Source organism: Prionailurus bengalensis, chromosome B1 (assembly GCF_016509475.1).
Source record: "Prionailurus bengalensis isolate Pbe53 chromosome B1, Fcat_Pben_1.1_paternal_pri, whole genome shotgun sequence".
Lineage (NCBI taxonomy): Eukaryota > Metazoa > Chordata > Mammalia > Carnivora > Felidae > Prionailurus > Prionailurus bengalensis.
Genome location: NC_057344.1, coordinates 60,914,677 through 62,068,109, shown reverse-complemented (window position 1 = coordinate 62,068,109; position 1,153,433 = coordinate 60,914,677). Strand labels below are relative to the sequence as shown.

At 35.4% G+C, this 1,153,433-nt stretch overlaps 2 protein-coding genes, 2 non-coding genes and 1 pseudogene across 6 annotated transcripts; 2 read left to right on the top strand and 3 right to left on the bottom strand.

Annotated features, from left to right (window-relative positions):
* Positions 1 to 247,398: 247,398 nt before the first annotated feature.
* SPOCK3 (SPARC (osteonectin), cwcv and kazal like domains proteoglycan 3) lies at positions 247,399 to 742,604 on the bottom strand. 3 transcript variants are annotated; one of them, XM_043565988.1, is made up of 12 exons: positions 742,479 to 742,604; positions 741,737 to 741,925; positions 576,656 to 576,664; positions 576,519 to 576,564; positions 517,587 to 517,701; positions 420,087 to 420,210; positions 399,417 to 399,531; positions 295,033 to 295,152; positions 261,046 to 261,267; positions 255,869 to 255,931; positions 252,555 to 252,692; positions 247,399 to 249,104 (listed from the first exon to the last, which is right to left on the bottom strand). In XM_043565988.1, exons 2-12 carry the CDS (start codon positions 741,923 to 741,925, stop codon positions 248,935 to 248,937), a joined length of 1,311 nt encoding a protein of 436 aa, XP_043421923.1. In that variant the 5' UTR covers positions 742,479 to 742,604; the 3' UTR covers positions 247,399 to 248,934. The 3 variants fall into 3 exon arrangements, with proteins under 3 accessions (XP_043421923.1, XP_043421914.1, XP_043421931.1); XM_043565979.1 differs by lacking the exon at positions 742,479 to 742,604 and adding an exon at positions 742,206 to 742,340; XM_043565996.1 differs by lacking the exons at positions 576,656 to 576,664; positions 742,479 to 742,604 and adding an exon at positions 742,206 to 742,340.
* A 135,618-nt stretch (positions 742,605 to 878,222) lies between these two features.
* On the bottom strand, positions 878,223 to 878,295 carry TRNAV-UAC. Its single transcript has one exon. It is a non-coding gene; the product is annotated as a tRNA-Val (tRNA).
* An 89,878-nt stretch (positions 878,296 to 968,173) lies between these two features.
* On the top strand, positions 968,174 to 974,834 carry LOC122468806. Its single transcript, XM_043555704.1, is given in 4 exon segments — positions 968,174 to 968,489; positions 968,572 to 968,903; positions 968,906 to 973,349; positions 973,396 to 974,834. Coding segments are annotated over 4 exon segments (6,531 nt in total).
* Positions 974,835 to 1,092,659: 117,825 nt separating this feature from the next.
* Positions 1,092,660 to 1,092,766, top strand: LOC122479194. Its single transcript, XR_006296262.1, has one exon. It is a non-coding gene; the product is annotated as a U6 spliceosomal RNA (small nuclear RNA).
* Positions 1,092,765 to 1,093,545, bottom strand: LOC122468799 (annotated as a pseudogene).
* Positions 1,093,546 to 1,153,433: the final 59,888 nt, after the last annotated feature.

Here is a 1,153,433-nt window from a genome sequence, read left to right as displayed (position 1 = left end):
AGGAGCGGTATCATTGTGTCAAAAGACCTTTTAAAAACACTATGTAGAGGAATGGGTGATTATTAGTGTTATATGATGAGTTACTGAATATGGCCACATAAGAGGCACAATAATCTTCATATTGTGAAGAATAATCTTCTTGATGGATAAAGACGTATATAGAAAATATCGGGCAAGATGGATTTTATTGGAAACTACCTGTAGAGAGAACTGTACTCAAATTTAGGTCTAAGTACTAACAAATTTGCTTTGGATACTCTAAAGTCTCTACAAGACTGTGATGTTCAACATTCAGGATTGACTTGTAGACTTAGGAATTGTTCATATTTTTGATACATTAACATATTCAGATAAAGTAGTAGATACCCTATTCATATATTTGGAAATATATGTAGTTCATTGATCCTAGTATACCAGAACTCAGTATTTGTCAGGGAAAATAATCTAGCTACTAGCGGTATCTGGCAGACCTAATTAGAAATGATTCCTACCACGGTATTGAATGGCAGATCTCACAAGACTTTAGTCAAAGAAAGCAGAGTATGAGATTATATCTAACAGCAGTTGTCTTGCTGGGGACAGAGTAATAATCTAAAGTAGTGAATCTGTATCAGAATTAATTGTAAGCTTTTAAAATTCCAGATTTCCAGCCCAAATTCAGAGATTCTGATCTTCTCAGATCAGGATGAGCCTAAATATTAAAAATAAGTAAAAAAACCAAAACAAAACAAAACAAAACAAAAACCTCTTCATGTGATTTTTGATGTAACTAGGTTTGGGAACTACCTATCTGGAATAATAGTAATTTCCAAAGGGTACAAGGACTGGAGAATAGAGTGGCTTAATAAGGGGCATACAGACATTATTTGGGAGGTGTTTAAATTTTATCTAATACCTTACCTACACCTAGTAAGTTTTAGGTGTAGTGATGACATTTCAGATGTGGGAAGTTTTAAAAATTTTATTACGCTTACTTATTTTTGATAGACAGAGAGAGACACAGCACAAGTGGGGAAGGGGCAGAGAGAGAAGGAGACACAGAATCAGAATCAGGCTCCAGGCTCCCAGTTATCAGCACAGAGCCCAATGTAGGGCTTGAACCCACAAGCCACAAGATCATGACCTGAGCTGAAGTCAGATGCTTAACCGACTGAGCCACCCAGGCACCCTATGATGTGGGAAGTTTTTAAAGATTCTTATAATTAAATAAAGATCCCCAGGTGAGTTTTACTGTCCCTTCTCATTTTTATAACTATTGAACTAAAGATTTCATAGATATGAAGAGAGAACGACTCAAAAAATTAAATGTATATAAGGTTAAAGAAAAAAAAATCACTACACTTAAAGCAAAATCAAAACCAAAACCAAAACAAACAAAACAAAACAAACAAACAAAAAGGCAACCAACCAAACAAACAAGCAAAAACAAGTGGGGCTATCCCAAACTAAAAAATCTTCTGCATGGAGAAAGAAATGATCAACAAATTGAAAAGGAAACTTACTGAATTGAAAAAAAAATGATTTAAAATCATATATCTGATAAGGGATTAATATCCAAAATATATAGGGAACTCATACAACTCAATAGTAAAAAAATAAATAATCTGGTTAAAATGGGTAAGTAATCTAAATAGATACTTTTCCAAAGAAGATTTTAAATGGCCAACAGGTACATGAAAAATGTTCAGTATCACTAATCATCAGGAAAATGCAAATCAAAACCACAATGAGATATCAACTCACTCTTAGAATAGCTTTCACTAAAAAAGAAAAAGAAGACAGCAAGTTTTGACAAGAATGTGTAGAAAAGGGAAACTTTGTGCATTGTTGGTGGGGATGTAAATTGGTTCAGCCACTATGAAAACAGTATGAAGTTCCTCAAAAAATTAAAAATATAACTATTATAAAATCCAGCAATTCTGAGTATGTATTCAAAGAAAATGAAATCACTAACTTGAAGAGATGTCTTGCAGAATTATTTATAACAGCCAAAACACAGGAACATTTTGTGTCCAGTAATGAATGAATGATCAAAGAAAATGTAGCATATATGCATGAAATGAAATATTATTTAGTCACAAAGAAAAAAATTCTGCCATCTGAGATAACTTGGATGTTCAAGGTCATTATGCTCAGTGAAATAGGTCAGATAGAGAAAAACAAAATATTGTTATTATCTCACTCATATATTGAAATCTAATGCACCAAACTCACAGAAACGGAGAACAGACTGGTGGTTGCAGGGCAGGGGGAGGATGAGTGAAACCAGTCAAAGGGTACAAACTTCTAGTTATGATATAAATCAAGTCCTGGGAACATAATGTGCAGCATGGTCAGCATCGTTAAAATACTGTATTGTCTACCTGAAAGGAGCAAAACAGTAAATCATTTTGTAATACACACATATATGAAATCATCATGTTGTACCTCACACAATTCTGTATGCCAATTATATCCCAATAAATGGAAGAAAGGAGAAGTAAATTGAAAGGAAATTTAAAAAGAAAATCAAATAAAAATGTTCACCCTGAAAAAGAAAATTACTCACTAGGAATCAGCCAAAGGAAAATGTGAAGCACATGGGGACATTGGGGACTTTTGAGAACGGGTGACGTAAAGGAATATGGAGGGGTCTAGCCCAGTGTATACTTTCATATTTATTTCTGATAAGTGTTTTGAGGTGTTTTAGCAAGACTTCGTGACCCCTTTTGAAATCTAGCAAGGTCTACAATACCTTCCCTACCTCCAACCGCACTAAAGTCACCAAAGGCTAGGTTAATACTGGGAGTGGTGGCCAATGGAAGACCAATCCTAGGTTTTTATAAGAGAAAGTAGTTGAGGAGTGCCGACATCAGAGTAATTCTTTTAAGGCTTGTCTCAGCGAAAGATCAGCAGTGCATTTAAGTCTATTTCATGCATTAGTCTTCCTGTTGTAAAAGGGATTATGGTAACTTAAGTAAAGATCTTATATCATATCTCATTCAGAGATGCTTTAGAGAGAAAATCAAGGTTATCTGATTTGTTAATAAAATTTTACTTGAGCTGGGATTGTATTGTAAAGCCCTTTATGGGAATAACTTCTTATCTACTTAAAAAGATACTGTAAGCTGTCACTGTTATTTCTAATTCTCAGTTATTTAACAAGGAGAAAGGTGTAGTTCAAAACATGAGGAACCACACTGCAAGACGTGCTACAAACCAATTTTGGAAAGATTATTTTTCTCCCAGCAGGAAATTTTAACCCTAATCTTATTGTCAGGCTGTCGTTCTTCCCCAGGATAGTTTGCTAGGTCACAATGACCATCTGGCATGGTCGGGACTATTTCAAGTGCCCTCATATAGTGCAAAGGCTATGCTCAAATCCTTCCTCAGACTTTTGCCTTTGACAGCAGGAGAGGAATCTACATACATGTGTGTTATTTTCTATATTATATACATTTCTCTGTATATATTTTGTCTATAATTACATGCATAGTTATCCTGAACAAGTGCTTAAAAAGAAGTCTGGTAAGAAATTTGTTTTAGCCCTGGAGATTAGGTATAATGTGATAAAATATAACAACAGCAAAAGCTTTTGCAACAACAAAAGCTTGGTTTTTGCTCGTAACACAGTCCACAGTGGCTAGCTGTGGTCCTACTCCATGTCTTCTTCTCTTAGGGACCGATGCTTTTTCAGCAGCCTCTTTCTGGACTAATACCAGTCACCATGCGCTTGCGGCCCAGGGCAAGAATGAGAAAATAGATATCTTTACATACATACACATGAACAGACACAGAAGCATACATATTTACATACTCATACAAACATACACACATGCATTATACACATAGAGTGTATAATAAAGCATCATTGTAAAAATCTAACAAGACAATACTTTCGGCGTCTATAAAGAAGCAAAGAGAAACCAAATGTGGCTTTAATCAGCAATATGCTGGAGCTGGCTTGCAATGGCTGCTATGAGCCAATGTTTCACATCTTTTTCCATCTCCGTGTTCTTTCAGTGACTTCACATCAGTCCCTCGAAATCAGCCATTGTGGGAGCATATACAACACAGAAATCAGCCAACACTATAAATCAGGACTCCTCGAGACCTCCACCCTCCTCCCCAACACTCCACAACTTAAACTGTAGCAAAATTACAACTAAAGGTGCTCCTCAAACGAGACTACAAAGGTGACAACTTGTCTTAGGGCCCTGAGAGAGAAAGCATGTGAAGATCCTCGCGAGGGATCCCCAAGCAGGAAGCGTGAGGCTGTCATCTCACTTCCCATGTCACTTAGGAGGTAGGTGCAAAACCCAGTCTTTCAGGGCCGAAGGTCTAGATGCACCACTCGGCTTGGTGCACACTCAAAGTAAATAAGTGTGTTTACTTTTCTAGCTCCTTGGTCGCAATGTTTACATGAGAACCCTCAATGGACCCATATATTTCAGAATGTTTATCCTTGATGCATACCACCTGCTTAAAAATTTGCAAAGAAGTTAATGATCCTTTTAAATCCAGGGTAGAGCAGAGACCTGATGTAAACTTTTTCATGGTACAATTGCTTTTGTAATGTGTTACTTAAAAAAAAAATGCCACACTAGCTGCCTCAGAATATATTTCTTAGGTGAAACTTATTCACAAACTGCATCAGTATGGAATAGTAAATATTTTTAATAACTGCTTTGGAATTCATTCTGAGCACATTTATATTTATACCTGTATATAGGGATAAGATTTAGGTTCTGTCTCCATATATGGCATCAGCAGCAGCAGAGAGAAAATTTATTAAAAAGCTACATTTAAGTTATTACATTTTTATATAATTTTAATTACAAAACTGCTCTGAATATTTCCACACTGAAACTCTTCCTGAGACATAATCACATTAAATGTAATATCTTGGATATTAACATAAATGTATTTACATGAACAAAAACACATATGTTTTTTGGAAATGCATATTTTCTCACCTGTTTGAAAATGAACAATATTGCATACATTTTCTGAATACATAACTAATATTTTATTTTATACATATATGTTAATTTATTATTAATGACCATTTAATATTTGTTTATTAGGCAGTTTGAAAATTTCAGTATCTTAAACAAAGCTGCAGAGAAATCCTTTATAAATATAAATATAAATATAAATATAAATATACTTTTGCATGCTTGTGCCATTGTACCTATAGGAAAAATTACTGAAAATCAAGTTAATGGAAAATGTAAATACATCCAGACTGAATTAATTTATGTCGCTAGTTAGCTGTGTTCTACATATCGTCTTTTGCACACATTAAAAAGGCTTCATGGGAAAAGGTTTTGCAAGTCCAAATTTACCATTTATTTAGCATCTACTTCTCACGTATCAAAGGCATAAGTATCATAAACTAAAGAATATTACTTGGTAAAATAGTCACAAAAGTATATGATGAAAATTATATATAATTTTAAGGATAAGAGAAAACTACTATTTTATCCCCTGATAAAGCGTATGTAGAAAATATAGGTTCATTTCTGTGTTACCATTTGGCAAATGCCGTACCTAAGGTTCTAAATGTTTATAAATTTTAGTTAGGGAATATCTGGCCCTGAATTGGAACAGGAAGAAAATATCCAATTCCAAAGCACTGCATTTAGTCCTTTTTGGATATTTTTTAGAAATATGAAGTGATGCAGTCTAGGTTGGCTGTCCCACATCGAATATAACCAGAATCATGATGATTGAGGGCTGCTTCAACTTAAACGTTTGTGTATGAAGCAGAAGGGTGGCTAAGATCATCTTACATAAATTGGTAACGTGTAGAGATTTCTTATTTATATGATCAATTAAAAACCATTTCAGGAAATAGGTTCATGCGTTCAATTTGATTGATTGGCAAAATAACTTGACATTATAACTTGTTTTCTCAAGTTATATCATGTTAAGTCTAAATACAAATATTCTCTCTTTCTTGCTACCCTGTGATAGTCTTAGACTTCCATGTAAGTCTTAACGATCAATTAAATGGCATACTTTAAATAATGATATTTTAAAATAACATAATAACACCAAGGCATTCAAATAGGAAAGAAAGAAGTAAAATGATCTCTTTTCAAAGATGACAAAATCTTTTATGTGAACTCTAAAAAAAATTAGCAAAAGAACTGATCGAATTGATAAATGAATTCTCCGAAGTCAAAGGTACAAATTCAACACACAAAAAAATCAGTTGCCCTTTCTCACTGGAAAACTTATAATAAAGATATTGTTCTTCTGAATGCGAATGTTATTTAAAAAACAAGATGAAGATATTGGATTTAAATTAAAATATTTATGGTTATTACATTAAAAATAGAAGGCCGGGTTTCAAAGTGACTTAATATTATACCCTTTGTTTTTACTAACATCGACAACAATATTTGTGAGAATAATTCTTTAATGTTATATGTAAATGATCATTCTTATTTTGAAATCTGCATGTGTGTGTGTGTGTGTGTGTGTGTGTGTGTAGTACATGCCAAAGAAAAGTTGGGATGTCCTGCTCTTAATGGACATAAGATTACAGTACAGAATGAACTTAAGTTCAGATTTTAAAAGGAAATAAATGCATATTTATGAATTACAATCAGTTATATTTAGGTGTAAACATTTGGAATCAACAAAATATGTATTTTTGTTAAAGCTCAAATTTTCCAGTCCCTTTTTGTTATTATTATCTTTGGAGTACAATGTGCTTATATTTTTAACCATATCTGTATTCTCGAGCTTTAAAAGCCCAAACAGGATTCCATTCTCAATCTCTTTATATATCAGTGATATCAGTATTTACTGAGTACTTACTTAGTTTAAAAATGATCATCTTGGGGCGCCTGGGTGGCTCAGTCGGTGGAGCATCCGACTTTGGCTCAGGTCATGATCTCACGGTCCATTAGTTTGAGCCCCGCGTCGGGCTCTGTGCTGACAGCTCAGAGCCTGGAGCCTGCTTCGGATTCTGTGTCTCCCTCTCTCTGCCCCTTCCCTGCTCATGCTCTGTCTCCCTCTGTCTCAAAAATAAAAAAAAAAACATTAAAAAAAATGATCATCTTTCTCAACTGAAATGCCCATTCAATTTTCTTATCAATTTGTAATATAAGAACTTTAACCCATATGTCATAGCATTATAGCAGGAAATTCCTGGTGTCACAGACTACCTATGATGAATAAAACTGGATCTTGTGAATTTACGGGTCAAGGTTGGCAGGAGAAAGAAGAACAGTGAATCAAGTTGTCTACTTGATGGTGTATAAATTAGAGGTACTCCATAACAAAAGTGGCTCTCTTTGTGAAATGTTCCACATGCATAAATCATATGAAACCACTACATATCCTATTGTGGGGAAAAAAGGGACATTAGTGGGGCAGTATTAGTTTCTCCAAGAAAATGATGTTTAAATCGTGGCTTGTGATTCCCTGCATCTTTTGAATCATTAGAACAATCTGGTTGTGGACAAACCTATTATTTGTGTGAGTATAATTTGTCAATTCAACCTTTGACCTCGCACAGGATGGAATCTCAATAAAAGACACGATAGAATTCAAGCTAAAAAGAGTTCCAGTGATACAAAGAAGATCATTATATAATGCTAAAGCCAAAGGATTACAGTAAAGCTGCAAGAGTTTATATCTATCCACAAAGTAACACAGAAACTTTCTTATGTAAAGCAGGAATGATGAGAAATTGGGGATAAATAAGTAGAAACAAAAATTATACCAATTCTAGATTAATTTAAAACACGATTATCAGTCCACGACAAGTCAAATGGACCTAATTTTTTTTATTATTTTTTAAAATTATTTTTAACATTTATTCATTTTTGAGAGAGAGAGAGAGAGAGCAGGGGAGGGGCAGAGAGAGAAGGAGACATAGAATCTGAGGCCGCCTCCAGGATGTGAGCTGTCAGCACAGAGTCTGACATGGGGCTTGAACCCATGAGCTGTGACTAAATTTAAAGAAAGCAGAGAGAAAGGAATAGAAAAAAATTACAGTAAGTGGGAGACCCGGAGGGCCATGTCTAGGAATAGACATGCTCTAGGAATAGAGACATAGACTAAGTCTTACACAACCGCGATCCATGTTAGCTTAATCTCTGATCCACCCTGATCTGTGTCAAGCCTGCTGATCATTCCACATGGCTTGCAGAAGAAAGAGGGAACCATCTCTGGTAGAAAAAAAACATCATTGAGGGTTTCTAAACTCTGTGTGTGTGTGTGTGTGTGTGTGTGTGTGTGTATATTTATACATAAAAATCTGACATTTAATAAAAAATTCTAGACATGTGAAGCACCAAGATAGTGATTATTACAATATTGGTCTTGGAATATAAGAACTGTAAAATATTAGTTGTTGACACTTTTAAGATAGATGTACAAAATGAAAAAAAAATGGAATCTGTTAAGTAATTTTAAGAGTCATTCAAAATTAAAATCTACAATATGTGAATTCAAAAACTCAATGGCTAGCTATAATGGCATACTGGACAGGGCAGAAGATGGGATCAGTGAACTAAAATTCTAAACAGGTCAATAGAAAAGATGTAAACCAAAGTACAGCAGTTACGACATTCTCTGTTTTGTGAAAGGACTCACAAAAACCTCCATATAGCTTATTCATATAAAGATAAAGCTGCTAGTGCAGCAGGAGAAAGAAATGGCAAGTAACATTTGATGGTTACAACAACTTCCAGGTCAAGCCTTTCAAAGGTCCTTTCCAAATTGTACAGGATGCACTTCACTGAATTAAGAACCATCTATATATATGCACACTATCATAGTCACAGTGAAATCTGAACACAAGATTACTGGAGTGTCTTCATTGCTCTACTATTCCTGTTTGGCTAAAACCAGGCTATGTAATTGTTTATACCACTTGCAAACCAACAACCCATTTCTCCCTGTACAATGTACACAAGCTAGTATAAAATGTTTGCATGGAAGTTTTCAACTTTAAAGCACATTATAAATTACTAGCTAGTATATTTCACTCATCCTTATCTTGACCACAGGACTGTCACCAGCCTTTCAGTTTTCCCCAGAGAGAATGATAAGAGCTTTCCCATTTTACCTGTGAAGTTAACTCTATGCTTATAAAGATATTTTAAAGCAACAAGAAAAATGTAGGGTATGAAAATCATGTAAGCCTTGATATCTATCTATCTATCTATCTATCTATCTATCTATCTATCAATCATCTACATACCTCTCTATCAACCATCTACTTATCTATCATCTATCTATTGCCAGGATGAGAGAAGAGAAAAATGGAGCAGAAGTACTAACAAAGATATTGGCCAAATTTTCCCAGGAATAGTGAAAAGCATCACACTAAAGTTCTACAGGTTCAAGAAACTTATTAAACTTCAATAGAACAAATACACACATACATATATAAATAAACAATAAAAAGTGACTATAACAAAAAAATTAAAAGCACACTATAAAATATTATAGTGAAACTGTGGAAAATGAGAAACTTCAAAGAAGTGCCTTCTAGAGTACACAGAATGAAACATTGTAAGTACACACACACACACAAAAAGATATCTACTAGCCAAGTAAAAATATTATTCAAAAATGAAGGTGGAAACAAAAGTTTTCATGCAAGCAAACACTGCCCATTTATTTTTAGCAGATCTACTCTAAAAGAAATACTAAATGGTGTAACTTGGGAAAAAGAAAAGTAAGACCGAAGGAAATATGTAAATGTCACTAGAAAAGGTAAAGGTAAAATGATAAAAATGTAACAGAAAAGGTAAAAAGTGTAAATATTTAGAAACAATTGTTGACTGACAATGTAACGATAGTAATGCTTTGTGGAGTTAAAAAATAGAGTTACAATTCACGACAACAGGAATGCAAAAATGGAATGGAATAAGTGGAATTAAAGATTTTAATAGCAAGCAATGTCTGGAAATTAGCAGAAGCAATTGTTTTCATTAGATTCAAATAAGGTAAGGAAACATGTTTAATCCCAAAGGTAATCAGCAAAAGAATGCATGAAATGACAGAATAAAAAGTAAATGAATTTTAAAAAGTATTTGTTCATTCCAAAACAAGTAAAAAATGAGGGGAGAAAAAAGGGAAAACATTCGGTAAAATGAAAGGTGTTTGTCCAATATAACATAATTATTTTAAAGGTATAAGTGCTAAATTAACCACATTGAATCAAAACGAAACAAAACAGAAAGAAAAATAAAATACTTCTATGCTGTTTACAAGAGACCAAATGCTTCCAATAAACAGCAATATTCTCTCCACTCTTTTTATGAGGCTTGAATATAACTTGATATCAGAATCTGAAAAGGAAATTTTTAAGTGTTCTCATAATGTAGACAAAAATAATTAAATATTAGTGCATTGGATTGGAAGGTAATCATAAGTGGAGTTTATTCCAGGAAAGTCAAAATATATTACCATTGGAAAAGATTAAGTGGGGTTTGTGCCACAAAGGCAGGAGTGGTTTATTACTAAGAATGAATAAACCAATAGCAGTTTAATATAATTTTTATCATATTAAAAATATATAGGACAAAACTAGAACAAATAATTGCAAAATTTATATGGAACCGTAACGACCCTAAATAGCCAAAGCAATTTTGAAAAAGAAAAACAAAGCTGGATGCAACATAATTCCCAACTTCAAATTATATAACAAAGCTGTAGTGATCAACAGTATGATCACTACTTTGTAGTTATCAACAAAAATACACACATAGATTAATAGAATACAATAAACTACTCAGAAATAAACTCACAATAATATGGTCAATTGATATTTGATAAAGAAGAAAAAAATATCCAGTGGCAAAAAGACAGTCTCTTCAATAAATGGTGTTGGGAAAACAGGTCAGCTACATGCAAAAGAATGAAACTGGATTACTTTCTTACACAATACACAAAAATAAACTCAAAATGGATTAAACATCTAAATGTGAGACCTGAAACCATAAAAATCCTAGAAGAGAACACAGGCAGTGTCTTGGACATTAGCCATAGCACCATGTTTCTAGATATGTCTCCTGAGGCAAGGGGAATAAAAGCAAAAATAAATTATAGGGGCTATAATAAAAAGCTTATATAAAAAGCTTCTGTACAGGGAAGTAATCAATTAACAAGACTAAAAGGCAACCTACAGAATGGGAGAAGACATTTGCAAATCATGCATTGGATACAGGGTTAATATCCAAAATCTATAAAGAATTTATCAGTCTTGACACCCAAACAAACAATCCAGTTAAGAAATGGACAGAACACATGAATAGACACTCTTCTAAAGAAGATATCCAGATGGCTAACAGACACAGGAAAAGATGTTCAATGTCACTCTTCATCAGGGAAATACAAGTCAAAACTACAATGAGATATCACCTCATATGTGTCAGAATGGCTAAAATAAACAATACAGGAAACAACAGGCAGTGATGAGAATGCAAATAAAGGGGAATACTTTTACCCTGTTGGTGGGAATGCCGACTGGTGATGCTACTCTGGAAAACCATTCCTCCAAAAGTTAAAAATAGAACTACCATAAGATCCAGCAACTACACTACTTGGTATTTACCCAAAGGATAAAAAAAAATCTTGATTCAAAAGGACACACGCCAAATTATGGAAGAACTCAAATGTCCATTGATTGATGAATGGATAAAGAAGTGGTAATGTTATATATATAATGGAATATTACTCAGCCATCAAAAATAATGAAATCTTGCTATTTGGAAGGACATGAATGGAGCTAGAATCTATAATGCTAAGTGAAATAAGTCAGTAAGAACAAGACAAATGCCATATGATTTCACTCATATTTGGAATTTAAGAAATGAGGCAGATGAACATGGGGGGGGGGGGACAGAGAAGCAAACCATAAAAGAGATGCTCAACGACAGAGAACAAACTGAGGGTTGCTGGAGGGTAGGTAGGTGAGGGGATGGGTTAAATGGGTGATGGGCATTAAGGGGGGCACTTTTGATGAGCACCAGGTGTTGTATGTAAGTGATGAATCACTAAATTCTATACCTGAAATTAATGTTACACTGTATGTTATGTAACTGGAATGTAAATAAAAATTTGGGAAAAATACAATAAATGAAAATAAAAAATTCAGTTTGTGAATATATCAGTTTCCCCAAACTAATATATAGATTTAGTATAATCTTGATCAAAATCCCAGTAGAAATTGTGTAAATTATCAGACTCACTCTAAAATCATATGATAATTCAAAGAGCTTAGCATATCCAAGGTAATCTTGAGCAAGAAGAACATTTTGGAGGACTTACATTATCATACATTAAGACTCATTATAAAATAAATAGCATGGTGGCAAAATTGATACAAGTGTAGAAAAATCAACTAAGGGAGCAGAAGGGAGAATTTACAAAGAAACACACACAAAGGGTTCAGTGCATTGGAAAAAGTGACTTTTCAAAAGTGGTTCCGGGTTAACTGGATCAGTACATGGAAAAACTATGTTTTGAAACCTAACAAACAATTAATGCCCAATATATTCCAGATGTCCAAGTGAAAGGTAAAATTATGCAATTACCAAAGAGTATTAAATATGCCAAATACATTGCTGTACCTGTTCCTTCTCACTTCAGGGCCTGCACCAATTTTTGTAAATAACATGTACTTAATAAATATTTGTTTCATGAATGAATATAATAATTTAACTCAGAATATAAATTATCACATTCTGTCTTTGTAGAAAATATCTGTCTCTAACTATAACATTAGTACTTTTTTTTCCATAGATATCTCAACTCTGTATTATTTGATGAGATAAACCATCCATTTTAGCTATTTCATTAATGATATAATGAATACAAAAGATAGCAGTTTTCTTTTAAATTATATACTAATTGCATTACAATGGCTTAGTAGAAAAATATTAATGTTGTTGCAAATGCTGCCATTTTTACTTATTGCTATTCATCTAAGAGGCATTCAGGAAAGTTGTATTTTCCTGATCTAGAAAATTCTTCATTTTCCTTTCCATCTTCACCATCCAAAGAACTCTATCATAATTATCCTTTCTTGAATAACATCCAAGGATATGATTTTTGCTTCCTTCCCTTAACTCATTTGTTTTCTATACTTGCTGGTCACTTATCAAACACTGCTTTCTACTGTCAATTGCAGTATTAATATGTGTGATTCCAAACACATTTTAAACCTCTTTGGTGGAAATAGAAATCATTCCTACCTCCACCAAATAATCCAGCATTATATTTTGAACATAGCAAATGTTCAATTAAAATAATTTGATTGATTGGTTACAAAGATGGATCAGTTTCTCTAGAAACTAATATATGAAAAAATTCTTAAAATATTAAGAATAATATCTCTTAAAGGTAGAGTATAAAGTTATACTGAACTTCCAAATAATGGGAGTAAAAAAAAAATTGGGTTTCAAGAACAAAAATAAAATCTATTGGAAAATAAAACTACTTACTAATCCTTCAGAGACTGTGAAATGCTAAAATATTTTGAAAAATCTAATCTACTTCGTCTAGTTTCTGACAATTTCTGAAGAGACAGAGACATCAGATCTGATAGGTCTCATCAACCACCTAGTTGCTAAGCAACTAATCACTAAGTTGGAAGTAAAGTGCCTTGTTCATAGGTGCTATAGAATATGACTTCCCTTGAATTATTCCAGTAATACAATTATACAGAAATCAAAATAAAGAAAGATAAAATACAGATAATCCTCTAATGCTAAACTCAAATTACTGACCTTTGAAAAGCTCATTTCTTCAGCACAGACACAAGTACCTAACTACTTTACCCATTTCATAGGAGACATTTTTCACTTCAGAAGTACTTCACAAGTAATAAGAGCAGTAAGAAAATAATATGAGTGATAAATTGTTTAAAAGAAAATAGAAAATCTTCCCTCTTTCTCCATCTCTGTACTTTCATTTTATGTACTGAAATAGTATGGTTAATATTAAGAGTTTTCAAACTATTATCACTGTCATTTCCAATTTAAGTGACTTAAAATTTCATTTATGATAAAACAAGTTCCTCAAAGTAGTGAGAACTAAAAAGTATATGAGTCATATCAAATAGTTTGTTAAAACCCACTGGGTACCTCTTACTGACTAGTTGCAATTAAATTTTTCTTATAAGCATACAGTCTTATGGAGAAATACGAGAACATTCATACTAAAGAGAATAATAAAATAACAGAAAGGTAAGATAATTTCTACATTGTCGAATAGAGACTATATGTCAAAACAGATTCTGTACTATAAGAGATCTACATTGGTTTTTAGTAGTAATTGACAGGCAAGTAGGGAAAAATCACAAGCATACAGTCTCTGGGTTTGGGGCACCTGGGTGGCTCAGTAAGTTCGTGATTATGGCTCAGGTCATGATCTCACAGTCAAGAAATCTATCCTATGTCAGGCTGGCGCTGGGTATGAAGACTGCTTAAGATTCTCTCTCTCCTGCTCCCTCTGGCCCTCCCCTGCAAAACACACACACACACACACGCATACACACACACACACACACACACACACACACGAGTTTCTGGGTTTAGGGCAAAAGACAGATGATTTAAACCTATGTAAAGACGTACACTTTAAAAAAAAATTAACATTTATTTATTTTTTTAGTAATCTCTGTACCCAAGTGGAGGCTTGAATGCATGACCTTGAGATCAAGAGTCACTTGCTCGTCCAACTGAACCAGCCAGGCAATCTGAGAAGTAAACTCTTGAAGTCTTGAGATATATTCTTTCTCTACTGTTATAAATTTTAAGGAGACACAGATGGTGACTCTCTACAAATTTACGACAGCCTGAAATAATCTAGCCAAGTGTTAGTAAATGGTTATAAATGTCATGATTTGTTTCTGCTTTCAGATTTTCCCCAGAGCATTCTACATACATATGTTTGATATATGACACTTAGCAAACTTCCATGGAAAATGAATATGAATTGTATCCTTCCATTTTGAGTGTGATTTATAATGTTTATTTTCATTACAATTTACTCATGGCTTTAAAAGTAAGTTAGATTATTTTACTACTGATAGAGTCACCGACAGCTACACAGAACAGAAAGGTGAGAATAAGTAAAAGTATAATATCTTTCATATCAAATATCAATTATTGTTCAAGGAAAGTTTTATAGAGGTTAAATTTTTAATTTAATTTATAAAGTTGTTTTTTTTTAATTTAACAAAAAAGCTAAATTACATGTGACATTTCTTTTATAAACTTACCATTTGGACATTTCAATATCTAAAAATTACGAATTAGTGTCCCACTGTGGGGATTTAATTCACATATTCACTATCATATCAACACTTTAAAGTGCCTCTGAGCATATTTTTAATGCTTCATATGTTTTTTTGAACGTGTTTCCCCTAGAAAAAATTCCATTCATATTTCCCTGTAGATCCCATGCACACAATCTTAGGTCATTTCTCTAACATTACATTTATTATTTCTTATAAATATGATGTATGATGTATGTCACTGTATGGTGATGTCATTAAATTTTTTTTATTCATTGATATTTTCTTAATATTTGGAATTCATTCAAACATTTCTACCTTTCTTTGCCTATGATTTGGTTTTCACTTTGTATTTTGTATAAATATTTTATTTTATTTTATTTTTAATTTTAATTTTTAGAAAGAAAGGGCATGATAAGGAGAAGGGCGGAGAGAGAGAGAGAGAGAGAGAGAGAGAATGAGAATCTTAAGCAGGTTCCACACTCAGTGCAGAGCCCAACACAGGGCTCAGTCCCAGGATCCTGGGATCATGACCTGAGCCAAAATCAAGAGTCAGATGCTCAACAGACTGAGCCACCCAGGTGCCCCTACATAAATATTTTAAACATTTTTTAAAAAGTTTTTAACATGCATTTATTTTTGAAAGAGAGAGACAGAGCGTTAGTGGGGGAGGAGCAGATAGAGAGGGAGACACAGAATGTGAAACAAGCTATAGTCTCTGAGCTGTCTACACAGAGCCTGACACGGGGCCCAAACCCACAAGCTGAGAGATCATGACCTGAGCCAAATTCAGACGCTTAACCAACTGAGCCACCAAGGCACCCCTAAATATTTTAATTCATTTCTAAGTTGGCAAGTGAAAATCAGTCAAAATAATTAATAGGCTAGTAAACTAGGAATGATTTCCATTTTTACTCAGAATACATTTTTTCTTTTATCGCTAAAATTAGAGTACCAATGTGAGGCATTTTTGCAATTACCCAAGTTTGAATTTCTCTTTTTATTCACAAATCTAAGAATAAACCTTTAGCAGACATATTTATCCATTAGGTAAAGCATATTTCACCTGCTCAACAGGATTACCTTCAACTATATAAATTCTAGGTTTGGATTCAGATACCTTTGATTACATTTTAACAAAACTACATCTTAGTTCACAGAGTGAAGATTTTACAAAAGGAAGGAAAAGCATGTCATTATTAGTTTCTTATTATATCCGGGGGAAAATGTATGTTTTAAGGAGTGAGAAGTTAGCACATTAAATAGAAGACTTCATTTGTGGTTTTGAAGAAATTCTCATATTTGAAAAATATCTAATGAGTCATTTCCTCTATTGCCATTGAAAATTTAAATTTAGAATTTTAGGTCCTTTTTGTTCTCTTACCTAAAGGAAGACAATATTATTCAAGAGAGATAGTATTCCCGAAATTAAAAAAAAGAAATTGACAAGCTAAAGCCAAAGAGAATGAACACTCTAAAACCTGAATTGTGGCAGACAGATTGGGATCTATATATTATTTATTTTGATTGAAATAAAATGAACAGCACCAGCTGTTTGTGAAGGGGTGCATATTATAGCTCACAATACCCTTAGGTATTGTTTATCTGGCTTTATTTGTATCACCCTGAAGTAAATATTCTCATTCCCATTTTCTAGGTGATAATATGTCCTTTTTTAAATTTTTTTAAATTTTTATTCAAAAAAATTTTTTAACGTTTATTCATTTTTGAGAGGCAGAGAGAGAGTGTGAATGGGGGAGGGCAGAGAGAGGGAGACACAGAATCCGAAGCAGGCTCCAGGCTCTGAGCTGTCAGCACAGAAGCCAATGCAAGGCTCGAAATCACAGACCGTGAGATCAGACGCGACCCGATGTCAGACGCTTTAACCGGCTGAGCCCCCCGGGCGCCCCTAGGTGGTGATATGTGTTGAGTCAAATCATTTGTACAAGATTCCTCAGAAAGTCTTGGAATTGACAACTATTTTTTGGCCAAAGTGTTATTTATCCAGCTGAAGATCTTTGAGATCCTACATGAAGCCAAATGCAGTTGTGATTTGAGAAGTTTAAAAACTGTTTTCATCCCCTCAATGGCATAGAATTTTATTTTCCGGTGACCAAGGAGAACACTTGAAAGTTATTTGTCTTCATATGTAGTTATTCTACTGGTAAACAGTTTTATCCCCCTAAAAAATGCTCACAGTTCTGAAACTTCCACAGATAAATCTAATTTCATTTGTCGTTCACAATTTCTGAACATATTTCATGACACAGTATTTGCATTATTTTACAAAGACATAAGACTCTTAACCTAAAGAATGAAAGAATCTTACATTTTATTCCAGAAATATGGTAGAGTATTATCTTTGACCTTTGGTTTATAAGAGCTTGGAATGCATTAAGTGTAATTTTGGGGGTAATAAGATGTTTTAGGGAATAAATTCTTCAAGACATTTCTTCCAGTAGGTAATTTAATATTACACCAAGGAAGTGGCTTAGTGTTTTATAGTTGGATATCTGCTTTCATCTTACACCTCAGGCAACACATCCTTAGTTATGAATATTTCAGATGCCCTTTCTATTTCTATAAACTCATCAAAACTTTGACCCTTGACACAAAAGCATCTGTCAAAGAGGTCAAATAGCAAATCCTCAATGAGGATTATAGCAAAAGAACAAAAGAAACTCCTTTAGCAAGCAGAGCAATTGACTCCAATTTTGCAGAACAAATTGAACGAAACAAGAATTCATATGGGACTATTTTTTTAAGTTTATTTATTTTGAGAGAGAGAGAGAGAGAGAGTACAAGCAGGGAAAGGGCAGAGAGAGGGAAGAAGACAGAGAGAATCCCAAACAAGCTCCACGCTGAGAGTGCCCCAATGTGGGGCTAGAACCAATGAACCATGAGATCATGACCTGAGCCAAAATCAAGAGTTAAATGGTCAAGTCTGAGCCATCAGGTGCCCCTCATATGGGACTACTATAGAATAAATGTCTGTATTCTTTCAAAATTCCGACATTGAAGCCTTCATTTGGAAATGGGGCCTCTCAGGAAATAATGAAGGTTAAATGAGGTCATGAGGGTAGGTCAATTATTCAACAAATGTAGTGTCCTCATAAGGAGAGACACCAGAGTACTCATTCTCTTTCTTGCACTGAGGAAAGGCCATGGTGAGGACACAGAAGAAAAAGGTAGCCACTTATATACAAACTAGGAAGAGAGTTTTCACCAGACATTGAATTAGCCAGAACCTTGATCTTGGATTTACAGTTTCCAGAACTGTGAGAAAATGAATTTTTGTTGTTTAAGTCACCCAGGCTATGATATTTTGCTATGACAGCTTAAAGGACTAATATAGGGACTGTATTAATAAAAGATATGGTAAGTAAAGACAACTTTGAATGAGTACATAATGCAAAATCTTTAAATTCTGCTATTAATGTTAAGGTCATACGATTAAGAAAAAGGTGTATTAATAGGATCAAATATATTCTGGCACACACCAAAAAGCTTGTAAGTTAGATACATTTAGAGGAAATGTTCTTATTAACACAAGTTAAGTATTATCCCTAATTCTTAAGGAAGAAGTATCACACCATTAAATGAATACTGATCTGGTACCAAAATGTCATTATAGTCATTCTTATCTAAATTTTTTTTCATTAAACACCTAATTAATAAATTAAATTATCCATAATGAATTCTTACATAAAGGGAACTGAACTAGATGGAAATCAACTAAATGTTGCAATCAAAATTCTGCAGTTCAAAGTTGACAAAATCATGTGCATAGCTCCCTTTTGTATGCACATGTGCGTACCCACACCCCCCACACACACACTTACAAAATCAATCCAAATTATGCTTATTTTAACTTTGGATTCTAAAAATTTCACTGGTGTGACTAAATCAATATCACATGAATATTTGTCTGCTCTGTGAACCCATGAAGCTAAAAGAGAAAATTCTTGCCAAAATGGTTAGTCAGTAACTAACTATAGGAAACAAAACAGTTGGTCAGACGTTTTTTTAAACATGACTTTAATGAGTCATTTTATCCGACCTTGTCTGACAGCTGTCAACTGTTAATGGCACATATGGAATTAAATAAAATTACAGACTATAAATTGCTTAAAGAAATGAAAAGGCATTCCTCTGTAAAAAGCTATTAGTGGTACAGTCCTGGTACTTCTTACAAGTTTGCATTACTTTCAAGATAAAGTTTGGGTTCATATAATGAAAATACTATAAAGGAAAAATTGTCAATAATGTCATACTAATCATGGGTGCATTAGTCAGGTATGGGTGCACTAGTAGCAATTAAACTTAATCAATTCTTAATTTTATTCTTGTCTGAAGATTAACAGATAAAGTAACATCAAGGAAAAATAAAGAGGCTGCCTTCAAGAGAGATTTTTTTTAATGTTTTATTTAAATTTGAGAGAGAGTGCAAGCAGGGGAGGAACACAGGGAGACAGAAGATCTGAAGCAAGCTTTGTGATGTCAGCACAGAGCTGGATGTGGGACTTGAACTCATGAACCCTGAGACGATGACGTGAGCTGAAGTCAGGCACTTAACGGACTGAATCACCCAGGCACCCTCAATAGCGATCTTTTATAATCTGAATTCAACTTGGTGTAAAGGCTACACCTTGAGACTTTTCTGTAAAGGGATGAGAGTAAATAGGTTAGGTGTTTTGCATCATATAGTCTCTATTTCGACTACTCAACTGTATCTTGGTAAAAGAGGACATAGATAATGTGTAAAGAAATGGATATTGTCATATGCCAATGATACTATTTACAAAACATGTAGAAATATAGTTTTGGACCATGCCTTAGTTTATACCTTCCCTCCTGAAGGAACAGAGGATCAAATTTAGCAAGATCTACTTACTTCAGTGACAAGGGGCTGGAGAATTGGGATGATACAAATTTAGTAAAAGATAATTGGTCATTATTGAAGAGGAAGAGTAAAGTTTAGTCCAGTATGATATCAGTCATTCGAAAGGATCCAAAGACAAGAGAAAAAAGCTGTGGAATCTTCGCCTCCCTTCTATCAACGTCTTGAAAAACTTGCAAGTATGGAATTCCTAAGAGACTCCATATTCAATGCAAAACTCTAGGTACAGGAGACATTTATAAGTGAAACAAGAAACATTGGGAGCACTCATCAAAGCTACCATTTCAGACCTCTTCCTTGGCTTTGTTTCTTTTGGACTCTGGCCTTCCATTGTCTACCAGGCTCTCATTTGCTCCTTTCATAGCTTTGTTCTTTCGTTCATAGGCTTGATGCTATTCTGTATACATATTCACTAAATGGATTTAGCTTTTCAAAAACCCATCCTCTTCAGCTCCTAAAACCTGAGGTTATAATTTATACCTATAGAAAGAAGTGGTCATCCCCAAACAGACCCCACAGAACCAGAAAATGAAAAAGCAAAAGAATACAGAAGTGTCCTTTAAAAAAAATTAAATATTTATATTGACAGAGAGAGAGAGAGAGACCATAAGCAGGGGAGGGGCAGACAGAGAGGGAGACACAGAATCTGAAGCAGGCTCCAGGCTCTGAGCTGTCAGCACAGATCCCGACACCACGAGGCTCTAATTCACAAACCGTGAAAGGTGACCTGAGCCGAAGTTGGACGTTTAACCGACTGAGCCATCCAGGCACCCCGAGAACACAGACGTTTCTTACAAGTACTGTACCAATTCATTCACTGAAAGGAAATACTCAAGAGAAGCTGAGAAATAATGTCAGAGTCTCTATATGTCTGTAGATTATTCTTTAAAAGCAAATATATGATCTGTGTCCATTTAATATTGCAAGTTAAATCATTGTCAATAAATGTTTTAGTTACATTTATAAGATATCAAAAAGAAAAGTGCTGAGCAGAGGTGACTTGATGGCTCATTTGGTTAAGTGATCTCAGTTCATGAGATCGAGCCCCTCGTCTGGGTCTCTGATGACAGAGGGGAGCCTGCCTGAGATTCTCTCTCTCTCTCTCTCTCTCTCTCTCTGCCTCCTTCCCACTCATACACTCTCTCTCTCTCAAAAATAAATAAATAAATGTTAAAAAAAAGTGCTGTGTAAAAAAATTAAAATCCTGAAACCAATAAGATCCCATTAAAAAAAACTAGCTGTTTTATCTTTCCAGAACAAATAGTGCCTTTTTCTAAATTCTTCCTTAGCCAGAAATATTGTCTTCTGAGTCTACACCCTACAAATGCTTACATGGCAAACAAACCATAAAGACTATAAAAAGGGGTGCCTGGGAGGCTCAGTCGGTTAAGCGGCCGACTTCGGCTCCGGTCATGATCTCGCGGTCCATGAGTTCGAGCCCCACGTCAGGCTCTGTGCTGACAGCTCAGAGCCTGGAGCCTGTTTCAGATTCTGTGTCTCCCTCTCTCTGACCCTCCCCCGTTCATGCTCTGTCTCTCTCTGTCTCAAAAATAAATAAACATTAAAAAAATTTTTAAAAAGACTACAAAAAGGACATAGCTTCCCAGCAATAGTTATTCATTTGTTCCTTGACGTATACATTCACTAACTGTTGGAGAGGATAATAAGCTTCAATCACATGCTTAGTTCTGGGCATATCACATATTATGGGGTAAGGAAGACAATTAAATAAGCTAGTGTATCTAGTAAGGATGGCATGAGTTTTAGCAATCCAGATAATTCAATTATTCCATCTCTCAAATGATTACAAATCATTATAAATTCCCTCAAGTGAATATTACTTCAATGGGTATTGATTCCTGTGATACTAGGCAGAGTGCTTGATGTTGAGTATCTAGCAGTAACCTTGACTTTATAGTTTGGTGGAAGAAAGCTATAGACAAAGAAACAGGAAAGTATAAGCAAGTATGATAATTACAGGGTGCTGTGGGAACATACGTTAGGCATGTAACCCAATTTCAGAGTCCCGGGAAAACTACAAGAGAAACTACAAGAGAAAGAAGAAATATCTAAGCTGAGATTTGAAGCACAAGTATATTTGTCCAGGTGAGCAGGGAGAAGGTGGGGTGCGAAAGAAGCATGTACTAATCAAGGAACTGAATAAACTTTAATATGTATTCTAATAAGAAGAAAAGTAGGTCTATTCTCCCTGGGTCCTAACTAATTCTCTGCTAATGTGCTTAAGGAGCCAATATGAAGTTATCAGGTCTCGGGGCTGCAATACTTAGAACAGATTGGATTGGATTTCTTAGGGCCTGAGAGTTACTTAGTTCATTGAAGGTCTATTGTTACTTGATTCTCTTCTAAGACAGATAAAGCAAACCTTGCAAGAGCCCTCTTATGGACAGTGGGTAGGCTTTGGTAAGAATAATCTTAAGTGAAATAAATTAATTCACTTGTTAGAGAGGTGTTCATAATTACATTGCACCTTTTTATGGTCTAGATGAAACAGAAGACAAAGCATGGTTCTATACTCTGCATTAAGTTCCCACACCAAGGGGAAGCATCAAGAAAAATAATAGCCTTTAACATTAAAATCTCTGTGCATACATGAGTTTCTTTAAGGTAAAGTTGTCAATAGAATATTTTCTTTACAGTTTACGCTGAGACATTTTTGGGCATTTACAAATTGGTACTGTTTCAGATAACTGCGCAAAGAACCATTCCCATGACAGATTCTAAAACTTTCTCGAGTTCATACGCTGCAAATAACTTCATGGAAATCAACACTCACAGTGGTCCAAAAATCTTTCCAGAGTATATTGAACATTATCTAAACTGAACTTTCTTTTTACTCTAAATTTTGTTATTCATTATTATTTAACAGTGAATAATTAATACATGTTTATTCTCAAATCACAAAGTGTTCCTGAAAATTTTCCTTGTAAGGGAGTTTGCCTCTTAAAGGGTTTGAATCAAAATACTTTGTCCTTGGGTGCCTGGGTGGCTCAGTTGGTTGAGGGTCGGACTTTAGCTCAGGTCATGATCTCACAGCTCGTGAGTTTGAGCCCCGCGTCGGACTCTGTGCTGACAGCTGGGAGCATGGAGCCTGCTTTGGATTCTGTGTGTGTCTCTCTCTCTGCCCCTAACCCACTTGTATTCTGTCTCTGTCTCTCTCAAAAATAAATAAACATTAAAAAAAGTCCTTCCAAAATACTTTGTCCTTTATACTTATTCAGAAATATCTTTCTGGTTTGAATTATGGTATTATTGTTAACTGATCTCAACTCTTTATGTAAGTATTTGTAAGTAAACACTGCTATAATTTAAATAGAAAACTTGTGTTCTTAATTTTTTTTTTCTGTAGGGTCACTGGATATGTATTGGGATAGAAAAGCTATAAACTGATTTATGTATTGCAAATAGGAAATCAAATATATCAGTTATTGCTTTAAACAATTGATTTGTTACGTGAGACAAATCCACTGACATTTTAACAGTTTAATATCTAATGCTAGTTTCTTATATCTTAGACATTTGGAGAATTAATAGAAATTTTATAATCTACTTTGGGGCACTGGGGTGGCTCAGTAGGTTAAGCATCTGACTTCAGCTCAGGTCACGTTCTCACTGTTCTTGAATTCGAGCTCTGCATGGAGCTCTGTGCTGACAGCTCAGAGCCTGGAGGCTGCTTCAGATTCTGTCTCCCTCTCTCTCTGTCCCTCCCACACTCACGCTCTGTATCTCTTTCCTTGAAAAATAAATATTAAAAAAAATTTTTTAAAAAGAAATTTTATAATCTACTTGAAAGTTATCTCTTGAGTAGTCATATACTATGTAATATTAATTTTTAAGGTGCGACCTGAAATTCATTCAGAAGAAAAAAATGAATTTATGTATGATATATGACTTCTTTAAAACCGATTTAGGGACTAATTTTTCAATATAAGTTTTGTTGTTGATTTTAGACATATATATTAAATATATATGAATTCATATAAAATATGACTTGTGGAAATAGTGTACCTAAAGATAAGCCCCATGCAAAAACAGATATAATGAACTAATTTAATAATTAGGAGTAGCAAGAGAGTCTGTAAATTAATAATTATCATCATTTAGCCTGAAGAAACCTATTTTTAAGAACACTTTGAGAATTGCATGTCTCCTTATATGAGAATTAAATTCTTATTTTAAGAGAAGGCAATAATTTTCTTGAATTGTCTATTTCTTAACAAATCTAAAGAACCATTTTTGTTATATGGGCTCTACATTTCATGCTTAAACTGGTATGTTTAACTAATTTGTTGCATTTCAATCTAGCTTTTCCAATAAAACTTCAATTTTCTTTAAAATAATCTACAACCATTAAGTTACCTTATAAGAAAAGAATTTAAGGAAGGCCACGTTAAGGTGTAACTCAATCAAATAAACTCACTTTTTTCTTTTCTTTCTCTAAACACAGCAGCAGTACAATGGGGTGCTTTAATCTGAAGCACCCTTTACTTTACATAATTTACATAAACTTCTGTGGACAACCCCTGATTTGACCTGTGCTAGCCCTAAGGCAGGATTTGGCTCTAAATTTATTCTTCTCACCAGAAGCAAGTCTATCCCAAAAGAGAATCAAAGAAAAAGGTGCTGAAGTTTCTCTAGGATTGAGGGGAGAATGATTTATGTGCAAAATATACTAAATTTAAAATTTTAAATATGCATCCGTAGACTTCTCTTTTCAAGGCTCTCTCAACTGGAAGATTTGCTTTGCTTTTCTATTCAAACTTACCCCTCAGAAGACATTTCCTCTAAAAAATCTCTCCAAGCCTTGTGTCAGGCTCTGTGCTGACAGCATGGAGTCTGGGATTTTCTCTCTCCCTCTCTGTCTGCCCCTCTGCTTGTTCTCTCTCTCTCTCTCTCTCTCTGTCTCAAAATAAATAACCAAACTTTAAAAAAATAATCAGCATTTAAAAGTAAAAGATCTCTTTGTGGTTCAGACTGATTCATTTCTCTCTGCACAAGTACACCCAGTTAACAGACCAAAAGCCATGAGTTTTACTGCCATTGTTTGTCTGTTTGTTTATTTAATTTTTTAATTTATTTTTGAGACGGAGAGAGACAGAGCATGAGCAGGGGAGAGGCAGAGAGAGAAGGAGACACAGAATCTGAAGCAGGCTCCAGGCTCTGAGCTATCAGCACAGAGCCCGAAGCGGGGGCTCAAACTGAGCTGAAGACGGACGCTTGATAGACTGAGCCACCCAGGCGCCCCCGGCATTGTTTGTCTTAAAGTAGTTTAGGAATGAGGCGCCTGAGTGGCTCAGTCGGTCCGACTTCAGCTCAGGTCATGATCTCACCGTCTGTGAGTTCGAGCCTCGCATCAGGCTCTGGGCTGATGGCTCAGAGCCTGGAGCCTGCTTCTGGTTCTGTGTCTCCCTCTCTCTCTGCCCCTCCCCAGTTCATGCTCAGTCTCTCTCTGTCCCAAAAATAAAATAAAAAATGTTAAAGTAGTTTAGGAATTATGTACTTTTACTTGAAAGCATATCTCTTAGGGAATCTTCCCTTTGTGAAAATTTTCAAAATATTTGCCCCCAAAATGGAGAAAATGTTTGTTGTATTATTATTTATTATTATTATCATAAATGGAGGGGGGGAGAAATTTGTTATAATTGATAATTTCCCTATATTTAAAAAGATATTTATATATTCTTCTTTATGCATTCTGTTTGTGAATTACCATTGTAAGTAGTGACATTTCTTTCAGTATCTGTAGGAGATTTGATTTATTGTGGCTACTTGATTCTTCCATTAGACTATAAGCAAAGAATTTACTCTTCCGTTCTATTCCCAGATCATTATTAGAACAGTGTTGAAAGAATGAAAACATTTAATTAATCAAAGATCTAATATTGTGGAGGATCTGGTAGGCTGCACTGCTGAAAATGATAATTAGAAAATAATCTGACTATTTGGTTCGTTATGTCTTCCTTGTCAAGTATTCCAGATGACAGGGTAGAGACCACAACTGAAGAGGGAGGCAGAGTTATGTTATGCTAACAAAGCAAACAACAACAGCAACAAAAACCTGTTGACCTCCTAGATATTTTCTGCTGCAATTTATGCATTTTTTCAAAATACAGCTTTTTTGCTGCTACTTTCCTTAAGCATTCTAAGACTTAGTTAAATCCCACCACTCACAAGCAAAATTTCCAGTGAGATCTAAGGTAATTTTCCCTTATCTATGCCATAGACTTATTCTATCTCCTTTCTATCATTAAACAGTTATGATAATATCAAATTTATTTCTTGTTCATGCAATTTATCAACCTCAGGTATGAACCTCTTGCTGGCTGGGGCCATATTTTTATGTCTGATTATTCCAACCATAGTTCACTGTCCAAGTGTATGGAGTATGAATTGACAAAATCATTTCAAAAATAAACAACTCCCCCCAAAAAATAAAAATATGAAAAAAGTAAATAACTCCCACTATAACTTAGTATCACCTGATAATTTTTGATTAAGATAGAAAGTTACTGTCAACAACAACAGCAAAATGTAAGCCCTTTTCTCAATCTGCTATTCAGAACATAGAATATTTCACCTCTGTCTTACACAGAAAGCAGAGTTAGAGTTATTTCTATAAACTCAGACTAAAAGATATACAGTGCCCAAGGCAATATGATAGAACTGTCCCAGTTCACACATTACGGGATTCTCACATCCCAGTGGAATTATGGGCACCATGAATGTTACCACACGGTTGAATTATAGTGACAAGGCTTTAAAGAGAAAGAAAGAAGATTACAAGAAAAGATGGCAAGAGAATCTATCCCTATCAATTGAAGCAGGAACACTGCTATTTTATATGGTATTTATTTTATACCTGTAGTAACTTATCTTTGTAACTACATCTAACATATAGTTTTTACGATCATAAAAGTGTTAAAGAAGTAAAATGGTTCTCCACTAAATCGTACACAGATACATTGAGACAGATTCTCACAGTGCATAAATGATTGCCTCTGAAATATTTTAGTGCATCCTTCATTACTCTGAGGAACTGCTCAAATTGCCAAATAATTTTAGAAGGAGCAAAACAGAGGGGCATCTGGGTGGCTCAGTCAGTTGAGCATCCGACTTTAGCTCAGGTCATGGTCTCACAATTTGTAGGTTCAAGCCCCGTGTGGGGCGCTGTGCTGACAGCTCAGAGCCTGGAGCCTGCTTTGGATTCTGTGTCTCCCTCTCTCTCTCTGCCCCTTCCCCACTCACACTCTGTAGCTCTCTGTCTCTCAAAAATAAATGTTAAAAAAAAACATTAAAAAAAGAGCAAAACATAAACGTTAACAAATGTACAAATGAACAGGAAATTTTATATAAGTAGTGGACATTTGCAGAATTATAGAACATCTTGTACAGGTACTTTCCAGTTTTTAAGGTAGGCAACTACTTTTCTGGGATTCAAAAGGGGTAAGAGGTAGTGTATGGCTGTATCATCTTGTTCAAGGCCAGGCAGTTGGTCTCAAGACCCCAGCTTTGTCATTGCTATCTGAAAATCCTTAGAAATGTTTGCAAAAGGTGGGTAATAATTATAGCTGTCTCATTAGATTTTGTGAAAATTAAATTTTACAAGGTACATAAGGCTCTTTGCACAGAGCTAAATCCTCAGCAAATGTTAATTAATATGAGGTATGGTGGCATGGCGCAGAAGGCCTTCATCTCCTACTTTATATCTAATGTGGTCTCCTTAACAATTTGTCCTCTTGTGAATTTTGTAAGTCTATTCTTTTAGGTGTGTTTACTGTAGACTATATATGTGTATATATATATATATATAATATAAATAATAAATAATATAAATAAATAAACTCGTTATATGTATATTTTATATACCTTTATATATATGTGTGTATATACATATATACACACATATATACATATACATATATATATGTATATATATATACACATATATATAAATACTTGCTATCCTATCCACATGATCAGGTCAATAATACCATGAGCAGGTAAGTTAAGCAATATGATAGAAAGTTGATTAAAATTTGAACTCTTCAACCACTTCAAGTCCTAAGTTCCATAATTACTAAATGTACACTTTTCCTCTTTTTACTATAAGCTTTCCGTCCTTTCTATCTTAATGCTATTAAAGAGAACAAAACTAATGACTTATTTTTACAAGCTTAGGCACAAATCTAATCCATCACTTGGAAAGCAAACAGGATTGCTCAGGTGAACACAATAAAACACGCCACAAATAAAAAGTTAGACTACATGTATAGCTTTACAAAGTAATTGGTTTATGTAGATGCCTGAGAGCTTGTATTGCTTTTTACATTTATAAACGGCAAAAAACCTCTAGAGAATTTTCTATCATACTTTTATCAATACTCAGGACTGTAAATGGATAGGTCCAATATATTCCTGTATCAATTAATTGAGGCAATATAATTTGTTTAGATAAAATGACACACAGAGCACAGAATTGAAAAGTGCTTCGTAAATCCCATAGAAAAATGATAATTACAATAGTTTGCAACTCACCTGGTCCTCAAACTGTTCAAGATTCTCTATTAAAATTATTATCTCTCTTAATCCTTATATAAATTCTATAATGGGGTTGCTATTATGGTATTATGAAGCGATTGAGACTCTTAAGAGTTAAAAAGTTTTCCAAAACCATACAGCAAGTGAAAGGCAACATTTATAGTTATTGATTGATTGATTGATTGATTATTTTTTAATAACTTTTAAAAAAGTTTTTATTGACTTTTATTTTTGGTAGAGAGAACATGAGCAGGGGAAGCGCAGAGAGAGAGGGGGACAGACGATTTGAAACTTGTGTTGCATGGACAGCAGAGAGCTGGATGCCAGGCTTGAATTCATGAACGGTGAGATCATGACCTGAGCTGAAAGGAGACGCTTAACAGACTGAGCCACCCAGGCGCCCCACAACATTTATATTTAAATACATGTTTGCATAATTCCTAATTCCATGTTTCTTTTACTGTGTAGGAAATTACTCACTCTGTTTCAAAAGAAAGATGGAAAGTTTTGCTTTTTCCTTGATGATTTATAGAAGATAAAGTTCCATAATTTATCCTTAATAGTATTAAGTTCCATAATTGCTAAATGTACATGTTTCTTTTTTCTGCTGTAAACTTCCCCTCAGTGCTATAGGATCAGCATTATAGATAAGAATGTGAATATTACTGATTAGTATATCATTAATTAAAATGGATCTTTGATTATCAGGATTCATCAGATCTCTTCCAACATAGTATGAGAGCCTTAGTGGTGAGTGAATTACAGGGGCTCCACCTCACCAAAGAGACAAGAATCCTTCTGCTGAAAAGCAGAAATTACATAGGGAAGGAGAATTTAAAGAAATTAACATGTGATGGGTATCAAAGAACAGGAGAAATCAGGAATTCTTGAGGCAAAATACAGATACCAGTCATGTTTTGTCTTGTTTAATACACTTTTCATAAAGGTTGTATTTAAAATTTTTTAATGTTTATTTAGAGAGAGAGAGAGAGAGAGAGAGAGAGAGAGAGTGCCAGTGGAGAATGGGCGGACAGAGGGAGACACAGAACCTGAAGCAGGCTCCAGGTTCCCAGCTGTCAGCACAGAACCCAAAGCGGGGCTTGAACCCACGAACCTGTGAGATCATTACCTATGCTGAAGTCGGTCACTTAGCCTACTGAGCCACCCAGGTGCCCCCATGAAGGTTGTATTTAGATGGCCAAAACAAAAGGGACATAAACTCTAGATCGGCAAAATTCCCAGGAACCTGCACTTCCCGCCCCAAAGCCAGAGTCACTTCCAGGCAAAATCCTAGGCTCAGCCATCTCCTTTGCAGATAATAAGAGGACAGTGACTCTACTCCACCACTTTGCGGCCTTAACTCGAGGACCTTTCTCTCTCCAGTATCACGGACTATAGACTAAAGTTATCTGGATTTTGTTGTCTATTTTTTTTTATTACTTCCTGTTACTGCATATGCCTTCACTTCCACTTATTACTTCTGGCAATGTTGCTAAAACTGATGGGGGAAATGGTATCATAAAAAGTGAAGAATTCGACATTGAAAGTGCGGACACCATAAACTAATGGTTTTCCCTTACTCATATTTTAATGTATTCTTTATTTTAATTTTTTATTTAAGTATAACTGAAATAAAATATTCTCTTAGTTTCATGTGTACAACACAGTAGTTTGACACTTGTATACATTGCAATTATGATCGCCAACAGTCTAGTGACCACCTAGACTTAACAGTTAAAACAATGTACTTTTTAATTTTTATTCCAATTTTATGTATAAAAATAAAATTAATCTTCATGTGATGACCTTTTATCCTATAACCCTGATAAACTCATTTACTAGTTGTAGGAGAGATGTATGTGTGTGTGTGTATATGTGTGTATGTGCGTGTGTGTGTGTGCGTGTATGTGTTTTGTTTATTTGTAAATTTCTTGGGCTTTCTACATGGACAATTATGTTGTCTGTGGTTATCTTTCTCATGTCCAAAAGGTCTGAAGTGATATTGTCTTTATTAAGAATATTGGTAATTTGTGTCTTCTCTTTTTATCTTTCTAACTCTTGCTTGAGGTTTAACTATTTTATTGTTCTTTTTAAAGAACTTGCTACTGGTTTCTTTGATTTTCTCTATTGTTTCCCAGTTCTGAATTTCATCAATTTCCACATTTATTTTAGTATTTCCTCTCTTCTCCTTGCTTTGAATTTATCTGGCACTTTCTAGTTTACTAAGGTGGAAATTTGTATTATTGATTGTAGACTTTTAACTTTTCTAATACAAGCATTTAATGATAAAAGCTTTCTTCCAATCACCACTTTCACTGCATCCCACAAACTTGGATGTGCTGCGTTGTAATTTTTGTTCAATTTATAATATTTATTAATTTCCTTTCAGACTATTTTGACAATGGATCATTTAAAGCTGTTGTTTAATTTCTTTATTTTTGAGGGGTGCCTGTGTGGTTTTTCTGGTTGAGCACTGGGCTCTTCATTTTGGCTCAGGTCATGATCCCAGGATCATGGGATCGAATCCTTGTAGGGCTCTGCACTGAGTATGGAGCCTAAGATTCTCTGTCTCTCTCTCCCTCTGCCCCTCTCTCCCACTTATGCTCTCTCTCTAAAATAGATAGATAGATAGATAGACAGATGATAATAGACAGATAAAATTTCCTTATTTTTGAGATTTTCATATTATCTTTGTATTATAGGTTTCTAGTTTAATTTCATTATTGTGAGAGAATACACTCTTTATGATTTAATTATGTTATGTGTGTTGGAATTTGGTTTATGAATAAGGGAATAATCCATCATGGGGAGTGTTTTATGTTTACTTGAAAGAATATATATTATTCGGTTGTTAGATGGTGTGCCTTATAAATGTCTGTTAATAATGTCATTTGGATCCAGTTGATAGTATTATTCAGTTCTATATTTTTGCTGATTTTTCTCTATGCTAATTCTATCCATTTCTGAGGGGAGGTGTTAAGGTTTCCATCTCTAATTGTGGATTCATCTAGTTTCTTCTTTCATTTTTGTCAGTCTTTGGTTCATGTATTTGAACCATCATTGTTAGTTGTATGTATGTTTAAGATTGGTATGTCTTCTCAAATATTTCACTTTTTATCATTTTGTAATGCAATGTTCCTCTTTATTCCTAGTGATTTCCCTTGCTCTGAAATCTGTTTTGTATGACATTATTATAACACTCCGGTTTACATTTCATTAGAATTTGCATCGTGTGATAGTTAATTTTATTTATCGGCTTCATTAGGCCAAGATATCTGGGCCCAGATATTTGGTTAAATAATATTCTCGCTGTGTCTGTGAGGGTGTTTTGGGATGAAATTAACCTCTGAATTAGTAGACAGTAAAACATTGCCATCCCTAATGTGATGGGTCTCATCCAATCTTGAAAATCTAATTAGAAAAATGTCTGAGTTAGGAAGAATTCTCTCTCACACTTTATTTTGATCTGGAACATGGGCCTTCTCCTATATTCAGACTGTGGCTTGGATGGGAAGGTATACATACGAGTTGGCTTTCCTGGTTCTCAGGCCTTTGAATTCAGATGGGAACTATACCATAGGCTCTCTCCTAGGTCTCCAGCTTGCTAACTGGAGATTGTGGGTCTTCTCAGCCTTCATAATTGCATGAACCAATTCCTTATAATATGTATCTATTTACTGATCAATCAGCTGATCGAACAATAGATATAATCAATCTCTCTCTCTCTCTCTCTCTCTCTCTCTCTCTCTCTCTCTCCAGATATATCTGTATCTGATATCTATCATCTACCTATCTATCATCTATCTATCATCTATCTATCTATCTATCTATGGAGAAAGGGAGATTTTCTGTTGGTTCTGTATCTATATCACTAGAAAGCCAAGACTGGGGCGCCTGGGAGGCTCAGTCAGTTAATTGTCTGCCTTCAACTCAGGTCATGATCTCGTGGTTCATGAGTTTGAGCCCTGCATCGGGCTCTGAGCTGACAGCTCAGAGCCTGGAGCCTGCTCAGATTCTGTGTCTCCATCTCTCTCTAACTCTCCCCCACTCACTCGTGTGCTCTCTCTCTCTCTCTTTCTCAATCTCTCTCAAAAATAAATAAACATTAAAAAATTTTTAGAAAGCCAAGACTAATTCACATGGTATATCTTTTTTCCATCCTTTAACTTTATTATATTACCATTGAATTTCTTGTCAACAAAATAGAATTGGTCCATATTTTAAATCCTTTATAACAATCTCTTTCTTTAAACTGGTGTACTTGAGCCAGTTACATTTTATGGAGTTACTGATACGTTTGGATTTAGGGCTAGCATTTTATTGCTGTTTTCTCTTTGTTTCTTTTGCTTTTTGACCAAAACTTTTCACTTTCCTGTCTTATTTTGAGTCATTTGAATGGTTTCTGGTAATCCATGTTAATGTATCTATTGTATTTTTTACCTCACCATTTTCCATAGTGACTTTTTGTCTCTGTTGGTTGTTGCTGCAACTTTTGTTACACAGTAGCTACAATATTGATTCTAGGAACTACAATACAGGTACATAATTTCACCATCTACTTAGAAGGAACATTGTACCACTTTAAATAGGATGTAGGAAACTTTCCACCCTAGAAATTCCTTTACTTTATCCCTTTCTGTTTCAGTTGTCAACTGAATATTATATACCCACACTCTTATATTAAAAATGCCTTCAGACATTGTTATCTATCTATCTATCTATCTATCTATCTATCTATCATAGATTTAAAATTCACAAGGAGAGGAAAAATCTATTATAAATACATTCCTTCTCACTTTTGAAGTGAACGAAAAGATAGAAAGTCTCAGCAAAGAAACAGGAGAAATAAAGACAAAAGCAAATAAATGTTAAGCAGAATATCTGCATGGTAAAAAAAAAAATCAGTGGATTTGTTTACATTGAATTTATTTACTTTAGACATACTAAAAGGGTAAGATTTACAGAAAAGTAGCCAGCTGAATGTGCTGTTTTAGGAACAAGAACTCAATGGTTAACTAAGGGTATCTCAGGGAATTGGGACGATGGGGTACATAAGAAGCAAGAGTTTATTTTGGGTAAGGAGACTGAATGCTCTTTAGATGTTGAGTTTGATCTATTTTGAGGAAATGACAACTTAAATATACAGAAGATATATGATTCTCAAGGGGTCTTCTCCAAGATGTGGTGTTTACTTTATACATTGAATTCCACCAAGTACTTTCCATCTTGCTTTTAAATATTTTAGGTACCAAACAGAGGTATACAATGACTTAATCCATATACATAGCCTTCTTGATGTGAAAATTATTTGTAGGGGTGCCTCAGTGGCTCAGCCGGTTAAGTGACCAACTCTTGATTTCAGCTCAGGTCATGATCTTACAGTAGTGAGATTGAGTGCCATGCCGGGCTCCTAGTGTGGAACCTGCTTGAGACTCTCTCTCCCTCTGCCCCTCCCCACTGTGTGTGCTTTCTCTAAAGTGAAATAAAATAAAATAAAATAAAAATTATTTCTAAAAAAATAAGCAACTCTACTACAGTTTTGATGTCTATCTTAAGCAGTTTAATGCCTATGTTAGCCATTTTTTAAAAATTTTTTTGTCATAACTATTCAATACATTCAATTTTAACAATGGAATCATTGTTTTTGTGATTTGTGAGACAGGAAATCTGTGTATATTTTTGACCCTGGGAGAGCCTCACACTCACGTCTCTATAATGAAAAGCCTTATATGGATTCGTGGGCAGTGCTTCTATATGCAATACCTCTGCTTATGAGTTCTGAACGTGTGAGGAACATGTCTTCTCTGGAAAAATGATGGGTGACTTCTCCAAAGAAGAAATATTGGCTAAATTTCACCATGGTATATCAGTTCATTAAATTGTGTACATGGAGAGAAAGACAGTTTTCAGTTCAGTCAGGCATCCGGATAACTTAAGGTAATTGGTAAATAAGAGATATCCAGAAGCTATTCAGGCACTTAAAGAAATCCTGTATTAAATTCTCAGTCTTGGAATGTCACCATTGTTTATTCATCTGAGGACAATTGCTTTGGTGGGTGTTTGTGGATTGGTGGAAAAACAATTTAATAATCAAGCAGAGTGATAATGATGTGTTTTTAGTGCATTTTAACCAAAGGAAGAAAAATGTAATATTGATGAAATGAGGGGGAGAGATGACCAGATAAGTGCAAAAAGAGAAACTGACAAAGAATAAAAGAAACCGGTTATGCTGCAAGGCTTCTTTTTCGCTGAAATGTAAAGCAGAGAGTAGATAACCATTTCTTACTCACCTATCCCTATAGTCACTCCTTGCTGTGGTTCAGATCTCTTTTCATGAGCTTGTAATTTCCCATCTGGTCTTTTCCAGGCACATCTCACATGTTCCAAGCCTACTCTATCAGCAGAATCTCAGTTTGCCTGTCCTTCATTTTAGGACTTGATATGTCACTTTACACTAAGACTGATCATTTGATGTACATTCCCTCTTAGGACTACTTACATTTCAAATGAGAATAAAATTATGCACAAATTTTCATCTATAGGATCTACAAAGTTAGGGGCGCCTGGGAGGCTCAGTCGGTTAATGTCCAACTCTTGATTTCCGCTCAGGTCATATTCTCACCATTCCTGAGATCTAACCCCAAGTCAGGCTCTGCACTGACAGCATGGAGCTTGCTTGAGATTCTCTCTCTCCTTCTCTCTCTGCCCTCCCCCGTGCTCTCTCTAAATAAATAAACATTTTTGTTTAAAAAATCTACAAAGTTAAATAACTAAGAATAATTATAACTGCCCTTACACAATGAAACTGGAATTCTTATACTTATGAAGGATCTTACACAAACATGTTACTTTGATGGCTCCTCTCAATACTACTGTTCATCATTGGCTCAAATAAACCTTCCTTAGAGAGTTTTATGTCCCCTTTCCTTCTTTTTAAATTGTTTTTAATGCTTATTCATTTTCGAGAGACAGCATGAGCAGGGGAGGGGGAGAGAGGGAGACAAAGAATCCAAAGCAGTCTCCAAGCTCTGAGCTGTCACAGAGAGCCCAACACGGGGCTCAAACTCACGAGCTGTGAGATCATGACCTGAGCCGAAGTCAGACGCTCAGCCAACTGAGCCACCCAGGCACTCCTGTCCCCATTTCCTAAAGAGGCTCCCAGTCTCTGTCATAGTATCTTTGTGCACTGTTTTCACGGCAGTTTTGGTTGTCTGAAAATATTTTGTTAATCTACTCTCTAATTATTAGTTTTACCCTACTAGAATAGAAATTCTTAACACCAGAGAACATTCATTTGTTTGTGTGCATGTGTGTGTGCGTGTGTGTGTGTGTGTGTGTGTGTGTGTACTTGACCACATGGTCAACTAGGAAAGTGACTGGCACATGGTGTAGTCTACCATAAATATTTTTGAATAAATAAACATTTCAACAGCTAAGTAATTTGGCAAAGAGCTTTGAACATATTAATATTTGTCTCGGTAACCTCATTTCTATTTGTCTTACGTGAATAACCTAAAATTCAGAAAAAAAACACTTTGTATATACATATCCATTTTAATGATGTTTATGACATTGAAAATATGAAACATAAAAGGTTCAAAATAGGAAAAAGGTAAAAATCATGATGCTTCTATTAAATGAAATATTATACAGCTATAAACTACTTTATTAACATAGAAAAAAGGGAAATATACAGGATATGTTTATTTTTTTATTACACTTAGTTTTACTTTAGTCAATGTTTTTTGTTTTCCTTTTCTACCAAAAGATTTGTTTTCATAAAGTCCTAAAGTTCTTTGTCATATATTAATCAAACATATAATTTACCTCAGATGAATTTAAGGAAACATCTTACGGCCTTTACCGTGCGTGCACTGGTCATGATTAACTTGGTTGTATTTGACATGTAATCTGCTACAAAATCTTCATGAAAAAGGACCTAACACTGATAGTGCATACCAGAAAATTCAAAGGAAATTCATGAGGCAAATATAAAGGCAACACAGCTTGTGCAATATGCTTTGAGATAGTGTTAATCACCAAAGAATTGACTTTATGACTCTTGGGTTGGTAGAGTCACATGGACATTTCTGGCCAAAGAGTTGTAAATTGATAACATGTGGATATGAGTGGGGCGTTCACTTATTAGTGTAAGACTCTCCAGAAGTCTCTTATTTCTGAAAAGGCAACAGTCAATATCCAATATTCAATATCCAAAGTGGCTATTACACTAACCCAGGACTTCAAGTTACCATGATGTCAATGACAGTTGAGCAATTTGCACTGAACCAGTGTGGAAAAAAAGAAAAGAAAAGAAACAAAGAATACCTTCCATTAGAAGGCACTGAGATTTAGGGATTGCTTGTTACCACAGCATAACCTGGTTTGTCCTGGTGAATACATTCACATTTTCTTCTCTCTCTGCCTCAAGACCTTGTAGCGTTCCTTCTATAGTTCTGGAATGGCAACACAGTTTTAAAATGTATGGTTTTGTTTTGTTTTGTTTACCGAAGCTTCCAAGAAACCTGGATTAACACAGTGTGGTTATCACAATTGCTGCACACCATTGTATGGCTTTGCCTATCACACGTGACCCGTATGACCCATGTGATCCATGCTTTGTATCTATTTAATGCATCTGCAGACTCAAGCTATAAATTCTTTGACTTCCTGTAGCATCTTCCTCTTGAGAAAAATCAAAGAGCTTAGAATGATTAGGTAATTAATATGTATAGTGTGCTAGAAGCCATCAAAGCCTCTAAAAAATCATTAGTAACTATTTATAACTGTGTTTTAGTGAAATACAAAATTAGCTCATCCATCAGGAGAACCTTTACTTCCACTGCTATTCTGACCTAAAAATATATAGGGCAGATCCTTTGAAACCTTTGAAAGTGACGCAGTTCTAAATGGGGACTTTAAAAATAGGTCAACATGTAATTTAATTAATGTTCTCTGTTATGTCAACTTCACATTTGGGAGAGTTGCATGTGTTTTAACCAGTTACAGTCTCTAACATGTTGTTTGACCTAATAAGAATGGATTAAGGTGGTGATAGCTAAAGCATAGAGGTAGAACACTTATTATAAATCTACTGCGTAGGCAATGCTCTGTATTGTAAACACAGATGGCAACCATTTTGTCAGGATAATACCTCAAGAGCCAAAATTCATCTTTCATCTTTCCCCATGATGCAGAAATAAAAGTAAATGGAAAGGTATATCATGGTTGAGTAGGAATTGTTAAATTTACCTTTACATGTTATAAGCGACATTCATCTAAAAGGAAGCATGCCTACGGTTCCCAGTGCATGAATTTCCTGCCTAAATTTCCAGTTAAAAAGTATTCTAAGTTGAATTTATCTTATAAATAAGTGTGATAGAGAAAACTAAATTTAAAGGGACTAGAAAAGGAGAGAAGATCTCATAAACTAACTCAAGGGAAAATACAGTGCAAAAAACCTCGGTCATATCAAAATAATTTTTAAAAATGAAGGAAACAGGGGCGCCTGGGTGGCGCAGTCGGTTGAGCGTCCGACTTCAGCCAGGTCACGATCTCGCGGTCCGGGAGTTCGAGCCCCGCGTCAGGCTCTGGGCTGATGGCTTGGAGCCTGGAGCCTGTTTCCGATTCTGTGTCTCCCTCTCTCTCTGCCCCTCCCCCGTTCATGCTCTGTCTCTCTCTGTCCCAAAAATAAATAAAAAACGTTGAAAAAAAAAAATTTTAAAAATGAAGGAAACAATGTAAGTTGCAAAGCGTAAAAATAAAATATACCTGCCATATATTAAATGTGAATAAACTAGAAATTCCCATTACAAGACAGATTCTGATAAAGTTGCTAAACAACAAAAATTCTTTTTTTTTAAAGTTTATGTATTTATTTTGAGAGACAGAGCAAGAGAGCAGGCATGAGTTGGGGAGAGGTAGAGAGAGAAGGAGAAAGAGAAGCTCAAGAAGGCACAGTCTGGTCAGCATGGAGCCCAACCTGGGGTTCCAACTCATGAACTGTGAGATCATGACCTGAGCCAAAACCAAAAGTCAGCCCTCGACCCACTGGGTGAACCAGGAGTTGCAAACAAAAAATCTTTTTTTTTAAGAGAGACTCTTAAGCAAGCTCCACACTCAGCATGAACCCCAACATGGGATTTGATCACACAACCCTGGGGTCATGCCCTGAGCTAAAATCAAAAGTCAGACACTCAACCAACTGAGCCACTCAGGAACCTCAAAAAAAAATTTTAAATGAAAAAGGAAAGTAGAAAATAAAGAATTTAGCATAGCTATTATAGATACATGTAAACTAAAGTCAATAAACAGAATACAAGTAAACATTAACAAAATGTAAATTAAAAGCAAAAACCATTACAAATTATATATATGAAACATAGTAGCCAAAAGCATAAAACAAAAACTATTAGATTGCAAGAATAACTTTATTTTTATTTTTTTTATTTTTATTTTTTTTTTATTTTTAAAAAATTTTTTTTTTCAACATTTATTTATTTTTGGGACAGAGAGAGACAGAGCATGAACGGGGGAGGGCCAGAGAGAGAGGGAGACACAGAATCGGAAACTGGCTCCAGGCTCCAAGCCATCAGCCCAGAGCCTGACGTGGGGCTCGAACTCCCGGACCGCGAGATCGTGACCTGGCTGAAGTCGGACGCTCAACCGACTGCGCCACCCAGGCGCCCCAAGAATAACTTTATTAAAAATATCATATACAGTGGAAGACTTCAAAATATCTCTTTAGAATTAGACAAAACACAATGAAGACAGAAGAGTTAAATGCTATATTTAATCAACCTAAATTATTATATATTTATAGAACGAGTCTCACATATCTAAGTAGAACCTATACATTTTCATATGTACATAGATCATTAACTAACTAAATAGTTTTAATTAGTCAAAAAGTTTTAATTAGTTCAAAAGTAGACTATTAGCTGTGTGCTAAGCTAATATACTCTGTATATTTTTTTCATATTTATCAATATATATTTTATCATAACCTTTAAATAACATATTACAAGGATATAAATTTTTGGAATAATCTTTTTCTCTCAATATTTGTTTTGTTTGTTTGTTTGTTTGTTTGTTTCTAGTTTTCACTGGTCCAGAACCACTGCCAATCTGACTTAAAGAACAACTTGTTTTTTTCTGTTTAGAAGCTTATGATGATTTCTTTTTACCCTTGGAGTTTAAAAATCTTACCTGTAGATGTATTAAGATGTATGTCTTTCTGGGGCGCCTGGGTGGCGCAGTCAGTTAAGCGTCCGACTTCAGCCAGGTCGCGATCTCGAGGTCCGTGAGTTCGAGCCCCGCGTCGGGCTCTGGGCTGATGGCTCGGAGCCTGGAGCCTGTTTCCGATTCTGTGTCTCCCTCTCTCTCTGCCCCTCCCCCGTTCATGCTCTGTCTCTCTCTGTCCCAAAAATAAATAAACGTTGAAAAAAAAATTAAAAAAAAATAAAAAAATAAAAAAAAAGATGTATGTCTTTCTTATCAGTCCAGTGTGTGATTTGTTGGATTTTATTATTTATAGGATCATTATTTGATTTTTAACTGTGGCAGTTCCTTTACTTCATTTGAATCTCTTAATATTCATGTGTTAGGTATTCTGAATTTCATAACAGAATCTCTTCATAGGCTTAAAATGTCCACCTCTGCATATTTTTATTCTGATACTTAAAATAATTCTATTATTTTATCTTCTGAAACTAATCTTTGGCTCACCATTTAATGAATACATTTACTGAAATTACTAATGTGTAAACCTTATTTTAGCATTTATATGATTTTCTAGAATGTCCTAACTGCCCGTGTTATCTTTTTCTAAGTTCTTCAGCTATGTACATCTGATTCTGCCCTTTCTGAGAAGTTTCTATCAGTTTAATCCTCCTGCTGAAGACCAGCATAAAAATTGGACAAAGCACAGCAATCATTTGAAGGCATTGGAAAGTAATGCCCGAGAAGTGAAAGCGCTCCAAAAGAACTCCACATTCATGCCAGCATTTTCCTGTAGGGGATTTGCAACCCACGCGTCGAATAGATTGAGAGCAGAAAGCTCAAGTGTCACTGGGCTGAGGACACGTGTTGAATTTCATAACAGTCAGAGCAGTTAAGACTTGAGAGAAGAAAAATACTACAGTATGTGAGGTAAAAAATTCACTAGATGGGACTAAACACAAGTTAGATATTAGAAAAAAAACTTCAGTGAACTTGAAGATGCAGCATTAGACACTAACCAAAATAAAACACAGAGATTAAAAAACACTGGGGGAAAAAAAAGACAAAACAGGCCAGGAGTGAGACCCGGAACAACTTCACTTGGCCTTACACACAAATAAAGGGAGCCTTCAAAGAGGGGGAGAGGCAGATACATTTTTGAAAAATTATGTCTTATGAAAATTATAAACCCACAAATTCAAGACACTCAGTAACTACAACCACAAGAAACATGAAGAAAACTACACACAAAAAAGATAATAAAATTGCTTATAATCAATAAAAGCAGTCAAAGAAAAAAGACAGGGCACGCAGAGCAACAGAGAAACGCATGACAACAGACTTGTCAGAATCAAGGCAAGCTCTTTATAGAGTACTAAAAGAAAAATAAAACATCCAACACAGTTCCTTATCTAGAGAAAGTGCCTTTCAAAGCAAATTAAATACAGACTCTTTAACATTTACAAAGGCTTCATTACCAGAAGACCTGCATCTACCAGTGGAAGTGAAGAGTACTGAAATAACAAATACAGGAATACACATAAAGAAATCTTATTTCCGGGGCGCCTGGGTGGCGCAGTCGGTTAAGCATCCGACTTCAGCCAGGTCACGATCTCGCGGTCCGTGAGTTCGAGCCCCGCGTCAGGCTCTGGGCTGATGGCTCAGAGCCTGGAGCCTGCTTCCGATTCTGTGTCTCCCTCTGTGTCTCCCTCTCTCTCTGCCCCTCCCCCGTTCATGCTCTGTCTCTCTCTGTCCCAAAAATAAATAAAAACGTTGAAAAAAAAATTTAAAAAAGAAATCTTATTTCCTTCACAGTTAAACCTCTTAAGTGGCTCAGGCGGCTGAGCTTCCGACTTCGGCTCAGGTCATGATCTCAGGGTCTGTGGGTTCGAGCTCCGCGCGGGGAGCCTGGAGCTGAGAGCCTGGAGCCTGCTTCTCACTCTGCCTCCCTCCCTCTCTGCACCCCCTGTCCCCCGTTCTGTCTCAAAAATAAATAAACATTAACAAAAATTTAAAAACCTCTTAAAAAGGTAGTGAAGAGGGACTTGGGTGGTTCAATCAGTTGAAATCAGAGTCGACTTCAGCTCAGGTCATGGTAAGTAGGATCAAGGCACTATTTTATATATATATATTTAATTATATTTGTATTTTAATATATACAGATTATATATTAAATAAAACATATATTAATATAAATCATACTAAATATATAAACATATAGGATATATATTTATATACTATATAAATATATTAAAATATAATAAAAATATAAATATAAAATATATTATAAATGTATATTAATAGGCATTAATATACACTTAATATATTAATATATAACTATATAACTATTGTATTAATATACATTTATATTTTATAATATATTTTATATTTATATGAATATAATCAATATATATTAATATATACTAATATACATTTACATTTTATATATATCACTATTCTAAATAAACCATATATTAAAAGTTAAATCAAAAGAACATTAACCTTTATTTTGAATGGAATGAAAATAAAAACCCAACATAGCAAAACTGGGGGGGGGGCGCTGTCAATAAAGCAGTATTTAAAGGCAATTCATTGCACTAAATGCCTATATTAGAAAAGAAGAAGGATATTAAATAAATGACCTAGGCTTTTCTGCTCTGAACTTAAAACAAGAGGAAATAGCCCCAAAGTAAGCATAAAAAAAATGATAGTGATTGCATGGGAAATCAATGATATCAGCAGAAAGAACTTAGTTTACAAGTTATATCCTTTACTGACAAGACTTTCTCCTCCTTCGTATCAAAAAGTACTTTTTTTTTTTCAGCATTATAGGCTTGAGAATCACAAGTTTGGGTTGAGCAAATTAATGTGATCATGTTAGTTTTCATTTATATTTATATTTTGCATATTATCATTTCCAAGCTGCTAAATTTTTCAAGAAAAGAATGGAAGAGACCCTAGGGGTATAATAATAGATTGCCTCCAAAGGTGTCCATCAAAAATATTTTCCAATTTGAGGGGAAAATAAAGGAGAAGAAGAAAACTGATGTTGGAGTTTTAGACTCCAGGGGAACCATGATTCCATGTATCGATATTTAATGTATTTGGCTTTTTTTCTTTAAATTTTTAATATTATTTACTTATTTTGAGAGAGAGACTGCGAGGGTGGAAGGGACAGAGAGAGAGAGAGGGAAAGAGAGAATCCCAAGCAGGCTCCACACTGTCCGTGCAGAGCCCCACATGGGGCTGGATCTCATGAACTGTGAGATCAAGACCTGAGCCAAGATCAAGAGCTGGATGCCTAACTGACTGAGCCAACCAGACACCCATGTATTTGCCTTTTCAAGTGTACATCTATCTAAGAAAGGCTTAGATGTCAGTATTCTTGAAGAGAAGAAAAATGTCAGTGGCTGAGGAAAGATCTTGATACAAAATCTTCATAACTCAATTAGGACTGATGTTCACAACACGCTCTCAGAAAGGACGCTGCTGTACCTTCAATGTAATCTGGCGTCTACAAGGAACTTGGACACATGTGCTGCAAACCTGCTTCTTGGATCAAATCAGCGTCCCAGGGGCTTTGAGACACAGGGTGACCCAAGCTGACAGGCTTGGTCAAAGCCACTGGGACCTCCTCAGTGCACATGAGGCCATCACCTGAGACAAGGAACCGCACTGGAATTTGATGCTATCTATGTAAGCATGCTGGAATTTACAACAACTCTATGTAACTTTTCTCAGAATACTGTGAAGCATTGCTTGATTTTCTATCTGTGTCTATAACTGTTGAATACTTTCAGTGTGCAAGAATTACTGTTTAGAGATCAAGAAATAATTTCACATTGAGGAAAACAATGTTTTCCAGTCTTATTTAATTTTTTTTTTAACATTTATTTATTTTTGAGACAGAGAGAGACAGAGCATGAACAGGGGAGGGGCAGAGAGAGAGGGAGACACAGAATCTGAAACAGGCTCCAGGCTCTGAGCTGTCAGCACAGAGCCCAACGCGGGGCTCGAACTCATGGACCCTGAGATCATGACCTGAGCTGAAGTTGGACGCTTAACCGACCAAGCCACCCAGGCGCCCCTCCAGTCTTATTTGTACAAGATACTTCTCTTATAAAGAGATAGGGACTATTTTCCCATCTCTTAAGTCTGGGCTGGCTTAGTTACTTGTTTGACCCATAAAATGTGAAAGAACTGATGCTACGCCAGTTCCAGACTAAGCTTTCAGAAGTTGCTCATACTTTGGGAACCCTGAGCTAACATATTTGAAGTCCGAGCTAAACCCATGAAGACACTCTCTGTGGAAGAGAATCAAGGAAATTGTGTCAACAACTCCAGTACAAACACCAGCTGAGTACAGAGGCCAGGGGGCCCCAGTGAGACCAGCTGAAGTGTCCATCAGCCCACAGGATAATGAGAAATAATAAATTATTATTGTTTTAAGCCTTTAACTTTTGCGGTGTTTTGATACATAGCAAGAGTAAATGACACAAGCAATATTGTTTATTACTATTCAGAGAAACAAAGTAACTCACAAAATATATTATTGAGTGAGGAAGTGTTTTACAATTATCATATGAGATTTCAACGTTTATTTATTTTTGGGACAGAGAGAGACAAAGCATGAATGGGGGAGGGGCAGAGAGAGAGGGAGACACAGAATCGGAAACAGGCTCCAGGCTCTGAGCCATCAGCCCAGAGCCTGATGCGGGGCTCGAACTCACGGACTGCGAGATCCTGACCTGGCTGAAGTCGGACGCTTAGCCGACTGCGCCACCCAGGCGCCCCAATCATATGAGATTTCAAAGTGAAATTCTCGGGGCGCCTGGGTGGCTCAGTCGGTTGAGCGTCCGACTTCGGCTCAGGTCATGATCTCACAGTTTGTGAGTTTGAGCCCCCGTGGCGAGCTCTGTGTTGACAGCTCGGAGCCTGGAGCCTGTTTCAGATTCTGTGTCTCCCTCTCCCTCTGTCCCATCCCCACTCACGCTCTGTCTCTCTCTGTCTTAAAAATAAATAAAATATTTTAAAAAATTCAAAACGAAATTCTTGTCTCTAAATATATGCTTAAAACATACATTCTTATATACATACATTGTATTATAATACTTCTGTTTTATTATTCTAGTTAAACCATTTGCCTGTAAAACTGAAAACTCCATTGTTTCCATAATGTTATATTTGATAAAGCTTATGTCTTTAGAAAACCTACAAAATCTTGCTTGCTTTGTTCCATTTCCCATAAGAAAAGATAATTTAAGAAACTTATTTGCCTATGGAATTTGTGTGGTCCGTCAACCAAGAATTAACATAAACCATCTTAAGAAACATGGACACCTAGGAGTTAAATGCTGTTGGACAAATAAGATATACAAACACAGTGAATCATAATCTGACTCCTGCATACTTTTCATGCTCATGCTGACTCATTCCCCATTCCCTTCCTCAAATTCATACACAAAGAGAAATTATTGCAAATTTTCAACGAATCCATGCTGTTACACACTTACCCTGCTGCTTGTCCTTATAAGGACTGCTCACTCTTACAGACCTAACTCAGATTATCTTCTAACTCAAAGGCCCTTCTCACAAACAGAATCGGTAATTTTTCCCTATATTTCCATAACTATAAGGCTCACGTTTTTAAATCCCTTCATGCATTCTATGAAAAGGTTTTACGGTACTGAATGTGTTATGAGACTCATATAATCTAATAAAATATAATAAAGCATATAATGAAATGCTTATCTGTGCCTAGTACTGGGGTTAGTGTATATCGAGTAACCAGTAGAAATATTATGAATGGATAAAATGATAGCAGAAAACCCATGCAGCTAAATAATTAACTACTAAAATAGAACACATTTAAGTCATGCGTATAACTTTAATAGGATATGAGGAAAGTTATTCAAATGTGGTCCCTTGGTTTTCATCAAATTAATTTTGCAAAACAAGGGAATGGGTTTCCAATACAGTATGTGGGAAGTATTAATGTGTAGACAGAATCAGATGGCCCACAAAGGCTGCTTTTTAGCATACATGTCTAAAACAAACAATGGAATGAGCTACTAGCAAAACAAAACAGGTGCAGTTTGGGACACCCGAAGGTGATACAGGGAAGCTTTCTTTACGTATGCTGTGTAAATACAAAAATCCATCACATATGAGAATGTTTATTTATTTTTTTATTGAAGCCTTTGAAAATGATAAAATAACCCCCAGATGGTTCTGACTGTTACGACACGTTGAGCAAACTTTCTCAAACCTGAAACAGTAAGAAGAAAACCTCTGAAAAACATCTTTTTCGTATCACGTGCAACTTATACATTTAAACTTGATTTCCATCCTGTGAATGAACAGAGAAATACCCTTTTCCTAAAATCAATGTGAATTAGAAGTTGCCTTTGTGGCGCTTTAAAAAAAAAATCAGTTGAGATGAAAATAAACCCTCTGGGAATCTCTGTAATGAAAAATAACCTAAGTGAAAGCAGAGTGCAAACAAAAGACGAATCCAGGCAGCCATTCATTATATTCACACGTGTGGCACAGGCTTGAAGTAGAAAGACTTCTTTTCCCTAAATAATGCATTAATCCTCTCCTCTTTGTGGTTTCCATTGAACATCCTTGATTGATTTTGTTGCTTGCTGAAATAAAACTTATCAGACAATCATTTCAGCACCCGATTTCCCTGCTGTACTTAGGAAGGAAAGGGCATTTAGGGGCAACCCTCTACTTACATCAAAACTGCAGAAGAATTAGATTACATAACAGAAAGTCTCCCAATAATAAATATTCTGACCTGCAAAATTTGACCTCAAGGTCAAAGTGACCATTACTATCAGCTTTATAACATTTCTCTCACAACTAAAGCTGCGTTAACTCACATAATTCACCCTCTTTGTAGCCTTTAGATACAGGATGCAAGAAGTAAATGACCAAATCTTCAGTTTTGGATAATTGACTATCAAAATGGATGTGCAGGAAAAGATGCTCAATATGTAACAACAGTCAGACTTGCCATGTTTTCATGCCATGAACCAGGGTTAGCAAAAAAATTTTTTATTCCAACTACATTTGTAGACCTTTCCCATTACTAAAGTTCTGCTGCATTTAACTTATAGGAGGCCCTGATTCTTGGGTATTTAAAGAAGCCCTTATAAGTATCATAAACTAAGATTTCACATGTAATGAGTGAAATATGTATTAGAATTACACCTGAACTTACAGATGCAAAAATAACATGATTTATAACTTATGCTGGCTACTGTTAATGTCACCATTTTAAAGACATTGAATAAATGCAAATGTAGATCACATCCATACTAACATGTTTGCATTCCAGAATGTCAAAAGCTGAATCCTTAAGAAATAAATGTTGAATGTGAGCTTTGGTGCTTATGAAAAGATGCAAGCAAGAAATTATATTAATGCTTCTTATTTGTGATTAATCTATCTTTCCATCTCATTAGATACAACTTAGTCTCTCATTATGTCCAGTGGTTGGATGTACATAAGTTTTTCTCACCCCTAAAGTTTAATGTACTTCCAAAGGGGCTTCAGTTTATGCTGATTTAATTAAAGTATGTTGGAATTAGTATGTCAGAATTCAGAGGCCATAATCAGAATTGTCAAAAATAAATCTCCCATCATTTTTGTACTGGCCAACTCTGCCTTTGAGAAACCAATATATTTGGGACTTAATCAAAACTCTGTGGGCGTGTTATTTTTCTCTCCTTTGCTCAACCTGTTTTTCAAACTTACCTGTTTTTATTTTTATTTTTTTTTATTTTTAGAGAGAGAGTATGTGCAAGTCAGGGAGATGGGTAAAGGGAGAGAAAGAGAGAGAGAGAGAGAGAGGGAGAGAATCTCAAGCAGGTTCCACACTCAGCATGGAGCTCAGTGCAGGGCTCAGTCCCACAACCCTGGGATCATGACCTGAGCAGATATCAAGAGTAGGACACTCAACCACCATCCAGCTGCTCCAAACTCACCTTTTTTTGATCAATATTTGCTCCAACATCATAGTTTTGGTCACAGCTTTAAGATGAAGAGGGAAGCTTATTCTGTAACTGACTCCCATTCTGAGACAGATATTTTAAAAATAAAATAGGTGACAAAATGCTTAAATGTGCTCTCTCCATCTCTGTATTTGCTTTAGTTCCCCCCCCCCCCTCAGGATATGAAATTTGTAGTGAAAAGCAAACAAAATGAAACTGTCAGGTTCATTCCATGTAATGTTGAGGTTAGCAAAGACAACTCTGGGATAATTGTGATGGAACAATATTTTGGGAAATATAAACTGAGTTTTATCCTTCCCACTTTTTTTTAAATTTTTTTTTTCCAACGTTTATTTATTTTGGGACAGAGAGAGACAGAACATGAACGGGGGAGGGGCAGAGAGAGAGGGAGACACAGAATCGGAAACAGGCTCCAGGCTCCGAGCCATCAGCCCAGAGCCTGACGCGGGGCTCGAACTCACGGACCGCGAGATCGTGACCTGGCTGAAGTTGGACGCTTAACCGACTGCGCCACCCAGGCGCCCCTATCCTTCCCACTTTTTAAAATCAGTTTTTTTAGATAATGATGAACAAATAAAATGTTAATATATTTAAAATGTGCAAAATTATGATTTGATTTACATATACCTTGTAAAAGGATTCTCAACTTTGAGTTAATTCACACAATCATCACCTCACCTTCAGTTCCTTATATATTTTGTGTATTAATCCCTTATTTGATATGTAGGCTGTAAAAATTTTCTCCTATTCTATAAATGGCCTTTTCATTTTGATGATGGATTCCTTGGCTGTGAGGAAGATTTTAGACTAACATAGTCCCACTTGTTTATTTTTGCTTTTGTTGCCTTAGCTTTTGGTATCAAACCAAAACATTCATTCTAAAGATCAATGTGAAGGAGATTATCATCCATCATAATTTAAGTCTTATGTTAAAGAATTTAATCCATTTTGATTTTATTTTTGCGAATGGTGTAAGTAAGGTCCAGTTTCATTTTTTTGCATGTGGATGTTCAGTTTTCCCAATACCATTTATCGAAGAGATTATCCTCTCTCCATTGTGTATTCCTGGCTGCTTTATCACAATTTAAATGACCATACATGTATGGATTTATTACTGGGATGCCTATTTTGTTCTATTGATCCATGTATTTGTTTTTATGCTAACCCATACTGTTTTGATTACTATCACTTTGCAGTAGAGCTTGAGAGCAAAAACTGTGATACCTCCGGATTTTTTTTCTTTTTCTTTTTCGGGATTGCTGTGGCTAGTCAAAGTCTTTTGTGGTTCCACACAAATTTTAGGATTGTATTGTCTATTCTTGTGAAAAATACCATTGGAATTTTGATAGAGATTGCATTGAATGTGTAGATTACTTTCAGTAGTATCAACTTAAAAATTTTTAATGTTTTTTTTTGAGAGAGAGAGAGAGAGAGAACAAGTGGGGGAAGGACAGAGACAGAGGAGGACATTGAATCTGAAGCAGACTCCAGGATCCTAGCTGTCAGCACAGAGCCCGACGCGCAGCTCCAACTCCCCAACCTTGAGATCATGACCTGAGCTGAAGTCAGATGCTCAACCAACTGGGCCACCCAGACGCCCCTAAACTTTTTAACAATAATAATTCGTCCTATCCATCATCACAGGTTATCTTTTCGTTAGTGTCTTCAACATCTTCCCTCAATGTTTTCTAGTTTTCAGTGTGCACATTTTTCACATTTTTGGATAATTTATTGCTAGAGATTTTACTCTTTTGATGATATTTTTTTTCATCTTTTAAAACAATTTTTGAAATTTTATTTATTTATTTTGAGAGAGACAGAGACAGTGCAAGTGGAGGAGGGGCAGAGATAGAGGGAGGCAGTGAATACCAAGCAGGCTCCACATGATCAGCACAGAGCCTGACATGGGGCTCGAACTCAGGAAACTGTGATGTCATGATCTGAGCCGAAACCCAGAGTCTGACATTTAACTGTCTGAGCCACTCAGGCGCCCCTTTTTTGATGACATTTTAAATGGTATCGTTTTCCTAATTTCTCTGATACAATTTGTTCTTAGCATATAGAAATACTAGTGATTTTTTTTAAATTGAAGTATAATTAACATATGATATTTTATTAGTTTCAGGTGTATACCATAGTGATTTGATATTTGTATACATTGAGAAATGGTCACCACAATGAGTCTAATTATCATCTGTCATCTTAAAGTCAATGCATTCTTTTTGACTGCATTCCCGGCTCTACACTGCATGCCCATGACATATTTATTTTACAGCTGGAAGTTTGTACTTCTTAATCCCCTCCACCCATTTCCCCCCATCCCCAATGTCTTTCCCTTCTGGCAACCACCAATCTGTTCTCTGTATCTTTGAGTTTGGATTTGATATTTGTATATTGATTTTGTATGCTGCAAGTTGACTGAACTTATGTATTAGTGTTAACAGATTTTTGGTGGCATCTTTAGGTATTTCTATATATCATATCATGTCACCTGCAAATAGAAATAATTGTATTTCTTTCTGATATAGATGTCTCATTTATTTATTTATCTTTTATTTATTTATTTATTTATTTATTTATTATCAAATACTCTGACTAGAATTTCCAGCACTATACTGAACAAAAGTGGTGAGAGCTAGCATCCTTGTTTTTTTCTTGATCTAGAGGAAACTCTTTCAGTTTTTCACTAAGTGTGATGTTAGCTACAAGCTTGTCGTATATGGCCTTTGTTATACCGAGGTTCTTTCCTTTTATACCCAATTTGTTAGGATTTTTTATCCTAAAAGATATTGTTTTATCACTTTTTTTTTTCTGCATGTCTGCGATGATTGTATAGGTTTTTATCCTTCATTTTATTTATGTGGTATATCATGTTTATTGATTGCATATGTGGATTATCCTTGCATCCCAAGAATAAATCTCACTTGATCATGGTGCTTGATTCTTTTTTATGTGTTGTTGAATTTGATTTGCTAATATTTTTTTTTTTTTGAGGATTTTGCGTCTAGGTTTATCAGGGATATTGGCTTGTAATTTTCTTTCTTGTAGTGTCCTTGTCTAGCTTTTTTATCAGGGGAATGCTGGCTTCATAAAATAAAATGGGTAAGTGTTCCCTTCCCTTCAGTTCTTTGAAGAAGTTTATGAAGAATTGGTGTTATTTGTTTTTTAAATGGTTGATAGAATTCACCAGTTAAACCATCTGGTCCTAGACTTTTCTCTGTTGGGAGGTTTTTGATTACTGATTTAATCCCTTTACTCATTATTTGTCTGTTCATATTTTCTATTTCTTCATGATTTAGTCTCCGTAGGTTTTAAGTTGCTAGGCAGTTATCTATTTCTGCCAGATTACCTAATTTATTGCCATTTAATGGTTCATAGTAGTTTTTTGTGATCCTTAATATTTCTGTTTTATCAGTTATAATGTCTCCTCTTTCATTTTTGATTTTATTTTTGAGACTTCTCTCTTTTTTTCTCAGTTTAGCTAAAACTTTGTCAGTTTTGTTTGTCTTTTCAGGGTGCCTGGGTGGCTCAGTCAGTTAAGCTTCTGACTTAACTCAGGTCATGATTTCACAATCTGTGAGTCTGAGTCCCGCATAAGGCTCTGTGCTGACAGCTCAGAGCCTAGAGCCTGCTTTGGATTCTGTTTCCCTCTCTCTCTGCACCTCCCCTGCTTGCATATTCTCTCTCCCAAAAATAAACATTAAAAAGATTTAAATTTTTTTTAGCTTTTCAAAAAGCTAATTCTTAGTTTTAATGATCTTTTCTGTAATCTTTCCAGTTTCTATTTTATTTATTTCCATTATGATCTTTGTTTCCTTTCTCTAGCTAGCTTTGAGTTTAGTTTGTCCTACTTTTTCAATTTTTTTTTCAAAATATACAGTTAAGTGTTGATTTGACATCTTTTTTTAAAAAACATAATCATCTGTTGCCATAAACATCCCCCTGAGAATTGATTTGCTGCATCTCACAAGTTTTGGTATGTTGTGTTTCCATTTTTACTTATTTCAAGATTTTTTTTATTTCTCCTTTGATTTCTTTTTTGCCCTATTGGTCGTTCAGGAGCTGGTACGTATTTTGTACATATTTGTGAGTTTCCCAGTTTTCCTCTTATAATTGGTTTCTAGTTGTATACCATTGTGATCAGAAAGGTTACTTGATAGAATATCAATCTTCTTAAATTTGAGACATGTTTGGTGGCCTAACATATGGTTTGTCCTAGAGAATGTTTCATGTATGCTTGAGAAGAATGAGCATTCTGTTGCTCTGGGTGGATCCTCTGTATATGTCTCTTACATTACTCTTGTCTAGTATGTAGCTTTAAGTGCAGTATTTCCTCACTGATTTTATGTCTCGATGTTCTATCCACCATTGAAAGTGAGATATCAAAATCTCCTATTATTATAATGTCCATTTCTCTCTTCAGATACATTTGTATTTGCTTTATGTATTTTCACGCACCATTATAATTTTTGTCTTACTTTCCATTTTGTCTAATATACGTATAGCTATCCCTGATCTTGCTTGGTTTTCACTTACATGAAATATCTTTTTCTATCCCTTGACTTTCAGCTTATGCGTGTCCTTAAAGCCAAGCAAATCTCCTATAGGCAACATATTTTAGTTCGTCTGTGTCTTGTGTGTGTTTTAATTCATTCAGTCACTCTATGTGTTTTGTTTGGAGAATCTGGTCCACTTACGTTAAAGAAATAAATGATAGGTATGGACTTACTATTGCCATTTTGTTAATTGTTTTATGGCTGTTTTGTAAACCTCTTGTTCCTTTTTTTCCTTTATGCCTCTCTTCCTTTGTGATTTAATTATTTTTGTAATCGTACGCTTTGATTCTTTTTTCTTTCTCTTTTGTGTATCTACTACAGGTTTTGCTTTGCGGCTACCATGAAGCTTACATAAAATATCTTATAGTTTAACAATCTATTTTCAGTTAATAACAGTTAAGTTCAAATGCATGCTGATGCACTACATTTCTACACTTCCCTCTCCCATATTTTATGTTCCTTATGTCACTATTTACAACTTTTCATATTGCATACCTATTAACAAATTATTATTACTGTAGTTACTTTTAATCATTTTGTCTTTTCACCGTCATACTAGAGTTATAAGTTGTTTACTCATTATTTTTGTTTAAAGTTTATTTATTTATTTTAAGAGAGAGAAAGAGAGGGAAAGCGTGCATGAAAGAAGAGGAGGGTTAGAAAAGCAGAGAGAGAATCCCAAGCAGGTTTCACATGCCAGCGTAGAGCCCCATGTGGGGCTCGAACTTATGAACCATGAGATTATGACCTGAGCTGAAACCGAGAGTGGGGCCCTTAACTGAGCCACCTGGTGCCCCTAATTACCCATCATTATTACAACACTAGACTACATAGAATTTGACAATATATTTATCTGTACCAGAGAGATTCATACATTCATGTATTTTTTAATGTTTATTTATTTTTGAGAGAGATAGAGGCAGAGAGAGACAGAGAGAGAGAGAGAGAGAATCAGAAGCAGTCTCCATACTCTGAGCTGTCAGCACAGAGTTGGATGTGGGGCTCGAACTCACAAACTGTGAGATCATGACCTGAGCCAAAGTCAGATGCTTAACTGACTAAGCCACCCATATGCCCCAACATTCATGTATTTTCATTGTACTAACCAGTGTCTTTTAATTTCAGCTTAAAGAAGTCCCTTTAACATTTTTGTAAGGCTGGTCTAGTGGTGATGAACTCTTTAGATTTTGTTTGTTGGGGAAACTCTCTAATTCTCCTTTAATTTTGAAGGACAACTTTGTTAATAGGTTGTTGTTGGTTAGCAGGGTTTTTGTTTGTTTCTTTTTCTTTGTTTGTTTTTAGCACTTTGAATGTATCACTCCGCTCCTTTCTTTTTTTAAGTTTATTTATTTATTTTGAGAGATAGAGATAGAGGAGAGATAAATAGATAGATAGAGATAGAGATAACATGAGCAGGGGAGGGAGAGAAGAGAGAGGGATAGAGAATTCCAAGCAGGCTCCATATTGCTCCCACAGAGCCTGATGCCACATTCGATTTCTGTCAGATCATGACCCGAGCCAAAATCAAGAGTTGAATGCTTAACCGGCTGAGCCACCCAGGCACCCCTCCATCCTTTCTGATCTGCAAGATTTCTGCTGAAAATTCCAGTGATAGTCTTGTGGGGTTTTCTTGTTCATAACAAGTTTCTTTTCTCCTGCTGCTTTTAATCTTCTTTGCCTTTAATTTTTGACAATGTAATTATACTGTGGCTTATTGTGGGTCTCTTGTTTCACTTTTTTGGGGCATTTTTTGGCTTCCTGGTTCTGAATGTGTTTCTTTCCCCAAGTTGGGAAAATTTTTAGCAGTTATTACTTTGAATAAAATTGTTCTCTACCCCTCTTCTCTTTCTGGGACCTCTATAATGTGTATATTGATCTGTTTGATAGTGTTGTATAAGTCCTTTAAATTATCTTGACTCTTTTTTATCTTTTTTCTTTTTGCTCCTATGATTGGATGAATTTCACTGCCCTGTCTTTGAGTTCATTAATCCTTTCTCCCTTTTGATCTAGTCTATTATTGAAATCCTCTATTGAATTATTTTCAGTATAAATATTGTATTCTTCAGCATTATGATTCCTGATTGGTACTTGCTTATATTTTCTCCTTATTTATATATTTTTATTTTTTGTATTTTCTTTTTTCTATTTCTTTTTGTTCTAAGAATTTTTGAAGTTCTTACTTCATCATGTGTTGCTTTCCTGACCTTGTTGAGAGAAACATGACCATCATTTTGAACTCTCTATCAGGTGAATCACTTATCTCCATTTCATTAAGATCCATTTCTGAGGGCTTATCTTGTTCTTCTATTTGGAACATATTTCCCTGTTTCTTCATTTTTTCTTTCTTCCTAGTGTTGGTTTCTGTGCATTAGATAAAACAGTCATGCTCCCACTCTTGACTTGTTGGTAGCATGTAGGTAATGCAACTTGTTAATTAGCCCAATCTAAACTCATAGTTGTCTCTGAAACCTTTGTGAATGCCCAAGCCACCTTCTTTTTCTTAGTGGCTCCCACTAGTTGATGGTGTCCCAAGACCCATCAGTGTCCTAAAGGGAGGGACACAATTATTGCTTAGATGCAGGGATGATTAGAATCCAGGGCTAATTAGAACTCAGGAAACAGTTGGAAAAGTATGCATTCAAGCCGTTTCCAGGGAGAAAAACAGGAGTAGGAATTTTTGTCTCCTCCTTTTATGCCGATATTGGTTTTATAGCTATAAACAGTGACCCTGCATTTTTTAAAAAAATTGCTTCTTACCTTATGGCACTTGTGACTGCAAGCATTATTGGTTATCAGAGAGCAAGGTAATTTGGAGGCTGTTCCCTCAGATGGCAGCCCCAAAGATCAAGACACTAGATGTATTATCCAAATCCTTTGCTCTTCAGGGAGAAGCTGAGAATTGGGGTTTTCCTCTTGATTGTATGGCACTCTACTGGGAGTGAAGTTTATCATTAGAGTATGTTTCAGCCTCTCCTATCCATTTTGATATAGTCGTTTTCACCTGAAGTGTAGGAGTCACTTACCTAGTTTCTGGATTTCTTTCAGATGGAATTGCTCTGTGCAAAGGTATATATCAAGGTGCCCGTAGGAAGAGGGAAATCAGAAGCCTCCTGTGCCATCGTCTTGGTCCCCAAACACTCTCTCAGTTTTTTATTTGTTTGTTGTATTAATTTCTGATCATTCCCTTCCCTACCTTTCTCAAATCAGATGATGTCCATTACTTCTGTGAAACAGACAAAAGGTTTTGAAATTTGGAAGGCTAAACCCTCAGTGAAATCAAGGGCATGGAAAAGCTTGATGAGTCAGAGTAAAGTTTTTCCTAGCCATGACTAGGTTGATAGGACTGGAGGTATGATAAGGGAGGCATTACAGAGGTTTGGGTTAGATGGTTGAATTTTGCAGAATGAAGCGGAGTAGAGTAGAAGCCACCCATTCCCCACTAGATGGAACACTCACTCCCAGGACCTACTCCAGAACCCTGTCAGTGCCTAACCTCTTTAGCCTCCTTCCTATTATACATCCCTTAAATATAAAAGCCATGCTAGCTGCCCTTGGTACAATTAGATGACATTCTCCTTTCTAAAATAGTCAGCACATTGCTTATTAATTATCCAACAGAAATGGCACTCATCTAAGTTCTAAGAATTTGCTTGTTTTCAAAGTGTTTTATATTGCATGAATACCATGATTTTAAAAATCCCAGGACACTTCAAAATCTCAGAGACAGTCATAGGCCTTAGTAATATGGAAGTGCTGTGGAAGAGACAGGACTGTTGTGTCAAAGTGTATTTGCTTAGGTCAGATCAGCATCAGCTCAGCATCTACCCCAAATCAGGACTGTCAAAACACAGCCCTATAATTTATTTCATTTTATTTATTTATGTTTTTAATCTCCAGTTTAAAATCGGATACCATTAATACTGCATCACTGTACATTATATTCCTCTACATGGCAGGGTAATGAAGAAAGAAATCAGGAAAAAAATTACTCTAAAGTAGTTTATTATCCTCCCTGAGTTATATGTATCAGAGTCATATTTACATAATGATCTGTATTTTAAAGGCATATTCTGCCTTTGTCAATAGTTAGCCATCTTTCAAGACAGAGCTTAAATATCAACTTCTTCTGAAAGTTTCCTCTATACTCAGAAATCTGCTCTCTCCTTCCTTTTCTGAAATTCCATATTACTTGTGTACCCTCAAGAGCACATAGTACCTCTTCATTTAAATTAATATTAGATATATACATATTTGTCTCTTTGAATCCACCCTAAGCTCTTAATGGTGAGTACATATTTACTCATTCATCTTTATGTTCCCTACAGCACCTAAAATGAAATCTTGAATTAAATAAAGGAGTCAATGAAAGACAGTAGTAGTGGACAGGTGATTTTGACCAATCCAAACAATGTATTATATCATTCAACTCACTTTCAAATTGAAAGCAGTTTAATGCTTTACATAATATCGGCATTTTTCCTAACTATAGTTTATCTTTTTGAAGGTACTGAGTCCTAAGAAAAATATGCATACAACTATGAGTTAGGTCTTTCATATGGCACCTGTCTGAGGCTGGAATTTTTAGTAGACATTTCCTATTCAATGCTATTAAAAACAAAACAAAAATCCCAAAAACCTTATTTGGTATTCCAAATGTGTAATTGCCAGGACCTGAAGCCATAAAATCCATAATCTGAATAATTCTTCAATGTGAGTAAAAACAAAGGCATTTAGATTATAACTCAAACGCTCACTGTGGTGATCTATTTAAATCTAACAACTTCACAAAAGAGTAGAAATCCAGCTCAGAGCTTAGACATACATACACGTATATTTAAACACTCCAGGGAATTCTGATATAGTCTCATATCTTTTTCTCCTTTCTTCACATTCAAACTCCATGGCTGCACCATTCAATGTGAATGGAAGTACAGAACTTTTCATTCCTGGTAAGTGCAATCAAAATGGGCAGTGAGTCTGGATCATTTAGACTAAAATACAGGTTGTTTTTGTTTCTTTTGACATCAAAATATCCTGTTTTTCTTCCTCAACTTTCCATTTAATAATAATAGCATATTTCCATGGTGTTTTAGGCTTTTTAAAAGCAAATATAAGTGGTGGTTACAGCAATTGGTATGAAGTCTATTCAACAGAAGTTGAAGAATAAAGAATCTCTAGTGATTTCCCAAGAACATAGACAGTAGATAGACAGTGACTACAGGGAAGACATCTGACTTCTAGTTCATTGCTTTTTCTTTTCTCCAAACATCATGGGTCTCACATGATGGTAAATAAAGAAAGAGTAGTAACAGTTATGGTGTATGTCTACAAAGGATTATGTCCTAGCTAGGAGATTATTTTAAACCCTTCAAATAACCCATATGAAGTATATATCATCATGGTTTTAGAGGAAACACTTAATGTTGAGGGGTTAGAATGAACTGTCTGCCATCAAGTTACTTGTATGAATGACGATTCAGACATCCACCATACACACTTGCTTCCTTTCATGGAGAATTGTTAACAACTTTATTGTCCTCTGTTTTTTTAAGTAATAGGTTTCTAAAATTATATTTGGTAGTTGATCCTCAACTAGCTTATGTCATTAAAGTTACAAACTATTTCTTCAATTTCTTCTGCGCTGCGTAAGATTCTGAATACCACATTTTTCACATATTATGCATGCTTACTTGACTCTTAAAATTTCTGACTCTAAGACTATTTCTCAATAAACACAATTATCTATCATTTTCATTTTTATTTTTGCACTTGAATTAAATCACAATACAGGCTGTAGCCTTAACCATAAAATCGATTCAACTCTCAATTCCTTGTTAGCAAAGAAACTGATTGATTAATCCCAATGTTCTGCATATGATTTATTGCTTTGGGGAATCATTTCTAGCAATACAATTTTATCACTTTGCTTTATATGAGAATAGACTTGAAGGCCTTAACTACAATAATTTGGTGTTCAATGAAACCTATACAGTCTTATTCAACCTCATTGATTTCAGCATTTTAATACAGGATAATTAAAGTTAAATACCACTGGCTTCCTTCTCAACTTTGAAAAGTATCAAAAGGGCCACCTGACAGCTCAGGAGAAGAGGAGAAACCTTACCTATTTAGGTTTTTTGTTGAAAAGAATACAGATAAATAATTATTTGTTTACCTGGTTATTGTTTCTAGCAGAAGCCTGAAGCATGTACGTCTTCCTAAATTACTTCTAGAAGAGGTAACCCCCAGTGCACACAAACCCCAGTAAAATCTTTTATTTCTGTCACCTAAAGAATGACCTCAGATCATGTGTCTCATATTGAAACAAATGGTACAAGAACTGTGTGAAAGCTGCCTTAAGCTTTTTGTTTTTCTAACCACAAAGGGAGATTCTATAATAGACCCAAGACAAGGCTAAGATATTTGCTTGTTCAGCTATCTAATTTTTTTGCCAGTTTTTCAATTTACTGTAATTTCAGAAATTTAGCATCCTCTTCTTGAATCAGACTCATCTAATTATTAAAATGCAAATACTCTTCAAAGGAGGGAATGAATGCCTTATTTATTAAAAGAACAAACAAAAATCTCCTCCTTTTTTATTATACCCTCTATTTCAAGATCCTCTATTCCAATTCGTTATAAAATTCACTATTCATCAGAATCACTTGGGCAAGCTTTTTTTTTTTTTTTAATTTTTTTTTTCAACGTTTATTTATTTTTGGGACAGAGAGAGACAGAGCATGAATGGGGGAGGGGCAGAGAGAGAGGGAGACACAGAATCGGAAACAGGCTCCAGGCTCCGAGTCATCAGCCCAGAGCCCGACGCGGGGCTCGAACTCCCGGACCGCGAGATCGTGACCTGGCTGAAGTCGGACGCTTAACCGACTGCGCCACCCAGGCGCCCCTTGGGCAAGCTTTTAAAGATACAAACTGGCTCAGGGCACCTGGGTGGCGCAGTCGGTTAAGCGTCCGACTTCAGCCAGGTCACGATCTCGCGGTCCGGGAGTTCGAGCCCCCCGTCGGGCTCTGGGCTGATGACTCGGAGCCTGGAGCCTGTTTCCGATTCTGTGTCTCCCTCTCTCTCTGCCCCTCCCCCATTCATGCTCTGTCTCTCTCTGTCCCAAAAATAAATTAAAAAGGTTGAAAAAAAATTTTAAAGATACAAACTGGCAGAACCTATTGTAGACCTACTAAGTTAGACCATCTGGTCTTAGTAGCCCAAAATCTATATACTTTAGATGTCTCCAAATTGTTTCTGTTGTAGGTAATCCATGTATCTACATTTGGGAGACACTTTAATTTCATGTAAAACAATTTATAATATTTGGGCTGTAAACTGGTGGAAAAAATTAACTGGCAAGACATCTTAAATAAATGGTAATATGAAACACATAGCAAGCCCCTTTATTTGTTTGAAAAAGATATTCTTTCATCTCCCACAGACAATGAATAAAATGTGCCCTGCATCAAGATGCAAGCAGTGGGCTCAATGAATCAGAACATTCTAAGTTTCAGGTTTAGAATTGCTTGTGGAATAAAAGGCAAGTCCTTTTCTTATGGCTGCTTACCTATTTTTCCATTGGATGAACCTCCATACACAATCTCCACAGCACGGTGTGCTGGAAAAATCGTAGGTCTTAGAGCCAGACAGTTGCAAAGTCAAACATGTTATTAAACTTCAGTGTGCTCTAGCTGTAAAATCTGTATTATAAATACTTGCTCCACAGATTTGCTCTGAGGTTTAAATTATATGTTGTTGTTAGGACTAGAGCAGATAATGCTTTTATAACAGATTGTTTTAGGGAAATATTTTTTTTTCAGGATTCCCAGATAGGTAGTTGAGAGTTTCATGCACGTGCATATTAACCCTTTCATAACGACTGCTATTTGCAAAGTATGATATTCCAAAATGAGAACCATAGCTTTGCGGTCATAAAATTTAGTAATATAAAAAGACCTTTAAATTCATTGACTCAGATTTCCATTAGTGATTGTTGAGAAGTCTGCTACACAGGTCTCCAACCCTGTTAGGAGAAAACAGCTATAAAACTTGGACATGATATAAAGGCAGCTATAGGAAAAGCAGTGAAATGTGAATATAAGAAGGTAGATTTGATGGGTCGTGGAAGTATGAAAACAGGGATGCTTGGAAGGAATGGAGAGCATAGGAATTATAAATATCTGGGTAAAGACAAAATAATTCTTTTATTATTTTGCTCATTTTTATATAATTTATGAATTTGTTTAAAGCTAACTGTATAGAATCATTTTATATGGGGGCGCCTGGGTGGCTCAGTCGGTTAAGGGTCCGACTTCAGCTCAGGTCACGATCTCGCGGTCTGTGATGAGTTCGAGCCCCGCGTCGGGCTCTGGGCTGATGGCTCAGAGCCTGGAGCCTGCTTCCGATTCTGTGTCTCCCTCTCTCTCTGCCCCTCCCCCGTTCATGCTCTGTCTCTCTCTGTCTCAAAAATAAATAAACGTTAAAAAAATTTTTTTTTTAAATAAATAAAAAATAAAAAAAGAATCATTTTATATGGTTACAGTGTATGTAAATGTGATACCTGTGAACATTATTTTTGTAAGTTAATTTTGAGAGAGAGGGAGAGACAGCTCACATAAATGGGCGAGGGGAAGAGAGAGAGAGAGCTAGAGAGAGAGAGAATCTCAAGCAGGCTCTGCGCTGTCAGTACAGACCTGAGCTGAAATCAAGAATAAGATGCTTAACTGACCGAGCCACCCAGGTGTCCTATTTCTAAATACTCTTGTATGAAAGACAGAAAAGCAATGCGAGACTTGTGGCTGCAAGACTTCCATATTTTATATGTAGTTGTACAACATTACCAGTAACCTAACCGAACAGGTAAGGATTTCTATTGAAATTTCCTAGACAACCAAAAAAAGAGGAATAGTAAAATTAAAGTAGGGTTCTAAATATAGTCAAATGATCTAAAAAAAATAAAGTGAAGAGAAACAACAAGTCAAATAGAAAGCAAATAAAATAATAAATTCAAGCCCCATTGTATTAATAATTTAGTAAATATTCAATTCACAGAAAGAGTTTTTCAGAATGGATAAGGTGAAAATCAAGACCTAATTATGTGCTGTCTAGAAGATATGCATTTTGAAGATGAAAAAAAATATTGAAATAACATTGATGGAAGAAGACATATTATGTAAGTAGTAAGCAGAAGGATAGAAGGATTAGTTCAATATCAGATTAAATACATTTTTTAAAATTTATTTTTCAACGTTTTTATTTATTTTTGGGACAGAGAGAGACAGAGCATGAACGGGGGAGGGGCAGAGAGAGAGGGAGACACAGAATCAGAAACAGGCTCCAGGCTCTGAGCCGTCAGCCCAGAGCCCAACGCGGGGCTCGAACTCACGGACCATGAGATCGTGACCTGGCTGAAGTCGGAGGCTTAACCGACTCCGCCACCCAGGCGCCCCCTTTTTTTTTATTTTTTTATTTTTTTTCTTTCAGATTAAATACATTTTTAGAAAAAGATTGTATCATTAAAATAAAGGAAATTGTTTAATAATGATAAAAGGTTCCATTAATCAGAAAGGCAATGTAATCATAAAAGCATTGTTGCCTAATAACTGAATTTCACAATACATTAAACAAAAATTGGTAGAATTAAAAAAAAATTAAAGAGAAAATTTGAATAGACCAATAACAAACAGTGTGAATAAGTTTGTAATTTAAAGACTTTCAAAAGAGGGGACATCTTGGAGCCTCAGTCAGTTAAGAGACCAACTCTTGATTTTGGCTCAGGTCATGATCTCATGGTCTGTGGGTTCAAGTTCCACCCACATCAAGCTCTGTGCTAACAGTGAGGAGCCTGCTTGAGATTCTCCCTCCCTCCCTCCCTCCCTCTCTCTCTCTCTCTCTGCCTCCCCTGTTGATGCACTCTCTCTTTCCAAATAAATAAATAAATAAATAAATATTTTTTAAAAAAATTTCCAAAAAGGAAATTTCTCAGATTACTTTGTGGGTGAATTCTACCAAGTGTTTAATTAAAAATCAACACTATGGGGCACCTGGGTGGTTCAGTTGGTTGAGCATCAGACTTCCGCTCAGGTCATGATTTCATGGTTCATGAGTTCCAGCCCCATATTAGGCTCTGTGCTGACAGGTCAGAGCCTGGAGTCTGCTTCATATTCTGTGTCTCCCTCTCTCTGTGCCCTTCTCCCACTTGTTCTCTTTCTCAAAAATAAATTAACAAAAAATTTTAAAAAACGAATCAATACTAATCCTCCAAAAACTTTCACTCAGTATAGGAGAATAACACTTCCCAACTATTCTACGATGCCAGTATAAACATAGGTGTGAAAACTTTCTGCAAAATATAAGCAAACAAAACCTAGCAATACAAAGAGGGGTATTCACCATGACTGAGTGAGATACATCCCAGGAATGTAAACTTGGTTTAACAAAATCTGCAAAATTCAATCCGTGTAATATAGCATATTAATAGGATAAAGATCAGAAACTGCCTAATCTTCTCAAACAGATGCCGAAAAATCATTTGACAAAATCCAACATGCTTTCATGATAAAAACACTTACCAATGTAGCAAGAGAATTTTATCATCCTCAATATGGTAAAGGTCATGTGTGAAAAACCTGTTGATAAAATATAGAATGCTTTTCCCCAAAGATCAGGAATAAGAATATTGTTGTCATCTTTCTCTTCTGCATTGTCTTGGAGGTTATAGTCAGTTCAACTAGGCAAGAAAGAAGAAATAAAAAGCCTCAAGAATTAAAACTATCTCTATTTGCAAAAGACACGGAGTTGTATATGGAATATTCTAAGGAATTCACTGAACACGTGTTAGAACTAACAAACAAGTTCAGCAAGTTTGTAGGATACAAGCCTAATATTCAAAATCAATTGTATGATATGAATATAAAAGTATATTTTTCTTTTGGATAAGATTTCTGAATATTATCTCGATTTCAATTCTCCAGCAATCTATAAATTTAGTGTAACCCAAATAAAAACAACAGTAAGGTTTGTTTATTTCCGGAAGTAGACATGTGAAAGAGAGACAGAACACAAGTCAGGGAGAGGCAGAGAGAGAGAGGAAGACACTCCAAAGCAGGCTCCAGGCTCCCAGCACAGAGCCTGATCTGGGGCTCGAACTCATAAACACCAAGATATGTATGACCTGAGACGAAGTCGGATACCTAAGGGACTGAGCCACCCAGGCGCCCCTCCCTTTCTCTATTTCTGAGGCATAATTATACAAATATCTATATTTAATGTATAAAACATTTAAATTTTAAATATGCTTCTAGATTAATTTTTAATAACATCATTCCACTCCTGAGAAATTTGAAACTCAAATCAAAGACACTTGAACAAGCCAATCTTGTCATAAATAATATAGTATTCAAAGTTCAAATTTTTACAAATACAGACTTTGCAAAATATTACATTAACATTAAATATCTTAAAATAGAAAAGTAGCTAAATTGATCATTATTTCACTGGTATTGCAGAGTTTTACACATAATTTGATGTGGATTGATTTGTTTTCATCTCTCATAAGCAAATCATTAAAAAGGATCTGTGTTTCTAGGATTTCATCTCTACTCCTATTTTCATAAACTTTAATTCACAAATAGCCGAACTGAAATTGGTTAATGGTAGTGCCACGTAATCATTCATGTTTTATAAGAATCTCTAGACATAGTGAAATCACTAGCAGGTTCCACAAAAATCATATATAAATATAAGTGTGAAGTGTCATATGGATCAATTTGGGGTCACTTCAAGATAGTAGACATATTCTTCAACCTTATTAAAAAATAATATGTAATAATATAATATAACATAAGGTATATAATATAAAATGTAAAAACAATGTAAACATTTGATGTATTTTTATCCTTATGTGAATAAAATATTTAAAATTCTGAAACTGTTGAATTCATGTAATTTAATATATTTTGATAGAATAAGTTTTACTGTTATATGTTAACGTTTTCTCATTAAAATGAACATATCCTCCTTTTTTTATGCTATCACTGTTTTATTTCTATAATTTTAAAATGAATCTGTGACCACAGTTCCTTGGTCAGTACATGCCATATTTTTTCTGTCTTCCCAGCTTTCTACCAGCTTTTTTGAGATACAGTGTAATTGTTATATAACATTGTGTAAGTGTATGCTGTGCTGATGATTTGATGAACATATGTATTTCAAAATGATTCCCACCGTAAGGTTAGTTAATGCCATCATCATCTCATATAATGCTGTTTTATTTTTTTCTTATTTGTGTTGAGAATGATCTACCCTCTTAGTAAGTTGCAAGTATTAAGTACCATTAACTGTAGTCACCCTGCTGCACATTGTGTCATCAGGACTTATTTAGTTGTAGCTGGAAATTTGTACCCTTTAACCAACATCTCCCCATCCTCTACTCTTGAGCCCTAGCAACCGCTATTCTATGAGTTCGATTTTTATAGATCCACATATAAGTGAGATCATACTGTATTTGCCTTTCTCTGGCTTATTTCATAATGTGTAATATCTTATAGTTTAATCTATGCTGTAAATGGCAAGATTTACTTTGTACTTATACATATGGCTGAATGATATTCCTCCAAATGATAGACCACATTTCCACATCCATATTCATCAATGGGCACTTAGGTTTTTTCCATGTCTTAGTTATCATGAATAATGCTACAATGAAAATGAGGGTGCAGATACTGCTTCAAGATAATAATTTCATTTCCTTTAAGTATGTACCCAGATATGGGTTTGCAGGACCATATGGCAGTTTTATTTTTAATTTCTTGAGAAACCTCTATACTGTTTTCCATAGTGACTGTGCTAATAATTTACATTCCCACCAACAGTGCCTATGAGTTCCCTTTTCTCCATATCCTCACCAACACTTGTTATCTCATTTTGTTTTGTTTTGTTTTTGGTAACAGTCTTCTTAACAAATACAAAGTGATATCCCATGGTGGTTTTGATTGGCATTTCCCTGATGATTAGTGTTGTTGATTATCTTTTGCCGTACCTGTTGGCCTTTTGAATATCTTCTTTGCAAAAAGGCTATTCATGACCATTGCCATTTTTTAACCAGGTTATTGGGGTTTTGCTATCACGTTTAATGAGTTTCTTATATAGTTTGGATATTATTCCCTTATCAGATATATGGTTTGCAAATATTTTCTTCTATTCAGTAGTCTTTTCATTTTGTTGATTGTTCTTTTTGCTATACAGATGGTTTTTAGTATGATATACTCCCAACTTTTGAAAAACTCATTTCTTTTACTTACATGAATACTTTATTTGGCGAGAAACAAACTGTTCTCAAACATGGAGACTTCAAGCCTGAAAGCGGTAAGAAACTCAGGGGCGTGTTATTACAAGATGGCTTGTAAATTGAGAATGGTTAGTAATTACAGTAAAGGCTTGCAGATGGCAGGGAAGTAGTTAAACATGATTATCTTATACAATTTTGGGAAGGCAACTTAGGTTTTGCTTATGATTTTCAGAGGCATAGTAAATAACTTAAGTTTTGCTGACATTCATGAGTTAAGCTAGAGAAAGTTTTGCTCATTTGGCTTAATTGGCTTCTCTTCAGATTGTATAAATCTCTTGCCTTTTGTTCCTACGTACTTAATTTTTACATTTGCTACTTGTACTTCGGTATCATAGAAAAAAAAAACCCTTTTGGGGCTCCTGGGTGGCGCAGTCGGTTAAGCGTCCGACTTCAGCCAGGTCACGATCTCGCGGTCCGGGAGTTCGAGCCCCGTGTCAGGCTCTGGGCTGATGACTCAGAGCCTGGAGCCTGTTTCCGATTCTATGTCTCCCTCTCTCTCTGCCCCTCCCCCGTTCATGCTCTGTCTCTCTCTGTCCCAAAAATAAATAAACATGAAAAAAAAATTTTTAATAATAAAAAAAAAAACCCTTTTGTGTTAAGCCATTCAATTTTGGGCTTTTTTTTTAATTAAGCAATAGATTAATAAAAGAGTATTTTTTTCAGTAAAATGGTCTGCTTTATGAATTTTTTGTTAGTTTTAAATTTATTGCATTGGGGTGCCTGGGTGGCTTGGTCGGTTAAGCGTCCGACTTCGGCTCAGGTCATGATCTCATGGCCCGTGAGTTTGAGCCCCACATTGGGCTCTGTGCTGACCGCTCAGAGCCTGCAGCCTGTTTCAGATTCTGTGTCTCCCTCTCTCTGCCCCTCCCCTGTTCATGCTCTGTCTCTCTCTGTCTCAAAAATAAGTAAATGTTGAAAAAAAATTAAAAAATAAATAAAAATAAATAAATAAATAAATAAATTTATTGCATTAAAATCAGAGATTAGAATCTTTGGAAATGTTTTAACTTCATGGAACTCATTTGATGCTTTTTATTGGAATCTCAATAATTCTGACACTAACTTATTTATTTTCTTTGAAAGAGACTTGAAGATCTTAGTGATTTTTATTGTCTTAATGTGTAAGGAAGTTTTTGTTTTGTTTTGTTTTTTTGTTTTTATTTTCCTAACTGGGAATTCTGGTGAGTCTCAAGTTAGAGAGAATATTTCCATGTGCATGATTGGTCCTTTTGGGTTTTTTTAATCTAGTGACTCCAAATATACATATATTGAATATATTTTATATGATTTCTCTAATTATTTTTTCTTTATTACATTTTATTCTCCATTCAGGCTTTTATTCTACATCTCTCAGAGAGTATAATCACATCTATTACCTCTTGACTCCTGCTTGTACTTCCTCAGATTTAAAACCATCTGTTTCTCTTCTGTATTTGGTTAAGTCTCATCGCATATTTTCCTATTTTGTTTCTCTTTTCCTACTGTGAGAAGCCACACTAATAATATAATCACAAGACTTTAACTTCTTTTTTAATACTTAAAAATTCTTACTTCTTGTAATTTTTTTCTGCCTCATGTTTGTGTTTTGGAAGAATGTTCATCAGCCGTTTCCTTCATATATTTGCTGTGTCTGAATATAGAATATCTGTGTCCATATTATGGCTTCTCAATGGTTGTATGGTTGTGTGAAGATGAGAGTTAGGATTTAGGGTAGCTTATAAAATTCCCAATTCAAGAGTGTTGTTTACTTACGTCTGTATAGGAAAGCATTACATTTTCGAATAGAATTGTTTTCAGGGTTTTGGGGAGTCTTAGTGTATCTTTTTATTTAGTTAGTTTTTTGTTTTGTTTTGTTTTGCTTTTTATGGACCTTTCATTTCTCCTTTTACTTTTTTATTTCCCTTTACCACTCTTATGGTTATTTTTACGTGTTAGCTGGTTAGGCTCCAGTACCCCGTTATTCAAGCAAGCAATAATATAGGGGTTGCTGTGAAATCATTTTGTAGGTGTGGTTAATATGCATAATCAGCTTTCTTTAGGTAAAGGGGATTATCTTGGTAAGGTGAGTTGGCCTCATCCAACCAATTGTAAGGCCTTAAGAGCAAAATTATAGTTTTCTTGAGGAAGAAGAAACTCTGCATTAAGATTGCAACATCAGCTCCAGCCCAAGTTTTCAATCTGCTGGCCCACCTCACAGATTCCAGATTTGTAGCCTCCATAATCACACAACCCAATTTCTTGAAGCAGATTTCTTCAACTACCAAATCTCATACACTTCTTTCCTTCCTAGTTAAGACATTTTCTGTTAGAAACAACACCTTCCCAAGACTAAGTCTTAGGTCTGTCAAAGTATAATTTGCAAAATATTAAAACCATAATTATAATATTAATACACAGTGATTCCTATGTCAATGTTTATTTTCCTACATTAACAGTGAAACTAGTAGAGTAACAGGATAACACTAACATAATGACCTTTCAAATAGCATATGAGAAACTAAAATGCATATATTTTATATGTAATTATATATTATATAAGAAGCAAACAAACAAAATCTGGAGTAAGTTGAATAGGTTGGTACAAAAGTGCCAATTAAATATCCTACAGGACAATACTCCATAATCTTTATTCTGTAAGAGACAGAAATTATTTGCATATCCATCGAATGGATTGATTTACATCCTAAAATTGTTCTGCAAATTAACATCTAACCCCACAATTATCAATATCTATATTCTAATTAATAGTGAAGAGTAAAAAAAAAAGTTATATTTCCTTAGTCAAACGACCCATCACTAGCTTATTAGTAGTAATAGTTATGATATCAAAATCTATCTTTTCGCCTTATTCACAATTTTTGAGAAATTTCTTAATGCATCCCATACACTCATAATTCCCTTTCTTGTAATAGTGCTTTGATCTATCAGGTCTCAGGATGTTGTTGACATCTTGTACTCGGTGTAGGACTTTTACTGGTGTTGATTTTTTCTGTGCTCTAGAGGTGTTAAGCTCTCCTTTCCCCTCCATGAACATGAAGGAGATGGGAGCTTGGTGTTTAGTTCTCTATTTATGAGAAACTTAGAGTACATGTTATTCTGTTTCCTGATTATGCTGAAGATACAGTTTGTGTTTTGGGCTTTTTAAAATTTATTTTCCTTGTTGATCTATATGTTTTTGTTGTTGTTATTTTGAAGATATGGGAAATGATTCTGATTTCTGTAGCTGCCATTATTCTAGGCAACCCAGGAAACCTGTGTTATAGACCTTTCTAAATGTATTTACCAATGTTAAATAAATGTGATTGATGTAAGATACTTGCATTTTTGTCTTCACTACTCTGAGATTTATTTTCCCATCTCTTACCTGAATTTCACTTATATTATCTTAAATTCTCTCTCTCTCTCTCTCTCTCTCTCTCTCTCTCTCTCTCCCCCCCCCTTTTCTCTACTGCAAAGAATCAGTCAGTTTTCAAGAAAGATGTAAGGTACTTAAGAGTGTTCACCATCAATGTGCTTTTCCCTTCTATGGCTAGGCCATTATCTTCTAATTTTTTACATTTTGATTATAGAAGTAAAGCCAATGACCTGTGTTAAAATAATTTCATGGGTCAGCAAGTAAATGTAGAATGTATAATTTGAGGCATGTGAAGTTTCCAGAATCATAATAAGTAACAACCTACTCATAAGCTTGAACTAGAAGGTAAGATTGAAACAATCCATTTAGGATGTCTAAAAGAGAAGATTATGGTTTCTCTCTCTCTCTCTCTCTCTCTCTCTCTCTCTCTCTCTCCTCCCCACAACCTTCTTCTCCCTCAAAAAATTCATTCATCTGGGGTTATAAAATTACTTGTGACCAATTTGCCTGTGCTAAGACTCCTGGAGCCTTTCTCAAGATTGTCTTGGGATGGAGGAGAAAATTTCCAGATACAAAAGAATCATGGAATCTATCAGAAACAGATTTAGTAGCTTTCCCTGTTTACCTGTTTTTAATTCTTTCTCTCATGTCTCTCTGAGGTTTGGTGTCCACCTATATGCTTCAAGTGCATATCTCTAACCTTTCTCCATGAGATCAGCTTAAGTCTATCAAATAATTATGTTCGTGTTTTCACTGTCATCTATGGTCAGTAAGGAACAATGAATGAAGATCCTGAACAAAAAATACCTCTTCCTTCAGTTCTGTGCAAATTTATGAGCCAGCATCTCCACTACCTCATGCTTTGAAGCATTCACAACCCCTGAGATGGATCACCCATGTGGGTAGTGGTTCAAGGTGTGTGGATGGGCAAGAGGGGTAGCACATGTTGAACAGAAAATTCACACAAAAAGTATGAGAAAAGATAAAGGAGGAATGCACTAGATGCCTAGGAATTTTGGCTGCTGGGAATCCATTTGTGTAAGAACAAGATTTCTGGTGTTTTTTAACTGCACAAATAATAATTTCCAAAATAAAAAAACTACTGCATGATTCCTCTTTTTGAGGTATCTAAAATAGTCAAACCCATAGAAACAGAGAGTTGAATAGTGATCGCCAGGGGTTAGGGGAAGTGGGGAGTAGGTATAAAGAGATATAAAATTCCAGCTAAACAAGATTAATAAGTTCTAGAGATCTGCTGTCTAACTCTGTTCCTGTAGTTGACAAAACTATACTATACACAAATATGTTTTAAGAGATTAGTTCTCATATTGTGTTCTTACCACACACACATACACCAAACTACTGAAAACATGCCATTTATAGATGGAAAAATAAATCAGGAAGAATAAAAAATAAACATTTATTTAAATTAAACATTAAACATATAATTATAATAATTATGTCCATATATGTGAAGTCAACATTTAAGAAAATTTGTTCTCTGCCTAATTAACATTCTACGCAATAATCATTACGAGCCTTGGACCCATATATCAGCTTGGCTCTTTTGTAAATTTTGCTTAATTACAGTAATAGACATAATTGCTATATGCTTAACCTTTGCAATTTATAGCTTTTATTTTACTCCTACTTAAGAAATAAACTAATTATGCTACATTTTACATGCTTTTACAATGCCTCTAGTGATAAATATTTCAAACATCTATAATCACGGCATCACTACTTAATTTGTTGAGACACAAAACTACTTTTGTTTTCTTACTTAGAAGTTTAGAAAATATATGGTAAGAGGAGTATTGAGATTGTGTCTTACACCAAACGAACACCAGTTTTTTGAAAAATTTTTTTAATGTTTGTTTATTTTTGAGAGCGAGAGAGACAGAGCATGAGCAGGAGAGGGGCAGAGAGAGAGGGAGACACAGACTCTGAAGCAGGCTCCAGGCTCTGAGCTGTCAGCACGCAGCCCGATGTGGGGCTCAAACTCACAGTTCATGAGATTATGACCTGAGCTGAAGTCGGATGCTTCACAGACAGAGCCACCCAGGCACCCTGAACAAACACCATTATGAAGGAAGTCATTATTTACTCAATTACTTTCAAATGACTATCTCCTTTTATTTTCCTCTTATTATTTTCTTTTTGGTTATTTTTGTGGCTTTTTTTTTTCTTTAAGGGAAAGGACTTTGTTTTATATACACCTGGAAACCTGTTGATTACAAAGAGGACACCACAGCTTATTATTATGGTTGTATAGGACAAATCAAAACTGTCATTTAAAACTACAATTTTCCTAAAATGACTGATCACGAACAGGTCAAATGACCATAAGATTTCCTGGAGACCCCTTTAAGGAGTGCGCGATGATCAAGTTATTTTCCTAATAATACAAAGATGATATATGTCTTTTCCAAGTGTGTACAGTAGGGTTTTCCAGAAACTATATGAAAGGTAATACCATAGATTCAATCCAATAGATTGAATGTAGAGGCAGATATGAGAATGTAGATCTCTTCCATTAAGTTAGACAGTACAGAGATTTGATGAAGGAAACACAAGGCTGATTTTATCACGTTTTGGCAAAATATAATCACATTAATAAAAATGTGCTATTTTTATTATGCTAAATGGATTTATTTTTATTATGAAATACATTAATACATACATGTTTTAATCATGTCTTAATTTTAATTTCTAATGCAATTAATAGTCCACCTACACATAAACAAAAGTCCATTCAGTCCCTCAAAAATTTTAACAGCTCAACTATGTCCTGAGACCAAACATTTTGAAAACTGTTATACTGATCTACACTACCATTTATCCCTCAAGGTTATCTTGAAACATATAATAGAATCATATCCTCTGTAAGAATTTTAAGAATATTAATACCAACAATTAGGGGCGCCTGGGTGGCGCAGTCGGTTAAGCGTCTGACTTCAGCCAGGTCACGATCTCGCACTCCCTGAGTTCGAGCCCCGCGTCGGGCTCTGGGCTGATGGCTCAGAGCCTGGAGCCTGTTTCCAATTCTGTGTCTCCCTCTCTCTCTGCCCCTCCCCCATTCATGCTCTGTCTCTCTCTGTCCCAAAAATAAATAAACGTTGAAAAAAAAATTAAAAAAATACTAACAATTATCATTTTATTAATTTCAATTTATTATATTTTATTTTTAAAGATTCTCCCCTCCACTTCTACATGTGGTCATCGTGACCTGTGAGTGTTCAGTGTTTTGTTTTGTTTTGTAGTAAAGTTGCAGGATTCATGGTAAAACCAGTTGTCACCCTAAATGTGTTTTCTTTGCCCCGATCTCATCTAATTGCTCATGTTAAGTAACATTGGCACTTAATATTCTAGATTTGCTCCACAATTTATGAGCGTTACTGTCTGAAGGTATAGTAGAGGACACGTCCATCAAATGGATGGGGCATGAACTCAATAGAGAAGTGAATTCTTGGTAACTGTAGGAAAAAGGAAATAAAATAAAGATTCAGTTATCCTTTTCAACTTGGCACTCCTTCCCCTTAACATACTCCTAATTAATGATCTCTGTTATAAGAGAACAAGGTCAAGTGGAAAACAGTGCAAAATGTGAGCCAGAAATTTTTAGGTTGGTCTATGAGGAGACTATAAAACCAAAAAGAGAGAAAGATGAGACAGGATAAAACTTTTGAAGATTATTTGTATAAAGTCAGGGTAGATCCTTTGGAAAATCCATCAGATCAAGTTCACTGACCATATAAGAGACTATAATGGTTATCACTTAAACTGATTTAAGTCATGCCAGATGACAGTTCAATCTAGAAGTGAAGGATTTATGAAGTTCATTTGTGAGTAAGAATAAATGTCAATGTTTTTCTCAAAGGAGAATTTCAAAGTGTTAAACTGATTCTCTATAGAATTGATAAGAGAGATCTACTTACATTTGACCTCAGCTGGATATCACCATATGTTTACTGAAGCTATTAATGAGGAAAAGATTAAACATTGAGCACAGCGTTAGGTGACTACATAGCAGACTCAGCACTGACATTGGTAAAACTCATTTTCTTGTTTTAAGAAGATTACAAAAAGATGCAAACACTAAACTATTCTTCACTAAGACAGATAACAGTTCAGTGAGCTGCAATGGTTTATAATAAAGATAAGAGGAAAATAAGCTTATTTTTCCATCATTTCATGGTGATAAACTATATCTAAAATAACTAATACTGATTAACAGCAGGAACAGTGCATTATGTTCTGTACTGGAGTGGTAGAAAGAAACCTTATACAAAAATAGGCACTACCTACATGCAAGATCTTTTTTTATGAGAAGTGGGTTTTTGCAACCTCATTTTAGTGGTTTACTGAAGAAAAAGAAGACAGAGAGTGTAATTAATGCTTCACATTTTTCATTTATTCCCTTTGAACTTGAATTTCATTTGAATTTTACATACAGAAAAAATAAATTCTATGGACAAAAATGCCGATCTGTTGTTGAAGGCATAAGTGATAAGACCACTTCAATGCAATGAGTGATGAAGTATTGGCAACTCTCATCACATCCAAGGTAGTTATCCTTAGTGAACTAGCCTGTCTTTAGAGTTCCTTCCCTCCTTTCTCTTCCGTTCTTCCTTCCATCCCTCCTTCCTTCCCTCCTCCCTTCCTTCTTTCCTTCCTTCTTTTTTTTATCTCCTTTTTTAAGGTTTTTAAATTTATTTTTATTTATTTATTTATTTATTTATTTTACCAAATTCACTGCCTAAAGCATGTTGGAGTCAGATTCTCAGGAACAATGTTAACGATAAAGATGGAAAATATGTGTAATGTGAATTATAATATGTTCATATTTTGTCTTCTTTCAGAAATAATTAGTAGCACCTAAAAATGAATTAAGATGAATCCTTGAATATAATTAACATTCTTCTTAATTCATAGATGACAATACAGAAGTGTATATGATTAGCTAGACACTATAGAAGATAGAAAACTACCAAAGTCAATATAACATGGGAGAGGAATAAAGAATGTGTCTTTGCATATTATTCTTATAGGTAGTACAATGTATGTTATTTCATACACTGATCAACATCTTTCCTTATACATCTACATGGCTGGCTTACATGTAGGGATGAGAAGGCAGCTACAAAAAGGAGTTGCCTGAGGAAGAGCTAAGTTGCAGTCCACTTTTGGAGTTAACACCCTTGATTCAGTGATTCCGGATGTAGAACAATGCCTGAGATATCCTGCAATAAAACTTTCTCTTAAGAAAACAATCAAGGACTGCTATTTTCAATCTGCTGTCCAGTTTAAAATCTGAAAGAGAACCTAAAACCCTAGAATTAATCTGACAAGTTTGAATTGCAGAGATAAGTTTGTTGGAAACATGCTTGAAAAAACAGTTTCCTACAAAACAACAAAAGTCATGCTTTATGCAGAAACAGTAAGTACTAAAAATGCAGAGCAATGGCAGAGGGCTTTAGCAAATATGCTGGGACTCAAAAATAATATACTCTGTTATATTGTATTTTAGTTCCTAAAACAGAAGGACATGCTTTGGTATATGAAAACTCAAACAGTGTGCCACCTCACTGCTTTTCCTAAAACTGAATACATACACATTCACACACACACACACACACACACACACACACACACACACACACATTTATACACACATATAAATGGAATTCAGGAAATAGAATTTGAGTGAGAAATCAAATAGCTCAGTATTAGGTAATTTTCCCATAAAAGTAGTAACCATGAACATTGAGCCTGGATAACCAAAACTTTGCTTTTAAATAAATGTTATGAATATCAATATAAAAGTGTTTGAATATATAATGGAGTCCCTGGGGGGCTCAATCGGTTAAACATCTGACTCTTGATCTCTGCTCAGATCATGATCTCACAGTTCATGAGATCAAGCCCCACATCTGCCTCTGCATTGACAGTACAGAGCCTGCTTGGGATTCGCTCTTTCCCTCTCTGCCCCCTCCACCCCTTAACAAAGCTGCATGCCCACTCTTTTTATCTCTCTCTGTCTCTCAGAATAAACAAGCAGGGGCGCCTGGGTGGCTCAGTCGGTTAAGCGTCCTACTTCGGCTCAGGTCATGATATCATGGTCCGTGAGTTCGAGCCCCGCATCGGGCTCTGTATTGACAGCTCAGAGCCTGGAGCCTGCTTCGGATTCTGTGTCTCCCTCTCTATCTGACCCTCCCCCATTCATGCTCTGTCTCTCTCTGTCTCAAAAATAAATAAAACATTAAAAAAAATTAAAAAAACAAAAACAAAATAAACAAGCAAAAAAGACTTTAAAAAATGATTGAGGGGCGCCTGGGTGGCGCAGTCGGTTAAGCGTCCGACTTCAGCCAGGTCACGATCTCGCGGTCCGTGAGTTCGAGCCCCGCGTCAGGCTCTGGGCTGATGGCTCAGAGCCTGGAGCCTGTTTCCGATTCTGTGTCTCCCTCTCTCTCTGCCCCTCCCCCGTTCATGCTCTGTCTCTCTCTGTCCCAAAAATCAATAAAAAACATTGAAAAAAAAATGATTGAAAATATAAAATACAAATACTTGTCAGGATATGTAAAATGGGTTTCATTATTCTCTGAGATACTGAAAATTGTCATCACTAAGTATGCTGTCCTACATGGGTTAATATTTCCCTCCACAAGCACTTATTTTTTATGTTCACAAGCACTACCTACTCTAGGACACTCACTTTAAAATAAACATCTATCGGGGTACCTGGGTGACTCAGTCAGTTAAGTGTCCGACTGTAGCTCAGGTCATGATCTCATGGTTTGTGGGTTTGAGCCCCGCATCTGGCTCTGTGCTGACAGCTCGGAGCCTGGAGCCTGCTTCAGATTCTGTGTTTCCCTCTTCCTTTGCCCCTTCCCTGCTCACTCTCTTTCTCTCTCTCTCTCTCTCAAAAATAAATAAATATTAAAACAAAAATTTAAAAAATAAATTAAAATAAACACGTATCTACTTGGAGTTTGGAGGGCCACTCAGTAGGTCCCAAATTTATATGAGGCTGAAATTTACGCAAAACTTTTATCAATTCTTAGGTGAGATTTAATATTTCCTGTCACTCAATGCTGAGCTGGTCCTCCTGCCAAGTTTTTAAGGTGGGATCTCAAGCAAACACTGGGCTTTTTTCCATCCCCATACACTTTACAGACTTTAAAACAGAAGTTTAGAGTCAGTAAAGAGTGCAAAGAGTCCTCAGACAGCCAGAGTTCACTTACCTCTATGGATTGCTGCTTTCATTCAGTTTTGGACATATAATGATTTTCTTTGCTTTCTTCTTAGCTAAGAGATACATTTAAAAATAGATTTTTTTTAATGTTTATTTTTGAGAAAGAGAGAAACAGAGTGCAAGTGGGGGAGGGGCAGAGAGCAAGGAAGACACAGAATCTGAAGCAGGCTCCAGGCTCTGAGCTGTCAGCACAGAGCTGGATGCGGGGCTTGAACCCACTAACCATGAGATCACGGCCTGAGCTGAGGTCAGACACTTAACTGACAGCTACCCAGGCGCCCCAAAAGTAGATTTTTATTTTCATGTACAGAATTAAAATTGCTTTATACTATTCCTTTTGGGAAGTTAGAATTGGTGTATTTATCAATCTCCATCTTGCATTATCTTCTTGTTTGTATAGTATGATTCATCTATAAACAATGATAATTGTTATGCTGATGGCACCTGCACACTAAAGGAAATCCAGAAACCTCTGGGTTTGTGGAGAGAGGATCATCCAAAATTATTCTCCCCCTGGCAACTTAAAAAATAAAAATAAAAAACAACAACAACCGAAAAAATTAGGCAATAATTGTTAGACGCTCCAGTTAAAAGATCATGACTACTGTCTGGACTGGAGAGACTGCCTTGGGAGAATAAACTAAAAAAGAACAGGCAATGAAGCTAATTGGTAGCAAGAAAAATTAGGTATACGAGGTATAACTGAGAGTCAGCATTCACCACATTTTGAGTTGGCCAGATTTGTGCTACATATGCAGCCGCCTTCTGAACTCAACTCAATAAACAGCACTAGGCTGTTAAAATCAACAACTAATAAAAGTGAATCCTGGGCCAGGTAATATTCTAAGTGGTTCACAAGGATGAACTCATTTTATCTTCTCCGAAACCTTGAGAGATTGGTGCTACAATTATCCCCATCTAAATGTGGGAAAACCAAGATGCAGAAAGGTTAAATCAAGTTCCTCGAGGCCATGCAGTTAACAAATGGTGCCACCATGAATCCAATCCGCGCAGTCTTTTTGGAAAATCTACACTCTTAACCACTGCTGTATTGACATCTGTATTACCATTCCTGTTTTTGCCTTTCAGAGATTCCCTTATGATTTCTTGTGTGGCTTTACAGTAAACACTCCTTTCCTTGTGCTAGTTTAAGTGTGCTTTTTCTCACAAACAAGTCTGCCTCAAAACATTTTTACGTGTTTCCATAACAACCGAGCTTTCTCCCAGCAAAGTGTATACTCTATGGCATTACACTGCTATTCTGCTTCTCGGCAGCCACCAGAAATCCCTGGGGCACCAAGGTCACGTTTAGGCCAGGGCTTACATCATATCTAAGTACCCAGCAAAATGTTTAGCACATAGTATGCCTTTTTAAAACGGTTGAACCGGGAACCTGGGTAGTCTAGCCAGTTGAGCATCCGACTTCGGCTCATGTCATGATCTCACAGCTCGTGAGTTCAAGGCCTGCGTGGGGCTCTGTGCTGACAGCTTGGAACCTGGAGCCTGCTTCCGATTCTGTGTCCCCCTCTCTCTATGCCCCTCCCCCACTCGCGCTCAGTCTCTTTGTCTCTCAGATATAAATAAGACATCAAAAAAATAAAAATAAGTCAATAAATAGAACAGTTGAACAAAATCAAATGAACAAATGTTATTGACATGTTACTGACACATAGAAGAGGAAGAGGAGGAAACACATATTCCTGCTTACTAAATATAGGCCCGGCTATATCCTATATATTTCACTAACAATTTGATTCAACAATTGTTTACTGAGCACCTATCATGAACCAGTCATGACATTTACTGCAGAATAAATAACACTGAGCAAGACTGAGGCCTTTCCTACCTCCACTGAACTCTGATTCTAACAATGGAGAGACAGATAATGAAACCATCACAATAGATGACACCAAGGATCTGATAAGCAAACCCTAAGGTCCTGAAGGCATAGAAAGTAATCATGATAGCCAAGGACAAAATTACCAAAGAGAACATGCAGCCTAAAACACAAGTAGGTTTTATCTGTAGAAGAAGTGGGGAGAAAACCGCTCAAGGTACAAAAGAAAAAGTGCAAAAGCTTCAAGACTGGCATGTTCATGGAACCAAATAAGAATTTAATCAATATGCCTGTTTTATGGATAATCGGGGTCTTTGCAGGGTCTGGCACACTACCTGCTGATCCACTTCTCAGCCCTTGCTCTGTGCTCTGGCCTCTAGAGTTGCAGAACCTAATAGAAAGCAGAATCCTAGAATTGGTCTCATAGTGTTCTCCACACCACACCGTGGTATTTAGCAATGCCCCAGAACAAATCCCACTCATAGGAATACTTTCACAAAGATTCTGTGAGCATTATAATTACATTCCAAAAGGATCTCTTTCTCCATCCCTCTTTATCAGTTATTGCAGTCACATTTGACATAGAAGAGGACTGAATGATCACTATTAAGAAGGCTGACAACCTTCATTTTTTTTTGTCCTTATATGATCTCCAATTCCCTCTTTTGAGAAAGAAAAAAATGCATCCCTGACAGCTTTCATTTGGGAGTTGGTCTGATACCAAGAGCTAGGCCATGACATTCTTTGTTTAGACACAATTTTACAGACCACATTATCAGAGGAGGCAACTCCGTGACCAAGAAGCAGGAAGACCCCTCTATAACTTTCATGGAGCACTGATCAAAACAAGAAACTGTGCAAACCGTAAAAACAACTAACCACCCATCTCCCCTTGCACCTTAGTGAATGCTGTTTCTCCACTAGTCATGGCTTTCCATTTCTGCCATCACTCCCCTCTCTCAGTTAAAAAAAAATTAAGATACCCAATTATAGAATTACTCCTACTTTCTGTGAGCAATCAGTTCAGAGGAAACCTTTGCTTCTTTCAACCCTTGAAAAAAACAAAACACTAAAAAAATTTAACAAATCCCACCTCCCACTTTGTTACAGAGAAATATTTGTTGTTGTACTATAGATAAGTTCCTGGTGGTATCTAGCTAAATATTTTATTTGTTTACTCTGCATTTTATGAACTTCAGGATTCACTAGTAAACATGGAAAAATGTGACCTTTATGTGGCAGGTGGGCGCTCAAGCCAAATATAAAAAATCCTGAGTTTGGGAAATACAAATCAAAACCACACTGAGATATCACCTTATGCCAGTCAGAGTGGCCAAAATGAACAAATCAGGAGACTATAGATGCTGGAGAGGATGTGGAGAAACGGGAACCCTCTTGCACTGTTGGTGGGAATGAACTGGTGCAGGCACTCTGGAAAACAGTGTGGAGGCTCCTCAAAAAATTAAAAACAGATCTACCCTGTGACCCAGAAATAGTACTGCTAGGAATTTACCCAAGGGATACAGGAGTACTGATGCATAGGGGCCCTTGTACCCCAAAGTTTATAGCAGCACTCTCAACAATAGCCAAAATATGGAAAGAGCCCAAATGTCCATCAACTGATGAATGGATAAAGAAATTGTGGTTTATATACACAATGGAGTACTACGTGGCAATGAGAAAGAATGAAATATGGCCCTTTGTAGCGACGTGGATGGAACTGGAGAGTGTTATGCTAAGTGAAATAAGTCATACAGAGAAAGACAGATACTATATGTTTTCACTCTTACGTGGATCCTGAGAAACTTAACAGAAGACCATGGGGAAGGGGAAGGAGAAAAAAAAAGGTTAGAGAGGGAGGGAATCAAAACATAAGAGACTCTTAAAAACTGAGAACAAACTGAGGGCTGATGGTGGGTGGGAGGGAGGGGAGGGTGAGTGATGGGTATTGAGGAGGGCACTGGGATGAGCACTGGGTGTTGTATGGAAACCAATTTGACAATAAATTTCATATATTGGAAAAAAAATAATAAAATAAATAAATAAATAAATAAATAAATAAATAAATATAAAAAACTAACTAAATAAAATAATGCTGTAACAGAGAAAATAAAATAAAATAAAAAATAAAAAATCTGAAATTAAAAAAATCCTGAGTTTAATTTTTTCCCTATAACCTCATTTGTAAAACCTTATAAATGAATCTGCAGACATGTTTCCTTAAAGGAGTTTCATTTTTTACTCAGTTATCGAAGAAGGAATAACCCTAACTGTAGGCAAAAGACAAAGGGAAAAACTTTGCTTCAGATATTAGACAGCTTTGTAATGGATAATGTAATTAAACAGGTTGGAATGTAGTAGATGTGTGGAAGCAGTTCTTGGAGTTAAGCCTGAAGAAGTAAGCAGAAATAACCTCATTAGAAACCTTGTAAACTACATTATGGTGCTTACACATTATTCTATAGACAATGCAAAACAACTGAGCGATATTAAGCTGGGGAAAGACGTGATGAGGTTTGCATTTTTGAAGCGTCTCTTTGGGGCTAGTATCCATAATGGAATATTGGAGAGATGAAGGTAATTAAGAGGCAGCTGAGGTAATATAGCTGAGAAATGCTCATACTTACGCAGAGACGGCGGGGATGCAAGGGAGAAGATTGATGGATGTTGAGATGAAGGAACGCTAGGACTGGATAAGTGTTGGCTGGGGGAGGGTGGAAGAATAAAGGATCATGTTCAAAGTCATATATTAAAGAATAAGAAAGATAATGCTAAAATGTATTCTGAGGAGAATGGAGAGAAGCAGATTTGGAGATAAAGACTTCAGTTTTAGACATAGTAGGTGAAGTATCCAAGGCACTGTGAGAAGGATGTATCTAAGAGTAAGTTGAGTATATGTGTCAAGAGCTCAGCAGAGAAGTGTGGCATGAGAGTAAAGATTTGGGAACTAGCAGCACAAAGCAGCCCAAGGAGAGAATTTAGACACTTACCATGAGCTCTAATGCCAAAGGACATAATAAAGAAATATGTATACATAGGGGTGCTTGGGTGGCTCAGTTGGTTGAGCATCCAGCTCTTGATTTTGGCTCAGGTCATGATCCCAGGGTTGTGGGAGCACTGCACGTGGAGCCTGCTTAAGATTCTTTCCCTCTCTTTCACTCTCTCTCCCTCTGCCCCTCTCTCCCGTTTGTTCTATCTCTCTCTCTAAAAAATAAAACCAAAATAGAAAAATTAAAAAATATATGTATGCATAAACTCGGTCCCCATATACATAGGAAGTGGAAAAAACAAAAGGGCAGGCTCTGCCAAGAGACTGTAAAAAAAATGTATAAATTGCACGCAACCTCGGAGAAGCCAAAAAGAATCAAAGGGAAGGATAGGATAGATTTTAGGGTACAGCTCTTTGGAGAATGTTCACATTTTCACAACATGTTGAGAAAAAGACAATGGGACTTGGGGTAGCATCATGAGCATGTGATGTCACAGAAAACAGTGGAGGATAATATTTCAAAGAAGAAATATCAGTAGTGTATAATGGTGGAATCCTGCTAAATAAGTTATGGTTTTAAAAGGTTAAACTGACATTGGTAAGAACAATGTGGTTTGAGCTGACCCTGAGAAGGATTTCTGAGAAGTGGTATGGTTAGAATCTGGTATTCAATGGATTGAGGGGTGGGGAAAAAAAGTAAAATTCTGCAAACCACTCAATGTTTTTGTTTTGTTTTATTTTGTTTTGTTTTTTTGGAGAGAGAGAGAGTGTGAGTTGGGGAGTGGGGCAAGGAAGAGAGAGAGAAACTTAACCAGGCTCCACACTCAGGACAGAGCCCCATTGAGGGGCTCAGTCCCACAATCCTGGGATCATGACCTGAGCTGAAATCAAGAATCCAATGCTCAACCGACTGAGCCACCCAGGCACCTCTCTTGATGTCATTTTGAATGATAGTATATAGTATATAATAATATATAGAGATCGTGAATAATAATGTTTGTGATATATATTTGAATGATAATAGTATATGCAGATATAGCATATATATATATATATACACACACACACATAATATACACTATATATGTGGATGATAGATAATAGTTCTTTCTCCACTTTTGGAACGTATTCTATTTTCTTCTGACATATGCTTATTGTTAAGAAGTCTTCTGTCAGACAGCCAATTTCCATTCATTTTTTAAGAACTTTCACTTATTTCTGAATTACTTGCAGATATTTGATAGCAATGCATTTTTATAGTTTTACAATGTACCTGGGGATGGAAATAGCTTAAAAACTCTCTACTCATGCTACATATTGTGAATATCGTATCTTTCATCAGGTTTTAAGAAAAAGTTCACTCATTACTTCTTTGAAAGTTACCTACATCCCTTTTGTTTTTGTTCTTTCTACAAATTCTATCAGACATACATTGATTTTCTTATTCTCTACTGCCTGTCTCTTAAGCTCTTTTCCGTATACTCCAACGCTATTACACAGTATTGCATTTTAAGCTAATAATTGTCAGCTACACTAATTCTCGTAGTCATATCTGATCTGTTGTTTAAACCATTCACTGATATTATTGCTTCAATTACTATTTTTAATGTCAAGAAATATTAATTTCCTTTTCAAGTTGATCTTTTAAAAATACTGTCTTGTTTTCTTCTTAGGTCTCCATTTTTACTATTTTGTCTTTAGCATTTTAAATGTATTTATTTTATAGTGTTCATTTAATTATTCTGTTATCTGAAATCCATATTGGTTCATTATATGTGATGTCTATTGCTCATGGGAGATTATTTTTGGTTATTTTCTGATTCTACATCATCTTTTTGAATCTTATGTAAACTGGATTGAGGGTGTGTCTGGCCAAATCAATTTTGCATTTGCTTTTTCCAAGTGTCAAAGACTCTTTCTGCCTTAGGACTACCTTATGTGTTATTTATTCAATGCAGAGTTTCCTGAGCAAGTCAGTAATATACATTCACATCACAGATTGAGGCCATAACTGTGATTGTGAAATTTCAAGCAGCTCAAGTTAAGAAAGACATGTTCTCATTACATCTGACTCTTCCAGGGTTCTGATTTTTTTTTTGTCTAGACTACCTTTTATGGAGAATAAATTTAGCTTTATATAAAGAACTCAGTTACAATTCCCCATCAGCATCACTTTGGTTGGTTGAGATTTATCTTATTTTCTTCTGCATTTATAGATGTAATAGCTCATCCAATATATTTTTTAAATTGTTATTTATTTGGGGGAGCGCAGGGAGAGAGAGAGGGAGGGAGAGATTCCCAAGCAGGCTCCACGTTCAGCATGAAACTCAATGTGGGGCTCAGTCCCATGAGTGCAAGATCATGACCTGAGCCAAAATGAAAAGTCAGGTGCTTAACTGACTGAGCCACCCAGGTGCCCTTCATCCAATATATTTAAGCTATTTTTTTTTTGTTTTTTTAACTTGTTTATTTATTTATTTTTTTAAATTTACATCCAAATTAGTTAGCATATAGTGCAACAATTATTTCAGGAGTAGATTCCTTAGTGCCCCTTACCTATTTAGCCCATTCCCTTTCCCACAACCCCTCAGTTTTTCCTCCATATTTATGAGTCTCTTCGGTTTTGTCCCCTCCCTGTTTGTATATTATTTTTGTTTCCTTTCCCTTATGTTCATTTGTTTTGTCTCTTAAAGTCCTCATATGAGTGAAGTCATATGATTTTTGTCTTTCTCTGACTGACTAATTTCACTTAACATAATACCATCCAGTTCCATCCACATAAGCTATTTTTGACAAGACCATTGTGGGTTGTGTTGTTCACCAAAAAAAAAAAAAAAATGGAAGTCTAGTGATTTAATTGTTAAACTTGACTTTTCTCATCCAACACTTGTAATTTATAGCAACTATGTGAGAAAATCAGTGTAGTGTCTACCCTTGCTTATAGAGCCTTCAATGAAATTAGTTTCTTTACCCATTCATGGTTTTGTGTTCCCCTTGAAACTCTACAGGTTAAGCCCTAAGGTCCTTTGGAATGGAGGCAGACAAAAAGAGGTGGAAGGCACAACATTTTCTGATTTGAGGCCTGCCATGAAATGGTTGACAACCATGATGCTGAACAATAGACAGAATTTCTGTCCTTGGCACTTACTGTGTTCGTACAAGTTCTTTCTCCTCTCCAGGTACTGAAGCAAACTCAGTCCACCACTGGAGTTTTCCTCCAGGCCTACAAAGGTCAGTAAGATTGGGCCAACCAGCTAGAACCACAAGCAGAATTAGAAACAATGCGGTTTTTCTCAAGATGATTCATAAACTGAATTATGGAATTTATTTTTAGGGAGAAACTATGAAACAGAGAAATTCATCCGCTATTTCTACAAAAGCGAAACATTTTAATAAAAAAATAATATGCTCATTTGATATTTTGCCTTTAGTGTACAGAGGCCACCAGAGTCAATGCCCACTACTGAAGAAAGTGCTATCCTCAAATGGAAATGAGAAAACGGTAAACTTAGACAGACATTAAAAATACATGTAAAAGTGACTATATATTACTGTGTTAGTTATACTGGAAATGAGAATAGAGGACGAGTTAAATATTATTGCAAGAAACAGAATCCCAGTGGCATGATGCCATACTATTTTGTACTACAGGAATGCTAGAGCCAAGAACTCAAAAATATTGTCCAAGAACAAGTCGGTGGAGAAATATTTTGTAGAAATGCTCCAGAATTCTCTTTCAAGCCAAGGTTGCTTGCCAGTTCTCTCCTTATTATACAGAAAGTGAGATGACAACGAAAGCAGGCTTACTGTCAGTTTTGCAGCATCCATAAACCATGTGGTACAGTTTAATTGTTCCTGTCCCCATCTTAGTCACTCAATACTGTCCATCTTTTGCCCAGCTGCTTTTCCACTGAATGCATTGAACAGGCCATTTGAGTATATTCTGTTTGGATTAAACACAGGGAGCACTGTATACTATCACTAAAATAGAAATCTAATTGTTTGAATGTTAACAAATATAAATAAAATTAAGATAAAAAGACCAACTGATAAACAGACCAACACTCTTTTGAAGTTACTAAGGGTTTTCATTGATCTCTATTAATGAACAACCAGTCTCTCTCCCTTTCTACTCCATTTAATCAGTTAGAAAATGCAGGTCTGCTTATTTTCAAAATCCTCATTTCCCAACAGTAAATTGAAAGCCCAGAAAACAATTATGGGAGAAATGGCAAAGCAAAATGCAATAGTCACTCACGCTATTTAAAGTTTTCCTGAACGTCCATTTTCAATTGCTTCTTTCTCATTTAAATGCTTTATACATGTGCACTCAAGATTCAAGCATCTAGAAGTTGAAAATTTGTTTTTAGCAATATAGAAATATCTCCTTAAAATACCATAACTAAATATCAGAGTTCTAGAGAGTACATAAATGTATTTTTTTTTTCTTTTTTAGCCTTCTAACTTTATAATCTAATGTTTGGATCAAAAATAATGATAACATATGGTTTTGAATTGTAAGAACAGTAAATCAATTTTAGTCGGTAGTTGTTTTGTGTATCTAAAGAAAATTTTCAGCGACTGGTTCACCAATAGGGTGACTGAGTAGAATTTTGTAATGGAAGTATTTGAAAAAAATTAAACCATCCCTATTTAAGCATATTGCAGCTTTATTTTGTGAAAGATTTGTTTTGATTGTTTTAAATCGGGACACAGTTGAGAAAGACCATAATAATGCCTTTCAGATAAGTGACGATGCATTCTCGTCTTACCATTTCTGTTTTAGTATCAGTGAAGATACAGGCTCAGCAGCAGAAAAGCAATTGTCTCTTTAAGAGCTAAATCTTGTTTGTGCACAGCATTAGCAATAGCCCCAAGGCAACAATGAAGATGTTTTCGAAGTATTGCTTGGGAATTTGTCAGTGATTATCATTGACATTAATGGGAGTTCTATAGGCAGTTTTACTGCCATCACTTTGAAATGTGTAAGTGAGGGTTTCAGCAAGAGTGCTTTTTGCAAAGCTTTCTTCTACAGATTCATGAAGACATACTTTATACTGTGTATGTGTCTAAAGATGTTGAAACAATTGTGTGATTTGATGAATACAGTCAATCATAAATTTAAGTAACCACATTAATCAAACTAGTTATTTCAGTTTTTAAGAGTAGGTATTTTATGCTCCTTCATTTTCAGCTATTTTGAAGAATAGTACATTTGAAGTCCATACGAACAAATATATTTCTGAAGGAACTGATTACTTGCACCATATAACTGGACTAAACACACCAAAATGCAATATCAAAATGTCTGTTGTCTATTTATAGTACTGAGTCTTGATATTCGTCATCCATTGACTTATTTATAGTGTCCAGCACGAGAGTAGACCCTCAGAATATAATGGTTGGCACAAAGTCATGGAATTTACTATTACGTGTGGGAAATCAAAGAGCTCTATCCGGGGTTAGGAGGTTATAGAGAAGGTGCTGCAAAGCAGAACACCGCTTTCTGGCCTTGCCGAAAACAGTGGGCCGTGCTTTGCTTCTCTAGTTAATGTATATCTAGGGGTTAGGTCCACTTATGCTCATAAAGTCCTTAGACCTTAAGGACTACCTTAACTTTTTTTTATCCTACCTTAACTTGTTTTCCTGCACGTTTTCAATGCATTCTTACTGGCATGCAACCCACTGACCTAATGCACATTGTTTCGCTGCATGTGTGCTCAGTATGTATGGGAGCTTGAGAGCAGTTAAGGGAGACTTCTTTAGCCTCCCTCTCACCTCTCTTGACTTGCATGGAGTCTTGAGTAATCCTTTCTGCTGTCCTTGGCTTTGCTGGACAAAGCCAAAAGCCGAACCCACTATTACTGTTAGTTATAGCAATCAAATACGACACAAACACTGATAAAATCATAATATGAAAAACACTATAAAGGCATGCAGGTACAGTAAAAGGAGTAATAGAAACATCCAAGAAAGCTCTGGAAAAAACGGTGTTTGAGCTTGATTTTAAAAGATGAGTCGGTGTTCCTATGGTAATAATGAGATAAGAAAAACATTTTAAAAGAGGGAATACAATGTGGGGGGGGGGATGGCTCGTGATAGTAGGAGTTACAGAAAATACTTGGGATTAAAGGAAAGTCATTGTGGCTGGAGTGTGCAGAGGTGGGTAGCAAAGCACACAGAGAGGCTGCAAAGGTAACAGAGACCAGGCTGCAGAGATTTTAAGTTAATGCTAAAAAGTTTAATTATTATTGCTGTAATCGCTATCATGTGCTTCATAACAAAACTCAGCGGCTTAAGAAAGAGACTCTGTTAATGAGGCATTTGGGAGCCTCTGGGTCAGGGTCTCTTCTATAGTTGCAGACAGGATGTCATCAAGGGCTGTGGTCAGAGAAAGGTTTCTTGAGGACTGGAGGAGCTCCTGTCGATGTGATCTGCTATTGGCAGGAGATCTTACTTCCTTGCCATGTGAACTTTCCCAGAAGCTGCTTGTGTATCCTCATGATATGGCAGCTCACTTACCCCAAGCAAGTGATCCAAGAAAGACTAACTGGGAAGCAGCAGTGACTCTTGTGATCTAGTCTTCAAATTTTCACATTATCATTTGCATTTTATTTTATTCTTAGAAGTGATTCACTAAGATTAGCCCCCATTTATGAGAAGAAGAACTAGGCTCTACCCCTTGACAAGGAAGCATAGCAGACAGATTGTGGGCACGTTTTAAAACACCACCACACATATATCAACCTGTTTAAGAAGAAGAATGGTATGCTCAGGTTTGCATTTATAAAGGGTTAATCTTGCAGTTCTATGGACAACACATTTGAGTCAGAGACGATGACGTATAACAAAAAGTAAACTGTTGCAATAGCCCAAGTTCATTGAAAATAGTTTGGATTAAAGTGGAATTAGAGAATATGAAGATAATATTTTGGAGATGAATTGATAAGATATTATATTGGAATGTTTATGTGGGAAGACAAAAGGAGTTGTCATGAATGACTCCAAGGTTTATAGACTGTTTAAGTTCATAGTTGGTGATGCTGTTACCTGTAATGGAAAGCCCCAGAAAATAACCAGCTTAAGGTCTACATAGAGGAAATTATAGGGTGGGAAGATCAAGAACTCAGATGCCTGTGATGTGTTTGAGATGCAACCAAAAATTAATTGTATGAGTCAGAACTCAAAGACCATATCGGCAATATACAAATATTTAAAAGTTTAGAAATAGAAACCTGTGAGTCTGTACAGGTGACAAAGCTACAATTTGCACGAAGTCAATGAAGTAAGACAGAGAGATTTAAAAGGAAAGTGACTAGAACTGAGCATAAACAGTATGCGGATTAATTTTGAAAAGCCATACCAAGACTCAGAGATTATCCACTAATTTACTCCTTTCTTTATTAAACGAATACTGAGCAATTACTATATGCTAAGCACTATACCAGAGCAATGGTCAATGTCAATGTTTGCCAGCAAAGAACAATGTAGAGATGTCTTGTCCCTCATCTTCATACCTCTTAATTCAATGGAACATATGTAGATAACAAAACTCACAAATACATAGGTAATGTAAAAAGTTTTAAAACTGAGGTTAGAAGAGGTTGTCATCAGAGAAATAGATGAGATCATTAATTTCTTTTTTCTTTTTTAAAAAAATGTTTATTTTTGAGAGAGAGACAGAGAGAGCATGAGTGGGGGAGGGGCAGAGAGAGGAAGACAGAGGATCCAAAGTGGTCTCTGCGCTGACAGCAAAGAGCCCCATGAGGGGCTCCGACTCAAGAACCATGAGATCACGACCTGAGCCGAAGTCAGATGCTTAACCAACTGAGCCACTCAGGTGCCCCAAGATGAGATACTTAATTTTACCTTTGGTGTCAGGAAAAAAATTCTAGAGGATGCAAAGAGAAATTGGAGTGAGCATCAGAGATTGAAGTGCTGAGACAGAAATCATGTTAGGTATTGCAGTGGGGATCTGTTATTTCCTACAAGCAGCTCTCTTTATTCTTCTGGAAATCAGTAAATGATCCTTCCTGTTAGGGTTCTAACGAAGGTTGACAGTCATTGTTTTCTGCCTGTGTAAATCACAAGAACAGGCATCTGAGCTGAGGCTATCATATTAGAATAGTTTCCCAGTGTGTTCACTCTAGAACTAAGACTGGAAAGGAAGGGTCTTGCTGGTGGTATAGCAAGGGAACAATTGGAGCCCATCTCTCTTGTTGTGTGAGAAAATAAAATCTTTATATAAAGGGGGAAAAAAGACATCACAAGAAGAAGGGATGGCGAGGAAGTACCTGGGTGAGAAAGGAGGGGTGGGGATGAATGCAAGTTTATCAACCACATCATTTAGAGATTGAGGAATTACTGCAGTTTTGATGAGGGATTACTAGTACTAAAGAAAGAGAGGCTTGACATTATTGACTATTATGAATGCTAATTACTTTTCAAGTAATAAAAAGATTGAAATTATGTACATATAATCTGTATCTATACATCTGTATATATGTAACTACGTAGATATATATGTATATTAGCAAAGAGATATTAGCAATGACATAGGAAAGTACGTGTACAGTGAGTGTATGTACAGAGAGCACCTTCAATAATCGGCTGCAAATTCAAGGGGAGAAGCAAGCCAGGAGTTGGAGGGACCAAAAAGCCCAGGGTGGGTGTTGTTTGATTCAGAAGAAAGTTGGGTATGTGTAAGCACCGATTATTTTAACTCTGTACATGAAGCAGATTGATGAGATTTCAGGGATAAAAGGTGAGGGAAGTATGTGTGTTTAAAGGAAGGGAAACTGACTTCCACTGCTGTTAATTACAAAGAAGAATAAATCTTTGAGCAAGGGGAAAGCATTGCCAAAGGAAAGTTTGCAATACACATACGAAATCCGCAAACTGTATCCGGCATCTTCTTTGCGTAAAACATATCTTTAATGGCAGCTTGTGTACGATGAGATGTTACTGCCCGGTGTTTTGCCTCTGATTTCTGTCTGATCTCCTTTCATGCTTTCCTTATTAGCTGTCTCTGTCTTCTACTAATGCTACGATATGAAACTTTGAAATTCCAACTTCATATACAGATGTGTCTTTAACATTAGCTTGTTCTTTGTGCTGTTTATCTTCCTGTAGAAGATACAGTTATCATTTTGTACCATCTGGCCAGAGACACTCTTTGTGAGAACTTTTATGGATATATAATATTCATACACATACATACACACATATAATTTTACATTTGTGAAATATAACTACAAATTTCTTACTTAAAAATAAAAAAAAATCTAGCTGCTCACTTACATAAGTGAAATGTTTCACTTTTCACACCCTCTTAGAAGTGGCACCTTTTTTCATATAATTTCTTGAAATGGGAAAATTTGGGTTGCATTCTGTTTTCCTTGCTGTAAGTTAATAACATTTGATAAGTGCTTCAGATAAATTTGTCTATGAAATTTTGTTTTTAGCCAATTTCATGATTGAAAAGTCAGAGAGATGCTATCTGACATTATCTATGAAGCGAGGGCGGGAGGTCATTTACTGTGGAGTAAAGAGTTGGTGACTTTTAAAAGTGACAGATATTTGAAAAAAAAAACCCTGGAAAAGCGAATTGACCAGGGAAGTTGAGAGAGATGGCAGTGTAGAATAGAGCTCTACCTGATACTAAAGGTCATAAATGTATTGGAGTAATATTCTTGTGCTTTTCTGCTACCCAAGGTCTTTAGACGCTGCAATTCTGCAAGTCTTACTCTATGGGAAGCTTTAAAAGTCCATAGACATGGTGAGCTGTTCTTATGTCTAACTAAAATGGCCCTACTGGGATAGTACCGCATTTTCATTTGTTCTTTCTTGGATAGAGGATAATATAAGTCCACTTGCCTCTCCATGATAGATTTAAAAAAATTGTTTTTTAATTTTTTTTTAATTTACTTGAGAGAGAGCAAGCCCGAGTTGGGGTGGGGGGGCAGAGAGAAAGTGGGGCAGAGGATCTGATGTGGGCTCTGCACTGACAGCAGAGGACCCGACACAGAACTCGAATCCACGAACCGTGAGCTTATGACCTCAGCTGAAGTCAGACACTTAACCGACTGAGCCACCAGGCACCTTCTCAACGATGGATTTTTACTCTTACCTAAAGAATAGAGTTGTTAGACTCAGATTTTTCTCCTGTAGATAAAATGGTTTGATTTTTAACTCTTTTTTTTTCTTTGCACTTGCCTTTAATCTCAGTCTCAAAGTATTGCTAGGTAACTTTAAAGGCAAAACTAAATTAACTGGTTTTCCATAAACAGCGGCTGCTACTGCTGCTGCTTCTTCTTCTTCTTCTTCATAACTGTGTCATTTTCTTTTCCATTCTACTGTTTACAAATGTAAGTTTTGCAAGCTTTCACGTAAACAGACCAGAGAAACAGTGTCAAACCATATCAGAATGAATTTTTTGAAGATATGACAGACCTATTAGGGAATACTATAAAATAATTAAAATATTTCAAGATGGAGAAAACTTTAAGAAGAGGATATGTGTGAATTATGAGGAGAAACAAATTTTAAAGTAGAATTTTTTTTCTGAACTCAGCTTATATATGCATATATACATATATATGCATACATATACATACATATACACACACACATATCAGACAACATCAACAGCAAAGACATGGACTAATATACGACTCTATTTTCATCTTATTAAGCGTAAATATTACAACCACTCTTACTATCATTAGCTTCTTGATGTGGAAACTGAAGTTCACCACGTGAGTCTCCCAATGCGAGACCACCACGAAGAACCAAACAGACTTGTTTACAGGCCATGGGAGTCCCCCACTTACCAAATCTGTGACTTCTAGGAGCTGCTCCATTTTCCTCGCCCTCAGTATCTTCACCTACAAATGAGAGTAATTTGTTCAATGCATAAATTTGCATCGTTTTAATCCACCAAACTTTTGACAACTTGTCAGGAAAGCATTAGCAAATTAGCACACCTGTCCCTAGTTGTCTGGCAAGTAGAACTACAGATTTCTCATCTAACTTGAGTCCTTGTTGAGATGTCCAGGGTCAACCCCACACTAACATACTGCTCTCTTCTTTCAAGAGTCAGTCTTTACAGGTTCAGTCTTTCTTTGTTCAGTCTACTTCTGTTCGCTCTTCAGTGCCTTCAGCTAATTGATTTTACATTTCATCTAGAATTTACTGTTGTCTGTCAGAAGGTGGATCAAGTAGAAGCTCTTAGCCATTTCAGTAGAAAAACCATCCATGCCTTTAAATTTAAAATGTGCTTATTTATGTTGAGTCCAAATCCTCATAATAATCAAGCATTGGTCTTAATTTTGTTCTTTGATACTTTTCACACTGTAGCTGTTATTTTTAACATGGAAGGCTTAAAATCTGAATGAAACCATGATTTCCTCACTCAGGTTCTTTTTCAAGCTGAATTGTAGATTTCCCCACACATTGTTGTTCTATGGTGCGATTTTCAGATTTTCTGACACTTGGAAAACTTCCTTTTAAACACTTAAGTGGAAGAACATTCATTAAAAAATGTTTGAAAATGTCATACCCAGAACATCATATATTTCACACGAGATCAGATCACTTCAGAGCACAGTGTGGGTTAGCTAACCCTATGGCTTTGTCACACTAAAAACTGCTATACCTGATTAGACCTCAATCTAGATCTTCTGAAGTGTACTTGTTATTTAAACTAAGTCCAATGCTCTATCATTATGTTAATCCATCATTTCAGAAGGCTGAAGTCTTGTTCCAAAATTTTGCTTCCGTTTTTTTTCAGGGTCTCTTTATGTCACTTTCAGAGTTAGTACTTACACCCTGTGTGACTTAATTGAGCTGTCGATTACGAACACAAAGTGATCTAAAGCTGACGATAGAAGAATCTGCAGTCTGCTTCTGGAAACCTCTGCCAAATTTGACTGTAAACGTTATTTAATTTCCTTGGAGAGAGTTGCTCGATAAGCTACAGATCCCTTATAGGAATTTTTTCCCTGTATTTTGCGATAAGAAAAGATACAGTTAAATTTTATCAAAAGCATTGCTGGAATCAGAATGTGTGTAGGCATGAAAACCTGGCCAGCTCTCATGATTGGAGATTACATCTCCTGTTTCATTTACACTAAGTAACAATCAAAGCAAAGGATACGTGGAAGACCATAGGTAGAGATAAAACAAGTGGTTGAGTCTCCCAGGTACTTTCCTGGTAAAGAACAGTCTAAACTTTGATGGTCTCATCCAGTTCCAGATACGCAACGTTTTTGCTGCATGAATGTTTCATAATAACTTTACTTCCTTGGTTTTTGTACTGCTGGGTTAATAGCACTCATGTGAGATCTCAGTGCCAGGGCCTACCATATCCTGAGCTATGCTCTTCAAGACTGTTAATAACCAAAGCTGGAACAGAGTCATAAAATCGCACTACTCTGCCTTAGTTATCTTTGTATCTTCTTCCTAAATCCCAGTGCCTGCTACAATCACTAAGTAAACCTTTGCTATGTGAGTGAATAAATTAGTAAATTAATGGACATTCAGATGGATGTTCGGTTCAGACTTTTTTTTTTTTTTACTTAATCCATCATGGAAAAGCTTTTTCTTTATATTTGTTCACAAGTTTAACTATAATGATTTATTTTAGAAATTTATCAGAGAAAAATATAATTCTCTGATTCAGCTTTCTCCTATATTAAAATTAAAAATTTCCTCCTATTATATCAGATTTGATCGTATTGTTCTCAAAACTGGGACAGCAGGACCCCTCTTACCTGTTAAATTCTTCTAGTTCTATATCTAGAGCAATACCAATCAGATATTACTAATTAACTCTAGAAATACTGATTCATTCTACCTTTGCTGACTGAATCATGTTATTTAGATGTAAATCTTTATGAAAACAGCTTACATATGCACGTTCATTTTCTATTGCTTATAATTGACATTAACATATTAGTTTCACTGTGCATTTATTTTGCATGGATGATATTTACAAATTTATTTACACTTTAATAAATTTATAACGTCTTGTGATAGGAATAATAATAAAATCATAACAAAAATTGTTACTCTAAATTGAGGATCCATAGTGTTCCAGAACCTGAGTAAGATCACATTCACACATTATTTTGCTTGCTTTGTACAATTCTGTAAAATGTGTGGCATTATTCCTATTTTTAAACTTATGTTGCCTAGTTTTTCAGTAAAAATCTATAAAGACATATAAAATAAAAGTGAATGAATGCCAAATCAAATTTTATTTCAATCAAAGTTGAATCTACTTTTCTGGTAGAAATAAATTAATCACAGCAATGAAAAACATTTCTAAAACTGAAAATTTGCTGTCGCAATGATTTCACTCAACTCTATGGATCAAATTCTGCAAGTTCTTAAAAATACCATACCCCAAAATGCATTTATTTTATCTATCTATCTATTTATTTATTATTTTAGTAATTGCCATTTGACTGTATTTTTCTAAAAGCCAAGTATTTATGTGAGTTTTCTTTGTGGGTCCTGTGCATCCGTGCTCTAACAAAGAGAAACCCAGGTGTCACAGGCTTTCTCTTTATTGCTTCTCAGAATTTGATCATCCTCCGTCCAACATAAGAAGATCAGGGTCTTGAATAGACCATCTCACTCGGGATAAGGCATCAAAGAGAGTGGGGAAAAAAACCTATTTGCTTTTTTAAGAAAAACTGTTATCTAAGTCCTAATCTGGTTCTTACTGAAGCTGAAAGAAGGAGTTTCAAGCAGCAGCCTGGCAGGTATTTGATAGACTCTCTATTATCGGACTGACAATTTTTTTCCTCTGTCACACCCGTATTTGTAAACCCTACTGCACGGTGACTAATGATGCCAAAGATGAACAATGAGCAGAGAATAGAAAAAAAAGATGAAAAGACGCTGTGTTGGAAAAGGAAAGAGAACAGCCCTTCATCATTCTATCAGAGCTTCCGCTTTGTGCTCTGTAGGTCACTGTCAATCAACACAGAAGTAGGGCAAGGGGGACAAAAAAAATTCATTAAAATAAAGTGTTCAGAATGTTACAGGGATTCATAATCATCAGGAGGCGAAGAGTTTTCCTGTCAGAGCTACTAAACTACTTATCTTTCTGGATGATAGAAGATTATGCTAGATAATATGTATGTATACCAATAAACTCATTTGTGCTTATAAGGTGTATTAATATTCTAGCAGTAATAAACAAATAAATTTGCTTCTGATGAAACAACTCATTTGGCAGCTTATCTCAAGAAAACTAAGGTTTTATACTTTAATTCCCTTTTATCATATTTCCTGAACCTAGTGAATGGAAACTCTCTGTGGTTTAGTTTCTTGGAGAATAATTTAAAAAAAGAAAAGAAAGGAAAAAAAAGACTTCAAAATTTTCTGTTATATTAACATAGAAATGCAAGATTGACGTGCATAGAAGTGCAAGTTTGGGTTATGTCAAAATGGTTCTCAAAAAGAAAGACTCAACTAATCCCAAATAATTTAGGGAAATATATTTAAAATTAAAAAGTTTTAATTTATTGTGATATTATTTTTATTCTGAGAACACAGATGAATCATCCTGAAGTTCAGAATGATCATATAGGTAGTAATGGTGAAAAGTTGAATTATAGGTTGCTTTTAAATGATCTGACATCTGCTTTCTGCTCTACAAGTTTCTGCAAACATTATTCCACACAGCAACAGCCACAAAAGGGTTTGGGGCTGGTGTGGGTCTTAAAGTTAGAACACGTGGACAAAACTGAGAGAGAGCTCACGCACATGCACAGGTGAGAGGCAGAGAGGGGGCAAGAGAATCCCAAGCAGGCTCTGTGCTGCCAACACAGAGACTGACCTGGGGCTCAGTCCCACAAGCCATAAGACCATGACCTGAACCAAAATCAAGAGTCAGATGCTTAACTGCCTGAGCCACCCAGGTGCCCCAAAAGTTATCAACCTTTTAATGAAAACACTGACCAATCTTGAAGCTATATTACTAAATAATAGATTAAGAATTCCCACTGGATCCTCAGTTCCACGAAGGCATGCACTGTTTTCACATTGTTTATTCCAATTTTGGTATGCTAAATGTGAGAAAAGAAAAAGGGCTGATCCCTCAGATAATTCACTCAATGCTGAGCAAAAATTAATCATATCTCCATTAATAATGGATAAAATTGTCAATTCAGCTACAAAGATTCTAGCACATCATAAGTGTTCAATAAATGTGGACACCTCTCTATTCTTTCTTCCTACTTTGAACTGTGAATATTATAAGAGCTCAATCTCATATGATTGCTGACATCTGCTAATTGATATATTTCTCGTGATTGGTTAGATCTTCTTCCTACAATGAGAAATAATATCTTTGACTTTCTTCAGTGATGTTTTTCATGGTGTGGGGGGGATATGTAAGATATATTTTTACTGTGAAAATATATTTCAATAGGTGTTTTAATGAAAAAAAATATGTCTTCCATTCATAGATGTCCCAGCAAAGCTCATTTAAATGTTAAATAATGTTTTTAGTTAAAACCTTTTTTTTCCTGTTTGCTATTTTTTATAATATATGAAGAAGACACGTGACTTGCCATGCCTAGCTCCAACTGTCCCGGAAATATCAGCATTCCCCTCAATTTCACAGAACGTTAAAACAATATAATCATAGTCTAAACTCTTCTGTGTCTCTGTGTTATTTTGTAAGGACTGTCCATTGTGAGCAGGGAGAACATGGAAAAAAAGATAAACTGGGTTTCTGAGAAGTCTCTAAAGACCAAACTCACTTAATCCTGTTGGAAATGCCCTCCAGCTTGTTTCCCATGGCTCCTGTTCTCACACATGCTCCTCCTAAAGCCAAAACTAACACATAATGTATACTCTTCTAACTAATTGAGGGTTATTGGTTAAATCTAAAAGAGTGTTTAGTTGTTGTTTTTCCCTTCAGGAAATAAGCCACAGTCATATTATAAATGCTAAAACATGACGATAAATTTCATGGTGTATCTTGGTCAGGTATAGGAAGACTGTGATTGCGTTAACAAGACATCTCTGGAATATTTTATTTCTGAGTTAGACTTCAGTTTAACTACATAGCTTTTGATTGAGAACAAAGAATAGAAATAATGTTAGTTTCAATAGTGGAATGCAAGTAAAATGTAAATACTCTAGGGTATATCTAGATACCTATCATTCTTTCTACAAAAACATTCATCTCTGACAAAGAACTCTGTGGAAGCTCACTTTGTTAAAGGTTAGCTCTGGGGGGAAATGGAGATTCAAAAGAAATGCAGGAAAAACGTGGGAGGGGAAAGATCACATTTATATCATTCTCTTGGATATCAGACAAAGAAGGAAGGAAAAGAAGTCTAACTTTAGTGTAGCTAGGTTACAGGAATGATGAAAATTAAATCTAATAATTACAGAAATGTCATCTTTATTTTTTTTAACATTTATTTATTTTTTTTCAACGTTTTTTATTTATTTTTGGGACAGAGAGAGACAGAGCATGAACGGGGGAGGGGCAGAGAGAGAGGGAGACACAGAATCGGAAACAGGCTCCAGGCTCCGAGCCGTCAGCCCAGAGCCTGACGCGGGGCTCGAACTCCAAGACCGCGAGATCGTGACCTGGCTGAAGCCGGACGCTTAACCGACTGCGCCACCCAGGCGCCCCAACATTTATTTATTTTTGAGACAGAGAGAGACAGAGCATGAACGGGGGAGGGTCAGATAGAGGGAGACACAGAATCTGAAACAGGCTCCAGGCTCTGAGCTGTCAGCAGAGAGCCCGATGCAGGGCTCGAACTCACGGACCGCGAGATCATGACCTGAGCCGAAGTCGGCCGCTTAACGGACTGAGCCACCCAGGCGCCCCACGAAATGTCATCTTTAAATCATAGAACATTTATGATCATAATGCTATTTACAAAAGGGACACACAGTAAATAGTAGGAACTAATATTTAGTGAGCACTTACTATGTGGAGAGCCCTCTGCTAAGCAATTTGGCTCTTGCTAGGGCTTGAGAAAAATAGCACTTCTGCTCTTTTTATCCTCAGGTCTCCAGGCGCCCATGATTCATCATTGCCATTAGTTCATTGAAAAGCCAATATTTCCCCCCCATTTTCTGTAGTGCTGCTTCCTCACCGTATAGAACAGTGTGTCTGGCTCAGAGTAGGTGCTTAACAAATACTGGAAATACCAGATAAACTAGTATGATGCTCTTAAAGAAAGAAATTCCAGAAGGACAAAGATATAAATGTAATTCTGAGAATTATATGTCTTATAATAACATCTCTACTTTGCAGCTAATAACGGGTACCATTGTATAAAACACTTACTATAACTAGGACATGAACATTATGAAACCAATCTTTTCATCTTTACTTCTTATTTCACAAACTAATCTTAGAAGGCTCGTGTTGCTCAAGATCACACAAATAATAATTCTTATAATAAAAAATTTGAACCAAGAAAATTTGGTTTTCAAAAGCCACCTAAGCCATAGTGAATTATGAAACCATACTGCTTTCCACACTACATTGATCGTGAGGTTAAGAACTAAAAGTAAATAAGCGGATTTATAAACGTTTTATTGTAAATTAGTTTTGAAGATTTTCATTTTGTGAGATATCCTTCTAAAATCACCTTGGTCATAATTATTTGATGCTTAAGCAAGGACTTGGGAAATCACATAGATAAAAAGTATCTAAAACAACAAGGTATTTTACAATTTTCCAAAGGCATTACATTTTAACAACACTTTGGATGAAGAGTTTTTAATTTTTATAAAGCTATTTCAAACTCAAACTTCTGTGCATAAGACAATGTCACCAAATCAAATTAAAATATGAAAGAAAAATCTATACTTACTGGTTATACAAAAATTTTTATCTATATAGTTCATCATTTCTCAAACTGGATATCAGTACCTATGAACAATGACAGTGGCAGAGACCTGGGATATACACTTGACACTAGACCAACACAAGAGTTAGTGAGGCTGAGCCCTGTGCACTCAAAAATCAGCATGTAACTTTGGACTCTCTGGAATCTTAAGGACTAATAGCCTACTGTTGACTGGAGACTTACCCTAATATAAATTTTCAATGAACACGTATTTTGTTTGTTACATGTATTATATGCTGTATTCTTATAATAAGGTAAGCTAGAGGAAAGAAAATGGTGTTAAGAAATTCATAAGAGGGGAGCCTGGGCGGCTCAGTGGGTTGACCATGTGACTCTTGATTTCAGCTCAGGTCATGTTCACACAGTCATGCGATCAAGCCCCGCATTGTGCTCTGTGCTCAACGAGGAGCCTGTTTAAGATTTTCTCTCTCCTTGTCTCTCTGCTCCTCCCTTGCTGTCTCTCTCTCTCTCAAGTCAAAAATAAGGCATAAGAGAGAGAAAATACATTTGAGGTACTTTACTGTAAAAAATCTGTGTATACGTTGACCAGCATAGTTCCAGACCGTGTGGTTCAAGGGTCACCTGTGTAAGAATGAAGTATGTCAAGTTCATCTACTTTTTATGTTCTACTACCAAGCTATTCTCCTTGTAATAATATTTAGAGCGAAGAAACTTAAGTGAACATAGTAAAATACAATTAATTTGGAGGGAGAGGGCTGCTATCAATATTTACAGATTCAACAGTTACTCCTATTAATGCATAACAATGTAAATCAGTTCATAACTTTGTCCTTATTCATATAAAAATTGTCAAAAATACTGACTTCAAAGCTTCTTGGTAGGAGGTTTCAACAACCTGACGGCAGGTAACTCTGGCCTGGTTCAAGATAAAATTCAATGTTTGACAAAGGAGGTTGAAGTTGGAGCCAGAGGCCAATATTAAAAGACTTCATAGAAACAATAACTCAGGTAATACAAAGTAGATCTCCAGATGGAGGTTTCTCTGAGGTTTTAATTATTTTGTTTTGTTTCAAATAAGTGCAATTAGCCAGGCCTATTAGGTAATAATATTTCTATTTATAAATACCTTCTGTTTAAATAGTAAAAATTATAATCTTTTGAAAACAATTTTTTTAAAAGTTTGAAAGTACTGCATACATAGTTTGTCTACCTGTGTTATTGATAGACTGCAATGCAAAAGAAAATTTGAAAATAAGAACAATAAAACAACAGCGGTTCATTTGCATAGAATCTCTGAATTGCTCAAGTCGATTTTATTTTGCCTTATGGCAAATGTTTTTCATCAGTCTCAGATGTAGAATGCATTTCTATTGGCTACAATAGCTCTCTAACAGCTGAAGATACAGCATGAGTCCAAAGACTAATAGCAACCTTAAAATAAATCATTTTTATTCTACGCAGTAAGGCAAAGCCATTTCACTAATGGATCACAAAGAGGATAAGAACATGACACAAATGTTAGTCTAAATTGAATATAGTGAACACCATTAGTTCTTTAGACTTCACTGCTAATATGTGTATAAACTGTTCAACAGATTGGGGTATCAGATCTTTTTTTATGTTAAAAATGGAGGTTTTTAAGTGGCTTAATTCAACTTGTGGAACACATAATATTTGTGTCCAAAAAGCCATCATTCATTTTAAAAATCTCCTTGTTTTTAGTACTTTCATTGTCTTCTCCACTTTCTAAGTCTATTTATGAATAGATTATTTTATTTAGAAGTCATTATTGATTACAAAGTAAAAGCCTGGAAGATAACACACATATACCCAAAAACCAATTCCAGAAGCCCAGACAATGCCTTGAGTAGAATTGACATTTCTTGAAATTGCTTATGTATGCAGACATAAAAGTTCACTAAGTAGATGTAATTACAGCTTTTACACCAGTCTAATTAAACGGCACATCCATCATATATATTGTCTACTTTGCTGAGAATTATATAAATCAATTTGAAACAGAGCAGGCCGTGAGTTGCTCCTGTGTCCTCACCTGCTGATAACTGTAAACAAGCAATAGCCAAGAAGAGAAAAGTCTTTCATATCAGAAAGTGATAAATTATACGATTTCCTATTCTCAGTACTTCTTGGGTCAGACCAAAAAGTCTATTTTGTGCATTGTAATTATCGTACATTATTTATTTGGAACTGAAATTTATCATGTGTTGTGAATCAACAGCATTATTTTACTATTAAGTCAAAGGGGGAAGATTATTTTCTTTATGATGATAAAGCAGTAAGTATGTTCAATGGATGTGCAGGACTCATTCAAATTATAACTTCCGTTGAATGCATTGTGGGTCAATTTTCCTACGTTTAAATAAAAGGAAGGGAAAAAGTTTATAATTACATTTTAATCAATATGTTCTCTGCTTTTTGGTTTACTTAAACTGGCAATTTGAAAAGAAATGTTTCCTCTCATTATGAGGAAATAGTATAGTAAGTGATTTCAGGTGATTATTCAACAGACTATAAATTACCATAGGACCTCACCATGTACTTGAAGCACACAGGTCCAAGGTGTTTAGTTGTCTAGAATCTAAGAAGAGAAAGTTAAGGGTTAATTTTAAAGGTTAAGAGTAAAGGAGGAGAGGAATTTTAATCTCCAATACCATCTTAGGGAGGTATTAAAAATATGGAGAGATCAAACTTTTCTCACTTGGGGAAACTGAAACCCAATTCATTCTTTCTTTCCTTATGAACAAAACCAATGAACCAGCAAAAAAAGCAAAGTCAGTTTTCAAATCAGTCATCAATACAGTGAGACGCATGAATGGGGAATGCAAACATTGGAAGTCCATTTCTTACACCATAGAAAACCATTTTTTTTAATTTTTTTTTTTTTAATTTTGAGAGAGAGAGAGAGAGAGAGATGGAGTGAGAATACCAAGCAGGCTCCCCACTGTCAGTGCAGAGTCAACGCAGGGCTCAAACTCACAAACTGTGAGACCATGAACTGAGCCAAAATCAAGAGTCAATCACTCAACCGACTGAGCCACCCAGGTGCCCCCATAGAAAACCATTTCTTGGCAACCTCAGAGGGAGGGAAAGTATGCTTTCCTGCCCACTGATTTTTCACTGAATTTATCCACTGCATTAAAGTTCCAGAAATATTACTCTGCAAATATGCCTTTACAAATTACTTAAGATGACCAGAAAAGACAAATCGGCTCAGGTGCAAAAGAGGCAATGCCAGTTGTGACAACTGAGATCATCAAAATTGATAAATTTTTAGGTACCCTGACTAAAAAAATAATAAATAACAAATAATAAATAACAAATAATAAATAATAAATTATAATTGTAAGAAAACAATTACAGAAATCAAGAATGAAGAATGAAAGAGGACATTACAGGAACTGCATACATTTTGAAAAGTCATAAGCAAATATTGTTTTTTAAATGTTGCTAAGAATTGACAAAATTAGGTGAAATGGAAAAATTCCTAGAAACAAATGAAAACTAAAGTTGTTGAACATGGAAACTAAAAATCTGAATAGACCTATACCTGGTAAATAAATGTAATTGAACTGCAACTCCCAAACATTTCTGGTGAAAATTCAAACAGTATGGCCACTTTGCAGAACAGCTTAGCAGTTTCTTAAAATCTAACCGTATCATTCTTGTATGATGCTGCAATTCTACCTCTAAATACTTATATCAAGAGGAATGAACATATGTCCACACAAAGACTTGTATGGTAATATCCACAGAGGCAGTATTTATAATATTTCCAAACTGGAAACAATCTAGTTGGGAGATAACTTATAGCTCTGGTACTAAGTTTTTTCCTAGGGTGTTACATGATCTAAGCTATCTTATTATAGATCATGAGTATTCTGATCCCTTGATTCTGCTACCAGTCTAGATTCTCCCTGTATAATCAGATAATTTACTCTGATTCCCGTTAATATTTGTATAATACATTTACTTAGGGATGCTGAACTTTCTCAGAACTTTAATAGGTAATTAGATTAGAGGAGGAGAGACGTTACTTACTCAGGAGAGTGTAGGAAACTGCAAGAGTTTCAGTTAGGCATTGAGACCCTCTTCACTTACGCTCCCTCTTTTGATCTTAGTACGTGAATACGTTCTGTTCCTGATCTCAAAACCTCTTTTTGGTTCCTTTATAAGCCTTTAATATTTCCTTTCTTTTGGAATTATTCATTACCGTCTGCATGACCTTTTCCTTCTTCATGAGTTTTTAACCGTTTATATTTCAATAATAATATTTTTTAATTGCTGTGACAAAATATTTTTATTTCTCATTTGACATCGTAACCTATAAAAACATCAAAAAAACCCAACAGAACAACTTTTTGTGCAATTAATATTCATACCACCAATATTCTTTCTCTTATAATCCTCACAGTAAAGGATTTTATTTTTTAATTTTTGTTAACGTTTTAATTTATTTTTGAGAGAGAGTGACAGAGACAGAGTACTAGTGGGGGAGGGGCAGAGAGAGAGAGAGAGACACAGAATCCAAAGCAGGCTCCAGGCTCTGTCAGCACACAGCCTGAGGTGGGGCTCCATCCCAAGAGCCATGAGATTATCATCTGAGATGAAGTCAGATGCTTAACAAACTGAGACACCCATGTGCCCCTTAATCCTCACAGAAACTTTATAAAGTAAATACTATCATTCTTCCTTTTTTATGTATTAGAAAAACAGAGTGTTAGAGCTAATGTTTTTTTGACACCAAGATTTTAACAATGCTGGGTCTGCCTCCAAGATTTGTTTTATTCTTTTTTAATGTTTTTAATGTTTATGTTATTTTTGGGAGAAAAAGAGAGAGCACAAATGGGGGAGGGGGAGAGAGGGAAACACAGAAATCTGAAACAGGCTCCAGGCTCTGAGCTGTCAACACAGAGCTTGATGTGGGGCTCAAACTCATGAGCCATGAGATCATGACCTGAGTTGAAGTCAGATGCTTACCAACTGAGCCACCCAGGTGCCCCACGATTTGCTTTCTTAACATTATATTGTGATTTTGTTTTAAATAGAATGTAAAACAACAAAAATCCAAATAACATAGTTATGTTTGAGGTTGAAGTTACCATATACAATGTCAGAAGATGGAATGCTCTTCAATCTTTCTGTAATAGAACTGCCCATAAGCCTTAGCCCAAAGGGATAATATCTTTGATACAGGGGAGAAAATTTCATACACAGACTAAGTTAAGAGAGCATATTAAGTAATGATAATAAGGAAAAACCAAAAGGTGAAAACAAAAGCGCCACATGAAATTAAAAATCAGTTTTCAAGTATTTTAGTGACAAGTACTTAGACAATAAGTTCATCAGCATTCTAATTTATTTCAGCCATTAGTATGACCATATAATTTTTAAAATCACCTTGAATAACTCTGATCACTTTTTACAGATTTATCTCTATTTATAATCCAAGGTAATTTTATTAATACATTTACTTAAGATATACTAAGCAATAATATTTCAATATTACATTATTATTAGACAATTATATTATTCTGAGTGTTAGGGACAGAACAGTGAACAAAAAGGACAAAAATTTCAGTTCTCATCAAACCTACAAACAAGAAAAATATTTGAAACAATCTTTCCATCTATGTATCTATTTATCTAATATAGTAAATTACAAAGTCATAAATGGCATGAGAATAAATAAAGCAGAAAAGAGAGATCTACAGGCTTAAATGATGAATGCAATGTACTTTCAGATAAAGTGGGCAAAGAATCTCACTGAGACAAGAACATTTAAGCAAAGACTGGAAAACAATGAGCATGTGATTCATGATCATAGTATGGGAAAATTGTCTTCAGCAGGAGAAACATCAAGCTGGAATTGTTATTGTTGATTTATGGAAGAGGAAAGAAGTACATTGGAGATGGAGTACAGCTAGGAAAAATGAAAGTAAGAGCAGGTGAGGTTGAAGAATTGTGGGAGGGGATTGATGGAGAGCCTTGTAAACTAGTGGAAGGTTTTAAGGCGATCAGTGACACAATCTGACTTAGATTTTCACAGAATGGATACTGAATTTTTTGTTGAATAGGTTGAAGACTTATACCCAGAAGGGGGTTGAGCCACCAGCAAGTAAATTGAGAGATCATCTACAGGGTTATTGCAAGTGAGAGAATGATGGTGGCTTGAATCAGGGTGGTAGGTTGGAAGTGATGAGAAGTCACAAGATTCTAGAGGATAATTTTATGATAGAAACAATAGGATTGGTTGATGGATTGAATGTGGAGTGTGAGAGAAAAAGAGCAGTCAAAAAAGGCACTAAGCGTTTTGGCCTGAGGAATTAGTACAATGGAGTTGCCACAATCATTAGATGAGCAAAACTCATGGAAAATCAGACTAGGTGAGAAAATGGGAGTATGGTATCAGTCGTGTGAAACTTGGATGCCTATTAGATATCTAAGTGGAAATAAGTAGACATTTGTTATATGAATCTAGAAAGATCTAGAAAGTTCTTCTAAGAAGAGAGAGAGAGAGAGAGATACAGAGAGAGAGTGAGAGAGAGGAAGACAAAGACAAAGAGACAAAGAAAGTTACCAGCATGTTGATGTATTGATGGTATTTCACATTTAAGGGCATTTGAGATTATAAAGACACTGATAGAGAAGACTACCCATCAAAAAAGAGAAATAAGGAATAATCAACAAAAGAGACTAAGAAGTAATGAACACAGAGTTTTAAGGAAAACCAAGATAAGGTGTTCTGAAAGACAAGTGTATTAAATATATATTGTTGTATGGCCAACATGTCTAATAACTTATTGGCTTCAAAATATATATTTATTTATTCATGATTCAGTGGGCTGACAAGATGGGCTAGTCTCTGGAGGGATGGTCTGTTTTTGCTCTTCTTAAAATTACCCGGTTTCACTGACATGTCTGGACCTTCAGCTGGGAAGCATGGGGTGACTGAGTCCTCCATTCGCAAGGTCTTCTGTCCTTTGGGAAGCCAGCTTGAGCTTGTCCCCATGGTAAAACTTTCCATTATAGAAACTCTGCAAAGTTTCTTGAGACATAGGCTCAGGATTCATGCTATGGGTCAACAGCAGATTAAGAAATCTGAAAATTGAAACTCATTCTTTTATAGAGACCTGCAAATCATTTGTGACAATTCTTTGCAATCTGTCCCATCAGGTAAAGAAAATGCTTCATCAGGAGAAAATGAGAACAGTGCAATGTTATGTCACATAAGATAAAGGCCTAAACTGGAACTTGCATTAATAGAATTAAACCAAATTCTCTATGATAAGCATTGGATTTTCACATTAGAATGTGAAAAAAAAAGACCATGTTTAATTATTTATTGTGTGGTAGCTATGCATATCACATGAGAATTCTCATGGTTTGAAGAAATTCTATCCATTACCATGGTCCTTCAATGATATTTCAAAAAACAGCAGTGAATTTATTCATTTTTTTATAATACCTTAGTTTTCAGCTCTCACAGCTTCCTTTGCTAATTCAGCCAGGTAGCAGCTTGCTATGTTTTAAAGTAAAAGAACACTATTGAGAACTATATTTTTAAACAAGTGCAGCACCATGACAACTAATGTCTTAGTCTCTAAAACAGAAAGCTTAATGGTAGTTTTTAAAAAAAAAACAAGTGCTTGCTATACTACATATGTATTAAAAAGGAGGACCTAAAATTTTAAAATCGAGAAAAATGTAAAAGATTTGAAAATATAAAATTGCACTGTATTTTTCTATTTAAAAACATAATTGTATGTGACCTGAATAGTAGCAAGAAGTTCACTTAAAAGAACACTAAGTAATTCTTTTTTTTTCCATTAAGCAAAAGAGGGAAAACTTACTTTAGCAATATTTTTCAATTGAATGCAATTTAATGTATGATAATCAGGGAATCATAGATGGTAGTTGCTACAAGAAAGAAGAAAAAAGTCTTACTTTTGGAAAACCATATCCTTACTTACATTTGGGGTAACTAGAGGCAAATAATATCATGAAACAAAATTAAGTGCCAAAAGAAAGCTATGTGTATAAATTATGAAAAACAACCACTGTTAAAACATCCTCTTGTTGTAGATTACATATTTAATAATTTTAGTTACATAAGAAACATTGATTAAAGTCAAAAACATAAACAATGCACTTAATAACTTTAATAAAAACTTAAAAATTCCAGAAACACCAGATTATAATAGGTAACAGTTTAAATAAATCACTTGAATTATGTTCCCATTCAAATATAAAGTGTATGTTTTGAATATTTTATCATTATATTATTAGAATATATTCTCCAAAATTGCCATACACTAAATTATTTGAAAATATGTTATTGTTGAGCAAGATGGCAGAATAGAACTTTCCAGTGTCCATCCTCTCAAAGAAATGTCAATTTGAATAATTATCCACACTTCAAATACCTTAGAGAGAGTTAAGAAATCCTAGTGAGGGATTATAGCACCTGGGCAGAGCACAGAAATAAGAAAAGGCACACTGAAGAGGTTAGGAAGGATGGTTTCACATTATCTGTGTCACCATGCAATGCAGTACAGAAAAAGATATCCTCTGCTTGGGAGAACAAGACTGAATACCTGAATTTGCTATGGACCCCAGAATGAGGCCACCACCACAGTCAACTCCAAAGACAAATTGTTTCCCATGACCTTAGGCCTCAGACTGGCTTCCCAAACCCAGGTTCTAGCTCACCCCCCATATGGAGTGGTCTCCTGCAGCTCTAAGCCCCAGTGTTGCCATAGCACCAGACAGCGTTGGTAGTACCAGGCACCAGGCCCACCCTGTGGCTGGCCCCAGGCTAGCACCTGTAAACCCAGACTCCAGGATGACTCCTGGGGAACTAGACTCCAGACTCCACCAAGCACCAGACTGACCCACACAGCTCCAGGATCTGGCCTACCCCAGAGTCAAAGGGGACCCCACTATTGGGAACTCAGCCTGTTCATGTGGATCCAGGACACATACCCATTCCCTCAGTCTCATGCTCCAAGTTTTCTCCTGCTGATTCAGCACTAGCCCAGCTCTCATGACCCTAAGCACCAACCTGCCATCATCACCATCATGATCTGCAGCACCAAGCCCAAGCCAGGGTACTATGACACCAGACTAGCCCCTGCAGATCCAGGCTCCAGATCCTTCCCTGTGGACCCAGGGTCCAGGTTTGCCCCTGCAGACACAGGCAACAGCCTACTCCAACAGTATTAGTCATTGGCTCATCCCAGTGGACCCCAGTGCTGGGCTAGTCCCATAAACTCAGGACCAAGCTAGTTCTGTGACCATAGTTGCCAGACCTGCCCTAGGGCCAGGCTGGGCCCCAGTGACTCCTCTCAAGGCCCATCACATTACCAAACAGACCCTCCATGGACCCAAGCATCAGGAAGAGCTCTATAGATCCAGACTTTAGGTCTGTCCTGGCAGATGCAGTCACTGGTCTCAACCCATAGTGTACCACAGTGCCAGACCAGCCCTCACAAACCAGGATAAAACACTGTACTTACAAGCCCAGGGACTAGGCCCATGCCTGTGGATCCAAGCTCTAAGACCGCCCCAGTGGACTTAGAGTTCATGTCAGGACACCTGAAGAGGTCAACAGCAAGCCTGCCCAATGGCCCCACCAGCTTGTCCACGCAAAATTTTAGATGGCTTGACTGGTGGAGAGCTTTTCCTGCCAAATCCAGACTGCAAAGACTGGAAAAATTGTCCACATGTCTAATGTGTGGACATCAGTGTAAGCCACAGGGATCACAACTAATCAGGGAAATATGATACCACCAAAGGAACAAAGTGAAGCACTATGAAGCACTAGTAACTGACCCTAAAGAAATGGAGTTCCACAAATTGCCTGACAAAGAATTCAAAATAAGTATCTAAAAGAAGCTCAGTGAACTATAAGAGAACATAAATAGATACATAAAAAAAATCAGGAATATAATATATGAACAAAAAAGAAGCTTAAAAAGAGATAGAAAAGAAACAAACAAATCAAAAAGAAATTCTGGAGCTAAAGAACATAACAACTGAACTGAAAATTCAGTAGAGAGTTTCAGTAGCAAAAATACAATTAAAGGGAATAATCAACCTGAACACACATCATTTGAATTTTAACAGTCAGATTAACAACAAAAAAATGATCAAAAGAATTAAGAAAACTTGTAGGGCCTATGAGACATTGTTTAATGAATCAGTATGCACATTATGGGATTCCTAGAAGAAGCAGAGAGAAAATGGCAGAAAACTTGTTAAAAGAAATAATGAGAGAAAACTCCCCAAATTTGGGGACAAAAATAAACATTCTGATCCATGAATCTCAAAGAACACAAAATAAATTAAACATAAAGAGATATCAAAACACATTATAACCATCTTCTTAAAAGGGAAGAGAAACAGACATTTGAAAGCATCAATAAAAAAAAGTAACTTACCACACATAGGGGAACCCCCATAAGACCATAAGAAGATTTCTCAGCAGAAATCTTGCAGGCCATGAGACAGTAGGGTGATATATTTAATAAGCTGAAAGAAAAGTAACTACCAACCAAGGATATTATAACTAGAAAAACTGCCCTTCAGAAATGGACAGAAAAAGATTTTCCTAGATAAACAATGCTAATGGAGTTCATCACCACTTGAACTGCCCTTATAAGAAATGCTAAAGGGAATTTTTAAAGTTGAAAATTTTCAGGTTGAAAGAACATAACTAACAACAGGAAAACCAACATAAGAAGTATTAAAACTCACTCTAATGGTAAGCATATGGTCAACTTCAGAACACTGTAATAATAGAATGGTGGTAGTAAATCATTTTTAACTCTAGAATAAAAGTTATAGCATAAAAATACTAAACATAACTATAGGTATATTAATTTGTGAGCAGATACATAGAAAATAATGAAATTATAACATCAATAACATAAAATGGGAAAAGAAAAGTTAAAATGTAGTGTTTTTGTATGGGGTCAGCTAAGTTCCTATAAGCATAAAACTGATGGATACAACTATAAGATGTTTTATTTAAGCCCCATGACACCACAAAGAAAAAACTTGTAGTAGGTACAAAATAAAAAAGAGAAAGAGACAGGAATTAAAAGTTGTTACCATAAAAATCATCAAATCACAAAGGAAGACAGTACAAGTTGAAGAAAGGAAGAAAAGAACTATAAAACAGCCAGGAAACAGTTAACAAGATGACAATAGTAAGTCCTTAGGTAACCTGTTCATACACTGAATTGTCCAATCAAAAGATATAGAGTGATGAATTGATTAAAAAAAATGAAAGACCCAAATATATGTTGTCTCCATGAGAATCACTTCACTCTTTTATTATTTATTTTTATACTATATGTATTTATTTTGAGAGAGAGCTCTATAGAGAGTTGGGGAAAGGCAGGGAGAGAGGGAGAGAGAGAATCCCAAGGAGACTCTGAGCTAACAGGGGCCTTGATCCCATGAACCATGAGATAATGACCTGAGAGGAAATCAAGAGTTGGACACTTAGCGGATTCATCTTCCCAGGTGCGCCTCTACATGAGACTCACTTTAGATTTAAGGACTCACATAGGACAAAAGTGAATGAATAGAAAAAGATATTCCACACAAACAAACCAACAGAGAGCAGCAGTATTTATACTTATGTCAGATAAAACATCTGATTGGACTAAAGATACCATTTAAATGGCATAAGGTGGTGATCCATGTAGGTTGATAATTTTTTTATCTTATTTTAAAGTCTAAATGTATACTTAAAACTGATATAATAAAAGAAGTTCTTTTGTCCTCTCCTTTTTTTTTTTTTAGTGTATGTATGAGAAACAAAAACGCATGGGTTTCAGACTTAGAAACACTAAGATAAAATGAGAAATTTTACTTGTTTTTTTAGTATTTTATTTTTATAAAATATTAATATTTAAATAAATAAATAAATAGTATTTATTTAATAAATAATAAAGAGAGTGAGAGAGAATACCAAGCAGGCTCTGTGCTATCAACACAGAGCCCCACCCGGGGCTCAATCTCAGGAACCATGAGATAATGGACCTGAGTTGAAATCAAGAGTCTGACACTTAACTGACTGAGCCACCCAGGCACCCTCAGAAATTTTAGTTGTAATGTGATCTTGGATACATTACAAAATTTTTCTGTACCTACTATCTTTTGAAAAAGGGGAAAATAGACTATAATTCTCAAGATTGTTGTAAGATTAAATGAGATAATATATAAAAAGCAAGTAAGACAGATAAAAACAACAAAAATGATGCAGCCTATAAACACAGTTGTCATTTACTTTTCCTTACAATTAGCATCATAGACTCTGTTGAAGAATATAGAATAGAATAATAAATTATTGCTGTGAAAATAAAAATCAAATTATATATGCATCTGTAATATACGTACATATTAAAATATGAGCACCTGGCTCAACTCTTCTTGATATATTTTAATTCCCTGGTGGTGAAAAGCAGGTGATCCTGGATCTGGTCCTGACCTTTGGTTTCAACCTCTATCCAGTTTCTTGTTATTCTGCCTAGACATGATTTACCAAGCATATTATGTTACGTAATACTCAAATACCAAATGAGTGACTCTGAGAAAATAACAAATTCCGAAATACTCAGGAATACTCACATTCAACACAATTACTTCCATTTCAGACATTTTGCTTTTGACAAGACTTTTATTTGAAGGCACAGGACTGAAAATGTTTAAGTCATTCTTGGATGGAAGAAGCATATTCACAATATTTAGTTGTGTTGGATACTCTTTTTTTTTCTCCCTCTCCTCCTCCTTCTACTCATTTCTGTAGTGCCCTTTCCCAGTGGAAGCCAATCCCTGAGTAGCATGTTACCCAGACTCCCTTGCTTCTTGGCTTCCAGTTAAGTTTAGCATATCAGAGGCTATAAGGTGAGAGACACCAGGATATGTAGTCTTCCACCTACCTGGGTACAGTTGTGGTGAGGGCTGCCTTACTCTCCCTAGACCACAACTGCTGCAAGCAGGCCTTCTTCCACAGCCAAAGCCTTGGGAACACAGAACTCTCCACTCTTTCCTTAAACCCTACCACATCTTGGTAAATGGCCTTTTTATTAAACTCTGTTGACCCTTTGAGGATGCATTCTGTTAATTGGGGAGGGGGGAATCAGACTGCTTCTAAGTAAAACCTTGGTTTGAGAGCATAATTAATTCCAGAAGCATACTTGTAATCCAAAGCACTTGTATATCAAAGCGAATTTCAAGAACCATTGGCTCAGTTGTGATTCAGTGACGTTCAGCGAGACGTACTACTCATCTTGCACGACATCGCTCTTTTATCAAGTTAAAATTTATTAGAAACGTTTGCTCATCTTGCAAAACACTCTTAGCACAAGTTACTCGCAGTCCAAGGTTTTGACCTGTATTTCTTTTAAGTGCCATTGCTACTGGGGTATAATTGTAGAGATAAATTTGTAGCTACCTATGGGAGAAAATGCTGTGGGGGAGAAAACATGGCATGAGGTGGTTTTATTGTTTGTTTGTTTGTTTGTTTGTTTAATTTACTCGTTCATGGTTGCCTATTAGTGGGTGTTATGGGAATGCAGTGGGGACTGAGGACTAATTATATATCAATGCTAATATATTCATTTTTGCTCTTCAATAATCTCTGTTTTTGAACTCACATCTTCGAATCTGAACCAGTAACAGCACTGGCACTTGAAAGTATCCATGCTCATCCTGTAAGACTATTTTGTGGAAGGCCATACAATTTTCTCCTACGATCTCCTGCACTCCATTTTTTTTTTTTGTATGTTCCCAACACTGAAACTTGATAGCAGAAACTTGTTAGTAAAATTCAATGACCCAACTCTGGTGACACAGTAATGACACTGAAGTAGAAGTTGGCATGTCGGTGACAAAGCTGAAACTATTTAAAAGGCTGAATGTAAGAACCAGAGCAGATACTGAAACAACACGCTATTTAAACAAAGATCTGGATACTTCTAGTCTTCTCTCCAACAGTGTGTTTTTGTAGTTTCTTTCTTTTCTTTCTTTTAATATTTATTTCCTTTATTTTTTAATTTTAATGCTGGAAAATGGACATGAAACCATTTACTTGGAGGGTTGTTTTGTTTTTCACATAGCTTTATGAGGCAATTTAATACTTATTCATGCAAAAAAGTGTCGTATTCAGTGACAACAGTTTATTTTACTTTATTTTATTTTTAACTTTCATTTATTCTTGAGACAGAGAGAAAGAGACAGAGAGACAAAGACAGAGCCTGAGCAGGGGAGGTACAGAGAGAGAGAGGGAGACACAGAATCTGAAACAGGCTCCAGGCTCTGAGCTGTCAGCACAGAGCCCAACATGGAGCTTGAGCTCACAAACAGTGAGATCATTACCTGATACGAAGTTGGACCCTTAACTGACTGAGCTACCCAAGTACCCCCAGTGTCAACAATTTTAAATAGCCCGCATTTGCCAATTGATACATCAGATTTTTCTTTTTGCCCTTGAATATTTCCTTGGGTGAAATTCAGTTTTAGTTCTGGATTTCCAGTGAACTTTTTTATTTAAATGTAGGCAACATAAAAACAAAGAATTTTTCAGACTATGGATATCCCATCATTTTAGTGCACTTATAATTTTTGAATATCTTTCACTTGTATTTAACATCAAGATGTTTGTCTAAATAAAAATAGCATCTTTAAACAAACTATTCTATATTTCACACTGAAATAATTTGAGACGCACATTTAAATTATCTACATTTTTTTATGTTTGTTTATTAATTTTGAGAGGGACTAGGGGAAGAGAGAGAGAGAGAGAGAGAGGGAGAGAGAAAATCCCAAGCAGGCACTGCACTGTCAGCAGGAGCCCAGTGCGGGGGCTCGATCTCACCAACCCTGAGATCATGACCTGAGCGGAAATCAAGAGTTCAGCGCTTAACCAACTGAGCCACCCAGGTGTCCCTGAATTATCTACAACTTGATTGTTTGATTTCCTGTGCTAAAAAAGTTTCTTTTAATTTTACTGCTAGATCCTTCTGTGACCCTCAGCTTTATTTTTATTATAGTCCAAATTTTGGTTCTAAAGCTTGTTTCTTTCTTTGTGGAGCAACACAGTTCAGGTATTATAGTTTCAATTTGTTCTGCGTGGTTTATGTTCTTTTGCTCACACAAGGCCAAACATTTCTGAAAGATTTCAAAGGAGAGAATGGATTTTATTTAAAAGCAGTATTTTCCGTGGTAAAAACTCAGCACACATTAAAGGTGTGAAGAAAAAGTCAAGAACTCAAGATGTGGAAAATAAACTCAAGATGTGGAAAATATCAGAAATCACTGCCAATTCACAAGCATAGGGCATAGAAGACAATGCAGTGACTTATTGGCTTGACTCTTCTCTTTAAGCTTTTCTTGTCTCAGAAAACCTCAGAAACGTGTGCGGATTTCAAAGATGGATGACAATGAGGTGAAAGGATGGAAAGGTTTTGTGTTGATCTAATGAAAAGAAGTCGAAGATGGTTAAAATGAGCGTCTTAGAAAGAATTCATTTTCTGTGATTTTCCGAGTGGATAGTGATGCATCATAATGATAATCACTGAGTAATGGTTCTGAGATATAGGTAAAGTCATGAATTTTTAAAAAGCATTTCAACTTTGTAAAGGGCAAATAATACTGAGAAACACTGTTATTACTTCTTGTCTCTTCCTCAACGGTGTTGGGCAATTTCTTTGCAGTTGTCATACAGCTTTAATCAATGTCTAATTACTAATGCAGTTACTTCTTATGTTATAAATTAATTTAATGAGCTATTTCTTCTCTGATATAGAGTTTTAAAGATGACTTTCTTCGTATCCCATTATTTGAGCAATTGTTTCATTAATAGAGAAATACTGAAATTTGATTACGGACATCACAATTATTGCTGGAGAAGGAAATGTGTCCTGCTGAGTCTCCTTCACCTCTTCCATCCCCCGACACTACAAACTCTGCCTCCTGTATCTTTCCCCTGGCTGATCCTGATGCACACCCTCTTGTTATCACGAACAATAGCCGTAAGGTGTTTGTGTTTTTTAAGTACACAATTGTATTCTCAACCTGTGATATCTTTGTTCAGCTGAAATGGTAAGCACAATAATCATAGCAATTTAATATTGAAAACTTAAAAAAAATCTCCTTTAGAGCAAGAGTTAATGTATCCACTGGTCTTGAGTCTAAATATTTCAATGCAAATTTGAACGTTTTTTTTTTTTAATTTTTTTTAACGTTTATTTATTTTTGAGACAGAGAGAGAGAGAGCATGAACAGGGGAGGGGCAGAGAGAGAGGGAGACACAGAATCTGAAACAGGCTCCAGGCTCTGAGCTGTCAGCACAGAGCCCGACGCTGGGCTCGAACTCACTGACCATGAGATTGTGACCTGAGCCGAAGTCGGACACCCAACCGACCGAGCCACCCAGGTGCCCCTGAACGTTTTAATGAATACACGAACACACGCACATATTCATTCTCTTACCTTTCTGAATTTTGATTTACTCATTAAAAATATCCAGGCTCTATGTAGGTTAGCAAAAAGAGCATCTTGGGTCGTTTAAAAAAGATCTATAACTGAAAGAAAAGTGAAAAATTCACGGAATGATTTAGCTCTTGGCTCTGCATAATCTAATAAATATTTGGAAATGATCTGTAATATTCTCATACTTGTCAAATATTTGTTTTTCTCTAATAGATTTTGTTTTAGTTTAAGAGATTCTTACCCCAACCCCTGGGAACAGAAAGGATTCAAACATAAGCCAGGAAGGTAAAGCATAATTTATGACATTTTTAATATATTGCTGGTGTGTGGCCTCTAATGTTGCTTCCCCTACATTGTAGGTTGGAGATTCTTTTTGTGTCCAACTAAACATTCTGACTTGTGAAGTTATCACAGGCCATGCCTGGCACTCTCTAAGCTGAAGAATATGAGATTAGAGTCACAAATCACTGCTTCCAGAAGGGCAGCACGAGGCGTCTTTTAGCAGGAAACTTTGCAGCACAAGATACAGCCCTCCAGGAGCTATTTTCTCCCCTGATGACAGCCCAGATTCCGAGTTCACAATGTCTCAGAAGCCCCATCTCACACAGGGCCAATTATGTCTTGTAATAGTCCACAGGCTTACCTTCAGTGTTCCACAATGACAAGCCAATCCAACAGTTACTGTCTTGGGAGAAACCCAAGCCATGACTTCCAATCAAGTATTTGCAATTCATTGATCATTCCTCCTCATACAGATGCAATATACCAATCAGGGGTTAGTTGTTTCATAATCAGTGTCTTTAGAAGAAGTTGGTTCGTACTAGATTTCCGGAAGAGAACTAGAGAGATTGACTGGCAGATATTCATGCTACAAGGAAAAGGGTTTATTTACCCTTTAAACAAATATATACAAATGTCTATGTAAAATTGGCTCTGATGGATGCTTTTGGTTGTTGTTACTGCTAAAGGGAACAAGGATAACATTTCCTTGAAGTTCTTAGAATACATTTTATATATCGTCATTTAACCCTTTCCTTATTTAAAAATAATGGAATGTGACGGGGCGCCTGGGTGGCGCAGTCGGTTAAGCGTCCGACTTCAGCCAGGTCACGATCTCGTGCCGTCTGTGAGTTCGAGCCCCGCGTGGGGCTCTGGGCTGATGGCTCAGAGCCTGGAGCCTGTTTCCGATTCTGTGTCTCCCTCTCTCTCTGCCCCTCCCCCGTTCATGTTCTGTCTCTCTCTCTGTCCCAAAAATGAATAAACTTTGAAAAAAAAAATTAAAAAAAAAAAACAAAAAATAAAAATAATGGAATGTGTTTTAAATGTAAAACTAGGGGAAATGATTTTTAACAATCCCAGTTTATTAATTTGTAAGATAAGATCACAGATACCCCAAAAATGAGAAAGTGAAAATCAGGAGGATAAAACTTTGCATAAAGCAAATAAAATATGATTACAAAATACAATATATTTATGCCAAAGTATCATCAGTTATTTAAGCGGCAATTATTAGAATTCACAAATGAAGTGTTGATATCATGGAATGTAGCTATATAGAAATGGAATAATATCAGTAAAAAACAAAAAATCAACTTGCAAAACATTAAAATATTAAATTTGGATTGTAAAAGACCACACTGGGGAAAAACCTCTTCAATTAATTATAACTTGGTTTAAAGTGTCCTTTGAACATCTTCTGTAATAGGATCTAGCCAAAAAAAGCTTGACTCATAGAAACAGAGTAGAACGGTGGCTACCAGGGGTAGGAGGTTGGGAGAAGGGGAGATATTGATCAAGGGTACAAACTTCCCATTACAAGATGAATAAACGCTGAGAATCTCATGTACAGCGTGGTGATTATAGGCAACAGTACTGTATCATATATATCTGAAAGTTGCTAAGAGAGTAGATCTGAAATGTTGTCCCCACAAAAAAAGATTGGTAATTATGTGAAGTAATGGAGGTGTTAGCTAACCTACTGTGGTAATCCTTTCACAATCTATAAGTGTATCAAATCATCCCATTGTGCACCTCAAACTTACATAATGCTACATGTCGATTTTAATTCTCAATTAAGCTGAAAAAACAAGACCCTTATTTTCATCAACCCCATCTATAGCATCACCCACACCCACAGATAGTAATTTCTCTGACTCAGTCCTGATGAGGTCTTTGATTGATAGATCCTCCTATTAATAGTGGTTATGCTGGTAGGTTTTTTTTTTTAATAGTGCAGAATGTAGTTTATGAATTGTTCTAAATTTGCTGTACGTGACATTAAAATAAATGAAAGTGTCATATAAAAGTGAAAAAGAGATCTGCATTTTCCTGTGTTGGTAAAAACATTAATTCCGTAAGTTTTTATTGATGTTCTTTTATGTGACATATACTACATTAACTCCTAGGAACAAGAGATTTGTAAGTTAGAATTCAGGAGGTCTTGATAGAATTCAAGAATCTAGGCATCCTGCTAGGTCAAGGAATTATATAATTTTAAAGTGACCTCTTGTTTGCTAAGCTATAAACTCGGATCAGAACATGTCCTACAAGCCTGATTTTGATGAGAGCAAGATAATAATGGAAGATAAATTTTGAAATAAGTAAAAACATTTCTATGATGAGTTTCATTTGGAGGAAATGTTGTGAAAATCAATTTATCCAAGACAGATTTCATTTTAAAGCATTGGGCCAGCCTTGTCAATGGAATGACTTCTTGGCAACTGCTAAACAGTAAACATAATCTGATTCAGTACCTTAGCAGTGTCTTAAATAATCAGCGTTGTTACTTTCTAACATGTTTTCCTGTCAAATGTCATTCTGATCAGACTTGATACATACTTTCAAGGATTTATTAAACCGTCTAATAGTAAGCCTATCTTAAAAGATGTATAATTAACAAAGTGATTTTTCTTCAAAATGCATATATTCAAATTTATACTTATGTTTTCAAAAACATTACTTTAAATATTTCTGTTAGACACATACTGGGACACTCATCCTTATTCCCACGTTAGCACGGTCACGTAAAAAAAGATTAGTTTGGACCACCTGATGGCTAGGTCGGTTAAGCGTCTGACTTTGGCTCAGGTCATGATCTCACGGTTCGCGAGTTCGAAACCGGCATCGGGCTCTGTGCTGATAGCTCAGAGCCTGGAGCTTGCTTCGGATTCTGTGTCTCCCTCTCTCTCTCTGCCCCTTCCCCACTCACACTCTGTATCTCTCTCTCTCAAAAATAAACAAACATTAAAAAAAAAAGAAAATATTACTTTGGTGTGAGAGATACCTGCACAGATTTTCATGCACAGGGATGCTTGTCCGGGGTTGATTTTAGATGAATTGTGAATTTGGTCCAATATCATAGTATCAGAATGTGCCCACTGGATAATGTACTTTTGCACCAAATGCACAATTATTACCCATTTTCCTGAATTAGGTGGTACAATAACTTCATTCTTCCATTCTCCATAGCTCTAGCAATTTACATGAAAATGGAAAATTAAACATTAATATCCAACTTTTTTGTTACAATTATACACACAAAAAATGGATAATGCATTTAAACTTTATGCTGATGCCTGGCACACGTCAAGCACTCAACACGTACAAGCTATTATTTTTAGGTAAATGAATCCAAATAAGATTACTGTTTTTATCCATGAGGTTCATTTATTAAGAGACTAAATCTAATGACCCATAATGTGATTTCTACACTTAAATGTATTTGGTTCTGTCTAATCACAACATGGTGTAATGGAAGCAAATGATAATTGTCTAGTTTACTGGAAATTGTTGACTTAGCACCGTGTGTGTTGAAAACCTCTATATACTAAAATCTGTTCGTAAGGCCTTGCCCCTATGCTTCAGAAGATCAACACTTACACATTTTCAACATGTCTGATTCTTCTGATTCAGGTAAATAAAACAGACCCAACCACTGTCTCTAGGAAAAATATGTAAAGGGAAAGTCTCCCAATCAAAATAGTGACAGAAATATTGCTACATGCCATTTAGTCAATTACGGTCTGTTTTGAAATTCAAATTCCCTTCAGTCTCTCCAAAAATAAGTCTGAATTTCTTCAGGTCCAGAATTTGTATTGCATTTTACTTTACCTAGTACAAAATAACACTCTGGGCCTAACAAGTGAATTATATACATGAAAATTTAATTTTTACTTTTAGAATATAAAATATCCTTATTTTAAAGTATTGCATAGTGTGAACATCTAGTTTCCTAATATTCTCATATTTTTCATCAGTTTATAGTGAGGACCTTTAAGTTTGTATTTTGTAAATGCCATGAAATTTTTATAACTGTGTAATATAAACCTCCACAGAATCTTTGAATACATTATTTTAAGAGATTTACATGCATCATTGAAATGTGAATAATTAAACCACAAAACATCTTTAAAAAGATTTGTTGAATGGTTTGGTTTACAATTTCAATTCTTAAACATGTAACATTATCACAGATTCCAAGACTCCAACACATAATAATGGGTATACATTAACAACTCTGATAAACCAAAAAGCATAAGACTAAACTTTCTGTTTCTTTCGTATTGTGAAATATTGTTGTGATTCCTAGAGCACACAAGTTAAGAGCAGTGTATCTAAAAAAAAGAATGTATGGGTCTTCCTGTTCCCCCATTTAGATTTGTGATCTTGAGAAACTGCATAATCTCTCTGAGTCTCAGTTTTCTTGTCTGTAAAATGAAGTGACAATCATATTAATTTTTACACAGTTATTCTTAAGATGACAAAAATAAATATATGTACAATGCCTAAGAGTATCCGCCCCGTAATGGGCTTTTAGTGAATATTACTTTTGTGATCACGTCTTAAAACAGAAGTAAACTTACAATAAAATTAAAATAATTTTTATATTTACAATTTCATGTTTAAAAAATGAGACAGGAGAAAAGTCATGTTCCAGAGTGCTTAAGAAATAAGCATCACAAGGGACCTGAGTGGCTCAGTTGGTCAAGTGTCTGACTACAACTCAGGTCATGATCTCACAGTTCATGGGTTTGAACCCCGGGCTGGGATCTGTGCTGACAGCTCAGAGCCTGGAGCTTGCTTTGGATGCTGTGTCTCCCTCTCTCTCTGCCCCTTCCCCACTCATTCTCTGTCTCTCTCTCTCAAAAATAAATAAGCATTAAAAAAATTGTTTTAAATAAAGAAAGAAGCATCATAGCTAGCCAGGCCTGCTTTTGAATTCAAGTTCACCACTTATGGGCTGTGTGACTTTGGTTTTAGTTATGCCTCTGAACTTAACATTAAAATGGATGCAAATTGGCCTCTAAAACACCTGAATAGACATTTTCTCAAAGAAGATACATAAATGGTCAATAGGTACATGAAAATTTGCTCAACATCACTAGTCATCAGGGAAATACAAATCAAAATCACAATGAAATATTACCTCACATCATTTACAATGGTTATCATCAAACCAACAAGGGTAACAAAGGTTGGTGAGGATTGGGAGAAAAGGAAACTCTTGTGCACTGTTGATGGGAATGTAAATTGGTACAGCCATCATGGAAAACAGTATGAAGCTTCCTCAAAAACCTAAAAATAGAACTGCCATAACTAGCAATTCTGCTTCTGGGTATATAGCCAAAGGAAGTAAAAATCAGTATCTCAAAGAGATATCTGTATTCCCACCCACGTTCATTGTAACATTTTTCACAAGTCAAGACACAGAAACAACCTAAGTTTCCATCATTGGATGAGTGGCTAAAGACAATGTGAAACACACGTATGCTCACCCTCTCTCTGCCTCTGTCCTGCCCCCAAAATATTATTCTGCCATAATAAAGAAAAAAAAAAAGAAAAAAAAAGAGGAAATCCAGCTATTTGTAACAACATTGACTGATCTTGAGGACATCATGCTAACAAGTTAGGCAGAGAAGTATAAATACTGTATGTATGCATCTAAGAAAAAAAAGGGGGGAGGGAACTCATATAATGGGGTGTAGAAAGGTATTTGCCAGAGCTTGGGGCTTGGGGGAAATGAAGAGATGTCAGTCAAAGGCTACAAACTTCCAGTTATAAGACGAATAGGTTCTGAGTATCTAAACAAAGCATGGGGGACTATTGTTAACAACAATATGTTGTATAATTAAAATTTGCTAAGAAGGTAAATCTTAAGCATTCTCACACACACAAAAGGTAATTATGTGAGGTGATACATATGTTAATTAATTTGATTATGGTAATTATTTCACAACATATATGTATACCAAATCATGTTATTCAGTTTAAATATATACAATTTTGCCAATTATACCTCAATAAAAAAACTTTAAACAATCGATAAGAACCTTGCCTCCTAAAACCATGGACCTAACTTAGGTAATCACCTAGCACATAGGAAAATATTAATGATGTCGTGTCATTGTTATGCAAGAATAAAAATAAATAGTAAGAAACAAATTATAAATCTTTGTTCATAAAGCATTTACTTCTTAACTTTTTTTATATTAGTCAAGTCACATATAACATTTTAGCATAGACTTTTTGTTTCCTTGTTTTTAATTTTTACAGAAAATTACAAATGTTTTTTATGAGCACTATTAATGACGTGTAAGATAGATTAACAACTTAAGGAGGTGCCTGGATGGCTCAGTCAGTTAAGTGTACTAGTCTTATTTATTTATTTATTTATTTATTTATTTATTTAAAAATTTTCTGAACATTTATTTACTTTTGAGAGACAGAGACAGAGCATGAGTGGGATGGGAGCAGAGAGGGAGACACAGAATCTGAAGCAAGCTCCAGGCTCTGAGCTATCTGCACAGAGCCTTATGCGGGGTTGGAGCCCATGAACCGTGAGATCATGACCTGAGCCGAAGTTGGATGCTTAACCCACTGAGCCACCCAGATACCCCTGAGTATCCTAGTCTTGATACAGCGTAGGTAGTGATCTCATGGTGGAGGGATCGAGCCCCGCATTGGCTCCACGCTGAGTGTGGAGCCTGCTTGGGATTCTTTCTCTCCAACTCTCTCTCTGCCTCTCCCTCTGCCCCCTTTCCCCACTTGAGCTCATTCTCTCTCTCAGTCTCTCTCTGAAAATAAAAAGGTAAACATTTTTTAAGTATTTATTTATTTATTTTTGAGAGAAACAGAGTGACCACAAGTGGGGGAAGGGGGCAGACAGAGATAATCCTATGCAGGCTCTGCACGATTAACGCAGAGCCCTGCATGGGGTTTAAACTCACAAACTGTGAGATCGTGTCAGATGTTTAACCGACTGAGTCACCCAGGCACCCCCAAAAAGAGGTAAACATATTTTTAAAAGACTGGCAACTTAAGATCTTCAGAGCATAAGCAACTTTTTGCCAGTAACCACCCCTTTATTTTTGTACACTGTTAAGTTCCTAGGATATTGTCAATAATTATTTAGTGACAAAAAAGTATAAAAGACAGTGACAGACAGTAAATAACTTGCAGAGAATTAATCTTATAGTCTTAGTCTTATTTGTAACAGATGACAAGGGAATGATGAAACATTTATTTAGGAATGACTATCCATGTCTATGTGTGGCTTAAAAAAAAATCAGATATTTTGTATTCACTTTCTCCAACTTCAGCCAATCATTAAACTATCAGAATTGATCAGTGAGAAGCTTAATTTTTGCTCAAAAACTTTATAAAATTGGATAAACAAGTAAGATAGATTATGGGTTAAAATTCTTTGAGGTCTAGAACATAATATCGATATCATAAAAATAGAAGAGGGTTCTCACGACCATAATAGAGGGTGGGGGACAGGGGAAGAAGCCTAGACCCAGGTTGAGATCTTAAGGCAAGATGAAAGGATAGAATTCTAAGACTTAGCTGCCACCTAGTTTAACAATACATTTTAGGGAAAACTACAGAATCTGTAAAGTTCAGTGTTTTAAATACTTCCTCTGATGTGGGCAATATTTTGAGATTTGTCCTCACTCCTACAGGTCATAATGACAGCAGTCAGGTATTTAAGTCCATGGGAGATCTTTAATTCTGTTAACATTTTTTTTCAAAGGTATTGTGTTTAGCTTTTAGATCGAATGAAAAGGGTAGAATTGAAAACTCGTTGCTTTCATGAAACCACTTTTGAACTTTGTGGCAACATGAAAAATTTCTGCTTTGCTATTAGGCTATAGTATTTTGGGAAAAAATCCACAGGCTCTAGCATAGAGAATTTAATAGTACCTTACACTTGAGTACTGTATGTTCCTTCAATCATGGAGAAAAATTTAATATCCACTAACCTAATCTCAGCAGGATTTGCAGAATCTAAAAAGAACCATTAAAGTAGAAGTTTATAAAGAGAAAGTAACAGTGTTAAATTAATGCAGTGAGTATTTTTACATATAAATTGGTAGACTTAGTCATTATCAGGAAAAAATATCACTTTAAACAAAATGGAAAATTTTAATCTCTATTTCAATAATACTATGGTCTTTGTATTCCGTACTCTAAGAAATCTTTCCCCCAATGGTTCCAAAAGGGAAACGGTAGTCAGAACGACATGTAAGAAACAAAAGACTGAAGCTATGTGATTGTTTGGTTTCTATGCTAAAGAAAAAGGTTGACATCATTAAATTTTGATAGTATTTTGCCATAATACCTTTGGCACCTGACTAAATTTTTGTGGCTATTTTTTTTTAATTTCTCTTTGGAATAATTTTAGAAGAGTTGCAAAGATCCTATCAAGTTCTTCTATATCCTTTATCTAGCTTTCTCTAATATTAGTATGTATATATTCTTCTCACTTGTTTTACATGGCATATTGGTCACAGCTTAGAAATTAACCTAGACATGATACTATTAACGGAACTATTGCCTTTATGTGGATTTCATCAGTTTTCCCATTAATATCCTTTTTTTCAATCCAGGATTCATTCCAGTATCCATGCAATTTAGGATCATCTTTTTATTCATCTCCGATTCTGTAACACTTTCTCAGTGTTTCTGTGTTTTTTAGAATCTTCACAGTTTAAGAGTGCTGGTTAGACATTTTGTAGACAGTCCCTCAATTTGGGGCTTGTCTGATGTTTTCGCATGAGATGGCACTATGGGGTTTGGACTATAGTAACATGCACGTTAGATGCCCTTCTCATCTTATCATAAGGAAGGTATATGATAATGTTATATGTTACTGTTGGTTTTAGCACCCTCTTATGAAGATTATTGCGATTCCACTTAGGACAAATCCAAAGGATTGTGATTCCACCTAGGAAGTAATCCAAAATAATCTCCCCACCCAAGACTCTTAACTTAATCACATTTGCAAATTCCCTTTTGCCACGTGAAGTAACATTCACAGAGATTAGGACAGGGACATCTTGGGAGTAGGAGAAAAGAGCATTATTCAGTCTATCAAATACAATTCAATTCTATAATTAAATATCCAGGAATATTTCTATTCATGAGAATATGTGAGTAAGCATCTAAATGAAGAATTTTTTGTTAGTGAATAATTGAAAACAGCTGAAAATTTGAAATTTGAAATTAGCCAAATATCAATTTATTGACGACTAAATGTATCATTGCACAAGTTTGGGAGTTTTGTTAAAGGAAAAGTGATATTTATATGAATATTTGAAAGCAGTGATAGGGTGCCTGGGTGGCTCAGTCAGTTGAATGTCTGACCTCAGCTCAGGTCATGTTCTCATGGTTCCTGAGTTTGAGCCCTGCATCGGGCTCTGTGCTGACAGCTTGGAGCCTGGAGCCTGCTTCTGATTCTGTGTCCCCCTCTCTCTCTGCCCATTCCCCACTCATTCTCTGTCTCTGTCCCTCTCTCAAAAATAAATAGACATCTAAAAATATTTTCTTTTTAAAAAATATCTCATTTCTAGTCCTAACCCACTGAGGGAAAATTAAAAACTTTCCTCTTTAAACTTAAAGGTTTGCAATTAATTTGAAGGTATAACTATGAATTTGAATATGTATCATGTAATTTTAATCACTTTTTAATCACACAGAGGCAAATTAGCTTCCTTACAGTAGTCTATTGGCGCACCTGGGGTGGCTCAGTCGGTTAAGCGTCCAACTTCAGCTCTCAGGTCATGATCTCACAGTCTGTGGGTTTGAGCCCCAGGGTCGGGCTCTGTGCTGACAGCTCAGAGCCTGGAGCCTGCTTCGGATTCTGGGTCTCCCTGTCTCTCTGCCCCTCCCCTGCACCCACTCTGTCTGTCTGTCTGTCTCTCTCTCAAAACTAAATAAACATTAAAAGTTTTTTGAAAGCAGTGATTTTGCTAAAATGAAGGTAAGAAAAGGTTATAAGGTATGCTTTCCAGAAATGTTCCATTTAACCACCCCTTTGCTTCCAATAGAACATTTAAGCTTGTCCAATAATAATTAAATTTCATCAAAATTACCTATTAAAATTAAAACACAGATTATAAAGAAAAATATTTAAAAATTAAATCAGAATTACTTAAAGTAAGCTGGACTTCAATGTTTTTGAAAACGTAATTAAATATTATTAGTTATTTTTATAAGAATCAAACAAATGCAAATCTATATTGAATTTCCTTTTAGTTGTCAAAATAAAATACCTATGTAACACTTCACTCATATTTCATCTAAAGCTAGGGGCGCCTGGGTGGCGCAGTCGGTTAAGCGTCCGACTTCAGCCAGGTCACGGTCTCGCGGTCCGGGAGTTCGAGCCCCGCGTCAGGCTCTGGGCTGATGGCTCGGAGCCTGGAGCCTGTTTCCGATTCTGTCTCCCTCTCTCTCTGCCCCTCCCCCGTTCATGCTCTGTCTCTCTCTGTCCCAAAAATAAATAAATGTTTAAAAAAAAAATAAAGTTATACACTTACGAATTATTTTAGTTACTTAATATTGGAAAATGTTCTTCAGTCACCATTTATAATCAGTATGAATGCAGCGCTAATTCATAAGAAACCCAGAAGCACATTTTGGAATGTGAAACACACACACACACACACAAGAAAATAGACTGTCAGCACTACTGAGGAAGAATAATTCTTTATGTAAGAATCTATTACATTCTTGCTATCTGAGAGGAAGAGTTTGACAAGTTAATAAATTTGTCTTTTCACTCACCTAAGAGCCCCCACCAATCAAATCTTGACTGCACTACAAACTTACATCTGTCCCTGATATTGGCAGCAAAAAAATTCTGCAAACCTTCACAGTATTCAGACAAAGTCATCTACTTCAAGCACATAGTGAACGAAACGTGAAGTTTCCCTGACATGATCCAGGTGGGTCATGAGGATGAGTAGCTGGGGTCATGGGTTGCCACAGGTCAGTACAAATCTCTGTATCTGAGTGACAGAGGTGCCCCTGTATTCTTATTAAATTTATTTATTTGCATTTGTCATATGCGGAGAGGCTGTTTCTCAATACCAAGGATCACAATGTCTTTATGTGTTTCCCTCTTCCCCTTCCCAGGAAACAGTCTGCCTCCTAAATGCCTACAGGTCGTTCAGAGCTCATTCACATATTAATTTCCCAGGAAGCCTTCCTCAAGCCTCTACACTACGTCAGTCTCTTCAGTGTACCAACTAGCATATTGTAAGCTGCCCACTGCAACAGCAAAACCCCAAAGTCTCAGTGGCCTTACACAAAGAGAGCTTATTTCCCAGACACCCAAGTTCTAATGCAAGATAGACATCCCTCCTCTTGAATCATCATCACGTGGAAGCCATAGCTTCACGGTCACTGCAGAAGAAAAAGAGTGATGGAGGGGTCATGCTGATTCGTATTTTCTAGAACCCAGAAGTAACTCAGATTACTTCCACTTTCAATCCATTGATCCAAACTAGCCTCATTCCTAACTCAAAAAAGTGTGCTGCAATATGCAAAATTACTCATAGATAATCACTGAGAATTAATTCAGGCAATCTGTCTCACTGGTCACCAAATATTCCTTTGTTCTTTTCTTCCCATTCCAACAATGCCCCTTCCTTTTCTGGGAGAAACCACTCAAAGTCTCTTCTTATCAATGCATTTATCTGAACGTAGAGGATCTCTAAATAGCACACAGTAGCCTCTTCCTCCCCACTATAATTTTCTTCTTTCAGTCAAAAAAAAAAGGTATGAAAAAGCACATTATTTTCCCTTCTCCACAAGATATGCTCAAAATCAAATGATGAAACGTGAACTGGAAAATAGCAATAATCACTTTATTTGGGAAAAGAAAAAGGTATAAGGCACAGAAATCACTGGTTCTTGGCAATTCTAAAATCTCCTTGGGCATGTATTAGCAAAGCTTGCTACCCTTGAAGTGTAGGAGATGTGTTTGATTAGAATCTGAACCTGTTCTCTAGAATAATCCCTTTGTCCTTCCTTTGCTATTTCTTCTGTGTTTGTATGTGAAGTGGGTTTGGGGGAATACACCTCCTTGAGTGCTACTCAGCTTTCACAGCCCAGTCCTACTGAAAAGTATAAATGCTTAAATAATGTTTTAAGGATAGTAAAGTCAAAGTTTTTTTCTTTTTTCTTTTTTTTTTAATCCATGTTTGTGATTTCTCTGGCACTATGGTTCACTCAAGAATTTTTCTGTGGCTTCCAGTCACTCCTATATGCCATTAACTGCATTCAAGTCTTGTTTTGTTTTGTTTTTGTTTTTGTTTTTTACTGAGAAAAAGTCTTAATGTAACAGCATTCCGGCAGGTCGTAAGGGTTAACTTGCTTCAAGTTAACACGCTCCTTGCTTGCTGAGCTAAGGTCCTTGATCTGTAACAAAACTAGTTTGCTTTCTGAGATTTGCAGACCACTGGTCTTGGGGACTGAACAACCAGAACTTTCTCAGTCTACAGATGCCGGAAAGTCTGTTTGAAGTCAACTTGGCTTTCTGATTAGCTCAGCAATATTTTAGTAAATGGTTTTTCTTTTTAAGGTCACACAAATTACTTCACTGACCTCTCTTTGCACATCTGTAGAACTTGCCCTCATTTGCAGAAATAACAGAGTACTCTCGTGCAACCTCCATGTACCAAGGAACCAGACCTTCTTGCACAACACCACCTGCGCACCAAAGAACTAGAATTTCTTGCTCAACCTCCAGGCACCACGACAACTCTGTATATGACATAATCAAGTCTGCAAGTAATCAAGAAATGTCACAGACTGCTGCACTCCCTTAACTGATTAAACCCCTTAAAAAATCTCTGGGCCAAGCAGAAACGTCAGAGTTGGCTTTTGGACAAGAGTCTGCCTTCTCCCCAGATGGCCAGCCTCCTGAATAAAGCTCATATCCCTTTCCAATAAAAATTCTTATTGTCTCTCACTTATTGCCCCTAAGAATCTCTTTTTGTTTTTCTGAAGAAGCACCCCGATTCAAGATAGCAACTTCTAGAGCCCATGGATGGTTCATTCAGTTGACCATTGGACTTGTGGTTTCAACTAGGGTCATGATTCCAGTGTCATGGGATCAAGCACCACATAGGGCTCTGCACCAAGTATCAAGTCTGCTTGAGATACTCTCTCTCTCTCTGGGGGCCTGGGTGGCTCAGTTGATTAAGGGTCTGACTTTGGTTCAGGTCATGATCTCTCGGTTCACAAGTTCCAGCCCCAGGTCATGCTCTGTGCTGTCAGCTCAGAGCATGGAGCCTGCTTTGGATTTTGTGTCTCCTTCTCTCTCTTCCTCCCCTCCACCCCCCCCCCCCCCCCCGCTTGTGTTCTTTCTCTCTCTCTCTCTCTAAAAAATATATATACATATATGTATATATATTTTCTCCCTTCCTCCCTCTGCCCCTCTTGTTCCTGTATGCACTCTCATGCTCTCTTTCTTTCAAAATAAGTAAATAAACATTTAAAAAAAAGATAGTAACTTGTATCTTAGTCATGCTAGATCTAGTCAAATTTGCATGCCTTGGTTTGCATGGTCACCCTCTATCCTGTATTTGTTTCGTCTGGAACAAATGCACGGCCTCCAAGTTTACTACGTAGAGAAAAATGAAGCAGGCATGTCATTTCAACCCCAAAGAGACATATTACATCTGCACAGTTTTCACTGGCTAGATTCCTTGCTTGGTCCCAAAATAATTGCAAGGGATGCTGGGAAACGTAAAGGAGCTTGTTGTATACCAGTGCACATGCACAACTATCGATAATACTATCTACATTACTATTCTATATCGCAGTATTCTATTGGCAAAGTTTGTTTTCCTTCTAATATATGCTGGACCAAGCTCACTTTCAACATCCTCACCCTGCTGCACCAAGCTTTTAACAAATAATGTCCAGAAGCCAGATGCCAATTCCAAGCTCCATCCCTCAAAATTCCCTGGGCAAAAAAGTGAGAATTTTTTTTTCTGAAGAATACATGTATAGTTGCAAATAAAAAATCTTTGTCTTGGGATATTTAAGATCTACTAGTAAAATCCTCATTGAATAATACTCAAATCAAGCTCATGAAACCAAAGAGCAAGCCGATGTATACAGAGAAAGTTCTCAAATAGTCTTCTTGACGTGTGAGTTTGGGGGTGGGATGGGTATAGAGATGGTTTTAAAATGTTTGCTTTTTAAATATGTTTTTTCTCAGTTTGGGAAAGATTTCAATTTCTTTGCATAAATACTGAACACCTACACATATATAAGTATACGTAAACAGATATATTTTAAACTTTGTGCTCTTTTAAAATATCTTTCTTCCCTTTCCTCTTTATTCTTTACCTCCACACACAACACCTTCCCTTAATATCCCTAAACCCCTATAAAAACCCAACATAAATTTTCTCCTTTTATTCCTTAACTTTACACAAACATACTTGTGCATATGTAATATATATATATAAAATAATTTTTTTTTGGTTATTGAATGACAGGATTGTATGACATCTACCTATCTATCATCTATCTATCTATCTATCTATCTATATTATATGTATTCAATAGGGTTTCATGGAACAAGTTTCCTTGTTCTAGCATATTCTTTGCAATGGCGTTCTTTTCAATGGTATTCTTGATTAGATGTGACTTCATTTATCTAAGCATTTCTTATCGCATATTACTGAGGTTTTCTAGGTTTTGCTACTATGAAAATCCCTGAAATAAGTATGTTCTTATAACCATAATGCTTTTATTTCTGTGAGAAAGATTCCCAGCAGAATTGCTGAGCTAGAGAGTATATGCATTTTTAATTTTAATAGATATTTACCAAATTGCTTTCCAAACGGGAGATTATAACAATTTACATATTGGTTTTCAAATGGTATATTGTAACAATATACATATCCACCAGTAATTTGTGAGATTACTCTTTTTCCCATATCCAGCACTATAGATCTGGATTTAATTACAGTGCTTTTGTAGTATGCTAATATCTAGTAGGAAAAATGTAGCTCACAGTTTTTCTTTTTTTTTTTATATTTTTCATACTAACTTCCAGCAAGAATTTTAAAAAGAAACTATTATGGTTCTTTAAGATCATATAACTTTCGTGACAGTTTGGGAGAAATTGGTATTTTTTTATTTATTATGTTTTTATTTTATTTTATTCTTAAGATTTAACTTAATTTTCTTAGTTTCTATTTAAATTCCACTTAGTTCACATAAAATGTTATGTTAGTTTCAGGTGTACAAAACATAGTGATTCAGCACGTCCACAGGTCATCACCTGCTGCTCATCACAATGACTGCACTCCTTAGTCCCATCAGACATTTCACCCGTTCCTCCCCTCCACCTCCCTTCTGGTACTTGTTCTCTACAGTTAAAAGTCTGTTTCTTGGTTTCTCTCTCTTTTTCCCTTTGTTCATTTGTTTTGTTTCTTAAATTGCATTTAGGCATGAAATCGTGTGGTATTTTTTTTCTAGTTTATCCCACTTAGCGTCATACTCTTTAGCTCCATCCATGTCATTGCAAATGGCAAGATTTTATTCTTTTTTGTGGATGAATAATATTCTGTTGTATGTATATTCCACATCTTCTTTATCGATGGACACATCTTTATCGATCCACATCTTCTTCATCTATCGATGGACACTTGCACTACTCATCTCGTTTGACTATTGTAAATAATGCTGTTATAAACATAAAGGTGCATGTACCCCCTTCAATTAGTGCTTTTGAATTTTGGGGGTAAATAGTGCAGTTACTGAATCATAGGGTAGTTCTATCTTTAACTTCTTGAGGAACCTCCATACTGTTTTCCACAGTGGCTGCCCCAGTATGCATTACCACCAACAGTGCAAGAAATTGACAGTTTTATTCTGTTGAATCTTCCCATTCAAATGTGTGGTGCACTTTTTCATTCTGTTTCCATTTTCTATTATGTCTTTCAATATGGTTTGTTTTATTTCTATAGGTCCTGTGCCTTTGCGGTGGGCATGGTTTCCAAGCATTTTATTGTTATTGTATCTATTGTGGAAGTAATTGTTTCTTTCTATTTCTAGGCATGTTTTAATATCCACAGGTAAACTATTGATTTGTGTGTTTATAGCTTTTGTCAACTTTCAGCTTAGTGGAACACCATCAAGAAAACCTGTTGAGCGAGCAAAGCCTACTTTGTTGGATTCATTGAAATAAGAAGAGAAACACCTTGGCAGAAATTAAACAGCACCTCCAAAAGGGAGAGTAAAGAATGATGGGTTTTTTAGGATTTGGCTGGATGATGGATTTTCATACAAGTTTTGCAAGGCTGGGAACTGCTTGGCACTGTGTAAAACATAACAGTTTGAGACTAAAGGTCATAGTGAGACAAAAGCTTAAACCAAGTTTTGATCAACCGGCTGTTATGTTTGTCTTGATAATTCAGGGGTGTTAATTGATTTACACTTTATCTTCTGGACATAAGAATTTCATAGAGAAGATTCTAAGATATTTTTCATTTTTTTTCAGTCTTAACACAGTAATAGGAAAATATCCTACAGCTGTATGTTTCATCGAGGAGGAAAATTACATTGGTTTAAACTTTCAGGCCCTCTTTGCTTTAGTCACTTGACAACATCATTGTCTGTGAATATAATCAATTTAAAATTTCATTACTTTTTGCTGTGTTGTGGACATATAAAAAGGCTCTGCTGGTAGTTTTTCCAACATCTATTAGTTTCAGATTTTTTATTCATTTTGTCTGAAGTTCATTTGTTGGATCACTTGAAGCAACAATGTCCACGCAGCAATTAATCACCCTTTGAAGATGCACATTTGAGCATGGAAACATAGAATACTAAGAAAATGATATGGTTTGGGATTTGTAGTCATATTTTAAGGAGGAACTAAGAGTGTTCAAGGACTATTTCTGTGAAAGTTTGACTACAAAAACAATTCTTAGGAAAATTGCCAGGTTTTATTATTGTTAAAACAGATACCATCACATCTAAAGTCAGCGGGGGTTTTATTTTTCTGGCCATCTGACTCATTGTTTAATTTGTCACCTGAAACACACTTAGTGCTTGATGCAAAGTGCACAAAAAAATCATCATTCTTACTGAAACACACTAGTCCCCAGAGCAAGCTGGTTGTCAGCCAAAGGAATGTAAGCATAAACAATAATTACATTGGATATATATTTTGATCAAAAACACATACAAAGTAGAATTAAGGATAGGAACCTTATAGACATCATAGATAAGAGGTTTGAATTCTGTTAATAATCTAAATCCTTACATAAGTGAAGATGAAAGAAAATAATAATGAAAGAAAAGAACAAATGTAAGCAGATTAAAACATGACAATCAATGACTCTAACCAGTTGAAGCTTGTTTTCTGAATTTTATAGAGAAACTGTCTCCTCTATACTGTCATCATCTTCATCAATATTTTGGGATAAGGGTTATGTCCCCTCAAAAACTGACTGGAAACTTCTTAAGAGCCCTGGCCTGCGGTCTCTAAGATAATGTTTGCCAAAAGAGACAAATATTAACAAAGTTTTAATAGCTAAAAAAGGAAGTGGTTGTAGAAACTACTTTGAAAACACACAACAACAACAAAAAAGAAAACACACAACAAAAATTAACCATGAATATTAGGAAATTAATTCTTTTTTCAATAATAAGAAAAATTTATCAAAATTGCAATAAATATTTCAGAGAATTAAGTACATATTTTGGTTACACAAAGAAGTTACTTATCTGAACATGGACTAATTTGATTATTTTACAGAAAGAAAACACTAGTTCTGCTTTTTATATATCCTCCATGTAGCAATATTGGGTAAACCATTCATAAATATGCTCCTCCATAAATAACTCCATTAACATTAATTCTACTTTATAAAACTTCAACACGATTTATTTTTTCCTTTATATTCACAATCCATAAGGATAACAAGCCAGGGAGTCCAAGTGCAGCGTCCTCATATCCGTGACATTTTTAGTGTGATCTCAAATTTGCCTTCTATTATCTTTTTAAAATTTTAATAAATATTTTAAATTAATACGTATGCAACATGCAAATCAATAATAAAATTAAAGCAAGCTTTCCATTTTGGAATTAAATTATAATTAATTTTATCATCGTATAAAATTGTATGCATGTACAAAATCTATTAAGAGGAGCACCTGGGGGGCTCAGCTGGTTAAGCAACCAACTCTTGATTTCGGTTCAGGTCATGACCTTAGGGTCATGAGATAGAGCCCCACGTGGGGCTGTGCTTTGACAGCAAGGAGCCTGCTTTGGATTCTCTCTCTCTCTCTCTCTCTCTCTCTCTCTCTCTCCCCCTTTCTCTCTGCCCCTCCCAGGCACTCACTCTGTCTCTTTCTCCAAATAAATAGGCTTAAAATACATTTTTAAAATACTCTTAAGGAAAAAAATAGCAAACTGTACTTTATGTAGTTGGTTACATGTTTCTTCTTTCCAAGAATCGTTTAAAACACTTACTTGATGGAAGCTGTTTAACTTTTGTTTGCGCACAAGATAAAACTGAAGGAAGAAATAAATATCTAGCTATTTTTATTTTTTCTCCATAGAACGTATTTAATAACAGTTTAACAAATTTTGGATGATTATATGGGTGTGTGTGTGTGCATGCATTCTTTTAATTTATAGTTATTTTTCTATAAAATAGGAAAAATGATCATTTAACCTATGGTTAGTTAACAATACAATGTCTTTGTCTAACTTAGATTGTAAATGTACCCAAGGAACATTTATTTATTAATTTATAAGTTCAACATTAATCTAAGTTCTTAAAGTTGATCAAACCTGGAAGTTATAATTTAAGCCAGGACATCAATATCTTGTGATTTCTAGCATTATCAGATATCATAAGAAAAATCTTTTAAGCCATTTAAAATATATCCAATATTAAACTTTAATCTAATTAAACATAATTTTATATTTCATAATTTAAACAATACATAAAAACAGTGATAAATTACCTTAGAGCTATTGGGTCATAAAAGTACTGTTGGTAATTAAAAGATTTTGAAATATGAGAAATTAAATGCATATCTTGTGCAAACTAAAATCTAATCAACCACTATTTTCCCATTGTGATAAAATCAGGCAGAAGACATAGACTTAATTTTAATCCAAAACAAATAACTTATCCAAAAAAACTTCCATTTCTTAGAAATATTATAGGAACTCTTTCATACAGATAAATCGCTTTGTGAACATATAAAAATAATACTTCTTCAAAGCTCTAATTGTACAGCCTTTCTAATTATTAAGAAAGTTAGTTTTACCCAAACCCACAGTTCCAACTACACAAGGTAGTGAAAATAGTTTAGTTTAGACATCGTATGTCATCAGGGAAATGCAAATTAAAACAATGAGATAGCACTGGAAAAATATCAGGACGATCAAAATCCAGAACACTGACAATGCCAAATGCTTGTGAGGATGTGAAGCAATGGGAATTCTCATTCATTGTTGGTGGGATGCAAAATGGTATAGCTATGTTAGAAAATAAGTTGACAGCTTCTCATAAAAACTAAACATATCCTTATCATATGATCCAGAAATCATCCTCCTTTTTACTTATCAAAAGAAATTGAAATTTTATGTCCACACAAAAACCATAGATAGGTATAGCAGCTTTATTCATGATTGTCAAAACTTGGAAGCAGCCAAGATATCTTTCACTGGGTAAATGGATAAACTGTGATATATCCAGGCAATGGAAGATTATTTGGTGTTAAAAAGAAATGAGCTATCAAGTCATGAAAAGGTGTGGAAGAACTTTAAATTCATATTACTAAGTGAAAGAAGCTAATCTGAAAAGTCAACCTACTGTATGATTCCAAGTATATGACATTCTGGAAAAGGCAAAACTATAGAGATAGTAAAAAATCATTGGTTGCGAGGTGTAGGGTTGAGAGATGAATAAATGGACCGTAGAGGATTTTAGGGGAGTGAAAGTACTCTGTATGATACTATAATGGTGAATTTATGCCATTATATATGTACCCAAATCCATAAGAATGTACAACCCAAAGAATGAACTCTAATATAAATTATGGAACCTGGATGATAAGGATGTGTCAATGTAAGTCCATCAATTGTAACAAATGTATCACTATGGGAGGGGAGGGTATTGATAATGGGAGAAGCTACCCATGTTCAGGAGAAGAAATTATCCAGGAAATCTCTGTACCTTCGCTCAATTTGCTGTGAACCTAAAACTGCTATAAAGAAAAAAGTCATAGAAAGAAACAAACCAAGAAAGAAGGAAAGAAAGAAAGAAAGAAAGAAAGAAAGAAAGAAAGAAAGAAACCAAATTAGATTAAAATTAAATTATTTAACTTATCAATTAAATTTAATCAAGACGATTTGAGTTCTAGGGAGGACCCTATGATACTTGAAGAACATTGTGGGCCATGTCCTAAACCCTGGAATCTGTGACTGTGTTGCCTACCATGGCAAAAGGGGATTTATAGGTCAAGGTTAAAGACCTTTAGATTTGAAAATTATCCTGGATTATCCAGGAGGGTTTAATGTAATCACACGGTTCTTGCAAAGTAAAGAACTTTTCCTGTCTTGAGTCAGTTAGAGATGTGACTATGGAAAGATGCAACATCGCAGACTTTGAAGATGGGTAAAAGGATAAGGAGCAAGGAATGTGAACGTTCTTTAAAGGGTGGAAAAGGCAAGAAAACATATTTCCTAGAGCATCCAGAAAGGAACACAGTTCTGCTGACATATTGATTTTAGCTCAGCATGAACCATGTTGGATTCTAATCTGTCGAAGGTAACATAATAGATGTGTATTGTTTAAGACACTAAATTTGTTGTAATTGACATAATTTGTTATGTCAGTAATAGTAAACTAACACAAGCATGAAGTGATAGTTAATCTACCAACCATCTTCCATTTGTAGATTTTTTTCAAGCAAATTTTAGAACTCTGGAACAGAAGCACAGAAAATGAGCTTTGTTTTGTTTTTTCTTAAACATGAAGATTTACAAACCAATTGCAGGAGAAGAAAAAGGCTGACACTTCATGTGACCATGGAAACTGCACATGTTATCTCTCTGTTACCTCCAGACTTCCATGAAAGTTGTTAAAGTGCTGTGGATACCTATATTTGGACCACACTTAGGGTAAATTATTAAACAGAAAAAATTTAGAACAATGGATGATTTACCTTTATTTTTTATTATAATTTATAATTGTAGCCTTGTTTCTTTTTCATATAACATGTTAGAGTTAGTTCAAAATTAGTCTTAATTTCCTGTCTTGAGCAGGATGTTCCATTTGAATATAAGCTTCAGATTTGTAGACATTTTTGACTATCTTATGCTCTATTTTATGACCAGTGCCTAAGACATAAGAGGCACCCAGTAAAGTTTTGTTGAATGAGTGAATAGATTATTCTAATTTTGATAAAGATAATATTTTAGATCATCTTGCTTAGGTTTTTGTATGTCCTTTGATTGCCCACCTAATGGATTGCTCAGACTATGTATGGAAATCCATCACATTACTTTTGGTCCTTCATTCGGTTTGAAAGTGGAAGATTTGAAAGGTTTGAGATCCACGGCACTGATCTGGTAAGGCTCTCTATGATCTGATGACCAGGGCAGTTGAGTTCTGCAGGACGTTTCAGAGAGTCCCATGCTGCCAACGGAAAAGGAAGTCCTGGTCACTATCGGTCGGTGTATGAAATATAAAACATGCATACATAAATAACATAAATTGTGTTTTTGTAGTTCAGATAATTTTCACAAAGTAAAAGTACCTGTGTGATGTGCACACAAACACAATATAGCCAAAATCCCAGAAATATTTGTGTAGTCCTTTTCAGTAAGCTACTGACCCCTTCCCACTGCTCTCAAGGAAGAGACACCATATTCTAACACCATTGAACAGTTTTGTATGCTTTTGAACTTTATGTAAATAGAATCATACTGAAGTACTCTTAATAACCTAGTCTGTGTCAGTTTTAAATATGCATGTATATAAGTGTAAATACATATATACTTAAAATTATTAAATATAATTTGTTTTATTATTAAAGATAACTTTTTATAATTTGTATATTTATATAATTAATATATTTGAAATACACATTACATATATACATATGCATGCACTTCTACATAGGTACATATATATGTACATATAAATATATAAATATTTTAAATTATTTAAATATATAAACAATTAGGCCAATTATAGGCAGTTTTTGAAAGTTTACGTATTTATTTTGAGAAAGACAGAGAGAGAGACAGAGAGAGAGAGAGAGAGAGAGAGAGAGAACACAAGCAAAGGAGAGGCAGAGAGAGAGAATCCCAAGCAGGTTCTGTGCTGACAACAAGAGGTTCGACTGGGGACTTGATCTCACAACCTGAGAGATCATGACTTGATCTGAAACCGAGTCCCACGCTAAACTGAGTGAACCACCCAGGCACCACTGTTTACAGGCTATCTTTTTTTTAATGCTTACTTTGAGAGAGAGAGAGACAGAGCATGAGCCAGGGAGGCGCAGAGAGACAGGAAGACACAGAATCTGAAGCAGGCTCCAGGCTCTGAGACATTATGGGCTCAAACCCAGGAACTGTGAGATCACGACCTGAATCGAAGTTGGACGCTTAACCAACTGAGCCACCCAGGTGTCCCTATAGAGTATTTTAAGAAAATTTATTTGCCTCTGTGTATTTTTTTAAAAGAGATTAAAGTTTATGTGATATATATTTAAATTCATATTTATATCTTCAAATTAATTTCAATTTTTTAAGTCTTAAGAGGAAAGTTTTTAATTTCCCCTCAGTGGGTTAGGACTAGAAATGAGATACCTTTGGAAAGCTAAATGAATGGTTTGCTAATGCTAAATAATGATACAAAAAATGTTAGATTTTTCTAGAGTGTCTTTTCATTATTATTCTCTTTTCCTAGAAATTTAAAATAGTTATTTTTCTAGCTAACTTTTGGAGGATCAGAGCCATATTTAATAATAATATAACATCATCTTGGAATATCTAAGTAAAATCTTTTCAACTATTTTTTTGGAATGTTAACAATTTCTAAAGACTATTACTTTAAATCATCAGAGATAATTCCAGATCTATTTTTACAACCTGCACAACAAAAATGAATTAAACTGATTGCCGTCTTCAAATAAAGGAAAATAGTCTTAGTATAATTAAAATATTGTTAATTTGAAAATCTTCTTACAAGTAGGGTGAATGTTTCTTGTACAAATTACATATTAATAATTCAAAATTTCCTAGTATGTAAATTAATTGGCTTACTACATACTACGTAAAATGTTTACAAAACCTAACATCCACTAATAATTTCAGATTTTGAAAGAACTTTTCAATGAGTTTGGACTCTTACCATATAGTTGACTGTTTTTCCTAGAATACTAATGAGAATTTGTTGACAAATGGAAAAAATTTGCTGAGATTCAGAGTAGCTAATTTTCTATTATTATTAATTACCTAATTATTATTATTTTCTTTTTTCTTATTCTGGTTCTGTATTAAAGGAGAACACCTTGAGTAGTTTTGTAATATGATTCATTTTCAGACCAAGGGGGTCTTAGAAAGTTAGGAGAAAATGGTGGACTCTTTGATGGGCAGTCATGTGCTGGCTTTATCTTCAGGGCTGAATACTCACACAACCACCGCCACCATATACCAACCCCCCATCTACCTTGGCCCAGTGGGGATCCCAGGATCCTGCTCTAGGTTTATTGCCACCATATGCTTTCATTTGTTGGTGTCCATACCCTATAGGTGGTTAGATATTTTAATATAAATCTTGGAAAAAATACGTTTTCTATAGTACCCTGATATAATGTTAGAATGCTTGCTTTTTAAAAATACATTTGATGGAACCTATCTCATTTACTTTTTTTTTCTATGAATGTTAACATGAAGTGTTTTTTTTTTGAAATTCCACTTATATGCAACATGGATAATGTCAAATTCAATTGAAATCTGGTCAACAACAAAAGGTTCCCCTGCAAGATTTGCCATGAACTGTTTGTTTCTTTCTCTTTTCCTTTATTTGAGATTAAGAGAGAGAGAGAGAGAGAGAGAGAGAGAGAGAGAGAGAGAGAGAATGCATGTGCACACACAAGCACAGGAGAAGCAGAGAGGGAGAGAGAGAAAGAGAGAGAGAGAATGTTAAGCAGGTTCCATGCCCAGTGCGGAGCCCTACTTGGGACTACTATGTCTCATGACTAGGAAATCATGACTTGAGCCAAAATCAACAGTCCAATGCTTAACTGACTGAGCCACTCAGGTTCCCCTGTTTATTTCACTTTTATTCATTAATTAACACATTCATTAATTTAATTTGTTATTTGCAGAATGAACATTTTCCAGTTGTATTAAGATCAGACTATTACAATGACAAGGACATGGCCAGAGAGTTCTGTGTTAAATTTACATTCACCATTTATTAAAACATTATATTTTCTTACTTATAGATAATTATAATTCATGGAGTTTTTCGAGGAATAGAGTATGCTAAGGTATATAACTAAGTCACAAATAGCTACTCTGTAACTTTTATTGTTGAAACATTATACCTGATGTCAAGAAACTGTTTCGTGTTCCAAAACAGGAAGCACCTAACACCTAATCCTCATTTTGTGATAAAATTCCTCATAAATTTTAGTATAAATGTTTGCAATTTTTAGATATCAACCAAGTCATATGTTCATAATATTTTCACTTCTTTTCTTTGATCTTTAACTGAATTTTTTGTTTTTATTCTGTATCTGAGTGCACTGGTCAGAAATGTATAAACAATAACAGATAATGGTGACAGCAGAATCTTTTTGCTAGTGATTTTAATGAGAACATTACAGTTACTTTTCTTAAAAATATTTTTAATTTGACATATGTTCATATGTTGTAAAACATGTTTACCTCTATTATTTTAACTCCAGTAGTAAAGAGTACTGAGTTTTATCGAATGTTTTAGTAGCTCATTTAATCTATTAAAGAGTCTATATTTTAAAATGTATCATTCAATAATGCCATGTAGTATGTTTTTGTGTGTTAATGCATTTTATAAATTTATATTTCAATTCAATTTAGGGTGCCTTGTGCTATCTTTTTAAATTTGGGGATTTCCCATTGTTAGCACAAGTAGATTGACTTTAATTAATTTTCTGCTTTACCACCAAAAGTATACACATCTTCACTATGAATCTCTCATTATCCAAAAGCTTTAAAGTAACTTGAAATTTTAATAAAAATTGGAGAATATTTAAACAGTGGTAATATTCAAATGCTACAGTTTTTACTATCATGAACATTGTGCCAAAAGACCAGATTTGTAGAGATCACATAGCAAGCTTTTTAATTTTTTTAATGTGCACATAGAGAGATGAGCTGATAAATGTTCTCTCAGTAGCTATGAAGGCAAAGGAATATTGGACCATTTTGTTGTCATTAACATTTCTGAACATGCTGATTTTATGTTAGACAACTGGCTAACAGATGGATAGCACAAAGACAATTTTTTAAGATTATACATAAATATTGTTGTGAAATAGAATGGGAGAGAATAAAATAGCAGAGTGGAGTAATGAATATAGACACAAAGGATAAATCAATTTAGGTACTCTATAAAATTCTTATATTTGCTTACTTTTTGTTTCCAGGAAAAATCCTCTTCATTTGTTATTTCTGTGCCAAAAGTCAATTAATTTTAAATAATACAATAGTATCACTCATCTTACCATAACATAGAAAGTATGTTATAGTATAATCACAGAGAAATGGCCTCACAGTTAAAGTTCTGTGATTAAGTATCAAACAAGATTCTCCATAACTCTTTCACATCGAAAAAACACCTTTTTTATTTATTTGTCATTTTTCTAGACTGTGAATATATATATATACATATATATATGTATATATATGTATATACGTATATACATATATATGTATATATATATACGTATATACGTGTATATATATACTATGTCACATGCATTCCCCTTAATTCCCCTTAACAGAAAGAAGTGAAATTTCAGATTCTTAATGTAGGTCAGTTTCTTGTTTTCCTTTTATGCTATCTCTGAATTTGATGAGTATCAAGTGGTCCACGGGATCACTGAAATCATTTTTAAATTCAACTTTATTGGAAGCATCAATATGTAAGAATTTTGCTTAAGTAGCGTCCGTTCTGACTGACATTAAAATACTGTATAGAAAGCTATTTAAGTAGTTAAGTTTATAGTACACCAACCGAATGGATAAAAATCGACATCATTTATAAATACATACAATTTGCCTATTTATAATGAGAAAAGACTATAAATCCATTTTACTATACATGTAACTTTTAAATGGAAAATAATTTTTTTCAAAGAAAAGATTAAGGAAGAAAGCAATATAAAGGTCTTTATAATTTCCTTAACTAACCAATTTGAAATGAAGAACTTGAAATAATGGTACAGAATACTGTGGTTAAGAGTTTGTATGTTTAGGGGAATAGAGATGGGAGAGGGTGTGTGTGTGTGTGTGTGTGTGTGTGTGTGTGTGTCTGTCTGTCTGTCTGTTTATGGGAGGTTGGGGGGGGGGGTGGTCCTCTGGAGCCAGAATGCCTGGGCTGGAATCTTGGTTTACCTATTTTCCAACTGTGTGACTCCAAGTCAGATTCCCAAATGAAAAGTGGCAATAATATAATTGTTCTGAGAATTGTTAAACACCGTAATCAGAAGAAATTAAAGATTTCCCTTTATTATTGCCACGAAGCAAGGAGAAAAACCTTGAAGAAATTGCATCCAAACAATAAACAGGGATGGGATTTTATGGGATTTGTTGGAGAATTAGGGGACGTATGGAAACTTTTTGAGAAGAGCAGAAGTTCTGAGGATGGAGACCCAAGTACAATTTCAATAAATTCCATCAAATCAGTCTATTAATTTATGAGATCAAGGAAAAAATACCTAGATTTGTTTGCTTGAGAAAAGTTATGTATGTATAGTTATTTATTGATAATAGCCTTATCCTGGGGTCAAGTTGAATTCTCTTGCTGGGATAAATAAGGCCTAGAAAAAACATTATGATACTAGGAAAATATAGGACAGTTCAAGAAAATACAGTTTGAGGGTATAAAATAAGTTAATAAACGTAAGGATCTTGAGAGAATGTCTGCTACACAGCAGTTGCTAAACAAATACTATTAGTAATAGTTTTATAAATCTGTGCTATGATTAATCTTTAAATAATTTTCCAACAGAGCTTATGCATTTTTTTTTCATTTGACCACACTTCAGTAACAAGGAATAATTGTTCCAATTTTAGTATGTGTGCTGCTGAATTGAGCTGTGAGTAATAAGAAATACATTTTACATATTCAAAGGATACATGATGGCATAACGAAGAATAGGTATCAGGGGGTTTTGTTTGTTTGTTTGTTTGTTTGTTTTTTAATGGATCATTGCAATACATATTGAGAGAGACCTAAATTTACTGAGAGAAATCCTGCCTTCTTCAGACTGCAATGTTGAGTATTCTGGGAGGTAGTGTATGTTGAGCTTTGTCAGGTAACGTAAAATGAACTTTGCCTTTGCAAGTTACATTCTCTCTAGTGGGAAGTTTCTTTCCTATATCTGGAATCAGCTGGTTAACTAGTGTTTGACAAGAGAAGTTAGGACTCCTTGGTTATTTGCAGTTGTATAACACTATTACCTGAGTATGTTATTGGCTGAGGGAAGAAAAATTCTAAAAAGATTCTGGTCTCAGTGCACCATTTAAATCTTACAATAAAAATATCAACCTTTTTGAGAAGAATAAGTGAGGGGAAAATAGATGTGTTCTTCAATCTTCTAACATATTTTAAGTGTCTTATAAAGTCACCTAACATTTCTCAATTTCCATGTTAAACAAGAGTAACTTGAAAATTTCCAAGTGGTTCAATATCTTCACTAATAATAGGTTACATAAACAAAAATTCAAAGAAAGAAGAACTCAGTATAGTACTTAGCAATAGAGTGTTTACAGGTTGTGTCATTTTACAATAGTGTTGTTTGTAAGGCCTTGCTAACTAAGTGGTCTGAATTGTCTTCCTATGTGGCCCTGAACATCTCATCTCCAAGACAACCAGTTTTTAACATACCCTTGTCTACCATGGAGTTCATAACATCCAGCCTATGTAGTTATGTTTTCAAGGTTTCTTGCATTATTTGCACATGTTTCTACTCAGCTTTTACTTACTATGTACAGCTCCTGGACATAAAGAGGATGAAGGGTGAACTAACTCTAACAAAACTGCATTTGTAAAGCTTTAAAAATTATATTTATAAAATTGTCATTGAAAAAATCATATCAACTTGTAACACCTTGGCCTATTACACTAGTATATAATAAGCAACAATAATCAATAACTCAAGTCAAAATCTAATGTACTATATTTAGCACCAAGAAATTTATCCATACATAAGCTTCTCATTCACTGCCTTAAGTGATTGAGATTTTCATATTTGAATATCATTATTTTGCAGTGCTACTATCACGCTCCAATATGATCTAAAAAGCTAAATTTATTGGTACAACTATCTACTCTTTTGAAAAGCGGGATAATTTTCTGGAAATAAGCATTGGTAAAAAATATGTTGAGAGTAGGATACTACCTGATTATATTAAAAATTGGGGATGTAAGAATATTTTTTGCATAAAACCATCCAAGAAACTGCTCTTTAAAAATTCCTCAGGGCACCTGGGTGGCTCAGTTAGTTACGTGTCCAATTTCGCTCAGGTCATTATCTCACAGTGCATGGGTTCGAGCTCTACATTGGGGTTTCTGCTGTCAGTGCAGAGCCTGCTTCAGATCCTCTGTCTCCCTATCTCTCTGCCCCTTTCCTGCTCATGCTCATTCTCCCTCTCTCTCTCTCAAGTAAATAAACATTAAAAAATTCCTTGAGAGAAAGTCATTTAAGCACAATGATCAATTTATAGAAATTCGATTAACAACTTTTGTCTTACAATCATCAGAACTCTGGAAATTAAAAACTACATGAAAACCAAGAAAAGCAAATTTAACCACTTAGAAGACTCTAGTCATCTACTAAGAGCTTAATGACATGTTAAGAATATCTTCACCTGTAAGAAAGGTTGTATCATTACAGTCAGAGTAAAGGAAGTAAAATTGATAGTCACCAGGAGAACACAAGTTTAGCATGGAAATCCCTCAGGTCTGGCTCCCAAATGGGAGTAGATATTGGATTAGGTTTTAATTATCACCACAGGATAAGGGTCACATCAAAGTTTTGTTGAGGTTTCTTAACTTAAAGACAAGACTAACCCAAGTCCCAGGAAGGTTAAAGTAAAGCTTTGAGAAGAAGCCCTGAGCCTCTTTGGGTACAATATTCCTTTAATTCTTTCACAGGGAAAATGGCTGCCCTCCACCCCAAATTGGAAAGAGAGACAGGCAGATATAAAGAATTACAACTTACCTGAGCAGAAAACCACAAGTTGAAGCTTCTAGAAGAAGCAGTACCCACTAGGAAAACCAAAGCTGTTAATGGTGAATTGCTGGATGATCACAGTGTAGACAAGTTTAAGAGTTTAAAACCTCAGGGGTCCCAATCTTAGGGAATGACACCCACCTTTTTGACTGTTACCTCTAGAGGCCCTACTAACTTCTCACAGTGAGACTGGAGAAGATCCTCTCATACTTCCATCAGAATGGGGGCAGGGGGACTTTCATTTTGAAATATGATAGAGCACTTTGTTCTTCTTAACAAGACTTGCCCTCAAGAGAAACTGTTTTAGCAGAGACTAAGCTATTGGGATTTTACCAGTGTTTAACTGACCTGGGCGAAGGAAAATACATAGCTCCATTCCACTCTGTCATTCCACATAGGAGAAGGAAAATATCTGGGCAGAGACTCATAAGTGGAAACCACAAGAATCAATGCCAGGGAAGGAAAATCTGAACCATAATTTATTGATTGCTGGAGGCTCAGTGTAATCAAGTCTAAGAGTTAAAAACTTATCAAAAAATTCAACTGATAAATAAGCGTATGAAAAGATGGTCAACATTGTATGTCATCAGGGAATTTCAAATTAAAAAAATTAGAATTGTAAAATCCAAAACATTTACAACACCAATTGCTGGGGAGGATGTGAAGCAACAGAAACTCCTATTCACTGTCGGTGGGAATGCAAAATGTACAGCCACTTTGGAAGACAGTTTAGCTGTTTCTCACAAGGCTAAAAATAGTCTAACCAAACACCCTAGCGAGTGCACTCCTTAGTATTTATCCAAATGAATTACAAATATATGTCCACAAAACATGCACACAACTATTTATAGTAGCTTTAGTCATAATTTCCAAAACTTAGAAGCAACCAAGATGCCCTTCAGTAGGTGAATGCATGAATAAAAGAGGATATAGCCATTCATTGAAATATTATTCATTGAAATAAAGATGTGAACAATTAAACCATGAAGATACTTGAAAGGACTTTGAATGCATATTACCAAGTGAAAGAAGCCAATCTAAAAAGGCTACATACTCTGTGATTACAAGTAAACGACATTTTGAAAAAGGTAAAGGTATGGATTAGTAAAGTCAATGATTTCCAGGAGTTTGGACAGAGAAAAGGAGGAAGGTAGAGCGCAGGAAAATTTCAGGCCAGTGAAACTACTCTGTATGATGATCTATATGATAATAGTAGATACAGGTTATTATACATTTATGAAAATTCACAAAGCACTCAACAGAAAGGGTGAGCATGAATGTAAACTGTGGACTTTAGTTAATAATCATGTGTCAATATTTGGTTCATAGATTGCAGCAAATGTACCACACAGGTGGAAGCTGTTTATGATGGGAGAGGTTAAGGGAGAAGTCTATGGAAACTCTCTGTATTTTCCCCTCAATTTTTCTATAAACATGAAAATACTCTAAAAATAAAGTGTATTAATTAAAAAATAATAATAATCCTGGTTGACCACATGTCTTGCTTTTAGATTCATCCTATTAAATAGAAATAAAAAGAACAATAACTAAAAAGTATGGCCCAATGATTTTCACATTCCCCCGTACTATGTTTGTGTCCTCCCAAAATTCATGTTGAAAATCTGGGTATTAGGAGGTGGGTCCTTTAGAAGGTGCTTAAGTCATGAGACTGGAGCCCTTATGAATGGGATTAGTGTCTTAAAAGAGCACTTAAAAGAGACCCCAGAGCTCCCTAGCCCCCCTGCCACATAGAGGATATATAGCTGTGCAACTGATCATGTTGGGCCCTCACCCAACCATGCTGGTGCTTTAGTCTTGGATATCCAGCCTTCAGAACTCTAAGAAATATATACCTGTTGTTTATAAAGTATTAGTCTGTGCTTTATTGGCACAGCAGCCCAGAACGGACTAATATGCCTCCCCTCATATGTACGCCCATGAAAAACTTTTTTGTGGTTAATTTTGTGTGTGTGTGTGTGTGTGTGTGTGTGTGTGTGTTTTAATGCAAAATCAACATCACTGACTCTTTCACATTTTATAGGCATGGGACTTAGCAGATGAGCAGACAAACATTTTTTTCTCTTCTCTGGCTCTCTGCTATAGACTTGGACTTGTCTTTCATTGTCAGGAGTGTGGTATTCACTTATCCATTCAACAATATTAACTGAGCATTTGCTATTTGCTGGGAACCTTGGTTGGCACTAAAGATCAATACTTTTCATTAGGTGGCCAGTGTGTAGGGACAAAATTGGCATTGGGACCTGCAGTGGTCCTGGGCTCTAGGTAACATCTGGCTTAGTGTTTTCCTTGTTGCCAAATCCACATGGCCAGAAGACCACTTTGAAGTATTTGGTAACACAGTTTGCCTTTGCTCTCTCTAGGAAATCTTGGACAGAGCGTACAGGTGTCCTGAATTTGCTATGTGAATAGAATCACAGACACTCATCCCCAGCAACTTCCACATAAAAACTGATCTGATCAATCCATAGGCCAAGAATAACTTAACATCCACTTTGCTTTGTTAGCTTTTTGTTTTGTCTGTAATGATGTCAATAACAGAAGAGTGCCCTGGATCCTTCTCAGACACTGTTCAAATAATTAGTTGTCTTTAATAGACAAACATATTAATTCTGAAATAGTGTTTGCAAGCCAGTGCTAAAAATAAAACTAACTAGCAGAAATTGACAGTTATAGCCCAGAAGAGTTAGAGGGTTTCTGTGGTTTCACCCTTCTTTGTTAAATATTTAAAATGCTGTTTTGATAATAAATTCTTCAAATCAAAGCAAGCAGTGAGTTCCCAGCTTCTGTTTTATTTTGGGTCTTGCATTATTAAAATGTATATAGTCGATGAGGAGCTAGTAAGGCTGAAATATAAAGAACTTTGCTAAAGTTTTGTGATACGATCATTTTCACAAACTGAATATCCTGTTCCAGCTTTGGAGACCTCAATATGTGCAGCAGCTTTTATAATCTATATAAAACTTCATTTAAAAAATAAATAGAATAATTGTGAAATGAATACCTGTATATAAATACATGAGAAAGAAAGGAAACTGCAATTAGCTGTGGTCACACAGTCCAGAAAAGCACATTTCTCTGTCAATTATTGTTACCTAGAGTTCCATCATAGCAAAGAAAATGGATTCCTTTGCTAGTTAAGATTTCTCCTAATTCAACTGGGTTATTTGACATTTTATTAGGGATTGGATAAGAGCAATGGTTTGAAACAACTAAAAGTTTCATTACCAAGAAGAGATACAATGTGGTTTATTAAATAGACAAGAGCTTGTGATTATGGAGGGAGTTTTTTGTTTCCTACATAAAACTCCAGGGGCATTTATTACAGTTTTCTAGATGGGATGTTTAATTTTTTTTTCTTTTAATATTTATTCATTTTCGAGAGAGTGCAAGTGGGGGATGGGCAGGAAGAGAGGGGGAAGAGGATCCAAAGTAGGCTTCCTGATGCCAGGCTCAAACCCATGAACCATGAGACCATGACCTGAGCCAAAGTCGGTCAACCAACTGAGCCAACAAGGCTCTCCTCTGGATGGAATATTTTTAACTTGGCTCCTGGATGTTATTCCTACTACTTATTCACAGACATGAAACTTATAGCAAAGGAGGAGAGTTAAACTTGGTTTACAGGCAATTGTAAAGTTCCATATGAACAAAAGAACAGAATTGCATGATAGTACTTGTTTTTCTGAGGATAAGGTGTGGCCTAGTTGTGGAATATCTGACCATCCTCTTTATGTAATTAAAAAATAGGAAACATCGAAATATCTGCTTCTTCTCTCTTGTATCCTCAATTTATTTAAATTGTCTGATATAGAAAAGCAAAAATTTAAAATATTAGCACACCAAGGTCTAGTCAGCAATTTTCCAATTAAAAGTCCAGTGACGGGACACCTGGGTGACTCAGTCAGTTAAGCATGTGACTCCAGCTCAGGTCATGATCCTATGGTTCAGATGGTGAGTTTGAGTCCCACATCAGGCTCTCTGCTGTCAACACAGGGCCCACTTGGGATCCTCGTTCTCCCTCTCTCTCTGCCCCTCTCCTAATCGTTCTCTCTCTCTCTCTCTCTCTCTCTCTCTCTCTCTCTCAAAAATAAATACACATTAAAAAAAAAAAAAAACAGTGGGAACCAGTTAGCCAGAGTCTTCAATTGGCTGTATAAAGTGTTTTAATCTATTGTTCTGGGTCTTGTCATATACTTACAGTAACATATAATTGTCAAACCAAAGCAAATATTAGTTAATATCTATATGTGTGTCTAATATCTCTATCTATGTAAATCCCACCCACATGACATTTTAAAAATACATTAAGTATTCTCTGGAGGCATTAATCCTGCTGGAACAATTTCATTCTAAGCTTATCCTCATTTTAATGCCATTAAACATTTAGTACTCTCTCACTGAGATTGACAAAATAATTCAACAATTTTTCCATCAGACTTTCTACTGTTCCTTTTTTAAAAATAATTTCACTTTTAGTACCAAAATTATTTTTGATATTATATGTAAAATGAATACTTTGCATAGAAATTCTCATTTGGTAAGAATTAAGAACCTTCCAAAACATCTTGCTAAAATGAATACTTCACATAGAAATTCTCATTTGGCGAGAATTAAGAACCTTCCAAAACATCTTGCTATATTCTGCTCCCTATTAATTTTTGTGAAAGATACCAATCGGCAGAAAAACAAGACATCTGATTTGTGTCCTACCTATAGAGGAGAGGAGAGGAGAGGAGAGGAGAGGAGAGGAGAGGAGAGGAGAGGAGAGGAAAGGAAAGGAAAGGAAAGGAAAGGAAAGGAAAGGAAAGGAAAGGAAAGGAAAGGAGGAATAAACTTTACTTGATTTAACTAATATGTGAATTATTAACTCCCTGCCAAAATTCAAGCATTAATGCTTACATCAGTTCAAAGAAATCTGGAGTTAAAAAAGAAGATTTGTTTAAGTCTGCTTAAAATCTTTTATACACCCTGAAGGCTTATTTCATATTTTTTGAGATGATTCTTAATGTTATTTTATAAAGCAGGATTAATAGGTCTTCATGATGTTAATCTAAGAAGTATTCATGAATTTTAAATGATTGTGACAATTCAATTTTTTTCTCTTTACTAAGTCCTTAAAACCACTAAAATGCAAAGGCTCTAGGGAGGATTTAGAAAATAATAATATATGGTTATTGCCCTTGAAAATATTATAATAAAGCTAACAGATAATGTGCTCTCAAAAACAGATAGATGGATGGATGTGTGAATAGATAGATAGATAGATAGATAGATAGATTAATAGACACAGATAAATAGGGTGATATGGAAATTATTCCATGATAACATCCAGGCAGTTGCATTATAATGTCATAAAATCACATAAGTGATCAAAAAAGGTGGAAAAAGCAGATATAGAATTTATTTATTTATTTATATTTTTATTTTGACAGACAGTGTGAGAGGGGTTGAGGGGCAGAGGGAGACAATGATAGAGAGAGAGAGAGAGAGAGAGAGAGAGAGAGAGAGAGAATCTTAAGCAGGCTCCATGCTCAACACCAAGCCCTATACACAGGCTTGATCCCAGGACGCTTCGATCATGGCCTGAGCCAAGATCAAGAGTTAGATGTTCACCTGAGTGAGTCACCAGGCACCCCCAGAAATAGAATTTACATGAGAATTCTTTAGACTTACTCTCAATTCCCTGAGTGCTGAACTGATAGAAATTATTTTAAACAATATGAGAGAAGCTACCAATTCTAACAAAATTTAAAGTAGATTGAAGAAAATACCACTATAGGCAAAGTCTATTAAACTATATTTTAATGATACGAATTGTGACTTAAAGGTACTAATGCCTTTTGACTTTTAGTTTCTGATACGTTGTGACAAGAATTGCCAAATGTGGACCTGAGAAACTCACATGGCAATATGTGAAGTCCAGTTGAAATTAGTGCAATAATAGAGAGTTCACAAAATTTGAAGGTATAAAGTCAGATTGAAAAGTGGTTTAACTTCATGTTCAGTCAAGTTTGATATGGCCTTGTTGCTCCTATATATAAAGATGGAGGGAAATCATGTAAAGGAAAACAAAATAGATAGAATGAGTCAAGGATACAGAGTGAGGTTTTGAAACTATGTGCTATTTGTGCTTATCCATAGACTCCAGTTCAGGTAAACCAAGTGCTAGAGTTTTCTTTTACACTCTTTTGTTTTAATATGAAATTTATTGTCAAATTGGTTTCCATACAACACCCATTGTTCATCCCAAAAGGTGCCCTCCTCAATACCCATCACCCACCCACCCTCCCTCCCACCCCCCATCAACCCTCAGTTTGTTCTCAGTTTTTAAGAGTCTCTTATGTTTTGATTGCCTCCCTCTCTAACCTTTTTTTTTTTCCTTCCCTTTCCCCATGGTCTTCTGTTAAGTTTCTCAGGATCCACGTAAGAGTGAAAATATATAGTATCTGTCTTTCTCTGTAGGATTTATTTCACTTAGCATAACACTGTCCAGTTCCATCCATGTTGCTACAAAGGGCCATATTTCATTCTTTCTCATTGCCACATAGTATTCCATTGTGTATATAAACCACAATTTCTTTATCCATTCATCAGTGGATGGACATTTAGGCTCTTTCCCTAATTTGGCTATTGTTGAGAGTGCTGCTATAAACATTGGGGTACAAGTGCCCCTATGCATCAGCACTCCTGTATCCCTTGGGTCAATTCCTAGCAGTGCTATGCTGGGTTATAGGGTAGGTCTATTTTTAATTTTTTGAGGAACCTCCACACTGTTTTCCAAAGCAGCTGCACCAGTTTGCATTCCCACCAATAGCATAAGAAGGTTCCCGTTTCTCCACATCCTCTCCAGCGTCTATAATCTCCTGATTTGTTCATTTTAGCCGCTCTGACCAGCGTGAGGTGGTATCTGAGTGTGGTTTTGATTTGTATTTCCCTGATAAGGAGAGACGTTGAGCATCTTTTCATGTGTCTATTGGCCATCTGGATGTCTTCTTTAGAGAAGTGTCTATTCATGTTTTCTGCCCATTTCTTCACTGGATTATTTGTTTTTAGGGTGTGGAGTTTGGTGAGCTCTTTATAGATTTTGGATACCAGCCCTTTGTCTGATATGTCATTTGCAAATATCTTTTCCCATTCCGTTGGTTGCCTTTTAGTTTTGTTGATTGTTTCCTTTGCATTGCAGAAGCTTTTTATCTTCATGAAGTCCCAATAGTTCATTTTTGCTTTTAATTCCCTTGGCTTTGGAGATGTGTCAAGTAAGAAATTGCTGCAGCTGGGGTCAGAAAGGACATAAACCAATAGAATAGAATAGAAACCCCAGAATTAGACCCACAAAAGTATGGGCAACTAATCTTTGACAAAGCAGGAAAGAATATCCAATGGAAAAAAGACGGTCTCTTTAACAAATGATGCTGGGAGAACTGGACAGCAACATGCAGAAGAATGAAACTAGACCACTTTCTTACACCATTGACAAAAATAAACTCAAAATGGATAAAGGACCTGAATGTGAGTCAGGAAAAAAACTTTCTTTTACACTTTTTTTAAAAAACACATTAGTAATGCCTCTTTTTATTCCTAAAAGTAGGCTGGTTTGGTAGATACAGTATGTGGCTACTCTGGGAAACTGGAAAAATAGTGTTGAATTCAGGTGCTGTAAAGCAGAGAGAATGCTCCATGAGAAACAGGAAAGTGAAATTATATTCAGTACTTAAATTTAGACACTGTCAGACCTCAATTGAGAAAGGAAGCCCAGGTGAGAAGATGCAGATAGAGTTTACAGACCAGAAACAAAACAATGTACCAAATGAGGTCAGTGCACAGCACTGAACTATCCCTGACTGTTTCTTGTTGGAATGTAGTAATAAAAGCCCAGGTAGCCAACTACAAAGTCACACAATTGCCAAAATGAACATAAATCCCCTCTGATAAAATAAGCCTGTAAATAAAAATTGTGTAAGAACTAAAATTATATAATATTAAGAAACAAAATATGGGACCATGACAAAACAGAATTCATCACAAAACACGTGATTAGGAGTAAATCATACCTTCTGTGAGCTAAAAAATGCTGTTGGTTCTATATGATCTTCCCAGAGATTCATCAGTAACATTAAGCAGAAAAATCCATGGCGGAGTGGATCTGGAAAATTATACGAACCAAATCGAACACATCATCCTTTTACTTTCAACTGGAATACATATGTTAGTCAAATATTGCCTGTAATGAATCCCCCCCCAATTTTTCATTTTAAAAAAATTATTATTTTTAAAGGGTTAGAATTCCAGGCATAGCATAGTAGACGCTTCATGCAACTACAGTCTGGCTGTTGGCTGGGGCTATGGTTTTATCAGGAAGATTTACTGGTGGGAGGATTCATGTCCAAACTCAGCCATGTGTTTCTTGGCAGGACTCAGCTCACCAAGTATGGGCAATTTTCAAATATTATTGTTTCATTTTTTTTTTCTGTTGGTTTTCTTCTCTTTCTGGCATTCCAATACCATTTAATGTTGTCCTATAGCCGCTGAACTTGACTGTGTCCAATTTTAAAACTTTTCTTTTCTTCCTGTTTTCCCAACTGGATAATTTCTACTTACTTATCAATTTTACTGTTTCTTCTATCATCTCTAAATTGCTCTTAACTCCATCTGATACTATTTCTATTTCTGATACAGCACTCTTTATGTCTTACCTTATACTTCTGCCTGGATCTTTCTGGAGTTTCTATTTTTTTTTTTCTTTTGCCAATATTTTCTTTAAAAAACATGTTACAAGTACATTACCCTATGCCTCTTTGAGCACAGTTATTACAGATGCTTTATATTCATTATCACTGTCCTTCAGTTTCCATTTCTATTGACTGGCTTTTCTTTTATGTATGATTTATATTTTCCTGTTAATTTTGATGGCTAGTAATTTTGCAGCCTATTCTGGACATTGATACATGATATGTTGTTGTGGAGGCACTGGAGTGTGAAATGTTTATCTGAAGGATCTTTTATTGTTGTTGTTGTTTCCTTTATACTGATATTAATTTTGTTTTGTTTTGCTTTTTTGCTTTAGCAAGCAGTTAAATTGGCTTATCTCAAATTCTTTTTTCCCTAATGTGAATGGCAGAAGAGGACCCCACTGAATTTCATTGGCCTTGTTTGGTGGGCTTGGTCAAACCCCAATGCTTTCAGAAAGTTAATTTTTCATAATTTTTTCACTAGTCATAGATGTTTTCTATAGGATGACTGGTCCAATAGGAACAAAATACTCATTACAGGAAGGAAAAATCCACTCACTGTAAATTTTAAATTTGACATTTGATGAATTTTAGTTTCAAATCAGTTTGCAAATGTAAGTATAGAAAAGCGAAAGTTATAGTTGAATGTTTCCTTGACATATCATTGTTAATATTGTATAAATCTTTAATATTAACCATTAATCAGAATACAAACACAATGCATGGTGATTTTTTTACCACTTAGAATGCAAAATAAGTATTTTTTGAATGACTGAATTACCCATATTTGTTTGTAGTAAATTATTTATCTATAATCCACAAAGCATTAAAAATGTAAGTTTATCTTTGTCTAATAAATATCAATTTCAACATTTGGGGCCTTTTGTTAGAAATATAAATATGATAGTGCCAGTCATAGAAAATAATTTGTAATACTTAGATTTTACCCAATATTTGTTATATGAGTTTAAAAGTTTATTTTTAATAATAATATTCCTATTCTACTCTTTCCCTTCACATTAAGAATTATAATTTTTCATTTCTAAAGTATATAGTAGTGGGTATCAATGTCACCTTTGAGCTATTAAATGGCTGAAGGGATGTGTGGAAAAGTTACCACGGCAACACAACTGATTTGTCTCTGCATATTGGAAAAAGATTAAAAATGCCAAAACACTGTAAATTTGGGGGGCATCCACTTTTCTCTCATATCGCAGAGCAAGGTCCTTAGAGATTTGACATTTCATTAATGCACAACTGCACATCTTACACAACTTCCACAAGACAAACTACTAGCAACAATAAACCTCAAACACAGTTGTAGAAAATAATTTATGAAGAAAGATACTTTTTAAATGGCCATGTCAAAATCAAAGTGTATAATTATGTTATTATAAATGGAGGATAAGAACCAATATGTACATGTTTCTTATCTGTATGGCATGATAATGTAACAGGAATAATCAGTTGCCCTTAGCTTAAAAATCTACATCTTAGTAAGAAAATGTTTCCTAAATAAATATTTTGTATTGCTGGGATTTGAACCCCATCCCCAATCTCCTATACAGTGCTCTTTTTTTTTCTACAATTCACTGAAACTGTTTAAAAAAACATTTTTCTTAAAAATTTTTAATGTTTATTTATTCTTGAGAGAGACAGAGTGTGAGTGGAGGAGAGAGAAGGAGACAGAATCTGAAGCAGCTCCAGGCTCTGAACTGTCAGCACAGAGCCTGATGTGGGGCTCAAACTCACGGACCGTGAGATCATGACCTGAGCTGAAGTCAGACACTTAACTGACTGAGCCACCCAGGCTCCCCTAAAAAACATTTTTAATGTTTATTTATTTTTGAGAGACAGAGTGTGGGGGGATGGGTGCAGAAAGAGAGGGAGACACAGAATCCGAAGCAGGCTCCAGGCTCTGAGAGATCATGACCTGAGCCAAAGTCAGAAGCTTCACTGGCTGAGCCACACAAGCACCCTTGAAACTGTTTAGAAAAGGAGAAAATTGGCAATCCAAGGATCACAGTGTTCTCCAAGATAATGTCATCTCAGATAAAGGAGCAAAAAATTTAAAATATTAAAACAACTAATGAAAACAGTTGTTTTTTTAATGGAATAACTCGGAGCAGCCTTAGAAACATTAAAGTAGCCCTTCATATGGTTGTTCTTACGGCAGGTTCCTTTTATTGTTCCTAAATAATTAAAATGTATATATGTGGTAGGCAGAATAATGGCTTTTCAATGATATCCACAACCTAATCCCTGGAACCTGTGAACATTTTAACTTCCATGTAAAGGGGAATTGCAGATAGAATTAAGATGACTGTACTAGTGAAGTTTTGCTAAGGTGATTATCTTGAATTATGAAGGTGTATCCAATATTATCAACAAGAATCCATAAAAGAGGAAGAGGGAGGACAGATGTGATGTGAGAAGGACTTCCCATCAATTCATCATTGCTAGCTTTGAAGATGGAGGGAAGGGGCCAAGAGACATTGTATGTGATTGGCCTCAAAAAACAGGGAAAAGCAAAGGAACAGATTCTCCGTAGAGCCTCCAGAAAGGATTGCAGCATTGGCAACGCTTGGATTTTAGCCTAGTGGGACGGAATCAGATTTCTGACCTACACAATTGTAAGATAATAAATTTGCATAGGTTAAGACACCTACCTTGTGGCAATGCATCACAACAGCAATAATAAACTAATACAACGATGTCATAAAAAGGCCAAGAATAAAATACTGTTTTCAGAAATCAGATAGCCCTCAAGAAAAAGGCCAATTTTTCTGAAGTCATCAGAAACTCACCCAGTATTTTGCTATATTGTTTTTTTTTTTAATCGCTTTTGATTCCACATGTATAAAGAAAACAGTAAGAGTATTGGACTTCTGGTTTCAGTTCGACACGTGAAGAGTTTCGAGGTTGACATTCCTATTGTTAGAACAAGAAAAAGCTGCCTAAACTGAAAATCAATGTTTTTTCTTAGACTGAACAGTAAAATGAGTTGCCAGAGCAGTGTGCCACCCTGAAATCCAGAGACGGGCTCATTCAAAGAGATACAACTGAGGTCTGCTCACCTGGAGCGCGAGCTACTGGAGCTTGAACTTGGAGAAACACTTACATGGTCATTTTGCCAAGTGTCTGGAGCCTGAGTGTGGAATAGCTTGAGAGAAGAGGTCCCTCACACTTTAGTGAGTTTGAACTCCAGGAACCCTACTAGAAAGTCAGGATAAAAAGCTGAAAATGATTCTATTATTATGTCTCTGGCAAGAGAAGAGAAAAAGTAGCCACTGTGAAATAAACTCAGAACATTTCCGTACATTTTCAGGGATGGGGGACAATTTTTCAGAGCCATCTTTCACTTCTTGGATTCTGTGGATGTTTTGTCTTATTGGTTTGTTTGTTATTCATTATATATTTTTTTCTCATTGCTTTTAGTTTGGGGAATTTCTGTTGATTTACTTGCACGATCTCTGATTCTTTTCTTAGCTATATCAAGTCTACCAATAAGCACCTTGAAGGCAGTTTTCACTCCTATTACAGTGTTTGCGATTTCTAGAATTTTGTTGTTGTGCTTTCTTAGAGTTTCCACCTCTCATGATTGCTTCAAATTTCTCTGTGAACCTTAAAGCAGCATCGCAATCCAAGAGTGAGGATGATGGAAGAGATCCTATAAGTTTGAGAAGACAGCAAAATTATCATCCTGAGAGTATGAAAAAAAATTGACTGGGGGAGGTATAGTATGATTGCAAGACAGCATTAGGGCCACTTGAGGTCCATGGACAAAAATTTAAAGTGAGAATAGTCACCAATTTCCCAATAAATAGGTTTATTTGGGAATAGGAATACAAAATAAAGAGTACTGTGTGGTATGATCTTATCACATGATAGTTAACACTGAAGGGTTTTTTTTTTAATTTTTTTTAACGTTTATTTATTTTTGAGACACAGAGAGACAGAGCATGAACGGGGGAAGGGCAGAGAGAGAGGGAGACACAGAATCAGAAGCAGGCTCCAGGCTCTGAGCCATCAGCCCAGAGCCTGACGCGGGGCTCGAACTCACGGGCTGTGAGATCGTGACCTGAGCCGAAGTCGGACGCTTAGCCAACTGAGCCACCCAGGCGCCCCAACACTGAAGGTTTTTAGCAAGGGGAGAATGATGTATAGAGATGACATTCACCCTCTGTCTAGGAGAAATAGTTTCCTTATACAAAGACTATAAGAGAAGCGGTGTGCTTTGTGAGAAATGAGATTTTGTCCATTGGAGCATGAGGTTGGAAAATTCAGAAACGCGTTTCAAGACACAGGGACTTTTGCTGATGATAGACTATGACTTTCAGAAGGAACATGAGAAAAGTTCTAGGAATTGGGAGTAGGTAGAAACTAGCAACAGAAGAGTGATAAACAGAATCTGATGAGAGTAACAAGGTCATAGTTGGATGGTGACTTCAACTCTAGTGTTTCTTGAGTCAACTGACATAAACTGGCAATGAGTCCTAGAGGAATCAAAAGGCAGTCTATTAATGATTTCCATGATGTTGTTCAACATTCAGATGGTTTCTTTTTTTCTTTAATCAAGGATGATTTGGTCAAATTATAAAATAATTGTCTATCTTTGATAAAGGTTTTCCTTTATTTCATAATTTTTCTGCCTTTTAATCTCTTCACCTTAAGTATTCACAGCTCTCTTATTTTTCTTTATTCTTTCTTTATTTCTTTTTTTTTTTTGCATCCACCAAAATCTGTTCTCCTAAAAATGATCTGGTATTTGATATTATTTTGATATTTTTTTTTCAGAATAGTAGAAATATCTATATGTTATGTAATATATGGATAGTTAGAAAAAGAGCCTTATCTTTGAAAATCACCACTGAATAAAAAGTGTCTATCATAGTGAAAATCAAATTTCACATTTTAGACCAGTGAGGGAGCATTTATGGAGCAATGCGTGCTTTCCTTGGGCCCTCTGAAGAAAATTACCATTTTTTCTTTAAATTTTGTTATTATTATTCTACTTATTGTCATCCATTTCAGTTCTCTAAAACCACAAAGCGTTAATACTAACTTGCTGACTTTAACTGAAGTGATTCAGATCTCAAACTACAATCTAAGAAAAGATCATTTTGATTTAAGGAATAACTAAATGTATAACCAGATCTTGATTTCCTTATCAATAAAGTTACCGATGAGCTCTTTGCTCTTCAAAATATGTTGCTAAATATTACAATATTTTCATCCTTGAAGGGTACTACTTTATACACCTCTTTCCAGGCTAACTCACATGAATTTACATCAGGTGAAATCTGTTTATCATTAACCTTTACATTAAAATAATTTAAAAGTAGCATATTCTATCTTATCTTTATTTACCATTTAAAAATTAGAAAAATGTTCTCACCAAACTGTTATCCCAGTGGGAAAATACTTTCAAGAAACTAGTTGTCACTAAACAAATTATACATTTAAAAATATTCTTAAAGGCAAAAACCTTTTAAAAATTCTTGTAGAATGCATTAATGAAGATGTTACTTGACTGTTTTCTGAAAATATTTTATCTCTAAAATGTTTCCAGCAATTCTATTTCTAAGAATTCATTTTGAAGGTATTTACATGCATGTGGATGAAATGGATACTTTTATTTATTGTAGCATTGTTTGTAATAGGGAGAAATCAAAAACAACATTTACATCCATTAATATATATTTAAAAATTTATTTGTCATATGTTTCCCCTTTATAGAAACTCTGTGAAGGCAGAGGCAGAGATTATTCTGTCTTGTTTACCAGCTCCACAGTCAGTGCTAAGCATAAAGTAGTATACAAATATTGAATAAATTAATAAAACAACCAAAAAGGAATATATAAATCACCATGTAAAATACACAGCCATTTAGGGGCGCCTGGGTGGCACAGTCGGTTAAGCGTCCGACTTCAGCCAGGTCACGATCTCGCGGTCTGTGGGTTCGAGCCCCGCGTCGGGCTCTGGGCTGATGGCTCAGAGCCTGGAGCCTGTTTCCGATTCTGTGTCTCCCTCTCTCTCTGCCCCTCCCCCGTTCATGCTCTGTCTCTCTCTGTCCCAAAAATAGATAAACGTTGAAAAAAAATTTTTTTTAATAAATAAAATACACAGCCATTTAAAAGAACATGGATATGAGCTCACCATATAATATGAAATGAAAATTTTGAGTTGAAGAAGAAAATTATATATCCCATTCTAAGTCAGAAAATACATTGACAAACATAGGCACACAGGTATGTATTACAAAATATTATATGCTGATACAGACCAAATTTTTAATAGTAAATTACCATAAAAATGACTGAGGGGGCATCATGAGTTTTCCTTTTTAACATAAACTTTTGTATAGTTTGAAGATTTTTTATTGAATATTATTAAATTGCAGTAATGAATCTCTAAGTAGAACCTGAGCTAAATTCCTCCTGCTACACCCATTACTCTATTTAGACAAATTGCAAGTGAATTTAGCTCACCAACATAGACACAGTGCCCTTGGTCACATTCAGAGTCTCTCTCAACTTTCCCTCTTTTCTAGACTAATTAGATCCCATTTTTAAAAGAGCCAATTACCTCAGCCAGGATGTTTTCAAAATAGAGTTTCATCATCCTTTAGGAGAAGTAGTTTCAGAATAAAAATATCCATGAATTTTGCATGAAATCCATGTCTCTACCATTAATTCGTAATAAGCTAAACACAAATTAAATAGAATCACTTCAAATTTGGGGCAATATCTTCATAGGCTAAATAAATTGGTTAGTTCCACATAAAAACATCAGATAAGTTCTTTCAAACTTCCAAAGCCAGAGCTCCAAAATACATCTTTAAGTATCTCGGACTGTGGACATACCAAGAACACAATTGAACACACTGAGATTAAATACACAATTGCTGTCTTTTAAAGCAATAATAGCTGCACCAAAATCAGCAGGACATTATATCACACAGTACCAAGTAGAGAACAAACCCAGCCGGGTATCAAGTACAATAAAAAGGAAAGGGTTTGTTGCCACAGCAAGGTCTGATTCCCGACAGTCATGACTCGCCAACTGAGTTGCAAATAGTGTCTCCTCCACATTTTTTTTCCTTTTGTGTGTGTGTGTGGCGGGCGGATGAGAATATAAGTCCATAGGGTGAGCATGTCCCTCTTGACAACAACAAAAAACAACAAAAAAGATAACAGAAATTTTTTTTAGAAAGAAAGTATGACTTAAAAAAAAAAAGACTACCTTTAAAATTCATGAACATAAAGCAAAGAGTGATTAAGAAAATCACTAGAAAAATTCTCATGGCCTTTATCTTCACACTTTCTCATTAATATAAAGTAAAAACGTGTCATCAGTGCATAAAGAACTTTGTTTTTTCTTTAGTTTGTCTCTGAAGCTATTTTATCCCAGTAAGTTCTAATGTAACAAAATAGCAATAATGCACGTGGTGAACATTTGAAAATTGGGCAGCACAATGCCTGTCGGGCTCAACAAATACTTGTGGAATGGACAACAATATTATGTAAGTATTAAATTTTCTTTTTCATGTGGAATACAAGTTGAAGGTCCTTTTTTTTTTTTTTTAATTCCAAAGCACTTCCTAAAATAAAGAAAACATATTACAGCGGGGACTATGGTGTGCCTGTCCAATAGACTAAAATGCCTACAGCCCAGCGAGAAATGCTGTTAGCCACCCCCTCCCTGCTTAAAAATGCCAGTGATTAGAAGACGCTACTTCGCCCCAAATTAGACAGCTTCTCAGAGTCTATCTGTGTCCGATACTTGTCATTGTGGATGTTCAAAAACACAACCTCATTTCTTTATTCTGTGACTATGAAGAGGTATCCCAGCACCACAGGCTTCAGTTTGTTTGTTTTTATTTTTGGGACAGAGAGAGAGCATGAACGGGCAAGGGGCAGAGAGAGAGGGAGACACAGAATGGGAAACAGGCTCCAGGCTCTGAGCCATCAGCCCAGAGCCTGACACGGGGCTCGAACTCACGGACCGCGAGATTGTGACCCGGCTGAAGTCGGACGCTTAACCGACTGCGCCACCCAGGCGCCCCCAGTGTGTTTGTTTTTAATTGATGTTATTTAGATCAGTTTCAGGTACCCAGGAGATTGAGTGGAAAGTACAGAGTTCCCAAAGTTCTTCTGCTCCACCCCTGCGTATCCTTCATCATCAACATCCCATCCCACCCCCAAAGAATGGCACCCTTGTTACAACTGATGAAACTACTTTGGCACATCAAAATTACCCAAAGTCCATAGTTTACATTAGGGTTCACTCTTGGTGGTATACATTCAATGGGTTTGGACAAATATGGAATGGCATGTATCCACTATTATAATATTAGAATTTTTCATTGCCTTAAAAATCCTCTGTGCTCTGTCTCTTTATACACCACCTCCCATCCTGGCAGCCCATTAATCTTTTACAGTCTCCATAGTTTTCCTTTCCTAGAATGTCTTATAGCTAGAATCATAGAATCATATGTAGCCTTTTTAGATTGGCATCTTTCACTTAATCAAATGCACTGGTATTTCTAATATATGTTTTCATAGCTTAAGAGCTCATTTCTTTTTTTTTAATATATGAAATTTATTGTCAAATTTGTTTCCATACAACACCCAGTGCTCATCCCAAAAGATCCCCTCTTCAATACCCATCACCTACCCTCCCCTCCCTCCCACCCCCCATCGACCCTCACTTTGTTCTCAGTTTTTAAGAGTCTCTTATGCTTTGGCTCTCTCCCACTCTAACCTCTTTTTTTTTCCTTCCCCTCCCCCATGGGTTTCAGTTAAGTATCTCAGGATCCACATAAGAGTGAAAACATATGGTATCTGTCTTTCTCAGAGGGCTTCTTTCACTTAGCATCACACTCTCCAGTTCCTCATTTCTTTTTAACCTTGAATACTCTTCCATTGTTTGGATGTACCACAGTTTATTCATTCACTACAAAAGGGCATCTTGGTTGCTTCCAAATTTTAGCACTTATGAATAAAACTGCTATCAATACACATTGGCATTTTTTTGTGTGGAAATGTTCTTTAAGGTGAATACCAAGGAGCCCATTGTTGGATCATATGGTAAGAATATGTTTAGTTTTTAATAAATCACTGAATTGTCTTCTAGAGTGGCTGGATCAAATTGCATTCCTACCAGTAATGAATGAGCATTCTTGTTGCTATGAATCCTCTCCATTTGGTGTTGTCAAATTTTGGCCATTCAAAAAGATATTTTGAGCCCTCCCAATGAGTCGCTCCCAAAGACTAGCCTCCCCAATTTTAACTATCCAGGTCACTAAGCATCTAGCAATTCATCAATTATAGTTTAAGTGTTCCTTCTAGCGCTGTCTCCAGTATCAGTCTTCTGCTCCTGGGCTTCTGTTCCAAACAAACTGTGATTCTCTCTATACACCTGTCTCTCCAATTTTTGTGGCAGCAGTTTTTCCTGTGACATCAATTTTCTGAAAGATCTAAGATGAATTGTGGATTTTCCATTTGTTCAGCTTTTTCCTGTGGCGGGGTAAGAATGATGGCTTCCAATCGCTCTACATGTCAGACTAGAAACCAAAGTCCTCCAGAATTATTCTTTCTATTTGTTTTATAAAGTTTACTCATTTATTGAGAAAGAGAGAGAGAGACAGAGAGAGAGAGAGAGAGAGAGAGAGAGAGAGAGAGAGAGAGAGATAAGGGCATGAAGGGGCAGAAAGAGAGGGAGAGAGAGAATCCCAAGCAGGTTCCATATTGACAGCACAGAGCCCAACATGAGGCTTGAACTCACAAACCTTGAAATCATGACCTGAGCTGAAATCAGGAATCAGATGTTCAGCTGAGCCACCAGGCACCCCCAAATTTGTTCTTTCTTTAAAACTATTCAAAATGAATTAAAAATTTCCTAGGTACTCTTTTCTGACCCTGCCCCATCTGTCTTTGGCCTTGGGTGTCTATCATATGCCTGAGTAATTTTATACATTCACCATATATGTATATACACATGTAAAACATATATAGTAATTTTTGCCTACTTTAAAACTTTATATAAACAATTATATTGCATATTAAGTGCTTATTTCCCTCTACAATATCTTTTATAATTTGTTCTTAATATCTGTGGCTTTAATTTTTATTTTTTTTCTGTATATGTCAAGATTTATGAGGCATTTGAGAGTTTACACTATTTGCAAGCTTACAAGTCAACCTGCAAAAGTTTCATAAGTGCTGTAGACACGAGACTCTTGGATCAGAGACAAAGGATGTTATTAATCTCAGCAGTTGTAGAGGCCAGAATAACTATCACATCCTCTTGTGCCTGTTTTCTAAGCTCATCATTCACAAGACAATTTGAAGAGATCCAGGTGACTCCTGCACCTCTAGTGGGTAGAGAGAAACACTGAAATTAGAAACCTTACTGCTTTCTAATAAACAGAAAGCTTCTGGAGAGAGATACCATTTCTAACTTATAAGGCAGTTCACTACACTAAAATACCTGAAAAAACACTTGATCATGATGAATGATTCTTTTAATGTACTATTGGATTGGATTTGCTAGTGTCTTGTTGAGAATTTTTGCATCCATGTTCAACATGGACCCTTGGCCTATAATTCTCTTTTTTAGTATAGTCTTTGTCTGGTTTTGGAATCAAGGTAATTCTGACCTCATAAAATGAGTTGGAAGTTTTCCTTCCATTTCTATTTTTTGGAATAGTTTGAGAAAAATAAGTATTATGTTTTAAAATAATTGGTAGAATTCCCGTTAAGCAATCTGGTTCTAGACTAGTTTGTTGGGAGATCTTTGCTTACTGATTCAATTTCTTTGTTGGTTACTGATCTGTTCAAGTTTTGTATTCCTTTCTGTTACACTTTTGGTAGTTTGTATGTTTCTAAGAATTCATCCATCTTTTCCAGGTTGTGCAATTTGTTGGCATATAGTTTTTCATAATATTCTCATAATTGTTTGTATTTCTGTGGTGTTGGTTGTTATTTTGTGATTTCATTTATTTGAGTCCTTTCTCTTTTCTTTTTGATAAGTCTGGTTAGGGATTTATCATTTTATTAATTTTAGTAAAAAACTAGCCCCTGGTTTCATTGATCTCTTTAATGGTTTTTTGTTTGTTTGTTTCTATATCATTTATTTCTGTTCTAATCTTTATCATTTCCCTTTTACTGGCCTTAGCCTTAATTTGTTGTTTTTTTTCCCTTTTAGGTATCAGATTAGTTTGCTTATTTGAGATTTTTCTTGGTTCTTGAGGTAGACCTGAATTGCTATATACTTCTCTCTTATGACCACTTTTGCTGCATCAAAAAGGTTTTGGACCATTATATTTTCATTTATATTCATTTATATTTTCATTTTCATATCCATGTATATTTTTATTTCTTCTTTGATTTCTTGGTTGACCCATTCATTCTTTAGTAGCATGTTCTTTAACATCTATGTACTTTTGGTCTTTCCAGATTTTTTCTTGTGGTTGACTTCAAGTTTTATAGCATTGTGATCAGTAAATATGCATTGTATGATCTCAGTCTTTTTGTACTAGTTGATGCCTGATTTGTGACCTATTATGTGTTCTATTCTGGAGAATGTCCCATGTATACTTGAAAAGAATGTGTATTCTGCTGCTTAGGATGAATTGTTCTGAATATATCTGTTGAGTCCATCTGGTCCAGTATGTCCTTCAAAGCCACTGTTCCCTTGTTGATTTTCTGCTTTGATAATCTGTCCATTTATGTGTGTGGGGTTTTAAAATTCCCTACTATTATTGTATCATTATTAACTAGTTACTTTATGTTTATTGTTACTTGTTTTAGATATTTGGGTGCTTTCAAATTGAGGGAATAATTATATACAATTGTTAGATATTCTTGTTAGATATTCCCCTTTATTATGATATAGTGCTCCTCTTCATCTCTTTTTACAGTCTTTGTTTTAAAGCCTAGTTTATCTAATATAAGTATTGTGACTCTGACTTTCTTTAGACATCACTTTGTGTGATAAGTGTTTCTCCGCCCCCTCACTTTCAATCTGCAGGTGTCTTTAGGTCTAAAATAAGTTTCTTATAGGCAGCATATAGATAGGTCTTGTTTTTTTAATCCATTCTGACACCTTATGTCTTTTAATTGGAATATTTAGTCCATTTACATTTAGATTATTAGTATATATATATATATATATATATAGCCATTCTGTTACTTTTTTGTTGTTGTTTCTGGGGATTTTCTCTGATCCTTTCTTATCTTTGTCAATTCTGGTCTCTCCTTTGCATTCAGAGTCCCCTTTAATATTTCTTGCAGGGATGGTTTATTGGTCATGAACTCCTTTAGTTTTTGTTTGTCTGGGAAACTCTTTATCTCTCCTTCTATTTTGAATGATAGCCTTGCTGGATAGAGTATTCTTGGCTGCAGCTTTTTTTCCCCATTCATCATGTTGAATATATCATGTTATTCCCTTCTGGCTTCCCAAGTTTCTGTTGAAAGATGTGCATGTAGCCTATGGGTCTTTCTTTGTAAGTTAGGGACTTCTTTTATCTTGCTGCCCTTAGGATTTTTCCTTTATTGTTATATTTTGCAAAATTAATTACAGTATGTCCTGGAATTGGCCCACTTTTGTTGATTTTGGAGGAATTTATCTGTGCCTCTTATATTTGGATGCCTGTTTCCTTCCCCAGATTAGAGAAGTTTTCAGCGATTATTTTCTCAAATAAATTTTCTACCCCTTTTTCTCTTTCTTCTTCTGGGACTCCTATAACACAAATGTTATTAGATTTGATGGAATCACTAAATTCACTAAGTCTATTCTTGTGTTCCATAATTCTTTCTCTCTTTTGTTCAGCTTCATTACTTTCCATTATTTTATTTCCTATTTCACTTATTTGTTTTCTGCTTTTTCCATCCTTGTGTTCATTGCATCCAGTCTGCTTCAAATTTCAGTTATTGTATATCTCATTTCTGACTGATTGTTTTTTAACTCTTTTAGCTCTGCAGTTAGGGCCTCCATGAAGTCTTCGATTCTTTTCTCAAGTCCAGTGAGTATCCTTTTGATTGTTGCTTTAAATTCTCCATCAGTCATATTATTTATATCTCTTTCAGTTAGATCTATGGCCATGACCTTATTTTGCTATTTCATTTGGGATGAATTCTTCCATCTTGGCATGTTGTCTAAATCTCTGTCTTCCCTGTGTTAGCAAAGCCTGTTATGTTTCCTGCTCCTGAGAGGAACGACTTTATGAAGAATAGGTCACATAAGGTCCCTGGCCTGGTGCTTCAGGGAGTTGTCTGGTGGGTGCTGCATGCCCTCTGCTGCTGTGTTTTGGCTGCTCTATCCTTCAAGGCAGTCATCTGCAGGATGACAGGATCTGCAGATCCTCTCCTTGCCAGCAGTGGGCAGTGTTTGGACCTTGGCCAGAGTATGAGTTTTAACTAGATATGCTCTGGCCGGCTTATTAAATGAGACCTAATGCTACTTCTACTAGAACTAAAGCTTTGCAGAACTCTCTAGTAGAAAGACATCATCTGTGTAGGGGTTTGTGCCGGGCTTCTGGGGGAGGGGCCCACTGTGCTAGTTGTGAGGCATAGTTGCTGGAGAAAAGCAGAGTGTAAGGGTGCAGGACTTGGTGTAAGCAGGTTAGGCAACCAGTGTTGGCGCTGTGCTGTTTACTGAAGGCAATCCTGCTGAACTGCCAGAGAGGGAAATAGACCCAGAGTCCTCCTTTGTTCCCAGAGAGGGGTGTCTGTGCTGGCTGCTCTCAGGGAAGCACTTCCAGAAATGCAAATAATCTCCCTTCTCTGCATCCCAGGCATTTTTCAGATCACCATTTTCATGCTGTCTGCCTCTGGGTTGTGTGCCCGTCTTCTCTCCAGGAGCAGCATGGTGTCTATCCCAGGCTCTATCCCAACGAAGCCTGCTGACCTTTAAAACTCCAGGCTTTAAAAATGTTGTGGTGTGCACCAGGGCCTGTTCTGGTCTTCTGGGGGAGGTTCTCATACAGGTTTGACCAATAAGGCAGCTGTGCCAGAGCACAGGGTTGTGTGCCCGACTGGGAGCAAGCAGGCTAGGCAGCCAGTGTCAGGCTGATCTGCCATTGGCATCCGGCTCTGCATCTATGCTGACGGGCTGAGAGGGAAATGATGCCCACCAGCTCTTTTGTCCGCTGAGAGGTGACTTTGCAAATGCCACCTCTCACAGATGTTCTCCAGGAAGAGCGAAATCTCTCCCCAGTGCACCTTAGGCAATCCTCAGATTGCACCATCTACCCCGGGGTTGTTTGCCTGCTTTCTCTCCAGGAGTAGGGTAGTGCCCTCAAGTCTCTGTCTCAGCCAAGCCTACCCAGCTTTAAAACTCCAGTGTTCAAGACCCACCAGTTGCAAAAATTCATGAAAATCAACACCTCTCATTTTCCCCATCAGTGGATGTGGGGGAAGTGTTCTCCTTGTGTATATCCCTATGTGCTCCACTCTCTCTTGCCTCTTTCTGTGACCAAGCTCCTCCCCTCTGCCCCCCAGAGCACCTGTAATCTGTTTCTCCCCAAACCACATCTCCACATTTCCTGCCTTCCTCAATGTGGCCTCCTCTTTGCATCTAGTTGAGAAGTTTGCTCTGTCAGTCCTCAGGTTGGTGTCTTGGGTGTTCAAAATGATGTGATAGTTATCTAGTTATGCTTGAGGGAGGAGATACACCTAGGGTCTTCCTACTACACCACCATCTTAGCTCCCTAAAAAAAGCACTATTGCTAATTTTTATTAGCAGTTTATTATTTATTTTATTACTTAGGATGCTGCAACTAATAATCCTATACAAATCCTAAGGTTTCCTAAATACATGTTACTAAATGATCTATCACAGTTGCTAACTCAGGAAAAAAAATGGGTAAGCCTTGGCACACCGCTACAGCCAGCTGTTCCAAGCCAGGGGATCCCAAGGGGACTGGACAAATCTGAAGCAGGGCTCCGGGGAGGGGGTGGGGTTGGCCAACAATCTTGCTGAAGAAACTTGGATAAACTAAACTCATAGCAAGATAAGTCAATACGTCAAGATACAAGGGTTTGATAAAAAGAAAGGGGAAAATTTATTTTGGGTGCTGGAAGCCAGGGGAGGTGGCAGATCCAAGCCTCAACAACTGACCTCTCCACCTGCAAGATGAACTTCCAGAGTGTGTAGGGAGAGATTCAGAGCATACATGCAAGACAGCAGGCAGAGAGCATGCGATCAAAGGTGGGGGTCAGTATGTGTTCAGTCCACTCCACAATCATGGGGAGGGAAGGGGACATGTGAGGTATAGTCTTCTAGGAATTCTGTTGCTATCAGGTTTCAGTCATGGTAACTGTTGGAGCCTATAGTTGAGCAAGAGGGCTCACTGACACGTCTCCTTTTCTACACAGGTCTACAATTTCAACATGGTCTTGGCTGTCTTGTTAGTTTTTTTGTTGTTGATATATAAGAATGCTATTGTATTGTTTTATTCTGGTTTTCTCTATATATATTGAACTTATATCCATCATCTTGTTGATCTCTTATATCTATTATTGTGTCTGTGGAATTTTTCAGCTACCATTTTTCTGTATAATTTTTAAAGTACATATTTTGGGAAATGGTGTATCAAATAATTTCATGTTGAGAAGCCCATCTTGAAGCAGGATGTGTGTGTGTGTGTGTGTGTGTGTGTGTGTGATATCTATCCCTATCCCTATATCTGTATCTATCTATATCTGTACCTATATCATCTATACCTATATCTATACATTTATTTATCTACAGATATTCCTTGACCTATGATAGGGTTACATTTCAATAAACATAAGGTGAAAATGTATCTAATACACACAACCTACAGAATATCATAGTTTAGCCTAGCCGATCTTAAATGGTCTCAGAACAGTTACATTAGCCTAGAGTAGGGTAAAGTCATTTACCACAAAGCTTATTCTATAATAAAATGTTGAATATCTCATGCAATTTATTGAATACTATACTGAAAGTGAAAAACAGAATGACTGTATGGGTACAGAATGTTGGTAAATGTGTCGATTGTTCACCCTCACGATTGCATGGCTGACTTGGACCTGCAGCTCTCAGCCATTGCCCAGCATCATGAGAGACATCACATCGCACAGCACTCCACCTAGAGAAGATCAAAATTCAAAATCTGAAATACATTTGCTACTGAATTCATATCACTTTTATACCACGTAAAGTTGAAAAATTGTAATCTAAACAATTGTAAGTCAGGGACTATCTGTATGAATGTTGGTGTTAACATCATCCATAGAAAGGTTGCACGGTTAAGAGCTCTTATTTGAAGATCAGTAGAAAAGTAGCCACTTAAGAACTAAGTAGCCACTTAGTTTCGGGGCACCTGGGTGGCTTAGTCGGATAAGCATCTGACATTGGCTCAGGTCATGATCTAGCGGTTCATGAGTTCGAGTTTCGTTTTGGGCTCTGTGCTGACAGCTCAGAGCCTGGAGCCTGCTTGGGATTCTGTGTCTCCCTCTCTGCCCCTCTCCAACTCATGCTCTGTCTCTCAAAAGATGAATAAATGTTAAAAAAAATTGGGGGCGCCTGGGTGGCTTGGTCGGTTGAGTGTCTGACTTCGGCTCAGGTCATGATCTCACAGTCCGTGAGTTCGAGCCCCGCGTCGGGCTCTGTGCTGACAGCTCAGAGCCTGGAGCCTCTTTCAGATTCTGTGTCTCCCTCTCTCTGCCCCTCCCCTGTTCATGCTCTGTCTCTCTCTGTCTCAAAAATAAATAAACGTTAAAAAAAATTTAAAAAAAGAACTTTCATTTTAATCAAGGAGAAAAGAAAGAAATAAACCAAAGCACTACAACAACAGAGTCATCACTTCCTTTATCTCAGATTCCCATACATATCAGCAAAAATGAAAACAACTTTCCTGCTGGTACTATTATCTGTGATAGCAGATCCTTTTCTCCTCACAATGAGGGTCTAAGAAGGACAAGCTGTCTCACAGGTGGCAGAGGCAATAAAAATGGGGAAGGTGAAGAATTTCAGCATAAGAACAAGAAAAAATATAGATGGGCTAGACAATTACAGTCAACAAAGGGACTAAAGGAATGAATTTTGTTTGTTTTTGTTCCAACTTTGCCCATTCTTTCTCTATTTTCTTGGAGTTCCCATAGAGATGAGACTTTCACACAAAATGATCCTCTTCTAAGCCACGCAGAAACAAAACAGATATTTAAAAAAAGAGAGAAACAAAAGAGAGAAATAATTTAATTTAAAGCTGTGATGATGGGAAACCAAAGAAAATCCCTTTTCTTTGGGTTGTGTGCTTATTTGGAATGGCAGTAATTTTGCTAAACATACTTTTCTTCTGATAGCTCTTAGGAAATGGCCTTGTACTTAATGTTCTATTCCAAGCTTTGAATAATGAAAGTTTGTAGAATAAAAAAAGAATTCTGGAGAGAGCCATCTAAGTACTTTTTTTACAGTGAAACATTGATTTTTTTTTCTGAGTAGTTTCTCTTTTAATTATAAAAGTTATACATATAAAAAGAAAATTCATACCTTACTGCAAGGCACACAGAAATTTTCAACATCTCCTGTGATTCCACCACCAGGAAAAAGAGCCACTATTATTATCTCTGATCATTGTGCGTGCGTGTGTGTATATGTGTGTGTGTGTGTGTGTGTGTGTGTGTAGATATATACATAGACATTTTTTTCTGTAGTACTCTATATCAAATACTTACTTGTAGGCATTTATATTCCTATAATTCTAAAAAACATTTCAAATTATTATGCAAGCGTAACTTTAAATATAAATCTGAAATTATGTATTCAATTTTCTCTGAATAATGCTAGCAATTGGAATTGTTTGGATGTATAGATATAAAGAAGTTTATGCCTTTTGAAGGACATAACTTTCCAATCTATTTCACACTGTAGTGAAGAAAATAGTAAGTTGTATTATAAATCATAATCGTTATGGACATCTTGGATATTGCACGATTGTCAAAAACTAAATCATTTTAATCTTTTTACATACTCCTATTTATGTATTATGAGTTAAAAATATTTTAAAATATGTGCTCTCACTTGAGGTTCTAACATAATCTTTGTAAGCATTAAAAAAGAGGAAACAAAAACATGTTAGACTAAGATATCCTTCTTTTTATTCCTACTTAACATAAAAAGAGGGAAAACATGCATCCTCATAAAGCTTTAGACTATGTAAACACCTAAATTGAAGGCCTAATCTGAACATCAAAATAGACTTAGAATTACCTAGAATAGTCACATAGTTAATATAATTGATCTCCTTTATCTTTTTCAAAGACAGCTATTGCTTTAAATACTTTCTTATGGTTTCACAATAATTTGAATTCTACATGTGAAGCTTTAAAACTCAACCTTTTGGAGACATGTGGGTGGGTCATTTGGTTAAGCATCCAACTTTGGCTCAGTTCATGACCTCTCAGTTTGTAAGTTCGAGCCCCAGGCGGGGTTCTGTGACCAATGCTCAAAGCCTGGAGCCTGCTTCAGATTCTTTCTCTCTCTCTCTCTCTCTGCTCCCTCCCCTGCTCACTCTCTCTCAAAAATAAACATTAACAAAATAAATAAATCAAAATCAACCTTTTGACCACTCCTAATGGCTTCTTCCAACTGTACCCTAAGTGGACACATGCTTGCAGTTATCTGACTGCATATATGCAGTTAACAATACACACTATCTCCAAGTATGCCTTCCAAAGCCTAAATCCTAGGAAAAACAGGGGATTAATCACGGACAAAAAGGAACAATAAGACCCATAGCAGTATCTCTGTCGCCAATTTACTGTCATAGCTTATAAACCGCAGTAGACAATGCCCATCATTTTATCAGAAAGGCATGGGCCTCTTCATTTTGTAATCTTGACCTACTAATTATCACCAGTGAATTTCACATGTTAAGAGATTAAGATAATTTGCTTCCCATGTATATGACATGTGCTTAACGCAGAAGTCATTGCTCATAGAACAGATTTTCCGCAAAAACCCTCTTGTGTATAAATTACTTCATTTGATTTCTTTTTTAAAAAGTTTTCTTATTTTGAAGGAGAGAGAGAGAGAGAGAAAGAACAAACAGGGGAGGGGCAGAGGGAGGAGAGAGAGAAAGGATCCCAAGCAAGCTCCGTGCTGCCAGTGTGGAGCTTGATGCTGTGCTCAAATTCCCAAACTGTGAGATCATGACCTGAGCCTAAATCAAGAGTCAGATGCTTAACAGACCTAGTCAACCAGGCAACTCCTTATCTGATTTTTAATTTTTTTTTAACACTTATTCATTTTTGAGAGAGAGACAGAGAGACAGAGCATGAGCGGGGGAGCAGCAGAGAGAGAGGGAGACACAGGATCAGAAGCAGGCTCCAGGCTCTGAGCTGTCAGCCCAGAGCCCGACACGGGGCTTGAACTCAGGGACTGTGAGATCATGACCGGAGCCGAAGTCGGACGCCCAACCGACTGAGCTACCCAGGCGACCCATCCTTACCTGATTCTTAAAACAGCCTTGTGCGATAGGTAGGCCTACTCTTACTGTAATGAAAACCGTACTGTACAGATGAGTAAATTGAGGCTCAGAAGTGAAATGACTTACCTGAGGGACCAAAGCTGTTGGACAAATAGCCATACTGGAAATCTAGCTGTAAAATCTCCGGATCTGTATGATTTCCACTGTAGCATAGCATGCAATTTTACATAGCATGGTAAAATATAACTTTAGAAAGCATAATTAATTTTTTGCATTTGTAATAAATTAATGACTATTATGCCAAATTATTACTTTAAAAACATGCTGATAATGAAGTTTCCCCATCATGAATCACAGATCCTCTCGTGCCAGGCTGCAGGCTTGGAGCATGGAGAGGTTCTTGGAACAGTGGTTCTTATAAAAACCACCATGCAGAACCATTTTAAATTATTACATTTTTTCCTTTCCTGCTGTCCCATTTTCCAATTAGTTTCACTGGATACGTGCTCCTTTCCACTCTAGACCAATCTATCTCTGGCCGTTGGGCGAGGAATAGATAGCCCGAGAAGCTAATTCTATTTTAGCTAACAAATCCTTATTTCCAAGTCCTTACTGTCAATTAGTTTCGAGTTTGTGAGATTGGGTAAATAGAAGCCTAACAAATGTTCGTGTATAACAATAAATCAGTGTTGCATTTTACCAGTGATAAATCTAATTTTTTAAATGGCCAGATGGTTAAAGAGAAACACAAGGTTAGCCAAGCAAGTTCAGTTGGCATGAGACATTGATAATGTGCTCAATACAAGCAAACAAGGTCATGTTATTAAAAGTCTAATGCTTTTAATTTTTTTCGCCATGTTGAGGATAAGGTAAAAAGTTCAGAGACATTGAGGATTATGTATAAAGGCACTCACTCAACTGAGAGATTATCAAGTCAAGAGATGTCTGTTCAAAAGTAGATGTTTACTAAAACAGTGCCTGAGTTTATCATTGTAGAAGATACCAAAATGGTGATCTTTTAAAGGTCAAATATTTTCAGAAGGCATTTTTCATTATTATTGCAGAGGAATTAGGCTTAACCTTGTGGAAAAACAGTGAGTGTGGGTCAGAAGTGTCTCCAGTTTTGTCCTTGATTATGAGCCAGCTGCACAGACATCTCGTCTAAAAGTTCTGTGCCCAGTTTTGTCATTTAAAAATAGAAATTATACATACCCCCTCACACATACACAATTATTTATGAGCTTTGGACCCAACTGGTATTTATAAATCATTGATGCTAATGTATTTTCACTGTTCCCTCATAGTCTCACTCTCCTACATAAACAATTAAATTCCGAAAGTCCTCTCATATGCCCTGGAAGCTATTTTGCTTTAGGTTCTCTGTCTCTGTCTCATGCCAGCCAAAACTGTGCTTAAAATGCATTCTTCTCCCAGCCCACGCCTACACCTATGCAGGCAAATGTAATTGGAGAAAAATATACAAACATGCTCTCTTTAAATGCAGGACCTCTAACCTTGAATCAACCATTATTACTGTCCAATAATTTCACTGCAAGCTACGAGGCCACTCACATTTCCCCTAATCTGGATGATGATTTCATATGTTTCTCTTCTCAAATCTTTAGCACCCCCAAACCCATCCTCACCCTCAGGGACTTGGCATTCAGTTCACTGAGAAGATACAAACAATCAGAGATTCCCACAGTCTTCTTCCACCATATGTACACAACCTATCAGCCCCTGTATCCCGAGACCTGTCTCCTATTTCATGACTATTAAAACCCACATTCCTGTCCCTTTTCCCTTCCTTCCCTAAAGAGTTATCATTTTTCACTGTCTTCAACTACTTTCTTTCCTATTTACTTTTCTTTTTTTTTAAATTTGTTTAAATGTTTATTTATTATTTTTGAGAGAGACAGAACTCAAGCGAGGGAGGGGCAGAGAGAGAGGAGACGCAGAATCTGAAACAGGCTCCAGGCTCTGAGCTGTCAACCCAGAGCCCAATGCAGGGCTTGAACCCAGGAACAGAGAGATCATGACCTGAGCCGAATTCAGACTCTTTAACTCACTGAGCCACCCAGGCTCCCCCTTTTACTCTTGAACCTACTCCAGTTAGATCTTGCCACTGAACTGACCCTTGCAAAATCACCAATGATCTCCACATTGATAAATGACCCATCTAACCTACTTGAATCTTCATTTACATTCATGTTTGACCTTTTCCTCCTTGAAATATTTTTCCACTTTGATTCCAGAAAATCTGCTCTTCTGATTGTTCCTATTACAAGATCCTTCTTTCTCTTGTTCTCTTACTTATTCTTTCTTACTTGCCGCCACCCCCTGCCAATCTGCTAAACACTGAAGTGCCCCAAAGCTCAGTTCTCAGATCTCTATCCTTTTCTATTTTCTGTCATCATCCTTCCCCAAAGCTTTAAATGCCATTTATATGCTAATGAATTGCCAAACTAAATTTCCAGTCTGCTCATCTCCACAAAATTCCAGGCAAACATATCTACTTTTTCTCAAAGTATCCACTTACATGTTTGCTATCTCAGTTGAACACATTCAAAAATAAATTTCTTATCTCTCCCCAAAATACGTAGTTCCTGCAGATTTCCTTTTCTTAGTTCTTGGCCAAATTTAATCTTCCAGTTACTGTGGTCAAAGTTGAGAGTCATTTTTGATTAATCTCTTTCAATCACACCCCATCCGATCCAGGAGACAATCATATTATTTGTTTGTTTGTTTGTTTCCAAAAAAATATCACTATGTCCTCTGACACCACCTGTATCCAAGCCATTATCCTTTTTCCTTTACATTATTACATAAACATTTAACTCCTCTTTAGACTCACCTATAGTTTAAATCAGACCTTGACAGTTAACTGCTCCAACGCTCCCCTGGTTTCCTGTATTACACAGAATCTTTACCTGACACCATATTTATAATTGCAACCATCCCCATATTCTTTTCTCCCTTCCTTGCCTTATTTTTTCCATTATACTTGTCAGTATATGATATAAAATGTATTTTCTTATTATATTACTTATTGTCAGTGTACCTCATTAAAATGTAAGTAGATGTCGCACAAGTACACAACTATTTTTCTGTTTGGTTCATTAAACATAATGAATCACATAACCATGCTCAAAACAATTATTAAAATAATGATAATAATGATAATATTAAAATAATGTGAAATCACTTTGAAAATTATAAAGTTCTTTAAAAATTTTGGTAGTATTATAATGTCAGTTAATTTAGCCAGACATTCTTCCTTTGGAATATAACATCAAATCATAAATATCCAGGAACACCAGGTGGCTGTGCTTACAGCTCAGAGCCTGGAGCTTGCTTCAGATTCTGTGTCTCCCTCTCTCTCTGCCCCTCCCCCCTCAAGTGCTCTCTCTCTCTCTCTTTCTCTCTCTCTCTCTCAAAAATAAACATTTAAGGGGCACCTGGGTGGCGCAGACGGTTAAGTGTCCGACTTCAGCCAGGTCACGATCTCACTGTCCGTGAGTTCGAGCCCCGCGTCGGGCTCTGGGCTGATGGCTCAGAGCCTGGAGCCTGTTTCTGATTCTGTGTCTCCCTCTCTCTCTGCCCCTCCCCCGTTCATGCTCTGTCTCTCTCTGTCCCAAAAATAAATAAACGTTGAAAAAAAAATTTAAAAAATAATAAATAAATAAAAAAATAAACATTTAAAAATTTTGTAATCATAAATATCTATCTTTACTAATAATTGTATTTCCTGTGTTTCAGGAACTAAGCTAAATATGACTCTATAACTCTAATACAGGTGAAAGCGAGAAAGGATTAAATGGTCAAAACCATGTGAAGAAATATAATGCTACAGTTTATTTAGTTCAGAAAAAGCATTTTTAAAATAATAAAGCTATACCTCTGGAAGTTAAATAAATGCATGGATTTTAGCAAATGTGACTGACTAGACCAATTCTTGTGATTTCCTTGCAGAGAATATTTTAGTCTTTTGACTTAGAGCGTGCATATAGAGATTTTTAATACTTACATATGATAACAGAGAGCTTCCTTTTATGTGGTCAATAGCATAATAAACAAAATCGTTGATGGCTAATATTCCAATATTAGCACAATCTCAACGTAAGTCCGTATTTAATTATAAAAAATTCTAACTACAACCATATAATTTAATTTATAATATAATCGTATGTAACTAATCAACAATTTTTTTCCTTCAGTTTGTAGGGAACTGTTAGTGAATTTCTTTTGAGAACAAGCTAATCTACAAATCCCATGCATTTTGAATGTAAACATAATGACGTAACAGCTCTAGAAATATTGTGTAAGCTTGAAAAGTTTATTACAGTTTAAGGTATTACTTTACAGAAATTCTTGTAACTTTGGGAAAAAGTGTAAATTTTATGTTTTATTTCAAATAAAGTAATACAGAAATAGAATTCATTTTTTAACTACTTTATTTTTATGGAATTCATATACCATAACATTTAAAGTGTACTATTCTATAGTTTTTGGTATATTCACGGAATTTTGCATCCACCTCCACTAACAATTTTAGAACATTTTCATTATCCTTAAAAGAAATTCTGATCCATTGGCCATCATCCTTGTCCCCTTAGCCTCTGACAACCATGTGTATACTTTCTTTCTTTGTAGATTTGCCTTCTCTGGACATTTCATGTGAATGAAATCATACAATATGTGGTCCTTTGTGACTGATTTATTTTTTATTTTTTTCTTAACCACTTCATTCAGGTACAATTCACTTATGAAAATCTCTATATATTTAATGTTTATAACTCAATGAGTTTGAGAAGTGTATATATCTATGAAACCACCAACAATATCAAGGTCATAAACATATCCATTATTTCCCAAAGTTTCATTCCACCATCTATATTATGATTATGATTATTATGATGATTATAGAGTGTTATAAGAATACTCCACCCTGTAGCAAATTTTAAATATATGATACATTATTATTAGATAGGCACTATAAACAAACTCCAGAACTTATTTATTTTTGACAGAGAGAGAAAGAGACAGAGCATGAGCAGGGGAGGGGCAGAGAGAGAGGGAGACACAGAATCCGACGCAAGCTCTCGGCTCCAGGCTCTGAGCTGTCAGCACAGAGCCTCATGCGGGACTTGAACTCACAGACGGCGAGATCATGACCTGAGCCGAAGTCGGAGGCTCAACCGACTGAGCCACCCAGGAGCCCCAAGATTTGTACACTTCTGTTGTCACCTTTCCATTTCTCCCTGCCCACAGCCTCTGGATATCACCATTCTACTCTTTGTTTCTAGGAGTCTATTTTAAACTCGACATACAAGCGAGATCACACAGACTTTTTGTGTCTGGCTTATTTCATTAGCACAGTGCCCTCCAGGTCCATCCATGTTGTCACAAATGGCAGAATTTCCTTCTTTTCTAAGGCTGGATAATATTCCATTGTGTATACATTTCTTTATTCATCTGTTGATGGACACTAGGTTGTTTCCACATCTTGGCTTGTGAATAATGCTGCCATGAACATGGGAGTGCAGGTATTCCTTCAGTCCCTCTAGACGTATACCAAGAAATGGAATTGCTGGATCATATGGTAGTTCTATTTTTTTTTATGTGAAATTTGTTGTCACCATAGTTTCCATACAACACCCAGAGCTCATCTCAACAGGTGCCCTCCTCAATGCCCATCACCCACTTTCCCTTCCCTCCTACCCCCCATTTACCCTCAGTTTATTCTCAGTTTGTAAGAGTCTTTCATGGTTTGATTGCCTCCCTCTCTCACTTTTTTTTCCCCCTTCCCCTCCCCCATGGTGTTCTGTAAAGTTTCTCAGAATCCACATAGAGTGAAAACGTATGATATCTGTCTTTCTCTGTAGGACTTATTTCACTTAGCATCACACTCTCCAGTTCCATTTTTATTTTTTTGAGGAAACTTCATACTTTTTTCCATAATGGCTGTACCACATCCACATGAACAGTGTACTAAGGTTCCCTTTTCTCTACACTTTCACCAACATCTGGTATCTAATTTTTTTTTAATAATAGCCATCATAACAGATGTAACATGATATCTCATTGTGGTCTTGTGTTGCATTTCTCTGATGATCAGTAATGTAGAGTATCTTTTCATATGATGGCTACTTATATCTTTCCTTTGGAGAAAATCTATTCAAGTCTTTTGCCCATTTTTAAATGAGTTTTTGCTTTTTGCTATTGAGTTACATGAGTTGCTTATATATTTTAGATATTAACCACTTATGAGATACATAGGTTAAAAATATTTTCTCCAATGTCACAGGTAGCTTTTTTCATTTTGTTGATTGTTTTCTTTTCTGGGCAGAAGCCTTTTAGTTTGATGTAGTCCCACTTGTTTATTTTTGCTTTTGCTGTCTGTACTTGTATCATCTCCAAAAATCATCACCAAGAGCAATGCCAAGAAGCTTTTTTCATTCTATTCCTCTGTTCCTTTCTCTGATCTTTTAAATGATACCCTTTCTTTAGAGTTTGCACAGGAAAATAACAGTCACGTTTTTTAAAATTCTAGGCCAGAAAGCAGACCTACAGAATTTGAATAAGTCTGGGTCTAGAGCCAAAGTATCTCTATTGTTGAGGATTTTCCTAAAACCTCAGAGTTACAGGTAAAAATTTGCTGCACAATTCACAATTCTGTTAGATATTTGTCCTAGTCCATAGTTCTTTACCAATTTGTTCCATTTGTTCCAATTTGTTTCTCCTCATATGGCAAACATTCTTAGAAGACATAAGTGTAAAGAATATTTAAATAATACATCTGTATTAAATTTAAAAAATAATTGATTTGAGAGAATAATAAAAATAAAACATCCTACATAAGGTAACTTCAGAAATTTCTGAGATTAAATAAAAATTCAAAGTTGTAACTAAAAATAAATAAATAATACTCACCAAAAATTTTCAAACACTAAAATTTTCAGTATTCTGGGCAGACCCAACAGCTGAAGTAAAGATGCTATATCTTTTCTCTTTGTAAATCTGAATTTGCATTCTTAGTAAAAGAATAAAGTAAGATAAATTTAAATCACATTCAGTGTGTGTGTATGAACACTTTCAGAAAGATTTAGGAAATAAGCAAACTCATAATTTATAGAACTTGTGGCTCTCTAGACAAAATAACCTCTCTATTGGTTAAAAAAAAAAGAACAAAAGATTCTCTGTGCTTTAAGAATTGGGAGTCTACAGTCAAGGACATCTGTAAATATTTTGAACAGAAAGGCCATTAAAGGAACCAATGTCCCATGATGGCTGAGAAACAAAGATAACTTCTAAACTGTGTTCAATAAGGTTGCTTAAAGGGAAACATTGCATCTTGAAATTCTCTTCTGTCTCATCTAAATTCTCAAGAGGAATTGTCTATGATTATATATGGACAAGGAAGCTTTCTTGTTGCTATGAATATCACTATATCGACCACTAATCCCAGCACTACAGAATATCAAATCTCTCAGAGTAAAGTATAAATTTTTCTGAAAAGCAAGATAGAGGGCAAATCAACTCATAGTAAGAGAAAGTTTATTTTTGATTAAATTAAAACAATTGTATAAGATTATGAAGGAAGATAAAGAAAGACAGGGTAGTAGTCTAGGAAATTGTAGGTGGTGGACAGGAAATTAACTTTATTTACTTTGGTTTACTGGAGCAACTCAGTTATTGAGAATTTCTCATCTACCCTATGTCCTTTACAAAGCGATATCTTGGTTTCATTATAAGAATTTCTTTAGTTTCAGGGTGCCCGAGTGGCTCGTTCAGTTGGGCATCTGACTTTGGCTCAGATCATGATCTCACAGTTAGTGGGTTTGAACCCTGAGTAGGGGTCTGCGCTGACAGCTCAGAGCCTGGAACATGCTTCAGATTCTGTGTCTCCTCCCTCTCTCTGCCCCTCTCCTCCTTGTTTTCTCTCTCTCTCTCTCTTCTTCAAGAACAAATAAGAATTTAAAAAAAGAATACTTCTTTATTTTCAGCGACACATTACTACAAATATAAAAGAAAGATCTACTTTTATAGAAAGTATACTATGCAACCCCTAGGCATGATTCTATCATTGTGAATTTCTAGATATCAGTGTGAAAAAAACAAATTCTGTATCCCAAGTAAACAAAGCATAAAAATGAATTTATGGCAAACGTTTTGACCTAATGCTAATGCTCTTCTTTATCTGGGTCAAGGTAGCTGGGTCAGGTGGAAAAGGAGGTCCAGAGGTGGTATGAATAAACTTGGTGTTTGGGATTGGCTAGCATCATTTCTGAGGAAAGCTGTAATTTCCTACAACTTATATTAGGTAAGGTGAAGTTTCATTTTCTTTCATGTGCCTGCTTTGGTCAACTCCACTTTGTCCCTGATTTAAGGGACTCCATTTTAATTTGCTTTTATACAATATACCTATATCATGCATAACTTGATTAATTAGCAAAAAAAAATTGGCTATTGTCTCAGAATCTTATGGTCAAAAGACTACAGATATAAGCAGATTAACTGAAATAGTGCACAAAAGAGTTCAGATTTTCAAAAAATATTTTGTGCGAACATGAAGAGATTAGGACATGTACTGGGAATGTTCTCTCAGCAAATTGTTACACATCTAATGAGCCTATTTTTGATTCATTAGCTAAAATTTAAACTTCTTCTTTCCAAAAAGTTCAAGTTTCATTTAAATTAGTCAAAATATCTTGAGGTTTTGTACTAACATCATCTTTAAATCTGATGTCACTACAGGGGCGCCTGGGTGGCGCAGTCGGCTAAGCGTCCGACTTCAGCCAGGTCACGATCTCGTGGTCTGTGAGTTCGAGCCCCGCATCGGGCTCTGGGCTGATGGCTCAGAGCCTGGAGCCTGTTTCCGATTCTGTGTCTCCCTCTCTCTCTGCCCCTCCCCTGTTCATGCTCTGTCTCTCTCTGTCCCAAAAATAAATAAATGTTGAAAAAAAAAATAAGAGTGTCTTAAAAAAAAAAATCTGATGTCACTACATATAGTGGAATTTCATATTCCTAAAAGAAACCACCCAATATTTTTCTACTAATTAACAAATTATTAATCATTTATTATTGATTTACTAATATTACTATTTATTACTTTTATTACTATTTATTAATATTACTATCTTCTGGTGCCACTCTTTTTTTTTTTAATTTTTTTTCAACGTTTATTTATTTTTGGGACAGAGAGAGACAGAGCATGAACGGGGGAGGGGCAGAGAGAGAGGGAGACACAGAATCAGAAACAGGCTCCAGGCTCTGAGCCATCAGCCCAGAGCCTGACGCAGGGCTCGAACTCACGGACCACGAGATCGTGACCTGGCTGAAGTCGGACGCTTAACCGACTGCGCCACCCAGGCGGCCCTGGTGCCACTCTTAATCCAGTAAACCTTTACCATTCCTGAAGGTAAATTACATGTATATATCTATAATTAAAGAATTGTTCATAGACAGAACAGAAATTCTGGACACTCGAAAACCAAAATCTGACTTAATAAGATTGGTTTAGAGGCTTTTATATTAAACTTATAAAGGCAAAATATCAGAGTTCACCAAATAGTCTAATCTCTACTGTAGAATCTACTTCCTTACAAAAGGCTAAATTGAGCCAAACTATGACACTTTTTAGGGCATGTCAAACTACCAGAAATTAAATAGTAAATATATACACCCACAACAGTTTTGATTTTAGAATAACTTACTTCTTCAAAATAATATAGAAACCAAGAAGTGTCTCAAACTTATCAGGTACCATTTACAAATGAGCAACTACATTAATTACTTGATTTCTTGATGGCTTCTAAGATAATTGCTGTCAAAAAGGTAGAGTTTACAATAAATAAGATAGTAAGAACTCATTTCATATACTATAAACAGTATAGATCTACTTTAGAAATATCATATAAATATATAGAAATACTTTAGAAAGTACTTTAACATATTTTCATCTGAAACAGGTGGCTCCAACTAAAGTGTATAAAAAAGGTCTTCTTACCAGTCAAAACAAAAAAAAAAGGTGAAAATCTATGGAGAATTACAGATACACAAAGTCTAGACCACCAAATTCAGAGACAATGCCCAGAGAATGATTGGATTTTGAGAATCATAAGCATAAGATCTGCTAAATCCAGAATGGCCATTTTGTAGTATCAAATAATACCTTAAACTGTCGCAGTACAAAATTTGTCTGCAAAACAATCCTTTACTTTAGGGACAAATTAGTGTGGAAATCATCCCAATAGAGTAGCGCTTCAGGTGGTCCACATGGCCCATTCACTTTGAGAGTGAGAGAAATTACCTGAGGTTGGTATGTGGAGAAAGAGTAGCTGATAGTTTAGATGATTGTTCTGGGATGTATAGAGTGAGATTTTAAGATTAGTTGAAACCTGGAAGTCTGGGAGAGAGGTGTCAGAATAGGATGGGTATAAAGCTTGGGTACAAAATGGAATGACTTTTACATGAGGAGATTTTTTTATTTTTTAATTTTTTTAAATTTTCATCCAAGTTAATTAGCATATAGTGCCACAATGATTTCAGGAGTAGATTCCTTAAAGCCCCTTACCCATTTAGCCCATCTCCCCTACGACAAGCTCTCCAGTAACCCTGTTTGTTCTCCATATTTAAGAGTCTCTTATGTTTTGCCCCCCTCCCTGTTTTTATATTATTTTTGCTTCCCTTCCCTTGTGTTCATCTGTTGTGTGTCTTAAAGTCCTCATATGAGTAAAGTCATATGGTATTTGTCTTTCTCTGACTGATTTTGCTTAGCATAATAACCTGTAGTTCCATCCATGTAGTTGCAAATGGCAATATCTCATTCTTTTTGATTGCCAAGTAATATTCCATTGTATATATATACCACCTGTTCGTTATCCACTCATCCATCTATGGACATTTGGGCTCTTTCCATACTTTGGCTATTGTTGATAGTGCTGCTATAGACATTGGGGTGCATGTGTCCCTTCGAAACAGCTACCTGTATCCTTTGGATAAATACCTAGTAGTGCAATTGCTGGGTCGGAGGGTAGTTCTATTTTTAATTTTGGGGGGAACTTCCATACTGTTTTCCAGAGTGGCTGCACCATTTTGCATTCCCAACAGCAGTGCAAAAGAAAGCCTCTTTCTCCACATCCTCGCAAACATCTATTGCTGCCTGAGTTGTTCATGTTAGCCATTCTTCCCACTTGAGATCATTCATTCTATAACACTAAACATCCATGTGGATAGGATGACGCAGCCAGTAAACATCAGCCAGTTTCTATCCTCAGCCTCCATCGCAATTATAGGGTAGGCTCATGAATGGAATAGCCATGTGCTCTGTCATTAGATATTAGATATTCATGGGCCAAACACCACAGATTTCTCTCACAAATTCTGATCTACTCACTGCCTTTGCTAAAACTTGTCACCAAAAGATACTGAGGAAAATCCCATATATAGTACTCTGTATCAAAGAGACAAAAATCCCTCTGATGGTAAGTTAATTACAGAGAATCCATCCCATTCAAAAAATGCCAATGATACATCCTGACCAGAATTGGTATCTACCCTTAGTGTGTACATGCATAGCTTACCTGTGGTACCTCAGCAAACATCACTTTTCAAAGGCTTACAGAGTATCTTTGCTACAACTTTGGAACCCACATAATAAAATAACAATAATTTGGTGGTGACCTTTTAACTATGTTGTCCTATTACAACTAGAATGTACCTATTATAAAATGCACACCCAGAAATGATTGGCTTAATAAAATGGTGAAAAGGACTGTTGACACAGCCAAATAACCAACTTGGAAATGATACCTTGGAGAATGGGGTATGTTTCAGGATATGGAATATAGTGTAGGCCAATGACCATCATATCATTATTTGTTCCCTATTAGAAGAATTCATGAATCTGGCAACCATTGGCTAGAGGTGGAAGTAATTCTAACATCTAACTCTTGTGGGAACTTATACTTCTCATTCCACAGCTTTATTTTTTTTAACTTTTAATGTTTATTTACTTATTTTGAGAGATAGCAAGAGAGCGAGGGAGGGGGAGAGGGGGAGGGAGGGAGAGAATCCCAGATTCTAGGCTAACAACACACAGCTCCACGTGGGGCTCCATCTCACAAACCATGAGAGAATGACCTGAGCCAAAATCAAAGGTCAGATGCTTAACCAACTGAGCTATCCATGTTCCCTCATTCCACCAAACTAGAGAGCCTGGTTTCCAGAAGAGGGGAAATTCCATCAAGAAATATGACAAGTCTCAATAATTTTATTCAGTTTATTATTTTTTAATGTTTACTTTTGAGAGACAGAGGCGGGGAGGAGCAGCAAGAGGGAGACACAGAATCTGAAGCAGGTTCCAAACTCTGAGCTGTCAGCTCAGAGCCCCAAGTGGGGCTTGAACCCACAAACTGAGAGATCATGACCTAAACTGAAGTCAGATGCTTAACTGACTGAGGCACTCAGGTGCCCTGACAAGTCTCATGAAATTAAAGCAACAGCCAATGACTAGGTAATTTAGGTTTTTATGTCAGTAGCCCAGAAAGCCCAAAAAGGAGTTACATCATTTGCAGGGGTAATGCAAGCTGACTATCATAAGGAGGTAGGAATACTGGTACTCCATAATGGGGTCAGGGAAGAATGTTTGACATTCATATGATCCACTGAGCATCTCTTGGTATTCCTACATCCATTGTTAAATGTAAATTTGCAAGTACAGTGACCAAGCCAGACAAATGCAGCGAAACCAGGGGCACAGACCTCTCAAGGAGGTGGGTTTAGGTCACACTACCAAGGTAGGCACAATTACCATAGAAGTGCTAGCCAAGGGTGAGGGAAATCAAATGAGTAGTAGAGGAGATGATAAATATAAACTATAGTCCTAGGAATAACCTTAGCATTTATGCTATAGCTTATTCCACTAAGTCCAATAGTCCCAAAAAATAAATTTTGAACATCTAGAATCCTGGCTAGATGGTGCCCAGATGTAGGGACTTTAACACAAGTACAAGAAAAGGGCTACTTGTAGATGCTGTTGATGACCTTTCCAGTTCCCATTTTCCAGTTGGTACACCCATTCCTCAGTGGCTACCAGTGCAATGGCTAATGGTTTCTCTCTGTGACTTCTTGGAAACACTTGCCTTGGCAGAAGGGGACCAACGGCACCAGAGACCACCCCGGGGGGGGTTACAACTTTTAACTGCAGAGCAGCTCTTGTCTGACTGATAAACGGGCATAGACTCAAACCCCTTGACTAAATGTAGGACAAGTGAGCCTTAGAAACCCATCCCTATTCCAATGGGTCAGTCTGATGCCAGAATAGAGGCTACAATCTTATTCAGCATGTTCACTTTCTCTATCTTGCTTTACTCACTCCCTTAACAGGTTCTTAATTTCTTTCATTTTTTTTCTTCTTTCCTTGGTGAAATCATGAAAACTTAACCTCTCCAATAAATCATGTGCCTTTGAATTTCTGTCTCAGGCTGTGCTTATAGAGCACCAATGATAAGACAGTGATAATATGGATACAAATACTTACATGTTACTTCTATCTCACTATGGAGCTGAGTAAAAAAAAAAAAAAGATACCAAAGGAAACTGCCTTAGCTGAATTAAATTATTTCAGGACCAAGGGCTAATTCACAGGGGTGATTATGAAATGAACACTTTCAATTCTGCCCAAAGACAGTCAATGCTAGTCAATAGTAATTAATGTTTAGAAGTCAGGTTTGAGTGATGTTAGTTTATAATATTGCTGAGAAAAATAGAATATTTAGACCAAGAAGCAATGAGGTCAGATAAATAGGTAGTATGAGTTCTGGATAATTTTCCTTTAAGCTAAAACTATGGATTAATATGCATCTTTTTCTAGTTTAATGGAAATAAATGGTTGTCTCTCTTTTAACTGTTCTTTTTAAGCTGTCAGGTAGCCAATCTTCTTGACCTGAAATAATACAAGGCAGAAATAATTTATTTTGAGGCCCTGTCTCAAAGATTTAAATGACAAAATTAAACCTTGCTGGTATTGAAATTTTAATTATCACTTTTCCCCAAGTTCTTTCTCAGAAAAGAATAATCTAATTTTTTTGTTAAAACCATTTAACAAAAGCAGCCTCAAGTTGAGTCATGTGAAATTCCAACAGTGGGCCTCCATGATAGGGATTTTAGTTAGCTATGCTGTCCTGCTGTTTTCAAGGCAATTGGAGTGGTTCCAGGTGTGACGGACTTTGGCCTTCTGCTCCACATGTTTATCTTAAGCTGTATTTGGTGTGTGTCGTAACCTATACTTGAGGCAAATCCATTTTTTTCTAAGTAACAATTTTAGTTATGAATTTCCCATTCTTTAAAGCACGTTTCCAGTGATGTGGTTCTTTGGTGCTCATGGAAATACTGGATTATGTTTTTGAAATTTTGAGAACAGCACAGGCAAATAGATTCAAATATCAACTCAACAGATTGGCAATTGAATATCAGAAGCTCACTTTAGGTGATGTTAGGTTTGGGAAGTATTAGATTTAGACAATTCATTGGAAGATACCAAGTAGATAGTTGATGTACGGATCTGGTGTTCAGGGCAGAAAAGGCATAAATTTGGGAGTCTAGCCCATAGCTAATATTTAATATTTTGAGGTTGGATGAAATCACTAAGAGAGAAAGAAATGAGGTCTAAAAACAGAAACCTGGAGAATTCCAATATGTAGGAAATATAATAAGAAATCTAGCAAGTAAGATTAATAAGGCAACTACAGAAGTAAAAACTGAACCAAACAAAAAACCTAGGTAAGAGTGTTGTCCCAGACACAAAATGAAGAAAGTGTTTGGAAGAGGAAATAAATAGCCACTGTCTGTCGTAAGCTCCTTCATTATAAATAGAAACAGATATCCTCTGAATACCAAAATTTGATACTGAATTTTAATTATTCTATTCTGTTCTAAGTACTTACTAAATCTCTTATTTTTTTCTTTGAATAATGAATTACGTAGAATATGTTTGCAAGTTTCCAAATATACAAGAGTTTCTTCATTACTATCAATGTAATAACCTAATAATCAAAGAACATAGTTCTATTAGGATTGACATTTAGTCAGTACCACATGACCGTCTGCACTTATTACTACTAGTCAAGCTTTAAATCTGACTGGTCAAGCATCTTTTTAAATTGATCAGCCAAATGTTGTTAAACATTTTGAAAATTACCACCATCTGTATGAAAACTGTTCTTTGTTTTCTCAACTTTGTTGAGATTTTCTTAGCGATTTATGGTATTATTATTTTTTATAGATGTTCCAAACATTCTCAAAAACATGTACTCTCTAATTATTCATATTAATGCTTTTTATACGTTCATGAGATTAAGCTTGTGAATTTTCAAATATTCTATAACTAGTGATTGTTTTTGTCTCTTGACCTATCAATAATGAAAAGAGTTTTGGTAAAATATCCTACTGTAAAAGTATATTTGTCAATTTATCTTACCAGTTCAATACTTTTTATTCCATATGCTATTAGGAATATGCATGTCTTAAATTGCTAAATCTTCTTGTTCACCTGATGCTCTTTTAAAATTTTGTTTTATTTTATTTTTTTAGAGAGAGAGAGAGAAGGTGCTAACAGGGGAGATGGGCAGAGGGAGAGGACCCTGACACAGGGCTTGATTCTATTACCCTGGGATCATGACCTGAGCCAAAATCAAGAGTCAGACACTCAACCCACTGAGCCACTCAGGCACCCCTCAACAGACGCTTTTAAAATTAGTTAGAAATCTTCTCTATCCCTAATAACAATTCATTTTTCTTATAGTCTGGTGTTTGTCTTACACTTAAATATTTACACTAAATTTCTTTTTGTATGTACATGTGCATATGTGAATGAATGTACGTATATCTATGTGTGTATCGTGTATATACAACTTTCCATGTCATTAAAACTTTAGTGTATTACTTGCAAAAAACATGCAATTTAGTTTTTTTTAAAGAATACTTGAATCATTTGTTGCATGTAATTAATTTATTTCTTTATAGATATATTTGGACTTGTTTTTATAATTCTTATAACTTTCCCACATTTTCTTTGTTCTCTTATGTAATTGCCTTTTTAATGTTAAGATAATTTTTTGTTTTTCTTATTCTGCCTTTTTAATCTCCATTTTAAAATGCTTATTCCTAAAACATATTTAATTTAATAAAAACTTAAAGTTGAGATATGTCTTGATATTCCTTCTGAAAAGCAAAAGGACTTTAAATATTTAGCTCTAGTTTTCCAACTTTTAACTTTTATAATAATCTGGTCCAGTATGTCATTCAAAATGCTCTTATCAAATTCAAGACCAATTCTCTGTTGCTGAATCTCATGGATACTTACCATCCTTTATTTCATTTGGTCTTTTAGCATATTCTAACCCCAACCTTTGCATGTATATCAACCTTTTAGGCCTGACTGAAAGTCAGGGCAGAAAATGCTTGGTTAACGAGAGAATTAAGCGCAGTATTTGGGCCATTTTTGGCTTGAATGACAAAACAGAAAACAAAGTTTTGAGCAATTCCTTGGTAAATCTGGCAGGACTATTGTAAGAGAGTTCAATGAAATCCATGGCCCATTCTGAGCAGCAGTCCTGATAAACTCCTTTGTGCTTTGAATCACACCCTTGAATAATTGAATCACCAGAGCAAATATAAAGCAAATAAATCATCATCAGCAGCAGCAGCAGCAGCATCCTATACATATATTGTATATAAGGTTTATTTTTTTCTGTTGGAAAGTAGGTTGAGACTATACCTGATTACTTGTATCAGTATATATCAATTAGAAAATTTAGAATCATGTAAAAATCCTCTAGGGAAAAAGAAAATATTAATCCTCTCAAATTATTTGGGCACAGGCAATGTTAACTAGGGATAAGAGAAAATAGAGACGAAATAAATAAGAACTAACAGAAAAAGAAAGACAGGGAAAAATAGCCAAAAAGACTCTTGATATTAAATTTTAGTAGACAGACTATAAGTAACTATACTTATGATGTTCAGGCAACTAAGTTAAAACTGGAGAATTTTGATTGAAAACTAGAAATTATAAGAAGTAAAATGACAGATTTTTTGAAAGAACCAAATTGAAATTCTGGATTAAAAAAAAGAAAAGTAACCAAATTTAAGAACTCAGTGGATGGGTGTTATGGATTGAATTGTGTCCTCCAAAATAGATATGGTGAAGTCCTAATCAACAGTACTCAGGGTGTGAGTTGTTTGGAAACAGATCTTTCCAAAGGAAACAGATCTAATCAAGTTAAAATATAGTCATTCAAGTGGGTCCTGATTCGATATGACTAATGTTCTTAAAATGGAAAAAAATAGACATAGGGAGGAAAATTATACAGAGGAATACAATGTAAGAGATACAGGGAGAAGAGAACCACCTATTGACTAAGAAATGCCACAGGCTATCAGAAGTTAACAAAAAAGCTTAAAACTGATCTTTACCTAGCACCTTCAGAAGGAGCACAACCCAGCCAAGACCTTGCTCTTAGAGTTCCGATGTCCAGAACTGTGAGATAATAAATACGTTTTCCCAAGCTATATAGTTGTATTATGACTGTGCCTGAAAACTCACACAATTATTAAACTCTGAACTAGATAAAGCTGAGAAGCGAACTAAATACATGAAGGATAAATCCGAAGAGTCCAAGAGGGAGCTTCAAGTGATTGAAACTAATAAATAAGCGAAAAGATAGAGAAAATAAAGTCAGAAATACTAAAACTGTTAGTTGCAGTTCCACTAGGATAAAATATGGGGAATAGACAGAAGTAATATTTGAAGAAATAATGCCTCAGGGTTTCAAAAAATGGCAAGAGGCAATAATCCAAAGAGTAAAGATGTCTAACAAAATTCACACGGCATGAATGAAAGAAATTCATGCATAAAAAAAAATCAGAAAATAGGAAAAAAAGACACAAACAAAAAACTCTTTATGCAACAAAAAAAGAATAAGATAAAAATCTTTAAAGAATTATTCTCGGTATCTACGGTGAGAAGTAAAAGAAATTAAAGCAAGCAATATTTTTAATGTACTGCCTGAATGTAACTTCTGTCTCTAAAATCTATAGTTCCCACCAAAGTCTTTCAAAAATTATAGTAAAAAATATTATTTTCAGAAAAAGAACAATAGAAAGGAAATTCTAAAGATATCTTTAGGTAGAGGGTTGATGATCCTATATGTAAAATTGGAAATGCATGAAAGAATAAAACTGTTTAAGAATGTTGATAAAATCAATGTACAGAAGTCTGTTGTGTCCTATACACTAATAATGAAGCAACAGAAAGTTAAATTAAGAAAACAATCTCCTTTACTATTGCACTATAAAAAAAGAAATATCTAGGAATAATGATAAGAAAACTCAACCAAAGAAGTGAAAGAACTGTACTCTGAAAATTATAAAATATTGATAAAATAAATTCAAGATGGCACATAAAAATGGAAAGCCATTCCATGATCATGGGTTAGATGAACACATATCATTGAAATGTCTATATTACCCAAAGCAAGCTACACATTTAATGAAATCCCTATCAAAATATTACTAGCATTTTTCACAGAACTAGAACAAACAATCCTAAAATTTGTATGTAGCCCTAAAGGACCTCAAATAGCTGAGGGAATATTGAAAAAGAAAAACAAAACTGGAGGTATCACAATTCCAGGCTTCATGTTATATTACAAAGTGACACTAATTAAAAGAGTATGGTACTGGCATAAAAATAGAAACATAGATCAACGGAATAGAATAGAAAACCCAGAAATCAACTCACAATTATATGGTCAATTAATCTTTGACAAGGGAGAAATAAATACCCAATGGGGAAAAGACAGTCTCTTCAACAAATGGTGTTGGGAAAACTGGACAATATGTGAACCAATTAAACTGGAGTACTTTCTTTCACCATACACAGAAATAAACTCAAAATGGATTAAAGCCCTAAGTGTGAGACCTGAAAGAGTATAGGCAGTAATCTCTCTGAAACGACCATAACATTTTTCTAGATGTATCTCCTGAGGCAAAGGAAATAAAAGCAAATATAAACTATTGGAACTACATCAAAATAAAAAGTTCTGCACAGCAAAGGAAACAATAAACAAAACTAAAAGGCAGATACTGGAAAAGATATTCGCAAATGACATATCTGATAAAGGGTTGGTATCCAAAATATATAAAGAACTGATACAATTCAATACCAAAAACCCCACAAATAATCCAATTATAAAATGGGCAGAAGACACGAGCAGACATTTTTCCAAAGAAGACATCCAGATGGCCAACAGACATATTAAAATATGCACAACATCACTCATCATCCAGAAATGCAAATACATTGAGATATTACCTCACACGTGACAGAATATTTAAAACCAAAAACACAAGAAACAACAACTGTTGCCAAGGATGTGGAGAAAAAAGGAACCCTTTTGCACTATCAGTGGAAATGCAAAGTGGTGCAGCCGTTGTGGAAAACAGTACGGAGTTTCCTCAAAAAGTTCAAAATAGAACTACCCTACGATTCAGTAATCACACTACTGGGTATTTACCAAAACAAAAACAAAAACAAAAACACTAATTTGAAGGGACACATGCACCCGTATGTTTATTGCAGCATTATTTACAATAGCCAAACTATGTAAACAGCCCAAGTGTCCATTGATAGACGAATGAAAAAAGATGTTTTTTATATATATGTTTGTATATATCTATATCTATATCTATAAAACACACAATGGAATATTATTCAGCCATAAAAAAGATGAACTCTAGGGGCTTCTGGGTGGCTCAGTCAGTTGAGCAACATGCTCTTGATTTCAGCACAGGTCGTGATCTCATGGCTTGTAACATTGAGCCTCAAGTAGGGCTCTGCACTGACAAAGGGGAGACTGCTTTGGATTCTCTCTCCTTCTCTCTCTGCTCCTTTCCTGCTCGTTCTCTCTCTCTCTGTCTCTCTCTCTCTTGTTCAATAAATAAATAAGCTTAAAAAAAAGAATGAAATTTTGCCATCTTCGACGACATCAATGGAGGTACTGAGTATAATGCTAAGTGAAATAGAGAAAGACTTATGGTCTCACTCATATGTGGAATTTAAGAAACAAAACAAGTGAGCAAAGGGAAAAAAAATCTCTCTCCCTCTGGTCGTCTCTAGATGGTGACTTTGGAGTCTTGAGTCACATGTTGGAAGTAGGGCTTTCCAGAAGCTGCCTACCTGGAAACATCACAGAAGGAAGTTGCAGAGAGTGTAAAAGACTGGCTGAGAAGACCCCTTCTCTTTGAGGTTTCCCACATATGCCAGATATGTGTATGAGCTGTTAAATGGTATTAGTACTAATCACAATCTGAATGCCACCATATGAGATTCTGAGTGAGAAATGCCTAATTGAATCCAGTCTATCTCCAGAATGATGAGAAATAATAAACTAGTAGTTGCTATTGTAAGTCGTTGTGTTTTGAGTTGATTTGTTACATAGCAGCAAGTAGAGAATAGATTTTAGATTGTTTCAAAGATTTTATTTTTAAAAATAATGCATGTGTATTTGATGGTATCATCTAATTATGTATTTTTTTAAATATGAAATTTATTGTCGTATTGGTTTCCATACAACACCCAGTGCTCATCCCAACAGGTGCCCTCCTCAATGCCCATCACCCATTTTCCCCTCCCTCCCATCCTCCATCAACCCTCAGTTTATTCTCAGTCTTTAAGAGTCTCTTATGTTTTGCCTCCCTCCCTCTCTAACTTTTTCCCCTCCCCCTTCCCCTCCCCCATGGTGTTCTGTCAAGTTTCTCAAGATCCACATAAGAGTGAAAACATATGGTATCTGTCTTTCTCTGTATGGCTTATTTCACTTAGCATAACACTCTCCAGTTCCATCCACGTTGCTACAAAAGGCCAGATTTCATTCTTTCTCATTGCCATGTAGTATTCCATTGTGTATATAAAACACAATTTCTTTACCCACTCATCAGTGGATGGACATTTAGGCTCTTTCCATAATTTGGTTATTGTTGACAGTGCTGCTATAAACATTGGGGTACAAGTGCCCCTAGGCATCAGCACTCCTGTATCCCTTGGGTCAATTCCTAGCAGAGCTATTCCTGGGTCATAGGGTAGATCTATTTTTAATTTTTTGAGGAACCCCCACACTGTTTTCCAGAGTGGCTGCACCAGTTTTCATTCCCACCAACAGTGCAAGAGGGTTTCCATTTCTCCACATCCTCGCCAGCGTCTATAGTCTCCTGATTTGTTCATATTAGCCGCTCTCACTGGTGTGAGGTGGTATCTCATTGTGGTTTCCATTCGTATTTCCCTGATGAGGAACGACGTTGAGCATCTTTTCATGTGCCTGTTGGCCATCTGGATGTCTTCTTTAGAGAAGTGTCTATTCATGTTTTCTGCCCATTTCTTCACTGGATTATTTGTTTTTTGGGTGTGGAGTTTGGTGAGCTCTTTATAGATTTTGGATACCAGCCCTTTGTTTGATATGTCATTTGCAAATATCTTTTCCCATTCCGTTGGTTGCCTTTTAGTTTTGTTGGTTGTTTCCTTTGCAGTGCAGAAGCTTTTTATCTTCATGAGGTCCCAATAGTTCATTTTTGCTTTTAATTCCCTTGCCTTTGGAGATGTGTCAAGTAAGAAATTGCTGTGGCTGAGGTCTTTAGGATAAATTCTCAGAGGTGAAATTGTTCTGATAAAAGAGCATGCATATATTAATATTTTAAAATTGTTCTCTGATATTATAATGATTTACATTCCCAATGCTTAAGAATGTTTATTCCTTACCATCATTGACAACTGTGCATTTTATCATTCATTTTGTCAATCTTCTAAATTAAAGTAATTTTTCATTGTTCTAATTTGAATTTATTTGCTTATCACTGAGATGTAACTTTTCTCATATTGTTATTGTATCAATAACATGCATATACACTTATACACTTTATGTAATTGAAATAATTCACAAGAAATCCAATCAATAAATTATTGAAAATGGTAGTGACAACATATGCTTCTCTTCCCATTATCCTTATGGAAGGGAAAATGAAAAATGAACACTGGAAAAATAGGCAATAATATAGTAGTGAAGACTGGGGAGGAGTTAAGATTGAGTTCAGATTAAGACTAAATTGTTTTCAAATGTATTAACTACAAAATTCTCAATCTCATGTGATTTGAGCAAAGAAGATTATATCTTTAAAATAGTCTGTCTAAAATGCCCTGGAACAGAACTGTCTTTCCCATCAGTATATTTTCTCTCTTTAAAATGACGATTTTTACAACTGATTAATGGATAAAGAAATTGTGGTTTATATACACAATGGAGAACTATGCAATGAGAAAGAATGAAATATGGCCCTTTGTAGCATTGTGGATGGAACTGGAGAGTGTTATGCTAAGTGAAATAAGCCATACAGAGAAAGACAGATACCATATGTTTTCACTCGTATGTGGATCCTAAGAAACTTAACAGAAACCCATGGGGGAGGGGAAGGAAAAACAAAAGAGGTTAGAGTGGGAGAGAGCCAAAGCATAAGAGACTCTTAAAAACTGAGAACAAACTGAAGGTTGATGGGGGGTGGGAGGGAGGGGAGAGTAGGTGATGGGTATTGAAGAGGGCATCTTTAGGATGAGCACTGGGTGTTGTATGGAAACCAATTTGACAACAAATTTCATATATAAAAAAAAAACTTTCAAACAGTTAAAAAAATAAAAAATAAAATAAAATAAAATGACGATTTTTACAAAAGCTTTCATTCCTACAAAGCAATCATCTTTGCTTCCACACTTTTTCCCTATCAAAGGTTGATTGTTATTGCAGGAACATCCACTTCCATCCACAGTCATAATCGAAGTCTGAAGGGGAAAGTGCTATTCTGGTTTACTAGGAACATAAAGAAAATCAGTTTTACTGTTATAGATTGTGGAAGAGACATGAATGAACTGCTAAGACTTTCACCCAACCTAACCAGGAGGAGGAGGACTTCCTAAGGAAGACCAGAAAGTCAGAAATCACAAAGAACTACAATAAAGGGAAGAACAAACATCATGAAAGTTCAATTTAAATCTGTAAAAATAATATATAACATTTTCAAGGTAAAAATGAAAAATGGAAAAATATATTTACAACATGAAAAATTAACCAATAGCTAATGGTCCTAATATACAAATAGCTCCTACAAAATAATAGTAAAAAAAGATATATAATATAATAACATATAACTCATATAATGTTATATGTCAATTACTTATACCACTCTAATAAAAAAGCAAAAAAAGATGGGCAACCCAATTAATAAATGCATAGGGTTAATGTAAGGTTATTATTTTCTAGATTTGTCAGGGAAATGAAAAAACACCAAAAGAGTTTTACAAGATTAAGATGTTGAATGATGTCAAAATATGCACTATTGGTAAAATTTAACTTGTTACGATCATTTTCAAGGGCAATTTGAAAATAGTTATTAAAGTTTAAATTGTACAAATGTATAAAGATATACATGCAAGCATGTTCAATGAGACGTTATTTAGAAGAGCAAAATATTGGAAAACAATATATCAAAATTACTAAAAGACAAGCATCTGATAATCATGTACAGCATCAGTTTATCTAAAAGAAAAGAGGGGGAAAGGGGCATTGTAATTAGCATTTTACATGTTTCTCTAATTGCATCCTCAATTAAAACCCATAAGTTGGTGCATGTATTACCCAACAAGAAGCGAAATTTTAAAGACATAGGGTAATTTCACCAGTTATTAGATGATCCGTACACAAGTATTATTGGGGGAAAATTATAGGGAAAAAATTGCCAAATTGAGTGATAGGGAAGAATGTCTTTGGATATTTGGCTAGGTAACCTGTGCTAGAGATAGTGGAAAGTTTGTATCTTTTTAGGATAGACACAAAGATACATAGACAGACACATAGAAATACATAAGGAATGAGATAAATGGTGAAATCATGAGGACATGTTAACTTAATAATATCTTTAGTATTAGAACAACAAAAGTTAATAAAAAATTCTTTTGTCACTTGTTTTTAGAATCATTATGTCTGCTAAGAGCTCTTCTTGGGCTAGTTGATCTAGAAGGAGTAGCACACTTCTGGTCTGAAAATATATTTAATATTTGCTTAGCTGTGGAAACATGAAACAGATATTTTCTGTGATTATTTTCATATTTCTAAAATTTTACTTGAAAATTCTTTGAATTAGTCTTTTTCTATTAATATAATTCTCAGTACATTTTTTCTTGTGGCTGTAAGTGAAAACATTTTTGGGGGGTATTGAGATCTATGATATTGACCAAAAATATGTACATACAACATCAGTTGTTCATTAGTCGCTACTATTTAAATTCTACCTAGTATTTAGCTTTGTGTAAGCAAATATGCATATCATGGTTTTTATTCCACTTATTCCCTTTTTTTAATACTGAGTTAAATACTTCTCTATATTTGTAATATCTATATTCACAGATGCAGGTGATTTGAAACTTGTACTTTCTTTACTAAACATTAAAAGTAATTTAACATTACACAGAAGTTAACCTGCCTCGATTACAAAATGTTCCCTTGTACAAGATTTGAATTCTCCAAACACAGAAAAAGTTGAGACATGTTGACATAAACCTAGGAATCAGAGAATTATACATGTTTTAGAAAACAATAACAAAAATTATAAAAGGTCTGGAATATAGATCTTAATATAAAAACTTCAAGAACATTAAGTCTGGTAAAAAGAAAAGAAACAACTTATAACTTAAATAAATACAATTATTTTTTTAACGTATAAACATTTGAAGAAAAATGTGTACTCTGAGCTGGAAAAATAAGAATAGGGTAAGAAAGCATTTGTCTGAGATGGTTTAAAAGTAACCAGGACTATGTCAACTGTCATAAAGTCCTTGCATGGTTCAAGGGAAGGAAACAAAGCTCATCAAATATATTTTACCTACATTACAAATGAAGGTATCTTAAGTTAGGTCAAGTGATTTTCAATGATCATATGTTACAGTGCAGAACCAAAAGTAGAATTTAGAGTTCTTGGATTATAGTTTGTGTTTTATTCATTATGCTGTACTGTTTCCCCATATTTTTAATGATAAATGCCATTTTTGCTAAAATCAATGAGAAGTTACCAACATTCAGTTCAGGGTTATTCCAGAAATAACAACAAAAACAAACAAACAAACAAACAAACAAAAACAAGAGCTAAGACTGATAGTAAAGGTGCACAGTGATGTTATGTTATCAGATTCTAAAGGTATTCAGGATCTGGCATTAGGCTTTTAGCAAGTTAAATATACTTTAGCTGTATCTTTGTGAAGAAGAAAAAAGATGAATTGAAACAGATAATATGCCTCTCCCATTATCTATAAGGGTATAAAAGATGAGTGAGAAGATTTATTTTATTCTACTATAAAAATTGTTGGCTTTGGTCACGATAATAGAAGATAAATGACACTAGTGTCTTAATGCTAAATGGAAAGAACTTCCTTGTTATTTTAATTTTGTAATAATGAACTCTAAAGAATGTCTTCTTCCTGTAGTATACAGACGGTAGATTGTATCTCAAAAGGTTTTTCTATCTAAATATCCAAAATAAATACTAAATAATGTTATTATCATTATGCAAAATCAGAATAATGTGAAGATTCAGCCACGGCAACATAGTACTTACAGAAGCTTTTGCTAATCCAACTTTCATCCCTACAACATGAAGACAAAATCAATTCTGCTTAAGATAACATAAGCGATGCTGTAATTGAGGCAATCTTTACAATACAGCCTGTGCAGTGACAGGAGGAAATGCAAGCCATTTCTATTTTGCTAGAAAATGGCTCAAAGGCAAAGAGATTCTAGCCCTTGGAGACACGCAATAACATATGATGAGGGCAACAGCCATCATACAAGAAATATAACAGATGGCACCATGGCTGTCACACTCAGACACAAGTTACAAACAGATGACTATAAGATTTTAATATTTAGAATATGTGGAGGACGTGGCCCTTAGACCAGGAGGTAAAACTACAAGTAATACAGCACTGAGAAAATCCCAAAACTCTCATTAATATTTCCCATCAATAGATATTACTGTACCTGGAATTAGAGCTTGTGGCAATATGGTTCAAGATCGTCCCTAAGGTTTAAAGTCTTTAGCGACAAGGAATATATTTTGTGATTGCTATAAAAATGACAGCTGTATAGTAAGTATTCAAACATACACATTTATTATTTGAATCTAATTAGAATACATTAGAAAATATCAGCATGGGTTGATTAATAGAAATCACTTTTCCATTGTGTCAAACTGCAAAAAGGCTTGAAGAGGTTTCTATTTATAACTCACCAGGAAGTATAAAAATTGGATGAAATATAAAAACAGCTTTTTGTTATACTGCAGGGCAACTGAGATAGCTAAGATTTGGCATGAATACAGAAAAGGGTTTGATAGAAAATGTAAACTCATGTATATGAAGTTTTTTTTCTGTCTGGTGCATTTGCCATTATTTGTCTCGGTCCCTAGTTCCTTAACTGAAACTGACACTGAGTTCGTAGCAACTCTGCTAGGGGAGAGGCAAAAAAGGAAATTTAGGATCACCAAGAAAGCAGACTTGGGACAAAACTGTAGACAAGACAGGTCTTTGGAGAAGTGAACTGGATATTTTGATCAGGTTTGTCCTTAAGGCATTTAGTGAATCTCAGATTGCTCTGTTCAAGAGAAGAAGAAACACGGTAGAAACATCCCACGAAGAGATTAAACAAGATGCCTGAGCTTTTGTCCATCTCACTGACTCAAGAACACACACACACACAAATAGAGTTTAGGACGTTTCAGAAAAGAGGGTGTACTTGGCAAGGTCTACCAGAGAAACAGAGCCAATAGGAGTTATATATACATATAGAAAGCTTTATTCGAAGATATGAAGTTATGGAGCCTGAGAAGTCCTATAATCTGTTGTCTGCAAGCTGAAGTTCCAAGAAGCCTGGTGCCATAGTTTGAAGGCCTCAGACTCAGAGAACCAATGGTGTAGATTCCAGTCTGGGTCTAAAGGTCTCAGAACCAGAAGCACTGAAGGCAGGAGAAGACTGATGTCCTACCTTAATCAGATGGAAAATCAGTTGAACCTTCCTCTACTATTTTTTTCTCTTAAGACCCTTAGATTACTTGTAAATAAGAATAGATTAAATTGAAATTCAGCCTTAAATTATTTTTATCTTTTGATTAAGTAGAATTTTGTCTTTCAGAAAAATTAAATTTTCTCTGGACGAATAAAACATGATCTTAAGATCCTGAATGGTTTCATAAACAATGCCTAACATTCAACCAGAAAACTATCAGAAATGTAATTAGAATTGTTTGGTTATCAATTATTACTTAAGAGATTATCTCAAATTGGTGGCTTAAAACAACCACAGGCATTTTATTATCTACAATAGTTCTGTGGGTTAGCAGGTAATGTAAGGATTTATAACATTAAGGCATTTTACACAATTGCAGTTTAACTATTGATGGAGCTACAAAGTGTGGGCTAAAGCAATTAGGGGCTGGCTGTGTATTTCTCTCTCTTCAAATAGACTCAGAGTAAGACTGGACGCAGAGAGAGGTGCTTAGCATACAAAATTTAAAGAGGAACTTAGTCCCAGGATGATGTAAGTACAGGTTTGACACTTCCAAGATCCTGAGAGTGTTTCCTCAGGTGTAAGACATCTAGAACAGAAAATTTAAATAGGTACTTTTTGTAAGACCTAACTTCCACTTGCAGGACCCTAAGAGTGAATGCTTTTGTAACTTATTTAGTTAAACATCTCTCTTGTCTCTTGTCCCTGTCTCAGCCCTGATTCAGAGTTCACAATGTAGTCTTCATGTGGCCTATTTTGTGTTTTCTTAGTGCATGACTGTCTTGGGGTGTTTGACATACTTACATGGTGACTGAAAGTTTGAAGATAAGTTATTATTCTGAGGAAACCAGATAGAAATTTTATCACCATTTCTAACCAAGCCTCAAGTTCTACACAGTGTCATTTTCACTGTATTTTATTGAATATAAGTGAGTCACTAAATTCTATTCAGATTCAATTAGGGGTACAGAAATATCCTCTTTAGGAGAAGAGTATCAAAGAATTTGTAGACTATTTCTTAAAATTCTGATTCGAATTGGGGCACCTGGGTGGCTCAGTCGGTTAAACGTCCCACTTTGATTCAGCTCATGATCTCGCAGTTTGTGAGTGTGAGCCCCACATCAGGCTCTGTGCTGACAGCTCAGAGCCTGGAGCCTGCTTTGGATTCTGTGTCTCCCTCTCTCTGCCCTCCCTTACTCACGCTCTGTCTCTCTCTCTCTCAAAAATGAATAAAAACTTAAAAAAAGAAAAGATCTTACATCCAGGTAATTAGAATAACAGGAGTAAAGCAAGAGAAAATGGGGCAAAGCAGCACTGGAAGGGCTAATGATGGAAGACTTTCAAAACTGATGAAAGAGAACAAACAAGAGATCTAAAATTATCGCTGACATACTTACAAACACTATGTTAAAACTTCTAAAAATGAGAGACAAAAAGTCTTTAAAGCAGTAGAAAGAAAATGTCAAATTGCCATCAGTGTATCAGTAAGACTAACAACTGACTTCCCATACAAAATTATGGAAGTCCAAAGACAATGGACTGATGTCAATGGCATGATGTCAATGACAATGGCATGATGTCATCAAATTACTAGTGAATATAAAATTCTATATTCAGACAAATTAACCTTCAGAAATGGGAGCAAAATAATATTTTTCAGAGTGTTAAAAACTCACAGATTTTTGTGGCAAGCAAAAAAGATCCAAAATATATTTTAAGGAGTTTTTCAGGCACATTGAAAATGTTCTCAGATAGAAGCATGTTATTACAAAATATGAAGAGTTGTGGAAACTGTAAATATGAGAGAAAATACAAAATAACATTGCTTGCAAAAACAACAATAATGTATGTGGAGTTGTACATTTACATGAAATAAAATAAGAGGGCACCTGGGTGGCTCAGTCAGTTAAGCGTCCAACTTGAACTTAGGTCATGATTTCACAATTCATGGGTTTCAGCCCCGCCTTGGGCTCGTACTGATAGCTCAGGACCTGGAGCCTGCTTTAGATTGTGCATCTCCCTCTCTCTCGCTCTCTGCCCTTCCCTCACTTGTGCTCTCTCTCTCTCTCTCTCTCTCTCAAAAATAAATAAATAAACATTAAAAAAACACAAGAAACATGACTATAAATTGTATAGGCATTTAAAAGATAGCAATACATGCTGTGAATACTTTTGTTAATAATTTTAATAAGCATATGCAATAACTACATTAGTTTTGTACAAGATCATTTGACCAAATAAACACAGGGAGCTTTATAAATACTGAAAACAATTCCACCAAGAAAACTCCATGCTCAGATAAATTATTATATATGCTGAATTGTATGAAAGATTTATTTAAATTTTTTTTTTTTCAACGTTTATTTATTTTTGGGACAGAGAGAGACAGAGCATGAACGGGGGAGGGGCAGAGAGAGAGGGAGACACAGAATCAGAAACAGGCTCCAGGCTCTGAGCCATCAGTCCAGAGCCTGACGCGGGGCTCGAACTCCCAGACCACGAGATCGTGACCTGGCTGAAGTCGGACGCTTAACCGACTGCGCCACCCAGGCGCCCCTGAAAGATTTATTTAAAAATAACATTAAATTTAAAGAATCTCCTTCTATAAAATGTTAAAATGGGTAAAATGTTAAATTGCGATGTTACTGTTAGTTTTATGTCAAAACCTCACAAGCACATTTTAAGGAAAGAAAAGTATGGGTCAAACTTACAGAACCAAACACAAAAATCTGAGTGCAAATAATAATAAAATTCAATAATATAAGACAATTAATATATAGAATAAGTTGGGTTTATTCCAGGAAGATTTGGTTGGTTGAACATTGAGAAATCAATTAATATAATTCACATAATTAACATAATAAAGAACTAACAACAAATAGTGTTAACTGTTGTTATATATATAGTATTTCATATTATAATTATTATAATTAATATTACATTATTAATTATAATTAATTACTATATATTAATATATAGTAATTAATATATTAATTTATAATATATTGCTATATAATATATAGTGTGATTAATATTAACTATATAATTAATATTATAGTATTAATATAATTATTATATATTGAAACTATATATTAAAACATATATATATGTATATATATATATATATATATATATATATATATAAAACATTTAAAATAACACCTCTTGGGGAACCTGGGTGGCTCATTTGGCTAAGCAACCAACTACTGCTCAGGTCATGATCTCATGGCCTGGACTGTAAATTTGAGCCCTGCATCAGGCTCTGTGCTGACAACTCAGAGCCTAGAGCCTGTTTTGGATTCTGTGTCTCCCTCTTTCTGCCCCTACCCTGCTTGCATTCTGTCTCTCTCTCAAAATAATAAACATTAAAAAAATTTAGGGGCATCTGGGTGGTTCAGTTCACTAAGCATCCAACTTCAGCTCAGGTTGATTCCACTGCTCATGGGTTTGAGCTCCCCATAGGGTTCTGTGCTGGCAGCTTGAAACCTGGAGCGTGCTTCAGATTCTGTCTCTGTCTCTCTGCCCCTATCCCACCAAAGCTCTGTCACTCTCTCTCTCTCTGTCTCCCTCTCAAATATAAATTAAAACATTGAAAGTTTTTAGTAAATAAATAAAGAAAATAAGAAAAGTAAAGAAAATAAGAAAGTAGAAATTGAAAATTCCTTAACATGGCATAAAGTGTCTAGAAAAATGTGCAGTTAGTCTAATGATTAATGGTGAAATATTGAAAGTCCTTATCCTAATTTGGAAAAGAAGCCAGGTTATCTACTTCTTCTATTTTTATTTAACATTGTACTAAGTCACCTAGCAAGTACACTAAACTGTGTGTGTGTGTGTGTGTGTGTGTAAATATATATATATATATATATACACACATGTATATGTAATTTATGTTCATGTGTGTGTGTGTGTCTATAACAGAACAAAATACAATTTAAAAATGGTTTCATTGTTTACATAGAAATTAAATAATTTACAAATTAAATAAATTTACCAAGACTACTGAATTCAATGTTAACATAAAAAATGAAATGTATAGTAGTAATAAAAAGTTAGCAAATAAAATATTCAACAGGGCAATTGTTTATGATTCAATTTATGAAAAACTTCAGTAAGAACTTTGCTCAGAAAAGGTCAAAACTATAAAATAGAATAAAGTTAACCTAAATAATTGGAAGACTAGGTTATTCATGATTGTTGGGCTCAATATTTTAAAAGTTCAAATGATCCCCAGTTCCTATCATTTCAATGAAATTTCAGTAAAAATTGTATACATTTTTGGTGATTATTCACAAGTTTATATTAAATTTAAATGGAAGTGCAAAGTGCTCAGAAGAGCCAAAGCAATCTTAAAGAAGTGAGACACCTTGCAAGGCTTACTGCTTCAGATATCATGGCTTCTTAGAACGCTATAGTAATTTAAATGGTATAGTACTATTTTAAGGATAGGCAAATAGATAAACGAAAGCTACTTGAGAGCCTCAAAACATATATTTATATATCTTTTACCTGCTTTACAACAAAGGGGTACTGCAGCAAGAATCATGATGGTATCATCTAATCAATAAATGGTGCTGGATCAATTGATGTCCACATGTAAATAATAAACTTGCCTTTATCTTATATCATGCATAATGCCAATTTCAAATATATTTGAAATGTAAATGTTAAAGCACTAAAGTTTCTCGAATATCACAGTGAAGAATATCTTCATGATCTTGGCATTGGTACATATTTTCTAAATTAGATTCAAAAAGTGCTAGCTGTGAAATATTCATAAATTATATTTCATTAAGATTATGAACTTCTTGAGGCACCTGAGTGGCTCCGTAGGTTGAGCAGCCAAATGTTGATTTTGGCTCAGGTCGTGATCTCATGGTTCCTAGGACTGAGCTTTGTACTGTCAGCGTGGAGCCTGCTTGGGATTCTCTTTCCTCTCCTTCCTTGCCCCTCTCCTCCACTCAAAAAAAAAAAAAAAACTTTAAAAAAGATTGTGAGGGGGTGCCTGGGTGGCTCAGCCAGTGAAGCGTCTGACTTCAGCTCAGGTAATGATCTCACCGTCCATGAGTTCGAGCTCCACATCAGGCTCTGTCCTGAGAGCTCAGAGCCTGGAGTCTGCTTCTGTGTCTCCCTCTCTCTCTGCCCCTCCCCTGCTCATGCTCTCTCTCTCTTTCTCAAAAATAAATAAAACATTAAAAACATTTTAAAATTAAAAAAAAAGATTGTGAGCTTTTCTTGATCAAAATAAACCTTCAAGAGAGTTTAAATAGAAGACAAATAAAAGAACTTTTCCAAAACATTTAGTCAATAAAGAACTGTATCTGTAATGTGGAGAGAAACTCTGAAATACCAGTAAGAAAAATATAGAAAAGTTAATAAATTAATGGGAAAATTACTTGAGCAGTATCTCCACAAATAAGATATATAATAATGATTTAAAAAGCAAAAATATAATAACAATTAGGTAACATTAATTCCTATAGATCAGGATATCAAAATTATAAAAAAGAAAATTGATAACATCAAATGCTGGCAAACATATACAGTATGTTAATTTTCACAGGCTACTATTGGTTTTGTAAATTGGTACAATATTTTTGACAAATCACTGGTATCTACTAAAACTGGATAATGTTCTTCCTAAAATTCAATATTCTGCTGCTAGTTGTATACCCATTAAAATACAGTAAAACCTTGGATTGTGAGTAACTTGTTCTGTGAGTGTTCTACAAGACAAACATTTCTAATAAATTTTAACTTGGTAAACAAGTGATGTCTTGCAATATGAGTAGTGGTACATGACACCAAATGTCACATGATCACAGCTGAGCCAGTGGTTCTTGAAATTTGCTTTGAGGGGTGCCTGGGTGACTCAGTACAGCATCTGACTTTTGATCTAGGTTCAGGTCATAATCTCACCGTTTGTGGGTCTGAGCCCCATCTAGGGCTCTGCACTGACTGTGCGGAGCCTGCTTGGGATTCTTTCTCTCCCTCTTTCTCTGACCCTGCCCCACTTGTGCACTCTCTCTCTCAAAATAAATAAACAAAAATTAAAAAAAAAAGAAATTTGCTTTGATATACAAGTGTTTTGGATTACAAGCATGTTTCCAGAACAAATTATGCTTGTAAACCAAGGTTTTATTGTAATTTAAAAATGCACATATGTGTACCAAAAGACATGTTCAAGGTGACTAGGGTGACTATAATAGCATTATTTGTAATAGTCACAAATTGGAAAAAAGAAAACAAAGCACAACATCTCTATCAATAGTAGAATAAAAAACAAAACTATATAATGTTTACATGACGGAATATTACACAGCACTGAAAAAATAAACCACTGAAGTATGCAACACGTACATGTGAATCTCAAAAGCACAGTATTGAAAAAAATAAGACAGATATGAAAATATATTCAGTGTGTGATTCTATGTATGTATACTTCAAATTGGACAAAACTATTCTAAAGCAGTCCAAACCAGAATAATGATTGCCATTGCATTGTCATGACCAGAAGAAGGGCTGAGAAAGACTTCTAAAGAGCTATAGGGTTATGATTTGTACACTCTTTTATGATATATTTAAATATAAATATTCATTTTAAAACAGGGCTTAAAACTGGGACTCTCTTCTATTGCTGGTGTGATACAAAATGGCATGATCATTTTAGAAACAGTTTGGCAGTTTCTTATAAAGTTAAACATATACTTTACATAGCACTCCCATTCCTAGATATTTACTCAAGAAAAATGTCAATGTATTTATTCACAAGAGTTTATAGCAGCTTTTTAACATAGTAGGTAAACACTGGAAACAACCCCAATGTCCTTTAAATGAGATGTGGGGCATAGTTATTTTGGAATACTACTCACCAGTAAAAAAAATTAACTACTAATCAAGTAGCAACATGGATGAATCTCAAAACCATTAAGCTGAGAGACAGATGTCAGACACAAAGAATATACACATTCAACATGAAACTACTGAAAAGACAAAGTAATCTTTAGTGAAAGAAAGCAGACCAGTCGTTATCTGAGGGTAGATGTGTGTATACGTGACTGGGAAGGACCATGCAGGAAAGTTGATTTTTCTTGTGGCTACGGAGGTGTATACATTTTTCCAATCTCATTCAAATGTACAGTTAAACATGGTTCATTTTGTTAAATGTAAATTATACCTCAGTAAAGTTGATTTTTAGGTATGTATCAATATATGTGTATGTAAATTATACATGTGTTTAAATATATGACTAATTACCATGAATTGAACTAATTTAAAAGATAAGGCTTATAGAGTAATAGAAAACAAAAAAATAAAGCTTCAAATTCAGCTTACTTAAAATCCCTCTGCTTTGCTAGAAGGGCAATCTACTTAATACCCTGTTAGTTTATATCTTTTTAATCCCCAGTTGTTCTGCATGCAAAGAAAAGGAGCACTGCTAAGATTTCTATCAGCTTAAGCCAATAATGGCAAAATATCAACTGACAGAAAACATGTAGTTGTAATAAATATTACTGCAGATAATAACCTGAAGGGAAGGAAAGATGTGTAGTTCAGATAGCGGCCATCTGGGTTGTGTGTTTTTCGAGCCTTTTAACCACAAAGAAATGTTCATTTCCCAAGGAGATTCCCAAACAAATCAAGATGGATTGACAGCTTTCTTTTTTCAAGTGGCAAATGTTCAAAGGTGCCCCCGTGAGGGCACAGTAAACATGCAACATCATCAGACAATGATTCCCTGCTAGGCAGAAGACAGGGAGCAAAACATACAACATTCCAACCTGCTCTCCCAAGGCTCTTGTAATGGAATTTCCCCTCCTACCAAACAATTTGAATTCACCCAAGGATATCTGCCTAATGTCAATCAACATAAGAACATTTAATAAAATGATGTTCTGAAGGGCGTCAAATCCCTACCCCAAATAACATTTAAGGCCAAATATTTTCTTTTTCTTTCAAATCTTTCAGGTTAAAGTAAATCCTTGTCTCCATCTTACAGTGAGAGACACAACCTTCTTTCTGTAAACAAAGTTTAACTGATAAAATAGATGGGACTTTCACCCAATATATGGTAAAATGCCTCCTTGAATTGTGTAGTGTGTGTATCCAATGAGTATGAAAATCTCAGGGGAAGGAAAAAGAATTCTAGGTAGGTAAAACAATGCGGATAATCATAATTTAAAACAATAGCAGGTATGTAAACAGAAGTGTAGTTGGGGAGATTTTCTTGTTTTTTTTTTAAATAAGTTTTTTAATTTTTATTTATTTTTGACAGAGAGAGGGAGAGAGAGAAACAGAGCAGGAGTGGGGGAGGGGAAGAGAGAGAGAGAGGGAGACACAGATTCCAAGGCAGGCTCCAGGTTCCAGCACAGAGCCTGACACAGGGCTCGAACCCACGGGCCGCAAGATCATGACCTGAGCCGAAGTCGGACACTCAACTGACTGAGCCACCCAGGTGCCCCAAGAGATTTTCTTCTACAAAGAAGAGAGTCTTATTTCTTTTTACCAGACCTTTGCTTGAAATGATTAGATCTGGCTCCAAACCTTGTGGTTGCAGCTACATTGCACTGCAAGCTACTGTCAGGATTTGCCACATCAGCCTTCATGGTTGGAAAAGGACAAACCCCTCCACTAGCATGATCAGTGGGTGAATTGAAAGCTTTATGTTTGGTTGCTATTAAATGCTTTAAGCACTCCACCATAGCTGGTTTATGGGAGTGTTATAGCAGATGAACTTCTTTTCTGGAAGACCAATCTGCAAGGGATCAATCTTGGACATATGACCCCTACCATACAGTCTCACAGCTAGTATGGCAATATCACTTATTCCTTTTCAATGGATTTTTAATGTCATATGTTTTACATTTTTTTAATGTTTATTCATTTCTGAGAGAGAGAGCGTGAGCAGGGGAGGGGCACAGAGAGGGGGGTACAGAGGATCCTAAGTGGACCCCTGCGATGCGGGGCTCAAACTCACAAACCATGAAATTGTAACCTGGGCCGAAGTCAGACACTCAACTGACTGAGCCACCCAGACGCTCCTGTTTAATTTTTTTTTAAGATCATGTGTTAATAACATAGTACAATGATGATTTTAAACTAATGTGTAACATATTATCATATATAAATATAAAATAAAGTTGAATTAATTTCGTATAGTCAATCTACTTATTCATATTTGATTGATATTAACTTTAAAAGCTGAAAGTCTCATATACATAATATATTTAGCAGCAGGTTACTTTTTTTTCTCCCATTCAAGCAAGCAGAAAACCACTGGGAGATGGGTGTTGCCCAAGTCTGGGCTTTCAGGATCTGAGGCTAGGTGGGAGATCTGGAATCTAAGTTCCAAACAAGGGAGTTGAGGAAATTATAAGAAATCAGAAATTTGAAGGTTATGGGCACACAGAAAGAAAAAATCCTAGGGTTTTGTAACAGGCAATACCAATAGGCCAAAGTATAAAAGGGAGTTTGTCAAAGTAAGTCTAAAATGAACAATGGAGGCTACATAATACAAGGTGTGCCAGTCTTTTATGAGATGTTTTTGGAAGAATCTATAGACTGAGATAGAAGCATAAAGAATTATTCATAGATTTGAACTGCATCATCTAACGCAGTAGGTTTAATATCTTGCATTCACAGACTTCATTCAACAATGCAAAGAAAGCTATGGGCCATTGCCCACCTGCTCCACCTTCAAAATGCACATGGAATTATAACAGTTTGAGTTATTGCAAATTAATTACTATCTTGCCTTTTCACTTCACTCCATTTACCAGAGAAGAAGCAGTATAAATTAAATTGTAAGTTTTTTTCTTTCAGTTCAGGAATCTTTTGGTTTTCAGGGTTTGGGGCCTCTAATAGTTTCAGTCTCCAAAAGAGGATTAAGTTAAATTGTCTCAGAGTGGGAGGGAAAGTAAGCTTTTATGTTTTGAATTAAAACTTTGATAAAAACTCATGGAGGGGTATCTGGGTGGCTCAGTCAGTTGAGCGCAGAATCTTGATTTCCGCTGTGATCATGATCTCACTGTCTTGGGATCGAGCCTCTTGTGGGGCTACACCTTGAGCATGGAGACTGCTTGGGATTCTTTCTCTCTCTCTCTCTCTCTCTCTCTCTCTCTCTCTCTCTCCCCCTTCCCTGTGCATGCTCCCCTTGTCTCTAAAAAGAAAGTAAAAACAAAAACAAAGCCAAACCTCACGGAAAGAGTTAGGATCCCAGAGACTTAGAAGACAGTTGAGTAGTTTCCAAGTACCAGTGAGTAAATCCTGAAATGGCAGGACTATGGATGAGGGCAATTGCACATATACCAGGGACCTGAAATTAAAGCCCATTTGGGTAAATGATTCTTTAAAACTTGGCATAATAGTGCTGTCCACACAGGCTTCAAAATGAATATTTCATCAGGGACTATACAAAATTGATCAGAGGTCTTTGACAATTTTTTTTATGTTTTTGATCATCTGCCAGATTCTTCAACAATAAGAAAGGAAAGGAGAATATGATGGATAGTGTGGTTTGAAATTCAGCATATATACCAGTCTTCTCTGAGTATGCCTTCTAGTACGGAACACTGGGAAGGCTAATCATTCCACAGGGAGCTCAGAATGAGGTTCCTATTCTCAGCCAATCAGATGCAGTCATACTCCTGGAGGAGCATAGAACTATGCTCCTTCTCGTAGAAACTTCTGCTACTCATCCATGCAAGCCCAGCTTTATCTACAGGCTTTAATTGTTTTACTGCACTATTGACACAGGCCTATTGCGGGCAGTCATTTTTCTGATGTGCAAGATAATGGTTTTGGAGCACGAGGCACTGGTAGAAACTTCCTGAATGTGGAGAATTCCTGAGAGGCAACATGGTGTATGGTTCTAAAAGTATAACTATGTAGTTCTAACACTATGCTAAACCTAACTGGAGTGACAGTTTCCCAATTCAGAGGCTCCTTTGGTGGCCCACCCAGGGAACCAAATTGGAAACTCACACTGGAGTTTGTCTCCATTGCCCTCTCAAGCATTCTATAAGATGTTAATATCCTGAAATAAATCCCTTTCTAAGGATTGTCTTGTTGGCAAATATCTTGTATATGTGGAGAGGGACCACTAAATATAGGAAATTAGATATTCCATCAATCAGGCAGTTAGGACCAAATTCATATTTAATTGGATTTACAAAAATATAGGTGTGCCATTATTTGAAACCAAGTGTAGTGAACTAATTAATATCCATTGCATAAATACCAAATAAAATTTCACGTACTACATCAATGAATTTACAGATCCCCTTCAAGTTTGTTTAAGGACTGTAGGGTAGGAATTACAGATTAAAAGAAGGAATTTGGTGTACAAGGGATAAAGACATCAAAATTAAAAGTTTCATGCTAGATGCTTTCTTTGGACAGCCAGCATTGGAAAAAGAGTTCATACATAGCCACATGATAAAGGGAGCAAAGCATAACCAAAGTGCCATTTGCAACAACAGGCATGGAGCTAGAGAGGATAATGCTAAGCTAAACAAGCCAATCAGAGAAAGACAAATACCATATGATTTCACACATATGTGGAATTTAAGAAACAAAAGGACAGACTCTTAACTATAGAGAACAAACAGATGGTTATCAGAGGGGAGGGAATGGGTAAGGGGATTGGTGAAATAGGTGATGGGGATTAAGATTACAGTTATCCTGATGAGCACTGAGTAATATACAGACTTGGTGAATCACTATATTGTATATATGAAACTAATATCACACTGTATGTTAACTCTAGTAAAATTAAAAGTCTTTAAATAATAAAAAAACCCCAACATAACAAAACTGAAAACAATTTTTTTTTTCTCAATCCACAGTCTCAGAGCTAAAAGAACAAAAAAGAAGAAAAAAAAACCTATTAGGGTGTAATGGGGGATATGTGTCTAGAAATTTGAGTTGGAAATTTCAAAATAAATAAACCATTTCCACTGAACAGTTAAGTTTTCTGATTACATGAGGAAGAAGTTTGCCTCTCCCCAATTTAAGACTGAATATTCATTTTTGAGAGCACCCCCATGCCTCCAGATTCAACAAGTGCAATCCAGCAAGGTGAACTAGTTATCACAGATCTTGGTTCAGAATATCTCTGAGGGGCGCCTGGGTGGCTCAGTCAGTTAAGGGTCCGACTTCAGATCAGGTTGTGATCGAGTTCCATGAGTTCAAGCCCCGCGTCGGTCTCTGTCCTGACAGCTCAGAGCCTGGAGCCTGCTTTGGATTCTGTGTCTCCCTCTCTCTCTGCCCCTACCTCACTTCTACTCTCTCTCTCTCTCTCTCTCTCTCTCTCTCTCAAAAATAAATAAACATTAAAAATTGAATAAAATAATAAAAAAATAATATCGCTGAGATTTGTACACAAATGTAGTGGGAAAGTAATGGAGTGACTCAAAATCATATTTCTCTGATTCCTTATGTCTTGGATGTGCAGTTGCCTGTAATTTCTCAAGCTACTTCCTTGAATCTTAAGAAAAGAAAAAAAAAGGAACAAAGGAAAAGAAAACCAACCAACAACCCCCAACACCTAAAACCATCAAGGGAAAAGTCGAGCCTAGAAAGAAAAGAGGATGGAGAATAGCCATGTAATAGGATGGTTTCTTCAGTGTGGAGTATCTTAAACTTTCACAGAATATGGTTAAAGATTTACAGTTCTTGGGTCATCTGGGTGGCTAAGTCAGTTGGGCATCCATCTTCAGCTCGGGTCATGATCTCATGGCTTGTGGGTTCGAGCCCCGCATCAGGCTCTGTGCTGGCAGCTCAGAGCCTGGAGCCTGCTTCAGATTCTGTGTCTCCCTCTCTCTCTTTACCCCTCCCCCACTCAAGTTCTGTCTCTGTCTCAAAAATAAATAAACATTAAAAAGAAAAAAAAAAGATTTATTATTCTTACTCATTGTTGATGTGAAACAAAAGTATGTTCTTATCCACAATCTCATCCTCTCCTATTTTGGGAGGAAACAAATTAAACTCCCTCACTTGTCTGGGGCTCTTCCTAGAGATCCCCTGCACCTTCCTATACCCTCCTACCTCTTCCCAGTGACCTGTCCATTTGCGGCACCACTTTTTCTGGACTCAGCTGCAAAAACAGATCTGTAACCCTGACCTCAATCCTACCTCTGACTCTCCCGTCTTTTCAGACTTTCGGTGTTGCAACTGTTTCAACCTGGGGTTGTTCTTCCAGATTGTGCTGTCCGACTCCTAAGTGCTTTTTAAAATGATTCGTAGGCATAAAAATCTCCTTGGTTCTTCCATTCCAGAAGACTTTGCAAAAGTGTTAAACAGAATAGTTATGCCATTTATGGACATAGTCTTCAAGCAACTCAATGTGTTTCTTATATTCTTCAGGGGCATGTTAGTTTGGAAAGCATGGGTCACTGATGGATTAGTATGCTTCTTCATTTTTTACAAAACATACTAGCAACTTCCAGGGCCAATTTTCCTCACATCTTTTTGAATTCATGACAAACTCAGCCATCTTTGGTAGCAAGAATTTAAGCACACAAACAAAATGGAAGGTCAATAAGCAGCAAAGGACTTGAAAGAAGGATCATTCACAGTGCTTATAAAATAATGTCAATAAGAAATATAGCACCATTATTTTAAATTAAATTTGTAATATTCTTCAAAGTTATTGCCCTCAAGGCTGTAGTCTTGTTTGCTTTTTATTACCCTAGGCTGAATGATTACATTCTTGTACGGATGATAGAAATACACTTTAAAATATTAAATGCACTTAAATGTTTTCACATTTATAAAAGAAACAAGTATTTCAACATTTTAGTTCTGCTCGGTAAAAAGAAGAAATTGTTAGAACCCTAAATTTAAAGTCATCTTGGGTTGTTACCTCTCTTTGGGATTCTGGAAAAGTATATTCTTTTTCAGAATAAAAACACATCCTTAAATTTTGCAAAGCAGATTAGTTATTATTTGCAAACCTAAAATATTCTTAAAAGCTAAGCACCACAATCTTTACACTTATCATTGATTCCATTTCTGTTCTGATTTTCTTTTAGAAACAAGCTGCCATGTCAAATTAGTTTCTCTTAATTGTGTTAAATTCATTATCTTATGGATGAAAAGCCACATTTGAAAAAACAAAAAAGAAAATTCTTAGAAATAATTACTGACCCCAATAGCCTACGAACTGCCTATACTTTTTTCTTATGACACAGTTGTATTTTTTTTCCCCTGAAGAAATTTGAAAAAAATAAACACACTGATTTTTTATTTTTTGCTTTTCTGTTCAGACTGATCCAAAATGAAATTTATATTATTATCAACAAACAAGTTTTTGGATTTTGAGGTATCATTCCAAGATAATATAACATAACTTACCTCAAACCCTTGAAACTAGCAATAGCATATAGTATAAATATACTGGGTATGAAATTAAGGAGACAGGCGAACGTGGATTTAAATCCTACCTCACTATTCATTCCATAGTCCAGAAAGACACTCTTTGAGCCTCAGTTTCCTCATAAATGTGTAAAATGTGTAATCAATCATAGGCTTGTGATGAGGTCAAAGAAGACCTCCTATGTGGAAGTAACAATTCCCACAATAATAAAGGTGCAATAATTGGGGATTTGTATTCTTCTCCCTGATAGGGTTTCACAGTGCGTAGGGGCTCCTGGGTGGCTCAGTCAGTTAACCTTCGGCTTTGGCTCAGGTCAGGATCTCACGATTTATGAATCAGAACCCTGCTTGGGGTTCTCGGCTATCATTTGGATCCTCTTTCCCCCTCTTTCTCTGACTTTCCCTAGGAGATTCTCTCTCTCTCTTTCTCTCTGTCTCTCAAAATAAATAAATAAACTTTGGAAAAAAAAATGTTCACAGTAAATATATTTTTATTCTCTCCATATCAGTGTTTACTATCCTAATCTCTTTCTTCTGTCCTCACTCTTAAAAACATGCATATGTATATATACATACACACACATGCACACATGCACACATACATACACACACATGTATATATACATACACACACATGTTTAAAAACACAGGTTTTTAAAGAGCCTGGAGCCTTGAGAAACAATATATGTAAATCTAAAGTTAACAAAAAAATGAATCAAATGGCTGGTGATAAAAATCTGCTGCCAATTACACGCCTCATACACCTGAAGAAAGAGCACATGTCTTATGTATAAACAGCAAATGCTTGGAAATGCAGGCAGTTGATTCAGCAAGTGATAGTTCATTTTAATAAGAATGTTATCTTCCCTGGGGGTTTGTGTAAGACTGAGAAGGTCGCAGTCATGGCGGATATGGTATAAAGTATGTGAAATTGGGTAAGGGCCATAACAAAGAAAGGACTGCAGTCTCAAGTGCTTAAAAAAGAAAAAAAAAAGATCCAAGTAGTACCAATCTTACAGTGGAAGTATTGATCCTTTCCATAACATAATCCTTTTGGTATCATGTTTATGAGGAGTGGGGTAATGTGGTGAGGAATAATTTCGGGCTATAAAACTCCCGAGTAATCTCTCCCTTTAACTAGCTGTATCACTTAGTAGTCAGCACACTTCCTGCTTACATATGTATATGTAAGTGCTAACACCCGTATATGGCATTCGAATTTTAGGTCAACTATTTAAATCATTAAGAAGGGCAGAGTACTGTTAGGCAAAATAATTCCCTGGTTGAAGCACCAGATGAAGACTGAAGTAAGTCCCTAGTAAGAATGATTTGCAGTATTAAGTGACAGCCACTTAGTCTAATAAGGGACCAAGAGTACAGAAGTGGGAAAGATACACCCACAGACAGTAATACTGTCAAACCCTGGACTCTAACTTTAGAGGAGGTTCTGATACCTACCATATATTTCTGGTGGTCAAAGCTTCTGTGTCAGGAGTAAATCCTCTTAAGTGCATTAAAAGGTAATTTTAATGAAGCTCTGTAGGTCATCTTGGCCTCTGAATTCGAAGAGAATTATTCTTGCGGCATCCTCAGGTGTCCATGAACGAATTGCTGCTGGGGCTATTACTGTTTCTTTGTTAGTCCATGACAAAAAGGCAAAGTGCCAAACAACAGGTCTCACACTCCTGTTTCCCTCTTTCTTTTTATTTTTCCTGTGTGAGGTAAGGGGGAAAAGGCCCCAATTCTACCTTTGTTCTAGTTCTTTCAGAGCCATGCTTGTGATAATCCCATCTGATACATAAAAAAAAAAAAAAAAAAATGTATGGAATTTTGATTGGCGCACTACAATTCTATGCCTAAGAGGAGATCTTGAGCCTATCTTAACAAAATTGGGGTCCATCTTGCATTGTTGAGATTAAGGCAGAGGCTATCAACTTACGAATCAAAGCATTTCTTCCTCTAACAAGAAATAAGCGGTGATTTGCTTGACCATCAAAGTTACATTACCGATTATACTGTATAAAACACATCTATATAGGAGCTCAAATAAGTCCTAAATACATCTTTATTATATTCTTTCTAGATTGAATTTTTACCTCAATATAATAGACAAAACATATAATTTCTACCAGATAAAAATCAAATATCGTTATTTCATAAATAATAAAGAGGAATCTATTTTTGCCATCAATGTTTGCCAACCTCTTCTCCACAACATTTCTATTTCTTTTTTTTTCCAACGTTTTTATTTATTTTTGGGACAGACAGAGACAGAGCATGAACAGGGGAGGGGCAGAGAGAGAGGAAGACACAGAATCAGAAACAGGCTCCAGGCTCTGAGCCATCAGCCCAGAGCCTGACGCGGGGCTCGAACTCACAGACCGCGAGATCGGGACCTGGCTGAAGTCGGAAGCTTAACCGACTGCGCCACCCAGGCGCCCCGAAAATCTTTCACATCTTAAATGGCATAAGAATAACCTGGGCTCGGAGTGCCGGGGTGGCTCAGTTGGTTAAATGTCCGACTCTTGATTTCGGCTCAGGTCATGATCTTGTGGCTCCTGGGATCACGCTCCACGTTAGGCTCTGATCATTGACTAAAAGAGATCGTGACCTGGCTGAAGTCGGACGCTTAACCGACTGCGCCACCCAGGCGCCCCTCTATTTCTTTTTTTAAAGAATGGAATACTTTCCTTTTTCCTGCAACTTCTAGGGATCCTAATTCTAAGTCATGTAATATAATTATCTTGCCTTACGTTTTAATTAGATCTTTCTATAGGGAAAAAATGAAATATTACTATCAATAAATTATCACTTGGTATCTTCTTAGCTCTCATTCCCTATATGTATTTCGTATTTAAAATTTTTTTTAATGTTTATTTATTTTTGAGAGAGAGAGAGAGCATGAGTGAGGGTGTGGCAGAGAGAGCAGGAGATGCAGAATCCAAATCTGAAGCAGGCTCCAGGCTCTGAGCCATCACCACAGAGCCTGACGTGGGACTTGAACTCATGAGCTATGAGATCATGACCTGAGCCAAAGTCAGAGGCTCAAGCTACTGACCCTCCAGTCACCCCCCATGTGTATTTCTTATTGATTATATTTCCTGAATCCAATATGGCAGTTTATTTCCATCTTTACCATTGCCATACTAATCCAAGCTGCTGTCATTTCTCCTCTAAGTGATTATAAATAGTTCCTTTTTGGTTGTCACACATGTACTCAATCTTTCTCCAAACCACCGTGACTGGTCTTTTTAAAAAAGTAAATTTTTCTTGTTGAAGTCTCCTCATCTTAAGTCTTTAATTTCTTCCCATTGCTAGTAAGTTAATTATGAATGTCTTCAGTGTAGTCTGCAATATACATTTATATTCCATAAAACCACATACATCTCTAACACAGTGTATGACCAATGGAAATGAGTACTTCCTTTTCCAGTCTTAACTTACACCAATGTCTCCTTCATTCTCTGAAGCCAGTCTCAGCTACAGTTTTCTCATGTACTGGTACACATCATGCTTTCTTGCACTTCATGGTCTGCACATTCTGAGGCAGTACCAAGAAGTTTTCTTTCCCCTCTTCTTTACTTAATTAGATCTTATTTATCTTTTTAATCTCAGATCAAATGACTATGAGGGAAGACATATGAGGGAATCTCTGGAGCGAAATAGTTTTCTCAGAGTTACATGATATTATATTTTTACAATATCTGTATCTCTCTTTTTTAATACCTATTTCATTTTTGTAATTACAGTAGTGCCCCACCTTTAACCACAGGGGATACATCTGAAGACCCATTGGATGACTGAAACTATGGATAATACCAAGCCCTATGAACAAAGTTTTTCCTACGAATGCGTACTTCCAATAATGTTCAATTTATAAAGTAGGCACAGTAAGAGAGTAACAATAGCTGATTGTCAAATAGAACAATTATAACAATATGTGGCAATAATTGTGCGAATGTGGTCCCCTTCTCTCTCTCTCAAAATATCTTATTGTGCTGTACTTACGCTTCTTGTGATGATGATGTTAGATTACAAAATGCCTGTGTGGTGAGATGAAGTGAATGTCATAGGCAGTGCAACACAGCTTTAGGCTACTATTGGCCTGACAATAGGTCAGAAGGAGGATCATCTTCTGCGGACTGCAGTTGACCATGGAGTAACTGAAACCATGGAAAGCGAAACCATGGATAAGGAGGAAATGCTGTGTGCTTATTTGAGGAATCATCTGCTTAACGTCTGTTTGAGTCACAAGACTCAAGTGTTGTGAAAAGACTCCAAGTGTTGTGAAAGCAGGAATAAAACTGATTTGATTACCTGTATATTCCCAGTACATAATGAAAGACTTGGTTCATAATAGGTACTCAACAAATATTTTTGAAACAAAGGCAAAGAAAGAGGGGAGAAAGAAGGAAACACATTTAAAGACGTTGAATTGAGCACATGAGGAAGAGGGTGTGGACAGAGCGTGTCCAGGTCCTTTGGTTGGATGATTGCATGGGCCTGAACATCAGTTGGCAGTGCAAGTGGAACTGTCAGAACACTTCGATTTCAAATTGCATCCCAAATTTGGAAATCACTGTGGACCTTGCAGTTTTCAGAAAAGCAGACAAATTGTGGTGAATCTTTGATTAAATTTTGGGCCTCTTGATTATTATTCTAGTACTATATGCAACATTCTGTTCTAAACAACCTTCCTGTCTTTTATATCACACACACACACACACACACACACACGCACACACATGCACACACGCGCGCGTGCGCACACACACACATGCACACACACACACACACACACACTGCCTTCCCCAAGGGCAACTTTCTTAGGGCAATAAAATCTGCTGCTTGTGGGCAGCAGTTCTTCTTTCCATATCTGTGTAGTTTGGGAATTATCTTTACATCTACATCCAGGTAACACAAAGACATTAACTTTCCTTGTGTATGGAGTGCTCAGTAGAAATATCTGATAAGAAGACCTTCATTAATTTGTCATTTTGCACTGCAAAGGAGGTGAAGAGCCCTAGCAACTGGCAGGATCTTTGTTTATAAGTCATTAAATAATTAAGAAATGATTTCTCCTATGGGTGTAATAAATACTCACTTATCCTATGAAAGAGAATAATCACACTTAAAAATGCATCAATATGAAGGGACAGAGCTGATCACAAAAACCTAAAACCCTCCTCACCGAGACAAGGATATATTTAGCCTGATGAAATATGCCTTTAATGGACTGATTCTCATTATTTTATATTTCATACAATTAATTCTGAAATGACTAATCTTGCATGTTACTGATCATACTATAAATTACTATTGATTTAATGTTTATATCTTTGTCAGAAAAATAAGTTATGCCAATTTTATAATTGACTGGATGTTTTTAGATCTCATATGAAGGTATTTAGGAATATATTGTCCTCAAAAGGAAAAAGATCAATCTTAAATTCTGTACCAAATTGCCAGCTAATGAGCTGAATATGTCACTTTTGGCATTCCAACATTTACATGGATGAAAACTGACTAAAATAATCCCACTGAGATTACTTCCAGTGATAACTGGGGAATAGAGGCAGTCAATGTAATTTAAAGAGAGCCTGAAGTTATTATGAAGAAGGGCTTGTTTAAACAAACTGTCCAAACCCAGAGCTTTACTAAGCAGCTTAATACTTCAACAAGCATTTATTAGTGCTCAACTTAGTGCCGCACAATATACTAGTCCATGGGAATACGAACCTGAAAATGACACATTTTGGCTGTCCAGGTTCATGCTGTGCTGTGGGGACAGTAGAAAAATAAACATCTTTCTGAACAGTGTGGTAAATGCCATGGTAGAGGTAAGCTTGGGGTAGCACGGAAGCCAAGAGAGTCTTCAATTCAATCTGGACTCTTGAGCTGAATCAAGAAGCATGAAGAGCTAGGAATTAACTGGCAATCAGAAGGGAGATGAGCATTTCAGTTGTGGAAATGAGCATCTGCATGAAGATACAAAATGGATGTGCTGGAAATGTCCAAATGCTCCTGTTGATAGAGAATAGCATTTGTGTGTCAGTACCTCTTAAAAGATACATGAAGATTGTTTCAATCCTTTGATTTCCATGCACCACTCTAAAGAATAGACACGAGACTAGTAGTCAGCCTTTCATTAGTCTTTGCATATAAGCATGTTATTCTTAAAGCACAAAAGCCCACTGAGCCTGTTTAATTTTCAAGATGGAGGTTAATAGTCATGCTTAGAGTGTTGCAAAGAATACTACTCTGGAAAAGTTGATATCTTCATTGGGCTGTGCTGTAAGTAATTTACAACAAGATATCAGTGAAGAAAATTTAAAAAAGCTTGATTTATAGTTTCTGCCATTAACGTGACATGAATACTCCAATTATGACAAACTTCAAACTTCCAGCATGATGTCACTATATTTGGAGTGGGAGGAGATTTGGAGAATAAATATAAAAATGGATTTATAATGGGCACCTGGGTGGCTCAGTCAGCTTGGGTCATGATCTCAGAGTGCATGGGTTTGAGCCCCGCGTAGGGCTCTGGGCTAACAGCTCAGATCCTGGAGCCTGCTTTGGATTCTGTGTCTCCCTCTCTGCACCTCCCCTGCTCGTGCTTTGTTTCTCTCTCTTAAAAATAAACATTAAAGAATTTTTTAAAAAATGGAATTACAAATAATTTTGAATTAATGAATGAATCCACAGACTCATCAGGGAAAATATACAAATTAAACAACAAAAAAAATTAATTTGATTGTTCTTTTGCTAAAATTCCAAATTTCACATTAACTAAAGGGTTAGAAGGCAAGTTTCATTTTGAAATGGAAAATGTGAATCCTAGCAGACACGCATAATGGATGTTCTGTGACATTGCAGGTAAAGCTATCAACATGCTTCTGAATTTCCTCCCGATGGCTATCAGAACCTTGATTCACTTACTATATTTATACCTTACTTTATCAATATAAAATTAGAAAATATTGCATGACACTCACATAATCTGGGCCATTCAGGAATCTTAAAAAGAACTGTATTTGAGGCCACCTTTCAGTGAATAAAAATGTTAAACTTTGGCATGTTTGCTCTAATTTATCGGCTGCCCAAAACATAGAACTTAACTTCCACATACTTTATTATATGTAATATTTGTAGTTTTATTAATGTTCTAATCCATTTCATATCATAGAAACATTTTATTCCTATAATACACAATTATTATAAACAATTTAGATTTTTCAAGTAAAATAATTACATTTTTTGAGGAAACTTTATACTATTTTCCACAGTAGCTGCACCAATTTATGTTCTCACTAACAGTGCACAAAGGTTCTTTTTTCTCCATGTCCATGCTAACATTGGTTATTCCTTGTCTTTTTAATTTTAACCATTCTGATTGGAGTAAGCTCATCTCTCATTGTGGATTTGATTTGCAACTCCCTGAAGATAAGTGAGGTTGAACATCTTCTCATGGGTCTGCTAGCCATCTGTATTTCTTCTTTGAAAATATGTATATTCAAGTCCTCTGCCCATTTTTTAATCAGACTGTTTTTGTTGGTGGTAGTGGTGGGTTTTTTGTTTGTTTGTTTGTGTTTTTTTTTGAGTTGTATAAGTCCTTCATATATTTTGGATATCTATTCTTTAGCAGATATATCGTTTGCATATATCTTCTTCCATTCAGTAGGTTGCCTTTTGCTTTGTTGGTGGTTTCTATCATTATGCGAAGCTTTTTATTTTGGTGTATTATACACCAAAATAAAAATAGTTTATTTTTGCTTTGGTTTCCCTTACCTTAGAAGACATATCTGCTATGGCCAATGTCAGAGAAATTACTGCCTATGTTCTCTTCTACGATTTTTATGGTTTCAGGTTCACCTTTAAGCTTTTAGTTCATTTTGAGGGTATTTCATGCATGGTGTTAGAAAGCGGTCCAGTTTCATTCTTTTGCATATAGTTGTCCAGTTTTCCCAGAACAACTTTTTGAAGAGACTGCCTTTCCACATTTCCTACTCTTGTCTCTTCCGTCATTGATTAAGCGACCACATAAACATGGGTTTATTTCTGGCTCTCTATTCTGTTCTATTGAGCTATGAGTCTATTTTTATGCAGACACCATAGTGTTTTGATTACTACCGTTTTGTAGTAAATCTTGAAATCTGGAATTGTGATAGATTCACTTTGGTTTTCTTTCTAAGATTGCTTTGGTAATACAGGGTATTTTGTGGTTCCATACAAATTTTAGTATTATTGTTCTAATTCTGTGAAAAATGTTGTTGGTATTTTGATAAGGATTGCACTAAAACTGTAGATTGCTTTGAAATACCATATCACCCAATAACTCCTCTACTGGATATTTACCCAAAGAAAATGAAAACACTAATTTGAAAAGATACATGCACCCTCTGCTTATTGCAGCATTATTTATAATAGCCAAGATAGAGAAGCCACCTAAGTGTTCATCAAGAGACAAATGGATAAGGAAGATGTGGTACACATTTACAATGGAATACCACACAGCCATAAAAATGAGATAAGCCATTTGCAACAACAGGGGTGAACTTAGAGGGTGTTATGCTAAGTGAAGTAAGTCAGACAGAGAAAGACAAATGTCATATGATTTCACTTATACATGGAACTTAAAAAAACAAAATTAATGAATAAACAATCAAACAGAAAGCAGAATCAGACTTATAAATACAGACAACATGCTAATGGTGGCCAGAGGGGAGGGACAGAGGTGGAAAAAAAATGGGTAAAGGCTTGTTGGAAATACAAGTTTTTGGAAGGAATAAGTCATATGAATGAAGAACACGGCAGTGGGAATATAGTCAATGATATTGTACTAGCGTTGTATGGTGACAGGTGGTAACTACACTTAGAGTGAGCACAGCATAACATATGGAGAAGATGAATCACTACATCGGATACCTGAAACCAATGTAATACTATTTTTCAACTATATTCAAAACACTTTTTTAATCAAATCAAATCAAATAGTTGCAAAACAAACTAAAATGTTTTGTTTAGCCTTACAGGATATATTGAAAGCTAACCTATGGCATATTTTAAATTTTAGGAGAAACTTAAGACACAAGAGCAGCAAAAACATTTGATCTATAAAATTTTTGAACATCTAGATCAATGTTGTCCACATATGTAATGAACTTTTTTTAAATTTTTTTTTTAACGTTTATTTTATTTTTGAGACAGAGAGAGACAGAGCATGAACGGGGGAGGGTCAGAGAGAGAGGGAGACACAGAATCTGAAGCAGGCTCCAGGCTCTGAGCTGTCAGCACAGAGCCCGACGCGGGGCTCGAACCCACGGATCGGAGGTCATGACCTGAGCCGAAGTCAGCCGCTCAACCGACTGAGCCACCCAGGCGCCCCTGTAATGAACTTTTTAGTACCGACTTTTTAAAAAATGTAAACTAGAAAACAAATGCAACTAATTTAACTGATATGGTATATAACTCAGTATATCCAAAATAATGTTATTTTAATATGTAATCAATGTAAAAAGTCATCAATGAATATTTAACATTTTTTGAACTCAGACTTCAAAATCTGATGTATATTTTATACTTATATCCATTTATGCTATTTTTTTCAGAAATGCTTTGTTTATGTTGAGTTGCTGAAATTTACAGTTGAAACATTAGACTCACATGTTGATTCTGTTCCAAACATACTTAAAAGCTCTCCCTTAGCATTTGTATACACAATGAAAAAACTGATTCATCTTTTTGAGAACTGATTTGACTTTGAAGTTGTCTTTTATTTTGAATTCTAATAACCCTGAATTTTTGATCTAACATAGCTAGAATACCATCACTGTGATAGAAAACTTTTTTTTTTCATTTGTAGCTGAAATTATTCTTTAATGTATGTAATGTATTAAAAGTATCTCTTCCTTAAACTTAATTATTTAGTCTGAAAAATTACATTTCTTTGTAAATTTGGAAGCCCTTTGAGGCAAACAGACCAATACATCAATTAGGCAATGCCTCTTGTATGATTCACCTAAAGTAAAAGAATAGTATTTTTTAATGTTTATTTATTTATTATTTAAAAAAAATTTTTTTTCAACGTTTATTTATTTTTGGGACAGAGAGAGACAGAGCATGAATGGGGGAGGGGCAGAGAGAGAGGGAGACACAGAATCGGAAACAGGCTCCAGGCTCTGAGCCATCAGCCCAGAGCCCGATGCGGGGCTCGAACTCCCGGACCGCGAGATCGTGACCTGGCTGAAGTCGGACGCTTAACCGACTGCGCCACCCAGGCGTCCCATAATGTTTATTTATTTTTGAGAGAGAGAGAGAGCTTGACCAGGGGAGGGGCAGAGAGATACAGAATCCAAAGTAGGCTCCAGGCTCTGAGCAGTCAGCACAAAGCCCAACACGGGGCTTAAACTCACAAACCATGAGATCATGACCTGAGCCAAAGTCGGATGTTTAACTGACTGAGCCACCCCGGTGCCCAAAGAATAGTATTTTCAAATATTGAATCAATTAACCTTTGACATTTCTAGAAAGATTTCATATTCTGTAAAAAATTATTTGGGGGGCTAAGTTGAAGCTCATTGGGTCTTGTAAAATATTTTTTCAGTTTTTATCAAAATTTTCATAGCTAAAATAAAAGTTGTCTTTTACTCTACTAAATAGTTTCTGTGAGTGTGTGTGTGTGTGTGTGTGTGTGCGTGCGTACGTGTGTATGCATGCAAGAGTGCCAACCATATTTAGCAGTCTAAATTTACAGGCTGATAGCCTATTTAAAAAGTCTTTAAATTCTTTTGTTGTTAAAATTAATTTTGATTCTAGACACTAGTCTTGTTGACAGTTTTTCAGTGTTGAGAGGAAAAATCCTTGTCTAATCCATTATCTATTTTCTAAAAATATCTCTTAATAGTGTCTCTTTTGTCAGCCTTAACATATTTGTTTTACATACCACACAACTTTTCTATTCTGTTCTCTCCACCAGATTATAACTGTCTTTAATCATTAAATGTACAAAGCATATTTTCTATCTCTCCACTTTTCTTATAACAATATTAGTTTCTGTATCTCCAATTGATTTTTGAATTAGTATTATTTCTTTGTTTAAAATTTATGTCATTTCCTCTACGTAATCATGCAAGCTGGAAATGGCATATTGTCCCAAATAATCACCACAATGCAACATATCTTGCATAATAAATGTTTAAAGTGAGATGTACCCCGTGAGAACACTAAAGTTGTGTTTAGCCCAAAAATGTTTCACACTACTTCAGTTTTAAAATTTAAATTATTCAAAACAAAAAAGTCAGTAATTCAGTTGTTTCTTGGATGCATTAACCTCTTTTCAAGTGCTCAAAAATCACATTGGTTAGTTACGAATCTTGCCATTTGCAATGACATTGATGGGGCTAGAGAATATTATGCTAAACAAAATAGGTCAGAGAAAGACAAATACCATATGATTTCACTCATATGTGGAATTTAAGAAACCAAACAAATGAGCAAAGGAAAGAGAGAGAGAGAGAGAGAGAGAGAGAGAGAGAGAGGCAAACCAAGAAACAGACCCCAAACTATAGAGAACAAATGGATAGTTACCACAGGAGAAGTGGTGGGGGGGAATGGGTGCAATAGGTGATGGGGATTAAGGGAGGCACTTTTGATGAGCACCTGGTGTTGTATGGAAGTGTTGAATTGTACAACTGAAACTAATATTACACTGTGCACTAACTAGAATTAAAATAACAAATTCAAAAAAATGGACAACATAGTTTCTAGAATTAACCATCATATTAGACAGCACAGATTTGATAACAAACCATAAAACAGACTTGGCATTTTAATTTTATGGCAAGTTTGGATAATTCTTCTTCCTGGTTGTTTGAATGCTATTCCACTTGAGGCAGAGAAAAGCAACAGAACTTGAGGTATCCGTTTCACAGTTTGGGAGAAAGACATTGTACGATCTCCATGGATATACAGAGGATGCTCACAATCCTTTTGTCCATTGTAATTCCTAGTAATCCACATAGTCAAAGTTAGAGTGTCTCTCCAAACTTGGAGAGAAAGTTAAAATTTTAAAAATAATAAAATTGAAAATAAATTGATTAAAACAGTAAATACACATATCTGAAAAGACTGACTAGCTCCCAGAAAGATCAGTAAGATTTGTAAACATATTGTTCTATAGAGTATTTCAGTCAAATGAAGGCCAGCAAGTCAAATATTGGCAGCACCCATTCCAAATACTCTTCAGGACAGTTCTAACTTGGGCCCACAAATATTTTCCAGAATTTACCAGTTTGCTACTGGAATTTCACTATTCTCTGCATCAAATTATAGTTAAATGATCCATTAAAATCGATAAATACCAATTAAAATATCCTATTTTTTCATTTTATGATTATCTAATATATATGATAATAAATTAATATGTAATTATACATTACTATATAGTATATTATATACATATATATGGCATATAATTTATATTTATATAATATATATTTATATAATTTATATTAATATATTGTCTAAATTAGCAAATATTGTATAGATTATTATATGTATTATATGTATATATGTATGTATATACATATATATTATATGTATATACGTATATATGTATGTATAAGCCTCTTAAGAACATCTGAATAATCAATATTCGCTATACAGTTTCAGTGTTTATATTTGTTGTGTGTTTAGAATAGTGCTGTTTAGAAGTGTGTTTAGAAATGTGTGACAAGTGATTCCTTAAAGTAGTAGCCAGTAACTTGAAATTTATATCTCATAATCTAGGTCTGGCACATCCTGTCAAATATACTTGAAGAGATGGTAACCTCTTATTTCAGAGCTTTGCTTTGTTATTACAATACTCTCTCAGTTAACAACTCTTAAGAAATATCTCTATTTGCTTCAGTCATAATCATAGTAATTCCTGACATATGAGAGCAAGGCTATGGTTTTATATAAAAAAAAATGGAGAAACTAAAGATCAATGATGAGATTCCTGTAGCCAAGTGTGTAAACAGATGTTCTGATTTCTAGTCTAGTGCTTAACCTTTGGTCTACATTGTCCTCTGGGAGTAACAACCACTGTGACTGCCCACAGTCTGACCTAGATCATAAGGCTTTGCAGAAAAGATCCCCTCCTTTTACCCTTCATGCCTTCATCAAATTCTTCATTCCCTGTTATCATAGTAAATAGAAAAAAAAAGTACTTCTTTAAAAAAAAATTAATGTTTATTTTTGAGACAGAGACAGAGACAGAGTGTGAGAGGGGAGGGGCGGCGAGAGAGGGAGACACAGAATCTGAAACAGGCTCCAGGCTCTGAGCTGTCAGCACAGAGCCCCATGCGAGACTTGATCTCACAAACTGCTAGATCATGACCTGAGCCGAAGTCAGACGCTTACCCAACTGAGCCACCCAGGAGCCCGGAAAAAATAGTATTTCTAATGTGTCACTGACTGGCAACTACACTTCCCAGGCAATCTGAGGCTATTCTGCTGATGTAGTTCATTGTGCCAGGAATTGGATCATCACAAGTTTACTGACAGCAGATCCCAGTGGGACCAAAACCTGCAAGAAGATTGTCAAATATTTCAATTTGTCATCTGTCACCCAAGATCCCTTTTCCCCCTGGCCCAAAATAATTGTGTGCAGTGGGATCTCAAATAAGAGAAAATGTTCAACAGGAATCTGGATACACATCAAAACACTTTGCAACATGTAACAAAATGTTATTGCCCTGAAGCTGGTAAACTTATTAAAAGAGAAATATATAATACCAAGGAGTGAAAAATAGCCTTTTACGGTAAGATAGCATCTTTCATCTGGAAATACCCCAAGGTGATTTTTGCAAGCTGTGCAATTTGAATTACTTTCCTATACTGAAATACAGAGACATATTGATTAATTTCCCAATAGCTGAAGTATATATTTGTTTCAGAACAGGTAACATTAAAACAAATTGCCTGTTCCTTTAGGTCATTTCACCCTCCCTGGCAAGCTATATATCCCATAGGCCATTCCTTCTGCTGTATGATTGCTTGCATGAAGTTCATGGGAGCTATTGTTGATAACATATGGCTATCAATCTACTACCTGTTAAGATCCTCTATATATAAAGCAGAAACTCTTAAGTCCAAAAATGGGTGGATAATTTTAAGGACACATGGGGAGCAGTATAGGAGATGGACATGTTGTCTGAAGCCAAACAGAGAACCTATGGTAGAGGCAGAGCTCATGGGAGCCAAAGCTGGAGCTAAGGCCGATTTAGACACCTAAGACCCAGGTTTGTGTATTTCCACTCTAACGCTCCATTGTTGACATGAATCATTCATTGTCCGTTTCTCCTCACTCCAGCAGATGTCTATTTATCTCTAATCTTCACTAAGTCTGTCTGCTCATGAGTTTGGTTGCCATCACCACCTTTCCTCATTAATAGCTTGCAGTTACTGGTAAATTCTTTTAATTTCTTAAATTCCTGAGAATGAAGATATGCTTGCCCCAGCTCATCGTTTTGACACAAGACCACCATTTAAAAAACTTTGGCCATGTCTTTAGTTTCAACACCCTCGCCACCGCCATCTATTCTCCACATACTTGTAGACTGCAACTTTAAAAAAAAAATACGTTTTATTTAGTTTTGAGAGAGACAGACAGACCGAGCAGGAGCCGGGGAGGGGCAGAGAGAGAAGGAGACACAGAATCTGAAGCAGGCTCCAGCCTCTCAGTTGTCAGCCCAGAGCCCTACATGGGGCTTGAACTCACAAACTGTGAGATAATGACCTGAGCTGATGTCGGATGCTTAACTGACTGAGCCACCCAGGTGCCTCTAGACTGCAACTTCTGTATCACTAATTTGCTCTTGTCATTTCTTTAATAAAAGTTTTTAAACGCACTCCCCACAGGTTTTGTGATAAAGTCTAGCCTCCCTATTGTAGCATGACAGTGCCTCATGATCGGCCTAAATACTGTTTCAGTCCTGTTCTTTCCACTCATTGCCTGACATTCTACTCATCAACTATAATGTTCTACCTCATTCTCACTGCTTTCTTTTGATTCTAGATTCTGCATTTATACCGCCTCCTTCCTCTACCTAACATGCCTGCCCTGCTCTTTGTAATTAAATCTTAGCTATTCTTGAGTGTTTTGTTTATATGCTGCCATATTTCAAGTGTCTCTAGAATCCTCCCCTCCTTGAGGACAGGATTGTTCCTCGGTACTGAAATGCCCAGCACGTACCACGCACCTGCTAGGCACACAAGTCATTGTTGAAAAAAAAAATGGAGCAAATATGTGTGCTTATATGTGTCTATTTAGTCTCTGTCTAATCGAAATGAACTAGTTACAAAGTATCAAAATGTTGATTTATTGCTTAAGTGTATAATTGTTTATGCCTTTATCTGAATCCTTGAGCTAGTATGGGGTGGTCGACTTCTATTTTTACAACAAATCGTCATTCTCATTTCTTTTATCAACAAACAATTATTTCCTTCCTTTTATGGACAATGTCTTTTATTATTTGCTAAAGGGAACAGAAGTTGAAAATCGCAATGCCTTTCTTTGAAGACGTCAAAGGCTAGTGAGAGAAACATAATCCAAAAGAAAAACAAAACTAGCAATTACAATGTAGAAACAGACAATGCATCTGTCGTGATAGGTTACTTTATGCTATGATAACAAAGGACTATAAAATCTTAGTAACATCAGCACTACCTGTCCGTCACAGGCGAGTCACAGATCTGTTCTACATCACCTTCACTCAGGTATACAAGCTGATAGAGCAACCTTTATCTGGATTGTTCTTGGGTTCATGGTACGGAAAAAAGAAAATGAGGTGCACATGCTCTTAAGCTTCATGTCACTTCTGCATACATCACATTCGGCTAAACAAGTAACAAAGTTTCATTTGAGTTAAGCAGGCTGGGCATTTGTAATCCTCCCATGGGAACAGTGTCTTCAAGGAGGGACGTTGTATACTGGTAGACGAAATTCAACCTTGACTTGTATGGAGACTAACAGGATGAGTTGGAATTACATAGATGGGGAAGGAATAAAACTTTCAGATATTACACAAAGACACAGAGGCAAATGAGATCATAGTCATTTATTCTGGCTGAATTGGAACATGGAGTGTGTGGATAGATTTATGGCTGGGTAGATGGCTGGGTAGTTTGAAGGGGCCATCCCAAGGGGTTTGGAAGTGATGGGAAATCATTAAATCATTCCAAACTGAAAGGACAATATTGTAAGAGGATGCCACAGGTGTTCAAAGAAGCTCTTGGTAGAAGATGAGCCCTGGGGGTTCTGGAAGAACAGTGGTCTGCTAAGAGACATTTACAACAATCTTGGTAAAAGGTTTTAAGGGATAGAGCCATGGAAGACATTGTGTGAACAGAGGAGAGGAGGGCCACAAGAAAGATCTGGTTTTCTTATGCTGTTTCAGTTTTTACTGACTGCCTTATGAGCAGTTCCAGGTAATTTACCTTTAATACAATTTCAAGTTTCCCACCTCAGGATGTAGAGAAAATGATTCAGCTGAGGTAAATTAAGTCTTTGGAAAAAGGTCATTGTGACTTTTGTTTGCACAGCAAATTACTATCATTGCCATTTCTGTGACATATTATCATTATTAATTGCCCTGTACAATCATTGTATCATTTTAATCTGTGATGAAAAATGAGAGACTATGATCTTGAAAAATAACAAGGGGAGAGGTTGCCAAAGGAATCTTAATTCCCACCCCTCTCCGCCCCGGATCTTGGAAAGTAAGGTTAGAGGAGTGTCATCCCTATTCATATGTTTAAGAGTATTTTTTACAAAATAAAAGAGTTGTGACTCCAGGACACTCTAACAAAATTTTAGGTAGCATCTGATCACAGAGAATTTGTAAATTAAAAAAAAAAAACAATAACAACAACAACAAAAACAACAACAAAACCCAGAGGCTGCCATATTGTCTTCTTTCAACTTTCTAGATCTCAGACCTTCAGCATATCTGCGTGCTTTGGTTTTTCAAAGGAAATAAATAATGGGAATTGACATTAACATCATCCAATCTTGTGGGGAAAAGGCAGTTTTAAGTTTGTAAATGGGTACACTAATGGCTACATTTTAATCTAGAGATTGAGGAAAACTGGAATGTGGCCCTTGTGTTAGAAGTCTTTGTAAATTTGTGATAAAATCAATAATAAGTATCCAAAAATGTTCTTTCCAGTTTTATATACTACAAAACTCCTTTGTAAAATCTATTTTAAGAGCATATTTGTATTCTCATATGTATCAATGTGCTTTATAAAAATCTGGTGAAATCAACATGGGAGGCCAAAGTTATAAAATAAACAGTATCGGAAGTCATAGGAATCATCATCTATTCAACAACATATGATATTTTAACAAATTTAAAGATCTTTTGATAAATATTTTTTAAAGTTCATTTATTTACTTTTGAGAGAGAGAGAGAGAGAGGGAGAGAGAGAATGGGGCAGGGAGAGAGGGAGAGAGAGAATCCTAAGCAGGCTATGTGCTGTCAGCATGGAGCTCACTACATATTTTTATAGCATAATTGATTCAACCAATTTAAAATAGAGAAGTAAAATATTTTTATTATTTTGTTAGTTCTTAAAGGGGGGTGTTCAAAATATATTTTCAATATTGTAAGTGGTCTGGTTAGACTGTCCGTGGCAAAAAATAGAGCGTTTCACCAAAATGGAAAGAGAGAGTAGTAGGAAAGGAATAAACAAAACTCAAAACTAAAGGAAGCAGAAAGCTAAATCATATGCCCAAATGGTATGAACCGTGAAAATGTCAAAATGGTAGTCTGAAGTATGGGATTAGAACCATATACATCAGCACGTTGAGAAATCAAGAGCCAGGGTCCTCCACCATAAGGAATTACAAAGGAAAACGGATTTTCCATGTCACTGGCTGTCTTTTACGTGTGAGTGAAAACCTGCTACATTAAAATGTTCAAAAGGAACTATGGGGAAAAAAAAAAGTTATGTGCTCTTCTTCAACAGACACAATCAAGAATAAATGGTTCCACTGACACAACAACTACAGAAAGAATCAAGGAACTGCAGTAAAGAAGTAAGTCTAGGGGCGCCTGAGTGGCTCAGTCGGTTAAGTATCCGACTTCAGCTCAGGTCATGATCTCACAGTCCGTGGGTTCGAGCCCTGCGTCAGGCTCTGTGCTGACAGCTTGGAGACTGGAGCCTGCTTCAGATTCTGTGTCTCCCTCTCTCTGCCCCTCCCCTGTTCATGCTCTGTCTCTCTCTGTCTCAAAAATAAATAAAAACATTAAACAATTAAAAAAAAAGAAGTAAGTCTATAGCTTTTGATACCCAGTAATAAATCTGAAATTAATAAACACAAGTTTGTAGTAAGTTCAGAGAAATATATTAAGTGGTACAGAATAATGGAAAATGGAAAAGAAAAATCATTTCAAATTTCACCACTGTAAGCATACATATAACTGTTCTAAATAGTAAGTGAAAATAAATTGTGCTGTCTATAGATATTTACAGATGCAAATATGTATATCTATGTATGTGCATATGCATATTTCATTTTTATAGAATACTATTTTTTATGATGTATACTCTTATACATATATTTGTATACATATACCTCTATATGTATATACATATATTTATGTATTATAATCTTATAGGTGTGTTATATATATTTATTTATATATGAAAATTATTTATATATTCAACATATTGAAAAGCCATATATTCTAAATATGTATATATAGAAAATGTGCATTTATTCTAATGTATACATAAAATCATTCTATATATAATATAGAAAAATATTACTCCTTATATATATATGTATTTATTTCATTTATGGACAATTATACATGCCCTCAGGTATTTTTCTAAAGCTCCCATTTATATTGGTTACATGATACTCCTTTTTCATCTGTTCCTGTGGCAACAGAACTGATTTAACATTTTCTCTGTATTAGGATTGTTTTTGATTGTCTACGTTACAAATAGGTGGAAGTTGCCAAATTGTCCTTAATTCTTTTTTATCTTACCTTTACAGTAGAGGACCATCACCTTACTGGAATTTTATTGTTATTATAGGGGTCTGTGTGTATGTGTGTGTTTTACTTTAAAAATAGACTCATTGAGGAGCACCTGGGTGTCTCAGTCCATTAAGCTCCTGACTCTTGGTTTCCATTCATGTCATGATCTCACAGTTTCAGTAGTTCGAGCCTGTGTGGGGCTTGTGCTGCTCATGTGGAGCCTACTTGGGACTCTCTCTCTCTCTCTGTCTCTCTCACAAAATAAATAAATAAACTTAAAAATAGAATTTTTGAAACATGTCTATTATTTATATAATCAAAGGATATTTATTTAATTAGGGTTTTAGCCCTATGTGGATTTTGTTACTGCAAATATTTGCTGAAATTTGTTGATTGAGTTTAAAATAGGTAAACAGTGTTTAGTTTGTAAAATAGGTAAACAGTTATTAGTTCGCAAAAACTAAAAATAGTTATAATATTTTAATATAATGATGTATCTACCAATATTTTCTTTTGAGATTCAGATTTTGGAAATATCAAGACTTTGGAAGGTCTTCCTCTGTGCAAAGATCATATAAATAAGCGTAAATTTTTCTTCTAGAACTTTTGTGATTTCCTTTTTTAAATGTTTGACATATATTAACTTATCTAAACATATGTTTTAGTTAAGATACGGATCCTACATTTTCTCCTAGAAGGCTTATTAATTACTTGATTTATGGATTCTTGCCCTACTAATTTTGTACGTCTTTTTAACATATTTCATTCTTATATCTTTTTGGATCTATTTCTTTTTTCTAGCCAATTTTCTTTATACTTGCAATGATCACATTATTTTCCTAAGAGTAGTTTTATGGGAACACTTAACATATGATAGAACATGTCCAGACATTTATTAGTTTCCAAAAATAACATTGGGTGTTCTCATCATCTTACCCATTATGATGATGTTCTCATCATCATGTTACTTGCAAGTGCCAGAAACTTATCTCTCAACACCTTATATTAAAGAAACTGATTTTTCAGATACTATAAGGAAGTACTGAATAATCACACTCTTGGTACTCACAGTTTGTAAATGGTGGAGTGAGATCTTGAAATCAGGTGTCATGACTTATTGTATAAAATGATTTTTTTGGTATAATACCATGTTTTATCATTAACATTTTGAAATATTTGCATACAATTACAAATGAACATAACCTCTGACAAAATCCTTCTTAGAGTAGGTAGGGAGCTGGGAGTTGGACCAGACATCTTTGTGTTACAGGTTGCATCCTGTCTTCTGTTCACTGCACCAATCTCCTATCACATGGAAAAAAGCATATTGTTTTCCTAATTCCCAGCAGTGTACTTCAGAATGTAAACTTATTTGAAACTGGATTGTTACAGTTGCCTTTAGTTAACATAAGGTGAACTTGAAGTAGGGTGGGGCACTAAACCAGTACAACTGATAGTCTTTAAAAAAAAAAAAACGACATATGGACACAGGCATGCACACAAGAACACTACATGAATATTGGAGTTATGTTGTCACAAAGAAACTACCAGAAGCTGGGAGACAGGCCTCAGAAGGAACCAACCCTACACAAACCTTGATCTCTACCTTCTAGCCTCCAGAATTGAGGGACAATAACTTTCTGTTGTGTAAGCCACTAGGTTGGTGATAATTTATCATGGCATCCATAGAAAACTAACACACCTCATCTGGGTTGTTTGAAGTGAGTCAACGGCTCTGAAAGATGATCAACTCTTATATACAAATTCTGTAGATTTTTTTTTACTCTTTTTAACTTTTTACTTTGAAATTATTTTAAACTTACATAAAAGTTACAGAAGAGTATAGTGAGCTCCCTTATGCCCTTCCTTCAGCTTGTCAATTTACTTAACCATAGTAAAATGACCCGAGCCCCAAAATTAACATCAATGTGATACCACTACCTTGCTTGTAACTGTTCAAATTTTGCAATGTTTCCTACTACGAAACTTTTTCGGATCCAGAATATAATTCACATCTCTTACTGAATTTAGTTGTCATGTTTGTTAGTTTTCTTCAATCTGTTACAGCTTCATATCTTTCTTTGTCTTCCATGACTTTGAGGATCTTGAAGAGTCCAGGCCAATTATTTTATAGGATACCTCTCATTCAAATTGTTTAATGTTTCCTTGTGATTAAATTGTTGTTATTATAATTTTTGCAAAAAAAATCACAGAAGCGGCATGCTGGCCTTCTCTGTGGTGTATATCAAGGTATATATAATATCATATTACTGAGAATATGTCTTCTTAGCTAAGATGGTGTCTTCCATACTTACCCACTATAAAGTTACTACTCTTTTATCTGTGGAATTAAAATAAGTAACTGCATGAGGTACTGATACTCCTTTGCTTTTTTTTTTTCATTTAAAAATATATCCTGGAAGTCATTTCACATAACTTCAAAGAGATCACCCCCATTCATTTCTTTTAAACCTGAAAATATTCCACTGTGCAGACATACCTTAGTGTATTCACCCATTCTCCTATATATGAACATTTAGATTGCTTCCAGTGTTTTTCAGTTATAGAGAATCTTGTACATATGTATTTTTGGATTTTTTGAAGTTGTCTTCAGGGCAGATTCTTAGATGTGGGATTGCTGGTTAGACAGTAAATGGCATGTGTTTTGTTAGGTAATGCAAAATTCCTACCAGAAAGATTGTACCAGTTTGCATTCTCACCAGTGACGTATCAAGTGCCTGTTTCCTCATAGCCTCGTAATTAGAATGTGTTGCATTTAATAGAATTTTGCATTATGGTAGAAAAGCTGACATCTTATTAAGGAGTCCATAAGGGCAAGAGTTGGGAGGAGGATTCAAGAGTTCAGGACCCAGGAATATAGTGTTCTGTGTGGAGGTGTGTACAGAAAGGCAAGAACACAAGACTAATAGGCATTGACTATAATAATGTCTTATACATTTCCTTTGTACTCTACAGTTTCATGGAAAAAGACAGCACAAAATTTTGTTTATGTATCTTACCTCTAATTTTAATATCTGCAATGTCCCCATTCCCCAGGCAAGCAAAATTTTCTTTATTACAGAGCCATGTTATTTTCCATCCATGTAGATAGGTTGACCACACTCTCTGGTGTCACAGTTCGACACATAACTGAGGTGGAATCAAAGAGAATGCCACATTGCCCAGGTCTAAGTTATGGTTTCAAAAACCGCATAGTACCCAACCAAGGCCAACCAGGGTTAATTCTTGTCTGTTTTTTTTTTCTTTAGAAACTTATTGTGGAAAGGCTCTCTCTTACTGCTTGGTTATTAAGCTAACCACATACTGTTAGCTAAAACTGTTGATGACATATTTGCAGCAACACAAGGCAACCTCACTTTACCACCAGGCAAATAGAAAGAAAAGCAGAATAATTGAAAGAGAGAGAAACAGTGCCTTAATGGGTGGGTAAAAGCTTAGATTAAGCTGTGCCTGTTGACTGGCACAGCATGAATTTCTCATGAGAAGATGCAACACTTCTCATTTTGTTCATAGTAGTTTGAGTTTGGTTGCTTTCACTTTCAGTATAATCAAATTAATACAATATTCTTTCAGAAGTTATCATGACCTTAGGATGACTCTTTAGTAATGTGAAAATAATATAGGCACAATCATAATATTTCCTTCATTTAAATGGTTTGTTTTAGTTCAGTTCCTTCTCCTTAGGTTTCAAAGGATAAAGGAATGGTCCTGAAGCCAATGATCAGATTTTTATCCCTGAGACCTGTAATGAATAAAAAGTATCATAGCTGTCAACAGATGCAGGAGTATCCACGTGGGAGTGACAATTGATTCTTCCAGTGAATTAGCATTAAGACATATTTAGGTTTATCGAAATATTTTGGAGGAAACCTGTTTAGGGTTTGGTGTGTTCCACAGAGCATATAATTACATTCATGTTTGCCAAAACTCTATTTATGGAATGGCCGTTAACACTCCTTATTTTTCAAAGCACGCTTGCATTTTAGCAAATTCTGTTTCTCTTTAAAATTTTTCTAACTCGCAAAACTTGGACCATCTTTACAGCAGCTCTCTGCAAAAGTACTTCCAAAGCCCAGCAACGATCAGACTTGCCTTTCTATAATTGGTTCAATTTCCAGCCTCCTCCGCCCAACCCACGCTCTAGCTCCATCCCACCTTATCGTCTCTCTTCTGTTATCCCTTCTGCAGTCTGAGCTCTTTGCTTTCTGCCTACCAATCTTTTCCCTAAAAAGTTTTAAGCATCAACTATAGTTGTGTTTATTGCTGGGATCTAAAAAAGAGCAAGCTACTAAAATATCTTACAGGGTTTGAGAGATCGATATGCCAATAATAGTTACATTCCAATATAGTAAGTTTTGTGAGAGAGGGATGTTATAACTCACCATGGAAATATAGCTAAAGAGCAGATTAACTCAGTCTAAAGGAGGTGGCAACTCTTGAGATAGACATCATAGCTAAGATGCTATTTGGGCTGAGATTTTATTTATTTTATTTGCTTAAAATCTTTCTTTTTTCATGCCTTCCCCAAGGCTTCTACCTTCCCTAAGAAAATGATTAAACATTATTTTTCATAAATTTGCCAAATGCTCTTCTCCATGAAAATAGACTTCAAGTTCTCTATGGCTTTATGTTAAGTACACTAAGAGTTTCAGTGAAACACTTGTCCTTATAATGTGAGTTATTGTAGAAGGCAAACAATTCGCATTATTATTCCAGAACAACTGTTACATAGGTTTAGTAGATAATTTACCAATAGTTTTACTTCATAGGCACTAATGTAGGAATATAAAATAATCACTCAGTATTTTACTTTAATACCCAATCACTTACCTACTCATTAATTTTATAAAGGAGTTAACTTAGAACCCAATTATATCACATCATATGCTTTTATGATGAAGCAGGTGGTAATGCTTGGACTGCAAACTCAGTTCTGTCAAAAAAGAAACTTCCTCCTACATTAGAAATTAATGTGCTTGCAAGGCAGCAGCAATTTGTTTATGGTCTGTTCATGCAAGGAAGACATCATTAAAAGCTCCATCAATACCAGCACAACTGTGATAGAACCTATAGCATAATTAGTTTTTAGCATGTTAAAGCCGGTAAACATCTTTCCAAGTGTAATTATATTCCTATGTGTTTCACATTATGCATGCTGTGGAAGAAGAAATGAGAACTCAAAAATGTTTTAATGTAAGTTCTCTGATTAAAAAAATTAATGTGTATCTTCTTTCTCTTTAGTTTGTGTGAGTGTGAGAAAAGGTGTGTGTGTTTGTGTGTGTATGTGTGTATGTATGTATATGCATATGTGTATGCACATACTTTGGATATTGACTCATATTTTCTTTTTAAAATTTGATTTATTTTTTTTTATTAAAGAGCGAGCAAGCACGCACATGTGAATGTGTGAACACTCACATGAATGTGGGGGAGGAGCAGAGAGAGAGGGAAAGAGGGAGAATCTTAAGCAGGTTTCACACTCAGCGTGGAGCCCAACATGGGACTTGATCTCATGACCCTGAGATCATGACCTGAACGGAAATCAACTTAACCGACTGAGCCACCCTGGCGCCCCCCAACTCATGTATTCTAACACTTTGTTCGAGAGAGAGAAATAGAAAAGAGACAATAAAGGTAAATGAGAGGGAAGTATGTCTACCTTCAGCCATTCGTGAGGCAGCTGGAAAAGAATGAACCAGCGCGTTTGGCAGATATATGAGGGAGGATGAAGCTGAGCAATCAATTCTCTTGCTGCCAGCTGTAAATATCCATGTGGAGGGCTTCTGCATGGACACTACCATGAAACAGGATAATCTCTAGCCATTTTGCCTCTCTGCTGGTGAAAAGAAAAGTTAAGGAATTATTATTGCTGCTGAAGCTTCTAAAATCAAGGCTTCACAGTAACCACACCTGCACCAGCCACCATGTTGCCCTGTGGTATTGGCGAGAAATGGGTGGTGATCAATTAAAGAACAAGTGGTCACAATTTTATTTACCTTGAATTGTGTCTAGTGTCACAGAATAACTATATGGCTAGAGATGTATGATTGATGTGAAACACGCTGGGAAAAAGTGAGATTTTTGGTGGCTGGGGCCATATTTTGGCTAAAGTTGAAAAAAGAAGAAAAAAGGCTAACATGTTGTATTAATCACATGACTTTGATTTTATTTATTTTGATAACTGTTGAGAACTTCCGTTTGTTGCTCATCTCTGGCCCCAGGGGCTCAGCTACTTTCTCTTTCTTTTAAAGAGATGTCAGTGGTCACCAAACCCCTTCACACGAAGACTTGCTGTTTAATGGCATGTGTCCTACACATAGAGTTCCATTTATAATCATCATTTGTTTGAAGATATATGCTATTGGGGCACAGAGATTATTAGAAGCATGACAATCCAATATAATAATTACCCCAGATTAAATGTATCAATTAATATTGACCTCTTCTTGTTTGGGCACTGACTGTTGTAAGACGAACTAACTTGTGTTTTTCTTTCTTAATGTATCATTTTCATTCCCAGAAGTCAGAAACAGGAGTCAAAGGAATGAGAGTCAAAAAGAATTGCATTATTATTATTATATAATTATAATATCCATAATAACCCATGCCTAAATAGTGCCTTAGGAATGCCCTTTGAAAGTGATTAGTAGAGATGCTACATTTTTAACTGAGTACCACTGCAATAGAATACAGCAGCTATTATAAAAGTTTAATTTTCATTTTAGACTTAATTATTTGTCTTTTTTTTCAGTAGGAAGAATTAAAATAGAGACTGTGATATTTATAAACATTGAGAGCATTCCCTTACAGTATATCCTGGACCATGGTTTAAACAAACAGCTCTTTGAGAGGAACTTCATCAAAGTCCAGAGCTAAAATTAGCCTGCCTGAGGCACTACATGGACATAGTGAGGTGGTTTTTGCTGATAAGGTATGACAACGTCTTTCTTGGCATTAAAGAGGCTCGGGTTGAAGCCACCGGTGGAAGAATATAACTGAATTGCCGTATCAATTGTTTTCCTTCTGCAAGATTCTAGACCAGATGCTGGCACAACTGTTCCATAATCAAACTAGAGAATAAGTTATAATATAGTCAACACCAGTCGTGAAGTCACTTCTTATCCGGGATGATTATAAACACATCTAGCAACTATTGGCAGGTGGTTGGTACCCACTCACCCCTCTTCAGGGATATTTGCCAAAGATTCCTTGACACTCTACGGTTTGAAATTTTTTCCATAAAATGGGATCGAAACTAAATGAGAATTTCTCAGAAAAGAAGAGGTAGCTCTTGTAAAACTATTTGGTCATTGGATGCTGGGTGAATGACAGATCAAGAGCTATGTATCTCACGTGCCTGGGAGCGTGAGGAATCAAGTTAAAAATGCCTGCATGGTCATGGAATGCTTCAAATGTTGAATGCTAAATCCATAAATTACAAGCGTATATAATAATTAATGTAGGAAATGCTTAACCTTATCAAATCTCTTCTGTTCCTCCTCACTTTAAGAGGCTAGGATGGTTTTATTTTAAATAGTGGTCCTTCCAGAAAGCCCCAATTAAAAACAATTAGACCAGAGACACACATACAGTGACATGAAAATAAACATTTATTCAAATGATCACAAACTTTAGAAACTAAAACCTGAGATTGATGTAGACACTCACTGCTCCTATAATTATGCAGCTGATATGAATATACATCTTAATTTATAAATCGGTGCTCTCAATAGTCCACAATTCACATGACTAACTGGACCAACCCTGAGATAAAATTATGTGTTATTTTGGCAAGATATAACATATGTACCACTTATTTTGCTGTCTTTTTATTTTATAAGAATGTGAGGCCCAGATTTGAATCTTATTTTTGCTAATGTCCCCACACAGTAAAGTGCACTTTCTCCTCATTTTGATCTGTCTTTTTCCAAATGGTCAAATTAGTTCAGAAAAGTATCTGTTGTTTGCAGTGAAATGATGAGCACCTAGAACACATTATCCTAAGAGAAAAAATGTTTTAAGTTTTATCTGTCATATCAGGAAAAGCTATCCGGTTAAAATAAACTAAGAAATAGTTTACCAACAATGCCTATTTTCATGCTGATATCTATGTACATGAAAAATGAGAGTTTGCCAATATGGGGCGAATGTAAATGATTCATGTCTCAGGTTCATACTCTTTCTGAAGCCATGTCAAATTGCCCCATTCATGTTTCTCATGGTTCCATCTCTACTTTTTCCTCCCCAAACACTAAAGTTTTTAAATGTATACACAATGCTGTTCACAGATTTTGGCTTTTACGTCTAATAAATTCAAAATGGCACTTTGCTGCAACTGCTGTTAAACCCTACAACAGATTTATAGCATCTAATTACTGCTTCTCTTTCAACTCTGGAGCTTCTAAATATTACCCCAGAGGGACTTAAAAAACATGAAATTTGGCAATATTTAATATCTCAATTAAAAAGATTAAAAATTAAGGGAAAACTATATTGACATGGTTCTGTAAATAACCACTCTTTTGGATAGGACATCTAAAACTCTGGATAATGAATGTTTTGAAAAGTTTAGTCCTTAAATAGAAAGTACATTTTAAGAATGAGCATGATGAGATTACAAAAGAAGTTACTATTGGGCTGCGCTAAACTGATACCCAAATTCATGATTTAGTTTCCATATTGATGTCCTGGGTCATGTTCAGAGGTCACCTAATTTTTCTGGACTAGACGCTTCCTAAAAGAAAACACAAAAACAATTATGTCTGTATTTCCATCTTGAAACAAACATGTGATGGATCAAAAAAATAGAAACTAGTATATTGATTTTACTTTTCTTCCTTCTCCTCTTCTTAAGAGTGACTATTATTTAGTGCTAAGTGCCAAATACTGTTCTAAATGCTTTAAAAATGTTAAAGCACGTAACCCTCCTTCGAAACCCTTTGAAGTGAGAATTAATATCATACCTATTTCACTGATGAGAAAACTGAGCCACAGATGTTAAATAACTTGCCTAACATCACCCAGCCAGTGAGCAGTGGAACCAGGATTCAAGACCTATCAGTTAGGCTATAGGATACATGCTTTTTACCATTCTGCATAGTCTTCTTTTATTTATAGTAGTTAATTTTTGGAGATTGATATTTTACTAGGATTCTCACTGAAGTTCCATCATAGCTTTAGCAAGTAAATTCCAACGTTATTTTTATTATTTCACAGGAGAAGAAACCGAGTTACAGCAAAGTTAACAGCTTGCCCAACGTCACTAAGTACTACCAGAAAGAGCTCAGGAATCCTGACTCTATAGAAGCTGCATTTCCTGTACCACCATATACTGTACGAATACATGTCATTAATCAACTGAATTAGTTCATCAATGCTCTGCTTTACTTTAGAGGGATTTGAGATATTTTTAAAATATGTTATATTTTGCATAATATTATGGCATTAGTTTGGATAATTGTTGCAGATTGAAATGTGGAATGACGTGGAGAAATGGCCAGTGAAAATGGGAAACGTAGGCGGAAGTTATAGCTCCATCACTGTGTCATCTCAACTGCCTGTAAAATAGATGACACCTGTCCTGTTAAGCATCACACGTTACTGTGGGTCACTGTCAGTTGGCCGGAACTGGTCACATGGTTCCAACTTGACTGCAAAGAAAAAGAAAAGGGAAGACGCCTCATGTACACAGGGTATGGTGAGTACTAGTGATTTCTATGATATCTTTCTTCACCTCTAACATAAAAATATAGTGCCCTTCTCCTAGCTTACTGTATGGATTTAATGCATTTGGCGTTTAATATATGGTACATGCAGTACCTGTACACATATACTAGGCAATATTACTCTTAAAAATACCTACTTGAAAATGAAGAAATATTTAGGAAAGCCAACTAGCTCAGATATTTGGGCTTGGAATTTTTTTTTTTTAATTTTTAGTGTGTTTTTGCTCTGCCATGCCCCTATAGTAATAATAATAATTGCAATTATTTGGTGTTTACTGTGCCCCAGGTATACATGCATGAATTGATCTTAATGCTTACAACGACCTTATGATGTAAGCACTATTTATACCTGTATTTAGTAATATGAAAATATTATAAACTGGATCATTTGTTTAAATGGATGTGGAAAAAGCTTTAAAAAGATAAGCTAATTCTGTCAATGTATTTTGAAAACTTCAGTAGGTCTAGTGCTCTCCCAGTTTAAAACTTGACAGAAAAATATTAACTTTGAATGGGCACTTACTATACGACAGACATGATGCTCCTGCTTTAAATGAATTTTTCATATGACGTTCATGCCATTTTTCTTGCATCAACAACACTAAACCACATTTGACCGACAAGAAATGTGAGACATAGATTTCAAACCCAGGTTTGTGTATGTGTGTATTTATGTGTTTAAAGATTTAGAGGGTGATTCATCATTTAAAAATATATTAAAATAAATTTCTCAAGGATGTCTGAAGAGTTGAATATGGGTATGATGAGATATACAGGTTGATGAAATTTTTATGTTTGTCACCTACAGTTTTTCTTTTTGTCATTTTAAATTATGTTTCATGATGTATTGATTTATATTCTTTACTTGTTAGCTTTTTACTGAGGCATGAGGCAAATAGGGAAAACAGGCCTTAGGTAACACAAAGATGCAGAAATTCATATACATTTGAGGAGAGAAAATAGGGATTATTCAAAAAGACTATTCCAAATTGCCTTGCCCCAGGAGAGATGACATATTGTTTACAATATTGTTTACAGCTAACACTAATATTTTCTTTTTGGAAGTGTTTTTTGATTTAATCATTGATAAAAGTTTGATAAATTCAAGTAATAATTTATGAAATATTTTAAAACAGAAGTAAAAAGTTGATATTATTTCATATCAAAATGCATACCAGTATGAATGAAAATGTTTTTTCCATTATATTAACCTCAATATCAGCTATAACGTTAAATAAAATAAACTGCAGGACGCTCATATTATTATTTATTTATATATTTGTACCATGGTAGGTTATAGATTTTAGTGTTTTCTTATTTCATCTGAGAAATATAATATGCTGCAGTATATTTCCTTCATCATGAACAAGCAAGAAGAGAAATAAATGTGAATTGACCTAGCTACTGCTAGGTCTTTTTAAATCAAAGACAAAAATGTTGTTAATTGTGCGTGTGTATGCGTGTGCATGCAGGTACTTCTGTGTATCAGACAAAACAAATGCATTAATGATGATGATTCTGTTTGTTTGTTTTCTTTCTCCACTTCTTCCCCACGTATTTATTAGGGGTCTCACAAATGGCTTAAGCATGGGGCCCTGAATTACCCACTGCATACAGCCACAGTTATCATTCATGGTATACAAAACAGGTCATCAAAATATTTATTTCAAAACAAATGCTTTTTATAAAATTTCTAAGTCCGGGGCGCCTGGGTGGCGCAGTCGGTTAAGCGTCCGACTTCAGCCAGGTCACGATCTCGCGGTCCGTGAGTTCGAGCCCCGAGTCAGGCTCTGGGCTGATGGCTCAGAGCCTGGAGCCTGTTTCCGATTCTGTGTCTCCCTCTCTCTGCCCCTCCCCGTTCATGCTCTGTCTCTCTCTGTCCCAAAAAAAAAAAAAAAAAAAAAAAAAAAAAAAAAAAAATTTCTAAGTCCACTCTAAATAAACTATGAACAGGCTATACGAATCAATGTTTATATTGAGTTACTTTTCATATTCTTTTGAGCTTCAGATAAAATGAAAATATGTAAATATTTATACAGAAAACAAATAACTCACTATCTATTTCACCAATTAATCAGAAAATTCTAATGCTTTTGATATTTGGGCCTGGTTGATTTTATTTTATTAAAAGATTAGCAGAAGCACAAGGTTTGTTTTACATGTTCTTTTGATTAATATTAAAATGTTTTCTATTGTTTTTAATTTGGCTTGTTTCCCTGATAGTGTTAGATAACATATCCAAATTTCCATTGTAGATATGCACAGCAAAATGTATTTATGAATTTCCACATTAGGTTTTTGACAAGACAGAATTTTTGATATGTTATTTGTATGTTTCTACTCTTTTCTTCTAGTAACTTTAAATATTAGTTTGTCATGATTCTGACTCTCTTGTAATTTTTAACTTGCACATGTGCTGCCTATAATATACAAAACCACAAAATGTTAAGGTAATTTGATTCTCTTTAACAAAAAATGCTTCCTTAAAATTTTGATTTTGTATCAAAGACTCTTCTTAAGTTTTTAAAATACATCATTTTTAATCCAAATGAAGTCTAGGAAATAGCTTGTTTGATTTTTTTCTAATTCTCAATGCAATTACATTATCTTATAGGCTAGGAATAAATTTATTGCCTATTTTCCACAGTAGAATATTAATTTCATGATTATTTTGTTCACCAGTGAATTTATAGTGCCTAAAATTGTGCCTGGATTAGAGTAAGTGCTGAATGTTGGTATTTTGGGGGTAAATAAATAAGTATAGTTGTATTGAGTTAAAAGATACGAGATGAATTAAGTGATGATCAAGAGATCTAATATACACCACAAATAGAATATTTATACACAGATATACAAATAGATATTGTATACAAACATATACATTACATAAGTTTAATAATGTAAATATTTTCAATTTTATATTTGCTATTGAATTGGTTGCTTTGTTACTTTAAGTCCATTTATTAAACCTCTACTTAGAATTTGTGGGATCTTTTTTGTCTTCTTATAACTATCCATAACTTATATTTTATAATTCCTATACATGTATCAAATAGATAAAATTAATCTATCCCTCTTCAAAATTGCTGTTGCTATAGAAATTTAGCTCAGTATTTTAAATACGCTATCACAAAAATGGGTTTAAAAATAACACCATCAACAAAAAAAATGATCTACTTTGGAATTCTCTGACAAATGAAATAAACAAAACAAATCAACAAATAAAAATAATTGTTAATGTATGCAGGAAAAGAATATCCAAGATGCCAAGGATTCTGATTTTGAAATTCAAAATTTTCAAAAAACTTTCCTAGCTAGTTTGCGATGTGTTCATTTTTAAAAAAATCAATGAAAATATTAAGAATCCATCGTGCTATCTATAACCCAGAAAATCATTCAGAAACGGTTTAATTTGGTTACAAGATTCTTTATTTTGCAAACTATACATAAACAGTAAAAAAGAAAATGCATTGTACTTTAAATATTACATAAAATCAACATTAAAGTTTCTTTTTTAGTGTGTATAAATCAAATGGAAATAATTCACCAATTTTACCTTCGATGAATTGTGTATTGGGAGAAAAGTTGACCCACTGCTTAAATTATGATACCAATGCATAAAATTCAATAGGTTTTTCCATTTGTATTATGGGCACAAAACCATAGGTCTGATATACTTAAAAGTGATGGTTTGCCAAAATGTCTACACAATTAATTAACATGCTAACTTAAATACAGCAATTAAAGTAATTTTTGTTACAGTTAAATCTTAAATGCTACTCTACACAATAATCATAAACAAGTCCACATGGCAATTATGTAACAATAGAAAAAAAGAAAGAAACATTTTCCATTTTCTTCATTCCAGCAGCAGTACCTTTACTGGTATTAATTTGTTAATTAGGTGTGCTTATATATTGCCTAATATCCTATATTGGTATGCATGCTAAAACCTTTCTATTTCTATTTTGCAAGGCACCATACAATACGGTCTCTAAGTTGCGACACTAGTAATAAAAATGGCATAATTCTAGGATTAAATGCAAAATTTTATCTGAATAAGAAATAAAATAAGAATTAAGACTTTCAAATTTGACATTGAGGCAAATGACAAACCTTTTGTGCAAATGTAGTTTAAATTAATCTTTCCTTTTGTCTTCCTACTTTAAATTCTGCACCCTAAATCGCTGGTCAGAAAGATAAAGAAATCGAGAAAGGTAAAGAAATCATGCTGTTTTAGAATATAAAAAAATTCTACATGAGAATGCTATCCAACTTAAAATAAAAATTAGAAAGGACAACGAAGTTTTTAACTTTCAGAATCCATGGTTTTCCGTACTTGCCATTTTGTAAAATATCCTAGCATATCCAGAATAATTTCATCATTGAAAACATCACTATTAATGAAAACACAATGGAGGACTCTACACTTGTTACCATTTTTCTTACCTGTCGGTATCCCCTCACTCACTGTAAATCTAGGAAGATGCTACCTTGGAATAGCAATTAAGGTCATGCTTAGTTTTATAAAATACTTGGGACCCAGGCCACTAATAAGTTATTGTAAATTTAACTTAGAATATATCTCAGAAAAATAACGTATACAACCTCAAGTCCCGATTGTTGTTTTGCTTGTGGGAGATTGACATAGTTGGTTCTTATGAAAATTTGTTTATATCAGTAGCTCTTCCTAATGTTTTTTCCCCCTCTGGCTAGACTCCATATGCATTTTCTTTTTCTCTAAGGCATATAAAAACTCAAGATAAATGATTCTTATTTAAACATAAGGTCCTATGACATTAGCTGCAATATTTGAAATAATTATACAAAATATATGTGAGTTTTAGAATTCTTTTGTTTTAGGGCAAGAAGATAATTCTCAATAGGTTATCACTTTGTAAATAATAGAAATGTAGAATTTATAGGTCTCAGCTCTCGTTAATCAGATGTACCCATCATGGTCATCACCATCATCATCGTCATCCCCTTCGTCTTCATCATCATCTTCAATTTCATCTTCATCATTCATAATATCGTCTTCATCATCTTCATCGTCAGTCCATTCATGGAAATCTCCACTTGCAAAATCTCCAGATATCTCAAAATCAATAGCTTAGGGAAAAAAGTAAACATTATTATTAATGTCATTTGATTGAGTAATGGGATAATTTCCTGAGATACATAAAGTTCTGATGAAAATTAAGCAAATTAGTACAATTTTACTTTGGCCTTTAACTTATTTAACAAAGGTAAGGAAAAATCCACGCTCTATCATTTGTTGAAATTTGTGTCCTAAAAAGCTGAATCAGTAAGGAGATCTGATATGCAAGGTTTCCAGTTCAGTAATATTGATCTCAGCCCAGTTTTTATAGAGGCTCATGTCAAACTTTGACTTTTACAAAGAATTTTAAATTTCTCCAATTAGTGTGGTAGGCAAAATAATTGCTCCTTTAAGGCCTTCGCCTCCTAATCGCTAAAACCTGTGAATGTGACTTTAAATGGTAAAAAAAAAAAAAAAAGCGACTTTGCAGATCTGATTAAGTTAAGGACCTGGAGATGAGGAGATTATCCTGCATTATTCAGAGGCTCAGATGATCGCCCGCATCCTTAAAATCAAAGAACCTTTCCATATTGAGTCGGAGGGAGTTGTGACTAGGGAGAACAGTAAGAGAGATGCAACGTTGCTAGCTTTGAACTCGGAGGAAAGGGTCCATGAGCTAAAAAATATGAGCAGACTACAGAAGGTGAAAAAGGCAAGGAAACAGATTGTCCCCTAGATCCTCTAGAAGGTATGCAGCACTGATGACCCTCAGATGTTTAGTTCAAGAAGGCCCATGTTGGACTTTGGACACACAAAACTGTTAAGATAATACATTTGTGTAATTTAAGCCACTAAATTTATGGAAATGTGTTGGGGCACCTGGGTGGCTCAGTTGGTTAAGCGTACTACTTCAGCTTAGGTCATGAGCTCATGGTCATGGGTGTGAGCTCTACATCGGGCTCCATGCTGACAGCTTGGATCCTGGAGCCTGCATCAGATTCTGTGTCTTCCTCTGTCTCTGACCCTCCCCCGCTCATGCTCTGTCTCTCTTTGTCTCTCAAAATAAATAAATGTTAAAAAATAAATTAATTAATGGAAATTTGTTACAATGGCAACAGAAAACTAACATAAGTAGTCAGTACTTTAAAAAATATTTGGATTTATTCATTACTATTTATAGAGGCCAAATTGTACATGTATCTCATAATGTTTATTTTTCAACCCTATGTTAGTGTGCATTTATTTTCTACCTTTTTAAATATTTTAGTCTTAAAATTTTGAGGTAGCTAATTAAAACAAATCTTATTAATGTAATCCATTGTTTATAAATTGATTTTATAATACAACACATTAAAATTCATATCTTATGTGAAGATAATGTTATTTCTATCCTCCTACACAATGTCTCTTGTTAATAATTTCAAGATGCTAAGAAAACTCAGAAGTCATGTTCTCAAAACAGTTTCTTTGTTCACTCATTGAATTCATCCCCACATAATTTTTATTTTCATCACTGATAATTGGCATCACTGATAATTGGTGTAATTAATAATGCAGCCATTTTATTTTTTTTCAACGTTTATTTATTTTTGGGACAGAGAGAGACAGAGCATGAACGGGGGAGGGGCAGAGAGAGAGGGAGACACAGAGTCGGAAACAGGCTCCAGGCTCTGAGCCATCAGCCCAGAGCCCGACGCGGGGCTCGAACTCACAGACCGCGAGATCGCGACCTGGCTGAAGTCGGACGCCCAACCGACTGCGCCACCCAGGCGCCACTAATGCAGCCATTTTAAACTACATATTACAAAGATATGCTGTTTACATGTTAAAGGTATGTTAGGCATCTACTTAATACTACTTTATCTCACTTAATTCTAATAATGTTGGCTAGAAAACTAAAACCAAGCTATTAAAAATATTATGGGATAAATACATGCAGAAGAGGCACTTAAGCACTAGATGTCATTACCTTTATATAGTTTACCATTTATATTTTTTAAATGATCACGGTCTATCAGTTTAAAAATTGCATAAAGTAGCAGCATTCTCAACAATAGCCAAGTTATGGGAAGAGCTCAAATGTCCACTGACTGACGAATGGATAAAGAAGTGGCATATATATGTATATGTATATGTATGTGCATATATATGTATGTGTATGTACATACAATGGAATATTACTCAGCTACCAAAAAGAATGAAATCTTGCCATTTGCAGTGTCGTGGATGGAACCAGAATGTATTATGCAAAGCAAAATAAACCCGTCAGAGAAGGACAAGTACCATATGATTTCACTCATATATGACATTTAAGAATCAAAACAGAGGAACATAGGGGAAAGGAAAGAAAGATAAAATAAGATAAAAACAGAGAGGGAGGCAATCCATAAGAAACTCTTAGCTAGAGAGAACAAACAGGGTTGTTGGAGGGGAGGTGGATGAGAGAGATGGGCTAAATGGGTGATGGGCATTAGGGAGTGCAGTTGTTGGGAAGAATGTTATATGTAAGTGATGAATCACTAAATTCTACTCCTGAAACTAAAGTAATTTGAATTTAAATAAATCTGGAAAGAAAATAAATAAATACCACTTAAAAGAGACAACTAGACATTATCTAAAATACAAGATTGACCAAGTACTTTATTTTCATTTTTGGCCATGCATATTGAGACACAATTCATTAATTCCTAGTATATATGTGTGCATGAACATAGGAGTGTGGATGTTGTGTTTGTGTGTGTGTGTGTGTGTGTGTGTGTGTAGCTAAATGAGTTTTGTAATGAAAACTCATCATACAAACAAAAATACTCATTTGAAACTTGCATTCAAAAAAAATTTATGAAGCAAAAAGATACCACATTTAAAAATTTAAAATACATGTGCATGATGTGCAACTTAACTCTAATATTATTTTTAGATTTACACATAAAAAAGTCACCTCCATGAAAAGTATTAGAATATTAATTATATATACAATTATATATATTAATTATAATTACCTTTCAAACATTTAAACTGTATTTTTCCGACCCAAATATAAGGATATATGTTCATATAGCTGCAATTTGTGGACCTTTCCTTCAAAAACGTTAGCTTTTCTTTTGTGAATGAGCCCATATACTCCCTAGGTCAATTTCTCCAAAGGTATGCAGACAAAAGGGTTCCATATGGGGACAAGGCACACACTGGAGTTAGCCAACTTGGAATAGAGTGGATGACAAGAATATGCTGTACTTGAGAGGAAAACAGGAGGTATTTAACATTTCTGTATATGAAGTAGTAAAAGGAACTCACCTTTTAATTCTTCTCCCTTCAAATACTTAAGTAATGCATTCTATTTATTATTTACACAAGGTTTTCATATGCTAGGAGTGACCCTTTTTGTCACCCCTCCCTCCCCAATATATTCTACATTTTTTGCATAGAGTATGTCCTCCTTAAATGCTTGGGCAAATTAATGAGATTCTTAAGAACTCATCTTGTGCTTGAGAAATTATTAAATAAGTAATCCTTATTCTTACCACAATCTGCAACACCATTTGTTCTGGATCCCATTACTTCATTTCCATATCTGTCAACACACCAGCACTGTCCAACACTGCCATGGCACTGTGCTGGCTTGTAGTAACCATCTTCATCACAGAGGGGGATGTACTGTCCTGTGAAACACACACACACACACACACACACACACACAATTATAAATAAGTTGTGTTTCTATTTGATGGTCAGCACCTATGCATTAATTCACTCAAGATATACACACATGGAGTTCCCCCTCCAGGCTGTGAACTAGTGATATGTATAGAACAAAACAGGTAAGGTTACTGCTGTCATGGGGCAGGATATTTACATAATGAACTACTTTATGTTTCTTTTGTTAAGCAAATTTATTATTACTCCTTCTCATTCTGCAAAGGGTACTCTGTTCTCACAGGTATAATACAGAATTAGAACCTGGGTAATGCCGTGTGTATTACATCATCCAGACCACTTAGAATGGCACACCAGACCCCCTACCATCATCACTGCCTACTTTCTATTTTCTTTTCCCCAAATTTTCCTTCATATATTCCAAGCTTTTTCCACATCAAACTGTTTTGCCCAAATTCACTACTGCTTCATCTCTGTATTTATCTGTTTCTCATCTGGAATCCCTCCCTCCTTCCTTCCTTCCCTCTTACATTTTAATACTTGACTTAAATGTGACCCCTAATATGCACCCCTCTGTTAAACTGGAAGATTTCTCATATGCTTCTTATAACGTGGTGTGTGTGTGTATGTGTGTGTGTAGTTTATTATTACATGCTTTCACCACTATAATGTGATATCCTCTCTATTGGGAATTTTGCATTCTCTTTGTTTTGAGTATTATATTAACAACTCTTAATCAAGTGGGAAAGACAGACATTTATTTTCACATCTATAATATCTAACATAGTACCTGGCACACGGCTAATGATAAATGTTTAATTGATAACTTAGAAGTGAATTCACTTTCTTAAATGTTTATGCCAACACAACAAAGTAAGGCTTAGGAAATTAGAAAATTTTCTTGTCTTCCCTGACTATTCTATTCTCTCAGTGACCAGACACACTCTAGTTATCTAGTGAGAGAGAGAGAGAGAGAAAAAAAAGCAACTGCTGAATAAATCAATAGAACATGAAATTCTTTCAATTTACTTAGTCTTGTAACCATATGGGATCATAATATTACCTCTTTAAATAAAGTTTCAAAATTCTGATCAATGAATAGTTTAATTTTAAAATTGTAATTCATTTGAAAGATTTGGAGTATGAGACTATCAGTGAAGTAGACAGATTATTACCAATATAGAAAACTTGAAAACGCCGTCTGTAGATTTAAGACCAGCAAAAATTAGAACACTTTTTTCACATTCTTATCTCCATCTTTTTTTTAATCGTATTTTTTTTAATGTTTATTTATTTTTGAGACAGAGCATGAACGGGGGAGGGGCAGAGAGAGAGGGAGACATAGAATCGGAAGCAGGCTCCAGGCTCAGAGCCATCAGCCGAGTCGTGACCTGAGTGGAAGTCGGACGCTTAACGACTGAGCCACCCAGGCGCCCCTATTATCTCCATCTTTTAAAAAGCTATCATATCTTGACATCTTTGACACAAAAGTGTTATGATGTACAGTTAGTGTAACCATTAATTTATCTTTAATGTCAGTATGGCACACTATCTCTATATAACAACTGATAACGTTTCAGGTAAGTATCGTTATACTTCCAAAAAAAGAACTATTTAGGGCATTCATTCTCTAATAATGATTTCCATTTTTATTATGTAAAAAGAATAAAAGTTACTCCTTCCAAAGGCACTAAATATGTTTTCATTTTTTTTAAACTGCAAATAATTCTGAATTTTGGTACGTCTAAAATATTTTTCAATTGAATTTCAATGGCTTTTCCCATTGTACATGGATAAACTTTGTTTTGTGGAAACAGAAACCTATGTATGACTGTATTATTTCATTTTTGAGCTGTGGTGTAGTATGCATTTTTTTACCAGAGTTAAAAGAAACATAACACATTGTAGTTTTATCATTAGTAATTCTTTATATCTAAAAGTGCCTTATTACAAAAAAAATAGCCTTTTCATCTTGAAGTATGGATTTTCAAGTAATTTATAAAAACTCATTTAAACATGCAATACTATAATTACGAAGATAGCGTGACATAATAAATCAATGAGATTCAAAAATATTAAAAATTGTGTTCTGTTAAATACTCAGGAGCATTAATATACATGGAAAAGACAAAACAAAAAACATTGCATATGTGGTATTCTGCATTGGATCCTAAAACAGAAACAGGACATCAGTGGAAAAACTGGTAAAATCCAAATAAAGTCTAAGTTTTAACTAATAGAATTATAGCAATGTTAATTTCTTAGAATTGACAAACAGACAATGGTTATTTGGTACATAATAAGATGGTAACTCTGGGGGAGGTCGAGTAAAGGCCATATGTAAACTATGTACTAATCTTTGTAAAATTTCTTTAAAATTATTCAAAAGAGTTTATTTTAAAATTTTATGTCTAGAAGTATAAACAAAATAATCACACATAATAGTTTAGTAATTTCTTGATAGTCAAGCACTCTAATGTTTCAAGACTTTCGGTGAATTTTGTTATCTATCTATCATCTAATACATATATTTACTTGCTAAAAGTAAGTTAGTAAAAAGTGATGAAAAATACTAGAAAGTTTATTCAAGTTTCTTTGAGGTACTACGGCATGCTTTCACCCATCTCTCTCTCATATTACTTTATACATGTTAGATTATTATAGATACTATTACATATATATTATATATTACATATTACATATTATATATCATATATTAGATATTAGGTTATTGTAGGCATATTAGATTATATATTAGAATATATAGATCATATAAATATTATACATTATTATAGATATATTAGAATATATAAATATATTAGATTATTTTATATGTATTAGATTATTATATGCATGTGTGCACCATTATTCTTGAATTGTTAGCCCCAGAATTAGAATGAAAGTTTCTGCTGATCCTTTAACTTTAGCATTGTTTAAATCTCTTTTTTCACTTAATAACTTTCAAAATGAACATTATATTAGGGTAATAAAACAGACATAATATCTTTCAATAGGTAAGATAATAAAAGTAAGTTTAATGGCTTTCAAAAACTTCATAAATTTTGTTACTGAAATTTAGTGTCGTCTATCTTTGTTGGATTAATATTGATTTTATGTTGCTGTTTCCCTGGGGTTATTTATGTAAGCAATAAAGGCTTCAGAAGAATGATCTATTACTCACCTAGGAGCTTCTTTACCCCTTGCCGCTTCTGAATATTGCTGAGCTCCGTCTGGCAAGGTGGGTCTGCAATGACATTAAAAGTGTTACTTCAAGGATTATAGTTAAATAAAAAAAAGAATAATTTCTATGATATCAAACCTCATCTGCTCTTTACACGGCTTTAAAAGACACATATGATGTATTATTTCTTTTTTATGGAGTACGTACCTATAAGATAAATGTATGTGTATCTATATGCATACTTGCAGGGAGAAACAGAGGCAGGGGGGAAGAGACAGAGAAAGAAAGGCTTTCCTAATTATTGGTATTAGATTATCTTGATTTTTCGCAGACAGACCAAATTGTATAGAAAAATGCAGAGAATGATATGAAATACTTATATGATGGAAAATGGTTCTTATCGTTTACTTTTAAACGGTCAATCAACTCAGCAATATAAATCCGCCTGAGGGACTGGTGTCAAAACAATTAACTGATTATGTTTTCCCTTTATTTAAAACAGGCTATAAGATATAGAGAAATAGCTTTGCATTAAAAAAGTAATCTCTAAAAAAAGTCAATGCTCTTTCAGCTTATATCAGACACACTATTATAAGTCTTGATACTGAATAATGCTGACAGGCTTTGGTCTTTTTAGTTCTATCCAGATACTTCAAGTATATATGCAGTGTGGAAACAGGACATATTACAAAATAATTTCTGATAAGCCATCTTTTAAAAATTAAGCAAATTTAGAAATAAAGAATTGCCTTTCTTTTCGAACTCAACCACTTAAAGGAGAACATTTTCAGATAAATATAAAATTCTAAATGGACACAATATAGTTTGGCTTATATTATTATTATATATTATGACATATTTTATATAATAAATATATTTTCTAATTTATAATATTCAAATAGTTCAATGTATTTTATGCTCATATTCTAAAAACCTTCTATATAAAAAGGCATCTTAAATTATTGAAGCAAAAAACCAATAGGAACTAGTACCTACTTTCCCATACTACAACATTTTAGGGAAAAGGCAGGGTATAATTAATTCAAATAATTTAAAAATATTATATGAATTTGACAATATTCAGTTATTAAATTTTCATGTAAGTAACAAAGTGTAGTGAGGAAATGAGACAAGGTGATTAATATATATATTTAATTTTTTTTTTTAATTTTTTTTTTTTTTCAACGTTTATTTTATTTTTGGGACAGAGAGAGACAGAGCATGAACGGGGGAGGGGCAGAGAGAGAGGGAGACACAGAATCAGAAACAGGCTCTAGGCTCCGAGCCATCAGCCCAGAGCCTGACGCGGGGCTCGAACTCACAGACCGCGAGATCGTGACCTGGCTGAAGTCGGACGCTTAACCGACTGCGCCACCCAGGCGCCCCGATTAATATATATATTTAATTTTTTAATGTTTATTTATTATTTTTGAGAGAGAGAGAGCACAAGTGAGAGCAGGGGAGGGGCAGAGAGAGAGGGAGACACAGAATCCTAAGCAGGCTGCAGGCTCTGAGCTGTCAGCACAGAACTGTGAGATCATGACCTGAGCCAAAGTCAGACGCTTAATTGAATGAGCCACCAGGCACCCCAATATACATTTTATAGTTTAATATATATAAGCCAAACAAGTATTTTTCCTTGGGAAATCTAATGTGAAGAAAAAGTAATTTTTTTCAAAGAGAGAGAGAGAGACTATACAAGAAACAGACTCTTAACTATAGACAACAAACTGATGGTTACCAGAGGGTAGGAGCATGCTGGGGGAGGGAGGCGTGATGAGAAAAATAGGTGAAGGGGATTAAGAGTACACTTATGATGAGCACTGAGTAATGTATCAAGTTATGCAACATAGGCTTATAGAATGGACATTTAAAATTTTACTCCTTCCAAATATAATAGAAGCCAGAGGAAATTTTTGAGCTGAAGTTTCAATATCATATTGAAGGCATTTTTTTCTAATTACTATGGACTAGTTATTGCAAAGTAAAAATAATATTTGTATATGTTTGCTATGACATTGCCTGAAAATCCATGTACATTTGACTCTCGATTAGTGACCTCACTGAATAAACATGAGTACCAGTCCCACAAACTTTGTATAAGGGAGCAATTTAAGATTTCACGAGTACACTGTACAAGATTCAGCTGTTCATCTACACATATTTAATTCTGAAGTATTTCTCCTATTATTTGTAAGGCGATTCTGCTGTCTGGTCTTTAACATGCGTATACTATATATATATATATATATATATATATATATATATATATATAACTCTTATTTATATATTATATATTTTATATATTACTCTAATATATAGCCAAATATAGTACATATTACTTTAATTACAGTAAATAATAATTTGTTGTTTTATTGAATAGTGAGGAAAATACATTCTTTTATAAGGTGAAACATTTGAAAGCATGCTTTTAAATAAATGGTTATTCTTTTTTTTTTAATTTTTTTTCAACGTTTATTTATTTTTGGGACAGAGAGAGACAGAGCATGAACGGGGGAGGGGCAGAGAGAGAGGGAGACACAATCGGAAACAGGCTCCAGGTTCCGAGCCATCAGCCCAGAGCCTGACGCGGGGCTCGAACTCACGGACCGCAAGATCGTGACCTGGCTGAAGTCGGACGCTTAACCGACTGCGCCACCCAGGCGCCCCAATAAATGGTTATTCTTTTTCATTAGATTACTTAATAAACTAATTCTTATTGTTTTTCTCAGTGTCTGATAGAGCTTTTTCTAACATTTTCTAGCATATTAAGGTAATAAAAATAATTAGCCAACTCTCCTTAGCTTTGGGGAAGGTGTATAAATCCTTTCACCCACTCAGGTACCATTTATTAAATTATATCTACCATGTATTAAATAACCTCAGAGAAAATCTTCATGTGACTATAAAGATTTTAACACTTTGGCTGAATACTGCTTAATAGATGAAAAGTATTTAAAGCAAAATTTTTCTTTGGGAACCTTTCAGTTCTACAAATATTACTGCAAAATCCACAAATGTTTTAATATGAAACTATTTCTATAGAAGAAACACTGAGTTTTCCATAATTTTTTTCGCAAACATGCTATCATAACAATAAAAAATTTAACTAAAATAAGATCATAGAAAAGATCAGATATCTTTTTATGGTGGATTACCAGCATTGATTTTTCTATTCTTTAAACGCTTTAAATGTATACTAGTCATTAAAACTATCATGTAGCTTTTTAGAAGTGTGCAATTACCTAGAAAGCAGAAATACAGTAATAAAATCAACAGAGTACATGTGTGTGGGTGTAAGGTTTAGAATATTCTAATAAAGAAAATCTGTTTTGTTTAAAGTGATTTATAAATAGTTAAACTACTCTAAAATTCCTGCTGTTGACTCACTACTAATCAATTTGTGGGTAATCATTTCATCCCTAATTACTACACTATTACTAATACATTAAAAAGTATTTGAGGTAGTAGAAGTCCCTACATAAGGTATTAGTGTTTCATATGAAAAGCGGAGTAAAATTAATACACCTTTAAGTAGATTGTACATTCTCTTAGCTGTCAAGAATGAAAATAAGGTGACAATAGCAGGTGTATCACATTAGACTAATTCCTTGTTTGTTTTTTAAAATTAGGATCAACCAGTCAGAATGCCTAAAATTCACAACTCAGGAAACCAAAGATGTTGGCGACGATGTGGAGAGAACACTTTTGCACTGTCAGTGGGAATGCAAACTGGTGCAGCCACTCTGGAAAACAGAATGGAGGTTCCTCAAAAAAATAAAAATGGAGCTATCCCATGTTCCAGTAATTACACTACTAGGTATTTATCCAAAGGATACAAAAATGCTGATCCAAAGGGGCATGTGCACCCCAATGTTTATAGTAGCACTATCAACAATAGCCAAAATATGGAAAGAGCCCAAATGTCCATCAACTGATGAATGGAAAAAGATGATGTGGTAAATGTATACAATGGAATATTACTCAGGTATCAAAAAGAATAAAATCTTGACATCTGAAACGTGGATGGATCTAGAATGTATTACGCTAAGTGAAATAAATCAGTTAGAGAAGGACAAGTATCAAATGATTTCACTCATATGTGGAATTTAAAAAACAAAACAAATGAACATAGGAGAAAGGATGGAAAAATAAGAAAAAAACAGAGAGGGAGGCAAACCGTAAGAGACTCTTAAATACAGAGAACAAATTGAGGGTTGCTGGAGGGGTGTTGAGTGGGGGGGATGATTTAAATGGATGATGGGTACTAAGGAGGGCACTTGTTGAGATGAACACTGGGTGTTCTAGGTAAGTGGTGAATCACTAAATTCTACTCCTGAATTACTCCATTATTACACTATATATAAACTAACTTGGATTTAAATAAAATAAAATAATAAAAATAAAATTAGCGTCAAAATTACGCACACCACTGTTTCCTTAGTTTCTCCATACTTTATCATAAAGTGAGGTTTTGGATCTTTTTTTCTTACCTACTTAATTTCAATTGCCATTAGATTGATTATCTAAGTATGGTTTCACTGTTACATTGCATTTCCCAGTAAAGAAGGATGCCTAAGGAACTAGCATCATACCAGCTCTCCCAGGTAACTCGCCTCTTCCAGAGAATCAAGAGACACTTTCTTTGCTAGTGAGTTTGTACGAAGCTAAGTTAGTTTTAAAAGTTTGAAAGGCCAAGACATTTTAAAATCAAACGAGTAAAAAATAACTTTATGGTGAATGCAGTGGTTCATTCGGCACATTTAATAAGATCACAAAATAGAACATTAAAACTCCACACTATAGTGATAAAAAACCCATTTATTTTACACCGTGGGCAAAGCAGATAGCAAATTAATTTTAATGATTGCTTTTAATATCTATGTTCCCCTATCTCTCTGTGCTTCTTGGTGGTTCATAATGGAAACTATAATGAAGTGCATTAATATAAAATACTAATTACTATTTTTCATCTTGTTTAGCATGTTTTGTATCCCTAGCCGAGTTATATTGTTTAACATGCTGCTTATTTGCTCTTTTATTAAGCACTCTAATGAGAAAAATATCTACTAAAATGAATGGGATAAGATGTACTTTTTTTTTTTTAATCATGAAGAAATAGATAAAATTTGACATGCAGGTCAACTATCTGCATCAGTATGTGTCTCATATTTTACCTTGCTGTCTCTGGAAGCAGTAGCACCATTCATTGTTCGATATCAAACTGTCCTTGTATGTGTCACAAGAATTGAAGAACGCCTTGGTACACTGTTCATTCTTATCAAGGTAAATGCTTCCGAGCTCTGACTGATCCAGTAGCAGGTCATAGTTTGTATCAAGTCTATTAAACATCCAGCCAAGCGAATCCTTGCAGATCGGCAAAATACTGGTATCAAATCCTAAAGGCAAAGGCAGAAAATGATTAGCGAAATGTGAAAGTCACCATCAGCAGCAAGCAAAATAAAGGAAGATAATAGTTGGTTCCTGTTAGAGCACCCACTCAACAGTCAGACGTTAAGGCTTTAAATTCATCTTGGGTAATTAATTTCAACATAAAATGGGAATGGTAATACCTACCTTCAGGACAGTTGTGAGAAGCATCTAGCACGATTAGGCATTATTCAATGGCACTTATTTTTGTAATTATGTTAGATATATTTACCATTCTTCAAACTGTTTCTTAATAAATAGGTTGTCATTATGAATGTATTATTGAATAATAATGTCCTATTAATAAAGAAATAAAATTCATTCCCATTCAAAGAAATTTTACAAAAAGTAAAATTTTAACAAAAGTAACATTTAACACATAATAAGGAAGAATTTCATTAATGCTCCGTATCTTTGTGGAACCATGGCGATTTTATAAGTAATACATGTCCAGAGAAAGAACAACCAGCATGTGATTTATACAGGTACTCTGTCTTTTGGTTCTCTTAAGGCAATTTTTACAATTGCAAATATGCTGAAATGGGAGATGGTGGGGGGCGCTGGATGGACACAGGTATAGAGAAATAATGGAAATGGGTTTGCATCCAAGGTACAATCTATCAAAATTTGGGTTTCTCTGGATAAACTTCAGACCCTGCTAACACTCCATGTCCTAAATAGCATCAGATACAATGTCAGTGTTTTGAAGCATAATTTAAAAATTTACTTTTAATTATTCTTTGTCAGGCTTAAATGATCTTTAACAGATATTTTGGTAATGCAGTTTCTTTTTTATTTGCTCTTTTCCACTCATTATAAGTGAAAGTAAAATAATAACTCAGTTAACTGGCATGAAAAAGAGGATGCACTTGGACTTGTGGAGACTTTCAGAAAGCTGAATATCCAAAGGGTTTAACCTCAATAGCAGGGGTTGAAGAGTAGTTTAACCATTTATGAATGAAATTCTCTCTCTGCTGCAGTTAATTTTATGTTCTAGTTGTACATAATCTATTTTAATATGTACCTTTTATTTAATTTTTATACTTCAGGGTGTACAGGTAATTGAAAATAAAGACATACACATTTAGGATTTAGTTTTTAAATCCTATTTAGCATTTTTAGGATAAATAGTATTACATTAAATAAGTCCTGATTGGGAGATTTGGGACTTAAGAAATTCTCATTTTAAACACCTTTTTGGAATTTATTCTATTCACGTATCAGAACATATTGTGCTTTCTGTCCATGAATCATCATGCTTTCTATCCATGGGACTCTTTCATAAAAGCATAGAGAAAAAAATCCAGTAATTTTTTTATTATTTGTATTTTCCTTTGTAAAATTGTTTGTAGAATAAAAACAGAATTCTCCCACTCAAACTAACAAACTACAAGCACTCATGAGTTTCTCATTTCCTATTTACTTTTCGGGTCTTAACCTTGGTTCTGCAAATACAGGGTTGAAAATATAGATAAGGCCATTATTCTCTTGGAGCTTATTTTTAAAACAGTATGGCTTAAGATATTGGTTGGAACTGTTCCTTACTGCCAGAAATTGTCAAATGCTCAGTGATCACATGAAGAAAGGAACCCACAGCATAATATACTAACCACTGCAAAAGTATTCAAAGGAATGAAGTTCTTGGTGTGAGATTTCTGGTATGCCTTTGAGCCACACCCTCTCTCTCATCTCATTTTCTGGTACAATGGAGAAACCCAATGGTGCAATTCAGCTTTCATGAATAAAAGATATGGAAAGAATACAGAAGAGCTATTACCCTTTGGTGAACAGTGAGAGTTAGTAAAGAGAGATTATCCTCTCCCTTCACCTACTTATTGAGAATAGAGGACTCAACTGGCTAGTTTCCTAATGCTTAGCATGAAGGTCTCATTGAGAGCCCTAGTAAAGTCCACAAGTGTCTGCAAGAAGGAGAGCTAAACATCTGATTTCCAGGTGAATATCTGCTTATCTACTTGTGACTAGTCCTGGTCAAAGTGGGGAAAGAGCACTGGGGAAAGACAGTGGGTATAACATCTGTGCAGATAAAAGGCAAAGACTATCTGGGATTTAACCAAAGACTGAAGGCTCTCTCTCGGTGTTTGGGATGCAGGGGTAGGTGAGATATAAGAAATTGTCCAGAGAAAGTGAAGAGAAGGCCAGCTGTTAGAGATTCATCATCTCATGAATGCTATTTAGTGACAGGCGGTGAAGAATCAGCAGTGAGATAACAGAGCATTCAATTCTAGTGCACATACTCTGGCCCGTATTTTTAGTACAATAAAGAATGACTGAAATGTTAGAAGAGAGTGTGACACCATCTTAATTTTGTTTTAAAAGGAAACACTTTCTGGCATGTGAATTATATGGGAGCAAGTGTGGAAATTGGGATGCCAGTAGGGAGTAACTGGAATAGCCCATATGAGAGATTTTTGAGGATTGTTCATATCACATCTTCACAATTGCTTGAGTTCCCTTTGACCAATCATCAACGATTAAGACATAAATTTTACTTTACTTTTGAGTTCAATTTAATTTTTATATTTTTAATTTTAATTCCAGTATAATTAATATATTGTATTGAATTAAGTTCAGATGTACAATATAGTGATTCAACAATTCTATACGTTACTCAGTGCTTATGATAAGTGTACTCTTAATCCCTTTCAATTATTTCATCCATCCCCCCATACACCTCCCCTCTGGTAACCATTTGTTTGTATTTTATGTTAATAATCTGCAAAATAATTTTTAAAATGATCTCTGCCCAGATTTTATGATGTACCATGCAAACACCCTTGTCAATTTCAACACCTTATTTCTTCTTAGTTTTTCAATAACAATGAAACAAAAGTAGCCCTAACCTTTCAATAATTTTTGAAGCTCTATTTTGAGAACTTATTATACAGTACAGACATTCACATAATATAACATTTCTGAAAATGTATCATGTACAGATATTTAATAAATTTTAAACACAAGAGTTTACTCTTTATGCTACAAAGACATGAAATTCTTACATAGTACATGTTTATTGAATGATCAATTTGTTGATGTGCAATAATGTTTTAGATAAAAAATGTCAAGGTATCTGATTTGTATTCAGGTCACTGGCCTGTGCCCTGGCATTACCTTGCATGGTTATATTACTATATCTAGACTTTAATGCCCATATCTAGATAATGTGGGGATTTTTCAAACATGATCTCTGTTACCTTGAAGATAAAAAATACAGTGAGTTTATATAATTTTAATAATACATTTATACACAAAATTGTGTTATAAGGTTAATCAGAATCATAAGTAACAGAAAAGGAGTAGACAAAATTATTTTAATATTCTAAATTAAATATATACTTCCAACATAATTCAATTCAGTTGATGCTACACATATAAAATGATATTAAATTGAAAAAATTGTTTTCTGACTTATCTTGAACTTTTGGAACAATACAAACTATTTGATGAGTTTGAGAGTTCTTGGATAACATAGTCACTATATATAACATAGTACAAATACTATACATATATGTATTCTATGCATTATTTTTACTATGTATATATGTAATATTCTTGCCATATGCTTCAAGATCATTGTAACATGAAAAAAATTGCTAGATTTAGACAGAGAGCTGATTTCTGTCACAGTAAAACTTACAGCTTTTGCCCAATTTCTGAAGTCTATTTTGTCTTACATAAATATAGTCATTTCAACTTTTTTATAACTAGAATTTCTATTATTATACTTGTAACTAATTTATACTTTTATACTAAATGTGTCTTAGAGAGAGTACAATATTGAGTCTCACATTTTGTCCAAGTCTGAAAATCTCTGCCTATTGATTAAAGGGTTTAGACCACGTACATTTAATATTATTTCAATATGGTTGTTTTTAAAGCTTCATGTTAGTATTATTTTATTTTTCCTCTTTATTAATTGTTCTTTCTGTTTCTCTTTTCTTTTTTTGATTAAATATGCTTTTTTTATATTTTTAATATTCTTATTTAATCTCCACTATTAGTTTATGTGGTAGGCAAAATAATAACCCCTCAAAGATGTCCACATTCTAATCCCTAGACCCCTGTGATATTACATTGCTAAAAGGACTTAAGTTTGCAGATGGAATTAAATTGGCTAATCAGTTGACTTTAAAATTGGGATATAATTGTGGATTATCTGGGTAAACCCGATATAATTACATAAATCCTTTAGAATAAAACCATAAAGTGAAACCATAAGCTTTTCATAGCTAATAGAAATGAGACAGAGAAAAAATGGCTTTGAACATGGAAGAAGGAGACCGTAAGTCTAGGAAAGTGGGTAGTGTCTACATCTGGGAAAAACCAACAAGGACTGGAATACTCCTATAACTTCAAGAAAATAAATTTTGACGACAACCCTACTGATTAAAGAAATGGATCCTCTCCTAGAGCCCTTCAAACACCTTGATTTAACGTGGGGAGACCTGTGTTGGACCTCTGACTTACAGGGCTATAAAATAATAAATTTGTGTTGCTTAAGCTACTAATTTTTGTGGTAATCTGTTAATTCATAATAGAAAACTAATGTAGTTTATGAAATATATTTGCTTTTTGATGGTTGTCAGCTGAGGATGTCCACAGCTTTATAGTGTATATCATTAGCTTAATCACAATCTTCCTTCAAATAATACTGTACCGCTTCACATATGTGGTAAGAAACTTGCCAGGGTATACTTAAATCCTTTACCTTTTCTCACATTATTTTGCTATGAGTGTTACCCATTTTAATTCTATATATGTTGCAAATTTCACAGTACATTGTTATGATGTTTGCTCTGAACAATGTATTAGCTTTTCCAAGTGATTAAAAAATGTGAAAAAAAATCCTTTATATTAAAGGAATTTTTTTTCCCTGTGTAAACACTTCTGACACCAAATATGGGTTTTCCACGCAAGGCAATTCTCTAATACTCTGTGGACACCAACTAGGTGTCCTACAATTTAATTCAATTCTGACATTATCCACTCAGTTAGTACAGATCCAGCGGGTTAAGGGCTCAGTCCTACAGAATGCACCCTTACTTCAGATACCAATATCATGTAGTGGGTTCCCAGCTATTCACAGTTCTTTCAACTTGACTACAGATTAGTGGGTTCCCATGACCCCTTCCTCAGGTTCCATAATTCGTTATGACAACTCACAGATCTTAGGGAAACAGTTTATGTTTGTCAGTTTATTGTAAAGGAAATTATAAATAATAGAAATAAATACCCAGATGAAGAGATACATAGGGTGAGATATGGAAGGGTCCCAAATGCAGGAACTTCTGTTCCTATGGAGTTGGGGTGGACCACTCTGTCAGCACATGGATGCATTCACCAATTCAGCAACCCTCTGAACCTGAACCCCTTAGCTTAGAGATTTTTACAGAAGCTTCATCTAGTAAGCATGATGGATTATTAACTCAATAGTCAGCCTCTCTCCCCTCTCCAGAGGATGGAGGGTGGGGCTGACAGTGCCAGACTTCTAATCACAGTTTGGTCTTTATAGTAACCAGCCATCATCCTGAAGCTATCCAGGAGCCCGCCGAGAGTCACCTCTTTAGAACAAAAGATGTTCATATCACCCAGGATATTCCAAGGGATTTAGGTGCTCTATGTAAGATGCTCCTAATATCCTCATTACTCAGGAAGTTACAAGAGTTTAGAAGTTCCGTGTCAGGAACCAGGGGCAGAGACCAAATACAGATTTCTTATTTTGTCAAACATATTTCCCCCCATGTTAAGCATTTCTGGCTTTCTACATTCCTAAATATAGATTCAAATTTCTGTGTTGTATAATTACCTTTTGTGTCAATAAACTCATTTAATATTTCTTGAAATTTCTCAGCTTTTGATTATTGAAAAGGTTTTTTTTTTTCTTTTTCTGGCTTTTTTTTTTGGCTTAATTTTTGAAGAAACATTTTTGTCAGAGACTTTCTTTCTTTTAACACCTTGAAAATGTTCCACTGTATTGTGAGTAGTGTTGAGGGGAAGCTAGCTGACATGCTGAGCTTTGCTCCTCTGAACAAATTTTTTCCTTTCTTTTTTCCCCCCACCTCTGGTTGCTTTTAATATTTGTTTTTCAATACTGCCTTTTAGCAATTTACTTATGGTACACATTGTTTTTTTTTAATTTTTTTAATGTTTTTATTTATTTTTGAGACAGAGAGAGACAGAACATGAGCAGGGGAGGGGAAGAGAGAGGGAGACACAGAATCCGAAGCAGGCTCCAGGCTCTGAGCTGTCAGCACAGAGCCCGACTTGGGGCTCAAACCAACAGACTGTGAGATCATGACCTGAGCTGAAGTTGGACACCCAACCGACTGAGCCACCCAGGCGCCCCTTCTTATGGTACACTTTGGTTTGGTTTTCTTTGTTTCTGTTGCTTAATGTTTATGGTATTTCTTGCATGTGTGAGTTTATTATATTAGTAAAATCCAGAAAGTTTTTAACCATTATTTATTCATATAATTTTGTGAGGCTCTACACTTTTAGGATTCTTTTGAGACTTCAGTTACTCGTATATTAATCCCCTCTACATTGTCCCATGGTTCACTAAGACACAGAATTTTTTTTTCCAGTTTCTGTTTTCTTCAATGTGCTTTAATTTAGATAGTTTCTATCATATACCTTCAGGTTCATTTTTCCCTCCTTGCTACTCAGTTCAATGTCTTTGTATTCTCACTCAACATGTTTTCATTTCATTTATTGTGTGTTTCATCTTTAGACATCCTATTTGGGTGTTTTATTCACATATCCTTTTTTGTAATTGATGTTCCTATTTACCTTTATACTGCTGTGCATATCAATAATGTTTATGGTTATTTTATAATCTTTATATATTAATTTCATCATCATTGTAATTTCTGAGTATATTTTCAAGATTATGATTTCTCCCTATTATGGACCATATTTTTTTTTAATTTTTTTTTCAACATTTATTTATTGTTGGGACAGAGAGAGACAGAGCATGAACGGGGGAAGGGCAGAGAGAGAGGGAGACACAGAATCGGAAACAGGCTCCAGGCTCTGAGCCATCAGCCCAGAGCCCGACGCGGGGCTCGAACTCACGGACCGCAAGATCGTGACCTGGCTGAAGTCGGACGCTTAACCGACTGCGCCACCCAGGCGCCCCTATTATGGACCATATTTTTGCACTTCTTGGCATCCTTGATAAATTTTAATTTGATCTGAACATTATGAATTTTAAATTATTGGTTGGGGGATTTTGTAATATTTCTCTACAATGTTATATTTTGTTCCAGCATGAATTTAAATAACCTGTGTATCAACTTGATTCTTTTAAGGATAGCTTTTAAGCTTTGTATGGCAGGCACAGAACAGAGCTTTATTCTGGGATTAATTTAGCCCACCAACAATGTGTATCCCATTCACTATATGGATATACAATAATTTGTTTAACCATTCACCACTTGAAGGGCATTTAGGTAGTCACCAGTTTTGTAATTATACAGTTGTTATAAATATCCACATATATGTTTTATGTGAGCATATGTTATAATTTCTCTAAGATAAATTTCCTAGATTTTTCTTCAATCTAGGATATCTTCAATATCCTAAATTTCTTCAGGAAAAATATCCTGAAATGAGATTTCTGGGTTATATGGTAAGTTATGTTTCATTTTATAAAACTATTTTTCAAAGAGTCTGTACCATTTTGAGTTCCTATTAGCCAGTTATTAGAGATTCAACTGCTTCCACACTCACCAGCACTTCTCGGTAATGTTATTTATTTATTTATTACCACTCTAATAAGCGTATAAGAGGCATCTCACTGTGATTGAATTCAGCATTTCCCTAATACTGACTGATGTCAATATTTTCATATGTTAATTTACATCACAAGTCTGCTTTGTGCAAGTGTACAGATCTTTACCAACTTTTCAGGTAAGTTGTTTGACAATTATTGAGATTAGTATTATTTATATATATTTTTTGGATTCAAGACCTTTATTAGATATGTATTTGGCAATATTTTCTCTCAGTGTGTGTCTTGTCTTTTCATTTTAAAGCAGTATTTTTTAAAAAACTATATATATAGATAGATCTATATAGATCTATATGTATCTATCTGTCTATATAGATGAAGTTTGATTTATCATTTGTTCCTTTTATGTGTCATATCTAAGAAATGTCTGCTAACCAAAGGTTAGATATATTTATTCTTATATTTCCCTCTATAAGTTTTATGACCTTAGGCTTTCCATCAAGACAAACTGATTTTTAGTTCAGGTAAATGATGCTTTGGGGTTTTCTTTTGTCTACTCCTCCATCTGGACAAAAATAAATGCTGAGGCCATCTTTATCCCACTTCTGGGAGAAAGAGAACTACAGTCGAATTTCAACCAAGAGTAAAGTCAGTGTTTTTAATTTCTTTGTATGTTCCCTTGTGCTTTGCATACACTGGCGAGTCATGTGTTGACACATTATAGGACACAGGGCACAGGTGCAACGTTGAGAGTCATGTGTTGACACATTATAAGACACAGGGCACAGGTGCAATGTTGAGCTCAGTGATTACAGGGACATGCTGCTCATGACAGTTTCTTCGAAGGGAATGGCTGAAGTAGATACTATACCCCGGTCTCCCTGCTTGGTTCACCCAGATTCTCTCTCTATTACAGAACTCAGGAGAAAGTACACAGGCCGGTCACTGTGCCCTCTGGCTGCTGCTTGTCCCATTTTTAATCTACTCATCACCAAGACTATTGTTCCGGAAGCTGCGCATTCTCAATGTGAAAACCACAAGCAAATGGGCATTTCCCACTAATCCAGTGTATCCACCTCCCTCCTAGGTTCCCACTGATCAAGACCTTGAGAACTGGAATCAAGTATAGTCAGTCAAAATCAATCCGAAAAATCCCAAGTTTTTGAAGAAAATCATGCAACATTAGTATATGTATGAGTTACTATGTGGTCCCATCTTTTTATAGTTAACTTTAAAATTAGTATAAACGTAACACTGCATATCTAAAAATTACTCATACAGAGACTTAAATTATTATGAACCTTTTCTTTTTTCACATTTTAGAATGTTAGAACCCATCTTAATTGTTAGGTGGTAACATTAAATGACACAGCAGAATACTAAATGAACAGAAAGTACATAAAGTGAATTTTATAAAGCATGTGATATGCCTACTTTCAGTATTTCAGTAAGAATGCCACATTCTTCATTTTTCTCTTCACTATTACAATTGCATCTATGTTGTGTCTGAATTACAATATGACCCCTAAGTTTGGCAATGAGGACATTATGTGTATGTGTATGTGTAGAGGATCTATATATGAAATGCTCTCCAATAGTCATCATATATGATCAAATCTGATAGCTTATCAATGCAAGATGAGAGAGAAAAATAACTAAGGGGAAATCTACATTTATCATTTGAAATATGATAATAGGGATTTGATACAATGGAATACTCAAAACTAACTTTCAGAGTCTGAATATTGCTTAAAATTATCTTCTTGCAAATTTGGAAATAATATGCAGTTGTGTAAAAATTACGAGTGGATTCACTCTTGTTGGGTGAACTTAAGGACTTTGACATCCCTTGACATTATTAAAGTTGTTTCTTGAATAATTTTAATGTTTTTTTTTTTGAAGGAGAGAGAGACAGAGCATGACGGGGAGGAGCAGAGAGAGAGGGACACACAGAATTTGAAGCAGGATCCAGGCTCTAAGCTGTCGGCACTGAGCCCGATGCGGGGCTCTAACTCACAGACTGAGATCATGACGTGGGCCGAAGTTGGACGCTTAACCCACTGAACCACCCAGGCACCCCTCTTGAATAACTGTTTTTACAAAGTTCTCCTCTCTTGAATATTAATATTTTCATAAAATGTTATGGTAGTTATCTAAATAGAGGTAACACAGAGCTCAATATTATAATTAATGTGAGGTTTGGGATATACATATTTTTAGTGGTGTTAAAAATAATAAATATGTGGGTGAAATCAATGTGGAAAAAGTAGTATGTGCAAACAATTAAGTTAAAAAAGCATAAAATTATAGGGCACCTGGGTAGCTCAGTCGGTTAAGCGGCCGACTTCAGCTCAGGTCATGATCTAGCAGTCCGTGAGTTCAAGCCCCGCATCGGGCTCTGTGCTGACAGCTCAGAGCCTGGAGCCTGTTTCAGATTCTGTGTCTCCCTCTCTCTGACCCTCCCCGTTCATGCTCTGTCTCTGTCTCTCTCTGTCTCAAAAATAAATAAACGTTAAAATTTTTTTTTTAAAAAAGCATAAAATCACCATGTTTATACATTGACAAGGATGGAAACCTATATTTAGAATGACTGAGATTGACTCATTTACTCTGTACCCCCCCCTCAGTTTTATCGAGATACATATAATTTACTTAAAACATTGTATTAGTCTAAGTGATACAACATAGTGATTTTATATATGCATTGTATAGATTATATCAATATAAATTATATATTTTACAAAATGGTTACCAGAGTAAGTTTAATTAACAGCCATCACCTCACATCATTATATATATTTTTTCTTATGATAAGAACTTTAAGATCTACTCTCTTAGCAACTTATGAATATACAATAAAGAATTGTTAACTAGAGTCACCATGCTCTGCATTACATCCCAGATCGTGTTTATCTTATAACTTGAGCTTTTTATCTTTTGACCATTTTTACTCATTTTTACATGGCCCACCCCTACCCCAGACCACACCCCCTGCCAATCCCTCACCTTTGGGAAACACCAATCTGTTCTTTGTAGCTATAAGTTTGTGGATTTTTGTTTGTTTTGTTTTGTTGCTGTTATCATTGTGTTTATTTTTTAATTTTTAGATTCAACATATAAGTGAGATCATAAGGCATTTGTCTTCCTCTGTCTTATTTTACTGATGGTTGAAATATTTCAAATAAATTTAAAGCCTTTGTAATTTATCTATGTTATAAAACTGTCATTATCTTAAAATACTTTTAACATTTAAAGTAACATTTTTATCATGTTATGAGACTCCATCAAAGATTACTTAAAAATGGTGATAATTTATTTTGTAGTGTTATTCAGTTAATTAATTTTTGGAATTTAGATTATTTTAAGCAGTCACTGACAGGATTTCAGGATATGGAGCTACTTTGCATTGTGTTGAAAATAAATCACAGTGGACCTTGTAGAAGAAGACAAAGCTTGATTCTTAAGACATTTTACAACATACTCTCCTATTTATTTATTCATTTTTTTTCAGTCGTCTTCATTTGTTATTCCTTTACCTGTCTCTTAAATATTGCTCTTCTTAACATTCATTCTCAGATGATTTTTTTTTAATTTAGTCCACACTAGTCATCTTGAGGTAATCATTCACTTATATTGTTTAACCAACATCATTCACAGTTCACTATCTGTATGACCAGTCTATCTACCTTTTTGAGCATGATACTACATACATATAAGCACAGGTTCACATACATTATATTTTAACTAGTACATTGATTATGTAATGCACATACACACATATCTTAGACAAGTAGTATTCATAGGATATAATCTGAATTCACTTTTATTTTTTTCTCTGATTCTTTGTAAATATACATTCATTGTGGAAGTTTTCTCCTTGAGAAAACTCTTTGGGAAAACTCAGGTGGTCCCATGATTTCTTCATCTCAGCTTCAGGTAAAAAAAATTGCATTGTCCTTTTAAAGTTGCCATTTAATAATTACCATATTAAAAGACTGCAACACATGTGGGTTAATTGGTATCTCAAAATGTCTAATTTCATATAATGATCACAACTCTAAACTGATTCTTCCTTTCCCTAGCTGGGGATTTTGCAAATGCAAACTCAAGTAAGGGAGTATGATGTTTCCTTAATTCTCCATTTTTCTTCCAACTCTCCTTTCCCATCACTTTTATGATTACCTCCAGTTTTGGCATAAGTGGATGAAGGATACATAAGTGTAGGCAGAGAGGTTCTTACAAGACATGAATAGACACTTTTCCAAAAAAGACATCCAGATGGCTAACAGGCACATAAAAAATGCTCAACATTACTCATCATCAGGGAAATAAAAAATTAAAGCCACAATGAGACACTACCTCACACCTGTCAGAGTGGCTAACATTAACAACTCAGGCAACAATGGATGTTGGCTAGGATGCAGAGAAAGAGTATCTCTTTTGCACTGCTGGTGGGAATGCAAACTGGTGCAGCCATTCTGGAAACAGTATAGAGCTGCCTTAAAAAGTTAAAAATAGAACTACCCTACAACCTAGCAATTGCACTACTAGGTATTTATCCAAGGAATACAGGAGTGCTGTTTTGAAGGGGTACCTGCACCCTAATGCTTATAGCAGTGCTTTTGCACTAGCCAAAATAGGAAAAGAGCCTAAATGTCCATCCATCGATGGATGGATAAAGAAGATGTGGTATATATATATATATATATATATATATATATATATATAATGGAGTACTACTCGGAAATCAAAAAGAATGAAATCTTGCCATATGCAACTCCATGGATGGAACTAGAGGGTATTATACTAAGCAAAATTAGTCAGTCAGAGAAAGGCAAATATCATACGACTTCACTCACACAAAACAGATGAATATAAAGGAAAAGAAGCAAAAATAATATACAAACAAGGAGTGGGACAAAACATAAGAGACTCTTAAATACAGAGAACAAACTGAAGGTTGTTGGAAGGGTTGTGGGAGAGGGGATGGCCTGAATGGGCAAGGAGGCTAAAGTAAGACACCTGATGGGATGAGCCCTAGGTGTTACACATAGGGGATAAGTCACTGGAATCTACTTCTAAAATCATTATTGCACTATATGCTAAGCAACTAAATTAAAAAAGTAAAAAAAGTAATAAAATCATGCAGCAAAAAAATCCCAAAACTGATGACTAGCTTAGGAAGGCATTATGCTGTACAGGCTTATTTAGTTTTTGAATCTATTTTTCTTCTAGATCCTTTCTTAGATTTTCCAGGGTTTCCCAATGTGAACGTCCAACTCTATTTCTTGTGATATGTGATATTTTCCTCTGGCTGCCCCCCTAGCAATTAGTCCCTGGATCTCTCTGGTGATCCATTTTTCTCTCAGCATTTACTCAGTGTTCAAAACATCTCTCATGGGCAGAATTTACATTGTTTCTCACTCATATGGCTCAAATATTGTCCACAGTAGATATCTTTGCATCTTCTTTCCAAAAATAAAATTTCAAAGCAGCAGTAACTTTCCTTTGCTTTGACATCAAACAAGTTATCAGCTCATGACTGTTTCCTGCTTGCATACTTTCCTGGTGACATTCAGACCATTATCCACTTGTCTGGAAACACATTTAAAACAGTGGTTCTGTTTAAATCTCTTTCTCAACTTGAAATAAAAGGAAGCACTCTTGTTTTCTTAGACAAGCGGTGAAATCATAGTATAACACTTTCCAAAGAAACCCATTCATAATGTTGCTGCCATCTTTGCTGTGTTTACTCTTCTAGATCCTTCTTTGGATCAATGTTTGAAGGCCTACTGACTTACAACTGTACAATCCTCTTATAATAATACCTAGATTAGTGTTTGTTTGAATAAACAGGAGTGTGGAATCCTAGAAGGGCTATAGAATTCATCCTACCACAACGTCTCTAAAGGCAGAATCTCCTAGCAGAAATACAAAAGAAGTGAAGGTATGAATAATCTGGGTTCTGGGGGTGAGGGGTATAACAGGTGTCAGAAATAGACAGCCAAAAGTATCTAAGGTCAAGCCGTGCCTGATGCCACCGTAGAAGAGAAAGAACCAATTTTACTGGAGTTGAGTGAATGAGGAGAGAGCTGTAAGAAATGAAGTCAGAGAATTAATGGTCTGTTCACTCACATGAGTCACAATAAAGACTTTGTTTTTACTGGGAGATCTTCCCATCTCTGTCTCTATTTTTTTTTTTTTTTCTCAAGGATGGTTCTGAGGTGATAGGCTTAACCTACTGACGTAATGAACTTAACATTTACTGAGTTGATGAAGACACAAAAACAGAGTTGTATGTGGCATCTAAATTGGATGTTGGCAATGTTAATATTGAAATGCTTGTCAAACTTTCAGAGAAGATTTTAATGGGAAGTTGAATATATGATTCTGGGTATCAAGGCTAGAAATGTGATTTGGGGAATCATCTGTATACATTCTATATTTGAACAAGATACTAAGCAAAACCATAATAATAATTAGTACAGCTAGAAGAAAAAAATAATAAGTCTAGAGGACTGCCAATATTTAATTATCAAATATATGATGAATGATCAGAAAAAGACATTCAGGAGGAGTGGCTCATGAAATAAATGTGATATTTTTATTCACTGCTATATCCTAAATGCCTGGGTCAATGTTTGGCAAATAGTATGTACTCAAAAAGATCCCATAAATGATGGTTAAATGAATTAAGTGGTAAGTATATATCAAATACTATACAGGCAGTATACACACATACATAAAGGAGACAAAACATGGAACAGATACAAATATACACTTAAAAAGCAACATAAAAAAGAGCTGAGTCCTAGAGTAGGTGCTATATAAGAGCATAGAGAATAGTAAGAAGTGCCAGTGAGGTAAAACAAAAGGATTTAACACCTGAGGTGAGATTTGAGAATCAAAAAAGAATTAATTCAATAACAGTACTTTGTGTTGGAGGGAAATTAGATGCAGGAAAAAAAATGTAAAGGTGAGTAATTTTCTGCTGGTTTCATAGAAAAGTTTTATTACTAAAAAAACAAACAAACAAACAAACAAAAAAACCAAAAAACAAAAAACAAAAAAACCCTGGAAGACTAGTCAGTGAATTTATCATCTTCTTAGAGAACATTAAAACGTTGGACAATAAAAAATAAGTTTGTTTTGAGGTAGTGAATGCATTTAAGGAAATGTAGCTCAAAACAGTACAAATGGTTCATTAATAGCTCAATAAGGAGTCTAGGAAAGGAAACACTGAGAAAAACTCACTCAAAAACTCACTTGAGCAAAAAGATCAATATCCTATGCATAGTCATGAATGGTTCCAGAAAGATAAGAGAGTATCCTTCACATGGAAAAATAAAAAAAAATCACTATCTGGCACTATCTGAATTTTTCAACCACTTATTTATTTCATGACTTATAGAATATGTAGCATAAGGAAATCTTCAGTTAAAGATATAAAAAGTTATCGAAACAAATGGTTTAGTGTATGAAAAGAATCTACTTAAACATCTTCATAGTCAGTTAAAGGCATATATTTTTATTATGCATTAAAATAAATGTTGGTATTTATGAAAATATTTATTAGTAGTAGTATAAAATATTTACTTATTAATATTTATTTATTTATTATTACAACTAGAAGAAAAATATGAAGTCCAGGGAACTACCAATATTTAGTTATCAAATAGATGATGAATGATATTTATATTATATACATATTATAAACATGGTTTTAAAGATTAAGTTTCAAGATACTAAAACCTGAGTAAATTTTCAAATTTAGCCCTAAGGCTAATGAATATAAGTAAATCTGACATAGAAATAACTTAATAACTAAAAATCTCTCTCTTGGAAGTTGGTATAGATTATCGATATAATTCAAGAAAGCTTTAAATACATGTATTAGCCTCACTCTATATGTTACTTATTTTTACACAAAGGAAAAAATTCATTCAGAGATATTAAAATCAAGGCCAAATAATAGTTACTAATTTTTGGAAACATTTCTACGATCTTTAGCCAAAATGAAACAGGAAAATATCCCCTTTGTGTGTACAAGTATATGAGAGGCAGTTACCACAATCTAGATGAATTACATACTTGAACTGACTAGATAGTACTTGAATTCTGAGCGATCCTTTGGAAGATTACGTGATAAGTCAAAGAACGTAAGTTCATTAAGTTCAGAGTCTATACAATCTGTATTCAAATCCCTTTACCACTTACTAATTGTGTGACTTTAGGTTTTACTTCTTAACCTTCCTCAACTCTTAAAGAGGGACAAATAAATCCACTTTGCAAGGGACTACACAAGATAATATAAATGATTGTTTTTTGTGACTGAAACCTACAGGACTGGTGCTAGATTACAACATCTAGGTGCAAACCACCACATTGTACTCAGTAATGGGTAAAATCACTTTGCTCTTTTTCCTCCTACACTCACCAGTTCTTACAATCCTTTGGAGACTACTATAATCCCCATGAAACATCTAAAATCACTTAAGAAACATATGCTGATGTCTTTTCTCTTCAAAGATGTGTCAAAAATTTCTGAAAGGCAAAAGCTATCAGACACAGTTTTATAATTGAAAAACATCGATCAATATCCCCTAAATGTATATGCTATAGTAGAAAATTAGGTTATTCACTTCTAGAATGCAGACACAAAGGAATTCACTTCCTAATCTTATGAAATAGCAAGCCTATATTAACGATTGCATTTGCTTATTCAGCAAATATTTTAGCATAATTTAGATTAACATAAATCAATGTAAAGCCATTCAAATGAAAGCAGAAATCCCAGGAAATGTAGATTTCAAAACATATTCAAAGTGACTGAAGGACTGTGCTCACTCTTGAAGGTTTACAAATTTAAAAAGTACCATAGCACCAAAAATAAATAAATTAATTAAAAGACTGATTTGGGAAAGGAGTGGGGTCACACAGGAGTAAGCAATGAGAAGTAAAGTAGCATTTTTCCCATACTGGCTTCAATACATGCTATGCTCCTAGGTCTTCTAGATCCAAAGGCAAGTAAGACAAAAATCTTCTCTCCAACATGTCATTTAAGTAGTTATTTTAGATTCTGTTTCCAGTAATGGCTGAGTAACATTTACTGGACTGATGCTCCTACTCATAAATCTTTAAACTCTGCACATATTAAAAAAAAATATAGGAAGGAATTTAAGAGTGATTAAGAAGCTGGCAGATTCTGGTGGATAGCCTACATTTTGTAAAGGGAAGTTATATGGAGTGAATTCTCAATTTTTGCTGTTTTTCAGCCTGGTAGCCAACAGAGTTGGCCTGGAAGAAGATGGGAGGGACACTCGTGGAAAAATACACACATTCCAGGCTAAAAAATTAGAAAATTGTGTACAACCGCTGAAAATCAAAGGAGAAATCCAGGCAAGAAAAGAGTCAGAGAGCCAGATATTATCTGCCCGAGATTCTGATGACCCATCAATCACACTCACATACACACTGTAGATTCCAATCAACTACACTAGAGTCTACACATCCGAATTGAGATTAGAGCTGGATTTCAAGAAATGCAGTTTCATTCTGAGTCCAACAAAATTAATTATCTCCTAAAATAAAAAAAAAATACTCATTGGACTGAAATAACATAAAGCATTCCACAATTTAGTATATGTGACATCTGGAACAACATCCAGATTTATGAGATGTGTGAAGCACCAGGGAAAAAGGACATGTTCTTAAAAGAAAAGACAAACAATCGAGAACGAATCTGATATAGGATACAGTTGTTGGAATTAGCAGACAAGATTCTAAAGCAACCAAAATAGCTGTCTTTAATGAAAAGAATACAATACGCTTCTTATTACAATGACAGGAACTATTAGTAGAGAAATAGAGATTATAAGAAAGAACAAAATGGAAATTCAGGAACAAAATAATGAAGCAGCTTATAAAACATAAAAAAATCACAAGATGGATTCAACAGCAGAACTGAGTTCATTGAGAAAAAAATAAACTTGAATAAAGATCAGTTACAATGAACTAATGTGAGGAAGAGCAAGGAAAGGAATGAACAGTGCCTAAGGAAACCGTTGGATAATACATGGGGTACAGCACATGCAATTGAATCAATCCCCAGAGGAGAAGAGAAAGACAATGGTGCAAAAAAATAACTTGAGAAGATAATGAAAGAAATTATGCTTCAACATCTAAATTTCCAGTTTAAAAGATTACAATGATCCTCAAGCAAAATAAACACACCAAAAAAGGCCATTTCTAGGGGCGCCTGGGTGGCGCAGTCGGTTAAGCGTCCGACTTCAGCCAGGTCACGATCTCGCGGTCCGTGAGTTCGAGCCCCGCGTCGGGCTCTGGGCTGATGGCTCGGAGCCTGGAGCCTGTTTCCCATTCTGTGTCTCCCTCTCTCTCTGCCCCTCCCCCGTTCATGCTCTGTCTCTCTCTGTCCCAACAATAAATAAATGTTGAAAAAAAAATTTAAAAAAAAAAAAGGCCATTTCTAGCCAAACTCTTAACCTAAAGATAAACACCAAACTTGAAATCAGGAGGAAGAAAATGACATATCGCAATTAAACAAGGATTCAATTAAAGTCTGGCATCTGATCAGAAATTGTATAGTTGGAGGAGTACTGCTCTCACCCTAACAATAAGAAATATATGAATAATTTAAAAACCACAATTATTTGGAACCCATGAGGGACTCTGTGTCCCTGTACAATGCAATAACCCATGGTCTAAAAACAGGCATCTGCCTCCAAGAAGAGATGGTGAGACAGCCATGGAACACTGTATAAGCTAACAAGGAGAATTCAGCTAAAGTCTTCAATGGATTGCTAAAGGCTGTGTATAGTTTAGCATGACATTAAACAACCCTTAGAAGCCACAAAAGGCAGAGGAATCAATAACCATTGACAGATTTTATTCAAAAAACCTCAGCAAGCACTTTTAAGGAAGATTTAGTGTAGGATAAGAGAGCTAAGAAAGCCATCTAAGAAACAGAAGCTGCTGTGAGAAAGGTGTGAGTGTGCAGCATTATCCTATGTTCCCATATCCGTTATGGAACAAAGCTTTAAGTTACTAGGGACAAGATAAATACTCTGTCACCCTGTGGATACAGGTGAGGATATGCTGCACCCAGGAGACTGGAAAAGAAAAAGAAATAAAACACACCAGCTGTCTCTCAGTAAGAGGCAGGACAATGTACGGAGTATAGATCATCAGGGAATCCCTGCATTAAAGTTGGGATAGGATCTCAGAAGATTCCACCTCTGAGATCCCGGTGTACAGGTGTGTAGCACCTGCCTGAGGCTATCACTTAACAAGAATATGAAGGAATGCTCCTATTATCCGGGTACCAAGTATAGTACCAACAGTCTACCAATAGTCGAGGGGTGAGATTGTGGTGAAGGACCCTCTTTGCGACTCCGTTGCAAAGAAAAACGTAAAGAAGCATGTGGAGAAAAAGAGGATGGCAAATCAGCCTCACCAGAAGCACAAGACCAACACAGAGGCATTGAGGCTAACAATAATAGACCAAAACCAAAACCTAGTTCAATATATGACTAATCGACTCAATCATGTTACTAAATGCCAAGTAAAAAAAGAAGCATCTTTATTTTTAGGCATTCATACTATTTATCTCAGTCTCCACCATCCTACATAATATGTTCAGTTTTGAGCAAAGAAACAAAGACACACAAATGAAGAAGGAAAAATATTTAGGAAAAAAAAAACACTGCCAAGAGACGAAGCATTCAATAGAATCAAAATCAGATATGACAGATATAGCAACTATCAGAGAAATAATTTTTAATTAATATGACTAATAAGTGAAAGGCTAAAGTATAAAAGCAAAACTTGCATTGGAACTGTAGGTGGGAACTATAAGAAACAAACAGACAAGCCAGAAAGAGAGGGAGGAGGGTCAGAAGAGGGAGCATCCAACTTCGGCTCAGGTCATGATCTCATAGTTCATGAGTTTAGCCCCACATCCGGTTCACTGCTATCATCACAGAGTCCACTTCAGATCCTCTCTCTCTGCCTCTCCCTCTGCCCCAGCCCCACGGCACAAGCACACATACATGCACTTTGTCTCTCAAAAATAAACGTAAAAAAGAAAAACAAAGGAAGAGGAGGGGGAAGAGAAGAGGAGAAAAACAGAACATACAAGAGCTGAATATCATTGTTAAACAGTTCACAGAAAAGTAATTGAAATTGTTAGAAGAAGAGAGAGAAAACAGAGTAGAAGAAATATTTCCAGACTTAATGGAGAATTTTCCAAAATTAGTGAAACACATTACATCACAGAGATCCTTATCTTTAAGCAACCCAAAAAAGGTAAATACCAACCATGCAAATAAAGAAAGGAACAAAATCAACAGACATCAATGTCAAACTGGTCAAAAACAATTAATAAGCAGAAAAATCTTTAAAGCATCTAGAGGCAAATGCATTTTTCTATAGAGGAACAAAGAAAAGAGACTGATGGCAGACTTCTAAGCTGAAACCATACAAGCCAGAATACGATGGAAAGACATCTGTAATGTGCTGAAAGAAAAATAGAGCTCTATACCAAAAATTCTTTACCCAGAGAAAATACAGACTCTTAAAAAATTAACACAGACTGTTAAATACAGAGAAGAAACTGGTGGTTGTCAGAGGGGAGGTGGGTGGGTGGCTGGGTGAAGTAGATAAAGGGGATTAAGAAGCACAAATTCCAGTTATAAAATAAATAAGTCACAGAGATGGTAAATACACCATAGGGAATATAGTCAGTAATATTTTAATACTGTAGTATGGTCACAGGTGGCGATGGCACTTATCATGGTGAGACTGACACTATAATGTATAAAATTGTTGCATCAATATGTTCCACACTTGAAACAATATGATATGTTATTTATACCTCAATTTAAAAAATCACTGAATGTCTATCTAAAGTTATTAGCAATGTGTGTTTGAAGCATATATTAAAGCAAAACATATGTTAAAATAGCATAAAAGATGGGATAAACTGAGAATTATAAGTACTTCAATTATATATAATATGGCGAATATGAAGGTAGACTGTGACAAATTACATTTGTATCTTGCAAATCCTAGTGTAACCATTAAAAAACTTTCAAAAGGAGATAAAAATAATAAACCAAGAGTAGAAATAAAATGAAATCATACAAATGCTTACTTAGTCCAAAATAAAGCATCATAAGAAGAAAAACTGGACCAAGAAGAGATGGAAAATACAGAAAACTAGCAAGAAAGTATATTATTATGAAACCAAATCAATGACTATATTAAACGTAAGTGAGCTGAGTATGTCAATTAAAATATAAAATATATATTAAGATACACACACACAAACCCAACTCAGACTCTAATTATTTTGAAAGGAAACGAAATAAAATGTCACAGTAGGTTGAAATTAACAGGCTGGGAAAGTATACCAGGCAAACACTAATGGAAAAAAAAATCAGACTGACAATACTAATAATATATTTGACCTCAGAATAAGGAACGTTACCACAATAAAAAGGGATGTTACATAATGATAAATATTTCATTAAGAAGACATAACAACCCTGAGTGTATCTGTCTCTAAAATGAAGGTTTAAAATTCATGAGGAAAAAACAAAACTAATAGAACTGACCAGAGGGAATAGACAAATTCCCAACTTTATCTGGAGACCTCAACACTACTCTGTAAATAATCAATAGAGCAGGTGGACAGAAAAACAGTAAGGAGTAAGGGTATTAGAAAATCTGAACAACACTATCAATAAACTTGGAATAATTTACGTGGATGAAACACTGCAACAAACAATAGCAGAATACCAGTTCCTTTCAAGTGCATATGAAACATATTTTGAGCCATAAAGCAGATCATAACAAATTTGAAAGAACTGAAATCATACAAAATATACCATAACGTAACAAAATTATAATAGAAATTAACAACAGAAAGAACAAAGAATATACAGAGAACTTAAACAGAAAACACAGACATAAACATGGATTAAATAATTGCAAAGAAATTGCTTTAATTCAGCGAGGAAATATGATCTATTGCCAGAATCCCATTTCACACCAATGAATTTTGGATGGCTTCAAAATTTAAGTGCAAAAATCTATACAGTAGAGGAATATCCAGAGCAATTTTTTTATGAGAGAACATTCTTAAGGAGCACAATCTAAGAACTCTAAAATCAAAATAGAGAAGATGTCGTAAGAAAGTATTTGCAATACAATAAACAATTAAAAGGTTAATAATGCAAAATAAGATGTCACATACTTCATATAGTATGAACTCATACTTCACAAAAATGTTTATGTGAATATATATATTGTATGAGAGTAAAGTAGAATTGTATGTATATATATACAATATATGTATATACATATATATATGTATGTGTGTATATATATATATATATATATATATATGAGGCTCCTAACAATTTTTTACCTCATGATGGAAGGAATAGATTGGTTTGGTGAAAGGATATTAATTCTCTTCATATACCATCACATGTCCCTTAAAAAAAAGTCATGTATTACATGTGTAACTAAAATATATAGAATAAAAAATTGAAGAAATAGAAAAATACAATGTTATATATATTTTTCCTTCATATCCATGATATGTTAAAATAATTTAACACTCAATTAATGTTTCAAAGGAATCATCATAAAATTAATTGCTTTTTTATTGGCTAGCATATGGTAAGGACTGCTGTGGTGTATACAACCATTTTTTTTCTGCATTAAATTACCCCAGATAGTTATGCTTTTGAGCAATTTTATTTCCTTTTTATTTATACTTTTCCCCTTTGTTTTAGCTATCACTCCCTGATGCTTTTAAGACGCCTATTATGCACATATTCCAGGTTTTTGTGTGTACCACAACTGGCATTGCAACAAAATTCAACAGAAATAATGCTCTTGTTATAAACGACTGACTATATATGAAACACTGTATTAATATTATGTTTTATTTATTTTTCTGCATAGATTGTTTTAGATCTCTTTGTTATAGTCTTTTTGGGAAGAAGGTGTTATTTCATTTTTTACTAGGTTCTAATAGTCCAAACTACCAGTTCAATATGCTCTCTGAACATCCAATGCGATTATATTTTAAAATGAGGTATTCATTTTGTTAAAAACAAAATGTAATAAAATTGACAATATGTCATTCACCCTGTGAGAAGCAACCACTTGTTAATGATTCCAAATGGACAAAGCTAATAATAAACTTCCTAAAGACTAGAGGCTCCACCAAAAGTTTGGTGCCTAACAAATCCAACTGGAAAATTTCCCAGGAGACAATGATTGTGACAAAACAATTTTATCATAAGACATCATTCACTCAGTGTCTTTAACTTATAGCTATAGTTTTAATTTATTTAGAATTACATTAATTTTGCTAAGTATGAAATAAATTTCTATCAAATTACAGTATCTAAATATTAAGATAATATCATGGTAATACTAAAGTGCACAATTAAATTTCATGATAGAGTTATTGTGTCTACAAAATAAAAGAAGAAAATGCCATATGTTTCAATAATGAGAACAAACAAAATAAGCAATGATCTGGATCTTTCATTTTATTACTTGAAATAAGAGAACACTTACCTACCAACTTTACAAATCTTTGCTTTCAAAAGATAAACTTCGCAGCAATACCTAAAAAGCTCCTACTTGCGTTAAAATAGGGCATTGTTTTTAAGTCATCTGATTCCGAATTCAATCTCCCTCTCAATGTGAAGGCAGCATGACATAAAGTGAACAATGTTTTGGTAAGAAACAGTATTCATTTACCCTAGGGCTTTAAGTAATTCTATAATTTTCTCTGACTGAGGAGAGCATTTGGTATCTAGGAAAGGAAAAATGAAACATTATCTTAATCTGAGTTAGACTGTTAATCTGAGGATTTTACATACGATTCTGATGTCCTGATGCTTTCCAAATTGACAAAAATAAAATTAATACAGTACTCTTTCAACGAAGGCTACCCCTCTCCCACCCCCACTCAACTGCAACCATAAAAACAAAAACAAAAACAAAAAATATGTGCATAGTATTTCTGCTCTTAACTTCTTGGAGATTTAAATAATAAAAGGCTTCCTGAAAAAAGCCTCAAACAACTATGTTTATGATAGAAAGATAATAAAATCAGCAGCTAAATAGCTCGATTTCCTTCATCTTCTTATTATAAAGTACATTTAAAAATTTTATCATCTTAGTTGCTTTTTCGATAGTTAATCATTAGTCAGTGATAGCTCTAAAATATATCCAAACAAAAAATCCAAGACACCTGATGTTGTACACAAAGTAGATGTAGGTTGCTAAAACATAACGGCAATCTTTACGAGCTTGCTTAATTTCTTTTTTAAAAAGCTGTAATATTATTGATCTTTGTCAACTGAAAACATTTAACTATGAAATATTTATACTAGCCAAGATTCAGAGCAACAATCATTTCTTCTTAGGTAATAGCAATGCTATGCTCTATGTAATGGCTGTGCTAAAATTTGGTCAGTGAAAAACTCAGGTTAGTATCCTACTGTGTTAGAGAATTGAGAATAACTATTAAAATACCCACTAGGAAAAATCCCTACCATTTTCCACCATACCTTAAAATACTTCTGACAGTGTAATAAGATGTTTAGCTAACATAAAATATATGACACTATTAATTTGGTAGCCATTTATGAGGCTAGCAAGTTTTCCTTTTTTTAATAAAGCCATAGTCCACACTCAAGATTCATTGCCTTATAAAAAGTAGAATATCTTCCCATTTAAATTTCATCAAGCCTTGACTCTTGTCTTCTTTTATATTTTTTAAAAAGTTCATTTATTTATTTTGAGAAAGAGGGACTGCGTGAGCTAGGCAGAGAAAGAGGAGAGAGAATTCCAAGCAGGCTCCGCCCTGTCAGTGCAGAGCCCCATGTGGGGCTCCGTCTCACCAACTGTGAGAACATGACCTGAGCAGAGATCAAGAGTCTGGTGTTTAACCAACGAACCCGCCCCCAGGGGGCCCCAAGCCTTGACTCTTTTATTTCAATCCTCTCACTGTTTGAGATTTGTCCTCCTGGAACCTGGATGTCATTCAGCAATAAGAAAGCAGCTGCATATTACTTTATTATTCATTGTCACTGAGTCCTTATAACATGCCAGGGCTGTTTCTAGTAGCTGAAGATTCCACAGCAGAAAATTCCTGGCCTCATAGCACTTACATTTTATTTGGAAGAGTGAGAAAATAAACTAGTAAACATTGTCAAATCAGGTAGTGACACACACTGTAAAGAAAAGCAAAGTAGCGTAATTCTTAGGGAAATGTTCGGTGCCAGTGTTGCGATTTCACACGTGGTAGAAGGGAGGGTATCTTATGCCAGATATTTAAGCAACAAGCCGAATGAAGTGAGAGAGTACAGATACCTGGGTGAAAGGTGTTCTGGGGCTCCCCCAAACTGCAAATATGAAGCAATTTCTCTACTCTGAGGAATTGCATTAATCGAAAATCCCATAACACCTCCTAAAAGCCACAAGAGAGCTCAGCAGGCAATGGTTAGGCCACGAGAGCAATTTGTACAAATTGTCTTCAGCAATCTGGCTTCTGCATAAGAGAACAAAATGAAGCTAGAGAATATATTACACATTCTTCATTCAGTTTCAGGATCATTAGCAGCTATGTAGTTCATATATAATGAGGCTGGGTTATGAGAGTATGATTAAGGGAAAACACAAGATGTTGTGTCTTAATTTGTATTTTTACTCATTATAACACTGCAGCAAAAATTAAATAGACAAAAGTTTTGTATTACCTGGGAAAAGAAAATAATTTAGACTACTAAAGTATACAAATTAACCTACATATAAAAAGAGGTGAGTAAATATAAGTAAAAATAGGGTAAAGTAGTGAATTTTCAGATGCTTTGTCTTCCATGGACCCTTTGAAAACTATTGTTTTGTGATTCCAAAATTGGTAATTGCATTTGGCTCAAACTAACATATGCATTCATGCTCAACGATGTTGGACAAGGCACTGTTTCTTCTTTCAGACCATATTTAGAGCCAGATTCTTGTATTGTTCCTATGAGCCTTTATTGTTGTATAGGTTGTTGAAACATACGTTGTATATGTTGTATATGTGCTGTTTGGTTGAAAGCAGCACATATCTTAAGGCTTTGTATGAAGTGAGTAGTGTTGGATTTTTCAGATTACTTAAGCACGCAAGTAGTAGCATAGAAGACATGGGCTAACATCCTTTCTCCACTCTCCTCCTGCATACCAACCAGTTCAGTGCCAAATCAGATTCACCCCTTTAACTCACTCATTAACTTTTTACTATATATGAGTCTATAAGTCAGCTCAAGCAGATGTTACTGTTGCGAATTATTTTGCAAGAAACTAAATACCCTATTCACAAATATTCTAAAAACATAGAAAGTAAACTGTGATACTTCCAGATCGTAAAGTAAAAATTGAGCATCTTTTAAAATAATTATATCAATTTAAGTGTCACCAAAGATACAGATCCATCAAAAGCCAAATGTCTAGCTCAAAGGTAATACATTAAATGATAAATATTGGCATTTCAACATTCTTCTTTGAACAACCAGAAAAAATATATACTATGTCTCTCTCTTATATATTTACCCCTACCATTATGATTTTGATATTTAAATACAAACAAGAATTTCTCTCTAAATTGTTCCTCAAGTTTTCTATATTAAATTTTAAATTTGTTAATAAAGCATTAGGAAAGGTTTTCTGAGCACCCGAATGCAGCAAGCTCCTTCTCCATGATCATCTTCAATCTACTATTACTCTCTTCAGAGTGTTGGCGCCTAAAGACAAATGAGTGCAACATGGCATAGCGTTCTCCCCCCCCCCCTCCATAAGCTGGGTGGGTGATGGAGAACAGAAAGTGGATATCAAGGGTGGAGTAACTGAGACAATTGAGAAACCCTGAGAAGAGCCTGACTCACAGAAAAATACAGACTCCTGGGGAGAAGGTCAACATCTACTACCTCCTAGGAGCTAGATTGGGAGTCTAGGAGATACAAGAATAATGTAATTTCCTCCATGGTTCAGGGAACCAGTGGCCTTCCTGATGCTTTGAGACAAAGCCAGTATGAGACTGTTTTCCGTCCCACATGAGATTATTGCCAATAAAGGGATGTCACCAAATAGACTGGGGCCCAGTGAATACGGGAAAACCACCTCATATCTTAAGGTCCCAAGTAGCCAAGAGAGAAAAATCAATTACATGTTGAGTTGAATAAATAAGAGAAGAGACCATGTACTTAAATTTAAAACATACACAAGCGCGCGCGCACACACACACACACACACACACTTAAGAGTAAACCCATAAAAAAAGTATACAAAAATATTTTCTAGACCAAAAAACCAAAACCAAAATTTCCCAGCTAAGTAATCCCTTGGGTGAATTGTAGAGAAAATTGCCACTGCGAAGCAATAGAAATGCTTGTACATGACTCAAGACTAAAATATCAAAACTATAAACTCTCTACCTGTGTACATCTGTGCATGTATGGGCAGGTGTCTGTGTGTGTGTGTGTGTGTGTGTGTGTGTGTGTGTGTACTTTTTTCCCCTATCTTCAGATGGCACTACCAAATTAGATTGTAAAATCTCTTAAGAAAGCTCTATTGTGATTGGCTTAGGAATAATAAGTGCTCATATAAATTACATATTCCTAAAATTTCCAGAAATAAAAAAATAACCTTCTAATAAACTTAATGGTTTTAAAAGGCAATTTCTTCAATAAATGGTGCTGGGAAAACTGTACAGTTACATGCAAAAGAATGAAACTGAACTACTACCTTTTATCACCACACACAAATGGATTAAAGACCTAAATCGGAGACCTGAAACCATGAAAATTTTAGAAGAGAGCATAGGCAGTAATTTCTCTAACATTGGCCACAGCAACATTTTTCTAGGTATGTCTCCTAAGGTAAGGAAAACTAAAACAAAAATAAACTATTGGGACAACATCAAAATTAAAACAAAAACAAAAACTTTTGCACAACAAAGGAAACTGTCAACAAAAAAGCAACCTACTGAATGGGAGAAGATATTTGCAAATGATATATCTGACAGGGGTTTATCTTCAAAATACTCATGTACATAAATAACTTATAAAGCTCAACATCATAAAAAAAAGAAACAATCTGATTAAAAAATGGCCAAAGTATCTGAATAGACATCGTTTTTCCAAAAAAGACATACAGATGACCATAGACACATGAAAAAAAGCCCAACATCACTCATTGTGCGGAAAATGCAAATCAAAACCACAGTTAGATATCACCTCACACTTGTCAGTATGGCTAAAATTAACAAGATAAGAAACAACAAGTGTTGGTGAGGATATAGAGAAAAAGAACCCCTGCACACTGGTGGTAGGAATGTAAATTGGTACAGTCACTGTGGAAAACAGTATGGACATTCCTCAAAAAATTAAAAATAGAAATATCATATGATCCAATAATTCTACTATTATTTACCCAAAGTAAACAAAACAATTCCACTATTATTTACCCAAAGTAAACAAAACACCAATTCAAAGAGATATATGCACCCCTATGTTGATTGTAGCATTGTTTACTATGTATAAATGTATGTATATACAACATATATTCTGAGTAAGACAAATACCACAAGATTTCACTCACATGTGGAGTATATATAAAAAAGAATAAAACAAACAGAAAGCAGAATCAGATCTATAAAAACAGAAAATAAACTGATGGTTTCCAGAGGAGTGGGGCATGAGAGATTGGACAAAATGGGTGAGGGAATGAGCTTTCAGGTATGGAATGAGTAAGTCATGGGACTAAGAGGTACAGCATATGAAATACAGTCAATGACATCGTAATAGCATTGTATGGTGACAGAAGATAACATAGTTTAATGTATAGAGAAGTTGAATCACTCTGTTGTACACCTGAAATTACTGTAACATTGTGTGCCAACTATACTTAGATAAAAAATGCATTCATAACATAATAATAACCCAAATGCTTTAAAAATTCAATTCTCACAATTTAAGTAAATGTTTGTAAAAGAAAATAGTTTAATATTGTTTATTTAATAAAATGGCTATATCTTCAGAATTACCAGCAGTAAAGATAATACGAGCATACATTTTTATTCTATTTGAACATGTTTGTCCTGAACTTATATAGGTATACTGATTAAAGGAGTTAGCATTACATCTACTAGATGTTTAAGATTATAAAAAATATGTATTTGTTTTTAATAAGTGAAATCATTATTATGATAAATTTTTATTTTATAAAAGCCAACTTGAAATTTAAAAACAATTTTCAAGTTCATTTAGTAAATTAAAATCTTGGATTTATGCTAAATTACTTAATGTATATTTATTATATATCTATATTATTTCTAAAAAAAATACTAAAGCATGTTTTTAAATTTATAAACTTTTTGCCTCGAGTTTGTGTAATCAAACAATTTTATAGTTTATAATTTAAGTTTTATATATTCGAGTCTGTTAATAAACATGTTCGTTTTTGCCACTTAAAAAGTTACACATAAAAATTGGTATGGCTATAAAGAAGTATAAAATATATATATTCAAAAATTCTGTTAATCTACTAAAAAACACTAATGCAACAGAAAAATCGCCTACCTCATCGTTTTCTATATAAAATAAAATTTAAACCTATAGGATCTAAATAAGTAATACTCCACTAGTAAAAATAATTATATAAGCGACTTGATATGCAAGGTATGCAAGATATGATTTTGTTAAAAAACAGTTTTATTCTAAAATAAGATTATTCATTCTTCCAAAAATGTATAAGATGAAATCTATAAGTACAAAAAATTATAAAAGAATCCCCCAAAATAGTATTCGTCATGGTCAGAGCTTGCTAACATTTAAAAGATTTATCATATAAGATTTTTCAAATCAGTATCAAATATTACACAGATGCAAAGTTAAAATTTGATTTTGTTTCTATTTTAAAATGACAAATTTTCTTAGATTAATGCTCTGCTCTTAAGAAATTGTGAAAATAAGTTTTTCTTTGTCTTCTGGATAATCTCCTAAGTGGCAAACATTCCCTGTCTTATCAGAATATTTTTCTGTGCTTTATGTTGACTTTATTATTATACTTAATTATCAAAAAAAAAACCACAAAGTTTTCTCACTGTCATATTAAAAACTCAAAGCTCAACTATGGATACTTACAGGAAAGACATTTAGGTCTATGTAATAAAGAAAGATTGACAATAAAATGTTAGCAAGTGTATCAGGCTACATAAAATTAAATGTAGGAATGATATATTACTATCAGATTGGGTGAATCTGTGCTAAAAAGCAGTAAGTAGAATATAGTGTCACAAAGTGATAAGAAGCATAATTTATTAATGGTTATAATAAATATAGATCTATACAATCTAAAAAATAGAGTAGCAAACACAGAGAAAAACTCCCCCAAATACTAGAAGGAGTTATTAAATACACTTATAATAAAAGCCACTAATATATCTTTCTTAGAATTAAACATATAAGTTGACATAACTTAGAGTTGTTTTTTATTTATTTTATTTTTTTATTATTTTTGGAGGGGCTGTTTTGTTTTGTGCTATGGACTGAATTGTGTTCTCCCAAAATTCATACCATGAACTCCTTTTCCCCAATTTGATGGCATTTGGAGATGGAGTTTTTGAGAAGTATTTAGGTCATGAAGGTGGAGCCTACAAGATGGGATTAGCGCCCTAATAAGAAGAGACCCTAGAGAGATCTCTCTCTCATTCTGCCACGGGAGAAGATGTCTGTCTACCAACCAGGAAGATGGCCCTCACCAAGAATCCAGTTTGCTAGCACCTTGATGTAGGACTTCCCAGCATCCCAAATTTGAGAAATATCTATTATTTGATCTACCTAGCCCATAGATAGTATCTTAATATAGTAGCCTGAGTTGAAGAAGTAATTTTATTTTGTTTTGCTGTATAAAAGTTCCCCCCCACTAATATTTTGTTTTCAAATTCACTGCTAATTACGGAAATGAAAATTAGATTTACAATGAAATAAAATAGCATGCTAAGCAAAACAGAAAAGTTAAAAAGAATGGTAATATTTTTTTGCTGCTAGGGATAAAGGCAAAAGTGAACTCTCATGTTTTGCTGTTAGAAATTAGAAATACCAGGGTGCCTGGGTGGCCAGTCAGTTGAACGGCAGAATTAGGTTCAAGTAATGATCTCACAAGTTCAAGCCCCACTTCAGATCTTCTGTCCCCTCCCCAACTTATGCTCTCTCTCTCTCTCTCTCTCATTCTCTCTCTCATTCTCTCTCTCTCTCTCTCTCTCTCTCTCTCACTATCTCTCTCAAAATAAATAAGTAAACTTAAAAAAAGAAATTATAAATACCCTAAGATTTTTGCAAAGCATCCTAGCAACGTCTATTATGATTTATCATTTGAAATGCATGCACATTTTGACCCAACGCCTCCACTTCTTGGAATCTTTCTTAGAAATAAAAGCATAACAATCAATTGCAGAATTGATTGTCATGCAGAAAATAATGGAAACAGTACAAAACTATTCTTAGGAGAAAAATTGATTGATTAAATTGTGGTATACATAGACAATGTAGTATTTTGACTTCTTCTCTGTTTCTTCCATTCATTAATTCTATTCATTTTTATTTAGTTAGTACTATGTGTCAAACTAGTCTGTACTCTGATAATACATTGGTAAATAAAGATCTTTGCCTACACTGAGTTCACAGTCATCTAGTGGGGGAGGGGGGGAAGAGAGAGAAAGAGAGAGAGAGAGACAACAAATAAATAAGTAGATTATTGCTATGGTAGTGAGAAATGCTATGAAGGAAAAATAAAAATAGAAAGAAAACAGGAAACATAATATGAGTGGATTGGTTCACAAATTAAATATGATTAAATCAGGAGAAAACTCACTTGGATGATGTACAGATCTGAGGAATTGAGGGAGTCAGCCATTTTTCTTCTAATGATTTGTCTTATGTGTTCTAATGGATTACTTCCTTTTGGAAATTTACTCCTACTTGGCCTCTGACCATTTCAAGTAGTGTAAATAATCTTAGGGCCGCCACTATTTCATTTACTTTCCAAAGATATTCAACTACCTAAGAGGTTCTTGTAGTTAACCCACTATATTGAGTGTGTAATTTTTTGAAATAAGAAGCTGGAATGAGAAATAATGTTTATGAGTGTGTACATTTAACCAGTCACTGTGCTGAGTTCTACAAGCTCTCCTTCTTTTTTTTTTTTTTTAATTTTTTTTAAATATATTTTTGAGACAGAGAGAGACAGAGCATGAGCAGGGGAGGGGCAGAGAGAGAGGGAGACACAGAATCTGAAGTAGGCTCTGGGCTCTGAGTTGTCAGCACAGAGCCGGACGCGGGGCTTGAACTCATGGGCAGTGAGATCATGAACTGAGCTGAAGTACGAGGCTTAACCGACTGAGACACCCAGGCTCCCCTACAAGCTCTCCTTTTATCCATCTCCAAATATGGGTGAGATCACTAGTCTGAACTCAAGTTCAAAGGAGAAATTTGAGAGCAAGCAGTAATTTAAGTATGAGAATTGGTAGGATAGGTGTAGACATGAATTTTAAAAAATCAATATGTAAGCATCTGGAATAAACTATTACCCCACCTCAGATATGTTTACTTCATGAATATAAGGACTAATATATTCTGTTGTTTCTATTGAGACTTGTCATTTTGCTTACACTTAAGTCATCCAAAAAGTTGACATCTGCCAAAAATGTAATCAATAATTCCAATGACAAACCTGAAGAACACTCTAAAAGAGTAGGGAAAATACTATAATTTCTTTCTGAAGTTCATAAGAAGAAACATAGACAGTCACCACACATTCAGATAAAATTATTATGTCTATCAGTGATAGCTTCATTAGTTTAATTAAAAAGAATTATTGAATTATTTAAGAACATATATAAGACTCATAAATAGAAAAGGTTGGGACTGTGGAAAAATTCCTTGATGAAAAGAAAAAAAATAAGGCATTTTAGGAAATAAAATTATGGATAATCATGCCATCTATGATGTTATTTTGTCAGAAACTGCTATTTCAGGATTGCAAGGGAGACTGAATGGGTCATGTCACCATGAGCAAAGAAGGGCACACACTTGGGACTTTGTCAACTACAAGGTGCTGCTTCTAATCACTGACCTATCACTTCTTGTATTTAAGAGCAAATATTTCAACTTTGATAAGTTCCCCAAATTAAGCTCATATTTCAATATCTTTCTTTTACATGTATTAAATATGTAATAAATATTTTTATAAATAAAAAATATAAAATGAAAAGTTCACAAAATTATTCATAACAAGTACTTCTTTCAATTTCCATTTCTTATTGCTGAGGAATTAGAAAACACGCTGAGGAAATTCCACAGATGATAAAAAAAAATCGTATAATGTTCAAATGGCTCTTGCTTTCTTCTTTTTTATGAATCTGATTTGCAGTGTGTCATTGAAGGTATCCTTTTTGTCTACTGATTTTGTTGGGTCAAAGTAGAAATGTCTGCAAAGCCATCATGAAAAGGGCAACCTGTGGGAAGCACGGGGGCTAATTGTGTCTGTAAAAATCTAAGTACTCTAACATTCTTACTTTCATTTCCTGTGTTGTTTCATTCTTTACCACTCCTATCAAAACGCTGAAAAATATTCCTACTCTTTCACTTCAGCTGGAAGTTAATGTTGTCTCTGTGGGGATATTTATTTTTTACCAATAAGGGTTGTCACAAAATGTTTTATATTTCCTTGCAAAATACTCTGAGTGTGCTTGGAAGTAATAACAATGTTCTGATATTTGTTCAGCACCTAAGCAAAGAATAAGTTTCGAAATATGTGTTTTGATCTAGGTGATTCATTGGAAAGGAAATCCCATATCAAAGACAATGGCACATATCAAATTTAGAAATCTTACTGCTTCTCTCAGGCCGTAGTAAGGCTTTTGTCTTCTTGTTTTGGCTTCCACTTTCGTGAAGGGCCTTGAACCAGTCCCGCAGTCTGTTTGCCACTTCCCTGAACTCCAGGTCACTGCATGCTGAAAACAGAAAGAACCAACACAAATCTTGAATAATAACTTAGCACAATGCCAGTGCCAGTTCTCAAATTATCCCAATCAATGAAAAGTAACAATGAGTAAAAAAAGAAATATAACACAATGTTTAAGTATGTTTCAACTTCTTAAAAATGAAAAATACGTGTTTCAAACATAACAAGGTGTAATAAGATGATAACATTTTATTCAATAAAGGAAAATTATTCGCGGAATTCTATTTCCACTCAGGGGGATATAGCACTCGATTGAATGTTCTTATTATTAATATCACATAAATTCAGTTATAATATTTCTGTGCCAAACACATTTGTCACGGTAACATGGTAGATGATCTGGGGAAATAAAAGGTTGAATATTCAAAGTGCATACTTACACATTTATTATTGGCCATAGCTATTATAATTTGTTATGATTTATAAATATGCATTGGCATATTAAATATGTGTAGGAATTATCAATTATAAATATATGCTGTCTCTATTTGGTTAATTCTACATGTATTTTTAAGCATAGATAAAGAAAAGCTATCTTATTCGACATTAGGAAAGATGGTAAAATATTTAACAAAATGATATAAATTTCTACTTTAAGAATAAAGGGTTAGCAGACTTTGACATTTGGAACTTAAATTAATTCCTATTTTTTAAAAAAATACTGTTATCGGCCAATAATTATATTCTTTAGAATAGTCTCTATAATAAAGGGTAGTAGAATATGTTATTTATGTTATCTATGTGTGCATCTATGTGTATGTGTGTGATTGTGTATGTGAGATATTAATGCCAAAATATGGTATGTCAAATATAGTCATTTGTTGCCAAAATATTTTGAAAATATATGAAATACTTATTTACATTGTTTAGAGGACATTGTTACTGTGGGTCTAACTCCTCTGCAATTTCCTGAACTGACAAGCATTCTTTAATAGTACTCTTGTTCGTTTGTTAAAAATAAGTAATTTACATGCTGATTTATAAATGTTACATTACATTTACTATAAACTATATACATTATACCACTATGTGTATTATATATAGTGGACCATTTGTAATAAAATACAAAAAATATAGTATCATATAATGCAACATAATTGAAGACCATTTCTTAGTATTACAGGGAATAAAATTCCAGATTAGTAGGACCTTCCAAGTACCTAGTAGGGTGGCTGATTCATACCAGCAAAGCATTGTGATATTTTAGAACAATGGAGGCAAAAATGAGATACTACAAGCTGCCATAGGGAAGAGTAATAAACATTGTCATATACAAGAAACAAGGATTCAGAATGTCTTAATTTTTCATTAGTGACATTGGCAGTCAGAACAACAACTGAAAAATTGCTTTGTATTTTAAACTGAGAATCCCATTTCCAGGAAAATCAGGCGAGAGAATAAGCTAGAGAGATCTTCTAATTTACGAGATTAAAAAAAATATATTTCTTTAGGAAGCTACTGGAGGATGTGATACACCAGAGAACCAAGAAAGAGGATGGTCAAGACACAGGAAATAAAAGATTTAAAAGGTGGGGGGGGGAGGGATTTTTAGGGTAATGGTAGAGTCCCAGAATGCACATGTTGTGCCAAGTGTAGAGGCAGATGGTAGTAGGTTTGAAAATCCTTGGTCAAGGGCAGAGCAATGTAAAGAATTCACCGCTATCCTTTCATCCGGGGAAAACAGTGAGTTACAGTGAATGTCCCAGAAGACGTCACTTTACAGATAGGATCTACAATGGCTGAGACTCAGTGATAAGATAGTATATAGTACACTCCTAATATGATTATTTACACTCTAGCCTGGTATCTCTGTTTAACTAAACATCTAGGCAACAGTCTCCTGCTATAAACTGTCACACTAAAGAAAAAAAAAAAGCCCACTGAAAAAGAAGGATTCTTCTTCATATGCATGTATGCATCACATATCTCTCTGGAAGAATATACAGAAAGTGACCAAGACTAATTATCTCTAGTTAGAGGAACCAGATGAATATAGGGAAGTGGTATAAGAGAGTCTTATTTTTACCATTCATATTTTCCCCTTTTGATTTGTGTCTATATAGCTGTATTAATATTCAAATTCAAATTCAAATTTCTGTAAAAATTAATGACCATGAATTAATGCTTTACCTAGCAATTCCTTTTCTTAAAAATTATCATACAGTATACTACATATATACCAACTAACTTAAATTCTACCATATTATTTTACCAGCTCTCTTACAATAGCAAGTGTGTTAACAAAACTGTCCATCAGCAGTGGCCTGGTGAGATTATTCAGGTACATCCATCCAAGGCAGCTTTATAAATCATTAATAATGTTTAGAAGGTCATTATGTACTCATATAGACCTCAACCACAATATAGCTGTTTTTTTATAAAAACAAAACAAACACAACAAAAACATAAGGAAGAAAAGTATATTTAGTATGCTTCCATTTGCATAAACAGGTAGGAAAAGTGCATTTGTTGATATATGCTTAAAATATCTCTGGAAATACACATAAAAGATTGAAACATTGTCACCTCTGCAATGAGAATTGGATGGGAGGAGCATAGATTGGTGGGAGACATCAATATATGTACATTCATATTTTTAAGAGTTACAGCATATTAATTCATTACCTACTTTAAGCAAATGAAGATTTAAAGATGAAATTTAGTTCTTTATTTCCTTGGTCTATCTTATGTTTTTTTCTCCCATACTGGACCCAGCAAAGAGCAAAGCTTTATCCAATAAAATACCTGCTAAAGAATGATTAAGTTTGAACAAATTGGTATATATTTTCTTTTCTTGTGTTTGTAAATATAGCACTTATTATAGCGTTAATATAGTATTAGTACAGCACTTTAAAAATTTTACCCAAATATGAAACATCATATATATTTATTGTGTATCACACACACCTTAACTCGTTTCTTTCTTTTTATTTTTTATTTTTTATTTATTTTTTTTGAGAGAGTGAGAGTGAGCAGGATAGGGGCAGAGAGAGAGAGGGGAGAGAGAGAATCTCAAGCAGGCTCCACACTGTCAATGCAGAGTCCAACATGGGGCTTGAACTCACAAACCATGAGATCATGACCTGAGCCGAAATCAGGAGTCAGATGCTTATCCAACTGAGTCTGCCCAGGTGTCCCTTAGCTTAAATTTCAATATAAGGTTATGCATATATTGTAATGAAATATTTTAGGACTTAAGAATCCTGCAGTAATAATTATAGTAATAACAAATAATATAATATAAATTATAAAATATAACAATGATAATAGCAGCTAGCACTGCATACTTACTGCTATGATTAAATTTATTACCATGTTTAATCCTTATAGAAATTCTATGATTATATTGGTATTGTGTCCATTTAAGTGTTAGGAAATTGAGGCATTGAGAGCTGTAGAACTAACTTGCCTGAGGTCAGACAGGTAACTGGCAGAGCCAAGTTATGAATTCAAAAATATGGAATTCAGTGTCCAAGGTTTAATCCTTATAGCAAACCAATAATAATAACAGCAAGAAAGTAGTATACTCCAACTTAGAAAAACAAGTCAAGCATTTCTTCACTCAAAGCGTATACATTTCCATTTCGGGAAGTTATGATTGTAGTGATGTGAGATGATCATCATTGTATAGACATCATATAACATATATGAAGTTAGCGAAACTTATTTTTAGAAGACAGTAAGTAACACAAAACCTGTAAAGGAATCACATGACTTCAAGTCCAATCTTTTTAAAAAAATTTTTTAATGTTTATTTAATTTTAAGAGATAGAGACAGAGCACGAGTCGGGGAGAAGCAGAGACAGAGGAAGACTGAATCTAAAGCAGGCTGCAGGCTCCGAACCTTTCACACAGAGCCCGATGGGGGGCTCGAACCCATGAGCCGTGAGATCATGACCTGAGCTGAAGTCAGATGCCTGACTGACTGAGCCACCCAGGCGCCCCTAAGTCCAATTTTTAATGCCAAAAAAAAAAGTCACAGAGATCTCACTGAACAATAAGCTACAGTTTATGCTACTACATATTCTGGAGTAGTTAACAAGAGCCCCAAATGGAGGCTAGTCAGTAAGACTTCCCTTTTCTTCCTCTTCCTCTCCTCCTCCTCCTCCTCCTTCTTCTACTTCTTCTTCTTCATATTTTCTTAGAGAAGCTAACAGCGCCATTATTTTTTATGTCATGAGTCAAACTGTCCTTGTCACACACACAAAAAGGAAATGGCTAGTTTAAACAATATATAAATATAGCCTTATTTATAGAATGACATTTCTACTTTACTGGCTACCAAATCTTTGAGGCAGACATGTTCCAACTGAAGCAGGACCAGTCAGATCTCACTGTTGAAGTGTCTAAAAGTTGTCAGTGATTGACTACTGTTGTTTCCCACAAGGAGTCAATTGTAGTCTTTTCTACATATTCTCCAACAGTTCTACTACATGGATTCTCTTTCTAGAGATAATATCTTGCATTTATACAGCATGAAATGCCTTTAATGAGGTTTTACATTTGATTTTACTATCAAGCCTGGATGATTAGGTAACGGATTATGATAGTTTTTTTACTGCTATGGAAACTGAGATATGTAGCCAATAAAGCATATTGACTATTATAGCCAATAGTGAACTAAAACAGTACTTGGAACTCACTGATATAATTGTATTTGTAGTCAGGAATAAAAAACAGAATAATAAATCATAATAAACATAGCTTTAAACTAAAATTTTTTAACTTTATTTATTTATTTTGGGGGGTTGTGGGCAGACAGGGAGAGAGAGAATTCCAAGAAGGCTCCACGCTGTCAGTGCAGAGCTCAACATGGGGCTCGATCCCACTAACTACGAGATCATGACTTGAGCTGAAACTAAGAGTCAGATGCTTAACCAACTGAGCCACCCAGGCACCCCTAAACTAAATTTGAATAAGAGAAAAGCTACGTTTCAATGTAATGTTCTTCAGTGGTGCCAAATTATTAATTAGAGCATGGTATTACATATAGAAAAAAACAAGAAGAAAGTTAAGAGATCTTGGAAATTTAAGTTATACATGTATGTATTTGTAGTCACACACATAATCACATATTTAGCAAGACAAAATATTTAATAGGATGGGTGGAGATAAAACCAAAAACAATGCAATAGTGTAAAATAAAAACAATAGAGATTAAAGAGGAAGAACATAAAAGAAAGAATAGAAGGTATGGAGGATTAGTTCAATATTTGATTTACAGAAGTTATTTAAAGAGAAAACAGAATTTGAAATTGAGAAAATCATTTCAAAATATAGAAAATACTTCCTATAACAGAAAGAGAGAAGTTTTCAGAGAAAGGGGGACTGCTGAGCTCTTAGGTGAATGAATTAAACATACACATATATAAACACCAAGTCATCTTTTAAAATGTAGAATATGAAATATAAAAAAGATTATAAGAGCTTTCAAAAGAAAACAAAAATAAATAAACAAAAAGCAAGCAAAAGGTTATTACCACAGGCCAAGAATCAGTATCCCCAAAATCATTAGCAATAATGGATGATAGGCAAATGTGAAACAAGCCTTCAAAGTTCAAAGGACAATGAATTTTGATGTAGTATCTCATATCTGTTATTAGTAAGAAAATAGGACATAATAAAGGCATTTTCAGATATGCAAGAACTCAGGGATTTTTGCATCCCATGCCACCATGAGAATGGGCCTCAGCAAAATGAGAGGACACTAAGAAAAGGACATGAGGTTCACAAAAGAGACACTCCACTCAAGAAAAACTTAGAAGCATACTACTGAAACTACTTGCATAGTGCATCTAAAGATAGAACAGAGCTGATGGACAGTGAGAGGCAGAGTGTGATTTGACAAAAGAGTCTCTAATTGACAACTTGTGAAAAGTTATCAAAGTCATGGCACAGGCAGTTGGGATGTAAAATGGTAGACTACATTTAAAATGGATGCTAGTGATATTCTCCCTTGAGATAGAAAAAGAATGCATTATTATCCTACATATCCTACCATAAATTATCACTTGCAGTGAACAATATTTACATCATCATGATGCTGTAAAAATTGCTGGTATGCAAATTGACTCTTATAAAGAATTTACAGGAGACTTAACAATTGTTAGAGAAATGAATTCAAGTGATATCAACTTTGGCAATGAATACTCCAAGGATAGACACCAGAGAGAGTGGGGTGGGAATGAAGACACAGAAAGGGAGGCGCAGTAATGCTAACGTCCTCGTTTTACAACATGAGGAGACAAGATGTTCCTATGGAATTGGAAACAGGTGGTTAAATGTTTCTGGTTTTTTGCTAATATTTTTTGCTGTGTAAATTGTAATCAGTGGAACACTAGGAATAGTCACGTAATTATTTTGGAAAGTAGGAGGGAAATGAAATATATTCTCATTTATCAAAGCAGAGAACCTAAAGGTAATGTTTGAAGTTGATAAATAGCCATTTCCCAAATGAGCTAATCACCAGATGGGGAAAACCAGCAAGGCTTAAAAATGGTTACCTCTCTGACCCAGGGGTGGGGATGAGAAGTAGGTCAGGAAGTTGATTTTTGACTTTCATTATAATCCCTTCCATACCTTTTGCCTTTTTAACCAGTAAGAGAGGGTCCCTCCCCTTCCTGCATTGTCTCTCTCCATGGAAACTGCTGGGCAATACTAAATGCATATTGTGGGCATAAGAGCTGAAGGGGGACAATTAACATATATCAATCATACTTATTAAATCAAACATTGAGGTATTAGTTTCCTTTATAACACCTGTTAGGTTAGAGGATTTGTTGCCTCATTTCAAATCATAGTTATTTGGTAGCAAAGCCGGTACTTCTAATTCAGAACAATTTCTATGATGTCCAACAAGCATCTCTTCTCTGCCAATAAACAATAGAAGATATCAGTGACAGATCTACTCAAGGATACTGTGCATTCAACATTTTAGGTTTCTGACATTACCAGAGAAAATCACATTTAGTGAATATTGATGGAAAGATATTCAGAACATTTCAGTGCCTTCCAGAAGTCCAAGACATTTTCCTTTTGGAGGCCCTAACCAGCAGCATACATTAAAAATAATATTTTAGTTATGAAGTCTTTGCAAATATTTTTATAATTTTGCAGGTTGATTTTCTTTTGCCAACAATGAACTCATTTAATTTAAACTTGGCAATGATTTATCTGAAAGCATTGGGCAAAACAAGAATTCTTGCCAAATTAAAAACCACATACTTCCTGAAATTTAATTGTATTTTATAAATATAAAATTTTAAATTTTATAAATGTAAAATTTTAAATTTTATAAATGTAAAATTTTAAATTTATAAATATAAAATTTAAAATTTAATGAGGTTGACATGTTTATAACTATTCAACATTTTAGTTTTCATTATTCATTTTTCTTTTCATTTTGTATTTTAGGGACAATAAATATTTTCTCAAGTCTCAAACACTTTCTATCTTTCTTTCCTTTTTTTCCCCAAACACTTTCATAGGCTCTTACATTTTCGTAGGTACCACACTCTCTGACTTTAAAAAAAAATGCTAAAGTGCTCTTGATATGCTTATGTAATTAGGTCATCATTTATAAAGAAAGAATACTGGTGCCTGTCACTATGAGCTGTTGTTCATGGAAACACTGTTATGTAATAAGAATCTCAGATCTACATATAGACTTGCGGGCAGAGAGGAGGCGCTGGGAGGATTCAGATTGGTAGTGAAGTTCACACTGCAATTGTGTTCTAACTTCCAGAGAATGTTATCAGTTTTGTTCCAATTGTAGGTTTAGCAAACTGATTGTTATCTGTCTCTATTAGGCTTGATTCATTATGCTTTAAACAATCGCTCTCAGTCATCACTCATTCTTGCTAAATATTAAAAAATAATCACGCAGCGCCTGGGTGGCTCAGTCGGTTAAGCGTCCAACTTCGGCTCAGGTCATGATCTCACGGTCCGTGAGTTCGAGCCCCGCGGCAGGCTCTGTGCTGACAGCTCAGATCCTGGAGCCTGTTTCAGATTCTGTGTCTCCCTCTCTCTCTGCCCCTCCCCCATTCATGCTCTGTCTCTCTCTGTCTCAAAAATAAATAAACATTAAAATATATATATAAAAAACCTAAAAAAAAAATATTCACAAAAGGACTCAAACATATTTGGTACCTTCCCCTACCCCCACCCTCTCACACTGTGTGCTTTTGGTTAAGAAGAGATTTTCCTAAGTCTCTGATTTTCTACGAAGTGAAGAAATGATACACCACCACACTTACTGCTGGTAAATAAAATGATTTGCCATCGCCCCTTCCAAACATTTGAAAGTGTAAGTGATTCTAATCATCTCCTTGATGGCACTAGGTTGAAGTGTGACTGTGAATGTGGTACTGTGAACACCCGCAGAAAACAATTATTCTAAAGGGCAAAGGATCTCAGTTTGACTTGAGCTGAATATTTCCTTATAAGACCAGGTCTACTTCACAAAGAAAAGTCCAGCCAACGTCATGACCGATGTCTCTCAACATCAACTCCCGTACTCCCATACCATAGGCCATGGTGTCTTGAAGATGTGAAAGAGATTATGTAAGAGAAAAGGCTCCAAAGTGCATAATGTTTAAAGCCCATGAAAGTGTTTGAGACTTGAGAAAATATCTGTTGGCCCTAAAATACAAAATGAAAAGAAAAATGGATAATGGAAACTAAATGCTTAAAGAAGAGTAGGGAGAGTTTACTTCTTGTTGAACTCCACTTTTAATTATTTGAGTATGGATAATCTATCCTTGAATTATCCTTGTTTTTTATATCTAGCTGTGCCAGCACATAAAGACATAATTAATAAATATTTGATGAATAAATGACACAGATTTCCACATTTCTGAATGGTTTTATCACAAAACCTTATATATTTGTTTTATTTGATCTTTTTTTTTATCCACATTCAGACAAAGATGACTTCAAATATGTAAATAAAATGAAATTGCATAACTTTGAAAAGTCTTTCAGCGTTTGTGCGTGTGCATGACATATAGCTTATATCCTTTCAGAATCTCCATCATCTTTTTCTGAGTTCCAGTCACCCTTCATAATGACTGTTTCATGCTAGATTTTGAAAAGCCATTTATGAACTATCTAGTTGTTATAGAATTTAAACTCTAGTTCATATTACGTGATGATGAAAACATTTTTATTTTTTACTTTTTTGTAAAGTAATTTTTACAGGAGCATGAAAAATCCATTTTTGATTACCAAAGTAAGAGATGCCAATTTTGTAAACATATACATTTTATAATGTATCTTAATAAGAATAAACATAAAGGCATATATTTAACACCACCACCAATAGGTAGTCAATGTTGCAATATTTACTTTGCTTATCTGCTATGTAAATTTTGCATAGCTTGGACTATGTCAGAAAAATAATTTGAAATCTTACTCCTTTGTATTACATATAAAATGATAGTTTTGTTAGGTTATTAAAACATCTGACAGCAAAATATATTGTAGATGCAAAAATTCCATTATATGAATATATAACTTGTTTAAAATTCCCACAAATAAATTTTGTATGTAAGAATACAATATTCTAATTTGTGTGCATATAAAAATAGGATAAACTTTTATTTAACAAATTATTGCCATCTTTTCTTATTTCCTTTAAAAAATCTTAGAAATAGAGTTACTGGGTCATAGAATATGACTATTTAATGGCTTTTGGTACATACAGACTACTTATTTCTGTAAAACACAAACTTAGCCTCACAAAACACTGTAAACATATTTACAATGTGCACTGTTTTAGTATTAATTAATTGATATTTTAATTTTTGAGAAACGAAGTAGTATAGATATGTAGTGATTTACACAAACTTAATGAAGGTTGGAAAAGTTCTCCAGTACAAAAATGGCTTGAGTTAACATACTTATCTAGGACAACCTAACTCAAATGAATATAGCATGCATAGTCTATAGAAGAACTTACATCACACAGTGAACGAAAAGATAGAAGATCCCTGAATACCTCCCAGGAATATGTTCATTAAACTTCAAAGTAAATGGCAGTTTCTACATTCTGTTCAATTGTTAATTATGTTTTTAACCTGAAGTCTGGTCAGAAAGCTATTCCGAAGACAGAATGTAAAAATATATGCATTACTGCCTCCAGGGAGACAATACATACAGGAAACACAAAGAGCATCTAAATTAGAGGGGTGCCTGGGTGGCTCAGTCGGTTAAATGTCCAACTTTGGCTCAAGTCATGATCTCATGATTCATGAGTTCGAGTCCTGCTTCGGGCTCTGTGCTGATACCTCTGAGCGTAGAGCATGCTTTGGATTCTATGTCTCCTTTTCTACCTGCCCCTCTCCCGTTTGCACGCTCTGTCTCTGTCTCTCTCTCTCTCTCTCTCTCAAAAATAAACATTAAAAATTTGTAAAAGGACGTCTAAATTAGAGAAAATATAAGTTAGAGAAAAAGAGAACATGTCCTGGCTAATAAGTAAATGATGCTGGACACCTTGCAGGTGTTTTAGAATGTTTTCTTCAAGAATCAATAGTTCAAAACCGTATGAGAAAATTTAAAAGCAGAGAGACTGAAGATGTTAGAGAAAGAAAGGACAAGAATAGCACGAACTCAGAAAAAGATCAGCATGTCTCTGACATTTTGAAAAAAAGGAGGATGCCTCATCAAAGAAAATCTGGAACCTTTGCCTTAAATAAAGAGGAATTGAAATTTAAAAGAGAACATATATGTAAATAGAAACGTACACATATACACACAAATGCCTAATTATAGAATAGAATGCAGAGAAGTCACATTTAGAGCAGGGTCCAATTTTAAATTATGCCTTTATTAAAAAGCTCAGTTAAAATTTCCTCCAAGCACTGTCACAGAGAGACAGAAGGATTAGGGGAGATCCTCTTAGACAAAAGTAAAAAATCAGGTAAGTTGCCCTCCAAATCCTCTCTGACAAACACAAACATACACAAGCACCCACCCATATACATCTTAGAGAATGGTTCCTTACCAAGGATTATTTCAGTCTGTGTGAGGGGTGCGTTAAAGCCCTACTGAAATTTGTAAGTGATAAATTACAAAAGGGAAACCATGAGTCTTCAACATTGTGATAAATCACACAGTTTTATTAAAACATGAGCTACAATTTCTATAGCCATTAAAGAATATTGATGTCCACAAGTGTATGTGAAACTTTCTGATTCATAAATAATTTTCTTTTTAAGAAGTAGCCTAAGGATTGAGGTGTTTTATTCTGAGAGGCATTCTGTTCAGACATTAGAGGGCACACATTGAATGGATGAGTCTCCAAGCAGGCATTTGGGCAGTAGTAATACATGATTCATTACCTGCTGACAGTCAGTGGCATTTAGGGTTATAAAAAGGGCTCTCTGAATAGCAGGAGCAACAAGGGACAGGATCAAGCAACGCAGTAGCATTCTAGGCAGACGTCTTAGAGATGACAAACTTTGTTGGAATATTTAATGTCCTACACAACATGGATAAATCCATTTCTGTTAGGCGAGGAGGAGAATAAATATCAAGTTGTGTCAACGCTTTTGAAACTAAAGCATTTGAACCAATGTATTTGAGACTTCAAATATCTGCTGATATTTTCTATTTTTTAGCTGAGAGTTTCTATTAACGGAACATTACACCAATGCATAAACTGATCTTTGATATTTAATAATAATATAACCAAAAGGCTATTATTATTCCATGACGGGAGTTATTAATTTATATTTCTGGAGGGAACAGTGAGATATTTATGTCACTCATCAAAATATATAAAGAATTATTTCTATTCTTTTATTAAATGCAGATTAACTGAAGAGTTCATCAGAGTGAAAAAGCCTTAACTAACTTTGATAACTATCCCATATTTATTTGGAAACCACAGACCATGAAGTATTCTATAAAACTGAAGGGAAAATGGGTTTCACTAGCAGCTTCTGTGGGATGAAGGAGTTTTAAGATTATTCTCACTGGTGAAGGGTGGTTATAGCACCCCGCTGTTATCTTCTGTTGGATTTAGGACTCCATGAGATCATATGACTTAAAGAAAATGCTTAGTAGGTATACTGGTTTTCCAGGGGTGCTATAACAAAATATTATAGACTGGGTGGCTTAAACAACATAAATTTATTTTCTCACAGTTTTGGATGACAGAATCCAAATCAAGGTGTTGACAGATTTGGTTCCTTCTAACAGAAGGCATCTCTCCTTGGCTTGCAGATGGCTGCCTTCTCACTGCGTCCCCACATGGTCATCCCTCAGTCTGTGCAAACTGTCTTCATTTTCTCTTCTTATAAAGACATTGGTCACATAGGATCAGGACCTACCAATCTGACTTTATTTCGCCTTAATCAGCTCTTTAAAGACTCTGTCTCCAAATACAGTCATATTCTCAGGAACTGGGAATTAGGACTTCTACATTCATGAATTCTGAGGGACACAATTCAGATTGTAACAGTAGACATGCATTGAGCTGATGGCACATTATCACAGTGCCACAGAAAATAATTCAAATACCGAAAACTCCCACGGTGGAGGTTAAAAAGCTCTTCTCAAATATATGTTTACCAGTATGTTTAAAATCTCTCTACAGTTCTGCATTTATTTATTTATTTATTTTTTTTTTAAATTTTTTTTTTCAACGTTTATTTATTTTGGGGACAGAGAGAGACAGAGCATGAACGGGGGAGGGGCAGAGAGAGAGGGAGACACAGAATCGGAAACAGGCTCCAGGCTCTGAGCCATCAGCCCAGAGCCCGACGCGGGGCTCGAACTCACGGACCGCGAGATCGTGACCTGGCTGAAGTCGGACGCCTAACCGACTGCGCCACCCAGGCGCCCCTACAGTTCTGCATTTAAAAGTATCACTCACAATTGTATATCGAAGAAAGCAATAAGAAAAGAGAGCATACATTCCCCATTTGTTTCCAAATTGATTTCTAATCACTGCCAGCATGAGAAAAATACACTGATTAAACAGTGTATTCTACTACAGCGCTTTCCCCATGCCTCACAGATCACATTTTTTGTTACATTTCGTTTCATGAAAAAGGATTCCATGGTGAAAAGAGTTAAACACAGAGCTGTGAAAATTTTAAATATATTTATTTTCTGCATAATTTATCAAGAATTTGATTATTCTCTGGGGCCTCGGGGTGGCTCAGTCGCTTAAGCATAAGACTTTGGCTCAGGTCATGATGTTGCAGTTTCTGAGTTCGAGCTTCACATTGGGTTCATTGCTGTCAGCCTGTCAGCACAGAGCCTGCTTCAGATCCTCTGCCCCTCTCTCTCTACCTCTCCCCCACTTGCACTCTTCCCAAAAATAAATATTTTTTAAAAAAGAATTTGCTTATGCTCTCAACCAGCATGTATCTCTAAGAGTGATAAAATGCATTGCACTACCAAAAATTTATTTATTTACTTTACCAGAGCCACATTTTCTTCTGGGCAAAAATGTTCTATGAAGATATATATCTAAATAGATACAGATAGATAGAGATAGAGATAGAGATAGAGACAGAGATATACAAATACATATACATAGAGATATACATAGATGTGAATATAGATAATAAATTTACCTTAATAAAAGGTAAATAGAATTATATCTATCTTATCTTTTACATGAATGCCTAATCTTCTGCAAAGCACAATTAATAAATATGGTAATAAATTGGACTTCAAAAATTATTGGTTGGATAGATGGATGGATAATTAGGTACATAAATGGAAGCTATCGCGCTATTCCATTTTTGTTAATTTTCTTTGAGATTCTTCTTTTGTAGGTCTGGAAATTTTGAGTATTCATAAAATATATTTGACAGTACATATATTTTGGAAACATAATATTACATTATACTGGGTTTTCTTTCCTTTTGGATGATAATTTATGTTCACATATAGATCTACAAATAGTAAAAACAATAGTGCTATCTGATTTGATAGATGAGGTGAGGTAATGCAGATCCATTCATATTATTATTTTATCTGATAGACTAATGGATTAATCTTTAATGGCAAAGATAGACATTAAAGGTTGTAGAAGGTTAGACAGTAATCAAAAAATGCATATTTAAACAGATAAATTCCATTTAGGAACCTGCCAAGAACTGCTTTTACTCTTGCATAATATTAATAGAAGGCATGCCTGCTATTACAATCAATTCTAGTAGCCATTAAGAGAATTACTGTAGGGTAAAAGTGAAGTCATAACCACAAAGGTTGGTATACTCAGCAATCATCTGAAATAATAAAAACTAATGGGCTTAGCAAGAGCAACATATATAAATATGAAACAAGTGGAAGGATTTTTAAGTTTACAAAACCCTACATGTTTCAGAAAATCCCTTACAATAAACACTATTTAAATGGTGTAACCAATTTTCTTTCACATATAGCAAAATATATCATCTAATACTGCATTACGATGCAATTGCTGTTCGTAGGAAAGCACAATAAAACATTAATACATCGGTACTCCCTATCCTGGATTCAAAGGTAATTGAGACTTGTAGAAAAGTAGTGTTATTTGAAAGTAATGTTGATAAAAATGGTTAAATAATGCAATATTGTTAGCATGTATGTATATTTTTCTTAACTACTATCTTATTTCTACTTAAATAGTATGTATATAAGAAATATGGAACAGTTAAATGTATTTAACTTCAATATAATTTGAATCTACAAATTAGAAAATGTCCTTATATAAATATCTTAAAGTACTTTATAAGTCTCCAGGCTTTGTTGTGACCACAATATTAAACAACTTAAATCTTTTGATTATCAGCACTGTGTAATGCTACACATTTGAAAGCTTCTTTTTTGCATTTTGCCATAAGTGAATAATTTTGTTTCAAAAAGGTCATCTCCTTGGAGATTGTTTATTTCTTAGGCACTTTACCCATAATTGAGAGGAGTTTCCACCAGATGGAGGATGATGCTTCTATTTTGCATGCAAATGAGCTAAGTTATACAATGGTGAAACTGAAAGGCTATTTGCATGACTTTCAAAGAAATATTTCTGATAAAATAAAATATTATTTAAATACCCTTAAACACCATTAATCCTATTTGTATCAAATATATGACTGTATCAGGTATGAAAAATTTTATTAAAATTTAAAAATATATGATTATTTGGATTATCAGCATCTTTTATTATGATTTATTTATCTCAAAGTATACATTACTATGATTGTTTCAAATGCTTGCAACACTAACTAAAGCAAGTTTTAGTAGTATATCTATATCAGATTTGAAAATTAATGAGAATCCAGCCATGTGCCAGACCAAGCATCTGTACTTCATTGTTGAGTGTTTCAAATAATAAACAACTTATTGTAGGTGACACCAGTTCCTTGGAGAACGGAAGGAAGTCGCAAAACTCTCAAGGTGCTTCATGACTAGCCACAGGATTGTGATTATGCATAACAACTGAAAGGAGGGGTGCCTGGGTGGCTCATTCGGTTAAGCATCCAACTCCGGCTCAGGTCATGATCTCATGGTTCGGAGGTTCGAGCCCTGCGTGGGGCTCTGTGCTGACAGCTCGGAGCCTGGAGCCTGCTTCAGCTTCTGTGTCTCCCACTCTCTCTCTCTGCCCCTCCCCGGCTTCTACTCTCTCTCTCTCTCCAAAATAAACATACATTAAAAATTAAAAAAAAAAAAAAAACTGAAGGGAAATCATGGCTGATGGATTCTTGAGGTAAGATGGGTCATACTGTCATCTTCATTATTGGGGTTTCTTGCCTGTTCCAGATACAGAGTGATTGTAGAAGAAGTCATGCCTGGAGTTATGAGAGCTCCATCATGCTACTGCTACGAATGTTGTGCCTGCCCTGTGCCCTTTATTAAAGCAAAGTAAAGATATAATAAATTAAACCTATTGGTCTCATTAATTTGAACATCACTGTGAACTCAGGACTACTGAGGCTAGAAAGCAGAGTGAACACTATTACTTAACAATATAGTTTGATCACACTTGCATTTCTGTTAGTTTCATTTCCCAATACTACCATTTGAGAAGGACATATAACATGAAAAAAAAATTAAAAAATAATGATCATCTATTTCCACTGTTATATTCACCAAATGAGAAGGAAAAAAGTTCTTGGTATCTGTATTCTTTCCCAGAAGGTATATACTTTCTAACTCTTGATCCCGGACAGCATTTGAGTTTTATAATATTTCCTTTGTTCTAAAATTTTCTTTCCATGAAAGTTGATAGGATTTTCTTAAGATGTTCTCCTACCTCTTAGTCTTGAATTGTAACTGCTGGCAACTCAGGACCGTTCCTTCCTTCTATATTTTCTAGCGTGTAGCAAGACTTTGAACTGCATTTCCAGAATCCCTACCAGCATGCTTCCATACTAGCTTCCACTCAGCCAAGACTTCCACTATATTTGGAATTCAGAAAAGGAACGGTAATGGTATTTTTATTCCTCTAGTAGGAGCAAGCTAACTTAAGAGCTGATACATGTGAGGTTTCCCAGCTGCCCTTCTGAATTTTCTTTTCCTAAAAATCATACTCACCTCTAGTTTATTTTGGTACCCACCATCTCACTACCTGCTAGCTAGAAAAACACAAATCCAGTATCTGCCTTCTTTGACTTTTATTTCTCCAACACTTTCAGTGATACGGCAATATATCATATTACCTTAAAATACCTAGAGTGGTTCAAGTATTTCTTTTTTTTTAATTTTTTTTAACATTTATTCATTTTTGAGAGAGAGGGAGAGACAGAGCATGAGCGGGGAAGGGGCAGAGAGAAGGAGACACAGAATCTGAAACAGGCTTCAGGCTCTGAGCTGTCAGCACAGAGCCTGACGCAGGGGCTTGAACTCATGAACTGCGAGATCATGACCTGAGCCGAAGTCGGACGCTCAACAGACTGAGCCACCCAGGCGCCCCTCTTTTTTTTTCTTAAATGTTTATTTATTTGAGAGAGAGAGAGATTGAGAGAGAGAGAGAGAAAGTGAGAGAGAGAGAGAGAGACAAGGCACGAGTGGGGGAGGGGCAAAGACAGAGAGGGAGACACAGCATCTGAAACAGGCTCTGGGCTCTGAGCTGTCAGCACAGAGCCCAACATGGGGCTCGAACTTGGGAATGGTGAGATCATGACCTGAGCTGAAGTCGACCGCTAAACCCACTGAGCCACCCAGGCACCCCTAGGTTCAAGTATTTCTAACTGAGCCCGTCTATAAAGTCCTCATGTACAGACAGGGGCAAAATGGGTTCCCTTGGGACTAAAAGTATTTCTGTTTGGCAACACGAAAATCTCATTATTCCTCAAATAGAACAAAGTCATTTTGTTCTCACTTTAACATAAGAATCAGTACAATAGACTATTGATTTCAATGACCTTTTTAACAAATATCTGGTATTAGTAAATAGATATAAATTTGTTTTGATACAGCCTGCGAGTTTAAAAAACTAGAGCGACAAGAAAACATGGGAATTGAAATGCATTTAGATGAAGTATAATAAAGTTCATAGAGGAATTTTGTTACACATCCCTCATTTATGATGACCTTCAATAGTGAACGATAAATGGACGAACATCAGTAGGCTGCTGTGCCTGGGAAGAAATGTGTACTTTTTCTTTCTTCCGTTCTTTGCCTGCCTGCCTGACCTCCCCCCCTTTCCTCTTTTGATCCATTCACTACTCTTAGGCAAGCTAATATAAGATGTCATTATGGACAACTGATCGGAAAAAATGAAGATCTTTTGTCAAACAGATTATATACTGTAGTGCCACTTCCTTTCGCTGCATAAGCAATCCTGTAACAGAAAAGAGTTAGGGGTCCTCAGAAAAAGAGAGAGGAGATAGAGATTCTTGACACAAGAGAAGTCATTTTAGGCTCCCAACTATTTTCTGTGACCTATGCCCTACCTGCGCCAGCACACTTCTGGCAGAACTTCCTAGGAGGTGTCAGAACTACAAAGAAATGCAAAAACCTCAGTAGTTAAGGATTCTAAGGGAACAAAGGGAATGAAAAAGCTAACAATCTGTACCAGGCCTGGAAACAGCCTAACCAAATCAGAGACAATAAATCAGTAGTAAAACTCACAGGGCTGTCTGGAAAGTCAGCAAGACCCTTCACTCCTTGCTTGAGATAGGGAGCCCAAGACCCCATCCAGTTTATACTGGCTCTGGAGCAAGTCCTTAGCCCCTCCCCCTGGTCTGTCCATTACCTCTACTTCACTATGTTTAAATCTCCACCCAAGGGAGAATGCAAGCTTCATCAACATAAGACATATGTTTGACACATTTTCTAAGTCCACATGCCTGCTGCAACCTTATGTCTACCTTTACCTGTGACAACAAAACTCCCTTCTGAATATTCATCCTAACTCTGAATAAAAGGAGCACACTCACCCCCCTCAGGGAGTCATGGATTGGAAATCATTCCCATGATCTTATTTACTGCAAATCGCGTTTCTTTTGGGTGACAACTGCCCGTGTTGTAGTCCATACCTATAACTCAACAACAGGCGAACTCGTGTGAGTTTGGTTACAACTATAATTAACTTAATCTTCTTTTTAGGTTCTTATTCTTAATCTAGTCACTTTAGGCATTCTCCTGTGTTCAGTGTTCTTTCTACTCTGCCTAATATGAGAACAAAGATAATAAAGAATTTCACGTGCATTTTGAGAGATATTTATGGTTATTACTTTAACTATGGGCCAATGTGGAGGGGTGCTGAAAGGGAATATGCTTTGAGTCAGAGAGTTAAGGTTCAAATCCCGCTTTCATTTTAGGCAAAGTATTCTCTGGGGTTTATGCTATTGCTTACTCTTAAAATAGAGCGAATAACATTATCTCACTTTGTTGATGTAATGAACAATTGACAGAATTTGTGACTAAGAGAAAAGCAGCCCCCAAGAACTGACGACGGCCGGGCACTAATGTTCCTAAGAGTTGGTATGGCCTTATAACTAAGCTGTGTTCTTTCACAGAACAGAACACCAGCAGACAAGGCCACTCTGTGACCATGACCGTGCAAGCTAAAAAGTGAGACTACTTCTATAACCATGTCTGAGCACAGACAAAAACAAATATTTCCCCATACTACAAAATTGGCCAAATACCCCACTGTCTCTGCCTTTCGTAATATGGAGAACGGCCACAGTTTTATCAATTACAACTTTAGTTTTACTTCCTTCCTCTCATTTTATTGATAACAATTATGAAGCAAAACAAACATGGGATTATGTTCTCTTCCCTCAGTATCTAATCCAGAGCCAAGTCCCAGTTTTCAGAATACTTTCTAAAACCATTTAACACAAGTCCAAAAGTGCATTCTCCTTTATTGCAATGAGCCAAAGAACCTACTTTTTTGACTAACCGTGTGCGCTTGACAGTCTTTTGATAGAGGGAATTGACATTGGGATAAAGCTTATAAAACATGGTAATGTATCATTAATGTTAGTTTCATTTAATTTCTCTTTACATTTCAGTCAAGTATATGTGTTGAATGGTTCTTGTTGAGATACTAGGCAAATATTCTCTTCTGCCAGCAATATCATGGAGATATTAATAGAACCTGTGAATGTGTGTATGTATTGGGGCGGGGTACTTCTTATAGCCATGAAATAGATTTAAGACATTTTAGAGATTTAAATGACAAATCGGGATCCTTATATTTACAATCCAAACTATGAAAATAATCACATGCCCACTGATGAGTTCATAATTTATAAAATTTTATAATGTTATGATTTTATATAAAGCTTCATAGTATCTAACTTTTTAGAAGTATTTCCACATACGATTCTTGTTTTCTTCAGTTACTTGGTCCAATGCAGTTCATGTAAATTTTTAAAAGTTTGTCATTTTCCATAAAAACTCACCTAGGATTTTGACTAGCGTATCATTTATTTCAAAGATCATTTTTTTAAAGTTAATTCCAGTATACTCAACAAACAGTGTTATATTCGTTTCAGGTGTACAAAATAGTGATTCAACACTTCCATATATTACACAGTGCTCATCATGATAAGTGTCCTCTTAATCCCTTTCACCTATTTAGCCCATCCCTTGTACCCACTTGCCTTTTGGTAACCATCCGCTTGTTCTCTATAGTTAAGAGTCTGGTTTTTATTGGTCTCCTTTTTTCTTTGTTTGTTTGTTTTGTTTCCAAAGATCCATTTTGATGCTTCCTATTTGTAGACAGAGAATGTACCCCTACTTATTTCAGTTTTTCTTACTTTCACTATTTTATGTTTTTTCTGCAGTGGGTCTTATACATTTTTAATAAAATTCATTTCTAGGTATCTGATATTTCTCGATACCATTTAAGTGATAACACCTAAACTTTTATTTTCCTTTTATTTCTTATAAATAAAAATAAAATTAGCTTTGAAATTATATAAGCAGTCTTTCTCAAATTCAATTATTCATTTAAAAGATGTCTTCCAGATTCCTTTGCATTTTCAATACATATTCACATTGTCTGTGAAGAAAAGTTTAACCTCTTCCATTCTTATTATTCCTTTTATTTAACTGTGTGGGATTACTGTACTTCCAAGATAGTTGGATCAAATATTGAATGTATGTCATTATACCACATCCTTGTCATGTATCCATTCGAAAAAATAAATGTGTTCAATATTTTACCATTAATAATATTTGCAATATACCTTTTTATAGAAGAACCCTATCAGATTAAGGAAGTTTTTTTTTTAACTTTATCACTAATTTATGAACATTTTTTGTCGTAAGTGGATGTTGAAATTGAATAATTTTATTTTATTTTTTATTAAATAATTTTAAGCATGTGATTTTAATTTTTTTATTGTTATTAACAAAACTGATTTAGGCATTCTATAATTACAGCCATGAATGAGAAGAACCTATTAATTTCCTCATCATGCTTTTTTATCAAGGTATTGTTGGACACATAAACTGGGGAGTGCTATTTTCTTTTTCCTTTTATCCAAAAGTGGATAAATAAAGTTAGTAGTATTTTTATTTTTCCCTATATATCAGGGTTTAGATTTTTTGATTGGATTATTTAAATTTCCCTTCTCTTCTTTTGTCAATTTAAGTAAGAGGGTTTTTTTTCATTGTTATTGTTGTTGTCCCTTCAGTGTTTGTCCACTTAAGCTTATTTAACAATATTCAAATGTATTAACTGAAAAGTGTTAACTTCATTATATTTTTAATTGGTGTTGGCTGATATAAGGTCTCTTCTTTTATTCATGATATTTACCTATGCATTCACTCTGTTTCCCTTTCAGATTATCATTTGTTTTAGTATTAACAAATACCCAACTTTTGCAATCTCCTCAATTTTTTTCAATTTTATGTTATATTATTTTATGTGTGTCTTTATTATTTCCTCCTTATTCGTTTGGTTTAATGTGCTCTTTTAACTTCTTGAGATAGATGGTTTGATTATTGATAATTCTCATTTTCTTCTTGTTTGATATATATATCTCAAGTTAAAGATTTCTTTCTAGGGGTGCCTGGGTGGCTCTCAGTCGGTTGGGTGGCCGACTTCGGCTCAGGTCATGATCTCGCGGTCTGTGAGTTCGAGCCCCGCGTCAGGCTCTGTGCTGACAGCTCAGAGACTGGAGCCTGTTTCAGGTTCTGTGTCTCCCTCTCGCTGACCCTCCCCTATTCATGCTCTGTCTCTCTCTGTCTCAAAAATAAATAAAACATTAAAAAAATAAAAAGAAAAGATTTCTTTCTAAGAACTGACTTAACTTCATCCCATAAGCTATAATATTTACTGTTTTTATTATCATCTAGTTTTGTAACATTTTACTACTATTGTGATTTCTTCTCTGATCTGTACACTATGTGGCAGTAAAGGTATTTTTTAATGCTTAAACATGTAAGGAATTATAATATAATCCTACATATTGATTTCTAACTACATTGTACTATGATTGGAGAGCATAGGATGATTCAGGGAGGACTGTGGTGGAGTTAGTTGTGTCGAATGCTACAAAGAGATTTATAAGGTAAGAGATTTTTATTATTACATTTAGTAATATGGGGTGTAATAGTGAGTTTGAAACAGCTATCCCAAAGCAATGACTGGAAAGAGCTACTGACATTTACAACATTCTAACCTTACTAAGAGTAATACAATTATCTATGTTTTGGTCAAAATTCCACATCATATTTCAAGTCAAACTGAAACTTAAAAAAAAATATCAGTTCAAAGGATCGCTGCATTTTTCTGATCACTACGTGAAGGAAACAGAAATTTAGAAAAATGTTTTATTTTTTCATTTCAATGGAGACTTCCCAGATCAGTTAATAAAATTATCTAGTACTAATTTTATTAAAATTGCACAAAGACAATAAGCCATAGTCAACTTTCTAAATTAAAGATCTGCGTTATCTTTTGATATTTTTAAAAATATTTAATCAGAACATTTTAAAAGATCTAGAAATGACCATTTCATAACATTAATTAATTAAAGTTCCCAACAATATGGTGTTTTCCCATATTAATCATTTTTCTATGCAACATCCATGATTTAACATATTCATTGAAAATTGAACTCCTATTCTTTTTTTTGTTTTTATTTAAATTCCAGTATAGTTAACATGCAGTGTAATATTAGTTTCAAGTGTACAGTATAGTGATTCATTGATTACATGCAACTCCCAGTGCTCATGGCAAGTGACCTCCCTAATCCCCATCACCCATTTAACCCATCTCTCACTACCCCCCCGCCCCGCCCACCTCTCTTCCAGAAACCCTCAGTTTGTTCTCTATAGTTAAGAGTTTGTTTTATGGTTTTCATCTGTTTTTTTATCCCATGTGTTCATCTGAATTCTTATTCTTTTTTAAAATATTTATTTTTATTTTTGGGGGAGAGGGACAGAAGGAGAGAGAGAATCTCAAGTGAGCTCCACACTCAGTCAAGAGCCTGACTCAGTGCTTTGACACCTTGACCCTGGGACCATGACCTGAGCTGCAATCAAAAGTAGACAGTGCAATCGAGTGAACCACTCAGGCATCTCAAACATTTTTACTTTCAATGTATGAGGAGATTCCAACTAAATGAACTTGAAGGATTTTGGTGATATGTTCCATTCCTGGAAATATGGTTTCTATTTAAGTTGTATTTCTGTACTAGTTCAGCTAAAGTATTCAAAATAATATATCAAAAGTATGATATTAATTTTTTTTTAATTTTGAGGTATGTTCCCATTGCATAATAATTCTTCACTGGAATGAATTTTTTTATTTAATGTATTTTTTTATTTAAAAATATTAGAGTGTTCCCATTTAAAAAGTTCCCACCTGCAGGGGCACCTGGGTGGCTCAGTCAGTTAGGTGTCCACCTTCGGCTCAGGTCATGGATTCCACAGTTCATGGGTTCCACTCTGCATCGGGCTCTGTGCTGACAGCTCAGAGCCTGGAGCCTGCTTCGGATTCTATATCTCCCTCCTTCTGTACCCCTCCCCTGCTCTCTCTCTCTTTCCCTCTCTCAAAAATAAATAAACATTAAAAAAAAAAGTTCCCACCTGCAAACACATATAGAGTAGCACTATTATGTTTTATTTAATTTATTGATCATATGCCTCCATCAAAGGCATTACTGGTTGGGGGGCTAGGGGAGTAGTGGGGTATACTTTAAAATTAATAAATATAAGCATTTTGATTTTCTCTTTATTTAATGAAACATAATGAATTTTCTATTCCAATGATTCCATTTCATTAGATAATTAATATAAATACTATAGTTATCAAGTCAGGAAAACACAGCTGCTTCTCATGGTTTAAAATTAATATTCCATACATACATTCTGTCCATGATTAATGTATCATAAACCTTCAACGGATTTAAGTTAAATTACATTTTCATAAAGTAAATCTTATCAGAGTGTCTCATCACAACCGGAAGACACTAACAGTCCACAGGACAAAGACTAAGAATAAGTAATATATACTCAAGTAAGGTTTAGAAAGTGTCTGCAATATATTCTCACATAAAATATCAGTCACACGCTGAGATTCCAATCGGAAATAATCCGAAGATGGAAATGGAACAGCCAGTAAGAGAAAGACTCAATGAAAGGGTAGCCACTGAGGAATGTGTATGTAATGATATCATTGCTCTGCTTTCTTCAAATTGAAGACAAGTAACTCTAAAAATAATACTACATAGCAATTAGGAGCTTATTCGCAAATATTCATTCTTTGAAATAATAATTTCTTCCAGCGAGGAATTAGTTTCAGCAAGGACCATATCCAAAATTAAGATTGGGATAAATTAGAATAAAATGTTATTATATGCATTACATTTTATAATACATTATGCATATAGATAATTATAATATACAATCATCTTATATAATATGAATATGTTATACATCAATTTTATTTTGAATAAATAAGAAGACATATATTTTAATTGCACATATACATGTTGATACAAAAATGGTTGTTAGGGAGAATATGGAAAATTTTTTATTTGAAAAGCTTCATGATTCACTTTTTTATCCCTCAGAACTCTTGCAGTATAGCTGATGCAGTGGAAACATTTCCTGTATGTGACAATTTTCTTTATATAGTGAGAACATCACGATATAGAGAGTAGGTTGTGCCTACCAACTATCAGGACAAGAACACTTATGAGCACAGGACTGTTTAATGATAAAAAAACAAATTTAAAAAGTTAACGTATCATGATACTGGGTGTTGTTTAGATATCAGCCTGATTAGTAATGACAAACTATGCCTGTGTCTTGGCTTAAAAACTAAATTAATTAGCTGGTCTGCCATAAAAAACTTACATATATAAAATATGACCTAATAAGGAGATGTGCACATCTTCAAGTTTCTAAAACACACTGAATGTTAAAAAGGCTTTCAATATAATTTTCTCATCTAATCAGCATTGAGAGACATCATCCCCATTTTAAGGATGAGAAAACTGAGGCCAGAGTATTTACATAGTTAAGTCAAATCCACACAACTAAATCCCATAACTATGCATCAAAACCAGTGATTTGAGGCTTTACAACTCATGTTCTTTTTACTATCATGCTGTAGCATCCTTACAGCTATAGAAAATTAAAAAATCCTTGCATAATCTGGGAGGAACTATTTAATAATCCCTCCAATCAGATAAAATACTTATCGAGAAAATGAACTTAAATAATTTCTGCTTTAATTACAGCTCATGTTGTCCTTTTCTCTCCTCTTCGAAAATGAAAATAATTCATTTCAAATCATTGAAATCCATTTTCATATAAATAGCCTATATTTTTTCTAAAAATTATTATCCTTCAATTTCTTTTCTAGCTTTGAAATATGCATTGTCTTTTCTCAAAGATGTGGTTTTAACTGTGTATGCCTATGTGATTTTAATATGTGTTTTTCCTCTAGGCTGTCTCAGATTTCTTTATATATCCTGGGTAATTGGTGCTATAAACTTCATTACTCATTCTGTTAATTCATGCCAAAATGATTCTTATGTGTGTGTACATCTTGGCCCTGCAGATTTTTAATTAATTTCATTGCCATCAAGTAGCATTTTTATAAAGCATCCCGTATACTTTGTAAGGCTGCAATTTTCCAGTCTGCCAAATGTGTTGGTTTTTTTCTTCTCTCACTCTCACTCTGAGAGGGCAGGCTTCCTCTGGAGCTACATAATCTCACTGTGTTGATTGGAAAGGAAATTATATACAAATCAAACACTTTATGTTAAGATGAATGCATAACTACTTTTAAATCATAGAAATTCTACATGGTCTGACAAGATGCTGAAAAAGCACATAATCCTAATTCCTCTCCCCAAACCAAACCTGGAGAAACCACAGAAGTAAGAAACATATGGATGAAAGCCATTAAGAAAAACACTATCCAAGATCTTCTAAGAGACAGAAGGCCTCTGTGTTTGCTGTAAGCAGAAACTTCAGCTCAGAGGATGGGGCTCCAGGTCTAGAAGTGCAATCTAATGTCCTAGTATCTCAATATTTACTGGCTGGATCATATCCTATCCTTTAAACTCTTTATGAGAGAAGAACAGTGTTAAGAACTGAGGAGGGTCTTCACTTATACAGTAACCTCTCACAATTTTATGGATATTGACAGGAGACCTAGACTCTGGGCCAGAAACAGAGATCAGTTTATTACGCATCCATAGGAACAGCCAGAGTATAATCATTTTCTTGCTATTTCCCCAAGCCTTGCTTCACACAGGGCAACATGGCAAGGATTCAGTGACACAACAAAAGCAGGTGATACCCCATACACTGTGTGTTGCATTACAGGATAGGATCCCTGCTCAGGACACCTGCATCTTTCATAATGGGCTACAAGCAAACCTTCCCTTTCCCAGAGTGGGAACATAAACTCTTATCTTTCAAGCCAGTAAGCAAACCTGCTTTTGCTTGGAAGACAGACACACTCTCCCTCTTCGAAGGCTGTTCACCATACAGATATCCTTGAAAAGGCAATCCAGAACCAGGCTACTCAGTGTCTTCATTCATAAGGTGTCCTAAATGTGAGCAACTCATGTGGATTTGTACCCAGAATAGTAGTAGCAGAAGTTCAGGACCACAGGGTAACATCAGGGTGGAACCAGAGTCTAGTATGGGTGAAAAGCAGATTATAATGAATGTAAGTACATTTTCCACTCCTGAGTGGTCCCCTGTTAACACCTTCCTATCTGTACTGAGGTTGGAGCCATTATGTCTAGAGAGAGAAGCTCTATGTGAGATTAAGAGACACAAAAAGGAAAAGAAGGAATTCAAATCAAAAGTAAACCAGAGTAACAGTATCAACAGAATGGAATACAAAAGGTTAAACAACTTGAAGGTAGAGAGGGGATTTTAAGAGAAGCAGTAGATTAAAAAAAAAAATAACATATTGACCAACATAACAATTGACAAAAAAAAATAACAAAAAAAATAACAATTGACCAACATACTATTTTCTATAAAATAAAAAATGAGAGTATTTAGTTAGAGCACATAACATGTCTGGTCTTACTATAAACTCTTTAAAATTTTAATAATTTCAGCAATCTTATGAAATAGGTTACTAAAATAAGACACGGCACAACGAGTTAAGTAGTTTGCTCAAAATTACAGTTGATAAATACTATTTGCCAGATAATTTCTTTGAAAACTTGTCCAACCTTTCAAATCTCTTAGTAAAGTGCCTATAATTAATGTTAGCTCTAATTATATGATTGTTTAGGGTAGTGCAATTCCTTAATGTAGGTAGAACTGTAGTGAAGATACCTTGATCAGAGTTATGAAATAATTAACTATATTAAAAAAAATTTTCATTTTTTCTCTTGGCAGGACTGGGTTTTACTTACATTTGTTATGGTTTATGTAGGGCTTTATTTGGGTCATAAATTATTGGTTGTACTGCTTTGTATATAACATAAACTTGAATCATCATGTTCATTAAATTCCTCTCTCTCTCGTTACCAATTACAATAGACACATACTTCACTTAGCACACCTAATGCTAAAAACTGCTGTTAAAAATTGCACCTGTTGGGGCACCTGGGAGGCTCAGTTGGTTAAGTGTCCAACTTCAGCTCTGGTCACGATCTCACAGTTTGTGAGTTTGAGCCCCGCGTCAGGCTCTGTGCTGACAGCTTGCTCAGAGCCTGGAGCCTGCTTCGGATTTTGTCTCCCTTTCTTTCTTTCTGCCCCTGCCCCTGCCCCACTCACACTCTGTCTCTGTCTCTCTCAAAAATAAACATTAAAAAAAATTTAAAAATTGCACCTGAGACTTATACTTCTTTTAAAAATTCTGTTGTGCACATATAAACTTATATTCATACTAAAATTAGTTTTAAAACATGCCAGCTGAGCTTAAATCTTATTGCAACTATAGATAGGATTCTTAAAATGGTTTTCAATCAACAGGATTTAAAATAGAACCTAGTGAATTCCCTAGTTTTATAACGAAAGGAGACTTATAAATGAAAATTATTTAACCAGGACATGGGTTGCTTTTAAAAAGTCTCTAGACCTTTTTACAATTTGAGATATAAAAGTCCATTCCAGTCATTGCATACTTAATGGTGAATTTTCCATTGACTTTTCACATGCCATGATACTTCTAGTATTTGCAAAAAATAAAAGAATGAAAGCCAAATCTTCATTTATCTTTAATTGTTGTTAGTTTAAAATTACAGCCATTGAGAATAGAAAAACACATGATTTCGACAAATACAAAAAAACCATTTGACCAAATTAAAAATCCAATACACATTAATTCATCAGGAAAATTCAACAAACTATGAGTAAGAAAAAACTTCTTCAACTTGATAAAGGGTATCTGCAAAAACACCTACAAGGAACATCATCATTGAGGAGGAAAATCTGAAAGCTTGTCCGCTAAGATGAATAACAACGTGAGGATGTCTGTTTTTACCGCTTAACACTACACTGGGTGAGAGCTTTTAGCCAGAGAAAGAAGTCAAGAAAAAGACTATCAGGATTGAAAAAGTAAAACTGTATTTGCAGACAATGTGATCCTGTTTATAAAATGTCTTAAGGAACACACACACACACACACCCACACACACACACACACACACTTACACACACAACTACTAGACTAAAGGAGTTCAGCAAGGTCACAAGAACCTGAATTCAATATACAAAACTCCTTGAAAATTCTACGTGATATACTTGATATGCTACTTGATATACGAATAATGATAGACAAACCAAAAATGTAATCAAGAAAACAATTCCATTCACAAAAGTATCAAAATAATGAAATGTTTATGAATAAATTTAAGGAAATAAGTACACGCTGACACTACAAAATACTGGTAAAAAATGAAAGATCTAGATAAATTGAGAAATATTCCACGTCACATATTGGAATACTCAACACTATAAAAGTGGCAATTCTCTCCAAATTCATGTACAGATCCTATAAAATACCTATCAAAAAAACAACAGGTTCGTTTTCACAAACAGAGAAGCAGACTCTACAAAGGACCTAGAATAGCTAAAATAATTTTGTGAAAGAAAACAAAGTCAAAAGACTTACATTTCCTGATTTCAAAATATATTACAAGACTACAGCAATCAAAACAGCATACTGTTGACATAGACATTTTATATCAATGGAACAAAAATGAGAGTCCAGATATAAGAACTTATATATGCTAGTGTATAAACCCATATATTTATAAGCAACTGATCTTCTTGTATTTGAGAAGAGTTGACAATGTTGCATTAGTTCCAGGTAGGTGTACCACACAGTGATTCAACAACTGCATATACTATGTTGTGCTCACCAAACGTGTAGCCACTGTCTGTTAGAATGCTATTACACCATACAATGCTATTACAATACCATTGAATATATTCTCTATGCTGTACCTTTTATTCTGATAATTTATTCATCCATAACTGGAAGCCTGTACCTCCCACTCACCTTCACGTATTTTGCCAATCCTGCACCCCTCTGCCCTCTTGGCAAACATCAATTTGTTCTCTGTATTTATAAGTCTGATTCTGCTTTTTGTTTGTTTGTTTGTTTAGATTCCACATATAAGTGAAATTGTATGGTATTTACCTTTCTCTGTCTTACTTCACTTAGCATAATACCCTTTAGACCTATCCATGTTGTCACAAATGATAAAATCTCATCCTCTCTTACAGCTGAGTAATATTTCATGGTGTGTATATACATGTATACATCTTCTTTATCCAATCATCTGTCAATGGACACTTCGGTGCTTCCGTATCTTGGCTACTGTAAATAATGCTGCAATAAACATAAAGGTGCATACATCTTTTCAAACTAGTGTTTTGTTTTCTTTGGGTAAATACCCAGTAGTGGAATTATTGAGCCATATGGCAATTCTATTTTTAATTTTTTTTTCAGTTTCTTTTTTTTTTTTAACATTTATTTATTTTCCGAAGACAGAGAGAGGCAGAGCATGAGCAGGGGAGGGGGAGAGAGAGAGAGATACAGAATCTGAAGCAGGCTCCTGGCTCTGAGCTGTTTGTTAGCACAGAGCCCGATGCGGGGCTCAAACTCATGAACTGTGAAACCATGACCTGAGCTGAAGTCGGCCACTCAACCGACTGAGCCACCCAGGCGCCCCTTTAATTTTTAATTTTTAAATTTAAATTTTTTGAGGAAGCTCCATACTGTTTTTCATAGTGGCTATACCAATTTTTTTGCCCCCCCAACAATGCACCCAGGTTCCTTTTTCTCCAAATTCTCACCAACAGTTGTTATTTCTTGTCTTTTTGATTCTAGCCATTCTGTTTGGTATAAGGTGGTTACAATCTCATTGCGGTTTTGGTTTGCATTGCTATGGTCAACTGATTTTTGACAAACATGCCATCTCTCACCAAATGTAAACATTTACCTAAAATGAACCATGCACTCAAATTTAAGAACTAAAACTATAAAGCACTTGGGGGAAAAAAAAGAATAAATCTTTGCGACCCTGGGTTAGGTAATCACTTCTTAGCTATAAAACACAAAAAACACTAGTAACAAAAGAAACAATTGATAAATTAGACCTTATGAAAGTTAAAAACTGTTGTGCTTCAAAAGACACCATCAAGAATGTGAAAAGATAGGTCATAGACTGAGAGAAAATGTTTGCAAATCTTATTTCTGATAAGGGTAACTAGAATATACAAAGAAATCTTAGAAATCAATAAGAAGACAAATAATCTAATGACAAATTGACAAAGGGCTGAAATATGTGTTTTCTTAAAGAAGCTATATGAGTGGCCAATAAGAACATGAAAAGATGCTCAACATCATTAATCATAAATGCAAATTAAAAGTATAATCAGATATTACCTTACAGTCACTAGGATGTCTACAAAAAACAGACAAATTTTAAAGAAACTGGAACCCTCATACGTGGTTCATGGAAATGTAAAATGGTGAAGACACTTCGGGTATCAGTTTAGCAATTTCTTAAAAAGCTAGGTAAATTTACCATAGAATCAGCAATTCCACTCCTAGAGAAATGAAAGCATATGTCAATACAAGGACTTGTATAGACATGTTCACAGCAGCATTTTTGATAATGGCCCCCAAAGTGGAATTAATCCAAACATCCTTTACTGGTAAACAGATTTAAAAAAATGTTGTATATCCATCAAATGGATTCTATTCAGCAATGACATCTGTTGTTTATTTATAATAAATTCATAGTTATCAATGTTTGAAAAAATACACAAGTGACCTAGCCAGCATAAACTGGAATAGTATTAGAATGTTTTAAAAAATGCACAATTTGGAAATACGTCTGCCCCGTTTGCACCTAATTTGATCCTGACAGTGAACATAATACTGAAGTTTGATTTTGAATTAAATGATCAAATTAATCATATCAATATTTTTCTCATTATGAATTTGTTGGATTTTCCTTGTGAGAATCTGTACAGTACAATCATGAATGGCATTTGCTCTGAAACTAGTCAAACTTCTTATCCTTCCTATTCCAATAACAATTGGAATAAACTTAGATTGCTCAATCTTCCTGTCTCTCGATTTTCTTATCTAAAAATGTGTCAGTAGTTATCATGTAGTCATAATGGGAATTAAAGGAATCATCACAAACAAACCACTATGAAGACTATTTGACCATCATAAGACTCAATATATTTTATCAATTATTACATATCTCTGAAATTTTCAGGCCTAAAATTGTAGAGATTCAGAAGCAATTTCATAATTTCTTTAAGAGGTTTTTTTTGTTGTTGTTGCAATTGTAAGATGTCTGCTGTGTCATGTTGAGAACTGGCAGGTAGGTAGGTTGTTTCTTGGATATCATAACAGTTGTTTATTGTTATTATTTAGTACAGCCTTTTTCTGTTAGAGTGTTCTGTTAGCAAGAAATAAATTCTGTTAAGTCACTGAGATTTAGGAGCTGTGGTTTTTTTTTTCAATTTTTTTTTTCATTTTTTTTTTCCCCAGCAAAGAAACCTGTCAGAGAAACTCTCTAGTAGACTTGTTATCATGTCTTTTGTCTGAATTGAGTCACATGCTCATTCAGAAATATGTCACTAGCCAATTAACTTAGACCAGTCAGGTACAATCATGTTGGAGAGAGAGGGCAAACTCTGGAATAAGATCTAGGCTCTGCAGGTGTGGAAGAAGAAAGGAAAAGCAGCTGTTGAGCTGGCTGGTAGCCATCAGAGTTTAACTTCATCAACTCACCGTTGTAAGTCTGTTTGTAGTTGTAAATGGGAGCAATCTATTTGACGTACTGTAGGGGGTTCCAGGAATCGGGTGTCAAGCAGATATGACCATGAGAGGTAGTAAAAGACAAGTTTTATTGGCCAAGCAAATGAGCAGCGCCTGAACAGGATTGTATGAGAGGGGAATTCCCTTACGGCATGACTGTCAAAAAGAGACTTCAAGTCCAGGGGCCACCATCTAGAAGGGGAGAAGGGCAAGGGGACTTGAGAGGAGAGGGTTGCGGAGAGGTGGTTTAAGTGTCTAGGTGATGTCACTGAGCAACATACTGGGGATTCTCAATTTCAGAGAACTCTGCAGGGCAGTAGCAGGTGAGGGCCTAATAACAGCAAGGTCTATTTTATCAACAGGTTAACAGCTGTTGGGTGAGTTTCAGTGAAATATGCAAAGAACGCAGGCTGTCGATGACTAAAACTGGCTTTGTGGACTACTTCTAGAATAACTGGATGTATAAAAATTTGAGTTGGGTGTCCGTAGACTTTTGAGGTAACAGGTCTCAGCCCGCAGTGGAGATATCAAGACCCTGGTGACTCCCAAAACTGGGCAGGGGGATCCATATTTTGTTGTCCAATAGCTTGAGAAGAATGTTGAGAATGCAAGATTAGAAAAGAAGAACTTGAGCCTTTACTGACATTATTTACTGAATTCATGAATCCTGCAGCACCCACCTCTATACATACTATGGGAGATCACAAAACCCATTATTTTCTACGTAGTTAAACTGGACTTCTACCCTTGCAGAGGAAGTTACCCTAACGGATACATTTTACTCAAGTTGTATTACCAATGGAACACAAAGTCATAGAAACCTATTCTAGGGAAATACCATATTATGAATATTAGTCTCCTTATAAGAATGTAATCAAATTTAATTGGATAGAACGATGGGATAATTATTTGGCCTTGAAGGATTTCATTCATTCTAAGATTGTTCTGGACATTACACTTTTATGCTCACAAGAAAGCTGAAGATTTCAAATACATACGACCCATGGAAATAAAAGTGGTCACAAGTATATGACTAAAAAAGTACCTAAGCACACCATCTACTTGATAAAAGTTTCAAGTAATATTGTATTTGACTTTGCCCTATCAGTTATCACGGCTTTCAGTGCTTTGCCACTATTTTCTGAAATACAAAGTAAAGGCATTAGAACCATATTATTGTTAAGCTGCTTTACTACAAAACTTATCTCTAGTTGTCTTTAAAATAATAGACAGACTTGTCGAATAAAAATCTTTCACAACTTGCAGAAAGTCATCTGTTTCCCTATAGGAATAGTCTCTGAAACAGAAACTTCTACTAAGCTCTATTTTCTCCTCTATTTGTGTTATTGTATGTCATCAGTTATAAGATACACATCTTTTTCTCAGAAAATGTTTTAAAAATTGGCTATTGAGGCTTTTTAAAAGTAAAAGGAGTAACTTCTTAGTGTCATATAAAATAATGATGCATTATTTGTGTATCTTTGATCCAATCAAACATGACAATGTAACGGGTTGCCAAGGCAAAAATAATCATTCATTCAAATATCAAGAAAGAGACATCATCTCAATAAAGAGGATGACCAAACTAGTTGTTCTGTGCTATCACCGTTTTATCTCTGACTGAAAGTTTTGTGGAGGACTCTCTGAATATAAGCTGAAAGTAATTTTCAAGCAAAAGAGTTAGTGAGTCAAAAGGTATATGCAATTTTACACCCAATAAATTTTTTTTCAATTTATATTTGAACCTGGATTACATAAGAATGTCCCTGTCTAGAAGCACCATGCCTTAATTGCAATATAATTTTTGTCCTTGTGGTTTCCTTTTTTGTTTCTTTCTTTTCTGTAAGTCTATACTACCCTCTATTTCATAACAATCTATGTGTTTTAGGGAGAGCTAGGTCAAGAGGAGGGCAAATGGCCTGGCCAGAAAATCAAAATATCCAGCCTTTCTTGCCTACAGAGATTCAACAAGGATGAGACTAAAATCAAAACTAAAATTTGCTTGGATTATTAAAAAATAAAGTACAACATTATTCTACTTTATTTGTTTATCTGTAAGAGCTTAAAGGAAAATGTTGACTTGAAGCAGTTAATAATCTCTATATTCTATCAAACTTTATTTTTCTGATGGTGTTTTCTATTTAGTTTTAATATTACCAATAGTGGAGTTTTTCTGGAGCATGTATTCTGAAAAATGGGATTAATTTACCTGTTGTTATAGAAACAAGTGTGTGCATCGTGGCCAGCTTGTTTCCCAACTGTTACTAGCTCTGAGTAGCAGCAAATCTGGAAAGCTTGTTGAAACCAACTAGTTCCTCATAGATTACACCATTTTGTGCCTGTCTTGCACTTGGAATTTGAGCCTAAGAACAATGGCCCTTCTATATACTTCCCTCCTAAAAGAAAATAAATTCTATGACAAAATGTAAATCATTTTAAGGATACATTGCTAAACACATTACAGGGCATCTCTCTTTTTGAAAAAATAAAAACTTCTAGTAGTCCATAAATATAAGATTGACATTTCCTGATTGAATCTAAATTATTTTTATTTAAAACAAATAAATTTTATTTAAAACAAATGACACCTGGGGTGCCTGGGTGGCTCAGTAGATTAAGCTTCCTAGTCTTGATTTCACTCAGGTCATGCTCTCAGGGTTCATGGGGTCAAGCCCTGCACCAGGCTCAGTGCTGCCAGCACAGAGCCTGCTTGGGATTCTCTCCCTCGCTTCCTGCCCCTCCCCCGCTTGTGCATACGCATGTGTGCACGCGCTATCTCAAAACAAAGAAAAAAATAAAAAAAATAAAACAAATGGCACTTTAGAAAAATACATAAACTGTATAATTATCAACAGCCTAATTATTTTCCCTTATGTTTAAAATAATCACAAGCTTAATTAATTTTAGGATGAAATTCAGTAAAATGTTTTCAGCTTTTTAAAGATTATTGGTTGATATGTCCTGTAATGTTTTCCTTACATATATGTATTCTAAATCGTGTAGAACTGGAGTGGAGATTGTTGGTTCTTCATAAATTAAAAAATACAGAGAGTGCTTAGTTATTAGATTATGAATTTAGGGCCATAATATATAATAGTTAAAGATAGTTTCACATGTAAATAATTTTGATTTGCATTTTTTTCAAAATTCCCTTTGCATTTAATTCATAAATTATATCTATTTTAATATGTAATTTAGCTTAGATTTACATGTTTTATCTGACTATTTCCAGAGAAGAAAAATATTTATTATCAGCAATATGTGGAAATTAGATAATATTGTATAATATTTCATATTATGGGGGCAAGAAGTTTTCCGTTATTCTTTTACACCAGGGATTCTGTAATAGTGTGGTATTATCTCCCAAGGCACACAGATTATTCTTATCACAGGGTTTAATCAAAATTCTGGGATAAAAGCTTCTTCCTTGACATTGTGATAGCGGGAAAGTGATTGTTTTGCATAATGGCAGTGTAAAATAAACACTTATATGGGCAAATTCTCTTTTCATTTTCATTTGTATGCATTAGGAACAAAAATGCCTACAGAATATGGGATATCATATATTCAGTGGCTCTTACTGCTGAATTTACAAGTAATATGTTTCAAAGAAACGAGTGTTTCTTTGACCATTGATCTTCACTTTACTCAAACTTTTACTAAAAGGCTAGAATTCCTCAAGAGAAACATGTCTTGCTTTAAACAATAGAGAGAAATGTTCTGAGGTGTCACATGTCCACTGCAAAGACTGATGTTACAGCTAGTATGTTTACTGATTAAATGATATTTTTATCTGCAATATTGAAAATGTTGGGAAGGAACAGGAAGTTAAGTTATGAGACAATGTAAACAATTCACTTAGGTGACACTGTTTGTTTGTTTGTTTGTTTGTTTGTTTTTTAATGTAGCCAGTTTCCAAACAATGGGCTTTAGAGAAATGGTATGCTCTCACCACACACACATAGGCAAATGTACATTGACACATGGATTAGATGCTCTTGATATAGATTGTGTAATTCACATCAGATCAATACGGCTCAATATAAACAAGACTGTTAACATTTTGTTTGAGGTGAGTTTATCCTAATTAGAGTTTAGCAGATAATTCTAAAGACCACCTTTGTAAATAATGACAACACTCGTAACTAGCCAGATGGCAGACTACATTTGTACACACTAACATTTTGTTTCTCTTTGTAAACAGGACTCAATGTGTTATATGTTTAGGGAAAAGGGACTCTTAAATTCCCTTTTCCCTAAACATATAAACATAAAGTTTCTAACTTTGGAATATTGTTTTTTAACATCAATATTTTATTTAGCTTTTTTATTCTAATGCCAGTATAGTTAACATACAGTGTTATATTAGTTTCAGATGTAGAATACAGAGATTCAAAAATTCTGTTACTCAGTGGTCATGATGCTAAGTGTACTCCTAATCCCTTTCACCTATTCCACCCATATTCCTTGCATACCTCCCATCTGGTAACCATCAGTTTGTTCTCTATAGTTAAGAGTACATTTCTTGGATTTTTTTTTCTCTTTCTCTCATTCTTTCCTTTTTTTTTTCTTAAATTCCACACATGAGTGAAATCAGATGGCATTTATCTTTCTCTGACTGACTTATTTTGTTCAGCATTATATTTCCTAGCTCCATCCATGTTACCACAAATGGCAAAGTTGCATTCATTTTTATGACCGAATAAAAATGTATACATACACGATATGTATGTATATGTATATGTATACATATCGTGTATACATACACGATAGAATATTATCCATTCATCTATGAATAAACACTTGGGCTCCTTCCATAATTTGGCTATTATAAATAATGCTGCAATAAACATATGGGTGCAACATCCTTTCAAAATAGTGTTTTTGTATTCTTTGGGTAAATACCCAGTAGTACAATTACTGGATCATATGGTAGTTCTATTTTCAATTTTTTTAGGAGTCTCTGTACTGTTTTCCATAGTGGGTGCACCAGTTTGCATTCCCACCAATAGTGCCCAAGGGCCCCTTTTTCTTGATTTATCAATATTTTAATATGAATAAAGAGTATGATTGCATTCAGGTTTTTTTTTATTGTATATGAAAAGAATAAAGGACATTTTCAAAGTACTGGGACTATGGAATGATCCCATAACCTATTAACTCTTCTCAGACACTTTCTTATGCAAGGTCTGACACAGGGGGGCCAAAAATCTGTGGAAGTTCTCTGCTTGGCAGGACATTCTGTCATTGCTGCAAATTCAAATTCTTTAAACATATATGAGTTGTCCTACTCGTTGTGTTGTCTGTTTCTTTTGAAAGTTTGTATTTATGACAACTTCAAAAATCTCATTTCTCTTTCATGTAACAAACCTTCGTATTTTAAAGTGTTCACCTCTCTGAACCAGCAATGTTTCACTTACTTCAGATTAAATATCTTAATTCCTTAAATCATTTTCTTTTTTACATGACAAAATTATCTATCACCACCTTGTCTGTTCCAAGTTTGCATCTCTTTATCTGGATATTCCCGTTGAACACGTTTGCATTAATACATTTAAAAAAATTTTTTTTTCAACGTTTATTTATTTTTGGGACAGAGAGAGACAGAGCACGAACGGGCGAGGGGCAGAGAGAGAGGGAGACATAGAATCGGAAACAGGCTCCAGGCTCTGAGCCATCAGCCCAGAGCCCGACGCGGGGCTCGAACTCACGGACCCGAGATCGTGACCTGGCTGAAGTCGGACGCTTAACCGACTGCGCCACCCAGCCGCCCCATATTAATACATTAATAGTAACCCACAAGGTGTCTCTATCTAGCATTGGAAACTAAACTAAATTTACTTTTCACATGAATTGCTTCCAATCACATTGTTCTCATTTTATCATTTATGAAAGGATTTTTTTAAAGAAATCTAAATACATCTTAATAAATGTTTCTTTTATTTTTTTAAATTTTTTATATTTTTAATTTAAATTCAAGTTAGTTAACATACACTGTAGTCTTGGTTTCAGGAGTAGAACCCAGTGATTCATGTCTTACAAATGACACCCGGTGCTCATCCCTTAAAGTGCCCTCCTTAATGCCCGTCACTCATTCAATCCATCCCCAACCCACCTCCCTTCCAGCAACCTTCAGTTTGGTTTCTGTATTTAAGTCTCTTAATGGTTCACCTCCCTCTCTGCTTTTATCTTATTTTTCCTTCCCTTCCCCTATGTTCATCCACTGTGTTTCTCAAATTCAACCTATGAGTGAAGTCGTATGATTTTTGTCTTTCTCTTTCTGACTTATAAATGTTTCTATTCATTTAAAACTTGTTCCTTCAAATTTTCTCCATGGCTCATTTTAATAAGTCTGAGTCTCATCGTATCATTGCAGAAGGATCCATTCTTCTCAGTCTTGTTGGATATTCAGATTTGATAAGCATATTTTCTAAGTTATAGGGAAACTGATAAATAGGCTAGGACCAAGGACAGACTAATATGTGAAAATAGCTGGGGAGCTTCCTCATGAAAAAAAAAATATTTCGTAATTTCTTCATCGGTTTACACAGATATCATTAAAAGCTAGCTCAAATATTGAAATCAGGTCTTATGAATCCTCCAACTTTTTTTTTCTTTTTCAATTTTGTCTGTTCAAACTGCTTTTTTTTTTTCACATCTTTTAGAGTCAGTTTGTAGACTTCTACCAAAACAAAAACAAAATCAAACCAGACAGACAAAAACACTGTGGGCAGTTTGTTTTTCTGTGGACTCTATTGAGTAATTTAGCAAAGAAACAGTGGGTTTTAGCAATATGGTGTCTTCAGACCCACTAACATGGTGCATATCTCTACTTAAACTTTGGATTTTACTCATGATGTTTTGTTATTTCCATTTAATGTGATACATTTTATCAAAATAATGTTAACCTCATAGTGAGTTGGAATATGTTCCTTCTTCCTTCACAATCTGGATGATTTGGGGTAGAATATCTTCCTGGTGGAGTCATCTGTGCCTGAAGTTTGTTTTTGTGGTAAAGTTTTTCATTATAAATTAAATTATTTTAAAATATAAAGGAAAAAAGGGTAGAGGGCTATTCGGGATCTACATTTTTTCTAGATTAAGTTTTGGAGGTCTGTGTCTTTGAAATAATTTGTCTATTTAATTTTAAAGTATCAAATTCATTGAAATGAATTCTTTTTTAATCTAGTTTTTAACATTTTTTTGTTTTTATTGAGAAACAGAGCACGAGCATGGGAGAGGCAAAGAGAGGAGGAGACATAGAATCTGAAGCAGGCTCCAGAGCCTGACATGGGGCTCGAACTCACAAACTGTGAAATCATGACCTGAGCGGAAGTCTGACGCCCAACCTACTGAGCCACCCAGGTGTCCCTAAATGAATTCCTCACAACATACTCATTCTCCTTTTAAATGATGTCTAAAGTAACATATGTCTTCTTTCTCTTTTTTTTTTTTTGGACCAGTATGGGTAGAGTTTTTTCTATTACCTCGACCTTTCCAAGAAACTATCTTTTGATTTCTTTAATGTTTCTATTTTTTTGTTTTTAAATTATTTCAACCCTTGTTTTTAATATTCTCTCCCTTCTGAATATTTTGTATTTAATTTGCTCTTCTTTTTCTGGGTTTTTATACTAGGAGCTTAGAATATTGATTCAAATCTTATATTTTTAAAATATAAGCCCTTGATCCTATAAATTTTACTCTATGACTACTTAACGGTGTCCCCATATTATATTTTAATTTTTGCTTAATTTGAAATATGTTTTAATTTCACTGATGACTATCACTTTGATCTACAGCTTATTTAGAAGTGTATTATTGTTTCATTTCCAAATATTTCTGAAATGTTCCATATGTCATTCTGCTCTCAATTTCCAGTTTAAATCATTTTGCTGATGGATAATGTACATTACAGGATTTCAATTCTGTTCACATTTGTTTAATGGTCCAGAATACAGGTTACCTGGGTGAATGTTCCATGGTTCCTTAAGAAGAATGTGCATTGTGCTCTTGTTGGGTTGCATGTTCGAAAAATGTCAATTACTTCAAGTTGGTTAATAGTGTTATTCAGGTCTTCTCTAACCTTACTGATTTTCTGACTGCTGGTTTTATTGATTACTGAGAGACAAATATTGAAGTATTCAACTGTAAGAGTAGATTTGTTTATATTTCCTATCAGTTTTATCAAGTGTTCTTTTACATTTATTAAAGTTCTATCGTTAGATGTGTGCACGTTTTTCATTACATTTGCTTTTATTGTAGTATTGATATGATTGGATTTAAACCTAATACATTGTTAGCTGCATTCTATTTGCCCCATCTATTTCCCATTCTTTTTCCTCTGCTTTTGAACTGAATTGTTTTATGGTATCATTTTATCTCCATGAATCACTTGTTATATCTCTTAGGCCCATGGGCACGTCCTCTTGAGCATTGTCTCTCCTCTCAGTTATGGCCAAAGCCTGTCTTCTATCTGTGATCGCTCCTGGGTATGTGAGTGTTACCTGCCCTTCTCTAGAGGTAATTTAGTTCTATCTGTTCTTCTGCTCTGGAGGGGTCCTGCCTTTCCTGCCATAGAGAGATTTTACTTCTACCTCAGCTACAGAAGGAAACTGGCAAGGCACAAGATGGTTTGCAGTCTGTGCCCTGGAGCAAAGGAGTTTTGCTTTTACTCCTCCCTCCCCCAGAAGCAAGGTATCTCCTTGGGGGTGTGAGGGTTTGTTGTGCCTCCCCCACAGACTTAACACTTCTGCACACCTGCACCACTGAGGGCCTCTCAGGTCTTTGCCTTGCCCCAAACCTATCTCCTGAAAGCCCATGGACAAGAACTTAGCAGTGAATGTAACCCCCTTTTATGTCTGGGGCTCCCAAGTGTCTCACACTGACCATATTCCAATACTTGGGGTTTAGTATCTCAGAAAATTTCCTGGCTTTTATTGCTTGGAAGGTAGCTATCTTTTTCTCACATGTCCTGAAACAGTTCGTGTGGCCTCTCCTCAGTGGAGAGGTCTTGCCTCTCTGGAATTCAGTCTATTTTCTTGGTACTATAACTTTCGGAAAAAGAAAAATTATAAATTTTTAGATTATTAGGCTTTTTTTTTCTCTATGTTAAAGTGACAATATTGAAATGGGATCAACTCTTTTCTGGAACTTTTTCTACATCCTATGTAGAAGCCCAAGTCCTATTTTCTCATATAGGCCTAAGAATTTCTCTTCGGCATCTTTTATCCAAGTGTATGTTCAAAATACCTGCTTTGGTAAATGGTATTAGAAATTAGATAAGAAAAACCAAATGCATAATCAAACAAAAAAATGGTTTAGGAAATGGATCTTTTTGTTTATAAAAAATATATGATGACAGAATTCTGTATTTAGCTTGAGAAAATTTTTGAATAGAGATTTGAAGTATTCTCTCATCCTTTCCCCCTTCCCTCTTTATCATTCTGTTAATTAGGAAAATTTGTGTTTGTATCAATCAGCACCTCTATTGTGCTGTTTGATTTCTCAGGAAGAGTCCTATGAATACGCCTCTATTTTGTGTGTAATATCCCAACCTTTTTCCTGGGAGGATTTGGGTAGTTTTATTGTTTCTGATTTAGACCTGGGAAGATTTACCATTAAGATGGCAAATCCGGATTTCCAATGTATAAACAGATTAACAATTAAAATATTTTTCTGTTAATTCGCTATTATATATACATAAGTATTGTCAACAATAATGATATCATGCATTTATCTATAAAATTACTGTCAGCTATAGAACAGTAAAGGCTTCAGAACTAATTGGCATGGCAATTTACATCTTAGGCCCTAAGGCACTAAACATTATTGACATTGAGATTTTCTCTCCCTATTGTTTGACCGTTAAATATTATTTATAATGTCCAAAAAGCCCTCTGCATATTCCATTTTCTGAATTCATGAAACCCACAATACTTTTATAATGTCAACAATGGCATCAGCATTTTGTTGGACAGATTCAAGGGCAATATTTACATAAAAGTTATCTAAGGATGTGGAATTTAAGAAACAAAACAGGGGTGCCTGGATGGCTCAGTTGTTAGGCGTCTGACTTCGGCTCAGGTCATGATCTCACAGCTCATGAGTATGAACCCCGCATCCAGCTCTGTGCTGACAGCTCAGAGCCAGGAGCTTGCTTCGGATTCTGTGGCTCCCTCTCTTTCTGCCCCTACCCTGCTCACACTCTGTCTCTCTCTGCCTCTCAAAAATCAATAAACATTTAAAAAATTTTAAAAAAAGAACCAAAACAAACGACCATCGTGGGAAATAAAGAGAGAGGAAAACCAAGAAATGGATTCTTTGCTGTAGAGAACAAACTGATGGTTATCAGAGGTGAAGTCTGTGGGGAGATGGTTGAAACAGATGATGGGGTTAAGAAAGGCACTTGTGATGAGCAATGGGTGATGTGTGGACGTGTTGAATCACTATATTGTAAAGCTTAAACTAATATTACACTGTATGTTAACTAACTGGAATTTAAATAAAAACTTAAAAAAAACTTATCTAAGGAAACAAAGCAAATTCTTTATATATATTTTTAATCATTTGAGGCTATTTTTTTTTATGTTATATCTTAAGCTATTCAAAAAGGGCCAAAAGGGAATAGCCAATGTGAAACTGGGCCTTCATTTTCCACTTATCCGTATGGAAACTTTCACTGTTCCCTTTCTGTCAAACTCTTTCTTAAATAATTTGTTAGTTATCTTGCATGGTGTTGTATATTTCAGCTTTACTGAGCTATGCTTTTGTGGATTTTAAACATTGTTTATCGTTTGTAGGTCCTTTTTATTCATCTCCGGAGGAATTTGTTGATACAGTACAAATATTCCTGCAAAGAATGTTCTGTTTCATTATTGAAACCTTTGAGATGCCTTCAGGAAAGTGCATTGTTATGCTAACTCCATCAACCAGAGCAGAGTGAGATTTTATTCTAAGTTGTATTCTTGGTTCTTCTGCTCTCAAGTTGTCTGTATCTAATAAAGGAAGGCAGCTGAATGGAAGACCCACTGTGCCGTAAGTTAGGTACCCCACCTCATTCCAGCTTTCCTCAATTCTTTGAGTTTTTCTTTTCTAAAAGTTTAAAGCACAAACTAGTGTAAGCAAAACATAACAAGTAGCCATATATTCAGATCTCAACATTACTGGCATTTAATCATTTCTATTCAGGATTCTTTAAAATATTAAAACATTGCAAATATTTGGGTGCTCATGTTTCATTATCTTTCCCTAACTTCACGTAAGATGCAAGTACATACAATGAGCTTAAATTAAAATGTCCATACAGTATTGTTATTTCTACATCTTGGGAAGAAATTTACTATTTCAGTTGAATCTGCTGACACACCCTTTTCCTTATGTGGTTTGAATTTTTTTGTTTTCCCTGTGAATCTACTTCAGTGAAATTTATTTTCCAAGGTTTTGTCTTCCACGTTTCTTAGGCGATGGACGTATCCTTGTGGGGGTGGTTTTGTCTTCGTTTCTTCTAGCACCTTGTGAAATTCCTAAACTCTGTCTTAGTTTTTATGCTATTTTGCCTGAATCCAGTATTCTACAGAGTTAGAGAATATGCGGTATCACCCAGATGACTGTTCATTTACTCACTACCCAAAAAAGACTTTGTCCATTATAATTATTTCTCCAAGAGACTGAGAGAGTTTTGCTCATCCCCCTTTAAAGACTGTGAGCCCGTAGCTATCTAGCTGACTGCAGAAGGTCCTATTTCAGCTCTCCTTTCTGAGTCATGTGATGTCAGACCCACAGGTCTTCACCATTGTACCTCATTAGCGCCAGTGCCCTTATGAACAGTTTCAGACTGAGCCTGCCAATACCATTGGACTATACTTATTTATAACAGATATTTATAATCGTAAATTATATATATATAATATATTTATCATTATATATGTAAATAATTACAAATTATAATTCAATTCAATTTAATTTCAAAGACAATTTCAAATTATTTCAAGATACTAAATTTCAAAATACTAAATGGAAGTCATACCTTTCAGTATTTTCCACGATCCTTAGAAGATATTTTATGTAAACATCTTCCATTATTTTTGTAACTCTTTATTTTGAGATACTTTTAGATTCGTACATAGTTGCAAGAAGTAATAAAGATCTGTGTACATTTTACTCCATTTCCCCTAATTGTAACATCTCGAAAAACTGGAATACACTATACCAATGTCAATATCCTGGCTGTGGTCATCAAAATACAGAACACTGCCATGACCATAAGGACACCACCTATTTTCTCTTACAGGAATGGGCACTTCCCTCTTAGCCCCAGCCCCTCCTTAACCCCTAGTCTCTTCTTCTTTTGTGTAATTTTGTCACTTAAAGATGCCATATCAACAGAATCATATGCTGTATAATCTTTTTTTTTTAATTAAAAAAATTTCTTTTAACGTTTATTTATTTTTGAGACAGAGAGAGACAGAGCATGAATAGGGGAGGGGCAGAGAGAGAGGGAGACACAGAATCTGAAACAGGCTCCAGGCTCTGAGCTGTCAGCACAGAGCCCGACGCAGGGCTCAGACTCACGGACTGTGAGATCATGACCTGAGCTGAAGTCGAACGCTTAACCGACTGAGCCACCCAGGAGCCCCTGTATAATCTTTTGAAACTGGCTTTTTTTCCCACTGGGCATAATATTCTAGAGATGCATCCAGATTGTTACATGTTTCAACAATTCTTTCTTTTTTTTCTGCTTTTTTATTGCTGAGTGTTAATCCATGATAAAGATGAAACATGGTTTATTTAAACATTCAATCTTTGAAGTTCATTTGGCTTTCTCCTCTTCCTCCAACACTCAATGACTCAAATGTTAGATCTTTTTTTATAACCTGCAGGGGCCTAAGGATCTCCTCTCTTCTTTTATTTATTTTTGTTCATATTTTCTGTTTATACTGCATATTTTTATTTTTCTGTCTTCAAGTTCACGGATTCTACCCTCTGTTTCCTACATTAGGCTATTGAGTCAATTCACTGAAGTTTTTATTTTGATAGTTGTATTTTTTAGTTCTAGAATTTCTATTTTTATATATGTTTTTAAAAGTTATTTATCTACTTTGAGAGAGGTTACAAACAGGAGAGAGGCAGAAAGAGAGAGTGAATCCCAAGTAGGCTCCCTGCTGTCAGCACCAAGCCTGATGCAGGGCTTAATTTCAAGGATTGTGTAATCATGACATGAGTTGAAATCAAGAGTCAGATGCTTAACTAATTGAACCACCCAAGTGCCCGTATATCTTTTTTTTTTTCCTGAGACATTCCATTTCTTTGCTAAAACTATTATTTGTTTCAAGTATGTTTGTAATTGATTACTGCAGTATTTTTATTATAGCTGGATTAAAATATCTGTCATCTAATTCTCACACATCTATCCCCTCAATGTTAGCATCTATTGGTTCTTATTCATTCAGGTGGATAACTTCCTGGCTGTCGAATGATGAACAGTTTTCTACTGAAACCTAGACATTTTGATTATTATCGTCATGAACTAATAACATCAGCAATGGATATTATCTTCATTTTTTGTTTTAGCTACTTCTGACACTGCATTGGCAGGGGAACTAAGGGAGTCACTTTCTCATGCCTGATGGTGTCAGAAGTCCAGCTTCATCATTCAGTTTGTTTATCACTGACAGTTTATGCTGCCTGGTTACTGTTGAGTAGGTGTGGGAGTTCCTATTCCCTACTATGCCACCGCTGATGAGTGGTACCGGTGCCTCATTACTGTTGCTCATGTGGCTTCTACTGACAACAGCATGGAGGGGTCTCATTACCGTTGGGTGATAATGAAAGTTGACTTAACCTAGGCTTCCTCTTAGGCCACTCCAGTGAGAAGAGGGAGAGTGTTTCATTATTTGTAGGTGGGAGTAGAAGTCTAGGCTCATTGAATGGTCTGCACTGACATTTTACTTGAAGGTTGAGGATGTGGTCTCATTCCCCTCTCATTGGGGGTGAAAGTCACAGCACCCTACTCTGCTTCTCTACCAGTCCTCTCACAGGTGGTAAGGGTGCTTCATTACCATTAGACAATGATGAAAGTCTAGGCTGCCCACTTGGCCCTTTCTGGTTTAAGTGAGGATTGACTACAGTTTTTTTTTTATCTTATTTAGCTGCAGTACAGCAATTATTATCTAAGTAGGTGTTCCTAGGTTGATCTTTTCACTGTTTTTTGGCTAGCGAGAGAAAAGGCTTTTGTTAGTTTGTTTTTTGTTTTGTTTTCTTTTGTTTTTTGTATGCACCCCTTGGTATTTCCAGGTTTTCTGGTTTCTTCAGCTCTAAGTTTTGGATATATGAAGCCAAAAGAAAATCCAGGGAACTCACCTACATGTGATTCGTTGGTTCCTGAGGTCACTAGTCAGTCTGTCTTCTCTCCAGGTTTCAGAGTCGTCCTATTTTGTTTTATATATACTTTTTATATGTACTATATATAGATGTATACATATAAAATATGTATATATGTATGTGTGTATATATATATAACCATATATACTTTTATGCTTATACTATGTATAAATTTTGTTTCTAATTGTACTTAAAAGAAGGAACAGGGAAAGGTATGTCTAACCTATCTTCCCAGAAGCAGAACATTTCTATTAATTTTAAAATGATTCTTTGAGTCCTCTCAAAAAAAGAGGAAGATACTCATCTGAATGAAAAACAGCCAACAGATGCTGCCATTGAGAGGATAAATGTTAGAGGCAAGCTTAAATATGGTGAGTCTAGAGTTTGCCTCATCAATTAGAGACCAAGGTAAGCATACCAGAAATCTGTGAGCACAGCAAGGCTTTTAAACATGGAGTGGTGGTTATTTAACTTAAGAGCAGCTATCAACTCCTATTTTCTCCAGTTACTTCAAGAGTAGTAGGGTGTGGTGTGCCAAGCATTGGCCATAGCAGTAGGATGGAACAAACTAATAAGGGTATTAAATGCAGACCCAGGCAAAAGTAAACCAGTTCCACAGGAAGAAAGGTACCACTCCACTTCTAAATTTAAACCTATCGATCTTTCTTATGTTTCCTACTTTGTAGATAGATGGCTCTGACTTTTGACTAGGGGTTGTAACTAACATTCCCCTTCTCGATTTGTGTAATTTTTTAGTGTGAGAGATTTAAAAAGGATCCACAAGCATTCCCCTTTCTGCATACATACTACTGCAAGATGATATTGCATATCCTCTCATATATGTTAGACAAAATTTAAAGATAACCACCACCATACCCAATCTCTGTTCTTGAGTATGGCCAGGACCAGTGACTATTATGGGATATCTCTCTCATGATTAGGTTGCATTATATGGCAAAGTTAAGACGATCTTGGAGATAAATATATTTAAGAACTCTAATGAGTTGGCTTTGAATTAATCAAAAGGAAGAACCACGTGGTTGGACCTAACTTAATATGATGAGCCCTTTAATAACTGGTGTAGAGTTAAGGTAAAAGATAAAGCAGCACTTTCCTACTGGGCTTAAAGAAATAAACTACCATGAATTGTATACCTTCAAAGAAATGAGTTCTGTCAACAATCAGGTGAGTTTGGAAGAGAGCCCTAAACCTCATACAAAACCCTGGCCCTGGCCCATATTTGATTGCAGTTTTAGGAGTCCCTGAGCAAAAGACCTACCTGAGACTTGTGTGAAATCCTAATCCATGGAATCTGAGAGACAACAAATGAATATTGTTTCAAGCCACTAAATTTGTTATTCAGTGATAAAATCACTAATGTGGGGTTCAGTTCCCCACCGTTTGATTGAGCTGGTAATGTGACTTGTTGCTTTGGCCAATGGGACATTGCAAAAGGTAACACAAACAGATGCTTGGACAACTTTTATAGGTTGGAGCTTGAAACTCTGAGATCAACTACAAGTGCAAGGCTGACTTAGTCAGTGAGATGATGAGAGACTCATGGCCTAGTTATCCTCATTGATCCAGGAGGCATCAAGCCAATGGCCAGATATGTGAATGTGGCCATTCAGCCTCAGCTGAGCAACCAGCAAAGACACACTGTGGGTCAGCAGAATGCAGCTTATCCAGCCCAGACCACAAGTGGCTTTAAGGCACTTTTGGGGAGGTTAACTTAACAGCAAAAGCTTATTGATGTTCTGTTTCTCTGGATTAAAAAAAAATGGGGTGCCTGGGTGGCTCAGTCAGTTAAGCATCAGACTCTTGGTTTCAGCTCAGGTCATAATCTTACAGTTTCCTGAGTTCAAGCCCCCAATTGTGCTCTGTGCTGGCAGTGTGGAGCCTGCCTGTGATCCTTTCTCTCTCTCTGCCCCTCCTCCACTCGTGCTGTGTGTGTCTCTCTCTCAAAACAAACAAACAAACAAACAAACAAACAAAAACAAGTAATAGAATGAGAAGTGAGTTCAAAATCCACCATTGTTATCTAGGAGTTGTTTGACTTCTATTCACCATTTTCCCCTCATATATAGAGTGTAATATGCCTACATTATAGTATTTTTGTAACGACCATAGAAAACAGCACTTATATAGTGTATATGATATTTAAGTTTATGTATCAATTTAGCTAGGCCACTATACCCAGATTTGGGTATACAAAAACTTTTGTTGTTTAATAGTATATTCTGATCTGTAATATTTCTATATACAGAAATACAATAAAAATGTCCATTGAGTTTTTACTTCTCATCTTATGAATTACAGGTTCATGGTGATTCAGTCTATAAAAGATGTCTGGTAAAACTACAAGTAATGTTATATAAACTTTGAATTATTATAGATTATTTTTTAAGGTTTATTTATTTTAAGAGAGAGAGAGTGAGTGTGAAGGAGGGAGGGGCAGGAAGTGAGGGAGAGAGAGAGAAATCCAAGCTCCAAGCTGTCAGCACAGAGCCCAACATGGGGCTCAGTCCCACAAAGTATGAGATCATGACCTGAGACGAAATCAAGTGTTGGATGCTCAACTGACTGAGCCACCAGGTGCCCTGAATTTTTACACATAATAGGTTATAATTTCAATTATGAATATCATTATCCAAATATCCTAAGAGTGAGGGAAAAAAAGGTGGAGAAAATAACCATACATAATTCATCCAATTTGCATGAAAAAATGATGAGTCTTGTGATCAATATTTTAGGCACATAACAAGTACATTATTGATAATATATTTTTCTCAATAATAGTAAAATAGTTTAAAAACTGTTGTTTTTCCTCATTAGTTCATTTTCCTTCACATACCTGAAATTGGTATACTATAATGCTCAAAATAATAGTTTAAGGCTGCAGAGTACTAGTTCTATTTTTTAAATTTATATTTTAATCACTTTGGTTTAATTTCTTAGGTTTATGGTAATTTGCAAGGTAAGTTTTAAATGATCAGTAAGCTAACGGATTATTATAGACTTTATTATGTAGAATGTGTATACATTGTTATGAAACTCAACAATGGATGATTTAAAAAAATTTTTTTCAACGTTTATTTATTTTTGGGACAGAGAGAGACAGAGCATGAACGAGGGAGGGGCAGAGAGAGAGGGAGACACAGAATCGGAAACAGGCTCCAGGCTCTGAGCCATCAGCCCAGAGCCCGACGCGGGGCTCGAACTCCCGGACAGCGAGATCGTGACCTGGCTGAAGTCAGACGCCTAACCGACTGCGCCACCCAGGTGCCCCAACAATGGATGATTTAAAGAGAATATTGATTCTAACCTGAATTTGCCATTAAATACACACAAAAAATATCAACCCAGGTAAGTGTCCATAAAATATAGTTAAATCACAAAATATATTATATCAAATCAATCACTTAGTAGTAGGTAAGTAGTGCCTTTTGAGTAAGCAATTTGAGAACTTTGATTTATACATCAAAAAGCTAATCTCTGTAGCCATAAATGATCACATAGAAAAAAAAAAACAAAAAAAAATCAAGCATTCATTCACATCAAAATGGAAACTGATATGTCATCTTGTACTGCAAAATTCACTGTAGTAATGATGGAATGAGTAAGAAAGATGTGTTTCTTTTTCGAGCTAGGTTACCAATTCATAGGCCATAGAGAAGCTGAAGCAAGTATAGAGATTTATTCAGATATCTAGGATATGGAAACTTGTTGAAAAATTTACTGAATTTCCTGCTTCAATCCTATAACATACAGATTAAAGTTTTCTGAGGGACTAATATTTCAGGGTCTCCAGTATCTTAAAGAATTATGTTTAAATATAATGACATACTTGAACTCACTAAATTTGAAAAGTCTGAGGGAAAATAGCATTGCTGTCCTCTCCAAGAATATGCAGGTATTTATACTTAAAAAGGGTGCTTTCAGGAAGCAGGCAACAACTAGAGATTATGATCATTACTCCTTAAAAAACCACCATAAATCACGTTGTTTGGACTTTTCAGAAAGCCGAGCAATTCTGAATGAAATTGAGCCATAATATCAGAGGGGAATGCCAGATTTTTTAAATTATGATTTATGTTTACTTTTTACAGCTTGAAATTGTAATTCTCAAGATTATTTTGATAATTAAACGCCAGTCATCATTGCATAGTTCAGCTTCAAAAAGACTGATAAGCAGAAATTCTTCTATGGGCAACAGATAAGAAAAACAAAAGCAATATCAATAAAGCTTAGATAACTCATATGTCAATCACAAAATGATTCAGTGATTCCTACTTATGCAGTCAAATTTGGGAAATACTTGGGGCGCCTGGGTGGCTCAGTCGGTTAAGCGTCCGACTTCGGCTCAGGTCACGATCTCGCAGTCCGTGAGTTCGAGCCCCGCGTCGGGCTCTGTGCTGACAGCTCAGAGCCTGGAGCCTGTTTCAGATTCTGTGTCTCCCTCTCTCTCTGACCCTCCCCCGTTCATGCTCTGTCTCTTTCTGTCTCAAAAATAAATAAACGTTAAAAAAATTTAAAAAAATTTGGGAAATACTTGTATTATCTAAACCCCATGAACATTTTCATGAAACTACTAAAATCAATGATGGGAGCCATCTGATTCATAGCCTGAATCAAATCACAATCAAATTTCCTATGACCTGCATACAATAGGTCTTAAAATTAACTCAAACTATTAGATGATAGTGCTTTTAGGAAATTGTTTAAGAATATTGTGCATAGAAATCTAAACTTCAATGCTCTAACAGCACATTATAAATGCCACACTAACTTTAGTAACCATTCCCTCGATTATTCACACTTAATTTTTAATTTTTGAATTTTATTTTACTGAAGTATCGTTCGCATACACTGTTACATTTGTTTCACGTGTACAATATAGTGATTGGAAAACTCCATACATTATGCTATGCTTAGCACAAGTATAGCTACCTTCTGTCACCACACAACCCTGTCATGATTCCGTTCACTACATTCCTTATGCTGTGCCTTTCATCCCTTTGACTTATTTGTTCCATAACTGAAAGCCTGAGATCTTACTATTTGTGACAACATGGATGGACCCACAGGATGTTATGGTAATAGAAATAAGTCAAACAGAGAAAGAAAATATGGTGATTTCACTTAAATTTGGAATCTAAAAAACAAAACAAATGAACAAACAAAAAGCAGAAACAGACCCATAAATACAGAAAAGAAACTGACGTTGAATTTTACATATACCTCAGTTTTTTATTTGGATCAAAATTTAAACTTGGAAGTTACAAACTGCTGGTATAAAGAGTAGAGTTTGGATCAATTAACTCTTCAAAAGACTAGAGCACAGGTGTACCGGTATTGGCTGCGGAAAGGAGCGAGAACTTGTTATGAACACTTGAGGAAAAGGGGAAATAAACGTTAAAACACCGGCTTGCCATTTCCTTTCTGTCAGAGTTTGCAGCATCCTGAATCAGTCAGCCCTAAGGCAGACAGAATTCTTTTTGTTACAGAATGATGTTTTGAAATGCTCTGAGACATAAAATACAACAGAGAAACGGTCAATAAAAATCCTTCCCTGGATGTACTGGGAAAGCACTTTGATTTGAACTGCTTGGTGAGCCGCCATGTGCTTTGCGTGTTCCAGGCTGACTCCCTGAGACAAGTACTTCAAAAACAGCCAGACGATCAAAAGTAACCTAACATTTGAACTCTGCCTGTGTTCTAATTGAATGTGGCTCAACTTGCCGCTCCTTGGTGCGGAGCTTTAAATAGGAGATGCTTGTGCCAGTGAGCACTGATGGGATTCCAGGAGCAGGCATGCTGGGGGTCTTTGAGGAGGACACAGGCACAGGTCCTGGTGCTATCCTTCCCTGCATGCTACTGCTTCTATCCTCTTTTGTCACTCTCATTTTCCAAGCCCCACATCTTACTCTTTCCATACACTTATATGGATAATTGGATCTAGGAGTATGACAAGTATCATCATATGCTTATGTTTTATTAATAATTTTATGTTTATTTATTTATTTTCAGAGAGAGAGAGAGAGAGAGAGAGAGAGACAGCAAGGGAGGGGTAGAGAGAGAGGGAGAGGGAGAATCGCAGGCAGGCTCCTCACTGTTAGCACACAGCCCGACAAGGGGCTTGCTGAATCACCCAGGTGCCCAGCTTATCATGTCGGTGGGGAACTGTGTATTTTGTCTTCTGTATTTACCAGCAGCATGGACATGATTAGACTTCATTTTTTTAAGGACTCAAGAAATGGTGTAAGAGGCTAACTTGTATTAACATTAAAAAAAATTTTTTTTAATGTTTATTTTTGAGAGAGAGAGAGAGAGAGAGAGAGAAGAGAGTGGGGGGGGGGGCAGAGAGAGAGGGAGACACAGAATCCAAAGCAGACTCCAGGCTCTGAGCTGTGAAGTCAGATGCTGATAACTGACTGAGCCACCCAGGCTCTCCTTAACAATTTTCTTAAACTCACACAAACACAGTTATAGAATTAGAAATATATAAGTATCTAAAACACAAGCCTTGTCATTGTGGAGACTATAATTTAGTTCTGGAAGTGTCACATGTACTTTTCAAAGATAAGACAGAGACACAGTATAAACAGTCCGTCTTATAGGGTTGTTACCTAACCAGCATCCTCGTCAGTAAAATTTTGTATCCATTCTGCCTGTTTCCATATACGTGCTTATAAGTGTTGCAAATATAAATTATGCAAATTTGTATATTATCAATTAAAATATATTAAGTTCTTCCTTTAGTAAAAATAAACAATGAAATTTCAAATCGGTTTGTTGCACATTACAGTGGATGGCTATGTGCATTCCATTGCAGAAACCACTAATAAATAATATGCACAATTAGAGAAAAATCATTCAATATTTGTTTTCTCAGGGAATGCGTCATGAAAAAGCAGGGAATTTTAAGAGATCTTACTTCGGATATAAGAACAACATTAAAAAGTTATCTCTTCATTTGCTTTTTTAAAATTGTGGTAAAATACACATAAGCTAAAACTCACCATCTTACCATCTTTAAATGTACAGTTCAATAGTGTTAAGTACATGGCATTGTGACACAGATCTCCCAATTTTTTCATCTTGTGAAACTAAAACGCTCTACTCATTAAGTCACCATTCCCACCTTCCTTCAGCTTCTGCAAACCACTATTCTAACTTTCTGTCTCTCTGAATTTGACTTCTCTAGGCATCTCATGTAAGTGGAGACAGTATTTGTCTTTTTGGGATATGCTATTTCATTTAGCATATATCTTTAAAAAAAATTTTTTTAATGTTTATTTTTGAGAGAGAGAGAGGCAGACTGTGAGCAGGGAAGGGTCAGAAAGAAAGGGAGACAGAATCGGAAGCAGTCTCCAGGGTCTGAGCTGTCAGCACAGAGCCACCCCGGGGCTCGAACTCACAGACCAGGAGATCATGACCTGAGCCGAAGTCGGACGCTTAACCGACTGAGCCACCCAGGCGCCCCTCACTTACCCCGTATCTTGAAGATTCATCTGTGTTGCAGCACATGTCATAATCTCCTTTTTTAAGGATGAGTAACATTTTGGTATTTGTAAAAATCACATTTTGTGTATTCAGTCATCTGTGAACAGACACTTGGGTGGCTTCCACCTTTTGGCTACTGTAAATAATGATGCTACGAAGACAGGTATTCAAATATCTTTATGAGATTCTGCTTTCAGTTCTTTTAGATATAGACCCAGAAGTGAAATTGCCGGATCACACAGCAATTCCATTTTTAATTTTTTTAGGAACTGCCACAATGTTGCCCGCAGCAGCTGCGCCACTTTTGTGTTCTCGCTAACAATTTCCCAATTTCCGCACATCCTCGTCAACACTTGTTACTTTCTATTTTGTTGGCAGTAGTCACCCTAATGGATGTGAGGTGGTACCTCATTGTGGTTTATTTGCTGTTTTAATAACAATAAACACATGTGAATGGAATGCAAGTTGTATGCAGTAATGTTGCAAGATAGGTGGGGGCCGGAATTTGAAAGGCCTTGAATATGAAGCAAAATGATTTGCTGTATTTTAAGGAAAAGGAAGTTAGCAGAGACTTTAAAGAAAAGAGGTCTGTGATGTACAGAAGCATTGTATGAAATTTAATCAAGTAAACAAAACATTCAAAACATAGTTAATGTTGTCATCATTAAATTTTATGGTGGATTTTTTCTTTTCTTTCTTTCTTTCTTTTTTTTTTGAGAGAGAGAGAGTGCATGAGAGCAATTGGGAGAAGGACACAGAGAGAGGTAGACACAGAGTCTGAAGCAGACTCCAGGTTCTGAGCTGTCCTCACAGACCCCAACGCAGGGCTCAAATGCATAAACATATTAAATATTAAAAATATACGATATTTTTGAATATTAGCCATGAGATCATGACCTGAGCCGAAGTTGGATGCCTCACTGACCTAGCTATCCAGGAGCCCCTATTGTGGATTTTAAAATATAACTGTGAAGAAAATACGGTCTGCTTCTAAAATCTGAATTAATGGAACATTCTTTGGACCTGATGTGGGGAGGTTTGTTCTAACCTCAATCTCTGGGCTAGCTATTTACTTTTACTATTTGACAAATCATTCTCTTAGAAGATTATATATTTTTTGAAGCTTAAACAACTCTTAAGAGCTACCCAATACTATTAATTTGTGATGCAACAAGGCACTAAAAATCTCCCTCGAATGTTCACTGATATGTTTTCAAAGTACATTATGGGGTGGAGACTGCAACTAAATAGAAATTATGCAGACTCCTCAAAGTAATCCACAAAATTAATAGAGACATTAGCTAAACAGAAGACATAGTATTTCAAAAAATGTAAGGCCATCTTTTAAAACAATATTATGTTGAGCCATATGAAATCAATGATATTCTATGATTTGGACCTACAAAAAGACAATTTCATATAGCCCAATTAAATATATTTGTTATTCTTTACTAGAATGCCAACCATTGTGGATAGATTGAACTTATACTTTATTTTTTTAACATTTTTGTTTATTTTTGAGACAGAGAGAGACAGAACATGAACGGGGGAGGGTCAGAGAGAGGGAGACACAGAATCTGAAACAGGCTCCAGGCTCCGAGCTGTCAGCACAGAGCCCGATGCGGGGCTCGAACTCACGGACCGCGAGATCATGACCTGAGCCGAAGTCAGACCCCCAACCGACTGAGCCACCCAGGCGCCCCTGAACTTATACTTTAAAAAACCCTTCCCCTCCAAACAAAAAGAGAACTGTCCTGGGGCGCTTGGCTGGCTCAGTGGGCGGAGTGTGCCACTACTGATCTCGGGGACATGAGTTCGAGCCACCCGATTGTTTAGATAAATAAACTTAGAAAAAAAATAGAACTGTCTTATATTAACAATGCATCGGATGTTAGAATTCTCAGTGTATTTGAATTCACGTTTCGTGCCAATTCTTGGGGTCAGAAGAGGTTTCCGATACTCATTAAATTTCCCACCAGCACTTTAACATGGTAATCTGTACACCGTATGCTCTGAATAAATACGTGGTTTGATTTGGAATACAAATATAATCTATTTTCAATTGTCTAAATCCTGATTTAACTAACAGATTATGTTTGGTACTATTTGCTGAGCTCTGTTCACTGAGCAGAATAATTAAGAAATACCTAAATAGTTTCAACAAATTGGATTCTCGACTCTATCAGAAAACGTTATGAAAGACACGTGGCCTCACCATCAGCTACAATCCGTTTCAAGATATCTGTCAATAGTAGGTGTAGGCTGTCCATTCGATTTATAATATTACATGCTACTTTCCTGCAGCTTAAGAATGTAACTCCTAAAAAATTAATGTTATCAAATTATGGTGTTGAACCCACTATTTAAATGGGAGGGGGAGAAGGGAAGGTAGAGAGAGGCCCAGAGAGTATCAGACACGGCAGATTCTTTTTCTAGTTGCAATGACAATAAAAAAGAGGACACCACAAGCTGAATGTACTTAACAAGTTCCTTGACAGAACTGACAAAAATACATGGATGATTACCAAGCAACATCTAAAGAATTGGCCAGCTTGCTGTTGATCACCAAGAGCTAGGACACTTTCCCCTATATCCAGCAGGACCATCCACGCAGTGTTTGTCACACAAGACTTTATCAACTTTACCTTTGTTTGAGATAGGCAACATAGTTTTTAATTAAAAAAAAAACACATGTGCAAAATCAAAATAAATTAAAGCTGACAACCACCGCTAATATATGAAAGAATGAAAGGGAAGCTGAATGGCCACCTAGGGGGACAAAGCAACTGCATCCTTGCTCTGAGCAACAGATCTTTATTGATAACATAGGGTTAGAGTTAGCTCCTGATGGCTCTGAAATTTTAATGAATTTTCACATGAGTATAAACTGTGTTTCTTAATAAATCAGTCTGGTTATTCCTTATTGGCATTGTAAAAATTCATGTTGTAAGAGAAATATCTTTCATCAGGGTTTTGCATATGCAGGTAAAAAGCTGAAATGTTTACTCTCTCATGTCACTATCGCTGCTTCACTCCTTTAATATGTGTTGGTATTTGTGTCTGTGTGCCAGGAACGTCTTGTATCACCTGAAGACTTATCATAACACAAAGTGTTGTATTCCCACTTCCAGAGCTTCTGATAGAGTAGGCGACGGGAGGGGCACGAAAATTTTCACATCTGATGCTGACAAGTTTCTAACAATCTCCTAGGTGATACCGATCCTGTTGGTCCAGAGAACCACTCTTCTAGAGTTAGGAGTTACAGGACACGAAGGACAAAGCTCTATTCCTCACCAAATTTACATTCTAGGGGAAGAGACTTCAAGAGATTAGTAAATAGAGTAGCTTGCCCATTATTAGGTCAGTGAAAACTGACTGAATTGAATTCACAAACACACTCTAATACCATTTCTCTCGGGCAGCTTGATTTTCCAATTCTACCTGTCCGTGGCTGGATTCCTATGCCTGCTAAAGTCACCAAATACAAAGCACTAAATCATCTGGAAGCCACATCTGGGCAGGTGTCAAGGGTAAAATAAATCAATCAGGTGAATTGATTTCACGCTCTGACCCTAAATTGGGTAAATTATATTACACAGAAGCCAGTCTTTTAAAATTTTGAGAATTTAATTTCTCTCTTCTGTTTTTCAGCTTACTCCTGCAGATGGCAGGTCCTCTACTCGGAGGTCAGCAAGAACTGAACTGAATTCCCCAGGAAATAATGGCTTACACATCACTGTCCCCAGCCTCAGGCCCTACCTCTGCACTGAGTTCACATTGGTGGGTACAGAAGCCAATACCAAATGGGTGGTGCAGCTGGGGAGAAGACGGAGGCTTTTGGATACAGATTTTGAGAGCAGAAAGCATCTACAGGAGCCAGCTAGAAACTCCTGTTCCTCTGACTTCAACATTTCATGTGTCTGGAGTGAAACTAGACTTTCTCTCCATTCATCAGTGAGGTGCGGGATGCTTTGGACCCAAACTTATTCAAGAAATAACCATAAATAGGAGTCTCAGCATAATCTTCTTTCCTGCAGCTGAGGTAAAACTTGGGAGAAAACTGAAAAGTTGATTTTGAATTTCCTATCATGGGTAGTTTGATAGACTAAGAAAAAATTAATTTTCTGGAGAAGTGTCACAGCTAAAATTACTATCTATCTTTCCTTTTATGGTTGGTAACTCCAAACATAACGTCTTTCAATAATCTATTCATATGCAGAGGAAAAAGTGTAGTGTGGGAATTGTATTCCAGATGTGTCAAACTCAGTCCTTTAGGGATTTGTTGTATATGGCTAGACTTTAGCCCACTTTACCAAGTAGAGTGATCTGTACCATCCCATTTGTTACAACTATATTCTCTTTTTATATGTACCTTGGGAATGATATTACAACAGAATGTATCTCTTCAGCCTACAGTCCATAAATAGAACTAACCCAGGAGTAACAACGCTGTTAGCCAGCATATTTTGATTCCGGCATCAACAGGGCTCATTTCATAACATAGTTATGGAGCATATGGAAGATATATGCTTATGTTTATTCCTATAGCATCTAGCATAATACCTGCGCATGCAAAACACTTGATGGATATCTTTTAATTGAATGTGATTTCTTCCATTACACCCACTGGCCACTGCAGATCCAATTTAATGCCAAATACACAGTAGTTGACATTTGGAAGGCAAAGTCTGAAAGGGTCAAGTATAAACATTCTACTCAGAATTTGGGTGTGTCTCTATTGAGCCAAACTCCTTGTGAAATCTTACCTTTATGAATTTGATCATGTTCCTGGCTCTCTGTTCTTCATGCTTCTCTCTCAATATGTCATCTTTGGTTTATGTCAGATGCTAACTCTTTTTTAATCCCTCCCTAATTTCTTCAGAACTGCCACAGAATTTAATCTGCATCTTGTTTATGACACCTCTTACAGTATTTATGTACGGATGACATAGCCTGTACATTCTTGGAGGAGAAAAAAAATCTACACTTTTCTCCAAACTATATCTGACAACATTATTTAGCATTCAATAAAATATTTTTTTAGTAATTATAAAACAAAGGTAGACTTAAATTCCGTGCAAATATTTTACATTAGTCTGAAGCATAATCTATGTGAAGTGAATGGTCATCTACTTAAATGGAAAATAGAATAATTTAGACATTTTATAAGAAGACAGAGGACTATCAACAGATATATTGCATAAGCAAAAAAGTAAGAAATTATTTAAAATAAATATGAAATGCATAAGTACATTATTTCCTCCCTGCTCTCTGGTGCCTTTTTAAAAAATTTTGAACATTAATAAATTTATATATACACCTATGCATGCACACACACACACTATATACAGATACATGCACATGGCCTGTGTTCATATTCAGATATGAAAAATAGCCACTAATATTACCTCTAACAGAGATTTATACCTTAACCACACCTACTCTGTGAGAGAAATTACTTTCTATTAAATCCACTTGAGCCTAAAATTGAAGAAATGTATTTACCCTTCTTTAGTCAATAATTGCAAAGAAAACAGACTGGTCTGGGAAAGCCCATGTAATATTTAACAAACAGTACTTACAGCATATGATAAATAGTGACTACTTTTAGTGCTGTGACATTTTAATATCTTTAATCATACACCTGGGCTGGCTATATGAGCTTTTTTGTTAAAAAAAATCATGCTTCTTAGAACCAACTGGAATATAATTATTGCTATGAATTGAGTAAGTTACCCATTTTGCCTTGAGAATACAATAAAACTATTATTTTTCCTTTGTGAAAAAAGATCAGAAGGAAATGTTTTCCATATAATTAGTACTCAGGAGTTTCCTGGTAGTAACTAGGATACACCTTCAGAAACAGGACACCAAATTTGAAAACGTCACTTTCCAAAGACACTTACTCTAGTAAAAACATACACAGCCAACCATGGCAGGAAGTATCCTACTTTTTAAAGTAATTTGCCAAGAAAGAGCATTACACATTCATGAGTGTCAGTAACAAAAGTACTAGTACGTATCAAGAAGAGCAAGTGTGATCTATTTAGACTGAATAAGGTAGTGAGAATTTACCTCAGTAAAAATGCCAGTCGAATATAAGAGATTCTAATAAAACGGCAATCTACTCAGTTAGGTATCAATGTGTGACAGATTCTCTGCATCCTCCTAAATCAGGTCTATGAGGTGGCATATCACCTTAAGAAGTAGGGAGTCAAATAGAGTGACTTATTGGCAGTGCATTTCTAGGACCCTCCAGGGAAGATTATGCCTTGAATAACATACTAGCACCAATGCCTTCATGGCTATTGGTGTTGTTCACATTAAGATATTTTGTTAACTACCCTAATGCCAATCACTTCTTCCCTAGGGTGGAGGCATTTTCAAGTATAATAATCTGCCAGGCAAAAGTTCTATGGCTGGAGAAATTTGACAGCAACAGTTTTTCAAACTACCACTAGAAAGGGGCGCCTGGGTGCCTCAGCTGGTTGAGCGTCCGACTTCGGCTCAGGTCATGATCTCGTGGTTTGTGAGTTCCAGCGCAGCATCGGCTCTGTGCTCACAGCTCGGAGCCTGAAGCCTGCTTTGGATTCTGTGTCTCCTTTTCTTTGCCCTTCCCCCACTCACGTTCTGTCTCTGTCTCTCCCTCAAAAATAAATGAACATTAAAGAAAAATAAACAAAAAACTACCACTAGAGGAAAAAAAGAACATGGAATACAGCTTTAAAAAAAGAAAGGGGCAGAAGAGAGAGGGGCTATTTGTAGGGGCTGTTACTTGGGAAGCAACTGCATTCATCATCTTATAGAAATAATTCCTGGGACTGAGAAAAACAGAACTTAAATCGTCAACAACACTATTATGGACGTCTAAGTGCTGCAAACAGAGAAACTGGTAAGTCTCCCTAACTTGTGTAAAATTTCTGATAGAAGAATGCAAGCAATCTATGAAGAACTCGGTGTATATAAAAGAGCTCATTCAATGATACAGAATCAGGAAGACCGGAGATAAGGAGCAGCTCAGAGATACTTCTCACTACCACATACAACTAAGGGTTGCAGTAAAGTACAGTGGGAAACAGCTGAAGTTTTCAAAAACCGCTTATGGCCTTCATTCTAAATGCACACACGCATACACACACACACAATTCATATAAATATATAAAATACAGCTCCATGTTTAAATTAATTGCATTAAGGGGCACCTGGGTGGCTCAGTCAGTTAAGCGTCCGACTTGGGCTCAGTCCTCACAGTTCAGGAGTTGGGGCCCTGTGCTGGGCTCTCTGCTGAAGAGCCTGGAGCCTGCTTCAGATTCTTCCTCTCTCCCTCTTTCTCCGCCCCTCCCCCACACGTGCGGTGTCTCAGAAATAAACATTAAAATACTTTTTTAATTTTTTTTAATTAAAAAAAATTTTTTTAACATTTATTTTTGAGACAGAGAGAGACAGAGCATGAACAGGGGAGGGGCAGAGAGAGAGGGAGACACAGAATCTGAAACAGGCTCCAGGCTCTGAGCTGTCAGCACAGAGCCCCACGCGGGGCTCGAACTTGCGGAATGTGAGATCATGACCTGAGCCGAAGTCGGCCGCTTAACCGACTGAGCCACCCAGGTGCCCCTAAAATACTTTTAAAAAACCTAATTGCATTAAAAGTGTCAGAATCATTATGTAACGCAAGTTTGATAATTCTCAGTCATTTCTGGGGATAATATAAAGTCTAGAATAAAATGATTATAAAATGATTTCTCAACATCTTTTACTGGCAACACAAAACACATTTTCACCTGGATATACTTCAGCAAAAGCAAATCCTACTTTATTGAATTCCACTTTAAAATTCTAGGTCAGCACTTTTAAAATGGCAAAATCCTTCAATAGACGTTTCAAAATTAGGCCAAAATTGCCTTAAGCAATAAGTTTGTTTAAGATTAAATAAGGTTAAATAAACGTTCCTCATAGTGTGGGATCCCCATTGCCTTTTCTCTGCAGTTTATGCTGTGGCTTTTCTCCAACCGCGTGCTCTAGTACGCGGTACTTTCCAGCAGCACTGACCTCAGAACCACACTTTTCATCTGCACTGGCGGTACTTTCCAGCAGCACTGACCTCAGAACCACACTTTTCATCTGCACTGGAGTTTCTGTGTGGCTGTTGTAAATATCTTTCTGTAGGATATAAGTCTGCTCTCCTTTGGGCAGACTTTCCTAACTGAAAATTCTCCTTGCAGTAAGCATTGCGAGAAACCCTTAGGAAAGTCTGCACAAAGGTTAGTTCTGGCAGTGGCTATCAACCTTTTCAACACTTATCTGGTGTAGGTTCCCCCTGACACTCTGCCTTGCTTCTCCAGATTATAAAAAGAAGTTGCTTTTACATCTGTGGATTTATTAGCTCCATGCCAGTAATTCCCAGATGAAATTCTGTCCGCCTTTGCCCCCTCTAGACATGTATATTGTATGCCCTAGCTAGCCTAAATGATGGCACTTGTTCAACACTGTGTTTAATCAAATTAAGTTTTCTCCTTGGTCCCAGAAGTCAGCAGTGTTGTTTTAGCACAGCAACTTAAATTGCACATGTGTATAACTTCAGGAGTTCATGCAGCAAGTAGGTTGGAATTGGATCAGGTTCCCTCAAAAGCCAGAAATAGAAGCTTAGAAAATGAGTACAATGATTAAATTTAGAAAAAGCAGGTAGGAGGTAGATTTCCTACTCCACTCACATTATATGTCTTTTGTAGCCGGGGATATTTGAAGGTAACAAAGTTAAGAGTCTTAGAAATGCAAAAAAGAAAAGAAAAAGAAAAAGAAAAGACAGTAAAACAAAGGAAAATATTTGAATGTAGCAAATTAAATGGAAAATAACATGAAGAGGATATACCTGTCAAGTTCATGCACAAACGATATGATATTTGGAGAGTTAAGAGAAATAAGAATTGAGAGAAAATAGCCAATTTTGTTATAAATCCATTGGGGCATTAAGTCTACATCTTATATAACAAAATAATGTCAACTGGAAACATGAAAAACTTCTCTATTAAAATTATATGTTATGCTTGTTAGGTACATAAAAATTGAACAAATCACTTAATCTCCCTGAGCAGCCATTATAAGTCTGTAAAATGGTTACATTAATAGTACCTAAATCACTTTTTTACTGATTGTGGGCAATGCTGGTTTCCCTGTATCTAGCAGGTAAAGCAAGTGAAAATGAGTGTTGAACTGGATCTTTATAGCATTTCTTTTCTTTTAAGAGCTTTCAGTAGCCATCTCTTATCTACTACAGGACTTATGTTTACAAAGTGATTCCATTTATATCATCATTTACAGTTTGTGGCCACAGATAGTACAATCTTGCATAATTAGTACTCTTCCATTTTAATGCATGTTTCTGTGGCTAAGAACCAGACTTGTAGATTAAATTTATTTTAAAACATAGTCATGTAGCATTAGTCAATTTATATACAGTATTTGAGCTTTTGTTCACTTAATTAAGAAAAAACTTTGGGTGTAATATTTTATCTCCTACGTCACAAAACTGCAAAATATCAAATTATAAAATGTAATAAAGTCTTATCTCTAGATAACTGTAAAATATTTTTGATTATGAAAATCCTGGTTGTAAGTTTTCTTTATTAACTAGCCAGATCAATAATTGTAGCTAAGTTAGTAAGACAAACGCAGAATATTCATAAATATAAGATGAATTCCTAGGAGAATCAGTGTATTAAGAAATCAACTTCAAATAGTATAGCTGTATGTGCAGTGTTGTTTGAAAAGTATACTGAATAGGATTGGCTAGGTGGCTCAGTCAGTTAAGTTTCCGGCTCTTGATTTCAGCTCAGGTCATGATCTCTTGGTTCCCAAGATTGAGCTCCCCCATAGGGCTCTGCGCTGACAGCACAAAGCCTGCTTGGGATTCTCTCTCCCTCTCTCTACCCTTCTTCCATTTGCACACTCTTTCTCTCACAAAATAAATAAATAAACTTAAAAAATTATATTGGGGACACCTGGGTGGCTCAGTTGGTCAAGCGTTCAGCTCAGGTCATGATCTCAAGGTTCCTGAGTTTGAGCCCCACATTAGGCTCTTTGCTGGCAGCCCAGAGCCTGCTTCAGATACCTCTATCCCTCTCTGTCTGCCCCTCCTTCACTTGCACTCGCTCAAAAGTAAATAAAACATTTAAAAAAGTATATTGAATAATTTAATGAAACATACTAGACACACAAAATTATATGATTTATAATAGTGAAGTACATTTCATTTCAATTCTGCTTTGTGTGTGTGTGTGTGTGTGTGTATTTATTTTTGAGAGAGACAGAGAGAGAATGCAAGTGGGTTAGGGGTAGAGAGAGAGGGAGACACAGATTCCGAAGCAGGCTCCAGGCTCCGAGCTGTCAGCACAGAGTCCCACGCAGGGCTCGAACTCACAAGCAGTGAGATCATGACCTGAGCCGAAGTCGGACGCTCAACTGACTGAACCACCCAGGCACCCCATCAATTCTGCTTTTATACTTAAAAAAAATTAGGAACATTTGTAAAAAACTTGTTTTCATTTTAACAAAAAATTCATGTCTACTCTGAAAGTACAGTATTAGAAATCTACTGTTGACTTTATTAACTCATTAAAAATAATTTAACTCATTGATTTTTACCCTTGTAAATAAAAATATATAGTGATTCAGAAAATATGGATAAAGCATAAGTGTATAAAGAAAAAAAATACTCTCTTGTTTTAGAGAAAAAAAAAGTCATACACTTTTTAATATTTATTTATTTTTGAGAGAGAAAGAGAATGCCTGTGTGTTTGCATGCGCATGTGTTCACACATGGGAAAGGGACACAGATGGGGGACAAGGGATCTGAAGCAGGCTCTGTGCTGGCAGCAGAGAGCCTGAAATGGGGCTTGAACTCACCAACCACGAGATCATGAACTAGGTAAAAGTCTGATGCTTAACTGACTGAGCCACCCAGGCATCCCTACACTTTTTTTTTCTTAAATATATCATTTAATATTCCTAAAACTTAATTTAATGGCCCATTAAAAGCTACATATATTTATTTATCCATCCCTATGTTAGTGGGCATTTAGATTTTCTCCAATTTTTTATGTCATATTTTTTTTCTTCAATGAACTCTTGTGCTCAGTAGTAATTCTGATTTTACCATCCTTTTAAACATATGCTCAGAAGTGGAAATACTAAGTCAATGACCTAAGAGTATTTTTAAGGCCTCTGATGTGACTTCGTTTTCAGAAGTTTTCATGAGTCTGTGAGTTCTATCTCTGTGAGTTCTCCTTCTCCACACCTTTCCAAGCCTGGGTATTATTATTTTATAATTATGGTTTTATTAATTTGAGAGTCCCAAAACCATAGCATATTCCTACTGTGTTGGATTATTGATGAAGCTGAACAGGTTTCTGCATGAAATTTCTGGATAAATCCTTTATTTTTCTATTAGAATTTGATAGTTTTCTATGACTGTGTGATCCTTAATATACTGAAAATGCTAAATCTTAGTCTGCAATATTTGTTGTTGATATTCCTTAGTCTGCAATATCTGTTGTTGATGTTGTGGTTTTTTTCTTTGTTTTGTTTTGTTTTTTAATTTGCCTTTGAAGGTGGTTTGGATAATTTGATACAGTACAATTACCTGGTAGAGTGTTAACAATGTCTTCATTTTTTAAGTGTTCTTATATCCTTAAAAATATCTATGTCTAGCTATCAGCTTTAAATGTACCTAGATGTTCCTCTAGTTTAGAATGTTTGCTTATATACTTATTTAACCCCTCATTAAATTTAATAATATGAGATAAAAATCACCTTTTTCCCCCCAAAATATCAGTGGTGATCCAGATACTGTTTAGTTTGGTGAGCTTTCTTTTTCCATTAATTGTGATGCTGCCTCATATATCAGAAACTAAATCCCAAAGCAAAAATTCTTTCACTATGAAACTTTAGGTTCCAAAAGATGCTTCTAGGCTCATTTGTTAGTTACAGGATTGAACAAATGCAGGTCAGCAAAGATAGTGTACCTTTATTCTATATGTAATTCTGATTTTAGTTATAAAAATCTGGAAGAAAGTGGTTCTTAATGAGGGGAGAATCTACACGGAGCAACATACCCTTCCCTTGTAAATGCACATATACAAAGATTTATTTGTATCTATCAAGACTGTAAGAATACCATACACTTTTAGCTATTGAAACCACTTCCCAAAGGTTGGAGTGTCAGGGTATATAAAACTTGCAAGTCTTCTTAACCATCTGTCCATCAGGTAGAGGAACTAATATATTAGATGCGTCTTGAATTCCTGGGCTAAATTCAAAATGTACTTGCAGCAAAATTTATGTTAATACCTCAAAGTGTTTGCTAATTAATATTTCGTGTGGGGATTTTGCAGCTACATTTACAATGGGATTATTACTTTTTTATTCACACTATGCCTAGTTTCAAAACTAAGTCTTGCATCATTCAAACATTTTAGGAGTGATTCCTCTTTTAAGGGGGGGTATCTTTGGAATATTGTGGGTAAGATTGGAATTCGATGTTTCTTGCATTTTGAGTCTTTGGCAAAATGATTTGTGAATGGCATTTGCTTTGTGAGTTGTTTCAGTACTGATTCAGTTTATGTAGTGTTATGGGATCTATCCCATAACATTAATCCTTTATGTGCCAGTATTGATATTTTCTTATGAATTGATCCACCTTAGGTACATTTTCAAATGTAATGCTATGAAGTGGTATGGTAGATAATAGCATTTTATGTGATTAATCTAATAAACAAGCTTTTTTTTTCTGATCTTGTTTTATCTCTTTTTTCTATTTCATTATTTTTTTATCTTGTTTCCCTTCCTTTTATATTCATTGTTTTTACCATTTAAAAAAATTAAGTAAAATTCCATTCTTAGCCCTTTCACTTTTAACCTTTTTTCTTTACAAAAATAAGCATGTATATTTATAAATACCCCCGCGGAGTTCTGCTATATATTCATCCTGCAAGTTAAATGATACATAATATTATTTTCCTTATTTTTAGTTTTTTAAGTATTTCCTGATTTTCATTATTTAAGTCATGATTTATCTATATTTTTATTTATTGTTTGATTAGTAATTCCGTTATGTTCAAATCACATTACTAAACTATAACAATATTCTTTATTAGCAGGTTCTGTATTTGCAAATTTGCTTACTTGTTAATCAATATTCATGGTTCTTTCAAGGTCATTCATGGATGTGTGCAGAGGGAAAAACATTTTGAGTCACCTAACATGCATATTCCTAATTGAGATTGATCAAGGAGGGAGATTCTCTGGCTTTCTGTTTCAGCTTTCATACTGTTTTTTTTTTTTAAGTTAATGTTTATTTTTGACAGAGAGAGACAGAGACAGAGCATGAGCGGGGGAGCAGCAGAGAAAGGGGGGAGACACAGAATTCGAAGCAGGCTCCAGGCTCTGAGCTGTCAGCACAGAGCCCTAGGCGGGGCTCAAACCCACAAACCATGAGATCATGACTTGAACCAAAGTCCCATGTTCAACCGATTGAGCCCCAGAGGCGCCCCATCAGCTCTCATACTATTAATATATGTATTTTTCATTGTCTATTTAACATCACGTTTTTGCAATTCTGTGCTTTTTATTGGAGATTTCACTGTTTAAAATGGCCCCCAAGCATCGAGCTGAAGCTCTGTCTAGTGTTCACGAGCACAAATAGATTGTGAGGCCTTAAGGGTAAAATATGTTAGATAAGCTTCATCCATGCATGAGTTACAGGGATGTCCGAGGGGCATTCAACATCAATAAATCAATAAAATATATTAAATAAGGGTTTTTTTAAGAAATACAAAAAAGGCTATGTGTTAATCAGTTGATAAAATATTGTAACCAGAGTTTGGCATGAACCTACATGTTTCCCTTAGGAGCAATGCTTCTAATTCAGCAGTGTTCACTAATTCAGTACCTGCAGTCATTTACAGAACATGACTACCATAAATAATGAGAATAGATTGTACTTTGAAACTTTTAAGACTTATTTTGTGGATAAACATGTGGTCACTTTTAATAAATCTTCTAGGAGTGCTAGAAAAGTGCATTTTTGTTGATATTAGATGTGGTATTCTATATATACTATTGATATTAAAATTGCTAAGAATTATGCAAATAGTCTATATTCTAATTTTCTGTTTCACTAGTTATTAAGAAGTGTAAAAATCACCATGTAGTATTTTCCTAATTCTTGTCATAATTCTCTCATTTTGTATATTTTGATGTTATTTTGCTAGCTGTACAGAAATTTACAAATTCTTCCTTATGGTTCTTTAAGGTATTTTATTTAGCATCCGAATTCTCTTCATCACAAACAATTTTTGTTGTTGTTTTCTTTAACATTTTTTCATGTGGTAATTATGCAGACACACCAGATTTATTTTGGTTAATAATGCCCTGTTATATCTTTTTCTGTTATTTAAACTTGAATTTTATGAAAAAAGGTGAATATATAAAATGCATCTCTATAAGCAGTTGTTTTTTTTTTTATTTTTTTTGAACGTTTATTTATTTTTGAGACAGAGAGAGACAGAGCATGAACAGGGGAGGGGCAGAGAGAGAGGGAGACACAGAATCTGAAACAGGCTCCAGGCTCTGAGCTGTCAGCACAGAGCCCCATGGATAAGCAGTTGTTTTAAACCCTATTGGTAATTTTTCTTTCTTAAGTGGAATATTTAGTTCATTGACATTAATTGAAATTATTGATATATTTTGTGTTTAGGTTTAATGGTTTATCCAGCATTTCATGTATTTTCTTTCTTTTTCACCTCCCCATTTTTGTCAGGGTATTTTGTTCACCATATAACTTTTCATGTAAGCAAATATCCTTAAATTGACATAAAATTAATTCATCTGTTTGTATTTTATTAGCCAGTGACGGGTACTCAGTTCACTTTTCTGTTGCCTCCTGATGCAGAGAACAGAGTTAATTATATTTCTCAGTTCAAGGAACACTATACCTCCCTCAGACCATGGAAACTGTCTTTTTCTTTTTTTCATTATATTGTTCCCATTAAGCAGAGATCCCTATATCCTTTCCTTTACCCTATAGGTATGCATTTTAATATTTTTATATACTTCTGAAATAGATATTATTTTATTTAATTCATTAATCATTTAATTCATAAATACGTTGTTTTAGAAATCATCCTGTTCTTATTTATTGATAGTTTTTTTATGTACTGATTTATCTCATTATATGTATGTGTGTGTGTGTGTGTGTGTGTGCGTGGTAATGTTTCAGCCACTATAATTATTACAAGAAGGCCAATTTATTGTTTAATGATAGCCACATTTTAAGATCAATGTTCTATAAGTGTTATGCATTGGAAATGAAATGTCCTGGTTTTCAAAAAGGCGCTGGTTCATGGTTAAGTGATTACTGATCAATGAACTATAATACATAAGATGAAATCATTAATTAAAGGTACAGAAAACTACTTAAGGGTTTTAAAGCTTCAGCAGATGAATAGCATATGTTAACATTAAGGTAAACAAAAGTAAAATAATTAGACATTAATAGTAGCCATATAATAAAAATTATAAATTAGAGCACAAAAGTATTACAGTGTTTTTTATGCTAATATCAACAATCCTAAGTAGTACAGGGCTAATCTGTAAAAGTTAACAACTAAACTTGAGGAAAGCTTTGTGTTAAGGCAAAAACATTCATAACTGCCAAAATAAATATACCAGTAAAAATAAGTCTATGCTTTAAATTTTATTATTTCATATGCTTATGACATATGTATATGGTATAATTTATTTAAGAAACACATGGCACTATTTAAAAAATATGTTATTTGAAAAATTAAACAGCTGTATTTACATTTCCATTGTAATTTTAAGAAAATTATTAGTTAACTGCAAACTACTACATAATTTTGAATACTTTCTGGTGAAATTCTGAAATTACACATTCTGGAAGCAAAATCATGAGTTAAATCACACTGCATATCCCTGGAACAGCCTGTGTTTATGAAGTTAAATTTTCTTAAAATGTACATCCAGTCATTTGTTTTAAGAAACAAAACAAATTCAGGTGTCTGGGTGGCTCAGCAGCGGCTCAGGTCAGGGTCTCATGGTTTCCTGGGTTCGAGCCCCGCACTGGGCTAGGCTGAGGGCATGGAACTTGCTTGGTATTTTCTCCCTTCTCTCTCTGCCCCTCCCCCACTCGCTCTGTCTCAGTCTCTCTCAAAATAAATAAATAAACTAAAAAAAAAAAAAAGAAACAAAACAAATGAACATGGGGGTGGGAAGAGAGAGACAGAGGCAGACCATAAAACGGATTCTTAACTACAAACTGAGGGTTGCTGGAGGAGGGGTGGAGGGGAGGGATTAAATAGGTGACCTGAATTAAGGTGGGCACTTGTTGTGATGAGCACTGGCTGTTATATGTAGTGGTCACTTGCTGTGATGAGCAGTGGAGGTTATATGTAATGATGAATCACTCAATTCTATACCTGAAAGTAATATTCACTGTTAATTAACCAGAATTTAAATAAAAATTTGAAAAAAGAAAAAAAAAAGTACATCCAAATACTTTTAAGGGGATGATCATACTATTCAAATATAGATCATAAAGTAGGTCATGGTAAACTCAACTTCCCCTGGGAAATAGTAATCTAGGTTATAAACTCAGTCATCCTTTTATCTATTTACAAATCAGAAAAAAAAGATAACCTTGCTGACAAAGTCACCCTATATCAGTACGGTTCCATTTCCCAAATTCAACAAAACAAAGCTGAACAAGGACACTATTCGAAGTGGAAATTTCTCATACTATTTGGAATCAAGACCTACCTACACCAAACAAAGTGGTCTCTGGCCATAAGAGATGCCATACAAAATATCTCCATTATTATCTTATGTGCTATGATGTCCTGGCTTGATTTATGTCCTGGCGTGATTTTATGTTTACTCATGGCTGGCTTTAGTGAAATGTATAGTTTTGATAATTTAGTGAAATGTATAGTGAAATGTATAGAAATATATATATATACATTTAGTGAAATGTATAGTTTTGATAATTGAGCCTACATTTTTTTAAATAAAGTTTTTAAGGACTATTTGCTAAGAAAAATCAATTAAAAGAAAATTTTGAGTTAGACGAGAGAACTGTGAGTTGGTGTTTTCATTAATTATTCAGAAAATTACAAAACTGCACCCACGCTAATGGAGCAGAGCTCTCAATTTGACTCAACTGAGCAAAGGCTGACAAATGCCTGGAGGCCTCTCTGGTGCTTGATCTTTGCAGGCTCAGTAGGAATTGCTGAAAGACAGGACTGTTCATTTGACAAAATCTAAAATGCTGATAGTTTGGTCTTTTGAGTTAAAGCAATCAGAGTTAAACACATGCTAAATTATAGAGTCAAAAATCTTACAGTAGTAAGTATAAGGCCAATTAATAAACCAGCAGAATGAAGATCTTGGCTCTCCCACCTCTCTTTGAGAGCTAAAAACTAAACACTCAAGAGCAGTTTTTGTTTTTGATCTGTTTTTTTTTTTCTTTGCACGTTCGTGCTATTGGTTTCCAGAAAATCTGGGTCAGAAGATGAATACATTCAAACATCAAACATCTATAAGACTTATAGGAAGGAAATATCATCACATATTTTTTTTTGACTACTGAGTCACAGTGTTACTCTTTTATTCAACAGACAATGAATCAACATCATACTCAAATAAATTATGTGTTAGTAACTTACAGTCCATTAACAATGGTGTGATTTATATTTTAAAAGTGTTCTTAGAGACTTCAGACTTCAGATCTAACAAGTAAAGAAAGAACTTGAAAGTCATTATTCCTGTCTTTATATCAAAACAAAACAAAACACAAAAAGTCTGATAAAACTAAATGTCACTTACTTTTCTTGGACTCTTCAGAGGACTGAAGTTATAGGGCAAACCACCACTCAAATAGAGGAGTTGAGAAAAATCTGGAGATAGAGCACCTGAGAGGTATTTGCTTTACGCATAAGCTGATGGATGCCACAAACAGGTAGAATAGGAATTTTGATTTATTGCTGGAGGCTGAGCATGGTGGACTAGCTTGAGTGAGAACCTCATGGAGACTGAAGTCAAAGGGAGAGCAACTCACACTTTTGTACGCTTTCCTTCCAGGAATCCCAAGACGTTCTCATGGAGAGGATCTAAGAAAACATTCCACATACACTGATAGTGGGGGGCGGAGGGGGGTACGGGGAAGGAGCTGTCATGAAGTCTTCTAGACCTTCTTCCTTGCAAAGTTTTAGTCTTCAAGGACCAGGGAAAAGGACTTGCACCACAGGGCAAGTTTGATACTCCATCCTGACTCAAGGAACGGAACCCTGCTGTCCTTCAGCAACAGGGGCACAGTTGGGAAGTGCTTGCTAAGAGCAGAAGCTGCTGGAAGCATAAACTGATAGGATCACATAAATGGTAAAATTTGACAAAATGCTGAAGGCTGAGTGACTAACATCAAGAATGAGAAACTCCTAGGGGCTGAAGTCCTAGGGAACACCCACACTTTCGTGGATTTTCCTCCTAGGAACCTAAGGGGTTATCACTTTTTGGCCCTGGTTAGGGAAGAAAGGAACCAACATTTTGAAACAAGCCCAGAGCTTTCTCTGTAATAAAAACCTATTTTTCCAAGGAAAATATTGTGCCACAGCCTTGTTCCAGCTAGGGGAAGGGAATTCCCCCACCCCCAGCCTCTTCCAAACTTCCTATTTTTCCTAAAGAGGCAACCCAATTGATCAACAAATAAATAGATGCTATAATTGACAGGGGTAGAGTTTTAGGGACTAAGACTGGAAACCCTGCAGATGGAGAAGGGAATAGGGGTCAGGGTGGGAAAAAACTCTTCATGCCTGGTGGTGGGACAGAATTACTTCAAACACCACTTCCCTAAGACACAGTTCCACTAGACAAAGACAATGTCAAACTTACAAAATCCTCCCTCTCAGGGCCCCTGAGTGGCTCAGTCAGTTAAGCATCTGACTTCTGCTCAGGTCATGATCTCATGGTTCATGAGTTTCAGCCCCATGCAGGGTTCTGTGCTGGTAGCTCAGAGCCTGGAGCCTCCTTCAGATTCTGTGTCTCCCTCTCTCTCTGCCCCTTTCCCACTCATGCTCTGTCTGTCTCCCTCTCTCTCTCAAAAAATAGACATTAAAAAAAAGTTAAAAAAAAAAAGAAAATCCTCTCTCTCCCATACCCAACCAGCAATCTTGCATGACTCCAATATTAATAACAGTAAATAACAGGTAAAAGAATGCCAGATGCTGACTCTCGCTGAGGAGCATACAAAGGGAAGCTCTGAAGCCAAGATGAAAGGACAAAACAATGACATGAGAGGAATTTGAAAACTCTTACCTACAGCTACCACAGGCATGGAATGAAGCTCAAATCCCAGCCATATGAAGATAATCCTTATACTAAAGATAAAATGTCCTCAGTGCTCACTAACCTATATGTCTTCTCTATTTTTCAACAACAGATTATAAGACATGGTAAAGTTAAAAAAAATAAGTAGTATCAAAAGAAAAAACAATCTATCATCAGATTAGGAACTGATTAGGTACTGAAATAATCAGATAGGGAATTTAAAATACCCATTATTAATATGCCAAAATGTTATAATGGAAAAGAGGAGACCTGAAAACCTAGGTGGTTAATATAAGCACAGAGATAAACAATATAAGAAATTAAAAGAATATGGTAGAAACAATATATATATTTTATGTAAAATTATATATATATATATATAATATGTATATATAATTTCTACCATATATATTATTTCTACCATTTACATACATAAATGTGTATACATTTTTACCATTTATACACATAAATGTATACATTTATATACATAAATGGTAGAAATAATATATATATGGTAGAAATAATATATATACATATAATATATGTTATATGTGTATGTGTGTATATATATATACATATATATATATATATCACAGTCATAGGAATGAAGAATGTTTTAAATAGGCCCTTCAGTAAACTTCGAACAGTCAAGTAAAAAATCAGTGAGTTTGAAGACAGGTCAAAAGAAAGTCCCCAGGGGTGCCTGGGTCGGTTAAACGTCCAACTTCAGCTCAGGTCTTGATCTCATGATTTGTGAGATTGAACCCTGTATCAGGCTCTGTGCTGACATCTCAGACATAACAAAACACCCAGAGCATCTAAGAACCACAGGGGAATATCAAAAGAATGTAACATTTGCTTAATCAGAAAACCAGGGGAAGGAGAGAACAGGAAAGCAAAATACTTAAAGAAAGAATGGTCAAGACTTTTCAAAATGAATGACAGATACCAAACCACAGATCAAGAAGTTCAGGGAAATCAAACAAAACAAACACACAACACAAAACAAAAACAAAAATAAAAAACCTACACATATCACATTGAAACTGTAAAATACCAAAGGATATTAAAGTTGGGTGAAGATTGCTCAGCTACAGAGAAATAAGGATAAGTATCATAGCTGACTTCCCATAAGAAACACTGTAAGCCATGGAGAGAAACCTTTAAAATATTTAAAGAAAAAAATGCCAAACTTGAATTCTATCCTTCAAAAGTAAAGAAGAATAAAGACTCTCTCAACAAATAAAAACTGAAGCAATTTATTTCCAGATGATAGTTGTCTGTTTAAAGCAATAAAAGTAACAATGTAATAGGTATTCAGAGTATATGGATAAATAAAGTGAATAAATTTAATGTCACAAAAAGTAAGAGGAAAGAATTGAGAACACTCTGCTCTCAGGTATTTATTAACACTGCACATGAATTGCCATAATATGTTTGAAAGTTGACTCAAAGTGTATTTAAACATGAATTTAGGACAACATCTTAAAAAGTCCCTAAAAGAAGTAGGAAGGATATGTCAAAAGAAGACATGAAATGAATTATATTAATGCTAATGAAAGAAAACAAAACAGAAAAAGAGTAAAAAAAAAAAAGGAAACAAAAATAAATACGATCAGTAGAGACTATTTAAAGGTGATATATTTTAATCCAACTAAATCACTAATCACTTTAAAAATAAATAATTAAATGTAGAATTTAAGAAAAAAGAGTCTCAGATTGGATAGAAGGAAAACAAGACCAACCTATATGCTCTGTATAGGAAGTCCACTTCAAAAAATATGCCAAAGGAAGAATACCATGTTGACACTAAAGAAAGGTAGATCAGAAATCTTAGTTTCAGACATACCAGACTTCAGAACGACTAAGGTTATGAGAAACTAAAAGGAGGTATGAAGTTATGATAAAAGGATCAAGTTTCAAATCATTTTTGATCCTAATCATGTATGCACCTAACAAGAGAATATCGAAATATATGAGGCAAACTGATAGAACCAAAAAAAGAAATAGACGAATCCACTATTATACTAGAAGATTTTTCTCCTTTATCAGCAATTGATAGATAAAGTGTGTGTGTGTGTGGGGGGGGGGGATCAGCAAGGATATAGAGGACCTAAACAGTAGTGTAATAATCCTCTCAATCTAACTAATATTTATAGAATACTCCATCCAAAATTCACATTCTTCTGAAGTGTGCCTGGAACACTCACCATATTCAACCATATTTGGGCAAGAAGACACACTTTAATAAATTTAATTTAATAAGACATAGACTTACCAAGTGTATTTTCAGAACACAAAAAATTGAACTAAAAATCAGTAACAGAAAAACAGCTAGAAATTTCCAAATATTCAATAATGAAAAAGTATACCTGTAAACAATCAATGAGTCGAAGTCTCAAGAGCAACTAAAAGTTACTTTTAGAAAAATGAAAATGAAAATATAACTTACCAAACTTCGTGGAATGCATCTAAAGAGTTGCTTAGAGAAAAATTAGTAAATTAAATGCATACAGTAGTAAAGAAGATAACCTAAGCTTCCACTTTAAACCAAACCAAACAAAACAATCTGGAATAACAAGAGCAAATTAATCTTTAACAAGGAAAACAACAACAAGAATGACAAAAGCAAAACTCGGAGCGTTTTTAAAAACAGTAAATTAATATAGAAAATTAATAAAATTGATAAATATCTGGATAGGCTAAGCAAGAAGAAAAGACAAAATAAAGAAAGGTTTTTACTGCTTTCATGGGCATTAAAAGGATAATTAGAGAATGTTTTTAACAACTTTGTGCTCATAAATTTGATAATTCAGACAAAAGTGACCAATTCACTGACAGACTAAAACTACTGAAACTCATCCAAAAAGAAACCTATAACCTTAATAGCCCTACCTCTGTTAAGGAAGTTGAATTATTTTTTTTAATTCTTTTCTAATGCTTATTTATTTTTGAGAGAGAGAGAGAGAGAGAGACAGAGAGACAGACCGTGAATAAAGGAGGGTTAGAGAGAGGGAGACACAGAATCCAAAGCAGACTCCAGGCTCAGTGCTGTCAGCACAGAGCTCGATGAAAGCCTAGAACCCACGAGCCGTGAAATCATGACCTGAGTCCAAGTTGGACACTCAACTGACTGAGGCACCCAGGCACCCCAGCAAGTTGAACTTTTAATAAAACACTGCAAAATATAAAATATCAGGTTCAGATACTGTCCCTGGCAAAATTTATCAAACATTGAAGGAAAAAATATAACCAATTTTACATAATCTCTTCTGGAAATTTGAAGAGAAGTAAATACTTCCCCACTTATTTCATAAGACAATTATTACCCTAATACCAAAACTAGATAAAGATATTAGAGGAACATTACAAACTGAAAACTACCATGAATATAGATGCAAAAATCCTTAATAAAATATTAGTAAATTCAATTCAGCAATAAAAATCAGATAATATATCACAATCAAATAGGATTGTAAGGCTGGTTAAATATTCATAAATCAATAAATGGAATGTATTAACAGACTTAAGAAAAAAAGTGATTACATCAATTATGCATTAAAATCACTGAGCATAGTTAAAATCTATTTTTGATAAAAACTCAAACTTTTTCATTCTGATTATGTGTGTGTGTGTATATATATATACATATATATATATATATATATTCATTATTTATATATTAGAACTAACACATTTAATGATGACAGACTGAACAATTTCTGCCCAGGATTGGAAACAATAAAGGATATTCTATCTGATCATTTGTATTCAACAGCACCCTAGAAGTCCTAGCTAGTGCAATAAGACAAGAATAGGAAATAAAAAGTGTGTGTATGGGAAACAGAAAAATAAAACTGTCTTTATTCATAGACAACATGACTGGCTATTAAAAAAAACCTCTAAAACATCTACTAGAAACAAACTAACTAACAAACAAGCAAACACAAAATCCTCTCCTGAAACTAGTAAGATACTTTAACATGCCAACTATCTGAATATGTAGATATAGATAGATGATATAGATAAAGATATAGATATAGATATAGATGATATAGATATATACATGGTAGGTAGGTAGGGCCCAAAAGCAATAGCAATGAGCACACCAATTTTCTCAAGGTCAAACTACAAGTCAGTGGCAGGATCACTAATGTAAGCATATACATGTCTGATCACATCACCTGAGAGTTTAAACATTAGAATTAACTGACTCTCTGGACACTTAATTTTTAAATAGAAGACTTTATAATGTTCACATTTAAAAAAATTAAATTATAGATCTTGATCTGGTACATGAGATACATACAAATTGACAGAAATTAAGCCAGATGCACATTTAATGCCTTCTTCAAAGAAGTAATGCCCAAAATTGTAGAATTTTAATAAAAATTATTTTGCCTGACCTAGTTATTATCTCAATACTTGGTATGAATAGACTAGAACATAAGAAGTTTTTGCTAATATATCCAAAGGATGGAAGATTTTTTCTTAAACAATTAATTTTGTACTCTATCACTGATTGTTGTGCTTAAATGTGGCTAAAACCTATAAGAAAATTACCTAATACAGGAGTGAGTGATAATTTTTTAAAGGGCATACAAAAATATTTGTCATACTTACAGTATGTAAATCATTAACAAGATAAAACATTATGATACAGTGGTTACAATTTTTGATAAACAAGGGTAAAGATACCTAGCATCTTTAAAAGACAAAGGGGCAGGGGCACCTGGATGGCTCAGTCAGTTAAGGGTCTGACTCTTGGATTTCGGCTCAGGTCATGATCTCACGGTTCATGAGTTCAAGTCCTGAGTCAGGCTCCACGTTGACAGTGCACAGCCTGCTTGGGATTCTCTCACCGTCTCTCTCTGCCCTTCCCCTGCTCACAGTCTCTGTCTCTCTCTCTTTCTCAAAATAAATAAACAAACTTAGAAAAAAAAAAGACAAAGGGGCAGAAACTATGTATGATCAAAACATTTACATTTGGAAGAAGTTAAGTCCCGGTTTAGTTTAATATGTAGGTCTGGATTTTCTGATAGGTACAAGTTTTTTGGTCTATAAGTATATGGTTAATGTTATTAGCATACTACTTTAATAATTCTAATATTCTTTTTAGTTATTAAAACAGCATTTGAAATAATGTAAACAATACTATTCTGATCAACACTAGAAAGACATAACAAAAAACAATGTCTTCAATTTTCGAGGGAATATGATATTTCACCCAGTATTTTTTCCTCATCTTTACTATTTATGCATCAAATAAAGACTCTACTGACAATGAAGTTCTCAAAAAGTCTACCATCCATACGTCATTTTTATATGAAAAGGTAGTCAATAAAGGCAAAGGACACAACATGAGAGAAAGGAAGATAATGAATCCAAACAATTGTAGATGAGGCATAGGAGTACAAGTTACAAGAGTTACAGGCTGGGGTTTACTGCAGGCTTAGATAACAGCAGGTCTACATTGGAGCAGACTGACAGAAAGGTTCAGAACAGTCAAGTGCCAAACAGAGGGCATGTGGTTGCAGGAAACTGGAATGTTGCTTGCCATAGTTCCAAGAATTCAGTAAGTGATTGAAACAATTCTAAAGCAATGTAGACAGTTCATTACTCATAGAACAGGAGGACACACGAGCTTCTTGCTCACATGGTTTATCATTGCCCCTCCCCCTCCGCCCCCACCAAGTCCCATAGAGGCTCAGTGGAACATTGCCCACAGTGGGCCTGTGGATGTAAGCAAATCTCCTCACAGAAGCTGGGAGCTTTAAGATTCTATAATTACATAAATTTGCCCACCAAACTGGAGCAACCCCACATCTAGGATCCAAGGATGTTTCCTTGAAAATATTGTTGAAGACATGTAAAAATACCATGGAGAGTCGCTTTCCAAACCACTGGAAACCAGAGTGGCATTTTCTTACAATTTTTTTTTCTTTCCTCAGGAAGAATAACAAAGTTATTCAGGAGCTTCAGGGAAGAGAGTTATGTTGAAGTTAACCAAAACTTTATAAAATTAACTAAAATTTGAGATTATTGTAAGTAACCTGTCATATTGAAAAAATAACCTACTTGATCTTGACCTTCTCATTTTAGTGGCACAGGATTACAGTGTTAGGTACTGATGGTGGGCATGTATCCATAGCATAGCAAATCACGCTGTGGTGAAAATTATTTATGGACATAATACTACAAACAGCATTTGTTGATTTTCAACAGTTAGAATCAAACTGAAGGCAAATAAGAGAAGACATTTTTCAAAAACAGTATTTAAGTGTTATAAACGTAAATATATACACATGAAAGAAACTGAGGTGAGTGAGTAGGTGTGGAATAAAAGGAGTCCAGTGATACTTTTCTGAAGTTGATGGAAGAGGAAAACAATTTTACATATTGCTATTATTTCAAGTTACCAAAACCAGCCAATAGAAAAAAAAAACTGTAATAAATATTTGGCTGTCATCATTGGGAGGTGGCAGTTGGGGTAGTGAAACTTCATCTTTCACAATAGACAGGAGGTATTGTCTATGACTGATATATCATCAGCGAAGGATACATACATAATTCAGAGCAATGATAGGAACAACCAAATGAACTAAATTCCAACGTGGTTGTAATCAGTAGAACAGGATTTTAAGGGATGAGGCAGGAAACGGTTGTTTTCATTATAAGCTGTTTTGTACACGTTGGTATTTTACCATGTGCCTAAATTATTTGAAATGCCAAAACTATCATCTTATAGACATGGACATGCCAAATCTTCATAAATATTTTAAGCTTATTTGTTATGTTTCAAAAAATACCCTTTTTGTGGCTATTTTCTTTGGTATTATTAAACATTCCTTGATAATTTATTTCTCTTTGGGGTGAGTTCTGCTATTAGAGTTGAAATATTTCTTTTATAGTGATAGAACTGTCACCTTTTCAGTAAAGATTTAATGAAAAAAAATCAGAGCTCCTTTTTTAATGAAAAAAAATCAGAAAACCTAAGAACAAATTAATATAAATACATTTTAAGGAAATTGAACATAAACTTAAACCAAGTAAGTACTACCTGCTATCAGCTTTTTCATGAGTGGAAAAATATGAAAAACTGAAAAGGAGAATGAATAGAAAGTAAAGTGTTGCCACATTCCATTTAAGAGTAATTCTGTAAAAATAATAGAAAAAAATGATCCTTTTGCCAATAAGTAGGAAATTGGCATGAATACACTTTAGAATAAACTGCATAAAAGAGACTTATTAGTAATAGATTAAGTTGTGTATTGCTAAAATAACTATGTTCCCATATCACCCTGGAAACATATTAAAAATGTTACCAAAGAAAGTACAAACAAAACGTCTACGGGGAAAAAAAACCTTAATGATGCATGCTTCCTGGTTGGCTTTTAAGAACGTTTGTTATATAATATTTTATGAAAATTTGGCTCCAGAAAATATACACTATCAGAAGTTGGCTAAGATTATATGCAAAGTTAGGCAATAAATTTTTAGACTTTAACAAGCAATGGAAAATGATTTAACATTGCTTCTTTTAAATGAATACCAAAACATTTGCTTATACTGAATTCATTATGAAAATCTAATGTCATTCTTTATGTATCTTTTCCTGGTAACTTTAACATAATACAAATACTATACGTTATTTTACACTTACATATTGTCATTGAAAGACCATATGTCATATGACCATCATAGACACGAGACTGTAAGAGTCTCCACAAGTGACAGTGAAGTTAAGGGGCAGCAAGCATAGGTTTAATTCCTCAATCTGACACTTAGGAACTATGTGACTTTAGACTGGGTACTTCTCTGTGATTCAAATTAATCATCTTAAAAAATATATATGTTTATTTCTGAGACAGAGAGAGACAGAGCATGAGTGGAGGAAGGGCAGAGAGAGAGGGAGACCCAGAATCAGAAGCCGGCTCCAGACTCTGAGCTGTCAGCACAGAGCCCGACACGGGGCTCGAACTCACAGACCGTGAGATCATGACCTGAGCTGAATTCGGATGCTCAACCGACTGAGCCACCCAGGTGCCCCTCAAATTAATCATCTTTAAAGTGAGGATTCAAACACATTCCACTTCATAGGATATTTTGAAGATTAAATGAAATAATGCTTGAAGTGTCAAGCATATACTAATGAGGGCTAAGTGATATTAGTCCACTGCTTTTACTCCTGCATTGATAAAAGTTAAGCCCAAGAGATAGGGGATTTATTCAAAGTTGACAAAGGTGAAAAACCTGGGTTAAAATTAGTTTCTTTATTCTTCGAAAGAAATATGCAGAGTTTGGGCTTAGGAGACAGAAAAAAACACATGGTAACTACAGACATACCTCAGCAATATTGCAGGTTTGGTTCCAGACCATTGCAACAAAGCAACTATTGTCATAAAATGAGTCAAATGAATTTTTTGGTTTCCTAGTGCACATAAACATACTGTTGTCTATTGGATGTGCAATAGTATATCTAAAAACCAGTGTACTCTATTACTAAAAATTGCTAACCATCATCTAGGGCTTCAGGGAATCATAATCTTTCTGTTGTTGGAGGGTCTTGCTTCATTGTGGATGGCTGCTGATCCATCAGTGTGGTGGTTGCCGAAGATTGAGGTGGCTGTGGTAATTCCTTAAAATAAGACAACACTGAAGTTTGAACACATCAATTGACTCTGTCTTTCATGAATAGTCATGCTGTAGGATACAATGCTGTGACAGCATTTTACCAACTGTAGAACTTTAAAACTGGAGTCACGGGGCGCCTGGGTGGCTCAGTCGGTTAAGCGGCCGACTTCAGCTCAGGTCATGATCTCGCGGTCTGTGAGTTCGAGCCCCGCGTCGGGCTCTGTGCTGACAGCTCAGAGCCTGGAGCCTGTTTCAGATTCTGTGTCTCCCTCTCTCTGCCCCTCCCCCGTTCATGCTCTGTCTCTCTCTGTCTCAAAAATAAATAAACATTAAAAAAAATTTAAAACTGGAGTCACTCCTCTAAAATCCTGCTGCTGCTTTAACAACTAAGTTTATGTAATATTCTAAATTCTTTGTGTCTTTTCAACAGTCTTCACAGTATCTTCACCAAGGGTGGATTCCATCTCAAAAAAAAAAAACCAATATCTTTGCTCATCTGTATGAAGCAACTCCTCATATATTGAAATTTGATCATGAATTGATCATTCAGTCACATCTTCAGGCTCCACTTCCAATTCTTGTTCTCTTGCTATTTCTCTACTTCCTCCATCGGAGTCTTGAACCCCCCAAAGTCATTCACAACGATTGGAATCAACTTCTTTCAAACTTTTTTCATGTTGATATTTTGACATCTTCACATGAATCACAGAAGTTCTGAATGGCATCCAGAATGGTGAGTCCTCTCCAGAAGGGTTTCAATTTACTTTGCCTAGATCCATCACAGAAATCACTGTCTATGGAAGCTGCAGTCTTAAATGCATTTCTTGAAAAATAAGACTTGAAAGTCAAAATTACTTCATGATCCATGGGCTACAGAATGAGCATCAACAGGTATGGAAATAATAGGTATGGAAACATAATGCTCATCTCCATCAGGTCTTGGGTGATCAGGTGCATTGTCAATGAGCAGTCATATTTGGAAAGGATCTTTTCTTCTGGGCCATGGGTTTCAAAGTGGCCTTAAAATATTCAGTAAACATCTTGTAAACAGATGTGTTACCACCCAGGCCTTGCAATTCCACTTATGGAGCATAGGTAGAATAGCTTTAGCATAATTCTTAAGGGCCTGAGATTTTTGGAACGGTTCATGAACATGGCTTTAACTTAAAGTCACCAGCTGCATTAGCCTCTAACAAGACAGTCAGCCTGTTCTTTTAAGTTCTGAAGTCAGGCAGTGACTTCTCCTTTCCAGTTATGAAAGTCCTAGATGGCATGTTCTTCTTACAAAAGGTTGTTTCATCTATACTGAAAATCTTAGTGTGGCCACCTTTATTAGTTATCATAGCTAGATCTTCTGGATAACTGGCTGCAGCTCCTACATCAGCAATTGCTGCCTTACCTGGCACTTTTCTGTTATGGAGATAGTTTCCTTCCTTAAACCTCATGACCCAACCTCTGCTAGCTTCCAACATTTCTTCTGCAACCTCCTCACTTCTTTCCACTTTCTTAGAATTGAAGAGTTAAGGCCTCGATTTGCATTAGGTTTTGGCTTACACGAATGTTGCAGCAAGTTTGATCTTCTGTCTAGACTATTCAAACTTTCTTTATATGAGCAATAAAGTTGTTTTTCTTTCTTATCAGTCACGTATTCAATGGAATAGAACACTTAGTTTCCTGCAACAATTGTCTTTGCCTTCACAACTTGGTTAACTGTTTGGTAGAAAAGGCTTAGCTTTTGGCCTGCCTTGGCTTTTAACATGCCTTCTTCATGAAGCTTAATCATTTCTAGATTTTGATTTAAGTTAAGAGACATGTGACCCTTCCTTTTACTTGAACACTTAGAGGCCATCTTAGGGTTATTAATTGGCCTAATTTCAAAATTGCCGTGTCTCAGGAAAGAGGGCGGGTCAAGGAGAAAAACAGACAGGAGACAGTCAGGGGAGCAGTCAGACAACACACATTTATCAATTAAGTTCACCATGGTATTTGGGCGTCATTTGTAGCACCCTAAAACATTTAGTAATAATTAGTTAATAATTTAATATCAAAGGCCACTGAACACAGATCATCATAACACATGTAACAATAATGAAAAACTTTGGAATATTACAAGAATGACCAAAATGTGACATAGAGACTTGACGTGAACAAATGATTTTAGTAAAACATCACTGATAGACTTGCTTGATGCAGGGTTGCCTCAAACCTTCAATCTAAAAATAAAATGTAATATCTGGAAAGCACAATTTTAAAAAAACTGCAATAAAATGAGGTATGCTATACTTTAAGCTGGATATATCCTTTAGCTTTAACACCTTTAGTTTCCTCATGTGTCCAACTTCTATAACAATAACACCTACAAGTTGTGAGGAGTAAATGAAATGACAGAGGCAAAGTATCTTGCACGTAATAGACGTCAGGTATATATTATTTTTGCCATTTTACCCCACATTCTATATATTTATTGTGTTCGCTCAACCCCACCAGATTGGCTGGAATGGATTATATGTTGGGAATGGGAAGTGAGTAGCAGTAGAAGAAGGAACAAATGTTTATTAAATGAAAATTACATACACCAAGTAATTTGTCTGCATTGTTTCATTTAGCTGGCATTATGCTAAAGTTGCTCTTTCTATAACCACTACGGATACTCTAACTGCCAAAGTCTGTGATCATTTCTTAAGCCTCATATCACAGGACATTCCTCCTGAATTTAAGAGTCAAGTTCATTCTTCCAAGGCAGAATTCCTCAGATTCTGGGACACTGCTTTCTCCTGCTTCTCATTTCCACCTCTTTAAACCCTCCATAGATACCTTTTCTTTTTATGGGCCAGTGCCTATCAATCTTCTCCATATGTCTCACTTTTTGCACCTCAGTAGATCTCGTGTTTCTTCCAAACCAGCTCTCTCGCCGCAGAGGTGTAAACGCAAATGTGTCTACATTTGAATGGACCAGAGACTCCTTAAACACATTGTGTCTAATATTGAACGTACTGATTTTCCTTTCTAAACTAGATATTTTTAAAAAGTGTGCACCTTGGTTTTATCATCATAATCTTCTCAGGAGTTATCATTGACTCCCAGCCACCTCACCTTCCCTAAATTCAATCAATCAACAAGTTCTGACCATTTTGCATCTAAACTATTTCTTAAATCCATTACCTGCTTCTTATCCTTAATACTTAAATCACTATCCTCTCAAGCCTCAATTATTGCCAGCCTCCCAACTTCTCTTGCTTTTCCATTCCTGCACTGTCATATTTAACCTTCACACATTCTTATTTAAATGTTAAAAATCCAAATAAAACCTCTCTTCTACACGTTGAATTCACTGAAGATCTTTGTAGACTGGTTTGTTCAAACTTTTACTCAAAATATTATTTCTTTGTTATTCATCATTCATAAACATTTAAAATATGATTGCCAAATAAACTAATCAAACTAATAGTGAAAAGATGTGTTGTAACAAAAAAAACCCCACAAAACCCATGAAGACCTTCAGAATATACTTTTAAAATTAGTTGTGGAGGTATACAAAATATATTGAAATATAAATTTAATTTTGTAAGCATTTTGAAATTGAAAACAATGTGTAGGTATATTTTACATTATTTTACTTGTGAATAGAAACATTAATCACTTGGGATACAGTTAAGATGGTTGAGTAGTAGGGGGGCCCTATGCTTGCCTTGTCCCTTAAACATAGCTGGATAAATATCAAATCATTCTGAACACCCAAGAAATTGGTCTCAGGACTGAGAGAACAACTTCAGAACTAAAAGGAGTAAAGAGGCCACATCACAGAAGGTAGAAGGTGCAGAGACATGATTTGTGGGTGAAAAGAATCATGAGTGCTATAGAAGTGAGGGAGTCCTGATCTTGGAGAGAGGGGAGAGAGAAACATGCGTGCAATGTGTAGGGGATTGCATAAGAAAACACTTCCCCAAAACTATTGACTGGGAAAATTAGAAGAGCTGATTATTGTAAGTTTTATAAGAAACAGAGCTCAAAGTCTGAGGTTTTAGAAGTCCATGCCATAGCCAGGGTGGATCACAGTGAGCATAAGATAGTCCTGTGGAGAAGGAGGACAGAAGCCTGAGAGTGGACAGCATGGACTGAGGATGCCCTGCATCACACTGGCAGAGACAATTCGTCTTCTGGGACTGCATTTGGGAGAAGTGACACTGCCTCTCAGGGGACAAGAGAGCCAGTGGGTGCCACTGAACCTCCCTGTTCATTAGCATAGGGGCAAAGCCACCTGTTGAGAGCAGCTAACCTAGATGCTGGCTTTTGCTGTGCTTTACCATAAATTCCCAGCTCCTATGTAATCATGCAGTTGCCCTTCTGGGACTAACCAGCACCAGTCAGTGTGATGAGACCCTCTCACAAAGGACCAGAACAGGTCTGCACCATTCTAGGTCCCTAAATTTGTAGTTTTGAAACCCAGCTGACACATCCATGATAGAACACAGAAGCACAGCTCTGCTAGATGGGCAGACAATTCAGACATAGACAGGGTGAAGGCAGAGATCTGAGGGATACCTGGGACAGATGAGAGGGGACTGTTCACTCTTCTATAGGGGTTACTAAATAGTAGCAGGCATGAACTTCCCTCTCAGGGGACCAGAGAGTGGGCTGACACCATTTTTATCCCCTGCCAATCAGCACAGTTGGACTTCAGTGAGTAGCACAAAACCCACAGTGGAAGCTTCAGCTGCTTACACCAAGCCCCACCTCCTACTCTCTGTAGGTGCTTCTGAATGAGGGAAAGTGTACTGAAGAGCCAGAGCAGCATGAGTCCCTCCCACAGAAGACCAGCACTAACCAGACCCTGACATGTACCAAGTCTACTGACCATAGAGTGCTATAAATTTTCAGCTATAGTGCACATTGGGTCTAGCCATTTTTTAACAAGCAGGCCAAAAGACACCTAGTTAAAACCTGCCACACACTTGACAATGTCCAAACACTCCCCACTGCAGGCAAGGTTAAACTTTGCACAGGACTAACCTGAGTGAAAGAACAGCCAAAACACAACAGCTGAATTCATACAGCATACACAAGAAAACATTTCCCAAAGTGCCAGGCTCTGGTCTACATATGACATCTTCTTAATATAGCCATTATTCTAAGGAACAGGAAACATAACAGGCTTTCCTAACACACAGAAAGCAAATACTTAGGCAAAATGCCAAGTCAGGGGAATTCATTCCAAAAGAACAAGGTCACAGCCAGGGATCTAATCAAAACAGATATAAATAGTATGCCTGAACCAGATTTTATTTTTTTTTAATTAATGTTTATTTATTCTTGAGAGAGAGAGAGAGAGAGAGAGAGATAGTGCACCAGAGGGAGAGGGGCAGAGAGAGAGGGAGACAGAATCCAAAGCAGACTCCAGGCTTCTAGCTGTCAGCACAGAGCCTGATGCGGGACTCAAACTCACAAATCCCAAGATCATGACCTCAGATGTTTAACTGATTGAGCCATCCAGGCACCCCACCTGAACGACAATCATAAGTATACTAGCTGGACTTGAGAAAAGCATTGAAGAAACCAGAGACCCTTAATGCAAAGAAAAAAAAGACCTAAATACTAGTCAGCCTGTAATAAAAAATGTAACTGAGATGCAAAAGTGACTGTATGTAACAACCACAAGGATGGAGGAAGGAGAGGAATATATAAGTGATACAGAAGATAAAATTATGGAAATAATAAAGCTGAAAAGATGATAAGAAGAAAAATATTGGATCAGAAATGTAGACTTAAGGAACTTAGCGGCTCCATAAAGTATAACATTCATATCATAGGACTCCCAGAAGAAGAAAAGAGAGAAAAAGGGCCAGAAAGTTTATTTGAGCAAATTATAGCTGAAAGCATCTAAGTCGAGGAAGCACAGAGAACACCTATCAAAATCAACAAAAGCAGACCAACACTAAAACATATCTAGGAAAAACTGCAAAATATAGAAATAAGTAAAACATCCTGAGAGAAGTAAGGGAAAAATATTCCTAACTTACAAGGGAAGACAGATCAGTTTTGCAGCAGACCTGTCCACAGAAACTTGGCAGGCCAGAATGCAGTGGTATGATATATTCAATGTACTGAATAGGAAAATTATGCAGTCAAGAATACTTTACCCAGCAAGCCTATCATTCATAACGGGAGAGATAAAGAGTTTGTCAGACAAACAAAAACTAAAGGCGTTCATAACCACTAACCCAGACCTGCGAGAAATATTAAAGAGACTCTTTGAGTGGGAAAGTAAGACCAAAAGCAACAAAGACTGTAAAGTATCAGAGGAAATCTCCAAAAACAACTACTTTATAGCTAATACAATGGCACTAAATTCATATCTATTCATAATCACTCTGAATATAAATGGACTAAATTCTCCAATCAAAAGACAAAGGATATCAGAATGGATCAACATACAAGGCCCATCGATATGCCACCTACAAGTGACTCATTTTAGATATAAAGACACATGCAGATTGAAAGTGAACCACCTATCATTCAAATGGAGAACCACCCATTATGCTAATGAATGTTGAAAGAAAGTAGGAGTAGCCATACTTGTATCAGTCAAACTAGATTTTATTTTTTTATTCTTTTTTATTTTGAGAAAGAGACAGAGAGTGAGAGAGAGAGAGAATCTTAAGCAGGCTCCACGCCCAATGCAGAGCCCAATATGGGGCTCGATCTCCCAACTCTGAGATCATGACCTGAGCTGAAATCAAGAGTCGGATGCTTAAACAACTAAGCCACTCAGGTGCCCCCAGTCCAACCAGATTTTAAACCAAAGACTGTATCAACAGATGAAAAGGGATACTATATCATTATAAAGGGGTCTATCCAATGAGAAGATCTAATAGTTGTAAATATTTATTCCCCAACTTGAAAGCACCCAAATATATAAATCAATAAACATGAAGAAACTCATTCATAATAAAACAATTATAGTAGGGGACTTTAACACCCCACTTACATCAATGGACAGATCATTGAAGCAGAAAATCAATAAGGACACTACGGTTTTGAATGAAACACTGGAAGAGATGGCCTTACAGATATATTCAGAACATTTCATCCTAAAGCAGCAGAATGCATATTTTCAAGTGCACATGGAACATTCTCAAGAAAAGATCACATACTGAGTAACAAATCAGCCCTCAAAAAATACAAAAATATTGAGATCATACCATACATATTTTCTGACCACAATACTATGAAACTTGAAGTCAACCACAAGAACAAATACATGGAAGTTAAAGAACATTCTACTAAAGAATGAAAGGGTTAACCAGGAAACTGAAGAAGAAATAAAAAAAAAAACACGGAAGCAAATGAAAATGAAAACACAACAGTCCAAACCTTTTGGGATGCAGCAAGAGGCTATAAGAGGAAAGTGTATAGCAATACAGGCCTAAAACAAGAAGCAAGAAAGGTCTCAAATACACAATGTAACCTTACCTAAAGGAGCCAGAAAAAGAACAGAAAATAAGGCCTAAAACCAGCAGAAGGAGGGAAATAATAAATAGTAGAGCAGAAATAAATGATATAGAAACAACAAAAAAACAGTAGAATAGATAAGTGAAACTAGGAGCTGTTTATTTGAAAGTATTAATAAATTAATATACTGCTAGCCAGACTTGTCCAAAAATAAATAGAAATGACCCAAATAAATAAAATCATGAATGAAAGAGGAGAGATCACAGCCAACACCATACTAATTATAAGAGAATATTGTGAGAAATTATATGCCAACAAATTGGGCAATCTGGAAGAATTGTATAAGTCTCTAGAAACATATAAACTACCAAAACTGACAGGAAGAAACACGGAATTTGAACCAACCCAGAACCAGCAAAGAAATTGAATTAATAATCAAAAATTTCCCAAAAAATAGAATCCAGGGCTAGATGGCTTCCCATGGGGGTCTACCGATTGTATAAAGAAGAGTTAATATCTATTCTTCTCAAACTATTCCAAAATATAAAAAATGGAAGGAAAACTTATAAACTCATCTATGAGGCCAGAATTACCTTGATTGCAAAGCCAGACAAAGACCCCACTAAAAAGGAGAATTATAGGCCAATATCCCTGATGAGCATGAATGGAAAAATTTTCAACAAGATGCTAGCAAATTAAATCCAACAATACATTAAAAGAATCATTCACCATGATCAAGTGGTATTTATTCCGGGGGTGCAGGGGTGGTTCAATATTTACAAATCAATCTATGTGATACACAACATTAACAAAAGAAAGGATAAGAACCATATAATCCTCTCAATAAATGAAATTTTTTTTAAAAACCCACATTTGATAAAGTACCAGATCCATTCTTGATAAAAACAAAACAAAACAAAACAAAACAAAACAAAACAAAACAACAAAGTAGGGATATAGAGAACCTACTTCAACATCATAAAGGCCATATACAAAACACCCATAGCTAATATCATTCTCAATGGGGGAAAACTGACAACTTTTCCTTTACAGTTAAGAACAAGACAAGGATGTCTACTCTCATCATTGTTATTTAACATAGTACTGGAAGTCCCAGCTTCAGCAATTAGACAAAAAAAGAAATAAAAGTCATCCAAATCAGCAAGGAAGAAGTCAAACTTTCACTATTCACAGAAAACATAATATTAGTATTATCACTAGAACTGACACATGGATTCAGCCATGTCACAGGATACAAAATCAACATACAAAAATCTCTCATTTCTATACAGCAATAATGAAGCAACAGAAAGAGTAATCAAGGAATACATCCCATTTCAACTGGCCAAAACCAAAACTTACCCAGGAATAAACCCAACCAAAGATCTGTACTCTGAAAACTATAGAAAACTCATGAAGGAAATGGAAGATGACACAAAGAAATGGAAAAACATCCCATGCTCATAGATTGGAAGAACCTGTATTATTAAAATGTCTATACTACCAAAAGCAAGCCACACGTTAATGCAATCCATATCAAAGTACTACCAGTATTTTTCACAGAGCTAGAATACACAATTCTAAAATTTGTATGAAACCACAAAAGACACTGAATAGCCAAAGGAATCTTGAAAAAGAAAAGCAAAGCTGGAGGCATCACAATTCCGGACCTTTAAGTTATATCACAAAGCTATAGTCATCAAGATGTATATTACTGGCTCCAAAACAGACACAGATCAATGCAACAGAATAGAAAACCCAGAAATGGGATCTATATGCCCACAACTATATGGTCAATTCATCTTCAACAGAGCAGGAAAGAATATCCAATGGGAAAAAAAAAGATAGGTTATTCAACAAATAGTGTTGGGAAAACTGGAAAGCCACATGCAGAAGAATGAACTGGATCACTTTCTTACACCATACTCAAAATTAAAAATGAATGAAAGACCTAAATGTGAAATAAGGAACCATCAAAATCCTAGAGGAGAACACAGGCAGCAACTTCTTTGACCTTGCTAGTTGCAACTTCTTACTAGACATGTCTCCGAAGCAAGGGAAACAAAAGCAAAAATGAACTACTGGGATTTCATCAAGATAAAAAGCTTCTGCACTACAAATTAAATAATCAACAAAAGTAAAAGGCAGCCTATGGAGTGGGAGAAGATATTTGCAAATGACATATTTGATAAAAGGTTAGTATCCAAGACCTACAAAGAACTTATGAAACTCAACACCCAAGAAATAATCTAGTTAAGAAATGGGCAGAAGACATGAATAGACATTTTTCTAAAGTAGACATACAGATGACTAACAGACATATGAAAAGATGCTCAACATTACTCATCATCAGGGAAATACAAATCAAAACTACAATGAGATACCACTTCACACCTCTCAGAATGGCTAACATTAACAAAGCAAAAGCAACGGTTGTTGGCAAGGATATGGAAAAAGGGAAACGCTGTTACACTGTTGTTGGGAATACAAATTGGTTCAGCCACTCCCGAAAACAGTATGGAGTTTCCTCAAATAGTTAAAAATAGAATCCTACTAGCCAACAAATGTACTAATAAGTGTTTACCCAAGGGATACAAAAAAACTCATTCAAAGAAGCAAATGCCCTCCCATGTTTATAGCAGCATTGGCAACAATAGCCAAATTATGGAAAGAGTCCAAATGTCCATCAACTGATGAAAGGATGAAGAAAATGTGATACATGTGTGTGTATGTGTATAATGAAATATTACTCAGCTATAAAAAAAAAAGAATGAAATCTTGCCATTTGCAGTGACATGGATGGAACTAAGGTGTAGTATGCTGAGTGAAATAAGTCAGTCAGAGAAAGACAAATATCATACGATTTCAGTCATATGTGGAATTTAAGAAACAAAGTAGATGAAATGAGGGAAGGAAGAAAAATAGAGAGGAAGGGAAACTATAAGGGACTCTACTATAGAGAACAAACTGAGGTTTGCGGGAGGAGAGGTGGGCAGGGGATGGGCTAAATGGGTGATGGGCATTAGGGAGAGAGAGCACTTGTGTTTATCAAGGAGTGTTATATGTAAGGGATGAATCACTAAATTCTACTCTGAAGCCAATATTACACTACATGTTAACTAAGTAGAATGTAAATAAAAACTTGAAACCAAAAAAAAGCATCAATCATACAATTATTTTCTTTTTTCATTTTAGAAATTTGCAATGTAAAAATAATTTGATACATAAATAACAGAATATATTACATTACTAAGATAAAGTTGGTCATTCAGTAACCTCATTAACAGTAATTCATCAAAAGTGTTAAAAGTAGTATCACCAAATAAAGAAGTATAGGGTAATACATACAGCTTCTTAAGTTCAACTAAATACTCATTCTAAATATATATTACAGAAGGAGAATATATTCTCATATTTATTTTGTTTTTAATTCATTCTGGCTCATGCTTTCTTGTACAAAATATATATATCTAAAGTTGATAGTCTATTTTTTCCTGTCTTCTGAAATATCCAATCCATTTTGTATGGAACTATACAAATACTTCATTGACTTTGCTTTCCTTTCTTATTTTGAGGCTTAAAATTATCATAAGGATCCTGGGAACTCATTGAAAGTTTTGCAAAGAGCTGGAAAGCTACATGAAGAAACTATAATTTAATATTTTTCTAAAAGGCTATTCAGAATATGTGATGCTAACTTTAAATACATTTTATAATTCCTTTATTTAAAAAAAAACAAACTTCTCAGAAGATCTTTTAAGTACAAAAATTGGCTTTACTTTCACATTTGGAAAAATATTATAATTCTTTTTTTTAATGTTTATTTATTTTCAAGAGAGGCAGAGAAAGAGTGCAAGCAGGGGAGGGGGAGAGAGAGAGAGAGAGAGAGAGAGAGAGAGAGAGGTAGACACAGAATCCAAAACAGGCTCCAGGTTCGGAGCTATCAACACAGAGCCCGATGTGGGGCTTGAACTCATGAACCAGGAGATCATGACCTGAGCCAAAGTCGGATGCTTAACCAACTGAGCCACGCAGCCTCAGAAAAATTATTGAAAAATTATAATTCTATATTAGAAGTGGAATAGCAAACATGTCATAATCTTACATTCTCTTTAATATTGGAGAACAGCATTGTTTAATATAGGGCAGAATATACTTTTTTTTAGATAAATATTGTGTGGCTAGGGGGGCAATGGGCATGTGTATTAATGGAAAGAGTGTGATTTTATAACTTTATTTGTGATTATGTAATTATCATTTATTTTCTTCCTGGCACTAAGCTTGAATGAAATGTGGTTTCTGGGTTAGGATATAAATCTGTACAGCACAAAGAAGATGAGACCAGTATAATAAATTTTCAAAGGCAAAAACAGTTCAGATAACAGTATCCCTCTGTTCAGGGTAATGTTATTTGTTCTTTCAAGAAATGTACACATTTTACCATGTGAATCTCAGGAAAAGGGTTGGCTGATATGAAACTCAAAACAGTCTCAAAATATCCATTTTGAATCCAGAAATGTTCAGTTTCTGACTTCTTTCTGTTGTCTCCAAAGTCAACTATAAGTGCAGAGCATATCACAGTGGACATTGATTCTGATTGGATTTGTGTCAGTTCTGATTTTCTGGCACCCATTCCATACTTGTTAAATAATAGCGACTATCACTCCTGCTTTTAGAAGGAGTGTTTATATTGCAAGTTGTAAAGAAGTATTTTCAAATAGTGGAGCCTGGGTGGCTCAGTCGGTTAAGCGTCATGACTCATGTCGTGATCTCACAGTTCGTGGGATTGAGCCCCATTGTTGGGGTCTGTGATGACAGCATGGAGCCTGCTTGGGATTCCCTCTCTCTCTCTCTCTCTCTCTCTCTCTCTCTCTCTCCCTCCCTCCCTCCCTCCCTCCCCCTGCTTGTGGTCTCTGTCTGTCTCTCAAGATAAATAAATAAACATTTTTTAAAGAATTATTTTGAAATAACATATTAGATATACACCTGAAAGGAGTTAAATGAAGACTACGTATAAATAGCCTTTTGGTAATATAAGAACTAATACAGGCTATCCCCACATTTATACCTGAAAACATATACCTGTATAAACTGAAGATATAAAATTTCTAACTAGAATTCACAGGGAAGATAAATATTAACCACACAATAATTTTATACAGAAAATAAAATATTTGTGTAAAATCTGAAATCAATCACCTAAATAGCAACACAAAAAAATATTTCTTCAGGGAAGAACTACAGTAATCTCCACATTTAAAACCATGCCTTTCCAAATATGGTCAAAGATACTGTAATGGTGCTGTATGGTGTATGCGTAGCCCCAGGTTAAGGGCTTCCGGCTGGGCAGCCGCATGTCACCAGGTCACCTCCCTGCACCACCAGTGGCATGTGTCGGGGGGACACTGATACGAGGTGCTGTATGGTGACAGAGGAGAGCTACATATTTGTTGAGCATAGCATAAACTATAGAGATGTTGAATCACTATGTTGCACACCTGAAACTAACGTAACATTGTCAACTATACTAAAAAATAGAAATTGCATATATACGCACAATGGGATATTTTCCAGCCATAAGAAAGGCGAGCATCCTGTTACATGTGACAACATGGATAGACCTTGAGTGCATTTTATGCCAGTGATACAAATCAGACAGAGGAAGACAAATTCTGTATGATCATCAGTGTATGCTATCACTTATTGGTAAAAAAAAAAATCATAAAACAGAGTAAAATGGTGGTTACCAGTTAATGAGGGGTGGGGTTATAGGGCATATGTTATTCAGGGGTACAAACTTGCAATAAATAGTAAATAATACCTAAAGACCTAATTTACAGTACAGCAAATAAAAAATAATGTTGTGTTATAATCATCAAATGTGTTATGAGACTAGAACTTATTCTAACCACTAAAAAGAAATTATAATTATGTAACATGATTGGTGTTAATTACATCTACAATGGCAATCATGTTATAATATATAAATGTATCAAGTTAACATGTATATGCCTTAAATTTAGTGTTATGTATCAAATATATTTCAATTAAAAATAAATAAATAAAACCATCCCTTTCCAGGTTATGTTCTATTTCTGAACAAATATTAATTTTAATCCAGAAATGTCTTTCAAATATTCCAAAGGATTATGCTTCTTTTTTATTATAAATTATCATTTAACACTTCTCAATAATTTTATTTTTCTGTGAATCTAATAAAATTATGGGAAATTTTATCGTTTATGAATATTACTTTTCATTTAAAAATACGCATGTTCTAAGAGCATTTTAATTCACTGATGTTCATTGTTTCCTATTGAAAATTCATTCCATCATACAGGGGATTTTAAAAATCCATATGAGAAATAAATGTTAAAACTAATGCTTTTGCCAATTGGAAAAAGGCATAAATAAGTTCTTACTCAATGTTCTTTCTTTAAATACATTCATTTATAATCAGAGCACAACAATTAAGTAAATTATGTTTCTTAATAGGGCTCCACAGGATCCAGAGCAATGAATACAGAAAAAAATGGCTGTGTCAGATCACAGAATTCATCCCCATATTTTGTCTTTTTGTGATTAAAACCTATCAGGTTTCTAGTTAGCATACTGATAGACAACTAAAGACTTTACAAACCTTTAGCTCCCTGAATGTGTTTAAAAATATTTCAATCAGTCTTAGATTAAGTGTTTTTCATTAAAAGGAGAGCTCTTTTTGTTTATGTTGATCTCTGACTCCACACACAACTTTTGTGGGCACCAATGATCTCTGATACAAGAGGGACTCACAAAAATTCCTTCTCTACCTTGTGCCTGATGCAGATCCCAAACAAGAACAAAAGCAAGCACAATGTCCTTGTAATTGTTGTTAAACCCATTGTTCTTAAAAATGTGTGGCTGACATCAAGGGTCAGTGTTTGAGAAATATGTTTCTGTGTCACCTTCAGCAACAACATATGAATCAAAACTTTTCTTCTAACTTTCTAGTAGCATAATGCCAACATCACATGAATACACATAAATTTTGATATAAACTAAGTAGCAAAGGCAAGTACAGAAGAATTTAAGAGTCTTTAAATAAATGAATTTCACAAAACTATAATTGCTAAAACAATGAGGGAATGAAGGCACAGGTGATGCCTGTTCATTGGCTAACAGACATGAAAAAATGCTCAACATCACTCATTACCAGGGAAATACAAATCAAAACCACAATGAAATACCACCTCACACCTGTCAGAATGGATAAAATTAACAACTCAGGAAATAAAAGATGTTGGGAAGGATGAAGAGAAAGGGGTACACTTTTGTACTGCTGGTGGGAATGCAAACAGGTGCAGCCACTCTGGAAAACAGTATGGAGGTTCCTCAAGAAATTAAAACTAAAACTACCCTACTACCCTAGCAATTTCACTACTAGGTATTTATCCAAAGGGTACAAAAGTGCTCATTCAAAGGGGCACATGCACTCCATTTTTTATAGCAGCACTATCAGCAATAGCCAAATTATGGAAAGAGCCCAAATTGTCCATCGACTGACAACTGGATAAAAGAAGATGTGGTATGTATATACGATGGAATATTACCTGGCAATCAAAAAGAATGAAATCTTGCCATTTGCAATGGATGGAGCTACAGTGTATTCTACTAAGCCAAATACATCATTCAGAGAAAGATGAATACCATATGATTTCACTCAGATGTGGAATTTAAGAAACAAAACAGATGAACGTAGGGGAAGGGAAGAAAACATAAGATCAAAAGAGAGAGAGGCAAACCATAAGAGACTTAAATACAGAGAAGAAACTGAAGGTTGCTGGAGGAGCAGTGGGTGGGGGGTGGGCTACATGGGTGATGGGCATTAAGGAGGACACTTGTTGGGATGAGCACTGGGTGTTATATGTAAGTGATGAATCACTAAATTCTACTTCTGAAACAAAAAAAAGCAATATATATATATATGTATATAATTTAAGAAACATATATATATATGTAATTTAAGAAACAAAACAAATGAACATATGGAGGGGGGAGAAATAAAGGACAAAAGAGAGACGAAACAAACCATAAGAGGCTCTTAAAGACAGAGAACAAACTGGGAGTTGATGGAGGGAGGTGGGGGGGAGGATGGGCTAGACAGGTGATAGGCATTATGAGGGTATTTGTTATGATGTACACTGGGTGTTGTATGTAGGTGATGGATCACTGAATTCTACTCCTGAAACCAATATTGCACTGCATGTAAACTAATCAGAATTTAAATACAAATTTAATTTATATATTCATATATATATATATATACATATATATATATATATTTCCTGAAGATCTTAAATGACCAGAGAGCATGTTTTTTGTTACAAAAATAACATCCTGAATAACTTAGGTTAATACATTTAAAATCTAAATAAGCAGACATTTATTTGAGAAAGCATAAATTAACATAACTGTATGAAAAAGATACACACACACACACACACACTCTGCAAAGGCCAGTAGCTGTGAAATGAATGTGAAAGATTTATCAAAGAAAACAACCAGTAATAGCTTCTAGGCCACATAATTCTACTGCAGAGTTATGTCAAATTCTGAATGCAAACTCTAATTTGCAGTGTATAAATACTATTAACTATAAAGAAATTAAAACTCCAATTTTTTGTGCCCAATCTGATAAAAAAAACACATAGAAAGTAAAATTTGAAATGACATTTAATGTATGAAAAATAGTCTACAATTTATTAGAATTCAACAGCATTTAAAAGCGTCATCAATTAAAATGAAAGAGAAATTCAAAGATGGTTTAATTTGAGGAAATACATCCATAAATCTATATGATTTATATATTTTTCTATTTCGCCAATGAAAAAACTGAGACTCATAAATTTAAATTTAATACCAAAGGTTGCATACCCCGAGCAGAATTGTAATTCTAAAATCTATACTCTTAGCAAATAAATAATGCTACCTCCACAGGATAATAACACAATAAAACAGAAAGAAATTCTATAAAACAGTTACATACACACACACACATACACATAAAACACACAAATCAAAATTAGGAGCAAGCAATGTAGTATGCAGGCTAAGTTACTGTAATTGGGTATCTATTTAATTCCAATACTCTTAGAGAATGAAGCAAAATGAGAAACAGATTGAGTTACATGATTCCCAGCTTCTGATAAAAGGAAACTTGAGTTGTACAAAAAAAATGCAGGTGAGGATGTAGTGGAAACTATGAACCACAGCCCCCCAAAAATCAGTTTGCATATTTTTATTAATATTCTGTAAGTCACCCCGTCAAGCTAATTAATAATTCTGGTTCTCACATAATTTCCATTTTGTGTGTGTGTTATGTGTAGTGAGAACACCTGATATTATTGTTTTCGCAAATTTGTAATATTCAATACGTTATTAATCACGGTCGTCATGCAGTACCTTGGATCTCTAATGCAACCTTCATAACTGCAGCTTTGCACCCTTTGACCCATTTTCCTCATCTCCTCGCCCTTGGTAACCGCTTTTCTGCTCTCTGATTCTATGTGTTCAACACTTTTTAGATTCCACATATAAGAGAGATCACACAGTTTTTCTTTCTTTTTCTGGCTTACTTCACTTAGCGTAGTGTTGTTGTCCAGGTTCATCCAGGTTGCTGAATTTGGTGGGAAACTTCTTTTTTAGTATACACACGGAATGGGATATTAAATATCCCTATTTCTCTATTCGTCCATCAGTGAACATTTAGGTTATTCCCATATCTTGGCTATTGTAAATAATGCTGTAGTGGGCATGGGAATGCAGATATCTTTTTGAGGTACTGATTTCTTTCCTTGGATATATACCCATAAGTGGATTGCTGGATTGTATGGTAGTTCTGATTTCAGTTTTTTGACGAAACTCCATACTATTTTCCATAATGGCTGCACCAATTTACATTCCCCAACAGTGTACAAGGGTTCCCTTTCATCCACATCCTCACCAAGTTATTTTCTTTTGCCTCTGTGATAATGTGGAAATCTTTATGGGTTCTTCTCCATCCGTACTGCTATCTCCACTCCAATCCAACATTTCAAATTATGGAGGTATGTGAGTGTGTTTAGATGCATCTTAGGGGTGAGGATAAACAGAATCAGAGTGATATTATTTGAAATTAATAAATTTTGGGGCACCTGGGCAGCTCAGTCAGTTAAGCATCTGACTCTCGATTCGGCTCAGGTCATGATCTCACAGTTTGTGAATTCGAGCTCCATGTCAGGCTCTGTACTGGCGGTGAGGAGCCTGCTTGGGATACTCTCTCTTCCTTTCTCTCTGCCCACCCATGCTCTCTCTTTTTCTCTCTCTCAAAAAATAAACTAATTTTTTTAATTAATAAAAATTTAAGAGATTAGATAAGTAAAGCCATAATAGCTATATAAAACCCATAATTACAAAAAAAAAAGTATTCGGAGGATTAGAATACTCAAATTTGAAACCTAAAGGAAATGCCATTTAAAGGGTTTTCTGAATCTAGCCAGTCAACTGAATAACCTAATGGACCACTTATGGCATATCATAGGTCTAAAATTCACTGTGCTTACAGACCACTGTTGTGTAAATCATTTAAGATATGTCTAGGGTCTATTTCTTTGAATTTGGATTTACCAACTGCAAAATAAACACTTTCTAAGGTCCTTTCCATTGCTCTATATCTTTGGTCCTGCAAGTCCCTTCTAAGATTTGGGATTGCATTACATATTACATGCAAACTCTGTGGAAAATGGTCTATTCATGGTCCATGATCACAACTATGAATCTCATATTAACGTGGTTATATAAAATATATTAGCTTTAAAAATCATCTAAAATGTCAATCAATAGTCTTTGAATAAAGTTGATCAACCTTCCAAATAATCATTCTGTTTGTGACCAAATGATAAACTTTCAAAAAATGGGGGGCCAGGGGGGAGGAAGTAATACACTACAGGGACCTAGAAGCATTTGGTCTTTGTAATTTTGATTTTATGGGTTAGGAAAACAGAAAAAAAAATGTACAGTTAAGTTACTGATTGAAGAAAGACAGATATGCTTATTTACCTATACAAATTCAGAATCTGGAATTTCAAAACTGCAAACTGTTGTTTTTTTAATTTTTTTTAACATTTATTCATTTTTGAGAGACAGAGAGTAAGTGGGGGAGGGGCAGAAAAAGAGGGAGACACAGAATCTGAAGCAGGTTCCAGGCTCAGGCCTGTCAGCTCAGAGCCTGACACGGGCTTGAACCCACAAACTGTGAGATCATGGTCTGAGCTGAAGTTGGATGCTTAACTGGCTGAGTCATTCAGGCACCCCTGTAAACTGTTTCTTTTTTTTTTTTTAATTTTGGTTTCTTGAATATATACACTTGGACCAATTTATGCACATCCATTATTGAATACATTCGGAGAATAGAGGAGAAATTAATTTTTTTCTTATATAAAGGAAATGTATGTTTTTAAGTTTATTTAGTTTAAGAGAGAGAGAGAGAGGGAGAGAGAAAATATGCAGGCAGGAGAAGGGCAAAGAGAGGGAAAGAGAGAGAGAGAGAATCCCAAACAGGCTCCGTACTGCCAGTGCAGAGTCTGATGCAGGGCTCAAACCCACAAACCGTGAGATCATGACCTTAGCCAAAATCAAGAGACAGATATTTAACTGACTGAGCCACCCAGGGGTCCCTAAAGGAAATATATTTTGTTTGTTTTAATATAATACAAGTCGATTTGAAGAATTTATTCGGCTCTTAACATAGAAAACATAATCTGTTGTCAATTTGACCTCAAACGTAGGAAGTCAGAAAGATTTAAAAACTAGTTCATCGTTGGTAGTTTCTTCCTTGCTTTTTCTAAAACAGAGATGCTATTAAATAGAGTTTCCTGCACTTCCTAAGTCAGTCAACCAAAGGCATGCTTCTAATGTAAATGACAGTTGAAAGATTAGAAATGATACTGAACTGAGTTTTACATTTCCCATGTCTCTTGGCCTTTGGCACTGTGTAGGAATGACATTCACAATTTTCTGTACTGCTTTTCCACAGCAGTTAGCAAAATCCTGTACTTGCTTTGCCTTGACAATCCATCAGAACAGGATTATTTTAAATTCTTCTTGCCTCTCCTTCCACGCGCACTTGAACACAAATGATCTTTATTCCCCGAGATACTGCTTTAAGTAAAGGCTCCTTCTTGACATCCTAATATAGACGTTGTACAGAGAATCTGAGCAACATGAAACGTAATCATTGTTTATTCACAAAGGATCATTTTCTTAAATATTTTACCTTCCATATTCAATGCATAGTAAGTTCTTTTTTTGCAGATTGTGGGAGAATATGATAAATTGATCAACCTCAAACCTATCTTCTCATTCAAAAGTAAGTTCACATGCAGGGAATCTTACTGAAGGGAAACCTTGCTGACGGGTGTGATGTATTAGAGGTATGCACTAATTTTGATTACTCCTTTTCAAGTGTTCTTAATAGCCTCCAATGAAAAGAATGAGACATGGATATTGAATACCAAGGTAGGATTTACTTTGTACCTGAAGCGAGTTTCAGAGGAAAACGTATTCAGTTACGTCAACAGGGAGTGGGTATGAGGAAGACAGATATGGAAGTAGTTCAGTTGAAAGAAAACTATAATTAGCTCTTAATTACATGCGGGTCGATTAACTTACTCAAGGTCATGTTAAACATCCTTATTTGGACTATGCTAGAAGGAGTGGATTGGGATTATGGGGGGGGGGGGGAATCCAGAAGGAACCATGCTCTGACGCTGGCCATAGGCTGGTGTAAAGCAACAGAGGTGAGGCTTCAAGAACAGGGCTCCTGGGAGGCAGCTTTATACTCCTTCTTCCACCAGTTGTTGTCTTCATGCACATTGCCTAATGTCAGAGCACTAGCTTACCATTAATTTGCAAATCAATTTACTTTTGAGTAATAAAATGACTAGTTGTGTTATTAAAAGTGATATGATAACATAGGTTTTCATTTTTTAAATGTTTATTTTTGAGACAGAGAGAGAGAGACAGAGGGGGAGAGAGAGAGAGAGAGAGAGAGAGAGAGAGCGAGCACGGGAGGGGCAGAGAGAGAGGGAGGCACAGAATCCAAAGCAGACTTCAGGCTCTGAGCTGTCAGCATGATCTGTGAGATCATAATCTGAGCCAAAGATAGACACTTAACTGACTGAGCCACCCAGGCGCCCCAGTTTTCATTTTTAAATTGTCTTAAATATTACCTAATGAGTAATGACCAATATAAATAGCATAATTAAAGTTCAAAAGTTTTATAATCACTATACTGTACACCTGAAAATAATAGTACACTGTATATCAACTAACTGGAATTTAAACAAAACATTTTATCTATAATAAAATCGTTATCATGGTATACCACGTTTAAGAAAATACATAATTTAGGGGTGCCTGGGTTGCTCAGTCAGTTGAGTGTCTGACTTCAGCTCAGGTCTTGATCTAATGGTTTGTGAGTTTGAGCCCCACGTCGGGCTCTGTGCTGACAGTGCAGAGTCTGATTAGTTTCTCTGTGCTCCCCTCAACTGCCCCTTCCCCTCCTCTTTCTCTCTCAAAAACAAAAACAAAAAAATTAAGAAAATAAAATACATAATTTGTATCAAATGGACTTCATTTTAACTAATATATTTCCTGTCCATGTATCCATTATTGATTTTTTCAGAAAAAAGTACAAAAATCAATGGTCTTCATTAAGAAGCCACAATAATAATTATTAAATTATAAGATTCATATGTTTATAAAATATGTGATAAATGTTGATGATAATGCTCTTTAAAATAATCTTTCACTTAAAGGAATATGTATTCCCTACATATCCTTCCTCATCTAAAGTTATAAAGAACTGAAACAAGGAGCTATAGAGATATTTTTGAAGGCATAAACAGTACCTCAAACATGTAAGTAATATTGTGTGAATTACAACAAATAATCTGCAAAAGGTCAAATATTATATAATAACACATACGGAGTTAAATGTATTTATTTTATTATTATACATCAAACCAATAAAAATAAAGATTTAAGGACTCTAGACCTAATCAAAAGAAAGTTTAATTAATTAAACTATTCTGTAGGAAAATTTTCTTACAAACACACACAGTATATATATATCTATATATATATATATATGTACACATACATACATATATGTATATATATACATATATATATTTATGGTAGACCTCTTTATATATGTATATATATATATATTTCATGCACACTATGTTTTATATATATACATTTTTTTATGGTAGACCTCTTTATTTTAAACGTTTCTTACTAATTGCCCAGTTTCACATCTGATCAAACTCTTTTCTCACTCACTGCTTTACCACTGACTTGCTCCAAAAGAAAAAAAGGAATGTCAAATACATTTTAGACACAGCAATTTATAAAAGACATTTCTTTAGATTTTTTATATATGGTGAACATGTAGAAAAGAAGCATCCAACTCTTACTATCAAGATAAATAGAAATCCCCGTAGAAAAATGTCGCTTGCTAAAATAATTGAGACTAAAGAAAAAAAATACTTCATTTACAATGTAATAAATGAAGTAAATGAAGTAATAAATGAAGTAAACTTCATTTTAATGCCAACATTTATTGCAAAACATTTTAATACAGAAAACAAATGTAAAACTATAAATAAATGTTTATCACTTACCTCTCTTAACGTTTCTGCTTGTACTTGTGGACTTATCTGAAGGACATGGGCAACGTCCTTCACATTTGACTGAGATCTGTTTTCCTAAGACACATGCCTGATATTCTAGTTTGCACTGCATACAAAGAGAAAAGAAAATAGTTATTTAGATACATTTAGTTAAATCAATACAAAGTCACATGCTATTTGATTCTATTACACATGCTATGGAAAAAGGAAAATGAATAGCATGGAATGAAGAACATTACACCTGACTTCAAATCTATAAGTTCTAATTTCTAACCGTGGTATCTGGAGCTAATTTCTTAAATGTTATGAACTTCGATTTTTTTCATATGAGTAATTGGGATAATAGCATGGAATCTACTGAGTTTAAAAAATCAAATAGGTAGTTTTCTTAGAACAACAGTTACCATGAACTGAGCTCTCAGTAAATGTAACACAAGCTGAATGAAATTAAACTCAAACAATCAAAATTATTATGGCACATGAAGTTCTGAGGGTTTTTTTGGGTTTGTTTTGTTTCATTTTTACTTTAGTTTAGCTTAGTTTTGTTTTATTTTTCTTTGTAAACATTACTCTTTGTAAGATTTTAAGCCTAAGTACCTTAAGTCATTCTTAATATTTCATAACTGCATAATTTGACATGATTTAAAAAATTGTAAGCCTACTCCATCTTTTAAGAGGCAATAATTACTTTCCTACTTTAAAAGAAATAGATCTTGCTAATTCTGAAGTAATGTGATTTCTTTAGTGGCTACGTCCATAATTTACTCAGTGCAAATTATTTTAAAATTAAATAGGGCAGACTTTCTGGCTCCAATCGACAAATGTACCAGTGACTAATTTAATTCAGCTTCAGCTGATACGAAGAAGAACTGAATACACCCAATGACTAATCAGATTACTCATATCTGTACAACATTTTTTTTTTGGTCAAATAACTCTCTACTGGACAGGCGAAATTCAAAACTAGACTTTCAACAAATGAGTAAAAATTATTACACTTGGAATTTATTTGTAGTGGCTTAGTGGGCCTTTTTTAGAGGAATAAACTCCTTCAAAGAAATTATTTTTTATTGTTCAATGTTTCAGTAATTTAAGGAAATGATTTTGACTTATAAAATCTCAATGGATTTTAAATATAATTAAAATGCCCAACAGCTAATCAAAAGTAGAAAAAAGTAAAAATTATGAGCACTTTAATGAAAGCCAGATAAGTTATATAAAACTTTGAGACTTCAAATTAATATATATATATATATATATATATATATTACTGTAACTTCTTTTAACATTATATTTCAGAATTCGGAATCTGGTCATCTGAAAATTCTGACTTATGGCACAATTTAAGAAAAGTTCAAGAACAATTGTAAATGTGAGCAGACAAAGCCAAAAGTCAATATTAATTATAGCTAATATTGAATTTTAAAATATGAAAATGTTAGCTCCCTTCAAAGATGTGTTACACCATACCCCTTTACATTCTAAATGTGGTTTATTTTAAAAGTGCTTTTTTTATTTGAAGAAAATGAAAGCCAGAAAAATAAGTGAATGAACAACAGAAATACATGAGTTGTTAGTTTAAAAAGGTTTTACCTCTTAGATAACTTTCTTTGACATAACACAAACTTCAAAGCTGTCTAAAATTTGCATATGATGAAATTATAGTTTTGAAAAGGAATTACTTTATAAATAAAACAATTTCTTCTTCAGAATGATTTTACCAAACTTTTTTTTTCTGTATGCATTTCTGCAAAGACCAACAGAATCAGAAAGACAGCAAATCCACCCATGTTTATAGTTATAAGAATCTAGCTTCCTGGGGCGCCTGGGTGGCTCAGTGGGTTAAGCCGCCGACTTTGGCGCGGGTCATGATTACTCGGTCTGTGAGTTCGAGCCCCGCGTTGGGCTCTGTGCTGACAGCTCAGAGCCTGGAGCCTGTTTCAGATTCTGTGTCTCCCTCTCTCTGACCCTCCCCCGTTCGTGCTCTGTCTCTCTCTGTCTCAAAAATAAATAAACGTTAAAAAAAAAAAAAAAAAGAATCTAGCTTCCTGTAATTAGAAAGCCATTTAGTTTTATTTCCTTATGGATTGATTTTGAAATAAAAATATCTTCATAAAGAATTTTATTCAAAGAATATTAGGACATTAAAAGCACTATTTTAAAATATTTTTTTAGCTACATCTACTGATTGGATTTCTAATTAATGACATTCAATTTACTTAATTATCACAAAGCTGAAATATTTATAAAGGTATAAGTGAACTGAAATATCACATAAAGGGCATGCTCATTAGTTTATAATTACCAAAAAATGGAAATTCTGTAGAGAAAGACATGATTAATGCATTCCTGATTATCTAAGACCCTGAGCATTAAGAATTCTTAAGTTAGGAGTTACTGTGAAAAGCAAGCCTGCAAAATGATTTTTCCATGGTCAAAGTTGCCATTTGTCAGGGAAAGTAAGTTAAAATCATTTGCTGAATTATATATCAAAGGAGAAAATTTAATTTTACTATAGGAGAGATCTAGTCTGCTCATAGAAAAGACCCCAACCATCAGGGTAGTAAACACTGAGACAGGTTATTATTACAGTTTTTAAGATAATGCAATCACTGTGAGCTTGTTGGATGGCTTAAATCGGAGGTTTTCAGTTGGAGTGGTTTTGCCCCAGGGGACAGCTTGAAATGGTTTTTGGGAAAACCGCTAAAATTATGTGGGAGGGATTACCGTTGGCATTTACTAGTCAGAAGCCAGAAAGACTGCTAAAGATCTTGCAGGGCACAGATAAGCCCCCCAAAATAAAGCATTATATGACCTCAAATGTCAATAATGCCCCGATTTAAGCACTAGTCAATCAAAAGACAATGAATAAGTAACTAAACTTAAGATTCCTTCCATATTTCATTAGTATTTTCTTTTTGGTCATTCATTAAAGTAATGCATGTAAGATAAAAAGCAATGGTATAAACTACAGGGTTCAAGTGCTGAAATTATCCAGGAATTTAAATTTAAAGTTAAATTTAAATTTAAAATTAAACTTAAAATTAAATTTAAAATACACATCAGCTAACACAACAAAATGCATAGTTTATAAATGACGACTTTAATTGAGGTATCGCTATGTGTCAAACACTGTATTAAGCAATTTCGAAGCATTATATTCTGAGGAATGAGGTAGGATAGATATATTTTTTTAAAATAAGTTTTTCAAGTGAAGTTTGGAGAACTTTATGCAACTGATCAAAAATGCATGGCTAAAATAGGATTTGAGCCTACTTTATAGTGCTTCTCATGTAGAACAAGTATATAATTAGCAGTAGGTAAAAATAGCAACAATGTTCTATTTCTTATTGTGGTGATAAAAATTTTGATACAAGTGAAAAAACAAATTGGAAATTTGGAATATCATGAATCACTTTTTTTAGTATTTGCTTTAATCTACCTTGGACCGGCTAATATATTACATTCCACACCTTTAATACATTAGGCAACGAATATCATGTCTAAGAGCTCTCATGAATAGAATTCCTCATAGGCAGCTATAGCTAACCCCTCTGCAAGTAAATGTCCTCCGCTTGAGGTTCTCTGATTCCCACTCTGGTGTTTCACATGCAAAGACAACCAGAGAAAGAAAAAAAGACTTGATTTAGATTTGAATCCATTCATTCATTGGGATTTACCAATTACCCACACACATTATTACTGTAGCATAAATGACAAGCAGGGAGCTAAGCATAGCAAAAATCTGTGGCAACCCTATGCACTGAAGTGGACACTACACCATTGTTTTCTGTTTGTCACTCTACTTTTCCTTCAGAAATAACACCTCACTTATTGTGAGTAAACTTCTTTTCTCACCAGAAACCTTATTTGGGGAAACTGATTTTTACATACAAATGTTATAGCATACCTCCCTCAGCACAAGGTGAGAGTCCTATGACATGAGGTGGTTAAAGTCTTCCCATATGCTTGTTCAGATCTGTCCCTTTACAGGGATAACACTAGAGATGTGAGCACAGATGCTATTTAAGCAAAATCAAAATGAGAAAAGGACCAACAGGATCCTAAGAATGTTAAAGTCTTAACTTAAGCAATCTTTAAGGCTGAATGATATGCAAGCCAATTTCCCTTTAGTCCTTACACCTCATGCTGTTTCTATCAGACGTCTAGAAGTTGGGTATTATAAAGACTAGTTGCATTTAAGCTGAGATGAGATGACATGGGGATAGCAAAGGAGCTTTAACCCAGGTTAATAAATTTACAATCCCTGTCATGTAATCATGGGCCAGTTAAGATACTGCACAGTTGGCAACTAGACTATCTGACTAAGAGCTGCCGAGAAAAAATAAAACAATAGTACATTTAATCCTTATTTTACTGAACATATCCTCTTAGATGTAGTATACTCTTTGAACTAATATATCTCTAATTATTATTATGATATCTTTCTTCCAAAATTAAACAAAAATTCCCCAAGGAAATTTGTCATTTGGCACAAACCTTACAATACGTTGTAGTGCAACCTGAGAACATGCCAAGGAGAAAACCACTTGACACATAAACTATGGACTCAGAACTGAGGAAATACTGTTTTGGGGATGGTTTCTCCTTGAAGAGTATCAGAGTGTGTTCACAGGTGTACAGGGGGTTGTCTTAAAATCAACCTAATTCAATGTAGCCCTAGAAGGTCAGGATTGTTTACTCCCTCACTTCGGTTGAGATTGTGAATATATACATATAAAAAATCTGTTTTTCGTATCACTAAATTATTTAATTGAGTTATAAGATCATATATTATCAAGCGTCTCTTATTTTGAGATCTGTGTGCACAATGTAGCATTCAGCTATGCATTTTTATCATTGTAAGGCCATCGTTGTAAACAGATATCTCAGAATTCAAAATCTGGTAATAATTTTAAAAATTTAAGTATCAACAATATAGTGTGTTTATTTTATAATTATTTCCTTCTCACAGGTTTTATTAAATTCTGTCATCAAACTAAGATTATTATTTAAATTATTCCAGACAAATGTTGCTTTCAATATCAGCAGTAGTTTCATTGAAAATAAAACCTATTAAAAACCATGTTGTTTGATGACTGATATATACATAAAAGTAATGAAATCATTTGTAACTTACTATTGATTTCTATTTTCATTATTTATGTTAGTATATCATATGCACTTTGACAGACACCAACTCAGGCTCTTCCAGAAGGGTATGGAGTGGTTAAAAATAATTAAGAAATGGGGCGCCTGGGTGGCACAGTCGGTTAAGCGTCCGACTTCAGCCAGGTCACGATCTCGCGGTCCGGGAGTTCGAGCCCCGCGTCGGGCTCTGGGCTGATGGCTCGGAGCCTGGGGCCTGTTTCCGATTCTGTGTCTCCCTCTCTCTCTGCCCCTCCCCCGTTCATGCTCTGTCTCTCTCTGTCCCAAAAATAAATTAAAAAGTTGAAAAAAATAAAAAAAATAATTAAGAAATGGATGAAAATAGAAGACCATGATGCTATGTACTCCCCCAAATTAGGAGGATATAAGAGAAGAAATTACATTAACAGATATAAATGGGAGTATTTTTTTTTTAAAGAATGTCAATAAGTACCAAGGGATGCATTTTAAAAGAACACAGGAGGAGATGAAGGATTCAGAGCAGAAAATTAAATTTAGCTAACAAGAGAAAATATTCTGAAGACCTGAAAATTTTGATGACTTTAATAGTTACACAAACATAAAAATACTAAATTGCGGTAGTTTGGGCATACATTTCAATGTCTATGGGGCTTACGCACTTAAATTTTTATTTTAACCATTTCAATGACATGAAACTTGAGGATGTTTTTTTGTTTATTATGCTTAAGAAATACCAAGAACCTATTTTAATATATTCTTATAACTATTCTTATAACTAAGATATAGGCTTAATGGTCTATAGCATCTAAACAGTTTTATGCACTGGTAGCAGTGATATACTTTGGCATGTGCTAAAAGGGAAAGATAGGGAAGAGCTGGTGCAATGAGTTTCGATACAAAGATACAAACACACAAAGCTTAGTTTTTCCACCATGTAATAATTCCTCTTGAGTAAACCTGAGGGCGTAACCTGAGAAGACACTACCTCCAGAGGGCCCTCTGTTGACTCACTACAGGAATACAGGTACATCTAAGACTACTACAGCTCATCATACGCTTTTGGAGAGGAAGAATCCTGGCAAAGCCAACTATGGAAAAGAAGATGGACCTGCTAACTGGGGTGGCCAAAACGTTATGAGGGATCAGTTTGTGTAGGAAAGGTGCATATAAAAAGGAAAACCGACAAGGATAAGAGGAGACAGAGATGGTGGAATTGTGGTAGCAAACTAGTTAACCTTTCAGAAGTTAATAATTTATTAAGTATTATAAATAAACAAGTATCCTTCTAGGATACACACAATACAAATACATCTATAACCAATTCCAAATGTGTCTATATATTTTTTAACTGATACAAAAACTCAACATGCATTCATACTGATATCTCCAATTCCAATCCAACATCTCAAGATTCTGTCCAGCCTCCCCTTTTCCATGTTTGTAAGTACTCTCTCCAACAATAAAAAAACATGGATTTACTTATACGATCGCTCTATTTTCTTAATTGCCCAACAGAACCCATCTAGCAACCTTGCTGGCCATCTCTTCAGCATAGAAATTCCAGGAATATTCCCCACTAACTACGCCATGTTCTTAGGCACAAGTACCCACACCGCCATACTGTATTACAAGGCTCAACCATTCTCCATTCACCACTATGCAGGGGATTCACTGACTTACTCTGAGCCAAGGTGGGGAGGGAAGGAACCTAATTCTTTTCTCTCTCTCCTTATAGCTCCATTAATTATTAGGAGAGGAGAGCTGAAACCTCACAATGTGCAAGTGACATTTGACAATGTCTCCCTGTAGAAATTGCGTTATATACCTTGAAACCATTTTTATTATATACCTACAAGATTAGATTTCTTCTATTAGATTTTCTAGGTGAATTAACATGTTAATCATTTTGTAGTAATCCTTTTCATCTGTTACGACTTTTATCGGGAAATCTAGTTTTTCGGACATTGTAGAGCTATCTTATTATTTTGTAGTATTGGAGAACACGTCCCTATAGATCTCTTGTGTTTCCCTACATCTTAGGAGCAGAGGCACTGATAGCCTTTTGTTTTGTATTATCTATTCAATTTTATTATATAGTAATATCTATGCAAGACTGTGATAATTCTGCCTCCTATCTGGAAGGGCAGATTTGTTTGCTTCCCAGTAAAATAAAAATAATGTCTCACCACAAGGCAAAGTTTGAGCAGGCTTCTTTACAGCCCATTTTGAAATATCCAGATTTCCTTAGCTGTGACACAAACCCAGTGTGTGTTACTCTGCATTGTGCCCGTGGGACTCATGGGAGAAGGAGAATTGACACAAATATAAACACTATGCTCCTTGTGTCATAAGTAATAAATTACTTTGTCTCTGACCCAGGAGTCTTAGGTCTTCTGCTAGCATGTATAAACCCTGGCATCTATCTGCAACTAGGGTAAACATCTCAGACCTTTCGTAGTTGTTTTGGTAATGAGGATGGGATGCTCACAGAGGTATAGTTTTCTGGAAATGAAAGGATACTAAGCTCCATGGACCAGATTAGAAGTTATGAGAAGATTGTTCAAGACCCAGTAATGAACTCTCAGAATGCTCTCACCTGAGTCATGAGCCAAAAGTAGAAAAAGGATCATCCAGTGTTCTATCTGTTATTGAAAATTTTGAGCCTGAACAGCAAGAGCTAAGGTTGGCTGAATCTATTTAAATAGTGCTCTATTGTTTACTAGCCACCAGCCAGGAGGAGGAATGTGGTGCTATCTTGACAGTAGGATCAATGGTTCTCTATTTCCAAATGAGACAGAAGGCTGTGTGCAGTCATCCAAATGTACTGAAGAACGCTGGACTAGGGAAGAGATTCAAACGTGTATGGCTAAGTTGGATGCAAGCACCGTCCATCATGCCTGATTCTGTTGGGGAAGGTGACCCTGGATTCAACTGTGGCATCTGGGCACATTTACAATATGGAAGGTAAGTCAACGTGACTTTTCTTGTGAGGATTTTTAGGACCAACTCAGTATATGTTGCGGTTGCTTCTACATCTGAACGTATAGCAGGTATTAACGTGCTATACGTTTATACTTTGCTATCTGATAAGTATCAGCGGAAAGTCTCCCTTATCAAGATATAGCCAAGAGCCAAGAGTTTTCTAGGGGGAAAACCTCCTTGCCACTGTTGACACTTTCCTATACAGATGATGCCCTACTTGTTGGAAAGTCAGAAGCTTCAGTCTCAATGACTCTGACTGTAATATTATTACACTTCCACCAGCAAGGATGGCTGAATAAACTCCTGAAAAAATTCACAAGTCTGCTTGCTAAGTGAAGTTTCTTAGGACTATTTGGGTGGATTCACAATGCTCAGTCTCACCAATAGTGAAGGAAAACTGTTATTCCTTTCGTCATCAGTGCCATAAAGCAGTCCCAGTACCTAACTGGACTTTTTGAGTCTTGAAACATGTATGTTCCTCTCCTGGACATTTTGCTTGTTCCTTTATATCAACTAAACCAACAGGCATATTTGGAAGCTGTCCAGCATGCTGTATCATACTCCCTATCTTTAGGGCTCCACAACCCTAATGGACTCTTTCAGCTACAAGTCTCTGTTGAAATTTTTTTTCAGGCGATGCTATTGCTATTCCAGTACTATCTACTGACTCTGGCCACGTCCTTTTGTCCTTTGAAACAAACATGCATCACGTGTTTGAGTTTTTGGATTATGTGTCTGACAGCTGTGAAACTTTTATCACAAAATTACTAAACAGGGTGACAGGTAAGGTATCTAATGCCTTTTACTATCCACAAGTTTCAGATATTGTAAGCATTCGCATGGTCTCTTCAAAAATCTCCTCAAAGAGGTTTCTGACTGCCTCCTTCACTTTAGTAAAACAGTTTGGTCACTGAATTTTGCTGTCTCCCAGAAAGGGAATTTAAGCCTCTCGGGTGGGTCCTTAGTAACTAACAAGATGAAAAGACGTTCTAGGTACCTATTTTCAATATTCAGGCTTTTTCTTTCCTTCTCCTAATGGCAAAGTCAGGCTGGCTTGGTTGCCGTATCCTGCAGGTGACAGCCTGTTCAAAGGGAATCGTGGGAATTCAGGCTTATTTCTGATTCAGCCACTTGGATTATCTTGTTGGATTAACATGGTCCTGGATCACACTGCTCACTTAAGTCCCCTGACAGTAGTCCATGAAGCTAAAAGTTGCAAACAAAAATGCTTCTCTCTAACTTCTATTCCCCTTGTCCCTCCTAAGGTGGACTCTTGTAGATGAAATGTTCATGTGTAGTGTTTAGGAGCTGATAAGAAGAAAGGGGAAATTTTAATTTTTATATCGGGGCACGCTAACTTTGTCTTTATAGAGTGAGAGCAACAACCTCAGTGCCTAGGGAGGGGACCCTTAGACTCTGGGAGAAATGGGAGAGGGTGAGACTTTAATGGTCTTTTGTCTTTCAGAGCCACCCTTATTTCTTTCCTCCTCAAGGAAAGTGCCCTCGTAGGGCTTTCCCAAAGTGTCGCAAGTGCCTTAAATTTAACTGCTGGATTTTCCTTTCCCTCGATATGTTTTTCTCTATTCTGCTTAATCTAACTGAGAAGTCTATCAGAAAGAGAAAGGGATGGCACCAGATCCTGAACCTCTCATGCAAGGCACCTGCCAATACCGCCAGGAGTCTTTCCCATCTCCATTCTCCACCATTCAGTGAGATGGCTGAATGCCATTCAGTTGGTTGCTTCAAAAATTGGACAGATTGAAGAGACTGCTTTCAAGCATCACTCCAAAAATAAGGAGTAGAATCAATTATGCTAATTCAACTGGAAAATCAAAGATCTTCTAGTGGGCTGGAAGGTCACATTTGATGCACTGTCAATCTGTGTCCACAGAAAAATGTAGTTGTGACTTGCAGGTCACACCCGTTTTAACATTATTTTGTTTCTACAACACTATGTGTACTGTTGGAATTATTATCTTGTATGGAAAACAGGCATTCATTTGCCTCCATATAGAAAACGTGATGATTTGCACCTCAGCGGTGGTCTAAGAGAACTTCACCTGCTTTAGGAAGCACCACCAGTGGATCATGTGGCTCTCAGAAAACTGAGATCTCTCCTAAATGAATCACACTTGGCTATTCAGTTCCAGGTGGCATACCAGACTCATTTTTTTATGAGCACCTTGACAGGAATTTCTCCCTACAACATGAGGTACCCAATTAGAAAAGTTGATACAAATTTGTCACTGATCTTAGGTGAAGTGATCAATGATACCACATTGTTCCTAGCAGGCATTTGTTCAGGTGATTGGGTCATGACCTCGGAGTGGGAAAGGGAGACACTGTTGAGGTCAATATTGGGTTTTTCCCCCTTTTTTTTAAATGTTTATTCATTTTGAGAGACACAGAGACAGAGCTTGAAGAGAAAGAAGACCCAGAATCTGTAGCAAGCTCCAGGCTCTGAGATGACAGTAGGGAGCCTGACGTGGGGCTTGAACCCATGTACCATGAGATTATGACCTGAGACGAAGTAGAATGCTTAACTGACTGAGCCACCCAGGCACTCTGAGTCGAGGTCACCATTGTATGCAGGTTGCTCTCATTCTTCTGCTTGGAGCTTCCTTGCAATTAGCCTTAATTAAATGCTGCATGAGACAAACTAGTTGGAAAGGTTGATGGAGTGGTGTACTTACAGAAAAATTCTCTGGAAGTCAAAAGATGTGGAAATGAAAGACGGGATATTGTTTGGAGGTAGGGCGCCATGGGTTACTCGTATTTCTGTGCATCTTGCAATCAGAGGCATTGGGTGTTTGTGCTGTACAATCTTTTCAAAGATTTTTGTGTAGCAAATTTGGATGATATTTTCTCCTGAAGTACTTATTTTGAATTTTCTTTAATTTTCTTTCAATATTTAAATTGTGTATTTCCACTATTTTCTGAATCTCATTAATCCTGTTGAGATAATTTATGTTGGTCTAATGACATAATATTTAATTTTTTATTTCACTAGATTTTATTTTGATACTCTGTTATTTTACTACAATGTGTCTATGTTTAAATTTCTTATTTATTTTAGTTGGTACACATTATACTTCCTGTATTGTGGATTCATGCCTTTCAACATTTTGGGAAATTTTTCCATTTCTCTTATTATTTTTTTCACCTTATTATTCTTGGCTTCTCCTTCCATATTTCAGAATATTTGTGTATACCTTTTCATTCTACTTTATATTCTTTATTTACCTTTTGGGATCATTTTTATGAAGCATTTTCTGAAATATGTGTGCTGTTTTTCTGAAAGGCACAGTTTGCTTTTGTTTAATTGGCTTCCTTCAGGTGCAACAGTGTATTCAGTCCATTGCCAGTTCACATAACAAGACTAATTTCCTTGGTAGACAGAATTTAGGGTGGAGGGAAATTAAAGAGCATTACAACACATAGTGATTATACAGAGATGGTGAGAAAATACATATCTTGCTTATACAGTCACTGAAATGGGTAAGGCAGTCACATACCAGTGGATCAAAATCTTTTAGATTTAGATTTTATTAATGATCAGTATTTCACAGGCAAATGTGTGGAACATAGTTTTGCCAATTTTTCAACTTCCTAAGGAGTTACAAATAAATAAATTTTAAAAATTAAAAAAAACACACCCTATAATACAAGTTGAGTTTTGTGAAAGGCTAACACATGGTCACTAACACAAAAGTAAAAAGGTTAAAATCTCAAAAATACATCAACATATAAATTTAGAAATTGGTCATAACTTTGTCTTAAACTCATTGAATGGTAGCTACCAATATGTACAACTCAAGAGTCTTGAACGAGCCAAGAAAGTAAGCCTATGTCTCTGTTAAGGTTAAAGAAAGAGAGTTCTATATAACATAATCCATAATGAAATCTCTTGGAGAAGATGGGGCAGGTATATGGATACACACGAGAGCTTTAACCCTCAAAAATACAGTGTGCTCACTTAGTTTCAAAAAGCCACCTTTCAAAGCTGATTATGGTACTAAGGTGTTTTAAATTAGAAAATAAAGATGCAGTTAAGTTTCTTCATATAATACAAGTTGAAGAAAAATGATTTAGTCAGTGAAACAATTTAGAAGCAAGGCCAAAATATCCATTGTCACGCCAATAACATATTGTTCATTATTTATAATTGAACAGATGGAAGAATTGCCCAAATATTTAACAATGGAAGCAATTAGTCTGATGTAACAATCCTTTTATAGACATGGCACTTAGTTTTCAAGTTTAAACTTAATTTTCTTAATTTTCCTTTTTCTTTTTGGAAAACAAAAATCATTCATCACTCTAAATTATTTCCCTTAACTTTATGTGTGCATTTAAATACACTAAAACTTATTAGCATATTATAAAACACTAAATAATCAACAATTAGAATATAGAATATAGGATATTATGAGAAGAAATAAATCAGGAATTGAAGAGCAAAGTAGTTAGAATTTATTTTTGCTCAATATTTTCCTAGAAAATATTTAAGCAGTATGAAAATTCAGTGATTATTTTTACTTGTTCAAGTTCAACTGATTAAAAAATTATACTTCGCCTTTACTTGGTAATGATATTTAACCCAAACATGCAATATTTACAGAAAAGATATATATTAATTAGTTTCTCCTAAATAATTTTTGGCTGACAAGAAAACATTACATTGGAAATTCACCCTCAATTGATGCCCAGGGCAATAACTGATATCTATACCATGCTAAACACTTAACACTAATAAATGACTCCAAACTTTCTCATTTCTGTCAACTGAGTTTTATGCTTACCACCACCTCACTTTTGTTTCTAAAATATGTTCAAATAAATTAATATCACAATTATATAAGTTAATTAAATATGATTTAATATATTTAAATATCAGTGCAGAAATGAGGGTTGGCTTTCTAGGAAACCCAAGTGGAGTGTCTCAGATTCAATGAAGGTGAATATTTTTTAGAAAGTTCATATCGAAATAAATAGGTATGAAATAATTCCAAAGGCTGGGAATTGAGTCTCATAAAAATTAAATAATATTCTATCTATTAATCTGTCTTTTAGATTCTTGCTCCATTTTTTATTTATTAATTTTGAGAGAGAGAGAGAGAGAGAGAGAGAGAGAGAGAGACAGCATGAGTGGGGGAGAGGCAGAGAGAGTGGAGAGAGAGAGAATCCCAAACAGGCTCCGTGCTGTCAGAGCAGAGCCCAATGTGGGCCTGGAACCCAGGAAGCCGTGAGATCATGACCTGAGACAAAACCAGAGCTGGACGCTCAACTGACTGAGCCACCCAGGTGCCCAAAGATTCTTGTTCTATTTTTTTTTTAATTTTTTTAAATGTTTATTTGTTTTTTGAGAGAAAGAAAGTGCATGAGCAGGGGAGGGGCAGAGAACAGAAGACACAGATCTGAAGCAGGCTCCAGGCTCTGAGCTGTCAGCACAGAGCCCGACACTGGGCTCAAACTCCCTAACTGTGAGATCATGACCTGAGCCGAAGTCAGACGCTCAACCTAATGAGCCACCCAGGTGCCCAAATTCTTGCTCTTTTTTAAGTAAAAATTTAAGAATTCACTTTTTTCCCAACAACTGAATACAAGAGTTTGCATTTTGTTCCTCAATATATGCTGAGGGGGTCGGAAAAGGGACTATTGGAAACCAAATCAATGGACAAGGGACAAGAAAGTTTTTCTGACATTTAGAGCTCCCCACAAATACAGACATTTATCTCACCGAACACATCTTATTAGGCACCTGGGCGTTGTGTGTAGAAGCCTGTACTATATGTCCTATTGAGTTCCTTTGAAACCTGAAATTTTATGGTAAAGTTTAGTCGTATTATTTCCTTCAATGTTCAGCGATTTCATAAGAGCTTATCCCAGTCAATGATTCTGTTAATATGACGCAGTTGTAATCGTGATCGAGCTGACATACCTAAGCCAAAAGTAAAACCTAGCTTATGTTGAAAAGCAGTTCAAGTAGAAACAGTGCACATGTATTTCTGAATTTTGATCTTCCAACATAAAATTAGTTCAGACAAAGTATTCAGAGGAAGGTACACAGGACAATTACATTCTAAATACTAACAGATATAACACATCCAAATGATGAAGTGTCAAGAAATATGTTATCTTTCAAAATGTACATAAAGCTACTAGAATTAATAACTGTTACAAAGATAAAGTAATAGAATACTTCAAATACGGAAAAAATAAGGAAAAAGAAGACATAATAGTAGAATGTTGAAACAAAATGGGATTTTCTCAAATTGCAGTAAAAAAGCAAATGGTTCCCCACTAATGCTATTGTTGTTCCAGTTTATTAAAAAATAAAAATTCAAAAACAATAATTTGAAAGGATGCAAGCAATGGTTCTCAACTATGCCTACACTTAAAAATCCCCTGAGGGGCTTTTCAAATTCAGATTCACAGGATCCCATCCCAAACCAATTTAAAAGCATGTCTGTAGCAAGAGTTGGGAGCTCCAGTATATAATGGTTAAGTATTCTACTTGTCTTACCTCAAAACACACACATACACACACACCCAATTTCTTATAAATATCTAAGGAATTCACCATTACTAAGTTCCATTGCAAAGCACTGTATGACTAAATATGAAAAAAAAAAAAAAAGAGTTCAAAACCATTCAGTGTGTTGTCCCCAGGGCGTGCTAAGTTCTAAAACATTAATATTATTTATTGACTTCTACTTAGCAAATGCAGTATCCATTTTATACAGATCAGTTACAAATATATCCATGGTGTATTATAGATGCTTTATGGGAGAACAATTCCTAGTTCTTACTGAAATGATACAATCAAAATAGACTTTGCCTCAAAAAAAGAAACAAAGACCTTTATTTTTTGTGTCAATTTCAGGAATGGTTACCTCTCAAATAACCTTGAACAGACTTATATTTTGATTTTTCTGGCATTGCTGAATTTAAAAGAATTCAGAAAACATTTGTTCTTTTAAAATGAAAGTTTAACTAAGCATATATAAAAAGTGTCAATCACTCATCTTAACAGAAAAAAATCAGGTATTACAAAAATGCTTCTTATAAAAATCACAAAAGTCCCAATATTATTTCAAGCAAATCAATTTTTTTCATAATTGTTCATCTGTTCCTTTGTATTTTTGTGTATACATTTTCAAAATACTCTGCTGAGGATTTCTAGACAAGCTGACAAGTTCAGAACTTGAATTCTAATAAAATAATTATTCCAAATTGGTCACACTGTCTAATGAGATACACTTTCTAAAATTATATCCTAGTTTGACTGAAGTTTTCCTTTGGACACCTTGTCATAACCTCTTTCCCACCCTATCCCCCAACTTGCACCTATTATACTTTGTAATGCCCTCACCTCCAATTAAGTTGTACAGTGGAAACATGATTTGTAATTTCCTGTCCATAAATTGAGCTGAAGTTAATGAGGAAGCATTGTGGGTCCAAAATAGAATCTGAAGGAATATTATTTGTAGTCGTAAAACAAACAGTCATATGCAAGGGAACCAAAATATAGAAAGGTCATAAGAAGACCAGCAAAGCAGCACTGGGCTTTCATCCTCAGGGTCCCACATCCTGAGCTGATAGTACCTGGCTTCTTGTCAGTATTATTATTATTTTTTAATTTAAATCCAATCTAGTTAACATACAGTGTAGTAATGGTTTCAGGAGTAGAATTTAGCAATTCATCACTTACATATAACACCCATTGCTGGTCCCAACAAATGCCCTCCTTAATGCCCATCATCCATTTAGCCCATCCCCCCATCCAACACCCCTCCAGCAACCCTCAGTTTGTTTTCTGCATTTAAGAGTGTCTTATAGTTTGCCTCCCTCTCTGTATTTATCTTGTTTTTCCTTCCCTTCCCCTATGTTCATGTTTTGTTTTTTAAGTTTCATATATGAGTGAAATCATATGACATTTATCTTTGTCTAACTTACTTCACTTAGCATAATACCCTCTAGTTCATCCACGTGTTGCAAATTGCAAAATTTCATTATTTTTGATCAGTGAGTAATATTCCATTACACACACACACACACACACACACACACACACACACACATCTTCTTTATCCATTCATCCATTGATGGACATTTGGGCTCTTTCCATAATTTGGCTATTGTGAATAGTGCTGCTATAAACATTGGGGTGCATGTGCCCCTTCAAATCAGTGCCTTTGTATCCTTTGGATAACTACCTTCTTATGCAATTGCTGGGTCAAAGGGGAGCTGTATTTTTAATTTTTTGAGGAACCTCCATACTGTTCTCGAGAGTGGCTGCACCAGTGTGAATTCCCATCAGCAGTGTAAAACTTTATGAAAGAAATTGAAGAAGACACAAAAAAAATGGAAAAACATTCAATGTTCATGGATTAGAAGAACAAATATTATTAAAATGTCAATACTACCCAAAGCAATTTACATATCCAATGCAATCCTTATCAAAATAACACCAGTATTATTCACAAAGCTATAGCAAGCAATTCCAAAATTTATACAGAACTAGAAAAGACCCTGAATAGCCAAAGCAATGTTGAAGAGAAACCAAAGCTGGAGGCATCACAATTCTGGACTTTAAGCTGTATTCCAAAGCTGTAATCATCAAAACAGCGATGGCACAAAAACAGATATATATATTAATGGAACAGAACAGAAAACCCAGAAGTGGACAAAATGTATGACTAACTAATCTTTTACAACCAGGAAAGAATATATAATGGAAAAAAGACAGTTTCTTCAGCAAATGGTGTTGGGAAATCTGTACATGCAGAAGAATGAACCTGGACCACAATCTTACACTCTACACAAAAATAAATTCAAAATGGATGAAAGATCTAAACGTAAGACAGAAAGCCATCAAAATCCTAGAGGAGAAAACAGGTAACAATCTCTTTGACCTCAGCCACGTGTTCTTACTAGACATGTTTCCAGTGGCAAGGGAAGCAAAAGCAAAAATGAACTATTGGGACCTCATCAAGATAAAAACAAAAAACAAAAAACAAAAAAAACAACTTCTGCACAGTTAAGGAAATAATCAACAAAACTAATAGCCAACTGATGGAATGGAAGAAGATATTTGCAAATGACATATCAGATAAAAGGTTCAAAATCTGCAAGGAATTTATCAAACTCAACACCCCAAAAACCAGTGAAGAAATGGGCAAAAGACATGAACAGTCACTTTTCCGAAGAAGACATCCAGATGGTTAACAGACACATGAAAAAATCACCCATCAGCAGGGAACCACAAAGCAAAACCACAATGAGATACCACCTCACGCCTGGAAGAATGACTAAAATTAACAACTCAGGGGCTCCTGGGTGGCTCAGTTGGTTAAGCATCTATCTTCAGCTCAGGTCATGATCGTGTGGTCCATGAGTTCTAGAGCTATGTTGGGCTGTGTGCTGATGGCTCAGAGCCTGGGGCCTGCTTCAGATTTTGTATCTCCCTCTCTCTCTCTCTGCTCTTCCCCACTCATTCTATGCCTCTGCTTCTCTCAAAAATAAATAAACAGTAAAATAAAAAACTCAGGTAACAATAGAATATTGGTGAGGATGCAGAGAAATGACCAGTGTTTAACATATCAGAAATACTTAGCTGATGGATTAGAAACCTCAAACAAGAGGCTTCATGGTCCATACTAAACCTAGAATTTGGAGAACATAATTAATGTGAGTTCCAATGCCTATGAACTACCCCAAAGCTGTTTAAGGCTCCCCTGTCAGAATTTGCTTAGTGTATTGACAAAATTGAGTGATCCAAGAGCCAAAATAAATATCCTTTGACCCCTGCACCAATCTTCTCTTTTCATCTCCTGATAAGTAGAGCTGAGAATAATAAAATTAATTTTTGAAGAAGGCATTAGCCTCTGTGGTCTTTGTTCTTGATCCAGTACCTAAACAGCTTTCGGCTTTGTCTTACAGAAAAGTAAAATTAAAAGATGAAGGCCTTATTTTGAATTTCAAATCCAATAAACTTCCAAAAATTATTATTAAGGATTATTTAATGTTAGGTCTTACTGGGATAAGATCTTCATTTAGTTTGCATTGTTTTATACAGCCAAGCCTCATTGCTCTAAGATTAGTATTGGTGGTCCATAGGCAAAAAATCACCAAGTTAAATTAGAATCAACAGAAATGAGGATGGTGATTGGGGTTTATTAAAAGCTCATATTCATTTGAATCACATTCTTTTCACTTCATCTTGTATCAACAAGACATGTATTTAGAATGATAAATATGCAAATAAATATTAAAATAATAATGCAATAGTTTAGAATTCAATGGATCACTCAGAATGGTTACAACTCAATGGATTACAATGGTTTCATTAACAATATTCATTAAGTCACTGAAAATGATTTGTAAGTTGAGGCTTCACAGGGTGCTCAGTACAAAGAACAATGGAGAAACCTCATGGCATTGGAAGCATATGTGACTTAACCTACTTATAATAGGTATATTTAATCCTGAGTGGGGATATAATTGTGTTTATCCAAAATCATCAAGCAAGTCCTCCCTTATGGTCTTGAAAGGAAGACATCATTCATGATTGTAACTTTGTGTTTTGTAAAACTAAATTATAGAACTTATCATCTACTAGGAGCATCCCTAAGACAGTCCCAAACAACTAGGTGGTGGATTAATGTTAGCACGCTCTAGGGACACCCTGGACACAAACATACTAGTTCCTCCAGCACATATATTTCTAATGTTGAGAGAGACGTAAGTTTATCCTAGCTAGATGCCAGTAGAAACTCCAATCTCTTCCTTGATTCAACTTGTTCAACCATCAATGTTCATCAAGTACAATTAAGATTAAATTTTGTTTGCCATGTAGCTCTACCCACCAATCTGAATATTATAATCTTCAGCCTTCATTGTCATTGAATAAATCAGTATAATGATTTACATTGTCAAGTAGGATTACATAATATGAGATAGATTCATTCTCCCTTGTGCTGAAAGCATGAATTTTCTTAACTTGCAAAGCTGAGATTCTGGACCATGCTAAATTCACCAAGATCAAGGTCATATTGAGATAACCAGTACCATTCTCTGTTCTCTCCTAGCATTATACACCTATAAAACTTCAGCAAATAAGCACATGGCACCTTCACCAAGATACACAGTAGTAAGCACCAAATAAGTACTATGTATGTATTTACTGACTGAATGAATACGTCTTAACACTGCAGTGCTATTATTAAGGTTAGGATTATAAACGCAAGTTTAAGTTGTGAAGACACATATATTATGATAAGGGATGGTTCATAAAGAGGTATCTACAAAACAAAATGTTCAGGTAGCCAACAATTTTTGGAGCTCCCTTAACAGTAAGCAAACTCAGATATGAATTGAGGTAAAGTTATTTTATACTTTTCATGTATCCTATTTAATGTGAATATTCATATAGTTTCTTAATGAGATATTAATGTGTTTAATTATAGGGCAAGTTTCCATGGGGAACACAATACAACATGCGACATTATTTTTTTAAAAATATTTTTTAAAAAATCTAAATTCATAAATTTACCTGGCCCCAAAGTTTCATGTAAGACCTTGTGAGCCTACATTCTCTTCTGTCACATAATCAAAGAAAACTTATCCGTATCTTATAGGTAAAGTTCTTAGAAGCTCCTATATATTTAAATAATACAGGACACCAAATCAAGAGGCAGAATAATGTAGAAGAGAGAACAGAGACACTGAATCAGAGATGGAAACACATCTTGGTTTCAATATCAATAAATATGTGAAATTTGCCATATCTTTCTGATCTTTAGTTTTCTCATTTGTTAAAAGGGATTTGGGGGGGTTAAAAGTAATACTATAGGAAATAACAAAATAAAAGAACTAATGATAATGACAGATTGTAGCTGCTATTGTTGTTATACTCATAATAATTTTTAACATTATCATATGACATGCTTCCATTTCTGACCTCTTTCAAAGTAGCAACAAAGGAAATGTTGCTTTTCTTTTTCTTTTCTTTTTTCTTTTCTTTCCCTCTTTTTTCTTTCCTTTTCTTTCTTTCCCTTCCCTTCTCCTCCCCTCCTTTCCTTTCCTTCTCTTTACTTTCTTTTATTTTTTTTTCTTTCTTTTTTTTTAGAGCGAGTGCCAGCAGGGGAGAGGGGGGTAGACAGAGAATCTTGAGCCTCACACCTAGTGAGGTGCCGGATGCAGGGTCAATCCCACCACCCTGGGATCAAGACCTGAGCCAAAACCAAGAGTGGGACACTCAACCGACTGAACCACACAGGTGTCCCAGGATATGTTGTTGTTTTTTGTTTTTTTTTACTTGAGTGTGCAGAATGTTCACAATTTTAGTATTTCAAACTTTGAAAAGCCTGATATAGGAGAAACAAATACATATGAAATCAGATTCCAAACCGATGAGATTATTTGCACTTTTTTAAAAGATAAATAAATCATTTGGATGACCACATGGGAGAACTAGTAATTTTATTCACTTAATGATAAATACACATTACGCATTTCATAATAAATGACTATAATTGCCTTTACCTGGGAAGAGTAGGTATGACCATCTGAACCACACACTGGGTCGGTATAGACCACTGGGCACTGCTTGCAGGTGGACGATATGGGGCCCCTCCATTGTTTGTGTCCCACTCCTGCATCCTTCGCACTGTTAAAACAACAACAGCAACAATAACCACACTTAGTACGTTTTTTAAGTACATAAATTTACATTAGCATCATGTCTTTTCTCCACTGTCATTCCAGCTCCTGAAGATATATTATAATCGGTAAACTTAATATGGTACTCTTCATCATAATCTTCTATGTCATATATTAAGATTTTCCCATAATAAATAAGAAGGTATTCCTTTAAAATATTGTGCTAGTCACATGTAGACAATAGTTATGTTTCAGCATATAGAATTTGTGTGTGTAGCTTATAGTTGTGATGTGTTTTTCATAATCCCAGAAACAGAAGAGAACATTGTTTGGCCGTAAAGAACTATTCTATTAAGAACAGTAGCAGAAAAAGAACACCTAATTCACCAGGTATACCCAAAGTGCCTGAAAATAAGAGCAGCTTACTTTGAGAGAAAAAAGCAATAAAGAACTTTTCCAGCAATGACTAAAATTTAGAATGCCAAATTAGTAGGTTTAGTGAGAGCCACTCCTCTTTTTATTGTGTAGAAATACCTCAAAATAGATCCATTAGGCTTTTATCTAGAATAACTTGGGAAAACCCATTCTCTTCTGCTACCTACACATAGAATTATTTGTTTTTTTTTCTTTTTGATTAAACTACTTATTGCTCTGCCTATTTGTGTGAACAATTTACATAGAGAGGGTAAAATGCTTAAAAATAAGAAGCAAAGCAACAGGGGATGTATGCAAAAATATTTAATACTTAGAAATCTTTTAGTCAACCAGTAGTCACTCTTATTCATTAAAATTGTTTATAGAGAGAATAATTCCATGTGTCTATCATGATGACAAAAGATGTTTTACTGGAAACATTTTGCTTCCAATTGCTTTCTTGTTTTCACAAATTAAATCAAACTTACACAAACGTAATCCCAAAATACTATTCAGAAATATGATACTAGTTTCCATTATAGGGAAAGAAGTTCAAACTATGTGTTTCAAATTTGGTAAAATGTGGATGGACATTGAGAAAAGGTTTTTATCCTCTCTTCCCCCCACCCAACAACCTTGCTTCTCTCAAAATTTTTCATGAAGCTATCATAGCTCCAAACGCTTCTCTTTATTTTAATTTTGTCACTTTTTTTCCAAAAGACTGCCATAAAATTCTGCCTGGCCACAGAGTTCATCTCATAAGAGATAAAATGGGAAAATTAACCATGCTACTATTACTGATTAAATAGCTGGCATGAAATTCCCATGGGAATTAAAACAAAAGCTGAAAAACTTGGAAAATTGCTCTATACCACTTTAAGACTTATAAATTACAGAAATGGATCAGAGGGGGGGAAATATTCTATTTTCATTGTTCTTTCACATTGTGTAATCAAAATAAAGTACAAAATAATGCATGCAGATACTTTAGGAGACATTATTACCAAGCTCAGTTTCCTAATAAATAAAAATTATTTTATTAGGGGCGCCTGGGTGGTTCAGTTCCTTAGGCATCCGACTTTGGCTTAGGTCATGATCTTGTGATTCGTAAGTTTGAGCCCTGCATCAGGCTCTGTGCTGACAGCTCAGAGCCTGGAGCGTGCTTCGGATTCTGTATCTCCCTCTCTGCCACTCTACTCTCCATGCTCTGTCTCTCTCTCTCAAAAATAAATAAACATTAAAAAAAGTTTAAAAAATATTTTATTAGAAGAAGCTGTATGATTTGGGATATATGTACATATGTGAGTATACATATACTATACATAAATTATATCTTTTCAATTCACCTCATTTTCCATTCATACCACAGAGAACTTAAAAAAAACCCTAATAAACTATAGAAACTAAAAGATTGTTATACTAATGACTTGGTTTTATTAATATACATTTTATGATTCATTAGGAGATCTTTCACATTTAATTCAAAGAATAAATATATAGAGAAGTAAACTCTTTTTAAAAATTTAAAGATTTATTAGAAATTCTTGTAATGACTTCTTAATCAGTGAAATTGCAATTGACTTGTAAAATAGGTTTGGAGGTTAAAACACACACACACACACACACACACACACACACACACACTTTGGTTATCTTTATTTCCTCCAAAGCCAGCATTGCTGAACACTAAACACTTTCAAATTCCTAATGTGCATCCATAAAAAATGATATTTTTTTATTTAGACTTCATCCTGGTTAGAATTTGCTCAAGTATCATCAACATTATAAATATTATATATTGTATTGCATACACTTGCACCATGATTTTGAATAAGAGTTGATGCCAAACTCTACCATTTCCTAAGCCAGTAGAGTATTTAGTTATGCTTACTTTTATTTTTTTTTATTTTTTTTTTAATTTTTTTTTGCAACGTTTATTTATTTTTTGGGACAGAGAGAGACAGAGCATGAACGGGGGAGGGGCAGAGAGAGAGGGAGACACAGAATCGGAAACAGGCTCCAGGCTCCGAGCCATCAGCCCAGAGCCCGACACGGGGCTCGAACTCACGGACCGCGAGATCGTGACCTGGCTGAAGTCGGACGCTTAACCGACTGCGCCACCCAGGCGCCCCAGTTATGCTTACTTTTAAATAAATGCATTAGATGGCATAAGCTAACCAGAATTCATGTTTAATATATTCATACCATAACACATAGAGAAGGAGCAAGGAATCATGAAAATTTTACTATACTCACTAAATCCAAAAGAAATCCCTTAGCATTTTGTCATCATAAGACCGTCTTTATAAAATAAATTTTGTATTTAACAAAACAGTCTAGAAAATATGAGCCTAAATTTGAAATTTGAAATTCTAAATATTATAGTTTTTATGTGTTCTTAAATCATCTCAAACTGTTTGATGTGACTCACACATGAAGAATATTAATTGTTTATTTAATTTTCTGTAGAAAGACAAATTACATTTTAAAAGGCAGTATAGAACAGGGGTTTTCCAGGCATGGATTCACATTGTAATTAAGGTACAAATACAAATGAATTTCTAGGAAACTTATTTGAAAAAAAAAATATTTCTACAAATTCAAAAATCAATTAACAATGTACTAATGAGAATCACCAGATGCACAAAAATAAGGCATGTACATTTTTAAAGGTTTTTTAATGATTATTTTATGCTTAAGTAATTTCTACACCCAAAATGGGGGCTCAAACTCACTACCCCGAGATTAAGAATCATACACTCTACTGACCCAGCCAGTCATTCTGGGTCAGTACATTCTGGGATGTAAATTCTTTATTTCAAAAATCAAAACATCTAGAATTGAAATAATAAGGGATTTACACATGAAAATAAGTGATATAACAGAGGAAACACTCAGGGACAAATAAACTGCATTGTTTTAAAGGCTTTAGGAGTTGAGCAATGCTGATTATTTCTAAAGGTGGGAGTTGGGCAAGGCTTTGCCGACATCTCACGATAAGACATATATATGGTGCCCTTTCGTGCTAAGCAGTGCTCACTCTGTCAGCTAGCTGTGTCTCCACTCACTGTTCACCGGGAACGACATTTTTGCATCCCTGACTCTATGTTATCAAAGATATCATGTGATTCAGAATTTTTTTTGGTTTGGCATCAGGAATGTTCCTCAGAATTCACATTACTCACAGTCTTGTTTATTAAAATATTTGTCTTGTTCTTAGGAAAGTTCGTGAAGTAGATGAAGTTATAACCGAAAATTTCTAGGACTTAAGTTGGTATCTATGCGGTGTATGTCATATGTAAACATACAATGACATGTAAGTGGAGATTCTTTTGTTTGTTTGTTTGACTTTTAATTATATTTTGAAGGTCCTATTTAAGGAAGAACAATCATGTTTCTAAGTGAGAGACAAAATCATGGCACTCAATGTACAGACCAAGATGGGCAAAGTGAAGGGCTAAGAAAAAGGTAGAGCCGGCTCCAGTTATTGGCATGAGAGTCTGGCACTGTGGCAGGAGGAATTACAGGTAAGAAACCAGCATAAGCAAAAGCATCACTGGCATATTATTCTGTGAGGTGGGGAGGGGCAGAGAGAGGGAAAGAGAAAATCCCAAGCGGGATCCATGCTGTCAGTGCAGATCTGGATGAGGGGCTGGAACTCACGAGCCTTGAGATCATGAACTGAGCCAAAATCAAGAGCCAGATATTTAACTGAATTAGTCACCCCAGCATCTTGCAGTTAATTATTTTGAACTATTCTCAAGTAGGGCAATAAAATTTTCTCCCATTAATGAAGGGCAAGCTCAAGCTGGCTGCAAAATTCTGAAATTATTTAGAAATTACTCTTCCAATAGCAACTCTGCTAAAATAAATGTCTTAAAGGTCTACCTTTATGGTAACTATTTTTCCAAAATAGATACTTCAATTTTTGAAGATTTGAGTTAAAAATTTATTTACTGACTTTATCATGGCATCCTATATAGCCATAATCCTTCCTCTTAAAGAGCAAAAACTTGTATATTTGAACCCAAATAAATGAAGTAATTAAATGATACTCTATGATGCACAAAATCAAGGATTTTTCTTGAAATCTTCTTATTTAAATATTCCACCATTCAGGCACTAGGTTAGTTTCATACCAATACACCTGTTATTGTATTGCTAGTAGCTGGAAAATTAAACTACCAAAAAGAATTTATACTATTGCTAGTGCTCCTTTACATGACTTATTCTGAGGCAGTTAAATTTTATCAACTATTTATTACCTGAACTGTCTCCTGTGCTCCTGAGTTACCATTCACTCTGGTCTCCCAGTCTTCGTGTAAGACTGGAAGCAGCGGTTACCCGTGAAAGCTCAGCGGTCTTTTATTTCTCTAATAACTAGCATGTTAATTACTGCTACATCTGTTTATTCAATCACAGTCTCTGTGGTTTTCTGTTTAGTTAATCATTTGCGCATTTTAACCATATAATTTAAACACAATGTCCACGTTTTAGGATTTCCATTGATTTTCAAAAGAGCACAAATGATGTTACCAAAATGGTTAGTAGAAAAAAAAACTCATTCCAATATGATTTAATTTTTATACACGGCCATGTCATTAATCAGTCTTGACAAGTCAGTGACCTCCCTGGGTCTTAATTTCTTCATTTATACAATACTAAGCTTCATCAGTATGGATCATTTGATCTTGAGCATTCGATGAGTCTATAAATCTTTTATAAAATTACTTATACAAAGGCACTCAAAAATTAGAAGCATAGGCAGTGCATACGGGCCATATGTTATGATTTTAGGACTTGACAGTGTTATGAAGTGAAACAAATATATCATTATGGTGTGAAGGATGATGTTGAGTAGGCCAAGAGACAGATAGAAATGCTGAAGTTGCAAACTTCAGCTATTTCAAGGTAGCAAAGGAAAGGTGTGGAGGAAGTCCAGTCTTGGGATAACTAATGAAAGAGGGAAGATAAAGTACAGCTGTGTTTAAAGAGGCATGATGTCTATGAAAGTATAGCCAAGAATCGAATAATATTTGTATTACAGTATCACAAAACATCATCAATAATCATAAAGAAAAATAATATATCGTATTTATACATACATAATTATATATTTTTCTAAAGCTCTGTATTCCCTAAGCCTGGCATCATACATTATAAATTCTCAATTCTTTAGGCCATAAATATGCAAGCAAAATAAATGCCAATTTATTATATATTTACCTTAGAAGGGGAATCGTCAGCATTTATGTCCTAGTTTCTTAAGTGTATTTGCTTCTTTCTACGTGCACTTATAGTAATTTAACTTTTTTCCAACAAAACAATTTTATTATAATCTGATAAAACAGATACTCTTGAATACCTGAACTGAGGGCAGCCTGGTGTGATGTATTTCTTGTCTGGTTAACACACCCAACATTTCAATTCCTTTGGGCAATCAGTTATTTTAAGTTCTGTCAGACTTGTGCAACAATTCTTAAGTCATTGACTAACAACTTATGATTCTTTCCCTATTGGTTATAACTCCAAAAAAATGAGGCTGCTCTTATTACTTCTTTTGCCATGAGTCTTAGAAAAGGGCAAACGGTATTAACAAGGTGGAGGAAATTATCTTTTAGGGCAACACAATTACGTGAATGCTGGAAAACCCTATGCAGAACTTACTAAAAGTGTAGTTGCAACTATTGGGATCCTATGATTTTTGTACTGTGTGTAGCAGTAATTTAAGGAATGAAGCAAGGCATAAGCAATCAATTTTAATTTGAAGTAACAAGACACATTCAACAAATACAAAACAAACATTTATTTATCTTAGAAAACATTATTAACTATGGCTACTAAACTTCAGATATTATGTAAAAATAAGTTGGTATAGCTTATTTTGCAATATGAACAGAAAATTCACTTACTCCATATATTTTACAAAGAACTAAGATTCATAGAAAAAGCTCACTTGTACACGTATTTCAAAATTCAGTGACAGAAGTAATTAATAAAATGTATCTTTAAGAACTATGCATTGCATAAATTGAATAAGTTCTAAAAATTGATTGTAGTAATAAATTTCACTATGAACCATACTTCCAAGTCAACTTATATGACTCAGCAATGTTGCCAGAAAATCAAGTTAATTAGTGATTTAGAAAGTATATTTTTTTACAGAGCAATAAAATTAAACATCAGAATTTAGACTTTAAAGAGACAAGGATAATTTGTAAGGTCCCACACTTTCTTTGAACAACTCTTAAAATAATTTTGCAGAGTTATATTGCTACTTAGGTAGAATATAATTTAAGTGAGGTTTATTACAACAACGAGTATAATTGAACATAGATGTTGCTAACACAACAAACCAATTAGTGAGGCTAATTTTCTATCAAAAAATGTTTCCCTGACCTTATTTGAAAGCTGTGGAATCATTCCAAGATTTGAATCATGGACAAGTTATAATGATATTTGAATGATACAGTCTCTCAAGTAAATAATTTCTTATTAGGCAGTGAACATATTCATGATTATTAAAGGCAGAGTTCAAAATAGCTATAACTATAAATGACACTTATAAGCTCTTTTTCAATCTGGCCCCCAATGGGCTGAATTACTAAAAGCTCAAAATGTATAAAATGTAGATTATGTCAAATTCAGATTGTAGTGGTCTTGATCCTTGCCGTTTCCACATTAATTTCAAACATTATTTTAATTACTAAAGCCCTTTCCATTTAACTATGGAGAGGTATATTCAACTGCAAAGATCTTGAATGTGTAAGATTTAGTCACTAGGGGAGTTATTATGGATTCAAAATGTTTACAAATCTATTGTCAGCAAAATACATTCAAAAGATTGGGAATTCATGAACTTATATAATAAACCAATTGTCTAATTAACATGTATGTATAAATTTATTCATTAGAAGAAACGCTGGACAGTTATTTTTTGTTCGGAAGCCAATAAAATATCATAATTTAAGGAATTAGTCAACTATTGACACAAGTTAAAGGTTAGATACATGCTAGATACATATACTTCAGTATTCATTATTTTAGCAATCATATACAATATGTGTTATTCTTCAAATTCTGAAGCTAGAAATGGAGGTTGGGAGAGCTTAATTATCTTGCTCAAGTTTCTAGTGCTTGTAATTAACAGATGTGAACTTCAAGTGTTCAATTTTTTACTTTGTCACTAATGTTTTCCCTTCCATAATGTGCATTTAAAGTTTCAAAAGTCATGGAAAACCCCGTATTTCACAAATTTCTAGATCAGCTTTACTTAACAGTTGAAAAATGACAACTACTTCAAATTGTACTTAAAAAAGATCTACATCAGGGTGCCTGGGTGGCTCAGTCAGTTGAGCTTTCCTCTCGATTTTGGCTCAGGTCATGATCTTGTGGTTCTTGAGATTGAGGCCCATGTCAAGCTCTGTGCTAACGTCATGGAGCCTGCTTGGGATTCTTTCTCTCCCTCTCTCTGTGCCTCTTCCCTGCTCTCTCTCTTTCCCTTAAAATAAATAAACAAACTTAAAAAAACAAATCTACACCAATAAGTGTTGTCTAGAGAACATATCTGGCTGATTAAAACTGAAATTTATACAAAATAATAAATAACACACCACCATATATAGGATTCTGATTTAGGGAATCAATACAAAGATTAATGAATTAATACATGAATTGGTTCTATCTAAATTGTATTGACAGGCATAATTTCATTCCAGACATGAGAATGTTTACTAAGTCTAGCTTAATATAGTTAAGATAATAATTTAGAAATTCCTTTGTTTTTTCAATTATTATAAATTTTATAAATAAAGCAAGCTTTCAAACATTAACTAAGTTATTACTTTAACATCAAGTAGTTCTATAGTGTCAGCACTGAACAAAGTTTGAAGATTGGAGTTCACAAGAAGAGGGTGACTCTTGTATAACAAGGAAATTTTATATTTGGGAAATTGTATTCACACTTTTTAAATAAGAGTGACAGATATGCAACTTAAAAAGAGAAAAATATTTTACGAGAAGATAATGACTAAAAATACAACATTTATCAAAACACGTGAGAAAATACTGTTCGATCATTTAAAATGTATTTTATATAGCAAAATATGTAGTTTTTGTTCTTTTCATTTGTATTTTTTTTTTTTGGTTGTTCATGTTTTTTTTTTTTTTACTTTTTTATTTATTTTTTTTCTGAAACTTATTGACAAATTGGTTTCCATACAACACCCAGTGCTCATCCCAAAAGGTGCCCTCCTCAATACCCATCACCCACCCTCTCCTCCCTCCCACCCCCCATCAACCCTCAGTTTGTTCTCAGCTTTTAACAGTCTCTTATGCTTTGGCTCTCTCCCATTCTAACCTCTTTTTTTTTTTTTTCCTTCCCCTTCCCCATGGGTTCCTGTTAAGTTTCTCAGGATCCACATAAGAGTGAAACCATATGGTATCTGTCTTTCTCTGTATGGCTTATTTCACTTAGCATCACACTCTCCAGTTCCATCCACGTTGCTACAAAGGGCCATATTTCATTTTTTCTCATTGCCACGTAATATTCCATTGTGTATATAAACCACAATTTCTTTATCCATTCATCAGTTGATGGACATTTAGGCTCTTTCCATAATTTGGCTATTGTTGAGAGTGCTGCTATGAACATTGGGGTACAAGTGGCCCTATGCATCAGTACTCCTGTATCCCTTGGATAAATTCCTAGCAGTGCTATTGCTGGGTCATAGGGTAGGTCTATTTTTAATTTTCTGAGGAACCTCCACACTGCTTTCCAGAGCGGCTGCACCAATTTGCATTCCCACCAACAGTGCAAGAGGGTTCCCGTTTCTCCACATCCTCTCCAGCATCTATAGTCTCCTGATTTGTTCATTTTGGCCACTCTGACTGGCGTGAGGTGATACCTGAGTGTGGTTTTGATTTGTATTTCCCTGATAAGGAGTGACGCTGAACATCTTTTCATGTGCCTGTTGGCCATCCGGATGTCTTCTTTAGAGAAGTGTCTATTCATGTTTTCCGCCCATTTCTTCCCTGGGTTATTTGTTTTTTGGGTGTGGAGTTTGGTGAGCTCTTTATAGATTTTGGATACTAGCCCTTTGTCCGATATGTCATTTGCAAATATCTTTTCCCATTCCGCTGGTTGCCTTTTAGTTTTGTTGGTTGTTTCCTTTGCTGTGCAGAAGCTTTTTATCTTCATCAGGTCCCAGTAATTCACTTTTGCTTTTAATTCCCTTGCCTTTGGGGATGTGTCAAGTAAGAGATTGCTACGGCTGAGGTCAGAGAGGTCTTTTCCTGCTTTCTCCTCTAAGGTTTTGATGGTTTCCTGTCTCACATTTAGGTCCTTTATCCATTTTGAGTTTATTTTTGTGAATGGTGTGAGAAAGTGGTCTAGTTTCAACCTTCTGCATGTTGCTGTCCAGTTCTCCCAGCACCATTTGTTAAAGAGGCTGTCTTTTTTCCATTGGATGTTCTTTCCTGCTTTGTCAAAGATGAGTTGGCCATACGTTTGTGGGTCTAGTTCTGGGGTTTCTATTCTATTCCATTGGTCTATGTGTCTGTTTTGGTGCCAATACCATGCTGTCTTGATGATGACAGCTTTGTAGTAGAGGCTAAAGTCTGGGATTGTGATGCCTCCTGCTTTGGTCTTCTTCAAAATTCCTTTGGCTATTCGGGGCCTTTTGTGGTTCCATATGAACTTTAGGATTGCTTGTTCTAGTTTCGAGAAGAATGCTGGTGCAATTTTGATTGGGATTGCATTGAATGTGTAGATAGCTTTGGGTAGTATTGACATTTTGACAATATTTATTTTTCCAATCCATGAGCAGGGAATGTCTTTCCATTTCTTTAAATCTTCTTCAATTTCCTTCAGAAGCTTTCTATAGTTTTCAGCATACAGATCCTTTACATCTTTGGTTAGATTTATTCCTAGGTATTTTATGCTTCTTGGTGCAATTGTGAATGGGATCAGTTTCTTTATTTGTCTTTCTGTTGCTTCATTGTTAGTGTATAAGAATGCAACTGATTTCTGTACATTGATTTTGTATCCTGCAACTTTGCTGATTTCCTGTATCAGTTCTAGCAGATTTCTGGTGGAGTCTATCGGATTTTCCATGTATAATATCATGTCATCTGCAAAAAGCGAAAGCTTGACTTCATCTTTGCCAATTTTGACGCCTTTGATTTCCTTTTGTTGTCTGATTGCTGATGCTAGAACTTCCAGCACTATGTTAAACAGCAGCGGTGAGAGTGGGCATCCTTGTCGTGTTCCTGATCTCAGGGAAAAAGCTTTCAGTTTTTCCCCGTTGAGGATGATGTTAGCTGTGGGCTTTTCATAAATGGATTTTATGATCTTTAAGTATGTTCCTTCTATCCCGACTTTCTCAAGGGTTTTTATTAAGAAAGGGTGCTGGATTTTGTCAAAGGCCTTTTCTGCATCGATTGACAGAATCATATGGTTCTTCTCTCTTTTTTTGTTAATGTGATGTATCACGTTGATTGATTTGCGAATGTTGAACCAGCCCTGCATCCCAGGAATGAATCCCACTTGATCATGGTGAATAATTCTTTTTATATGCTGTTGAATTCTATTTGCTAGTATCTTATTGAGAATTTTTGCATCCATATTCATCAGGGATATTGGCCTGTAGTTCTCTTTTTTTACTGGGTCTCTGTCTGGTTTAGGAATCAAAGTAATACTGGCTTCATAGAATGAGTCTGGAAGTTTTCCTTCCCTTTCTATTTCTTGGAATAGCTTGAGAAGGATAGGTATTATCTCTGCTTTAAACGTCTGGTAGAACTCCCCTGGGAAGCCATCTGGTCCTGGACTCTTATTTGTTGGTAGATTTTTGATAACCGATTCAATTTCTTCGCTGGTTATGGGTCTGTTCAAGCTTTCTATTTCCTCCTGATTGAGTTTTGGAAGAGTGTGGATGTTCAGGAATTTGTCCATTTCTTCCAGGTTGTCCAATTTGTTGGCATATAAGTTTTCATAGTATTCCCTGATAATTGTTTGTATCTGTGAGGGATTGGTTGTAATAATTCCATTTTCATTCATGATTTTATCTATTTGGGTCATCTCCCTTTTCTTTTTGAGAAGCCTGGCTAGAGGTTTGTCAATTTTGTTTATTTTTTCAAAAAACCAACTCTTGGTTTCGTTGATCTGCTCTACAGTTTTTTTAGTTTCTATATTGTTTATTTCTGCTCTGATCTTTATTATTTCTCTTCTTCTGCTGGGCTTAGGCTGCCTTTGCTGTTCTGCTTCTAGGTCCTTTAGGTGTGCTGTGAGATTTTGTATTTGGGATTTTTCTTGTTTCTTGAGATAGGCCTGGATTGCAATGTATTTTCCTCTCAGGACTGCCTTTGCTGCGTCCCAAAGCGTTTGGATTGTTGTATTTTCATTTTCGTTTGTTTCCATATATTTTTTAATTTCTTCTCTAATTGCCTGGTTGACCCACTCATTCGTTAGTAGGGTGTTCTTTAACCTCCATGCTTTTGGAGGTTTTCCAGACTTTTTTCTGTGGTTGATTTCAAGCTTCATAGCATTGTGGTCTGAAAGTAAGCATGGTATAATTTCAATTCTTGTAAACTGATGAAGGGCTGTTTTGTGACCCAGTATATGATCTATCTTGGAGAATGTTCCATGTGCACTCGAGAAGAAAGTATATTCTGTTGCTTTGGGATGCAGAGTTCTAAATATATCTGTCAAGTCCATCTGATCCAATGTCTCATTCAGGGCCCTTGTTTCTTTATTGACCGTGTGTCTAGATGATCTATCCATTTCTGTAAGTGGTGTATTAAAGTCCCCTGCAATTACCACATTCTTATCAATAAGGTTGCTTATGTTTATGAGTAATTGTTTTATATATTTGGGGGCTCCGGTATTCGGTGCATAGACATTTATAATTGTTAGCTCTTCCTGATGGATAGACCCTGTAACTATTATATAATGTCCTTCTTCATCTCTTGTTACAGCCTTTAATTTAAAGTCTAGTTTGTCTGATATAAGTATGGCTACTCCAGCTTTCTTTTGGCTTCCAGTCGCATGATAAATAGTTCTCCATCCCCTCACTCTCAATCTAAAGGTGTCCTCAGGTCTAAAATGAGTCTCTTGTAGACAGCAAATAGATGGGTCTTGTTTTTTTATCCATTCTGATACCCTATGTCTTTTGGTTGGTGCATTTAATCCATTTACATTCAGTGTTATTATAGAAAGATACGGGTTTAGAGTCATTGTGATGTCTGTATGTTTTATGCTTGTAGTGATGTCTCTGGGACTTTGTCTCACAGGGTCCCCCTTAGGATCTCTTGTAGGGCTGGTTTAGTGGTGACAAATTCCTTCAGTTTTTGTTTGTTTGGGAAGACCTTTATCTCTCCTTCTATTCTAAATGACAGACTTGCTGGATAAAGGATTCTTGGCTGCATATTTTTTCTGTCTAGCACCCTGAAAATCTCGTGCCAATTCTTTCTGGCCTGCCAAGTTTCAAAAGAGAGATCAGTCACGAGTCTTATAGGTCTCCCTTTATATGTGAGGGCACGTTTACCCCTTGCTGCTTTCAGAATTTTCTCTTTATCCTTGTATTTTGCCAGTTTCACTATGATATGTCGTGCAGAAGATCGATTCAAGTTACGTCTGAAGGGAGTTCTCTGTGCCTCTTGGATTTCAATGCCTTTTTCCTTCCCCAGTTCAGGGAAGTTCTCAGCTATGATTTCTTCAAGTACCCCTTCAGCACTTTTCCCTCTCTCTTCCTCCTCTGGGATACCAATTATGCGTATATTATTTCTTTTTAGTGTATCACTTAATTCTCTAATTTTCCCCTCGTACTCCTGGATTTTTTTATCTCTCTTTTTCTCAGCTTCCTCTTTTTCCATAACTTTATCTTCTAGTTCACCTATTCTCTCCTCTGCCTCTTCAAGCCGAGCTGTGGTGGTTTCCATTTTGTTATGCATTTCGTTTAAAGCGTTTTTCAGCTCCTCGTGACTGTTCCTTAGTCCCTTGATCTCTGTAGCAAGAGATTCTCTGCTGTACTGTATACTGTTTTCAAGCCCAGCGATTAATTTTATGACTATTATTCTAAATTCACTTTCTGTTATATTATTTAAATCCTTTTTGATCAGCTCATTAGCTGTTGTTATTTCCTGGAGATTCTTCTGAGGGGAGTTCTTCCGCTTGGTCATTTTGGATAGTCCCTGGCGTGGTGAGGACCTGCAGGGCACTTCCCTTGTACTGTGGTGTATAACTGGAGTTGGTGGGCGGGCTGCAGTCAGACCTGATGTCTGCCCCCAGCCCACCGCTGGGGCCACAGTCAGACTGGTGTGTGCCTTCTCTTCCCCTCTCCTAGGGGTGGGATTCACTGTGGGGTGATGTGGCTCGTCTGGGCTACTTGCACCCTGCCAGGCTTGTGATGTTGGGGATCTGGCGTATTAGCTGGGGTGGGTAGGCAAGGTGCTCGGGGGCAGGAGGGGCAGGCTTAGATCTCTTCTCCTTAGGTGATCCACTTCAGGAGGGGCCCCTCTTCCGTGGGCCTCTCGTCTGCGTTTGGCTCCGGCGACTCTGTTCTGCTGATCCTCTGGCGGTTTTCTGGGTTATTTAGGCAGGTGTAGATGGAATCTAAGTGATCAGCAGGACGTGCGGTGAGCCCAGCGTCCTCCTAAGCCGCCATCTTGCTGCCGGGTCTGTATTTTTTATTTAAGTATAGGTGGCACATAATGTTACATTAGCTTCAGGTGTACAACATAGTGATTAAACAAGTTTATACTTTAGGCTGTGCTCATCTGTCACCATACAACACTATCATAGAGACTTCTGGCAACCATCAGTATGTTCTTTGTATTTATAGGGCAGACTGTTTTTTCTTTGTTTATCCATTTGTTTTTCTTTTAGATGCCATATATGAGTGAAATCATATGGTATTGTCTTTCTCAGTATAACTTGATTCCCTTAGCGTCGTACCCTCTAGGTCTGTCTATGTTGTTGCACAAGGCAAGATCTCATCCTTTTTGATGGTCGTGTAATATTCCACTGTATTTGGCAACATTTCCTTCTTTTTTCTTCCTGAGATTTATATATATGTACATGAATGTGTATATATATGTATGTGTATATGTGCCACATTTTCCTTATCCATTCATCTATTTATGGAGATTTAGGTTGCCCGCATATCTTGTCTATTGTAAAATAATGGTGCAATAAACATAGAGGTGCATATATCATTTCAAACTAGTGTTTCTGTTACCCTTGAGTAAATTACCAGTAGTGGAATTACTGGATCATATGATATTTTTTTATCATATTATCATATGATATGGGATCATATCATATGATATGGGATCATATGATATCATATTATCATTTTTATCATATTATATATGATATAATTTTTTGAGGAACGCTATTCTGTTTTCCACAGTAGCTGCCACCTGTCACCATATAATACTATTACAGCAACACTATTTCTACCAACGTTGCATAGGGATTCCTTTTAATCCACACTCTACCGATGCATGTTATTTCATGTGTTTTTTATTCTATGCCCATGAAATGGAAGAATTAATAGTGTTAAAATGTCCTTACCACCCAAAGCAATCTACAGATTCAATGCAATCCTTATCAAAAATACCAACAGCATCTCGTCACAGACCTAAACCAAATAATACTAAAATTTGGTTAGAACTACAAGAAATGCAAAACAGCCAAAGAAATCTTGAAAAAGAAGAATGAAGCTGGAGGTATCACAATTCTAGATTTCAAGAAATACTACAAAGCTGTAGTAATCGATACAGTATGGTACTGGCACAAAAATAGACACATAGATCAATGGAACAGAATAGACAGCCTAGACATAAACCCACCTTTATATGGTCAATTAATCTATATCAAAGGAGGCTAAAATATGCAATAAAGACAATTTTTTTCAATAAATAGTGCTGATAAAAGAATGCAAAAGAATTCAACTGGACCACCTTTTGACATAATACACAAATATAAACTCAAAACGGATGAGAAAGCTGAATATCAGACTTAAAACCATAAAAATCCTAGAACAAAACAAACGTAGTAATTTCTCTGACATCGGTCATAACCACATTTTTCAAGATATGTCTCAATGCAAGAGAAACAAAAGCAAAAATATACTATTGAGACTATATCAAAAGAGAAATCTTCTTCACAGCAAAGGAAACAATCAACAAAACAAAAAGGAAGCTTACTGAATAGGAGAAGATATTTGCAAATGGCATATCCAATAAGGGGTTAATATCCAAAATATATAAAGAACTTCTACAACTCAACACCAAAAATGTGTCTTGATTAAGAAAAAAAATTCTTTTGATTCTTTTTGTTTTTCTAAACACAAGGAAATATTTTTTGGCTATTCTTCAACAAATTGAACTGACGGCTTTTGCAGAAGCATTTAACAATTAAATACCATATTTTGTTTACGAAAATAGTCACTAAAGTTCATTCAAAGTTCAGGGAAGGAAAACAGCTTTTTCTTCATGTGTCAGTTTTATGAAAGTCATTGATACTGACCTCCTCCATGCTTAAAGCTTCATTAGAAAAGGAAAGTTATAGAAATAAGAAAGGAGAAAGAAGCTACAATTTTTTTGCCTGAGTCTGATTTATAGGCTGAGAGAAAGGTTAAGAGTATAAAACCTTCACTATGCATTGCCTCTTACATTAGCTCTTATTTTTCAAGTTAAGTATTAGTAAAATTAAAAAGAAAGTTTGTAGTTGTTGATTCCATAGTATTTTTCTCTCTACCAGATTTCATTCAGTTCCTGTCCTGAAAGCATGTACTAGTAAGCATATGTTGACCCTTCTAATATAATAAGGAATAGAATCAGATATGTCAGAGAAGGGGTGCCTGGGTGGCTCAGTTGGTTAAGCGTCTGACTTTGGCAAGGTCATGATCTTTGCTTTGTGAGTTCAAGCCCTGCCATCGGGCCTTCCACTGACAGCAGAGCTCACTTTGGATCCTCTGTCCCCCTCTCCCTCTCTGCCCCTTGCTCACTGGTTCTTTCTCTCTCAAACTAAATAAATAAATTTAAAATATATGCCAGACAAGGACATTTTCCTCAAGAAGCATCTCAATAATGTGTACGACCTTGAAAAGGTTATCATAAATGACTCATTTTTATGTATATTATTACTTATAGTTACAGCTACTTACCATGCCCTAGGAACTGAATTAGGCATTATTACAACACTACCACTAGCTCACCCAATAACTTGTCATCCTCTAACCTATAAATAGTAGCTATGTACCCTTCTAAATATTGTTTATTGATTTACTCATGGATATACCTTACAATGTGTCCAGAGAGTATTTTACAATCTGGAGGTACCAGATGGGTAGAGTCATTGAATTCATGCAGCTCAGAATTTGTTTGGAGAAAAAAAGATGATCATAGCTTTCAGTGAGGTTTTCCTATGGTCCAAAAAGTAATACGGACAACTTAGAGTTTACCTGGCAACTTCCTACTGACTTTGAGGTCATACCTTTGAGGTCAAAATATTTTCTGACTCCCTAAGCACACTTTCACCACTTGTTCGGTATCTCACATGCTCCCTTTGTAACTTAGACATTTTATTTATCAATTATATTCTTTTTTACAAGTTTATTTATTTAAGTAATCTCTACACCCAATGTGGAGCTCGACTCACAATAGTGAGATCAAGAGTTGCAAGCTCTCTTGACTCAGCCAACCAGGCACCCCCTTATTAATTGAATTCTAACAGCTATCCATATGCTTATCATTCTCATTTAAGCCCACCTTCCTTATGCTCTCCTAGTTCTGAGTCTCTATTTTGCCCCCATGACATCAGCTAATCAAGTACGAAACATGCTTGTGCCTGATACCCACTCCTTCCCTGCTTCTGCTATTTCTTCTAGCTCTGAGTTTGGGAGATAATGAGCCACTTACAGCCTACCTTTCATGCTAAAAATACTTCTAACTTCTGTTGGGTCCCACCATTCGCAAGCAAGCAGCTGGGCAGCCACAGAAGTCATCTCCATTGCCACTGGGATTATATATAAATTGAATTTAAGCACAGCATCCTCTGGAGTCACCACACCACAACATTTTGACCTATGTGCAATTCGCTTAATCACATTCCTGCTTTTCATTTGGTTAGATCATGCTTCCAGAAATAGAGTTTCCAAAATTGTGGAATGTTTTGGTTTCCTATGTTTGCTGTAACAAATAACCAAACACTTTCTGGTTTACAACAGAAGTTTGGGTCATCTGGGTGACTCAGCCGGTTAAGTGTCTGACTTCAGCTTAGGTCATGATCTCATGGTTTGTGGGTTTGAGCCCCACATCAGGATCTGTGCTGGCAGTTCAGAGCCTGGAGTCTGCTTCAGATTCCGTGTCTCCCTCTCTCTGTCCCTACCCAGCTCATGCTCTGTTTCTCTCTCTCTCTCTCTCTCTCTCTCTCACACACACACACACACACACACACACAAATAAATAAACATTCAAAAAATTTTAAAAAGTAAAGCAACATAAGTTTAATCTCTCACAGTTATGGATGTCAAAAGTCAAAACCAGTTTCCCTGAACTAAAATCAAGACTCTCTTGGGAAGCGCTAGGTGATAACTGTCATTCCTTGGCTTTTGACCCATCTCTCTCTGCTCCTTCTACACAGGGTCTTCTCCCCTTTGGGTCTGTGTCAAAACTCCCTATGGCTCTCTCTTAAAAGGACACATTCTGATTGCATTTAAGATCCACTCCAGTAATCTCAGATAATTTCCTCCTCTCAAGATCTTTAACTTAATCACAACTCTTGCCATATAAAGTAATATTCACTCTTTTGTCATAAGAGATAATACAGATTCTGGGAATTAGGATATGAACATATCTTTGTGGCAACCATTCAGGATACTACAGGAAAGATACTTGCAAGGAGAGATTTTTATCTTTCTCATAACAAAGGAATTATAGTAATGGGGTTTCTGCTTTAGAGAGATGTCTTACTCGTTCCTATGCAGATATTCACACTGAGAGTGTGTTTTGTCCTACGATTACTCTAATGAGCCCCTTTACATCTAAAGGAAGAATGTATAGTCCATGGCAATATCTTGGGACTTACATATTGTCCTTCAACTATCACAAGGCTGTGTTACTCTGCAAATATGTCCTCCATCTTAACCACAGAAACACGCTCAGATCGAACTTGTTCTTCCGTGAATAGAAAACAGTTCTGGGCTTCCCAATCTACGTACTTTAAACTCACCCTATGTCTCAGTGAATTACGCCACCATTTTAATTTTTCACTTTATTTTTGTTAGGAAAACTGAGTGTTCGAGTCATGAAGGGTGGAAAATGATAAAGTTGCCATTTTATAGTTACACAATAAAAACAATAGTCCCATGTCAACGTGCCTCATCTGACTTCGATTTGATTGGCAGAAGAACAAGCGATAAAGGTAATGGGGATGTCTTTTTTTGTTTGTTTGTTTTTTGCATTTAGGAGTAGTGGTCATTTGGGACAAGTTGAAAGAGAATAGTAGTTAAGTGGACTAAGTGTCATGTGATAGGGAACAATATAGTCCCCATGGCATCCAGGTTTCACAGGAGAGAAGCAATTGCATTATACCAGGAATCTGTGTCAGAAAGTGTGGTCCATAGACTTTGTTCTATAGGCCCAATAATTTTCTCTTTTCGTACTCTGCTCATCTTTTCCAAAATTTTATACATGCTCTCTTTTCTTTCCATGAATCTTTTCACCTTTTAATCACAACTCCTCTTTCTTTCTCCAGTATGCTTCCCTGAGCCTGGAACAAAGTAAGTAATTGGTAAATTCCATTGACTGGGTGTGTGAAAGAAAGCAAACAAGAAAGAAAACAAAAGGAGGAAGGGACCAGGGGAGGAACTAGGAGAGAGAGAATAGGGCTCCCTGGTTGAACACTATGCGTGGTTCCTATTTTCTTATCTTAGCTCTATTTGTACTTAAGCAGAAATTCTACAGCATTATTTTCTTACTAGATAAACTTGTTATAAATTATTTGCAAAGTAAGTCTTTGTTAAAAGTCATTATGGCTTGCCATATGACTCAACCATGAAAAAGAATGAAATCTTGCCATTTGCAACACGTGGATGGAGCTAGAGTGTATCATGCTAAGTGTAGTAAGTCAGTCAGAGAAAGACAATTACCACATGGTTTCATTCATATGTGGAATTTAGGGAAAAAATAGATGAAGATATGGAATGGGGGGGGGAAGAGGGAAGCAAACTGCAAGAGACTCTTTTTTTAACGTTTTATTATTTTTTCAATATGAAATTTATTGTCAAATGGGTTTCTTTTTTTTTTAATTTTTTTTCAACGTTTATTTATTTTTGGGACAGAGAGAGACAGAGCATGAACGGGGGAAGGGCAGAGAGAGAGGGAGACACAGAATCGGAAACAGGCTCCAGGCTCTGAGCCATCAGCCAAGAGCCCGACACGAGGCTCGAACTCACGGACCGCAAGATCGTGACCTGGCTGAAGTCGGACGCTTAACCGACTGCGCCACCCAGGCGCCCCGTCAAATGGGTTTCCATACAACACCCAGTGCTCATCCCAACAGGTGCCCTCAATGCCCATCACCCACTTTCCCCTCCCTACCACCCTCCATCAGCCCTCAGTTTATTCTCAGGTTTTAAGAGTCTTTTATGGTTTGTCTCCCTCCTTCTTTAGCTTTTTTTTTTCCCCTTCCCCACCCCCATGGTCCTCTGCCAAGTTTCTCAGGATCCACCTAAGAGTGAAAACATAAGGTATCTGTCTTTTTCTGTATGACTTATTTCACTTAGCATAACACTCTCCAGTTCCATCCATGTTGCTACAAAGGGCCATATTTCATTCTTTCTCATTGCCAAGTAGTATTCCATTGTGTATATAAACCACAATAACCTTATCCATTCATCAGTTAATGGACATCTAGGCTCTTTCCATAATTTGGCTATTGTTGAATGCGCTTCTATAAACATTGGGGTACAAGTGCCCCTATGCATCAGCAATTCCTAACAGTGTTATTGCTGGGTCATAGGGTAGATCTATTTTTAATCTCCACATCCGCTCCAACATTCTATAGTCTCCTGATTTGTTCATTTTAGCCACTCTAACTGTGCAAGAGACTCTTAACAATAGAGAAATAACTGAGGGTTACTGGAGGGGAGATGGTGGCGAAAGATTAAATGGGTGATGGGCATTAAGCAGGGCACTTGTGATGAGCACTGGGTGTTATATGTAAGTGATGAATCATTAAATTCTACTCCTGAAACCAATATTACAGTATATGTTAACTAACTGAACTTAAATAAAAATTTGGAAGAGAAAAAATTAAATAAATTAAATTAAATTAAATTAAATTAAATTAAAAACAATTTATTTAGAAAATAAATAAATGATTGAACTGTTTGGGAAAAAAGCCTGTAAATTTGGGGTACCTGGGTGGCTCAGTCGGTTAAGAGGTTAATGGTCCGACTTGATTTTATTTCAGGTCATGATCCCAGGTTTGTGAAATTGAACCCCAAGATAGGTTCTGCTCTGACAGCACGGAGCCTGCTTAGGATTCTCTAGCCCCCCCCCCCATCTCTCTGCCCCTCTCCTGTTCACTCACACTCTCTCTTTCAAAATAAATAAATACACTTAAAAAAAAAAAGCCAGTCAATTTGAATAGAATAAAACAATAAAATTGTCTCTGGTTTCACACAAAAGCCTTATTTTTCCTACCAATTATTTTATACTATAGGATAAAGAAACGCCACAAGGGCATTTTACATTATTTCCCTCAGCAGGGTCAGTCTATCGAGAACACTTTTTTTTTTTAATGTTTATTTTTGGCAGAGAGAGACAGGGCATGAGCGGGGGAGGGGCAGAGAGAGAGAGAGAGAGAGACACAGAATCCGGAATTGGCTCCAGGCTCCGAACTGTCAGCACAGAGCCCGATGCGGGGCTCGAACTCACAGACTGCGAGATCATGATCTGAGCCCAATTCGGACACTCAACCGACTGAGCCACCCAAGCACCCTGACCCCTTTTTTTTAACATGCTCTCCACTAATCATCTAGGAAGCAAGCATCAGGAAAGGAACAACTTTCCTCTTCACAACTGTGATTTATATAGCGTCTCCTTTTCAATAATACTTTAACTCTTAAAAACATTTCAAATTTACTGCATTTTTTTCTCACTTAACTTTTTAGAATAATAAAATCTATTTAACCTACAATCTCATGCTAATTTCCTTTGACAGATACTTTGCCACAGTCTCTCTTGCCCTCCTGACAGTTTTTCTTCTTCTGCTTCTTCTTCTTCTTCTTCTGGACCATTTAAGGGCAATAAAATACACAGCAGACAAAGAGGACTCTACATTTCCCAAGTCCCCCATTAGTGCTGCCTTCAAGGACTACAATGATGGCTAATGATTTATCACGTTGACTGTTATTTTACAGATCAAAGCCTGAAGAGTGCAACTGCTGGGCTGAACAAAAGGTTTGTGAATCTTTAGCTGTCAGATCACAAGGATGACAAGACTAACTTAAACTGGCCTGGAAGAAACTCTCCTGAAAGTCGGCCACTATCCTTCTATACTGAAGAGAAGGTCAAATGGGGAGCCTAATTTACTGCAACTCAGCTGTGGACTTTCGATCAAATAACAATATTTGTGCACACTGTGTTTCTTACAGGAAGTTTATTTCCTTGGGTTTTGTTCGTTTGTTTATTTTGTTTGCACTGGTTTGATAAAATTAAAACTTGAATTACTTAGGATTTGGTAGTAAATAGGCAAAGAAGCCTTTGGCTTATTTTGATCCTACTGGTATATTATCCGGACATCCAGGTTTAGATAAGGAACTATGCTGTGGATTGTAGCACGGAAGATTGGCAAGCATCGGGGTTGTATGCTGAAGCTCGAGCATGGGATAAGTATTAATTGATTTACATATTTATTTTGCATGTATGTCCTTTGGTGAAAATTTCAGTATTCCTAAGTTCCTTTAATTACTTCCCAATGATAGACCAAATACACCCTTTATAGTAATACTGTCCCACAAACTTCAATGGATATAAATAAAGATCTATGTTTATGTACTACTGTGGCTTTTGTAAAAAAGGGAATTCTATAAGCATGCTTATAGTAAGACTCTATCCCTACCTCAACAGAAGGAAGAGAGCTTCCCCTCACCAAAGAATACCGTGCTTTGTTTAATATGTGTTCAATAAATTAATTTTTACTGTATCATACTACTGAAATTTGAGGGTAAATCTGCCAAATGTAATATCTGTCATTAATAACAGATATTTAAAGCAATATAGACATTAATATCTAAAATACATCTCATTTTAACATAGTCAAAGAAAGGGTAGAAAGTTATTCCTAATCTTCTTGATTTCAAGTCAGACATCAACTCAACCAATCTAAGTACAATTTATTTTTTAAAACAATTATTAACTTCTCTAAGTTCCCTAAGTCTAGAACTGCAATCCTGGACTTAAAAGTGTGAAGAGATAAAGAAAGCAGAAATGTCATTCTCCGCAAAATATACACCAAAGTCAATGTCATGCTTGTGAGTTTCCTAATATGCAAGATGAGAGTTTCAAAATCCATCCTATTTTAAGATAACTAATATAAATCACTTTAAGGCATTAAATTTTTTTTCTATAATTCACTTTAAGCAAGGGTGCAAGTATGTCTCAATCCTCCTGAGAAATCATCTAACATTTTTCTTCCCCAAATTACATACATAAATTTCCACAGCCACTTGAGTGAACGATTAGTAGACAGATTTCTTTTCAGAGTTTAGAGATTTTTTTATGGGAAGATTATTGTTCGAACAGCATCTCCATCATTGTCATCAAGAGAAAATAAATTATGATATAATAATCCCTTTGGTGAAGCTAAATTTTACAAACCCTTAGACTGGAATGAAATGCAGATGTTGAGTAATTGGTGAAGCTTTACTAAATATAGAACATGCGAAGAAATTAAAATGCAGTTTATGAATTATTCATTGAGTTTTGTATTCAATAACCATGAGAACCCTGTGGGTTCTCAGAATCCTGTCGGCATTCTCGGAGCCACACAGCATGCATGGCTACATCTGCAGAACTTCAGTTTTCTTGAGGATACGAGGAAAATTATACATCTTTTAACAGAAAATTGTCACCTCTGGCATTTCCTTCTGGGTACCTTCTCCAGATATCATTTGAAATAACTTTAGTGGAAGGTTTGAGATCTATTCTCTCTAATGAACTATTTGAACCTAGCTTTCAGACTTCTGTTCTTGACAGCATTTTTAAATGCTGCCTTCATTTCCAAACTGCCCAACGGTTGGTGAGGGATATTTTAACTTCTGTATTTTCCCTATGACCTCTGACCTCTTCCCCAAATTGGCATCAGAAGAAATTAACAACAGGCATTTATGTCATAATTATTTGCAGTCAAAAAATAATTCTGAACTTCTATTTTAATAATTTAGTAACTAATTAACTGTTCCCTCAAACTGCAAAAATACCCTCTTGGTAAAATTTTATTTAGAGGGGCAACAGCTCTATTTAACATACATGTACATTTTTTTCCAATTTTAACTACAGTTCTAATAAGACATTACATTTTCCACTTATAATATAGTGCTTATAGAATATAAAATCAACGTACAGAAATCTGTTGCATTTCAAACACCAATTATGAAGTAGCAGAAAACGAAATCAAGCAATTGATCTCATTTACAATTGCACCAAAAACCTTAAGATAACTCGGAATAACCCTAACCAAAGAGGTAAAAGATCTGTCCCCTGAAAACTATAGAAAAATTATAAAGGACATTGAACAGGACACAAATGGAAAAACATTAAATGCTCACTAATTGGAAGAACAAACATTGTTAAAATATCAATACTGTCCAAAGCAATCTATACATTTTTTAAAAATTTGATTAACATGTATTCATTTTTCAGAGACAGAGAGAGACAGAGCATGAGTGGGGGAGGAGCAGAAAGAGAGGGAGACACAGAATGCGAAGCGGGCTCCAGGCTCTGAGCCATCAGCACAGAACCCAATGTGGGGCTCGAACTCACTGACTGCGAGATCATGACCTGAGCTGAAGTCGGAGCTCGGACAGAGCCACCCAGGTGCCCCACAGTCTATACATTTAATGCAACCCCTATCAAAATACCACCGGCATTTTGCACAGAGCTAGAACAAACAATCCTAAAATTTGTGTGGAACCACAAAAGACCCCAAATAGCCAAAGCAATCCTGAGAAAGAAAAGCAAAGCTGCAGGCATGACAATTCTGGACTTTAAGTTGTACTACAAAGCTGTAGTCATCAAGACGGCGTGGTACTGGCACAAAAACAGGCATGTAGATCAATGGAACAGAATAGAAACCCCAGAAATGTGCCAATTACTATATGGTTAACTAACCTTTGACAAAGCAGGAAAGACTATCCAATGGAAAAAAAAGACAGCCTCTTCAAAAAAATTGTGTTGGTAAAACTTGACAGCTACATGCAAAAGAATGAAACTGAACCACTTTCTTATTCACACACAAAAATAAGTTCAAAATGGGTGAAAGACTTGTGAGAAAAGAAACCATGAAATATATATATAAAATATTATATATATACATGGATGGATGATAGATAGATAGATAGATAGATAGACATTTCTCTCTCTCTCTCTCTCTCTCTCTCTCTGTGTGTGTGTGTGTGTGTGTGTGTGTGTACATATATCACATCTTCATTGATGGACATTTGGGCTCTTTCCGGAGTTTGGCTATTGTTGATAGTACTACTATAAATATCAGGGTGCATGTATTCCTTCAAATCTGTATTTTTGTATCCTTTGGGTAAATACCTACCAGTGAAATTACTGGATCATAAGGTAGTTCTATTTTTAATTTTTGGAGAAATCTCCATCCTGTTCTCCAGAGTGGCTGCACTAGTTTGCATTCCCACCAACAGCGTGAGAGTGTTCCCCTTCCTCAGCATCCTCACCAATACCTGTTATTTCTTGTGTTGTTAAGTTTAGGCATTCTGACTGGTGTGAGGTGGTATGTCGTTATGGTTTTGATTTGCATTTCCCTGATGATGAGTGATGTTGAGCATTTTTTCATGTGTCTGTTAGTCATCTGGATGTCTTGTTTGGAAAAATGTATATTCATGTCTTCTGCCTATTTCTTAACTGGATCACTTGTTTTTTTTTCTTGGGGGGGGTGTTGACTTTGATGAGTTCTTTATACATTTTGGATACTAACCCTTTATCAGATATGTCATTTGCAAATACCTTCTCCCATTCTATAGGCTGCCTTTTAGTTTTGTTTGTTTACTTTGATATGTAGAAGCTTTTAACCTTGATGAAGTCCCAATAGTTCATTTTTTTGCATTTATATAATGCAATGTATTATATATATGTGTTCTATATTATATATACATTCTATTATATATATATATATATATATATATATATATATATATATATACTTCTCTGCAGTCTGGGTCTTAGTAAGCTGCTTGATGATTTCATTACACCTGTCAAGAATCTTGTTTGTCCTCATCATTCTTAATTGTCTTGAAGTTTCTAGCTTATCTCTAGATTGAACATTCTGATCATATGGGAAAAGAGAAAAATTTGGAATAACTTCATTTCAAGCTTTTTAGCATTTAAGTCCCTTAAAATAGGTATAAGGTGGCCTGCAGCAGTAGGTGGTAAGTTCCCTAAAGAAAGATCCAATATGTATTTCATAGCTGCAAGTCACAAAAAATGAATGTCTAATAAGAGGCTCAGATAGGCACTGTGGGATTCATTATGTGCAGAAATAGTATAGGAAGATACCACAAACTTTCTTTTGTAAGAGTGCTTTGCAACCATGACTAGTAAAAATATCCTATAAAGTGAAAACGGACCCAAACAAACAAAAACCTTGTTGGACTCAGATAGTCATGCTTTTACATGGGTTCATTAAGAGATTATATAATGGCAAAATCTAACTTTTTATTTTGGTAGTCATAGCATTTTGGAAAAATGATGGCAGTATTTCAAGTTGTATATACAATATATAATATTGCCTTGCAATAACTCCATTGCCTCTAAGGCATTCGTCGCCATCAAGTTAAAAAATTCTAAAGGAAGAGATCCTGATCGTGAAGTAAACTGATGTCGGTGAACTGAAATTCTTTGTACAGACGGGGTCACATTTGCATCCAGGACATATTTTACTATTATGGGTTCCGATGAGAAAAAATTTGCCTACATCATTTGAAAGACAAATGACCTCATATCATGGGCTTAAAGATTCTTAATGAAAATGGTACAGCATTGCTGTGTTATCCAGCGGTGCGATAACCACCCAGGACACTATGGTTAAGACACTTAACCAACTGAGCCACCCAGGTGCCCCTGAATAAAACTTTAAAAAAATAATTCCAAAATCAAAATTTAAAGAAGGATAAACAAATAATTAGATATAAAGCAACAAATGCTAAGGAACAATTAAGTTAACTTTCATTTAAAGTTTATATATTATAGAAGAGTAGAATTTACAAACCTCTGTTAAGGATTCATTTATTTCAATGAATATCAATTGCTTTCTCTCGAACAATCTTTTATTAAATTTTTAAATGTTATTTTTATGTTTATTATTTTTTTAATATTATTTATTTTTGAGAGAGACAGAGACAAGGGTGTGAACGGGAAAGGGGAAGAGAGAGGGAGACACAGAATCTGAAGCACGCTCCAGCCTCCGAGCTGTCCTCATAGAGCCCCAAGCAGGGCTCAAACCCAGGAACCACAAGATCATGACCTGAGTGGAAGTCAGTTGCTATATTAACTGAGCTACCCAGGCAACCCCTGTTATTTTCATGTTTAAATAAAATGTTTTAGGTTTAAAACATATTCATGGTTGTTCTGGTTCGAATGGATGGGATGCGGCCCTGAGAGCACAGGCCTAGAAGTAATTTTCTAATCCTTCCCAGTGCAAGAGTGAGCAATTCAGTAGATTTTTGTGCATTTTCTAAATATTCATTTTATTCCCAGAAATGTCAAAGTGTTTCAGGAACTGTATGCTGTGACTCTTTTCTTTCCTAATTGTGTCCACATTACAGATGCAGGGTAATTGCCAATAAATATCATCAAATCACTCTTAATTTGTTTTTGATCTTTTTTTTCTGAGCTGGGATCTTCCCTAGAAGATTTTAATAAGAGAGATTGAAGGAAAAAAGGCTGTGAATCCTGGCAATTTTTTTCTTTAGAAAACTGCCATTTCTATGTAATTTCTTCATACAATCAAGAACCCTTTCTTTTCAACTATCTGTTTAGTTCCTGACAGCTCTTGGTATGCTTTGCTTCATTAAATAGAATAGCAAGATTTATACTACTTCTCTTCCTTAACTGGAAAATAAGGGATTTCATAGGAGTATGCTTTTTCCTTCAAGTTGATCGTCAAACCACACCCAGCTTAAATTATTAGTTTAAGTGAATGTAAGAACATAGTTCTCAAAAGATTTCAATGTAACATTTGCAAATGTTTAATGTATAAGGTGTGCATCACTCAACAGAGTGAGAAAAATAATCATTCCTATGTCCACATTTCAGAAGCACAGAGACAGCTGACCAACATCAAGAGTCTGTTAAGAACTTTTCATTTAAACAATGACTTATTAAAAGGTTTCAATGAGGAATATGGACCACGATGCTAAATTATAATTATGCTCTTTGGGGACCCTTCCTAATTAATTTCCAGCTCTCTTATTCCTTCATTCTACAAATTTGGACTTAATCTTTTTATTGCTACATACATGTGAGTGATTTTCATTAGAAAAATTTTTCCAGAAAAAGACTGCCTTTTGAAAAGTAAAGTAGTTTGCAATATAATTATGGAGGAAATATGTTTTTTTTTCTCAAATCAATTGGAGTAGAGGGGAGGGAAAAGACAGTAAAGATTAAGCCATAAACACAAAGTAATAAATGCTTACATATATAAAAGCTGTCAACATACCTCATTTACTATTTATGCTATATTTGTGTAGATTTTGTTAAATCAACATTAATTACAGTACTTATTATTACAAGTAACAAGTATATATATTGCAAGCAGAAAGGAGCTATTTTTACAAAGTTGACATGGTCTTGTTTAATATTCTCTCCTTGTAAAAAGGGACAATGACAGCCATCGTTCGATTGACAGCTCTTTAATAATTCTGCTGGCACCATAAAAATGAAAAAAAGAAAAGCAGCCTTTCATGAGAGAGATAAATCAAAGAGAAAAGACTAAAAAAAAAATTACTGCATTATGAAAAGGTCAGACACTTAGATTAACATAGAAGGCACTTATGGAAAACATTTGCATTTCCTGTCAAGTGATCATAAGATGAAGTACAGACAAGAAAGTTAACATGCATTATCCTCTAAGACATGCTTCTATGAGATTTATTGTTGTCCCCAAATATCATTTATTTGATAAGATTTTGTTAAGATCACTTCTTAAAATCTGTAATTAGGTTTGCACTAAAAAATATAAATATGTCAACTTGTCACTTGCCAAAGAGAGTAAATGAGCCGTTTTACGGATTCCATTAATGTTCTATGTAGATATGCACATGCACGCGCGCACACACACAGACACATACACATACACAGGACTTTCTATATTCACATGTACTATGAATACTTTGTAATTCCTTTAGCCCTGCAATTGAAATACCATTTTAAAACAATCCGTGTTGCGCATAAAAAACAATTTATATTGCATTAGCTTACCTGATATTAAATATCTATCCACAAATTTTTATTTTATTATCAGGCTATCTCTACTAGGATATAAACTCCCTTAGAGCAGATATTTCTAGGTATTTTATTCAGTTCTATATTCCCTGTAACTGAATACTACCTAACGTGTAAGTGCTCAGAAATATTTATTTAAAAAATGAATAATTGGTAGTAATTAGTATCTCTTCTCCAAATACTGCTAGTTTCATTGTTTAGAGTATTTAATTTATGCTTGTGTTTATTGTCACTGAGAAGTTTATTTCGCTTATAGTAACTAGTTGTTATGTATTTTCTGATACTGAATTTCCTACAGGTGATACAGCTAAATATTTTACATTCCTTTTAAGAGCAGAAGGAACCAGTAGTGGGTTTCAATGGGCCTTACTCAGAAAATTCATGGAGAATTTGATCCACCTTATCCATTATTACTGGGTCTTCTCAATTTCTGTTAGTCTCTTAGGTCTTTTATTCTCTTCCTTTTTTGGCACTTCTCATATAGATGTTGCACATTTAAGGTGTGTGGATATAGAGGGATAGAGTAGGATACTGAATTGTGATGTTTCGTAAGTAGTGACAGAAACTCAAATTTCACATTCGTTACCATTATTGCTTTGGAAATTTGCATAGGGCATGCATTGTATAGGGGTTCACATATATCCCTGAACCACAGAAATAAACTTAAAAACATGGTAGCTCATTGACTTATTTAACTCATCAATGCTTAATATACACAATTTATGCAATAAGATATAATTAAAGATGTTCTATGAGTTATTAATTAATCTTATATTATTTTGATAAAAATGACAAGCCATTACTTTTCTTTTATCAAAAAATTCCTAATGTGCATATTCTTGAATATTGATCTTTGGTCATATTCTGAAGAGCACTTTTTCTGTGACATGTTCAGGTATTCCTCACATAATTTCAGTCAAGTTCAGACTAACTCTGAATAATCAAAACTATAAGCAACAATATGATTAAACCAATATACATTGAAATATTCATTGTATCTTTTATATGAGAATTTTTTTCAATATATGAAATTTATTGTCAAATTGGTTTCCATACAACACCCAGTGCTCGTCCCAAAAGGTGCCCTCCTCAATACCCATCACCCACCCTCCCTTCCCTCCCACCCCCCCATCAACCCTCAGTTTGTTCTCAGTTTTTAAGAGTCTCTTATGCTTTAGCTCTCTCCCACTCTAACCTCTTTTTTTTTTTCCTTCCCCTCCTCCATGGGTTTCTGTTAAGTTTCTCAGCATCAACATAAGAGTGAAAACATACGGGGGCGCCTGGGTGGCGCAGTCGGTTAAGCGTCCGACTTCAGCCAGGTCACGATCTCACGGTCCGTGGGTTCGAGCCCCGCGTTGGGCTCTGGGCTGATGGCTCAGAGCCTGGAGCCTGTTTCCGATTCTGTGTCTCCCTCTCTCTCTGCCCCTCCCCCGTTCATGCTCTGTCTCTCTCAGTCCCAAAAATAAATAAACGTTGGAAAAAAAAAAACTAAAAAAAAAAAAGTGAAACCATATGGTATCTGTCTTTCTCTGTATGGCTTCTTTCACTTAGCATCACACTCTCCAGTTCCATCCATGTTGCTACAAAGGGCCATATTTCGTTCTTTCTCATTGCCATGTAGTACTCCATTGTGTATATAAACCACAATTTCTTTATCCATTCATCAGTTGATGGACATTTAGTATGAGCATTGTTTTTAAATACAGCTTCTTTCAGATAATCCATCCACAGATGATCTCCGCTGAAGCTGTTTTATAAGTAAAAGGTAATGTTGGAAGACTTCTGCTGCTAAAATGTCAACGTCAGTGGGCATTAACTGATCTCTTTCAAATAAGAACTAGGTTAAAATTTTTAAATTAATTTAACTTCCTCATAAAATAGTCTGTTTGATCTATATAAGGATGGATGGTTGGATGAAGAGATAGATGATAGATGGATAGATAGATGACAGTAGATAGATGCTTTTTTTTTAATCATTGAATTTACTCACTCTGCTTTTTCATCTGTGCATATTAAGAAGTACAGGGCTTTTAAGCAATATCATATTAAGCACTGCCTCACTGCAAACATGGGGAAGCTTTTCCGCGTGCCTAGTGCCCTTCCATCCTTCATGCAAGGGAGCTGTGGTTGATATAATCAACACAAAAAGCCATTTATACCTGTTGCCAAATGTACTGGCAAGTACAAAAGCACTGAAAAGTCCATGTATTGATAAATTTGTAAAAAGGTGCTCTCTGCAACACAAAAAGTAAGTGTGACCCTCAAATTTGACTCAAACTTCAGAAATGAATAAATGTCATTACTCTAGTATTAAAATTATGATACTTCAAACATTAACAAGTTCTCAATCTTTCTACACTGGCATTAGATGAGATTCTCAAAACAAAAATCCAGTCGTGTCACTCTTTTGATTAAAAACAACAACAACAAAACAGGAGTGCCTGATTCGCTCAGTCTGTAGAGCATGTGACTCTTTATCTCAGGGTCATGAGTTCAAGCCCCACGATGTGTGTGGAGCCTACTTAAAAACAAATAAGAAACAACCAAATGACAGAAACAAAAAGCATAATTTTCAATGTTTCCCTTCTGATCTTTGGATAAGCAGCAAAGGCCTTCACCTCGCCTGGAGGACCGCATGCCTGCCTCTCACATGTCTGCAGCCTCTCGTCACACTGCTCTCCTCTGGCTCTTGGTGCCTCAGCCCGGCCATTCTTCACTCAGTTCTGGCATGTGCTGTCTACAGTGCCAGGCTTACAAGCTAGTTTCTCCTCTGTCTGGCAAGTTTGTATAAATCTTGGTTTTTATTGAAGTATATTTGACTTACAACATTATAGTTTCAAGTGTATAAAATAGTCATATGACAATTGTATAAATTATGAAATGCTCATCCCAATAAATGTAGCTACCATCTGTCGCCATACAAAATTATTACAATATTATTGACTATATCCCTCATGCTGCACTTTTTACCTCCATGATTTATTTATTTTATAAATGGAAGTTTGTACCTCTTAATCCCCTTCACTTATTTCATCCATCTTCCCGTACCCTTCCCATCTGGCAACGACCAGTTTGTTCTGTTTATTAGTTTTTTTGTTCATTTGTTTTCTATTTTAGATTCCACATATAAGTGAAATTATATGGTATTTGTATTTTTCTGTCTGATGTATAAAAGATGTCATATATATATATATATACACACATATATATGTATATATATATATATATCATTATGTACTAAAGCTGATTACAATAGATTTATTCTTGAAAAGACTGTCTAGAACACAGGACAAAGGAAGCTATGTTTGTAAGATGGGCAGAAATGGGAGGCTTATATGGAATTCACTCCCAACATGCTTTATGTACATATATATATATATATATATATATACACACACACACACACACACACACACAGAGGATATACATATATGGAATATATATATATATATGTATATGTATATATGTATATATATATATGGAATATTACTCAGCCATAAAGAATGTATTAATCTATTTCTATAAATCTCTTCCAAATCCTCTGGATCTCAGCTCTAGTGTCACTTCTACGGAGAATTACATCCTGACTGAAGCTAGATTCCATTCAGAAAATTGTTTCTTTCTCTTTCTCTCCTTCCCTTCCTCTCTGTCTCAGCAAATCTCATTTCTCTTTCCAAATAGAAAACAAAATTATTATTATTATTATTATTATTACACAACATAAACATGTTGGGAGTGAATTCCATACAAGTGTCCCATTTCTGCCCATCTTACAAACATAGCTCCACTTGTCCTGTGTTCTAGACAGTCTTTTCAAGAATAAATCTATTGTAATCAGCTTTATCATATAATGATATGACTGCCTATGGACAAAAGGACAAATTTGTTCACTGTTCAGTATAATAAAGATAATGAGCTAAACTCACGAAGGCTTGCTATTCATTATAAAACTCTTAGGTTACCTACGCTCAGAATTTGTTTCCTGTTATGTAATGCATACTGTGTGCAATATATGTAGCTAGTCCCACCCATGTTACTGCCATGGGCTCAGGCTAAGAGGAATTGACAAGTAAAGTAGTCTGACATTCCATGCTGCTTTCTGTGTCGTGGGTAATCAAATTCTTTGTCTCTGATTCAGGAGTCTGGTATCTTTTTAGCATCCATGGTAGTGAGACAAGCTAATTTGTCAACTTACAAATGGAATAAAATGTCAAACTTTTCTAGTTCTTAATAATGCATAAAAAGGAAGGAAAAATGTGTACAACATAACAATAAGATGAAGGAAACTTTGAAAGAAAATGTCATGAGTAGAAAACAATATGGACTGCCAAGAAATTAAGAAACCCCATAGATAAGAAAATAAAAATCACACATATAATCAACAAAGATACTCAGTATCAGCTGTCTGATGTATTTGTATTAGAAAATTTTCCCTATCTATGTGTATTTGTTATAATAATTTATTAGAACTTAAGACAGAATGGTGATAAATTCAGTTTTATGTGCCTCTATGAGATCTATTCTGATTATTTGTATAGCATAAATTCCTAGACATTGAATTTCTAATTCTAAGACATAATGCCTACCGTCCATGTCAGTGCCCTCTGGACACAGTTTAAATGGTAATGAGTACTACCAGGAAAAATAAAGAAGGAAAAGTGATTGTGTTATTGTTTTAAATCAGAAGCGAAGAGTTGAAATGTTAGTATTTAAGAAAAACCTGAAGGAGGTAAAGGAGTAAACTACGGAAGTTCCAAGTAAAGGACATTGCAAGTACAGTCACCCTGAGTTAAAAAAAAAAAAAAAAAAAAAAAAGCAAGGGAGCTTGACTTACTTGAAGAAAAGCAAATAGGGCAGTCAAGAACCATATAAGCAAGGAGTACAAAGGACACAAGGAACAGTCGGAATTTTAACGGATGTCCAGATTTGTCAGCTGGCTGGAAGAGGCAACTCGCCATGGGTAGTGACCAAATATTCTTGCTGGGTATCCCAAGAATAGACCGTGACTGCACTACTCTGCCTGTCTCTTAAGATTGAATTTCAAGCAAGTAATGTTGAGATATGAAGTAATGTTTCCTTCTGGACAATGAGCAGGCTTTTGTCCACAAATTATAAAGGTGATGAGATCCCAAGCTTTATGTTTGTCTCCTGTATTGCAGCCCACTGCCTGAGCTGGTATCCATGACAGGATCAGGGACTTCAGGGCCATAGAGAACTAACATGACTATGAGCCTCTGCCTACTGTTTTTGCTGTGAATAATAAAGTCCCATGTCACTGACTGATGAGCCTCGTGTCTTCTGCCAGCATCCATGACACAGTGGCCGGCTGACTTTGTAGCTTACAAGTAGGGTAAAACCCCAGACTCTGCAGAGCTCTTGAGCAAGTCCTGTCAGCCATTGTAAAGAGTTTGGCTTTTAACCTGAGTGATAAGGAGTTCCATTAAAGAGTTTGGACACAAGAATTAAAGTGAGGAGTTAAAAAGGATCATGCTTTTGGCTGTGCAAAGAGTGAACTGAAATCAGCCAAGGAAGAACTGGGAAGACACATAGCTAGAACGCAATTCCACTAATGCAGGTATGACACGATGGTGGCCTGGACAAAAGTTTTAGCAGCAGAGATGGAGAGAAGTAGTTGCATTCTGATATATTTCGAAGGTAGAGCTAACAGGATTTTCTGACAGGTTGCATATAGGTGTACAATAAAAGAGATCATGATAACTTATTAAAAGGATGGAACAAGAATTAACTGAATCTTTACAAGAACATTAGGATTGGAAAGTTCAGGTTAAGGAAGTGTCCTTCCATTCTCAGTATGGTAAGAGTTTTTAATCATGAATGGTTATTGATGGGTATTGAATTCTAACAAATATTTTATCTAACGAGAAGATTGTAATGTTTATCTCTTTTGTTCTGTTAATTACATTGATGATCGTATCTTGCTTATTTTCCTAGAAAAAATAATAATTACCTGTGATGTATTATCCCAATATGTTAATATTGAGTGAAAAATTTTGCAAGTATATTCATTAACAATATTAGCCTCCAAAGCTAGTTTTTTTAAATTCTTGTCAGCTTCTGACAATGTGCAATCAATCAAAATTCATTTGAATAAATTCAAATTCCAGTATCCAGAAGTGTTTATACAGTATTTGTGGTTTTTTTTTGTAAATACCTGAAACAATTCATTATGAAAACACCTCAGCCTAGATATTTTTTATGATGAGGATTTAAAATATGGTTTTGATTTCTTTAAAAACTATTTCATTTTCTATTTTGTACTGAATATGTTTAGATAAGTTGTCTTTTTTAGAAATGTGTACATTTGTGGAGCACCTGAGTAGCTCAATTGGTTAAGCCTCTGATTCCATATTAGTTCAGGTCATGATCTTGCAGTTGTGAGATCGAGCCCTACATCAGGCTCTGCGCTGAGCATGGAACCTGCTTGGGATTCTCTCTCTTCCTCTCTCTCTGCCCACCCCCCTTGCTTGCATTCTCTATCTGTCTCTCTCTAAATACGGAAATAAACAATTTAAAAATGTGTATAATTGATCAAAAGTACCGCATTCATTAACATACAATAGTTACTAATATGTTCTTAAGGTCTTTTTCATGTCCATGAGATCTCCAATGATGTACCTTTTCTTCATGTTTGATATTGTAGATGTATCTTCTCTCTTTTTTCTTGATAATTCTTGCTAGGGGTAAATATTTTTATTAAAAGATGTTGTAATAAAAACTAGCTTTAGGCGAGCTGGTTTTCTCTATTGCATACTTTATATTTCAATCATGATGTTCCTTATATTTATATATAAATATTACTTATATATATTCTACTTTCTCAATTTTAATTTTCAATTCTTGCTCTAACTTCTTGAGTTAAATACATACACTGTTGACTTTCAAACTTTCTAATTTTCCAATAAATCCATTTTTAAGGCTACACATTACCCACTAACACAGATTTAGTTAGATATCAAAAGTCTTTCTATACTTTTTAAAATTTTTTAAATTTAAACCAAAGTTAGTTAATATAGAGTGTACATAATGATGTTGGGAGTAGAATTTAGTGATTCATCCCTTACATATCACACCCACTGCTCATCCCAGCAAGTGCCCTCCTTAGTGCCCATCCACCTACTTAGCTATCCCCCTAGAAAACACCCTTCCAGCAACCCTCAGTTTGTTTTCTGTGTTTAAGAGTCTCTTATGGTTTGCCTCCCTCTCTGTTTTTATCTTATTTTTCCTTCCCTTCCCCTATGTCATTTGTTTAGTTTAAATTCCACATTAGTGAAATCGTATGATATTCGTCTTTCTCTGACTGACTTATTTCACTTAGCATAATACACTCTAGTTCCCTCTTCATTTTTTCAAAAGGCAACATTTTCTTCGTTTTGATCACTGAGTAATATTCCATTGGAGATATATATATATATATGTATATATACATATATATATGATATATATATACATATATATATGTATATATATATCATATATATGTATATATACATATATATGATATATATATAGTATATATACCACTTCTTCTTTATCCATTTGTCAGTCGATGGACATCCGTGTTCTTTCCATAATTTGGCTAGTGTCGATAGTGCTGCTATAAACATTGAGGTCCATGTGCCCCTCTGATTCAGCATTTTTGTGTCCTTTGGATAAATACCTAGCAGTGCAATTGCTGGGTGGTAGGGTAGTTCTATTTTTAATTCTTTGAGGAACCTCCATACTGTTTTCCAGAATGACTGCACCAGTTTGCATTTGCACCAGAAGTGAAAAGAGTTCCCCTTCTCTGCATCCTCATCAACATCGATTGTTCCCTGAGTTATTAATTTTAGCCATTCTGACAGGTGTGAGGTGGTATCTCATTGTGGTTTTGATTTCTATTTCCTTGATAGTGAGTGATGTTGAAAATCTTTTAATGTGTCTGTTAGCCATCTGGATGTCTTCTTTAAATATTTGGTATTTTCTTGGGGCACCTGGGTGGCTCTGTTGGTTAAGCATCTGACTTCAGCTCAGGTCATGATCTTGTAGTTTGTGAGTGTGAGCCCCTCATCACGCTCTGTGCTGACAGCTTGGAGCCTGCAGCCCGCTTCAGATTCTGTGTCTCCCTCTCTCCCTGCCTCCCCCACTTGCATTCTCTCTCTTCCTCAAAAACAAATAACATTTAAAATTTTTAAAAAATATTTTATATTTTCTCATAGTTCAGCTCAAGATATTTTCTAACTTTAATTGTGACATTTTTCTTTGATAATAGATTATTGATAGGAATATTGCTTGATATCTAAACATTTAGGAATTTTCTAACATTTTTATATTAATTATTTTGGTTTGAATTTCACTGTTGTTAAAGAACATACCATGAATAAATAGTTGATACTGACTTTGACCTCACTATGAAAGGTTATTTTGTTTTTAGTATAAACTATATAAGCTATAATAACTTGGTAAGTAAAAGTGTTTAACAAAGCCAAGCCACAGGGATTATCCCACAGCATATGTGCATGCAAAATAACTGAAATAAGCATCAAGTGGTATGTATCAAATGAGTGTAAAAGATAAGACATTTCTGGGGCGCCTGGGTGGCGCAGTCGGTTAAGCGTCCGACTTCAGCCAGGTCACGATCTCGCGGTCCAGGAGTTCGAGCCCCGTGTCAGGCTCTGGGCTGAAGGCTCAGAGCCTGGAGCCTGTTTCCGATTCTGTGTCTCCCTCTCTCTCTCTGCCCCTCCCCCGTTCATGCTCTGTCTCTCTCTGTCCCAAAAATAAATAAACGTTGAAAAAAAAATTAAAAAAAAAAAAGATAAGACATTTCTGGAAACTTAGAAACTGGTAAAATAATTTTTCTCCAGGGTTACCATACAGAATCTTTGAAATGATGGTATTTGATCAAGGCTGTGAATAATGTATAAATTTTATATACATGGGAGACAAGAGAAAAATGGAAGAAAATGAAGAGTAAAGAAGATATACTAAACATTTAGTGAACAAATACAATACATTACTAGTCACACTCTAGTTAAAAAGAGTAAGCATATAATGAAACATTGTAAATGTCAAGGAATGAAAGATTTTCAAGAAAGGATGTGTTAATATGCAAAAACAAACATCTCTGATCAAAAGAAAGGGCACGGACATTTTGAGTGTCTACTATATATCTTGATTAGGTAAAGAAAGTCACACACACACACACACACACACACACAGAGATAGAATTTCTCACTAAATTCTAAGAACCATGTAATATGGGCATTTATAATCTCTGTTTATAAAGTAGGGATAAAGGCTCTCTACAGTTAGATGGCATGCCTTATCAAATCTTAGTAGGTTGTGGAACCTGGATCTTTTCTGATATCAAAACTATCCTTAGAAAGATAGATTTTAGTAATTTAAGATAATTGAAAATTACAGTTTGCTACACTTAAGGAACAATGAAAATAGACAGAAAAACTTACTTGGAAAATGTACTGGGGAGTTGATGGCACACCTATAGTATGGATTCTTTCTCTTTTTTTCATTCATTTTTCCATAAATCTATGAAAAGTGAACTAAGCAATATGATGGGGAATGGAAGAGGTCAATATAAACACAATAACAATAATGAAAGCATAAAAAATAACAAGAATGGTAGAGTGCGAAGCAATTGTGAATTTACAAAAAAAAGGCCAAATCAATGTAAAATTATTTCTGTGATAGTGCAAGAAGGAAATTCATATTTCTATGGTAGAAAATGTTACCTGAGCTGGGATATGGAGGAAGAAGAGTTATTTACTAGATAAAATGTGCTTTTTTTTGTGACTAGTGGGGAGGTGGGCACCAGTACATATATTAGGAAGCTCAATAAATTATAATTTATTTCTAAATTACTCATATATAATTTCTTCAATTTTTAAGAATATCCTAAAACCTGAGTCTTGATCACAATATTCTAAATAATAGGCCATTTTATTTTTATTTTTTTTTTCTTTTTTTTTCAACGTTTATTTTTTATTTTTGGGACAGAGAGAGACAGAGCATGAACGGGGGAGGGGCAGAGAGAGAGGGAGACACAGAATCGGAAACAGGCTCCAGGCTCTGAGCCTTCAGCCCAGAGCCTGACGCGGGGCTCGAACTCACGGACCGCGAGATCGTGACCTGGCTGAAGTCGGACGCTTAACCGACTGCGCCACCCAGGCGCCCCGGCCATTTTATTTTTAAATGTTCTATTTATTTTTGAGAGGGAGAGTGTGAATCGGGGAAAGGAAGAGAGAGGGGGACAAAGGATCCAAAGTGGGTTCTGCACTAAGAACAGTGAGGCTGATGGATGATGGATGTGGGGATGGAACTCACAAGATATGAGATCATGACCTGAGCTGAAGTTGGAAACTCAATGGACTGAGCCACCCAGGTGCCCCTATTTTAATGTAAATAGGGGAAAAGGATGTTCCAATAAATACATTCCCAGTAAGACTGGTAAATACAATTTAATTTATTTTCTCTTGTAAAAGCCATTATTGTTAGAAGGCTATCAATTGCTGAAATTACAATGAACTACAAATACATAAGGTAAAATCCCTTAGTTGATTTTATTTTTGTCCAGATTTTATTTGGTAATATAAAAGGAGTAAGTGATTTAATGATACAAAGTTTTTACATTTTCTGTAGTTCTAAAGGAAAGACATTTAAAACAAGATTAACCTGGCACCTGGGTGGCTCAGTCAGTTAAGCCTCGGACTTTGGCTCAAGTCATGATCTTGTGGTTCATGTGGTTCAGGGTGGAGCCTACTTGGGATTCTCTCTTTCCCCATCTCCCTTTCTGCCCCTCCCCCACTTGTGCTCTATTTCTCTTTCAAAATAATTAAATAACCTTAAAAAAATAAAACAAGATTAATAAAAGAAGTAGAAAAATGGGGGAACTATGCAATGGCCAATTGCACGTGTCATGCATTGAGAGTGGTCAGAGTGGTCAATATCATCTATTCTACTACTGTTCAAACAACCTACGAATGATTTTCAAGAAAGGAGAATTTTCGTTCTGGTGACTCGGTTACCCTTCTGACCATCATAATATAATAATCTGCAGGAATCATCTTCTGAGTGTGGCCCAGACTATAATATTTATTTTTCCTTCCAAAGTGCCAGATGAACTGGGTTGGATTCAGTCATTATAGCTACCCTTACCCATCCTCAAAACAGCCACCTGGCTGTCCTACACAAATAGATGTGGGCCCGGCAGCCATGCTTGGTCACAGTTAACATGGAATCAGGATGGACAACAGACAAAAGCTAGGCAACCAATTTACGCCTCCAGAGAATATACTGAAAACTGATCAGTCTCCACAGAGAGAATATGAAATAATAATCTACGAATGAGAGAAACAGAAAAATCTGGTTTTCTTTTTTGTTGTGATTTTGTCTGGGAATTAGCAAAAGGGAAGTTAAGAGATAGGTCATCTACTAACTCCAACACAAAACATCTGAAAAACAGAAACATTTGAAAGGGCTTGATTCCATACATGTTACTTTTTCACTCTCTGCCAGTTGAAGCATTACTCTTCCCATAGTGGGAAAGATAAACTACCACCAAGAGGGGGAAGAATTGTAATACATATTCTCCTTTTTAAAACAATTTTTTTAAGTTTATTTATTTATTTTGAGACAGAGAGAGCACAAGTGGGGTACGAGCAGAGAGAGGGAGAGAGAATTCCAAGCAGGCTCCACACTGTCAGCACAGAGCCTCATTCAGGGCTCAAACTCACTAACTGTGAGACCATGACCTGAGCCAAGATCAAGAGTTGGTTGTTTACCCCACTGATACGCCCAGGCACCCCTACATGTTATCCTTTTAAGCTTTCAGTATTTGTGGGTAGGCAGCCACTACCATATTCCTCAATGATCCTTGTCTCCTGGTTCATACGCTCACATAGTGCCTTCCCTTTAGTATGGGTTAAGCTCATTGACTTGAGTCTAAAACAGTGATTATAATAAAAGTGAAGAGATGCACTTCCAAGATTAGGTTACAAGAAGAGTGTGGTTGCCCGGTCTCGGGTGCTCACTTTCTCTTTCTCTCTCTTGGATCTCTCATGCTAAGGGAGCAAGCTGCCACGTTATGTCAGTCATATGGTGAGGCTCACATGGTGTAATAAGAATTGAGGCCTTTGGTCTAATAGCCAATGAGTTGCGAAAGCCTGCCAAGAAACACATGAGTGAGCTTGGAAGTGGATCTTTCAGCTCCAGGAAAAGCTTGAAATGGTTCCACCTCAGGGCTTGAACGCAACCTAATGAGATCTTAAATCAGAGAATGTTTTCGATTGAGATCTTAAATCAGAAAATGTTTATGCCATTCGATTTTCAAATAATTTGCTATACAGAAGCTAATGTAATATAACTAATACATATTAGTTATGTATACCTAATAACTAATATCATCATTTGACATGTTTAAGATATTTATAAAATATTTAAATGATCTTATTTAATTAAGCTTTCTAACAAAATGACCACATATTATAATGTAGTTGATAAATCCATAATTTGAATTTAGATTCATTTTGTTATTTCTTGAAATACATTTTTTATTAATGAATTGTCCTGTTAATGTAAAAGGGATAATGATCTGAAATATTTAGAAATCACATTCCTCAAAACAACCCCCAATATTCATAGAACCCATTATATAACCTTTATACAATAAATCAATTGTATTCTATTGAGGCAAAATGTAAAAAAAAGAATGTAAATAAGCAAAACTCTCAAAAGTTATGATGCAGAAAAGATTAGACTAAGAATACCCTATGGAATGTGACTTAGTACTTCGAAGGCTTCACAGGTGTTGATATTTGCATGATACATTCAAGCAGAATTTATAGCAACTTAGCAGCTGTACTGTAAATAGTGTCTTATAAAAAACCTATTAAGCAATAATTGCTATTCAATATTCATGGCTTAATGAAAGTGACTTGTTGCAATTTTAAGCCATTTTAGAATCATCATTATGTAAAACTCTGACACGTGGAAGCTGCTTATATCAGTTAGTTTGGGAGAAAATATGTGCACGTAATTTTTTTTCCATATAAAGGAAGAAGAAAACATTGATTGCAATCCATTTAAATAGTTTGAGTGTGTGTGTGTGTGTGTGTGTGCGCGCGCATGAGTGTGATTTTAATAAAACTTTAAAAAAATTCAGCCCCATGTTGGGTGTAGAGATTGCTTTAAAAAAAAAAGGAAGAAAACTTTCAAAAACTGCTACTTGACTTTTTTTCAAGTTTTCCATTCAAGGGCATGACATTAACATCTGAAATGAAGAATCAGAATCAAGTGCCAGCCAGTCACATCTAGTAGTAATAGAGACATAATTTTTGGACCAGTGGGAGTTGATCTCCAAGCATAGAACCAGTCAGAAAGAGACTTATTATAATTAAAGGTCAGAGTGTATTGAATCTCAATGATATTATTTAGGGAAAAATTGTATTAAAATTTTACAAAAAAAAAGAAAAAAGAAACATCACAAAATCACAGCAACATTAGGCTAAAATCAACCTCAACTTGTCGATTTTTGACAATTTGGTGAAAAGAGACAAAATTGGAGAAACAGTGCTTATCAAAGTTAAATTGAAATGTGTAACAGGTGTTTCTTTTTTGCTTATGTTAGATATTTTCAAATATTTCAGAATGTTAATCAATGGTACCTCTTATTTCTTGTGTCTTGCTTTGACTATTACCAAATGTAGTCATATATTAAGCATATAAATTGCACTTTCATAATTTTTAATTATCAATTAAAAAAAGGTTAAGTCAATTATCTTCAGATTAACAAGGAAGGGAAGTCTTAGCAGTAAATTACAGCGGTACACTTTTTCTTATATTTCACAAATATTTTAGCTCTTAAATCTAATTTATATATAGTTAAAATAAAAACGGTATAGAATAAAATGAATGATGTTTTTATTTTTTTAATTAACATAAAAATGTATGAAATTATTATATATCGATATAAATAACTCTGATATAATGGTCACAAAGACAGTTAAGTTCACTATTCTGTTCTAGAAAGTATTCTTTTAAAGTGAGAAGAGCCTTTTTCCCAATATCAAAAAGGAGAGATTGTACAAAGGTGTGAACATCCGTTGCTGATATGATACCCTGTAATTTCTTTCAGTACTTTCATGTGTTTATTTGCTATAAAAATATTTTTTCTACCTAACAACAATGCAATTGTCTGAATGAAAAAAAATTAATATTGGCACAGTAATTCTACCTACTCCCAAAACTCATTCAAGTTTTGGTAATTGTCCCAATAATTTCCTCTTCAGTAATTAAACGCAATCCAGAATTATATTTTCTTGCATTTAGTTAACATTTTTTAAAAAGTCCCCTTCAATCTGAAATAGTTCCTCAATCTTTTCTGGGCTTTATAACTTCTACACCTTTGAACATTGTGGGCTAGTATGTTGTAGAATGTTTTCAATTTGGTTTTATCTGATATTTCTTCATGATTAGATTCAACTTATGCGACTTTGGCAGGAGCATCGCAAAATCATATTATGCAGCCCATGATTTCAATTTGTTCCATTAATAGTGATTTTAACTTGTTCACTTGAACCTTTCTATATAAGTATTTGTGGTGGAAACGATTTGAGATTATGTTAAGTAGCCTATCCCTCATCAAAATTTCGTTTTATTCAATCCATTTATATTATTGTATTCTCATGATTTCCAATTTTACTCTACAGGTTATAATTTAGCATGCTTGAATTGTCTCAGAGTTGGCCTGTCACAACACATTCAAACTGGCTTCTGTCTCCTTCACATCCCCACTACTCTTTGATCCCTTTCTTGCCGTCTGGCACAATAAAACCCATTCCTACAGGGCTTTAGCCTTTACCGCATGACCAAAACTTCTTTTTTTTTTGTATATACTTACTAATTATTTATTGCTCAGGACCACTAATAACTATGTTAACCATATGCCCTGCTTATCCAGACACGTCTAATTTATTTGGTTATCCTCCTTCTGTTTGTAAATGTGTTCCACTTAGGACAGTAAATTAGAGGTACCTTGCACAGATTGCTAAATCCGGTGGTCAATTCTCACTCATCATAACCTGATCTATCAGTAGTGCTAACATAGTTGATTCGTGCCTCTCCCTGGTACAATTGTTTCTTTTGGCTTTCAGAAACCTACACTCCCTAATTTATCCTTCTACCTTACTGGTTCTCCATCCTAGCCTCATTTAATTGTTTCTCTTCTTCTCCCTCATATGTTCAAATGCTGAGTTTGCCCCCAGGACCCTCTCCTCGGAACTCTTTTCTTCTATTTTACTCACAGCTAGGTGATTTCTTTCAGGTTAGTGGACTTAAAGAGCCACATATCTACTAAGACCTGTCCACTGTATGCCTTCTAGCCTAGATCTCCCTTCTGAACTTCAAATTCATATATCTAAATGCCAACCAGGCAATTTCACCTAGATAACAAATAGGAATCTTAAACTCAGCATGCCAAAAACTGAATTCTGCCCTTCCTTTTCTTTCAGTCTTCTCCCCCTAGGTGAGGACAACTCAAGATGCTTAAGCAAAATCCTCAGTATCATCTTCTCACACCACGCGTTCTGCCTGTTTGTAAACCCAGCTGCATGTGTTGTAACACACGTCCAAAACTGAACCCGTTCCTCCCATGTCCATGGCGTCACCTTCACCTGAGCCACGTTTGGATTGCCACCAAATTTCTTAACAGGACCCTGCTTCTACTTCCACCGTTCTCCTACCCCCTCCCCTCCTCTTCCCAACCCTCTCAGTAGATTCTTGACACAGCTTCCAGAGTCATCTCAAAATTAACCCAAGCCATTTATTTCTCTGCTCAGGACTCTGGGATACCCATTTCCTCCAGAGCAAAAGCCAACATTCTTACAAAGCATACAAGGTCTTACATAATCAGGCCCTCTCTTACATCTCTGAGCTGATCCACTTTGAGGTCCCAGGCTCACACTGTTCCAGCTCCATTGGCTTCTTAGATGTTCCAGAGCATGCTGCCATGTTCCTGTCAACACATGCTGTCCTAAGTCCTTTGCTCTAGCTTTTCTCCCTGCCGGAAATACTCTTTAACAGAGGACCAACTGATGGCTTCCCACTACTTCAAATCTTTGCTCAATTCCCACCTTCACAACGAAGCTTTCCTGACCATCCTCCTTAGAGCTACAACCTGCCCTTCTCCTTGCCATGCCACATCCCTCTTACGTTACTTTTCATTTTTTATAGCATTTAGCTCTTTTCAAAAAATATTCTCTCTGGGGAGGCTGGGTGGCTCAGTCAGTTAAGTGTCCGACTTCGGCTCAGGTCAGGATCTTGTGATTCTTGAGTTCAAGCCCCATGTCAGGCTCTGTGCTAACAGCTTGGAGCCTGGAGCCTGCTTCGGATTCTGTGTCTCCCTCATTCTCTGCCCCTCCCTAACTCTCTCTCTCTCTCTCTCTCTCTCTCTCTCTCTCAAAAATAAATAAACATTAAAAATATTCTCTCTACTTTATTTATCATCTTAAATGATTACAACTTTTCTCTCCACACTGTAAGTGCCACACGGGCAGGAATCTTCATGTCTGTGGTGTTCAAAGACTCCTAACATGTGCAACAGTACCTGACATGAAGGAGATGGACAATAGAGAGTTGTTGAAGAAACCAGTGAAAATGTTTAATACAAAACAGCCAATAGCACCTTGGAAAAGTCCCAGTATATTTTGAGTTAAACAATAGTTTTCTCAACCTGTGATCAGTAAAGTTATATAAACATACCAAGTGTCTTTAAAATTTATTAAAGACACCATTGAATATCATACATGATATTCTACCATGAAGACCAAATTTTTAAAGAAAGTAGAAGTACTCACTCTTTTACCTTCTTATATTAACTCACGGACACTTTCAAAATAAGTTGTTATTTATATATCACAAATATATTCATCTCCTATTTCTTTGCATTATTTTTCAAAGGAAACTATGATATTTCCATCATACAAATGAGTCAACCAGGAGGCCCCCAATTCCCCAATAATTTTCTAAGCTTTTAACTCTTGAGTTTTTGTGCCATGAACATATTAGTTAAATATACTGGACATACTGCCTTTTTCACTACTGCACACAAAATTTCTAAATTCTTACTGTGATCGCGTTGCAGAAGACTCCACAATACGAATATTGCATCCTTTACTGAATGATCATCCATTATGATACTGTACGTTTATAATACTAACATCAGGGAGGAAATTTTTTTGTAGGCAAAGCTGTGCATGTAGCTTTCCCTCTTTTGCATTGTTTTCTTAGAAAATATGCTAAGAAATGAGATCGTTGGCTCAAGGGGTATAATGTATTACTCTCTCAATTACAAAATCACTGACAAAAAGAAAATAGCCATAGTTACTTTTCCTGCAAATACTAACCACCATTGTATTTATTTTTTAGTTTACTTTTGTTACTTCTATTTTAAAATACTCTCTGTACGGCTTCTCTTAAAAAAAAAAGTTTTACTGAGACATCACATACATACTTGACATTTCACTGATTTCACTACACAATTCAATGATTTTTCACAAACTTGCAGAATTAGGAAGCCATTACTGGGGTCCAATTGCAGCAGCCATTTGCAGTCATTCCCCAACCCCCACTCCAGCTCCAGGCAACCAATCACGTATTTCCCATCCCTGTAGATTTTGCTTTTCTAGAAATTTGATATAAATGGAAATCACTCAATATGTGGTCCTTGGAATCTGGGTTCTGTCACTTAGAATGATTTGTGACGTTCATCCTAGTTGTCTTTACTACTTCTTGCTAGTTAAGATTTACATTTACGATGCGTACGTTCACAGTGATATTTGCTAGTGGGAACTCATGGACCAAGATTTTGGTCTGAGCAATGATGAAGTAAAATCACTCATGTATGAATTCATGATTCACAACATGTATTCTCAAAAATGTTTTTAAATACTGAATGCGAGGACACCTGGGTGGTTCAGTTGGTTAAGTGGCTGACTTTTGATTTCAACTCAAGTCATGATCTCATGGCTTGTGAGTTCGAGCCCTGTGCGGAACCTGCTTTAGATTTTCTCTCTTCCACTCCCTCTGACCCTTCCCTGCTCTCTCTCTCTCTCTCTCTTTCTGTCTCTCAAACTAAATAAATAAAGATAAAAATATATATTGACATGCAAATCCTTTGGGTTTTTTTTTTAATTTAAGAGAAAGAGAGAGAGAGAGGGCATGTAGAAGGGAGAGGGGCAAAAGGAAAAAGAGACAAAATCCCAAGGAGGCTCCAAGCTCAGTGCAGAGCCTGATGAGGGGCTCAATCCCACAACCCTGCAATCTTGACCTGAGCCAAAATCAAGACTCGGACACTCAACCGACTGAACCACCCAGATACCCTAAGCCTTTGTTAATATTTGTGATTTTGAGCAGAAAAGAAAAATGTACACATATGATCTTCCCTGTCTGGAAAATAATATTGATTTGTATAAGAATACTGGGCTGTTATAATTCTTATATTTCCTTTATTCAAGTATTCCCATTCACTTCCTTGGCCTGCCTGCTACACTACTAATAGGCCATTTCAACAAGGACTCAACAGCTTCACAGCCACATCATAGATGGACGTCAGTACATTTCAGTACATTTCAGTAGCCCATAAACATAGTTCTCAATATTTTCAAAAATATGCAGATATAAATTAGTAATGAATAGCTTTCTTTTGCAAATATGTAACAGTTTATTAATTTCCTTTAAATTCTTGCTGTAAGCAAATTTGCATGTCCCCTAAACACACTGCTTCTTCAGCCATCTCTAACTTTTTTATTATTTTATGTGAGTCATACTGTGAGCAATATAGATTTCTTCCTTGATCCTCACTCTTTGTTACCTTCCTCTAAAACACCCAGTTTTGAATCTCATATCCTAAGACTTTACCATATTTGCTTTTTACAAAGTCATCTCTGAACTCGTGTCCTAATTATTCCTCAATGGTCTTTACTCCTGGGACATTGTCATTCAAGCCAACAGTATTCTTGGTGACTTTAATATCCACACAGATGGTATTTTCACTACACTTAATGACAATGAACTTTTCCTCCACCAAACCTTGGCCATTCACTTCTATAGTTATACACTCATTTGTGTTATTAAGGTAACTGTTACTACCTGTTACCAACAATCTCAAATCCAAGCTCCGTCTTTCCTGTACCTCAATTCCAGCAATTTTTGCCACACCATCATCTTCTCAGGCTTCCTCACCTTGCTTATGTCTTCCTTTCTTCTCTCACCCAGTTTAAGGCCCATGAGCTATCACTACAATCACTCTCTAATCTTTCACTTCATTGTACACAGATAGCAAAACCCCAGTTCCACCCTTGCACCCATGCAGATTTGTATGTTTGAAAGAAAACATACAATCTCAATATTTAATCTGACTTTAAACTAAGAGACTATTAAATTCAAGTGGGTCCTGAAATCACACAGTATTTTCCTAGAACATTACACTTTGCTCTTTTTTAAAGGACAAAATCATGCTTAAATACATGACCTAACCTGAACTCCTGATTTCTTCACCCCTAAACATATCTCTCATTCAATCTTCCCCACCCCAACTAATTGCAACTCTAACATTCTAATCCCTCAAGTAAAAGCTTTGGAGTCATCACTGACTCCTTTGCATTTCTCACAAGCTGAAGCAAAAGTGGTTGGCTCTTCAGTGTGGAGGTTGCTCAAAAAATTAAAAATAGACCTACCCTCTGACCCAGCAGTAGCACTGCTAGGAATTTACCCAAGAGATACAGGAGTACTGATGCATAAGGGCCTTTGTACCCCAATGTTTATAGCAGTACTCTCAACAATAGCCAAATTATGGAAAGAGCCTAAATGTCCATCAACTGATGAATGGATAAAGAAATTGTGGTTTATATACACAATGGAGTACTATGTGGCAATGAGAAAGAATGAAATATGGCCCTTTGTAGCAACGTGGATGGAACTGGAGAGTGTGATGCTAAGTGAAATAAGCCATACAGAGAAAGACAGATACCATATGTTTTCACTCTTATGTGGATCCTGAGAAACTTAACAGAAACCCATGGGGGAGGGGAAGAAAAAAAAGAGGTTAGAGTGGGAGAGAGCCAAAGCATAAGAGACTCTTTTTTTTTTTTAAATGTTTATTCATTTTTGAGAGACAGAGAGAGACAGAGCATGAGCAGGCAAGGGGCAGAGAGAGAGGGAGACGCAGAATCCGAAGCAGGCTCCAGGCTCTGAGCTGTCAGCACAGAGCCCGACGCGGGGCTTGAACTCACGAACTGTGAGATCATGACCTGAGCCAAAGTCGGGCGTTCAACCGACTGAGCCACCCAGGCGCCCCATAAGAGACTCTTAAAAACTGAGAAAAAACTGAGGGTTGATGGTGGGTGGGAGGGAGGGGAGGGTGGGTGATGGGTATTGAAGAGGGCATCTTTTGGGATGAGCACTGGGTGTTGTATGGAAACCAATCTGACAATAAATTTCATATATTAAAAAAAAAGTGGTTGGCTCTTTCTTCAAAATATATTCCAAACGCAGTCACTTATCATAACTTCTCTTACCACTAAACTGGACTGTGCTAACATCATCTCTCATCTGGATTACTGCTGTCACTTCCTAACAAGTGTTCCTGCCTCGATTCTTATCCCTGACCCCATGATGTTTTTCAAACAAGCAACTGTAGTCACCGTTATCCTCTATTACCTTAATTACATAATACAGTAGAGAGAAGCTATAGAGTGCTATGGAGAATAATTAGGGAAGAGGAGAAGGGGTACAGTGGGTCACAGAGAAAGGTTGCAATTGAAATATAGTGATTATGGGAGTCCAGACTGAGAAGGTGATATTAAAGTGAAGATTTATTGATTTTGCTTAATTTCTTTCTCCTGCTAAAAGGCAAGCCCATGAAGGCTGAAATATATCACTGTTTTGTTTATTACTGTATTCCTATAACCGAGGAATTCATTCTTTCAACAAATATTTGTGAAGGACACTCACACAGGCGCATGAAAGGTACGACCAAAAGAAAAATGTCCTCTCTCCTTTTTTGAACTTAAAGTCATTAAATAAGTTGAGGCAGGGGAGGAGACTCACCAGCTTAAAAAAATGTCTCTTAAATCTTTGATAACATCTTATATTTAATCACAACTAGTTACAAAGAGATTAATTTTCACTTAGAAAATTGGACAAGCATCCACTGACGCTTTAAGCACAGCATTCATTACTTTGTAATGATTTTAGAATGTGTGAAATGTTATATTCATTGCAGATATGGTTTGCTCATTTGACATTGTTTACCTGGTTCTTGTTAAATTAATGAAGCAAAAAATAGAAAAGGAAATATGGAGTGATCAAGGAGATATGAATAAGTTAGAAAATTGAAACTAAAACTTTTTTCAACTAATTAATGCTTACGAGAGAAATGAGAAAAATAGCTTAACTGAGGAAATAGGCAAAGAGGCTGAATTATCAGAGAACAAGGAGAAGAAACACAATTAGACAAAAACGGGAAACACCATTTTATTTAGTAATGTAACTATAGTTTTTAGACCTTATAGAGATAGGTCTAGAGATATTAATTATTAGTAGCACTATTACAGTTACATTAAATCTATCTTGTAAGTGTGTATATAATGCACAATAAAAATGGAAGAAATGGTCATGATAAGAAGCAAACCCAGACTTTAATTAAGGGAGCAGGCACAGAAAGACATTAAGAATTCTATTTTCCATTTATGGTTATCTTCAAAATGAAGCACAATAAAAACATACTAGAATCATAATTGAAACATTTTAGTCTAATTAGATTTAATGATTTTGGAACACTCTCATAAAGCTACTCCTAGAGTACAAACCTAAGCATTCACATGAAATTCATTTATTTTTCTGATCATGAAAGTAGTATATACTCATGGTAAAATTATCAAACAATATAAAAATGTTTGATTTGAAGAATGAAGTCCCTTAGAAACTCAAGGGGTACTCATTTAACAATTTCATTTATATTCTTTTTTTCACATGTTAACATCAGAGCAAGACTTTGTGCAAGTTGATGTGAAGAATGCAAAAATAAGAAAAGACAAGGAGAACTACAGACCCTAGCAGATGGCAAGTTGCACTCATTTAATAGTGAAAAGTCACAATGGGTCATATAAATTTCTATGAGATATAGAATAGGGAGAAATAACTTGAAGTGGGAAACATCAGAAGAAATTCACTGACTATAAAGCACTTGGGATTCACTCAGAAGGATGGATATATGAGTCTGTTATCTCAGAATATTCATTACTCCGGAGTATAAAATAATCAATCTTAAGAGCTTTGGCAGACTTCAGTAGGGGAGGACAGCTTCTCAAACAATCCCATAGAAATAAAAGAACTTCTCTGTCAGGTCAACGTATTCACTGAATATGACAATTGCATTTGGAATTGTAAAGACAAAAGAAGCCCTATCCAGTTACCTAGGTCAGCTAAATCAATGATTGGATCAGAGGGTGACACACTGTGCTTACATCCAGAATAGGATCAACACTGGTAACCGGAGAGTCAGGTGTGAATATTTATGTGCGAGTAACCGCAGGAGGAAAACAGTAGCACTGGGAAGGCACAGGAATGATCGGGCTTTAAGACATCCAGTCTGGTCAGCTCTGTAGCGGTCTGAGGGCACAATAGCTGAAATGAAGTGGGTCGATATGGTAGACTGACTGACGGGTGGAGTGAGGAATTCTTTGCATAGAAGGAAGCTGGATTCAACAAAAGTTGTAAAACTGGGATAGAAATGGCCAATCTTGTTTCAAAGAACGATTACTCTGGCAGTTGTAGATTTAGAGGTTGCATGTATTGAAATAATAAATATAGTATCCATAATACATTTTTAAAATGAACAAAATACAAAGATAGGCAAACGGTATAGTCAAGCGATAAAGGGAAAATAGAAATAGCCAAAAAAAGATAGAAAGAAAACAAATTCAACCTCAGCAAATACAAAGTAAAATGATAACATCTGCCTCCGTGAATTCCACATTTTAAACATAAACATTTTAAATTAAAAATAAAAACTGGTAAATATGTGAATTGCACCTGTGAAATAAAAATAAGTAAACACTAAATATTTAAACAGAAATGTTTAAATGCAAATATACAATCTAAATGAAGATGTACAGAATTGGGCCTCCTCAAAGATTTATGACTCAAGTATTAATTGAAGAGAACTTTTGGAGAATAACTTAGCAGCAGTTAAGGATACAGAAGTTTTTTCCTACACCTCCGCCCACCTAGTCATGGTCAAACCCACTGTGCTTTGGGGACATGGCATGGATGAGAAGCCCTTGGACCAAGTCTCCTTCGAGCTGTTTGCGGACAAAGTTTCAAAGACAGCAGCAAATTTTCATGCATTGAGCGCTGGGAAGAAAGGATCTGGTTATAAAGTGTCGAGCTTTTATAAGATTATTCTGAGATTCATGTGCCAGAGTGGTGACTTCACACTCCAAGCCCATCTATGGGGAGAAATGTGAAAATGAGAATTTCATCCTGAAGCACAAGGGTCCTGGCATCTCCCCCATGGCAAAGGCTGCACCCAACACAAATGGTTCCCAGTTTTTCATCTGCATGGCCAAGAATGAACGGTCGGAAGGCAAGCGTGTGGTTTTTGGCAAGACGAAAGAAAGCATGAGCATCGTGGAAGCCATAAAATGCTTTTGGCCCAAGAATGGCAAGACCAGCAGGAATATCCCCATTGCTGACCGTGGACAAATCTAATAATTCGACTTGTGTTTTACCTGAACCACCAGACCATGCCTTCTGTAGCTCAGAAGAGAACGCTTTCACTCTCTTCTGCTTGAAATATTGTAAAATCTTTGTGCTGTTGCTGCAGTTCTAGGGGTTCCATACTTTTCTTGTACCTCTTCAAGTCTAACTGGATTGCAGAGTTAAGGCTAATATTAGGAAATAAAAACTGAACAACAACAAAAAATTAAATGCATGTATTTCCATTTGATCCATTCATCCAGTTTCTTGACATTCTATATATGTAAACCTTGTAGTCACAGACAGAGAAACAGAATGTCATTCCTTTTTGAGAAAGAAAATTGAAATATGTGCAGAAACAAAGAATTCTGATGCCGTTCAAATCCCTGGCTTACATTTATTCATTCTTGAGGCTTGGATCAATTTTTTTTTTTCTTTTCGAGTTCTGTGAGTTATTCCCTAGTCTTTATAAAAGATAATCTTCCCCTAAACTTTCAAAAGATAGTTTCAGAGGGTTTTTATACTTGCAATCAGCGAAAACAACAGCAACAAAATCAAAGAAGAAAAAAAATCACACCAATCATTTTAACAAGTATAAAGCAACTGTTAAGAAAAGAAACCCTTCTTTACTAGAAAAATGCAAGTTGTGATGTCTCCTAAGTCATGCAGTTTCTTTGAACATTAAGGGAGTTCACCCATATGTGTAACAAAGCATTCACAGTTATTTTCATTATTACAAAACAATTTCCAGGAAGCAATATAGGTCTTTCATTATAAAATTTCTCAGTTACAGGGGCGCCTGGGTGGCGCAGTCGGTTAAGCGTCCGACTTCAGCCAGGTCACGATCTCGCGGTCCGTGAGTTCGAGCCCCGCGTCAGGCTCTGGGCTGATGGCTCGGAGCCTGGAGCCTGTTTCCGATGCTGTGTCTCCCTCTCTCTCTGCCCCTCCCCCGTTCATGCTCTGTCTCTCTCTGTCCCAAAAATAAATAAACGTTGAAAAAAAATTAAAAAAAAATAAATAAAAAAAATAAAATTTCTCAGTTACAGGTTTGTTTTTTGTTTTTGTTTTTTTGTTTGTTTTTTAGCGAGTGCAAGCGGGGGAGGGGCAGAGAGAGAATCTTTAAAAAAATTTTTTTAATGTTGATTTATTTTAGAGACAGAGAGAGCATAAGCAGGAGAGGGGCAGAGAAAGGGAGACACAGAATCTGAAACAGGCTCCAGGCTCTGAGCTGTCAGCACAGAGCCAAACGCAGGGCTCAAACTTGGGAATGGCAAGACCATGACGTAGGCTGAATTTGGATGCTTAACCAACTGAGCCACCCAGACACCCCATAAAACCTACATTTTTTTAAGTTTATTTATTTTTATTTTTATTTATTTATTTATTTTTTATTTTTTTTTTCAACGTTTATTTATTTTGGGGACAGAGAGAGACAGAGCATGAACGGGGGAGGGGCAGAGAGAGAGGGAGACACAGAATCAGAAACAGGCTCCAGGCTCTGAGCCATCAGCCCAGAGCCTGACGCGGGGCTCGAACTCACGAACCGCGAGATCGTGACCTGGCTGAAGTCGGACGCTCAACCGACTGCGCCACCCAGGCGCCCCAAGTTTATTTATTTTTGACAGAGAGAGAGAGAGAGAGAGAGAGAGAGAGAGAATGAGTGGGGGAGGGGCAGAGAGAGGGAGACACAGAATCTGAAGCAGGCTCCAGGCTCTGAGCTGTCAGCACAGAGCATGGCACAGGGCTCGAACCCACAAACCACAAGATCATGACCTGAGGTGAAGTCGGACACTTAATTGGCTGAGACACCCGGCACCCCTAGAGAGAGAGCATCTTAATTAAGCAGGCTCCATACTCAGCGTAGAGCCTGATGAGGGGCTTGATCCCACAACTGTGGGATCATGACCTGAGCCAAAATCAAGAGTCGGATACTCAAACCACTGAGCCAAGCAGGCACCCCTCACTTCCAATTTTTTTCTCAATCATATGATTGCTTTTGAGCACTACATTACTGATTAAGAACTGCTTGCTGCTGCACCCGTGTTCAGTATATACTCATGAATTAATGTTATCTACTGTTCTGACAAACACGAGATTGTTCCTGGTTGTACTTAGATGCCTTCTAAATAATGAACAACACAGAGTACAACAAAACTTACATTGTATTACACTTTATCAACATACAGTCTGGTAGATAACACTAAAACAGCTATTAATCTGGCAACAGGCATTGAATATATTAAGGTAGACTAGTATGCCTCAGCACAAGATGGTGAGAAGTAGTAGGTTATTTTGAGTTCTTTAGTCTGTTTAGGAATATCATTCTTTCTTCAGACATTTGACATTTTCTATAGTTTGATGGTGATCTATATTCTGGAACAAAATATTATCCATAAACTTCTCTGTAGATTTGTTTGTTCTATAGAAAGAATGCCTAGATGGCAAATATTCCCAATAGGGACTGTTTTACCAACTCACTATCTGATACAATCATATCTATTTGTTATTATTGGTTCAAATACTTCTATGGCATTGTGTTGGGTCTGAAATTTCCCACTTCAGTCATCCATCCTTAACTTTCAGAGAAAACTGGAACCTCATTTAATCAAAAGGCTTAGTCCTGATGCCACTAGGTTAAGACTGTTGGAGAGTCAGATTACTCCACTACTGTTGTTACTTTCTAATACTGTTGCAAGACTTAGTTTCAAAACACAGCACAATCATGTGGCCCTTTTAGACTCCAAATCTATATCTCTAAATAAGCATCAGTAGAACCACACTCTTGGGCTTCAAGGTCAGAACTAGCACTGATCTAGGAAAAATTAACTGGCTCCTAACTCAATTATGTGTCCCCCATTGCATGTGTCCCAGAACAATGCTATATTAGCAGAGTGGAATCCCTATATGGTTTTATCAGAGATGATAAGAAAATAAGGTATTCCAAGAAGAGATTGAAAGGAAGCTTGAAAGAAATAAAGAATTTAACCCTTATTAAAGTTCTTCCACTCCAGGGAAAATGTTGTACAGATGTGCTAGCAGTCTTCGTGTATTAGTTTTCTGTTACTCCTGTCACAAATTACCAGAAACAAGTGGCTTCAAACAACATAAATTTATTGTTACATTTCTGGATCTCATAAATCTGAAATGGGTGTCAGTCAACAGTTGACAGAACTTTCCTTCTGGAGACTCTAGGACAACATTAGTTTCCTTGTCCTTCCCGCTTCTAGAGGCTATCCACATTCATTGGTTTGTGGACCGCTCCCTCTTCAAAGCCAGAAATGGCCAGAAGTCTTTCTGACATCACATCACTTCCCAACTTGACTTTTCTGCCTCCCTCGACCCCATTTAAGGACTCTTATGATTACATTGGGCCCACCTGGATGATCTAGGAAATTCACACTATCATAAGGTCAGCTAATCAGCAACTTTAATTCCATATTTTACCATAGTTCCGCTTTCATATGTAATTTGACATATTCACATGTTCACAGATTAAGATACACATATCTTTGGAAAGCCATTGTTCTGTCCACATCACTCTTTATAAGATACTGAGGTTTCCTTTCCTATAATAGGAACTACTGTGTATAAATGTTTCACATGGCCCTTGTGATGTCACCCTGTAGAAATTAGGGCTCAGGGAACCTGCACAAATGATATGACTCTGGCTACTGCTATCATTTGAGTAATAAACCATCTCCTGTCTCTGCCCCACTAGTCCTTGCAATTAGCGTTAACTCTTAGACATTTCATAGTTGCCATTTTCTACGACGCGTTAAACTATGACTTTTTTCGGGTCAGTGTTTGTATGATGATTCCCAGCAGCATTAGAGAATCTTTTAGAGGCAACACAGATGTGACTTCCAACCAGGAATCCTTTAGGCACGACTGATGTAGGAAAGAAAAGGTAAGAGGAAAAGTGTTATGATTGAGACCTATTTGAATTTGTATATATATCAGAGGATCCTATCTTGGGCTGCATTAAAATGCTCCAAGTTAAGATAATTATGTAAGAAAATATTTTCAGGACTTTCAGAGATCCTGGAATCTCCCAGAAACAGAGGGCCAGCGCTAGGTTAAAAATGACATACTCTCGCCAGTCAAAGAACAGATCACTGTCGAAACCCAACTGTGGGAAATGTCATATTGAATCACCAGATGAAACTCCACAGGACTCCAATGACTATAGTCTCATTTTAAAATAAAAAAACACCAGTTCATTACATCATGGGAATCCCAACATGTAAGCATCTCAATGTGGCTGGCTTCAAAATCTGCTATATGTTAATCTGTTTAGTCCCATAATGAATAAATATCATTCCTTTAGTCATTCAGTCACTTATGCCTACTTCATGATGGACACAATTTGCCTCCACTTTGCTGCAAGTTAAATGTCTTCAGTGTATACCCCTACCTCTTCTCCCAGCAACCTGTATTATCAAATCTTAATAAGTGACTTTTCCAAATCTTACCTCTACTACCTCAATGCCGTTTTGAAATAAGACCTCCCAACCCTCTCTGCGATCATAATTTTTTGTTCTGTACCTTTATATCATTACTAAAAATGGTTAGGCAAGACCATCTTGTTGATATGTTTGAAAGGTGGCTAAAAATACAGATGATCTGGAGAGATAAATAGAAATGTGAGAAACAAGGATATTTATTTTTACCTTCTTGTATTTGGAAATTGAACTGTCAACATCCCCATGGTGACATAGATGTGTCTTTTGGACTCATTATAAGAAGTTGACATTATATCCCATCAAAATTTTGTACGTGAATCATCATTGTTGGTAATAAAATATATTAAACAGATTTAGTGTTAGCATCATAACACTAAGATTTTTTTTTTAATGTTTACCTTGAGAGAGAAAGAGCAAGCAGGGGAGTGGTGGACAGAGAGGGAGACAGACAATCTGAAACAGGCTCTAGGCTCTGAGCTGTCAGCACAGAGCCCAACGCAGGGCTCGAACTCTCACCGGAGAGATCAGGACCTGAGCTGAAGTCGGACACTTAACCGACTGAGCCACCCAGGCACCCTGTAACACTAAGACTTTTTTAAGGTCTTCAGGCAGCCATAAAGTTCTAATATTCATAATCATTAATTTAAACCCTAAGAGATAATGCTGGATAGCTAAGATCTGTGTTAAACTGACAGGGTTTTTATTCAATTAAAAAAAAAAACAAATTAATATGTGCTATTTTCTGGACACAAGATGTTAATTTCCTTTTTACACAAAACCCTTGGCAAACATTTACCATATTTCTGTGGAAGGACAATAAATATGAGTATAACAGTGGCACATTTGAAACTTGTTTTTTATCCCAATATCGGATTGTTTCTCCTGACTTCCAAAAACACAAATGAGAGATGGGTCATTATAATATTAAATATTAGATATCATGAGTCATTGGATGAAACGTCTTGATTAGTGATATGATTTAAATTACAAATGAATGTTTTTGTCATGAGAATCTCAGGATGGAAAATTATGTCCATTTGTTATGTTCCTCTCTTTTTCCACAACATCTGCACTCACCTTTACATAATAGCAAACCCGCTATATCCTTACTTTCTATGCCCAAATTAGACTGTACATTCTTTGAGAACAAATCTACTACCTTGTATTATGGTTAATATGCACTAGGTTGTCAATAAACTTTTTTCGGTTGTCAATAAATTTTGAATGAATAAATGAATCAAGAAATAAACATAAGCCTGCCTTCTTAAACATATTATTTCCTAAATAATTTAAATGTATCCTAAGAACTTGCCTGTACATAAACATTTTCTCTCTTCCTATCAATATTTGTTATTCAATATTTTCAGAAGGAAAAAAAGTAAACTAAAAATAAGAACGCAAGGTTAAAGCACAACAGATCAACCTAAAATAATACTATGGCATTTAAAGATATTTAGATATCAGATCTCTGAAGTCTCAACTATGTAGTTGTTTCTGTATATCATGTTTTTACTGAATCCAAAGAAAAACGGCAACTCAGAATAAATACAAAATCATAATAATTTAAAATAATTTAGGGGCACCTGAGTGGCTCAGTAGGTTGAGCATCCGACTTCAGCTCTGGTCATGATCTCATGGCTTGTGAGTTCGAGCCCCACGTCAGGCTTTGTGTTGACAGTTCAGAGCCTGGAGCCTGCTTCAGATTCTGTCTGTCTCTCTCTGCCTCTCCCCTGCTCATGCACTGTCTCTGTCTCTTTCTCAAATACAAATACATATTAAAAAATTTTTAAAAATAAAAATAACACAAAATAAAAAATAATTAGGGAACACACAATTTAAACTAATGTCTTCATCATATATTTTTATTCTATGCCATCACATAGTATTTCAATAGGCAGACTTTAAAACCCAAACTACCTATAACTAATATATATATATATATATATATATATATATATGCCAAAATGTTACACATTACACACATGTATAAACTCCACAATGAACATTGTAATTTATATTTTAAACTCATATGTCTTTTTAAACACATTAAGAAAATGTATACATTTATATACATGAATCACCCTGCATATGTAATATACAAGTGTGTTCCATTCCTTCCTATAGACCTAATTTAATGTAGTGGAATTCCTTTCAACTTGAAGAAGGTCCTTTAGGGCTTTTTATTTTTTTTGTGGAGACATTTCCATTGGCAAAGAAATTTCTGTTCTTGTTTTCCTGAAAATGTCTATTTCATTTTTAATTTTAAAGGTTAATTTTGCAAGATATTTCTGGCTTGGCTTTTTTTTTTTCTGTTGAGCCCTTCAATTATGTCATTCCATTGTCTTCATGTCTCCATTGTTTCTGATGACAAGTTAGTCATTATTGATATCATTGTTCTCCCTTGCGGGATGTATAATTCTCTTGCTGGACATTTTCTGGACTTCTCTAATCTGTTATGTTTTGTATTTCACCAATTCTGGAAAATGTTTGTCACTATTAATTCAAATATGTTTCTGTCAGCTGTTTCTTTCAGGTGTCTCCTTTAACATAACAGGTACATTTCATTCATTATTAAGAATATGTCTTTTAGGAGCGCCTGGGTAGCTCAGTTGGTTGAGCGTCCAACTTCGGCTCAGGTCATGCTCTCGCGGTCTGTGGGCTCATGCCCCGCATCAGGCTGTGTGCTGACAGCTCAGAGCCTGGAGACTGTTTCGGATTCTGTGTCTCCCTCTCTCTTTGACCCTCCCCCCTCCCCTGCTCATGTTCTGTCTCTGTCTCTCAAAAATGAATACAAATTTTTTTTAATTAAAAAACAAGAATATCTTTTGAATACCTAACTCAGAGTAACCATAGTTTTCTGATAGTCATTATTTCATATAAAATTGTTATTCTGTGAAAACAAGTGATTATTTTTTTTACTCATCATGTAAATGTTTTCCTTCGAGATAGCCATTTTGCTTCATTTTGTAGCAGAATTTTTTTATGCATACTTCCAATTTCATCATACAGATTGTTTTTAAGAAAACATCCTCAGGTGGAAGCTAATAATTTTTTTTTTCTTACTTCATCAAGGATACTCTTAAGTCAAATTATTATTTAATACTGCAGTTTCAAGGGAGTAAAGAATAAAATAACTACTAGCATAGCTTGTCGCTACCGTCTTCATTCATTCAAAAATACCTGAAGTTTTACTCACCATGCTTTGGCTACATGACTGTTGATGTTAACACGGTGGGGGAAAAAGGTGGGGGCAAGTAACTTATCGTTACTGATATTAGTAGCAGCATTATTATTATTATTATCACTATTGAACAGTTTAACTTCACTGATCGCCTAGAACAGTCTGAGAGATCCCCAGGAGCTCATGACTAATACTTGGAGAGTACAGCAAAAGTTAAATTACCCTAATTCCAAAGCCTGACTCACCTAGAGTGTCAATTGAGCCACCACAGATTTCACAGAAAGGTATCGGTATTCTGACTTGTTGGATACCTACAAGCATGGTGCAACCTCCAAAATCTTCAAACTCCCAGCTCCCTAAGAGCCACATCTTACTCTAAACTTGTTAGTCTTGTGTATTTGGCCAAAGATGGAAAAAAAAAATCCCTATGCAGGTTTACGAAACTCATCCTCTGTGTAGCTCCCTTCTCTATCCCAGCTCAGTCTTCAAACTTTATCGATCCCCACAGCCTCAAATTCTGAGTGTTGCCTCCCCAGCTCAGCCAGACCAATTTATTCTGGGTTCTACCTATACACTTGTCTGATGCATAGCAAATGTGATCCCGCCTCTCTCAGGGATTAAACCCTTGGTCTGATATATGAAAACAGTTGTCTAATACATCTTCATCATCTTGCTGGAATATGGTTTGAGTTCATTGACCTTTTTCATGTATATGTGAGCATTTTCCTTTTCTGGTTAGTTCTATGTTATACAAATCCTCAGCCTGACATTCATGATGTCGGTCTCTTTAATATTTAGGGTCGGGACTTAATTATAGATTGTCTACACTTCTTTTGAATCCTTGTAAGACTGAAATATTAATGTACCATTAAACCCTCTTAAATTCTTGCCATGCTCACTGAAGTCTACAGATAACTGTAGATCCCAGAAACAAGATTTCAGAAAATAGAGTAATATGGAACCTGAGAATTTGTAGTATGTCATAAAAGTTACATAACCCTAATCCCATAAACTATATCAAAGTCATTTGCTACAGTCCCACCTTCAGTCATGTGACTTCTTAAACTAAGAAAGCAAAATTGAAATAGAGCATGGGCATAGACATTTTTTAGCATCGGATTTCGGTGTGCAATTCACACAATTCAGAAGAAAGAGCTAGAGGTGTCTACGACATGTGACACAGAAAAGAGTAAAACATCCATATGTTTTTTGATACATAAATATTTCTGCCGATAGTTTCCCTAGCGTTTTTCATAAATGTGTCAAGAATTTCATTAATGTGAATTTTTATTTTGTCCTCTTTGTCCTTCTGCCTCAGTAACATTTTGGTGGTGTTTAGCGGATTCATAAAAAAAATGTTTATAAAGTGCTTGATGATTTTAGGAGGCAGATATGAGGAAAAGAGAGGGAAAAAATGTCTTTAACAGGCATTTGGGGATTACCTGACGTTTTGTACTTTCATTCATGTGTTTGAAGTGTCCCTATTTCTCCCAACTAGTTAAAAAAAAAAAAGATGGAGAGATAGAGTCATATATTTTCTCTTTTCATCTTTTCACAAGACCAGTTTTTCTTATCAACTAAAAATGAATGCTATATTAAAGCTTTCTTTTTTTTTTTTTTTGCCTTTTTATTTTTTTTTTCAACGTTTATTTATTTTTGGGACAGAGAGAGACAGAGCATGAACGGGGGAGGGGCAGAGAGAGGGAGACACAGAATCAGAAACAGGCTCCAGGCTCTGAGCCATCAGCCCAGAGCCTGACGCGGGGCTCGAACTCCCGGACCGCGAGATCGTGACCTGGCTGAAGTCGGACGCTTAACCGACTGCGCCACCCAGGCGCCCCGTATATTAAAGCTTTCAATGAACATTTTTGTTCATTCTTGATTTTTCTGTGAGTCCTTTTCATTTTCCCCAAACTGCTAGATGTGAATCTGGAAAAAGATATAGCCAAAAACACGACACATTTAAGAGTATAATCCCCATTAATGAAGCTAATATTTCATAAATGCAATAAAACTAATATATTTTATGTGTATATATTTTCCTTAAACATGCCTGGCATCAGTAGCTTCAGCTTACAAAACTGACCACAAATATGAAAGCAATTTTTGGTGATAATGAAAGCAGGAGTAATCTGTGTGAAATTATTAGTGCTAAATTATTACCACTAAGGAAACATGCCAAAATATGAAGGTTCAATGTCTTTAGAATAAAGGAATACCACTTTGCAAGACAACAAGGATTCCCTGATCTTGAGATGGTACAGAAGAGAATTATGACTGGATAGGTACACAATAATTATGCTAATCTAAGTTATATAACAATATCATCATAAAGTACGCAATACTGCTCATTAGTCCATTGCAAACCATTACTATAAATTCCGCCTCTGCAGTACATCACTTCCTGCACAAACAAACACTGATAATACAAGTTGGAAACTCTTCCAAACTAGCAGATTGATAGCACACATTACTCAGCTAAAGAGAAAGCCTTCAGCAGCCTCAGAAGTGCTTGCTACAGAAGAATGATTAAGTGTTTCTGTACAAAACCACAAATCCCAATAACAAATCAGATGAGATTTTCCAATAAGCAACTAAAATGCACCAGCTGGCCTTCATCACACAGCAACGTTACAATGTAAAATGATGACATTCTAAATAGCAGCGTTGGCAGCTTCAGATTACTCTGTCTCAAGTTAGCTCCCTGTTTTGACAAGCACATCATAAAGAAAAACTGACAAATCAAAAGAACATCGACCATTTCTAACACTTTGAGAAGGAACAACAAAAGCATAAATGATGATTTTTCCATATTGATAGCTCTTAAAATTCTAAAACAGTATTAAAATGAAAAGGATTAAGAGTTACAAATGTCTAGTTATAATATAAATAAGTCATGGGCAGCACAGCATGGGGAACACCCTTCACTAATACTGTATAAACTTTGCATGGTGACAGATGGTACCAAGACTTATTGTGGGGCGCTTCATAATGTATAAAAATATTGCATCACTATGGTGTACAGCTGAAACAAGATATTGTATATTAATTATACTCAATTTAGAAAAGCTCTTTAATCTTATTTCAAAAAATGTATAGGCTATTTGATACATACTAAATTTTGCTCAGTGAGGCTTCAATATTCTTTTGAAGGTGCTTATTTTGAGTCAAGAACACATTGAGTCAAGAACACATTATTTTTTTTTAACTGTGAACCAACAATGGAACCAATTACACAAAAGTCTTAGAAACATATTAAACTAGAGGCACCTGGCTGTTTCAGTCCTTTAAGCGTCCGACTTCGGCTCAGGTCATGATCTCACAGTTCATGGGTTTGAGCCCCGCGTCAGGTTCTGTGCTGACAACTCAGAGCCTGGAGCCTGCTTCAGATTCTGTGTCTCCCTCTCTATCTGTCCCTCCCCAACTCATGCTGTTTCTCTCTCTCAAAAATAAACATTAACAAAAAAGTTTTTAAAAATAAAAAAGAAGCATATTAAAATATATTAAATACTTCAAAATATACAACAATATGTAGAATAGTTTTAATAATATATAAAAGAACTAAATGCTAAATGTGATACATTCATACATGAATCAAATTATATTTTATTTCAATTACACTAAAAATAATTCAGTTGTTTTAGTAAGGTCTGCCTGAAAAGAGTATATTTTCCCTATTGTACTTATTTTTTTTAACTTCTGATTTATTTATTCATTTAAGCAATCTCTATACCCAACGTGAAGCTCAAAATCACCAACCTGAGAGCAAGAGTCACATGCTCTTCCAAATGAGCCAGCCAGGCACCCCTATTTTCCTTATTTTAAACAAACAATGGCTAGGGCACCTGGGTTGCTCAGTCTATTATTCAGTGTCAGACTCTTGATTTCAGCTCAGGTCATGATGCTAGTAGGGTTGTGGGATCAAGCTCCCCATGGAGCTCCACATCAGGCTCTGCTCTGAGCACTGAGTGTGGAGCCTTGCCTAAGATTCTCTGTCTCTCTCCCTCTGCCCCTCACCTCTCCACTTTCTCTCTATAATTTTTTTTAAGATCATAAGAAAACAATAGCTTGGGCATCTTCAAATACACGTTATTATTTACATGACACAACAGCTGTTTAAGTGTCTCCAAAATACACTCAACACTTCCACAGTGTAGAGAACTTGTAACGGGTAGGGGGGAAGCATCTTTCCTAAGTAGAAAGTAGTAATTTATTTCATTATCGTTTGTTGTCACTTGGACAAGTTGAGTTATCTAAATTAAATTCTTAAACATTATCAAATAACTTGATAAAATGTGATTACCATGTAATGTAAATGAAAATACTTGCCCACTATTCCTGTATTAAAATTCACGCAAAATACATTTGTCTTACATATTTTTTCATGGGACAATAAGATAGAACAAAAGTGGTTTGATCACATTTATTTAATTAGCATTGAAAAAAATTTAAAAGTGAAAAGGGGATAACTTCAATGGAAAGGCATGCTATCTTTAAATTTTGAGTGCCAATAAAACAACTTTTACAAAGAAAAGTCATAATGCAAGCCTTTGGAATATGTAAAATGTATAAATATATTTTTAAATGCTGTAATTTTAAAAATAATTTAGCTATAGCTGAAAATATACCTGATGAAAAAATATTGCTTATTTATACATACGCATTTAACAGTTCTTTGAAGTATGAAACAATTGCCTAAAAAGTATTCATGGGTTAAATAGTAAACTGAAAAGTATTATCAAAGGCAGACCCTACCAGCCTGTCTTCTTTGGGAGTCAAATCTGAAAAGTCATTGTGAAGAACCCCACCAAAGCCTTTGCAATTCCTTCATATAATTTTAAAATAAGTAACATTATTATGAATAAATACCTTATGAATTTTTACCTGGGTCATGCAAACCGCTAAAAACAGTAACCAAATATCCACCAACGTCTACTTTTTAGTTATGATATGTGTTGTGAAATTAGGAGTTTGGTGAAGGTGGTAAGGCTGTAATTCTAGCTCTTAAAAAGTATTAATGTTGAAACAACATCACATTATGTCAGATAATTTTTACAAACATGTAAAATTCCTTTATAATCAAATAATCTGCATCTATGTGAATATTACATATTTAGAGTAATTAAAACATATTTACAAACTAATGTTTACAAGCTAGTAACAAATCATAATGTGTGTACCATTTCTCTTTTTCTTTACAGCAAAATTCCTGAAAATAGTTTACATTCTCATTTCTTTCTTACCAAGTTTTCTTGAAGCTTCACCAAACCAAAATCACCCTTGTCGAGCTTAAATATGGTTTTCATATTACTAAAATACAAATGGTAAATTCTCAGTCCTTGATCTGACGGTTCAGTAACATTTGCACAATTCAGTAAACTCTACTCACTGAAACACTTCCTTGATTCTATCACATGATTCTCCTTGGTTTTTATTTGAGTTTAATTGCTACTCCCTCCCAGAATCCTTTATTTGCTCTTCTACTTTGTTCCCATCTATCAATGTTGGATTTCTCCATTGCTCTACACTTGGGACTTTTCTCCTATCTATACGTATTATATGTTATTATCCAATCACATGCCTATATGCATAATTTGCTTATAATCCCCTACCCTTAATGTCAGATTTGTGTGTCCAATTGCTTAGTTATCTCGGTCTTCATGTGCCCTAAAGTGAACTTCCGTTCATCCCAAACATACAACACCCTGCTTCCCAACCAAAAAATAACTAACCACTAAACAAAAACACCTGTTCCGCCATTTTCTTCCTATTTCACTTAACGGCGATTTCATCCTTCCGGTGGCCCAAGCCAAATTTTTATAGGCATCGCTGACTCCTCTTTCTCTCATACCAGATGTTTAACCTATTAGCAAACCCCATTGACTTTACAATAGAAATATTTCCAGAGCTTAATCCATATGTACCACCTACACTGCTATAATCGCAGACTAAATGATTGTCATTGCCCACTTGAATCACTGCAATTTGTCTCCGTGCTCCTGCCCTTGCCCTTCCACTCTGGTCTCAGCATAGTTGAAAAGCTTAAGCAAACTTTAATCATGACCGTGAATTTTGCTGCTGCTGGAAAACTTAAAATTTGATATTCAGGTTAGGATCTAGCTACACAACATGACTCAATCTCTCACTGCCTTTAAGTTCTTATTTTCTTAATGCAGCCATTCCTGGCTACCCTATTTAAACTTCAGACACACTCTCCCTCCACCTCACCAACACACTCTATCCTCTTTCTTTACTTTCTTTTTATCCTTAAAACTAACTTCGTATATAGCTCTACTGACTAGTAAGGAGCAAGAAACAAAGAAATTCTAAATAAACGTTTGAAGGCACAGACTGGCGCTATTATTTCTAGTTTTGAGAGCTCACTCCAGCCATTAAACACTAAATGTTTTAACCACTGGTTTTACCATCTCTGTACTTGCCATGTTAGAAAGCCAGCATTCATGAAGATGTGTCCCAGATGGTGTCCATGTGTTGTCTAATTCTCTTATTAAAGCATTTGCCATTGAAGTTAATTTTAAACTATTATTAAAAATTAGCCAATATTTCTATCTGTGAAAAATGAGATTCAGAAAGATTGAGCAGTATGCCCAAGTCCCCAGTTGATCAGAAGCAAAGCATAAATTCAGACCAAAGTCTTCTTATGAGTCGTCAAAACAAATTCATTGTCACAATAAAACAAAGTGTCTGAAGATGCTTCTCTATTGCTGAAATGAGCTCAAATGTAGATTGTTCGTTATTTATTGTTTTTAGATACTTTATTAAAAACATACCTTCTATTAATTCTGAAGCTTTTTTTTTTACATTATAGGTTTTCAATCTCTTTAGAATCATGTATTTAATAGAAGTGCACAAGTTAGTGGTTGATTCATTTGTTTTAAAAAGTCTTATTTTATGGAGTCAGTTAAACTATCTCACAGTTATACATACTCGATCTCATTTACGAAAATTTTCAATGAATGATGAAGACCAAAAATGTACAAAGAGTCGTAAATCTCATGAATGTTTTAAAAGACTCATTATGATAATGATCAAATAGGAAAGAATGTGTGACTTGTAGAAGTTGACAAGCGTGGCCTTCCCGGCAATATTGTCATTTTTGCTTTGTCAGTCTTTAAAATGACTATCATTTCGGGGTGCCTGGGTGGCTCAGTCGGTTAAGCGGCCGACTTCGGCTCAGGTCATGATCTCACAGTCCGTGAGTTCGAGCCCCGCGTCGGGCTCTGTGCTGACAGCTCAGAGACGGGAGCCTGGTTCAGATTCTGTGTCTCCCTCTCTCTCTGACCCTCCCTCATTCATGCTCTGTCTCTCTCTGTCTCAAAAATAAATAAACATTTAAAAAAATAATAAAATAAAATGACTACCATTTCAAATTACAGAAATTCCAGTGTTTTTTTTCCTATTACTTTCACAGTTATGTGTAACAGATTGATTCTGAATACTTACGTTTTCAAGTTCATAATATATACTTTCAAGGATATTTGGAGGATCTGGGTATCGAATACGTCTGAGTGAACATTCTGGAGTAAGTCATTTAAACCTAATGGCTCCTCAGTGATTGTTCCATTGATAGCGAAGCCAGATCCTGATAGTTACTAACTTTTGCTCTGGAAATCTTCCATTAGTTGGGAACACAGCCAATGCTGTTCTCTTTTAAGAAGAAGGATGTGAAATAGATTTGAATCAGTATGGCATTACATCAATTTTCTCTCTCTTGGCAAAACTGCAAATGCATATACTCAAAGATTTTAGATTCCTATTAGTAACACAAGCTTTTGACTCAAGTCTAGCGATGATTCAAAGTTATTGCTACCAATCTCCTTAAGTCTCCATTGACTCTTTTGAAACAAAGGACGAGTCTTCCATTATAGAGGAAGCAGATATTGATCTCGGTTTTCTGACTTAGTCTGTCATCAAGTATATCATAAGAATGTTTTCACTAATGCAGACCAAGAGCCACATTAAAATATTAGGACTGGCAGTTTTTCAAGTTAAGACAGTCGAGACCTTATTGTCCAAAAATCTTAGTGTTTAGTTCCACTATCTTTTTTAAAAAACTGTATTATATATAATTATATATAAAAGAAAGGGCAAACAGAGGTTCAACTCCAGTGGGGAAAAAGGATAATAAAAAGCAGAACAAGTCCTAAAGGGTCAAATAGGGAAGGGTTAGAATAAATGGGACAAGATTTTATGTTGAAGACAGTACATGAGCTTAGTTATTAGAACAAAGCATTAAAAACAAAGCTGAATAAACAAGATGGATGAATTTATGTCATTATGTCTCATAATGTCTCCAAAATACCAGGAAAATTAAGGAGATATTTACTCCTGATATAATATTTACTATATATTCACCATGTGCTGAATTTAGAATAATATACCATATACAAATCATCACATGTACGTATAAGCAGTTTAAAAACAGTAATAAGTTATGCAATGTAGGTATAAGGAAAAAAAAAAGAAAGAAGCTCCGTTTACTCAAAATGATCTTGGAATACCTTATTAAGGAAATTTACACACATACACATACACACATACAGTGAAGGTAATGGGAAACTAAAGGAAAAAAGAAAATATTAAAAAATGCATCTGTTTCCCGAGTTGTTCATTTTAGCCACTGTGACCAAACTACAGATGCTGGAGAGGATGTGGAGAAATGGGAACCCTCTTTCACAGTCGGTGGGAATGAAAACTGGTGCAGCTTCTCTGGAATACAGTGTGGAGGTTCCTCAAAAAATTAAAAATAGAACTACCCTATGACCCAGCAATAGACTGCTAGGAATTGACCCAAGGGATACAGGAGTGCTGATGCATAGGGGCACGTGTACCCCAATGTTTATAGCAGCGCTTTCAACAATAGCCAAATTATGGAAAGAGCCTAAATGTTCATCAACTGTTGAATGGATAAAGAAGATGTGGTGTGTGTATATATATATATATATATATATATATATATATATATATACACATATTTAATGGAATACTATCTGGCAATGGAAAAGAATGAAATCATACCGTTTGCAGCAACATGGATGGAACTGGAAGATATTATGCTGAATGAAATAAGTCAGTCAGAGAAGGATTGATATCATTATGTTTTTACTCATATGTAGAACTTGAGAAACTTACCAGAAGACCATGGGGGAAGGAAAGGGGAAAAAAATAGTTACAAACAGAGAGGGAGGCAGGCAAATCATGAGACTCTTAAATACAGAAAACAAACTGAGGGTGGATGGGGAGGTGGGGAAGAGGGGAAAATGGGTGATGGGCATTGAAAAGGGCACTTGTTGGGATGTGCACTGGGTGTTGTATGTAAGTGATGAACCGCAGGAATCTACCCCCAAAACCAAGGCCACACTTTATGCACTGTATGTTAGCCAATTTGATGACAAATTATGTTTACAAAAATAAATAAATAAAAATTTAAAAAATGCATCTGTTTATAGGTGAATAAAATCTTCTTAGAAATATCCAAAAGACTTTGAAAACATCACTTGAGTCCAGGAAATGGAATTTGTAGGTGATATAGGACAGGTTGGGGAGGGAGACTTTCCCCTGTACATAATTTAGTATATTTTATCTTGAAACATGACAATGTATCCTTATGGAAATAACAAGAAACCTCATAATAATTCCGTTTTCAAATATTTATGGTTGTTAAGAATTATAATGACCTACTTAGATGCCTTTAGAACACAGAAGACGTTAGGGAGAATACTTCCATAATTTACAATTTATAAATTGGCATACATCTGCAAACGTTTTCTTTTTAGCTTCTGATGAGACTAAGGAAGTGTCCCTTTTTCTAACACAGAATAACCCTCAGCCACTCACATGCAGACAGGATCCCTCACTTCTCATTTTCTCAAAGCCTCTGATTTTCTTTCTCCTAAACCAAAGATCTATCCTGGTTTACTGAACTCCCCCATTGCTTCCAAGCAGTCTTCTGATTATAAGCTCCAACCCCTTAATATGAACCAAAACAAAACAGTACAAAAACCCCTTGGTGTTTTTCTTTAAATACATTTTTAATTACATAATGAACTTTTTGAGAGAGAGAGAGAGAGAGAGAGAGAGAGAGAGAGAGAGTGCCTGTGCCCACCAGGATAGGCAAAGGGAGAGAAATAGAATTTTAAGCAGGCTCCACGCTTAGCACTAAACCCAAAGTAGTGCTGAATGTCACGACCGTGAGTGAGTTCACGACCTGAGCTGAAATCAAGAGTTGGACGCTTAACTGACTGAACCACCCAGGCGCCCCATCACTCGTTCTTTGGTGATAATTTTCTAGTATTTTCTCCTCAGAACATATTTCCTATTTTCTTATTTCCCTGCACGCCCATATCTACTCTGCTACAAATTCCACCCCCAAATTGCCAAATTCACTAGTTGCTTTCCTATAAATATCTCACTCATTCTCTCTGCAGAAGGGACACAGTCAACAGTTTCCTCCCCCTAAAAAATTTCTCTGTTAGCGTCTGTTTCACCATGGATCCCTACTTTTCTTCCTACTTCATTAGTTTCTCCTACTCAGGCTCTTCCTCAATGCCTACCTCCAAATATTGGAATTTCCCGGGGAGCTATTCTCTTCTGTCCTCTGTCTTCAGGCTCTCCCTATCCATTTCTGCGAGTTATAATTAATTCATATGTTGAAGTGTAATTCTACACCAAACTTTTCTGACTTTTTAAAACTGCTTATTTCAGATCTCTACTGGTTATCTTATTAGCCTTTTAAATTTAACATGCTCAAATGGAGCTCCAGATTATTGTTCCTTCTCTCATCCAGGCTGATCTGATGCTTAAAATGATGTCGAAATCTACGCAGATAATTAACACAATAAATCAGACATCATTGTTGATTATTACATTGCCTTAATTCTCCATGTACAGTTAATCATTAAGCTCTCTTGTTTCTGTCTTCAAAATATATCACTGTTGTATCTACTTCCCTCCATCTATGTCTGGCTACTCTCCTAGTCCATGAGAGTTGCACTGTCCTCCCTTCAATTTTTCAAACATGTCACATTCTGTCCTTCCTCAGGTCCTTTGCATACACTGTTTCCTCTGCCTCACTCTTTTTCCTACACTTTGCCTGGTTACTTCCATTCAATCCTCCATGTCCCCGTCTTTGATGTCATGACTTCAAGAAGTCTGACAACTCTATCAATTAGGGTATCATACCAATTGCATATTGATCACAGCAGTGATATCATAGTGTCTTCACATACTCATTCTTTAAAAATATCATATTAAATTTTAGCTTTCATAAGGCCAAAATATATATTCCTTTCATTCACTAGTGTATGCATCACACCAAGAAGTACTGATATGTTGCAGATAATAAATGATGGCTGGATGAATACATGAATGAGTAAATGAGTGAATGAATGAATAATAAATAAATAAATATACGAGCAAACAAACAAATGCAGTAGTATCTTTTTTAGCCTTCCCCCATTATCATCACCAAGAATTTGTTTCATCGGATCAAATGAGACCTCACTGCAGTAGAAGATGTTCCATGCCCTTAATATAAAGTTTACTGATAATACGGAGCTGTCTTTCCATGATTTGATTTTTTTTCTTCTCTCATTTATGTAGAAAACCAAAATACCTTTTTTATAAGCTCACATAATAAAAACACAGTAAATAATAATCCGTCAGATGAAAATACCAACTTTTAGGTTCATCTAAGTAAATGACTTTTCATCCACTCTGAACTATACTAATTGGAGAACATGGAGTTTGGAATTATGATTAACTTTCTAGTCACAATCTAGAATAACTATAAATTTTAGTCACTAGAATTACAAAGTTAAAAGAACAGAGTTGTAAGATGTAAAACTTAAGCTATATTTATTTTTAGATATTTTATTAAGAATGTGGTATCCCTAAATTTAGAGAGCCCATATCTGCATTCAAATAATGCATTCCTAGGAACCAGAATGGTAGCCAATTATTGACAAAGATAACTGGCAATATTTATGATTTATTGACTCCTCTTTCCCAAGTTCTTTCCTGAGGTAATCATCCAGTAAGTATAAATAATAAGGTAGAGTTTTACAAATAGATAAAATGGATTTCCATTTTGATAATATAATCATTAGCTTTTAGGAGTTTTTTTTTTTCCATATGGAATTGAGTCTATACACAACAGAGTAAAATATAACAATGGCATAATAGAAAAGAGATTATTGTAATGACCATTAATTTCATTTCTTCCAGTTTCTGCCTTGGTCATTATCATTATTTGGTTCTAACACATAGCTTAGCATGGGATTATATGAAATTAAAACATATATCAATTATTCTTTCACAAATGCTTTACATTTATATTTAAACCTATTTACCTCTTTGTGGAATTATATGGTTATGTCTCTATTAAATTAATGCTATTTGAAGTCATGACCATGGTATATTTCGTTATTAATTTGGATTCCCAACAGTGGCTAGCACCATATCTTATACATTTATAGGTGCTTAATAAATATGCACTGAGTTGGAAATCTATTTCTCCATTTACTTGCATATAATAAAGCAACAGGAAGAAAAGGCCATGCATCACAGAGATACTTGTACTGCAGTGATGATTTCTCTTAGGAAAATTGCAGAAAAACCTAAGAAACAGTATCTCCTTTCAGCAATATGCTAATCAGTCTTCAGACAATTGTGTTTAAAAAGAATAATTCAAGCTAACTGAAGCAGCTGTACTTCCACCTAGGAAATGATACTTCTTATAAATCTAATACTACAAATGCATTTAAATTCATTTTTAATTATCATTATGTTCATATTTTTCTCAATAATTTATTCATGCTTCCCTTGATAATTTACTAGATTGAACAATAAGTTTAAATGGCTCTTCAGGATCCATTAAGATCTGAGAAGGATTGGTCACTGGGATCTAAAACAATGAAAACAAATCAAAGAACACACAGGACTCTTCAGCAGATGCAGATAAAGAAGGCTCCCCCAAGGCAGCATTTCCACTCTGTGCCCCATAAGTCACACTCAACAATTGGGTTACTAAAATACTTTTTAATGAAAGTAACTGCTTTCACCATCCTCTGACAAACTTTTCTACAAGTTATAGAAAATAATTCTAAGAAAAGTTCAGGTATATAATTTGGTAAACTATATAATTCAATTCCAACATAAGTAGCCCTCTGGCCCTCTTAGAGCTGTGCAATTTAATCAACTCCTAAACTGGTCAAACATCCCAATTGAGCTTGTAAATGCAAAACACTTTGTATTAAATTCACTATAAAATACAGAGGTTTTTTTACTTTGTTGACAGCCTCCTCTTTAATTTTTATTTCTTTATATGTTTTTATTTGAGCATAGTAGACACAAAACGTTACATTAGTTGCAGCTGTACAACATAGTGATTCAGCCAAGTTCATACATTATGCTCACAAGTGTAGCTATCTCCCCTATTTAAATAAACTCTTGGTAGAAGGATCAACAGGATAGCTGGTATAGCTAGAATTAGCTCAATATGAGGGAGAGATGTCTGATCATCAAAACAGCATAAATTAGATGAAAAGGTACAATGTAAAAGAATTCATTTCCAAAATGCAAAGATGGACTAGATATTTAAGATCCTTTTCTAGTCTAAGACCAAAAACAATTAATCATTTCTTCCTTTTAGCTTCTTAGCAGCCATTTTATCTTTTCCATACAATTAACTGTAGATTATGAAATGTCTATAATAGTATCTTGGTTAAAGTTTCATTTAAAAAATGATGTTTGTCATCTGGAATAACTTTTGTTTTGTAGTAAGAACTCTTCAATTTTTATCTTTAATAATCAAGCTTTTAGTTCATTGCATAGATACATCTACTTCTTGTTTTTATAAATGAAGCAGGATAAAAAACATTTAGTTTCAAAGAAAATAGGTAATTATTATCTAGGAGCCATTCAGAATACAGAGTGAAGATTGTCTACTTTATCTTCCAGAAAAGAAGCTGCAGGCATAATATTCTTTATAATTGACAATTTCATTATTATTTATATTTATTAGCTTTTTGCATCACTACTGAGACTGGGAAAGAAATAAACATCCTCCAGCCTATTTTCTCACAGGGTATCTCTGGATTGTTTGAAACCAAAGACCTAATAAATGCTTCACAATGAGAATCTGACCCTGAAACAAGCATCAAGAAACATACATACGCCCTTATGTTTACTGCATTATTTACAATAACCAAGATATGGAAGCAACTCAAATGTTCATGGATAAATGAATGGATAAGGAAGATGTGGTACGTATACACACACATTGGAATATTGTTGAGTCATAAAAAAAAAAAAAAGGATGAGGTTTTGCCATTTGTGACATGGATGGACCTAGAGGGCATTATGCTAAATGAAATAAGGCAGACTGAGAAAGACCAATACTTATGATATCACTCATCTGTGGAATCTAGAAAAAATAAATAAACAAACAAAACGCACAGTCAGACCTATAACTGATGGCTTTCTGGGGACAGGTGAGGAGAGGGATGGACAAAATGAGTGAAGGGGCACGAGAGACGTAGGCTTGCAGTTATGGAATGAATCAGTTATGAGAATGAAAGGCACCACATAAGAATGGAGTGGTTGGTATTGTAACAGCATTTTATGGCGACAGACAGTAGCTGCACTTGTGGCCAGCACAGCATAATGTACAAACTTGCTAAATCCTTATGGTGTGCACACCTGAGACCGATGTAACATTGCATGTCAACTGTAATCAAAAAATTTTAAATGCTTGCAAAGATCATTAGCTTGCTATAATTTAGACTGGTCTGACCAGGCAAAGTGGCAACAAGTTATATCTTCTTCAGGACTCATGATTTTGAACACAGTGTTTCCAACTGAAACTTTCATTTGCATCAAACCATTTTATTAAAATGGGATGACACTTTCCATTGTCACAGCTCCCTTTAATGAAAAGTCACAGAATACATGTCAATGTGTACTCAGTTTTCTGTTTTTTTTTTTTTTTAATTGTTCAGGACTTAATGTTGTGCTCAATGTTAGAATTTTATAAATGGAAAAACACCTACCATAATCATAATCCTTGGAAACAATTCTATAAAGCTCTGGAGTTTCAATATGGTGTGTGAATAAAAAAATTATCTGGGGCGCCTGGGTGGCGCAGTCGGTTAAGCGTCCGACTTCAGCCAGGTCACGATCTCGCAGTCCGTGAGTTCGAGCCCCGCGTCGGGCTCTGGGCTGATGGCTCAGAGCCTGGAGCCTGTTTCTGATTCTGTGTCTCCCTCTCTCTCTGCCCCTCCCCCGTTCATGCTCTGTCTCTCTCTGTCCCAAAAATAAATAAACGTTGAAAAAAAAATTAAAAAAAAAAAAGAAAAAAAATTATCAAAATGCACCATGTTTTCTGGCACTCGGATTAACATGAGAATAATATAGTCAGGTGAAAAATAGACAATTTTATTTTCGCATTAAAATATATTAAGACTTGGGGCGCCTGCGTGGCTCAGTCTGTTAAGCGTGCAACTTTGGCTCAGGTCATGATCTCACGGTCTGTGGGTTCGAGCCCCGCGTCAGGCTCTGTGCTGACAGCTCAGAGCCTGGAGCCTGTTTCAGATTCTATGTCTCCCTCTTCCTCTGACCCTCCCCTGTTCATGCTCTCTCTCTCTGTCTCAAAAATAAATAAATGTTAAAAAAAATTAAAAAATGAAATAAAATATATTAAGACTTACAGTGTTAGCTTTTATTCAATGAAGCTAAAAGGAAAAATAAAATACTTCTTATCTCTCAATGGAAAATTTTAATCTCACAAACACTAGAATATCAAAATTTCTGGTTAGTTTTGTACATTCATTCTAAAAGAATAGATAAAGGTTAAGCTGAAATTATATTTTCTTTCCCTAGGCTCTACAAGCTTAACATGCCTTTCCTCTTTTTTTCTGTAACAGTGCATCAAAATTTACTGAATTTTGAATCACAAAGAGAATCTACAAATGAAATAATTCCACTTAAAAATTGTTTCTTCCTAATTTCTCAAACTTATACATTTATCATTCCTATAAATTCTCACTGGTTTGACGTAAAATTCTGGGAAACAATTTAAAATTCTGGGGAAAATAAAACACCTCAGTCAAATTTTTACCATGTTCACTTATTCAAGAATTATTATTTTTTAATTTTCTGCTGTGGTTTTTGCTCATAGATAATTTGCTCTTATTCTTTCCACAGGTGTACATGCGTGCGTGGGTGAACACACACACACACACACACACACACACACACACTTCTTGTAACTATTCTCCCCACATTCTTTGTGATTCCAGTGGGATCCCCAGTCATAACACCAGGAGCAAATACTGCAAAGATGACCTAGTCAAAGCATTCCAGCAGCCTCGCCATGCCGAATGGCGTAGAAAACTGTGCCTTGCCAGGATTAGGTTCTAATGCTTTCATTCAAAATTTTACAGCACGTGAACCATGTGTTGTGTACCCTCACAGAAGCAGGCTCACAATTTGTGATCACTGCTAGCAACTGAGCTGGGGAAACTAGAGCTGCAGTGAAAGGACTCGATAATCCCCAAGAAATAATGGAATACATCTGGGTGATGATGTATGTATACGGGGGTCTGTTCAATGGTTTTACATAGAAATGACAACAGATCGAGGGCTATTTGTAATTATTTACCACAAATTCCCAATTTCCTTTCACAACACACACACACACACACACACACACACACACACACACTTCAAAACAAGATCCAGTCGATCCACAAGTTCATTTAGTTGCGTTTAATACACTCTGTGAACTACCAACTCTCCCCTCCCCATATTACTGGGATCTATTCCCAAAAGTTACTGGACTCGCCTCCTTTTTTTTTAATTTTTTTTAACATTTATTTATTTTTAAGAGACAGAGAGACAGAGCACAAGTGGGGTAGGGGCAGAGAGAGAAGGATACGTAGAGTCCGAAGCAGGCTCCAGGCTCCGAGCTGTCAGCACAGAGCCCCACATGGGGCTCAAACTCACAAACTGTGAGATCGTGACCTGAGCCGAAGTCAGACACTTAACCGACTGAGCCAACCAGGCACCCCTGGACTCACTTTATAACTACCTGGACCTCCACTTACACTCTTGATTCTCAGGACATGTGTAGCGATCCTTTAGAAAGGAAATTCATTTCTTATCCCTCTCTCTACCAAAGTCCTCCCATGGTTCACCTATCCTTAGGATAAAATCCAAAACCTTTACGGGGGCTTACAAAGCCGTGTAAGATTTGAGAAGTTGTCCACTTTTTGAAACTAGTATCTTACCTTTCTTCAAGCCACACTGGCCTTTTTGCTGTTTTGGGGGCATATGCCAAGTTTGTTCCCTATGCCTGTATCACTCTTCCCTTGTATCTGAAAATGATTGATTTCACCTGGGTAATTTTTCCATTGTCTATCCTGAGAAGGCTTCCTTCCACCACATGTCTCTCCCACTACTCAGCTCCATTTTCACCTTGTCATTTATCACCATCTTAAGTTGTACTCAGTTTGTTTTATTTCTTTGTTTTCTGTCTTTCACCTCTGAAACATGAAAGTGACAAAAACGCAGGTTTTCTCTGTCCTTACAACTCTGTAATCTGAGTGCCTCTAGCTCATGGTATGTGCTCAATATGTATGTTCAATGATGAATGGATTATGAATTAATTAATTAATTAATTAATATAGTAGAAAACTCTGATAAGAGAAGAACAAAATGAATTGGCAACATAGAAATTACCAGTGCCTTACGGAAAAGTCGTTCAATTGCTTTAGCTGCATATAAACTATAAATTAAATAAGTTAAGAAACTGCGAGTTAGAAAAGTCTCTATGCATAGAAAAATTCAATTTGCAGGGATTTTGATAACCATGTACTACTTATGAGGAAACAGACAAGAGGCAATAAAATAAAAATGAAATACTTTTAAGATATTTGCCTGCACATGGCGGTGAAAGTGCACAGTATGAATTAGAAGGGGACTGAAGGTAAAGAGAAGATACAGAGTTTTTGCCCACTTTTGTTATTCAGGTCATAGTAACTTGAATCTGTTTATATGCTCCAATAACTAAGCAAGATATAGAAATATTTAAGATTTTATGTGGAAGAATGGTTATTAAAGCTAATGGAGACAGGAAATTGTAGGTCTAAAGTCTAGAACACAAGTTGAAGGAATAGGATTGCATAAGAAAAAAATGATGAAGGCTAACAATAATGGTAATAGTAATCAAAACAATAATGATGAACAACACTGTTCTGAGTGTATCTCACAACTATTAAATAAAGTTAGAAAACTGAAAGTCTGAGGGAACCCAAAAAGATACAATTTGATGGCATCTATTACCTTTACGAACAAGACAATGAGTTCCCCCAATGAGAGCCAAAAAAAAAAAACGGTGAAATATGAACGGTAAAACAACAAGAATAGATACTTTCACAACAGCAGGTTATAGAAATAGTGATAAAATTAGACTCCGGGTGCACAGAATGATTACCAGAAAGTGTGAATGGTCTAATTAAAAGTAGATACAGCCACACAAGACTCAATAGTAATATCTGTATATAGACAACCTAGATTTTGCCTTAAGTATATAAATGAATAGAGAACTGTGTGACCCTGAGGAGGGCAGTTAACAAGCAACGTCTTATGGCAGAAAATAGTGGAGGCTTTGACATCCAACAGGCTAAACTCAATTCCTGACTCTATCGCTTACTATTTGTGTGGCCATTTGCAATTACTATAAACAACTGAGCTTTAATGCCTTAATCTGTAAAATGAGGATAATGATAGTATTAACGAAGTAACATATGAAGTGCCTACAAGTTTCCCAGTAATCTGTTAGCAATAAACATTTAGGCATTGTTACTTCCGTGACTCTCAGCTTAATTCTCATCATCATAATTTGCTTAATCATAACAATCATTGCCTTATACTTAGGATGCAGAATTGAATTAAATTATCTCTAAAAAGCTTTCTATCCTAAATGACTTCATCCTAGTTACTAACCCCCTATAGATATCAGTGGATCCCAAGGCTAAAACAAGAAGGGATCTAGAAAGGGATCTAGAAAAGTGATCAACAATGTCATTGGCTCTCACAAGTGTAATTTACATTTGTAATTACAGTATAAGTATTTTAAATAATTATGTTTTGAGCCTACAACTGGGGTTGAAGACTCAAATTAATACTTCTTATATACTATTTGAGTATAAAATTGGCAAAAACCTTCTTTACAACACAGGTAAAATGCCTCTAACTTTACTGAGACTCCACAGTCTGGAGTAATTTTTTAAAATCATCTGGAAATTATAATCAGTGTTTCTCATGCCTTATATGCTGCAATTTTATCAGCGCCCACATTTGGGAATAAATTATGTGGAATTTCTAGGGCATATCATGTTCTGGGATGTGCATGTACCTACGTGGCAAGAAAGGTTTTATCATATCTAGATGAGGTCCCCAGTAGATTCTTTAAACCACGCCCATTTCTTAACAATCTGGACTCTGAAATGACAAACATTACATCTACTCTGGTTCAACATGCAAGAACTAGTCACATGACCTCACACAGCAGTGAGGTCTAGTGGGAAGAGCAGCTGAAACCTGCAGTACCTGGGCTAGAAGCCACTTTGTAGCAACAAATTTACCATGTGGAAACGGGGCAAGATCCTTTGTTGTATGGCTATCTGGCTCTGCCGGTAGGTGAGTATCAATGAATATAAATTCCATATTCTGAATCACAATGTGAATAGAGAGGTACATAGAAAGTATCAAGTTCCATATTTTGACACTAGATAGGCCCAACATTAAAAATGTTTTTAAAAATATTTTAAAGAAATTTAAAGGAAATAAATAAAAATAAATCTGGAATCTAGAAAAAGAAAGACAAATAATTCGCTGAAATATAGCAGTACGTGACCCTACATTTCGTAATTATTTATCTGCATTAGTCAACTATAGGAAAAAAGGCTTTTTACAAACTTTAGACATTTATATGTTCTGGCATTTAATACCCATTACCTGGAAATACTATTGTTTTTCTGCCAACATTTGGTTAGCAGAAGGTTCAACTGTAATGTACCCAAAATGTTGAATTCCTTAATAAAAACTTCATAATAGAAAGTTTGGGTTTAATATTTTAAATGTCATGACTAAATTTAAATGAATTCATACCAGAGTTCATCATTAGAAATCAGTTTAAGAATAATAATATTACATTTTCTAAAATGCTAAGAAATAAAATTGATTACCTCAAGAGGGAAGTATTTCGAACAAGAAAAATTCATTTGATGAGAAGATTACCAAAAACAAAACATGTAAAAACAGTAATTAGGTTCATCACAGCACCTGTCTATCAAATATGAACTGCTTTAAAAATCATAGGTCTAAATAATCATGAGAATAAGTAAATTATGCACATCTTGTTACGGTTTAAATATCCAGCACATCTTTCCTACTGTGAAGACTCTTTAATTAAACTTCCTTATCTTGTAATAAAACTATCCTATTGTCTGAAAAAATAAAAATGTTGCCGCTCCAAAAATGTTTTTGGCACAGTCAAATTTCTTTAACTTGCCACTATTTTCTAATCATGTTTCAACATATTACAACTTGGAAAGAATGATTGATATTAAACCACCACCACTATGTATACAACACAAACATTATTAAAGACACACACACACACACACACACACACACACATTCTTAAAACTGAAAGCTGAAATTCATATATTCCAATTTGTTTACTAAAACTTTATTTCCATAGAGAAGTTGAAGGTTCACAGAAAAAACTGAGGGGGAGGTAGAGATTTCCCATATACCCCTTGCATAGCCTACCCCATTATTAACATCCTCAACAGAGGGGTACATTTGTTACAGTTGATGAGCCTGCATTGATACATAATTTCCATAGTTTACATTATAGTTCGCTCTTAAATGTTATGCACTTAAACAAATGTATAATGACATGCATCTGTCATTATGTCAACATACAAAGTAGTTTGTCCCAAAATTCCTCTGGGATCCACCTATTATCCATCCCTGAGCCTTCTCCCAAACCCTGGTAAGTAACTCATCTATAGTCACCATAGTTTTGTCTTTTTCGGGATGTCATATGGTTGGAATTATACAGTATGCAACCCTTTTTGACTGTCTTCTTTTGCTTAATAATATGCGTTTCAAATTCCCTACATGTCTCATCATGGCTGATACCTCATTGTGTTTTAGTGCTGCCTACTATTCTATTGTCTGGATGTACTACAGTTTATTGAAACGTTCACCTACCGTGGGGCATCTTGGTTGTTCCCAACTTTTAGCAATTATGAATAAAGCTTCCATAAACATCTGTGTGTACATTTTTTGGTGGCTATATGGTTTCAACTCAATTGGGTAAACACAGAGGAGTGTTATTGCCGAAATATGGTTAGATTATGTTTATGTATATAAGAAACCACCAGACTGTCTTAAATCCCCATAGAATCAACATATTGAAAACATTGAATATTCCTATCCATGAACATGGAATATTTCTCTATTTATTTAGTTACTCTTGGATTTTTTTCATCAGCTTTTAAGTTATCCTTATATAAATGTGGTACATATTTTGTTAGATTTATCTCTAGTATTTCATTTTGGAGACGCTAACGTTAATATTAATGTGTTTTGTTTTCACTAACATATAATTTACGTATAATATTGTGTAAGTTTAAGGTAGACAATAGATTGACTTAATACATTTTTATATTGTGATATGAATACCACCACAGATTTAATTAACACCTGTATCATGTCATATAATTATTTTTCTTTTTTTGTGGTGAGAATGCTTTTTTTGAGAGGAGTAGAGGGGCAGAGGGAGAGGGAGACAAAGTATCTTAAGCAGGCTTCACATCCAGCACAGAGCCCAAGGCAGGGCTTGATCTCACAACCTTGAGATCATGACTTTCAGATCACGACCTGAGTTGAAATCAAGAGTCCAACACTAAACCAACTGAGCCAACAAGGTGTCCCTGTGATAACAACATTTAAGATCTATTTTATTAGCAACTTGGGGTATACAATACAGTATTTTTGACCATACTTACTATGCTGCACATTAAATCTTCAAAACATATTCATCTTCTAGTTACAAGTTTATGCCCTTTAACAACATCTCCCCAATTCCCCAACCTCCAGCTCCTGGTAACCACTGCCCCTCTATCTGTTTATACAAGTTTGGCTGTTTTATATTCCATACATAAGAGATACCATAGAATATTTGCTTTGGCTGCCTGGTTTATCTCAATAAGCATGATATTTCCAAAGTCCATCCATGTTGTCAGGAATTGAAGAATTTCCCTATTTCTCATCTCTGAAAAATATTCCATTGTATATGTATATGTATACACACACATTATAGCTTTTTTACCTATTTATCTGTTGATAGACATAGGTTATTTCCATATTTTGGTTACTGTCAATAATGCTTCAATAAACATGGAAGTATAGACATCTTTATAATATCTTGTTCATATTTCCTTTAGATGTATACCCAGAGTTGATTGCTGCATCATATGCTAGATCTATTTTTAATTTTTTCAGGAAACTCCATACTGTTTTAGGTAGTAGCTGCACCTTCTCATCAACATCCCCATCAACAGTGGACCAGGGTTCCCTTTTCTCCACACCCTCACCAACACTTGTCATCTCTTATCTTCTTGATGACAGCCATTCTAACAGGTGTGAGGTGATATCTCACTGTGGTTTTAATTTGCACTTCCTGGATGATTTAAGTGATGTTGAGCATTGTTTTCTTTCTTTCTTGGCCATCTGGATGTATTCTTTGAAAAAAAAATGTTTATGCAGTTCATCTGTCCCTTTTTTAAAAGTTTGCTTATTTTGAGAAAAAAAGAGCAAGTGGGGGAGGAGCAAAGAGAGAGAGAGAGAAGGAGAGAGGGAATTTCAGGTAGGTTCCATGCTGTCAGCATAGAGCTCAGTGCAGGGCTGTCTCACGAACCAAGATCGTGACCTGAACCAAAATCAAAAGTCAGATGCTTAATCAACTGAGCCAATCAGGTGCCTCAGCTTCTTTAATTTTTACTTATAATTTAAATATAATTGGGGCGCCTGGGTGGCTCAGTCGGTTAAGCGGCCGACTTCGGCTCAGGTCATGATCTCATGGTCCGTGAGTTCGAGCCCCGCATCGGGCTCTGTGCTGACAGCTCAGAGCCTGGAGCCCGTTTCAGATTCTGTGTCTCCCTCTCTCTCTGCCCCTCCCCTGTTCATGCTCTGTCTCTCTGTCTCAAAAATAAATAAACATTATGGGGCGCCTGGGTGGCGCAGTCGGTTAAGCGTCGACTTCAGCCAGGTCACGATCTCGCGGTCCGTGAGTTCGAGCCCTGCATCAGGCTCTGGGCTGATGGCTCAGAGCCTGGAGCCTGTTTCCAATTCTGTGTCTCCCTCTCTCTCTGCCCCTCCCCCGTTCATGCTCTGTCTCTCTCTGTCCCAAAAATAAATAAACGTTGAAAAAAAAATTAAAAAAAAAATAAATAAACATTAAAAAAAATTAAAAAAATATATAATACATAATGAAGCCCAAGTACAGGTCAATAAAGAAGAACAATACAATTTAAAGAATATGAGATCAGGTATTTTGAAAAAAAGTATTCAAATAGCTTACATTATTGTAAAATATAGGGCTATATATCTTAAACTATCCATTGGTTAAGGGACATCCATAAATAATTTCACAATTTGAGATATCAAGCTAAAAGTATGCTATTAATATAAATGTTGAAACTGCTTGTGGAACATTTGGTAGATAAATATGAATTGAATATCTCAATGGCTTTGGGTAATGTGGTCATATTAACAATATTAATTTTCCTATCCATTATTGGGAGAATTAATATTGTTAAAAGATATTGTGTTTTGAATTTCCAACTCCACTTGTTCATGACTGGTATGCTGGAATTAAGTTGACCTTCGTACATTAATCTTATATCCCGCTGTCATTGCTTATTAGTTCCAGGAGTTAGTCCGTTGTTTCAGATTTTCTTCATCTAATTTGCAGACAAAACAATTTTATTTCTTTTTTCCTGACCTGTGTATGTTTATTTCATTTTATTTTTTTTCTTACATTAGTTAGAACTTGCAATATGATGTTGAAAAAGATTGTTAAGGGGGACAGGGGGATGATATCCTTGACTTTTGCCTTATCTTAGTGGGCAAGCTTTGAGTTTCTCACCAGTAAGTGTGATATTAGTTGTATGATTTTTAGATATCTTTTATCAAGTAGAAAAAGATCCCTCCATTCTTAATTTACTGAGAATTTTTATCATGAATGGGTGCTGGATTTTACCAAATGCTTTTTCTGCATCTATTGATATGATCACGTGATTTTACACATACCAATTTTAAAACAAGAACAAACCGCAATAGTTGATAATTTAAAATTACCAATATCTAAACAGTATTTTTATAGGCAAAAGTGTGATCATACAGGCATCAGGATACATTGCTTGAAGTAGAGAAATTGACAGATTATTCTTATAGGGTATTTGACAATAACTATCAAAATTTAAAAACACTCTCCCTTTAACCTAGCCACTCAACTCCTAGGAATTTCTGGTAAAAACAGACACACAAACATGCATAAGTGCATGTTGAATGTTGTAAAGTAGCCATATAAGATAAAAACCTAGAAATAACCTTAATGTCCATCAATGAGACATTGTTTAAATAAATTATTGTACATAAATGTAATGAGTACCTTTATGGCTATATAAAGGAGTATGATAGGTGTGCCTGGGTGGCTCAGTTGGTTAATCATTAGACTCTTGATTTCAGCTCAGGTCATGATCTCACAGTTCATGGGTTCAAGCCCCATGTGGAGCTCTGTGCTGACAGCACAGAGCCTACTTGGGATTCTCTCTCTCTCTCTCTCTCTCTCTCTCATCTGTCAAAATAAATAAACTTTAAAAAATCTAAGAAAAATAAAAGGATATGATAAAATCTGTATGCTAAATTGCAAACATGAAAAATATAGAAAGTTAAGAAAACAAAGCACAATAACACAAATAAAATTCTCCCATTAGGAAGTAATTGTGTTTGTATGAATGTGTGCCAGAGAAAATTTCTGCAAGAGTGGGAGTGAAACTGAGTGGCCTGGGAGAGAGAGGTACACAATATGCACTCCCTTCTCTGTCATTTGAAGTTGTTCTCCTCCACATTATTTTTGTAAGATTTTAAATTTTAAAGAAAATATTTAAAAATGGAATCCATTTATAACATCTTTACAAAATATTTTCCTTCCTTTCACATTTTGCTAACAAATAATGATGTTTTTCCTCAATTCCTTGAAAATAGTAAATTACAACAGTATAGAAAGATATTTATATTTAGAAGAGAAAGTATAATCATTTTTCTTAATAGGCAATTAGTTTTAACCTCCTTAGAGATAAAAGGATCTGATATTCTTTTAATATAAAAAGCATCTATTTAACCTATGTAATTAGCTCTCTCTAGCTATAAATCAGAAATCTAAGTAACATAATTGGACTTTGAACCTAAGTATTTTAGTCTTCATCATTTAAAGACATTGGTGTAGGAGACGTTAAGTTCTATCTAAAATACCTCTTTAAATGTTACCTTCTTCATAAATTATCCAGTTTCTCCTTTCTTCCAAGGTCTCCACTATCCTCTTGTTTATTTTGGAAACCATACTTCATTAAACAATATTTGAACCCTCCTTTGTTGTTATTTTTTTCTAATCTTACTGTCTTCCCTCCATTAACAGATATTCATGAAACAAGAATTGAATGGCAGAGAAAATGGCTTATTTGTGAATGAATTCCTGGTGATCATCATCCACAGTATGCAATCAACTGAGTTTTTTCTATCCCCCATGTCATTCCAGTGTAGGCTTCTTGTGGTTGGCTGCTCATACTGCCCTCCTCTATTAACCAGCATAACTCAAACCCTGTTCTCGCAACTGAAATCTCGGTCTCAGGAGACTTAGAAGTAGACACAGACGTACATTAATTAAAATCTTCTTTACAAACTTTAAAGCCAGTATTATGGGATGCAGAGCTGGAAAACTCCACTTAGACCCAGCCTTTCCTTCCTTCAAACACAAGAAGTAGCTAAGCTAAGCTAAGCTAAGCTAAGCAGAAGAAGCATAGAAGTCTTTGGGCCCACCGGGGAAATAAGAGCTATCTGAAAAGACAGAAAAGTAATATAACTAATCACAAATGACAGTCTTAGAGGAGGCATTTAGTACACGTGAATACCTCTCATATATTTTGAACTATTTGGTCTGAAGCCTTCTTCCTAGGCATAAAGATATGGGTAGTGGTAAAAGATATAAACTAGAAAATCATTAAAGGGAGTGCATTTGTTCAAAATATAGCCTAATAACCTCCAGGAGAGCAAATATGTTTATTTCCTTGCTATTTCCCTGAAGTAGCTGTCTCTCACATTTTTCCCCAACACAAATATGGCATACTGTTCCTATTCTCTCCATTCTCAACTGGCAAAATCATATAATTATCTCTTTGTACTTGAAAAAGAAAGTAACCTGAAATTTCATCTAAGTCAGAAGTCAACATTTATTTTTTCCAAATATGGTGTCAACTTCAGCTCAACCTTAAGTTATTAAATATATAAAGAAATTACTATAATATGGGTAGATAAAAAGTATTTTGAATGTGCCATAGGCACAATGATAAAGGAGGAGTTAATTCTTCCTTGTGCTGGGACACGTGTCAGAGAGAGCTGGATAGAGATTTCTCAATAATTAATGTTTATTGAGTGCTTACACTGTGAAAAAGGCTTTACACAAATTGTGTCTTTAATTTTCACAAAACAAAGGGAGATAGATAGTACAATTATCATCTCTATTTTATAAACAAGAAAACTGAGTCTTGGGGAGTTTAGTATGCTCAAAGTCATTCTGCCACCAAGAGATGGAGACAAACTTCAAAACCAGCCAGTCTAATTTCAAGTAACATACCAATAACCATCATGCTAAAAGCCTCCTCATTAATGGAGTGTTTACCAGAACAAAGGAATAAATGGACAGAACATTTCCCCAGGAAAAAATCCGAGACATAAGAAGAGTCTATGATTATAAAATATATTAACATGTTTAAAGGAAAAAAATAGTAGTAACTAACCTTTTCACAATGCCTACTCAGTATGGATCACACACTGTTCTAATCGCTTTGTATATTAACTAATTAATCCTTAAATCAGCATCATCGGAAAATACCATTTTTATAATTCCTACTTTGAAGAGAACTGAAGTACAGAGAATTTAATTGACCTCCTCAAGATCGCACAGCTAGCAGATTGGGGCTAGACTGAAGTCTGGCAGTCCAGTTCTGGCCTCTGTGTTCTGTTACATCACTCCACACAATGAATTTCCTGCAGTGGTAAGACTGCAATGTGTCACCAGGAGAGAGTTGCAGAGGAGGCTGTAAAGCTGCCTGGGTCCTGTTACAAGGGACTATGCCAAAGATTTTGGACTGTAATCAACAAGCCCCTGATTTTCAGCAGAAGTGGGGATAATATGATAGTAATGATATTCTGTGCTGTGTATTTGAAAATATAATCACTGTTGTCTTATTTTTATATTTGAGAAACATGCTTTTTGTTTTTGCAATGCAGAGCATTGGAAGTAAAACTTGACCACATTATAATGATGGCTAAAAATGTTCGGTCTAATGAATTAAATTTTCTTCTTATGAGAGGTTCTCCAGTATCTAGGGATTATATCCTCTGGAAGGTGATATCAGAATAGAGAATCCAAGAATTACATAATCAGCCAAAAAGAATGTGGATTAAAATATGCTGAGGATTATACGTTAGGCAAAAGTAACTCAGCAATTTTCTTAAAGATACATAGAGTTGTAATAAAATTATTTATCATCTATAAAATGTATAGAAGAGTGTCTCACTTATATACTATGTTTTATAAGTACTAAATATTATGTTTCAAAAATATTACAATATAATAAGCAAAAAATTCTGCAACCTCAATAACTAGAATAAATGTCCATGTATACATATATATATATATATATACACACATCTGTTTAATATATACCTATGTTGGGGCGCCTGGGTGGCGCAGTCGGTTAAGCGTCTGACTTCAGCCAGGTCACGATCTCGCGGTCCGTGAGTTCGAGCCCCGCGTCAGGCTATGGGCTGATGGCTCGGAGCCTGGAGCCTATTTCCGATTCTGTGTCTCCCTCTCTCTCTGCCCCTCCCCCGTTCATGCTCTGTCTCTCTCTGTCCCAAAAATAAATAAACGTTGAAAAAAAAATTAAAAAAAAAATAAAATATATATATACTTATGTATACGTGTGTATATATATATATGTGTGTGTGTGTATATATATATATACATATATATATATACATATATATATATAGCATTAGAAAACTTTGAGAAATAAATGAAACATGATTAACTTTAGGTATTATCTGTGTTTTAAGAAGAGTTACACTAATTCACTATCCAAAATACTATTACCTCTTTTTAAGTGCAATTAATATTAAAAAATAATATAAACTATAGACTTTGGATGACAATGATGTGTCAGTGTAAGTTTCTCAAATATACCAAAGGTACCTTCCTGGTGGGAGTTGTTGACAATGGAGGAGTTCGTGCAAATGTGGGGACAGAGGGTATATGGACATTTTCTGTAACTTTTGCTCAGTATTGCTGCAAAACCAAAAAAAAAAAAGGTGTTGCAAAACCTCTAGATACTAACTGAAAGATCTATCGGTAGTGAGGTACTTAAATGGTTATATAAACATCTACTTATAAATGTATAAAAAATTACATGTTCGTAAACATATAATTAATTTGTAATTATAAAAAGGAATGTGTATACAAAAAAATAAACGATTTCAAATCCTCAATTTGTCCCCTTTATCTGGCTAGCTACCATCTTTCTATACATAATCTGAAGCAGAATATCCAGAATCTTAGAGCTTCCGTTTTTGATTCTATAAAAGGACCGTAATAGGCTTTAGTATAAAATTTTGGAATGTTGTAAAAAATAAATAAATTTAAATCACTTAGCAAAAACTTTGCATGTATTAAGTGTGTAATAAATGCCAGATTTCATTCTCCCTAGGACAATATCAACACATTTATATATCCACAGGCTAAATCTTACATAAGTACAAGAAGCATTATTTTAAAATAATTATAAGTTCAATTCTATTCAACAAACATTTTTGAGACTCTACTATAAATAAGTTCTGTGATTGAATCTTTCCGTTATGAATATTTCAACATTATAACAATGGAAATACAAATATCAGAGTCATATATTTAATAATTATATAAGGAAATTCAGATTTTCATTTAAAAACGGCCTTTAACATTATGAATTCTAAAAGTGCATAGTTAAAATAGAAGAGTTTTAGGACTCACATTCCTTTGATATCTGTTTTAATAAACAGTATTTTATATTAGCTTCATCATTCTTTTATATAATGCCTTTTTACAGGGCCCAAAGGATTTCCTTTTTGATGCTTTTTCAACCTTTCGTGTAAATGGAGCAGAAATTAACATGGCTAGATTTGTCCTATAATAACTTCTTCAACCTTACTGCTTTGTTATGCCAAAACTTTTTTTTTTTTAATATCAGCAGCATCCATTGATTGGTGCCTGAAACACTGATCTAGAAATAGTGTTAATTATCTGCAGCTGCACAGGCAGCAAAGGGAGCATAAAACACTAGGCTTCTTGCTCACAGTGTACAAAAACAGGGAAACAAAGACTCTCAGCTGTAAGCGTCCCCAGAGCTGCTCCCCATGATAACAATATAAAGTGGGTCATTTTCAAAACCTGGCAAACTCATCATATATTTTATACTAAGCATCTAAATTTTAGAAAACATGTTGCAGCTTAAGTTTCTCTCCTTATTCATACACTCTTTTGTTGTAATTGGTGATGATAATGGTAACAAAACCAGCACAAGCACACAGGTAACAGTTGCTTGAGACAAATTCATGAGACAAATATCCAAATATGTGATTTTGAACATGACTTACTTGGAGAGTTTACAACCTTCTCCACACTGGCAATAGTGTTCACAGTTAGTGTAAAATACATCATGAACCTCCTGATCAGTCTATTTTTTGATATCAAAGATACATATCGTGATTTAAAACACGAGCAATTATTTCAATTGTTTACAAACCTAAGGCAAAGGTCCACCAGTTTCCTAAAGCTAATTGTTAGAGGCTCATTTCTCCTTCATATTTTCATATCCTCCTCTCCCTTTTCTGCTGGCAATTATTTGTTTATTCAATCAATAAATTTATTATTAAAGTAAAATTGGATATAACATTATATAATTTTCAGATATACAAAATTATACATTGATACCTATATACACCACAAAGTAATCACCACCAAGTCTAGTTACCATTCATCACCACACAGTAAGTCCCCTTCACCCTATTAGGTAATCATCAATCTGCTCTCTGTATGTATGAGTTTGTTTTTGTATTGTTTTGTTTATTCATTTGTTTTATTTTGTTAAGATTCTATATATGAGTGAAATCATACGGGATTTATTTTTCTCCATCTGATTTATTTCACTTAGAATAACACCCATGCTATGGTAGAATTATGCCAATATTTCATTCATCTAACGGCTGAATAGTGTTCCTGTGTGTGTGTGTGTGCATGTGCGTGACATCCTTTTTATCCATTTACCCATCAATGGCACTTAGGATGTTTCTATATTTTGGCTATTGTAATAATGCTGCAATGAACATGGATATGCATCAATCTTTTCAAATTATTGTTTTCATACTCTTCAGATAAATACCCAGAGGTGGAATAGCCACATCATACAGTAGATCTACTCTTAATTATTTCAAAAATAATTGAAAAGTGTCCATACTGTGTTCACAGGGGCAACAACCATTGACATTGCCACTGTTTCCTTTTCTCCACATCCTCTCCAACACTGCTATCTTGTGTTTTTGATAATAGCCCTTCTAACAAGTGTGAGGTGATATCTCATTGTGATTTTGATTTGCATTTACCTAATAACTAGTTATGATGAAAATTTCTTCACATGTCTGTTGGTCATCTGTATGTCTTCTTTGGAAAAATCTCTATTCAGATCCTCTGCCCATTTTTAAATTAGGTCTTTTTTTATTGTTTATTTTTGTGAGTTTTTTATATATTTTAGATATCAATCCCTTATAGGATAAATGACTTGCAAATGTCTTCTTCCATTCAGTAGACTGCTTTTTACTTTGGTGATGATTTCCTTTGCTTTGCAGAAGTTTTTCGTTTTGATGTCGCCCCATTTCTTTATTTTTGCTTTTGTTTCCCCTGTCTTTGGAGTCAGGTCCATAAACACACCACTAAGATCAATGTCCAGGAACTTCCCACCATGTTTTCTCATGGGAATTTTATGATTTCACTTCTTCCATTCAAGTCATTAATCTATTTTGAGTTAATTTATGTATATGGTATAAGATAGTCATTTAGTTTCATTCTTTTGCATGTGGCTCTCCAGTTTTCCCAGTACCATTTATCAAAGACACTATCCATTCTCTGTTTTATGTTCTTGACTCCTTTGTTGTAAATTAATTGTTCATACATGAGGGGGGGTTATTTCTGGGCCCTCAATTATGTTCCATTGATCTGTGAGTCCATACTATACTGTTTTGATTACTATAGCTTTGTAGTATACTTGAAATCAGGGAGTATAATACGTCAGTCTTGTTCTTCTTTCTCAAGATTATTTTGACCATTTGGGGTCTTTTGTGTTACCATACAAATTTTAGAATTGTCATTTCTGTGAAAATGCCATTGGAATTTTCATAAGGATTCCACAAACCTGAAGATTGTTTAGAATAATATGGGCTATTTAACAATATAAATATTCCACTTGATGAGCACAGAATATCTTTCCATTTTTTCTATCTTTGTCACGTTCTTTTATCAGTGTCTTACAATTGCCAGAACACAGGTCTTTCACCTCCTTGGTAAACTCATTCCCAGCCAACTGTAATCTTTTCAAATCAATTGTAAATGAGATTGTTTTCTTAGTTTTCTTAATTTCTCTTTATGATATATTATTATTAGTGTATAGAAATGCAACAAATTTCTGTATATTGATTTTGTATCCTACAACTTTACTAAATTTATTAGCTATAATTTTTTGGTAAAAACTTCAGAATACATATATATATATATATATATATATATATATATAGTCTGTATCATTTGCAGATAGTAACATTTTTACTTATTTCCTTCTAATTTGGATTGCTTTTACTTCCTTTTTTGTTGCCTTATTGCCATGGCTAGGACTTCCAATACTATGTTGAATGAAAGTGAGAATAAGAATCCTTGTCTTACTATTGATCTTAAGGAAAGCCTTTCAGTTTTTTACCATTGAGTATGATGTGAGTTGTGGGTTTATCATAGATAGCCTTTATTTTGTTCAGGCATATTCCCTCTATATATCTGCTTTGTTGAGAGTTTTTATAATAAGTGAGTGTTGATTGTTAACAAATGTATGGTTTGGTTTGGTTTTGCATATACTGAGATAATCGTATGATTTTTGTTCTTTTTGTTAATGTGGTGTATTATGTTGATTAATCTGTGGATGTTGAAGCATCCTGGCAACATAGGAATAAATCCCACTTGATCATGGTGAAACATCCTTTTAATGTATCATTTCATTTGGTTTGTTAATATTTGGTTGAGGATTTTTTCATCTATGCTCATGAAGAATATTGTGTGTGCATGTGTGTGTGCATGTGCGTGTGTGTGTGTGTGTGTGTGTGTGTGTGTGTTTCTCTGGTTTTTTCTTTGTTTTTGGCAGTAAGGTAATTCTAGACTCATAAAATTAGTTTGGGAGCATTCTTTCCTCTCCAATTGTTTGGAAGACTTTGAGAAGAGCAGGTATTAACTTCTTGAATATTTGGTAGAATTCACTAGTGAAATCATCTGGTTCTGTACTTTTGTCTGGTTGGGGATTTTTGGTTTCTGATTCAATCTCCTTACTAGAAATTAGTCTATTCATATTTTCTATTTCTTCATAATTCAGTCTTAGAGTATTGTGTATTTCTAGAAATTTATCTATTTTGTCCAGGTTGTCCAATTTGTTGGTATAAAATTATTTGTAGTATTTTTATGAACCTTTGTATTCCGATGGTATCAATTTTAACTTCTCTTTTATTTCTGGTTTTGTTTATTTGAGGCCCCCAGAGAGAGTCCCAGCAACTTCTTGTCTATCCAGCAGATACTTTAAGATCAGTAATTGGGTCTTCTTCACATATGTTCTAGGTTATTTTCAAACTGTTGTTTTTGGGCTGGATCCCAGGACAAGGGATTCTGTGTTCTCCATTCCCTGTAGTTCTATGGTTTTCCTGGATTAATTCCCACTGGTTTTCAAGGCAAGGCATTTGGGTCATCATCTGTCCTGTGAAGGATCTAAGCATTGGGGTGCCTGATGTAGAGCACAGACCCTTCACTTCTCAGGGAAAAGTCCCATATTTTTGAGATCCATCCTGATTACGGATTGCTGTTCCTGTTGTGTTTTTTTTCCCCAACATGCCCTTTTCTCCTTTGTTGTAGAGGCTCTGTTCATTCAGTTTTTAGGTCTTTTTCAGAGGAAATTATTCCATATGTATTGTAAATTTGTTGTGTCCATGAGAAGAGGTAAATTCAGGATTTTCTTACACTGTCTCTTGAACACATCTTTCTCAATAAATTTATTTAAAGATATTTGTTGATTGGCTCCTATGTCCTTCCCAGACTATCTCCAACAAATACTCACAAGGCGCACAGAAAAAAACCTTCAGACTTAGATTATCTAGGTTGACCAGTTCAATTGATCAAACTACCCAATTTTCTTCTCTAACATTCAAAAAGAAAAGCTCTTTTCATACATTATTCAAAGAACTATATACTAACCAGTATGTCAAGTCACATATAAAGTCGTAAGTAAGACACAGACCTTACCTTCATGAGCTTCTTGTCACTTGCAGGAGATTCATGTTACACAATTTATTACAAATGTAATGAGTATTTAAAAATGAGAAGCGCAGGGTTCTAAGGCAATGGAAAAATGGATGTTTTATCTAGTTTGAGGAGGGCGGGAGAATTAGGAAAACCTCTTTGAACAATGACATTCACCCTCCAGAAGCAAACAAGAAATTTCATCTTCTCTTTTATGAGATCAAGAAAAAAGAAAGTTGTTCCTATAAATAAAAACAATAGTAATTTCTAATCTAAACTATGTAAATGATCAAAATTGATTAATTAAGCCTGTTTTCCTTGTTTCCCATACCCCATCCCCAAATTGCACACACCCCAGATTTAAGATTTGCTTTATTTACATCAGCCACCTTTATTGATCAAACTTCTTGGCAAAACTCTCCTTCCCTAAGTGTTGTATAAACATTCACTATGTACCTACATCCTCAAAGCAAATAAAGCATATCAAATATTAATCTTAAAATCAATTCGTTGGAACTAGTTATTTATTTATTGAATATAGTGTGTACTGAGTGCAAATTTTATAATAGTTTATCAGAAATAGAACAGGACTAAACAGTATTTACATAAAACACTTTGAAGTCCACTTACTTAAAGCACAGTAGACTCCCCCACTGCCCCAGCTTACCACTATACCAAAGGCAGAGTTGGCAATGGTTCTCCTTTTAAAACATTGCACCTGTTTATATTAAGAAATACTCTAGCTTTTGTTCTGAGTCTTTATCACATTAAGGAAGTTTCTTTTTGTCTGTAGTTATATCTTTGTTGAATAAGAGAAGCAGTGAGACAGAATAGTTCTAAAAAACATGGACTTTGGTGTCAGGAAACATAGACTGGAATCAATGCTCTGAAAATTCGCAGCTTTGTGATATTGAATCAGTTACTTTAACCTCTCCTGGCTTCAGTGTTCAGCGATTGTGGAAAGGAGAGAGTCTCTCTGCCCTGGGCATGAGATGAACTGTGAGGACTTCAGTTGCTCTTTGACTTGGTCCAGGGAGCCCGGGGTGGGGGGTGGGGGGGTGGTGGTGGCGGGAAATGGCCAATGAGGTATTAACTGTGTGTTAAATGAAAACCTTTCCCAGGGTCTCTGACACTTGTGATAAAACTGTCTTTGCTTTTATGAAATAAATTGACTAAGTCTCTGAAACTTAAGTGAGGGATTACACATGAATGTATTTCAACACCAGCCTCCTATTGATTTCTCAAGTAAAAATCAACTCTCTCCTAACTCTCCATACATACATTTGCATACTGATATTTAAATTTTTGTGATTAATTAATGTGAGTCCAAGCAATTCAGAAACTTTGGAATCCTAGGGAAATAAATAGAAAAATAAAATTCTGGCCCAATGTTTTGGTATTTCTTTATAAAGGTAACATAGAGGACATGCTTGAGTGTGGAACGTATTGCTGTTAACTCTGCTTTGCCATGCTGTGCCCTCCCACAGTATATTGACTTTATAGCAACATTATTTCCTAGAAGTCTTTTATACTCTGCATTCCCAGATTTGCTGTCTTTCTTCCTATTACGTACTTCTGCAAGTATATTATTGGTATGCCATGATTCTTTGTCCCAAGTGAACTTATTCCTAAACTCTTTATCTTGGCTCCATTAGCCAGCCTGTCTTGGCATTTGAAATCTCCCACGATAGATGTGGCATTATGGAATAAATTCCTCCTCTACTCCATTTAGCAGGTTATAAAAGGCTTTATGCATATGTGCTTTCAAACTAATACGAAAAGTCAACAAAACTTAAAGTTTGTCATTTTCTAGAAGTTCTATTTACATTCTTATTCTCTAAAGTTTTTATTCTCTGTTGGTATGTTTGAATAAAGACTTTAGAGTGAGGACACTAAAATAAAAATGCAATTAATCTCTGAACATACCCAGACAGTGAAATTCCCTTGCTCATGACGTAAAAGCAGTACAGTCCCAATGTCACAAAAGAGAGTGTTCTCATAAAGAGAATTCTTTTAAAAGTAATAAAGGGAATAGATACACCTGCTTACTTCAGTCAGTTACCTGTGATTTCACTTTTGGTTGTGCCATGTTTCAATACTTAAGACAGCATGAAACTACACAGGCTATTTCTAAATTACTGATCCTTCTCAAAATAGAGCTTATCTGACAGAAGCAGTGATATCATTATAACACAACATTTAAAACTCTTTCTTCTCTTGAAATTTTGTGCCAGCTTCCAGACTACAAGGACTCTACCAGTATGAGTGCTTCCTTAAAGGAAGGTGTCCTGAAGGGTTCTAGGTCCATATCTCTATACTGTGACTTTTTCTTTTTTAATGAACATCAATCATTTCTTTCATTTTTTCTTTGTCTTGTTTATTATTATTATTATTATTATTATTATTATTATTATTATTTGCCCTTTAACTTTGTTTCCAATTCTTCTTTGAGGAAAATAGGCATAAGCATAAATATTTAGAGGGTACCAAAATGGTACTTACTCCTTAAAGTTGAAAAAGTGTGAGTATGCAGATATAGTACTTCAATCTTCACAAACTCCTCTTTATTTAATAATATATGCCTAAATTCTTTAATCCATAGTAATTCTGATTGATTAGCGTTTAACCCAAGTGAATCATAATTATATTAACCAATCTTCTGGAATTGTTTCAATAAAACCCTGGATATAAGCTTAGCAGACATTGCCAAATATTTACATTCTGCAGTTATTCATAGTAAGGAATACTGTTCAATCAGTGAAATTTAATTTAATAATGTTTACCTGTGTGTAAGCCTCCGGTGACTAATGCAGACTGCAGTCTGAGAATCTTGAGCAATGCATACCTTATGCCGACTACATTTCATCTTTGAGCATGGATCTTTGGCTGGATCCAAAGCTAAAAAAATGTTCAGAAAATATTAAGATACATTTCAATAAAATGGAGGTATCTCATCTCATCAAACGATTTGATCAAGAAATGTACACAGCAGTTCATCTCTAAATTTTCTTCACATTCCTCCTCTTCTAAGAGATACTTCTATTTTTACCCATATAACTAACTCAGAGTTAATAGATGGCTGCAATTTAATCTTATTCTACTTGGAAGCTAAAATACATGCAACCTTATGACCAAACAATGTACAATCAAAACAGAAACTTTAAGACTAAGATTTCCTATAGTCGTTACTGTCTTCTAAGCAGTAAGGTGCAGAATAAAGTTGGGGCATTTTACTGTAATACTTGTGTCAGTTGAGGATTATAATTTATACTTTTGCTTTCCCTAGAAAGATGCAGGTAAGTGGACCTAAGGGAGTAAGCCCAAAAGATCCTAGTGGGCGTTAATGAGTCCTTTGATATGCAAGAGGAGTCTATAGCTGTGCTAGGGGGCTGCTTGAGTGTATCCTGGTAATAATACTGAGATATTGCATTTTCATTTTTAAATTGCTTGTGCCTGATGTCTGAACCCCCATTTCTCTAGACAAAACCCCTATCTTGATGGATGCCGACACAAAGAGTGTGTGATTTGTTGGTGATATTTTAAACAAGAGTCTTATTGAGATTTAATTTGCATACAATTCATTCTATTAATGTTTAAATTCAGTGGCTTTCAGTATATTCACAACTGTGCAACTATTATCACAATTAATTTTAGAGTATTTTTTAAATGGTAATTTATTTATTTTGAGAGAGAGAGTGTGTGCAAGAGCATGACCAGGGGAGGGACAGAGAAAGAGGGAGAGAATTCTAAGCAGACTGCACTGTCAGCCCAGAGGCCAACTGGGGCCTCTATCCCGCGAACCTTGATATCATGACCTGAGCTGAATCAAGAGTCAAATGCTCAACCGACTGAGTCACCCAGGCGCCCCGGTTTAGAACACTTTTATCTTCTCAAAGAAAGGATACCCTTTAGTCATCACCCTCCAAGCCCCAACTCCCCCAGCTCCCTCACAACCATGAATAGCAGCACCCACTAATCTAATTTCTGTCTCTACAGATATGCCTATTCTTTCTTTATGTAAATAGAATTACATATATGTGGTCTTCTGTGACTGGCTTCCTTTGTTTGGAACTATGTTTTCAAGGTCCAACGATATGGTACCATGTATCACTATTTTATTCCTTTAAATTGCTGAATACCACTTCTCTATATACAGATGCCACATTTTATTTACCCATCCAAGAGTTGAGGGGAATTTTGGTTGTTTCTACCTTTTGTTAATTATGAATAATGCTGCTATTGGTAATTATTATTGGTGATGTCTGATGATATTTTTTTGTGATTTTCATGGGTGGAAAGCCAGTGAAGGAGTTGGCACAAATAAGAAAAAGGTGCTGAGTGTCCTCTTTGGGTACATGTCACAACTGAGAGAAGTAACCCATGCAAGATGAAAGCTGAAAATAAAATTCTAATGCATATAGAAAAGTGGAACCTAAGTGACCTGAAAAATTTTTATTTGGAATATACAAAAGTTTTTGGGAAAGCCCTGAGCTCTTTGCTGAACATGAAATGTGGATTTGAGCCAATCTTTTCAAATCTTAAACCTAAGGTAAACTAGAGCTAACATCTGGTGTATATATCAAATTTAGCTTTATGAATGTGTTAAATCAATAACCTAATGAAAGTGAATACGTTTTGATAACCAATAAATAAACCCAATTTCAATAAAATGCAGTTATAAATTATATAGAGAGATGCATTTAGTCAGAGAAAGGCAAATATCATATGATTTCTTTCATATGTGGAATTTAAGAAACAAAAAAAGATGAACGTAGGGGAAGGGAAGGAAAAATAAGAAAAACAGAGAGGGAAGCAAACCATAAGAGACCTTTAAATACATAGAACAAACCGAGGATGCTGGAGGGGTATTGGTGTGGGGATGGGCTAAATGGGTGACGGGCATTAAGGAGGACACTTGTTGGGATGAGCATTGGGTGTTATACATGAGTAATGAATCACTGCATTCTACTCCAAAAAGCAGTATTATATTGTATGTTAACTAAATTGAATTTAAATAAATTAATTAAAAATAAAAACATATTTTCTTTGTTTAAAATTATATACTTCAACTAAACTCTTGAGATTTCAAATACTCAACTCAAATTAAAAATACTAACACATATAGTTGGTAAGATATTCACTAAGAGACATCTTATACCATAATAAAGTGGTCAGTACAATAACTGCATCTATTTGGAACACAAATGTTTAAATTTCCTCCATACTAAAAAAAAAAAGTTTTTGACAGGCAATGATTAGATAAATTATAGCTTCTCTTAATTTATGAATAATTTCAAAATTTAAGGTAAACAATATTAGCTATTTTATTTTCTTTTTTCAAATGTTTTTTATTCATTTTTAAGAGACAGAGAGCCCGCACGAGCATGAGCAGGGGAGGGGCAGAGAGCGAAAGAGACTCAGAATTTTTTTTTTCAATTTTTTTTTGTTTATTTCTTTTTGAGAGAGAGACAGAAAGAGACAGAGGGAGACAGAGCACGAGCAGGGGAGAAGCAGAGAGAGAGGGAGACACTGAACCTGAAGCAGGCTCCAGGCTCTGAGTTGTCAAGCACAGAGCCCGACGCGGGGCTTGAACTCACAAACTATGAGATCATGACCTGAGCTGAAGTCGGTCGCCTAACTGACTGTGCCACCCAGGCGCCCCAGAGGAAGACACAGAATCTTAAACAGGCTCCAGGTTCTGAGCTGTCAGCACAGAGCCCGATGTGGGGCTCAAACCCACAGACCATGAGATCATGACCTGAGCCAACATCGGATGCTCAACTGACTGAAGTCACCCAGGCGCCCCTATTTTATTTTCTATGAAATGTTTAATATACTTTGTTCACCATGCAAATGAAAATTGCTAGAACATTCTAATTATACTGTAGCAGTTTAAACCATCACAAATTAGAAAACTGTCTCATTGAACTACTGTACCTTAAAACTGCATGATTTCTTGTTAGACAACATAAAGGAAAAACATACAGTAACTTAGAAGGTATTAAAATGTATTGTTATTTCTAATCGTTAGTCTATTTTGAGTTTAATTGTTAATATCACTTTTAAATGTTGATTAAAATTAAATAATGCTGCCTAAAACAAAAAAACAAAACAATGTCTTTGTACCTACCACTGCATCTTATATTCGCATGTCATACACTCATTGTGAATATATTTAACCTATGACATATTGTTCTGAAAGGGGAGTGTTTTTGTTTTGAAATACAACACTATGGTACATATGAAACTATCATGACTAATCTAACCTAGTTACTCTCCAAATGCAGACCATTGATAGTTATTTTTAGTTATTCTTTCTAGTTTTCTTTACCTTCTACAGCATGCATTAGATAATTTTCTAAAATTCCATTACACCTCTTACATTACATCTGCCTAATTAAAGACATCAGAACTCAAAAATCTGTGTATAATAAGAAGGAAATTACTGGAACAGATACAGCACATGAAAATAAATTTAATGAAAATTTTACATAAAATTCTGCATAAAGGATCAAATAAAAGAGTAGTAGTAGTGGGGTGCCTCATGGGCTCAATAGGTTGAGCGTCCGGCTTTGGCTCAGGACATGATCTCACAGTTCGTGGGTTCAGGCCCTGAGTCAGGCTCTGTGCTGCCAGCTCTGAGCTTGGAGTCTGCTTCAGATTTTGTGTCTCTTCCACTTGCAGTCTGTCTCTCTGTCTCACTCTCAAAAACAAATAAAAATTAAAAAAAATTTTAAGTGTAGTAGTGTCAGGAGATGGAAAATATGATAGAAGGTGAACAAAAGAATCAAATACATAGAATCTGCACTAAGGAAAAGATCTCTGTGCATGTGATTTTAACCATGTGTATTTTTGAGTAGAACTTACATTGTTGGCAGCTTAAAAATTATAAAATATCACACACTGTAAATACAGATGCTTGAGATTTTATTCTTGAAATCACAACAATAACATAGCCATCTTCCCCTAGACTGAAGCCCATGGATTAGACTTAATCCTGTATTTTAAAATAGCCTGGCATAAATTCATCACCTCCCTCTGTTGCTATCCTCTTCTTTCCATCTCATTCCAATTAGCGTTTCCTGTTCTATTCCACATTACTGTATTTAACTTTTTCTCAGGCATCCAGTAAAACAACCCAAGCACCCAGTAAAAAAGATTTCAGTCAGTGCACTTGAATTCATTTGGGCATATTCTTTCTGTCTTAATCTTTCATAATCTTTCTTATGGATGTGAACTAACCTGGGGATCTAACGAATACTGTTTTTGTATTGTTTTGTTTCCAAACGAAGCAGTCTGCATACTAAACAACGGCCTTATACTTTCATCTATGATGTAGTTGCATTTCATTTGTGATATAGGATTTCCCTCACTCTTCCTCCAGAATATTCGGTTTTTAGTCAGGATTCCCCCACTAATTTCTAGACCAGAGTAAGCTAGGGCATATCCAGCCTGACCCAGCTGCTAATGTGGGAGGAAGTGCCTGCACCAGCAAGGATTGGTGTGAGCAGAAAGCAAATGTAAGTGTAGACAGGTATGTCAATGAAGAAAGATCTAATTCTTGAAAAGAAGTCCTTATGTAAGGGGAACTGAAAAGTAAGGACACACAATGCAGATGGCAGGTCAAGAAAACAAACGGGGACAGTGACTGAAAGGTGCTGAATTCTCAATTCAGCAGAGAAATCATTAGTATTCATATTCTGTGCAAGTGGTATTGAAAGGAAAGGCAAAAAGTGGTGTCATTAAGGTGCAAAACTAGGTTTTATTGTTACTGTCAAGAACTGAAATAAACTTTAACAGAGAAGATCGGGACTCTTAATCTGTACAAACTGACTTCTAGAATTTAGCAGTGTTTATCCACAAAAAGCCTAGATTTTTCAATTAAGTCCTAATTATTCTAGGCTAAAGCCCTCTTAAATAATTCTGCATTTTATTTTTAGTGGGGTTAATGATGAACCAGTCACCTTAGCTAAGTCAATTTCAGAAAAAATATTTCTTAGAAACTTGACAAATACAGTAAAAACTTAACTTTCCCAATACTGGTTCAGATTTTTCAAACTACTAACTTCTATATAGTCTGATAGGTTCATCTAAAAATTAAAGATTTCTGGACTAGATGATCTCCAAATTCACATTCTTTTTTCAAAGAGTGTTAGTACATTTCAGCATGCACTTTTCGCACCATAAATCCTATGTAGAATGGATCCTCCCCTCAACACATTCAGCATTCTTATTAGAAAGGAGATATATAGGAAAAGCAATTAGAATGCATCAAGTGGAAATTATATACATATATGTGTGTATGTATATATAGTTAGCTATGTGAAAATGTACACACATACCGGCGAAGGAATGGGGGATAATTAGAATGAATGAAAACTTAGGTAGGTTTTGAAATATGTACAATGAACAAAATGAAAGGAAACCCCAGTATAAGAAGCCAGTATAAATGCATAAAAGTATAAAAGGATGCCCTATTCCTGGAATGACAGATAGTTCAGGAGGGATGAAATACAAAATGTACATACTGCCTTCAAGTATTGTGGAAAACCAAAATAAAACAAAACAACACTAGAGAGGCGGATGAAAGCTTCTTACCTTTTGGAGTTCTGCCTTATAGGTAATGCCATGTCACTGAATGATTTTAATTTGGAGAGTGACATACTTAGGTTTGTATGGTAAAGAGATCACTCACAAAAATTCGGTTACGCTTTGAATAATTTTTGATCAAGACAAGAAAACTAACAAATATCCAGGAGACAAAGGATAAGAATCCACTGTAAAGGAAGATGGGCATGGGGACAATGCTGACTACAGAGCAAAAATAAAAGATGGTTTTGGGAGGGTCAAGCATGGTCTGTTGGAATAGGTATGCTGAGGCAATGGGATCTGAATCAGCTGAATAAATGTCTAGCACCTGACCTCCACCATTTGTGGCCTTTTTCTGTAATGAATACTGCTGCAACTGATTTCCTTTTGATTAGTATTTGCCCAGCTAACTTTTGTCTGAACTCCTTTATTTTTAATTCTTAATTTTTATATTTTAACAATGCTCTCAAGAACTCTTGGGCAGATTTATAAGCACAGTCTAAGGGGACCTATCTCTTCTTTTGTTTCAACTGTGACTTTTTTTTTTATTTAAAAAAAACTTTTAATGTTTATTTATTTTTGAGACAAAGAGAGAGCATGAATGGGGGAGGGTCAGAGAGAGAGGGAGACACAGAATCTGAAACAGGCTCCAGGCTCCGAGCTGTCAGCACAGAGCCCGACGTTCTGAACTCACGGACTGTGAGATCGGGGCTTGAACTCACAGACTGTGAGATCATGACCTGAGCCGAAGTTGGATGCTCAACTGACTGAGCCACCCAGGCGCCCCTCAACTGTGACTTTTTTTTAATGTAATTGCACTCTTCTTTATTGCTTTCTTTTGTGTTTTCTGTTTTGCAACATTTTGTTTCTTTTTTTCCTTATCTTTCTTCTTTCCTTCCTCAGTGTATTAATTATATTTTATTTAGTACCTCCTTCCTTCTGCTAGTTTGGAAGTTATACGATCTCTTTTAGTGATTTCCTTTGGATTTACATACACATCGAGCATCACTGGATGAGAATAACCATACAATAAGTAGATTACCCTTCTTCTGAAGAGTTCCACGTTAACACCAAATCTTTGACCTTCAACTTCCACACCAATTTCCATGAGTTCCTCTGCACTTTACCATAGAACCACTGCAAAATAGTATTTTTTAAATATATTTTTTTAAATTTATTTATTTATTTTGAGAGAGAGAGCATAATTGGTGGCAGGGCGGGGGGGGGGGGGGGGGGGGGAAGAGAATCCCAAGCAGGCTCTGCACTGTCAGAGTAGAACCTGATGTGGGGCTCGATCTCATGAATTGTGAGATCATGACCTGAGCCAAAATCAAGAGTTGACCACTAGACCAACTGAACCAACCAGGCACCCCAAAAGAGTCCGTATTTCTATTATTATTTTTACTGACATAGCTAATTTAAACTTATCAAGTCTACCAATTTATTTGCCCATAATTGTTTCTTGCAGTTCACACTGCCTTTTGGGTCCTCTCATATAATTTTATTTGTTGAAGCATATCATTTTATGGTTTTTTCAACATGTGCAATTTGTGCCATACCTTTTATATATTTCTCTGAATGTATCTTTATTTTCCAATCAATTTTAAAGGATAATTTATCTGTGTCCGGCATTCTTATTTGATAATTACTTTTTTCTAGCCACAATAAAAATATCATTTCATGTTATTTTGCCATCAGTTGCGACTAATTAATAAGTCTGTTTTTAGCCTGTGGTCCTCTGTAAGCAGTCAGCTTTACCCCTCAGATATTATAATATTTTCTTATCATCAAAACTTTGTGCTGTGAAATGCCTATCTCCATCTATTATAGCAAACACATCAGCAAATATATCCTTCTCTTTGAATTTCAACTGGTAACAGAAGTACATTTAGGTAATGAAAGAACGCTTCAGCCACTAGGAAAAAAATCAAGAAAACAAAAACTTAAGTTAAACATTCATCATGATTTAAGAGCAGGTGAATTGTGCCATCGAGAGCTGGATTTAAATTTTGGAAAACTGTTGGAAAAATTGCAACATCACTACATAGTGAAAGGCATAAAATTAAAGTAAGATGCATACCCATCAGCGTTCACTTGGTGAAATGTCTCTTTGAGCTTAATTGTGTGTTTTCACATAAAATGAAGTGACCAGTAACTCAAACATGTTTTAAAAACCTTCACGGTTCAACAATGAAGCACTGCATATATTTTTGTTGTTGTTTTAACAACAGTTCGTTTCACTAAAACTCTATGCTGTAAAACTATAAGAAGAAGTGGTTTTCTAGGGAATTTTTTTTAACTTGCCAGATGTTAGAATGAAACGCAGTGCAAGTGAGCAGCATGGAAAATAGAGCTAATGCCTGATAGTTAATTAGACTTTTGACAGCCAATTTTGTGGCGCTAAATGTGATTAAATGTGGCTGCAAGTCTTTGGAGTGACTTTTCTTAGTTTTAAACCTTAATATTACTTTAGTTATATAACGTCCTTCCACTGTAACTCTGGTCTCCCCATTTCAACCATTACATGTGGAGATCTACACAATCAGCAGATTTGAATGCAACTGCTGCATTAATTTCTTTTGCAGTAAATATATATCAAAATATCACAATATTTATTCCAATAATATCCCATCTTATATAATTGTATGAAAGGCAACTACTACATTGATAACTCAAAGATAATAAAAACTCTAGATGCTATTATAAGGCAGAATTTTGTGCAACATCCAGTCTAGTATTAAAGTACTAATGACAATTTAAAAATGTCATGATCTTTTATTCTTTGTCGTTCTTTTACTTTGTCAAGATATCATATCTTCCACACTCCTTAAAGTGATAAATGTTAATAGTGTTCCTTTTATAAAAGAGATGAATTTCAGAATACTTGACTATATGTAAAAACCTATTATTTTTACAGGTTTTCATTCTCAAATATTATTTGGTACATAAAAATGATGACACTGAATCCTCATCCTAAAGCTTTATACTTAGGACTTTCATTCTAATATTTGAGGTAAATATATCTATGATTCAGTTAATACTTACTAAGAGGGTGCCCAAAATAAAATCATAAAAAAGTCCCTACTAATAGGGCAATAATGTCTTAGCTTACTGAAATAATGTTTACCTGTAGTTCCTTGATGATTCTATATCTTAGTGTTTTCATCTAGAAATGAAAGAGATTGGTCTAATTCTAAAATGCAAAATAATATATTCTATAATTGCATACCTTAACTTACCTGGGAGCTTTTATATAAAAAAAAGAAGAAATATTTTTAAATATTAACACTGAGTTGAGGGCACTTGGATGGTTCAGTTGGTTAAGCATAAGACTCTTGATTTCAGCTCAGGTCATGATCTCATGGTTTGTGAGATAGAGCCCCACATCAGTTTGGATGTGGGATTCTCTCTCTCCCCCCTCTTTCTAATGCTCATTCTCTCCCTCTCCCTCTCTCTCTCTCTCTCTCTCTCTCTCTCTCTCTCTGTCTCTCTCTCTCTGTCTCTCTCTCAAAATAAATATATAAACTTTAAAAAATATATTACCACTGTGTTGAAAAACTGTTTATGCAACTCTGCATAAATATTTCCAGACATATAGAAAACAGCATATTTGGCATTATCATTTGTACTTTTGTTGCTAGTTATTAAGGTCTTATAAAATCTCTTATAATTTGCTATACAGCTCTTCTAACCATCCTACAGGAGGATATATGGCCCACTTTAAGTGACACTCTGCTTTTCTCAGTCCTCAATTAGGACACAGAATTATCTCAGTCCAATAAAAGCCACTGACTCTAAACTCACCATTTTCCTAAATGAAGATTACTCTTCTATTTTTCCTATTTAAAAGTAAAAATACAATCTACATGAACTCTTTTTTTAAGAGAGTTTCTCTATTTTTGAGAGAGAGAGCACGTGCGCACGCATGCCTGCACATGAGTGGGGGGGGGGGCGGGCAGAGAGAGGGAGACACAGAATCCATGAACTCTTTCTAAAGAACAATGAGGCTAGGAGCTCCTGGGTGGCTCAGTCAGTTAAGCATCTGACTTCAGTTCAGGTCCTGATCTCACTGCTCCTGAGTTTAAGCCCCACATCAGGCTCTGTGCTGACAGCTTAGAGTCTAGAGCCAGTTTCAGATTATGTCTCCGTCCCTCTACCCTTCCCGTGCCCTGCTTGTGAGCTCTCTCTCACTCTCTCTCTCTCAAATATAAAATATAAATACATACATACATACATACATAGAACTAAAACAAGACTTCTAAGCACAGATAGGTTTCCTTGGAAAGTTATGTCAAACATTGCTACCATTAGATAGTTTACACACTTATATGCACAGAGAGGTGTATATGTATAAACAAGGAATGATTTTATGACCATCTAACCTTGGGTATGAATTGGGTGTGAATCAGGAGATATTCTCCTGATATCATCTATTCAATTTGCTACAAAATTAAAGGCACAGTAAGTGAGCACACCTCACTGCTAGAAGAAATGTTAAAATTAAAAAACTGAACACAGAAGTGTTGGCCAGAATTAGATCAACCAACCCTAACACACAGCTGGTGGGCAGTATAGAATGGTACAGGTTACTGTTAGTAGTCCAGGTACAATTAGGAGACAAAAGACTTAGTACCTCAGATAGGGAAAGTTTAAAATAAGGAATTGCTGAGGCTCCTGTGTGGCTTAGTTGGTTGAGCATCCAACTTTTGATTTTGTCTCTGGTCATCATCTCATGGTTGTGGGATCGAGCCCACATCAGCTCTGTGCTGAGCGTGGAGCCTACTTAAGATTCTCTCATTCTCTCTCTCTCTCTCTCTCTCTCTCTCTCTCTCTCTCTCTCTCCCCTGTGCCCACCCCCCTCCTCTCTCTCTCTCTCTCTCAAATAAAAATAAGAATAAATAAAATAAGGAATTATTATTTATAATAAAAGAATAACTGTCAAAAAAAGGAGTAAAAAAGTCTCTCAAGAATACTCTAGTAATAATATGAAGTATCGATGGAAGAGCCAAACTAGAAAGGTGTGCCTCCTCCCCAGGTTTGGGATTCAGTTCTCATTGGAGAAGGTTGAAGTACACCAGATGGCTCAGAAGTCTATTTAGTTAGCAGGGCCAGAGCTGGTTGGTCCATAGTCACTGGCAAAGTGGGCAACACCATACCTCTTCCCCCCACCCATCTGGTACAGGTGCACAGAGGCTGAAAGGAAGGGAATCACAGCTGGGAATGAGCAGGAAACACTCAACCAGTATGCAAGTGGGCTGAAGCCAGCAGGAGTGCATGGAGGGAGTTGAGGCATTGGGAGCCCATTTCCAAGTGCAAGACCTGGAGTACACAGTTCCCACCAAAACAAGGTATGCAAACCTGCTGTGGGACTATACATATTCTACATGCAGGTGTGGTAGAGCACCCCTGCATGTCTCTCCTTCACGCACCACTGCAGTAGAAGGACAAACAGAAGTATTCCAGAGCCAGAAAGAGAAGTCCTTCACTCTGCAATGCCCTTGCAGTTGCCTACATTGACGACGCTTAATTTCTGTTTGTTACAAGACATGCTTACAGGATCCTGTTCTATCACTGCAGAACAGGCAACGAAAAGGGAATTGAGAGATGAGAGTCAGTAAATTGATACCGCTCACAATCCCTTTGGAAAATATTTCGGCAGTTTGTTATATAATTAAACAATACTACGTCTTTGAATTTATCCAAGAAAATATTTGAATGTTCACGAAAAGACTACTACAAAACAGTCATGGAATGTTTATTTATAAGAACTAACCCAAATATGCATCAACAGATGACTGCTGTCATACAAAGACAATGCAATAAAACAAACAAAACAAAACAAACCCCTGAAAAATGCAATACTGTTAGATCAATCTCAAAACCACTATAGGAAAAAAATGGCATAAAGGAAAGTATACATGCAATGTACTTCCATGTGTATCAAGCTATATACAGAACAAGCTAAAGTAAATTAAAGTGAAAGAAATCAGAACAGTGATTGCCTGGATTGGGGGTAGGCAACCAGGGGGATTGGGCAGAGGATGCAATTCGGGGAATGTCTGGAGTGATGGAAATGTTCTTTATCTTAAAGGAGGTAGTGTTGATTCAATTATCTGCATTCACCAAAATGCATCAAACTGTACATTTTCAACTACTGCATCTTATTGCATGTAAACTATCCATTAATTTAAAAAAATTCCAGGGGCGCCTGGGTGGCGCAGTCGGTTGAGCGTCCGACTTCAGCCGGGTCACGATCTCGCGGTCCGTGGGTTCGAGCCCCGCGTCAGACTCTGGGCTGATGGCTCAGAGCCTGGAGCCTGTTTCCGATTCTGTGTCTCCCTCTCTCTCTGCCCCTCCCCCGTTCATGCTCTGTCTCTCTCTGTCCCAAAAATAAACAAACGTTGAAAAAAAATTAAAAAAAAATTCCTGTTTTTTTTTGTTTGTTTGTTTTCTCCTGAGGCATCTTTTGAAGTCTCCATCCTCCATGAGAATATTTAAGGTCTTTCTCAATCAATCATCTCAGGGCAGCAGAGCATACAATCAAAAATCAAAGGTGCAAATTTCACCTCTGAAAAATCAATTCTGCACCAAGGGGTATGTTCTTTTGTAATAAATGCTGCACAATGCAGATAGGTTAAATTAATGAAAAGCAAGTCATAATAGGAAAGAGAATGCAGAACAGGATCTCATTTACTCAAATCTGCAGTCTACATAAGACTTTAGACGTAACTGCCAGAATTTAACTGTCCTAAAAACAGAAAGAGCTTTTAAGAATGTCCAAAAGTTTAAAAAAGACTAATATTTTGTAAACACCAACGATAATACTGGCTGAAGCAACAAGTTGATAGAATTTCTAACTAAGAACACTTCCAAATATACATAGTAATCTTCAGAACATTTTATGAATTAAATGTTTTGGAACAAAACTAATTAGACTAACCAATTTTTTCAAATATTCCTTCTTTCAGCAGATCGGTCCTGCTTGCACAGAGCTGTAGTTACAACAATGGCAGACATTCTTAGTAAAGCAATGGTGGTAATTATCCTGGCAGGTAAGTAAACCTTATGGGTCTTCCGTAGCCTTCAGTTTGTCACGTCTAATTAATATCATGGCTCACAAAAAAACCAAATAATCCTTTGCAAAGTACTGATCTGACTACTGTTAAATGAAGCTTTCACTGCCTGCCACCTACTTAGGTGGGATTAGATTAAAGCCTCTGGTTTGCTCAAATGACTAAATCAAATGAGGGTGTATTTTCTGATAGGGCCCTTTCAGTCAGCTTGTTTCGTGAAACAGTTTAATCTGTACTTTACTCTGGTGCAAATGGAAACCTCTAATTGCTATTTACTAAAGGACTGCATCTTTAGCATTGATGTATCAAATTAATGGTTTACCACATCTGGAAATTTAATATCACAAACTGTCAAATTTATAAACCTAAATACGCTGGACATTTTTGTTGCCTAAAGTATTTGTCTAAATATCCAAAATATTCAAAAATACTTTTAGTCATATTCTTGGGGTTGTAAATTGACAATGCAATAGGATCCCATAGGGCCTGCCTCAAATCATTAGAGCAGAATCCAATTCTAGCAACTGACATAACAAAGCCCTATAGAATTACAAGATGTGGTTCCTTATCAAACATGATGGGACCAGTGTATGCAAATGGCTGTGATGTTAACTTTATAAGTATTTTTATGATAAATATTAAAAGTATATTTTTTCTTTCTAGGCTATTACAAAGAACATGATTATAAAAATACCATGTGCAACAGTGATGACAAAACTGAAACATGGTAAATTCTGAAGGACTCCATGACTGATCAGTGGGGAAACAAGTCAAAGTAAAAAGGAACCAGTGTTGTTGTATGTTATTATTCAACTTTGAAATGTGCATGATGGGTAATATAATTTGAAAAGCGTCAATATTGCCTTTTTGGATACAAAACCTTCACTCTATTATATATTATTAATCCTATGAAGAAACTGATATATGTCACTGTGAGATGTAAGAAGAAGAACCTAGAAAATACTCGGTCTGAACTTGCAAATTTAAGTATATTGTGAGAAAATGGTTTGGGAAAAGCATTTTCCAGATTCTAATTATACCATTGCTGTCCCTACTTAAGCATATTAACTAACAATGAGTCTGAAAGACTAGAATGATAAGATTATTGTGTGGTATGGAATGGATCTCTTTTAGACTAACCAAGTACTAGAGAAAAGTTCTAAAACAAGGGAGGAATGAAAGGAGAGCTTTCTCATTTGTTCTAGACTAAATGTGTATGTCCCCCTAAAATTCATTTGTTGAAATGCTCACCTGCAAAATGATGGTACAGTAGTCCCCCCTTAGGCACGGTTACCCTTTCTGCAGTTTCTACTTGTGGTCAACCACCATCTGGAAGCAGTGATCCTACTCCACACATCGGAAGGTGGATAGTGGCCTAAAGCTACATTACAATGTCAGGCCAATCACCACACTTCATCTTACCATTTTATCATCTCACATCATCACAAGGTGACGACAGTAGAATAAGATGTGGAGAAAGGGAAAGGACCATATCCACATAACTTTCATTACAGTGTATAGTTAGTTATTCTGTTTTACTAGTAGTTATTGTTGCTCGTCTCTTTGTGTGCCTAATTTATAAATCAAACCTTCTCATAGGTACGTAGATATAGGAAACAAAAAACATAGTATGTAAAAGTTTCCGTACTATCCATGGTTTCAGGCATTCACTGTGGATCTCAGAACATATCCCCCAAGGATAAGGAAGGACCACTGTATTAAGTGGTGAGGCCTTAGGAAGTAATTAGATCATGATGGTGGAATACTCATAAGTGGGATTAGTGCCTCATAAAAGAGACCTTAGGAGCTCTATGTTTCCTTCTCACGTAAGAATGCAATGAGGGTAAAATGAGAAGATGATAGTTTGCAACCTGGAAGAAGGTCTCCCCAGAAGCCCACCATGCTGGCACCTGGTCTTAAACTTCTGGCCTCCAAAACGTCTATTGTTTATAAGCTGCCCAGCCTATGGTACTTTGTTATAGCAGCCCACACCAATTAAGAGACCATTTTTCTTTCTGGGATTGAATGAGAGGAAAAAGGAAGAGAACCAATGACAGATAGAAAAAAAAAATTAAATCTCAATCTCTATTTCCCTTTTCTTAGGCTTCCTTCAAGCCAACTTTTGGACAATGTTCAGATGAGTGAGAGTAAAACAGAGGGGATCATTTGACAATCCTTGCTCCATCTTTCGAACATGAACACCACCTCAAAGACTGTCCTTGAACATTCTGGGGCACTGGCACATCTTAATAACTCTGTTGGGAGAATCACTCAATCAAAGGGTCACCGTGGACTTTTAAGGCTACCTTCAGTCCTTATGCAGCATGATCACCAACTTGAGGGCTGCTAGGGCTTGCCATGGTGATCCTGGCACAAAAGTTATAGAGTGGGGCCAGTGAAATGGATGTAGGCTAAGAGAGATAGGAGTCTACCCCCAACAGGACTAAGATGAGGTCAAATCTATCTTTCACTGTGCCCTTCTCAACGTATGACCAAGTACACATTATCTTGGAAAGAAAAAAAAAGGAAGTGAAGAGGCAGCTGAGAAACGTAATAACCAAATTATTATACCAACTTAATAGCCGACTTAATAACCAAAAGGAATTAAACTGAATTATTTTAACCAATTATTATCTAATTATTGAATTAGGTTGTACTTTGTCATTTTTTTCTAATTAAGGGACATATTAAGGTACTTTTTCTCATTTGGAATATGGCAGATATAGACTAAAGAGATTATATATATTTTTTACTCATTTGAGTTTCAGCTTTTCATGTTGACATATAGTTATATATTGAACAACCTGGATTAAAGGGTACAAGAAGTAACCAGATTCTTTATCTAATTCTCAGAAAGTGTTATATTAGCTCCTTGCACCTAATAATTTACTCTTTTCAAATAAGAACTCAAGCAGTATTTTAATAGCTTTTAACATAGTGGAATGTCCAGCACACTTTAATCATCATACAATTTAGAATGTCTCCATAGCTGAATCATTCTCCAGCCATGATTGTACTTCAGTTTTGGAATTTAGATGGCATGAGATTTTATATATATATATATATATATATATATATATATCCCTTAAAACTCTACTAATACATGAATTCAGTAAAGTTGCAGGATGCAAAATCAATATGCAGAAATCTGCTGCATTTCTCTACACTAATAGCAAACTTGACAAAAAATAAATTAAGAAAACAACATCATTTATAATCACATCAAAAAAGAATAAAACACCTAGAAATATATTTAACCAAGGAGGTAAAAGACGTACATTCAAAAAAAAATAAGACACTGATGAAAAAAATTGAATACACAAATACATGGAAGATACTCCATGCTCATGAACCAGAAGAGAAAAATTAATATTGTTAAAATTTCCATACTAATATTCAAGTCAATCTATATATTCAATGTACTCCCTGTCAAAATTCCAATGGCATTTCACATAAATAAAACAAACAATCCTAAAATTTGCATGGAACCAGAAAAAAATCCCAAATAGTCAAAGCAATATTAAGAAAGAACAAAGCCAGAGGTATCATGCTCCCTGATTTCAAACTATACTACAAATCCATTAATCAAAATAATATGGTTTTAGCATAGAAACATACACATAAGGGTGCCTGGCTGGCTCAGTCTGTGGAGCACGTGTCTCTTGATCTTGAGATTCTAAGTTTGAGTCCCACTTTGGGTGTAAAAATGACTTAAAAATAAAATCTTGGGGCGCCTGGGTGGCTCAGTCAGTTAAGCATCCGACTTTGGCTCAGGTAATGATCTCACGGTCTGTGAGTTCGAACCCCTCATCCGTCTCTGTGATGACAGTTCAGAGTCTCTCTCTGCCCCTCCCCCACTTGTGCTCTGTCTCTCTCTCTGTCTCTCAAAAATAAGTAAATGTAAAAAAAAAAAATTAAACAAGCCAAAAACAAACAAACAAACAAAACAGACACATAGATCATCAATGGAACAGAATATAAAGCTCAGGAAAAAATGCACATATATATGGTGAATTAACTTGTAACAAAAAAAGCCAAAAATATCCGATGGGGAAAGGACAGTATCTCCAATAAATGGTGTGCAGAAAGCTGGAAAGCCACATGCAAAAGAATGAAACTGGACTACTATCTTTTCATATGAAAATTAATTCAAAATGGATTAAAAACTTGAATATAAGACCTGCAACCATAAAACTCCTAGAAGAAAATATTGGTAGTAACCTCCTTGATATTGGTCCTGGTGATGATTTTTTTGGATCTGATGCCAACAGCAAAAATTAAGAAGCGGTACTACATCAAACTAAAAAGTTGCTGCATAACAAAATAAACCACCAACAAAATAAAAAAGAAATCTGCTGAATGTGAAACAATATTTGCAAATTATATATCTGATAAGGGGTAATATCCAAAATATATAAAGAATTCATAGGAATCAATAACAAAACCAAACAATCCAATCTAAAAATGAACAGAGACTACGAATAGACATTTTTCCAAAGAAGATATACTGATGGCCAAAAGGTACAAGAAAAGATGCTCAACATCACTCTCTACTCATTAGGGAAATCAAATCAAAATCACAATGAGGTATCATACCACGTCTTTTAGAATCAAAAAGATAAGAAAAGGTGTTAGCAAGGATGTGGAGAAAAGGGACCTCTTGCACAATGTTGGTAGGAATGTAATTGGTGCAGTCACTTTGGAAAATAGTTTGGAAGTTCCTTAAAAAATTAAAAATAGAACTACTATACATTCTAACAATTCTATTCCTGGGTATTAAAAGAAAACAAAGGTACTAACTCAAAAAGATATATGCACCCCCATGTTCATTCCAGACTTATTCACAATAGTCAAGATACAGAAACAACCTTAAGTCTCCACTGTTGGATGAATGGATAAAGAAAATGTGAGATTAGATAGATAGATAGATGGATAGATAGATGATAGATAGATAGATAGATAGATAGATGATAGATAGACACATAGATAGATAGATGATTGATAGATAGATAGATAGATAGATAGATAGCTATAAATATAAGGATAGATAGATATGCAATGGAATACTCTTCATAAAAAAGAATGAAATCTTACCATTTGCAACAACGTGGATGAAACTTGAGGGCATTATGCTAAATAAAATAAAATCAGATAGATAAAGACAAATATGGTATGATCTCATTCATATGTGGAATTTTAAAAACCAACAAACCAACCAACCAACAAACAAAAGCTTAGAGATACAGAGAACAGATTGGTGGTTGCCAGAAGCTGGGATGAGGGTGGAGTACAGGGAAATGGGTAAAAGGGGTCAAGGTACAAAATTCCAGTAATAAAATAAATAAGTCACAGAGATGTAATGTACAGCATGGTGACTAGAGGTAACAATACAGTATTGCAAATTTTAAAGTTGCTAAGAAAGTAAATCTTAAAAGTTTCATCACAAGAAAAAAATATGTAACTATACATGCCGACGGATGTTAACTAGACTTCTTGTGACTTTAAAATATATACAAATATTGACTCATGTACACCTAAAGCTAATGTAATGGTGTATGTCAGTTGTATCTCAATAAAAAGAGTATATTGTAGGTAACTGTTATGTCTGAAGAGGGTACACTTAACTCTCATTTACATTTATACTCAAATTGTAACTACTTACTACACAACCACATACAGATACTACACATACTGCACAACTACATACAGACTTGGCTAGTTATTATTGGGTGTCCCTGAATTTAAATCTCAGCAACAAATCCACTTAAATTCTTCTGACCAGGCGTCCTCTTCAAACTGTCAGGTTTCTGATGCCCCCCGCCCACAATGCCCTGTGTTAGAGTGCACTGAATGCCAAGGGGAAGTCTCTCAGTCCCACTAAGACTACCATGAGTATGAACGCCAATGTGTCAGTAGGTTTTGTACCCATGTAGGACAATAGATCACTTCCCAATTTTGTCACCTGAGTTCCGAAGTAGCACTCCGATGCAAAGGATTCTCCAGAGAAACATAACCAATAGGAGATATGTGTACATATATAAAGAGATTTATTATAAGGATGTTGTTCAGACAACTATGAACGTTAAAAAAAACAAAACTCAGGCAGTGTTTTCAGTTGTTTTTTGTTTGTTTGTTTTTTATAATGAAATGTCTAATAGTTTAACTACAATTAGAATGTCGCCATATCCCATTCATTCTCCAGCTGGGGTCCTACTTCGGTTTTGAAATTCTGGAGTGGGATAAGGAAAGTTCTCGTTTCCTCCATCCCACCTGCAGACTCACTAATACGTGTTTCTGACAGCTGTAGCCATTGGTCCAAACTAAAACAACAGTGGGAAAGGACAAGTCCTCCTGACTCGTGTGGGAAATGTTCAATTGCTGATTCTTCCTCTCATGGTTGCTGTTGTGGTTTCCATGGAGATTCTCCCGGAGGTCACCTCTGGCAGCAGATGCCTCGATGGGGCCCTTTCTTCCCTTTGTCTAGTCACTTTTGATTCCCTCATCTACCCCTGAGAGTCCAGAAACCTATCACCTGGCTTTCAGTTTCAGTCCCACCTCTCTTCCAGCAGCCGGCCTAGTTCTTTTGAAACACCTTTCTGTTGGCCCCTGTCGGCAGAGTGCCCCACAAATGTAAGCATGAGCCCTGACGGAAGAGCTGTCCTTTCTCAGCGGAGCCGCCTCAGTTTGACCCTGTAACAGGAACAGCAACTTCCAGTGATTTCGCGGTTAATATATTCAGGTCCGAATTAATACCGGTCCTTCAGGATAAATGAGACTCAAGGCTTTCCAGGTTGTCATCAGAAAGTCACTTCACAACTGACGAGAATCAGCTCTCATTCCCTCCACCAGGGGGCAGTGGAGGAGGATGTACCACAGCCTGCTAACAATTCTAGATGGGGATACAACTCTTGTCTCTGATCACCTTCCATTTCCATTAAGAATTTAGGACTGCGGTTGACAAAATCAGTTTCATAATCTCTTTGCACCTCCCAAATAAACAGTCTCACACTTGGATTAGACTTTAAAATTTCTGAGTCTTTATTACCCATTCTATTTTGTTTGGCCTTTGAGGCCTCTAATGAAACGCTAAACAACAAGAGACAAAACTATCTCTTGCTCTACATCTAGGAGTAAAAAACTTAAACAAAAGTTTCAGCATTATGGTAAAATGATGCAAATGTATGGTTTCTGTGATTTTTCTACTTATTATACATACAAATTTGATCTGTAGAAATTGTATATTAACATTTATAATCGTGTATCATTTATATAAAATGTTAAATGTATACAATTACATAACATATAAATATATATTTTGCATATAATTTTAATACATATTTTATATATATATTCTAATGGGCAGTTTTCTGTTATAAGTATTTGCATTTAGTTTTTTATCCTAATGTTTTAAATATAAAAGTATTAAACAAAAAATCACGTTTTCTTCAACTCTGTACTTGTAGGTGGAAAAGTTATTTATTTACCCAATATAAAAATACATATGTTAGGGAATACTAGCCATTTTCTAATTCCATTTCTTCCTCTCCTGAACACAACATTTAACCACATTCTTTTATTTTTCTCTAATGAATGATGGTAACCAGGTGACCGAATTTAACCCGTAGAATGTAAAGGAAAAATGTTGTACCAATCTGAGACTTCTCCCATAAATATCTCTCATTCACAGTCCTCCATTGTGCATTTCCATTTCAACTACGATGGTTATCTCCCAAGGTTTTAGAAAATCAGATCCTGAAGGGGCAAAGCTGCATCCTTATAAGTCCCACATCATTGATTGGAGCCCCTACAGCCTGGAAACACTTTGGGATGTTACATGAGTGGAACTTTAACTGAATGGAGATATTAATTTTCTGATCTTTTGTTACTAAATCCTGGAATAACCTCCCTGACACAGATCTGGATATATTGAAGTGGGATGCCAACCTAACACAAACCTAAAATGTGTGACATTGCCTTACTGGTCAGGTAACAGTTGTTTGGAAATGCAGCCATTTTGAAAAATGGAGACCCTTGTCACGCAGTAGGAAAATATTTTCTAGAAGCCATATGTTATAACTTTCAAGGCAGATAAAATGTCCACTTAGCCTCTAAGGGAAGTTTTTGGAAGAGGTTTCCAAAAAAGAATAACCATGTAAATTCAAAGCTTCTCTGCCCATCCCAGTCTTCAAGTTTGCAAAAATACGAAGAGTGACTGTATGACACACTGTTTTCAATAACATCGTTTAACTTTTCTTTTTCATACAAAATAATCACCCCCCTCCTTTCCATTAAGAAAAAATATCACCTCTAATAATCACTAATATAGGCAAACCAATAATGAAAGCAAAATTTGTTCTGGTATTGGGTAGAAAAGGACTGGAATAAGGTGGGATGCATCAGTTTCTAGAACCAGAATTAAAACGAGGGAAAAAGTCAGTTCCAACTCCTATTTGAAAATATCACAGTTTGTTAGATTCATTAAACTAGATGACAAGTTTTGAGCATGTAATTGAAAAAGCATTTGCTAAACTGGGTTACACAGAAACTAGATTAATAAAATAATATAACCCTAAGCAATTCAGGAAGTTTACGTGGTAAGAATGTTGGAGCTTGAAAAAATCCATCTTGAGACAAATATTTAGAAAAAAACAATGCATTTTTGAAATAATAAATCAAATGTTTTGTTTTTTAGGGCAAACACTTGCTATTCAAAAACATAAAAAAATAACATACATTTATTCACTGAGCTTTTATTTAAGTCATATTAAATAATTTAGTTTTTTAAAAAGTCACCCACATTTCATTGCTGACATTTCTTGCCAGTTGGTTCTAATTGGAGAAAATATTAGAAAAAGAATCACGTTAAAATCTCTGATAGCTCACCTACCTATCCTTTGAATGTAGATATAAATGGTTCCAGGCGATATGCTCTTATTTCCCCCCAATCAAGTTTTCAAAAGTGAGTGCCCAAAGTTCCTACCCAAGGAAGATAACTTAGGCAGGGAAGCCTAAGCAGGGGAATGTCAGGAAGCAGTTGAATTCTCACATCCCCACTACTCTCTCAGCTCAAGTCCCCAGATCAAGATGATACCAACTAACTGGAAGATTCTTAGAATTACAGCCATTGTACCAGTAGATCAGCAAGCCACATGATCCAGGATGATCCATTAATTTTATGGCATCAAACAGCAATGCAAATCAAATTAATTTTGGGTGGCGCCAGGAACCCATGGAGCTGCCAGATACTCAGACACGCAGACATGCCTAGATAGTTCCTTAACCTTGTAATAATACAAAAAAGACATTTTCACTACTTATGCTTCCTTGGACTCCACTTATCACATAAAGGAGCTTTACCCTATATAATCAGAAATAATACCCGGAATACTACTCTAACATTACCTCTGTACCTTAGCTATTCATTTACTTGCCAGAGCATAGCAATAAATGCTGCCAACGTTCTGGGGCCTGTCACTTTGGTAAAGTTTAGAGTTCTATTAGTTTCGAGCATGTTGTGCTATCCCTACATCATTTGAATGTGCTGTCCCTGTCGGAGTACTGAATATTCCATAAAGCTACTTGACCGGATAGAGCCTGGAGCAGAGGGAGGATCTGTATCACATCCAGGTGAAGATGCGAGCAGTATTGCTACTTGCGCCTTGATGACCAAATAGGAGAATCATACTACAAAACCCTACGATTTTCACAGTAGGCAAATCTTTTGCTGTCAACCATTCTCCACTTGAAAAGTATTCTATAGTTTATCTCCAAGGCCTGACCAGAAAAACAAACAAACAAACAAACAAACAAGCAAACAAACAACTAGGTAATTCAGCTGGCCCATTATAAAATGGATAATTTCTAATGTGTAGCCCCATGCTACTACTAACTAAAAGAGCAGGTCTGAGTAGGATAACCAAATAAGCTAAGTGAGTGAGTGACTCAGATATCCATGATACTTGGTCTTACTGCTGTACCAAATCTCTTTCAACCCACAACTATAGCCTCAAGTGGTGATGAAGATAAGACCACAAGTACAGCCCAAGTTTATGGACAGGTCAGAAGTGAATTCCAGGGTATTATGGTCCAATTCAAGGATATGATAGATATCCCCCAGGGATTAAAATATACTGATAAAGATAAATTCCATTAGTTAATGTGTAGAGCAGTGCATTACATTATCCATTTTATGTGGGAGGAGAGATAATTTGAGTCACAATTAGATACTGAATCATGGGCTGTGGTTAATACGCTTGGGTGGCTGATTACAGATATGGAAAAGAACAAGACTGAATGAATGGAGACAAGAGGTTAGTGGAAGAGACATATCAATAGTCCTAGGAATGCACAGAGCAATAGATACTTGTGTTCCATATAAATGCCACCCAGAGAGAGCTCTCAATCCTATGACGTCAGTCAGCAATTTCTCTAGTCCCTCAAGACGTCTCCTCCATCCTTCCCATTTTTTGTTCAAGAATCCCAGGTATACAAAATGACCATGATGACATGTATAGAGACTACACCAGAAAATTTTTGACTGAAGTGGTTTCTGTTTAGTCCATGTTGACTAACAGTCTTCCTCTTACAAGGCTTACTTGGTTACTATCACTACCATTTGCAGAAACTGCTGGGTCCGAAAGTCATTGCTGAGGTCTCAATAAGGCACCATTATTCAGGAGGACCATTTGGCCCCTTGGAACCCAAAATGCTTCTGCTTGACTATGTTTCATAAGCTTAGAGAAAAGGACCTTATATATGGCCAGGGGGACTGTGTCTTAACGCCAGAAAATCCATTCGAGTGCCTTTTAGTATTCCAATGTCTAATAAACTGGTCAGTTGTATTTTGCAACCACAAAACACAGGATGGCATAATGATTTACATCCTATGGGAATTAAGATCTGGGTCACCTCACCAGGGAAGAAGGAGAAGGAGAAGGAGAAGAATAATGAGAACAAGAAGGAAAGGAAGAACAAAATGAGGAGGGAGGGGGAGAGGGAGAAGAGGATGAAGGAGAAAAGGAACACCTAACCAGCTCAAAGTTATTGGGAAAAAGTGAGGGGGAGGAGAGGGTGGGACAACATGGAATGGATGCCAGAAGTAGGAAGCTATGATTAATTACTAGCCTAGACTTCGTGATGGAGATGGTGACTTTACTAGCTATATTTAATACTTTCTTCTCTTCCTGTTTTCTCTGGCACTTTATATGAAGAGCACCAATGGTGGTTAATGCTTCAGTTTTGGCTCTGTAAGGAGTATGAAAAACATTAATATTCCCCACAGTGATACGGCAGGGTTACCAGGACTCTGTATTTTTCCCACTTGGGGAAAAGGGCAATTTAAAGGCAAGATTATAAACTTAGGGGAAAGGATAGTGAGCTATGCTTGATTGCAAATCCAGACCCTTTTCCATCCTACTGCATGCGTTTGATTTCTTTGAAATTTACCATCTTAACTTCCTTCTCCTCCACAGAGAGGTTAGTGACTCAGAATGAGAGAAGTCAAAATATGGTATTATTTTCCCCTTTTCCATCTCTGTCACTTTATGTTTTAAATCTCTACCTATGACCAGATAGTTGTTGGAGAGTATCTCTCCAATGGAGTATCTCTCCAAAGTCTCACTAGATTCCTTGTGTCCCTTAAGGCCCGAGAGTAGTGGCAACTTTCCCTACTGCTGGACTTTGAGTGCTTCACCATCCTTTGTTGGATCCTTAACATTGCTCACACCTTTGTGCATGATCTCTATTGTTCAAATGCTGCTCTCTTCAGCTGTCTATTTGTAGAATCCATTTCTTGACATTTCCTGACTGAAAATGAAAGGTTTGCTCAGAGAAAGGGAAATTAAGAACTCAAAAGTTCAGAAATAACATATAAATATTAATTTCAATTATTAGAATTATTTTCAAATTTATTTTCTCTTCCAAGTGAGAACAAGAGCTCAGACAGTATAAAAGTATCAACACGAAATGATTTATAAATGTCTTCTGATGAGATCTATTGAATTTGGTGTGAAATGCCTCAAAATTCCTTTTTAAGATTTTTTTTAGGTTAATTTATTTACTTATTTTGAGAAAGAGCAAGAGTAGAGGAGGGGCACAGAGAGAGAGAGAGACAGAGACAGAGACAGAGACAGAGACAGAATCCCAAGCAGGCTCCACACTGTTAGCACAGAGCCTGATGTGACACAGGGCTCCAGCCTACAAACCATGAGATCATGACCTGAGCCAAAATCAAGACTCAGGCACTTAACCAACAGAGCCACCGAAATGTCCCACCTAAAAATTCCCTTTAACCCAATAATTACATTTCCAGAAATAAATCCTGAAATAATAATTGAACAATACATAAACAGAAGATATAAAGAAAAATATTATTTAATGGGAATTTAGATATGTTAAGGCATGTCCCAACAATCTATCAAATAAAATACTAAGCAGTTCTTTAAATAAAAATCCTGTGTTTATGAATCTCTTATTTTATTATTTTGCCTCTTCATTGTTTGGAACTGTGTTTACCTTTAAGTGATAGAGTTGTAAACTACTATTGTCCTAGACTGGGTCCCAGTGTCATAAAAATTTCTCTGACTGTCAGGTTAGAAGCTTGGATTGAATAACTGAAGATAGGAGGATAGTGGGGGAAATATGTGGCTAGTCCTCTAGGAGTAGATACAATGTGAGTGGGTGGTAGATATGATATGCCATTTTTCTCCTAGTAAAACCAGCTCTCTTTTTTCTACCCTTGCTCCATGGCCACCCTCTAATTTTTGGCCAGTATAAACAATTCTTTGACCACTAAGTGATCCCTCCTTAGCTCTGCCTATTTTTAGAAAGTTTCACTCTGACATCAAGCCCCAAACATCCCCAGTAACTAGCAGGCCATGCCCACCTCTTAAACAAGTAGAATTGATAAAAATGGACTACACCCATGGCCTTAAATATAATAAAATATACACAATGCCTTTTTGAAATTAATGACATTTTTACATAACTTTGATTTAGAAATACTGTGTATATAAATATTAACAAAACTATTGACATTAGTATTGACTGAGGCCCATTTGGTCATCCGGGAACTTCTCTTCCAGGTCAGGTTCGTAACATCTGTGGGAACCAAAGGCAGGAGTGTAGACATAGAGACTATCACAGAACTTCACACCAAGAGTATGTGATCCCAAACCACTACAAATAATATCTACCAGATAGCTCTCCACAGGATGTTTTGAAATTACAGTGACCTCTTTAACCTTTTCTCTTATTTTTTTTTAATAATATAGACTATAAAGTATTTAATTAATGTGAAATATATGTGGAGCCCTGTGTCAGGCTAACTAACTACAAGCTATGGAGAAGGGAAGACGTGTCAGGATGATGTAGCCTCTCGAATGTAGGTAATTCAATGAAACTTTGCTGGAAGCCGAACTATCCAACCAGCCTGATGGCAGGGCCCAGGCGGTGGACAGATGGGGACTGCATGGCAGCCAAATGACAGTGAAGCTTCTTGTACTCCTACTTTTATGTAATCTGGCCTTAGCGTTGGTCGGGGCAGCACCCTCTACCAATGAAAGCACCTGGGGAATTGTCAGTTGGGGAATTGCCCACGACGGCAACACCGCCCCCCCCCCCCCCCCCGCCCGGGAGAAGAACCATTGGGGAAAGAAGTAAGAGTCTGCAGGGAAATTATGCGGCCCTACATCTAGCCCTTGCCACCCCCTATAAAGACTCCTCTACCTAAAGGAAGGATAGTCCCATATATTTCCCAGCTAAGGAAGTGGACAAATGGGTTCGAAACCCCCACTCCGGCAACAAAGGAATGTATCTATGGATATACGTTACTCCAACCCCTAAGCCCACTTGGCCCCCAGGAGGCATTCCAGATGATAACTGGACCTGGTGGGTTAAGGTACAGAATGGTTTATTAGTTCCTAGGTATACATTGTCTCTCTGGGAGCACATAAGCCGTGGGTTCCCAGGGCCCTCCTGGCTCCCTCCCGGCACCCCAGACCAAAGCGAATGCTTTTCTTCCTTGTGCCTCAAATCACACAAAGGAACAATTTAGAAGTCACGTCCTTGTAAACCATTCCACTTGAGGTGTTGTGAGCTAGATGACCTTGTAAGGGTAGGAGGGAATATTACAAGAAAATAACTATGTTGTTCCTTTATGGGTGATCACACAAAGGAACATTTTTAGAATTAGGTAATGCCGAGAAACATAGATAATGCATGCTACAAGGAATTTGCTAACAAATATAATGCTACGCTTGCTACAATAAAGCGGCCAGTCTAACACACTGCTGTTGTCTGTGTCCATTTTATTTTAGTTTTATTTTATTTTCACTATTTTGCCAGCGCCGTTCATCCTTCAGGAACCTCTGGACCTGCTGGAGCTGGACTCCGGCAAAACTTTCTTCTAGAATTTCTTAGGTGTCATACATTAGATAACTATTTCACAAGAAATTCTCCATATTAGAGGATCTGTAATCTTTACTAAGAATGATATACAATATAGGAAAGAAATTCTTTTTTTTTTTTAATTTTTTTTTCAACGTTTTTATTTATTTTTGGGACAGAGAGAGACAGAGCATGAACGGGGGAGGGGCAGAGAGAGAGGGAGACACAGAATCGGAAACAGGCTCCAGGCTCTGAGCCATCAGCCCAGAGCCCGACGTGGGGCTCGAACTCATGGACCGCGAGATCGTGACCTGGCTGAAGTCGGACGCTTAACCGACTGCACCACCCAGGCGCCCCTGGAAAGAAATTCTTAAAGATAGCAACATAAGGAAGGAAAAAGATCTGCAATTTTTCTGACTATTGGAAATTCTGCCTGAGACGAAAAAGGATGGTCATTGGACTGATGCCTTTTGCCAAATAAACACAGTTCGACTAGACCTCTGAACAATTCCAAAAATGGCTCTGAACACACTACAAGTATCACTGTAGAGTAGCAAACAAATTATTAAATTCTGAAATCAGCTGTTTACTATCATTGAAGAAAATAACGTAAGAACAGGCTAAACTATAAGATTTGCTATAAACCGTTAAGGGTGAAAATACCTCATGACAATACACTATTTTTACCTCTAGAAGTTGTATGCATTTTGAATATAATTAACACTGATTTTACTAAATTTAAATTTGCTATTTTTTTGGAACTGTATGGCACTAATTGAAAAATTAAATCTCACATTTGAGGGTTTTTTTTTCTTCTTCAACTTTTCTGGCCTTTACTGATAAACTGAAGAATATCCTCCTTTCCACAATGTGACATTCAAGGTGCCCTGGAGAGGGTCAGAGAAGACCTTGTATAATATGGTTTGTTAGAATTTTCCATTCTCTTTAACTTCATTCACCCCAGTCTCTAGTCAAATAATGAAGTCTCCACACCTTTCCTTCCATGTTCCCTTTGCCTGAAATCTGGCCATCTACTCACCGTGATTAAATCTTAATTATTCTTGACATATTTTTTGAAATGTCATTCTTCAGGGAAGTCTTTTACAACTCTGTCAGATAGAATAGATCAGATTTCCTTCTTATATGACCCCTTAACATCCTGAAATTTTTCTTTATAACACTTTTAACAGTTTGACATATTACCTACTTGTTCTATAATACTTCTCATAGAAGCGTGTCAAATTTTTCTTCCATACTGGTAGCTTTCATTCATTTTCCCAGTAATCCTATCAATGTGTGGATATTAAAGTAAAAAGTATGTGGTTTCATGCATGCAACACCCGGACTCTTGATGGTTCTTAAGAGCAAAATTATTTTCATCATTAGACAGTGTCCTTTGTCTTGGATTTTTTTTTTGGGGGGGGGGTCTGGGATGTATACTCCACTCCCCCATTACAAAAAGTGCTGCTTTGTTTTAACATAACATCGTTTTTCTTTTACACATTCAGTTACTCTTTCTGTGTTCTTCAGGGTGACAGCAAGGTTACACACATTTACATTCACTATGATCACAGACATGTTGGAACTCTTTATCTTTTATTTTACACTGGTTCACCTTGCCTCTCTTTTTCTCTTTATTTTGTGTTGGACTGGTTCTCTTTCTTCCTCCACCCCCCCCCCTTTAATTTTTTGGACTAGTAAATTGTATCACTTAGGAATATATATGGTTGAAACAAAAAATTACAGTGGCTTAAACAGCTAAGCTACTCTTTTTTCACATAAAAAAAAAAAAAAGCCAAGCAGTCTGGACCAATGATGGTGCTACATGGTGACACGGACTTCAGCAGGACTTTTCTTGTGTTGCCAGCCCTGGCACCTGGTTTTCTGTTCCTAGTCCATGATGACCTCTTGAGTTCTATTTACATATAATCTCCAAATGTCACATATGACATTTTTCATGAGTTCTCCTTTGGCCGGAGCTTAGTCAGCTGGCCATATTTAGCTTCCAAAGAGATTCAGAAACGTAACCTTCAGTAGGAGTTGCAGTGTGCCCAGCAGACTTGTGGTTCGACTCCTATGAAAAAATGATAGAAACAAAAGGGGGCACCTAGAGTCCCTGCCATGGAAGTTAGGTAACAGAGAAGAGGCTTTAAGGAGCAATATTTCACACTTCACAAACTGAGTGAACTCTATATTTTCATTAACAACAACTTAAGTTTTCGTTAACTGTTCTCCAAGACACCACTAGGATCTTAGCCAACTTTAATCACTCCCCAACCACGCACCAACCCACATTTAAACTAATTACTGTTTCCTAACATTTTGTTCAAAAATTTGAGCAATATGAAATTAGTCTCTGGCCTTTTATTTTGAGAGCCGTAGTTAATTAAATTTGGCAACACAGTTTATCAATTTCTGGTAATCCTTCCAAATTCACTTGCATCTATTTTGCATTCTATTCTATTTCTAGATTTTATTTCGTTCTTCCTCTGAAGCACATCTTTCAGTATGTAACTTTGTTAATTATTACAATTTTTCCAATTAACATTTTTAATGTTTCTCCACTTTATTTTTTTTTCACTTGTCTTTTAGAACTTTGAAGGTTCTAAACCATCTCTCTCTCATTCTGTCCATCTCCTTCCTTGCTTTCCTCTATTCTTTGAGCAATTGCTTCCATTTGGACTTTCAAGGCTCCCAAACAGGAACTGCACTTAAAATTGGTGATCCAACTTGCACCCAATGATACTCTCAGTGGTATCACCGAGCGTATTACTATGGAAGCCTTGTCCCAAGGCTGGACACAAGTCTCTTTCTCGCTTAAATATGCAGCTTTATGTCATCCTGAACTTCAAGATGAGTTGATTGCAAATAGCTGCTTAATTCCTCAATCTACCCCCTGACATGTAGTAAGGAACCTTATTTGTACCCCTGCTTTCAAAGGGCAATACTAAGTTCTAAATAAAGTTCCATGCAAGGGCGCCTTTAATTCATTACCCCAGTCTGTTCAACTCCTGGCTTCCTCTGCACAATATCAGACCTAAAGTCCAGTAGCCGGTAGCTTCAACCAGGCTCATGGCTTCATTTTCATCCATGAGATGTTTGTCTTGTGTTCAGCAAAACCATGGCTTTTTTTCTTTTTCTTTTTTGCATATTTTATTTATAATATCTTTCAAGCATGATTAACAAAAGAAATTTAAAAAGTAAACATCATAAGAAGTTAATTTGAGTTTAATTTTCACCTTTATTTGTTTAAATTTTTTTCTTTGATAAATTCTTATTTACTTTTGAGAGCGAGAGAGAGACCCAGTGGGGGAACAATAGAGAGAGAGAAGGAGACACGGAATCTGAAGCTGGCTCCAGGCTCTGACCTGTCCGCACAGAGCCCAACATTGGGCTCGAACTCACAAGTCATGAGATCATGACCTGAGCCAAAGTCGGATGCTCAACTGACTGAGCCACCCAGGTACTCCTATCTATTTATCTTTATGAATTTATATATTCCTACCTATGAGCTTATCTATTGGTATATTTTAATATTCATATTAATAGAATCCATCTGATAAAAATCTAGTCTAATAATACTTTCAATATTTATTGAATCCTATTTTGTTGAAAGATATTGCCTCTGTAGGGAGCCTGAGTGGCTCAGTCAGTTAAGAGTCTGACTTTGGCTCAGGTCATGATCTCATGGTTCATGAATTCCAAGTCCTGCATCAGACTCTCTGCTGTCAGTGTAGAGCCCTCTTTGGATCCTCTGTCTGTCTGTCTCTTTCTGTCCCTTTTCTGCATGCTCTCTCCCTCAAAAATAAACAAACATTAAAAGAAAAAAAAGATACTGCCTCTAATGGAGGTATAAAAAAAGACAAGGATGAGTAGGAATAAACACATTTGTTGTATTCTAAATATTAGAAATTATTTTACTCTATGACATAATCTATCTTAGTAAAGGGATATTCACATTTGCTGAGGACAAAGGGAATAAATCTACTTTATTACCATCTTCAGGAAATATAAACATGCCTTCACTTTACTGAAATATTTTACTCTCTAATAACACTATAAGGTTATGAAAATAGTTTCTGTAATCAAAGTATTTAATAATTTATGATATTAATGTTATAAGTGATAAATGACCATAGAAAACCACAAGCAGTTAAGGGAAAGTGTGACAGACAGCAAGAGGCATTTAGTTTACACAACTGAAATCTTAATCTGAGGATATTTGTTCCTTTCCTGTGGATTACAGATTTGAGCAAAGAAGAGCTAGAGACAAATAAGATTAGATCTGAGGTAGAGTATTGTTACCTAGGAATGAAGAAAGAAGGAAAGAAAGAAAGAAAGAAAGAAAGAAAGAAAGAAAGAAAGAAAGAAAGAAAGAACATGGATTTTATTCATCTGCCAGTATTCATTCTCTCTCCTTTTTGAACTACCTTTATCTTCCTCAGAGGATCCTCCCTTCTCGTCAGTGTGGTTTCTGTTCTGAAGGAAGAACTGAAACCACATGAGTCATAAGATGAGTATCTAACCTAAACTCTACCAGTCAGATCTACTTTATCAGGAGTTTGAATCTGGACCACCCATAAAGTTGGCGATGTTAGTTCTTACTTTGATTATGCCGAGTCCCATTAGCAATTACCTTGTTGCTTCACTTATCCAGTGCTGATTTATCTTGCTTGCCACTAAAAGATCAAAATTTATATAAACTTACTGCGGAGGGAGAAACTGATAAATTATTTCAACAATTTAATAGCAAATCTGAGTCAAGAGGAAAAGGATGAAAAACAGTCTGAACTTACAAGGCTGAGAAATCAATAACACAAATACCATTAATTAATCAAGACCTCAGGGTATTATTTTTTAGGCTGGGAGTAGTATGCAAAGCAAACATAAAGTGTCACATTTTTACACATGAAATAGTTTTTTAAATTTTTTTAACGTTTATTTATTTTTGGGACAGAGAGAGACAGAGCATGAACTGGGGAGGGGCAGAGAGAGAGGGAGACACAGAATCGGAAACAGGCTCCAGGCTCTGAGACATCAGCCCAGAGCCTGACGCGGGGCTCAAACTCACGGACCGTGAGATCGTGACATGAGCTGAAATCGGACGCTTAACCGATTGAGCCACCCAGGCGCCCCATGAAATAGTTATTTAATATAAATGTATTCAATTATTGGTTGGAGTTGTAGAGGAAAAAATGGTCATAGCAAATAGGCTATCACTGGGAAGGAAAATAAGAATCTGAGGAACGATGCTTGAAAGCTGCCCAGACATCAGAAAAGATGGTACACAGGGCTAGAAGTCAACCAGCTTTACATGTGACAACACTAACGAATGCTGGCTTCTCCATCAGTAAAGCTGTATAATTGATTTGTGCAATTCCTAAGATCACACCAAGTATTTTATATCACCCTCAGCAAATACTATAGGCTGTCAATGCTTGATTGTTGAGACCTTACCATATACAAATACACTTGCGTGTTTATAGCTAAAACATCCAAGCTTTATAAAGAAGGAAAATAGTGTAAGACACATGCGTTTATTTCATCTGAATTTTACTGTCATAGAAACAAAAACTAAAACAAAAAAGCTTAGAAGAAAAGAGCTCAACTTAAATGACATTTTGTCCAATACTTACCCCGTATCCAATTCTAACAAATTATAAATTGCATTTTTAATTAGGCTCTGGAAAACACACTAAAGGGCTCAATTGTCATTATCTCTTAAGATGCTAATGAGGCAATGAGGACTGATTACTGTATTATTTTAGGTTTACTTGGATTCATCTTCTTTAGTTTCCTGTGAAAAACTACTATATACCAACATTGATTCTTCAATTGCAACTAATGATTTTATTTCTTAATTGTTCATGCTTAGCAGAGATGCTCAGCAGGATTGCCCATTATTACCACCGTGATTTAATCTAGTTCAGATTCATTGGCAGAATATATTAGTCATATTATGGTATCATGACATCATCATCATCATAAACATTACTACTAATTTAGCAGTAAGAAATCTGTAGTGCCAGCATTAATACATGATTTTTTAAAACTAAAAAAGAATCTTTGCCTAGTGCCAATGTAGCTTACCTATGGGCATTTTTAAGGGTTTGTACTTTTAAATGCTCAAAGTAACATCATGTTTGGGGAGAGAAAAGGTATACTTGTACTTTAAAATTGTAAGTCAAGAGCTATAATTACCTAATAATATATATTAGCCATTATAATTATATAATTAGCCATCATATTATGATTATATTACTATTATTATTATTATTAAAGTGTTTATATGGGTTAAGTACAGTCTTCAAACATATGATTTAATCCTCACACAAGACTTAGGAGAGAAGAAAAGTATTGCTCATTTTTAGGTGGGAAAGTGAAGGTGAAATTGAGGAGGAAGAAACAAACCCTTAATAACTGAAAGAATTATACCAAATCATTAAATACCTGGCATGTAGGTCCTCATGCTTCATCCATGGTAAGTCCCAGAGTAATTCTCAACACAACAGCACAATATTGGCAAGGACACTAAAGGAATATGCCTGTCTCTGCCCCAGTGTTACTGAAAATATTTATGTGAATTTAAGGTGAATTGAAGGTTGCAGCTATCAGTAAACTATTTTAATTCTCCATTCACATTTACTTAATGAAGTCTGTCCTCTATAAAATTACAATCGTTTGTTTTCTTCCGATAATTGCATTCATATTCATCAGCTGTTTTATCTCAATAAGTGTGTTTATATATCATCAATTATTAATATTATTATATGCTACTGGACTCTATATTACTGGACTTCAGTATTCCCCTCCATCCAGCAGGAGTTACATGTAATATAAGAAATTACTAGATTACTAGTAGATTACTAGTAGATTACTAGATCTATTAATTACTAGATTACTTCTAGTAATAGAAGTAGTCACTCTCTTCTTTCTGAAATGTCCTCCAAAAGTGGTAACTTTAAGAAAGAATCTGAATATGCGAACTAAATGATCTCTAGATTCTCAAAAACCTCTGAATTATCCTGGTTTCCAGAAAGTCCTTTAAATGTGTCAATCAAGGACTAAGGAGACACAATGGTTCATATATAAAATAATATTTATTAATTTGTCATGCTTAGAAGGAAGGATAAACTGAGAAATTAGGAAACCAAATATTCAAGCTTTATCAAAAAAAAGAAAGGCTAAAAAACAAAGAAAGTGGGTATGGAAAAGGAATAACTGATTTAAGAAAAAAAAAATCCCTGTATTTCTCAGTATGAGTCACTGAATGTCTTTTGCTTAATGGAAAGATGAAGATAAGGTTTTAAAGCACCGTTGGATGGCAATTTAACCATCTAATTAAAAACAGGGCTGCAATATGGAACCTACCTTGGCAGCATGTTGATTCAGTTTTTATCAGCTCAGCAAGACTTAAGTCATGTTCTGTGATTAAAACTATAGATCTCACATGTACACTGTCAATAGGAAACTTTTTAATAAAGATGAAATATGGCCTGTGAGATTTAAATCTGGTGACAATTTCAATTTAACTTAAACTAATAATGCTCTAGCTAGAAAAATCATTGTAGTTAAATATACTGCATGTAAAGCAATGCTATATTTGGTTGAAAAGGCATAGATATTTGAAACTAATCAATAATGATGTAGTTTTCAGGGTGAAAAAAGTCAGAGAACTTGAATAAAAAGATAATTTATCTCCACGTAGAACTTTTAAATCTTGAAATTTCTTATATTAAGCAATTATTTTGTCAACAAATACATTTGTACTTAGGCATACTTTGAGCGATGTGTTAATTTCCAAATTAACATCTACCCATTGATAAAATATACTGTTTCCATGAATTAGTTTTAAACTCCATTCGATGTAGGTTAAAAAAATAAACTAGTGATTAGAAAGTGAGGGTGAAGTGTCAACTTCAGCACAAGCCATTTCCATATATATATATACAAATATGAATAAAGTCTTGATGGTTAAGGTCAAAAGGACAAAAAAAAACCATTTTTTCCATAGATTGTAAATATCCCATAGTCCTGATATATCAGTACATGTTTGTTCGTTTGTTTGGGGTTTTGATTTTTTGCTACATGCCTTTCATTATTTCTATATGGTTATCAAGACACCTAAGTGTGACTCCATACTTGGACTGGAGGGGCACAGGTTTAAGTATGATTAGCAGAAAAAATAATGTAAGAGATGATGAAAAATATCTTAGAGGATAAGTAGAAATCTCACCTGCCAGCCAGTTCAGCCGAAGTCCCTATAGGACCCACTTTCCTAGAGGTCCAGTTTCACATTCTCCTATGAATAATCATATACAAATATGTCTACATACTCACCTCTGATCATGTGTCTCTCATGTGATGATATCACACTGCTCTCTGGCCTTGAAAATTAGTCTGTAATTTCCTTAGTCTCGGTAATTATTCCCCTTTTCTTCCTCCCCCTGCCAGAATCCTTATTATGAGACTCTTTGTAGTTTCCTGGTTCTAGAACTGAACGTGTCATGCAGCCAAATCTTCATTCTCCTCCCCGTGGGTTAGATGTCCTGTCTTCAGACATGTGCATACTATCAGAAGTTCCGAAAATACTATTTTTCCCATATTTATGTGATCCCACATCATTCTGTGTAGGCGATCCTGTAGAAGGGGTCTACCTTAATAACCTGCACTTCTCTTACAGTCTAGAGCTGGATAAAATTCCTCACCACAGCTTAAGTAAAATCATTAAAGATAGGATTATATTTGACTTTCCGTTGAATACAACTCCCAATTAGATAATCTTGTTTTTACTTTCATATTTTAAATTTTTTATGAAAGACCATTTAACATACCTTGTAAAAAATATTTCAGTCAGAATCTCCCTACTGATGCCCACTGATAGAAGTTAACACTCATTTTTTTTTATTTGTCAAGTTTTTGTTTAAGTTTATTTATTTATTTTTGAGAGAGAGAAAGCATGAGTCAGGGAGGGGCACAGAGAGAGAGAGAGAGATACAGAGAATCCCAAGGCTCCACGCCATCAGCACAGAACCTGATACAGGGCTCAAACTCATGAACCATGAGATCAGGACCTGAGCTGAAGTCAGATACTTAACTGACTGAGCCACCCAGGCACCCCAAGATGACATTTGTAATAAGACAGACACATAGTCTCAACTATTTGAGTTCTGTTTAGTATACCTTTATGACATGCCAAAATTTATTTCCCTGGATATTTAGGACTGATTGTCCAGCCTCACAGTTGCCTTTTTCTGCTTTTCTTCTGTGTTCTAAATTAAGTGGAAATCACCTAACATTTGAGAGTTTATTCTTTAAGCATGTCACTTGTCTTCCTTGACCTCATTTATTTTCATCCCTATTGCAGTCTTGGGCTGAGTCCCAGCTCCAACCAGAAATACTTTTTCAGTCCTACTATAAGCCAGGTACAGAAGAAAACACACACACACACACACACATACACACACACACACACACACACACACAAGACTTTAAAATATTCTTGCTGATGCAATTATTTGGTTATTTGGGATGATTTCAGATGGTTATTCAGTGGACTCTCAAATACAAGATTGGTGGTAGTAATGCCTTCAAAACAAATCCTTTGAAACTCAAACCTTCTTAACTAGAAGGATCTACTCTTAAGTTGTATTTGTTCTTATACCCTTGTGTCTCCCAAGTAAAATCCATTACAATGAAAATATACAACTAATGGCTAAGCACAGTTATAGAGTGATACATTGTTTATATATGCTATAATCTAATAAAAATGACATTCCAGAATTTTATGGCTTAAAAAAATAATATGGGTCAGAGGGATGGACGCCGGTTATCCCACTATGCCAACAACCAGAGCATTTCAAGAGGTCTATATTGCATTGGTATTCTGTAATTTCACTCTCAGAGATCACACTAAATGTTTATTTCTCCCTGGGTGAGATTTTGGATCCAGTTCCTTATTTTATTATTACTACTTGAAAGAGCTTATCAAGTGGTAATACAGGCTGAAGACTTAGGTTTGTAAATTAGGCATTTCTTAGAGAAGAGACCTTTGGAATGGGAATTGGAGACTGTTGCTGCTTAGCTCCCCACCAAAGCAATTCACTGTCTTTCTCAAAACAAGGGAGAAAGTAGGGATATTTGCTTGTGGTTCATCCAAATTATCCAGATAGAAGATTTTACATTATCACTGTCCAGCCTTCTTCAAGAACTTTTTGAAACATCTCCAGGCTTTTTCAGCATGGTAGCCCATGAGTGAGGTGAGCTCACTGCTTTCATAAGTCAAGCTCCGTATGCACACTCTTCCAGCACAAGCTCCCAGGAGGCCCTCAAACTCTCCATCACAAGGAGTCAATGAGAGAGAAACAAAGAAGCTGCCATAGATTAATGTGGCACCTAGAAAAACTAATCACAGGAAGTGACTCTGACCTTTGAAGAAACTCTGGTTCACACCAAGTATTTAATTTGACAGAACTTATATTAAATATTTTCCTGAACCTCCCTCCAAATATAATTACATAATATGAAATTTTAGGTTTTATGAAGGTCAGAAGTTTTTCATGTCCTATTTTTTTAAACTACTTTTTTTTAAGCTACTGACACAAGACAAGAGCAGCCATAGAAATGAAGCAAAGTTTGGGGACATATGCAATCATATGTATTATCAACATCTAGGCTTTCCAGGAAAAAGCACAGTTAACTCATGGTCCAGGAAAGGACCAGCTTCAACAGGTACATGTTATGAGACACCAGAGTCAAGAGGCCACAGAATAGCCACGGCCTTCCTATAATAAAGCATGGCATGACAACTTCTTATACAAGATTGGGAACCCTACCTCAATTCGACCAACTACAAACATTTAGGATTTCTCACAACTCAGTTCCAGGTAGTAGTTTCTATGTAGTGTGGATACTTTAGTTGGACATAAGAGAAATTGATTAAAATTGGTTTAAAAGAAATAAAGGTTAAAGGAACCTATGGTCACAGCCCATTTCAGATATGCCCAAACTATTCTGGGCTAGGTTCTACTTGCTTCATTTTATAACTGAACTGTGCTTATGACTCTTGTTAACGTGACTCTGGATATCTCCAAACTTGTGTCATATTATATAGTTATACCTGCAAAAAGAGAGCTTCTATTTCTTATAATTCCCCCTGCACATCCTCTAAATCTAGCCTGATCTGGGTCATGTTCTCATCCCTAAACTAGTTGCTGAGAACAGGGACAAGGAAGACTGTATTTGTTCAGATGTAGGTCACATAAGCACTCCCTGGTTTGGGGCACTATCAACCTTTGAAATCTTGGGGAAGGAGGTATGTTTTTCCAAAAGAAAATCAGTATGGCGAAGCCAGAAAAACAGATACTGCTTAAGGAAGAACATTCATCCAACACACACACATACACTTTATATAAAAAGTTATGTACTCAAAAATTCATGTGTTAAAAGTTATAATTAATATATGCTGTTTTCAATATTTAGATCAAGGGAAGACATTACTCTGTGTTGATTTTTGCATCAACCACTATGCTTCTGAAATAAGTTTAATAATTATAGGAATTATTTAAACATCATTTTGGTGACACTGACCGTCTTGATTTCTGAGAGCTGCCATCACAAAGTACCACAAACTGTGTGACTGAAGACAACAGAAATTTATTCTCTCACATTTCTGAAAGCTTGAAGTCTGAAATCAAGGTGTCAGAAGTACTGGTGCCTTCTTGCATACTCAGAGGGAGAATCTACTCCACATGTCTCCTAGCTTCTGGTGACTGTTGGCAATTCTTGGTGTTTCTTGGTTTCTGGCAGCATAACTCCAATCTCTGCTCCAGGGTCCCACGGCCCTCTCCTATGTGTCTGTCTGTTAGTTTGTTCTTCTTCTTCTTTTTTTAGTTTTTTTTTTCATGGTTTTACTTATTTTTGAGACAGAGAGAGACAGAGCATGAGCAGGGGAGGGGCAGAAAGAGAGGGAGACACAGAATCTGAAGCAGGCTCCAGGCTCTGAGCTGTCAGCACAGAGCCCAACGTGAGGCTCGAACTCACGGACCACGGGATCATGACCTGAGCCAAAGTCAGACGTTTAACTGACTGAGCCACCCAGGCGTCCCTATTTTTTTTTAATGTTTTTATTTTGTTCTTAATTTGTTCTTCTTTTTATAAGGACCTCAGCCATGTTGGATGACTGTTCATCCTAAATTAGTATGTCATCTTAATTTGATTATAGCTACAAAGACTCTATTTTCAAATAAGCTCACATTTACATGTATGAGGGGGCTAGGCCTTAGACATAATCTTGTTGAGGCACACAATTCAACCCATACTACTGACTCTTAGCTTATAAGAGACAATAGTCATTAAAATCTAATAATGAGAGCCTTGCTAATAGAAACAGTTTACTTCTAGGACTAACAGCAGATTACACACACACACACACACACACACACACACACATATATACATATAAAATTGTGTGTGTGTGTGTGTGTGTGTGTGTGTATAAAAGCTCTATTTTCTTCTCAAAGTTTTCGATTTAAAATGGGTTGGGGATATAAATTTATGCATAGGTGCGGTTCCTACCTTCATTTACTACAAAATAGTGCCCAAAATTTACACAAAATTTGCAGTATAGAGTGTCAAAACTAAGCAGGAATTTATATGGTCATTCATTCCTTGTTTGATGGAAATTCCTTTTTTTTATGATTACATAAATTTTTTTTATATATGAAATTTATTGTCAAATTGGTTTCCATACAACACCCAGTGCTCATCCCAAAGGATGCCCTCCTCAATACCCATCACCCACCCTCTCCTCCCTGCCACCCCCCATCAACCCTCAGTTTGTTCTCAGTTTTTAACAGTCTCTTATGCTTTGGCTGTCTCCCACTCTAACCTCTTTTTTTTTTTTTCCTTCCCCTCCCCCATGGGTTCCTGTTAAGTTTCTCAGGATCCACATAAGAGTGAAACCATATGGTATCTGTCTTTCTCTGTATGGTTTATTTCACTTAGCATTACACTCTCCAGTTCCATCCACGTTGCTACAAAGGCCATATTTCATTTTTTCTCATTGCCACGTAGTACTCCATTGTGTATATAAACCACAATTTCTTTAACCATTCATCAGTTGATGGACATTTAGGCTCTTTCCATAATTTGGCTATTGTTGAGAGTGCTGCTATGAACATTGGGGTACAAGTGGCCCTATGCATCAGTACTCCTGTATCCCTTGGATAAATTCCTAGCAGTGCTATTGCTGGGTCATAGGGTAGGTCTATTTTTAATTTTCTGAGGAACCTCCACACTGCTTTCCAGAGTGGCTGCACCAGTTTGCATTCCCACCAACAGTGCAAGAGGGTTCCCGTTTCTCCACATCCTCTCCAGCATCTATAGTCTCCTGATTTGTTCATTTTGGCCACTCTGACTGGCGTGAGGTGATACCTGAGTGTGGTTTTGATTTGTTATTTCCCTGATACAGAGCGACGCTGAAGATCTTTTCACGTGCCTGTTGGCCATCTGGATGTCTTCTTTAGAGACGTGTCTATTCATGTTTTCTGCCCATTTCTTCACTGGGTTATTTGTTTTTTGGGTGTGGAGTTTGGTGAGCTCTTTATAGATTTTGGATACTAGCCCTTTGTCCGATATGTCATTTGCAAATATCTTTTCCCATTCCGTTGGTTGCCTTTTAGTTTTGTTGGTTGTTTCCTTTGCTGTGCAGAAGCTTTTTATCTTCATAAGGTCCCAGTAATTCACTTTTGCTTTTAATTCCCTTGCCTTGGGGATGTGTCGAGTAAGAGATAGCTACGGCTGAGGTCAGAGAGGTCTTTTCCTGCTTTCTCCTCTAAGGTTTTGATGGTTTCCTGTCTCACATTCAGGTCCTTTATCCATTTTGAGTTTATTTTTGTGAATGGTGTGAGAAAGTGGTCTAGTTTCAACCTTCTGCATGTTGCTGTCCAGTTCTCCCAGCACCATTTGTTAAAGAGACTGTCTTTTTTCCATTGGATGTTCTTTCCTGCTTTGTCAAAGATGAGTTGGCCATATGTTTGTGGGTCTAGTTCTGAGGTTTCTATTCTATTCCATTGGTCTATGTGTCTGTTTTTGTGCCAATACCATGCTGTCTTGATGATGACAGCTTTGTAGTAGAGGCTAAAGTCTGGGATTGTGATGCCTCTTGCTTTGGTCTTCTTCTTCAAAATTACTTTGGCTATTCGGGGCCTTTTGTGGTTCCATATGAATTTTAGGATTGCTTGTTCTAGTTTCGAGAAGAATGCTGGTGCAATTTTGATTGGGATTGCATTGAATGTGTAGATAGCTTTGGGTAGTATTGACATTTTGACAATATTTATTCTTCTAATCCATGAGCAGGGAATGTCTTTCCATTTCTTTAAATCTTCTTCAATTACCTTCATAAACTTTCTATAGTTTTCAGCATACAGATCCTTTACATCTTTGGTTAGATTTATTCCTAGGTATTTTATGCTTCTTGGTGCAATTGTGAATGGGATCAGTTTCTTTATTTGTCTTTCTGTTGCTTCATTGTTAGTGTATAAGAATGCAACTGATTTCTGTACATTGATTTTGTATCCTGCAACTTTGCTGAATTCCTGTATTAGTTCTAGCAGACTTTTGGTGGAGTCTATCGGATTTTCCATGTATAATATCATGTCATCTGCAAAAAGCGAAAGCTTGACTTCATCTTTGCCAATTTTGATGCCTTTGATTTCTTTTTGTTGTCTGATTGCTGATGCTAGAACTTCCAGCACTATGTTAAACAACAGCGGTGAGAGTGGGCATCCTTGTCGTGTTCCTGATCTCAGGGAAAAAGCTCTCAGTTTTTCCCCGTTGAGGATGATGTTAGCTGTGGGCTTTTCATAAATGGCTTTTATGATCTTTAAGTATGTTCCTTCTATCCCGACTTTCTCAAGGGTTTTTATTAAGAAAGGGTGCTGGATTTTGTCAAAGGCCTTTTCTGCATCGATTGACAGGATCATATGGTTCTTCTCTCTTTTTTTGTTAATGTGATGTATCACGTTGATTGATTTGCGAATGTTGAACCAGCCCTGCATCCCAGGAATGAATCCCACTTGATCATGGTGAATAATTCTTTTTATATGCCATTGAATTTGATTTGCTAGTATCTTATTGAGAATTTTTGCATCCATATTCATCAGGGATATTGGCCTGTAGTTCTCTTTTTTTACTGGGTGTCTGGTTTAGGAATCAAATAATACTGGCTTCATAGAATGAGTCTGGAAGTTTTCCTTCCCTTTCTATTTCTTGGAATAGCTTGAAAAGGATAGGTATCATCTCTGCTTTAAACGTCTGGTAGAACTCCCCTGGGAAGCCATCTAGTCCTGGACTCTTATTTGTTGGGAGATTTTTGATAACCGATTCAATTTCTTCGCTGGTTATGGGTCTGTTCAAGCTTTCTATTTCCTCCTGATTGAGTTTTGGAAGAGTGTGGGTGTTCAGGAATTTGTCCATTTCTTCCAGGTTGTCCAGTTTGTTGGCATATAATTTTTCATTGTATTCCCTGATAATTGCTTGTATCTCTGAGGGATTGGTTGTAATCATTCCATTTTCATTCATGATTTTATCTATTTGGGTCATCTCCCTTTTCTTTTTGAGAAGCCTGGCTAGAGGTTTGTCAATTTTGTTTATTTTTTCAAAAAACCAACTCTTGGTTTCCTTGATCTGCTCTACAGTTTTTTTAGATTCTATATTGTTTATTTCTGCTCTGATCTTTATTATTTCTCTTCTTCTGCTGGGTTTGGGCTGTCTTTGCTGTTCTGCTTCTAGTTCCTTTAGGTGTGCTGTTAGATTTTGTATTTGGGATTTTTCTTGTTTCTTGAGATAGGCCTGGATTGCAATGTATTTTCCTCTCAGGACTGCCTTTGCTGCGTCCCAAAGCGTTTGGATTGTTGTATTTTCATTTTCGTTTGTTTCCATATATTTTTTAATTTCTTCTCTAATTGCCTGGTTGACCCACTCATTCGTTAATAGGGTGTTCTTTAACCTCCACGCTTTTGGAGGTTTTCCAGACTTTTTCCTGTGGTTGATTTCAAGCTTCATAGCATTGTGGTCTGAAAGTATGCATGGTATAATTTCAATTCTTGTATACTTATGAAGGGCTGTTTTGTGAGCCAGTATATGATATATCTTAGAGAATGTTCCATGTGCACTCGAGAAGAAAGTATATTCTTTTGCTTTGGGATGCAGAGTTCTAAATATATCTGTCAAGTCCATCTGATCCAATGTCTCATTCAGGGCCCTTGTTTCTTTATTGACCGTGTGTCTAGATGATCTATCCATTTCTGTAAGTGGGGTGTTAAAATCCCCTGCAATTACCACATTCTTATCAATAAGGTTGCTTATGTTTATGAGTAATTGTTTTATATATTTGGGGGCTCTGGTATTCGGCGCAGAGACATTTATAATTGTTAGCTCTTCCTGGTGGATAGACCCTGTAACTATTATGTAATGTCCTTCTTCATCTCTTGTTACAGCCTTTAAAGTCTAGTTTGTCTGATATAAGTATGGCTACTCCAGCTTTCTTTTGGCTTCCAGTAGCATGATAAATAGTTCTCCATTCCCTCACTCTCAATCTAAAGGTGTCCTCAGGTCTAAAATGAGTCTCTTGTAGACAGCAAATAGATGGGTCTTGTTTTTTTATCCATTCTGATACCCTATGTCTTTTGGTTGGCGCATTTAATCCATTTACATTCAGTGTTATTATAGAAAGATACGGATTTAGAGTCATTGTGATGTCTGTATGTTTTATGCTTGTAGTGATGTCTCTGGGACTTTGTCTCACAGGGTCCCCCTTAGGATCTCTTGTGGGGCTGGTTTAGTGGTGACAAATTCCTTCAGTTTTTGTTTGTTTGGGAAGACCTTTATCTCTCCTTCTATTCTAAATGACAGACTTGGTGGATAAAGGATTCTCGGCTGCATATTTTTTCTGTCTAGGACACTGAAAATCTAGTGCCAATTCTTTCTGGCCTGCCAAGTTTCAAAAGAGAGATCAGTCACGAGTCTTATAGGTCTCCCCTTATATGTGAGGGCACGTTTACCCCTTGCTGCTTTCAGAATTTTCTCTTTATCCTTGTATTTTGCCAGTTTCACTATGATATGTCGTGCAGAAGATCGATTCAAGTTACGTCTGAAGGGAGTTCTCTGTGCCTCTTGGATTTCAATGCCTTTTTCCTTCCCCAGTTCAGGGAAGTCCTCAGCTATGATTTCTTCAAGTACCTCTTCAGCACCTTTCCCTCTCTCTTCCTCCTCTGGGATACCAATTATGCGTATATTATTTCTTTTTAGTGTATCACTTAGTTTTCTATTTTCCCCTCATACTCCTGGATTTTTTTCTCTCTCTTTTTCTCAGCTTCCTCTTTTTCCATAACTTTATCTTCTAGTTCACCTATTCTCTCCTCTGCCTCTTCAAGCCGAGCCGTGGTGGTTTCCATTTTGTTATGCATTTCGTTTAAAGCGTTTTTCAGCTCCTTGTGACTGTTCCTTAGTCCCTTGATCTCTGTAGCAAGAGATTCTCTGCTGTCCTGTATACTGTTTTCAAGCCCAGTGATTAATTTTATGACTATTATTCTAAATTCACTTTCTGTTATATTATTTAAATCCTTTTTGATCAGCTCATTAGCTGTTGTTATTTCCTGGAGATTCTTCTGAGGGGAATTCTTTCGCTTGGTCATTTTGGATAGTCCCTGGCATGGTGAGGACTTGCAGGGCACTGCTCCTGTGCTGTGGTGTATAACTGGAGTTGGTGGGCGGAGCCGCAGTCCGACCTGATGTCTGCCCCCAGCCTACCTCTGGGGCTACAGTCAGACTGGTGTGTGCCGTCTCTTCCCCTCTCCTAGGGGCAGGATTCACTGTGGGGTGGCGTGGCCTGTCTGGGCTACTTGCACACTGCCAGGCTTGTGATTCTGGGGATCTGGCGTATTAGCTGGGGTGGGTAGGCAAGGTGCTCGGGGGCAGGAGGGGCAGGCTTAGATCGCTTCTCCTTAGGTGATCCACTTCAGGAGGGGCCCCTCTTCCATGGGCCTCTCGTCTGCGCTTGGCTCAGGCGACTCCGTTCTGCTAATCCTCTCGCAGTTTTCTGGGTTATTTAGGCAGGTGTAGGTGGAATCTAAGTGATCAGCACGACGTGCGGTGAGCCCAGCGTCCTCCTACACCGCCATCTTCCTTCATTTTCCACTGGAAATTCCTTTTTTAATTCCAGTATAGTTAACATATGCTGTATAACATACAGTGCTATATTAGTTTCGGGTATACAATAAAGTGAGTCAACACTTTCATACCCTACTCAGTGCTCATCATGAAAAATGTGCTCTCTTAATCCCTTTCACGGATTTCATCCATCCCCACCTCCCCTCTGGTAACCATCAGCTTGTTCTCTATAGTTAAGAGTCTGGTTTTGGGTTGTCTCTTTTTTGATAAGAATTCTTAACATTTTAGAGTGTTGTTGAGAAAAAAAAAGTTACTGTTTGCAAAATTCTTAAAAGATACACCCGAACTAGCTATAAACTAGCTATAAATCCAGTTATTAATATGCCACAGAAAAGAGAAAATATTTTTTAAATGTGTGAAATGTATATATCACAGTGTTATGCAAACAGTTAAGATGTTTGGAACCTAAACAACAGCCTATGAGTTTTCTTACATATCCTCTTCCCTGCCTCTTTATTAACTATCTCTTGAGAGCCTTCAGGGTTTAAGTTAAATGTTAATCTGCAAACATTACCTTTGGCCTTGGGTTAATTAACTTATCCAAATTTGAAGGGCTATAAATAGTACAGCCCAGACTCAAACCCAATACTACCTGATATCCAAGCCCATAAAACTTTCATAAAATAATGTTGCCTCCTGTCCTGCATTAAAGTTTGGACTTTTAAACATGTTGTTGCCTATCTTGCACTAATATTTATTTTAACTTCTAAATGTTCTGTATGTAACTGGATATACAACCATCTCCACTGCAGAATGGCCATAATTAGTTTGTGTTTATAATGATGGTTAAAAGTAGTAAGGGGCCCCTCGGTGGCTCAGTCACTTGAATATCCGACTCTTGATTTCAGCTCTGGTCATGATTCCAGGGTCGGGGAGTCAAGACCTGCATTAGGTTCTGTGCTGAGGGCGAAGTCTAAGATTCTCTCTCTCTCTCCTACTATGTCTCTCTCCCTCTGCCCCTTCCCTATTGGTGCTTTCTCTTTCTCTCTCTCTCTCTCTGAAAAAAATAGTAAGTAATAATTTTATACTGTAATGGGAAGGCACAGGACTAGGTGATAAATGATGTAAAGTTAAGTAACTATGAAGTTAACAACAGCAAGCCCCATTCTTCCAATCATATGAAACTGGATCATATGAAACATATAAGAACATTGTAAAATGTACAAACCTAATAAAAACTAACTGATATTCAGTCAGCCAGCTATATGCTGATGATAAAGCATTTTAAAATAAATTTGATAAAGTTGCTAACCACGTTTTCTCCAAATATTATTCTAAAATGTTACTTTTGCCGAGTTCTCTTGAAAAGTAAATTAATCCTTCTAATGAAAAACTGCTACTCTTTTTAAAAAGTAATATGAATAAAAATTATTGGCAGAACTGTTACATGTCAACCTTTATATTCAAAGATGTATTCATTAACATGCCATTAACAGGACTTAGAGAATACCAGAAAAATAAAACTTAGGGACTACAAGAAAGCTTTGAAATCATTCTCTGTAAACTTCTCATTTTATTTTTTTAAACTTTTTTTAATGTTTGTTTATTTATTTATTTCTTTATTTATTTATTTATTTATTTTGAGAAAGAGAAAGACTGTGAGTCGGGGAGGGGCAGAGAGGGAGACGCAGAATCTGAAGCAGGCTCCAGGCTCTGAGCTGTCTGCACAGAGCCTAATGAGGGGCTGGAACCCAGGAACCACAAGATCAGGACCTGAGCCGAAGTTGAAGTCGGATACTTAACAAAATGAGCCACCCAGGCACCCCTGCAAACTTTCGTTTTAAAGATCAGAAATTAGAAGCCAAATGCATTGGATTAAATGATCTTGTGCAAAGTTACACTAAGTGGAAGGAATTCAATCCTTCTTTTTAGTGGCAACAGCAACCTCTTTAAGAAGTTTAACTTGAAGTTGCGATGAATAATCATGGAAATAGCTAGATCCCCCCCCTCCCCATGCCGCATAAAAGCTGATTCAAGTCATGATTCAGAGAAGCCTCAGAATTTGGAATCAAATGAAATAGATATGAATTCTGGTTCTTACTCTGAATAGCTGTATGATCATGGCCAAATTATTTTCATTCACTAAACATCAATTTTCTCCCTCAGTGTAATGGGAGCATGGAAAGGAATAAAAATGGGAGCAAAATAAAAGCAATAAAAATGAAAGTTCATATTGAGAATTGGGTGAGATAAAAGCTAAATGCTCATAGTATGTAGTAAGTCTTCAACAAATGGAAGCCTTTTTTAGACACTTGAAAATTACACTTTAACAAAGTGAGCTAAATTAGTAGGCTGTTTTGTTATTAAACCATTAATAAATGAACAGAAACAACAAAAACATGTTAGAAAACAACAAGATTAGTATCTAGATCTGAATACTAATTTCAATTGCATTTATGAATATTGATGTAACCTGAGCAAACAAAACCCAAATTACTTCCAGTTTCTTCATGTGTTACAATTAACAACAGTCTTACTCCCCTTGTAAACTTTGAAAGATTTTGTGTGTGAGTGAAGGTCAAATGAAACAATGTACATGAAAATCCTGGGAAAATGCTCTTTAAAGAAGTCAAATTGCTGTCAATAAACTAAATAATAAATGTAAATTATAACTTAAACACAATAAAGTATAACTTCTTCAAAAATCAGTATTGTATCAAATAACCAAACTCATCTGCTTGTATTTGAATGAGCCAAAATCATACTCAAATTCCCATTCTTCCACTCATTAAGCTTTTCTTTAGTCATTTAATTAGATATAGCAGATGTAGTAATAAATATCTCAAAGTAACAGATAATGCAATGTATTTGCTACTTGTAGCATTGGGAATAAAAACAAGGAATACAATAAGGAGTTACGTAACTTTTTTTTTTAACTTAAGCTCAGAACAGGTCGAGAACGAATGCATTTGTTGGAGAGTTTGTGAGAAGTAGAAAGTACAGGGAAAGAATCCACTCCTTGAGCTGACAATGCAGTGGGCAAGGTATGAAGTTATGTACACAAAATACTCCCCAGGTGAGTTTGAGGAGTGGCTTGATTATAATATCCCTGATCTACCAACATATCCAAAATTAATATGTGGAAGGAAAAATAATCCATATTTAAGAGCTTTTCATACTTAAAACACCTTTTATAAAGTAAAATAATATTTTTCTTAAGATTAAAAAGATGGGCTCGCATATAATCAGAAATAATCAAGTGGTTCTGAACACGTACACAGAATTTCTAGATAAAATGGGCAAACAGTTGATGGTTTATTTCCTGATGCTTTGAAAGGGTTGCAGTCTGAAATACCTAAAGGGCAAGCAAATTATGCAAATAAGTGATGTGAATTCTCATTTACTACTAGAGGGAATGCAAAACGGTACAGCCACTTTGGTAGACAGTTTGGCAGTTTCTTACATAAATAAACATACACTCACCATATGTTTCAGCAATCACACTTCTTGGTATTTATCCAATTGAATTGAAAACTTATGTCCACAAAAAAAAAAAAAAACCTGCACACAGTTGATTATAGCAGCTTTATTCATAATTGCCAAAACTTAGGAGCAACCAAGAAGTCCTTCAGTAGGTGCAAGAATACATAAACTGTGTGGAATATTATTCAATGCTAAAATGAAATGAGTTATCGAGCCATGAAAATACACGGAAGAAACTTAATGCATACTGGGAGTGAACAAAGTCAGTCTGGAAAGGCTACACATGGCATGACTCCAACTATATGACATCCTAGAAAAGGCACAACTATGGAGACAATAAAATGATCAGTGATTGCCAGTGGTTAGGGGAAGGGAGGGATGAATCGGCAGAACACAGAGGATTTTAGAGCAGTAAATACACTCTATGATACCGTAATGACAGATTCGTGTCTTTCTACATTTGTCTAAACCTACACAATGTATAACACCATGACAATGACATCAACTAGGGACATTAGGTGATTACGATGTGTCTGTGCAGGTCCCTCATTCTGGTGGAGGATGTTGACAATGGGGAAGACTGTGTATGTGTCCGGGCAAAGGGGGTATGTGGGAATCTCTGCTCAATTTTGCTATAAATTTAAAATGGCCTGAAAAATGAAGTCTATTTTTAAAAAGCCTTAGTAATATCTTTATTATTTAAAGTTAGAAAAGTAATAATAAAGCAAAGGAGACTTTCTGATATTACTATTTTACGAAGTCTGTTTTTTAATTGTATAAAATTGAGTTTTATATTAACAATTGGAAAAGCTGGAAAAACAAAATATGAATTATTGATTCCACCACTGGTATTCTTTCTCAGCATACACATGTGCCACATACAAGCCTAATACATCTCATTATGTTAATTACAAAACTGTAAGTTATGTTACTTAATATGGTAAAGCAACAGTTTGTTTCACTCAAAGTCTTAAAAAATACAAATTCCTTCAAACGTGTCAAGGACGATAAATTTTTCATAAAAACTCTCAAAGTAACTATTGTTCAGGAGTATTGAGTCCAATAACTTATAGGGCCATTCTGATTATTGAAATACTACATAGAATGAACAAATTCCTATATTAGGACAAAACGTGTTTTCAAATGCATAAAAGCAGTAAAAGCTTACTTATTTCATTCAGAAGAAATAGGAGCGAGAGAAGGAAAAGCACTTACTGAACATTTCACATATTACTGAATGCATAGGTTTTGCAAACTTTTTATTCAGTTTCACAACTATGTGAATTAGGAATTTACTATTATATTGTTTCACAACTATGTGAATTAGGAACTTACTCATATTAAGGGAAAACAACTCTATAATGGTGAAATTACTTGCATAAGGTAATATAGCCTGTATTGCCATAATAGTGATTTAAACTCATGTCTAGATAACCCAGTCAAATGCCTACTCAATTCTCCTGCCTATCAACCATTTACTTCAGTTATGTCATGCAATTAATGCACAAAGGAGGAAAGCCTGGTAGAATTATCAAGAAATATGCTTAAGAGGAGAGAAAAAAAATATCTAGGACTAAATAGCAAAATTGCCAATCTATAAAAAAAGTATTTATGAAATGTTAGAACTGAAAGAAACTGTGGCTAATGTGTCTATATGATGAGCAACGTAGTATTCTAATAAAAAATTTTTCACTAATTTTAAAATTAATTGATTAATTAACCAATTTAAAGTCTTCTAAAAAGAGTACCATATTGGCTACTTCCAAATATTCAAATAATTTTCATGTAGAAAGCTGAATTTACTCACTCTTGATCAAGAGTACAGGGCCAAGAATTGGACACAAGAAAACAGATTTTAGTTTAAGAAGCAATTTTCAAATATTAAGTGTTTTGTGAAGATGGAACGGCATATCCAAGTGGAAAGTCAAGGCTGGACATAGGAAACAGTTAAGAGGGCAAAAGTCCCTTAACCGTATGAGTGGCTGGACAAAACCGCCTCTGAGTTTCAATGCCAATGCTTTAATGCACTACAAACACATACACTTCTTTTCCACATTTCACATAAGGAAGTGGGGTGAGAATTGTGGCCAGGATACCAGTGAAAAGTAACTTCCAAGAAGGAATTCCTCAGAAGCTTTTGTACATCTTTGAAAGAATTTCTTGTCTCACAGATATGCTGCAAGTTATTCCCAGGCGATAGAAATACACCCCAATGCAACAACACTTGTACTTATTAGATAACAATTATATAAGTGAGTTTAAAAATCTATATTCCTACACTCTGAAAATTAGAATAAAATTTATAAACGCATCCTTTCCTTGTTAGGAGCAATTCTAAATGTGATCCAATGTGTACCTGATGGCTGACCTTTTAGCTACCTATGTTCCCCTGTGTCATTCCTACCATGTCTTTGCATGAAAACGATGTATCTCTGAGTTGAGAAACAGACCAAAAATGTGCATACAGGATGAGCTAAATCTAAAGCCATATTGCATACTGAAAGAGAAAATAGACTTCTAATCCACTAATAAAATTTTAATCCCAGCCACAACACTTACTAGTTTTGTTACCTTTATCAACCCCTCTCAACTTCAGTTTCTTTTGCAAATTAAAGAGTATATCCACTTTTTAAGATTAGTACAATGATTGCCTCATATATAATATCTGACACATAGGAAGTACTTGTTCAGTGGTAATGATGATTTTTATTTTGGGGGGATTTCCTTGATTCCCAAAACCCATTCCTAAATCTGTTTTAGCACCTGTTTCTGGTACCAGATCTGAAAAGGTGACTAGGTTATTTAAAATTCCCTGACATTTGTGGTTGCCTTCAAAATTAAGCTATCTGGACAAAAATAACTCTTTGCAAGGCAGCTATGCTTACCACTGTACCACCAACACCAGAAATATCTCTTTGTACTGCAAACAGAATCACTGAGAAGAATTATTTTGATAAGTAATTACTTATACCCTGTGATTCCCCACTGTATCTGCACAAAATAAAAAATGCAGATTTTAAAAGACAAAAACATTCACACTCATTAGGATAGATTGTATTTAAAACACACACACACACACACACACACACACACACACACAGAGGCATACACAAAGTGTGCAGGATCAGTCCCAGATCATGCTTTTTACATGAATGTTTAGTAATTTTCATGTGTAGGCAGGAATAAACATTACCTCTCTAGTCAGTGGAAGATTCTTGTTAAAAATATGACTTCCTGGGGCGCCTGGGTAGCTCAGTCGGTTAAGTGTCCGACTTCAGCTCACGTCATGATCTCACAGTCCATGAGTTCAAGCCTCTTGTCAGGCTCTGTGCTGACAGCTCAGAGCCTGGAGCCTGCTTTGGATTCTGTTTCTCCTTCTCTTTCTGCCCCTACCCTGCTCTTGCTCTGTCTCTCTCTGTCTCAAAAAAAATAATAATGAAAACATTAATTTTTTTTTTTTTAATATGACTTCCTGAGTGCCTGGGTGCCTCAGCTGGTTAAATGTCCCACTCTTGTTTTCAGCTCAGGTCATGATCTCAAGGTTCGTGGGATAGAGCTCCATGTCGGGCTCTGCACTGAGAGCAGAGCCTGCTTGGGATTCTTTCGCTCTCCCTCTCTCTCCCTGCCCCACTCATGCTTTCTCTCTCCTTCTATCTCTCTCCCAAAATAAATAAACTTTAGGGGCGCCTGGGTGACGCAGTCTGTTAAGCGTCCGACTTCAGCCAGGTCACGATCTCACGGTCCGTGAGTTCGAGCCCCACGTCAGGCTCTGGGCTGATGGCTCAGAGCCTGGAGCCTGTTTCTGATTCTGCGTCTCCTTCTCTCTCTGCCCCTCCCCTGTTCATGCTCTGTCTCTCTCTGTCCCAAAAATAAATTAAAAAAAACGTTGAAAAAAAAAATGAAAAAAAAATCAAAATAAATAAACTTTAAACAATATGACTTCCATATGTATCTACTGTTTTTTTTTCAATATTCACAATACTTATTACTCTGTTAGGTTAACAAGGTCTGAGATAAGAATCTGATTTCTTAAAGTCTTTTAAGTATATTTAATCAATCTCTTGCTCTATAAATTTGAGTCATAATTTAGTAACACATAAGGTCATTAAAAGGAAAGAAATATAATTTACCTTCTTAAACACATATGTAGGCGTCTGTGATATGAACCAAATGAAGTATTATTAATCTTCATTTTATCTTGTAAATTAAAAATATAATCCTCTACACAATGCTTATTATCCAATGAATAAAGTAATACTAACACAACAGAGCAATGTACGATTCTGATTCCTATATTTTATGAAATATTCCTATATTTATTTTCCTAGATTGTTGGGTAAAACAAGTTAAATAACGTTCTTGTATTTAAACATTAGAATTTGATAGGAAGAGAAAGTACATTTCTCACTTAGAATCACTATGTAGCTCTTAGGTACTAAACCCAACATAGAGCAAATGAACATGAACTGTTAGTTTCTAAGTTGAATATTATTTTTCTGCAGGTTTTCTAGAGGGCTCCTATAAGCCAAAGTTGCCAACAAGGATAATATAAATAATGTATGATGTAAAATGACATGGTTATTAGCACTTGAATACCTAACAAGTAATTTGTCCAAAATGATACAAAAATACTAAATCAATTCTTGGGAGTTGATCAAATAATGATTCAGATCAATTAACGGTTCGGAATTTACATTTTAAACGATTGAAAGCATTTTTAGAAAATATTATGATCATATAATTATCTTTGCATATTGTCCCCACTGAATCCCAATTCTGAGAACACCAATTCTTCCACTAGAAAAATGCCAAAAGCCCCAAGTGCTCAAACAAAGCAGCATTATGGTACTACCATGCCTCTATTGTGAAGCATGGATCAGACCTACCTATTGTTTCAGACTACTATCAATAAATACCATCTAAGACAATGAAAAACAAAGATCCTCATATAAACACGTGAAAATTAAAGTCATCTGGGAGAGAGGCAATACCTACATTGTGCAATCCACATATACTATGCCTTAAAAAGTATGCTCGAGTATTTTAAGGAGGGAAAGATAAGTCGGTGGTGCATTTTCCAAACACTAGTCTTTCTCAGTTTCAAAAATAATTATAGCCATAATACAATGAATAGCTCTGTTCATCGAAGGGAATAAAAGTTCCGGAGGAAATCTCAACAGCTTTTCCTTTGTAGCCAGAGACTGACTGCAAAGGGATATGTCAGGATGTGACTGTTCGTATATGTGAGATGTTTTGCAAAGGATGGGGAAATTTATGGGGAGCAGATGAAACTCTAATAACTGATCCTGATAACAGAGAAACAATGAATAAGTATATGGCTGAGCATCCCACTGTCCTTCAAAAGAGCTGAGTCTTTGTTCTAACTTTCCACCAATCCTTGCAAGAATGGCTTATATAGATACCAGGTTAGCTGTTCACGCATCTGTCTCTCCTGCCTAGACTCAGCAGTTTAAGTTTAGCAGCGGTCTCCTAGCACACAACTTCTGGAGGAACTTGTGTTGATTTCCATGCCACTAATGAGCCAGTAGAATTCAGGCTGCCCTTTGCACAGAGTTCCAGATTTAGGAAGAAAGCCCCTGACAAGGGTCTGTGAAGTGGCTTAAGTACGCTGATCTGTCAGTAATCACACCCCTCACCCTTCTTTCCATAATCCAGAAATCTGCCTGAGCAGGGGAAATACATCAACAACGTGAAACTGATTCGTCTTGAAATCTCTCAATCTATTTAAATTCAACATCTTTATTATTAGTCTATTGATTGTAATTCGCTGCCATAGTGGATACCAAGAGGAACAACTCCAAGCCGGATTAGATAGTAAAATTAGGGAAATATACGCAAAGCACATTTTGCTTCCAACTATTTTATCTCCGGGCAACTGGATATCATATACTGGAGAAAATAATTTTTTAATAAAAGGTGATCCTTGTACATATAACACTTTAGTACAAGCAGATTCTCTAAGCAACTGACAGGAATTCCTGTAAAAAAAATTCAGTGACTTATCTATTATAAATACAAATTAATCCATGACCAGAAACAATTTTATGTTAATGGCATGAAAGGAAAAAAACCTGGCTTTTTACAACTCTAGCCTATCTATTCAAAGAATTTATTGAATTGTTTAAAATGTTTTTCTAGGTTCATCTATGCATTTCTCCTTTAAGTTTGTAACAGTAAACATTAAACCTTCATGTCATATTCAAGAAGATACATATCCTCATTAAAACTTCTTTCAATTCTATTCTGTCAACTCATGATTAGCCACACTAATGAATAGAAGTAATGGCATAGGGGAGCCTGGGTGGGTCGGTCAGTTAAGCATCCGACTTTGGCTCAGGCCATGACCTCATCATTCATGGGTTTGAGCCCTGTGTCAGGCTCTACACTGACAGTTCAGAGCCTGGAGCCTGCCTTGGATTTTGTGTCTCCCTCCCTCTCTCTCTGCCCCTCCACTGCTTGTGCTCACTCTCTCTCTCAAAAATAAATAAATAATCTTTAAAAAAAAAAGTAATGGCACAGAAAATCCATGTGGAGAAATAAAAAGAAATTTATATTTGGCACCAGTATGCTTTACTTTATTATAAAGCAGAATTTTCCATCACCAAAATAGTTTTACTTAAATTCAGTTGAAACTATTACATTTTCCCCAAACTCTTACTGTTTTAGTGGTAAAATGAAATCGATGTAAAAAACATTCTGACTTATGAAAGGAAACGCACAAGATAAAAAATGTGTCAGGGCGCCTGGGTGGCTCAGTCAGTTAAGCATCTTACTCTTGATTTTGCCTCAGGTCACGATCTCATGGTTCCTGAGTTTGAGCCCCACCTCAGGGTTCTACACTGACAGTGTGGAATCTGCTTGGGTTTCTCTCTCCTGCTCTCTCCGCCCCTCCCCGCCAACAAAGCAAATAAGTAAACTTTAAAAAAAAGAAAATTTGTCACAGTGAAACCACAAGGTAAATAAGCTATATATGAACAACCATCTGAGTTTTACCTAGAAGAAAGCTTGTAGCTGCAAATACATGTGTATCTATGCATATGCAAATATATGTATGCTTATTTATGTATGCATGTGCAAATTTACGCATATATGTAGAAACGGTTTGGTGATGAGAAATGCCATTTCTGTCATGAAATATTAATATTTTCATGAGTAGTACTTTAATTTCTGCATATTTTCTGGACCAGTCTATTGAAAAGTAAGTAAAATATAATTTAAAATAGATACTGTAAAAATGGTATAATATCAGCATATAAAATATAATGCTAAGATAACTTTTTTCTTCATTCAAGAAATAGGTAAACACCCCCAAAAAGGAAACTGCAGAAAATCAACTTATATTGATGTGATATTGATGTCCATACACCATGAGAAATATATTTAAAAACTACTCATAAAAAGTCATGAATTATTTTATGTTCAAAAATTCAATCATATTTTGAAACTAGTACTTAACAGAAGATCTCTTCCTCATAAAAAAACAAGAAGCATTGAAATCAGCATATCTCAAGCTCTTCTATCCAAATGATGTGAACTATCTATCTTACTCAGAACTAAATGAGAATAGGATAATTTTTGTCACTCCTCAGTATGGTCTACAGATAGGTTAGTTAATAGGACTGAAAGCCAAAACAAATAGAAAACAAATACATGTATCTCAATCTAACTTTTTTCCATTTTTCTTTTTTTTTTCCTTTTGATGCAAAACATCAACTATGCATGTTCAATCAGCCAAAACCCAGGGTCTGATAATCTACAAAATATTGTTTCAAAATCTGGTATTCAAAATAGTATGTCATTATTTCATTTTAATGCTATCATATGAGTGACAGTGTCACATAGTAATTAGGACATGGGTTTCAGGGGTCAGATTGCCTGAATCCAAATCCTGACTCTGCCACTTTGCAGGAATATCATCTTGAGTAGGAGCTCAATAAGTACTTCACCTTCTTCATCTACTTGACAAGGTTGTTGCAAAGATTAAATGAACTAATATACTGAATACTTCGAATAGTGACTGGATATAGGACGCTGTATAAATATTAGCTATTATCATGTCATGAGCTTCCCTCTGCCCAATAAATATGATATTTTTGACAAATTAGTAGGCTAAAAACCTCTTTGAAAATGAAACTGAATCAATTTTACCAGGGTTTGGCAGCTGCCTACAGCAATCTTTCCTTCTTCTCCTTGTTTTTTTCCTTAACAGGCGATAAACTGTAGTTCAACAAATTATCAAACACACACATGCATCTTTATTGTAATTGGATGCACCAAGTATGGCAAATTTAAGTGTTAACATCCATTTCATAGAAAATTCTGATTTTTCAAGGATTATGAGTCCATCATAAAAATTCATTTCCCAAGAAAGCTTGCAGATATAACTCAGTCTGCATGTCATTACGCTTTTTAATTGCCTGTCTTTGAGTACAGTTGGCTTGACTTATATTGTTAACGAAATCCAAAAACAAATTTGTTGAATATAAAATGTAGACTCTACAAATAAACACTCTGGATAATAATAATAATAAAATTACATGAAGTATATAGGAGAAACAAACTAATATTAAAGGGGGGATTGGATATGAATGAGTGTTTCACACTGCAGATTACCATCAATGTTGATGACAGTCCCCAGCTAGGTCCACCCAGGTTGGTTCCCACTCAGAAATCATTCATTACACATATTAAATGACATAGCCAAGTACCCCAAGCTTCCCCTACTAACACATTACAACTCATTCCTAAAAACGATGTCTATTTTGGGGCGCCTGGGTGGCTCAGTTGGTTAAGCATCCGACTTCGGCTCAGGTCATGATCTCACAGTCCATGAGTTTGAGCCCCGCATCGGGCTCTATGCCGACAGCTCAGAGCCTGGAGCCTACCTAGATTCTGTGTCTCCCTCTCCTCTCTCTCTCTCCCCCTCCCCTGCTCACACTCTTTCTTTCTCTCTCTCTCTCTCCCTCAAGAATAAGTAAAAGTTAAAAAGAAATTTTAAAAAATGATTTCTATTTTTAAATGGTACTCCTTCAGGAAGTAATATATTTCATAAGGTTACTTCAGTCAATGTAAAGCAGCAATTTCTTTTTTTCCAGACTTTAAAAGGAAGAGTCTCTGGTTCTAATATTACAGAATTTAGCAAACAAATCTAATTACTTATATAGCTTATGACTGCATTGAGCTTGGTGTTTCTATTCTCATGCGCATCTTCCTATCTCATGTATATTTCCTGCTTTTCCTTCTCCAGTACATAAAGAGAAGCACAAACTGTGAGTGGATGTGGGAGAACATTAGTGTTATATATAGCTTTTCCTTTTGGGTCTTACTAAGACCCCAGCTGAGTCTAATTATCAGTCTTCTCTGTTTTATGTTTTTTTAAATTATTTTTTAACGTTTATTCGTTTTTTGAGAGACAGAGAGAGCATGAGTAGGGGAGGGGCAGAGAGAGAGGGAGACACAGAATCTGAAGCAGGCTCCAGGCTCTGAGCTGATAGCACAGAGCCCAACGTGGGGCTCGAACTCACAGACCACGAGGTCATAACCTGAGCCAAAGTCCAACGTTTAACCCACTGAGCCACCCAGGTGTCTCAAGTCTGCTCTGTTTTAAATGGAAGTTTTTATTAACTGAAACAGAGACTATAAAGTCATCTGTTTTGAAATCTTGCACAAATAAATCTATATCCTAGTGAATGTGCTTGAATATACTTGAAAACTGGATTAAGTGACTAGTATCAACTAATAAAAATGGGCACGATAAAGTTCAGAAGCCTAAATCAGTAATCTAAGATATGTATCTAAACATAAAAGACATCCTGGCATAATCATGTTACCTAATTCGCTTATTACTGTAATTAATTTTTGTATGAATTGTCCCATTATCTAAGCTCTCTTATTTAGTATTTTAAGAATCTAACCAATAATAAATATCATGTTTAAAGTACACTGATTATAAATATGTAATGATTTTAATTTAAAAATAAAATAGATTCTTACCCTGATCGAAGGCCTTTCCTGGACTCCAAGTGTGGAAATAATCATCCTAAGGAAGAAAATAATGTGAATTGAGTGTATACGAGTAAGTAAATTATAAATATAGAATAAAATATGAAATACAGAAGCTGAATACAAACCTCTACTTCCTGCAATGGCAAGCAGCAAATTATAAAAAAAAAACAAATAAATAAAAAAATAAAAAGAGGAACAAGAGAGAAACAATAGTTATCAAAAGGGAACACACTGTTTACATGTTATAGAAATGTTTTTCAATAAATGTGTTCATTTTCAGTGCAAGTCAATGTTTAGTATAATAATTTAATTATTCTTCATTGTCACTTCACCTAAATATTATAATGCAATACTTTCAGTTGCAATTCAATGTGCAATAGAACATGCAGATAATTACCCTAAGCTAATAAGCTATGAAGGTATCTTCCCAGTTTCCAGTTATACAGCTTCATTTTTCCACTAGTACAATAGTAAATGAAACCATCAATAGAGCAGCAATAATACCAAGTGAGTCTGCACTAGCCCATATAGTATAAGTAGATTTTATGCAAATCAGTCACATGATAATTGAATATCTAAGGAGTTCATCAAAATGCAATTGGAAGCTTGAAAGAAAAATGCATACCTAATTAAATCTTGCCTAAAGTTGAAATCTTTAATATGGAAAAGAATCATTACAATATACTTACTGTACATTTAGTAAACATGACTATGACTATACCACAGTAATGCGGGGCAATGTATACTGAAAAGATTTTTTAAAAAGCAAAGCACATTGACTAACTCTATTGTATTTACTGTTTTACCACCCTTAGAGCCGTGTAGATGTCCCTCATACATATCACATTTTATGGTAGATAAAACATACTTAACTGTGCAAATTAATAAGCTGTATCATCATTTATGGTAGATAAAACACACTTTAACTCTTCAAATTAATAAGCTATTGTCACTGTTGTGAGAAAGAGCAGAAAATCATGGTGAGGCTCCTTGATTGAACATTTCCTAACTCCACACTTTTAAACATACTAAAGTGAATGCATTGGAAATCTACAGAACCCAGGGAATCCAAAAAGGTCAAGTAGAGATTCTTTGAATCTTCATTCTAACCTCTTTGCTAATAACTCCGATGTTCAAAGAGGAAAATGTTGCACATTTTAATTACAGAAATAAATACACTTCCCTATTTTACTTATTCAAAAATTTTAGGGGTGCCTAGCTGGCTCAGTTGGCAAAGCACGTGACTCTTGATCTCAGGGTTGTGAGTTTGAGCCCCCACATCAGGCGTAGAGTTTCCTTCAAATTACAATATTAAAAAATATTAAACTGTTGCAAAAGTTTTTCCTTATTGTGACTAATCACTCACTCATCACCACCTTCCCACCTTACCAATTTCAAATGAAAGGCAAAGAAGGAAGAAAGAAAACTTCAGAAATTATTCCTATCAATCTTATATTCAGATTGAGGTAGGGTTATGTGAAGACAGTGGTATATTATGGCTGTCTCCATTAGTAGGTACTGCAATAAGTTATCTAGGATCAGGTGAAGGGAAGATCACACAACTGGATAACTAAAAACTTATTGATTACTTAGTCCCTTCTTAAAATATCTTTGTAAAACCATTACAGAATAAAGAATTCTTGGACATTAAACTTTCAAACTAAAGTCCTCCACTCAAGTCTCAAAACTTTGGCTGAGAATCATAATGCACTCATTTAATAACTTTTGTTTTTTAAATTACATCTCGGTGTGTGGGGATGATGACTACTAGTCATTCCACACACGGGGAGGAGTTGGAATTTCTCCTGAATCATAACAAAACAAAACATACAATGAAAACTAGACAATGAGAATAAGTGGTGGATTTGGAGACAGGAAAACTTAATTTAAGTCTGACTTTAGCACTTATTAGCTGCATCATTTTAGAAAACGATGTAAAACTCAGATTCCTGCGACTAAAGTTGGAGGGAAAATACCTTCCTATATGGCAAAGGTGCTGTGGGATTAGTTATAAAAAATATAAATATCTGTACAATATGCAACATAAAAGAGGTGATAAAGCATACTTGCTTATCGAAAATGCCAGCTTCATTTCTGTTGGTATGTTTGGGCAACATCACCATTGGCCAGCCTCTCATTACTGCTAACGAAGTCCTTTAATTTTTCTGGTTCCTTAGAAAGGACCATGAATTCCTCAAAACATTTTTGAAAGTGATGTCCAAACTGCATGCCTTCCCACATATCAAATGTAAGATGCGGTGAACTTTTTTAAAGCCTATCATTTATGATTGTAGTTAATGCAAGAAGGCAAGTTTTCTGCTATCACCTCAGACTCATCTAAAGTGGTACAGCTATCAGCGACATCCCCCAAGAAGATGTGGGTAAGTTTTCATTGCAGTAGTGACTCCACTCATAAAATATCAAAGAGAAGTAGAACGAGGAACAGATGTGAGACTAACATCATTAGCACTGAAGCTCAACAATGTGAAAGCAACATGTTGATGCCACACAGTGTTTGAAATCATCAACATCTATACGGATTAGCAGGAATTAATTGGAGAATATATATATACATATATTATATATATATAATATATATATGTATATACATATATATATTATATATATATATATGTCCATGGCAAAACCTCAGCCATATTTAATTAACTCCCTCAGAATAATACAGTCATCACACCTGTCAGAATGGCTAAAATCAAAACTATTAAAAACAAGTGATGACAAGGATGTAAAGAAAAGGGAACCCTCACGAACTATTGGTAGGAATGCAGATTGGTGCAGCCACTGTGGAAACATTAAAAGATAGAACTACCTTACAATCCAGTAATTGCAATCCTGGGTATTTATCCAAATAATACAAAAAGCACTAATTTGAAACGATATATGCACCCCTAATTTATTGCAGTACTATTTACAATTGCCCAATTACGGAAGCAGCCCAAGTGTCCAATGATAGATGAATGGATAAAGAAGATGTGGCATATATACACAGTGAAATATTAGGCAGTCATAAAAAAGAATGAAATATTGCCATTTGCAACAACACGGATGGAGGTAGAGAGTATAATATGAAACAAAATAACTCAGTAAGAGAAAGGCAAAGACCATATGATTTCATGCATATGTGGAATTTAAGAAACAAAACAAATGAGCAAAGAAAAAAAAAAGAGAGAAACCAAGAAAATGACTCTTAACTATACAGAACAAACTGATGGTTACCAGAAAAGAGATGGGTGGGGGGATGGATGAAATAGATGAAGGCGATTAAGAATACATTTACCATCATGAGCACCGAGTAATGTATAGAATTGTTCAATCAGTGTATTGTACACCTGAAACTAATATAACACTGCCTGTTATTTATACTGGAGTTAAAATTAAAAACTTGATAAAAAAGTAACAGGCTTTATCTTATTTGAAGTACACCATTTTCCAAGATAGCTTTACAAATAAGAAATTTACATCTTGGAAAAAAAAAGATTAACACGGTCATGTTGGGTTACTTTGGGGCCATAGCTATCTAGAGATTTATAATCATAATGTGAAACATGAACCTAGTTCTTTTGGTTAAGTCAAGGGCAATGTCAATGTCTGGCCATTGTGGGGATCTGAAACAGCATAGAAAAGCAAAGTAGTTTGCCTATTAGCTATTTTTAGATATTTTTCTTTGTGTTCTCACATCGCTAGGCTTTTTTTTCCCCCGAAAATGGTTTCACCTCATTAAATCTTAGGAATTTTGCCAGAATGAGAGATAAAAGTATTTTCACATAAGTGTTCATTCAGGCACAATCTCTTTTGTCTCAAAAAGCTTTGTGTAAAAATTGGTTGTTCTCAAGCTTCAATTTAGATCACAAATAAGCCAACCTGGGATTTCAAAAACAACTATAAGAAATACCCCCAGTTGGAGAAGTTCAGGTTCAGATGACACATGCACATCAGGAATTATGAAGAGTGTTTCTTCTGGTCCCTTGTTCTCTTCAAGGGAGGAAAGATTGGGCCAAAAGTCCCACACTGAAAGATTCTATTTATTCCCAAGGAGCAAGCAAACCAGCAAAATGTCTACATTTAGGGGGAACATGAAAGATAGGAAGATCCCTAATTTTTAAACTTTCAACAACAATTTTGTTTTTTGATTCAAATCTCCAGAATCAAAGCAAAGGTAAGTATAATAAGCAACTGCTCCACTTATTGGCAGAAACTTGGTTAGCCTTTCTATACGTACGCAGAAGTAAAACACTATTGGTTAGCCTTTCTATATGTACGCAGAAGTAAAAACACCATGATGACAATTGTGTGAACCCAACTTGAAGAGTAGGAAGGTAAATTTCCTAGGATTTCTGTATTTCGTGATTATGTTCCCCAAACCCTGTCAGACAAAACTTCAAAATTTCTCTACTAACATTAACACTTACTGTTTACTGTGCTTCAAAAGCTAAGCTAAACCGTGAGGCACGGCCACTTCTATAGCTAAAAAATAGCATTGGAAATCTGTTTTTTTTTAATATGTTATCTATTCCGACAAACTTATTTACATATCTCACCATACTATGGGAAGAGTGGCTTGTATAGTAGTTAAGCCAGTAAATTCCACAAAAGGGGAAATTTCCCTGTGTAGAAAAACTTAACACATGACTTGATCACGAGATAGAGTGAGTAAACTTTGTCTAGATATAAACGAATTATCTATTTGAGACAAACTATCTGCTTCAGGCCCCCAAATGTCACATTTATTATCAAAGTACCACTCATTTTTCCAAGTGATGTCCTAGGACCCTGAAAGAATTCATTTGTAACACTTTGGTGAGCCCTTTATTTTCGAGAAAGCACTTTTGCTCCCTGACTTACCACAGATTAAACACATAAATAAAATGAATTGTGCCAAAGGGCAATGCCATTGAGGGAATTCCTCAATTGTCTCTGAAAATCTCTGCAAATTGAAGTTAAATGCCTTCAGAATATATATGGCCACTTTTACTTTGATAAACAAAACTTGTAATTCACTAACTAACACCAGGGAAAAGCATAAAATATACTTAGTCTTAATAAATGAAATAAGGACTTTTAAATACTGGGAATCTTCTTTATAACTATAAGAACATGAATACACACAAAGAAATTGAGAAAAACAGTGGCTTGGAGTCCTATTCTCTCACCCTATACCAGGAACCCTTATAGGCACTTTACTCTCAGCATCTGTAAGAGGTAAGGGTTTCTAATATCACTCTTATTTTATAGATGAGGAGGATGAAGCAGGGAAAAACTAAGTATTTGGTAAAGCTTGCATGGAAGGTTAGAAATAGAGGTGGGATTTGAACTCCAGAAGTGTGGCCCAGGGCCTGCATGCTTGAACATTTGACCATACCACAAGTCAGCAACTGCGGCCCATGGGCCAGACCCCACCTGTTTTATAACTAAAATGTTATTGGAACACAGCCACACCCATCCTTTTACATACCTTCTATGTAGGCTTGGGTGTTTACAAGGGCAGAATGGAGTAGTTATGACCGAGACCATAAGGCCAAAAAGTCTGAAATCCTGCCAAGCTGGTCTTCTACTGAGAAAGACCCCTGTACTACTATCCTATATTGTTCTTCCCCCCATAAAAGAACACTTACTTAAAAATTAGAAAACAATAATGGAATACCGCTCTATTTCCACATAGGGAAACAAAATTTTTTGAAGGAAAGACGTGTTTAAGGTGTTTAATGTTCTGTATCTTTGTGATTGAACCCTCAAATCATAAAGCTTATAAATTTTCCAAGAATTTCATTTCCCCCTTCTGACCATAAGTCTATCATCTAGCTTGGGATATAATCTACGAATGGGTGTTTCAAATATCAGCACAAGAAATCAAGATACATAATTTTGAACTAACTAAGCATGATGATTCTCAAAATCTTTATGACGCAAAAAAAGTGTTTTAGGAACAGGTTGCAAATGTGTCCTCTGTATGAGCTCATGATCCTCAATTTGAAGTGAAAAACAAGGAATAAATTAAGATAAAATGCCTGTAGGTATTATAAGAGTTTTTCTAATCCTAGGACATTTCTCACATTAGTAAATCAAAGCTATAGTTACTGTTCACTTATTGGAGCAAAATTGTAAGGTATTAATAGAAAACAGTAAGTAGCAAATAAGTAATGAAATATTAATATTTTCCTATTTATTTCACATCTCTTTAGTATTTATAACAGTATTTCCTGTGTTTTCATAATTTGTCATTAAAAAAAACTAGGTAACTGAATATTGAGTACAGTTCAAATATAAGAATGGTTCATCATATCAAATATAAATAAAATGAATTTATATGATATGAAAATGTTGAACACATACTATCAGTCTGATATAAATCTTTACATATACAGTCAGTGAAATAGAATACAATTCAAAATATAAGCTAAATGCTGTGTAAAATGAAAAAAATGTTAATCATCATAAATGAAAGCAAAATATTATTTTTAGGATGTGCTATCTTTTTTTTTTTTAATGTTTATTTACTTTTGAGACAGAGAGAGACAGAGCATGAACAGGGGAGGGGCAGAGAGAGAGGGAGACACAGAATCGGAAGCAGCCTCCAGGCTCCGAGCTGTCAGCCCAAGCCCGACGTGGGGCTCGATCTCATGCACCGCAAGATCGTGACCCGAGCTGAAGTCGACGCTTAACCCACTGAGCCACCCAGGCGCCCCTAGGATGTGCTATCTTAAAAAAACAAAACTGTGTTAGTTATTTAATTATTGAGTCAAGAACGTATTTTTGTGATTTTTTTCCTCTGTAACACCAAAAAATAAACTCTTCAGATTAAGGAGTAGGGAGAATATATTTATAAGTTAACTCCAGTTTTTTCAGCTGGGTCTTTTATCATGGCTAATACCTGTGACTATCTTTTTCAACATACCTATTTTTAAACACAAACTGGAAGCTGTTTTGTTCACACTGCATTTTCATTTTTGTTTTGCAGGCAATTTTTTATTTGTTTTCATTATTTTATCATTTGATGTCATCATGTATACCTGGAGATTCTAATGCATAGTTGCTATTATCTACAGTAAGAGTGTTTATGTTCATAGTTCACTGGTTTGCAAAATCTTTGACCCAAAGTACAATTTATTCTTGCCCTCCAAGCTTTGCTTTGTGGCTATTCTCTTCTCCTTGATTTTCAGAATTACAGAGAAAAGAAAACTTTCTTTAAAAATGATCCTTTGCTCAATTAAAAAATGTAGTCATGTATGTATCTTGGAGTCTGTCCCATATTTAAGTTTTAGATTTCACATGTCTGAAAACACTCATGGAACTATAATGCTATCAAAAACATCAACACGGTAGTTTTTAAAAATAGCCCAGGATACTAGAGAGTTACAATCAGTAGTAAAAGATTATACGGAAGATAGTGGTTACAAAAAGTTGCCAGAAATCCATTTGATTCTCTGTGCATGGGTCGTAGATGAGATACCTCCTTCTCTCTTTAAGAAGGGTGGATAAGTTATCCACGGCTGCATACTAAATTATGCCACAATTTAGTGGCTGTTTGTTCTGACAGTTTCCAAAGGTCAAGACTCTGGGCATGCTGAGCTGAGTGACTCTGCCTGAAAGTCTGTCACAATGCTGCAATCAGGGTACCAGCCAGGGTTGCATTCTCTTCTGCAGGCTTGACCAAGGGAAGATCATCTGATCTTTCATACAGCTTTTTGCCAAGTTTGCTTTCCTTCCTAACTTTTGCACTGAGAGGTTCAGTTCCTCACTGGCTCGGTTCCTGTTCTTGCACACGGGCCTCTCTGCAGGGCAGCTCTCAACGTGGCTTTCCTTAGAGTGAGGACTCTTGTCAGAGACTGAGAGAAGATGTCTAATATAGAATGCGGCCTTTTTAAAGCTAATTTCAGAATGGTATCCTACCACTGTTGTACTATTTCTTGGAAGTGAGTTATTAGGTCCAGAAAATGCAAGCACAAAAGCATGAATACCACATGTGGGGATCATCAGGGGCCATCTTAGAGGTTCAATACCAAGATGGGGTGCTGGAAACTCTTTTCCTCATTTGACACTTCATTACTCTATTGTCAAGATTTTTAAGAAAAGGAATTTCAAATCCCACTCGTGTCTTTAATTTCAGGATTCAAAAAGCCTACTGTGTATACCTGTACTACATATATAGCAGTGTTTCAAAAACTATGTGTGGTAAAGAACCAGTTTCATTTTTCCAAATCTACTGCAGGACAAAGGGCAGGGGAAAAAATTAGCTACAAACAGAGAGGGAGGGAAGCCAACCATAAGAGAGTCTTAAATACAGAGAACAAACTGAGGGTGGATGGGGGCATTGGGGAGAGGGGGAAATAGGTTGATGGGCATTGAGGAGGGCACTTATTGGGATGAGCACTGGGTGTCATATGTAAGCAATGAACCACACGAATCTACCCTCAAAACCAACAGCACATTTTACACACTGTATGTTAGCCGATTTGACAATAAATTATATTTAAAAATTTCTTAAAGGACAAAAAGGGAAAAAAGACAATAAATTGAATTGTTTGAAAAATGAAATAAAAATATACACATAAAACATAAACCCAAATTCACTACTATTAGAGTTAATCAATATATGTTTTTTCTCAAACTGCTTTGGCATTTCTTTCAATCTTTACTCCCTGTTTCTGTACTGATTCCACACAGGTCGCAGACGAGCATTCAAGTGCAGACCATACCTTGAGCAACACTAATCGATGTGATATAGGGGATGCAGTTAGACACAAGCCTCCCAAACTTCATGCATCTGTGTTTGCAGTTTTTTCTGATGAAATTATATGAATCCAATGAATAATCAAATGTCTCATTTCCAAAAGTTTGAAAAATTTTAGCTCATTAGGCAGTTGTAAAAATTACATTAAAATAATATTTTCCTTATGATAATAAAAACAAAATCAATAACAATAATTTGTTTCTAATTGGTATGTGATTTAGGACACACATCAGTTCATTCTCACTTCCCCTAGACTACACTTATCAAAATTCAAGAACTGTCAACAAATTTAACCATGGGAAAATGTGTTTGTGCATTAAAGCATACACCAAGATAAATCAGAGTAAAATTTTATGACATAGGTAATATTATGAAGAGTCGTGTGCTTTATAGCTCTAATTAAAATAAACTACACACAATAGAAAACATTAAATAACTCTTAAACGACACATGATAGAAACCAATACAAAAATTACAATCTGCATGCATGCTAATAGACTCTTCTACAATAAGCAATCTACAGAATAAACAAATTTTTAAACCAGTGCAAATTGCTTTTCTGAGGTGTCCACTAATTAATTAAACTTGTGCTTCATTGTGAGGCTTTTTTTTTTTCGTTAGGCAATATAATAGCCAAAATATATAATTAGGAAGTCAGAAAAGAGTAACTTTAGATACCAGCAGCCAAACATTATAAACATTTTAAATTTATAGTTTTTTTTAAACAACTTATATCGCTATTTCACACCCTTTTAGAACTAAACCAGTGAAGATGTATTTACCATAGCTATATCAAGTCCACACAAGAGACTGAAGAAAATCTGACACTTACATGTAGAAGTGTGCATGGAATTGAGTTGATATTCGGAAAAGCGCATTAAAATACCTCCCTCGAAATCAAAAGAAAAACCAAAAAGTTGTATGGTTGAAATTCACCCACTTCATTTTATATTAAGCAAGGCAGTAAATAATATATGCACTTTAAATAATAAAATATGATATTCCTCTGTAATTTATTGTATGATTTGACAGAAATCAATTTTGAAAGAATCATTCTCAAGAAGTATGCATGCAAATATGTACACAAACATACACTTTTCACAATTCCTTGGATTTGCAAGTAAATCTACATTGCTTACTACTTCTCACTACGGTTTTCTTATCCTTAAAAAAGAAAAACATAAAAACTATCGCTCGAGTGCAGAAATGAAACTCATAAGGAAATGCACAAGATGTTCTCACCTAATTGCACTTTGTAGCTCGAATTACCAGAACAATTTGAAGGAAACAAGATTCATTTAGAATAATCTAATGTAAAGCAAGAAATATCTATAATACATGCGTTTTAAGTTGAAAAAAAAGAAAGTTTCACACATCTGAGATATAGACTATATAATTCTGCTTCCTTTTTCCTTCTTCTGAATGTACTCAAAAACAAACAATTTTTAATATGGCTCAATGGTAATGTTTAAAAAATAATATCTAGTTTTCACTAGAGATGAAAATACATAGACATGTTTTTCATGTAATTTACAGTCTATAAAGACACAGCATGGCAGGAACACAGCATAGCTACACACAAAGTGTTAAATCTGCTTCATCCTGATATATTCAGGGTCAGAGAACATAGCCTCACAGTTCATAGTTGTAGCTTGAAAAATGGCAAGCAGAGATGTTTCACGCAGAAGCACCAGCAAATTAAAAGACATGTAGGCAGACACTAGAAAGCACAGAGAAGTCAAGTCTTGCAAACTACAAGTAGTTCAGAATATGGGATCCTACTGTAAGCAAGTATCCATGTGTGCCAGAATTGCTTGATCATAATTCTGTGGGGGGCAACGGGGGGGGGCAGGTATGTTAGAAAATAATGATGATGGGTGGGTGGTATAGTGACAGGCAAGATTGCTAAGCAAACAGGCACACTCATAACCGGACTTGCCACTGCATGATATATTTTTTTTCCTCGATTTACAGATTCAAAGCTAGTCGAAATGTTTTAAGATTGCCACATGGCTTCTACAAACACTAAGATATTGGTATATTTGCATAAGTCCTTAATACCTACACAGAGTCCAGAGTCATAGAATAGTAACAATAATATTAACTACAACCTTTAGTAATTACTCTATATACCAGTAACTCTTCAAACACTGTAATCACCCTGTGATATGGGTGTAATTCTTTACCTCAATTTACAGATGAGGGAAGACTATGTGACTAGTCTCCCGACCAGGGACTATCAGATACAAGACTCAAACCCAAACGCCCTGTTTCTGGAGTCTGTCCTCTTAATCATTTTTATTATGCTTCATTTTCCTAAATTTTAACTTCGTTAATTTCCAAATGCAAGTAGTAATCTGCTATGCAAAATAATTTAGGAACTCCAACCTAAATTATTTTTGCCCCCTGATTTATTTATCATGCTCCAGTTCTAAACAAGAAGGTAAAATCAGTGAATAAAATAAAGTGTCATTATCTTTCTGGAGCTTAGAGTCTGACTCTGGTGCTATTACACGGAACGGTTCTACATAATGTTTGTGAATAACAGAGAGGTTCTATAATCACTGGAAAGATACCTTTTGAATTTCTAAATTTATTCTATTCTAGTTTTATTTGTTTCTCTAAGTGGCATTTGGGCAAGTGGAAAGAAAGAAAGAAAGAAAGAAAGAAAGAAAGAAAGAAAGAAAGAAAGAAAGAAAGAAAGAAAGAAAGAAAGAAAAAAAGAAAGAAAGAAGGGGAAAAAGCATGCCCTTGCTTTTATAAGGGTATATGTGCAGAAATCTTAGGTGCAAGTTCAAAAATACTGTCAAATCTACTGTGAATTTCTTAAGTACATTTCAAAACACAAAACTAAACCTTGTTGCTTTCTTCTGCAAAATGTGCTAGTTTTCCTAAGTTTCAAAACTATTAATGACTTTTCAAAGCTTCCCACAAAATTGTTTTGTCAGTATCCATTCATGAGGAATGACCTATATCCCTTGATAGAACCTAATTTATGGTCCTTGCTGTGTTTTCTTTGAACATTCTTGGATTTAATTATCTGGAATAAACTGTTCCTCTTGACAAGAAATACTGTTTCTTGGTTTTATTCCACATCTATAGAAATTTAGAAACAAGCTCCAACATGGAGGGGGGGCAATCTTTATAGATTAAACAAACCAAGAAAATAAATGTTCATGGAGCATGGTGAAAAGAGCCATTTCCTTAGTTTTAATCAGTGATTAGATGCCAAGAACACATAAGAAAAAAAAAATCAAATGCAATAGCCAATTTCTCTGTGTTGTGTGATTAATATTGCCAGTCAATTGAATCTTGTAAGCAGTTCAGAATGTTGTTAATTACAGTCCAGGGGAAAGCAAATTCAATATCAAACACTTTTAAGCAAAAGTAAATAGGATTTTATGGTGTTAGCAACAGCAATGTGTTTCGAACAGTGTTGAGCTACTTCATACATTAGCATAGTTGTTCATGGACTTGGTGATAAGATACCTAAAATGTACTCTAATATAGGTATTAAATTAGATCAGAACTCTGCCAGTTTCAGGGTGTGCTATAAAGAAAAAGGACTCAGACAGTTGAAAAAGCAGTGAATTGTTAAAAATCACTGTAATGGAGAATGTAAGAAAATCTATCTGGGGGAGCAGGTAATCCCTTACCTAAAAGAACTCTTACAAAGTGTATCGATGGAAAATTCTCCTTTTACAAATGTTCTCCACTCCTCCAAGTTCCTAAACCTGGCTATTATTCATGTTTTCACCCGTAGAGATAACCATATTTGTCTCTAATAATCAATTTCTTCTTCTAAGACATTCCACATTCTAAAGTGGGAGAAAGGTAGTTTCCCGCCAGGATAATCCCAACGTAGTGACTTGTGGTCTGTTGTACTAGGAGCTACAGAAATGAGAGAGTTTAAGGAGGTCAAGTGGCACTGGGAATGCCACCACCAAACAAGTTTCTAACGTTCCCAGCAATTCGTTATTTGGATTGATAAACTCTCCTTTTACATTGCAGATGTCCCCTGAGTGCACGCAATCAGTCATTCCTAAGAAGCAACTTACAACTTATAGGAATATTGTTAGTACTAGATTCTCAGTAATGAGAATGGCCTTTCCTCCTATTCCTGCACCAAAGGGAAATATAAAGGTCAAGGTAAATTCATAAGTGATTTTAGGAAAGCGGAGCCCTGGAAAGAAGTCCAAACAGAGTGCTTGGAAATCCAGGGTGCAGTTTGAGGGGATCGGGTTAAGTGTGAGATACAGAAGCGTAAGTGAAATGGCAAAAATCTATCACCTGCCATGCAATTTTGTCTCAGGTTTGGGGAATGAAACCACATCATTTACCTCCACCTACCTGACACTGGAAAACAAGCTGTGATTATTTCCTGTCAATGAGGATAGGTAGAGGCCCCCACATGGCAAATCGAAAGGAGTCATTGTGATTGCTATATTCTACACCAACTTTTTATCTTGTGTGGATGATGATACCCCATATTCTGGGGCAAGTCTTTGAAGCTCACCCCATAAACCCCTGTTCTTGCTATTATTCTGGCTTTTGAGGCAACATGGTATAGCAGAAAGTTTAGGAATAATACAGACATGGATAAAATGTCTAGTTCTACAATTAACTTTTAAAGACACTGTAAAAGCTATACACTTTTAGCTTCAATTTCTTCAAGTGAAAAACTCTGGATAATATCACCTTTACAGGGCTTCGTGGATATCAAATGAGGGAACAAGAAAATACACCAACCTCAGTTTCTGACATTTAATGAGCTCTCAAATACATAAAGCTTTGCTGCTTTCTTTTGACTCCCAAGTAATTCTACATTAAAAATTGTCATCACTCCCCTGACAATGAAAGTTAATACTTTCAGAGCTTCAACTCTTCATTCATTCATTCATTCATTCACTCACTCACTCATCCATGTAATTGCAGTTTGGTGTATTAATACATAAGATGTTAATGCATGGTTACTATTTTTAAAAAGACAACATTGTCCCATTTAGAGCTCCCTCTCCCCCCGAAACATTTTGTTTAAATAAAACCCACAAGAGCAGAAAAGTTCTTTCACCACAATTTCATGTTCTGCCAATTAAATCTCCCTCTGGAGAATGTGAATGGCAACTGTCTGGACAACTAAACATTCGGAAGCAGGAACGCCCGTGGGAATACCTTGGAAAGAGAGAGGCAATGTCAGAGCCAAAGTTAGGAGAAAGCCAAAAGGATGCCTAAGCAAAACCTATGGCCAATATAAAGTTGTGAAGGCAAAAAAAAAAAAAGAAAAAAACATAGGTACTGAATAAATGAAGCAGTGGGATCAGAGAAACAGCACAATTGAGTCATATTAAAAGATAGGGGAAAAAAAGAAAAAAACAAAGCAATTGGCCAGCTCCTGTCTCATCCTGAATAGCATTCCTTTCCAACTTCCTAATGACAAAATGTAGTATGGTTCTTGCTCCTCCCATGAACTCCCTGTGTGTCTTTCTTATCAATACATACATCTCCACATCCAGTATTTAATACTTAAGGTACCAGAGGAAATTTCTGTCCTAACAAACAGAAGTCTAGCAGATAAATAATCTGAATCATTTACTTTAAAATCCTTTGGTAAGAAAAGTCTGCATCACAGATAACTTGACTTTTGTATAAACCCTGGGGGTGAGTAGTTAGTATCTGAATTACCCTAAACAAGAATCAACATTGTAGGGACAGCTAGGTAGTCATTGCAGCTTTTGTGGTGAAAATCCACATAAGATAGTCCATTAATTACCATAAGATATTTATATGTCGTATATAAAGCCCTTGTGAGATCTGTTTGGTTCTGTATCATCTCTTTTCACAGAGGAAGTTGCCCCATATGACCAGATGTTGGGGCTGTTCTTTCCTCTTCATCAGGGTTTGAAAACTATAGTCCACAGCCCAGAAAAAGACCCACTGACTGTTTTGTAAATAAAGTTATATTCGAACACAGCTCATTTGTTTACATATTGTCTTATTGCTTCTTTGGGGACTTTAACAGCAGTTTAGTTGTGACAAAGACTATATGGCCCAGAAAATCTAATATATCTACTATCTGGCCTTTACAGAAAAAGTTTTCTGAGCTGTGCGTTACATCACTGTGTTATCCTCAGTGTGAATCTTTCCCAGCAAGGCACTTGTCAGATTCTGAGGATTAAGGATTCAAAGGTTTTCAAGCACATAAGAGCAGGTTGTATGAATTTTTGTGCCTGCTTGCTAAAATTAATTGAACAAATTTGGTAGAATTTGGCCTAAGACTTTCTTGTTCTCTCTTCTTGGTGAGGTTGGGGAAGCAGGGGTCCATATTGCCCTATAATGAGCTTTTTTTTTAGTAGAAAATTTTATTATCCTTCCTACTAATGACTCAGAATTATAAATTTCTACACAAAAATATGTTCTTATTTATTTTATTTTATCTTTAAAGCTTGTTTGTTTGTTTATTTATTTTTAATATAATTTATTGTCAAATTGGTTTCCATACAACACCCAGTGCTCATCCCAACAAGTGCCCTCCTCAATGCCCATTACCCACTTTACCTTCTCTTCCTCCCCCCATCAACCCTCAATTTGTTCTCAGTATCTAAGAGTCTCTTATGGTTTGCCTCCCTCCCTCTCTGTAACTCTTTTTTTTTTTTTGCCCTATAATGAGTCTTAACAGTAGCAACACCAATTCCAAAAATGTGACAGGCTAGCGGGGCTTTTTTTTTTTTCCCAGAGACAGAGCAAAAGTAGAGAAAGAGAGGGAGAGAGGGAGAGAAGAAAGAGAAGAGAAAGAAAGAAAGAAAGAAAGAAAGAAAGAAAGAAAGAAAGAAAGAAAGAGGAAGAAAGAAGCGAGGGAGGGAGGGAGGGATGGAGGGAGGGAGGGAGGGGGGAAGGGAGAGATGGAAGGAAAGGAAGGAAGGAAGGAAGGAAGGAAAAGGAAGAAAGGACAGTCCCAACATCTAGAACTTATTTGACTTTGTCTTGATCTAAATACTAAATATTATTGTAAACTTCCCTGTTCTACAGCTTAGTCATGTTATTCTGTTGGATATTAACAATTTCATAAAATGTCTGCTTCAAAGTCACTGTATAAAATACAAAATACAACACATCCTCCTCTCTTGCTAAATAAATGACTGTTACCTCCTTACTAATTACAGCTTTATCCTTCCTGTAGACTATTCTCCCTGTAGGTAAGATCTGTTGAGATAGACAACCATAGAGTTGTCTCCATTTTCTGTCAACACTCAATCCAAAGTGTATCTCCAGTTCCTTAAACTCTTCCTTTTTAAAAGTTTATTTATTTTTTTCTTTTTGAGAGCAAGAAAGCAGGAGGGGCAGAGAGTGAGACACAGAGAATCCCAAGCAGGTTCTGAGGCTGTAAACACAGAGCCAGACACAGGGCTCCATCTCATAGACCATCAGAGAGAGTGAGGGAGGAGCAGAGATAGAGGAAGACAGAGAGAATCCCAAACAGGCTCTTAACTGTCAGTGAGGAGCCCAATGTGGGATTGGAACTCATGAACTTTGAGATCATGACCTGAGGCAAAAATCAAGAGTCAGAAGCTTAACCAACTGAGCTACACAGGTACTCCTCCTGAGCCCCATTCTAAGATAGCCCAATAAAAGCCAAAACTGATCAGTATCTTTATAACATCCTCTTATTGGAATACCCCACAGTTTGCCATGGTGTGTATTCCCTCTTGCTATAATGGTTAATAATCCCAACCTGTTCAACTCTTGGTGTTCCTAATGGTACCTGAAAGAAACACACTGGCAGTTTGTTTCCCAGTACTCTTATCTACAACATAGCCAAGTATACAACATGGTCTCTGTATGCAGAGACTGTTAAACTTTGGGAAGTAGTATATCACCATTTTGTTTATACAATAAGACATAGCCCTTCATTTCAGATTTATTATATGCTTGCACTCAGGGCAGGCCCAGCTTAAGACTTTTGCTAGTAAAATTTTCTACTTGAAACCCTCTAGTCAAACTGGGTTATACAACTGAGCAGAGTATAAATGAGGCTGCATGAATGATGTGAAAATCCATTAACAAAATGTATATTAAGATTAATTTTAGAATGAAAGTGATAACCTAAAAGAGGAATAGAAATTCATAGAAATTCTTGGTTTTCTTTGTTCTTATTTTTCTGAGTATCAGTTATTATAACACTGGGGTGCCAGAAGTTAATTTCTTTCACTGTGGGGCATTTAAACCTAAATTGCTACATTTTTTCAGTTAAAATAATTAAATATTAAACAGTGACACATCATGTGAGTTAGACTGAGTTTTCTAATGTTATGAAATGTCTGTAACTTCAGACCATCAATCAGGGGAGTCAGCTGTTTTCCAAGATCACTTCCAAGTATGGAAAACAAATCTGCTTGTGAAATTTGGAACTTACAAAGGTCATCCTGGTATGATCATTGGGTTCGAGTCTCATGTGCTGCTAATACACTTGCATAAGAACTAAATCTTAGGTTTCTAAATCTTCAGTTAAAGAAAAGTTGTAAAAAGATACTGGCAAGAATTATCTGAACATGTTGGAAATTACAATCTCTATTGGCCTCCAATGGAAGAGACAGATAACATTGGTTCTACGATAAGAAACTACTGCACATTTATCCTCCCCTATCAATTTTTGTTTTTCTCTGTAATATTTTCCTTTTCTATATGTCTCTCTCCTTTATATTTTTTTTTCCTTCTCTGAGAATAAGCCTGCTATGGTACTCTATGTCACTGAACAGCCCTGAGGTTAGTACACTGATGTCAACAAAAATCTACATAGAACTTGCATACTCTAGAAGTATTGTCTTGACAGCTGTTTTTACAATTACCCTTACCTATGTGGACTGTGTAGCCAAAAATGTCATAATAATTACTAGTATGGCTTTTGGTCTTGAAATCGTCCTAAATTCCCTTTCATAGGAAGCATGAAATCTTATGGTGACCCAGATTGAAGGAGGACAGGAGTTCCTTCAAGTGCCTACCCTGCTGATACTTCTCTCTGAACCTTGGTGTCTTTGGTGAAAGTCAGAATAAAGACAAATTTAAATTACACATTTATTAGTAGTGATCAGCAAGAAATTATAAATTTTAAAGTCCCATACTAAAATGTTAAATTGTGACAGGGTGAGTTATAAATATATCAATGATGAGGACAATCATAAATAGGACCCTATTACATGACAAATATATCTATATTTTACTTTTTTTAATATTTATCCATTTTTCTGAGAGGGGGCAGAGCATGAGCAGGGGAGGGGCAGAGAGAGGGAGACACAGAATCTGAAGCAGGCTCCAGGCTCTGAGCTGAGAGCATAAGAGCCCAGTGGGGGGCTCAAACCCATGAACCATGAGATCATGACCTGAGCTGAAGTAGGACGCTTAACTGACTGAGCCACCCAGGCACCCTTATGACAAATAGCTTGTATGTAGAAACAGCCCTTGGAAGTTTGGTTTGGCTCTGTGGGCCTTATAAATTAAAGAATCCTTTTTTGCTTCCCTCCCCTACTTGTATCCATGGGGGTCCAGGATGATCAGTTTATTTGACTGAAAGCTTATATAAGCCAACCATGTGTCATGGCTAACAATGTTTTCAATTAAGAACTTTAATGCCATCTAATGTGAAGGAGCAAATGTCAGGTTGAAAAGAAGTTGTGGCGCCTGGGTGGCTCAGTCGGTTGAGCCTCCCACTTCGGCTCAGGTCATGATCTCACGGTCTGTGAGTTCGAGTCCGGCATCTGGCTCTGTGCTGACAACTCAGAGCCTGGAGCTGCTTCAGATTCTGTGTCTCCCTCTCCCTCTGACCCTCCCCCATTCATGCTCTGTCTCTCTCTGTGTCAAAAATAAATAAACATTAAAAAAATTTTTTTAAAGGAAGTGATAACCACAGTTTCTTCTTCTCTGGTCTCATTGTAGAATCCAGAAAATATGTCTTCTGAAGAATGATTATAGGAATTTGGATGCTTACCTTAAAAGAAAAAAAAAAAGGTCTTCAAAAGAAAAGGGAAAAAAAATAAGGGAGAGAGAAAAAAGCCCAAAAGACAGTTTCATTTATTATTAAATTGTTTATCAAACTGGACAGAATTGTGGCAAGTACCCAGAAAGGTTATATTGGCTGTTAAAAGGCAAGAGTTAAATTTAGACCAAGACTACTATATTCAGTTTCAACGTTTTTTTCCAAGATGGCCATTTCCAAGATGTATGATGGTTTTAAAATCAAGCAATTTGAAATTGAAATACATGTTTCCTAACTTAATAGCGATTTGACTCAAGTCAACTATTTAATCACTTTGTGTCAATTTCCTCATTTGCCGAAAAGTGTGATAGCCAACCTGGAAGATTGAGGTGAGGATCAAATGGGATAATTTATGTAAAATTTCAATTTACAATGCCTGGTGGAGAGTAAAATTGCTTAATATGTAGATGAAGAAGAGGAGGGAGGAGGAGGTGGAGGAGGAGGAGGAGGGGGAGGAGGAGGATATAACTATCACCACATCAATACAGGGACCAGAACTAGGATCTCTCAGGAGTTACAAACCAACCTTTTGTTTAATATGAGGAAGAATTTTCTAAACTTTTAACACTAATATTACGATGGTTGCAATTCTAAAACTGTAGGTATTATTATTTATTTAATTGGAGGCCATTTTTCTCTTACTGGCAAAAAAGAAATATGATGAAATTTATGCTTTACAAAAATAAATTAAATGATGTGGTTGAAGATGTGTCATTGTCAAAAAAGGGGGAATCCATTGTATACACACATTCCAGCACATCATGGACTCTCACTTTGTGCCATATTGGGTCCCAAAAATACATTCTCTTACCATCTCTACTTGGGAAGACACTCTCCATTTTCTAAAGACCCCATATAAATGTCAACTCCTTTGGCATTATGCTACGTCCATACGACCTCAACATAAAACTGATATATTTTTTTTCACTACATTCCCAGAACATAAACTACATCTCATTGTGATGTAGATATTTATGTCAAACACATCACGACATGCTACATATTGTAGATGCTTAATAATAAACATCCATTGTTAGTTTCTTTCACTACTTAGATGACAATGATAATGCAGAAAGGAAGGACAGAATAAGATATTTGGCCTAATTGGATAATAGAAAGTATTTAACTTCTCATTAAAAATTTTATTTTTACATGTCTTTACTAACATATTTAAGTGATCTTTTGTCTTATTTTATCTATTCTTTAACAAATAAAATAAAATACTAAAATTAATACTGAGCTCATTGGTTTTAATATTTTCTCAAAGACTATAGGAAATAAGATACATTACTACAATAGCCCATCAGAAGAATTTAATTTCAGTTCTTGTTTTGTTATTGCAAAATGAGCAACATTAATTACATCGTGGTTTCATACAATAAATTCATTTATTGGAGTGAGACTTCAGTACTCTCCAATCAGGAAAGATCAACAGATGAGACACAACAGAGGTTAAAACCAAAGGATGCCATAGTGAAGTTTAAATTGATTTTATTTCTGTCATCCTTTTATATATGAAATAGACAAAAAAGGATCTGGCTTTGGAATCACACCAGTCGGAATATAGTTCGGAGTTTTGCCAACTGTGACAGGCTCTGTAAGTTGGAAGGTTACCTTAAAGTTCCTGATTTGTCATGCTTACAACTATTAGATGGGAATGGCAATCTTTTTTTTTTCTTCTATTTCACAGGATTTTTGTAAGAATGAATTGTCTTTTATTCTCCCAAGCACTGAGAAAGTGTCATTAAAATTGTCACTATTTTTCTTCTGTTTAAGATGGAAGTATTCACCTTCCACATGTGTTAGTCATCTGCTATCTTGCATATATATCTAATTTACTCTACTGAAATGAAAAGCTCCTAAACAGACTGACAAACTCTCATATTTTTCATATTTTCTACATTCTCTAGCACAATGTCATACACAAACAATTGATTAAGAAATATTTGACCACAGAATTAGAAAATGATATAACAAATACTATTTCGTGTATGACTTTTTTAACATCCCAGAAATTGATACACATTGTGGGTACTTCATAATAAATGTTCATTTTTGAAATACACTTACACAGATTACAATAATGTTACAGAAAATTCAGAATATATTTGACTTAGCTGCATATATAGGTACATAGTTAAGAAACATTTCCTTAAATTAAATTACCTAGCTGATTTATTGGCACACTTTTATTTATTACTCATGTAATGCATATTCTGATCCAAAAGTATTTGAAGTAACTTAATATTTTAATTCATTTAATAATCATAACAAACCTAGAAAGTATGGGTGTTACTATCCTTTCTATAGATGAGAAAACTGCAACATAGAGATTAAATAAATAACATGCCCAATATCACAGTTCATAAGTTTCAGAGCCAGAATCCAAATTTAGGCAGAGTATCTTCAGTGTCTGCTTTCTTAACCATTATATTATGGTGTAATATTTCAAAAAAAATGTATTGTCACTACCTTTCAACACAGACTGTAATTTTTCTGACATTTGTAATAAACATATTAAGGTTACTACAAGAACTACTGATAGGAAATTTACCTTTTCTACTACTAGTGGCAACAGAACATACTTCATCCACAAATCTTTCCCAAGAACATCTCTGTTCTTTTTCCCCTAGGTGCTTAAACAAATCTTACAACATTTCTCACAAAATAAATGCTGGGAACCATTCAGTCTCATTTAGAACTGCTCAATGGTGAGCACCTGCCATCTGAGATTGCTCCTGCCATAAATCGCCCCAGGTTATTGACTTTATTTCAAGTTATCATATATAAAGTAAACACCATTATTGACATGGAAGATAGTTCATTTTCTCATGTTTCATTTACTTTCCACATACTAGGAAGCTAAAATGGCGTTTCATGATAGAATTCTGGAGCACACTGCTTCAGAACATTGCCTATTTATGATCCAAATGAAAGCTTTATGCTTTTAGTTATCACATCTGCACTTAATAAAATCAGTGATGTAAATATAGATTTTTTTTCTTTTTTCTCTTCTTCTCTTTTCTGTTTCTTGTTTTCTGTTAGATTTTTATGGAATCAAAAGCTAATAGTTATACACCATGAACGCATGGACACTAACGGGATTTTTGAATGATGTCATTCAAGAAGCAGTCAAATTATTCCAGAAGAAATATTTCAGAAGCAAAAAGAAAGATGACTATTTTCTTAATTTACCCTAAAGATGACATATAACTAGTACCATTTGAAGTGTGTTGCAGAAAAATTGACATATAATGGATGCCTTTAGACCTTCACAACCTTAAGTTCAAATGAAATCACCTGGAGGATTTTTATAACAAAAGTCAGGGACCAACCCTCAGTGGTTCAGATTAAACTGGTCTTGAGTGGGGCCTGAGAATTTGCACTTCTTCTGCGTTTCCTGGTGATGCTGATGATCCTGTCTGTGACTTCACTTTGAGAGTCACTGCTTATGGATTTTAGAGCTTAATCTAACCTTAGAACTCTGATGAGGAATGGCCACCAAACTTTAAAAACTTTTTCTAACCGTGAAGGAAACCACGTAGGTTGTCTTGCAAATAAGACCTTTGAAACATTTATATTATCTGAATAAATCCTTTGCCCTTTTAAGGTCAATTCAGCCATAACTCTTCACAGTTTTTTTGTTTTGTTTTGTTTTTGTTTTTGTTTTAATTTCAGAGTAGCTGTTAACTACAGTTGATAATAATTCATACCTTCTCTGCTCTTACAGTTTTATTAAACAGGTTGTAAATATTTGGCTTAGTTTTTGTCACTTAAATATGTTCTTATATGCTACAGGATGAATTGTTTCTTATTATAGTTATTGTTGGCATGTCAAAAACCAATATTAATTGTATTCAATAATTTGTTAATTCATTCAATAAATACGTATTAAATTTGTACTTAGTTATTAGGTACTGGTGCTACATGAGTGAAAAAATAATAAATAAAATCTTCTCATGTTTAATTTATAATAAAGATTAAAAATAGCTTTAAAATAGAATATTTGAGATAGCATAGATAAAGAGAACAAAAAGAAAATAAGACATCTGGGATGTTGCAATTTCAGATAGGAAATCTAGAGAAGGCTTTCCACAGAGAGTGACTAGTTAAGACCCTGTAAATTTCATCTTTCTTTTAGAATTTTAGTTTTCCAATATTTTTTTCCTGATTTTTAAAAACATCAACTTAGAACTACCTATATGATCCAGCAATTACACTTCTGGATATCTATCCAGAGAAAACAAACATTAGTTCAAAAAGGTATATGTATCCTTATGTTCATTAGAACATTATTTACAATAGCCAAGATAGGGAACCAACCTGAGTGTTCACTGATAGATGAATGGACAAGGAAAACATCATAAATGTTTTCTTATAAAACAAATAAGATAAATGAAATCTTGCCACTTGTAGCAACATGGATGGACCTTTTTAAATAAGTCAAGTAGTGGCAAATATCACATGATTTCACTTAGATGTGGAATATTAAAAAACAAACAAACAAACAAACAAAAGAAAACGAAACCCAGACTCATAGATACAGGAACAGAGTGGTGATTGCCAGAGGGGAAGGTTGTAATGGGTAAAAGGGATCAAGAGGTAGAAACTTCCTGTTATAAAATTAATAAGACATGGCAATATAAAGAACAGCATGGAGAATACAGTTGACATTATTGTATTAGTTTCACATGGTGACAGATGGCAACTAGACTTACAGTAACCATCTTGCAATGTATACAAATGTTTTATCAGTGTTCTGTACACATGAAACTAATGGAATGTTGTATGGCAATCATACTTCAATAAAAATAAAAGAGTATGGGGGCGCCTGGGTGGCTCAGTCGGTTAAGCGTCCGACTTCGGCTCAGGTCACGATCTCACGGTCTGTGAGTTCGAGCCCCGCATCGGGCTCTGGGCTGATGGCTCAGAGCCTGGAGCCTGCTTCCGATTCTGTGTCTCCCTTTCTCTCTGCCCCTCCCCCGTTCATGCTCTGTCTCTCTCTGTCTCAAAAATAAATAAAAAAACGTTAAAAAAATTTTTAAAATAAAAGAGTATGCATTAGTGAATTAGGAATTATTTTCCCCATTTACAGATAAGGGAATTGAGGCTTAGAGGAATGAGTAATTTGCCTGAAGATACAATGTTAGACATGATAGAGCTGAGCTTTGAACTCAGATGTATTAGACTAAAGGGTTCTTCAAAGTCATATTGTAATGGCTTCTTTTTCCAATATTGAAGTAAAGGGGATCCTCTATGGTGAATCGTTTTAATCACATTGTGTTTTAACTGTTTATTTAGTTGCCCCCCCCCCAAGTAAATACCGAATTCCTTGAGGGCAGTCAATGTGCCTTTTGTCTGTATCCACAGTGCCTAGAACAGTGTCTGGCACCTTATAAATCCTCAATAAATCTTTACAGAATGAAAAAAAAATCAGGTTTTGGTTTGGTTTGTTTTGTTTTGTTTCATTATTTTCTAATTCTTTTAACCTTTGCAAGATACAGAAGTTATTTTTTAATTGGTTACCTTTGAAACTTTACATGCCTTTTAAACAAAGTCTGAAGTTAAGGTCTTGGCAGCTTCAGCCCATAATCCTTAATTCTACCCAGTCGGCACATTTAGGAATTGTTATATCCACAAATAAGACTTCTAAAAAATTAAATCATGCCTGCTTTATTTTGTCAGTTTTATTGAGGCATAATGTGCATGCATAATGTTCATTCTTTTAAGTGTACATATAGATCAATGAGTTTGGTCAAGTGTACGCAGATATGTAAATACCAACACAATCTAGACCCAGAGCAGTCCTGTCATTGAAAACGTTCTCTCATGACCCTCTGTTGTCAATCTCCTTTCCTGAGGTCTTGGTGCCTCTTGACCTGTGTTCTGCCCCTATAATTCTGTCTTTTCCAAAATATTATTTAAATGGAAGCCTAGAGTATGTAAACTTTCAATTCTGGCATTTTTCCCTTAGTATAATACTTTAAGGGTTCATCCATATTATTGCACGTGTCAGCAGTCACTCTTTTTTTTTTTAATTGATGACTAATATTCAATTGTGTGTTTGTAACACAACTAGTATATCCATTCAGCAGCTGAGTGACATTTGGGTAATTTTCAATTTGGGATAATTATGAATAAAACTGTGATGCATATTTACGACATGTTTTTGTGTAGACAATTGTCTTCATTTCTCTAGGATAAATACTTCAGAGCAAGTAGGATTGCTGAGTCAAATGATACATGTAGGTTTAACATCATAAGAAACTGACAAATTGCTTTCCATATCGGTTCTACCAGCTTACATTCCCACTAGCAATGTATATGAGCTATAATTGTTCTGCATCCTCATCAGCACTTGGGATTATTTTTTCTTCCTTGCTACTCTAATAATACTGGTATTTAATGGTATTCAATGGTATATAAGGGTATTTCATTTTAGCTTTAATTTGCACTTGCATATTGATTAATATAGCCACCCAACTTTTCATATGCTTATTTGCCATCTATACTTCTTTCTTGATGAAGTCTAGGTAAATACATTTTATCATATAATATTTCTAATTTCTGAGGAATTATAAATAGATATGGATTCTGTAAGGTATTTTACTAACCAATATTTTATGTTATAAGTAAAACCGAGTGTTTTAAAATCTAAAACTAATAAGTTCATAATTAACATTATGTTCCAACAAATAATTCAGATCTAAGTAATAAAAATAAGGTTACAGTAGAAATAAGGATATATCTCAGATATTAAGCATCACTTCCTTTAAAATTTTAACAACTAATCAAAATCAGGCAGCTTCAACCACATAAAAATGCTCCTGATTCCTTTCACTTCATACTCGGCCACTTACAAAAATTAAATATGACAGTTAAAAACATCATGTGTTTCAAGCATGCCACACTAAACTGCTACAGCTATCCCCTAAGGGGTTGACCCTAAAAGTCTCTCTGACTTACTTTTGCCTCAAACAACAAATAAAAAATGTATTCCACTCATATTAATGACTAAAATGTTAAAATAAATATAAATATCACAAAAATAGTATATTATTGGCAATGAACTGTTTACAAGGATTAATCAGATACTGTTATTATTTGATAATCAAATATTAAATGTATGATCAGAGATATTGAAATTTAGCATGGAAATTACTTATCCTCTGATAAGCTTACAGTGACTCTCAGAGCTTGATTTTTTCATTTTTCAAATATTGACATCACTATCCACCTCACAAGGTTATTCAAAATATAAAATCACTCTCTAAACTAAATATTGATACTTAAATATTAATGCTATTTCTATTCATATACTATTAAAAAATAGGAAACTCACACCCCTCACTAGGATGTAGTTTTATTTAATGGAAGAGTAGACACAAATTTTTGTGAGTTGTATGCAATGCTGCCATCAGAAACAAATGCTCATTCTTATGGATCATAGAGAATAACATAAAAACTCTAATTTTTGTAATATTGTGGACAAATAATATTGAAATTCTAAGAATAAAGACAGTGAAAATCTTCCGCCTATCCATTTCTCCTTACGCAGTTTCTAATTATGTATGTTCTATGAGCAAAAATTTCTAACCTCATAATTTGCCGAAGAGTTACAAAATGAAATTACATACATTTTTCCCTCTAATGAGAATAGTCAGACAACAAGAGGAAGAAAGAATTTGAATAATAATATAATAGAGCAAGAAAGAAAAGAAGGAATTAAATTTTTTTGTCTACAAAAAGTTAATGAAAGTGTGTAGAAGTTTTAACTTAGTATGTTACAGCAAACATTCGCTGATTACCAGTTATGAGCCATACACTTTGATGGGTAACAGGAGTTAAGATCATAAAACTTGCATATATCCATGAGAAGACTAGATAGTCTGAGAGACTTTGCCTCCATAAAATATCCAGCTAATGGATAGACTATAACAAACATACTATTAAATGTATTACTGAACTTGCAAGAAATCTCCAAAGGCAAATACATACATACCCAGCCCCCCCCCACACACACACACGACACATTTAATGTTAAAGCAATACACTGAAGGAAACACAAAATTAGGCTTCTTTGGAAGAAATGACAAGTATTAGAAACCTAAAATCTCAGGATTTTTTAGCCACATAAGGAGTATAGTAGTCTAATTTCTGTGCTTGCATTATTTAGAGTGCTTGAGCTAGAGGCTCTAAAAAAAAGTCAAGATACTTAAAATGAGTAATCACATGTAAATAAAAGGTTGAGCTGTAAAAAATCTAGTACAGACAAAAATAACCAGTACCAGATCCTCTTTATGAAAAATAAAATTAACAATGGCAATAATAATAGTCTGTGCTATAATTTGTAACCATAGACTTTCTCTCACATGCACCCCATGCATTAATATGCACTAGTAACACTTTCTAGGAAACCCTAAACTGAGATATCTAATTAAGGTAGACTCAGATAGCAAATCTTCTTTAACATAAAAACATGACCAAAGAAAGTTCCTCAGTACGCCCAAGACTAAGTTTAACAAATTCATATTTATATAACCAAACATGAAGAAAAAAGCCAACGTGACCAAGACTAAGACAAAGAGGGACACCTGGGTGGCTCAGTTGGTTAAGCGTCCAACTTTAGCTCAGGTCATGATCTCACAGTTCATGGGTTCAAACCTCATGTAGGGCTCTGTGCTGACACCTCAGAGCTTGAAGCTTGCTTCAGATTCTGTGTAGCCCTCTCTCTGCCCTTCCCCAGCTCATGCTCTGTCTGTCTGTCTCTCTCTCTCTCAGAAATGAATAAACATTAAAAAAAATTTTTTTAAAGACTAAGACAAAAGAAACACAACTAATTAAAAATAGAATTTAAGTCTTCAAGGGGCGCCTGGGTGGCTCTGTCAGTTAAGCGTCCGACTTCGGCTCAGGTCATGATCTCACAGTCCCCGCGTCGAGCCCCACGTCGGGCTCTGTGCTGACAGCTCAGAGCCTGGAGCCTGTTTCAGATTCTGTGTCTCCCTCTCTCTCTGACCCTCCCCCGTTCATGCTCTGTCTCTCTCTGTCTCATATATAAATAAGCGTTAAAAATTTAAAAAAAAAAAAGAATTTGAGTCTTCAAGGCCCAAAATTTCATACATTAGATTATGAGATTAATAATATAAAATGTCTATGTATTTAGACATAAAGATAAATATATCATATAAAAAAATCAAGTAACAAAGGACTATGTTAAAAAGATTTGAAAAAGAACCAAAAGAATTTCTTAAAATAAATTAAATAATTGTAAATATTAAAATCTAATGGAATGTTAAATAATTTATTAGACACACTTAAAGAGAGAATTAGTAGATTAGAATCCATTCAGAAAATCTCAATAGATGAATAACTGTATATATTTATGGAAAAGAAGATGAAATAAAACTTGAAGTAATAAAGCATTTCTTTCTAAATTGATAGTTCAAGGAAATTCTAACTAAAGCCCCAACATGATTTATTAACAAAATTTGATAATTTGATACCAAAAATCTTTTGGAAGTAAAAAAATCAAGAATATCTAAGACCAAGTGGTAATGTGGGAATGATTTATCTTGAAGGATATCAAGATTTGTTATAGAGATTTATAAACACACATAATTAAGCAGTTTGATGTTAGTGTGAATAGATAATCTGAAGACATTAGAGAGCCTAGAAACAGATGCATGCATACAAGGAAACTTAAAGACAAGCTGTTCATAGAAGATTGCTTTTTAATGCATTATTATATAAATGTCTGAGAGAGGGGTGCCTGGGTAGCTCAGCTGGTTAAGCATCTGACTCGTGATTTTGACTCAGGTTCATGAGTTTGAACCCCATGTTGGGCTCCACACTGACAGTGCAGAACCTGCTTAAGATTCTCTCTCTGTCCCTCTCTCTCTTCATATCCCTTGGTTAGGCTCCATCTCTCTCAAAATAAATAAAATAAACTTAAATAAATAAATAAATAAATGGTCTGAAGAGAACAGGTTATCCATAAAGAGGTAAATCAAATTGGATCATGATCTCATACTTTAAATGAACGAAAATATTTTCTAAACTTTAAAATTAAAATCAGAATATTGAAAAATTTTGTGCTGCATTTAGAAGAATATCACTGTAACCTCAAAATTAGGCAAGGTTTCTTTAATCAGAGAGATGAAATTCCTACCAATAGCATATATTTATTAATTTAAACACATTAAAAATTCAAACCCGTGTCATCAAAGTCACTCAAATAAAAGTTTAAAGAAGCAGCAACCAAGCAAGAGAAATTATTTGCAACATATAAAACCAACAAAAACAACAAAAAAATATGTAATTTTTTTTTAAAGTGGCAACTGAACAAAACCAGAAAATAACTGAAATTCATATCAATAGACATTTCAGGGAACAGAAAACACCAGTGGTCAAAACACAACTTTTTAAAAAGTCTCAAAGTTATTAAATCCGGAAAACACATACCACATGACACAACATTTGAAGCCCAGTAAACTGGCTTTTATTTATTTATTTTTTATGTTGATAATGTCAAGTGTCAATATGGACGTAGAATTCTCATTCTTCAGGGCTATGCATGCTGTCCCATTTCTAAATGTGATGGTATGCACATTCCATGATATACATATTTTTTATTACTTCTTATCATTGATATATAGTGTTTCAGTGAATGACTACTTCACCATACTACAGTAGAGAATATAAAATATTACAGATTCTAGTAATATACTTATTTACTGGAGTTAAATATACAGAATTTACAAAGGTTTTCTTTATTTTCACTATTATTTGAAAAGTCAGGCACCAATTTCATGTATATGTTCACTTTTTCACTTATCCAAATATCTATTAACTACTGAGTGCCAAGACTTCCTTTGTAAAAGGGGGTACATCATGGAACAATACAGACAAAACCGTTTACCTTTGTGGAGCCTATACTAGGGTGGGAGTGAGACAGATTACAATTTTTTTTCCAAGAGTTGAATTAGAGTATCATGTTAGGTATATGTTAGGATGTAATAAATAGTATAAAAAAGAAGAGCAGGGGGCCGCCTGGGTGGCTCAGTCGATTAAACGCATCTGACTCTTGATTTCAGCTCAGGTCATGATCTCATGGTTTGTGGGATGGAACCCCACTTTGGGCTTTGTGCAGACAGCATGGAGCCTGCTTGGGATCCTCTCTCTCCCTCTGTTTCTGCCCTTCCCCCATTCATGCTTTCTGGCTCTCAAAATAAATAAATAACGATTTTTTAAAAACATCGAAAAATAAAGGAATAAGAAGAGCAGGGAAAGGGGATTGGGAATGCAGAAAGGACTGCTGCTTGTATAATGGCAACAGAATCCCATGTGCACCTATCAGATACGGGATTGCTGACTTAGAACATATCTTCACTATTCAGTCATATTCTTTATGTTCTTTGACAGCCTTGTTATAGATTAAGACAAAGTCCTCTGAGATAAAAAAATTTTTAAAGTATAAATATCTAAGTTTCAAGCTTCTTCTATTCTAACCACTCAAACATCTGCAAAATATGTTTAAAGTAAGTCATTAAAACCAGTGCCTCAGATCCTGGATAGTAGAAAAACCTAAAGATGTGTATGTTACATTTGAATAGCGATATAAATGAAAATAAAAATTATTCATCAGGAGACTTGAATAACTAAGGAGTTTTGAGGTGTTGAATGGGATCACATGAGGTTTAGGTCCCAAAAGCATTTTCGAACTAAAAATTTCCATTTGAGGTTGTAGTTGAAACCTCCTTGAAACCTTGCAAAGTGCACTCAATTTGAGGACCTACAAGCAAGTTAAACTAACCTCAAGAGTTTTCATCTCCTTCCGTGAAGGAGAAGGAGAAGAGGGGAAAAGAGGAAGAGGAAGGGCAGCAGCAGCAGGTGGGGGAAGGGGTTTGCTTGAAATGATTCCCAAGGATTATCCCCCCTTTTATTTATTGTTGCTGATTTATTTACGTCCTAAACATTTCATTTGTAAATTATTCCTATTCACCAGAAGCCATCCTTGATGTTATGTGAGAACTTGGAGCTGGACCCAAGGAGTTTTCACTCCCATTTTATTATTCAATGGTTTCTATGAATGGTCCACTTGTACAAGGGCCTAAATAGTCTGACCTCTGCCTTCCTGTTGGAAGTCATCGCCATTCATTCTCTTCTTCATCCACACTAGCAACACTCATGAATAAATCATAATTGTTCATATTCCAGAGCCTTACACTCTTTTATTAGACACTAAATGTTATCTCAGAATGTGCTTTCTCTCACCCTTACTGAAATTGACCACCACTTTTTACCCATTTAGATTGATTTTATTTTCCAGATAGCATTTATACCTGAAATTATATTACATATTTATTTGGCCTTTAGGGTGTAATAAAATACAACAGACATAAACATAAGGAATGTACTATTTTAATATTATTGTATTGTATTAATTATTATTGCCTAAAATATTCACTGATTGTTTACAACACAAAGTGGACTAAGCCACCAAAACAAACAAAAAGTATACCACCTAAGATTTACAATGTGATCATGATACAGAATGGCAGGTACAATAAAACAAAGTAAATAATACCTTTTTTCATTGTGATAGGCAACATCTCCAAATTTTATTACTTTATAAGTTAAGATGGATGATGTTGATAGTAAGAAAATACTGAAATAATTGAGCAGAATCATAATTACCTAGTCAGTAATTTCTTTAATATCTCTATCGTTTTTATTATATGAGATTTTATAAAGCTTACCAATGATTTGGCAAGGTAAAAACTGGAATGCACAAACAAGAAAAACTCCTACTGTTTACCTGACACTCTGAGGACTATGTAAATTGAAAACGAGATCACACTGTGGATTGGACAAATTTTCAGGGTTGGTAAAGGTAATAATTTTAGGCGTTGACTATTAAATGTACAGACTACTCAAGCTTTTGAATAAAAAAAAATCTCTCCATTATTCTTCACTGTTGGGACACTTTACTGCTTATCAACATCCACCTCAGTGTGTAGAGAAATGAAATAAAAAAGATACAGAACTTTACCACTGTAAGAACAGAACAGGAAGTTTACAAAAATAGTGACAAAGACATTGAAAGACCTGGCTAAAGTTAGTCTTTAGAATATTCTCATAATTTATTCTCCAAGCAGTCCCTGTTCCCAATTGCCATAAAGAATTAGGAGCTACCTAAATTAAAAGGAAGATCTAAACCAAATCACTGCAAGTTTCAGATGGATTTTATTAAGTCAGATCAATGCAGTAATTTTGAGGAGAGATAACTCAGTGGAAGCCATTAAAATAAAAAGAGAATGCTTGGCAGGAGTCTGTGAGGATCTGGAAGGAGGCTGGGACTACACTAAAAGGAAGTTAGAAGAAGAGGACCCAGAAGGCATATCAAAGAGGATCTGCTTATGACACTAAGGGAGGAAACCCCTTAAGACTAGAGATTACAGTTTCCATAAAAGGGGAACTCTTTACTTCTCCTTTTCTCATAGTAAATTATAATTAAAAGTGATTATTTACACAAGCAAAATGATGCACATTTATTTACCATAGTCTTAAAATAAGTAAGAGTTTGATCTAGGCTTGTGTGAAAAAAAAAATTGTGTTGAATTTCTTGAGCTATACAGTATATGCAAATGTAATTATAAACAGACTAACCAAGGTGGCGTTATCACCTTTTCCATATCTCCTCAAATCTTTTCCACAAAAACCTATTAGGAAAATTAGTAAAGAACATATCATACCATGTTGAAAAGGAAGTTTAACCCTGAGGCTTATAATAACAAAATAGTTTGTAAATAGATTTTCTTCAAACATTGTTAATATAATTGCAAAACCTGGGTTTGGAATATGATGTTCATAGGATAAGTTTTAAAAACCAGAAAAACTATATTTAACCAACAGTCACAATAAAATTTTCAGCTCCTGGATTCTGTTTAATAACAGCTCCAGGATTAGTGCAATTAAAAAAAATCTAACAAAATTCCTTAAAATTCCATAGAAATTAAAGCACTTCTTTTTACGCAGTCATAAAAAAACCAAACACTGATGTCGTTATCAATGTAAATGATTGACTCAGAAGATATCATGTCACCATTCATTTTAAATCCCAGGTATAAACCGGATCCAGTAAACTACTGTGTTTGACAGAACAGAGACAATACAGAGTAAAAGCAACAATTAGCAATATTTACTGCCCTGAAATATGAATCTGGGCTATTATAATTCTAAATCATTGGAGCATATGATTATAGGAATTCAAAGAATAAAATCTACCATTCCATTCAACTAGTAGATTATCATATTGTACATAATGAAGGCATAAGAGGTACTTATTTAAATTGTTTCTGTGTAATATTAATATATGCATAATTATCAGGGAATTCAATTTAACATATTTGAAACCAAGGAATTTTTGTTGATTTTAGCAAATATGCAAAAAAGAAAGTCTCAATAGTTAAGATAGCTCTGCTTCTGAGAATTCTGCTTAGAAAGATAAGCTATCATGACACGGTGAAAAGTTGACAATCTTGAAAAACTTAGACTTTAATAACTAGATGAGTTTTTTCCACTTAATTCACCAGATGAGCCTGAAAAATATGGGGATTTCAATAACGTGATGATTCCAAGAATCTGGATATTACTTTAATTTGTGTTTTTACTTTCTTCTTTATATTTTAATATTTTGAGAGAAAGAGAGTACAACACATCATGAAATTTCTACAGTTAGCCCTAATTCATGATTCCAAAATATACTGGGATAACCTGTATGTTTAATATGTTTAAATTTTAAAATAAAATTTGTATTATAAAACAGTATTAGATTTACAGAAAATTGAAAATGCAGTACAGATTGTTACCATATACCCTACATCCAGTTTCCCCTATTAGTAACATCTTACAGAGCCTTAGCTCTATGCATTTCAAATCACCTATGTCTTTCTTTGGTTTGATTAATTTCCCTTTATTGCTGAATAATATTCGCCTATATATTTGTACATTCTGTATTTATACATTTGTCTACTGAAGGACATCTTGTTCACTTCTGGCTTTTGAAGATTATGAATAAAGCTGTCATAAACATTCATGTATAATGTTTGTGGATATGAATTTTCAAATACATTGAATAAATACATAGGGTTGTAATTGATGGATCCTATGATATGTTTCACTTAGCAAGACGTGCCCAACTGTCTTTTAAAGTGACTGTAAGACTTTGCATTCCCAACAGCAATGAATGAGATTTACTATAGCTCTGCAACCCTACCAACAGTTGATGTCAGTTTTTTAAAATTTTAGTCCTTCTAATAGGTATATAGATGGTATTTAATTGTTCATTTAACTTCAAGTTACCTACTGACAAATGATGTTGAGCTTCTTTTTGTACGATTAATTAACATCTCTACATAATTTTTGGCGAGGTGTTATGTTCATATTTTTGTCCATTTTCAAATGGAACTGTTTTTTATTGTAGAATTTTAATAGTCTTTGTTAATTATGTATACAAGTCCTTTAGTAGATATCTGTCTTGCAAATATTTTCTACTAATTTGTGGCTTATCTTTTTTCTCTTAATAGTGAGTGTGATAGCACAAAAGTTTTGTTTGTTTTTAATAAAATGAACCTTATTATTATTTTTTTTTTCATTTTTTAATGTTTATTTTTGAGAAAGAGAGAGAGAGCAAAAGAGAGCATGAGAGGTGGAGGGGCAGAGAGAGAAGGAGACACAGAATCCGAAGCAGGCTCCAGGCTCAGAGCTGTCAGCACAGAGCCCGACGTGGGGCTCGAACTCACAGAGTGCAAGATCATGACCTGAGCTGAAGTCAGAGGCCCAAATGACTGAGCCACTCAGGTGCCCCATAAAATGCACTTTAGAGGGTGGCTCAGTTAAGCATCTGATTTAGGTTCAGGTCATTATCTCACAGTTCCTGGGTTTGAGCCCCACATCGTGCTCTACACTGGTGCAGAGCCTGCTTGGGATTCTTGCTCTCTCCTTTCTGCCCCTCCCCCACTCACACTTTCTCTCTCTCTCTCAAAAATAATAAACAAACTTTAAAGATAATAATAATAATAAAGTCCAGTTTATCATTTTTTCTTTCATAGATTATGTTTTCTGTGGTGTCTCTAAAACTTGATCACCAAGCCCACGGTAATGTATTTTTTCCTATGTTTCCTTTAAGAAGCTTTATGATTTTGCTTTTACATATATGCTTATGTTCCATTTCAAGTAAATTTTGTGAAAAGTCTGTATTTAAATCTTTTTTTGTTTTTGTTTTGTTTTTGTTTTTGTTTTTTGCAATTAGACACCCAATTGCTCCAGCATTATTTGTTAAAATATTATTCCTTTCTCCATTAAATTGGCTCTGCTCCTTTGTTATAGATCAGTTGATTATATTTGTGTTGATCTATTTCTGTATTCTTTATTCTGCTGCCTTGACTTATTGTGATGATCTCAATGTCTGTTACCCCCAAAATTCATATATTGAAATCCGAACCCCCAAAGATGATGTTATTTTAAGGTGGAACATTGGGAGTTGCTTAGGTTATAAAAGTGGAACCCTCATGAATAGGACTAGTGCCTCAAGAAGAGGCTCCAGAAAGATCCTTTGCCTTCTTCCACTATGCAAGGACATGGTGAGAAAGGCACCAGCTGTGAAGCTAGAAGAGGGTGCTCACCAGAATGGCACCTTGATCTTGGACTTCCAGCCTCCAAAACTGGAAGAAATAAATTTCTGTTGTTTATAATCTACCCAGTCTGTGGTATTTTGTTATAGCAGCCTAAGTGGAGGAAGATACCGATATATCTATCGTTTTTGCCACACTCCTGCTGTCTTGATTACAGTAACAATATTGTAATCCCTCTCATGTGGTAGGGCAAGTCTTCTAAGTTTCCCTACCTTCTTCAGTATTGTGTTAACTCTTCTAAGTATTTTACCCTTATATACAAAGTTTAGAAGTTTAGAATCAGTTTTTCTATATATTAAAAGATAGCTTTCCTAAGAAAATGAGAAAACAAGCCACAGTCTGGGAGAAAATACTTGCAAAAGACATATGTGACAAAGGGCTATATCCAAAACATAAACATACAAAAGGAGAAAAGAAAAGAAAAGAAAGGAAAAGAAAAGAGAAAAAAGAAAGAAGGAAGAAAGAATGGAAGGAAGGAAGGAAGGAAGGAAGGAAGGAAGGAAGGAAGGAAAAGAAAGGGAAATAAAGAAAAAAAACTCTTAAAACTCAGTATGAAATAAACTGATATAAAAATGGGCAAAAGATCTGAATAGACACATCACCAAACAAGATATACAGGTGAAAAATAAGCAAATGAAAAACTGCTCCACATGGCAAGTAATCAAGGAATTGCAAATTAAAGCAAGATATCACGACATATCTATTAGAATGGCCAAAATCCAAAACACTGACAACATCAATTGCTGGCAAGAATATGAAGCAACAGAATTCTCATTCATTGCTGATGGAAATGCAAAATGGTATAGACACTTTAGAAGATAGTTTGGCAGTTTTACATAAAACTAAATACATTCTTACTTATGATCCAGCAACCCCTCTCCTTGGTATTTACCCAAATGAGTTGAATATTTATATCCACAACAAAACCTACGCATGGATGCTTACAGAAAACTCATTCATAATTGTCAAAACAGAATCACCCAAAAGGACCTTCAGTAGGTGAACATTTAGTACATTTAGTACATTTAGATAACTGAATATTATTTAGCACTAAAAAGAAATGAGTTATCAAGCTATAAAAATACATGGAAGACTCTTAAATGTATATTACTAAGTGAAAGAAGTAATCTGAAAATCTGAAATCTGAAACCAGTATCACTCCACCTATAGGGCATTCTGGAAAGAGAAAAACTATGGAATTAGTAAAGAATGTCAGTGGGTGACCAGGGTTAGTGGGAAGGAAGGATGAACTGGCAGAGCCAGAGGATTATTCTTGTAAGCTGTATTTTCTTGTACCTTTGCTTTTAGTGCTGGAAATGTTCAATTTATTGGGATTTTCTACTTACATGATATTTTCATCTATGAATAAACACAACGTAACAGAATCAACTGTGTACACACACACACACACACACACACACGCATGTATCAAAAGCAATACATTTACTTCTATTACAGAAAGATGAAATATTCTCAAAACAGTTTTAGTGTTTCTATTTTATGTTTTTATTTTTGTAATGTTCATTTATTTATTTTGAGAGAAAGAGAGAGAGAGAGAGAGAACAGACATGCGAACAGGAGAGGGGTTGAGAAACAAAAAGACAGAATCCCAAGCAGGCTTTGCACTGTGAGCACAGAGCCCGACACGGGGCTCAATCTTGAACCCTGAGATCATGAACTGAGCCAAAATCAAGAGTTGGACACTTAATGGACTGCACACAGCCACCCACCCCTCTATATTATTTTATACTAATTATTTCTATTTGTTGCATTTGTTCTTTTTTAACACCTTTTTTTCTGCCCTCTCTAGTCTTATTTGGGCATTTAAATAATTCCATTTTTTTTCTTTTCTTGCATATCAGTGATACATCCCCTTTATTATAATAGCTATTATAATTAATTCCCATTGTATCAAACCCATTAGTGTATTGGTAAGATGTCAGTGAGAAAAGCATTCTATTATCTTATGATTAAATCTTAGTCTTTTACTGTGCCTATGTCCCCAGTCTGTGACTTTCGCAAATGTTTCTCCAGTAGTAGAGCCTTTCTTCTCTCTTCAGGAGTAACACGCAAGCAAGCTAGAGTATCCATTAGTGAGAGATAATGTCCTTATCCCAGAGGCTAGGATATAGGAAGAGGCTTTTGTAAAGATTTTTCCCGTTGAGATGAATACTTGGTTATGGAGAATGCTCTGCATAACTAAGTAAAACTACACCACACATTTGGTTCCCACTAAGACAGCCTACCCTCAGGAGTCTGGGCATTTTTATGCTAGTCTTCACACAATCTCCAGAAATTTGTCTCAGTTATCATTTGGGTGTTCCTACCAGTTAATGGCTCACTGGCGTCTGGCTCCAGGGAAGAAAATCCAAATTGTGATTTAGTTAGTTAAGTTTATTTATTTAGAGAAATTTTTTACTTCTAACTCTTTGGATAATAATTCCCTGCTTATCGGGGCGCCTGGGTGGCTCAGTGGGTTGAGCGTCCGACTTCGGCTCAGGTCACGATCTCGCGGTCCGTGAGCTCGAGCCCCGCGTCGGGCTCTGGGCTGATGGCTCGGAGCCTGGAGCCTGTTTCCGATTCTGTGTCTCCCTCTCTCTCTGCCCCTCCCACGTTCATGCTCTGTCTCTCTCTGTCCCAAAAATAAATAAAAACGTTGAAAAAAAAATTAAAAAAAATAATAATAATTCCCTGCTTACTAAAACATTCAACAGTTACAGGACTAATCTTGATACACTGCTCTTCTCATCTCATAGCCTTGTTTAAATCTTTAAAGCTCTTCACTGCCTGCAGAAGAAAATAACCAAGGGTAGCCAACTTCCGACATCATTTTTCACTCAGTCTAACATCTCTGACACTCTGACTCAGCTGAACCTCCTGTTCCAGAATTTTAATTTATTCATGTTCTTGTCTCTATCTTGGTATGTCCATTCTTACCTTTGCTCCATATTTTATCACCAACTCCACCAACTCCATATTTTATCTATATTTTGATGACCAACCTCATGGCAATTTGTCCATGAAGTCTTTTCAGATCCCTCAGAAAAAAAAAAAAAAAACCTCTATTTTTTTTCTCTAAATACCCAGGACATTTTATCCATAACTCTCTAATGCATGGCTCCTTTTCTATCAAATCTTATGGTTATTTATCTCATGAATTATTTCTTTTACTAGGTTGTACGTACCTAGAAGTCAGGGATCACTGCCTAATTCATCTCTATAATCTCCAAATCACCAAGTAAAGTTCTTCACATAGAATATCTATAATAATTATGTTCTGAAGGAGTCAAGATATAATAATTGGTTTGATTCTTTTTGGAGAATTTTTCCCATTCATCTATCCTGCCACAATTAATATAAACAATTATAAATATGACTCTTGGTTAATGTATTGAAAACAAGGCAAATGGCAACAATTTCAATATTTCCTTATACTGTCAGTAAATAGGTTTATGATTTTTAATTCATTTTTACTTATATATTTAAAAAGCACTTGAAATTAAATATTGCAAGCTTAGCATAGCATATATTTCCTGATTTCTTACTAAAGTGATTTGTAAAGGCACAAAAATATACAAGGACACATATAATGTAGGCCACGGCAAAAAAGATGTATCAACAGAGCTTCTGTTATTGAAAAGCAGATGCACATGTGATAAGCCTTAGCAGATCAGAGGCATATGGAACCTGAATCCTGCAGAGGTTGGAGAGAATGAAAAGCAAGCATATCTTACTGACAAAACTTTCTGAAGGCCAAAGAATTGGTACTTCACACACATTACTTTATGTTTATCCAATTCATCTACACAATGAGTTTAAAGCTTCCCTTGATCAGAGTTTGTCCTTTTCCTTGCCCTCTGAAACCAACAAAGAGTGTTGCAAAAAGCACGGGTCATTAAAAATTGTTATATCTTAATGCTTTTTTCTTTTAGCATAGAAAAATGTTGAATGGCACTTAATGGACTTCAAATCACATCTGCCAGGGCCCACATTTTTTTCTTCCCATGTTTTTTTTTTTTCCTTTTTGAATAATTCACATATTACTTTATAGAGAAAATGGTATTAGTATATTCAAAATCACTTAGGAAAATCGTTAAAGATCTTTTCAAAATTGAAGAACAATTCGACATATTAATTTCTTTCTACATGGCACTCAATTGTGTAATTTGGTCTGAGCTCTCAAAATAAGTATAAATTAACATCACCCAATCCTTAATTTTTGTGTTACAATGTGTTCAGAAGTTCATTTATTCTCACATTTTTATCAATTTATGCTTGTGCTACTGAAACAGTAGCCTATCCTTTCCAAAGTAGCGAATACCAAATTCCCCCTATCAACTTACTTCTTATCAAATATTTTATTTCCATCAATAAATAATGTGACCCAAGGTGTACTGTTACCGAACTCTCTTATCTCAGTAATTTCAAATGCCATTTAACTTAGGCAGCTATTGTTAGATGTTCTCTCTCTCTCTTTCTCTGCCTACTGACCTCTTCAAACCAGCTTCTTCTATTCAGTAGCTGCCAACCTTCTCTTCTCTATTGCTAAAAGGGATTTTCTCACTGCTTGCTTAGCTCAGTGATGAAAAACTATCCCAAAAGATACCTGTGCTATATCTCCTTATGCTTCTCTCCCTCTCTACCTCTCTCTCTGTCTCTCTCTCTCTCTCTCACACACTCACACAAACACTACTTCATTCACTCTCGGGAAATTATTTCTCAGATGTGGTTAAAGGGTTCATGTAAATTCAACCTTATCACTCCATCCCAATCCGTCTCAATCTTTCTACATCAGAAGTCTGCAGTAATAATTAGAATATAAAAAGATATAAATATCAACCAAAAAGCAACAAATGCACTCTTAATAAAGAAAGATGAAAATATTCTCAACACAGTTTTAATGTTTCTATTTTAGTTTATGCTCATTATTTAAATGTTTGTTAATTTATGAAGAGATGATCTCAGTTAGGCAAAATATTCATCAATCAGATCGTTTTATTCCCAAACCAAATTATTTCCAAACAAGTAACCGATGGGATCTATTTCTAAAATGTATTTCTGAGAAAGAGAGCATGTTGCCAACGTTAAGCAAATCTTCGTAGTTTCTTACATTTGCATAATGACTTTCTAGGATTTAGTCTCTAAATATGTTAACATCGGTCTCAAATTCCCATTCAGTTTTCTAATGCCCTTACATATAACTCCTCAAACTGTTGCATAGTGATGTTCAAAATTCATGATCAGGCTTTGGTAAAACTGCCTATCTTTTTTTTTTTTAAGTTTATTTCTTTATTTTGAGAGAGTGAGAGAGAGAGCAGGGGAGGGGCAAAGAGAGGGAGAGACAGAATCTCCAGCAACAAATGATGACCTGAACCAAGATCAAGAGTCAGATGCTCAATGGACTGGCCACCCAGATGCCCTAAAATTGCCTGTATCTCTAACCCTTAGCCAAACATTCTCATCAGTATTTTCCCCTAATTGAAACTGTCTCTACACCAAGGATATTGCTTCCCCTACAGTCCGCTCAAGTGGTAGCTGTTTCCTCCACTGCACTCTTGCCACAAAAGCTTGGATGGCAGGGGGTGGGGAGGGGCTGTTCTTCTGGAGTCTCAGGAATTGTCACAAGACCTGTTAATCATTCCTAAAACCATGTTCTCTCCCCCCTTTCTTCCTACAATTTCATGGTTTTGATAATAATCTTCAGAAATTATCCATCCTTGTTTTACTCACTATCTTCTTCCTTAATTATAATTTTTAAATCATTTGTCTTTCCTCTTATTCCCTGAAGATTTATAACAATAACAATCCTCATCAATAGTCTTGATAATTTTATTATCCACATTGACTTTTGATCCTGGTCTCTCTGCTCCTCAATGTCCTTTTCTCCAATGGTTTTGCTCCCCACCTACTTCAGTCACTCACATAAATCATGCCTATGTTTATATGTTTAAAAATTGTTACTGCTTTAAGAACTCAGTTGAAATATCCCACTTGCCAACCACCCTCACTTATCTTTCCAGATTGCTTCCTCCAGTCATCAATTCCAAACTACTTCAGACCCACTTGTACCTTCAATCCATCATTCCTTCTGCATTTTCAACGTCCCTAATGACTCCAACCTTATGTCTTCCTTTCTAGTATTACTAGCTTAAATTCTATGGTAAGTTTTAATTTCTTGAGGCATGTACCCATAACTCCATTATGCCTTGCTCCACTCAAAGTGTTCCCTTGGATAAGGATAACAATCCTAGTTTAGGCCAAATTTCCTTCACTTTGGGGTCTGAATTCACAAAGATGTATGCAGGTAAAGAAAAGCACATACCATGTGAGTTCTCTCACAATTTGGGTCTCACCACAAGTGGGAATTTAATGGTGCCCCATATATTTTTCCCATTCCATTCACTCTCCTGCATTCCTGGAAGACTGAGCCAGACCTCTTCTCCTCAAATTAACAATACATCCTCTGCACTCCTTATTGAGGTTATGGCCTCTTATTTTTCCCTATTTCTCAGAGAAAATAAACTAAAAGAATTAAGTGATGTTCCAGAAATTCCTGCCACCCTATTTGTGCTCCCTTTTAGGATAGAAAGGGATATGGACACAAAAATATCCTTTAAAATCTTACTTTGTTTAAAAAATATGCATATACAGAAAGGACACTCTCTCTTATTTATATGAATTCAGTATCTAAAACTTACAAGTAAAGATTCCCATGTAAAGCCTACAAATGAAAGACTTTTAATAAATGGAGAATCAGAAAGCCAAAAAATAAAATGTGATAGGTAAGTATTCATCAAAGGAAGAATGCATGTCATTCTCATTTGTATTCTATCATTTATCCATAATACAAACATCCATCAAACCCTTCTTATGTCTACGGAAGTACTTAATAAAATTTTCCAGATGTCTGAATGAATGCATTTATAGGCAGGAAGGAGGAGGAAATTATAAAATATAGCACAAAATTCCAGGAAACTTTTAATAAAATAACTAAATAATCCTTTAAAAAACTGTTCCAGCATAAGATTATTAACCACTAGTAATTTTTCCCCCAAATGAAGATGAATCAGTCAGTGCTATATCAGTGGTACTAGATAACTTATTGTACTAGATAAGATCATTTTTTCACTAAAAAATTAATTATCAATAGTATCTATGCTAAGTAGTTATAGTAACCATGTTTCAGAATGGCGTGGAAATTCATTTTATTTCATAAGACACTGGCCACTCACACAGTCAAAAATTCTACATAGAATCTAATATAAAAACAATGTGTCACTCATTTTTCTCTTATATGAGGATTTATTTCAAAAAGTGGTTATATAAACAAGTACTTAGAATAATTCTTAAGCAAAGCAAAAAATGGATCATAGGACTCCTAGAAGACAGCATAGGAGAAAACCTAGATAATCTTGGGTAAGGTGATGCCTTTTTGATACAACATGAGACACAATCCATGAAAGAAATAATTGATAACCTGGACTTCATTAAAATTAAACCTTCTGCACAGTGAAAGGCAATGTCAAAATAATTAGAAGACAAGTCACAGACTGGGAGAAAATATTTGCAAAAAAAAATACATCTAATAAAAGACTGCTATCCAAAATACACAAAGAACTCCTAAAGCGATAAATTAAGAAAAGAACCCAATTAAACAATGTGCCAAAGGCCTTGAAAATATATACAGATATCAAAGAAGCATATGAAAAAATATTCCACATCATATGTCATCAGAGAAATGCATAAGGTACCACAACCCACCAAATAGAACTACTAAAATCTGGAACACTGAAAACACCAATTGCTGGTGAGGATGTGAAGCAATAGGAAGTCTTCTTGAGAGTACAAAATGTTCCAGCCATGTTGGAAAACAGTTTGACAGTTTCTTATAAGACTAAACATACTAATTGGTCACTCTTAACTGATTGAATGCCAACAATCACTCTTGTTGGTATTTCCTCAAAAAAGTTGTACACATATCCACACAAAATCGTACACATGGATCTTCAAATCAGTTCCATTCACAAGGGCTAAAACTTGGAAACAACGAAGATGCCCTTCTGTTTTTGTTTCTATTCATCTTCAGCAGGTAAATGGGAAACTAGCTGTGGTACCTCTAGACAAGAGAATTTTATTCAACGCTAAAAAGAAATCAGCTCTCAAGTCCTGAAACAACATGGAAGAACCTTAAGTACATATTACTAAGTGAAAGAAGCCAGAATGAAAAGGCCACACACTGTATGCTGACAACCATAGGACCATTCTGGAAAAAGCAAACCTATGGAGATAGTAAAAACATCAGTGGTTGTCATGGGGTTGGGGGCAGAAGGAGGGATAAATATACAGAGCACAGAGAAGGGTTAAAACAGTGAAACTACTCTGTATCATATTAGAATAATAGATACGTGTCATTATATGATTGTCTAAACCCACAGAATGTACGACAGCAAGCATGAACCCTAAGATAAATTCTGGACTTTGGGTGATTATGATGTTCAGGGCAGGTTCATCCTTGGTACAAATGAACTATTCTAGTGAGTGATACTGATAATGCAGGAGGCTACGAATGGGTGGCAGCAGGAGATGAATGGGAAATCTCTATCTTCCAATCTGTCGTGAAACTTAAACTACTTTAAAAAATAAAGTTAAAAAAAACAACATATTTTCCAGTTGTAGTTCAATTCTGAAATGTTTTCGTAATTCAAACACCAACAGTGATTACTGCTTTTCCACTAAAAGTTGAGATAAATGACTGGCCTTTAGTTAGAATGAGTCTTTATATAATAGTCATGAGACCTAATCTCAGCAAATATTATAAAGGCACCAGTTTAGATGATGATTCCAACTAGCCCCATCTGTCCTATTCAGGGAATAAATTCCAAATAAGTTATAAAAATCACTATTCTATATGAGACTTGTTTAATTCTTTAAACAGCAATTTTTAAAATCTGGGACTGGTTTCCAACCAGACATTAAGAATGAATATCTCACGGGGTGCCTGGGTGGATCAGTCGGTTGGGCGTCCAACTTCGGTTCAGGTCATGATCTCGCAGTTGGTGGGTTCGAGCCCCGCACTGGGCTCTGTCCTGACAGCTCAGAGCCTGAAGCCTCCTTCGAATTCTGTCTCCTCCTCTCTCTGCCCGTCCCATGCTCATGCTCTGTCTCGCTCTATCTCTCAATAATAAACATTAAAAAAAATTTAAAAAAGAATGAATATCTCAACTTTCTCCAGTTAACATTAAGGCATTACATTTTGAGAATATGTAATATCATTATCATAGATGACTTATGAGAAGATTGCTTCGAAAGGGAAAAATGTGTTCTAATTTTTTTTTTAATTATCCTGTTACCAGGTTGATTCCTAGATACAGAACAATGGATTGTAAAATATATTGCCACTATTTTAAAAAGTAACTTTTAAAAACTTTACTTTGATGAAATATTCAAAAGGAAATGTACTATCATTTTAAATCAGCATATCTGCTTTATCATTCTTGAAAATTATTCTCCCTCTCTCTCTGCCCCTCCCCTGTTCATGCTCTGTCTCTGTCTCAAAAATAAATAAACGTTAAAAATTTTTTTTTAATTATTAACACATACCTTAATAAAATATAATTTCCAACAAATACCTAAATCATATGAATCCCCCATAGGATTTTTTTCTCAGAAGATAAAACATTAAGTAATAGTAAACACTTCCAAATAGAGCAATCTAAAAACGATTTTTTTTAGACTAAAAAAAAATTTTTTAGCAGTGTAAAAATCTAAAAACGATTTTTCCAAAATGTCACAAGTACTCCAGTCAGGTTTTTTTTATACAGCTTGTTCAGTAGTATATTAAATTGATAAATTGATGGCTACTGACTTGCTAAGATTTAAGAAATTCTGTCAGGGTACCTCTACCAAAGAAGCAGTTTGCTTTGGGTTTTTGTGAACAACAACCAGGGCTCTGGCAAGAAAAATACAAGGCTTGAGGGGTCTGATGTTAATTCTTCAAAAGACCAGCATGTCTCCCACAGGAGTGAAAAGATGGAAAGGGAAGAAAACAACAACAACAACAGTAAGGGTCCACCATCCCTTTGTATGACCCTTTTAAAAGTGTTCGATTATAGATCTGGTCTCCACTAGCTTTATGTCAAATGAAATGCAGCAGTAGGAGAGAAATGGGAATTGGAGGAAGTCTAACGAAACTACTCTAAAAGTAAAAGAGAAAGAAATGCCATATGGTGTCATCAATGAGAGAGGGCATCATCGAAAATTAGCCTGACATGTCTGCTCACTGCATTCTGTTCAACAGTACTCCCTTAAATATAAAGGTCACATATTTGATATTTGAATGTAAATCAGGAAGTACTTTAAAGCAGGCCTGTGTGCTTGTCTTTATACATGTAGAAGCAGAGCCAAGGACACAGGGTAACGAGATTTTCTCCTCTATTATCTGGCAATTTCAGTATCAAGTGATTTGCCTGCTTGATTATATTGATTTCGTATCTTAGCAGCAGGTAGAAAGAATCAATGTGAAAAGGTCAGCATGTCAAGGGAAGAACTGCAAATCTTAGACTAATTGTTGTAGTAATGAAAAATACTCAAAGTCAATGACACTGACAAACTAAAGCCAGTTGAGCTTTTTCCACCCCATTTTAGTCCAGGCCAATGCATTTTAATTACTGACTTATCTTTGTAGTACATTGCCACTTAGAGTCTTATTTAACAACTCTGTGTATCTTGTTCTACTTAATAACTCACATTTTGTTTTTTAATCCTGTGTCTTGTAGCTGCACAATTTATATTAATATACGCTTGCATTTGGGAAGTTCTTTGTATGAAATTATCACTATTTATTATCTTTCAGGTTTTACTCTGTCCAATACAAGGCTATATTAGTTGAAATTCCATAGTTTGGGGTAAAAACTTAACCATCCTAGCTATATATCCTCAAAAGACCCTCTAATTTCCTTGGTGAGGAATGTGAATGTGTATCAATCAGGGTATAAGCAGATGGCACATTTAAAAGATTAACTGAGGGGCGCCTGGGTGGCGCAGTCAGTTGAGCGTCCGACTTCAGCCAGGTCACGATCTCGCGGTCCGGGAGTTCGAGCCCCGCGTCAGGCTCTGGGCTGATGGCTCAGAGCCTGGAGCCTGTTTCCGATTCTGTGTCTCCCTCTCTCTCTGCCCCTCCCCCGTTCATGCTCTGTCTCTCTCTGTCCCAAAAATAAATAAACGTTGGAAAAAAAAAAATTTAAAAAAAAATAAATAAAAGATTAACCGATAAAACCTTAACTAAGGGACTATTAAAAGGGTAATTGGCAGGATTAAGGAAATAACCAAGGTCAGGTTAAACACCAAGTTTCAAGCAACAGCTGGAAACCACATCACCTATCCTTAGGCCTAAAGTACATGAAAGGGGCAGAGCATGTGACACTCTAACCAAATGGAAGCTAAACCTGTGAAAGAGCATCCTCCCCACAGAATCTGTGGCCAAAGCTCGAGAATGCCTCTTTCCATGAAGAAAGGAAATGAATGCTTCAGCCTCACAGCTGCCATGCTTTGATTCCCTGTTGGTTGCTTCTCACTCTCCATACCCAATAGGAAGCCAGACTGCAAAGGAGTGTGGGTAATACAGTTTGAAGCATCTCCCTAAAAAATGCAGAGCATGATTTTGATATAGCAAACAAAAAGTAATCTGCTCAGAGTGATTAAAAAAAGAGGGGAATCTATCATATTGGGAATTGTTTTCAAGAGATTAAAAACTAATAGGTGAATTTTCATTCCCCAGTAATGGTGGACTATAGCTTATATAGTAGACAAAAGTGTCCTCTCAAAACACCACCACCACCACCACCAACAACAACAAAACAAAACAGAAACTAGGGAAGCTAGAAATTAATCAAACAAGCAAACAAACAACAAAAATCAGACAGCTATTTAAAGATTGAGCCACTGACTTTTGATTTCAGCTCAAGTCATGGTCTCCTGGGTCATGAGATCAAGCTGGGCTCTGCGGTGAGCGTGAAGACTGCTTGGGATTCCCCCTTTGCCCTTCCCTGCTCACATGCTCGCTCTCTCTCTCTTTCAAAATAAATAAATAAATAAACATTTAAAGGCATTCAAAAACTAGCAAGTAACTCAGTACTTGCAAGATCACGATCCCAGGAGGAGAGAATCTCACCGAGGAGAACCTGATACCATATGCCATTCTTCACCGCAAGGCATATACCCATTTCTAAGATGAGAAAGAGAAGCTGAGAAGCTGAACAGAATGGCTACCAGGAGACAGAAAACCAAAACAGAGTTTCTCCCCATTTCTTATAACTGAAATCCAGAAGTCCGGGGCTTCTAAGACAGCCAAGATTGAATAACAAGATCTCTCCGAAAAAGAAAGATCAAGTAAGTGAGCATGGTACATCTCCTCTAGGCACTCCCCAGTTCATAAGCAGTGCAAGTAGAGAAAAACCATAGAGAATCCAGTAGAGAAGAAGTGAAGACTTAAATGTAGTTTTCAACAGTCACAGAACACAGGGAAGAAAAAATGTGGCATACAAGGCTTGCCACTGAAGAGGGTGCCTAATAAATTCCTGAGACTTTCACTTGAGACCTCTGAAAATAAATAACCATGGGAGTAAGGAAAAAGCAAAAATACACCAGGTCTTAAAAACACTAACACTCAGCCTCCATCTAGTTTAACCCGGGTGGTAGTAAGTTGATATGTCCCTATGCTAACTACATGTTGCAGATACTGTCTCATCCAGAGCCTTTATAGTTTTTCATATTAAGACTTCATTTTCATAAAAAGTTAACAGGCATAGTAAGAGATATGACTAAGAGAAAAAAAAACAAGCAGAATTAATTCAGAGTTGATTCAGATGTTGGAATTAGACACAAATGTTAAAACAATGACAGTTAATGTGCTCAGAAAATAGTTAGCATTATGTTAAATTTCCCCAGAGAACTAGAGACTACAAAAATGGCCAAATGTAATCTCTGGACATAAAAATATATAGTAATTAAAATTATGAACTCTATAGTTTATATTAGACATGGGATTGGCCAATCACAGACTATTGTTCTCATATGACATGCTCGGCAACTGATTTTTTATTGGAACACAATCATATCCACCTAGTTACATAATGCCTATGACTGTTTGTGTTACAATGCAGAGTTTTCTAGTCTGTATGTCCTACAAAGCATAAGATATCTACTATCTAGCCAGTTACAAAAAAGTCACTCATCCATGGATTAGGGACAGAAGAACAGATGACTGGGATACAGTTCAGGAGAAAGTATCCAGAATAAAGCAGCAGAAGAATTTTTAAAAAGTGAAAATAAACAATGAAGAATAAGATAAAATATGTGTACAGGGAATAAGGTCTAATTTATGTAATTGTAACTGAAGAAGAAGAGAAGACAGGTGACACGGACATAATACTTGAGGAAATAATGACTGAGATTTTCTACAAATGGAAAAATACAGCATCTACAGATTCAATAATTACTATAGATGCCAAACAGGGAATACAAAAAAGCAAACAAAGCACAAGACACCTGAGCATATTAAAATACAAAGTAAAAAAAAATACACAACTGAAAAGCAGCTTGGGGGTGGTGGGCATTTGGGATGAGTTTAACATTCATGGAGTAGCAGTAAAATTGACAGTTAACTATGATCCACTGAAATAATGAAGCCAGAAGACAATGGAATAACTTTTAAGCTCCAGAGAGAAAGAATCTGACAGCCAAACAGATATACCCATATCTTTTGGCCTGAAGAATAAAAACAAATATCTCGAACCAAACTAAAACTGAGTGAATTTATCAGCAGTAGGCTCTCATTTGAAAGGATTACTAAAAGTACTTCTTCTGGTACTAAGATATGATAACAGAGAAAAACACTAAAGTCAGTAAGGAATTGAGTAATGGAAAGAAAAAAAATATGTGGGCAAATATAAGTAAATTATAACTGTAAGAGCAATAACAATATCTCATGGAGTATAAAATACATGTAAAATTAAAATGTATGACCTACATATGGTCTAATGATGCAGAATTCCATTCCTAAAGATATTCCCAAGAGGCATGTACACACACACACACACACACACACACACACACACGCACACATACCAAAAGAGATGAAGAGAATAAAATTTATTACAATAGTAATTCTAATAATTGGAAACAATGTAAATGTGCCTCCACAAAAGTACTTCCAAGTACAGTTAAGATGTAGAGAATAGCAAAAGATCATTGTTCCACTTTAAAAATGAGAACAAGTCAGATAAACTATAAAAGCATTTGTGTTTTAAAGCCCATTCAAGAAGTTTAGGACTTCAAGAAAGCTCACAGTATTAAATTCCACATGGGGACAAATGTTTCCTAGGGCAAAGTGACCCAAACCTACCCTGAGCTCTATGGCCATAGTGAATGCAAGAGGAAAATCTGCATTAAAAAGAAAAGAGATAGCAGAACCCATAACAATTTAAACTGCCACTTATAGGCTGGGATTAAGGAGGAGAATTCTGAAAAGCCCCAGTCACATTGTGCGTCCTCACCAGACTGCCAATTCTTTCCCATGGGCCCTTTACTGAATACACTGCGTTGGCATGGGAAGGCTGAGAGCTGGGCCAGAGTGCTGAAAGATCTGCCTGAAGTGTGCAAAGCAGAGAAAGCTGCAAAAGACTGGATGAGACAGAGCACCAAGCTGAGAGAAACACCCCTGGGGTACACAGTTCCCGCACAGAGTGTTAGGCATCCAGAGCTGGCCAAAACCTTGGTTCATGGCGGGAAAGTGGACAGAGTCCCACCAGAGGTGCCCAGGGCTTCCATCAAGGGCAAAGCAGCAACTAACTGAAATCTGGGCACATAGCAGAGGGTAGGAGGACTCTCTGAGATCGTGGAAATCCCAGGGAAGTGCTGGAGACGAAAGTATAATCCTATATCCCGAAGAATTTGGGTTGTAAAGCATAGAGAGATTTCTGGAGCTGCCAATATAGAAATTTCAGAGAAATTCCTTGTCTCACTGTATAAGCATTTGAAACTAGTAGAGAATCAAGTCTTACTAAAATGCACTGTCTCCTATTTGCCAGCCTTTCTGATTTTTGCTGAGGAATAATGTATCTGGATGTGATGTATCTTTTAGTGTGTATATGATTATAATTAATCCAAAATATAAATGAGCTAGATCCAGCTGCTAAAAGGGATTTTAAAGCTTACATAACATAATGAGAATCACGTATCTTATTTAAAAGCATTCTTATCAGAGGATCTCCATAATCACTTATAAATCCAACATAATTATTTCCTTGCTTTTCTTTTGCTTACCGCTATAAGATTTTAAAGAATGCTTATCACTAAAGTTTGTTCTTAATTAAATAAATTCATTCTAATGAGACCTAGAAATACCCCTATTACTCATTTTAAAAGGCTGTGTCGTTTTAGAGTTGAAATGTTCCTGTGAATAGTTTACACCTTAAGAGACTGTCTCATTTACTTTGAATGTCTGTATTTTATGATTACTTATGTAGCATTTTCAACTTTAAAATTCATGTCAATGAATCCTTCTGAACACCAGGTGCCATCCTAGTTAAATCTTAAATAGACAAATTGCTCATATTTCATGTACCAGTTATTCTTGAAAGAGCATCATCAAAGTGGCATTACGTCCTGTTTTACAAGTATGTTAAGTTCTTTTTCTTTCAGAAAAAAAGGACAAGATGGTATTCATTGCTCAGGAAACAGAAATACTGGAAACAGAAATTCTGGTTTCTTTGGGCTGTTTTCTTACTCTCTTCCTAAATACTCAAGTGTCAATAGCAAATCTATGAGAAGGGATTTAATATAATCCACACCAACTTTCCAATTCTTATCACTCCTTTTCTATTATCTCCTCGGTCCCAGTCATTCTTAACCTGTACTTGGATTATTTCAGGCTCTACCTGGTCTCTCTCCCATCAATCTCAGCCCTTTGGATTAATCCACAAACCCAGAAGTCAAGACTGAATAGAGAAGTTCACCACAGCTCCAGAGTAAATGAGCAGTTCACAAATAACTATGATACACAAAACCTAGTTCATTGCAATTTTATGTTGGAACCAGAAAGGGGGGGAAAAAGCACTATCTTGTTTCTAAAATGGAGGTTCTCAAGAATGATTTATAATGGCAATCCTGGAGTTAAACAGAAGTAACATTTCTATTGGTTTTGTGGGAATGTAGGCTTCAAGACAGGTGGAAAAGAGTGCCTAAACCAACACTCACACATAAAAGACATGATCCAAGAATGGCTATATACACAGGAAAGGACTGACAAAAAGACAGGATGAGTATGTGAAAGAATTCCTAATAAATGCATGATAGAGCAGATGTTTTAGGCTGGAGCATTCCTGGGCCTTAGAAGGAAAGTCTTTTAGAAGGTTTTCCTTCTACTATCCCTTAAAAATTAGTTTTACCATCTGAAAATAAAAGGTTACTAAAATTTGTCAAAAGAGTAACAAAGGAAATGCCTGTTAATGTTATGCCTTGAGATTTAACCAAATAGACATTTCTAAAATAATTTCTATTGAAGTCATTTAGCCATCCTGAGGAATACTTACATAATTATATATCATAAATATGCAGCAAAAGTGAAAGCCTGAAGCTGGCATCAATCATAGATTTGTTGTTTGTGCATACATTAAACTGTGAATTTGAAGTGCATGGAAAGGGACTGTTATGTCCGTGATTTACCGGTGTATCCAGTATCCCCAATTGTCTTATATATTTAATAATTTTTATTACCTGACTGAGCCCTGAAGGCATGTGGATTATGATCTTGTATGATCACCACTACTGTCAAACTTTCTCTTTTTACCAATATCCTACAGGTGTCACAAAAAAACCCAAAAACAAACAAACAAAAAAAGGAAATACAGACAGAAAGAAAGGAAAGAGGAAGGAAGGAAGGAAGGAAGAAAGGAAGGAAGGAAGGAGAGAAGGATGGAAGGGAAACTAAAGAAAAATTACTTGCCGATGAAAATACCTACATAAAAATACAAAGTTAAATGATTTCCACTGAAATGTCTTACATCAAAAAAAATTTCCACTTCAATTTAATACACGGTAGGCTTTGTGTTTCTATAAATGAGGGTCTTAAAGCATGTGTGCATAGATTTCTGTGCACATTAAAATGCAAATTTCAAAATTACACCTAATTTTAAGAGGCCCTGTAGTATTGTGATTAACAAGAATGACTCTGGAGCCAGGCTACCTTAGTTTAGATTCCTACTCTATCAGTTTCTACCTGTGAGTGACTTTGGAAAAGTAAATTACAACTATGCTTCAATTTTCTTGGGTATAAAATGCTGATAATTATACTATTTTTCTTAGAAGTTTGTTGTGGGGGATTAAATTGGTTAATATTTGTAAAGAGCAGAATCGGATACATAGCATGGTTATACAAATTTTAGATATTATTGTTATTATTAGTACCTACATCCAAAGACTATTGACGCCTCTGGCTATTTGTTAAAATAACAATGACTTGACAATCAGACACCAGTTGCCAAAATGATTTTTGAAAACAAATAATTCAGTCACTCTCAAGATTTGGGCTTAGTATTGTAGATAGTAATTTCTGTTAGCACACCTACCTAAGAAATAATGTAGATTTTTTTTTTTTGCCCTGGTATTTAGAATTTGTGACTGAGTTTAGTATTAGCTACACATTTTAATGAGTATTATCCCATGATGTAACAGGGAACATGGTTTTAAATGGTCATAATTACATTCATTTACATTACACTTACATTACATTGACACGAGTGCCTTTAGAAAAAATTAATGTGAAGGGTTCATTTATGTTATGTTAAAAGTCATGCCCTATATGGGGCGCCTGGATGACCCAGTCTGTTAAATGCCCAACTTTTGATCTTGGCTCAGGTCATGATCTCAAGGTTTGTGAGATGGAGCACCAGGGTAGGGCTTTGTGCTGTTCAGTGTGGCGCCTGCTTGGGATTCTGTCTCCCTCTCTCTCCATCCCTCTGCTGCATGCAGTCTGTCTGTCTGTCTCTCTTTCTCAAAATAAATATTTTAAAAAGGCATGCCCTATCAAGTCTAGAATTATTAACTTTAATGTTACCCTTTGAATTAATTTCAGCATTGTGTATGTCTTAGTTTGTATGAAGCTTTACTTCTGTAATAAATATGTATTTCTCTAACAAATCTCATTTTTTTTTCAAAATATTAAAACACCTCTTTCTGTAGGATTAATGGTACTCCCTCATGCAAGCCCAAAATCCATAGTGCTATATTGAGGAGTTCAACAAAGTTGGATTTTTTAAATTTAATTAAATTTAAAGATGATCCAAAGATATCATATCTAAATCTAAGAATATATTTAAACAATATATAATTTGTATAAATATATGAATACTTCAAGTGGTCTTTATAATACATTTAGTGCACAAGACCTTTCTAAGTTAAAGAAGCACATGCTTTTCATGTAAATAGCTTATATTTCTCCCATCAGATCACCAGATGAGTAATAATAATTGCTTCCTCAGAGAAATTTCTTTTAGCCAATTGTCATCCTGCGGTCAGCACCTCATTGTATCTTCCCTTGAGTTTTGTGCTATGGTGCTAGGTTAGAGACGCCAGAATCTGCTAGTGCCTCACAGAGATTTCTTTTCAGATTGAAACTAAAAAAACAAACAAACAAAAAAATGTGGATGAGATTCATTTTTGTACATTTAGGTTAAATCAAATGATAAGCAATAGTAAGAGATAAGACGAGAATACTGAAGGAGATAGTGGAGGACAAACTTTTTTAACTGACAGGATTCCCTGCATTGTGTGATCAAATAACAAAATTTTAGACTACTTGTTTCTCGTCTTGGGTAAATGTTATCAGTAGGATTCATGTTCACCTACTAACTCCACATTTTCTCCTCCTTAGAGAACAGAGACATAGCAGTAATAGCCTGCTGTTCCAAAGGGACCATTTCATTTTGACTACAGGGAGCCATAAGAATGATTTGAAATGACAATCCTGTTTCAGTTAATTTGAAATTTCCTACAAATTGAGGGAACAAAGAAGTCATGCCCTATGAAATATATTAATATAAGCAATTTTAGCATATTAATTCATATATCCTTAACAAAAATATTGTGACTATTAAGAATAAATAATATGAATGAAATGCAAAATTGGTCACATAGCACACATAAATGCAAAATAATACAAAAAGAAACTTGTGAACCTAACCATGGAAAACTGTTATTCTTGATTCCCCATTAATAATTTTCAAGAGTACATTTGTTAACCAGTAGATTGCCTACTAAATGAATTTAAAGGACCACCCATTAACTTTTTCCTCCCTATGGACTGGGGGTCAAGGTGCTTCCTTTAGAAATTGAATACTTCAGTGGACGTTATAAAACTACAGGGTAGGATGAAAACATTGTCATATTGTACTGGTGAGGTTATCAGCAATTCAGACAAGTGAAATACACCACTGACATAAAATTCACACATATCAATCATTCTTCCTCCATTTCTTTTAACCGGCATTTGAAGGATGAAGGAAATAGAGCGAAGAGATATATGGATGAAATTCATAATTATTGCAAAACTCATTTTAGAATTTCTGGACAACATAAAAAAATAATACATCCTCAATATATTCACAGCAGTAGTACTAAAGAACAATAGTCAACTCATTAGAACTTACCCACTATTGCAGTGTTTTTTCCAAACATCTTTGTCATGTATTCAAAATAATAGTAGTATAGAACAGCACATTATGTTACCAAATAATTAGCAACAAAAATATATACATATTAGAGCTTAAAGAAGTAAAGGGATGGTAAATACAACAACATCAACAACAAAATGTTTTCAGAAAATGTATTGTGAAACCAAACAGAAGGTGGAATGGGGTGGAGAGGGCATGATAAAAATTTTTAAAAACTAGTCTTTCAAGAGGTATGGCTTCAAATAAGGGAGACAAAACACAGTAATACAGAAAAGGTAAATAGCATTTAAAGTGGTAATTTATGGGGAGCCTGGGTGGCTCAGTCAGCTGAGTGTCTGACTTCAGCTCAGGTCACGATGTTATGGTCCGTGAGTTTGAACCCCACATCAGGCTCTGGGCCTACAGCTCAGAGCCTGGAGCCTGCTTTGGATTCTGCATCTCCCTCTCTCTCTGCCTCTCTCCTCTCTCTCTCTCCTTGCTCACTCTCTCTCTCTCAAAAATAAACAATTTTTTTTTAATTAGAAAAAAATAAGGTGGTAATTTATACTTTAATATAAAGACAGGAAAAGTGCTTATTTTACACATGAATGACATGGGAATTCATAGATTAATGACTATCATCAGTACCTGTGTATTGTTAAAGGTCCAGCATCATTTTGTAAGGGGAGATATCATGGCTTAAATATACTCTTACAACGAAACTCTTGAAAAGAGTGGTGAGGCTTTCTACCTGACGAGCTATCCAGGTTAGGCTCTACATTTCTAAACAGGGCGTCAAATGCACTGGGAGCTCAGCTACAGTTTAAAACAGATCTGCAGCAATTCTGATATTCTCCTCTCTAGGCTCTACTTAGCCATGCTTCAAAAATTGTCAACTATCTGCCTAAATTGAGATATTTTTTAAGTTTATGTATTTATTTTAAGAGAGACAGAGACAGCACAAGTTAGGGAAGGGCAGAGAGAGGGAGAGAGAGAGAATCTCAAGCAGCTTCCATGCTGCCAACACAGAGCTCGACAAGGGACTTGAACTCATGAAACCGTGAGATCATGACCTGAGCCAAATCAAGAGCCGGATGCTCAACCGACTGAGCCACCAGGTGTCCCAAGATATTTGATGATTCTAGGCTTGGTTATGTACTATTTCATCCACCTCTGACATGCTAAGCTGGGATGACAGTCCCATTAACATGTGTCTTGCCTGATAGATCATACTACTCATGTCAACTGTGCGTTTTGCTAAACCAGGGCGTGAAAAGAACAGCTCTAGAAGACATGTCTTATATTACATTTTCTCCTCAGGGAATCCTGGATATCATACTCACCTGGTGCTCATCTTACCTTTCTATCTACTTACTTTCTATCCACTTTATTCATTCTCCTTTGTTGCTTCCTGCTTATCTCCCTGACCTTTGAAAGTTGGATTTACCTAAGGCCTCAGGACTAGTCATTGAACTTCTTTTCCTTTCTACCTTTCTATCTCCAGGGACTTCATCCAGACTTATGATTAAAATATAGTCTACCTGCTGAAGACTTCTTAAATATTTCTCCATCTCAGACTCTCCCTACATTCCAGACATGCATATCATTCTGTCCTCAGCCTCTTCACTTGGATATCTAACAGACATCCTTAACTGTCCAGAACTTTGCTATTGTCTGGGTCCCTCCCCCAAGATCAGCTTCTTGCAATCACTTTTTTTTTAACATCTCTGTTCATGGCAACTCTATTCTTCTAGTTACTCATAACACAGTCTTTGAAAACATCTTCCATGCACCTATTTCTCTCATGCCCCCCATATGGCTAACTCTACCTTTGAAATATATCCTGTTAATTTAGTATCATCTCTCACTTGTATTTTTTAACAGATTGCTGACTGGTTTGCCCACTTTTCTCTTGAAACTTTCGGTCTACTCTCTGCAAATCTGTCAGAGAGATCCTCTTAAAATATAATTTGAATTATGTCATCTGAAAGAAGCCCTCCATTGTTTTCACATTTCATCCATAGTTTTTAACATGATTTATAGTATTTCTCCCCCTTATCACACTATTCCCATCTATCAAGACTCTCCCTCCCCCACTCACCCCTGCTATACAAGGCACAATATGGTCTTATAGACTTCTTACTCATTGGGCTTCTGCCTAGAATATTCGCTCCCTATCCCATGTCTGCATGGTTGCTTTCTTAGTTCAGGATTTAACTGTCAAATCACTTTTTCAGTGAGGTCTTTTCTGTCGATGTTATCTTAAAATTCGATTACCATTTAACATTTGTCCCTCTCCTATTCCTACTATACTGTTTGTTTGCTTGTCTTGTTTTTGTTTTGTTTTTTGGGGGTTTTTTTGTTTGTTTTGTTTTATTTTTAACTTTTTAGTTTTTAATTTTATTTTTTTTAATGTGTATTCATTTTTGAGGGGGGGGAGCATGAATGGCAAAGAGTGAGGGAGACACAGAATCCAAAGCAGTCTCCAGGCTCTGAGCTGTCAGCACAAGCTTGACATGGGGCCTGAACCCACGAACTATGAGATCATGACCTAAGCCTAAGTCAAAGCTCAATTAACTGAGCTACCCAGACACCCTTCAGTTTTATTTTAATTCCACTTAGTTTACATACAGCATTAGTTTCAGGTGGACAATACAGTGATTCAACAATTCAATATATTACCCAGTGTTCATCATGACAAGTTCCACCCTTAATCCCCATCACCTATTTAACCTAAGCCCACTTCCCCCACGCTGGTAACTATCAGTTCGTTCTCTATCATTAATAAGAGTCTGTTTCTGTGTGTGTCTCTCTCTCTTTTTTCCCTTTGCTCATTTGTTTTGTTTCTTAAATTCCACATATGAGGGGCGCCTGGGTGGCTCAGTTGGTTGAGTGTCCGACTTTGGCTCAGGTCATGATCTCACAGTCCGTGAGTTTGAGCCCTCCATGGGGCTCTGTGCTAACAGCTCAGAGCCTGGAGCCTGCTTCTGATTCTGTGTCTCCCTCTCTCTCTGCCCTTCTCCCACTCAAGCTCTGTCTATCCCTCTCTGTCAAAAACAAACATAAAAAAAATTTAAAAAAATAAAATTCCACATATGAGTGCAGTCATATGATATTTGCCTTTCTTTAACTGACTTTTCTCATTCAGCATTGTACTCTCTAGCTCCATCCAGGTATTGCAAATGGCAAGATTTGATCTGTTTTATGGCTGAGTAATATTCCATTTTATATATACACCACATCTTCTTTGTGCATTCATCAATCCATGGACACTCTGGGTGTTTCCATATCTTGACTCTTACCAATAATGCTGCTATAACATAAGTGTGCATGTATCCCTTTGAATTAGTGTTCTTATATTTTGAGGGTAAATACCAAGTAGTGTGATTGCTGGATCATAAGGTAGTTCTATTTTTAACTTTTTGAGGAACTTCCGTACTGTTTTCCAGAGTGGCTACACCAGTTTGCATTCCCACCAAAAGTGCACAAGGGTTCCTTTTTCTCCACATCCTTGCCAACACCTATCGTTTCTTGTGTTGTTGCCTTTAGCTATTCTGACAGGTGGGAGGTGATATCTTATTATAGGTGTGATTTGCATTTCCCTGATGATGATGAACTTTCATGTCTTCTCCTATGTCTATTGGCCATCTGGATGTCTTCTTTGCAGAAATGTCTGTTCAAGTCTTCTGCCCATTCTTAATGGGATTATTTGTTTCGGGGGTGTTGAGTTTTTATAAGTACTTTATATATTTTGGGTACTAATCCTTCAGACATATCCATCAGATATGTCATTTGCAAATATCTTCTCTCATTCCATTGGTTGCCTTTTAGTTTTGTTGATTGTTTCCTTTCCAGTGCAGAAGCTTTTTATTTTGATGTAGTCCCAATGCTTTATCTTTGTTTTTGCTGGTTTTCGTTTGTTTGTGTGTTTGCTTGTTTTTTTGCTTGAAGAGACATATCTAGAAAGAAGTTGCTACAGCTTATGTCAAAGAGGTTACTGCCTGTGTTCTCTTCTGGGGATTTTTATGGTTTCAGGTCTCACATTTAGGTCTTTAATCCAGTTTGAATTTATTTTTGTGTATGATCTAAGAAAGTGATCTAGCTTCTTGTTTTGCATGTTGCTGTCCAGTTTTCCCCACACCATTTGTCCCCCCACCACGGTCCTTTTCCCATTTGATATTCTTTCAAGCTTTGTCAAAGATTAACTGACCATATAAGTATGTTTAGAATTTTCAGAGTATAGGTCTTTTACCTCCTTGGTTGGGTTTATTCCTAGGTATCTTATTATTTTTGGAGCAATTGTAAATGGGATTGTTTTCTTAATTTCTATTTGTGCTCCTTTATTATTGGTGTATGGAAAGCCAATAGATTTATGTACACTGATTTTTGTTTCCTGCAACTTTACTGAATTAATTTATCAGTTCTAGCAGTTTTTTGGTGGAATCTTTTGGGTTTTTTTTCTTATTTTTTAAAATTTTTAATGTTTATTATTTGAGAGAGAGAGAGAGAGAGAGAGAGAGAGCATGCACACAAGTGGAGAAGGGACACAGGGGAAAAGAGGGAGACAGAGAATCCAAAGCAGTCTCTGCACTGCTCAGTGGAGAGCCTGACACTAGGCTGGAACTCACAAGCCATGAAAACACGACCTGAGGCAAAGTTGGACACTTACCTGACAGAGCCACCCAGGTGCCCCTCTTTTGGGTTTTCTGTATATAGTACTATGTCATCTGCAAATAGTGACAGTTTTATTTCTTCCTTAGTGATTGGGATGCCATTTATTTATTTGTTTGTTTGTTTGTTTGTTTGTTTGTTTACTTATTTATCTGATTATTGTGGATGGGACTTCCAATACTACATTGAATGAAAGTGGTGAGAGTGGACATCCTTGTCTTGTTCCTCACCTTAGGAGAAAAGCTCTCAGTTTTTCCACACTGAGATGATGTTAACTGTGGCATTTTCACATGTTGAGGTGTGTTCCCTCTAAACCTACTTTGTTGAGAGTTTGCATCATTAATGGATGTCATACTTTGTCAAATGCTTCTTTCTGCTTCTATTGAGAGGATCACATCATTCTTATCCTTTCTCTTACTGATGTGATGTATCACATCGATTGATCTGTGAATACCAAAACACCTTTGCAACCCAGGAATAAATCCGACTTGACTGAGGTGAATGAGTTTTTAAATTTATTGTTGAATTCAGTTTGCTAGTATTTTATTGAGGATTTTTGCATCTCTGTTCAACAGGGATATTAGCCTGTATTTCTCTTTTTCTACTAGTGTTATATCAGGTTGGTATCAGGATAATGCTGGCTGCACAGATTGAATTTGGGCATTTTCTTTTTTACTTTATGTTTTGAAATATTTTGAGAAAAATATCCAATAACTCTTCTTTAATTTTTTGTAACATTGGTGTATTACCAAGAGACAGACAGAGCATGAGCATGGGAGGGGCAGAGAGAGGGGGAATTACAGAATCCAAAGCAGGCTCCAGGCTGTGAGCTGTCAGCACAGAGCCTGAAGCGGGGCTCGAACCCACAAACCACGGAGAGATCATGGCCTGAGGTGAAGTCGGACGCTTGACTAAGCCACCCATGCGCCCCTGGCTCCTCTTTAAATGTTTGATAGAATTGGCCTATGAAGCCATCTGGCCTTAGAATTTTGTTTATTGGGAATATTTAGATTACTGATTCACTTTTATTGGTGGCAATTGGTCAGTTCAGATTTTCTATTTTTTCGTGTTTCAGTTTTGGTAGTTCATATATTTCTAGGAATGTATACATATCATCTACACTGTCCAATTTGTGACCATATAGGTTTCCATAATATTCTCTTACTCCTACCATATCTTATCCATAGTACTAAATTAAAAACTATATATTTCACTCGTTCAGCCTTTTATTGGTTAGTTTTTTCATCCTCTGTGAAGGCAGGGAATTTCTCTGTGCTGCTATTTACTGTTGCTAGAAAACGGCCTGGCATGTACCACTGAGTAAGTGTATGTTGAATGAGTTGATGAGAGATCTTGAGAAATGTTCTAATTAGAATATATGCTACTGTAACAATAAGACAAAATGTAGCACTTCAAAACAAACAAACAAACAAACAAATCCCACCTTGTCTCTTTCATGTTATGACTGAGCAGGCAGTATAGAACTGGCATTTCACTGTGGCAGTGCTGATGAGCCGATGACTTATGCTGTTTCTAACATACTTCTCTAACATCTTCAACATATTGGCCTCATTTCATGCTCTAAGATGCTCTCACAATTATTGTTTCTGATTTTCAGTTAGAGGGAGGAAAGGAAAAGAGAAGTAGAGGGTGTGACCCTCTTTCCCTTCAGCCCAAGCCTGAAGTTGTACACCATATTTCTATTCATATCCTGCTGACACTAACCTAGTCAAAATAAATCTAACCATAGCAGAAGACTGGAAATGCAGATTACTCTTAGTTACGACATCCTTAGATAAAAAGCAAACAAACAAGCAAAAAAAGGTGAAGTTTTTAGTAGCTAATAACAGGCAAAAGTTTTTGTCCAAGCTTCTACCTTCAAGTCCCATTTAATCACTATGATTGGCACCTGAGACAAAGCCAGTCGATCCAGTCCCACTGAAGGCCTGCAAGGAAACCTCAATGCTAACACATGGATGAACTTGACATTTCCATGAGTTTCCAACTCTTGCAGTACTCAAAAACACACCCTTCAAATGGCTAGCAATCGCTTTCTCAAGTCCCCTATCCCTCAGCTAGCCGACTTGTGTCTGCCTCTCATCCTTATGACCAAGTCCTAGTTAGCATATCCTTACGAAAAAACCACACATGCGAAGAAATAAATTGCTTTTACCTGTTCTAAGCACTGGAATCCTATCCCAACTTCCATTTTCAGCCTCTGGTGTCTCTTTGACCCTTGACTTTTCCCCCCTTACAGAGTCTCAAACTGTTTTGGGGTCGGGAGGACAAAACAAAACAAAAACAAACTTGCCCTGTATCTGAGCCTATTTATCCCCCACCTCTTCTCTTTCCCTGGCAATTCCACCCCTGTCCTGCAAGGTACATCCAGGACATACCCAGCTGACAGATTCTTCAGAATTCTATGAACCATCTATAGAATGGTCAAGTGGTTGAAGATAATTTATTTACTTATTAATTATGTTCTAGGAGAAAAAATTCAGATTAAGAGCAAATATGACATGAAGGTCTCCAATAAAGTATTCCTGAAGGCTGCAACTAAGATTTGATCCACAATCAAGTATTAGCACTTTCTTTTACATGAATTGTTTTAGCAGACACGATGTTTTTTAAAGTTTGATATTCTAACTTAAATATAGGATACCAAAACAAAAAACAAAAGCAAAGAGAAACATACAACTATACAAACAAAACATACACAATTAATTAATCAGTCAAACTGATCTTCTTTGTACTTTGAGGTACTTCTAAGACTACTTTTTATATTATAGAAAAAATAAATCAAGTAAGCCAACTAAAAGGCAACAGAGGAGCACATGGGTGGCTCAGTTGGTTAAGCATCCCACTTCGGCTCAGGTCATGATCTCACAGTTCGTGGGTTCAAGCCCCACGTCAGGCTCTGTGCTGACACCTCAGAGCCTGGAGCTGCTTCAGATTCTGTCTCCCTTTCTCTGTCCCTCCCCTGCTCACACTCTGTCTCTCTCTCAAAAATAAAATAAACATTTAAAATTTAAAAAATAAATAAATAAATGAAAGGCAAAAGAAATGAACAAACAAACAAAAAAAGTCTGTGTTGGAAAATTTCTTAACTTGGTGACCAATTATTCACCTAATGGAAGTATACAAAAACAAATAGCAATGCCTTGAGTAAGCTGAGAAGAAAATAAAAGTTTCCCCTAAACTCCTCTAAACTTTAACTTCTCATTATAGCTGAGATGAAATGAAAATATCAAAATAAATTACTACATACCTGTAACAATAATCCCAAAAAAGACCTTAGAAACAGCATTTGACATTTAATAGCTCCTTCCTGCTCTGAACACTGAACCCCTCCCACTTCCTGATGGAACCTACAAAATCAATTATCCCCTTCCTAGTCTGGAATTAATTACTCCTTTCCTCCTGTGTCGTCAGACTCTCACTTTACTAGATCTTTACTCTGGGCAGATAAAAATGCTCAGGCTACGTTTCCATCCATAAATTGCAGTAAGTATTTAGATCTTCTAGCTTGTCCCCTGCATGCTCAAGAATCTTCAAAAGCTCTCTGCTTCCCCTTCCATTCCTTCTTAAGCCCAAAGCCATCTTGGGACTACCAGGACCCCAGGACCACTTTACCAAAATTCCTTAACGTTAGTTCCCTTTACCAAACCTACACTTTCACCCCTTATCTCGCTGACACTCTTTGTCACAATTCACTTTGTAAATCTTACTTCTCTTCCGATTCTTCTCCACGTGAATTTTTAGGGCATCCCCGTTCACCATTTTGTGAAACAAAGTAGTGGCTTTCATCTTCTCAAACTCCGTCTCTCTGGCTCTTACATTCTGTGCCAGCAGTGCATTTCTATCTGACACTTGTTTGACTCCCAACTGTCACTGTTCACGAAAGAATCTGAAACCTACTCTGCATACTTACTTTATCTCTTCTTCCAGGTCTACCAGGGGCATCTACTCCACCTAGCAGTCATCCCTCTGACCCACCCTGGATGGATGACTCAGTGCGATGTTTGGACCTACCTGGATTATTGTATGCATCAGCGCACCAGACTGGAAGGTTGATTTTTTTTTTTTTTTTAACATTTACTCATTTTTGAGAGTGAGAGAGACAGAGCATGAGAGGGGGAGGGGCAGAGACAGAGGGAGGCACAGAATCCGAAGCAGGCTCCAGGCTCTGAGCTGTCAGCACAGGGCCCCACACGGGGCTCAAATGCACGGACTGCGAGATCATGACCTGAGCTGAAGTCAGACACTTAACCAACTGAGCCACCCAGGTGTCCCCAGACTGAAAGGTTAAATGAATTCTTGAGGAATGGCCCTGAAAGCCCATTGAATACCTGATCCATAGCCATTATTTGGTGGCTGTCTTCCCCTATCATCAGTCCCCTAAGCACTAACAGAGAAGGAGGGTCATGAGAGTGAGAATGGTACACAGTGGTAGTTCTCAAAGGATTACAGTCCAGTATGATCAGTATTACCCAGGAAGATGCTAGAAATACGAATCCCCAAGTCTTGCCCCAGATCCAGTGAATTAGAAACTCTAGGGGCAGGCCCCAGCACACTGTATTTTAACTAACCTACCATATGAATCTTATGTAGGCCTGAGTTTGCGAAACACAACTGTTTAATACTAGGGTTAAGTACCAGCATGCTAGCTCTCGACTCACTAGAATCACCCCTTGGCAATGCTGCTGGAAATGCACTCTTGTCGGTTTCCATGTCTCCACAATCATCTATTCACTGATGGAGGCAGGCATAGTCCTCCTCAGTTCCCGCAGCTCCCCTTGCCAGTGTTTCACCCCATTGGTTTCACCCTATTCCATTTAGTGCTTTAGCAGTCCCCCTTCCTTATACATCCCTGGTCTATTCCATTTGTAATTCCAAGCATTCGTTTTTTTCTTTCTTTCTTCTTCCTTCCCTTCCTTTCTCTTTCCTTTTTAATGCAATACCTCTTCTTTTCTTTGTTATTCCAAGTATAATGATATTCTTAAAATATAATAGTTAGAGAACAGACTGCTATGTAAAAATCATAAAACACACAGTCAATAAGCACACTTTAAAATATGGACTTAAGGGGCACCTGAGTGGCTCAGTCAGTTCTAAGTGTCTGACTCCTGATTTCAGCTCAGGTCATGATCCCAGGGTCGTGGAATCAAGCCCTCTGTTGGGTTCCCTGCTGAGTGAGGAGTCAGCTTGGGATTGTCTCTCTCCCTCTGCCCCCTCCCCTGCTCACATGATCTCTGTCTGTCTCTAAAATTAAAAAAAAATAAGTAAATAAATATTGACTTGAGAATTTGCAAATTTAGAGGTATGTGTTTCAATACCAAAGAAACTAAATAAAATATAAATTTGGCGTAAAGACAGGGGCACCTGGGTGGCTCAGTCGGCTGAGTGTCCGACTTCAGCTCAGGTCATGATCTCGCGGTTCGTGAGTTTGAGCCCCACATTGGGCTCTGTGCTGACAGCTCAGAGCCTGGAGTCTGCTACGGATTCTATGTCTCCCCCTCTCTTTACCCTTCTCCTGCTCAAGCTCTGTCTCTCCCTCTCTCTCAAAAATAAATAAACATAAAAAAATTTAAAAAAAGAAAAGACAGAAAGGATTGATTTTAAATTGCATAGACATTCAGAATAGATATATTATTTAAAATTTATCCTGAGATTTCTTAACCTCACATTGTGAGGTTTTGGTTTCATATCACTTGGGCTTCCATATTGAAAATTTGGGAAGTGATCTAGTAGTGACGGGGTGTTTCAGTGATGTCTGGAGTTAATCTAAGGATAAAGCGTATTTCCAAATATGACTTTCAAAAATAAACATTAGATTGTTTTAGTTTTTAACTAGCAAAATTAAATTTATTTAAATCAGACATCAAAATTTGGGGCCTTATTTTATTTTCTATGGAAAAGCATCCAATATACTACTACTAAATAACATACAGAATATGAGAAATAAGAGGCAAAGTCAGTATAGAGAAAGGAAAGATATCAAACCATTAGATATAATACAACACATTTCTGATGGTTCACATTCATTATCAGTATTTTAATCTAAGGTGAATTTTGTGAAACTTCAAATAAAAGGGACATTTAATTTGGATCTGTTTATACTTTAAATACCTTTCCACCAGAAATTTGCAACTAAATGTCACATTAATCTGTGTAAAATCAATATTCTTATACATAAAAAAGTCAGCAGTCGGAAAAACATTCTGCAGGAACATCATTCTGCTATGAAACGCTACTTAAAATCAGTGTCGTCTTGCAGTCGATAAAAATACGATTTACAAGAAAACGATTGAATTATAGAATACTATATCATAAACATGCCATTAGGAAATTTTAAATCCTAACATAGTTTAAAATACTAAAATGTATTTTAGTTTAAATCTTTATTTAAAAGATGATTTAACTACAGGTGGAAGCATTACTAATAAGCAGGGTATAGGAGTCTATTCATATCTATGTTCATTAAAGCAAAAATACGGATGCCGTGCAGAGTTTTGAGACTCTGGAACTAATGATGGACAAAAATCAACAAACCCAAAATGGAGTGTATATTCTAGATTTACATTATTTGAATAATTCTAAGACCCAAAGTATTTTGCAAATGTTATAAATCAATTACATGCACACACGCACACACCTGTACATGGAGACTTGCACAAGATCTCATGGTGGGTGACAGAGCCACTTATTTTCATTGTTTGTGGCTAAAGTTTTGTGTTTTTGAAACTACTTTGAAGATCAAATCATTAAAAATAATAATAGTAAACACAAATGATTCAAATCAATATAAAAACATTCTAAACCACGGAATAAAAACAAGAAGTGGTTCAGATAACAGTTCTAAGAGACTCATTCCTCTGATAACTGCAGGCCATTCTGCTTTAAAACACGTTGTATTTGGTTCTTGCACTCCTCTACACCACATGACTATTCTGGGTTGGAAACCATTTAGACATTACTCAAGCTCGGGTAAAAAATAAGACATACATTCAAAAGAAATAATAATAAATGTAACAGAAAAGGGCCCACAAAGTATTAATCTCAATAGCAAAGAAAAATCTCCTGCAATTCATATTCCTATGATATTTAGTATAGCAGTTAAGTATAAGGTTTCTCCTTAGAAAATTTTAATGAAGCCAGGTGTCATAGCATTTGAAATTTACTTTCCCATCTAACGTCTCTCCAAGAAAAGTTGTAGGAAATGAGAAATATAAATACTGACACCAATAAAGAATGACTCACTCTATCAACTATCCTTTTGAAGACTCATCATATTGTGAATTTATTTAAAAGCTTATACTTGGTACCCAGAGTAACAATATCATATACAATCTATTCCTTTTCTTACAAATTATTTTTAGTCAACAAATATGAAGGAAAGGGACTTATAGATTTATTTTGCTTAACCCATCAACAAAAAAACTACAGTAAACTATTTTTTTACTTCTACAAATTTTTACTCAACTCCTGAAATAACACTTTGTATCAGAGATAAGTATTTATCTTTCAATTATCAAAAAGAAGAAATCCCCTTTGAATATATCTTTAGGTATGATATTTCTATATAGTTGTTTAAAGATGTGTCCTACCATATGAATGTCTTTAAGAATATAAATGTACAATATATGAAATTTGTGACTATTAAAGTTGTTTTAACCTCCTGTTGAAAAATTCCTAGAATTTGAAGTATGTCTTTCAAAAACTTTTATATTTAGAGAGATGATGTTATTTCCCAATGACTGCTATAATGTTGGTTTGCAACCTTGGGGGTTCCCCAGATGATCTGAAACTGGCCTCCACATGCAGAGGGCTGGGAGAGATGATTCCTGATTGGCAGGTGGCAGTTTTAATAAACAAAGGAATTTATATAAGAGGCTTGTCTTGGTTGGCCCCAGGACATGTAGATTTCCATACCTTCCCATTAGGATCGTCAAAGTTTATATAGATGACTTAACAGGGTTCAGTTCTTTATTCTCAACAAAACCTTGCTCTCGACAACACCTTACTCAATAATCTCAACAATACTTTCTCAAGGCTGCATCCTTGAAATGGCTGTTAGCATGCGAATAGTGGTTCAAACACACATTCCAAAGCCAAGGGAGGGTATAAGGAACCTCTTCTCAAGATTTTTGACCTAACATTTACAAAGATTCCTTCTTCCAAATAAAGTGACATATCCAGTTTCCAAAGATTTGACATAGATATACCTTTTGGGGGACCACAGAAACTAAGCATTATTATTACATAAAAATTTATATTCCTGTCTTTGGTAAGAAAAATAATGACCCCTTAAAGATATCCACATTCTAATCCTTGGAACGTGTTACATTACAATTCAAACCAGACTTTGCAGAAGTGGATCAAGTTCAGGATTGTGAGATGGGAAGATTGCCCTGGATTACCCAGATAAGGCCAATGTAAACAGAAGCTTTCTTCTAAGAATGAGGCAGGAAGGTCAGAGTGAAAGAAGATGTGGCTACTCAGGCAGAGGTCAGAGTGATGAGGCCACAAACCAAGGAATGAAGGTAGCCTCTAGCAACTGGAAAAGACAAGGAGTGGATTCTCCCCTCGAACATCCAGATAAAACACAGCCCACGATTTTAACCTTATAAAACCATCTCAGTCTTCTATTTCTAGAATGTAACACCGTAAGTGTGTTGTCTTCTACCACTAAGTTTGAGGCAATTTGTTACAGATCATTGGAAATAATACACCGTGCAACTTCTTTTTTTAAGGCATATTCACAATTGTGTGTATGACTTCAAGAACACAGCCTGAGTTTCCATGGCTGTAATTTACTGCTAAGGCTGCCTGATTTGAGAAAAGTGAAGTAAATTCTATTCTATTTTTACTCACAAGAATTATCTTACTTTAGTTGGATTCAATGTTAACTTAATCATGAATCTGAATTTTATTTTATTTTGTTTTACCTTGGCTTCCAAAATATATAGCTGTGGTTGATCCTATGAGAGGGTACACAACCGATGGACACAGCATTGTTTGGGGCCACTCTCATGAGTCCCTTCCCTCTCTGTAAGCCAGTGCGAAAATTCTTATCTCTGTTTCAAACTAGGAGATAAATTGGTATATTTACTCAAAATCTTTTGAAAAGTATTAGATGGCTAAATTTAAAAAATCATCTATTTTTCTACTTCAACATAAGATCAATTAAGGTAAATAATCAAGATTCCAGCACTACATTTTTTATACCTTGACTTATAATTTTAATGGTTTGCACACCTTGTAATGACATTTTCTTGAAGCAAAGAATTAAGGTATTTGGTGGAGAAAAGAGGTGGCAAGAAGTATGGATATTAATGACCTGGTGTCTCAATTTAATTTTTTTTGCTATTATTTTTCTATTCCTATGTTATTTTAGTAGCATGAAAATCAAGCATGAGTTATTCATATTACAGCTTTTATAAATATATGTCACATTAAAATTTTCGGATTTCATTTATGTATCACAAACTTTACTTTCCATTTTTAAATTTTTTTTAATGTTTTTATTTATTTTTGAGAGAGACAGAGGCAGAGCGCAAGCAGGACAGAGCCAGAGAGAGAGGGAGACACAGAACCTGAAGCAGACTTCAGGCTCCGAGTTGTCAGCACAGAGCCCAATGCAGGGCTCAAACTCATGCACCTCAAGATCCAACTGAGCCACCCAGGCACCCCTCCATTTTAAAGTTAAAAAAATATGTCTCAGAGGTTATCAAATATTCAAAAGTACTCAAAAATTATATTTAGTATTAATTAGAACATTCTATGTTGTTGCATATATTCCTTGAGTTATTATATTGTCCACTTGGCTTCATTATATTAGACTTCTTTAAAGCAATATGAAAGCATATACCTATGAGGTAAGTTTACCTTAGTAACTTGGATTATTTCTCTATTTCATTTTATTGACTTTTTCCTACTGCTTTGGTCAGCATTATTTAATACCTTATGCCTCATTCTATTTAGAGTTTACAGACCCATAAAATGAAAAGGATTGACTCCCAACACTGTTTTGTCTTTCTACTTGTGGGCAGAACATAAGGAAATATTTTTAAGAGGCATTTGTTGCTTCAAATATACTTATATAAATATGTAATATTTAATTCTTAGATACTGATTTGAATTTTTCTCAATATAATATAATAAGGTCTAGAAGAAAAGTGACAAGGTTATTCATTCTATTCTATTATTTAATCTACAAAGATTAAAAATAGACATATTTAAAATATCTGGTGTTAAGGCTTAATGTCATTAGTATTCAAAATATGCTAAATATTTGGAAATTTAAAAAATATGAAAATATTCTATTTCAAAATTTGGTGCACACTGAAGGGAAAAAAAAAATCCCTGTTCTTACCATTTTTTTTTCATAGAGAGTGCACAGATCAAAAAGAATAGCTTGGGATCGTCCACAATGGAAGATAATAATTTTCAAGCAGTTTCAATCACAAGTATTTGCAATCTTCCTCATCTTTCAGCAGCCTCACTGGAGAGAGGTTGCTTGTCTTAGCCACTTAATAACATTCTACCAAGATACTATGTGAGTCATGTCATTGAGAATTGACCAGAAACTCACGGCAATTCAAAAGCCTGGCACACAGGCAATATTTCACAACTTTCTTTCCCCCAACCTAGACACATCTATGTATTTATTGTCCTATATAAAATGTGTGTGTTCGTATGCATGTGCGTGAAATTAAGTTAGGCTGTTTTAATCCGCCAAAGACTGCAATACCAATTTTAGTGATTTACTGCTGAATAAATACATGTCATGGGAATAACTGCATGAAAAAAAAAAATCATTTTCCAGGGTGCATAATGCTGGTCTAGGTGTCATCCCATCTCTCATTTGATCCATCAATAAGCTAAGAAGAGCAACCATATTTTTTCAATGTCCTATCAGGAATAAACAATTTTGTTTAAATATAAATGAAAAAATATTCTCCTGAAGTAACAAACAGACAAGGAATATAAGGACTATGCCAACCTTCAGCTACTGTCCAGATGTGTTTATGTCCCATATTTTTCCCTCTAAAGCACTAGCTCTCAAAGTGTAGACTTCAAGATTATCAGCATCAGCATCACCTGGAATATTATTAGATGAGCAAATCTTAACTATACCCAAAACCAGGAAGTTGAGAAACGCTGGTGGTAGGGCCCAGGTATTTTCAAAGCTCCCATGTGATTCTCATGAATGCTGAAGTTTCAGAACCACTGTTCTATGACCAACTATAAACAGAAGATACTTCAATGTGAGTGTGTGTGTGTGTGTGTGTGTATTCTTACACACACAACTGCATTCTTGCCAACTCAAACAGTACAAACTCATTTGCTGCATGATTTCCAAACTACCACCTAATAATGGAAACACTATTATAAAATCGGGAATATAAAAATATCAAGTAAACAAGGAACTGTGTACTGTGGAAACACTTGTATTGATTGAGGAACCACATCTTCACATTTGGCAGAACGGGGCTCGAAAATTGTTAGGGAGGGAGGCCTCCATTAATTTCATGCCTTCAGAGTAGTAAACACTTTAACAATAGTGTATTGTGGGTAGAGTATAAATTGCATTTTATACAGTTTTTACACATTTCATAGTAGACCCACTTTTCAAAGTTAGATTCCATGGTGTTGTATCAGAGGCCTCTACAACTTTTCTGAGGTGCCTCTATTTGGGGGTATATATATGAATCGAGTGAACAATACCAATTCCTTTTATACCTAAGTAATTTAGAGGTAGCTATTTTTTTTCATATTCTCTCCTCATTCTACAGTCACATTTCCATGTGAGTAGGTGTTAAGTGATGAGAATACTCAACTTTTATAGAATTTTTTTACTCTTTTGCTAATTTTTGAGAACAAAAGCACCAAACTTTAATATTTCCCTGATGTTATCCAATGACATATTTCCCAAAATATCTGTAAAAGCTACACATGAAATCAAGTTAACATGCATTAAATTTTGCTACTCTATAATACTTGCTCATTGGAAATTTTAGCTAGACAACAATGACGATAAATGAAAACGTTAATATATTAAACTTATAAAGTATGGATTTTATATGCTTTGTAGTATAAATTTTCTATTTATATATACACATTTCATAGTTATTTTTAATTGTGCATATATGGAGGTATGTTGAATTAATCAGTCTGTTAATATTAGTAATATTTTTTAGAGTTAAAACAAACATAATATGTAATAATTATAATGTTGGCTGAACAATTAATATAAAATTGAACACTGTACCATCTAAAAATACATAGTATGCAGAGATCATATTCTACAGATCATAAATACATCCAACAAAAATGTAGAGATGACACACAGGATAATTTCCCAATTACTTCCTAGTCATGAGAGTATGAGTGATTTTAAATTTCTTCTTGGGGCGACTGGATGGCTCAGTTGGTTAAGCATCCGACTTCTGCTCAGGTCATGATCTCACAGTTCGTGGGTTTGAGCCCCGCATTGGGCTCTGTGCTGACAGCTCAGAGCCTGGAGCCTGCTTCAGAACCTGTGTCTCCCTCTCTCTCTCTCTCTGTCCCTCCTTGGCTCATACTCTGTCCCTCTCTCTTTCTCAAAAATAAAGATTTAAAAAGGTTTAAAAAAATCTTCTTAAGGCTTTTCTGTGGATCGTGTATATATTTGTGTAAAATAATATATATTGTATAAAATGTAATATACATTTGTGTAAAAATATAAAATAAATGTGACAATAAAAGCACTCAAGTGAAGTCATGAAGAGAGCAAGTGAAATTTATTATCATATCAAAGATTCTGTAAATTTCCATCACGTGTCCTAACATTCATTTTAATCACCAGTATTAATTGTTTGCAATAACAAATATCTACCATTCATTTTCAAATATTTTTTAAGATTAGCATTGTAGCTACTTTTGCTGAATCTCTGGTACTTCTGGCATAGTTAGAATTGCTGCAGGTGATCTGAGCAGCAAAAAAAGCTGAGAAATATCTCATTTATGATTTTTTAAAAATTCCAAACATGAGTGCTTACTCATATTCATATAGTTTTCAATAGCCAAGGGAGTGCTGCACAATGGTATGTGTACAGGAATAGCATTTAGGGAAATTTGGTCATTTTCATTAGAATGTGAGTTCCAGAAGAGTAGAAGGTTTCACGTCATATTAATGGTAGGTTTCTATTACTGAGAAAGGTGACTGGCCCAGGGTATGTGCTTAGTAATTGTTTGCTGAATGAATAACCTTGATCAAGTCATTTAACACCTTGGCACCTCAATTCTCTCATCCATAAAATTAACATTTTTGTTTATATAACAATCCAGCATTATTATTCTGGACTCAAAGATAGGCTATTTTGCCAAATACTTAATATAAGTAATTTTTATGTATAATATAGAATGTCCATAAATGAACCCCTCATCCTCCTTCCTCTCTGTTAGGTTAGTCTTCTCTGAAACTAACCTAGATGGGGCAGGAAGGAAACTTGCATTTCCTCCAAAAGTCTTGAAGCAAATACATGTGTACATGAATACGCTTAGTAAAAATAAGAATCATGAATACTTAAAGCAATTTTTTTCTGAGTGTTTCTCATCCATGGCATTAAGTGGATAAAAGGACATGAATTAATGCAACATGACATACTAGATTTGATTATGTTACTCTTAGCTTTGCACCTTTTTCTCTTTTTAATAGTTTAATAGGAAGGTGGAAAGATAAAATAGGTTTTAAAACCTGTTTCTTTCATTTAAAACTTGAAAATTACTGTTACTTTGATTGATTCAACTTTTAGATTGAATTTGATTTTGTGTATATAGGCTATTTAAAACATGAAATGAAATTTTACTATGGTTATCTTAGTTATCAAATACTGTATGTAGTCCGACCTCATTCTTAGTCATCATTAACACTTGCAAAAAGTACTCCAATTTTCTTTTTTTTTTTGATTATACAGCTAAGCCATGGCCATTGTAGATAATATGTAAAACACATAAAAGGATTAGGGATACAATTTTAAATATTATATATATATATATAAACAATAAATATATCTACTAAAATATTTTGATTTAAATATGTTCAGTCTTTTACACTACTGTCGATTAAAATATGCATATTTTGATACAAAATATTGTATGCATATTTATGTATTCAAATTTATCCATCTGTTCTAATGTGTATCTTCTAGTAGTTTTAAGCCAAGGCAATTCTTCTTTATTATGATATCCAAAAACAAATAGCCATTTTTTTCTGTTAAGGTATTTATGATATCACACTTTAATATTTACCATTTTTTTAAAAACCTGAAATTTATTTCAATATTAGTTTTGACATTCAACATATTCTAAATTTATCTTTCAAGAAGTGGCCAATTATCCCAGAACTGCTTCATTGAGAAGTCACCATTCTCAAGTGATTTTTAGGTAATTAGAATGTAAGCTCCCTGCAGGTCATTCCTGTTTTCTTCACCACTCTTCAGTATCTGCAGACCTAACAGGACCAGGCATGAAAGAGGTTGTAGAAAAGGGAAGGAAGGAAATGATGAAAACATTCAAGTGTTAACCTGAGACTCTATTACATCTGGTAATGTTTCCTTTAACGTGTAGCCCTATTTACTGAATTTCTATGTGTGAATGAGATCCTTTTTCTTATTACTTTAGGAATTGTTTACACAAAGAGTAAAACTGTATTGAAGATTCATTTTGTCTTTGAAGAGACATGATCAGAGACTTTGGGAAGTAATTGAAAAGCAATAGTTAGATTCAGGGATTCATTTGTCTCCTCTTCAAGGCTTGATATTTAATGACATTATTTCAGTGGAAAGAAGGACTGCTTGCATTACCATAATTCAAGACTACTCCGGAAGAGTGTCTTGTGAGAAAAACAGTGTTGTGCACACAGTAAGTAAAAATATAAATAGGATCATATCACAAAAGCAGACGTTTGGAAGAAATAAGAAAATGAGTGTTTGCTTTTTGCTGCATCCCTACCCATAATAAAGAGTTACCTTAAGAAAAAAAGTATAATTGCATTGGTTAGACACTTCTGGAGATGTTACTGCTTTTTCAAAAAAGAAAAGAACAAATGAAAAAATGAAGAAGAAACATACTGGAAGGAAATATTTAACCCAGATTTTCTCTCCCAAATATTTACAGTAGTCAGTCATGCAAAAGGAAACAAGTGAAAACAAAATCATGTAACTTGAGTGTATTAATATAGATCTATGATATTCAATTAATATGACATAATTTAATTCATTAAATTTTCAACAACAAAAATGTTCAAGACTACAGTATAAAAAATTCTGTTAGAAGGTAAGAGTATGGAAAATTTCACTTAACAGGCTCACTTTTATTTTTTTTTTTTTTTTTTTAATTTTTTTTTTCAACGTTTATTTATTTTTGGGACAGAGAGAGACAGAGCGTGAACGGGGGAGGGGCAGAGAGAGAGGGAGACACAGAATCGGAAGCAGGCTCCAGGCTCCGAGCCGTCAGCCCAGAGCCCGACGCGGGGCTCGAACTCACGGACCGCGAGATCGTGACCTGGCTGAAGTCGGACGCTCAACCGACTGCGCCACCCAGGCGCCCCAACAGGCTCACTTTTAAAGAGAACTTACTACTAAATTACTTTTCTATAATATCAGGGATTCTAGCAGAAGTCCTAAAATTCTGTTTTTTTAATGTTTAATTATTTTTGAGAGAGAGACAGAGAGACAGAGTATGAGTGGGGAAGGGGCAGAGAGAGATGGAGAACAGAATCTGAAGCAGGCTCCAGGCTCTGAGCTGTCAGCACAGAGCCCGACGTGGGGCTCAAACCCACAAGCAGTGAGATCATGACCTGCGCTGAAGTCGGAGGCTCAACTGACTGAACCACCTAGGCACCAGAAGTCCTTAAATTCTAAATCCATGCTTCATTTATAAGCCCATACAAGAGCTTAACTTCTTTAGTGATCCATTTAGAACCATATAAGAAATCAGATGAAAAGCTGAGTGTATAAATCTAGACATTATTGTATTAAGCAATCTTTCAGAAGGCACTTACAAAATAATTTATTTGTCCATCATCGAATGTTATTCACTCAACTGGTACGTGAGCATGAATGAACTATATTGAAAGAAATGAAAAAGGATACATATATAAATGTGTTCTAAATATGGTTTAAAGTTCTATGAGAAATTAAATAATTCTAATGGAAAGCACAAAAAATTACTCCAGAAAAGCTATAGACTTAAAATTATTGCCACTCTGTAATTACATTTGTATAGGACAGAAACATGTGAACCAATAGAGAAGACATGTTACACAGTAGCTAATCATTAATTTACCGATACATTTCTAATGCATAAAATTGCTTTTATTTCTCTTTAAATGTGAAAATGGAAAATAATGATCATAAGGATTCTCAAACAAATGTGATCAAATTAAATTTTCTTAATACAAGCAGCAATGACTCATATTTTCACAAGCATTGTTTTTGTGAAACTTTAAGTGATTCCAAAACATTTCATTGTACAAATTATTTCAATTAAATGTTTAAAAAGCAATTCATAACAGACACATGAAAAGATGCTCACCATCACTAATCATCAAGAGAATGCAAAACAAAAGCACAATAAGATATCACTTTACACTTTCAGAACGGTTAGACTCAAGAAGACAAGAAATACCAAATGTTGGTGAAGATGTAGGGAAATAAGAACCTTCATAAGGTGTTGGGAATGTATTTTGGCGCATCCACTGTAAAAAAAACAGCATGAAGTCTCCTCAAATATTTAAAAGTAGAAATACCATATGCTCCAGCAATCCCACTACTGAGTATTTACCAAAACAAAAACCAAAACACTAATTTGAAAAAATATATATACCCGTGTTTATTGCACTATTATTTATAATATTCAAAATTTGGAAACAACTCAAGTGTTCACTGATCGATGAATGGATAAAGAAGATATGATTGATAAACACATATATATACATATATATATATATATATATATATATATTTCAGCCATAAAAAGGATGAGATTTTGCCATTTGCAACAACATGGATGAAACTGAAGGTATTATACTAAGCGAAATAAGTCAGAGAAGGACAAATATCATACAATTTCACTTATACGTGGAATCTAAAAACCAAAACAAATGAACAAATAAAGAAGCAAGGAGAGAAGAAAAAATTAAAAACAAGATTCTTAAATACAAAGAACAAACTTATAGTTGCCAGAGGGTACATGGTGGTGGGATAGGTGAAATATATAAAGAAGATTAAGAAGTAAAAACTTCCAGTTATAAAATAAATAAATTCAGTGATGAAAAGTACAGCATAGGGAATATAGTCAATAATATTGTAATAACATTGTTTAGGACAGATGATGACTCTACCTATCATGGTAAGTCCTAAGTAAGAGAATTGTTGAATCAGTATGCACTACACCTGAAACTAATATAACACTGTATGTTAATTACACTTTAATTTTAAAAAGGCAATTCTAATAGCATATCCATTATATACATCATATTTCAGATAGTGATTCTAAGTTAGTCATGGTAACTTAAATACCATGGTACTTAAATACCCTAACCAATTTTTTTAAATATTTATTTAGTTTTGAGAGACAGAGTGTGAGCAGGGGATGGGCAGAGAGATAGGGAGACAGAGGATCTGAAGAGGGCTGACGCAGAGAGTCCGATGAGGCGCTCGAACTCACGAACCGTGAGATCATGACCTGAGCCGAAGTTGGATGCTTAGTCAACTGAGCCCCCCAAGCACCCTTACCCTAACCAATTTTTATTTTACAAAAGGCCATATGACCCAGCTATGGCCCTGCGAACTAATTTTGTGCTAGAGTCTTCTGTGACAATTTTCCCATTCTTACCAAGAGATACAGAAATAGTCCTCTCACACTCCCCTAGGCATCCTCATATCTGGGTATGACACCTGGACTTGTCTACACTCATGACATATTCAAATCTGCAAAGTTGCTACACAGAATGGCAGAATATAGAAGTAGATAGAATCTGTGTGCTCAGACACATACTTAGTTGAATTAAACAAATGAAGCTATTGTTCCTTTGATTTCTTTACATGAGATGATGAATCAATTTACTTGGAATTTGACTTTAGTCCTCAGTTGCTTTTAGCACAAAATACCCTGGGCAACACTGAATGAGTGTATAGGCTTTGACAAATGTATTTAAGACAACAAATCATCCAGAACGTTGTTGGTGACAAGTGTAAATATTCTGGAATATTAACTTTACTAAAAAAATGTTATACACAGTTATCTTAATAAATATAGTTTATATCTAACCAATCTTATGATACTTATAGCTTATATACACTTAATGTATAGCCAATAATTTATCATTTTTCTTCAAATACATCCTTTTTTACCTAATAATGCATAGCTATAATAGGTAATTGACAAAGAAGTGACAATACTTCAATTTATTGATAATACATAGGAACAGTTTTCTATACTAAACTATAATGTAAAATCAAGAAACATTAAGTAACTGCATTCACTCTATACGTTGATCTTACTAATATACAATACTCTCTCCTTCTACATCAGTAAGTAATAAATTACACTGCCTACATTTTTAACCATAATCAAAATCACTTTGGTTTCTTCTGTCACAGCAACCCCAGAATTCAAATGTTTAACAGGGCTCATCATGCCCCACCTGAATCAACTCTTCCTTTTCAGTATAATAATTTGGTGAGGATGTATGACAAAGGGGTAAAAACCTGGGAGTCTGGAACCAGACTTTTGAGTTTGAATTTGAGCTCCACCACATACTCGATCTGCGAAGTAGGGCAAATTAGCTGAACACTCTGTGTTTTTCAGCTTCCTCTTTTGCAAATGGTCTATTAATAGCATTTATCTCTAATAGATGTTCTGAGGTTGAAATGAGATAAAGCATATAAAGTGCACTTGATCCATAACACATATTCTTAAGTGTTAGCTGCTTTTGCTTTCATTATTATTACCCAAGTAAATTCATGCCTTTATTTTTATGTTTTTAAACCTAGCGATTCAACTTATGAGCCTAGGAGTTTTTAACTCAAAAATCATTTTTAGTTCTGGGATATATGTCATTTTGCTCCCCAAACCCCACGGACAACACAGCAAATAGAAAGTTTTCAAGTTGTGAGTCTCAACACTGGGAAAACCAGAGGAGACATAGTGACAAAATTGTGTGAGCTGGAAAGCAGACAAAGGAAGGGCATATCTGAAATCCATGGCAGGAAAGCCAAGACCAAAGTGATACAGACTACAGAATCTACAAAAGCTCAATAATTAGCAGCACTAGGATCTTTTGCAACCTGGGATAAAGCAAGTTGTTAAAATAAAGATGATTGAGTTCAATGTGTTGAGAACAATTAGATCTCTAGATTCCTGCTACTCTCCCAACTCTGGAAAAGGTATGAAGTTTTAGTCACTGAAGAGGATTAAACAAAGGCTTTGTGCATGGGTAGTGAAAAGAGACATCAGGCACAGTTGAGAGTCTGTATCATAACAAAACTAGGGCCAAGTAATCATATATAAATACTTATCTTTGACTTATGATGGTGCTAGTTCCCAATAAACCCATCATAAATTGAAAATATTGTAAGTTGGAAATGCATTTAATAGGCATAAACTACCAAACATCATAGCTTAGACTAGCCTACCTTAAACGTGCTCAAGAGACTTACATTAGCCAACACTTGGGCAAAGTCATTTTAAAAAAAGTCTATTTTATAGTAAAGAGTTGAATGGCTCATGAAATTTATTGAATACTGCATTGAAAGTAAAAACAGAATGGTTGTGTACATACACAGTGGTTGTAAGTGTGTTGGGAAAGACCCACCAATCTTAGAGAAATAAAATAATTTAGCTTATTTGCAAAGGATAAGATTTGAAATAACCTTGGCTTTCTCAATAGCAACACTGGAAGGAAGATGTCAATGAAACAATACCTTCATTTTCTGAATGGAAATTACTTCCAATCTAGAAATTTTTACTCACCCAAACTATCAACCAAGTGAAAAGAATAATGTATTTTCAGACATGCAAAGTCTCAAAACTTTGCTTTTAATATATTCTTTCTCAGGAAGCTACTGGAAGAGGCCTCTAAACAATAAAGCAAATCAGAGGCAGCCACAGGATAAAGAAAACTAGATTCTTTAAGAGAGGAGTCAAGACGATCTCCAAAATGGTAATAAAATGAGATCCCAGGGTGCCAACTGTGTATAAGGCATAATAAGTTCATTCAGTAAGCCTGAATCAGCAGTCATGTCATCACCATGTTTTTAACAAAATGAAAGTACTGGAAACTGTTCTTCCCTACAACGACTGAGTAAATCAAAAGAGCAAGACATGAGGAAAAAGAATCAGCAACAGAACAAAGGAATTCTAATATGCTAACAAAATATGTCCCAGGATGCCAGTCATGCAGTAGGACCCAGAAAGAAAAAAAATATGATTATTTTTAGGAGAGATGTTTTGAAGAAAAGAATGGAATTGACAGATTACTTTATGTGATTGACCATGATGAAAACTATACAAAGGGCTTATTGGAAGATGTGGGAGACACGAACACTGGATACAAAGAAAATCAAGCAAATGAAAATGAATTACCTGATTATTAATTTTAGGAGAAAAAGTAAGAACGAAAAATGATCACAGCACACAGTAATGCTCAGATCTGAACAATAAGCGTCCAGGCATAATAATATAAACCTATTGTGATTTCATAAAAATGTTGACTAAATATATTGGAAGATGGAGGAAGGCAAGGAAAGGCATACACTATGCAAAACAATCAATACCTCATTTATGAAAACAGGAAGTCTATACATAATATCACAAACTGGTGAACCAGGAATTAGCTGTTTTCACATTTATTTAAAAATAAATATATGTGTAAAAGTCAGAATAATAGTTTAAAAAGTAGATCATGGTTGAATCAGGGAGAAGAAAGAGAAGGAGAAATGTATTTTTTGTTATGTACCTTCAGCATATTTGAGTCTTTATAACTATGTGCTTGTGTTACTTTGATAAGTTAATAAATAATGCGTACAAATAAAACACTAGATCAGTGATGTCCAATAGACCAAGCATCTCTCCTGATGGTTTGCAGAATCACAGGCAAACAGAGCAAGGTACCAAATATACTCTTATCCTCCAGACATCTCCGTGCAACTTGTGAGGTGGAAAGATTATAGATTGTGAATTCAGAGAAACAAGGGTTTGGATCTCACTTTCTGAATATCTGATATTTTATCTGTCTCCTACTGTGATTAAATTGCTTGTTAGGAATCCAGTGATAGAAAAGTTAAGCCCTCAACACATATCTGGCAAACAGTAAGTGGTCATTGTTTTGCACTCCCTCTCAGCCTCAACAACACAAGGCAGGCAGTAGAAAACAAGCCACTGTTATATTTTATTGTTTGAAATATACTGTAGCTTCACTGGGTTGAGGATGTATGAAATAAGCATGTCCTACAATTTCCAGCCCCTATCATTTACATTTTATCATCTCTGAAATTGGGCTGGTTTATAACAGTTGACATCTCGGATACCATGAAATATGGTAATACAAAAAAAAAAAAAAAAAGTCCAAAACATCACTTTTTCACACTGGGACCTATCCTTACCTCGGGCATTAAAACCCCAGTTACCAAAACAGAAAAACTTTTTCAGCATTAAAGAGGCCAAATAGTATAAATAAACCTTTAGTTTATGTGTACAATTCCTTTCTACAAAGGAATTAGGTATTTAACCAACAAAATAACAGATGTGACCAAGGGTACGGAAGTAGTATATGAGAGTTAATAATATGAAACAAGCCAGATGGGTAAGAGAGTTCATAATGGTTCAAAGACACTGAGAATATGTAATCAACAAATCACTCATATTAAATAATAACTGTGCATGCCTCATATTTCAGGTACTGTGGGAAGCTCAGGAATACAACTGAGTCAGAGTAGTTGTGCCTCAGAACATTACTTGCTACTTACTTTCTTCATGTTTTTGTTTTGAGACTTCTCATCTTCCTGCTTTTAGCTTTCTCTTTTCTCAGTGATATTTACAATAGTCTCAATTTAGAAAACTGTGGAACTGTCCTGAATGGTCTACTTTCTCTACTTTTGCCTATTAATAAGTTGCTAAAGAGCACCCTAACAATTACCTAACAATTGAGTCAACTAGACTAAAAATACTCTTTACACTATAATGCACAATTACCCAAACACAGGAAAAATACTCTGTGAAATTATGCACTAACATCTTCCAGTAATTCCAAACGCTTAATGTCTAATGAAAAAAAATATATTTAACTGCTCAATACTTACATTTCATGCACGTGTTTGTTCACTCACAAATATTTAAAAGTACAACTGGCCAGACAAATGCTGTAAGTCTTGGATATAATGAGGGAGCATAAGATGTGACGGTAGGGAAAGGACAATATTAATACACAGCATCAAGTGGTGACAGGTGATAAATAATAAGGAAAAACCGGAAGGGAATGGAGAGAAGAGAAAAGTGGGAGGTTGCAATATTAAACATGGTGGTCAAGGAAGGTCTCCTTGAGAGGAAGATGAGGAAGACAGCCATGCCGAGATCTAAGGAAAAAGAACCTTAGGGAAAAGGAAAAACAGGTGCAAGGGACTTGATATGGCACCAAAGCTGATGTGCTTGAGAACAGGACACTAGGGCAGAGAGTAGAAGGCAAATTGAAAAGAGGACAGAGGCAGCCACAGTGTAGAGAGTTATCGAGCAGAGTAAAGACTCTTAAAGAAGCAGGGAACCGTTGAAGGGTTTTGAGCAAAGCACTGGTACGAGATCATTTAAATTTGAAAAGCGTTAAATTGCTGTTGAGAAGAAACTGCATGTTTCAAAATGTGAGATACTGAATTAATGCAAGTGATAGATGATATTATGGCCATGGCGGTAGTGGTAGAGTAGTAGAGAAACTGATGAAATCGGGCTTTACTTGGAGGGACAGCCAACGTGATTCCCTGATGGACTAAACGTGCAGTGTTAAAGACACGGAGGAGTCAAAGATAGGTCCAAGCTTGTTTCTTTGTTTTATCTGAGTAAATCAAAGAACAAGAGTTGTCATTTATTGACATGGAGAAGATTGGAAGTAGTAGATTGGTAAGGTGGGAAGGCCAGTATTTCTGCTTTGGACATATTAATTTTGAGATGCCTATTATGGAATCCAGATGGAGGAATCATTAAGCTATTAGATATATAAAAGTTAGTCGTAAGATCTGAAGATACAAACGTGGGAAGTACATAAATGTCTTTGAAAAGTCATGGGCCTGCATAAGATCACCCAGAAAATGTGTGAAAAGAGAAGAGGTGTCACGACAGAGTCTGTGTGTTACTCTGACGCTTAAAGGCCAAGAAAAAGAAGAAATCAGAAAAGGACTCCGAGTGGAGAGGCTAGCGAGGACTGAGGAAAATCAAGAGTGTGGTTTCCTGGAAGCCAAGTGAACAAAGACATTTTTAAGGAGACAGAAAGATCAACTGATGAATGCAGCAGATAGATCAATACACTGAAGTCCAAAAAATTACCACCACCACCTGCAGGTCATGGGGATCTTGAAAAGAGCAATTTCAGGGCACTTTTGGATGCAAAAGCCTCATCCCCCTATTTCATCACTCTCAGCAGTGGTCTGATGGCTCCCAAACAGTGATTTTACCCTCGAGAGGACATCTGGCAATATCTGGAGACAGTTCTGATTGTCACAACTCGGGCAAGGGGAGTTGCTACTAGCATCTAGTGAGTACGGGCCAGGAGCCCTGCTAAGTTCCCTAAAATGCTCCTCACAGCAAGGAAATATTTGACCAAGTGTGGCAAGAGTGATGAGATTGAAAAACCCTTTACTCAAGGAATCTTCTACCACTACCTGGTCCTTCAGAGACACAGTAACTCTCAGGGTTTACAAATGAGACGTAGTTGTTTAGGGACTATGACAAAATAAACCTAATTGACTTTAACCTGTCACCTTAAGCTATTACTCTTCTACCTCCTACCTGCTTTATCATTAAATGAGGACTATGGACAAGATAATATTGAAAATTATGTCTTAACGAGCAATGTCATGGAATAGAAGAATGTACATAATGATTCTATATAAAGAAACTATACAAATGACTCCCTGACCACAGAGCCTTGCCATACTGATGTCTCTCTGAGCCCCCTATAAATATCATGTCGGCGTGCAGTCTCATGTACACATCCGTACGTGTAGACACAAACCAAGAGCCCCCAGCGACGTGTGTATTTTTTTTTATTTCAGATTTTGAAATCACTTAGTAAATTGCATTTTCCTTTGAATATAGTGTGTTCCTGGAGACCAAACTGAGTAAATTAATTTCATAAAGTTGTTCATGCATATCAAAAATAATTTGCAAGACAAAGTGAACAAGGAAAATATATTCTGAAAAGTTAAAAAAATGTACAATGGCATTTTAAGAAACACAGGACCTCTAAAAATAATTAAAATATGCTGTGTAACAGTTCCAAATAAACATTTATTTCCCTTTGAAGAAAGGATTAATTTAATTTGACTACTGCTTTTGAGTATCTACTTTATAAAAAAAGCATATCTGGATATGTCCTTTTCAACCCACTAAGCATTAAGAATACATATTGAAAATTAAATCAAAAAGAACTCGAGGCCATATGACTGCAAGAACAATGACTGCTTTTGGTATAGATATATGGGCAACAATTACAATTGCATATCATCCAGTTCTGGCATTAATTCTCAAGTCATTCTTTCCTCTCTGTGGCAAATATTTATCATCTAAGATCAAAGTTTTTTTCTGAGTACTGAGAACACAACAGAAAATAAGTTAGGCATGATCTTGGCCCTCATGCTGAATATATTCCCTCGTTCTTTTTTATTACTTTTATTTCTCAGCAATCCCAATTTGCTATAAAGAACTGTGCTTCTGACTAAAAACTGTTCAGTTGCACACAATTAAAGATTCCTGGGGCATCTTCATACAGGGACTATCTGTCAAAAGATGCATGTTAATGGACTTTAAACGATTATGCTTTGAAGAAAAAATATAGATTCTTCTACTCCATCACATTGTTCATTAAGACATAATTTTCAATAAGTAATTTATACACTAACATTTTCAAGTCAAGTGGAAATGCTAAATGTTTATTAGGTGAGTTAGTATTTACTCATTAACACATGGTTGCTGCCATTGTGGGACACATATGGTTTTCTCTTTTGGGGGGAATCAAATAAAACTACACATGTAAGGAAGGATTATTGTAAACTGCTAAGCAAATATTAAAATTATTATTAAAGCATGAGCCTCTTAAATGTAGGGAACACTCCACATTTAGGTATAGGTATAGGTATAGGTATAGGCATAGGCATAGGCATAGGCATAGGCATAGGCATAGGCATAGGCATAGGCATAGGCATAGATACGCATATGCCAAAAGCTTGAGTTCTGCAGTCAGAAAGACCTAGATTTGATTTTGAACTTGGCCACTTTCTTGCTTTATGATTTGGGGCAGGTTCCTTACCCTCTCTCAGTTTCAGGTCTTTCATTTAAATGGCTGTAATGAGGATTAAATGGGATGATCCGGGCAAAGCATCTAAGAGACAATAACAGCTCAATAAACATTAGCTCAATTGTTCTCTTAATTATTACCAATTTTATCTCTCAAGAGACATCTGTGAAGTAGGTATTGTGTAACTGTTAAAGGTAATGCATGAATGGAATAAAGGCTTTAGTTCTGGTTTCCTAGAGCACGTAAGCCCTGAAATCACATCCTTGAATTTGGCAATAAGGACTTTCTTAAATTTTTTTAGACAGAAGCTTTCAAAGAGTGATGAGTTTGAATGCCGGTTTTCAGGCTGTGAAGAATCCTATTGATAAATGATTTTTAAAATATACAAATGAGTGCAATTCAACTATTAGAAGAGCTTGGCAGAAAAATCATTGAGGGACTAGATGGTATTTAGGTGACAAAGAAGTAGATGCAGATTTTCAAAAGAAATTTTATACACCACCAGGAGTGATAGAAAGAGAAGCTGAAATTAAGAAGTGATTGGAGTAAGAGATATTCTGAAGATCGTGGAATGAGTGGGACACAGAACAAAAGGCTGACCTGTCTGAGAGGAGCAAATTGGCTTTGATGGTACTGAAAAGGATAAACAGAGAAAGAGAAGACCACAGATTTTTGGGGTGGCGACAAATGAGTATTGCCTTGTATGTGTAACAAGAAGTAAATTTTTTTTTTATATTGTTGAAAAAGTAAAGATATTATGTTTGGCCCATAAAGTGAAAGAGTAAGATTGTCAAGGGCCATCTGGTTGTATCAGAATACAAATGTGGATTTAAGAGCTCCTAGAGGTGGGATTTTTCCCAAGTGTGGTCTTAATAACTGGTAGTTAGTACCAGGGTCAATGCGTGTGTATTCATTACGTCAAAAAAAGAAAAAGAGAAATAATTAATTCAAGTAGTCCATGCCCAACTGCATTTTGGGTGATAAGAATGCCATTTATTTTAAGAATATCATGCTGAGAGGGGCGCCTGGGTGGCGCAGTCGGTTAAGCATCCGACTTCAGCCAGGTCACGATCTCGCGGTCCGTGAGTTCGAGCCCCGCGTCGGGCTCTGGGCTGATGGCTCAGAGCCTGGAGCCTGTTTCCGGTTCTGTGTCTCCCTCTCTCTCTGCTCCTCCCCCGTTCATGCTCTGTCTCTCTCTGTCCCAAAAATAAATAAAAAACATTGAAAAAAAATTTTTTTTTAAAAAGAATATCATGCTGAGAGTAAAAAATTCAAAAGAACTGAATTCCTTGTGTTATCTTTTCGTCCAAAACAGCTGAAGGTAACACTGAGTCCATCATCTGGACTTACTGTGGTTGTTCTCAAGCCACACTGCGTATTAGAATCATGTGATGAAGACATTAAATATATTCTCCACGCCCAGGTCACACTCAGGGTGAGTTAAACTGGAATCTCTATGGCGGATCCCAGGCATTAATTTTTTTTTTTTAGTGCTTTCCAGGTGATTACAATATGTACCAAAGTTTAAGACTCAGGGCTTTCTGCCACATGGAAAAAGATGCTAAGGTTTTACCTAGTCTTCTCACTTTGGAGGGGACTACACAGGCTAGAGAGAGCTTCAGATAAAGAACACACAAGCACTAGTGTATCAGTCTGCCATGCCAAAGGTTGTCTGGGCTAGCTTTTTGTTCAGAGTGCAATCTCACTTTCCACATTCTTAGTTTTGATGTCACAGAGGGCGAAAGAGAAAAATATGGGAGGAAATTAAAGAGAGTGAAACCAGTCCTTAAATATCTTTGTTCTGAAGCTGAAAATACTGTCATATTCAGCAGCAGTACATAATCCAGGGCCACGCTATGCTAGTAAACCATCCACAGATAATGACTTCAATTAAAATTAGTAGCAGGGTGGCTTTTAGCTTTGGTAATAGAGAAGTGCCTTATTAACAATTCTTTTATTTTTGTAGAAAACACAATAATTGATTTCTTTTATTTTTTAGAAATAGTTTTAAGATTTATTTATTTTAAGAGAGAGAGAGAGAGAGAGAGAGAGAGCATGAGCAGGGAAGGGGTAGAGAGAGAGGGAGAGAGAGAATCAGAAGCAGGCTCCACTCTGTCAGCGCAGAGCCCAACACTGGGCTCAATCTCACGAACCCTGAGATCGTGAACTGAGCCAAAATCAAGAATTGGACACTTAACCGACTGAGCCACCCAGGGGTCCCAGTTCCTTTAATTTTTACTTAGAATTTAAAATTTAATGCATAATGGAACCCTATGTACAAATCAATAAAGAGGAACAATACAATTTAAAGAATGTGAGATCAGGTATTTTGAGACAAGAATACAAATATCTTACATCATTGTAAAATGATGTAATGATAGAGCTATATATCCTAAAGTTTCCATTAGTTATGGGACATCCAGAAATAATTTCACAACTTGAGATATCAAGCTAAAGTATGCTATTCATATAAATGGTCCAAAAAACTGCTTGTGGAACATTTGCTAGATAAATATAAATTTCAGTGCATATAGGTCATATTACCCATAAATACAGACTACCAAAATGATAAAGGGTGATAACATTATAAGATAATATGGCCAATGCTAATATTTTTTATATATTACAATGAACCATGGAGTAACTTCTCAACTTGATGGATACGGAGAGTATAACTAATCAGGACTGTTGAATGGAATCATCGATGGCTAATTTCCCTAACAGCCATCTGACACATCTGTGTGATAAAAGCATCACTCAAACACTTTAAAATCATCTAAACTTGGACTAAACTGAAATTCAAACTTCTTTAATAATCACTGCACACTTAGAGTCAAATAAAATATAAATATGAGCCGTTACTAAAAGCTGAGAACAGAATTTCCACTTTGAGAGAATGAATCTGTTTTCAAAATGTAGGAAAGCTCCAACATAACAGTGAGATGAAACGTCATATACTTCCAAAACACTACGGTGACCAGAGTGACAAGATATCTTATACCTTATAATACTGACAAGGGCATGCTTTTCAAAATGTGTTCCAAGTATGAGACAAAAATGGAATCTTCTGATAAAGGCAGTTTTATTGTTTATCATTTCTCTACCATATTTTAAGAATTATCCAAAGTAGGAAAAAAAAAGAAAAAAAAACAATAACATCAAACATGTGACATCAGTGACAGACACTGTCTTACACTCATTCACTATATTTAACTGCATTCTGAATGTATTCAATTTTATTCTCACATCACACCATGAGAGGGATATTCTAATCCCCATTCTACAGATGATGAAACTAACGTTCAGTTAGGTTTGATAACTGCTTTAAGGTTGGTAACTCACACACAGTATATGACTAAGCTTAGACTGAATCACAGATCATTTATTTGATTTCTAAACCAAGAGTCTGTCCATTACATGAGGCTCCTTTCCTACAATGCACTTGGGAACCCTCTAAAAAAAAATGGGAATGAATGGAGTGCCCATGGGACTAACCGGAGGAACTTTTGCCATTAACCTGAAACATTTCTGCTTAGGAAACTGTTAGATTATATAAATTTAAAAGGATTGCTTTTTTGTAGCTTCTGCTGCCCCATGTGTAACTATTTGAGGTCAAAATAAAATTAATTAAAATAATATAAACTTTGAAAAATTAAGCTCCTCAGCCACACAAGTCACATTCCAGTGCCCAATAACCACACATTGCTAAAGGCTACAGTATTGGATAGTGCAGATATAAAATATTCTCATCATTGCAGATAGTTCTGCTGGGAAGTATTATATACCATTATCTTAAAAATCTTTAGAGTCAGGAAGTACAGTATGATCTTTGACTTTGCAGCTTTAAATTTTAACAATAATTTTCCTCACATGTTTAATGTCTATAACACATTTACTACAGCATTAGCATTCAGATGACACTTAGTATCAAAGCACAAAGAAGAGCTTTCTCTTCAAAGTCATCAACTAACAAATACAATTTACGGTGCAGGGCAGTGGTGGAGGAGGAGAGCAAGACGGCTGGGCTTCAGGGAAAAATTAGAACCAGTGTTTTTACCACTGTCAGAACTCTGTCTCTCCATTTCTCATCTGTTTTCATTCTTATTTTCTGCCCCAGTCTCCCAATGCCAGTGTCATTTTCTCTGTCAAGAATCACATATAATAGTATATCAAATTTTGGGCTTTCTTTTATATTTTGATAAATCGTATCTCAATACAATTTGTTTTATTTATAATTTCAAGTATTTTATTATATGCATTTCACCAAAGCGATCCTTGTGACAAAAAAAAATGTTTATAAACAGGTGCATCTACACTAAAATTATATTCTCTCTGGCTTCAACTCCATAATTCCCCCCAAATAGTTTGAGCAGCCCAAATGGGTCAGATACCTATCGTGGAATCAGGGTTAAGCCCTATGAACACACAAACGCTCCACCAGAAATCATATATGTGAAATGAATTTGGTGTAGCAACAAGAAAAATGGGGGGTTTGATCCAATATGAGAGATTTAGAGGAAAGAAAAAGTAACTATTTCCCATGTTAAAAGATTGAATAATTTTTATGCCGCTATCATAGCATTAAATAACTGAGCAAAAAAACCCAAATTACCTCAATAGAAGGGAGGAATAAAAAAGTCTGTTCAAAATTCATTTTTAGTACTATATTCCTGCCACGACCTCTTCAAAAATCTTCCCTGCCTATGATTACATGGGATTCGACAAAAGTTGAAAATTTCTATCATTCCTGTGTCTTTTTGATAAATTGATCTTCATGTTCCAAAACTGCTACAAATTTTGAGGATATCACTACAAGATACCATTTTTATTGGAGTCAGTGCCTGAGAAACATCAGCCCTGCGGAATAGCAGCTCCAAAATCTGATCGAATGTACCTTAGGTAAAATTACTGGCATGTAGCAAACCAGAGACAATAATGTGCTATATGATGTCTCCTGCTTTCTTTGTGCTTGGTAGTTGTGATGATGGGAAGAAAAGCAGTGTTCAAGTATTCACAAGTTTTACCTTAAAATTATTTTAATGTAATACCTGTGTTAAATTGTCCATCCAAGTAAGTGGCTATCACCCTCATAACAGGAAATTATATGGTGTGTCTGGTAATAGCATATAATTTATTCCATGATTTCATCCTGTGTCTAGTCCCTTAAAATGCAGAAAATAAAACAAAGCAATATGCCCAAGTGTTTTCACTGCAGTTATAACAAAAGCTGGGAAGAAAACCTAACACATGAGATACGATAAAAATTGCTGTGTAAAGCAACTCACAATCTATCCCTTTTCAATTCATGAAAATCTAAAACTCCTCGAACACACTGTTAATTCACTTGAGTTTTACCACTTTCACAGAATAAATTTTAAATCATTGGACAGGAGATACTAAGTAGGGAATTGTTAACAAGCAAATATAAAAGACTCGAAAAGGTCAAAAAAATTAAACTCAAATGGCAGGGAAAATACAACCCACGGGAATATTTGGAAGATATAGAGCATCCCTGTCCAATAGCAATACTGTGTGAACCACGTACACAATTTTAAATTTTCTAGTAGTTGTGTATAAAAAGTCAAAAGCAAACAAAACTAAACTAAACTCGGGTGAAATAAATTTTAATAATATATTCTACTCAATCCAATATATTTAAAAATATGTAATATTTCATCAACGTAAGAATGGATAGATTTTACATTAATTTTAACATTAAGTCTTCAAATTTATTTTCTATTATATATGTACAGCATAACAGCCACATGCAGGGTTCTCAATAACCACCATATTGGACAGTGCCAATAGAGAGAGATGGTTAACGAGAAACCAGAGTGCAATTATAGTGACTCTGTCCCCTATTCCAGCTTCAATCTATTAAAACACCCTGAGTCGGTAACTTAGAACTCTTTTCTTGTAAATCATCCCTCATTTATATCGTAATAACTTAAATATCGGTGCTTATAAATACTCATGTGTAACTTTACTTCTTCTGCACCACGAACAGTTGCCTGCTGGGTGGGGGTTGTTCAACAGCCTTCTTTTTGTGGTTTAGGCATGTGAGAAGATGAACAAGAGCAACTTGATAGAGAAAAACTGTGAGATATAAAAGAGGTTTTTTTATTATAAAGAATGTAAAATACAGGATTTAGTCAAAAGTAAAAACACAATGAAAATAAAATAGTGTAACTCACGAAGGCCTGCATAATTTCTCTATTCTATTCAAAGGAATGTCTTAGAAACATGACCAACTAACCTGATTTTTAAGCATTTATAGTACCCAGAGCTTCCCATCCAAAACATCTAAAGAATTTCAAATTGAAGCAAAGATTTAAATGATCCCAATTGTTAAGACTACTCCACAATTCAAGAATGAAAATTATAGGGTAAGATTCAGGGAAGGAGAATATAATTACTTGAACTGGAATTTGGCCAAACACTGGTTTTCTATTCAAAGCACTCACTGAAAATGTTCCGTAGTTTTCAACAAACATCACGGTGCTGTATGTTAATCTGAGATTCTGAGAGTAAAATGCAGGATCTCCAGCAAAAGAATTATTCACAAACATTTGTCACTGCATTATTCTCAGAGAGTAATGGTGGTGCAGAGAATGTAATTTCCAGAACCACTCCTTCAAAATCTAGTTGTACTTTTTTTTCAAATTCTGCTTTAATAATTTCTGAAACAAAATGTGAATCAAAGAAAGAGATTTAAAAAAGGGGGAAATACAAAATTACAAAGTTTAGTTAACTGCTGCATCTTTGAGAACAACCAGCTTTACAAAGATTGGTACGTTAGATTTCCTAAGTGTGCTAAATATTTAGTACCATGTCCTATCATGATTTGGGGAAATGGGGAGTTAAAATATGAACAAAAGAAAGAGTTAAATCCATTTCAGACTTTATTGTGTACTTTGTACCCATGCAAAGGAATAAAATAAAATTTTCAAATAGGCTTTAGAAATATTCCCTGACCAGGCACCTGGATGGCTCAGTTGGTTTAGTGTCATGATCTCAGGGTTCCAGAATTTGAACCCCACATAGGGCTCTGTGCTGACAGCTCAGAGTCTGGAGCCTGCTTCGGTTTCTGTGTCTCCCTCACTCTCTGCCCCTCCCCCACTCGTGCTGTCTCTCAAAAATTAATAAACATTAAAAACAAGAAATATCCCTGACCGATAATACACTATAAAATCCTAAACTTTTAATAACTTAGATTGATCATCAGAAAAAAAATGGGGGGAGGTGCTATTTCTGGCATTAATGTCTGGGAAATGTCACATATTCTACCCTTTTTCCTGAACATTTGCCAAGCACTTTCAAATAGTGAAGGTTTTGGAGAATACCATAATAAATGTTTAATAGGTTACATTTTTAAATCCTTTTATATGCCACATCAGTAAAAATACTACTAGAGTTCTGAAAAGAACACTTCTAGAAATGTTTCCCTAGAGTAACTATCTTGATTGTGTGTATGTTATGTCTGTGTATATGCATATATACATATATATATATGTATATATGCATATGTGTGTATACATACATATATACATACACACACGCATATATATGTGTGTATACATGTATGTATGTATACATACATGTATATATACATATATACACATACATATATACATATATACATACATATACATATATATACATATATATATGTATATATAGCAAGTTTATTTTTGTTGTTTTATTTTACCTGATATTTCACCAAATCCTTCTACAATTCATTCTGTTTGTATTCTTTTGTGCCACATGATTCCATGCACTGAAAAGTTTTCATGAAAGTAATAGATTTTATAATGAGCCACCTGTGAAAGCCATTGTGTATTTTCTGATACTTAAGAATCCAAATCCTCTTTTCTATATTTTACAATATTTACTCTAAAATGACCAATACCTTGGAATTCTGTACCTTTAAGTGTAAAATCACTATATTCTAACAGCATTTTATATTCCAGTACTAACACAGATATTCGAGGCTGAAATGATTGGTTACAGATAGAGAAGAATCTAGAAAAGGACTATAGGAAACACAGAAAAAAATCACTAAGATTACCCAGTTGTAGCTTATCATATTTTTTAACACTTACATGAAATGCTTTTTGTTTTTGCTTTTATAAATATGGAAATAGGGAACACACTATAGTCATTGGCATCATATGGCAGAGATATAGAGCCCTCATCATGTCAACACTTCCAAGAATGGTTTTTGTTGTGTTTTTAAACAGAATTATTTAAAAATGCTTTCCAGTACTAGAAATATATTAAAACAAAATGCTAAGCATAATCAACAAAGGAGAATGAACATACACATTTGTAAGAAATACAGTGGGTGTCATCACCAACTTGTCAGCAACAATCTATCACCTTTCTTGTTTTCATTCTGATATATGGTGGAGTTTTGTCAGGATGTGTTATTATACACAGGAGATCACTCTCCTTACCAGGCTACTATTCTATTTGAGCCAAGTAAATAACCTCTGAGAGCTTCTAAGGTATGAGCCAACTCTCAGGTGATATTCTTTCAGAATGTGATGTGTAATAGTTATTAAGAAAAGCCAAAGAATATTCTACTTTTCACACAGTTCAATTCAAATAAGCGTTTTCCTTGAAAAAATACACAAGAAACAAAATGGAGAGTAAAATCGTATCTACAAACATTATCAAATATTTGCACCTGACTTTATTTTACAAATGTTTCAGAAAGGCAGATATCACCTAGGATATTTCAAAAAATATAACTGCGGTAAAATCATCAAAATATTTTTGCTTATTGTATGTTTGTTTTTTCCCTGGAAGGATCTCAGTAAGGATAAAATATCCACTCGTGCACATTGGAAGAAAGGGTAGTCAACCAGAAAAATGTTAATGTATACAAGGATAAAGACAGACTTCTAAAAAGTTAGTAAGTTAGTTGAACTTGACTATCAAGCATGTAAAACGAGGGTGTTTGTTAGCAAAAACATGGGAACAAGCAGGAATAAAGGTCACATTAGCCATTATAATCCTTGGTATTAACCTAGATCCTTTATAACCTGAAGCAAGTTATTTAACCCAAAGAAACTGTTTTTCTCATCTGAAAGGTAATGGCTATCTCATATAATTGCTATATTAAAAGAAATACTGCCTGCTTAACACACATTTAACCATGTGCGGGCCATGATAAGTAGCATTATAATAACATATGCTTGGCATTCTTTTAAGCACTACTCATGTATTATCTCAGGTAACAACTAAACAACAACTCCCCTAGTCTAGGCTTTCCAATAACGTAGCCACTAGTCTCATGTGGTTACTAAATCTTAAATTATTAAAATTAAAAATTAATTTCTCAAGCACGTTGGTCATATTTCAAGTTCCGAAGAGCCCTATGCCTCTAGTAAATACCATATTAAACAGCACAGAATATGGAACATCTCCATCAAGATAGAAAGGTCTGCTATACAGCATTGCTCCAAGGCATATATTCATATATTATTACATATCTCCATTTAATAAAAGAGAAAAGAGAGTTAGACAAAGAGGAAGGAACTTGACCAAAGCCACATGCTAGCAAGCAGGACTAGAGCTAGGATGACACCATGGCATTCTGATTCCATGATATCGTGGCAAATGGTCACTATGAACCAACTATATTTACTCTCAAATTTTTGTAAGGTTACATGTAACAGTTTTCACTTTATCATTACTAAATAAAAGATAAATACCTGATTTATATTTTTCCATGTTTCATTATGTTTCATAGTAAATGCTAAAATCTAATTAAATCATATTAATTAACTATATATTTTTTAAATCATATTAATTAACTATATAATATTTTTCTTGGCTTTTTATTATATTTGTCATTTAAATACAGTTTTTGTACTAGTCAATCTGAATCTTGCAATTAAAAATGGGATTTTTTGGGGGTGCCTGGGTGGCTCAGTTGGTTACACGTCAGACTTTGGCTCAGGTCATGATCTCATGGCTCATGAGTTTGAACCCTGCATCAGGCTTTCTGCTGTCAGCACAGAGACCTCTTCAGATTGTGCAAACACTCTCTCTCTCTCAAAAATAAATAAACATTAAAAAAAATAAAAAAATAAAAATGGGATTTTTTTTTTATAAACCTACATTTTAGGTAATCCTTACCATGTTAAATATGAGAAAATGTAATAACATAAACACATGTTGCTTACACCAGATTATCCTGATCAGCAAATTAGCTGATAATTACCCAAGTGACAATGTATGAGATTTGAGTCAGTATGATCCAGAAAGAGCCCACATCTTAAATCTGAACATAAACTAGGTCTTTGGACAAAAGTTTGTTATTTCTAGGTAATGTAACTGATTTTATAGCTAATCTATTAGACTCTATAAAAACAAGAAGTTCTCATTTATTCTATGAAAAAACAGACATGAAGCAGTCTTAAAAGTTTTATTTGCAGTATTGGAATGAAAAATAAGATCATAGGATTTGAGGTTAAAATTTCTGGATCTCATTTTTTTTCAGAATATTAATCCCACAAATAACAGGACTATTCCGTCTTGTTCAAACAAGAACAGCTCAATGCTCCATTGGGAATGGGAAACAGCAATATACTGTATTGTTATAATGAACTAATTCTATTCTCAAACAACTGATTCATTTTGCATCATTGAGAACAATTAACATTCTAACTAACAGAATATTTCAACATATTTACATACATACAAAAATCATGTGGGTTTTATAATCAATACAACCATATTTCCTAAACTTGAGAAATAGTGACTTATTCTAAGTCTGTATATATGGTTTTGAAGAAAACATGTAAAAATATGTAGATTCAAAACATTAATGAGGCCAAATGGGGCTTCGGAACACAAATTTGAAACAAAATAAAAGCTAATATTATTTCCGTGTTGAATTAAATTCCTAGAAAATAGTTACATTAAATGTATAAAATGAATATGTAAGCTGTATCATATTTATTTTAAGACCATATATAAACACGAATCAGAAAAGACTTTTTAGTGCATTTTATTTTGAGAAAGACAGACATAGTGTGAGCAGGGTAGGGGCAGAGAGACAGGGAGAGAGAGAATCTCAAACAGGCTCTACACTGCCAGCTCAGAGACCAATGTGGGGCTCAAACCCACAAATCCCGGTTTCATGGTCATGATCACGAAACCAAGAGTCAGACACTTAACCCACTGAGCCACCTTGGTGTCCCCAGGAAAGACTTTCTAATGGAGTGTGTAGTGGGAGGGAGACATGTCAAGCACAACAAAATATTATAGATCCAAAAATACTGTATGCACACACAAGTGGGAGTTTCCAGAGATTCAAGAAAAATCCAAACAAATGTCAATGGATAAAGATATAATTGAGAGGACACCTGTGCTAAAGGAATAAGACATATTTGGGAACAGTCAGGAAAACTGCCACTCAGAGATTCAAGATTGAGGGAACTGAAGGAGAACTAAGTTTTCTGTAGTTATCTTCATCCAATAATTAGCAAAAGCAACGAACAGAGTAAAATCAATGAATTCTGGAAACTGATTTACAAAAATCTATATGGTTTAAATGCCATTATACAGAGAAAGTAACACACTCTAAGAGAAAAGGCAAATTACTATTCAATACAGACAACCAAAGAAAACAAAGTAACTCATGACCCACGTTCAATGGGAATTCTATGGAGAAAGAAAATTTGGGGGAAAAAGTTACTAATATAAATACAACTTGTATTTTACTGAACCCAAAATGACTATTTTCTTTGATATTGTAGAAAACTGAAAAAGTGTCTACTATTTTAATATCCTCCAAACTGAAAATGTATGTACTATTTTAATATTCTCCAGACAAAAATAGAACATTTCAGATGAAATGTCTTCTAAAATAAAAAGTCAATGTCTACTGGATTCTAAGAAATTAAAACATAACTGAGCGTTCCACAGAATCCAACAGGCACAATTCTTTTCAACTTTACCTCAAGGCTATACCATTTTTCTTACTTGCTGAAGTGTTTGACAGCCTACGACTCTCTTCCTTTGTACTGCACTAAAAGGTAAACTGATCTGTCAGTGACATTGGTACTCCAATCCATCTCTCAGGAGCTGGAAAATGTTGATTTTTTTTTCCTAAGCTCTCAAGAGTTCATGTGCTCTTCCTGTCAGAATTTCTGCATTTTTATAACTCTCGTTATAAAATCACCTGTAAGCTTTTCGGCAATTAGTTTCCTGGGGACTAGTTAATAGTGTCCTGTCAGACAGCTAATATTTATGACAATGGAGGGTAAATGGTCTGTTGAAATGCAGCCCACCAATCATTAATTTCATTCCTCAGTGGGAGAACAGTAGTTTACATATTTCTTTTGAAAACTGTTAAAAATGTATGCGTGGGATTTTGAAAATGGCAGTGGTTTTAAAATACTCGTCTTTTTGTACCTTGGTTCCATAGTGGAATAAAGTATAAAGCAGGTCTATTCTGAGTATTTCCCAATGATTTTGATCACAAAAACAGACTTTTTTCATAATGAATTATACTTATGATGGAGTTCCATGTCCTATATATGTTTGGAGAAGCAAGAAAAAATAAAGTTCCAGTGTATTTCCATGAGTTAATGGAACACTCCCAAATGAATGTATGAATGGCCTCACATGACATCTCATTTTATTTACTTCTTGCTGGGCCTGCCTAAACTCCTTAAGTAACATTTCACTCATCTTTACCCTGCAAATTCCATCTTGGTCTTTAGTACCCTTTTTCTATATCTTTCCTCATTAAAAATAATACAGTTAGATTATAAGGAAGTATAATGGATCATCAATAATTCCAGAACTATGTATACAAAGAGTAATAGTCACAACATTGAACTTGAATTTCTTGTAAATGATTTTGAATTGAGTGGGGATCTAGGGAGTAGTCCCTTTGCCATTATGAAAGCTGATTGAATTTTGTAGTGAGAATAGGAAGTGAATTTTTAACAATATTCCTTTCACCAGCTGCCATGGGCAATTCCTAATTATTACATATGATTCAAAAGCAGGGACTTATTTCTGCCAGTGCCTTGCAATTCAACATAATTATCTTGAGTCAAACTTCATCCACCTGTTAAAATAGTTTTGGAAAACTATGATAAAATCATCAACATACAAGGTGGTTCCCACTATTATGAGGAGGAAACTAAGAAACCAAAATAATAGTACATTTTTTTGTGCAAGAATCCAGGCTAAGAAATATGAAACCGCATTTTCTATGACAGAGGATCCATTTAGTGAGAAGCTACAACAGGGTTAAATTGAGTCTAATTCAAAACAAGATCATTTGATTTGATTTGATTTGATTTGATTTGATTTGATTTGAATAATTCAGGGAAAGGAACAAATGTAGACATGGAACATTTATTCCAGTATCCAGTGACTGAGAATAATAAATTTATTTGATCAATAAATAGTTTCAATTTTGTGTATATATCCATATGTATAGTATTACAGACTTTGGAAGTTCAAAATACTGCCATATTCTCCTTCAACACATACATAAATAATGTTAAGAAACAGTATAAATAACATTTTTAAAATAGTAGTTAAATGGCTCAAATTCATTTCAAAAGACTAGTCATTTCCCATGTTTATACCCAAGGTCACCATTTATGAAAGCTACTGTTTTACTATTTTAAATATAAATAAGAGATACTGTCTAATTGATTTGACCTACATAAAATTCCAGAATAAACAACCTGAATTTTACAAGCTATAAGACAGTTTTTGAATGTCTAACATCTTTAGGTAAGTCAAAGCAAAAGTTCTAAAATGCACCAGCTGTTTATGGGATTATTCAATTGAAACATTATTCATTCACTGATTCATTCAATAAGCATCTTGCTATATATGCCCATGATATGCTACATACTTTTTCAAGTTGTGATCATGATGAGAGCAATCATGTACTGATTAATTGTAACGGAACGGAACTGATCTAAGCATTTTACTTCTATTAACTCATTAAATCTTCAATACGATTCTCAAATTATCCCAGTTTCACTGATGAGAAAACTGAGGCACACAGAGCTAATAATATTTTGATAGAGTCACACAACTAGGAAGTGGCACAGCTTATCTTTGAATTCTGGCAATATGGCTACCAACCTAGATTTAAACTACTGTTTTCTATCGATTTTATAAGTTTATCATTTTATAACAAAACTTGATAAACAAAATAACTGATCATCTGAAATACCCCAAAAGGAGCATCACATTTCAGAACATGGAGGTGACAGGAGCCCCCAAAGTGAAGAAGAGTCAAATTTCAGCTGTTGAAGGTGTGCCAAATTCAAGCTTTAGATTGATTATTTGCAGTGTTAGAAATAGTTTAGATTAACTATTTGCAGTGTTAGAAATAGTTAGAATAGTTAGAAATAGTTAGAATAGTTAGAAATAGTTTAGATTAACTATTTGCAGTGTTAGAAAATCAAAAGACAGAACAATAGGTCTGACTGATAGCCAGAAAAAAAATCAAATCAGCTCTAGCCGTTAATGATTTCAAAAGAAAGGGAAGTGGGATGGGAGGAAGAGGACAAAAAAGAGAAACTTGTAAGCAACAAGGGACAAAGAAGCAGAAATTTTCCACTGGAGATTAATTCCCAAGCATTTTTTTTAATATATGAAATTTATTGACAAATTGGTTTCCATACAACACCCAGTGCTCATCCCAAAAGGTGCCCTCCTCAATACCCATCACCCACCCTCTCCTCCCTCCCACCCCCCATCAACCCTCAGTTTGTTCTCAGTTTTTAACAGTCTCTTATGCTTTGGCTCTCTCCCACTCTAACCTCTTTTTTTTTTTTTTCCTTCCCCACCCCCCTGTTAAGTTTCTCAGGATCCACATAAGAGTGAAACTATATGGTATCTGTCTTTCTCTGTATGGCTTATTTCACTTAGCATCACACTCTCCAGTTCCATCCACGTTGCTACAAAAGGCCATATTTCATTTTTTCTCATTGCCACGTAGTATTCCAACCCAAGCATTTTTTTTCAAAACCGTATTGACAACAGATGATTTGACAGACCATGTCATCCAATTCCCTAAGTTTCTCAGTTAAAATACTTTTGCTATACAATATGACTTATTAAGTAGATAAGTTGGGAAGAGAGAGTTCATCTGTTTCACAAATGATTTGATTCTTCTTAATACCCAGTTATACATTAAAAGGGTGCACAACATGCACAGGTTGATAAAAAGTGAAACTATAAACTTTTTTAAGACTACATCTATTAAACAGCATCAAGTACCCTGTTTGTCATTAACTGTGTCTATTACAGAAGTCTCCAAATAGGAAAGAGGTTGACTTCCAAAAGTATTTTTTTTAAGTACTTGCCTGAAACTTTTCCAATGGGGGAAAAAAATGCATCAAAGGTGCTTAAGTTCATCACCAATGGCTTAATCAGGCCTTGAGGTAGGCTGAAATATTAACATTAAAATACAATAGATAATAACAATATAATGTGGTCATCATGCAAAGGACAAAAGTTCCTATTTTCAGTTAAATATTTGAGGTCCTGAGAAATCAACATAGTTTTAATTAGAGGAAATTAAAGAGTCAGGAGGGACAATCTGAAAGCAGACCCTAATTATTTAAGAACGTTTTGAAAACTCATGACACTCTTTTTAGGTTTTAACTAATTTTGCATTAAATCTATGGCATTATTTTCTTTAATATGAAAGGATCATTACCTTATTAGGTATCCTTCTCAAGAGCTCACTTTTTTTTTCCTTTTTTTTTTGAGAGAGAGAGAGAGGGTGCAAGTGAGCGAGGGGCAGAAGGAAAAGGACTGACAGAATACCATGAGGGGCAGAGAGAGAGAGAGAGAGAGAGAGTGGAAGAGAGAGATCGAAGCAGGCTCATCTGAAATGAAGCTCATGTTTACTCCAAGCGGGGCTTAAGCTCACAAACCTTGAGATCATGACTTAGCAGAAGTCAAATGTTTCACCTACTGGGCCACCCAGGCACTGGGCTCACTTATTTCTATCCTCATGTATATTGAACAAGAAGGGGATAAATAGAAAGACCCAGAAGAAAACGTTTTTTACATGTTAATTTAAAAATTAATAGCTTAAAAAGCAACGGAAGAAAACTGAGGGGAAAGGAAGGGCACTAGAGAGGATATGGACAGACTTAAGACAGCATCCAGCAGGGTGAACTTAACCGGGCTTAGGGAAGAAAGGAGAAAAGCTAATGCGAAGTACAGTAAAAGTTCACTGCCTGTGGCAAGTCTCCAGGCAGGGCCCTCTGTGCAGGCCAGTTCAGGGTCCCTGAAACAGTAATCAGTTGAGAACGGCACTAGGAGATGGACACAGAGCAAGACAGAGGTACAGCATGTGCTGTGTTTCAAAGTGCAATATTCCTTGGGGTGCCTGGGTGGCTCAGTCGGTTAAGCGCTGACTTCTGCTCAGGTCATGATCTCACGGTTGGTGGGTTACAGCCCCGTGTGCTGACAGCTCAGAGACTGGAGCCTGTTTCCGATTCTGTGTCTCCCTCTCTCTCTGCTCCTCCCCCATTCATGCTCTGTCTCTCTCTGTCCCAAAAATAAATACACGTTGAAAAAAAAAAATTTTTAAAATGCAATATTCCTTACCCTGAGTCAACGTTTATTGTAATCAGATTTTTTTCACAGGGTAATTGTTACAAATTTCTTTGGTTTAATATTTGTCATCCTTCTGATAGCAACGTCACTGAATTTTAGTTTGTCAATTTACAAGTGATTAGCAAGTATAATTCATTTTTCAGGGTAATGTGTACCCAATTAAGAGACATCCGCTTTCTAAAATAGTGCCATCTTCAGTAAGAGAAGAAGCCCCTCAACATGACGTTTATGTAAGCTGACAACTAACCATTCCTATCTATTGAAAGAGGATTCGTAATAATTATTTCTTCCTTTGCAGAGCTCAAATCATTATGCACAGATACAAAGAAAGCATATTACCTAAATGCACAAGATAATTTCAGATTAATTTCCCCCAATTTGTTCGATTCAGTTAAATCAGTTAATTTATATTATGCCCCAGTTATAGCTAGACACACAATTCTTTTAATAGAGTGGTTATAAGTTAGAATAGAGGTTTTAAAAAATAATATATGGATATAGATACACACACACACACATCTATGTACACATGTGTGTGTGTGTGTGTGTGTGGTACCCATGCAAGCATTTCATTTTGGAAAGAAATCTCTGGTTGACAGTTTATCACAGGTTTCAGGGAATGTGGCAAGATTTCAGAGCTCATACTTTTTCAAGAGTAAGTTATTTTGAATAATTTTTCATATACTAAATATGAAATATCTGACAAATCTGATCACAGGAATGAATCCTTGTCCCTGTTTTTTTCATATTCTTTACATTAATTAGTCTCGAAATATACAGAGCCTTATGCAAATCCAATATTTTCCTTTCATCTCTATCATTTCATTAGCACCAGGTACCTGCAATCCAGGGCTGTAAGCCACATTTATGTCTCACTTGCCTCAGTTAAATTTTTGTGACTTCCTGCTTTCATTCACTGGGATGAGAGATGGGGAATGGATGCCCATAAGTACTTTGTTTATCTATGCATTAGTGGCACTCCATTTGATGATCTGAAATGGCAGTACAAAAACTGAAATATCTCTGTATCTTTCCTTTTCATTATTTTCTGCTCTTTCGTTCACAGTGAGTCCAGTCACTGTTATTACAGCCTCTCAATATATATGTAAATAGCTTGCACAATATTGCCTCACATATTCTTAAGTTTCTTTGCATTTTGTAACTTTTCTTTCTGATACCGAAGCCTATATTTCCAACTACCTTGTAAATTTCCTGAATGAAGTGTTTGTAGCCCCTACTCTGAATTTAAAGGACGTTTATTAGATACTGTTACTGAATTTTTTCATCTAAAATTATTCTTGGGGCGCCTGAGTGGCTCAATCGGTTAAGCGTCCGACTTCAGCTCAGGTCACGATCTCACGGTCTGTGAGTTCGAGGCCTGCGTCAGGCTCTGGGCTGATGGCTCAGAGCCTGGAGCCTGCTTCCGATTCTGTGTCTCCCTCTCTCTCTGCCCCTCCCCCGTTCATGCTCTGTCTCTCTCTGTCTCAAAAATAAAAAATAAAAACGTAAAAAAAAAAATAAAATTATTCTATAGTGACAATGACAAAAAGAAAAATCCATCTTAATATGAAGAGTTCTCTAATCCCTGTTCCAATTATTTCTTTACTGACTTAAGCTTCTTTTTGTTAACTTTTTGTTAACTCAACAGGCATTTACTGAATGACTACTAAGTAAACAGCACTGTGCTAGGTACTGGGGTAACCAATCATGACCGTCTCTGACTTCAAATATCTGATGTACAGTGAGAGAGGCCGATAAAAAGAAAGAACCAATTCATGATTATAATCTAATGAGATAACTGTGGAAACAGAAGTGTTCCAATTCAGAGAACCATACTGGATTGAGTGGTTCAAGAAAAACTTCAGGGATGGAGCTTCATCTTGAAAACAGAGACCAACCAGACACCCCAGGCAGAAGGAACCAGTTGGAGTAAAGGCAATATGCAATATGGGTCATTTAAAGTTGTTTTTGATTGAAAATTTTTCTCTGATTTTCAACACTTAAGTACATAGATTTGCTACTACTTTTCTTAAAGGTTTAATTTTTTTTTTTTTTTTTCTTTTTGAGAGAGAGACAGAGAACACAGGCTGGGGAGGGGCAGAGAGCGATAGACACGCAGAATCTGCGGCAGGCTCCAGGCTCTGAGCTGTCAGCACAGAACCCGACATGGGGCTCGAACCCACAAACTGAGATCACAACCTGAGCCAAAGTTGGATGCTTACCCAACTCAGCCATCCAGGCATCCCCAATTTTTTACTACTTCTAATAGCTTTGGAAATAATACAGTGTTATTTTATTTATCATTCCTTAGGAAAGAAGATAATGAATAGCCAATCCAAATAAAACATACAATTACATGATACTTCTTTTCAAAGTAATCGAAATGTATATGATGTATTTTTTATGATTTGTCCCATATGATATTACTATTATTCAAGAACTGTTTTATTCATTCAATAAATGGCAAATTTTATGTTTTCCAAAGGTTAATAAGAAAGTGAAGGACTTGAAATAGTAATACATGCTACCTACATATGAGAAAATATGCATTTTTTTAACATTTATTCATCTTTGAGAGAGACAGACACAGTGTGAGTGGGGGAAGAGCAGAGAGACAGGGAGACACAGAATCTGAAGCAGGCTCCAGGCTCTGAGCTGTCAGCATAGAGCCCAATACGGGACTCGAGCTCATTGACTGCAAGATCATGACCTGAGCCAAAGTCAGACGCTTAACCGACTGAGCCACCCAGGCGCCCCGAGAAAAAAATGCATTTTAAAGCACATTCTATGTTTCAGAGAAGCAAGGTATGAATAAAACTATTTGTTATAAATGCACTACAAATTGTACTCTAATGTTTTGAGGAATAAAAAAAAGCAAGTAAGTTCCCTAAAGCAAATAAATAATTTAGGCAATAGTTTGCCAAAATGCACGGCGATTTACGACTGATTTCTCCTATTCCACAATGAAAGAAGGAGGAGACTGCTTATGAAGTTTGGCATTCAGAAAAGTTCCCAAGGACCAGGGAGAATGAGGTAGTGAGTGCTGACATGGAACCAAGACGAAGGAGATGAGCCTAAAGCTTGTGGGATTGAGCTGTGGCCCTAGAAGCCAATAAAGATGCTGAATTTGGAGATGAGGCTAAAGCAAACAAGAGACCTTCAGCAGAAACTGCCTCAGAAAAAAAAGGCTTTAAAGTAGGGTCTTGAGGGGCTCATAAATAAGCTTTGAAACAACTTCAAATAGTTTGACATTTATGCAAAATTTGTGTTTACGCTTACAGACCCCCCCCTCCCCCCCCCCCACACACACAGCACTTTCCTGGGGAGAAACCAATCTTTTTTGTAGTATATATCCTCAAAGGACTCCTTGAAGTTTTAAGCCCCATTGATCCAGGACAAATCTAAGGAAAGTGAGATTCCAGTGGTAAATACGATTTGGTTTGCTCGTTCTATATTATGATGTAGCTGCCACTTACTATATGTATTAAACATACTTTTTTTGCCTACCCCCTGCAGAATTATTGAGGATGCTCAAATGATATAGTAACCACATCCCTAAGCAAACCTCATGAGATAACTTGAATGACTTAAAGAACTTCCAAAACCACTAAGGAAATTCTCTATAATTATAAAAGGGAGTTGTTTTTAGAACTATTAAATTGTCATTTCCCATAATTGAGATTGTATCCCAGTTGTCATATCAGTGGTACCATTTCTTATTAAACCAATAAGTCACAGTACCTTTACAACATGGCAAATTCCCAATCATGCTGCCCTTTAAAAGAACCACCTTAGTCAAATGAAAGTTATGGTTAAAATAATTCTTTGATTTTTTTGTCTGTTTCTGAAAGTATAGTCATAGCTTTCACATTCTAGGAGTTTCTTTTCTTTTCTTTTCTTTTACTTTATTTTATTTTTAAAATGTATTTACTTATTGTGAGAGAGAGAGAATGTGAGGGAGGGGCAGAGAGAGAGGAAGAGAGAGAAAATCCCACACAGGCTCTACACTGTCAGCAAGGAACCCAATGTGGGACTTGAACTCATGAACTGTGAGATCATGCCCAGGCCGAAATCAATAGTCAGATGCTTAACCAACTGAGCCATCCAGGCTCCCCAAGGAGTATATTTTAAATGCACATAATAAAGGGAGCCTGGTTGACTCAGTTGGTAGAACATACAACTCTTGATCTGGGGGTCATGAGTTCAAGCCCCATGCTGGCTGTACTAAAAACTAAATAAACTTTAAAAATAAAATAAATGCAGGTAATAATTATTATGAGTTGTTTGTGCCCCCCCCAACTAAATTCATATGTTGAAATCCTAACCCCCAGTACCATATAGGTTGATGTTTGAAATTAAGATCATTTCAGAAGTAATTAGGTTAAATTGAGGTCATTAAGGTAGACCTCGAACCAATCTGATTGGTAATCTCATAAAACGGGAAAATTTGGACACAGAAACACACAGAGAGGGAAGACAATGTGAATACCAGGGGAGGAGACAGTCGTCTTCAAGCCAAGGAGAAAAAAATGAAAACACACCCCTCACAGCCCTCAGATGGAACCAACTAGGCCAACACCTTGATTTTGGACTTGTAGCTTCAGAACTGTCAGACGGTGAGTGTCTATGTCTAAGTCACTCAGTTTACGGTATTTTCTTACAGTAGCCCCAGCAAACAAGTACAACAGTATTAATAATAACAAAACTATCAATATTGTACTAATGTCCTTTTGCCTCGTAACAGAATTTAATGGCTTAAACACTACAGACTCATAGCTTATATTTCCAGAAGTCAGAAGTCTATGTAGAGTGAAATCAAGGTTCAGCACAGCTGCATTCCTTCTGGAGGCTCCAAGGGGAAACCAATCCCTTGCCTTTTCTAGCTTCTGGAGGCTGTATGTATCCCTTGGTGCTTGGCCCCATCACTCTGACCTCTGCTTGAATCTTCTTCTCTGATGCTTATCCTGTCCCCTCCCTCTCATAATGACCCTTGTGATTCCACTGTGTCCACAGGACAATTCAGGATAATCTCCCCATATCAAGATACTTAACTCTATCTGCCAAATCCCTTTTGCCATATAAAGTAACATAAGCATGAGATCTGAGAACCGGGACGTGAACAATGCTGGGGCCACTTTGCAGATAATACTGAGCAACGAGGACTCAGAAACATCCAGCTAATAAGCACTTCACCTTAATTTCCTCATTCACTTTTCCCAGCCATTTAATGGTGTGGATACCATTGCTGTATCCATTTTATCTAAGAATTTAAATTTTTGTATGTCTTTTCAATGAATTCATCTGATCTAAACTTTCCTAAGTTATGTAATTGAATGCAACTTTTTGTAGTCAATATGTCTCTATTGTCCATAAACATAGCTGCTTTGTACATAACAGTAATGCCTCCATCTCTTCTAGCTGTTAAATACCAGGTTTTAAAAATATTCAGTCCAGTTTCCTAAATACGGAGCAGCCGAATCTAGGCAATGAGTGTGACACGCAGTATCAAATTGAAACCAGATGGATTAGAAATAAACCTGTCCATAACAAGGCCGAAAAATCCTTAGCTTCCACAAAAGTGTAGTTAGGGCTGCTGCATGTGGGCACCCAGACAAGGGGTCCACGGAGGCACGGACCAGCCAAGCCCTGCAGATCAACCACTTTGCACAGAGCAGGTGCATGGGCCTGCAGGAGCATTGATGGAGAGGCTGGAACTGTGCACCAACATGTCCCCACCATTGAGGGTTGCTAAAGAACTGATGAAGTTGAGAAACGGTGCTCGTTTTTCAAGACATGCCAAATTGTGGCATTGACAAGGCAATTTTTAACTAACCTCTACTGAATAGGTGAAATCGCCATTTTCAATAAACTAGACGGGCAATTATTTAACAAGGCACTAGTTTTCATGGGCTCTTCCTGACACCCGTAAATAGGGAATTGATCTGTGTCCTCAGCAGCCTGAGAGTGAGGTCACGGCAGAGGACAGAGAGTCTTCAGGCGAAGCATTTGGAAGGGGGCAGATCCAAATTCCCAGAAACCAGGGCCATGAGGCACTGATGGCCAATAGCACCTTTCCTTTTTAGTGTGTCAGGTATGTTCTGAGAGCTTTTTACATACTAATTAATTTATAATAAAACCCTATAAAGCAAAAGAAAAAAACTCCATGGAGCAATTATTACTCATTCTCTTGTCAAAAACGACAGGGGGAACACCTGTAGTTTCACATTTGGGTTTAATTCCTGTTGCGGCAAGTGAGACCCACGGAGATCCCTGGGGCACCTCAGACAGTGACAGAAAGACTTATCTTAGAATTTGGACTCTGGTGAGGGGATTTCAGAAGACGGTTCCAGAAGCAGGGTTTCACTGTTTTGAGTGCTGTCTGCAAGCAGGGAGAATTCTATGGTTGAGTATATTAAGAAGCTTTTTTTAGAAGGAGGGCAGACTACAATGAGGCTAATGACGCAGCAGTCACTCATTTCAGCAGGTATTTTGTTATAACTTTGTCTTTTGTATGCCCTTAGACAAAATGATCAACCTCTCTTGCCTCGCCTTACCTCAGCATGGTCACAGAATGACTATGTCTGATGTTGGTGTTCTGTGAGATTTTTTTTTAAATTTTCAATAGAACACCAAGGCCTCAAATTATAATCCCAAATATCAAGGCTGCTTTCTCATTTCTTAATCCTCACATTACAGATAAAGAAACAGAGGCACAGGAAGTTTCAGTGACTCACCAAAGGTCATAGGGCTGTTAAGTGCAAGGTAGGGTTGGAACCCAGGCAGGTGAGTTCCAGATTCCAAGCCTTGTGCCCTATGCTATAATCAGCAGCAACCCGCAGCTGTGGTGAAAACCCTCATGCTAGGGTCCCAGCCCAGAGCTCACCACAAAGATATCCCAAGAGGCTTGCTGTCACAGATGCTTTTACGGAAATCAATTTCCACACCTTTAAACTTATATTCCTTTTTCTTTTTTTTTTTTTTTAATTTTAGAGACAGAGAAAGTATGAGTGGGGGGCAGGGACAGAGGGGGAAAGAGAGCATCTTAAGTAGGCTCCGCTCTCAGCATGGAGCCTGATGCAGGTTCAATCCCACGACCCTGGGATCATGATCTGTGCAGAAATCGAGAGTCACCGGCTCAAATGACTGAGCCACCCAGGTGCCCCTAAACTTCTATTCTTTTTTTAACATTCATTTATTTGAGAGATAGAGACAGAACGTGAGTGGGGGAGGGGCAAAGAGAGAGGGAGACACAGAATCCGAAGCAGGCTCCAGGCTCTGAGCTGTCAGCACAGAGCCCCACACGGGGCTCCAACTCATGAACCGTGAGATCATGACCTGGGCCGAAATCGGACACTTAACCGACTGAGCCACCCAGGCGCCCCTAAACTTCTATTCTTAATGCGACCTTAAGAATTGGTATTCTGTGATGAGGGTTTCACAGCACAACATTTACATTAACCATTCTTCCATTTAACTATAATATTCTTCTGTTTAAACAACAATGTTCATTTATCCAGTCTTACTGTGGATTGAACATAGCCTCAAGATGGAAAAAAACTAAGTATACATTCAAAGGGCAATTGAAAATATTGTCATCAATGAAATTGCTTTTAATCAAGTCACCGAACCCTCCTATCTCATTGAGAGTCCAGTTCCAAATCCTTTCTTCCTTTCAATATTAACAACTATTGGAATAAGATAGTAATATATGTTCCTCTTTGACTCTATATAGAGTGGTTGATATAGTGGTTATTTAACTAGTTGTTACATTACTCAGTCCAATAGAAAAGTCTGTGAATGTTAAAAGTTTCTATAAAACGGAGCTTTATTTTTAAAGTGTCAATCTTTACAATATGTTTTAAATTATGTCTTATCTAATTATACTTGAAAAAAATTAAATGTCAATTTCAAAACTTTGTGACTACTTATTTTTCAGAATCATTTTAAGGATCACATGAGTGAGATATTTTTAAATGACTGATTTATACTGCTGCTATTTGTACAAGACAGCTTATCAAACTCCTTGAGATTCTGAAAAAGGGAACACAAGGCTAGGGTCCCAGCACTTATGCTGATGATGCTATGAGTCCATCCATTGTTACTGATATCCATTTCCCTTATGTTCTGCCCTATGGGTCAAGGTGGAAAAGGCATAGGTTGGAGCCTCCACTCTACCACGTTCAAGGCATAGGTTGGAGCCTCCACTCTCCACGTCTACCACGACTCTGCTGCAGAGCCTGTCCCCAGTTTGCAGTGCTCAAAATAACATCAGAGGCAGGCTCTAAAAATTTATCAGAGCAGGCACACAAGTATAAATCTACTTTCCATTCTGTCCCTGGGCAATTTGGTCCCAGAAACCTCTTTGAGTTGCTAAAATGATTTCCCAGAGGAAATATTTTTTATAATCAAATCACTTCTTTTTTTTCATTCATGGCTGTTTTATTTTCTTAATCTAATTCATTATGCATGGATTTCTTATAATCTTAATATAAAAATTTAATGAACAGCCATGACAACCTATATTGATTTCACTTAATGTACTTTTAACCTGAGAAAGAAATGGACATTGTACATTTTGTTATGTGCATATCAGAATGATAGTACACTATAGTAGCCAAGATCTTTTCATTCACAATATACAAGAGGCAGGTGTCCTCACTATGCCAGAACTGAAATTTCAATACGTCTGTTAGGAGAACTTAGGAGACATACTTTACCTTCATTTAAAATTTATTTCCATCTACTGATTTACATGGAAGCTGATAAGATTTCTTGGAAAGAAACTCAAAATATCATGCTGAGAAATCACTCACAAGAAGGGTAATAAAACTGGCATGGGGCATACAGAGGGGAGAGGAATTAAAGCTCCAAAGGAAGGTATATTACAAGAAAGGAACATGGATTTCCTGGGAGTGACTCTACCCACACGAAGAGATTTAGTTGACAAGTGCGACCCAATTACAGTGGAATGGGGCTTCTGAGCTGCCACATGATGGTTTCACCTCAACACGCCTTCCTTAGGGGCATCTTAGAGAGAAAAGAGCCAAGTGGAGATTTAAAAGAAAGAAAAGAAAAGAAAAGAAAAGAAAAGAAAAGAAAAGAAAAGAAAAGAAAAGAAAAGAAAAGAAAAGAGAAGAAAATGGCAACCACTCAGGGTCGAAACTTTACCAAGCTGGGATGTTTCAGAGTAGAAGCATTCAGAGAAGAAAGGAATGTTCTCCAACCAACCTCGCAAAATAAACTAAGCACCTGCCATTGAGACAGAGGAGGAGAACTGAGGATACACCAGTTCAGAGTTTACTCGCTGGTCACAGAAGCAGGTGAACTTTGAAGAGTGCCCCCCAAAGTAAAAGCTGTGGTGGTCAGGCAGGACAGTGGGATGTCTGCATGAGCAGTAGCCTAGAGTTAGTGTCAAGACACAATCAGAAGCTCAAGAATCATTATCCATGAGGAGAAAACATAACATAAAGGGAACCTTGAGACTGTGTTCCTGTAAGTATGTAAGTAGGTTCTATTAAGCAAGAAATATTGCCGCCTATATATCAAGGTCTCATTTTTATGCACAGAATAATGAGGCATCATGACATTTCAGCATTTATATTTTAAAGATCAATAACCTAGTTAGCAATTTTTTTTATATTCTATAGCTACAGGAAAAAATAGTTAAGATTTTGAGTATGAGCCCAACAATACAGGTATTTAATAAATGTCAAATTGAATCCAGGAAGATATGACCTAACATTTTGAGAAGAACATCCATATAAGAGATGATATTTTGGTTTTAAAAGCAAATGCTACCGATAAATTTTCAACCATCTGAAAAGTTAAAAGATGGATGTGTTCCTACAACATCAAAAATTGAAAAAGTACAAATTGTCTAACTTAAAATTATTTGGGTGTCTTTTAAAGTTTTCCATTTATTTTCATTTTTTTAAATTTATTTCGGCAAGAGAGTGGGAGCAGGAAAGAGGGGCAAAGGGGAAGAGAAGAGAAGAGAAGAGAGAGAGAGAGAGAGAGAGAGAGAGAAAGAGAGTCTTAGGCAGGCTCCACACTCAGTGCAGAGCTGAACACCAGGGTCGATCCCCTGACCCTGGGATCATGACCTATGCCGAAATCAAGAGTTGGATGCTCAACCAATTGAACCACCCAGGTGCCCCATCATTTAAATGTTTACTATAACTTGGATCATGTTGAAAAAGACCAATCCATCATGCACTGATGCATAAAATGTTCATTCATTAAGAGTGACCTCAACTAGATGTATTTCTTTAAATAAGAACTATAGCCTATGGCTCCCAAATTATATCTTTGTCCCGTTTACTCCTCAGTACTCCAGATGAGTACTTATATCTAAATGCCTGCTGAATGGGGTGCCTGGATGTCTCAGTCGGTTAAGCGTCCAGCTTCGGCTCAAGTCATGATCTCACAGTTTGTGGGTCCGAGCCCTGCATGGGGCTCTCTACTGTCAGAAGCACACTGCCCACTTCAGATCCTCTGTCTCCTGCTCTCTGTGCCCCTCTCCTGCTCATAGGCACATGCACATGCACATACTCTCTCTCAAAAATACACATTGAAAAAGTAAATAAATAAATGCCTGCTGACAAATTTTGATGTCTGCCACAAATCTTAAACTTAACATGCACAATAGAAAACTTGACTTTCCCCATAAGGCTGCTCTTCAGCAAATTCCCCATCTTGTTTAAAAAGCAACTTCCAGGGGCGCCTGGGTGGCGCAGTCGGTTAAGCGTCCGACTTCAGCCAGGTCACGATCTCGCGGTCCGGGAGTTCGAGCCCCGCGTCGGGCTCTGGGCTGATGGCTCAGAGCCTGGAGCCTGTTTCCGATTCTGTGTCTCCCTCTCTCTCTGCCCCTCCCCCGTTCATGCTCTGTCTCTCTCTGTCCCAAAAATAAATAAACGTTGAAAAAAAAATTAAAAAAAAAAAAAAGCAACTTCCATTTTTTAAAATACATGGGGCAAAAAAAAAAACCTCGGGTAAATCTGGTTTCTTTCTTCCCAGGCTTACATTGAACCTGTCAGCAAATCATGTCACTCCTCCACCAAAATATATCCCAAGCCTGACCATTCCTCACTAACTCTGTTGCTACAAAGCCCTCATCTGTAAAACCATTGGTAGAATGTTCTAGCTTGACTCCAGGTTTCTACTTTTAGTCTGTTCTGCGAACAATTTGATCAAATGATACCTCTGTTTAAAACTTCCAAGCCTCCCATCTCTCCAAGATAATGTGACCCAAAACACTTGACTTAGCTATAAGGTTATATTATGATTTAGCTCCTTAATGTCTCCCTGACTTTATCTTCTGCAATTTCTGCTTCCACTTCCTCCATTCCAGTCACAAACACCTCTTTGGTGTAATTCAAATTCTCATACTCCCAACTTAGTGCTTTTTCACTTGTTTTGTCCTCTAACTAAAAAGCTACTCAATGAAATATCTGTATGGCTCCTTCATTCTTTTTTTCTAAGCTATATTGTTATTGTAATAATCACCCAAGTTAAATTCATTTTTGCTTATATTTGTCTTCCTCCACTAGAATGTAAGTACCATGGGGTCTTAATATATATATATATGTATATATATATATATATACATATACATATATATATGTATATATATGTATATATATATATATATTTAATTTTTTTATGTTTATTTATTTATTTTGAGAAAAGAGAGAGAACATGAGCACTACCAGTACGGAGCCTGATGTGGGGCTCAAACTTGCGGACCATGAGATCATGACTTGGGCAAAAATCAGGAGTCAGATGCTTAACCAACAGAGCCACCCACGTGCCCAGGAGATCCTGACACTATTTAATATTTCCACCATGGTATCCCCAGGACATGCGTATCAGATTCTCAGTAAAGATCTGTTGGGTAAATTAAAACATAGCAAAAAATTAGAACTTCATAATTTTCTCATCTATTCTGTTTTATCCTATCATTTTATGACTTCCTAAATAACTTACTGTGCAGAGTTACAACCCATAAAGTTCTGGAAAATTTTATGTTTTTTTAACAAAGTATTAGAGAATACATTGCACACACTCTTCCTTTGTTATGTTTTCCTTAGATATCAAGTTTGAATCCATGCTTAGCTTCCTAACCCTCAAAATACAACCACGGAATGCAGTATGTGCCATTTTTTCCAGCAGAATAGGAATTATGCATAGTTAAGTATGATAATATGAAGCCAGTACTAACACTACCCCCACCTAGCCCCACCTAATCCTCTCTTATTTATATATGAGCAAAAGAATGTCAAAAGGAGTTCTCTGCAGCCAAAAGAAAGAAAAACAAATAGCTATTGTCCATGTCCATGCTCATGCTCAAGGATATTTGAAAGGAGTAAGAAGTTGATGGGTGAAAAGCTACATTATGAAAAACACACCCCACAAGTACTTGTCAAACAAAGTTCTTGTTTCCTTTCTTACTTATTTTTTGGTAGATTGTGTCATTTATCTCAATCCTCTACATGTTCTTGTATTCACATTACTTCTGTGGTTTTATCATTGACAAAGAGGAGGTGTCCTTCACTTCAGGCTATGCCAGGTACTTGATTTGACAAATAGCATGAAGCAGAAGTGATAGTGTGTCAGTTCTGAGATTAGAATCAAAAAGACTGTGCAGGTTTTTGACTGTCCTTTTTTACCCTTGGTCATCCCAACGATTAAAGCTGGCCCTGTCTACTCTGATGGTCAAAGAACAAAGAAGGCTATATGGAACAGGGCAACTCCGACCCAGCCCACACAATTACAGTAACAAGCAAAGTCTCCCAGCCACAGCAGCCTGAAGAAAGTGCTAGGCTGTGCTAAGCCCAAGCCAGCTAAGCCACATATATTTGAAGAATAAATGATCACAGTTTCAAGCCACTGAGTTTTGAGGTAGTTTGCTATGCATCAGTAGCAAGCCAATATAATCTTCTTTCCAAAATATTCCTTTAAACTTCCTAAAAAAGGTTTCTTCATGGTAAGTCAGAAAAAAGTTCACTCAAGTACAAAAGTATGAAATGACTTCCAACCAAAGTTTAGGTTGAAACGGCATGAAAAAATGACACTTTTTCAAAGAAAACATAATGCATAGTCAGAATTTCTAATGAATGATCGTATAAAAATATGAATAAAATGTGATACTGAAGAGCTTTCATGACAAAGAAGTCTGAACAAAACAAAATAGGAATAAAGATAATGGAAGACTTATAATATTCAATGTTAGGATTTTATTATTCCACAAAGAATTTGTGCATACAACAGCCACATAAAACTATAGTTTGCCTAAAAGAAGTGAATCCTCATAATAATAAGAGTTATCCTTTGAAAAATGTAATGAAGAGAAGCATATAATTTACTAGACTGTAAATAAGAGATGATCTAAAAGCCTATAATAATAGTGCCAGCAAACAGTCTTCAGCCAACAGAGCTTACTAGAATCAATCTAACATTACTCTCAGGGCCCACGTGGAAAAAAAGAAAAGATACAGAGGCAGTATCTAGACATAGAAACTTTTATTAAAGTTTGTCATAAAACAGTGATTGAAAAACATTTTTGAATATCATACCAGGATCATTTATTTGAAGCCCAAATGGCTCACGAGTTACCAAGATGGTAATAAATCAAAAGGGTCGTGAAGGTAATTTGCTTAAATTCCCATTTGTTCTTGTTAAATATATATACACTGAAAGAAATCAGCCTTTTTATGTGCACATTGAACATATCTCTTAAAGAGAGACTTCAACTTGAAGGGACTTGGAAATTAATCCCCTCTCAAACATATGCCTATTTTCCTGAAAGAATCATCATACATATATTTGAACATCGGCTATTCCTTTAGTCTGACAAGAGAATATATCACTAACCTTAATTTGGAAATAGCCGATTCAGGCTTAGGTGGCATATTTCAACTCACGGAATTCAGGGGGCCAACAGCATGAACATCAGTTATCTGTGTTTCAAATGTTCCAAACTCGCTATGCAGCATTCCCTCCTATCATAACTGACATTCTCCAGTATCCAGCAAAAAACTATATACATCCAGGATTCAGAACAGATCATTTTTACTGAGCATTCCCACTGAACCACACACTACTGTAGGCACTTCACCAGAATTTTCTCCTTTAAGACTCATAACCACCCTATAAAACAGATTCTACTATTATCTCCATCTTACAGATTAAAGAAATGAGTATTAGCTTTGCCAAAACAAGGCCAGAATAATATACTGGGCTGACGGATTCTCTTAGCCATTATATCACAATTCACAGTTCTTGAAAAGAAAAGAAAAGAAAAGAAAAGAAAAGAAAAGAAAAGAAAAGAAAAAGAAAAGAGAAGAAAGGAAAAGAAAGGAAAAGAAAAGAAAGAAAAGGAAAAGGAAAAGGAAAGGAAAGAAAAGAAAGGAAAAGAAAAGAAAAAACAGATGTCACCAGATTTCATATTAGAAGAGAATAGTCTGATTTGAAAAAAAAATCTTGAAAATGTTCTTCATTTGGAAGCTGAATTAGTTATTTTAGTTTTTTCTCGGGAAAAGAATAACATTTATCGTTAATGCCCTTTATATATGGAATATATGGCAACCTGGTGGTGAAGGGACAGAGCTGAGTCTGGACACTTACTTGGCAGAAAAGGAAATAGAAATTATTTCTAGTGATGTCTGACAGTCAATTTTAAGTCGTTTGAGTCTGTATTATGCAAACCTTCCATATTTTCAACAAGTTGGCTATATTCACCAGCTTTGTATGAGTACTATTTTACTTGCTTTATGCATTGTGGCTGGCTAGAAATCAAATGTCTGGGTTCTACCTCCAGGTGAATATGTTAAATGAATTCAGCAGAAAGAGGAGACTAAAATGTGGCAGTGATTATGACAGTGTTAAGTTCTTGGAAATGCACAGAAATCTTAAGAACTTTCTTAAGGTATTGAACTTTCATCAGGACTTGAAATGAGGGAGAAGGAGTGTAAAACATTTTTAATTAAATATTAACAGATGGGCTAAACTCAGCTGACAAATATGTCATACATTCCCTTTTTACTGTAACACCCTCGACCCTTGATAAATGAGTCGATCAGCCATCTTCTCCTGGCTTCCAAGAGCACTCATTCTCCCGGAAGCAGGTGCCTCACCTAGACCCAGACATTTGACTGTACGGTGGCTCCTTCTCTCCAGCCCTCTCTCTTAATTCATGTTCGCCTCTTCTGCCCTTCTTCTCTCCCCTTTCTCTTTATCCACCACTCCATGGCCATGAGTCAAGATTCCCTGTGTAAATGCCGTCTGTTGTGTGGGTTCAGCTCCTACAAATAATTGGGCTGATTAGAAAAATACAGTATGCAGGGAGTTGCACCTCTAAGAAGAAAAACCAACCTAAGTTGAAGACCTCCATATTTCAGCTTAAACCAGTAGTGTGGAAGAGGCAGTCCTCCATAGTGACAGCTTCCCCTTCACACAAATTGGAATTTAGATCCTGACAACACATAGTGTAGGAAAAAAATTTATGTGCTGACTGAAGGTAAATCTAAATACAATTAACGACCACTGAATTCAGTGTTCCAAAAATCAATTATTTTAAAATAGTGTTTTTGTCCATTCTTAACTTTTTGTAATAAAGTACCTTTTCAAATAAAAATGAAACATTATATCTTTCCTTTCCCTCTTCTTTCGTCAGGGTTTAGATACCCATACACTGATCAACACTACTGTATTAATTAGAGTAAGAGGCAACTAAATGCTTTTTAGTATTTCCAAATTTCATAGGTACATCCTCAAAAATAACATATACCCCATGCTTCCCCATTTACTCAGATTTATTTTACAATAGTACTCTAAAAAATAAAAATATATGATAGTAATATTAGGAAAAGGAGAAATATGGAAGAATAATTTAGAAGACCCCCATAGCATGTAGAACTTCTCTTTAAGATAAGTATTCTTCAGTAAAATAAAAATCACATGAAACAATTAATTATAAAATTTTAGACATGGATATTACAACTCAACTTATGTTCATATGAAAACATAAATGCAAAATAAAAATAAGATATAAATTAAAAAATCCAAATGTTTATTTTAGGTTTAAAAATACATATTCCGGCTTTACATTTTTCATGTTGCATCATTAGTTGTTCATATTTATTTTATTATTATTTTTTTGTAAATGTTTATTTATTTATTTTTTTAACTTTTATTTATTTTTGAGACAGAGAGAGACAGAGCATGAACAGGGGAGGGGCAGAGAGAGAGGGAGACACAGAATCTGAAACAGGCTCCAGGCTCTGAGCTGTCAGCACAGAGCCCGACGCGGGGCTTGAACTCACGGACCGTGAGATCATGACCTGAGCCGAAGTCCGACGCTTAACCGACCAAGCCACCCAGGCGCCCCTAAATGTTTATTTTTGAGAGAGAGAAAGAGAGCTTGTGAGCAGGGAAGAGACAGAGACAGAGAAAGACAGAGAATCCCAAGTGGGCACTGCATGGACAGCAGAGAGCCTGACGCAGAGCTTGAACCCACAAACCACAAGATCAAAACCTGAGCCGAATTCTGACGCTTACCCAACTGAGCCACCCAGCCGCCTCGTAGGTGTTCATATTATAACAAATCTATTCAAGACAGGGACCAGTTGTAGGATATAAAATATACAATTATAAAATAGGCTAATAAAATATAACTCTATAACTTTATATTGATTTTTTAAAAATACAGTTCATAGAGTTTCAGAGATCATCTCATGCCCCTAAAGCATCCAACAAAAGCCATCTTAGTTATGATGGTGACCTTCCCATTCATCCAGGACACCATGCTCCAATTCTATTTTGCCTTCTGTATTCAATGGCACAAAGCTTTGCCGTTTCTTTCTAGAAAGGAACTTTAAGGTTCCAGGATTATTTTCTACCCAACAACAATTTGCCAGATGGCCTCCCTCATTTTATTCCTTTTCCTTTTTTATCAGCAAGTATTGATTTTCAGACAGCTCTTTCTTAAGTGCTTTTCTCGTGATACTACTTCCCTAATCATGAAACTAACGTGTTCTCCACTTTCTGCATAATCTAACACCCTAACATTCCATTTTTTTCTCTCATACTTTTTCATAGTCTACTTTCCATTCCAGTCTAAACTTAGTCTTTATGCCCCAATATACATACATATACACACATATATACATAGATCTTGAAATTATTTTCATATTAATGTTTTAAGTGTTTTAAATTTTATTTCCAAATTGTATTAAAATTTGGAACCCAGCACAGAGTTAAAAGAAAGATACATATAGATGGAATATCTATGCTTATTTGCTGACTTGCAATTCCAAGGTCTTCCAGGATTTCTATACTTATTTACATTTTAGAACAATAGAAATGAATATTCATCATGCAAATAAACAGATCAGCTAAGTTTCTATATAGTCACTTGCTCCTCTACTCCACTGTTCATAACATTTGATTGGCTAGTCTATATGGTCAAGTGGGTCACCCCTAACTGTTAAGCATGTGTACCTGGCTATCTATGATGCTGCTTTTTTTAAAATATGTTTTTAAAAGTTTCCCAGAAAGGAATATTTTCTCAATTCTTCCCACAGGGATGAAAATATTTACCTATGTAGGATTTAAAAATATTCACTAATTCTCCAAGAATTGCAGATAATTTCCATTTTTACTTAAGAAAAACAGGATTCTTGTTATAAAAGTTGTGAGGAAACAGCACTGGACTGGTAGTTGAATATCCCTAAATTCTAACATAAGGCTCTTTCTTGTATCTCCTGGTGATTCTAGGTAGGAAGTTTGGCTGATATGAAACTAAATCAAGAATATGCAAAAAAAAAAAAAAAAAAAAAAAAAAACAGAATGAATGACTTCTGTTTTATAAAATATTATTTAGTTATGTTTGTGATTTACCCTCAAGCAATCCCATAAAAAACTGCTCAGAATTATATAGTGGAATTAAATGTAATGTTCTGATTAAAATATTGTGATATTCAATTAATATATCAGACTGATTCATGGTAATATACACAAAGCAGCATTATATAAAACTCATACCCATTTAATTTGACCATTTGATAAAAAGAGATGCACTTCTCTAAAATTATTGATCAAGAATAATATATGTATAAAGATGGAAGTTCATAATCAAGAGATTTTTAAATGAAAAATTATTACAATAGTACATAGTATCTTCCTGTTTAATAAAGATACTAAAGAATGTATAAACACAATCATAGCATTGTTTATAATTTTAAAAGATCTGAAAAAGCCTATAACGTCCAGCAACATTTCACTGATTAAAAAACTTATGTTATATCCAAATGATGAAGTACTTTGCAGCCATAATAAAGGAGGCAACTCCATTTTTCCTTCTATCAAACAATCTTTGACAAATGAGATAAATTTCCACTACTGCTTAGGATGTGGAAAGCCACAAGAGAGCACTGTCACTGCCCGTAATAATAAGACATATAATCTATAAAATCAAACATTTTAATCCATCAGAGAGTTCTGCGATTATAAGGCAACCAGAACTGCATTCGAGGAAAGACAAGATACCCGTCAGTTTCCCCTCTGACAGCAGGCAAAGAAGAGGAGCTGGCGTAAAAGTGGGTAAAAAGAAGACAAGACAAATTTTAACAAACTTTGAAAGGTTAAGTGTAGATTAGCATGATTGTTTCGAACCAATAAAAGTCCCAGCATCAAGATGATTCTATACCCACTCACCAGCACTTTTTCCCAGGACACCACTTTTTCTGCCTGAGGGAGCAGAGGGAGTCCTGAGAGAGTTCTTGCCTGATATTTCATGAAAAGACTGACAAAATTTGATCATGAACAAAAAACACCTGGGGAAGCACATGCGTGCCCCAGATTTGGCATGAGTACAAGGTGCTGGCTGACGACCACTAGGGGACAGCCATAACAGTTGCCCATGCTCCGTATCCTGTGCTCATACAAGGAAAGAGCTGTCTGTTCCTAGAAGAGGGGCTATGAAACATGCTTATGTGTCAGATAATATTCTTTCTGAAGAAGGACATGAGATGACTCCTACTGAAGAAAAGGCTGGGAATACCACCCGCTCTAGCCAGTCCCTGACCTGACACCAGGCTAAGGACGGCTGCCTCTGGGAGATGAGAAAGAAATCAGCCAGCCCACCTTAAATAATAGTAAGCAAATCCCATTTGCCATCAATATAGGAGCAAATCATCTACTTGTACCCTGGTTCCTGCATGGATATGATGCAGAAGATTCTTACCAGGCCAGGCCATGCAAGACACTTTATTTTACCTTAGATAAAGTGCAAATATAAGGTAGATGTGGATTGCCATGCAAGGGTGAGACACAGAAAAAAGACTGCCCTGCGCTGAAATACTATCAATCACTTAAACATATTATTAGAGAACTCAACCCCTAAATAGCAAGATATATATAGTTTTTCATTGCAAAGAGAAGATTTACCAAGATATAACATATCCTAGACCATAAAATGTGTTCCAATAAATTTAAGAGAATGGAAATCATAAAAAATATTTTCTCTGAACATAAACAGATTAAACTAGAAATCAGTAACAGGAAGACATATAGAAAGATCCCCAAATATTCAAAGATGAATAATGCATGTCTAATTACACATGTGTAATTTACACATGATTAAAAAAGAAAAGAACATTTTGAACTAGGTGCAAATTAAAACACAACATATCAAAGTTGCTCTGGAAATGCTTTGCCAGTTTCTTACACAGTTAATAATATGCTTATCATATGATTCTATTCCCAAGTACTTAACCAAATGACAGGCTTATTATTATATAAATGTTTAAAAATATTCATGAGCTGAAAGAAATTTTGAATGACCATTAACCTACTCTCCACATCACTGTATATTCTATCATTTCTTTTAGTTTGTGTGTGTGTGTGTGTGTGTGTGTGTGTGACAGAGAAAGACAGCACGAGTGGGGGAGGGTAGAGAGGGAGACACAGAATCAGAAGCAGGCTCCAGGCCCTGAGCTGTCAATACAGAGCCCCATGTAGGGCACGAACTCACAAACTGTGAGATCATGACCTGAGCCGAAGTTGGATGCTTAACTGGGCCACCCAGGCGCCCCTCTATCATTTTATATGTGTGTATATATATATGTATATATATATATACACATATATGTGTGTGTGTATATATACACACACACATATATATAGTATACATTATAATAGTATATATATAATAGTGTGTGTGTGTATATATATATAATAGTAGTACACACACACACACACACACACACATATATATACTATTTTTGCCTAAGAAAAATGTTATGTCACATTGAACCTACTGTTTGCAGCCTCTTAATCACTTAAAAACATACCAATCTACAATATTTTTTAATAGCTGAGCACTCTGATACACAGATATGGATTAGAATATATAATATTATTTTACTTTTCAGTTGCTTGTGTTTTGTTCCTTTTCTTTTTGAACTATGTAAAACTGCTATAATTAACATCCTTAATATATTAGATTGTCTATTGCTATATAACACATTGTCTACCAACTTAGATTAAAACAACAAGCACTTACTAATCCTACAGTATCCATGTGTTAGAAGTCTGGGCATAGCTTAGTTGGGTCCTCAAGTCAGGGTTTCAAAAGACTCTGATCAAAGGTGTTGGCCTGATACATCCTTGCTGGTGTTCAGGGTTCTCTTCCAAGTATAAATGGTGACTAGCATAATTCAGTTCCTTGCTGTTGGAGGACTGAATAAAGTCTTTGCTTATTCACTGGCTGTCAGCATAATCTGCAATGATGCTCACAGGCCCTCTCACAACCTGCCGACCTACTTCCTCTGGGCCAGAAGGAGAATTCCCCCTATAATCAGCTAAGGTGCAATCACATATGATGTAGGTAATCACAGGAGTGACTATCTCATCACATTGCCACAAAATGTAACCTAATCACAGCAGTGACATTCCACCACCTTTTCTAAATATCACTGGCCAGAAAGTACACCACAGTTTCCACCTGTACTCAAGGGGAGAGGATTATTCAAAGGTGTGACTCATTAGAGGTTACCTTAAGGTATGTCTACTACCATTGGGTAAACTCACTGTATAACCATGATAATTTACCCAATCAAATCTTGAACCTTAGGATGAAATGTTACACACATTTTTAAGGCTTTCGTTCATGTTGCCAATTTACCATTTAAGAAGGGTAGAATTGGGGTGCCTGGGTGGCTCAGTCAGTTAAGTGTCAGACTTTGGCTCAGGTCATGATCTCACAGCTCGTGAGTTCGAGCCCCACATCAGGCTCTGTGCTGACAGCTCAGAGCCTGGAGCCTGCTTCGGATTCTGTGTCTCCCCCTCTCTCTTCTCCTCCCCTGCTCATGCTCTGTCTCTGTCTTTCTCAAAAAATAAATTAACTTAAAAAAAAAGAAGAAGGGTAGAATTAAGGGGCGTCTGTGTGGCTCAGTCAGTTAAGCATCTGACTCTTGGTTATCAGCTCAGGTCATGATCACAGCACGGAGCCTGCTTGGTATTCTCTCTCTCTCTCTCTCTCTCTCTCTCTCTCTCTCTCCAAAAATAAATAAATAAAGTTTAAAAAAAAAAAGAGGTAGAATTAAGTTACAAACCTATTGAAGGGCAGAATTGTGTCCCACTTTATAAATTCATTGATTTTACTGTCACAAATCTAGGAATACACTCAGGGCTATCAAAAAATGATACTAGAGGCAAAACAGACATAACACTCATAAAATTAAGAATTTAATTTGAGTTTATACACCTTAATTTATGATATGTGAAATCTTACACTACTACTTAAAGATAAGTGAATTTATAAAGAAAGTGAAAATAAACTATTAGGAATTCAAGTGTGAGAAATCTATGGTTCATTAATTTTATATTTCTACATAAACACTTGAAAGTTAAATCTCTTTAAAATTATCTGAAGGTTGCACTCTAATGTCTTAATTGCTTTTAATCAGAAAAAAGAAGCATCAAACCAAAGTGGCAATAAATTTTTATAAGTCACTTAAATAAAGTGAAAATAATTAAGAAACATGATGAACGTTAAGTTTTCATTCACAAATTGGCTATTTCCATTCCCAAGTTCACTTAATGTACATGTTACATTTCAAGGGTGTGCTTGAAATATAAGCATGCTAAATGAGGTGAGCCCCCAAAAGGCCTTTGCAAAGAAGCATCCTGATCCTTAAAACAAACATTGCTCTCCCATTACCATCCACAGGGGGCTGATGCAAACTGCAGAAGTCCTGAATTTAATGCTAACCCCTGGCTCTCTCAGCCTGCAGGCGGATCAGTGAGTGGCTTTGTGGGGCCCTTAGCAACTCTTTCACTATGTTGCTGATACAGCTTGTCTCAATGAAGAATATCTCTTATAGTCCTTTGTGTTTGGCTTATTTTATTTTACATTATACATTTTTAAAAATCAATGTGTGTGGCTATTCTTAATTCCCTCCAATATGACTGTAATCAGATCAGGAATATTTATAGCCAACTATAGAAATATGGATCTAGAAAAATATATTTTGTTCTTGAAAATAAGAATATCAAAATGGGGCTGAGATCCATTCAGTCTTCATTAATGCAATTCTAAAATCCTCATTACTTAGCATTAAAAAGCAATAACAAGGGCACCTGGGTGGTTCAGCAGGTTGAGCTTCTGACTTCAACTCAGGTCATGATCTCACGGTTTGCAAGTTCAAGCCCTACTTTGGGCTCTCTGTTGTCAGCACAGAGCCTGGTTCAGATCCTCTGCCTCACTCTTTCTCTGCGCCTCCCCTGATATCTCTCTCTCTCTCTCTCTCTCTCTCTCTCAAAAATAAATAAAACATTAAAAAAAAATATTTCTGTGGCAATCCATGTCAACATCTCCCAAACCAGAGTGCTAAAATGGCTTGTGACCCTGCTAAGTGACAGCCCTGTCCAGTAATTTGGATATCTAGAGGATGTCTCAAAAGTTTCTGGAGAAAACAATGAACTCACCTCATTGAACCTACAGCTTTTTAAAAAAATGAACATTCATGGATGTTTCTAAGCAGATCAGTTCACAACCATCTATAAGAGGACCCAATCTCCAAATGCAAAAATGTCTTTAGATTTTTACGCAGAAGTAACAAAGTCTGCATTTAATTGATACAATGGCAGAATACATAATCCACTATTAGGACCTTGCATATAATTTTCACATAATAATGTCAATAATTATGGAAGACAGTAGTTTTTCCTGTTTGTTTTTATTTGTATTTTTCTCTGTTTTTGTATCATTGGATCCTCTTTTAGATGTTGTATGGGTCCATGTTCTGCATCTCTTTAGACTGAGCTCATCTCGGCCCAGTTCAGTCTCCAAGAACCATACTTTAAATCTGACAATGAAGATAGCAGCCCACTCAAGTATAGACTTTAGTGGGTCAATACTTAGGTTACAAAACTGAACTCAATCAGTTAATGACTGTCATGTAGTAAGTTGGATCAAAAGTAATAGATTTCGGGGCGCCTGGGTGGCGCAGTCGGTTAAGCGTCCGACTTCAGCCAGGTCACGATCTCGCGGTCCGTGAGTTCGAGCCCCGCATCAGGCTCTGGGTTGATGGCTCAGAGCCTGGAGCCTGTTTCCGATTCTGTGTCTCCCTCTCTCTCTGCCCCTGCCCCGTTCATGCTCTGCCTCTCACTGTCCCAAAAATAAATAAACGTTGAAAAAAAAAATTAAAAAAAAAAAAAAAAAGTAATAGATTTCAATACTGTTTTGTTGTTGTTGTTGATGTTTATTTACTTTTGAAGGAGAGAGAGACAGAGCATGAGCAGGGGAGGAGCAGAGAGAAAGGGAGACACAGAATCCAAGGTGGGCTCCAGGCTCTGAGCTATCAGCACGGTCAGACGTGGGGTTCGAGCTCACAAACTGTGAGATCATGACCTGAGCCAGTCGGACGCATAACTGACTGAGCCACCCAGGCGCCCGGGATTTCAATCCACTTTAATCAGGCCTATAAAATATATAGCCCTAAAGCTTGCCTTAAGAAGGCCCCAAAAGATATTAGGTGGTACCTAAAAACATCCTTCACATTTTACCGAAAAGATCTCATACTTCATATTGAGTTGCCCACAAGTAGATTTTTGAATACGTGAAATAATCATTATTTGTACAGAATCTTCAGAAAAACATCATAAAAGATGAAAATGCATTCAGGTTAAACGAGGGCGGCATGGGATCTGTTGTTGCCTGAAATTTTAAATACATGAAATCACGGAAATCATTTTTAAGTTGACAAAATATCCAAGAAGAATAGGAGTTATGACTCTCAAAATGTTAAATAATTTTGTGCGCCACTGAGGTGCCTCTTCTGGACACAGTCACTGATCACCCAGCTGTGAGATGTCAGCTAAAGATGGCCACAGTTGGGGGTGCCTGGGTGGCTCAGTTGTTTAGCGTCCCACTTGGGCTCAGGTCATGATCTCATAGTTCATTAGTTCCAGCCCCACAGGCCTTCCATCGGGCTCTGTGCCGACAGCTCAGAGCCTGGAGCCTGCTTAGGATTCTGTGTTTGCCTTTCTTTCCACCCCTCCCCCCTTCAAGTGCTCTCTCTCGCTCTCTCGCTCTCTCGCTCTCTCTTAAAGATAAATAAACATTAAAAACAAATTAAAGATGGCTACAGGGGACTCCCTCTGCAGACACTGCTTCCATCAAAGACAGCTGCCTAACCAGTGGTTACATCCCATACCTGGAGCCAGTCCATATCTAAAAAACTAATCAATGCACAGCAGCAAAGGCTTGGCCCCCTGCCTCACATGGTATAATCCTTAAGGGCCATTTTAGTTGCACAGTTCCTCAAACTATTGACTAATCCTGCCGTTGCAAGTTCATTCCAGGTCAACTTCCCCTCTCCCTTGCTTCCTTTCTCCCTGACAGGTGATGTTACAAAGAACACTCCCCAGTAAACTTCCTGCACTCAAATCTGAGTCTGCCTCCTGGGAACCCAACCAATTATAGTATGTATGAAATTTTAAAATATAATAACTTTAAGGGTCAACACACACAATCATGGTTATCACAGGATGATGAAATCATAGGCAATATTTTTTCTTCTCTGTGTTTTTCTGTACTGACTATATATTTTATTTTAAACCCTGTGTATTTTTATAGCTTTGCTTTAAAGAGAAATAATCTTGGGGTGCCTGGGTGGCTCAATCAGTTAAGCGTCCGGCTTCAGCTAAGGTTGTGATCTTGAGGTTTGTGAGTCTGAGCCCTGCCTCAGGCTCTGTGTTGACATTTCAAAGCCTAGAGCCTGTTTCAGATTCTGTGTCTCCTCCTCTCCCTGCCCTTCCCATGCTCATACTCTGTCTCTCTCTGTCTCTCAATAATAAATAAACATTAAAAAAAATTTTAAAGAAAAAGAATCTCTCTATAGAGAAATTTTACATAGAAGGGAAACAATGACTGCATAATTACTAAAAATGCAAAATAAAAAATATAAAATGTATGGAAGGTCTATGTTTAATAGTAAATGTTTGTCTTGGAAAAGAGAAGACATAATAAATGCCTTCGGATATTTGTGTAGTTATTATAAAGCTAAGAAAGTATTTCTTCAGAAGGCAAATCAGTACCAATGCATGGAATTTGTTCATTTGTACATTGGTTGCACACAATGAAGCTTTTCCAATAATCACTGCCTGTCTGAAAATTCAGGAGGCAAAGGAGGAGGTACATAGGGGATTCATCTACTTGATGGATTGAAATCCTGCTTAAAATGGATGATCAGCTTAGAAATTTCTATGTATTCAAAGGAATACAATGTTATCTCGTCCTTGCTTAAACACATAGGAACACCACAAAGAATGAATCTAGTCAATTCCACTGACACAGGTACAATGCAACTATGAAATATGCTCTTTATGTTGTTTAAGGATGCCATAGTCACTCATTAACAACCAAATCCATAGGCTGAAATTACAAAATGCAAAATACAGCAGGGGATGCTATACTGAAAAGGCAATTGACCCCATCCGTCACCAGATACACCACAGAGTATTCTCCACAAATATCTTTTTCATAGATTTTTATACTTAAGCATTTTTACTGTAATAACACACATATAATATTACAACAGATAACAGCTATGAATAGTAAAGTCATCAGATAATGAGCACAAACTGAGGAGCAGAAAAGGTCAAATGATGCAAGCTGCCTCCTACAGTTGCTGACTTCACCACCACCCAGGATCCTGCAACAGTAACTTTGAATTTCTAACCTTGGAAGTAGAAAAAACAACCTGGAAGTTTTGTCGAGTTATAAGTCACTTCATATGAAATATAACAGATAAAAAATTATTTATATTATTAAGAGCAAAAGTGCCCAGAACTTTTCATTGACAAGAAATAAAATAGATCCTATTTCTATAGTACCCTGTATAGTACTTCGTCCCAAACACAGCCCTTCTGCAAAAGCCACCCTACTGTGGCCCTGCACTGACACACCAGCTATAATTAAACAACTTAATTTTAACTTTGTTGCACAGTTTATTAAAGCTTCTTATCAAACTTTGAGACAATTGAGCTGAATAAAACTTCCTCCTTGGGATGCTGGCAATTTCTCCTTGGTAGCACTATGGAGAGAAAGGAAAGAGAAAAAAAGGAAAATGAAAGGTATAAAAAGAAGACCGAGAAAGAGAAAATAAAAACGCATTCTTTTAAGAATTAAGTAAGAACATAAGAGATTTGAAAATCAAAACTATATTGCATGTATTATGTTTTCTCTTCTAAAATTTTTTTTTAGTGTTTATTTATTTTGAGAGAGAGAGAGTGCAAGAGGGGCAGGAGAAGAGAGAATGGGACACAAGGATCCACAGCAGGCTCCATGCTGATAGCAGGGAGCCCAATGTGGGGCTCGAACTCGTGAATTGTGAAATCATGACCTGAGCTGAAGTGGGATGTTCCCACTAAGTCACCCAAGTGCCCTGTATTGTCTTTTTTTTCTAATACTACTAATGAACATAAGTATTCCTTGTTACATCATTTTACTGGATTAAAACATATTTCCAGGGGTGCCTGGGTGTCTCGGTCAGTTAAGTGTCTGACTTTAACTCAGGTCACGGTTTATGAGTTCAAGCCCCATTTCGGGCTCTGTGCAGACACCTCAGAACCTGGAGCCTGCTTCAGATTCTGTGTCTCCCTGTTTCTCTGCCCCTCCCCTACTTGTGCTTTCTCTCTCTCTCTCTTTCAAAATAAATACACATTAAAAATAATTTAAAAAAAGATATTTCATACAATGATGATACTCTTTCTTGGTCATCTAAAAGAACAATGTATAGTAAACAAATTGTATCCAAAAAATGTACAAAATATATGGGAGTTGAAAAGAAAAAATATATGAAAACTGATCACAAAACCTCTCATATTTTCCTTAATGTAACTGATGTACTTCTTAAATTGAAAGCCAAAACCATTACTGAAAATAAACAGCCCAAACGAATGACTGCCTGGTTTTGCAAGAGGAATACTATCTAATTAGTAGACATAATTGTATAAATGTATGTAGTGAGTGGAATATAAAAATGTATTCTTGCATAATAATCACATTTAAACACATTTTCTGAATTATAACAGAAGAATTCAGTTATTTTTTTTTTCTTTTTGTCCAACAATGACTACCAACACGGGGTTATTTCACCCATTTTGGAAATTAAAACCAAACATTTCACCTGGTTGTTATGTGACAAATTCAAAGTCAGCAATATAGTAGAATGATATTTACTAGAATATCTTTTAATGATCCCTGACTAAAGAAGTTGAGAGTTGTACCTGCAGATATTTCCAGAATAAATGCAGTTAATGATATGATTAGAAGTATTACTTCTATAGAGCAATTTCTCAGTTCCCAATACCATTATCATAAACTCATGAGAGTATAATCTTCTTCACCTTTGTTCAACTTTATGAACTTTAATGCATAGACTAGAATTTACTGATCTTTTGGTCAACTCAATGTATTCTGTCTTCCAAAAATAAATGCAAAGTTTTAAATCACAGGGAAGTAAATGTTATTTTGTAATTTCATAACCATTATCAGAACCCACTTGTTGTCCTAATCCAAATGCTCAATACATTATTGCATTAAGTCTCAAACTTTCCTCTTAGATGCCATACCTTGCCTGCGCACTTGAAACAAGCAATTTTCAACAAATCATGTTCCAATTACACAGTTATATAACAACAACTGCAATCCTTTATTTATTCTAACCAAATAACATTCTGACAGAAGTGATGTTATAGTTTGGGTATACTTTTAGCTGATAGATATAGATATGGATGTAGATGGATATAAGATATAGATATGGATATGTGAGAAAAAAGAAGACTACATTCATGACATTTTACACAGGGCACACAAAATGTAGTCAGGTTTGTGAAAATGACCATTTAATTAGTTAGCAGGTAACATAGAAGCACACTTAATAGCTCACTGTGGTTTTGATTTGCATTTCCCTGATTTTTGTGATGTTGAACATCTTTTCATGTGCAATGAGATATCACCTTACACTAGTTAGAATGGCTAAAATTAAAAAGACAATAAATAATGAGTGTTGGCAAGGAAGTGGAGAAAAAGGAACTCTTGTTCCCTATTGCTGGGAATGTAAATTGGTGCACTGAGTTTCCTCAAAAAATAAAAAATAGAGCTACTATATAATCCAACAATTCTACTACTGGTTATTTGCCCAAAGAAAACAAAACACAAATTTGAAAAAATATGTATGTACCCTATGTTTATTGCAGCATGATTTACAATAGCCAACATAAGGAAACAACCTAAATGTCCACCAGCAGAAGAATGGACAAGGATAAGGAAATACTATGCAGCCATAAAAAAGGACAAGATTGTACCATTTGAGACAACATGGATGGAGCTACAGTGTATTATGCTAAGTGAAATGAGTCAGAGAAACACAAATACCATACGATTCCACTTAGGAGTGGAAATGAATGAAACAAGCAAAAACAGCATCAGACCTATAAATACAGACAACAAACTGATTGTTGGCAGAAAGAAGGAGGGTGGGCCGTTGGGCAAAATGGGTGAAGGAGAGAGGGAGATCTAGGCTCCTGGTATGGAATGAGTAACTCACAGGGATAAAAGGACAGGATAAGGAAATAGCCAATGATATTGTTATAGCAATGTTATGGGACAGAGAGGCAGATGGTAGATACACGTGGTGAACATAGTGGTATGTATAAAATGGTCAAATCACTATTTGTACACCAGAAACGAATGTAACATTGTGCGTTAATGATACTAAAATAAAATAAAATAAAATACAATAAAATACAATAAAAAGAAATAAAATAAAATAAAATAAAAATGAAATAAAATAAAATAAAAAATAAAATAAAATAAAATAAAATAAAATAAAATAAAATAAAAGTAAAATAAAATCTTCTCAATGAGCTCTTTGAAATACGTAGTGATAAGATTAAGTCCCTGGAGGAGGGAGGGAGTCCACATTTTGTGGACAGTTAGAAATGTTACCTGACTTTTATTTGACCTAAATGAAGTTCCATGATGGTGTTCACTAAAAATAGATTTTTAAGAATCAAATACAATTTTGGAAGGTTTTAGTTCACTTGTTTTTAACAAAGAAATTTTGTTGTTGATGGTGGTTGTAGTAGTCATGCTTTGTATTTTAAATAAACATGACATTTTTAGGGGCGCTTGGGTGGCTCAGTCGGTTAAGCATCTGGCTTCAGCTCAGGTCACAATCTCATGGTTTGTGGGTTTGAGCCCTGCGTCGGGCTCTGTGCTGACAGCTCAGAGCCTGGAGCCTGCTTTGGATTCTGTGTCTACCTCTCTGCCCCGCCCCCACTCACGCTCTGTCTCTCTCTCTCTCTCTCTCTCTCTGTCTCTCTCTCTCTCTCAAAAATAAAATAAACATTTAAAAAAAATTTTAAATAAACATGACATTTTTTATCACACACACAAAAAAAGCACACCTGATATACCTGAGGTTTTTTTCCAACCAATTTATCACGACATTTGGAGATACCACAGGAATCTTAGCATCTATGCTACAGACCTGTTCAAATAGTCTAAATGTCATTATTTTCCATGGAATGTATTTTTTAGACTTCTCTTAAAAAGCACACTGTCCAATAACAGGTGTAACAATAATTCTCAGCCTTGGCCTCCTGTTAGAATAACTGGGGGAGTTTTTAAAAATTGCCAACTCCTTCCCAGGTTGTTTACTAGAACAATTAATCAGAATCTCTGGGGATGCGACACCGTCTACAGTGGTTTGTAAGCTCTCTAGGTGATTTCATTGTGTAGCTAAGGTGCAGAAATACTGCACACAAAAAGACTTAATAGTTGAAATGAATAGAACTGGGGTAAAACTTAGTGAAACATTATTGTTACTCTTCTTAAAATTTAGAGTGTGAGATTCTAAGAAATGAAAAACCATTTTACATGTATGATTTTGTTTCTTTCAATAGAAGTCAAGCCTCCAAAGCAAAAAATAAAAGCATACTGTCAATATCAACTATGAAAAGTAGGGATCTGCATGTTTCCCTCCCAGCTATGAAATAATGTCTTTTCATACTTTTGATGTAAGAACCATTCCTGAAAGAGTACAACTATTTAGGGAACAAAACTGGGGAGAGTACCTTTTTTGATTTCCATTCATCCTCAGTTCAAAACCAAAGATAAACAATATTAAGATATAGATTAAGAGATATATGAGGCCATATGGCCTATATTGGAAGATTTTGTAAGATTATGATTTTTTTCTCTCCCTTAAACATTCCTTTTGAGATATTTAACTTTCTTGCATTTGCTCTTTTCCTCTATAAAAACTTTAAAATAATAATTCTGTTATAGCAAAATTACTATCAATGTATATATAAGTAAAAGTAAAAAAATATGGACAAGAAGGACTTTCTCTTATTATTTAAAAGTTTAATAGTTTTAGGGGTGCCTGGGTGGCTCAGTCAGTTAAGCGTCTGACTTCAGCTCCGGTCATGATCTCATGGTTCATGAGTTCAAGCCCCCCATCGGGCTTGTTGCTGTCAGCACAGAGCCTGCTTTGTTCCGAACTTTTGTCCCTCCCCCACCCCACCCCTCCTCAGCTCATTCTCTCTCTCTCTCAAAATAAATAAGCTGATAAAAATAGCGTTATAGCTTTATATTTTACATTTGGATCTGTGATCCATTTTGAGCTAATTTTTATTTATTTTTAAATATTTATTTTAATTTTTTGAGAGAGTGCAAGTTGAGGAGGGGCAGAAAGTGAGAGGATCCAAAGCAGGCTCTGTGTTGTCAGCACAGAGCCCGATGCAGGGCTTAAACTCACGAACCAGAAGATCATGAGCTGAGTGGAAGTTGGACCCTTAACCGATTGAGGCACCCAGGAGCCCTGAGGTAATTTTTATATAAAGTATGATGAGAAAGCTGAGTTCATATTTTTAAATATGGATGTTCAATTGTCCTAGCACTATTTTAAATTGATTTGCATTATTTCAAAAATCAGCACAATCTAATTTTAATAAAGATAATTTTTAATTTTAGAGAATTTGAAAAGGCCAGGAAAGTAAAGAAATTATTCATAATATCATTGCCCAAAGAATAACCACCAATTATATTATTATGTTTTTCCTAATTGTTTTTTTAAATGCCTTTGTAAGTTAAATAGTAGGTATTTTTACACATAAATACAAATTATATGTACTTATAAGATTATGTGTTTATTGTAGAAAATGTAGAAATTATGGGAAAAGGCACAAAGAAGGAAGTAAAAGTATATATCCTTGAATATAAAAGAGAAAAGATACATATAATTATTCTTAATGTGAATAAATTATACAATACTTGATAAGATTAGATAGTTATTTTACAAGAAAGAAAGACTTTCAGGTATTACCGATTATTCACATTTTTTTTACTATTTTATTTGAAAACTATATTCTGTTAGTTATCACTAAATTTAGCAATATCACAATGACAATAACATAAAGTTACAAAGAATTTGTATTTATTAGAAAGCTAATATTAAAGAAGCAGAAACTTCTATTTTTTAACTAACTGCCAGATGAGCTTTCTAGAAAAATGTTTAAAAAAAATTTTTTTTAATGTTTATATATTTTTGACACTGAGAGAGACAGAGCATGAATGGGGGAGGGTCAGAGAGAGAAGAAGACACAGAATCTGAAACAGGCTCCAGGCTCCGAGCTGTCAGCAACAGAGCCCGACGCGGGGCTCAAACTTACCGACCGTGAGATCATGACCTGAGCCGAAGTCGGATGCTCAACCGACTGAGCCACCCAGGCGCCCCGAGAAATGTTTTTAAACTGAATAACCAAACATCTTATGTACATTTAATTTTTTTTTTAATTGTGAAAGCTAATTGTGGTAAATACTCTTGGATGCCATCCAAACCAATTCTTCCAAATATCTTCTTTTCTGGTAAAGCACATTTCACAATAAAGATGCTGAAAGTAACAATATAACAGACCCTGCAACCAAGGCAAAAATTTGTGGCCCAATACTGGTCACTGAAACCTGAAAGAAATCCGCTTGGGAGATTATAGAAAAGGTTTTCCTATATGAGAACGGAAGGAAAGATGGAAGGGAACCAAAGAGGAAATAAGGTGAAGCTGCTCTTCCCACATTTGGACATGTCTTTCTAAGACAGTGATGCCTGGAGCTGCAACAGCCATCTTGTGACTATGAGGACAAAACCGTGCATAAGTATGAATGACACTCTTGCTGAGGATGTGGAATGAAAACATAGAAAAATTGTGTAGTTTTTTATAAAGTTTCTGATACTTGAAACAACCAGTTCTATCACAGCTCTTGTTGTGTAAGGTAAGAAATTACAATTACAATTACAGTTGAAGCTACTTAGAATGTAATCACCTGATACTTGCTATTGAAAGTATTGTTAAAAGATACAATACTATTTAAGGTGAGCAATGTTTTAATGGAAACCTTCTCAAATAAATATAGTCTAATATTTCTGTAACATAAACTGCTAGTTTCTACCTAATATTCATTCTCCCCTTGTGGTAGCAAGAGAAAGTCTAAGTTTAGATGTACACACAGTTTAAAGATTGTATTTCCATCTCGTGAACTCAAGTCACTAAGTACTGGCCAAAGAGATACCGGTGAAATCGTTGTGTACAACTTCCTAGGCTGATCGCTAAAAAGTAACTCTGCTCTCCTTTTCTCCCAGTGACTGGAATGAAGATGTCCTGGCACAGCTGGAGATGCCAACAGGAACTACTAGGTATAAATGTGTTGGGAGAGAAGGGGAGAACAAAGAATAATTTGTTCTTCAGCGTGTGCTGGCACCATGTCTGTCTTTGGTTGATGACGTGAGAGAAATAATCTCCTGTTAAAAATCACTCTTCTTTTGGGTCTTTTTCTTTTCTTTTTTTTTTCTTTTTTTCCTGCAGCTTACCCTGGATCCTAATGAAAATAATTCCTAAACACAAAAAAAGTGGCATTTATTTTCTCAGCTTCAGTTAGTTTAAATACTTTTAAAAAAGGTTTTATTTTTCAACTCATTTAAGCTTTCTACCCATCAGAAGTTTACATTATGTACCTACGATTCCAGAAAGTATTTTAAAATATGTATATTTACACATGTTCCAGACACAGGTTGAATATGCAAATCGCTCAGAAAAAAAAAAATTAGTTCTGCAAGCAAACCTTAATAAATTATTCTACTAAGTAACAGTTGATTTAAAATATGCAAACATTACAGAAAAAGCTAAAATGATTGTGTTTTTCAAAAAGTTCATCAGGGGTAATGATGTTCCCCTTGTTATTACCTCAACAAAAGTAGATGTCTGCTTGGGTAACTTAAATGTCTTGAGGAAAAATAAATACCTCAAGACACATGTAAGATTTTATTTCATTCAAACAGAATATTGCACAAATTGGACATCATCAAACTCAATTTTAAGACCTAAACATTTCTGTTAACAGCTTTCTTTTCTTTTTTAAGTTATAATATATTTTGTTCTGTTTCTGTGTCGGACTTTTTGGCCTGTTTTTAGTCTAATGAGCAAGTCGTATGGCTGAAAATTATCAACATGAAATAACCAAGGAGCCAGCTGTCAATTCAAAGATACTCCGTGGATTTTGTATTCAAGTTATTTTTAATTGTCTGAAATGAAATTATGTGAAAATACATAGCCAATAAAGCTTGAGTGGTTTGATTTACTAGTTAGATATACACTATTACTTGGTTATGATCTCTGACAGTAAACTGGTAGAATTACTTTGACAAAAGAAATCAAGACCTGATCAAAGAAGTAAATGAACTTTCAAGTACCAGCACTTTTGTAGTCATAGTGTTATTAATGTATTTTAGAAGTATATTAATGCAATATATGTTAATATACTATTGTTTTGCTTTCTACTAAAGAAAACTATAAATTAATATAAGAAAATAACAGTAGAACAATAATTATCTTTCAATTATGACACTATAAGGCACGTATTTGGTCTAAAATCACTACAGTTACACATAAATTTTATGTGAACCTTTAAATACTTTCATCAGTGATGAGCATAGTATAAAATCAATAATGAACAAAGTTACTCAGTTATCACCCACAAACCCACAATAGCCCTATTGAAAATATTTATTTTAATATGTCATTTTAAATATTGTGAAGACTTTTAGACATTTTTGAGCAATGGTTAATACTAATGGAAATCTATTTCAGTAAATTAAAGTACAATGATCAGTTTGGGATCACTCATATTTTGAACTATATAATAAAAATTAAATTCCAGATTGCGTCTCCTAGTCAGTAAAATTTGAGCCATGCTGCTTTCATTTAATTTATGATGAAGGAATGCAAACACATCTTAACGTGAAGCCTAGGAGGCCTGATTTGTAAATAACCTTCTGACCTTTCCTGGCGTTTTTATTTTCTTACTCACAATTCCCTCTAAGTTAAATGCCACCCCAGACTTCAATCCCTAGCACCTGGCAAATACATTCTCATTTCCCAATACTTACACCACAGGAACTGCCACTAGGAGATATTTCTAGACCAGAAAAGAAGGAAGGAAGGCAGAACTGTTAAATATTTATCTTTGAATCATCATTGCCTAACACAGTAGGGAAAAAAAAAATGGTGAGGGGCAATTTCATGGAGATTTATTGAATGATAAATGAAATTAAAATGTTATAGCAACAGGTATACATAGCAAGAGGTAACTTGTTTTTCTACTATTTGTAGTTTGCTGTGATATTTATAGTTGTTCCTTTCTATATGCAGGAAGTGTAGCTGTTTTATTTTGGAGCTATTATTTCATCCCAAATGGTTAGAGACTCAAGTCATTTCCTTTTTGGGAAATTCAACCTAATTTGGGAAGTCAGTAGAGAATGGTGACTATGATCCTGGACTTCAGAGTTAAACAGGTGACCTCTGAATCTTACTAGGTAAGTTACTTTGGGCAAATAACTTAAATTCTCTCCTTTATTTTCCAAATTTACCTAGAATTTGTATTGTTTTCTTTTTATCTTCTTATACCTTTTCCAACTAAGCACATTTTTGGAAATGGAAACACATATTACTGCTTCATGCTTGTAAATGACATTCAATTTAGATCTTCTTGAAAATATGACAAAATATTTATATAAATTTAGCATGCCTTTACTTATTAAAATCACTATTCAGTGATTATTTTATTCATATTTTTCCAGGAAACTTTCTTTTCCTATAGCAGTTATAAGTAATAAGAATCTAAAGCAGTATCAGGGTGCCTGGGTGGCTCAGTCCTTTAAGTATTTGACTTCAGCTCAGGTCATGATCTTGTGGTTCCTGGGTTCCAGCCCCATGTTGGGCTCTGGGCTGACAGCTCAGAGCCTGGAGCCTGCTTTGGATTCTGCGTCTCCTCCTCTCTCTGCCCCTTTCCCGCTCATCTCTGTCTCTCTCACTCTCAGAAATAAATAAACATTTTAAAAAAATTAAGAATCTACAACAGTATCCTAATAAAGAAGTCATATTAAAAGCTTATAAAGATTAAATACAACAGCCTGCACATTATAATTTTTAAAAAATAAATACACTAGTTAAAACTTATTTATTTGTATTTTGCAAATGAATCACTAGCAGCTCAATTTTGCCTTTGACATTTTAATATACAAATAACAGTGGGAGTCAGAAATGTTAGATTCAGATTTTCCTCGCTCCTTTGCTATAAACAACAACTACTACAGCCACAACTGAAGCCAGAAGGTCATCTGCAGTTTAGTTCAATAAGGAGAAAGTCACATTAGCTCTGGCTTAACATTGTGCTCACCAGACTGAAGTCCACGTATTGGGTGACACGCTGTAGGATGCTCATTGCCACTGGCAAAGTAGTGCTTTCCTTCTACACTCCCAACACATTCATCTTCCAAGCAGTAGGTATTTGAAAATATTACTTTTAAATTGAAACAGTGATTGACTTATGATGCCTAATCTGGGTCTTGATGGATGGGTAGTGTTTGTCATTTGTACCAGAACAGAACGCAAAAGGTATATGAATTTCAAAGAAAAATGCTATTTCAAAGAAACTTAATGCAAACATTTTTAAGCTTGCAATCTGAATGGCGTGGCAATTAAATTGTGTTTTATGTGCTTGGAGGGTAGAAGGAAACCTTACAAGTCTATACAAGTCCTTATGTTCAAAATATCCACCACCACCACCCCTCCCCTCCCCCGCTTTTTTTAGGGATTTCTTCATGTCTGGTTTGGGATACAAAATTATATCAGTCTTCAGTCCTACTTAAGTAGGTAGACTATAAGATGTGAATGTATTCACAAGGCATTACATGAAAGACTAACAACTTAGTGCTGCACTCCTTGAGATATAGCATGTGCTCAGAACCCTAACAAACTAGAGGTACTAAAACAATAAAAAATGAAAAAGATAAAGAATTTTGCATTTTTAATTTTTTCTGAAAGAATCAATCAAAGTAGATATCACAGGGGGATAGGCAAAACTTGACTGAAAGTCCTTATACTAATCCCACACTCTCATTTTTATGTTTAATTTCATATTGGAAGTAAAGGAGGCCATTCAAGGATTAAGATGTGCAAAGGTTTTACTCTGACCCTGTGGACATCCATCAAAATCAGTCAAGCAGCGACTGCTAAGTGGTAATTGTAGGAACCCTCCATTGTCTATAAAGGACAATCTGTTTCGGCACTTGGGTGGCTCAGCCGGTTAAGCATCTCACTCTTGATTTCTGCTCAGGTAATGATTGCACGGTTTGTGAGATCGAGCCCTGCATAGAGACTTGGGCTGACAGCACAGAGCCTGCTTGGAATTCTCTCTCTCTCCCTCTCTTCCCCCTCTGGCTCATGCTCTCTCAAAATAAATAAAAATAAACTTAAAAACAAAAGGACAATCTTTTAGCACATTTTAGAAATACCTTTAAGCCTATGGAGCGCCTGGGTGGCTCAGTCAGTTGAGTGCCAGACTCTTAATTTCGGCCTAGGTCATGATCTCAGTGTCTGATCAAGCCCCACATTGGACTCTTCCCTGACAGCACATAGTTTGGGATTCTCTCTCTCTCTCTCTCTCTCTCTCTCTGTCTCTCCCTCTTTCAAAATAAATAAACATTTTAAAGAGTTAACTTAAGTCTGGTCTTAATACTTTTGTCTCTCCAATAATTCCTTATCATTCACTCTTTATTTACATCAGACCTAAATTCTTGTATTTATAATACCTGCCCTGCATGCCTTTCCAACCTCCATAGCTTTGTGCATGCAGATCCCTGTTCCATATGCTTTCTTCCATTAAGCCCAGGCTAAATGTCATTGACTCTGTGAAGACTTCATTGCCTCACCTCCCTCTACAAATATAATTTGCATGTGCTTATCTTATTGCCTTTGTCATGATACATTCCAATCATTCTTCAACTCCTCAATCACTTCAACTATTCCAATGATTCTTCAGGCAGTAGGCAGGGTGGGGGCTAGGCTAAAAGTGGCACACATAGTTATCTGAAAATAAAAGTCTTCTCATTGTTTTGATTTATTTTTAATCTCAACTTTGATTATAAATTTTATAAATAATCAAAAGTAAATGTGTATAGGGGCACCTGGGTGGCTCAGTTGGTAAAGCGTCCAACTTCAGCTCAGATCATGATCTCACAGTTCATGAGTTCGAGCCCAACATTGGCCTCTGTGCTGACAGCCTGGAGTCTGGAGCCTGCTTCTGATTTGTCTCCCTCTCTGTGCCCCTCCCCCTCTTGTGCTCTGTCTCTCAAAACTAAATACACATTTTTAAAAAATTGTTTTTAAAGACTTTAGGAAGTAAATGTGTTTATTTAGGAAAGAGAGACAAATTTATAAATGGAGGAAGAGTGTTTGTCTTCAAAATGATACCATGCTTTAGCAATTTATTATTTTCCAAAGGGTTTGCATGTGCATTTGAACATTTGATATTTATAACAATCCTCTGATTTTCTGAGAGAAAATATTGTTTTCATTTTACTAACTAGCTGAGCCTTACAAATGTTGTGTGATTATCTCCAGAGCATGTACCTAAGTGCAAAATGCTCTTAATCTACACGTTTTTTCTCTTAATATCTGATAAAATTTATGATTGAATAGACACCTGTGATTGGTTGGAACATTCCAACATATTTCATTCCTACACATTTCATACAAAATGCTTCACCTAAATGTGATTCAACTCTTGGGCAGTGAATATTCTTTCTTAAGAGTTCAACTTGAATTATAAACTTAAATAACAAGGTATTGATGACAATAGAAATATTTATGATTTACATGTACCATGTACTTAGCATATACCGGTGTGAACTAAGAACTTCATACGTATTAATACATAACGCTCCAATAAAATATCATACAGTAGGGGCTAATACCATCCACCTTTTGCAGAGCCAGAATATGTGGACAGAGGATAACTTGCTCAGGGTCACCTAGTAGTAAATGGCAGATTCAGAGTTCAAACCAATCTAGCAGTAAATGGTAAAGTCAAGGTTCAATCTCAGGGAGTCTGGCTGCAAAATGACAGTAATCCTATAATGCTTGCATTGCAGCAGCTAGAATTAACCTCACAATATTCAACAGCAAGATTATGTTGTATTGAACTCAATAAATGACATCTCCACTATGTTTATGGACTGTAATAAGGTCTTGCTATTACAGTATAATGAAGCAGTTTCTATCTTGACATTGGTTGAATATACTCAGATCAGCAGGCAGTCAGATCAATAACGTCAGTCTTTGATTTTCCTAAGTTGTTAATAATACAAAACTTAAGAAGAACTTTCAGAAACAGGTGCCTAAATCCATAGGAATCTCTGAATAATAGAATCCAGGAATCTCTGAATAGACTCATTCATGTATGCTCAGTATTTCAGAAAATAGCACAAAATAAACTCTACTTTTTCTTATAAATTATCTCCTATTTTTCTAAACTTTGCTATATATACATACAAGTATATACACATATGTATGTACATATACATATATATAATATTTTTGTAGCCCAAGAAGCCCCCAAGAATCATGCCAGCTTTCATGCATAGCCCCTCCAGTTAAGGGAGACTGCATTTTCTGAGGTTGATGACTTCTTCACTTCAAATAATAATGATCTCACGAAAGGAGAACAACTCTGTTTTTCCTAGATGAGATAGCTAATTTCAAATTATCTTTCTTCAAATAAAATGCAAACATTTGTCCATGTAATCTAATGAGTCAATTGCTAATATTGTCTTAGATCATGTCAAAGACCAATTACATACACTGTATTTTTTTTTTACTTATTTGAATGGTCTCTTAATGGACAATTAATGAATGGAGGTTAAACTATAAATCTAAACAGGAAACTTAGTACAGTTAATCAAACCAGCTTTGATTATAGTTAAGATGATGGTATAGTTTTTCTTTGTTTAAGTCATATTAGGATTGTTCCTACCTTTCCACTTATTTAATAATAGTTTTCTGAAACAAAAATGAAACCAAAAACATTGTCATATTAAAGCTATATACCTATTTTAGGGGCACCTGAGTGGCTCAGTCAGTTAAGCGTCCGACTTCGGCTCAGGTCATGAACTAGTGGTTCATGAGTTCGAACCCCAAGTGGGGCTCTCTGATGACAGTTCAGAGCCTGGAGCCTGCTTTGGATTCTGTGTCTCCCTCTCTCTCTGTTCCTCCCTCGCTCGTGCTTTCTCTCTCTCTCTCTCAAAATAAATAAATAAATAAATAAATAAATAAATAAATAAATAGCTACATACACGTTTTAAAATTCATTTTAGTTTCAGGAATGTCCTTTGAAAAATTAGAAAATGAATGTATTAAAACGTAGTAAATTTAGTACTTATTTGTTATCTCTCTTTGATTTTTTTTTAAGATTTATTCTTTTATCTTTCAACTACAGATAAAGACCCCGGATCCAAGAAAAATTTTAATGATTTTAAGCTAAACAATATTTTCTCCTATTCCTTTGCTTCAATAAGAGTGAAAGTTATGTCTGTATGAGTAAACCATTTGATAGAGATCAGAGAGTCAACAATCAAGGGTCACATTTCTTCGGCCAGATCATAGAAAAAAACACAAACCTTAATCAATCCAAAATCCATGTACAATCATTTCAAAATCGAATTAACACAATATTGTGAACACGTTTACATGATGTCAGTAGAACTCTTACAATCTGAGCTCCTAGAAATCTTGTCGCAAGGTCAAGATATTTTATTTTTTTTTTTTTTTTTAAATTTTTTTTTTTTCAACATTTATTTATTTTTGGGACAGAGAGAGACAGAGCATGAACGGGGGAGGGGCAGAGAGAGAGGGAGACACAGAATCGGAAACAGGCTCCAGGCTCTGAGCCATCAGCCCAGAGCCTGACGCGGGGCTCGAACTCACGGGCCGCGAGATCGTGACCTGGCTGGAGTCGGACGCTTAACCGACTGCGCCACCCAGGCGCCCCAGGTCAAGATATTTTAGACAATTACAGGAAATTATTTTTTCAAGACGTCTGACAAAATACAGCACAAGTACAAATAGTAAGAGTTTGGAAACCATCTTAGCATGAATTTAAGAACTACTTTAGAATATGTGGTTGGGCTACTACCACTGCCTGTAATGAAAATGCTGAAATATAACCTATACCTAAGCATTTTTCCAGCTGTTCTTTTATAGTCATTTTAATGCTCTCAGCAGCATGTGCTTGAAACACTTAGGTTTTGCATAGACAGCATGGTGTCAGTCGATGCTCCTTGATAACATAGTAAATAATAACGTTGCTCCCGTGGTTCTCAGTTCCATGCTAGAGAAATAGCGGTGCCTATCTTCTGTAATTTTTTGAAATATACAGCCACTAACACAGGATAATTATTTATTTTTAATTTTTACTCTTGATATAAAATGAGCTTTTTACATATGTAATTTCCTCCTATGTTTGTGCAAAGGCAGGTGTCATTCTGTGTGCCGTAGAGTCATGCGTAATGAGGTGCAGCAAAGGGAAAGAAGAAGCACCTGTACAATTCCAAAATAACTAATTAAAAATAAAGAGCCAATATATTTATAGCTATTGCAACCATTAATTACATGGTTGCATCAATTAACAATGTAATAACAGTAATAATAAACAACTACCTTTAAACTTACATACCATATTGAAGGGTATATGGGAAAATAAGTAATTTGGTATTTTCTTTTTTTTTTAATGTTTATTCATTTTTGAGAGACAGAGAGAGAGAGACAGAATGTGAACAGAAGGGCAGAGAGAGAGGGAGACACAGAATCCAAAGCAGGTTCCGGGCTCAAGGCTGTCAGCACATAGCCCGACCTCGGGCTCAAACTCAGGAACTGTGAGATCATGACCTGAGCCAAAATTGGACGCTTAACTGACTGAGCCGCCCAGGCGCCTCTGGTATTTTCATATAGGGAAAAAAAAATCACATCTAACTAAAATAGATTTATTTATTTATTTATTTATTTATTTATTTATTTGGGCTTTATACCCAGCGTGGAACCCAATGCAGGGCTTGAGCTCAATGCCCTGAGATTAAGACCTGAAGTGAGATTTGGTCAGTTAAGCATCCAACTCATCTTGGTTTCAGCTCAGGTCATGATCTGGCAATTTCGTGGGTTCAAGCCCCAGGTTGTGCTATGCACTGACAGGGCCGAGACTGCTTGGGATTCTCTGTCTCCTCTCTCTGACCCTCCACTAGTCACGCTGCCTCTGTTTCTCTCAAAAATAAACTTAAAAAAATTTTTAAAAAGTAAGAAAGACCTAAGCTGAACTGAGATCAAGAGTCAGATGCTTAATGGACTGAGCCACTCAGGTGCCCCTAAAATGTTCACTTTTCTATTATTTTGCTATGATGTCTGATACCTATAAAATAGTACCAAATTGATCTTCTTTTTTCATGAATAGTACTTAGATCACAAAATTTTGATTTGCTTCTCCTTTTCTAATTATAATTTGATTATTTTTATGCAACAAAATTTTGTTAAATGGCATTTGAAATTACTTTGATATTGCTATTATAGATGTACAATAATTTATTAAAAAGTTGGAATCACTGTTAAATCTTTTCTGCTACATGAAGATATGTTAAGTATTCACTCCATTTTTTGCATCCCATTTAACCTCACTAATGATAATCTTAAAAAATACGTTCTAGGGGCACCTGGGTGGCTCAGTTGGTTAAATGTCCAACTTCGGCTCAGGTCATGATCTCGCGGTTTGTGAGTTCAAGCCCCACGTCGAGCTCTGTGCTGACAGCTTGCTTAGAGCCTGGAGCCTGCTCTGGACTCTGTCTCCCTTTCTCTCTGCCCCTGTCCCACTCACACTCTTTCTCTCTCAAAAATAAATACAAACATTTAAAAAAAAAATGTTCCAAATACATGTTCTAAGTGATAGTTTAAAAGTAACTTTCCAAAAAATGTGGAAAACTTCAATATTTGCAAGATTTTAATTTTATGTCATAGTTTTTTCCACTAGTATCAGCTGTATTTAGTGCTAAATAAGAAATGTAGAGCTTTACTTTGAAACGTAAATAGTATTACCGGAACTTTTCATTTAAATACAATGAAGAAAATAGAAATTTTCTCCCCACGATCAATTTCAGTGTCAAATTTGTGGGAGGAGGTCATCGAGAGGACGTGACCACCAGTTCAACCAAGAGCTGGACCTGGGCATCAAAAGTTCCTTATTTCCTCCCCTGTCCTTGGAATGTACACTCTATTCCCTATTCCCACACTAGGAGCCAAGTGAAAGATGCAGCCTGGGAGAGTAATGTGCTGTTGAGACCCTCTGGACTGTGTACGTGACCGAACCCACTTAAGGCCGCTATATGAGCATTTTTTTTTTCCTTTTTTTTTTAAACTTTATTGAAGAGTAATTGGGGAAAATTGACAAATATAATTGCGTATATTTTAAGTGCACAACACTTAAGATTTGATATACATACACATTGTGGGATGATTAGCAAGATCAAGATAATAAACACATCCATCCACATAGTTAACTTTTCTCTGCTTTTGTTCTTGGGGGAATGCTTAAGATCCAGTCTCAGCAGCTTCTTTTTTTTTTAATTTATTTTTTTTTATGTTTATTTATTTTTGAGAGAGAGAGAGCAGGAGAGGGGCAGAGAGAGAGAGGGAGACACAGAATTTGAAGCAGGCTCCAGGCTCTGAGCTGTCAGCACAGAGCCCTAGGCGGGGCTCAAACAAACCAGGAGATCATGACCACAGCTCAAGTCCTAAGGTACCAGACTGCGCCACCCAAACGCCCTAGTCTCAGCAGCTCCTAAGTAAACAACACCATGCTATTAACTATAGGCATCATGGGGACCTTTGATGCTCAGAACTCATTCTTACAACTGAAAGTTTGTATCCTTTGACTTGCATCTCCCCATTTCCTGGCCCCCAGCTGCTGGCAACCACTATTCTACTTTCTGTTTCTGTGAACTCAGCTTTTCAGGTTCTGGCAGACAGGTGCAGAAATCGACCTGTCTTGGGGCACCTAAGACAAGCCTTGTATCTTTCAAATTGTGTTCAAAGGCCTCTTTTTTGTTTTCAATTTTAAGGGCATAGACACTGCTTCCATCAATTGGCTTCAGGATGTCTTCCAAGATGTAAATTTGGAAAACATTTTCAGAAAATAGGAAAGCACAACAGTGTAAAAACACTCAATAGATACTGATTATAATTCTTGGTTTTGGTCTCATATATGTTGTCATTACTGTTTTTACATAGTTTAAGATATTAAGTGTCTACAAACAGTAGTTGTTATCTTTTCTTTCTTAGGTAATTTTAATCTATGTTATAGATCATACAACTTTCATTGGTATTTTAGATTCCCCCAAATTGAATGCATAAGATGATAAGATTACAAGCAAGAAAAAAAAGAAAAGTTTATGCGAGAAATTGTAACTTAAATTTCATTTGGGATACTAAAAAATCTTATGTTTTAATTTATGAAAGCAAAACATCAGACTACCTAGTATATCTCAGAACATTTGTATCTTTCAAAAGGTGTTTTCCAAAAATTATTGTTCTTAACATTGTATTTTTATTATAAAATCAGGTTAAGAAGTTTACTTTCAGTACATGCTCTTCCAGAGAAAATAAATCTCTATATATTTCCCTCTTATATAATGTTACCTACAGTGAATGAATCAATCGTTTGAGTCTTAACAGTAGTTTAAAATGTTTCCTTAGGATACTCATTTTTAGAAAGCTTGAGTTTAGACAAAAACAGGCAGGGAAAGTCCTTTTCCTCTCTTTGAAAGCCGGCTGTGGGGTGGCTAATTTCTGCGACAATTTATGGCAAAAATCCAGCAGCCTACTGTTGACATTTTCATAGTAATTATAGATCAGGAGTTGGCTGCTTGGAAAAGCAAAAATGTGTCATATATGACATGGCAAACCCTTGTTAATATTCTTTTTCTTCTTTTTTTTTAAACTATAGTTCACAATTGGTGGTAAAAATCAACATCATTCTTGTAAAATCAACGAGAGCTTAAATACAGAAATCAGACATTTAAGAAAGACGGCATAGAAACTGGGAATGAGTAGAGGATCCATAAGTGACACATTCAATGAAACGTCTAGGAAAAAATAAGATAAGATGTTGCGATATCAACTAATAGTATTAACATGGGTTTTGAGCTCTATGTTAACTGTTACCTCCTATATTTGATCTGAAGAGAACCAGTGATATCTTCATTCACCCATCCACGTATTTCATAAGTTTTATGAGTATTCCTTCTACACTCCTGGATTGCAAGGCAAAGACCTCTAAAGATGCGTGGGTCTTTCCATAGTTACCACTGCCTCTCAAAAAGTGCTGCAGCAGTTTAGGGAAGAGAAATATTGCCTCTGACTGTGGAAATCACAGAAGATATTAGGATAAAGGGGAATACAAAATGTGCCATGAAAAATGAGAAATACTAGGAAACAGAAAAAAAATCAGACTTCCATTCCAGAGGGACAGTTTATGAGAAAGCCACACAAAAAACAGAAGGTGTAGCAGGAAGATAGATGATAACTCAATTCAACCAGAGTGAAAAGTGCATGAAAGAGAAAATAAGGATGAGAAAGTTCAGAGACAGGACATGAGGGCTTTTGGATTTGAGAACAGAAAAAAAAAAAATTTTTTTTTTTTTGGATTTTATTTGGTACTGACATTTAAATAGAAAGCTCCTGGCAAGATCTGTCTATCACCAGGAAGCTCCCAGTGCCTACCAAAGACCTCCCACTGTGATATTACCTTGATGAATTTAACACCATCCAGGCTCTGGCCTTCAGCCCTGACGCCTCAGAAACCTGGTTCTGTCAGCAGAAAACACATGTCAGCATGACTGGTACATTCTCTCCCTGAGGCTGAGCTACATTAAAATCAGAAGTTTGCGAGGTGAGCATGGAATCAAAGACAGGGGAATATTTTTGTCATCTACATGTTACAGAACATTAGAACAACATTTAAAGTGACCGTTGTCTCTCTCTCCTGAGCACGGCCAAAACTTGCCTGGGTGGATTACTTCTCCCTTTCTGATTTTAGACTCCTGGTATATTTATCCCCCAGGTATATTTTATGATATTCAAACAGATTATGATAACTCTAACAGACTTAGGACTCACATCATCTCTAAGATGACTTTACAAACATATGAACTGACCCGTTATTGTGGATTCCACAATTTATCCCATGGGGCATAATTCTATTCACAAATTTTTTCAGGGTAATTTACATTTGCAGTTATATGCAGTCCTATTCTATAATAAATGAAAGGATGAATGGGCATTTTTGAACATAGAAGCAAAAAGATCAGAGCTAATTTGAGTAAATTCACTTATCAATGAAGCTTTAGATACCATAGGCAAGGAAGAGCCTGAACACATGAAAGTCCTATATAAGACTAGCTTACATGAGAGGTAATGATTTGAGCCAAGGAAGAGTGAATTTGAGTGAATTTCTGGATTTGAAAGGTACTACAGAGACCTTAACAGGACTCATGATTTGACTAAATTTGTCTGCCAAATTTGGAATATCTGGATGGCTCAGCCGATTAAGTATCTGACTCTTAGTTTCGGCTCAGGTCATGATCTCAAAGTTCATGAGTTGAGCTCCAGGTCGGGATCTGCCCTGCAGCACAGAGCCTACTTAGGATTCTCTTTCTTTCTCTTTCTGCCCCTCCCTCCTTCCCTCTCCCTCTTTCTTTCTCTCAAAATAAACAAACTTAAAAAAATATTAAACTTCGATGCCAAACTAAATACACATATATAGATTTATTCTAATTATTGCCTTATTATAAATAACCCACTATGCCAAGTTTTGTTGAAAAAAAAAATCTATTTGTTAAACAGTGTGAGATGGAATTTATGATGCTATTTTTTTTTGCCTTTTTTGCTTATTCTTTTATTTTCCTTTCTTCTACTTTAGCCTTTGAATTCCAAAACAAAAACAAACTTTTGTTAAAAATAATCTAAATCTCCTTCACTAGCTGGTCAATTTTATATACAAAGTTATTTCAGTTAAAAATTATAATATATTGGGGCACCTGGGTGGCTCAGGTGGTTAAGCATCTGACTCTTGATCTCCGCTCAAGTCATGATCTCACTGACTGTAAGATCGAGCCCCAAGTCAGGCTCTGCACTGACAGCCTGAGTTTCCTTGGGATTCTTTATCTCCCTGTTTCCCTGCCCCTCCTCAGCTCATGCTCTCTCTCTCTCTCAAAATAAAGAAGTAAACTTAAAAAAATCATAATACAGTGAAATATTAAAGCTTGGGAAATATGCTACATCAAATTTCTGTAATACACATAATTCTATTATCATATGTTTTTTATACAGCTTATTTTGGTTTCTATGTGATTTAGCCAGTATCTTTTTCAGTAAGAAACTTCATGGGGGTGCCTGGTGGCTCATTCAGTTAAGCCTCTTACTCTCAGTTTAGGCTCAGGTCATGATGTCAAGGTTCATGGGTTCAAGTCACACATCAGCTCTCCACTGACAGCATGGAGCCTGCTTGGGATTCTTTCCCTCTCTGCCTCTCCCCTGCTGATACACGCATTTTCCCTCTCTCAAAACAAATGAATTAATTAAAAAACAAAGAAAGAAACTCGGTAATGAACATACACATTATGTCCACTTAAAATATCAGTCAATATGTTTTCAAATATTGGATAGTTTTATATAATACCAATATTACTGTATCACTGTAAAAATTAAATTGTGGGACTCTTATCATACCATCTAGGAGAAATTTATTTAAATTTATAGTCATTCAAGTTTTAAAAAGTTAAGCTCACAAAACACAATAAAAGGAGGGCTTTTGCTCAATCAGTAATGCAAATCAGAAACATCATAATCTAGTCTAAGGACAAAAAATTAAAAAAAAAAAAACCTCTGTAGGTGGAAGAATTAAGAATAAACATGTTTTAATTACACCTAAGACTCTCTAATCCTAAAACTACCTACCACTAACAAGGACGGTTCACAAAGAACTTATTTTTGGAGTCTAAGATGGCAGGCTATGGAGTAAGGAAACTTGAAAGCCATTCAAGGACACATAGGCAGACCAATCAGAAGTCAGCAAATTGTGGGGCACCTGGGTGACTCAGTGGGTTAAGTGTACGGATTTGGATCAGGTCACGAACTCACAGTTCCTGAATTCAAGCTGCACATTGTGCTCACTGCTGTTAGCGCAGAGCCAGCTTCAGATCCTCTGTCCCTTTCTCTCTCCAGCCCCCCTCCCCTGACCCATGCACACACACGCACTCTCTCTCCCTCTCCCTGTCTCTCAAAAATAAAATAAACATTAAAGGGGGGGAAAAAGTCAGCAAATTGCTTTTAACTCAGAAATGACTGTGTGTGAACAGCCAAATAACTGTCCCAGATTCCCAAGGACGTTACCTTTGCCTTCGATGATGTTTGATGTTGTACCCTTACTCTTATCTTGGTGCTAAGGGTACCAAGAGTAATATCAGAGGTACTTTTGTCACCTTTGGGACTGGTGGCAAGCTTCTTTTAGTGCTCTCCCAAATCCACACGTCGGAGCAAACAGCGTGCGTAAAGGGACACTCATTCTAAGAATAAACACAAGACTCTGGGCGGCAAAAGCCAGGTGGCTTTCTGCTATTCAGAGCAAACAGAGCAATTCTGAAATTAAATTTCCAGATCTCATTCACTGATATAAATGCTGTGGTTTTCAATGATATTCAAAACTTGATGCATGGCATACATTCAAAATTAAATTCTTTTTCAAGTATGTCTTATTCCCCAAAGATGTTGTGGGGTGTTTTCCCCTATACTTACTACTAATTTGCTACTTGAATTAAACATGTCATTTTCCACTGGCAATGTTCCCACGTTTAAAAGACACACACACAAAAAAAAAAAATTAGGAAAATACGTAGAATTAAAAAAAAAAACATAAAACTTTCGATTCTGAAACAAATAATTTCAAATGACAGTAACATCAGTCAGCAAAGTTGACATGTTTAATCAACAAGAAACTCTGGGAATAATATACTAAAATGTGTTGATGTATGTAAAAACATTACTTTGCCTAAGGTTACTTTGAAACTTCACAGCTTCCAAACTAGCACTTCTTCAGTTATCAGTGTGAAAATATGCCTTGATTCACGTAGTTTCAGTAGGTGCAATAGTTATTTAAAACCATAAAATATATAACATCTTAGCTCCAAGAAATTACATTTCATGTCTAAGAAAATTTTCTTAGGTAATCCTAGGCCAATGCTTGTTGATACAATGTTCTAGAAAAGTTTTGCCTCAAGGAATGTTCCTTTTAGATGAATCTGGCTGCCTCCCGGACATTTGCGGAGAATATCAGATGTTGTCAAGGGCACCTTAGACAATCTTAGTGGAAGACTAGGAGGTTGCCTATAATTTCATACTATACTGTATGCCATGAAAGGCCTATAAATATTCTCCTGATATTCTAAAACTGGTTCTTCAGCAGATGCTAATACCATGTGCCAAAGCAATTAGCAAGCTCATATTTCAGAGTATCCTGCCTAGAGTACCCTATGTAAATATTTTGAAAGTCACAAAGTGGCCTGATGATAGAAAAGTAAAAGAGAGCTGTGAGGTAGAGACTATCAAATTACTATATTAGGAGCTATAGCTAGTAAGCATTTTACCATATTCAGGAAGATAAGGCCCTGTAATGTTTTATATATTTGGAGACCCAATTAAATTAAGTTCTTGCATTTTTAGTCCCTCTCCTTCTTTCAATCCTGCTAAATAATGGGCCTTTCCTTATGCCAAGAATAAAAAAACCTACAGAATTATCTAGAACACCGAACATGTTCCAAAACTGACCAGATACATTTATTTTAATTTTTTATCAGAGAATATTTCACATAAATATTAATTATAATATAAATTAGCCATTTATTTCACATAAATATTTAGTGTAAAATTTAGCATCAAATAAGTTCACTATTACCTAACTTTAATCGGTACAAAACAGGGAAATCACTGAATTTTATTCACTCCATATTTTCTTCAGTCTGCATCTAATTAATTTCACTCTTGTACTACAAAACTCTAAAAACACAAGAGTCTGCTTTCAGTGAAATAGTTCATACTTAATAAATTTAATGAATTTTAGATTGAAAAGTCTCTAGATTATATGTAAACAACAAAATTATTTTAAACGTTAGACACACAATAATCTATCTTATATATGATGCAATTTCATTTCTTTTTAAGCCAACAGAATTGCAACAATCTTTGATATTCAACATGGAGCACATAGAAAAATAAGTGATCTACTATGGACGGAAATTGGTAGGCTGCCTCAGCACCCATTCAGTACTGATTACACTTGATTGTATATGATAATAATTTGTGAATTCTTGGTATTGAATTGTAAGAAATAATACCTTTTCCTTTTCTACTTTTATCTACTTTGAAAATAAATCCACAACTGTAATGGGTGGAATTTAGGCTCAATGATGCCTAACAGTTTCCAAAGATGTTTTAGTTATAAGCCAAACAATACCTATTGTAAGAACACTTAGTATTCCTTTTAACAGCCACTTCTGCCTACCTAAGATATTCAGAATTTCATTGTGATATCAAAAAGAAAATCACTAATAAAAATGCAATAGTATGCAATTGTCATATTTAGTATGTCTATTGGAATAAACCTTATTCTTTGAACAATACTGTGTTATGCAACCACTGGCTTTCCATTCACTAATGTAACTTACTCTGAAATTAATGAGGGACAAGCTACTGGAAGTCAAGATACAATTATCAAATTATAATGAAATCACTGTCATTTTGTATAAGTGACCTTCCCTCAATAATCGTAATAAAAATTCCAAATCTTTATCAATTTATTTATCTAGCAGAAATGGAAATGAAGACAATTATTGTGACCATTTAAAACAACCAAATATAACATTTCAAAAGACAGAGAAACAATTGGAGTTGTCTGAAATGACTTATTTAAAGTGGCCAACAGTTACTAAATAAGAATAACAAACAAACATGATCTTTAGAGCTAAAGAAAGTAGATTCAAATTCCTTGGGCAGATTAATTAAATTTGTTGATATTAAGTGATCCCATTTGTAAAAGTAAATTGATAATGTCTACTTTTAAAGTTATTAAAAGATTATACCAAAAAATAAAAGCTCAATTGAAAAATGGGCAGTTCCTAAAAAAAATTTAAATAGAATTATGATTTGATCCAGCAATCCCAATTCGGAGATATCAAAAAAAAAAAAAATTGAAAGTAGGGCCTTGAAAAGATATTTACACACTCATGCTCATAGCAGCCTTTTTCACAATAGACAAGATGGAGAAGCGATCCGAGTGTCCATCAACAGACGAATGGATAAACAAATGTGATCTGTATGCACAATGGAATATTATCCAGCTATAAAAAGGAAGGAAAACCTGCCATTTGCAACAACATGGATGAACCTTGAGGGCTTTAGGCTAAGTGAAATAAACCAGTCACAAAAAGAAAAACACTATATGATTCCACTTATATGAGTTCTCTAAAGTAGTCAAATTAACAGAAACAGAAAATACAATGGTGGTTGACAGATGCTGGGAGAAGGGAGAATGAGTTGTTTAATGGGTAGAGTTTCAGTTTTCCAAGATGAAAACATTCTGAAGATTGGGTATACAAAGGGGTGGATATACTTAACACTACTGAAATGTGTACTTAAAAAAGGATATAGTAAATGTTATGTAAGTCTTTTTACTACAATGAAAAATAAACTGCTTCTTAAAGATTATACTAATGGGATTATGTACTTAAAATTCCTGGACTATAACAGATACCTGAAAATAGTATTATACCCCAGAATGCATTACAGGACTGCATGTGAGGACAAGGTTGTGGACCCAAAATGCCAGTACAAGACAGAACCCGACTGATACTATTGCCTGTGTAACTTTGCCTCAGTTTCCTCACCTACACACTGAGATAATAATTGTGCTTTCCTTATAGGATTGTTACTAATGAATATCTAAAAACTTACAATACTACTGGCATCCGATAAACTCTATGAAAATGCTTATTGTTGTGTTATTATCAATATCTAGACAAGGAATAATCTGTCATTACTTAATATATATTTAAATAAGTTTATTTATTTGTTCTTGAAAGAACAAATAGGCGGCACTAGCAGGAGAAGCAGAGAGAGAAGGCTAGAGAATCCCAAGCAGGCTCAGCACAGACCCCAGTGCAGAGCCCGATCTCAAGAACTGTGAGATCATGACCTGCGCCAAAATCAAGAACCAGAAGCTTAACCAACTAAGCCACCCAGGCACCCCATACTATATATTTATTATAATTTATTTTATTTTAAATATTTGCCTCATTTGATATTTTGAATTAGTACATTTTTACCATTATACCCCCTCTGTTTATGAGTAGAATTTTAAGAGTAGCTTATTCATATGAGGTATAAAAATTTATTCACTTAAATAATTTAAAAGCCATTGGCTTAGAGTAATACCTATTCATTAAATTACAATATTCTAGGGCACCTGGGTGACTCAGTCAGCTAAACATCCAAATCTTGATATCAGCTCAGATCATGATCTTGTTTGTGGTTGGTGAGTTGAGCCCCACAGTGGGCTCTATGCCCACAAGCTCATAGCCTGCTTGGGCTTCTCTCTCTCCCCCACTTCCCAGCAATCTCTTTTCTCATTTACATTATTTTTGGCATTTCAGTTGAGATACACACAAACACACACACACACACACACACACACACACACACACACAGATAGATACAGAGATGTAATCATTACATTAAGTTTTTTTTAATTTCAACATAATTAGCACAAATGGTTAGTTTTCAAAAATAAAATAAGGAAAATAGAGGATACCCATTATAAAAAAATAATCTGGCCAAGTTTAAATGTAGTTTATTTTCCCTTGTATGTTCAGAAAACATAAAAATATGGTATTACTGAGAAAATACCAAAACCATCATCTGAAAAAAGGCACATTATCATACAGTTAATTCCTAAATTAATATAAAGAGCCTAAAAGAAGTGTATGGGGCAAAGAAAGACTGACCTATTTGCTACTTGCTATGTGACCGTGTGTAGAAAATATACATATATACTAAATTTAAGTTCCTTTTCTAATTAATGTCATTAATAAACCAAACTATCAAATAATAAACCTAACAAAATAATAAAAATCACATATTGCTGTAATGGCAAGAGACTTAATACTTTCTCTTGCATGTTTAACTAGTATAACTTTAAAAATGAGTATTTTTTCCAAGGAAGCAATCATGAAAATAAAATATTGAATTTTATTTAATTATCCCTATTTTACAATAAGAACAATAATGCTGATTAAAAGTATACAAAGCACATAAACTACATATAAAAAGGAGTCTACCTCACTCAAATTGTAAAGATTTTTTTATTTCCGATTACTTTTAAAACTATATACATGAAAGAAAAATAAATACCAAAGTTTTCAATTTGCAAGTATGAAGAAGTATTCAAAGCTCTCCTTTTTTTTTAATGGGTATTTATTTTTGAGAGAGAGAGAGAGAGAGAAAGAGAGAGAGAGACAGGTGCATGAGAGAGTGCAGGGGAGAGGCAGAGAGAAAGGGAGACAAAGAATCTGAAGCAGGATCCAGGCTCTGAGCTGTCAGCAAAGAGCCAGGTGCAGGGCTCCAAGGCACAAACAGCAGGATCATGACTTGAGCTGAAGTCCCACACTTAACCGACTGAGCCACCCAGGTGCCCCAAAGATCTCTTAATAATAATAATAAATAAATAAACTTAACAAAAGAGTATGATGCCCTATCTCTACTTAGGATCCAGGCAAGGAGCTCAGCCCTCTCTGATGTCAAGAAACAAACTCTCTTTCTGGCAAATCTTACTTGGTACAGTTTCTATCTCCTAACTCTCCCAGAAATGCTAATGCTGAAGAGATTATTTTCTTTGCTTCCAGGACTAGGAGTTGCATGAATTCGGCAATGGCATCATTTCTACTATTATTCCAGGGAAAGGTACTTCACATCAACCATACTTGTCTTTTCTTTTTTTCTGCATCAGAGTAAATACAACCTTGTAGAGAGAGTATTCTATCTTCCAACTAAGAGGAGTGACAAATTCTAATTCCTTCCCGCCAATTACACTACCTACCTGGACCTATGACCAAAGATCCATAACTTAAAAAGAAAAAAAGATAAAGGTTTCACAGAAGACAATGCTAAATGATTTCACTATGAAGTAGGACTTGCCATCAGATGAAGGCTCTCCTTAAAAACATATGTGGATGCTCTTCTTTGGTCTGACCTCCAACATTTCCTCCTAGACACTGGCAGACTACTACTCCCTCAAGGGCCTATATCCAGAACCTTAAATGCTGGATGCTCCAGTTCTATCTTGAACAGAGGACAGAGGGATAATCTGAAATTAGGGAGGGAACAAGACAGAAGGCAAGGCAAACAATTAATGGTAAATGACAAAAATTCCTTTCCATGGGCACAGGGAATAATTTCAAGAGATATTTAGATGGATGAAACATATTTAGAAGGATGAAGCCAATGTTTTCCTTCCAGTATCCAGCTGTGCCTTCTTTCTTTTATTGTTAATCCTTTCCCATTAGACATGACATTCCCCTGCCTCCCTTTTGGCCAGGTATAGCCATGTCACTGAGTTCAGGTCAGTGAGATACACACAGAAGTAATGTGGAACAACTGCCAGGTAACTTACAGGGTAATTGCATGTCCTGGACTTTGTCTTAAACCCTTCCTGCTGGATAGGAAATGATAACTGATGATAGAGAACACTGAGGGAATAACCCTGAAAGTTCAGGCCTGGAAAACTCATTTCGTCAAGCCCATCTCAACCTTTTACGTGGTCGGGAAATAAAATTCTATCTTAATTCAGGCATGTTGTTTCAGGGCCTCCATTTAGCAAGAACTTCACCTATTTTTAACCAAGGCATTGGCAATTGTAACTGAGGCAGAAGTTAATGAAATAAATCTAGACTATCTGTGAAATATCTGGATCCAGCCACACACACAGCCATTAAATGAAGCACAGTAGTTGAAAAAGAGGGAGATATTGGTGTTTAATATGACATAGTAGGCAGATAAAAATATTTAAAGACTTTAGAGCAAAAATTTATGTGGTCAAGGAGAAACTATCGGAAAAGAACTGGATGAATTGGCAGAGGGAGTGCCAAGAGCCATATAATTACCATCTACTGTTACCACTCTAAAATTGAACTTGACAGTTTGGCACAGAATTTCCATTTTAGTGCACTTTGAAACTTATGGACTAAACCAGTTTTGTACTTGAAGCCTTATATTTTATATAAAATTCAATTTTCATTCATATTACAAAACTGGGCTAACAGTGGTCAGAAATGGAAATGGTCAATAAAAAACAATGCCGTTCTAAAAGCCTTTGCTTAAGGACTGTTCAGATGGCATTGCACACTTAATATAATGTTCCTTTATTTATTTAATATTTTTCTGACGCTAAGTCAGAGTCTGTCACTGGGATCATGCTAGGTGAACTGTTGGATTTTTGAGGGGGAAGAGACTACAATCTTTAACTGTAGACAGTTCAGAGCCTAATAGGGAGCAGAATCTGTAAACTAAGAAAGGAAGAAAGAGTAGAAAAAAAAAAAGAAAGGATTTTCATAAATGGGGAAAATGTATGTAAATACGCTAGGATTTCATAGGAGTTGAATGGCGGGTAGAGAAAATTCACAGGTCGGACTTTAGAAAATAAATACATAAAATATAATAAAATAATCTAGCCCAGATCGTGAAAACTGAAGTTGCATAAGAACATGAAATGTTAGTCTGAGTCAGAATCATGAGATCTAAAAGCGGTCTTATCATAGTCTTGTTGTAAGAGTAGGAAAATAGATGCTTCATAGCAGTACATGATGTTCTTTTTGTATGTTAGGTAAAAAGTTTAAGCATATAATCCCAAACAAGCTGCTGACTTCCCATAAGAACCAGAAAGGCACACAGTGACCACACATACAACAGCAAAGGAGAGTGTGTTTGTAAATTGTGAGATGTGGAAAAACTTCACTGGGGGAAAAAACAAACAAACAAACAAACAAACAAACAAAAAAACCCTAAAACATGTCTTAACAACATTTTAGAGAGAGTGCCTATTTTCTAATTAGCATGTAAAAATATCTATAATGCAATATATAATCACTTCGGTTTTATGATTATTTCATCTATTACTTATTTGAAGGAATACACACTTAAAGCATATGTGTAATACGTATATATTTACGCATACACCTGTATATACATGCATATAAATGTGTAACGCATACACACACACACACAAAGTAATTTATTTCTCATTTCACTTGGTTCTACTTTCCTAATTCTTCACTAGAAACTATGAGAGCTGGAGAGTTAAAGTGTTGTGTACTTCCCTATAATTTCCCATGGCAAAACAACTAAATTTTGCCTGATAAGGTGATACAGTTGTACCTGACAGTCCTTTTTCAGAAATCAGTAAATCAGTGGGTATTTTCGGCCCTGCCTTCCTCCTGTGACATCTGACTTGACAAAACCAATCTTGAATCCTGACTGGTGAGTATGGTAGTGATGGTGGTGGGGGTGGGTGGGTAGGTTAAGAAATAGGGTGTGGAGGCTGTACTAGGATAGGGAAAAGATAGAGGGAAAGATTAGGACCTGCGGTCCCTGGGTGGGAAAAAACACATATTTTAGAACAATGCTGGGAGTGTCTGACCACAGCAAACCCCCTCAGGCATAGTGTTCCTTTTAAGAATGTAACAGACACCACTCATTCCCCATCAGTCTCCCTTCAGGAATTGGACAAAAGACCTGACTAAAAATAAGTAGTAGACCATAAAACTTACGATCCCCAAGGAATGATCTATGGCCTTAGACCACCCCTCATAAATGGAATCAAGCCAATCAGGAATGGACAACCCAGTGCCCAGAGTCATCAAGTCAATAAGGGTGGGACCTGAGAAGGAACGAGGGGGTAGTGCTGACCAGAACCTTATAAAACAAAGACCCTGGCCTCTAGTGGTGGGTATTCACTTTCCAATGCCCCCCTCTCTGTAAAAGAGAGCTTTCCTACTATTCTTCCTTTCTGATCTTACACTTTAATACACTTTTGTCTGCTGCTCATTTTGTGTCCACCTCTTCATTCTTCATTCTTCAAAGCGGCGAGAAAACCAGCCCCGGCTTTTGAGGTAAAGAATTCTTCCAACAGTACCACAACCATTGCTTGACTAGGACCCAGATGACATGGGTAGGGGTCAGGATGCTGCATGGAGCTAGCCCTTTGCTGCCCTAGTAGCCCCATAATAATCTCCCAAAACTGCCTATTGCTTCTCTTACAGTCAATTGCCTCTCTAATGACTAAATCCTCTAATGATTTAAACAATATGAGTAATAGTCAAATATAAAAATATCGCATGCTATAGTCTTTACCAAGTCTGCTCTGCAAATATGTGCACTATATATACACCACATACAATTTCACAGATTTGTAAACATGGTGTGGCCCACAGTCATCAAAAGATCAAAAGAAAAAAGAAAAAGATCACAAGAAAGCCAGCAAAACACTTGTGAGAATGCAACAAATTAACTGTGAAGAATTCCCAAGGACAGCCTATGTGCCGCACTGTGAGAAAATATAGGTAATGTTTACCATAGTTAAAAATATCTTTTCATAGTGAAAAACACCAAAAATGTCCTTTTTTAAAAGTCAGAATTAGGTGTTCATTATTGAAAAGTATTCCTGAACAAAGAGAGCAGCAGTTTAATTTGTTCGATTTCTCCAATTATTAATAATTGTTTTTGTTATATATTGTTGAAAAGCCACACAGCAAAGTTTTCCTTCCTACTATTAACATTCCCCAGAAGTATTAATTTCACAATGTATATGAAGATGAAATCATCATATTGCACACCTTAAATATACACAACTTCTGTCAATTTTATGTCAATTAAGAAAATTAATTTCAGGAAAAGGTACCACGAAGGAGAAGCCGTCAGTGCTAAAGGTATGCTGGCTTCTCAGGAAATATGAGGGTGTATCACAAATCTAAAGAAAGCACTGACAGTATTCTTTAAAGGTTCTCATTGTTTCAATTGTAAGACCTTTTAAAGCAACGAAATACTTTGGAGTAGGTCTAGAAAGCAATTGTTCATTTACCAACTAACAGCAGTAAAAGTTGATAGACTCTCAGGGGGCTTTACTCCGCTACAGCCACTAAGTGGCAGGAAATATCCCTCCCCATCAGCCATTATCTCTCAAATAATCTGTACATTCTACTAAAATGAAACCTCAACTGAGATGAGAAAAGAAAGAGAAAGAAGTTAAGAAAGGTTACCATCCTACTCAATACATCCAAATCAAGCATTTTGAAAGTCAACTTATAATTTGAGTGCCTCTGAGACATGTAAACCTATATTTTACATGTTCACACTTTACATGTCCTTTAACTTACGGTTGAATTTCTAAAGTCAAATTGTAAGACTTTATTATTGCTTTCAACATATCTGAAGGGTATTAAAAACTACTTAAGCGATAAGGGTACCCTGAAGTTGACTGTGGATTTTGCAATAAGAATGGCAACCGTTTCTTAAAACAATGTTCAGTGTGACCCCTAGGTTTTTATCTGTTTTCTTAAGGTGATGAGGTTGTGGTTATGATTTTAAGACTCTCTTTTGGAGCAGATTAGGTTCACAGAAAAATTGAGAGTCCCGAGACTTCCCATATACCTCATGCTACCACAAAAGCATAACCCTCATTATCAACATTCCCCCCCCCCCCCCCCCCCCCCCCGCCCAGAGTGCTACATTTGTTACAATAGATGAATGGACACTGACACATCATAGTCACCCAAAAGTCCATACTTTACCTTAGAGTTTACTCTTGGAGCTGTGCTTTCTATGGGTTCAGACAAATGTATAATGATATGTATTCATCATTATACAAATACACAGAGTATTTTCACTGCCCTAGAAATCTGTGCTCCACCTATTCAACTTTCCTCCTACCCACTATCCCCCACTCCCAGGCATTTTTATCAAAAAAGAAAACTAACCGAGAAGTATTTGAATTTCAACGTATGGGTACAAGTCTGATTTCATTGTGTGAATTCTTTGTAATTCGTGTGGCCATCATTGCTTCTTATGCTACATTTTTATTATATTGCTTCCAATATATAGTATCTTTTCTGTCATTCTTAATTACAATATGTACTTTGGTGAAATAGTATTTAAGAATGATTATTTTATTATATCATTCATTATCAACTAATTCATTGGTTTCCAAATTTCATACTCATTTATTATGTGATTAAAGGTATAATTTAATTGACTTATAAAACATAAATATTTGAATATGCAGTATATGGGCCATTTGATTCATGAGCTGATGATTCTGTTTTCTTATAATGATCCTGACTTTCAATGTTCCTAACAGGCATGTAAATATTATATATGCAAGAATGGAGTGAGGGAATTCCTTACACCTGTTCTTGGTAAACGTAGTATTTCCACAATTCTCCCACTGGGGAATCCTGTGTTCTTGATTTTACCACTACTCTCCAGAACTAAAAAAAATAGCAAATGCCTTGTAACCAGTGTATCTTCTAAATATATCCTGTTGTTGAAAGTTTCTGTTGTTTGCTTTATTTTCAAATCACATAATTATTCCCTAAACATTACATTCTGGTTCTATCTACTATACTTATTTTCAAATTAGTTGACTTTTCTACACCTTTAAAAAGTTAAACTTTAATTTTCCCTAAAATATAGAAGTTAGAACATCCACAGGAATTTTTACTCTAACAACCAAATACATTAATGATTTTTAAAAGGACAAAAGTTCTCTGTCTATATAATGACATTCTGTACACTTTAAAGGGCAACAAAACTTTATTCAAAGAGCACTGCTAGTAGAAAGTAGTCAAAATTATTTGAAGTTTCTTCTATGTTAAGCTTGCCTTTGGTTTATTATTTCTCTGTGATTTATATTGAGGAAATTGAGAAAAATGTATCATCAATGGCAGTGCTTCCGATGTTCATCTATTCTCACATAATACTTCCTATCAATGTTCCTTATTCTTAAAGCTTAATTATATATATAACATATAGTTGTATCTATTACATATAATGTATAAAAAGTACATTTATCTTAAAAATCATTCAATTAAAATATAATAATGGATTATGTTTTCAAATACTATTCAAAGTAGTTTTCAAATATAATTGAAAAGAACAGTTAGTTCAGGGGCGCCTGGGTGGTTCAGTCCATTAAGTGTCCGGCTTCGGCTCAGTCATGATCTCATGGTTCATGGGTTCAAGCCCCAGGTCGGGGTCTGTGCTGACAGCTTAGTCAGAGCCTGGAGCCTGCTTCTGATTCTGTGTGAGTCTCTCTCTCTGCCACTCCCCCACTCGTGCTCTCTCTCCCTCTCTCTCAAAAATAAATAAACATTACATTTTTTAAAAAAGTTCAACTTCCATTTAGGAATTATTTATAAAATAATGTTGATTGTGTAAATTAACAAGAAGGTTAATTCTAGTATTACTTATGCTTAGGCATTCCAAAGCTTTTTTTGTAAATAAAATTCACTATATTTTTATGAAAGGAAAGCACTAAACAGAAGTACTTCGGTTAAATTGGATGATTTCCTTGTTTCTTTGCCTTCGTATAACCTAAGTGGCAAATCAACTACTTAAGACATCAATGCTGATGCAGAACATTTAAAGGCAGATTCATGCAGTACATGGGCTTCCAGATGAAAATGGATGAAAAAATAAACAATTCCTTAAAAGATACAGAAAAAAAAAAGTAAGTGAGCTCATGATTCCCAAAAAAGGCAAAAAAAAAAAAAAAATCTGTAGATCAGCAGTGAGGTGGATTGTCTAACTAAGGATTCTATATTATGCATTCTGAGTTGCATTCTATATTCTATATAGTATAGAAGTAAGGATTCTATATTATGCATTCTGAGTCACACCATGGGCATACATTTTATCATGTTAATAATAAGCAACAGGTGGTTAAGAGGGAAAAAAAGATAGCACTTCTTTTCTCTATGCCCTCCTGAAGTTATCTTTACAAAAAGATAATGATCTTACTAAAATGGTTAATGCTAAAACTTGCTGTATTTTAAACAGATAATTATTATATTTTCATGTATTGCGTGTATTTCAAAACAGATATTTGCTAAAAATATTTCCATAAGTATTTTACTTAACTTTAACATACACTTTTGATGGATTTTTTTTCCCCAGAGATCAGGTAAGAATAACTGAAAATACTATAGCAATAAAATGCTTTACTCTTTGTCTATAGAAGCTGGCTAAATGATTCCTGGAATATTTAATTATTTCAGGCAACTCAGCTTGCTTCCATAGTTTAAACCAAACACATTTACAAACTGTCCAAGTACAACTGGTGGCTCCAAATAATTCAATAAAGTAATTTGAATAAAGTCAGAGAATACTAAGTTCGAAAATATATTAAAGTTTTAAAATATATTTTACAAAAGAAAGCCTAAGATTTATTTTAAAAGATTTTCAAGCACCCATTAAGAAATAAAATGTCATTATGCGAAGCACTGTTCAAACACTGAAAAATCTTCAATATTTTTTTTTCCAAACGAGAATATGATAAGCAGAAATTCTTCCCCAGGTTTAGAAATACCTCATTTGCTCTCTTGCTTTTTTGATTGTATTCAATATTAGCATAAACTTAAATAAAACAAATGTGTAAGGGATTTCACTTAGAAATAAAATGTTTAAGCTTTGTTCATCAAGAATATAAGACAAAACCCTTCATTAAGTATTATCATTATCATTACCATTTTTCATCCCAGCACCCATGTCTAGTATCAATGAGCCACATAATTTTGAAGTAAAAATGAGCGTTTCTTCGGGAATCCCTCTGCCAGAATCAACTACGTGTTTTGGCTTTTCAGTTAACACAGGTCGTGGGGGGGGGGGGGTCAGGAGAAGGGGTTAGGGGGGCCAAGATGAAAACTAATCTGTGCTTCCATTTATTTTCCCAAATCGTGACCGGGCGACAGCGGATGAAAGAAGTTAACTCATCTCCACGTAGGGCAGTGCAGATGGACTCCACGAGAAATTCTCTGAAATGTCACAGTAAAGGTTGGCGATGTGTCTGTGAATCACTCTCGCTTCCTTTCGGGCCTTCCGGGTTTTAAAGGGTGGGCTGGGGGCGGCGAACGACTGCCACTGCCCGGGCAGCGACCTCACTGGGACATCCAAGTTGAATGGGTGGAGGTGAACCGCGCTCCTGATACCCGCGGCTCTCTCACTCGGCTCCATTCAAATCAGATGGGGGGGTGGGGGGGCGGGGGGGAATGACCGGCGAGTCACGGCCGCTGGCTCCGCCGCCAACGAACGTCCCTAAACCAGCCTCGGTCTTAACAAGCCTCCAGGAAACTCCCCAGGGCAGCCTACAGTTTAACCCTTCCAGAGCTACCCCCTGCGAAGAAGTCCCTTTCCCCCTTCGCGACCCTCTCACCCGGCGGGTTTTACGGCAGTGATTCAATTCGGAATACGTTATCCAACGCACTGTAAACATGTTCCGTGTCAAAGTTAATGCCGAAGCACAAATCTGATCAGCAATTTTATGTCATCAAGAGCCGTTCAACTTCTGCCGACGGGCGCGGCCAAACAACCTCCCGCCCCTTGGAGAGCCGGCATTTATAAATCTTACATCTTCCTACCTCCTCCCTCAAATTCCTTAATGGACCATTAGTAACGGGATTGATCCTAGTTACTTTAGTAGCAAGCACTGCACGGCAAAGGCGCATCTGCCGTGTTTACTATTGCCAGAAACACCATTCAAAAGTTGGGAAGGTTGAGCCAGCACTTTGCAAACCTTTGGGGGCCGAGGGAGGTGGGGAGACACAGTGGGAGAGCGAAGAGGCAGGAGGCGAGCGGGAACCTGGTGAGACCCGAACTCCAGTGCACCGGCGAGCTCGCCGTCCCCTTGCACTAGCCAGGAGGGGTGCATCGGAACTGCCAACTTCTGCAGACCCTGAGCGCCGCCGCGTCTCCTCAAAGCCCTCGCCTCGGAAAACCGAACCCACTGCCCACCCATCCCCAGCCGCCGCGGCCCCCGCCAGGGAGTAGCGCGCTCTTGTGCCCGGGGACGGGGGTGCGCAGCACTTACGTCTCGGAATTTGTTCCACTGTCCGACTTCCTTGTCATACTGAGAGATCGTGGTGAGCCATTGTTTATCGTCCAGAAAATTACCGCCGTCCGACCGCCCCCCGGCCGCAGCCACCGCCGCGGCAGCTGCGAGAGCCTGACTGCACCAAGCGGCTGCACACACACACAATACGGCTGACACCTTGAGCATCTGGGAAAGGAGACACAACCGGGGGGCCCGGGGGGGGCAGTGTCAAAGAAGGGGTAAGAATACCGGGATACCCGGGAATGCATGCATCAGCGACGACAGGGGTAGAGGGAGGAGGAGACGAGCGGGGACGGAGTGCCCCCTCCCCGTAGGCTTTACCCCCCAACCCGCGCACTCACACACACGCAGACCCGCAGACCTGGGGGAGGAGAGGTGGGTATGAGGGAGGAAGCCCCAACCGCGGCAGCCCGAGGGGGCAAAAGAATGCTTCCAGGCACATCACCTTGTTGTGAGCCCGCACTGAGCTCGCAGCTCCTGCTGGAAACGCAGCCCGGCTCTGCCAACTCGCTGCTTTCAGGAGCTGCTGCACGCGCCGCTGTCTGGAGCGGTCCACTCAGCTCTCTGCGCCAGGCGCGCTCCCCGCATCTCCACCTCCCCCCGCGCGCTGTTCCCTCGCTTACTCCCTTGGCTTCACCCCTCCCTCCCCCAGCTCCTTTTTTATTTATTTTTTTTCTTTTTTCCCTTCCTCTCCCTTTTCCACCTCCTCCTATCCCACCTTCCTCTCTGGATCCGAGCTGCCGTGGACTCTGGATGCGACGGTCGGCTAAAGGCAGAGGATGCGGTAGCTCTTCGCCCAGGAATCCTTATCTGCTTTATAACCTCTCCCCTCCAGAAGAGGTTCTCATGTTCGCGAGACTGCCTGCACATTCTCTCTGCTCCTGGACCGATTTAACACGAAATATACTGTATCTCTCTTAGTTGCCTCGGCTCTGCGATTTCGAAGCTGGTCACTCAGACGTGGGAAATGAGATCTGAAGAAAACTTTATGCATCACCAAGCCAAGAATCCATTGCACTTTAGGTCCTGAAAACCTCTTGGACTGAGCTCCACCCTAAGGCAAAGCCATAGCTGCAGGGTCTTGGGAGATGTGTTTAATACCGAAAATTTAAGGAAGGTTTGAGTGAACTTCTGGATTATGACAAATGGCAGACTTTTCACTCTTTAGTGGAAGTTCTTTTCTTTTTTTAAACAGAATCATGAGTGGGTAGGAAGTTTGAGTACACCTAAATTTTCCCCAAGCTGTAGATTATCGCCCCTTAAAAACTCATTGACAAGTGCATTTTATGCTCTAGGACCTGAATCAAAATTTTTTTAATCTTAATCTATGTCTCCCTACTGAAGAATGGAAGAGCATTTTCAACACCCCACACCAATTGTGTACTCCAAACCTCCATTTATGACAAAATACTTGGCTTTTCATTGCTACTCCTCATATTCAAAATAAACTGGAAGGAAATTAGTAATTAGTGTCCTCCCCCAACGGATTCTGATGAAGAGAATCTCTCCCACAGACTTAGAGGATTTAGATGAAGTGAATATTACATGTAAATCAGAAGATCTGTGGAGGCTAAAAGACCACAATAATGTTATATATCTCTGAATTATTAGGGGTTATTTCAACTAAAACTGTATCTCTCAAAGCTATGACCTTTGCAAATTTCATGTGGTTTCCAAAACTTCAGGAGCTAGTTCAATAGCAGCAGCACCTTCCATTCATATTTCCCACTTCGGGCTCATAAAACATTTGTGTAACACTTGTCAAACTATACCAAAATAGGAATCTAACAGGATAATTAACAATGATTTCTATTTTTTGTAAATAATAGGATTTAAAATGAATGTATCATATGTAAGTTACATGAAAGGAAAAAAGATATTTTCCTCGTCTGTCACCGTTCTCACTCTGATGAAGGGGAGAAAAAATACCAAGAATCTACAATTGCAATTCAGAGATACCCAGACTGATGTAAACTCACATCAGATAACTTAAAAAAAAAATTTTAATGTTTACTCATTTTTGAGAGCCTGAGTGGGGGAGGGGCAGAGAGAGAGACAGAGGCACCGAATCTGAAGCAGGCCCCAGGCCCTGAGCTGTCAGCATAGAGACCAATATGGGGCTCCAACTCAGGGACCACAAGATCGTGACTTGAGCTGAAGCCAGACACATAAGGCTCTGAGCCACCCAGGCACCCCATCACTTCAGATATCTTTAAAAACACTGATGTGCACTAATCCTCCAATGATATTTATTTCAGCTTAGTCACAGCTGGCTATGTGATGTATTTCAGAATATTCTAATTCTTGTTTAGGGCACCGTTTAGATAACCATTGGGAAGTCCTACCTTCCACCTATCTCTCTTTCTGCATTCCATCCTTCAGCCCCCTACAGCCCTGTCTTAACCCCTCTACCTCAAAATTTGAAAAAGTATTTTCCTCTTAATTCAATGAGAATACTTTAACATTTTTTTAAAAAAAGTCATTCTTTTTTTAATTTAAATCTAATGCAAAAGGCACAAAAACGATGCCTTAGATGACTCTATGATGCCCAGCAGAAGTTAATAATTTTTAAATTGAAAATTACCTTCTAGCCTTTATAAACTACCTTTTATAAAGAGACATGGTTTTGCTCTAAAATATTTGATGAGGGATAATGCTCTAACACTCCCCCACCCCCATTGTCAGCATCTGTTATATATGTTAACAGAGCATATATATTCATTTACCCCAAACTGCATACATTTCATTGCTGACTCTGACATGCTCACAGAATCTCTTCGCATCTAGTTTTCACTGCTTGTACCTATCTTTGGAGAAAAGCCTCTAATAGGGTATCAAACTCCATATCTGACAGTAGAGCAGGATTTGCCAACAAACTGCAGGTTTGAAATGCTGTTAAGTCAAAAGAGATAGAACGAGTGCATTTTTGTGGATTCAGTTCGTCGACTACTACTCCTCACAGAGCTCCTTGGACATCTACCTTTCTTCCAAAGCCACGCACCATTGTTAAGGCTAAGTTTCTGGGCAAGTTAGTAGTCAGAAAAAAAAGTCTACTAAGTGTAATAGTTTGATGTATTAATCACAGGGAAGTCTTCAGTTACTCTATATAACTGAATGTTTGGGTCTTCAAAGAGCCTGCTTTCAAAATTTAAATAATCCTGAGAGAATTCACACTTCAGTTAACACCTTGGTTATCAGTTAACACCTCAATGGAGATTAATTGAAAGCTTGCAGGAGACCAAAACGCAGCAGGGAAGGATACAGGAAGAGTATTAAGTGGGAGGTAAAATATGGGAGGAGTAGTAGGAACTTTGCAAGTCAAGGTGGGTTGGTACAGAGGAAAATAACTCACTGACTGCTTCCCAGTTCTATTGAGAACTTTTGTGGGGAACTGGGAAAGCTAAAAAAGTGCAAAGTGGAGTGGGGTGTTCTCAGAGGGCAGAATAAGACACTGGTGCTAGAAGTAAGTAGGGAGCAAGAATTTGGTTTTGTGTTTGAGATCATATTTTACAAAAGTGGAACCCATACGTCTTCAGTTTCCCAGTTCCTCTACCGGCACTTCTGTCACTGTATGCCAGATAATTATTCACGTACCTTTATGAAAAGCCAATATGAAGGCCACTCCAAGCTTGAGCCAACCTCTATATTTGTTTCCTTCTCCTTTTCACTCTTTTACTAAACATTAAGTCAATCAGTCAACAAACATCTGTTACCAAATATTTCCAAGATTTTCGTAAAAATTATTTTTTTTTAATTTTTTTTTCAACCTTTTGTTTATTTTTGGGACAGAGAGAGACAGAGCATGAACGGGGGAGGGGCAGAGAGAGAGGGAGACACAGAATCGGAAACAGGCTCCAGGCTCTGAGCCATCAGCCCAGAGCTTGACGCGGGGCTCGAACTCCCGGACCGCGAGATCGTGACCTGGCTGAAGTCGGACGCTTAACCGACTGCGCCACCCAGGCGCCCCGTAAAAATTATTTTTATAATAAATCTGTTTCTTTTCCAGATTCTCTTACTCTCATTTTTAGATTTGCCATAGTTCTAGAACAATAAATACTAAGTATATGGTGACAAGGAATCCACTTATAACCGCCTTTGAGATTGGGATCTATGAAGACCTTAATGGAACTCCATATGTTTTAATTCACACATGCGTGCGCGCACACACACACACACACACACACACACACACAAATGTCCCTTAGTTGTCTTTCATAGGTTACTTTCCTTCTCAGCTACTATAAAAACATGTTATTCCTAACTATCCTGAGCCTATATAGAAAGGTATAAGTCACTGTATCTTCCACGTGCCAGGCATGCCCAGGATCCCATGGTTAGTAAACACAAAGGAAGGGTTTTTGAGGGCCTGTGAAGTTCTCAAGAATGACAATGCTACATTGCTTCTAGGTTGTCTTTCTATATACAGAAACATCTCTGTTTGGATCTTGTGTTTATGTTCTTAAGTTCCACTTCCCCTGTATCTCTCCTCCTCCACTTGTTGTGCATTCATTTGACTTAATTTCAGGCAGAGTGAGGATTCATCTCTTGGTAGTCAAAGAATGGGGGGATGATTAAGTCAAGGAGCTTGCTAAGCTAAGACAGAAGTCACTCCACTTCAAGTGGGAATACCTTAGTCCATCACTCAAATGACCTTATTCACTCAGACCTCTAGTCTCAACAATATCAAGCCAGGAGCCCAGCAGGCAATCTACCTGCTTGGCTGGAAAGAAAATTAATCAAGACTGCCTCCATCTCTTATGCCAGTGAAACAAATGTTTGCCTTTCCAATACAGCCAGCTGGTGGAAGGTAAGGAGAGATGGGCAGTAAGGGGCTTTGTAGAGTATCTGAAGTAACCAGAAGTTTGGTTTAATGATAGATGAGTTATTCTAAAGGCACAGTTTGGCTATGTCCGAAATATTTCATTATAAGGTGAAGGAAACATGACGATCCATAAAAGTCAACTATCTAGAGTGGTGCCTTATGCCAAATCCATGAACTATGAGCTTGAATTCAGCATATAAAAAAAGTGAAGCAAACTCTGGATATTAAAAATTCAGGAGAAAATTAAAGATCTGCCAACATCACCATAAAAGCATATCAGGAAGAAGCATTCAATGTCCTCATTCTGGGAATTTTATTTACTGAAAATTTAGAAGTCTTATAAAGCATCTGTGTTTGATTTAACAGAAAGTAGAACTAATTATTAAGATTCGCATTAGGTGCATAAAAAATAAAAATTTTTTTAAAAACTAGAATGGAATTGCCAGAATAGTATAATGGTCTTTGCTGTTTGTTTGCTCATTTGTTCTCAGAGACCAACCCCACTTAAGCAAACTTAGAAGATATCAGTTATCTAATTTGATAAACAGGTCCTCTTGTGATTTAACTTAATCTAAAACATCGAATAGATAAACAGACTTAAAAGCTGTAATAAACATAGGAAGCACATCAATCAGTTCAATTACTGTAATTCTTAAAAATGCATTTTTCACCATTTAAACCAGAGGGTGAATCTGATTCAATTAATTGATTGCTAAGTAGATGATCCTGGAAAGTGTCCAATAAGGCAATTAAATTTGGTTTTACTTTATACTGAGATATATTTCTTGACTATTTTTAAGGAAAAATATAAATTTTATTGAAGGGTATAAACTACTGACACAAAAATGGTTAAAATGAAATGTACAAGAATATTTAAACAATAAACTCTACATATACACAGTAAGACACATTCTTATACTAGATTTATGAAATTTTAAAATCTGCAAGTCAAAACGATTTTTACAAATACATCTTTCCTTGAAATTAAATACAGACTTTTTTTTAAATTCGTTCGACCTGCAGATTATTCATATAGTAACCTTTAGATAAGAATTTGTGTTGAGTCAGAATGTCATTTGGAGTGGTATTCTGTTCTCAAATGGCTGTAGAGTTTCTAAATCAAGATCTACAAAGAACCTGTTTATTTTCATTTTTGTGAATTCTTGTTTATTTACTTATTTTTAGCTGACTAATACAAAACAGACTTCATATATCGTTCTTTATTAAATTATTACTGGTAACCTATTTTCAGAGGATAAAAAGTATTCCAAATGATATTGAAAAACCTTGACACTTACTTCTGTCCTCTTGGATAAATGGGGTGTTCTCTCCATAAGAAGTAATTGTGTTAAAAAAGAGAATGCTATGTTACTGTCCATAATATGTGTCAAGAGTCCCGTACTCTATAGGATTGCTGAAAGTAAAGGAAGTATTTAATTAGAAGTTAAGCAACAACATGAAACAATTCACAAATAATGTAAATTCTTCCTCTCTGAAAGTTAAAAAGCTGTTCTCTTGCTATTTACCTTAAAATATTTATTGATTGCTCTCTAAATGCTATGCAATATTCTTGAACGTGCTCACCATCATTTATCATCAGGAAAACGCAAATCAAAACTACACTGAGATATCACCTCACACCTATCAGAATGGCTAACATCAACAGCACACAAAACAACAGGTGTTGGCAAGGATGTAGAGAAAAAGGAACACCTGTGCACTGTTGGTGGGAGTGCAAAATGGCTCACCCACTGTGGAAAATAGTATGGAGGTTCCTCAGAAAGTTAAAAATAGAACTACTTTATGATCCAGCAATCACACTACTATTTACTCAGAGAATATAAGAACACTAATTCAAAGGGATATATGCATCCTTATGTTTATAGCAGCACTACTTACAATAGGCAACGTATGTAAGCAGCCCAAGTGTCCATCCATAGAGGAATAGATGAAGAAGAGATGGTGTATACATATACATATACATATACATATACACATACATGTACACCATCATAAAAATGAATGAAAACTTGCCATTTGCAATGACATGGATGGAGCTACAGAGCATAATGTTGCAGGAAATAAGTCAGAGAAAAATAAATACCATATGATTTCATCCATATGTGGATTTTAAGAAACAAAACAAATAAGCAAAGGGGAAAAAGTATGAGAGAGAGAGAGAGAGAGAGAGAAATCAAGAAACAGACTCTTAATTATAGAGAACAAACTGATGATTACCAGAGGGTTGTGGGTGAGGGAATGAGTTAAATAGACGATGGGGATTAAGGAATGCACTTGTGGAGATGAGCACAGAGTGGTGTATGGAAGTGAAAGTTGAATGGAAGTTGAATTACTGTCATGTATACTTGAAACTAATATAACAATGTATGTTAACTAACTAGAATTAAAATAAAAATCTAATATATATATATACACACACACACACACACACAGAGATAGATAAATTAAATAAAATAATTGGAAGCTATTTTAAGAAAAAATAGCCCCCACTTCCTGCCAACAATGGCAAGAAAATCAATAAAAGACTATGATTATCTATCTTGGAATATCATTTGTTATATTGATACAATTCCTCTTTTTCTTTAAAGAGCTCAGATTTTGAATCTGTGATTGGCATGTCTTTGGTTTATGACATGGATGATGGGAAGAAAATGTGTGAAAAATAAAACTTCTCTAGTGGCAAAAATATATATATGAATAAGCTGCTACATGATCACATTCCACAAGAACTCAGACTCTTGTTGATTTAAATAATTAAATTAATAATTAATTAATAATTAAATTTAAATAATAATTCAAATAGAGTATGATGAGTTGTAAGATAGGAATTATGTTGAGCAAGTCTCTTCCTGAACCAAAAGCACGACTCAGTGAATTGTCACATATAAACAAAATTTTAGGGGCACCTACATGTCTCAGTCGGTTAAGCATCCAACTCTTGATTTTGGCTCAGGTCAGAATATCACAGTTCGTGACATTACGCTGACAGTGAAGAGCCTGCTGGGGATTCTCTCTCTCCTCTCTTACTGTCCCTCCTTCAGTCATGCTTTCTCTCTCTCTGTCTCTCTCTCAACAATAAATAAACTTAAAAAAAAAGTTTAGAGATAGACTTGATCTCAGACAAATAGCTCAAATAAAACTATTGAAGACCAGGTTTCTCCACCATGAGCCAACTTGATAATATGAAACTCTACCCCATCAAATTCACGTTTGCTCATGGTGTTAATAAATGGCTGGGCACAACATTTGCCTCTTTGAATCACATTGGTTTTGACTTGGTTAAATACCCAATCCTGAACAAAGGCCTGTGCCAAGGAATATTGGAGGTCCCAGTAATAGTAGGAGCAGTGATACACAACAGACCCTATCAAATCTTTGATTTGTGAGGTGAGGACGGACTAGTTCCCTGAAGTAAGGAAGGTCAGAGCATGGTCTTAAAAATGCCAGTGTCAAGGATGGCAAAAGTAACAGATTTACATCAGAGGTCTGTGGAGGATACTGTGGGAGCAAAGACACAGGTAATTTAAGGGATAAGACTTATTACTCTTGAAGGATGAGTTATTATCCAGGGTAAGTATGATATAAATAACATGCCTTTCAGAGGAAAGAACACAGGTAAAATTAGAGAACTATGAAATAACACAGTGATCACATTTTTAGGTGTTTTGTTCTGTATCAAAACTATTACTTAGACACAAATAGAATGGACAACCATATCTAGAAAAAATATCAAAGCAAAAAATATTCCCTCTTAAAATACATCTTAAAGATGTATTTCAATATAATTTCAATAGTATAAAATTCCTCACTTAGTTGCATAAAATACTTTCCAGTGTTCACAGATACACACAGATTTCCCCTGTGAATCAAGAAAACACTTATTTTTTAGAACATAAAGAAATATAGGATAATACATCAATACTGCAACTTTTTTTTTTGGTAGAGAAATGTTTTTGCTCCTTTTATTTATTTATTTATTTTGAAACAAGCAACACTAATTAAAAGGATCTGCTGTACTAATGAAGCTCTGGATTACAATCAACAATAAAGCTCAATTTGGTGTACGTTGTACTTTGAACTGAGATATGGAGACATTTTTGTTGACTTTTTTTTTTCTTTTGGGAGCTTATTAAATTACAAGTTTAATTTCTTTACTTAGAGTAAGACTATTCAGTTTGTATATTTCCTTATGGTTACAGACTGGTCAATAGTAGTTTTCAAGCAATTTGTAAGTTCTTTATAAATAGTCAAACAGATGAGTGTGCATTTATAATATTCCCCAATTACCCTTTTCATGGATGTAGGATCCTTAGTTATAGCCCTGATATTAGGATTTCTGACTTCTTCCCATCCTTGTCAGTCTTGCTGCGATTTATAATTTTAAGTGGTTTTACGAAGAAATGACTTTTTTGTTTCATTTATCTTCTCTATTTTTCAATTTTATTGATTTCTCCTTTTATCTTCACTATTTCCTTCCTTCTGCTTATTTGAATTTATTTTGCTCTTTTTTTCTGATTTCGCAAGGAAAGAAATCAGAGTGTTAATTTGACAACTTTCTTCTTTCCTAATTATAAGTATTTAATGCTACAAATTTCCCTCTATGCACTGCTTTAGCTGCATCTCACATATTTTAATGTGTTGTGTTCATTTCCATTCAGTTCCATGAATTTTTATTTCCTTTTAAATGTCCTTTTTGACTCAGAGATTGTTTACGAGTGTATAGTTTAATTTCTAAAGATTTGGAGGTTTTCTTATTCTTTTTCTGTTAAAGATTTCTAATTTTATTCCATATTGTCAGAGAATATACTCTGTATGATTTTAGTTCTTTTAAACTTATTGAGACTTATTTTATGACCAAAGATATAATCTATCTTAGTTTCTCTAGATATTACAATATACATATTTAACTTATGACAGTCTACTGATATGGAAATTTTAACTCTTGTACCTTTTATCTCAACAAAGTATAGAAACCTGGCTTCTATTTAGGTTCAGTTACCCTCTCCACTTTCAAATATAATTGTCTTAAGGATTTCCTCCACATATATAGGGTATGACTTAGGTGATGTTATAACTTTGCCTCAACCATCAAATATGATTTAATAAACTCATGAGAAAAATAGTCTATTTTGTTTACTCTTCCTTTTAACCCATTCCAATGTTCCTATTTCTTTCTGAAGTCCCAAGCCTTCTTTTGTTACCATTTTATTTGTCTTTAGAAAGTTTTTTTAGCCATACTTCAAAGATAATTTTGCTAGCGAGAATTGCTTTTAGTTTTCTTTCATCTGAGAATATCTTTTTTCCTCTTCACTCCTGAATGATAATTTCACCAGATATAGAATTCATGGTCGATGGTTCTTTTCATTCAGCACTTAAAAACTGTGTCATTTTCTTCTGTCCTCCATGGTTCAGATGTCCACCGTCATGTGAATTGTTCTCTATAAGTAATGTGGTCTCTCTCTAGCCTTATTTTAAACAAGCTTTCTTTCTTTCTTTCTTTCTTTCTTTCTTTCTTTCTTTCTTTCTTTCTTTCTTCTTTCTAAATATTCATTGATTTGACTTATTTGGATATATCCTAGTTAGTGTTAACTCAGTCTCTTGAATCTGTAGGTATGTGTCTTTCACCATATTTGGGAAGTGTTCTTTATTTCTTCAAGTACCTATTTGTCAGTGTCTCCTTCTCTGTCCTTTCCTTTCCTTTAATGCAAATATGTGGATATTAGTTCTTTTGTTTCACATATCACTGAGAGTCTACTCTTTTGGTCCATTTTCTGATATTCAGATTAGAGAAATTCAGATGATGTGTTCACAGATTCTCAAGTTTGCTGACTCTATTCTCTGTCATCCTCATTCTACCAATTATCCCATATTGTGAGGTTTTTTTTTATTTCAGTTACATTTTCCAGCTTTATAATTTTCATATTTCTATATAGTTATTTTTATAATTTCTATTTCTTTAATTTTCTATTTTCTCATTTGTTTCAAAAGAATTTGTAACTCTTTGCTGAAGCACTTTTATGCTTTCATAATCCTTGTTAGGCAGTTCAAACAACTGACTTTATCTTGATATTGGTATCTGTTAAGTGTATTTCTTATTTTGGATATTAAGTTATGACTGGTTCCAGTTTAAATTCTTTTAAGTATGCTGTTTCCTATTAAGTTATAGCCACGGTGTTAGGTGGATATATAAGTTTAACTTCCCATTTGGACCCTGCCAAAACCACTACTTGCAAAATGGGGAACTAATTTATATTCATACTGCCTCTGAAGATGGTTGGATTGGAAATTCAGTCCCTGCTAACATCTTCCCAGCAAAAATGAGACTTCTCATTGCCTCTGAGTTTGGAACGTGGGGAGTGGAAATGAGAGAAGTAGTTGAGTTCCATGGTGGGCACTGATGACATCTGGGTAGAATTGGGTGGAGGATTCACTCATACTTCTTTGTTGCTGCAGAGTAGGGATGGAAGATCAGCTTCCTTGGAACCCATTGACACCAAGAAGATGTTGATTAGCTCAATCTCTTGATGCCTGTTCAGGTGAAAGCTCACCTCCACAGTGAAACTGAAGGGAATAGGGTTATGCATTGGTGTTGGGCTGGAGTAGGGCAGTTATTGCCAAAAAATATGTTCTGTTAGTAGGCCATCCTTTTCTAAGTCCTTGGTCTTGGGAGAATAAGATTTTTAGAGTGGGTTTTTGTCTGTTCCCATTGAAGATTCCAAGTTAGAACTTTCTGTAGTGCCTTGTCTGTGATATACAGGCAGCAATAAGGAACCCAGGACTCATCTACATGGTCTTTCTCAAGATCTGCTGTCCCTAGGCAACTGCCTTCTAATTTCCACCAATGAGAGTCTTCCTAGGATTATTTTTGGAGATATGTTCAGAGTTTTTCAGCTAAAAGAAGGAGAAATTGGGAGAAATAAGGCTTCCCCATTTTTTATCAGAACTAGTAGTCTCTTGATTGTTACTGACTTTCTGAGTAGCAAATGATGGTTGCCTACACTAATGTCCACTTCCATTATCCCTCTTTATAACAGAACCCCAATGTTTAGTTAGATATATTATCATAAATAATAAGAGATTATGTTTTTCAGCCTCCTTGTCAGCTGAGGGAGCAACAGAGTTCTACCCATGGAAGCCTAAATAGAAACATTCACTGAGACTTCCTTGAAATGTCCTTAAAAGGGAAAAGGTACACAATTTTGCCAAGTGTTCTCTTTCCTGCTGCTAAAATAAATACCTGGATGACTAGAGCTCCATGAGCCATCTTGAGATCTTCATAATGCAAGTCAGTTGTTGAGGATGGCAGAACAAAAAGATAGGAATGGTGATTTTAAAATATGTCTGCAAGTGTTTTGGACTTAGTGACTCATGTCTTACAAATAGAATATGGATGCAATATAGTGCTATGTGACTTCTGAGGCTAGATAATGAAAAGAATAATTTCCTTCTGGCTTTCTGGCTCTCTCTGCCTATGTCTGTCTGATTATTTGTTTTATGGGAAGCTAGCCACCGTGTGGTGAGAACACTGAAGAATCCTTTATAGAGAAGAACTGAGGCTCCTTACAATTAGCCATGACCAATTTGCCAGGCATGTGAGTGAGCTGCCTTGAAAGCGGATGCTGTAGCTCCAGTTAAGATGTTGAATGATTGTAGCTTTGGCCAAGACTTTGACTGCCACTTTATAAGGGTCTCTGAACCTGAACTGTCTAGTCAGCTGGTCTTGAATTCTTTATCTACAGAAAGTGTGAGAAGTAATAAATATTTAGTGTTGGCTGGAGGAGCCAAACTTCAAGAAGGCTATACAAGCAAGGTTTTAGCTTCTGTTGTAGATAGGCAGAACTCAGAAAAGCTCCTCAAACAGGAAGTCGTTCAAAAAAGTATCATAAAATATGGCAATCTTTCTCCACATTTACTTCGAGACACTAATTTAGAGATTCTATTTAGAGTGATGACTGGCAATTTTTTAGTTATTGTATGGGGTCAGGGAGTAGCTGAAAAAAATAATTGGTATAAAAGATATTTGTAGGGAAAAATTGTTAATTGACAAGACATACCTTTGATTTAGCATGGTTTTTCTGAAAAATAGAAATAATCCCTCATGAAATTGTAAGATACATTAATTATTAGTTATACAAATTATAGGACATATTGACTCTAAAAATGTAAAAATGGGAGTTGAGTAATAATGTGTTATAAAACATAGGAAATGCTTAGATTTTGAAATGTGTGTTCTAGAGACAGAAAGAAACAAGTCCAGCTTCATTGTTTAATGGATGAGGAAGTTGAAGTTCAAAGAATAAATATTATCCCAAATGATAAAAGTTGATTAACAACAGAAGCCCTCAGGGGGTATATTCTTTCTGATCATGACATAAAAGTAAAAGCTTAGACAGAATTGTGTTTAACTATGATGGGTTAAGTCTATGCATTTATCTGTGGTTCCTTAGAAAGTCTCAAAAATGATAATAAAGGAACAAACATGTTTTAAGTGATTTGCACACACACAAAAAAACATCCAAACAACAACACCCAAACAATTGTACAGGCCAACAATGTGGTAAATCAATTAAATGGAAAGGCTGGAGTATTAATGCAGGGTCTTTGAATTTTATAGTCTATGGACACTCCATTACATTAAAAAGATGTCATACTGTAAACAACTTTCTTGTAAGGGGAGTTCTGTTCTCAGGTGTTTCTGCTGTTGTGAAAGTAAACACTTTTTTTGGGCCTCCTTCCTTTTTATAACTAGAGAATTAGATTAAGCAACGTATTTTCAAATAATAACTAAACGATGCGTTTTATATTATGGCACAGTATACACATAGCATACTCATTCAAACATACCCACGCATGTTTCACAAAACAACACACCTTTACTGCATAGATAACACAATTCATATTACCTTGATATTTTTTGTATTATCTCTTTCAGTTGTATTTCACTTTGTTAAAGCAGAGAGTATTTATATGAATTGCCTAACTCACAAATGGGTTTGACATGCACTTTCAAAAACATTAAACTGGCTTTTTTAAAAACTTTAATCAAAGTGATGCATGCTGTATTTTAAAAGATAAATCATTCTACATGGCTTTTTATGGAAAACAGTGACTTTTCTCCCTTGTCCCCATCTATTTTTTTATTTCTATGTTTCAGCTTTTTAATTTTGCTTTTATTTCCACATCTCTACATTATATTTATTATTTTTATTTCTACAGTGTTAGGTATTTCTTATTGATTTTCCTTGTTTCCTGCTTTTCTCTACCATACCCTCTAACACACACACACACACACACACACACACACACACACACATTCTTATCATCCTCCCATCATCCCAGTATAGGTGTATTGCAATTTTTGTTATACAAATACACAGCTTTTCCCATCACCTGATGAAGTAAATTCTTTTCACAGTTGAACCATATAATAAATTCTAAATTCATTCTTGCTTCTTTTTTTTTCTTTTTATCTCTTTCCTTCTTTCTTTCTTTCCTTCTTTCTTTTCCTTCTCTCTTTCTTTTTACAAAATTGTTTTCTTAGAGTTAATAATTGTATTTTCTAGGTTTTTAAAAGATATTTAACACTTCAAAACTTTTCACCAATTATTTCAATCTTCTCTCAAGTTTTCCAGAGAAAATCGTTTCACCAGTTTTATCTTTCCGAAGAAACCTGATTTGGAACCATCTGACTACTTTCATCTGGACTGTTTGTCTTCTCTATAGGTAGACAGCTGTCATCCTGACATTAACCTTCATCACCACTCTGCAGAGTCCTGATGCCTCTCTCCTGTAATTGATCTTCCATTTCCTATGCTCATGTCTCCCTCTTTTTGGTGTTTGCCTATGTTTGGTGGAATACATCATCTAGTAACTTCTCTTATGAGCATACAAGGAAAATAAACAATTTGAAATTTCAGATGTTGATCCAACCCCCAACTGTGGTTGATGACTTCTCTTGATATAGATTTCTAGTTTTAAAATGATTATTATTCAGAATTTTTAAAGTATTTCTCAATTGCCTTTTACTATATAGTGTTACTGTCTGAATGTGAATTCAAGATGATTCCTAATTACTTTACATGTGATTTTATTTTCTTCAGATATATATCGTTATAGTCTAAAATCTCCAGAGGAAGTTCTTTGAGATAGATCTACTTTGATCCATTATGTTAGGTACTTACTCATTCTAGAAACTACACTTTCCTGGTTATGTCAAGTTTTCTTGGCTTGTTTCATGAGTGATTTTTCTTTCTATTTTTCTTGCTTCTCTTTTTCCAGAACTCTTTTAATTTGCGTTTTTAACTTCCTGAACTTTTTAAAAAGTCTTTGGCTCATTTTTATTGATCTTTTGTATTTTTCTCTACTGTCAGAGAAAATAATACCCTTCTATCTGAGAAGGTAATTTCCAAATATTATGTCAAAGTTTCCCTTTCTGCTTCAATATCATCTCTGGTACTTACCCCTGTTGCTCCTCAGATTCTTGTGGGGAGACTCTTTTAGGATGCAAAAAAGATAAAAGCCTAATTTGCAGGAAACAAGGTAATGTGAAATGGACTGGGGTGGAGTGAGGTATCTTAGTTCACTATGTTTATGTTTGCTTAATCTCTCTGCTTTTGGATGCAACACTTTACACATCTGTGCTTGATGAGTTTCTATCAGAGAACATGTGTTTTACCATTTCTAGAAAATAAACCACCATCTCTTGCAGGGGTGAAGGAAGGGAAATTCGAGTAGGGAAAGGAACAATAGGTCTGACTACTTCTTAAATGGATTTTCATCAGTTTTCCTTAGTTTAAGCTTCTCCTTTTTTACCTCAACGTGAAGAAGTAACTAGGTACCTCTAATTTTGGATTCTCCTGGAATTCTTGCAGTGTCATTATGGTTTATGTTTTTCTTTCCTACCTACCTTTGCATGATTTTGTGTTCTTGGGTCTTATCATTTTCCCTTGACCTTCTAACTTCCATCATCATTTTGTGGTTGATGTTATCTGCTCTGTTCTTCCCTTGTTTTATGCATCTTTAAAAATCCATTTATCTTTATTTTATGGTGGTTTCAGGAGATGGTGAAAGTTAACATTTGTATTTATGTTGCCACCTTTCTGGAAGCCCTTTGTCAACTGAAAATTATTTTTAATAAAATGAAACATTTGGAGAGTTTTGAGTTAAAATTTTGTCTTCAGTTTTAGATTACTTCCAAACTTATTTGTTAGTTTATGAAGAGAAAATGCTTTCTATTCTCCAGATATAATTATGAAACTATTGGATATTTCACATTGTCAACATTAAAATTGAGATCTCAGTTTAGCTTTAAAAATTAGGACAAACTCACATAGACCACATTGTGGGAAGCTTAGAAGGCCACGGTTGTCTGTCCTAGCCAAGTGTATATTATGAGCTCTGAATTAAGCCTAACTTTCTCACCTTAAAACAGGACAATGTACCTTTATTAGATATTTAGTAAAATGAGTCTTTCTGATACATTTCATGGAAAATTCTTTACTATGAGAGAGAATCCTATTCTTCAAAATAAATTTTTAAAATGCCTCTAAAGGTACTGTAGGGCAAAAAGAAACCACACTGAGAATTTGAATGTTCATAATCAATTAAAATTACATAACATCACAACCAAAAGGTAAGAAAGTAGGTAGGTATATCCTATCCTACTACGTGAGATTTCAGGCACGTATGATTCACTGCTGCTGCTACTTGTGAGTTTTTTTAATATTTGTACTATTATCACAGATAACTCCTTTTTTCTTATACTAGTGTCATCAGACTTCTTTTACATCTTGGTTTAGATGGTAATTGATTCAAAGCAGTCCTTTGAATTCACAAATTGTAATCAAGAAAAAGATTTCCTTAAATTTAAACAACAGAAGAATGTATTTGCTCCAAGGGATTAAAGGGATGTAAGAGTGATAGGCAGTGAATTTAGAATATATACATATATATTCTATATATTATATATATATATATATACATATATATATATATATATATATATGTATAATACACACACACACACACACACACACACACACGGTTCTTTACAAAACCAGACCAATGAACATAAAAATTCATCATGAGTAAATAAAAATACAGAATATTTAATACCCTCCTATGTAGAAGGTGAATATAACTTAAATAATTGGTAGATTCACATTGGAAGGGTTTGGATGTGGTTGGAATTTGGTTTTATGCTTCTGAGGCAGGGAGAGCATGTGTCTTTCATAGCCACAGTATTCCTGATTACATTTATAATAAGCATATTAACTTAACCCCAATATTTATGGATGAAACAAGCTTTTCAACATATTTAATGTTAGTTTAATTGTTCAATGATAATTATGTTTCTCTACAGTAGCTTTTTAAATTTAGGCCTGCCCTTAATATTTGTGTGGTCTAGGCAAAAGAGAACAAATCATGGCCCACATATCATATGTCTAAACTTTAAAAGTTATTAATTATATTATACCCATCCCACTCCATATCCTCATCCAAGACCCCAACCCAAATCCCTGGAGATTGTCCCTATGAAAACTAGACTCAGAGAAGCATGCTTAGTGCTGAGTCTCCCTGGTCACCATTCCCCCTGCGTCATAGCACTGATTAGAGCAGAATACAGATGGGCCCAGATCAAGTACTTCTCGGAAGTCACTGCCCTCCCTGAACTAGGATGGCATCTGAACCCATTAATTGAAAATTAAAAAATAAACATTTAACTATATTATTCACTGTTAATATAGTAACCATTAAAAGAACAGAAACAAAGTCTCTTTTCAAATTATGAAAGGAAAGAAAAAAGATTATATAATTAAAAAGAGAAACCAAGCAAAATATCAACAAAGTGATTTGAAAATAAATGATAAAAAACACTACAATTATATAATAGGCTTAAGGTCAACTACTGGTTATGAAATACGTGTAAATGGGATCTGCTCAGCTTTTTTTAAAAAAAGATGATTAGATTCAATCAACAAATGAAATCAAACTACAACAACACATAAGAGATTATCAAACAGAAAGTAATTCCAAAGGCTGACACATTAAAATGTGAAGATCAGGTACATATAAGGGAAAGAAAGCGCAGAGGTTGTTAGAGTAATATCGCATATGGTCAAATTCAATGGAGAATTAGTTTTTAAAAGTTATAAAGCTGAGGCACCTGGGTGACTCAGTTGGTTAAGTGTCCAGCTCTTGATTTCAGCTCAGGTCATGATTTCACGGTTTGTGAGTTAGAACCCCTCCTTGAGCTCTGCACTGATAGCATGGGGCCAGCTTGGGATTCTCTCTCTCCCTCTCTCTCTTTCCCTCCTCTACTCTCTCTCTCAAAATAAATAAATAAGCTTCAAAAAAAATTTTTTTTAAATATCAAAGCTAAGGAGGTTGCCTCAGACTGAGAATATTTGATGTTATTAGAATCACTGTCATAAATATGCATATAATTGTATCAAATTGTATCATATTGAATATGTAAATTAAATAATAAATACCTTACATAAGAAATTAATAGAAATTTAATAATAGCAAAATATTAGGTCGTATTTCTTAACCCAAATTGGCAAACACAGGGATATGAAAAAGCTGAATAATACAATTTTAAGCAGTTGACAGAACTTTTATGTCAGTTGAGAGTAGGTTTAACTAAATGTATGCTAGGAATCCAAATTAACAGTGTCTTTGTCTAACTCGTATAGAAGTACATAATAAAATCCCAGACATAAGCATGTCTTTCCAGGAAACTCCATAGTAATTAGACACTTGAATATCTTCAAGCTCTCTAAAGAATTTGACAGGAGTGACTCTCATGTTAAGATGACTATTACAGTTCTAAACATCATATTCAAACAATAGAAGTGAGGAAGGAACAAAGAGTCTATTCTCTTTCTCTGAAACAACTTCCTAGGTCTTCTGGGCAATAAGCCATCCTCTCCATCAAGCTCATATACAGCTAATCACAGCCTAGCAATTAACTAATAGACATGATTTCTGCCTACAGTACCTTCAATGTAAAATGGAGGATGAACGACAGAATAATCAAATAAAAAGTCCCATTTGTAAAGGGAAACAAACACAGCAGTTATTGATCAATGGAGTCAGTGCATCCGAAATTGCCAGCACTAGATCTCTTCCCTTAAGGAGTAACTGATTTGATTAGTCAATATTACTATCCTTATCTCTTATCTGGGGAAAAAATCTTGTCTGTTATCCTCCAAGGTTCTTTCCTCGGCCAGATTACTTCTTGTTCCTTATCCTCCACAGCCACCACCAAGGCAGTTGCTGGTACTGGAAAAGATTCGGAGCCCAGTAGAATGTCTCAGGACATGACCATCACAGGTTACTTGCTAGACAAGGAACTTTCCCCAATTGTAGTGTATTTCTTAGCTATTGCTTTTTCTCAGTTGCATGCACAAGTGAATAAAGCCCAAAGACCTTATAAGTATTGGTCATCACCTGAGACCATTTGGCCTCACAGCCTCTAAAGAGGGCTTGATTTTATTGTTGGCAGAGAACATCTTCAGAAAGAATCTGAAACAGACTTGAAGTGAGAGTCTTAATTTCTGCTAAGGCAGCTGTTGCGCTGTAATTTGTAATTAGTTTCTTTTGTGGACTAGAAGTATTTAGGCTTTTCAAATCTGCAAGGCCCACATCACTGGGATCTCAGTCAAATTAGATTTCTGACTGCAGTCAGAAAAGCTGGAGAACTACCTGTGAAATATTTAGACTAGTAAAAAAAAAAGGTAGGTCAAAAGAAGTGATCCATAACCTAGAATGTATGTCTTTGAAAAATAGAAACATTTATACTGAATAAACTAAGCATTTGTCTCAGAAAAAAAGTTATAAACAAACAAAAAAGAACAAACGATCTGTGGAAACCCCATGGAAAAATCAAGAAAAAACTTTTAAAATACTAGTTTATCAAACAAGGAAAATGACAAATACATTTTAAGATTTAAGATGTGGTGGGTAAGATTAAATAGTTGGGTAAAATGAAAAACGATTTAGTCACCCAATCCAGAAAAACAAAACAAACAAATGATGTCCCATTCTAATTGGAGAGGTAACCGCATATTTTGGAGCAGACATGTTAATAATAAAATATGTCTTACTCAATTGTGGGCACATCAACTTAAAAATTTGGAACAAACTAATGATTTTCAGTACAAATATAAATCACCTTTGTTGACTACAGAGAAGATAAAAAATACACTAAAAGTGCTAAAAATCATAAATGGACTTGAGAAAAATTACCAGACTCGGGTCCTTACATAGATGAATGTTTATTAAAGTTTCTTCTAGAAACAGATGCTTTTGAAGTTATTCAAATTATCTGAGAGAGAAAGAAATATTGTAGAAACCAGCAGAACACTGGTTCAAAAATAGAATACCTCACTCATCAAATTAGAAGGTTAGATTTAAAATTTTAAATCATAGAAAGAGAATCTTTAAAAAAAAGTATTAACTTCATAATCTTAGAAATGGGGGATATGTTACTAAGCATAACCATAGTCCAGAAAGCAAAAACTTGAAAAAGGATAAATCTGATCACATAAAAATGAAAATACTTGTTATGCAAAACAAACAGACAACACAAAAGAATAACAAAAAACTGACAGAAAATATATTTGACACATTTACAACATAGTGTTAATTTATTATGCAAAAAATTATAAATCAATAATAAAATATTTTACAATCCAATAGAAAAGCAGTCAGATTAAATTAAGAGAGGTATAAAATATAATACAAGACAGCAGTAATTCAAAAATTTTCATAGCTTTTAAATATCAAAAACAAACACTGATAGAACTTGAACTTCAAGTTCATGGTATTAAAATCTATGACAGGGGGCACCTGGGTGGCTCCTGTTAAGGACTGGACTTGATTTGGGTTCAGGTCACGATCTCATGGTTCCTGGGATGGAGCCCCACATTGGGCTCTGCACTGAAAACATGGAGTCAGCTTTGGGATTCTCTGTCTCACTCTCTCTCTGCCTCTCCCCTGCTCATGCTCTCTCTTTCTCTCTCTCTCTCTTAAAATAAATAAACTTAAAAAAATGAAAATAAAAGCAATGATGAATTTTGAATTACTCTTCTGTCTTGAACTATAGCCCCAAATGTGCCATCAATGGTGCAGCTTAGGATAAGTCATTGTTCAGTCCTTTACTGTTCTTAATCAATAAAATAACAAATAAGACTAGATATCTTCTGGGACTTTTTCCAAATGTAACTTTCTATAACTTTAATTTGAAAAAAAAATATCATTTTTGGGGACCAATTTCTCACAATTCTTTCTTTCTCTATTATGAAACAGACATAACGCTAATCCCGGTGGTAGAAAACCTCTTCCCCCTTGTGAAATGATCTTAAATATAAGTACAGACAGAAATGCTGTAGAATTGGCTTCTTCTTACTGTGAGACTGGGATCAGTTCTCAAGAAGCTACATGGGGGACATCACTTGTTTCTGGACTAGTGATTAGTCTTCCCACCCCAAAAAGCGCTGAAATTGAATTTACCCCCTTACCTAAATATTATTAATCTCTTTTATATCATTACATCATCTTTAACATATAATATTGAATATATGAAGTTAATACTTTATATATAATATTGACTATAATGATTGCATTATAGTCAAATTAACCAATTACCTTTTATTATATATCTAAATTCTTGCAAATCTTTGCTACATTAACATAATTAAATTTGTTTTATTCCATCGCCATTTATCTTAGATAAAATTGAAAAACTTTGGAATTTTCTACAATTATTACTAATTACCCTGTGGCAATCTGACCATTTTTATGCCAACCAAGGTTCTTAATTTAATTGCATTGACCATAGCAACCTGATAAGCACTTCATTGATAGAGATCTTATTATCATAGAATACTTAGCAATTTCTAAAGTTGTCATATGGGATTGATTTAATTGCTCCAAATAGAGAACTTGAAGAATGCCACGACCTTCTTGAGGTTTATTTGCTGAAGATGTTGTGGAGTCTAATTTTCATGTTCAAATACAAGAGCAATACAAATGAACCACCTTTTTTGAGGACGGGGGCAATGTTTTTGACATATTGCACTATTTATGGATAGTGAAACTAAAAAGCATGAACGTTTGAGAACTCACACTTGTTTTAATACGTTATACAATATATTTCAACACTTAAATTTTTTTCAGTAAAAAAAACAATGAACAAAATGCCCACTTAGACTAAAATAAATTATTGCTTGAAAAAAAATAGTTGTGTTCTTTGGAAATATAGACCCAGCCTTAAAAACTACCTTATTAAAACCAAAATCACTTCAGAAAATGAATAACCCCAAATTTCACTTTCTCTGTTTCTAAAAGAATAATTGTTTATTCATTAAATCATCTTTATATTAATATGATTATTGCTATTTCTTTGATAAATATTTTTGAGAGCAGAATAAATATGCTAAACAAAAGCAAAGTGGGATATATCATTCAGATCATCTTCATGTTGATCAGAATTATTATGGTCTACCTGGTTACCCTGATTGTCATAGGAAATCAACTTTAATGAAAGAAACGCCTTTGTGTTAACCAATATATCATTTTAAAATAACAGCTATCGCTTTCAGAAAGACACTTTATCTTAAATTTTAAAAACAAGGCATAGATAAGAGGTCAAACAAGAAATTCTGTAAAACCATCATTAATTTTCCAGAGGATTCTGTTTCAATATCCCAAGTAGAATATTTAGCATCAGTTAAAATATTCAATCATTTGTTGCTAAACATATGCTGGAGGACTCTCCTTTTTATAGTGAATATTACATAAGAGTATCATATTGTAGGAATACATTTCAAAACTCACTGGAATACTATTAACTAGCTTTATGCTCTGTCAACAACAGTAGCTATGAGACAGCTTCATCAAAGACCTGGATCCCCCATTTTAGGACCTATGAAGTAAAGAGAGCTGCCTTGAACTTTTCTTAGTGAGTTACGACAGAGTGATGGTTGGTCTTTCCTCTTTCTCGTCATCAGACTTTTCAATTATTGCTCTGAACTTGTGACTTTATTTCTCAAAACCTTTTCTTTATTCACCTGATTGCAAACCTGCCTACGTCCTCCCACTTTACTAAAAATAGTAGCCTAGATTTCACAATGTTTCCTCATATTCATAAACTACTGTATCTTTTTGCAGCATTTGACACGACAGAACATATTCAACCTTGGCTCACATGAAACCAACCTATTGTTTCTTCTCCTCTCTTACTGAACTATTCCTTTACACTCTTCGTTTCTGGCTCTTCCACCTGGTGCTTCTTAGATTTCTGACATAGACTCTATCTTTTTTCTTCCTCTACACATATATCCATTTCTTTCTGAAGATTGACATACAATAAGATATGTTCATTGCTGTTATATTTCTCCACCTGCATATCAAACATGTATCCAAACAAGCCATATCAGACTGAAATCATTAGTTTTCATATATCCCCTTAACAACCTTTCCATATTTCTTTATTTTCTTGCTTTTGGTATTGTATCTAAGTCATTATGAAACTCAAGATCGTGTATGTTTTCTCTTATGTTATCTTCCAGGAATTTTATAGTTTTGCATTTTCCATGTAGTCATATAATCAATTTTAATTTATTTTCGTGAAAGGTCTAAAGTCTGTGCCCAGATTTTTTTTTCTTTTTCTTTCTTTCTTTCTTTCTTTCTTTTTTTTTTTTTTTTGCACATTGTTTTATGAGTTGTTCCAGCTTTATTTGTTGGGAAAAAAAAAACCTTATCCTTTGTGCATTCAATTACCTTTATTCCTTTGTCAAAGATCACTGTGCATGGTTTATTTCTGGGTTTTCTATTCTTTTCCATTGACCTGTCTATTTTTTCCCACCAATATCACACTGTCTAAATTACTGTGGCTTTACTGTAGCAAGTAAGTCTTGAAATCTAGTCTGACTTTATCCTTCAATATTGTTTTAGCTATACTGAGTCTTTTGCCTTTCAATATGTATATTCTGGGGCACTTGGGTGGCTCAGTTGGTTAAGTGTCTGACTTCAGCTCAGGCTATGCTCTCACAGTTCATGAGTTCAAACCTTGCATAGAGCTCCGGGCAGACAGCTCGGAGCCTGGAGCATGCTTCTAATTCTATGTCTCCCCTTCTCTCTGACCCTCCCCGACTCTGACTCTGTCTCTCTCTCTCTCTTTCCCCAAAATAAACATTAATTTTTTTAAATGTGTATTTTTAACAATGACATCAAAATAGATCCATTCTTTATTTTCTTCTCTTTTTCTCTACCCACCACTGTCACCATCATCATATTATGAACACAGTCATTCCTTCCTCTGAAGTTCCTCTTCCTCATGAAATCTGCTCTTTTATGTGTCATCACAGACATTGTTGGCATTCAAATCCTTACCTCTACCTGTAATAAGACATCATTCTCCTCAGAAGTATTTTTGTTATCAGCCTCTTCCCTTTGTAGTTCACCTCCATGTTGCTGTCAAAGTTGTCCTTTTTGGAAATTAAGGTAACATTTACCTCAGTCAACAACTTTAAGGATATTCAGATAATCTTAATTCAATGAGTTTTTTAAAAATACATATTCTGTGTAACCATGATACTAATCAAGAATTGGAAAACTTTAATCTCTCTAGAAAATGTCCTCAAACCCAAGTCTATCAAAGCCTATCCCTCCTAGAAATCACTATTGTTGTTGATATAATAATAGATTAATTTGGCTTTCTTTCAACTTCATATAAATGGCTTCAGACTATAGATATTCTTCCATGGCTTTTTTGCTCAGCATAGTATTTTTTGAGATTATTCATGTTGTATTTCAAAGGAGGTTATTAGTTTTTATGGATGAGTCGTGTTCCAGTTTGTGAATACATCACAATTTGTTTATCTGCTCTGCCATTGACAGACGTTTGGATTAATTCCATACTTTGGCTATTATGAATAAAGTCACTGTGAAAATTCTTGAGCATTCGTCTTTGCAAACATATATTTACATTTCTCTTGGGGTAAATTCCTGGGTCATGTTATATACTTTTAACATTGTCAAAAGCAGCCAAACAGTTTTCCAAAGTGATGGTACATTTTGCACTTCCCCCAGAATTGTTTGAGTGCACCCGCTGCTCCATACCTTTGACACCTTTTCGTGTCGTTAGTCCTTTTAGTTTTTGACATCTGGTGGGTGTTTCATGGTATCTCATTCTGGTTGTCAGGATGATAACTTAGAAATTAAATTAGTTCATACCATCCCTCTTTCAACACTTCTGGTGACTTTGCAGTTTTCCTCGGGCTTGCAAAATAAACTTCCCATGCTCAGCATCACAGCAGGCTTCTCACCTGCTCCCAGGATATACTGCCATGTGTCTAAACCACTAGTCTCATATCCATCTGCTTCCTCATTGCCACTCTTGCTCAGGTTAAGGTATTCCTGAATGCTCAGTTACCTCTGTGCTTCTGTGTATGTTGATATCTTCCCATTGAAGGCCCTCCCTTTTATACCATCTAGGAAAATGCTTTTCCTTTGACCAGCTCAGATGCCCCCCTTTTCTGGAAACATCCTCTGTTCCTCTATGCAAATCTAAATATTCGTCCTCCATGCTTCCAGAATATATTATATCTTGTGTTCATGTTTCTATTTGAGCTTTTCAGGTTTACTTTAAATTTTTTTTCATGTCAATATATTTATCAGAAGACTGTGATCCCTGACCCAGAATTCATGAATAATTTAACATTGCACCCTAAGCTTGAGAATAGTATCTGTCAGTCAAAACTATGTATTAAATGAGAGAATGAGTAACATCCGTACTATATTCGTTCATCTTTATTATAGAAAGTATTTCCTTGGGGAAGCTGGCTGGCTCAGTAGGTTAAGCATCTGACTCTTGATTTTGGCTCAGGTTCATGAGTTCGTGTGCCACGTCGGGCTCTGCGTTGACAGTGCGGAACCTGCTTGGTATTCTCTGTCTCCCTCTCTCTCTCTGCCTCTCTCTTTCTCCCTCTCAAAAATAAAAAAACAAACTAAAAAAAATTAGAACGTATGCCTTTGTGAACAACATATTTATCTCTACATGAATGACTTGAGATTTTGCTCTATAACAATGCAAGAAAAATTCATTCTGCAAAAATTTCTTATATGCTTTATTTAAAAACTCTAGGTTTTTGCCTTAGATTTACATCAAAGTAGACATTGGCACACTTAAGGTAGATTTTATTAGAACTTCCACAACTCAACACTGACAAAACCAACAATCCAATTTAAAGATGGGCAAACATTTCTTGAAGGAGCGAATTTCCTGATGTTTCTTGGAAATCTTCACTAACTCAGTTTTCCTTGTAAAACGTTGTAGAAATTCCCCATCTTTATGACTTTTATGAGGGTTATCACTCACAGTCTCACAGTGAGAAGCCAGTTCTACAGCATTTCTGTCTGTACTTATATTTAAGATCATTTCACAAGGGGAAGAGGTTTTCTACCACTAGGATTAACATTATGTCTGTTTCATACATCACCTTTGATTTGTATAATGATAGAGAAAGAAAGAATTGTGAGAAATTGGTCCCCAAAGGTGGTAAGTAGGAGTAAAGAACAAATTAAATACAGCTAAGGTAAAAATATTGGCAGAATATCAAAATGTATGGTAATCTGAGACTAGTTGATACCATGGGCTGCGTAAATCTTCTATCCCTGTTTCCTTACTGGCAATGGCCTGTCCTTCAAATAAATGTATCAAAATGCCAGATACTAACTTTTCAACCCCTGTGCCCTAGTCTTGACTGACGAGATTTGAGAAATCTGAAGCAACACTTCAGGAGAAGACATTCATTCCTGAAAGAAGGAGACGTGGGAGTATAACCGTCTTAGCAAACTGGCCAACCAGCCTCCAGCTCAAAACACTGAATGAATTCTCTGAGAACGTGGTCCTGGAAGCCATTTCATGATTATGAACTGAAGGATAAAAAGGCAATGTATTGTGTGTTGTCCAGGCCTCATTTCTCTTCTGTGAGACCCTCTCTGTACACAGGGATGAACCTCTAACTGTAGATTTATAGGACATGTATTGGCTCTTGTCCACAGTTGACTGGAACCCCCACTTGATTGTAACAATCAGATTCCCTCCCATAGGAATTAGGAAATGGAATTGAAAAATTCCTGCCAGTCTGGGCTGAACACCAAAATGGGACCGTAAAAGCAGAGTTTGATGTTGAGGTTGCCAATTCAGTAAAAGTGGATTAGCAGGAAAAAAAAAATGATTTAAATAGATGTCCAAATCCTTACTCAGCCCGACTTTTGCCACAGTGTTTATTTTCTTCTAACATAATATATAATTGATTCAACACTATGCTTATGGCTTATTGTTTGTCTCCTACAGTAGGAACTTAGTTCCATGTTTTCCGGGATTTCTATTTCCATTGATAAGAACCAAGTGTTAAGAATAATTCCTGGCACATAGCTTGTATCCAATTTTTAAAGAAATGAATACGTGTTAGCTTCAAATTTGGCTCATTCCAAAACAACAGATTCGCTCCATGTAGTATGTAATCTTGTTATAGAGTTATTGACCAATTTTTGCAGTCTGAAAAAATTCAAAATTATTTGAGTGTAAAAAGTTTCACTAAAAGAAAAAAAATCTGCTCACAAATGCAATGGAGCAATATGAGAAATTGAGAATTGGTTGGAAACTTACAGGTCAAGAAGTCAACTAAATACCTAGGATGGGACATTCAAATTTACACATAATTGGCAAAACAAATGGAAAATGCCAGGTTAAAAAAAATTGCAGTGTCTTTTAGATGTTAAATTGTTTTTTGTATCCTTGAGTTTAGTTAGCAGAAAGGTGAATGTACTTAGAACACATTGAACGTCAAACATAACATTAGTGACTTTGGAGCTTCAAGTACTATTTAATTTAAAAGTGAAATTTTTTGAATTAGCCATAGAGACAATATTGGTGAGAAGATCAAAAACCTTGAATGCTTCCCAAAATGTGTCTGTAACTTGTGATTCAGCCATTCTGAGTTCTTTTGGACCTAATCAGGATAACAGCCACCTGAATAGATAGATGATAGATAGATAGATAGATAGATGGATAGGCAAATAGCTTGACAAATTTCTCGACTTGATTATGTTAAACGTGCCCCATAATCTTATTATTAAGCTATTCTGGCTGGAATGTTAATATTTGATCTCTGAATATTGAAGGAAAGAGTATACATTTGAACACGAGAAATCAACTAGTGCAGGTCTGCTACTAAATAGCTGTGGGAATTTGGATAAGTCACTAAATATCAAAAACAGTAACACGAAGTCGTATTTCACAGAAAGGCATGTACTTTTTTGGTGGGCTTCACAAAGCAAACTGTTGTATGTTATATTTCTTCTTAGCCTTTTCAATGTCAGAATCAATTCTGAGGAAGCAGATGTTCTTGCCAAATGACGATTTAGCAGAACAGACCATAAAAACACAAGACAAATGCTTTATAGCTTACTCAAGGCTTTCCCATAGCTGTCCCTATTTATTCCAAACAACAAACCGGTGAGAAGTAGGAAAATTACTACTATTAGCCCATTACAAAGTTAAGGAAATGGAGGCTAATAAGCTTATAAAGTTCAAGTAGCTTGCACAATTTTACAGCGTATAATATACTCAAAAAAATATTGCACTGTCAGAAGAATACAACTCTCTCCCAAGGCAGCAGCTTTAATTAGCAGCAAATTTAACTCCTATTGGTTCCACTCATTGTCATGCTCTTCTCTCCCCTCTCTGAAAGTCAATAGAGCAGGCAGAGCAATTTTCCTAAAGTATGTATTATGTCACTTCCTAACTTAAGGCTGTTTAATAGGTTGCTATTGAAACTAGAATACAAATTGAAGCAATTAACTCCACTCTGCTTGGCCTTCCGGTACATTCCTGCTAATCCTCCTTTTTCTCTCTGTTCTCTCCTCTCTTCCCTTCATTCACTGCCCATTATCCTAATTTCTGCCCCTCCAACAAGTGAGGCTCTTAATAGTTCCAAGGTCTTTGCCCTTACTTGTCTTTTTCAGAATCCTCTTCCACCAAATCTTTTTATGGCTGCCTCCATAACTGAGAATGTTGAACATTTAATTTTTTTTTAACATTTATTTATTTTGGAGAGGCAGAGAAAGAGGACAAGTGGGGGAGGGGTAGAGAAGGAGACACAGAATCCAGAGCAGGCTGTCAGCACAGAGCCTGGCACGGGGCTCGAACTCACCGACCATGAGATCATGACCTGAGCTGAAGTCGGACCCTTAAGCCACTCAGCCACCCAGGCGTCCCAAGAATGTTGAACATTTAATTCTCAATAGAAATATCCCTTCAATGTACGGTCTTCCATGACTCCCTAGCCCAAGCAGGTCTTCCCTTGATTGGTTTCTTTATTGAATTTATCTGTAACTAAGATTATTTTATTGTGTAAATGTTAATATTGTAGCCCCCAACCCCCAATAGAAAGTCAGCGACTTGAGGATAGAGATTCTTTCCTGTTCTCTACTACATTTCTACTATTTAGGATGAAGAACAAGTGACCAATTAATGTGAGTTACTGATGAAAATAGAAACAAAACCAACCTCTCTTAATCCTGTTTACCATCTGCATATTAATCTATATCTTTCATGTCATTTCATTCTACTTTCCACACACTATTCACTTCTCTACTCAACCCATATCACACTGCCGGACTCCCCTTGAGGTCACAAATAGCATTGCTTCCTTTACACATCTCTCCTCCTTGAATTTTCACAATACATGTGTAAAGTTTTCCTTACATGAACACATGTTATTTCCACTTCCTAACCAGTTCCTTTTAAACCTCCAATCATCTTTCAAATGTCTCTGAAATCTCCCGAGGTCCTTTTGGTGACTATCTTTGTTTCTCTTCTGATGTTCCAAGTGCCCATGAAACATGAAACAATCATTTTTATTAATTATTTGCCTGTCTCATTCCCCTCTGTAATTTAAACTGCTTAAGGGCAGGAAGATTCTTTACCAGTTGTGTATCCTTGGTGCCTAGTGTTTGACTCTAAATTTTGGAGCCAAATATCTATCTCTTAGATAAGCAAAAATGTGATGATGCTATACAACAGGATGGAAACCCTCAAATCATTTTTGGGTACTATTTTATACAGACTCAGTTTAAGATATAGGTCAGCTTGGAACTTCAGTTAATATGGGTCAGCCCAAAATGGACAGTAGGAGAGACCAAAGTGTCCATAGGAGGGATACAACAACATCAAAGTCCTTTACTGCAGACAGCTCACTATGCTATCCTTAGGTAGTGCTCTTTCTAGTTTGTATAAATAGATGAAGTCTCACTGAGAAAAATACTCTTGAGGTCATCCTCTGACGACATTACAAATGTGATATATTAATTGAGTAAAATAGAAAATCCTCAAAAGGGCATCTAATCAATAAGGATTGCTGAAACAGAGCTGTGAAAATATTGGTAGCATTTCCTTACTCTTTTGTTAATAGAAAGAACTTTTTAATTAATTAGAACAGAGATCTTATACAGTCAACTTTGCTTTAAAAAAAGGATGCTTCTAGGGGCACCCGGTGGCTCAGTCGGTTAAGCGGTCGGTTAAGTTGCTGAAGCGCTGACAGCTAAGAGCCTGGAGCCAGCTTCGGATTCTGTGTCTCCCTCTCTTTCTGCTCCTCCCCAGCACACACTCTCTCTCTCTCTCCTGCTCAAAAATATAGAAACATTAAAAATTTTTGAAAAAAGGATGCTTCCTTTCGTGCTAGTTGACATTGAGTGGAAAATAACATCAAATAGAACATCGGGGCAAGTTCTGGAATTCATGTTCCTTATAGTGGATTAAAACAGCATTGGAAATCACTGACAACCTGACAGCGGATGCTATCAAATGGGCTGTTTCATATGTAACTAATGGGAAAATAAAGAAGCACAGTCTTTAGAAGAGTATTGACATTTATTATAAAAAAATCTTAAAATGTTTACTATCCTTCGTGACAATGATTTTGTCTGTGTTAGTCTACCATACAGAAGTCAAACAACAATAGCAAAATATTACACTCAAAAATATTTATTACAGTATCATTTATAGCTACAACTGGGTGGATAACCTCGTCAACAGTATGAGCAGTGCTGTGCTTCAGATAAAATGCAGACTTATCACTATACAATCCTAACAAATAATTGAGAATTATTATGAGATAACCAGATAATTAACCAATGGAATATTATGCAAACTGAAAGTATTTCCAAAGATCTTAAAGGAATATGGGATTTATTATATTTTGGAACAAATTTTAAAGCATACAAAAACAATAGCAATGACAAAGAAACTGCACAAACTGTGTGATTACAAATTTATAAAAGTTAATACGAAGAAAAGGCTAATATAACAACAAAGATAATATCAAGTAAAATGATCATAGTAATATGACTTGTCTTCTTTCTGATTTTCTATATTGTAGAATTTTTCCCAATGAGTATTGTTGCTTACTAACAGGAAAAAAAAAAAACCAACCTCATACTTCAAAGAAAGCTGGTGAGTCACCTACTCACATAGAAGTTGTGTTGGAAAAGAAAGAACTCAGCCAACTGTTACATTCATTGGCATAAAAATCTAGTTTGAATTAACCCCTCACTAATTTCTGAATGAATCATTAGTTGGGAAGGAAATGTAGGAAACAGAAATACATATATTTTCTCACTAGCATGGCTAAAAAATTTTCTCTGAGACAATGTAGATATGTGGCACTGTGAAAAATGTTGTTAGAAAATCATATTCTTTGGGGCGCCTGGGTGGCGCAGTCGGTTAAGCGTCCGACTTCAGTCAGGTCATGATCTCGCGGTCCGTGAGTTCGAGCCCCACGTCAGTCTCTGGGCTGATGGCTCAGAGCCTGGAGCCCAGAGCCTGTTACAGATTCTGTGTCTCCCTCTCTCTCTGACCCTCCCGCGTTCATGCTCTGTCTCTCTCTGTCCCAAAAATAAATAAACGTTGAAAAAAAAATTTTAAAGAAAATTATATTCTTTTAATTCTTTTTAATGCTTATTTATTTTTGGGACAGAGAGAGACAGAGCATGAACGCGGGAGGGTCAGAGAGAGAGGGAGACACAGAATCTGTAACAGGCTCTGGGCTCCGAGTTGTCAGCAGAGAGCCCCACGCGGGGCTCGAACTCACAGACCGCGAGATCATGACCTGAGCCGAAGTCAGACGCTTAACCGACTGAGCCAGCCAGGCGCCCCAAGACAATTATATTCTTAAAAAAAGAAATATTTTTTAGGAAAAGGCATTGGGAAGGATAATGAGAAAGATGGCTTGTAAGAGAAGAGAGATAAAGGAAGGGCTGAAGACAGAGAGAGGGAAGGATAAAGGGGAAAAACGGGCGGAAAAAAAGAAAGGATGAAGATGCTTCAGGCTCAAATCTTGATTATACAGAGACTGTGCAGTTATATAAATCACATTTTCTCAATGTAATTTATCATTCCTAGCACATGTGCATTACTCAGAAATTCAGATATGAATCCAACGATTGTATCATGAACAACAAAGGTGTATTGCTTCCTAATGCCTTGAGCTTGTAAACACTTCTCCAGCCACCTTAATGTTGTTTTTACCTTCCATTTGTAAGCGTTATTATCATATTTTTTTTCAAAACAGAGAACAGTTTTGACTAGGATATAGACCTATCCTCCAGTAATATTACTAAAATGTATCGACAGAAAACTTGGATTTTCTTTTCAGAGAGTGCAGTTTTCTTTAAGAAATCCACATAATTAAAGTGAAATTTATTTTACTAGAAGCAAATGATGATAAGCATAGTCATCTCAAGTATCTGCCAACTCAAAATTTAAATTAATATTTAAAATTTAGTTTCATTCTAAAGCCTGAGACTTGGTCACCTGCACAGAAAACATATTTTTGGTAGCTATGACATTGTGGGAAAACACTGAGATTTTAGTGAGAAAACTTGAGTTCCAGTTCCAAGCCTTTACCTAACAACACTCATGGTCACAAACGACTTCACTTTTGAGAACGGAAGTTCAACAAATATTGTTGAAATTTGATGATTAAATCTCGTGTCAGAATGAGTGCTTGGTGTAAGAGTTAATAGTAATAGTTTTAAAAATCTATATAATACAAATTTATATCTAAAACTGCAACCAAGATATGATAATATTTTGCATAAATTCTAAAAGGCAAATCTCCACATAATGAGAAGAAGCCATAAAAGATTTTCATGATGGCTCATTATGATAAGGGCTGTCATATCCCCAGGGTTGCTTAACAGTGTATATTTTCAAAACTCATATAACTTTGTTGGTATAAGCTTGCCTAGATCCTGCAAATATTTTAAATATATTGTAATATAAACTATTATAAAAATAAATTGCATTAAATTTTGACATAGAGTCGTTGAAATCTTAGAATATGTGTCACCATGTAACCCGATATTTGAGCCTAAGTACTTTGCTTCATTTATCAACTTTTTGATCCTTAATTATTTGAACAAATTGCAACTGAATGCTTATTATATTAGATAAAAATATGATCAAAGATAACTAATGAAATCATAGATACTTGAGACAGAAGGATCTCAAAAGTTAATCTATTTTTTTATGTTGCAACAGAATAATGGAGAACCCCAGGGGTTAACTGATCTGCCCACAGCTGCACAACTAATAAAAGGACACAGCCAAAAATGTAGCTAAGGTTTCCAATTGTGAAGTTAGGGTGCTTTTTGCTAATTTTAGCAAATTTTAACTACTCTAGGCTCTTCTCTAGGTATTATCGGTATTTTCTTTGAAAAAAAAGTGATTATATTTATGATCTATAATTTTTCTTATCTATTGGATTACCTTTAATTAGAATCTTTTATTTGAAACACTTTAAGTCTAAATAAATCTTGGACTACCCTTATCCTCTTCACTTAGAAAGTAATTAAGTTATAATTGCTACAGTTTTTGAAATTTTTTTCTACTTTTTATTTTTACTTCTGTTAATCAGAGTAATAGATTATATTCCTACTTAGTGTAATGCTGGTTTTGTACTTATGTGGCCTACTTAGTTTATTCTCATTCCTACCCTCTAATATTTCCAGTTCCAATTATGGTCATAAGGGCAAATAATGTACCTGTGTTTATTTTCAAATATCATCATCCCTGAATCACTCAAAATAGCATTATTATAGTCTAGGGAGATTAATAAAATTTCATTTTAATGCAAGATATATTACTGATCTCTGCTAAAGTACCTCAAATATATAATTCAGGGAAAGATTAAATGTATTTTAGTCAACAAAAATAATATTTACAAATGGTAGCTTCATCAATATTCTTTTTAGTATCAACAGAAAAAATGATTTTTCAAAAAAAATATTCGGTGCCTAAGAAAACAAATTTGAGTAAATATTTGAAAACTTAGGTTCTGAGGTGCGTAGGTGACTCAGTCAGTTAAGCGTCTGACTTCTGCTCAGGTCATGATCTCATGGTTTTTGGGTTTGAGCTCTGCTTAGGACGCTGCTGACAGCTCAGAGGCTGGAATCTGCTTTGGATTCTGTTTCTCCCTCTCTCTCTGCCTCTCCCCCGCTCACACTCTGTCTCTTTCTTTTTCTCTCGAAAATAAGTAAACTTTTAAAAAATTAAAAAAAAACAACAACAAAATCTTTTGTTCTCAGTCAAAATATTAATTCATTTTCAAGAGATGGGGCGCCTGGGTGGCGCAGTCGGTTAAGCGTCCGACTTCAGCCAGGTCACGATCTCGCGGTCCGTGAGTTCGAGCCCCGCGTCAGGCTCTGGGCTGATGGCTCAGAGCCTGGAGCCTGTTTCCAATTCTGTGTCTCCCTCTCTCTCTGCCCCTCCCCCGTTCATGCTCTGTCTCTCTCTGTCCCAAAAATAAATAAACGTTGAAAAAAAAAATTCAAGAGAAGTTTTTGTTGTATTACAATTTCAAAATTTAATTTGCTAACCTTTTGATGCAAAAAAGTACTTTTTTACATTTGAATTCCAGTATATTTAACATACAGTTTTATATTACTTTCAGGTGTATAATATAGTGATTCAACAATTCTATGCATTACTCGGTGCTCATCATGCTAAGTGTACTCTTAATCCCCTTTGTAAAAAAAAGGACTTTTTATGGGTAAGGTCACATGTTTAAAATAATCTAAATTTAACATTGAAAAATAGTATTAGATGTGTATGAGTAGGACTACTATATCATTAAAAACTATTTTAAAAAGTCACTCAAATCATTGCCCTTTCTCCTGAGGTATTTAGTAAAAGAGTGCCCTCTTGTGATTTCTGAAACCTTATACAAACAGCAAGATATACTGCCAGTGGGGACACTTTTTAATTAAAAAAAAAAAAATCTTACCATTCTTAAAATACACTCAATTTTTTTTTGCACATGACACTAGTTTTATTTTTATTATATATTTTTTTATTTTTTCATGACACTAATTTTAAATTTAAATTTATTTTACTGGAAATAGAATAACATGCTTCATGGGGATAGATTTGAAAGTAGTTTTAAGGAAAGCACGAGACCTTCCAGCTAATGGAATGCATATACTACTGCTTTTTTCCACTTTTATGACCATATCGGAAGCTCTCTACAAACAGAACACTGTTTCTAGAGAATAAAGCTGTTGAGCTTACACTGATTAGAATTTTCCTGACAGCGTGGCATAATTTTGATGTGTTCAGGGCTTGTTCTTCATTATGACCCTAAGGACGCAATAGAAAGGCCATATGTTCCTCATAGTCCTCAGTGTGACTTCCAGTGATGTCAATGGGGTGTTGTTTCTGTAGATCACAAGAACAGCAAAGCTCACATTGGGACTGAGAATGGCATGACCTTGGGAACTTTTGATCACGCAGATCTGAAACACTGGAGAACATCCAATGTAGCATTAAACTGAATTCCTCAGTAATGAGAAATTAAGAAATTGAGTTAATGGAAGACTAGGGATTTTATGCAAAATTACTAGACTGTGCCTACCGGTGTTTATACTCAGTGAATAATTTATGAGCGATATAGCTAATGAAAGTTACACGGTGTCATGCTTTTTAAGAAGAAGGACAAAGAGCATTCATATATAGTAAAAAATAGTTTGCTCTGAAATAACTTTTGACTCTCTACAAACTGACATACACTTCTATCCATGAAAAAAAAGGTTCTCTCTCAATTTATTATTAAAATATAATAGTGAAGGACAAGAATATAGCTTGGGTAAAATGAAAAGTTGATCAATAAAACAGGGAAGCAGGAAAGAATATGAGTCTTTTTAGTAAAAGTCAATTTGTCAGAAGTGGACCAACTTTTGTAGCCTAACTGTAGTGAAAGCTAGAAATATGAACAAAATCAATGGTAAGTATTCTTCAAACTATCTAGATTTCGCTGTCATCAAATTATAAAGCACTTGTGAGTGAATACACAAGAACAAGAAATCTGTTTCCCATAAACATTTCCCTGGACTAGTTTGTCAACTGTGGGTGGGTGCAATTTTACCTATAGGAGACATTTGGCAGTGTCTAGGAATATTATGGTGCCACAAATGGGGTCAGGGTGCTACTGGCATCTAATAGGCAGAGGCCAGAGATGTTGTTAAATCTAGACCACAATGACCCCAAACAATGAAGAATTATCAGGTGGAAATAGTGCCACGATGGGAAACTCTCTAGACCTGGAATTTTAGATTTAACTGACCTAAAGAAGTTTTCTTAGCCAGTTTTTGTATGTCACTTCTCATAATTTTTACTTTGAAAACTCATTGAAGTTGAATGTGATTGGAAGAGGCTTTCTTTACAGATATTACTATTTCTCTTAATAAAAATCTACCCATTTGTCAAAACTTTTAGGACAGTGACTTTTTTAGTTATGTGTAAAGAAAAATGATGAATGAATATATAGACTCCTAGGCTTTATCACTTTCCTCCTACACCATCCTGATTTGCCAACTCCAGGTTCATATATTTGGGATGGCGTTCAGAAATTTATATTTTAGTAAGATACCCAGGGATGGTCACATAGAGGTTACAGTCCACATTTCGAAAAATACTACTCTAGATTTCTCTAAAGATGCCTGTCAGTCAGGAATACATTATTCCTTTGTTTTTATGCAACTTTACTTTACAGATTCAAATTCTAAATATGAGTTTCACTTATTTAACTTGATTTATAACCTATTTTAACTTATTTTCTTCTTTCTTTCCCTGGTAGGGCTGAATCTATGAACCAGTTTTACCTTGAGTAAAGGAAAGTATATAAAAGGGCCAAGGGAAAAAGACAGATGAAAAAAGAATGGGTGTCTCATTACATGTGAACAAATAGAATACTTTGCTTGTATGGTGTGTTTTTAGTGGTCATGGTTGATAAAGGTTTGCAGAAGTGTGCAAAGAACCCTGGAAATCATAGAGCAGGAGGTAACTGTGAGTACCTTCTAAAGTGTAGAGAGAATTTTAGGATGTGTTAATTGACTATTGTTTATATTCTTACTTTTCTAAATAAAATAAAACAAAGCCACTCAATTCATGGAAATTGAAATTATAAAAAGGTACTTGCAAATCTCTAAGGAATAAGTCATATCTTTGTATTTCTTTTTTTTTTTTTAATTTTTTTTTCAACGTTTATCTATTTTTGGGACAGAGAGAGACAGAGCATGAACGGGGGAGGGGCAGAGAGAGAGGGAGACACAGAATCGGAAACAGGCTCCAGGCTCTGAGCCATCAGCCCAGAGCCTGATGCGGGGCTCGAACTCCCGGACCGCGAGATCGTGACCTGGCTGAAGTCGGACGCTCAACCGACTGCGCCACCCAGGTGCCCCTCTTTGTATTTCTTAAGACAGGATGCATAAAAGATCATTAACACATTCCTAACTGTGGTACGCATCAACTTCATTCATTCAAACTCTGAGCATACAACTCAGATTTCATAAATATGTCAGATACAATGATATTAAAAAATACACACTAACACAGCCAAGTTCCAATGGGGGCCTAGGAGGGGGAGAGTGACGGAGGGAAAGTCACTACCTAACTGATGAGAACAATTGACCCAGAGTGTTCTCTCAATTGAATCAAGCTTTACAGATAAACAATAAAGAAGCCATTTAGAGATTTGGATTAATCAGCATAATAAATCTTGAAACAATGCCATTACAAAGGAATTTAACCTTCACAGATTACTATATAATTTAAGACTCCATCTGACAGACATATTAAACTAAACCAAAAGGTAAATCCTTAGAATTCTAATTAACTTACAGGAAAACTGCTATTAAGCTTAACCATTTTGCTAACGGAATTTTTAAAAGAAGCCTTTTATGTTACGCTTAGACAGCATAGTGACTGCTAAATAAAAACTGAATGCTTTGTAGGCAAGAATTTGGATTATATAACTTTAGCATTCTAAGATATATAGTTTTCAAACCATTATGCAATTACACTACAGTGGGATAAACATAAGTTTTCCTGACTATTAACAAAACTTTCCCTATCCAAAATTAAATCTCGTAGCATGGACTTTAAATGTACTCCTCAGATTATACTCCGTTCACTAAACTGTTCTCTGTTACCTTTGCCTATATACTGGTTTCATTGGTCTCTATAAATCCCTTATGAGAAATAGGAAAGAAAAAGTTAGGTGGCAAAAGGAGATTTTTTTTTTAATATATGAAATTTATTGGCAAACTGGTTTCCATACAACACCCAGTGCTCATCCCAAAAGATGCCCTCTTCAATACCCATCACCCACCCTCCCCCCCTCCCACCCCCATCAACCTTCAGTTCTCAGTTTTTAAGAGTCTCTTATGCTTTGGCTCTCTTCCACTCTAACCTCTTTTTTTTTCCTTCCCCTCCGCCTTGGGTTTCTGTTAAGTTTCTCAGGATCCACATAAGAGTGAAAACATATGGTATCTGTCTTTCTCTGTACGGCTTATTTCACTTAGCATAACACCCTCCAGTTCCATCCACATTGCTACAAAGGGCCATATTTCATTTTTTCGCATTGCCATATAGTACTCCATTGTGTATATAAACGACAATTTTTTTATCCATTCATCAGTTGATGGACATTTAGTCTCTTTCCATAATTTGGCTATTGTTGAGAGTGCTGCTATAAACGTTGGGGTGCAAGTGCCCCTATGCATCAGTACTCCTGTATCCCTCGGGTAAATTCCTAGCAGTGCTATTGCTGGGTCATAGGGTAGGTCTATTTTTAATTTTCTGAGGAACCTCCTCACTGTTTTCTAGAGTGGCTGTACCAGATTGCATTCCCACCAACAGTGCAAGAGGGTTCCCGTTTCTCCACATCATTGTCAGCATCTATAGTCTCCTGATTTCTTCATTTTGGCCACTCTGACTGGCGTGAGGTGATATCTGAGTGTGGTTTTCAATTGTATTTCCCTGATGAGGAGCGACGTTGAGCATCTTTTCATGTGCCTGTTGGCCATCTAGATGTCTTCTTTAGAGAAGTGTCTATTCATGTTTTCTACCCATTTCTTCACTGGATTATTTGTTTTTTGGGTGTGGAGTTTGGTGAGCTCTTTATAGATTTTGGATACTAGCCCTTTGTCCGATATGTCATTTGCAAATATCTTTTCCCATTCCGTTGGTTGCCTTTTAGTTTTGTTGGTTGTTTCCTTTGCAGTGCAGAAGCTTTTTATCTTCATGAGGTCCCAATAGTTCATTTTTTGCTTTTCATTCCCTTGCCTTTGGGGATGTGTCAAGTAAGAAATTGCTGCGGCTGAGGTCAGAGAGGTTTTTTCCTGCTTTCTCCTCTAGGGTTTTGATGGTTTCCTGTCTCACATTCAGGTCCTTTATCCATTTTGAGTTTATTTTTGTGAATGGTGTAAGGAAGTGGTCTAGTTTCATTCTTCTGCATGTTCCAGTTCTCCCAGCACCATTTGTTAAAGAGACTGTCTTTTTCCCATTGGATATTCTTTCCTGCTTTGTCAAAGATTAGTTGGTCATACTTTTGTGGGTCTAGTTCTGGGGTTTCTATTCTATTCCATTGGTCTATGTGTCTGTTTTTGTGCCAATACCATGCTGTCTTGATGATGACAGCTTTGTAGTAGAGGCTGAAGTCTTGGATTGTGATGCCTCCTTCTTTGGTCTTCTTCAAAATTACTTTGGCTATTCAGGGCCTTTTGTGGTTCCATATGAATTTAAGGATTGCTTGTTCTAGCTTCGAGAAGAATGCTGGTGCAATTTTGATTGGGATTGCATTGAATGTGTAGATAGCTTTGGGTAGTCTTGACATTTTGACAATATTTATTCTTCCAACCCATGAGCACGGAATGTTTTTCCATTTCTTTATATCTTCTTCAATTTCCTTCATAAGCTTTGTATAGTTTTCATCATACAGATCTTTTACATCTTTGGTTAGATTTATTCCTAGGTATTTTATGCTTCTTGGTACAATAGTGAATGGGCTCAGTTTCTTTATTTGTCTTTCTGTTGCTTCATTATTAATGTATAAGAATGCAACTGATTTCTGAACATTGATTTTGTATCCTGCAACTTTGCTAAATTCATGTATCAGTTCTAGCAGACTTTTGGTGGAGTCTATCGGATTTTCCATGTATAATATCATGTCATCTGCAAAAAGTGAAAGCTTAACTTCATCTTTGCCAATTTTGATGTCTTTGATTTCTTTTTGTTGTCTGATTGCTGATGCTAGTACTTCCAACACTATGTTAAACAACAGCGGTGAGAGTGCACATCCCTGTCGTGTTCCTGATCTCAGGGGGAAATCCCCATTGAGGATGATATTAGCTGTGGGCTTTTCATAAATGACTTTTATGATCTTTAAGTATGTTCCTTCTATCCTGACTTTCTCGAGGGTTTTTATTAAGAAAGGGTGCTGAATTTTGTGAAATGCTTTTTCTGCATCGATTGACAGGATCATATGGTTCTTATCTTTTCTTTTATTAATGTGATGTATCCCGTTGATTGATTTGCAAATGTTGAACCATCCCTGCATCCCAGGAATGAATCCCACTTGATCATGGTGAATAATTCTTTTTATATGCCATTGAATTCGATTTGCTAGTATCTTATTGAGAATTTTTGTATCCATATTCATCAGGGATATTGGCCTGTAGTTCTCTTTTTTTACTGGGTCTCTGTCTGGTTTAGGAATCAAAGTAATACTGGCTTCATAGAATGAGTCTGCAAGTTTTCCTTCCCTTTCTATTTTTTGGAATAGCTTGAGAAGGATAGGTATTATCTCTGCTTTAAATGTCTGGTAGAATTCCCCAGGGAAGCCATCTGGTGCTGGACTCTTATTTGTTGGGAGATTTTTGATAACTGATTCAATTTCTCTGCTGGTTATGGGTCTGTTCAAGCTTTCTATTTCCTCCTGATTGAGTTTTGGAAGAGTGTGGGTGTTTAGGAATTTGTCCATTTCTTCCAGGTTGTCCAGTTTGTTGGCATATAATTTTTCATTGTATTCCCTGATAATTGCTTGTATCTCTGAGGGATTGGTTGTAATAATTCCATTTTCATTCATGATTTTATCTATTTGGGTCATCTCCCTTTTCTTTTTGAGAAGCATGGCTAGAGGTTTATCAATTTTGTTTATTTTTTCAAAAAACCAACTCTTGGTTTCGTTGATCTGCTCTACAGTTTTTTTAAATTCTATATTGTTTATTTCTGCTCTGATCTTTATTATTTCTCTTCTTCTGCTGGATTTAGGCTGTCTTTGCTGTTCTGCTTCTATTTCCTTTAGGTGTGCTGTTAGATTTTGTATTTGGGATTTTTCTTGTTTCTTGAGATAGGCCTGGATTGCAATGTATTTTCCTCTTAGGACTGCCTTCGCTGCATCCCAACGTGTTTGGATTGTTATATTTTCATTTTCGTTTGTTTCCATATATTTTTTAATTTCTTCTCTAATTGCCTGGTTGACCCATTCATTCTTTAATAGGGTGTTCTTTAACCTCCATGCTTTTGGAGGTTTTCCTCCAGACTTTTTCCTGTGGTTGATTTCAAGCCTCATAGCATTGTGGTCCGAAAGTATGCATGGTATGATCTCAATTCTTGTATACTTATGAAGGGCTGTTTTGTGACCTAGTATGTGATCTATCTTGGAGAATGTTCCATGTGCACTCGAGAAGAAAGTATATTCTGTTGCTTTGGGATGCAGAATTGTAAATATATCTGTCAAGTCCATCTGATCTAATGTATCATTCAGGGCTCTTGTTTCTTTATTGCCCATGTGTCTAGATGATCTATCCATTTCTGTAAGTGGGGTGTTAAAGTCACCTGCAATTACCACATTCTTGTCAATAAGTTGCTTATGTTTATGAATAATTGTTTTATACATTTGGGGCTCCCGTATTTGGCACATAGACATTTATCATTGTCAGTTCTTCTTGATGGATAGACCCTGTAATTATTATGTAATGCCTTTCTTTGTCTCTTCTTACAGCCTTTAATTTAAAGTCTAGTTCGTCTGATATAAGTATGGCTAGTCCAGCTTTCTTTTGACTTCCAGTAGCATGATAAATAGTTCTCCATCCCCTCACTTTCAATCTGAAAGTGTCCTCAGGTCTAAAATGAGTCTCTTGTAGACAGCAAATAGATGGGTCTTGTTTTTTTATCCATTCTGATACCCTATGTCTTTTGGTTGGTGCATTTAGTCCATTTACATTCAGTGTTATTATAGAAAGATATGGGTTTAGAGTCATTGTGATGTCTGTAGGTTTCATGCTTGTAGCGATGTCTCTGGTACTTTGTCTCACAGGATCTCCCTTAGGATATCTTGTAGGGCTGGTTTAGTGGTTATGAATTCCTTCAGTTTTTGTTTTTTTGGGAAGACCTTTATATTTCCTTTTATTCTAAATGACAGATTTGCTGGATAGAGGATTCTCAGCTGCATATTTTTTCTGTTCATCACATTGAAGATTTCCTGCCATTCCTTTCTGGCCTGCCAAGTTTCAGTAGAGAGATCGGTCATGAGTCTTACAGGTCTCCCTTTATATGTGAGGGCACGTTTACCCCTTGCTGCTTTCAGAATTTTCTCTTTATCCTTGTATTTTGCCAGTTTCACTATGATATGTCGTGCAGAAGATCGATTCAAGTTATGTCTGAAGGGAGTTCTCTGTGCCTCTTGGATTTCAATGCCTTTTTCCTTCCCCAGATCAGGGAAGTTCTCAGCTATTATTTCTTCAAGTACACCTTCCGCACCTTTCCCTCTCTTTTCCTCCTCTGGAATACCAATTATGTGTAGATTATTTCTCTTTAGTGCATCACTTAGTTCTCTAATTTTCCCCTCATACTCCTGGATTTTTTTATCTCTCTTTTTCTCAGCTTCTTCTTTTTCCATAATTTTATCTTCTAGTTCACCTATTCTCTCCTCTGCCTCTTCAATCCAAGCTGTGGTCATCTGCATTTTATTTTGCAGCCCATTAATAGCATTTTTTAGCTCCTCCTGGCTGTTCCTTAGTCCTTTTATCTCTGTAGCAATAGATTCTCTGCTGTCCTTTATACTGTCTTCAAGCCCAGCGATTAATTTTATGACTATTATACTAAATTCACTTTCTGTTATATTGTTTAAATCGTTTTTGATCAGTTCGTTAGCTGTCGTTATTTCCTGGAGGTTCTTTTTAGGGGAATTCTTCCATTTCATCATTTTGGATAGTCCCTGGAGTGGTGGAGAACTGCAGGGCACTTCTACTTTGCTGTCTTGAATAACTTGTGTTGGTGGCCGGGGCCACAGTCAGACCTGATGTCTGCCCCCAGCCCACTGCTGAGGCCACAGTCAGACCAGTGTGTGCCTTCTCTTCCCCTCTCCTAGGGGCGGGATTCACTGTGGGGTGGCATGGCCTGTCTGGGCTACTTGCACACTGCCAGGCTTGTGGTGCTGGGGATCTGGTGTATTAACTGGGGTGGATCGGCAAGGTGCACAGCGGTGGGAGGGGCAGGCTCAGCTCACTTTTCCTTTGTGGATCCTCTTCGGGAGGGTCCCTGTGGCACTGGGAGGGAGTCAGACCCACCAGAGGGATGGATCCACAGTAGCACAGAGTTGGGTGTTTGCACGGTGCAAGCAAGTTCCCTGACAGGAACTGGTTCCCTTTGGGATTTTGACAACAAAGAGAGATTTAAAGAATAAAAGCAACGGCTTTTAGCCCTTTGCATGTCACTTTCTGATTTGCATATAATATACATTTATATTCTTGAAAAATTTCAATTTCTTTAATCACTGAAGAATTTTATATGAATATGCTTCAGGAAAGGAGTATAATAGTTAATTTTATATGTTAATTTTGCTGGGCTATGGTGCCCAGATATTTGACTCAACATTCTGGATGTTTCTGTGAAGATGTTTTCTGGGACATTAACATTTAAATTTTTACATTTTGAATTAATCAGATTGCTTTCCATATGTAGGTGGGCCTCATCTAATTAGTTGAAGGCCTGACCAAAACAAAAAATTGATCTCCCCTGGGTGAGACAGAATTATGCCAGCCGACAGCCATCAGTTTTGAACTACATCAGCTCTTTTCTGAGTCTCCAGCCTGCCAGCCCACCCTGCAGACTTTAGACCAGCTCACTCTGCAGTTGTTGGGCTTGCCAGTCTTCATAATCGCATGAGCTGATTCTAGAAAACAATTCTTTCTCTATACATACATATCTTATTGGTTCTGTTTCTCTGAAGTACCCTGACTAGAAAAAACGTAGGCACTGCAAAAGGCAATATTTCATTCTTTTCTATGGATGAGTAATATTTCATTTTGTATGTGTGTAATATATAATATATACAATAATAAATACAATATATAGTACATATACATTATTTAATTATATATAATATATACACTATATATAATATATACAATATATGTCATAGTATATATAATATATGAACAATATATAATATACATATAACATATATACTATATACACACTTTTATATATAAAATTATATATTTTCTTTATTGATTAATCAGTTGAAAGACATTTGGACTCTTTCCATAATCTGACTATTATTGATAATGCTGCTACAAACATTAAGATGCATGTATCTCTTTGAAGCAGTATTCTTTGGGTAAATGCCTACTCTTGAAATTACTAGACATTAGGGTAGTTTTTTTTTTAACTTTTTGAGGAAACTCCATATTGTTTTCCAGAATGGTTGCACCAGTTTGCATTCCCACCAACAGTATAAGAGGGTTCCCCTTTCTCCACATCCTCACCAACACCTGTTTCCTGTGTTTTTAACTTCAGCCATACTGACTGGTGTGAGGTGATATCTTGTTGTAATTTCGATTTGTATTTCTCTAATGATGAGTGATGTTGAGCATCCTTTCATGTGTCTACTGGCCATCTGTATGTTTCCTTTGGAAAAGTGTCCATTCATGTCTTCTGCCTATTTTTAAATTGCGTTATTTAGGGGGGTGTTGAATTTAATAAGTTCCTTATAGAGTTTGGATACTAACCCTTTATCCGATACATCATTTGCAAATGTCATCTCCCATTCTGAAGGTTGCCTTTTAATTTTGTTGATTGTTTCCTTCACTGTGCAGACACTTTTCCTTTTAATGAAGTCCCAGTAGTTTACTTTTGCTTTTGTTTCCCTTGCCTCAGGAGACATATCTAGTAAGAAGTTGCTACAGCAAATGTCAGAGAGGTTACTACAGGGTTCTCCTCTAGGATTTTATTTTATTTATTTTATTTTATCTGTTTACTTTATTTTTAAATTATATATATATACATATATATATATATGTATATATATATTTACTTATTTATTTTGAAAGAGAGAGAGAGAGGCAGAAAGAGGGAGAGAGAAAGAATTCAATGGAGGCTCCTCACTGCCAGCACAGGGACCCATGTGGGGCCTGCACTCACAAACCTGTGAGATCATGACCTGAATTGAAACCAAAAGTTGGATGCTTAACCAACTGAGCCACTCTGGTGCTCTTCCTCTAGGATTTTAGTGGTAGCCTGTCGCACATTTAGGTCTTTAATCTATTCAGATAATACTTTTGAAACATCACCATTCAGTATGATCTACTGCAAATATTTTGTCAATATCAATTAGAGATTAAAAGAGCTTCACCTATATGTGATTTTATCAGTTGATTTTGAGGCATGGCTGCATTTATAATGCTGATTATGTGATTTTTCTATTTTATTCACTTGAGTTACCTTAGCTGATTTTTTTAAATGTTAAAGTCAACTTTGCATTTATTTTATTTTATTTTATTTTATTTTATTTTATTTTATTTTATTTTTTATTTTATTTCATTTTTTGTTTTGTTTTGTTTTAGAGAGAGAGGGTGTGTGTGTGAGCAGGGGAGAGAAGCAGAGCAAATAGAGAATCTTAAGCAGGCTCCATGCTCAGTACAGAGCCTGACCTGGGGATCCCATGACCCTGGGATCGTGACCTGAGCCAAAGTCAAACGCTCAACTGATGGAGCCACCGAGGCAACCCTAACGGCATTTCTGGATTAAATCTAATTTAGTTGTGAACTATTATCCTTTTTTATTTCATTAGATTTGATTTGCTAATATTTTAATTTGAAAATTTTTGCTTCTATGTTTATGACAAAAGCTATAATTTTCTAGTCTGGTCTGTTAATATCCTTCTTAAGTTTTGATATCAAGTTTATGATGTAAAAGAAAAAAAGCTGGGAAAGTCTTCACTTTTTCTGCTAGTCTCTGGAAAAGTTTGAATGAAATGTGCATTATTTCTTCTTAATTCTTAGCTAGAATTCATGGCTTAAGACAGCAGGTCATGGAATTATTTTTTAAGACAGTTTTTTTATTACAGATAAATTTCCTTTAATAAGTATATGCTATTCATATTTTCTATTTCCTCTTGTTTCCAAAAGTTATATTTTTCTAAAATTTTGATTATTTCACCTAAATCATGAAATTAAATGGCATAACAGTGTTCATAATATATACACATGCATATACATACACACATATTCCATAAAAGTTTACTACCACTTTTGTTATTTTCATTTTTGCTTCTTTCTTTGACTTCCATTTGACTTTTAAAATAACTTCTTGTGAAGAATGTTTTCAAAATAGATTTGCTGTCTTACTCTTTTAATATGTACAGTGAATTTAAAGCTGCAGAATTCTTTCTAGTTATGATTTAGCTGCATTCTAAAATGACTATATATGGTATATAATAATGTTATATTTATGTGTTTTTATTATTACACATGTGTATGTAATCATTTAGTTCAAATGTTTTCTAACTCATTGTGAGTTTTTGACCTGTTGATTATTAAGAATTAATTTCCATATTTATTAACCTGAGAATTACTTTAGTATTTTTATTTTTAATACCTTAAACTTTTAAATATTTGCTTATTTATTTTGAGAGAAAGGGTACAGGGGAGGGGCAGAAAGAAAGGAAGAGAAGAATCCCAAGCAAACTCCACACTGTCAGTGCACAGCCCAGTGAAGGACTCAGTCCCATAAACCATGAAATCCTGACCTGAGCCAAAATCGAGTCAGATGCCTACCCAACCCAGCCATCCAGACACCCTTTTATTTTTAATTTCTATTATAAAACCATTGCTGTCAGATAGCATATATTATATGTTTTAAAATTTTTGACATTTTAGATGCTTAACATATTAACATATGGGAATTTAATTTTTTTTGGTCACTTATTTTAGAGAGACAGAGGGAGAGAGAGAGAGCATGAGTGGGGGAGACGGAAACACAGATCTGAAGTAGGCTCCAGGCTCTAAGGTGTCAGCACGCAGCCAGACACAGGGCCCTAACCCAACAACCATGAGATCATGACCTGAGCCGAAGTCCAATACTTAACTGACTGAATCACCAAGATGCCCCCTAACATAGGGTAATTAAAAAAAATATCATGTGGTGGGGCTCCTGGGTGGCTCAATTGGTTAAGGTCGGACTTTGGCTCAGGTCATGGTCCGGTTGTTCTTGGGTTCAGGCCTCTTGTCGGGCTCTGTGCTGACAGCTCAGAGCCTGGAGCCTGCTTTGGATTCTGTGTCTCCCTCTCTCTCTGCTCCTCCCCCATTCGCCCTCTGTATCTGTCTCTCTCTCTCTCAAAACTAAATTAAAAAATATTTTTAAATATGTGCATTGGAAAAGTATGTTTTTCTGCAATTTTTTTTGTACATACCATGCATATGTTGTTTAGGAAAAGTTTATGTTTTTTATATATTTATAATCTTACTAGTTTACTTGTATCGTCTGTTATTGAGAGATATCTGTTAAACTCTTGCAATAAGATTGTTTAATTCTCTTTATTTTCTTTGTTTAATTTTTGTAGAGAGAGTGCTAGCAGAGGAAAGGGGCAGAAGCATAGAGAGAGAGAGAGAAAGAGAGAGAAAGAGAAAGAAAGAAAGATTCTTAAGTGCCTCCATGCTCACTGTAGAGCCCAACACTGGGCTCAATCCTATGACCACGGGATCACAACCTGAGCTGAAATCAAGAGTAGGCACTCAACTAACTGAGCCACCTAGATACCCCAAGATTGTCAAATAATCTGTTTTAGTTTTGTCAATTTTTATTGTTTCATATTTTAAGGTATATGAAAGTAAAATTGTTACAGTGTCTTGGCAGATTGAAACCATTACCAATGTAACGATTCTCTCTATCCGTGTAATATTTTTCATGTTAACATTTGCATTTTCTAATTATATAACTAAACCAACCTTGTTTAGGTTTAATGCTTTCATAATATAGCTAGTCATCGATTTCCTGGTTCTTTCATGTTCTTCCTTTCAGTTCTTTATATTTCAGTTGTGTCATCCATTTTTCTAATCTAGTCAGACAGCTATTGTCCTGTTATTGTTGCATTTACTTCATATATTTAATGTGATTTCTGATATATTTGTATTTAAATATTTTATTTCTCTTACTTTTTCTTTGCGTTAATTATTTGTTTTGCATCTTTATTTGTTTTGATAGAGAGAGAGAGAGCAAGCAGGGGAGGGGCAGAGAGTGAGGGAGAGGGAGAGAGAGAGAGAGAGAGAGAGAGAGAGAGAGAGAATCTCAAGCAGGTTCTGAGCTGTCAGTGAAGAGCCTGCTGTGGAGCTCGGACTCACAAGCTGTGAGATGTTGACCTGAGCTGAAACCAAGAGTCAGATGCTTAACCAACTGAGCCACCCAGGGCCCCTCTTTTAGATTAAATGAATATTTTTATCATTCTATCTTTTTTAAAGTTTATTTATTTATTTTGAGAGAGACAGAGACAGTGTGAGTGAGGGAAGGGAAGAGAGAGAGGGAGAGAGGAAATCCCAAGCAGACTTTGCATCACCAGTGAGGAGTCCCATGTGGGGCTTGAACCCATGAACTGTAAGATCATGACGTGAACTGAAATCAAGAGTCAGATGTTTGGGGCAACTTAACAAGCTGAGCCACCCAGGTGTCCCTATCATTCTATCTTTATACCTACTAAGCTTAGCATTTAAATGTGTCTTTTTCTTTCTGTTAATGCCTAATGTAGTGCATCCTTGAGTTATCAAACACTAATATAAAATATCCTTATATTATGCATCCTTGAGTTATCAAACACTAATATAAAGTAAGACTTTTACCCTTTTCTAGACCTACCCTGTCCAAAATGGTAGAACCTGACCCTACGTTATGTAGGTTTGAAATTACATTTACTAAAATTAAATAAAAGCAGAAAAGAAAGATATGATGTCTTCAAAGTCTAAAATATTTACTACATGGTCCTTTACAGAAAGTTTGGTGACTCCTGGTATAAGGAAAAGCATAGATATGTAGATCAATGAAACTACATAGAGAATCTGGAAATAGACAACATATGTTTGCCAGCAAAGATATAAAGGCAATTCAATGCTTAAAGTGAAATTTTTTCAGTAAATAGTGCTGTACCAACTGGATATCCATATGCAAAAAGTGAACTTCAGTATGAACCACACCATATATGAACTTTAAATCAAATTGCACTATAGGCCTAAATGTTAAACCAAAAATTATAAAACTTCTGGAGTAAACTATAAACGTTTGTGACTTTAGTTTAAGCAAATACTGCTTAGATAACATATCAAAAGCACAACCCATAACAGAAAACAATGATAAGGTGGACTTCAAGAGGTATTGTTAGGAGAACAAGGAGACAAAACACAGAATGCAAGAAAATATTTGCAAATCACATCTATGATAAAAGACATTTCTCAAATACATAAAAATTATCAAAACTGAATAATAGTCATAATGATAAACATCTGAAAATAGACAAAATATTTGAAAACACCGGTCAACAAAGATGTGCACGTGACAAATCAGCACATGTAAAAAGGCTCAACATCATTATTCATCAGGGAAATACAAATTGAAAACCCATACAATATCTACACACACCATATAGAATGTCTACAAAATTTTTTGAATCTGGCTATAATAAATCCTGGTGAGAAGACAGTGTAACTGGAACTCACATATATTGTTGGTAGGAGTGAAAAGTTGAAGAGTGCTTTGGAGGACACTTTAGCCACAGTCACTTGGCAATCACTGATGCAAAGTGATTGACAAATCAACAATTACAGAATTAATTCTTTTATGTCACTCTGATTTCTTGGGTAAGCAAGTGCAGCATTATGATTTAAAAGTGTTTGGTGTATAAATAGTCAAGAAAATGTCTACACAGGTTGATATCAAATGCATTTTCATGTATATATTAATATTGCACCTAAATTGAGTACTTGTTAGAGTTAAACTTGTACTTTGGCTGTGAGAATCAAAGAACATAGAACATTTCAAGATATAAATTATTAAGCAAAGGGTTTAAGAAGTGGGTTGGCATACTTATCATTTGGGTTAAAAAAATCAGGCAATTAGTGCTGAAATAGATTTAATATGTTTTTTGTCTGGACACACCTGGATTCTCTAGGCCTTGCCAGGCCAACGCCTTATAAATTTCATGAAACCTATGTGTAGTCTCCTCAGAGCTATAAATAATATTGAGATGGCACCTTGAGGTTATGAAAGGAATTGGGTGGTCAGTCTTGTACGACTATAACTTCACATTTCAGATTTTCTGCTGTTTAACTTCTAGAGGAGAAAAGATTTGTGTTTCTTTTCAAATTTAGACCTAGCCTCCTTCTGTGGCCCATGAAACATTTTATTTCTGAACTCAATTTTGAGTGAAAGACACATACCAGCGTGTTGGATTTCATGTTTTCAAGGACATGACATTTTGTAAGTCTTGTTTATAGCGCACTCCAGGAGTTTTGTGAAATGTAGTGTTTCATTTCTGGGTCACTGGTTGAAATTGGGATCATTAGTGAGGTAACTGTTACGGTTTACCTGAGAAGAATCCTTCAATCAAACACGTTTTTATTGAATGGAATAAAGTGAAGCATTGACATAGGTCACTGCCACCCAGCGAATGCTCATTGCGGTGACTGTCAGTGTCCCATTTGTTGCACTACAGGCAGCAAAACTTTTGCTGTGTCACTCTGTCACATGCATCATCTAGTCAACTTTTTTATATGGAAATATTTTCTTTAAAGTGCACATTGTGTCTAATTTTCTCATGAAATTTATTTCTAAATGATTCCCTATCCAGGATGAAAGCTTGAACTTGATAGAAATCACAATAAATTTGGGAGAAATGGTAGATGCAACTATTAAGCATAATAGTAGAACACAGAAAACATTTATAATGTCATGTTAACATAATTTGTTGAGTTCTTTATGTGTGCAACATTCATATCCTACAAACGTGAAAAGAGAAAAATGAAAGAACGGTTATTAAAATGTACTTTGGAGGGTAATACTGACATGAAAAGGCATATTATATATCTTTTATTAAATAATATTTGGGTATCGAGTATGATTTATATGGGTTTTAGAGTGCTGGTGACTTAGAGGTTAATGTTTCATCAAGGATTGAAGCACATGCTTAGAATCAAGTCTATATTTTACCCATCTTGTCCAAAGGAAAATTGGATTTTCTGTCACATGTACCTTATGTTCTCATAAAAGATGTGAGACAGAAACTTACAACTTTAGCTTAATATTACTTTATTTCTCCAATAACCTGGTTATAGAAAAGGTCATATGGATTAAAAAGCAATGGTTAACAATTAGTAAGCATCAGCAAATTGATTCAAATCTATTTGAGCCATTGGAAATAGTGTACTATCCACAGATAAATAGGAAAACAATGGTTCTATGAAAATAGATTCCTCATGTTGTCATTGTATGATAAAACAAATACATGAATAAATGTCCTACACGTTTTACCGTATTAAAAAAGAAATGAAATTCTAGAGAAAATCTGGACTGTAAACTGACATAAATTCATACAGTTTATTTACTTGCCTAAAAAAGCTAAAATGTTAAAAAATAAATTTCCCCATAGGCACTTCTCTTTTTGTAAAATATTTTTTAAATGAAAAAAAAATAGTTCTCAAAGAAAATTTTAAAGAGATTTACCAGAATCTTTGACTGCGTAATTAGGTTGATATATTTTTTTTCAAAGCAAGCTCATTTATTTCAACACTTGAGAACCGTAGCTTAACGAAGTACTTTACATATTAATTTAAGAAAAAGCAAGGCAATGATTGCTGCAATTTTCCTCAACACGTATCTCACAATTAGCAGCTAGAATTTATTTACTAGATCATAAAATTAAAAAAAAAATTAAAAGCAAGTAGATTGGTGCCAATGCTAAAGTTAGAAATCATTTTATTTTGGGTTGTATAAGGCACTGAATATTTTGTTATAGGTTTAAGTTCATTTTCAATTGTTCAGTGTTCTTGCTGGTCCCAATAAATGTTTATCGAGCAGAATAAATGTCACATGGGTAAGGGTGAATTCTTGATGTATCCTGTTTTTTTTATTTTATATTTCAGAAGCTGTCTTATTTCTGTAGTGAAAATGTACTATCTAGAGCCTCCTGCTGGATCCAATTTTTTCTCTTTGAGTTTCTGTTCTCTTTTTATAAATATATATATATATATTTATATTTCATAAATGTATATGTATGTATGTATTTATATAACTCAAATAATGTTCTTTTTTTTTAAAATTAATGTTTATTTATTTTTGAGAGGGAGAGACAGAGTGTAAGCCAGAGATGGGCAGAGAGAGAGGAAGACACAGAATCTGAAGCAGGCTCCAGGCTCCCAGCTGTCAGCACAGAGCCCGATGTGGGGCTTGAGTGCATGAATTGTGAGATCATGCCCTGAGCCGAAGTCGGAAGTTCAACCAACTAAGCACCCAGGTGCCCCCATGGTCTCAAAAATAAAAATTAAGGGGCACCTCGGTGGCTCAGTTGGTTGAGCATCTGACTTTTGATTTTGGCTCAGGTCATGATCACAGGGTTGAGGAATCGAGGTCCTTGTTGGGCTTCACGCTAAGCATGGAGCCTGCTTAAGATTCTTTCTCTCTCCCTCTGCCCCTCTTCCCTACCTGCATGCTCTCTCTCTCTCTCTAAAATAATAATAATAATAAAAAGTACATAAAAATTAAGAAATAAAAACTCTTCCCTGTAATTACAAATAATCAATGGAAAGAAATGTCAGAGCCATTACTTAGTAAGTCTTGGATTTTGCTTTCTGAAACTATGGTTGAAATATTATTTTCCACTAAATGAAAATCATTCAGAAATTGTTGAATTTTACCAATATTATTCTGAAATACTTAGAAAAGGAAGTCACCCAAATCAAGTAAGCAGAGAGTTCAATGAAATGTTGTAGAACAACTTCATGAATTAATTTATGAAATAATGTTACAAGTAAGCACAGATATGTAGGGTAAAGCAAGAGGAAAAAGAACTAATATAATCCTAACTCTCCTTTATTGCTTCATTTCAAAGAAAAAAATATAACTTAGGAAAAAGTTTTTAAAAGTCACCATTTTTTTCTCAACTTTTTATTTACATTCTAGTTAATTAACATACAGTATATTATTGGTTTCAGGAGTAGAATTTAGTGACTTATCACATACCTGTAACACTCAATGCTCATCACAAGTGCCCTCCTTAATGCCCATCACCCATTTAGCCTGTCTCCCTACCCGCCCCCCCAGCAATTCTCCTTTTTTTTTTCTCTATTATTACAAGTCTTTTATGGTTTGTTTCCCTTTCTTTTTTCCCCTTCCTGTATGTTCATCTGTTTTGTTTCTTAAATTCCACATGTGAGTCAAATCTATAATATTTGTCTTTCCTTGACTGACTTATTTCGCTTAGCATAATACTCTACATTGTTGCAAATGGCAAGATTTCATTCTTTTTTTGATGGCTGAGTAATATTCCTGTGTGTGTGTGTGTGTGTGTGTGTGTACATATGCTACCTCTTCTTTATCCATTTATCAATTGATGGATATTTGGGCTTTTTATATAGTTTGGCTATTGTACATAATGCTGCTACAAACATCGGGGTGCATGTACCTTTCAATTTTCTGTTTATGTATCCTTTGAGTCAATATCTGGTAGTGCATTTGCTGGGTCATAGGGTAGTTCTATTTTTAACTTTCTGGGGAACCTCCATACTGTTTTCCAGAGTGGCTGCACCAGTTTGCATTCCCACCAACAGTATAAGACAGTTCTCCTTTTTCCACATCCTTGCCAACATATGTTGTTTCCTGTGTTGTTATGTTTAGCCATTCTGATAGGTGTAGAGGTGATAGCTCATCATGGTTTTGATTTGTATTTTCCTGATATTGAGTGATATAGAGCATATTTTCATGTGCGTGTTAGCCATCTGCATGTCTTCTTTGGAAAAATGTCTATTCATGTTTTCTTTTTTTTTTAAATGTTTTTATTTATTTTTGAGACAGAGAGAGACAGAGATTGAGCAGGGAGGGGCAGAGAGAGAGGGAGACACAGAATCTGAAACGGGCTCCAGGCTCTGAGCTGTCAGCCCAGAGCCCGATGCGGGGCTCGAACTCACAGACCGTGAGATCGTGACCTGAGCCGAAGTCAGACGCTTAACCAACTGAGCCACCCAGGCGCCCCTATTCATGTTTTCTTAACTGAAAACATATTTCTTAACTGGGTTATTTGTTTTTTGGGTGGAGAGTTTGATAAGTTCTTTATAGGTTTTGGTACTAGCCCTTTATCAGGTATGTCATTCACAAATAATTTTTTTCATTCTGAAGGTTGCCTTTTAGTTTTCTTGATTCTTTCCTTCAGTGTGCAGAAACTTTTTATCTTGATGAAGTCCCAGTAGTTTACTTCTACTATTGTTTCCTTTGAGTCTGCAAGGTGAAGTAAGTTGCTACTGTGGAGGGCAAACAGGTTGCTGCTTCTTTGTTTATAATTCTCAGGAATGTTTTCTGTTTACCCAGTGTTCTAGAATATTATTATCTCTTTAAAGACAACTGTATACTTTCTTCCAGAGCATAGTTTCACAATTACACTTGACAAGAAATATGGCAAATATATATCTCTATGGAAGGGAGTTTTGAACACTCAGGAAGCCTTCATGGAGGTAGGAACATAACTGCTTTACTCAACTCTGGATCATCTGCAACTCAACAGTTGTGTGAAAGAGGTGCCTGCCTCAGGTAACTGCTCACTCATTGTATTTTCTACGATTACCAAAAATTTTACAAAGCCAATATTGATAACATTGGCTTCAGGGTATCAGAAATAGATCCTCAATAACATTGAAAAGATACCATCTTTTTCTTTTGCCAATTAAGTGGATCCTTTCACTCTTACCTTCTGAAATTTGCATATCAAACCCTCATTATATATTCACTGTTAAAAACCAATAGCTTATTTTAAAATGATAGTATTATATGTGTTTTCAGTATCAACTCACCATTCATAAATCAGAATGTTTAATGTCCTCTGCATGAGAACTCATAGATAAGAAACATACATCCTTTTCTTTTCCTTTCTTCCCCTTCCTTTTTGTTTCTTCTCATACAGAGCATGTACTTGATAAATATTTGAGAAAAATCAAAATAAAACCAAAGGATGAATAGGTGAATTCTGTTGCATAGCATTTGATCTTATCTAAACTTAAATAATCATATTTGTTGCCAGCTTAAACCAATCTTTATTATAAAAGTGAAATATTCATACCCTTCCGGCTATACTCTATCACTGTTATTCTTCGTGAACATGTTAGGAGATAATTACAGATTAATTATGTCATGAACATTTATTTTCTTTATAGTGGACCCTCTATATTTAAAACAAAAAACAAAAACTCTGTTTTCCTGACGGAGTGAAAAAAATCAAATGTGCTTGCTTTATCACCATGAGGGTCCATTAAGACTTGTGTCCAAAATGGATGGCAGGGACAGGTTGTATTTTAGATTCAATTGATTTTCCTTCTTCTACTCTCCTATATAATCTTACTTTATATTTATACCTTTATTATTATGATGGACTACTCAAGGAAAAATATGTACTACACAGATAACTTTCATATCTAGGGAACTCTTTGCTTTTCTCAAAGCATTCATCATCATTTATTTATATATTATTATGGGTTATTTACTTCCTGGTATTATTATTTTTAATAATTAAAAATAAATCTGCTAGTATATATTCTTATTATTAGCCATTGTTATCTAAGTAAATAGGTTCTATAGCTGAAAGAAGAAAACACAAAGGTTACCATGACCTTGCCACAATGCATACAGGTGGTTTACTTTTTTGTTGTCATTCCTGCAGATGACAATTGTGACAGAAACTGCTGACCTAAGGAATTGTTGAACAGCACGGGGTTTAGAGAACTCTGTAACCTAACTGTATAATGAGAATAGTAGAGTTCATAACCTTTTGTCATCCTACAAAAAAATATCAAGGAACTAAAAGCATCCACAAAAGAAGAAGAGTTTATAGAAATAAGTCATGGGAACTAAAGACTGACCTACAGTAACAGTTCACTGAACCCGACTTTAAGTAAATAAAACATAAAAAACATCAAAAACTATACAATATTGGACTATGGTGTATTTTTTTCCACTACCAAAAAGGTTTTCTAAAGAAGAGAATGAGAGAAATGTTTACAAACACATCTAACAAAACATATGTAAGGCATATACAAAACTAAAATTTTTACACTTTATTTGAAGAAATTAAAGAATGTCTTAAGAAATATAATTGTATGTGTATGGATAATAAGACCCAGTGTTGTAAAACATCAATGCTCTCCAACTTATCTATGGATTCAATGTAATCACAATCAAAATCCTAGCCTGTGCATGTGCATGCGCATGTGCATGTGTGTGTGAACTGCAAGCTAAGGTTCCTTCAGCAAGATGTAAGATGGAGGGAAAGAAGGCTCCAATGATCATCTCCCATACATGAGCAATGAAAAAATGAATAAATAATAAAGCAATGAAAATAGTTCACGGGAAAGCCCTGAACTGCAATGCAGGTGCGGCGTAAATCTTGAGGAGTTCAAAAACTGATGATAGCCACATAAAAAAACCATAAGAAGCATATTACCTATGCCATCCCATCCCCTAGTCCAGAGCACCATGGTGCCAAGAAATATACTTTTGGAGGGATTTCATCCAATTGGGAAAAGGAGAGCACGAGAATCCTAGCAAGCTTCACTGCCATGAATATCTGTAGCTTCTGTTACTGAGGACCTCCACATCTTCACCAGTGCTGAACACAACTGACAGAGCTGCCCGGAGTCTCTGTTACTATGTTTCCTCCTGAGGCTGGAGATGTCACGGCAGTGAGACCTGTGCCCACGTTCCTTAGTCACTGCTGTGCCCTGCTATCTGCAACTAGGTTGCCACCACCACAGTGCCTTATCCTCTGAGGCACCAGAGCTGTTGCTGCTCTGAACCCCACCCTTAGGTCCCAAGTCTTTGTTCTGAACTTTCTTTACCAAGACTGAGCTGCCATGTTTTGCCCTCTGCCCCCCACCATCTTACATTGGGGCTTTGATCCCTCATAACTGCAGTGCTGCTGTTGCTGCTATGCATCTCAACCCCAAGTCCAAAGTCTTGGCTTTGACCCGTCATCACTGAGACTTGGCTGTCGCGGCGCTGTGCCTCACTCCAGGATTCGTAGTTGAGGCTGTGACCTGCCATCACTGGGCAAGCTGCTGCTGGTCTATGAGTAGTCTCTTAGAGTTGGGGCTTGAGGCCATGATCCCCAGAGTGTGCTGCTGCTCTACCTTGCCTCCTAGGGTCAAGCCACTGCTCCAGCAGTGAAAGACCCTGTCATCTTAGGGTCTTTCCTAAGACCCTTGGATGCTTACTGCTTATTGCTTACTGCTTTCCTATCCCTTACCCAGTGCATGAATCATTTCTGTGAACACTGAAGAACGAGATCCCAGTTCCATGGGAAATCTGCACATGTTTGCACTTCAGACACTGGTGCCATACCACAGTAAGTGCACCTAGACCCTAGGAGCTGTGGTAATTCCATGTGCATCTGATCCCAGGATCCCAGCTCCACTACTACTCTGAGTGCTAGCACGCCAACGCTGGTGACAAAAAAGATCCATTTGGCCAGAACTTCCCCCCATAGGGGAAAAAAAGGAAAATGAGGACTACAGCAGTCTTCATCTCCATGAAGCCCAAGAAAACTAGCCACCGCTGCTACACATGGGACCTCCATAATCTTGCCCTTAGAAGACACTTCCCCACCTAGAAGTCTTATCCATTATTTACCTCAGCTGACAGAGACACATGAAGATTATGCCAACGTGTTACCCCAGGAGCAAGAGACCAATGCCCCTCACAGCCGCAACCTGGTGAAAACCTTTCTGCACCAAAGCCAGTCAGATAAGTCTAAAAGATGTAACTGTTCCCTCAAATGCACAGATGTCAGTGCAAAGCCATTTGACATATGAGAAAGCAAGGGAACTTAACATCACCAAAAGAACACAATAACTTTCCAGTATCTGACCCCAAAGAAATGGATATCTGAAAATTACCTGAAAGAAAGTATTCAACATAATTACTTTAAGAAATGTCACTAAGGACACCTGGGTGTCTCAGTTGATTGTGTCTGACTCTTGGTTTCTGCTCAAGTCATGATCTCATGGTTCATCAGATAGAGCCCCTCATTGGGTTCTATGCTGACAGCATGGAGCCTGCTTGGGATTCTCTCTCTCTCTCTCTCTCTCTCTCTCTCTCTCTCTCTGCCTTTTCCCCACTTGCATGCACTCTTTCTCTCTCTCAAAGGAAATAAACTTTTTTTTTTTTAAAAAGAAATGTCAGTAAGATACAAGAGAACACAGAAAGACAACAATGAACTCAGGAAACCAATGCTTGAAAAAATAAGTTCAACAAAGAAATGGAAACCTCCAAAAGAACCAAACAAGTATTCTGGAGCTGAAGAATAGATGGATGAAATAAAAACTGCAATAGAGAGCTTCAACAATCAAACAGAAGACAGAATGTGTGAGCTTGAAGACAGATCTCGTAACACCACACTATCAGAGAAGGGAAAACAAATAAGAATTAAAAAGAGTAAAGAAAGCCTATGTGAATTATGGGATAGTATGAAATGAATCAATATTGACATGAGAGCCCTAGAGAGCAAAGAGAGAGAGAAAAGGACAGAAGACTTATTCAAGGAAATAATGACAGAAGACATCCCAAAGTTGGAGAAAAATAAGGTCATGCGTGTATGGTCATAAAGATATGGCACCAAAGTGCTGAGATTCAAACCAAAGAGGTTTTCATCAAAACACACTAAATCAAATTCTCAAACACTAAAACAGAATTATGAAATTGTCAAAGGAAAAAAAGACTCAAAATACATAAGGGTGCCCTGAGAAAGGTATAAGCTGATTCTTCAGCAGAAACCTTGCGGGTCAGGAGAATGGGGGGATGATATATTCAAAATGCTCCAAAAAAATAAAAAGAAAACTTATCCAAGAATATCTTAGCCAGTAAAGAGAGAAGTCTTTCCTAAAAAAAAAACTGAGCGAATTTATCACCAGTGAACATGCCTTAAAAGGAGTGCTAAAAGGAGTTATTCAAGCTGAAATGAAAAGATGCTATTAGGAACAGGAAAACATATGAACGTGTAAAATTCACTGTAAAGGTAAGTATATAGTCAAATTAAAAATACCCTAATAGTGAAATGGTGGCGTGTAAATCACTCTGAACTCTATAGATCAAAGAAAAAAGTGCCAAAATATCTATAGTTACTATAGTTATCTATACTTAAAATATTTGTTAATAGATACATAAAAATATGTAAATTTAGGGATGCCTGAATGGCTTGATTGGTTGAGTGTCTGACTCATAATCTCAGGGTCATGGGACAGAGTCCCACATCAGGCTCTGTGCTAATAGTGTAGAGCCTGCTTAAGACACACTCCCTCCCCCCTCTGCCACTCTCTCCCCTTCTCATGCTCTCTCTCTCTCTAAAATTAAAAATATAAAACATCAGTAAATTGAGTCATCAGTAACATAAAATGTGGAGGCGGCAAGTAAATGTGTAGAAATATTTTTATACAATTGAAGCTGTTATCATCTTAAAAGACATGTTACCATGTTACCACTCATGTTACCACTATGAGATGTATTATGTAGGCCTAATGGTACTCACTAAGTACAAACCTATAATAGATACATAAATGACAAAAAGAAAGTCAAAGCATATCATTAGAAAAAATCATCATTCACCAAAAAAAAAAAACACTTGGACATCTACATGCAAAATAATGAAGCTGGACTTATACCATTCACAAAAATGAACTTAAAATGGATTAAAGACTTACATGGAGATTTGAAGCTATAAAACTTATATACATACAAAGAATAGAGAAAAAACTCTTTGACATTGGTCTCAGCAATGATTTCTTGCATAGGACACAAAAGCATAAGCAACAAAAGCTATAATAAACAAGTGGGACTACATCAAACTAAAGAGATTCTACACAGCAAAGGAAACAATAAGTTGAAAAGCAACATACTAAATGGAAGAAAATATTTGCAGTTTACATCTGAGAAGGGTTAATATCCAAAATATATAAAGTGCTCCTACAAGTCAATAGCAATAAATCATGTAATCCAACCAAATCCCTTGCCCAAATCATGGGCAAAGGACCTAATCAACATTTTTCCAAATAAGATATATAAATGGGCAATAGGTACACAGAAGGTACTCAGCATCACTAATCAGGGTAATGAAAATCAAAACCACAGTAAAATATAACCTCACAACTGTTAGAAAGGCTATTTTCAAAAAGACAAGAGGGAGGTAACAAACGTTGGTGAGGCTGTGAAGAAAAGGGAACCCTTGTGCACTGCTGATGGGAAAGTAAATTGGTGCGTCTATTAAGAAAACCGTATGGAGCTTTCCAAAAACTTAAAAATAGAACTAGCATATAATTCAACAATCCCACTTCTGGGTACATATCCCCCCAAAATACAGGATATTGAACAGATGTCTGCATTCCCATGGTCATTGAGCATTATTCACAATAGCAAAGATATGCAAACAACCTAACTATCTCTTGATGGGGAATATATAAAGAAAGAAAATGTAGTATGTAAATTCAAATACACACACACACACACACATATATATATATACACACACATTATACCATTATTCCTCAATAAGGATAAAAAAAAGTAAACTGACAAGCTGATCCTCACACTTATATTAAAATACAAATGTCCAGGGGCGCCTGAGTGACTCAGTCTGTTAAGCATTTGACTTGGGCTGAGATCATGATCTCGTAGTTCACAAGGTCAAGCCCCGCGTCGGACTCTGTGCTGACAGCTCAGAGCCTGGAGCCTGCTTTGTATTCTGTCTCCCTCTCTCTCTGCGCCTCCCCCTCTTATACTCTCACACACTCTCGAAAGAAAGAAAAAAAGAAAGAAAGAAAGAAAGAAAGAAAGAAAGAAAGAAAGAAAGAAATATAAAGAAATAAAATACAAATGTCTAAGAAACATCAAGGCAGTCTGACGAACAAAATTGTAGATCTTATAATGACATTTCAAAACCTATATAAAGGAATAGTAATGAAAACAGCAGTCTTGTTACACAGATGAAAAATAGATCAATGCAACAGAATGGATTTGAAACAGAGGCCTATATGTATAAAAGACATTAGATGCTTGATGAGAGTGACCCTGTAGTACAGTGAGAAAAAAACAGTTTCTATAACTGAAAATTCATGTTTGAAAACCAGTATTGACTGCATTCTCACAACATTCAGAAAACAAATTATCAGTAGGTTTTGGTCTAAATGCAAAGGGTAAACAGTAAAGTTTGCAGAAGATAATATGGGATAACAACTTCATGATGGAATATGTCAAGACTTTTCAAACATAATTTTTAAAATGCAAATTTTAAAGGAATAAACATGTCATAATTTGATTATGTTATTGTTAAGAATTTCCATCAAAAGTCACAAGGAAAAGGTGAAATGGAAAACCACAGAATAAGTGAAGATATTTGCAGTACATACATGAGATATGTACTGCATTCAGAATATGTAGAGAACTACTACTGATCAAGGACAAAAAAATATGGAAAATATATTATTCAAGCAGACATTTTATTAAATGGAATATATACCTGACCCATAAACATGTAAAAGATGTTTGAATTCATTTTCTTTAGAGATATGTAAATTACTGCCACCACATACACTGGAATGTTTGAAATGAGAACCTCTAACTATTTCAAGTATTGGTGAGAATGTCAAACAGCCAGAAGTCTCTAACACTGCTTGTGGGAACATACACAGTGTAACTGCTTTGGAAATCTGGCACTGTCTACTAAAACTGAACATATACATAATTTTGACCCAGTGATTCTTGTCTTAGTTATAAGGTACAATTCCAACAGAAATTCATAATATATTTACCAAACATCACATATAATAATGTTTATAGTAGCATAATTAGTAATATACAAAATCTAAACATTTATCAAGCACCCATCAGATGTCATCAAGAGGAGATTGGATAAATTATGATAGTCACACATCTATAGCAACGAAATCAAAAGCTCTTCAACTGCATACAGCAATATGGCTAAGTCTTATAAACATAATTTTAAGCAAAAGGAAAAAGACATAAAAGTGGATATTCCTGTATTGGTTCATTTATATAATATAAAAGCAAGGCATTGAAATTGGAATAGTGATTACACTTGAAGGAGAGCAGTTTACTTAAAGGGAGCTCAGTGGAAGCTTCTATGGTGATAAAGATGTTTTATATCTGGATTTGGGTTCTGGTTATCCAGACAAGCTCTTTTACTGTAAATTCATCAAATTGTATGTGCATGAAATTATGCCTTTTTCATGTATGTATGTTATACAGTTTTTTTAAAGATTGGTTGAATTCCTCTAAACTGTATTTAATTTTTAATTTTTAATTTATTTTTTTTTAAATTACTGTTTATTTATTTTTGAGAGAGAGGGAGAGAGAGAGAACGTTAACAGCAGAGGGGCAGAGAGAGAAGAGGGAAAGAATTCTAAACAGGCTCCACTCTGTCAGCACAGAGCGGGGCTTGATCTAATGAACCATAAGATCATGACCTGAGCCAAAATGAAGAGTCAGATTTTAACCGACTGAGCCACCCAGGCACCCTTCCCTCTTCCCTTGTGAGATATGATTTTATATTATTGGGTTCTCTTCCTTGACAGTGAGTTAGTTGTTAAGTTCTGTCAACTCTGTCTTAACGATATATTTGGCTCCTTTTTTCCGTTCCCACCACTATGGCCTTGCTTCAAATCTCATTAGAGCAATCTTTTATCTTGCCTCCACTATCACTGCCAAATATGTTTTCTGATGCATAAATGTAATGATATCACCCCTTTAACAAAACAAAACTAAAACACTTACCCCTCATGGGCAAAACCTTAATCGATTTGACTGTTTGCTCTATCAAAGTGAGCTTCTACAGCTGTCTTCTCTATGCTTATTCTTCCATCTGGGAAATTCTTCTACCCAATGCCCCCAACCTTATGACTAAATTTCCAGTATTTCATTATTTGTATAGCATCCGGCAACACTCTCGCAACTCTATGCTCTTTACACCAATCTTATGCCAAGTTTCTTCTTTTTTGACACATAACTCATTCTGCCTTTTTCTGCTACTTTTTTACACATCTGTATTTCTGGATTAGCATATATTAAGAGAAAAGGAAAGATTCCCGATTTTAAAAATCTTAGTCTAAAATATCCCTTTTTAAACCTAAACTGTGCAATATATCCCTGATTTTGGATAATTTCCATTTTTTCTTCTCTGGACTAGATATTTTAAGTTCCTTTATACTCTTTTTTTTTCTGTTTAATCATTACATTTACTTGCCTTCATCTGCTTAGCCATTACCTTTGGATATTAGGTGCTTTGCCAGTTACCCTCAAAATGTATGCTTTCAACTGAATGTAGTTGTGATATTGTGATCAACCTGTATTTTATATTTTGATCTAACTAATTGAAATATAGAACAGGGTAGGGCCAGAGACAGACTTCTTGACTTACATACAGTTTTATTCCTTATTATTAGGGTATACCCTTTGAGTAAATCTATAATTAACTACAAAATCTTCCAACATGCACAATAGCTATTTATGCAAAAAATGAAATAAATGTAGCATAGTGTGTTTGTATAAATTCTCTACTTTTCCATCAAAAGAAACATGGAAAAAAAAAAGTGATTATCATTATAGCCTTAATTATTGGTATTTAGAATCTACTTATGCTTTGCTAAGTAACCCCACAAATTATCTAAATAATGGCTTAATACACATTATAACAGAATGTGAATGTGTAGACTGATATAAATCTTAGCGATTACTTCTGAATTCTATAATTTTTTTTCTTTTGGTAACTCATGATATTTGGCTACACTGAATCTTATGTCAACCTTGTCATGTCATATGATTCCTTAAATACATTGCCCTGTCTGGACCCAAGATTATTTTTGCAAACCTTTGGTTCTATGATCTAACTCACTTCATCCAGGAGACCTAAGTTACATTTAAATGGATATGGTAAACTGTCATCAGATCTTCCTCAACCCTGAATTTTAATTCCAAATCTTTTTTTATGTGGTTTTGTTCTTTCAGGTTGAAGATTAACTTCTTCATCAGGAAATATAGAAGCTAAAGAGAAACACGAATTTATTTCTTCCCTGTCATCTGTTAACATATTAGCTACCAACTAGAGTTACATATGTCTTTCATGTTCAAGCAGAAGTGAAAAAACAATGTGCTCAGTTCTTGGTGATTCATACTTTGTGCTTAATAGTTTTGACAAAATTATTACGGGTTTATTTTATTTTATCCTTTTAATTTTTGTACATTTATTAACTTTAGGCAAAGAGGGGGAAAGAGGCAGGGACGGTGAATGAAAAAAACTTAGAGATAAAACCAGGGAGGTGGCATGAAGTTATTTTGGGTTTATTTTGGAATTTTGTTTTCCTTTTGTTTCTAGTTATTCCATCATACTTGGCTCTTTCAAAGTCTGCAATTTCATAAAGCAGCCTGGCTGCTGTATTGATTTCTTTAAATACTTTCATATTTTTTTAATCGAGATTTTTGGTTACTTAAAATGTGGACATATTCTTCCACAACTTTTCATTGCCCACAGTCCTTTTAAAGGACTGTAAACCTGGTATACTCTTTATGTTTTGAAATTCTGTTTTTTAAAAATTTTGTTTCTTAAAAATATTTCGCAGTCCAGTGATCAAACTGACTGATACGGAATAAAGACCTAAGGTCAGAACAGAGGTTATAACCTTATATGAAATCCTGAGTTTGGAGAAAAGATAGATACCCTGCCACTAAAGCCTCTCTGAGGAAGATTCATTTAATTTCTTCTGGGCATTCTTCCTAATGATTGGAATATATCAAAGAACAAGATAGAGAAATTCCTGCTCTCATTGAACTTAAATTTTGATGCTCTGAAGGGAAGAACATGAAGACAATGCTATAGAAACAGGAGTGTTTTTGTGTTAACTCATTTCTTTAAAATTTAACAGAGAAGCACATTTTATAACCAAGTTATTTGTAAATATTGATTAATTATAATAATTTAATGTATATTTTATAGAATGTATCCTGAACTGTTAATCAAAAGCCAAGTATGTTTTTGGTCAAATATAAAGTTTGACTTGATATTCAGTTATTATTATTATCCAATGATGTGAATTTTTTAGTTCATATTAGGTCTAGATGAATGAAATCACAATAAAAGTGATTATTAAGCCAAACTTTGGAAAAAAAATATATATTATATATGCAAAAATTACATATATTAATTACATATATTACATATTATATGTGAATTCAAAAGGATACCAAAGGAAAACTTATAATTAAGAGAAAATTTTCACTTCAGATAGTTTTTGATCAACTGTGAAAACATTATGACAGAACATGAATAAATATTTGTATAACTGTATGCATTGAAGCATTAAATCATTTATTATCCCTATTGATTTATTTAACATAAATGGTAGATATTGATATGTTAGTCATTAATACTGTAATCCATTTGCCTTTCTTGGGAAATTGGGAATTCTGGAATCTGAGATATAGCAATTAAAAATGAACAGCCTCAAATGTTTGAGTATAGGTTTTTATTTTGCAGGTACTTTTGCAATCATAAAGCTTTCTGGATCATAAAATTATGCAAGCATGCATATGCCATGCATCCTTTGACATAATCAGAGTGATTTGATTTTTATTTAAATGTTATTAAATTTTGATTAAAATTATCTGAGGCAATTTATTGCTCTGATAGTTCTAAGATCCTATTTGTTAAAATATACTGCTTCTGAGGAAGTAATTTAATTTTCAACCTGGTAGTTCAGTTCATTAATGATTATATCTTCAAAACCGAAGTTCTTTTGTAAACATGTGATGTGATCATGTTCAGAAGCTAAGACTGAACGGGTTGCAGACAATAATCCCTGTCATACTTTCCAGACTTACTTATTACCACACTTGTATTCAATGTTTTAAAACCCAAAACCTCACTGCTAATTTCCATAGAACCGAGTGAAAGTAGTTTATATTGGTGCTATGTTGAATATTTTTTTCTTTCTGTTGTTTGTATTTGTTAAGCCATTATAAAATAATTCAAGAGCATTTCAAAATTTTTAAGACTTCACAGGTCTTTCATATCCTTTAGATCAGTTTTTAGATACTCTTTGCACCCTTCCTGAAGAAATATTTGTAGTCACAAGTTATTCAGTTTTAAACGTATGTTGTTTAATCATTTTCTGTTCAGGGCCAAAAGCGTGCATTTTGCTGAAATGTGCGCAATTACATTTTTAACGACCAACACAGTTCAATGTTATCAAGAAACTGAAAGTTTTCATCTGGGAAGAGCTCGGAAAAGCGGTTACTAACATTTTTGACTTATAATGATTGAATTTAATTTTTATTTCAATTCATTGTATGCATTAGAATAATGATCTGTATTATATTTTGCAATTCTCAGCTAGATGATCCTGAAATTGGAGAGGTATGATTTTATTTAATTTTATTTTTTAATTTCTTTATTTTTGAAAGGGGGGAGGGGCAGAGAGAGAGAGAGGGAGAGAGAGTATCTCAAGCAGGCTCCATGCTGTCAGTGCAGAGCCCAATGTGGGCCTCAATGCCATGGACCGTGATGACCTGAACCAAAATCAAGAGTCAGACCCTCAGCCGACTGAGCCACCCAGATGCTTCAATTTTATATAGTTTTAGATTACATATTAGCAAGTAATAAGAATTATAAAATCGCATTTGCTGTTATGTTCAGTTTTTGTTGTATTTTTCCTATTGCTTGATTAATTGATTTAGTGATTTTCTTTTTTTTTTTTTAAGTTTATTTATTTTGAGAGAGAGAAACATACACAGTGTAAGTGGAGAGGGCAGAGAGAGAGGGAGAGAGAGAAAGAATCCCAAGCAGGCTCCACACTGCCTGTGCAGAACCTGATGTGGGGCTTGAACCCACAAACTGTGAGGTCATGACCCAAGCTGAAACTAGTAGTTGGACACTCAATTGACTCAACCACATGGGAACCCCAATTTAGTGATTTTCAATTGCTTTTTCGATACTAACATAATAGTGTGTTTGACGAAAGTATAAATAAAAAATGTAAATTAGAATAGACAATTCTTGAAGATATAATTGTCATATATGCAAATTTCACATTTATTAGAAAGTAAAGGTGGTTAAATAGTGAGATTTTTATTTAATTTATATGTTTTGTTTTATCTGTCATTAAAATTATATGTTTAATAATTTTTAGCATTTTGGAAAATATATTTAACAAAATTATTTCATTGACACTTTATAAGCAGGTTGCTTTCAGGTTTGGACAATTATATAATGTCTTTCATAAATTTGTATCTAATTATGCAAACTCAATGCACATGGCATTTGAATTTCTGCTTTATTTATGACAAACTGTATTAATTTTTTATACTTTATATAAAAAAAGATTATTTTATTTCATTCTCCAAAAAGCTTCATATGTATATGTTATTATTGTAGGTTTCACAGAGATTAGAGCTTTATGACCAATTATTACATGGCAAAGCTTCTCTCAATTTCCAATATTTCAGCTCCCTCCATTGCTGATTATTCTATAGCACACTCTTTGTATACATGCAATTAAAAAAAATAGATTGATGTGTCAATCAGTAGACATATAATAAATTGGAGGAGGGTATGAAAAACCTGAATAAAACTTCATTACTATATTTGAATACCAAATTCATCTCTGAGCTCTTGGAATAAATGAATGCAATATAATGGATGATATCTTTCTTGATATTTAATAAAGGAAAATTTCTGAACCTCGGGAACTACTCCTGATATTAAGCCAAAAAATTTTTTATAAGAAAATATATTTTTATATTAATATAATTAAATATCAGTGTTTTGATAGCAAGTTTATAAGAATGTAAAAACATACACCACGTTTGATTTTCAGAATACCTATGTCTTAGTGCTTGTGTATGTAACAGGCACATGAATAGAATCGGTGATGGAAGCTGTGAAGAAATTTAGCAGCATTTCTTTCTCACCAAGGTTGATAGTTTTCTCGTGCTGCTGCTTGTCCAACGTGTCAAGAACAGAGATGGGAGATGAGACCTTGATATGGCACCATCCCTTAAGAAGACCTTTTGGCCATGTAGTGTCAATATGATTACATCACACCTTTCCGATCTGAAGGTGTCTATATTTAGTCCTTACTGGATTGATAACTCTGTTGGATGTGGATTTGCCTTTTCTGCCTACAATGTTACTGGCTTATCACTCTCCAAGTAATCTTACAGAATGGCATATCTATTTCAATGGGTTTCATAAGGGATTGGTTCAAGGAAGTTTTATGAAATCCACTGTTTTCTATATCACTTGGATGCAGCCAAATAGAACATTAAATACATTATTAAAGACTCATCTAAGGAGTTAGCATTGGGATCACGCCTTGTTGGAGTGCAGTATTCTCAAGGATGTAACATTTATATTCATCTAATGACAAATATTGTAAATCCACACAAATAGTTAGAATATGGAGTGGTCTGTAAACTAAGGTTCTGATGGATTAGGTATCCAGGCCAGATCACGGTTCTACTGGGGGTGGGGGGAAGTCACATTCCTCAATCTTTCATAGTCATGACATTTGAAGAGTACTGGTTATTTATTTTGAAAGGCATCTCTTAATTAGTTTTGTCTGATTTTTCTTAAGATTTAAATAAGGTTATTTTTGACAAAAATACCACAGAAGTGAGGAATCTATAAGTTCATCATATCTAAGAGTAAGCAAGGTTGATATGTCTTCTAATCTATGAGTATAGAATGTTTTTCCATTTCTTTGTGTCTTCTTCAATTTATTTCCTAAGCTTTCTATAGTTTTCAGCACATAGATCTTTTACCTCTAGTTAGGTTTATTCCCAGGTATTTTATGGTTTCCAGTGCAATTGTAAATAGGATCAATTCCTTGATTTCTCTTTCTGCTGCTTCATTATTGGTATATAGAAATGTGACCAATTTCTGTATGTTGATTTTATATTCTGAGACTTTGCTGAATTCATGGATCAGTTCTAGCAGTTTTTTTTTTTTTTGTGGAATCTTTTGTGTTTTCCATGTAGAGTATCACATTGTCTGCAAAGAGTGAAAGTTTGACTTCTTCCTTGCCCATTTAGATGGCTTTTATTTTTTTCTGTTGTCTGATTGCTGAGGCTAGGACTTCCAACACTGTATTAAACAACAGTAGAGAGAGTGGACATCCCTGTTGTGTTCCTAATCTCAGGGAGAAAGCTCCCAGTTTTTCCCCATTGAGGATGATATTAGCTGTGGGTCTTTCGCATATGGCCTTTATGATGTTGAGGTATGTTCCATATATTCCTACTTGCTTGAGGGCTTTTATCGAGAAAGGATGATGTATTTTGTCAAATGCTTTATCTGCATCTGTTGAGAGGATCATGTGGTTCTTATCCTTTCTCTTTTTAATGTGATGTATCATTCTGATTGATATGCGGATATTGAACCAGCCTTGCAGCCCAGGAAAAAATTCCACTTGATCATGGTGAATAATGCTTTTAATGTATCATTGGACTTGGTTGGTTAGTAAGGTTGATGTCTTATCAGTGATGATATTAACTTTAGTCAATTGCATAAGGTGGTGTCTGCTAGGTGTCCCCACTGTAAAGTAACCATTTTCTCTAACTAATCAAAAAATATCTCGGTAAGATACTAATACATTCTGCAAATATTCTATTTTTTATTTATTTTTATTTTTATTTAAAAATTTTTTTTAATGTTTATTTTTATTTTTGACAGAGACAGAGACAGAGACAGAGCATGAGCAGGGAGGGGCAGAGAGAGAGGGAGACACAGAATCTGAAGCAAGCTCCAGGCTCTGAGCTGTCCTCACAGAGCCCTACGTGGGGCTCGAACTCACAGACTGTGAGATCATGACCTGAGCCAAAGTCGGACGCTCAACCAACTGAGCCACCCAGGCGCCCCTGTTTTTTTATTTTATTAGAGAGAGAGAGAGAGAGAGAGAGAGAGAGAGAGAGAGAATCCTAAGCAGACTCCACGCTGAGCATGGAGCCCAATACAAGGCTTGATCCCATGACCCTGGGATCATGGCCTGAGCTGAAATCAAGAGTCAGATGCTCAACTGACTGAGCCATCCAGGTGCCCTGCAAATATCCTATCTCTTCTCAAACTTTTCCACTAATTGTAGCTTGCATTATTGAATCTTGACAATGAAACAACTATTCTAAGTTGTTCTAATGATAATTTTCTATTTCCTTCATTCCTTCTACATTTGTGAATTTGAATTCTTCTGTATAGAAGAGCTCTATATATCATCTATCTATCTATCTATATCTATTTGGTTATTCATTTATATTAGTATGGATATGAATTTTTTGAATGCTTTGAAATTCTATTCATCTTTTTGCTCAAATTTTTCAGTTTTGGGCATTGAGATATCTCTCAGATTGCTTTCTCTGCCCTTGTGTATATTCTTTTAATAAAGATAAGCCTCAAATTTAGAAACCTACCTGTATGATCTGTTATCTTGCCCTAAACTCTTCTGTAATCCTATTCTTCATTTTTTTTTTATAACAAATAGTCTATAAATACATCCTTCCCTCCACATTTCACAGGAAACTTTTTGCTACATTTAATGGTCATAAAATATTTATATATTCTGTTTTACTAATTTGCAAAATTGCTAAAATATTTGTACATTTAGGACACTCTGGAAGAAATAACAGATTGGTTTTATTCATTGACAAATCTGGAAAGCAAAAACATGGTAGCATCGATTTTGCTCTGGAGTCCCACTGGTTTCAAATCCTGGCCTGCCATTAATGTCAGAGGATTGTGGGGTATCTCTCACTGTTCCACTCTTTGAAATTAATGCAAGGCCTAGCATACTAAGCATTCAAAAAATAATTAATAAAAAATAATATTATGTAACTTCTTCTTGCCTCACTATGTTCATCTGTAAATACAGGATAAAGTATTATATAGTTATATTATTGTGAATTAAAACACACACACACACATGCACATGCACACACACACACACACACACACACACACACACTTAGCAGCAATGTCCAGATCACAGTGTGCCTTCACGAAATGGTAGCTACTATCATCGCTTCATGAAATGAATCAATGCTCCACAAAATGGTAGCTGTTTATTTGTTTGCAATTCTTATAAAAGAAAAAAAAACACTTTTATTTTTTAAAGAACAAACTAAGAAATCATTTTCTCCTTCATTAAAATTCTACAATGATATGTATTTTAAATTGAAAAATACTAATGAAACACTCTCTTGGAGCTGTTTTCAATAAGTTCCTTTCCTTTAATCATTACTTTTGAAACTTAATGTTTCTTTGATAACTGTGCTATAAAGACACATATAGAGGGTATCAAAAATATAAATACATGCATGGAAAGACTATAAGAACATTTAGGAAATTATTAACAGTAGTTGTATTAAGGGGATCCTGGGTGTTTTTACTAAAAACTTAATGTGTTTAAATTTCCTAAAATATGTATGATGATCAATTGTTACTTTTGTACTCAGTAAAACTATTTTATTGATTGATTGATTGATATCTATTTATTTATATCTTTACTGTTTATTTATTTATTTAGAGCACAAGTAGGGAAGGAACAAGGAGAGAGGGAGAGAGAGAGAATCCCAAACAAGCTCTGCACTGTTAGTGCAGAGACTGATGCAGGGCTGGGACTCACAAACTGTGAGATCATGACCTGAGCCAAAATCAAGAGTTGGATGCTTAACCTACTTAGTCACCCAGGTTTCCGGTGATATTATTTTAAAAGTAGTAATACAGATTTGTTTATGCAATATGAATGCAAAAATAGGTAAAGATAATACACCAAAATAGGAACTATTTAAAATATGAACTAAAAGCGTACAGATAATTTTGCTGCTAGTATTCTTTAATTTCTATTATGACTTCATACTACCTTTGTGATAGAAAAATAATTTAATTTTTAAAGGATTACGTAGAAATTGTATATAAAGGGATTAGGTGAGCTAGAGGATTCCAGATAGAAAATTACGAAATGGTTGTTATACATAAAAGAGGGACTTGGAGGTATGAAAAATTAAAGAAGGTAAGGGTCAGAGAAAAATAGGAATAGATGGTTTGGAGAAAACGCACACTGAGGAAAAGCACTAAGAGTTTTGTTCTTGTGTTCATATTGCAAAATGTAAATGAAACATGAGTTAATGGGCTGAGTGTGTCATTATCATGTATTCTGCTCTTGTTTACAGCTATTGCAGACAAGTCTGGAACAACAAGTTATCAATGGTGGGCCTGGGGAGGAAATTTTATCTGTTTATTTGATTTTTTAAAATTTTCTTTTCAAAAATTTTTATTCCAGAGTAGTTACCATACACTGTTATATTAATTTCAAGTGTACGATATAGTGATTCAACTCTTCCATACATCACCCAGTGCTCATCATGACAAGTGCCCTCTTTAATACCCATCACCTATTTCACCCATCCCCCCTCTGGTAACCATCTGTTTGTTCTGTATAGTCAAGAGCTTGTTTTTTAGTTTCTTTCTCTGTCTCTCTCTTTTTTTTCTTTTGCTTGTTTGTTTTGTTTCCTAAATTTGGGGAAAGGCATTTTAAACACTGAGTATTATAAACTCAGTAACCAAAGTCTGTGAGCTTTATAACAATCTACAAATATTTTGGGGACTTAAACACAGGCATGCCTGTGTCTGCATATGTACCTACTACCACACACACACATAAACAAAGTTATACTATTTAAATTCTGAAAAACAGATATTAAATTTAAATATATGAATTAATGTCTAAATTATGTTGATGAAATAAAATGTACATCATAAAGCAAAATGATTTATTTTAATACAATTCTAGTCAGTAAAAATAACTTTAAAGGTTTCCAACAAAACTGTTCAAAATGGGATATTTGTAAAGTTTAATACATTTGCCATGCTATAAAGAGATGGGTTTCAAAAGTTGTGGTGCCTGGGCTACTGATTTTTTAAAACAGTGCTTCATGGGGTTCAGCACAAATTTTCTGATAACAAGAATCGAAGTTCCCAGAAATCAATAAAACTACAACAATCACAAAAGGAGAGACGTCATATGTGGGCTGCAGTGCAACAGTATCCGGACCCACACGCCCTCTAGTTGAGGCATCCCACCAGTATGAATGATTTTGTCTGGGAAAATGGAGCCTGTAGGTGTGAGGTTCAGAGAAGGTCCATATTTCTTCCCACTGCCTGGGTAAGTGAAAATAGTGTTGCTGTACTTAGTTTGGAGGAACCCGGAGAATAGATGGAGTACAATTATGAAACAAGTTTCAGTCAACATATTCTGAAGATGGGCAGAATGTGGGTCTTGCAGAGAATAGGAAGAAATCTGGGGCATGAAAGGGGAAATGTCAATCTTTTAGGGACTGGTGGATCAGCAAAAAGAGATAGACTCTTCTAGTCACTTTGGAAATATCATTAACATACAGAAATTAAATAGGCTAGGGATGAGATTTTGCAATACCAGGGAGTGGATTGAAAATAGATTATTTCAACCAGCTGAGTCAAAAATTGTGTGTATATAAATGTGCAAATATGTGTTTATAGGGCATGTTGAATGAAGGAATATCATCAGGATTTAATTCATGTGATTATACTGAAGCCTATTAATGAGTGACAAGACTAGACTATCACATGAACAAAGAAAACACATGATTTTATTTATTGCAATGAGTACTTTTGCCATTAACTCATGCTATTAAAAATTACTTCCTGTGCTATTTTTGTGGATAGCTATATATATGATGAATGCAGAATGGCACTCTTCTGATTGCTAATCTATACAAGTTGTAACCTAATTTATCTATTAATGACCTTGGAACTAGTTATACATTCAAATTCCACATGACTTTATTTATTTTAGTCATTTTTTTTATGATAGGCATTCCAACAGAACATTTTGCAGCTACATGAGAAACACTACTCTAACTGCTATTTTGTCTTGTACACCCATGATTACATTCTGCTTACCCTTTGTTTCAATGTTTTCAACAATTGGTTAGCCTCCTAACCTCCAGTTCTCAAGTCTTTGAATTGCAGCTTAGGGGCTTGGCTGGGTGGCTCAGTTGGTTGAACATCTGGCTCTATTTTTCATTTTATATTTTATTTTATTTTATTTTATTTTATTTTATTTTATTTTATTTTATTTATTAATTTACATTTTTAGACAGAGAATGCATATATGAGCATGGAAGAGGGGCAGCGGGAGGGGGACAGAGCAAGAGAGAGATAATCTCAAGTAGTCTCCATGTTGAGCATGGAGCCCAGTGCGGTACTCAGTTCCACAACCCTGGGATCATGACCGGAGTTGAAATCAAGAGTCAGGGGGCGCCTGGGTGGCGCAGTCGGTTAAGCGTCCGACTTCAGCCAGGTCACGGTCTCGCGGTCTGGGAGTTCGAGCCCCGTGTCGGGCTCTGGGCTGATGGCTCAGAGCCTGGAGCCTGTTTCCGATTCTGTGTCTCCCTCTCTCTCTGCCCCTCCCCCGTTCATGCTCTGTCTCTCTCTGTCCCAAAAATAAAAATTAAAAAAAAACGTTGAAAAAAAGGAAAAAAAAAGAAATCAAGAGTCAGATGCTCAACTGACTGAGCCACCCAAGTGCCCCCGAGAATTTTAAACTCGTGATTTCGGCTCATGTCATGATCTCAGTAACATGAGATAGAGCCCTGCATCAGGCTCTGCCCTGAGCAAGGAGCCTACTTAAGATTCTCTCTCTCTGCTGCTTTTCTCTGCTCCCACATGCTCTATGTATAAAAATAAATAAATGGATAATAAAAAGCAAAAATAAGCACTGAAGCTTGTATCAAGTTGACAAAGTCCTAGATATAGAAAACTAGAAAGAAAGAAGTTAACATAATAATTTGGAAAAGGAACACTCTTTAGAAAGCTGTCTGGTTGTAGCCACCTGCCTCTTGAAATTGATTAGAAATAGAGAACTCAGAATGGAAAGGAAAACAAAATCTGTTTCTCGAATCTCTGTTTGTTTTTAATTTTTCTCTCAACATCAGGAAATAATAACTTTCCTATTTCAATAATGTTATGTCATATGTCATAAAAGTTGTATTTATCTCTCCTCCTAGGACTAACGACACATTTTATCTATTTGTTTTTCCTTAATAAAATCAATGTATTCACTTTTTATTTTATTTTATTTTTTTTTCAAAGTGTTCACTTTTTAAATGACAGGTAAGTGTATGGAGTACATACACATGAATGTGAATGCATTTTGTCATTTGTTACGCAAATCTATCCAATGATTTCATCTTCTTTGAATTCTGATTCCTGGGCTTAAAATGATCCCTTCCTGCACTATTTGGTCAGTACCTTTCTGGTTCTTAGGTGAATGATTTTCTTACCTACTCTCATATTTGCATATGTAGCTTTCTCTTTGCAATCAAGTCTCAATTTTCTGTCCTTTACAGTTGTCATGGCTAAGAATTTCAAGACCTTTAGTTCATTTATTTTTATATATTTCTAATGTGAATTTTAATCAATGAATAATTCTTTCACTTTGATTCACCAGATGACTAAAGTATCTTGTATTTGAAAAGTGTTTTCCTTTGTGATGAGATGATAATGGTTGTGTTTTATGGAGTTTGGGATACACAGATATATGCATTTTCCAAAACCTCAGTAAATGTTCACTTGAGATTTGCATTTAATTGTACCTAAGTTTTATACCAAAAGAAGAAAACTGTAAACAAACATGGATATCTATATAATATGCTTACTGAGATATTCAGAAAAATAAAGATATCTTGAACTTATTTTGAAATGCATAAAAACACAAGATGCATTCATGGATGGAGAGATAAGTGATAAATATATGACAAAGTATAATAAAATGTTAATGGTAGGATCTAAGTTGTAGTTTGTGAGTGTTTACCGTAAAATTATTTTAACTTTTCTATATGTTTTTTAATTTTTGTGTAATAGAATGTTGGGGAAAATAATACAATGTCCCATGTTTTGAAATATGGTTGCTTTGATTGTGACCTATATTTAAATGACAGCACCAGCATTAATTTCAAATACTGATTCCTGAAATGACTTAACTACTCAAATCTTGATCAAAATGCCTTTATATAATATTGTTGAACAAATGAAAATCTGCCTTTGATAGCCTTTTTAAATGTACTGGGTTCCGTTTTGGGCACATTAAATGTATTATCTTTTACATTTCCATAGCCCAGAAAGATAACTGCTCTCCTCCTCCTCCTCCTCCTCCTCCTCCTCCACCTCCTCCTCCTCCTCCTCCTCCTCCTCCTTCACCACCTTCTTCTTCTTCTTCTTCTTCTTCTTCTTCTTCTTCTTCTTCTTCTTCTTTCTTCTTCTTCTTTGAGGCTCAGGGAGGGTTAAAACTGACTAGTTAGTATAGTTGCTTGCTTCATCATATTAGTCTTAATATACCGACTGTATTTGTTTTAGTATTGTTAGTAAGTAGAAAAAGCAGAATTCAACTCCAGTTTTTCTGCCCCTTCTATGTTCTATCTACTCTTTTTTGCTGCCTCCTTAACTCTTCTCACCTAAACTAATAGGTACCAGCACAAAATTAGAGCATTTCGAAGAATGTGTCTAATGCCATTCTTGACTGTTTTCTTTTAATGACAATATCAACTTAAAGTTTATATGAATATATAATGTATTATAGCCTTAACACCTTGTATGTGGTTCTAAGTTAGGAATCTATCAGGTCTTAATGTGTAATCTAGAGCAGTGAAATTGAAAAATGATTTAATCGTTAGGCTGAATAATCCTTTTTTCATCTTGCAACTATATTTTCTGTCTAGTGATGAATGTGAATGTACAATTTGTGACTGAATTATGGTGTCATACATTTAACCATATTTTCTTACAAACTTCCTTGGCAGAGAAATTGAGTATACCTTCTAAAGTCTTCACATTACTAAGATGTTTATATAGCAGTCAAAGATAATAAATTTTATATCAATCTTTAATGTACTGTTCACTTATTTGTTTTCATGTCTGGAAGTATATATCATTTAGCCAGAGACAGCTTTTCACAAAACTGTCTTCCTCTTGGTGTTCATACATTTCCTAAAGAGTGCATTTTTTTTGAATTATGTTAAACTACACAAAATGAAGCAAATTGAACAACATGATTTCCCAAATGAATTATTACATTTCTATGACGTAATTTGTTCTGACAATTTTTGTAACAATACATTTTTCTTCTGACAAGTACAAATAGGTTGGAAAAGTGTACTTATTTCATGTTTCTGAGAAAGTAACTCAGATGGAGAAATTTTTGTGCTAGAATGGACAGGGGAGAAGAAAGATATGGTAAATTTAAGTAAATGTTCAACTATGGTTCATAAAAGAAATCCATCCACCACTATTATAAATTTAAGCAAGAACCTCTTTAAAATAGAATAGATTGTATAATGGTATGTTGCCTTTTAGATTCAGAGTTGAGAAAGAAAGAAAAATATATAACAGCAGAGAAAGAGAGAAATTCTCGTTAAGCTGCTAGAGCTTTTAATGTCTTGAAACATGTAAGAAGAAATTGTGAGGCTTGGTCAGATCCCTCTCTTGGAGGCATTAATGGCATCAGAAATCCTTTCAACGCATTTATCACATTTAGAATTTCATATGTAGCTGAACAGTTGATCAATATCTGTCTACTTTATAAGATTGTATGCTACACAGAGGCCGAGATCATATCTGGTTTTGTTCAACATTTTCCTCCAGTTCCTAGTACTTGGGCTAAACCAAAGGAGGCATCTAAAATATTGATAGAATCAATGAGCTAATGGTTATACTTTCTAAAATTACCTCATAAATTCTATCTAACACCTAAATTCTTGCACTAAAATCTCCATATGCTATAGCTTTTATAAAGGGCAGCTTTTATAAACATCCATTTATACAATTCATTATAGTGTCTTGTAAACTGGGACTCCAAGTTTGGTACAGATTCCTGTGTTCTCTATATTATGTCATATGTTTTATATGATAGACATTTTTTCTTCCTGGTTTTTGTTTTCTTTTGTTTTAGAAAGAGTGGCTTGCATGCATGAGAGAGTGGACACACATGTGAGGGCAAGGGAGGGGCAAAGAGAGAGGGAGACAGAGAATCTCAGGCAGTTTCCACACCAGTGCCAGTGCTGAGCACAACTGACATGGGGCTCCAACTCAGCAAAGCGAGATCATGACCTGAGCCAGAATCCAGTCAGGTGTTTAACTGAGTGAACCACCCAGGCACCTCCTATAGGTTTTAAAAGCACGTCTCTGAAGAAATATGTTTTTGGATTTCTTGATGATATAGCACTTACGGTATAATGCCATAGAAAGTTTATGGACAGAGACACTAAAAGTTATTGACTACCATTTGGAATAAATTAATGTTTGAAACTTCTATAATTATAAATTGACAATAATACATTTCTCACCAAATAGTAAAATTCCTACTGAGCAGATGGTCATTTGAGGAATACATTTCCATAGAATACTAAGTTTTAACTCCCTTTTTGGGTCTTATGATCCGGTCTCAAATTTCCTATCTGTCGTACAAACCAATTTGGAAAAAAAAAAGTTCCTCACACATTGGATTAGCAACCAGTTATCATGTGTCCCTTTTGAGAAATGACAGCATTTTTGGAGTAGGAATGAAATTGGTCATTTTGAAGGTGGTCTGAGTTAGACTTAATCATATATAATTTTATACGCAAGCTTATAATCAATTATAGGACAATTAATAAAGCTCTCTTCAAATTAAGATATTTTTGAAAATGAATTTGCATATATTTCTAGAGGAATATCAAAACCATAATTAATTAATTAATTAATTAATTTTTAATTTTTTTAACCTTTATTTATTTTTGAGACAGAGAGAGACGGAGCATGAACAGGCGAGGAGCAGAGATAGAGGGAGACACAGAATCTGAAACAGGCTCCAGGCTCTGAGCTGTCAGCACAGAGCCCGACGCAGGGCTCCAACTCACAGACTGTGAGATCACCACCTGAGCTGAAGTCAGATGCTTAACCGACTGAGCCACCCAGGCGCCCTTCAAAGACATAATTTAGATATACAGGTAATTATACAAATGATAACCTATTTCCTCAATAGAATATGTGAGTCTCCCTAAAGCACTAGAGAGAATAATATCATTGGAAATTACCTAAATTCTAGACATATTATAGATTGATTTATTGACACTAATTATAAGGTATTAGAGAAGTTCAATTCATTGGCAATATAGTCGCAAGTTCATTGCCTTTTGGGTTTTTTTTTTACTTCTAACATAACATAAAATCCTATGGCCATTTGAGATTACCTTTCCTTTAGAGGTGCCACTGCACCATTGACCATAGGATTGTCTACTGCTAATTGATTTTATAAAAACTCAGTTTCCACCAAACTATTTCTGAAGACTTTTGAAGTATAGATTGTTTATAATCTATGTGGCACATTACTTCTCTTATTTATTTATTTATTTATTTATTTATTTATTTATAATTTTTAATTTTTTAAAATTTACATCCAAATTAGCATATAGTGCAACCGTGATTTCAGGAGTAGATTCCTTAGTACCCCTTACCCATTTAGACCATTGCCCCCTCCCACAACTCCTCCAGGAACCCACAGTTTGTTCTCCATATTTATGAGTCTCTTCTGTTTTATCTCCATCCATGTTTTTATATTATTTTTGTTTCCCTTCCCTTATGTTCATCTGTTTTTTCTCTTAAAGTCCTTATATGAGTGATGTCATATGATTTTTGTCTTTCCCTGACTAATTTCACTTAGCATAATACCCTCTAGTTCCATCCACATAGTTGCCAATGGCAAGATTTCATTCTTTTTGATGCCGAGTAATTCTCCATTGTATATATATATATATACCACCTCTTCTTTATCCATTCATTCATCGATGGACATTTGGGCTCTTTGCGTACTTTGGTTATTGTTGATAGTGCTTCCATAAACATGGGGGTGCATGTATCCCTTTGAAACAGCACACCTGTAACCCATGGGTAAATGCCTAGTAGTGCAATTGCTGGGTCGTAGGGTAGTTCTATTTTTAGCTTTTTTGAGGAACCTTCATACTGTTTTCCAGAGTGGCTGCACCAGCTTGCATTCCTACCAACAATGCAAAAGAGATCCTCTTTGTCCGCATCCTGGCCAACATCTGTTGTTGCCTGAGTTGTTAAAGTTAGTCATTCTGACAGGTGTAAGGTGGTATCTCATTGTGGTTTTGATTTGTATTTCCCTGATGATGAGTGATGTGGAGCATTTTTTCATGTGTCGGTTGGCCATGCGGATGTCTTCTTTGGAGAAGTGTCTATTCATGTCTTTTGCCCATTTCTTCACTGGATGATTTGTTTTTTGGGTGTTGACTTTGATAATTTTTTATAGATTTTGAGTACTAACCCTTTATCTGATATGTCGTTTGCAAATATCTTCTCCCATTCTGTCAGTTGCCTTGTAGTTTTGCTGATTGTTTCCTTTGCTGTGCAGAAGCTTTTTATTTTGATGAGGTCCCAGTAGTTCATTTTTTGCTTTTGTTCCCTTTCCTCCAGAGCCATGTTGAGTAAGAAGTTACTGAGGCCAAGATCAAAGAGGTTTTTGCCTGCTTTCTCCTCAAGGACTTTGATGGCTTCCTGTTTTACATTTAGATCTTTCATCCATTTTGAGTTTATTTTTGTGTATGGTGTAAGAAAGTGGTCCAAGTTCATTCTTCCACATGTTGCTGTCCAGTTTTCCCAGCACCACTTGCTGAAGAGACTGTTTATTCCACTGGATATTCTTTCCTGCTTCGTCAAAGATTAGTTGGCCATACGTTTGTGGATCCATTTCTGGGTTTTCTATTCTGTTCCATTGATCTGAGTGTCTGTTTTTGTGCCAGTACCATACTGTCTTGATGATTACAGCTTTGTAATACAGTTTGAAGTCCGGGATTGTGATGCCTCCTGCTTTCGTTTTCTTTTTTGAGATTTCTTTGGCTATTCAGGGTCTTTTCTGGTTCCATACAAATTTTAGGATAATTTATTCTAGCTCTGTGAAGAATGCTGGTGTTATTTTGATAGAGGTTGCATTGAATATGTAGGTTGCTTTGGGTAGTATCGACATTTTAACAATATTTGTTCTTCCTATCTAGGAGCATGGAATCTTTTTTTCATTTTTTTGTGTCTTCAATTTCTTTCATCAGCTTTCTATAGTTTTCAGTATAGAGATTTTTCACCTCTTTGGTTAGAATTATTCCTAGGTATTTTATGGGTTTTGGTGTGGTTGTAAATGGGATCGATTCCTTAATTTCTCTTTCTGTTGCTTCATTGTTGGTATATAGGAATGCAACCGATTTCTGTGCATTGATTTTATATCCTGCCACTTTGCTGAATTCATTAATCAGTTCTAGAAGTTTTTTGGTGGAGTCTTTAGGATTTTCCATATAGAGTATCCTGTCATTTGCGAAGAGTGAAAGTTTGACATCCTCCTGGCTGATTTGGATGCTTTTTATTTCTTTGTGTTGTCTGATTGCAGAGGCTAAGACTTCCAATACTATGTTGAATAATGGTGGCAAGAGTGGACACCCCTGTTTTGTTCCTGACCTTAGGGGGAAAGCTTTCAGTTTTTCCCCATTGAGGATGATATTATGATTGGGTCATTCATATATGGCTTTTCTGATCTCAAGGTATGATCCTTCTATCCCTACTTTCTTGAGGGTTTTTATCAAGAAAGGATGCTATATCTTGTCAAATGCTTTCTCTGCATCTATTGAGAGGATCATATGGTTCTTGTCCTTTCTTTTATTGATGTGATGAATCACATCAATTGTTTTGCAGATAGTGTAGCAGGTACGAATCTAAGGTATAAATCTCACTTGGTCATTGTGAATATATTTTTTTAATATATTGTTGGATCTGGTTCGCTAATATCTTGTTAAGTATTTTTGCATCCATGTTCATCAGAGAAATTGGTCTATAGTTCTCCTTTTTAGTGGGGTCTTTGTCTGGTTTTGGAATCAAAGTAATGCTGGCTTTATAGAAAGAGTTTGGACGTTTTCCATCCATTTCTAATTTTTGGATCAGCTTCAAGAATATAGGTGTTAACTCTTCCTTAAATGTTTGGTAGGATCCCCCTGGAAAGCCATCTGGCCCTGGTCTCTTGTTTTTTGGCAGATTTTTGATTACTAATTCAATTTCTTTACTGGTTATGGGACTCTTCAAATTTTCTATTTCTTCATGTTTCAATTTGATAGTGTATATATTTCTAGGAATTTTTCCATTTCTTCCAGATTGTCCATTTATTGGCCAAAAATTGCTCATAATATTCTTATTGTTTTTATTTCTGCTGTGTTGGTTGTGCTATCTCCTCTTTCATTCTTGATTTTATTTATTTGGGTCCTTTCCTTTTTATTTTTGATCAAGCTGGCTAGTGATTTATCAAATTTATTAATTCTTTCAAAGAACCAGCTTCAAGTTTCATTGATCTGTTCTACTGTTTTTTTGGTTTCAATAGCGTTAATTTCTGCTCTAATCTCTATTATTTCCTGTCTTCTACTGGTTTTGGGTTTTTTTTGCTGTTATTTTTCCAGCTCTTTAAGGTGTAAGATTAGGTTATGTATCTGAGCTCTTTCTTCCTTCTTTAGGAAGACCTGGATTGCTATATACTTTCCTATTATAACCGCGTTTGCTGCGTCCCAGAGGTTTTGGGTTATCATTTTCATTGGCTTCCATATACTTTTAAATTTCCTCTTAAACTTCTTGGTTGGCCCATTTGTTCTTTAGTAGGATGTTCTCTAGTCTCCAAGTATTTGTTACCTTTCCAAATTTTTCTTGTGGTTGATTTCAAGTTTCATAGTGTTGTGGTCTGAAAATATGCACAGTATGATCTGGATCTTTTTATACTTATTGAGGGCTGATTTGTGGTCTCTTCTGGAGAACGTTCCATGTGTACTGGAGAAAAATGTATATTCCACTGCTTTAGGATGAAATGCTCTGAATATATCTGTTAATTCCATCTGGCCCAGTGTGTCACTCAAAGCCATTGTTTCCTTCTTGATTTTTTGATTTGATGAACTGTCCATTATTGTGAGTGGGTGTTGAAGTCTCCTACTATTATGGTATTACTATCAATGAGTTGCTTTATGTTTGTGATTAATTGATTTCTATATTAGGGAGCTCTCACATTTGGCACATAAATATTTAAAATTGTTACGTCTTTTTGGTGGATAGACCCCTTGATTATGATATAATGCCCTTCTTCATCTCTTGATACAGTCTTTATTTCAAAGTCTAGATTGTTTAATATAAGTATGGCTACTCCGAATTTCTTTTGTTGACCATTAGCATGACAGATTGTTCTCCAGCCCCTTATTTTCAATGTGAAGGTGTCTTTAGGTCTAAGGTGGGTCTCTTGTAAACAGCATATAGATGGATCTTGTTTTCTTATCCATTTTGTTACCCTGTCTTTTGATTGGAGCATTTAGTCTATTAATGTTTAGAGTGAGTACAGAAAGATATAAATTTATTGCCATTATGATGCTTGTAGTGTTGTAGTTTCTGGTAGTGTTCTCTGGTCCTTTTGGTATTTATTTATTTGCTCTGTTACTTTTGGCATTTATTTATTTATTTATTTATTTATTCATTCATCCATCTTTTCTCCCCTCACAGAGTCCCCTTAAAAAGTTTCTTGCAGGGCTGGTTTAGTGGCCACAAACCCCTTTAATTTTTGTTTGTCTGGGAAACTTTTCATCTCTCATTCTATTTTGAATGACAGCCTTGCTGGGTAAAGAATTCTTGGCTGCATATTTTTCTGATTCAACACATTGAATATATCCTGCTACTCTTTTCTGGCCTGCCAAGTTTCTGTGGATTGGTCTGCTGCAAATCTGATCTGTCTTCCCTTGTAGGTTAAGGACTTTTTTTCCTTGCTGCTTTCATGATTCTCTCCTTGCCTGAGTATTCTGTGAATTTGACTGTGATATGCCTTGTTGATGGTCAGTTTTTGTTGAATCTAATGGGAGTCCTCTGTGCTTCCTGGATTTTGATGTCTGTGTCTTTCCCCAGGTTAGGAACGTTTTCTGCTATGATTTGCTCACATAACACTTCTACCCCTATTTCTCTCTCTTCCTTTTCTGGGACCCTTATGATTTTGATGTTGTTTCTTTTTAATGAGTTACTGATTTCTCTAATCCTTAAATTGTGCTCTTTTGCCTTAATCTCCCTCTTTTTTTCTGGTTCATTATTCTCCATAAGTTTGTCCTCTGTATTGTTGATTCTCTGTTCTGCCTCATCCATCCTTGCCACCGTGGCCTCCATTAGAGATTTCAGCTCAGTTATAGTATTTTTAATTTCATCCTGACTAGATTTTACTTCTTATATCTCCATAGAAAGAGATTCTAATCTATTTTTAACTCCAGCTGGTATTCTTATTATCGTGATTCTAAATTCTGGTTCAGACATCTTGCTTGGATCTGTGTTGGTTGAATCTCTGGCTGTCGTTCCTTCCTGCTCTTTATTCTGGGGTGAATTCCTTTGTTTCATCATTTTGAATAGAAAAGGAATTAATGAGGTAAGAAAATTAAAATTAAAAACATATTAAAATAAAAAATATCAAAATTAAAAAATTAAAAACAAACACACACACAAAATCGAATAATTGATGCTAGATCCTAGGTTTGTTTTGGTTTGGGTGTTGAAAAGGGCTTGATAGATTAGGGAAAAAAGGGGAAAGAAAAAAAAGGAAATCATTTGAAAATTTGAAAAAATGGATACAGGGAAGTAGACTAAAATGAAATGATGGAAGTAAAATAGAATTTGAAAAAAAATACACAAAAGTAAAAAATGTAGTAGAAAAAAATTAAAGAAAATATTTTTAATAAAAATTGAAAATAAAAATGAATTTTTTCTTTCTGTATTCAAGAAAAGAAAAGAAGTGAAAAAGAGAAAAAAGAAAAAAGAAGAAAGAAAATTGCATAGATGGACCAGCAAACAGACATAAATGCAACTGAAATTACTTCGGTTTCCCCTAGAAGTCAAGCTATGAAGTGTTGTATAGTCCACAAACTAAGCAGGTGGAGAGACTTGTGTTTCTGAAGAGCAAGGTTGGCCCATTTGGGCGTTGCTTAGTGTAATGGTTTCATTCTCCACTAGATGGCACTGCTTAACGTACTGGTGTGGATTGTGGTGCTTGTAGGTGCATATGCGCATGCAGGGGAGTGGTGAAAATGGCGTCACCCAGTTACCCAGTCTCTAGTATTGAAACTCTGTTCTCCCTAATCAGCAATCATGCACCCGTCCTTTGTCTCTGGCTTCTTTCCCGACCCCTTACTTCTGAGGGACTGCTGCATTTTGACCCATTCTTTCCCTCTGCAGGAGGGTCTCACCGAGCAATGGCCAGGTGCTGTTACACCCAGTAGTTTGTGGAACCATACTGCTGCTGATGTCCAGAGACTGTGGCCGGGTGCCAGTCCGCCCCAGAAAAAGTTCACGAGATAGTGTAGCAACAGTATTTCAGGGAATATGGAAAATCACAACACACATCTGGCACCAGGCTTCACCCTTAATGACCTTGTTCCAGCACCAGCAAATGTGGTTTTTCTCCTGGGTCCAGTGGGGCCTTGCCTTTGGGGGACCCACACAGCCTCTACCAGGTGTCCTTCCAGCAGGAGAACCACTTTTCCCTATGTAGCCTGAAGAACCCCAGACTCCACTCTGCTCCTGGGGATTCGCCCTTCCCCCCAGACTGCCGCCAGGTATTGAGCTGTGGAGTTTCAGACTCTGCGCTCCCCCATTTATAGTCTGAATGGAATTTAAACCCTCTCCTTTCTCCCTTTTTAGTTCAGTCCCTGCAGCTGTTTCCACTTTCCACTTTCTCTCCAGCAGCTTTCGGGGGAGGTGCTTTTCCTGCATCCTTCTCCCCCCTCTCTCTGCATGCAAAAGTGGCTCCCTGCCCTCTGCAGCTTCTGTCTCCCCCAGTTCACCTCTCTGTGCTGTGTACCTGCTGAATTCTGTGGTTCAGGTTATGTAGATTGTTGTGTGAATCCTCAGATCGGTTTTCTAGGTGTGCAAGATGGTTTAGTGTTGGTCTGGCTCTATTTCATGGACGCAAGACACACAAAAAGCTTCCATGCTGTTCCGCCATCTTGGCTCCTCCCTGAGTGGCACATTTCTTCTTATTTAAACTACTATGTCTAGCTGTATTGCAATCATGTAGAAATTTACTAAGGCCCTTAAAGGATGTTCTAGGCTCTCTCTGATCAAGTCTGTCCCAAACACTGACAGATCTCTTTCATTATTCTCTAGTCACAGCTAATATAAGACCAACACTGAGTTTTATTGTATAATGAAGTTTTCCTGGAAGGAAATACAGCACAGAGCAGAAAAACAATTTCAACTGAAAACCAGAAATCCCCTCCGTCACCTTCTGGAATTTTTTTCTCCTTCTCCTTAGAATGTAGCCTCCAGGCCCATGGCTTTCTAATTGGGGCATTTTCCTTACCTCAGAGCCCCTTTGTCCAGACAGACTTCCATTAAAGAGCTCTGGCCAGAGGAAATTTTAGTACACTTAACATAAAATAATGTCCAGTCTAAAAGAAAATAACCTATTTCATGTTCATATAATTTTATTTTCTAATTGATCTGAATGTCACCATTCTGTATATTGCATCAAGTTTGCATAATCAGATATTTTGTATGAGAAAACAGAAGAAAAAGATGACTCAAAAGACCAATTCAATTTATGCTTGACAAATTAAATGAAGACAGGTCTTTGAAATAACAGGGTTTCCTTTGTTTTGTTTTAATCAGGATCCTTATGAAGGGGTGGTGAGTGCAGTCAAGTTACCTCTGGTTTTCTTCTTGCCTAATAGCACCTATCAGCTACAACCAGGGACTCTGGGGGAAACAATCTGTGTATCCTCTTTGTTGAAATGACCCCAAGAGTGTAAGTTTCTATCACTCTTACTTTACATTTGTTATCCTTCTCTTTAGTTTGTGGCTCTTTAGTTGTGACTATTTATCTGGACCCATTGGTTACTTCTTGCTCATTGTGGTTCTCAGTAAATAAGCCAATGTATCAATTCAACAAGAAAATAAAAGTGTGTCACATAAATGTTCTCAATTTTCTTCTCCTCCTTTATAATTGTATTTCCAGTTATTCATTTTCTAAGAAAATGAATCATTCATACTTTATTTGAAGGTGAATTATTTGCTTTCCAGGTCCCGCCCTCTCACTTTGTGAATTGATTATTATTGCCTCCCACTTACCAATTTTTAACCTTGCCATAAACTTTTCTGCTGATTTCTTACCCTATCAAATAATTACAAATATTATTCATATTTCTTTATCAAATCCTGTCTTCTTCCTGTATACAGAAAGTCAAACCTAGAAAAGAGTATATTCAAGGAAATAACACTTTGTGATTCAAATTACAAATAACTGACCTTTTCCTCAGCAAATAAGAATACTTTGAAGTGTGATTAACTTAGAGAGTTATATTAGTTTCTGGTACACAATATGATTCAACAATTCTATGCAGTACTCAGCGCACATCAAGGTAAGTATACTCTTTATCTCCTTTAACTATTTACCCCTCACCTCACCCACCTGTCTTTTGGCATCTACCAGTTCTCTGTAATTAAGGGTCTGTTTTGTTCGTCTCATTATTTCTTCATTCATTTGTTTCTGAAATTTCACACATGAATGAAATATGGTATAAGTCTTTCTCTGATTGACCTATTTCACTTAGCATTATATCCTCTAAGTCCCTCTATGAGGTTGCAAATGACCAGATCTCATTATTATTTTTGTGTGGTGTGTGAGTGTGTGTGTGTGTGTGTGTGTGTGTGTGTGTGTGTGTATGTGATTACATCTTCTATATCTGTTCATCCGTTTATGTATGGACCCTTGGGTTTCTTCCAGATCTTATCTGTTGTAAATCATACTGAAATAAACATAGAATTCATATATCTTCTTGAATTAGTATTTTCATTTTCTTTGTGTAAATACCCTGTAGTGGAATTACTGCATCGTAGGATAATACTATTTTTAATTTTTTAGGGATTATATTCGGTTTTCCACAGAGACTGCACTGATTTGCATTCCCACCAACAGTGCATGAGAGGGTTCCTTTTTTCCACATCCTCACCAACATTTGCTATTTCTTGTGTTTTCGATTTTAGCCATTCTGACAGATGTGATTTGATATCTCATTGTACTTTTGATTTGCATTTCCCATAATAAATGACTTTGAGCATAGTCTATTGACCATCTGGATGTCATCTTTGAAGAAATGTTTGTTCATGTCTTCTGCTTATTTTTATTGGATTATTTGCATTTTGGCTGTTGAATTGTTTCAGTTCTTTATATATTTTGGATACCCTTTATCAGACATGTCATTTGCAAATATCTGCTCCCATTTTGTAGGGTGCTTTTTAGTTTTGATGGTTGTTTCCTTCACGTTTTATTTTGATACAGCCCCCAAAGTTTATTTTTGCTCTTATTCCCCCTGCCTTGGGAGGCCCATCTAAAAAAATACTGCTCTGGCCAAGTCAAAGAAGTAACTGCCTTTGTTCTCTTCTAGAATTGTTATGGTTTTATGTCTTACATTTAGGTCTTTACTTCATTTTGAGTTTTGTGTATAGTGTAAGAAAGTAGTCCAGTTTCATTTTTTGCATGTAGCCATACAGTTTTCCAAATACCATTTATTGAAGAGACTGTCTTTTTCCCATTGCATATTCTTTCCTTCTTTGTCAAAGACTAATTGACCATATAATTGTGAGTTTATTTCTGGGTTTTCTATTCTGTTGCATTGATCTATGTTTCTATTTTTGTCCCGGTATTTTACTGTTTGGATTACTACAGTTTTGTGACATAACTCGAAGTCTGGAATTGTGATACCTCCAGCTTTGTTTTTTATCAAGACCACTTTGGCTATTTGATGTCTTTTGTGGTTCCATACAAATAACAGAATTGTTTGTTCTAATTCTGTAAAAAAAACTACTGCTGGTATTTTCACAGAAATTGCAATAGACATTTTAATAATTTTTTTTCTGTCAATCTATGAGCAAGAAATGTCTTTCCATTCTTTGTGTTTTCTTTAGTTTTTTTCATCAGTGTTTTATAGTGTTCACAGTATAGGTTTTTCACCTCTTAAATTTATTCCTAGGTAGTTTATTTTTGGTGCAATTGTAAATAGGGTTGCTTTCTTAATTTCTCTTTTTTCTCTTTCATTATTAGTGTATAGAAGAAATGCAACAAATTCTGTATACTGACTTTGTATGCTGAGACTTTACTGAATTTGTCAGTTCCAGTAGTTTTTGGTGGAGTCTTTGGATTTTCTACATATAGTGTCATGTCCTCTGCAAATAGTGACAGTTTACTTCTTCCTTGCCAATTTGGATGCCTTTTAATTCTTTTTGTTGTCTGATTTCCATAGCTTTGACTTCTCATACTATGTTGAATAAAAGTGGTGAGGGTAGACATCCTTGTCTTATTTCTGACCTTATGGGAAAAGCTCTCAGTTTTTCCCCATTGAGTATGATGTTAGCTGTGATTCTTTCATAGATGGCCTTTATTATGTTGAGGTACTTCCTTCTGAACCTACTTTGTTGAGGTTTTTTTTTATCATGAATGGGCATTGTATTTGTCAAATGCTTTTTCTGCATCTATTGAAATGATCATATGGTTTTTACCCTTATTGATGTGATGTATCACATTGACTGATTTGCAAATATTGAACCATTCTTGCAACATGGGAATAAATTACACTTGATTATGGTGAGTGATTTTTTTAATGTATTGTTGGCTTTGCTTTGCTAGTATTTTGTTGAAGGCTTTTGCATCTGTGTTCGTCAGAGTACTGGCCTGTAGTTCTCCTTTTTGGTGGTGTCTTTATCTGGTTTTGATATCAGGTATATGCTGATAGAACGAATTTGGAAGTTTCTCTTCCTTTTTGAATTTTTTGGAGTAGTTTGAGAAGAATAAGCATTAATTCTTCTTTAAGTCATTGATAGAATCCCCCTATGAAGGTCTCTGGGGGGATTTTTTAAAAAATTATTATTACTGTTTCAGTTTTATTGCTGGTAATTTGTCCGTTAGAGTTTTCTATTTCTTCTTGATTCAGTTTTGGTAGGTTATGTTTCTAGGAATTTATCAATTTATTTTAGGTTTTCCAACTTGTTGGCATATAGGTTTTCATCATATTCTGTTACAATTATTTCTATTTCTGTGGTGTTGGGTGATATTTCTCCTCTCATTTGTGATTTTGAGTCCTTTCTTTTTGTTTCTTGAGTTTAGCTAGAGGCTTATCTATTTTACTGATTTTTTTCCTTTCAAGGAAACAGCCCTTGGTTTCACTAATCTGTTCAATTGGGGTTTTTTTGGTTTTTTTTTAGTTTCTATATCGTTTATTTCTGCTATAATTTTTATTATTTCCTTCTCTCCTCTGGTTTTAGATTTTTCTGTTCCCTCTGTAGCTATTTTAAATGTAAGTTATGTCATTTACCTGAGATTTTCTTGTTTCTTGAGGTAGGCCTGTATTTCTACAAATTTCCCTTTTAGGACCACTTTTGCTGCATTCAAAAGATTTTGGACCATTGTGTCTTCATTTCCATTTGTTTCTGGGTAATTTTTATTTCTTCTTTGATTTCTTAGTTGACCTATTTATTAAGTGGCATGTTATTTAACCTCCATATATTCACGTTCTTTCCACATTTTTTTCTTGTGTTTGATTTTTAGTTTCATGGTGTTGTGGTCAGAAAAGATGCATGGTATGGATCTGAACTTTTTGATTTTGTTGAGACTTGTGTGGTGGCCTGATATGCGATTTATTCTAGAGAATTTTCCATGGTGTGTGTGTGTGTGTGTGTGTGTGTGTGTATGCGTGTGTGTTTAATAATGTGGATATTCTACATAGACAATCATGCCACCTATAAACAAAGACCACTGTATTTCTTCCTTCCCAATCTGTATACTTATTATTTCCTTTTCTTGTCTTACTGCATTAGCTAGATTTTTCAGCACAATGTTGAAAAGGAGGAATGCTGAGTGCACATCCTTGTCTGATACCTCATCTTAGTAGGAACGTTTCCAGTTTCTCATCTTAAGTATGATATGAGCTACAGGTTTTTTTGTAGACATTCTTTATTGATTTGAGGAGGTTCACCTCTATTTTTAGTTTCCCATCTGAGCCTGGCACTTTCTGTTTAGAAAGTTAATGATTATTGATTCAATTTTTTAGGTATATAGACCTGTTTCTATTGTACATTTCATCTTGTGTGAGTTTTAATAGCTTGTGTTTGTCATGGAGTGGTTCATTTAATGTAGGTTATCAAATCTGTAGTCATAGTTGTTCTTAATATTCTTTTATTGTCCTTTTAATGTCCATTCCCTATGTAGTGATGTCCTCTCTTTCATTTATGACATTATTAATGTGTATCCTTTCTCTTCTTTTCTTAGCTAATGTGGCAGGAAGTTCATCAATTTTATTGATCTTTTCCAGGAACCAGTTTGTACATTTTATTTATCAATAGCCTGCTGTTAACTTCATTGGTTTCTGCTCTAATTCTTATTTCTTATGCTTACTTGGAATGTAATTTGCTCTTCTTTTTCTAATTTCCTAAGATGAATAATTTTTTAAAGTTTTTATTTTGAGATAATTAACAGATTTCCAAATTCACACACAGTTAAAAAAATAATACTGAGGGATCCCATCTCTCTTTCCTCAGTTTTCCTCAATGATAATGAGTTGTAGAACTATAGTGTAGTATTGATATAGACACAGTGAAGACATAGAATATTTCCATCTGCATAGGGATCCTCAAGTTGCATGTTTCTGGCCACATCCTCTTCTGTCTTGCTCCCACCCCTTTTTGATCCCTGACAACCACTAATATGTACAGTTCTTTTATTTTTTTATTTCAAGAATATTATATAAGTGCAATGCATTATGTTACCTTTTAAAGTTAGTCTTCTTCACACTGCATACATTTTTGGAGAATTCTCCAGATTATCGCACAGTAGTTTGTTCCTTTTTTCCCTCCCCCCCACTTTTTTTTTCTGGCTGAGCTGTATTTTATGGTATGAATGTAATATATTTACATTCTGTCTGTTGACAGACATCTGGTTTGTTTCCACTTTTTGTTTATTTTAAAGAAATCAGCAACAACCAACATGCACAGATTTCTGCTTAGGTTATTAGATCATAAACTTTGATCCTTTCCTTATGAATATGTCTTAATTCCTCTATAATAAATGCCCAGGAGTAAAATTGATGGGTTCTATACTAATTTAGTTTTTAAAGAACTGCCAAATTATTTTTCAAAATGGCTGTCTCATTTTACATTTCCACCAGAAATGTATAAGTGATCAGTATCTCTTTATCCTTGCTATCATTCAATTCTGTCACTGATTAATGATGCTGGGCTTTTTTTTTTTTTCTTATCTGCTGTCTACATATTTAAAAAAAAAATGTCTCTTTATGTCCTTTGTATTAGTTTTGGATTATTCCCCTGTTTTTGCTGTTAAGTTTTGTTTGCTTTTTTTTTTTTTTTTACCATTGAGCTTTGAGAGTTCCTTATATATTATAAATATTACTACTTGATCAGACAGATGGTTTGTAATTATCTTTTCCCTCTATGTGGCTTTTATTTTTTATTCCTAAGATTACAGGGCAAATGGTTTTAATTTTTATGAAGTCAAATTTATTTATTTTAGTAATTAAATTTTTGGTATTGTCTAAGAACTTATATAGCCCTAAAACCTCAAATTCTCCAATTTTTTCTGAGAATTTTATATTTTATGTTTTATAATTAATTTCATGATCAATATTGAGTTCATTTTTTAGAGAAGTATTAAATTGAAGTTGAAGTTCTTGAAAAGGCTATCTTTCTTCCATCAAATTAGCTTTGAAACTGTCAGAAATTAATTGAATACATTTGTATGGATTCTTTTGAATTCTTTTTTCTGTTATCGATCTACATGTCTATGCCTCCCTTCAAACCACATAGTCTTTATTACTATAACACATAATAGTTACTGAAATCCAGAAGAATGCAGAATCATTCCTTCTACTTCAGTCTTTCTCAATATTTTTGCTTCTTTTTCCCTTGCCATATACTATTCAGAATAATCTTGTCTATATAAAAAGTATTGTTGGGATTTTTAAAAGAAAATGCATTAAACTTATCAATTCACCCCAAATCGATATACATTACAATTGTATGGACTCATTACATTGAGTCCCTCAGTTCAGGGACATGGTTTGTCTCTCCATTTATTCAGATTTTTGACTTGATTAGTGTTGCATAGTTTTTAGCATTTGAGTCTTGTATAAATGATTGTTACATTTATAATTAAGATTTTTATTTTTCTGAGAAATTATTAATGGTGTTGTATTTATAATATTGGCATCCACATGTTCAGATAATATATATATATATATATATATATATATATATATATATAAATCCAATAGATCTTTTTATATTTATCTTGCATTCTGTGATCTTGTTGAAATCACCTTTTCTAAAGGTTTTTTTTTTGGCAGATTCTTCTTTGGAATTTTTATGTAGACAATCATATTGGGGCAATTTAGATAGTCTACTTTATTCCGATCTGTGTGCTATATTTTTTTCCTTCTCTCATTAAACAAGATTAGAACTTGCAGAACTATTTTGAGTAAGAATGATAAGAGTAGATGTACTTGCTCTCTTCCACATAGTAGGGGAAAAGCACTCAGCCTTTCATCATAAGTATAATGGTATCTGTAGGATATTTACAGGTATTTATAATTCTAAGGAAATCTTCCTTTATTCCTGTCATGTTGGAATTGGCTTTTTTTGTTCTTTTTTTTTTTTTACGTGAATGGGTTTTGAGTTTAGTCAAATGTTGTTACTGCATCAAAAGATATGACCATGTGATTTCTTCTACAGCCTGTTAATATGGAGGATTATATTGATTTTTTTTATATCAACCAGCTTTCCATCACTGGTATAAACTCAGCTTGTTCATGGTATATTTTTTATAATATTGCTGAAATCTATTTGCTAATATTTAAGAATTTCTGCATTGACATTACTGATAAATAGTAGTCTGCAGTGTGTGAGTGTGTGTGTGTGTGTGTGCGTGTGTGTATTTGTTTTAGTAGCTTTGTCTAGTTTTGATGTCAGAGTAATACTATCTTCATAAAATGAATTTGAAATGCTCCTTCCTTATCTGTTTTCTCATAAAGATTCTGTAGAATGAGTGATAGTTTTTCTTTAAATATTTGGTAGAATTCTCCAATAAAGCCATATGTGCCTAGTGATTTTTTTCTGTGATTTTTTAAAAATAATTTGTCAAATTTATGTGTGTAGTTGTTGTTCATAGTATTTATTATCTTTTTGATGTCTTCAGAGTTTACAGCAGTCTTTTTTTATTCCTAGTATTAATTTGTTTTTTCTTTGTTAATCATGTAGGGGTTTGACAATTATATTGATTTTTAAAAATAAACAACTTTTTCTTTCATACATATAGTATTTTTTCTTTAATTTTACTGACTTCTGCTAATATCTTTATCTCCTTCCTCTTTATGGCCTTTTTTGGTTGTTTTTTCTTTTGTCCTTGATGGTCTTGATTTGAGATCTTTTCTGACATATACATATACATATGTGTATATGTATATACACATATACACATACATATATATGTATACATATATGTGTATATATATGTGTGTGTATGTATATATATGTGTATATGTATATACACATATATATATAGACATTCACACACACGCATGCACACACACATATAGTTTTATAAATTTTCTTCTCAACATTGTTTCAACTGTGCCCCACAAGTTTGATATTTTCATTTTCATTCAGTTCAATACATTTTTTGAATTTCATTTGTGATTACCTCTTTGACACAAGAATTTTCTTAGAGATGTGTTGATACCAACTGTTTGAGGATTTTTCTGTTATCTCTCTTATTGATTTCTAGTTTGAGTCCATTTTGTCCAAAGAACACAGTCTAATTTTAATTCTTGTAAGTTTGTTGACATTTGTTTTATGAATCAGCATTTGGTCTGTTTTTATACATGTGGGAAATTGAAGTGAATGTTTATTCTGCTGCTGTTAGGAGAGTATTTTGTGAGTGTCAGTTATAGTTTCTTGGTTGATGGTATTGAATTGTGTATCATTCATTGTATAATTATTCTACTAATTGTTGAGAGAGGAGTGCTGAGGTGTCCAACCCTCTTGATTTTCTTTGTAGTTCTATCAGTTTTTGCTTTACATATTTTCAGCTCTGTTTGATATGTTCACAATAAGGGTGGCTATGTCTTTCTACTAGATAAGCAGTTTTACCTTTATGTAATGCCCCCCTTTGTCTCTGAAACATTACATATGGAAAAGGGGCAAATTAAGAACATACAACAATTCTAAATATGTGTTCACATACCATGAGAGCTTGAAAATACAAAGGAGAAATAGACAAATACAGAATTATACCTGGAGAGTTTAATAAGCCTGTAACTAATCAATATAAGTAGAAAAAAAAAAATAAAAAAGGAAAGGTATCAAGACCTAAGAAAGACCAATATCACACTTGAAATTGTTGATATTTTGAGAATACTACATGCTATAGCAGCAGAATATGTGTTTTCTTCATGTAAAACTCAGCGTCAATTCCAAACAAACCTACAGTCTCTTGTGCAGGCAACATACACACTTGCTACACTAAGTGATCCTCTTGACAAATACATAGACAACTTTTGGTTTTCCTTGAGAGTACTAAGCAGTATATAGTAACTGAACAAATATACAATAATAACCTTCAAAATGATGAAAGGATGCAGAATATATAACGAATAACAAAAAAAAAAAAAGAAGAGAAGAAGGGATAGAGGAAAAACCAAGGAATGCTTTCCATGTCTCCTATCCACATAAATAGTGTACTAGTAGTTTTCTGACTATGACTTGTGCAGTTGACCTTTGAACAACAACAGGCTTGAACTGCACAGGTCTACTTAAATATAGATTTTTGTTTGATAAATACATTATAGTACTGTAAATATATTTTCCCTAAAATTCTCCTATAACATTCTTTCTAGTTTTATTGTAAGAATATAGTATACAACATATATAAATACAAAATATTTGTGACTTAACTGTTCATGTCATCCATAAGGCTTTTGGTAAATAGTAGGCTATTAATAAAGTTCTTGGGGAGTCAAAAGTTATATGTGGACTTTTAGGGATATACCTACCATGCTGAGATCTAAGAATATGTAACTTTTTCCTTTATCCCTATCTTGGCATGAACTTGACATTTTGCTAGATACTCTGTCTTTCATAGTTTGGAAAGATTATGTTATATTTGTTGCCATTAAAGTCCTTCCAAGTTTTAAATGATTTTTTTTTTTTTTACATTTCAAATAATGGAAGTCCTTTCCTCCCATTTTGAAGTTAATTTTTAGCTCAGATATATTTTGGAGTTAAAAAATTGTGGGTTTTTTTTTCTGTATTACATTTGGGAGACTTCTGATTTGTTTTCTGGATTGATAAGAAATAATCAATGTCATAAGCCTTATGATCTCAGTACTTTTGTTTATTATTAAATACCAAATAACTAGGGAACATCTCTAATTGGGGCAACATCTGTTACTTATGTCTGTTTAATGTTCCTACTACCAGTGTAAGTCTTTGAGGGACCAAAGAAATGTCATAGAAATACACCCTATTGAGATATAGTATTTTATCTTGGCACTATTTTTAAGGTCATTATTTTTTTAACGTTTATTTTTATTTTTGTTTTTGAGACAGAGAGAGACAGAGCATCAGAGCATGAATGGGGGAGGGTCAGAGAGAGAAGTAGACACAGAATCTGAAACAGGCTCCAGGCTCTGAGCTGTCAGCACAGAGCCCGACGCGGGGCTTGAACTCACTGACCGCAAGATCATGACCTGAACTAAAGTTGGACGCTCAACTGACTGAGCCACCCAGGTGCCCCTTTTAAGGTCATTATTAAAATAGATTTGAAAAAAAGTCTTCACAATGTCTTCTTCATGATGTCTTTCTTCTTACTCTGGTATTCTGCTTTAATTTTGTTTCTATTTTTTTTAAATGTTCTTTTTATCTGTGTTTAACAAAGTTCCCTTTGGCTAGCTTTAATACAAATAAAATATAACTTGGCAATATGTTTTTATTCTAGTTCAAGAATACAGGGAAATTAGTAGCTTCAAAATACCTATGATCATAAGACAATTTCACAATATTTTGGGTAATTATTTAACAAAGACAAAATTGATATGATATGGCTAAATTTTAAATGTGTAGAATATAAATAATAAATTATGTACAGTATATAAAAATGATCTATTACTCTTATTTCTTTTTTAGACTGATGTAAAAATAAATGAAATACTTCATTACTTTACAAGGAACCAAGAATTTTCATTTGACTCTCATTTATTAGCTACTTGTATCTTTGATAATTATTAAAGCATATTGCATTTTTAAACTTCATAAGCAAGAATTCATTTTACAAATATACTGTAATTAGGATTTTATAGATTAACTTTTATTTTTTATGTAGATTACAAATATAGGAGATCAAAGCTGTAAAACAAAATCAGGTTTTGTCATAATATATTAAATATATGTTGGACTTATAATGGTGTCCTCACATCTCTTACCTTTTCTCTGTATTTAAAATTTTTTTCTCTTTCTGTTTTTTGGATCATTCTTTCTCATTTAGCTTCTAGTATACTAATTCAGCTAAGTCATTCAACATGGTCTTAACTTCTGTGTTTGTTTTTAATCCTAAAAGATTTATTTTTCAAAATTTTACTGTTAATGGTTTCTTGTTCCCTTAAATATTTTAAAGTTTGTGTTTTGATTCTTTTTACTATATATATATACGTATATGTATATATATGTATATACATATATATGTATATATGTATATACATATATATTTCTTTTTAATATAGATATATATAGCTAAAAGCCACATATGATAATTTTAGAATCTTAATATTTTAGGAATTTTTAAAAAATTTTCTTATTCTGATGCATGAAGTCTACTTTTCTTATGTGCCTCTTTATCTTCAGATGTCGGATGATTATTTTTTAATTAAGAATTTACTTTTTTAGAGCAGTTTTAAGTTTACAGTAAAATTGAGGGGAAGATACTGATATTTTCCATATACTTCCACATATGCATAACCTCCCAATACCCACACCCCTTACCAGAGTAGTAAATTGATGACAATTGATGAACCCACATTGGTACATCATAATCACCCAAACTTCAAAGCTTACAGATCATTCTTGGTGCTATACATTCTATTAATCATTCATATATATATATATATTCATCACTATGATTTCATAAAGTGTATATTCACTGTCTTAAAATCCTCTGTGCTCTGTTTATTTTCCCCTAAGCCCTCAACCCCTGGAAACCACTGATTGTTTCACTGTTTCCAGAGTTTCACTTTTTTTCAGAATGACATAAATTAGAATCAGAAGTATGTAGCTTGTTCAGATTGGCTTATTTAGCAATATGCATTTAAGGGCTCTATGTCCTTTTGTAGTTTGATAGTTCATTTACTTTTGGTGCTGAGTAATATTCCATTGTCTGGATGTACCATAGTTTGTTTATTCACTCACCAACTGAAGGACATCTTGTTTGCTTCCAAGTTTTGACAATTATGAATAAAACTGCTATAAATATCCATGTGCAGGTTTTTGTGTAGGCACAAATTTTTATTTCCTTCAGGTAAATACCAAGGAGCTCAGTTGCTGTGTTGTAGGGTAACAGTATGTTTAGTTTTGTAAGAAACTATTTTTGTTATTTTTTGCTAGCAGCATTCTATTTTGGCCATCCTAAAAGGTTTGTAATGGTATTATGTTATAATTTGCATTTTCTTCATATGATGTGGAGCATCTTTTCATTTGCTTATTTGCCATCTTTGTGTCTTTTTTGTCTATCTGTTAATGTCTTTGACATTTATTTATTAGCTTTATTGAGATACAAATGACATATAGAATTGTGTAAGTTTAAGGTATATACGTGTTGATATACTTATATGTTACAAAATTATTGTTGTTATACCATTAGATGACACCACCATCACACCACATAATTATTATCTTTATTTTTTTGTGTTGAGAACATCTAAGATCTATTCTCTTAGCACTTTTTATGCATATAATACAGTATTGTTGACTTTAGTCACCACACTGGGCATTGGATCCCCAGGTCTTATTCATCTTATAACTGAAAATTTGTATCCTTTGATGAGCATCTTCCCCATCCTCCCACCCCCACCGGCCCCTGATAACCATTACTGTTATTAGGGGTAACCATTACTGTTATTAGGGGAAACCATTCTCTGTTTCATTGAGTTCATTTTTTTTAGATTATGCAGATAAGTAACATTATACAGTATTTGTATTCCTCTGTCTCACTTATTTCTCCTATCCTAATGCCCTTAAATCCATTCATGTCATCCAACAGTACATAAGGGATCCCTTTTCTCCACATTCTTCCCAATGTTTGTTATTTCTTATATTTTTGACAATAGTTTGGTTTATTTTTTTCTTTAGGTTTTTTGTTGAGTTTCAGGTGTTATTCTTATATTTTGGGTATCAATCAGATGTGTGTTCTGAAAATATTTTCTCCTAGTGTGTGGTTTTTCTTCTCATTTTCTTGACAATTTTTTTTGTCAGAACATTTTTAATTAATATGTCAATATCATCCAGCTTATCCATTTTTTCTTTCATGGTTTTTTTCTTTGGTTTTGTTATCTAAAATGTTATCACCATAACCAAGGGAATATAGGTTTTCTTCTATATTCTAGGAGTTTTACAGTTTTTTTTTAATAGTTTGGTCTCTGACACATTTTGATTAATTTTTGTGAAGCGTGTAAGGCCTCTGCCTAGATCCTTTTTTTTTTTCTATTTTTAATGTGTATGTCCGGTTGTTCCAGTATAATTTGTTGAGGAGATTCACTTTGCCTAATTGTGTTGACTTCAGTCCTTTGTAAAACATTGGTTGACTATATTTAGGAAGTTCTATTTCTGAAAACGATATTCTGTTTCATTTACCTACTTTCTATTCATTCATTAATGCCACACTGTTGTATAGAAAATCTGGGTATTAAGTACCATTACTCTTCCAATTTGTTATTCTTCAATATTGTGTTGGCTATTCTGGGTCTTTTGCCTCTCCATATAAACTTTAGAATCAGTTAGTTAATAAACACAAAATACCTTGCTGGAATTTTGATTAAGATTGCATTAAATCAATAGATCAGATTGGGAGCTGACATCTTGACAATGTTAAGTTTTCCCATCCATGAACATGGAATAAATCTCTATTTGTTTAATTCTTACTTCATTTCATTCATCAGTACTTTGTAGTTTTTCTCATAAAGAAATTACATAGTTTTTAAAAATTATTCTTAAATATTTTACTTTTGAAGAGGTGATATAATGTAAATGGTATTATTTTTTAAATTGCAGTTTTCATTTGTTCCTTACTGTCATGTAGAAAAATGATTGATTTTATATTTTAACCTTGTATCATGCAACCTTGCTATAGTTACTTATTAGTTTCAGGAATTTTTAGTCAATTCTTTTGGATTTTCTACAATTATGCCATCTGTGAATAAAAATACCTTTATTTCTTCTTTCCCAACTTGTATAACTTTTGTTTCCTTTTCTTGTCTTACTGCACTAGCTAGATCTTGCAGTACAGTATTGAAATGGAGTGGTGAGAGGGAATATACCAGCCTTGTATCTGATCTCAGTGAAAAAACTTTGAATTTCTCACCATTACTTATAATGGTAGATGTTGGGTTGTTTTTTTTTTTTTTAAGGTATTCTTTATAAAGTTGAGAATGTTTCCATATACTCCTAGTTTACTGATATTTAAAAAAAAATTCATGAATAGGTGTTGGCATTTGTCAAATGCTTTTACTGCATGCATTGATATGATCATATATGACTTTTTAGCTTGTCATTGTCAACGATTACATTAATTTATTTTTGAATGTTGAACCTGCCTTGCATACCCAATTAGTTATGAGGTATCATTATTTTTATACATTGTTGGATCAGATTTGCTAATTTTTATTGAAGATTTTTTCATCTGTGTTTATGACTGATAGTGGTCTGTAGTTTTCTTGTAATATTTTTTTCTGGTTTTGGTATTAAGATAATTCAAGGCTAATAAAATGAGTTAGAAAATATTTACTCTTGCTATTCTCTGAAAAAGAATGTAAAGAATTGGTATAATTCCTTCCTTAAATGTTTGATGGAATTTACCACTGAATTCTAGTGCTTTCTGTTTTAGAATATTATCAATTATTGATGCAATTTCATTAATATAGGCCTATTCAGATTATATATTTCTTCTTGTTTGAGTTTTGGCACTTGTGTTTTTCAAGAAATAGTGCATTTCATCTAGGTTTTCAAATTTGTGGGCATGGAGTTGTTATTAATACTTATTTATTTTCTTTTAATGTCCATAGGATCTGTACAAATGCCCCTATTTCATTTATGATATTAGTAATTTATGTCCTCTTTTTCTTAGTTAGCCTGTAGAGAGGCCTATAGATCTCTTCAAAGAACCAGCTTTATTGATCTCTTCAAAGAACTTGCTTTTGGTTTCATTGATTTTCTCTATTAATTTCCTGTTTTTAGATTTTACTGGTTTTGGCTCTAATTATTATTATTACTTTTTTCCTGCTTTCTTTGACTTAGTATGCTTTTCTCTTTCAAGTTTCCTAAAATAGAAACTTAGATTATTGGTTTTATATTTTTCTTCTCAAATATATAAATTCAACGCTATGAATTTTCCTCCACAAACTGCTTTTTCTACATCCCAAAAATTTTGGAAAATTGGATTCTCATTTTCATTTAGTTCAAAATATTTTAAAATTACTTTTAAAATTTCTTCTTTGTAGGCCCATGTGTTGTATAGAAATGTGTTATTTAATCTCCATGTATTCAGATTTTTCAGTTATCTTTCCATTATTGACTTCTAGTTTAATTTTATTGTGGTCCAAGAGCAGATATTGTATTATTTCTGTTCTTTTAATTTTATTAAGGTGTGTTTTATGGCCCAGAATGTGGTTTATGTTGGTGAATGTTTACGTGATCTTGAGACTATGTATTCTGCTGTCGACAGATGAAGTAGTCTATAGATAGTACATCTATCTTGACGATGATGTCGAGTTCAACTATGTCCTTACTGATTTTCTGCTAGACCTATCCATTTCTGATAGAGGAGGTTTGAAGTCCCCAATGATAATAGTGGCTTCATCTTGTTGTCTTTGCAATTCCACTACTTTTTGGTTCACATTGGTGGTCTGTTGGTAGTGCTTTATCTTCTTGGAGGTGGGTTTCTAGTAGACAACATATTGTTGGGTCTTCTTTTTTGATGCTTTCTGACAATTTATGTCTCTTAATTGGTGCATTTATACCAATGATGTTTAAAGTGATTGCTGACACAGTTGGATTTGTATCTATGACATGTTATTTTTTCTTCTATTTTTGTCCTTACTCATGATTTTAATTTTGTCTTCCACTCTTGTTCAGCCTTGTGTGATTTTAATTGAGCACTTTATATGGTCTAATTATTTTTTGGAATTGTTTGTAATTCCAAAAATTGAGGTATAAAAAACATTTCTACAAAGAATGTTACCAATTTATTTATGTAAGCTACCTGATAAATCTCAAGCAATGTTTAAATCAATATTAAAGCTTGAATTTTGCTGTATGCCCCAAATATTAAAATGTTTAATTCTGGGGGGGGGTTAATTCTGCATTAGGGGCAATACATGTCTGCAATACTTACATGCTTCAAACTGGAACTTTAGGGATGCAGCTTATTCTGAGATGCACTCCTGCTAAATTTCCCACTTAAAAAACAAACTAACTAACTTTGATTACTGTCTCTCTTATTTCACAATGTTAATAAAGAAATTAAAGGAGTGCCTGGGTGGCTCAGTAGATTAATCATCAGACTTTGGCTCAGATTATGATCTCATGGTTCCTGGGTTCCAGCTCCAAACATATTGGGCTCTCTGCTGACAGCTCAGAGTCTGGAGCCTGCTTTGGATTCTGGGTCTACACCTCTCTCTCTGCTCCTACCCTGCTTCTTCTCTGTCTCTGTCTCTCTCTCAAAAATAAATAAAAATTTTAAAAAATTAAAAAAAAAATTAAAATTCCCCTAATCACTAAGCACTTTCAAGGAGAAAATGGGTTTGTGGCCCTTTAATTATAAGAGCTCCATATTTTCTTAAGTGTTGTCATTAACCACTGTTGTAACCACTAAAGAAAAATAAGGTATATAAAATTAAGAAGTGATCAAGGTAATCAAGTCAGAATAAAGAAAAATAAAATATACAAATATACAGAATAATAAAAGTAAAGGGAAATGGAAATACACTGATGAAGTTTTTTACAATATATGTGAAATAACATAAGGTTATTTAAAGATAGAATGAAATGTGTTAAAATAAGATACTTTAAGTACTAGAGAAAACACATAAAAAAAGAAAAAAAGAAACAAAAGAGGTACATAATATAGCTAATAAACCAAAGGTAGAGATATTATAGTACACTTTCAAAACCTGTATTCAACTGAAAAGGGGGCAAAAAACCAAAAACAAACAAACAAAAAAAACCCAGATAAGAAAAATAAAAGAAAATGTCAAGATGGATGATTAAATATAAAAAATTACATTAAATATAAATTTTCTCAACACTTCAGTTAAAAGCAGAGATGATCATATATTTAGAAATTATGACATATTTTTAGAGGATACCTATAAAAATATACTTTATACATAAAGACACTAACAGCAAAAAAAAAGACAAAATAAAATATCCGTGTTACTATCATACAAAATAGAATTCAGCATAAAGAATATCACCAGGGATAAAGGAGGACATTTTATAATGATCAATATGTCAATCAGTTAAGAAGGCAGAGCAATCCCCCCAAAAAAACAAAAAAAAACAAACAAACAAGAAAACAAGAAAACAAAAATAAAAATCTGTAAGGTTTTGATTGTTTCCTGTTCAGTACAAATACCTCAAACTTTATTTAGGATGTTATATATGACATTTTGTTACATTCCATATTAGTATGCCTTTTGGGCATATTGCATTACCTCTTTATATCTTAATTTCCTGTTCTGGCTCATATGCTTATATATCTTACCATACTCCATACTTATGTTTTTTTAGTTCAAAAAACATAAACCAAAAATTAGCTGAAGTGAAAAACAAAAGCAAATTCCAGTTATAGTTGATATATATATATATATGTGTGTGTGTGTGTATATATATACATATATATATATACACACACACACACATATATATATATATATATACACACACACATATATATATATATATATGTATTTCTTCTCTTTCAGTAATTGGTGTAACATGCAGACAAAATTAGTAAGAATAGAAAAAAACCTTATTTATTTATTAAGTTAGTTAAGTCCAAGTTAGTTAATATATAGTGTAATAATGGTTTCAGGAGTAGAATTTAGTGACTCATCGCTTACATATAACACCCAGTGCTCATCCAAACAAGTGCCCTCCTTCATGCCCATCACCAGTTTAGCCCACCTCCCACCCAACCCCCAATATTGACTAAATTGGTCTGATAAGTTTGCAACTGATCCAGGTAATAGCTCATTTCTTATATTTCAGTGTCCTGAAGTTCCCGGGGCAGTATTGAAATCTTTATCCTATAGTCATGATATATAATATTTCTACCACAACCAAACTTTCTCCTGAGCTGCTTTGCATTTAATCCTTAAACCCCAAATTCTGGACCCTGGAAACTATTAATCTATTTTCTGTCTTTATAGTTTTGTTTTTCTTTTCTTTTCTTTCTTTCTTTTTTTTTTTTGGAATTTCATATAAATAAATCATACTATATGTAAAAAAAAAAAAAAGAAATCTTTATCCTATACATTTGGAAATCATGTTACCTAATCTCAGCTGATAGTTCATTGTTATTCAGCAACTTTTATTTATTCTATATCCCGTTCCTCAGAGTATCAGTCCTCAAGCCTCTATACATTTTGAACCTGGGCTGTCACTTTATCGTGTCTCAGTGGCTAGCTGAAAATACTGACTTACTCCATATATATTTTGTTAAAATCACTGAAACCTTACCTTTCTGGGCTTTTTGTTTTTATGACAGGAAGAAATATTTTCCCAACAATTTAGAGCTTTCATATCTTGACATATCAAGTATTATTTTACATATTCTACCCCTTATATTTTGATTCCTTTCATCAGGTTTTAAATTTGGTATGTCCTAATGAAAGTCTGAGGCATATATACTAAGACAAGAAATAGTCAAAGCACGATAGGTCTTCATTTTGCTAGTATCATGTGGAAATATACGGTTCTGTAACATTTTTGCTACACTCCAATTCAGTATAGTATGTATGAAAGCATTACCCTCTTATATCTTGACCTACTCATACAGCCCATCCTTTTACTTCTTTCCAGGTGAATATATCTATTATTTTAACTTACTAAAATTCTACTCATTTCTTGAAGTTTGTATTAGAAAACTCTTCTGCTGAGAGCATTTTCTGATTCCTTCAACCTCAGCTTGATCTTTCCCTCATTTCAATTTGATTGCCTTCATGGCACTCATTATCAGTATCAATATCTATACCATTATTTAATCTACCACTATTTTGCCATCTCCTTAAACGCACAAGCTGAATGTTACACAACAGTCATAATGTCTTGCACATTATAGGTGCTCAAAATACGTCAATTTAAATTTATTCGCATTTAAGGTCATTCCCTCCTTCTCTATAGGTTGGAGTTTGCCCATGCAACTTCTATGATTTGACCTCTTTTTAAAAAACTTTATTTTTGAGAAAGAGGTCATGAGTGAGGGAGGGGCAGACAGAGAGGGAGACAGAGGATGCAAAGCAGGCTCGGCAATCTCAGTTCAATGCAGGGCTCGAACTCAGGAACCATGACCTGACCCAAAGCTGGATACTTAACTGACTAAGCCACCCAGTCACTCCTATAATTTGAACTCTTAACTATATAGTCTAAAAAATCAAGAATTACCTTATGCTAATGTGGAAAATTATATTTATGACCACAGATAATTACTGAATGTATGGAATTTAAAGAAAAAAATTTCATTTACTGAATAATAGACCAGTTGTGTGTTTTAGAAAGAAATTATAATGACTGAAAATAATTAAAATATGCTTAGCACAATTATTGTATCCATCATTTAAATTAGCAGCAATGGGAAGTCAACATAGTTAAAAAGGTTTGTTATCCCCTGTGTATTACCTTGGATAAGTTATTTGACTTTTATGTGCTTTAGGTTTACTTCTCTGTTACATATATATACAACAGCACATGACTCATGAAATTGTGTGAATTAAACAAAGAGATATTTGTAAAGTTGGCAAAGAATTTAAGCATTTTAAAAATGTTAAAATACATAAGTATACACTACTTTTATTTTCCACGTATGTAACCTTAATTAATTTTCTACTGCTGGTACAAAAATTGGAGAGGTATAAAGGACATCTTGTTTATATTGTTTTATACTTGCTATGATCACAAGAGGAAAGTGATCCAATTGATTTTTGAAGTGCTTCCAAGGTAATTATCCAACCTAAAAATAAAATCACTTTAGTCAATTGAACATTAATATTTTCCTTTATTTTTATGACACTTCAAATCTTGAGATTCTTAGAAAATGTTTCCAAAGTTCTGTCAGATTTTTCTTTATTGTTGCCATAATTAACGGATCTCCTTACCTTTAATTTATTTTCCATTCAATCTCTTGGGCCTATTAACATTAGTCTTCTTAAACCGATGTTTTTATAATTTCATTCCTTTGACTATAGCTTGCTTTCAGTGCATAAGGCTATTTCAACCATTATAGCCTTATCTTCCATTTATCTTTTGGTTCCTTTTAGCCTTTTCCTCCCAAACCAACCATATGATCTAGCCAAATTATTTTGGATAAACCCTGGATGTTCTAATCCTGTTGATCTCTTCCTTTCCCTCAATTTTGCTTTCCTTGTATGCCTATCTTTAGATAATAATATACTTTCCAACACTGCATAATGGAAAGTATACAGATTTGGAGGTCAATATCTGGATCTGGATAAGGACTCTGCAGATAGGTAGCTGTGTGAAAGATGGCTATTTAGTTAAATTGTCTGGGCCTCAGTTGATTGTCTTGTGGTAGGATTAAGTTATATCAAGTGTGTAGGGTTTCAGGCACATATACATGCCTGTTAATGATCTTCTTTTCTTTCTCAGACTATCAAAATCTCCAGATCCTGGCTCAAACTCCATCTTTGTCAAAGACATGTCAAAGTTTTATTTATTTATTTTGAGAGAGAGAAAGAGAGCATGTGCGTGTGCATTTGCATGAGCAGGGTTGGGGCAGAGAGAGGGAGAGAGAGAATCCCCAGCAGGATTCTTGGGATCACATGAACTGCGAGATAATGACCTGAGCAGAAATAGAATCAGGTGCTTAACTGACTGAGCAATGCAGGCGCCCCTCTTTCTCTTTGAAATTTATGTTATTTATTGCACTCGTTTTATATCTGCAGCATTTTTTACTTAGCTTTGTGAGGTCTTTTTTATGTATATTTGTCTAAGTGGTCCTGCTAGATTGCAAACCATTCAACTATTTTTATTCCCCCAGTCATCTGAAAGAAGACCTTCAACTATATGATACTTTTAACTGATTAAATTTTCGGTATTACATTATCCACGCTATTTTATATTTGTTTCCTTCACACACATGTTGTAAAAAATTGAAACATATTTTAGAAATGCAATTCAAAATATTTCTCTATGTGATGTTAAGTAAAGGAAGGCAAATTGAAAAATACAGTCGTTTATTTTGTTTATAAAAACTTCTACTGCAACAATATGTAATTGTGTTTACTGGTACCATATATTTCAGGAATAACAAAAAGTGGACCAAAAATACCACTAATATGCTGTGGGAGGAGGTTTGACAGAACTCACAAAAATGTATTACAATGTTGTCATTATTCGACTTAAAATTTCCACTGAAATTAAAAGCAATGGAGTTAGCCAAAGCAGGCCTGAATGTATTTCTGTATGCATATTTATTTTAATTCTTTGTTTTCAAATACAAGTACGACTGAGAAAGAGAAGAGCAGCACTGACATTTAGGAAATAGCCTGGTATGGTCAGCTCGGTTGTATGTTCCAGGTTCTTCTTGCTGAGCAAGAGTCACGTGTTTTCATTTGTTCATTTCTTGAAGTACTTCTCAGTGGCATCCTTGGTCCAAGACTCTGCCATAGTCCTAGACCACCACACAACGGCAACTGCCCATTTTCAGCATTTTCCCTCTTTGTCAGTTTTACAGAAGTCTGTCTATCCCCCTAGTTTCTTGTTATCCACCTTGGTGAGGTTGATTTGGTGCTCAGCACAAAGGGCCTCCACTGATTTGGCATATACAGGCTCATCACTGATGGAAGCAAGCACACAGAGATGGGCTTGATGCTTGGGCAGCTTTGTAAATTACAAGTGCTAGGCCTTATCATGGATAAGAGCAATCTTTATCACCTTTTATAAAGTAGTATAAATGTCCATCACACCTCCAGAAGCTATGTCTTCCTCAGCATTAAAGATCTTTTTTCTGATGCCAACTGTGACAAGTTTTCAATCTTTGTTAAACTCCATGTGCTTAGAAAGTGTCCCCAAGTCAATTAATTATTCTCATGCAGCCTTGTATCCACGTGTCTTGATCAACCAATCCCAGAGCCACTTCTCTGTCACCTTATTTTTGCAACTCTTCAATATATAGTTTCTTTTCTCCTTTTCTAAGCCCAGTAAATGTCCATCTGCATTATGATAGTATTTAATCCTATTATAATCCACAGTAGGAGAGGCCATATACCATCTTTCAATAGGGCATTTCAGGGTCCTGGGGCCTTGAACTTAACATGACACATCAATATTAGCTGAACGTTCAAATGTCTGTAGCTCTGTGCCACTATTACCTTTTCAAACTGTTGCCCAAATGTGACTGGTCTTCCAATGAAGGAGATCAACGACTCTTTGTAACTTACCAAAGAAGTGCTCTGGCTCTCCTGCTTCACCTTGTATTGTTTGTCAGCAGCCCTTAGCTTCTTTAAAGCCCTTAGCTTCTGATACAACTACACTGTAACCAGTCAACTCTGCTATCTTTATAGGGACCCTACAAATTCCCCTCCTCTGGTATCTTACAGAAGTCTGAGCATACTTCCTCCACATCTGTCCTTTCCCCATATCACTGTAAGTAAAAACTTTTGCAGATGGCTGACACTTTAGGTGAGTGGTTGTCTGTGCCCCACTACACAGAATGGTGTACTTTTTGCCTTCCTGGCAATGAGTGAGCCAGTCAAAATTCTCTTTTTAATATATGTTTTTAGACAACTCTCGGTACCATTTGCATTTGTTCAGGTCAGCTGAGAAGCAGACACAAAGTTTGATTGTATGTACAAGATACTTTGGGGGAAGAGAGCAGGCAAGGGTTTTAGACAATGATGCATATTTTACACCATAGGAGGTGGGAGAAAAGGAAGGATTGAGTAGGAAATATCTTGGATTGCAGCACAATTCCAGGGAAGTTTCAGTTTGGTTAATGTTGAGTCCTTGAGCTAGAGGTGTCATTAGGAGAAGCGCTTCACCAAATGGATGGTATCTCATGAAAGAAACAGTCTCTTTCTGGTTTCTCATTTGTATTTTAGTTTATGTATGTTTAGAGCATAAACATGAAATCATACAGTATAGGTCTTTTTCTTTCTTATTTCATGTAGCATAATATCCTAAAAGTCAACCTGTGTTGTTGTAAATGGTAAGATTTTGTTCTTTTTTATGGCCGAGTAATATTTCATATATATGTATTTGTATATATTGTATACATATTGTATATATACAAATATATATTTGTAAGGTCCCTACAAAGATAGCAGAGTTGACTGGTTACTGTGTAGTTGTATCAAAGTCCTTTAGAGAAGCTAAGGGCTGCTGACAAACAATACAAGGTGAAGTGGGAGAGCCAGAGAACTTCTTTGGTAAGTTACAAAGAGACATTTATCTCTTTCATTGGAAGACCCATCACAGTTTAGCAACAATTTGAAAAGTTATATATATATATATATACCACACTTTCTTTAGTCATTCATCTATTCATGGACACTTATGTGGCTTCTGTATCTTTGTTATTATAAATAATTCTGCCATGAACAGAGGGTGCACATATGTTTTTGGATTGATATTTTCATTTTCTTTGGGTAAATACCCAGAAATAGTGTTCTTGATCCACATATTTCCAATATTAATTTTTTGAGGAATCTCCACACTGTTTTACATAGTGGCTGTAGAGTTTACATTTACAGTCTACAGGGATTCCCTTTTCTCCACACCCCATCAACACTTATTTTTGTATTTGTGATAATACCAATCTGATGGGTGTGAAGTGATATATCACGGTGGTTTTGATTTATATTTATCTGATATTAGTGATGTTAAGCATCTTCTCATGGTTCTGTTGGACGTCTGTAAGTCTTCTTGAAAAAAATGTATATTCAATACACTGCCGGGGATTTTGAGGAAGATGACAGAGTAGGAGGACGCTGGGCTCACCTAATCCTGCTGATCACTTAGATTCCACCTACATCTGCCTAAACAACCCAGAAAACCACCAGAAGACTAGCAGAATGGACTCGCTGGAGCCAAGCGTAGACAAGAGGCCCATGGAAGAGGGTAGGAAGGGCGGAGAGGAGGTGCGCACTACACAGACTGGTGGGAGGGAGCTGGGGTGGTGGAAGGGCAGCCCACCCAGCAAGGCAGAGCCCCTGAGTCTGGCTTGTAAAAGTGGAGGGGCCAGACTGTGTGAGTTCTGACAGCCAGTGGGACTTAATATTTAGAAAGTTAGTAGCCAACAGCTCTGCTCTCGGGGAGTGGGAAGCGTGAGAGGACACCGGGAGGGAGAGTTGTTGAATCCTGGGAGACAGAGCTCACCTCAGCAGGAAGAAAAGGCGCTGGCCAGTGCCATCTCCATCTCCCATGCCCTAGCCAAAATCCCAAAGGTAACCAGTTCCCATCCCCGAACTTGCTTGCACCACAAAACACCCAATGCTGTGCTTCTGTGGATCCATCCCTCTGAAGGGTCTGCCTGCTTCTTTCCTGGTGCTCCAGGGCCCCTCCTGCAGGGGACCACCCTACAGCAAAGCAGCAAATTGAACTGAGTCTGCCCCTCCTGCCCCTGTGCACCTTGTGGATCCCCCCCCCAGCTTATATGCCAGATCTCCTCAAAGCAACACCACAAGCCTGGCAGTGTGCAAATAGCCCAGACAGGGGCCACACCACACCACAGTGAGTTCTGCCACTGGGAGAGGGGAAGTAAGATACACACTAGTCTGACTGTGTCCCCAGCGGTGGGCTGGGGGTAGACATCAGATCTGACTGCAGCCACCCACCATCACAAGTTACTCCAGACAACACAGGGGAAGTGCCTTGAGGGTTGACGCCATCCAAGGGACTACACAAAATGATGAAACTGAAGAACTCTCCTCAAAAGAAACTCCAGGAAGTAGTGAGAGCTAACAAATTGATCAAAAACGATTTAAGTAATATAACAGAACAAGAATTTAGAATAATAGTCACAAAATTAATCGCTGGCTTTGAAAAAGTATAGAGGACAACAGAGAGTCTATTGCTATAGAGATCAAGGGACTAAGAAATAGTCATGAGGAGCTAAAAAAAATGCTATAAATGAGGTACAAAATAAAATGAAGGTGACCACAGCTCTGATTGATGAGGCAGAGGAGAGAAGAGGTGAATTAGAAGAAAAAATTATGGAAAGAGAGGAAGCTGAGAAAAAGAGAGATAAAAAAAAATCCAGGAGTACGAGGGGAGAATTAGAGAACTAAGTGATGTAATCAAATGGAACAATATCTGTACCATAGGAATTCCAGAAGAAGAAGACAGAGAGAAAGGGACTGAAGGTGTACTTGAACAAATCATAGCTGAGAACTTCCCTGATCTGGGGAAGGAAAAAGGCATTGAAATCCAAGAGGCGCAGAGAACTCCTTTCAGACCTAACTTGAATTGATCTTCTGCACGACATATCATAGTGAAATGGGCAAAATACATGGATAAAGAGAAAATTCTGAAAGCAGCTAGGGATAAACAGGCTCTAACTTACAAAGGTAGACCCATAAGAGTAGTCGCAGACCTATCTACTGAAACTTGGCAAGCCAGAAAGGAATGGCAGGAAATCTTCAATGTGATGAACAGAAAAAAAATATGCAGCCGAGAATCCTTTATCCAGCAAGTCTGCCACTCAGAATAGAAGGAGAGATAAAGGTTTTCCCAAACAAACAAAAACTGAAGGAATTCATCACCACTAAACCAGCCCTACAAGAGATCCTAAGGGGGATTCTGTGAGTGAAATGTTGCAAGGACCACAAAGTACCAGAGACGTCACTATAAGCATGAAACCTACAGACATCACAATGACTCTAAACCCATATCTTTCTATAATAATACTGAATGTAAATGGACTAAATGTGCCAACCAAAAGACATAGGGTATCAGAATGGATAAAAAAACAAGACCAATCTATTTGTTGTCTACAAGAGACTCATTTTGGGCCTGAGGACATGTTGAGATTGAAAGTAAGGGGATGGAGAACTATCTATCATGCTACTGGAAGTCAAAAGAAAGCTGGAGTAGCCATACTTATATCAGACACACTAGAGTTTAAATTAAAGGCTGTAACAAAAGATGCAGAAGGGCACTATATAATAATTACAGGGTCTATCCATCAGGAAGAGCTAACAATTATAAATGTTTATGTGCCAAATACGGAAGCCCCCAAACATAAAACAGTTAATCACAAACATAAGCAACCTTATGGATAAGAATGTGGTAATGCAGCAGACTTTAATACCCCACTTACAACAATGGATAGATCATGTAGACACAGGATAAATAAAGAAACAAGGGCCCTGAATGATACATTGGATCAGGTGGACTTGACAGGTATATTTAGAACTCTGCATCCCAAAGCAACAGAATATACTTTCTTCTCGAGTGCACATGGAACATCTTCCAAGATAGATCACATACTGGGTCACAAAACAGCCCGTCATACATATAAAAGAATTGAGATCATACCATGCACACTTTCAGACCACAATGTTATGAAACTTGAAATCAACCACAGGAAAAAGTCTGGAAAACCGCCAAAAGCATGGGGGTTAAAGAACACCGTACTACAGAATTAATGGGCCAACCAGGTAATTAGAGAGGAAATTTAAAAATATATGGAAACAAATGAAAATGAAAATACAACAATACAAACACTTTGGGATGCAGCAAAGGCAGTCCTGAGAGGAAAATACATTGCAATCCAGGTCTATCTCAGGAAACAAGAAAAATCCCAAATAGAAAATCTAACAGCACACCTAAAGTAAATAGAAGAAGAACAGCAAAGATGCCCCAAACCCAGCAGAAGAAGAGAAATAATAAAGATCAGAGCAGAAATAAATGATATAGAACCTAAAAACAACTGTAGGGCAGATCAATGAAACGAAGAGGTGGGTTTTTGGATAAATAAACAAAATTGATAAACCTCTAGCCAGGCTTCTCAAAAAGAAAAGGGAGATGACCCAAATAGATAAAATCATGAATGAAAATGGAATTATTACAACCAGTCCCTCAGAAATACAAGCAATTATCATGGAACACTGTGAAAAATTATATGCCAACAAACTGGACAACATGGAAGAAATGGACAAATTTCTAAGCACCCACACACTTCCAAAACTCGAACATGAAGAAATAGAAAACTTGAACAGACCCATAACCGGTGAAGAAATTGAATCAATTATCAAAAATCTCCCAACAAATAAGAGTCCAGGACCAGATGGCTTCCCTGGGGAATTCTACCAGACATTTAAAGCAGAGATAATACCTATCCTTCTGAAACTGTTCCAAAAAAATAGAAAGGGAAGAAAAACTTCCAGACTCATTATATGAAGCCAGCTTTACTTTGATTCCTAAACCAGAAAGAGACCCAGAAAAAAAGAGAACTACAGGCCAATATCCCTGATGAATATGGATGCAAAAATTCTCAATAAGATACTAGCAAATCGAATTCAACAGCATATAAAAATAATTATTCACCATGATCAAGTAGGATTCATTCCTGGGCTGCAGGGCTGGTTCAACATTCACAAATCAATCAATGTGAAACATCACATTAATAAAAGAAAAGATAAGGACCGTATGCTCCTGGCAATCGATGCAGAAAAATCATTTGACAAAATTCAGCATCCTTTGTTAATAAAAACCCTTGAGAAAGTCGGGATAGAAGGAACATACTTAAACATCATAAAAGCCATTTATGAAAAGCCCACAGATAATATCATCCTCAATGGGGAAAAACTGAGAGCTTTCCTCCTGAGATCAGGAACATGACAGGGATGTGCACTCTCACCGCTGTTGTTTAACATAGTGTTGGAAGTACTAGCATCAGCAATCAGACAACAAAAGGAAATCAAAGACATCAAAATTGGCAAAGATGAAGTCAAGCTTTCACTTTTTGCAGATGACATGATATTATACATGGAAAATCCGATAGACTCCACCAAAAGTCTGCTAGAACTGATACATGAATTTAGCAAAGTTGCAGGATACAAAATCAATGTACACAAATCAGTTGCATTCTTACACACTAATAATGAAGCAACAGAAAGTCAAATAAAGAAACTTATCCCATTCACAGTTGCACCAAGAAGCATAAAATACCTAGGAAAAAACCTAACCAAATATACAAAAGATCTATCTATATGCTGAAAACTATAGAAATCTTATCAAGGAAATTGAAGAAGATATAAAGAAATGGAAAAACATTCCCTGCTCATGGATTGGAAGAATAAGTATTGTTAAAATGTCAACTACCCAAAGCTGTCTACACATTCAATGCAATCCTAGTCAAAATTCCACCAGCATTCTTCTTGAATCTAGAACAAGCAATCCTAAAATTTGTATGGAAGCACAAAAGACCCAGAATAGTCAAATTAATTTTGATGAAGACCAAAGAAGGAGGCATCACAATCCCAGACTTTAGCCTCTACTTCAAAGCTGTAATCATCAAGACAGCATGGTATTGGCACAAAAACCGACATATAGACCAAGGGAATAGAATAGAAACCCCAGAATTAGACCCACAAAAGTATGGCCAACTAATCTTTGACAAAGCAGTAAAGAACATCCAATGGGAAAAAGACAGTCTTTTTAATAAATGGTGCTGGGAGAACTGGACAGCAACATGAAGGATGAAACTAGACCACTTTCTTACACCATTCACAAAAATAAACTCAAAGTGGATAAAGGACCTGAATGTGAGACAGGAAACCATCAAAACCCTAGAGGAGAAAGCAGAAAAAGACCTCTCTGACCTCAGCCGCAGCAATTTCTTACTTGACACATCCCCAAAGGCAAGGGAATTAAATGCAAAAATGAACTATTGGGACTTCATGAAGATAAGAATCTTCTGCACTGCAAAGGAAACAATCAACAAAACTAAAAGGCAACCAACGGAATGGGAAAAGATATTTGTAAATGGCGTGTCGGACAAAGGGCTAGTATCCAAAATCTATAAAGAACTCACCAAATCCCACACCAGAGAAACAAATAATCCAGTGAAGAAATGGGCAGAAAACATGAATAGACACTTCTCTAAGGAAGACATCCAGATGGCCAACAGGCACATGAAAAATTGCTCACCGTTGATCCTCATCAGGGAAACACAAGTCAAACCCACACTCAGATACCACCTCATGCCAGTCAGAGTGGCTAAAATGAACAAATCAGGAGACTATAGATGCTGGCAACGATGTGGAGAAATGGGAACCCTCTTGCAGTCTTGGTGGGAACGCAAACTGGTACGGCCACTCTGGAAAACAGTGTGGAGGTTCCTCAGAAAACTAAAAAATTGATCTACCCTAAGACCCAGCAATAGCACTGCTAGGAACTGACCCAAGGGATACAAGAGTGCTGATGTTAGGGGCACGTGTACCCCAATGCTTATAGCAGCACTTTCAACAATAGCCAAATTATGGAAAGAACCTAAATGTCCATCAGCTGATGAATGGATAAAGAAATTGTGGTTTATATACACAATGGACTACTACTTGGCAATGAGAAGGAATGAAATATAGCCTTTTGTAGCAATGTGGATGGAACTGGAGAGTGTTATGCTAAGTGAAATGAGTCATACAGAGAAAGACAGATACCATATGTTTTCACTCTTATGTGGATCCTGAGAAACTTAACAGAAGACCATGGGGGAGGGGAAGGAAGAAAAAAAAAAGGTTAGAGAGGGAGGGAGCCAAAACTTGAGACTCTTAAAAACTGAGAACAAACTGAGGGTTGATGGGGGGTGGGAGGGAGGGGAGGGTGGGTGATGGGTATTGAGGAGGGCACCTTTTGGGATGAGCACTGGATGTTGTAAGGAAACCAATTTGACAATAAATTTCATATTAAAATAAATAAATAATAAATAGAAAAATAAAATAAAAAAATAAGAAAAATCAATTAAAAAAACAAATTCACTGCCTATCTTTAAATCAGGTTATTTAGTTTTTAAAAATTTTAAGTAACCTTTTAATCCAAGTATAATAACATACAGGGTTATATTTCAGGTGTACAATATAACGATTCAAAAATTCTATGTATTACTCAGTGTTCATACAATACTTGTATTCTTAATCCCCTTTGACCTGTTTCACCCATCCCCCCCTCCCCCCACTTTCTTTCTGGCAACCACCAGTTTATTCTTTATTTTTAAGAGTCTGGTTTTTTGTTTCTTTTTTTTTCTTTGTTTGTTCTTTGTTTCTTAAATTCCACATGAATGAGATCATATGGTATTTTCATTCTCTGACTGATTTCACTTGGATTATGCATGCTAAATCTATACATGTTGCAAATGGCAAGATACCACTTTTTATGAATGAAAAATATTCCAAAAATATATACATACGTACATACATATATGCTACACCTTCTTTATTCATTCATCTATAGAGTGACACATGGGTTTCTTCCATATTTTGGTACTGTTAATAATGAGGTAATAAATATAGGGATGACTATATCTTTTTGAATTAGTGTTTTGTATTCTTTGTGTAAATACCCAGTAGTGGAATTACAGGACAATGTGGTGTTTATATTTTTAATTTTGGGGGGGACCTTCACACTATTTCCACAGTGATTGCACAGCTTGAAATCTCACCAACAGTGTATGGGGATTCCTTTTTTTCTAAATCCTTACCAACATCTTTTCCTTCTGTTTTGATTTTATATAATCTGACAGGTATGAAGCTGTGGTTTTCATTTGCATTTCCATGATGACTAGGGATGATAAGCACCTTTTCAAGTGTCTGTTGCCATCTGTGTATCTTTTTTGGAAAATATCTATTCTGGTTTTCTGCCCTTTTTTAATTAGATTGTTTCTTTTTCTGATGTTGAGTTGTAGAAGTTCTTTATACATTTTGGATATATCATATATATATGTTTATAAATATGTACATAAATTATTTTATAAATAATAAATATATATGTAATATATATATTTATTCCATTTATTATATATGTTTATATATATGTTTATATATGTTTATATATATGTTTATATATATGTTTATATATATGTTTATATATGTTTATATATATATGTTTATATATATGTTTCTATAGATTGGTGTGTCTTATTTTGTACCAGTACTTTACTTTTTGATTACTATAGCTTCGTAGTATAGTTTGAAATCTGGAATTGTGCTATCTCCAGTTTTATTGTTTTTTAACATTGCTTTAACATTTGAGAACTTTTGTGGTTCCATCCGAATTTTGGTTTTATCTATTTTAGTTATGTAAAAAATGCTGTTGGTATTTTGATAAGGACTGCATTAAATCTATACATTTCATTGGGTATTATGAACATTTTAGCAATATTTGTTCTCTCAATCGATAAACATGGAATACCTTCCCATTTCTCTTCATTTATTATAAATGAATATGGTATTTGAATATTGTCCAAAACTTTTTCTGCATCTATTTAAATGATCATATGGCTTTTATCCTCTCTATTTGATGTGATATGTCATGTTGATTTATTTGTGAATAGAACCATCCTTGTATTCCTGGAATAAATTCTATCTGATCATGGTAAATGATTTTTTTAATGTATCACTGGATTCAGTTTGCTACTATTTTGTTGAGAATTTTTGCATCTATGTTCATCAGAGCTATTGACTTGTGGTGTTTCTTTTTGTTTCTTTGTTGTTTGCTTTTCTTGTAATGTCTTTTTCTGGGTTTGGTATCAGGGTAATGGTGGCCTCATATAATGAATTTGGAAGCTTTCCTTTCTCTTTTAATTTTTGAAATATTTTGAGAAGACCATGTTTTAACTCTTCTTTAAATGTTTGGTAGATTTAATCTGTGAATTATCTGGTCCTGGACTTTTGTATCTTGGGAGTTTTTTATTACTTATTGAATTTTATTGATAGTAATTGGTTTGATAACACTTTCTCTTTCTATCTAATTCAATATTGAGATGTTTATGTTTCTATGAATTTATCCATTTCTTCTATGTGGTCCAATTTGTTGACATATAATTTTTAATAACATTCTCTTATAATCCTTTGTATTTCTGTGGTGTTGGTTGTTATTTCTCCTCTTTCATTTCTGATTTTATTTGAGCACTCTCTGTCTCTGTCTTTCTTTTTCTCTCTCTCTGTTGTTTTTGGATAAGGCTGGCTAAAGTTTTATCATTTTTGTTGATTTTTTCGAAGAATCAGTTCCTGGTCTCATTGATCTGTTCTAGTGTTTGTTGTTTTTGTTTTTGCATTGATTTCATTTGATTCTGCTTTAATCTTTATTATTTCATTCCTTCTGCTGGTTTTAGATTTTGTTTGTTGTTCTTTTTCTAGTTCCTTTAGGTCTAAGGTTAGGTTGTTCTATTTGAGAGTTTTCTTGTTTCTTGACATATGCATTTATTGCCATAATCTTTCCTCTTAGAACAGTTTTCCTGCATTCAAAAGATATGAAGCCATTGAGATTTTATTTTCATTTGTCTCCAGTTATTTTTTGATTTACTGATTTTTGTTTGACCCATTTACTATTTAGCAGCATGTCATTTAACCTCCATGTATTGGCATTCTCTCCAGACTTTTTATTGTGGTTGATTTCTTGTTTTGTAGCATAGTGGTTTGAAAATTTGCATAATATAATCTCAACCTTTTGAATTTGTTGAGACTTGTTTTGTGTCCTAACATGTGATCTATTCTGGAGGATGTTTCATGTGAACTTGAAAAGAATGTGCATTGTGCATTTTTATGGTGGAGTGTTCTGAATACATCTGTTAAGGCCATGTGATCTAATGTATCTTTCAAAGCCATAGTTTCCTTATTGATTTTCTGTCTGGGTGATCTATGTATTGATGTAAGTGGGGTGTTAAAGTACCCTCCTGTTATTGTATTACTACTGATTACTTCCTTTATGTTTGTTAATAATTATGAATTTGGGTGCTTTCATGTTAGGTACATAAGTATTTACAACAGTTATATGTTCTTGTTGGATTGTTCCCTTTCTGTTTATGTAGTGTCCTTCTTTGTGTCTTGTTACAGTCTTTTTTAAAGTCTATTTTTTCCAATATAAGTATTGCTGCCTCAGCTTTCTTTCCATTTACTTTTGCATTATAGATGTTTTTCTATTCCTTCACTTTAAATCTGCATGTGTCTTTAGGTTTGAAATGAATTTCTTGTCAACATTATATAAACGGATTTTGTTTGTTATCCATTAATCACTCCTTGTCTTCTGAGTGGAGAATTTAGTCTATTTACATTCAAAGTAATTATTGAGAGTTTTGTACTTATTTTCATTTTGTAACTTGATGGCCTTCTTTGATGATATGCTTCAATTTCTTTCTCTCTATTTTTTACATCTATTACAAGTTTTTGATTTGTGGTTATCATTAGACTTAAATATAATATCCTGTGCATACAGCAGTGTATATTAGATTGATGCTTGTATAAGTTTGAACCCATCCTGAAAGCACTTAAATTTTACTTCACCCTCCTCTGATATTTTATGTGCATAATGTCATATTTTGCATTCTTTTATTTTATGAATCATTTGACTTATTTTTATAAATAAAAATCATTTCACTGTTTTTGTGCTTTAGCCTCAATACCGATTTTATAAGTGATTAATCTATTACTTTATTATGTTTATATGTATCTGTGATTTTTTTCTTTCTTAACCCCCATTAATGGCCTTTTCTTTATGCTCATAGAATTCCCTTTTACATTTCTTGTAAGTCTGGATTTAGTGGTGATGAATTCCTTTAACTTTTGTTTGTCTAGGAATCTCTTTATTTCTCCTTCTATTCTGAATGATAGCTTTACGCTTGGCTGCAGACTTTCCCATTCAGCACTTTGTATATATTATGCCATTTCCTTTCAGCTTGGGAAGTTTCTGGTGAAAAATTGCCTGATAGCTGTGTGGGGTTTACCTTATATGTTACTGTCTTCTTTTGTTTTATTACTTCTAATTTTTTTTCTTTGTCACTATATTTTGCCAATTTAATTACAATATGTCTTGGTGTGGCTCTGCTTTTGTTGATTTTATTAGGGGTTCTCTGTGCCTCCTGGATGTGGATATCTGTTTCTTTCCCCAGATCTGGGAAATTCAGCTATTATGTCTTCAAATAAATTTTCTGCCCCCTTTTTTCTCTCTTCTGGAACTCCTATAATATGAATGTTACTACACTTGATGGAGTCTAGATCCTATGACCCTGGGATCCTGACCTAAGCTGAAATCAAGAGTCAGATACTCAACCAACTGAACCACCCAAGCACTCCTTTGTCTTCATTTCTGAAGGGAAATTTGCTTGGCAAAGTATTTTGTTTGGCTGTTTTTTTTTTTTTCGTTAAGTACTTTGAATATATCATCCCACTCACATGGCCTGTAAATTTCTGCTACAATATCTGCTAAAAGACTAACTGGAGTTTCCTCATATGTAATGAGTCTTTTTTGTCTCTTGCTAATTTTAAAATTATTATTAGTTTTTTAGTATTTGATTATAATATGTTTTGGTAATATCTTTGGATTGAATCTCTTTGGGGCATTTTGAGTTTCATGTACCTTTATTTAGGAAGTTTTCTGACATAATTTCTTTATGTTTCTATCCCTTTCTCTCTATTCTTTCCTAGATTCCCATAGTGTTAATATTGATTCATTTCATGATATTTTATAATTCATATAAGCTTTATTCACTTCTCAATTTTTTCCTCCCCCATCCCCACTGATTGCATAATATCTAGACATCTACCTTAAAGTTTGCAGATTAATTTGATTGATTGAATCTGTTGTTGAAGCTCTTTACTGCATTTTATGTATTGTATTTTCAGCTCCTAATCTTTTAATAATTTTTTAAGATGTCTATTTCTTTAACATTTTGTTTTGTTCATGCATTGTTTTCATGAGTTCATTGGGTTGTCACTTTGTATTCTCTTGAGTACTACTGTGTCTCCTTAAAATAATTATTTTGAATTCTATTTCAGTTAATTCCAAGATCCTCTTTTCTTTGGTGTCCATTATTGGAAAAATACCGTTTGTTTGGTGGAATCATGTTTCTTTGCTTTTTCATGTGTGTTTGTGATGCTTTTGAGTTGATGTCAACAAATTTGAGAGATCAGTCACATCTTCCAGTATTTCAGACGGACTCTTTGGAGAAATACTTTCACCTGAAGGTGGCTGTGAGGGCAGTAGCTGGATGGGGCGTGCCATCTCTAATTTCTAATTTACTACATCATTGTACATCTGTGCAGCTCTCAGCAAAGTTCAGTGATGGCAAAGACTATACTGGTCTTCCGTGCAAGAATGCAGGAGTCCTGTGTGTGGCAGTGCTGGCCAGGACTATTGAATTCCTCAAAGTCAAAAGGTGCTAGGGTCCTTTTGTTCTTGTTTGCACTTTGGAGGAAATTCTAGCCAAGGTGAATCCCTCTTGGTGCCAGGCCTAGCACACTGACACACTGGCAATGGCAGCCAGGTCCTAGATTCAGGCCTGTGTGGAGCTAACATAGGATCTAGGTCCTTTGTCACAGGTGCACTTGTTGCAGCAGTAGTGCTTGGATCAAGTATAAGCATTTGCAGATCTCCTATGAAACCAGGGCATAGGTCTCTGGGTTTTTTGCAAAGACTCATCTGGAGGAAGGTTGCAGCAGCAGTGTAAGCCCTGGCATAATGGGGTACAATGGTGGCTTGGTCCCAGAGATCAAGCTGCAGTAACAGCACATCTAGGGGATGATGAGTCCATGCTCTGACTTTGGCCTCAGGAGACAGTAGCAGGACAGCAGCAGTAATTGACCATTAAATCTATATGTTAGTATCTAAGGGGTGGGATTCAGAGCTTTGGTTCCATTGCCCCAATAATGATGGGTCAAAACCCTCATCAACAACCCAAGGAAGGGCACAGAGCCCTTTGGGGTAAAGCCCTATGGGGTAAAGTTTCCCTGAGGGGATCCCTACTGATGCTGAGCTGCTTAGGACGGACTGGGATATGAGGTGAGACAGATAAAATGTTTCTTTTACTTTCCTATGTGGCCACCCTAGTTTTTGAGCTTTACTGAGTTTCTGCTATTCCTTCCTGGCACTCCAGAGCTTTCCCAGAGCTATTTTTGTCAGTTCGTAGATGCTTTTCAGGGGGAGATGAGTGTCGGGACCTCCTAACTCTCCATCTGGTGACCAGTCAAATCTCACTGAGTCCTTTATTAGCATTTTTTGTGTTATTTCATATTGTTAGTATCCTCCTTAACATTTTGTGTATATTTTGGGGTGTTTTTAATTACGTTTTTCTTCTTTCCGTAAGTCTGCTTCAGATGGTATATGCTGTGAAGTGTGTTGTTTTTATTCTTAGAGATCTAGTTATTTTGACCTGTGTGTTCATGTTACCTTGTGGTTACCAACTATTCTGTCTGGTATTTTGTGTCAGAGAAGAGCTAAAAAGTCAGGCTCAGTGACAATACTTTGGCATTAAGGAGAAAATAGGATATAAATCTAAAAGAGGTGAGCCCAAAATATTACAGTACCACTATTGACCATTTTCATTTTTTGCTACTTTATCAGGAAATTCCTCTGGTAAAGATTTCGCTTTTAAATACTTAAATACAATCAATTTTTAGAGGCGCTAAACCTCATCAGCTCAAATAACTTAAAAGAAGAGATATCTGTATAAATGCTCGAGGCCAGTGAGTCAATCAAAACCTGCTTCATCAACCCCTTACTTTGCAGTTGCCCCATGGTTATAGGACCCTGGCCATCTTTTGTTAATTATCTACTTTGCACCTGATTACCTCTGTTCCAGGCGTATTTGCCAGTTTTTGTTCATTCAATACAACATACTAATCCTCATATCATGTTTTTCGTTCTTATTCTCTTTTCTGCTTAAAATTTGTTCTCCAAAGTCTCTGTATGATTGTGTTTTTCTCGATTCAGATGTCATCTTCTCAAGAAGACCTTCAATACTACACTGGCTAGAGGAACACTTCAACTCTCATGCCACCCACCTACCATCTCTTACCAAAATTCTATCATACATCCTATATTATCTTTTCATTAGTGCCAAAAAATGCTTTTATATACTACTTTGTGATTTTTGTCCAAGTCTTCTGAATATAAAGAAAGAAGATCATTACTTGAATTCAGAGACTTCGTGTCTTACACATTATTATACCCTTTCCATCTACAACACATGATATGGCATATAGCACACTTCAATAAATATATTTTGATTGACCTATTGACTTTAAAGATTGTAGTATGGATCACTGAAGACATTTTGATGCTATATTCTGTGCTATATTTTATAGGATAAGGTTGTCAAACAGAAAAATGAGGTTTTTTTTATAGACCCATAAAGTAGCACTGATTTAACTTGTGGATGCAGCATAAGTATTCATTATTAAAAAGAATATCTAAAAATATGATTTCCATGTGGTTATGGTGATGATGGAGGTGATATCATGGTTTGAATTAATACCATGTGATAGTAGAGAGTTTCTACAATGTATAGAGTTTAGGTGAATTTGCTCATGTTTTAAGCTCCAGAAGAGAGAGATAAACTAGCTTAAAGGTTTCACACCAAAGTATGATGAAGAATTGTTTTTGTGCAATCACAAGCTGTCTCCATAGAAAGAGTCAGAGACCTGATGATTTCAGGTCTGAGGTGTGCTCTAGGGTTGATGTAAAAGAGGTCTCAAGGGAAATCAAAGAGCATTGAGTAGTATAACTGAATACTTTCTTGAAAAAAAAAAAACCCTTCAACTATAGTTACAGAGCTCATATTCACTGCTTTCAATTTTATAAGGCACTTATCATTAATCCATAAAAAAAAAACACCTTGAAATGTTCCCACTTGATGTCTTATCTTGATTTGTTTTTTTGCTCACCATTTGTATTCATGATTTGTATGTATCTTTTGTGATTGCCAGGACCAACTTTGGCTGCCTTAAATTTCAAACTTTATAGGGCAAAGGCAATTTCTATGTAATGCTCTGTTACAGGTACACATACTCCCTCAAGCTATTAGGGATATAATTAGTATCAGTCAATAAAACTATTTCCTGCTCCAGCAATTCTTATTGTTCTGACAGTCCAGTACCTGGGAACTATAGATAGAAAGCAAATGTAATTTCCATCATTTTATAGACAGTCAAAAGCAAATAGGAAGAAGGGAGATATATTCTTGGTATAGTTCATGGATTCTGATTCATCACATTCCTAAAACCCCAGGACCTCAAAAAACATGCAATCACTTGGCTGACAATCAGAACCAATTTTATTGCCAGTGGAAATGGACAAACTGCTGGAGAGCTATTTGTGAGAAATTCTGGATCTTCATTTTTGGTGTTCAATTAGGCAAGGTAAAAGAGAAGCTGACATGCGTTTTCTTTTTAGATTAAATGACTTTCTTAATAGAGAATTCTTGAAGCCAAAATTACTTGACAAGTTGGGGTACTAGACTTCTGCAAAAACTGAATTAGTTTTGCAATATTGAGTACATTAAGAAGACATTTTATGATAACAAAATGGACCTTATTAAAATTACTGTAAGATTATTAAATTCCTATAGACTATATTGTTCTCTTCTTGAGAATTCTTAAATGTAATCCAAGTGACAATAGTAACAAGACAATGAAGTCTTGATATTATTACTGCATTATAAATTGGGATTAAAGGCCAAAAATAAATATCTGTAACAAGTATAATATCCATTACATGCCTATTATTTTTCGGTATTTAACATTTATTTATATGACAATTGTTTAAGGTATTTTTTAAGTAGAATATGTTCAGTTATAACTATCAGTAATAAAGAATAGACATAAACCTGGTTAGAAAGTGGTAACTGTTTTGGAAATAATTTTCCTCTGCCTGACTGAAACCAATTGCGTGATTAGAAGTGATGTGAGTTTTTTTTTGCTACATGCTAAAGTTGAACTTCCCCAAATGAACGGATTAGTATTACTCCTCCAAAGCAATACTTGAAAGAAAAACAGTAGCTCCCCACATACCCTGTTGAGACCATTAACCTGTTGAACATCATCCCTTAGATCTAGACTATCTTCTGTTTAGGAATGGAATATAAACAAATCTCATCTTTTTTTAAAGGCCTAAACTAAGCTCTTTCATGACACATTAACTATGATAAGCAGAAGAGGCAGGGTGCTAATTACTATAGTGATGTGATCCATTTGCTAAATGATGAGAACATCAATAATTCATAAGAATTAGCTGCTAAAACATTTAACGTCAAACAATCCAAGCTTAGCAACTCAGATAGCAATCTTTTGTATGTAGTAGATGACATTCAGACACTTCCTTTTCATTATGAAATATAAATGCATTTTCCTTCTCGCAGCAGTTTAGATTATAAAGGATGGCAGATGTATAATATGTCTACTCTGATTGTTTGCAATGCTGACAGTCTCAGCAGAGAGTCTGCAGATGTCTCATACTTGGTGAAAATCAGTCTTAAAATTTTTAAATGCAAATTGAGTGCCATCTTCTAATAAGCAATGATATTAAAGAAGTGACAATAGCATAAATAACCAAATATGAAATACTTGTTTTTTTACATTGAAATAGAGGAAAATTCCGTCCTTGTATTAAATCCTGTTATGAGTCTAAATCCAATACTTAGATTAGGAGGGTCCCAAAGTTTTACTTTACCACCAAACCACTCATTCTACCAGTGAATTTTTTCTTCTTTGTTTTCTTAGTATCTAATATACATTTATATACCCATACGAGAAAATAATTTAAACGTTTTCTTTAAAAATGTTAGTTTTTAAAATAAAATATTTAAGTTTCTCAAACATAATCAAGAGCAAATAATAAGGGTAAAAAGTGCTTATCAATTTTTAAAAAATCAGAATCCTAATAGATATCCACAATGTTATTAATATAAGTCACTGAGACAGGCAATGTTTAAGTGAACTGATTGTTGGTGCCATGAAAAAAAATGTGTATTAAAAATTAAGGCAATCATTTCTTTATCAGCTTTAATATTTTTTTAAAAAGTGAGGTGAACTGAAAAGAAAATATTTTCAGTTATAGTGAAAGGAAGAAGAGACTTCTAATCTTCAAAATCAAAGGGAAAATCACTACAAAGCTGGACAATACTGGAAAATTGTTTTGGCAAATGATTCTTTAATGGTTCAGACAAAGTTTAATAAAGGTATTATAAAATAATCTTAACACACATAAAAAAGTGAACAGCTTAAATCCTAAAATCCTTAAGTCATCAGTGTTCCAGTCTAAAATGATTTTTCTCAGGCTAAATCCACACAGAGTGTTTCATTTTTTTATAAGTCCCGGTTGTAATCCTTCATTAAATTTTTGAATAAGTCCTGAAGATATAAACCTCCTTTTGACAAACCTTTCTACTTTGCTTTTTGCTTTGAGTACAATTAATTTCTATATCTTTTTGTACTTTGGCAGTACAACGAAAGGGAACATCTTTAAATTGGTTTTAATATATAATTATGACATTTTTTCCTGGCTTTCTAATGAGGAAAATGTTATTAATAATATCACCCTCCAGCATAATTTTGCCTTTCATCCCACTTAAAATTTTCTCCAATTAAATTTTCATGATATCAAGGAAAATTTTAGGCTGCAACAGTTTAATTTTTATATCTATTAAGCACTGCTTCCACTAATGAAAACTGTCATATATCACTAAAGTACAGCTCCAAGAAATTTAGAGTGATCATTTTATCTCTCAGTGAAGAAATTTTACCTTCGCCTGTGGGAACCAGACAAAGCAAAACTGAATTACACAACCACATAAATAAGACCTATATATAAACATTATTTTCAATTTTATTTTATTGGAAGGCACTAGATGGTTATTTAATCATATTCAAAAATACATCAAGGGAAGTAACATGATTGATTCTTAGTGTTTCCAAACTTGACCCTTAGTTAACATGGGAAAGGAATCACCGAAATTGGTGGTAGATAAGGCGGAGAGGTGGCAGTTACTATGGTAACCGTAGTTTTGGTCAATGCTACAAATATGACTTTTTCCTCTTCCTTATGTGCAATATCAGCTCTTAAAAACTTCATTAAAATTTCTTTTCAAAACCATAAACAGGCAGTTTTTTATTTGCTATTTATTCTTGGGAAAAGGAACATGTTTCTCACTGTTTCCTATCAGGGTCTGCAGAAAACTGAATATGTGTTCCTTCCTTTCCCCCTACACACAAAATTTATATGTTGAAATCCTATCCCAAAGCGTGATGGTATTGGAACCGAATTGTGTTTGCTTCTTTGTGAGCCACAGAGAGAAACTACATCACGTGGAGTTGTTGCACAAAGTAAACTTTATTTATGGCACATAAAGAGATAACAAGGAATAGCTTCCAAAGCTGTGACTCCATGAGCAAAGGTGAATGGTTCCTTTAATTTGGGGTTAAGATGAACATTTAGAATGGGGAGTCTTGTCATCATATATAGAGGTAGGCATAACGTTGCAAGTGCACCCTAAGGAAACATGCCTATATGTGCATTGCATGTTATGTAAATAAGCCTGTGTTCCTCCATTGGCAGAGATTTTAGTATAATAATAAGGTAAAGGTAACTGTTGGTCACTCTACAGGTCACACTCCATGGTCCATCTGCATAGGCATGAGTTGAGAGTTAAATTCAAACTGGTCTGGGTGGTCTGGGCTGTCTGGGGCTCTTCATCCAGGCAGTCATTACTGTTGGAAGGGTAGTTTCAGTTTTCATCATGGATGCTGTGTTTTTCAGGTCTTTTGGCTTGAGTTAAAAGATAAGCTGGAAAGAAAAGCTTAAGGAAAAATGTAGGATAAAGGTTTGTATATACATACAAGCAGGTGGAGGGGTGGTAAAGGTCAACTCTTGGAGTCTGATTCGTGACAATATTTGGAGTTACGGAATTTGGGAGGTAATTATAAGGGTCATGGGTGTAAAGTTGAAATTAGTGCCCTTATTAAAGAGACTCCCAGAGGGCTCCCTCACTACTTCCTACCATGTGTAAACTCAGGGAGAAGATGACCAATATTTATATATATATATATATATATATATACACACACACACATATAATTTATATAATAATATATAAATGTAATATATAAAATATAATAAGTTATATAATAATGTAATTTATATAATTTATATAATAAATATATAATTATATATATAATTTATTGTCAAGTTGGTTTCCATACAACACCCAGTGCTCATCCCAATAGGTGCCTTCCTCAATGCCCATCACCCACTTTCCCCTCTCCCCCACTCCCCATCAACCCTCAGTTTGTTCGCAGCATTTAAGAGTCTCTTATGGTTTCCTCCTTCCCTCTTTATAACTTCCCCCCTGCCCCTCCCCCATGGGTTTCTGTTAAGTTTCTCAGGATCCACATATGAGTGAATGCATGTTGTATCTGTCTTTCTCTGCCTGACTTATTTCACTTAGCATAACACTCTCCAGTTCCACCCACATTGCTGCAAATGGTCAGATTTCATTCTTTCTCATTGCCAAGTAGTAGTCCATTGTATATATAAACCACATCTTACTTTATCCATTTGTCAGTTGATGGACATTTAGGCTCTTTCCATAATTTGGCTATTGTTAAAAGTGCTGTTATAAACATTGGGGTACAAGTGCCCCTGTGCGTCACCACTCCTGTATCCCTTGGGTCAATTCCTAGCAGTGCTATTGCTGGGTCATAGGGCAGATATGTTTTTAATTTTTTTGAGGAACCTCCACACTGTTTTCCAGAGTGGCTGCACTAATTTGCATTCCCACCAACAGTGCAAGAGGGTTCCCGTTTCTCCACATCCTCTCCAGCATCTATAGTCTCCTGATTTGTTCGTTTTAGCCACTCTGACTGGCATGAGGTGATAGCTCAGTGTGGTTTTGATTTGTATTTCCCTGATGAGGAGTGACGTTGAGCATCTTTTTATATGCCTGTTGGCCATATGGATATCTTCTTTAGAAAAGTAAGATGACCAATTTTTGAACCAGGAAGTTGGACTCTCACCAGACACTGAATCTGTCAGCATCTTGATCTTGGACCCCTTAGCCTCCAGGATTGTGAGAAATAAATTTCTGTTGTTTATAAGGCACCCAGTCTGATATTTTTGCTATAGCAGGCAGAAGAGGCTGAGATAGAAATTGGTACCAGAAGTGGGGCATTGCAGTGATAATACATAAAACACATAAAAAAGGCTGTGGAATTAGGTAGTGGGTATAAAGGTTGGAAGAGTTTTTGAGGTGCATGCTAGAAAAAAGTCTGCATTGTTGTGAATGGACCATGAAAGGTGATTCTGGTAGAGTTCAGAAGAATAGAAGAGAGCTGGAAAGAAAGCCTCCATCTACTTAGAGAATAAAGGACCTTGGACAGAATGTTGACAGAAGTATGAACAGTAAAAGCTATTCTGATGATGTCTCATACAGAAATGAGGAACGTTGTTGGAAACTGGAAGAAATGTGATTCTTGTTATAAAGTGGCAAAGTCGGAGTTATGTTTCTGTCTTAGTGTTTTGTGGGGTAGAACTTGAAATATTTGGCTAAGGAAATGTCTAAGCAAAGTGTTGAGGAGAAACCTCGTTCCTTCTGACTGGTTGTAGTAAAATTCAAGAAGACAAATGATTTAAAGATGGAACTATTAATCAAAAAGGAAGCAGAATTTAAAGATTGGGAAAGTTCACAGGCTAGCCATATTGAAAAGAATGAGGAACTTTTGATAGATTAGTGTGAATCCATTACCTCAACAGAAGCCAGGAGCTATTCTTCAAGACAGGGCAAGGATGACCCTGAAGACAATTTAGAGATCCATCAGGGGTTTCGCTCCCATCACAGGTTCACAATGTGTGTGTTGTAGGGGTGGGGTATATGTGGGAGGGGGAGTGGGCAGATGGGGTTATTGGGGGATGTGGGCAAAGTGGTTGCAGACAAAGCGTTGCTGGCATCTGTGGGACTGGTTCTTCCCAGTGCCACCTCATGTTTCAGGTACCATGTTCCTTGGCTTCATGTTTGGGCTCTAAAGGGCCCCTGTGCAATATGGGCCATTGTAAGGAGGGTGCATACAGGAAACTTTGGTGGCATCTTTATAATATAATCTTGGCTAGTGCTTTGAGGTCACAAGCTATGGAGGTATGCTGCCAGCACCTAGATTTCAAGGAATAGGGTTGCTTGGCACAATTGTGAGCACAAGCTCCCAACAAAGAGCTGTGGCAGGGCACAGAACCACTGGGAGGCCATCTGGCTGAACTGAAGGGGTGATATTGTCAATCCACTGGGCCTGGAAGGCAGAGCATTGAGCCTAGGAAGATGATACTTGGGCCTCACAATTTAATATTGTTTGCTGCATTCAGTTTTGTACTTGTGTGGGATCTCTCACTCCTTTCTTCTTTCCTATTTCTTCCCTTTTTAATGGGAATGTCTCTCCTATGCCTTTCCCACCATTTTGTTTTAGAGACACATAACTTGTTCAGTTTCACAAGTAAAGAGGAATTTTGCCTCAGGATGAAAAGCATCTTGACTCTCACCTCTATCTGATTTAAATGATATTTAAATGAGACTGGACTTCTGAATTTTGAGTTGATGCTGAAATAAGTCAAGAATTTGGGGGCTGCTGGGATGGAGTGAATGTAGTTTGCATGGGAGGAGCACATTAATTTTGAGGATCCAAGGAAGAAATGCTATAACTTAAGTATCTGTGTCCGTCTCCCATTCATATGTTGAAATTCTAACACCCAGTGTAATGGCATTTGGGGGTGGATCCTTTGGGAAGTGAATGAGGTTAGTGCCTTAATAAAAGAGACTCCAGAGAGCTTCTCTGCACCTTCCATCATGTGAGGATACACCAGGAAGACAGTACTCTGTGAACTAGAAAGCAGGCCCTTACCAGACACTGAATCTTTCAGCAACTTTATCTTGGAATTTTTAGCCTTCAGAATTGTGAGAAATAAATTTCTGTTGTTTATGTGCCATCCAGTCTATGCTGTTTTTGATACAGCAGTCAGAACAAACTACAATATAGTTCTTGGGGGCACAGTGCTTTCTATTAAACTCTGCCCTTAGGAAAGCAGGCTAGAGGGAGATTGGAAGGGAGGAAGAAGAAAGTTATGATGTTCCTCCTGTTTTCTAGTTTTCCATCAGCATTGTGGCAGTGGCAGTGGGATCCAAAATTCTACTGGCACTTTTTGCATCAGCTGCATGAAGCTTCCTGTCAGAAATCTGATCAAGACTCCAGTAGTACCCCTCTTCTGAGTCCCTAAAGTCTTGTAATACTTTTCCCTTTTATGTCCCCAATGCTAGATGTAGTAGCCTTTGCCTGTAGCTAAACTATTGATCATCACAATGTTTGCTCTTCTAGTTTGCAAGCTTTAATTTCTTGAATTAAATCATTTCTGTTTGAATACTTATTGCTTTTTCTGTTTCCCTGAATACAGCCTACTGGGAAGCCATCGAAGGGAGTTAAGCAAGGTACTAGCATTATTAGCCCTGAGTTCAGGAATAATCATGTTAGTTGCATTGTAGAGAGGAACTTGGAGGAAGGAACAGTGCATGGCTGCTAATAGCTTGAAGACTATTTTGAGAAATCAGAGGAGAGACTGGCTAGGATTATTGTGATTGAAATGGAATCAATGAAAAAGAATCAAGGTGTAGGATAGAATATCTCCTTGTTTGGTGATGCACCAAACATTGGGAATTAGAGGAGAGAAAGATTGAGTGATGGGATTGAGAGTGATACCACTTAGTAAGAAGAGTATCATGAGACATTGATGAGACTTGGAACTAATATCATAAATTCATTTTTGAAATAAAAAAATTTATATTGCCTATGAAAAGTTGTAATATAAGCCTGGTGCTAATAGAAAATTTCCGGGCTAGAATATACATTCACGAATAGTGTATCTATAGGTAGATGTTGACTCCTGCATCTTGAAAATGGTAAATATAACGAAGAGGAATTCTAGGCCCCAAACTTGAGGAATGTCAGCATTTAATGACCTGGTAAAAAAAGGCAAGACTTCAAAAGAGGAAGAGGAAAACTACAGCTTTAAGAGGAAAATCAGTATGGTGTGGTGTTAGAAATACTAGTGAAAAGAAATGCTTGGAAGAAGTAACCAACATTGTCAATTGCTGATAAAATAGTATTTAACCAAGAAGCTTAGTCTGAGTTAATGAGAGGTAGATAGTAAAGTGGAAGTGGGGGGAAGGAGAGTTAATAATTGGTAAGGAAAACCTGTTTCTCAAAAGATCAAAAGTTACTTAATTTTTGAGTCTATTCACTATTTCCACATATCTCGTATTTCAAAGCAAGGAAAATAGTTAAAATTACATGGTATCTCTCTAACCACAGCTGACATTCTTTTAATGTTTGGCTTATCTGCGCCATTCCTCTAGAGATAATTTCAATCTAGAAACTATACATGTGTCCCAGTGACTGATAACACATACATACTGTATAATTTATGATGATGGAATTGATAATTGCACTTCACAATTTTCATATTTTACAATAAGGATCAGAAATAAACACTTTCTCACTCAACTCATAAGATGCCAAGCGGATAATCAGTTTCTCTTGGCCAGTTGTATTTTGAATAAGAAATACCTGTTTGTTAAATAGAATGGGCAATTACTTATTGCTGGTTACTATCATAAAATCTTAATAGTTTATTAACTCCAATCAATAATCTCCAATTTTTCAGCCCTACATTTGAAAAAAAAAAAAGCAGATGGTAAGAATTCTCAGTGAGCACAGGTATTATGAAATACATCACTGCTGAGTAAATTGCCTTTACAGTTTTGTCCACAATTACCACCTTATTGAAAATCTATGATGTAGTTCTACATGGTCTTCAGCCTGATGATTACACAGGAGCAATAGTCATTGATTTTTAAAGGCTTTCAATACTTGGTACACTGGTTATTAATAGCAAAAAAAACGACCATTCAGGCAAATAAACCAGGAATTTGGCAATGGCTTTGCTAATTTCTATCTAAAACACATTAGAGGATTTAAAGACCTTTGTTTAGTTCCTAATTAGCTAATACACATAACTCTTTGATCTGGCATTAAGTGGGTCACGATTCCAAGCGCACTCTCTAATATTTTTGTCTTTGTATGTGAAAATGGTGCTATTGAGCCATCACGGAAGGATGTGATTTTTAATTGCTCTTCTTGGTGTAGGGTGGATTTGTAGCATTGTTCATCTGTGTATCTCTTTATCTCTGAAATAAAATTGGACACAAAATACTTATCTTGGCTCTTTCACTTGCTAACTGGGCAAGTTATTTAACTTCTCTAAGCTTCATTTTCTTGTGGCCAAATAGGAATCTAACCATTACCTGCATCATTGGGGCACCGTGAAGAAATATAATCACAATGCAAAATTTGTCCTATATTTGATAGTTAGTAAGTGTTAGCCATATTTAATTGCAAATACATATATATGATGTGTATATTGGCCAGAGCCTTGTCTTAAGTGTAACTCTTGCCTTTGACTAATATAGAACAGAAACTATAATATGCTTCTTTCAAATGATATACATTCATCCATCCACTAAAGAAATGTTTACATGGTACTTACCTTGTGAAGATGATTTTCTGTATATTGGACATTAAACAATAAAGATACAATAAGACATTGAACAATAAAAAATAGTCCTGCTATAAAGGCTTATGTACTAGTGGGAAGAAATAAATCTAGATAGATAAATGATAGATAGATGATAGATATATAGATATATATCTATCATATCTAGATGATAGATATATAGATAGATAGATAGCCAAGATGGCCATAACTAATAGGTTTAAAATGGCCAACCAGCCATAACTAATAGCAGAAAAGAAGTATAAAGCAAGATAAGGGAAAAGAGAATAGTAGCAGAAGATGGGGTTATCCACAAAGGCATTTCTGAGATGGTGATATTTAAGGTGAGATCTTAATAAGAAAAGGGAACATACGGGAATATATAGTGAAAAAGCTTTCCAGGTAGAATGAACAGCATGTACCAAAGTTCTCTTTTTCCCATGCACTGCAATTTTCCAGAAACTATGCATTTTTTGTTTACTCATCATAATTGCCTCTGTTGCTTTTTACTCATCCACAAAAGAGTTGAAGTCCTCTACTCCTGCTGTGTGTTCACAAAGGTGTAGGCATAGAGCCTTGAGCTCTATCTACTCTTGGTCTATTTGTATATGAGACAGAGATCCTCCAATCTACAGGTAAAAATAAGAACAGACAATGTTCATAATACTCACTACTTGCCAAGCCCTAAGTTGGACACTTTTACACTCATTATTTCATTTGAAATTTTAATTCAAGCAATATTCAAGAGGATGCATTTTAATTTAAGCAATCTGCAGGTATAATTTTAAATTCTCAACAAAACATACACACACATAGACACTATATACATATGTGCATTTTTTCCAACATCATAGCAATTGTAGGGAATATACAATACAAAACCAAAGACAATCCTAATAATTATTTTCTTGTAGTAAAAATCTCCATGAAGAGTGTAGAAGACTTTTATTTATTAGAATATACTCAGTTCTTGATTATTCATATCAGAATATTTGAATAGATAAACTAAATTAGAAGAAAATTTAAGTCACTTATATTGATTTTGTGTTTCATTTAACTATTTTCATGTGTTATCATTTTTTACTGATTTCAATAATATAAAATTAGGTTTGTAAAAATTTTAGAACATATTTGTTTGGTTTGTTGACTAAGACTACACTACAAAAAGACAGTGTAGGACTCAAATGTTATTTAAAAAAAGTTTTAATGTTTATTTATTTTTGAGAGAGAGAGAGAGAGGGAGTAAGTGGGGGAGGGGCAGACAGTGAGGGAGACACAGAAATCTGAAGCAGCCTCCAGACTCTGAGCTGTCAGCACAGAGACCAAAGCAGGGCTCAAACTCATGAACTGCAAGATCATGACCTGAGCTGAAGTCGGATGCTTAACTGACTGAGCCACCCAGGCACCTCCTAAAATTTCTTTTATGGAAGCCAAGGTAACTTCATGGTTCCCCTGGGAATCGAACCCAGGGTCTTCTGTGTGTAAGGCAGATGTGCTAACCACTACACCATGGAAACTAAAGACTAAAATGTTCTTTTATGTTGGCACATTTTATAGTGTTGAGGAGAAATTATAAATGTTACAACACTTAGAATTGGGAAGTAGGAAACCTATGTTAACCAAAATGATGTATGTGACTCTATTCTGTATATTTCTGTGATACTTATATTTACAGATGCTTCGGGACTTTCTTTGTGTGTCTTCCTATAAGTTTTAGATTGTACTTTTAGATCTGTTCAGTGTGGCAATTATTTCTTCCATTTAAGAATAATAAGTAATTCTTATTAGACACAAGTCATTTGAAAAATCAAAATGTCTAACATTTAACATAAGAAATTACTATGGTAACTCATAAATAATTTTATTGCTTTTTTTGAGAATAATAAACTGATTCAGAAGGTGATTTCTTTTTTTTTTTTTTTCAACGTTTCTTTATTTTTGGGACAGAGAGAGACAGAGCATGAATGGGGGAGGGGCAGAGAGAGAGGGAGACACAGAATCGGAAACAGGCTCCAGGCTCTGAGCCATCAGCCCAGAGCCTAACGCGGGGCTCAAACTCACGGACCGCGAGATTGTGACCTGGCTGAAGTTGGACGCTTAACCGACTGCGCCACCCAGGCGCCCCCAGAAGGTGATTTCTGATTGAAGTTTCAAACATACTATTTTTACTTGGTCTGGTAGTTTTCATTATTTGGTCAGTATATATTTGTGATTGCTTTTCTCTTAACAAAACATAGATGTTTTGTAAAGAAAAAATGAATTCTTCTGCAATTATGTCAGAATAAATTAATTTGCTAGAATATAGATATCCCCTTTCTGTTGACAAACAACTCATTATTTTTTATTGAGATGTATTTGGTATACAACATTATGTGTAATTTTAAAGTTACACAATGTATTGATTGATTTCAGTATGATTGTCGTTTCAGCATTAGCTAATACTGCTATTGTGTTGCATAATTATCATTTCTTCTCTTGTTCAGAACAATTCAGATCTAGTTACTTAGCAAGTTTAAGTTTTATAGTACAATCTTATTGTCTGTAATTACTGTGCTGTGTACGAGGTCTCTAGGACATATTTATATACCATTTGCAAGTATGTAATCTTAAACATCTCTCCTGTTCTTCCAAACTTCAGTCTCTGGAAACCACCATTTCACTAGATATCACATATGGGAGATACAATAATCTTTTTCTTCTTTTCCTGTGTTACTTGTCTCACTTAACGTAATGTAGTCAAGTTCCTTCCATGTTGCAAATGGCAGGTCTTTTTTTTTCCTCTTGGGTGGTTAGTATTCTATTGTATATCTATTTACCCCCATTTCTTTACCCATTCATCTATTCATGGACACTTAGAAAACAACTTGTGTCTTCCATGCCTTAGCTATTGTGAATGATACTGCCTATGTCTCTTTGGTAACATGTTTTCATTTCCTTTGCATATATGCCCATATGTGGCATTGATGGATAGAATGGTTGTTCTATTTTTTAATTTTTTTAGAAACATCCATGCTATTCTCCATAGCGGCTAAAGAAGTTTACAATCCCACCAACAGTGCATGATGGTTCCCTTTCCTCCACATCCTCACCAGCACTTGTTACCTCTTGTCTTCATGATGATAGCTATTCTTACAGGTGTGAGGAGATATACCATCATGGTTTTGATTTGCATTTCCCTGATGATGAGTGATGTCGAGCAACTTTTCATATGCCTGTTGGCGATTTGAATGTCTTCTTTGGAAAATGCTTTTTAGTTCTTTTGCCTATTTTTAATTGTATTTCATTGTTGATGAGTCACAGGAGTTCCTTATAGATATTGGGTATTAACCCCTTATCACATTTATGGTTTGCAAGTATTCTCTCCCTTTATGTAAGTTGTCTTTACATTTTGTTGATGATTTCCCTTGATGTGCAGAAGCTTTGAAGTTAGATGTAGTGCCACTTGTTGATTTTGTTGTTGTTGTTGCTTGTTCTTTGATGATATCTAAAAATACCATCTCCTAAACCAATGTCAAGTAACTTCTTCCCTATGTTTTGTTCTAGGAGTTTTAGTTTTTAGGCTTTATGTTTAAATCTTTGATCATTTTGAGCTAATTATTTTGTGCGTGGTGTAAGAAAGGAGTCTAATTGCTTTGTTGTTGTTGTTGTTTGTTTGCATGCAGTTATCCATTTTTCCCAGCAACATTCATTGAAGAGACCATACTTTCTCACTAGATGTTCCTGGTTCCTTTTTAAATGTTAGTTGACTGTGTATGATGGAGTTCACATCTGTAAAATTTATGTTTCTGAGAGTTGCAATCACTGTACTCTTTTTATACCGTTGCACCATTTATATCAGTCACTTTTTTTGAATTCTAGAAACTGTATTAAGTTCATACGCTTCCCAATGAATCAGTATATTTTTTTTTATTTTTTCTATTTGACAGTCTCCTGTTTATGAAAACTTTTTTTCCATATGGTGCAAACTCAGTCATAAGTAATGTGTCCTTATGTTGTAAAGATGTAAAGATGGCACCATGCTCTTCCTCAAGGAGTTTTGGAATAAACCATGTTACAAATGATTTAGGGTGAAGTTTTTCTTTCAGTAAAATTTTGAAGTTCCCATTTTTGCCTGCTTTGTCCCAGAAAATTTCACCTGGCAAATTTCAATGATGTAGTATATGATCCTTATCAATATTGTAAATAATTTCCATTCTGGGATGTTGTAAATATCTACCTGTATAGTTCAATGACAAATTGTCTTTTATTAGGTTGATATTGTAGAACTGTTACTGGACAAATCATGAACAGAATTTTTCATGTATAGTTTAAAGATACAGATTACACAGATGGACAGATATTACTGCCAATTATTAGGGAAAAAAAAACCCTTTCAATTCCATTGTCTCACTTGTTTTCAAGTTGTTTATGTTGTTTTCATATTTCCATATGTATTTTTAGATGATAACAATGTTTGACTTTGTAGGTGATTATAAGCATGTAAGTTATAATTAGTACATGAGCTTAGTATCTGTCTTATTTGCTTAACTTTTAAAGTAGTTCAGACTAATTGAGGTGCTTAAGATCTGTTATGTACAGTGTTATGTACTTTGTTGAGTTTTTAAATTTAGGTTATATTTTCTAAGCCACAAAAAATATGGGGGCGTTTGGGTGGCTCAGTCGGTTGAGCGTCCAATTTCGGCTCAGGTCATGATCTCATGGCTTCACATAAACTCTCTCTGCCCCTCCCCCATTCACACTCTGTCTCTGTCTCTCTCAAAAATAAATAAACATTAAAACAAAATTTAAAAAAAATATGAAAAGCCAGACTATTCCTCAACAACAACAACAAAAACAACAATAATAATATTCAGCAGGTTTATCATATAAACCTTAGAAAAATTTTAAAACTGCAATTCTTTTAGAATCAATAGCATTTTGAAACTTATTATTTTAAACATATAACTTAAAAATATATATTTACCCTACAAATACTATTTACTTACTCCTGGGGGTGAGAGTGGGGAAGAGTATGGGCAGGAGGGAGCCATGATTTTCACTATTATTGCCAATAACTCTATTAAGTTGAGTGGAAATCAGTCTCTCATTATCTACTCCACACTGGATGTGATAAAGCAAAAACTAGGGGTGCCTGGGTGACTCCGTCAGTTAAGCATCTGACTTCAGCTCAGGTCATGATCTCACGGTTTCTGAGTTCGAGCCCCACGTTGGGCTCTGTGCTGACAGCTCAGAGCCTGGAGCCTACTTTGGATTCTGCATCTCCTTCTCTCTCTGCCCCTCCCCCACTTGTGCTCTGTCTCTCTCTCTCTCTCAAAAATAAATAAATATAAAAAAATTAAAGAAAAAAACCAAATAAAGCAAAAAATAATGAACTATTCCATTAACCCAACCGTATGTTACACTTTGAAATATTATATGAAATTGTACCAAGAAAAACAAGAACCACATGCATGAATCATAAGAATAAGTAAAAACAAACAAACTATGGTACACAGTAAAGAAAATCTAAGAATGAGAGTTACAAATAAAAAAAGGGGGTTTTACTATTTATTTATTTATTTATTTATTTATATTTTTTAAGTAGGCTCTATGCTGGGCATGGAGGGCTTGGATTCACAACCCTGAGATCAAGAACTGAGGTGAGATCAAGAGTTGGGAACATAGGGCACCTGGGTGGCTCAGTCAGTTAATCATCTGACTTTGGCTCAGGTCATGAACTCATCATTTGTGAGTTCGAGCCCTGTATCAGGCTCTGTGCTGATAGCTCAGAGCCTGGAGCCTGCTCTGGATTCTGTGTCTTCCTCTCGCTGGCCCTTCCCTGCTCATTCTCTGTCTTTTTTTCCCTCAAAAATAAACATTAAAAACAAATTTAAAAAAATAAAAAAAGAGTTGGGTGCTTAACTGACTGAGCCACCCAGACACCCCTACAATTTTAATTAAAATATATTTTTAGGGGCGCCTGGGTGGCGCAGTCAGTTAAGCGTCCGACTTCAGCCAGGTCACGATCTCCCGGTCCGGGAGTTCGAGCCCCATGTCAGGCTCTGGGTTGATGGCTCAGAGCCTGGAGCCTGTTTCCGATTCTGTGTCTCCCTCTCTCTCTGCCCCTCCCCCGTTCATGCTCTGTCTCTCTCTGTCCCAAAAATAAATAAACGTTGAAAAAAAATTTTTTTAAAAATATATTTAAAAATTTTTCCCACACGATAGGGCCTTTGCTTGTTGATGAAATATACTAGTTCACTTAATAGAGTTAAAGTTGCCTACCTATATTAAAGACAGTCTCTTGCATGTGAAAATGTGAGATACTCAGAGGAGTTAGAAGAAAAATGAAACAAATTTAAACAATTTTTTAAAAAGTTGATTCTGAGACGTTGCTTGTCTTACCACCAATATTTCTTCTTCTTCTTGTTTTGTTTTCTTTTAATTTAGAGAGAGAGAGCAAGAGAGGAGGAGAGAAACAGAAGGAGACGATTCTGAAGCAGACTCCATGCTCAGTGTGGAGCCTGACACAGAGCTTGATCCCATGACCCTGATATTATGACCTCAGCTGAAATTAAGAGCCGGGAACTCAATCAACTGAACCACCCAGGTGCCCTGCCACAAATATTTCTAAGACTTGTTTCCACCTATTGAAACCGGATTTTAGAAATCTGACTTGACATATATATATATATATATACACACACACACACACACACACACACACATACACACACACACAAAGACACATGTATATATATATGTGTGTGTATATATATATATGTGTGTGTATATATATATATATACATATACACACTAGGACAAAAAAGTTAAACATTGCATATGCCTCAGCAGGGGCCTAAAGGATGAGTTAGATCTCTCAAAGCTAAGTAATAAGGGGACATTTATTAGCAACATTTCATGCAGAAGCAGAGCATAAGGTTTCATAATTCAGTAGCATCAAGCCTCATTGCATCAGCAGATTATGTAAGATGTACAATCACTCTCATTCAACAAAGGAATATCAATGCATTGATTTTACTCTCTTCTTTATAAAATGAATTTCTGACAAAAACATTTGAATGAACATTGGGGAAAATGAATTTGAATTCAGATGGGTGAAAAGTTTAGAAGAAAACCCCTTAGCAACTTTAAATTAGTTCTGTTCTCCAGGCTCAGACAAGGACTGGCTAGGGCACTGAGACATTTCGCCAGGGAGATCATTGGCAAGGGCTCTGCATGAGCTGCGGCAAACAGGAGAGGGTCTGCGAGTTGGCTGCTCTGATTCTCCAAAAGGGAAAGCAGGTACCTTATGTAAACTGCATGTCTATGACCTTGACATCAATTCTCAAAATGATTTTAAATCCAATTATTAAGTGGATGATTTGTGAGCACCTAGGAGAGGAAGGCCTAATCATTAAGACCTAGCATGGTCAGACTAAGTGCAATTCATGTCAACTAACCTCATTTCTTTTTAGGGCAGGTTACCAGAATAGCAGATCAGAGAAAACAGATAGAGCATAGCAATAGAATACAAATACCTGAGGGCAAAGACTTTGACAGATCTGTTGGCCTGGGGGGCTCACAGTTTCAAGGTTCCCTTGTCCTTTTGAGAATTAGGCAGGGATTTGGCTCAGGAGCTTTGAGTTAACTCCTGGATAGAATTGTCTGATGACAGCCCTGAGCTCCAGAGGCTCCCCTTTCTAATAAAGCCACCTCCCTGGGCAGCTACAGTGTTGCCATTGTTACAAAGAGGGAGGCGTAAATTGTCTTCCAAGGTCCCTATAAATATGGGGGCAACAGGCGTTTTCTACTGGAATGTTGCTTACAGTGTAAACCCTCCAAGGTTTAGACTAATCTATACAATAATGAGTGCTCTGGAATTATGTACATACTGTGACTTGACTACTTGTTAGTTTTCTTTCAAAAAATCCTAATGTATACTCACCCCCATGGCCAGGGCTCTGTGACCATAATTCTTTTGTAGAGACTGCCATTTTTGAGCGTTTATATAAAATCCATTTGTTAAGTGCTGATGTGTAAGTCTCAGGTATGTTGTTTTTATTTCTTTTAGTACTGTTCCTTTCTCTCACCTACTAGATGCCTGGATCTTCAACACTTTTTTTTTTCTTTTCTGATTCTGTAATCATCTTGTCACTTTGGTTGATTAGGAGACTATAATTTCAGTATTTAATTCTTAGACTTGTTATATCAAAATTTGGGCTTACATCAGTTGAAACTAATCTTACCTCTTTCCAAGAGATGGTTACTAATGTGTCTACTGCTGTTTAAAGTAGAGGAAAGTGGGTGTGGTCAGACTTCAAAGTCCTGGCTTCGTGTCTTTTCTAGGCATAAGTGCCTTTGTGTTCCAAGGTAGAGATACCAGATGAGAGATGCCTCCTTACGCGATGACAAGTAGTGCAAAGTCTTCCTCTGGTTCAGTCAGTGTCTGTGTACTGTTGGTGGCCCTGATTATACTGTAGTCTCTGAGTTTGTGTGCTTGTGTTCCTTGGATATACGTGAAATTTTGTTTTTGTTCTTTCTAGCCCCAAACCTCCTCTTCCTAAAGAGTTATCCCATGTGTCCCTTTGTCCTCTTTAGCTATATATACCTCATCCCTTCTCCAAAATGGGCATAATAATCACTTGGCTTTGTAGTTGCCTGTATAGATATGTTACTTCAGCCCACCACCATTCACTGGGCTAGGAGAGAGACACAAAAATGAAAAACCCTCTTTGCATATCACCCGAGGCAAGGAAAAACAAGCATAAAGTGGATTTTTTTAAAAAGAGGATTAGTATGAACCACTAAAGATATCCCACCTGCCTTCAGAGATCTCTAGACTAGAAGGCTTTTTGAGACTGTTTTGATTTGTGCCCCAAAGTTCAGAGATCTTTTGTTAAGTAAGCATCCCTCTCCTCTTCACTAACACAATCCATCATTCTCTTAGGCTCTCAGAATGCTCACCTATGAACTCATTACATTGAATTCTTATGGCGCCTTTTGGGTAGATCTCTAAGTTCCGCATATCAGCAACATCTAGCAGGAGAATGAGATATCACTTTCTTCCTCCAAAGGAATGATTTTTCTTAGACTCCCTCACTCAGTTGACTTGAAGGGAAAACTATTTATTGCATCCTCCTTGAAGAAGGAAGAGAATAACTTCTCACAATGTTGCACATTTCATCCACAAGGCTGACAACCATCCCACTTCTCTATCCTCTCTATTGCCTGGAACACGGTGGAACGTTGGTAGATTGGTGAGTTCTAGCATCTACAAGACATTGACTAGCTCCAGATGGTAGCAGTGAATCTCTGAAGTTTAAGTACCTTGTCTTTAGACCCAAGTCCTAGGAAAGATATAAAATTCCTATCATATCCTATTATATAAAGATATAGACTATTGTCAAAAAATATCACTCTGGCTTCAGAATGAAAAATTGTATGTAAGGGAGCAAGACTTGAGTCTACCTTGCAATAGTTTGTATTTTTATCAATTACTTGAGTGAAGGCAGAGATAACATTAAACCTTATAAATATTAGAAATAGCATATCAAATGAACAGATGAGTTTCTGCCAGCCTGGAAAAAATAAATGGATCACATTTAACTACATGCACAATTATTAACTCAAAATATAGGCAGCTTTTGTGTTTGTCCCTCAAAATAATGAATAAATCAATTTGGTGAGATTATGTCTTAATGACATTAATGAAAAAGATAGACTTTTATGCCTCTAGTGATTTCCTTCATCAGACTTCTACCTCAGTTCCTACCACAGAGTTTCTAGGTGGTTAATACACCAGACTGGGTTCCTTACAGAAGGACATTGACTTGCAATCCTACTTCTTGGCATATTGTCCATCACATAGTTGTTGAAAAGTTGTCAAAGTGACAAAATTTATTGAAAGCAGAATGGAATAAAAGGTGTGCTATAGCTCCCGAGTATAATTTATCTTAAGCTGCACAAATAAAAAAAAAAGGAAGCAGTATCTAGAACATTGAACTCAGTAGTTAGTTATTTTATATTTCATAGCAAAGCATTTTTGTCTTATTCTAGGCTCACCTTCTAAAGGGGTATTCACAGGTGGACTGAGGTTAAGAAGAAGGGACTGAGATAATGAAACTCAGAAGTATATGAAAAATGGATAAAACAAAAGGTGGAGGCAGAGATTAAATGATTGCTTGACAGGAATGTTGTGGGAAAGATTCAAGCATGGCTGGGTGGTTATGATAGATGACCTTAAAGTCCTTTGTTTTCTGACATGGACATTGATAGGTGGTAATTCAACATGACTTTACACACAAAACGATAATAATCTTTAATATTAATTGTGCACTTATGTGTCAGACACTATCGTAAATGGCTATAGCATTAACTCTAATTTTTAGAACAACCCTGTGAGGTCAGTGTTACTAATTTCATCACCACTTCATGGATGTAGTAACTAAGGCATAGAATGTTTAGGTAAATTGTCCCAAGTCACACAGCTAGGAATTGGCAAAGCCAGGATTCAAATCAACTGGCCAAACATTAGATCATTAATGTTATTTATTTAGAAGGAAGCTATAATATAGAAACTTCTCTCCCCACTTCTCTTTCTCCCTCCTCAACTGGTTGTGCCTCTCCTCAATTCTTACCAACAAAATAGATGTAGAACTTCTCCCAAAAAGCTCAAGGCACAGTTGATTAGCTCTTATTTCCCATTGTTGGTTTCTCTGGCATCCAGCATTGCAGATTAAATTTACCAAGTTGCTGGGAATTTGTGATGTTTGATAGAACATCCATATTTTATAAAGGGTTTGGAGAATGCCAATTCTGTATTTGAAGTGAAATTATGGGCAGAAGAGACAGAGGGAAAAAATGAATTCAACACTGGAAGAAAAGAATGAAAGTTCTTAGAGTCAAAGCCATCCTAATTAAGGTAACAGAATAATAAAGAACTATTTTATAAAAATCTATTTCCTTTCTGAAACACTGGAGGAGGTGTTAACATTAAAAATTCTTTAAAATTAATCTATTCCAGGGGCGCCTGGGTGGCTTAGTCGGTTAAGAGTACGATTTCAGTGCAGGTTATGATCTTGTGGTTTGTGAGTTCCAGCCCCCCCCCCATGCTCATGCTCTGTCTCTCTCTGTCTCTCAATAATAAATAAACGTTAAAAAATAAAATTAATCAATTTCAAAGGAAGGATATTATTAATTGAAACCAATTGCCAAACATTGTTTTTATTAGTGCTTCAAGCAGAAAGTTGTGATTTTTAAAAATATCATGTACCATCTATTAGTATCAGTACAGGTATTCTGTGTATTCTATGGATATTATTACATAACTGAGCAGATGAATGATAGGCTGATTGAGTCAGGAAAAGAAGGTCATGGTATAAGAAATAATTGTGATTCGTATTCTACTGAAAATCTTTTCATGAAGTTTAAAAATAATTTCCTGAAATGCCTTTATTAAGGTAAATAATAGGATGAATCAAGTTAGCTCGGGTTTATTTTCCTATGTAGAGGTGGTTTTCTGACTGCATTTATGAAAAAAAAAGCTGACTATCGGAAGAATAACCTATAGATGTATTTCATGAGGGTAATTCTATATGGAAGAGTCAGAACTATATTAAAACCATGATAGAAAATTATGGTTCACATAGCAGCCAGTACAGGATACAGAGGTGCTTACACTAGACACAGCCCCTTGGGCACATTGGAAATTGACAAATGCCATCTTTTGATTTGGATGAGACCTGAGTCTTTCCTCAACATCAGAGTTTGGCAGGCAAGTTGAAAATATTTGATCAAGTGATGTATGAAAAACAACCCTTTGTATAAATGCGAAAATTTTAGACATCAAAGTTTAATATATGAAAGTACAGGTTATTTGAAAGTCAAGTGTTTGAAAGTCAGGAACATTTCCCTTAAGGTATCATTGTAATTTTAAATATAGTAAGAGGTTTTGCTTTTAAAATGTATTTCTTTTGAGTTTAGTGTGCTAAAATGTCTTTGAGTCATATTTATTCCTAAAAGGTACCATTCAAACCCTTTATTTCACATTTTTATATCCAGTTATCTAATATTCTTGAGTTTATAATTTTAAGTCATTTCCATTAGCCTTTGACTGTTTATCATCCCTTGCTTTACTTTCTCCCACAAGTTGATCATTCTCCAGACCAGAACTATGCAACAAATAGATGGAAGAACGAGCATGTTGAAATGGTTAAAAGTAATCACTATTCTTAACCTTATGTAACCAGTCATGGTAACCCTGGACTTTCCCACCTTTTCCTGCTTATGTGAATAGAAGCATTTGCAATGTAAACACTACCCTCTATTTCTCAGTATGTAGCTAAAGATGTGCTTTTGTTGACATTTTAAAGGTCATATCTTCCGTAGTATTAAAGAAAAATATACTTCACAGGTGTTTTGTCTCCACATCTGCCTAAAGAGACCCTCCAGCATGTTACTGTGTGTTTGCTACCTTTGGGAACTTTTATTATTTAGTTGCCATCATTAAAAATTCAAAGCACTAGATCAGAGAAGCGGGTGGGGATGATTTTTGTCCATTTATGGCTGGAAAAAATGTGGGTCTTCACCCTTAGGAGTAATCAACTTCAGTTTCTTCAACAGCTGTACATTTTGATCAAAGGCTTATCTGAGTTTTTTTCTCCCTATAGCCTTTATGCAAGGAAATGAGGTTAGTAGGAAAAATAGTTGAAAGGAAGCAACTTTGCAGACATATGGAAACACATAGAGAAACACAGTGACTAATGGATGAACTTTAAACTTTGATTAATCTCTTACTACAAACCTATTGTAGGCATAGAATGAACAAAGCTGAACTGGTATTAACCTTGTTTGCCTGGTTAATTAAAGCACTTAGGGGTTCTATACATTAAAAACGGTCCGATCTTTAGCGACAAAATATTTGTACTATAGAAATCTTATAGACTGTGTATTATATGAGAGATCAAACTATTTCTAAGGCTTATCATATACTAATTATTCATCTGTGGATTCATGCTTCATGACCTGCACAGTTGACCCTTGAGAAAGTTAGTTGTGAACTACATGGGTCCACTATTATGTAGATTTTTTTAGAGTGCTATAAAGGTATTTTCTCTTCTTTATGATTTTCTTGATAACACTTTCTTTTCTCTAGCTTACTTTACTATAAGAATACAGCATATATACACAAAATATGTGTTAATTGACAGTTTATATTATCAACAAGGCTTTGCTCACAGTAAGCTATTAGTAAAGTTTTTGAGGAGTCACAAGTGATGCATGGATTTTCGACTCTATGGGGGGTCGGAGCCACTAACACCTGCACTGGTTAAGGGTCAACTGTAACCAGTTCAGGAGGTGAAAATGTTCAGAAAGAATAAGAGGTCAAAGACCAGATGCTAAATATTATTCTTACATTAAAACTGATTACCAGCTCATTGCCTTAACTTGTAAGAACTAGAAACTGCATAGAAATGTTACATACATACACGATTCAATAAAAATATGCACATTTATGTGTTCTTCCTATTGCTTCCCTAATTAGAGAAACCAATGTTGTGAATCATGGTTTCCTGAAAGCCCCAAATCTTGAATGAACAAGCAGAGTTGCTTTTAGTTTTTCATGAAAAATTAATGCTATTCTTGTATGAAGTTTCTAGAGGCATTGAATGGTAAGAGTTTCATGAAAACAACCTTTGTCTTGCTTATAGCTGACATTTCGAGTCATAGGCTAAAAAAAAAAAAGACAAAAACCAAAAATGATTTCTCTACAGAAAAAGAGGTTAGCAATGACAGCAGAATTATAATGTGGAAATAACCTGTGGATTACAGGTTTCCACAGGAAATTTCCACAAATACTGCAAAAGCAGTATAAATTATAAGTTACCATGTCATAACATAGAAAGTGGATAATGTATACTAAATACAATCAATACCAAGTTATCCAATTAAAAATGAAATGGTATTTATAGCAACAGAGATATATTTTCATGTAAATATTTTTCTCAGTACACTTAAAAAAGGATCATAAAAAAGTCTTAATTTATTGTCTTTAAACTTTGAAGATTCCAATATAAATTCTTTCTACAGATTTCATTTGTGATTGGAAATCTCCCACTGAACTTAGGGCAGGGAAAATTAAAATATAATTTTCTTTACTTATGTTAATATTTGTCTAGAGAAATTGGTATACACTGAAAAAGTTTGACTTCATTCATTCTTAATTTGCTGGTGCATAAAATAGAAATGAATGCAGAAAGAAAATGCGTGGAAATTTGGGAGAAATGGTGAATTCAAAATTAGAAGACAGAAAGTGTTCATAATTGTCACACGCTAGCAAGTACTTCCTGGTCCCACCATTTTCCCCAAAGTGTCTCCCCCATTTCCCTATTGCATGTACTCCTTATCCTGTGAGATTCCTTGAGTCATCATTAGCATTCTTCTACAATTACCCCGACTCCCTTGCCTGTTTCTCTTTCATTCATTCCACGCTAGCAAAACTCAAACCTTGGTGAAACCCTATTGCTTATCTTAAACTCTTATTTGAGCCACTGGTCTCACTTTGGCAATCTGGTCTTCAATCTCAAATGATCATTGAATGAAGCCTTTTAATCTTATAACGTCAGAGTGAGCCTGTTTTCCTGCTTTCCTGGGTGATGATTGTATAACTCTCCCTTTCCCCTTTATCCTTTGGTCCATTAGGAAAGTGAAGTGGAGCTTGTGATGCAACCCCATATTCTCACCTTCAAAACTGAGACAATCCTTCCCTCCACCGCAGGGACTCTTTATTGTCTGCCGATCACTCACAGCTGAGTGTCTCCCCAGGCATCTCCCCCAGTGGAAGGAAAGTCTTACCCAAGGAAGGTTATGTCCTTTCTTGGGGTAATCCAATTCCAGTGACTGTCAATGTGAAGATGCAAAGACTCAGCCCTTAACCTGAATTTAGGACAACTCTGAAAGGTCATCTTAGCTCCAGGGCTCCACACAGAACCAGAGGAAGCTCCTGTTGGAACTGAGTTATAGTTGCCTCATCTCTCCCATCTGCTAATCCTGCTTTCAGTCCCTCACAAGTGTTGCTCCTCTGCACACCCCCCAATACACTTCTGGCAAACAGATGCCTGCCTCAGAGTCTGTTCCAGTGAAGCCAACCTAACAGGGATGGTGCCAGTGGAAAGGTCCATAGAAGCAGACTCTATAATAGAATTTTGGAATTGGATCAGCTGGGGCCAACTGGTAACAAGGGCCCCATCATTGGAGGTAGGAAGAATTTGGATAGATGCCACAATCTTTACAATGTTCATTATGGGTGCATCAGGATGGAATATTGGTGGAAGGAAATACACTGCTATGTGTCATATCTCAAGGACTAAGGAAGTTATTGAGAACTATGAATTATAAAAACATGCAATTAGATGGCTTTTGCTGAGAATCCCTAGATGCATTTGAGAAAAAAATATATAATGAAATGCCAGAGTTGATTAACTACTAACTTAAGGCAAATATGAAAGAGAAGACTATTTGGCCAATATTTACAAAGACTTGTGGGTAGAAAAGCTGAGAATGAAACCCAAGACTTAATTGTAAGAGTATTAGAGCTCCGGAAATGATTTTTAAATCTTCAGTGTATATGATCAAGGAGATACTGGATTATAGGAGTAAGACATATGTTGGATAAGTAAATATTTTTTTCCAGTTTTAAAACTTTATATCTGCATGTTAGAAATTGTGTATTCCAATCATTGAAATCACCTGAACAAAACAAAATGGAATCCTGATTAAACTGCATTTTACAGCCTGCAGGACACCTTGGACCAGCTTGGTTTTTTAATTCTTCATTTCACTGAGGTCCCAGCCAGCTTCTTCCTTCACCAACATGCCAAACGGGCAGGTGGGAGAGGCAGGCACAGCCTTTGTTGTCAGTAGCTCTTGAGTCTTTGATGTAAAAAGGAGCAGCACAGTTGTTTAAACTTGATCCAACCTCTGCATCTTACAAAGTTAAACAGCTAAAAGAAGTAAAATGAGAGGGCAATGCTTGTGGAGTGCACAGTGCATACTGGCGGTGCACACCTCATTATGGTTTGTCTGATTGCTTCTCTTGTTCAATCGTTTATTTTGAAGGCAGTGGATTTTTCTCTTGCATTTCTGTCGTCTTCAATTTGACTTCTTGAATTTCTCAATCTCAGCCATACTGGGTTTATCAGACTTGGTTGGCAGAGAAAGCAGAGCAAAGCATACACCCAAGGGAGTGAACTCAGGTCTGCAAAGTGGCCTCTGCCCTGTAAATATATTTTTTTTAGTTGAGGTATAATTGTCATAAAGCATTGTGCATGTTTGAGGTATAAAATATGTTGATTTGATATTTACACTGTGAAATAGGATTACCACCATAGAGTTAGCTAATACCTCTATCACATCCTTTATTATCATTTCCTTTTTGAGGGAGCACCATTAAAATCTGGTGTCTCAGCAACTTTGAAATTTCTAATACAGTATTGTTGATTATAGTTACTATCTCTGCTGTAGAACTCCAGGATTTATCTACTGGTTGCACGTTTGTACCTTCAAAGAACTTCTCCCTAATTCCTCTATCCCCAGTCACTAGTAACCACCATTTACTTTGTACAAGTTTGCTTTTCTAGACTCCATGTATAAGTCATAGCATATAGTATTTGTCTTTCTTTGACGTGTTTCACTTAGCATATTCCTTCAGTGTCCATCTATGTTGTTGTAAATAGCAGGATTTCTTTCTTTCTCATGGCTGAATGGTTTTCTTTGTGTATACATACCACATCTTCTTTTTCCAGTGATCCATTAATGGACACTTAGGTTGTTTCCATGTTTTGGCTATTGTAAGTAATGCTACAGGTAACATGGAAATGCAGATATCTCTTTGATATCCTGCTTTCATTTCCTTGGATATATACACAAAGTTGGGATTGCTAGATCCTATGGTAGTTGTATTTTCAATTTTTTGAATAACCTCCATACTTTATTCCATAGTGGCTATATCACTTTACATTCCACCAACAGTGTATAAGGGTTACTTTTTTCCACATCCTTGCCAATGCTTCTTTCTTATCTTCTTGATGATAAATATTCCAATGAATGTGAGGTGATACTGCATTGTGGTTTTGATTTGCATTGCTTGATGATTAATGATGTTAAACATCTTTTTTTTTTAATTTTTTTTTCAACGTTTATTTATTTTTGGGACAGAGAGAGACAGAGCATGAACGGGGGAGGGGCGGAGAGAGAGGGAGACACAGAATCGGAAACAGGCTCCAGGCTCTGAGCCATCAGCCCAGAGCCTGACGCGGGGCTCGAACTCACGGACCGCGAGATCGTGACCTGGCTGAAGTCGGACGCTTAACCGACTGCGCCACCCAGGCGCCCCAGTGATGTTAAACATCTTTTAATGTACCTGTTTGCTATTTAGATATCTTCTTTGGGAAAATGTGTATTTAATTTCTCTGCCCATTTTAAATCATATTTTTTGTTGTATAAATTCTTTACATAATTTGGATATTAATCCTTATTTGATATGTGGTGTGCAAATATTTTATCCCATTCTGTAGGTTGCCTTTTAATTTTGTTGATTGTTGTTTTGCTGTCCAGAAGATTTTTAGTTCGATTTGGTCCTACTTGTTGATTTTTACTTTGTTGCTTGTGCTTTCAATGTTCTACCCAAAAAATGTTTCCAAGACCAATATCAAGGAGCTTCTCTCTTATGTTTTCTTTTAGGAGTTTTATGTTTCAAGTCTTATTTTTATGTGTTTAATCTATTTTGAGTTAACTTTTATGAATGGTGTAAGATAGAGGTCCAATTTTATTTTTCTGCATGTGGTTACCAAGGATAGCCAACAGCATTTGTTGAAGAAACCATCTTTTCCCCATTGTGTGTTCCTGGCTCCTTTGTCAAATATTAGTTGGTACGCAGGTGTTTAAATCTGATTCTGTGTTCTGTTTCATTGTTCTGTGTGTCTGCTTTTATGCCAGTACTGTACTGTTTTAATTACTGTAGCTTTGATATGTAGTTTGAAACCAGGAAGTGTGATGCCTTTAGGTTTGTTCTTTCTCAAGTGCTTTTGCTGTTTGGGGTCTTTAAGATTTTATACAAATTTTAGTATTGATTTCGATTTCTGTTAAAAATAACATTGGTATTTTGATAGGAATTACATTGAATCTATAGATGGTTTGGAGTAATATGGAAATTTTAATGATGTTAATTCTTCCAGTCCATGAACATAGGATACCTTTCCATTTGTTTGTTATCTTTGATTTCTTTTATCAAAATCCTGTACTTTTCATTGTACAGATCTTTCAGCCTCTTGATTAAATTCATTCCTAAGTATTTTGTTTGTTTCTGAATCTATTGTGAGTGGGATGATTTTCTTTCTTTTTTTTTTTCAGGAATTTTGTTGTTAGTATATAGAAATTCCACTAACTTCTATATGTTGATTTTGTATCCTGCTACTTTACTGAATTAATAATAGTTTTATTTCCAATTTGAATGCCTTTTATTTCTTTGTCTTACCTAGGGCTTCTGGTAGTACATTGAATAAAACTAGTGAAAGTGGGCACTCTTGTACTCTTCCTGATATTAGAGGAAAAGCTTTCAATCTCTGTTGAGAATGATGTTAGCTGTGTGTTTTCATATACAGCCTTTATTATGTTGAGGTAAATTCTTCCTATGCCTAAATTCTTGGGAGTCCTTATTATGGAAGGATGTTGTATTTTGTCCAATGCTTTTCCTGTATTTATTAAGATGATTGTATGGATAAGGAATCTATTTATTTATTCATTTTTTACTGAAACACTTTCTATAGCAAAGGGCTTAGTATCATGGCCCAGACTCTAAGAGACAATAATATATGATTCTAGGTTGTTTCTTAAAGATTTTGATAATGTTACTATCTTCACTAAGTGAAGCAGACACAGAAAACTGCCATAGCAGTTTAGTAGATTTAAGCCCAAATACATCACCAATATATTAAATATTTTTGGTCCATACACACTAATTTAAAAAGATTACCAGACAGTATATCAAAGCATGACCCAAATATATGCTGTATAAAAGAAACACATTTAAATATCAAGAAATTTATAGGTAGGTTGAAAGTAAAAGGACACAAAAGTCAAATCATATATACACTAATTCTAAGAAAGCTAAAAAGGTTATATTAATATCAGTCAGAATAACCTTAAAAATTATCAAATATTAACAAAGTTAACTGAGGCATTTTCTAGTACTAAAGAAATCAGTCTGCAAAATGGCATAACAATTATAAATGAATATATAGTAACAAAGCTTAAAAATAAATTAAGCAAAAATTGATAGAAAAAAATAAGGAATTGATGAATCCATAATTATTTTTGAAAATTAAAAAAAATCTTTATTTATTTTGAGAGAGAGTGTGCTTGCTTGCAAGGTAAGGGAAGAGAGAGAGAGAGAGAGAGAGAGTGTATAACAAGCAAGATCTGTGCTGTCAGCACAGAGTCTGACACAGGGCTGGATCCCATGAACCATGAGATTATGACCTTAGCTGAAATCAAGAGCTGGATGCTTAACTTACTGAACCACCTAAGAACCCCTATTTTTGAATATTTTAACACTATTTCTTATTTATTGATGGAATCAGTAAATGGAAAGCCAGTAAGGGAACAGAAGACTTGAATATCACTATGTAACAATTTGATGTTGAGTTTTCTCTTTTATGCAATTAATTATAACAGAATACACAAAAGAACTGAAATTAGCATCTTAAAGAGATAACTGTACTCTTACACTCATTGCGGCGTTAATTCACAATAGCCAACATATGGAAACAACTCAAATGTCCACTGATGGATGAATGGAAAAAGAAGTGTGTCATATACTCACAATGGAATATCACTCAGCCTTGTAAAAGGAAATGCCACCATTTGCAACAATGTCTTCCAGGATGGATGTAGAAGACATACTAAATGAAATATATCAGTCACAGCAGGACAAATTTGCATGATTGCTCTTATATGAGTTATCTAAAATAGTCAAATGTATAGAAGTAGACAATAAAATGGTGATTAGCATGGAATAAAAGAAGGGATATTGCGAAGGGGTAATGGGTAGGAAGTTTGTTACACAAGATGAGTAAGTGCCAAAGATCCGCTGTACAACATAGAGTTGTTATCAACATATATAGTTTATAATAATGTATTGTGTACTTAAAATTTTGTTAAGAAGGTAAAGCTCATACTATGTTCTCACCACTAATACCTCTTCGCCCAATAAAGGGAGACAAGGAAACTATTGGATATGATATATATACTTATTACCTGGATTGTGGTAATAAACAATGGTAATATGTGTACATATATCTAAACTCACCAAATTGTATACATTATGTGCAGTTTTTGTGTGCCAATTATACTTGAATAAAGCTGTCAAAATAGAAAATAAACAGAGTAGCATAGTCACCTTGAAAATTAGTGTGGAGATTTCTTAAAAAAATAAGTAAACTTTCCACTTATCTTATGATCCAGCCAATCTATTAGGCCTACCTGAAAGAAATGAAAGCATATTTTTCACACAAATTTTCTTAGGGTTTTAACTATAATAGCTAAAAGTGGCAGCTGTGTCATCTATCAACTAATATCCATCAGAAGATGCATCAGCAAATAAATTTTGATATAATCATACAATGGAGCATTATTCAGCAATGAGGTGGAATGAACTGTTGATGCATGTAACGAGATAGATAGCTCTCAAAATAATTGGGCCAAATGAAAGGAACCAGATCGAAAAGAAAAGAAAACAAAAAAGTATGGAGATGATTCCACTCATATAATGTCCTGGAAAATCAAAATTATATTAATAATTCAATGAAGAGTTGAGGATGGAGCAAAAAGGGAAAGTAGGGAGAGATTACAAAGGCTCAAGGAAAGCTTTGGTGTGATGTATTGTGGTGATGGTTTCATAGGTGTATGCATACATTATAACTTATAAAAGTGTATACTTTAGGTATGTTTGCTTTACCGTATTTCAGTTATATCTCTGTTTTAGTTATTTATCACCACATAAAACATAAAGGCTTAAAGCAACACACATTTATCATGTTAGTTTTTGTGGATTAGGATCTTAGGTACAGCTGCAGTGAAGGTGTTAGCCAGCCTGTATCCTCATCTTGAGGCTTGATTGGGTCAGAATCAACATCCAGGTTCATTTAAGTTGTTGGGTAGAATTCATATATCTGCAGCGTGACTGACGGTCCCTGCTTTTTGCAGGTTGCCATCTTCAGGTCCTAGAAGGGGACACTTGCAGTTTCTAGAAGCTGCCCAAATTTCCTTGCTATATTGACTTCAGGGTGGATGCTTGCTTCATCAAACATGCAAAGAGAGTCTCTAACTCCCATCTGCTAAAATGGAGACTCACATCATGTAATGTAATCGCAGGAAAGACATACTGCCCTCACTCAAGAAGATAGGGTCTACAGATGTGTGAATACCAACAGAAAAGAATTATTGGTGACCTTAGAGTCTGTCCACCAGAATTTTAATAAAGCTGTTAAAAAAAAAGGCTACTGAGTCCTACCTGAAACATGGAGAAGATTTTGTTATTTTGGCAAACTGGTGCCTGTTGGTAAACTCGTGCCTACCTTCCAGATAATATCAGGGATCCATCAGGCTTTATTTTAGACTACCAGCTTTCCTTCCTTAAATAACTTTTTTTTTCCAAAAGAATAAAAACTAGACCTTGACTTAAGGTCTGAAAAATCAACTACCCATGGGAAATTATGGTCTGCTTTCATCTATCTTCATGCCAACTACATTTCACATTTCACAAAAGGGCCCACAAGTTGGGACATTCCCATACCAGTGATTACCAGGGATGCTAATAATGTCATAAAGACCATAGAACACTTCATATAGCACTTTCATGTGACTCATGAATGTTAGTGGTTCAAAGCCAAGCTATTAGAGATAAAGATGGCATGTACTATTTAGAAGGAAAAAAAAATTTGTACTTACAGCAATATAGTACTTTCCTGGGACTTTAATGTACTAAAATAATCTAAGAACCGAATGTAAAAATAATGAAATTTCAGGTAACTTTGCTAATGTGCCCAAATCTGGTTTTATAGACTCTTTGGATTAAAGATAGTATCTGTGCTCTGTGTTCAATTTGGGTATTCTGAGCTCCTGGCTTATAAATGGACTAAAAACTTTTATAATTTTTATCTCCATAGTCACTTATTTTTAGTATTTAAACATGTGATGTCCACAGTCCTAAATGTCCTTATGAAGCTGCTAGCCCCATTTAATGATCCAAAGTTTGTCACTAGACTAAGAGGATAAAAATCAGATCTGAATAAAGGTTGACTCAACTGACACCAATAACTTGATATGTGACAACATCACAAATAGTATATATGTGGGCTGATTAGGTCCCTAGAGGGAAATGGGCTGAAAAAGGACATCAAGTTGGTGACTGAAAAATGAGACCATTTTTTTCAAAAGTACTTTGCTATTTAGGTAATTCTTAGCTAGGAAAATAAAGATATTAAAACAACTTAGGAAATTTCTTAAACCAATCTATTTGAAATAATGTCACTCATCTGGACAACATCCTTTTTATCAGGTGAAATAACTTGTTAACTCATCAATTTTCATTTGAGGACCTTTCTGCCATCTCAACTTTGCCCAGTTCCAGTCACATCTCAGCCTTAAAGCACTTGCTTTAAGTCACTTGAACCCAAACACCCAAATCCTACATATCCTAAATCCTATAGGGCCTATAAATATATAAATTTCCCCCCAATTTTCTTCATCTGAGATACAGTTAAGGTTCAAAATAATATCTTCAATAAGGAGACTAAAACTAATTGACTTGGTTTTATTTGCTTGATAGATTATTCTGGTATAGTTTTGGGGGGAGTAAACATTTGACACTATGAATTATTTAACTCTTGTCATTAGAAATTTAGATGTTTTTCAGTCTCTTGCTATTACAAAAATAATAAAGTTAATATGTACATATTTCATTTCTCATAAATATGTATGATAGATTCTTAAAAGAATTATCACTGGGTTGTCATATATGTATTTTCTTTTTATTTAGTGTAGGGAAAAATTCTCAAGTTGTTCTCCATAGGTGTTACCAGTTTACACATTCACCAGCCTTTTTCGATAGTGTCTGTTTTCTAAAACCTGTAACCATTCCATGTTTCCAAAATTTTTCATGTTGCCATTGTAGAAAGTGGAAATTGTCTTACGTTAGTGCTTTTTTGCATTTCATTTCTATTATTATAAGTGACATAGTGAGATAGAGTGACTTTCCAGTTACTTAAAAGCTATTTAGTCAAATGTCTGTTCTTTTGCCCATTTTTGTTTGCTGCTTTTCATTCTTTTTTTTTGACTTTGTAGAGTTTTTTTTACCTATAAAGAAATAAATTCTGTGATATATTGTTTTGTGATATATGGTGAAAATATTTCTCCATAATTGTTTTTGGTTTGTAAATGATTTCCCATCTATCTATTTTTTTAAATTTTATGACGTGAAATTATTTATTCTTATTTGATGGCTTCTAAGGTTTAAGTTTTGTCTAGAAAACTCTTTCCTTCTCTGAGAATGACAAAATAAAGTTTTTTCTTTGTTCTTCAAGTACTTTATTATGTGAATATTTAATCCATCTAAATTTATTTTGGCAAATCCATAGAGTGCCATTGTTTATTGAATAATGTATAGTTGACTCACTTAATGAAAATTCAAGTTTTATCACTTAGAAATCCTTATCTGTATTGAGGCCTATTGCTTAAATTTCTATTTTTTTCAATTTAGTTTTTCTTCTTTTCTATAAAAGCTTTAGAACATGCTTGTTTCTTTAAAATATAACCAGAACTTTTTGAGATTATATTGTTTATAAAAAATCCTAGGGAGAATGAACAACTTTATATTTGATCCTTCCTGTCTCTATTCTGAGGAAACATCACTAAGAGTTATTTGGTTAAATGTTTGTATTTTAAATATACTAACGTCTATTATTGGACTACCTATTAAATTTCCGTATATTAAAGATGAGAAAATTATTATGTATACACTGTCTTGTAGCTTATTTCTAACTTTTATTTTTAACTATTAATATACACATCATAAAAACTCTAAGTAGAGTTCACAGCATTTAGATGCTGTTGTTTAATCATAATACAATACTCAGTTTCAGTCTGTCTACTTATTTACTCTCATACATGCCTTGATTGGCTAAAGTTCATCCTCCAGAAAGCTCAGAGAGGTTTAATTGGAACTGAAGTTGGAAATGTTTCCTGACGCTCTTATGCACAAATGTCAGTCTGTCCAAATATAAAATTCTTGGTTATCACTTTCTTTGCTTAATAAGTTTATGGGCACTGTTACTATGACTTCTAAAATTTAATAATACGTGAGGGTAAGAGGGAGATGAAGTCAATAACGTTTTTCCACATAGGTAAATTGTTCTTTATACCTGACTAAACAACATTATTTATTTTTTAAGTCTGGAAATTTTAGTGAAATCCTATTTGAAGTTTCTTACGTTATAGATACGTTTTTCTTGAATATAGTTTACACTTTAGTTTTTAAATTCAAGGTGTGTGCTCTTTACAATTCCCATGGTATTATTATTTTTCACATTTTTGTTTCTGAACTCAAATCGATTATTAAGTGTTTATTTATTATTAGAGAGTGCAAGTGGTGGAGAAGCAGAGAAAGAGGGAGACACAGAATCCAAAGCAGTCACCAGGCTCTGAGCTGTTGCACAGAGTCCAACATGGGGCTCAAACTCGTGAACGGTGAGATCATGACATGAGACAAAGTCGGATGCTCAACTGACTGAGCTACCCAGGTGTCCCTGGAAAAGAATATTTGTAAGAAACTTTATAGAGAAATTTTGTACAGAAAAAAAAAAAGACCCTAACATATGATCGTAACGGGTTTTCCTTTACTTCTCAAATTAAGTGGACCTCTAGAGTTAATTGTCCAAGATAATTGAAAGAGAATATTTTACAGCCCTTCTAGATAAAACCTGCATTTATTTATTTTTTAACTTTCATTTTCAAGCATCTACCTTAAGCTCTACCAGCATTGCTCTGCTGTTTCCGATGCCCTCACATCACTAAAACCAGGGAGATTTGGATGCCATTGTTTTTAGTACTTAAAATTGGCTCTGAGCCTTCTTTTCTCTTGCTTATTGTATAGTCTATTTTAACAAAAGCAAAATAAAATATATGAAATGGGAGAGTAACCATACCCCTTATTATAAGACTAGTGATAATATACACAGAAATATTATTTTCATGGTAAGGACCAAAATGGCCTCATCATATTCAAGACAATATGATAGTAAATGCCATTTGAGTAATTTTTTCTTGAATGTGTTATAATTTCAAAGAACATGTAAATTCAAATATTCTATGGTGTACTATAGTAATGATATTTTAGTTCAGAACCATTTCAAAGTGGATTTTTTTTCTGTTATTATAAAAAAATTTATTCTAATGATATTTAGATATTTTTGGAATATGTTTTTGAAACTACACTCATCCTTTTTTTCCTCATAAATTGTATTTCACAGTCACTTTTTACTATTAGTATCTAGCATTTTCTCCAAGAACATTTCTGTTTAAACACATTATTAAAAGTTTATGGATGTTTACCTAGAGATGTACTTGATAATAATGAAAAACTACCTATATTATTAGCATTATCATTTATAAAGCAATAAAAATGACAAAAGAAGAATGAAATAAAATTTACATCATTTTGAAGTAAAACCAACCATTGAGTACTTTCTAGCATCCATCAATATATATGATATCATTGGAAGAAAATGGATTCTGTGGTTTATATAGAACCATGGGCAAATTACTATTAAGTAACTATTGCATACATTAATTTACTTTAATACTAGGTTTGCCGATTTAAATGTTCCTTGGCGATACAGTATTTTCAACAAGAAGTGCCTGACACTGAAAGGTTTACAGCAACAAATTTTTAATGTTGCCATTTGGAAAAAAAAAGGGGGGGGTAAAACATACAACAAATGAAAAATGGCTATATTTTTGTGGAAAATATCCTTGCTATTTAAGCTTAGTCAGAAAAACCTGGAAATTTAAAGCCTCAGAAGGAGTTCCAACTCTAAGGCATAGAAGTTTTAAAAGTATTTTGATTACTAATGTTGCAGTGATCACGTATTTCCACAAAATGCCTTAATGCTCAACAGACCATATGAAATGCCTTAAGAAAAAGCAAGAAAGCACTAACGTAGAAGGTAGGTTGTTGGCTATAGAAAAGAACATGTAAGGGTTGGAGAAATAAATGGAAGAAAAAGCTGACAGAAGCAGAAATAGGATAAATGTTAGTGAGGTACTGTGGTCTACAGGAGGAAATCAATATTCATGTGAACTCTTGAGATGCTTTTATTCTGAAAATATTTTTAGACCTAATCATGCATAGTTCTGAAAATAATGGAACAATTCATTAAATGCAAATTTTGGAAATGTTTAGTATTTTATCTTAATCCATCACTGTAAAATTAAGGAATTATGCATGTCTTATTAAAAATGAGGAATTCTTTCAGTTATTAAAAATAATTATTTGACATAAAAAAGTTTCAATTTCAAACATAACAAAAAATCATTTGAAAAAAAGCTACATTTAAGTGGGTCAATATTTTAAATTATTTTTTGACATAATAATATGTAACATCTCTCTTTCCACATTAAAATATATTTTCAAAACTCTAACATTTATCACTTTCAGAACAAGAAGTAATAGCCATTATCATCTAGCTTAGTGACTGATGTTGTGTAAACATGATATTAGAAATATCATTCAAGTTAACACAATGTACTAAAAGCAGATGTAGAACCAAAATCAAGATTTATGTTTACCCTTTAAAGGTTGGTGGTTTTCTATTGTTCCATAAGATCTGGAAGTCCTAGAGATAGTTTTTCAGGCCTGGAAACACATTATGGCAAAGAAAACCAAAACTAAAAAGTACTTTAATTTGACTGTAGCTCAGCTCAGCCTTCTTTTGCTTGGGATTAGTGACATAGTTTGCTAACTGGTCCCTTTTCTTTCTTTCATGCTCGTATGCCATACTTCACCAAAAAAAGTGATTTTTTTTTTCAAAAATATAAATCGGTTCACATCTGTTACTTGCTTGAAATTCTCTAGTGTTCCATTCACATTTGGAATGAAACTCAAACTTTTTATATGGCCTGCAAGGTGAGATGTAATCTAGTCCTACCTGACTCTTTGACCTCATCTACCACAAGTGCAGCAGAGGGAGACCCTCCTACAACTCCTAGTCTCTCCTGAGAACTTTTGATGTATTAGTTATTCAATACTTACAGTGATTCTAGGAGACAGGTGTGCTATTAGTCCCAACTGACAGATTAAATAACTGAGCTTAGAGGGACTAAATAAATTGCTTCGTGTTATGAAATAGTGGAGCCAAAATTTAATTGAGACCTTCTGACTGCAGGCTGCATGCTCCCTGTCATGCTTGGTTTAGCTATTTTCCTTCTACTTCTGCAGCCAAGACTTGCTCTCTTCTTCAATATTCAAGATTATTCTTTTATCTAAGACTTCTGAAGAGCCTTTCCCTTTGTATAGCATGGTACTGTCCCAGGTCATTGCATGGCTTGGTTTCATACATTTTTCAAGTGTAAGTTCAAATATTATTATTATTCTTATTTTTTTAATTATTTTTTTAACATTCATTTTTGAGAAAGACAGAACGTGAGTGGGGGAGGGACAGAGAGAGAGGGAGACATAGAACCTGAAGCAGGCTCCAGGATCTGAGCTGTCAACATAGAGCCTGTTGCGGGGCTCAAACTCACCAACCATGGGATTATGACCTGAGCCAAAGTTGGACGCTTAACTGACTGAGCCACCCAAGCACCCTATTATTATTCTTTTTACCATAGGTTTTATTTATCCTGTAAATAGTCTATTTCTCCCTCCACCAAGGTGTACAATTGCCAACCTAGTTCATGATTTTTCAATTCCTGACTTATTTTTTTTTCTTAGCACTTAGAATTTCCTGAAATTATGTTATGTTTCCTCATCTGACATGCAATCTCTGAAGCTTTTGCTAGAATGCACTCTAAGGCTGGCAAGGGTTTTTTTCTATTCACTATCTCCTCTGCTTAAACTGTTTTTTCTTAAATTAATTTTCTTATCTTCAGAATAACTTCTGGAAAATATTTTACATGTTTTAGAAACTGATAAAAATAATGTTGGATACTATCTGGGGATACTATATATGTTTTATTAGAATTATATCTTCCCCTTCACTCATCTACTCAGCTAATTTATTAAATGATCAAAAAATTTAATTTACTATCTTGATTTTAACAATCAGTTCTAGGTTCCTTCAGCTATGTTGTGTTCTTGTCTCATTTATAGATGGTCTACAAAAATAACAGCAAGGAGATAAAAAGTACCTCATTTATTATTACAATAATGTTTTGCCTAAGTTTGATACTCTTTTAAAAGGGGTTGTTATATGTATTTATAAAGAATTTGCATCGATACAAAACTACTAAAATGATATAATTATGACATTTGACTACAGGTAGGGAGGCAAATAGGTACAGAAAGAAAAGCATAAAGTTAATAAATATTGGTGTTTTGTTTGTTTTTTAGTACTGTGTCTTAAATATCTAGATTTAAGACCCAATAAATCTAATGAAACCTATTATCAACTTCATAACACAATATTCTAGAGCCTTGTGACTACAGAAGAGAAAATAAAACCTATAAGGAGGTATCTTTGTTTGAAAATGTCATCTGTGAGTTGAAATTGGATTTCAGTAGCATGGCTTAAAATGTTATTATTTCAGTATATTTCTGTATCTGTAAACCAACACAGTGAGGATGAGTAATAAGTAACCTTAAATTGAGACTCTAAAACAGAACAGTAAATATAATTTTACTGTCATCACTGCAACTTTGTGAAATGGAAATCAAAATTGGAAAATGGCAATGTGCGATGGGTGTTCCATTTTCAAAAGAAATGTACTTCTCAAGAGCAGAGGCAGAAGAAAAAATTCAGTACCTGAAAGCATATACCTTCATGGAAATATATAAATGTGAAGGTAGAAGCTTGCTGATAACCAAGGAAGAATACGACTGAAATGATATGAATAAGGCAATATGGTGTGCACTTTTATATAGATGGAAAAAAATAGTTTGATAGACCACACATTTTCATGGAAATACTTCAAATAGCCAGCTGTATTGAGAATGTGTTTGCTTAAAATATAGTGTCTGAGAATTTCTTGAATTATTTTGGTCATAAATTCTTTTCTGATATATATATATATATATATATATATATATATATGTATATTTTTTTCCAGTACAATGGCAGTGATGGCTCCATGGAAGAATTCAATATTTTTGTCTTTTAATTATTGATAATCATTAAAGAAAAACCATATATATATATAGATATATATACACATATATATATCGATATGTATGTATATATATTGATATATACATATATATCCATATATATACATATACGTATATATATTGATATATACACATATATATTGATGTATATATACATATATATGTATGTTAATTAAAGAAAAACCAGATATATTGAGATATATATATATATATATATACACACACACACATATATATGTATATGTATTTTCCTGAAAGAAAAACCATAGATATATGGTTAAAAAAAAAGTGATTAATCCAAAAATTTCAGAGAAATGTAAAGACTAATGTTAAACATTGCCCAAACTGGGTCTTACATACACTACTGTGCAATGCTTATAGAGACAAGACCTGAGAAAATAATTTCAGAAGACAATATGTAGTGTATTTCTTTCATGAAGTCCATTGTATCATTAGCTAATGGAAGGACATTTTAGTGTCTATTGCTGAATGACCACTCTGAAAGTCAATGCTTAAAACTATGATGAATTAATTTTGTTTGTGAATCTGCAACTGAAGAAAGGCTTCATAGAGACAGCTCACTGGGTCTGGGCAGAGGTAGGAGCTGGAACCACCCCTACTCTCATTAGATCATATGTCTCGTAGTTCATGTAGTTGTCAGCTGGATCCTCACTTGGAGAGGTTGCTGGTACACCAAAAAATAGATTTTCCATATGGCTCTTTGGCTTTTGCATAGCATGGTGGCTGTATTTCAAAGATGACCGTCCTAAGAATAGAGAGAGAGAGCCAGTGAAATCTACATGATCTAACAACTTTTATGACCTAGCAAACATCATACATTATCATTTCCACCTCATACTGTTGGTTGGAATTGAGTTGTTCAGGCTAGCACATATTTAAGGAAGGAGAATTAGACTCCTTCTTTTGATGAGAAAGTATCAAAGAATATGCAGATGTGTTTTAAAGCCAATATAGATGCTTCGAATTTTTAAGACAGTGCAATCTGTTGAACTGGAATTGTCTCATTTTCTTGCCCATGGTTTTCTCTCAGATGACACTACTTAACATCTTGAGGATATTATTCTAAAAAAAATGCTCTTGAGGAAGCTCTTCCTTCAAGTACATAGTATCACTCTGAGTTTACTTGAGCAGAGTGATCTTAATGAAAGGGATTAGAGTGAACTGCAGTGCATTCCTAAGAACAAGCTTAGTCATACAAAAGTCTAAAACTATGATCATGTTTTCCCCACTCCATAAAGAAAAAAATAATGTTACCTTTTCCTTTTTCCCTTCAATTTAGGCTCATCCATCGTTTTGCCATTAGTAAACTTTGAATATGTTTGAACAAAGTGGAAACAGACACACATACCACTAGCAAAGTGATCTTTAAAAACAAAATAAGATTGATCGAGTAAAACTTAGAGCAGAGAAGATTTAAATAATTTCATGGGTCTTCCATTATCTTATTATTCCAGAAATAGATATGTTTAGACTGGATAAACTGACTTGGATAATGGCAGTGTGCTATGGTAGAGACTACAGAAAAGAAACCCTGGTAATAATTTACAACTTTATATAAAGAAGGAAAGGCACATAGATGTGAGTATGCCACAAGTTACTATTTTAAAATGTGATAGGTAGCCTGAGACATTACCCATGAAGCATTTGGTTATTCTCCCAGAAAGAGGTGGCTTCCTCCTTGGTGTTCTCATGATATATTTTGAATAATTTCCCATCTCTCTAGAGACTTCTTCCCCATCCACTCTTAGTTCTGTCTTTATCTTCACATCTATACTGGTTCTTTTTTTCCCCCAATGCAAATATATTTCTACCATATTTAAATGAAAATGAAATATCTAGAAAATACGTTTCTGTTTACTATTACAGCCTTTTGCTTATAAAGTAATGTAGATTTTGCAAGTTGTTATGTTTGATTCACTACAATCATAAATTTTCTTTTACCCGTTCATTGAAACTCCTTCTCCCAGTCACCAAAAATGTCCTACTTAGGAAATGTACTGGCTACTTTCAATATTTTTATCACTTTTCTTTTTTGTTGCATTTGACATGGTAGACCACACTTTTTTTCTCTCCTGCCTTCTGTTAATGTTTAGCTATCTCTAAACTCCCAATGTGAATATATAGTCTATCCAAATTCTGTGCTGTTTTTGAAATTTCATCTCAGGAAATTATGCTTTTATGCTTCCAGTTTTTCCAAAAATTACTCTTAAAAACTTGGAGTCTTTGTTGATTCCTCCTTTCTCTCACCTACTATTCCCTACCAGTCAACAAGAATAACCAGCTCTTCATCTTACTATGTCTTAACTTTTTATTTATTTTTAGTTTCTTATTTCCTCTTTATTAAGTCAGGACGTCACTACTTTTTTCTCTGGATTATTAATAAAAACTACTCCCATTATCTCACTTCTTCAGTCAAGCTCTCTCTAAATTATTCACTCAACAGCTACTATAGTGAAAATCTTTACCTGCTGAAAATCACTCTTGTGTACAGCCATTATTGACAAACCTGCCATTTCCAGAATTCCATAATCCCTTTTTCTTCTCTGTTATTTTGCATGATGCCCCATCTACTGGGATTGCTTTTCTTCCCCCTCATTTATATGATAAACTCCCTGCCGTTGATGACTGATCACATGCTTTGAGAATTCTATCACTCCCTTCTATATTAAGAAGCATTTATAATATAGTTCCATATTATCTTCTTAAGATATTTCAAGTATTTATTTCATGGGTTCCTTGTAAATGGATTCCATGTTTTTTTTTTAAATTTTTCTAACCACAGAGTCTGCATCATAATCTACACCCCCAAATGTATTTATGTAATGAAAGAATATGGTAAAACAGTGAAGTGTCAAATTCTAATGTAATTATTTGTTCATGACTCCTCCACACTTAATCAAATTTAATGTACACAAACCATATTTTATCTGTTTATTTATTTATAATCTCAGTACACAGAACACCATGTGCACTTTTTAAACCTATGTTGAATGAATGACAAGTGGAGAGACAACATCTTGGGAAAAACACAACTCTGAAAATAATGCTATTAACATTTTCATTATATTTAAATTTGGATAAATATGATCAAAAGGAAGCTAGCATAGCATTGGCCCTGTGAAAATGCAAAGTATGTTCTTTTAATTTTTAAAAATTTTAATTCCAGTATGTTTAACATATAGTGTATATTTAGTTTCGGGTGTACATATAGTGGTTCAACAATTCCATACATCACCCAGTGCTCACCACAAGTTCACTCCTTACTCCCTATCACCTGTTTTACCCATTCCCCCACACACCTCCCCTCTGGTAACTATCAGTTTGTTCTCTATAGTTATGAGTCTGTTTCTTGGTTTCTCTTTGTTTCTCTCTCTCTTTTTTTCCATTACTCATTTGTTCTGTTTCTTAAATTACATACATGAATGAGATCATATGGTATTTGTCTTTCTCTGACTGACTTATTTTGCTTAGGATTATACTCTCTAGCTCCATCCATATTGTTGCAAATGAGAAATTTTCATTCTTTTTTATGGATGAATAATATTCCATATATAAAATTTTAATTCCTTTTTATGGCTGAATAATATTCCACGCACACATATATGTGTATATATATATATATATATATACACACACACACATATATATATCACAACTTCCTTCTATTCATCTGTTGGTGGACACTTGGGCTGCTTCCATAATTTGACTTTTGGAAATAATGCCCCTACAAACATAGGGGCACTTATCACTACATGCTATTGCTACAGAAATGTATACGTATTCATTTGTTTATTTTAGTCTCTAACATTAGAATATAAGCTCCATGGTGACAGAAGCTATTTCAATTATTTTTGATGCTATATCCTAAATAGTTATTAGCATGCAGTAGGTGCTCTACCCACAGTTTTTAAGTAAAATAAAAAATAATAAACAAGAGGGTAATTTGGTTATGGGATAATTGGTAGGACATCTTTTATTTAAGGCAAACTGGGTAAGTATTCACCAAATTAGTAGGGACTTTTAAGAAATAGAGTCTTATAAGATGCTATCCTAGCAAGAAGTAGCCAAATGCTGATTCCCTGTATATCTTTACAGAGACCATGTGGAGTATCAGGTCTTAGAAGGGACCTTTCTAGGTAAAGGAGGAGGAAGAAGAATTTATCCCAAAGCTCTCCGCCAAAAACTACATTCCATTAGTCAATGTCCCCATGGGCATAATGCACCTACATATTATATATCAAAACCTCTCCAGGCTGTCACTAGGGAAGCTAGGTCTTCCCTGGGTCCATTCTGGCTGGTGCACTGCTACAATGGACTTGCCTTGGCAATTAGTGCTGCCAATATGGGGTTCCTCAACCTGTAGCAATAATAGCAGCAGTGATGATCTGGCTTCTTGGTCATTTCGAGCTTGTGTAGGATAGTAACATAAAATATTTAGGTTCTTATTAGGTCCAGGCTAAAATACTTTAAACTTTCCTCATGCATCTTCTCCTCATGCTCAGTTTCAAACCAAAGTAACTACTGAACAAGATATTCTGAAGATGTGAATTAGTGATCCGACCTCATCCAAATGATAGATTTTTTTTTAAGTTTCTTACAAATGGTAAATAGATTTTTACGATATGCAATTCAAGAGTTCTTGACAGGCAAAGCATATTCACTAGTCTAAATCTCCAAGATAATTTGGTTCCGACAAGTGTTTAAGTTATATCAATTGATCAATTTCATAGCCTTAGCCACTAAATGTCCATTTTGTGGATTCACCTTAAGGAATCATTTGCCTACTGAGGGAATATTCTTTCTAACCTAAGGCTGGCTCTTCATAGAAGAAGCAATACAAGGCAAATTGCTAAATATTTTGGAAAGCATTAGGCAACTGTAATTACAATTGTTTGAAGCAGAGGGTTTGCTAATTACCTTTAATTACTGGCATGAGTTAAGTGATAAGCATTGGGGAGGCAGCCACCATGCACTCAACCCAACATACTTATTATAACTTGTTTAGTTGCTGAATTCAATGAAGTGTAAGCTCCATTAAGACAGAGAATGTCTCTATTTTATTCACCTGTTATATAGTTGGTCTCTAAACCATGTTTATTATGGCCACAATCACTAGCTACTTGTAGGTGGCCTAAATAAACACCTCTTTCCTGCTCATTACACCAATCTAAATAATGTCTATCCTCAGTTTTGTGCTCTCATTTCTTGTGCAAATGTCTTTTTTATATATGTAAATGACTCTTCTTTCTCTGTCCTTCTCTTCTTCTTTCTATGTATATATGTGTATATACACACATACATCTATACATGTACAATAAATATATATCTGCTGTATAATACACATCAATACATGTCATATACATGCATATGTATATTAAATTCCACCAATTGACATAAATATTAATTATCATTTAATACTTGCATCGTGGAGTCATTAATATTGAGATCTGATGTACCCATTTCAATATTGGATAAATTTTTTTTCAGTGCAAGCACATTATATTGTCCGGATGAAAATTGGTTACTGGCATGACAGTAGTTACATTAAAACTAAAAATTAACTCTAATAACTGAGATCTGTAAATAAATGTAAGCAGATTAAACAGGGCCTTTAACTTCTCTCTTTATTGACAGTCATACTAAATACTAACTAGAAAAATGTCCTTGGAAATGCTTGGTCTCTGGACTCTAACAGACTTGAATTTGAACCTTGATGCACCATTTTTCTTGCAAGAAAACCTTAACAAATCTTGGATCCTTAGTTTCCTCATCCAATAAATGGAGGTATTTATTGGACTACATTTTCAAGGATAATGTGGGATTGGATAGAACAAATCACGTGCTATGAAGTAGGCACAGTACATTTAGACATTTATACAAGAGATACAGAACCATGCACATACTTAAATGTAATCTATATTGGAATTTAATGACTTCTTTTGACATTTTCCCTTTGTGAAATCCTAGGCCATTCTCTTATCTTGACTTGACTTTTCCTCTTCTGCTGAAGAACAATACTACGATTATGCTGACTCTCCATGGCTGGAAAAAGGTGGCCTGTATACACGTGTATTGTAAATGAGAATTTTCTTATTGTTAAAAGTCTTGGCAGAGATCCCAGATGTGTGGAAAGGTAAAATGAGTGCTGCACCACTAAGTCATACTGGATACAATATTTTGAAACATGTTTGTGACCCTTAGTTTATTATCCAGCTCAAAACATAAATGAGATTTGTTTGAAAGTTGTAGAGATTGGAGAGCATGAATTTATTTCAGAGAAATTGCCTGTCTGTTGTGCTTTTGGATAAACCTATATCACTTCAAGTTATGTGAAGGATAGTTCAAGATAGCTATTTGTGGACTTTGGCGTGTGTGCTTTGGAGATGGGATAGTTCAGGGAATGGTATCTGATTCACTTTCGAAATGTCTAGCTTGGCAAGATCAAGAAAGGGTGCTTAAGGATTCAGGGGGTCAGAGGTAGAGGCTGCAAAATAGAGTCGACTATGAGCTATTTTGGAAAGGACCCCACACAAAAGGTCCTTGTTCCCAGAGGAAAGCTGATATCAACAGAACAATGTTGGCATGTATATTTAGATAAGAAACTGATGTCGAGGTTGTTATTGGAGTGGCATTTTCTGCAACAAATGGGAGTTTAGCCGTACCAGGTTTACTACAGGAAGTATAGAAAAGGAAGTGTTCGTGTGCCTTGATACCTACAGGCTTCCCAAGGTGAAGGAAGACCAAGTTAGAGAAGAAGGAAATCCTAAACAGTGTAGGTTTTTTTGCTTTACACAGATTGGATGTTTTACTGCTTAAAAATCATTTACCTCCCAAGAGTAAATGAAAAAGTAAAAGTTGACAAGGACATGGTCCACAAACCTGAGAAAAGATACTTCTTTTTTTGTACTCTAATACATACAATTCTTTTAATAGATATTTCCATGAACTTAAATGCCTCATCACGTTGAGTTGAGCAAATGGATTCGGTTGAGCTCGCTTCTCTGTGGAAATTAACTGCAGCACTCTTCAAGAGAATCCATGAATGTGCTATTCAGAAGGTATCATAGAACAGAAATTATCATCTGTGGTAGGCACAGACATGCACCACCCAGATTTCTCTTCAAGAAAGGACTTGTTGCCCAGTAGTAAGAACTACATTCAGTGGACGCTTCCTTTGGAGTTTGACTTACCCTAAAGAGAAGCACTTTGTCCAATGTTACACCCTTCCCAAAAAAGTCCATATCTGTGTCTGATCAAGGTGGGGGAAAAAGGGAAAGTCACCTCTATCTACAATGGAACAATTTTCTTGGCAATAATTTTTCTACAGCTCTTTACTAAGTTGACCAAAGTTGTTTTTTTTTTTTTTCAGGTCTGTATCATACTTTAGCTGCTTTTTTTTTTACTTCCCTTTCTTTTCACAGGTGCTGTTCCCTATCACCATACATTCAAAGCTATCTCAGCACCTGCTTCTAGACAATCCAATAGCAGTACCATGTTTAAGATGGGGGTTTTATAACTGAATTATTAATTGGCTGCAGTGACGGTGTATCAATGATAACAGGTGAAGCATGGATGGATCCCAATACAAAGTGACAGTTCAGTTGTGAAAACCTTCACCAGTATTACTTTTGATTACTATGAGCTCAGGAAAAAAGTAGCCCCAATTGTGGCTGTGATGCCAGTTGCAGTATTTTTTGCTATAGCAGTCTTGTATGACCCTGAGGTAGGTGATAGGAGCCAATGATTTGGTGGATAAATTATTTTCTATCCCAGCTAGAAAAGATGATAAGAAACACTTTAGACTCACATGGAAAAGAAAAAAAATTAAAAAAAAAATTGCAGTTGTTGTTCCAAGCTATATTAACTCTCCTACCCTCTAGCATAGGAGAGTCTAAGAAAATATGGGCTACCTAGACATCCTGCACAGTATTATACTAGCCCATTATATTAATGACATTATATTGACAGTACAGATTGAGCAAGAGGTAGCTAGTAACCTGAAGCCATTGGTAAGACACATGTGCTCCAGAGATGAAGAGTAAACTCTGTAGATTCGTGACCTGGACACATGCATAATTTTTGGAAGTCCAGGAGTCCAGTGGTCAGGGGAATGTCTATATATGCCCTCTAAAGTAAAAGATAATTATTACATTTTGAATCTCCCACCATGAAAAGGATGAACATTATCTGTCAAGCTTCTTTGGGTTCTAAAGTTCAGTATATTCCACACTTAGAAACCCTCTCTGGTCCTCTGTTACTAAATGACTTGAAAGTTAGCTTTGAGTGGAGCACAGAGCAGGAAAGAACTATGCTATAGACACAGTCTGTGTTGTAAGAAATGGCTGCTACATGGACTATATGAATGAACAGATGCTTACAATGTAGAAAGGGGTAAAAGAGATGGAGTTGAGAAAGAGAAAACCTGAGTCTCTACTCACTATCTAAAACCTTAACCATTCAAAGAATATACTAGCTAGCTTTATTTTGGCATTTAGTATCTTCATATCAGGCTTTACAAGATTCATGGAAAGTGGGTAGAATCTTAAATGCTATGGCCCAACATTGACAAGGATCATATATAATCCCAGTGAGTCCATAAAACTACTCACTAAAGTCCTGAGATTGGACAGATGGCAATTCAAAACAGAGCAACCCAAGTTATGGCGTTAGCCTTCTGAAGCAGTACATGTGCCATTTTAGAAGACTATTGTAGTTATATTTCTATAGACTTTTCTAATTTTTAACATTAGAATGTGTGGGAACAAAATGAAGAAACTGTGAGAATAGGTAATTTGGCTAATACCCTCACCTCTTGTTCTGAGAGTTCTTCATAGTGGAGATGGAATCTGTTCTCCAGGTGTGGTCTTGAAACTCATGGCTCTTGACTTAGAATTGCGCCACAAACAGTAACCGGTATCCTTCTGTTAGTATTCTAATCTGTGGTGTTCAAATGTGTCATCTCCAGAGTTTTTGAATCCATCAGATGATGTGACAAATAATGACACCCCCCAAAAGGGATAGAAAACCTTGGCATATATGTAATTTTTAAATGTAAAAAAAAGATACAATAACATAGCTAAATTTCATAGACATAATGTTGAACAAAAAAAAGTCAGACAAAAATAGTATACTTTATAAGTTCACATGTATAAAATATTCCAAAATAGGCAAAACTAACAACATGAGTGATGGAAGTCCTTCAAGTTGAGGAAAAGTGGGGGATCAAGGTAAAGGGGAATGAAGGCACCCTCTGGAAATAGTCTACATTTTGATCTTGGTGATAAGTACACGGGTATATTCACAAGTAAAAATGTATAAAGAGGTACACTCAAGATTTGTGCACTTTAATGAGAAGAATGAAATATGGCCTTTTGTAGCAACGTGGATGGAACTGGAGAGTGTTATGCTAAGTGAGTTTAGTCATACAGAGAAAGACGGATACCATATGTTTTCACTCTTATGTGGATCCTGAGAAACTTAACAGAAGACCATGGGGGAGGGGAAGGGGAAAAACAAGAGACGGAGGGAGGCAAACCATAAGAGACCCTTAAAAACTGAGAAGAAACTGAGGGTTGATGGGGGGTGGGAGATGGGCATTGAGGAGGGCACCTGTTGGGATGAACACTGGGTGTTGTATGGAAACCAATTTGACAATAAATTTCATACTAAAAAAAATTTGTGCACTTTATGTATATTTCAATAAAAAGTACTAAAGTAAGGGAAAAAGTAAAAAGAACAACAAGAACCTTGGAAGGAAATCAGTGGGTGGCAGACACAATAACATATTGGAAGATACTGGGAATTTGTATTTTATCAGGTCATATTTGAGACTGCTTCTGAGTACTCATCCCAGCCCCCATTCCTAGTGCCCTCCATTCCCAGGCAAACCATTTATAAGGTTTTTTGAGTTATTTTTTTAAACTAGTACTATATTTATGAAAAAACCATCATTTCAGCCCCAATGTTATCATACATAAATTCTTCAATATAAATATTTTTAATATTTCTCCTAATGATTACCTGACCATAAAATAAGACCGTTATAACTTCGCCTTTTTGAATTAACTGACTGTTAATTATAAATATTAGATGTTCATGTTAAAAATAATGGTTTTACACTCAAAGCAGGGATCTGCCTCACCTAATGATTTTTGTTAAGTTTAAGACTTGGGATGTTCATGCACATTGCTGAGTTTTAACCGGGAATGAAAAGTCACTAATGAAATGTCTGGCTCACATCATTAGGAAGAGAAACAAATCTGGTAGTCATAGGTAGCAATATGTCCCTCCTGACAGTTCTGCTTCACATATTGATTTTTTGAGCTATATGATATAATTTTATGACTCCCAAAACTCCAAACTAAGACTTAAACTAACGCAGAAATAAACTTTGAGGTCTTAATTCAGAAATTAAAACTAAACTAAACTAAACTAAACTAAACAAATCACCTAAATTGGAGGTAAGGAACCGAAAAGTGAGTAATTTTTTTTTTTAATTTTTTTTTTCAAAGTTTATTCATTTTTGGGACAGAGAGAGAGACAGAACATGAACGGGGGAGGGGCAGAGAGAGAGGGAGACACAGAATCGGAAACAGGCTCCAGGCTCTGAGCCATCAGCCCAGAGCCCGACGCGGGGCTCGAACTCACGGACCGCGAGATCGTGACCTGGCTGAAGTCGGACGCTTAACCGACTGCGCCACCCAGGCACCCCAAAAGTGAGTAATTTTAAATAATAGGAAATGTTAATTGTGTAATTTTATTTTTTGATACATTTACAACTTGAGAATGAGTGCCTAATCATTCCATTTTTCAAATACATTGGCTATCACAGAAAATTAACGCAGCTTTGAGATTTGCTTGGGTTTAAAGGAATTTAACTAGGTATTGTACCATTGTATATCCCAAGACAGACGTTTAGGTCTTTAAATCTTACTAAAATGTACATTGCTTACAGGGATATCTGTGAATAATCGAGCAACTTTTTATCCATAGTGGAATATCAAGAAACCTTTTTAATCACCTTGCTATTTTAGCACTTATGCAACAGTGTTCTAACCTGCACTTTTAATTTTCATTTTCTTAATTTGCATCTATTAAACTGTCTAATTTAAATTCATAGTTTTTCATTAAAAAGGCTTAAGCGATGATGCAGGAGAGGTACTCTTGGGGAATTTTTTCCCCAAGTTTTGTCACCTATGAATTTCATCCTTTGCTAAATATCGGGTAGAAGTTCAGTCTTAGCAATATATTTCTATAAGTGCAAACAAAATACATTCTATGTAAAAAGAACACCAAATGGTTTAAAGTTTATTTCTCTCCTAAATCAGAAGTATGCTAACTCTTAGTCTAAGTCACTGAGCCAAAAACACTAGAAATTACAAACATAAATATTCTGAAGAGGGGCCAGTTGTAAGCTTAAAGACATTTTATTGTTTATGTCCTACATCTACCTTGAGCATCAAAAGTTGTATGCACTTCAATCTACTGATTTTTCATCTATGTCTTTATCTGCAAGCTATTTTGAGAAACTTATTTTTTATTTTATACACATTCCAACATGCTGATTTTTGATATATATATATAATTATATAATTATATATAATTATGTATATATAATTATATATATATATATATATATATATATATATATATATATATACATACACTCATTTTTTTTAGTTAACCAACAGGATAATATTAGTTTCAAGTACAATGTAGTGATTCAACACTTCCATACATAATGATTTTATGTAGTTATCCACAAATATACATAAATTTTTACAGGTGTGCAAAAGCTTGTTTTTAATTTATATGTTAGTAAAGGTAATGACATTGACCTTGACAAGGTGATAATAAAAGTAAATTTACAATTTTTAAAACTCCAATATCTATTACTTATTTAAATTTAGAATACTAAATTTACTATTGACTGAATGCATTCTACATGCAAATCACTGTGCTGATGTCTGGGTATAATACAAAATAGCAGCTTTGTCTACAAAGAAGTCTAATCCCAAGCGAGTTATACTGAAGAAGGAAATTTGTAATTTCCTTTTTGTGTACATTTTGAATTCATGAACCCACTGCTCCACTTTTGTAGCTTCAAGCTTGAGATGCTGATAATAATGTTTACACTATGTTTTCCAGTCCTCTAGCAGGATTTCATGAAAACTGAATCTAGGTGTTCCAGCAAGATTCCTTACTGATCATTTGAAATTGGAATTACGAGATTTTGTCTTTTCTAGTACCTTAACAGAACAAATACTAATTTAAGACCCATGATATAGCCATGCTTTCCATAGAGTGAATATTAAGAAGCAGAGAAATATGATCTGAAAAATCAGAGAAATTTGCACTGAAGTTTCACACTAGAAGAAGCAAAAGCTTTTGTCAAGTAATGACAAGATTATTCATTATTAAAACTTGAGATGAGAGTTCTTATTAGAAAGAGAAAGAGGAGTATGTTGGAAATGTTAATATGCCCGTTACTTACAAGGTACTAGAAGCTCTCAGTTTGTTCATCTGTAAAATGGATGGGTTGGATCACATGACCTCTATACCTTTCTACTTTAAACATCCTTCATAGCATTTTGTAACCCAATCCTTAGGTTGTACGATAAAATGTAGTTTTATTACATGTAAATAATACTATGCACAAAAAATAAGTTGGATACTATCATCCCTTTTTTTTTTCTTTTTTTTTTTAATGTTTATTTTTGAGACAGAGAGAGACAGAGCATGAACGGGGGAGGGGGAGAGAGAGAGGGAGACACAGAATGGGAAGCAGGCTCCAGGCTCTGAGCCATCAGCCCAGAGCCTGACGCGGGGCTCGAACTCACGGACCGCGAGATCGTGACCTGGCTGAAGTCGGACGCTCAACCGACTGAGCCACCCAGGCGCCCCTACTATTATCCCTTTTATTCTGTTTTTATTTCAATACAAATTGATCTATTTAGACTTAAGTAATATGTGCTATTTGGAAATGTAGGTACAAGCGGAGGGGAACATGCGGATAGAGATGCCATGATTTACTGAAATAAAAATTATTTTTCATTGAGGTTTGGAGAAATAAAAAAAAATATTTCCTAAACAATATCTGGAATATCTAAAAAACAACAAAAAAGGAAAGCGCTTTAAAAACTTTCAACCCATTCTTTACTTATTTACTGGATTAGAATCCTACCAGCACCTACATCCAAGCACACTCCCCTGGCTGAAATCAGGTTTTGCTCCTGCCTTCTCAGTAGTCATAGTCCCTTGGGAGCATTTTCCTCTCGCAGAGCTACATCTCAATCAGCAGACAATTCGCCGCGGAGACTCCGTTTGAATTCTTGCTTCATCTAGTCACACTCAATTGAACATAGAGGCCTGTGATCATTAAAGGCTGCTGCTTTCTCCTGACAGCTTCATGGACGCGATCCAGAGCTACTCAGTATCTGAATTTCATATTCCCTTGAAATTGGAGCTGCACACCGTGCAGTGCTGTGACCTTTCTCTTTAGGTTCTCTCCCTCCACCCCCGGCGGTTTGAAAGGTATAGGCACATCAGAAAAAATTCACTAAGGACAATCACATAATAAAAAGTGATCGGAAAGGTCATAACATACACTAGAGATTAATTTAGTCCAGGTAGGCGGCTCTACTCTATCCATTATTAAATGTTTGGGATTTAGAGATTGTGGGCACTGCTTTTATTTGTCGTCATTTAAGCGAGAATATCATTTGAACGTAGAACTGTTTGTTTTTATTCAGGAAATGTAAGCTCCAGTTTTTGGTTGGTTTGTTTATTGTATTTTACTGTATTTTATTTTTATTGACACTTCAGAGAATCAGTGTAATCTATAAATATTTAACTGTTCTTAATTGATTTCACACTTTGACTTAACCTATTTCAAATTATACATTTCTTATCCATTCTTTTATGGATAATTCTTTGACTATATTTTGAACTCAATTAGATTTTTTCTATTCCTAAATTATGACCCAGTGACCCAGATAGCTACTAGTGGTACACCTTTAATTAATTCTTGTGTGAGCAAAGCAGCAACTTACTAAATGCACAAAAGTCCCTTCTGAATGTTTATTTTATTTTCGTAGGATAGAGCAATGGAGCGTGATCAGGGGAGAAGAGAGAAAGGGAGACACAAAATTCAAAACGGGCTCCAGGCTCTGAGCTGTCAGCACAGTGCCTGACGTGGGGCTTGAACCCACAAACCGTGAGATCATGACCTGAGCCAAAGCTGGACACTCAATCGACTGAGCCACCCTGGTGCCCCAAAAGTCCCTTCTCATACAGATTTGTATCCTTAAATACCACACAGTCTATGTATTTGTTGTACGGTAGTTTTTTTGGGGGGCACCACTGAGGAATAAAGCTGAAGAAAAGATGGAGACAGGTGTGTGTGTCCCTGGAAAAATATTTAAGACAAATTAAAAGGCTAAAGCCTTAGCCTTCCCTAACTCAGCTGAGAATTTCCCATGTATATGATCATTTCCCTTTCTAGATGGCAGAATGTGGGTACATGTATTTACAAATGAGCTTCCTGGGTTCATAAAAAGGGAAAGTAAAGCAAAGGGAGAAAAAGAGGCACAGGTCTATTAACCCCAAAGTCTGCATCCCCAAACATGTTGCTCGCTATAGGCAAAATCAGTAAGAGAAGTGGTGGGTTAGGATTTTGTGTAAGCTTTTCAAGAGAATCACTTTTGAGCCAAGTTTCTCCCTCGTCAGATGAGACTGGCAATAATATCTGTCTCTGAGAAGATTGCAAGATCTAATATTGAAAATGCTTTGTAAATTACAAGTGGCTTATGCCTCCTCAAGTCAGTGTTATGTACACTGAATGGATTCTGTGCAAGAAACCAAGGGATTAAGTAAAAGATACATTTCTTGACCTTTTCCCCCAAATCATTAATGAGGTCATTCAAATACATCTCCTAACACTAAATGAAAGCCAATTCCTCGGGAACGTGACAGAATATGGTAAACACTGAGCACACTGTCCACGGCATAGCTGAGGACACTCTAGCAAAATAAAAACTATATGTTGAAAAAAACCCTATTTCTTGAAGAGAAGATACTTTCTCGAAATTCATTACTTTCATTTACCTTAACACGAAGGAAACATTTAGTAAATAAGAGCTTCACGCGGTGGGTCTAAGATAAAGAGGGTTTTTGAAGAGATAAAAGTTGGAAAAAAAAAACCAGTTGTAATAATGCTATTTAAGACAGGTCCCTTAGGGAGAGAAAGTACTTCAGCAAATTCCACAAAGTAGTGTAGGAATTTCATGAAGATAACTAGGTCTCATAACTGACCTAAATCCATAAATTGAGTTGTAAATAAGTTTTAGGTCTATTTTTGTGCCTCTACCTAGCCCAGACTCTAAGGTGACTCTAATGGGTCTCTGTTTCCTGGTACATCTGCTGGCTGCATAGGAATCAGCTGGGGCACATCAATAATATAGATTCCTGGTCCCTACCCAGAACCCACTCCACCAGAATCTCCAGGAGTGGAAGGCAGGAATCTGTATATTTAACAATGTCAACACTTTCCTCAGGGTAAAAACAACATAAGGGCACTGTGAGAGGAGGGCACAAAGACAGTAGAGTGTTGCTAAAGGTAATGATACGCAAAAAATTGCTTCTACCCTGCAGGCGGGCAAAAAGCAGGCCTAGACTCTCTATGATGGTCTTGATAATGACCTTCAAAACATTGTTCTCAACACAGATAAATTCAGACTTTTTTTTTTAATTCAGGTCTTGAACCATACTCTTTCTTCTGTATGACTTAATCATTTTTCTGGTGTTTTAAAAACATACCCTAACAGTATCCCTGAAGGTGCTATTTATACCTAGAGATAAACGTGATGCTCTATTGATTTACAGGGAAAAATAGCTGCTCCGAAAGAAAGACAAGGAATGGGGGAATAGAAATAATATCTGGTGCTTGTGTAACATTTTTTTTCAGTTTATAAACCAGTGTCTCCAACATAATGTGCATTCATGCGGACAACCACCTGACGAGGTTAAAGAACTACCCTAAGAGTTCTCTCTGTGGGTTGTTGAACTGGGACTTAAATCTGTCACTTGTTCTTGCAGAAATATGATTGGTGTCCCCAAGCCACCTGTCATAAACATTGAAAATTATTTTGAATTAATAGAAACATAAATTAATAAAGGTGTCTCTTTTCTTAAGGAAGACAAATACATGCCTGCATGTTTACTCAGTAAACTAACTTAAAATAAATATAGGGTATTACTGAATTCTTCAGCTTTAGCAAATACTTTCATCCTTTAGGAATAAGTACAGATAAAGTGAAAAGATAATATCCAGTTCTAAGCACTGAGGCACTTAGGTTTAGTCAGAATGGAAAGTGAAATTATGTATATATGTTGTTAAAGACTGAAAGTGAATAACAAGTCCACGGAGGGGTGGCAAATAAGTAAAATGATGGAGGATTTAGCTTGGTTTAAAGGTGGAGCATAGGAATAGGTGATTAGTTTTAATTTTGGTACTATCGAAAAATAAGATGCAACCAAATACATTTGAAGACCTAATTGGCCCTATGCAATGATTCATGAATTGGGACAGCATCCTAACTACCAAGTAGAAGGGTACTCCAAGGAGTTACATGAAATGGAAGGTTCTTATAGAGAGGAGGGGGAAGCAAGAAGCTATTAGCAAATGGAAAGACAGGATTGCTTCAGGAAGATCAGCTTCCCTTAGGGGTAAGAGCAGGGGACCTTATGTAGATTACTTCATCCTCCTTTGGGGGCTGAAAGGGACCCAGGCGAACAGATTACTTCATTGGTACTTACCAGAAAATGCCTGTCTGACCAGTCAAGACCACATTTCTGGAGGAGGTTGGAAGTGCAATTTGGTTAGGTAGTAAGCCTCTATTTGGTGACTTGTCCTAGGTGACCCCATTTTGGGCCTGTGATTTTCTTTTTAGATGTACCATCATCATGAACATCCTTTTTATGGCAATTTCTCATCATGATGCAGTTAGCATAAGAAAGGCTTGAGTCTGAATGACTTTTTTTTAATTAAAAACATTTTTAAAGTAAAAAAGATAATTGAAATATCTTTAACATATAATGTTGTATAAATTTAAGGTGTACAACATAATGATGTGATACATTTAAATATTGTAATAAGATCGCCATTGCAGTGATGATTAACACCTCTATCATGTCACCAAATTATCATTTCTCTTTAGTGGTTAAAATAATTAAGATGTACTCTCTAAGCATGTTTGTTAGCAGATAGTCCTGTTCCCTGGTTTCAGTTCTTGTGTTTGCCCAAGAAAGAATTCAGAGCCAAACTCTTAAGCAAGCAAGCATTTAATAGTGGTCAAAGCAAAGGTACACTCAAAATGGGAGAACAGGCAGGCTCAGAGAGGGCCACTGCCCTGGGGTCAGGGTTGTCTGCTTTTTTTTTTTTTATACTTGCAAGGATTATGGGTCTCTGAGGTTGCCCCCAGTCATCTAAGGGACTCCTTTTACCCATTGGGAGGGGTGAGTTTTTAGCCTTATGTGGTCCTTGTTGGAACTGTCATGGCAGCCATTCCTCCCGAGGGGTGTCAAAGCCGCAATGTAAATGTATTATAATGAAGTTGGATGTTACTTTAGGGCAGCAGTTATAGGGGAGAGTGCATGTGTGTTTCTGGGAGTTTTCCCCAGCTGTTTGCATTCTGGAGGTAGTTGGTGATTTCTGCCCTCTGTAAGAGTGGTGGAACAGTCCATATTACGCTCTTATCTAACTGCCTACTCTATCATGTTTGAGGATGCTAATACAATATTGTTGTCTATATTAATGATACTGTGCCTTAGATCTCTGGGGTTTATTTACTACTAACTTTAAGTTTAAATCCTTAAAAATCATCTGTCCTAACCTCCCACCCCATCCCTTGATAACTACCATTTTACTTCCTGTTTTTTATAGTTTGCTTTTTTTTTTTAAATATTTCATATATAAACTAGTGTTTCTAGTGTTTGTCTTTCTCTGACTTATCTCACTCAGCATAATATCCTCAGGGTCTATCCATGTTATCACAAATGGCAGGATGTCTTTCTTTATTGTGGTTGAATGATATTCCATTGTATATGAATGTGCATATGCGTATTTATGTCATATATATATTATATGCATGCATGTATGTATGAATATGGCATATCCTTTATTCATTCATTCTTTGGCAGACGCTTAGGTCTGCTTAGGTTGTTTCTATGCCTTGGCTATTGTGAATAATGGTGCAGATGTATCTTTGATATCCTGTTTTCATTTCCTTTGGCTATACACAAGTAGAATTGCTAGATCATATGGTAGATTTATTTTTACTTTTTGAAGGAACCACTATATTGTTTTCTATAGTGGCTATATGTATTTACTTTCCCACCAACAGTGTACAAGGGTTCCCTTTTCTCCATATCTTTGCTAACACTTTTTATCCTATATCTTCTTGATGATAGCCATTCTAACAGGTATGAGATAATGTCTCAATTTGACTTTCATTTGCCTTTCTTTGATGACTAGTGATGTTGAACATCATTTCATGTACATATTGGTCATTTAGATTTCTTCTCTGGAGAAATGTCTATTTAGTGTCTGTGTCCATTTTTTAATTTTTTTATTGTTTTTGTTGTTATTGAGTTGTAAGAGTTCCTTATGTATTTTGGATATTTATCCCTCATCCAATATGATTTGTAAAAATGTTCTCCTGTTATGTAAGTTGTGTTTTTTTTTCCATCTTGTTGTTTGTTTTGCTATTCAGAAGCTTTTAAATATGATGTAGTGTCACTTACTGATTTTTGCTTTTGTTGTTTGAGCTTTTGGTGTCACACTTAAAAAAAGCATTGCCAATATCAATGCCAAAGACTTTCCTCTCTGTGTTTTATTCTAGGGGTTTTATGTTTTCAGGTCTTATGTTTAAGTTTTTGATCCATTTTTGGTTAATTTTTATGAGTTATGTAAGACAGAGATCCAATTTCATTTTGCTACGTTTAGCCAGTTTTCCCAGCACCATTTATTGAAAAGACTGTCTTTTTCCCATTGGGTATTCTTCGTCCCCTTGTTGAATATTAGTTGACCATATGTGCAGGAATGCATATTAATTCCTGGCTGTCTGTTTTGTTCTGTTGGTCTATGTGTCTATTTGTATGCCAACATCATACTGCTTTAGTTACTATAGCTTTGTAGTATAGTTTAAAATGAGGAGGTGTGATGCCTCTAGCTTTGTCTTTGTCAGGATTGATTTGGCTATTTGGGGTCTTTTGTGGTTCCATACAACCTTTCGGATTGCTTTTTATTTCCATTTTTGTGGAGAATGCCATTGGGATTTTGGTAGGGATTACCTTAAATCTATAGATTGCTTTGGGCAGTATAAACATTTTAACAGTATTAATTCTTCTGATCCATGAACACAGGAAGTCTTTATGTTTTTTCATATCTTCAATTTCTTTCATCAAAGTCTTACAGATTTCATTATACAGATCTCTCACTTCCTTAGTTAAATATATTCCTAGTTATTTTATTGTTTTTGATGCTGTTATGAATGGGATAGTTTTTATTTCTTTTTCAAATGTTTTGTTATTATAGAAATGCAACTGACTTCTGTATGTTTATTTTATATCCTTCAACTTTACTGAATTTATTAGTTCCAACAGCATTTTGGAGACCCTCTGGGATTTTCTATATAAGATTATATCACCTACAAATAAAAACAATTTTACTTCTTCCTTTCTGATTCGGATGCCTTTTATTTCTTTGTCTTGTCTAATTGCTCTAGCTAGGACTTTCGGTGCTATTGAATAAGAGTGGTCAGGGTAGGTTCTCTTCTCTTGTTTCTGATCTTAGAAGAATATTTTGCTTTAAATTTTTACTACTTTTACCAAATCTGTTAAAGGTTTTTATCATGAGAAGATGTATTTTATCTAGTGTTTTTCTGTGTCTATTGCAAAAATCATGCAATTTTTATCTTTCATTCATTTAAAATGATGTATTACATTTATTATTTTGCATATGTTGATCCTTACATCCCAGGGATAAATTCCACTTGGTTATGGTGTACAATTCTTTCAATGGGTTCTTGAAATTAAGTTTGCTAATATTTTGTTGAGAACTTATGCACCTATCTTCATCAAGGATATTGGTCCAAAGTTTTCTTTTCTGATAGTATCCTTACCTGGCTTTGATAGCAGGGTAATGCTATTCTCCTAGGATATGTTTGGAAGTGTTTCCACCTTTTCAATTTTTTAGAAGAGCTTGAGAAGAATCAGTGTTAATTCTTTACATATTTGGTAAAATTCACCAGTAAAGCCATCGGGTTCTAGGGTTTCTGTGTGAGATGGGTTGTGATTACTTATTCATTCTTTACTCATTGTTAGTCTGTACAGGTTTTTCTATTTCTTCCTCATTTATTCTTTCTGAATACCTTTTCACTGTTTTTCTTGGCACTCAGTGTCACCAAGACTATGGCTTTCTATTAACTTGCAGGGCAAATAGTATAATTAAATAAGCTCTAGGCTAGGAGACAGGCAAATCAGGTATTAAGTTATGCTTCTTTCAATGTTGGCTAGAATATATTATGTAATCTCATGGAAATTTAGCTTTATAACTTATAAAATTATAGACCTGTGCAAAATTATCTTGACATACTCTTATAATTATTAATACGTTTTGAAACTATAGATCTTAGTAGACTGAGGTGCCCACCAGATCAATATCCACATATCTATCTGTTCTGTTTGCATTCAAACTGTTGTGTCAAGATATAGTAAACATTCCAACTCTCATCAAGAGATGTGAAAGGCCCAATGATGGGCCACAATTATATCCATTTTCTAATCCCTATTACTTTACATGGTAATGGGACTGTGCAGATGTGATTAAGCTACAGATCTTGAGATGGAAAGATTATCCTGGATTATCCAGTAGGCCTGATGTAATCACAGAGGTCCTTATAAAATGGAGGGAGGATGACTAGAGTCAGAAAAAGACATGGGATACATGGACACAGAGATCAGAGTGATATGGCCAGGAGCCAAGAAATGCAAGCAGCTTCTAGAAGCTAGGAAAAGCAAGAAACAAATTCTCCCTTAGAACTTCCAGAATGAAGGCATACTTTGATTAAGTCCACACAAAACCCTGTTGCAGACTTCTGACCTCTAGAACAGTAATATAATAAATGTGTGTTTTTGTTACCACTGTGTTTGTGGTAATTTGTTACAACAGTTAGAGGAAACTAATACAAGAAAGCTAAGAGGAAACTCATTAGCAAGGAAGCTTGGCAGTTTTAAAACATGTCTGAAAAAATCTTGACTTTCCTTCTATTGAGACAGGCATCTCTGTCATCTTCTCTTTCATCTGTGGTGACATTTGTGACTTACTCTTACCTACAAAATGCAGTAGAAAGGAAGCTGCATTAAGTCTGAATCTAGGTTATTGAAATCCATTAGCCGGAACTCTGCTTTGTGCTGGTATAATCACACTTGAAATCTTTAGTTATTTTTCAGAATTCTAGCTATCCTGAGGCCATAAGCTGTGAAGAAGACATTACATGGACATATGTAGGCACTGTGGTCAACTTTACCATGTGAGTGAGTCATCTTCAACATCAGCAGTCAGACGTTCAGGTAGCTGGAGCTCCAGCCAACAACTGATCCAAACTGCATGAGAGATCCTAATCAAGAACTCCTCATAGAAGCTCCCCCCAAATCCTTGATCCACAAAATCTTTTTTTTAATTTAAAAAAAATTTTTAATGTTTATTTTTATTATTGAGAGACAGAGCATGAGCATGGGAGGGGCAGAGACAGGAGAAGACACAGAATCCGAAGCAGGCTCCAGGCTCTGAGCTGTCAGCACAGAGTCCGATGCTGGGATCGAACTCACAAACTGTGAGATCATGACCTGAGCTGAAGTCGGACGCTTAGCTGACTGAGCCACCCAGGCACCCCGATCCACAAAATCTTTATACATATTAATGTTTACTCACTTTTTGAAAGACAGAGCACGAGCGGGGGAGGGGCAGAGAGAGAGGGAGACACAGAATCAAAGCAAGCTCCAGGCTCTGCACTGACAGCACAGAGCCTGATGCAGGGCTCGAACTCATGAACTGTGAGATCATGACCTGAGCCAGATGGACGCTTAACAGACTGAGCCACCCAGGTGCCACTGTTTATACTTATTAACTGTTTAAATTACTATTGTTTTAAGAAAATCAGGGAATTAATATGTTAATAGTAATAATGGAACGATTAGCCAAGAAACTGCCAAGAATAACTGTCACTAAATGGTAGCTGTGCATCTACAGCTCTATAATTCAGTTTTAAAGGATAAATTACCAACCTCAGTGGATTTAATTACCAGTAGCCAAATATTATGACTTCTGAATCACTTGCTCAAGTTTCTATTTTCTCCTTTAGCCTTTCTTATCTAACAGGCCTCACCTCAAAGTAAGCATGTTAAAAAATTTAATTCTTCTCATTTTCATTCCTTTTCCAGAGACTTTACTCCATACTCTATTTTTGTTAAGGAAACTTTTACTCAACTAATTGCTAAAACATGAAATCTGGACAACGTTTCAACTCCTTTCTCTTTCCTAACATAATTAGTCACTAACCCAAACTATTCTTCATGTTAACAATGGAGTCTCATTTTCTCAACTATTATTTTCATGGTCTTTATTATGAACCTTAGTCTATCCTACTTAGACTAACTAAATGACTTCCTAAATATTTTGCTTTCTTCTCTCTCAAATTCTGTCACTATAATTGTCTTTCTAATTTATCAACATTCATGTTTCCCGATAAACGCCTTTAATGATTTGAATAATCTATTACTAGTAAATATGTAACATTTTGGAATTCTGCCTTGACCTAGTTTACTTTTTGGCCCCAAATTTACCAGATTTTATGGAGATGCAAAGAAAAAAAATGGCTATGTAGCTGGTAACCGCACTGCACAATAAGTTGTTCTTCCACTCACCTATGTGCCCCAGTAATACTATGTGCTTGAGGTATCTGTGGTCAGCTGGGATGCTGAACAATAATGATGGCAACCTGAATTAGAAGATCATAGAAAATGATACTAGCTTTTGAAGCACAGCCATCCCATCTTCAGAAAGTAATATCTTTGACAAATTAGCTCTTTGGATTTCCGGGATCTGATGGAGTGTAAATGTATGACTTTTAGGTGACATTTGATCATATGACCAGAGCTGCCCAAAATGAATCAAGTGGCTTCAGATACATCTAGCCACAGAGTCCTAAAACTAAAGAGTGCTCAATTAAGTAGAATTGACATATAAGATATCTAGCTCTAGTAGTTACTTAGGACACAAGTAAATTACACTATAGAAATTTCTTGATATGTGCTGTAGTTCAACTATGGAGCCAGTGCAGTACCTGTCTCAACGTGTTTGTAAGTTTATGCCATAAATTAAATAAGAAACAAAAAGCTTCTTTTACAGAATGTTCTGGATGGTAAGGTGGCGTATATTAAAAATGGTCTACTACCATACTACAATTCCATTTGGAATGACTATAAGGGACCCTGAAGAAAGTAAATCTTCCAAGTGAAAAAATAAACTGGGGCATCTTCTTTTCCACTTTTCATAGAAATAGAGATGGTTGGATTCGAGGAGCCAACAGTTATTCAGATAACCGAGGACTTGGCAGGACAGACATGAAGACCGATAACAAAAAATATAGAAAACCACAGTGAATTGACTTTTCAGAACAGACCTAGTTAGTATGTGTATCCTTTAGGAATGCTTGCCAAGGAGGCCTTAGTACAGAGAAGGCTGTTTATTATCCATATCAACTTTTCTATATATTTTAGTCAATCTACTTTTCCTTGGCTCCTCATTGCATGACCATTTGGCTTCTCAACCTATATGACTACTATACAGGTAAGTATGAAAAACAAACACGGGCTCAAAAATAAGGTCTTTGCTTCACCAAGTCTGATCTGGGCACTATCAGATGCCCAATTTGTCTTAGCTTCCAATATTGCCAGACTTTAGTGGAACTAGCCAGATACCTGATGTTAAGTAAAGTATCCTTACAGAAATCAAAAGGTAGTAATTTGTACTCAATTAAATTAATGCATTCAGAACTTGTATTTTATTCCTATGCTAATCATGTCTCTTTCAGACTTATATGTTTGACTTACTGTACATTATTATAGTATTCCACACAGCAATGCTTCTGAATGCTAAATATTAGGCAATGGAGTAGTAGGTATGCTATTCTCCAGCTTCAGTATGAACCTTAACATACAGAAACAGGTGACCTTATAGAATGAAGTAATGGCTTATTTAAATACAGGTCAGCATCATCTAGGAGAAAGTATTTTATGAATTCAAGGTGTTGTGCCAGTATGTTCCCTGGAAATCTAGACTCCACAGATCAGGAATCAAAGAACCAGGTTAATGGGATGTTAACCTTTAAATTAATCTTAATAAGAAGGAAACAGGGACGCCTGTTTGACACAGCTGATTGAGCATCTGACTCTTGATTTTGGCTCAGGTATGATCTCACAGTTCATGGGGTCAGGCTTCATGCTGACCAAGCAGAGCCTGCTTGGGATTCTCTCTCTCCTTCTCTCTCTTCCCCTATCCCCTGGCTCATGCTCGTGCACCCTCTCTTTCTCTCTCTCAAAATAAAGAAATAATTTTTTTTTAAGAAGGAAACAGAGCCTAAAATTCTATTTCATTTGATCAGAATTTGAATTACATTGTATAAAACTTCTTAGATGACATACAATCTCTACATCTTCTATTTATCTTTTGACCTTTCTAAACTTCAAATCTGTACTCTAGCATAGTTTCCAAAATTCACCATTTTTTGTTTGTTTGGGTTTGGGTTTTTGGTTTTCTATAGAAGGGTAATAAAGGATGGACATTTTTTGGATATCATTCATTGATAATACCATCCCTACCCTTCTAAGTCTTTCAAGGAGGTCAAGTCTAGAAACTATAATATCGAGACTCCCTTGACATTGAGCTTGAGTTACATGTGTTTGTGGAGGCAAATGAGCAAAATTTTGGTGACATAAAAGAAAGACGACACCACTATGCTGCTGTTAGAAGGTATGTGGGCTTTGAGAGAGAACAAATATGAACTTTCATATGTAGCTTGAAGCATCTTCTTGAGAATTGTCCATTTCAGAGCTGGAAGTGGCTGATATTATTAGTGATGGTTACCTTGTCATCATTGTAATTTGGAATTTCCTGAAAAAAATTTTAAACTTTGTTCTCCCACCCTACCAGTGGTTTTAAGGTTATTTAATTCCCAGTCTTAAATACCTTTCTATCCAGAATACCCAAAATGATTTCTATTTTCATAGTTAAATCCTACTAATAAAGTGCTAAAAAAAGGTTAAGTTAAAGGATACATAACTGAGTGAATAGAACACTTACTACTTAGAATTTCCTAACAGAATAACAACACAACCATCTTAAAATATATCAGGATTTTGCTATAAAATAGAATTTTTTTTGGCCAAGCTCACTTTCCCTTGGCATAAGGTCACTAACTTCATGACCAAATACACAGGTGTTTATTGTTCTGGTGCATGGAATTCTGCAGTGACTCTTGGGCTACGCTCCAGGATAAACAGGTGCTCCTCAGTTTGGACCGAGATGTTTTGAAAATTAAATAATAGCATTTTTCTAAACTGAAAAATAGAAAATATATAATTGTTTCTCTTTAAGATACTTCTCCATAAATCTAAATTCTGTGATATTTTCTGGAAAGGGAACACAAGCGGAATAAAAGGTACTCATAATGTGAACAGAATACTTTCCTAATGGTCATTAATTCTTAGTTTCAGTTTCTCTTTGCATTCAATGACATGAATAGACAAAATTGAATGGAAGCAATTTCAATTATTTCCAGGCAATTGAAATTTAAAATCACTAAATCAGATATCATTTTTCAAAGAATATTAGCTTAAAGACAAATAATGGATTAATAAATTACATCCATACAATGAAACATTACCCATAAATAATAAAGACCTTTTAAAAAATCTAATGCATCTTACAAACACCATTCTCAAAACAACTACAAGTCCTGAGATTTTACCATACTGGGAGGGCAACATGTTAGCCTGAATTAGTTTCATGGGTTCTGGTTAAAAACTCAAGACTCCTGGGTCAGAGATGAAGGAGGATATATTATTCACAGCCATAGCAATAACCAGAATATCAGCATTTTTGTTCTCTGGGCACTAATTCCCACATTAAGAAAGCTAGAGAGAAGTTCCATGCACAGTGTTCTATTATAGAAAAGGAACATTGAGTTTAGGAAACCAAAAATTTAAATATTGGCTATAAATACATTTGCCTTTTGCTCTGGAGGGAGACATTCCAAAGCTATCTGTTATACAAAAAGAATTGAGAAGATAATATGGAACAAGTTATGGTTACTATTTCACACATAAGATGTGCAAAACTGTGAAGAATCCATTAAAAATGCCTCTAATTAATCTCAAAATAACAATACTAACTCTAATAGAAATAGCAATAGAGGACTAACACTAATAGTTTTAGAAAACTTACTCTGGGCATTTTTACTATCTTTTAATCATAAAACCTTAATGTATAATTGTAAAATTGATTATATTTTGTACAGTACTATTATAAAAAATTGTCATATGTGGGTTGTATTTCCGCAATTACATCTTACCTCAGGGATCCAAAATGAACGCAACCAGAAATTTGTCATGTGGTGTGGAGGAAAAATTTCAGACAGGGACCTTGTGTTAGGGAGCCTCTAAATACATCCCAAAAATTCCCATCTCTTAGTGTTCATGCCCTGTGTACTCCTCACCCTATGAGGATAGACTGGATCCTCTCACAAACAGAATGTGGCATATGTGATGAGACATCACTTCTGAGATTAAATTACAAAAAGACTGAGGTGTCTCTCTTATAATGTAATGCTATCTATCTCTTCCTCAATTACTTGTTCTGAATGAAGCCAGCTGCCAAACTGTAGGTGGTTCTTTGGAGAGGCGTACAAGGCAAGAAACTGAGAAAGGCTTCTGGCCAACTATTGGTGAATAGTTGAGTTTCTCAGTTCAACAGTCCAAAAGGAACTAAATCCTGTCAACAACCAACTGAACGAGTCTGAAAACACATATTCCCTCAATAAAATCTTCTGATGAGACCACAGCCCTAATTTACATTTTCACTGCGGACTTTGAGAATATAGAGTATCTTTCCTTATCTGGGGGGAGGGGGGGGATACATTCCAAGACCCTCAGTGGATGCTTTTGCAACTATAGATAGTACCAAACCCTGTATATACTATGTTCTTACTATAGTACATACATACCTATGATAAAGATTAATTTATAAGTTAGGCATAGTAAGAGTTTAATAACAGTGACTAATAAGATAGGGCAATTATAACAATATACTATAATAAAAGTTATATGAATGTGGGGTGTCTCTCTCAAAGTGTCTTATACTGTATTCAGCCTTCTTATGATGATGTGAAATGATATAATGCCTACAAGTGAATTATGTAGGTATCGTGATGTAGTGTTAGGCTCATACTGACCTTCAGACAATAGTCAGAAGGAAGACCACCTGCTTCTAGATCATGGGTGACTGCAACCATGGGAAGTAAAATGCAGATAAGGGGTGACCACTGTGCCTTGACACAGAGCTACCAGCTGAGCCACATCTAGATTCCCAACCCATAAAATCTATGAGGTAATAATTGTTCATTGTCGTTCTTTATTTTAATCTGCTAGGGTGTGGGGTATTTTTTACACATCAATAAATAAATACTGGAAGCAATCAAATACTGGCAGGTTGAGTGGTGCGATAACAAATACCTAAAATGTGGTAGTGGCTTTGGAATTGAGCAGTGGGTGGAGTTTGGAAGAATTTTGAGAAGTGCGTTAGAAAAAGTCTAAATTGCCTTCAATAAAATGTTCATACAATTACAGACATTGAGGACAGTGTCACTGAGGCCACAAAAGGAGGTAAGGAATATGTTACTGGAAACTGCAGGGAGACAAATCCATCTGATGTAATTTCAAAGAGATTAGCGACACTATTGTGTGCACTAAAACATGAAGTAGAAAATGTGCCCAGTTACCTGCGTAATCTAGCAAAGGCGATTTCTAAGGTGAGTGTTAAATATGACACTTGATTTCTTTATGCTGTTTAGAGTAAAATGTGAAAATAGATAAATTGGGGGAAAGACTATTAAACATAAATAAGCCATGACTTGATGGTTTTGAAAATACTTAACTTTTCCTAAAGAAAACTGATGCCAAAATTAAGAATTGGAAAACATAGTCTAGAGAGTAAGCTTAAGATGTGACTGTACAAACTTTTGTTAAAATGTCAGAAAGGCCGAAGGTGGTGCTAAACAAAAGGTTCTTTAAGATCAAAGGGTGTGCGTCACAGAGCTTCTCAATTAAAAAAAATGCATCTAGAAAACTTAAAGTTCTACCACAGCAGCCTCAGCAGGAGCCCAGTGTAGAGAAGAGCCCATCTTCTTGTGGTTGTGTCTTTTGACATCTACATGATTAATCTTCAAAAATCTATGGAAGAGCCACAATGATACTGGGCTAATTATATTCACGGAAATAATGATACCTTTAACAGAAAGGAATAGAAACAGTACAAAATGAAAAGAGGTCATCAGACCCATAAAATTCTACTAAAAGCAAGTGAGCTTATAAAATACTCATTTGAAAACCCATTCTAGTCTTGGGGCGGCAAGTAGCAAAGGGATGACTCAGAGAAGCCAAAGCCCAGTAGGCAGAGCCTGAGCCATGGAAAGCTATTTCTATTCCTGAAATCTAATCAAACAATTTCCAGCATGTGCCCACCGAACGAGGTTTCAGAATTATTATGAAATGACTTCTTTATGCCTCCCATCTCATTTCACCATTATTTAATATCATTTATGTTAATAGAATCTATCAGTTTGGTAATTCCTTATTGATACCCACTCTGTGTCAGGAATAATTTTTGGTTGTGAGGGATACAGCAATGAACAGAAAAGAAAAAAAACGTATCGGTGGAGAATTTCTTACATATATATATATATACATATATATATACATATATATATGTATATATATATGTATAATTTATTGTCAAGTTAGCTGACACACAGTGTATACAGTGTGCTCTTGGCTTTGGGAGTAGATTCCTGTGATTCATCACTTACATACAACACCCAGGGCTTATCCCAACAAGTGCCTTTCCTCCATGCCCATCACCCATTTTCCTCATCCCCTCCCCCTGCCCCCATCAACCCTCAGTTTGTTTTCTGTATTTATTTATTTTTTTTAAATTTTTTTTTAATGTTTATTTATTTTTGGGACAGAGAGAGACAGAGCATGAATGGGGGAGGGGCAGAGAGAGAGGGAGACACAGAATGGGAAGCAGGCTCCAGGCTCTGAGCCATCAGCCCAGAGCCCGACGCGGGGCTCGAACTCACAGACCGCGAGATCGTGACCTGAGCTGAAGTTGGACGCTTAACCGACTGAGCCACCCAGGCGCCCCTGTTTTCTGTATTTAAAAGTCTCTTATGGATGTGGAGAAACGGGAACCCTCTTGCACTGTTGGTGGGAATGCAAATTGGTGCAGCCACTCTGGAAAGCAGTGTGGAGGTTCCTCAGAAAATTAAAAATAGACCTACCCTATGACCCAGCAATAGCACTGCTAGGAATTTATCCAAGGGATACAGGAGTGCTGATGCATAGGGGCACTTGTACCCCAATATTCATAGCAGAACTCTCAACAATAGCCAAATTATGGAAAGAGCCTAAATGTCCATCAACTGATGAATGGATAAAGAAATTGTGGTTTATATACACAATGGAGTACTACGTGGCAATGAGAAAAAATGAAATATGGCCTTGTGTAGCAACGTGGATGGAACTGGAGAGTGTGATGCTAAGTGAAATAAGCCATACAGAAAAAGACAGATACCATATGGTTTCACTCTTATGTGGATCCTGAGAAACTTCACAGGAACCCATGGGGGAGGGGAAGAAAAAAAAAAAAGAGGTTAGAGTGGGAGACAGCCAAAGCATAAGAGACTGTTAAAAACTGAGAACAAACTGAGGGTTGATGGGGGGTGGGAGGGAGGAGAGGGCGGGTGATGGGTATTGAGGAGGGCACCTTTTGGGATGAGCACTGGGTGTTGTATGGAAACCAATTTGACAATAAATTTCATATAAAAAAAAAAAAAAGTCTCTTATGGTTTGCCTCCCTTTCTGTTTGTAACTATTTTTTTTTCCTTCCCTTGGGTGGGGGGGAGGGGAGAATTTTTTATTCATTTATTAAGCTTCATTGAAAAATTAAAATATAAAGAAATTGTGAATGAGGGTGGTTATAATTGAGCATAGGCATATAAAACATATACGTACAGACATGCACACACACATATATGTATATATATACACATACATGGATATTTTAATATTTTCAAATTTTAGTTTATGGAAGGAAGATAAATCTTGAATAATTTCCAATCACCTCAAGCTAAATGCTTGAGTTGCATTTTCACTTTCTTGTTCCTCAGTGACTGAGCACCTGGGAGTTCTCCTTGTTTGGCATTTTATCCTTTTCTGTGTGTAAGTGATGGAGAATTTTATTTTGACATTTTTATGATGTTTTCACATCAATCGACTTTTTTAAAAAGCTAATTCATCCTTGATTATGATGCATATTCACCTTGGAAGATGCCAAGGATTTTGTTAAATCTAATCACTGGCTAGATGAAATATGCAAAGTTCATTATTGTTTGTAGTAATTTCTGTACATTTGTGGAAAACCCATTTGCTTCTCCTTATCGTTTCTCTCTTCTCTCCATTGTGAAAGGCACAATGCTTTATCTCTGTCCTCCAGTTTGTGAGCCCACCCTGCAATGTGTATGTAATAAATGTTGTAGAAAGAACTTCATTAAATTAAGATAAAGTCTGTGTAAAATATTGTCTTAGTTAGGACCACATTGGTTAAAGGCGATAGAATCTGAATTCAAACCAGCTTAAGCAAAAAGTAGAATTCGTTTCCTCAGGGAATCTAAGTATCTGTGGAACAGACCACAGGAGATGCAGGACCTGGAACCAGAGACATGAGCCCTCACCAGGACTTATCTTTTCTCTGCTTTTCACTGCCTGTCAGTTTCATTCTCTTTCTGAAGCAGAATAGCTCTTTTTTTCTTCTCTCTTTTTTGTTTTTTTAAAGTTAATCAGTTTTTTTTAACGTGGGACTTTGAATATCTTTTCTCCTACATCTTTTTATGAATATATTCAAGCATATAGGTAAGTTGAAAGAAATACAGCCTGAACATGTGCATACCTACCACCTAGAGTCTATAATTAGCAATTTGCTAGGTTTGCCTGTTACATTTCTATCTGTCCGTCACTTTATTCATCAAATAATTCATCTTAAATTTTTATACATTTCAAAATGTTGCAAGGATCAGGAAATAAGTATGGGCAGATATTATTAGTATGCTCATTATCATAAAGGGAAAATTCAATATTTTATCATTAAATATGTCATATATGGCATTCATCAGGTTGAGACATATTAATTTGCTCAGCTCATTTAAAAATTTTAAAATTTGTATTAATTTTATGTTCAGTTTTTATTTTAATTCTAGTTAGTTAACATACAGTGTTACATTAGTTTCAGGTATAAAATAGAGTGATTCAACAATTGCATACATCATCCTGTGGCTCATCAAGACAGGTGCCCTCTTCAAAAAAGAAAGAAAGAAAGAGAGAAAGAAAGAAAAAAAAAAGAGGTATACTCCTTAATCCCCATCAGCTATTTAACTTACCTGTTAACCATCAGTTCTCTATAATTAAGAATCTATTGATTGATTTCTCGCTCTCTTTTTTCCCTTTGCTCATTTGTTTTGTTTCTTAAATTCTACGTATGAGTGAGCTCATGGTATTTGTCGTTCACTGACTTATTTTGCTTAGCATTTTATTCTCTAATTTCATCTGTGTCATTGCAAATAACAAGATTTCATTCTTTTTATGGGTGGATAATATTCCATTGTAGACATAAACCACCTCTTCTTCATCAGTTCATCTATGGATGGACACTCGGGCTGCTTCCCTATCTTGGCTATTCTAAATAATGCTGCTATAAACATTGGGGTACATAGATCCCTTTGAATTACTGTTCTTGTATTATTTGGGTAAATACCCAGGAGTGTGATTGCTGAATCATAAGACAGCTATATTTTTTTAACTTTTTGAGGAGGCTCCACATTGTTTTCCACAGTGGGTGCACCAGTTCATAGGCTTACCTACGTGCACAGGTGTTCCTTTTTGTCCACATCCTCTCCAACACCTGTTGTTTCTTGGGTTGTTGATTTTCACCATTTTGACAGTGGAATTTTGATTTGTATTTCCCTGTGATAGGTGACAGTGAGCATCTTTTTATGTGTCTGTTGGCCATCTGGAGGTCTTCTTTGTAGAAATGTCTGATCATGTTTTCCGCCCATTTTTTAACAGGATTATTTGGTTTTTGGTGTTGAGTTTTATAAGTTATTTACACATATTGAATAGGAACCCTTTATTAGATATATCATTTGCAAATGTATTCTCCCATTCCATAGGTTGTCTTTTAGTATTGTTCATCATTACTTTCACTGTACAAAAGCTTTTTTATCTTGATGTAGTCCTAATAGTTTATTTTTGCTTTGGTTTCCCTTGCTTCTAGATATGTCTAGAAAAATGTTGCTGCAGCCAATGTCAAATAAGTTACTTCCTGTGTTTTCTTATAGGATTTTTATAGTTTCAGGTCTCACATTAGGTTTTTAATCAATTTCAAGTTTATTTTTGTGCATGGTATAAGAAAATAGCCCAATTTCATTCTTTTGCATGTAGCTGTCTCGTTTTCCCAACATCATTTATTAAAGAGACTTTTTTTCCCATTGGATATTCTTTCTTGCTTTGCCAAAGATTAATTGGCCATGTAATTATGGGCTTATTTTTGAAACTTCTCTTCTATTGATCTATAGGTCTATTTCTGTGCCAATCGGTACCATACTGTTTTGATTACTACAGCTTCATAATATATGTAAGTCCGGAATTGTGATGCCTCCAGCTTTGCTTTGCTTTTTTCAAGATTTCTTTGGCTCTTTAGTGGTTCCATACAAAATTTTAGGATTTTTTGTTCTATTTCTTTGAAAAATGCTATTGGTATTTTGGTAGGAATTGCATTACATGTGTAGATTGCTTTGGATGGTATAGACATTTTACCAATTTGTTCTTCCAATCCATGAGCATGGAATGTATTTCCATTTCTTTGTGTTGTCTTCAATTTCTTTCATCAGTATTTTACAGTTTTTAGAGTACAGGTCTTTCACCTCCTTGGTTAAGTTTGTTCCTAGATATCTATTTTCTTTTGGTGCAATTGTAAATGAGATTTTTTTTTTAAATTTCTCTTTCTGCTCCTTCATTATTAATGTGTAGAAGTGCAACAGATTTCTGTACATTGATTTTGTATCCTGAGACTTCACTGAATTCATTTATCAGTTCTAGCAGTTTTTTGGTGGAGTTACTGGGATTTTCTGTATGTAGTATCATGTCATCTGTAGACTGTGAAAATTCTACTTCTTTCTTACCAATTTAGATGACTTTTGTTTCTTTGTGTTATCTGATTGCTGGAGCTATGACTTCCAGTACTATGTAGAATAGAAGTGGTGAGAGTGGACATCCATGTCTTATTTCTGACCTTAGAGGAAACCCAGTTTTCTCCCATTGAGGATGATATTAGCTATGGGTTTTTCTTTATTATGTTGAGGAATGTTCCCTCTAAACTGACGTCGTTGAGAATTTTTATCATGAATGGACATTGTACTTTGTCAAATGCTTTTTCTGCATCCATTGAAATCATGTTTCTTATTCTTTCTTTTATTGATGTGATGTATCACATTGATTCATTTGTGAATATTGAACCACATTTGCAACCCAGAAATAAATCCCTCTTGATAGTGGTGAATGTTTTTTTTAATGTATTTAATTGATTTTCAATTTCTAATATTGTTAATATTGAGAATTTTTGCATCCATTTGCATCAAAGATATTGGCCTACAGTTCTCCTTTTTAGTGGTGACTTTATTGGGTTTTGGTGTCAGAGTAATGCTGGTCTCATAGAATGAATTTGGAAGTTTCCTTTTCTATTTTTTGGAATAGTTTGAGAAGAATAGATATTACCTTTTATTTCAATGTTAGGTAGAATTCGCCTATAAAGCCAGCCTTGATTTTTTTTGTTGGGAGTTTATTGATTACTAATTCAATTTCTTTACTGGTTATTGTGTTCAAGTTTTCTATTTCTTCCTGCTTCAGTTTTGGTTGCTTATGTTTCTAGGAATTTATCTATTTCTTCTAGATTGTCTCCATTTGTTGGCATATAGTTTTTCATAATATTCTATTGTATTTCTGTGGTGTTGGTTGTCATTTCTTCTCTCTTATTTGTTACTTTATTTATTTGTGTCTCCCTCTTCCCTTTGTTTTGATAATTCTGGCTAGAGGTTTATCAATTTTCTTTTTGTTTTGTTTTTTTTTTTCAGTGAACCATCTCCTGGTTTCATTGATCTGTTCTATTATTTTTTTTCTTTTTTAAGTTTCTATATCATTTATTTCTGCTCTAATTTTTACTATTTCCTTCCTTCCTTCTGCTGGTTCTAGATTTCATTTGTTATGTTTTTTCTACTCTTTTAGGTGTAAGGTTAAACTGTTTGAATTTTTTTCTTCTTCAGGTAGACATGTATTGCTAGAAACTTCCCTCTTAGAACTGTTTTTGTTGTATCGCCAAGGTTTTGAACCATTGTGTTTTCATTTTCATTTTATTCCATGTACTGTTTTATTTCTTCTTCTATTTCCTGGTTGACTCATTCATTGTTTAGTAGCATGTTATTTAACCTCTATGTATCTTTGATCTTTCCAGATTTTTTTTTCTTGTGGCTGATTTCTAGTTTCACAACATTGTGTTCAGAAAACATTCCTGGTATGACTTTGATCTTTTTGAATTTGTTGAGACTTGTTTTGTGAGCTAATATGTGACATATTCTGGAGAATGTTTCATGTGTGCCTGTAAAAAATGTATATGCTGCTGTTTTATGATGTAATATTTTGTATATATCTGTTATATCCCTCTGGTCTAGTGTATCATTCAAAGGCACTCTTTCTTTATTGACTTTCTGTTTAGATGATCTGTCCATTGATATAAATGGATATTAAAATCTACTATTACTGTGATTTTATCAAATTGTTTGTTTATATATCTTATTAACTGTTTCATGTATTCGGGTGCTTCTATATTGGGTGCATAAATATTTACAGTTGTTATATCTTCTTGTCATATTGCCCCCCTTTTTTTTGCTATATAGTGTCCTTCTTTGTTTCTTGTTAGTCTTTGTTTTAAAGTAAAGTTTGTCTGATATAACTATTGCTTCTCTTTCTTTTGACATCCACTGGCATGATAGATATTTCTCCAGTCTCCTCACTTTCAATCTGCTGGTGTCTTCAGGTCTAAAATAAGTGTCTTGTGGTCAGCATATAGATGAGCCTTGCTATTTTTTTTTAATCCATTCCATTACCCTATGTCTTTTGATTTGGGCATTTATCCATTTACATCCAAAGTAATCACTGGTAATTATGTATTTTTTTTTTTGCCATTTTATTACTTGTTTTGTGGTTGTTTCTGAATATCTCCTCTGATGTTTTCTTATATTTCTCTCTTTCAACTTTTGCTGACTTTCTTTAGGGACATATTTGGATTTCTTTTGTTTTATTCTTTGCATATTTATCAGTGGGTTTTAATATATGATACCATTGGGTTTGCATATAACCTTTTTGCATATATTATATACATTATATATTAATATCTATATATTAAGTTGAAAGTTGTTTCAGTTTGAACCCATTCTGTTCTCCTCTCCTCCCCACATTTTAGGTATATGTTATTATATTTAATTCCTCTTTTTGAGTGCCTTGTCTGATTTTTTACAGAAATATTTATCATTGCTGTTTTTATGTTTCCTAGGTCTATAGTGTCACTTTTGGTCCCTCCTTTCCACTCAAAACATCATTTTTTAAGTGGAAATATTAAAATTATAAAAATGATAATATAATTTTATATAAAAATATAAAATTTATAATTATAAAATTATAAAAACATCTCTTTTTTTTGCAGAGCTGGTTTAGTGGTCATGAACTCCTTAATTTTTCTTTGTTTATGAAACTCTTTCTCTCTCCTCCTCTTCTGAATTTGCTGACTTTGTGGATAGAGTATTCTTGGTTGCAGATTTTTCCCATTTAGCACCTTGAATATATCATGTCACTCCCTTCTAGCCTGCAAAGATTCTGTTGAAAAATCTCCTGCTAGGCTTATAGGTTTTCCATTGTAAGTTAAGGACTTCTTTTGTCTTGCTGCTTTGAAATTTTTTTTTCTTTATCAGTCTATTTTACCAATGTTATTACAATGGCTTGGTGTGGGTCCTTTTTTTTTTTTTTTTTTTTTGTTGTTGGTGGTTCTCTGTGTCTCCTGGATCTGGATATCTGTTTCCTTCTCTAGATCTGGAAAATTTTTGGTTATTATTTCTTCAAATATATTTCTTCCCCCCTCTTCTCTCTCTTCTTCTGGGACTCCTATAACACAAATGATTTTACATTTGATGGAGTCACTGAGTTCCCTAAATCTATTCTTGTTTTGCATGATTCTTTTCTCTCTCTATTGTTCAGCTTGATTATTCTGTCCCTCTGTCTTCTAGGTCATTAATTCATTCCTCTGCTTCTTTCATCCTGCCATTCATTCCATCAAGTGTGATTCTCATTTTGTTTACTGTGCCCTTTAACTCTGCTATGGTATTCCTTATCTCTGTGTTAAAGGGCTCACTCATATCTTCCACTCCTAGGTCCAGTCCACAATCATTTCTTTAGGGATGCCTGGGTGGCTCCATCAGTTAAGCATCTGACTCTTGATTTTTGGCTCAAGTCATGATCTCATGGTTCATGAATTCGAGCTCCACTTTGGGCTCTGTGCTGATAGTTTGGAGCCTACCTGGGATCATCAATTTCCCTCTCTCTCTGCCCCTCCCCATCTCTGTCTCTCTCAAAATAAATAAATTAACATTTAAAATGATTAAATTGTCCATCAGTATGTTAGTTATATCTGTTTGATTTAGATTTTTGGCTATGGCCATGTCCTGTTCTTTCATTTGGGATAAACTTCTCTGTCTCCTCATTTTGTCTTCCTCTCTCTGTTTCTGTGTGTTAAAAAAGTCAGCTGTATATTCTCTTGAAATGAGTGACTTTATGAAGAAAAGGTCATGAAATGCTTTGCAGTGTAGTGTCCCCTGTTCACCAGAACCTGGTACTTCATGAGAGTATCCTATGTGTGTTGCTATGAACTTCTGTTATATCTGAATCACTTTTCCTTTCAGTGCAGTTGCCTGTACTGACTCTCTGCCTATTCTGGGCTGTGCTTGCCCAAAATGTATTAATGGATCCAGGCAGACCAGCTCTGCGGAGGCATGCCAACTGGGGAACTGGGGAGCAAAGCGGTAGTGTTAGAAATTTTTGTGCTAGGCCACCAGTCCTAAGATCCCCTGAAACACTCTCGTGGCTAGTGGCTATTGGGCCCAGTGTAGTAACTAGGCATGGTGCACAGTAGCAGCTGAGCACCAGGCAACTGGATAGAGCATATACATGACTTTAAGATAATTTGTCCTGAACCCAGGGCAGAGGTTAGCAGGATTGGAATGTATGAGTTTTCAGGAGAACTCATGAGTGTGGTGCACTGCTAGCAGGTTCTGGAGCAAGTGTATGTGTAGCCCCACCTACTGCAGGTGGCTCTGCATTTATGAAGGTGGCCAGGAGAAAATGGTGCCTGCCTGCTTTTCCAGTTTTGGAGAAGTCTCCCAGCATGCTCCAAAATTATCATGAACAGATCTGTCTCCTATTTGCCACCTGTGTTGGGTAAACTTCCCTTTTCATGCAGCAGATAGCTGCACATGCTGCTGTCTTTTTGAGGGAAGCAAACATACTCTCTCACTCACCATCCGTTTCACCCAGTGCTGAGTCAACTGACTTTTAAAGCTCCAGATTCAAGTCCCACTGGTTTTACAAACTCATGGAAATCAGTTTCTCTGGTTTTTGAAGCCAGACTTTATAGGGATTAGTCTTTCCCCTGTGAGCTCCCTGGTGCAAGGGCCTATTTCTCTGCCCATTCCATGCACACATCTCCCTTCTTCCTATGGGCAACTCCCTTCGCCTTTTAAACCTTCCCAACCTTTTGAATGCAGCTTCTTTTTTATATTTAGTTGTATAATTTTTCTCCTGCTAGTCTTTGGATCACTCTCTAGTTTATTGACTTGGATGTGGATGGTAGCTAATTTAAAACAAGATTGAATAAGCTCAGGGTTCTACTACTCTTCCATCTTCCTAAACTCCTCACTCAGCTTTTATTTTCTTTTAACTGAGTCTGTCATTGAATGACTCATGGCCACTTATAATACTCCCTGAGTTTTCCAAGTTATAACTTTAGCTCTAAAGTGAGATTGAATAACTTTGTCAAGTCTAGTTTCAATATATAAAATCCAGGGGTTATACTCTATTGTCACTTAGGCCTAGCATATCTTGGAACCAACAATCATGTAGAGCAAATGGGTAATATAATATTGTAATAACAGAGAGATGTCTGGTAACCATGCAATCATGGAAAAATAATTGGCCATGAGATAAAGTGTGTGCGCGTGTGTGTGTGTGCACATATGCATATTTGCACACACACATTGGGGGTGGATGTCAGGTAACATTATTCTCTAAGCAATTCCATAGATATTACCACAATAACTAACTCCTGCTTTGTGCTTTAATGTCCAAATAATGGATATACAGCTTAGTCTGAGATAAATTCTGTATCTATGATAATTTTAACATTTGTTACTTTTCTTTTAATATGTAGTATTTAAAATCCATGAATGTCAAATTACAATATTTTTTGGATTAAATGCCTACATAGTTCCCATAGAATCTGTGTAGTGAGCAAACATCCCTAGGTTTGAGGGTAGCTTCCTATCCTATTGTGTGAGCTTGGGAAAATTACCTATGCTCACCTGAATAATGGGAAAAATAAAAATAATATCTACTTTTTGTTGTTATGAGGATTGAATGAGGAATAGCAGGTAATGTAAGGTTATTGTCAGGTTTAAACAAGTTTAGTTCATATGCTTTATGCATGTTGACTTTTTAAAAATATTTTTTAATGTTTATTTTTTCTTATGAGAAGAGAGAGGGAGAGAGAGAGAGAGAGACAGAGCACGAATGGGGGAAGGACAGAATGAGGAGACACAGAATCCAAAGCAGCCTCCTCCAGGCTCAGAGCTGTCAGCACAGAGCCTGACATGGGGCTCGATCTCTAGGTCGAGACTGCTAGAACATGACCTGACCTGAAGTCGAACACTTTATCAGACCGATCCACCCAGGTGCACCCATTTTGACTTTCTAAAAATAGGCAAAAAGGAAATAATTTAATTGCTGTTCAAGGAGCTGCATTCTGTCTTCTAATATTGAGCCAGTCATTCACATTATTTAGAAAAAGTTAAACAGATTCTATGAATAAGTTTAGTTAAATACTTGGTTATTACATTTATAGAGGAACAATCTATATTCCCAAAGACAAGTTCAAATTTTTAATCCCTAAATTACATATTATTCTAACTAAATTTTGAACAAAAATGTTGCTTAATTTCTTCAATAATGTTAGCAGGAAACTGTTGTTATTATTCAGCCTAAATCTAAGAGTTGTTTTAGAAATAATTCTTGAAATATTTTTCCTATTGCAACTACCAGTGTGTTGATTAAAATATATGTATCCAAGCATCTTATTTTCCTTTCCACCGCAATTTTGCGCTGTGTTGAGAATGCCAGTGCTCATATCCATGGTCATTGTTTTTCTGGCTTCTATTGATTTTCTGCTTTCAATATAATCTCTGGAGAAAGATGACTGTATCTTTAACCATGCTTGCACATTTCTGAAATAAAACTTACTCTAACAACATTCTTTCACTCCCCTTCGTTTATATTTCAAGTTATTAATTACCAAAATCTTTTGAATTTACACTGGGAAACACCTAGGCTTGGCCTCTAATGCAATGACTTAATATCACTTTTAGTTTATACATCTGTGGGTTGGCTGTGACTGCTGGGCTCTGCTTGCCTCTCTCCCATGTGTTTTTCCTTTCTAGGGCCCAGGTTAAAGAACCAACTATTCCTGGGAACGTGTTGTTCTCATTGCGGAAGGCAAGAAAACAATAGGACAAGGCAAAAGACAAAATTACATGCAAAGCTTCTACTTGAACATGACGTAACTCAAGTCTAATTATGTTTCACTGGTGGAGGTTGGTCATATGGCCAAGCATAAAGATGGATATAGGAGTATTATCTGTCTAAAGAGATATACTTTGCTTCTTATGGCAGAGAGTATGGATGTATAATTATTTTACAGGGGAGAGGGTGAATTTTAGGGAATAATATTAAAATCCCCTGTGTTGTTTGTTTATTTGTTTGTTTTTTAACATTCTTTTCAGAGTCAAACTTTCAAAACAAATTCCGACTGGTCACTCTTCTGCTTGAAATCCTGCTTTGGCTCCAGGTGGTTAACAGATAAATTCAACCTTCTTAATGTAAAATGTAAGACCCTTCAAAATCTGTTACCTAACATTCCCACACTCTCATACTTGGCCCTGTATCCTTTTTTTTTTTTTTTTCCAAGAAGCATGGTATCCTAGCAGTTGAGTGAAGAAAGAGTTTTAAAGGACAAATAAGTTGAGTTAAATGCTGCTGATAGGTCAAGTATGATGAGAGTGGATAAATGGTCTTCTATTTAAGGATATACATGTAACTGGAACTCTGAAGAAAATTATTTCATTAGAATAACAAGGGAAAAATCTTGAGTGGAGTTTAGAGGTTTTAGAGATGAATAAAGAATTATATTGGAGCAGGACTGAGAGGAAATAAGAGGGATGGTGTGGTGATTTGAAGCATAGGTGGAGTCCAGAGACTTTTTTTAAAATATGAGAGAAATTAAGCCATGACTATACGCTGATGTGAATAATCCAGTGAAAGGGAAAACATTAGTGATGCATAAAATATACAATAGTTTCGCTGATGAAAAGTTCCTGAGTAAGCAAGAGGAGTGAAAACTAGGGCACAATGGAAATTTTGGCCTTAGAGAGTAACTTAGATGTATAGCTTTAGGCAGACCTAAAATAATAGGATGAAGTGCATAGTATATGGACTCAGAGGCAGGCTGGTGAGTAGATGTGATTATAGGAAGTTATGAAACATTCCTCCACTTTGCTCTAATATTGTTAATGGATAACAAAGAAGTTCATCATTTGAGCATAAGGATCATGGAAGAAGCATTTTGAGTTTAAGAACAGAGGACAGTATAAGAAATAGCTATATGGTAGACACTCTATGGATAGAGATATATGACATACCCTATAGCTTGCTCACAGGCACATCCCTATTTAGAGCTGTTTACAATATGTAGACGATGTATCACATCAAATGTGTAATTATTATAAACAAAGAAGCATGCTAGCAAGTGGACTTACAGTTTTGGAGAGTCATGTAAGGTTTAGAAATAAGCCTGCTATAAGCACAATTTGTTTTTTAACTAGATGCTCTTGGGGAGCATCCATCCTTCCATCAGTCATGAAGTCTATCATATTAATATAATCCATTTACAGAATTTTTAAAGAATCTTTTTAGGTGGAGAATAGAGTTTGACCTGGTGATCAGACCCTTTATTATTAATCAGACCCTCCCTGCCATTTGGCCCATCTACTCAGAGGAGGAATAGAAGAGATGTCAGCAGATAATCTGTGTATAAATTGGAGTAGCTAGCATCCTACCTTAGGGAACATCTGCTTGCAACTATTAGGCTTCTAAAATAAAGCAATGCTGTATGTTACAGATAGGGAATAGCTTTTAGGAGAAAATCATTGGCTGAGGTTAAATATCTGGCCATTAAACAGTTTCAATCACAGTGTCTGTGATAGAAGATGTATTATCTCCCAACTTGGAAAGGGCAGAGGAGCAGTTTGTCATTAAATAAAAAAAAAAAGTCGTGTCACTCTGAAGAGCTGCCCAAACCCCTTGTTCTCATCTGATAGACACTTGGAGTAAATGATCCCAAGAGAAGGATCAGAAGAAATGAGCAGGACAGGCAATGAAATGTCACAGAAAAGTCTATGCTTACTATTTGACTGCTTCCTTTACAATTTAAAGCACAGGAGGACTGCTCTGAATATCTGACAATATCAATTCCATGATTTGCTTTTTGTTTTTAATTAGTGAATATTAGATCTGGATGCTAAAGTAAATATATAAAAGTTTTTGTTTTACAGTTAGTTTACATTAGGGGAGCCTGGGTGGCTCAGTGGGTTGGTCGTCCATCTTCAGCTCAGGTCATTATCTCACGGTCCGTGAGTTCAAGCCCCACGTCCAGCTCTGTGCTGACAGCTCGGAGCCTGGAGCCCGCCTCGGAGTCTGTGTCTCCCTCTCTCTCTGCCCCTCCCCCTCTCACACTCTGTCTCTCTCACTCTCAAAAATAAATAAACATTAAAAAAATGTATAGTTTACACTCATTCTATGTGTTTCAAGACTTGTAGATAAGTATAATCCAATCTTACATAAAATTGTCACAGCTGTCATTCTGTACCTGCCATAATGGAAATGTTATTAATAAATTGAATGAAGTGAAATAGGACTATTCGAAGTAAATTCAGGGCCTTAAACCAGTAGTGCTGCCACCTCCCCACCCTTATGCACAAAGGGACAAGAGCATCTTGGGATTTGACTATGTGGGATATGAATATAGAGTGTTGGGCAATATTATAGGTCAATCCCTTATTAAACATGATATAGTTAAGCTGGCTGAAGGGTGTTCTAGAGTACAATGAGAAGAGCTGATTGTTGGTAATACTAAAAATTTCAAACTTTTTCTCTGATGTCACCTGGCTGCCCCAGCAGTCAAGATTCACATCTGCTTTGCCCATATGCTGACTTTCTTCTGATTTCACTATAGTTTACTACAAGGAATCGGGTTTCCTTAACAGCAGAATTAAACCTTCTACTGGGAAAAGCAAGGTGTTCCTGGGGCATTTCATGGCTGATGGGAAGCGATGATGCTCTAAAAAATTTTTATGTTAAGATGAACAGCACTCAGTTCATAAAAGGGGACTCCCATTCTTATGAGTGGCAAAGTAGAAACACAGTAAGAATAAAGAGCAAAGATTTTATAACCTTAAGACCATAGGATAAGTCAACATGGTGTATAGCTGACATAATTAGCATGTATAAGTTCTCAATAACTTTTATTATACCACTGTACATTAGTGAAACAAGTGTATGAGAGTCTTGTACTAAAAGTTTGGTCAATACACAAAAGGCTAATGCAATTTTTGAGTGCCCTAACAGAGTTCAAACCTAAAATTAGTTTTTGAAGCTTTAGAACCTATACAGTATTTGTTCTATATCTTTTTATCTGTATGTTTGTGTAACAAAATCTGTGATAAATAAGAGTAGTATTTAACATATCTGCATTTTATGGTTAGCCTTATAGTCTATTGATGTCACAAATCACAGAATCTTAACACTATAAATACTGATGAAGGCAAATCCACTTTGCCTTGGGAATAGAAACCCATAAATTGTCCTTCATCATCTGTCCAAAAAGATAATGGGGAAATAAGTCAACATATAATAGCAATCAATGGCACATTAGTCTAAATCATTCTACTTTTGGTCAAATTAACTTCTTATTCAATTGTTTATTTGTATCATAAGCAGAAACAGACTTACTCTGCTGCCTGAATTCTAATTGGTAGTTGATGAAGTAACTATCTCCTTGTTTACTAGTAAGCATATGCATTGTAAATTTGGATTACCGCATAGCTAGTAATCATTTTAAATGACAGTCTTCTACTTTGAGAGAAACTATTAATCTGACCCCAGTAAAGAAATTGTTTTGTAATTAGCACCAAGGTCAATAAATCTGTTTGTTATTTATCTGTTTATCAGGCTCTAAACACTTTAACTTTTGGAGCGCCTAGGTGGCTCAGTCCATTAAGCATCTGACTCTTGATTTTGGCTCAGGTCACGAACCCAGGGTTGTGGGATTGGGTTCCCACATTGGGCTCCTCACTGAGCATGGAGCCTGTTTAAGATTCCCTCTCTCTGTGTCTTTGGCTCTCTCTTTCTCTCCCCCCTCTGCCCCTTTCCCCCATTCTTGGTCTCTCTCTCTCTCTCTAAAAAATAAAGATGAAAGAAAGAAAGAAAGAAAGAAAGAAAGAAAGAAAGAAAGAAAGAAAAGGGGAAGATAGAAAGAAATGCTTTCTTGGCTACATTCCAAGACTGATTGGGACTAAAATCAACATAGCAAATAACAAAAAGTTACCACAGGTCATTGATCCTGAAGCACCGCAAATAGGTATGTCTTATTCTGAGAAAAATATTTTGATGGTAATTTTTTTTTATTTTGGTCAGTAGTAATAAGTCAGAACTTGTTTAAAAGAAATGTGTTGGTATTGTGTTTATTTTCATCAACCTGTAAAAATAAATTCAAAGCTTCAGGGTCTGTAGGGAATGAGGATGAATAAAGGATTTTACCCTATATTTTAGAAGCTAAGCAATGAGGAACATCTAATTCTATCATGGAATTAAAAAAAACATATAATGTTATAGTAGCTTCAAGTGTACTGTATAGTGATTCAAAGTTCTACCCATTACTCAGTGCTCTTCATGATAAATGTACTCTTAATCCTCATCACCTATTTCACCCATCCCCCCACCCACCTCCCTTCTGGTAACTGTCAATTTGTTCTCTATAGTTCAGAGTCTGTTTCTTGGTTTCCCTTTCTCTTTCTCTCTCTCACTCTCTTTTCACCTTTGCGCTTTTGTTCTGTTTATTTTTTTTTAATTTTTTTTTATGTTTATTTATTTTTGAGAGAGAGGGAGACAGAGTGTGAACAGGTGTGGGGCAGAGAGAGAGGGAGACACAGAATCGAAGCAGGCTCCAGACTCTGAGCTGTCAGCACAGAGCCTGACACGGGGCTCGAACCCATGAACTGTGAGATCATGACCTGAGCCGAAGTCGGACACTTAACCGACTGAGCCACCCAGGTGCCCCTGTTTTGTTTCTTAAATTCCACATATGAGTGAAATCATATGGTGTTTGTCTTTCTCTGACTTATTTCACTTAGCATTATACTCTCTAGCTCCATATTGTAGTAATTTTTAACTAGATTTAACACTAACATTTAACAAACACCTTTTCCCTTAACATTTTCTTATATGTCAAAAGCAATTAGTAGATCTAAATCCTAACTGCCTACTATCTTGTTTGTTTGTTTAAACTATAGTGCCCCTGCGGTGCCTTGGTGGCTTCCTTGGTTAAGTGACCCACTCTTGATTGCGGCTCAAGTCTTGACCTCATGGTTCCTGAGATCGCGCCCTGCATCGGGCTCTGAGCTGACAACGCAGAGCCTGCTTAAGATTCTCTCTCTTCCTCTCTCTCTGCTCCTCACTCACTCTTAAGAACACGGGCTCTTTCTCTCTCTCTCTCTCTCTCTCTCTCAAAATAAATAAACTTAAAAAAAAAACAGTGCCACTTACTAAGCAACCTTTAAATAGAGTTTGTGTTTCTTTTTTTTTTAATTAATGTTTATTCATTTTTTGAGACAGAGAGAGAGAGAGAGAGAGTGAGCAGAGCGCAAGTGGAGGAGGGGCAGAGAGAAAAGGAGACACAGAATCCAAAGCAGGCTCTGAGCTGTCAGCACAGAGTCCAACGAAGAGGCTTTAACCCAGGAAATACAGAGATCATGACCTAAGCTGAAGTTCAATGCTTAACCAAATGAGCCACCCAGGCGCCCCTAGAGTATGTATATCTAATTACTCAGCTCCTATAACTATAGTTTATGGCATTAATTCCCTAATTCCCATGCCATTCCCATGCCTGATTTTCATGCCAAAGAACACCAATAAAATTATATATATATTTATTTTAACATTGACACTTCATATAGGTAGAGACTTTGGACTATTATCAACGGTACTTGTGGGCTCATCTTTACATGAAATTGAAAAATTTAGAAAAAAAATTTCTCTCTGTGATTATACACAAAGCATGCTTGCCTTAAGGTTATTTGTATATACTAGTATACAGGCAAACTGGGAAGTGATTGACGATGCTGCCACATTCTCCCTGAGCATACAGGATATAGATGATACCTTTAAAATTGGCAAAAACCTAATTAATCTTGCATGAGATGTAAACCTTTTGTCCTTAACCTGATAACAGTATGCAGCAGTAGGAAACCCACAATTTTCATGATAAGGGAGCCCAAGCGTGAAGGATGTGTGTAAAAATATTCAAACAACAATAAAATTACTTTTTTCTCTGCCATAAAAAAGAACAGAAATCATACCCTGTCATTCTCTAAGGTATTTTCAACGTACTACACAGCAGGCTTTTTAAATACCGTAGTTGATCATAAAAATCACAGATCAAGTTAAGAAGCATTGTATGTGTTTGTCTTTTTAAGTTGTTTCCTTTATCAACTTGACACATAAAGCCTATGGTGCTTAAATTGATGTTTACTTGAACTGCTGCTGAGCAATCCTTCTTCCATCCTCTAGGGAATCAGCAACATCTTTTAAAGCTTCTTGAAAAACCAATGTGCCTTATTCAGTTTAAATCATGACCCTTGGCTCCAGCCACACTATCAGTAAAGAGAAAAAAAAATGTAATGGTAAAATCATGACTCTCATACAAATAGGAAATAGACACAGTTAAAGATTTTGTTTAATCAATAATTAATGAGGAAAACATTAAGATGTTACGGTTGATTCCAAGGAGAATTCAAATAACCACACGTGTATAAGTAACTCAGTAATGCTGAACTAAATTTATAAATAGAAACAAAACTGGTTAATATCCACAGGGAATAATCGATTACTTTCCACTGGACAGAGTTTATTTTCATACCTACAGACAAAATTGTCTGTAATATTTTATCATTTTGTTTACAATCTACAGATGTGCAAAATGTCTCAGAGTAAATAAAAGACAAAGATAGCTACCCAGTGATCTTTTTTGCACCAAGTTTTGCCCATTACAAATTTCTCTGACTCTATGAAATTGCAGAAGAAATATTTGAAAAAAAACTTGTGGTGTTATGACTAATAAGATGGATGATTAGGTAAAACTTATGCTTCCAAACGAATGACTTAAATTGTTAAATACATTTCGTGGAACAAATATAAGAATTAGAGGGTGAATTTTAAAGATTGCTGATATAATTTGTATTTGCTACAACCTCTGTACATAAGTTTGGACAGAGGATATTCCCCAAAACTTGATGTCATTGTTTGAATTTGGCCACAGTTGCTATTGAAAATTTCTCCATTAAATAGTTTATAGATAGTGATTTGACAAAAACATGCTAAAGGGATCAATACACTTGATGTTTTCTGAAAGTATTCAATAACTTCTAAAACAACTAGAGGACCTGGAAGAAATCATGTTAGCAATTTGCATATTTAGGGGAAATAGTTAAATGCCTTCTATATCATTTCCCTTTATATCTGAAGTGTGCGTACCTGTGCACCTATACAGACATTGGGGTGAACTCCTCAGCCATTCTTGCCTCATCTTCTTCTTATACACACACGCTCACACACACACACACACACACGCTCACACACACACACACATTTGCACAAATGTATACTCTGCTAGTCTGATTAAAGGTCACTGATTGGTGTATTCTTATTAATAGCTGGTCAGGTGCCCCAACTTACTTTAAAAAGTCATGCATATTATTCTAGCCATATTCTAGCCATATTTTCTGCCTTTTCATTTCTTCTCCTTGAACCATTTTTCACCCTTCTTCACTTTGCTCAATGCCCTAAGATGCTGACCTGGTTTACAACCAAAGACCTACTTTCTGGTCCCCAATAGAATATCACAGTAAGAGATTCAAGGAAGGGAGAAAGTGATGTCAAGGAGTTACTGCTCTGACTCTTTCCCTGAGAAGTACCTCAGGATTACTGAGTTCCTGGAGCAAAGGTTACTGCTTCTCTAAAGGCAATCTTCTTTACAAGTCTCTCTCCTTTGTGTCCTTCCCTTCATTATTTCTAGATCTTGGGTTGGTAACAGTCATCTCCAAAGTTATTGTATTTTCCTTATAGTTTCTTCATATACATCCACACTATTGTAAATAAATGTTTTATTGCTAAAATCTCTTGAAGTGATTTTAAGCGACCCATGTTTTCTGTTGAGATCTTGAGGGCTGTAATGCCTAAATGTACTTTTCTTTTTTTTTAAATTGTTTTTAATGTTTATTTATTTTTGAGACAGACAGGCAGAGTGAGAGCGGGGGAGGGACAGAGAGAAAGGGAGACACAGAATTTGAAGCACGTTCCAGGTTCTGAGCTGTCAGCACAGAGCTGGACGTGGGGCTTGAACCTACAAACCGCAAGATCATGACCTGAGCCAAAGTCAGATGCTTAACAGATTGAGCCACCCAGGCACCCCAATGCCTAAATGTACTTTTATTTTCTGAATCACGTGGCTCACCAAAAGGGTGGGAATTCCAAGATTTTAATCTAGGTTCAGGAGAAAGCAGAGGCTCTTTTAAACCGTTAGTCTTCACTCGGAGTCAGCAAACATTATTTGTTAAAGACTAGCGAGTAAACATCTTAGGTTTTATGGACCATGCTAATAATTGCCACGTGTTCCAATAAAACTCTTATTTATAAAAAAGAGAGAGAGGGGCGCCTGGGTGGCTCAGTCGGTTAAGCGTCCCTCTTAGGCTCAGGTCATGATCTCAGGGTTCATGAGTTTGAGCCCCGCATCGGTCTCTGGGCTGACAGCTCAGACAATACCTGGAGCCTGCTTCGGACTCTGTGTCTCCTACTCTCTCTGCCCCTCCCCTGCTCACACTCTGTCTCTCTCAAAAGTAAAATAAAAAATAAAAAAAAAAAAAAAAGAGAGGGTGATGATTTTGCTCTTGGTTTATATAATTTGCTCTACCACGGGGTTAGACCTTACGATCCAAGCTAGGTTTACAAACATTTCACATTTGTGGGTGTCTCTTACGAGTGTCATTAGTAGCAAAGCAACATTTTTAGTTTACGCTTTGTTAGTTTTCTGTTTTTAGACTGTGTTACTGCTTTAGCTTTTGGACTTTGGACACTGAATTTTATATATTAGTCACACACTTCTAATATTTTGTGCATTTTTTTTCATTTGTCCCTCATAATGCAGTTTAAGGCAAAGCCATTGCCGAGAAGACTAACATAGTCAAATTTGTGAGTGAGCAACTTCAGATTTTGTATTGAGGATTACAATAAATTGGTGCCCCACTAATGTAGCATCCTGTTCTGGAGTGTAATATTCACATTCTCAACCGGTTATACAAGAACCCATTATCCTAACAAATAAGTTCACTGCCTACTGAGATTCATTATTTTGCAATTTCTGGAGCATCAATTCTTTTTTTTTATGTATAATTTCATTTATATGTAATGTCTAAAATAAGAAATTGCAATTCAGATTCTTCCTCTTCTCAATTCTTTTCCCTCAATTTACACAAGTGCCGTTTGCTTCTGTATGCAGTCTGAGTCTGTTTCCCAGGTTACTTGATTATCTCATTAATTTACTTTTTCAAGATAAATATAATCAATATTCATAATTTATACAGTAGGATAGTTCATCATATTTGTCTGTTACTTACTTCTGGAGGAAAGATAATGACATGAACTCCAAGCATTTCATGCTGCATGGTAGTAAGGCTATATTGAGATAACAAATATTGTTAGTGCATAAAAAAAAATGGTAGTAGTGTAGTTTATAGCTTGGGCAAAAATCGGTAAAGTTAGAAAAAAGAAAGGAAGAGAAAAAAGAAAGAAAGAAGTACTTAAGGGAACGGAAAGGAAGATGAAAGAGAGTCTATAAGAGGAAAAAAGGAAAAAAGGAAGGTAAGAAGGAGGGAAGGAAGGAGCACTTAAAAGAAAGGGAAGGTGGGAAACAAGTTGAGTAAATAAAAAATATACAAAGGGTTTGTTTTGTTTAGTGGTTTTGTTTTGTTCTGTTTTGGCTCAGATCAAATTTTTTCTCTATTGCACCAGAAGAAAGACAGTAGATCGTATTTATAGGTGTCTAAATAAGTCATTAAAGAAAAACTGCAAAAGTAAGAATGCCTAGTTACCTAAAAGATTGGTTAATTTTCCACAGAGTAGCAAAACCAGAAGCTACAGGATTGTTATTTCTATAGGTCACATATGATAGCTTATCATTTTTCAGTATTTTAATCTCTAAGTTTATGGGGCTGAAAACATCAAACACATATTTTATCCCTTGAGAGAATTAGATGACTATGAGGTGAGCTTATTAAAAATGGAAATTCACAATATAAAAGAATCTGTTGTTGCATATTTTCATGTTTGGGTAATTATTTCTTTGTAAATAAGAAAGTGAATGAAAAAAAGGAAAAGAGAAACAAAATAAGAGTTACTTACATTTTGATGCAAAGCTTGTTAGGGGCACATGGGCCTTCTGAACAGGACTTAACACTTTTCAGTGATTTAGTACTCAATGAAGTAAGCCTAAAATGAGTCCTGCCTCTCTCTAAATACTTTTTAGAAGAGAAATTTTGCCTCCTTTTGTCATAGCCCATTAAAAGACCTTCAGATTTTCTTCTTATGATTTCTTTGATTTCTATGATTGCTTATGATTACTTTGACGTAGACATACAGTAAATGTTTTACATGTATTATAAAGCTGAAGGCCAGGCATAGTTATGGAAGAGGTATTTCTACCCTACTTTATGGATATGAAAACTGAGGCTCTGGGAACTGAAACATGTTTCAGTTCATCTTTTCACTTGTTAGGATAGAGTTGTGACTTCTAAGTTCCTTATATACCAGATGGATACTGGAAGTCTCATTTGTCCTTTTTTCTTATCATTACTGTACTTTCCACATAAATTGCTTAACATTATCAATTTCAAAAAAGAGACAATACTGGAACCAGCAGCCGTATTTTAATGTCTACACACTATCATTAAAAATAATTAGTTTCTCAGATGTTTTTTATGTCGCATGCCTGTTTGTTATATTTCGAGAACTAGCAAAGTTTTGTTAACATTAGGGTTTGGGCATATAACCCTAAAGAAACACTGAATTGTAGAAACCTCAGACCCAAGGACAAACAATACTTCTCACTCAATAATCCCAGTCATTTATAGAGGCTATACTTTCCTCATGTGTTATTGACCTCTGCAAACTCCCTCTGCTCTCCTGGATTTACAGCTACAAGTCTATATTCAATTCTTCTATAATAGCACATATTTCTCAACTAAACATGTTCAGACTTTATATTAGCAGAAACATTTCTTCCTCATGAGCTTGAAATATTTCTGTCTCCACATATTATACTTAGTTGCACATATTACTATCTGCAATTTGTTTAGGTAGGAAACCACCATGCAGGCACACCCACATACCTCATACTCAGATATATGTGAGAACGGAAGTGCTATCGCCACAACAAAGCCATTAAGTTCAAAGGAGGATTTAGTCTAATTCATCTGCCAGGAAACCAGATCTCCTACTGAGTTCCTTAACTTAGATAATGGCACCATTATCTTCTCAGTCACCCAGGCTCAAGCACTTTGATTCACACATTCATTACTTCAAACCAGTAAGGTTGTTTTTGTTTTGCTTTTTGTTTCTGTTTTTTTTTAAGTGTACAATGTGTCAGATTCTGGAAATAGGCAGATGAACAGATTGAAATTACAACTTCTCATTAAGCTTATAGTCTATTGGAGAAAGCAGAAACTTGATTAATATTAAGTGATAAGTGCTACTTTTTGAGGTCTTTAAGGAGCAGTACCAGGAAACACTTAGGAACAGTTTTCTTCTGCAGGTGGTGATGAGGAGGAGTTATAGCTACCCAGGTGAAAGGGAAGGCTGTTTTCAGAAAAAGAAAAGCATGGCCTGTTTGGAAGTGAATGCGGCTCCTGGTAGTTGGAACAGAATGTGTAAAAGCAGGAGTGAACAAGTAGGAGAGTCCAGATGACAAACGATCATGTAAACAGAGAACTTTTCCTAAATGAAATGGAAACTGATGAAAATTTTTAAGTAAAATAATATGGTAAGACTTGCAGTTTGGAATGGTTATTCTGATTAGAGAATTGAGAATAGACTGGAAGTATAAAAATATTAGAAGTAAAGTACATCCATGAAAAATTTTCAGTTACCTGTACAAAAAGACAATTAACAATGAACAGTACTTAAACTAGGTCAATGGCATTGGTGATGAAGAGAACATAACTTCTGGAGGATTGTGGGACTTAGTCTCAAACTCAGTTCCTGGCTTGATCATGGCCAACTTAATGAATGATGTTGGTGTTCTCTATTTTCTTTGGGAATACAAGAAGAGCAGATGAGATTTCCAGTTCTGGACAAGTTGGAAAAAACACATTCCATCCTGTTTTCCCACTAATCACAACTAAAAACTCCAGACTATATACACAAATATTCTATAAGAAGTCTCTGAAAAGGGAAGAAAAATACCTGGAAAAAGAAGAGCAGCCCTACATGACAGATCTTTTTGACTCAATCTGCTTCGTTCTAGAATAACATTATGCAAAAAGCCATGTCCCTCTGTTTCCCCACTGAGTGCTCTGACCATGGAGACTATAAGTAGAAGCTTGACACCTACTTCCGTTCAACATTAATGAGTCTGTTTCCCTTCTCATCCCTATCAGTCACTGGAGAGACCTTGGGACGGAGACCTATTGACTTTGTTAAATGAAAAACAACTAAGATCTACCTCCTCACTGCTCCCAGCTAGAGAATTAATGGAGGAATACAGATAGGGAGGAGTTAGAAAAATCTAGAAAGGAGCTAGAAAAAAGGATTCTTTAACTTTGTGTATGAAGTCCTGGTGGAATTTGTGTGGCTCATGTGTGAAACTATTCAGGCATAACAGAGCAAATGTTTACAAAAAGAGCCACTTTATGAAAAAACACCCAGATTTCTGATTGGCCTGTAGGTAGCACACCACTAGGGCAGAGTAGCATAGCATGCAAAGATTTTGAAAACTAAACTGACATTTAAACCATAGCCAACACAAGTGAGTCAAGATGTACATCCTGACTCTAACAGGTTAACTGCCTACTAAAGTACAGAATTTAAATAGGAACCAGAATCTCATAATATAACAGCCAAAATGTTCAGGATATAATCCACAGTACTTACCTGAACATGAACAAGGAGAATCTCAAATTGAATGGGAAAAGAATATCAGTAAATAAAACCAGTGAGATGACACAATGTTGGAACTATCTGACAAGAATTTTAAAGCAGCTATTATAAAAATCCTCCAGCAATTTTGAACACTCTTAAAACAGATGTAAAGTCCAAGCAAAGAAAATGAAAAAATAATAAAGAACCAAATAAAATTTTTAGAAGTCAAACAATAACTGAATAGAAAAAATAACGGGATGAGCTCATTATTGTAATAAATAGGACAGAGAAAAACAACAGTGAACTTGAATATAGAGCAACAGAAATTATTCAATCTTAACAAAAAATAATTGACTGAACAATGTGAACTGAGATCAGGCACCAGTGGGATAAGTATGACTTGTTGTATAACTTGTTGTATAACTTGTTGTATAAGCTCTTTATATATTTTGGATACTAATCCTTTATTGGATATGTCATTTGCAAATATCTTTTCTCATTCAGTAGATTGTCTTTTAGTTTTGTTGATTGTTTCCTTCACTGTGCAGCTTTTTACTTTGATGAACTCCTAATAGCTTATTTTTGCTTTTATTTCCCTGCCTCAGGAGACATACCTAGAAAAATGTTGCTAGCATCAAATGCAGATAAATTATAGTGTGTGCACGCATTTAGGATTTTTTTTTAATTACAGGTCTCACACTTAGGGCTTTAATTCATTTTGAGTTTATTTTTGTGTATGGTATAAGAAAGTGCCCAGTTTCATTCTTTTGCATGTAGCTCTCCAGTTCTCCCAACACCATTTGTTGAAGAGACTGTCGTTTTCCACTTGTGAAGTCTGGCCTCCTTTGTTGAAGGTTAAGTGACCGTATAATTATGGGCTTATTTCTGGGTTCCTTAATCTGTTTCATCAACCTATGTGTCTATTTTTGTGCCAGTACCATACTGTCTTGATTGCTACAGCTTTGTAGTATATCTTGAAATCTGGGGTTGTGATTTCTCCAGTTTTTTTCTTCTTTTTCAAGATTGCTTTGGCAATCTTTGGTGTTTGTGGTTCCATACAAATTTTAGGATTGTTTGTTCTAGTTCTGTGAAAAATGCTGTTGGTATTTTGATAAGGATTGCGTTAAATGTGCATATTGCTTTGGATAGTATAGACATTTTAACAATATTTGTTCTTACAGTCCATGAGCATGGAATATTTTTTTCCATTTGTGTCATCTTCCATTTCTTTCCTCATTTCTAGTTTTCAGAGTACAGGTCTTTCACTTCTTTGGTTAAGTTTATTCCTAAGTATTTTATTATTTTTGGTGCAGTTGTAAAAGGAATTGTTTTCTTAATTTATTTCTTCTGCTTCCTTATTAGTATATAGAAATGCAACTGATTTCTTCACATTGATTTTATATCCTACAACCTCACTGAATCTAGTAGTTTTTTGGTGGTCTTTAGGGTGTTCTACATATGGCATCATGTCATTTGAAAATAGTGGAAGTTTTACTTCTTTGTTACCAATATGAATGTCTCTTATTTCTTTTTCTCATCTGATTGCTGTGGCTGGGACTTCCAAAACTGTGTTGAATAAAAGTGGTGAGAGCAGACATTCTTGTCTTGTCCCTGATTCTGTGGGAAAAACTCTCAGTTTTTCACCACTGAATATGATGTTAGTTGTGTTTTTTTTCATATATGGCCTTTCTAATCAACATCTTCTCTTGAGTAATTTGTGGAACAGGCAGAAAATAAAATGAATATAGAAGGGCTGGCCAAACACCATCAATCAATGTGATCTAATTTACATTTGAAGAACACTTTACCCAACAAGAAAAGAATGCATCTTCTTTTCAAGAATATATGAGAGTTGGAGAGGACGTGATTAGTCTAATGATGAGTAGATAATTAGTTCTTTTTGGGACACAGGAACTAGAAGTGCTAGTAAAATATCTAAATTATCCAGGAGACAGTTAAATACACATAAAGCTTATTTAAATGGTTGGGGGAGACGGGATGGATTGATGATAGATAGATAGATAGATAGATAGATAGATAATAGGTAGGTAGAAAGACAGACAGATATAGAGATAGAAATTTGAGCATCGCTTACTGAGAGTCATCACTGATTCTTCAATAGTAGTCCACCCTTATCTGTGGAGGCTATGTTCCAAGAACTTCTGAAACCACGGATAGTACCAAACCCTATATACACTATGTTTTCTCTTATGCACACCTACACCTGATAAATTTTACTTTATAATCTAGGCACGGTAAGAGATTAACAACACTAATAATAAAAACGATGATAGTAACAATCCACTGCAATGTAAGTTGTATGAATGTGGTTTCTCTCTCCCTTCTTTTTGTGATGATATGAAATGATAAATGTCTACATGATGAGATGAAGTGAAATGAATGACATGGACATTGTGACATGACATTAGGCTCCTAATGACCAGCCCATGAAATGTCAGGAGGATCATCTGCTTCAGAACCATAATTGGCCATTGGTAACTGAAACCACAGAAAATGAAACCATAGATAAAGGGGGACTACTATACTTCATTTCTTGCATACAGTCCCCATTTTGTGGACATTTTATCTCCATAATTTCCCCCACTACAGCACCCAGGGTGGTTTTTTTTTTAATCTTTATTTTTTGAGAGAGAGACAGAGTGTGAGCAGGGGAGGAGCAGAGAGAAAGGGAGACACAGAATCCAAAGCAGGCCCCAGGCTCTGAGCTGTCAGCACAGAGCCCGATGCGGGGTTTGAACTCACAAACCGCGAGATCATGACCTGAGCCGCAGTCAGACACTCAACTGACTGACCCACCCAGGCACGCCCTCCCCCCCTTTTTTTTATCCTTAATATCACTATTTCACTAAGAAACCATCATTATTTTTAGTTGGCACTATATATTATAATTGTCTACTGTAATAATCACCTAAATGCATCTCAGTCGCCTCTGGTTTCTCATTTATTCCATCCCATTTATTACAGTGCAGCCAGAGTTATCTTGTTCCTATTCAGGGTCACTCCCTAATTCAAAAACCACTGCAGAAAATTTAAGACTTACCAAATCATTAAAGTACTCCACGTTTTGTACCAAGTGTTCATTCTACATCTTCTCATGCACACCTCATTTATACCTCCCTTATAAAATCTTTGCCAGAGTACATTATATTTTTTGTTTGAGGATATTAAGAATATTGTATAATAGTAATATCCCTTGCCCATTTTCAGATAATAACTAAGTTCTTTTTATCACAAATGCAACTTGTTACAAATAATATAATTTGCAGTATGTTTTAGATATCAACATGTTAAACTTAAGTTCTCATATAAAACCTTTTTTTTAAAATATGGTTTGGCATTTTATTTGTTTTTCTATTGAAGTATAGTCTATACACAATGTTACATTAGTTTCAAGTGCACAACATAGAAGGTCAACAACTCTGGGCCCAGATCCCAGTCATATGTGTGTCATTAAGCCCTCCACTGACCTAGAATCCTGTAGGCCCTGCTACCTCAGAAAGCCTTGAAGGCTTTGCGTTCTCCTGGGTGAAGACCCTGGTTTTCTTGATACCTTGAGCTACTTGATTTTTCCTGAACATGTTGTCTATTTGTATGCTTTTATGCTTTGTTTAGCAAATTCCTCAATTTCAAATATAATTTCATATGTAGAACATTTTATATTTATTTACAAATAACTATAATTTATTTATATACATATATATGTTTAATACTTACAGGCATTACCTGTGCATGTTGTTGTGTTTTGTTTTTGTTTTTTGCTAAGATCAGACACAGTACTATGCCCAATATATGCTTAGAGAATGAACAAATTTAGAAAGAGGAAGGTAGTAACCTGACAAAAATATATTTTTGACTCAGCAGGTATATTTATGTGGGAGAGAGTGAATGCTAAGAGCAAAGTATTTGGAGACATACCTACATGAATTTGATCTTCAATTTCATATACTAAGTATGCTACACATTCTTACTTAAGACTCAGTGTCCAGGTAAAATTGGATAATGCCAACTATACACAAGATTATAACAAGAATAAATAAAGTCATGCAAAGCTCATTAAATCTGGAGCTCATGAAGTCTTTAAAAAATATCAGCTTTTTATTGCCACCATTGTCATTATTAAAATTTGTGTTCTGTGACATACTCTATGTAACTCTTAGAATTTGTATACTTACATTCTAGATACATGAAATATTATTTTTAAATGTTTATTTATTTTTTAGAGAGAAAGAGAGGGAATGAGAACATGTGTGAGCGGGGGAGGGGCAGAGAGAGGGAGACAGGATCTGAAGCAGGCTTTGTGCTGATAGCAGAAAGCCTGATACAGGGCTCAAAGTCATAAACCATGAGATCATGACCTGAACGGAAATCAAGAGTCAGATGCTTGACCAGTTGAGCCACGCATGCGCCCTGATACATGAAATATTCTCATGTTTTATTGAAGTTTCTCTAATAATGAGATCATTTGTGAATAAAGAGGAATTAATTAATGTGGCACTAATAAGCTACTTCATTATGTTGAAAGAGAAAAGCAATAACAAAGATAGAGAAGATGAAGAGGATTGGGGGAAAGTTTAAGTAAAAACCAAATAAGTAAGAGAATAGAAAGTACAAGTAGTAGAGAAAAATAATAAAATAATGACATTCATATTTTTAGACCTTTTGCAACTTTTAAAATAGTTTCCCATCCGTTGTGCCATTGATTTTCTAACCAATTCCATGAATAGAAAACCAAATGAAGTTAAGTGACTTGTTCATAAAAGTAGAGCTAAGGCTTTGAAGGTAGGTATTTTGACTTTTTAAAATGGCAATTAGATATCAAGAAAAGAATATTTGTCTATTTTCTCCCTTGGAGAGAGATAAATCCTAGACAATTTCAGAGCTGTCCCAAAGCAAATAGTTGTTGAGCCAACCTAGCCAACTCTTATCCTCTTATTCTCGATATGCAATCATGTGTTGGTATATGTATCTTCAATCTTCTTTTTGCCTCATCCCCTCCCTTACTATGTGCTTATTATTTTTAACTGGAATACTGCAAACATTTCCTAACTGGCTTTTGTGCTCTGTTCTTTCCACCGACAGCATACCTTCCTCATTCTCATTATTATTATTAACATTTATTTATTTTTGAGAGACAGAGACAAAGCACAAGTGGGGAGAGGGGCAGAGAGCGAATGAGACACAGAATCCGAAGCAGGCTCCAGACTTTGAGCTGTCAGCGCAGAGCCCGATGTGGGGCTCAAACCCAAAAACCATGAGATCATGATCTGAGCCGAAGTCGGACGCTTAACCGACTGAGCCACGCAGGTGCCCCTCCTCATTCCCATTAGATTGATTTTGCTAAATGGCAATCTAACGAACTATTTCTTTAGTCAATTCTTCTCACACCTAGTATGAAATGCAAACTACTTAGCATGACTTGTAAGACTTTTTCATCACAAACCATTTTTTTTTTTTCATAGATCTCCCTTGCTTGAGTAGCAGAGAATGAATGAAAAGCCTTGGGATGATGTTCTCTCAACCATACGTATTCATAAAAATTGTTCTCTCTCTTACAAATGCTTTCCCTCACTTCTCTGAGTTTCTCTTCCAAGTGCCTAAAAATTCAACTTTGCCAGCATCTCCTCTGGGAACCTTCTTTAAAGAACTCTCCTGCATTACTTCCCTGGCAGAAAGTGTGTCCCACTTCCTTTACCACACATTGTGATTGCTGATTTTGTTGGCTCTATTCGTTTGTTTATTCCTGAGACAAATAATTATTGAAAGCTGACTGTTCTGAGGCAAAGATACAACAATAAAAAAAAAACATACAAAATTTTCGCTTCTGAAACTTACAATAAGAGAGGGAGGAGGTTAGGAATAACTAAACAATATCAATGCAATATGATACTCATGTGAAAGGAAAGTACAGGGAATATCTGTTTTTTCTTTAATATCTTACATTTATCTAGCAAAGTTCCTACTGTAATTAATTTGTAAGCAGAAACTATGCCTCTATCACTATATTTTCAATGCCAATGTTACTATATTCATATTGGAGAAACCTGATACATGTTTGCGGAATGAATAAATGAATGAATATTTTTTAAAAATATGATCTCCTGAAAAGATGATACAACTGTTGTTAGTGATCTCTTCTTGTGATTAATAATATTTGTTACTGAAATATTATTTTGATGTTATGTTTAAATGTTAGATTTTAATTTGAAAGCATGTTCTCTTATGTGTTTAGAGAAAAATGCCAAATCACTCTATTTGAAGGCTGTTGTAGGATTGTGAAGTTGTTACTGACCTGAATTTAGTATTTTGATCCACTAGGATCTGAACTATCCCATCACCACCGCTTTGTTCTTTTCTGTTTTGTTTCTGCCACATTAGTCTGATTTTCACCTCAGGCCTCTGGCATTTGCTGATGCAGCAAGAGGAGAATATTTTCTCTAGATAGTAAAATGGACTAGCTCTCCCCACTTCCTAGTAAGACTTCCTTAAAAATAGTGCCCTAATGCCTTCACCACTCTCTTTTTATTCCTATAACTTGCCACATTTTTTCCATAGCACTTATCAAAAGTTGACATTATAAATTTACTTGTTCATTTTTTTCTTAACTCTGCCACTTGAATGTAAGCCGCATAAGCGCAGGGATGTTTCCTTCTTCAATATTGCATTGCCATTGACCAGAAAGTATGGATACTTAATTAGCATTTGCTAAATGTATGAAACCATGACTAGTCCATAAGGAAAACTAAAGAGGGATTTGGCAGATATTATGGGACAGAAGAGCTAAGGGAAAAAAATCAAGAAAGGTAGAAAGGAGTGTGTTCTGTTCCTTAGACAAAAAGAAGGCATCCAGGATCATTGATGTCTAATGGACTTTGATGCATATAGCATCCTCCATAAATGTTTAGAGATGATTTAGTGTGGGGGATAAGCTTCAGAATCCCCAGGGCTTACACCAGTGGGTTAGCAAGGCATAAAGAATTACAAAGTCATAAAATGCTCACACCCGAGTTTGGGTAAACCAGATTGGGTAAACCAAGAATAGGGGAGTTGAAAGCCACTCGGAAAATAGGGACGAGCAAAGATGCCAGGAATAGGAAGGTGCAAATGCACCCCAAAAAGGGGGTGCAGAGCCCCCAAAATAGGGAGAGGCAAAGGCCTGATATAGAAATGGTGCAATGGTGCCCAATACATAGGAATATGAAATAAACAAGATTAGATGTTCAGGGTGAACGCACCCCCAATTTACTACTGTAGCAGAAAAGCTGCTTTCACAGGAGGATAGGGCCAGGGTCGGTAAATTGGTGAATTGGACTATGGACTGCTGCTGGCAAAGCAGCCCGGAGTGGAGATGGTTAACAAAGAAAAGGTGCTTTGTCAACACTAAAGTTATTTCTGCTGTCTCATCCACTAGGCTAGCTGAGATAAAGAGATGCCACCTCATGTTTGCTGTAAACAACCCTCCTCCCGACTGCTCAGTGCCCGGATTTTGTTTTGTATTAACCCAAACCCCTAACCACGAATATCCTCAAGATCCCCTTTCCCTCAGGTCCACAAGTTAATGTTCACAGATTCTTTGTCCCTTTGTGCACGTCCACCGCCATGTTTGTAAGCCTTCTGATCCTAATAATAACGTGGCAAGGACCCTTATTTGGGGCTCTTGTCTTTTCCTGGGCATTAGCCATTTTTCACTTTAATCCTGTATCCTCTCTTTAGACTTAGAGTCTACTGAGAGGCCTGAGAAAGTTAAAACTTAAAGGCCTGAGAAAATTAAAACTTAAAAGCTTAAGTTACGGGAAAACTGAAACTTAACCAAGCTTAACCAGCTTGTTCCGCTTCTGTACAATTGCTTGGCGCGCCCATGTATTTCTGATCAATCATAGTTGCCTGGCACAACCGTATATTCTTGATCAACCATTGTGACTTGGCACATCCGTGTATTTCTGATCAATCATTGTTGCTTGGCACATCCGTGTATTCCTGATTTCCCCATGACTTGTTTGTACCTGTCTATAAAAGGGGTGTAAAAACTTCTCTCAGGACCTCTCGTCGTCACCGGCAACGAGTGCGCGGAGGTCCTGGTTCGAACCTGCAATAAATGACCCTTGCTGCTTAGCTTTGACTCTGGACTCTGGTGGTTCGTTTTTGGGGGTCCCTTAGACTCTGGGCGTTTCATTTGGTGCATTGGCCGGGAAGGCCCCCCCACCAAACCCACCAGACCCCAAGTCAACGGGTCATTTCTGAGACCGATCAGTAAGTGACCCGGCTCTGTCTGTGTCTGTGTCTGAGTCTGTTGTCTGTTCGATTCTGGCTCTCCCGCGCGGGATCTGTATCAGTGACTGACCTAGCCCTGGCGGACGCGCTATAGGGAAGTCAGTCGGGACCAGTAGGAGACTTCCTCTGGCTCCCGTCTGGGGCACTATCTTGGCCCATCAGAACTCTTTGTTCGGGTTAAGGACACCCCTTCTGTATCTGGTCTCTTCTCTAAGGCACCTTTTGTTTGCCGCCGCACTTGCGATTTAACTTGTCTCCTCTCCCCTGCAGGAATATCCAACTCGCTTCCGGAACCTAAACTAATTTAGCCCATTTATTCTTTACCTATACAGGCTATGGGACAAAACCAGAGTACACCTCTCTCCCTCTTTCTAGCTAATTTCAAGGATATTCAGGCTAGAGGCCATAACCTAAGCCTGGACATCCGCCGGCCGAGACTCATCACTTTCTGCCGGTCTGAGTGGCCCACTTTCGGGGTGGGCTGGCCTACTGAGGGCACTTTTTATTTGCCTATAGTTGCCAAGGTAAGGGCCAAAACCCTCCGGCCAGGAGAGGAGGGCCACCCAGACCAGGTTCCCTACATCCTCGTCTGGCAAGATCTTATTGAGAACCCTCCACCCTGGATGTCCCCCTTCCTTTCCTCAGGGTCCTGTAAGATTCTCGCGGCCCGCTCCACTGACCCAACCAAGCCGCGAACCCCCTCAGCACCCCTGCATCCCATATTGCCTGATAGCCAGGACCTACTATCCCTGGACCCCCCACCCTATCTACCCCCTCCCCTTGCACCCCAGGCCCTACCCGCAGCAGCCACCCCACCAGCTGCCCCGCTGGTTGCCCCTCAAGGGGAACCGGGGGGGGCGGGAAGCGGCAGCTGTGCCAGCACCAGGGAGGCTACAGGCAGCGGCAGCACCTAGCCCTATTGAAAATGTAATCAACCATGAAGGGCCAGCCGGCCGAACCCGAGGGCGCACCCAGCGTGAGCCAAGCCCTCACATCCCCGACTCCACTGTAGCCTTACCCCTGCGGGAAATAGGACCCCCCCCCCCGATGAAACGGGCAATCCCCGACTCCAGTATTGGCCCTTTTCCACCAGTGACCTTTATAATTGGAAAATTCAAAACGCTCGGTTTTCTGATAACCCTAAAGATCTTATAGCCCTCCTAGAGAGCATAATGTTCACCCACCAGCCTACCTGGGATGACTGCCAACAGCTTTTGCGAATCCTGTTTACCACAGAGGAGAGAGAGAGAATTCAACTTGAAGCGCGGAAGCTGGTCCCCGGGGAAGATGGTCAACCCACTGTTAACCCTGACCTCATTAATGCAACATTTCCCCTAACTCGGCCTGATTGGAACCACAACGCGGCAGAAGGTAGGGGACGACTGCTCATTTATCGCCAGACTCTAATGGCGGGTCTCCGGGCTGCAGCACACAAGCCCACCAATTTGGCCAAAGTATACTTGGTAGTACAAGGTAAGACAGAGAGCCCTGTCACCTTTTTAGAGAGATTAATGGAAGCCTTTAGGCAGTATACTCCCATGGACCCTGAGGCTCCTGAAAATCAGGCTGCTGTTGTAATGTCGTTTGTAAACCAGGCTGCCCCTGATATCAAAAAGAAACTCCAAAAATTAGAGGATTTAGAGGGAAAACAGATCCAGGATTTACTCCGCATTGCTCAACGAGTATATAATAATCGGGACGCTCCAGAGGACAAGCAGCTCAAAGCTACCAGGGAAATGACTAAAGTTTTAGCCGCCATAGTTCAAAAAGATCAAGGGCCCACAGGAGAACAAAAAACTTGCCCCTCTAGGCTCCCCCTAGACAAAGACCAATGTGCCTACTGTAAAGAAAAAGGACATTGGATTCGTGACTGTCCCAAAAAGAAGCAACTGCGCTCAGGGTCAAAGCAATGGCAAACCAGAGCGGCCCCCATCCTATTTACCCAGAACTCAGAATAGGGGGGATGGGGTTCAGACCCCCTCCCCGAGCCCAGGGTAATCCTACAAGTGGAGGGGACTCCTGTGCAATTCCTTGTGGATACAGGAGCACAGCATTCAGTACTCACTGACCCTCACGGAAAAATCTCTGATAAGTCCTCCTGGGTCCAAGGAGCTACAGGGACAAAAAAATATCCTTGGACCACCCAACGAACAGTGGATCTAGGGACAGGAAGGGTAACCCACTCCTTTTTGGTCATCCCAGATAGTCCCTGCCCCTTGCTGGGAAGAGATCTCCTCACAAAAATGGGAGTTCAAATTCACTTTCAGCCCGGAGGGCCTAAAGTAACTGACTCCCAGGACCAACCTATCTGGGTCCTCACCATACGACTGGAAGATGAATATCGGCTTCACCAAACTCCACCCTTCCCAGAACAGGATATTAGCTACTGGCTCCACAGGTGTCCCGGAGCCTGGGCAGAAACCGGGGGAATAGGGCTGGCAAAACATCGTCCCGCTCTATTCATAGAGGTTAAGCCAGGGGCTGACCCCGTGAGGGTCAAGCAGTACCCCATGTCAGCAGAAGCCAGGCTGGGCATTACCCCACACATCCGCCGTCTCCTCGACGCCGGAATCCTTAAGCCATGCCATTCGGCATGGAATACCCCATTGTTGCCTGTGCGCAAGCCTAATGGTGGAGATTATCGGCCAGTACAAGACCTAAGAGAGGTCAACAAACGGGTTATGGACATACACCCTACCGTGCCCAACCCTTATACTCGTCTCAGTACCCTCAGCCCAGACAAACGATGGTATACTGTTCTTGATTTAAAGGATGCCTTTTTCAGCCTGCCCTTGGCCCCCAAGAGCCAAGATATCTTTGCATTCGAATGGGCAGACCCGGAAAGAGGCATAAATGGACAACTCACCTGGACCCGACTTCCACAAGGATTTAAAAACTCCCCTACCCTATTTTATGAAGCCCTCCACGAAGATTTAAGTGAGTACCGGAAATTAAACCCAAATGTGTCTCTCCTACAATATGTAGACGACCTCCTTGTTGCAGCCGAGACCCGAGAAGCCTGCCTCGTGGGGACAAAAAACCTCCTACAGACGCTGGAGAGCCTAGGGTACCGCGCGTCCGCTAAGAAGGCCCAAATCTGCAAGTCTGAGGTAATATATCTGGGGTACTTACTAAAAGGAGGACAAAGATGGCTCACTGATGCTCGGAAAGAGACTGTCCTCTGCATCCCGCGACCCAACACGCCTCGCCAGGTGAGAGAATTCCTGGGGTCTGCGGGATTCTGCCGATTGTGGATCCCAGGTTTTGCTGAAATGGCCAAACCCTTTTACGCAGTTTCTAAAAACCAACCATCGTTTGAATGGTCTGCGGAAGCTGAGCAGGCATTCCAACAGATAAAAAGAGCTCTCCTATCGGCCCCAGCTCTAGGACTGCCCGATATCTCTAAACCTTTCCACTTATATGTGGATGAGCACAAAGGCATAGCTAAGGCAGTGCTGACCCAGCATTTAGGTCCATGGCCCAGACCAGTGGCCTCTCTCTCAAAGAAACTGGACCCTGTAGCCGCAGGATGGCCCCCTTGTCTCCGGATAATAGCAGCTACAGCCCTAATGGTTAAAGATGCCGATAAGCTGTCCCTGGGTCAAGAGTTACATGTCACCACACCCCACGCCATTGAAGGAGTACTCAAGCAGCCCCCCGATAGGTGGATGAGCAATGCTCGGATGGTCCACTATCAGGGACTCCTGTTAAATCCTTTGCGGATCACATACACCCCTCCCCGAACTTTAAACCCAGCCTCACTGCTACCCGACCCTGACATGGACTCCCCGCTCCATGACTGTGCAGACATCCTAGCACAGATTCATGGAACAAGGGAAGACCTACAGGACCAGCCATTACCTGATGCTGAGGTCACCTGGTTTACTGACGGAAGCAGCTTCGTCCATCAAGGGCAGAGGTATGCAGGGGCAGCAGTGACATCTGAGACTGAAGTGATATGGGCAGAGGCTCTGCCCCCAGGGACTTCTGCCCAAAGGGCAGAACTAATTGCATTAACCCAAGCATTAAGAATGGGGCAGGACCGCAAAGTGACTATATATACGGACAGCCGGTATGCCTTTGCTACGGCCCACATACATGGGGCAATATACCGTGAGAGGGGACTACTCACTGCTGAAGGCAAAGACATGAAAAATAAAGATGAAATTCTAGCCCTATTGGCCGCTATTTGGGCCCCTAAAAAATTGGCCATAGTACATTGCCCGGGTCACCAAAAAATAACTGATCCAGTCTCTCGAGGAAATAACCTTGCTGACCAGACTGCACGCCAGGTAGCACAAAACCCCATTCAAGTACTCCCTGCGCAGCTACCAGACCCAGGGCCCCGAGATTTACCCCCACAGCCTGAATACTCAGAAGATGATCTTATCTGGATGTGCAAGCTCCCCATGACCCAAGTTACAGATGGATGGTGGAGGGACTCTAGAGACTGCCTTATCCTTCCCGAAAAATTGGGCCACGCAATCCTGACAAAAATATACCACTCTACCCATTTGGGGCCCCGAAGACTTCAGGATCTCCTCAGACAATCCAAACTGGTATTAAGAAACATCTCTGACCAGACGGAAAGGGTTGTGACAGCCTGTTCCTCATGTCAACTCCAAAACGCGCACCCACACGTCACAGCTCACGGCCACCGAAAAAGAGGAACCATACCAGGAGCCCACTGGGAAGTGGACTTCACCGAGGTAAAGCCCGGCAAATATGGCTATAAATACTTACTAGTGTTCGTAGACACTTTTTCAGGATGGACTGAAGCCTTTCCAACCAAGAAGGAAATGGCGCAGATAGTAGCCAAAAAGATCCTGGAGGAAATCCTGCCCAGGTATGGTTTTCCAGTCATGATAGGGTCAGACAATGGACCTGCATTCGTCTCTAAGGTAAGTCAGGGATTGGCTTCCATACTTGGGGCAGATTGGAAATTACATTGTGCCTACCAGCCCCAAAGCTCAGGACAAGTAGAAAGAATGAATAGAACATTAAAAGAGACCCTTACTAAATTGACTATGGAGACTGGCGCTAATTGGGTAGAGTTACTCCCCTACGCTCTGTACAGGGTTCGCAACTCCCCATACAAATTGGGTCTTACACCCTATGAAATCATGTTTGGCAGACCCACACCTATTATACCTGATCTTAAGTCAAACCTCATTCAATTAGACCAAGATAACAGCCTCTTGTCTTCTCTCAGGGCTCTACAGCAGGTTCATGAGGCCGTGTGGCCTAAACTAAAAGAACTGTATGAGGCAGAACTCCCACCCACTCCTCATCAGTATCATCCAGGAGATTGGGTCCTCGTCAAGCGACACCGGCAGGAGAACCTTGAACCCAGGTGGAAAGGACCTCACCAAATCATCCTGACGACTCCCACCGCCATCAAGGTAGATAACCTCCCCACCTGGATTCACCACACCCACGTAAAACCTGTCGACTCGCTGTCTGACCTCGTGGGACACACTGATAAGAATACTACTTGGACTGTAAACCGGAGTAAGAAAAACCCCTTCAAACTAACCTTGCGCCGTGCCTCCCCTAGACATGTTCAGGATAGTAACCCTTGTCCTACTAGCCCTCAACCTTAAACACCTAGAGGGAGGACTAAATGCCCCCGTTGACAAACGGAAATTGTATGAAGTTCTGTATGGAAGGCCCTGTGATTGCAGAGGTGGCATAGTTAAAACCCTTACCCTGCCACATGGTAAAAGACTAATAGCCAGCTCTATAGGAAGGGGTGGTCACTATCAGCGAATATACACTCAAACCCAAGACTGTGGGACCACAATTGCTCACTTAACCCAGACCTATGACATCACAGGACCCCAAAAACAGCAGTGGTTATGTGTTGACAAACCTAAACCCCTGCCCCCCACAGCAAAATGCCCTTGCTCTACTTTCCAGGAATCGATGCATAGCTCTTGTTATGACTCCTATCAACAATGTATGGGGCCAGACAATTCCACAACCTACTTTACAGCTATCTTACAGAGTACCAGGGCGGCAAAAGCTAATGATAATAATATGCAACTTCAAGCTGGCTGCCGTGGCTTAGTTGGAGAAGCCATCTGCTGGAACCCTCGAGCCCCTATACATGTGTCTGACGGCGGAGGACCCCAAGACACTGTCAGACAGATAGAAACACAAGCGAAACTTAAAGAAATTGCAAAACACATGTATCCACAGCTTAATTACCACCCCCTAATTCTCCCTAGGCACGATCCTTATGAGTTAGACCCTCAGACAATGTCTATCCTAGAAGCCACTTTCTTACTCTTAAACATCTCTAACCCGAGTCTAGCCCAAGATTGTTGGCTTTGCCTACCCCGGCGGACTCTCCGACCCATCGCCATCCCCACTGAAATTAATATCAGCATAACCAATGACTGCTTACCTTCTTCCCTACTTGACCCCTTCCCCGTTCAATTCATTAACCCATTCAATGCCTCGTGCTTTATAAATAACCTAACCTCCCAAAATAATAACATAGATGTAGGAGTCGTATCCCTTGCCCAATGCCATCAGTATGTCATTATTAACTCCTCGCTATGCAGTACCAACACCACCGTTTTCATCTGTGGAAATAACCAAGCCTACACTTATCTACCTCATAATTGGACTGGAGTATGTATCCTGGCCACCTTACTGCCAGATATTGACTTGGTTGCAGGAAAAACCCCCATGCCCATTCCTAGTCTAGATTTTGTAGCTGGCAGGTCCAAACGTGCTGTGGCTGTTATCCCCCTTCTGGCGGGCCTAGGAATTACAAGCGCATTGACTACCGGGACAGCAGGATTAGGAGTCTGTATACACTCCTATCTGCGACTATCTCGGCAGCTAATTAACAATGTCGAAGCCTTGTCAGGGACAATCCAGGATCTGCAAGATCAGCTAGATTCCCTAGCAGAAGTGGTGTTACAAAATAGAAGAGGGTTAGATCTGCTAACCGCAGAACAAGGCGGCATCTGCTTAGCCCTATAAGAAAAATGTTGCTTTTATGCCAATAAATCAGGAATAGTTCGGACCAAAATTAAACAGCTCCAAGAGGACCTCGCACGCCGACGAAAAGAACTAGCCGAGAACCCACTGTGGTCAGCACTCCATGGGTTTCTCCCTTACCTTCTCCCCCTTTTGGGCCCCCTACTAGGCCTCCTCCTCCTCTTTACCGTCGGCCCTATTATATTCAACAAAATAATGAACTTTATCAGAGATAGATTAAACACCATTCAGGTTATGGTCCTTAGGCCACAATATCAGCTTCTCGACATGGAAAGTGAGCTTAATTAGGTAGCACTGTAGGACCCAAGATTGGGTCCTCAGGTACTTGAGAAAGGGGGGAATGAGAGGCCTGAGAAAGTTAAAACTTAAAGGCCTGAGAAAATTAAAACTTAAAAGCTTAAGTTACGGGAAAACTGAAACTTAACCAAGCTTAACCAGCTTGTTCCGCTTCTGTACAATTGCTTGGCGCGCCCATGTATTTCTGATCAATCATAGTTGCCTGGCACAACCGTATATTCTTGATCAACCATTGTGACTTGGCACATCCGTGTATTTCTGATCAATCTTGTTGCTTGGCACATCCGTGTATTCCTGATTTCCCCATGACTTGTTTGTACCTGTCTATAAAAGGGGTGTAAAAACTTCTCTCAGGACCTCTCGTCGTCACCGGCAACGAGTGCGCGGAGGTCCAGGTTCGAACCTGCAATAAATGACCCTTGCTGCTTAGCTTTGACTCTGGACTCTGGTGGTTTGTTTTTGGGGGTCCCTTAGACTCTGGGCGTTTCACTACGACAATTTAGCACATGATCCTACATGAAGAGGCTACCTTCACTCTTCTTACTGTCTTTTAGGTTTGTGGCATCTGGCCCACAGAAGTTGGCTAAATTCAGGTACGTAAATTTGGGCTTCTCTGAACTAAATTATCTCCATTCCATCATCTTTCATTATTACTTATATTTTCAATTGTTTTCAAATTCTAATTATTCTGTTAAAAGAATTCAAATTTTCCATAGTGATTTTAAGGCATTGACTACAGGATCTTTCGCAATTCTTTATTCAGGATTTGACAAAAAAAAATTACACAATGTGAATGAGTACATATCATGTATAAATGATTCCAGAACTTTCCACAACCTTGGATTTTTAGCCTTCGAAATTAGGACTTGTAGGTGATGCTGTGTTCTTTATGTTGCTAGGTCCAGTGAATCACACTCAATCATTAAACATAATGTTTTAAATATAGTAAAACAACAATAAAAAAATTATGTAATCTATTTTTTCTGTTAACCTTGAATTTTTTCATTATGTGAGAAGCCATTTAGTGGCATGCTTGCAATATTTAATATGTTTGTATTTTTAAAAAATTAACCTACTTCTAGGGATGAAAGTCTTGCAATAAGTTAAACTATAGCAGAGTTGCTAGATTAATAAATAATATTTTAATTTTCACAAGTCTGAGAACATGAAAAGGAATATTTGAATTCAGCAAACTCAAAAGGATTTTCCATCTTTACTTCTGTTTTTAAAGAGTAGTTTCAATTTTCTACAGTCTGATAGATTTGATTGTGCAGCTCACTCATCACGTTGCCTGTGTGTTTATCAGTTTACTAAAACCAATATAGAAAATGTTATCCCTCTTCTTATCTTCCTGACAACTATCCATGAAGAGCATCAGTCAAATAATTCCTGTATGAAGGATTTATCACTGCTGCAGTGACTTGTAACTGAACGCATGTGGTTTCTGTGAATTCATATATTTTAAGTCATACTTGCTTAAATGTTCAGAATAGGATGTGAGCATATGAGACAATTTGCTTCATAATCTAATTAGTCATTATCCAAATGAAGTGTTTGACATTAAGAAAGGGATTTTCTTGCAACCTCCATTCCTTAGGAAAAATAAAAACATAACTTTCTCATTCAGACAGGGTCAGTTCTTTGTCTTCCGTAAGCTTCGCAAATAAAAGAGTTAGGTAGGTAAAAACAGCAGTTATAGATTCTGGTGAGATCTAGATATATTAAAGGGTAGAGTTGGCATCTAATAATCAAAAGAAAGGCTAAATATTATTAGGAATCATCAAATTCTATGTTTCAGAATCTTCACTTTAAGATGAGATGAAAGTAAAGGAAGAAATGAGTATCACATAAAACACTGTTTGCTCTGATCATGGATATATCATAACAGATTTATGAATTTAAAGGTTTTTGCAGTAGAACGATATGAGTCCTTTAGCATGATCCTCTTCATGATATTCTGGATGAGTTAGCCCATTTTTATTTCTTATTCCCCCTCCAATAGCCCTCTATTATTTTCCATTGCTGATGTGAGAGAATGTAATGGATGAGAATGTAATGGATTCCTTACTCAATTCTTTAAGTACAAGGTATTTTCAGTCGCTTAAATCAAACTCTGTGGATAGTTTGTACTCTGTAGATATGGGCAGATTCAATATCTAGTTTCTCCTTGTTTCTTTTACCTATCTATCATCTAACAAATCTATCTATCTATCTTGATTTTACAAATACCAGGAAGCCTCCGAGATAAAGAGTTCTCCCTGCTGAAACAAATTCAGTTAACAATAACTAATATAGCATCTTAGACATTTCTGCATTCCACAAGTTTTCAACTTTAAGGAAAGTTGGATTGTTATATTCATGCTGGAGCTTTACTAGGTACTTGCTTTTTAGCTGCATTGGCAATGCCTGAGTTTCATGTAGTCTTGTATTAAGGAAGAAAACTTTTATGTGAAAAACCTCAAAGCATTTCCTAGTCTATCAAAGTTAATTGAATGTGGTCAATGAATACCAATACATTAGAGCCATTGTACATGTTCCAGTGTATAAAGAAAATATTTTTGACACTTCAATATCACTTGACATGTAATCTGTATAAATGAAAACATAGCAAATACAGAATGATGGAAGAAATATGTTGTTTTTCTTGATTAAGAACACCCACAGTCTTTCATAGAATACCCACAGGAAGCCCAGAAACATAATGGGAAAAGTGCAAAATCTATCAAGTGCTTTACTGGCTCAGTTATTCTCTGAATGGCAGTAGATATAAATACTGTGCTTGGCCTTAAGGCTGCCTTCAAAAATGCTTGTCCATACCAACTTAGATTGCAAGAAAAGTGTCAGTGACTGTGTTAAGCTACTGCAGGCCGAGACAGAAAGAGAGTGCAATAATATTCTAAGAAGTTGACCAAGATCAGAGCTGTTAAGAGAGAGTGACAGGTGGTATAAGCATCTGTGGGCCCTTACTCACTAGATTCTAAATGGCACTTTCTCTACCTAGGCTAATAATCACAGCAGTCATGTTGTGCCAAACCCTTCTTGCATTTCTGGTCTATAGTTTCTGTTAAGAATCAATCACTTTAAGAAACTTATAAAGGAATAAAAATGATAAATGTGCACTTTGTCATGGATTATAAATGCCGTGTTAAAATGTAAAGCTACTGAATTAAGCTCGTTCCCCCCACCCCATATACTTGAGCTTACAAACATTAAGATCTTAGCACGCAGTGGTGTAATTCTGTGTGTGTCTCTGTTTGTGTCTGTGACTTTAGTAAACTTTCATGTGTTTGAGAGCCAGAGGGCATATATTTCTATCTCTATATTTTCAGTACCTAGCACATGATAAATATAGTATTTGATAAACAAATAAGAATGAATGGATAGGTGAATAATGTTAATGATGAAAATAAACATCTTTTCTGAAATTTCAGGGGATGGATATCCTATAGCAATGCCCTTGCCAAAGGATATTTCAGAACTCAGTGAGGTTTCAAATTTAATTTTTGAAGACATGACCCTGTTTTGACATGCCCACCAAGCCATAAGCTGCTGGGACTGCAGTTTTCAAGTGGAAAAAATGAGGGAACGTGACAGTAAGTCAGCTGAGGATGGGGATGAATGTAATCTAGTAGAAAATAGATGCAGAAGATTTCTTTAAATTGTTTTAAGATCTAGAAAATACTTCTTTTTTTTAAATATAAAATTTATTTTCAAATTGGTTTTCATACAACACCCAGTGCTCATCCCAACAGGTGCCGTCCTCAATACCCATTACCCACCCTCCCCTCCCTCCCACCCACCATCAACCCTCAGTTTATTCTCAGTTTTTAAGATCTCTTATGGTTTGGCTCTCCCCCTCTGTAACTTTTTTTTTTTTCCTTCCTCTTCCCCATGGTCTTCTGTTAGGTTTCTCAGGATCCACATAAGAGTGAAAACATATGGTATCTGTGTTTTTCTGTATGACTTATTTCACTTAGCATCACACTCTCCAGTTCTATCCACGTTGCTACAAAGGGCATATTTCATTCTTTCTCATTGCCACGTAGTACTCCATTGTGTAAATAAACCACAATTTCTTTATCCTTTCATCAGTGGATGGACATTTAGGCTCTTTCCATAATTTGGCTATTGTTGAGAGTGCTGCTATGAACATTGGGGTACAAGTGGCCCTATGCATCAGCACTCCTATATCCCTTGGGTCAATTCCTAGCAATGCTATTGCTGGGTCATAGGGTAGATCTCTTCAAAAAAGATCTAGAAAATACTTCTGGGGATTTAAGAGAGAAACATGGAGATTTAATCTGGAGATTTATAGCAAAACTAATCAGTTATAGGAAATGGGTTTAGCAGAGACTGTGCAGGCTTGTATTATCACTCCAAATTCCAATGAATCAAACTACAATTTGCACAGGAAGATGATACCCCTCTTCAGGAAAACAATGCCAGGGTTTTTTTTAGAAGTCTATGAAAACATACCCAACAGGTTCTTCACTTTCTCCAACCATTCAGTGAATGAGATTCATTCCACAGTGTTGGTGTGATTCCCAAATTAAACACGTCAGTGCTAGGAATGAGGGGGCAGGAAGAGCTTTTAATCCTGTTCTTTCTGCTCTACTTCATCCACCACACACTCTCTCTCTCGACGGAAAGTATTTTATGTTTATGCAGCTGAGTTGCTTTCTTGTTATTGCTAGTATTCACCTTAGGTTATGTAATTGGTAGATAAACAGCGAATATTTTTCTGAGACATTTTCATCAACAACTCTGCCCTTCAAATGGTTTTCTTACTTTTTAGTTGGCTGGCTTTTCTCTACCCTCAAACGGATAATACTGAATTTCACCTGAGCCCTGTGTTCCTGGAGAATGGTGACAATTTAGAATGTGTCCTTCCTCTCCTCACCTCCTTAAACACACAACCCTTTTGAGTTCATGGAAACAGCTTAAAAGTAAAACACCACCTTTCCCCATAGATAGGACTTAAATAAGACTGGAAGATGTCCCGATTTTTACCTACTACAAAAACAGACACAGGCCCTCCAAAATCTTATTTGTTGCCTCATAAATGATTAGCTGCTCTGTTTGTACCCATTAATCAACCAACCAAGCCACCTGCTCATCATCTCACTACCCCATGTCTAGCTCTCTCTAACCTTGTTTCCTTCTCCCTATAAAAGAGAATGTCTCTCTGATCGCTGAGGATGCCTATAGATCTCATGTGGGAGCATTCTTACTGTTGCAATAATCTTCCTCCCCCGATTGCAACAGTCCCTTTATCCCTATTGCAATCATTCCTCGGAATAAAATCTCTCCTTCCTATGCCCAAATTTGTTTTTATTTACACAGAAATATTTTATGTAGAAAATGAACTATAAGAAGAAGGTACATGCACTAAGTGTGAGAATTATACAGAACTATACACACCAGTGCCTAGAATAAGTATGAGTAAGATATTTGAGGATCAGCTTTACGAAAAGCAGGAAAAGATTAGCTGGCCTAGTATAGCATTACTGGAACAGTCTTGCTTCATGAATACTGTGGTTGATGTGTGATCAGAAGAGGTGAGAAAGCACTTGAGCATCAAACTTATCTGAAGAAATTTTTCTGACTGTATACTTTTGCTTAATTTCCACTCTTCCCCCTTCCACCATTCCATCCTTTCATGTGCTCCATCAAGGCCGGAGAATTTGTTTGTATCACTTTAAATCCCCTCTGAAGATCCTAATATGCCTGTCCCCTCTACAGCCACTGCCTCTGGTTGGGGGCTGGCAGAGGATACAAGGAACAGGACTCAGCTCAAGGTGGTTGAGCCTGATCTGCTAGTTCTGTCCTTGATAAAAAGTTTGACCAGAAAATGAACTAGTTCAAAGGGGAAAGTGAAACAGTGGCTAAAGGAAATACCATCTCTAGGTTTTATTTATGATCATTAGCATATCTGGTAAAATTGTAATAAAACTTCTATTGTCAAACATCATTTGTGAACAACAGACCTATAAATCTCTTTGAAAGCCTCTAAAGTATATTCTTTAAGACTAACCAATCATTCACATTTTTAAATTCACCTTTAATTCACATTAAAAAAACCCCAAAACTCAGCAGCTATTAAAATATTTTTTCAAAATAATATTTTCCAAATAAATAAATAAATAAATAAATAAATAAAGATTGCCATTAAAGCACTTCTAATTCTATTTAAGTAATGTTAGCATCACCTTTTCACTGAAAATATAACTAATTCCTGACTATGATGTATTGTGCCAGCATCACCTTTTAATGTGAAAGTTTAATTCCAAAAGTAGAAGGTGGTCTATGGAGGACAAGGTTTCACATGTTGCAATTTTTTTCATTCAAATGTGAAATTACTTTTAATCTTTTTGGTAAAATAATCATTTTCATGCTTTCTAATACACTTGAAGGATTTGTGAATTGTTTACAATGAAACACTCAATGGATTATTCTATTGGCCACACATACTGAACAAAGCATACCATTAATTGCAGGCAGGGGAAGTAACAACAGATAAGAAATGTTTTGAATTGGAATGTTAGTCTTAAAGGAATACTTTGCAACAAAGACAATTTTACAATAATACATGGGAATAATTGTAGAGATACCCACAAAATTGCGGAATAGTTAATGTCACTTGCTAATATTTTCTCTGAAAGGCATATCACTGTAACTATTCTGGGATTTATTCATAATGTCCAAACATGATTTTTTTTTCTTGTTTGCACTCATTTCTACTTTTCATGTTGCAACACTATGCTCCATGTTGTTTATGAAAGAAAGAAAAATCCATTCATAGGGTAATAATTATAGTAGCAGATTCTGCTGTTCAAACGTCTGATTAACTGATTGGACAAATGGGGAGAAAATATTAATTTATTCAATACGCCAGCATAGGGAAGGAAATTTTCCTTGACCATTTTAGTGTCCTTAGCTGGGTCTGAAAATTAAACTGACATAAACATAGTAATGGGGGAACGCATGCAAATTTATTTGATATAAGTTTACATGATACGATAGACTTCATAAGGAAATGAAGATGGAAAGAAACAGTTAAGCCCAAATATTATTATGCTAGGCTTGATGAAGAGTGCACAGTCATGAAGAAAAATGATAGGTCAAGGATATAAAGTATGGTAATAAACTAGGAGAAATTTAGTAAGTCCTGTTTATTTGGATTATTTTCAGTGCCCTTTTGTCTTTGGACATAAAGGTGCTCCTTTTCTTCAGGTGTGGGAAGGACACTTTTCACATGCTGGTTTAAGACTTATTCCAGGAGACAAGACTGGGGGAAGATCAAAGCAGGAACTTCCTGCTTCTGCTGCTAAACTCCTTCAGTTTAAAATATTCAATATGCTAAAGGTGCCAAAATTTGGGGTAGCATGGCCTGAACTCCATCACTAACAATTACATAAAGCTTTTCTTTCTTTTGTTATCATTAACTCAACCTGCTTCCAATTTTTTGTCTTCACACATGCCTGATGATAAGTTTCAATTTGCTACCAAATCACACATTGTAATATTATTCTTTAAGTCTGTTTCTGATACCATCTTCAATCGTTAGCTCAGGTCCCTTGCTACTTTCAGAAGCTATAGCCAGATTCTACGGAATAAGATATTCATGCATTATTGAAGATTCGGATCGTCTTCATAATGGAAAGAATATGCACAACTCTCAAGACTGAAATATTCAGAGATAGTTCTTCAAGCAAAGCTTAACATGGGGACTCAATAATACCACCAAGGACCCAGGTCCTTTCTTTCCTTGGATGTAACTAATGCAGCTTCATGCTGGCTCTTCATGGTAGTGCCATGCAGCTCCTTCAAGTGCTCTTTTCACATAGCATTTAGGTTGAAGAAATACATCTGTTAATAGTTGTTGTGGAAAATGGCAAAGCTTCTCTTACTCCCCAAAATGTAAATGTAAACATTTAATTTCATTGCATTATTTATTATTGGAGATGAAAACAAATAAGGTAGCCTTAAGGATGATCATAATCAGGGTCCATCCCTATGTGTTGAAAGAAGTCAATTCCACATGATTCTCATGTCTAATGATGAGGTAGGCATGTTGTTTCTTAAAGGAAAATAGTGTACTGTTAAACACAAAAGGTAGCCAAACCTGCCAACGTCATAGGCCACTCTCCTCTAATGACCTTGCCTTCTGTCCTACCTGAACTCCTCACATATTATACTTCACAACCTATGATCTCAATTGTTATAGACAGAAAGATCTTTCACCAGCTACGTCTAAGGCTCATTTCCTTATCATGTTCATTTAAATGTCACCTCAGTGAGATCTGTATCAAGGTGTATTTTAAAATTGTAGACTTAAAAATAAATAAATAAATAAATAAATAAATAAATAAATAAATAAATAAAATTGTAGCCTATCGGGCTCCTGGGTGACTCGGCTGGTTGGGCATCCAACTTCAGTGCAGGTCATGATCTCACAGCTTGTGAGTTCAAGCCCCACATCGGGCTCTGTGCTGACAGCTCAGAGCGTGGGGCCTGCTTTGGATTCTGTGTCTCTCTCTTTCTCTGCCATTCAGCTGCTCATGCTCTGACTCTCTCTCTCTAAGAAATAGACATTAAAACAAATTTTAAATTTCAGACTCCCCTAAACCTTTTCCTTTCCATACTTTCTAGCTCTTTGTTTTTTTTTTAAATAGCACTGACCTCTATCATATGCACATATGATGTAGGTATACATATGTACATGTACATATGTTTATTTCATTTTGTGTCTGTCTCACTGCCTCCCCACACACACACTTCCCAGACATCCATGCACACACACATACAAATACACACACTGAAAAATAAGTACCACAGGGACAGAGATTTTAGACTATTTTGTTCATTGCAGAGTCTCCAGTGTTTAGTACAATACCAGACAATAGGCTACATTCAATAAATACTTGTTGAACAAGTAATTCCAGTTTATTTTTCCTTGTGTAAATAAAGATAATGTTTGACCTAACAGTAAGGTTAAAACTAGACAATATCAAACATTTTACTGAAGTCCCTTTTGGTAAATCAGGTCTAGCTAAGTTGATTGTCTTCTAATAAATATGTTGGTATAAAAATAATCATATTGAATTGTGATGTTAACATTCAATAATTCACTTCCTTTTCCTTTAAAATTCTCTCATTGTAAACTGGGGCTTGATTTAAGGTCTTGAACTGGGAAACTACTGCAGATTAATGCAACATATTCATTCTTTACCTCTTTCTGTTCCCACTTCTCTGAGTAGGTGGAAAGGATGATATCACAAGAAAGGCAAAGTGTTAACACGGTAGAGCATGTGATGCAAATCATAACATCTGGGTACATTTAGGGTGTTAAGATTTACTAACAGTGAGACACCTAGCAGAGGAACTAGCACTGTCAGCATCAGTAAATTAAGATTGAAAGGATAAGACACTATTGTCACTGTCCTGCTGAGTGTCAGCCCCACCTGTTAATATGCAGTCTCTCTACAGTTTATATGGAGACTATACAAAACTGATTCAGAAAAACCTCATTATGAGCTAAGCACAATTGTCAAATGTGTCTCTGGAGCATTTTTCCTGGTGACATCTGATGTTTTTGAAAACTTAATGGATTTAACATGACCTCCTCTTCTCTCATCTATTAGTATCATTCACATTTTGAGGGATTAAGTTTCTTGGGAGGCTTCTCTCTTCAGTGATGGTGAGTTATACAGTGATGAATTCAAAGGCAGATATTGGAGAGAAGCAAGTGGTTTGAGAATAAAAAAGATTTACCTTTGGAAATATATCCTACCGAATGTTTCTTATCATTTTTCTCTACAGAATTATAAGATAAGTGTTCACAGCAAAGTGGAATAAAGAAAGGTTATGACACATATGAATAATACAAACACAACTTTATTATAATGTCATGGTCATTTATTTTTTATTTTATTTTCACAAAATAATAAAGTCGGAGAACACCCAGTTTAAGAAAAGAGAGACTGCAAAAGAGATTCACAGATTTGATTATCCTAAAGGAATAAAACAACGTTTTATTAGAGGATAGGTGTAAGATTAATCTTATTGCATGATTAAACTTTATGCTATGATTTTATATGGTTTAATCACATGGTTGTGGGTAGAGGGATGCTGTTATAAGGTAAAAGGATGTAATTTTGCAGGTAAGTGAGAACTCATATGATTCACATCAACACATAAAATCTGGCCTACTATGATTAATAAGTATCCGCAGAAACATGTTTGAAACTCATTAATTAGAAAACTGTGTCTAGGTAAACATGTAAAGATTTAAATAATAATAAATATATATTACATTATATAGCCTGTGTCAAGAAATACCACCCTACCCAATTCGTATTATATTGTAGCCATGCATCTCTTCACAGGAGAAAGTGATAATTTAGCAAAGTTCCATTTATATCTAAGACTCTCATCTGTATGCAACATGATTATATTACAGTTACAAAGAAAGGAAACAGAACTAGAGGGACAGTGAAGACTATTTAGAAAGACTTAAGAGAAAAATACTAATTTAAGCCAGGCTCTTTGGATTTTTTCAACAGTCAAAAGTACATTAGCTATGGAAGGAAAGTTTTGAAACTAGAGAAAATGGATAAAAGGAAACTCTACCAGAAGAAAAAATGGCATAAGAAGAGGGCAGATGAAGATATTCTGGTCAAATACAGAGGAGGATACATCTGTTGGGTTCAAGGTTGGGTGTCTATTAGCAGACTACGATGGGTGTGAAAGAGTAACATAAACCCGACACTCACATGAATAAACAGTAGACTCTGTAGTATCAAGTATCAATGGAGAGTCCTTCAGACAGTGCTTGACCACCTCTATGTTCCAGTGGTCTTTCCAAATTAACTACCTTCAGTAACTCCCCTCTTGACTCATCAGGCAGTCCAATCCAAGTGATCTGAAAGGGAAATATAACTTACTTAAAAGTAGAAAATCAGCTTAGAAAACAGGAAGTGGACTAATCATTGGTAACATTCTTTTTTAGTACTTTAGTTTTTAATACTTAGTAAAATTTACCAAACGTGATCAAATAAATAAAATTATTGGCAAAGATTCTCCGTTTGACCAAACTCTACTCAGGCTTCTTTGAGCTTCTTTTCAACTAGTCTCTATTCTTGAGCAAGGCCTTAAGAGACAATTTTTACCAAAAATCTTGATGAGTCAGTTTAAATTTAGCCAGAATCCCCCACCCTTAATATTCTGATCACCTTCAACCTGACCAAATTCCTCATCCCCTCCATTGTTATGGAACCAGGTATGGATCACCAGGCAGAAGAACCAAGCAGCACTCTGAGATCTCAGAAGGCAGAAGGTTTATTTTACACTGGCATGCTCAGAGGAAATCACTCTCCAGAGATCTGAGACCTGAGCATAGGCAAAGGGGACAATTTATAGTCTGTTACTTCCGTATTCCGCATTAGTAATAATTTAGCAGCACGGCCAGCAGGGTAGGAAGAAGAACCCTCCCTATCAGTCCTGTTGGTCATCTTATAACAGATTTTTCCCTATCACCATATCCTAGATGATTCTTGATGACACCGGCATGCCTCATCAAGAATTCCATTTAGTCAGAGTCCATTCCTTACCTGATGTTTCTTTTAGAAAATAATTTTCCATCTACCTGTATCCCCAGTCTGCTCCTTGGCTATAAATCCCCACATTTCCTTGTTATGTTTGAGCCTAATCTCTCCTTTCTACTGTAAAACCCCATTGCAATAATCATGAATAAAACTATTCCCAAGAAAGGGAATGGGGCTGGAGAGGTGGGTTGCAGATAATTTGAGTGGTTTGCATATTCATGCATTCATGTGTTCTTTTTGAAATTAAAAATAAAACATAGAGAAAAAAGAAGCCAAAAGGTCTTTGGTTTGATTGTTCTCTTTTCTGTATTTTTCCATAGTATATACTCTCTAAACATTATATAAATAGCTGTGATTTTGTACTGTGAGTTAAAGTAACAATAACAGAAGTGAATTAAGATGCTGTCATATAAGTGCCATAATTAAAATCAAGAGAAGGATAAATTTAATTATGTTCCTTTCACTTAGATAACCCAGCAGAGAATGGAATGATGCTTAGAAAGTTCTGCTGGCTAGTATTAAAGGGGGATTTTTGCTTTCAAAGCTTTTTTGCCAGGGCTTTGTGTTGCTAAAGTTGGAGTTCTACAGTAAATGGATCTCTGCTCAGCAAAACCTTTAATGAATTTTTGCATATGTAAAAGTAGCCCCCCCCCCAACAGCTGAGTCTGTGGGAGGAAAATTGTTCTACATAGCAAAGTGTGAGAAATTTTGCACTTCAAAAAAATGGGAGAGAGGGCAGGGGACTCTGGAAATGGAAGGGTGAGTCCTCCGCAAAGAAAACCTATCATTAATTTGCATGCTTCCCCTGTGCTAGAGTCTCCGTGTCACCCTCATATTATCAGAAGATGTTGGTACTACACAACTAACTTTTGTGAGGACTTACTATGGCAAATCAGAGTAAAAGGATCATTGTTTCTTATTTCAGTCCTTGCAGAGGGGAAAGGTAAATCAGGAAAGGTAAATCTCTGTGGATTAACCCAGTGCCGTTGCCCAGTGAACAAGGGAGACCCCAGGCCCTGAGGTCTCTATCTAGTCCACCCCAGGATGTAACCAGAGGCTCTTAGCCTCCTCTCAACAAAGAATTCAAGGACAGACCAGAAGGTGGTTGAGTGGTACAAGTAGAATTTATAAGAGAGTACACTCTCGAGATGTGAGGGTAGGTGAGCTTAAGGGAGAGCAGCTGAGTTTGGGGTTTGGGTCTCTGTCCTTTATTGACAGTTGTTAACAAAGGGATGGAATATTATTACCTCAGGAGGGTTTTTTTGTTTGTTTTTTTAGGGAGCAAGTATTTATGTGTTTTCTCCCTTCCTTGGTCAGAGTTTCTGGACTTCTTTGTCTTGAACCTGTCTGGTTTGATGTGGCTTCTTGTGGCTTTGTTTTTGGAATGCTGCCAGGACAGGTCTCTAACTCTCTGGATAGTGGCCATGACTCTCCCTTTCTTGGTCTCCAAGCATCTATTAAAGCCTAAGTAGCTGCTTACTCTGACCCTGTGATACTGATGAGGGAGTGTGGAGCAAGCTGAGGACAAAGTACACCCCTAATAGCAAAGTACACCTAAGAGCATCCCCCAGCCCTAGGTGGAATATGTGTGATATTCCTCGGACACTCCTGGCTATCAAGAACAAAGGAAAGGGGTGTAAGTGCTTGCCATGGTAATATGGGAAACTAAGGCAAATGAAAAATTAAATTCCCTTACTGCCTATAGCCCATTGACAAGTCCTTGAAACAGGCAGAGTGGCCTCCCTCTAGAAGTTCAGCTGCTTAAATGATGACACTTGGCTAGGGGCAAAAGTGAATCTTGGCTTAACATTATCATGATTCCCCCCCCACCCCCACTTCCCTGGAATCTTGTAAGTCTACTTTAACATATAAAAATTCCTTTGGAAAATTCCTTTATCTCAACTCCCCCAAGATATATGCTAGCAATCATACTTATGGCTCCCTGATATACATCTGAAAGGTCTCATGACTGAGGCTTTACTAAACAGTAATAAATGATGTTTTCCTAACAACACCTAGCTCCTGAAGGTCCTGGAAACCATGCTTCCAAAATATCTTAGAGACTTACTCTATCTGTAACCCCCTCCCTACCTGAAGGTATATAATCAGTTACTGGTCACAACCAGGGCAGCTCTTTTTTTTTTTTTTGCCCATGGGTCCTGTCCTAATGCTTTAATAAAGTCATCTTTTTGCACCAAAGAAGTCTTTAAGAATTCTTTATTGGCTGTCAGCTCCAAATCCCATCAATACTATATATCCAACAACCCCAAACCCCATCAATATTATATATTCAACAGAAGCAGACCACAGGAACAAGAGATCATTGGAAGACCTCAGAGTAATAGCAGTGTTATTGGAGTGGAAGACAATACTGGAGTTCCTTTTGTTTTGAAATTCAAATATTGAAATTAAAGGTGGCAATTGTTTCAGATATTTATAAAATATAGTGAAGTCCTGATTTTGCAAAGGAAAATTTCACAGACACTTAATTTTCAGATATAGTTGCCTTTTATTTAAAGATTCATGAACGTGGAAACATCCGGCATAGCAAGTGGAAATGAGCTCCAAAGTTGTGCAAAGTAAGAGGGTTTTACAGGCCAAAGTGAGCAGGAGCAAGGAAGGTATACTGGGGATTTCCTGATTGTTTGAAGCAGGGTTATTTTCCATACACGGAACAAATAAAAGTCTCTGAGCTGGGTCAGATAATTTGTGCAGAGCAGGCAAGCATTGATTGGTGATCCTAAGCTTTCCTTTTTTCAGAAAAGCAGAGTTTTGGTTTATTGAAGTAGAGTTTAGCATAAGTGACCCCTCTCTGGTCCTAGTCTGGAGATTTTAGCAGAATGTACTTTCTTTCATAAATAGCAAGGAGGAAAAGGGTGTTTATAGATCAATATTTGCTAGGTCAGTCTATGGAGATGCAACTAGTGAGCCCTACCCACATCTGTAAATAAAAACAAAACAAAACAAAGAAACAGACTTAATAAGAAAATAGTTTATTCTGTAGGGATTCAGGACATGCTCCCCCAAAATATGGCAACTTGGCATATCGAATATTTTAAGTCAAAGAAGTTTGAGAAAACAGCAGAAGCAAGGTTACTTTGACCTTCCCACATCCTTCTGTCGTAAAACACATCATAAAACCCTCATGTGAGAAGCGTCCACCCTGAACCTGGAGGAAAATCATTCTTATCTCTAAAGACAAAGGGACACTGAGAAGAATCTGAACAAACAGATCTTGCTGTTTCCCCAGTTTATTACAATACCTCATACTCCTTGACCTATCATGTTCCTATGTAACTCCATTCTTTCTCAAACCTAGCATAAAAATATTCCAGTATGACCATTTGTTTGGATCTTCATGTCCTTATGGAGGCTTGCATGTCATGTAAAACTTAAATAAATCTGTATGCTTCCGTCCTATAAATCTGTCCTTTTCAGTTTAATTTTCAGACACAGTCAGGGACCCTAAAGGGTCAAGGAAAACTATTCTCCCCAATAATTCAAAAGGATTATTGTGTATATGTGGAGGAGGGACAAGGTGGAGGTGCCCTTTTGCTATAGGGAGAGAAGGAATATTATTATTGGGAGAACAATTTAGGGGAAGAAAAAATAATTTTCTCTATACCCTTCTAGGTTCTTGGCTGAGACCCAATACCTGTAATAAAAACAGTTTAACAGGAAAAAATAAACAGAAGTTTAATAACATGTCTACCTCCTGCATACATGGAAGATAACCAGGAAAGCTGGGTAACTCTCCAAAAGGGCCCAAGCTACCACCTTAAATACCACATTAAGCTAAAGACAAAAGAAAGCTGTTGAGGAGGAGGTCAGTTATGGAAGGTTATCAGGAAAACCACTGTAGGCAAGAGTAAGACTGTTACACAGATTTAAGTCAGTGCCTTCTTCACTGGTAAGAGTTTCTAGAGATTAGTCATCTTCCTTTCCTGGTACACAGAGAGATTCATCCTTATAAATGGAGATTTCCCTTCCAAATGTAAATGTCTCTTACAAAAGGGTAACTTTTATTTGGTTTTCAGAGCTTTTCCTGTCTGCTATTTCTTAAAAGTAATCAGCCTAAAATAGTCCTTATACCAAGAAGACATATTTTGGGGTGGCAAATTCTCCCCTTTAAGCCTAAAATTATGACTGTCTTATGAGATCTACAAGGGCTCAAGAATCAGATAAAAAGTATTTTTTTCTTTTAAGAAGAGAATAAACAGGGTTAGAAAAAGCAGAGATGGTACACATAGAATGAAAGGGTGGTATAATCGGATTAGAGAATATTTTATCTCCGGGTCAGTCTATTTTCTAGGAAGGGCCCTTAGAGTGGTTATGAGGGGCTGCATGCTGGCTCAGGTTAAAAGTGGGACTAAGTTCAGGGATGTGGGGGATTAACAGAAGCTTAACCAAAGTTTGGTTAACAAGCATTTTGTTCCCATTGGTCATTGGGTACAAAACAGTTCAGCTAACCATTTATGAGACAAAGATTTGGAATTTGGGCATGGTTTGTTTCTGCCAATGTTATAGATGAACAACAGGGTCATGCCTCAGTGTAGTTTAGTCATAGGGGTGATTTTTTACAGTACTCTGTTTCTTGGAATACAAAACAAATGAGGTAAACTCCTTTTTCCAGGAACACAGGGCTCAAGTAGAATTCAGCTGGTCACAAGATACCTCTGCCTCTAGCAATAGGTTCAGATAGAAGAAGCTGTGTATTTATATGCAACATTTACTATGTAAATAAGCGTTTTTCATGGACAGGTGTGAGTCCATAGGCTTTACATGATATAATACAAACAAAGGTGTTGAAAGATAAATTGAGGCATATTAAACATTTTAAGAATTTCTTTGGGCAATAATCAGTTTGAATTGGGCAGTTCCAAACCAGAAGTAGTTAGGAACACTCTTGCAACAGGAGCTATAGGGACTAGACTTTAATAGAGAAGACAAGAAGGAAAGCAAGGGAATTATTTGATTGGCTGTAGCTTAAACAGTTGCCTTATTTGGGAAAGCCTAGTTTGTTCTCTGTGATTGGTTCTTTTTAGGTTTTGATTTCTTAACTTTCAGGCATTTATAGGCTTAAGGCTGGTTTGCTAACATAGGCTGCTAGGGCATTAGAACCAGCTCAGTCTAATGGAATCTTGCTTAATTAATTTAACAATACTATTGTTGATTCAAGTTAAATTGCATCTAGTGATTATCATAGACCAAACTCTGTACTGACTACATTGAGTATGCCATCTAAATTAATTCTTACAACTACATTATGAAGAATTTATTATTAATATGCCCATTTTACAGAACAGAAAGTAGAAACAAAGAGAAATACAGAGAAAAAATTGTTCAAGGTCACAGTGGTCAAATGGCAGATTGATTTTTTTTTTTTAAATTTTAATGTTTAGTTATTTTTGAGAGGCAGAGAGAGACAGAGCATGAGCAGCAGAGGGGCAAAGAGAGTGGGAGACACGGAATCAGAAGCAACCTCCAGGATCTGAGCTGTCAGGACAGAGCCCTATTCAGGGCTCAAACACAAACTGTGAGATCATGACCTGAGCGAAGCCAGGCGCTCAACCAACTGAGCCACCCAGGTGCCCCTCAAATGGCAGATTGGTTTCTTATTGTTAAAATATTTCTTTTTTCTCTGAGGAGCAATTTAGACATTACATTGAGCTTTTACCTATTCCTTGATCAAGGGTGAGGTGTAAGATTTACATACCGAGAGGCTAAAGAGTTAAGTACAGAGAATTGTGACTCTGAATCAATCTGATGTTCTGGAAGCAGAGAACATTTTTAATTAAATTTAATTTTTTAAATAAGAAATAAGCAACTTGGAGAAATTTTTTTTTAATAGATGTGGCCAGTTGTAAAGATATATTGTTACCTGCTAAGTATGACTTTTCCTTCCTTTAAGGACCTTAGCTCCTTTAAAAAAAAAATGTTCTTGATAACTGACGCTTCTTATTTCTTAGATAAATTTAAAAGACCGTATGATGCCAAATGATGTATGAATTATGTATTTAAGTTATTATCTCAACAATTTAACATATGCAAACTATCTTCACAAAATTTCTTATAAGTAACTCATTTAAGAGATGAGAAAAAACAATATTATTATACATAAGTAATTCAAGGGTTAGAGAGAAAATTTATATAAAGCAGCTGACAAAATAACTGATATAACTAAACTTTTTCTTCTAGAAGTTTGGATTATATTTGTCCATAATTCCACTTTACAAAACCATGTGTGAAAGCAGTAAATAGCCACTAATTCTTTACATTAATATGTTGTTTGAAGATGCTAATTACCTTATTCATAAAGGATAAGTATAGAGAGATTTCATATTCAGAACTTATTTGGGGGTTTTATTTCCTCTTTTATAAAGAAGCCCATTGTTATTAAATTGGGCTTTTCATTCCTTGTATATAAAATAGATAAAAAGAAAATGGGGTCATTTTGTTGGAATAAAATCAAACATGTAATCAGGGAAAAGATTAGAGAACATTTTACAGTAAAATGGCTGGTTACCTGGGAGTATTAAAAATCATCACACTTCTAACATCTGTTAATAAAATATTAGAAATTATAAAAAGATCTGAGTATAATTTTATGTATAAATGTCTGTGTCTGTTGATGTTTTTTGTAAAGTAAATTAGCAAATTGCCAAGTAAAATTTAGATATGGGCAGAAGCCGTGCTAATTTGCATATCAAATTAAGGTATGATGAGAAAGGAACAGATGATGACTGTTTTTCTGTTTTGATTTTAAATGTTTGCAAATGTGTAATTCTATATTGCTTCTTATTCGTGCGTATTTTCAATAGATTTAAACTTAGAAATAAATCAGCTAATGAAGACATCTAATGGAAGGGAAAAGAAGTCTAATTTCTAAACATGCCAACATGCTTATGCAATATAAATATTCAACATGGATTATTTTGCCTAAAACACTCATATTTAAGGAAATATAAGCTTGGAATCCCTTTTACCCCAATCTTAGAATTTATTTTATTTTATTCAGTTTTGCAGCTCTAGATCGGGCATTCATTCACCCATTTAATGCGTAAATATTTTTTGAACTCCTATCATATGCCAAGCATTGTATTGTATGCCCAGAAATCTTATGAAAAAGACGGATGTAAAGCAAAGTCTTATTGTTTTTTGGGTGTTCAATATATTATTACAGATTGATGGAGAAATGCATGAGTTGAGCGTCTGAAACGAACACCTTTTCCTGTGACTTTCCATGTGCAACACCAAACTTCGTTTTTGCCTGTAGTGATAGTGGCATCTACTACCAGCTACCGACCTATATGTTTGTTCCCTTTAGAGGTCTCACTATTGTCACAGAGCACTTGAAGTTCCTACAAACTATAATATTTCAATGATAGATTAGCTATTTTTTATTTGTTTTAATCTTCATTTACTTATTCTCTAAAACTTCATCAACCACCTACTCTGTTCTGGGAATTTTGCTGGGCCTTGGAATCCCTGTCATTATGGATCACAGTTACATAGGTAGGTTGGATACAAGGACCTAGTGAGGATTCCACAGGACCAGTCAAGAGGGTCCTTGGCTTTGCACATGATTGAAATCAAATGCGAGCCAGGAGGAATTTATTGAATAGCACAAGTTTGAAAGCAGAGTTTATTGAATAGCGTAAGTGATAGAGTATAGCAGATGGAATGTCTGGGAGACTCTCAGAAAAGGAAAAGTGATCACTTGGGGTTAGAGGTTTATATTGGAAAGGAGTCCAGGGTACATGTTCCTTCAGGAATCCAGGGCAGGGTCTGATCAAAGGCGAGTGTCTGGTGGACAATAGGTGTTGTTCCATAAATCACTGAAGGTAGGGAGTATCGATACCAGTGTTAACTAAGGTTTGTTCAAAGCTAATGCTCTGAAACATGTTTGGGATCCAGTTCTTTTTAGATATTATCAGGTATTTGGGAGCCTATGACAAAAGTCAGAATGATCGACTTTCTTGCTTTCCCTTGGAGTGGGAACATAGCTTCTTTGGTTTACTCAGATACAAAGTGAAATATACAATATGCGTAAATGGGGCTGAGCAGAGAAACAGCAGAAATGGAGCCTTTCTAAAATGGAGCCCCTTCAGTTTCCCTATCTCAACAGAATTTAGTTAAAAACACAGATTTGGGGCAAATAATTTGAAGCATACTAAGTGCAAAGATAAAATTAGGGAATTACAAAAGCTCAAGTAACCTTGAGGATAAAACAAAACGAGACCTGAAGAGACGTTGGAGTTAGCTAGAGGAGAGCTGGGAGGTACTTGCTGGTGAACAGTGTACAAAGCTTTCCAAAGAACACCAACTATAAAAGAGTGGAAGCCAGGAAAGAGAGGACCTAAAAGTGAGTTCATTTATGTGTAGTATTGACAAAAAAGGGGAAATGATGCAAGAAAAGGTCAGAAAGGCAGACTAAGATCAGGTCACATGAAGCCCCTTCTCTGCCACCTCTTCCAACATGGATTTGCAAGTTCCATGAAGAAAATTACCATGTCTTTTCTTTTGCTACTGTATTCCCATCACCTAGCACAATCCCTGGGAGATGGCCAGAGCTCCATACATATCTGTCAAGGGAGAAATAAATGAATTTTCAATGTTATTTGAACCAAGCAACAATTTGTAGGTTGAAATAATTAATTGATATATTTGTAAGCATAAACATACCCACCTACAAAGACTTGTGTGGACACCTGCTTTGGTTCAGTAATCAACTTCTTTCACTTGTGAATTTTCTTTTTATGCTCCTGTAACAAGTCTTAAATGTAATTAGGAGACTTATTTTATTTTTTTGTTATATAAATATATTAAAACACATATTTCTTGAGACTATTTAAAATATCCTTAGATATATTTTCTTGGTTATATTTATAAATTAGTAAATGCTGTTCTCCCAGTCACATAAATTTTAAGGTGAAAAATTATTTTTCTGAAAAGTCCCCTTCTACATTCTAGAGCTATTAGTGCTGTAATGTTCCCCATCACAAAACCAATATATGTCCTATCTCTTAAGTGCTGAATCTGTTTATTCATGTATAAATTTTTCATGAAAAATTTCAAGACAGTATGCGGCATTGTGCTTATTTTCACAATTGTTCTTACTTAAGGTCATAGAAACACTTCTACCGTTACATAATTATTAATAGCCTATAACAGTTGCCAGACTTTAATGAATAGAAAAAAAAAAGTTCTAAATCTGTGATTCCTTGTTGGAACCAGAGTGTGAATGATGCCCACCATGTTGTTTGTAAAAAACTAAAGTTCAGTACGTGCCCACGTTTTGTTCAGCAGAGAAAGTTAATATATTTTTTACTGCATTCTCTAATGGGTCTGCCACCTTTCGCATAAAAATTGAGAACCACTGCTGTAAACAAAGATAGCTTTTTTTCTTAAGGTTTCATAAATACATAAAACTTTGCTTTAGAAAAGTCATCCCCCCCACCATGTGTTCTTGAAGCTAATCTCTCACTAAGACCAAGCAATGGAGATGTGGTTGAACCAGTGGAGCAAATTCCACATTTGGAGGGGCCATCTATCTCATTGCCTTGGTAATGTAAAGAAGCATTCATCCTTTTGGTTTTAATTAATATTGTGTTCCAATTTGGTCAGAGAACAATGGTCTTTAACCAGATGTTTTTAGACAAATGACTTGCATCAGCTTATCCATATTCCCAATGGGGCCATAACCACAGAATGTCATTAGTAATTACCTGTCAGCTCCACTTAGGGCAGTCTTAAATAATTAACACATTATCACTTTACAGAGTTGTCTCTTCAGTGTCTGGATGACCACCTTTTTGTACTCAGTCTGTTGCATCTCTGTCTCTTAATTCTCTAGACTGCTTTTTCTTTTTCGTTCTCTGTTTCTTTTTCTTTTTCTTTTCTTTCTTTTTTTTTTTTTTAACATAATGCTAGGCACCCTGCTACCACCCTTTTTTATAAAAGGCTTTCAGAAACTTTTAGAAAACTACAAGCCTGTCTATTATCCATGGAGTTGTTCTCTGGTGTCCACATGTACAAAGTGAGTTTGAGCACAGAGAATAGGAAGAGAACAAAGAACACCTTTGCTTCTTCCACACTCTGAAGTGTTCAGCCCCAACCCCTGTAGAGACAAAGTGGAGGAAATTAGGCAGGTTATCTCTAATAGGGCATAAATACATGCTAATATTATTTCCAAATCATCATATAGGAGAAAGCTTTCAGCTGTTTGAAGTATTTTTATAAACAAAAATTACCTGTTAGCACTTGGGATCTGAACACCTGCAGTCTCTGTTGCCTGGTTTCAGGAGCTTTATTATAAACTAAAGTGTTTACCTGCAAAGATTGTGCAAAGCAATGAAGTTGCAGTGGATCGCCATTTGTCAAGGTATCACAACTATTACTTTTAATAGAACATTCAATAGAATTCTTTGAATTCATTACTGCAATTAAAATACATAAATGTGAAAGAAGAAAAAAGTGCATAACATACAGTCAAGTCATATCAGTGATTATTCAACCTCCTGTAATCACAGAATATTTGGCAGACTCTGTCTTAAAATGTGAACTTGACTTTTTTTAAGAATTAAAAAAAACACACATCAAAACCAATATGTTGCAAGAATATACAGTGTGTTATTATACATAATAATTATCCCCAGACTTAATACTTTGAAAGTTTTATCTTTTGTCTTTTTGAAAAATGGAATCATCCTAAGCAATTGACCCTGCTTTCTTGTTCCTAAAAATAAACTTCGTTTATTTTTTAGAACAGTGTTAGATTGACAGAAAAGTTTAGAAGATAGTAATAGAGCTACCATGTATCCGGCACTGAGCGTCCCCTATGAACATTTTACATTAGTACGGTACCTATATTACAATGAACAAACCAATATTGATTTGAGTGAAGTCTACATTTTTATCCATATTTCATTAGTTTTTACCTAATGTCTTTTTCTTTTTTTAGGATTCAATCCACAACACCACATTACAGTTAGGAGTCGTGTGTCCTTAGGCTCCTCTTGGTCACGACAGTTCCTCAGACTTTCCTTGCTTCTGAAGACCTTGGCAATTTTGAGAAGTACTGGTCAAGTATATTGTAAAATGTCCTCTATAGAGATTTTTCTGATTATTTTTTTTTTCATGATTAGAGTGAGCTTATTGGTTTTGGAGAGAAAGGTAGTAAACTACCATTCTTGTCACATGATGTCAAGAGCATCTGCTATCGACTAGGTAAATAAGTGTAATAGACTTACCACTAATGATGTTAGTCTTAATCAGCTGGCAAAGGGCTTCTCCACTCTAAAGTTATTCCCTACTCTTTGTTCAAACTATATTCTTTTTTTTTTCAATTTTTTTTTTCAACATTTATTTTTCGGACAGAGAGAGACAGAGCATGAACGGGGGAGGGGCAGAGAGAGAGGGAGACACAGAATCAGAAACAGGCTCCAGGCTCCGAGCCATCAGCCCAGAGCCCGACGCGGGGCTCGAACTCACAGACCGTGAGATCGTGACCTGGCTGAAGTCCGACGCTTAACCGACTGTGCCACCCAGGCGCCCCCAAACTATATTCTTTACAAGTAAGTCATTGTATACAATTTTCATTGGGGAGTTATGCTCTCCTTCCATGAGAGCAGAGTAGTACATGAATTATTTCAAAATCTTCTGCAAATGAGATTTGTCTCTCCTCTTCCATTTTTATACTTAGTCAAACATTTTATATCACTGTGCATTCATGAATATTTATTTTACATTTTGGATTATAACCCAAACCACTTTGTGTATTTGGTTGCTCACATTTTCAAACTTTGGCCAGTGGGAGCTCTTCATTTGGCTCTTGTGTTATTTTGATATGAATTCACTATTATGGCTTTTTTTTTTCTAGCACTTCCTTACTTTCTGGTATTGTAAGATGTTCCAAAATTATTTTCTATTTATCCGTGCCAGTCCTAAAATCAGTCATTTCTCCAAGTAGCCCTAATTCTGTTTTTCCATTCATCAATTTATTTTTAAGACATAGCCCCGATTGATTCATGCAGATTCTATTTGTTTTTACTGTTGTACAGTATTCCATTTTATAAATATATAATAATCTGTGTAACCCTTTGTTTTAAAATATTGAGATTATTGAGAAACAATACTGCAGTGACTTTCCTGGAAAGCAAGATTTTGAGTAGATGTGAAAGGTTATTCAAAATACAAGTTTAGGAGAGGAATTACTGGGTCAAGAGGTCTAGCCATTTTTTAAAATATTTTTTTAATGTTTATTTATTTTTGAGAGAGAGTGACAGAGTGTGAGCGGGGAGGGTCAGAGAGAGAGAGAGGGAGACACAGAATCAGAAGCAGGCTCCAGGCTCTGAGCTGTCAGCACAGAGCCCGACTCAGGGCCAAATCCACTAAACCTGAGATCATGACCTGAGCTGAAGTCCAGTGCTTAACAGACTGAGCCACCTAGACACCCCAAGCCATTTTTAATTTTACTATAAACTGTATCACTACATCACAGAAAGGTTATGCTGATGTTTTCTCTTATTAGTGGAGTCCTAAGACTTCATCCTTATTGGTGTTTGGCATTTTAGACCTTTTTAAAGGTCTGATGTATGAAAAGTAGTCTGTCATGGTTATTTTCTTTTGAATTTCTCTAATTGCTGATTGTTAAACATCTCTTCATACATATCCCAACAATTTCTGCTTTTTCTCTGCATTGGAGGTCCTAAAAGTTTATCTAAACTTTTACTAACAGTTAGAAATTTTTACTTTTGAAATATAAATATTTAAAATTTGCAATAAATAAATAAATACAATACAATACAAATACAATACAATAAATAAATAAAATTCTTATTGTGTCTGGTATAAACTTGGAATCAGATTTTATTCTTTTCAATTTGGAAATCCAGTTGTCTCAATACTATTTATTTTATAATTGACGTTTTCTCCACTTATTTTCATGCTGATTCTGCATGTACCAAGTTTCCATATACATGTTAATCTGTTTGAGCATATGTCTATTATTCCAATATAATAATATTAATTCAGTTTTATGATAAAATCTCAATAACCGGAAGATTTTTTCCCTCCAATTATCTTGCCTGTTCCTAGATTTTTTCTATGTTTTTTTAGAATTAATTTTGTCAGGTACAGTTAAATTCTATACTTGCATTTTGATTGGAACTGTAATCTAATCATGAAATTGGAAAGGGAATGTTGCTTTTATAATATGGTATTATTTATTGCTGTGTAACAAATTACTGCTAACTTAGTCGTTTAAAATGTCATCCATTTCTTTCCTTATAGTTCTACAGTTCAGAAATCAGGATGGCATATGTTCTGCTCAGGAGACCTCAAGGCTGAAATTAAGATATTGTTCAGGATGACTTTTTGGCCTGGGGTTCTGGAGGAAATCTGCTTCCTAGTTCATTCTTGTTGAAAGACATAAATTCCTTAAGGTTGTAACATGGGGGTCCCCATTTCCTTGCGGGTTCTCAGCTGGGGGCCACTCTTGGACCTTAGAAACTACCTCCATTCCTTGCCACATAATGCCTACTAACTTCAAGCCAGGATTGGCACATCAAATTCTTGTCATGCATCAAGTGTATAACTTCTTAGCTTTAATCTTTAGACCCAGATTTAAAGGGTGCATGTGATTAGCCCAAAATATCCCTAATTGAGGTCACCTGATTGGGGACCTTAACTGCATCTGAAAAATCTCTTCACATCCCTAAGTTGTATCTAGTCTAGACGAGATCAGCTTAGTTCAAATATATATTCCATATAGTAGTCTTCAAATGGTTCAAGTCAATTGTGCCAAGACTCCAGAAGTCCATAGTTATCTGATAACTCATGCTGAGATGGAGACTCAACTCTGGAAACAAGTGTATGTATGTATATACACGTATACATGTATACAAACACAAGCACACAATTGAAGCCTTACAGGGATGATTCTGCTTATTCTTGAGATATGTAGATATCCTGACAGATGAGGTCAGGTGACTAGTCTGTTCTCATCACTTACAAAACACAAGGGCATTAGAACTTTGGAACAGTTATCTCAAAAGCCATTTGTACGGATCTTGCATTCACCTTCCATTGGCAACTTGTTGCTCCATTGGGCTAATAATGTACGTCCTCTGAATAAAGCCATTCTTTGCATACAATCCTTTGCTTTTTCCCATATCTTTGGGACCCAAGAGTAGCGATTAGGGAGCTAGTAAAAGTCTGGAGTGATAAAAATACAGGAAGGGTACCACCTTTCCTTTTTTTCCCTCCAATATGATTCTCTCAGGCATTTGGGGAAATTGGATTTTATAATGTGTTAAAGGGTAGCTAACATTAATTTGCAGGCACTGCTTTCTCCTGGCTGTCTACTGTGGCTCCAGCCTGAGCCTACACTTATTACTTTACTCTGTCTCTTGTGGTACTTCATTTCCAAATTCAGACATTTGACTGGGTGACTCAGAGTGACTCATAAGCACTATGCTGGCTGTCATCACTCTGGTGTGGGTATAAAATAAATGAAATCTGACTACCAAAAACCATGTGAATGAAGAATGTGCCTCCAATTTCTGGGTACTTTCCAGGGTGATCACCCAAGAAGTGAGACAGTAGCTATTATACTTCAAGAAATAGATGTTTGCTAAAAACCGTAAGAGCCAGGGAAAGAGAGTTGTACATATTAACTGTCTTGCATTTGGATTATTCCAGGAAGACTGTCACCCAGGTTACCCTGGTTTTATTGGTCTATCCTCATAGAGTCTGACTTTTTCTACTATTTTATGATGTTGTATTTTCCTTGGATAACAAATGAGGCAGGAGGAGAGCTAAAGCCATTTCACTATCTCTTAAAGACTCAATTCTGCTTTTTGGGGCACCTGGGTGGCTCAGTCAGTTAAGCGTCTGACTTCAGCTCAGGTCAGGATCTCACAGTTCGTGAGTTCAAGCACTGTGTCAGGCTCTGTCAGGCTCTGTGCTGACAGCCCAGAGTCTGGAGCCTGCTTCTAATTCTGTGCCTCCCTCTCTCTCTGCCCCTCTCCTGCTTGTGTTATGTCTCTCTCTGTCTCTCAAATATAAACAAATGTTTAAAAAAATGACTCAATTCTGCTTGTATTTCTTACCAACTTTCTGGAATACTGACCATCAGTCAGTATCACCCTTTCTTGTGAATGAAATGAATGCCAAAAATAGTCTTCAGATCTCTAAACTAAGTAATCCATTTTGGATAGATCCTCCACCATATTGGATGACAAGAAAATCCTAGATTTTGAAGAGACTTGAGAGAATTTTGCCATTCCACGTTATTTAGGGCCCCTTTCAAACCTACCATCACTATCCTCTGGTCCTCATGTGAAAAAGCAAACTTTCTATAAGATAGTGATCATAGTACTACACAGTATCAGACATGGCCTGGTTTCATATTATTAGGAGAGCTTCAGGTATTAATCATAGTATTTCTTTTTCTGTGTGCCAATCATGCCATTCTTTTATGTCTTCTACCGGGTGCCAGCAACTAGCCTTGTAGCTCTAGAAGGTTGAGGTGATAGGGGATGGCAGAGTGACTTACGAAGAGTCCACCAGTTCAAATAAGGGTGATCAGACTGGCAGGTACTGGTTAATTTATCTAAAAAGACTTGCTTGCAAACTGGCATCTATGAAAGGGGGATAGCTCGTACAGAGGAGAATAATTTGCAAATACAATTTTTCTCTGTAGAAATCAGGAAAAGCCAAGCGCTGAAGTTAATCAATCCTGGTAGAATGCTGATGTGGCAGATTGGGGCTGGGAGCTATTTTCCCATGCACCTGCAACTGTAGGACTTAGGCTGTAGCCTCCAGATACCCCATGAAAGGGGCTGGTACTCTCCCAACCATGACTGCTGAAGTAGGAGAACACGGACGGAAGCCAAGCTTCCTCCATATCCATATCCTACAGCTGTGAATATAAAGCTTCCAGCCAGTACAAAGCTTGGTTGGGCCAAAGAATTGGCTTGTTACCCATAATCATGTAATTTATAAAACCCCACAACCCAAGGGCTAATGTCTTTTTCCTAAAGTCTGACATCCAGACCTGATAGGTCCTGATAAACTCTAAATGCATTGCGTTGTAGTCATAAATCGGGGTCTTAAAATCTGTATCCTTAAGAGTATTTAATTTTTTTTTAATGTTTGTTTATTTTTGAGAGAGACAGAGCCCAAGTTGGGGAGGGGCAGAGAGAGATGCAGACACAGAATCTGAAGCAGGTTCCAAGGTTCTGAGGTTCACAGAGCCTGACACTGGGTTCGAACTCCCGAACTGCAAGATCATAACCCGAGCTGAAGTTGGACATCCAACCAACTGAGCCACCCAGGCTCCCCTCAAGAGTATTTTAAAGCAAAGCGTGGTGGGAAAAAACCACACACCTGCTTCTGCTTCTGCTCTGAACAGTTCTTTCCTGTTAGGTCATTCATTCTTATTCACTTAAAGTGATATGCTGATACCTCAGTTAAGATTTTACATCTATTTTGACTCAACAATGTTACTTTCTGATTTTATTTCACTGTTTTTATCAATTGTTATTTACCAAATGTTCGAAAATGTTATTAAACTGATTTGGATACTTCTAAAAAGTTATTAAAATGATTTGGATAGCTATCTCAATTTTCCCAGCATATGGAAAAATCTGTAGAAAAAACTAGTGGTCTTGGTGTTTTTGCCCAACCTCTGAAAATGCCATCTAAGCCTCATGATACTATTTTAAATTACTATTATATATTATATGTCTATTATTAATATATTCACATTTTGGTAGTTTACTTCTAATATACTATCTATCCATCTATATTTTAAAAATTAGCATACATTACATCAAGTTTTTTTTTTATGATTTCTTTTATTTGAGCATAGTTGTCCTATAATGTTACATTAATTGCATTATATCACAGTGATTCAACTAGTTTACACATTATGCTATCCGCAGCACAAGTGTAGCTACAATTTGTCACCACACAATGCTATTACAACGCCTCTGATTATATTCCCTGTGATGTACCTTTTATTCCCATGACTCATTCATTCTATAACTGGAATGCTATATCTCCTACTCACTTTTAACTATTTTGCCCATTCCCTCACCTCCAGCAACCATAAGTTCTCCTTATTAATAGGTCTGATTCTGCTTTTTGTTTGTTTGTTCATTCCTTTTTAGATTCCACATGTACGTGAAACCATATCGTCTTTGTCTTTCCTTATTTCACTTAGCATAATCCTACTAGGCCCATTCATATTGTCACAACAGGCAAGATGTCATTCTTTATCATGGCTGAGTAATATTCCATTGTATGCATGCATGCATATGTGTGTATGTATATATTATCACATATTCTTTATCAATTCATCTACTCATGGACACTTAGGTTGCTTCTGTATCTTGACCATTAGAAATAATGCTGCAATAAACATAGGGGTGCATATATTTTTTCAAATTAGTGTCAAATTATTTAATGTAAACTTTTTAAAAACAAATCTATCTAGATCTATGTCTATTTAATTTGAATTTTAAAAGAGCTAACTTTTAATTTTATTCATCAGTTCTTTTTCACTTGGTTTTCTATTTTATTAATGTTTACTTTGATCTCAAGTTTTTCTTCTATTTTCGTTGAACTTACTAATTAGTTTTTTTCATTATCTTTCTGGTTTTTTTTTAATGTTTATTTATTCTTGAGAGAGAGACAGAGAGACAGAGAGAGAGAATGAGTGGGGCAGGGCAGAGAGAGAGGGAGACAGAGGATCATAAGCAGGATCCATACAGCAGCAACCCAATGTGGGGCTCAAACTCATGAACCATGAGATTATGACTTGAGCTGAAGTTGGATGCTCAACTGACTGAGCCATGCAGGCGCCCCTCTATCTTTCTGTTTTAAATGGCCATTTTCGGTATGATCAGATTTCTCTTATGCTTCCAATGTGAATTTTCCTGTAAATATTGTTTGGAATTTTATCCTTTATGTTTTTGGCAGATAATAATTGATTTTCAGTTACAAATATTGCATCATTTTCATACGTTTTTTTCAAATTTTTTATTTAAATTCTAGTTAGTTAACATATAGTGTAATATTGATTTCAGGAGTAGAATTTAGTGATTCATTACTTACATATAATACACAGTGCTCAATACAATAAGTGCCTGCCTTAATATCCATCACTCATATAGCTCATTCCCCACCCACGTCTCCTTAATCAATCCTCAGTTTGTTCTGTATCATTAAGAATCTCTTATGGTTTGCTCCCCTTCCCCCTTTTTCCTTTTCCTCTATGTTCACCTGTTTTGTGCCTTAAATTCCAGATATGAGTGAAATCATATGGTATTTGTCTTTCTCTGACTGACTTATCTCACTTAGCATAATACTCTCTAGCTTCATTCACATCATTGCAAATGGAAAATTTCATTCTTTTTTGATGGCTAATGTTCCTGTGTGTGTGTGTGTGTGTGTGTGTGTGTGTGTAAACACACACCACAGCTTCTTTATCCATTTATGTCGATGGACTTTTGGGCTCTTTCTATAATTTGGCTATGTTGATAATGCTGCTATAAACATCAGGGTGCATGTGTCCCTTCGAATCAGTATTTTTGTACCCTTTGGGTAAATACTTAGTCGTGCAATTGCTGGGTCTTAGAGTAGTTTGGTTTTTTTTTTTCAGTTTTTTGAGGACCCTCCATACTGTTTTCCAGAGTGTCTGCACCAGTTTGCCTTCCCACCAAGGGTGTAAGAGAGTTCGACAAATCCTCACCAACATCTGTTGTTTCCTGTATTGTTCAGTTTAGCCAATCTGACAGGTGTGAGGTGGTCTCTCATCATGATTTTGATTTGTATTTCACAGGTGATGCATGATGTTGAGCATCTTTTCGTGTGTCTCTTGGACATCTGGATGTCGTTTTTGGAAAAAAATATGTATTCCTGTGTTCTGCCATTTCTTAACTGGATTATTATTATTGTTATTATTATTTTGATAAGTTCTTTATAGATTTTAGATACTAACCTGATATATCATTTGCAATGTCTTTTTTTCCATTCTGTAAACTGACTTTTAGTTTTTTTAATGTTTTCTTGACTGTGTAGAAGCTTTTTATCTTGATGAAGTCCCAAGAGTTCATTTTTCCTTTTGTTTCCCTTGCCTCCAGAGATGTTTAGACTCATCATTTCTATTGGTATTATTTTCTTTTTTTTAATTTTTTTTAACGTTTATTTATTTTTTGAGACAGAGAGAGACAGAGCATGAATGGGGGACGGGCAGAGAGAGAGGGAGATACAGAATCGGAAGCAATCTCCAGGCTCCGAGCCATCAGCCCAGAGCCCGACGCGGGGCTCAAACTCACGGACCGCGAGATCGTGACCTGAGCCGAAGTCGGCCGCTTAACCGACTGAGCCACCCAGGCGCCCCGGTATTATTTTCTTTAATGCAAGAGTTAGTCAGAAGTCATTAATTTTTAAATTTTGCTATCTTTTGGATTTTATTTTTAATTTTATTTGCACTATAGTCATAGTCTTTATTTGTGTTTTTGTTATTGGTCCAATTCAAAAATAACGTTGAATAAAATTAATAATGATTGCTTATTCTGTTTGGGGGAATTCAGATTTTATATACATATATGCTCAAAATTTGTTAATTATTTCATGTATATGTTTGCACAGCTAGCTAATTTTTGTCCTTTTTATCTATCCGTTTGAATTGAGAAGTGTTAAAACTGTTACAAAGAATTGGCTAACTGCTCTTTAAAATCTTAGGATTTTTGCTACATGGGATCATTTTTTAAGCGTGGAGGTTTTTTTAAAAAAAAAATCATATTCCTGGGCTACAAAACATAGACTGATCAAAAACTTTCACTGGGCTGAGGTTAGGTGTCTATACTTTTATAAGTTCCTAAGTTGAAGGAACTCAAGATCTAATTATTAGAGACTGTTTTTTTTTCTTTATATTGCCTAATATTACATATGCTAAATCCACATATACATATATCCAGTTCAGTTTTTTCTTGCATTCTAGATAACCTCCTAACTTGACATTTCTCTTCAGATGTTTTATAGGCATCACAAACTTAATATGCCCAAAATTGAACTACTGATATTTACTCCTCTACTCAAATCTTCCGTATTTCAGGAAAGCACATTTATAGATAGTCAGTTGCTCAAGAGAGAATTCTAAAGTTATTATTTGATGTACCAATCTCCTTTAGCCATCTTCACCGTTTAAGAGTGTGTATTACTGTTTGTTTGTCTAGAATATGGTTCACATGTGCCCACATCTCTTCAATTCATAATTCCTCACAGTAGCCTAAATCAAAATAATTCTTTCTTTGGACTATCGTGACTTTATGCTGGTCTCTTAAATTATGGAAAAATATTTTATAATATAAATTTTTATTGTTTAATTGTCTATGTATAATCCTCCTATGAATTCCAGTATATATCCCTTATTATGACCCAGATATTGCATTCTCTTCCTTTCTAATATTACATATACTAGTCTCCTTTTATTTCTCCTTATATATACTCCTGAAACCAAGGGTTGGTTCCTCTTCCTGGAATTTCCTTTTTCTCATAAAACCCTTCACCCCTTGCAATATTTGGCCCTCAATTCCCCTCTGTCTACATCCCATTGATTTAATGCTAAATTTCTTTATAAAAATTTTTCTCCTTCACCACTACATCAGTTCTGCTTATTTAATGATACTGTAGCAATATGAACTTTTCCTTCACAGAAGTCCTTGAGCCTGTAATTGTTGATTCAATATCCATGTTCCACACTGAACTGTGTGATTGAGGAGGGCAAGAATTTTATTTACTTAATTTAATACTCTATTGCCAAAGTCCAGCAGAGTGTCTGGCATGCAATAGGTGATTTAAAAAAAAAAACAAATATGAGATGAGCAAGCAATAAACAGAATATTCAAATGCTGGATGCACTATCTGAAGCTGGTGAAGGAAATACAGAATTTAGAGGATTTTGGAAAGATCCAGTGCCATAGTAGGCAAAACTGTTAAGCTTCTTGTAAGTATCATAAAACGTACTTATCTACATTATGTGTATGTGTATGTGTATGTGTATACATTCTGTGTTTCAAATAGGTAAAAATGTCAATCTGGTGTATCATATACAAATATTCATACATATAGTTAAGTGTGTGTGTGCACAAAGGCAGAGACAGAAATATAGAAACAGAAAGATGTAGAGGAAGAAAGACAGAAAAAGAGAACTGACAAGGTACAGAGAGTGATACCTCCCTACACAGATTTTTAAAAACTACAATTACTATATGTATCTTTGATTTTTTTCCTGTAAAATGAAATTTAACAAGTATAATCACTAGACCAAAAGATAGCAAGATTCTGAGACTTACTGACAAATCACTCTTCCGGTAATTTTAAATTTTCATGTTTATTATTTTTGAGAGAAAGAGAAAAAAAGAGAGGTGGAGAGCAAGCATGGGGAGGGGCAGAGAGAGGAGACAGAATTTGAAGCAGGCTCCAGTCTCTGAGCTATCAGTAGAGAGCCCGAGGCGGAGCTGGAACCCTGAACCACAAGATCATTATCTGAGCCAAACAAAGTTGGACACTTAACCCACTGAGCCACCCAGGCGCCCCATGGTAATTTTAAAATTATGCACTTTAGTCATATGTGAGTGGACCCCAAATGAACACTGTGTATTTTCATTTCACCTTTAAAGATAGTTGCTAAATGAATAGGTAAAAATGCTGTTACATTCTTAATTTAAAATTTATTTCTTTGGTGAATTGAAAGTTGAACATATTTTGATATTCAGTAGAGAATCCTCCTTCTTTTAATGTACTTTTTTTCATTTTCTCCCTTTTTTTAACTTTTAGATATTCATTGTTTCTTAACAGTACTTATGAATTCTGTATACATTGCTGTTTATACAATATGGTTATCATACATGTTTTAAATTATTTTCATGTTTTCTGTTAAACTTTGTTTTTACTGTGTACACTTTTTATTTTATATATAAAATTTAATCTTTCTTTATGATTTTATACTCTCTTTTAAGGTTAGAGTGTGCATCTCTAGTTAAAGATTAAATATTCATCTATTTATTATAATTCCTTTAATGTTCCTATTTATGCATTTATTCAAATCCTAATAACACTGAAAAGCAATGACAGTTCTATTAATACCAAGAATTTGAATGTTGGTATGGGTCAACCAGTAAGGAGGCACTGCTTTATTTCAAAATATATTAAGACAATGAGAGTGTATGAGGTAAATCTGAGCTCTTGAACTATATCAAGGAAAAAAACAATGAAGTATCTATGATACAGTTAGCTTAACAATTCACCTTAAGGTTGATCATTTTAAGCTGAGGAATTCTGTAGATGTGAAAGTGGATTTATTACACCATATCTTTGAACAACTAGCTACATTATTTTTCAGCTTATCTCTTTCATTACTAAAATACACTTCTCTGCTTATCATTTGCTGTTAGATGGTAGGGAAGTGAACAAGAAATAGAGAAACATATTCATTCAATTATTTGTGGGTAAGTGTAGAAAGAAGAGGCACAGCTATTTTAAAATAAGATAAAAGTCACTTTAAAATTCAAGGACTGAAGTGGGTAGTTCAGAGATCCTTCAGATGTCTTTGGACTGAGCTTTATTTTATTTTCCTGGAGAATATAGAACTTAAACATACAAATGATAATTTCTAAAGATTTGTATAAAAAAGACATTGTCATTTTACATATTGATTAAAATTTCTAACAAAATTTCATGCTCACCATTCCTTTCTCTTATGACCCCTTTATTTGCCAATTCTTTGCAATGCTATAAATTATTGTGACTGTCCCATTCAAAATAATAAATTCAGTTTATCTGGTAAAACCAGATGCTAAGCTAGATTCAGTAATTATCACATAAAATGGAGCTATACATATGTATGACCTTATCAGGTAATACCAGGTACTGAATATTTATCCCTCAAGCCACAATGGCTTCATTTTATAAATTTATGACTTCTTGATATCCACTACACAGGATGCTTCTAGCATTCTCAAATGGGTACATCTTACCTCTCTCTTTCTTCTGAGGTTATGATGGTTGTTTAAATATATGTGTAGGTACATATATATTATGTACATGTTTATATTACTTTCAGAATGAACACTACAATTAATCAGAGGATTGTGATAATGCATGAAAAAAATAGCTCTCTAAAACTGCATAAAACTGAAGATATTTCTGCCAGAGAATCATTTGTGTTGGGAGGTTGACAATCATGCAAATTAAAAATGCTGTATGGAAGCACATAGCACCTCAACGTAAAACAAGAATGCTTGGCAGTGACCTTGAGGAATTACATTTTAAATATTTCATGCATTTTTTTTTCCCAAAGAAATCAATTTAGGTAAAACTTGCAGAATATTATGTAAAATCTACTAGGGTCACTTTATATTTACAAGTGGCAAAATAATTTTGCTTCTTTAAAAGTAAGTTTTTAAAAAAATACAGATACAGGCACTGCTGTCTTATAGTACCTAAATTTGGAAAATACTCCATAAAAAGTGACAATTTTTAGAGTACACAAAAAGATTTAGAAACATTTGGGACAAGACATTTTCACAGTGTCGAACCGTTTTTTGTATTGGTTGGGTGAATTCCAATGGAGCTGTAGCCTAAGGGGAGATGACTATTGCTCATTTTTTTCATCTATTCTTAAAATTCTGAGTGTTATTCCCATTCCCTGCTTTCAGAGGATGACCTCATTTCCGATTTCACGGAGAAAACTGAAGCAAGCAGGACGGGCCTCTGCAGGCTGCTACTAACTCATCCAAACATCTCCCTGCTGTGGGCCCTTACACTCTGCTTTTTATCCTGTTGCAGTGGAACTCAGGTGACATTCCTTTCTGCCCACACAAGCAATTCTGTCTTCTATGTCCTGCATCAAGTTTCTTTCTTTAACAATTCCCATCAATATCTGTTACTTCTTCTATCTTAAAAAAACTCCCTGGACCCAATTTCAAGTACTAGCACTACCCCTTTTGATCCTTCCATTCACAGTTTGGGTTCTACCAGTGTTTCCCCATTGTCTCATTGCCTTCTCTCCTGAAGCCATTCCAGTCAGATTTTTGTCCATACTCTGTCATAGATTTGACTGCATATATATATATATATATATATATCATTTGATGACAACTATTAAGCCTCAACCTTTCCACTTACATCTGGGCAAATTGATAAGAAGGCTTACCTGCCCCTTACTTTGGTGCCCCTGAATGTTTCAAACTCGGCCCCGCCCCACCTCTTAGCCACAAATCAAAACAAAACAGACAAAACAAAACAAAACAAAATAAGAACCTACCCAGTCTGCTTTCTCTAATCTTACAAGCCATTTCATTTCAATGTGGGAGGACTGCCCTTCTCTTTCCAGAGCCTCGTTATGACAGTAATATATTTTTTTCCACACCTTCTTGGTGTGGAAGTGTCACGAAGGACACCGCATACCCCTTTTTTTCTCTGTCTCCTCTCACAACTCTTTCTCATCTCCATGGCTGGTTTCCCCTCATTGCTGCCTCCTCTATATGGCAGATGGTTCAGGGGTCATTCCTTGGATGGCTTATGTTTTCTATCTACATTCACTTCTTCATAATCTCATTCAGAGTTAACAAAAATCATCTTTGCTGATGACTCTCAAATTTTTAACTCTGCCCCATATCTCTCCCCTAAAATTCACTCATAGATTCAATTCTATATTCCATATCTGCGATGGATCTTATCAAATCTCATGGCTTCAAATCGGTGTGACCTACCTTTATAGCATTTCCTCTTTTTATGTTTGGCTTTGTCTGAATTGATAATCTTCTCATGTAGTGAATTTTAATATCTTTTAAAATGAAGAAAAAGGCAATTTACTCTTTCACATAACAGTTGATTAAAAGTTTAAAATCATTTTTAGTTTGGAAATAAAATTTGAGAAATTTCAGCTCCACAATCTAGTTTTAGCAATCTTATATAAATATTAGGTTCATTGGATCTCTTTTGGAATAATCTTTTCATTTTGGAACTTTCTGTATAAATTTTCCTTCACAAGTGACACTTAAGATTTCAGGGAACCTCAAGTTTCATGTAGTAATACTTTTAGGTATTTTTTTGTAATAGATGACACTTATTACCCAGTTTTGCAATGATGTCCTTACTTTAGTGGTGCATTATGCATTTTATGTTATTTTCATTGATATATCTCATAAGAACACATAAGCATGATTTCAAACACAACTGCACTTGTTATTTACTACCAATACAAATCATGGCAAATTCTATTTTGTGTTCTTTCCATCAAAAAACATAAAAACCCAAAGAGCTGTGCTTATAACTGTGTAGAGCATTATCAAATGCTTCTCTGATAGAAAGAAACTTCTGTTCTGACTAGATTTCAGTGAGAGTAAAAATTCTACACTAAAACATTTGCGTATCTCATACTGAAAGATTTTTTCCCCCCACAGGCTAGCATCGGGCTCAAACCTTGTTTTTCCATCTGCTCCTGCCCCTCATCCCCTGACCACATGCCCATTGCTCCCCTTCCCCTTCTATGTCTTCTGGATAGGATCCAGAAGACATATCCATTTCATGATACAAATTTTGTTTGGAATGAACCCATATAAGAGTGTACCTAAAGCGTTATTAACTTCATAGTGTATTTGAACCTCTGTATCATATAAGTCCAGACTCTCATTTTGTCATCCCACTGCTGCCAACCTCATACAAGCTGCTACCATCTCTCTAAAAGCTTACTCTCTGGTCTTTATGTTTCCATCCTTGCCACTCTATAGTTATCACAGTGCAGCAAAGAAAATGATCCTATTGAAACTAAAGTTGGAAACCACTTTAGAAAACAGTTTTGTGGGGTGTTTGGGTGGCTCAGTTGGTTAAGTGTCAGACATAGGCTCAGGTCAGGATCTCACAGTTGTGGGTTCGAGCCCCACATCAGGCTCTGTGCTGACAGCTGAGAGCTTGGAGCCTACTTCGGATTCTGTGTCTCCCTCTCTCTCTGCTCTTCCCCTGCTCATGCTCTGTCTCTCTCTCCTTAAAAAATGAATAAAGGGGCACCTGGGTGGCGCAGTTGGTTAAGCGTCCGACTTCAGCCAGGTCACGATCTCACGGTCCATGAGTTAGAGCCCCGCGTCAGGCTCTGGGCTGATGGCTCGGAGCCTGGAGCCTGTTTCCGATTCTGTGTCTCCCTCTCTCTCTGCCCCTCCCCCGTTCATGCTCTGTCTCTCTCTGTCCCCAAAATAAATAAATGTTGAAAAAAAATTTAAAAAAATGAATAAAAACATTTAAAAAATTAGAAAACGGTTTTTTGTGTGTGTGTTTTACAAAATTTAAAAATTTTCTTGCCACATGATCCAGGAATAAAACTCCTCGGTATTTCCCCAAAGGAACTGAAAACATGTCAACACAAAAATGTGCACATGAATGCTAATGTCAGCTTTATTCATAATTGCCAAAGCTTGGAAGAAACGAAGATGTTCTTGCAGTCAGTGGAAGGATATGTCAACTGAACTATCCAGACGGTGGAATGAATATCTATCAGCACTAAAAAGAAGTGAAGAGTTAAGATGACAGCGTAGTAGGGGGACCTTATGCTTCTCTTGTCCCTTGAATACAGCTGGATAAGTATCAAAACATTCTGAACACCCAGAAAATCGATCTGAGGACTGAGAGAACAAACAGCACAACTAGAGGAAGAAAAGAAGCCACAATGTGAAGGTCAGAAGTGTGAAGATGTTATTTAGTGGAGAAAAGAATAACAGGTGCTGTGGAGGGTAAGGAGCTCTGATCACTGAGGGAGGAGGGAGGAGAGAGAGAAAGCAGCACTCAGAGGACTTTACAAGAAAAACACTTCTCCAAAAACATTAACTGGGAAAACAAGAGGGGCTGATTTTTGCAAGTTTTTATAAGCAGCAGAGCTGAAAGTCTGAAGTTTTAGAAGTCCATGCCATTGCCATTGTCAAAACTGATGGGTGTGGTGGTGCTCAGGTGGAGAAGAAGGGTAGAGGTCTGGGAGTGGAAAGCATGCTCTGAGGATCCTCTGGGTCATGCTGGGAGAGACATGTTCCCTTCTTGGAGTGCATTTGGGAGAGTTGGCAATGCATCTTGACACAAGAGAATCCATGGGTGCCATTGAGTTGCCCTATTAATTAGCATATGAGCAGAGATGCCTGCTGAAGGAAGTTAGCCTAGACATGGGTTCTCACTGCACTCTAAAATTCAAGCCCTGCACAGTTGTGCAACTGTTTTTCTGGAATAAACCAGTACCAGCCACAGTGCAGCCAGACCCTCCCTGAGAAGATCAGCATGGGTCTGTACTGTGTTGGGTCCCGAAAATTTGGAGTTTCGATACCTAGCCATGAATCTGAATAAGACATAGGAGTATTGTGCCACTGGGGAGGCAGATAGCTAAGACAGAAAAAGGGTGAAGGCAGAGATCTGTTGGAAACCTGAGACATGAGGGGCGAGAATGTACACTCTTCTGTGAGGGATTCCTGAAAAGTAGCAAGTACAAAATCTCCTCTAAGGATAATAGAGTGGGTCAATGCCATTTCTCATGCCTCCCATCAGCACAGACCAACTTCAGCGAGTGGCACAATGCCTACAGTGGAGGCTTGAGCTGCTTAAACCAAGCTATACCCTCCTGTGCTCTGCAGGTGCCTTTTTAAGGCACCTGACTGAGAGTCAGAGTAGGAGTGGACCCCTCTCCCAGAAGGCCAGCACAACTCCTCCACCCTCATGTGCCAGGCCTACTGATCATAGAGTGCTGCAAAGCTTCAGCTCTAGTGGAAAGAGGACCAAGAACAGGTTTTTCTAAAACACAAAAGATAGAGACCTAAACAAAATGTCAGGATGGAGGAATTCATCCCAAAAGAACGAACCAGAGGTCATGGCCAGGGAGCTAATCAAAATATTTATAAGTAGTATGCTTGCACCATCAGTTAAAGCAGCAATCATGAGGAAAATAGCTGGGCTTGAGAAAAACAGAGAAGAAATCAGAGAGACCATTATCACAGAAATAAAAGACCTAAATAACGCAAAATAAAAAGTCAGGCCAAAATAAAATGTGCTATAACTAAGATGCAAAATCTACTGAGTATAATGACCACGAGGATGGAAGAAGCAGAGTAATGAGTAAATGATATAGAAGATAAAATTACGAAAATAATGAAGCTGAAAAGAAGAAGAAAAGAAAACTCTTAGATCACATAAGTAGACTTAGGGAAGTCAATAACTCCATAAAGTGTAATAAGTTTGTATCATTGGAATCTCAGAAGAAGAAAGAGAAAAGGGGAAAGAAGTTTTATTTGATCAAATTATAGCTGAAAAATTTCCTAATCTGGGGGATGAAACACACATCTAAGTCCAGGAGGCACAGAGAACTCCCATCAAAATCAAGAAAGCTGGCCAAAATCAAGACATATTGTAGTAAAATTTGCAAAATACAGAGATAAGGAAAGAATCCTGAAACCAATGAGAAAAAAGAAACCCCTAAACTACAAGGGAAGACAAATCAGATTAGCAACAATATCTCCACAGAAACCTGGCAGGCCAGAAATGAGTAGCATAATATATTCAACATGCTAAATGGGAAAAATATGCAGCCAAGAATACTTTATCCAGCAAGAATGTTATTCAGAATAGAATGTTATTCAGAATACACGAGAAATAAAGAGTTTCCCAGAAAAACAAAACCTAAGTGAGTTTGTGAACACTAAACCAGCCTTGCAAGAAATATTAAAGGGGACTCTTGGAGTGAGAAGAAAGACCAAAGGCAACAGAGACTAGAGAGGAACAGATAAAATTTCCTGAAACGACAACTTTAGAGGAAATACAATGGCACTAAATTTATATCTATCAATAATCACTTTGAATGTAAATGGATGACTGTTCCAGTCAAAACACATAGGGTATCTGAATGGATTAAAAAAAAAAGACCCATGTGTATGCTGCCTACTGGTGACTCAGTTTAGAACTAAAGACACCACCATGTTGAAAGTGAGGGGATGCTAAACTATCATGTTAATGGATGTAAAAAGAGAGCTGGACTAGCAATGCTCATATCAGACAAACTAGATTTTATTTTTTTAATGTTTATTTATTTTGAGAGAGAAAGAGAGAGACCATGTGAGTGAAGGAGAGACAGAGAGAGAAGGAGAGAGAGAATTCCAAGCAGGCTCCACACTGTCAGCACAGAGTCAGACATAGGCCTTTATCCCACCAACTGTGAGATCATAATCTGAGCTGATATCAACAGTTAGAAGCTTAACCAACTGAGCCATCCAAGCACCCCAGACAAACTAGATTTTAAGCCAAAGAGTCTAACAAGAGATGAAGAAGGGCACTATATCATAATAAAGGGGTCTAACAAAAAGATCTAATAATTATAAATATTTATTCCCCCAACTTAGAATAACCCAAATATATAAATCAATTAATAACAAACATGAAGAAACTCATTGATAATGGTATAATAACAGTAAGGAAATTAAGCACTATACTTATAGCAATAGACAAATCATCTAAGGAGAATATCAATAAGGAAACAATTGCTTCAAATGACACACTGGACCAGATGGAATTAACACATATATTCAGAAAATTTCTTCCTAAAACAACAGAATACACGTTAGTTTTGAGTGCACATGGGACACTGTCCAGAATAGACCACATACTGGGTCACAAACCAGGATCCAAGCAGTACATAAATGCTGAGATTGTAACATGGATATTTTCAGACAACAATGCTATGAAACTTGAAGTCAACCACAAGGATAAATTTGGAAAGACTACAAATACATGGAGGTTAAAGAACATCCTACTAAAGAATGAATGGGTTAACCAGAAAATTAAAGAAGAAATTTAAAAAAATACTTAGAAGCAAATGAACATAAAGCACAACAGTCCAGAACCTATTGAATATAGTAAAAGTGGTCATAAATGGGAAGTATATAGGAATACAGGCCTACCTCCAGAAGCAAAAGAAGTCTAAACTATGCAAGCTAACCACACACCTAAAGGGGCTAGAAATGGAACAGCAAGTAAAGCCTAAATCCAGGAGAATGGAAATAATATAAATTAGAGCAGAAGTAAATGATACACACACACACACACACACACACACACACACACATATATCAATAAATCGAAGAGCTGGTTCTTTGAAAGGATTAATAAAACTGGTGACCCCCTAGTCAGACTTATCTAAAAGAAAAAAGAAAGGACCCAAATAAAATCACTAAGGAAATAGGAGAGATAACAACCAACACCACAGAAATACAAAACTTATGTAACATATGAAAAATTATAAGCCAACAAATTGGACAATCTGGAAGAAATGGAAAAGTTCCTAGAAACATACAAACACCCAAAACTAAAACAGGAATAAATAGAAAATTTGAACAGACTGATAGCCAGCAAAGAAATTGAATCAATAATAAAAAATCTCCAAACAAATAAAAGTCCAGGTCCAGAAGGCTTCCCAGGGAAATTCTACCAGACATTTAAGAAAGGGTTAATACCTATTCTCAAACTGTTCCAACAAATAGAAATGGAAGGAAACCCCTTCCAAATTCACTCTATGAGGCCAGCATTGCGTTGATTCCAAAACCAAAGAAAGACCCCACTAAAAAGCAGAGCTACCAGTTAATATCCCTAAGGAACATGGATGCAAAAATTCTCCACAAGATACTAGGAAATCAAATCCAACAGTACATTAAAAGAATTATTCACGACAATCAAGTGGGATTTATTCCTGGGCTGAAAGAGTGGTTCATCATTTACAAATCAATCAATATGATACATCCCATTAATAAAAGAAAGGATGAGAATCACAGGACCTTCTCAATAGATGCAGAAAAGGCATTTGGCAAATACACCACCCATTCTTGATAAAACCCTCAGCAAAGTAGGGAGAGATGGAACATACCTCAACATCATAAAAGTCATATATGAAAGACCCACAGCTCACATCATCTTCAATGGAGTCTTGATTTCTCAGTGAAGAAAAGCTGAGAACTTTTCCTCTATGGTCAGAAACAAGACAGGGATGTCCACTCTCACCATTGTTATTTAACATAGTACTGGAAGTCCTAGCCTCAGATCAGACAACAAAAATAAATAAAAGGCATCCAAATCTGCAAGAAAGAAGTTAAATTTTCACTATTCATAGGTGATATGATACTCTATGTAGAAAATCCAAAAGATTCCACCAAAAAAAATTGTTAGAACTGGTACATGAACTCACAAAGTCACAGGATATAAAGTAATGTACAGAAATAGGTTACACTTTTATACACTAATAATGAAGTAGCAGCAAGTGAAATCAAAGAATCAATCCCATTTACAATTGCATCAAAAACCATAAGTCACCTAGGAATAAACCTAACTGAAGCCGTAAAAGACCTGTACTCTGAAATGGGAGAAGATATTTGTAAATGACATATCTCATAAAAGGTTAGTATGCAAATTCTACAAAGAACTTTACAAACTCAACACCCAAAAAAACAAATAATCCAGTTAAGAAATTGGCAAAAAACATGAATAGACATTTTACCAAAGGAGACATCCAGATGGCCAACAGACACATAAAAAGATCTCAACATCACTCATAATCAGGGAAATACAAATCAAAACCATGATGAGATACCACCTCACACCTGTCAGAATGGCTAAAATTACAACACAGGAAACAACAGATGTTGGCAAGGATGTGGAAAAAGGGGAACCCTTTTACACTGTTGGTGGGAATGCAAACAAGTGAAGACAATCTGGAAAACAGCACGAAAGTTCCTCAAAAAATAGAAAAATAGAACTACCCTGAGATCCAGCAATTGTACTCCTAAGTATTTACCTGAAGGATACGAAAATACTGATTTGAAGGGACATATGCAACCCAAGGTTTATAGCAACATTTTCAACATAGCCAAATTATGGAAAGAGCCCAAATGTCCATTGGCATAAATGGATAAAGAAGTTGTGGTGTATGTTCACACACACACACACACACACACTATGGAATATTAGCCATCAAAAAGAATGAAATCTCACCATTTGCAATGATGTGGATGGAGCTAGTGTATTATGCTAAGTGAGATAAGTCAGGCAGAGAAAAACAAATACCATATGATTTCACTCATATCTGGAATTTAAGGCACAAAACAGGTGAACGTAGAGGAAAGGAAAACAAAAAGAGAGAGGGAAACAAACCATAAGGGGCTCTTAATGATAGAGAACAAACTGAGTGTTGCTGGAGGGGAGGGGGATGGGGGATGGGCTAAACCGGTGATGAAAATTAATGAGGGCATTTATTGTGTTGAGCACTGGATATTGTATGTAGTGATGAATCACTAAATTCTACTCCTGAAATCAATATTACACTATATTTTATCTAACTAGAATTTAATTAAAAATTTGAAGGAAAAAAAGAAATGAGCCATAAAAAAACATAAAAAGACATAAAAGAAATTTAAGTCTATGTTAACTAAGTGAAATAAACCAATTTGAAAAGACCACATATTGTATGATCTCAACTATATGATATTCTGGAAAGGGTTAGATTATGGAGACAGTAAAAGATGAGTGGTTGCCAGGGGTTGGGAGGTATAGGGCAGGGAGGGATGAATAGATGAAGCACAGAGAATTTTTACAGCAGTGAAATGTTCTGTATGATACCATAATGATGTATAGCTGTCACTATACATTTGTCCAAGCCCATAAAATGTACAATTCTAAGAGTGAGCCATAATGTAAACTATGTATTTTGGATGATTATGATGTGTCACTATACATTTATCAGTTGTAACAAAGGTACCACTTTGGTGAGGGATGTTGATAACAGAAGTAGGTATCGCTGTACCTTCTGTCCAATTTTGCTATGATCATAAAATACTCTAAAAAATGTCTTAATAAGAATTAAATAAGGAATAAAGGAAAACTAAAGTTAGATCATGATGCACCTGTGTTCAGTATCATAGTACAGCCACCATCTTACTTAGTATGTCTGAAATAGCTGACTGGCAGTTCCTTTGTGTCCTTATCACTCATTCCTATCACCTCATTTACTCAGCTCTGCTTACATGAGCCTCCTCAGTGTTCTTTGTACATGGCTCAACATACTGTCATCTCTGTGCCTCAACATTTGATACTGTTTGTTGTTTTATGTTCTTACTTTTTACAGTTTCTTTATTCTGGGGCGCCTGGGTGGCTCAGTTGGTTGAGCGTCCGGCTTCAGCTCAGGTCAAGATCTCACAGTCTGTGAGTTCGAGCCATGCATCAGGCTCTGTGCTGACAGCTCAGAGCCTGGAGCCTGCTTCGGATTCTGTGTGTATGTCTCTCTCTCTGCCCCTCCCCCACTCATGCTCTGTCTCTCTCTGTCTCAGAAATAAATAAACATTAAAAAAATATAAATTTCTTTACTCTAATGCCACCTTCTCATGGAGGAATTCCTCTCTACTAATCACTCTCACTTCTTTCCTTTCCCTATTTTATCTTTCTCCATAATGTTTTTTGTTTAATTCATTTATTTTGAGGGGGGAAGGGGCAGAGAGAGAGGGAGAGAGAGAATCCCAAGCAGACTCCATGCTGTCAGCACAGTCCCCCATGGAGCTGGAACTCACAAACCAAAAGATCATGATCTGAGCCGAAACTGAGTCAGACACTTAACCAACTGAGCCACCTAGGCATCCCTCTCCATAATGTTTATCACTATTCAATATGCATATATTTTATTTAGCTTATTGTTTTATATAGTTCATTTACTAATTAACTTATTGTTAACTTAATAACTTATTACTTTATTTTTCTGTTTTCTTCCAAGAATTTAAGCTTCATGAGGACTGTGATTTTCATTTGTTTTGTTTTGTTTACTGCTCTATTCCAGTGCATAGCACACTATACATATTTGTCAAGAGAATGAACTAAAGTTTAAAAAATGGTAGAGAGTGAACTGAGCAGAGAAATCAAAGGTTTGGGAATGCAAACTGGTGCAGCCACTCTGTAAAACAGTGTGGAGGTTTTTCAAAAAATTAAAAATATATCTACGCTATGACCTATCAATTGTACTTTTAGTTATTTATCCAATGGATACAAAAATGCTTATTTGAAGGCACACATGCACCCCAATGTTTATAGCAGCACTATCAACAGTAGTCAAATTATGGAAAGAGTCCAAGTGTCCATTGACTGATGAATGGATAAAGAAGATGTGGTGTGTGTGTGTGTGTGTGTGTGTGTGTGTATATATACATATATACATATATACATATATGTATATACACATATACAATGAAATATTACTTGGCAATCCAAAGGAAGGAAAAATTGTTATTTGCAACATTGTGGATGGAACTAGAATGTACTATATGGTAAGCAAAATAAGTCAGTCAGAGAAAGAGAAATATATTATTTCACTCATGCGTGGAATTTAACAAACACAACAGATGAACATAGGGAAGGGAAGGAAAAATAAGATAAAAACAGAGAGGGAGGCATACCATTAAGAGACTCTTAAATACAAGGAACAGACTGAGGATAGCTGGAGGGGTGTTGGATGCGGGATGCGCTAAATGGGTGATTGGCATTAAGGAGGGTACTTGTTGGGATGAGCACTGGGTGTTATATGTAACTTAATAGTCACTAAATTCTACTCCTGAGAAACAATAAAACAAGAAAAATGATAGAGAGTGAACTGAGCAGAGAGTTCAAAGGTTTGGAATATATTAAAGAAATCTATGGTATTATATTGATTCAAACATATTTTTACATGTGAAATATAATTTGCTATTCAAATAATCTTTAATTCTAGGTTTCTTTACTTTCCTTATAAGTCAGTAATTTATTTTTGAAAAATATTTAGGATAGTTCTAGGAGGTTTGTAAGTTAATATAGTATACGTTATGGAGGTTTTATTTTTTGTCTCAAAAATTTTAGTGCGAAATTTAGCTATTATTTGTCTAATGATGTGCAACATTCAAAACCCCTCTCTATTAACTAGGAGAAGAGGCAATAAAAATAATATTTATCTTTAGATACATGTCAGCTCTTTATGTTATCTTGAATAAACATATAGTTTACTAAATCAAAATGTTTTTTTTCATCCCATTCTGTTATTATGAATACCATCTAATCATATTTCATTAACTATTTTTTTTAATTTTCATCCTGGTGCACTAAAATATTAGAAGATGCAATTTAATATAAGCCCTTATGTTTAAATTACAAAATGTTTGCTTCCAATACCCATAATTATAACTTGATGAGAGTATGCTAGCCAAAGGCAATATATATAATTGCATTTGTTGGAAGAATTATAAATACTTTCATTTTATATTAAGGCTGATAAAAAAGTACACCTTTGCCAGAATTTGCATTTTTTATTTTTTAAATATTTATCTATTTATTTTGAGAGAAGGAGAGTGCAAGCAGGATGAGGCAGAGAGAGAGAGAGAGAGAGAGAGAGAGAGAGAGAATCCCAAGCAGGCTCCATACTATCAGCACAGAGCCCCACAGGGGGCTTGATCTTAGATCATGACCTGAGTCGAAATCAAGAGTCAGACACTTAACAGACTGAACAACCCAGGTGCCCCCAAAATGTGCATTCTTTAAATAGCTGTGTTGATTAATAAAAATCAAAATTACAGAGCATAAACATTGCCTCCACATCTCAACAATAACTTCAGGAAGTACTTTATCTAATGTGTTTATTTCTTGGCTTAGCCATTCAAAATTCTACTCATCCAATAAGGCCCAATTCCAAAACCTGCTTTATGAAAGACTTTCCCTAATAGGATATAATGATCTTCTTTCCCTTGGAAGAACCACAGTTGTCATATGTACATACTTTTACTAAACAAATTGTCCTAAATTAACTTCTAATCTGTTTTGTTATTATTCTGAACTCTATAAAGACATAAAAACATGGAAGGTAAATGATGAAAATGTCTCTAGGAAAAGAAACCATGTTTCTTGGAAATAAGCTCTCTCTCTATATATAACTTAATTGAATGCTTGGAATTGTTTCATTCTATATTTAGTTTGACATATGAATGATTATTAATACTGCTTATTGTAGTCACAGTCTGCCTTCTGTACTAGAGGAAAAGGACAATCTAAATAAAATTTTACTAATAAAATTTACAAATAAAATTTCACTCATATTATTGGCATTAAAAAATTTTTTTAATGTTTATTTTTGAGAGAGACAGAGCATGAGCAGGAGAGGAGCAGAGCAAGAGGGAGACACAGAATCTGAAGCAGGATCCAGGCTCTGAGGTGTCAGCACAGAGCCTGACGTGGGGCTTGAACCCATGAACCATGAGATCATGGCCTGAGCCGAAGTCTGATGCTTAACCAACTGAGCCACCCAGACGCCCCACCATTGGCATTTTTTTATGTATTCAGGCCATATGATAATTAAAGACCAACTCAAAGGTTTAAGTTTATTTTCATTGGAGATTGTTTTCTATATTATAATTATCAATCTGTAGTAACAGTGTCAGATATATAATTGTAGCACACTAAATATTTGTTGAATGTGTATTAAATGAATAAATGATCATTCTGTGAATGAATGAATTGCCATGATCTTCGTAATATCCTTCATTATATTCATCCAGTCATCATAGCAATCCTCATACTATCATCAATATCTAGGGCTATTATTAAGAAGAGTGGAAAACCCTTGCAGGGTTCCAATAATTTCTGTTATGTTTTGACATTAGAGAATTTCCTATTCTCTTTCATTTTTTTAAATAGTTGAACTACATCTGCATCATTGAAGTATACAGCCAGTACATACTATGTTCTTTCAGTCATAAATCTGTTTTACTCATTTAGTCTTAGTTCTGACAATAAGTAGATCTTTAATGCTCATTTTCCACATTATGTTCTATGTTTGATATATTCCTTAAAAAGTGTTCATAGAAAAAAAAGTTTCTGAGTTTTTTCGTGTTCATAATATTTTGTCTGTACTTCTTATACCAAAAGTAATTTTTCCTAGTTATAAAATCCTTGGATCACATTTTCTTTTTCTGAGTTTCTTACATATGTCATTTTTTTCCTGCTGACACAGCATTTCTGTAGAAAATTAATTTTCATTTTGCTTACAAGTTACCACATATGTTTGCATAGATGCTCAAAGGACTATTTTTTTCTTAAAAATTTAGTAATAGTTTTTGAATAAGTTTTGGTGTTGGTCATTATGAATCAGTATTATTAGTATGTGAATGCTTTTCCAACATGCAGTTTCAAATTCTTTTATTTTTTAAAAATTTTTACTGTTTATTTTTGAGAGAGAGACAGACTGTGAGTGGAGGTGGAGCAGAGAGAGAGGAAGACACAGACTCCGAAGCAGGCTCCAGGCTCTGAGCTGTCAGCACAGAGCCTGACACGGCTTGGACTCACAAACCGCGAGATCATTATCTGAGGCAAAGTCGGCCACTTAATTGACTGAGCCACCCAGGTGCCCCTCAAATTATTAAAAAAAATTTATTTAGGAAAGTTCTTATTTAATTAAAGTTTTTAATATTTATGCCTATTCCCTTGTTTTATTTTCATATTCAGGATTTATATTATGTTGAATATTCTTTGTCTAGTTTAACATATGATAATTTTTCTCAAAAGTATTTATCACATACTTTATTAATTGGTGGGAATGCAAACTGCTGCAGTCATTCTGGAAAACAGTATGGAAGTTCCTCAAAAAGTTTAAAACAGAACTATTTTATGATCCAGCAGTTGCATTACTAGGTATTTACTCAAAGAATACAAAAATACCAATTCAAAGGAATATATGCACCTTGATGTTTATAGCAGTATTATCTATAATAGCCAAATTATGGAAACACACACACACACAAACACGCACATGCACACACAAACACACACACACTGGAATATTACTCAGCCATCAAAAAGAATGAAATCTTGCCATTTGCAGTGACATGGATGGAGCTAGAGAGTATTATGCTAAGTGAGATTAGTCAGTCACAGAAAGACAAATACCATAAGTTTTCACTCATATGTGAAATTTAAGAAACAGAACAAATGAGCAAAGGGGAAAAAAAGAGAGAGAGGGAGGCAAACCAAGGTACAGACTCTTAACTATAGAAAACAAACATGATTACCAGAGAGGAGGAGGTAGGGAGATGGGTAAAATAGGTGATGGCGATTAAAGAACGCATTTGTTGTGATGAGCACTAGGTGTTGTATGGAAGTATTGAATCACTAATTGTACACCCAAAACTAATACTACACTGTATTGAAACTAACTAGAATTTAAATAAAAACTGTAAAAAATTATCTAGCACCTATTTTTTCATTGTATATTCTTCAACGTCTATTTGTATTTTATTTTAAAATTTGTAACTATTTATTTTTGAAAGAGAGGGAGACAGAGACAGATAGTGAGCAGGGAAGAGGAAAGAGAAGAAGGAGACGCAGAATCTGAAGTAGGCTACAGGCTCTAAGCCGTTAGCACAGAGCCTGATATGGGTCTTGAACCCACAGACTGTGAGATCATGACCTGAGCAGAAGGCAGATGCTTAACCGACTGAGCTATCCAGGAGCCTTCAGTGTATTAACTGCTGCACTATTTTTTTTTCTGTGTTCTTTTTAATATAATCTTATTTTTGTAATTACCTTGTATTTTATTTCTGATTCTTAATTCCTTTAATTCCTGTTGTTTTTTATTCTTTGTCATTTATTTTCAGGTCATATATCATTCTCTCATGTTTTTTAGATTATTTCCAAGTGTAAACTATATATTTGATATATTCATTTCATGATAAAAAATGATGTCATTAGTAATAATGAGAAAAATAGTCAACTTAAGAATAAGTAAATTCTTCAGTATAAATACCAGAATTTCAGTTATGTCTAGGAAAATGATTAAAATATGTGAATCTGTAGCAAGGATAATATTTCAGCATATACTATTTTTAATGTTCAGGGAATTACTAAAATTTTTTTAGATAAAAAATGACTAGTTTGTGCAGGTCCATCTATCTATTAGTAAAGCATATTTGTCGGTTAATAAATAAAAATGTTGTATAAGTAGGTAATTTTGATCATTTTGAGTGTTCCTTTCATTTTAAAGCTATCTTGGTTTGGGGGCACCTGGGTGGCTCAGTTGGTTAAGCGTCCAACTTCTGCTCAGGTCATGATATCATGGTTCATGGTTTCGAGCCCCACTTTGGGCTCTGGGCTGACAGCTTAGATTCTGGAGCCTGAATCCAGAGCTCCAGATTCTGTGTCTCCCTCTCTTTGCCCCTCTCCAACTCATGCTCTGTCTCTCTATCTCTCTCAAAAATAAATGTTAAAAAAATTTAAAGGTATCTTGGTTTGGAAGATAACTTGTATTATCTCAGCAGTGATGGAAATTGAAAAACTGATCAGTTCAAAAGATTATAGATTTCAATAAGATGAAGTAGAGTTATTAGAATAAGAAATATAGCAGCTCAGTGAGGCTCTTCCTTTCACACGGATATTTTTAGGCCATTGCAGGGCTACTAATTGCCTTAAGGTCAATATTATTATGTGTCAGGGAATGGATAGGCCTGAGGAAAGCAGAATGATGGGGAATGGCCAGTCAGTAGAGCAGTCAGAATACACACAATATTATCAATTAGGTTTGCAGCCTTATATGGGCTTAGCGGCATCCCCAAATAATTACTCTAGTAACATCAACAAGTCCTGATCATAGATCACCATAACAAATGTAACAATAATACAAAATTTGAAATATTGTTGGAATTATCAGAGTATGACACAGAGACATGAAGTGAACAAATGCTGTTGGAAAAATGCCTCTGATAGACCTGCTTGATTGAAGATTGTAAGAAGCCTTCAATTTGTAAAAAATGCAATACCTGCAATATGTAATACCTGTGAAGTACAATAAAACAAAGGCAGGAAAAGGAGATATGCCTGTACAAAGACTGTATATTACAGTTTGTAAGCTTGCATTTCATTGTTATTTCTCTTTCAAAATAAACGTTTTTCGGAAACCTCAGAGTTACATAAATTTCCCACATCAACTATTATTGAACTATTTGTAATTTAGAGGCTATAAATCACAGAAGGCAAAATCGAATGATGATGACACAAGATATGCCCAATCTTATATAAAAAAATGATACAGGAAAACTTCTAATGATGGTGATAAAGTGTAAAGAAGCAGATCAAACTAGATTTAGAAAACTCTCTCCCTTAAGGTGGCTATCTAATAGAGGTTCCCCAAATATATTTAACACTCCCTTCTAAAGAGTAGTGCTATATTTGTATTTATTAAGGACATTGAGCTTATGTTAAACATATTTAATACATTACCATTTGTCAAAATTTCCATATATTATTTAATTAACTCTTACAATAATTCAATGGAATAACTTCATCACCAGTTGTTAAGAGAATTGATGTTGAAAAGGATTGGGAAATTTGTCCAATATCATGTAATTAGTAGAAGTTAAAACTTTGGACTGAAATTCACTTTTATAAAGTGAATGTATTCACTTATATATTCACTTATATATTCAAAGTAGATTGCATGTTTTTTTCATTTTGGCATACTGCACATCTACTTTACATCTTTATGTACCTTTTTAAAGATTAATTAATCATTTAATGTAAACACATTTTTAAAATTTAAGTGTATTTATTTGAGACATAGAAAGTAAGCAGCAGAAGGGCAGAGAGAGAGAGAAAGAGTGTGAGAGAGAATCCCAAGTGGAGCCCACACTGTCAGCACAGAGCCCGACCTGGGGCTCGAATTCATTGACCATGAGATCATGACCCAAGCTAAAACCAACAGTCGGTTGGTTAACCAACTCAGTCACCCAGGTGCCTCCATTTGATGTAAACATTTCTAAGTGTACATTACACAGTATTTTCCAGTTTTTCTCATTGATGCATAATGGCTAACGACATGAACTCAGCATATTAAAATATTATTGAGGTCATCAGAAGTAATAGTTTCTGTAGAATTTCCAAATAGTGACTCATTCATTAAATAATTTTAAGAAAATATTGGCTAATCATTATATTAATCACAGAATTAAATACTATTTAACAAATAAATATACATGTGCAAGAAAATGTACTAGGTATCATGTGGATAATAAAATGCAAAATTTCAAAATTCAAAAGGCAAAATATTGTAATCTAGATAGTGGAGACAAGAAAGGGGGCGCTATACATATAAAAATATAGCACGATGTCCTTCTAATAGAATTTATATATGTGTACAAATATGTATAATACTAAGAAGCAAATAAAATAGAGTACATACACTATAACTAGATTCAATAAAGTCATCCATGTTAAGCTTGTATGCAAAAGAAAAAAAGTGCATATTGAATGACAATGCTTGCAAATAGATTCATAATGAGTTCAACTATTTATTACAAAGAAGTATGTTTAGTTGGAAAATGTAAAAGATATACTCTGCAAAATTGGAATGGGCTATCTTTGGAAATAAGTTAGTTACCCATCACTGAAAATAGAGGATTATTTAATGAATAGTCATGTATAAATGTAAAACGTGTATATGTAACTTTAATTTAATGTGATTTTAGTATTTCCAATTCTATTCTTCCAAGTGATTTGTATTGATACTATAAATATTTCTTACCATCACATCTGCCTGAGTACTAATACCACAAGTAGTATTTATTGCAAAAGGTATTTGTAAATACCAACTCTTAAGATCAGACTTGACTCATAAAGTTTTGCACAAATATGTACAACTATGAGAAATGGCAGAAGGGAAGAAAGTCCTGTGGTGGGGGTACTCACATAACTAGCAGGTGAATAAAAGCACAGAGAAATAGATTGGACAAAGGATAGGAGAAAAAGTGGGAAGGGGAGCCTGGGTGGCTCAGTCGGTTAAGCTTCTGACTTCCGCTCAGGTCATGATCTCCTGGTCTGTGAGTTGGAGCCCGCGTTGGGCTCTGTGCTGACAGCTCAGAGCCTGGAGCCTGCTTTGGATTCTGTGTCTTCCTCTCTCTCTGACCCTCCCCGGTTCATGCCCTGTCTCTCTCTGTCTCAAAAATAAGTAAACGTTTAAAAAAAAAAAAGTGGGAAGTAGATTGCCTTAAAATCTGATGAGCTTTTTCACAAGTTGCCCTGAAGTTCTCCTGAGAGGAGATAGGTGTGCAGCCACTCCAGTTGAAGAAAGGACCCTTGACAATTATGACCTTCTTTTTTTAAAAAAAAATTTTTTTTTCAACGTTTATTTATTTTTGGGACAGAGAGAGAGCATGAACGGGAGAGGGGCAGAGAGAGAGGGAGACACAGAATCGGAAACAGGCTCCAGGCTCCGAGCCATCAGCCCAGAGCCCCACGCGGGGCTCGAACTCACGGACCTCGAGATTGTGACCTGGCTGAAGTCGGACGCTTAACCGACTGCACCACCTAGGCGCCCCAACAATTATGACCTTCTTAATGAAGCTCAAGATTCAAAAAGATCAGGTTCTTTTTGTTCTTATTTTATTGGCTTTTACATCATGTAAAGCCATTAGATTTTTCAAATCATTTTTCTGCATTTATTGAGATGATTAAGTAGAGTTACCCCCTGTTATTTATATGCTGTATTGCATTCATTGACCTTCATATGCTAGTAAAACCTACATTCCTGGAATAAATCCCTCTTGGACATGGTGTATTGTTATTTTTATATGCTGTTAAATTCAGTTTATTTGTATTTTGTTTAGAATTTGTTCATACATGTTTATAAAGGTATTGATCTTTTGTTTGTTTTTTGGTGATGTTTATATCTAGATTTGGTATTAGAGTAATACTACAGAGTAGTACTCATAGAATGATTTAGGAAGTGTGCCCTCCTCTCTGTTTTGTTTTGTTTTGAAGAGCTTGAGAAAGATCAACAGGTATCACTTCTTTAAATACGGCAGTAAAATTCACCTGTGAAACCATCTTGTTCTAGGCTTCGCTTTATTGGGAGGTTTTTTATTTTTATTCTATCATTTTTCTTATAGATCTTATATGGATCTATTAAGATTTTCTATTTCTTCTTGCGTCACTTTCTGTAGCTCGTATTTCTAGGAATCTATCTACTTAATCCAATTTGTTGACATATGATTATTTACAGTATTTTCTTTTCTTTTCTTTTTTATTTCTTTAAATTCAACAGTCCCATCATTCTTGATTTTAATAATTTGAGTTCTCTGTAATTTTCTTGGGTAGTCTAGCTAAATGTGAATTCTAAAGACTAACTTTGATTTTCTTTATTTTTCTGTTTATTATTTCAAGTGTTTCTATTCTCATCTCTTGATTATTTTCTTTTTTCTTTTTGTTTAGGTTTAGTTAGCTCTTGTTTTGCTATTTCGAAGTAAAAGATTATGGTTTTTATTGTTAAATATTTATTTATTTTTGGGAGAGAAAAAGTGAGGAGGGGAAGAAAAAAGTGGACAGAGAATCTGAAGGTGGCTCTGCGCTGACAGGGTAACAGCAGAGAGCCCGATGTGAACCCATGAACCAGGAGATCATGACCTAAGCCAAAGTTGCACTCTCAACTGGCTGAGCAACCCAGGTGCCCCTATTTTATTTTCTAAATGTAGCCATTTAAGTTACAATTTCCCACTGAGCACAGCTTTTACTGTATCCCATACCTTTTTTTATGTTGGTTTTGATATTTGTTCATTTTTAAGTATTTTCTAATTTGCCTGTGATTGCTTTTTTCACCCATGATTTATTTAGAAGTGTGCTAACTTACACGTTTGTGAATTTTCCATACTTCTTATTTCTTTTGTTCATTTCTAATTTCCATTGTAGTAAAGGAAAACACTTTGCATACATTTAATCTTTTAGAATGTATTGAGGCTTTTTCTTATGGCTTAACATATGGCTATCCTGTGAATGATCCACATCCACGTGAGAAGAATGTATATGCTATTTGTGTTGGGTGAATTGTTTTATATATATTTGCTAGCTCTAATTAGTATTTAGTGTTGTTCAAGTCTTCTATTTTCTTACTAATCTTTATTCTAGTTTTTCTATCCCTTAGTGAATAAAGAGTATTAATATTTCAAACTATTATTGTTGGATTGTCTATTTTTTCCTTAATTTCTGTCAGTTTCTTCCACATATGTTTTAGAATTCTGTTGCTATTTGCACATATGATGATAATTGTTATATTTTCTTAATGAGTTGACCATGTGTAATCATATAATTCCCTAATTTTTCCCTAGTAATATTTTTTATGTTAAAGTTTATTTTGTGTGATATCAATATAGGAACCCCAGATCTTTTCTGTTACTGCTTTCATGGAATATATTTTTCTATTACTAACTCTTAATCTATTTGTGCCTTTGAATCTAAAGTAAGTCTCTTGTAGACAACATATACTAGATTGTTTTTAATCATTTTGTTAATCTCTGTATTTTAATTATAGAATTTAAACCATTTACACTTAATGCAATAGTTAATAAAGAAGGACTTATTTCTGCTTTTTGTTGTTTGTATGTGTCATGTCTTTTTGTCCCTCATTCCTCTTTTACTGCTTTATGTTGTATTAAATAGATATTTTCTACTGTACCATTTTAATTTCTTTGTTATGGCTTCCACTATAATCTTGAATTTTCTTGTGTTTTTCTTGAGGATTATAAATGGCACCTTAATTTCTAACAATGTAGCCTGGATATTAATGCCAATGTAATTTTAACAGTATGCAATCATTTTAGATTTCATATTGATTGGCTTTCTCTTGGTGCTGTTATTGTCACAACTATCTTTATACGTTGTGCAGCCACCAGCATGGATGTATAATTAGTGCTGTATTCAGTTATTTTTTAATTCAGAGAAAATAATAAAATGAATTATGAACAAAAATAAATTGTGATATCTTTTATATTTACTGTACACTTACCTTTACTTTCGTTCCTTATTTCTTCATTGAGATTGGGGTTCATTTCAGCCTAAAGAAGTTCCTTTAGCATTTGTTAACAGGCAGGTTCTAGTGACAAAATATTTTTATCTGGGGATGTTTTAATTTCTTCTTTATTTTTGAAGGGTAGCTTTGCCACTTATACAATTCTGGGATGAATTACTATTTTTTCAACACTTTGGGTATGTCAACATCTGCCTTCTAGCTTGTTTTTGATGAGAAATCAGTTGTTTATCTTTTTGAGTACTCCTTGTATGTGATAATTCCATTATTTTATGCTGCTTTTAAGTTCTTGCTTGATCTTTTGACAGTTGATAATGGTGTTCTTAATTATTGATATCTTGCATTTATCTTACTCAGAGTACCCTGAGCTTATGTGTAAATTAACGTTTTCATTAAAAGTGGGATGATTTTTTTTAACCAGTATTTCTTAAAATATTCTTTCTGCTCCTTTCTTCTTCTGGAACTCCCATTATGTATAATTTGGTACACAAGTCTCTGTCATTGTTCATTTTTCTTCATCTTTTTTGTTTTTGTTCTTCAGATTAGATCATTTTAATTAATGTACTTTCAAGTTTGCTACTTCTTTGTGTTGTCTTCTTGAATCTGCTGTTGAGTGCTTTATTGAATTTTTCATATCAGTTACTGTACTTTTAAATGTCAGAATTCCTATATGAACCTTTTATATCTCTTTGATATTCTCTGCTTATTTGGATAATACTAATACTTTCTTCCTTAGATATTGTTCTCTTGGCTTATTGAAGATTTTTTAAAATATCTGAGTTAAAGCTTTGTCTAGAATGTCTAACTACTGATCTTCCTTGAGGATAGTTCTATTGAATACTCACTCTTCTCTCATGTATGAGCCACGCTTTATTATTTCTTTGCATGCCTCATAATTTTTGGTTGAAGATTAGACATTTTGAATAGTTTGATTTGGTAACTCTGGAAATCAGATTCCGTCTTTTTAAAAAATTTTTTTTAACATTTATTCATTTTGTTGAGAGACAGAGAGAGAGAGAGAGAGAGCACAGGGGCAGAGAGAGGGGGAGACACAGAATCCAAAGCAGGCTTCAGGCTCCAAGCTGTCAGCACAGAGCCCGATGCGGGGCTTGAACTCATGAAATGCAAGATCATGACCTAAGCCAAGTCAGATGCTCAACCCACTGAGCCACCCAGGCGCCCCGTGGAAATCAGATTCTCTTTATAAGAGTTTTATAAAGTATTTATAAACCTCTTATTCTCCAGAATTTCCTCCAAGTTTTCAGTTAGTATATTGTTTGCCTCAATTGCTATTTATCTTCCCAGACAGCATCAACTAAAACATTTGCCTGTAAATATTGTCAATATATGCAACTTTCCCTTTCTCTCTTGGTATCAGCTTTGAGACTGGGCAACTTCTGAGACAGGCAAAATAAAGAGAAGTCTTTTAAACCACTTTTCCAGGGAGCCACCATATTGTTCAAAACAAATAACTACACTTCTTTGTGAATAAGGTTCATTCTATTCCTTATGGTACTACTGGGAATGTAAGCTGCTATTTTCAAGGCTACTAAGTTGGGAACAGGGAAATGGGAATGAATAAGTTAAAATGCCACAAATATCACTGTTCTTACCAAGATTGAGTTTTTCTTGAATAAGCACCATCAGGTTCTTAAAGCCTTGGGTTAGCTTTTCAGCATTTCCAAATCTTGATTCCAACAGCTTTTCCCAGTTTTTCCATTACTTTTCTTCTGGGGGAGCACAAATTCAGAGCTTCTTACTCCACCATTTTGCTGATGACTAGCAGGGGAGGGGCAGAAAGGGAGGGAGTCACAGAATCCGAAGCAGTCCTCAGGCTCTGAGCTGTCAGTACAGAGCCCTATGCAGGGCTCAAACTCACAAACTGTGCGATCATGACCTGAGCCGAAGTCGGATGCTTAACCGACTTAGCCAACCAGGTGCCCAGTCTTTAAGTCCTAATTTGTAAACCATAATTTAAGTCTGCTTAGAAAGGATGATACCTTTTAATAGTTTATCTGAGAGGTTTAAAGACTTTAAAAAATCATATTTAATATTAATTTACTATATTTAAACTAAGCTGACATAAAGTCACCTCTTTTGAGTTTTTAAAGAAAGATACTTAATTTTCACTTTTCTGGGAACATTTATGTGCAATAGCTTTCAAAACATATTTTATAAAGACTTCCTGTTTTGTGAATTTATACCCAAAAATTCTAAAAAAAAAAAAATTACAGGGCACTTTGTAGCTCCTAGTTCTTTTCTGTTTGATATACAACAAAATAAGGGGGATAGTATCAGCATATTTAAGAATGATGATTGAACAGGATTTTTGTTCTTCTGTCACTCTGAAATATAATAAATAGTCACTCTGTGGACATATGGATAAGAGAAAGAAAAAACAGACAGAAGCCTGGCATGAAGAATAAAGAGTAATTGGTTTTTCATATATTGAAATTTTATGTTAAGAGAGAGGAAACATTTACTTGGCAGAGACCGTAAGATGGACGGTTTCCAATTTGATACTAAAATGAACAAATAGATTATTTTTTAAGGGTGGCTGATGTAAGCACGGTTTCTTATGAGAGTGAGACAGAAACATTTTTCTCATAATAAAGTCCTAACTTCATGGAATTTTAATATTTGCAAGCAACTAGTGAACAGCATTTTAAACAGAAAAAAATAACAAATCCATTACATTAAAAACCACTCTAGAAAGCTAATATTTTATTCCCACTGTCAAAGCAAAATGAATAAGTTTGAGGAGGTACTATTGAATAAACTATTTCAATGAATGTAGCAAATAATTTAAATGATCCATGGCTTTCTTTTTATTATTAAAAAGTCATCTAAATACACAGTCAATTTAATTATGTCAGCTCAAACAGAGTGCATTTTTATATCTTAAAAATAATAACTTAGGGTATATATTTTTATAAAATTACCTTTTATTATTTGGAAAAACAGCATGTCAATGTGATTTTATTCTAAGTATAGAATACTCTAAGCTGATCAAATGGTCAAATATTACCTATATGATTAACACAAAACCTTTGACATTGTCTGTATTAATCATTATGAATCAGAAAATAAAGGGACTATATAATTATTTATGCTATCAAAAATGATATAATAGTGAACAAATACACACACCAATCATTAATATCCCCATGGAAGAAGAATTAAAACAGAGAAAATTTAATAGGAACATATTTCTACAAAATATGTACTTTTTAAAATTTTCCTAAATAAGTCTCCTCTGAGAAGAATATTTCAAAGCAATTGTACTTAACCAATGTTTATATATAAGATAGTGGGAGAAAAAAGTTATATTAAAATGAACAACTGTGTGTTCTGTTTCTGATATATATTAAATATCATTGTAGAGAAGACTGTGGCACAAAAATGAAAGAAGTTTTGCTTCAGAGTACCTTTTTCTTCCCATATATTGTATTTGGTAAAATCAGAAGCCTTGTTGTTGTTCTTCAGTGCTGGGAAGCCAGGTTGGAGTTGATCAGTATATCATATTGCTCCCCACGCTTAACTTCAAGTTCTGGGTTATCTGTAGAGAGGAATAACCAAATTAAAATATGTTGATACTTCTTGTTATGGTAAAATATTGGAAAACATTAACTGGTTTGTTCTTTGTGATTGATATATAACTTACATCATCTTAGCCATTTAAAAGTAAATGCATGCCATTTATGACCCATAAGCAAGATCAAAAAGTATACACTTTATCTTTTTATATTAATCATGTGACATATTATTAGTATTTAATATTAATAATTGTGCTGTATTGTTAGCCCTGAAAATTTATAATGGTGTCTCCTAACAATGAAAATATTTCCTTTGGTTTGTAAATATGAGATTTAAATTTTCAGTGAAGAAATATGTGGAGGAAGCAATCAAATGAATTAATTAAAGGATGGTTACACAAAAATTACAAAAAGAACTGAACATATGAAATGTTCAATAGAAATTTCTCAACAGAAAATTAAATTAAATTTTAATATTTGAATTTATTAATAATATTCACATATTTTTATTCCTATATATATATAGTATATATCTAGGGTAATTTTCACCTTATACTTTAAAATTTCTGTGTTAAAACTTTTTTTAGTGTTAGACTCCATAATTTTTTATTTTCAATAAAGTCATTGAGAGACAATAATTTTAATTATCTTAAATAAATATAAATACATAAATATTTTTAAATATAAGCCAGAATTTTTGTTACATATTTAATGCCATTCTAATCTTCATTTTATTTTCTTATCCAAGTGTCATTACTTTAAAAATTTTTTTTTAAGTTTATTTATTTATTTTGAGAGAGATCAAGAGCAGGGGAGGGGCAGAGAGAGAGAGAGAGAGGGAGAGAAAGAAAATCTACACTGACAGTGCAGAGCCTGATGTGGGGCTCGAAATCACAAACTCAAGATCTCAGGAGATCTTGACCTGAGCTGCCTTCTTCCATTGGTTACTCTTAACCTTTTTGGTCAAAGATTAATTCACCATATAGTTGTGGGTTCATTTCTGGGTTTTCTATTCTTTTCTATTAATCTCTGTGTCTATTTTTTTGTGAGTACCATACTGTTTTGGTTACTACAGTTTTGTAATAAAAGTTGAAGTCTATAATTGTGATGCCTCCAGCTTTGCTTCTCTTTTTCAAGGTTGCTTTTGCTATTCATGGTCTTTTTTGGTTCCATGCAGATTTCAGAATTGTTTCTTCTGGTTCTTTGAAAAAAATGCTGTTGGTATTTTGATAGGAATTGCACTAATTGTTTAGATTGTTTTGGGTAGTACAGACATTTTAACAATATTTGTTCTTCCAATCAATGAACATAAAATGTTTTTCCAATGCATTGTGTCATCTTCAATCTCTTTTATAAGTGTTCTATAGCTTTCAGAGTACAGGTCTTTTACTGGCCTTGTTTAGCTTCATTCCTAGGGATCTTATGCCTTTTGGTACAATTGTAAATGTTATTGATTCCTTAATTTCTCTCTTCTACTTCATTAGTGGTTTATAGAAATGAAACATATTTCTGTATATTGATTTATTTATCCTATGACATTACTGAACTCATTTATCAGGTCTAGCAGATTTTTGGTGGAATTTTTTGGGTTTTTGTATAGAGTTTTATGCCATCTGTGAATAGTGAAAATTTGACTTCCTCCTTGCAGATTTGGATGCCTTTTAATTCTTTCTGTTTTCTGATTACTGACTCTAGTACTTGTAGTACTATGTTAAATGACAGTGGTAAGAGTGGACATCCCTGTCTTGTTCCTGACTGTAGCTTTCAGTTTTCTCCATTGAGGATGATATTATCTGTGTGTTTTTCATAGATGGCCTTTATGATGTTGAGATATGTTCCCTCTAAATCTACCTTGTTGAGGGTTTTTATCATGAATGGATGTTGTACTTTGTCAAATGCTTTTTGCTGTGTGGATTCAAATGATCATGTGGTTCTTATCCTTTCTTTTATTAATTAAGTGTATCACATCGACTGATTTGTGAATATTGAACCATCCTTGCAACCTGGGAATACATGCCACTTGATTTTCTTTGTGCCTTTCTAGTCTCTCTTTTGCAGCCAAAGAGTCTCTTTTAGTACTTCTTGCCAGGCTGGTTTAGTGTTCACAAATGCCTTTAGCTTTTGTTTGTCTGGGAAGCTCTTATTTTAAAGATTTTTTTAAAAGAGAACACAAGTGGGAGAGAAGGAGAGGGAGAGAGAGAGACAGAATCTTAGGTAGGTTCCACACTCAATGTGGGGCCTGATCTCACCACCATGAGATCATGACCTGAGCCAAAATCAAGAGTCAGATACTTAACCAACTGAACCACCCATGTACTCCTGTCTGGGAAATTCTTTATCTCTTCTTCTATTATAAATGATAGATACCCTTGCTGGATAGAGTATTCTTGGCTGCAGAATTTCCCATTCAGCACTTTGAATATGTTATGCCACTCCCTTCTGGCTTGCAAAAAATCTATTGAAAGGTCACCATCTAGCCTTATAGGTTTTCCTTTATAAGTTAAGGGCTTCTTTTGTCTTTCTGTTTTTAAGATTGTTTTCTTTATCACTATATTTTTCAAATTTAATTATATGTCTTGGTGTTGGCCTGCTTTTGTTAATTTTAATGGGAGTTCTCTGTGTCTCCTGGATCTGGATGTCTGTTTTCTTCACCAGATTAGGAAAGTTTTCTGCTATGACTTCTTGAAATAAATTTCCTTCCCCTTTCTCTCTCTCTTCTCCTTCTGGGAATCCTAAAATATGAATATTATTACATTTGATGGAGTCACTGAGTTTCCTAAGTCTATTCTTGTGTTGCATAATACTTCCTTCACCCTTTTGTTCATCTTCATTACTTTCCATTATTTTATCTTCTAGGCCACTGATTCTTTCCTCTACTTCTTCCAGCCTACTATTTTATTGCATCAAGTCTGTTTCTCATCTCATTTACTGCATTCTTCATTTCTGATTTATTCTTTTTTAACTCTTTTATCCATGTGGCATGGTTCTTCATGATTTCTTCTATTATTTTCTCAAGCCCACTAAGTATCCTTATGATTGCTTCTTTAAATTTTCCATCAGGCATATTACTTATATCTGTTTTGCTTAGCTCTCTTGCTATGGCCTTATTTTGTACCTTCATCTGGGATGAATTCCTACCTCTTTTCATTTTATCTAAGTCTCTGCCTTCTCTGTGTTAGAAAAGCCAGTTATGTCTCCTGATCCTAAAAGTTATGGCCTTATGAAGAAAAGGTTATGTAGTGCCCAGTGCCTGGTTCTTTAGGGAGTGTCTCCTGTGTATGCTGCATGCACTCTATTGTTGAATTTTGACTGCTCTATCCTTTAGGCCAATCATCTGCAGAGGTTCTCCTTGCCAACTGTGGACAGTGTTTGGACCCTGGCCTGAATGTGGCGAGTTTTAACTAGGTTTTCTCTGGTCTGCTTGTGAAATGGGACCTGACACCAGCTCTACCAAAACTGATGTAAGTAAGGGTTGTGCTGGTCTTCTAAGGGAGTTCCTGAAACACTGGGACTGAGGCAAGCATGACTGAGAAGAGCAGTCTCCCCCGGGCATAGAGGTTGGGACTTAGTATGAACAAGGTATGCAGCCAATGTCATTGCTGTGCTGCTTCCCACCAGTGTCTCTGTGTTCAGGGCTAGGGGAGAGAGAGGACACCATGCAGCTCCTTTGTTCTTAGGGAACCATTCCTGTGGATGCTGCCTCTCAAGGAAGCACTCCTAGAATAGTGGATAAACTCCACACTGTGTGCTCAAAGGTTTTTCTCAGTTTAGTTTCCACACTATCTGCTTCCAGGTTGTTTGCCTGATTTGTCAGGAGTAGCACAGTGCCCTCTGGACTCTATCCAGCCAAGCTCATTGACTTTTAAAACTCCAGGATTTAAGCCCTGCTGGTTGCAAAAACTCACAGATTCACATTTATTATAGATATGGTATTATTTTAGATAATTTTGATAAAATAAAAATAATATATTTACACGTGCTCCAAGAACTTACCCTCTGAGAAAACTGGAAATACAGAGGAAGCAGGCATGTTTCCTTCTCAAAAATATTTCAAACATATTTGAAACATAGCTTCATGAACAATTTTTTTTATTTCCTTGATTTAATTTTTCAGCTTAAAAATATAAGTAACTTTTATGTAGTATATAACCCATCCCTCTTTTTTTGTATACTTTGGGAAATTCACTAATTTTGAGGAGCTTTGGAGCAAATAAATAATATTTCTTTCCACTCCTTAGTTCAGAACCATTGAGAAATATGACACAGAAAAAAGAAGGAGACCCAAATGCCAATAAGCAGTTATTAGTAATAAAGCAGATTGAGGTTATGGTTTTCTATCTATAGACAGAAGGATTTACTCACAGCCACTCCTGAATTAGATGGATGCTCTCTAATACTGTAGGCCTTGCCTAGGAGGTGAAGACTGCTTTACAGTAAATGTGGAATGGAGGAGCAGCAGAGAACATTTCAACACGTGATCTGCATCTAAAATGCAAACCAAAGAGACTAAGCATGATGTTCAATTTCTTCTCCCAAGTACACCAGCCAGATATGTCAGGATGTCAAATTTTAATATTGTTTTACTGTTAATATTTAAGCTAGAACATTTCAGACTTCTCATTCCCATTATGAGAGCCACAGTTTGCATCAAAGAGTATAAGCATGACAGTTATTATCTATTTTTAAGTAAACATTCCTAGTAATTGTTCCCTTTGTGTAAAGTGAAAAATATCTCCTATTATGACACTATATAAGCTATCTTCCTGTCTGAAGATAATATATTATCTTTAGTCAAAGAATTATTGGAACTTAGTGTTGAAAGGAATATTATTATCACCTTGTCCAAATTCTTTCTTTCTTTCTTTTTTACCATTGAAGTTTAGAAGTCCATAAAAATCCATTGGCTTTTACAATGTCAGATATAAGTTAGATAAATTAGGACTAGAACTCCATTTTCTTCACTCTAAGTCCAGTGGTCTTTCTAATTTACTGACATAGCTGTGTAATTTTAAATGAACTACTTTACTAAAGTTTAAAAATACACAGAGAAGTGTACTAGTTATAAGAACACAGCCCAGAAAATTTTCACACAGTAAACACACCCCTGTAATCTCCCACCATACCAAAAAAAAAAATTTAAGCCCCCTCATGCAACTCCCAGTTCAACCCACTGTTCACCACAAAGATAAAACCTATCTTGTTTTTGTTTCTTTCATTAAATTCTACATTGTGTGATTATTACATGTTTTCTTTGCCTGTAATATTAGTTTATTGTCATTGTTATATAGTTCAGGCATGGTTCTGATAAACACAAATTTATTACCATAGTTTAGTTAAATAACACTCCCCAGCAATAGAGTTCATATTCAGTTTCCATGGTATATTAAATGTATTTGCATAAAGTAGAAACTTCACTGCTATGTCTTCAGTGTGCAAATTATTATGTAAATAGTAGTTGTACATCATGGTTACTGACCAAATGGTCAGTCCTTCTTTCAAATTGGTCACTGTGCATCTGTTATCTGGTTCATGCACAGATAGCAAAGTGCACAGTTGTGTTACCTTCTCGACTCAAAGTGATAAACCCATGTGGCATATTAGAAAAGAAACATAACTGAGAGGAAATTATCCAATAAAGACAAAAGTACAGCAAAAGAAAGAAAAGTCAGAATTCCAGAAGGAAAATTAGTGATTAGAAGATTTTAAATTAACAATATCAAACCAGCAATAGAAAGAAACATAAACTTGCCTGAAGTTATAATGTAGACTATACTGAAAAGTATGATGACTGTATTTTTAAAATGTAGTCTCTTTTAATTTTTTTTAATTTTTATAATTTCTTTAATGTTTATGTATTCTTGAGAGAGAAAGAGAGAGAGAGAGACAGAGAGAGAGAGAGAGACAGAGAGAGTACAAGCAAGGGAGGGGCAGAGAGAGAGAGGGAGACACAGAATCCAAAGCAGCCTCCAAGCCCTGAGCTGTCAGCACAGAGCCCAAATGGGGCTCTAACCCATGAACTGCGAGATCAAGACCTGAGCCAAAGTCAGGAGCCTAACCAACTGACCCACCCTGGCACCCCTAAAATGTAGTCTCTTAATATCTTTTAATTGCCCTAGGAATGGAAAGTTGCTTATAGTTTAAATGGAACATTTATTTCTTGTGGTAGAAAGAATTAATGGCCCCCAAATAGGTCAATGTCCTAATCCCTGCAACTAATGAAAATTTAATTTACCTAGCAAAGGGGCTTTACATATGTCATTAAATCAAGGATGGAGAGCATATCCTGGATTATCTAGGTGGGCCTTATATAATCGCAGGGGCTTCCTAGAAGGAAGGTATAAGGATCAAAGAAAGATTTTCCAGATGATCTCAATCTCATCACATGAGTCCTTAAAAGTGGATAATATTTCCTGGTTGTAGTCAGAGGGAGATGTGACTATGGAAGAATGGTCAGAATGATACAGTTCTGCTGGCTTTGAAGATAGGGAAATAAGACTTGAGCCAAGGCATATTAACAGCTTCTAGAAGCTGGAAACAACAACAACAACAACAAACAAACAAACAAACAAACAAAAGGAAACATTTTCTTCTAGGGCTTCCAGAAAAGAACACAACCCTTCAATCATCTTGAGTTTAACCCAGTCAGATCTGTGTCAGACTATAACCTGCAAAACTATAAGACAATAGGTTTGTTGCTTCAAGCCACTTAATTTGTTACTGCAACAGTATAAAACAAGTACATTTTGAACTTAAGTTGCATGCAATATGGCAGAAATCTTTACAATATGGGGGAAATAACTGCAGAATTCACATAGAATGTAAATGGAGTTGTAGGAGGAATAACTTACTAGCAAATGACACTGCTGCCATTCCAGCCACAGGAACAAATAAAGGCAAACTTGTTGATGTTAATGAGAAAAATGGTTATGGAAGGATGGAGATGTCCCAGAGGAAGTGACAGAGAAAAATCTTCACATTAAAAGAACTCTCAGACAAATGTCATGACATTGAAAACTCAAAGGATGAAAGATAAAGTTTTATCTATTGTTAGAAAGGGCTATGACAATTCACCAAGGCATGGAAACAATGTTCATTCTATATTGTAAGGTATAGGAAGAGAAGAAAGAAGCACTATTCAAACAATTTATGATAAGCCTTTTACACAAAAATAAAGCACTGTAATTCTCAATATCTAACATATTTAATTGTGGTGTGCAAAATAAATATTAGTCTTACTATTGCTTCATTTTCCTATGCATGTGTAGCCAACAGTAACATTTTAAAATGTTGATACAACTTTGTGAAGGTCATGAACCAATCTTAATGTTTCTTATTGATAATTACCACTACTTTGCACAGTTGCAGCTTTCATGATTCTGATCCTCTTATGATCTTTCTTTACCATGCAAAGCAAAGGTGGTCTGTATTGGATTGCATGAATATGACAAAATTTATTTTTTTATTTAATTTTGGAGAGATATTTGTGTTGTTTTATTGAATAATACCGCTATTTACTTTCTTCTGCATGTCCTTTTGTGAAAAAAATGTGTACGTACTGCATATGTGTTGAGTTGAATTGCCAGAATATAGGGCTTATGAATGTTCAGACTTAGTACAAACTTCCCAAGCTAACTACTCAAAGTGGCTATACTAATTTACACAAATTCATGAGAGTTGAGATTGTTTCACAGCAATTCCAAAATTTTGTATTGTCAGGTTTTTATTTAACCCATTTGGCTAAGTTCATAGTGGTATTTCATTGAAGCTTAAAATTTTATTTCTCTGAAGGCTCAATACAACTTTATTTCCCTTAATTTTTTCTACTTAGTTATCTTTATACTGATTTATGGGAATTTTTTTATGTAGTCTGGCTATGAGTTATTATTCGTATCAACACCCACTCCTGTCTTACTTTCTTACTTGCCAAATAATAATGTTCTTTGATGAACAGAAGTTCTAAATTTTTATGCACTCAAAATTTTAATCTTTGCACTTTTTGCCAAGTGTTTTTGTGAACCAGCTTAATAAACTTTTTTCATTTAAAAGCAATGATGATAGTCTCTTCGTTTTTGGTAGATATGTTATTGTGTTATTTTTACAGTTAGATCTACAAATCCCCAGGAAATGGTTTTGTAGACACCGAAATATAAGGGTAAAGATTATCCTTTTTGGTTTCATATGGAAATTCAATTTACCCAACAACATTTATTCAAAAGACTATCTTTTCCCAAGTGATGTTCCAGTTTCTTTCTTGTGTTATCCCATCTGTTGGTCCCTGTTTTCATCCACACCCCATGATTACCCACACACCTTTTATATGAATCTCTTTGACATTGTCCTGTAAGTTTTCTGACTTATGATTTTACTTGCTCTGAAACAAAAGCCTGATGCGTAGGCAAAATAAGCTCAGCAAATATGCATGACTAAACAAATGCCTCATATAAGCATACTGTTTCTCAAATGGGTCCTGAGGTCCCAACATTTATGGAAATATGGGGGCCATAGAAGACTTTTTTAGAGAAGTTAGGGCTGGAAAATCAAGTAAGATATTAATAAGTAGATAAGGAATCAGATTTAGGAAGAAGGAACAATCTGAGTTACAAACAGAAGGTGATGAGTGAGACTTTAAAAGAGAGAGAGAAAGTAGATATGACTGAAATGTGCACTTGAGGGTAGGTGTGTTTGTGTTTGAAAGAAGGAAATGCATGTCAGTGAGTGTTTGTGTGAGAGAAAAAATTGAAAAGGGAAAACGTGCGTGAGAGTGTGTATGTGTGTATTTTGAGTGCTGGGATATAAATCTCAGAGGATATTACATCATCAACTATGAAACTGGGTAAACACACTTTGGAGCGCATGCAGAAAAGGCACATTGAAGTACAGGAGAAAATATTAGATCACTGGTTTATATTTTTATCTAAATAGAAATAAGCCATTATGAGGCACCTGGGTGGCTCAGTTAGTTAAGCATCCCACTTAATTCCAGGATCATGGGATCAGCCCAGATAGGGCTCCTCACTGAACACGAAGCCTGCTTAAGATTCTCTCCTCTCTCTGCCCCTCCCCCACTCATCTCTCTCTCTCTCTCTCTCTCTCTCTCTCTCTCAGACATTGCATTTTGTCCTATGAGGTGGAACAGGATGAGGAGCCTGTGTGCGGGTACAATGGCAGGCAGGAGGCAGAGGAGAGTCACTTTGTGGTACTGGAGAAGGAAGGGCTCCATCACCACCTGGTGCTGCCTGACACCCAGTCCCCAGACAGGGAGAGTTCAGTGTGTCACTGGAGATGAGTGTTCCTACTTCATTGTTGCCATCACAGAAGTCTCCTCTTGGATTGTGTCCCCCAGTGGCAAGGTGTCTGTGGCAGCTGTGTGCCTTGTGTGTTGTGGTGCTGACCCGTGAGCTATGCTGGTCCTGGACCAAGATGCACTGGACCAAGGATGGTGAAAAGGTGGTGGAAAGTACTGCACTGCTCTGCAGAAGGAGGACGCCATTCATTGCCTGGTGTTGGCTCCTGTTCAGCTTGAGGACTACAGCAAATACCTGTGTGAAATTGATGAGAAGTCAGCCTCCTTCACTGCCACTTTCACTGTCACTGTCAGAGTCTCACCAAAGTTAGGACAGTTTAAATAAAAATCTGAAGTTATGTGCTCTCCTGAAAAAGCCAAAGACCTGGTGACTCTGGTTCTGCTTCCCCCCCCACCCCCCACCCCATGGCAGTGAACAACTTGTGCTGAGTGCCAGCTACCCCCATAATACAGGGCTCACATTTTTCTGTCCCTCCCTCCCGGCAATTATCCTATGCATCTCTCCAGACTGCTTCAGCCACTGACCTTACCACTGGCCCCTGCGGGCATTTGAGTCTGTGATCCCTGTGTTAAATCAAGAAACACACAAACAAATATAAAGATAAATACAGAAAGGAAGGAAGGCAAGAAAGAAGGAAGGAAAGGAATGAGGGAGGGAAGGGAGAGAAGGGAAGGGAAAGGAAAGGAAGGGAAGGGAAGGGAAGGGAAGGGAAGGGAAGGGAAGGGAAGGGAAGGGAAGGGAAGGGAAGGGAAAGGAAAGGAAAGGAAGGGAAGGGAGGGAGGAAGAAAGGAGACATTGAATGCTACTAAAGTTTAGCATTCATTTTAACCAGAAGCATCATTCATTTTTTATATGTCAGAAGATCATTTGCCAGTTAGAGACTCAAAGTGTTCTGAGGAAAGTGTGAATTCTATAATGAAAAAGGATTGTCAGTAGCTGCTGATTCATGATTTTGTTTCCAGTGATTATGTCGTGATATAGTAAGTATGTACCTTGTTAAAATGAATTTATGACTTTTGCTCGTCTAGTTTTGACTCAATATTTGCAAAAGGGGCACCTGGCTTATGATGTTCACTATAAAGAAATGAAAAATGGAAAATCATCATGAAAATTAGGGCAGGTGAAAAAAATGGCAGAGCTGCACTTCTACACCCAGGAGGAGCTGTTTTCAGACCCTTATGAAATATAGGGTGAAAGTCAATTGGTAAAATATAAGGATATGTTACCTAGATTTTTGGAAATATGTTACTTTCTTTATTTTTTACAGTTAAACCAACTCTGTTTATTGTGCTTTGAGAGATTAATTAAAAGTGTTATAAGGTCACTATGGCTCACACACCAAGTAAAATTAAGGATCAAAATCTAAAGATAAACATTTTTGATGCTATTCAGTTGCATTTAAAATTCTGTGTCATGTTATACTTAACCCAGTACTTTTTAAAGTTTAAAGTGAATAATCAACGTTTAGAAACCTTATTAGTATCCTAAAAAAACCAAACATACAATTGAGAAAAATGAGTTCTGGTAGAAACAAAAATGGCTGAAACGATAAGCGGCAACCAATATCAAAACAAATTAAATGTATTCGTTGTCACATTCTTTTACCAGAAGACGTTAAAAGTATAGTTGATTTGAAAACAAAAAGACCATAAAATTAGGACCAATTTGGAAGAATTTAGATAAATCATATAAAAGTGTGTCTGTGTCTCTGTGTGTAGGTGTGCATATACACACATACTGAATAAAAGTGTATATCCAGGGGGGCACCTGGGTGGCTCAGTCAATTGAGCATCTGACTTCCGCTCGGGTGGTGATCTTGCAGTTCATGAGATCGAACCCCGCATCGGACTCTGTGCTGACAGCTTGGAGCCTGGAGCCTGTTTTCTATTCTGTGTCTCCCTCTCTCTCTGCCCCTCTCCTGCTCATGCTCTGTCTCAACAATAAATAAATGTTAAAAAAATTTTTTTCAAAAGTGTATATCCAGAGATCACAAAGTCACAGATTCAGATAATTATACAGAACCAGATATATAAAACAAAAATAGTTATAAAAATAATAATTGGTAATGACAGAAGGAATGACAATGGAAATATTTTTACCACATAGATGTTTAAGGGTGATTTTCAGATAAAATATTTATAGGAATTATAAAACTTCAAGATTAGTCAAGTTTTTTTTTTAATAGAATAGTGTTCTGAATTTGCTGACTTTTCCATGAAAACTAAAATCTGTTGTTTGTATACCATATAGAAGAATATTTTTAAAAACTAATATTATAAGGGCGCCTGGGTGGCTCAGTCGGTTAAGCGTCCGACTTCAGCTCAGGTCATGACCTCGTGGTCCGTGAGTTCGAGCCCCGCGTCGGGCTCTGGGCTGATGGCTCAGAGCCTGGAGCCTGCTTCCGATTCTGTGTCTCCCTCTGTCTCTGCCCCTCCCCCGTTCATGCTCTGTCTCTCTCTGTCTCAAAAATAAATAAACATTAAAAAATATTTTTTTTAAAACTAATATTATAGATATTGACAAAGTAAATACAATGTTTATATAAAGAGACAAAAGACCTGTAATAGACAACAAAATAGTAAAGGAGAAGAACAAGTTTGAAAGATTGATGCTATTTGACTTTAAGACTTACTATAAAGCTACACTGACCAAGACAGTGTGATAGTGGTGAAAGAATAGACAAATATATCAATGAAACAGAATAAAGAGCTTGGAAATAGATCTTCATGAATATAGTCAACTGATCTTTGACAAAAAAAAGCAAAGGCAATAAAATGGAGCAAAGTTAGTCTCTTTAACAAATGGTGCTAGAAAAACTGAACATCCACATGCAAAAACAATGTAGACAAGAGACCTCCACCCTTCGTAAAAATTAAAATGGATTACAGACCTAAATGTAAAATGTAAAACTATAAAACTTGTAAAAGATAACATAGGAGAAAACTAGATGATCTTGGATATGATAATGTCTTTTTAGATACAATACCAAAGATACAATCCATGAAAAAATAATATGATAACCCAGACTTTACTAAAATTAAAACTTCTGCTCTGTGAAGGGCAATATTGACAGAATTAGAAGACAAGCCAAGACTAGGAGAAAATATTTGCAAATGAAATGTCTGATAAAGGACTGGTGTCCAAAATATAAGTAGAATCCTTAAAACACAAAAATAAGAAAACATAAGTTAAGACTGCAGAATAGTAGGAGGACCTTATGTTTGCCTCATCCCTGAAAGGCATCTAGATAATGATAAAATCATTCTGAACATCCAGGAAACTGATCTGAAGACTGAGAAAAAACTGCACAACTACAGAAAAGATGCCACATCGTGGAATATAGGTGTGGAGACATGATTTGGGAGAGAAAAGAATCATGGGTACTCCAAAGGGGAGGGACCCCTGATTACGGGGGCAGAGCAGGAAAGAGAAAGGGGTGGGGGGAGAGAGAGAGAGAGAAGGAGAGAAAGCAGTATGCCGCAGGGGTGCAGGGGCCTGGACAAGAAAAATACTTCCCAAAACCATTGACTGGGAAAATGAGAGGTGATTATTATCATAAGTTTTTACAAACAGTGCAGCTGAAAGCCTGTAGTTTTAGAAGTCCATGACATTGCCAGGGTCAAGTGTGGTGTGCATAGCAGTGCTCCTGTGGAGAAGGAGGGCAGGAGGCCAAGGAGCAAACAGTGTGCTCTGAGGATTCCCTGGGTTAGCTGGGATAGACCATTCCCCTTCTTGGAGTGCATTTTGGATAGGGGGCACTGCCTCTCAGGGGACAAAAGAGTTGCTTGCTCTTGAGCTGCTCCATTCATTAGCACAGGAGCAGAGATGCCTATTGAGGGTAGCTAAACAGGATGTTGGGTTTTTGCTACACTTTACCATAAAATCCAAGAAGCTGCATAGTTGTGTGACTAATTTTCTGGGACAAACCTGTACTAGCCACAGCTCGATGAGACCCTCCCTGAGAGGATCAGTGTGGGTCTGGTGCCATGCTGGGTCCCTAATATTTGGAGCTTTTAAACCCAGATGCATCCCTGAGATAAAATATAGGAGCACTGTATCACCAAGTGGGCAGAAAACTAGGACCAAGACAGGGTGAAGGCAAGGATCTGAAGGATGCCTGGAACATAAGAGGGTACATTATTTGCTCTTCTGTGAGGGCTTCCTGAACATTGGCAGGCCCAACTCCCCTCACTGGAGAGGAGAGTGAGCCAGTGCCATTTCTCATCCCTCCCATCAGGAGGGACTGACTTCAGTGAGCAGTACAGCACACAGAGTGAAGGCCTGAGCTACTTATACAAAGCCACGCCTCCCTGCACTCTGCAGATGTCTTTTTTAATAGGGCAGGTATGATTGAGAGCCAGAGCAGCAGCAGGCACCTCTCACAGAAGACCAGCACAAACACCTGCTTCCTGCACCAGGTGTACTGTTCATAGAGTGCTGCAAAGCTTCAACTCTTATGGAAATAGGACCAAGCACAGACTTTCCTAACACACAAAAGACAGAGACCTGAGCAAAATGCCAGGACAGAGGAATTCATTTCAAAAGAAAGAACAAAGAGAGGCCATGGCCAGGGAGCTAATCAAAATAGATTTAAATAGCATGCCTGAACCAGAATTTAAAACAATGATTATAAAGATTATAATGATTATGAAGATATTAGCTGGGCTTGATAATGGCATAGAAGAAACCAGAGAGGCCCTTAACACAGAGATAAAAGACCTAGAAACTAGTCAGGCCAGAATGAAAAATGTTATAACTAAGATGCAAAACTGACTGGATATAATGGTCATACAATGGAGGCAGGAGCGGAAGAAATAAGTGATATAGAAGACAAAAATATGGAAAATAATGAAACTGGAAATAAGAGGGAAAGAAAAATATTGAATGACAAATGTAGACTTAGGGAACTCAGCAACCCCATAAAGTGTAATAATAGTCATTTCATAGGAGTCCCAGAAGAAGGAAAGCAGGAAAAAAGGCAGAATGTTTATTTCAGCAAATTATAGCTAAAAATTTCCCTAAGCTGGGGAAAGAAACAGACATACAAGTCCAGGAGGCACAGAGAACTAGCATCAAAATCAATAAAAGCTGGCCAACACCAAGACATATCATAGCAAAACTTGCAAAATATAGGCATAAGGAAAGAATCTTGAGAGCAGCAAAGGAAAAGAAAACTCTAACCTACAAGGGAAGACAAATCAGGTTAGTAGCAGATCTCTCCACAGAAATCTGGCAGGCCAGAAGGCAGTGACATTTTATGTTCAATGCACTGAATGGAAGAAATATGCAGACAATAATACTTTAAATAGCAAGGCTGTTATTCAGAATAGAAGGAAAGATCAAGATTTTTCCAGATAAACAAAAACTTAAGGAGTTTGTGACCACTAAACCAGCCTGAAAGAAATAATACAGGGATTCCCTTGTGGGAAAGACTTAAAGCAACAAAGATTATAAAGGAGCAAACAAAATCCCAGAAACACCAACTTTACAGTGGCACTAAATTTATCTCTATCAATAATCACTCTGCATTTAATTGGTGCAGCCACTCTGGAAAGCAGTGTGGAGGTTCCTCAGAAAATTAAAAATAGACCTACCCTATGACCCAGCAATAGCACTGCTAGGAATTTATCCAAGGGATACAGGAGTACTGATGCATAAAGGCACTTGTACCCCAATGTTTATAGCAGCACTCTCAACAATAGCCAAATTATGGAAAGAGCCTAAATGTCCATCAACTGATGAATGGATAAAGAAATTGTGGTTTATATACACAATGGAATACTATGTGGCAATGAGAAAAAATGAAATATGGCCTTTTGTAGCAACGTGGATGGAACTGGAGAGTGTGATGCTAAGTGAAATAAGCCATACAGAGAAAGACAGATACCATATGTTTTCAGTCTTAGGTGGATCCTGAGAAACTTAACAGAAACCCATTGGGGAGGGGAAGGAAAAAATAATGGTTAGAGAGGGAAGGAGCCAAAACATAAGAGACTCCTAAAACCTAAGAACAAACTGAGGGTTGATGGGGGGTGGGAGGGAGCGGAGGGTGGATGATGGGTATTTAGGAGGGCACCTTTTGGGATGAGCACTGGGTGTTGCATGGAAACCAATTTGACAATAAATTTCATATATTAAAAAAAAATAATCACTCTGCATGTAAATTGACTTAATGCTCTGATCAAAAGACATAGGATATCAGAATGGATTAAAATAACAAGACTTGTCTATATGCTGCCTATAAGAGACTCATATTAGACTTGAGGACACCTGAAGATTGAAAAGTGAGGGGATGGAAAACTACCCATCAGTTCTAATGGACATCAAAAAAAAACACAACACAACACAACACAACACAAAACAAAACAAAACAGAAGAGCCATACTCATATTAGACAAACTAGATTTTAAAACAAATACTGTAACCAAAGATGAAGAAGTATACTATATCATAGTAAGGGGGCCTATATAACAAGAAGATCTAAGAATTATAGATATTTATGACCCTGGAACAGCTGGGTGGCTCAATCAGTTGAGCATCCCACTCTTCATTTCAACTCATGTGAAGATCCAAGGGTGGTGCAATAAGCTTTGCATTGGGCTCTGCTCTGAGCATAGAGCCTACTTAAGATTCTCTCTGTCTCTCTCTCTGTCTCTCTCTCTCTCTCTCCCCTCTGTTCCTCTGCCATGTTCGTGCTCTCTCTCTAAAATAAATAAATAAATAAATAAATAAATAAATAAATAAATAAATAAAATTTATGCCCTCAAGTTAGAGCACCCAAATATATAAATCAATTAATAACAAACATAAATAAATCATTGATATTGATAATAATACAATAATAGTAGGGGCCTTAACACATCATTTACAACAATGGACAGATCATCTAAGTAGAAAATCAATGAGGAAACAATGGCTTTGGGTGACACACTGAACAGGGTGGACTTAATAGATATATTCAGAACATTTCATCCTAAAGCAGCAGAATACACATTATTTGGAGTGCATGTCCATGGGACAGTCTCTAGCTCACATACTTGGTCACAAATGAGACCTCAACCAGTACATAAACTATGAGATAATAATACCATGCGTATTTTCAGACTACAATGCTATGAAACCTGAAGTCAACCATAAGAAAAAAAATTGAAAAGACCACAGTAGTTTTAAAGAACTACTTTAGAATGGTCCCAATGAAGAATGACTGGGTTAACCAGAAACTAAAGAAGAAGTTAAAAAAAAAAATGAAAGCAAATGAAAATGAAAACATGGTAGTCCAGAACCTTTGGGATACAGCAAAGAGGAAAGTATGTAGTAATACAGGTCTACCTCAAGAACAAAAAAGTCTAAAATAACCTAATCTTAAACCTAAAGGAGCTAGAAAAGGAACACCAAATAAGCCTAAATCCAGCAGAAGAAGGGAAATAATAAAGGTTAGAGAAGTAGCTGATATAGACAAACAAACAAAAACCAGTGGAATAGATCAACAAAACTAAGAGCTGGTTCTTTGAAAAATTAATAAAATTCATAAAAACCTATCTAGACTTCTCAAAAAGAAAAGAGAAAGGACCCAAATAAATAAAATCACAAATGAAAGAGGACAGATAACAACCAACACCACAGAAATAAAACAATTAGAATATTATGGGAAAATGCCAACAAATTTGGCAATCTGGAAGAAATGGATAAATTCCTAGAAACATACAAACTACCAAAATTAAAACAGGACTAAATAAAAAACTTGAACAGACTGATAACCAGCAAGAAATTGAACCAGTAATCAAAAATATCCCAACAAAAAAAGTCCAGGGACAGATGGCTTCCAGGGGAATTCTATCAGACATTTAAGGAAAAATTAATAGCTATTCTTCTCAAATTGTTCCAAAAAATAGAAATGGAAGGAAACCTTCCAAACTCATTCTATAAGGCCAGCATTATGTTGATTCCAAAACCAAACAAAGACCCAGAACTACAGGCCAATATCTCTGATGAACATGGATACAAAAATTCTCCACAATACATTAGCAAATCGAATCCAACAGTACATTAAAAGAATTATTCACAACAATCAAGTGGGATTTATTCCTGGGCTGAAAGGGTGGTGCAACATATACAAATTAATCAATATGATACACCCCATTGATAAAAGAAAGGAAAGAACTATGTGATTCTCTCAGTAGATGCAGAAAAGGCATTTGGTAAAATACAGCATCCATTCTTTACAAAACCCTGAACAAATTAGGGAGAAGTGAAACATACCTCAACATCACTAAGGGCATATACAAAACACCCACAGCTCACATTATCCTCAATGGGGAAAAGCTGAGAGGCTTTCCTTTATGGTCAGGAACAAAACAGGATGTCCACTCTCACCATTGTTATTTAGCACAGTACTGGAAGTCTTATCCTCAGCAATCAGATAACAAAAGAAATAAAAGGCATCTAAATCTGCAAGGGGGAAGTAAAACTTTCACAATATGCAGAAAACCTGAAATATTCCACCAAAAAATTGCTGGAACTGATACATGAATTTAGCAAAGTCACAGGATATAAGATCAATGTGCAGAAATCTGTTTCATTTCCATACACCAACAATGAAGCAGTAGAGGGAGAAATAAAGGAATAAATCCCATTTACAATTGCATCAAAACCCATAACTTAATTCCCTAGGAATGAAGTTAACCAAAGAGGTAAAAGATCTGTACTCTGAAAACTATAAAATACTTATGAAAGAAATTAAAGATGACACAAATTAATGGAAAAACATTCCATACCCATTGATTGGAAGAACAAATATTGTGAAAATGTCCACACTACCCAAAGCAATCTACCCATTTAATGCAATCCCTGTCAAAATACCACCAGTATTTCTCATAGAGCTAGAACAAACAATCTTAACATTTGTATGGGACCAGAAAAGATCCAAATAGCCAAAGCAACCTTGAAAAAGAAAAAGCTAGAAGCATCACAATTCCAGACTTCAGGCTGTATTGTAAAGCTGTAATGATCAAGACAGTATGTTTCTGACACAAAAACAGACACAGAGATCAATGGAATAGAATAGGAAACCCAGAAATTAACTCATAAATATATGGTCAACTAATCTTCAACAAAACAGGAAACAATATCAAATGTAAAAAAGACAGTCTTTTCAACAAATGGTGTTGGGAACACTGGACAGCTACATGCAGAAGAATGAAACTCTACCACTTTCTTATACCATACACAGAAATAAATTCAAAATGGATGAAAGATCTAAATGTAAGACAGGAAACCACCAAAATCCCAGAGAAGAACACAGGCAGAAACACAGTTGATCTTGGTCATAGAAACTTCTTATTAGACACATATCCAGAGGCAAGGAAAACAAAAGCAAAAATGAACCATCGGGACTTCATCAAGATAAAAACTTCTGCACAGCAAAGGAAACAATCAAGAAACTAAAAGGCAGCCTATGGAATGGAAGAAGATATTTGGAAATGACATATCTGATAAAGGAATAGTATCCAAAATCTACAAAGAACTTCTCAAACTCAAAACCCAAAACCCAAATAATCCAGTTAAGGAATGGGTGGAAGACACGAAAAGACACTTTTCCAAGGAAGTCATCAAGATGGCCAACCGACACATGGAAAAATGCTCAACGTCACTCATCATCAGTGAAATACAAATCAAAACTAGGTAGGGATACCACCTCACACCTGTCAGAATGGCTAAAATTAACAACACAGGAAAGAATAGATGTTGGAGAAGATGTGGAGAAAGAATAACACCCTTGCACTGTTGGTGGGAATGCAAACTGGTATAGCCACTCTGAAAAACTGGTATAGCCTCCATATAACTTATGGAGGTTCCTCCAAAAGTTAAAAAAGAACTACCCTACAATACAGCAATTGCACTTCTAGGTTCTGACTCAACGGATACAAAAATAATTAAAGGGGAATATGCATCCCAACATTGATAGAAGCATTACCAATAGTAGCCAAATTATGGAAAGGGCCCAAATGCCCATCAACTGATGAGTGGATAAAGAAGAAGTGCTGTATAATATGTAGAATGGAGTATTACTCAGCCATCAAAAAGAATGAAATCTTTTCATTTGCAACATTGTAGGTAGAGCTAGAGTGTATTATGCTAGGTTAAATATGTCAGTCAGAGAAAGACATATTTCTCTTGTGGAATGTAATGGAATTAAATTGGAATTGGAATTTAATAAACAAATTGGAATTTGTGGAATTTAATAAACAAAGCAGATGAACATAGGGAAAGGGGGAAAAAGAGAGGGAAGCAAGCCATTAACTATAAGCAAGCTCTTAACTATAGAGATTAAAGTAAGGTTTGATGGAGAGGTTTTCTCATAGGTGGACAGCTTTTTAAGAAACGACAGTGATGTTCCTATCAGCTAAGTCTTAGTAAATATGTCACTTGAGGGATTAATAAGTATATAGCAGCAGTGAGTGGGCTGGTATAGCTTATGTTCAAGGACACAGTACAGTTTGTCCTGGTACTGCAATTGAGTAGATATATTAAAAGGATGCTATAATAGAGGTTTCCAGATCAATTAAGTGTCTCAAAAAAAAAGTGAAAAATTTTAGCAACATTTTTTTAAACTGTATTACTTGTTTTTTAGTCAGGTCTTCAAAATACCTAATTTCCACACATGTCAAAGTGAGTCAGGGGATGAAGTTGTTGCCTTGAATTGTTAGGGCTGTACCTAGGAAGGTTGTGGCAAAATCACTGCCCAAATTCTTATTGAATGTTAAATGTTCTCTGATGAAAAAGAGGAAACTGAAGTGTTTCCTATTTTGGGTTTTCACGACGTTTTCACTTTCTGCCTTTTTTTCTTGTCATTATTACAATTCACCTAATTTTGTGACTATTACTGAGATGATTTTGCAATAATGAGGTGAGATTCTGGTAGAAATAACCAAATACTCTAAGGACAAACTAATATATACATAGTTATACATACATATCCCATAAATATTTAATCATCTTATATAGTACATTATACTTTAGCCTTTTCCTATTTGTAACGTTTTAAAATTTTAACAAAGTTGCTTCCTAACTCCCTTGGATGATTGCTAGACAACTCCTTGGTTGACTACTTGATGGTTCTGAGATAAATGATAATATGTGAATACAATAAGTGGTAATTTGTGCTATTACCAGCTGGGGTTTTGCAATTGAGGTTCTTCAGTGCCCATTTTTTTTTCTATGAAATAATTTAATTGGATTTATTCTTATAGAGCTTATCTGGAGAACTCTAAGTGTCTTTCCTTCCACCGTTGTTTTGAAATATGCATTTGTTATGGGCAACCAGTTTCTTAGGGCAGACCTTAATTAGTTAATATTCTTATTCATTGTTCATGCCCACTACACATTGTGGCATTACATTCTAATAAAAAAATTCTTCATTTTAGCAGGTTTTGTAATTATTAGTATATTAATATTTTAGTAATCAGGGAGTGAGTCCCTTCAGCTGGCTGAAGACTTCCAATATTTTATAATTTTTGCTGCCCAAATTGGGGCATTGGCCTGGATTTTGTTTGGATTTACTGAAATGGAAATGTTAACATTAACTGGATTCTATCCCAAGGTGGATGCAAATGCATCCTCAGACAGAAGAATTCTCTTCTGGTTTCAAGACTTTCATCTTTCTCTTTGCCCTGCCAACTAGAGTTTAATGAAAAGAGGATAGAAACCCACAGATCTCAGGAGGATTTATTTTTACTTAATGGACCCTTAATCAGACAGAAAGGATACCTTAATGAGTAAAATTAAATAAAATGAGTAGTCATAGCTGTTGTATTTTTCATTGCTAATACTTTATTTTTCAAAAATTCACTGAATATGTTACATAAATTTTATTTATTTAGCATAGCCCTTTCCCCCCACACTAATGCAATATGCATATTGCATTGCCTTAGCTTACTTATTAAAACCCAGTCCCCATGAGGCCAATGTTACCGCTTCAAATTGATGTTGGCATTATTCTCTATGGTCAAACTTGGCCCAGGTGACAAAGCAAATTTGTACATTACACCAATGCATATTTAAAATGCAGTTTTTATATGTATAGAAGGATGTTTATTATGGTTTGTAATATGTTTATTATATCGCATTATATTTTCAGATACCAGGAGAGCACAATCCTTATAATACATAGATATTAAATGCTTTAAAGATATTTTTATTAAGGTAAAATTTGTATGCAAAATTATATTAGTTTCAGTTGTACAACATAAAAATGTGATTTTTGTATACACTACAAAGTGACCACCATAATAAGTCTAGTTACCGTTTGTCAGCATACGATTGAACCCCTTCACCAACTTTACCTGCCTCAACCCTTTTGCCCTCTGATAATCATCAATCTGTTCTCTGTATCTATGAGATTTTGACTTTCAGATTCCACATATCAGTATAATCATAATGTATTTGTCTTTCTTCATTTTACTTATTTTACTTAACATAATACCATTAAGGTTCACGCATGTTGTCACAGGTAGAAAGGTTTCATTTTTATGGCTGAAGAGCATTCCATTGTTTATATATCCACATCTTTGTTCGTTCATCCAAAGATATGTACTTAGGTTGTTTCTCTATCTTGGCTATTGTAATTAATGCTGCAATGAGTATATATCATTTTGAATTAGTGTTTTTTTTTAAATCCATGTATAGTTGACACCCAATATTAAAATAGTTTTAGGTGTACAACATGGTGATTCAGCAACTGTATATGTTATACTACCCTCACCATACGTGTAGCTACCATGTGTCAAACTATATTACACTATTATAATATCATTGACTATATTCCCTGTGCTGTGCCATCTATTCCTATGATTTATTCAAAACTGGAATAAATAACTGGAAGCCTGTATCTCCGACTCCCCTTCACCAATTTTTCCCATTTGAATTGGCAAACAATTTGTCATTCAAAGACACTGTTTACTTATTGATTTTCTGACTAGATAATTTATCCGTTGACGTGAGGTGTTTATGTCCCCTACTATTACTGAACTACTGCCAATTTCTCCCTTTATGTCCATTAATATTGCCTTATGTATTTAGTTCTCATGTTGAGTGCATAAATATTATAGTTGTTATATCCTCGTAAGGGATTGATCCCTTTATCATAATGCAGTGCTTTTCATTGTCTTATGTTATAGTCTTTGTTTTAATGCTTATTTTTGTCTGATAGAAGTATTGCTACCCTTTCTTTTTTTTTCCACTCTGATTTGCGTGGTTAACAGTCTTCCATCTCTTCACTTTCAATCTGTATGTGTTTTTAGGTCTTTGGTGAGTCTTTTGTAGGAGGCATATAAATGGGTCTTTTGCTCCCCATTCTGCCACCCTGTGTATTCTGATTAGAGCATTTAGGCCATTTACTTATAAAGTAATTGTTGATAGGTATGTATTCATTCTGTTTTGTTTATTGTTTTCTGGTTGTTTTTGTAGCTCTTATCTTTTCCTTTCTTCTTCTCTTGCTTTTTCTTTGGTTTCTGTAATGTTATGTTTGGCTTTATTTCCCTTTACTTTTTTGTGTATTTGTTACAGGTTTTGGGTTTTTGTTTACCGTTAAGTTCATATATAACATCCTAAGTATACAGCAGTCATTTCAGTTCACATTTGTTAATCGTCATTTTAGTTGATAGCCATTTTAGTTCACATTCCACAAAAACCTTTTTTTACCCTTCCTCCACATTTTATGTATAAACTGTCATATTTTACACAATTTTATTTACATTTTTTTAAAACTCTAGTTAAGGCCTTTTATTTTCTATCTAAAGTATTTCCTTTAACATTTCTTGTAAGAATTGTTTATTGGTGATAAATTTCTTTTACTTTTGCCTGTCTAAAAATTCTCTCTTCTCCAATCTGAATGATAACTGACTCAGGTAGAATATTCTTGGTTGTAGGTTTGTCTTGTTGTTGTTGTTGTGTGTGTATGTTTTCTAGCACTTTGAATGTATCATGCCACTCTTTTCTTGCCTGCAAAGTTTCTACTGAAAAATCAGTTTCTAGTTATAGGGTTTACCTTGTAGGTAGCTTTTTGCTTAACTCTTGCTTCTTTTAAAATTATTTTTATCTTTAGTCTTTGAAATTTTGATTATTATGTGTTGTGGTGTGGACCTCCTTGAGTTCATCTTGTTTGGAACTCTCTGTGCTTCTTGTGCCTGGATGTCTATGTCTTTCCCTTGGTCAGGGAATTTTTCAGCTATTATTTTTTGAAATAAGTTATCTTCCCCTTTCTCTTCCTCTTCTGGAACCTCTGTAATGTGAATGTTTGTTTGATGTTGTCCAAGAGATTCCTTAACTTTGTTTTCTTAAATTTATTTCTGTTTTTGCTGTTCAGCTCAGATGCTTTCCATTACCTTGTCTACCAGATCACTGACATGCTCTACTTTATCTGCTATTCTTTTACCAATTTTCTCTAATGTATTGTTCATTTCAGTTATTATACTCCTTCATTCTGATGGGATATTTTATATACTCTCAATCTCTTTATTAAAGGTCCCACTGAGTTCTTCCATTCTTTCCACCTCAGTGAGGATCTTTACAATCATTACTTTAAACTCTTTATCAGGTATACTCCTTATCTCAGATTCATTTAGTTCTTTTTCTGAGGTTTTTTTCTTAGTCTTTCTTTTGGAGACTCTTCCTCTGTCTCCCCATTTTGCTTGGCTTTCTGTGTTTGTTTTTATGGATTAAGCAGAACAGTTGCTTCTCCTAAACTTGAAGGAATAATCTTACATACGGTCATATCTTATGTAGACTGTGTGCTTGGTGGCTCTTACTGGCTATCTGGAGCTATGGCTGGAATTGGCGAGGGTCCCTAGTGCTTTCCATGCAGTGGACACCATAGCAGGCTAGCTAAAGCTGAAGTGGTTATAAGTTGGAATGTGCCACGGCTCTGTATACAGAGGGCACTTTGGAAGGATAACTGAAGCTGAAATGTATTTAAGCCATGGTTTCCTGGGGCTCTCTCACAGAGGGTGCCATGGCAGGGTGACTAGAGCTTAGGCCGGGAAGTCCTAGGGTCCACACAGTAGGCACCCTGACAGTATAGCTAAAGCGGGTATTGGTTGTGTGGTCCCTAGTCTCTTTGCATAATGTGTGCCCTGGCAGGATAGCTGAAGCTAAAGTGGATGCAAACTGAGGGTTCCAGGGGCATTCCACATAGGGGACACGTTGGTAGGGCTGCTTTATCTGAAGCAGACTTCAACTAGAAGTTTCCAGAGAGCTCTGTGCCAAGTATGCCCTAGTAAGCTATGCGAAGCTGAAGTGGTATGAGCCTAGAGGGCTCCTGGGTGCTTTTCACCTGTGTCACCTTGGTGCAAAGGCTAAAGCTGCAAAGAGCTCTAACCAGGGGTGTCCCAGTGTGAACTGTGCTATGACTGTTTTGGTGGGACAGCTAGGGATAGTTATGGGATAGGGATCTGGGGCTCACCAAGGCAGCAGGTTTGTTAGGTCACTTGAATCCTGCACTGGTCTGTGCCTTCAAGGGGGAGAGAGGGAGTGTTGAACATGTCCACCAGACCTTTCACCTTGTGAGAGTTCCACCAGTTCCCTCAACATTTGGCAGAGTCCTAGGGCTGGCTTTTTAATATACTAGTTGGTCTTTTAAACCATGACTTATTCTCCGTGCCTGAGTGTTCAGAGCTTGTGTGGGCTAGGGACCCAGGTCTTACTGAAGCATCAAATGAGCTATGGTATCTGGACCCTGTTGCAGTTCGCACTTTCAAGGTAGAGAGGGAGCATAAACCATGTCACTTGTAGTCCCTCTGACCCAGAGAGAGTTCCAACAGCTGTTCAGTCAGCCCTCCATTATTCTTTTTTTTAATGTTTTATTTATTTTTGAAAGAGAGAGAGAGAGAGAGAGAGAGAGCAAGTGGTGGTGGGTGGTGGGGGACAGAAAGAAAGGGAGGCACAGACTCTGAAGCAGGCTCCAGGCTCTGAGCTATCAGCACAGACCCTGATGCAGGGCTTGAACCACAAACTGCGAGATCATGACTTGAGCCAAAGTCGGTAGCCACTGGGGTGCCCCACCCCTCCATTATTCTTGAGGAGAATTACTCTATAAATAGGTATAATTTGGTGTGTTTCAGGGAGGAGGTGAGTTCAGGGTCTTCTTAAGTAACCATCTTTGACCAGAACCTCAGTGGTTTTGTTTTACTTGGATAAATTCCCAAATGAATAGCTGGATTATATGGTACTTGTACTTTAATTTTTTTCAGGAACCTCCATACTGTTTTCCACACTGGTTGTGCATTTTAACATTCCCATCAACAGTGTATGAGTGTTCCCTTTCTCCACATCCTCACCAACTCTTGTAATTTCTGGTCTTTTTGATTATAGCCATTCTAACAAGTGTGAGGTAATATCTCATTGTAGTTTTACTTTGCATTTCCCAATAATTAGTGACGTTAAACATATTTGTGTGCTTCTTAGCCATCTGTATGTTTTCTTTGCAAGAATATATATTCAGATGCTCCACCTATTTATTATTATTATTATTAATATTTTGCCATTGAGTTGTATGGGTTCTTTCAGAGTTTGGATATTAACTCCTTATGACATTCATGATTTACAAATATTTTCTCCCATTCAGTAGGTTGCCTTTTCAATTTGTTGACAGTTTCTTTTTCTCTGCAGATGTGTTTTAATTTGATATTGTCCCACTTGTTTATTTCAGACTTTATTGCCTTTGCTCTTGGGGTCAGATCAAAAATAAAATGCCCAGACCAATATCAAGGAGATTACTGCCTATGTTTTTTTCTAGGAGTTTTACAGTTTCAGGTCTTACATTCAAATCTTTGATCCATTTTGAGTAAAATTTTGTATATGGTATAAGATAGCAGTCTAGTTTCATTCTTTTACATGGGACTGTCCCAACACGATGTACTAAAGCAATGTACTTTGCCCATTGTATAGTCTTGGTTCCTTTTTTTGGGGATTTATTAACCATATATGTGTGGGTTTCTTTGTAGGGTTTCTATTTTGTTCCACTAATCTATGTGTCTGTTTTTATGCCAGTACCATAATGTGTGTGTGTTTTTTTTTAATTTACATCTAAATTAGTTAGCATATATGCAACAATGATTTCAGGAGTAGATTCCTTAATGCCCCTTACCCATTTAGCCCATCTCCCCTCCCAAAATCCCTCCAGTAACCTTCTGTTTGTTCTCCATATTTAACAGTCCCTTATGTTTTGTCCCTCTCCCTGTTTTTATATTATTTTTGCTTCCCTTCCCTTATGTTCATCTGTTCTGTGGTCTTAAAGTCCTCATATGAGTGAAATCATATGATACTTGTCTTTCTCTGACTTATTAATTTCACTTAGCATAATACCTTCTAGTTCCATCCACGTAGTTGCAAATGGCAAGGTTTTTTTTTTTTTTTTTTTTTTTTTTTGGATTGTCGAGTAATACTCTATTGTATATATGTACCATATGTTTTTTATCCATTCATCTGTTGATGGACATTTGGGCTCTTTCCATACTTTGGCTATTGTTGGTAGTGCTGAATAAACATTGGGGTGCATGTGTCCCTTTGAAACAGCACACCTGTATCCCATGGATAAATGCCTAGTACTGCAATTGCTGGGTCGTAGGGTAGTTCTATTTTTTTATTTTTTGAGAAACCTCCATACTGTTTTCCAGAGTGGCTGCACCAGTTTGCATTCCCACCAGCAATGCAAAAGAGATCCTCTTTGTCTGCATCCCCGCCAACATCTATCATTGCCTGAGTTGTTAATGTTAGCCATTCTGACAGGAGTGAGGGGATATCTCATTGTGGTTTTGATTTGTATTTCCCTGATCATCAGTGATGTTGAGCATTTTTTCATGTGTTGGCTGGCCATCTAGATGTCTTCCTTGGAGAAGTGTCTATTCATGTCTTTTGCGCATTTCTTCACTAGATTATTTGTTTTTTGGGTGTTGAGTTTGATAAGTTCTTTCGAGATTTTGGAGAATGTTTGGCAAAATTCACTAATGAAGCCTTCTAGTCCTGAGCTTTTGTTTGTTTGGAGGTTTTTGATTACTGATTCAATCTGCTTAATAGTAATTAGCCTATTCAGATTTTCTATTTCTTCTTGATTCAGTCTTGGTAATTTGTACATTTCTAGGAATTTATACGTTTCTTCTAAGTTGTCTACTTTGTTGATATATAATTGCTTATTATATTTTGTATTCCTGTGGTATCAGTTGTAACTTTTCCTCTTTCATTTATGCTTGTATTTGAGTCCCCTTTTTTTCTTGGTGAATCTAGCTAGAGTTTTGTTTGTTTTGTTTATTTTTTCAAAGAATCAGCTTTTGTTTCATTGATCTTTTCCATTGTTTTTTAAACCTCTATTTTATTTATTTCTGCTCTGATTTTTATTATTTTGTTCCCTCTAGTAACTTTTGGCTTTGTCCGTTCTTCTTTTTCTGGGTATTTTAGGTATAAATTTAAATTTTTGAGGTGTGTCTTGTTTTTAGAGACAGTCATGTATTGCTATAAACTTCCCCTCTTAAAAATGATTTTGTTGCATCCCATAGAATGTGGAATTTGTATTTCCATTTCAAAACCACCAAGGTGCCCCAAGTTCATTTATTTTTAAATTAATTATTGGGGCACCTGGGCGGCTCAGTCCTTAAGCATCCAACTTCAGGCTCCCGTCAGGATCTCGCGGTTCACTGGTTGAGCCCGGCGTCAGGCTCTGTGCTAACAGCTCAGAGCCTGGAGCCTGCTTTGGATTCTGTGCCCCACCTCCCCCCACCTCCCCACACTCGTGTTTTGACTGGCTCTGTCTCTCAAAAATAAATGTTAAAAAAATAAAATTAAATAAATAAATAAATAAATAAAGTAATTATTGATAGTCATGTACTTATTGCCATTTTGTTGACTATATTCTGGCTGTTTTTGAAGTGTCTCTGTTCCTTTCTTCTTTTGCTCTCTTCACTTTTGATGACTTTTTTAGTTTGATGTTTATATTCCTTTCTCATTATCTTTTGTGTATCCACTATACATTTTTAGGTAGTAAATGCATTTTAAAAACAAACTGAAGGAAATGCAAATATGTTTGCTCCTCTTCACAATATTTTAGTTAGTTCAACTAATTTTAAACCAAAAGGAATTTTAAACCAAAGCTTCTGTGAGAGAGACTGTGTATTTGTGTATGTGAACAGTTAGTTCACTAAATAGAGATGTACTTTGTGGAAACTACCTCCCCAGACTCACGTTGCCCAGCATATTCCATGTCTTTGTTTTTTTTTTCCCTTTTAAAAAAAGTTTTCTATCACTCTTATCTGCTCACTCCCCCACTCTTATATGAGGAGCTTCATTTTCTTTTCAAATAGCTTTTGCTATCTCTGTCACTGCATTTTATCAGCTTTATACCACTTCACCTTCGTGAATGAAATAAGTGAGGATAATTGGAGAGGGTATAAAGTCCAGAATATTCTTCTCAGAGTTCATTTTTTAATATAATTACAATACATATTTAAGGTAGTAATTAGAAGACTTGAAATATTAACACTTTGATTCTTGTTATTTGACATTGAATTCTAGAAGCTATAATACTAGATGGCCCATCTTTCTTTCTTTAAAAGTCAGTGAAAAGTAAGAAAAGTATAAATACTCCCTTTGGTCTTTTCTCATAATGTGTGAGTCAAAGGTTTATTTTGCTTTTTAAAACTTCAAATATTTTTTAGTTTAACATACAAAATATTGAATTTTATAAAAACTGGAGAAATTCTAAGTATTCATAGAAAAACTTACCTTTCATTTCTTTTCTCTTTGCAATATGCATGATTTGGTTTATCTTCATTCCTAGCATCATACATACATGTATTTTAGTGGATGTAATCAAATAATGGAATCTGTCACACTAGTTTATAAACCAAATTCCGCCCACAATTTTTTTAATGTTTGTATTTAAATTCCATTTAGTGAAGATACAGTGTAATATTAGTTTCAGGTATATCCATTTTTTTTTAACTTTTCCGTCTACAAGTGTTGTTAATGGTAAGGCTCATTTTTATGAGAATAAAGTTTATAAAGCTAGCTTTTATTTAATTACAATTTAAAATATAATTCATCCCTTGAATTCTGAAAAGACAGATGCCTTATAGGGGAAAAAATGATAAATCAATAATTACTAGTTTCAAATCCAGGCTCATTTATATACTAGAAAGGTGACTTTGGTTCAATCACTTACCTTTACAAAAAACTCAATATTCCCATAATTAAAATTGACATCCACTTCAAAATAATATTTCTCAAGTTTATATGTCATACTGCCTATAATATAATTTTATATATGAAAAATTTATTTTATTCAAATTGGGCATTTATATCAATCACTGAGAAGGAAATTGCACCAAAATAGACATTTGAAAAATCAGGGTAAAGGTCTAACAAGATAATGGTTGAACTGGCTGTGTAACCTTGGATATTTTGAGTCTCAATAACTTTGTCAGTAAGTAGGGATATAATAAAACTCAATATACGGGCTAATTTTAGGATTAAGTGAGATAATGTATCTTACAATTATAGTGCAGAGATTGGCACATGGTAAGCATTCAATGCAGTTAAACTATTTTTTTGTTTTTGTTGTTTCATAAATTATGGCTGTACAGCTTGTGTGCCCTGCCAATCAACAGGTGGAACAATACTGAAGATCCAGGAATGTTATGATGATGACTATAAAACGAATAATTACTGTATTTTAGTTGTTACTATATTCCCCAAGACCTAATTTTCTGTGTAAGATATTAGCATTTGGAAGCAGCTAGAATGTTGTGGTAATCTAAATAATTGAATATATTAGAAAACATAGAAATATCAAATACTTGTAATAGTTGCTCCTTAATGATGAAAGTTGTTTACATTATATCATAATTCCAAAAGGAATTTGGTTATATTATCCTCAGGCACCTGCAATAATGTTAGGTTAACAGCATTGTCAAGAGCTTGTTATGAGGATCTATGATTCTACAGTAACTTGGTACTTAGAGACTTAACGTATACTTTTAATTTTTTTAAGTTTATTTATTTTAAGAGAGAGAGCAAAAGTGAGTGGGGGAGGGACAGAAAGAAAGGAAAGAGGGAATCCCAAGCATGGAGGTTGATGTGGGGCTCAAACTCAGAACCATAAGATCATGACTGGAGCTGAAATCAAGCGTTGGATGCTTAACAGACAGCCTCAAGTCTGTTTTTAATTAGTATATCAATGTTACATGTCAAGTGCTGGAAAACAGTTGCTAATTTAAATATTTTAAGTATTTTTTCTAAAATATAGGTTATACATTTAATTTGAAAAGTGTTTGATAATGAATAAGAAATACAAATATGTGCCTATATAATTGCCCACGATATGAACATATTAGAACAAAAAATACTACATCTCAATTTCTTAGAATAACGATTTTAATTTCTTTCTCAACTGGAATTTTCCCAGTAATATTCTAAAATTCTAAGTTGGCAAAGTAACAATTGAAAAGCAGCAGTTTATTATCTTGATGTTGTATTTATGGAATTGTAGGTTTTTATTCAGGATTCAAAGGTACTTGGACCTGTTTGCTTTTGCCAGGCGATAAAGTGGCAATGAAGTCAGTTATCATGTAAATTGTGTATTACTCTTAATTTTTTTCCTATTTTTCCAATAGTTTAACCTTAAACTAAAAGTGTATGGAAAAACCTTCTTTATTAACTCTAAGAAATGCCAATTAACAGATAATATTCTCACTGTCTGGGCAGCTTAACCTATCATATTAATAATGGATTATGAGAGTAAATTTAGTCAATTTTCATCCTCATGTTGTGTATATTGGGATTGATTAGTACACTTTTTAAAATGTTTTACCTAATTCAAAGTATATTATAAAAATCAAAACTTTCTGATTAATTTCCAATTGTTTTAAGTATATCATTTGATCCAGTTGGAATTGGGCAATTATCTTATTTGACAAACTGATACTGTTATCATGCAATACTTTTAATTTGGAGACAGGTATCCTTAATTAAATCAATCATCTATTATTACCTAGGTATTATGTCTGTAATACTATTCTTTATGTTAGAGATAAAACCCACAATATTTTAGTTGATTGGATTTGTATATAACAGCAATTAAGTGTAATATTGCAAGAAAAATATTACTATCTGAACAGTAATGTTTTGCCCTGGCTTGAGAGATGACTGATGATTTGACATGTGATCAAATTTCTTGCAAATCCCAGTCAAGGAATCTAGAGGAATAGACTAGATTTAAGGTAAATGAGAGTCCAATTGCAGTTGCTACATATTGTATATTATAACCCAAGCACAATGAGTCTACTTCTGGAGAATGTTTACTGTGTAGTCTGCAATTGATATGTGAACTATACTTGTTGAGAAACAATTGACCACAGAATGGGACCCGTCAAGTACCCTTGAGGAGGATTAATGACTTGTAAGTTATAAAAAGCTGGCTCAAATTAATATGTAGTTCTGAACCATGTATTAGTCAAGATCTTTCTTGATTCTGTTTCTTAGGTCTAGACTGGACCGATATGACTGGACATATAATCTTCTGCCCTTCCCATGCACTTCCACTCTCTCAGATTACCATTTGATTTTCTAAATGTGAAAAGAGATTTCCTTCATATCAGGACTCCTCAGGGATGAAGTGGGGACTGTGTGTGGGAAATTATTTTGGAGCGAGATGCAATTATATTCCCAAATTTTCATTTCTTATCAATTACTGCTTCACTCCATATATTGTGACTCAAACAAAAACAACAGAATTTTTATTTTTATTCTTATGATAAATTATCTTAAAGACTGAGTGAAAAATATTAAATCACAATTAAAACACTATGCATAAGCAAAATTATTTCTCTATAAGCTGAAAACCCTTTATAAAAGAAGACAAAGCTATTGATTTTACAATTAGAATAAAACTTAAACTTCACATGTAGGAAAAGATGAATACGATTTTTCACACTTGAGGGGAGAGATGTATTATTAACTATTTTATTAACTAGTAACTATTTTGTTAATGTATTATTTTCATCATTATAATTTTATCATTATCATAAGGTCAATTTGTTCTCAATTGATTATGGATGTGGTATTTTCCACATATTACCTCATAAAATTCCCTGGTGTAGTTGATTTTATGCCCATTTCACAGTTATTAAGTTATTCCTCAGTGACATTGACACTCATACTTTTTAACTCTTAATGAAAAGACTGACAAAACTTGAACTAACCAAAGTGTAGTTCAATCTATTGATATCCCCCCTGAAAAATTACTTATGATTGAAAAATTCAGACTTTTGGAAATAGGCTGCTATAATCTTACATTTGATTATATTGTTTCATGTCTATGCCTAAAACACTTTTTGTTTGTGAGTTTGTGTGCCTATGAGGGAAATCGGTGGTTGTCTTAAAGGAAGGAAAAAATTACCAAAGCCCATCAACCTAGTAAAGTTTAATCCTAGGACAGTAAATGAAGGGAGATACATGTTATAAAACTGTGAAGACAAACTCCATCCTTTTTTCTCTGACATAGACTCTGAGGTCCTGGAGAGCTTTATAAATTACATGTTGTGAGGTGGGCAGGAGAAATGGAGGGTGCTGCTCAGTAAGAATCCTGATTTGGGTAGACACCTACAACATTTAGAAGTGTTGCCATTCCTTTCCTTTTGATCTAAACCTCTGAACTGTAATTTGTCACACATGATCTTTGCAGTGCTGTGGAGAATAAAAGGAAAAGGTCTTGCTCAACATAGGACATTGTGGAAAAAGAGGAGCCATTCTGTGTTGTCAAAGTTCAGTAAACTGGAAACAGTTATGATTGGGGGTGCGGGACACAGATAGGTAGGCAAGTAATGGTATCAAGAAATTCGGGTAGCTGATTTAGGATTCCAGCAGAAGGAGGAGGGACTGGATTAAGCAAATACTTAAGCCTTTTCCTGACCATGTCACTCAGAAACTTGGGGAACCAATAGAAGGGGCTGAAAGGGCTTATTGAAGGAAGCCAACTTCTGGCAGTAACGCTCCTTGAGAATGAGAAATTATAAATTAGGTTACATACAGGTTAGGACACCAAGGCTCAGAGAGGTTAAGTAATTTTCCTAACGTCACAGAGAATAAATTACAAAATTATTTTAAGAGTGTGTTAAGACTTTCCATTCTCATATAATCTCCAAAAATTATAAATTATGATAATTCAAACATTGATGCTAATGGTATCAACTATTACTTATGGCCATGCAATTACATTTATAGGTACTAGTATTATATACTTGATAGCATTTTTAATTTTAATTTTAATTTTTTTATTAAAAATTTTTTTTTACCATTTTTATTTATCTTTGAGACAGAGAGAGACAGATCATGAACCGGGGAGGGGCAGAGAGAGAGGGAGACACAGAATTGGAAGCAGGCTCCAGTATCTGAGCCACCAGCCCAGAGCCCGATGCGGGGCTCGAACTCACAGACAGCGAGATTGTGACCTGAGCTGAAGCCAGAGGCTTAACTGACTGAGCCACCCAGGCGCCCCATAGCAATTTTTAGAAGGTGGAGGTGGTAATGAGAAATTAGGAAGTAGTCAGGGAAGATCCAGAAATTGCCTAAACTTATTTTACAGTTTTGTTTGCATTGGCTGTCATATATAATGACTTTGAGAAATCTATGGTTTTAATTGGTCCTGGTGATTAGCTCAGTTTTAATGAGGGAGAAATTTAATGGAAAGGGAAAACAAATATTCAGTAGTTTAGATAAATTATTGTCAAAATGAAAATCATTTAAAGAAAAGATATGATCTCTGAAAGTTAATCAGATTTATGAATTTTATCCCAACCACCACTCACAAAGTTCATCTTATATAGAGTATAATTTATGCACACACAGGAAACAACTTATAAAAAGGAAAATGTCAACAATTATTTTCTTATTTATTAATGTCAGTCTCATTTTTACTATTAAACTTCTCATCACTGTACTTTAGAATAATTTTGTATTGAAGAAGTCTTTTCTTCCTCTCATCTCACAAATAAATTATTTCTTATGAATATGTATGAAATAAATTAGCCAGGGTTCCACCAGAGAAACAAAACCAGTAGGATAGACAATCAATCCCCATTATGTTTTACAGATTCCATATTTGTGCATTTGTCTACTCCTTAAAAAGAATTTGTCACCCCAAAATCAATACTCATAGTGCTTTCCTTGCCATTCATGAAATGGCCAAGTTGATACATGAAAATAAATATCAGGGATTTTATAACATTCCAACATACTTTAATATTATAGTTTTAAATTAATTGGTCCAGAAAAGGGTTTTATCTGGGAGTAATTTTCCCACCTTAGGACACCTTTGACCATGTCTGGAGACATTTTTGAATGACGTTCAAGTGCTACTAATATCCAGTGATAGTTATAAAGGACGGTACTTGAAACAGTAAGTTATTGGTCATGAAAACAAAATAGCGAGCCTAAGCATTTGTCACATATATTGGCAAGATTTGTATATTATGAAATGATCCTACAGATAAATAGTGGGAAGAGAACTATTCACTAAATAGCACAAAAAGTCATGTGGCTACCCTTTACAAAATAATAAAATTTACAATTTTGCCTCTTATCATGTATCAAAAATTTCTAGATCTAGAAAATGGCTTAAATATGAAAAAAAATGATAAAAGTTTACAAGAACACATGAGAAAATAATTTATTAAATAGCAATAAGATAAACCTTTTAAAATCATTTTAAAAGGGGAAGATAATTAATTTTACTAAATAAAACACTAAAAAAATGTCTCTATGCCTAAATGACAACATGACAAAATGGAAAGAAAAGCAATAAATAGAGGAATTAGTTATTTGAAAAAAAAAACCAAAACAACACATGACTGACAAAGTATTAGTCTCTAGAATATATAAAGAGCTTTTAGGAATCCATGAGGCACAGAAAATCCAGTAGAAGAATAGGCACACACAAAGCTGGAAGGCACACACAAAGCTGATTAACAAAGTAAAAGAGATTTAAACATGATCAGAGGAATGCAATTTAAAATATGGAGACACCATTTCACATACTTACATTGACCAAAACCAAAAACAAAACAAAACAAAAAACTAGCACCAAATATTTTTATAAATTAAGAAGCTTAAGTGGTCTCTAATGTGGCTGCTTAGTTTATTAATTTAACTTTTCCCATGTTTTTTCTAAAACAAATTTGAAATGTTGCCAGTGTGTAATAAGCAAGAAAGAAGTCAATGCTGACCCTTGGACTTGAGGTCTTGATATTTGGGGTACTGGAGTTAAGCTAAGCTTTGCCTCTTGAATATTACCTTAGTTGATACCTCAAGTTTTGATATTTTACTATTGAAATTATAGATTGCTTATAATTAAAAAAATCTACTTGAGATTTAATCATGAGATTCTTATAAATGCATTATGATATTTAAACATGTAAAAGGTTTTTTGTTACTATTTGCTATTTTTATTTCTCACTTAAATATCTTGTTTTCAGAATAGACAGTGTTGCAATTATTTAAAACATCCTGAGGGCTGCTAGTGCCTTTTCTAAAACTCTTGGCTATATCAGTGTTTATATTTATCTTTTCTCATAAAGATGTTATAACAGGCATACCTCTTTTTATGATAAAGCTTTCCTTTATTGCATTTTTCTGTTACCAGTGTCACAGGAAGTCTACAGTGCCATTTTTCTATTCTTTTTTTTTTTATTAACATTTATTTATTCTGAGAGATGAAGAGAGACAGAACATGAGCAGGGGAGGGGCAGAGAGAGAGGGAGACACGGAATCTGAAACAGGTTCCATGCTTTGAGCTGCCAGCCGAGTCTGATGCCGAGCTCGAATCTATGAACTGTGAGATCATGACCTGAGCCAAAGTCGGATGCTTAACTGACTGAACCACCCAGATGACTCCCAGTACCATTCTTCTAACATTTGCTCACTTTGTGTCTCTGTGTCACCTTATGGTATTTCTTATAATATTTTCAAAATTTTTCATTAAGATTATATTTGATTATATTTGATTTCATTATATTATATTTGTTCTGTGATCAGGGAACTTTGAGGTTATTATTGTAATTATTTTGGGGCACCACAAACGGAGACATTATAAAATGGTAGACTTAATCAATACATATTGTATGCTCTGACTGCTCTATTGACTGACTATTCCCCTATCTCTCTGTCTCCTCAGGCCTCGTTAATCCCTGAGACATAACACCATTGAAACTAGGCCTAATAAGAACCCTACAATGGCCTCTAAGTGTTTAAGTGAAAGGAAGAGTCACACATCTCTCATTTAAAGTCAAAAGATAGAAATGATTAAGCTTAATGAGAAGGTGTGTTAAAAGCTGAGATAGACCAAAAGCTAGGCCACCTGTACCAAATAGCCAAGTTGTGATTGCCAAGGAAACGTTCTTGAAGAAAATTAAGTGTTACTCCAGTGAACACAGAAATGGTAAGAAAGCCTAACAGTGTTATTGCTGATAGGGAGAAAGTTTCAATGGTCTGAATAGGAGATCAAATCAGCCACAGCATTCCCATAAATCAATTCCTGATCCAAAGCAAGGCCTAGCTCTCTTCTATCCTAGGAAGGCTAAGAGAGGTCAGGAAGTTGTAAAAGAAAAGCTGGAAGCTGGCAAAGCTTGGTTCATGAGGTTTAAGGAAAGAAACCATCTCTGTAACAAGAAAATGCAAGGTAAAATGGCAAGTGTTGATGGTGAAGCTGCAGCAATTTCTACAGAAGACTTAGCTTAGATCATCTGTGAAGGTGGCTACATTCCACAGTAGATTTTTAATATAGGCGAAACAGTTGCCTATTGGAAGAAGATGCCATCTAGGAATTTGCCAGGTAAAGAGGAAAGTCAGTGCTCGGCTTCAAAGGACAGGCTGACTCTCGTGTTAGGGGCTAAGGCAGCTGATGACTTTAGGTTGAAGCCAGTGCTCATGGAGCATTCTGAAAACCCTGGGTCTCCTAAGGGTTATGCTAAATCTATTCTGCCTTTGTGCTATAATTGAAACAGCAAAGGCTGAATAACAACACATCAGTTGTCAACATGGTTTACTGAATATTTTAATCCCACTGTTGGGATCTACTGCTTAGAGTAAAAGACACTTAAAAATATGACTGCTCATTTGCAATGCACCTGGTCACCCAAGAACTCTGATGGAGATGGATAATGAGATTAATGCCATTTATATGCTAAAACAAAATCCATTCAGCATCCCATGAATCAAGGAGTAATTTTAACTTTCACATCTTATTATTTAAGGAACACATTTTGTAGGGCGACAGCTGCCATAGACAGTGATCTCTCTGATAGATTTTGACAAAATAAATTGAAAACCTCTGTAAAGGATTCACCATTCTAGACACCATGAAGAAAATTAGTGATTCATGAGAAAAGGTCAAAATATGAACATTTACGAGAGTCTGGAAGAAGTTGATTCTAACCATTGTAGATGATTTTGGGGGGTTCAAGACCTGAAGTAACCACAGGTGTGGTGGAAATGGCAAGAGAACTAGAATTAGGAGTGGAGCCTGAAGAGGCTTCTGAATTGCTACAAGCTCATGATAAAACCTGAGTGGATGAGGAGTTGCTTCTTATGGATGAGAAAAGGAAGTGTTTTCTGGAGGTGGAATCTACTCCTGGTGAAGATATTGTGAAGATTGTTGAAATGACAACAAATATTTAGAATAGTCCATAAACTTAGTTGTTAAAAGCAGAGGCAGGGTGTGAGAGGATTGACTCCAATTTTGAAAGATGGTCTACTGTGGGTAAAACTCTATCAAACAACATTATAGGCTACAGATAAATCCTCCATGAAAGGAAGAATCAATCACTAAGGCAAACTTGATTGCTACCTTCTTTTAAGAAATTGCCACAGTCACCCAACCTTCAGCAACCACCATGCTAATCAACCAGGGAAAGGCCTTCCACTGACAAAAAGAGCATGGCTTGCTGAAAACTCTGGTGATGGTTAGCAAATTTTCACAATAAGGTATTTTTTAATCAAGGTATGCATATTGCTTTAAATATAATGGTGTTGCACACTTGATAGACCTCAGTGGAGTCAAACATAGCTTTTACGTGTACCAGAAAAGCAAAATGTTCATTTGACTTGATTTATTGTGATATTCACTTTATTATAATAGTCTAGAACTAAACCCACAATACCTCCAACCTATGCTTGTTTTGTACGTATGATGCATTTCTGCATCTCAAATCTGCTTCTGTTCTAGGCTCCCTCACTGCCCTCAAAGTTATTACTAGTCACCCAAATAAAAAGGCCTCAAATTCAAGTGTCATTATTAAGCCCTCTTTTTGCATACTTAATATTGACAAATTCTGTTGGAACTACATTTAAAATAAATCCAAATTCAAACATTTCTTACCACCTGTCCATGTATTCCTCACAATTACTGTCTCTTTTCTAAATTAATGAAAGGATCTCCTAGTTGCTCCACTCTCTGAAAGTTATTTCTTTCAACTCACTTGTAGAAAATCCTTCAGTAGACCATCATGGATTATAGGGCTCTACAAAGATAGTCTTAGCTCTTTTCCATCAATATCACTTTCTAATTTCTCTCCCCACACATCCTTCTGCATCATACTGCCCTTGTCATTCCTTCAACAAGTCAAGTTCATTTCACAACAGAGCTTTGTACTTGCTATCAGGATATATTCTCCCTTTTCATATTTGCATGGCTCTGCTCCTCATTTTCTTAGGTCTCTGAACAAATGTCACTTCCTCGGTGAGTCATTCTGTACCCATGTCACTCTTAGTCATTATTTTGTCTTCATGCAGTGCTTTATTCCAACTGAAACTAGATCTTTTTTTAAAATATTGATAATCTGTGTGGTGTCTAGTTTCCTCATTAAGATATAAGCCTCTCAAGGGGTAAGACTTGGTCCTCCTTGTTCACAGTGAGCAGAAAATTCCCTAGTGCCTGCTATGCATTTGTTACATTTTTTGAAATAACAAATAGATATTATTCAATTTATATGCCAATAATGGAATGGCAAACAATTTTCTCATATGGCATTTAGTAAAACATTAAAAACATTTAAACTATATTTTAAAGATTCACATGGGGAAAAATTTTTTTTGAATAATCCCATTTTGAAAAGCAACCTTTTAACTTCAGTCTGCAAATTGCAAGCTGAGTTAAACTTGTTGGTATTGCTGCTGTATTTGATGGGACTTTTGACCAATTTTGGGCACCACTGATTCAGAGTGTAGTTTAACTAAGTCTGAGGAAGCAAAATACAGTTGCTTTGTGCATGACCAATGTATTCCTTGGCAGTAATTCATCTACACTAGGCAAAGCCACCTACTGCTTCAAGAGCACAACCATTTCATTCTATTACTGCAATCACATTATTCCAGAGCTTGGCAGTGATGGATAAGTATATCAAAAGATTGAGAATTTTGGGCAATGGTGATATTGCAGACCAGTCTGTCAAATAGTCACCTGTCTTTTTCCGATAGGAACTTATAATTTTGGTCCTGGTCAGGGAACAAATAAAGAATAATGAAATCCATTTTTTGCTTAAATTGATGTGTTATTTTTAAAGAAGAGCACTAGCTAATACATTTATTGCAGATTTACTAAATAAATTAGTTTATAGGTTGAATTAAGACTATAAGTCAGAATCAAAATTTCTAGTTAATTCCTAATCATAATGTTAATAGTGAATTTTATTGTGTATTCTCTTCCTTTACAAATCTTGTGCATGGTAACAACAAATCCAAAATGTCATAGGAAAAAGGCTGAAACAGGTAAGTAATGGAGCACAAGAGTAGGATCATTAACTGACCCCATGGACCATCTCCAAGGCAGTGAGAAGCAGAACCGGTCCTAATTCCTGGCCATACCACACTATGTCCCTTTCATGCCTCACCTAACCTGTACATTATTAAACAGATAAAGGCAGCAAAAATGGAACAGCTTTAATAATCTGGAAAGAGAAAACATCAAAAAGTCCATATATATAGTGTTAGTGGTTTATACAGAAGATAGTTTCATTTACTTGTCTCGGTACAGGAGGGAGATATAACCATTTAATTTAATGTAAATATCTGAGCTTCATTCACTGATCCTTTTTTTTTGTTTTGTCTTTATACTGAAATTTGAATGTTGTTTTTTTTCCTTAGCACTGAAACAGAGTGTACTTTCTTCTCATTTTCTGTTTTCCTCTAAGCTATTGGCCTCTTGTCATCACTGAAAAGTAGGAGGGCCCTCAAGATACAAAGTCCATTCATTCATTCATTCATTCATAATTACTTATTTCTTCATGTAACTAACATTTGATGAGCTCGATGAAGTGTCGTGAACTGGTCTGATATTTCAAGTTACAGTTTGAAATAGAAAGGTAAGGCTTTTGTCCTGAAGGTATTCGTTGTACATTTAAGCAAGCTATATCTTACTGTGATAAGGTTTAGCTAAGAAACACAGTGATATGATAGAGAGTAAACTAGATTATGTGTTTTGAGGAGGTTGCTACTTTATATAGGATACTTAGAATCTGAAGTGATTACCTTAATTTATCTCATTTTATAGTAGGAACTATAAATGAAAATATTCATTCATGCTTATTTTCTTTCAAGCATCATTTGATAAATATTTATTGAGTGACTACTTTTTGTGAAGCACCATTCCAAGTGATGAGGATGTAGCTGAAAATAAAAAGGCAGAGTTTTTTCTTGTATAGCAGACATTTCAATGGAGGAAAAAAGTATATTTACACAAGATAAATAAAATATATAATTTTTAAAGTTGTGTTATGCCCTAAGGAGAAAATTATAGCACAGCAAGGGGATAGCAAGTACAAGGCTGAGGTTCTATAATTTAATTAAGTTAGGGAGGATTTATTGAGAAGATGACCTGAGTGAAGACCTGAGGGAAGTAAGATAACCATGTCATGTTGATGTTTGCAGAAGACCAGTCCAGCCAGAGAGAATACCAAGTACAAATGCCCTGTTGTGGACCATCCCTGTTGTGCTCAAGGAACAACAAGGAAGACAAAATGCTCTACTAACTAATAAAGGAGATCAGTGAGAGGTGAAGTCAGAGAGGTAATTTTGGCTTGGTCCCTTTTTATACAATATCTAGGACTTTGGCTTTTGTTCTGAGCATGATGGGAAGTCATGGGAAGGAATGTTATGATCTGATTTATGTATTAGTGTTTTTATTTTGACATCTTTGTGGAAAATATGTATAGAAGTGAATATGGGCAGAAGCAAAGTGACCAACCAAGAGGCTTATCCAACTCTCCAGCAAACAGTGCTGATGGCTGAGACCAACGATTATGGAGGTGGTAATAAATACTTCAAATCCGGATAAACTTTCAAGGAAAAAGTGGACTGAATTTAAGGGTGGGAATAGTTGATAAGATTTTTTGTAAGATGTTTCTAATTATAAAAGGTAATAGATATTATTGTCATGCATTATAAATGTTAAAATTTATACTGATTTTGTCTGACCATTTAAAATCTTCACATTCTATTGTCCCATCAATTTTTAAAATAGGTAGTAAAGACACTAGATCTATAATTTTGTAAGGAAACTGAAGCACAAAATAGTTTTCTTTAAACAAAAAATGGTAGACATTTCAAGGATTACCCATAAGAACAGGGAATCGGTTCCCTCTCCAAACATCATCATTTGCACATAGGTGAAATGATCTGGCCTTAGAAGATACTTAATGTAACTGATATAATAACTTTTACTATAGAAAGTGAATTTCTATTTGTATAGTTTAATTCCTCATTTGTGATTTTTAACCTTATAAATTCCTTTACATCTGGAACATTTAAATTTAAACATTCTGTGTTTACCTCAATCCATTGTTAAATACAGAATACTTAAATTCACCAGCACTTGAACCAACCAAAAATTTAGCATTCGATAATCACAATACAAGCAAAATAAAGTGACAAAATCTACCTCTTCTTTGAAATAAAAGTAGCATTTGTACATTCATATTCTTCCTTTTGTTCTCTTTTCACATCAATCCACATCCTGCTTTCCTATTCTATCCTACTGAGTACTTATGGATCATTAATTTTCATATACTGATTATTATCAGGATCTTTGACCTATTTTATCAACTATATTTTAGAGACTTCCAGAAATAGACTACCATCTCTCACCTTGGAAAACATTTAGCATGTTATAATGTCTGGATATTCGCATATCAAAATGGCATTTACAGTGTATATGATTCTGTGAGCCTCCCAATCATAAAAACACACCTCAGTGAATTCTTGGTAGAAAGGATGGTCAACATTAGTACTTCAGGCAGATTTTGATTGTTTTGGAATACTTGAAAAAAACTTTTCTTAGCTTTCATAGCTTCAGATTATTTGAAGTAAAAATTTTTACTTAAAACATTAAAAGATGAAAATTCCACAAGAGACAAGAAAGGCAAGAAGGAGGCACACTGTAAAGAATATCAGGAAAGCCAGCACATAGAAATGGATCAATACCAGCTCTGTGTTGTGTCATGCTCTATCTTCTGGTTAAATTCTGTACTGAACACATTTTACTCTTGCTTTTATAATTTGTCTTCTTTTCTTGTGTTTATTTATTTATTTTGAGAGAGAGAGAGAGAGAGAGAGTGACAGCATGACTGGGGAAGGCAAGAGAGAGAGGGAGAGAGAAAGAATCCCAAGTACGCTGCACACTGTCAGCACAGAGCCTGTTGTGGGGCTGGAACTCATGAACGCTGAGATCATGACCCAGCTGAAATCAAAAGTCAGATGCTGAAGCAACTGAGCCAACCAGGCACCCTATAGTTGGTCTTCTAATGTATGTTCATCATAGTGTCAACAACTATCATGACAACATATTAATGTTTTTAAAAGTTTTCCTCTTTTGGAGTATATATTCACAAGCATTGTGGTAAGCAAAATAATGACATTCTCCTCTCCCCCCCCCCCCCCCCCCCCCACACACACACAAAGAGAGTCGTTTCCTAATCCTAGGAGCCTCTGGATATAGTACTTAGTTTGGAAAAGAGATACTGCAGATAAGGAGGTTGTCCTGGATTATCAGGGTGTGCCTAATCTAATTACACAGGCCTTTAGAACAGTGGACTCTTTTCCAGATGAAGTAAAACACTTGAGACTAAAGAAGAGGCAGGGTAGATTCAAAACATGAAAGGAACTACCACTTTTACTAGCATGGAAGACAGAGTAGGAGGCCACAGACAAGAAATACAGCAGCCTCCAGAAGCTGAAAATGACTCTGTTTATTTATTTGCTGTTTATTGTCCACAAATAAATGATAGCTTCTTGGTCCTATGAGAAACTGAATTCTGCCAACAATCTGAAAGAAGAGGAGACACTCCCTTTTCTGAAGCACCCAGAAAGGGGTGTAACCCTGCCAACACCTTGATTTTAGCTCATTGAGATCCATACTGAAATTTGGTTCTATAAAACTGTAAGACAATAATTTTTTTTGTTGTTGTTTTAGGCCACTAAGTCTATGGTAACATGTCACAGCTACAACAGAAAACTAGTACAGGGAGCAACTACTTTTTTGCTGCCCACTCTATCCATATAACTGATGAAAAAAATGGTGTGAGAAAGAGTCTGGAGGTGAGAATCAACTCGAGATAAATTTAGAAAATGTGACAATACTTCCATGATTGGGAATTGTGTTTAGTGGTAAGTTACTAGCTCCATTAGGGAAAGGTCTTTTCACAGAGTTTAGAGACATATATATGCTTGGAGAAACAGAGATCAGATTGTAATACACACTTTGTTTTTATCTTTCAGAGATTTGCTGTTTGCTACAACAGCAATTTCAGAAAAAAAAAAAAAAAAACTCCCAACTTAGTACGGATTCAAAAAAAGTTTCTTCACTTCCTTGAGGTGTGGCTCCAGGGTGGCTCAGTCGGTAAAGCATCCAACTTCGGCTCAGGTCGTGATCTCATGGTTCATGAGTTTGAGCCCCACATCGGGCTCTGTGTTGCCGGCTCAGAGCCTGGACCTGCTTTAGATTCTGTGTCTTCCTGTCTCTCTGTTCTTCTCCCACTTGCACTCTGTCTCTCTTTCTCTCTCAAAAATAAATATTAAAAAAAATTTAAAGTTTCTTCACTTCCTATAATGGAGATCAAAGTCATAAAAGATTCCTCAAATGAAGATTCAAAAGAAATGCATGTGTTTCCTTAGAAATGAAGTTAATCTCCAACTTGTTTCTAAATAGGCAATTAAATATTAAGAATCAATACTTATAAGAGTTTATATCTAACAACTTCCTTAGGCATTGGAATACCTTTGTGAAATTTAGTCATTTGTTTCCCTGATTCCTGCTTGTGTCAATTTACTTAATTTTATTAGTGTACATGATTTGTTTTACCCCTCTGCAACAGAGTTGAACAATTGCTTTTAATTCTTGAGCATTCATCTAGACACAGAATCTGTCTTACCAGCCTCTTAGGAATTGAATCCAAGGATGAAGTCCTACCCCCGTATCTCTTGTCCATCACCTGACACACTATCATTTGCAAATTTTTAACCCTAATTATTTAGAAGCTATTAATGAACCACTGCCTAGGCAAATATCCAGATGGAAATAGAAGTGCCAGTCATCTCTTACAGTAGAATTTTTATATATTATTCTCTTGGAAGGGAAAAGATTTTCTGCTTCTTGCAACAGGGAGATGTGAGGGAAGAGAACATATGTGATTCAACTAACCTGAAATCCTTCAGAAGGTCAACCTTTCTCTTCTCAGACTTACCAGATTTAAATTGACTAGTGTGAAGATGTGGGGTAGACCAGTTCTAGGAACCTGTGTTTTTTTCAAGTAAGTTTTGCAAGATGTGATAAATGTTATTCATAAGGAAATGTTTGCTTTTAATGCTGGATTATTTGGTTTCTTTTGTTCTTAATTGTGAGAATTAGACCACTTCCAGAACAATAGCAAAATCTCACTTGTCTCTGATTTCTGCCTCCTATAAGAGAGAGAAGAGCTTAAATAAGACTGGATACAGTAGAGCACAGAGTGTTTTGCTGGAACAATGGAAACAAAGCTGTGGTTAATTTAATAAATAAAGCATATAAGGGTGGGGGAGTAGAAAAGATAAAGACTAGAAGACAGGGTGAATTGTAAAGCCCTGTTATTTCTTTCTTGAGCAAACAACACTTAAGAGTCATAACTGATTGGTAAAGCAAAAGTTTTGTATAAAAAGATACTGGCTTATAGATTGTTATCAACATTTAAGTGATTACAGGTAAAGACTCATTTAATAAATGTTTAAATCATGTAAACTATTAGCTAATATGATCGACCCCTTTTTGGTACTGAAAGTACATTGATTCTACTGTTTTGTTCAATTGATTGTGCTTGGTTAGAAAGTTCACGAAGCATGGAGACCAATTCACTTAAATGAATAGGTTGGTTCTTGTGACTTGAGATTTTAATTCTTAAGATTGATGCCCTGAGCATTAGAAAACTTATTAGTGTTTTCTGCAATGCAGCTTTGTTTTTCACAATAATAAATTAGCATTAATTTAGAGTTGTGACAAACTTAATCTGCTGCAAAAGCCAGGTCGTAGATTTGATGTAAATGATTATTTGCCTCATTCCTTTGTTGCTGTGCTTGACATTTGTTTTCTTTCAGAATATTTGAGTTGATTTCTCCATTATTGATTATTATAAGTAATATTATTTTAGACCTATATTTCTTTATCACTAGAATAATAATATGTAGTTTATTCTATCATGAATTTTAAGTGCTAATTTAAATGAAATTAACCACATTCATATATGTATGATTATTTTAAATAAATATATTTATTTAAGGGGAAGTCAAAAATATGACCTGTAGCCAGAAGAATCATTTCATAGCCTTTTTTATACATTAAATATTAAATAAAAATACAAGGTAATGTTTATCATGTATGCGGGATCATAAATGGTGTTTAGTGTCAATTTAATGTTTTCTATAAACCAATCAAGTTTAAAAGTTGAGAGTAAAATTATTATATTTAGGGGATTTACTCTAACATAAGAAATGTGGATTTTATTATCTTTGGGCTTCAAAGGTTGATGTCTTAAACACTTCTGTCTAATAACCTAGCACCACTGCATAGTGACTTTTGAGGCAAATAAGGATTAAGGATCCTTTAACACCAGGCATCTAAAAAATATAAGAAAAAAATCTTGTGTTAATTACATAAATAAAAAAGAGATGACTGAAATGAAAATAATTGTTCAGTTCTCCACTTCTTACTGCATGTTCCAGAAAAGGATAGCTTTTTATCGAAAGGAATGTATCCTTGGGTGCTTTGATAGTAATGGCTTCCAGTAGAACATGGCTTAGCTTTGTGAATGCCAAGGCAAACAAGAAGTTAGTACCTAGAATTCATTCTTTGGGGTGGGTACAGTATTCCCTATAGTAACTCCATCTTACATTAAATAGCGTTTCTGGGAGGCAGGTACACTCATTATCCCTAATTTGTGATAAATAGTGGATTGGTTTTAGAACAAGCAAGATCACCTATGTGTTAATGTTTTGAGGGCTAAATAATAGGTTCATGAGGATTCCTTATACTTGTCTATGTCTCTAAAAATTCTACATAATAAAATGTTTGAAATATGAGAACTTTTTTTTGTTTTTACATTTAAATTTTATTTTTTCTTTTTTAATTTTTATTTATTTTATTTATTTTATTTTTTAATATGAAATTTATAGTCAAATTGGTTTCCTTACAACACCCAGTGCTCATACCAACAGGTGCCCTCCTCAATACCCATCACCCACACTTGCCTCCCTCCCACCCCCATCAACCCTCAGTTTGTTCTCAGTTTTTAAGAGTCTCTTATGGTTTGGCTCCCTCCCTCTATAACCTTTTTTTTCCTCCCCCCCCCACCATGGTCTTCTGTTAAGTTTCTCAGGATCCATGTAAGAGTGAAAACATATGGTATCTGTCTTTCTCTATATGACTTATTTCACTTAGCATCACACTCTCCAGTTCCATCCACGTTGCTACAAAGGCCATATTTCATTCTTTCTCATTGTCACATGGTATTCCATTGTGTATATAAACCACAATTTCTTTATCCATTCATCAGCTGATGGATATTTAGGCTCTTCCCATAACTTGGCTATTGTTGAAAGTGCTGCTATAAACATTGGGGTCCAAGTACCCCTAGGCATCAGCATTCCTGTATCCCTTGGGTAAATTCCTAGCAGTGCTATTGCTGGGTCATAGGGTAGATCTATTTTTAATTTTTTGAGGAACCTCCACACTGTTTTCCAGAACGGCTGCACCAGTTTGCATTCCCACCAACAGTGAAAGAGGGTTCCCGTTTCTCCACATCCTCTCCAGCATCTATAGTCTCCTGATTTGTTCATTTTAGCCACTCTGACTGGCCTGAGGTGGTATCTGAGTGTGGTTTTGATTTGTATTTCCCTGATGAGGGACAACGTTGAGCATCTTTTCACGTGCCTGTTGGCCATCTGAATGTCTTCTATAGAGAACTGTCTATTCATGTTTTCTGCCCATTTCTTCACTGGATTATTTGGTTTTCAGGTGTGGAGTTTGGGGACTTTTATAGATTTTGGATACTAGCCCCTTGTCTGATATGTCATTTGCAAATATCTTTTCCCATTCTATTGGTTGCCTTTTAGTTTTGTTGATTGTTTCCTTTGCAGTGCAGAAGTTTTTATGTTCATGAGGTCCCAATAGTTCATTTTTGCTTTTAATTCCCTTGCCTTTGGGGATGTGTCTAGTAAGAAATTGCTGCGGCTGACTTCAGAAAGGTTTTCTCCTGCTTTCTCCTCTAGGGTTTTGGTGGTTTCCCCATCACATTAATGAAAGAAAAGAAAAGAGCCATCAATCTTTTGATTGATCCATCAAAGAACCATCAAAGAAAAGAAAAGATCCTGGTAATCTCAGTAAAAGCATTGACAAAATTCAGCATCCTTTCTTAATAAAAACCCTCAAGAAAGTCAGGAGAGAAGGAACATACTCAAACATCATAAAAGCCATTTATGAAAAGCCCACGGCTAATATTATCCTCAATGGGGAAAAACTGAGAGCTTTCCCCCTGAGATCAGGAACACAACAGGGATGTCCACTCTAACCACTGTTGTTTAACATAGTGTTGGAAGTGCTAGCATCAGCAATCAGACAATCAAAGGCATCAAAATTGGCATAGATGAAGTCAAGCTTTCACTTTTTGCAGATAACATGATATTATACAGGGAAAATCCAATAGACTCCACCAAAAGTCTACTAGAACTGATACATGAATTCATCAAAGTCGCAGGATACAAAATCAATCAGAAATCAGTTGCATTCTTATACACTAATAATGAAGCAACAGAAAGACAAATAAAGAAACTGATCCCATTGACAATTGCACCAAGAAGCATAAAATACCTAGGAATAAACCTAACCAAAGATGTAAAAGATCTGCATGCTGAAAACTATTGAAAGCTTATGAAGGAAATTGAAGAAGATATAAAGAAATAGAAAAACATTCCACGCTCATGGATTGGAAGAATAAATATTGTGAAAATGTCAATACTCCCCAAAGCCATCTACACATTCAATGCAATCCCAATCAAAATTGCACCAGCATTTTTCTCAAAGCTAGAACAAGCAATCCTAAAATTTGTGTGGAAGTACAAAAGACACCAAACAAAAAACAGACACATAGACCAGTGGAATATAATAGAGATTCCAGAATTGGACCCACAAAAATATGGCCAACGAATCTTTGACAAAGCAGGAAAGAATATCCAATGGAAGAAAGACAGTCTCTTTAACAAATGATGTTGGGAGGACTGGATAGCAACATGCAGAAGGATGAAACTAGACCACTTTTTTACACCATTCACAAAAATAAACTCAAAATGGATAAAGGACCTGAATGTGAGACATAAGAACTTTTAAAAAATATACTTCATCTGCTATTGTGCTGATGTTTCAAAATTTATTCAATCAAGTCTCTTAATGATTCTATGTTGTCCTCAGGTAAGGGGAAAAACTGTATAATATCTGTTTTGAGAATCTATTGAGATTTATCTTTTTAATAGTTCAAAGCTGTTTGGAACGCCTGGATGGCTCAGTCGGTTAAGCGTCAGACTTCGGCTCAGGTCATGATCTCAGAGTTCGTGCGTTCGAGCCCCGCATCGGGCTCTGTGCTGACAGCTTAGAGCCTGGAGCCTACTTTGAATTCTATGTCTCCCTCTCTCTCTGCTCCTCCCCTGCTCATGCTCTGTTTCTCTCTCTCTCTCCTTCAAAATTGAATAAAAAATAAAAACAAAACAAAAAAACATTAAATAGTTCAAAGCTGTTTAAATGATATGTATATTTTTGCTGTATACAATTATCTGTTGAATTTTAATATTTATCTTTGTTAATTTTGTTTTGAATGATTGGTGTAGGCTGGCTGGGTCTGATGATCCAGAAGGGTTCCTGCACTACCAAGCAAAAGGGTCCTCAGCCTTGTGCAGAATAGAAATCAAACATGAGCCAAGAAAAAGTGAGACAGAGTTTATTAAACATTATAGAGAGTGCAGATGCAGCCAGTGTTTTGGAGACACAGAAAGGAAAGAAGAGTGAGTCTCATCTTTACTTCAGGTCTAGAGTTTTACTGACGATTATAGTCTGGTGCATGTTCCTCTCAGGCATCCAGAAACTGGCCAAAACCAGGATGACTGTTCAGGCGTTAGATCTAGGGGCCTTGGTGTCAAAATGTCTGGAGCCTTGTCTTGGAAAACAGATGATCACCACACCTTGCCACTTCTTAGATGTTATCTGTTGTGTTGGAAGCCTCCAAATAACTTGTTAACCCCTTGACCCCTACAAGGAGGACAGGACATACGTTATCTGTACTATAAGACATGTATGAGATGGGGGTGCAGGCCCTAGCAAGAATAAAATCAGGAAAAGGAGCAAAAAAAAAATTATTTATGGAATCTCTTCAGTTTCACTCTGTCATGATCGCATGAGGTATTCTGGGTCAAAACCTGATTTACTCTTAAATGCTTCCCTGTAAATAGTTTATTGACCCTCCACTTGCCCTAGTCCTTATCCCAAGACAATGGGGTAAGTGCCAGGTCAATTGTTTTACATGATCCTTGGATGCCCCATAGGCAAAAGATGAAGAAAACTTATTACTCTCTGCTTATAAAAAGGAAAGACGCAGCTGTCCTTCTCCCTTCCTGAAAAGGTCTCCTTGGAAATGTAAGGGACTTGAATCTTAACTATAATCATCTGCTTAAATAAAATCTAACCAGGAGACAGATAATCTCTCTGTGTAATCTTTTCTTACTTAAAGATGTTTCTCTGTTCTAGGCCTTTCTTTCTTTCTTTCTTTCTTTCTTTCTCTCTTTCTTTCTTTCTTTCTTTTTCTTTCTTTCTTTCTTTTTTCTTTTTTTCTCATCATGTCAATATCTAGAAAGATAATGTCCCAGTGTCCTTGGCACTCACGCTAGGGTTTACCTTAAGAACCTAATCTGGGCTGTAATAATTCCACTCTCTCTGGGAGATAAATTTCATGATTCCTTTCAATAAAATCAATAAACTAGACAAATGGTCACTAATCTAATGCTAATAGTATGTTATGAGTGAAGTATTTCTGGGGGAAATGGAAGCAAATATTATCTATGTATCATCTATCTATCTATATATCATACACATTTCAGGAGGCTAGGGTTTCTTGCAGAAATACTGAGGAGTTCAGAAAACTTTATCTTCCTCTGTCTCTCTAATCTGTTTCAACATCTATTAGGTCAAGCTTATTTATGTTCCTAGAATGTAAGCTTGGTGAAAGTAGGGATTTTGTCTTTATTACTTTTAAACAAAGTGAGGTTTTAAATGTGGTCTTCAAACACTTCATAGTATTTCTTTTTTGTTGATTACTTTGCCAGTTTTTATGGATCAAAATAGTCAAATATTGGTGACTTCATATGTCAACAAAGTATTTCATGGCAGCGATGTAGTTTGAATTCTGCACTCTCATTTTGTACATGTCAGTTTTTCATTACATTTCTGTTTTTCTGGTGAAACAATCAAGAAATATGAGATAAGATACAATAATGACTCTTCATTTTTAAAGATGGATTATACTTTAGCCAGTATAAAATATAATTCTTAGCATTTTTCTACTATGAAATGTGTATACCTGAAGTTATTGAGGTGTAGAGTTTTTTCTTAGACCCAATTTTTGTTTTGCTATAGTTTATTCATATTTTTTTAGAAACAGATTGTTAATTGTAACGTTATTGTCTCCTTAGGCTTTTTGTTGTTGACATATATAAATCTTACCTCTAGATCCTATTAAGAATTTTCTGTTTATCCTCAAGCCTTCAATTTCCTTCCATCAAGCTATATCAAACATTAGGGTTTATTATTAATATTTAATAATAATTAAAATCAATAGTGTTAATACTATGATTTTATAAGCATGTAAATTAATATTCAGTATTAATACTAATATAAAATAATAATATAATTATTAAGATAATATCCTTACTGCGATTTTCATTAATAGTATTGATATTTGGCATTTGGAGAACAATCTACATTTTCTCTTTTAATTGATCATATTTACCGCCATGACTTTGAATCATATATCATTAGGTTAGGGACACTTGAAAAGATGCTCTAGATAAAACCACTTCTCTGTGCTTTAGGCTAAATCATCCAACTATTTAAGTGATCTCTCCTTCTTAGTACTATAAATACTTCTTAAATTATGACTAAAATCAAGCTCTTCCCTTTTCCAAAATGAATCCACTTACAGTCTTCTTGTTTCAGAAAGTGGTACCAATTGGTCATGCCAGATGTAAGAAGCTTATCATCTTTGATTCCTCCTCTTCCCTAATTCCCCTTCATCTAATTGTGTCAGCAAATTTTCCCCTTCCACCTCAAGACCACATCTCAAATTTATCCCTTCTTTCCGTATAATTGTATCACTCTTATGAGGGCCAGCATCACCACTCACTTGGACTTGTATCAAACTTCTGACTTTCCTCCCTGTTGCTGCTCTTGCATACATAGAGGTGGAAAAGGGTATAGAAAAAACCTTATTTTCTTCCAAGTAGGCTGTTTGGAGTTTACTTAGTTATTCTTAATCCGGTACCATACAACCTCTTCTTGTTGTGCAGCATAGACACTGTCAAGGTGAAGGAAAAATGAGTAATTGGACTAGCATAGATAATCAATTTGAAGGATAAAGCTTACTGTTAAGCCAAGGCCATGATAAACCATACCCAGTGCCAGGTTTCCTATTTGTAAAACCAAGGTGTTGGACTAGGCCACTTAAAAATATTCATAATTTTATTTTTATTTTTTTAAAGTTTATTTATTTTGAGAGAGACAGAGACAGTGTGATTGGGGAGGGGCAGAGAGAGGGAGACACAGAATCCCAAGGAGCCTCCGTACTGCCAGTGCAGAGCCTGATGCAGGCTAGAACTCGTGAAACCGCAAGATCATGACCTGTGCCAAGTCCGAGAGTCAGATGCTTAACTGACTGAGTCACCCAGGCGACCCAAAAATATGGATCATTTAAAAAAAATCTTTTGTTTCAACCTTCAACCTTTTAAATATCCCCTTGGCTCTTTTTGTCTCCATCACTACCATATTAATGTCAGTATTGTTATGATGGTGCCATTATGAACTGGATTTTCATAGCTCTGTACCTGATTTTTTTCCTTATTTTGATGGTTTTCCCAGCTCAGTGTTATTTCTTGAAACAAAAATATTAAATAGATACTATATACACAACATAAAGTAAGAACAGAAAAAAAAATATAGGCTCTAAAGAATCTCTTCCTTCTCAAAAAATGTAATTCAAATAATCTTAGAATAACTGAATAAAAACATTTTTACTTTTAAACAAGGTAATTTAACTAGGCATAATTAAATTAGCACACTTCAAAATAAATATTTTGCACTGCTGATATTATAGGTTGATAAAACTTCATGAAATACTATGATGAAAGTCATTTAAATAAAAAAATGTTATAAATCATTTTCAGACTATGACAGAACAGTTCATCAGCTCATGCTGAAACTATGAGATATACAACAAACTGATATAAAGAAATAAGTGATAATTTTTCTGATAACAAAATAATTATGGTAACCTGTCAACTTAATTATTTTACCATTGCCATGGTTATTGAATTATTCAATTCTAAATACCTAGTTATACGAATGAAAAATTTTAAGAGCCCTGAAAAAAACTGCTGTGTAGATTTCCACATTTCACTGCAAATTGGTGAAAAAATTAAGTTTAGGGAAGTTTAAATACTAAACATAAGAAAAAATTGCAGGGGTGCCTGGGTGGCTCAGTTGGTTAAGCATCCAACTTTGGCTCAGGTCATGATCTCATGGTTCATGAGTTCGAACCCCACATCGGGCTCTGTGCTTACAGCTCAGAGCCTGGAGATTGTTTCATATTCTGTGTCTCCTTCTCTCTCTGTCCTTTCCCGACTTGTGCTCTGGTCTCTCCCTCTCTCAAAAATAAATAGACATTAAAAATAATTTGAAAATTGTATATATTTGTTTTTTTAAGGTATACATATCTTAATGAAATACAATGGTACTGTTGTGGTCACTCTAGATTCACAAGTTAGAAATAAACAAGAGAACACTATTTTTTGAGGTTGTTAAAATATATATAATACATAATAAATTATATATATATATATATTATTCTGGTGATATCTTTAAAAATACAACAAAATTATTATAAATAATAACAATAGTAATTTTCTTGTAGTATTTTTAAAGAACATAGTATATATGGACACACACACATATATAGGTAAATTTGTATAGATAAATATAAAAATAAGTAATGACTTGTTTTCTTGAAACTCATAGTTTTATTTAAAAATTTTAACAATTACCTTTTTTATTATATTGAGAATGGTTTTCAATTTTCGCAATTTTTGCTATATTTCTGCTTCATTGATGGATTAAATATATGTAATGATCTTCATTTGTGTTGATTTCTTAGACTTTTTGTATTTTACTCCAATGTGAATGATTTTACTGTGCAGTATGATGTAGTGATGATTTAAATTCATATATAATTATTAATTTTTTCCTTATTTATACTTTTAAAGGATTTCAGATTATACTAAAATTACATACAAAATATTTATTGTGTTTCTCAAAAATATGATCTTGGGGCGCCTGGGTGGCTCAGCTGGCTAGGCATCTGAGTTCAGCTCAGATCATGACCTCTGAGTCCATGAGTTTGAGCCCAGCATTGGGCTCTGCGATGTCAGTTCAGAGCCTGGAGTCTGCTTCAAATTTGTATTTCCCTCTCTCTCTGCCCCTACCCTGCTCACACTTTGTCCCTGTCTCTGTCTCTCTGTCTGTCTCTCTCTAAGTATAAATAAACTTTAAAAAATATGATCTCTGTGGCAAACTAATTCCACTTCATAACAGCTATGTAACTTTTTGTCACTACTTTTTTTTTTGCCTCAGTTTCCTAATCTGCACAATTGAGATAACAGTACCATAAAAAACACTTAGAAGAACCTCTAGCGTTTAATAGACACCCAATAAGTGTAACCATTTTACTATAAAATGAGAAAAATAAAGCAATCCATTTACATTTATATCTCTATTCTGTGACCGAGACTACACTATAGAATAAAGAAAGTAAAATACCAAAAAAAAAAACAAACCACAAAGTGTTCAGTAATACACTCTCTGATGATGTCTTCATTTGACAAGGGTACCATTTTGAATGAAACTAGTCAATGTAGGTTATATGAAAACAACCTGGCTTGTATTTAAGTATAATAACATTAATAGTTAATGTTTATTAGTAGCTGATATTTACTGAGTGTTTCCTGTGTGCCAGTAACTTGTCTAAGGAATTTATATATATTACCTTATTTATATATAATTTTAAATCCTTTGGGGATACTTTTATCTTCATTTTTCAGATGAGGCAATTGAATGATGGAAATTTTAAGGAACTTCCCCAGCCTCATTCTGATAGGAGATAAATGTCCAAACAAATACTTAGTCAATTTGAATCAAGAGCTAATTCAAGAGCTGATTCAGTTCCTCTACTCTGGTCCCTCCTTGTACCTAGTGACTAATATAGTTGTGAGGATATCACTTTCTGTTACATTATAAAATTTTAGGACAGGTGTTCCTATAGCAAAAGAACCATAACTAGAGGCCATATTAATGTTGATAAGTCCTTCACAAAATTGTGAATTTGTAAGTGCAAAATTCTAAAATAATGAGATTGTTGGAGATTTTAGAGCAATGAGTTAATAATATTTTGTAATACACAATCTAAACACGTAAATGGATGTTGTGATTCTTCTTTTTAAATTTATTTATTTTGAAAGAGAGAGAGAAAAAAAAAAGAGCAAGTGGGAGACAGGCAGAGGGAGAGAGAGACAGAGAGAGAGAGAGAGAGAATGAGAATCCCAAGCAGGCTCTGCACTGTCCCAATGTGGGGCTTGAACTCATGAACCATGAGAGCATGACCTGAGCTGAAATCAAGAGTCGGATGCTTAACCTACTGAGCCACCCAAGTGCCTCTGAATATTGTGATTCTTAAAAAATGAATTAGCATATAATGCATTTTTTCAAGTAATGCTATCATACCTCAAGCCATTTTGAAAATTCCATATTTGATATTGCATCACAGGCACTTTCCCACTTCATTCTCTGTGCCAATACATCAGACTTAAATCTGAATAACATTTTCACATACACATGCATATACACAAGCACACACACTTGCCTGCAGATTTGCTGGGTTTGGCAAGTCAGATGAAAGTGGTTCTAGACAACATGAACTAGACATACTTTTCCTTATTTCTCTAGTTAGTAGAGCTAAAAATCCTAGAAACTATATATATATAGAATAAATATAAGAAGGTTCTAAAATGTGGAGAGAAGGAGGCAGGCTGTTAGAAACTGTGATAACCAAGGAATGACACAGCAGTGACTTTCCTGAGTTTCCTTTTTTGCCTTATGTATCCCAGACTTGATGATGAAGTCAGTAACATGGAAATGTCAATGGTCATAAGCCAAAATACCCATGAAAAAACTACTTTTTCTAGCTCAATGACCAGGAAAGTGATGGCCAAGCAAGTTATAAAACTTTCAGGCAGCGACCATCCTACTTCAGACAAATACCAAAGAAAAATATTGTGGTGCTACTCCTACCCCCATCAGCAAAGACTGAGTGAGGAGACTAGACTTCCATCCTCACCAGGCTATTATAAGAAACTCCTAACCACCTACTCTCTGGTAGAGTGGTGTCAGAGAAGGCTAAATGCAATGGGAATTCAGGACGTTTACCCCTACTTGGAAGTAATATGCTCCTCTCTTCTGGTGCCAGTGGCGAATATGTGGAGAACCTAGTCTTTACAACCATTGGATAGCAACAAAACATCCCTTCTCCCCATTGGGGTGTCAGAGGAGGCTCTGAGGAGATTCAGGACTCTTACCTGCTCCCTATCATCACAGTGGAGGCCACATGGAGAACAGCAATGATGCATTCCTCTTCCTTTCAGTCAAGATGATATCAGTGGATATCTAGTTCAAAGCCTGAAATTCCAGCAGTAATGAGGTATCCTCTCTCCCCCTGGGGTATCAAAGAAGATTGAAAGAAGCATCTGGACTCTCACCTCCACCTGTCAATAAAAAACAGTGCTTCTTTTCCCTCTCTGGAACACTATCCTAGGAGAATTGCTAAAACAGATTTTAATAAGACCCAAGTTTTCAACCATAATGCCCAAAATATCCAGAAAATGAGAGAATCACTCATCAAACTATAAACCAGGAAAGTCTCTATTTGAATGAGAAAGAGTGATCAATAGATCCCAATTTTGAAATAACTCAGAAGTCAGAATTATCAGAAAAAGATTTTAAACCAACTATCATATCAAATGCTTCAATGTGCAATTATAATCATTTTGAAATAAATATAAAACAGAAAGTCTCAGGAAAGAAATTGAAGATAGAAGAAGCAATTTTAGAACTAAAAAAATACTGTAATCAAATAAAAATCTCGACGGATGGGTTCAATAGCAAAATGAAGAAGGCAGGGAAAAAAATCTGTAAACTTTAAGAAGAACAATAGAAATTAACCAACTCGGCGCTTGTTTTGGCAGTACATATACTAAAATTTGAATGATACAGACAAGATTAGCATGACCCCTGCACAAGGATGACACACCAACTCATGAAGCATTCCATATTTTTATGTAGAGACAAACATGGTTGGACCGAAGAACAAAAGGACCACAGTGGTGTGGGCTGACAGGGTGGAAACAGCTTTGGATGAACCACCTAAGGAATGTTTCCAAAGAGTAAAAAGGATGAAGATGTAGGAGATGAAGAGTATGAAGAAGGAACCAATACAGATAAACCCACTGTTAACAGTGACCATGAACTGCAATCTGTGGATATCTGTACGGCCAGTCTGAGGAGCCAAGGAAGGTCACAGTAAAAGCTGTCCAATACATTTGGACCACAGAAGGGTAAAATAACAATAAATGCTAGTTGGAACAGTGAGTGACTGACACCAAGAGCCCAGGCAGCAGCCAGAAACAAAATGCACATTCGTAGGCTCATGATGGTCAAGTAGTGGAGAGGCTTACAAATGGCAACATATCTGTCAAAGGCCATAGTGACGAGAAGCACCATCTCCACACCACCAATGACGTGGATGAAGATTTGGACAATGCAGCCTCCAAAGGAGATGGCTTTGCGCTTTCTGAAAAGGTCATAAATCATCTTGGGTGAAGAATCTTGGCAGAGCAGCCTCCTAAGTCAATGAAAAAGAGACGAGCCAGTAAGAAGTACTTAGGTGAATGTAAGTGAGGATCAATGGTCGCATAAAACACAATGAGGATGTTTCCTGTCATGCTTGCCATATAGAGCACAGAGGAGAACACCAGGAGGAGAAGCTGGATCTCCCATGAATGAGTGAGTCCCAGAAATATAAACTCAGATGCAATCAAGTGATTCCCTTCCTCCATTGATCCAGCCAACTGGGTTGCCACTGAAATGATAAGAACTAAGAAAATGAGGAGAAGATGTGATTATAGAGATGATAATATGTCATAGAATTACCAATATTTCAATATTATTATTATGAATGAAAGATATATAGTTATCTACATCTTCACACATATAAAAAAAAGAAACAAAAATCAATACACTATGATCACATGTGTGAGTTAAGTCATAATTTAAACTTATCCCCAATACTCTGCAATGTTCTGTTCGTGAATTAACATATTAGCCATGAACATGGACACATGAGTATCTATGACATTCATCATCTCTGAGGGGTACCTGAGTGGCTCAGTCGGTTGAGCATTTGACTTTGGCTCCAGTCATGATCTCAGTTCGTGAGTTTGAGCCCCACAAGGGGCTCTGTGCTAACAGCTCAGAGCCTGGAGTCTGCTCCTGGTTCTGTGTCTCCCTCTCTGCTCCTCCTCCACTCAGACTCTGTTCCCTCTCTCTCTCTCTCTCTCTCCCTCCCTCTCTCTCTCTCAGAAATAAATTTTTAAAAATTAAAAAAAAATTAAAAAAGAAATGAACCAACCCAAATAACAAAGAAAATAGATTTAAAAAAAAGAATAAACAGGCCTTAGTGGCCCAGGAGACTATCTCAAAAGATCTAATATTTGTATCGTGGGTGTCACAGAAGGAGAAGAAAAGAATAAGGCTAAAAATTTCCTAAATTCACCAACAGACATAAACCTATATTTGAGAGCTTATTAACTTGATATGAGAGCTTATTTAACTCACACAGGATAATTCCAATGAAATCCACGTCAAGATTTATCACAATTAAACTGAAAACAAATGACACGCACAAAATTCTTGAAAGCAGTGAGGAAGAAATAGTACCTTTCTGAGAGGGGAAAATAAAATTCAAATGGCAGCAGATATTTCACCAGAAACCATGTCAACCAGAAAAAGACGACATAACATTTCTCAAGTGCTGTTATAAAATAATTATAATTCCAGAATTCTGTCTTTACTAGATAAAGATAACCTTTAAGAATGAAGAGGAAACCAAGACATTCTCAGATAAATGATAAGTAAGGAAATCTGTCACTAGTATATAACCCTAAGTAAATGACTTGGCACAGAATACACCCGGTGAAAACACAAAACAAAACACAACAAAACAAACTTGGAAAACCAGGAAAGGACAAAGACATAGGAAAAAACAAAAACAAAAACAAACAAAAAAAATAAGTTAAGAAAATAACTGAACTAAAAAGAAACAAGCAAGTTGACCCAGTGTGCTATGGTGGTGACTATTAACAATGGGATCTCCATAGGAACCTTGATTTGCAGCATTTTACAATTTATTTCTGAGGTATATATACCCCTACAAATGCCAATTTTAAGCTGCCAATATGGAGGATTAGCAAACACAGAGTTGGAAAGGGGTGAATGCGAATGACTCTTGAGCTAGTGCCAGCCAGCTCCCACACTGGGTAGACGCTAAAGGTAATACTAAAAATAATGTTTTAGCAACTGTAGTATAAGTGGAATTGCAACAAAGTTGTTTTATAATGTAGATATTTTTGATGAGTTTTTCGAAAAATAATTTGTATTATTTCATAGTTTCTTCAAACAAAAGTCCACATGACAAACAGTGGGTCCCTTTGTTTAAGCAAATGCACTCATCATCCATGTAAACTATGTTTGGCATTATGGGTCCTTGCTATGCCCCACAGAAGGATCATGACATTGGCGAATAAGTGACAAGCATGTCTCAAGTTAGATATTAGGTCTTACTTTTTCCATGAGATAATAAATTCAACCAAAGGCCCTCTTCCCCTTGGTAAAATGAGCCACAGTTGGGGAGCTATCTATTCTATCAAAATTAGTTATAATTTTAGTCACTGCGAATAATCAGAATAAACCTTGGTATTAGTATCTTTCTCAATATGGCAGAGAAAAATTAAATTGACTGAAGTATTTCCCATTAACACCAAGATTATCATATAAACCGAGATTTAATGACTGTGTATGGATCATAAGGCATAATAATCACAGTGCTAAGTGTTATTACTGACTACAGAATTTAACTGGGCCAATTCTCAGCTTGTGAGAGCAGCTGGACATTATTTCCAGTTGAGAAAATAAAGGTACCATTATAGAAATTTACAGAACTACCAGATTTAAAATCACAGTAAAAAAATTGTCAGTTTACCAAAGAGAATTGCATAACTTCTCTTTCTCTTTCTCTCTCTTTCTCTACATACATAAACACACAAACAAAAACACACACTATCACTAAAGGATAGATGTAGGCAGTGATCCCTATATCATAAAAATTGTTTATATATATATTTTAAAACATGATAGTTTCTGAATGTATTGGTTGCATTCAGAAATGACTACCTAGGCTTTTAGCAAAAAATAAAGATTTCAGAATAAATAGTCTTCTATGAGAATTTTTAGAGTAATATCCTCTGGTTAATAATCTGGAATTGTGTCCTATTCATGTGATTTATAGTACAGCTCTTTTTCCCAAAAATATTATGATTATTTTTCAGAACATGTGCCAGAAAAGTGCCTTTCAATGTTTATGGAATACTTATAAAATTATTCATTCTAATATATTGCTAACACACTTCTTGTTTCTTAAATATCTTATCAAATTTTATGTTTAAATTTATTTATGTTTTACTTCAAAAATAACACATGGCTTTTTTGCCTTTCATTGTCAGTTTTACATATTTAGTGTAACCTTGCTTTATGCAAAATGTTTTAAACATTAGATTTATAATACTTTCAATTTTAATATGACCTATTTAAAATCAGTAAACCTATTCTATTCAGGCTCAGTAAGAACAATATGTTTCTTTTATTTTTCTAATATATTACTTAATATAAGTTCATTTAATATAAGCAGTTTAAATTCTACAATATTAAACTATTAAAATTTTGTTATTCTACTTTATGCATTATTGAAGAATAGTATTTTCTTATTTAGAGAGGGACTCAGATTTTATTCCTAGAAGTGACTTCACAGTTAATTGACCTCTGTATCATCAAGGATGAGTTTAGTTTATTGTACTACTATTCTGTTCTCTGAGCATGATCCTCTCTTCCAGTGTTTTCCATTACTCATGGCTCAGCCTCCTGTCTCCTTTCATCTAAGAAGCAAATAGCTGTAATAAGCATGTGCATAATGCCACATTCCCTATCTGCAAAATCAAGGTGTTGGAAGAGAGCAGGAGTCAGCAAAATATGACAGAGATGAGCAGTCAAAATAGGGACCATATAGCTTACAAAACTTTCAATACTTATATTCTGGCCCTTTACAGAAAAAAAAAATTACCAACCCATATTAAACCACTCAATGTTGGGTGCTTTGTTACATGGCAAAAGCTTTGTAATACATATAACAGGAAGAAAATATGAGTTGTTGCCTTCTTGTAAGTGAAGAAAAAATTGTCTATGATTAAAATTTCAGAGAATGTAAGGGAAGTAAATGGTAATTGATAACATAAAAATAAAAGTATTTCTCATGGATGGACGGATGGTAAAATAATAAAACATATTTTCAAATGATATCACTAATAAAGAGTTAATATATAACTCCAGTATATAAAGAGATTCTAAAAGTAAGACAAGCAAGATATTAATAGGTTCTAAAAGAAAAAAAGTAAGTTATAAGTAATAAGTAAAAAATTATCCTTAAACATAAAAATAATTACCAACCTTGCATATAATGAAAGAAATAGGGATTAAAACTTCACTGAGATACCATTTCTCACCTATCAGATTATTTGTTTGTCTACATATCTTTCTGATGGTCTGGCCAACAGTCCTAGGTAAGTTTTCAGCCAATAGCTGCTGTCAACTACCAGCTTTATGATGATTACAGTCCTCAACATCGTGCTTTCTAGCTTACACCTCCAATACTGTGAGAAGAAGCAAGGCATCTCCACTGTTCATTGTCAAAATTTCTGGCCCATAGAATTAAAAAGCATAATGATGATTGTTTTATATAATTAAAATTTGAGTAACTTGCCAAGAAGTCACAGTAGTTGGATATTATGTTTCAGAAAATATATTAAAAAGCCTATCTCTAAGTAAAACCTTTTCAAAAATAGATTTATATAGGAATCTATAAGTGTTCTGAATTAGCCTCGCAATAGCGTCTTCATAATTAATTATTTTCTACTGGAGCATAAGTTATGCAATACTGTAAGTGAGACATCTCTAGAATATGATGCTATAAAGTTAATAACTTAAAATATTTGAAAATGAAGTTTGAAGAAATTTTACGGGTTATTATGCTTTGAGATTTCTTATTTTATTTAAAATACATTTGAATAAAGAATAGTTATAAACATGAAAACTTTTTCCTTTCTAAAGAAAACATTCTCACTCTCTCATAGAAGTAATTTTTAGACGAAAGCAATATTATTCCATATATTTCATATTAAGATTTCTTATGGGAATAGTCACCTTGGTAACCAAACTCTGTAAAAAAATGAATATAAACAACATGAGATATGGCTTTTACCTTTCTTCTTAAGGATAAGCCAAGACAAATACTTTAGAATTTTAAGATACTAAGGAGGTAGTTAGAACTTTTTGATTTTGAGGATATTGGCAAAAAAATAACCAATAGAAAAAAATAAGCTTTGAATGGATTAGAAGTGAATTGCCCTGAGTCCCATGTTTCTCACCATCAGAAGGTTAGCTTGGGCTGTTTTGTACGATGGGAGTCAAAGACTTTGCAAGATCATCAAGCTGACAAGTCCCAATATGCATGTGAAGAAGCCTAACCTAACTATATAGAGATAGATGCCATGTGTGGGAGCAACAAGGTGCCAGATACTTTGGTAAATCTTTCTTGGTCCTTCCAGACCAGTGCGACTACAAGGTGAATGCTGTCAAGTGATTTATTCCAGTCAACCTGATAGGGAAGAGAAAAGCACCTAGATAAATTCCATCCTAATTCTGGACTAACAAAACCATGACTGCATAAGTTTGAATAATTTATTACATCCACCTGGGTAACCAAAACAAAAGCTGAATAACATTTCCACCTGTTTCCTGATTTTGGAAAATTGTGGGCCCAAACTTTTTTTTTCTTTTTAAAGAATTTCGATCGATTGTAGACCAAGTATGTTGTATAATCATTAGTACAATTCCTTTAAAAACTATCACTTTTCTGTGAATCTGATTCAAGTGGATTTCATGTGCTCAAAGCCACCTCTGTATTCTTTGGAAGACAAAACTTTGTTTACAAAATTATATCAATCTTCAGGGGAACAACATGGGAAATACTAAGTCCTGTTGTCAGATTTAAAGGGCTGTTAGACACTAACTCAAATTCAGTACAGCTCTTTAAAAAAGTCTTACCATATCCATGGATTTGATCTTACCCTTAGACCTTGTTTAATATTTTATTTGGGGAGATTTTTACTGACTAGAGTCTGAAGATAAGAAGCAGATTCACTTATCATATTTGGTACTGCTCTAGTATCTCTAAATTCTGCTTGCAAACTAAATATTTCATTCTTCAGTTCTATTTTTCTTTCTGTATCTTATCATAGACATTAAAACAAATGAATTGATACTTTCAGATATTTTTCCTATAAATCATCTTTCCAGGATGACAGATTTTCTTAGACAATTTTCTATCTTCCCAGTTTACTGTTGATAACAGTTTTTCCAATTGTTTTGCAACTACAAACACAGGTCACCATTCTTCCTACTTGCTACAACAATTCATTGCCTTTTCAGTGTCTTTGAACGGTTAGCTTACCTTTTTTTTTAACTTTATTAACAGTTTCTTTGCCACTTTCTCTGCCTCATTCAACTTTCTCATCACAAAATCAATGCCACCCATTTTATGTTAAAGTCACCACTGAATCCTCTTGAAATACTACATGAATGGACAAGTCAGAGTTTGGAGGCTAATAACGAAATAAGTCGATCATATTTAGTCACAAAGTGAGACCACCTATCTTTCTGGATATTGCCTTACATTTTCTTTTGGTCAATTCTAACCAATTCATGGTGAAGAGATTCTGAAAAAAAAAATAGTCAAAACCTCAATAAAATTGAAACCACTGCTTAATACATACTTGGATGTTTCCATTTTTAATATATAGATCTATTATTCATTTGGAATACATTCTCAGATATTGGATAAATTTTATATATTTCAATGTATTATCTATTTGAAAGTAATTTTTGCTTCCAATTTCAGATGTAATTTACATTATATAGTATATTACCATCATTTTGGTGTTTTTTATTTTTTTTCAGTCAATACCACACTGTTTTAATTATAGGGTGTTATAGTATGTTTTAATATCTGATTGGGCTAGTTCCTATTTCCAAACACACACAGGTGCTCTTTTTTTTTTAATTTAAAATTTAGTTAGTTAACATACAATGCAATATTGGCTTCAGGAGTAGAAAGTCAATAACTCATTATTTACATACAACACCTAGTGCTCATTACAAAGCACCCTCCTTAATACCCATCACCCATCTAACCCATCTCCCACAAACCTCCCTCCTTCAACCCTCAGTTTTTTTCTCTACTAGTAAGAGTGTTTTGTGGTTTCTTTCCTTCTCTTTTTTTCTACCTTTCCATATGTTCGCCTATTTTGTTTCTTAAATTCTACACTTGAGTGAAATCATACGGTATTTGTCTTTCTCGGATCGATTTAATTTCACTTAGCATAATCCATTCTAATCCTCTTTGAATCCAGATTTTGAATCCAGGTTACTTGTCTTTCTTATTGATGACTTATTAGCCCTCTTGTGACAGAGCTCTTAACTACCAGATACACTACTTCAATTTGACCATGAAAAGCTAAGCTTGAGATAAAGTGACAAAAGAGAATTTGGTCTCTGTCTCAATCTCTGACAAGGTGTTCATGATCAAAATGGAAGAAAAAGAAGTAGAAATAAGATTTAATGTATGATTCAGCTTAATCTCTCTTGTCAATAATAGAGGAAGCAGTAATCAGATGTAAAGAACTTATCTGACTCTGACATTCCCAGTCAAATAATAACTATTAACTTAGTCTAAAATCTTGAGTGGCCGTTTATCTCCATTGAACATAGAAGATAAGTTTGACATATAAATGGCTAGCATGTAATTAAAAGTAGATACTGCTTGTGCGACATCATTTAGTGAACATAAATTGGACTACTTCAATTTATGGTGACTTTGAAAGCGTATTAATATAATAAATACCACATTGAACTACATACAGTTCACATATTAGGTATAAAAACTGTATGTAATATATTACCACCTAGAAATATATTTTTCTGGACTCTGAATATTTCTTTCTTCTGAGCCCACTTAATCAATGCCTTAGTGTAGGAATACTCCAGTGTGTCTCCTCTTAGATGTCTCTATTGGAATTTCATTCCTTGCTAAAGGTGTGGATATCTAATATTGATAATTTAAAAAAACAAAAACAAAAACAAATAAACAAACAAAAAACAAATAAGAAATAATATGGAAAACAAACCCATTTAACACCAAGACAAATTCCAAGGTTTTCCCAAATCTCCTATAGTTTGTATTCTTGCTTCCTTTTCTAGTACACATGGACCTTATATTACCTAATAATTAAGCTATATATGTGTGTGAATAGCAAATTAGTTTCCTTTGTTCTTATTTTACTTCCTAATATTGTAGAATTTTCCCAGGATGAATTGGTACCATTTTAATTTAAGAATTGTTTTCAGAACTTCTCCTATCATGGCATAAGTGCCATGTCCTAAAATCAGGTTTTGTGAAACCACCATGAAACTTATAATTAAACCTAATATTAGCAAGACTTTTTTTTTTCATCTAAGGGCAGAAGAGTTGTTTTCTGCCCTTATTATTAAAACCATTTAAAGTTCCTGAAACATTCCAGAATGCCCATCGTTAATACTTGTATTTTTCCCATTTCAAAATAACTAATTTCCAGATTTTGTAAGATTGCCTCATTTCTTAGTTATCTTCTCCTCTGCCTTTATTCAATCTATCTTCTTGAATCTTTGTTTGGATCAATAAAATCCAATGTTAAGTGGAAAACTGCTTTATGCTTATTTTCCAACCTAACATTTGTAATGTTTCTCTTGGATATTTATACTCTAGAAAGGATTGAAGCAATTTTCTAAGCTTGTAATTTATTATTTATGAGTAATTTAAGGACCATGCAAAATAGTTAGAAATGGGTTGTTTTAATTTCCTCCATTATCTCTCCCTCTTTTTTTCAGTCTCCATGTAATCTGAGTTGTTTTTCATAGAACTGTGAAAAAATATGTTATGAAAATCACTGCCTAAAAGTTAGACCCTCTCAAGAATCTACCCTTGGCTCAAATGCATGGGAAGAGTGTTCAGTCATGGATTCAACAAGCCTCCTCCCCCCCAATAGAGAATATAGCATTGACCATTGATTTCATATTATGGATATTTCTCTATGTGGAGTATGTTGATTTAGTCTGATTGAATCCAGTGATGTTGCTTATGTGTAAAAACATGCTATCAAGCAAGACTATTTTTTTAAGATAATTGTATCCCTTGATAGCCTTAACAAGACACAGAGCCATGCTGTCTAGAAAGTAGTGCATTATTAAACATTTGCAGCAATAAAAAAAATCCATGAAAAATCAGTTGGGCTTGACTCATGAAGACCATTTTCAGGTGATTGGCTTTGGTATCCTGAGTTTAATTCTGATCTCATGGAGCTTGACTGTTACTTATGACTTGGGCCAATTTTGGAATTCTTGATTAAGGTAGCCCAAAAACATATGCCACAACAATTATGTTAACATTCAATGTGTTTTGATTATAACAGATTGTAGAAAACCAAAATGTCCTCAAGCATATTTATAGAAACATTTCTACATGTGACTCAGAATCCATTTATGTGCGTGTGTGCATGCATGTACTTAACACGTTAAACTGTCAAATTGTGGTGCAATCATTTATTAGAATTCTAAAGTATGGGGCAAAGGGATAAATATTCTTGCATTTCGCTGATAGACACGTTGGTAAATGAAAGTTAAGTCTAGCCTAACATATTGCACACGTGCACAATCAGGTTTCTGAAAAGATAAAGGTTAAAATGATTGCAATACTAAAATGGACATGCTTTTAGAGAGGTTAGTTCTAAGTAAACTAGATGTTTTAGTTCCAAGTAAACATTAAAGCAACTGATAAAATTTTCTATGAACACATTTTTATCAAAGTAATAGCTATTTCATTAGATCAGGTGAATAGGTATTGCAAATTTGTTATACATTTAAATAAACATTTTAACTTTAATTGAATCTTAGATTCAGTCTTTTTAAAAAAGTTCATTTCAGAATGTCATTTAAATTTACACACCTAAATTTTGAGTATAAGGCATTTTTAGAGAGCAATGGTCATATAAATTCTAAAGGCTTAAAAGATAATTACAAATCTAAAGATTTTAATTGCAATTACAAATCTAGAGTTACTCCTAACTGTGGGGCCCAAGGAATTTAACAAAAATCCCCTACCCCTGGACAAGTAGAGCAAGACTAACTCCATTTTGTGCTACACCCACTGTCTCATGTGTAACCCCCACATGACGTACTTATTGCTTAAGACACTCCCCCACCCTAGTCAAACCTCTGAGCACACCCTTACTGGAAACCAGCTCATTTAGGAATGCAGAACCCCTAACCACCAAAGAATGTAAACCCTGCCTTTTGCTCTCCAAACTTGCGTGCCAATTCTGATCAGAGTGATAGGCTAGTTCAAACAGTTACTAAAGGGTAAATTGTAATTCAATTGGCCACCTGCGTGTGGCCTGACATGACTATGCAACTTTCTGTGTGTGCTACAATCTCATTGGCCACTGGCCCCTATAAAACTGCTATGCCTCTTAACCTAGGGGTCCAAGTCCCTGCTCCGCTGTGTCGGGTATACTTGGGCCCAAGCTGGAGCTTGCAAATAAACCCTCATGCGTTTGCATCAGTATTGGCTCCTTGGTGGTCTCTCGGATTCGAAATCGGGGGCATTACACTAACATGTCTCTTACTTCATTAGTTTCCCTTCAGAGAGTATGAATTAACCATAAGCAAAGTAATATTAGAGACAATTAATATATGGTTTTCTTAAACAATTATCACTACACTTGGCCTTTGATTTCATATTTAAAATACCCCACAGACACTACTGCTTATCTTACCCTATTTTGTACCCATGATGCTATTTTTACCTAATAGTTGTCATATTAATGGCATAATAATGTGAAATCGCATCATAATGATGCCATGAATTGAGAGCAGTTGGAGGTAATTGACAATGAAAGTTTTGCAGGGTAAAGACTTTGTCTTTGGACATGTTAAATTTGCGATATATATTTTTTAGTTTTTAGAATGTTTATTTTTGAGAGAGAGAGACAGAGCACAACTGTGGGAGGGGCAGAGAGAGAGGGAGACAACAGAATCGGAAGCAGACTCCAGGCTCAGAGCTGTCGCACAGAGCTCAAGCTCAATGCAGGGCTCAAACTCACGAACCATGAGATCGTGACCTGAGCTGAGATCAGAAGCTTAACCGACTGAGCCACCCAGGTGCCCCTAAATTTGTGATATTTAGTTGAATATAGTCAACCAATTTCCACTAAAAATATTGATGAGATAAACCCTGCTTCTTCTCATCACTCATCTCTTTGTTTAAAAAACTCCTCTCAGGGGCACCTGGGTGGCGCAGTCGGTTAAGCGTCCGGCTTCAGCCAGGTCACGATCTCGCGGTCCGGGAGTTCGAGCCCCGTGTCGGGCTCTGGGCTGATGATGACTCAGAGCCTGGAGCCTGTTTCCGATTCTGTGTCTCCCTCTCTCTCTCCCCTCCCCCGTTCATGCTCTGTCTCTCTCTGTCCCAAAAAAAATAAAAATAAAAAAAAAACGTTGAAAAAAAAAAAACTCCTCTCAGTGAGTTGTTCTGTCATTTTCTATACTCTTACCTTTCTCTATTTCTATCATAGAAATTAGCACTATCTGAAATTACTTTATTTATTTACTTCTCAAAACATAGAACAATATTTGGAACACAGTAAGGGTTCAATAAATATTTGTTACATGGATGAATAAATGTAAATATTACTGAATTAATATCATTAATTTGAGTGCAAGCTTTTTCCTCAAATCTACTTTATTCGCAAGTTACAGTCCACTCTTTACGCAAGAATGTGGCTATTGCCTCTAAAGTGGACTGTTGGTTGTTTGGCATTTGGTGTGTGTGTGTGTGTGTGTGTGTGTGTGTGTGTGTCACAGAGCAGAGAAAATGAGCCATTTGTAATACACAGTTTTAGTTATGTTTCCACTTTTTTGGCAGGTTTAATCAAGTTTCTATATTTTAATAGCAATATTACATAGTAAACAAGCACACTCAATGAAAAACCATATTTTCCACAGTAAATTGGTAATCATGATAGATATATATGTGTATATGTATATATATATATATATTTATGTATCTGCGTGTATGTATATATATTTATATACATATATACATATATATACACCTATATATGTATATATATACATAGTCTTACCAAAGAGATGCTTGCAAATTTTAGTTTTGCTTTCTTAAACAAAATATAACCATAAAAATTTGCTAACTCTATTTACTCCTTAACGAGAAAGAACAAACTATTAATGGCATGTTGAGCTATAGGGAAGTTTTGGTGAAGTTCAGGCTTATAAATGAAAGTTTAATTTTTACTGTCATTTCCTCCATAAACATATCTACATGTATAAACAAATATTTTGCCCTTTTTGAAAAAATTATTGTCCAACTCAGATGTTACATAATTGTCTAATCCACACAAGAAAAGAAACCTATCATGATTTGAAGACCATGCGTAGATAAGGGGTGCCTGGGTGGCTCAGTCAGTTAAGTGTCTGACTTGGGGTCAAGTCATGATCTCATGGTTCGTGAATTCGAGCCCTGTGTGGGGCTCTGTGCTGACAGCTCAGAGCCTGGAGCCTGCTTTGGATTCTGTCTCCCTCTCTCTCTCTGCCACTCCCCGCTCATCCTCTGTCTCTGTCTCTAAAAAATAAATAAATGTTGAAAAAAAATGGGTTGTTAATATTAACACAACATATAGTTAAAAATTACAAAAAACAGGATTTCTTCAAAACTAAGAATTTCTTCAGGGATTAGATATTTAACTACAGAAATATGTATTTTTATTTCTCCTGGGTAAAAAAAAAGACATACAAGAAAGATTGCTAGATAATATGATAAATATATTTAGCTATATTAGAAATTATAAGATTGATTTCCAAATAATAATAACTTTTGCATTTTTTCACCAATAATTCTTGAGGGTCACATTTGCTCTGCATCTTTACCAGCATGTAATGGTATATTACTGTGATTTTAATCATATTTTCCTGAATGACTAATGATGTTGAGGACCTTTTTACATCCTTACTTGCTGTCTCTATATGTTTTTAATAAAGCATTATTCAAATCTTTGTTCATTTTTATTGCATTATTTGTCATCTTATTATTGAGGTGTGTCACAATAAAGTATTGAATATATCATGTACTTTATTAAATATAATACTGAAAGTGAAAAAAACAGAATTGTCATATGGATAAAAAATGGTTTTATCACTTGTTTACGCTCATAATCAGTGGAAGTTGCTACTCACTGATACTGCCCAGCATTGTGAGAGTATCATCTGCATATCATTAGCCTTGGAAAATATCAAAATTCAAAATTCAAAATACGATGTATACTAAATATGTGTTTCTTTCACACCATTGTAAAATTAAAACATTGTTGAGTCAGACCACCATAAGTCGAGGACTATCTATACCCAACATTATCTATTTATTCTGTTGGTTAATGAGAGCAGAATATTGACTTTTCAACTATACTTCTTTCAGTTCCATCATTTTGTGTTTCATGTATTTTAAAGCTCTGCTGTTAGGTGCATACACATTGAAAATTGTCATGTCTTCTCAATGAACTCACCACTTTATCATTAATAATGTCTGTGCCTATCCCTGGCAATATTTCTTATTCTGAAGTGTACTTTATTAGACAATATATCCATGTCAGCTTTATTTTGATTAGTGTTTGCATAGTGCATCTTATGCATATATTTACTTTTAAAATGTGCCTATATCTTGATACCCAGAATGCTGCATGCAGATAGCATAGAGTTAGATCCTGATTTTGAATTGAATCAGACAATTTCTGTATTTTAAAACATTTATACCTGGGGGTTTTCAGACATTTATGTTTAATCTAATTATTGATATGGCTATATTTATATTTGTCACCATGCTAGTTGTTTCTATTTTATCTTTTTTTTAATTTGCTCTTATACTCTGTCTCCTTTTATTGCAATTGAGCCCATTCTTCACTACTCCTCTTTTCCAGGTTTTTGATATGGTATCATACTTTACATCCTTTTATTTTGTGAATCCTTTGACTGATTTTTATCTATGCGCTTAATTGTACTGCTTTTGTGCTTCCTACTTTCCTTACTTTTGCTTATGTTCTTTCCTTTCCATTCAGAGTCCTTTTTAACATTTCTTATAGTTCTGGTTTAGTGGTCATGAATTCCTTTAGCCTTTGTTTTTCTGAGAAAATCTTTTTCTCTCCTCCTATTCTAAATGATAGCCTTTCTGGATAGAATATTCTTGGTTGCAGATTTTTTTCTTTCAGCACTTTGAATGTATTATGCCACTCACGTCTGGCCTGCCAAGTTTCTGCTGAAAAATTCACAGATAGCCTTATGGGCTTTCCCTTGTATGTAGCTGTCTTCTTTTGATGCTTTTAAAATTCTCTCTTTGTCACTACTTTTTAATTACTATATGTAGATGTGGACTTCCTTGGGTTGATTTTGTTGGGGAATCTCTGTGCTTGCTGAATCTGGATATCTGTTTCCTTCCCCAAATTCATGAAGTTTTTACTTATTACTTCTTCAAGTAAAATTTCTGTCCCCTTTTCTCTCTTCTTCTGGAATCCCTATAATGCAAATGTTGTCATGCTTGATGGAGTCATCGAGTTTTCTGAGTCTATTCGCATTTTGCATATTTTTTTTCTCTCAACTTCTCAACTTGATTACTTTCCATTACTCTGTCCTGAATGTTGCTAATTCATTCCTCTGTTTCTTCTAGCCAGCTATTTATGCTATTTCATATATTTTTAATTTTACTCATTGTGTTCTTTTCTGATTGTTTCTTTTTTATGTTTTCTATCTCTTTGTTAAGGGTCTTACTGAGGTCCTCCACTCTTCTTATGTCCATTGAGTATCTTTCTGATGATTACTTAAGTTCTCTATCATGCATATTACTTATTAAGTATATAATATATAAGAGTATAAGTTCTCTATCATACATATTACCATTTCACTCAGGTGTCTTTCTGTGGTTTTGTTCTGTTCTTTCATTTAAGCAGATCCCTCTGTCTCCTCATTTTGTCTGTTTCTGTACATTAGGAAAGTCAGCTATGGGGAATCTGGTGGCTCAGTTGGTTGAGCATCCAACTGTTTTTGTTGTTGTTGTTGTTGTTAATTTTTTTAATCTTTATATTTGAGAGAGAGAGAGAGAGAGAGAGAGAGAGAGGGAGAGGGGAAAAGGGGGAGGGGCAAAGAGAGAGGGAGACAGAGAATCTGTGGCAGGCTCCAGGCTCTGAGCTGTCAGCACAGAGCCTGACACAGGGCTTGAACTTATGAACTACGAGATCATGACCTGAGCTGAAGTCGGACACTTAACTGACTGAGCCAGCCAGGCACTCTGAGCATCCAACTCTTGATTTTAGCTAAGGCCATGATCCCAAGGTTGTGGGATCAAGCCCTGCATTGGGCTCTGTGCTGAGTGTGGAGCCTGCTTAATATTCTCTCTCTCTCTCTCTCTCTCTCTCTCTCCCCCCCCTTCCAGTCTCTCTCTCTCTCAAATTATCAAAAGGAAGGAAGGAAGGAAGGAAAAGAAAGAAAGAAAGAAAGAAAGAAAGAAAGAAAGAAAGAAGAGAGAAAGAGAGAAAGAAAGAAAGAAAGAAAGAAGAGAGAAAGAAAGAAAGAAAGAAAGAAAGAAAGAAAGAAAGAAAGAAAGAAAGAGTTCAGCTACATCTCCTGTTCTTGAAAGTAATGGGCTCATAAAGAAGTTTCTGTACTGCCCTGCAGTGTAGTATCTCCTGTTCACCTGAACCTCACCCTTCAGGGGTGTCTTCTATGTGTGTTGTGTGTGCATTGCTGTTGAGAGTCCTGGCCACTCTTCCCATAAGTCATCTGCAGAGGCTCTCTTTGCCATTTGTGGGCAGTGTTTTATCCTCAGCTAGGGTGTGTGCACAGTCTGCTTACAAAATATGACCTGTCCATGCCTCTGCTAGAACCAGGGCTGCATGGATGGGTTGTGCAATTTTAACAAGGTGTACCTCAGGATTCTACAGGACCCATGACCACTGCTGCTAGGACCAAGGTCCCACAAAAATGCATGAGTTGGAAAGATCTGTGCTGGTATTCTGGGGGAGAGGAACAGATGCACCTGGACTGAGGCAAATGTGATTGGGAAAGGGTAGATCTGCCAAAGTGCAATGAGGCACACTTGGTGTAAGCAAGTTGGGTAGTGAATGTGGGCAACACCCTGGATCCTGCAGGTGGTTGTGTGTTTATGCTGACAGACAGGGAGGGAGATAGCATCTGCCAGCTCCTTTGTTCCTAGGGAGGTCCCTTCAATAACTGTGTCCCTGGGACATGCTCTGTGGTGCATAAATAAATCTCCCTCCCATGTTCACCTGCATTTTCCAAACTGTTGCTATACATCCTTGAGCTACTTTTCATGCTGTTATTTTAAGGATGGGGACTTAGCTTCGTCTTGCTCTCTGGGCTATCCCAGAGCTGAACCCTCTGTTTTTTTAAGTTCCAGGATTTAAGTCTTGCTGGTTGTAAGCACTCACAAAATTCAGTCCCTCTAGTTTTCAAAGCCAAATGTTATGGGGACTCATCTTCTGCATGTGGACTCCCTGGTGTGATAGTCTGTCTCTTGCCCTTATCTTCATTTGCAGCTCCCTCCCTCTCCACCCTGCAGAATACCATAGTTTTACTCCCCACTGTGTCTCCATCCTTCCTACCCTCTTCAACGTGACCTCTTCTCTATATTTAGTTGTGGAATTTGTTCTGCCAGGCTTGAGTCATTTTTTGGGATTATTTACATTGATGTGAGTATTATCTAGTTGTGTCCATATGAAGAGGTGAGCTTAGGGTCCTCTTACTCTGCCATCTTGGCCACCCTCCACTCTACTGTAATTTGTATCTTTGTTTTTCTATGTGCAATGTGTCTTTTATCTATGGTGCCCTTCAAAATTTTCTCTACTTTTGATTTTCAGCAGTTTGAATATAATGTGTTTAGAGCTGTGTTGTTGTTGCATTTACCATTTTTGTAGTACTCTTGAGTTTTGAGAGTTTGATGTCTTTCATCATTTTTTTAAAAAATTCTTGGCCATTATCTATTCAATTTTTTTTCTCTGTCACCTTTACTCTCTTCCTCTGGATCTCCAATTGCATATATATTAGATCATTGGCTATTGTCCCACAGTTCTTCCATGTGTTTTAAACTTTTGTTTGCTTTGTTTTCTTGTGTTTTTTAGTCTTGATAAATTGTATTAAAATCTCCAAATCCATTTATTTTTTAGCTGTCTTAAGTCTATTTATGATCTCATAAAAAGAATGATTTATTTATGATACTTTATTAAATTTTAGTATTTCATTTGACATTTTAGCATAATTTATCATTTCCATCTCTCCTGAAACTATTTATTCATGTTGTTTATATTAACCTATTAATCACCATTATTTTAAAGACCTTTTCTAATAATCTCTGCACCTGGGTCATTTCTGTTTCTTATTATGTTTCTTATTTTGGTTCTCAACATTTTTTTAACCCCGATTTTTTGTGTGTATTTAATTTTTTATTAAATCTTCAATATCACTTGTAGTAGAGACTTAAGTAAATTATATATGCCTGAAAATGGGCACACTTCTTTCATTTAGTCACTGTGGTGGTTTTATCAGTCTGGTCTGAAGTTTAGCTGAAATTATGTTATTCTGTACCTGTGCTTGACATTTTGCTAACGATATTGGGTGTCATTGCCTTGAGTTTGGAATGGAGGCTGGGATGTTGGGGTATATTTATCAGTATGCATGCTTTATAGTTAGTTTTCATTTATGTCTATATGTCTTTACCATAAAATGAGTCTCTCTGGATGCTCTTGCCCCTCTGGAAAAAAAAAGGCATTCCTTATCATTTGAATGATTACTAAATTTGTCATGGGTCACAGATATGATTGTTTTACTAATCTAACCACAGTCTTAAGGGGGATTTGAATGTCTGGACCTTTGGGGATAGGGCTTATTCATTGTCTCTGCCCTACTTACTATGGTAGCCAAATATTGCCTTTTTTCCCTTTTATCTTTTTATTGTTCAGGAGAAAGTTTCTCACATCTCCCACAATAGTGACAGATTTTTAATGGTATTGGTTTAAGATACTGTGTCTGAGACTATGCCCTTTACCCCTCTCCCCATCCTTTGGGCAGAGTTCTTTTTATTCCCCTATCCCCTTCTACACTCTGGCAGCTGGAATCAATCTTTTCCTTTGAGAGTGAGAGGGCTTGCTGTCAGTTCCCCAATGCTTTATGGCTTTTGCTTTGTGTGAAGGATGAGTTCAGATGTCTTTCAACCAGCAGCTTCTAATCTTCTGTACACCAGCATCATAAAGGAAAGCTCTCTCTAGTGTCTTACACTGCCTCTAATCTTTTTTCTGAGCACCTTAAGGAGTTTCATGGAAAATAACCTATGGGTGAGGGTGAACTATCCTTGTGTTTGGAGTTCTATTGAGTTTGAAATTTTCATCTTTATTAATATTTCCCTGAATGTGAACACATGATGTTCTGATCAGACACCCGTTTCTTATTATCTTATAATAAACAAGTGAACCAGTCCTTTTTCATGTAATTATTACCCTTGGTGTGATGAAATAAAAGTCAAATGGGTAATTTCCCTCCTCATGACTATCCAAACACTCCATATGTGAAAGGTGGAGAATGACAGACTGTCTCTATTTACATGCAATAAGAGACAGAAGTCCCTTTTTCCTCCACAAAAGGGAGAATTTTTTAAAAAGAAGTTTTTGCTTCTTCAGGATGAAATGGAATCTTGGATTCTTACTCTTACCTATGGAATGTAAATACATTTTGTTCATGAGCCAGATAAGCTCCAGATATCTCCAGCTTTCATAATGGAAAAATACCTCGGAGCTTTATACTACATACTATTTGAAAGGTAAATACCTAGGGAGCAAGCACTTCAGTCTTTCTGGCACCTTGTGGCTTAACCTAGTGACCCAGTCCAGGTTGTAAACATTTGTCTTTCTGAGATATATGAGATATTTTATTATCCTTTTGGATGAGGACAATAAACTAGAAAAATGGCTACTGGCTTAATTTTAATGGTATATGAAGAGTAAAATACTCTCAGGGAAAATGAAAGCAATATTTCCTATCTTTACATCATCTACATTTCTCTGTCTCAGAAGAGTAGGGCTATTTACAGAACCACTGAGAACAACCATGAAAGTTTTATTTCTGAATAGGTTCCCACAAGTTCCACACTGTCACACTAGCCCATTTGGCTTTTAGCATATTTTTAAATGTTTAGCTAATTTTTTCTTACTTACTTGTGGGGTAGTTGGTGCCTATTATTCTGTGTTCTGCCACACATGTACCAGACTACATGTTTCATATCTCCTTGGAGATGTCTATCTTTCTTTTGAACGTTGGTTACTTGGTTGCTTTGCAAACCCAGATCTCTGATGGTTTCAATTAAAGTTCTAATTTTGTAATAAGATTCTTCTCATTGTTAGGTTGAGTGCTGTATTCTCCTCCTCCTCTTCCTCCTCCTCCTTCCTCTTTTAGTTTCCATCCTCAGTAGAAGCAGAATATATATCTAGTATTTATTCTTTGGTGTTTGGTTTCTTGGCTCAACATTATGTTTATAAAATGTATACACATGTTTCATAGAAGTCCATTTTATTGCTAGTAGTGTTAGTATTAATATTCTATAATTTATTTATGTTTTCTACAGTTGATGGATGTTTGAATAGTATCCAGTTTGGTGCTATTATAAATAAAGCTGCTATGAATATTTTTATGCATATGTTTTCTGTGGAAATACACTCACAATTTTTGCAATGGTTTTGCCTTGACATAAGTAGATATATGTTTACCTTTAATGGGTAATGCAAATAGTTTTACAAAGTGATCATAGAAATCTGCATACTTAATGCAATCCTTTCCAACATTAATGTTGTTGGGTTTTTAAGAGTTAAGGTTAATTATTAACATTAACTATTAGTAATAATTGTGAATGGTCTCATTTTGAGTTTAGATTGTGGAATCTAACACTGGAATATAATTTTGTTCCAGTTTATAAATTCTCAAACAGTTATTCTTTTTTTTGGCTACTTTCTACTACCCTTTGATATAGTTAGTTGAGAGAGGTGAAGTAAGTGAATCTGACTTCTTGTAATGCTTATATTTTTAAAGATGAGGAAGAGTTTAGAATAACAAGTGAACATAGAAAATAAAATTTTCAGACTGACTCTGAATTTTAAACTGTTTCTTCATTTCTAGGAATACAATATAGAAATTATATTGGTATTTATAACACAATTCCAGTTCAAGTCATCCAACAATATTTCCCAAATGGGATATGAATTTTTACTTAGAGGAAGCTATTCAGAATATGTATATGTACTCTGTATAGAGTTGAAATAAAGTTGTTTTAAAGTCAATATGTCAAGGTTGTACCAACTTGCTTTAGAAAGCAGGTATAAATTGATTAGCTTTCCCTTTTTAATGATTTGTCATGGAACTAAACTATTGGTTTGAGCTCATGTGTGGCAGTTACCTTCTTATCAGTGCAAGCATAATATTCTAATATTTGAATTTAATCACATGCAATAATTTTTCTGATTTCATATCCAATACTAAAGCACAGAGAAAGAAAAGCACATGAATAAATATTTTTCTATAGTTAAAGGGTTGGTCAAATATACACTCAACATACTATATGTAATAAAAGAACAAAATCAGTTAATCTATCAAAAGGAAAGCAGCCTCCGAGTTAAGGTATGTTTGGATTCTTTCTCCATATTAGTAACAGCGAGCTGTCCTTGATGTCAAGGATTCATCATACAAATGATAAATGTCTGATATTCAGTGAATTTGACATTTAGAAAAGAAATAATAGAGATCTTGGGGCATTGTTCTGCCTTCTAGGATTGAAATAACATGCACAAAACCTATTCCTCCTCTGACTAACCATAGCTTGTTATTAACTGATAGTGCATGATGAGATATTGGTTATAGTGTGAGAAGTCAAATGAAGTACATGACAGGAAAGCCAAGAACAATAAGTCATCTTAACATATATCTCTTTTCAAACTTCACACTGTATTCTAACATCATATATATATATATGTATATATATATATATATATATATATATATATATATTGTAAAGAACAACTTTTTTTTTCCAAAGTAATAGAGTGCTTAATCATTATATAGTGATAAGTCCCATGTAAATAATAAATCTAATCTAAGGTTACATCATAGGTCCTTGAGTATGGGGACATCACACTGTTCAAGGAATGGCAAATGCATATCTATCTATATCTATATCATCTATATCTATATAAATCTATATCTATACCATCTATATCCATCTATATCTCGTCATAGCTTCCCAATATGTTAATGTGGGCTTGTTATACTACTGCAGTTAATACAAAATTCACTTTCCATTTTAAGATTTACTAAGGCTGTAAAATTTTTTAAAAAATGTATTTAAATGTCAAATAGGGAAATGTGTGGTCTATTGAGAGAGATAGGATAAGTGATGAGCTTTAAAATAATTAGTAAAACATGGGGCACCTGGTTGGTTACACATCCAACTCTTGATTTTAGCTCAGGTCATGATCTCACAGTTTCTTAGTTCAAGTCCTGCATTGGGCCCTGCGCTGGCAGTGTGGAACCTGCTTAGGATTCTCCCTCTCACCCTCTCTCTCTGCCCTTCCCCTGTTCTCTCTCTCTCTGTGTCTCTTGCTTTCTCACTGTTTCAAAATTGAATACATAAGCTTTAAAAATAAAATAAAATGATTAGGAAAACAACAAAATAGAAAAAATACAGTAGAAAATTTACTTTTGGGTAATAAAAAGGCACTCAAGGTCAATGTTTGCAACATCAATTATTAAGAAATATTTTAAATTACTGCTTAATAATGATTTATGATCAGGACAATATCTGGTAATGTACATATTTTAATTTTTATTGACTAGTGTATGTGTAAAACTGTGGTAATACAGGGAACAAAAAGAAAATCTATACTTCTCATAAAAGTGTCAGAGTCATATTTTATTTATTAAAGCATAAAATGGAAAAGAAGTAACTAGATTTGCAGTAACAATGAACTGAAGAGGGTACCTTCAGTAACTGTCAGTGAATGAAAGATTTTTTGTGCTTCAGCATTAAACAATTACTCTGCAGGGAAGAGTTCTAGGTGATGGGGAAACAGTGCACAAGACAGATCTCTGCTTCCTTGGAGTTTATATTCTTAAGCAGGGATGACAGATAATCAACAGGCAAACAAGAAAATACCATATGATCAGGGAAGACATGAGTTTTACTAATCCATTAGAGGAACGATGGAATATAGATATTGGACTGGGTATCAGAAATACTTTTGAAATAAAATTGGCAGGATTTTTTACATATATATACATATAACATATATATCTATGTATATATATGTATATATCTACATATATATACATATATACACATATATACATATATATACACATATATATACATATATATACATGAATATATATACATATTTACATACATATACATATAACATATATATGTATATATACATATATACATATATATACACATATATACATATATATACATATATATATATAACTTAGGGTCATAAAATATGATATGTATGTGCATATTTTATGGACACAAATATAGAGATATAATTGAGAGCTTAAATTCTTTTGCTTTCAGTTATATCATTTGTATCGTCCCCCAAGCTCTGTAGACAGAGAAAACATGTGATACAACTTGCAAGGTATTTCTCTGCATTTCTCTAAGTGTTTAGATGCTACCTTTACTTCATTGTCCAAGCAAATATCTTCATTATTACATTAGAAAAGCTTGTACTTTGTGACCATAATAAAGAGGGTTGAAGGCTTCTGTTTAGTACATGAAGTAAAAAGGAAAATAGGAGATAGAGCATTCTTAAGATTCACTGCATGGGAGTGCCTGGGTGGCTCAGTGGGTTAAGTGGCCGACTTCGGCTCAGGTCATGATATCTCGGTCCGTGAGTTCCAGCCCCTCGTCGGGCTCTGTGCTGACAGCTCAGAGCCTGGAGTCTGTTTCAGATTCTGTGTCTCCCTCTCTCTGACCCTCCTCCGTTCATGCTCTGTCTCTCTCTGTCTTAAAAATAAACGTTAAAAAAAGATTCACTGCATGATCAAATTCATAAAATTAGCCACATCACTAATTTTTTGCTGATATTCCAGTCATGCATGAAACTTTAGTTTTCAAAAACCAGCTAGGGGAACTTATGATCATCTGAACCATGGACAGTGTGGCAACCCATCTTTTTCTCTTTTATATCTTGCTACCTACCTCTGTTTCCTTCTTGCCTCTTTCACTCTTGCTCATTATGTTTATCTTCTTCTTTGTACGTGTGTGAGTGTGAGTATACATGTATCTCTCCCTTTATGTTTCCTCTCTCCATTTCTATCTTTCTCATCTCCTCTCTATATTCCTTAACATCATTAAGGTCATGATTTTGGTCATCGAATATTCATTTATTTCTTCATTTCTCATCCTGCTTCCTCCCAACTTCCATCTTTCATGTACTGATCCTCTGTCTATGTCATCCATGTATATGTGTGTGTGCAATTGTCCCCTTTTTTAAAAAGATGATCATATCCTTAGCTGAATTAATAAAGAAATGGACATCTGACTCAGTCATTGTGCAATAATTAAATACCCCAACGTATATAGTTTCTAATGTTTGTGCATGCATATGCTTCTTCGGCCAAAGTTTTTTTCTTGATCTGAACTTTTGTGTGAATGTTTATTTTTCATAGTGATTTCTACAACATCACTTGCTAACTAATAATAATTGGAAAGTGAGCTACCTATCTGAAATAGGCACTTTGACATTCCTAGAATGTGAAGTCTCATTCCACTTCCAGTTCCACAATCCACTCATGTGATTATATAAAACAACTATGTAATTCTTTTCATCTGAATGTAGTATACCTGTCTCTATGACCCATTCTGATGTGCTGTGCTCTTCCTTTTCTATGAAGGATTATGTTCTATGTTTGTTGAACCATGCTGAATTTGCCTGAGGAATTTCATCAAGGATGTTTATATAGGGAGATAATTGCCTTTAGTTTCTTAGTAGGAACAAGCAGGGCATCAAAGATTCTGACCTGGAAGAGCCCACTGAGAGGTTCTGGGCAGGGAACAGGTCCACGCTGCCTCTGGTGGGGAGACATGGTGCTAAGGAGACTGACAAGAGTTTTCAGGAAGCAAAGATAAACTTCAGAATCAAATAAAATCCAAATTAGCATCACTTCCGTAGGCAGAGGAGAAAATTAAGAAGTTCATCAGAATAGGGAACCTGGCCTATCTACCTAGTAAAGCAAAGACTCTAGCAAGCAAGCCTAGAGAGGTGCTAGAGGTAGAATGCAAAATCCGAATGCTCATTTACTGATGTTCAGGATCCTCCAATCCCCTGACCCATAAGTAGGAGGGGATCGGTAAGGACAATGAACTTGTTTGGATGGAAGTGCCATTTGCAAGGGAATAAACAGATGATAAAAGTTTCCTTTATGGAACCAGCAATTATGACAAAGAATGTCTCACATCACATCCCTGTGAGTTGCAGAGGGGTCATAAAAGATCCTCCTAACAGAACATTGAAGGTAGCTATCAAAATCCAAGTGAAATTTTACTGTAGCTGAAATAGAACAAGTAAATAAAAGTTGTCATCAGTCATCAGGTCAAATTCCAGGCAATTTTGACCATCAAATATCTAGCATCAGTGAAGGTAATGAATACACTCTTACTCATGTGGCACATTTAGTACCAAATATTTGAAATCTTTATTTTGGGGAGCACCTGGGTGGCTCAGTTGGTTAAGCGTCTGACTTTGGCTCAGGGCATGATCTCATGGTTTGTAAGTTCAAGCCCTGTGTCAGGTTCTGTGCTGACAGCTCAGAGCCTGGAGCCTGCTTCGGATTCTGTTTCCCTCTCTCTCTGCCCCTCCCCCACTAGCACTCTATCTCTCAAAAATAAATAAATAAATAAAATTGAAATCTTTATTTTGGAATTAGGAGGAAAATAAATTCTATCTGAGTGTACCTCACAGCAATGACCACCAGGGAAATTCTGCATTCTTACCTAAATGTTTAAACTTCAGGAAATAGTAGATAATTTGTTTGGAAATGACGGACTGCTAACTGAAATACAAAGTGTATGTAAAATGCAATTATAAAAATCATTTAAGTGAAATACACCCAGATGTTGAAAAATCTGTCTGGCTTAACCATTACGTAGGTTTTTTCAGCAGTTCCTATGATTAAATGTTAATGATAGAACTTTACCTCATTTTATTTTACATTATTTTTCATGGTATGTTTTTTTGTCCTTCATGCTGAAGAAAAAAAGAACAATTATGAATAGTATTAGGGAGTGATTATTGTTTGTCCAACCACCACAGGACCTGGATATTTGCCAGTAACACAAAGTACTTTTCTACCTATGGCTTTCACCACAGGGTCGTCAATGCACTTTATGAGTCAAAGAAATAAGTGTGGCACCCCATCCAATCAGTCACCCCTGAGCCCAACTGGTGTGCACATTTATGAGGGTGCAAACTGCACACTGGTGGACAATGTCTGATATGTGAAGAACACATTTGAACCAGTAGGCATTTAGGAACCTGAGTCCTGAAAGCAAAAATTACCTAGGAAATCCTTTTGGAAAAGCTACTGCCTACATTTTAAGTATAATTGATTCACATAAATACAAAACAGTCTCATTCAAGTTACTGGTGTACAATTTGAGAAGTTCAAGTCCTAAATGGTTTAGGACAAAAATCCTCATTTTCGATTTTAGCAGCTTTAGGTGCACAGACCATGTCTTTTGCTGACTGTATATCCCTGTGGCGTGGAGATTGGCATCCAGGGTATAGTTAGCACAGGATAGTGGATGAAACTAGATCTTCCTCTAACTAAGACCTGATAAAAGTTTCAGGCCTCTGATTTTTTGGATTTAACGGGAGAGGTTTCTTAATAAAGAACTGTAACACTGAGTAATTGTGAAAGTCTTGGGATTGATGGTCATCGGGAAACAGTGTAAACTTTGTTGACAATTGGTTAATTTGATTTGAAGTTGTCGAATCAGTGTGCAAATGTTCTCAATAGGCCAAGGTATAGAGCAGGAAATAGTAGTTATAATGCTGTTTTTCCCCAAATTTATTTCTCACCTATCAATGAGATATTATAGCTAAAATATGGATTAATGCAAAAGAACAATCTATGGTCAGGTTTGTATTAATAAGAATACAAACAAGAGAAAATTAATAGAAGAATCTTTATTTTTCTGTTTCTCAGACTTCAGATCCACTTATTCCCTTCATTCATCACAGATGATTGCTTTTTAATTCATAGAGGTAACAGAATCCATAAGACCAGAACTTGCACAATGGCCTACAAACCTAAAATCCTTTAAAAAATATTTCAAAATTGTGGTAAAATACATGCAACATAAAATTTACCATCTAAGCCATGTTTAAGTACACAGTTCAGTAATATTGGTACATTTGAATTATTGTGCCAATATTACCACAATCCATCTCCAAATTTCTTCTCATGTTGAAAAATGAAAACTCTACCCATTAAACAGTAACTCCCCATTGCTGCCTTCCCTAGTCTCTGACAATCACAATTCCATTTTCTGACTCTATGAATTTGTCTACCATAGGTGTCTCATGTAAGTGGAATCATAGAATGACTGGCTTATTTCATTTAGCATAAGATCTTCAAGGTTCATCCATGGTGTAGCATGTGTCAGATTTTAATTTTCTTTCTTTCTTCTTTCTTTCTTTCTTTCTTTCTTCTTCTTTCTTTCCTTCATAATTTTTTAATGTTTGCTTTTTAGAGACACACAGAGAGAGAGCAAGTAGGGGAGAGGCAGAGAGAGAGGGAGACACAGAATCCAAAGCAGGCTCCAAGCTCTGAGCTGTCAGCACGGAGCCTTTGGGGCTCGAGCCCACAGATCGCAAGATCATGACCTAAGCCAAAGTTGGATGCTTAACAGACTGAGCCACCCAGGCACCCCCCAGATTTTTCTTTCTTTCTAAGGTGGAATTGTATATGTAAGCCCCATGTGGTTATTCATCATCCATTATTGACACTTGGGTTGCTTCCACCTTTTAGCTACTTTGATTAATGCTTCCATAAACATGGGCATACAATATCTGTTGAAGACCATTTTCAATTCTTTGGGAGTATATGCCCAGAAGTGGAATTGCAAGATCATAAGGTAATTTTATTTTTTTTAATTTTTTTGAAGGAACTGCCATACTCTTTTCCACTGCAGGTGCATAATTTTATATTCCCAACAACAATGTGTATGGGTTCCAATTTTTTCACATCCTCCCTTACACTTTTGATTTCCCATTTAATAGTAACCATTATAATAGGTGTGAGGTGGTATCTCATTGTTTTTTTTTTTTTTAAGTTTATTTTCTCGTAAGGTGGTGAAGGGGCAGGAGGAGAGAGAGAGAATCCCAAGCAGGCTCCGTGCTGCAACAGCACAAAGCTCTATATGGGGGTTCCATCTCATGAACCAAGAGATCATGACCTGAGTCAAGATCAAGAGTCAGATACTTAAAGACTGAGCCACCCAGGCATTCCTCATTTTGGTTTTGATTTACATTCCTTAATGATGTTGAGCATCTTGTTTCATGTACTTTTGGCTTTTATAACCCTATAGTTCTAATTGTATGCCCAATTATCCTTTCAGTTATTAATATTGTTTTATTTCAATTTTTAATGTTATAAGAATAACAATAAAATATTTGGGAATTTTACTATGAAACAGACATGGGTTGAGTGCATTGCAAGTATTGGCCCACTTGATCCTTGCAAAAACCCCCTTAAAATTTTTTTTTTAATTTTTTTTTAACATTTATTTTTGAGACACAGAGAGACAGAGCATGAACAGGGGAGGGGCAGAGAGAGAGGGAGACACAGAATCTGAAGCAGGCTCCAGGCTCTGAGCTGTCAGCACAGAACCCGACGCGGGGCTCGAACTCACGGACCGCCAGATCGTGACCTGGCTGAAGTCGGACGCTTAACCGACTGCGCCACCCAGGCGCCCCTTAAAATTTTTTTTTAATGTTTATTTTTGAGAGAGAGAGAGACAGACAGACAGAGAGTGAGCGGGGAGTGGCAGAGAGACAGAGGGAGGCAGGAGATCTGAAGCAGGATCTGAGCTGTCAGCACAGAGCTGATGCAGGGCTCAAACCCACGAACTATGAGATCATAACCTGAGCCGAAGTCAGTCACTCAACTGACTGAGCCACCCAGGTGCCCTACAAAAACCTTAGAGGTATGTATCATTTTCCTCACTTTTCAAAAGAAGAAAGTGGAACACAGATAGTTATTTAAACTAGGTCTCACAGCTAGTAAGTCTTAGAAGTCTGGACTCCAGGTTCTAAGCCATTGAGGTGTCCCTCCTACTGGCATTGGTTAACTCATTTATTTGAGTTTAGAATCCCATCTTGTCACACCTATATAGGCTATTAATTCATAAATTATCTCTTTTGTCCTTTTATTTAACATTTTACTGGTACCTTGCCTCACCTACTGTTGGTACCATCCATTTAAGTATAGGAAATTTCATCTTATTTTACTTTACTTTAACTTAATTCACCTTACCTTACTTAGTCTTATCAAAACTAAAAACCTTCTCTGACCTTATATTTAATTGCAACCCACTCAAGCTTCTCTTCATAATCAAATTCCTTTGCTTACTGTTATTTTCCTTACTGCCCAGTCTCTCATCAACTCACCTCATTCTGGTCTCTACATTTAGCAATCTTCTGACACGAATTTCAATGAAATATCCTCTTTGCTAAATATAATGGGCATTTTTCATCTTATCTTGAATTTTTGAAGCATTTGACCCTCTGACTAATTGTTGCTTCCTGAAATTCTTCTTGGCTCTGATGAGAAGACACTCCTTTGTTTGCTTCCCACTTCTCTGACAGACTTCTCAGTGTCCTTTTCATCTTTTTTTTCCCTTAATTGCTGAAGTTCTTCAGGGTTTACCTAGACCCTCCTTTCTAGTCAGTCCTGTCTTCCTATACTATTAGTTATATATGCTGGTGTTTCCCAAATTTGAAGCCTTCCACCTTATTTCTCTCTGACCCATATGAACTTCAGTCCATATATCTTACTGCTCATTGGTCTCCCTTTTGTTTGCCCTTCAATATTTATAATATTTTCTTCAAAAACCATTTATCCCCTCTCTACTATCTAATTAATGCGAAGTCTACACAGTTGCTCAAGCCTGAACTTAATCCTATGTCTTTCTCAACCCCTAACATTAATCAGTCATCAGTTTCTGCTGATGTTCTGTACTAGGTAATTCCCTCTATCCATCTTTGTCTTGTAGAAAGGAGAAACATTGTGCAATGCTTTTGTTCCATTCACATTGGCCCATTTGCTGTGTCTTGAATATGCAAAACTAGTTTTCTTTCATTAGGTGCTAGCAGCAGCTGTTTCTATTCAAAATATGTTTCTCTCCTATTTCTTAGACTTTCCACTTTTCAAAATTTCCTTTTAAAGATATTTGATTTTTGTTTTAAATACAATTTACAAAAAACCCTAAAATATTTATATAGTCACCTTTCTTCTGTTATTCTTTGACTGAAATACAATCTACTGAACTATAAAAATCTTTTATTCTGAAGATGGTCTCAATAGAAAGCCAATGTATTAGATAATAAGGATTTATTACACCATCTTTTTATTGTCACATAAAAAAAAACTTACCATGCCTTATATCTTCATATATCAGTGGTATAACTGGCTTCTCTGTCACAAACTTACACATTTTCTACAAGCAATTCTTTCTTTTGAAGTTTTGAATAGGCGAGATCCAATTTTTATTTTTATGAGTTTTATTTGCTAAGTATTCATTTCCTTTTAATGTTTATCATAAAAATTACAAAACATATCATTTAACATAGTGGAATTCTATCCTTTAGGGAACACAAAACAAATTGTGAGCTATTTTTTTACCTTTAAAACCTACACAAAAAATTTAAAGTCCCACCCAAAATGATCTTGGCTGTTAAAATCTGTTTTTAATGCAATAAAGAGAAAGTATTAAGAAGTAATATATTTTGACAATTATAGACTAATTTAGGCACAAAATAAATGGAAGATGGAAGAACATATACTAAAAACTAAAGTCACACATCAGTACCGTAGAAAATATATTAACTGCAATCTGGAAAATGGTTTTGGGGAATACTAAGGACTTTAAATTCACTTAATCTGGAACGTTTATACAAATCCTGCACATTTTCAGTGTATTCTTTTTACGAGCAGCGTTAGGTTCCCAATAGAATGGGGTAGAAACTACAAACATTTTTCAAATACTCCCTGTCCCTAGTATGCATAAACTCTTCATTTTCCACATCCTCCACCAAAATGGAAAATTTGTTATAATTGATGAACTCACATTGACAATTGTCACCCAAATTCCATGGTTTACATTAGGATTCACTGTTGGTATAGTACATTCCGTGGGTTTAGACAAATGCATAGTGACATGTATCCACTATTGTAGTAGCATGCAGACTAGTTTCACCACCCTAAAAATTCTCCACACTTTACCTAATCATTCCTCCCTCCCCTTTAACTCCTGGCAGCCACTGATCCTTTTATTGTTTATGTGGTTTTGTGTTTCACAGAAAGTCATATATTTGGTATGTAACTAGCCTTTTCAGACTGGCTTCTTTTACTTAGAAATAGACATTTAACTTTCCTCTTTTCATGGCTTGATGGGTCATTTTATTTTAATGCCATTTATTTAGTCATTTTTACACCCAGTGTCTGCATATACTCCAGTTTATTTATCCATTCCCTGAATGAAGGGTTTCTTGGCTGCTTCCGAGTTTTGTCAATTATAAAAACAAACAAACAAACAAACTGGTATAAACATCCGTGTGCAGATGAGGACATACATTTTCAACTCATTCGAAGAAATACCAAGAATAGTTGCTGGATTGTAAGATAAGAGTATGTTTAGTTTTGTAAAAAAACAAAAACAAAAACAAAAACAAAAACAAAAACAAAAACAAAAAACACCAATTTGTCTTCCAAAGTGGCTGTAGCATTTTTACATTCCTATGATCAATGACTGAAAATTCCTGTTGCTCCACTTCCTCACCAGCATTTGGCTGTGTCAGTGTTCCAGATTTTGGCCATTCTAATAGGTGTGTAGTGATATTTCACTGTTTTTTTTAAATGTTTGTTTTGTTGGTTTGTTTTGAAAGAGAGTGTATGCCTGGGTGCTCATGCCAGAGCAGGGGGAGGGACCAAGAGAGAAGAGAGAGAATCCCAAGTAGGCTATGAGCTGTCATGGTGGAGTCCAAAGCGGGCAATCTTACAAACTGTGAGATCATGACCCGAGCCCATATCAAGAGTCAGATGCTTAACTGCTGAATGGACTGAGCCACCCAAGCGCCCCTCATTGTTGTTTTAATTTCATTTTCCTGTTGACATATGATGTAGAGCATGTTTTAATATGCTTATTTCATATGCATTTTCCTTTGGTAAGGTTTCTGTTAAGGTCTTTGAGCCGTTTTCAAACCAGGCTATTTATTATTGTTAAGTTTTAAGAGTTCTGTTTACATTTTGGATAATAATCCTTTATCAGCTATGACAATTATTTCTTCAAATACTATTTCTTAGCTAATGAGGTTATAAATGAATGGAAAATAAAATGCTAAGTACTTTGCGATTTATTTTCAGGCAAGTCATAGGTCTTTGCAATCTTTAAAAAATATTGAAAATTAAATTAAGCTGCATTGTAGTGGGAAATATACTACTTATATATTAACTATGCCTAATCATTTGACACTTCGGTTGGATTTAGTATTTATGTAAATTCTAGGAAGATTTTTTTTCATATATTTATTCACAGGAAACAATGGTGTTACTTCTATTTATTATTTGAGAAAAAAATAGGAAGTCCAAGTAGTAGTAGTGTAAGGCTGAATTTTAACAGTTGTTTGTGGTGGCTAGTAGCACAGAGAACTTTTCTCTGTGTGTAGCTGCTACAGCTTGCTTTTCTTGATTTCTTAAAGTAATTTAGGGCTCTTAGAAATATGCCCTCTTTGATTGCTCTGGGATATTTTGAGTGATATTCTCATTAATCTGGATTTAAGCTTAGTGAGTTGAGAATCAGTGAAAAAGAAGTAGGAGGATTTGATTCTCTGTGGATCCAAACAAAACCCTGTGGAGTTCAGATAAAGCACAGAAGGGACACTTGGAATAGCAAATTTAATTCCTCAGCATGGGGGAAAAATGAATTTTTTTCCTACCTAGCAATTGAGTGTTTGCTATTATTGACCAATGGGGAAGAGATACAGTAACTTATGTATTATGCAGAAGGCGGGCACTAAATGTGTGGGGGCAGTCAACTTTCCAAGCACTTGCTTTTGTGAATTAGAGCAAGCATATTATTGAGAGCCTTAAAAGACAATTGAGTTTTTATATGCTACAAACCTAAGTATAATATATTTGAAATGCTGAAATTTTCCCTCCCCCCAAAATAACATATAGCACTTTGTTTGAAAGTTAATGTCTATTCTCATGACTCTATTGATGTTTGAAATTATTTTAGTTGATAAAATGTGAGCAAATCAGTTCACTGAATTTTCTAAGTGAAGTCTATCTTATACAGAATGGAATTCTCTTTTCTCCAATGATGACGAAACTTATTTAAACAACAAATGAAAATTCCTGATCAGGTGATTCCTGCTCATTGGAAGTATCATACTGATTGATGTTTTAGATCCTGACTAATTCATTCTGAACATTAAACCAGGCATATTTGTCCACATAATTGGCTTATAAAGTAGATTTGATGAGTTAACCAATATAGAATGAAATATTTCCAAATTGCTTAAGTTTTGTGTGTATGTGTGCATGTTTAACATGAGAAAAATCCTAATACGTCTAACTATGAATAGAGAGGAAGGATTCTTAGGCTTCTAGTCACAAAATAAAATTCAATCATCAGTATCACTGGGTGCTTGCCATTCATACTCAGCTGTGGCTCCTGTCTTAGTATATTTTCTGGGACTTATATATTTATTTGCTTGTCATGATTGTTTTGATATTCAGCTGACAAACTATACCAAATGACTGACATGAGCAAATACCACGGGAATGTCAAGAGCAAAATAAGATGACAGTTGAGTATATTACCATTTTAAATGGGCTGTCTTACTCTGCTGAATGTTGTTTGTTTGTTTGTTTGTTTGTTTCTTTTCCTACCTGTCATGCTTGATTAACTGGATCCCACTTTAGATATGCAGTGGTTCAAGTTATACTTAGTGCTCTCTATTTAGCAAAATGCAGCTCCTGTGATTATGAAAACATTAAGATTTACTTGCCTTTCATTCTCTAGTTCCAGAATTAAAGAAGACCAATGGGATATGGGAGACAAAGTATACCTCTGACTAAATTTTAGGAATCAGTTTTTATTAAATGTTCATTAATTTGGAAAATAGCACATATAAGGCTGCTGATACTCTAGATTTTTTTAATGATATACAGATAAATATTCAGTGTCATCAGAATCAAATGAAGATATCTTAGAATAAAATGTTGAGATACATGAAATATAATTATGATATACATTATTAAGATAAATTTTAATAAAAATTGATCCAAGCATGTTTGTTCATTCACTATTAAACATGGGAAACTAAAATTAATTTTTAAAAATACTTTTTAATATGTTTATTTTTTTTAAATTTTTTTTTCAAGGTTTATTTATTTTTGGGACAGAGAGAGACAGAGCATGAACGGGGGAGGGGCAGAGAGAGAGGGAGACACAGAATCGGAAACAGGCTCCAGGCTCCGAGCCATCAGCCCAGAGCCCGACGCGGGGCTCGAACTCACGGACCGCGAGATCGTGACCTGGCTGAAGTCGGACACTTAACCGACTGTGCCACCCAGGCGCCCCTTAATATGTTTATTTTTGAGAGAGTGTGTGGGGGAAGAGCAGAGAAAGGGGGGACACAGGATATGAAGCAGTCTCCATGCTGACAGCAGAGAGACTGATGTGGGGCTTGGACCCGCAAACCTTGAGATCATGACCTAAGTAGAGATTGGATGTTTAACTGACTGAGCCACCCAGACGCCCTTTAAAAATTTTTAGAAAGCTTGGAATTTTACATTATTTTCCTTTGAGTTGTTACCTTTTACTTCTTACATTTTGCTTTTGTCCATATCTCTAATTGTCTCCAAGGTTTTATAGTTTGTTCCCCTAAGCTTTTATAAAATTTCTAGAAGACACAAAAAAGAAATATGGATTTGATTGAATTAATGACTTAGGATCTAAAAGTGAAACCTATAGGAATGTGTGTGTGCATGTATAGGAGACCTTAGGACTGTTATTCAGTTTTTGAGATCCCACTTTTGTGTATTTTGAGATTTTGGCTGTGTTCTAAGCTGTAGTGTTTGCTGGAGGCAGAGTTCCCAATAAATGCAGTATTATGAAAAAGTTTGCTTTTTGTTCCTCAAATAATTTTCTAGAATAAGAGACAAACCACAATAAAGACACAGTAGTTCTCATCAGGGTTTAGATATCAGGCTTGCAAATCAAAATACTGCCTAGAGCAAAAGCAAAAATATTCCCTCTCTTTGCATTTAAAATTCATGAAATGACAGAAAAATTAAATAGCACCATAAATCAAATAATATATAAACATAGTATAAGCTTACACTCTATCTGCCTTTCTAAGTCTTTTAAAATTTAAGTGATTTTATAAAACCTGATTTTCTAAGAAGTTATTCTAAAGTGGCATTTCACATAAAACTTGAAAGAAAATTTAAAAATTCAATCCAAAGAGGGACCGCTTTATAGATCTGTGCAGAGTCAAGTTACTTAGATATGCACTAGTTCTCAAATATTGGTGTACGTGAGAATCACATGGACACTTGTTTAAAAGGCAGATCCCAATATAACTGGGTATGCCTTAAGCCCTAGAATCTGAATTTTCATGACCACCACAGGCAATTCTAATGCAAGTTATTCTTAGACTACACTTTGAAGAATTTGGTCAAGAGTCTGTGATAGAGGTATAGTCCTCCTATTAACAGGACTAGCCACTCTTGGGAGCTTGTTAGAAATGTAGAAATCTCAGGTGCCACCTAAGAATTTGTTTTTTAACAAGATCCTCAGCTGATTCATAAGCATTTTAGGGCACTGGATTAGAGCCTATTACTTGTGAAGTCAATTAACTTTGTAAGTTTTAAAGTAACCTTAGGGGTTACTTTATGGATGAAGGGGAGTAAGAGGTACAGGCTTCCAGTCATGGAATGTACAAGTCACAAGGATGAAAGGAACAACATAAAGAATATGGTCAATGATATTATAAAATTTTGTATGGTGACAGATGGTAGCTACTCTTGGGGTGAGCATAACATAATGTATTGTTACATCACTATGTTTTATACTTGAAACTAATGCAACGTGTCTCAACTATAATTCTTTCTTTTTTAATTAAGTAACTTTGGAGTCTATATTAAGATAAAAAAACATATGCTTAGATCCAACGAGCTGCCTCATGGAGTAGAGAACTATGCATCAGTCACAAGGAAGATGCTGGATGCTGTTGAGTTCAGGTGTTTATGTCAGTGCTAATGCTGGAATTTCTTCCAGTGTGGAATGTGCAATTCCTGCAAGTCCTATTTGCAGGTCTACTGAAACTTTTGTTCATGAACCGCCAAGGGAAAGAATTGGACATGTGAATTCCAGCAAGAATATCCACTCTTTGCCAGAAATATTTATAGCCCCAACAGTGTTTGTAACTTACTAATTCTCTTTGAAGGAAAGGATCATGGTTCTTATGACTCTCAGACATGGAAAAGGACATTATGTAATGCAGGCAATTTTTTTTAATAGATACTAGTTCCATTTCACTTTCTTTAATTGATAAACTTCATTTCTTTAAGAGTAGTTTTAGGTTCACAGCAAAATGGGGTGGAAAGTACCTAGACTTTCCCTATAACATCTGACCCCCATACCACTTTCCTGGGTAACAGACCAGACACAACCTCTCCCAATATCAACATCCTGCACCACTGGTACATTTGTTACAATTGATAAATGTACACTGACACATCATTATCACCCAAAGTCCATAGTTTACATTAGTATTCACTCTCGATGTGCCCAATTCAATGGACTTGAAGAATGCATAATGATACATACAACTATTAAAGTATAATGCAAAATAGTTTCCACTGTTCTCTACCTATTCATGCTTCCATCCCCTTCCCTCTGGCAACCAACTAACCTTTTTACTGTCTCCATAGTTTTACCTTTTCCACAATGTCATTTGGTTAGAATTATACAGTATGTAGACTTTTCAGAATAGCTTCTTCTTGGCTTATCATAAACAGTTAAATAATACATATTTATAATTGACTATATATATATGACTATATATAATTGACTATATATATATGACTATAGTCATATATATATAGTCAATTATATATATATATATATATATATATATATATACACACACATGAGGCATAGGTCAGTAATATGTGTAACTTTATTTTTGAATGTGCTTAGATACCCTCAACATTAAAACTTTTGTCTCCCGCAAACATCTATTACTGTGTATTTCAATCTAATACCCTACTTATCACTTTCCAATCCTTGAAGCTAAAAAACAAACATAAAAGCAAACAAAAAAATGGAAATAAAAAGATATGTTAAATACAGACAAAAAATTTCCAAAAGATATATATTTCCTAATAAAATTAAGGAATAGAGAAAGCAGAAGCAAACCTTTTTAGTTACTTTTAGGAACACCTTGATTTCTTTCAGACCCTGAACAAACAATTAATTTTATGACTGAGTTTTTGATACTTATTTTATAATGCTGAGATGAGTATTTCCTCTATATGTCTTCCTGCCAAGTTCAAAAACATCCTAAAACTATTAGGATATGTCATTGTGGATCATAAAGACGAAGAAGAAGGAGCAAATGTCCCATAAAATTAAAGACTCATATAGCTGTATTTCAACACAGAATGAGAGACATACTACATCAATTTCCCTACATTTTAACCATGTTTTGATAAAACTAGAGCCTAAAAAATTTACTGTTTTACAATAAATAAGATTTGAAATGAGCAAAGTATATATATTTTATAAAACTATATTATTCTCCAGTTATAAAAGCAATATACATTTATTACAGACATTTGGCAAATTTTCAATACATAAAGAAGCAAATATAAGCCACCCATAATGGTGATTCTGCTAAATAAATGAGAAATTTTATCCTCTTGGACAACTAGGATTTCTTTCTGTTGATGTGGTGGGAAAGGTTTGTGTGTGTACTTATGACTCATTGTATCTTCACTAACAGAGCAGGAAGGATGTTACCAGAAGGTCATATAAAAAACTATTCAGGAGAGAAAAGTAAAAGTACATATTTTTAAGGTATTATTTTGCCATTAAGCAGAAATCATGGGTACAATTACTTATATGGAATATTTTTTGAAAGGAAATGGGCGATATGCTTTATATGTATTATCATATTTAATTCTAACACCTTCACTTATTCAATGAGAAAATAGTTTTGAGAATTTAGCAATGTTTCTGATATCACAAACTTCTAAATGGCATTTACAAGATACAAATAAAACATTGTTATAATTCCAAAGCCCATGATTCATATAGTTCCTCTATATGGTAGGACAACCATTAAAAATAGTTCTACATTTACAACCTTCTCTTCTTCTCCCTCATACTACACTACCAAAGAAATAAACTAGAAACAGAGCTCTTTTTTTAAAGCTTATCTTGATAATTGCATTAGGATAAACAATACGACTTATAGTGAATGAATGGTAGGAAGGATCCTAAAAGGAAATTGAGCTGTTTATTAACAAATAAATGGAGAAGTGAGGAGACAGTTAAGGACAAGCAAAATTTTTTTTTTTAATTTATGTTTGTTTCTTTATGCTTCTTGACTTCCTTCACCCATTTCTCCTACTCCACTCTGGCACCCCAACTCTGGCAACCACCAATCTGTTCTCTGTATCTATGAGCTTATTTTTTTGTTTTGTTTTGTTTTTAGATGCCACGTGTAAAGGAGATCATATGGTATTTGTCTTTCTCAGTCTGACTGATTTCATTTAGTATAATGACCTTAAGATTTATCTATGTTAGTGCAAATAGCCAGATTTCATTGTTTTATAAAGATGAATAATATTCGAGTCAACATATAGTAGACTCTTGAACAACAGGGAAGTTAGAGGAACCAACTGTCTGCAATTGAAAATCTGTTTATAAATTTTGATTCACCCCAAACTTAACTACTAATACCCTACTATATATATCCTGGAAGCCTTATTCATAACACAAAAAATAGTTTAACACATATTTTGTATGTTATATGTATTATATACTGTATTCTTGGAACTAAGTAAGATAGGAAAAATAAAATGTTATTAAGAAAGTCATAAGGAAGAAAAAACACAGGGATAATACTGGATTGTATTGATCAAAACAATTCATAATTGGGCCTGCTCATTTCAAACACTTGTTCGAGGTCAACTGTAAATTACCATATTTCCTTTATCCATTCATTGTCAGTGGACATTTAGGTTGTTTCTATGTCTTGCTTACCGAAAAGCTTGCAGTGAACATTGAGGTGCAAATACATTTTGAGTTAGGTTTTTGTTTTATTCTGATAAATACACAGAAGTGGAATTCCTGGATTATATAATTCTATTTTTAATTATTTGAAAAACTTTCATACTGCTTTCCATAGTGGTTGCACCAATTTACATTTCCTTCCACAAGGAAAAGGGTTCTTTTTTCTCCACATCCTCAGAAAATTGTTCTTTTTTGTATTATTGATAATAGCCATTCTAACAGGTGTGAAGTGGTATCTCATTGTGGTTTTATTTTGCATATTTCTGATTAGTAATGTTGAGCATACTTTCATGTGTCTGTTGGCCATCTATATGTCTTCTTTGGAAAAATGTTTATTCATATCCACTGCTCATTTTTAATCAGAATTTTTATTGCTATAGAGTTGTCTAAATTCTTTATATATTTTGGATATTAACTTCTTATCAGATATATGTTTTGCAAATATTTTCTCCCATTCAGTATGTTCCTTTTTATTTTGTTGATGGCTTCCCTTGCTGTGCAGAAGTTTTTAGTTTAATGCAGTCTCACTTGTTGATTTTCACTTTTTATTTCCTGTGCTTTTGGTGTCAAATATTAATTGCCAAGACTAATATCAAAAAGCTTGCTACTTATATTTTCTTGTAGAATCTCTGTTGTTTTAGGTCTTATATTCAACAATTTAATCCTTTTTGAGTTTATTTTGTGTATAATAAAAGATAATGGTCTGGTTTCATTTTTTTGTATGTGATTGTCCAATTTTCCCATTACCATTTATTGAAGAGGCTATCCTTTCCCATTGCATGTTCTTGGCTCCTTTGTCATAAATTAGTTGACCATATCCTGGGATTTCTACTCCTTTTCATTGATCTATGTGTCTGTTTATGTGCCAACACTATATGTAATTTGAAATTAGGGCGCTCTGTTCTTCTTTCTCAAGATGGCTTTGGCTTTGGGTCTTTTGAAGTTCCATACAATTTTTAGGATAGTATGCTCTGTTTCTTTGAAAAACTGCTATTGGAATTTTGACAGGGATTGCTTATAATCTCTAGCAATCTGGGTAGCACAAACATTTACCAATAATGATTCTTTCAACTCATGAGCACATAGTATCTTTCCATTTATTCATGTATTCTTCAATTTCTTTTATTAATATCATACTTTTCAGTGTTTAGACCTTTTACCTCGATGGCTAAATTTATTCTTAGATATTTTCTTCCTTTTGAGGCAATTATAAATAGAGTTGCTTTCTTAATTTCTTTTTCTGATTATTTATTAATTGCATATAGAATTGTGGCAAATTTTTACATATTGATTCATATCCTAAAACTTTAATGAGTTTGTATGCCTTAACAGATTTTTGGTGGAGTCTTTAGAGGTTTTTATATATAATATCATCTCATCTGCAAATAATGGCAGTTTTACTTCTTCATTTCTGATTTGGAAGATTTTATTTCTTTTTCTTGCCTAATTACTATGGCTAGGACTTCCAGTACTATGCTGAATAAAAGTGGTAAGAATGGACATCCTTGTCTTAATCTTAGAGAAAAAGTTTTCAGCTTTTCATTTTTGAAAGGTTAGCTTTGGGCAATTATATTGTTGAGGTACACTTACTCTATACCAGATTTGTTGAATTATTATCATAAATAAATGTTGAATATTGTTGAATGCTTTTTCTGCATCTATTGAGATAATCATATTATTTTTATCCTTCATTTTGTTAATGTGGTATATCAATTGAAACATGCTTGCATCTCTGAAATTAATTCCATTTGATGATGGTGTATGATCCTTTTAATGTATTGTTGAATTGGGTTTGCTAATATTTTATTGAATTTTTACATCTATGTTCATCAGGGGTATTGGTTTATATTTTATATTTTTCTGGCATTCTTGTCTGGTTTTGGTATCAGGGTAAGGCTGGCCTAGTGAAATTAGTTTGGAAGTGCCTACTCCTTTTCTATTTTTTGGAAGATTTGAGAAGAATTGGTAATAAATCTTTAAATGTTTGGTAGAGCTCACCAGTGAATCCAATGATCCTGGAATTTCTTTGTTGGGAAGTTTTTTTTTTATTACTTATTCAATATTACTAATAATCATTGTGTTTAAATATTCTATTTCTTTATGATTCAGTCTTGGTAGGTTGTACATTTCTAGGAATTTGTTCTAGGTTTACAATTCGCTAGTATATAATTGTTTATAGTCTCATAATCTTTTGTAGTTCTGTGGTATCAGTTTTTACATATCCTCTTTTATTTCTGATATTTTAATACTGTCTCTTTCTTTCCCTAAAGAATCTACCTAAAAGCTTGTAAACTGCATTTATCTTTTTCAAAAAAGCCCTCAGTTTCATTGTTATTTTCTAATTTTTAAGTCTCTATTTCATTTATTTTGGCTCTGATCTTTTTATTTCCTTCTGTCACTAACTTTGGACTTTGTTCCTTTTCTTATTTCTTGAGGTTTAGTTGTCTATTTGATATCTTTCTCAGTTCTTGAAGTACACATTTATTACTATAAAATTCTATCTTAGAACTGCTTTTACTGCATGTCATAAGTTTTGGTACATTGTATTTCCATTTTCATTTGTCTCAAGCTATTTTTAAATTTCTCTTTTAATTTCTTCATTGACTCATTTGTTGTTCAGAAATGTGTTGCTGAATCTCCGCATACTTGCAAATTTTTCAGTTTTTTAATGTATCTAATTTCTGATTTTATACCATTTTGGTTAGAGAAGTGGCTTGATATTATTTCAAACCTCTTAAATTTATTAAGACTTGTTTGCAGCCTTCTGTGTAATCTATTCTGAAGAATGTTCCATCTGCACTTGAAAAGAATGTGTATTTTCTTGCTTTTAAATGGAATATTCTGTATATTTTTCTTAATTCCAGTTGGTCTAATGTATCATATAAGGTTGATGTTTCCTTATTGCTCTTAGGTTTGTAAGTCTATCCATGATGTAAGTGGAGTGTTAAAGTCCCTCACTCCTTTTGGGTGTGTTAATGTGTGTGCTTTATACTTTTAGGTACTCCTCTGTTGAAATATTTACAAATATTATATCTTCTTATTGGATTGACCCCTTTATCATTATGTAATGACCTTCTTTCTTTTTATAGTCTTTGTTTTAATGTCTGTTTTGATATAAGTATAACTCCCCCACCTTTTTAGTATATTTCCATATTTTTCTCATGTGACAGTAAGAGACCTGGTTCTCATTATCCCAAATATATTGAACTATTGATTAATTACCCTATGTGTAGCTGCATAAGTAACTATTCCCATGTAATAATATCCCTAAAAATTTAGCAGCTTTAAACATTACGTATTTATCAACTCTCATTTTCTATGGATCAGAAATCCAGACACAGGTTAGCTGGGTCTTCTGTGGGGTTGAGCATTGGAGGGGTGATCTCATCTGGATTCCTAAATGAGGAAGAATCAACTTCCAAGCTTATTCAGGTTGTGGTAGAAATTAATTTTCTTATACTTGTCAGACTGAAGAACTCATTTTCTTGCAGGATGTTGCCTACAAGCCACCCTTAAATCCTACCCTGAAGTTCCTCATTATATGGGTTTTGCTTCCTTCCTCAAAGTTAGCAAGGGAAATAGAAACTTCAGGAAGAGAGTACCACATTTTTATAAAATAACTCATATATAAATAATCATGCACATCTTGTAACCTTTGCTGAGTTATACTGGCTTGAAGCAAGTCACAAGTCCCTGTGATATTCAAGCTGAGGAAAGCATACAAGAACATAAACACAAGGAGTCAGGGATCATATCACTCTGCCATAGTAACCGTCTCCTCTTTCTACCATTACCCCTGTCTTGAGAATATGTTCTCCTCACCCCGTTCAGAATGTGACACCCTGAGCCACTCTGCTGCCTCACCCAAGTAGACTCTCAAATCACACAGACTCTTTTTGCAACCTGCCCATGTTCCAACAACCCACTCCATGCAGCCACTCTCCTGCCATAGTGTGGGCTGTGACATCTCACTTAATTCTACTTGCTGCACAGATGTCCTGCTCATTCTACTTTTATTTCCATACCTCATGCAAGGCAAATCATTTCTGAGGATACCCTCCTTACACCACTCCGATTCTGGCACATTTGCTGGGTTGTAAACAGAATTGTTCATTTCTATATGCCAACCTTACTTTCTCCAAATATTCTCCATTTTATTATATGGTACTATCAATCACCTAGCTTCACAAGCCTTGAATAAAAAAAAATGGAGTCTTCTATTATTCATAAGACACATGGAATTTGTGAACAATTTCTTTCCAAAATATTTTAATTCTGATTATTTCTCATTATTTTTATGGGTTTATCCTACACAACTTCTTGCCTGGTTTATCATAATACCACCTAACTCTTCTCCTAATTTCTCTTCTTATGCCCCTACAGTGTGTTCTGAACAAGCCAGAAGAAGGATTTAAAAATATATATGTGATCATGTTTCAGGTTTTCTTCATTCTTCATTCTAATGGCTGCCTAATGCTTTTGAATAAAATCCTAAATCCAAGAAGCACCTCCATGCGTTCTTTGATATCTGCCTGACCTTTTTTCCTACCATGTTTCTTCTTGATCATAGATACTCAAACTACAGAGGCTTTCTTTCTTTCCTAGAACACAACCAGCATTACTCATTCTGCCTGAAGTAATCTTGTCTCAGTTATCCATATGATGTTTTTCTCATGGAATTTAGGTCTCCGCTGAAATGGTACCTCATCAGAATAGAAATTATTACTATCTCCCTACCCTCCTTCCCTGTCTTATTTGTTCGTTACTGCTCATATCAGTGTCTGCTATTATATTGTGTTTTTATTTACTATAAGGAATATGTGACAGTTTTCTAACTAGTAATCCAAATGCCCACAGAAGCACTTTTTACTCAAGTGCCAATTAAGTAAATATTTGTTGAGTGAAGGAATGGGGTGGCAAATTAAATCAATTGCCCTTCTTAAGACAAAAATCCTTACTATTAAATGAATTCCACAACTTTTATTCAGAGCATCTGTACATGCAACACAAAGTCGTGAATAATTAGAGAAAATCAAGATTTATTAGACAGATTTTCTAACCACAAGGAATTCAAAATCTAATTGGATAGTATGACAAAATTTAAATTCCAGTACAAATTTAAAATGTATGTAGGTCAAAAAGGAAAAGTTATATCATGAGACATTAGGTGATTAATAGTTTTAATTGTTACATTATACAGAACATAATTGCTATAATATTTTAGAGGGGGAACTAAGTACTTTAATTTGAAGTGCTAACAGAAGATTTAATAGAGAAATTGCAGTTGAAAGAAAACCTGAAAATATTTACACAAAACAAACCCCAGGCATTTCCCCCACTGAAAAGCTATATGAAAATTAACAAAAATTCCAAGTAACTTGGTCACAATCCCAAAGCAAAATCAAATTAATGTTTTTATTTTTCCTTTTTGCTTTCTGGTATTTTTGTATTATTCAATCTTTTTTAATAGTATTTTCATATATAGAAATATATTTTCCGTTAATATATACCATACATAATTTATTTCTATTTTACAAAGTATTTTTCTTTTCTCTCATTGGAATTCTCACAAAGTAGGATAAAAATCTTGGCATATATTTTTCCACATCATTTTCCGTGATTATACAATTATATATGAGTATAAAGGGGACTTGTTTTGCTTGTTTTTCTAAAGAGTTTCTAAACCATGCTCCAAATATCTCCCTACATCTTTCTTTTGTTATTTCAAATGTATTCTAAAAAATCCTTCATATTCATAGATCTTGATCTACATTATTTTAAGAGCAGTATAATAACTTGTTGTACCAAATCACCATTTAACGAATTGTGCTCCGTTTTAGCAAATTCAGGTAATTTCTAGTTTGTGTTTATATTGTTTTGTTTTTCCCATACCCTTGCATATCTGACACTATAAACTAGTGTTTTTATTTTATGCAATTATTGAGTCAAAATAAATGTGCATGCAACTAGATATTGAGATTTCCTTTTGATTTTTAATGAAGTAAAGTTGACCATCACTATTATGTTAGTTTCAGCTGTTCAACACATTCATTCAATATTTATATACATGATAAAATGATAATCAATATATCTAGTTACTATGTCCTCATACAGTTATTATATAGTATTGACTATGTTACTATGCTGTACTTCACAACCCTGTGACTTACTTATTTTATATGTGGAAGTTTGTGCCTCCTAGCCCTTTTACCTATTTTGCCCTTCCTCCCACCTCCCTTCCTGTCTAGCAGTCACTAGTTTGTTTTCTGTACTTCTAAGTCTGTTTCTGTTTTGATTTTTTATATTCCAATATAAATGAAATAATAAGGTATTTATTTTTCTCTAACTTATTTCATTTATCATAATACCTTCTGGGTCCATCCATGTTGTCACAAATGGCAAGATTTCATTCCTTTTTATGGCTGAGTAATATTCTTGTGTGTGTGTGTGTGTGTATGTGTATGATCATATAATATATATGGGATCACATGTGTATACACACACACACACACACACACATACACACACATTTATACCAAATTAATGTTTGGGGGCTTATTTTGGATAAATAGCCAGAATTAAATTTGCAGGATTATTTGGTATTTCTATTTTTAGTTTTTTTAAAGAAACTCCATACTGTTTTCTATAGTGGCTGTGCTAATTTACACAAACATCAGCAATATCAAAGGGTTCCCTTTTCTTCACATTTTCACCACTTGTTATTTTTTGTCTTTTTGATACTAGCCGTTCTGACAGATATGAGGTGATTTGCATTTGCCTGACCATTAGTGATTTTGAGCATCTTTTCATGCGTCTATTTTGTATCTGTATGTCTGAAAAAAATGTCTATTTAGGTGCTCTGCCCATTTTTCAATGGGATTTTTGGTGTTTTTGATATTAACCTTGTATCAGAGAGATTTGCAAATCTCTTTCCCATTCAATACATCACCTTTTCATTTTGTTGATATTTTCCCCTTCATTGTGCAGAATCTTTTCAGTTTAGTGTGATCCCAATTCTATATATTTGTTTTTGTTGCCCTTACTTGAGTGGACATATCCCTAAAAATATTGCTAAGGCTGATGTCCAAGAGTTTACTGCTAATGTTTACTTCTAGGGGTTTTATGATTTCAGGTCTTATATTTAGGTCTCTAAACCATTTGGGTTTATTTTTGTAATGGTGTAAGAAACTGGTCCAGTTTAATTATTTTGAATGTAGCTGTATAGTTTTCCCAGCAACATTTATTGAAGAAATTTTCCTTTTGTCATTCTATATTCTTGCCTCCTTTGTGATTTATTAGCCGTATAATGACAAAATAGACTATGTAATGATTGATTAACCAATATGTGTGGGTTTATTTTGGGGCTATTTTGCTCCATTGAGCCATGTGTCTATTTTTGTGCCAATAGCATACTGTTTTCATAACATAGCTTTGTAATAGAGTTTAATCTCTGATAGTGTGATATCTCTGGTAGTGTGTTCTTCTTTTTCAAGATTGCTTTGGCTATGCAAGCTCATATGTGGATCCATACAGATTATAGGAGTATCTGTTCTAGTTTTATGAAAAATCCCATTGGTATTTTCATAAGGATTACACTGAATCTGTGGATTGTCTTGGGTAATATGCACATTATAACAATATTAATTCATCCAGTCCATGAGCATGGCATATCTTTCCATTTATTTGTGTCATCTTCATTTTCTTTCACCAATGTTTATAATTTTCAGAGTATAGGTCTTTCACCTCCTTGGTTAAATTTATGCTTAGATATTTTATTCTTTTTGATGCACTTGTAAGTGGATTTTCTTCCTTAATTTCTTTCTGATAGTTATTAGTGCATTGAAACACAACAAAGTTATGTTATATTAATTTTATATCCTGCAACTTTACTGAATTTATTACCTATAATAGTTTTTTGGTGGAGTCTTTAGGATTTTCTGTATCTATTATGTCATTTGAAAATAGTGACAGTTTTACATATTTCCTACCAATTTGGATGACTTTTACTTCTTTCTCTCATCTGATTGCTGCGGCTAGGAATTCCAATAGTATGTTGAATAAGTGGTAGAATTAGGCATCTTTGTCTTGTTCCTGATCTTAGAGGAAAAACTTTTAGCTTTTCACCATTGAGTATGATGTTAGCTGTGAGTTTATCATAGATGGCCTTTATTGTATTGAAATATGTTTACTCTATAACCACTTCGAGAGTTTTATCATGAATGGATGTTGGGTTTTTTTCTCAAGCGCTTTTGCTATTTCTATTGTGATAATTATATAATTATTATCCTTAGCTCTGTTAATATGATATATCACATTGATTGATTGTGGGTATTGAAACATCCCTGCATTCCTGGAATAGATCCCACCTGATTGTGGTGAATGATACTTTCAATATATTATTAAATTCAGTTTGCTGATATTTTGTTGATAATTTTTGCATCTATGCTCATCAAGGATATTGGCCTTTAATTTTCTTTTTTTTTTTTAGTGTCTCTTTCTGATTTTTGTATCAGTGTAATGCAAACTTCCTAGTATGAATTGGAAGCATTCCTTTTCATCCATTTTCTTTTTAATTGTTTGAGAAGGATGATTCTTAACCTCTTATTTAAATATTTAAAATAATTGACCTGTAAAGACCTCTTTTCCTGAGCTTTTGTTTGTTAAGAATTTTTGATTACTGATTCTACTTTATTACTATTAATTGGCCTGTTCAGAATTTCTTTTTCTTCCTTATTCAGTCTTGGAAGATTGCATGTTTCCAGGAATTTGTGTATTTTTTCTAGGCTGTCAAATTTGTTGACCTAGATTGTCATAGTTGTCTCTTTAATCCTTTGTATTTCTGTGGTTTCAGGTGTAACTTCTCCTTAATTTATGATTTTAATGAGGTGCTTGGGTGGCTCAGTTGGTTAAGTATCTGACTTTGGCTCAGGTTATGATCTCAGGGTTCAGCTGATAAGCTGACAGCTCAGAGCCTGGAGCCTGCTTTGGATTCTGTGTCTCACTCTTCTTTCTGTCTCTCCCCTGCTCACACTGTGTTTCTCTCTCTCTCTCAAAAATAAACATTAAAAATTTTCAATTTATGATTTTATTTATTTTACACACCCTTTTTTTGTGTGATTAATCTGGCTAAAGGTGTATCAATTTTATCTTTTCTTAGATTCATATGCATTATTTTCTATTGTTTATTATCTCTTCTATCAATTGCTGCTCTAATCTCTATTATTTCCTTTCTTCTAGTAACTTTGGCCTTCATTTGCACTTCTCTTTCTACTTTCTTAGGTTTAAGGTTATATTGAACACTTTGTTTTTTTGAGGTAGGCCTGTATCACTTTGAATGTCCCTCTCAGAAATGCTGTTTTGCTGTATCCCACAGATTATGGAACATTGTATTTCCATTTTAATGTATCTCAAGGTTTTGTTTTTGTTTTTCATTTCCACTTTTGTTTCTTTGTCAACCCATTGGTTATTTGGTGGCATTTGTTTTGCCTTCATGTATTTGTTTTTTTTTTCCTACTTTTTTTTTGTAATTGATTTCTGTTTTCATACCATTATGGTTGGGAAAAAATACCTGATATGATTTCTTCTTCTTAAATTTATTTATTTATTTTTTAAACTTTTTTCTTTTTTTTTTTTCTTTTCTTTATTTTTGAGACAGAGAGAGAGCATGAACGGGGGAGGGGCAGAGAGAGAGGGAGACACAGAATCGGAACCAGGCTCCAGGCTCTGAGCCATCAGCTCAGAGCCCGACGTGTGGCTCCAACCCACGGACCACGAGATCGTGACCTGAGCTGAAGTCAGACGCTTAACTGACTGAGCCACACAGGTGCCCCATCATCTTCTTAAATTTAATGGCATTTCTTTGTTTGGTCTAAAATATGATCTATTCTGAAGAATGTTCCAAGTGCACTTAAAATACATGGTGTTGATTTTTGACTTAGGCCCCAAACCTAAAAAAATATTGTAGATGTTAAGTATACCCCATGCTTCAGAAATCATGCAGGAAACTCCAGATACCTTCTCTAGGGATTTTCAAAATATAGCACTCCATTGCTATAATGCTCACTTCACCACTCTAAAAGAGTCAATAGAAAAAGAAAGCTGAAAATGTGAGAATTCAAAGGAGTCCTGGCAGAGATTGGGAGTATTAGTGTAATCTTTCCCTTCCATCATTCATGGAGTTGTTCTTCCATTGACACAAATGAGAGAAATCCCTTGGTTTAGTGGTGCCCAGTAGATTAAAAGTTGAACATCCTTTCTGGCAGGTGGACATTTAGTGGTAGGCTGAAGCATCTCTGCCCACTAGGTGTGGCCTGTGAAATGAAATATAATGATGATCCTTGAAGAACTTGAAAAAAATTCTGGGAATTTTTGGGGGTATATGAACATAGAGAATGATGCTGGTTTCTCACTTTGAGAATTTTTAAAGGAGGAGTCTAGCTGGAACAATCTAGATGGAGAGTGATAAGATTAATAATGTTGCAGTCTACACCATTACTTTGCCCCATGTTAACATGTGTTAGATTCCCAGGGAATACATAGACTCTAAAGGGACAAATCAGTCTGAGTCATTTCAAAACTTGCCCACTAAGGTCAGGCATCCTCATAATAACAAGTGGAGTGTAAATCTAGGGAAAATCTGAGCTCATTGAGGTTATCATTCAAAATTTGTTGTGTATAAATGATGCAGGACTTCAGAAGGACACTTAGATGTATTCTATACAAGACTGGAAAAAAAAGTACAACTTGATGAAATCACGGATGATGGTTAGCACTTTTAACAATAAAGCATTTTATATAGTTAATACACTTAATAGTATGGAATAAACATAGCTTTTACATGCATTTGGAGACCAAAAACTATCAGTTTATGTTTACATCCTGCCTACTGTCTTTATTTCTTTATTGCTCATTGCTGACATAAGGTAGAGTAACTTGTACCTTGAAACTTTGCTGGCTTTATTAGCTTTAGGAGCTTTCTTGTGGATTTGGGAGAATTTTCTCTATATAGGATCTTGTCATCTGCAAATAGATATGGACTGGCTTCTTCTTTTCCAATGTGAATAAACGCGGCTATAAATTACAATGCAATGTTGAATAGCAGTAAGTAAAAGCAGTAATCATTTACTGGTTTCAGATATTAGGGAGAAATTTTTCATTCTTTCATGTAAGTATGATGTTAACTGTAGATTATTTTTTATCAATACTTTTTATCATCTTGACGAAACTTTTTTCTAGTTCTAATTTTCTGAGAGCTTGTGCAATGAAAGGATGTTGGGTTTTGTCAAATGCTTTTTCTACTTCCATTGGCACGATCTTGTTTTTCCCTTTTTGTTCCTATTAATGCGATATATTACATTGATCAGATTTATTATATTAAATCACCCTGTATTTTGGGTATAAATCCCACTTAGTCCTGGGGAACAATCCCTTTAATATGTTCTTGGATTTGATCATATTTTGTTGAGGATTTTTCATCTATATAAGGAATATTGGTGTGTAATTTTCTTTTTTTTTAATTCTTTTAAATGTTTATTTATTATTGAGAGACAGAGAGACACAGAGCATGAGCAAGGGAGGGGTAGGGAGAAGGGGAGACACAGAATCTGAAACAGGCTCCAGGCTCTGAGCTGTCAGCACAGAGCCTGACGCGGGGCTCGAACTCACAGACTGTGAGATCATGACCTGAGCCGAAGTCGGTCGCCCAACCCAGATACCCCTGGTCTGTAATTTTCTTATAGTTTTCTCTATTTTTGGTATCAGGATAATGCTAAACTCATAAAAATATTAAAAAGTGTTTCCTCTTCTTCAAGTTTTTGAAAGAGTTTTAAAAGGACTGGTGTTATTTCTTCTTTAAATGTTTGGTATAACTCACCAATAAAACAACCTTTTGTTATTTCAAAAATGATATTTCCTTTTTGAAAAGTTTTTCATTACTGACTCAGTATTTTTATTTCTTATAGGCCTGTTGAGATTTTCTATTTCATTTTGAGTCAGGTTAAGTAATTTGTATGTTTCAAAGAATTTTTCCACTTCTGGGTTATCTAACTTGACATACAATAGTTCATATTATTATGATACTATTTTCCTTCATAAAGTTGGTGGTAATATCTCTATTTTCATTTCTGACTTCAGTTATCTGCAACTTCGCTATTTGATCATTGTCAAGGTAGCTAAAGTTATCAATTTGTTGATCTTTTCAAATGACCAACTTTTGGTCTCATTGATTGTCTATTGTCTATTTTGTTTATCCCCAATTTATTTGGGGATTTGTTTATTCCAATTTATTATTTTCTTCCTTCTGCTAGTTTTTTTAATGTTTATTTACTTTTAATAGAGAGAGAGACAGAGCATGAGCAGGGGAGGGGCAGAGAGAGAGGGAGACGCAGAATCTCAAGTAGGCTCCAGGCTCTGAGCAGTCAGCACAAAGTCTGACACAGGGCTCGAACTCATGAACCACAAGATCATGATCTAAGCAGTAATCAAGAGCTGGAGACTTAACTGACTGAGTCACTTAGGCACCCCTATACTTTTAAGTTTCAGAACTTCTTTCTGGCTCCTATTTATAATTTTTGCCTATTTTTTGATATTCTCATTTCCTTCACACATATTTTCCTGTAGTTCTTTGAGCATTTTCAAGACTGTTATTTTAAATCCTTTTCCATTAAATCTGATGTCTGAGCTTCCTCAGGTATGTTGTCTGTCAACTTACTTTATTCCTTTGAATAAGTCATGCTTTCCTATTTCCTTGTATGCCTTGTGTTGTTGTTGCTGTTTGGCGTCACAAAAAAAAATTCATTTGAATCTTATAATGTGGTAATTCTGAACCTCAGAGTATTCCCCTTCCACAAGATTTTCTGTTTATTACAGTGTTGTAAGGTTTTTCTCCTGGTAACTAGCCTAAAGTGAAAACTTATAGTCTTCTCAGATCTTTTCTGAGCCTGGTTCCCCCCTTGAGAATATGGCTTTCTAAATATCCCTGTATACCCTGCTTTTGAATGTTAAAAAAACAAAAAAAAACAAAAAACAAAATGAATGGGCTCCTTCAAGTCTCCTGGAGGCCTCTTCAGCTAGTAAGGTAATAAAGTTGAGACTCTGTACCTATATCTTGTCAATAAGAGGCAGCTATCAGCAATCAGAATTCATAAGCCCAATATTTGGAGGACAAAATCCCTAATTGCCCACACTGGCTTCAAAAAGCCATTCCAGAAGACAGGTTTTCATCTCCACAGCTGCCTGTTACAGAGATCGGGGATGTTGGATGAATAGCCAGCTATCATATTAAAGACACAAATCCACCAACAGTCACTGTAATTTACCAGCCAAGCTTTCCTCTGGAAACTGTAAGTATTCAAGCAGAGCTCAGTGTTTTAGAATAGTCACTTCAACCATTTTGTGCCATACAATTGTTTTCGAGGTGGAGAAAGAGATTCCTGGCACTTCCGTCTCCACCAGTTTTTAAGTAAACTCTAGCCCAACATGGATCTCTAACTCATGACTCCAATATTGAGAGCTGCATGCCATACTGACTGAGCCAGCCAGGCATCCTCCACCAATTTTTTTTTTTCATGTCACTCTGGTGACCTGATATTTTGTCATATAGTTATACAATAATATTTTAACTATTCAGTAAGTGATCAATATTAGGTTATTTCCTGGTTTTGTATAATGTTAAAAGTAATGTTACTTTTCCATTTACTCTCAATTTTTTTAATGTTTATTTTGAGATAGAGCGTGCGCACTCACACACACACACACACACACACACACACGAGTGAGTGAGGGGCAGAAAGAGAGGAGGGAGAGAATCCCAAACAGACTCCGAGCTGTCAGTGCAAAGCCTGATGCAGGGCTTGACCTCATAAACCGTGAGATCATGACCTGAGTTGAAATCAAGAGTCAGATGAGTCAGATGCTTTACCTACTGAGCCAACTAGGTGTCCCATTTACTCTCAATTTTTCAAAATATCTATTACCATCACCTCAACATCTTCTGTATAATAGGAGATGCTGTAATATGTGTTTGTATTTTAGAGCTAGTGCATAGTAACTGAATGACATCATCAATAAAGTATAGGGAGGAAAAAACCAAATTATGACTGCAAAAATTTTTCAACACAGGATATAAAGACAAATTAATTTGTTTCTTTGGATTCATTTATATAATATTGGAATTTTTTTTTACTTCATTTAGGATTTTGTACAGATAATGTGTCATTGGTCATTTGAATATAGAAAAATGTTCTTTACAGACTGGAGGAAAACAACTAAATTTATAAAATATACTAGAATGCTATTGTCCCTTAATTTTACATATAATGTAACCAACTTGGGAGAATTTAATGATTTTCCTAGATTGCTAGAACAAATGAGTAGTAAAATATATTAAAGACATATTGCTAGAACACTCTGAATTTCATAGATAAAATACACTGAGACTGTAAAAGAACACACAGCATGAATCCAGGTGGTGTTTCTACCAATTCATCTTAAGAAGCACAAAGAATATTGGAAAAATATAGTTACATTTATTTAGTTATTATAATTACATAATTTGTCATTTTTTATATTAAATTTAGTGTCATGAAACATGCTATGATAAAAAGGTGCTGCCAAATATAAATGTTTGCATATTTTTTTCCTAAGGAAAGTTTATTTTCAATAGATACTAAATATTTATAAACATTAAGCCAAATGTAATTTTAAACTGTGATGGTTTGCTGTAACACATTTTTGCCTCCTGGGATTTTACAACATTAAGAATTTGCATTTTTCTACAAGGATATTTTTGAAATCTCTAAAGGACCATATGTAGTATGATCCAGAGGTTGCCATGGTAATAAGGTATTCAAAATAACAAAAACAATAACAAGTTATCTATAATGTATTCACAAGCCTTGCATAATTATAAACACATTTTATTTCCATGTTTTGAGTAATTTGGACAACATTTCCTCCTAAAATTAGTTCAACTTTTTATCCTAACTTATTTTTGTTATTAACGTACTAAAATTGAGTCTTTGGCTAACTGCTCTTTCTGATAAATTTTTTTTTGCAGTTAATTCTATACAAGAAAAAAGTTATATTCCAGGGATGGGGGTGTGGGAAGGACGGACAATAATTTCTATAGGATCTGAATGTAAGCAAAAGTAAAAGAAAGCATTATTTGTAGTTGTATTTTGTTCATTTTTTTAACATATATATTACACCTGTACATGAACTTAAATACCCTTAAAACTGTTTTTAATATTAGAAACTCCAAAATAGATAAATTCTTCAGAAAACATGTTTTGGTATAGTAACAGACACTCATTTCTAGGTAAGGGCATTAACAATAATAACATGCCTGGCTTTCAATTCTTAAGGTGTCTTAATCCGGCCCCTTAATATGCTTTGAGCTGTCTGAAAATAGCTAGTAGAGCATGTATATTTGTATTTTATATATATTAATAGTCACATATTTCAAATTATATAATGTTTATTCTATAAAAGGATAGCAGAAAAAATGGTCATGAGAATGATTTAGGGAAACCGGTGACTAATCGATCATTATAATGAAATTCATGAGCCAACTAGTAAAATGTTACGCTGTTTGTATAACTGTAAATACTCCAGTTAGAGGACTTGAATCCTGCCATGAGTCACCAAAATGGAGATTAAAGAGCTCTCACTCATTTTTTAGATCACAGTTCCTTCACAGATCAGAGTTTATTTCAGGGTACCCTTAATTCAAGGGTAAGCCATGTCCCTCAGAGGAAAAAACCTACCTTGCTTTTACAAGTATATACATGGGGATAGCCTTCTGGCTCAAACTCACTTGTAGAAATGTTCTAGAGTGACAATATTTTTGGGAAAAAATACTTCAAAATATAAATTATTAATAGATACTAGATCTGAATTAGTCCAGCTTGAATTTCAGGGATACTGCAAGATTTACAACATTAAGTTTTGAAAGTCTTTAGTATAAATTAACATGCCTTAGTTTAAAATGTAGTTATCACCTAATAGTCTAAATATCTATTCAAATAATATCATTCCATTTTTATTTTATACTTTTTAAAGTTTATTTATTTACTTTGACAGAATAAGAGACCAAGAGACTGGGGGAGGGGCAGAGAGAGAGGGAGAGAGAGAATCCCAAGCAGACTCTGCACTTAGAGCGCAGAGCCTGATGCAGGGCTCGATCTCACAAACAGTGAGGTTATGACCCCAGCAGAAACCAAGAGTTGGATGCTTAACTGACCAAACCATCCAGGTACCACTCCATTTTTATTTTTAAAATGAACACATATATAGCAGTATGGTCTGCAAGTTGGATCAACTTATTAGTTCTGTCAAAATACAACTTTCAGAAAAACTAAACACAGAGCTTCTGGATTCTGGCTAGAGAGAGCCTTTTGACCACTCTGACAACAATAATTTTTTTTTAAAAAGGTAATTCTAAAAATCATAACTTTTTGTGAACCCATCAGAGAGCCGATATTTCAGGTAAGAATCTGAAATCTAATTTCAGTGTCTCAGAACTAAGAGTTGGTCCCACCAATTTTATTTTACTTCCCACTCCAATGCTATAAACACACTTGGGCAAGACAAAATAGAGCTTGTTCCTGAGCATCTGAGATCTGCTCTCCATCCCTTTACATGTTGACAGTTCAACTTACAGACTGCCCACAAGTTTCTAGGTCATATGAATAAAAACACCACTCTCAAGTGCTTAAAAACAACCCTTGAGTGCTTTGACTTACAATTTTGTTTTCTTTAGTTTTTCTTTCAGAAATACTGTAAAGTTAGTTATTATTATGCATTTTCCCATGTTTTTAAATCCTATTCAGCAAATACTGCTTGCATATATCACTCTCTTGTACCAAAACCCCACAGACTAGGAGAGGTGAAGACATATTTTGGTCAGTAATGTCCCAAATTGAAACATAATGTACAGCTACCATTTATAATGTGATGCCAGACTCAGCAACTGACTTTTTTATTTTCTTTAGTTGCATTGTGCAGAAAAATCCTTATTAATAAAGAGTTGCAAATACGAATAGTTTCTCTCCCTCTCCGTTTAATGTTCTACCCCTTAATCTATGACTCTATCTCCCTGTCTTTATATATCTTGTTTTTGTCCTTTCCAATTCTCTATGAAATTTCAAAAATAATTTCAGTTGACTTAAAGTTTGATAAAAAATATAGTAAGCTTCTGGGCCCCTGGGTGGCTCAGTCAGTTAAGCGTCCGACTTCGGCTCAGGTCATGATCTCATGTTTCATGGATTTGGCCCCGAGTTGGGCTCTGTGCTGACAGCTCAGAGCCTGGATCCTGCTTCAGATTCTGTGTCTCCCTCTCTCTCCGACCTCCCCTGCTCACACTGTGTCTCTCTCTCTCAAAAATGATAAGCATTAAAAAAATTTTTTTAAATATAGTAAGCTTGATTTCTTTTCTGAAAATTATACTCCACTTTATTTTTTCAAATCTTGACTCTTCTAGACATAATATGGTAAAACTTATTTCTCTCCTCCTTTCTAAAACGTTATTATTAAAGTATATTTAAAATACAATATTATATTAGTTTCAAATTACAACATACTGATTTGACAATTCTATACATTACTCACGATCACAAGAATAAATGTAACTGTCACCATAAAATCTTATAATATTTTGATTATGTTTCCTATGCTGTACTTTTCATCTACATGACTTATTTTGTTTTTTGTTTTTTTTTTAATTTTTTTAACGTTTATTTATTTTTGAGACAGAGAGAGACAGAGCATGAACGGGGGAGGGTCAGAGAGAGGGAGACACAGAATCTGAAACAGGCTCCAGACTCTGAGCTGTCAGCACAGAGCTCGACGAGGGGCTCGAACTCACGGACCGCGAGATCATGACCTGAGCCGAAGTCGGCCGCTCAACCGACTGAGCCACCCAGGCGCCCCTACATGACTTATTTTGTAATTGGAAGCTTGTACCTCTTAATCTCCTTCAGCTATTTCACCCATCTCATGCTCCCTCCCATGTGGCAATCACCAGTTTGTTCTCTATAGTTATGAGTCTGGGTCTGTTCTTTTGTTTTGTTTTGTTTTCAATTCCATATACAAGTGAAATCAGATGGTATTTGTCTTTCTCTGTCTGATTTGTTTCACTTAGCATAATACCTTGTAGATCCATTCATGTTGTTGAAAATGGCATGATCTCATTCTTTAATGTGACTAGGTAATATTCCATGTGTATACATACTACCCCTTCTTTATCCGTTCATCTATAGATGGACATTTGGGTTGCTTCCATTATTTGCCTATTGTAAATTATACTGCAGTAAACATAGGGGTGGATAGTCTTTCCAAATTAGTGTTTCATTTTCTTTGGGTACATACCTATTAACGAAATAAGTGCATTATATGATATTTCTATTTTTATTTTTTTTTGGAAAATTTCCATACTGCTTTTCACAGTGGCTACACCAATTTACATTCCCATCAACAATGCATAAGTGTTCCCTTTTCTCCACATCCTTGCTGACACTTGCCTTTTTTGTTGTTGTTCTATTGGTATTAGCCATTCTGATTGGTATAAGGTGATATCCTATTAAAGTTTTGATTTACATTTCCCTGATGATTAGTGATGCTGAGCATCTTTCCATGTGTCTGTTGGATGTATGTATGTCTTATTTGTAGAAATGTCTATTCAGGTTCTGTACCAGTTTTTACTCAGGTTATTCGTATTTTGGTGTTTGTGAGTTATTTATATATCTCGGGTATTAACCCCTTATCAAATATATCATTTGCAGAAAACTTCTCTGTCCAGTAGGTTGCCTTTCCATTTAATTGATGGTTTCCTTTGTTGTGCAAAAGCTTTTTATTTTGGCATAGTCCCGATAGTTTTATTTCCTTTGTTTTTCTGGCCTGAAAAGACATATCCTAAATATGTTGCTAAGGTTGATGATGTCCAAGGAATTACTGCATAGGTTTTCTTTTGGGAGTTTTATGGTTTTGGGTCTCATGGTTGTGTCTTGAATCCATCTGAGTTTATTTTTGTGTATGGTGTAAGAAAGTGGTCCAGTTTTATTCTTTTGCACATAGCTGTCAGGTTTTCCCCAATACCATTTACTGAAGAGACAGTATTTTCCTCGCTGTATATTCTGGCATCTTTGTCACAGATTATTTGAACATAAAAACATAGGTTTATTTCTGGGCTTTTTTTTTTTTTTTGAGAGAGGGAGCAAGTGCCACATGACAGGGGGAGAAGCAGAGTGAGAGAGAGACTTTTAGGCTCCACACTCAGCACAGAGCCTGACATGGGGCTTGATTCCACATCCTTGGGATCATGACTTGAGCTGAAATTAAGAGTTGACGCTCAACCGAGGTGAACTACCAACGTGCCCCCTGGGCTCACTATTCTGATCCTTTCATCTGTGTATCTCTGTCAGTTCCAGACTATTTTGATTACTATAACTTTGTGTCCAGAAATCTGGGATTTTGATACCTCCAGTTTTGTTCTTCTTTTTCAAGATTACTTTGGCTATTCAGGATCTTTTGTGTTTCTATATAAAATTCTTTTTTAATTATCTGCTCTAGTTTTATGGAAAATATTTTTGGTAGTTTGATAGAGATTACATTGAATCTGAAAATTACTGTTAGTAGTATGAATATTTTTTAACATTTATTTATTTATTTTGAGAGAGAGAGAAAGAGGAGGTGAGGAGGGGCTGAGAAAGAGGGAGAGAGAGAATCCCAAGCAGGCTCCACACTGTCAGCACAGAGACAGATGTAGGTCTTGATCCCACAAAATCATTACCTGAGTCAGAATCAAAAGTCAGACACTTAACTGAGCCACCCAGGCACCCCAGGTAGTATGAATATTTTAACAATATTATTTCTTCCAATCTATAAGCACATATCTTTTCTATTTGTGTAATCTTTCATTTCTTTCATCAATGTCTTATAGTTTTCAGAGTAGAGGTCTTTCATTTACTTGGTTATATTTATTCCTAGATATTTTATTATTTTTGATACAATTGTAAAGGGGATTGTCTCCATAATTTCTCTTTCTGCTACTTTGTTGTTAGTATATAGAAATAGAGCAGATTTCTGTATATTAATTTTGTATCTTGCAACTTTACAATATTTATTCTATTAGCTTTTTGGTGGATTCTTTAGAGTGTTTTTTTTTTAACATATAGTATTATGTCATCTGCAAATAGTGACAGTTTTACTTATTTCTTACCAATTTGAATCTTTTATTTCTTTTTTTTATTTGATTGCTGTGGTTAGGACTTTCCAGTACTATGAATAAAAGTACTGATGGAACATAACCTTTCTCTTGTTCAGGATGATGAATGGACATTATATTTTGTCAAGTGCTTTTTCTTCATCAAGATGGTTGTTTATGGATCTTATTTTTCCTCTTGTTAATGCGATATATCACTTTGATTTATTTGCAAATATTGAGCCATAATTGCATCCCTAAAAAAAATTTTAAACTAGATCGTGGCAAATGATTCATTCAATGTATTGTTGGATTTAATTTGCTAATATTTTGTTGAGGATTTTTGCATCTATGTGCATCAAAAACGTTGGCCTGTAGTTTTTTGTTTGTTTCTTTTTAATAGTGTCTTTTCTGGTTTTGGTATCAGGGTAATACTCGTCTCACAGAACAAACTTGGTAGCTTTCCTTACTCTTCTGTTTTGTTTTTGTTTTTGTTTTTAATAATTTGAGAAGAATAAATATTAAATCTTCTTTAAAGATTAGTGGAGTTGTATGGAAACCAATTTGACAATAAATGTCATATTTAAGAAAAAAGATTAGTGGAATTCTTCTTTTTAGTAAAATTTATGTGTGAAGTCACCTGGGCTTTTGTTCGTTGAGATTTGTTGTTGTTAACATTATTATTATTATTATTATTATTATTATTATTTATTGTTATTTGATTCACTTTTGTTATTATTCGTCTGTTCAAGTTTTCTATTTCTTTCAGATTCAGTTTTAAAGATTGTATTTCTAGGAATATATCCATTTCTTTTAGGTTGTCTGATTTGCTGACATAATTTTTTATAGTATTCTCTTATAATTCTTTGTTTTTCTGTGGTGGGGTTTTTATTTCTCCACTTGCATTTCTAATTTTAGCCATTTCTTATTTCAATGAGTCTAAAGGTTCATATGTCTTGTTCATCTTTTTAAAGAACGAGCTTTTAGTTTCATTGAACTTTCCTTTCTTTCCTTCTTTCTTGTTTTTTCTTTCCTTCCTTCCTTCCTTCCTTCCTCCCTCCCTCCCTGCCTCCGTTCCTTCCTTTCTTGTCTCTATTTTATTTCTCCTCTGATCTTTATTATTACCTCTGTTGTCCTAGTTTTGGGTTTTTTCTTTTTTTTCTGGTTCCTTTAGGTATATGGTTAAATTGTTTGAGATTTTTCTTCTTGAGTTAGGCCTGTGTTCCTATAAACTTCTTAGAACTACTGTTGATGTGTTCCAGTGATATTTGACCATTGTGTTTCTATTTTCATTTGTCTTCATATTTTTTTTTAATTTCCTCCTGGATTTCTTTGTTGATCCATTGGTTTTATAGTAGCAAGTATAGGTTCCATGCATTTATATTTTTTACATTTTTCCCCTTGTAATTGATTTCTACTTTCAGGTCTTTGTGTTCAGAAAAGATACTTAATGTAATTTTAACTCTCTTAAATTTACTGAGAATTTTTTGTGGCCTAACATGTGATGTCTCCTGGAAATTTATTCCATGTGCACTTGAAAAGAATATGTATTCTACTGTTAA

What these genes read in the sequence shown, in the direction of transcription:
- SPOCK3 (XM_043565988.1), bottom strand. Translation starts at nt 741,925, where the DNA reads ATGCTCAAGGTGTCAGCCGTATTGTGTGTGTGTGCAGCCGCTTGGTGC. An exon ending in AGGAAAGGCCTTCGATCAGG is followed by an intron (nt 517,702 to 576,518) that starts GTAAGAATCTAT and finishes ACATTTTTTTAG; the next exon opens with CTTTGGATCCAGCCAAAGAT. An exon ending in GTCATACCTACTCTTCCCAG is followed by an intron (nt 399,532 to 420,086) that starts GTAAAGGCAATT and finishes CTTTGTATGCAG; the next exon opens with TGCAAACTAGAATATCAGGC.